At 38.1% G+C, this 1,153,433-nt stretch overlaps 4 protein-coding genes and 1 non-coding gene across 10 annotated transcripts; 4 read left to right on the top strand and 1 right to left on the bottom strand.

Annotated features, from left to right (window-relative positions):
- Positions 1–277,110: 277,110 nt before the first annotated feature.
- On the bottom strand, positions 277,111–860,830 carry OPHN1 (oligophrenin 1). Of its 2 annotated transcripts, XM_031446485.2 has the most exons (25): positions 860,447–860,830; positions 860,148–860,305; positions 666,087–666,182; positions 632,050–632,111; positions 605,619–605,690; positions 548,364–548,465; positions 526,751–526,861; positions 524,079–524,183; positions 522,103–522,232; positions 519,423–519,523; positions 508,913–509,004; positions 504,598–504,676; positions 502,272–502,305; positions 501,682–501,744; positions 500,206–500,280; positions 402,652–402,736; positions 397,903–397,961; positions 396,643–396,748; positions 375,865–376,024; positions 320,432–320,579; positions 298,978–299,301; positions 284,615–284,780; positions 283,480–283,530; positions 279,446–279,487; positions 277,111–278,203 (listed from the first exon to the last, which is right to left on the bottom strand). In XM_031446485.2, the coding sequence occupies exons 2-24, from the start codon at positions 860,299–860,301 to the stop codon at positions 279,454–279,456; spliced, it is 2,409 nt and encodes an 802-aa protein (XP_031302345.1). In that variant the 5' UTR covers positions 860,302–860,305; positions 860,447–860,830; the 3' UTR covers positions 277,111–278,203; positions 279,446–279,453. The 2 variants fall into 2 exon arrangements, with proteins under 2 accessions (XP_031302345.1, XP_064339150.1); XM_064483080.1 differs by lacking the exon at positions 279,446–279,487.
- Positions 797,814–797,885, top strand: TRNAT-GGU (transfer RNA threonine (anticodon GGU)). Its single transcript has one exon. It is a non-coding gene; the product is annotated as a tRNA-Thr (tRNA).
- A 53,357-nt stretch (positions 860,831–914,187) lies between the features above and the next one.
- Positions 914,188–939,131, top strand: YIPF6 (Yip1 domain family member 6). 2 transcript variants are annotated; one of them, XM_010978736.3, is made up of 8 exons: positions 914,192–914,306; positions 914,670–914,772; positions 925,081–925,209; positions 926,265–926,343; positions 929,720–929,762; positions 931,986–932,111; positions 932,753–932,910; positions 934,642–939,131. In XM_010978736.3, the coding sequence occupies exons 2-8, from the start codon at positions 914,716–914,718 to the stop codon at positions 934,758–934,760; spliced, it is 711 nt and encodes a 236-aa protein (XP_010977038.1). In that variant the 5' UTR covers positions 914,192–914,306; positions 914,670–914,715; the 3' UTR covers positions 934,761–939,131. The 2 variants fall into 2 exon arrangements, with proteins under 2 accessions (XP_031302344.1, XP_010977038.1); XM_031446484.2 differs by lacking the exon at positions 914,670–914,772 and having other exon boundaries at positions 914,188–914,306.
- A 100,645-nt stretch (positions 939,132–1,039,776) lies between these two features.
- Positions 1,039,777–1,078,977, top strand: STARD8 (StAR related lipid transfer domain containing 8). 4 transcript variants are annotated; one of them, XM_031446478.2, is made up of 14 exons: positions 1,039,779–1,039,913; positions 1,065,223–1,065,294; positions 1,067,709–1,067,790; positions 1,068,883–1,068,946; positions 1,070,205–1,071,625; positions 1,072,297–1,072,470; positions 1,073,448–1,073,607; positions 1,074,108–1,074,306; positions 1,074,700–1,074,910; positions 1,075,179–1,075,293; positions 1,075,533–1,075,781; positions 1,076,782–1,076,999; positions 1,077,099–1,077,275; positions 1,077,430–1,078,977. In XM_031446478.2, exons 1-14 carry the CDS (start codon positions 1,039,796–1,039,798, stop codon positions 1,077,545–1,077,547), a joined length of 3,378 nt encoding a protein of 1,125 aa, XP_031302338.1. In that variant the 5' UTR covers positions 1,039,779–1,039,795; the 3' UTR covers positions 1,077,548–1,078,977. The 4 variants fall into 4 exon arrangements, with proteins under 4 accessions (XP_031302341.1, XP_031302338.1, XP_031302339.1 ...); XM_031446479.2 differs by having other exon boundaries at positions 1,039,780–1,039,913; positions 1,075,557–1,075,781; XM_031446482.2 differs by lacking the exon at positions 1,039,779–1,039,913 and adding an exon at positions 1,046,401–1,046,548.
- Positions 1,078,978–1,136,968: 57,991 nt separating this feature from the next.
- EFNB1 (ephrin B1) lies at positions 1,136,969–1,149,896 on the top strand. Its single transcript, XM_010978739.3, has 5 exons — positions 1,136,969–1,137,880; positions 1,146,503–1,146,780; positions 1,147,536–1,147,628; positions 1,147,833–1,147,961; positions 1,148,072–1,149,896. The coding sequence occupies exons 1-5, from the start codon at positions 1,137,753–1,137,755 to the stop codon at positions 1,148,485–1,148,487; spliced, it is 1,044 nt and encodes a 347-aa protein (XP_010977041.1). The 5' UTR covers positions 1,136,969–1,137,752; the 3' UTR covers positions 1,148,488–1,149,896.
- Positions 1,149,897–1,153,433: the final 3,537 nt, after the last annotated feature.

The following is a 1,153,433-nucleotide window of genomic DNA, read 5'->3' as shown; positions in this document are numbered from 1 at the left end:
AATGCCATTTTTTTATAGAAGTAAAAAAAATCTTAAAATTTATATGGAATGAAAAAGAAAAATGACTGAATAACCAGAGCAATCCTGAGAATGAAGAAGAAAGTAGGAAGCACCACACTTCCTGTTTCCAAGATATAAATCTATGTTAAATAAAAACATTATGGTACTGGGATTAAAATGGACAAATAGGCCAATGGAACAGAATCAAGAGCCCAGAAATAAACCCATGAATATACAATCAACTAATATTTGACAAGAGACCCAATACACAGGGGAAAAGACAGTTTCTTAAATTTATGGTTCTGTGATTCACATGTAACAGACAGAAACAGGCACCTATCTTTACCACTCAAAAAATTAATTTGAAATGGATTAAAGACTTAATTGTAATACTTGAAACCATAAAACTCTTAGAAGAAAACATAGGGGAAAAGCTGCTTGACGTCGGTCTTGGCAATTAGGTTTTGTATATAACACCTAAAGCACAAGCTACAAAACTAAAAATAAATGAGTGGGACTATATAAAACTACAAAAAATAATAATTGTGTAGATCAAAAGAAATGAGCAACAAAATAAAAAGGCAACCTAGGCATGGTTTTGCAAATATTGGAATATTTGTAAATCACATAGCTGATAAAGAGATAATACACAAAATACATAAAGATCTTACACAACTTAATAGCAAAAAAAAAAAAACCCAATAATACAATTTAAAAATAGGCAAAGACTCTGAATAAACATTTTTCCAAAGAATATATAAAACTAGCAAATAGTTACTTTAAAAGTCACTCAACATCAGTAACAATAAGGGAAAAGCAAATCAAAACCACAGTAAGATATCACCTCATTCTTGTTAGAATGACTATCTACAATAAGACAAGAGATTCAAATGCTGGTAAATATGTGGAAAAAAGGGAACCCATGTTCACCGTTGAAGGGAATGTAAATTTGTATACCAACTATGGAAAACAGTATGGAGGATCTTAAAAAAAAATTACAGCTACCATAAGCTCCAGTAATTCCACTTCTGAGTATGTATCTGAATGAAATGAAAACACTAACTCGAAATGATATCTACTCCCCCATGTTCATTGTAGCATTATTTACAACAGACAAGACATGGAAACAACCTAAAAATCTATCAATGGGTAAATTGGTAGATTCTTATACACATATAAAATGGAATATTATTCAGCCATAAAAGAGGAAATCTTACTATTTATGACAACATGGATGAACCTTGAGGGAATTATGCTAATTGAATTAAGTCAGAAAGATAAGACAAATACTGTATGATCTCACTTATGTATTGAGTCTTAAAAAAATAAAAACTGACAGATGTTCATTTCCCTGATGATTAGTGATATTGAGCATATTTTCATGTGCCTGTTGGCCATCTGCATTTCCTTTTTGGAAAAATGTCTATTCAGTTCTTCTACTCATTTTCTAATCAGATTGTTTGTCTTTTTGATGGTGAGTTGTATTAACTGTTCATATATGTTGACTATTAACACCTTACTGGTCATATCATATGCAAATATCTTCTCCTATTTAGTAGGTTATCTTTTCATTTTCTCCATGGTTTCCTTTGCTTTGCAAAAGCTTTTAAATTTAATTAGGTCCTATTTGTTTATTTTTGATTTTTATTTCCTTTGCTTTGGGAAAAATGTCCAAAAATGTTGCTGTGATTTATTTCAGAGAGTGTTCTGCCTATGTTTTCCTCTAGGAGTTTTACAGTATCTGGTCTTACATTTCAGTTTTTAATCTATCTTTGAGTTTAGGGAGGTGCCAAGATGGTGGAGTAGAGAGACTCACAGCTCACACTCTCCCACAAATACACCAAGAATAACAACTACAAACCCACTGAATCACACAGAACACCAACTGAACTCTGTAAGAATGCCTCTTGCTTCAAAATACAGGAGGATCCTCACAAAATATAGTAAGAGAAAAAAAAAAAAAAAGAAAAAGAAAATTGGTACAGGACCAGTCCTGCAGGGAGGTAGTGGTAAAGGAAGAAAGGCACTTTCATGCTGGAATTCCTCCTCTCCAGGTGGGAAGTCACTGGGTTCAGACACGAAGCTTCCAAGGTTCAGAGAAGAAAGTGGCAGCTGCTTGGTAGACATATCTAAGAGAAGCTGGCATAGATGGTCCATGTGATCCCCAGTCCTAGACATGAGCAGACAGGGACAAGCTGGAACTGGCTACTGGAGATCAATTATGAGCCCAGGGAGAGGGCTGGGGCTCATGGCACAGAGGCAGCATCAGCGGGCTGCAGGACATTGTGAGCTCTGGCTGGGGGTGTGTACAGAACAGAACAGCCTGGGACCCCCATAAGAAAGCACAACTGCTGGTGTGCATGGGGAGAAGGGTGCAACACAGCTGTGCCATAGCCACTGTCTCCTCTGTGCTCCATTGTATGTTCTTGTAAGAAGACAGGTGGGATTCAGTCATAGCAACCTCTGCTGGGCAAAGGCAGGACTGAAAGCTGAATACATAACCAGGGGCCCTGAAACTTCACAGGCGGGACTGAGATTTGTTTCTAATCCCAGGCAAAGAGTGTGGTTTGCTCCACTGGTGTCTTTGTGAACCTGTGCCTCTAGGACAAACAGGCAGTAAGCAGAGCTCTGGAACATGGAGGAGGCTAGTATGTATATTTACAACAGGACAGCATACCTTACCATACAGAGTCGGGGCTGGGACACTCTGTGGCACAAAACGGATTCAGGTGAGTGACTACACACTCTCTATGGCAAGTCCTAGCTCCTGATATGGGCAGATCTGTTCTAGTTGTTCTGGGGGACAAAATCTGGGAGACACCAGAGTGGGTGGCTGATATTCCCACAACTAATGTGGAGACAAAGGCAGTGTAAACAGAGACTCCTTTGTAATCCCACATAACAAGTGACAGACAACATTAAAGAAGGCACTTCTCAGTGGACATCTCCTGCAGAGGTATACTCAGTGAATCATCTTCCCAGATGAAGCACTCCAACCCTACCACACACTGCATCTCAGAAACGGGTCTAGAAGCCACTATTCCAGCAATGGGAAAGTAAACCTGGCCCCTATCAAAGCCGTGACAACCATATAACAAAAAAGGAGGCTTCGCTCAACAACAACAATCAGGGCAGGCTCCGACTGCCACAACACCAATCACACCCCCAATCCAAGGGGTAACAGCCAAAACACATGGAAGAAAGATGTGGCAACCATCTATAGTAAGAACAGCCCATGAAACAAAAATATTAGATGAACACAGTCTACACAGAAATGCTCCCACTTTAAATAGAAACAAATTAAGAAATAAACAATAAAGTCCCAGCCTTTCAAGACCAGAGTAGATAACTGATACTCCTAAATCCATAGAGACAGAGAAATATAAGTAAAATGAAGAAGCAGAGTAACCACTCCTAATTAAACAGAAATAAGAGAATTCCCCTGAAAGGACAAACAAAGAGATAGTCCTCAACAGTCTACTAGATCATGACTTCAAAAAGGGGGTGATAAAAGCACTGAAGGAAATAAGAGAGACTTTGAATAAAAATGGAGAATACTATGAAAAGGAAAGAGAACCTATAAAGCAGAGCCAATTAAAAACAGAAAACTCAATGGCTGAGATAAGAGTCTAAAGGCAGACAAAAGCAGACTAGATAATGCAGAGAAATGAATAAGTGATTTAGAAGACAGAATACCAGAAGTCACCCAATCAGAAAAGCAGAAGAAAAGCAAGTAAATCCAATGAAAGCAATATAAGGGACCTATGATATAACATAAAGCATGCCAACCTATATGCATAATAGGGGTCCCAGAAGGAGAAGAAAGAGAAAAGGGGATTGAAAAGTTATTTGAAGAAATCATGACTGAAAACTTTCCAAACCTAAAGAAGGAAACCAATATTCAAGTACAGGAAGCACAGAGAGTCCCAAACAAGATGAACTCAAAGAGACCGACAACAAGACATATTATAATTAAGATGGCCAAGGTTAAATATAAAGATATGATTCTAAAGGCAGCAAGAGAAAAAAAAAGAGTTACAATAAAACACCCATAAAGCCTTCAGCTGATTTCTCTACAAAAACAATGCTGGCCAGATATTCAAAGTCCTGAATGAGAAAAAGCTGCAACCTAGGATACTCTATCTGGCAAGACTGTCCTTTAGAGTAGAAGGAGAGATAAAGAATTTCACAGACAACCAAAAACTAAAAGAATTCAGCAATACTAAAGCCATCCTAAAAGAAATATTGAAAGATCTACTGTAAGTGGAAAAGGAGCAGGAAGCTATAGAAGCAAGAAAACCATAATTGGAACTGTGATAACTGCAATGAGTTGCAAGAGGATAAACATGAAGATGTTAAAAGAAATCAATATCATCAAAGGTGGGAGGGGGAGCAGAGAGTCTAATTCTTTTCCTTTCTCTTCTTCTTTTTTTTTCTTTTCCCTTTTTTTTTTTTTTGTTCTTTTTAGGCTGTGTTTGAGCCTGCATCACTACCAATCTAAAGCAAACAGATATAGTAATGAGTTAACAAACAAAAAGTAAAGAAAAATCAAAAGCATACAATAGAGTCACAAAAACCAAAAAGAAACCAAGATAATACAAAAGAAAATTATAAAACCACAAAAAGAAAAACAGAAAGGAAAAGAGAAAAAAAAAGGAGAAATAACCAAATCAACTGGAAAACAAATTTCAAAATGGCAATAAACACACATCTATTAATAATTACTATAAATGTCCATGGACTAAATACTCCAATAAAAAGACAAAGAGTGGAAGATTGGATAATAAAACAAAAGCCTGCAATATGCTGCCTACAAGAGACCCACTTTAGAGTGAAGGACACACATAGATTGAAAGTGAGAGGATGGAAAAAGATATTTCATGCAAATAAAAAAGGCAGGAAAGCAAGAGACAAAATAGACTATAAAACAAAGGCCATAAAGAAAGATAAAGGACACTATATAATGATCAAAGGAGAAATACAACATGAGGATATTATACTCATTAACATATATGCACCAAACATAGGAGTACCTAAATATATAAAAAAATACTAACAGATATAAATGGAGAAATTGATGGGGATACAATAATAGTAGGAGACTTTAACACCCCACTAACATCATTGGACAGGTCTTCTAGACAGAAAATCAGTAAGTTAATGGAGATACTAAATGACACTAGAGAACAGCTGGACTTTGTTGATATTTTAAGGACTTTACATCCCCCCAAAACAGAATATACATTCTTTTTATGTGCTTATGGAACACTCTCTAGGTTAAACCACATATTCAGGCACAAAAGAAGACTCAATCAATTTAAGAGGATAGAAGTCATTTCAAGTATTTTTTATGACCACAATGGCATCAAACTAGAAATCAACCAAAGAAAAACAAATGAGAAAAAGGAATGACTGTGTAGAGACTAAACAATATGCTACCCAAAAGTCAATAGGTCAATGATGAAATCAAAGAAAAAATTAATAAGTACCTTGAGACAAACGACAATGAAAACACAGCCACGTAAAATCTATGTGATGCAGCAACAGCCTTCCTAAGAGGGAAGTTCATAGTGGTATATGCCTTCCTCAGAAAAGAAGAACAATCTCAAATAAACAACCTTAACTACCACCTAAATGAATTAGGAAAAGAAGAAAAAACAAAAAGTAAAGTCAGCAGAAGGGAAGAAATAATAAAGATCAGGGAGAAAAGAAATAACATAAAGAAAAAAAAAAAAAAAAACAAGAGCTGGTCTTTTGAAAGAACAAACAATATTGACCAACCTCTAGCCAGGCCCAACAAGAAGAAAGAGAGGACACAAATAAATAAAAAGAAATGAGAATGGAGAAATTATAGTCAACACCACAGAAATATAAAAAATCATAAGAAAATACTATGAACAAATATATGGCAATAAATTGGACAACCTAGAAGAAATAGACAAGTTTCTAGAAACATATAGTCCACCATAACTGAATAAAAAGACATAGATCATTTGAACAGACCAATCACTAGAAGTAAAATGGAATCAGAAAACAAACAAACATACAAAAAGAACCTGTCTGCAAACAAGAGTCCAGGACCAGATGGCTTCACTGGAGAATTCTATCAAACATAAAAGTAAAAGCTCATACTGATCCTTCTCAAACTCTTCTAAAAGATAGAAGAAGAAACACTCCCAAACTCATTCTATGAAGCTATCATCACCCTGATACCAAAGCCTTACTAAGACACTACCAAAAAAGAAAATTATAGGCCAATATTGTTGATGAACATAGATGCAATAATCCTCAACAAAATATTAGCAAACAGAATCCAACAACACATAAAAAAGGTCATACACCATGATCAAGTTGGTTTCATCCCAGGAAAACAAGGATGGTTCAACTTATGCAAATCAATGTGATACACCACATGAACAAGAGAAAAAGTACAAAAATCACTTGAACATCTCAATAGATGCAGTGTAAGTATTTGATAAAATTCAACACCCATTTATGTTAAAAACTCTTACCAAAGTAGGTATAGAGGAAACATATCTCAACATAATAAAAATCTATTTATGACAAACGTACAGCCAGCATAATACTAAATGGTGAAAAGTTGAAAGCCTTCCAGCTAAAATCTGGAACAAGAAAAGGATCCTAACCTTACCACTTCTATTCAATATGGTATTGGTAGTCCTAGCAATAGCAGTTAGACACGAAAAAGAAATGAAAAGGATACAAATTGAAATAGAAGAGGTAAAATTGTCACTATATGCTGATGACATGATACTATACACAGAAAACCCTAAAGGTTCCACACAAAAACTTCTAAAGCTGATAAAAGAATTCAGCAAAGTAGCAGGATACAAGATTAACATACAGAAATCAGTTGCATTTCTTTACACTAACAATGAAATATCAGAAAAGGAAAGTAAAGAAACAATCCCTTTTAAAATCATATCCAAAAAAATAAAATACTTAGGAATAAATCTGACCTTAAATGTGAAAGACTTTTACACAGAGAACTACAAAGCATTGAGTAAGGATATGAAAGATGACTTAAATAAATTGAAAGATATCTCGTGTTCTTTGATTGGAAGAATTAATACTGTTAAAATGGCCATACTACCCAAAGCAATCTACAGATTTAATGTGATCCCTATCAAATTACCTAGGACATTGTTCACATAACTAGAACAAATAATCCTAAAATTTATATGGAATCAAAAACCCAGAATTGCCAAAGCATTATTGAACAAAAATAATGAATCTGGAGGGATAACCCTCCCAGACTTTGGACAATACTACACAGCTACTGTAACCAAAAGAGCATTGTATTGGTACAAAAAGGGACATATGGATCAATTGAACAGAATGGAGAGCCCAGAAATAAACCCATGGAACTTTTGTCAATTAATCTTTGACAAAGGAAGCAAGAATATACCGCAAAGTAAACACAGTCTGTTTAGCAAATTGTTTTTGAATAACTGGACAGCTGCATATAAATCAATGAAGTTAGTACACTCCCTCACACCATACACAAAAATAAACTCAAAATGGCTTAAAGACTTAAACATAGACAAGACATTATAAACCTCTTAGAGGAAAACATGGGCAGAGCATTATGTGATATAAATCTCAGCAATATTCTCCTAGGACAGTATACCCAGGCAATAGAAATAAAAGCAATGATAAACAAATGGGACCTAATCAAACTTACAAGCTTTTGCACAACAAAGGAAACCACAAGCAAAACAAAAAGACAATCTATGTAATGGGAGAAAATATTTGCAAATGATGCGACTGACAAAGGTTTAATATCCAGAATATATAAACAGCTCATACAACTTAATAACAACAACAACAAAAAAAACCCAATCTAAAAATGGGCAGAAGACTTAAGAAATTCTCCAGTAAATACATACAAATGGCCGATAGGCACATGAAAAAATGCTCAACATTACTAATTATAAGAGAAATGCAAATCACTATTCACGATTTTTCATTCCTTTTTTTTTTTTTTTTTTTTTTTTACTCCTCTGACTGGGTCATTTCAAGTGCCCTGTCTTCTAGGTTACTGATTCTTTCTTCTGCATCAAGTCTACTGCTGAAGCTCTCTATTTAATTCTTCAGTTTAATCACTATTCTTCAGCTCTAGCATTTCTGGGTTTTTTTATACCTTCTTTTTTTATTGAACGTATCTTTTTGTTCATGCATTATTTTCTTAATTTAATTTAGTCACCTATATGTTCTTGTAGCTTACTGAGCTTATTTAATAAGATTATTATGAGTTCTTTGTATGACAGTTCATAGATCTCCATTTCTTTAGGATCAGCTATTTGATCTTTATTAGAGTCCTTTGGTGGTGTCATGTTTACCTGATTTTTTCATGGTCCTTGATTCCTTACATTGGTATCTGTGTATTATAGTAAGTGATCTCTTCCTGACTTGGCAATTTGCTTTGGCAGAAAACCCATCATCAGTCAGCTTAGCTTTAGATACTGGTTGTATAAGCTGATAGCATCTGGCAGGTGGTACTCGTTATCAGCGTCTATCTTTTGGAGAGGCTACTGCTCAAGTTTGAGGTCAGAGAGACTTACTCTGACTAGAAACAATTGAACAGGACTGCTGGCTTTATTCTCTGTCCAAGTGCAGCTATAGGGTGGACCCTGTGGTTTCCTGTATTCTCTGATTAGGCTTTCTAGATGGTAAGGACTGGATACTATATTCAGCAATTGGTGGAAGTATGAATTTGCTTTCCTTTCAGGCAGGGCAGTAGAATGGCTACCAAGGCCAGCCTGGCTTATTGTTTGGGGACCCAAGTCAGGCAGGACTGCATGCTGAATTCCATGGCCACATGGGCCCATCCACTTTGCTCTGTTGATGGGAAGAGCCATTGGTTTGGATCTCGGCTCAAGTGCCATGATAAACAGGATTAGGGGATAGATTACCCACCTTACCATATGCGCTTGTTAAGTTTCCTGGTCAGGCAAGCTGAAGGTTATATATGGCAGTTGGTGAGGCTACAAATTAGTTTCCCTGCCCAGGTGTTGCCACTGTACAGGTCCCAAGATTAAAAAGGCTCTTGTTTGGAGACCAAGTTAGGCAGAACAATTCACCAAATGCCCTGGACTGATAGACCACTGTCCTGACTTTGCAGGTGGGCAGGGATACCTGCTGGGCTCTCCACTCAAGTGCCACTGTAATCAGGGTTGCAGGATGGACTACATAGATTCCTGGGAGCTCTGGTTAGGTTTCCTGGTCAGGCAGGGCTGGTGGCTATATTCAGCCGTGAACAGGGCTATGGATTATTTTACCTGCCCATGTGGGCTTGTAGAACAGGACTAGCAAGTTTCTTGTTTGGGGACCAAATTAGGCAGAACTGTGCACCAAGCTCCCTCGGCAGACAGGGCCACTTGGTTTTGCTCTGCAGATGGGCAGAGCCACTACTCATGTTGTCCATTTGAGTGCCATTGGGTTAAGGAGCTTTCTAGGTTCTTTGGCCAGGCTTTCTGGTTGAGTGGGATGGAGAGCTACATTCAGCAGCAGGAAGGGCTATGAATTAGCTTCTCTGCCCCATGGGGCAGAAGAACAGGCTCCAAGGCCAGCAAGACATGTTGTTCGGGGGTCCTGAATCAGGCAGATCTGTGCCCTGTCCAGTTCTCTGGTAAGAATGGACCACCATCTTGGCTCTGCAGATGAATAATTCTGCTGGTTGGAATTTCCACTTTGGTGTTTATGTGAGCAGGAACTTAAGAGCCTGCCAAGATCTGAGTGCTGGTTGATGTAAGTCCCTTCTCCATTACCATCTGACCCCAGCGGTCAAGCCCCACAGATTCTTTGGTGATCTAATAAGGCAACATCTGAGTGGACCTCCTCAGAAATAAACCACAACACTGGGGCAGCTAATGTCCACTTTGGGCTCCCTTTTTCCCACTGGAGAAAGTGCAGGCTCATAGGGACCCTCACAGTGCAGTGCAGTGACAGCCAAACCTGAATCAATTCAAAGGAAACTAATCTGTCAGTACTATACATTCCCTTAGAGACAATCTAGTCTAATGTCTTCCTTATATAGATAGGGATACTGAGACCTATAACTCATACAGAAAATTTAGTGGTGGTACCAGGATTAGGAGTCAAGCTTTTAGACTCAGTCCAACTCTCTTACTAGTATGCCTTGACCAGAGAAGGTGCCTAGACAATGTTCATTAAAGGGATAGATAAATTGATTAATGTTATACCTAAATTGAAACAAGTGTCTCTGAATATGCTGTGAGAATGGAGAGAAATGCTTAGAGCAGGGTTATTGATATCAAACCAGAAGCTCCTACAAGGCAAAAACAAGGTTTCTTAGTCTTTTTTATATAAATATCTTATTTGAATATGACTCAAAGTACCATCAGGAACCTAAAAAATGCATGATGGGGACAATGAGTGATTCTTCTCTCAAAAAGCTGTCTTTCCCTGTCTGTCTGTCAGTCTGTCTGTCTCTGTCTCTGTCTCTCACACACACGCAATTCCTCTCTTGCCAAGAAGCAGGATATCTTGTAAGAAAGCTGGCACATAGTGGCATAAAAAAGAACACAGGAACTGGGCTCAGACAAATCTAGATTTGAATCCAAGTTCTGTCACTTACAAGCTGTGTAACAGATAAATCTCTTAACCTCTCTGAGCTTCTGTTTCCTCATCTGTCCAATGGGAATAAAAACTCCTTCCTCATAGTTTTGTTGAGAAGATTAAATGAAATAATTTAATAAAAATTTGATTAATATTTAGGGTTGTGTTGAGTTTCTATAACAGAAATTAAACTAAAGTGTCAAGGACTTTATTTGTACCACTAACAAAAAGTCTGGAAATAGACCACAGAGGAGCGGGACAATGGTTTCACAATGTCATTAAGGACCGAGTTCTTGTAATTTTGACTCTGCTATCCCAAGCATAAATCTTTCTTCCTGGTGTTCTCAAGTTAACATCACATTCTAAGTATGAAAGGTAGAAGGACAAAATAACTTGCCAGCTGAGTCTGTCCCTTTCTATCATGAAAAGTCTCCTCAAAGCCCCACACAGGGATCTTTGCTTATATTTCATCAGCAACAACTGGGTCACGTGGCCATTCCTAGCTAGAGGGATCCTGGGGAGGAGAGCATTTTAAGTGGGTACATTGTTGATCCAAGTTAAATCATGATTCTGTAAGGAAGAAGGGAAAAATAGATAGAGGGTGGGCAACTTGCAGAGTCTGTCACAATGGTGTATGTGAAAGTTTTTACATATGACAGTCTGGCACATAAGGGATGTTCAATAAATGTGACTCAGTGATCTCTGAATCTGAGGAAAGTTCAGTTGACAGATGAAGACAAAGTCATTCTGGTTCATTATGTGGGGCTATTCAAGAGCCAGATTTCCAGATTGAGGCTTCCCACCAAGGTGTCTACCTATATCTCATTCCTTAAGGAATTTGTAAGATGCTGAAAAATCCCTGAACACAAACAGAAGATAATAAAACTTCACACACCAAAATCTCATCTACTGGCCTTGAACAGTTCCTGAAATTCTACCGTCTGGCTTATTCTTTTGAACTAAGGCATTGTCTACAGTTTGAAATACCAACATGTTACCTTGAAGTGAGTAACATGTTGATCTATAAAGCACAACTGAAAATGTGAGCCATTAGGTGTATCCTGAAAAAATGATGGGGTGGGCACTTATGGAAAGCTGTAAGTGGGGTTTAAGTAAGTCCAAACCAAGGGGGAAGCTCAGGGTAGCTCTGTGGAGACCGGCAATCAGCATTAGATCTAGATAGTAGGCACAAGAAACCCACAGGAAAGATATAAATTCCCACCCAATTTACTATTTTCTTTTGGAATAGACTTGCTTAGTTCTCACCATCTTGTTTTTAAGCGAATTGTGGAATACAGAGGCCACCAACAAGTTTGTCAGACTCTGATGTCTTACCCTGTTCTCCAATTCACTGATGAAGCTTGGCCTCACTCTTCTTCATATTACCATGGTTGGAATTCCTTTATGGATAGAGAAAGAAGGCTAGAATAGGAGTCAAGAAGTCTGTGTTCAATTTCCAACTCTTATGCTCACTTGTTGATAACATGAGGAAATTGTTTAGAGTAAAATTTGCAAAATTTCACTTTCCCTACCTATCAAATGAGGGTAAAAAATCCCCACCTAGCTCACAGAATGTTTGTGTGTCATCCTTCAGATAACTGAAGGAAAGGGCTTTGAAAAGAATAAAGGCTGATGTGTTGTACAAATGTAAACATTTATTTTCCAGGCTTATCTATGACTTACTCAGTAATTCATTAACATTTATTGAGAGCTACTATGTTGTGGGCTTTTGTAGCATAAGCTATACTGTGCTGAAGAAAACAAACAAGGTCTCTATTTTATTGAAATTTTAATTCTAGTAAGAGAGCTAGAAAATAAACAAGGAAATATCAATTAGTAATAAATTAGTGGATTTGAATATGCTAACTACTGTATGTAAAATAGATAAACAACAAAGTCCTACTGTATAGCACAGGGAACTATATTCGATACCTTGTAATGACCTATAATGAAATAGAATATGAAAAGGAATATATATATTTATATGTGTATATATATAAATATTAAATAATATGTAAATATATATATAGATTAACTATTATGCTGTACACCATAAATTAACACAATATTGTAAATTGACTATACTTCAATTAAAAAAACCTAAAAAATAGAATTAAACAGGGTAATATGATTGGAAGTGACTGGGTTATCAATTAGAGTTTGGTCAGGGAAAGAGAAGCCATTGTATGAATTCCAGATATGAAGAGTTTTACCAGAGAAATTAAGAGCTTGAACAACTATTATATGAGCTGTAGGAACAATCATTATTTTACTCTGAAGTATCAAAGTGGGTGGTGTTCAGGAACTGGTGGGGAAGCTGCTGAAAGTTCTCCAGAATCCTGGGGAAGTTCCCACTTTTAATCTTAGTCTCAGTGAACTAAGTAAATCTTAAATGGTCATAAGAAAACTGTTGTAAATCTCACATCTGCCTTCATGTCTGGCTACAACTGCCTCCACAGAATGTCTTCTTAGCCTTCCAAATCTCACTTACATGCCCCGTGTTGGCTGACTCTAATCTGAAAACACATGAGGAAGGAGAGTCTAAAAAATGTAATTCTGAATCTGGTGAAGCTCGAGTGCCAGAGACAATCTAGAATACCGGGAGCTACTTTAGGTTGTGTCAGGAAAGGTATTTTGGACAAAATCTTGACAAATGATTGTCCAGTGTATTTTGCAAAAAGGTACCCAATTGAAGAATAGAGGGACTGACTTTCAACTCACATTCTGCTAGCTTTGACTAGAGTCTTAACTTAGGGTTGTGTCAGGAAAAAGGAGTGCCTTTTTCTAATCATTCCCTGAAGTTGCTCCTTTTTTTTGCAATTTATCATGGGTGGGGTGGTGTCTTTTTATAATTTACACAAAGATACTATACATCCTAACAATGGCCCTGATCTCTTAGAAAGTGACAGTGAAGATATGAGATGTGACCTGAGCCATGATGGGACGTGCCTGCCTCATTTTGCCTGTTTCAGGTACCTTAAGATCAAAGAAAGGCCAATATATTAGTGTTGGTTAACTGGATGATTAACAGAAGTTTTAGAAGTCGGTGTGACTGACAGGCTTACTGACTGGCTAGCCAGTTGAAACTAAATAAATTTCTTATTGGCTGGCTTACAAACTGATAGAATGGGTGTCAAAATGACTTAGTTGATAAAATGACTTGCTGACATTTTGACTAATTGAATAATTTGCTTGATGATTTAATACTGGTCTATTAGACAAGCTTGCTTTCTGTCTTATTAGCTGCCTGACAAGATGACTGTTTTGTTACTGTTTCCTATTTTACATATGATTGATAAGCTAATACGATGGACTTTCTTCATATATACTGATTCATCGACATAAAGGCTTGGTGACTGGCTGTCTGACTCTGACTGACTGACCTACTGGCTGGTTGTCATACTGGCTGACAGACTAGCTTTCTTTCCAACTGATGGATCTTCAGGGTGATATGCTGACTGACAGGCTAGTCCACTAGGTGTGGAAGTGGATGACTGGCTAGCTATTATGTTGTCTGACAGACTTGTCAAACAGATGGTCATGTGTAGAGACAAGGGTAAAGAAATAAGAGTAATAAGACATGCAATTCAAGATGCTACACTATGCAGATGAAAGAGGAAAGCAAGTTGGTGATAAGCAAAAAGAGAGGGCACTTGTCAGAGAGGTTAATAGCTTTCTCCTGGCAGCTCAAGGGGAAAAATGGCTGTAGACAAAATCAACCCATTAATAATGGGACATGATTTTAATGTTAGCTCTAAACTGCTTGAGACACAAGGCTTATTACTTAGCTTGATTGTTAACAGGGAAAATAGCAGATGACAGTTGGATAATAGAGAAACAGTAAAACATCAAGAATGGTCATAAAGGAGTCACTTACTGAGCCAGTAGGATTGGGACAGAGGGGACAAATCCCAGAGCCTTGGATTCAGCTCCAAGTACTTAGGCACTTGAAAGTGCTCAGAAACTCAGGAAGAAGAGAGACTCAAGGACTATACTTGTTTTCCAGTAGAAAGAAGGGGAGGGAATTATTCTCTTTTTAGTTTCTGGATAACCTAATATGCTGAACATGAAGTCTCTTTTTTCCCCAATGTCCTTTGATTTTATACTAAGAATTATCAAATGATACTATACATACTCTGGTACATACATTATTCATTGTATACTAGATGTTATTCTTGATGGCTGCTCCATCCACAGTTTCTTATAGACAGCTGGCTACACCTTCAGACCTTGGTAAAGGAAGACAGACATGACTGTGCTCCCATGCATAGCCATAGCTATTAAACTAGGGGCGCAAACATAATGAAATGTTAGCTCAGCCATAGACTTGCCTGTGACCTATGACATTGTCTGCTACAAAAAGTTTTGCTTGGGTAATTCTCTATTTTTGAGAAGTTGAACTAAGAAATATATGGAGAAGGATACAGTTGTCAGTAGGACTAGAATCTGAAGGTAATCATGAGGTAAAGAAAGACAAAGGCAATCATAATGGGCCAATTTTAAGCCTAAGGCCTATGGAAACAGAACCTCAGGTAAGCAGAAGTCAAGAAACAGAGAGTGATAAAACTGTGCATAATTTAAATGTGAAATCATGGAATAATCACAGAGCAGCTGAGTCCCAGTCTTAGAAGATTACTAAAATGAGTAGTTATAATCTCCAGTTGCTGAAATCCATGGGATTTCTTAGACCCATTCTATAGTTCCCTCTTTTACAGAATACCAGGTGATATGCTTTTCCTGGGCATATAGCCCTAAAATAAATCTCACATAGTTCAAGAAACAGTTTCTTATAAGCAAAAGAACTATATAAAGTCTCTATATAGAAACCCCTAGCCTCTTCCCCTCTCCCCCATCTATATTTTCTTAAAACTCAATCCTTTTATCAAAATGTTCCTTCTTCTGCAACATTTCCATATCTCCAAGATCTCCTATGCAAAACATCATATGTGGTTCTATTTTCTTAGATGTGTAATGTTGTTACTCAAGCCCTAAGTCTTGGATTTCTAGCAATTATTAATATTTGTTCAGAATAATTTTCATATTCCTTTAAAAAATTTTTCCCATAGCCCTGAGAGGTGGGCAAAGTAATTGTTACATTTTTGAAATAAAGTAACAGAGACAGAGAAAGGAATGTTGGGTCTTAAGATGGCAATTTTATTATTGTAAATAAATCAGTTCCAACAGCAACAAAAATAAAGTCATACTATAGTAAATCTAGGACTATAACTCACTTTTCCTGACTTTCAGTCCTAGGCTTTTCCCTTTAGTCCTTATTGCCTAAAGACTTACTCTTTAGATCAGAGTTCTCAAAATAGGGTGTGCCTATCTCAAAAGATTCAGAAGACAATGTAGTGTGACAAGTAAAAAAATTAAAAGTTAAAAATTCTATATAGACTTTTGCTTCTAGCAAGATGGAACAGACATAATTTTCCCTATTATTCATATTAAATACAATTGAAAACCCTGGACATCATATTTACAACAAATATAACAAGATGCTGAAATACAGAAAGAGGAAGAAAGACTGGCAAAGGACTTTGAGATTTGAGAAACAAATGGTGGTCAGCTCCTCAGATTTTCTTTTGCTCATTATCCAAGACATGGAGCTGAAGACCAGCAACCAAGAAACACCAAGGGCACAGACATAAAAACTACTACAACAAACACCACTCTCTATAGTCAAAACACCAGAAAAGGAGCAACCTAGAAAAACAGAAAGTCTTAAGGAATACTGCTTTACACCAGCCAAATAGCACAGACAAAAATTATGGCCCCATAGCAGTCCATGTGTATTAGTAAGGATTCCCCAGATAAACAGAACCAGTAGGATAAATGTATATATAAAGTTTTTCTTTTAATATTAGGGACTTGACCCACACAATTGTGGAGCCTAGCAAGTCCAAAATTTGTAGGACTGTCCAATATGCTGAAAATTCTGGGAAAAGTTAATGTTGCAGTCTTGAGCCCAAAGGCAATCTCAAGGCAGAATTTCTTCTTCCTCAGGGGACCTCTGTATTTTCTCTTAAGGCCTTCAACTGTTTGGATGAGGTCCAGCCACATAATAGAGTAATTTGCTGTTCCCAAACTCTACTTATTTAAATGCTAACTACATCTAAAAAATACCTTTACAATCACATTTAGACTGATATTTGACCAATCTACTGGGCACTATATCTTAGTCAAGCTGATACATAAAATTAGCCATCACAGTTCACCTCTTGTCAATTTGGTACCCCTATACATCTCCTTAAATCATACTTAATCTCTAAATAAAGAAAATAGCAAGGTAATTTTTAAGGTCATACTTTTACCTAATATAATACAACTATCTTACATATGAATGAAAATGCATTAACCCTTTCTCCAGAAGAGGAAGCAAAGCCCTTGGATGATGTTTTCTTTTCTCAATATCCTGTAACTTAAATATTAGGATGTAAAGTTAACAATAATTATATACTATGATGGAAAGTCAATACATCTTATGTTATATGAAAAGGGATGAAAGAAAGATAAAAACAAAGATATAGATATAGATACACATATACATACACATAAATACATATTCATAAAAAGTAAGGAAGAAATACTCATAACAATTATAGTTTTCATTTCTCCAACTGGTCATATGGTTGTAGATGGTATTTCTAACTACTTCTTTCCACTACCCATTCTCTATTCCTTTTGCCTTCAGCAAACACCTGGTGACATGACCCAATCCTTCATTCCTGAAAGATCTGGGCCATTAATTGTCCTGCCTGAATTGGGCTGTTGTCATTTTCCAATGATTTTAATCACAGATCATGGTACTAAGAGACATCCTAAGGAATTTTCAGTTTTCCAAACATACTCTTTCTTACCTCAATTGTGGAATACTAGTCCACTTTCCAATAGTAATCAGAATCAATCATCACAACCAGTACAGTAACTCCCTTCTTTGACTCTTGATTCAGAAACATTAGGAGCCCAAAGTGGCTGTGACAGTCTTAACTTCCAGTTCAATGGAATCTTTTTTTGTGTCTAATGGTAGAAGCAATCCTCCATCTGTAACTCTTTAAGACCTCTAGATCAGCAGAGCAAAGGGTTACAGGGACAAGAAGCTGGTGGATGACTAGCAGCAATAGTGAGTAGTGTCACTCTTATTTCTACATTTTGATTCCTGGACTTAATAATATTGGCTATAAGGGAAATAGTATGATATATTGGATGCTGATTTAGAGTTTAAACAGCTTCCTGGAGAACTTGTCCCATCCCTGCAAGTTATGGCTGGCCACTTAGCGGATGTTGTAACTTAGTCTTCAAAAGGCCATTTTACCATTTATTGCTTTGGGACAGTGGGGAAAATGGTAAGACCAATAAATTCCATGAACATGTGCCATTGCCACACTTCAATTGTGGTGAAGTGAGTTCCTTGATTAGGAAAAAAAAATTGACTTACTGTTCCTGAATTAATGTATTTCTTCTTTTTTCCTTTCTTTTTGGGATTTATCACCTTAAAAAGCAGATAAAACAATTACAATATCAGGTTTTATATTTTTAAAATGTGTAGTGCAACCTGGTGCCTTCACTTCTTATGGATTTATTCACTTACAAATACCTCTAATATGACTCCTAGTCAACCATCCAAAACTTCTCTCAAAAATTGGAAACAACCTAAATGTCCAACATCAGATGACTGGATAAAGAAGCTGTGGTATATTTATACAATGAAATACTACTCAGCCATAAAAAATAGTAAAATGATGCCATTTCCAGCAACATGGATGGACCTGAAGATTGTCATCCTAAGTGAAGCCAGAAAGATAAAGAAAAATACCATATGATATCAGTCATATGTGGAATCTAAAAAAAAAAAAAAAAAAAAAAAAGACAAATGAACTTATTTACAAAATGGAAACAGACTCATAGACATTGAAAAGAAACTTATGGTTACCAGTGGGGGAAGGGGCTAGGAAGGGATAAATTGGGAGTTCAAGATTTGCAGATACAAACTACTATATATAAAATAGATAAACTGTAAGTTTATACTGTATAGCACAGGGAACTATATTCAATATCTTATAGTCACTTATAATAAAAAAGAATATAAAAATGAAAAAAAAGAAGTAATCTGTGTGGAATAATACTATGTACTGAAATGTGTCTCCACCCTCAAATTTCATATGTTGAATTTCTGACATCAGTGTGACTGTATTTTATGTAAAAATCTAATTAAGTTTAGATGAAGTTTTAAGGGTGGGGTCCTAATGTAACAGGATTAGTGTATGCATAAGAAGAGACACTCTTTCTCTCTCCCTTCCACATTCACACAAAGAAGAGGTCATGTGAGCACACAGTGAGATGGCAGCTACCTATAAGCCCAGAGTAAACCTCCCACAAGAAACTATCACAGCAGATAATTGATCTGGGACTTTTGGACTCCAAAATGTGATAACATAAATTTCTGTTGTTTAATTCACCCAGGATATAACTTGTTATGGCAGCCTAAGCAGACTAATACAAATACCATGACAGTGAATGAGGCATTCTGTGTGGTAAATTACCATGGATGCTAATTTTAGCAGAAACATTGCATGTAGAGAAAGCAAATCTGTATCTAGAGTAAGTATTTATTTGAGTAAGATCAAACTGCTGCTCCTTCCATGATGGAAATGTTCCAGTGTAATCAACCTGACACCAGGCTGATTACTTCAGGAAATGGTGTCATATTGGAGACTCAGTGTTGATTTCTACTATTGGTAGATTGGATACTCAGTAGTGGCTGTGACCAGGTCAGCCCTGGTGAGTAGAAGTCCATGTTGCTAAGTCCATTCATGACTTCCATCCCTGCCATCATGGCCACTTTGTTCATGAGCTCACTGGGCAGCAACAAGAGTGGCTGGGGAAAGAGGCTAACTGGTAGCCACAGAATGGATCATTCTATCACTTGATTATTAAAATTTATATCTGTTGATGTTATGCTGTGTTGAGCATTCACATGGCACATACATATCTTTATGTTTTTCACCCATGCAGAAAGTCTACTGACATCCTTATTCCCCAGACACCCTGGGTACCAAATTTCCAATCAAGTTCATTCCAGTTACTCAACCATACAGTCAAACTATTGGCCACAGACCATGAAGTGGTATACAATTATGTATATGGCTATTTCTCTTTCTAAGCAAAATAAACAACCAGGTGCTAGAAAATATGCCCACTAGGGGGATTTACCTTCACTAATGTCCTTCAAGGATATCCCAGAAAAAAGCTGTAGTGCTGATGTTGTCTGTTTCTGGGTGATGTCTGCATATTGTACAGAATCATCTGTAAAATAGGCCCTAATTTACTCCTGCTCTGCCAACTGGTCATGGAGAACTCCCCATAAGGCTTAGCTTCAGGCTAAAAGAAAGAAGGTATTGTAGGAGCAATGGGTACCATGGGTATTTGGGTAACTTCTCCGTACAACTTACTGTGTCTTCAAGTTCTACTTGAGCTCAATCTCATATACTACTTCCATTAGTGACAGAGTGCTGTTGTACACATCCAACTTTATGGTTTTGTAAGTCAAAAAACAACTGGCTCATGATAGGAAGCTAGTAAATTGGGAGCCCATGTTTAAGTGTTCAGTCTTTACTAAGGTCCAGTAGCAAGCCAAAGCTATTTCTCAAAAGGGGAGTGGTTATCTGATGAAAATGGTAAGGCTTTGATCCAAGAGCCTAAGGTTCTGAGCTTTTGTTCAGATATAAGGGCCTGCCAAAGACTCCAAATAGTACTCTATCCACCACTGACACGTCAAACACCATTGGATTTGCGTGTCCCAAGGCTGAGAACTTTTCATTGAAGACTGAACCTGGTACAGAGTCTTCTCTTGTCCAAATTCCCATTCAAAATTAACAGTTTTTCAGGTCACTCAGTAAATGGGCCATAGTAGCACACCCAAATGAAGAATGTTATTGTCAAATTTCAAAGAGCCCCATTAAGCAGTGTACCTCTAGTTTGGTTGTTGGAGGGGCCAGATATAACAACTTACCTTTAAATTTAGAAGGGATATCTTAACATGTCCCACATCACTGGATGCCTAGAAATTTCACTGAGCTGGAAAACCCCTGAGATTTCATCAGATTTATTTCATAACTTCTGACATGCCAGTGTCATACCGATGAGGTAGAACATGGAAAGTGTATTTCTGGCTTTTCCAAGTAAAAGAAACAAAAGAGGCTTTGGTCTTCCTTACTGGCAGATATGGATAAAAATCACTGGCTAGATCAATAGCTGCATACCAGGTACTAGAAGTGTAATAATTTGCTCAAGCAATGAAACTACATCTGGTATAGCAGCTGCAATTGGAATAATCACCTAGTTAAGCTTATGACAATCCACTTTAATTCTTCAAGATCCAAATGTTTTCTGCACAGGCTAAATAGGTGAATTGAATGTAGACTGAGTGGGAAACCTAAACTTCCACCCTGAGGCTGTAATGAAACGCCCCAATATCTCTATTGGAGTGGTGTCAGAAAAGACTAAGTATAAAGCCAGAAATTTCAACCAATTTGCTAGTACCATATCCCTCCATTCCAGACATGTTAGTGAAGACAGCCCAGAAGCCTAGACTTCCTCTACCACTTGGCAGTGAAAAAAGGACCTTCCTCATCTCTACTGAAGTGGTACCGAAGTTGGACTAGGAAGAGTCAGGACTTTCACCATTACCAAGCTATAAAAAGGCTGCTCCACCACAATGTTGTTGAACAGACTATGTAAGGAGCCAGAAATCTCATCCTCAACCAGCAGTAATGAGAAATCCTCTCTTCTGTCAACAGGCTGCATAGGGAACCTGAACTTCTACCACCATGCAGAATAATGAGGTGGAATACTTATTTCCCTTGTTGGAGTGGTGTTTTAAAATGTCCACCTAAAACATAAATTATATGAGGTTAATAACATCTAGAGTCTCCTAACATAATTGGAAATGTCCAAGTTTTAATAAAAAATTTCTCATCAAATGAAAAACCAGGAAGATTTCAAGGAGAATGAATAAGCAAAACAAAATAATAAAGATGTTAGAATTATCTTACAAATATTTCAAAGCAGCTATGATAAAAATGTTTCAACACACAATTACAAACACATAAAGTCTAGGAAAAATAGAAATCTTCAGCAAATAAATAGAAAGACTCATCAAAAGTAAAGGAAGGAATGAAAGGAAGAAAGAAGGAGGAAATATGAACCAAAGAAGGAAAGAAAATCAAAGAAATAAAGAGAAAATACCAAGAATAAGAAAATAGAAATTTAGAACTGATATATATAATAACTGAGATAAAAAATTTCTAGTGATGTCACCAAGATGGCAGAGTAGGAGACCCCAGCCTCTATTCCCCAACAAAGATGAAAAATTAGACAACTCTCCATGAACAAAAATAGCTCTGGGAGAGCTCAGGAATTTACTTAAGATACTTCAGCAACACAACAGAATAAAAAACCTAAGAATATCCACACAAAAAGGAAGGAGTAACAGCTGCCTTTTGCCTGTATCATCCCATGCCCCAGGGCAGCATTCTTCTGTGCCAAGAAGGAATATCTTCCCTTGAGAGTGTTCCCCTCAGTGGGAAAGGGAGAGCTACCAGCTTCCCCAGCCTTTTGGGACACTGCATGAAGGATACATTTTGCTTTCACTGCATCAAGAGACAGGAAAAACAAAGACATCTAGAGACATCTAGGGACAAGAAGGGCAAGGGATAGCAGTATCAGCCTTGCAGTGGGAGCAACCATGGCTCCTTGTGGCTTGCTCCAAGGAAAACCCCAGCAGCTTTCGCCACTGAAGAAACAAATGGCCAAGACAGCTACCACAGACTCTCTGCAGATTTCACCTATGAGGCTTTTACTCCATAGGTTTTTGCATTCACAGACAACAGCTACCTGAGACACTCTTTCCCCTCAACCACCACCTACCTGTTCCCAGTATCCACACTGGCAAACAGCACCAGACTCTGAGGTGCACACATGTAAGATGCCTGTGGCTTACCACAACCATGCATGTGTTTATGGCTATCTTCTACAGTTGTACACTTGGATGCCACCAGCCCAACTTCCATCTCTGGCCTCCACTGTCACGTACATGCTTGTGGAAGGACTCCTTAGCCACAGGACTACAAACTGATAGCCAGAATCCCCATAGCTGCTAGTGAACCCAGTTGATCTCAACTCCTTATACTGGCCCTAGCCCTTGCCACTATGTGTGTCTGCAACTGGCACCTGCCACTACACTTTCACCTGCAGCTGGTCCCTGCAACCAAGTGTAAGCATGCCACCAATTCCAGCCAACACTGCCACCTGCTTTGGTCTCTAACCACTGGACCTGAAGGCACCACTGAGGACCACAACATCCTCTGCAGAACCCATTTAGATCTCAACAAAAATTACAGTTATGGATGTCATGGAGTCCAGCAACCTGAACTGATGAGATATAAAGCCCTCTGGACACAAAACTGCCACATACTCCTGCACGTGATGCCATGAACCACTAGACCTTGGGTCATAGCATGCTCTAGTGTACCTCCACCCACAGATAAATGTCTTTCCTTACTGAAGTCAGTTCATAAAGCCTGGAAGTCTGGAAGTTCCTAAAGTCTGTCTTCTAATACATAGACATCTACATGAGGCTGCAAATATCACAAGGAATCAGGAAACCATGAATGACTATTACTCAGCAAAGCTAGTACAAAGTAGCAAATAATCAGAGCAGAAATACATGAAATGGAGAAAAAATAGAAAGATTAAAGAAATTTATTTTAAAAGGTAAACAAAATTGATAAACTTTTAGCCAGACTCATTAAGAAAAAAAGATGACCCAAATCACATTGATTAATTCACAGATATTGAACCAGATTTGCACCCCTAGTATAAATCCCACTTGATTATGGTGTATGATCTTTTAAACGTATTATTGAATTTAGCTTGGTAATAGTTTGCTGATAATTTTTGCATCTATATTCATCAGTGATATTGACCTATAAAAGGGATTCTGATATCTTTATCTGGTTTTGGTGTCAGGGTAATGCTGTCTTTGTAGAATGAGATTAGAAACATTCCTTCTTCTTAATTTTTTTGGAATAATTCAAGAGGATAGATGCAGAGAAAGCTTTTGATGAAACTCATCAATTTTGATAAAAATCTCAAAAAGTGCATATAAAGGGAACAGATCTCAAGATAATAAAGGCCATATGTGACAAGGTCACAGCTAATATTATTCTCAATGGTGAAAAGCTGGAAGCATTTCCTCTAAGATCAGGAACAAGACAATGTTATCCACTTTCACCAGTTTTATTCAACATAGTATTGGAAGTCTTAGCCACAGTAATCACACAAGAGAAAGAATTAAAAGTAATTCAATTTGGAAAAGAAAAATAAAACTTTTGTCACTATTTGCAGATAACATGATAGTATACATAGAAAATCTTAAAGTCACCACCAAAGAATACTAGAACTCATCAATAAATTTGATAAAGTTGCAGGATACAAAGTTAAATCTGTTGTGATTTTATACACTAATGATAAACTATCAGAAATAGAAATTAAAACAATCATTTTTGCAAGCCATTTACAATCTTATCAAAAAGAATAAAATACATTGGAATAAATCTAACTAATAAGGCAGTAGACCTGTACTTAAAAACTATAAAACCCTGGTTAAAGAAATTTGAAGACTGCACAAATATGTGAAAAGATATACCATTTATGGACAGATGGTAACTAGATTGATCATGGTGATAATTTTGAAATATATAAAAATACTGAATCTCTATGTTGTGTACCAGAAACTAACAGTGTTATATGTCAATTTACTTCAATAGCAAGCAAAGAAACTCACAGAAAAAGCAATCCCATTTATTCTTACTAGAGGTGAAGGGAGGAATTGGATAAAGGTAGTCAAAAGGTACAAACTTCCAGTCATTAGATGAGTAAGTTCCAGGGATGTAATGTACACCATGATAAATATAATTAAGACTGTTGAATATTATGTATGAAAGTTTGTTATGAGAGTAAATCTTAAGAGTTTTCAACACAGGGAAAATATTTAGTTTGTACATATACGAGATAATGGATGTTCACTAAAATTTTATGGAAATCTTTTCATGATATATGTACATCAAATCATTATGTTGTACACCTTAAATTTATAAAATGATGTATGTCAATTTTATCTCAAAAAAGTGCAAGAAAAAATAAAGCATGAATATTAAAAAAATATGCTGCTTACAAGAGATTCACTTCAACTTTAAAAATACACATAAGCTCAATATGAATAGATGGAATAAGATATTTCATATAAGTAGAAAATAAAAGAAAGCAATTGTAGCTATATTTATATAAAACTAAATGGACTTTAAGTTAAAAACTAGAAGAGACAAGAAGGTCATTGTATAATGATAAAAGTGTCACTTCATCCAGAAGATAAAACCTATATGTTAGATATATGTTATATATTTGGATGAATTGGACACCTAAATATATTAAACAAATACTAACAGATTGAAGGTAGGAATAAAAAATAATACAATAATTCCAGGTGTCTTAAATAACCTATTTTCAACAATGGATAGATCATCCAAACAGGAAATCAATAAGAAAACATTGGGCTTGATCTATACTTTATACCAAATGGACCTAAGGGACATATACAGAATATTCCATCCAAAAGCAGCCAAATACACATTTTTTTTCAAGTGGAAACGGGCATTCTCCAGGATAGATCATATATTATATCACAAGTCTTGGCAATTAAATTAAAATTATGCCAAATATCTTTTTAAGAACATGATATGAGACTAAGAATCAATACAGGTGGAAAACTGGAAAAGTAAATATATATATATATATAGAAATTAAATAGCACATGCCTGTGTAGCCAATGGGTGAAAACAGAAATCAAAACTACAATGAGGTATCACCTCACACCAGTCAGAATGGCCATCATTCAAAAATCCACAAATGACAAATGCTGGAGAGGCTGTGGAGAAAGGGGAACCCTCCTACACTGCTGGTGGGAATGCAGTTTGGTGCAGCCACTATGGAAAATAGTGTGGAGATTCCTCCAAAGACTAGGAATAGACTTACCATATGACCCAGGAATCCCACTCCTGGGCTTGTATCCAGAAGGAACCCTACTTCACGATGACACCTGCACCCCAATATTCATAGCAGCACTATTTACAATAGCCAAAACATGGAAACAGCCTAAATGTCCATCAACAGGTGACTGGATAAAGAAGATGTGGTATATTTATACGATGGAATACTACTCAGCCATAAAAACCGACAACATAATGCCATTTGCAGCAACATGGATGCTCCTGGAGAATGTCATTCTAAGTGAAGTAAGCCAGAAAAAGAAAGAAAAATACCATATGAGATAGCTCATATGTGGAATCTAAAAAAACAAACAAACAAACAAACAAAAACAAAGCATAAATACAGGACAGAAATAGACTCATAGACAGAGAATACAGACTTGTGGTTGCTAAGGGGGCGGTGGGTGGGAAGGGATAGACTGGGATTTCAAAATTGTAGAATAGATAAACAAGATTATACTGTATAGCACAGGGAAATTTACACAAATCGTTATGGTAACTAACAGAGAAAAAAATGTGACAATGAGTGTGTATATGTCCATGTATGACTGAAAAATTGTGCTGAACACTGGAATTTGACACAACACTGTAAAATGATTATAAATCAATAAAAAATTTTAAAAAATGCAAATAAAAAAAGTCTTGAAACAAATAAAAATGGAAACACAAGTTACTAAAATTTTTGAGATGAAATATGCAGTTATAAGTGAGAAGATTATAGTGATAATTGTCTACATAAAGGAAAACAAATCTCAAATAAGCAACTAACTTTCTATCTCAAGGAAAAGAAAAAGAAGAAAAAAACTGAGCTAATAATTAGCACAGGAAAAAAAATTTAAAAATATCACAAGTGTATAAATGAAATAGGGAATAGAAAAATAATAGAAAAGATAAATAAAACTAAGAGTTGGTTTTGGAAAATATAAATAAAATTTGCAAAGTTTAGCTAGACATACTAAGAAAAAGGAGATACAACTCTCAAAAATTAACTATTCAGCCATAAAAAATGACAACATAATGCCGTTTTCAGCAATATGGATGTCCCTTGAGAATGTCATTCTAAGTGAAGTAAGCCAGAAAGAGAAAGAAAAATACCATATGACATCGTTCATATGTGGAATCTTAAAAAAAAAAAAAAACATAAATACAAAACAGAAACAGACTCATAGACATAGAATACAAACTTGTGGTTGGCAAGGGGGTGGGGGTGGGAAAGGATAAACTCGGATTTCAAAATTGTAGAATAGATAAACAAGATTATACTGCATAGCACAGGGAAATATACACAAGATCTTGTGGTAGCTCACAGCGAAAAAAATATGACAATGAATATAGGTATGTTCATGTATAACTGAAAAATTGTGCTCTACACTGGAATTTGACACAACATTGTAAATAACTATAACTCAATAAAAATGTTAAATAAAATAAAATAAACTATAAATCGAACAGGAAATATTACAATTTACACCACAGAAATATGATGGATTATAAGAGAATACTATGAACAATTATATGCCAACAAATTAAATAACCTAAAAAAATGGATAAATTCCAAGAAGTATACAACATACCAAGACTGAATCATGAAGAAATAAAATAGCTGAGCAGATCAATAATGAATAAGGAGATTGAATCAGTAATCAAAACTTTTCCAACAAAGAAAAGACCAGATGGATTCAAGGTGAATTCTTACCAAACATTTAAAGAAGAATTAACACCAAATCTTCTCAAACTCCTCCAAAAAATTGAAGAGGAGGATTAAACTTAAATTCACTTAATGAGGCCAGGATTATCCTGATACCAAAATCAGATAAGGATACTACTAGAAAAAGAAAACTATAGGTAAATATCCCTGAAATTATAGATGGAAAAATTCTCAACAAAATAAGATTGAATGAAATTCAAAAGCACATTAAAAGGATTATATATCATGATCAAGGATTATTTATTCCTAGGATGCAAGAATAGTTGAACTTACACAACAATAAATGTGATAGACCACATTCAGAAGATGAAAAATTTTTAAAAAAGTGTTATTATCTCAACAGGCAGCAAAAACATTTGAAGATATGCAACATCCTCACTCAACAAACTGAGTAGAGAAGAAACTTACTTCAACATTATAAACACCATATATAATAAGGCCACAGATATTATCATAATCAACATCACTAATCATCAGGGAAATGCAAATCAAAACCACAATGAGATACCACCTCGCACATGTTAGAATAGGTGTTATAACAAATATGAGATTAAAAAGTGCTAGTGAAGATGTGGAGAAAATGAACCCTTGTACACTAATAATGGGAATTTAAATTGGTAACACTATGTATAGTAGTATGGAGGTTCCTCAAAAAGAAAAAAAAACTACTATATTATCTAACAATCCCAATTTGGGATACTATTCTGAAGGATAAAAAAATTACTATGTTGAAGATATATCTGCACCCAAAATGAATGAAGCATTACTCACGAAAAAAACAAAAAATGCAACCAAGACATGGAAACAACCTAAATGTCTATTCATTGATGGATGAATGGATAAAGAAAATGTGGTATGTATGTACAGTAAATTATTATTCAGTCATAAAAAGGTGAATCATGCCATTTGCAACATGAGGAACTTTGAGGGCATTATGCTAAGTAAAATCAGCCAGAAATAAAAAGGCAAATATTGCATGCTTTCACTTAGATGTGGAATCTAAAGAAGCCAAAATTGTAGAAACAAAGAATAGATTGGTGGTTGCCATTGGCTGGGTGGTGGGGCAAATAAGATGATGTTGGTCAAAGTGTTCAAATTTCCAGTTATAGGAAGAATAGCTTCTGAGAAATCTAATATATAGTTTGATGGCTCTAATTAACAATACACTCATATACACTTGAAAGTCGGTAAAAGAGTAGATCTTAAATGTTCTCACCAACATAACAACAACAAAGCAATAACAAAAATGGCAATTATGTGAGATGAAGTATGTGCTAACAAACTTATTTTGGTAAATATTTTGAAATATATACAAGCATGAATCACACTGTACACTTTAAATTTACACAATTTAAAATCAGTTATGTCCCAATAAGTTTATGGAAAAAAAGGAGAGAAAAAAGTTTCAAAGACATTCTCAACAGTATAATAAACAGGAGGAGACAGAGAAAAGTATCAGTGATCTGGAAGATAGAGCAATAGAACAATAGAAATCACCCAGTTTGAACAATAGAAAGAAAACAGACAGCAAGTATGGTCAAGAAAGCCCCTGTGAAATATGAGACTATGAAAGCATTTATATCATTGGAATCCCAAAAGGAGATGGGAAACAATATGAGGCAGAAAAGTTATTTAAAGAAATAGTGGTTAAATTTTTTCAAAAATTTGGCAAAGGACATAAATCTACAGATCAAGAAGTTGAAAAAACCCCAAGCAGGACAAGCCTAAAGAAATTCATGCCAATACACATCATAAACAAACTTCTAAAAATTAAGAGAAAGGAAACATTGTTGAAACTATTGAGAAATAACACCTTACCAAATGGAGAAAAACAATGTGAAGAAAAACAATGTAATGACAAAAGATTTTTTTTATCAGATACCATGGAAGATAGAAAAAAGTGGCATGAAATATTTTGAGTACTGAAAGAAAACAACCCAGCTAGTTATGCTGACTGAAAATATCTCTCAGTGAATGAGAGGAAATTAAGACCTTCTTAGAGGAAGGAACTAAGATAATTTTCATGAGATTTGACATTAAAAACACTGAAGGAAGTTATCTAAAAAGAAAGAAATAATAAAATATAGATAATTGGAACATCAGTAAGGAACAAAGAACAGAGTAAGCAAAAATTAGATTAATTACAATAAACTTACTTTAAAGTTGAAGCAAAAATTATAGAACCATCTGGTGTGGTTCTAAATGTATATAGAGGATATATTTTAAACAATTGTGTTATAACCCGAGAAGGCAAAGGGAGGTAAGTTTTGTATACTTCAGTAGAACTTATAAAAGTCGATATAATTAGATTCTGAGTATGTATACTGACAATCAAGAATGACAAAGAAGAAAACAGATAAGACACAAATTACTTATATTACAAATGTATATGTAATGTAAAACCTAGACTGACTACTTAAAAAGCAATACAAAAGACATAGGCAAAAATGAAAATAAATCTAAATACAATCCTATAAAATGATCAAATAATCCACAGGAAGACGTGGAATGAATACAAAGAAGCAAAATATGTAGTTAGCAGTCAGAAAACAAAAATAAAATCCAAACTTGTACCTTAATATGTCAACTATTCCATTAAGTTAAAATAGTCGAAGTACACCAAATGACAGAGAATGAATAATGTGGGTAACATCTGCAAAATGAAAAATCAGAAATCTCTAGAACATTGATTTCCCATGGAAACATTAAAATATAGATTGCTTAAAGTAACTTTATAGGAGCTATAGAAACCAAAGATCTACAGGAACCAAGCAAACAACTTAATCATGAAAAAATCACATTCCAAATGTAAAACAAAAATTTTATAACATTTTTACTTGCCCTTGCCCTAAAATGTCCCAGCACAGTGTGTTCAAGAGATAGCAGCCCACTTCTTGGTTCCCCCTCAGGCCTGAAGGAGTAGAACTGAACTATTTACTAACTTTCTGGTTTACCTGATTTTGAGTTCAGACTGGGAAAGGTAGCATAATTTGGATCTCAGTCAGTGAAAGGCTGCAGAAGGTAATATTGAGTGAAATAATTGAAATAATAAATTCATTACAGTGGATCCACAGCAGATTTGATCAGGCAGATGAAAGAATCAGAAAACTTAAATACAGGACAATTGAAATACGTCTGAGGTAGAGAAAGAAAAAATAAAGTGAACAGATACTAAGGCACCTATGTGACAAAATCATTGGAACTGATACATATTATGGGAGTCCCAAAAGGAGAAAGAGAGAAAAGGGTAGAAAGAACTTTTGAAGAAATAATGACTGAAAACTTCATGAGTCTGAGGAAACATATAGATCTATAAATCCAATATGCTCAATGAAGTCTAAGTATGATAAACTCAAAGAGACTCACACTGAGATATATTATAAGTTGAAACAATTTTTTTATCAGATACCATGGAAGATAGAAAAAAGTGGCATGAAATATTTTGAGTACTGAAAGAAAACAACCCAGCTAGTTATGCTGACTGAAAATATCTCTCAGTGAATGAGAGGAAATTAAGACCTTCTCAGAGGAAGGAACTAAGATAATTTTCATGAGAATTTCAGTTCCAAAGATTTTGTCACATAGGTACCTTAGTATCTGTTCACTTTATTTTTTCTTTCTCTACCTCAGACATATTTCAATTGTCCTGTATTTAAGTTTTCTGATTCTTTCATCTGCCTGATCAAATCTGCTGTGGATCCACTGTAATGAATTTATTATTTCAATTATTTCACTCAATATTACCTTCTGCAGCCTTTCACTGACTGAGATCCAAATTATGCTACCTTTCCCAGTCTGAACTCAAAATCAGGTAAACCAGAAAGTTAGTAAATAGTTCAGTTCTACTCCTTCAGGCCTGAGGGGGAACCAAGAAGTGGGCTGCTATCTCCTGAACACACTGTGCTGGGACATTTTAGGGCAAGGGCAAGTAAAAATGTTATAAAATTTTTGTTTTACATTTGGAATGTGATTTTTTCATGATTAAGTTGTTTGCTTGGTTCCTGTAGATCTTTGGTTTCTATAGCTCCTATAAAGTCTCAAAAGACAACTACAAAGAGAAAATCTTGAAAGCAACAAGCAAAAAGTTACTTGTTATGGACAGGTGATCCTCAATAAAATCACCAACAGATTTCTCAGCAGAAACCTTGGAGGCCAGAAGGCTATTGGATAATACATTTAAAGCACTGAAAGAAAGAAGTCTGCTTTAAGTCTATAACCTTCATATACTATAACTTTCATGTCTGTCTTTCAAAAATGAAGGGGAAATTAAGACATTCCCAGGTATGCAAAAGTAAAGAAAATTATCACTACACCCGCCCTATAAGGGATGTGAGAGGGAACCATTCCAGGTTGAAATGAAAGAGTCAATAACTTCAACCATAAAAAAAATATAAAGCTCATCTGTAAAGGTAAATACATGGACAGATATAAAAGTCAATGTGAATGGAATTTTGGTTTGTAAATCCACCTTTTATTCTTCTGCTGGCTTTGAAAGATAAATAATTATAAATATGTGTAAAGAGGAACACAATATATAAAGTGTAATTTGTGACATCATTAACAACATGAGAAAGGGTAGATCATGAAAGGAATACAGTTTGTATATATGACAGGAGATAAGTTGGTATCTGTTTAAAATAGATTATTATATTAGGAAGTGACATGTAGTCCCAATGGTAATCAAAAGTAATTATCTATACCATATACACAAAAGGAAATACAAAAGGAATCAAAATTGTTACTACAAAAAATCAACTAATCACTAAAGAAGGCAGTAATGGGGGAAATGTGATGGAAAAAAGCTATAGTAATTACATAAAATAAATAATAACACGGTAAAATAAGTCCACTCCAATCAGTAATTACTTTAAATAGGTTAAACTCTCCAATCAAGGCATAGATTGGCAAAATGAATTAAAAAAAAAACAGAACCTAACTATTTACAAGGTACTTACTTTAGATCTAAGGACACATGTATGTTGAGAATGAAAGGATGAAAAAAACATATTTCATGAAAATAGTAGCCAAAAGAGAGTAAGAGTGGCTACACTAATATCAGATGAAATAGTCTTTAAGTAAAAAATACTACAAAAAATAAAGAAGGACCTTATATAATGATAGATGGGTCAATTCATCAAGAAAAGTCAATAATTATTAAAAAAAAAAACACTTGCATAACCATTAGAGCCCCTAAATATACAAAGCAAACATTGATAGACATGAAGGGAGAAACAGACAAATCTACAACAGTAAAAGACTTCAATGCCACCATTTACAATAGTAGATAGAACCAAGCAGAAGAGTAATAAAGCAATAGAGGACTTGAACAACACTACAAATCAACTGAATAATAAAAACATACAGGACACTCCACTAAACAAAAGCAGGATACACATTTTTCTCAAGTGCACATGGAACATTCTCCAGGATCAACCACATATTAGGGCACAAAGTAAGTTACTAAATTTTAAAAGTTTGAAATCACATAAAGTATCTCTTATGATAATGGATTGGAAATAGAAATAAGATGTAATCACAAACTCAAGTAATTCTCATAGACTAGGTTCTAAGAAATAAAATTCCTTACTGAAAAATCCTAAAACACAGAAATAAAAAAGACAACACATATTAAACCAGCAGAAACAATAGACAACAGGCTTAAAGCTATCAAGACTTCAGATAATGGAATTATCAGACCCATAATATAAGAATTAATAATGCTTAAAAATAATTTTAGACTGAAAATGATATAGCAAAGTATGAGAGGATTTTTAAAACAAAGTTTTAAAAATTTAAACATAAATTCTAGAAATTTTTTAAAAATAATAATTGAATTAAACACCTGATAGGTTTAGCAGCAAGTTAATGGAAGCTGACAAGAGAACTAGGGTAATAGATAATATAACAGAAGAAATTATCAAGAATGTAGCATAGAGAGACAAAACAATGAAAGAAAAAATTTAAAGATTAAGAGACAAATTGAGAAGGACTAACGTATCTAAATGGACTCCCATAATGGAAGAGAAAAAATGTACAAAGTCAATATATAAAGAGATGATAGCTAGGAAAATTCAAAACTGATAAAATACATAAATTTATATATCAAAACAGAAGGAATATGAAGGAGAATAAATACAATAAAATTTTCATCAAGTTATATCACTTGTATCAAATACAAGAAATAAAAAAATATTAAAAGAAACAAAAAGATATATTGATTGCTCTTAGAAAAACTGTAACTTCACTGATAACCCTTCAATAGCAGTCATGGAAGCCAAGTGACAGTGGATTTGTATTTTTGTTTTGCTGAAAGAATAATAACAATGACAAAAGGAAACAAACAAATTCTATTAACTCAGGGTCTGGTAAAAGAATTTTTGAAAGTCATAAAACAGTGAAATTTTGCCATAAAGAGATCCATACTAAAGGAAAGTGTAAAGAATGTTCTTCAAGCCTAAGTGAAATGATCCCAGATAGAACATCTGAGAAACAATAAGTGAGGATGAAAGAAATTGTAAATATATTAGTAATCAAAACAAACTCTAATTGTATAAAACAACAAAAACATCTTGTGTTTAAGAGATAAATCTATCATACATGGCAAAAATAAAATATGTCAGTAAAGAGGAATAAAATTAAAGTATTATAAGGTCTTTATATTTTTCAGGTGGATAATGAGATAATGATTCATTTTTCCAAAGTTAAGACTAGCTTTAAAATTTTCTATGATAGAAATTAAAGAAATAGATAAAGAGAATTTAACTTATTAGAAGAGTGAAAAAATGCCAAAAGAAAAATGTATAATAATCTAAAAGAAAAATTGAAAAAGCAAAACAATTAGAAAGCATAGAATAAGATGGGGAAAACTCAAAATATCAGTAATTACAATAAAAATAGTTTGATTTAATACTTCATGCAATTTAAAAGGTAAAATTATTTTAATACTAAGGCCAAGTTTTAAAATTAATTATAAGATACATATTTAAACATAAAAAATATACTTTAGAAAAATATTAATCAACAGTAATATGACATAGCTATACTCATTTTTAACAGAAATAAATAGATAAAAGCAGTACTGAACATAAAGATCACCATGAATTGATTGGAGTTTCCATTCAAATCAAGAATTACAAAACTCATAGGATACATGCCAGATAATAAAAAAAAATTAAAGCTGTTGTTAATTATTATTTTAATATGCCATCAATTATTAGACACCTTTTGATTTCAGATATGTGAAAATATAGGAGGATTGTATGACTTAGAATAGAAAAAATAAGGTAAAACTTTTAAAATTGTACCAAAACATGTACAGTAAGCATTAACAAATATAAGGAATAATAAATTTGTGATTATTGTGGGTGTTTTCTCTTTTTTTTAAACAATTTTAATGAGTTGTAGTCATTTTACAATGTTGTGTCAATTTCCACTGCAGAGCACAATTTTTCAGTTATACATGAAGATATATATATTCATTGTCACATTTCATTTTTGCAATGAGCTACCACAAGATCTTGTATATAGTTCCCTGTGCTATACAGTATAATCTTGTTTATCTATTCTGCATAGGTCTGTCAATATCTACAAATTTGAACTCCCAGTCTGTCCCTTCCCACATCCCTCCCCCTTGGCAACCACAAATTTGTATTCTATGCCTATGAGTCTGTTTCTTTTTTGTATTTATGTTCTTTTTTTTTTAGATTCCACATATGAGAGATCTCATATAGTATTTTTCTTTCTCTTTCTGGATTACTTCACTCAGAGTGACATTCTCCAGGAACATCCATGTTGCTGCAAATAGTGCTATGTTGTCATTTTTGTGGCTGAATAGTATTCCATTGTATAAATAGACCACTTCTTCTTTATCCAGTCATCTGTTGATGGACATATGTGCTGTTTCCATGTCTTGGCTATTGAAAATAGTGCTGCTATAAACATCGGGGAGCAGGTGTCATTTTGAAGTAGGGTTCATTCTGGATATATGACCAGGAGCAGGATTACTGGGTCATAAGGTAGGTCTATTCTTAGTCTTTTGAGGAAACTTAATACTGTTTTCCACAGTGGCTGCACCAAACTCCATACCCACCAGCAGTGTAGGAGGGTTCCCTTTTCTCCACTGCCTCTCAAGCATTTGTTATTTGTGGGATTTTGAATGATGGCCATTCTGACTGATGTGAGGTGATACCTCATTGTAGTTTTGATTTGCATTTCTCTGATAATTAGTGATATGGAGCATTTTTTCATGTGCCTATTGATCATTTGAATTTCTTCCTTGGAGAATTGCTTGCTTAGGTCTTCTGCCCATTTTTGGATTGGGTTGTTTATTTTCTTCTTATTAAGCCATATGAGCTGCTTATATATTCTGGAGATCAAGCCTTTGTCAGTTTCACTTGCAAAAATTTTCTCCCATTCCATTGGTTATCTTCTTATTTTACTTATGGTTTACTTTGCTGAGCAGAAGCTTGTAAGTTTCATTAGGTCCCATTGGTTTATTCTTGCTTTTATTTCTATTACTTGAGTAGACTGTTCTAGGAGAACATTTTTGAGATGTATGTGAGATAAGGTTTTGCCTATATTTTCTTCTAGGAGGTTTATTGTATCTTGTCTTATTTTAAGTCTTTGATCCCTTTTGAGTTTATGTTTGTGTATGGTGTAAGGTAGGGTTCTAGCTTCATTGCTTTACATGCTGCCGTCCAGTTTTCCCAACACCATTTTCTGAAGAGACTGCCTTTATTCCATGGTATATTCTTGCCTCCTTGGTCAAAGATTAGTTGACCAAAAGTTTGTGGGTTCATTTCTGGGCTCTCTATTCTGTTTCATTGGTCCATATGTCTGTTTCTGTACCAATACCATGCTGCCTTGATGACTGTAGCTCTATAGTATTGTCTGAGGTCTGGGAGAGTTATTCTTCCAGACTCTCTTATTTTTATTCAGTAATGCTTCAGCAATTCTAGGTCTTTTGTGGTTCCATATAAATTTTATTATGTTTTGTTTTAGTTCTATGAAATTTGTCCTGGGTAATTAGATAGGGACTGCATTAAATCTGTAGATGGCCTTGGGCAGTATGACCACTTTAACAATATTGATTCTTCCAATCCAGGAGCATGGGATATCTTTGCATTTTTTATTGTGGGTGATTTTAACTTATTTCACAATAACATATAGAACAAGCAGACAAAATATCACTAATGATATGAAAGATTTAAGCAACACAATTAACATCTGTGTGAAATAATATATATAAATTTATTATATCTATATATATTTACATCTTTATATAAAATAATGTGTATAATTTTTCAACCTATATATTTATGTATGTTTAATGTATATATGTATATATTTACACATATATGTGATTATATATATTATTCTTTTCATGACCACATTGAATATTTGTTAGGAATTCAATTTTAAAGTATTCACAACATATAGACCATATTCTTCATCATAATAAATTTAGTTAAAATTCACAGTACACTTTAAAAAATCATCATAACATATGCTAGAAAAACCTCCCATAAATTTAGAAATTATGAAATATATTTTTAAATAAGTCATGGGTAAAAGAAGTTAGTTAAATGTGTAATGTAAAATGTTTGATTATAAACAATGATAACAAAGTTATACTTAAAAATTGTGAGATGTATTTAATGCAATTATCAGGGTAAATTTTGTAGGCTTAAATGCTTATAATAAAAAAGGCTAATATTTAACAAACTAGCCATTCAATTTAAGAAGTTAGAAAAAGAGCAACGGAGTAAAGAATAAGTAGAAATAAGACACTAATAAAGATAATTATTGAAATTAATAAAACAAACTACACAGAGCATGTCAACAAACTGAAAGATTGTTGAACAGCTAAAAATATTGACAAATCTCTTGAAAGATATATAAAAAATAACAAAAATGAAAAAATATCATAGTTATTGATGGAAAAACAATTAAAAGATAGCATGATATTATTAATTTTATGCTAAATATATGAAAATTTGGTTGATGTGGATAAATTCTTAGAAAATGTAACATGCTGAAATGGAATCAACTAGAAACAGAACTTGTGAATAGCATTATAACCATTAGAGAAATTGAATCTGTCTTTTAAATTGTTCCTACAAAAAATCCATAGGCCCAGATAATTTTACTAGAGAGTTCTAATAAACATTTGAGGAACAAATAAGTATAATTTCAAACAACAATATTCTTGTGGTATAATAAGAAATATATTTGGATTTTATCCCCAGTTTCTGGCACATAGCTCATAAAACCATTAAAATTTTCTGAGTGATAGGACTATTTATTGCTATTCATAATGGTACTCTTTCAGTAACATCTGATGCTAATAAGGCTACTTAGAGTGGAGCTTCAAGATAGCCTCAAGGTGTGGCTAGTCATCAGAAAGACCATGTGGTTAGAAGATTGGAACTTTTAGCCCAACTCACCAACTTCCAAGAAGGGGAGGAGGGGTTGGAGATTAAGTGCTACAGGAACTCTTGAACAGTTTTTGATGTGCTTTTGGGTTGGTTAACCTATTGAGACACTGGAAGGGTAATATGCCCATTCCCCATACCTTGCCCTAATCATCTATTCCATTTGGCTGTTCCTGAGATGTATTTTTCATAATCAGTCAGTATAAGTAAACTTATTTCCCTGAGTTTTATGAGCCTTTCAAGCAAATTACTAAACTTGAGAATGTGGTTATAGGGAATAAAAATTTGTAGTCAATTTGGACAGAAGTATGAATAACTTAGAGACTCATTACTTGCAATTAAAATCTTAAGTTTAGGAGGGAGTGGCATTAACACAGTCTTGTGGGACTGAGTCCTTAACCTATGAGGTCTGCACTCACTACAAGAAGTTAGTATCAGAATTTAATAGACTTGTAAAACACTAAATTGGTGTCTGCAAAGAATTGGATAATTGCTTGACACAGAAAACCCATATACTTGGGGTAAGAACTGTCAGTGGATTAGAAACACTATGTCATATCTCTTTAATCATATTATGGGTTGGATAGCCTCAATTCAAAAACATGAAAAAGACAGCATGCAAAAATAAAATTTCAGACCAGTATTACTAATGAGTATACATACAAAAATACTACACAAAATATTTTCAAATCAAATTCAGCAAAGTAAAAGGTAAAATCAACATGATAAATTTGGATTATACAGGAAAAGAAGGTTGGTCTAATGTTAGATATCTATTATTATTATTTGCCACATTAATTTATTAGAGAAAATAATAATAGTATCTTAATAAATCTAAAAACAATTTAGCTTTAGGAAAATATTTTGATGAAATTCAACTCTTGTTCATAAATAATAAACCAAATGAAGATCTATGTGTAGACTAAGATTGGGAAAAGTTACATAATCTGAAAAATGGGTATTAAAAAATCGGAAAACCCTAAAACCTAAAACAGAACATTAGGAGGGAGTGCCAAGATGGTGGAGTAAAAGGACTCTTAGCTCACTCCCTGCCACAAATACACCAAGAAATACATCTACAGACACACCCATTCACTCAAAATACATGCTAAACTTTGGCAGAACATCTCTTGCTTCAACAGACAAGATTTCTCACAAAATCTGGTAGAAGAAAAAAAAGAAGAAGAAGAAGAAGAAAATCAGTGTGGGACCTGTCCCACAGGAAGGGAGTAGCAAAGGTGGAAAAGTGCTGTTATTCTGGGATGCCCGCTCTCCAGTGGAGTGGTTAGCAGGGACAGAAGGAGAACCTCCAAGGCTCAAAGGACTACACAGCAGCCACTTGCCAAAAGAAATGAGAGACATCAGCACAAAGGGTCCCTACAATCACCATTCCTAGATATGAACCAACAAAGATGGTCTGTGACTGGATGTTGGAGTCCAGAAAGAGGGCTGGTGCTGACTGCAAAAAGGCAGCTTCAGAGGGCTGGAGTGTGCTGTGGGCTGTAGTTAAAAGCATGTGCAGAACAAAACAGCCTTAGAAACCCATAAAAAAGCAACACTGTTGGTGAGTGTGGTGGGGAGGAATGCAACATAGCCAGGCAATAATTGCTGTCTCCACAGGCCCAAGGCACCACTATTGGTGTGTTTTCATGAGAAGAGAGGCAGGTCTCAGTCATAGCATCATAATCACTGGTGCACAGCAGAGGTGGAGTTGAAAACTGAATTCCTATCCAGGGACCCAGCAACTTCATAAGTGGGAGTGACATTTATTTACAGCCCCAGGTAGAGGGGATGGATTTGCTCCCCTGGTGCCTTTGTGGACACGTCTCTAAGTCAAATGAGCAAGAAGAGGAGTTCTCGCTCACAGCAAGGTGGGTGCAGAGTTTTCAGCAAACCTACCTACTGTATGCAGATATGGTATCAAGGCCTGCACTGACCTGATAGCATACTGTAGATCGAGGTGTGTGACTGCACAATCACTATAATGGGTCTTAGTGCCTGACATCAGCAGATATGCAATGGTGACTCCAAGTGTGGAACCTGGGGGACACCAGAGAAGGGTGCTGACATTCCTGCAGCTAAAGAGAAGGCAAGGGCAGGAACAACAAAGAGTACTTGAAGAGCTCAAACCCGACATACCACACAGTACAGTTCAAAAATGGGTCTGGAAGCCAACATTCCAACAAAAGAGGAGAAAAGCCAGCCACTTTCAGGGCTGTGATAACCACTGAACAAAAAGGAGGCAAGTTCAAATCACCACAACACTGCCCACACCCCCAAGCAAAGGGATAACAGCCAACACACACGGAAAAAAGATGAGGCAAACATTCATACTAAAACTATAGCTCATGACACAATTATCAGATGTGCACGGTCTACACAAGAATGCTTCCATTAAAGAAAAAGCCCTTCAAAGTCAGATTAGACAATGAATATTCCTTAATCCACAGAGTCAGAAAGATATAAGTAAAATTAAAAAGCAGCTGAACCACTCCCAATTAAAAGAACAAGAGAATTCCCCTGAAAGAATGATCAATGAAATAGACATTGACAGACTACTAGATCATAATTTCAGAAAGGGGGTGATAAAATCACTGAAATAAATAAGAGAGACTATGTATAAAAATGAAGAATACTATAAAAAGAAATAGAAACTATAAATAGGAGCCAATAAAAACAAGAAAACTCAATGGCAAAGGTAAGAGCCAAGCTAAAGGCAGTCAAAAGCATACTAGATAATGCAGAGGAACTAATCAGTGACTTAGAAGACAGGATAACAGAAATCACCCAATCAGAATAGCAGACATAAAATCAAATGAAAACCAATGAAAGCAATATAAGGGACCCATGGAAAAATTTAAACCATGACAATCTATGCAAAATAGAGATTCCAAAAGGAAAAGATAGAGAAAAGGGGATTGAAAAAGTATTTGAAGAAATCATAACTGAAAACTTCCCAAACCTAAAGAAGGAAACAGATATCCAACTACAGGAAGCACAGATGGTGCTCCAACAAAAATCAAGGCAGACCTACACCAAGACATATTATAATTAAAAGGGCTAAAGTTAAAGATAAATAAATGATTCTAAAGGCAGCAAGAGAAAAATAGAGTTAATTACAAGGGAACTATAATAAGGCATTCAGCTAATTTCTCTACACAAATACTGCTGGCTAGAAGGGAGTGCCAAGATATACTCAAAGTCCTGATTGAGAAAAAGCTGCAAACTAGGATACTGTAGTCAACAAGACTATACTTTAGAGTAGGAGGTGAGATACAGTTATTCACAAACAAACAAAAAGTAAAAGAATTCAGCAATACTAAACCCATCCTAAAAGAAATATTGAAAGGTCTACTCTAAGTAGAAAAGAAGCAGAAACCTATAGAAAGGAAAAAAAAAAAACCAATAATTTTAAATGCTATAGTTACAATGAGTTGCAAGAATATAAACATGAAGATGTTTTTTAAAAAGGACATCAAAGTCACAAAAGTATATAATAGAGTCACAAAACAAAACAAAACAAACAAGCTAATACAAAATAAAATTATTAAATCACAAAAAGAAAAACAAAAAGTAAAAGGAACAAAGAAAAAATACCAAATCAACTGGAAAACAAACTTCAATATGGCAATAAACATCTATCAGTAATTACTCTAAATGCCAATGGACTAAATGCGCCAATCAAAAGACAGAGTGGCAGATTGGAAAATAAAACAGGAACCTAAAATATGCTGCCTATAAGAGACCCACTTTAGGGTGAAGGATGCACACAGATTGAAAGTGAGAGGAGGGAAAAGATATATCATGCAAATGGAAATGACATGAAAGTGAGAGTAGCAATACTCATATCAGACAAAACAGACGTTGAAACAAAGGCATAAAGAAAGATAAAGGACACTATATAATGATCAAAAATACCAGATGAGAATATTATACTCATTAACATATATGCACCCCATATAGGAACATCTAAAGATATAAAATAAATACTAACAGACCTAAAGGGAGAAATTGATGGGAATACAATAATATTAGGATAATTTAACACCACATTAATATCATTGGACAAATCTTCCATACAGAAAATCAATAAGGCAATGGAGATACTAAATGACACAATAGAACCATTAAACTTGGTTGATATTTTTAGGACATTACATCCTAAAAAAAAAAAAAGGATATACATTCTTTTCAAGCATCATGGAACATTCTCTTGGGTAGACCACATACTCAGGCACAAAAGAAGCCTCAACAAATTTAAGAGGATAGAAATTATGTCAAGCTTCTTTTCTGACCACAATGCCATGAAATTAGAAATCAATCACAGAAAAACAAATAAGAAAAATATGACATGGAGACTAAGCAACATGCTGCTAAAAAGCCAATGGGTCAGTGATGAAATCAAAGAAGAAATTAAAAAATACTTTGAGAGAAAGGCTTAATTTCCAGAATATATAAACAACTCTTACAACTTAACAACAACAACAACAACAATGTAAAAATGGGCAGAAGGCTTAACAGAAAATTCTCCAATGAAGACAGACAAATGCCCAATGGGCACATCAAAAAGTGCTCAATGTCACTAATTATCAGACATATGCAAATCAAAACTACAATGAGGTATAACTTCACACAAGCCAATATGGCCACCATTCAAAAGTCCAGTAATGATAAATGCTGGAGAAGGTGTGGGGAAAAGGGAACCCTCCTACACTGCTGGTGGGAATGTAGTTTGGTGCAGCCATTTCGGAAAACAGTATGGAGATTCCTCAAAAAACTAAAAAATAAACTTACCATATGATCCAGCAATCCCACTTCTGGGTATATATCCAGAGGGAACTCTAATTTGAAAAGATACATGCACACCAATGTTCATGGCAGCACTATATACAATAGTCAAGACATGGAAGCAACCTAAATGTCAATTGAAAGATGACTGAATTAAGAAGTTGTTGTATATTTATACAATGGAATACTACTCAGTCATAAAAAATAATGAAAAATGCCATTTGCAGCAACATGGATGGGCTAGGGATAATCATTCTAAGTGAAGTAAGACAGAAAGAGAAAGAAAAATACATTATGATACACTCATATGTTGATTCTAAAAAGGAAAAGAGAAAAGAAAAGGAAGCTACGAATTCATCTCCAAAACAGAAAAAGACTCTCACAGACATAGTAAATAATTTTATGGTTACCAAAAAAAGGGGCTGGGAAGGGATAAATTTGGAAGTTTGAGATCTGAAAATGTTAGACACTATATATGACAATAAATTTTAAAATAATAATGAAAAATTTAAAAATACTTTGAGACAAATGGCAATGAAAATGCAACCAAACAAAATCTATGGAATGCAGCAAAATTTTCCTAAGAGGGTAGGTCATAACAATAGAGGCCTTCCTCCAAAAACTAGAAAAATCTCAAATAAACTTTAACTACTACATAAAAGAATTAGGAAAAGAAGAACAAACAAAACCTAAAGTCAGAAGAAGGAAAGGAATTAAAAAATCTGGGAGGAAATAAATAAAATAGAGATTAAAGAAAAAAACTCCCTACAAACAAAAGTCCAGGACCAGATGGCTTCACTGGGGAATTCTACCAAACATACAAAGAGGAACTCATACCAATCCTTACTAAACTTGCAAAAGTTTGAAAAGGAGGGAATACTCCCAAACTCATTCTATGAAGTGATGATCACACTGATATGAAAACAAGACCAAGACAAAATAGAAAATTACAGGCCAATATCACTGATGAACATAGTTTCAAAAATCTTCATCAAAACGTTAGGAAACAGAATCCATCAACACATAAAAAGATCATACACCATGATCAAGTTGGGTTCATGTATGGTTCTACATATGCAAATCATTGTGATACACCACATCAAAAAAAAAAAAGGACAAAAATTACATGATCATCTCAATAGACGCAGAAAAAGCATTTGATAAAATTCAACACCCATTTATGATAAAAACTCTTACCAAAGTGGGTATAGAGGAAACATATCTCAATGTAATAAAAGCTATTTATGACAAACCTACAATGAGCATAATACTCAAAATTGAGAAGCTGAAAGCTTTCCCACTAAAGTCTTGAACAAGACAAGGATGCCTACTCTCAACACTTCTATTTGACATAGCTTTGGAAGTCCTAGCCACAGCAATCATGTAAGAAAAACAAATAAAATGGATCCAAATTGAAAGAGAAGAGGTAAAATTGTCACTATATGTGAATGGTATGATACTATATATAGAAAACCCTAAAAGTCCACACAAAAACTACTAGAGCTGATAAAAGAATTTGGCAAGGTAGAAGGATACAAGGTTATATACAAATTTAGTTGTATTTCTTTTCACTAACAATGAAACATCAAGAAAAGAGAGTAAATGTAAAACAATGAAGCTAGAACACTCCCTTACAACATACAGAAAAATCAACTCAAAATGGATCAAAGACTTAAACATAAGGCAAGATACAATAAACCTCCTAGAGGAAAATATAGGCAAAACATTATAACGTACATCTCAAAAATTTTCTCCTAGAAGAAATAAAAGCAAGAATAAACAAATGGGACCTAATGAAACTTACAAGCTTCTGCACAGTAAAGGAAACCATAAGTAAAACAGAAAGACAACCTACGGAATGAGAAAAAAATTTTGCAAATGAAACCAACAAAGGCTTGATCTCCAGAATATATAAGCAGCTCATATGATTCAATAAGAAGAAAATAAACAACACAATCCAAAAATGGGCAGAAGACCTAAACAAGCAATTCTCCAAGGAAGACATACAAATGATCAATAGGCACATGAAAAAATGCTCCATATCACTAATTATCAGAGAAATGCAAAGCAAAACTACAATGAGGTATCACCTCACACCAGTCAGAATGTCCATCATTCAAAAGTTCACAAATGACAAATGCTGGAGAGGCTGTGGGGAAAAGGGAACCCTCCTACATTGCTGATTGGAATGCAGTTTGGTACAGCCACTGTGGAAAACAGTATGGAGATTCCTCAAAAGACTAGGAATAGACTTACCATATGACCCAGGAATCCCGCTCCTGGGCTTATATCCAGAAGAAACCCTATTTCAGGATGACACCTGCACCCCAATGTTCATAGCAGCATTATTTACAATAGCCAAGACATGGAAACAGCCTAAATGTCCATCAACAGGTGACTGAATAAAGAAGTGGTATATTTATACAATGGGATACTACTTAGCCATAAAAACCGATAACATAATGCCATTTGCAGCATCATGGATGCTCCTGGAGAATGTCATTCTAAGTGAAGTAAGCCAGAAAGAGAAAGAAAAATACCATATGAGATCACTCATATGTGGAATCTAAAAAACAAACAAACAAACAAACAAACAAACAAACAAACAAAAAAAAACCACAAAGCATAAATACAGAACAGAAATAGACTCATTGACATAGAATAGAAACTTGTGGTTGCCAAGGGGGCAGAGGGTAGGAAGGAATAGACTGGGATTTCAAAATTGTAGAATAGATAAACAAGATTATATTGTATAGCACAGGGAAATATATACAAGATCTTATGGTAGCTCACAGAGAAAGGAATGTGAGAATGAGTATATATATGTTCATGTATAACTGAAAAATTGCGCTCTACACTGGAATTTGACACAACATTGTAAAATGATTATAAATCAATAAAAAATGTTTAAGAAAAGAGAGTAAACAAACAACCCCTTTTAAAATCACATCCAAAACAAAAATACTTAGGAATAAATCTGACCAAAGTCGTGAAATACTTATACTTGGAGAACTACAAAACATTGATTAAGGAAATTAAAGATGACTTAGAAAAATGGAAAGATATCCCATGCTCTTGGATTGGAAGAAGTAACATTGTTGAAATGGCCATGCCACCCAAGGCAATCTACAGATTTAATGCGATTCCTATCATATTAACCATGACATTTTTCACAGAAGTAGAATTAATAATCCTAAAATTTATATGGAATCACAAAAGACCCTGAATTGCCAAAGCAATACTGAAGAAAAAGAATGAAGCTGGAGGAATAGTCCTCCCAGAATTCAGATTATAATACAGAGCTGTAGTATTTAAAACACCATGGTATTTGCACAAAAAGAGACATATGGATCAGTGGAATAGAATAGACAGCCCAGGCATAAACCCACAGACCTATGGTCAATTAATCTTTGACAAAGGAGGAAAGAATATACCATGGAGAAAAGACAGCCTCTTCAGCAAGTGGTTTTGGGAAAGCTGGACAGCCACATGTAAATCAATGAAGTTAATACACTCCCTCACACTACACACAAAAATAAACTCAAAATGGCCTAAAGACTTTAGTACAAGACAAGACACTATGAACCTCTTAGAAGAAAACATAGGCAGAACATTCTCTGATATAAATCTTAGCAGTATTCTCCTAGGGCAGTCTACCCAGGCAATAGAAATAAAAGCAAAAATTAACAAATGAGACATAATTAAACTTATAAGCTTTTGCACAGTAAAGAAAACCATAAGCAAAGCAAAATGACAACATATGAAATGGAAGAAAATATTTGCAAATGATGTGAATGGCAAAGGTTTAATTTTCAGAATATATAAACTTTCCTACAACTTAATAACAACAGCAATGACAACAAAACAAACAACCCAATGCAAAACTGGGCAGTGACTCTAAACAAGCAATTCTTCAATGAAGACATACAAATGGACAATAGACATATGAAAAAATGTTCAATATTGCTAATTAGCAGAGAAATGCACGTCAAAACTACAATGAGATATCACCTTACTCCAGTCAGAATGGCCATTATTCAAAGTCCACAAACAATAAATGCTGGAGAGGGTGTGGAGGGAAGGGAACCCTCCTAAACTGTTGATGGGAATGAAGTTTGGTGCAGCCATTATGGAAAATAGTATAGAGATTCCTCAGAAAAATAAAAATAGACTTACCATATGATCCAGCAATCCCACTCCTGGGCATATATCCAGAGGGAACTTTAATTCAGAAAAGTACATGCACCCCAATGTTCATAGCAGCACTATATACAATAGCCAAGACATGGAAACAACCTAAAAGTCCATCGACAGATGACTAGACAAAAAATATGTGGTATATTTATACAATGAAATAATATTCAGTCCTAAAAATGAACAAAATAATGCCATTTGCAGCAACATGGATGGATCTGGAGATTGTCATTTTAAGTGTAGTAAGTCAGAAAGAGAACAAAAAATGTCATTATATCACTCATATGTGGAATCTAAAAAAAGGATAATGAAGACACTAATGAACTCATCTACAAAATAGAGCAGATTTGCAGACATAGTAAACAATCTTATTATCATCAGGGAGAAAGCAGGTGGGAAGGGATAAATTTGGGAGTTCGAGATTTGCAAATATGAACTACTATATATAAAAATACTTAAAAACAAATTTCTTCCATATAGCACAAGGGACTATATTCAATACCTTTTAATAACCTTTAATGAAAAGGAATATGAAAATGAATATATGTATGTATATGTATGACTGGGACATTATGCTCTTCATCAGAGATTGACACATTATAACTGACTATATTTCAATAAAAATAATAAAAAAATAAAACCTTGAACAAAAAATGATGGTAAAATTATATTTAATAGTAAAACTACTTTTAAGAAAGAAAGTGCTCTTACTATTACCACTTGATTTAATCTTAATTTTAATTTTTATTAGAGTATAGTTGACTTATTATGTCATTTTTAGGTGTACAATATAGTGATTTGATATTTGTATAGATTATATTTTATATGTTTATTATAAAAATTGTCTAAATTCCCTGTTCTGTACAATACATCCTTGTATCTTATTTATTATATACATAGTAGTCAATACCCCTATATTCCCTTCTCCTACATTGCCTATTCACCCACCCCTCTCCCCATAGGTAAACTCTAGTATGATCTCTGTATCTGCGAGTCAGTTTCTGTTTTGTTATATAGGTTCACTTGTTTTATTTCTTAGATTCTACATATAAGTGAAAGCATACAGCATTTGTTTTTCTGACTGACTTATTTCACTTAGCATAGTACCCTCCAGGCCCATACATATTGTTGCAAAAAACATGTCATTCTTTTTTTGTGGTTGAATAAATACAATGGGATATATATATATTATATATGTATAATATATATATACACACACATAAACACACACACTCATACACACACAATGAGGTTATACATGCATATATATATATATATATATATTATATATATATATATATTTCATCTGTTGTTGTTCGAATAGATTGCTTCCATATCTTGGCTATTGTAAACAGTACTGCTGTGAACATTAGGGTGCATATATCTTCTTGAATTAGTGTTTTTAATGTCCTTGTATATATATATCTAATAGTGGAATTTTTTGGATCATATGGTAGTTATATTTTTATTTTTTGAGACACTCCCACACTATATTCCATAATCATTGCTCCAATTTACATTTCAAACTGACAGTGTGCTAGAGTCCCTTTTCTTCTCATCTTCAGCAACACATGCTATTTCTTGTCTTTTAATAAATAGTCATTCTGAAAGATGTGAGGTAGTATCTCATTGTGGTTTTGATTTGCATCCCCTTAATGATTAGTGGTGTTGAGCAACAATTTGTGTGCCCTGCTGACCATCTGTATGTCTTCTTTGGAAAAATATCTATTCAGGTCCTCAGCCCATTTTTTAATTGTTTGGTTTGTTTGTTTTTGATATAAAGTTGTATGAGTTCTTTGAGTATTCTGGATATCAATTCTTTATCAGAAATATCATTTGCAAATATCTTCTCCCATTCAAATGGCCACCTTTTCATTTTCTTGATGACTTCCTTTGCTGTGCAAAACCTTTTAAGTCTGACTAGTTCCAAATTATTTATTTTTGCTTTTGTATCCCTTGCCTGAGGAGACAGATCCAAAAAGATATTATTAAGAACTATGTCAAAAAGTGTACTGCCTAAATTTTCTTCTAGGATTTTTATGATATATAGTCTTACATTTAGGCCTTTAATCCATTTTGAGTTTATATAGTGTGAGAAAATGTTCTAATTTCATTCTTTTACAGGCAGCTGCCCAGTTTTATCAACACCACTTATTGAGAGACTGTTTTTGCCCCATTGAATATTCTTTCCTCTTTTGTCATAGATCAACAAACCATAAGTGCATTGGTTTCTTTCTGTGGTCTCTATTCTATTGCATTGATCTATGTGTTGCTTTTAGTGCCAATACCATACTGTTTTGATTGCTGTAGCTTTGCAATATTATCTGAAGTCAGGGAAAGTGACATTTCCAGCTTTATTCTTTATTGTAAAAATTGTTTTGGCTATTCAATGTCTTTTATGCTTTCATACAAATTTTAAAATTATTTGTTCTATTTCTGTGAAAACCATCATGGATATTTTGATAGTAATTGCATAAAATCTGTAGGTTGCTTTGGATCCTACAGACATTTTAACAATATTAATTCTGTGAAGCCATGAACACAGGATATGTTTTTGAATTGTCTTCAGTTTCTTTCATCAATATCTTGGAGTTTTCAGGGTATAGGTATTTATCCTCTTTGGTTAAATTTATTCATAGGCATTTTATTCTTTTTCACATGATTGTAAATGGGATTGTTTTACAGCTTTCTCCTTCTGATAGCTCATTATTATTGTATAGAAAAACAACAAATTCTTGCATGTTAATCTGGTATCCTGCAACTTACTAAATTCATTTTTTAGTTCTTTTTTTCATAAAATCTTCAAGGTTTTCTATGTATAGCATTATGTCATCTGCAAATAGTGACAGTTTAACATTTCCCCTTCCAATCTGGATGACTTTTTTTTTTTCCTTTTTCTTGTATGATAGCTGTGACTAGAACTTCCAATATTACGTTAAATATAAATTTGGGCCTTGGATATCCTTGTCTTTTCCTGATCTTAGGGGAAATATTTCTGCTTTTCACCATTGAGTATGATGTTAACTGTGGGTTTGTCATAAATGGTCTTTATCGTGTTGAGATATGGTCTGTTTACCTCAACTTTGTTAAGAGCTTGTAACATGAATGAATGTTGAATTTCATCAAGTGCTTTTTCTGCATCTATGGAGATGGTCATGTGATTTTCATCCTGTTTGTTGAAGTGGTATATCACATTGATTGATTTGCAACATTGAACCATCCTTGATCCCTGGAATAAATTCCACTTGATCATGGTGTGATCCATTTTATGTATTGTTAAATTCAGTTACTATTGCTTTATTAAGGTTTTTGAGTCAATAGTCATAAGAATTATTCATTTGTACTTTTCTTTTCTTGAAGTATATTTGTCTGGATTTGATACCAAGGTAGAGCCTCAGAATGGGTTTGGGGTGTTCCCTCATTTTCAGTTTTTTGGAATAGTTTAAGAAAGATAGGGTTTAGCTCTTCTTTATATGTTTGGTAGAATTCCCCTGTGAAACCATTAGCCCTGAACTTTTGATTTTGGGGAGTTTTTTGATTACTGATTTAATTTCAATACTAGTAATCAAGTTTTCAGATTATCTTCCTTACTGATTAAGTCTTGGAAGTTTGCATGATTCTAGGAATTTCTCCATTTCTTCAAGGTTGTCCAATTTGTTGGTGTATAGTGGTTTGTAATATTCCCTTATAACTGCATTTTTGATATCAGTTGTAACTTCTCTTTAATTTCTAATTTTATTTATTTAGAAACTTTCTCTTTTTTTCCTAATGAGCTTGGTTAAATGTTTATCAAATTTTTAATTTATAAAAAAAAAGCTCTTACTTTCATTGAGCTTTTTAAAATTTTTTTGACTCTGTTTTATTTATTTTCACTGTGATCTTCATTATACCCTTCTTTCTGCTGACTTTAGGCTATGTTTATTCTTTTTCTGATTCCTTTAGGTGGTAGGTAAGGTTGTTTGAAATTTTTTTGTTTCATTAGGGAAGCCTATATCTCTATAAACTTCCCTCTTAGAATTGATTTGGCTGCTTTCTATAGATTTTGGAAAGTTGTGTTTTTATTTTCATTTGTTTCCGGGTATTTTTTGATTACCTCTTTGAATAATTTTTTGACCCATTAGTTTTTTACTAGCATGTTGCTAGCATGTTCCAAGTGTTTGTGTGTTTTTTCCATTTCTCTTCCTGTAATTTCATTTCTAATTTCATATCATTATGGTCAGAAAAGATGCTTGATAAGCTTTCAATCTTCTTAAATTTATTAAGACATATTTCATGGCATATCATGTGATCTATCCTGGATAAAATTCCATGTGCACTTGAAGACAATGTGTATTCTCAGAGAACAAACAGGTGTTACCAGGGGGGAGGGGGGAGGTAGAAAAAAATAGGTGAGGAAGATTAGGAGGTACAAACTGTTCATTACAAAAAATGAGTCACAGTTATCAAATGCATAGTGTGGGGAATATAGTCAATTATGATGTAATATTTTTGTATGATGACAAATGGTTACTACAATTTTTGCAGTGATATTTTTGAAATGTATAGAATATTGGATCAATTTGTTGTATAACAAGAACTAACATAGTATTGTGGGTCAATTACACTTCAAAACTAAGCAAACAAGTAAACATACAAGCTCACAGAAAAATGAGATCAGATGTGTGGTTACTAGAGGCAGATGGTTGTGAGTGATTGTGAGGGAGAATTATGTGAAGGCAGTTAAAATTGCAAACTTCCAGTTGCAGGATAAATAAGTACAGGGGATATAATGTACAACATGATAAATATAATTAATACTGCTATATGATATATATGAAAGTTGTTAAGAGAGTAATCCTAAGGGTCCTCATCTCAAGGAAATTTTAAAAATTTATTTTGTATCTATATGAGATGATATATATTCACTCAACTTATTGTGGTAATCAATTCATGATGTATGGAATTCAAATCATTATGCTATACAACTTAATCTTATACAGTACTGTATGTCCTTTATATCTCAATAAAAATGGAAAAAACCTCAATTTTAATTTTTTTTTAATGTGAAAACAAGAGAAACGAATGTGCATTCTGCTGTTTGGGAGTGGAATTTCCTGTAGATATCTATCAAGATGGCTGATTTAGTGTGTGATTTAAGACTACTATTTCATCACTAATTTTCTGTCTGGATGATCTATCCATTGACAGTGGGGTGTTAAAGTCCCCTACTATTATTGTATTGCTGTAAATTTCTCCCTCAATATCTGTTAGTGTTTTCTTTATATATTTAGATGCTCTTATATTTGATACATATATGTATATGAATGCTATATCTTCTTCTTATATTTATGCCCTTATCATTATATAGTTCTCTACTTTATCTTTTATTATAGATTTTATTTTGACATCTGTTTATCTGATGATATGAATATTACTACCTCAAGTTTCTTTTATTTTCATTTGCATATAATATATTTTACCATCTCCTCACTAGTCTGTGTGTTTCTTTAGTTTGGTAATGAGACTTTTATCAGCAGCATATAGATGGATCTTACTTTTTTATTTAATCAGCCACCCTACATCTTTCATTGGAGCATTTAGTCAGTTGACATTCAAGGGGATTATTGGTAGGTATGTAGTAATCACCATTTTGTATTTTTCTGGTCATTTTTGTAGTTCCTCTCTGCTATTTCCTTTTTCTTTTAATATTTTCCCTTGTGGCTTGATGATTTTCTTTAGAGTTATTATGGATTATTTATCTTTAATTTTTGTGTATCTATGATAGGTTTTGATTTGTGGCTTCCATGAATTTAATATATGTTGACCTATATCTATTTGATTTATACTGATAGTCATTTAAGTTCAAGCACATTCTAAAGAATCTACATTTTTTATTCTCCCCCAAAACACATTTTGTATTTTGGTGTATTTTACATCTTCATGGCTACCTTTTAACTACTTATTAAATTTGTAATTGATTTTACAAATTTTTTACTTTTAATCTTCATACTACTTATTTTAAGTGGTTGATCCACTGCCTTTTCTATTTATTTGTCTTTACCAGTGGAATTTTCCCTTTCTTATATTTTCTTATTTCTTTTTCACTTAAACAAGACTCTTTAACATTTCTTTTAAGGTCAGTTTAGTAGTGATGAAACATTCTAGTTTTTGCATCTCTGGGAAACTCTCTCTCCTTCAATTCTGAATGATGACCAGACTGGGTAGTATATCTTAGGTTTTAGGATTTTTTCCTTTTAGCACTTTAAATATATCATGCCACTCCCTTCTGGCCTGCAAGGTTTCTGCTGAAAAAATTAGATGATAGCCTTATAGGGGTTCCCTGTGTCTCTTTGTTTTTATCTTTCTGCTTTTAGAATTATCTCTTTATTTTTGTTTGTCATTTTAATTATGATACATCTTGATGTGGGTCTCTTTGCCTTCATATTTTTAGGGATTCTCTTTGCTTCCTGTATCCAGATTATCTGTTTCCTTCTTCAAGTTGAGGAAGTTTTTAGCCATAATGTCATTAAATACACTTTTTACTCCTTTTGAGGCCCCTATAGTGTGAATGCTAATATACTTGATGTTGTCACACAGGTCCCTTACACTATTCTTATTTTTTTTTCTTTGTTTATCTTTTTACTTTTCTGATTAGGTGATTTCCATTATTTTATCTTCCAGATTGCTTATGCATTCTTTTGTTTCACCTAATCAGCTATTAATTTCTTTTTGTGTATTTTTTTTTTCATTTCAATTAGTGTATTCTTCAGCTCTGACTGGTTCTTTTTTATATTTTCTATTTCTTTTTTTTTTAATTTACTGTATTCATATATTCTTCTCCACAATTCAGTTAACATTCTTATTACTTTTGCTTTTAACTCTCTGTCAGGTAAATTATCTCTCATTAGTTTTTTTCAGGATTTTTTCTTTTTTGTTTGTTTGAAACATATTCCTCTGTCTTTTCATTTTGTTTAACTTTCTCTGTCTCTATGAAATTAAATGTCTTCCTCCAGTGTGCACTGACAGCCACCTTGATGGGAAATAGAGCCAGATACATGTGCAAACTGGAAATTATGCTAGGCCCAGTGGTGGTCACCACCTTATCAGGGGTGGGTCTAGGGTGTTACAAACTGGATCATGGGCTCTGAGGATTTTGGACTTCTCCCTTTTGTGATGACAGTCTATGCCTTATTTGGGAGTGTGTTTAGCCCAAGAGTTTGGGGCTGCATTTCTGCACTTGTTTCACTTTTCCCCCAGTGTTTGTGACTTGGTTATAGCTGGGGTTATGACCATAAGAATTGGAGCTGACTTACTGAGCTCATTCTGTTTCTCCCCTGGAGTATGCATGTGCCAACTCTGGTGGTCTTTGGCCTATCTTGAGCTTGTGTTATCTTGAGTTTTCTATCTTGAGCATTGCCCTAACTCAGGCTGGTGCCCAAGCTGATTCCACTCATTCCCAAGTGTGTGCACACATACAAATGAAAGCAATGACTGTCTCCATATAGGCTAGACATAGGGCCAGGGCCCAAGCTGACTCTTCTCTTTCCCCAAAAGTTGCATGCTCATTGGCCATGGTGGCCAACCCTCTTATTGAGGAGCTGTGCTGGAATAGGAATTGCTGGAGTAGGAGCCCGGTGTAGGCTGGGGGATGTACCAGGACATTCTTGGAAGGCTGGCCAGAGCACTGGGCAGTTTTCAATCTGCTGTCTCTACAATGGGACTGGGATCTAGCAAATCTGTGCTTGTGCTCTATAAGAGTGGAGTCTCAGCTTCCTAAAGCCTTCTGGTAATCCTCATTGGTTTTCAAACCAGATAAAGGGGTTATCTTCCTGATGTCAGGCCCCAGGGCTGGGATTCCCAATACGTGGTTTAAACCTTCCACTCCACAGGGAGGATCATGAAGCCTAATATACCCTTCTTCTCCCCTGAGCTACTTGCTAGAGATATGTCTCAATTAGATTACTTCTCCTTCTTTCCTACCAGACTACATATAGTTCTTTCTTTACAGACTTTGTTGTATAAGAGCCATTCTGGTAGTCTTCGTGTCCTTCTTAATGAGAATTACTCCATATGTAGTCATAGTTTTGATGTTTTTGCTGGGGGAGGTGAGCTCAGGATCTTCCTACTCTGCCATCTTGATCTGCCCCAACTACTATCACTTTGATTTCAATTAATAGGAGAAGTCCTAGCCAGAACAGTAAAGTAAGAAGAAATAAAAAGTGAAATAATTTTAAAAAATTAAAACTGCTATTATTTGTTCAAGAATGTTTATATAAAATAAAACAAAATAAAATTGACTAAACATAAATTACTGGAATTAATTAAGTCATTAACAAAGTTACTTGATGCAAAATGAATATGCAGAAAACAACTGTATTTCTATGCCCCAACAAGTAGTTAAGTTTAACTGAAAAACATACTATTTTAAAGATTACCAAAAGACCTGGAAGGCATTGTGCTTAGTGAAATAAGTCAAACACTAAGAGACAAATATTGTTTCTTTTCACATATATGTTGAATCTAAATATTAAAACAAATAAATAAATGTAACAAAACAGAAACAGACTCACAGACCAGAGGAAAAAACAATGGTTACCAGTGGGGAGTGATGGGAGAGGGGCAACATAGGAGAATGGGATTAATTGGTACAAATTACTAGGTATAAAATAAACAAGACATAAGGATGTAATATACAACACAGGTGAAATAGCCAATATTTTATAATAACTTTAAATGAAATATAACCTTTAAAATGTCAAATCACTATGTTGTATGTCTGAAACTAATAGAATATTGTAAATCAACTATACTTAAATCAAAAAAGTTAAAAAGAGAAGTCTTGTTTCTTCCTTCTAAGGACATAGCCCAGATTTTGCACAAGTTATCCTCATTTCCATCTCATTAGTCATAATTTAGTTTATTACTGTTTTACTACTATGTAATAAGGTTAAAATGGATATTGGGAAATTTTGTTTTTAACATTCCACCCTATTTACCATCTAAAAGTGTATCCCTCATGCTACACATCAAATATGATCACTCCTGTCTTCAAGTTCAATGTCTCTAAGGAATGGGAAGTAATCTTCATCATGTCTGGATGTGACTTCCTGTGGTGGTGACCAGTATACTAATAGGCAAGTTATCTGTACACACACAATATACAATGGAGGAAAAGAAACAATATGCCTGAAGTAAAATTTTGATGTGTTAAAGAAAAGAGTATGAAATCAGATTCTTCTGGGTAAGAATTGTCATAATTCTCTTCCCTCTTAGTGAGCCCATGTTTCTAAAATCTTGGATGCATTCATTCCTTTCTCCATTGTCTTTCTTGGTCCCTGGCTTTTCCCTCTGAAAGATTCTCCCTTACCAATTTTACTCTGGTGGGTTTCAGTTGGGATGAATTTCTTTTTCACTTCTAGAATCTTTTCTCTCTCTTTGTGGCATGGACGATTAAATCCCACATCAGCCCTCTCATCTGTAAATATCAGAAGAATTTGCAGCCTCAAGTGTGTACTGAAAGACAAGTCACCATTTCATTTGGTTGTTTGGCTACTGCAGGGAAATAATTACAAAAGAGATGCTCCCTGAGGTCACAATCTTTCAGGATCCTTATTAGATACCAATATTGTTTGGATTTTTAAAACCTGGAATTAACTAAATGTTCCTTAATATGCAAATGGCTAAGTTACATTATACCCATATTATGCATATGCAGCCGTTAAATAGTATGATATTTATTAGCTTACATGAACTAGCATGGAAGAATGATCTATATACTGTTAAGTGAAAAGCATACATTTCAGAGGCATATGTATTATATTTTTCTATTTATAATAAAAAAGGCATAGAAAAAGATAAGATAGAGCTATAACAAAGTTGTTAATAGTGGTTACCTCTGGTGAAAAGGAATGAATAAGATGGAAGTGATGGTAGTAAAAGAATAAAAATTACAAGTATTCATATTATGACAATATTTTAATATTAGACAACTCATTTTTCACTCCTTATAACTCCTGTTATCATAGAATTTTTCCACATTTTCAGAGTATTTATGAAATATTAGCTTATTGTCTGAATAAAAAGACCACAGAAGAATAATAAATGACAAGAGTTAATTTTTGGACTTTGATTTCAAAATAAGCCTTTGAATACCAATCAATGCCTGTTTAATGGTTTGTAGATTAAGAAGAATGAATTAAGACATAAGAGCTAGTTATACTACTCTAGTGGTGGAAGTTATCAATCTATGGATAGGGATTCAGAGAGTGGAGTAAGAGATATGGACCAGTGGGAGTCACTGAAAAAAGGGTCCCCAAAAGCTACATGGTCCTTCAAGAGATTGAACAACATAAACCACCCCCAATGGGTTTGCACAGCTGAGCAAAGTGTATATTCAACCTGCTTCACTCTGCTTTCTTAAGAGTTGTATAAGAGAGTACAGTTTGTGGAATGGGGTGCCGAGGCAAATGGACCTAAATTAGTCTAGCTGAGTCCCTACTCTCTGTTTTCAAGGGCTAAAGTTAACATTTTGCTTTGAGATACATTAAAATTTAGAGAAGTTCTTGGGCATTGTGGCCAGGCTGAATACTTCAAATAATTTGCTCAGACCAATGAAAAGAGAATGATTGGGGTTCCATTCTTCTCAATAGAAGTCAATAGGTAAACTACAAACACTAGTGATAAGGTAGGTCCTCCCACTTGGCAGGAGGGGCTTGCTATTTTTTCTCTATTTTGACAAGGGGACTGTCTATGTTTGAGGTTGGGAGTTTCTAATAGCTGGGAACAGTTGGATAGGAAACTTGGTTTGATTTCCTGCTCAAGCATGGTTGTAGAATGGGCTCCACAGTTGCCTGAATTCTCTGGTCAAGCTTCTTAGTCAGAAAGCACAGGATACTATACTCAGAAGTTGGACAGGGATATAAATTTGCTTCCTTTCCCAGCATTGTGGTAGCACTGGCTCCATAGCTATTACAACTCAGTGGCTGGATTCCTTAATCAAGCAGAACTGCAAATCATACTCCCTGGCCAGATGGACCCATCAGTTCAGCTCTACAGATGGGCAGTGCCACTAGTTGGGTTCTCTGTTAATGTTCCATTAAATGGAAGCAAAAGTGAGAGTCAATGGAGAGGAGGGGGCCAAGATGGCAGAGTAGAAGGATGCTAGTAGCTCACCCCCTCCCACAAATACACCAAGACTCACATCCACAGACCCACTCTGCCAACCAGAGCACCTGTGGAATATAATAGAACATCATCCTCTTCAAAAGACAGAGACACCAATCTGGTAGGAGAAAAGGAAAAAAGAAAGAAGATAAGGCAAAACAGTGTGAGATGGGTCTCGCAGGGAGGGAGCAGCAAAGGAGGACTGGCGCTCTTTCACTGGGTCTCCCCTCTCCAACCGAGAGGCCAGTGGGACAGAGGGGGAGCCTCCGAGGCTCGTATCTGTACAGAGCAGCCCTTGACCAACAGAACTAAGTTAAATGGGCACAGAGGGTCACCACGACACCCAGCCTGAGATGCGGGCGAGCTACTGGGGGCAGGGCCAGGCTGCCCAAGCCAGCGGAGGATGGGGACAGCTGCACTGAGGCAGCCGTGGGGGACTGCAGGGAGCTGCATGCCATTGGTGTGGGTGCACAGGACAGAACAACCTGGGCCCTCCATAAAACAAAATGGCTGATGTGTCCTAGGGGGAAGGGTGCATATCCTCATCTCTGAAAACTGGCAGAAAGTTTTCTGGTGAAAAGAGGCGGGGCTCAGGCATAGCTGCCATATCCTCCAGGGCTTAGCACCCAGGCAGGGGCTGGGGTGAAACCTGCATCCACACCTAAGGACTTAGCAGCCTCAAAGGCCAGACAGAGACTTGTCTACAGCCTGAGGCAGATAGGATCCTTACGTCCTGATCCCTCAGGGAACTTCCTCCACCAAGACAGACACGGAGCTTGGTTTTAGTCTGGAGTAGGGACGGGGCTGTTTCTCTGTCTTCCCTGAGCCCGCCTATGGAACGCACAGCGGCACAGAGCTGCAGAGTGGCAGGCGCCTGGAGAGGGCGGGCGGCTCCCAGATCTTCCGGCAGGAATGCAGCCCCTGACTGCGGTCCTGGGACGGGGTGTGACCACCCCTCCTACCTGGTCAGTTTGCAACATCTGACTGTGGCATCGGGAGGGGCAGTGACCCACCTGCCCACAGCAAAGGAGAGCTACACCTGATCCAATGTTGGGAGGGGGCGTGATCTGCTTGCTGACAGGCACTGGGAGTAGCACAAAGGCACCAATGGAGGGCCTCTGGAAACAGCGAGCTGAGCTTCCAAAACAGGGCAACACAGAAAGACTTTGCATTAAGAGCACACAGTCTCCAGGAGAACACCAACACACCCTTTTTTTAAAAAATCTGTTTTTACCTGTTCTATTTTCTATTACCCTTTTAATTTTTACTTCTTAAACAGTTATATATACTCCCAGTTTTGTTTTTTTTTAACATTTTTTATTGATTTATAATCATTTTACAATGTTGTGTCAAATTCCAGTGTTCAGCACAATTTTCCAGTTATTCATGGATATATACACACTCATTGTCACATTTTTTTCTCTGTGAGTTATCATAACATTTTGTGTATATTTCCCTGTGCTATACAGTGTAGTCTATTTTACAATTTTAAAATCCCAGTCTATCCCTTCCCACCCTCCACCTCCCTGGTAACCACAAGTCTGTATTCTCTGTCTGTGAGTCTAATTCTGTCCTTTATTTATGCTTTGTTTTTGTTTGTTTGTTTTTGTTTTTGTTTTTTAGATTCCACATATGAGCGATCTCATATGGTATTTTTCTTTCTCTTTCTGGTGTACTTCACTTAGAATGACATTCTCCAGGAGCATCCATATTGCTGCAAATGGCATTATGTTGTCTGTTTTTATGGCTGAGTAGTATTCCATTGTATAAATATATGACACCTTCTTTATCCAGTCACCTGTTGATGGACATTTAGGCTGTTTCCATGTTTTGGCTATTGTAAATAGTGCTGCTATGAACATTGGGATGCAGGTGTCATCCTGAAGTAGATTTCCTTCTGGATACAAGCCCAGGAGTGGGATTCCTGGGTCATATGGTAAGTCTTTTCCTACAGTTTTGAGGAATCTCCACACTGTTTTCCATAGTGGCTGCACCAAACTGCATTCCCACCAGCAGTGTAGGAGGGTTCACCTTTCTCCACAGCCTCTCCAGCATTTGTCATTTGTGGATTTTTGAATGACGGCCATTTTGACTGGTGTGAGGCTATACCTCATTGAAGTTTTGATTTGCATTTCTCTGATAATTAGTAATATTGAGCATTTTTTCATGTGCTTTTTGATCATTTGTATGTCTTCCTTGGAGAATTGCTTGTTTAGGTCTTCTGCCCATTTTTGGATTGGGTTGTTTATTTTTTTCTTATTGAGTTGTATGAGCTGCTTATATATTCTGGAGATCAAGCCTTTGTCGGTTTCATTTGCAAAAATTTTCTCTCATTCCGTAGGTTTTCTTCTTGTTTTACTTCTGTTTCCTTTGCTGTGCAGAAGCTTGTAAGTTTCATTAGGTCCCATTTGTTTATTCTTGCTTTTATTTCTTCAAGGAGAAATTTTTTTAAATGTATGTTAGATAATGTTTTGCCTATGTTTTCCTCTAGGAGGTTTATTGTATCTTGTCTTATGTTTAAGTCTTTAATCCATTTTGAGTTGATTTTTGTATATGGTGTGAGGGAGTGTTCTAGCTTCATTGTTTTACATGCTGCTGTCCAGTTTTCCCAACACCATTTGCTGAAGAGACTGTCTTTATTCCATTGTATATTCTTGCCACCTTTGTCAAAGATGAGTTGACCAAAAGTTTGTGGGTTCATTTCTGGGCTCTCTATTCTGTTCCATTGGTCTATATGTCTGTTTTGGTACCAATACCATGCTGTCTTGATGACTGTAGCTCTATAGCATTGTCTGAAGTCTGGGAGAGTTATTCTTCCAGCCTCTTTCTTTCTCTTCAGTAATGCTTTGGCAATTCTAGGTCTTTGATGGTTCCATATGAATTTTATTATGATTTTTTCTAGTTCTGTGAAATATGTCCTGGGTAATTGGATAGGGATTGCATTAAATCTGTAGATTGCCTTGGGCAGTGTGACCATTTTAACAATATTGGTTCTTCCAATCCAAGAGCATGGAATATCTTTCCATTTTTTAAAGTCTTCTTTAATTTTCTTCATCAATGGTTTATAGTTTTCTGTGTATAATTCTTTCACCTCCTTGGTTAGATTTATTCCCAGATATTTTATTACTTTGGGTGCTATTTTAAAGGGGATTGTTTCTTTACTTTCTTCTTCTGTTGATTTATCATTAGTGTAAAGAAATGCAACTGATTTTTGAACGTTAATTTTGTAACCTGCTACCTTGCTGAATTCTTCAATTAGCTCTAGGAGCTTTTGTGTGGACCTTTTAGGGTTTTCTGTATATAGTAACATGTCGTCAGCATATAGTGACACTTTTACCCCTTCTTTTCCAATTTGAATCCCTTTTATTTCTTTCTCTTGCCTGACTGCTGTGGCTAGGACTTCCAGGACTATGTTGAATAGGAGTGGTGATAGTGGGCATCCTTGTCTTGTCCCAGATTTTACTGGGAAGCTTTTGAGTTTTTCACCGTTGAGTACTATGCTGGCTGTAGGTTTGTCATATATAGCTTTAATTATGTTGAGATATGTTCCCTCTATACCCACTTTGGCGAGAGTTTTTATCATAAATGGGTGTTGAATTTTATCAAATGCTTTTTCTACATCGATTGAGATGATCATGTGGTTTTTGTCCTTTCTCTTGTTGATGTGATGTATTACACTGACTGATTTGTGTATGTTGAACCAGCCTTGTGTCCCTGGGATGAACGCCATTTGGTCATGATGTATAATCTTTTTTATGTGTTGTTGGATTCTATTTCCTAAAATTTTGGTGAGGATTTTGGCGTCTATGTTCATCAGTGATATTGGCCTAAAATTCTCTTTTTTTGTAGTGTCTTTGCCTGGTTTTGGTATCAGGGTGATGGTGGATTCATAGAATGAGTTTTGGAGTATTCCTTCCTTTTCAATCGTCTGGAAGAGTTTGAGAAGGACTGGTATGAGTTCTTCTTTGTATGTTTGGTAGAATTCCCAGTGAAGTCTTCTGGTCCTGGACTTTTATTTGTAGGGAGGTTTTTAATTGCTATTTCTATTTCCTTTCTAGTGATCGGATTGTTCAAGTGTTCAGATTCTTCTTGATTCAGTTTTGGTGGACAGTATGTTTCCAGAAACTTGTCCATCTCCTCTAGGTTATCCAGTTTGGTTCCATATAGTTTTTCATAATATTCTCGTATGATATTCTGTATTTCTATTTTGTTTGTTGTAATTTCTCCATTTTCCTTTCTTATTTTGCTAATTTGTGCTCTCCCTTTTTTCTTCTTTGTGAGTTTGGCCAGAGGTTTGTCGATTTTATTTACTTTTTCAAAAAACCAGCTTTTGGTTTGGTTGATTTTTTCAATGGTCTTGTTAATCTGTATTGTATTTAATTCCCCTCTGATCTTTCTTATTTCCTTCCTTCTGCTGCTTTTTGGGGCTTTTTGTTCTTCTTTTTCAAATTCATTCAGGTGGTGGGTTAAATTGTTTATTTCAGTTTATTCTTCATTTTTGAGGAAGGCCTGTATTGCTATAAACTTCCCTCTTAGCACTGCCTTTTCTGTGTCCCATAAGTTTTGAGTGGTTGTGCTTTCATTATCATTTGTCTCAAGGTATTTTTTAATTTCAGCTTTGATTTCCTCATTGACCCATTAGTTTTTAAATAACATATTATTTAATCCCCATGCTTTCTTTATTTTCTCTTTTGTTTCTCTCTTGTTGATTTCCAGTTTCATGGCATTGTGGTCAGTAAAGATGCTTGAGATAATTTCTATCTTCTTAAAATTTTTGAGGTTTCTTTTGTGCCCAAGTACATGATCGATCCTGGAAAATGTTCCATGTGCACTTGAAAAGAATGTATATCCTATTTTTGGGGGGTGTAATGCTCTGAAAATATCCACCAGATCTAGTTTTTCTATTGTAGTATTTAATTTCTCTGTTGCCTTGTTTATTTTCTGTCTGGAAGATCTGTCAAGTGATGTTAAGGCAGTGTTAAAATCTCCAACTATGATTGTATTCCCATCAATATCCCCGTTTATCTCTGTTAGTAATTCTTGTATGTACTTAGGTGCTCCTATATTGGGTGCATATATATTAACGAGTGTAATATCCTCATCTTGTATCACTCCTTTAATCATTATGAAATGTCCTTATTTATCTTTCTTTATGGCCTTTGTTTTAAAGTCTATTTTGTCTGAAATCAGTACTGCAACACCTGCTTTTTTGGCTTTTCCATTTGCATGGAATATCCTTTTCCATCCTTTCACTCTCAATCTATATCTGTCCTTCTCCCTAAAGTGGGTCTCTTGTATGCAGCATATTGAAGGTTCTTGCTTTATTATCCAGTCTGCCACTCTGTGTCTTTTGACTGGAGCATTTAGTCCATTAACATTTACAGTAATTAATGATAGATGTGTGTTTATTGCCATTTTGAACTTATCTTTGCAGTTGAATTGGTATATCCTCTTTGTTCCTTTCTTCTTCCTTTTGTGGTTTGGTAATTTTCCTTTGTATTATCATGGATTGTATTTAATTTTTGTGACTCCTTTGTAAATTTTTGGTTTGTGGTTACCCTTTATTTTAAATCTATGAACCCATTACTATAACTGTTTTTATTAAACTGATAGTAACATAATGTCAAACCCATCCTACTGTTAAAAAAATTTTAAAAAGAAAGAAAAAGTATTCTATATTTACCTGCCTCCCTCTCCCACTCTCAGTGATTTGTATGTCTTCTTCTATAATACCATGTTTACTTTATTTGTAATTTATGAGTTATCACCTTTCCAGTTGTGTGTTTCTCATTTCTGTAGCATCCTGCTGCTTTTCTATTTAGAATAGCCCTTTCAATATTTCTTTTAGCATGGGTTTAGTGTTGCTAAACTCCTGCAGCTTTTTTTGTCTGTGAAACTCTTTATTTCTCCTTCTATCCTCAAGGATAGCCTTGCTGGATAAAGGATCCTAGGCTGCATCTTTTTTTCATTCAGGGCTTTGAATATATCTTGCCACTCCCTTCTGGCCTGTAGTGTTTGTGTAGAGAAATCAGCTGAGAGCCTTATGGGGGTTCCCTTGTAACTTACTCTTTGCTTTTCTCTTGCTGCCTTTAGAATCCTTTCTTTATCCTTGACTCTGGCCATCTTGATTATGATATGTCTTGGTGTGGGTCTATTTGGGTTCTTCCTGTTTCGGACCCTCTGAGCTTCCTGTACTTGGATATCTGATTCCTTCTTTAAGTTTGGGAAGTTTCCAGTCATGATTTCTTCAAAAACCTTTTCAATCCCCTTTGAACTTTCTTCTCCTTCTGGGACCCCTATTATGCGAATATTGGGACGCTTTATATTATCCCATAGGTCCCTTATGCTATTTTCATTATTTTTTATTTGCTTCTCTTGTAGTTCTTCTGAATGGGTTCTTTCTATTGCCCTGTCCTCTAGATCACTAATTCGTTCCTCTGCATTATCTAGTCAGCTTTGCACAGCTATTAGATCATTCCTCATTTCTGTCAATGAGTTTACCCATTCTACTTGGCTCTTCTTTATAGCTTCAATTTCATTTTTGACATATTTTATATCTCTAAACACTATCTCTTTTAATTCCTTCAGCAATTCGATCACTCCTTTTTTGAAATCTTGATCTACTAGGCTATCGATGTCTATATCGTTGATCTTTCTTTCAGGGGATTTCTCTTGTTCTTTTAATTGGGAAAATTTTTTCTGCTTCTTCATCTTGCTCATACCTCTTTGGCACTGTGGTTTATGGAGTATCAGTTGTTTATTTTGGTACTTAAGGATTTTATCTATCTGATGCCTATTTAGGAATAGAACTTAGAAAAGAAGAAAAAAAATAAGAGAGAGAGAGAAAGAATTTTAAAAGAAGGGAGAAAGAGGGTTTGAAAACAGTGTATAATGAATAATAGAAGAGTGAGTTAAAGCAGAGTATTAATCGGGTTGAGACGTCCTTTTAAAACCTTTACAAAAAAAAGGTGGGGGAGATGAACAGATGTACTTGAAACCTGTGTCTAATCAATAGCAGGACATCAAAACACAAGAGAAATAGAAATGAATTAAGAAGTAAAGATTAAGAGAGTAATAGAAAATAGAACAGGTAAAAACAGATTTAAAAAAAAAAAGAGGGGGGTTTGTCGGTGTTCTCCTTGAAGGAGTCTATATGCTTTTAATGTGAAGTCTTTCTGTATTCGTCCTGTTTTGGAAGCTCAGCTTGCTGTTTTCAGAGGCCCTCCATTGGCGCCCTCTTCTGTGCTGCCTCCAGCACCTGTCGGCAAGCAGATGGCGCCTCTTCCTAACACTGGGCAGGTGCAGCACTCTGCTGTGGCGGGCGGGTCGCTGCCCCTCAGGATGCCGCAGTCAGATGTTGCAGACTGGCCAGGTAGGAGGGCGGGTCGTGCCCCCTCCCAGCACCTTGGTCAGGGGCTGTGTTCCTGCCCAAAAGGCGGGGGGGCTGCTCTCCCTCTATCTACACCGCTGGTAGTTCCGCTCTCTGTGCGGCTGCTCGCTCCGCCCTGGTCGGCGCTCCGCAGGTGGGCGCGGGGAAGACCTGTCCCTGCTCCAAGCCAGAACCCAGCTCCTTGTTTGTCTTTGTGGAGCAAGTTCTCTGAGGGACCAGGATGGATGGATCCTATCTGCCCCGGGCTGTAGGCCAGTCTCAGTCTGGCCTTTGTGGCTGCTAAGCCCTTCGGTGCGGATGCAGGTTTCACCCCCGCTAAGCGTGGAGGATATGGTAGCTGTGCTGAGCCCCGCCTCTTTTCCCCCGAAAACTTTCCGCGGGTTTTCAGAGATGGGGGTGTGCACCCTTCCCCCAAGAGCACATCAACCTTGCTGTTTTATGGAAGGCCCAGGTTGTTCTGCCCTGTGCACCCACAGCCACTGCGCGCAGCCCCTTGCATTCCCCCGGGGCTGCCTCCGAGCAGCCACTTCCGTCCTCCGCCCGGCTTGTGCAGCCTGGCCCTGCCCGCTGCTGCCGGCCCGCGTCTCAGGCTGTGTGTTGCGGGGACGCTCTGTGCCCGTTTAACTTAGTTCTGTTAGTCAAGGGCTGCTCTGTACAGATCCGAGCCTCGGAGGCTCCCCCTCCGTCCCGCTGGCCTCTCAGTTGGAGAGGTGAGACCCAGCGAGAGAGCGCCAGTCCTCCTTTGCTGCTCCCTCCCCGCGGGACCCGTCCCGCGCTGATTTGCCTTTTGTTCAATCTTTTTTCCTTTTCTCCTACCAGATTTTTGGCGTCTTTATCTTTTGAAGAGGGCGATGTTCTGTCGGAGTTCCACAGGTGCTCTGGTTGGCTGAGTGGGTCTGTAGATGTGGGTCTTGGTGTATTTGTGGGAGAGGGTGACCTGTGAGCGTCCTTCTACTCCGCCATCTTCTCTGTCTCTACTTCCAGTTTTAATCCATTTAAATTTTTTAAAATTTTTAAATTATTATTTTAAAAAATCTACATCATTTCATTTGTATTTCTCTTAGTTTTGATGTCCTTTTATTGATTATACACAATTTCAAAAATATTTTATCCCTCTTTTCTCCTTTCTTAAACGTTTTTGAAAGACGTCTCAACCCGATTGCTATTCTGCTAAAACCTGCTCTTCTATTATTCATTATGCACAGTTTTCAAATATTTCCCCCCCCCTTTTTTTTAATTCTGTTTCTCTCTCTCTCTTTAAGTGTTATTCCTGCATAGGCATTAGATAGATAAATAAATAAACTCCGTAAGCATCGAAATAGATAACTGATACTCCATAAACCACAGTGCAAGAGGTATGAACAAGATGAAGAAGCAGAGGAACCATTCCCAATTAAAAAACCAAATGAAATCCCCTGAAAGTATGATCAATGAAATAGACATCATGAGCCTACAATATAAAGATTTCAAAAAAGAAGTGATAAAAGTACTGAAGGAATTAAAATAGATGGTGTTTAGAGATATAAAATATGTCAAATATGAAATGCAAGCTATAAAGAAGAGCCAAGTAGAATTGTTAAACTTATTGGCTGAGATGAGAAATGATCTATAGGCTGTGCAAAGCTGACTAAATAATGTAGAGGAATGAATTAGTGACCTAGAAGACAGGACAACAGAAAGCATCCAATCAGAACAGCTACAAGATAAACAAATAAAAGCAAATCATAATAGCATAAGGGACCTATGGGATAATATAAAGCGTGACAATCTTTGCATAATAGGGGTCCCAGAAGGGGAAGAAAGATCAAAGAGGATTAAAAAGATATTGGAAGAAATCATGACTGAAAACTTCCCAAACTTAGAGAAGGTATCAGATATCCAAGTACAGGAAAATCAGAGGGCCCCAAACAGGAAGAACCCAAATAGACCCACACCAAGACATATCATAATCAAGATGGCCAGAGTCAAAGATAAAGAAATGATCCTAAAGGCAGCAAGAGAAAAGCAAAGAGTGAGTCAAAAGGGAACCCCCATAAGGCTTTCAGGTGATTTCCCTACACAAACACTACAGGCCAGAAGGGAGTGGCAAGATATATACAAAGCCCTGAATGAAAAAAAGATGCAGCCTAGGATACTTTATCCAGCAAGGCTATCCTTTAGGATAGAGGGAGACATAAAGAATTTCATAGACAAGAAAAAGCTACAGGAGTTTAGCAACACTAAACCCATGCTAAAAGAAATATTGAAATGTCTACTCTAAATAGAAAAGCAGCAGGGTGTTACAGAAATGAGAATCTCACAACTGAAAAGGTGATAACTCATGAATTACACATAAAATAAACACGAAATTAAAAAATAAGACATACAAATCATTGAGAGTGGGAGAGGGAGGCAGAAAAATATAGAATGTTTTCTTTTCTTTCTTTTTTAAATTATTTGTTCTTGGTAGGATGGGTTTGAGATCATGTTACTATCAGTTTAATAAAAACAGTTATAGTAATGGGCTAGTAGACTTACAGAAAAGGGTAACCACAAACCAAAACTTACAAGGGACTCACAAAAAATAAATACAATCAAATACAAAGGAATATTACCAAACCACAAAAGGAAGAAGAAAGGAACAAAGAGGATATACCATTTCAACTGCAAAGATAAGTTCAAAATGGCAATAAACACACATCTATCATTAATTACTGTAAATGTTAATGGACTAAATGTTCCAGTCAAAAGCCATGGAGTGGCAGACTGGATAATAAAGCAAGAACTTACAATATGCTGCATACAAGAGACCCACTTAAGGGAGAAGGACACATATAGATTGAGAGTGAAAGGATGGAAAACGATATTCCATAAAAAAGGAAAAGCCAAAAACGTAGGTGTAGGAGTACTGATTTCAGACAAAATAGACTTTAAAACAAAGGCCATAAAGAAAGATAAAGAAGGACGTTTCATAATGATTAAAGTAGTCATACAAGATGAGGATATTACAATCATTAATATATATGCACCCAATATAGGAGCACCTAAGTACATACAAGAATTACTAACAGAGATAAAGGGGGATATTGCTCGGTATACAATCATAGTTGGAGATTGTAACACTGCATTAACATCACTAGACAGATCTTTGAAACAGAAAACAAATAAGGCAACAGAGAAATTAAATGATACAATAGAAAAATTAGATTTGGTGGATATTTTCAGAGCATTACACCACCAAAAATAGGATACACATTCTTTTCAAGTGCACATGGAACATTTTCCAGGATTGATAATATACTTGGGCACAAAAGAAACCTCAACAATTTTAAGAAGATAGAAATTATCTCAAGCATCTTTACTGACCAGAATGCCTTGAAAGTAGAAATCAACAACAGAGAAACAAAGGAGGAAAAAAGGAAAGCATGGAGATTAAACAACATGCTATTAAAAAACCAATGGGTCAAAGAGGAAATCAAAGTTGAAATTTAAAATTACCTAGAGACAAAAGAAAATGAAAGCACAGCCACAAAACATTTATGAGACACAGAAAAGGTAGTGCTAAGAGGGAAGTTTATAGCGATATAGGCCTTCCCTAAAAAAGAAGAAAAACCTCAAAGAAACAATTTAATTCACCAGCTGAAATAACTAGGAAAAGAAGAACAAAAAGCACCAAAAGGCAGCATAAGGAAGGAAATACTAAAGATTAGGGAGGAAATAACTAAAATACAGTTTGAAAAAAACATAGAAAAAAATCAATAAAACCAAAAGCTGTTTTTTTGAAAAAGTAAATAAAATCGACAAACTGTGGCCAAACCCACAAAGAAGAAAAAAGGGAATGCACAAATTAGCAAAATAAGAAAGGAAAATGGAGAAATTACAACAAACAAAATAGAAATACAGAATATCATATGAGACTATTATGAAAAACTATATAGAACCAAATTGGAAAACCTACAGGAGATGAACAAGTTTCTGGAAACGTACAGTCCACCAAGACTGAATTAAGAAGAAACTGACCACTTGAACAAACTGATCACTAGAAATAAAATAGAAATAACAATAATAAAACCTCCCTACAAATAGAAGTCCAGGACTGGATGTCTTCACCAGGGAATTCTACCAAACATAAAAAGAAGAACTCATACCAGTCCTTCTCAAACTCTTCCAGAAGATTGAAAAGGAAAGAATATGCCCAAACTCATTCTATGAAGCCATCATCACTCTGATACCAAAACCAGGCAAAGACACTACCAAAACAGATAATTATAAGCAAATATCACTGATGAACATAGACGCCAAAATCCTCACCAAAACATTAACAAATAGAATCCAACAGCACACAAAAAAGATTATGCATCGTGACCAAGTGGAGTTCATCTCAGGGGCACAAGGGTGGTTCAACATACACAAATCAATCAATGTAATACATCACATCAAAAAGAGAAAGGACAAAAAACACATGATCATCTCAATACATGCAGAAAAGGCATTTGATAAAATTCAACACCCATTTATGGTAAAAATTCTCCCCAAAGTGGTTGTACAGGGAATATATCTCAATGTAATAAAAGCTATATATGACAATCATACAGTCAGCATAGTACTCAATGGTGAAAAACTCAAAAGCTTCCCACTAAAATCTGAGACAAGACAAGGATGCCCATTATCACCACTCCTATTCAACATAGTCCCTGGAAATCCTATCCACAGTAATAAGGCAAGGGAGAGAAATAAAATGGATCCAAATTGGAAAAGAAGAGGTAAAAGAGTCACTATATGCCAACGACATGTTTCTATATATAGAAAATCCTAAAAGTTCCACACAAAAACTACTAGAGCTGATCGAAGAATTCAGACAAGTAGCAGGTTACCAGATCAACTTTCAAAAATCAGTTGCATTTCTTTACACTAAGAATGAATCAGCAGAAAAAGAAAGCAAAGAAACAATCCCCTTTAAAATAGCACCCAAAGTAATAAAATAAATAGGAATAAATCTAACCAAGAAGGTGAAAGAATTATACACAAAATCTATAAACCATTGATGAAGAAAATTAAAGAAGACTTTAAAAAATGGAAAGATATCCCATGCTCTTGGATTGGAAGAATCATTATTGTTAAAATGGTCACACTGCCCAAAGCAGTCTACAGATTTAATGCAATCCCTATCAAATGATGCAATACATATTTCACAGAAGTAGAACAATTCATAATAAAATTTATATGGAATCATCAAAGACCTAGAATTGCCAAAGCATTACTGAAGAGAAAGAAATAGGCTGGAGGAATAACTCTCCCAGACTTCAGACAATACTATAGAGCTACGGTCAACAAGACAGCATGGTATTGGTACAAAAACAGACTTACAGACCAATGGAACAGAATAGAGAGCTCAGAAATGAACCCACAAACTTTTGGTCAACTAATCTTTGACAAAGGAGGCAAGAATATACAATGGAATAAAGACAGTCTCTTCAGCAAATGGTGTTGGGAAAACTGGACAGCAGCATGTAGAACAATGAAGCTAGAACACTCCCTTACACCATATACAAAAATCAACTCAAAATGGATTAAAGACTTAAACATAAGGCAAGATACAATAAACCTCCTAGAGGAAAATATAGGCAAAACATTATCTGACATACATCTCAAAAATTTTCTCCTAGAAGAAATAAAAGCAAGAATAAACAAATGGGACCTAATGAAACTTACAAGCTTCTGCACAGTAAAGGAAACCATAAGTAAAACAGAAAGACAACCTACGGAATGAGAAAAAAATTTTGCAAATGAAACCAACAAAGGCTTGATCTCCAGAATATATAAGCAGCTCATACGATTCAATAAGAAGAAAATAAACAACACAATCCAAAATTGGGCAGACCTAAACAAGCAATTATCCAAGGAAGACATACAAATGATCAATAGACACATGAAAAAATGCTCTATATCTCTAATTCTCAGAGAAATACAAGTCAAAACTAAAATGAGGTACTACCTCACATCAGTTAGAATGGCCATTATTCAAAAGTCCACAAATGACAAATCCTGGAGAGGCTGTGAAGTAAAAGGAACCCTCCTACACTGCTGACTGGAATGCAGGTTGGTGCAGCCACTGTGGAAAACAGTATGGAGATTCCTCAAAAGACTAGGAATAGACTCACCATATGACCCAGGAATCCCACTCCTGGGCTTGTATCCAGAAGGAACCCTACTTCAGGATGACACATGCACCCAAATGTTCATAGCAGCAATATTTACAATAGCCAAAACATGGAAACAGCCTAAATGTCTATCAACAGGTGACTGGATAAAGAAGATGTGGCATATTTATATGATGGAATACTATTCAGCCATAAAAACCGACATCATAACGCCATTTGCAGCAACATGGATGCTCCTGGAGAATGTCATTCTAAGTGAAGTACGCCAGAAAGAGAAAGAAAAATACCATATGAGATCGCTCATAAGTGGAATCTAAAAAACAAAACAAAACAAAACACAAACAAAGCATAAGTACAAAACAGAAATAGACTCATAGACATAGAATACAGCCTTGTGGTCGTCAAGGGGGCAGAGGGTGGGAAGGGATAGACTGGGATTTCAAAATTGTAGAATAGATAAACAAGATTATACTGTATAGTACAGGGAAATATATACAAGATCTTATGGTAGTTCACAGAGAAAAAAATGTGACAATGAATATATATATGTCATGTATAACTGAAAAATTTTGCTCTAAACTGGAATTTGATACAACAATTTAAATTGATTATAAGTCAATAAAAAAGTTTAAAAAAGTGAAAATCAATGAATTATAAGTTATGTCATTTGGAATTGTCCAGTGAAAAGAGAAAAACAAAATAAAAAAGGAAAAAGAGTGAAAAAAGCTTACAGTAGTCATAAAACATGTTCCAAAAAAAAAAAAGTTTGAAGTATTATAGAATCCCAGAAGGAGAAGAGAAGTAGAGAAACAGAAAATATATTTAAAGCAATAGCAGCTAAAACCTTGCCACCCTTAGGCAGAGAAGTAGACTTTCATATTCATGAGGCCCAAAAGACTCCAAATAGTTTGAACCTGAAAAATAGTATACTAAGAAACATAATTAAATTTTCCAAAGTAAAAGACAAACAGAGAATTTTGAAAGCATTAAGAGAGAAGTGACTCAACATATATAAGGAACCTCCCATAAAACTACAGGGAGATTTCTCAACAGAAAAATTCATGCAAGGAGAATGGGGAATTATATATTAAAATCATGAAAGAAAAAATATGTCAATGAAGATTACTACACTTACCAAAACTATCCTTCAGATATGAAGGAATTATAAAAATCTCCCCCCACAAAAACAAAAGATAAGGGAGTTTACCACCACTAGACCTAAGTTTTCAAGAAAAACTAAAATAAATTCTTTAAATGGAATCAAAAAAAATCTTGAGAGAAATGGAAATGGAAACAAAACAGCACAACTTATGGGATACAGCAAAAGTAGTTCTAAGAGGAAGTCTTTTTTTTTTTTCCTATTTACTCTTTTGCTATTGATATATAATTTACATATTACTTTACATTAGTTCCAGTTCTTCAAGGAGAAATAAAAGGGTGTTAATTAATATCATAAAAACATATAAATATATGTGTAAACTCACTGATGATGGTAAATATACAGTCAGTCAAATTGCCTAATACTTGAATGGCAGTGCATAATTCACTTACAACATTATATTTAAAGTTAAAAATCAAATGTATTCAAAATAACTATAATGACAATAATTTGATAGTGGATATACAATATAGAAAATATGTAAATACTTATATTAATAATATAAAATGTGAAGGAGGAGAAGTTATAATATAAAGTTTGTGTGCAACTGAAGTGGTAAGCTTGATGTAGGATGTTAAGATATTTTATGTAAGCCTTTGGTGACCACAAAGGAAAAATCTGTAGAAATATACAAAAGATTATGATAAAGGAATCAAAGCATACCATCAGTAATTATCATCAAATAACAAAAGAAGACAGCAAGACAGAAAAAAAGGAAGAAAGAATCTACAAAGATTCAGAAAGCAATAAAAAATGGCAATAATAAGTCCTTATCTATTTTAGTTAGTTTAATTTAAATGGATTAATATATCCAATTAAAATCATAGGATTGCTGAATGAATTTTGAAAATCCCAATATCCAACAATATACTGCTTACAGAAGGCATTAGTTTTTTTGTTTGTTTGTTTTTTATTGAAAGTACTGGGGACTAAACCCAGGACCTTGTGCATGTGAAGTACACACTCTACCACTGAGCTATTATACTCCCTCTGAGACATTCTAGTTTTAAAGACACATATAGATTGAGAGTGAAGGGATGAAAAAAGATATTCTAGGCAAAAAGCAACCAACCAAACAAAAAACCAAACAAGAGTAGCTATATGTATATCATATAAAATAGAATTTAAGATAAAGTATTCAAAAGAGAAGTATAAGGTCATTATGTAACTATAAAGAGGTCAAACATTAAGAAGAAAAACTATTGGAAGTATCTATGCATCCAACATCACAGCACATAAATATATAAAGCAAATATTAAAGAACTAAAAAGAGAAAGAAAAAACAATACAATACCTTAAGACCTCACTCTCAAGAATGGATAATCCAGACAGGGAATCAATAAGAAAACAATGGATTTGAATAACATTACAGAGCAAATGAACCTAATAGACATATACAGAGTTTTCCACCCTAAAACACCAAAAAAGCACAATTAGAAATTTTTCTATGATAGATCATACATTAGGTGACAAAATAAAACTGAACAAACTTAACAAGAGTGAAATCATCTGAGAATCTTCTTATCACAATGGTATGAAACTAGAAATCAGTAACAGGAAGAAAGCAGGAAATTTCACAAATATGAGGAAATTAAACACACTGTGACTAACCAATGAGTCAAAGAAGTCAAAATGGAAATCAAAAAAATATCTTGAGAGAAATGAAAATGGTAAGAAAACATACCTCAATTTATGGGATACAGCAAAAGTAGTTCTAAGAGGAAGTTTTTTTTTCTATTTACTCTTTTCTTGTGATGACAACTTTCAAAATACACAATCTTAGCAATTTTCTTATATAAAATTAAGTACTATCAATTATAGTCACTATGCAACAAATCACATCACTGTGACTTATTTATAAGTGAAAGTTTGCACCTTTTGACCACCTTCATCCATGTCTCACACTCCCAAACTTTGGCAGCCACCAATCTATTCTCTGTATCTGTGAGTCTTTTTTTTTTTTCCCTTAGATTCACATGTAAGTGAGATAATATGATATTTTTCTTTCTCTGACTTATTTCACTTAGCATTAGTGTAATACTCTCAAGGTCCATCCATATTGTTGTAAATGCCAAGATTTCCCTCCTTTTAACAGCTGGATAATATATATGTTTATATCACATATTTATTATCGATTAATTCATCAGCGGACACAAGTTGCTTCCACAATGTTGTCATTGTAAATAGTGCTGCAGTGAACATGGGGCTGCATATAGCTTTTCAAGTTAGTGTTTTCTTTTCCTTCAAATAAATATGCAGAAGTGGAATCACTAGATCATATGGTAGTTCTATTTATGTTTTGAGGAATCTCCATATATTTTCCATAGTGGCTGCACTAATTAAATTTCCACCAAAAGGGCATAAAACCTCATATTTCTCCATAACCTCATCAACACTTATTACTTCTTCTGTTTTTTTATTTAAGTATAATTATAGATACTTTACAATGTGTCACTTTCTGTTGTACTGCATAGTGATTCATTTCTATATACATGTACATATGTACTATATACATTCCTTTCATATTCTTTTTCATTATAGGTCATTATAAGTTATTGAATATATTTCCCTGTGCTATAAAGTAGGGCACTGTTGTTTATCTATTTATATATAGTAGTTAATATCTGCAAAACCTTAACTCCCACTTTAGTCCTCTCCTCCCCTCCCTTTCCTTCATTCACCCTAGTAACCATAAGTTTGTTTTCAATGTCTCTGAGTCTAACTTTGTTTTGTGCATAAGTTCATTCATGTCCTTTTTTTTTAGATTTCACATATAAGTGATATCATATACTATTTTTCTTTCTTTCTCTTTCTCTCTCTCTCTCTCTTTCTCTCTCTCTCTCTCTTTCTCTTTCTTTCTTTCTTGCTTTCTTGCTTTCTTTCTTTCAATGATCAAAGACTTAAACATAAGACAAGATACAATAAACCTCCTAGAAGAAAATATAGGCAAAACATTATCTGACATACATCTCAAAAATTTTCTCTTAGAACAGTCTACCCAAGCAATAGAAATAAAAGCAAGAATAAACAAATGGGACCTAATGAAACTTACAAGCCTCTGCACAGCAAAGGAAACCATAAGTAAAACAAAAAGACAACCTATGGAATGGGAAAAAAAAATTTGCAAATGAAATCGACAAAGGCTTGATCTCCAGAATATATAAGCAGCTCATACAACTTAATAAGAAAAAAACAAACAACCCAATCCAAAAATGGGCAGAAAACCTAAACAAGCAATTCTCCAAGGAAGACATACAAATGATCAATAGACACATGAAAAAATGCTTAATATTATTATCAGAGAAATGTAAATCAAAACTATGATAAGGTATCACCTCACACCAGTCAGAATGGCCATCATTCAAAAATCCACAAATGACAAATTCTGGAGAGGCTGTTGAGAAAGGGGAATCCTCCTACACTGCAGGTGGGAATGTAATTTTGTGCAGCCACTGTGGAAAACAGTATGGAGATTCCTCAAAAGAGTAGGAATAGACTCACCATAGGACCCAGGATTCCCTCTCCTGGGCATATCTCTAGAAGGAACCCTACTCTTTCTTTTTCTTTTTCTTTTTCTTTCTCTCTCTCTTTCTCTTTCTCTCTCTCTTTCCTTCTTTCTTTTCTTTCTTTCTTTCTTTCTTTCTTTCTTTCTTTCTTTCTTTCTTTCTTTCTTTCTTTCTTTCTTTCCTTCCTTCCTTCCTTCCTTCCTTCCTTCTTTCTTTCTTTCTTTCTTTCTTTCTTTCTTTCTTTCTTTCTTTCTTTCTTTCTTTCTTTCTTTCTTTCTTTCTTTCTTTCTTTCTTTCCTTTCTTTCTTTCTTTCCTTTCTTTCTTTCTTTCCTTCCTTCCTTCCTTCCTTCCTTCCTTTCTCTTTCTGATTTACTTAACTTAGTATGACAACCTCCAAGTCCATCCCCATTGCTGCAAATGGCAGTATTTTATTCTTTTTTATGGCTGAGTAGTAGTCCATTATATATATATATACACACATATACAGCTCTTAATCACCAGCTCTTAATCCGATATTTCTGTTTCTTTAAATCATCTTTAATTTCCTTAATCAATGTTTTATTGTTCTCTGTGTATAAGGTTTTTCGCCTACTTGGTCAGCTTTATTCCTAAGTATTTTATTTTCTGATGTGATTCTAATTTTTTTTTTTTACTTTCCTGTTCTGATACTTCATTGTTAGCATAGAGAAATGCAACAGATTTCTATATGTTAATATTGTAACCTCTATCTTGCTGAATTTGTTGATCTGCTCTAGTAGTTTTTTGTGTGGAGTCTGTTTCAAGGGAAGTTTTTTTTAATGTTATTACTGATTATATCTCACTTCTAGTGGTTGGTCTATTCAAATTAGCTACCTCTTTTTGATTCAGTTTTGGTGGACTATATGTTTCTAGAAACTTGTCCATTTCTTCAAGGTTTCTTCTAGTTTCCAATTTTGTTGTCATGTTATTGTTCATAGTGTTTTGTTTTTTAGTATTTTTGTGGTGTTGATTGTAATTTCTCCACTTTCATTTCTTATTTTGTTAATTTGTGTTCTCTCATTTTTCCTCTTGGTACACCTGGCCAGAGATTTGTCAATTTTGTTTGCTCTTTCAAAAAAACAGTTCTAGTTTTGATTGATTTTTGTATTGTTTTTTAATCTCTATTTTATTTATTCCCTCCCTGAGCTTTATTATTTATTTTCTTCTGCTGACTTTAGTTTTTGTTTGTTCTTTTCATAATTCATTTAGATGGTAGGTTAGGTTGTTTAATTGAGATTGCTCTTGTTTTATGAGGAGGTCCTATATCACTATGAACTTACCTCTTAGGACTGTTTTGCTCCATCCCATAGATTTTGTGTGGTTGTGTTTTCATTGCTATTTGTATCAAAGTATTTTTTAATTCCTTCTTTGATTTCATCATTGACCCATTGGCTTTTTAGGAGCATGTTGTTTAGTCTCCAAGCAGTCTTTTTTTCCCTCATTTCTCTTTCTGTGGTTGATTTTTAGGTTCATGTCATTGTGGTCAGAAAAGATGCTTGAAATAATTTCTATCCTCTTAAATTTGTTGAGGCTTCCTTTGTGCCTGATTATGTGGTCTAGCCTAGAGGATGTTCCATATGCACTTGAAAACAATGTATATTCTGTTTTGGGGGAGATAATGTCATAAAATCATCAACTAATTGTAAGTATTCTATTGTGTCATTTAGTTGCCACTGCCTTATTGATTTTCTGTCTGAAAGATTTGTCCAATGATGTTAGTGAGGTGTTAAAGTCTCCTACGACTATTGTATTCCCAAAAATTTCTCCCTTTATGTCTGTTAATATTTGTTTTATATATTTAGATGCTCCTATATTGGGTGCATATATGTTAATGGGTGTAATATCTTCATCTTGTATTGTTCCTTTGATCATTATAGTGTCTTTATCTTTCTTATGACCTTTGTTTTAAAGTCTATTTTGTCTGATATGAGTATTGCTACTCTCACTTTCTTATCATTTCCATTTGTATGAAATATCTGTTTCCATCCTCTCACTTTCAATCTGTGTGAACTTTGCCCTAAGGTGGGTCTCTTGTAGGCAGCATATTGTAGGCTCCTCTTTTATTATCCATTCTGCCACTCTATGTCTTTTGATTGGAACATTCATTCCATTGTTATTTACAGCAATCATTGATATATGTGTTTATTGTCAGTTTAAACATTGTTTTCCAGTTGTTTTGCACTTCTTTTTTGTTCCTCTCTTTTCCTTTTTTTTTTTCTTTTGTGGTTTGAAAATTTTCTTTTGTATTAGCTTGATTTATTTTCTTTTTAGTTATTGTAACTTTATGGTATGTTTTTGATTTGTGGTTACCCTTTTTTCAAGTATGTTAACCCATTACTATATCTATTTACTTAGACTAGTAATCATATAGGCTCAAACATAGCCTAAAAATAAAGAAAAAATTACATTTTATTGCTCCCTTCTCCCATTTTATGATTTTGATATCCTCTTTTACATCCTCTTGTTATTCTTTTGCTCTTCATTGTAGTTACTGCATTTTCAATTGTGATTTTTTCTTTGCTATAGGTTTCTGTTTCTGTTCTATTCAAAGAAGACCTTTCTTTTAGAGTAGGTTAATATTGCTGTATTCTATTAGTTTTTGCTTGTCTTAGAAAAATTTTTATCTCTGCTTCTATTCTAAATGATAGTATTTCTGGGTAGAGTACCCTGGATTACAGGTTTTACTCTTTCAGGACTTTGAATATATCTTGCCAGTTCCTTCTGGCCAGCAACATTTCTCTAGAGAAATCAACTGATATTCTTATGGAGTTTTCCTTGTAACTCTTTGTATTTCTCTTGCTGCCTTTAGAATCCCCTCTTTAACTTTTGTCATTTTAATTATAATATGTCTTGGTATAAGTCTTTTGGAGTTCATCATTTTTAGGACCCTCTATTCTTCCTGTATCTGGATATGTTTTGTTCTTTAGATTTGGGGAGTTTTCAGTCATACTGTACTCAAATACATTATTGATCCGTTTTCTCTTTCTGTAGAGAAATCAGCTGATAACCTTATGGGGGTTTCCTTATAACTAAAGTTGTTTTTCTCTTGCTGCCTTTAAAATCTTTCCTTTATTTTTAACTTTGATCATCTTAATTTAGTATTTCTTGATGTAAGTTTGTTTGGGTTCATCTTATTTGGGACTCTCTGTGCTTCCTGCAATTGGATATCTGTTTCCTTTTTTAGGTTTGAGAAATTTTCAGTCATAATTTCTTCAAAAAAAAGTTTTTTTGATTCCACTTTCTCTTTCTTCTCTTTCTGGGACCTCTATTGTGCATAGATTGTTGTGCTTTATGTTATCCCATTGTTCCCTTATATTACTTTTTTAAAATTTGTTTTCCTGTCTGCTGTTCTCATTGGGTAATTTCCATTATTCTAGCTTCTAGATCACTTATTTGTTCTTCTGCATCATTTAGTCTGCTACTGATTGCCTTTAGTCCAGCTTTTATCTTCACAATTGAGTTTTCTGATTTTAATTGGCTTCTCTTTATAGTTTCTATTTCCTTTGTTTAGTATTCTGCATTTCTATTAATAGTCTCTCTTATTTCCCTCAGTGCTTTTATCATCCCCTTTTTGAACTCAGGTTCTGGTAGATTGTAGAGGTCTATTTCATTGTTTGGCCTTTCAGAAGATTTCTCTCTCTCTCTCTTTTAATTGGAAGTCGTTCTTCAGCTTCTTCATCTTATATTTCTCTGACTATAAATTTAGGAGTAGCAGTTATCTACTGTTGTCTTGAAAGGCTGCTCTTATGTGGGAGTACTCTGTGTAGACTGTGTACACATAATATTTTTGTTGTGAAGGCTGTTTTTAGTATGGATGACTGCTACATTCTTCCCCCATGTGTGTTGGCTGTTATCCCCTTGATTGGGGGTATAATTTATGCTGTGGTTACCAAATCCTGCACTGGATGTTGAGTGGGGCCTCCTCATTGCTCTGTGGTTATCAGCACTGTCACAGGTTGGGTCTGCTCCTCTGTTGTTGGAATAGAAGCCCCCAGATGCATTTCTGAGCTGTGATGAGTGGTAGGTGGGACTGGAGTGCTACCACTGGGTGAGGAGCCACTGAGTATACCTTTGCCAGAGATGTCCATTGGGAAGTGCCCTCTGTGGTGTTGCCTATCATTGTGCAGACTTACAAAGTACACTTTGCTGATGCTGTCTTTTTCCCTGCCTCAGCAGTGGGAATTCCAGCAATTTGCCCTGGTATATCCCAGGTACTGCACCCACAAAGCCACTAGTGCAGATCAGCAGATATCAGGCACCAGGATCCACTATAATGCATGTGAAGTCACACACCTGGATCCACTGTCTCACATCTGCATAAGCATGCTTGTTGGTAATATCAGACCCACGCCAAGAATGTGCCATTACTCTGTTCAGATGGCCCAGAGGTGCTGAGCCCTCAAAAGAATCAGTAGAGCAAATCAGCCACAGCCACCTGGGGCTTGACTTAAATCTCAGTCCCACCTGCAATGTCACACAACCCAAGGGAATGGGTTCAGGTTTCAGCCCTGCCTTTGCCCAGGAACTGCCCACCAGTGATTTTGCCCCTCCAAACCAAGTTGAGAAGACAGCTATGTCTGGATATTGTACCTCCCTTCATGAGAGCACATTAAAAATAGTACTGAGCAATACCCTCTGGCCTAGTGGAGAAGGCTGCTATGGCAGGTTGCATTGCACTCCTCCTGTGTATGCCAGCAGTGATTTCCATGGTGTACCCAGGTTCTTTTGTACACACTCCCAGCCTCATCCTGCACCATATTCCAGCCCCCTGAGGCTGCCTCTGCATGGTCAACCCCAGTCCTCTCCCCTGCTTCATCCTCTGAAGCCCAAGCTCCAACACCCAATCCCAGCTGGCATCTTCTGACTTGTGTCTCAGGCCAGGGATTTCATGACTCTCTGCTGACCTCTCTCCATTCTGTCTGCTACAAAGTGGCTTCTGTGGGCTCCTCAGAGCCTCTGAATCTCCCCTTCTGTCCCTGATGACTTACCCAATGGAAAAGGGTCTTCCCAGATTAATGGTGCTTTTCCTCTTTGCTGCACCCTCCCTGAGGGGCAGGTTCTGCCCCAATTTCCTTTTTCTTTTTTTCCTACCCAGTTTTGTGATGATTTTCTTGTAGTTACACTTATACAAGATCTTCTTCCAAGATTCATTAGGTATTCCATGAGAATTTTTCCAAATATGCTCAATTTTTAATCAGATTGTTTGTTTTCTATTGAGTTGTATAAATTCTTTTATATTTTGAATAATAATCTCTTATCAGATATATGATTTGCAAATATTTTCTCCCATTTAGTGGGTTGTCTTTTCATTTTATTGTTGCTTTCCTAAATGAAGTATTAATGCTCCCTACTATTATCATTTTGTTGTCTATTTTTCCTTTTAGGCATGCTAATATTTGCTTTATATATTTAAGTGATTCTATGTTGAGTGAATAAGTATTTGAAAATGATATATCTTCCTGTTGAATGGACCCTTTAATCATCAGGTAGTGACCTTCTTTATTTCTTCTTACAGTCTTTGCCAGAAGTCTGTTGTGATTGATATAAGTATAGCTATGCCAGCTTTCTTTTGATTTTAATTCACATAGAATATCTTTTACTAATTCTTCACTTTCTGTATGTGTATGTCCTCATATGTAAAATGAGTGTCTTGTAGGCATTATATAGATGGGTCTAATTTTGGGGGGCATTCAGCTACTCTGTGTTTTGATTGGAGAATTTAGTCCATTTCTATTTAAAGTAATTAATGATAGATATGTACTTATTGTCATTTGTTAATTGTTTTCTGGCTGGTTTGTCGAGACTCTGTTCATTTCTTGTTCTCTTCCTTTGTGATTTGATGATTTTCTGCAGCGGCATGTTTAGATTCCTTTCTCTTGGCAGTAGATGCTATAGGTTTTTGCCTTCTGTTTACCATGAGGTTTACATAAAACAACTTATATTTATATAACAGTCTATTTAAAATTGATGACAATTTAAGTTTAAATTCATTTTAAATCTCTACAGTTGTATGTGCTTGATATTACAATTACATCTTTTTATCTCAATTCCTTAAAAATTATTGTACTTATATTTATTTTTATAACTTTTTTATTTTAATCATTATACTATCTTTATAATTAAACCATAGTCTTTTTAAAATTATTCTAAATTTTACTGTGTATTTATGTTTACCAGTGAGATTTATACTTTCATGTTTTCCTGTTACCAATTATTACCCTTCTTTTTCAGCTTAAAAAAAATCCCTTAAAATTTCTTTTAAGGCCAATTCATAAGTGGTGCTAAACCTATTTATCTTTTGCCTGTCTGTAAAACTTTTCATTTCTCCTTCATTTTTGAATGTCTACTTTGTCCAATAGAGTATTCTTGGTTGGTAGGATTTTTTTCTTTCACCACTTTTAAAAAATCATGACACTCCTTTCTGGACTTTAAAGTTTCTGCTGAAAAATCTACTAATAGTCTTATGGGGGTTCCCTTGTACGTAATAAGTTGTTTTCTTTTGCTAATTTTAAGAGTGTCTCCTTGACCTTAACTTTTGACACTTTAATTATAATGTGTCTTTGTATGGGTTTCTGGGTACATCTAATTTGGAACTCTCTGGCCTTCATGGACATGTATGTCTGTTTCTTTCCCCATGTTAGGGAAGTTTTAAGCCATTCTTTCTTTCTTTTTCATTGAAGTATAGTCAATCTACAAATTTGTGTTAGTTTCTGATGTTTCAGCATAGTGATTCAAATATCTATCAATCAATCAATCAATCAATAGATCTGTATATTTCTATTCATATTCTTTTTCATTATAGGATTTAAAACAGCATTGAAATAGTTCCCTGTGCTATAAAGTAAGACCTTGTTGATTATTTTTTCTTACATATAATATTTGTAATATTTGCAAATCCTGAATTCCCAATTTTTCCCTGCCCACTCCCTTTCCTTTCTGGTAACCATAAATTTGTTTCCTATATCTGTGAGTCTGCTTCTGTTTTGTAAATATGCTTATTTATGTCATTTTTTTAGTTTCCATACTTAAGTGATAACATATTTTATTTTTCTTTCTCTTTCTAGCTTACTTTACTTTGTATGACACTCTCCAGGTCCATCTGTGTTGATGCAAATGGCATTATTTTGTTCTTTTTATTCCTGAATAGTATTCCATTGTATATATACATACCACAAACTTATTTTCCCATTCATCTGATGATGGGCATTTAGGTTGCTTCCATGTTTTGGATATTGTAAATAACACTGCTATAAACATTAGGGTGCATGTATACTTTCAAATTGCTTTCCTCTGGATATATGCCCAGGAGTGGGTTTGTTGGATCATATGGTAAGTCTATTGTTAGCTTTTCAAGGAATCTCCATACTGTTTTACATAATAGCTGCACCAAGCTACATTCCTACCAATAGTGTAGGAGGATCCCCTTTTCTCCATATTCTCTCCATCATTTAATATTTGTGGACTTTTTAATGATGGCCATTCTGACTATTTTGAGGTGATACCTTATTGTAGTTTTGATGTGCATTTCTCTAATTCTTAGTGATATTGAGCATTTTTTCATGTGCCAATTGGCCATTTGTATGTCTTCATTGGGAAAAAAAAAGTTTGTTTAGATCATCTGTGCATTTTTTCATTGAGTTTTGTGGGAGGTTGTTGTTGTTATTGAGTTGTATGGGCTGTTTATATACTCTGGAAATTAAGCACTTGTCAGTTGTATCATTTGTGAATATTTTCTCCCATTCTGTAGATTACCTTTTCTTTCTCTCTCTTTCTTTTGTATGGTTTCCTTTACTGTCCAGTAGATTATAAGTTTAATTAGGTCCCATTTGTTTCTTTTTGTTTTTATTTCTATTGCTTTGGTAGACTGACTTAGGAGAACATTGTTACAATTTGTATCAGAAATGTTTTGTCTATGTTCTCTTCCAGGAGCTTTATGGTATCTTGTCTTATGTTTAAGTCTTTAAGCTATTTTGAGGGTTTTTTTGTGTGTATATGTGAGGGAGTATTCAAACTTCATTGATTTACATACCAGCTTTTCCAAAACCACTTACTGAGGAGACTGTCCTTTCTCTATTGAATATATTTGCCTTTTTTGTTGAAAATTAATTGGCCATAGGTGTGTGGTTTTATTTCTAGGCTCTCTATTCTATTCCATTGATCCTGTGTCTTTTGTTTTACCAGTACCATGCTGTTTTGATTACTGTATCATTGTAGTATTAGCTGAAGTCTGGGATGGTTAATCTTCCACCTTTGTTCTTTCTCTTCTCTTTTTCAAAGGAGTTTTCTGCCTCTTTCTCTATCTCTCCTCTTTCTGGGACCCCTATAATGGGAATGCTGTTCCATTTGACGTTGTCCTACAAGTCCCTTAAGCTCTATTCATTTTTTTAATTGCTAGTCTGAGTGGGTGAGTCTTGCTTCCCAGTTAACTGATGCTTTCTTCTTTTTCATCTAGTCTGTTATTGAACCCATCTATGGTATTTTTCAGTTCAATTATTGTATTATTCAGCTCTCTGATTTTTTATTTGGTATTTTATTAAATTTTCTATCTGTTGGAATTCTCACTTTGTTCATTGATTCTTCTCCTTCTTGAGCTCAGTAACACTGTTAAGACCACTATTTTAAACTCTTAATTAGGTAAATCATTTATCTCTGGTTCACCATTTTTTTCTGACATTTAAAATTTTGTCTTTAGTTTCGAATGTATGCCTCTGCTTCCTCATTTTCTGTCACTTTATGTGTTGGTTTCTATGCATTGGATAAAAGGCCACTGCTTCTAGTCTTCAAGGAGTTGCCTCATATTGGCAATAAATCTTATTTTTCAGCCCTGCCTTAGTTCTTGGTTGTCTCTTAAACTGTAGTGATTATATAAGCAGACTTCTTTATTTTTAGTGGCTTCCAGTAGTTTAGGCTGTGCCAGGACCTGTCAGTGTTTCAATGGGGAGGATCTGAGTCAGCACTTAGATCCAGACCCTCAAGCAGCTGCTTTTAAAATATAAAAATATACCCTGTACTCTGAGACAATGAGCATAAGCCCTATAAGCCATCAGATTCAGGAGATACAAAATTGTCTCCTGGGAAGCATCTGCAAAAAATTGGTGTTCCAGTTAAATTTAGAAGTTCTTTTCTGGAAAATACATTGACATGGAACAAGGCAGAAGGATAGACCTAGATGACATTCACTGGCCTCTGGCCCCAGGAAACACCTCAGTAGGCCCCTATATGTATGCCAAACCAGTGGCCTGCCCCTCAAGCAGAAACTCCAGGACCAGGAAATAGGACTCTTTCACAAAGGAACAAGTGTTTTGTTTCAGTCTGCTATCTGTGCTGTGCCCTGGGGATGATAGCCAGTTAGGAACTGCCTCTCCATTTGTTACAGTCCCATGGGATCCATATAAATTTCTGCTGACCATCAGAGTAAGCAATCAAGGAGCTTCCCTTGGGTGGCACACACAAAAATCAGAGCACCAAATGTAAAAACAAGGGCACAAGAAGTGTGCAGCAACTCAAGTCCAGGAGATGCTGGAAGAGGAAATTTATAGCAATAATTTCATACATCAAAAAAGAGAAAGAATAAAAAGAGAAAGATTTCAAATATCCAATCTATCTTTACACTTCAAGAACTAGAAAAATGTGAAACTTAGGTCAGAATTAGCAGAAGTAAGACAATAATAAAATCAGAGCAGAAGTAAATAAAATAGAGAAGGAAAACCAATATGAAAGATCAAATATGTAGAGCTGTTTTTCTAAAAAGGAAAACAATTTTGAAAAACCTTTAGGTAGACTAAGAAAAAGAGAGCACTCAAATAAAAATAGAAATGAGAGAGAACTGATTGCAACTGATGCCACAGAAATACAAACAATAATAAGAAATTACTTTGGACAATTATATGCCAACAAAATAGATAACCTAGAAGAAATGGATAAATTCCTAGAAACATGCAACATTTCAAAACTGAATTGTGAAGAAATAGAAACTCTAAACAGACCAATAAGGAGTAAAAACATTGATTCAGTAAACAAAAATCTTTCAACATAGAAATTCTTAAGACCAGGTGGTTTCACCAGTGATTTTTTTTTAATTTAAGCATAGTTGATTTACTATATTGTTTTAGTCTCAGGTGTACAACAAAATGATTCAGTTACACATATATATTTATATGTCAATATTCTTTTGGATTCTTTTCTAATATAGTTTGATAAAAGATATTAAATATACTTTCCTGTGTTATAAAGTAAATGCTTGTTGTTTATTTATATTATATATGGTAGCATGAATCTGTTAATTCCACACTACCAATTTATCCCATCTCCCCTACAGTAACCATAAGTTTGTTTTCCATGTTCATGGGTCTGTTTATATATTGTAAATAAGTTAATTTGCATAATTTTTAATATTCCACATATAAGTAATATCATATATTTGCTTTTCTCTTTCTGACTTACTTCACTTAGTATGACAATCTCTAGGTCCATCCATGTTTCTGCAAATGACAAAATTTCATTATTTTTACAGCTGAGTTTATATATATATATATGTACATATATGTATATATATATACATATATATATGTATATATATTACATCTTCTTTATTCATTCATCTGTTAATGGACCCTTAAGTTACTTCCATGTCTTGGCTATTGTAGAAAAATGAGAAACTTAGCTCAGAGTTAGCAGAAGTAAGAAATAAATAGTGCCACTATGAATATTAGGGTGCATGTATCTTTTCAAATTAGAACTTTTGTCTTTTCTGGATACATGCTGGATCATAGGGTAAGTCTACTTTAGTATTTTTAAGGAATCTCCATACTGTTTTCCATAGTGGCTGCACAAATTTGCATTCCCATATCTCATATCTCAACATAATGAAAGCTATTTATGATAAACCCACAGCCAACATAATACTAAACAGTGAAAAGGTTAATGATGAAAGAATTCCCACTAAATTATGGAATGAGCCAAGGAAACCCACTCTCACCAATTATATTCAACATAGTATTGGAAGCCCTAGCCATAGTAATCAGACAAGAAAAAGAAGTAAAATGTATCTAAATCAGAAAAGAAGAAGTAAAATTGTCATTATATGCAGATGACATGATACTCTATACAGAAAACCCCAAGGACTCTACACAAAAAAAATATTAGAATTAATAAATGAATTCATCAATTTAGAAGGGTACAAGATTAATATACAGAAATCTACTGCATTTCTTTACACTAACAATGAATTATCAGAAAGAGAAAGTGAAACAAAAAATCCTGTTTAAAATTACATCAAAAATGCTGAGGAATAAACCTAACTAAGGAGTTAAAAGACTTATACAATAAGAACTATAAAACATTGATAAAGGAAATTAAAGATGATTCAAGGAAATAGAAAGATACATCATGCTCTTGGATTGAAAGAAAATATGATTAAAATGACCATACTACCCAAAGCAATCTACAGATTTGATGTGATCCCTATCAAATTACTTATGAGATTTTCCAAAGAACTAGAATAAATAATTCTAAAATTTGTATGGAGCCAGAAAAGACCCAGAATTGCCAAAGTAATCCTGAGGAAAGATAACAAATCTGGAATCATAACCTTTCCATACTTCATACCATGCTACAAAACTACATTAATAAAAACATCATTCAAAAATAGACATATTCATCAATGGAAAAGAATAGAAAGCTTAGAAGTAAACCCTCACACCTATGGCCAATTAATCTTCAACAAAGGATACAAGAATACACAATGGAGAAAAGACAGTCTCTTCAGCAAGTGGTGTTGGGAAAGCTGAACAGTTGCATGTAAATCAATGAAGTTAGAACATTCCCCCACAGCATACACAAAAATAAACTCAAAATGGATTAGAGCCTTAATTGTAAGACATAATCACTGATTTATTTTAAGACATTTAAAGAAAAATGGAGGCCAATTCTCCTTAAACTCTTCCACAATATTGAAGAGAAGGAAATACTCCAAAACTCATTTTACAAGGGCAGTGTTATCCTGATACCAAAGACAGAGAAGACAATATGATAAAACAATATGCTAATATTCCTGATAATATAGATGCAAAAGTCACCAACAAAATACTAACAAACTGAGTTCAACAGCATATTACACATATCATACTGCTTGAATCAAGTGCTATTCATAACTGGGAAGCAAGTATGGGTTAGCATAACCAAATTAATAAATGTTAATTCATAGAATAAAATATAAATAATATAATAAAAGATAAAAATCAAATTATTAATTCAAAAGATGCAGAAAATGCTTTTGAAAAAATCCAACATCCATTCATAATTAAAAACTCTCAACAAATTTGGTATAAAAAGAATTACCTCAGAAGGGCAGCAAGACATCAGAGTAAGACAACATGGAGCTCACCTCTCCCTACAAACAAATCAAAATACATTCATATGTGGAACAATTCTCACCGAAAACCAACTGGAAACTTTCAAAATAACTCCTATACAACCAAAGCTTCAAGAAAGATCTCCACATTATTGGGTAGCATGGATAAATAAGCATCAGGTCAGGGTCTGTGCACTGGGAGGGATCTGTAAGGAAGAGAAGGTCCACACCAGTGGAATCTCACACTGGGGAGTGAGCAGGTCAACTCACAATCTAGGGAACCCAATCCTGGTGACTGCTTAAAGGATAAAAGCCCCCTAAGGCCTTCTGGAAAATCCACTAAGGCAGATAGAAGGGCTTGAGAAGGCTAGACTCTCTTCTTGAAGAGTGAATGCATGCTGGCTTGTTAACAATCAAGACAGAGAAAGCCTTACATTGGTGGCTACCACCTCACTGCACTTCCTAATCCAAAAGGGCTAATGCACAAGACCTGCTCACTCCACGTCACAGGCATGATATCAATGCAGATTCATTCTAGCTATGCAGAGACAGATCAGGGCACCTGGGGTGTGATCCAGGTGGAGTTGTGGAGACCACTGTCAGCATATGTACTGGGTGGTGCCACAAGAACACAGAAAGCCTAGGGCTGAATATTAAGTAGTCATGGCCTGGGACAGAACCCAATCTAGTTATGCAGACACAGTCTGAAAAGACTGGGGTGTGATCCCAATGGAGCTGTGGAGACCAGTTTTGGTGTGTACATTACATAGGAGGGTTTATGCATGGAAGACATTGTCAACACATGCACCAGACAGAGCCACAAGAATGCACAGTGTCTAAGGCTAAATCTTGAGCTGACATGTCCTAGCCAAATCTATGCAGCAGTTCATTTCCCATCAAAAGTGCCCTGTCTCCACCCACTTCACATTTCAGCTTAGATCTATACCTGAGGCAGACAGGTGTTGGGAGAAGTCTGACACAGAGGGAATCCAGATCTCAGGCAGCAAGACAGCCACCTCAATTCCAGAAACCACAATGTCTTGACCCATAGCCACAGCCAAATCCACTACAGAGCCTTGCATTAGATCTGGGACAAAAACAACAAGAAAAGTGACTGAACCTTGGGTTACTTATGAGCACAACCATGGACATCTACACAGGCACAGGTGATGCATAGGTTTGCTGTGAACTCATGGGCTTCACTTGCTTTATTAATCACTTCTTTTGGGGCAGAACATGTATTCAAGGGCAATAGAGCCTGAAATCTACCCTCAGGGCTTTGACTCTAACAACTGCAGAGTAAACTCCACCCTCAACAGGGCAGTTATAGCCATGGAGCAAAGAGGAAGCCCCACCTCACATCCAGCACAGGTTTAGATACTACAACACTAACCATACTCCTTATCATGGGGATAACAGAAATCACACTCTGAGGAAAGAGGTGGTTGACATCCATACCAAAGCAAGCCCTTGCACCAAAAATACTGTACACATACAGTATACACATGGAAGCTTCACATAAAAATATCCCCCTTTAAGACCATAGTAAATGACTGTTCCTCCTAAATTCATAGAGACAGAGAAATTTAAGCAAAATAAAAAGGCAGAGGGATTATTCCCAATTAAAAAGATAAGGGAAAGCCCCTGAAAGGACAAATAATGAAACAGACCTCACCAGTCTACTAGATCTTAAGTTAAAAAAGGAGGTAATAAAATACAAAATTAATTAAGAAAGAGTATCAATAGAAATGCAGATCACTGAAATAAGAAACTAAAAATTATAAACATGAACCAATCAAAAATAGACAATTCAATTGGAGATAAAAATCAGTCTAGAAGCAATGCATAGCAGAATAAATGACACAGAATAAATAAGGGATCAGGAAGTAGAATAATGAAAATCATCCACTCAGAACAGCAGACAGAAAGAGAAATGAAAAAAGTGAAAGCAACATACAAGATCTATGGGATAATATAAAGAGGACTAACCTACTCATAATAGGGATTCCAGAAAGATATGAGAGAGAGAAGGGGATAGAAAACATATTTGAAGAAATTATGACTGGAAACTTCCCAAACATAAAGAAGGAAACAGATATCCAGATACAGAAGCACAGAGGGTATCATACAAGATAAATCCAAACAGACTCAAGGCATATCATAATTAAAATGACAAATGTTAAAGATAAAGAGAGGATTCCAAAGACAGCAAGAGAAAAGCAGAGTCAACTACAAAAGAATCCCCATAAGGCTATCAACTGATTTGATTTCTCTGCAGAAACTTTGCAGTCCAGAAGAGAGAGGAATGATATATTCAAATCCTGAAAGGGAAAATCCTGCAGCCAAGGACATTCTACCCAGCAAGATTATTATTTAGAACAAAAAAAAAAAATAAAGAATTTTGAAGACAAACAAAAAATTTAAATAATTCAGCAATGCTAAATCTACCTTAAAAGAAATGTTAAAGAGTCTTATCTAAATAGAAAAGAAGAATCTATTAAAAAAAAGAGAAATCACAATAGGAAAGACAAATATATAAAAGGATTGAAAACTACTTAAATAAGCCAGTACATAGATTTGAAAACAATAAAAAATTTGTAAAAGTGATTATAACTAAAATTAACAGTAAAAGGATAAGCATGAAAATGTAAAATAGGACATCAAAATCATAAAACATGAAGGAGAGGACTATAAAATGTAGATCCTTTAGATCCTTAACCTATATGACTATCATTTTAAAGAAAGTAAATATAGTTATAGGTCAACATACTTGAACTCCATGGTAATCATGAAGTACAAACATAAAATAGATTCACAAAAACTAAAAAAGAAAGAAATCTAGCACATTACAAAAGAAATCATCAAAAGATGAAGGAAAAACAAAAAAGAAGAAATGAACAAAGAAAAGCAACTTGAAAGCAAGGATTAAATTGGCAATAAGTACATACATACCAACAATCACTTTAAATGTCAATGGATTAAATGTTCTGATCAATCAAAAGACATAGAGTGACAAATTGAATTAAAAAAGCAAGAACTTACAGTATGCTGCCTACAAAAGACTCACTTCAGGTAGAAAGACACAAACTGAGAGGGGATGGAAAACATATTTCATGCAAATGGACATGACAAGAAAGCAAGGATAGCAATACTCACATCAGACAAAAGAGACTTTAAAACAACTATCATAAAGAAATACATAGAACTGCATTATAAAATAACTGGATCAATACAAGGAGAGGCTATTACACATGTTAATATATATGCACCCAATATGTGAGTATCTAATATATAGAACAAATATTAACAGAACTAAAGGGAGATGTGGACAATAATGCAATAATAATAAGAGATGTTAACACTGAACTGACATCAATGATCAGATCATTGAAACAAAAATCAATAGAGCAACAGAGTTCCTAAGTGACACAACAGATCAATTGGGCTCAGTTGATATCTATAGTAAACTACATCTGAAAAAAAAAAAAAAAGCAATACTTTTTTTTCAAGCTCACATGGAATGTTATCTAGGATAGGCCACAAACTAGGGCACCAAACAAGATTCAACATATTTAAGAGGATAGCAATTATGTCAAGTATCTTTTCTGAACACATCAGTATGAAATGAGAAACCAACCACAGAAGGAAAAACAGGAAAAGAATCAACACATGGAGATTAACAACATGGTATTAAAAAAAATTAGGTCAGTTATAAAATCAAAGAAGAAATCAGAAAATATCTCATGACAAATGAAAATGAAAACAAAACCCTATGGGATACAGCAAAAGCAGATCTCAGATGGAATTATATAGCAATACATGGCTTCCTTAAGAAACAAGAAAAAGTTTTGCCTATGTTTTCCTCTAGGAGGTTTATTGTATCTTGTCTTATGTTTAAGTCTTTAATCCATTTTGAGTTGATTTCTGTATATGGTGTAAGGGAGTGTTCTAGCTTCATTGTTCTACATGCTGCTGTCCAGTTTTCCCAACACCATTTGCTGAAGAGACTGTCTTTATTCCATTGTATATTCTTGCCTCCTTTGTCAAAGATGAGTTCACCAAAAGTTTGCGGGTTCATTTCTGGGCTCTCTATTCTGTTCCATTGGTCTATATGTCTGTTTTGGTACCAATACCATGCTGTCTTGATGACTGTAGCTCTATAGTATTCTCTGAAGTCTGGGAGAGTTATTCCTCCAGCCTCTTTCTTTCTCTTCAGTAATGCTTTGGCAATTCTAGGTCTTTGATGGTTCCATATAAATTTTATTATGATTTTTCCTAGTTCTGTGAAATCTGTCCTGGGTAATTGGATAGGGATTGCATTAAATCTGTAGATTGCCTTGGGCAGTGTGACCATTTTAACAATATTGATTCTTCCAATCCAAGAGCATGGAATATCTTTCCATTTTTTAAAGTCTTCTTTAATTTCCTTCATCAATGGTTTATAGTTTTCTGTGTATATTTCTTTCACCTCCTTGGTTAGATTTATTCCCAGATATTTTATTACTTTGGGTGCTATTTTAAAGGGGATTGTTTCTTTATTTTCTACTTCTGTTGATTTATCATTAGTGTAAAGAAATGCAACTGATTTTTGAACATTAATTTTGTAACCTGCTACCTTGCTGAATTCTTCAATCAGCTCTAGTAGCTTTTGTGTGGACCTTTTAGGGTTTTCTATATATGGTAACATGTCATCAGCATATAATGACACTTTTACCTCTTCTTTTCCAATTCGGATCCCTTTTATTTCTTTCTCTTGCCTGACTGCTGTCTGACATACATTTCAAAAATTTTCTCCTAGAAGAAATAAAAGCAAGAATAAACAAATGGGACCTAATGAAACTTACAAGCTTCTTCACAGCAAAGGAAACCAGAAGTAAAACAAGAAGAAAACCTACGGAATGGGAGAAAATTTTTGCAAGTGAAACCGACAAAGGCTTGATCTCCAGAATATATAAGCAGCTCATACGACTCAATAACAAAAAAATAAACAACCCAATCCAAAAATGGTCAGAAGACCTAAGCAAGCAATTCTCCAAGGAAGACATAGAAATGATCAAAAAGCACATAAAAAAATGCTCAGTATCACTAATTATCAGAGAAATGCAAATCAAAACTACAATGAGGTACCACCTCACACCAGTCAGAATGGCCATCATTCAAATATCCACAAATGACAAATGCTGGAGAGGCTGTGGAGAAAGGGGAACCCTCCTACACTGCTGGTGGGAATGCAGTTTGGTGCAGCCACTATGGAAAACAGTGTGGAGATTCCTCAAAAGAGTAGGAATAGACTTACCATATGACCCAGGAATCCCACTCCTGGGCTTGTATCCAGAAGGAATCCTACTTCAGGATGACACCTGCACCCCAATGTTCATAGCAGCACTATTTACAATAGCCAAAACATGGAAACAGCCTAAAAGTCCATCAACAGGTGACTGGATAAAGAAGGTGTGGTATATTTATACAATGGAATACTACTCAGCCATAAAAACCGACAGCATAATGCCATTTGCAGCAACATGGATGCTCCTGGAGAATGTTATTCTAAGTGAAGTACGCCAGAAAGAGAAAGAAAAATACCATATGAGATCGCTCATATGTGGAATCTAAAAAACAAAAACAAAAACAAACAAACAAAAACAAAGCATAAATATAGGACAGAAATAGACTCACAGACAGAGAATACAGATTTGTGGTTACCGGGGGGTGGAGGGTGGGAAGGAATTGACTGGGATTTCCAAATTGTAGAATACATAAACAAGATTATACTGTATAGCACAGGGATATATACACAAAATGTTATGATAACTCACAGAGAAAAAAGTGTGACAATGAGTGTGTATATGTCGATGAATGACTGAAAATTGTGCTGAACACTGGAATTTGACACAACATTGTAAAATGAGTATAAATCAATAAAAAATGTTAAAAAAAAGTGAAAAATAAAATTTGCTTTTGGTGCTCAAAAAAAAAAAAATAAAGAAACAAGAAAAATCTCAAATAAATAACCTAACTTACCACCTAGAAGAATCAGAAAAAGAAGAACAAACAAAACTCAAAGTCAGAAAAAGAAAGGAAATAGTAAAGATCAGAGAGAAAATAAAGATTAAAAAAGAAAAAAGAAAAATCAATATAAAGAAGATTTGTTTTTCTGAAAAGGCAAATGTAAATTTGTGCAGCTGATATGGGAAACAGTACAGACCTTTCTTAAAAAGCTAAAAATAGGGCTTCCGTATGATCCAGCCATCTCATTCCAGGATATGTATCTAGAAAAAATGAAAACTCTAGTTGGCAATATACATGCACCCCAATGTTCATAGCAGAACTATTTAGATTACACAAGACATGGAAACAATCCAAGTGCCCATCAACTGATAATTGGCTTAAGAATATGTGTAGAGGGATGAGACCAAGATGGCAGAGTAGAAGGATGCACATAGCTCACCTTCTCCCATAAATACACCAAGACTCACATCCACAGCACCACTCAGACAACCAGAGCACCTGCGGAACTCTGATAGGGCATCGTCTTATTCAAAAGACAGAGACGCCAAAATTCTGGTAGGAGAAAAGGAGAAAAGAATGAAGAAAAGGCAAAACAGTGCAGGATGGGTCCTGCAGGGAGTAAGCAGTAAAGGAGGACTAGCCCTCGTTCACTAAACCTCTCCCTCTTCAACGGAGAGGCCAGTGGGACAGAGGGGGAGCCTCCGAGGTTCAGATCTGTACAGAGAAGCCCTTGACTGAAAGACCTAAATTAAACGGGCATAGAAGGTCCCTGAGACATGGGCCAGCACCTGGGGGCAGGGCCAGGCAGCCCAAGCTGGGCAGAAGACTGGGGTGGCTGCACTGAGGCAGCCCTGGGGGACTGCAGGGGGCTGCGCACCATGGTTGTGGGTGCACGGGGCAGAACAACCTAGGCCCTCCATAAAACAAAACGGCTGATGTGCCCTGGGGGGAAGGGTGCATACCCCCTTTTCTGAAAACCCGCAGAAAGTTTTTGGGTGAAGAGAGGCGGGGCTCAGGCACAGCCACCATATCCTCCAGCGCTTAGCATCCAGGTAGAGGCGAGGGCGAAACTTGAATCTGTACCTAAGGGCTTAGCAGCCTCTAAGGCCAGACAGAGACTTGTCTACAGACCAAGGCAGATAGGATCCTTCCGTCCTCGTCCCTCAGAGAACTTGCTCCACCAAGACAAACAACGAGCTGGGTTTTGGCCCAGAGCAGGGGCGGGGCTGTCCTCTGTCTTCCCTGAGCCCACCTACGGAGCACTGACCTGAGGCAGAGCGCGCAGCCACACAGAGCTGTGGAGCGACAAGTGCTGGGAGATGGCAAGCGGTCCCCCGCCTTTCCGGCAGGAATGCAGCCCCTGACAGCAGTGCTGGGAGAGGACTCCACCCACCCTCCTACCTGGCCAGTCTGCAACATCTGACTGCGGCATCCATCGGGAGGGGCAGTGACCCGCCCGTCCGCAGCAAAGGAGAGCTGCACCTGATCCAGTGTTGGGAGGGGGTGCGATCTGCTTGCCAACACGCACTGGGAGCAACAAAGATGAGGGCGCCAATGGAGGGCCTCTGGAAACAACAAGCTGATTTCTCAAAACAGGGTGAAGACAAAAAGACTTTGCATTAAGAGCACACATTCTCCAGGAGAACACCGCCCCCCTATTTTTCTTTTAATCTGTTTTTACCTGTTTTATGTTCTATTACCATTTTAATTTTTACTTCTAAAACAATTATAAATCCTCCCAGTTTTAATCACTTTTAAATTTTTAAAAAATATTTTTATTACTATTTTTAAAACTCCACGTCATTTCATTTTTATTTCTCTTGGTTTTGATGTCCTGCTATTGATTATACACAAGTTTCAAATACATTTTTCCCCTTTTCTCCTTTTTTTAAAGGTTTTTAAAAGACATCTCAACCCGATTCCTATTCTGCTTCAACTTGCTCTTCTATTATTCATTATACACTGTTTTCAAAAGTTTTTTCCTCCATTCATTTAAAATTCTCTCTTAATTTTATCATTTTTATCTGTTCTGTTTTCTATTTTCAATTTCTACTTGCTAAACAACTATACATGCTTCTAGTTTAAATTCCTTTTAAAATTTTCTTTTAAAGTGGTTATATTAGTATTATTTTTAAAAATCCATCTGATTTCATTTTCATTTCTTTGGTTTTGATCTCCTGTTATTGATTAAACAGAGGTTTCAAATATTGATTTTTGATCTTTTTTCCTTTTTCTTAAGGGTTTTTATAAAGACGCCTCAACTCGATTGCTAGTCAGATACAAATTGCTAGTTTATAATAGATTATACACTGTTTTCAAAGCTTTTTTTTCCCCTTCTTTCAAAATTCTCTTTCTCTCTCTCTCTCTCTCTTTTTAAGTTTTGTTCCTACATTGGCATTAGATAGATAAATAAATAAACTCCCTAAGGACCAAAACAGATAACAGTAACACCATAAACCACAGTGCCAGACAGGTATGAGCAAGACGAAGGAGCAGAGAAACCATTCCCAATTAAAAGAACAAGAGAAATCCCATGAAAGAATGATCAATGAAATATACATCGATAGCCTACTACATCAAGATTTAAAAAAAAGAGTGATCATACTATTCAGCCATAAAAAGCAACAACATAATGCCAATTGCAGCAACATGGATGCTCCTGGAGAATGTCATTCTAAGTGAAGTAAGCCACAAAGAGAAAAAAAAAAAATACTGTATGAGATCGCTCATATGTGGAATCGAAAAAAAAAAAACAAACAAAGCATAAATACAAAAAAGAAACAGACTCATAGACATAGAAAACAAACTTGTGGTTACCAAGGGAGCAGGAGGTGGGAAGGGTTAGACTGGGACTTCAAAATTATAGAGGAGATAAACAAGATTATACTGTATAGCACACGGAAATATATACAAGATCTTATTATAGCTCACAGAGAAAAAAATGTGTCAATGAATATATATAAGTTCATGTATAACTGAAAAATTGTGTTCTACAGTGGAATATGACACAACATTGTAAATGATTATAAATCAATAAAAAATGTGATAAAAAAGGAGTGATCAAAGTACTGAAGGAACTAAAAGAGATAGGGTTTAGAGATATAAAATATGTCAAAAATGAAATGGAAGCTATAAAGAAGAGCCAAGTAGAATGGGTAAACTCATTGGCTGAGATGAGAAATGATCTAATGGCTCTGCAAAGCAGACTAGATAATGTAGAGTAATGAATTAGTGACCTAGAAGACAGGACAACAGAAATCACCAGATCAGAACATCTATGAGATAAACAAATAAAAACAAATCAAAATAGCATAAGGGACCTATGGGATAATATAAAGCGTGACAATCTTTTCATAAAAGAGGTCCCAGAGGGGAAGAAACATCAAAGGGGGTTGAAAAGGTATTGGAAGAAATCATGACTGAAAATTTCCCAAACTTAGAGAAGGAATCAGATATCCAAGTACAGGAAGCTCAGAAGGTTCCAAACAGGAAGAACCCAAACAGACTCACACCAAGACATATAATCAAGATGGCCAGAGTCAAGGATAAAGAAATGATCCAAAAGGAAACAAGAGAAAAAGCAAAGAGTGACTTACAAAGGGACCATCATAAGTTTCTCAGCTGATTTCTCTACACAAACACTACAGGCCAGAATGGAGTGGCAAGATACATTCAAAATCGTGAACGAAAAAAAGATGCAGCCTAGGATACTTTATCCAGCAAAGCTATCCTTTAGGATAGAAGGAGACATAAAGAATTTCACAGACTAGAAAAAGCTACAAGAGTTTAGCAACACTAAACCCATGCTAAAAGAAACATTGAAAGGTCTACTCTAAATAGAAAAGCAGCAGGGTGCTACAGTAATGAGAAACTCATAACTGGAAAGGTGATAACTCATGAATTACAAATAAAATAAATGCTAAGTAGTAAAAAAAAAAGACATCTAAATCATTGAGAGTGGGAGAAGGAGGCAGTAAAATATATAATTTTTTTTCCTTCTTTTTTAAATTATTTTTTCTCGGTAGGATGGGTTTGAGATCATGTTACTATCAGTTTAATAAAAACAGTTATAGTAAAGGGCTAATAGACTTACAAAAAAGGGTAACCACAAGCCAAAAACTTACAAGGGAGTCAAAAAAACTAAATAAAATCCATGATAATACAAAGGAAAATTACCAAACCACAAAAGGAATAAGAAAGCAACAAAAAGTAAATACCAAATCAACTGCAAAGATAAGTTCAAAATGGCAGTAAACACACATCTATCATTAATTACTGTAAATGTTAATGCACTAAATGCTCCAGTCAAAAGACATAGAGTGGCAGACTGGATATTAAAGCAAGAACCTTGAATATGCTGCATACAAGAGACACACTTTAGGGAAAAGGAGAAATATAGATTGAGAGTGAAAGGATGGATAAGGATATTCCATGCAGATGGAAAAGGATATTCCATGCAAATGGAAAGCCAAAAAAGCAGGTCTAGCAGTACTGATTTCAGATAAAATAGACTTCAAAACAAAAGTCATAAATAAAGATAAAGAAGAACATTTTATAATGATTAAGGACTAATACAAGATGAGGATATTACACACGATAATGTATATGCACACAATACAGGAGCACCTAAATACATAAAACAATTACTAACAGAGATAAAGGGGGATATTTATTGGAATGCAATCATAGTTGGAGATTTTAACACCACATTAACATCACTAGAAAGATCTTCCAAACAGAAAATAAATAAGGCAACAGAGAAATTAAATAATACAATAGAAAAATTAGGTTTGGTGGATATTTTCAGAGCATTACACCCCCCAAAAATAGGATATACATTCTTTTCAAGTGCACATGGAACATTTTCCAGGATCGATCATGTACTTGGGCACAAAAGAAACCTCAACAATTTTAAGAAGATAGAAATTATCTCAAGCATCTTTACTTACCAGAATGCCATGAAACTAGAAATCAACAACAGAGAAACAAAGGAGAAAAAGGAAAGCATGGAGATTGAACAACATGCTATTAAGAAACCAATGGGACAAAGAGGAAATCAAAGTTGAAATTAAAAATTACCTTGAGACAAATGGAAATGAAAGAACAACCACACAAAATTTATGGGATGCAGCAAAGGCAGTCCTAAGAGGGAAGTTTATAGTGATACAGGCCTTCCGCAAAAAAAAGAAAAACAATCTCAAATAAACAATCAAACCCACCAGCTATAAGAACTAGAAAAATAAGAGCAAACACCCCCAAAAGGAAGCAGAAGGAAGGAAATACTAAAGATCAGGGAGGAAATAAATAAAATAGAGATTTAAAAAAATCATAGAAAAATCAATCAAAGAAAAAGCTGGTTTTTTGAGTAAGTAAATAAAATCAACAAACCTCTGGCCAAACCCACAAAGAAGAAAAAAGAGAGAGCACAAATTAGTAAAATAACAAAGGAAAATGGATAAATTATTAACAAATAAAATAGAAATACAGAATATCATATGAAAATATTATGAAAAACTACATGGAACCAAACTGGATAACCTACAGGAGATGAAGAAGTTTCTGGAAACATACAGTCCACCAAGACTGAATCAAGAAGAAACTGACTACTTGAACAAACCAATCACTAGAAATGAAAACGAAATAGCAATAAATAACCTCCCTACAAATAAAAGTCCAGGAACGGACTGCTTCACTGGGGAATTCTACCAAACGTACAAAGAAGAACTCATACCAGTCCTTCTCAAACTCTTCCAGAAGACTGAAAAAGAAATAATATGCCCAAACTCATTTTATGAAACCACCATCACCCTGATACCAAAACCAGGCAAAGACATTACCAAAAACACAGAATTATACGCCAATTTCACTAATGAACATAGACGCCAATATCCTCACCAAAATATTAGCAAATAGAATCCAACAGCACATAAAAGAGATCAGACATCATGATCAAGTGGGGTTCATCCCAGGGACACAAGGCTGGTTCAACATACACAAATCAGTCAGTGTAATACATCACATCAACAAGAGAAAGGACAAAAACCACATGATCATCTCAATACATGCAGAAAAACATTTCATAAAATTCAATGCTCATTTATGATAAAACCTCTTACCAAAGTGGGTATAGAGGGAACATATCTCAACATAATAAAAGCTATATATGACATACCTACAGCCAGCATAGTACTCAATGGTGAAAAACTCAAAAGCTTCCCACTAAAATCTGGGACAAGACAAGGATGCCCACTATCACCACTCCTATTCAACATAGTCCTGGAAGTCCAAGCCACAGCAGTCAGGCAAGAGAAGGAAATAAAAGGGATCCAAATTGGAAAAGAAGAGGTAAAAGTGTCATTATATGCTGATGACATGTTACCATATATAGAAAACCCTAAAAGGTCCACACAAAAGCTACTAGAGCTGATTGAAGAATTCAGCAAGGTAGCAGGTTACAAAATTAACGTTCAAAAATCAGTTGCATTTCTTTACACTAATGATAAATCAACAGAAGAAGAAAGTAAAGAAACAATCCCCTTTAAAATAGCACCCAAAGTAATAAAATATCTGGGAATAAATCTAACCAAGGAGGTGAAAGAAATATACACAGAAAACTATGAACCATTGATGAAGGAAATTAAAGAAGACTTAAAAAAAATGGAAAGATATTCCATGCTCTTGGATTGGAAGAATCAATATTGTTAAAATGGTCACACTGCCCAAGGAAATCTACAGATTTAATGCAATCCCTATCCAATTACCCAGGACATATTTCACAGAACTAGAAAAAATCATAATAAAATTCATATGGAACCATCAAAGACCTAGAATTGCCAAAGCATTACTGAAGAGAAAGAAAGAGGCTGGAGGAATAACTCTCCCAGACTTCAGACAATACTATAGAGCTACAGTCATCAAGACAGCATGGTATTGGTACCAAAACAGACATATAGACCAATGGAACAGAATAGAGAGCCCAGAAATGAACCCGCAAACTTTTGGTGAACTCATCTTTGACAAAGGAGGCAAGAATATACAATGGAATAAAGACAGTCTCTTCAGCAAATGGTGTTGGGAAAACTGGACAGCAGCATGTAGAACAATGAAGCTAGAACACTCCCTTACACCATATACAAAAATCAACTCAAAATGGATTAAAGACTTAAACATAAGACAAGATACAATAAACCTCCTAGAGGAAAACATAGGCAAAACATTATCTGACATACATTTCAAGAATTTTATCCTAGAAGAAATAAAAGCAAGATTAAACAAATGGGACCTAATGAAACTTACAAGCTTCTGCACAGCAAAGGAAACCAGAAGTAAAACAAGAAGAAAACTTACGGAATGGGAGAAAATTTTTGCAAGTGAAACCGACAAAGGCTTGATCTCCAGAATATATAAGCATCTCATACGACTCAATAACAAAAAAATAAACAACCCAATCCAAAAATGGTCAGAAGACCTAAACAAGCAATTCTCCAAGGAAGACATACAAATGATTAAAAAGCACATGAAAAAAATGCTCAATATCACTAATTATCAGAGAAATGCAAATCAAAACTACAATGAGGTATCACCTCACACCAGTCAGAATGGCCATCATTCAAAAATCTACAAATGACAAATGCTGGAGGGGCTGTGGAGAAAGGGGAACCCTCCTACACTGCTGGTGGGAATGCAGTTTGGTGCAGCCACTATGGAAAACAGTGTGGAGATTCCTCAAAAGAGTAGGAAAAGACTTACCATATGACCCAGGAATCCCACTCCTGGGCTTGTATCCAGAAGGAAATCTACATCAGGATGACACCTGCACCCCAATGTTCATAGCAGCACTATTTACAATAGCCAAAACATGGAAACAGCCTAAATGTCCACCAACAGGTGACTGGATAAAGAAGATGTGGTATATTTATACAATGGAATACTATTTAGCCATAAAACCGACAACATAATGCCATTTGCAGCAACATGGATGCTCCTGGAGAATGTCATTCTAATTGAAGTATGCCAGAAAGAGAAAGAAAAATACCATATGAGATCGCTCATATGTGGAATCTAAAAAACAAAAACAAAAACAAACAAACAAAAACAAAGCATAAATATAGGACAGAAATAGACTCACAGACAGAGAATACAGACTTGTGGTTACCAGGGGGTTGGAGGGTGGGAAGGGATAGACTGGGATTTCAAAACTGTAGAATAGATAAACAAGATTACACTGTATAGCACAGGGAAATATACACAAAATGTTATGATAACTCACAGAGAAAAAAATGTGACAATTAGTGTGTATATGTCAATGAATGACTGAAAAATTGTGCTGAACAGTGGAATTTGACACAACATTGTAAAATGATTATAAATCAATAAAAAATGTTAAAGAAAAAGATTACAACAATGATAGGTATTATAAAGAAAAAAAAATAAAAGCTTGATCTCCAGAATATATAAGCAGCTCATACGACTTAATAAGAAATAAACAAACAACCCAAACCAAAAATGAGCAGAAGACCTAAACAAGCAATTCTCCAAGGAAGGCATACAAATGATCAATAGGCACAGGAAAAAATGCTCCATACATTAATTATCAGAGAAATGCAAATCACAACTACAGTGAGGTATCACTTCACACCAGCCAGAATGGCCATCATTCAAAAATCCACAAATGACAAATGGTGGAGAGGCTGTGGAGAAAAGGGAATCCTCCTACACTGCTGGTTGGAATGCAATTTGGTGCAGCCACTGTGGAAAACAATATGGAGATTCCTCTAAAGACTAGGAGTAGACTTCACATATGACCCAAACATCTCGGTCCTGGGAGTATATCCAGAAGAAGCCTGACTTCAGAATGACACCTGCATTCCAAAGTTCATAGCAGCACTATTTACAATAGCCAAGATATGGAAACAGCTTAAATGTCTATCAACAGATTACTGGATAAAGAAGTGGTGGTATATTTATACAATGGAATACTACTCAGCCATAAAAACTGACAACATAACACGATTTGCAGCAACATGGATGTCCCTGGACAATGTCATTCTAAGTGAAGTAAGCCAGAATGAGAAAGAAAAATACCATGAGATCGCTCGTATGTGGAATCTAAAAAAAAAAAAAAAAAAAAGATACAAAACAGTAATACTCATCGACATAGAATACAATTTTGTGGCTGCCAAGAGGTCATGGGGTGGGATGGGACAGACTGGGATTTAAAAATTGTAGAATAGATAAACAAGATTTTACTTTATAGAATATGGAAATATATACAAGATCTTACGGTAGCTCAAAGAAAAAAACGTGACAATGATTATATATGTTCATGTATAACTGAAAAATTGTGCTCTACACTGGAATTTGACACAACATTGCAAAATGATTATAAATCAATTAAAAATATTTAAAAAAGAAAATATGTTGTAAATAAATAAAAAATTGTATTTGTGTATGTGTATATATATATGCACACTATGGAATATTATCTATAAAAAAGAATAAAATAGTTCCATTTGCAGCAACATGAATGGACTGAAATTATATTAAACTTAATGAAGTGAAGCAGGCAGAGAAAGACAAATATTATATGATATGACTTATATGTGAAATCTAAAAAATAATCAAAATGAATATAAATGCAAAACAGAAACAGACTCACAGACATAGGGAACAAATGTGGTTACAAAAGAGGAGAAGTAAGGGAAGGGGAGGGACATAGAGGAGTGTGGTATTAACAGGCACAAACTCCTATTCATAAAATATATAAGCAACAAGATTTTACTCTGTAGCACAGGAAACTATATTTAATATCTTGTAATAACTTATCACGGTAAATTATCTGTATATATATGTACATATTAATTACTTTATTGTACATCTGCAATAGCACAACATTGTAAATCAACTATATTTCAAAAATGTATTACCTCAGCACATAAAGGGTATGTATGGCAAACTCACAATTAAAATTGTACCTAATGGTGAAATGTTGAAAATTTCTCCTCTTAAATGTTTGAGAATAAAACATGGGTCCCCACTCTCATCACTCCATTCAATATAGTACTGGATGTTTCATCCACTGTAATTAGACAAGAACAATAAATAAAAGGCATCTGAATAAAAAAATGAAGAAGCAAAAGTTCTTTGGAGATGACAAGATTTTATATATAGAAAATTCTGAAGATTCCACCAAAATACTTTTAGATATAATCAATGAATTCTGTAACACTTCAGGATGTAAAATCAACACATAAAAATCAGTACTGTTTCTCTACACCAACAATGAAGTATCAGAAAGAAATAAAGAAAACAATCCCATTTACCATAGCATTAAACACAATGATACTTAGGAATAAATTTAAGCAAGGAGATGAAAGATCTCTACACTATTAAAGATCTTCTACAGTGATGAAAGAAACTGAGTAAGATACAGTTCAAGAAAAAGATATCTCATGTTCCTTGCTTGGAGAGTTAATATTGTTAAAATATATATACTATCCAAATTCATCTACAGAGTCAATGGAATTCCTATCAAGATTCCAGTGGAATTTTTATAGAAACAGAAAAAACTATCCCAAAAATTTTTGGGAACTGTAGAAGATCATGAACCGCCAGATCAATCCTGAGAAAGAAGAACAAAACAGGAAGCATCATGCTTCATGATTTCAAACTATATTACAAAAAGCTAAAGTAATTAAAACAATATAGTATTGGCATAAACATATAAGCCAATGGAAGACAATTCACAGCCCAGAAATAAACCCATGCATATATGTTCAACTAATATTTTACAAGGGATCCAAGAATATTTAATGCAGAAAAGACTGTTTCTTCAATAAATGGTCTTGATAAAATTGGATATTTACATGGAAATGAATGAAACTAGACCACTACTTACACCACTCACAAAAATATTTACACCCTTACATTATAAAACTCCTAGAAAAAATTAGGGGAAAATCTCTTTGACATTGGTCTTGTAAATTATTTTTTTGTATATGATGCCTGAAGTAGAAGTGATAATAGCAAATAAAAAAGTATGAGTATACCAAGTGAAAAGTTTTTGTACAACAAAACAATCAATGGAATGAAGAGGCGACCTACAGAATGGGAGAAAATGTTTGCAAGCCTATTATGTGATAAGGGGTTGTTATCCAAAAATTCAAATGGAACTCATATAACTCAATAGCAAAAACATCATCATCATCATCATCATCATCATCATCACCTATTTAAAAGATGAGCATTGGGCCCAAATAGTCATTTTTCCAAAGATGGTATTCAAATTGCCAAGAGGTACATGTGGAGATCTGCTCAACATCACTAATCATTGGGGAAATGCAAATCAAAACTAAAATCAGATGTCACCTCACACTTGTTAGAATGGCTATTATCAAAAAGACAAGGGATAACAAGTATTGGCAAGGATGTGGATAAAGGGAACTCTAGGACACTGTTGATGGGAACATGAATTGGTACAGCCATTGTGGAAAACATTATATAGGTTTCTCAAAAGTTTAAAAGTAGAGCTATCATATGATATAGCAATTCCACTTCTGGTTATATATTTGAAGGAAATGAAATCGCTATCTTGAAGAGATATTTGCACCTCCACTTTCATTGCCACATTGTTTACAATAGCCAAGACATGGAAACAACCTAAGTGTCCATTGACAAATGAATGAATAAAGAAAATATGATGTATATGTATAGAATGGAAGATTATTAAGCCACAAAAAGAAGGAAATCTCGCCGCTTGTGATAACAGGAAGAACCTTGAAAGCATTATGCTAAGTGAAATAAGGCAGACAGATAAAGACAAATTCTGCATGACCTTATTTATACATGGAACTAAAAAACCTGAACCCATTGAAACACAGAACAGATTGATGGCTGCAAAAGTCAGAAGATTGGGGTGAGGAAAATTGGCAAAGGAAGTGAAAAGGTACAAATTACAGTTATAAGATAAAAAAGTTATGAGGATGTATTATATATCATGGTGGCTATAGTCAACCATACTGTATTATATTTTGGAAGTTTCTAAGAGACTAGATATTAAAAGTTCTCTTCAAAAGAAAAAAAATATAACTATGTTAGATGGTAAATTTTAAAGTTATTGTGGTCATCATTTTGTGCTGTATTCATATATCAAATCATTATGTTGTATATCTTAAACTTAATGCAATGTTATACATCAATTACATTTCAAAAAAATGGAAAAAAGAATATATTGTAAATTACTGTGGAATTAAGACAGCTTTTGTATCAACAGGAAATGTATAGATTACTTAATATATGGTACTAAGATAATTTATTCATTATTTGTATATGTATGAGACTATAATTTGTTGAGCATATGCTACGTATTAGGGATTTTGCTTATAGTATCTCTCAATATTTACAACAATCATTCAAGGTAGGTATTATCATCACTGTTAGCTTAGAAAAGTTAGGTTCATAGAGTTAAGTTAATTGCCTAAAATAGAGAATATACTTATCCTATCCTTATCACAGCTACTAAGTGTCCTCATTGTATAGAACACTACCTGTCACGTAGTAACTCTCCTCAAATATTTTCAAATTATGAACTCTTATGGTTATTGTGAAAAATACAGTTTATCTATGCATTATTCAACCTTTCCTTCTTAGTAAGAATTCTGAGTTCTTGTGTGACAGTTTTTCCAGTTTGAAAAATATAGATTTCCCAGATTTCTGTTCAATTAGGAATGGGCTTGTGAGAGCTCAGGTTATTGAGATGTAAGTGGAAGTCTCCAGATTGGGCTTCTAAAAAAGATCTTTAAGTCAGGATGACCCATATTGTATATTTCTTCCACTCTCTGCCCTTTACTTTCTTCTTATCTCATAAACTTATATTATACAGGAAGTAGAGTAGCCATCTTAATGTCTTAAGAAGATATGGCTAACATTGCCAAACTGTATAGCTCATTTGTGAGAAAGAGAAGGTATTACCTCCAAACACAGTGCCAATCTCAACTTTCACTTATCCCCTCACTAAGCATCACTGGACAGTGAAAACCTTCATAACCACATGTGGTAGTCCAGGCTAAGTGTAAAACCAGAAAAAGATTAGATTTCTTCAAACATCAAGGAGTCATCTACAATGGGCTTATCATTATGTAAGAAAAATTAAATCCATGATAAAAAAAACAATGTTTCCTGTTATTCACAGGTAAATAAAATGCTTAGCTTATATAACAATGGGCAGTACTCTTTGGAGAGGGCCATCATTGACAGGGCAATAAGAAATCCGTATCTATTTCTTGGCACTTGGTAAAAATGTATTTTCCTGAGGAACACGAAGTGCTTATTTGAAAATTGGGGAGGAATTGTCAGGTTTGGTTGTGAAAAAGTAAGACAAATGCTGTATTACTTAAGAGTTTACTTCTAAGATGTCAAGCAAGAAAAAAATATTGCTGTAATGTTGAGCTCTGATAATGACTCCATAAATATTTTAGCCTGGGCATGTAGACTGAGAGTTTGCATAAGGCAGCAACTTTGTGCTCCCTTTATTTTATCAGTCATGTCTTGACATTATCCTGGGCACACACAAGACAGAAAATACATAGTGGTTGAACTTTCCTGTTATTTACACCCTGTACTTCCTCCCTGCTCTCCCAACATGTGCCTCCTAGACAGAAGCCCAAAGCCTGGTACTGACTGGGTCAAGGAGTCCTGAGGGTTTTTATTCAGTATTCAAGAACATTTTCTTACAGGCTGTCCCAAAGTTAGTGAGACAAATTAAAGATGAGGGTGAGGTTTGAGCTTGATTTGAAAGCTGGTATTTCAAATTAGCCAAAATCAATCCCAAACACACTCTTAAACCATTTATCCAAAGGGTCTTATCCCAGTCAACAAGTACTGCAACACACTGCCACTAACAATTCCCTATCAATCCATACTCTTATGATATACTATATTAACCAGTCATATTACTACCTCCCACCAAGCCTAGATAAAGCCACATAATACTTCTCAACATGAAGTACCAAGTAGTCACAACTATTAATTTGTCAGTACATGAAACATTACCTATGTGTCACTCGGACTGGATAGAAAGGGAGAATATGGACATGAAGCAGTGAGGTGGTAAATGGGATCAAGACAGAAGCCAAAGGATTAAAAATAGAGTGAAGAAATATAGCTTTTAGAAATTAACTGAGCCAGAGAGGGTAGATACAGAAGCTTTGTGGAAGGTAAATGAGGCTTAAGCAGGGGAAGGAGAAAACTGTTAGGGATGCTGGCCCAGCCTAGATAGGAGCATTTCAACAGTGCTCTCCTACAGGAACCTTCAGGAGACAAGGCCTATGGGGAAAGCAGGGCTGAAGGTCAGGTCAGAGAACTATGATATTGAGACCATGGAGAAAAGAAAGGAAATAAGAGGGGAGGAATATAGGTTTTTAGCCTATGTCTGGTCCAGTTTCTAGGAATTTAAACATTATATCCCTGCCTCTGGTTTGCCTTTATTGGACTCTGGCATATGATGAAAATGTTCTTATTTCCTCAAAACCTCTTTGAACTGTGTCCTGTACTCTTGGGGTCTGGCTATAATGCTGTTTTATATTTTTTTCCATCAGATTCTTTAAAGCCTATTTATGTCAATTTCTCATTGTGTTTTCAGGTTCTGAGGCTGATTCTGAAAAACAGAATCTGCTCAACTGCTCCTCAGAAGGATGCTTCCCTGAAGGGACTTCAGTTCTCATGGTTTACCTCGAGAAAGTTCCTCTTTACAAGACTAGAGTTATTTGAAGGTTCAAAAAAATCATTCATTTTTTTTCCAGAAACTTTTTAAAAGAAGCTCCTTAGAGACAGAACACCATTCTTTGTTATGTCCCAAACATCTTTCAAAAAATGAGTAACCCATGGTTCTAAGATTAGGTACATGCTTGTTTGATTTTTTTTCTACTTCCTCAGGAGAAGCATCATATCCTCCTGAAGCAATTGTTACCTCCATGCCTAAATTGTCTCATTTGTTGTCCTCTCTTTTTGTTCCAGAGTCTAGTGTTAATCATCAGTTAGAAAATTGTCTTCACTTTATTTCCTGGGAGTACTCGGACCTTGGTTTAACTGATTCTCCTGGTCTTAAGCTGTACTAGCTCAAAATTCCAGAGGTGGGTATGTAGATTAAGCCCTCTGCAATAATAATAATTACACATGTGTAAATAGAGCAGTAAATATTTAAGGCACGCATTCTCATGATTTATTTTAATCCTTCCCTGTGAAATAAGTGGATCAGAGAGTATTATCCCCATTTTTGAAATGAAAAAACTATGTTCCACAGAGGGGTTATGACTTGTGTGAGGCCACATTGTACAACTATGTAATTCTCACTCTAACATTCTTTCTACTCTGCCATGGGCCTCTGCATCAGGGTAGCTTACACCCACAGTGGGATCAGCTTTCCCCTGACAAGCCCCTTTTTCCAGGGCCAAGGAGCTTGCGGCCTTAGAGCCCTTCTGGTCTCCAGTGGTTGAAGCTTTCAATGATTGGTGACAGGCCCCACCCTCCAGTCCACTCCATTAGGAGCATTCTGTCTGAACTGCTGGAGGCAAGCAAAGCTCTGCAGTATGTGAGTATGCAGCAGAAATCTGCTTCACATTTGCAGCTTGCAGACTACAAACCCTAAAGCACTGGATTGGGGTTCAAGAAGCATGAAAATGTTTGAGTGTGCCCACACTGCAAGAAAGAGGTAACATTTCCAGTGCCAGATCTTGGAAGAAGACGGAGAAGACGTATTTAAAACAGAAACTAAAGAGATGGAAGCAAGTGGGGAAGTGGGTCATTGAAACCCACGATATACCATTTTCCAGATGAGGGAACACTGAGACTTAAAAGATTGAAGGATCTAGTTGAGGTTCTACTATCAATACTTGACAGTGGTGGGATTTTAACTCACTTTGTGTGTCCCCAAACTGGTACACTCTCAACTGTACCACATTGCCATGCTAGGCTCCTTCAAAGGAAAGTTTCTTATCCTAATTCACTTCCTTCCTTCCCTTGAGTCAAGGCCTAAAGTGCTCAACGTTCAAGTCCCCAAGAGAAATGGGATAAGGAAGTAGGGAGCAGTCATAAAATGACTTTGGCTTGCTCTGCATGTATGATGAGAGATGAAGGCTCTTGCTTCTGGCATGCTCAGAAGCGAAGCAGTTCCTGCTGGCTTTCAGGATGGCTTATTTTATATCACTTTCAAATTATTTAATAATTCATAACAAGTGATTGGTAATGTGCCTGACTCAGTCACCCAAAGGAAGAGATTTCAAATAATGACTCTGTAAGTGAAATAAAGAACAACTTAGTCTTGGCAAGCTCATTACCTGAAGGGTGAGCTAAAAGACCTCATGATTATTCACAGTGAAACATCTGGAGGAGGGTGCTATAGCAGGGTTCAGATCCTGAGCATGCCTCCAACTTGCTTTGTGAATTTTGTGTATTCATTTAAGTTTCTGTTGCTTCTGAGGAGGAGCAGATATTGTCTACCCTTCCAGAGCAGGGCTATGAAGGATCAGTATTTGTTCACATGTCTCTTCTCCTCTTTGGGCCTTGATTTCTACATTAAAACACAAAGAGGTGGATTAATTAGCATATAGATGCCTTTCTATTTCTGAAAGTTTCCTTTGAGTCTCCATTGTACCTTCACACATTTAAGAATTTTGAAACACTTCATTTTAACTTTTAAAAAGTTTATAAGTATTACAAGCTCACTGTACAACAATAAGACAATGTAAATAGCAACATAAAAATGAAAAATCAATTAGAATTTCACTGTTTGGAAATAAACTATTGTTAAAATTGAGAACTATCTACCCTTCTAAACATTTTTCTATGCATGTTTATGTATATATATTGTGTCTGAGTTTTTTAAAAATAGAATCATACCACACAAACCGTTTTGTATTCTGTTTTTTCCACTTCACGATGCATCATGAATGTTGTGCAGAAGTGGAAAATTCATGCCACTCTTTTCATGTTGTAGATTTGAAATGCAGGAAATCTCTGTTCTTTCTCCCCATACAGGTTCATGCTAGAAGGGGACTTATTACCCATTTCTTCACAATCTGACTAACTCCTAGTTTGTTCCTTCCCATTAGAGTAGTTGTTAATTTAGAAAATTGGGGGTAGGGGTGCATATATATTTATTGGCAAGACTAAAATACTTAAAAACAATATCCCTATTTCATTTCCTGTGCTTAGGCACTTCTGTCTTTCCTCTATATTCTGTCTCTAAATGATAAGGGCACTATGAAAGAGCCCAGAATCTGCCTTTTAGCTATCCTCCTAACTCTCTTCTGCCTGCAACTGATGTATGTGGCAGACTTTCATCTTAATCCACAGAACTGGTTGAATAAAAGTACTCAAGTCTATCTTTGCAGATTCAAGAGAGGGAAAATGCAACAATTCAGCTTCAAATCTGCAGTATTTTCTCTAAATCATAGATCTACATTGAAGGTTATAATGATCTTGCCCAATCGAATAAAATTAGCACTTGTTTCCCATTTGGCTAGTGATCTTTGTGTATGCTTTCCATTTGTCAGAAATCTGGAGAAACAATAAAGATGAATGGCATTCTGATATTTAACAGTGAATATCTATTTCAATTATTTTTCTACATTGTCACTTTAACTGGCTACAGGGTATCTCATTGTAAAGATGTCCCATATTTATTTAAACAATTCCCTATTAGATATTTAAACTATGTCCTCTTTCTCCAGGCTACAGAATCTGTATGTTTAAAATTACAAAATTATGATAAAAAATTAGAGGTCTAAATAAATGGAAATAAATATCATGTTCATGGGTTGGAAGAATCAGCATACTAAGGATGTCAGTTCTCCCCAAATTGATATACAGGTTTACTACAATTTCTGTAAAAATCCCAGTAAGATTTTTTTGTATATACAGAAAAGATTGTTCTAAAATGTGGTTAAAAAGGCAATGAAACTAAAATAGCTAAACTTTTTTTTTTTAAGAATTATAAAGTGAGAGGAATAATTTTATCAGGTATGAAGTCTTCCTATATAGCCACAGTATTCAAGACTGATATTGTCTATGGGATAGACACATAGATCAATGGAACAGAATAAAGTAACCAGATATAGACCCATAAAAATACACTTAACTAATTTTTTTAAAGCTACAAAAAGATTCAATGGAAGAAGAATAGCCTTTTTAATAAATGATGATGGAGCAATTGGATATTCATGGATCAAAGAAAAAAAATGAACTTTGGCCCAAACTCATACCTCATATAAAAATTAATCAAAATTTATCAAAGACAAATATAAAACATAAACAATTTTTTTAGAAAGAAATAGGAGTAAGTCTTTGGAATCTAAGGCTAAGCAATGAGTTCTTAGGTTCGATACCAAAGCACAATCTATCAAAAGAAAATTTCATAAGTAGGACTTCGTTAAAATTACAAGACTTTTATTCTATGAAAGGCCATGTGAGAAGAATGTAAAGACAAACTACAAACTAGAAGAAAATATTTGTAAACCACATATCCAACTATATATATATCCAACTATATATATATAGCCAACAGTAAGTTTATTTTTGGCAAGACAGTGTGAAGAGCCCTGCTGACCCATTCTCTGGAGAAACTTGTGAACATTATTTAAAAACAACCATTTAAAGGCTCTGGAAATGGCCTCAAGGGAAAACAAGAAATGAAGCAACATCTATTCAAGAAAATACATAAAAATTGGTTAAGAATGTCAAGAGTCTGTATTTGAATCAAGATCACTGCTTTCAGATTAACAAGGTGAAGACTCACTCCAAACAGCTGCAGCTAAAGACACAGAGCCCCCTCTTCCCTCAGATGCCAGTAGGAAACTATTCTTCCCTAAAGGAATAGGACTTCAGGAAACAGCATTTCTCATGTCGCCCCCATATTCTTGTTGCTGAGGCTAAATACCAGCAGTGTTCAGTCTAAGGTGGGGGTTCTCTTCTTCTGTCTAACCTCTACATGTGGAATGGAGATGATGTCTTGCATATGACATGTTGAGAATACTGAGGCACCAATAGCTTTTCCTCCAACATGTGAGATGGTGGTTAAATACCAGAAGGAACAAGATGAGAGGACTTCAGGCTACTGCCCACACTCCTCACTACCACTTAGCACTCAGCTCCTAGATTGGGAATGTCACTCAGAGAGATTCTTGCCAACATGGCACTTCCAGAGTTTTTGCCTGGGTGGAGAATTTGGACATAAAACTGATAGCTCCTAATCCTTTCCCAAAGTAACTGGCTTCATTCATAAGAGTATGGAAAAGTTTAAAACTAAGAGTGCTCTCAGACCCAGTGAGGTTGTCGTAAAGGTAACTTAGAGGAGATTTATATATCTAATGAAGATAGACTCTAAACTGTAAACTGGCTAGTTTGCAGGAGAGAACAATGGAATAAGAGCTGGGAGGAGATCTGCTGAGTTCAGAACAAATATCAAACGCTGACCACTGAAACCTCTCCATAGAGGGAACCACAATTTTATTAGATTAGTTTGTAGATGAATTTAATGCATCACCTTATGTAAACAATAGAGCAATAGAGGAGAAATTAGTGGAGTGTAACAGCTGGATTTTGTAAGAGAGAGTAGAAGAGAGCCCTATCATTGCCACTGTCATCCCTGGTGACTGTAGATACACCAAAAAGTTCATCTTACTGAGGAACATCAGAGATTTAAAACTGTGAAGGGTTGGAAGTATAATTCACTAAAACAATCCAACCATTCACTAAAAAAGTAAACAAGTTAATAATAATAAGCCTCAGGGGTAAGAGGAACAGTACACAGAATAGCTACAATATATTATCTAAAATTTCCAGTTCACAACCAAAAAAGAAAAAATTACAAAGAATGCAAAGAAATGGGAAAGTATGATATATACACCAGAAAAAAAGGCAACAGAAACTACCTGTAAGAGTGACCAGATGTCATATTTAAGAAGAAAATATTATAAAGTAGTCATTATAAATATGTTCACAGAACCAAAGAAGAGTTCATTTAAACAAGTAAAGGAAGGTATGATGGCAGTGTTAATCAAAGTGATAATAAATAGACAGACAAAATTTAAAAGAATCAAAAATTTTAAAATAACCAAATGTAAATTATGGATTTTAAAAGTACAATAACTGATGTAAAATACTTACTACAGGGGCTCAACAGTAGACTTGACTGGCAGAAAAAAAGAATTAGCAACCTTGAACATACAATTACAGAGATTATGCATGATAAAGAACAAAGAAAGAAAGAATGAAGAAAAGTTAACAGAGCTTCAAAGAAATGCAAGACGCCACTGAGAGCATTAACATGAGCATCATGTGGTACTAGAAGGAGAGCAGAGAAAGAAGTCAAAGAAAATTATTCAAATAAATAATAGCTGAAAACTTCTCAAATTTATTTATTTTTTGATGATAACATACATATCTAGGAAGCTCAATGAAGTCCAAGTAGGATAAACTCAAAAAGACTGATAAACAGACACATCATAGTAAAATACTGAAAATCAACAGGAGAAAATCTGAAAACTGCAAGAGAAAAATGATACGTCTCTGATAGGGAATCCCATTAAGATTAACAGCTGATGTCGCAGCACAGACAATGGAGGCCAAAATGCATCAGGGTAATATATTCTGCTAAAGGATAAACAGTGTTGTGAACAAAAATACTGCAATGTGAATGAAAATACTGCAACCATATCATTAAACAAAGAGTGCTGAAACCAAGTGATCAGCGGCTGCCGCCACCCCCCAGTGAGGACAGGCCTGCAGCCCAGCCTCTGCAGCCACTCACAATGGTGCACTCTGAGTGGACTCAGAATAAGAAAGGACAGGATACTTGCCCTAGATAGCCAGGTGCTTGTTAAAGAATGAATTCAGTGAGCCCAAATGTTTGCTTCCTCCCATATACAGAAAAGCACTAAATTCTTTAACTTGAGGTGTCTGGTTTTCTTTAGATAACAAGCAATCTTTCATTGTTCCAACTACCTGGTCTTTGTTGTAAAGCTCCTATATATCATAGCTCCTCCCCCACCTCTTCAGAGCAGTCCCTCAGAGCTATCTGAGAGGCTGTCTTCCCAGCTCTAGTCCTTCCGCCAAATAAAACTTAACTTTTAGGCTGTGCATTTATTTCAGTCGACAGTGTCAACCGAGAATCCTACATACAGCAAATTTAATACTAAAAAATAAGGCAAAATACTTTGCAGATATATAAAATTCATTGCTAGAAGACTTGCCTTATAAGAAATGCTTTAAAACTTTTTTAGGCTGAAAATAAGTGACCCCAGATGGTAATTTGGTGATTTTAATTCAAATGAAACAAGAGAAGATGCCTGTAGCTGTTTTTATGTATTTGTAGTAACACTATTAATGCATATTTTAATCCTTTTTTCTGTTAACTCATTCAGACAGCACATGTTTAAAACTGTATATATAATATATATATAGCTGAAAAAATATATATTTTCTAAAATTTTATACAGTATGTTTTATTATATATTATAAAATTTTACCTAAATTATATGTATTTTTATAGAAGCATACTTGATTTACAATATTATATTAGTTTCAGGTATATTGAATGTGATTCAATATTTTTATAGATTATAAACTATTTAAAGTTATTATAAAATATTGGCTATATTCCCTGTGCTAGGCAATTCTTTTTCTTTTAGCTTATTTATTTTGTATAGAGTAGTTTGTACCTCTTGATCTCCTATCCCAACCTTGCCTTTCCCCCTTCTCTCACCTCACTGATAACCACTAGTTTGTACTCTATATCTGTGAATCTGTTTGTTTTGTCATATTTATTCATTTGTCCCATTTTTTAGATTCCAGTTATAAGTGAGAACACAGTATTTGTCCTTGTCTGTCTGACTTATTTTACTGAGCATAATACCTTCCAGGCTCATCCATATTTTTGCAAATGGCAAAATTTCATTCTTGTTTTATAGCTGAGTAATATACCAATGTATATACATATATCATATCTTCTTTATCCACTCATCTGTTGAACACTTAGGTTGCTTCTATATCTTATTGTAAATAATGCTGCAATGAACATTTGGGTGCATATATCTTTTCAAATTAGTGTTTTCATTTTCTTCAGATATGTATACAGGAGTGGAATTGCTGGATCGTGTGGTAGTTCTAGTTTTAGTTTTTAGAGGAACCATCATACTGTTTTTCATAATGGCTGAACCAATTTACATACCCACCAACAGTGTACAAGGGTTCCCTTTTATCCACATCCTCACCAGCAATTGTTATTTGTGGCCTTTTTGATGATATCCATTCTGATTGGTGTGAGGTGATTTCTCATTTTGATTTGACTTACATTTCCCTGACAATTAGCAATGTTGAACTTCTTTTCATATTGTTGTTGGTCATCAGCATGTCTTCTTTGGAAAAAAATATCTATTCAGGTCTCCTGCCCATTTTTTATTTAGGTTGTTTGGTTTTTTGGTATTGAGTTTTTATGACCTGTTTATATATTTTGAATATTAACAACTTATTGGTCATATCATTTGCAATATTTTCTCCCATTCAGTAGATTGTCTTTTTGCTTTGTTGATGGTTCCCTTTGCTGTTCTAAAGCTTTTAAATTAAGTTAAATTGAACTTAATTGAACTTAATGTTTATTTTTGCTTTGATTTCCTTTGCCTTTGGAGACAGATTTTTAAAATATTGCTACAATTAATTTCAAAGAGTGTCCCGACTAGATTTTCTTCTAGGAATTTTATTATTTCCAGCTTTACATTTAGGTCTTTAATCAATTTTGGATTTAATTTTGTATATGGTTTAAGAAAATGTGCTAAAATTATTTTACATGCAGCTGTTCAGTTTTCCAGCATTACTTATTGAAGAAACTGTTTTTTCCCCATTGTATTTTCTTGCCTCCTTTGGCATAGATTAAGTGGCCATACATATGTTGCTTTATTTCTGCACTCTCTATTCTGTTCCACTGATCTGTATGTCTGCTTTTGTACCAGTATAATACCGTTTTGATTACTGTAGCTTTGTAGTAGAGTCTGAAGTCAGGAAGTGTGATATCTTTAGCTTTTTTCTTTTTCTCAAGATTGCTTTGGAAATTCAGGTTTTCTGGCTTCATATAAATTTTAAGATTATTTATCCTATTTCAGTGAAAAATGTCATGGGTATTTTCAAAGGGATTGGAATATATATGTAGATTCCATGTACATATATAGATGGAAATTTTAACAATGTTAATTTTTGAAATCCATAAACACTGAATATTATTCCATTTCTTTGTATCATCTTCAATTTCCTTTGTCAGTGCCTTATCATTTTCAGAGTATATGCCTTTAACCTCCTTGGTTAAGTTAATTCTTAAACATTTTATTCTTTTTGATGTGATTTGCATCAAAAAGAATAAAATGTCTAGAAAGTTCAGTTTTTTCATATTTTCTTTCTAATAGTTCATTATTAGTGTATGGAAAAGCAACAGATTTCTGTATATTAATCTTGTGTCCTGAAACTTTATTTTCTTCTAAAATTAGGAACAAGACAAAGATGTCCACTCTCACCACTTCTATTTAACATAGTATTGGAAGTCCTTAGCCACAGCAATCAGACAACAAGAAGAAATGTAAGACATCAAAATTGGAAGTGAATTAAGTGAATTCAGTAAAGTTGCACTTAATAGTTCTAAATTTCTTAGTGGAGACTTTAAGGTCTTCTATAACATGTCATCTGCAAATAGTGACAGTTTACTTCTTCCAATTTGGATGTCTTACATTTCTTCTTGTTGTCTGATTGCTGTGGCTAAGGACTTCCAATGCTATGTTAAATAGAAGTGGTGAGAGTGAACATCTTTGTCTTGTTCCTAATTTTAGAAGAAAAGCTTCAGCTTTGAACCATTGAGTATGATGTTAGCTGTGGGTTTGTCATATATATGGCCTTCATTATTTTGTGAGATATGCTCCCTCTATACCAGCTTTGTTGAGTTATTATCATTAATGGATATTTAATTTTATCAAATGCCTTTTTCTGGATCTATTGAGATTATCATGTGATTTTTATCCTTCCTTTTGTTGATGTGGTGTATCACATGAATTGATTTGTGGATATTGATCCATCCTTGATCCCTGTAATATATCCCATTTGATCATGATCCTTTTAGTATATTGTTTAAATCAGTTTGCTAATATTTTGTTGAGGATTTCTGTAGCTATGTTCATCAGGGATATTGATTTGTAAATTTCTTATTTTTGGGTAATTTATCTGGTATTAATATCAGGGTAATAGTGGCCTCATAGTATAAATTTGAGAGTGTTCTCTACTCAGTTTTTTGGAATAGCTTAAGAAGGATAGGTATAGCTCTTCTTTATATATTTTGTAATTCTCCTGTGAAGCCATCCAGTCCTGGACTTTTATTTGCTGGGAGTTTTTTGATTAATAATTCAATTTCACTACTAATGATCAGTCTGTTCACATTGCTATTTCTTCCTGATAGCAAGACAATCTGGGAAGATTATATTTCTAGAACTGTACCTTTTTCTTCTAGGTTATCTAATTTGTTGGCATATAACTGGTTGTAATTCACTCACAATTTTTTATATCTCTGCGATGTAAGCTGTAATTTCTCTTCTTTCATTTCTTATTTTGTTATTTGGGTTTTCTCCCTTTTTTCTTCATGAACCTGGATAAACTCTCATAACTTTTGTTTTTCTTTCAAAAAAAAAAATCTGTTGGTTTCATCTTTTCTTTTTTGTCCCTATTTTATCTATTTCCTCTCTGATCTTTATTTTTTCTTCCTTCTTTCCACAACTTTGGGTTGTGTTTGGTCTTATTTTTCTAATTTCTTCAAATAATAAGTTATGTTGCTTATTTCAAATTTTGTTTTTATTTCTTGAGTAGTCTATCTCACTATAAACTTCCCTCTTAAAACTGCTTTTGCTGCATCCCATAGGTTTGGAAAGTTATGTTTTGATTTCAGTTTGTCTTCAGGCATTTTCTGATTTCCTCTTTCATTTCTTCATTAATCCCTTGAGTTTCCAGTAGCATGTTGTTTAGTCTCCATGTGTTTGCGTTTTTCCCATTTTTTCCTGTAATTGATTTCTAGTTTCATACCATTCTGGTTTGAAAAAATTCTTGATATAATTTCTATCCCTTAAATATGTTAAGACTTGTTTTGTGTCCTAGCATGTGGTCTATACTGGAGATCTTTCTTTGTGCATTTGAAAAGTATGTGTATTCTGCTGTTTTTGCATAGAATATATCTATTAAGTCCAACTGTTTATTATGTTATTTAGTACTTTTTTCTCTTTATTGATTTTCTATTTAATGATCTATCCATTGATGTATGTGAGATGTCAAAGTCCTCAAATATTATTGTAAATTTCTTCCTTTATATCTGTCAATATTTGTTTTATATATTTAGGTGATTCTATATTAGATGCATATGTTAGTAAGTGTTACATCCTCTTCCTATGTTGATCTTATATTAATCATTATATAATGCCTGTCTTTGTTTTTGTTATAGACAATGTTTTAAAGTCTAGTTAGTCCAGTATGAGTATTGCTGCTCTTGCTTTCTTGTTATTTCCATTTTCATGAAATATCTTCTTTCCATCCCCTCACTATCAGTTGGTGTGTGCCTTTACATATGGAGTGAGTGTCTTGTAAGTAGCATATAGATGGTTCATCTTTTCATATCCAGTCAGCCACCCTGTGTATTTCATTTGGAGCACTTAGTCCATTGACATTTAAAAGTAATTATTGATAGTTATGAACTTATTGTCACTTAGTTACTTATTTTCTGGTTGTTTTGTAGTTCTTCTCTGTTCACTTTCTTTTAGAGTCTTCCATTGTTATATACATTGTTCTATATATGTACTTGTTTATACTGTTAGTAGAGTTCAAATACATTTTAAAAGATCTACATTTTTACTCCCCTCACTCAGGTTTTTTTTGATATCTGTTTTACATCTTCACATTTACCCTTTAATTACTTATTGTAGTTGTAGTCAACTTTACAATTTTTATCTTTTAATCTTCATACAATCCTTTTATAGTGGTTAATCCACAACCTTTATTATATATTTGCCTTTATTAGTGTGATTTTTCATGTCTTATAAATTCTTATTTTTCATTGTAACCTTTTTCTTTTCTATTTAGAGAAGACCCTTTAACATTTCTCTTAGGGTCCAGTTAGTAGTAATGAACTCTTTTAGATTTTACTTGTCTGAGAAATTCTTTATATAACCTTTAATTCTGAATATTAATCTTACTGTGTATAATATCTTAGTTTGGAGGTTTTTCCCTTTCAGCACTTTAAAGATATCATCCCACTCCCTTCTTGTCTACAAATTTTCTGCAAAAAAATCAACTGATAGCATAATGGGGGTTCCCTTGTATTTGATATTTTTTTCTTTTACTGTCTTCAGAATTCTCTTTTACTTTGACTTTTGTCATTTTAATTATAATATTTCTTGGTGTGAGTCTCTTTGGTTTTATCTTGTTTGGGATCTCTGTAATTCCTGTACCTGAATATCTATTTCTTTCTTTGGAAGTTTGGAAAGTTTTCAGCCATAATTTTGTCAAATACACTTTTAACCATTTTCCCTCTTTCTTCTCCTTTTAGAACCCCTATAATGTAAATGTTAGTATGCTTGATGCTGTCCCAGAAGTCCCTTAAACTCTTCTATTTTTATTCATTTAAATTTTCCATTCTGATTGGATGATTTCCAATATTTTATCTTCCAGATCACTTATGCATTATTTTGTATCACCTAGTCTGCTATTTGTAACTTCTTGTCTGTTTTTCATTTAAGTTATTGTTTCTTCAGCTCTGATTCTTTTTTAATATTATCTAATTCCTTGTTAAAATTCTCCCTCTGTTCATTTATTCAATTCCTTAGTTCAATTAGCATTCTTATTACTAATGCTTTGAACAATTTATCTGGTAAATTATTTATCTCTGTTTCATTAGTTGATTTTTCAGGGTTTATTTTTTCTTGTTCTTTGATTTGGAACACACTCTTCTGTCTTCTCATTTTCTTATCTTTATGCAAAATTAAGTAAAACAGTTACCTATCCTGGTTTTAGTGTGATTTCCTCATGTGGGAGCATCCTTTTGCAGTCTACATGTGCTCAGTGGTTTTGTTGGGAGTATTTGTTCTGAAGTGAATATGGATCACATTTTCCAGGGTTGGCTTGCAGCTATCACCTTAGTGGATGGTGGGGCTAGAAATGGAGCAGCTAGAGCAGAGCTAGGTGTAAGCCAAGGCTTCTTTGAAGTGGCTTTCTTTGAATTATCATGGATAGAACTGGGTACCAAGACACTGAAGCAGAAGACCTGAGGATTACAATTGATCTGGTTCATTCCCTCTGTTTGTGCTCTCTTCCTGCCCATAAATAGCACTTTTGCCTCAGAAGGGAGAAGTACTCAACCAAGAGGGGCAGACTTAGTGCTTGTCACGTGCTGGTTAATGGTGTATGGTCATCCCAGCACACCAGTCAGAGCTCCAGATCACTCCCAATCCGATGCCTCCATGAATGCCAATAATGTTGACCCTTGCTCTGTTTGGATGCTGTGCCAGGTCAGAACCGGCTCTTCCCCCACAGCTGTGAAGTCTTCTTAGCAATGACAGCTTTCTCTCTAGTGTGGAGCTGTTGCCAAGGCCAGAGGGGCCAAAGCAGGCCCCAGGCACAAGCCTAGCCACATGCTGGAGAACAGCCAGCCCACCAGTCAGAGTTCCAGACCTCTCCCAATTTGTTGCCTAAGTGAATGCTAGTAGTGGCCACTGTCACTTAATTTGGATGCTATGCTAAGTCAGAGCTGGCTCTATTCTCCCAAACTACCCTCTCCTCAGCAATGGCCACTTTTTCCCTGTTGTCGAGCTGCACTGGAGCTAGAAGTGCCAAAGGAGTCACTCACTGCAGGCCAGGGTGCATGCTGAGGTGGTCACAGTAAACTGGCCAGAGTCCCAGGCAGTTCCAATCTGCTTCCTCCTCCTTGTACCTGGGATTAAGCAAGCATCTTTGTGCTCTTCTCAAGTGCAGTCTAGGTTTCTTACTAGTCTTCTAGCAAGTCCTATTGGTTTTCAAACCATCTAATGGGCCTCATCTTCCTGGTGCCAGGCCTGAAGACTATGGTGACTAATATGTATTTCAAACTCCTCACTTCTCATGTAAGATTTCTGAGACCATGATATTTCTCTCCTCTCCCATGTCCCCTTCTAGGAGCACAGGTCCCAACCCAATTTTTTTCTCTTCTGTTCCTATCCAACTCCATGTGGATCTTTCTTTGTATCCTTGGTTGTGTAAGAGTCTTCCAGACTCCAATTTGTTTTAAGTGAGAACTGCTCCACATGTAGATGTATTTTTGATGTGCTCATGAGAAGAGGTGAGCTCAGCATCCTCTTCTGCCATCTTGATCTTCTCTTCCTATATATATTACTTTATTTTTGACAATTGCACTTTAAATGAGTTAAGAGAAGAAAGCAGTAAATTATGGGCATAAGCTCATGTTATTTACATATATATAATATCGATGGGCCTATGATATGCAGGAAGCAACATATGTGTAATACATTTGCCAATAATAGCACAAAATAAGTCAATGGAAGCAAAGCTGTAATGAGCTAAGAAAATGACAAAAGATGGTAACTTAATCATTATAACCATGTATTGCTGGGTTTGTAATGTCAATAGAAGTAATATTTATAACAAAACATTAAAAAATAAGAAAAATGTATATAGGTATGTAGCCATAAATCTGAAGTTTATTTTGATAAGATAAATGATAAACCCAAAATCAGCCACTAAAAATAATTTAAAATATAAAGAAAAATTTATTAATGAAATTCAGTGCTACATTAGAAAATACTCACTCAATGTAAATAATCTGGTAAGGGAGGAGAAGAGGAATAATTAATATATGAGAGATATGGAAAACAAAAAGATGGCTGAGACAAATCTAACTATATTTATAACATTAAATGTGAATGGTAAAAAAAAATTTAGATAGAGATTGTCAGACTGGTTTAAAAAATATTCAACTATATGTTGTCTATAGAAGACTACTTTTGATTCAAAAACAGATTGAAAGTAAATGGATTAAAAATATGTATCATGCAAACTGCAACAAGAAAGCTGGGGTGGATATAGTAATATCAGACAAATGGACATAAAATTTTTTGCTAGAAATTTTGCTAAAAGCAAGAAGCCAGTCACAAAAGACCACATAATATGTGGTTCCATTCATACACATTCCATAATAGAGAACTCTATAGAGACAGAAAGTAGATTAGTGTCTTCTTAGAGCTAGGTGGAGTGGGGCAGGTGAAGATGAATATGAGGAAACAGTTTAAAGACTATAGGGTTTTTTCTTAATTGATGAAAGTACTCTAATTAAATGTGCTGATGGTTGCACATATCCGTGAATATAAGAACATCCATTGAATTGTATACTCTATATGAATTAATTGTATGATACATGAATTATCTCAAAGAAGTTTTTTTTTAAACTGAACAGTGAAAAAATATCCAATTAGAAAGTGGAAAAAAGATATGAAGAGAAATTTTACCAAAAAAGAAATACAGATGGCAAATAAGCACATGAAAAGATGTTCAATATCATTTGCAGTTAGGGAAATACAAGTTAAAACCACAGTGATGTATCACCATACATTTACCAGAATAGCTAAAATTTAAAAACATATTTATAACGTCAAATACTGACACAGATGTGTCAATCACTCACACAATTCTGATTGGAGTATAAGATGTCACAGTTTCTCTGGAAAATGGTTTGAGAGTTTCTTGAAAACTAAAGTGAAACTATCACTTGTCCCAGCAATTGGACAACCAGGCACTTATTCCAGAAAAAAATGTAAACTTATGTTCCCACAGAAGCCTGTACAGTAATGACCATTGCAGATTTATTTGAAATAGCCTAAGTGGAATCGGCCTAGATGTGCCTCAACTGGTGAATGGTTGAAGAATCCATGGTAAATACTTACTGTGCAGTCCTACTCAACAATAAGATGGAACAAATGCTTGATACATGTAACCACTTGGATGAATCTTCAAAGAATTACGCTGAGTGGAAAAGAAAAAAGCCAATTGCAAAAGATTATATACTGTATTATTTCATTTATTAATTGTTGGAATAACCAAATTTTAGAAATGTAGTACAGATCAGTAGTTTCCAGGGGTTTATAATGGAGGAGGAAGACAGGAGGATGGCAGGTCTGGTTATAAAAGGTCAATGTGATGAGTCATTGAAACTGTATCAGTAACTGGGTTGTGGTATGGAAGGAGTTTATTGGTACTAATCAGTAACTTCACTGTGGTGTGGATACAGGAATTTATGCAATTGATGCAATTTTATAAAACTTAATATACACATAAACACAAATGAGTAGAAACCTGAAGATCTGAATGAGATTGATAGATTGTATCAATGTCAGTGTTCTTGTTCTGATATACTAAAGTTTTGCAAAATGTTGCCTTTGGGGAGACCTAAGCAAAATGCATAAGGGGTTTTTCTATATTGCTTCTAACACTGTATGTGAATCTACAATTATATCAATTAAAATTTCAATTAAAATAATCCCAAGGAAATTCTAGTGGGCCCATTACAGTCTATCTCACCTGTGATTTCAACTAAACTCTCTGGACAAAAAACAAAAAGCAACTATCTGAGAACTTCAAAAAGTTAATAGTCAGCAGATTCATTATGGAATCAAAAGCTGAAGAATGACACTTACTTTTGGAAGTGAGTTTAGTGGGATTTTTTCCCCCTTTTTCATTTTTTGGCTTTGACTTTAAGGCAGTTCTAGTGAAGAACTGCACTCCAGGAAAGGATAACCAAGTCTCTGAAAGAAATCTGTCTTTCTGGCAATAGAATTGGGAAAGGAAACCATTATGAGCCAGAGAGTATTGGGATAAACCTTGTTTTTAATTCTTTTTTGCTCTTTTTCTCTCCAAGCTCTTTATCAAGAGTAGCCTCCTTCATGGGGTTGTACTGCAGCAGCAGTGGTCCAGTTACTTAAAACCATAAGAGGAAACTCATTTTTCTTGTTGAGGAAAGGGGATTTTGTTGTGCTCTACACTGGAATTTGCCACAACATTGTAAAATGATTATAAATCAATAAAAAATCTTAAAAAAAAAAAGAAAAGGGGATTTTGTGGTTCAAAGAATGTCTATATAATTTTCTCTTACTTTTAACATCTTTTTACTTTACTGTTTTCCTCTGAAGGGATGGTCTCAGACATACATAACTGCAAGGCACCATGCATGGCTAAAACTTTGAGAAATAGTTCATCTTTACAACAAAAGTACAGGGAAATGAGGCCATTTAGATCAAGACAGTATTAGAAAAATCACAGAAAATAGAGATCTGGTTAGGTAATCCCCTAATTCTATAGTCCCCAATAAACTCCTGTGCTATGCTTGTGACAGAGAGACCAAAAGTAGTACAGCAAAGGCTTTTGCTATTGATATGAACTAGCACCTGAATTCCAAACCAAATGCTAAGTGGTCCGTGGATGGAACATAAAAAGTAGTATAGCAGAAGCTTTGAAACCTTAATTGACATTGAAATAATCAGCAACAAAAAGCAAGACAGAATTTCCAGTCTTAATCTACCCAAATTGAACTCCTGCTACAGCAAACAAACAAATTTTAAAACTGACATTATCAAGAAGATTTCTAACAAGATCCAGAGTCTTAAAACAACACTCAAAAAGTCCAGACTATAATTCAAAGATATTCAGCTTACAAGAAACAGGAAAATGTGACCAATTCTCAAGGAAAAAAAAAATCAACAGATGCCAACAACAATGAATGCAAGGTAGGAATTTATCAAAGTCATTAAAGTAACCATTATAACAATACTTTATAAAAAACAGGTAAATACATTGAAATTAATAGAAAGATGGGGGGAGGGTACAGCTCAGTGGTAGAGCACATGCTGAGCATGCATGAGGTCCTGGGTTCAATCCCCAGTACCTCCATCAAATAAAGCAAACAAACAAAAATAAATTAAAAAATAAATAAATAAACCTAATTACCAACCCTCAAATTAAATTAAAAAAGAAATATAAATATCAGTAGAAAATGGAAATTATAAAGAGAATAAAATGAATATTTTAGAACAAAAATACAAATTCTGATAAAAAGTATCACCATGGACATCAATATCACTGCAAGTTAAGTTTTTACTTATTTCTCTTCCCTTTTCTTAACAATGAATTAGACATCCACACCTGAACAAAGATCCTCTGCACATTTCACCACAGGATCTGGGAGGTTTCTAGTCCACCTGTGCATCTGAAATAAACAAATAATACTTCAGTAAGCATTGTAGACCCAAAGGAGCTCATATATCTTCTCCATTCTCACTTAAGGCAATCAGAGGGCACAAAAATACCTACAGAGTGAACAACTGAGCATAAACCCGCAAAAAGAAAGAATTTGTGGAAGTCCAGTCTGCATGAAGGGAGAGTCCAGAACACCATCAGAATGGGTTAGAGACCAGTTTGGATGTAGAGGCGAGAGAGGATACACCAAGATGATCCCCCTTCCCAGTATGAACCTTCAAGGGGCTAGACTTTTGGCAGGAGCAGCAGCAAACTCTCTGTCAGAGAAAGTGGAGAGTGAGGACCTCTTCCATGGAGGAGGTGGAAAGTGAAAATGGTGAGTAACTGCCCAGTTATCCTAGTTGTGCAGGTTGTAGCTGGAATAACCCATTTTTCTTCAAAAGCATCCAAGGTGCTGAGGAGGGAACTCCATGACTGGGACAAATGAGGAGAAAGGGAATAGGGCACATAAGAATATCAAAGAGTATTAAAGGGGCACTTTTCTTGATGTTTACCTCAGAACTTCAGCAGGAACTCTGCTCAGAAAACTCTAGGAATACCCCAATCAAGGATGCCCCACCAAGCCCAAGGGTACCATGAAAAGCCCAAGTGTTAAATCCACACTTCACCACCTACTCTACTACCAGCTCCTTGTGATGCTTCTGAGTGCACCCATGAGAATAAGCACTGGTAGACACAGAGGGAGCTCAGAAAATAGGCAATGTCAATGAGCAAGGGAGAAACCACAAACATGAGCTACAATGCCACCTTCTGCAATGCAAAAGAAAGATTTCTACTAGACAGCTTTTTGAATCATAAGAACCAAAGAAGGTATTAAAAATGTAATTAATGAGTTGTCTGTTACCTCAAATGCAAAAGTAGAAGCACATACCTATGAATAACAAGGAAAAAAAGGAAATATGCTATTACCCAAAAAATGATAATCCACCAACAACTGAATTCAAAGGCACAGAATATTGTGATATAACTGATAAATAATTTAAAGTAGTTTTTATGAAGGAATTTAATGAGTTACAAGAAATCTCAAAACACAATTTAATAAACTCAGGTACATGATTAATGAACAGAAGCAATTCTTTATGAAACAGATTGATATTATAAAAAAGAACCAAACAGAAATTCTGGAGCTGAAGTATTTGCTGAATGAGAAAAATACAATAGAGAATATCAGTAATAGGAAAATCCATATAGCAAAAAAATATATATATATATAAGTGATTTGGAGTATAGGAATAAAGAAACAATTCAGTGAAAGAGGAGACAAGACTAAGATTTTTGAAAGTGAAGCATTAATGAAGAAAAAGAAAGAGGCTGGAGGAATAACTCCCAGACTACAGAAAATACTATAGAGCTACAGTCATCAAAACAGCATGGTATTGATACAAAAACAGACATATAAACCAATGGAACAGAACAGAGAGCGCAGAAATAAAACCACAATCTTTTAATCAACTAAACTTCAACAAAGGAGGCAAGAATATAAAATGGAATAAAGATAGGCTCTTCAGAAGATGGTGTTGGGAAAACTGGACAGCAGCATGTAAAGCAATGAAGCTAGAACACTCCCTCACACCATACACAAAAATAAACTCAAAATGGATCATAGACTTAAACATAAGGCAAGATACAATAAATACCCCAGAAGAAAACATTGGAAAAACATTATCTGACATACATCTCAAACATGTTCTCCTAGGGCAATCTACCCAAGCAATAGAAATAAAAGCAAGAGTAAACAAATGGGACCTAATGAAACTTACAAGCTTCTTCACAGCAAAGGAAACCATAAGTAAAACAAAAAGACAACCAACGAAATCAGAAAAAAATTTTGCAAATGATGAAACCAACAAAGGCTTGATCTCCAGAATATATAAGCAGCTCATATGACTTAATAAGAAAAAAAACAAAGAACTCAATCCAAAAATGGGCAGAAGACCTAAACAAGCAATTCTCTAAGGAAGACACACAAATGATCAATAGGCACATGAAAAAATGCTCAGTATCACTAATTATCAGAGAAATGCAAATCAAAACTACAATGAGGTATCACCTCACACCAGCCAGAATGGCCATCATTCAAAAATACACAAATGACAAATGCTGGAGAGGCTGTGGACAAAAGGGAACCCACTTACACTGCTGGTGTGAATGTAGTTTGGTACAGCCACTGTGGAAAACAGTATGGAGATGCCTCAAAAGACTAGGAATAGACTTACCATATGACCCAAGAATCCTGCTCCTGGGCATATATCCAGAAGGAATCCTACTTGAAAAACACACCTGCACCCCAATGTTCATAGCAGTACTATTTACAATAGCCAAGACCTGGAAACAGCCTAAATGTCCATCAACAGATGACTGGACAAAGAAGAAAGGGTATATTTATGCAATGGAATACTATTCAGCCATAAAAACGACAACTTAACGCCATTTGCAGCAACATGGATGCTCCTGGAGAATGTCATTCTAAGTGAAGTAAGCCAGAAAGAGAAAGAAAAATACCATATGAGACCACTCATATGTGGAATCTAAAAAATAAAATAAAATAAAAACATAAATACAAAACAAAAACAGACTCATAAACATAGAATACAAACTTGTAGTTGCCAAAGGGGCAGGGTTAGGAAGGGACAGAATGAGATTTCAAAATTTGTAGATACTGAAGGCATATGCAGAATAGATAAACAAGATTATACTGTAAAGCACAGGGGAATATATACAAGATCTTGTGGTAGCTCACAGCAAAAAAAAAAAAAATGTGACAAAAAATATAAGTATATTCATGTATAACTTAAAAATTGTGCTCTACACTGGAATTTGACACAACATTGTAAAATGACTATAACTCAATAAAAAAATGTAAAAAAGTGAATAAACTGTGAAAGTTATTGGTGTATATAAGAGAGGCAAAAACTAGGATAATTAATGTTCCATAAGAATAAGAGAGAGAGTAGAGAGCAGAGAGTTTATTTAAAGAAATAATAGCTGAGAACTTCCCAAACTTGGGAGAGAACTTGGGCATACAACTCTATGAAGCTAATACAATACACTATTATCTCAATGCCAAAAGGCCTTCTCCAAGGCACATTATAATAAAACTGTCAGGAATCAATGATTAAGTATCTTAAGGGCAGCCAGGGGGAAAAATGGAAGTAACCTAAAAGGAGAACCCTCATTAAGCTAGCAGCCAGTTTCTAAGCAGAAATTCTACAGATCAGGAGAAAGTTGAATGACATATTTGAAGTGTTGAAAAAATAAAAAATACCAAACAAGAATAGTTTATCCAGCAAGGTTATCCTTCATATATGAAAGAGAAATTTAAAAAAACAAAAGCCAAAAAATCTCACCACCACTAGAACTGCCTTGCAAGAATTGCTTGTAATAAGTTCTTCAAACTGAAATGAAAATATGCTAATCATTGACACGAAAACATATGAAAGTACAAAACACCCTAATAAAGGTGAAAAAGAGACAGTCAGAACTAGAAAACTGTAATTATATTAGGATAGAATGTTAATCACTTAACTATATAGTATAAAGTTTAAAAGTGTATTAAAAATAACTATAGCTACTATGATTTGCTAATGAATACACAGCACAAAAAGGTAGATTGTGATTTCAGAAATATAAAAGGGAAAATATAAAAAGGTAGGAGTAGGAGGGGTTTGAGCCAAGATGGCAGAATAGAGACTCACAGTTCGCCCTCTCCCACAAAGACACCAAGAATTACACCTACAAACCTATTGAATCTCACATAATACTACTGAACTCTGGCAGAGTGTCTCTCATTTTGAAATACAGGAGGATTCTCACAAAATCTGGCCTGAAAAAACGGAAAAAGAAAAAAATCATTGCAGAACCAGTCTTGCAGTGAGGAAGCAGCATAGGAAGAAAGGCACTCTCACACTGGGATGCCCTCTCTCTATCCAGGAGGTCAGCGGGGACAGAAGCAGAGCTTCTGAGGCTTGAAGGAAAGAGTGGCAACTGCTTGGCAGACAGAACTAAGGAAAAATTCCACGGAGGGTCCATGTGATCCCTGGTCCTATATGCAAGCTGGCAGGGTCAAGCTGGGACTGGCTGCTGGAGATCAGTGAGGAACCCAGGCGGAGGGAAGGGGCCCAGGGCACATAGGCAGCCTCGGGGGACTGGAGGGCAGTGTGAGTTCTGGCTGGTGTTGTGTATGGAACAGAATAGCCTGGGACCATCATAAAAAGCACCACTACTGGTATGCATCAGGGGAGAGGCACAACACAGCTGCACCATAACCCCTGTCTTCATTTGGCTCCATTGTTGATGTGTTCTCCTGAGAAGAGAGGTGGGACTAGGTCAAAGAAATCATGGCTGTATGGAGTCAGGGATGAAAGCTGAATTAATAATCAGGTGCCCCACAACTTCACAAGTGGGACAGATATTTTTACAACCCCAGGCAGAGAGGGTGGATTTGCTTTCTATGGACCCTTTTTGGATGTGCGCCTCTGTGACAAACAGGCAGAGAGTAGAGTACTGACTCACGGCAGAGGTGAGTATGGGTATTTACAACAAGTCTGCGTACCAGACCATATGTGGAGGTGGGGCTGGGGTCTACACTGACCCTGTGATGCACCACAGATTCAGGTGTGTGATTGAACACTTGCTATGGTGGGTCCTAGGGCCTGACATTGGTAGATATGCATAGGTGGTTCCTGGGGCTCAGAACCTAGGGGACACCAGAGCAGGTGGCCGAAATTCCTGCAGCTAAGGTGGGGACAAAGTCAGCTTCAACAAAGAGTACCTTGGAAGCCCACATAACAAGTGACAATCAGCACCACAGAGGACATAACCCAGTGGACATCTCCTGCCCTTTTCTTCCCAGCTGAAGCACTTGAACCTGCCTAATACAAAACACAGCACAGAAGCAAGTCTAGAAGCCCCTATTCCAGCAGCAGGGGAGCAGGACAGGCCCCTGTCAAGCCTGTGACAACTATAGAACAAAAAAGAAAGCCAGATTCAACAACAATGATCAAGAGAGTCTCTGAATACCACAACATGAACCACACCCCAAATCAAAGGGATAATAGCCAAAACACATGAAGGAAGACGTGGCAACCATACATACTAAGAACAGCCATCACAACGAAATTATTGGATGCACATAGTCTGCCCAAGAACGCTCCCACTTTAAATAAAAACAAACAAAAACTAAAACAGCTCTTCAAGACCACAGTAGATAGCTGACACTCCTAAATTCATAGTGCCAGAGAAATATAAGTAAAATGAAGAAGCAGAGGAACTACTACCAAATAAAAGAACAAGAGAAATCCCATGAAAGAATGACCAATGAAATAGACCAAAATAGACTACTAGATAATGACTTCAAAAAGAGAATGAACAATGCAATAAAAAAAAAACTAAAATAGACTATCAATAGAGACAGACAATGCTTTAAAAAGGAAATTTAAACTATAAAGAAGAGCCAATTAAAAACATAAAATTCAATTGTTGAGTTAAGAGCCAAGCTAAACACAGTCAAAAGCAGAGTAAATAATGCAGAGGAATGAATAAGAGACTTAGAATACAGGATAACAGAAGTCACCTAACCAAAACACTAGACAGAAAAGTAAGTAAGAAAGAACCAATGAATGCAATATAGGGGATCTATGGGATAATATAAAACATGCCAACCTATGTATAATAGTGGTCCCAGAAGGAGAAGAAAGAGAAAATGGGATTGAAAAGGTATTAGAAGAAAACATGAACGAAAACTTTCAAAACTTAAGGAAGGAAACATACTTAAGTAGAGGAGGCATAGAGGGTCCCAAATAATAAGATCCAAAAGAGACCTACACCAAGATATATTATAATTAAGATGACCAAATTTAAAGATAAAGAAAATATTCTAAAGGCAACAAGAGAAAAAAAGTTATTTACAAGGGAACCCCCATAAATCTTTCAGCTGATTTCTCTACAGAAACACTCCTGGACAGAAAGGAGTGGTAAGATATATTCAAAATTCTAAGTGAGAAAAAGCTGCAATTTAGGATAGTCTACTTAGCAAGAATATCCGTTAGAGTAGAAGGAGAGAAAAAATTTCACAGACAAGCAAAAACTAAAGAAATTCAGCAGTACTAAACCTATATCAAAAGAAATATTGATAGGTCTACAGTAAATAGAAAAGAAACAGGAAGCTATAGAAATGAGAAAACCATAATTAAAAATGTGATAGCTATAGTGAATTATAAGAGAATAAACATGAAGATGTAAAAAAAATAAATAAAAATAAAGGATATCAAAATCATAAAAAGTGGGAGAGGGGACAAGAAAATATAGATTTTTTTCTACTTCTTCTTTTTTTCTTCATTCTTTTTAGGATGTGTTTGAAGCTACATGACTATCAGTCTAAAGCAAACAGATATAGTAAGGGATAAACATACCGAAAAACAGGGTAACCACAATTCAAAAGCATACAATAGAGTTACAAAAATCAAAAAGAAACCAAGATAATGCAAAAGAAAATTATCAAACCACAAAAAGTAAAACAAAAAGGAAAAGTAAGGAACGGAAAAGAAATTTTAATCAAATGGAAAACAAAGTTCAAACTGGCAACAAAAACACATCTCTTAACAATTAATATAAATATCAATGGACTAAATGCTCCAATCAAAAGACAAAGAGCAGCAGATTGGATAATAAAATAAAAGTATAAAATAGAAAAAAGAGACAGCACAAATTAGCAAAATAATAAAGGAAAATGGAGAAATTACAACAAATAAAATAGAAATACAGAATATCATATGATATATTATGAAAAACTATAAGAAAGTAAACTGGATAACCTAGAGGAGATGGACAAGTTTCTGGAAATATACAGTCCAACAAGACTGAATCAAGAAGAAACTGACCACTTGAACAAACCGATCACAAGAAATGAAATGAAAACAGCAATAAAAAAAAACTCCCTACAAATAAAAGTCCAAGACCAGACAGCTTCATCAGAGAATTCTACCAAACATACAAAGAAGAATTCATACCAATCCTTCTCAAACTCTTCCAGAAGATTGAAAAGGAGGGAATACTCCCAGACTCATTCTATGGAGCCACCATCACCCTGATACCAAAACCAGGCAAAGACACTACTGAAAAAGAGAATTACAGACCAACATCACTGATGAACATAGATGACAAAATCCTCACCAAAATATTAGGAAATAGAATCCAACAGCACACAAAAAAGATTATACATCATGACCAAGTGGCGTTCATCCCAGGGACACAAGGGTGGTTCAACATACACAAATCAATCAATGTAATACATCACGTCAACAAGAGAAAGGACAAAAACCACATGATCATCTCAATACATGCAGAAAAACATTTCATAAAATTCAACACCCGTTTATGATAAAAAAAATTCTCACCAAGGTGGGTATAGAGGGAACATATCTCAACATAATAAAAGCTATATGTGACAATCCTGCAGCCAGCATAGTACTCAATGGTGAAAATCTCAAAAGCTTCCCACTAAAATCTGGGACAAGACAAGGATACCCACTAACACCACTCCTATTCAACATAGACTTGGAAATCCTAGCCACAGCAATCAGGCAAGAGAGAGAAATAAAAAGGATCCAAACTGGAAAAGAAGAGGTAAAAGTGTCACTATATGCTGATGACATTTTACAATATATATAAAACCCTAAAAGGTCAACACAAAAACTACTAGAGCTGATTGATGAATTCAGCAAGGTAGCAGGTTACAAGATTAAGGTTCAAAAATCAGTTGCATTTCTATACACTAAGAATGAATCAACAGAAAAAGAAAGTAAAGAAACAATCCTCTTTAAAATAGCACCCAAAGTAATAAAACCTAGGAATAATTCTAAACAAGGAGATGAAAGAATTATACACATGAAAGTATAAACCATTGATCATGGAAATTAAAGAAGACTTTAAAAAATGGAAAGATATCCATGCTCTTGGATTGGAAGAATCAATATTGTTAAAATGGTCACACTGCCCAAAGCAATCTACAGATTTAATGCAATCCCTATCCAATTACCCAGGACATATTTCACATAACTAGAACAAATCATAATACATTTTATATGGAAACACAAAAGATGTAGAATTGCCAAAGCATTACTGAAGAAAAAGAAAGAGGCTGGAGGAATAATTCTCCCAGACTCCAGACAATATTATAGACCTACAGTCATCAAGACAGCATGGTATTGATACAAAACATATAGATCAATGGAACAAAATAGAGAGCCCAGAAATGAACCCACAAAATTTTGGTCAACTAATCCTCGACAAAGGAGGCAAGAATATACAATGGAATAAAGATAGGCTCTTCAGAAAATAGTGTTGGGAAAACTGGACAGCAGCATGTAAAGCAATGAAGCTAGAACACTCCCTCACACCATACACAAAAATAAACTCAAAATGGATCATAGACTTAAACATAATACAATATACAATAAACCTCCTAGAAGAAAATATAGGCAAAACAGTATCTGACATACATCTCAAAAAATGTTCTCCTAGGGCAGTCTACCCAAGCAATAGAAATAAAAGCAAGATTAAATAAATGGGACCTAATGAAACTTACAAGTTTCTGCACAGCAAAGGAAACCATAAGTAAAACAAAAAAACAACCTACAGAATAGGAGAAAATTTTTGCACATGAAATTGACAAAGGCTTGATCTCCAGAATATATAAGCAGCTCATATGACTTAATAGGTAAAAAACAAACAACCCAATCCAAAATTGGGCAGAAGACCTAAACAAGCAACTCTCCAAGGAAGAAGTACAAATGATCAATAGGCAGATGAAAAAATGCTAAGTATCACTAATTATCAGAGAAATGCAAATCAAAACTACAATGAGGTATCACCACACACCAATCAGAATGTCCATCATTCTAACGTCCACAAATGACAAATGCTGGAGAGGCTGTGGAGTAAAGGGAACCCTCCTACACTGCTGGTGGGAATGGAGTTTAGTGCAGCCACTGTGGAAAACAGTATGGAGATTCCTCAAAAGATTAGGAATAGACTTAACCATATAACCCAGGAATCCCACTCCTGGGCATATATCCAGAAGTAATCCTAATTCAAAATGACATCTGCGCCCCAATGTTCATAGCAGTACTATTTACAATAGCCAAGACATGGAAACAGCCTAAATGTCCATCAACAGATGACTGTATAAAGAAGGGATGGTATATTTATACAATGGAATACTACTCAGCCATAAAAACCGACAACATAATGCCATTTACAGCAACATGGATGTCCCTGGAGAATCTCATTCTAAGTGAAGTAAGCCAGAAAGAGAAAGAAATATACCATATGAGATCGCTCATATATGGAATCTAAAAAAATACAAGAAAAAGGAAAAAGAAGAAGAACATAAATATGAAACAGAAGCAGACTCATAGCATAGAATACATACTTGTGGTTGCCAAGGGGGTAGGGGGTGGGAAGGGACAGACTGGGATTTCAAAATGTAGAATAGATAAAGAAGATTATTCTGTATAGCACAGGGAAATATACGCAAGATATTTTGGTAGCTCACAGCAAAAAAAAATTTTTTTTGACAATGTATATATGTATGTTTATGTATAACTGAAAAATTGTGCTTTACACTGGAATTTCACACAACATCGTAAAATGACTATAACTGAATAAAAAAATTAAAAAAGAAGCTCTTGGTTTGATTGACTTTTTCTATTGCTTTTTAATGCCCATTTAATTTATTTCCTACCTGATCTTTATTGTTTCCTTCCCTCTGCTGACTTAATTTTGCTTGCTCTCTCTCCTGTTTCTAATTCTCGATGATAGGTAGATTGTTTACTTGAGATTGTTCTTTTCTGAGGAAATCCCATATCACTATAAACTTCCCGCTTAGGACTGCTTTTGTTACTTACCATAGATTTTGTGTGGTTGTGTTTTTATTGTCACTTCTCTCAAAGTATGTTTTCCTTCCTTTTTGATTTCATCATTGACCCATTAGTTTTTTAGTAGAATGTTGTTTTATCTCCATTTTGTCATTGATTTCTCCTTTGTTTTCCTGTGATTGTTTTCTAATTTCATGGCACTGTGATCAGAGAAGATGTTTGAAATTATTTCTATCCTTTTAAATTTGTTGAGCTTTTTTTCATGCTGAGTGCATGATCTATCCTACAGAATGTTCAATGAGCTCTTGAAAAGAATGTGTATTCTGGGTTTTGAGGATGTAATGTCCTATAAAGTTCAACCAAGTCCAACTGTTGTATTGTATCATTTGGTTTCTCTGTTGTTTTACTTATTTTCTCTTTGGATGACCTGTCCAACGAAGTTAATGTGGTGTTAAAAATCTCCTACTGTGATTGTGTTCCCATTATTTTCTCCCTTTATGTCTGTTAGCATTTTCCTTACGTATTTGTGTGCTCCTATATTGGGTGCATGTATCCTAATGAATGTAATATCCTCATCTTGTGTTGCTCCTCTAATCATTATATAGTATCCTTCTTTATCTTTGTGGTCTGTGTTTTTAAGGCTATTTTGTCTGAAATCAGTATCACTACTCCTTTATTGTTTCCATTTGCATGAAATATCTTTTTCCATCCTCTCACTTTCAATCTATGTGTATCCTTCTCCCTAAATTGAGTCTCTTGTATGCAGCATATTGTAGGTTTTTGTTTTACTATCCTATCTGCTACTCTATGTCTTTTGATTGCAGCATTTAGTCCTTTGTCATTTACAATAATTATTGATAAATGTGTGTTTATTGCCATTTTGAACTAGTTTTCCAGTTGATTTGGTATTTCTTCTTTGTTCTTCTTTTGTGTGTGTGTGGTTTGATCATTTTCTTTTGTATTATCTTGGTTTCTTTTTGGTTTTTGTGACTTTGTTTTATGCTTTTGATTTTTGGTTACCTTATTTTTCAAGTATACCAACCCATTAATATATCTCTTTGCTTTAAACTGATAGTCATATAAGCTCAAACACATCGTAAAAAGAATGAAAGAAAAAAATCTATATTTTCTTGCTCCCTTGTCCCACTTTTAATGACTTTGATATTTTCTTTTACATTTTCGTGTTTATTCTGTTGCAAATCATTGTAGTTATTCCATTTTCAGTTTTAGCTTTCTACTTTCCATTGCATCCTGCTTTTTTCTACTTAGAGTAGGCCTTTCAACATTTCTTTTAGGATAGGTTTAGTATTGCTGAATTCTTCTAGTTTTTACTTGTTTGTGAAATTCTTTATCTCTTCTTCTGTTCTAAAGGAAATCCTTGATGGATAGAGCATCCTAGTTTGCAGATTTTTCTCATTTAGGACTTTGAATATATCTTGCCACTCCCTTCTGGCCTGCAATATTTGTGTAGAGAAATCAACTGAAAGCCTTATGGAGGTTCCCTTGTAATTAACTTTTTTTCCCTTGTTATTAACTCATTTTTTTCCCTTGTTACCTTTAGAATCATGTCTGTATCTTTAATGTTGATCATCTTGGTGTAAGTCTACTTGGGATCTCTTGTTTGGGACCCTCTGTGCTTCCTGAACTTGGATATGTGACTCCTTCTTTATGTTTGGAGTTTTCAGTCATAATTTATTTGAAATACCTTCTGAACCCCCTTTGCTATTCCTTCTGCTTCTGGGACACTTATTATACATAGTTTGGCATGCTTTATATTGTCCATATTTGCCTTTTATTGCTTTCATTGGTTTTTATTTGCTATTCTGTCTGCTCTTCTGATTGGGTGTCTTCTATTATCCTGTCTTCTAAGTCACTTATTTGTTCCTCTGCATTATCTAGTCTGCTTTTGCCTGCCTTTAGCTCAGCTCTTAGCTCAGTCAATGAGTTTTCTGCTCTTAATTGGGTCCACTTTATAGTTTCAATTTCCTTTTTATAGTATTCTCTGTCTCTAATCATCTTCTCCCTTATTTCCTTCAGTGCTTTTATCACCCCCTTTTTGAAGTCATGATCTAATAAATTATTGAGGTCTATTTCATTGATCAACTTTTAAGGAGACTTCTTTTGTTATTTTAATTGGGATTAGTTCATCTCCTTCTTCATTTTACTTATATCTCTCTGGTACCATGGATTATGGAATATCAGTTATGTATTGTAAACTTTAAGGGTTATTTTCTGTTTAAAAATATGCATACCTGTGTAGACTGTGTGCCTCTAATAATTTTATTATGAGGTTTATTTTTAGTATGGATGGTTGCCATGTCTTTCTTCAGTGTGTGTTGGCTGTAATTCCTTTGATTGGGGGTGTGGCTGGTGTGGTGATCAGAGCCCGTCCTTGTTGTTTTGCAGGGCCTCCATTTTGTTCTGTGGTTGTCACATCCCTGACAGGAGCCAGGTATATTCTCCTTTTGTTGGAATGGAAGCTTCCAGACCAATTTCTGAGCTGCAGTGTGTGGTAGGCAGGGTTTGAGTGCTTTGAGTACTCTTTGTTGACGCTACCCTTGTCCCCACTTTAGCCACATGAATGCCACTGTTCTGGTCTGGTGTCCTCCAGGTTCTCTGCCTTCAGAGTTACCAGTGCAGTTCTGCTGACTTTTGGGTTCCACATCTGGATTGAGGTGCACTATCGGGTCAGTGCCATACCCAGTGCCAAAAGGTGTACCTGTACTCGCCCCACTGTGTGAACTCTGCTCATTTGTCTTAGAGGCTTGTGCAGGTAGAGCCCCAGCCACTCTGTGATTGTGTAGACATGCTAACAGGTCAGTGCTGTCCTTAGCACCACATCCACTCATGGTAGGCAGGTTAGCTGGAAACAGCTGCACCAGCCCTCACCCCCACTGTATGCCAGAACTTTGCTTCTTGCTCCTTTGTCTTAGAGGCAAGAGTCTAAAAGGCACACTTGGAGAAAAATAAATCCCCTCTGCCTGGGGCTGTAATCAAATCTCAATCCTGCCTATGAAATTTCACATCCCTTGTGTACAGATTCAGGTTCCAACCCCACCTCCACCTGGAAGGTGCACACTAGTGAATATAGTGGCTAAGGAAAGCCTTTCTTCTCTTCTTCCTAAAACATGCCAGTGATGGTGCCATGGGCTTGCAAAGACAAAGGCTATGTCCCCGCCATGTTGCACCCTACACCCCTATGCACAATAGCACTGTTGCTTTCTTTCTTTTTTTACAGGGGATCCAGGCTCTTCTGTTCTGTATACACTCCTAGCCACAGTGTATAGCACACTACAGTCCTCTGAGGCTGCCTCTGTGCAGCCATCCCTAACTCTCCACCTGGCTCTAGCAGACAGTCCTGGCCCATACTTTCCAGGTCATCTAGGGCTTGGGATCACAGGGACCCTTTTTGCCAATTTCTATTAGTCCTATCAACCAAGGTTTGCTGTGCACTCCCCTGAGGCTTTGAGGTTCTCCCTCTGTCCCCACTGACCTTTCCATTGGAGTGGGGGTGACCAAGTGTGAGTGCTATTCCTCCTTGGCTGCTCCCTCCAAGAAGCACAGATAAATAACTAATTTGTTTTTCTTCTTTTCATTCTCCTACCAGATTTATGAGGAATTTTTTCTTTTGAAGAAGATGACGTTCTGTCAAAGTTCATCAGTTGTTCTGAGTGAATGGGTGGGGCCATGAATATATGTCTTGGGGTATTCATGGGATAGGGTGAACTAAAAGTGTACTTCTACTCCACCTTCTTGGCTGTTCCCCTTCAACTTCTTTTTTCATAATGGTTTTGCTGCATCTCATAAGTTTTGATATTTTGTGTTTTCATTTTCATTTGTCCCAAAATATTTTCTTATTTCTCATTTAATTTCTTCTTTGAATCATTGGTTGTTGGAAGGTGTGTTTTTTAGTTTTCATATATTTTTAAGTTTTCCAATTTTTCTTCTTAATTGTCCAGCTTTCCTTCCTACTGACTTTGTTTCATTTGATTGTGATCAGAAACGATACATGATATGAAATAAATTTTTGAAAATTTTAGGCCAAATTCATAGCTTAATGTATATATTATCCTGCCAAATATTCCATGTGCACTTGAGAAGAAATGTGTACTTTGCTGTTTATGATTAGACTATTCTATATATGTCTTCTAGGTCTAGTTGGTTAATAATGTTATTCAAGTTCATTACTTTCTTATTTATTTTCTATCCATTTTTCATAGTGGGGTATTGAAGTTTCCAACTATTGCTTTAAAACTCTCTATTTCTTTCTTTAATTCTGTCCATATTTGAACTTCCCTGTTTCTTTGGATATAAAGTGAGTTTTTTCAGACCATATATACCTGGATCATGTTTTTCTAAATCCAGTTTTCTAGCATTTACCTTTTTAATTTCATCTTATTGAAGTATAACTAATGTATAGTAATATTATATGTTTCAGGTCTACAGAATAATGAGTCACAATTTTTAAAAGTTATACTTCATTTATAGTTATTATAAAATATTGGCTTCATTTACCATGCTGTACAACATATCCTTGTAGATTATTTTATACCTAATAGCTTGTACCTCATATTTCCCTACACTTATATCGACCCTCTCTCCTTTCCTCTCCCCACTGGTAATCACTAGTTTGTTCTCTATATCTGTGAGTCTGCTTCATTTTTGTTATATTCACTAATCTATTGTATTTTTAGATTGCACTTATAAGTGATATAATACAATATTTGTCTTTGTCTGATGTATTTCACTTAGCATAACTCCCCTCAAGTTCATCGATGTTGCTGCAAATGGCAAAATTATATATATGTATATGTACATATGTATATATCACATATTCTACATCTATTCAACTGTTGATGGACACAGGTTGCTCCCATATCTTGGCAGTTTTAAATAATGCTGCTATGAACATTATGGTTAATATATATTTCTGAATTAATATTTTTGTGGAAACCATAACTAAAATGAAAAGACAACCTATCAACAGAGAGAAAATATTTTAAATGACATGACCTGTAAAGTGTTAATATCCAACATATATAAACAACTCATACAATTCAACATCAAAGAACCCAATTAAAAATGGGCAAAAGGATTAAATAGATATTTTTTCCAAAAAGGACATGCAGATGTCCAACAGGCACATGAAAAGATGCTCAACTTTGCTAATCATCAGTAAAATGCAAATCAAAATCACAATGAGATATCACCTCACACCAACCATAATGACTATCATCAAAAAGAACACAAATAAAAAATGTTGACAAGGATGTGGAGAAATGGGAACCCTTGTACACTATTGGTATGAATGTAAATTGGTGCAGCCACTCTGGAAAACAGTATGGAAGTTTCTCAAAAAGCTAAAAATAAAACTACCATATTACTCTGCAATTCCACTTCCTGGGTACATATCAATAACACCCCACAGTGTTTGCCTTTTAATTTGAGAGTTTAATCCATTTATAGGTTAAAGTAACTACTAATAACAAGAGACTGATTTCTGCTATTTTGCTGTTTGTTTTCTGTATGTGTCTCATACTTTTTGTTTCTCCATTACCTCCTTCATTTGTAATTTAGTTGGTTTTTCATAGTGTTTCATTTCAATTCCTTTCTGAAATACATACACACACACACACACACACACACACACACACACACACACACACACACTAAGGCTTTTGTGGTTACCCTAGGAATTACAACTTTAAATTTATAATAATGTAGTTTGGATATAATACAAAATTTCTGATCTTTTTCAGCTCCATCTCTCCCTTTCTATGTTATTTTTGTCATCACAAATTACATGTTTATTATTGTTTGTCAATTAACATATATTTATAAATATTATTTTACATACCTTCTTTAAAATCATAGAGAAAAGAGCAGTTTAAAAGAAAAAAATTAACTAATGTTGGCTGTTATATATTGGTGTTCTTCATTTTTTTTGTGTGGCTTCAAGTTCTTGTCTAGCATTCTTTCATTTCATCCAAAAGAACTAACTTTAGCATGTTCTGTAATATATGCCTACTAGTGAAAAGTTCCTTCAGCTTTTGCTTATATGTAATTGTTTAAATTTATGTCTAATTTTTAAAGGATATTTTTGCAAGATGTAAAATTTTTGGTTGATAGTATTTTTATTCAGCACTTGAAATATTTTCTATATTTGCCCTCTAGCTTTCATTCTTTTGATGAGAAACTAACTGTTAATCTTATTGAGGATAACTTGTACATAATGAATCACTTTTTTCTTGCTGCTCTCAAGATTCTCTCTTTTACATTGACTTTAAATAATTTGATTATAATGTGTCTCTAAGTGAATTTCTTTGAATTTATCCTGCATAGAGTTGATTAAGATTCTTGGAAGTATAAATTAATGTTTTTAATCAAATTTGGGGAGTTCACTTTGGGGATCATTATTTCTCCAAATACTGTTTCATCTCCTTACTCTTCCTCCATCTCTTTTGGGATTCCCATTCTGTATACATTGGTACACTTGCTGGTGTTTCATAGGTCCCTCAGGATCTGTTTATTTTGCTTAATTTGTTTCTCTTTCTGCTCCTCAGACTGAACAATTTCAATTGATTTATATTGAAGTCCATTTGTTCTATTTTCTGTCTGCTGAAATATACTGTTTAACATTTCTAGTAAAATTTTTATTTCAGTTATTGTATTTTTCAGCTCCAGAATAACTATTTGGTTCCCTTTTATAATTTATATCTCTTTAGTCATATTCTTTACTTGGTGAGGCATGAGACATCATTCCCCTGGTTTCCATCATTTTCTTTGTACCTAGATTTCTGTAGTTATTTTAGCCTATTTAAGATAACTGACTTAAAGTCTTTATCTATTAAGTCAAAAGTATGGATCTCCTCAAGGATAGTTTCTGTACATTTGTTTTTTTCTGCTAATGGACTGTACTTTCATGTTTCTTTGTATGACCCCTAAGTTTTTGTTTGAAACTGGACCTTTTGAATGTTACATATGGTAACACATGGTGTCACATTCTCCTCCCCTTTTCAGGGTTTTTTGTTGTTGCTTATTGTAGATTGTAGCTGTTTGTTTACTGATTTTTTCTATTTCTTTTATAAACTATATTATTTTTTATGTGTGGTCACTAAATTACTGTTCCATTAGCTTAGTAGTCAGCTAGTGAATTAACAAAGATTTTCTTAAGGGTCTGATAAAAAAATCTCTGTTTTTTTTTTTTTTTTGATTGGGCGTTACATGTGTTCTAAGGTATGCCTTCAACATTCACCTGGGTAGTTTACAACTCTGTCTTCACCTTTACCTCCCATTTGTACAAGGCTTGAAGGTCATCCAGAGGTAAAACCTTAGGTCATACCCAGGTCTCTTCTGAGAGTATGCCTTGCCCAGGGTGTATGTGTGAATTTATAGATGCTCAGGAATATGTGGATGTTTTCAAAGCCCTTAATCTCCATAAAACTTCATTCTTTCCATTTTATGCTTAGGTTTTTGGTGTATTTACTATATCCCCCAATTGATTTCCTTTGTTTCTTTGTCTTATCAGCAATGGATGATTCATTTGTTTTTAAATATATTTGAGAAACATGTTTAGCATTTGTTACCCCAAGAGAAGTCAAGTCAGGTGAAATAAAGGCAAGCCATTTCCATTAGATATTCAGGGAGCGACCCAACACATCAAAACAGGGAACTACAGTTCTTTGAGAATAAGCTAGTTCTGCTCCTTCTGGCACCAGAAAGCAAAAAAAAAGAAATGCAGGATGCCATCTTCAAGATTGCCACCAAGTCCAGGAGGGTGTGGCATGGAAAGTGCAAAGTACAATAGAGCAAAGAATTCCTAGTAGGTTTCAGTCAGTAAGTTGATTATGGCAGTTTTTCAAGTTTCTGTGGAAGTACAAGCTCTGAATTTCCCAATTCTTGAGATTTTTGCTGACATTTCTCAGATTACTTCTATAATAGAAAAGTAATTTAAGTTATTTCCATTCTGAGCAAAAAGAAAATTTAAACAATGGTATAGCTTAATAGAATACTTCTTAATGAATTTTCTTGAGTAGTACAAACTCTATCATATAGAAGAGAGGCAGTGAGTGCACTGGGGGTCGGACAAATGAGGTCACTTAATTCAGTGTGATAGCTTAATAAACTCTCAAACTATTATATATGGTAATGGAAATCTACCCTTGTCTGCAGTTTCACCCTCTCCCTTTTCATTTTCTTCTGTCTTGAATTTAGAAATGTTTTCCCTTTAATTACAACATAATCTAGTGTATTGTACAAACATTTCCAATGATACCACTCCTTCTGTTAATGATACTGCTCTAAGGCTAGGTGGATCCTGGGAGAGAGAGATGAGTCTCAGTGTTAGAATACGATAATACCCAAATGTCAAAGCACTCAAAATTCTTACAGGTCATTTGCCTGGTTTTCTTACATTTAAAGAAGAAGAAATTTTTTAAATGAAGTCTTGGAGGGAGCAGCCAAGATGATGGAGTAGAAGCACACTCTGAGCTCACCCTCTCCCATGAATAAACCAAGAGACACCCAGAGACTGACCCATTCACTCAAAACACCTCCAGAAATTTGACAGAACATTGCTTTCTTCAAAAGACAAAATTCATCACAAATGTGGCAGGAAAAAAAGGAAGAAAAGGAAATTAGTGTGGGATCTGCCCCATGGGGAGGGAATGGCAAAAAAGGAATATTGCTTTTTTTACTGAAGAAAAAGAAAGAGTCTGGAGGAATAACTCTCTCAAACTCCAGACAATATTATAAACAGACTAATCAAAACAGCATGGTATTAGTACAAAAACAGACACATGGACCAATGGAACAGAATAGAGAGCCCAGAAATTAACCCACAAAACTTTGGTCAACTAATCTTCCACAAAGGAGGCAAGAATATACAATGGACTAAAGACAGTCTCTTCAGAAAATGGTGTTGGGAAAACTGAACAGCAATATGTAAAGCAATAAACCTGGAACACTCCCTTACACCATACACAAAAATAAACTCAAAATGGATCAAAGACTTAAACATAAGACAAGATACAATAAACCTCCTAGAAGAAAATATAGGCAAAACCTTATCTCACATACATATAAAAAATGTTCTCTTAAGGCAGTCTACTCAAGCAATAGAAATAAAAGCAAGAATAAACAAATGGGACCTAATGAAACTTACAAGCTTCTGCACAGCAAAGGAAACCAGAAGTAAAACAAAACAACAACCAATGGAATGGGAGAAAATTTTTGCAAATGAAACCGACAAAGGCTTGGTCTCCAGAATATATAAGTATCTCATATGACTTAATAAGGAAAAAAACAAACAACCAAAACCAAAAATGGGCAGAAGACCTAAACAAGCAATTCTCCAAGGAAGAAATACAAATGATCAATAAGCACATGAAAAAATGCTCCATATCACTAATTACCAGAGAAATGCAAATCAAAACTACAATGAGGTATCACCTCACACCAGTCAGAATGTCCATCATTCAAATGTCCACAAAAGACAAGTGCTGGAGAGGCTGTGGAGAAAAGGGAAACTTCCTTCATTGCTGGTGGGAATGCAGTTTGTTGCAGCCACTGTGGAAAACAGTGTGGAGATTCCTCAAAAGACTAGGAATAGACTTACCATATGACCCAGGAATCCTGTTGCTGGGCATATATCCAGAAGGAACCCTACTTCAAAAATATACCTGCACCCCAATGTTCATAGCAGTACTATTTACAATAGCCAAGACATGGAAACAGCCTAAATGTCCATCAACAGATGACTGTATAAAGAAGTTTGGTATATTTATACGATGGAATACTATTCAGCCATAAAAATGACAACATAATGCCATTTGCAGCAACATGGATGTCCCTGAAGATTGTCATTCTAAGTAAGCCAGAAAGAGAAAGAAAAATGCCATATGAGATCGCTCATATGTGGAATTTTAAAAAATAGAATTGAACATAAATACAAAAGGGAAACAGACTCATAGACATAGAATACAAACTTGTGGTTGCTAAGGGGGCAGGAGGTGGGAAGGGATAGACTGGGAGTTCAAAATTTGTAGGTACTGACAGGCATGTGTAGAATAGATAAACAAGATTATATGGTATATCACAGGAAAATATATACAAGATCTTGTGGTAGCTCACAGCAAAAAAAAAAATGTGACAATGAAGATATGTTTGTTCATGTATAACTGAAAAATTGTGTTCTACACTGGAATTTGATGCAACATTGTAAAAAGTTAAAAACAATAAAAAAAAAAAGAGGAATGGTGCTTTTATGCTTTGATTACCCCTGTCCGATGGAGAGGTCAGTGGGGATGTAGAGAGAACCTCTGAGGCTGAGATCTGTGCACAGCAGCCCTTGGTTGACAGAACTAAGTGAAACGGGCTCAAAGTGTCCCTGTGATCTCAGCCCTAGATGTGAGCCAGTGGGGGTTTGGCTGGAACTGGCTGCCCTAGTCTGGAGCAGGACTGTGGCCAAAAGTCAAAAGTCAACCTCAGGGGACTGGAGTGCTCTGTGAACCATAGCTGTGAGTGTATACAGAACAGAATAGCTTGGGTTCCTCATAAAAAAAGAAAGAAAAGAAGAAAGAAAGAAAGAAAGAAAGAAAGAAAGAAAGAAAGAAAGAAAGAAAGAAAGAAAGAAAGAAAGAAAGAAAGAAAGAAAGAAAGAAAGAAAGAAAGAAAGAAAGAAAGAAAGAAAGAAAGAAAGAAAGGAAGAAAGAAAGAAAGAAAGAAAGAAAGAAGGAAGGAAGGAAGGAAGGAAGGAAGGAAAGAAAGAAAGGAAAAGAAAGAGAAAGAAAGAAAAAGAAAGAGAAAGAAAGAAAGAAAGAAAAAGAAAGAGAAAGAAAGAAAGAAAGGGAGAGAAGAGAGAGACACTGCTGGTGCAGATTGGATTCAGGGGTGCAATACAGCTGGGCTGCAACTTTTGTTTCTGCAGACCTATGGCACCATCACTGGCATGTTCTCTAAAGAAGAGAGTCAGGGCTCAGCTATAGCCACCATAGTTGCTGGTGCTCAGCTTCCAGGCATAGGTGAGATTGAAACCTGAATCTGTACCCAGGGGCTCTGCAACTTCATAGACAGGACTGAGATTTTTTTTACAGCCTCAGGCAGAGGGGACCCTTTTGCTCCATGGGTGCTTTTGTGGAACCACACCTCTAAGACAAAGGAGCGAGGACCAGAGTTCCTGCACACAGTGGGGGTGAGGGCTGGTGCAGCCATTTTCTGTCAGCCTGCCTACCATGTGGTGACACAGAACTGGGGAAGCTTGCTGACCCAGTGGTGTGACCCATTGGCCTCTGGAACTAGTGTGTGGAGTTCACACAGTGGGATGACTGCAGGGTGTTATTTGGTGCTGGGGATTGTGGTGACCCAGTAGCATAAACATGTAGACCCTGAGGGCCGGGAGCCCTACCTGTGCAGGCTTCTAAGATGAACAAGTGGAGTAAACACAGTGTGGTGACTGCAGGAGTGGTGTTTCATGCTGGGGATGGCACTGACTCAACAGTGTGCCACTATCCAGGCGTGTGACCCAGAAATTGGCAGAACTGCACTGGTAGCTCTGAGGGCAGACAACCTGGGGGAAACCAGAGCAACACACTGACATTCCTGCAGCTAAATTGGGAACAAGGGCAGAATGAACAAAGAGTACTCACAGCACTCTAACCATGCATACTATGCACTGCAGCTCAGAAACGGGTCTGGAAGCCTCAATTCCAAAAAAGGGGGAACATACCCATCCTCTGTTAGGGCTGTGACAATCACAGAACAAAACAGAGACCCAGCTCAACAACCAGGGCAGGCTCTGGTCACCACAATACCATCCACACCCACAATAAAAGGGATAACAGCCAACACACATAGAAGAAAGGCATGGCAGCTATCAATATTAAAAACAAATCACATGGCAAAATTATAAGGGGCTCACAGTCTACACAGAAATGCATCCTATTTTAAAAAATAATCCATTCAAGACCACAGTAGATAATTGATACTCCATAGCCAATAGTGCAAGAGAGATTTAAGTAAAATGAATGAACAGAAAAATGACTCCCAATTAAAAGAACAAGAAAAATCCCCTGAAAGAATGATCAATTAATTAAACTTTGATAGTCTACTAGATCATGACTTTAAAAACAAAGTGATTAAAGCACTGAAGGAACTAAAAGAGACTACGAATAGAGACAGAGAATTCTATAAAAAGGAAATTGAAACTATAAAGAGGAGCCAATTAAAAACAGAAAACTCTGGCTGAGGCAAGGGCTGAGTTAAAGGCAGGAAAAACGCAGACTAGACCATGAAGAGAAAGGAATAAGTGACTTAGAAGACAGTATAACAGAAGTCACCCAATCAAAACAGCAGAATGAAAAGCAAATAAAAACCAAAGAAAGCTATATAAGGGACCTATGAGATGATATAAAGTGTGCCAATTGATGTATAATAGGGAACCCAGAAGATGAAGGAAGAGCAAAGGGGACTGAGAAGGTATTTGAAGAAATCATGACTGAAAACTTCCCAAACCTAATGAAAGAATCAGATATCAAAGTACCAGAAACACAGAGGATCTCCAACAAGAACCCAAATAGAACTACACCAAGACATATTATAATTAAGATGGCTAAGGTTAAAGATGAAGATATTTCTAAAGGCAGCAAGAGAAAAACAAAGAGTTAGTTTCAATGGAGCCCACATAAGGCTTTCAGCTGATTTCTCTACACAAACACTGCAGGCCAGAAAAGAGTGGCAAGATATATTCAAAGTTCTGAAGGAGAAAAAGCTGCAACCTAGGATGCTATATCCAGCAAGACAATCCTTTAGATTAGAAGGAGAGATAAAGGATTTCACAGACAAGCAAAAACTAAAAGAATTCAGCAATACTAAATCTATGCTAAAAGTAATATTGAAAGGTTTACTCTAAATAGAAAAGAAGCAGGACTCTATAGAAAAGAGAAAACCATAATTGGAAATGTCATAACTACAATGAGTGCAACAGAATAAACATAAAGATGTAAAAGAGGACATCAAAATCTTTGGAATGGGAGAGGGGAGCAAGAAAATGTGGATTTTTTTCTTGCTTTCATTTTTTTAGGATGTGTTTGAGCTTATATGACTATCAATTTAAAGCAAACAGATATAGTAATGGGTTAATATACTTGAAAAACAGAGTAACCACAAATCAAAAACATGTAATAGAGTCACAGAAACCAAAAATAAACCAGAATAATACAAAAGAAAATTACCAAACAACAAAAAGAAAACGAAAAGGAAAGGAGCAAAGAGGAAATACCAAATCAACTGGAAAAGTAAGTTCCAAATGGCAATAAACACACATCTATCAAAAATTGCCATAAATGTCAATGGACTAAATATTCCAATCAAAACACAGAGTGGCAGATTAGATAATAAAACAAGAACCTACAGCATGCTGCATATGAGAGACCCACTTTATGGAGAAGGACACATATTGTTTGAAAGTTAGAGGGTGGAAAAATATATTTCATACAAATGGAAACAACAAAAAAGAAGGAGTAGCAATACTGATTTCAGACAAAATAGACTTTAAACACAGGACATAAATAAAGGTAAAGAAGGATACTATATGATGATTAGAGGAGCAATACAAGATAAGGATATTACACTCATTAAGATATATGCACCCAATACAGGAGCACCTAAATACTTAAAGCAAATACTAACAGAAGTATAGGGAGAAGTTGATGGGTTACACAATTATAGTAAGAGATGTTAACAACCAATTAGCATCACTAGACAGATCTTCCAGGGAGACAATTAATAAGGCAACAGAGAAACTAAATGGCACAATACAACAGTTGGACTTGGTTGATAATTTTAAGACATTGAATCCTCAGAAAATAGAATATACATTCGTTTCAATGCTCATGGAACATTCTCTAAGGTAAATCATGTACTTGGGCACAAAAGAAGCCTCAAAAAATTTAAGAGGACAGAAATTATTTCAAACATCTCTGACCACAATATCATGAACTAGAAATCAACCACAGAAAAACAAAGGAGAAAAAAATAAAATAAAATAAAATCATGGAGATAAGACAACATTCTAGTAAAAAGCAAATGGGTCAATGAATTCAAAAATACTTTGAGACAGATCACAATGAAAACAGAACCACACAAAATCTATGGGATGCAGCAAATGCAGTCCTAAGAGAGAAGTTCAGAGTGATACAGGTCTCCCTCCAAAAAGAACAATCTCAAGTAAACAAACTACCTATTACTTAAAAGAATTAGAAAAGGAAGAACAAACAAAATGAAAAGTCAGCAGAAGGAAGGAAATCATAAAGATATGGGAGGAAATAAATGAATTAGAGATTAAAAACAATAGAAAAATCAATCAAGCAGGAGATTTTTTTTTTTAAAGAGTAATCAAAATTGACAAACCTTAGTCTAGGCTCACCAAGAAGAAAAGAGAGATCATAAATAAAATAAGAGGGAAAATGGAGAAATTACAACCAATACCACAGAAATACAAAAAAAAAAAGAGAGAGAATACTATGAACAACTATATGGAAATAAATTGGACAATCTAGAACAATTGGACATGTTTCTGGAGACATACAATCCACCAAGACTGAATCAAGAAGAAATAGACCATTTGAATACATTGATAACTAGAAATGAAATAGAATTAGCAATAAAAAAATCTCCTTGCAAACAAAACTCCAGGACCAGATGGCTTCATGGGAGAATTCTACCAAATATAAAAACAACTGATACCAGCCTTTCTCAAACTCTTCCAAAAGATTGAAAAGGAGGGAGTGCTCCCAAGCTTATTCTATGAAGCCATCATCATCCTGATACTAAAACCAGACAATGACACTACCAAAAAGAAAATTATAGCCCAATATCAGTGATGAACATAGTTACAAAAATCCTCAACAAAATCTTAGCACACAGAATCCAACAGCACATAAAAAAGATCGTACACCATGATCAAGATGGATTCATCCCAGGGACACAGGATAGTCCAACATACACAAATCATTCATTGTGATATACCACATCAAGGAAAGAAAGGACAAAAATCACATGATGATCTCAATAGATGCAGAAAAAGCATTTGATAAACTTCAACACCCATTTGTGATAAAAACTCTTACCAAAGTGGATATAGAGGGTACATATCTCAACATAATAAAAGCTATTTATGACAAGACCACAGCCACCAAAATACCCAATGGTGATAAACTGAAAGCCTTCCCCTGAAAATCTGGAACAAGACAAGGATACCCACTCTCACCATTTCTATTCAATATAGTATTGGAAGTCTTAGCCACAGCAATCAGGCAAGAAAAAGAAATAAAAATGATCCAGATTGAAAGGGAAGTGTTAAAACTGTCATTATTTGCAGATGACATGACACCATATATAGAAAACCCTAAAAGTGCAACTCAAAAACTACTACAGCTGATAAAAGAATTCAGCAAGGTAGCAGGATACAAGACTAACATACAGAAATTTGTGGCATGTCTTTACACTAACAGTGAATGAGCAGGAAAAGAAAGTAAGGAAACACTTCTTTTAAAAATCAGATCCAAAATAATAAAATACTTAAGAATAAATCTGACCAAGGAGGCAAAACATTTATACATAGAGAACTACCAAACACTGATTAAGGAAATTAAAGATGACTTAAAGAAATGGAAAGGTATCCCATGCTCTTGGATTGGAAGAATTAATATTATTAAAATGGCCATACTGCCCAAGGCAATCTTCAGATTTACTGCAATCCTTATCAAAGTACCCAGGACGTTTTTCACAGAACTAGAATAAATAATCCTAAAATTTTTTATATGGAATCATAAAAGATGAAGAATTTTTAAAGTAATATTGAAAGAAAAGAATGAAGCTGGAGGAATAACCCTCCCGGAATTCAGACAATACTACAGAGCTGCAGTAATCCAAACAATATAGTCTTGGCATTAAAAACAGACATATGAATCAATGGAACAGAATAGCAAGCCTAGAAATAAACCCACAGACCTATGGTCAATTAATCGTTGACAAATGAGGCAAGAATATACAGTGGAGAAAAGACAGTCTCTTGTGGCAAGTGGTTTTAAGATGACTGGATAGGAACACGTCAATCAATGAATACTCTCACTCCATACACAAAAATAAATTCAAAATGGCTTAAAGACTTAAATATAAGACAAGACATGATAAATCTCCTAGAAGACAACATAGGCAAAACATTCTCTGACATAAATGTTAGGAATGTTCTCATAAGGCAATTTACCCAGGCAATAGAAATAAGAGCAATAATAAACAAGAAGGACTCAATTAAACTAATGAGCTTTTGTACAGCAAAGGAAATCATAATCAAAACAAAATGACAACTTACAGAAAGGGAGAAAATATTTGCAAATGTTGTAACTGACAAAGGCTTAATTTCCAAAATATAAAAACAGTAAATTCAACTTAATAACAAAAAAGCAAACAACTTAATCTGTAAATGGGCAGAAAATCTAAACAAGCAATTCTCCAGTGAATACAGACAAATGGTCAATAGGGATATGCTCAATATCATTAATTATCAGAGAAATGCAAATCAAAACTGTAGTGAGACATTACCTCACACCAGTCAGAATGGCCATGATTCAAAAGTCCAAGAATGATAAATGCTGGAGAAGATGTGGAGAAAAAGGATCCCTCCTACACTGTTGGTGGGAATGTAGTTTGGTGCAGCCATTATGGAAAACAGTATGAAGATTCCTCAAGAAACTAAAAATAGACTTACCATATGATCTAGCATTCCCATTTCTTGGTATATATCTGGATGAACTCTAATTCAAACATATACATGCATCCCAATGTTCATAGCAGCACTATACACAATAGCCAAGACATAGAAACAACCTAAATATCCATCAAAAGATGATTGGATAAAGAAGTTGTGGTATATTTTTACAATGGAATACTAGTCCACCATAGAAAAGAATAAAATAATGCCATTTGCAACAACATGTATGTCCCTGGAGAATGTAATTCTAAGTGAAGTAAGCCAAAAAAAGAATGAAAAATACCATATGATATCACTTATATGCAAAAACTAAAAAAAATAAAAATAAAAAATAAGAATGGAAGAAAAGTACACTATGAACTCATCTATAAAATAAAAACACATTCACATACCCAGAAAACAATCTTATGGTTACCAGGGAAAGGGAATTGGAAGGGATAAATTTGGAAGCTTGAGATTTACAAATGTTAGCCACTATATACATAAATAGACTTTTATAAACTTCTTCTGAACTGTGTTCAATATCTTGTAATAACTTTTAATGAAATAAATATGGAAAGAAATATATGTGTGTATATGCATGCCTGGTACATTGTGCTGTACACCAGAAACTGACACATTGTTACTGAATGTACTTCAATAAAAAAATGAAGTTTCATACAGATGGCCAATAGGCACATTAAAAATGCTCAACATTGATAATTAGAGAAATGTAAATCAAAACTACAATGAAGTATCACCTCATATCAGTCAGAATGACCCTCATTTAAAAATCTACAAATAATAAATGTTAGAGAGTGTGTGGAGAAAAGGGAACCCACCTGTACTGTAGGTGGGAATGTAAATTGGTGCAGCCACCAAGGTAAACAGTAAGGAGATTCTGTTAAAAATTAAAAGTATGAGATGCTTCCCTGGAAGAAAATTTGGCTACAGTGAGGAGCCAGAGTTGTGGACTGGCACTGTGGGGGTGGCTGTGGCAGACACTACTGCAGAACAGAACAAAGGAAAAAGAATGAAAACAAATAAGGATAGTTTAAGAGGACTCTGTAACAATGTGAAACACATTAACATTTTCACTATAGGGGTCCCAGAAAGAGAAGAGAGATAGAAAGTATCTGAGAAAATATTCAAAAAGGTAACAGTTGTAAACTTTCCTAACTTGGGAAAGGGAACAGTCACCCAAGTCCAGGAAGCACAGAGAGTTGTATACAGGTTTAATTCAAAGAGGAATACACTGAGAAACATAGAAATCAAATTGACGAAATTTAAGGATAAGGAGAAAATATTAAAAATAAGCAAGAAAAAACAATCAAGAACATACAAGGGATTCCCATAAGGTTATCAACTGGTTTTTCAGCAGAAACTCTACAGGTCAGAGGGATTGGCAAGATATATTTAAAGTGATGAAAGGGAAAAACCTACAGTCAAGAAAATATCCAACAAGGCTCTGGTTCAGATTTCATCGAGAAATCAAAAACTTCACAGATAAACAAAACCTAAAAGAATTCAGCACAACCAAGCCAGCTTTACAACAAATGTTAAGTGAACTTCTCTAGCCATCAGACCACAAGACAACAAAAATAAGAAAGAGGAAAGAAAGACCTACAAAACAAACCCATAACAATTAACACAATGGCAATAAGAACATGTATATCGATAATTACCTGAAATGTAAATGCATTAAATGCTTCAACCAAGAGACATACACTGGATGAATGGATACAAAAACAAGACCCATATATATCCTGTCTATGAGAGACTCACTTCAAAGCTAGAGACACATGCAGGCTGAAAATGAGGGGATAGAAAAAAATATCCCATGCAAACAAAAAACCAAGAGAAAGCTGGAGTAGCAAAACTTAGACAAAATATATCTTAAAATAAAGACTGTTACAAGAGAGGAAGAAGGACACTACATAATGCTCAAGGGATCAATCCAAGAAGATATAACAATTGTAAACATATATGCACCCAAAATAGGAACACCTCATTACATAAGGCATTTGTGAACAGACATAAAAGGAGAAATTGATAATAACACAGTAATAGTGGAGGACATTAACATCCCACTTACATCAATGGACAGATCATGCAGACAGAAAATCAATAAGGAAATACAGGCACTAAATGACACATTAGACCAGATGGACTTAATTGATAACTACAGAGCATTCTATCTGAAAACAGCAGAATATACATTCTTCTCAAGTGCATATGGAACATTCTCCAGAATTGATCACATGTTGACCCACAAAGTAAGCCTCAGTAAATTTAAGAAAACTGAAATCATACCAAGCATCTTTTTTGACCACAGTGCTATGAGATTAGAAATCCACTACAAAAAAAAAAAAAAACTGCAAAACTGCAAACAGGTGGAGGCTAAACATTATGCTACTAAACAATCAATAGATCACTTAATAAATCAAAGAGGAAATCAAAAAATACTTTGAGATAAATGAAAATGAAAACAAAATGATCCAAAACCTCTGGGACACAGCAAAAGCAGTTCTAAGAGGGAAGTAGTGATACTAGCCTACATCAGGAAACAAGAAAAGTTTCAAATAAGCAACCTAACCTTACACCTAAAACAGCTAGAGGGAAAAAAAAAGAACAATCAAAGTTAGTAGAAGAAACAAAAACATACAGAACAGAGCAAAAATAAATGTAATAGAGACTAAAAATAATAGAAAAGATCAATGGAACTAAAAGCTGGTTTTTAAAAAGATAAACAAAATTGATGAACATTTAGTCAGACTTATCAAGGAAAAAACGGAGATGGCCCAAATTAATAAAATCAGAAAAGAAAGAGGAGAAGTTACAACCGACAACACAGAAATACAAGGGATCATAAGAGGCTACTATGAGCAACTATACGCCACCAAAAAGGGCAACCTAGAAGAAATAAACAATTTCTTAGAAAGATACAACTTGCCAAGACTGAATCAGCAAGATAGAAAATATGAATAGATCATTTATCAGTACTGAAACTGAATCAGTGATTTTAAAACTTTCAACAAACAAAAGTCCAGGACCATATGGCTTCACAGGTGAATTCTACCAAACATTTAGGTAAGAGTTATCACCTATCCTTCTGAAACTATTCCAAAAGATTACAGAGGAAGGAACACTCCCAAATTCATTCTAGGAGGCCACCACCACTCTGATACCAAAATCAAAAATATCACAAAAACAGAAAATGACAGGCCAATATCACTTATGAATATAGATGCAAAAATCCTCAACAAAATACTAGCATATTGACTCCAAAATGCATTAAAATGATCATACACTATGATCAGGTGGGGTTTATCCCAGGGATGAAAGAATTTTTTAATATCCACAAATCAAGCAATGTCATACACCACATTAACAAACTGAAGAACAAGAACCATATGATCATCTCAATAGATGCAGAAAAAGCTTTTGATAAAATTCAACCTCTATTTATGATTAAAAACTCTCCAGAAAGTGGGCATCGATGGAACATGCCTCAACATAATAGAGGCCATAAGTGACAAACCTACAGCTAACATCATACTTAATGGTGAAAAGCTGAAATCACTTCCTCTAAGATCAGGAACAAGACAAGGATGCCCAGTCTTGCCACTTTTATTCAACATAGTTTTGGAATCTTAGCCATAGCAATCAGAGAAGAAAAAGAAATAAAAGGAATCAAAAGTGGAAATGAAGTATAACTGTCACTATTCATGGATGACATGGTACTATACATTGAAAACCCTAAAGAAGCTACCAGAAAACTACTACAACTCATCAATAAATTTGGTAAAGTTGCAGGATACAAAGTTAATATACAGAAATCAGTTACATTTCTATACCCAGCAATGAAATAGCAGGAAAAGAAATTAAGAAAACAATCTAAGCTACCATTGCACCAAAAAAAAAAAAACAACAACAAAAACAAACAAACAAACAAACAAAAACTTGGGATAAACCTATCCAAGGAGGCAAAGGACATGTACTCTGAAAACTGTAAGACATTAATAAAAAAATTGAAGGTAAAACAAACAGATGGAAAGCTATACTGTGTTCCTGGATTGGAATCAATATTGTTAAAATGGCCATAATACCCAAGGCAATATACACATTCAGTATAATCCCTATCAAATTGCCAGTGACGTTTTTCATAAATGGAACAAAATGGAACACAATGTTAAAATTTGTATAGGAACACAAAAGAACCCAAATAGCCAAAACAGTACTGAAAAAGGAGAACAGTCCTGAAGGAATCATGCTCCCTGACTTCAGGCTATACTATAAAACTCCAGTAATCAAAACAGTATGGTACTGGCACAAAGGCAGACACAAAGGTCAATGGAACAGGATAGAAAGTTCAGAAACAAACCCACACACTTATTGTCAATTAATCTATGACAAAGGATGCAAGAATATACAACAGATAAAGACAGTCTCTTCAGCAAGTGGTGCTGGGAAAACTGGACAGCTACCTGTAAAAGACTGAAATGAGAACATTCTCTAACAGCACATACAAAATCAAACACACAGTGTATTAAAGACTTAAATGTAAGACCAAATACTATAGAACTCCTAGAGAAAAGTATAGACAAAACACTCTTTCACATAAATCACAGCAATTATTTGAACCAGCTCCTTGGCACAGCCCTAACCACCAGAGGGTCAAGACCAATCTCCACCCAGCAGTGGGCAGGTACTGACTCCTCCTATCAAGAAACCTGCATAAGACCCTAGTCTAGCCTCATCCACAAAGGGGCAGATACCAGAAATAAGAAAACAATAATCCCAAAGCTTGTGGAAAGAATTCACAAACACAAGCCAGACTCTACCCTGGGACAAGCTGGAAACTGGTCCTTGGATGACAAGAGAGAAATGTACTTCTGAGATGCATAGAACATCTACCACTAATGGCCACTTGTCCAAGGTTGAGAAATATAACTAATCTTCTTAAAAATACAAATAGAAAGTTAGACAATATGGGGCAGTAGAAGAATATCTCCCAGGCCAAGGTACAAGATAAAATCCCAGAAGAAGAAATAAGTGATAAAGAGACAGGCAATCTATCCAAGAAAGAATTTAGAGTAATGATGGTAAAGATGTTCAGAGAATTCTAGAGGAATATAGACACACAGAGGGAAATTTTTAGCAAAGAGTTAGAAAAATATAAAGAATGCCCAGACAGAGTTGAAGAATACAATTACAGAAATAAATAACACACTAGAAAGAATAAGAATAGACTAAATTAGGCAGAAGAACAGATCAGTAAGCTAGAAGACAGTACATTTTCAAGTCTACTGATCCAGGCAAACATTACCATTTTATTGCTAAGGTAACTGGGACTCAGGAATGTGAAGACATTGACCAGTCAGGGTTCCTCAGAGATTCAATGACAGAGTCAAGCCTAGGTCCCAATCTTTTCTAACACCTTTCTTCTCTTTTCTTTGCCTCTATCCCTAAGGTCTAATTCAGTCCCCATCCATTTCCAAGAATCCTCTGTGCTATAATGTAAATATTTTCATTTCTGCTAGAGCCATTGGATTGCATGATGGAAAAATGCATAATGACAAAATGCAGCTTATTAAGGGTCAACTGATGCTAAGGAACAATCAAATTGAATGAACATTTTCAGAGAAAAAAGACAGAGTCATAGGACTTCCTTAGGGTATTTCAAGGGTTCTGGGGGAATTATATAAACAGCCTGGGCAGTAGAACTCTCCCTAAAACACTACCCAGAGACTTCCGTATACAAATATTACCACTAAAATGAACCTTATACTTTATGTTGCCTCAATAACAGAAAATGGTTCCACAAGTTAAAAAGTCCTGCTGTTGGGGCTGGAGACTATATAATTTGTGAGTACTTCAACTGCATTGTCAATCCTGACATAGGCCTTGGCCTGGACTTCTAGTAGTAGGCAGTTTTGGAATCCCAAGAATATGTTGCCTCTGTTTTCTCCAAAGAGCTTTTATTTGCTGCTCTGTATACCTCCTCCTCAACTCCTCAGCCTGCTGCTAAATTACATCTCCTTACTCTTTCCTTCTACTTCTTGCTCTCTCTCCATCTTCTAAATTATGGAACTATATCTTGTACTATAACCCGACTAAGAACAGGGAATCTTGCACTAGAAGACCACAGAATGTCAGTGCTATAGTCTGTATTAATTATTCAGATAATTTTACAAGTGGGGAAACAGATTATAGAGCAGTGAAGTAGCTCTCCTAAAAGCAAACAATGAAATGGTGGTAGACTTGGACCTGCAGCACATCTCCTGTCTCTCAACCCATTATCTTTTCTATATTCCACTAAATCATTTGAGGAAGGAAGTGGAGGACTGAAATAGGGAGTTTTCATACAGCATGGAACACCTCTACCCATGAGAATTTGCTTTTCCTTTCAACACTTTCCTCCAAACAAAGGGCTTAGCCCGTAAGAAATACTCAATTTTAATTTATTAAAATGTTTAAGAGAAGATGTAAGAAAATAATATTGTCAAACCAAGGGAATGATACTTTCACAGAAGAATTCCATACTTCAGTCTGAGGAGCAAAGGAAGCTGATATCTCAGAGCAGAAGACCTTCCTCACACTCTTTGCACCAATCCACATATGTTTCCATAAGATAAGCACTGTTTGTCCCTCTACACTCAGACAGCTTGGGGCATAGGAAAATGTGAGGGTTGCTCGATATCAGGATGCAAGACATGATGCCTTCTTGCAGCAATGTATAAGAGGGCATAAGTACCTAATATGATTCCTACCTGCTGAGGAAAAAAAGGTGAATTCCAGATATGCAATCAGGCAGGCCAAGCACAATGGTAGAGGGGTGAGAAACAGTCATGTTTCAGTTGAGATTTAATCAGACACACTGTCCTCCAGAAAGGAAGCAGGGCAGTACCCACTACTTGGAAAAAGCTGGCCCACCATCCAGGAAGCCTGTCAGTGTGTGGTTAGATACATTCATAAGGTAGGAGAGCATGGAGGTTAAGAAAAGGGAAGTTGGAATAAGGCAGACCTGAGTTCCAATTCTGCCTCTGTGTCTCACTAGAGACTTAACCTCTCTGAGCCCAGTCAAAAGGAGGAGAAGAGGAAAATAAATGGGGCTGATATTGGGGTTCCTCTTTAAAATTCCAAACCCCATTTCCCAAATTCACTGCACAAAATAAAATCACAAATCTATTTCCACTCTGGGAAAACAACTTCTATGTAAGCCATTTGGATTCCAGCCAAAAGAAGACAACCATTAGGGGAAGTTGCCTTAGAGACTTTTCATAACTCAGTACATCTTCTCTGTGGAAGACTGTGGTAGGATTATTGAGTTACTTTGTATTTCATTATCACAGTATAATTTCCCTCACTATCTGATTCCAAACTGCACTCCTCATTCACACATACCCTGTATTAGTTAGGATGCATGATTAACTAACATAAAGAACCTCAAAATACAGTGGCTTAAATGGGATAGGTATTTGTTTCTTTCTCACATAATAGGCTGCTTATATTTATCCCAGGATATCCTAGGTATAGGGAGTGACAATGACAGGTCCCCAAGCTTATTGTACCTTGTTCTTTGTCATATTTAGAAACATGACATTCATCTTATAGTCTTAGATGACTTTCCTGGCTCCTGCCATCATGTCTACATTCCAACCAGTAAAAACAGAAGAAGACTATGAAGGGGACAAGAATAATGGGGAAACAACTAGAATTCTTTATGGATACTTCCCTTTGACTTGAACATTCAAATCCTTTTCTCAACACAGGGAGCACAATCACCCTCTCCCAGGGAAGGCAAGCCAAAGTTTCTCCTTGTTGCTAAATTTGGCCCAAACTCCAGGAACTCAAGACAATGAACAGTCCTCCCCATCATATCTGAATATATCTTCATATAGTCTTGTGATCTATAAACTATAAGATTTATTTTCTACCTCTTTACCCCCAACACCCAAAATATATTGGTTAAGTAAGGAAAGGCAAACTAAATAAGTTTCATTTGGAAAATGGAAAAATGAGAAACAAACAGTAGTCACTGGTACAAAGCAATTATCAAGTCTCAGTGGGCCAGAATTGGAAAACTTCCCTGCCCAAACAGTGTGAGTTTGTAGTTTAGCCCTGGAGGGTCCTGGCTGTTTCCTGAGTGACACTTTTGTCTATTGTTTTCTGTAGTCCCTGGTCCTTCAATGTTCATAATTGTCTGTGCCAGTTCTGAAGAAGGCAATGGAGAGTATCCCTTATTCTGGATTATTTAGCATTTGCAGTCACCCTCTTGATTCATCTCTGGAGCCTATACTTGATTAGATATTAAATAATAATAGGTTTTTGCAAGCTAGACTGTGAATCCTTATGCAATACAGTTCACTTAAAAATTTACATCACTACTCCCTCCCTCCTCTTTGTTCTTGTATGGTCACAAAATTATAACTTTATACATTGTATGATCATAAACACAGATTTATAATTATTACTTTATGCAGTTGTCTTCTAAATAAAATAGAAAAAAATAACAAAAAACATTTATAGTAAACTTTTATATTTACCATTGTAGTTATCTTCACCACTCCTATTTATGACTTCATATGGATTTGAGTTGTTAGTGTACTTTCATTTCAGCCTGAAAGATTCCCTCTAATTTTTCTTGAAGGGCAGGTTTACTAGAAATGAATTTTATCAGTTTTTGTTTATCTGAAAGTGTCCTGATTTCTCCTTGATTTTTGAAGTATAATAATGCTGGATATAGAACTGAGTTTTTTCTTTTTCCTTTGAGCATTTTGAACATGTTTTTCCATATCCTCAGGTCACCATAGGTTCTGACAAAAAAAAAAAATTTATCTTGACTTTTATTTATTTATTTATTTATTTATTTATTTATTTATTTATTTATTTCGAATTTTTTTTATTTATTTATATTCATTTTAAATTGTTGTGACAGATTCCCGTGTAGAGCACAATTTTTCACTTATAAATGAACATATATATATATATATATTCATTGTCACACTTTTTTCTCTGTAAGCTACCATAAGATCTTGTATATATTTCCCTGTGCTATGCAGTATAATCGTGTTTATCTATTCTCCATTTTTGAAATCCCAGTCTATTTCTTCCCACCCCCTGCCCCCTTGGCAACCACAAATTTATATTCTATGTCTGTGAGACTATTTCGGTTCTGTATTTACGCTTTGTTTGTTTGTTTGTTTGTTTTTTTAGATTCCACATATATGCAATTTCATGTGGTATTTTTCTTTCTCTTTCTGGCTTACTTAACTTAGAATCATATTCTCCAGGAGCATCCATGTTGCTGCAAATGATGTTATGTTGTCAGCTATTATGGCTGAATAGAATTCCATTGTATAAATATACAATTCTTCTTCATCCAATCATCCGTTCTAGGACATTTAGGCTGTCTCCATGTCTTGGCTACTGTTAATAGTCCTGCTATGAACTTTGGGGTGCGGGTGTCATTTTGAAGTAGGTATCCTTCTGGATATATACCCAGGAGTGGGATTCCTGGATCATATGTAAGTCTATTCCTAGTCTTTTGAGGAATCTCCATACCGTTTTCAATAGTGGCTACACCAAACTGCATTCCCACCAGCAGTGAAGGAGGGTTCACTTTTCTCCACAGCCTCTCCAGTATTTGTCATTTGTGGATTTTTGAATGATGGCCATTCTGACTGGTGTGAGGTGATACCTCATTGTAGTTTTGATTTGCATTTCTCTGATAATTAGTGCTATTGAGCATTTTTTCATGTGCTTATTGATCATTTGTATGTCTTCCTTGGAGAATCGCTTCTTTAGGTTTTCTGCCCATTTTTGGATTGGGTTGTTTATTTTTTTCTATTAAGCCATTGAGCTGCTTATATATTCTGGAGACCAAGCCTTTGTCGGCTTCATTTGCAAAATTTTTTTCTGATTTCGTTGGTTGTCTTTTTGTTTTACTTATGGTTTCCTTTGCTGTGCAGAAGCTTGTAAGTTTCATTAGGTCCCAATGGTTTATTCTTGCTTTTATTTCTATTTCTTGAGTAGACTGTTTAAGGAGAATATTTTTGAGATGTATGTCACATAATGTTTTGCCTATGTTTTCCTCTAGGAGGTTTATTGTATCTTGTCTTATGTTTATGTCTTTGATCCATTTTGAGTTTATTTTCTGTATGGTGTAAAGGAGTGTTCTAGCTTCATTGCTTTACATGCTGCTGTCCAGTTTTCCCAACACCATTTGCTGAAGAGACTGTCTTTATTCCATTGTATATTCTTGCCTCCTTTGTCGAAGATTTGTATGTCTTCTTTTACAATTTTGTGTTATTTGTAATTCATGAGTTATCACCTTTCCAGTTTTGAGTTTCTCATTTCTGTAGCATCCTGCTGCTTTTCTATTTACAGTAGACCTTTCAATATATCTTTTAGCATGGGTTTAGTGTTGCTAAACTCTTGTAGCTTTTTCGAGTCTGTGAAATTCTTTATGTCTCCTTCTATCCTAAAGGATAGACTTGCTGGATAAAATATCCTAGGCTGCATCTTTTTTTCATTCAGGACTTTGAATATATCTTGCCACTCCCTTCTGGCCTGTAGTGTTTATGTAGAGAAACCAGCTGAGGCCTTATGGGGAGTTCCCTTGTAACTCAATCTTTGCTTTTCTCTTGCTGCCTTTAGGATCATTTCTTTATCCTTGACTCTTGCCATCTTGATTATGATATGTCTTGGTGTGAGTCTATTTGGATTCTTCCTGTTTGAGACCCTCTGAGCTTCCTGTACTTGGATATCTGATTCCTTCTTTAAGTTTGGGAAGTTTTCACTCATGATTTCTTCAAAAACCTTTTCAATCCCCTTTGTTCTTTCTTCCCCTTCTGGGACCCCTGTTATGTGAAGATTGGCATTCTTTATATTAACCCATTGATCCCTAATGCTATTTTCATTTGTTTTTATTTGTTTATCTTTAACTGTTCTGTTTGGGTGATTTCTGTTGTTCTGTGTCTAGGTCACTAATTCATTCCTCTACATTATCTAGTCTGCTTTGCACAGCCATTAGATCATTTCTCACCTCAGCCAATGAGTTTACCAGTTCTGCTTGGCTCTTCTTGATAGCTTCCATTTCATTTTTGACATATTTTATATCTCTAAACACTATCTCTTTTAGTTCCTTCAGTACTTTGATCACTTCATTTTTGAAATCTTGATTTATTAGGCTATTGGTGTCTATTTCATTGATCATTCTTTCAGGGGATTTCTCTTCTTTTAATTGGGAATGGTTTTTATGCTTCTTCACCTTGCTCATACTTCTCTGGCACTGTGGTTTATGAAGTATCAGTTATCTATTGTAGTCCTTAAGGATTTTATCTATCTAATTTCTATGTAGGAATAAAATGTAAAAAACAAAAGAGAAAGAGAGAGAGAAAGAACTTTAAAGAAGGGAGAAAAAAAGGTTTGAAAACAGTGTATATTGAATAATAGAATATCAAGTTGAAGCAGAATAGCAATCGAGTTCAGACGTCATTTAAAAACCTTTAAAAAAGGAGAAAAGAGGAAAAAATATATTTGAAACCTGTGTATAATCAATAACAGGACATCTAAACCAACAGAAATAAAAATGAAATGATGTGGATTTTTTAAAATAATAATAATAAAAATATTTTTTTAAAAAAATTTAAAAGGGATTTAATCTGGGGTTATATATAATTGTTTAAGAAGTAAAAATTAGAAGCGTAATAGAAAAGAGAACAGGTAAAAACAGATTAAAAAAAGGGGGGCAGTGTTCTCCTGGAGACTGTGTGCTCTTAATGTGTATTCTTTCTCTCTTCATCCTGTTTTGGAAGCTCAGCTTGCTGTTTCCAGAGGCCCTTCATTGGAGCACTCATCTGTGCTGCTCCCTGTGCCTTTTGGCAAGCAGATTTTGCCCCCTTTCAGCACTGGGTCAGGTGCAGCTCTACTTTGCTGTCAGTGGGCGCATCACTGCCCCTCCTGATGCTGCAGTCAGATGTTTCAAATTGGCCAGGTAGGGCGGGTGGCACCCCCTCCCAGCACTGTGGTCAGGGGCTGAGTTCCTGCCGGAAAGGAGTGGGGCCGCCCGCCCTCTCACTGCACCTGTTGCTCCGCAGCTCTGTGCAGCTGTGCACTCTGCCTCAGGTCAGCGCTCTGCAGGCGGGCCCAGAGAAGACCGAGGAACAGCCCTGCCTCTGCTCTGGGCCAAAACCCAGCTCCTTGTTTGTCTTGGCGGAGTAAGTTCTCTAAGGGTCCAGGACGGAAGGATCCTATCTGCCTCGGGCTGTAGACAATTCGCCGCCTGGCATTTGAGGCTGCTAAGCCCTTCGGTGCGGATGCAGGTTTCGCCCCCATCCCTGCTTGAGTGCTAAGTGCCGGAGGATATGTAGGCCGTGACTGAGCCCCACTTCTCTTCACCCAAAAAGTTTCCATGGGTTTTCAGAGATGGGGGTATGCACCCTTCTCCCCAGGACACATCAGCCATGTTGTTTTATGGAGGGCCCAGATTGTTCTGCCTTATGCACCCATACCAACAGAGCACAGTCCCCTGCAGTCCCCCAGGGCTGCCTCAGTGCAGCCACCCCAGTCCTCCGCCTGGCTTGGGCAGCCTGATCCTGCCCCCAGCTGCTGGCCCGCATCTCAGGCTGGGTGTCACGGGGACCCTCTGTGCCCAGTTAACTTAGTTCTGGTGGTCAAGGGCTGCTCTGTACTGATCCGAGCCTCGGAGGCTCCCCCTCCGTCCCTCTGGCCCCTCAGTTGGAGAGGGGAAACACAGAGAAAGAGCGCTAGTCCTCCTTTGCTGCTCCCTCCCCTTGGGACCAGTCCCACACTGTTTTGCCTTTTCATCTTTCTTTTTTCCTTTCCTTTTACCAGATTTTTGGCGTCTCTATCTTTTGAAGAGGACGATGTTCTGTCAGAGTTCCACAGGTGCTCTGGTTGGCTGAGTGGGTCTGTGGATGTGATTCTTGGTGTATTTGTGGGATAGGGTGTGCTACGATCATCCTTCTACTCTGCCATCTTGGCCTCCTCTCCAAAAAAAATAAGTTTTCTTTTATTGAGGATCCCTTCCTTTTTGTTTTCAAAATTCATTCTTTGTTGTTTACTTTTGATAACTTACTATGTATTTATTTGTGGATCTCTTTTAGTTTGCCCTTCAGGAGTTCACTAAATTTCCCAGATGTGTAGACTAATGTTTTTAATTAAATTTAGGAAGTCTTGGCCATTGTTCTTTCAAATATTCTTTCTGCCCCCCCTTTCTGTCTTCTATCCTTCTTAGACTCCCATTATAGGTAAGCTGGTGTACTTCTTGATGTCCCATATGTCCTTTAAGCTTTGTTCACTTTTCTTCATTCCTTTTCTGTTTGCTTCTCAGACTGGATAATTTCAATTCAAGTTCAATACCTTCAAGTTCACTGGTTCTTTCTTCTGCCAGCTCAAATATATCTGTTTTTTATTTTATTTTATTTTCTTAACATTTTTATTGAGTTATAATCATTTTACAATGTTGTGTCAAATTAAATCTATCTGTTTAGAAATTCTCTATTTGGTGAGACATTCTCATATGTTCCTTTAATTTTTCAGACATACGTTTCATTGCTTTAACATATTTAAAATAGAGGATTGAAAGTCTTGTCTGGGCCTTCACAGGGATAGTTTCTACTATTTCTTCCTCTGTACATAGGTCATACTGTCTTGTTTCTTTGTCTTATAATTTTATCGTAGAAAGCTGAAATTTTAAATATATTGTTGCAACTCTGGAAATCAGATTTTCCTCCTCCTCAGGATTTGTTGTTGTTGATATTTGTTGTGGTGGTTTTTTGTTTGCTTAGTGACTTTTTTTTAACTAATTCTGTATTCTTTGTTCTTGTGTTCATTGAAAGTCTCTCTTTGGTTAGATTAGTGGTCAGCTAATGATTGAACAGTTATTTTCTGAAATGTCTGGAATCAGTGAGTCTCCAAGTCTTTGCCAAAATGCTTTATGTATGTAGTGGGATATGCCTTCAACACTCAACCAGGAAGCTGACAGCTGTACATTAGCCTTCAATTCTTGTTTGTGTAGAGTCTCAAGATTAGCAGGAGGTAAGAGACTGGGGCCTTCTCGTGGCTTTCCTAAGCATGCACACAGCCCTTGACATGCATGTGATCTTCTAGATTACAAGAAATATGTCATAGCTTTGCAAAGCCCTTATGAATATCTAATTCAACAGCTTCTCCTTGAAAAATATTGGCTATCCTTTTGTTTGCTCCAACTATTACCCAACTCCTTAGGCATCAGGGAAGTTAAATTATCTCTAATTTTTTAGCATAACGCCCCAAAGGAAAAGTATTTTCATACAGGGCAAACTTGAGTCAGTTCAAAAAAAGACATCCTTGCAAATGAGATCTTCTAGGGAACCACCAGACAGGTCAAATAATGACAGTTCTTTGGGAATGAGGTTTTGCATAAGCTCATACCCCATTCTTCCCCCTCCAGTGGCTGCTAGCCTTTTGGTTTTAATGCTGCCACAGAGCTGGAAAGACAGCAATGTAATAGGCCAAATCAAACTGCTGCAAATCTCACTATTCTTACTAATATTCATCCATTTTTCTTGAATAAATGCTTCCCTGACTGCTGCAAGCATTTGATTAATATCCAGGGTCCTGGAAAAGTTGAAGTTGACAGTTTTGCCAGATTTCTTATTTACCTTTTGGAGCAGAGAATTTTTGGAGGTATCTAATCTGCAATCTTTCTCAACATTCATGAAATAGTTTTTATACTATAAAATGCACTTATGTATTTGCATCTGTTTTCTTTTTATATACTCTCCCTCTTATCTTAATGGCAATTACCTTGAAGCTATTTGAAACAATCTGGTATTTGGTGGTGGGCTGGCTACCACTGTTTAACTGAAAATTCTTCAGAGAACTGGCTTGAGAAAGTTTGAAAGCCATATAATTATCTCCTGATAAAACTGCCTCTTCAGCATCACCACTTAACTCAGCTTAAGTTTATCACTTCCATAAGAGTTTGCTAAAAATGGTAAGAAACAGCTAATACAAATACATATCAACATGATATTTTACAACCAGTATCACTATAGCTAGAGACTGTTGTTAGGATATGGTCTGGCTTACAAGAAATCACTCATAATTAATAAATGTGGATTGGCCAAGGTGGTGGAGTAGAAGGATGCTGGTAGTTCACCCTCTTCCACAAATACACCAAAACTCACATCCATGGACCCACCCAGCCAACCAGAGCACCTGCTGAACTCTGACAGAACATTGTCCTTTTCAAAAGACAAAGACACCATGAATCTGGTAGGAGAAAAGGAAAAAAGAAAGAAGAAAAAGCAAAACAGTACTGGACCAGTCCCTCAGGGGGGGGAGTGGCAAAGGAGGAATATCACTCCTTCGCTGGGTCTCCCTCTCTCCAACAGAGAGGTCAATAGGACAGTGGGGGAACCTCAGAGGCTCAGATCTGTATAGAGCAGCCCTTGACTGACAGAACTAAGTTAAATGGGCACAGAGGGTCTCTGCAGCTCCCAGCCTCACATGAGTCAGAATGGCCATCATTCAAAAGTCCACAAATGACAAATGCTGGAGAGGCTGTGGAGAAAAGGGAACCCTCCTACACTGCTGGTGGAATGCAATTTGGTGCAGCCACTGTGGAAAGCAATATGGAGATTCCACAAAAGGCCAGGAATAGACTTACCATATGACCCAGAAATCCCACTCCTGGGCATATATCCAGAAGGAGCCCTACTTCAAAAAGAAACCTGCACCCCGATGTTCATAGCAACACTATTTACAATATCCAAGACATGGAAACAGCCTAAATTTCCATCGACAAATAAACTGGATAAAAAGTGGTGGTATATTTATACAATGGAATATTATTCAGCCATAAAAATGACAACATAATGCCATTTGCAGCAACATGGATATCCCTGGAGAATGGCATTCGAAGTAAGCCAGGAATAGAAAGAAAAATGCCATATGAGATCGCTTATATGTGGAATCTTTAAAAAAAAAGTACAAAACAGAAATAGACTCATAGACATAGAATACAATCTTGTGGTTGCCAAGGGGGAGGGAGGTGGGAAGGGACAGACTGAGAGTTTGAAATTTGTAGATACTGAAAGGCATATGTAGAATAGATAAACAAGATTATACTTTATAGCACAGGGAAATATATACAAGATTTTGTGGTAGCTCACAGTGAAATAGAATGTGACAATGAATATATGTGTGTTCATGTATAACTGAAAAATTGTGCTCTATACTGGAAATTGACACAACAGTGTGAAATGACTATAACTCAATAAAAAATGTAATTTAAAAAGTTTAAAAAAATAAAGCAAGCACTGACATAGGCCAATCTTTTCATTGTATATGTGGGCACACTGAGGCTCACAGAGGTAAAAAGAAGAATAAAAGATATCATAGCAAGTGAGTGAAATAAGCTAGAATATGTCTTCTTATTCTTAACCCCATACTCTTTCTAGTGCTTCACAGTGCTTCTTAATATAGAAAGCTAATACAGTTCTATGTTCTCACAAATCATCACACATATCTGCTTCTATATGGCATGAAGCCTACCACTACAATTCCACTCAATCTTCTTCACATACACTTCGTGTATCCCTACACTCAGATGGGGAGTTGCTTCTTATGTGAAGTGAAATATCCTTGTGTCTAGACACTCCCAGCCTCAAGGAGCTCTTAACACCAGCACATGGGATTTTGTTTTAATGAGATAATGTGAACGTTTTATATGCTTTTTTTATTAGCATTTTCCCAAGTAATTAAATATGGTTGCAGAGACTATCTATTTGAAAATCTGATTTAATTAACTGATCTCACATTATTGTACACTTAGATAGTTTCCAATTGCTTTGCTATTATAAGCAGGGATTTAATGAATATCAAACTATAAAAAGACAACTAATAACAAGTTTAAGCTCCAAATTGTCCTTATGAAAGATTATACTGATTTATAGTATAATGGAGAATATGTATAAATAACAAATTACCCCCATTCTTCCAAATACTGGGCTACCAGTATTTTCTAACTCTTCACCAATCTGACAAAAGAAAAACAGCAACATTTTAATTGCATTTATTTTATTAATATCATTTTCCATGTATTTAATGGCCATTTCTATTTCTTATGGTTTCCCTTGTCATGCCTTTTGACCATTGTGATAGGAAAAATTCTAAAATAACCCCCAAGATTCTCAGTCCTTGGTGTACATGCCCTTCACTAGAGTGTAGGCAGGACCTATGAATATGATGGGATAGTCATTCTTAAGTTATACTATAAGGCAAATATGACGAGATAGTTAATACAATGATTATGTTATTCTATGTAAGATTTTGAAATAGCATACTGAAAAAGAATTCTCCTGGCTTTGAAGAATTAAGCTGTTATGAGGGTCATGTGGCTTGGGTGAGGGTGGACTCTAGGAGCAGAGATAAACCTCTCCCTTCTCAGTTAACAACAAGAAAATGGGCACACAGTTCTACAATCACAGAGGAATAAATGCTGCCAATATCATCCATGAGCTTGGAATAAGAACCTGAGCTCCAGTGGAAGTGATATTCTGGGAACTCAAAAGTTAAGTTATAAGATGCCTTACAGCTTCCATCTGGATCTTTTGCAAAGCTCTCTTTTGGGACCTTTCTTTAAGACCCAGGCTCTAGGCTGTGAGAAGTCCAAGCCACATAGTTAGACAACATGTAAGTACTCCCAAAGACAGCTTCAGCTGTTTCAGCATCAACTGTTAGTCATACAAGTGAGCTATCTTGGACATTCAAGTCCCACTGAGCTTCCAGTTGATTGACACCTCAGTCAATACTGCATATAGGAGAACTACTCAACTGATTCCACAGAATTATAAGATATAATAATACCAGTTATTGTCTTAAGCCACTAAATTTTTTGATTTGTTATGCAACCTCAGATAACAGGAACATAAATTGGCACTTGGAATAAGTTTTAACTAATGCAGACATATGCCCATTGGATTTGTTATACAATAAGAGATAACTGGAACATATAATTACATTTAATATTCTTAATAATCATATGGACTAAGTACTATTATTACCCTTATTTTTCATATGAGGAAAGTAAATGATAAGTAGTTAGTTTGATTATAGGGCTAATAATTTTTTAAACCATAATTCAGATTTAGATATTTTTGACTTCAGAGTCCATGTTCCTAGCCAATATGTTATATTGCTGCTTATGAACACAAATTTTAAAAATCTAAATATAATATTGGCAAATTAAGTCCAGCAGCATATTAAGAAAATAATACAGCATAACTAAATGGGTTTATCACAGCAGTGCAAGGATGGCACATTAGGAAGCCTATCTTTAACAGGTTAAAGGACAAATTATCATATGTTCATATCAACAGATGTGGAGAAAGTGGTTTTCACATCCATTATTTCACTGAAAAGAAATCTTGGCAATATAGCATTATAACAGAACTTTCCTAGGTTGTAAAATAAACCCTTCAAGAAACTTGCAGGACATATGAAGCATAAAGTAGAAATAATAAAATCATTCTCATCAAAGTCAGGTAAGAATAGCTAAGTAAATCTACAACAAAGACAAATCTTGGTGGTGAAATATTAGAAGCATATCCATTAATGTCAGAAAGAATATGAAGATGCCTACTAATGCCATTACTACGTATCATTATTCTGCAGGTACTAGTTGATGAAATATCACAAGAAAGCAAAAAAGATATAAAAAGATTAAAAACAAATAAAGATATGTTCTAAGAGGAACAATTTTCATATTAAGAAAAGTATAACCATAAAATATAAAAAATAATAGCTTTCATACAAACTATTTTTAGTTAAAAATGTAGCAATAACTTAACTTATAATGACAATATAATAATAAAATACTTAGAAATAAGCATAAGAAGAAATATTCATGGCCCTTATAGAGAAAATTATGAAATTTTACTGATGACATAAAGACGACCTAAGTAAGTGGAGAGATAAACTCTGTTCATCAGTGGAAAAGTAAATATTGTAAAGTTATTCTATGTTTACATTAAATCAGATTTGTTAGTTGTTTGAAACTCTTTCTTGCCATATGTACTTCGACTACTTGCTCTGATAATTTTGAAACTTGATATTTGTACAATTTTTGTAAATGTTCAATAAGTGTCAGAAAATAAGATTTAGTCTCTATAGGGTGAAAAGTTCAATATATAGTTATTAATAATTATGTGGTTCAAAAGTCTTGTAGCCTTAATTATAGTTGGCTACTTGAACCATCACAAACTAAATTATATTAAAATTTCACACTGCAGTTGTACTTCTGAAAGTTTATACCTCTACAGAAATGTTATCTATTCATATCCATCATTAATTAATACATAAATATGCTTGTTAGTTATATGGTTATCTATTAGTAGAAGAACCAGCTAAAAGTGTCTTCACACTATGCAGTAAAATACAACACAACAGCTAACAAAAGAATAAGGCAGTGCTACATGGAAAGAGATTCAAGGTATATTAAGTTAAAATTACAATGTGTGGAAAAGTGTATAAAATAAGTTAACATGTGTGAAGAAAAAAGTATGCATATAGTGTATGTGTGTGTAAATAGTTAGATCTCTGGAAGGATACACAAAATCTGACAACAGTTGCACCAAGAAAGGGGAATTGGGTGAAAGGGCTCAGAAGAAGAGGGCAGAATTACTTTTGATTGTATATCATTTTATACAAATAAATTTAAAATTTAAAAATTTATACATTAGTAAAATAAAGCAAAAGAATCTAAATAGAAAAAAAAAGTCACCAAAAGAAATGAATCATGTGGAATCTAAAAAACAAAAACAAAAACAAACAAACAAACAAACAGAAACAAAGCATAAATACAGAACAGAAATAGACTCACAGACAGAGAATACAGACTTGTGGTTACCAGGGGGGTGGAGGGTGGGAAGGGAAAGACTGGGATTTCAAAATTGTAGAATAGATAAACAAGATTACACTGTATAGCACAGGGAAATATACACAAAATTTTATGATAACTCACAGAGAAAAAAATGTGACAATGAGTGTGTATATGTCCATGAATGACTGAAAAATTGTGCTGAACACTGGAATTTGACACAACATTGTAAAATGATTACAAATCAATAAAAAATGTTAAAAAAAAAACAAAAGAAATGAATCAGCAATTCACAGGAAACTGTATGTCTAATAAACATATGAGAAAATACTCAACCTTACTAGCAGTCAGGAAAATACAAATTAAAATAATAAATTTCACTTCTCACCACTAGATAGACAAATATTACAAAGACTGTCATTTCAAGTGCTGGCAAGAATGTGGGGAAGTAGAAACCTTCATACACTGCTGGTGGAGTTGTAAACTTCCTTAATCATGTTAGAAATCCATTTGACTATAAGTGGAAAATTAAGAATTAGTGAACCCAAAGATTCAGCAATTGCAATTTTTTGTTTCCTAGCTACTCTTGAACTTAGGGACACATGTACAAAGATGTTTATTGCAGTAACATTTGTATTAGAGAAAATTTGGAAAAAAACCTAAAAGTTCATTTATAGATGTATATTTACATTATAGACTGTATACAAAAAGAAATGCATTATGTGTACACAAACACATATAACAAGTCAACATAAAAATACATCAATATCAATTGATCTATATAATATAATACTGCTGATGTACATTTCTAAAGTACAAATGAAACATTACTATATATTGTTCATGGATACATGGCTGTAAATATAGATGAATGTAAAAGAACAGGAAAGCATGCATATTAAATTAATGATTGTAGCTGCTTCTAGAGAAGAAAGGATTAAATGGGAAAGAGGATAAGAAGAAGGGGAGGTTTAATTTTACCTGTGGTAATGTTCTTTTTAAATGAAAAAGTACTTGAAACAAACATGATAAAATGGAAAATATTAATATTAATTATTTATATATTAATTACCAGTTCTTCATGATTGATAGAGAGATGTTTGTTCTATTTTCTTGTACTTTTCTGTACTATTAAAAATTTCCCATAAAGTAAACATATCCAAAAGCCATTAAGTATGTTTTTTTAAATAACAGAACAAATAATTAAACTGAGATTGATCTAACTCAAAGTCCATTCTTTTTGCTTTCTCTCTTTCTGTGGCAGGTGCTAACAGAAGGTCTAGTTCTTCAGAGTATGTGATACCCAAAAAATACAGAGAACTGCAATGAGTGGTGATCCAAATGACCATTTGATTCCAAAAGGTCCAGCAGTTAGTAATGGAGGGGTTACTAGACATATGAGGCACAGTGGTGGAGAGACCTGGAATAAAATTTACCCAGAGATCCAGGCAACATCTTGAAGGCCTGTCCATAGGAAGCAGATAAACAGGTAAGAGTGAGTGTGGGGTTAGGGAGCCTACTACAAACTGGGTTTGGATATGATGAGCTGAACATATCTATGGCTCTTTCCAAGCTACAGTGAACACATTTCATATTTCAGAACTGCAAGTTAAACACTAAAAATAAAATGAATGTCTGCTCACATCTGCCAACAATTAGAAGAGATATTGGCTCTGATTGTAGTTATGTCTCTGATGGGAAGAGATGTTGGCTGAGACCCCAAAACTCTGATTCCTTGACCAGCTGCAGACCATCATACTAAATCCTCAAGGAACATAACGCTCAGAGGACATACAGATACTTCAGGCCAACAGAGTTTTTATTCCATGTCAGTGGTCTAGACCCAAACCCCAGTGTTGCTTCCTATCAGCAAGATCAGGCTGGATCAGGTTGGGCTGTCAGGGACCAGAGACAGGGCTAAGCAGCCTGTCCTATGTTCTCTTCCCTTAGAAGATGCTCAGAATCTTATGAAGATTGTGGTCTTCTGGATGTTATTGTTCGAGTTGCCAGTGGGGCCCCTGAAAACAGATTAAAGAAAGAGTCTCTAGTTAATTCATATGACCTTGATTTCCTGCACACAGTGACCCCATTTTTGGTCTTAAATAAGTCTATTTTGCCATTGTCTCTTTGGTAAAAGGGAGGAGAAGAAGCAGCTTTGGAGTCCCCATCAGGGTGAGAGAATGCCACTATTACTCTTCACAGAATGTGGAGCTCCTGTAAGACAGGGAACTTGGGAGCCTGCTTCACTTAAGTATTTGAGTGCTCTTTAGGATCATTTTACTTTATTCTTTAATATGGTCATATGAGATATATAAACCAGAGAACCAATATTTCCAGAGAAACTACTTTGTGTCAAAAATTTTAGACATACAGCATAATGGAATAAACTTAGAGTATTCCAGATAGGCATGAGACAGAGATACATAAAACAGTAGCAGCAGTAGGCATCTTCTCCCCAAAATAAGACCAGCATTGAAAATCCAAGACAGTGAGCTTCCATGTAAGCATGATAGGCTTTGGGATCTAAAGGGGTCCAGTGGGGATAAAGTGCTGCATGAATGGGGATAGGAAGAGGTTTTGGCCATTGATCATTTTCAGAATCAGCTGAAATCCAGTTTTCTTTACACAGGAAAGAGAATTGGACCCAACCTACTAAAGAAGAGGGGTAAAAGGAGTAGAGCCAGGATTTTGGCCAGCCAAGTGACTGATAGAGCATCATTCACCCCAGGGGCTTGGCCAAGTATGTGAGGGTTTAAGAAACTGAGTAAAATAGACCTGATTGGCCAGTGTGTAATAAGAGAATTCAGATACAAAATAAACATCAGCAGTTACCAATCAGAAAATGTTACAGGGGGAAAAAAAGATGATTATAATGCCCACCAAAACTACAAAATATCTAGGAATAAGCCTAACAAGAAATGTGTAAGATTTATATGAAGCAAAAACCTATAAAACATTACTAAAGAAATTAAAAAAATGAATAAGCAGAGAGATATGTCCATTCCAAAGACAGGAAGACTCAATATTAAAAATATGACCATTCTTTCAAAATTGCTCTATAAATTCAAAGGAATCTCAAAAAAAAAAACTAATTTCATTTAAACAGAAATGAACAGTCTCAGTTTAAAATGCATTTTGAAGAAGAAATGCATGTATATAGCTAATGTATTTTTGAAAATAAAAATAACAAAGAAAAAGTTCCCCACCAGATAGAAAACATATTATGAAGCTATAATTATTATATTATTGTCACAAGAATAGACAAATCAATGGAACAAGGTGGAGCACAGGAATAAACCATAGATATATAGCTATAAACATAAAGATGTGAATTGATATGTGACAAAGGTGGTATTTCATATTAGTATAGAAAGGATGATTGAATTGGATAGATAGATTGGGAACAACTGGTCATATTTTGGAAAAAAAATAAGGTCTCTATCTGATACTAGTTACAAAACTAAGTTTCACATTAATTAAATAGTTTAATGTGGAAAACAATTACTAAATTTAGCAAATATTTGTAAATTTGGAATATGGACATTCTTATAGAAGATATAAAATGCAAAACATTAAACAAAGAGGTTTATTAATTTGACAACATTAAAATGCAAAAACTTTTTATGACAAAAAACAACATAAACAAAATGAAACAATTGATAGACTTGGAAAAATATTTTCAGAGACTTAATATTTGGACCATAAAAAGAACACTTACAAACCAAAATGGAAAAGAGAAACTATCCAATTAGAAATGGAGAAAGAAGATAAGCAATTCACAGAATAAGGAATCCAAATAACCAATAAACATATGAAATGATGCTCAAAAGTCATTTATAATATTAGCAATTCTAATTTAATAAAAATGAAACCTATTTGCCTATCAAAATGGCAAAAATTTTAAGTGATGATAATATAAATAACTGATGAAAGTGTAGGGGAAAATACAATTAAACATTGTTGATGAGACTTCCCCCATTTACCTTCCCTTTGTAATTTAATGATCCAGTGGAAGAAAAAGTGACCACAGTTCCAGGGCCTAGTCCTTCAGAAAGGGAAGGAGGAGATCTAGGCCCTAAGTCAATTAAGTGGATTAACTTCTGTGAAAGAAGAATTGGAAACAAATAGAGCCAAAAGTTAGGGCTAGAGCACCAGGCAGTGATAACAAGACTCAGGTATCCATAGACAGTCTAAGGAGTCAGGACAGAGGAGGATATAAAAGAAATCCAGGGCAAAGAGGGAAGGTGTACAGCCATGACGCATCCCAGAGTAGAGAATTGGCAGGAAGGTGTACAGCCACGATGCTTCCTAAACCAGAGATCCATAGGCCCACTGAGGGAGTGCCCACCTGCGACTCTCACTCAGGGGTGGAATGAAACCACTACCCCAGGAAAGGTGCAAAAACCTGTGACCCCGCCTAGGGGTTCAAGAAACCACCATTGGCAAAGGGAGTGCCCCACTGGTGACTCCCGCCTTCGGAAGCAATGAGGCTGTAAGCCCCGAAGGCACTTGGGGAGGGCCTGGTAGCGAATTTTCTAAAGGGGAATTCCCCGAGTCCCATAATTTGGGCTTCCTTATGCAATTCCGGCATCCCAGAACTGAACTGATACTAAGACCATGTAGAGAAGAAGAAATGGGCTTGAGGAGCCATGGAGGGAAATCTCATTCAATCAGGTTGCCAGTTACTTACTATGTGATTTTAACTTGGGTGTGCGAGTGGTCACCTCAGTGGATCTCCTTAAGTCTGAAGAGATAAAGAGAGGAGAATGAAAAAACATTGAGGGGAGAAAAATCTTGGTCTTTGTGGGCTCCTTCATGGCTAGAAAACTGGTCTCTGCCAAATCCTGCAGGCTATGTCAGCCACCACCTAAAGAGGCCACTTGAATCTGCACAGTGTGAGAGAAACTCCCTGCCACCTTCAGAAGAGAGGGGAGCCCTAACTCAATAGACAGATCAAGATTATGCCCCTTGAGCTCCATATCTTTATTCAAATGCCCCACACTGGGTGCCAGAGAGATGATACAGGAAAATAAATGTGGGTCAAGAGGATGGCCATGTCTATGGTTGAGTTCCTGGACATGCCCCACCAAATGTGGGTCCTTGGCTACATGCAGGAAAGAATTCAAGAGTGGGCCACAATTAAGTAAAGGTAGATTTATTTAGAGAGGTACATACTCCATAGAGGGCAGGCTGTTTCAGAAGGCAAGAGAAAGGCCACAAGGTGTGGGGGTTGGGAGCTTAGTTTAAAGTAAAAGTAGATACATACTCCATAGAAAGGGTTTGGTCCACCTTACTCAGAAGGGAGAACAGCTTCATATATTGTTGATCAAAATGTAAATTCATACAGACATTTTTCAAAGGCAGGTAGTATCCAATGAACTAAAAAATGTATGTATCATTTAATGAAGTAATTCCACTTCAGAAGGACTGAAAGAGAGATACCTGTGCATAAAGAAGCAAGCATAAAATGTTTGTTACACTACTATTTATAATAGGGAAGATCTAGAAACAGTCATAATGGAATGGCAAAATGAGCAATGGCATATCTAAAACATGGAATATCATGTAAGAGTTAAAAAGTAGGTGACACTAACTTGGAAAACATGCCAAAATAAATTTTTGATTGAAAAGACAAGTTGTAGAACAACACATACACTATGACTCCATTTATGGTTTTTAAAAAAAACCACAGAACAAAAGATTATATTTGTACATTATGTTCATTCAAATTATCATGGAAGCAAATGCCAAGACAGGATTAGATGTGCAAGAGATTCATTTAGGGAAATACCTGTGAAAGATAAAGAGTGAGGTATCAGGAATAGGTAGGGACAGAATTCAGATTATGCAGGTCTCACATGTAAAAGGAGAGAGGGAATAAAAATCTGTGAAAATATTGGCCAGGTCAGTGATGAGTCCCTGAGCAAAATTTGTCCATTAGAAAGATTAAACATCAAACAGGATTGGCCCATTTTAGCAGCCCTACCAAGCTCAGACTTTGGTTTAGACATGAAGAAGCACATTGGATGCAAAGAGGCTACAACTGGAGCTGTCAGTAAACTATGCTCCCACAGCAAATTCTGTTAAAGGGGGATCTCTATGATAAGCCTCTATGTCTGCCACATACATGTAAACATATATGTCTCTAAATATATGAAAAAGATGTGGAGGGATAATAATATCTAAAATGTACTGATAAATAAACTTAGCACATACATGCAATGTAATAATACTCAGCATTAAAAAGGAATGAACAGGAGGCAGAGCAAAGATGGTAGAGTAGAAGGACATGCGTAGCTCACCCTCTCCCACAAATGCACCAAGAATCACACCCACAGACCCACTCAGCCAACCAGAGCACCTGCGGAACTCCGACAGAACATCACCCTCTTCAAAAGATAAAGACACCAAAAATCTGGTAAGAGAAAAGGAAAAAAGAAAGAACAAAAGGCAAAGCAGAGCAGATGGGTCCCGCGGGGAGGGAGCGGCAAAGGAGGACTGGCGCTCAAACGGTGGGTCTCCCCTCTCCAACTGAGAGGCCAGTGGGATAGAGGGGGAGCCTCTGAGGCTCGGATCTGTACAGAGAAGCCCTTGACTGACAGAACTAAGTTAAACAGGCACAGAGGGTCCCCCCAACACCCAGCCTGAGATGCAGGCTGGCAGCTGCAGGCAGGGCCAGGAAGCCCAAGCCCAGCGGAGGATGGGGGCAGCTGCACTGAGGCAATCCCATGGGACTGCAAGGGGTTGCGTGCCATGGCTGTGAGTGTACAGGGCAGAAAAACCTGGGCCCTCCATAAAACAACAAGGTTAATGTCCCTAGGGGAAAGGGTGCATACCCCTATCTCGGAAAACCTGCGGAAAGTTTTCCGGGGAAGAGAGGCGGGACTCAGCACAGCCGCCATTTCCTCCGGTGCTTAGCATCTAGTTGGGGGCGGGGGCGAAACCTGCATCCGCACCGAAGGGCTTAGCAGCCTCAAAGGCCAGAGGGAGACTTGTCTACAGCCTGAGGCAGATAGTATCCTTCCATCCTGGTCCCTCAGAGAACTTGCTCCACCAAGACAAACAAGGAGCTGGGTTTTGGCCCAGACCAGGGACAAGGCAGTTCCTCGGTCTTTCCCGAGCCCACCTGTAGAGCGCCAACACGAGGCAGAGAGCACAGCAGCACAGAGCAACGGAGCTACCGCACCGGGAAAGGGAGGGCAGTCCCCCGCCTTGCGAGCAGGAACGCAGCCCCCGACCGTGGTGCTGGGAGGGGGCGCGACGCGCCCTCCTACCTGGCCAGTCTGCAACATCTGACTGCGGCATCCGGATGGGCAGTGACCCGCCCGACCACAGCAAAGGAGAGCTGCACCTGACCCAGTGTTGGGAGGAGGCGCGATCTGCTTGCCAACAGGTACTGGGAGCAGCACAGAAGAGGGCGCCAATGGAGGGCCTCTGGAAACAGCAAGCTGAGCTTCCAAAACAGGATGAAGACAGAAAGACTTCACATTAAAAGCACACAGACTCCAGGAGAACACCGACCCCCCCTTTTTTAAATCTGTTTTAACATGTTCTATTTTCTATTACCTTCTTAATTTTTACTTCTTAATTCATTTCTATTTCTCTTGGGTTTTGATGTCCCATTATTGATTAAACACAGGTTTCAAATACATCTTTTCCCCCTTTTTTTTAAAGGTATTAAAAGGACGTCTCAACTAGATTGATATTCTGCTTAAAATTGTTCTTCCATTATTCATTATACACTATTTTCAAAACTTTTTTTTCTCCCTTCGTTTAAAATTCTTTCTCTCTCTCTCTTATTTTTTCATTTTTTCTAAATCTTATTCCTAAATAGGCATTAGATAGATAAAATCCTTAAGGACCAAAATAAACAACTGATACTCCATAGACCACAGTGCCAAAGAGGTATGAGAAAGACGAAGAAGCAGAAAAACGTTTCCCAATTAAAAGAACAAGAGAAATCCCCTGAAAGTAAGATCAACGATATAGATATCGATAGCCTACTAGATCAAGATTTCAAAAAAGTAGTGATCAAATTGCTGAAGGAATTAAAAGAGATAGTGTTTATAGATATAAAATATGTCAAAAATGAAATTGAAGCTATAAAGAAGAGACAAATAGAATGGGTAAACTCATTGATAGAGATGAGGAATGATCTAATAGCTGTGAAAAGCCGACTAGATAATGCAGAGGAACGAATTAGTGATCTAGAAGACAGGGCAATAGAAAGTACCCATTCAGAAGAACTACAAGAGAAGCAAATAAAAAATAATCAAAATAGGATAAGGGACCTATGGGATAATATAAAGCATCCCAAACTTCGCATAATAGGGGTCCCAAAAGGAGAAGAAAGATCAAAGGGGATTGAAATGTTTTTGAAGAAATCATTACTGAAAACTTCCCAAACTTAAAGAAGGAATCAGATATCCAAGTACAGGAAGCTCAGAGGGTCCCAAACAGGAAGAACCCAAATAGACCCACACCAAGACATATCATAATTAAGATGGCCAGAGTCAAGGATAAAGAAAGGATTCTAAAGGCAGCAAGAGAAAAGCAAAGAGTAAGTTACAAGGGAACCCCCATAAGGCTCTCAGCTGATTTCTCTACACAAACACTACAGGCCAGAAGGGAGTGGCAAGATATATTCAAAGCCCTGAATGAAAAAAAGATGAAGCCTAGGATCCTTTATACAGCAAGGCTATCCTTGAGGATAGAAGGAGAAATAAAGAGTTTCACAGACAAAAAAAAAGCTGCAGGAGTTTAGCAACACTAAACCCATGCTAAAAGAAATATTGAAAGGGCTATTCTAAATAGAAAAGCAGCAGGATGCTACAGAAATGAGAAACTCACAACTGAAAAGGTGGTATCTCAAGAATTACAAATGAAGTGAACACGAAATTATAAAAGAAAACATACAAATCACTGAGAGTGGGAGAGGGAGGCAGAAAAATATAGAATGTTTTCATTTCTTTCTTTTTCAAATTTTTTTAACGATAGGATGGGTTTGAGATCATGTTACTATCAGTTTAATAAAAATAGCTATAGTAATGGGCTAATAGATTTACGAAAAAGGGTAACCACAAGCCAAAAACTTACAAAGCAGTCACAAAAATTAAATAAAATCCATGCTAATACAAAGGAAAATTACCAAGCCACAAAAGGAAGAAGAAAGGAACAAAGAGGATATACCATTTCAACTGCAAAGATAAGTTCAAAATGGCAATAAACACACATCTATCATTAATTACTGTAAATGTTAATGGACTAAATGCTCCAGTCAAAAGACATAGAGTGGCAGACTGGATAACTAAGCAAGAACCTTCAATATGCTGCATACAAGAGACCCACTTTAGGGAGAAGGACACACATAGATTGAGAGTGAAAGGATTGAAAAGGATATTCCATGCAAATGGAATATCCGAAAAAGCAGGTGTTGCTGTACTGATTTCAGACAAAATAGACTTTAAAACAAAGACCATAAAGAAAGATAAAGAAGGACATTTTATAATGATTAAAGCAGTGATAAAGGTGAGGATATTACACTTGTTAAGATATATGCACCCAATATAGGAGCACGTAAGTACATACAACAATTACTAACAGAGATAAAGGGGGCTATTGATGGGAATACAATCATAGTTGGAGATTTTAACACTGCATTAACATCACTAGACAGATCTTCCAGACAGAAAATAAACAAGGCAACAGAGAAATTAAGTAATACAATAGAAAAACTATATTTGGTGGATAGTTTCAGAGAATTACAATCCCAAAAATAGGACATATATTCCTTTCAAGTGCATATGGAACATTTTCCAGGATAGCTCATGTACTTGGGCACAAAAGAAACCTCAACAATTTTAAGAAGATAGAAATTATCTCAAGCATCTGTACTGACCACAATGCCATGAAATTGGAAATCAACAACAGAGAAACAAAGGAGAAGAAAGGGAAAGAATGCAGATTAAACAATATGTTATTGAAAAAACAATGGGTCAATGAGGAAATCAAAGCTGAAATTAAAAAATACCTTGAGACTAATGGCAATGAAACACAACCACTCGAAATCTATGGGACACAGCAAAGGAAGTGCTAAGAGGGAAGTTTATAGAGATACAGGCCTTCCTCAAAAAAGAACAATCTCAAATAAACAATTTAACACACTACATGAATGAATTAGAAAAAGAAGAACAAAAAGCCCCAAAAGGGAGCAGAAGGAAGGAAATACTAAAGATCAGAGAGGAAACAAATACAATAGAGATTAACAAGACCATAGAAAAATCAATCAAACAAAAGCTGGTTTTTTGAAAAAGTAAATAAAATCGACAAACCTCTGGCAAAAGTCACATAGAAGAAAAAAGAGACAGCATAAATTAGCAAAATAAGAAAGTAAAATGGAGAAATTACAACAAATAAAATTGAAATACAGAATATCATATGAGAATATTATGAAAAACTATATGGAACAAAAATGGATAATCTAGAGAAGATGGACAAGTTTATGGGAAAATACTGTCCACCAAGACTGAATCATGAAGAAACTGACCACTTGAAAAAACTGATCTCTAGAAATGAAATAGAAACAGCAATTAAAAACCTCTCTACAAATAAAAGTCCAGGACCAGAAGGCTTCACCGGGGAATTCTACCAAACATACAAAGAAGAACTCGACCAGTCCTTCTCAAACTCTTCCAGACGATTGAAAAGGAAGGAATACTCCCAAACTAATTCTATAAAGCCACCATCACCCTGATATCAAAAGCAAGCAAAGACACTACCAAAAAAGGAAATTATGGGCCAAAATCACTGATGAACATAGAAGCCAAAATCCTTACCAAAATATTAGCAAATAGAATCCAACAATACATAAACAAGATTAAACATCATGACCAAGGGGCTTCATCCCAGGGACACAAGGCTGGTTCAACATATGCAAATCAATCAATGTAATATATCACATCAACAAGAGAAAGGACAAAAACCACATGATCATCTCAATGCATTCAGAAAAAGTATTTGATAAAATCCAACACCCATTTATGATAACATCTCTCACCAAAGTGAGTATAGAGGGAACGTATCTCAACATAATAAAAGCTATATATTACAATCCTACAGCCAGCATAGTACTCAATGGAGAAAAACTCAAAAGATTCCCACTAAAATCTGAGACAAGACAAGGATGCCCGGGGGAGATGGAGAAGATGGCGGAGTAGAAGGACGCTCGCAGGTCAACCTCTCCCACAAATACATCAAGACTCACATCTAAAGACCCACTCAGCCAACCAAAGCACCTGTGGAACTCCGACAGAACATCGCCCTCTTCAAAAGATAAAGACGCCAAAAATCTGGTAGGAGAAAAGGAAAAAAGAAAGAACAAAAGGCAAAGCAGCACGGGACGGGTCCCGCGGGGAGGGAGCGGCAAAGGAGGACTGGCGCTCGCTCGCTGGGTCTCCCCTCTCCAACTGAGAGGCCAGCGGGACAGAGGGGGAGCCTCCGAGGCTCGGATCTGTACAGAGCAGCCCTTGAGTAACAGAACTAAGTTAAACGGGCACAGAGTGTCCCCCCGACACCCAGCCTGAGACGCGGGCCGGCAGCCGCGGGCAGGGCCAGGCTGCACAAGCCGGGCGGAGGACGGAAGTGGCTGCACGGAGGCAGCCCTGGGGGAACGCAAGGGGGTGCGCGCCGTGGCTGTGGGTGCACAGGGCAGAACAACCTGGGCCTTCCATAAAACAGCAAGGTTGATGTGCTCTTGGGGGAAGGGTGCACACCCCCATCTCTGAAAACCCGCGGAAAGTTTTCGGGGGAAGAGAGGCGGGGCTCAGGCACAGCCGCCATATCCTCCGCCCTGAGCACTCAGGCGGGGGAGGGGGCGAAACCTGCATCCGCACCGAAGGGCCTAGCAGCCTCAAAGGCCAGACTGAGACTGGCCTGCAGCCCGGGGCAGATAGGATCCTTCCATCCTGGTCCCTCAGAGAACTTGCTCCACAAAGACAAACAAGGAGCTGGGTTTTGGCTCGGAGCAGGGACAGGGCTGTCCCTCGGTCTTCCCCGAGCCCACCCGCGGAGCACCGACCAGGGCGGAGCGCCGACCAGGGCAGAGCGCGAAGCCACACAGAGCAGCGGAGCTACCGGTGGCGCAGGTAGAGTGAGAGCGACCCCCCAACTTTCGGGCAGCAACACAGCCCCTGACCGAGGTGCTGGGAGGGAGCACGACCCTCCCTCCTACCTGGCCAATCTGCAACATCTGACTGCGGCATCCTGAGGGGAAGCGACCCGCCCGCCCACAGCACAGAGCTGCACCTGACCCAGTGTTAGGAGGAGGCGCGATCTGCTTACCGACAGGTGCTGGGAGCAGCAAAGAAGAGGGCGCCAACGGAGGGCCTCTGAAACCAGCAAACTGAGCTTCCAAAACAGGACAAAGACAGAAAGACTTCAGAGTAAAAGCACATAGACTCCAGGAGAACACCGACAAACCCCCCATTTTTTTTTATCTGTTTTTATCTGTTCTATTTTCTATTACTCTCTTAATCTTTACTTCTTAATTCATTTCTATTTCTCTTGCATTTTGATGTCCTGCTATTGATTAGACACAGATTTCAAATACATCTATTCATCTCCCCCCCCCTTTTTTTGTAAAGGTTTTAAAGGGAAGTCTCAACCCGATTAATACTCTGCTTCAACTCACTCTTCTATTATTCATTATACACTGTTTTCAAACTCTCTTTCTCCCTTCTTTTAAAATTCTTTCTCTCTCTCTCTAATTGTTTTTTTCTGTTTTTCCTAAGTTTTATTCCTAAACAGGCATCAGATAGATAAAATCCTTAAGGACTAAAATAAACAACTGATACTCCATAAACCACAGTGCCAAAGAGGTATGAGAAAGATGAAGAAGCAGAAAAACCTTTCCCAATTAAAAGAACAAGAGAAATCCCCTGAAAGTAAGATCAACGATATAGATATCGATAGCCTACTAGATCAAGATTTCAAAAAAGTAGTGATCAAATTGCTGAAGGAATTAAAAGAGATAGTGTTTATAGATATAAAATATGTCAAAAATGAAATTGAAGCTATAAAGAAGAGACAAATAGAATGGGTAAACTCATTGATAGAGATGAGGAATGATCTAATAGCTGTGAAAAGCCGACTAGATAATGCAGAGGAACGAATTAGTGATCTAGAAGACAGGGCAATAGAAAGTACCCATTCAGAAGAACTACAAGAGAAGCAAATAAAAAATAATCAAAATAGGATAAGGGACCTATGGGATAATATAAAGCGTCCCAAACTTCGCATAATAGGGGTCCCAAAAGGAGAAGAAAGATCAAAGGGGATTGAAATGTTTTTGAAGAAATCATTACTGAAAACTTCCCAAACTTAAAGAAGGAATCAGATATCCAAGTACAGGAAGCTCAGAGGGTCCCAAACAGGAAGAACCCAAATAGACCCACACCAAGACATATCATAATTAAGATGGCCAGAGTCAAGGATAAAGAAAGGATTCTAAAGGCAGCAAGAGAAAAGCAAAGAGTAAGTTACAAGGGAACCCCCATAAGGCTCTCAGCTGATTTCTCTACACAAACACTACAGGCCAGAAGGGAGTGGCAAGATATATTCAAAGCCCTGAATGAAAAGAAGAAGAAGCCTAGGATCCTTTATACAGCAAGGCTATCCTTGAGGATAGAAGGAGAAATAAAGAGTTTCACAGACAAAAAAAAAGCTGCAGGAGTTTAGCAACACTAAACCCATGCTAAAAGAAATATTGAAAGGGCTATTCTAAATAGAAAAGCAGCAGGATGCTACAGAAATGAGAAACTCACAACTGAAAAGGTGGTATCTCAAGAATTACAAATGAAGTGAACACGAAATTATAAAAGAAAACATACAAATCACTGAGAGTGGGAGAGGGAGGCAGAAAAATATAGAATGTTTTCATTTCTTTCTTTTTCAAATTTTTTTAACGATAGGATGGGTTTGAGATCATGTTACTATCAGTTTAATAAAAATAGCTATAGTAATGGGCTAATAGATTTACGAAAAAGGGTAACCACAAGCCAAAAACTTACAAAGGAGTCACAAAAATTAAATACAATCCATGATAATACAAAGGAAAATTACCAAACCACAAAAGGAAGAAGAAAGGTACAAAGAGGATATACAAATTGAACTGCAAATATAAGTTCAAAATGGCAGTAAACACACATCTATCATTAATTACTGTAAATGTTAATGGACTAAATGCTCCAGTCAAAAGACACAGAGTGGCAGACTGGATAATAAAGCAAGAACCTTCAATATGCTGCATACAAGAGACCCACTTTAGGGAGAAGGACACACATAGATTGAGAGTGAAAGGATGGAAAAGGATATTCCATGTAAATGGAAAAGCCAAAAAAGCAGGTGTTGCAGTACTGATTTCAGACAACATAGACTTTAAAACAAAGGCCATAAAGAAAGATAAAGAAGAACATTTTATAATGATTAAAGGAGTGATACAAGATGAGGATATTACACTTGTTAATATATATGCACCCAATATAGGAGCACCTAAGTACATACAAGATTTACTAACAGAGATAAAGGGGGATATTGATGGGAATACAATCATAGTTGGAGATTTTAACACTGCATTAACATCACTAGACAGATCTTCCAGACACAAAATAAACAAGGCAACAGAGAAATTAAATACTGCAATAGAAAAACTAGATCTGGTGGATATTTTCAGAGCATTAGACCCCCCAAAAATAGGATATACATTCTTTTCAAGTGCACATGGAACATTTTCCAGATTGATCATGTACTTGGGCACAAAAGAAACCTCAACAATTTTAAGAAGATAGAAATTATCTCAAGCATCTTTACTGACCACAATGCCATGAAATTGGAAATCAACAACAGAGATAGAAAGGAGAAAAAAAGGAAAGCATGGATATTAAACAATATGTTATTGAAAAAACAATGGATCAATGAGGAAATCAAAGCTGAAATTAAAAAGTACCTTGAGACAAAAGATAATGAAATCGCAACCACTAAAACTTAAGGGACACAGCATAGGCAATGTTAAGAGGGAATTTGATAGTGATACAGGCCTTCCTCAAAAATGAAGAACAATCTCAAATAAACAATTTAACCCACCGCCTAAATGAATTAAATAAGAAGAACAAAAAACAACAGAAGGAAGGAAATAATAAAAATCAGGGAGGAAATAAATACAATTGAGTTTAACAAGACTGTAGAAAAATCGACCAAAACAAAAGGTGTTTTTTGAAAAACTAAATGAAATCGACAAACCTCTGGCGAAACTCACAAAGAAGAAAAAAAGTGAGAGCACAAATTAGCAAAATAAGAAAGGAAAATGGAGAAATTACAACAAATAAAATTGAAATACAGAATATCATATGAGAATATTATGAAAAACTATATGGAAACAAACTGGATAACCGAGAGGAGATGGACAAGTTTCTGGAAACATACTGTCCACCAAGACTGAATCAAGAAGAATCTGAACACTTGAAAAATCCGATCACTAGAAAGGAAATAGAAATAGCAATTAAAAACTTCCCTACCAATAAAAGTCCAGGACTGGACGGCTTCACCGGGGACTTCTACCAAACATACAAAGAAGAACTCGTACCTGTCCTTCTCAAACTCTTCCAGACGATTGAAAAGGAGGGATTACTCCCAAACTCATTCTATGAAGCCACCATCACCCTGATACCAAAACCAGGCAAAGACACTACAAAAAAAGAATTTTACGCCAATATGACTGATGAACATAGACGCCAAAATCCTCACCAAAATTTTAGCAAATAGAATCCAACAACACATAAAAAAGATTATACACCATGACCAAGTGGGGTTCATCCCAGGGACACAAGGCTGGTTCAACATATGTAAATCAATCAGTGTAATATATCACATCAACAAGAGAAAGGACAAAAACGACATGATCATCTCAATCTATGCAGAAAAAGCATTTGATAAAATTCAACACCAATTTATGATAAAAACTCTCGCCAAAGTGGGTGTAGAGGGAACATATATCAACATAATAAAAGCTATATATGACAAACCTACAGCCAGCATAGTACTCAATGGAGAAAAACTCAAAAACTTCCCACTAAAATCTGGGACAAGACAAGGATGCCCACTATCACCACTCCTATTCAACATAGTCCTGGAAGTCCTAGCCACAGCAGTCAGGCAAGAGAAAGAAATAAAAGGGATACAAATTGGAAAAGAAGAGGTAAGTGTCATTATATGCTGATGACATGTTACTATATATAGAAAACCCTAAAAGGTCCACACAAAAGCTACTAGAGCTGATTGAAGAATACAGCAAGGTAGCAGGTTACAAAATTAACGTTTAAAAATCAGTTGAATTTCTTTACACTAATGATAAATCAACAGAAGAAGAAAGTAAAGAAACAATCTCCTTTAAAATAGCACCCAAAGTAATAAAATATCTGGGAATAAATCTAACCAAGGAGGTGAAAGAATTATACACAGAAAACTATAAACCATTGATGAAGGAAAATAAAGAAGACTTTAAAAAATGGAAAGATATTCCATGCTCTTGGATTGGAAGAATCAATATTGTTAAAATGGTCACACTGCCCAAGGCAATCTACAGATTTAATTCAATCCCTATCCAATTACCCAGGACATAGTTCACAGAACTAGAAAAAATCATAATAAAATTCATATGGAACCATCAAAGACCTAGAATTGCCAAAGCATTACTGAAGAGAAAGAAAGAGGCAGGAGGAATAACTCTCCCAGACTTCAGACAATACTATAGAGCTACAGTCATCAAGACAGCATGGTATTGGTACCAAAACAGACATATAGACCAATGGAACAGAATAGAGAGCCCAGAAATGAACCCAGAAACTTTTGGTCAACTCATCTTTGACAAAGGAGGCAAGAATATACAATAGAATAAAGACAGTCTCTTCAGCAAATGGTGTTGGGAAAACTGGACAGCAGCATGTAAAACAATGAAGCTTGAACACTCCCTTACACCATATACAAAAATCAACTCAAAATGGATTAAAGACTTAAACATAAGACAAGATACAATAAACCTTCTAGAGGAAAACATAGGCAAAACATTATCTGACATACATTTCAAAAATTTTCTCCTAGAAGAAATAAAAGCAAAAATAAACAAATGGGACCTAATGAAACTTATAAGCTTCTGCACAGCAAAGGAAACCACAAGTAAAACAAGAAGGCAACCTACAGAATGGGAGAAAATTTTTGCCCATGATACTGATAAAGGCTTGATCTCCAGAATATATAAGCAGCCCATAGGACTCAATAAGAAAAAAATAAACAACCCAATCCAAAAATGGGCAGGAGACCTAAACAAGCAGTTCTCCAATGAATACATACAAATGATCAAAAGGCACATGATAAAATGCTCAATATCACTAATTATCAGAGAAATGCAAATCAAAACTACAATGAGGTATCACCTCACACCAGGCAGAATGGCCATCATTCAAAAATCCACAAATGACAAATGCTGGAGAGGCTGTGGAGAAAGGGGATCCCTCCTACAGTGCTGGTGGGAATTCAGTTTGGTGTAGCCACTGTGGAAAACAGTGTGGAGTTTCCTCAAAAGACTGGGAATAGACTTACCATATGACCCAGGAATCCCACTCGTAGGCTTGTATCCAGACGGAACTGTACTTCAGGATGACACCTGCTCCCCAATGTTTATAGCATTACTATTAACAATAGTCAAGACCTGGAAACAGCCTAAATGTCCACCAACAGGTGACTGGATAAGGAAGTTGTGGTATATTTATACAATGGGATACTACTCAGCCATAAAGACCGACAACATAACGCCATTTTCAGCAACATGGATGCTCCTGGAGAATGTCATTCTAAGTGAAGTAAGCCAGAAAGAGAAAGAAAAATACCATATGAGATCGCTCATATGTGGAATCTAAGAAAGAAAGAGGAAAACAAACAAACAAAAACAAAGCATAAATATAGGACAGAAATAGACTCATTGACATAGAATACAGACTTGTGGTTGCCAGAGGGGCAGAGGGTGGGAAGGGATAGACTGGGATTTCAAAATTGTAGAATACATAATCAAGATTATACTGTATAGCACAGGGAAATATACACAAAATTTTATGATAACTCACAGGGAAAAAAATGTAACAATGAGTGTGTATATGTCCATGTATGACTGAAAAATTGTGCTGAACACTCGAATTTGACACAACATTGTAAAGTAATTATAAATCAATAAAAAAATTTTAAAAAAGGAATGAACAAAATAAAAATAAAAAAAACTTTTTTCTTTGCAATGAGAACTCATAGGATTTACTTTCTTAAGAACTTTCAAATATATCATACAGCTGTGCTGACTATAGTCATCATGTTGTACATATGCTTGGATTTTGGCAGCAAATGCATTAAACCTGAGTGTCAATTTGAGGCAAAAATGGAATGTACTATTGATACATGCAATTTGGTTTGTTCTCACTAGAATTATGCTGAGTGAAAGAAACTAGTATCAAATGATTACATTCCAGGGAGAGAAGCATGATGGCGGGGTAGAAGGTTGCTTGTAGCTCACCCTCTCCCACAAATACACCAAAACTCACATCTACGGACCTACTCAGCCAACCAGAGCATCTGCTGAACTCTGAAAAAACACTTTCTTCGAAAGACAAAGACGCCAAAAATCTGGTAGAAGAAAAGGAAAAATGAAAGAAGACAAAGCAAAACAGTGCAGGACCAATCCCCGAGGGAGGGAGCAGCAAAGGAGGACTGGCGCTCATTTGCTGGGTCCCCCTACTCCAATGAAGGGGAGCCTCTGAGGCTCAGATCTGCCCCAAGCACCCCTTGACTGACAGAGTTGTGTTAAACAGGCACAAAGGGTCCCAGCGATACCCAGCCAGAGATGCAAGCTGTCAGCTGGGGCTGGGACAGGCTGCCCGAGCCAGGCAGAGGACTGGGGCAGCCGCACTGAGGCAGGCCCAGGGGACTGCAGTGTGCTGTGCACCATGGCTGGAAGGGGATACAGAGCAGAAAAACCTTGGTCCCCCATAAATTGTGAATAAAGCAAAGCAACACGGCTGGTGTGCCCTGGGGGGAGGGGTGCCGTAGCCTTTGTCTCCTCAGACCTATGCCACCATTACTGGTGCATTTTGCAAGAAGTGAGGTGGGGCACAGCCACAGCCACCATCTCCTCCTGTGCACAGCACCTGGGCGGGGGCGGGACTGAGACCTAAATCCACACCTGGGGGCTCCGCAACCTCGTAGGCAGGACTGAGACTTGTTTATAGCCCGAGGCAGATAGGATCTTTTTGCCCTGGCACCTCAGAGAACTTGCGCCGCCAAGACAAACAAGGAGCTGAGATTTGGGACGGAGCAGGGGAGGGGCTGTTCCCCAGTCTTCCCCAAGTCTGCCTTCAGAGCATCGACCCAAGGCGGAACAGGCAACTGCACAGATCAGTGGAGTGACTGGCACCGGGAGAAGGCGGGCGGCCACCCCCCTTCCTGGTAAGAATGCAACACCTGACCACGGTGCTGGGAATGGGTGCAATCCGCCCACCCACCTCCCCCCTAGTGCAGCATCTGACTGTGGCATTGGGAGGGGGAGTGACCTGCCCACCCATGGGTAAGAGCTCAACACCTTACCCAGTGTTAGAAGGGAGCATGATCTGCTAGCCAACAGCCACTGGGAACAGCACAGATGAGGGCACCAACAGGGGACCTCTGGAAACAGCAAGCTGAGTTTGCAAAACAGGGTGAAGACACATAGACCTCTTGATAAAATCGTTAAGAGCACAACATCTCCAGGAGAACTAGATAACTAATACTCCTTAAGCCACAGTGCCAGAAAGATATGAGCAATATGAAGAAGCAGAGGAACCACTCCCAATTAAAAGATCAAGAGAAATCCCCTGAAAACACGATCAAGGAAATAGACATTGATGGCCTACTAGATCAAGATTCCAAAAAGGACTGATCAAAGTACTGAAGGAATTAAAAGAAATAGTGTTTAGAGATATAAAATATGTCAAAAATGAAATAGAAGCTATAAAGAAGAACCAAGTAGAATTAGTAAACTCATTTGCTGAAATGAGAGCTGACCTAAAGGCTGTACAAAGTGGTCTAGATAATGCAGAGGAATGAACAAGTGACCTAGAAGACAGGACAATGGAAAGCACCCAATCAGAACAGCTGAGAGAAAAACAAATAAAAAACAATGAAAACAATATAAGGGACCTATGGGATAATATAAAGTATGCCAATCTATGCATAACAGGGGTCCCAGAAGGGGAAGAAAGAACAAAGGGGATTGAAAAGGTATTGGAAGAAATCATGACTGAAAACTTCCAAAACATAAAGAAAGAATCAGATATCCAAGTACAGGAGGCTTAGAGGGTCCCAAACAGGAAGAACCCAAACAGGCCCACACCAAGACATATCATAATCAAGATGGCCAGAGTCAAGGATAAAGAAATGATCCTAAAGGCAGCAAGAGAAAAACAAAGAGTGAGTTACAAGGGAAGACCCATAAGGCTCTCAGCTGGTTTCTCTACACAAACACTACAGGTCAGAAGGGAGTGGCAAGATATATTCAAAGTCCTGAATGAAAAAAAGATGCAGCCTAGGATACTCTATCCAGCAAGGCTATCCTTTAGAAGGTGAGATAAAGAACTTCACAGAAAAGCAGAAAATACAAGAGTTTAGCAACACTAAACCCATGCTAAAAGAAATATTCACAGGTCTACTCTAAATAGAAAAAAAGCAGGATGCTACAAAAATGGGAAACTCATAACTGGAGAGGAGAAAACTGCCATGAATTACAAAAAGAATAAACACAAAATTGTAAAAGAAGACATCTAAATCATTAAGAGTGGGAGAGGGAAGCCAGACAAGCCACTGTGGAAAACAGTGTGGAGATTCCTCAAAAGACTTGAAATAGACTTACCATATGACCCAGGAATCCCACTCCTGTGCATATATCCAGAAGGAACCCGACTTCAAAATGCCACCTGCAACCCAATGTTCACAGCAGCACTATTTACAATAGCCATGACATGGAAGCAGCCTATATGTCCATCAACAGATGACTGAATAAAGAAGGTGTGGTATATTTATATGATGGACTACTATTCAGGCACAAAACCCGACAACATAACGCCATTTGCAGCAACATGGATGTTCCTGGAGAATGTCATTCAAAGTGAAGTAAGCCAGAAAGAAAGAAAAATACCATACGAGATCGCTTATATGAGGAACCTAAAACAAACAAACAAACAAACACAAAACAGAAACAGACTCATAGACATAGAATACAAACTTGTGGTTGCCAAGGGGTTGTGGGGTGGGAAGGGACAGACTGGGATTTTAAAATGAAGAATAGATAAACAAGATTATACTGTATGGCACAGGGAAAAATATACAAGTTCTTGTGGTAGCTCATAGTGAAAAAAAAATGTGGCAATGAATATATACATGTTCATGTATGACTGAAAAATTGTGCTCTACAATAGAATTTGACACAACATTGTAAAATAACTATTACTTAATAAATAATGTTAAAAAATGAAGACAAGGACTATTTTATATAAACTAAAAAAATGATAAATTTTCTGAGTAAAGAAAAAAATGATTACATTCCAGATCATGACATTTATATAACATTCCATTCTCTAAATGGCAGAATTATACTGACAAAGATCAGTGGTACCTGGGGGGTGAAATGGGGCAGAAGGGATGACTATAAACGTATAGCTTGAGGGGGACTTTTGGAAGTGGTAGAAAATTTTGTTCCTCATCATGGTAATTACACAAATATATACACGTGGTTAAAAAAAAACATAGTCTTACATATACAGACATACACACATGAGGAAAACACTGGTGAAATTCAAATAAAGTCTGTAGTTTAGCTAATAGTATTGTGCCAATGTCAGTTCTTAGGCTAAATCATTGTAAACTGGTGAGAAGTTGGGTGAATGGTACATGAAATCCTCAGTACTTTTTGCAAATCTATATGTGTATAAATTTTTTTAATTTAAAAAAGTTTTTAAAAGATCTAGTTTTCTAAAGTGGTTATACTATTTTAATTCTCACCAGCAGTATATAGTTTAGTTCCTTCACATCATAACAGCACTTGGAACAATCAGGTTTAAAAAAAAATAGCCATTTTTACTGGGTAAACTTTATATAATACTAGTTTTATTTTTTCCCAAATATTACTTCCCATTTGGAGTTATTGCAAAATATTGCCTATATTCCCACTGCTATACAATACATCCTTGAGCCTATCTTATACCCCAAAATTTGAGCCTCTCTCCTCCCACCCCTATTTTTCACTCCCCTCCACCCAACTGGTAACCACTAGTTGGTTCTCTGTATCTGTGTGTGTACTTCTTTTTTATATTCACAAGCTTGTTGTATTTTTACATTCCATATATAAGTGATATCATACAGTATTTGTCTTTCTCTGTCTGACTTATTTCGCTTAACATAATGGCCTCCAAGTTCATCCATGTTTCTGCTAAGGAATAAATCTCATTCTTTTTAATGGATGAATAGTATTCCATTGTATAAATACACCATATCTTCTTTATACATTCATCTGTTGATGAACACTTAGGTTGCTTCCATACATTGGCAATTGTAAATAATGCTGCTATAAACATTGGGTGCATTATCTTTTTGAAATAATGTTTTTGTTTTGTTGGGATATGTATGCAGGAATGGAAATGCTGGGTGATATGGAAGTTCTATTTTTAGCTTTTTGAGAAACCTCCATACTGTTTTCCACAGTGGTTGCACCAATTTACATCCCCATCAGCAATGTACAAGAGTTCCAGTTTCTCAACATCCTCACCAACATTTGTTTTTTGTGGTCTTTTTGATGATAGACATTCTGACAGGTGTGACATGATATCTCATTGTTATTTTGATTTGTATTTCCCTGATGATTAGTGATATTGGGCATCTTTCAATATGCCTGTTGGTCATCTGCATTTCCTCTTGAAAAACATGTTTATTCGGTCTCTCTGTCCATTTTTTAATCGAGGTTTTCATTTTTTGATGTTGAGTTGCATGAGCTGTTTATATATGTTGAATATTAACCCCTTCTTGGTAATATTATTTGCAAATAACTTCTTCTATTCAGTAGATTGTCTTTTCATTTTGTTGACGATTTCCTTTGCTGTGCAAGAGCTGTTAAGTTTGATTAGGTCTCATTTGTTTATTTTTGCTTTTATTTCCTTTACTTTAGGAGACAGGTCCAAAAAATATTGCTGCAGTTTATGTCAAAGAGTGTTGCTTATGTTTTCCTCTAAGAGTTTTATAGTATTTGGTCTTACATTTAGGTCTTTAATCCATTTTGAGTTCATTTTTGTATATAGTGTTAGAGAATGTTCTAATATTGTTTTACATGTAGCTGTCCAGTTTTCCCAACACACTTATTGAATAGACTCTCTTTTCTGCATTGTGTGTTCTTGCTTCATTTGTCATAGACCATAAGTGTGTGGGTTTATTTCTGGGCTCCTATTCTGTTCCATTGATCTATATGTCTGTTTTTGTGTCAATAGCATATTAGGTGTTTTTTTACATTTTTTTGTTGAGTTATAGTCATTTCACAATGTTGTGTCAATTTCCAGTGTAGAGCACAATTTTTCAGTTATACATGAACATACATATATTCATTGTCACATTCTTTTTCACTGTGAGCTACCACAAGATCTTGTATATATTTCCCTGTGCTATACAGTATAATCTTGTTTATTCTACATAAACCTGTCAATATCTACAAATTTTGAAATCCCAGTCTGTCCCTTCCCACACTCCTCCCCCTTGACAACCACAATTTTGTATTCTATGTCTATGTGTCTGTTTCTGTTTTGTATTAATGTGTTTTTGTTTGTTTGTTTTTTTTTAGATTCCACATATGAGCGATCTCATATGGTATTTTTCTTTCTGTTTCTGGCTTACTTCACTTAGAATGACATTCTCCAGTACCATATTATTTGATGATTGTGGCTTTGTAGTATAGTCTGAAGTGAGAGCGTGTGTTAATTCCAAACTTGTCCTTTTACCTAAAGATCACTTTGTATGTTGTGGGTATTTTGTGATTCCATACAAATTATAGAATCATTTTTTTCTAGTTCTGTGAAAACAAGTCATGGGTATTATGATAGGGATTACATTAAATACTTAAATTGCTTTGATTAGTATGTACATTTTAACATCAATTCTTCCAATTCATGAACACAGGATATCTTTCCATTTCTTTGTATCGTCTTCAATTTCTTTCATCAATATCTTATAGCTTTTAGAGTATAGTTCTTTCACCTGCTTGGTTACGTTTATTGCTAGTTCTTTTATACTTTTTGATATGATTTTATATGGGAATCTTTTCTTGCTTTCTCTTTCTCCCAGTTCATTATTTGTGTATAGAAAAGCAACAGATTTCTGTACATTAATCTTGTATCCTATAACTTTTTTATCCTAAACTGAATTTGTTTATTAGTTCCAATAGTTTTTGGTGGAAACTTTAGTGTTTTCTACATATAACATCATGTCATCTGCAAATAGTGACAGTTTTAGTTCTTTTTTCCCAATTTGGATGTATTTTCTTTCTTTTTCTTGTCTCATATATAAGGCTAGGACTTCCAGTACTATGTTAAATAGAAATAACAAGAGCGTACATCCATTACTTTTTCTTGATTTTGATATTAGCAGTTAGTTTGTTGTAAATGGCCTATATTATGTTGAGATATGTTCCTTTCATGCCAACTTTGTTGAGAGTTTTTACCATAAGTGGCTGTTGAATTTTGTCCAATGCTTTTTCTGCATTTATTAAGATGAGATGATCATGTCATTCTCATCACTCTTTAGTGTGTTGGATCATATTGATAGATTTGCATCCCTAGTTTAAATCCCACTTTATCATATTTCTGTGATATGTATGATCTTTTTTATATATTGTTGAATTTGATTTGTTAAAATTTTTGAGGATTTCTGCATCTATATTCATCAGAGTTATTGGCCTATAATTTTCTTTTCTTTGTAGTGTCTTTGTCTGGATTTGAGATCAAGGTAATATTGGTCTCATCGAATGTATCTAGGAATATTTCCTCTTTTTCAATTTTTTTGAATAGTTTGAGAAGGATAGATATTAACTTTTTTTCATATGATTGCTAGAATTCCCCTTTGAAGCTATCCAGCCCTGAAGTTTTGTTTGTTGTGACTTTAGATTGTTGTGTTTGTTTTTTGATTACTAATTTGATTTCAGTACTAGTAATTAGTCTGTTCATATTATCTATTTCTTCCTGGTTCAGTCTTAGAACACTGTATGTTTCTATGAATTCATCCATTTCTTCTAGAAAGTCCAGTTTCTTTGGCATGTAATTTTTCAATGTATATGATTTTTTTTTCATATTTCTGTGATATTGGTTGTAATTTCTCCTCTTTCATTTCTTATCTGTTTATTTGGGTTATTTTTAATCTTAATGATCCTGACTAAAAGATTATCAATTTAATCTTTTAAAATAAACAGTTATTGGTTTTATTGATCTTTTCTATTTTTTCTCTATTTTATTTATTTTCTCTCTGATCTTTATTATTTCTTTCCTTCTGCTGACTTTGGGCTTTGTTTTTTTCTTTTTCTAATTCCTTTAAGTAGTAGGTTAGATTGTTTATTTGAGATTTTCCTTGAGTTAGGCCTGTATTACTATAGACTTCACTCTTAGAACTGCTTTTGCTAGGTCCCATAGATTTTGAAAGTTGTGTTTTTATTTTAATTTTTCTGAAATCATTGTCTGATTTCCTCTGTGATTTCGTTGTTGACTAATTGGTTTTAGCAGCATGTTGTTTAGTCTCCAGGTGTTTGTGCTTTTCCTATTTTTCTTCCTGTGATTGATTTCTAGTTTCATACCACTGTGTTTGGGGGGAAAATTCTTGATATTATTTCTATCCTCTTAAATTTATTTACAGTTGTTTTGTGACCTAGTATCTGGTCTACCCTTGAGAATGTTCCATGTGAACTTGAAAAGAATGTGTATTCTCTTTCCAAAACTTTAAATATATCATGTCACTCCTTTCTGGTCTGTAAATGATGGAAAATCTGCTAGTAATTTTGTAGGATTTCCCTTAAATTTGGCTTTGTTTTTCTCTTGCTGCCTTTAGAAATCTTTTATCATTATTTGCCACTTTAATTATGATATGTTTTCCTGTGGGTCTCTTTGTGTTCATCTTGTTTCCTGGAGCAGGAATTGAAGGGACTAGATCCAGAACTAAGTATAATCCAGGGCTTCTCTTATGCTTAACGGCCATCACTGCCCTATCTTAGGTGGGAACAGGGCCCAAATGGCTGGAGCAGGATACCTGAGAATGTTGGGTTTTTCCAGGTTGTGATGGCAGTCTCTGCCTTAGTATGGGATGTGGCCAGGGCCTGAGGGTTTGCAGCTTTGCTTCTGTGCATGTCTCACATTTTCCCTGATATATATGCCTTGATTATAGGTTGGTTCAGGGCTGGAGGAGTTGGTGCCACATCACTGAACTGACACCACCCCCTCCCAAGTGGTGCTTTTTCCCCCAAACACAGTGGTATGAAACTAGAAACAAAGTCACACATCTGAAATGGTGGTCTCTGTTGTGGAGCTAACTTCTCTCCTCTCTGAGTGCAAACACCAAAGCATGGGCTGGCAATGGTGCCTCTGCCATGGTCAGAGTCAGGATCGGGGTTTGAGTTGGCTCTATCCCCTCAAGTGTGCACACTTTTGTGGGCAACATCAGCCTCCAGCTTAGTGGGGAGTAACACCAATACAATTGGGGCTGCAGCTGGAACCCCAATGTGGGCTGAAGAATATATTGGGGTGGTCCTAGCAAGCTGGCAAGAGCTCCAGGTGTTTTTCAATCTGCTGCATCCATGCTGTCACTGGGAATAAGCAAGTCTGTGCAAGTGCACTTCAAGATAAGAGTTTCAGTTTATTATAGCCCTCCAGTAAGCCTCACTGGTTTTCAAACTAACTAAGGGAGCTCATCTTCCTAATCTTGAGCCCCAGGGCTGGGGTGCTTAATATGTGGCTTGAACCCCTTATTCCTATGAAGAAGCCACAAGCATTGATTTCATTCTCCTCCTTTGTGACCCCTCTAGGGATTAGATTTTGACCAGATTGCTTCTCCTCCCTTCCTACTAGACTCCGTGTGGATATTTCTTTATAGCTTTGGTTGTAGAAGAGCTGTCCTAGTCCCCAGGTCAATTTAAGCTTTATATTTAGTTGTAATTTTGATGTGTTTGTGAGGTTAGGTGAGATCAGCATCCCCCTTTTTATCTCTCCTCCTAGTTTCTTCATATCCTTCTATTAAGTTGTAAGAGCTCCTTATATTTTTTGGGTGTAAGTCTTTTGTTAAATATGTATCTTGAACATATTTTCCAAGTCTGTAGCCTGTCTTTTCATTTTAACAGTTTCTTTCAAAGACTAGAGGGTTTTTTTTTAATGAAGTCCAATTCATCAGTTTTATTTTCTTCTATAGATCTTGCATTTGGTGTTGTATCTAAGAAATTTTTGCCTACTCTAAAATCACAAAGATTTTTTTCTATGTTTTCTTTAAATGATTTGTATTTTAGTTATTACATTTAGGTTTATGATCCACTTTGAGTTAATTTTTTGTGCATAGATTAACGTAAGAGTTGAAATCTATTTCTCATACAGATATCCAGTTATTCCAGAATCCCAGAATCATTTGTTGGTAAGATTTTACTTTCTCAATTGAATTGCCTTGGCAACTTTTGTAAAAAGAAAAATCTGTGTGTGTGTGTGTGTATTTTGGACTCTCCTGTTACATTGATCTATGTATCTGTTCTTTCACCATTACCATACTGATTATTTTAGCTTTAGATTAATTTTTGAAATCAGGTGATGTAAGTTATCCAACTTTGTTTTTTGTTTTTCTTTCTTTAAAATTACTTTGATTATTTAGGTTATTTGCATTGCCATATAAATTTTAGAATTAGCTTGCCAATTTCTTCAAAAACATGCTGAAATTCTTATTCAAACTATGTTGAATCTATAAAACAATTTGGCAAGAATTAACATATTAACAATATTGAAGCTTTCAATTCATAAACATGTTCAGTGGTTTTTTATCCCCTTTAAACATTTAGGAAGTAGCTAGAGAAGATGTGTGCTTCCCAATAGAAATAAATATCTCCATTTGTATCTATTGGCAGAGATAAAATCAATGAAAGAGGAACCAATCAGATCACTACCCAAAGCAAGTGGTCGGAAGAAGAGCTGAAGAAGAGATGAAATGAATTCAGTTCTATTAATCCCTTTAATTAATATAATCTCTTCAGCTAGAAAATAGATTGTCTTGATGAAAAACAAGGAAATGTAGTGGTTATCCTGCTTCCATTCCTGATATTGAGATCTATGGCTTCTTTTGTTTGTTTTTGTTGTTTGTTTGTTTGTTTGTTTGTTTAGTCTAGCTAGAGTATTATCAACTTGTTGAATTTTTTGGAGGAACTAGCTTGTGGCCTTAATTTTTTCTATCATTTTTCTGTCTTGTATTTTATTTATTTCTGCCTTTATCTTTATCATTTCATTTGTTTATCTTAGTTTAGGCTTGCTTTTTTCTCTTTTTCTTTATTTGCAAGGTGAAGCTTTAGTTCATTAATTAAGGCATTTCTTGTTTTCCAATTTAAGAATATAGAGTCATAAATTGTCTTTATAAGCACTGCTTTTAGCTGCATCTCACAAATTTTGAAATGTTGTAATTTCATTGTTCCATTCAAACTATTTTCTAATTTCCTTTGTGATTTCAACTTTATTTAGAAACATGTTGATTAATTTCTCAATATCTGCTGCTTTTCTTGATATCATAACTTGTTTGTGGCTAGCACTATTGTGGTTAGAGAACATTCTCTATATGATTTCAATCTCTTTCAATTTATTAAGACTTGTTTGATGAACCAGTATATGGTCTCATTTGGTGAATGCCCAATGAGCACTTGAAAACAATATGTATTCAGAAGATTTTGCATAGTCTATTATATAAATATGTGTCAAGGTGTTTGATAGGGTTGTTCATATCCCCTATGTCTTTACTAACTTTTTGTTTCCTTTTTCTATCAATTTTTGAGAGGAAGATTTTAAAACCTCTTGCTACAATGATTCAATTGCTTTTTTGTCCTTTTAACTCTGTCAGTCTTTGCTTTATGTACTTTGAGGCTTTTTAAATTAATCATATAAATGTTTATGGTCATTTTTCATTCCTTATGAATAGATCCTTTTACTTTTGTAAAATAGTTCTCTTTTTGGGGTAATATTTCTTACTCTGAAGTCTATTTTATCAGATGTTAATATAGCCATTTCAGCCTTCATATGATTATTATTTGCCTGGTATATCCTTTTCCATTCATTTATTTTCAACTTTTCTGTATCTTTACATTTATAATCTGCCTCTTGTAGATAGCATATAGTTTAACTTGCTTTTTAAATGCATTTTGATAATCCTTCTCTTTCAATTGGAGCACTTGGCCTATTAATATTTAATACAATTATCAAAATTATCAGATTTAAGTATATTATTTTATTCTTTTTCTTATTTATGCTTTCTAGTTTTTATCTCACTTTCTCCTTTTCCTGTCATTTTCTTGGATTATGTGAGTTTTTTTAATGTAACTATCTTTTAGAGGTTCCTTTTATCTTATCTATTGGCTTTTCAGCTGTTCCTATTTGCACATTCTTTTAGTGGTTCTTGATATGGGATATACATACTTAACTTTCTACCATGTAGTTAGAGTTTAGATTTTTCCACTTTACAGAACATATAAAACTTGCAACCATATACATCAATCACACCCAGCAATCATCAATCTTTTATACCACATTTAATATATATAAATACATATTTAATCTATTATACATTGTAAAGTTAAGACAACATCACATACACATACAGTCAAGTGTACTTTAAAGGAATTAAGAGCAAAAATCATTTTTGATATTTATCTAGATTTATTTATTTATTTATTTATTTATTTATTTATTTATTTATTTAATTGAAGTAGAGTTGATTTACAATGTTGTGTTAGTTTCTGGTATACAACATAGTGACTTGATTATACACTTACATAGATGTATTTTTTAACTTTTATTTATTTATTTATTTTAATATTTTTTAAATTTTATTGAGTTATGATCAGCTTACAATGTTGTGTCAATTTCTGGTGTACAGCAAAATGCTTCAGTCATACATGAACATACATATATTCGTTTTCATATCCATTTTCACCATAAGTTACTACAGGATACTGAATATAGTTCCCTGTGCTATATAGTATGAACTTGTTGTTTATCTGTTTTATATATGGTAGTTAGTATCTGCAAATCTTGAACTTTTAATTAATCCCTTTCCCCCTCCCCCTACCCTAGTAACCATAAGCTTCTTTCCTATGTCTGTGAGTCTGCTTCTGTTTTGTAAATAAGTTGATTTTTCTTTTTTTTCTTTTTTGGTTCCACATATAAGAGATATCATATGATATTTTTCTTTCTCTTTCTGGCTTACTTCACTTAGAATGATGATCTCCAAGTCCATCCATGTTGCTGCAAGTGGCATTATTTTATTCTTTTTTAGGGCTGAGTTGTATTCCATTGTAGAAATATACCACATCTTCTTTATACAGTCATCTGTTGATGGACATTTAGGTTGTTCCCATGTCTTGGCTATTGTAAATAGTGCTGCTATGAACATTGGGGTGCATGTATCTTTTTGAATTAAGGTTCCCTCTGGATATATGCCCAGGAATGGGATTGCTCGATCATAGGTTAAGTCTATTTTTAGTCTTTTGAGGAATCTCCAGACTGTTTTCCATAATGGCTGCACCAAACTACATTCTCACCAGCAGTATAGGAGGGTTCCCTTTCCTCCACACCCTCTCCAGCACTTATTGTTTGTGGACTTTTGAAAGATGGCCATGCTGACTGGTGTGAGGTGATACCTCACTGTAGTTTTGATTTGCATTTCTCTGATAATTAGGGATATGGAGCATTTTTTCATGTGTCTACTGGCCATTTGTATGTCTTCTTTTGGAGAATTGCTTGTTTAGGTCTTCTGCCCATTTTTGGATTGGGTTTATTATTATTATTATTATTATTATTATTATTATTATTATTATTATTATTATTATTAAGTTGTATGAGATATTTATATATTCTGGAAATTAAGCCCTTGCTAGTCTCATCTTTTGGAAATATTTTCTCCAATTCTGTAGGTTGTCTTTCTGTTTTGCTTATGGTTTCCTTTGCTGCACAAAAATTAATTAGGTCCCATTTGTTTATTTTTGCTTTTATTTCTATTGCCTAGGTAGACTGCCCTAAGAGAACATTGCTGAAATTAATGTCAGATAATATTTTTGCTTATGTTAAGTTCTAAGATTACCTCTATTCTCAAAGATTATTTTCATTGTATATAGAACTCTAAACTAACAGTTTTTTATTTCTGCACTTTAATGATGTGGCTCCACTCTCTTCTAGCCTTCATAGAGTCTGATGAGAGTATATTATGATTTGAATTGTTTCCTCATACATAAGGTGTCATTTTTCATTGGCTATTTTCAGGATTTGTCTTTATCCTTGGACTCTAAAAGTTTGACTCTGATGTATTCAAGCATGGTTTTCTTGTTTATCCTCTTTGGGGTTTGATGTGATGAAGAATCTGTAATTTAATGTCCTTTGTAAATCTCAGTCATTTTTTCTTCAAATATTTTTTTCTCTGTCCTATTTTCTCTCTCTTCTTCTAGAATGCTCATTACCCATCTGTTAAAAATTTTGTATTGTTCCACAGTTCACTGAGGCTCTTCTCATTTTTTACATTGTTTCTTTATTTCTCAAATTGGATCATTTATATAGATATCTCTGCAAGTTCACTCCTTCCTTCTTATATCACCTCCATTTGCTATTAGATTTCCAGTGTAACATTTATTTCAGAAGTTGTGTTTTTCCTCTGAAGTTATCATTTAGTTTCTTTTTCACATTTTCTTTCATTATGAGTATATTTTCTTTTAGCACACCAAGGAAAATTACATAATTTTAACAGCTGCCCTAAAGCCTTTGTCTAATAATTCTAACATCCAGGTGATCTTGGAATTGCCACCTTTACTTTTGTGAGTGGCTCATACTTGTCTGGATCTTTATATATAGAATAATATCAGCATGTTTTTTGAAATGGTAAAAGTTATATTGTAAAGCTCTGGATTCTTTTTTATGCCTATTAAGAGTTTTGATTTTTTTTTTAGCAACCAATTAACTTGGCTAGACTCAAATTATTACTATCGGTTATCAACAGACTACTCAAATATGGTTAAGATCAAATTTCGAGCTTTCATGTCTAATGTGGGAGGCAGCTCAGATCTCAACTAAGACTGCTTTCAAAGTGCTCCACACATGCATGGTTCAACTAGTGACTTAGCAGAATTTTTACACAGAATGTGGGATTCTCTTTCTCTAGATTTTTCCTTTTGGGATTCTCCCTCAGTCTTTGGAAACCCTAGTTACCCTGAGCTCCTTCCCCTTTTCCTTCTAGCCAGAAACACAGCAGGCTTTCATCAGAGTTTTCTCTATCCTATGCTGTGCCACAATTGTGGCTTCCCTCAGTACAAAGCAATAAAAATGGAAAACCTACCCCATTTAATCACTTCCCCCAAACTTTGGATCCCCAACAAAATATAATTGGTTTTGCTTGTTCCCCCAGAGACCTTGGGTAGTTGTTTTATTATATTTGGCCCAAAGTTTATTGTCACTTCAGGAAGGCTGATTTATTAGAAACTTAATCCTCCACATCCTTCACACAAGAAGTAGTATGGTATAAATTTAAAATAAATATTTATGGTTATAAGTGAAGGCTATACCCAAGGACATATTGTTATAACATGGTATAATCTGCCCTAAAAATCAGTTTTTTTCCCACTGTACAATGACATTCAAACAATACTCACAAAGAGGATATATCATTGATACTAAAATTAGTTTCTCAGTGAATTTTCATGGTGATTCTAGCTTTATATAATTTCTCAGATACCTTCTCAGGTGCTACTGGGAAAATGCCTAGCACTGAGCACAGTATGGTGGTCAAGCCATGGCTGAACTGACCCTAGGTTATCTTACCTTTGAATAGTACCTTACATCCCAAGATATTCCATTTAAGACTTACAGATTCATAAACAGCAATGTAGCAGCTTCCCTAGGGATGAATTGTACTCTAAGGAATTCACTGAACCACCAAAGATTAATTTATAAGACAGAGTCTATTAATTTTCCATAAGCAATATCACTCCTGAGCTAGCTGAGAACTCCTGTCAGGTTATTCTTTCAGTAGGGAAACACACTTGGGAAAGCAAGTCAAGATCAAAGTACCAGAGTAAATGCAGTCAGGGTATCAAGAGTGAATGCTTTGGACTTTTAAATGGTGGCCATTCTGACTGGTGTGAGGTGATGCCTCATTCTAGTTTTGATTTGCATTTCTTTGATAATTAGTGATATTGGGCATTTTTTCATGTGCCTATTGATCATTTGTATTTCTTCCATGGAGAGTTGCTTGTTTAGGTCTTCAGCCCATTTTTGGTTTGGGCTGTTTGTTTTTTTCTTATTAAGTCATAGGAGCTGCTTATATATTCTGGAGATCAAGCCTTGGTCCATTTCATCTTTTGCAAAATTTTCTCCCATTCCATAGGTTGTCTTTTTGTTTTACTTATGGTTACCTTTGCTGTTCATAAGCTTGTAAGTTTCATTAGGTCCCATTTGTTTATTCTTGCTTTTATTTCTATTGCTTGGGTAGACTGCCCTAGGAGAATATTTTTGAGACATATTCAGATAATGTTTTGCCTATATTTTCTTCTACGAGGTTTACTGTATCTTGTCTTATGTTTAAGTCTTTGATACATTTTGAGTTTATTTTTGTGTATGTTGTAAGGGAATGTTCTAGCTTCATTGACTTACATGCTGCTGTCCAGTTTTCCCAATACCATTTGCTGAAGAGACTGTCTTTATTCCATTGCATATTCTTGCCTCCTTTGTGGAAGACGAGTTGACCAAAAGTTAGTGGGTTCATTTCTGGGCTCTCTATTCTGTTCCTTTGGTCCATATATCTGTTTTTGTACCAATACCATGCTGTTTTGATTACTGTAGCTCTATAGTACTGTCTGATGTTTGGGTGGGTTTTTCACAAATGACAAATGCTGGAGAGGCTGTGGAGAAAAGGGAATCCTCCTACACTGATGGTGGGAATGTAGTTTGGTGCAGCCACCATGGAAAACACTATGGAGCTTCCTCAAAAGACTAGGAATAGACTTACCATATGACCCAGGAATCCCACTCCTGGGCATATATCCAGAAGGAAGCCTACTTCAAAAAGACACCTGCACCCCAATGTTCATAAGAGCACTATTTGCAATAGCCAAGTCATGGAAACAGCTTAATTGTCCATCAACAGATGATTGGATTAAGAAGAGGTGGTATATTTATACAATGGAATACTATTCAGCCATAAAAATGACAACATAATGTCATTTACAGCAACGTGGATGTCCCTGGAGAATGTCATTCAAGTGAAATAATCCAGAAAGAGAAAGAAAACTACCATATGAGATTGTTCATATGTGGAATCTTAAAAAAAAAATGAACATAGATACAAAACAGAAACAGACTCATGTCCAAGAATACAAACTTGTGGTTGCCGAGGGGGAGTGATGTGGGAAGGGACAGACTGGGAGTTTGAAATTTGTAGATACTAACAGACATCTGTAGAATAGATAAACAAGATTATACTGTATAGCAAAGGGAAATATATACAAGATTTTGTGGTAGCTCACAGCAAAAAAGATAGTGACAATGAGTATATGTATGTTCATGTGTAACTGAAAAATTGTGCTCTACCCTGGAATTTGACACAACATTGTAAAATGACTATAACTCAATTTAAAAATGTAAAAAAAAGAAAGGAAAAAAAGAGTGAATGTTTGAAGGAGAATATCAAATCCTGATAGCTGTGTGTCTTCCCTAAGCAGCCACTTTTAGCTGAATTCATGAATTCTTTCTGCCTGCCTCACCCAATTCTGAAACTGGGGAGGAAAATTTAATAAAGCAGGTTTGGGTGTGACATCAGTTTTCCTTCCCATTTTGGTTTTAACAGTTTTTAATCTAGTTACTTGTTGAATCAGAGACTCTGGTCTGACTAACCCCTATTCTGTCTAGTTATGCCCTCCTCCAGGACTGCTCCCAACTGCTTCATGTCAGGTAGAGCTTTAATGATATGAACTGTTTGCAGTCTGTGCTCTCACTGCTATCAACAACTCCCTCACCTACTGAGCCTACACAAATTATGCTACAGATCTACTGGGCCATCTTTTTCCACTAGTCATCATCCTCATCATCATCATTTAATTCTAGCAATTCCAGTAAAGTGGCTTTTAGTTACTTTATTTCATGCTATCCTCCTAATAGCTCTATGAGGTAGAGGCTGATATAATTACGTCTACTTTATAGATGAGGAATCCAAAGCTCAGAAAAGTTATTTACTCAGACACATGCAGCTAGTTAGCAATGAAGGCAGAATTGGGATCCATGTTTCTCTCACTTTTCAGTCAAGCACTTTTCACCTACTGTGCATATTATAAGGCAGGTTCCTAAGCCCTGTCTTCGTTTATCAGAATCTGCAGGAAGGAATTATTTAAAGGGTCTTTAAAGGGCCCCCCAGGTGTTTCTTATGAATTGGCAAAATGGCAAATACTACATAATACCTATCTACCTATCAGGGCTAGTCAGTTAGTGCCTACTCTCTTATGTTCAGTGCTGGAAATATCCTGAGAATGTTCATGTGATCCCAAGCCTTTGAATTACATTATTTCTTTCTTTTGCTTACAATATATTTTATTTTTATTTTTTACATTTTTATTGAATTATAGTCATTTTACAACGTTGTATCAAATTCCAGTGTAGAGCACAATTTTTCAGTTATACTTGAGCATACATATATTCATTGTCACTTTTTTTTTCTGTGACTACCACAAGGTCTTGTATATATTTCCCTGTGCTATACAGTATAAACTTGTTTATCAATTCTGCGTATGCCTGTCAGTATCTACATATTTTGAAATCCCAGTCTGTCTCTTCCCATCCCCCGCCCTCTTAACAACCACAAGTTTTTATTCTGTCTATGACTCTGTTTCTGTTTTGTATTTATGTTCATTTGTTTTTAGATTCCACATATGAGCGATCTCACATGGTATTTACATCATTTTTAGGAGCTCATATTCCTTATTATGGGCCACTTCAGCTAGGGAATCATGACAGGCTGAGGGATGATCTCAGAAATGTTTGGCTATAGTTTCCACATACTATTCTTTCTGGAATTTCACTTATAGGAACCTTCAACACTTGTGATTATTTTCTACTTTTTGGGGGCATGAGTTCCAGGTAACCCATGTTGTGCAACTTTTGACAAAATGTGAAAATGATTTACTTTGCAAATATGACTAATGTTCTATCATTCATGGCCTTGGTTCCTCTACTAATCTAGGAAACTTTCTATTGCCTCCCATGGATCCAAAAAATGTGAGAGAGTTAGAACACCTGCCATTGTTTTAAAGAAAATCTTCAGATCAGCTGTTAAGAAATGCTGCTTGAAGTGCCCTTCAAGCTTGGCTCATCCACATTTGTGGCTTCCTCTTTCAAAAAACATACTCATCTACTGGAGGATCAATTGTTCTGTCTATCTTTTTTGAAAGCTAAGTACGAACTAGCAGGAGGACTGTGAGAAAGGAGGTCACTTAGACTTTCTTACTCTTGGGAAAAATAGAGTCCACCTGACTCCATAAGATCTAGCCTATCTACTAGGACTAGAGTTCAACATGAAGATTTGGTCATCTAGTCTTCCTTTTTCTCACACTCTTCCCTCTGCAATTTCCTTCTGGGAACTCAGGCTGGCTGATGATAGGACTTTAGGGTGTTGTGTCTGGACTCTCTCCTGTCTTCTTCTCTCTCTCTCTCTATCCCTCCCTCCCCCACAACATGGATGCATTAACACAATCCTGTCTTGAGCAGAGATTCCTGCCTTTCTGGGACCATTCCCAAGGATTAGAACAGATATTAAGATCCTATCTTTCCCTACATACTCAGTGCCTTAGCCTCCATATCTTTTCCAACGTGTAAAAATCAAACATCAAGTGGCATCTTTGGGGTTCATGGAGGCAGCTGTCTAGACTGAGGGCCAAGCTAAGCTTTACATTAATGATGAAAGGTCAGCTGGTAGAGGAGCAAATGAACAGAATTAACTGTATCATGTTCTAGATATATTATCTTAGCTAATTAAGTCACTTAACTTCTCTGGAACTTACTTTCCATGAATGATAAATAGGGAAGAGGGATTTAGCAATAAGTTCTATGTAAATGGTTTTCTGTCATCTACAGTACTCTGGGCCCATAACACTTAACTTCAACCAGAGCAGTACAAAGAGGCTCCAACTAAAACTGCATTGGAACAAAGGGTTTAATGAGAAAAAAATTAACATTTTTATTGAGTTATAATCATTTTATAATGTGTCAAATTCCAGTAAAGAGCACAAATTTTCAGTTATACATGAACATATCTATATTCATTGTCACATTTTTTTCTCTGTGAGCTACCATAAGGACTTGTATATATTTCCCAGTGCTATACAGTATAATTTTGTTTATTTATTCTACATTTTGAAACCCAATCTGTCCCTTCTTATCCCCCTGCCCCCTTGGCAACCACAAATTTGTGTTCTATGTCTATGAGTCTGTTTCTGATTTGTATTTATTTATTTATTTATTTATTTTTTAGATTCTGCATATAGGCAATCGCATATGGTATTTTTCTTTCTCTTTCTGGCTTACTTCACTTAGAATGACATTCTCCAGAGACATCCATGTTGCTGCAAATGGTGTCATGTTGTCAATTTTTATGGCTGAATAGTATTCCATTGTATAAATATACCACCTCTTCTTTATGCAGTCATCTGTTGATGGACATCTATTTTTTAAATTTTAATTTTTTAACAATTTTATTAATTTATAATAATTTTACAATGTTGTGTCAAATTCCAGTGTAGAGCCCAATTTTTCAAATATACATGAACATATATAATATACATTGTCATATTTTTTCTCTGTGAGCTACCATAAGATACTTAATATTTTTCCCTGTGCTATACAGTATAATCTTCTTTATCTATTCTACATTTTGAAATCCCAGTCTATCCCTTCCCACCCCCCACCCCGATGGCAACCACAAGTTTGTATTCTATGTCTGAGTCTGTTTCTATTTTGTATTTATGTTTTGTTTGTTTTGTTTGTTTGTTTATTTGCTTGTTTTTTAGATTCCACATATGAGCAATCTTATATGGTATTTTTCTTTCTCTTTCTGGCTTACTTCACTTAGAATGACATTATCCAGGAGCATCCACGTTGCTGCAAATGGCGTTATGTTGTCGGTTTTTATGGCTGAATTGTATTCCATTGTATAAACAAACCACCACTTCTTTATCCAGTCATCTGTTGATGGACATTTAGGCTGTTTCCATGCTTTGGCTACTGTAGATAGTGCTGCTATGAATATTGGGGTGCAGGTGTCTCTTTAAAGTAGGGTTCGTTTTGGATATATGCCCAGGAGTGGGATTCCTGGGTCACAGGGGATGTATATTTCTAGTCTTTTGAGGAATCTCCATACTGTTTTCCACAGTGCCTGCACCAAACTACATTCCCACCAGCAGTGTAGGAGGGTTCCCTTTGCTCCACAGCCTCTCCAGCATTTGTCATTTGAGGACTTTTCATGATGGCCATTCTGACTGATTTGCATTTCTCTGAAAATTAGTGATATTGAGCATTTTTTCCTGTGCCAATTGATCATTTATAATTCTTCCTTGGAGAATTCCTTGTTTAGAACTTCTGCCCATTTTTGGATAGGGTTGTTTGTTTTTTTCTTATTAAGTCTTATGAGTTGCTTATATATTCTGGAGATTAAGCCTTTGTCAGTTTCATCATTTTCTCCCATTCCATAGGTTGTTGTTTTCTCTTAGTTATGGTTTCCTTTGCTGTGCAGAAGCTTGTAAGTTTCATTATGTCCCATTTGTTTACTCTTGCTTTTATTTCTATTGCTTTGGGAGACTGTTCTAGGAGAATATTTTTGAGATGTGTGTCTGATAATGCTTTGCCCATATTTTCTTCTAGGAGCTTTATTGTATCTTGTCTTGTGTTTAAGTCTTTGATCCATTTTGAGTTTATTTTTATGTATGGTGTAAGGGAGTGTTCTAGCTTCATTGACTTACATTCTGCTGTCCAGTTTTCCCAACACCATTGGCTGAAGTGACTGTCTTTATTCCATTGTATATTTTGGCCTCCTTGGTCGAAGATGAGTTGACCAAAAGTCTGTGGGTTCATTTCTGGGCTCTCTAATCTGTTCCATTGGTCTATATGCCTGTTTTGGTGCCAATACCATGCTGTCTTGATGACTGTAGCTCTATAGTATTGTCTGAAGTCTGGGAGAGTGATTCCTCCAGCCTCTTACTTTCTCTTCAGTAGTGCTTTGAAAATTCTAGGTTTTTTGTGGTTCCATATAAATTTCATTATGATTTCTTCTAGTTCTGTGAAATATATTCTGGGTCATTTGATAGGGATTGCATTAAGTCTGTAAATTGCCTTGGGCAGTGTAACCAATATAACAATATTGATTCTTCCAATACAGGAGCATGGGATATCTTTCCATTTTTTAAAGTCTTCTTTAATTTCCTTCATCAATGGTTTATAGTTTTCTGTGTATAATTTTTTCACCTCCTTGATTAGATTTATTCCTAAGTATTTTATTACTTTGGGTGCTATTTTAAAGGGGATTGTTTCTTTACTTTCTTTTTCTGTTGATTCATCAATAGTGTAAAGAAATGCAACTGATTTTTGAACGTTAATCTTGTATCCAGCTACCTTGCTGAATTCTTCGATCAGCTCTACTAGTTTTTGTGTGAATCTTTTATGGTTTTCTATAACCATGTCATCAACATATAGTAACACTTTTAACTATTCTTTTCCAATTTGGATCCCTTTTATTTCTCTCTCTTGCCTGATTGCTGTGGCTAGGACTTCCAAGACAATGTTGAGTAGGAGTGGTGGTTGTGGACATCCTTGTATTATCCCAGATGTTAGTGGGAAGTTTTTGAGTTTTTCAACATTGAGTACTATGCTGGCTGTAGGTTTGCCATATATAGCTTTTATTATGTTGAGATATATTCCCTGTATAACCACTTTGGGGAGAATTTTTATCATAAATGGGTGTTGAATTTTATCAAATGTTTTTTCTGCACCTACTGAGATGATCATGTGGTTTTTGTGCTTTCTCTTGTTGATGTGCTATATTACATTGATTGATTTGTGTATGTTGAACCACCATTGTGTCCCTGGGATGAACCCCACTTGGTCATGATGTATAATCTTTTTATGTGCTGTTGGATTTTATTTGCTTATATTTTGGTAAAGATTTTTGCATCTATGTTCATCAGTGATATTGGCCTATAATTCTCTTTTATTGATAGTGTCTTTGCCTGGTTTGGTATCAGGGTGATGGTGCCTTCATAGACTGAGTTTGGGAATACTTCCTCCTTTTCAATCTTCTGGAAGAGTTTGAGAAGCACTGATATGAGTTCTTCTTTGTATATTTGGTAGAATTTCCCAGTGAAGATGTCCACTCCTGGACTTTTATTTGGAGGGAGTTTCTTTGGCTGCTAATTCAATTTCATTTCTAGTGATCATTTGTTCTCATGGTCAGCTTCTTCTTGATTCAGTCTTGGTGGACTGTATGTTACCAGAAACTTGTCCGCATCCTCTGGGTTATCCAATTTCCTTCCATATAGTTTTTCATAATATTCTTCTATGATATTTGGTATTTCTATGTTATTTGCTGCAATTTTGCCATTTTCTGTTCTTATTAAGCTTATTTATGCTCTCCCTTTTTTATTTTATGTGAGATTGGCCAGAGGTTTGTAGATTTTATCTACTCTATCAAAAAAACACTTTTGTTTTGATTCATTTTTTTCAAATTTTTTTATCTCTATTTTCATTATTTCATCCCTGATCTTTAGTATTTCCTTCCTTCTGCTGCCTTTTGGGGTTTTTTGTTCTTCTTTTGCTAATTCTTTCAGCTGGTGGGTTAGATTGTTTATTTGAGATTGTTCTTCTTTTTTGAGGAAGACCTGTATTGCTATAAATTTCCCTCTTAGCACTGTCTTTGCTGCATCCCATAAATTTTGTGTGATTGTATTTTCATTTTCATTTGTCTCAAAGTACTTTTTAATTTCAATAATGATTTCATCTTTGCCCTTTGGGTTTTTCACTAGCTTGTTGTTTAATCTCCATGCTTTCCTCTTTTTCTCCTTTGTTTCTCTGTTGTTGATTTCCAGTTTCATGGCATTGTGGTCAGTAAAGATGCTTGAGATAATTTCTATCTTCTTAAAATTTTTGAGGCTTCTTTTGTACCCAAGCACATGATCAATCCTAGAAAATGTTCCATGTGCACTTGAAAAGAATGTATATCCTATTTTGGGGAGTGTAATGCTGTGAAAATATCCACCAAATCTAATTTTTCTACTGTATTATTTAATTTCTCTGTTGCTTTACTTACTTTCTGTCTTGAAGATCTGTCTAGTGATGTTAATGCAGTGTTAAAATCTCCAACAATGATTGTATTCCATCAATTTCCCCCTTTACATCTGTTACTAATTTTTTTATATACTTAGGTTTTCCTATATTGGGTGTTTATATATTGACAATGGTCCTCATGTTGTATTTCTCCTTTAATCATTATAAAATGTCATTCTTTGTCTTCCTTTATGGCCTTGGTTTTAAAGTCTATTTTGTCTGAAATCAGTACTGCTACACGTGCCTTTTTGGCTTTTCCATTTGCATGGAATATCCTTTTCCATCCTTTCACTCTCAATTTATATGTGTTGTTCTCCCTAAAGTGAGTCTCTTGTATGCAGCATATTCAAGGTTCTTGCTTTATTATCCAGTCTGCCACTCTATGTCTTTTGACTGGATCATTTAGTCCATTAACATTTACTGTATTTAATGATAGTTGTGTTTATTGACATTTTGAACTTTTTTTGCAGTTGATTTGGTATTTCCTCTTTGTTCCTTTCTTCTTCCTTTCGTGATTTGGTAATTTTCCTTTGTATAATCATGGAATTTATTTAGTTTTTGTGACTCCCTTGTAAGTTTTTGTCTTGTGGTTACCCTTTTTTGTAAGTCTATTAGCCCATTACTATAACTGTTTTATTAAACTGATAGTAATATAATCTCAAAACCATCCTACTGAGAACAAAAAATTTTAAAAAGAAAAAAAAAATCTATATTTTCTTGCTTCCCTCTCTCACTCTTAATGATTTAGATTCTTCTTTTACAATTTAGTGTTTATTTTATTTGTAATTCATGAGTTATCGCCTTTCCAGTTATGAGCTTCTCATTTCTGTAGGATCCTGCTTCTTTTCTATTTAGGGTAGAACTTTCAATAGTTCTTTTAGTATGGGTTTAGTGTTGCTAAACTCTTGTAGTTTTTTTCTTTTCTGTGACATTCTTTATGTCTCATTCTATCCTAAAGGATAGCCTTGCTGGATAATGTATACTAGGCTGAATCTTTTTTTCATTCAGGACTTTGAATATATCTTGCCACTCTCTTCTGGCCTGTAGTGTTTCTGTAGAGAAACCAGCTGAGAGCCTTATGGGGGTTCCCTTGTAACTTACTGTTTGCTTTTCTCTTGCTGCTTTTAGGATCATTTCTTTATCCTTGACTCTGGCCATCTTGATTATGATATGTCTTGTTGTGTGTCTGTTTGGGTTCTTCCTGTTTGGGACCCTCTGAGCTTCCTGTACTTGGATATCTGATTCCTTCTTTAAGTTTGGGAAGTTTTCAGTCATGATTTCTTCCAATACCTTTTCAATCCCCTTTGATCTTTCATCTCCTTCTGGGACCCCTATTATGGATAGATTGGCATGCTTTACATTATCCCATATGTTCCTTACATTGTTTTCATTAGATTTTATTTGCTTTTCCCTCAGCTGTTCTGATTGGGTCCTTTCTGTTGTCCTGTCTTTTAGGTCGCTTATCCGTTCCTCTGCATTATCTAGTCTGGTTTTTATTGCCTTTAGATCATTTCTCATTTCAGCCAATGAGTTTACCATTTCTACTTGGCTCTTCTTTATAGCTTCAATTTCATTTTTGACTTATTTTATATTTCTAAACACTATCTCTTTTAGTTCCTTCAGTACTTGGATCACTCCTTTTTTGAAATCTTTATCTAGTAAGCTATCAACGTCTATTTCATTGATCATTCTTTCAGGTGATTCCTTTTTCTCTTTTAAGTGAGAGTGGCTCCTCTGCTTCTTCATCTTGCTCATATCTCTCTGGCACTGTGGTTTATGGAATATTAGTTATCTGTTGTGGTCCTTAAGTTTATTTATTTATCTATCTAATGCCTACATAGGAATAAAACTTAAAAAAAAAGAGAGGGAGAAAGAATTTTCAAAGAAGGGAGAATAAAGTTTTCAAAACAGTGTATAATCAATAATAGAAGAGCAATTTGAATCAGACTAGCAATCGAGTTGAGATGTCTTTTTAAAAATCCTTAAAAAAAAAAAAAAAGGAAAAAGATCAAAAAACAATATTTGAAACCTGTGTATAATCAATAACAGGAGATCACAACCAAAAGAACTGAAAATGAAGTCAGGTGGATTTTTAAAAATAATAATAAGGAAAATAATTTAAGAGGAAAATTTAAAGGGGATTAAAAAGAGAAGCATATACAATTTTTTAGAAAATAGAATTTAAAAAGCAAATAGAAAATAGAATAGACAAGAAAAGGTAAAATAAAGAGAGAATTTTAAAAGGAGGAAAAAAAGGTTTGAAAACAGTGTCTAATGAATAATAGAATAGCAAGTTGAGGGAAATAGCAATTGGGTTGAGATGTCTTTTAAAATCCTTTAAAAAAAGGAGAAAAGAGGGGAAAAATTTGAAATCTGTGTGTAATTAATAACAGGCGATCAAAACCAAGAGAAATAAAATTGAAATGAGGTGGATTTTTTAAAGTAATAATAATAATAATAATAATAATAATAATATTAATATTAATATTAATATTAATAATAATAATAATATTTTAAAAGAAAAATTCTAAAAGGATTAAAACTGTTAGCATATATAATTGTTTAAAAAGTAAAAATTAAAAAGATATTAGAAAATAGAACAGGTAAAAACAGATTTAAAAAATGGGGGGGTTGTTCCACTGGAGACTGTGCACTCTTAATGGGAAGTCTTTCTGTCTTTGCCCTGTTTCTTGAACTCAGCTTGCTGTTTCCAGAGGACCTCCATTGGCACCCTCATCTGTGCTTTTCCCAGTGCCTGTTGGCAAGCAAATCGCGCCCCCTCCCAACACTGAGTCAGGTGCTGCTCTCCTTTGCTGTGGGTGGGCGGGTCACCCCTCCCGATGCCTCAGTCAGATGCTGCAGGCTGGTCCGGCAGTGGTGGATCATGCCCTACTCAGCACCAAGGTTAGGTGTTGCATTCCTGCCAGGAAGCTGTGTGGCCGCCCGCCCTCTTCCGGCGCTGGTCGCTCTGCTGCTTTGTGCCGCTGCCTTCACCGCCTCAGGTCCACGCTTAGTAGGCGGGCTCGGGCAAGACCAACGAACAGCCCCTCCCCTGCTCTGTGCCAAAACCCAACTCCTTGTTTGTCTTGATGACACAAGTTCTCTGAGGTACCAGGGCAGAAGGATCCTATCTGCCTTGGGCTGTAAATAAGTATCCATCTGGCCTTTGAGGCTGCTGAGCCCTTAGGTAGGGATTCAGGTTTCATCCCCGCCCCTGCCTGGGTGCTAAGGGCTGGGGGATATGGAGGCTGTGACTGAACCCCTCCTCTCTGCCCAAAAACATTCAGTGGGTTTTCAGAGATGGGAGTATGGCACCCGTACCCCCAGGTCACATCAGCCATGTTGTTTTATGTACAGCCCAGGTTGTTCTACCCTGTGTACCCACTCATCCACTGCACACAGTTCCCTACAGTCCCCTGGGGCTGCCTCAGCACAGCCACTCCAGTCCTCCACCTGGCTTGGGCAGCCTATCCTGTCCCCCAGCTGCCAGCTTGCATCTCGGGCTGGGTGTCACAGAGACCCTCTGTGCCCATATAACTTAGTTCTGTCAGTCAAGGGGTACTCTGTACAGATTCGAGCCTCAGAGGCTCCCTGTCCATCCCACTGGCCTCTCCATTGGAGGGGGGGAGACCCAGTGAATGAGTGCTAGCCTCCTTTGCTGCTCCCTCCCTGTGGAACCAGTCCCACATTGTTTTGCTTTTTCTTCTTTCTTTTTTCCTTTTCTCCTACCAGATTTTTGGTGTATTTGTCTTTTGAAGGGAGCAATGTTCTGTTGGAGTTCCGCAGGTGTTTTGGTTGGCTGAGTGGGTCTGTGGATGTGAGTCTCGGTGTATTTGTGGGAGAAGGTGAGCTATGAGCATCCTTCTACTTCGCCATCTTGGCCTCTCTCCAAGAAAAAAAAAATTAACTACTTAACCTAAAGAGTTTTTGAGGGCCAATCTAATCCTAACATGTTTTGATTAGCAGTAGAAACTCTCTATAACCATCTCAGAATTGTGGTTGTCTTACCCAAAGGATAAATTTATTAGGTGGGGATTTCAGTCTGGTGGCTTAGTCAAGCAGTACTAACAAAGATTGGAAAGGGAAACATTTGACGATCAGATCATGGTCATTAAATAAGCATCTGAAGTGCATAACCTGCCCCCTGCCTTTGTGGTATGTGTCTCATAGATACTGAGTTTATCTGCATAATCCTGCCTCACAATGGACCGAAATTTATGAGTGCCTGCTATGTATGAGGCTCATAAGTGGGGGACAAAGGTGGCATTACAAAAGTTTATTTTTCTACTATATGCTGGCTAGAAGAGGTTTAATTTATTTTTTTCCAGTTCATACACAAACTCAATTCTCATGACAACACACTGATATACTTTACAACACATTAGTATATGTTTATTTTAGAGGTAAGAAAGCTAAGGCCAGAGAGGTGAAGTTTGCCTAAAATCACAGTTATTCCTTCATTATTTATTCAACATACAGATTCACACAACTCATAAGTAGCAGATCTGTGACTCAAACTTATTTCTGCCTTCTCAGCATCCCCCCTATCATTAGTTGATAAGTCCTCTAGTTTCCATTTGCCTAGGACATATCAAATCCATCCCTTCCTCTCCATTCCCATAGCTACTGTCTTAATTCATACACATAATTAATCTTCTGGACTACTGCAATTTCCTACTGCAAATGCAAGACAAGAACTCCTGGCTTATTTTCTTTTGCCTTCCCAATCCATTCTTAACCTGGTTGCAGTATTCTTTCTATAACACGAACTGACTATATTGCTTCCCTTCTTAAACATATTCAAAACTACCACTGTTTTTAGAAAGAAGTCAAAACTCAACATGAAAAATGAGGCACTTCATGATACCATCCAGCTGCTTAGGCCAAAGCCCTGGAGTCACACTTACTTTCTCTTTCCATTAACCCTTTTGTCCATTAGTAAATTCTATCTGCAAGAACCTCTAAAACACATCCTAAGTTTGTAAACTTTATACCATATTCCCACCACATTCCTAGCCACCACCCTTGGCTGAGCCACCATAATCTCTGTCACTTGGATTTTTGCAATAGTCTCCTAATTGCTTCAATCTTGCCTTCCTACAGCCAATTGTCTATGTGGAAGCCAAAGCAGTATTTTAAAAATGCAAATCAGACCATGCTATTCATCAGCTTAATGCCTCCAATGATTTCCTGTCTCATTCAAGGAAAATGACACCCTGCTACCCCTTCTCATTACTACCTATCTTTTCTGTTCCTCAAACACACCAAGTTCATTCCCATCTTAGTTTTCCCTAAGCAATTTCCTCTTCCCAGAATGCTCTTCCTTCTTAATATCTCATGCCTAGTTTTTTCTCATCATTTAGGTCTCAGCTTAAATGTCATCTCCTCAGAGAAGCCTTCATTCAAGTTTAGGTCCACCAAGTCAGTCTATCATATCACCTGATTTTACTTTTGTACAGCATTTTTAACCATCTGCTATATTCTTGTTTATTTATTGTTTGTCTTCTTACACTCAACAGTAAGTTCCACAAGATTAATGACTCTGCCTGTCCTGGTCACAGCTCTATTTCTAATGCCTAATGTAGTGTGTGGAACATAATAAATACTCCATAAATACTTGTAGAATGGATAAATTATCCTTTCCTACATCTCCAATTTCTTTTCTTATCACTCCCTTGAACATCCTGCTCTCAATAATTCCTTTAAATTTTGTGAAAATGCCAGAAAATTCCATGTTCTTTTTTGCATTTGTCTCCTCTTGCTAGGATTAACTTAGACTGAATTACCTCTTGGGACGTTCCTAGTTATCATTCAAGACTCCCTTCAAATACTACTTTCTCTCAGAATTCTTTTTCTGATCCCTCCAGGAAGAATACAGACTTTACTTCTGTGTTGCTATGCCTTGTCAGTATAATCATTATACTATGTTATTATTTACTAAAATCAGTTTATTGTTTGTCTCCCCTCTGAAGCACTTTGCATAATGATTGGTATTTAATGAATGTTTCCTAAATTAATAAATTATGTCAAAGCCAAAGCTTTCCAAACTCTATTAGACTACTCCTTAATCCTCTTGAGCTACTGGTGAGACAGCATGTATACAGCATGTTGAATCTGAAAAACTTGGATATTGGAGACTTTTCTATATTTCTTATTAATTTCAAAGCATTGAACTAATTATTCACCTCATAAGTCTCATGGTCTTCACTTGTAAAGTGAGCTAAGAAGAATGACCAATTGTCTTGGTTTGCCTGAGACTGAGGGGTTTTCTGGACACAGCAATTTCAGTGTTAAAATCAGATAAATCCCAGACACACCAAAAGAGTTAGTTATCCTAGCTAATGCCAACTTTGTTGTTTTTCAGTGAAACTTAAAATAACATGTGAAACATTTACTACCTTTAAGTGTTTTCTGGTCTTCCTGACAGCATTTTCTGCCCCTTCCCTTACTGATCTAACTGAAAATCTTTGACATCCCCTAAATTTCTTCAGAACATCCCTTTCTTAGCTGACACGCCCAGACCCAATGTGAGAAATATATCATTGTGTATAAGACTTTGTGGTCTAGAATAAGACAGACCTGTGTTTGATGACTGTGCCTACTCACTCTGTGATTTTATGAAACTCATATAATCTCTCTGAACATTGGTATGATCAAGCACTGAATAGAGATAAGAGAACTTAGGTAGGGAAAAGGTTGCTTCCACCTTTGTCTTATCTCTCTTTCCCCTTTCTTCCTCTAAGAATAGCTAATGCTAATATCAATGAAACATCCTATGATATTGATTGGGTCATATGCACTAGTGAGAGTAGTTGTTATGTATAAAATTCATGTGTCTTCTCTACTCAACAGACTGTAAGAAAAGAGAACAAAAAGAAGAAAGAGGAGGAAAAAAGACCTACAAATGATGGCTTTGGCTGTTCAGGGTCTTTTATGGTTCCTTATAAATTTTGGAATTCTTTGTTCTAGTTCTGTGAGGAATGTCGTGAGCATTTTGATGGGAGTTGCATTGGATATGTAGATTGCTTTGGGTAGTGTGGCCATTTTGATAGTGTTGATTCTTCCAATCCAAGAGCATAAGAAATCTTTCCATTTCTTTGCATCATTTTGGCTTTAGGAGTATAGGTAACCTCCTTGGTTAAGTTTATTTCTAGGTATTTTGTTGTTTTTGATGTAGTGGAAATGTTTATGCCATTTATAACATTCTTGTATTTGAAGTGAAAAAAAAAGTGAATGAAGGGCCTCAAATGGCAAAGTATCCTTCTTTCTTATGGGTGAGTTGTATTCCATACATATATGTATGTTTCATCTTCATTATCTATTCAACTATTGATGTATAGTTAGGATCCTTCCATATCTTGGAAATTATAAATAATGTTACTATTAATAGCAAGGTGTATGTATCATTTTGAATTAATTTTTATTTTGTGGTTGGCTTTATTCCTTCGATAACTGTGTAAGTTTAAAAACCTAAAGCTTGGAGATCGACCAAGATGACAGTGTAGAAAGATGCTTGTAGCTCTCCCTCTCCCACAAATACACCAAAGCTCACATCCACGGACCCACCCAGTCAACCAGAGCACCTGCCAAACTCCGACAGAACATTTCCCTCTTTAAAAGACAAAGACGCCATGAATCTTGTAGGAGAAAAGGAAAAAAAAAAAAGAAGAAAAAGCAAAACACTGTGGGACCAGTTCCATGGGGAGGGAGCAAAGGAGGAATTGCACTCATTCTCTGGGTCTTCTCCCCTCCAACAGAGAGTTCAGTGGGACGGAGGGGGAAACTCCGAGGCTCGGTTCTGTACAGAACAGCTCTTGACTGACAGAACTAAGCTAAACATGCATAGAAGGTCTCCACAGCTCCCAGCCCTAGAGGCAAAGAAGCAGGTAGGGGATTGGACAGCCTGCCCAAGCTGGGCAGAGGACTGGGACAGGCAGTACAGAGGCAACCATGGGGGACTGCAGGGTGCTGCGTGTCATGGATGAGTAAGAACACAGGGCAAAACAACCTGGGCCCTCCATAAAATATGGAAAAAAATAAACACCAACATGGCTGGAGTGCCCTGGGGGGAAGGGTGCCATACTTTGTATCTCCAAAAACCAACCGGGTTTTCAGGAGAAGAGAGGTGGGGCTCAGCCACAGTCACCATATCCTCCATTGCTTTGTGCCCAGGTGGGGGCGTTGCCAAAATCTGAATCCTGACCTAAGGGCTTAGCAGCCTCAAAGGTGAGACGGAGATTTGTTTACAGCCCAAGGCAGATAAGGTCATTGCTCCCTGGTACCTCTGAGAAATCATGCCTCCAAGACAAACAAACAAGGAGCTGAGTTTTGGCACAGAGCAGGGGCGAGGCTGTTCTTCCTTCTCCCCAGAGCCCAACTACGGAGCATGGACCCAAGTCAGAGTAGGCAACTGCACAAAGCAGGGGAGTAATCAGCACCAGGATAGGGCAGGTGGACACCCACCTTCCCTACAGGAGTGCATCACCTGACCATGGTGCTGGAAAGAGGTGCAACATGCCCCCCTTGCGTGAACACAGTATCTGACTGTGGCATCAGGAGGAGGAGTGACCTGCCAGCCCACTGTGTAAGAGCAAAGAACCTGACCGCAGTGTTAGGAGGGAGCACAAACTGCCCACCTACCTTGCACAAGTGCAGAATCTGACCACAGCATCTGGAGCGGGAGTGACCTGCAGTCTGCCATGCAGGAGAGCAGCACCAGATCAGGCTGTTGGGAGAGGGTGCAACCTACCCACCTACCGTGCATGAGCACAGCATCTGACTGCGGCATTGGGAGGGGACGTTAACCGTCTGCCCACCGTGTAAGAGTGCAGTACCTGATCACAGGGTTGGGAGGGGGCATGATCTGCTTGTCGACAGGCACTGGGAGCAGCACAGACTAGGGGCACCAAGAGAGGGCCTATGGAAGCAGCAAGCTGAGTTTGTGCAGTACAGCGAGGATAGAAAGACCTCTCAATAAAATCATTAAGAGCACACAGTCTCCACTAGAATATATCCACTTTTTTCTATTTTCTTTTTTTATCTGTTCTATTTTTATTAATTTTTAAATATTTATTTCTTAAACAATTGTATATGTATCCTGTTTTAATCCCCTTTTAAATGTGTATTTTAAATATTTTTATTAATATTATTAATTAAAATTTGCCTCAATTTGATTTTTATTTCTCTTAGTTTTGATAACCTGTTATTTATAATACTCAGGTTTTAAATACTTTTTGTTCTTTTCTGCTTTTTTAACATTTTTAAAAGACATCTCAACTTGATTGCTATTTTGCTTCAACTTTTTCTTCTGCTATTGATTATATATGTTGTTTTCAAACTTTTTTCTCCTTTCTTTTAAAATTCTCTCACTTTTTTTAAGTTTTATTCCTGCATATGCTTTAGATAGATAAATAAACTCCTTAAGGACCAGAGTAGATAACTGATACTCCATAAGCTACAGTGCCAGAGATATATGAGCAAGATGAAGAAGGAGAGGAACCACTACCACTTAAAAGAATAAAGAAATGCCCTAAAGAATGATCAATGAAATAGGCATTGATGGCCTACCAGATAAAGATTTCAAAAAAAGAGTGATAAAAGTATTGAAGGAACAAAAGGAGATAGTGTTTAGAGACATAAAGTATGCCAAAATGAAACTAAACTATAAATAAGAGCCAAGTAGAATTAGTAAACTCATTTGCTGAGATGAGAGCTTATCTAAAGGCTATACAAGGCAGATTTGATAATGCAGAAGAACGAATAAGTGACCTAGAAGACAGGACAATAGAAAGCACCCAAACAGAACAGCTACAAGATAAACAAATAAAAACTAATGAGTTTGGCCAGAGGCTTGTCGATTTTATTTACTTTTTCAAAAAACCAGCTTTTGGTTTGGTTGATTTTTTCTATGGTCTTGTTAATCTCTATTGTATTTAATTCCTCTCTGATCATTATTATTTCCTTCCTTCTGCTGCTTTTTGGGGCTTCTTGTTCTTCTTTTCTAATTAATTCAGGTGGTGGGTTAAATTGTTTATTTGAGATTGTTCTTTTTTGAGGAAGGCCTGTATCGCTATAAACTTCCCTCTTAGCACTGCCTTTGCTGTGTCCCATAGGTTTTGAGTGGTTGTGCTTTCATTATCATTTGTCTCAAGGTATTTTTTAATTTCAGCTTTGATTTCCTCATTGACCCATTGTTTTCTCAATAACATATTGTTTAATCTCCATGCTTTCCTTTTTTTCTCCTTTGTTTCTTTGTTGATTTCCAGTTTCATGGCACTGTGGTCAGTAAAGATGCTTGAGATAATTTCTATCTTCTTAAAATTGTTGAGGTTTCTTTTGTGCCCAAATACATGATCGATCCTGGAAAATGTTCCATATACACTTGAAAAGAATGTATATCCTACTTTTTGGGGGTGTAATGCTCTGAAAATATCTACCAAATCTAGTTTTTCTATTGTAGTATTTAATTTCTCTGTTGCCTTGTTTATTTTCTGTCTGGAAGGTCTGTCTAGTGATATTACTGCAATGTTAAAATCTCCAAATATGACTGTATTCCCATCAATATCCCCCTTTATCTCTGTTAGTAATTTTTGTATGTACTTAGGTGCTCCTATTTTGGGTGCATATATATTAATGAGTGTAATATCCTCAAATTCTGGAGAGGCTGTGGAGAAAGGGGAACCCTCCTACACTGCTGGTGGGAATGCAGTTTGGTGCAGCCACTATGGAAAAGAGTGTGGAGATTCCTCAAAAGACTAGGAATAGACTTACCATATGACCCAGGAATCCCACTCCTGGGCTTGTATCCAGAAGGAAATCTACTTCAGGATGACACCTGCACCCCAATGTTCATAGCAGCACTCTTTACAATAGCCAAAACATGGAAACAGCCTAAATGTCTATCAACAGGTGACTGGATAAAGAAGTGTTGGTATATTTATACAATGGAATACTACTCAGCCATAAAAACCGATAAAATAATGCCATTTGCAGCAACATGGATTCTCTGGAGAATGTCATTCTAAGTGAAGTAAGCCAGAAAGAGAAAGAAAAATTCCATATGAGATCACTCATATGTGGAATCTAAAAAACAAAAACAAAAACAAACAAACAAACAAACAAAAACAAAGCATAAATACGGGACAGATATACACTCATAGACAGAGAATACAGTCTTGTGGTTACCAGGGGGGTGGAGGGTGGGAAGGGATAGACTGGGATTTCAAAATTGTAGAGTAGATAAACAAGATTACACTGTATAGCACAGGGAAATATACACAAAATGTTATGATAACTCACAGAGAAAGAAATGTGACAATGAGTGTGTATATGTCCATGAATGACTGAAAAATTGTGCTGAACACTGGAATTTGACACAACATTGTAAAATGATTATAAATCAGTAAAAAATGTTTAAAAAAAAACTAATAAAAAAAATAAGGGACCTATGGGGTAATATAAAGTGTGCCAGTCTACGCTTAATAGGGGTTCCAGAAGAGGAAGAAAGACCAAAGGGGATGGAAAAGGTATTTGAAGAAATCATGACAGAAAACTTCCCAAACGTAAAGAAGGAACCAGATATCCAAGTACAGGAAGTTCAGAGGATCCCAAACAGGAAGAACCCAAACAGACCCACAACAAAATCTATTATAATCAAGATGACTAGGGTCAAGGATAAAGAAATAATCATAAAAACAGAAAGAGAGAAAACAACAGTGAGTTAAAAGGGAACCCCCATAAGGTTTCAGCTGATTTCCCTCCACTAACACTACAGGCCAGAAGAGAGTGGCAAGATATATTCAAAGTCTGGAATGAAAAAAAGATGCAGCTTGAGATACTTTATCCAGCAAGGCTACCCTTTAGAATAGAAGGAGAGATAAAAAATTCACAGACAAGAAAAAACTAAAAGAGTTTAGCAACACTAAACACATGCTAGAAGAACTACTGAAAGGTCTACTCTAAATAGAAAACCAGCAGGATGCTACAGAAATGAGAAATTCATAACTGAAAATGTGACAACTGCCACGAATTACAACTAGAATAAACACAAAATTGTAAAAGAAGACATCTAAATCATTAAGAGTAGAAGAGGGAAGCAATAAAATATAGAGTTTATTTTTTTTTTAATTTTTGTTCTCAGAGTGTTAGGTTTGAGCTTATATTACTATTTGTATAATACAAACAGTTATAGTAATGGGTTAATAGACTTAAAAAAAGGGTAACCAAAAGCCATAAACTTAAAAGTGAGTCACAAAAACTAAATAAAACCCAAGATAATACAAAGGAAAGTAATCAAACCACAGAAGGAAGAATAAAAGCAAAGAGTAAATACCAAATCAACTGCAAAAAAAAACGTTCAAAATGGAAATAAATACACATCTATCATTAATTACTATAAATGTCAATGAACTAAATGCTCTAATCAAAAGAAATAGAGTGGCAGATTGGATAATAAAGCAAGAACCTTCAATATGCTGCATACAAGAGACCCACTTTAGGGAGAAGGACACATATAGATTGAGAGTGAAAGGATGGAAAAGGACCTTCCATGCAAATGGAAAAGCCAAAAAAGCAGGTGTAGCAATACTGACTTCAGACAAAACAGACTTTAAAACAAAGGCCATAAAGAAAGATAAAGAAGGATATTTTTAATGATTCAAGGAGTAATACAAGATGAGGATATTACAATCCTTGATATAAATGCACCCAATATAGGAGCACCTAAGTACATAGAACAATTACTAACAGATAAAGAGGGATATTGATGGGAATACAATCATTGTAGGAGATTTTAGCACCGCATTAACATCACTAGACAGATCTTCAAGACAGAAAATAAGTAAAGCAACAGAGAAATTAAATAATACAGTATAAAACTAGATTTGGTCGATATATTCAGAGCATTACACCCCCCAAAAATGGGATATACATTCTTTTCAAGTGCACATGGAACATTATCTAGGATTGATCATGTAATTGGGCACAAAAGAAACCTCAACAATTTTAAGAAGATAGAAATTATCTCAAGCATCTTTACTGACCATAATGTCATGAAAGTAGAAATAAACAGAGAAACAAAGGAGAAAAAGAGGAAAGCATGGAGATTAAACAATATGCTATTAATAAAACCAATGACCCAATGACAAAATCACAGTTGAAATTAATATACACAAGATCTTATGGTAGCTCACAGAGAAAACAGTGTGACAATGAATATATATATGTTCATGTATGACTGAAAAATAGTGGTGTACACTGGAATTTGAAACAACATGGTAAAATAATTATAAATCAATAAAATATTTTAAAAATGTCTAAAAAATAAGAAAGAAAAACATACCTTGAACAGACAGAGAAGATGGCGGATTAGAAGGACGCTCGCAGGTCACCTTCTCCCACAAATACACCAAGACCCACATCTACAGACCCACTCAGCCAACCAGAGCACCTGTGTAACTCCGACAGAACATCGCCCTCTTCAAAAGATAAAGACGCCAAAAATCTGGTAGGAGAAAAGGAAAAAAGAAAGAACAAAAGGCAAAGCAGCGCGGGACGGGTCCCGCGGGGAGGGAGCGGCAAAGGAGGACTGGCGCTCGCTCGCTGGGTCTCCCCTTTCCAACTGAGAGTCCAGCGGGACAGAGGGGGAGCCTCCGAGGCTCGGTTCTATATGGAGCAGTCCTTGACTGACAGAACTAAGTTAAACGGGCACAGAGTGTCCCCCCGACACCCAGCCTGAGAAGCGGGCCGGCAGCTGCGGGCAGGGCCAGGCTGCACAAGCCGGGCGGAGGACGGAAGTGGCTGCACGGAGGCAGCCCCGGGAGAACGCAAGGGGCTGCGCGCCGTGGCTGTGGGTGCACAGGGCAGAACAACCTGGGCCCTCCATAAAACAGTAAGGTTGATGTGCTCTTGGGGGAAGGGTGCACACCCCCATCTCTGAAAACCCGCGGAAAGTTTTCGGGGTAAGAGAGGCGGGGCTCAGGCACAGCCACAATATCATCCGCGCTGAGCACTCAAGCGGGTGCGGGGGCGAAACCTGCATCCACACCGAAGGGCCTAGCAGCCTCAAAGGCCAGACTGAGACTGGCCTGCAGCCAGGGGCAGATAGGATCCTTCCATCCTGGTCCCTCAGAGAACTTGCTCCACAAAGACAAACAAGGAGCTGGGTTTTGGCTCAGAGCAGGGACAGGGCAGTCCCTCGGTCTTCCCGGAGCCCACCTACAGAGCGCAAACCAGGGCGGAGCACGCAGCCGCACAGAGCAGCGGAGCGACTGGCGACGCAGGTAGAGAGCGGCCCCCGCCTTTCGGGCAGGAACACAGCCCCTGACCGAGGTGCTGGGAGGGGGCACGACCCGCCCTCCTACTCAGCCAGTCTGCAACTGACTGAGGCATCTGGAGGGGCAGCGACCCGCCCGCCCACAGCAGAGAGCTGCACCTGACCCAGTGTTAGGAAGAGGCACAATCTGCTTGCTGACAGGTGCTGGGAGCAGCACAGAAGAGGGCGCCACTGGAGGGCCTCTGGAAACAGCAAGCTGAGCTTCCAAAACAGGACGAAGACAGAAAGACTTCACAGTAAAAGCACACAGACTCCAGGAGAACACCGACAAACCCCTACGTTTTTTTTTTTTAAATCTGTTTTTACCTGTTCTATTTTCTATTACTCTCTTAATCTTTACTTCGGAATTCATTTCTATTTCTCTTGTGTTTTGATGTCCTGCTATTGATTAGACATAGGTTTCAAATACATCTATTCATCTCCCCCCCCTTCTTTTGTAAAGGTTTTAAAAGGACGTCCCAACCCGATTAATACTCTGCTTCAACTCACTCTTCTATTATTCATTATACACTATTTTCAAACCCTCTTTCTCCCTTCTTTTAAAATTCTTTCTCTCTCTCTTATTTTTTTTCTTTTTTTCCTAAGTTCTATTCCTAAATAGGCATCAGATAGATAAAATTAATAAGGACCAAAATAAACAACTGATACTCCATAAACCACGGTGCCAAAGAGGTATGAGAAAGATGAAGAAGCAGAAAAACCTTTCCCAATTAAAAGAACAAGAGAAATCCCCTGAAAGAAAGATCAACGAAATAGATATCTATAGCCTACTAGATCAAGATTTCAAAAAAGGAGCGATCGGATTGCTGAAGGAATTAAAAGAGATAGTGTTTAAAGATATAAAATATGTCAAAAATGAAATTGAAGCTATAAAGAAGAGCCAAATAGAATGGGTAAACTCATTGATAGAGATGAGGAATGATCTAATAGCTGTGAAAAGCCGACTAGATAATGCAGAGGAATGAATTAGTGATCTAGAAGACAGGGCAATAGAAAGCACCCATTCAGAAGAACTACAAGAGAAGCAAATAAAAAATAATGAAAATAGCATAAGGGACCTATGGGATAATATAAAGCGTCCCAATATTCGCATAATAGGGGTCCCAGAAGGAGAAGAAAGTTCAAAGGGGATTGAAAAGGTTTTTGAAGAAATCATGACTGGAAACTTCCCAAACTTAAAGAAGGAATCAGATATCCAAGTACAGGAAGCTCAGAGGGTCCGAAACAGGAAGAACCCAAATAGACCCACACCAAGACATATCATAATCAAGATGGCCAGAGTCAAGGATAAAGAAAGGATTCTAAAGGCAGCAAGAGAAAAGCAAAGAGTAAGTTACAAGGGAACCCCCATAAGGCTCTCAGCTGATTTCTCTACACAAACACTACAGGCCAGAAGGGAGTGGCAAGATATATTCAAAGCCCTGAAGGAAAAAAAGATGCAGCCTAGGATCCTTTATCCAGCAAGGCTATCCTTGAGGATAGAAGGAGAAATAAAGAGTTTCACAGACAAAAAAAAAGCTGCAGGAGTTTAGCAACACTAAACCCATGCTAAAAGAAATATTGAAAGGGCTATTCTAAATAGAAAAGCAGCAGGATGCTACAGAAATGAGAAACACACAACTGGAAAGGTGATAACTCATGAATTACAAATAAAGTAAATATGAAATTATAAAGGAAGACATACAAATCACTGAGAGTGGGAGAGGGAGGCAGGGAAATATAGAATATTTTTTTCTTTCTTTTTAAAATTTTTTTAACAATAGGATGGTTTTGAGATCATGTTACTAACAGTTTAATAAAAACAGCTATAGTAATGGGTTGACAGATATAAAAAAAGGGTAACTACATGCCAAAAATTTACAAAGGAGTCACAAAAATTAAAAAAATCCATCATAATACAAAGGAAAATTATCAAACCACAAAAGGAAGAAGAAAGGAACAAAGAGGATATACCAAGTCAACTGCAAAGATAAGTTCAAAATGGCAGTAAACACACATCTATCATTAATTACTGTAAATGTTAATGGACTAAATGCTCCAGTAAAAAGACACAGAGTGGCAGAGTGGATAATAAAGCAAGAACCTTCAATATGCTGCATACAAGAGACCCACTTTAGGGAGAAGGACACATATAGATTGAGAGTGAAAGGATGGAAAAGGATATTCCATGCAAATGGAAAAGCCAAAAAAGCAGGTGTTGCAGTACAGATTTCAGACAGAATAGACTTTAAAACAAAGGCCATAAAGAAAGATAAAGAAGGACATTTCATAATGATTAAAGGAGTGATACAAGATGAGGATATTACACTCGTTAATATATATGCACCCAATATAGGAGCACCTAAGTACATACAAGAATTACTAACAGAGATAAAGGGGGATATTGATGGGAATACAATCATAGTTGGAGATTTTAACACTGCATTAACATCACTAGACAGATCTTCCAGACAGAAAATAAACAAGGCAACAGAGAAATTAACTACTACAATAGAACAACTACATCTGGTGGATATTTTCAGAGCATTACACCCCCAAAAAGTAGGATATACATTCTTTTCAAGTGCACATGGAACATTTTCCAGGATCGATCATGTACTTGGGCACAAAAGAAACCTCAACAATTTTAAGAAGATAGAAATTACCTCAAGCATCTTTACTGACCACAATGCCATGAAACTGGAAATCAACAACAGAGAAACAAAGGAGAAAAAAAGGAAAGCATGGAGATTAAACAATATGTTATTGAAAAACCAATGGGTCAATGAGGAAATCAAAGCTGAAATTAACAAATACCTTGAGACAAATGATAATGAAAGCACAACCACTCAAAACCTATGGGACACAGCAAAGGCAGTGCTAAGAGGGAAGTTTATAGCGAGACAGGCCTTTCTCAAAAATGAAGAATAAACTGAAATAAACAATTTAACCCACCACCTGAATGAATTAGAAAAAGAAGAACAAAAAGCCCCAAAAAGCAGCAGAAGGAAGGAAACAATAAAGATCAGAGAGAATTAAATACAATAGAGAGTAACAAGACCATAGAAAAAATCAACCAAACCAAAATCTGATTTTTTGAAAAAGTAAATAAAATCGACAAACCTCTGGCCAAACTCAAAAAGAAGAAAAAAGAGAAAGCACAAATTAGCAAAATAAGAAAGGAAAATGGAGAAATTACAACAAACAAAATAGAAATACAGAATATCATACGAGAATATTATGAAAAACTATATGGAACCAAACTGGATAACCTAGAGGAGATGGACAAGTTTCTGGAAATATACTGTCCACCAAAACTTAATCAAGAAGAATCTGAACACTTGAATAATCTGATCACTAGAAAGGAAATAGAAATAGCAATTAAAAACCTCCCTACAATAAAAGTCCAGGACCGGACAGCTTCACCGGGGAATTCTACCAAACATACAAAGAAGAACTCATACCAGTCCTTCTCAAACTCTTCCAGACAATTGAAAAGGAGGGAATACTCCCAAACTCATTCTATGAAGCCACCATCACCCTGATACCACAACCAGGAAAAGACACTACCAAAAAAAGAGAATTATAGGCCAATATCACTGATGAACATAGATGTCAAAATCCTCAGTAAAATTTTAGCAAATAGAATCGAACAACACATAAAAAAGATTATACATCATGACCAAGTTGGGTTCATCCCAGGGACACAAGGCTGGTTCAACATATGCAAATCAATCAGTGTAATATATCACATCAACAAGAGAAAGGACAAAAACGACATGATCATCTCAATCTATGCAGAAAAAGCGTTTGATAAAATTCAACACCCATTTATGATAAAAACTCTCGCCAAAGTGGGTATAGAGGGAACATATCTCAACATCATAAAAGCTATATATGACAAACCTACAGCCAGCATAGTACTCAATGGTGAAAAACTCAAAACTTCCCACTAAAATCTGAGACAAGACAAGGATGCCCACTATCACCACTCCTATTCAACACAGTCCTGGAAGTCCTAGCCACAGCAGTCAGGCAAGAGAAAGAAATAAAAGGGATCCAAATTGGAAAAGAAGAGGTAAAAGTGTCACTATATGCCGACGACATGTTACTATATATAGAAAACCCTAAAAGGTCCACACAAAAGCTACTAGAGCTGATTGAAGAATTCAGCAAGGTAGCAGGTTACAAAATTAACGTTTAAAAATCAGTTGAATTTCTTTACACTAACGATAAATCAACAGAAGAAGAAAGTAAAGAAACAATCCCCTTTAAAATAGCACCCAAATTAATAAAATATCTGGGAATAAATCTAACCAAGGAGGTGAAAGAATTATACACAGAAAACTATAAACCATTGATGAAGGAAATTAAAGAAGACTTTAAAAAATGGAAAGATATTCCATGCTCTTGGATTGGAACAACCAATATTGTTAAAATGGTCTCACTGCCCAAGGCAATCTACAGATTTAATGCAATCCCTATCCAATTACCCAGGACATATTTCACAGAACTAGAAAAAATCATAATAAAATTCATATGGAACCATCAAAGACCTAGAATTGCCAAAGCATTGCTGAAGAGAAAGAAAGAGGCTGAAGGAATAACTCTCCCAGACTTCAGACAGTACTATAGAGCTACAGTCATGAAGACAGCATGGTATTGGTACCAAAACAGACATATAGACCAACGGAACAGAATATAGAGCCCAGAAATGAACCCACAAACTTTTGGTCAACGCATCTTTGACATAGGAGGCAAGAATATACATTGGAATAAAGACAGTTTCTTCAGCAAATGGTGTTGGGAAAACTGGACAGCAGCATGTAAAACAATGAAGCTAGAACACTCCCTTACACCATATACAGAAATCAACTCAAAATGGATTAAAGACTTAAACATAAGACAAGATACAATAAACCTCCTAGAGAAAAACTTAGGCAAAACATTATCTGACATACATCTCAAAAATTTTCTCCTAGAAGAAATAAAAGCAAGAATAAACAAATGGGACCTAATGAAACTTACAAGCTTCTGCACAGCAAAGGAAACCAGAAATAAAACAAGAAGAAAACCTACGGAATGGGAGAAAATTTTTGCAAGTGAAACCGACAAAGGCTTGATCTCCAGAATATATAAGCAGCTCATACGACTCAATAAGAAAAAAATAAACAACCCAATCCAAAATGGGCAGAAGACCTAAACAAGCAATTCTCCAAGGAAGACATACAAATGATCAAAAAGCACATGAAAAAATGCTCAATATCACTAATTATCAGAGAAATGCAAATCAAAACTACAATGAGGTTTCACCTCACACCAGTCAGAATGGCCATCATTCAAAAATCCACAAATGACAAATGCTGGAGAGGCTGTGGAGAAAGGGGAACCCTCCTACACTGCTGGTGGGAATGCCGTTTGGTGCAGCCACTATGGAAAAGAGTGTGGAGATTCCTCAAAAGACTAGGAATAGACTTACCATATGACCCAGGAATCCCACTCCTGGGCTTGTATCCAGAAGGAATCCTACTTCAGGATGACACCTGCACCCCAATGTTCATAGCAGCAATATTTACAATAGCCAAAACATGGAAACAGCCTAAAAGTCCATCAACAGGTGACTGGATAAAGAAGGTGTGGTATATTTATACAATGGAATACTACTCAGCCATAAAAACCGACAGCATAATGCCATTTGCAGCAACATGGATGCTCCTGGAGAATGTCATTCTAAGTGAAGTACGCCAGAAAGAGAAAGAAAAATACCATATGAGATCGCTCATATGTGGGATCTAAAAAACAAAAACAAGCAAACAAACAAAAACAAAGTGTAAATAAAGGACAGAATTAGACTCACAGTCAGAGAATACAGTCTTGTGGTTACCAGGGGGGTGGACTGTGGGAAGGGATAGACTGGGATTTCAAAATTGTAGAATACACTGTATAGCACAGGGAAATATACACAAAATGTTATGATAGCTCACAGAGAAAAAATGTGGCAATGAGTGTGTATATGTCCATGAATAACTGAATAACTGAAAAATTGTGCTGAACACTGGAATTTGACACAACATTGTAATATGATTATAAATCAATAAAAATGTAATAAAAACAAAAACAAAAAACAAACAAACAAACAAACAAAAATACCTTGAGACAAATGAAAATGAAAATACAAACACACAAAATTTACAGGATGCAGAAAAGGCAGTGCTAAGAGGGAAGTTTATAATGATACAGGCCTTCCTGAAAAAAGGACAGTCTCAAATAAACAATCTAACCCACCAGATAAAAGAATGAGAAATAAAAGAGCAAAGCATCCAAAAATACAGCAGAAGGAAGGAAATACTAAAGAACAGAAAGGAAATAAAAAAATAAAGATTAAGAAAAAACCATAGAAAAAATGAATCAAGCCAAAAGCTTGTTTTTTGAAAGAGTAAATATAATCAATAAACCTCTGGCCAAACTCACAAAGAATAAAAAAGAGAGATCACAAATAAGCAAAGTAAGAAAGGAAAATGGTGAAATTGCAACGAATAACATTGAAATACAGAATATCATATCTGAATATTATGAAAAACTATATGGAAGGAAATTGGATAACCTAGAGGAGATGGACAAGTTTCTGGAAACATACAGTCCACCAAGACTGAATCAAGAAGATACTGACCACTTGAACAAACGATCACTAGAAATGAAATTGAAATAGCAGTTAAAAAAACTCCCTCCAAAAAAAGTCCAGGACCGGACATCTTCACTGGGGAATTCTACCAAACATAGAAAGAACTCATACCAGTTCTTCTCAAACTTCACCAGAAGATTGAAAAGGAGGGAATACTCCCAAACTCATTCTGTGAAGCCACCATCACCCTGATACCAAAACCAGGCAAAGACACTACCAAAAAAAGAGAATTATAGGCCAATATCACTGATGAATATAGATGCAAAAATCCTTACCAAAATATTAGTAAGTAAAATCCAACAGCACGTAAAAAGTGTTCTACATCATGACCAAGTGGGGTTCATCCCAGGGACATAAGGGTGGTTCAACATATGCAAATCAATCAATGTAATACATCACATCAACAAGAGAAAGGACAAAAAACCACATGATCAACTCAATACACGCAGAAAAAGCACTTGATAAAATTCAACACCCATTTATGATCACAACTCTCACCAAAGTGGGTATAGAGGGAACATATCTCAACATCATAAAAGCTATATATGACAAACCTACAGCCAGCATAGTACTCAATGTTGAAAAACTCAAAAACTTCCCACTAAAATATGGGACAAGGCTGCCCACTATCACCACTCTTATTCAACATAGTCTTGGAAGCCCTAGCCACAGCAATAAGGCAAGAGAGAGAATTAAAAGGGATCCAAATAGGAAAATAAGAGGTAAAAGTTTCAGTATATGCAGATGACATGATACCATATATAGAAAATCATAAAAGATCCACACAAAAACTACTAGGGCTCATCGAAGAATTCAGCAAAGTAGCAGGTTACAAGAATAATGTTCAAAAATCAGTTTCATTACTTTACACTTATGATGAATCAACAGGAAAGGAATGGAAAGATACAATCCCCTTTAAAATAGTACCCAAAGTAATCAAATACCTAAGAATAAATCTAACCAAGGAGGTGAAAGACTTATACATGGAAAACTATAAACCATTGATGAAGGAAATTAAAGAAGACTTAAAAAAATGGAAAGATATTCCATGCTCCTGTATTGGAAGAATCAATATTGTTAAAATGGTCACACTGCCCAAAGCAATCTACAGATTTAATGCAATCCCTATCAAATGACCCAGGACATATTTCACAGAACTAGAAGAAATCATAATGAAATTAATATGGAACCATCAAAGACCTAGAAATGCCAAAGCATTACTGAAGAAGAAGAAAGGCTTGAGGAATCACTCTCCCAGACTTCAGACAATACTATAGAGCTACAGTCATCAACACAGCATGATTTTGGTACAAAAGTAGACATATGGATCACTGGAACAGATAGAGAGCCCAGAAATGAACCCACAAACTTTTGGTCAACTAATCTTTGACCAAGGAGGCAAGAATATACAACGGAATAATGACAGTGTCTTCAGAAAATGGTTTTGGGATAACTGGACAGCAGCATGTAAAGCAATGAAGTTGAACCCTCCCTCACACCATACACAAAAATAAACTCAAAATGGATCAATGACTTAAACATAAGACAAGATACAATAAACCTCCTAGAAGAAAATATAGGCAAAACCTTATCTCACATACATCTCAAAAATGTACTCCTAGGGCTGTCCATACAATCAATAGAAATAAATGCAAGAATAAACAAATGGGATGTAATGAAACTTACAAGCTTCTGCACAGCAAAGGAAACCATAAGTAAAACAGAACGAAAACCTACGGAATGTGAGAAAATTTTGCAAAAGTTGAAATGGCAAAGGCTTCATCTCCAGAATATATAATCATCTCCTTTGACTTAATAAGAAAAAAACAAACAACCCAATCCAACAATGGGCAGAAGACCTAAACAGGCAATTTTCCAAGGAAGAAATACAAATGATCACTAGGCAGATGAAAAAGTGCTCAGTATCACTAATTATCAGAGAAATACAAGTCAAAACTAAAATGAAGTATCACCTTACATCAGCCAGAATGGCCATCATTCAAAAGTCTACACATGACAAATCCTGGAGAGGCCGTGGACGAAAAGGAACCCTCCTGCACTGCCTGTGGGAATGCAGTTTGGTGCAGCCACTGTGGAAAACAGTATGGAGATTCCTCAAAAGACTAGGAATAGACCCACTAATCCTGCTCCTGGGCATATATGCAGAAGGCACCCTACTTCAAAAATACACCTGCACCCCAATGTTCATAGGAACACTATTTACAATAGCCAAGACATGGAAACAGCCTAAATGTCCATCAACAGATGACTGCATAAAGAAGATGTGATATATTTACACAATGGAATACTATTCAGCCATAAATAATGACAACAATATGCCATTTGCAGCAACATGGATGTCCCTGAGGAATGTCATTCTAAGTGAAGCAAGCCAGAAAGGGATTGAATAATAACATATGAGATCACTCATATGTAGAATAAAAAAAATTGATCATATATACCAAATAGGAGTAGGCTCACAGACATAGAATACAAACTTGTGGTTGCCAAGAGGGCGTTTGGTGGGAAGGGACAGACTGTGAGTTCAAAAATTTTTAGATACTGACAGGTATATGTAGACAAGATAAACAAGATTATACTATATAGCACAGGGAAATATATGCATCTTGTCGTAGCTCACAGCAAAAAGAAATGTGACAATGAATATTAGTATATTCATGCATAAGTGAAAAATTCTGCTCTACACTGGAATTTGACACATTTTAAATGGACTATAACTCAATAAAAAATGTAAAAAAAAAGAAAAGAAAAGAAAAAATAGAGAGGGACTAAATAAATAAAACCATAATGAAAGAGAACTTACAACAAGAAAACACAGAAATATGAAGGAGTATGATAAATTACTATGAACAATCATATGCTTTTAGCACACCACCTCTTCAACTTAATCAGGAAGTAATAGAAAATATGAACATATCAATTACTGGCAGGGAAATTGAAAGAGTATTCAATATACTCCCAACAAACAAAAGCCAGTGTCAGATGGCTTCACAGGTGAATTCTACCAAATACTTTGAAACTTAATACCTATTGTTCTGAAATTATTCCAAAAATTGAAGTAGAAGGACTGCTTCCAAACTCATTCCATGAAGCCAGCATTACCCTGATACCATAACCAAAGACTACAAAAAGAAAATTATAAGGTAATATTCTTGATAAACATAGATGCAAAAAATTCCCAACAAAATATTAGCAAATGAAATTCAACAATACATAAAATTGGCATCCACAATGATTAAGTGAGACTTATCCCAGTGATGCAAGAATATTTAAATACCTGAAAAACAATCTATGTGACATACCACTTTAACAAAACAAATGATAAAATTCATACTGTCATCTCAATAGTTTCAAGAATAGCTTTTGACAAAATTCAACATCCATTTATGATAAGAACACTCAACCAAGTGGGTATAGAGGAGGCATACCTCAAAATAATTAAGTCCATGTATGGTGCATCCACAGCTAACATCATACTTAATGGTGAAAAGGGTTTCCTCTAAAATAAGGAGCAATGCAAGGATGCCCAATCTCACCACTTTATTCAACATAGTATTGGAAGTCTTAGTCATAGTAGTCAGACCAGAAAAAGAAATGAAAGCAATCAAAATTGAAAAGGAAGAAGTAAAACAATCACTGCAGATGACAGATACTATATTTAGAAAACTTTAAGGACTCCCAGGCAAATTGTCTGGACAGAAATAAATCCAACAAAGTTACAGGAAACAAAATAAAAATATAAAAATTTACTGCATTTCTATATATATAAAATAAACTTTCAGAAATTGAAATTAAAAACTAATCTTAATTAAAATTGAATGAATAAGAATAAAATTAATTTAACTAGGAGGTGAAAACCCTGTACACTGAAAAGTTTGATACAGATGAAAGAAACTGGAGAACATATAAATAAGAGAAAAGATATATTGTGTTCTGGAATTGGAAGAATTAATATTGTCAAAATGTCAATACTACCCAAAGCAATCTATAGATTCAATGCAATCCCTCCCAAAAACCAATGTCATTTATTCACAGAACTTGAACAAGTAATCTTAAAATTTATATGGAACTACAAAGGACCCCAAATAGACAAAGCAATCACAAGAAAGCAAAACATAGCTGGAGGTACCATGCTCTCTGATTTCAAACTATACTACAAAGCTATAGTAATAAAAAAAAAGGTACAGTTTTGGTACAAAAGCAGACACAGATTAATAAAACAGAACAGAGATCTCAGAAATAGATCCATGCTATATAGTCAGTTAATCTATGACAAAGGAGGCAAGGATATACAATGGGGAAAAGACAGCCTCTTCAATAAGTGGTGTTTAGAAAACTGGCCAGTTACATGCAAAAAATGGAATTGGGCAATTTTCTTATACTATATACAAAACTAAACTCAACGTGGATTAAAGATTTAAGTGTAAAATTTGAAACCATAAAATTCCAGGAAGAAAATACAGGCAGTATCTTCTTTGATATTTGTATTAGCAATACCTTTTTGGGTCTGTGTCCTCAGGCAAGGGAAACAAAGGCAAAAATAAACAAATGGGACTAAATCAAACCAAAATAGCTTTTTCACATCAAAAGAAACCATTAACAAAATGAAAAGATATTCTACTGAATGGGAGAAAATATATGCAAATGATATATCTGATAAGGGGTAATATCCAAATTATATAAAGACATCATATAATCCAATATAAGAAAGCAAACAGTACAATTAAAAATGGACAGAAGAAGTAAATAGACATTTCCCAAAAGAAGATATACAAATTGTCAACACACACATGAGATGCTCAACATCAGTAATCATTAGGGAAATCCAAAACAAAACTACAATGACATATCACCTCAAATTTGTCAGAATGACTATCATCAAAAAGACCACACTTAAGTTTTGGAGAGAATGTGTAGAAAAGGGAATACTTTGTTGAAACATAATTTGGTGCAGGCACTAAATAAAACATACACAGATTCCTCAAGAAATTAACAATAAACTACCATACAATCCAGCAATTTAATATACCTGGGTATTTATCTGAAGAGAATGAAAGCTCTGAAGGAGAGGAGATCAAGATGGCAGAGTAGGAAGATGCTGAACTTACCTTCCCCCACAAACACATAAAAAAAAAATACATCTATGTGTGCAGAAACAAACTGGAGACTGGCAGAAAGATTTCTACAATAAAGGCTGTAAGGAAAGCTCCACATGAAGTCAGCTAGGAAGGGATAAGAAGCAATCAGGTTGGGACCTGAATCTGTATGAGGGGACACAGAAGAGGAGAGAGAGATATCATAGGCTATGAGATCCCATCTGGGGAGTGAGGGGTTCAAATCACATATTCAGCACCCCAGCCCAGGTGTCTGACACCAGGAAGTCAAGTCCCCTTGCCTAGTTAGAAAACCAGCAAGACTTACAGGAAGACTAAGAAACCTAGAACTCATTTATGAAAAGTGTGTACACTCTTGTTTATTCTTGGGAGCAAGGTGGAAAAAAACAGATTAAAACTGCCTGGGGCACTAGGAGTTTCCCACAATGACCCCAGTGCAGGTCCTGGCCCTCTATCTCTGGCACAGCTCCCCACTAGAGTGAAGGCTGCTGTTGCCAAGGAGAGTGCACACTTAGGGGGATGGAGCTGATGTGGATCTGGTACTGCATTTGAACCGAGTGAGGGCTGTCTTTACTGATGCTCACAGAGACAGCAGACACGGAGCTGTCTCAAGCTCTGACTAGTGTGTTGGAACTATTCCAGTGTGTGCCGTAGCCCACACTGAGTGCATTTTCTAGCCCCTCTTGTTTTGGTGCTGCTCCCCTTTGGGGTAAAGATGAATTGCTGGGATGGGGAAGAGTGCAAACTTACAGAAAATGGAAACAGTATAGACCTGAACCTAGGGCTTCTGCTCCCACACCTTGGGAATCGACCCAATTCCTGATAGGGTAGTGAGGCCAATGAGCTTAGAAGCCCTAGCTCACACCTAGCTCTGGCACTAATTCTTCTGTCTCTAGCCTCATATCTCACCAAGGTGATAGCTGCCAGTACACACCTGGGGGAAGATGTGACTTTTATTCAATTCAGATGCAGCTCTCCCACCTTGCATTGGGCACATGCAGACAGCATAGGGATGCTTCCACATAAGGACACCCCTTCAAGACCAGGATAGGAAACTTTCACCGAATTTCATAAAGAAAGAGAAAGTTAAATAAACTGAGAAGACAAATTTGTTTCAAATAAAAGAATAAGAAACAAAACTGAAAAAAACAACTAATGAAACAGAGATAAACAATTAACCAGATAAAGAGTTCAAACCATTAGTTATAAGAATGCTGATTGAACTTGAGAAAACAATAGATGAATGCAGTGAGAATTTTAGCAAGGACCTATAAAATATAAAAAAGAACCAGTCAGAGCTGAAGAATACAATAACAAATGAAAAATACACTAGAAGGAATTAACAAAAGACTAATTGATTCAGAAGAATGAATAAGTGATCTGTAAAATAGAATGTCACCCTATCACAATGGCAGAAAGTAAAAAATTTAAATGAGGACAGTTTAAAGAACCTCTAGGACAAGAACAAGTCTACTGATATTCACATTATAGTGCTCCCAAAAGTAGAAGAAAGAAAGGGGTAGAAACTATATTTAATGAAATTATGGCTGAAAACTACCCAAACCTGAAGAAAGAAATAGATATCAAGGTACAGGGAACACATAGTGTCCCAAAAAAGATTAACCCAAAGAGACCTATACTAAGATATATTGTAATTAAAATAGCAAAGTTTAAAGATAAAGAGAGAATTTAAAAGCAATAAGAGAAAAACAAAGAATCACATGCAACAGGACCCCCACAACGTTATTAGCTAATTTTTATTCAGAAAGTTTATAAGCCAGAAAGGAGTGGCATGATATATTTAAAGAGCTGAAAGGAAAAAACTTAAAACTAGTGTACTCTACCCAGCAAAGTTTTCATTCAGAATTGTGGGAATGATAAAGAACTTCTCAAACAAGCAAAAAGTAAGAGTTCATCACTACTAAATCAACTCTGAAAGAGGTGTTAAGTAGTGGGAGAAGAAAAGATTGAAGTGGGAAAGAAAAGATTACAATAGGAAGGAAGAATATATAAGAAACAAAAAATCCACCATTAAAGGCAAATATATAGTAAAATTTGTGGATCAAATAATTTAAAAGGCAGTATGAAAAGTAAAAGACAAAATTGTAAAATCAGCTATAACTACAGTGAACACTTAAGAGATATACATGGTGATGTAAAATATGACATCAAAAACAGAAAATGTGGGAGAGGTTATAAAAAGTGTAGATCTTTTAGAATGTGTGTAAGCATAAATGACTATCAGTTTAAAACAAGTAAACAAAGTTATAGATCAATATATATGAACTACATGGTTTTCACAAATCAAAAAACCAGGAGAGATATACAAAAACCAAAAAGAAAGAGACCCAAGCATACTACTAAAAAAAATCAACAAGTCAGAATGGGAGAAACAAAAGAAGAAATAAATAGAGAACTACAAAAAAAACAAAACAAAACTGAAAACCAGGTAATAAAATGGCAATAAGTATACCTATCAATAATTACTTTAAATATAAATGAACTTAATGCTCCAATCAAAAGACATAAGGCAGCTGATCAAGTTTTTTTAAAAAAACATTTAAATACTGCTTAAAAGAGACTGACTTCAGAACTAAAGACACACAGACAAAATGAGGAGATGAAAAAAGTTATCCCATGCAAACCAAAAGAAAAAGAAAACTGATGTAGCATTACTTATATCAGACAAATTAGACTTTAAAACAAAGTCTATAAAAAAAGACTAAAAAGGATATTATATTATGATAAATATATCAATACAAGAGGAAGATTTAATGTTTGTTAACATATATGCATTTAACATAGGAGCATCAAAATATCTAAAATAAATATTAACAGACATAAAGGGAGAAATTTATAATAGCACAATAATAGTAGGGCACTTTAACTGTCTACTTACATCAATGGAGATAAAGTCAATGAAGAAACTGTGGCCTAAATGACACACTAGACTAGTGGGACTTAATAGATATCCACAAGAAATTCTATCCAAAAAATACAGAGTACACTTTCTTTTCAAGTGCAGGTGGAAAAATCTCTAGGATAGATCATATGCTAGGCTGTAAAACAAGACTTAACAAAATCAAGAGAATAGAAAATATATCAAGCATCTTTTCTAATCATAACAGTGTAAAACTAGAAATTAACTTCAGAAAGAAAAACGGAAAGAACATAAACATGTAAAGTCTGAGTAACATGCTACTGAAAAAAAATCAGTGAGTCAGTGAAAAAAGCAGAAGAAATCAGAAAATACCTCGAGACAAATTAAAATAAAAACACAGCTTTCCAAAATCTATGGGTTGCAGCAAAAGCAGTTTCAAGACAGAAGTTTATAGTGATATAGGCTTACCTCCTGAAACAAGAAAAATCTCAAATAATCAACCTAATCTAACCATCTGAAAAATTAGAAGAAGTAGAGCGAACAAAGCCCAAAATCAGCAGAAGAAAACAAAAAGTAAAGATCAAAGAGGAAATAAATAAAACAGAGATTAAAAAAAATAGATAATCTATCAATGAAAGCAAGAACTGCTTTTTTGAAAATATAAAGAAAAGTGATAAGCCTTTAGCCAGGCTCATTAAGAAAAGAAGTCAGAGTACTGAAATAAAATAAGAAATGAAAGGGGAGAAATAACAATTGATATCACATAGATACAAAAATCATGAGAACACGTCAAACAGTTATATGACAACAAATTGGAAAACTTAAAAGAAATGGATCAATTTCTAGAAACATATAGTCTTCCCAGGTTGAATCTGGAAGACATAGACAATCTGACCAAACTGATCAGTAGTAGTGAAATTGAATTAATAATCAAAAAAGTTCAAGTAAACAAAAGTACAGAACTGAATGGTTTCATAGGTAAATTCTGCCAAACATATAAAGAAGAGTTAATACTTATCCTTCTCAAACTATTCCAAAAAATTTTCATAGGTTAATTCTGCCAAACATATAAAGAAAAGTTAATACTTATCCTTCTCAAGCTATTCCAAAAAATTAAAAAATTAAATTCCAAATTTATTCTGTGAAGCAAATAGTATCTGATATCAAAACCAAAAACACTACAAAAAAATTATAAGCCAGTATCTATGATAACTATAGATGCAAAAATCCTAACAAAACTTTAGAAAACAAAATTTCACAGTATATGTAAAAGATCATACACCACGAACAATTGGTATTAATTACAGGGATGCAAGGATAGTTCAACATATGCAAACCAGTCAATGTAATACACAAAATTAACAAAATGAGGGATAAAAACAATATGATCATCTCAATAGATGCATAAAAAGCATTTAACAAAATTCAACGTCCATTTATAAAAATACTCTCATCAAAGTTGGTATAGAGAAAATGTATCTCAACATAATAAAGGACATGCATGACAAACCAATAGGGAACATTATACACAATGGTGAAAAGATGAAAATTTTACCTCCAAGATCAGGAAAAAGACAAGGATGCCCACTCTCATGACTTCTATTTGAGACAGTATTGGAAATCTTAGACACAGCAATCAGACAAATAAAAGAAAAAATGGTATCCAAATTGGAAGTGAAGAAATTAAATTGTCACTTTTTGGAGATGACATGATACTCTATATAGAAAACCAAAAAAACTATTAGAACTAATAAATGAATTCAGTATGGTTGCAGTACACAATATTAATATACAGAAATTCGTTGCCTTACTATACATTAGTAAGGAAAAATCAGAAAGAAAAATCAAGAAAATAAACCCATTTAAAATCACATCATAAAGAATAAAATACCTATGAATAAAATTAATTGTGGAATTGAAAGCCCTATACTCTGAAAACTATAAAACATAGATGAAGGAAATTAAAAATGGTACAAAGAAATGGAAAGATATCTTTGTTCTTGGGTTGGAAAAAATAATATTGTTAAAATGTTCATACTACCTAGAGCAATGAACAGATTTTATGCAATCCTTATCAAAATACCCACGATATTTTTCACAGAACAAGAACAAATAGCTCTAAAATGTATATGAAATCACAAACAACCTTGAGAAGACAAAACAGTGTTAAGGAAAAATAAAAAAGCTGGGAATATCATGCTTTCTGACTTCAGGCTATATTACAAAGCAACAGTAATCAAAAGAGTATGGCACTGGCACAAAAAAAAAAAAAACAGATCAGTGAAACAGTAGAGACTCCAGAAATAAACACACACTTTTATAGTCAATTAATCTACCATAAGGAAGGCAATAATATACAATGGGGAAAAGATAGTCTCTTCATTAAGTAGTGCTGGGAAAACTGGACAACTATATTAAAAGAATCAAATTAGAACATTTTCCCACATCATATACAAAAATAAACTCAAAATGAATTAATGACCTAAGTCTAAGAGCAGAAATCATAAAACTCCTAGAAGAATACATAAGCAGAACACTTTTTGACATGAATTGTAGCAATCTTTTTTTGATCTGTCTCTTAAGACAAAGGAAACAAAAGCAAAAATAAACAAAAAGGACGTAATTAAACTTAAAAGCTTTTGCACAGCAAAGGAAACCATCGACAAAATAAAAAGACAACCTACTTGCTGAACTGAAGAAAATATTTGCAAATGATATGACCAATAAGGGGTTAATATCCAAAATATATAATTAGTTCATGCAACTCAACATCAAAAACAAACATACAAACAAGCAAACAACCTGATTAAAAGAATGAGAAGAAGACTTGAATAGATAATTTTCCAAAGAAAATATATGACTGGCCACCAGGTGCATGAAAAGATGCTCAACATTGCTAATCATCAGTGAAAGAAAAAAAACAAAACAAAACAAAACTGGTCAGGATGGCTATAATTAAAAAGATCACAAATAATAAGTATTGGTGAGGATGTGGAGAAAAGGGAATCTTAGTGCACTTTGATGGGAATGTAAATGGATGCAAACAGTATAGAAAAGAGTATGAAGTTTCTGCAAAAACAAACAAATAAACAAACCTTGAACTACCATAGAATCCATAAATATTCATGCTTGAGTATTTATCCAAAGAAAACAAAAACACTTATTCAAAAATATACATGCTCTCTAATGCTCATAGCTGCATTAGTTATAATAGCCAAGGTATGGAAGCAACCTAAGTGCCCAATCAACAGAACAAATACGTGGATAAAGAAGATGCCTCATATATATATATATATATATATATATATATATATATATATATGCAATGTGTGATATCCCAATGCATGCAATGGGATTTTACAGAGCCATAAAAATTAATGAAATTTTGCCATTTGCAACAACATGGATGGACTTTTAGGTGGAAAATATCAGATAAGAAATGACACATAATTGTATGTTTTAATTTATATGCAAAATCTAAAAAAATGAAACAAACAAATATAAGAAAATAGATATAGAATTACAAATATAGAGAACAAATTAGTGGTTACCAGCAGCGAGAGGGAAGAGGGTAAGTGCAATATAGCGGTAGATGATTAAGAGGTACTAACTACTGTATATAAAATGAGTAAACTACCAGGATATATTGCACAGGACAGGGAATATAGCTAATATTTTATAATAACTTTAAATGAAGTATTCTCTAAATTATACTTCAATTTAATTATAATTCTCTAAACTATACTTCAATTTAAAAATAAGAAAATGAAAACATTAATTTGAAAAGATATATGCACTGCAATGTTCATTGCAGCATTCTTTACAATAGCCAAGATACAGAAGCAACCTAAGTGTCCATCAAAAGATAAATGGATAAAAAAGATGTGATATACAATACAATGCAATATTATTCAGCCATAAAAATGGTTGAAATCTTGTCATTTGCAGGAACACGAAGAGACCTATATGGTATTATGCATAGTGAAATAAGTCAGACAGAGAAACACGAATACCATATGATCTTACTTATATATTAAATCTAAAAAACAACAAAAAAACAACCAAACAAAACCAAACAAACAGATTTATGGATACAGAGAGTAAACTAGTGGTTGCCAAAGGGGAGGCAGGTTGGGAGTTGGGCAAAAAAGTAAAGGGGATTAAAAGGTGCACAATTACATTTATAAAATAAATAAATCATGGGATTTAATATACAACATAAGGATTATAGTCAATAATACTATAATAATTTGTATGTTGATAAATGGTTACTAGACTTACTGTGGTGATCATTTCATAATGTATTTACATGTCGAATCACTATGTTGTACACCTATAGCTAACATATTATTCTATGTCAGTTATAGTTCACTAAACACACACAAACACACACACGCACACACACACACAACTGCCAAGACATACTTTCTCTACTATTCTATTTTTTCTCCTTTTTCAGTTTTATTAGGTAGAATTATTACAATTCAACTGTACATACACATTATATTGCATGCAAATACATATATACAGTATACTGCACATTATTTTAGTTTACATATATGTACTAATTATTGTTTCTAAGAACAGCTTAGAGCTTTAGTTTTTTAAACTTAAGTATTATCAAAGGAATAAGCCAACTACGAAATAAGAATCAACAGAATACAGTAATACAATCATAAAGGACAGTCAAATGTGCTTACACATTTTCAAGAAGTAAATCATCTTAGTTATGAATAACTAGTAGTTCATTTATGTCCTTATTATTATTGTTATTATTTTTAGATTCTTCATATAAATAATGTTATATGGCATTTTTCTTTCTCTTTCCAGCCCACTTCACTTACAATGACAATTTTCAGGTCCATCCATATTGCTGCAAGTGGCATTAGTTTATCCTCTTTTATGGCTGAGTAGTGTGTCATTGTATATATGTACCATACCTTCCCTATCCAGCCATCTGTAGATGGATATTTGGCTTGTTTCCATGTCTTGGCTATTGTAAATAGTGCTGTTATGAACATTGGGGTGCTTCTGTATTTTTGAATTTTATTTTTCTCTGAATATATGCCCAGGAATAGGATTGCTGAATCACATGGTAAGTCTATTTTCAGTTTTTTAAGGAACCTCCATACTGTCCTCTATAGTGGCTGCACCAATCTACATTCCTATCAATGGTGTAGGAGGGTTCCATTTTCTCCACACCCTCTCCAGCATCTATCATTTGTAGACTTTCCAATGATGACTACTCTGGCTGGTGTGAGGTGATATCTCATTATAGTTTTGATCTGCATTTCTCTGACAACTAGCGATGCTGAGCATTTTTTCATATGCCTATTGGTTATTTGTATGTCTTCACTGGAGAATTGCTTGTTTAGGTCTTATGCCCATTTTCTGGTGGGGTTGCTTGTTATTTTGATATTAAGGTATATGAGCTTTTTGTAAATTTTGAAATTTAGCCCCTTGTCAGTCACATGACTTGCAATATTTTCTCTCACTTTCTAGGTTGTCTTTTCATTTTGTTGGTGGTATCCTTAGCTGTGCAAAAGCTTTTAAGTTTAATTAGATCCCATTTGTTTATTTTTGCTTTTATTTCCAATACTGGTTCAAAAACTATACTACTGTGATTTATGTCCATGACCGTTCTGCTTATGTTTTAAACCTCTAGGAGTTCTATAGTATCTGGTCTTCCATTTAGGTCTTTAATTCATTTTGAGCTTATTTTTGTACATGGAGTTAGAGAATGTCCTAATTTCAGTCTTTTACAGGTAGCTGTCCAGTTTTCCCAGCATCACTTATTGAAGAGACTGTCTCTTATCCATTGTATATTCTTGCCTCCTTTGTCATAGATTAATTGACCATAAGTGCATGGGTTTATTTCTGGGCTCTCTATTCTGTTCCATTGATCCATATGTCTGTTTTTTTTTTAACATATTTATTGATTTATAATCATTTTGCAATGTTGTGTAAAATTCCAGTGTAGGGCACAATTTTTGTTATACATGAAGAAATATATATATATATATATATATATATATATATATATATATATATATATTCATTGTAACATTTTTTTCTGTGAGCTAACATAAGATCTTGTATATATTTCCCTGTGCTAGACAGTATAATCTTGTTTATCTATTCTACAATTTTGAAATCCCAGTCTATGCCTTCCCACTTCCCGCCCCCTTGGCACCAGAAGTTTGTATGTTACACCTCTGAGTCTATTTCTGTTTTGTATTTATGCATTTTTGTTTGTTTGCTTTGTTTTTAATTTTACATATGAGCAATCTCATATGGTATTTTTCTTTCTCTTTCTGGCTTACTTCACTTAGAATGACATTCTCCAGGAGCATCGATGTCGCTGCAAATGGAGATATGTTGCCATTTTACATGGCCAAATAGTATTCCATTGTATAAATATACCACCACTTCTTTATCCAGTCATCTGTCGGTGGACATTTAGGCTGTTTAAATGTCTTGGCTACTGTAAATAGTGCTGCTATGACCATTGGGGTGCAGGTGTCATTTTGAAGTAGGGCTTCTTCTAGATATATGCCCAGGAGCGTGACTCCAGGGTCATAGTGGAAGTCTTTGGAGGAATCTCCATACTGTTTTCCACAGTGGCTGCACCAAACTGCATTCCCACCAGCAGTGAAGGAGTGTTCCCATTTATCCACAGCCTCTCCAGCACTTGTCATTTGTGGATATTTGAATGATGGCCATTCTGGCTGGTGTGAGGTGAAGCCTCACTGTAGTTTTGATTTGCATTTCTCTGATAATTAGTGATACTGAGCATTTTTCATGTGCCTATTGATCATTTTTATGTCTTCCTTGGAGAATTTCTTGTTTAGGTCTTCTGCCCATTTTTTGATTGGGTTGTTTGTTTTTTCTTATTAAGTCATATGAGCTGGTTATATATTCTGGAGATCAAGCCTTTGTTGGTTTCATTTGCAAAAAAAATTTCCCATTCTGTAGGTTGTCTTTCTGTTTTACTTATGGTTTCCTTTGCTGTGCAGAAGCTTCTAATTTTCATTAGGTCCCACTTATTTATTCTTGCTTCTATTTCTATTGCTTGAGGAGACTGTTCTAGGAGAACAATTTTCAGATGTATGTGAGATAATGTTTTGCCTATGTTTTCCTCGAGAAGGTTTATTGTATCTTGTCTTATGTTTAAGTCTCTGATCCATTTTGAGTTTATATTTGTGAATGGAGTAAGGGAGTGTTCTAGCTTCATTGCTTTACATGCTGCTGTCCAGTATTCACATCATTCTCTGAATAGACTGTCTTTATTCCATTGTATATTCTTGCCTCCTTTGTCAAAGATTAGTTGACCAAAAGTTTATGGGTTCATTTCTGGGCTCTCTATTCTGTTCCATTGGTCTGTATGTCTGTTTTTGGACCAATACCATGCTGTCTTGATTACTGTAGCTCTGTAGTATTCTCTGAAGTCTGGGAGAGTTATTCCTCCAGCCTCTTTCTTTCTCTTCAGTAATGCTTTGGCAATTCTAGGTCTTTGATGATTCCATATAAATTTTATTATGAATTGTTCTACTTCTGTGAAATATGTATTGCATCATTTGATAGGGATTGCATTAAATCTGTAGATTGCCTTGGGCAGTGTGACCATTTTAACAATGTTGATTCTTCCAATCCAAGAGCATGGATATCTTTCCATTTTTTAAAGTCTTCTTTAATTTCCTTCATCAGTGGTTTATAGTTTTCTGTGTATAATTCTTTCACCTCCTTGGTTAGAATTATTCCTAGGTATTTTATTACTTTGGGTGCTATTTTAAAGGGGATTGTTTCTTTAATTTCTTTTCCTGTTGGTTCATTGTTAGTGTAAAAATGTAACTGATTTTTGAACATTAATCTTGTAACCTGCTACCTTGCTGAATTCTTTGATAGCTCTAGTAGGTTTTGTGTGGACCTTTTAGAGTTTTCTATTTATAGTAACATGTCGTCGGCATATAGTGACATTTTTACCTCTTCTTTTACAATTTGGATCCCTTTTATTTCTCTCTCTTGCCTGATTGCTGTGGCTAGGACTGCCAAGACTATGTTGAACAGGAGTGGTGATAGTGGGCATCCTTGTCCCAGATTTTAATGTAAAGCTCTTGAGTTTTTCACCGTTGAGTACTATACTGGCTGTAGGTTTGTAATATATAGCTTTTATGATGTTGAGATATGTTCCCTCTATACCCACTTTGGTGAGAGTTTTTTATCATAAATGGGTGGTGAATATTATCAAATGCTTTTTCTGCCTCTATTGAGGTGATCATGTGGTTTTTGTCCTTTCTCTTGTTGATGTGATGTATTACATTGATTGATTTGTGTATGTTGAACCACCCTTGTGTCCCTGGGATGAATCCCACTTGGTCATGATGTATAATCATTTTTATGTGCTGTTGGATTCTATTTGCTAATATTTTGATGAGGATTTTTGCATCTATGTTCATCAGTGATATTGGCCTATAGTTCTCTTTTTCAGTAGTGTCTTTGCCTGGTTTTGGTATCAGGGTGATGGTGGCTTCATAGAATGAGTTTGAGAGTATTCTCTCCTTTTCAATCTTCTGGAAGAGTTTGAGAAGAACAGGTATGAATTCTTCTTTGTATGTTTGGTAGAATTCTCTGGCGAAGCTGTCTGTTCTTGAACTTTTATTTGTAGGGAGGATTTTTATTGCTATTTCGATTTCACTTCTAGTGATTGGTTTGTTCAAGTGGTCAGTTTCTTCTTGATTCAGTCTTGGTGGACTGAATGTTTCCAGAAAGTTGTCCATCTCCTCTAGGTTATCCAGTTTGGTTCCATATAGTTTTTCATAATATTCTCTTAAGATATTCTGTATCTCTATGTTATTTGTTGTAATTTCTCCATTTTCCTTTCTTATTTTGCTTTTTTGTGTTCTCTCTTTTTTCTTCTTTGTGAGATTGGCCAGAGGTATGTCGATTTTAATTACTTTTTTCAAAAGACCAACTTTTGATTTGATTGATCTTTTCTATGGTTTTTTTAAATCTCTATTTTATTTATTTCCTCCCTGATCTTTACTATTTCTTTCCTTCTGCTGCCTTTTGGGATTTTTTATTCTGCTTTTTCTAGTTCTTTCAGCTGGTAAGTTAAATTGTTTATTTGAGATTGTTCTTCTTTTTTTGAGGAAGGCCTGTATTGCTATAAACTTCCCTCTTAGCATTGACTTTGCTGTTTCCCATAAATTTTGTGTAGTTGTGCTTTCATTTTCATTTGTTTCAAGGTATTTTTTAATTTCAGCTTTGATTTCCTCATTGACCCATTGGCTTTTTAATAGCATATTGTTTAATCTCCATGCTTTCCTTTTATTCTCCTTTGTTTTCAGTTGTTGATTTCTACCTTCATGGCATTGTGGTCACTAAAGATGCTTGAAATAATTTCTATCTTCTTAAAATTGTTGAGGTTTCTTTTGTGCCCAATTACATCATCAATCCTAGAACGCATTCCATGTGCACTTTAAAAGAATGTATATCCTTTTTTGGGGGGTGTAATGCTGTGAAAATATCCACCAAATCTAATTTTTCCATTGTATTATTTAATTTCTCTGTTGCCTTATTTATTTTCTGTCTTTAAGGTCTGTCTAGTGATGTTAATGCGGTGTTGAAATCTCCAACTATGATTTTATTCCCATCAATAGCCACCTTTATCTCTGTTAGTGAATGTTTTATGTATTTAGGAGCTCCTATATTGGGTGCATATATCTTAACGAGTGTAATATCCTTATCTTGCATTACTCCTTTAATCAGTATAAAATGTCCTTTATCTTTCTTTTTGGCTTTTGTTTTAAAGTCTATTTTGTCTGCAATCAGGACTGCTAGACCTGCTTTTTCAGCTTTTCCATTTGCATGGAATATCCTTTTCCATCCTTTCACTCTCAATCTATATGTGTCCGTCTCACTAAAGTGGGTCTCTGGTATGCAGCATATTGAAGGTTCTTGTTTTATTATCCAGTCTGCCACTCTATGTCTTTTGACTGGAACATTTAGTCCATTAACATTTACAGTAATTAATGATAGATGTGTGTTTATTGCTATTTTGAACTTATGTTTGCAGTTAATTTGATATTTCTGCTTTGTTCCTTTCTTCTTCCTTTTGTGGTTTGGTAATTTTCCTTTGCATTATCATGGATTTTACTTAGTTTATGTGACTCCCTTGTACGGTTTTGGCTTGTGGTTACCCTTTTGTGTAAATCTACTAGTCCATTACTATAACTGTTTTTATAAAATTGATAGTAACATGATCTCAAACCCATCCTACTGAGAACAAAAAACTAAAAAAAGAAAAAACAATCTACATTTTCCTACCTCCCTCTCCTACTCTCAATGATTTAGATGTCTAGTTTTACAATTTTGTGTTGATTTTATTTGTAATTTATGAGTTATCACCTTTCCAGTTGTGAGTTTCTCATTTCTGTAGCATCCTGCTGCTTTTCTATTTAGAGTAGACCTTTCAATGTTTCTTTTAGCATGGGTTTAGTGTTGCTAAACTCTTGTAGCTTTATCTAGTCTGCGAAATTCTTTATGTCTCCTTCTATCCTAAAGGATAGCCTTGCTGGATAAAGTATCCTAGGCTGCATCTTTTTTTCATTCAGGACTTTGAATATATCTTGCCACTCCCTTCCGGCCTGTAGTGTTTGTGTAGAGAAACCAGCTGAGGGCCTTATGGGGAGTTCCCTTGTAACTCACTCTTTGCTTTTCTCCTGTTGCCTTTAGGATCATTTCTTTAAGCTTGACTCTGGCCATCTTGATTATGATACATCTTGGTGTGTGTCTATTTGGGTTCTTCCTGTTTGAGACCCTCTGTGCTTCCTGTACTTGGATATCTGATTCCTTCTTTAAGTTTGGGAAGTTTTCAGTCATGATTTCTTCCAATACCTTTTCAATCCCCTTTGATCTTTCTTCCCCTTCTGGAACCCCTATTATGTTAAGATTGGCATGCTATATATTATCCCATAGGTCCCTTATGCTATTTTCAGTTGTTTTTATTTCTTTACCTTGTAGCTGTTCTGATTGGGTTCTTTCTATTTTCCTGTGTCTTCTAGGACACTTATTTGTTCCTCTACATTATCTGGTTGGCTTTGCACAGTCTTTAGACCATTTCTCATCTCAGCCAATGAGTTTACCAATTCTACTTGGCTCTTCTTGATAGCTTCCATTTCATTTTTGACATATTTTATATCTCTAAACACTATCTCTTTTAGTTCCTTCAGTACTTTGATCATTCCTCTTTTGAAATCTTGATCTAGTAGGCTATCAATGTCTGTTTCATTGATCGTTCTTTCAGGGGATTTCTCTTGTTCTTTTAATTGGGAATGGTTTCTTTGCTTCTTCATCGTGCTCATACCTCTCTGGCACTGTGATTTATGGTATATCAGTTATCTATTGTGGTCCTTAAGTTGCTTATCTATCTAATGCCTATGTAGGAATAAAACTTTAAAAGAGAGAGAGAGAAAGAATTTTAAAAGAAGGGAGAAAGAGGGTTTGAAAACAGAGTATAATGAATAATAGAATAGCAAATTGAAGCAGAATAGCAATCAGGTTGAGACATCCTTTAAAAATTTTTAAAAAAGAAAAGAGGAAAAGTGTATTTGAAACCTCTGTATAATCAATAACAGGACATGAAAAAAAGAGAAATAAAATGAATTGATGTAGATTTTGAAGAAGAAAAAGAAGAAGAAGAAGAAGAAGAAGAAGAAGAAGAAGAAGAAGAAGAAGAAGAAGAAGAAGAAGAAGAAGAAGAAGAAGAAGAAGAAGAAGAAGAAGAAGAAGAAGAAGAAGAAGAAGAAGAAGAAAAATTTAAAAGGGATGAAAACTGGGGGTATATATAACTGTTTAAGAAGTAAAAATTCAAAGGGTAATAGAAAATAGAACAGGTAAAACAGATTTAAAAAAAATAAAAGGGGGGCTTGTGTTCTACTCGAGACTGTGTGCTCTTAATGCAAAGTCTTTCTGTCTTTGTCCTGTTTTGGAAGCTCAGCTTGCTGTTTCCAGAGGCCCTCCATTGGCACCCTCATCTGTGCTGTTCCCAGTGCCTGTCAGCAAGCAGATCGTGCTCCCTCCCTATACTGGGGCAGGTGCAGCTCTCCTCTGCTGTGGGCGGGCGGGTCACTGTCCCTCCCGATGCCACAATCAGATGTTGCAGATTGGCCTGGTAGGAGGGCAGGTCGGGCCCCCTCCCAGCACTGAGTCAGGGGCTACATTCCTGCTGGAAAGTTGGGGGGCTGCCCGCCCTCTCCCAGCACCAGTCGCTCCACAGCTCTGTGCCGCTGAGCACTCTGCCTCGGGTCGGCACTCTGCAGGCGAGCTCAGGGAAGACCAAGAAACAGCCCTGCCCCTGTTCTGGGCCAAAACCCAGCTCCTTGTTTGTCTTTGTGGAGCAAGTTCTCTGAGGGATCAGGATGGAAGGATCCTATCTGCCTCAGGCTGTAAACAAGTCGCCCTATGGCCTTTGAGGCTGCTAAGCCCTTAGGTGAGGATTCAGGTTTGGCCCCCAGCCCCACCTGGGTGCTAAGCAGTGGTTGATATGGTGGCTATGCCTGAGCTCTGCCTCTCTTCACCTGAAAACTTTCCGTGGGTTTTCAGAGATGGGGGTATGCCATCTTCCCCCCAGGGCACATCAGCCATGTTGTTTTATGGAGAGCCCAGATTGTTCTGCCTTGTGCACCCACAGCCATGGCACGCAGCCCCCTGCAATCCCCTGGGGCTGCCTCAGTGCAGCTTCCCTAGTCCTCCACCCGGCTCAGGCAGCCTGGCCCTGCCCCAGCTGCCAGCCTGCATCTCAGGCTGGGTGTCACGGGTACCCTCTGTGCCTGTTTAACTTAGTTCTGTCAGTTAGGGGCTGCTCCATACAGATCCAAGCCTCAGAGTCTCCCCATCCATCCCATTGGCCTCTCAGTTGGAGAGGGGAAACCCAGCAAATGAGCGCTAGTCCTCCTTTGCCACTCCCTCCCCGCAGGACCAGTCCCACAGTGTTTTGGCTTTTCTTCCTTCTTTTTTCCTTTTCTCCTACCAGATTTTTGGTGTCTCTGTCTTTTGAAGAGGACAGGGTTCTGTCGGAGTTCCACAGGTGCTCAGGTTGGCTGAGTAGTTCTGTGGATGTGAGTCTTGGTGTATCTGTGGGAGATGGTGAACTACAAGCATTCTTTTACTCCGCCATCTTGGCCTCCTCCCGCATGTGTCTGTTTTTGTGCCAGTATCATACTGTTTTGATTACTGTAGCCTTGTAGTATAGTCTGAAGTCAGGGGGCATGATTTACCTAGTTTCTTTCTTCTTTTTCAATATTGTTTTGGTTATTTGGGGTCCCCTGTGTTTTGATACAAATTTTAACATTTTTTTGTTCCAGCTCTGTGAAGAATGTCATTGGTAACCTGATGGTGACTGCATTGCATCTGTAAATTGCCTTGGGCATTATGGCCATTTTAACAATACTGACTCTTCCAATCTAAGAACATGGTATATCTTTCCATTTGTCTATGTCATCTTCAATTTCCTTCATCTGTGTCTCATAGTTTTTGGTATACAGGTCTTTTGCCTCCTTTGTAGATTCATTCCCAGGCATTTTATACTTTTTGGCATGATGGTAAATGGTATAACTTCCTTAATTTCCCTTTCTGCTATTTCATTGTTAGTGTATAGAAATGCAACTGATTTTTGTATATTAATTTTGTATCCTGCAAATTTACCATGTTCATTGATGAGTTCTAGTAGTTTTCTGGTAGCTTCTTTAGGGTTTCCTATGTATAGTATCATGTCATCTGAAAACAGTGAGTTTTACTTCTTCATTTCCAATTTTGATTCCTTTTATTTCTTTTTCTTCTCTGATTGCTATGGCTAAGACTTCCAAAACTATCTTGAATAAAAGTGGTAAGAGTGGGTATCCTTGTCTTGTTCCTGATCTTAGAGGGAATTCTTTCAGCTTTCCCCATTAAGTATGATGTTAGCTGTAGGTTTGTTATATATGGCCTTTATTATCTTGAGGTATGTTCCCTCTGTGACCACTTTCTGAAGAGTTTTGATCATAAGTTGTTGTTGAATTTTACCAAAAGCTTTTTCTGCATCTATTGAGAGTATCACAGGATTTTTATTCTTCAATTTGTTAATTTGGTGTATCACATTGATTGATTTACGTATATTGAAAAATCCCTGCATCCCTGGGATAAATCCCACTTGATCATGGTGTATGATCCTTTTAATGTATTTTTGGAGTTGATTTGCTGGTATTGTGTTAAGGATTTTTTCATCTATATTCATAAATGTTACTGGCCTGCAATTTTCTTTTTTTGTGATATCCTTGTCTGGTTTTGGTATCAGGGTGATGATGGTCTCATAGAATGAGTCTGGAAGCATTCCTTCCTCTGCAAATTTTTGGAATAGTTTCAGAAGGATAGGTGTTAACTCTTCTTTAAGTGTTTGGTAGAATTCACCTGTGAAGCCATCTGGTCCTGGACTTTTGTTTGTTGGGAGGTTTTTAATTACTGATTCAATTTCAGTACTTTTCCACTATTCTTAATAATCTTTCCTTGCAAACTTTTCTTGGGAATTCCATGTTTCCAAGCTAGCACACTCTCAGCTCTTACAAACTGGGTCATTGAGATACCATTAGTTACCACTATGTGTGATATGGTCTGAAAATTACTTTTTGGCTGGATATTTTATTTCTTATTGTCTTAATTCTAAAAAATCAAAATGCTAAAAAGCAAATATTACCTATAGTGGAAAAAGTCTGACTTCTAAACTGCTATGTAATGTAAGAAAGGTAGACCTTGATATTTAAGAGGGAAATGCCTCCAAACATTTATAACCTTCCAAATTTAATATAAAATGAAATAATATAATATAAAATGAAAAATAATAAGCAATCATTGATAATTTGTTACATGTTTGGTGTGGTATTAAACTATTTTATAAGCATCATGCCTTTTAATCTTCGTAATAACCCTATGAATCAATTTTCTACAGTAAAAATTTGAAGACTAGAGAGATTAAGTAACTTTCCCAAGATCATATAGGTAGAAAGTGGTGGATCCAGTATTCAAAGCCCAATAGTCTTGGAGGACGCAATGATTTTTAAAACAGTATACAAAAAGTGTTAACCATTGGAAAAAAGAATATATTAAAATTAAGGGCTTCTATTCATGAAAAGACAGCAATAAGAAAAAAAAAACACTCTAGCCACAGATTGGCAGAATATGTGTACAATGCAAATATTTGACAAAGGGTATGTAGCCTGAATATATATAGAACCATTACAAATCAGTGACAAAATACAGATAGACCAATAGAAAAAATGCAAAATACTTGAGGCATCACTTTACACAAGATGATATCCAAACAAGCACTAAAAATATAGAAAAGGTGCTCAACTTACTTCATTAGTCATCAGGGAAAAGCAAAAGGAAACCATAATGAGATGCTACTCCATTGATAACTAGAATGATTAAAATTAAAAATACAAAAGTTCCAAGTTTTGATGAGGATTTAAAGGAACTAGAAGTCACATATACTGCTGATGAAAATGTGTAATGATATAACTTCTTTGGTAAATTGTTTAACATCCAGTAAGGCTGAATATATGGATGCACATTGACCCAGCCTTTCCATTCCCAGACATGTATCCAAGAGAAATGCATACATGTTCACTACAAGACACATATAGAAATGTTGATAGCAGCACTATTCATAATTTTTAATAACTGGAAATTTCTTAATGGCCATCGGTACTAGAATGGACTGGATAGATCTAGATCATATTGTTTTAATAGTTATAGTTGGTTCATTCTCATTGTGGTATTTTCACATAATGGAATACTATACAGCAATGAGAATGAACCAATTATAAATATCAGAACAATATTGTTGAATATCACAAACATAACATTGAGCAAAAAAGCTGGAGACAAAAGAGTAAATATGGTATGTTTCCATCTATATAAATTACAAAAAAACAGAGTAAGTTAGCCTTTGATATTAGAAGTGAGGATAATAGTTTTCACTGGAGGAGGCCGGACTCTAAGGGAGCATGGGGTGCCTCCTAAGGTGCTAGTAATGTTCTGTCTCTTGATGTAACTGCTATTGCAGAAGTGAATTTATTCTATGAAATTCTGTGATCTATACATGTATAATTTGTGCACTTGTCTGTGTATGTTATACTTCAATGAAAAAAACAAATGAAACAAACAAACAAAAAAAAAAACAGGCTGTCTCCAGATACTATACACTTAACCATGACACCATATTCCTTATGAATTGAGAACTGCAGATCCAAGCTGAGATACAGATGCTGGCCCTACTGATTTGTAAGTCATGCCAACACATCACATTTGATTTAATTCCTTCCTTGACAATTGACAAATGACTGTATGTCATGATTTTGGGGGGTCACATTTGAATCTGATTGTTGAGTTTTCAAATTCCAAGAGTCCTGCACTTGCCATCTGGTAACTGAGGCAGGGATGCTGGAATTTCTGAAATCCAAAGTAATTGTGAATTTTCTGTTCCAATCGAGAATTACTTGGCAGGGGCAGGGATAGTAGTGATGGTTGAAGTCTGAGGTAGATGTGGTTCTCTATAGGAATAGAAAGCAAAGATTTTGTAGATTCTGTAAGAAGCAGATGGACTTTAAGGAAAGTATAAAGAAACTTCCCTGAGGGCTATCTACCTTTGATGGTGGAGCTCTACTCATAGCCCTTGGAGGGAGACAGCCCTTAAATAATCACAAAATAAACACATAATTGTAGATTATGAAGACTGTTTTCAAGGAAAGATTTTTCTGAGAAATTAACATTGAACCAGAGAGCTAGAATGAAAAGATAAGAAGTTACCCATGCAAAGAAATGGGGGAAGAAGTGCCCAAGTGAAAAGGAAAATGTGCACTGAGGCCCTGAAACAGAGAAAAGAATGGCATACTTGAGGAAAAGGAAGTAGGCCAATGGAGCTAAAGAAGTATGAGCATGAGAGAAAGAATTCTGTGAGATGAAGTGAAAGAAGTAATCTTAGGAGATACTGCAGTGCCTTGTGGAGCATATTAAGGATTTTGGATTTCAAGTGCAATGGGAAACCATTTGAAACAGGGTTGTGGCATGATCTGATTTAAATTTTTAAAAGACCACTCTGGCTGCCATGTGGTGAATTTATTATAGGATGAGATGAGAGAAAATGAGGAGGCCAGTTATGAGGTTATTTATGTAGTCCAGGTGAGAGACAGTGGTGGCTTAGACTTAAGTGATGGTTTGGAGATGGATGGAGTGCAGAGTTTGGGGATACATTTGAATGTAGAATTAACAGAGCTTACTGGTGCACTGAATCAGTAATCAGGGTGAAGAATGAGAGAAAAGGGGCCACCTAAATAATGCCCCAGTTTTATGGCATAAGCAATTGGGTAGATGGGGCTACCATTTACTAATATAAGGAAGAGCATATTTAGACTGGAAAAGAGAGGAATAAATCAAGAGCTTGGCTATGAACATGTTAAATTTGAGACACCAGGGAGTCACTGAGATACAGATGTTAAACAGGTGGTTGGATTAGTAAATCTGGAGTTCAGAATATATGTTTAAACTGGAGAGAGAGATTTGAGGCTTTTTTGGCCAAAAAATGCTGTTTAAAGCCATGAACATGTATGAATCCCTGGAGAAGAGTGTTTATAGAAGAGATAGAGCCCAAGGCTTAGCTCTAAGGAAAATCCAATAGGAACCAAAAGGGGAGACTAAGGAAAAATAACCAAGAGTCAGGAGGAGAACTAAGATATTGTCCTGGGAAGAATTTCAAGGTGTAAGGAGTGGACACTGGCATCAAATGTAGCAGAAAGGAAAAATAGATTCAGCATTGAAAAGTGCAGCTGGATTTAATATCACTGAGGTACTTGGTGACATTGGCAAGAGCAATTTTTGTTAAGTTGTGGGAAGGGAAGCCAGATTGCAGTGGGTTGAAGTGTGAGAGGAAGATGAAGAATTTGAGACTTTGAGAATAATCAGTGCTCTCAAAAGGCTTGGCTATGTACAGAAGAACAATAGGGCAAGAGCTAGAGGGAGGTAGAGACAGAAGAGAATAAGAAAGAAATATTGGTTGAGGGAGAATTTTTTTTTAAGATGGAAGAAATTTGAGTGTGTTTATAGACCTGCAGTGAAGTGGTCAGCTTAGAGGGTGCTACTGAAAATACAACAGAAGGAACAAGGTCCCATTGATTAAATATTTTATTTATTTATTTATTTTTTATTACTACCTGACACCCCAATCACATTGGAATTGCCTTAGTTCAAGTTCTCATCATTTCTCACTTGTATTATCTGTAACTATCTCCTAACTAGTCTTCTCGTTTCCAATCATCCCTTCCTTCAAAACATCTCTATACTAGCAGTTCTGAAAGAATGATCCATGGTCTCCCAGAGGTCCTTGAGATATTTTCATGATGTCCATCAGGTCAAGACTATCTTCATAAAAATACCAAGATTTTACTATTAAAAAGACTTACCTTTGTCGTAGTGTGGATATTTGCATGGAGGTCACCTCAGCATGAATCAATGTGGTAAAACTAAATTGTATTAGTATTCACTGGATTCTTCACCACCACCAACTCTCAGGAAAAATAAAGATAAATGTCATTTTCTCTTTTTAAAATGTCATTGACTAAGCAGTAAAATTATTTGTTTTGTTAAATTGCAACCCTAGAGTACATAATTTTCTAATATTCTGTGTGACAGAGCCTCTGGAAATCACTCATAAAACACCTCTGCTGTACAACAAAGTGTGATGGTTGTCTCAGGGAAAAGCATTTTCCTGAACTAGCTGCTTTTTTCATCGAACACCATTTTTAATTGACAGAGCAACTAACAGATAAACTGCTTATTCAGACTTGGGTATTTGGCAGACATTTTCTTTAAAATGAATGATGTGAGACTGTTACTTCAAGGAAAACAACTGACAATGTATTTGTTGCCAGTGATAAAATTTGAGCTTTCAAGTGAAAATTAGTTTTAGAAAATCAGTATCTGTCACGATGAGCTTGACAGTTTCCAACAACTTTTTTGATAAGATCAATGGCATTATTAACATATGATTTTTCAATTAGTGTATAATAAAATGTACACGCAAGATTTGCATGACTAAGGGCACTAATATTTTCCAAGCGACCAAGGCATGATGCTACAAAATCATGCCTGGGTAAATGAGTTATTCAGAGTGTAAGATAGACCAATTAATTCTAATATAATAGAAAATTCAAAGTTCACTGAGATGGTATCCTTTAAAGTAATCTTTAAAAAACTATACTTGTGAGGTTTGGTGTAATCTTAAAGAAGAATATTTACATACCTGAGTGAGGCCAGATTTTCTTTATTTCCTTCAAACAAAACGATACATCATAATAGATTGCATGCAGAAACAGCCACAAGAATCCGGCTGTCTTCTATTAAACCAGAGAGGAAGAGTTTTAAAAAAAAATGATACCATCCTTCTCATTATGTTTTGCTTTGGAAAATATATTTTTTCATAAGAATATATTATTTATATTAATATGTAATTAGTTTATTGTTTTTTAAGGGAAATAATAAAAAAAAATTCCCCAGTTTTAATTTGCAATATGGTAAACATCAATAGATATCAACCACAAAATCAAAGGTTCTTTGAAGTCCTCAATAGTTTTTAAGAGTGTAAAGTGTTTCTGAAACCAAAACATTTGATAACAGTTCCTAGACACTAACCATGTCATCCCCCTTATTCTTAAGCTTCAGTGGCCTTCAAGCATTCAAGGCCTTTCATAGACAGGCCTAAAACTTCCTTTTAAGTCTCATCTCCTGTCACTCCTTTCCATGTGCCCTACACATCAACTGTATCTGCATGAGATAATTTCCTATTTCTTCAACCTGTCATGATCATCCTTACCTTCATGCGTAGCACATCTAGCCCAATTCAAACAATACATTATCTCTGGAGCCTTCCTTCTTGCTTGGTAGATTTACTTATCTCTTCTTACTTACTCCAGTGCACTTTATGAAGTTGATTTCAAACCTGCTATTTTCCTCATTTTTTTGCAAATAAGAAACTGAAGTCCAGAAAAAGAAAGAGACTTGACTAAGTACCGTAACAAGTGAGTGGAAGAGCCAGAGCCTAAATTCTCAGCATCCTTTTCACAGTTCTCTTCATGGAAGCTGCTACAGAAACCAGAAAGTATTGTCTCTGGATGGGAGGGGAATTAAGTTGAGCTTAAAAAACAAGTTCTGGGTTGGAGCATTCTTAAAGGAAGGAACCCTTGATTTTGGCCTGATCTAAGAGCAGTAAATCAGTCTTTACCCATCTTGACAGCAGATGAGAAGCAACTCATGGAAATCCTTGTCCTTTTTAGCTTCTTCAACACTACCCACATCAGCCAGTAATTATCCCTAAATGGAATATCTGAGAGGCATGCAGGTATTCTGGAGGACATCTGAATCATACTGCTCCCATCTGAAGAAGCCTACTTGAGTTGATGTTGTTCTGTCACCACTGCCTGCTACACCCATTGTCCTTAGTTGGCTCCCAAGGTTAGGATAAAAACTCTAGGTGAGGCCTAAACCAACATTCAGGAATTGGTGGAAAATGTAACTGCCTGTTTCAGAGAACTTTGTTTTTCCTATAATTTGTCAAATGGTGGGTATTGGGAATTTTCTCATTGGAGAAAATTGGTTTCAAAAGCTTTTGGTAATTGTCAAGAGATAGTTTCTGTGAGGTCTCCAAATGAAGCTATAACCCTAAGGAATGCTGCTTGTTCTACAGCATCTGGCTGCTTAGGAAAGGCTGCTCCCAGGGGCAGGGAGTCTTGAAGATGTTAATAAAAATTAACTGGATGTCTGGATGTCTTGAAAACGCTGTCCCATGGTAAAGTTTTTAGGATGGAGGTGATCACATCTGAATACACAGCTGAATAAAATCAAGCCCCTGCCCTTGAGAAGTTCATAGTCTCTTTAGGAAGCCAGGCAAAAATGCATACAGTTACAACATAGAATTATCATTATTGGAATCAGTATGACTGGAGAAGGAGGTAACTGTAATGAAATGGGGAAGACTTTCTTAGGGAAGTGATATTTAAGCACGGCCTTAGGATGAACAAGTATTCATCTGTTCATCATTACAATTTTAGGGAACCAGATGTGAAAGGCATGGAAGTAGAAAAACTGAGGTTGTTAGTTATTCTTGGTTATCATCTGCCACCCTTAGATCCATTCTCTGCCCTTCTCTTCCCTCCACTGTGTCCTAAGCGGCTGACCTTGTGGATTGTATTAACTTGTCTTTTCTCTTCTGGCTGGGTTTTGCTAATGAGAGGCACTGATAGATCAAGAGTAGGAAGAGACAAAGGTCTTGATATTTCTTCTTCACCCTTTCCTTGCTGTAGGTCTCATTTCTGGGAATGACTAGAATCTTCCCTGATTACAGTTCCTACTAGGGATTTCTTCACAGTTCCAGCTCTCACTAGGCACTGGTAACACTGTTCCACTGATTTACCCCCCGATGCCAAGGGTGTAATGGCATCTTGCTGTTCCTAGACCATGAGTGCTTCACCATCTCTTGTTGATACCACTAACTCTGCCCACATTTCTGAAAGTTGTCTGTTTAACTTCTGGCAGGACTCTTGCAAATATAAGTGAGAACAACTGCAAGTCCAGTTCTCACAAAATGTAAGGTGTGTGGCTGTTGGTAAAGTGAGGCAGGCAGAAGAAGGTGAGAGAGTCTATATGGCAGTTTTGTATGACCCTTTTTATGAAGAACCTTGTGTGAGTAGCTCATGAAGCGCCTTTACAAACCAATTTTGTTTGCAGTTGAGAACTCCTGGGGTTTGTTGATCTGTTACACAGATGGTGCCAGAATTAATAGCTACCATTTATTGAACATCTTCTATGTGTCAGACACTTTACCTTCATTATCTCATTGAATTATCACAACAATCCTTAAAGGTGAGCACTTATTGATCTCAATTTTACAAGTGAGCAAAACTAAGGCTCAGAGAAGAGAAGTAACTTGCCTACTTGGTTACTAATGAGTAGAAGAGGAAGGATTTGAACCTATGCCTGTCTGAGTCTAGCATTTGGGTGCTTCACTAGACCCAGCTGGATGGTGAATTGTTCTTCATGATATTTAGGTTGTCTTTCAGCCTTAGGACTTCATACATCTATGGGGTAAGCTGGCATCTCCAATTAAGTCCATTGGTCCATCCATTAACTAAAGTTACTGGTGGCACCTTGTTGGGTACATGCAGCAGTATGAATGAGACATCTTGGTTGGGGACAATGCCTTCATTTCCTGCAAATACCCCTCCTGCTGGCCATGTCTTCCCTATATCTGGGCAGAGACAGAACCATATAGCTAATTACTTATGATAGAATTCCATCTTTAGAAATGCCATTTATATCAGCTCCTACCTATTACCATGTTAGAAATATGGCACGCCAACATGAGTGAATGCCACCAGTGCTTGCTTACCACTGTCACAGGATAAGTTGACGTGGCTATTGAGTCTGGATACCAAATCATAATTTGGTACCAAGCCTTAGGAAAACAAGAAGAGGAACCAACTTTGAATACCTACTCCAGGTTAGGCATTTTCGATTGATTCCTCACTACAACCCTGAGAGGCATGTGTTATCATCCTCATGTTACTGGTGAGGACACTAAGACTTATAGAGGGGAAATGACTTGCCAGGGTGTAAGATAGCTAGCAGGTGTCAGAATAGGTATTGGAATCCAGACTCTTAGTAACTTGGTTTTGAATCCTGACTTCACCACTTCTTTGCTATGTGATCATGGGCAAGTCACTTAACCTTTCTATGTCTCAGATTCTTTGACTTTAAAGTGGGAATAATAATATCTACTTCATAGGGTTGTTGTGAGGATTAAATGAATTCATATTTGTAAAGCACTGAGAACACTGACACCGAGTCAATTCCATATAATTTTTAAATGCATGTAGAGCACTTAGAGCCCTTTCTATCCTTTTAAAATCTCTTAATTCTTCCATTATCATACCTGGAGAGGAAAAGAAAGGAACTAAAGCAGTAGGCAGACTCTCCTAGAAGTAAATCAGCTTTTCTCCTAAAGCAGGAGGAAAATCTAAAGCTATTGACTGAGAAGAGACTCAATCTGCAAAGTTTGGAAGGGCTGACAGAGAAAGTATATAGTGTTTGTGTTTTGTGATGAATTCCTGTGCCCACCCTCCCTTGTTCCCTCACTGCAGCTGGATGTTGCTTGGCCAGCTCTCTGACCTTCTTTTTACCTTCAGATCTGGAAACAGCTGCTGAGATGACAGCAAGAATGAGACAGTCATCTGGAAGACAGTATCCTTAACTATAGGTTATGGAAGCTTGGCTTGAGGATCATAACACTGTCTGACTCAAAAGAAAACCCCATTTACATATGAGTTTCAGATTCCTTCACACTAGTCTCATGTTAGCAAGGGCAAGGAGGTGGTTCCAGGGCCATACCTTCCTGACCTAGAACTGATGGAGATATGTATCACATATAGATATGTTTATTTCTATAGATGCCTTAGGGTTTCCTGAAAGTCTAGGGTGGGAGGGAAGGAAAATATGATCTCCACTTACCAGTGAAGATACTTGTGTGAGTGGGGAAATGCTGATTATCACCAGGAAGTTCCTAGTTGCACAGGCATGCCCTCTATCATCATAGCCTGGGTATTAGCTATTACCCTTAGTTCAGTCTGGGATCATGGGCCCTTGAACATGATTTTTGCAGCTTCATTATTCTCCACCAGCCTAGTGCTTCTGACTGAACGCACACCCAAATGCCCCCCAAAATTATGTTACATTGTAAAGGGAGAAGAGCACCATTTTTCGTGTTAGACACACCTGGGGTCAAATCCTAGAACGACCAATTAATGTCTGTGATTTAAGGTAAGTTATTCAACCTTAGAGCTTCAGTTTCCTCATATCTAAAATTAGGGTAGCACTATCTCTCCCATGACTGTTGTGAGGAAAGTATGAGATATTCAGTGTAAAAGTGCCTAGCAGAGGGTTGTTTTTCTTTTTTCACCTCCTCCATTGCCCAGTTCTTTCTCTCAGCTGCCAGTCAGCATCCTAAAAATTTCAGGGCTTTGAAAATGTAAGTTAATAAGATAAATTCAAAGCCCTTCCTTCCCACTAAGCTCCCATAATTCTTTCTCACTTAGAATCACATAGGCCTTGATCTGTCGAATGGCCTTCTAAGTCTTAGATGGATCTGAGGCACACTCCTTAATGCTTCAGTTAGTTCCATTATTACCTCACCTTTGCACTTCTGGGCACCTTCCCAGGGCCACTGAATGCAGCTGTGATGGCCACATCTAGGGGGTACCTCTCACATTTCAGATACCTGTGTGTTTATTACAATTTTCTGACAGATGGACTTCAGTGTCTTGAGCTAGGAGTGTTTTGTCCAATTCACACAAAGTTTCCATAAAAGCTCAAGGAGGTCCCGCACCTTCCCTATTCCAACTTGCTTCAGGTACTCGCCACATCCTATGTACTCTCCCCTTGCTCTACCTCCAGCAACACAGCACAAACAATGAAAAGTTTATTTTCCAAAAGCCTGTTCAACACTGGTTTGATGGTCTTCCTGTTAGAGACATTTTCAGTAATGAAAATAATATGCCATGTTTGTACAGGCAAGGAGTCCATTCCTATCTAGGTTTTCACCATTTACTCTCTGTGTAACTGGTAAGTACCAATCTTCCTGGATTTCAGGTCTCTTTATCTGTAAATGGGACTAAAATGAGGTGGTTGAGAGGTTCAAAGGAGACAATGTATGTAAAATGTACACAATGTGCCTGCCAGATGATAGTACTTTTTTTTTCCCACCCAGTTACCACCCTAACACTTAGGCCAGATCTATCAGCAAAGCTCAAGGATTGAGGCCTCTTCCACTTCATGCTTGGCACATGATTAGATGCTGAACAATGTTTGTTTCCTTCCCTTGGTGCCAGGGGACCCTCAATTCCATTGTGGGCCTTGTTTCAACTCCCAAGGCCCTGAATTCTAGAAATACAAATAACGTAAAGCCTCTGATTCTTATAACCTGTCCACTTGTGGTTCAGGGCTGAGCCTCTTTCCCCCTTTGTCACAGTGGGACCGGTTTGGCTACTTAGCTGCCAATGCTTCTTTCCCAGACCTCTTCAAATTAAATTAAAGGATCTTTAGACCGATTTCCTAAGGTATTTTGTGATGTCTTATTCACTTCAGGGAAAATAATGTGGTTTCTTGCTGGATATAAATATCATGGATAGCCAAGGGCCATGGGTTAATTTCCAATTAAGTGTGAAATCAACAAGTAGCAGAATAGTGCTTCTCTCCTTTATCCTCTTTAGGACCTACCCACCCCCTCATTGAGTACCTTTGAAGAAACACAGTAAGGACAATTATAATGATGGTAGGAGAGTAAAATGTAGGAGGAAGGGAGAGTAAGGGAGTGTGGGAGAGAGCTGCTCCACAGTATAGCATAAAGGGTGTTCATGAGGGTGAAGGTACCCAAGCCACATCACCAGGAGCTTAACTGTCATAGGAATGAACACCTGTCAGACCTCAAGTCATAGGAATCCTTCAGAACTGACTGTTGGAAGCTGCACAAGGCAGAGTAGCTGGGCCTGGGTTATTGGCATGAAAGTCCTACATGAGAGAACAAGTATGGGGGGAACTGAGCCATGCATGGGGACAGCTTCCATAGGGTGGTGGGGATCAGGATGGCTAGTCACAGGGCTAAGGGACATGATGGTTTCCAGACAAGCAGTCTACACTGCATTGAAGAATCCAAGAATTAGGTGGTAGATAGATAACATTTGGGAAGATTCTGAATGGCAGAGCATGATCCACCAACCCTGAATATGTGTAAAGAAGATTCCATTCCTGGATAACAACTGAAGCAGCCACTACTGCTACTACTACTATTACTAGTTAATATTAATTGAGCACTTATTAAGGGCCAACCACTGGTTTTTTGGGGTGAAGTAACTTGCCTGTGGTTATTGAGACATGAATACAGATAACAGTGTTCGAGTTTCTTTCAGGGGCATTAGAGGCCAGGGCTAGCAAAGAAGACATGGAGAATAGAGGAACCCAGCCTCTACTGAGCCCTTCTAGATCTCAACCCCAGAAGGAAGACAGAATTCTGAGTCCTGCAGGATTGTAGGGGTGGAGAAGAGGTGAGGGACAGTTAAGACTGAAGTTATCCATTCCCCAACTACATCACATCCTGATGGTTTTGGAAACTACAATAGGTGGCACCTGCCAGCATCATGGGACCTAGATGGGAGTAGCTGAGGAAGAAGAAGGCACAGGGATAAATCCAGAGATGACAATACTAGCAGAAACTTAGTTCCTACAGGCTTGCCAACAGCTGGAAAAGGAAAGGCATAATGAAGGCCACTGCCTTGCCCTGTTCTCCAGGACCAGGAAAGTCCTATTTTGCAGCCTTAATTTCAGACATCTTTTTCCAGCATTCTGAGGACCTGGGTCTTCAAGAAATGTGCTTCATAGAGGTTCAGAAGAAATGATACAAGTTGAATGCACACCAAAATAAGGAGACCCACGATCTCATGGGGAGCAAGTGGAAATACTGCTCTGGAAAGGGCATTCCTGGGTATTTTGGCCCCATCTACCTAGACTGACAATCTCCTTTTCTTCCAGCCTCTGAGAAAATGTTGGACACCTTCACTTTGCACTCCATTGATTCCTTAAAACCCAGCAAGTCTCTAAATTTAACTGACTCAGGAAACTCAGCTGTGCTGACTTGAGTTGCCAGGACCCTGAGGGCAAGCTTAGAGGGTTAAAACTTATATATCTTTTTTAGGAGAATTTTCCCAGTCTGGTGGATGCCACAGGAGATTAGTTAAGGGAACGTTCTGGTTTGAATCCTGAATCCACCATTTCCTAGCTGTGGGAATGTGAGCAAATGGTGTAACTCTTCTGTGCTTCAGTTTTCTCATCTGTAAAATGGGCTAATAGCAGTACACACCTCATAAGAATACTATCTGGAGGAATTCAGTAAACCCATGCAAAGCACTTAGGCACACATTTGGCATGTAGTAGATGCTATATAAATGTTAGCTCTTCTGGCCAAGTGATACGAAGGATACACGCCTCATCTTGGGCCTTTGGGAAAACCGCTTCTGCCCACCCTCATCCTAGGTAGACTATTAGTAGTTAACAGACTGGTCACAAGCATTAAGGTGCCATCTAGGAAAACTAGCCTCCAAAGAGCCCCCCTGGTACTCCAGCTACCACATTCTTTGGTGTGCTGCCTAATTGTATCTGTGTGTATTTGAAAGATGGCAGAAGCTGAACACTAGGTTTTTAAATTCCCACATATGTGGAATGCTAATGGTCACTTTTTCTTTCGAGGGATTAAAGTGTTGATAGTGAGGTGTCTATGCTGAAAAGGAAGGCTTCTGTAGGGAGCTGATTCATCTCTTTTGGAAGCAGCATTATGTCTCCCAAGAAGATACCCTGTCCTAATCTCCATGACTGTAATTACATGGCAAAAGAGATATTAAAGATGTGATTAAGGTTACTACACACTTTAAAACAGAGAGACTACCCTGGATTATCTGTGCATGGCCCAATGAAATCACCCCCAATAAAAGGGTGAGCCTTTAACAGCAGAGGCAGAAACAGAAGTTAGAGAGATGCAGAAAGGGAAGCCAAATTATTTGATGTGCTGTCTTTAGCCTGAAGACAGAGGGGGCCACATGTGGAAAACAGAGTTGTCCTACAGCAACAGGGCACTGAATTCTGCCAAAAACTGGTGAGCTTGGAAGATGATCCTGAGCCCCAGAGGGCAACCACATCCCTGACTGATACCTTGATTTTAGTTCTGTGAGACTCTAAAAAGAGAAGATGGCCATACTATGCCAAACTTCTGACCGATGGAAACTGTGAAAGAATAAATGGATGTTGTTTCGAGCCACTACATTGGTAGTGATTTGTTACAGCATCAGTAGAAAACTAACACAATGTTCCTGGGCTTCAATTTGTACATATGTCAAATGAGGGCAAAATATTTTGTCTTACATACCTTATGGGGCTGTTATGAGAACAAAATGATGGGTACACGTGTGCTTTGAACAATTTCAGGTTATAAAACTGTTCATGTATTCTCCAATAGGGAAAAAATAGATCTGTCTTGAAGCAATTGGATTGAAGGAATTAAGAGTTTAGAATGCCTGACATTTCCCAGGAGAAGTGCTGAGGGTTTGGAAGGCTGCTTCTCCTTTCCTAGAGAAGTAGTGCAGCAAAAGTGAAATCCAAAAACTTAGATCCAAGTCTATTTCCTATCTTTGTGACCTTGAGCAAGTTATGTCACCTCTCTGAGACCCAATAATATAAGGGTAATCATCCCTGCTCTGCCTAGATGATACGGTTATGTGAGGCTCAACTGAAAGAATGAGTGTGAATACGTGATGGAAACAAAGTACCCAGATGGAAGTCATCCAAAGAAAGTATAGTTGAAAGAGCCTTGGGATGGTACTCTTCAACTGTTTTCTACCATTGGCTCTGGTGTGTGGCCTTAGACAAGTCCCTTCTCTCTGAGTCTATTGCTCCATTATAAGAGGTTAGATTATAGCCAGCTACCTTTGGCTAATGGGCATCAGAGTCACCTGGAAACATGGGTGGCAGATGGCAGATGAGCAAGAATTTTCTCTTTTTTATAAGTGCCTCCTATCCACAATAAACTAGCCCCCAAAAGCCCAAGTCAAAGGAGTTTCATTACATCATGCAAAATAAATCCTATTCAAGATATAGGAGTTGATTCCCAAGTATGTGGTTTGAAGCAGCTGGTTCTCCAAGGAGTCTGGATGTCTTGTTATACTTGAACTAAAACACTGGCCAGTATCAAACTGGTTAACTAGAGTCATACTCTTCTCAGTGCCTTGCAGTCCCCATTATTGTTGCTTTGTCACACCTGTGATATTTCCTTCTAGAATACCCCTTCTCATGTGAACTGATGATGCTAAACTATGGTCAGACAAAACCCAGTAGAGTTGCCCATGTTTTCATTACAATGTTGGCTGGAGTAAAACCCACAGCTAAGAATAACTGAATGCCAAAGCTGAAAAGGCCCGTTGAGACCACCTGGTTTAAGGATATACAGTTTGAGGCCTAGAGAGGGAGAGGGACTTGCTCAGCATTACAGAAAGATAGTGACAGAGGTGAATCTGGACCCCAAATGTTCCTGAAGGGAGCTCTTTCCAATGCTCCATGTTGCCTTTCTCCTGCCTTTGATGCTCAGATATTTGAAAGTCAAGTAACTTTTAGTCTTCCTATTTCCTAGGCTGGTTTCACGATTCTTTGAAGTAGAGAAACTTCATTTATATGTCATCAAAGTACAAGGCCACGTACAAAGCAATGTAAGAAGCAGGCAGGTATGGACACAATCTTTGTAAACACTCCCAAAATACCAGATTGGCCTTATCCACCATTTTTGGTCTTTGCCTCACCAAGAGGTCTCTTTCTTCAACCTGCTTTGTTCTTTCAAGAGCCTTATGATCAGTGCTTCTCAAAGTTTAATGTGCATAGATATCTCCTGGAGATCATATTAAAATACAAATTCTGATTCCAGATGTCTGGAATGGGGCCCAAGAATCTGTATTTCTAATATGCTCCCAGGTAATGCTCATGCTGAGGCTGATTGTGGACCATCTTTACAGTAACCAGACTTGAAGATGTTGTCTCATTTCTAAACATCTTCTCCATTTACTGTCAGCATTCCTTTACCACTGGGGGTAGTGTGGTGTATTAGAAACAAGAAGGCCCCTGTAGCTTCTAGTCTTGGGTTTTTATCAATCCCTATCTGTGGGACATTGGACAACTCATTTCTCATCTCCCTGAGCCTCAAGTTTCCTTATCTGTAGAATGGGGCTGTCATCTATCACATAATGATGTTGTGAGTTCTGAGGAAATGACAGGGCTTGATGCAAAGTAGACTGTAGATTGAGATCCCTGGGTACACAAATATTCTGGGACTACATTTCCTTAAAATTGCAGAAAACAATATGAGCCTCATATGCCTAATATGTTCAAAGAGTGTTTCCATGACAAACCTGAAGATGGAGGTCATTAATACTAGGCAGTCTGCATATTTTATTGAAAGTTACATGAATGGGCCCCAGGACCTAATTCTTTTTCTTCTGATGTTACATATGTATTTCACATAAGCAGTCTTTCTAGGATCTACTAATGTCCTTAGTATCAAGTGAATCTTTTCCTTATGAAAATGAAGGCTTTTTTTTCCATCAAAAACATTTCTTCAAGGTATCTTGCTTTTCTCTGCAATATTAAAATGCTTCCAAAACTTTTTCTGGGTTTGTGATGTGTCAAGGCCATTTATCTGCATCCACATTAAAAATAGTATCATTGATATACATTCTCTCAAAAGCAATTTTTTCTAGTCACAGAAATACTTCTACTACTTTATTTGTTCTAGTTATTACAGAATTAAGGAACTTCTTGAAAAAAGAAAGATTATTTCCCATGATAGCAAGTTATTTTAGAAACACTCTACATGACACTATTTTATCACTGAATTTGGATGCTAAGCTTTGCCCCTCAGTGGCTAGACAATACCCCTCATCTTTTTTTAAAACAAAAACTTCAATAATATTTCTTATTCTAAATCATCTCTTAACTTTTGCTGTCACCACAGAAAAAACATAGGTTTTGACTACCAGACATTAAGTAGTGCAGAGGTACCAAGACCACTTCTACTGCTCCAAACTGCATGTGTAGATGTCCCAGTCTCTTGGGCTGAAACTGCACATGCTAGAACCTTGATGAAGTAACAAACACATACAAGGACCTTTTCCTCTTTGAAAAACAGCTAAATCAAGGACTTGACAACTACCAACTAAAAAATAAATCCTTCACTTCACACATAAAATTAGATGATCGTTTTAAAAACATTACCAAATGGGCACACAGAAGATGAGGAGAAAACGCAACTCAGAAATCTCTCCCAGCCCAGTTTTTGTTCCTCTGTAAACTGGACCTGCATCCTTTCCTTCCCCTCAAATGCTTGATTTTTAATACTTGTTAAGCAGGCAAGAGTTGAAAAGTCATGCCGGCTCCAGTAATATGGCCTTTGTGTGGCAACAGGAAAACAGCATGGGATTCAGAGTCAGAGAGGCCTGTATTAGTATCAGTCTTATTATTTACTTTCTGTATGACCTTGAGCCAGTTACTTTAACCAGCTGGGCCATAAATCCTTTACGTGTAAAATGAGGAAGGTAGTATCTACTGCATGATTGTTGTAGGGACTAACTGAGATAATGTATATGAACCACTAGCACTTAGTATGTGTTTAATAAATGTTATCACTCTCAGTTCAAGATTTATAGTTCATCAATTGCCAGTTTCTTTAACTTGCTGGCCAAGGTATGCAGATAATTTTCTAGAGTTGACATGCTTCAATTATCACCCCCTTCCCATTGCCTCTTCTGAATGACTATCCATTCATCAAGCCTAGGCCAAGCCAGTCTCATTCTATTCCATGACAGTGTGCTTCACCATGGAAGTTTTTGCTCTTTAAATCAGAGAACAAAGTGGGAGGTATGAGGTTCATTCTTTGGAATTCTTTGGGAATAGCCTAGGGCAGGAGCTGAGCTAGCCAGCCACTGTTCCCTGACTTCCAGTCAGACTGGTGGTCCCAACTTTTTAAGCCAGGCTCTTGATATGCATCCCAAGAAACACACAGCAATCTCACAGTCACATTTCTGGGACACGTATTACACTGGGATTGCAGTGGCTTTCTCTGGTTTTCAATAATCTCTCAATATCTGTAGTGGTGATTATGGTATTTTGCTTCAAGAAAACCAGAATGAAACCATGTCTCCAATATCTTCAAAGGTACTGAGGCCACATTGGCCACTGATTCTATGGGCAAAATCTGCACACTTGCTTGCTTGAGTCAGTCATCTAATGGGACAGAGCAGAGAGGCCACAGTTCTGAGATTAGGGCTCAATGAGTACTTCCTGAAGGAGGCCAGCAGGTCTCACAGAGACTCCCCTTGGGGGTGAGCAGCAGGCAGAATGGTGGCCACCTGGACCTCTTGCTCCTGGTTTCTTAGCAACTTGGCCTTTGAGACTGGGTAGAGTTGAGGGTTCAGTATGGCCACATGGGCATGTCTTCATTAAAAATGGCATCAAGTTTCTACTCAATTACTTTCACAAAGGCCCTCAGTATGTTTAGAGTTCAGTCCTGAAATTAACTATTGCCTTTCAGTAACACCATTCCAAAGGTCTCTCAGAGTTGGTTTGGGCATGTGTGCATTCTGTCTCTCTTCTCCTTTGTCCATCTCCCTCTCCTCCCAACCCCTCTCCCCATGTCTATGCTTCTTTATCAGTACCATAGTCAGTTAACTAGTGGGGCCTTGCTAGAAGACTCCAAGTAGGAAAGCCCTTTCTCTCACACTGGACCACACTGTCATTACACAGACTCTAAAGACAGACTATCTAAGTCTCCCCTAAAGCCAAAGCATCTGCATAGAAACATGAGCAATGACACTTTCTCCAGCAGCTTCTTTTCAACAAACAGGACTCAGAAATGTCTACTTCTCAGATTTCTGACTCAATGGGTGTAGACCTATTGTGTTTTAGTTCCTTTCCAATGATTGAAATAGCAAATGAGGAAACCAGGAACTTACGTCTGGAAGTCCCATTTGGTGGCAAAGGGCTCAAGAGAGAGGGTAAAAGCTAAACCTTCAAAATGATGACCACTAAAGCCACCAATCATATGGCCCCTTGATAGATAATCATTGTGTAATGGAAAGAACCTTGTGTAGGAGCCCAAGGATGTGGGATCTTGTTTAGGCATGGCTGCTACCTTGCTCTGCCTCACTTTCACCAATGGTAAACTATGTGGTTAGGCTAAGTAATTTGGAAAAGCCTTTCCAATCAAATATTTTATGGGTTATAGAAAGAGTTTTTTATCTCAAGGGCTGAGATTATTAACCTTTATTGTGTCATAGGCCCAATTTGAAATTCAGTAGAATGCTATGGATCATCTCTCCAGAAAAGGCACATTGTCATGGAAGTCTGCATATCATTTCAGAGACTTTATGAAGTTCTTGAATCCATAGATAGTGGGTTAAGAATTGTTTCTTTCAGGAGATAAAAGAGCTTATCTGCAGAAGGCAAACATGAAGCAACAGTGGCAGCTGCCAGGCCTCAATCCATCTTAACAATTTTTTTCCCAGCATTTGACCCAAAACTGGAACTCCCACAGGAGAAACACAGGCTGCCTGTTTAAAAAGAACTGTTTTCAGCTTTTGTTCCTTTCTTGATTGCTTGGAAAGGAGGCTGTCAGGAGAAAACAGGAGGAATAATTCAAACAGACCTAAGCTTTGACATGCAAAACATGCTTTACAGATTTGTCCTAAGTGGCTATAGGCAAGAGCAGGAAGGTCAACTTCCTGAGTCCATATGAGGGGCTGTGGGGGCATCACTCATTCTGTCTGACCCCATGGGAGCAGACACATTCTTGGCACGTAGGGCCAGAGCTCCAACCTGGCACCAGGGTCTATATCCTCAGTAAGAGACATGTTAAGATTCTCCAATGTTCAGCAAACACTCCCACTCCTCTACCTCCAAGGTAAGCAATGGCTCCCAACTCAAGTAACTTCTAGTTCAGGGTAAGACCTCTGAGATCAGTCTTCAGCCCCAAATCTTTCAGAGAGGGATGGCCTTTTGAGGAAGCAGGAAGTTCAGAGAAGAGTTGAAAAGTGAGCTCTTCTCTTCGACTCAGGTCAGTGGATAGCTTGGTTTCTGCAGTCTGGCTTGAGGGAGGGAGTTCAGTCACTCACAGTCTTACAGGAGCTCAAGGTAGACCTTCTGAGGGAATGAAGACAGAATACAAAGGAGAAATAAACTTGTGTCTAGGACATGTGTCCCTTATTTTATAGCATCCCAGAGCCTGAAGGTGCAGGGCCAGGAAAGATCTGCTCTTCAGCACAAAAGGACTCAGCACACAAGGGTTTGAAGAAGACCCTTCTAGAACCTGGAAAGTGTCCCCTGAGGCCAAGGCTTTTAAAACCTGAAAGGGAAAGAAGAGAGTAAGGAATTAGCTAGGACTGGTTAAGCATTTAACAGCCTCTGAGGAGTAGGGCCTCTTTTAGTGGGTAGCTAACCATACAAATTGGTAGCTAATCTTCTGAGCAATAGAGGCTGGCTAGGCAAAGGCCCTTATAACTCAGATTCCCATGAAACAGTCCTAAGATGGTGCTATAATCAGGCCTGGAAATTGTGTGTCTTTAGCCATGACTCTAATCCCCAGAAAGTCTACAGGGGTGCAGAAGCCTGATAACTCTGAGATTACCCCCCTTGCAGAATGGCCACTGCCTTTATAGCCTTACAATGACTCACAACTTCCTTTTACTGGGACTTCACCTTTGTAAGAGCTGATAAGGAAGAGCTTATCTACCCATAGACCTCTGAGGACTGGCAGTGATAGGAAGAAAAGGAAGGCTGAGGAGTACATGGAAAGCTCGGCTTCAGATATCTGGATCTCATTTGTGCATATATTGCTTCATGTCATGCCAACGATCTGATAGTCAACCAGAACTCCTAGGTAGAGAAAGAAATTTCCAGGCCCTCCATGGCTCTGGTGACCTAAGCAAGTTACTTAACCCCCATGAACCTCAGTTCCTTTATTTGTTGAATTAAAATACAGATTAGCCTCCCTCTTTCTGACATTTGATATAGATCAAATGAGATAATGGATGTGAAAGTGCTTTGCATTAGACAAATATAAAGGACTCAGGATGAAGGTCCAAGGGGGTAAGATTGAAACAATGATTTGATCCGAAGGCATGAAATCCCTCTATAGATATGAAGGTGGACTCTCGGGACCTGCTATAATACCAAAAGAGAGGCTGCTGATCTTCTTATAGACCTAAAGAATGTTGCAGTTAGAAGGTTCCAAACTTTTCATTTTACATATGGGAAATTGAGGCTCAGAGAAGGAAACGTAATTGCCCCAAATATCACAGCCTAGGATTCCTAATGAACTTGATTCAAAGGCAATTTGTAAAACTATACTGTAGTCTGGCTGAGGGAGAAAGAAAGGCAAGAGAAAGGAGACTTAAAAACACAGAGAATCTCAGAATAAAAAGGTAGTAAGTTTAAGGGTCATGTAATGATAGGGTAGTGAACTGAGGCATGGAGGTGAATTCCCCCTCTCTGGATCTACATGGTATTCCAGTCCTCAGAAACTCAGATTTCATAAAGAAGTTTTATGTGTAACAAGGTTCTGTAGTCAAGGGTGGATACTACATACCTGAGGCCTCAACTCTCATCTCCAGGAAGTCTGCCTTGAGAACTGTGGGTAAAGGAGGAAAGACATTTCACTAAGACTCTAGAAATCAGAACTGGAAAGACAAAGCAAGAGGATGGGTGACCCTTTCAGGACAGTGACAATTAGGCCATCTGAAAAATGGGGTAGTGATTATATCCAGGTGTTTCAAAACATCTCACTCCATGCTTATATGCTGCTTATATACCTCTCTGGCAGACTTAAAGAGCCCAGTCCCCCAGAAACAAAGGCATCTTTCAGATGCCAGCACAATCCTTTGAATGCCAAACTATGGGAGACTAGAGAAGACCAGAGAAATTGGGTCAAGACCAATGACTACATTCTGTGATTATCTAAAACGGGAGCAAGGCAAAGAGGGAGGGAAAATGCCATGTGAAAAATGAATATTCCTTTGCCTTGACAATCAAACCAGCCTTGCCCAGCATCTTGATGTACTTAGATCAGTCTTAATGTAGCTTTGTCAGGGGATGGTTGGAGGAAAGAGACAATCCTGGAGAATCAAATCCCATAGAATGTGGCCAGAAAATCCCAGACAATAGCTGGCCCCAGAGCTATATCCTCAGCATTCTTTGTCTCTTCTCTCTTAAGTATATTTACACTGACTCCCTGAGTGATCTTATTCCCATCCATGATTTCAATCCCCATTAAATACTAAGAACCCCCTCAAAGGCTACTATTCACATTGTAGTATATGTGAATGCCCCCATGAATTTGTACAATGGCTGTGCTCAACAGTTCTACCTCTAACCCTATGTAGGTCCAGCCTCAACTACTAGGCTAAGTTGCAGTTACCCACTGGACGCCTTGATCTGGATGTCCTGCAGGGTTCTCATAAACACTGTGTCCAAAATTGAGCAGAGCAATTTTCCACAAAACCTATTCTTTCATGATTGATTCTTGCTACCATCCAGCTAAGTGCCCAAATTAGACTTCCCTCTCTCTTACTCTTTCTCCAATACTCCATGTTTGAAAATTCAGCAAGGTTTTACTGACTCAACTTCAAATCTGTCCTTCCATTCCATTCCTACTGACAATACCATAGGTCAGGGCCTCGTCAACTCTTGCTAGGATGATTAGCTTCTTAATTGGTCTCCCTACCTCCAGGCTCTATTCTCACAACTACCTTCCTCATTACCATCAAATTTTTTTTTTCACAATTGGGGCAGCTCAGAATATGTACTGTCATGCCTAAAAGTCTTCCATGACTCCCCACAGACTAAAGAATAAAGATCAAACTCCTTAGTATGTCATATAAGGCCTTTACAATCTGGTGCTAATCCATCTTCTTGGCCTCACCTCCAGTCAAGCTTCCCTCTTCTCACCCCTACATTCTAGCCAAAGTGGAACCCGAATCACTTCATGAGCCTGTTTTGCAGAAACTATTCTGCCTTACTGAAATGTCTTCCCCTCCTTTCTCTTCTTGATGAGCCATTTATTAGTTTCTCTGGAGTTATGAATTTTTTCAATTGTGAAATTTAGATGAATGAGAAGTGAGGTCATTCAAATGTCACGTTGCAGTCAGGTGTACAGATGGGAAGCAAAAAGAGGCAGAGCCAAGGTTAAACAGGTCACTTTCATTTGATATGAGAGATGAGACTGACTGAGGCTAGTCTGAGGGTCTTGACCAGTAGCTGGCACGTAGAGGTACTGATGCAAGTGGTGGTTACAAAATGGGTGCCTAGACAGAAGGGGGGCTTTCCCTATGTGGAGGCTGAGTGGGAGGCACCTGTGGGTACCTAAGAAGGTCGCTCATGATATACTGGAGGACAGGTGTACCCACTTTGATATTACCCAAACTCCTGCCAAGTGGAATCTGGGGATATGGAACAGGATTAAATCTAGGTTCCAGAGGCCTGAAAATAGGAAGTGCCTGCTTTGGCCACAGCCCCCTATTTTGTGGTCAGTCTAAGACTTCCCTGAACACTAAGTGACAAAGCCCAGGCAGTGGTTACTAATCTCTTCTCACACTTTCAATACCAGTTTGGCTATAGTTTCCCTATTGGAAGTCAGGCTGCCTTAAAGATTCTACTGGACTTTGTTCATGCCTAGTATATATTCCCTCTCAATGCTCTGGTTCCCTGTCCTAGGTTACAGATCAATCCCTTACATTTTTCAGTGTATTCTATCCATCTTTCAATCCCCAGTTCAGATACTACCTCCTCTAAAAAGCTTTCCTTTAGATATGCCCAGTTCATTCTGTTAATTCTAGTTCGCATCATGCTATTTCCTTGGTATTTATTTTTCATATGGTTATCCTATGGAGGGAGGAAGGGACACCAGGAATGGGAAGTAGTCCTGCTCATAGTGTATACTTTGTTAGGAATATTAAGATCTCTCTCTCTCTCTCTCTCTCTCTCCCTCTCTCTCTCTTTGTTTTTCTTTCTTTTCTTCTCAAGGTAAGTATTTGATTAAGCTTTCTTTAAAAAATTTCCTAAGTGAAAACTTTATCTTCATTCTATCAGTAAGAGAAATCTGGGACTTTGACCTCTCTTTCATATGTTATGGTAGAATAAATGGTAAATTATTGTCTAAGGAGAATTTGGCCCAGCCTAGGGTTCCCTGTGGCTGACTGCCAAGCTGAACTAGGGTGACTTTCTGTTCAGAATCATGTCCTGGTAAGTCAGGTCCCACAGTTTTAACTAGATGATGTCAAATCTATCCCAGCTGCACTGCTGGGAAAGGTGCATTGTTCTGCTTTTAACTGACTACCTGGAAGACTTACACTCCTGTTACCCATCAGGAAGCACAATTTCAAACCCTCTGGTAAGTGACATGGAGTAAACTCACAGAAGAGTCCCTGAAGGCTAAGCTTTCATTTCTCCAGGTGTTCTAGTCTAAACAGTCCCAAATGACAGGCCTTGAAAAGTCTGTACCAGCACTTAAGGAATTTTAAAAACAACAGGAAGGAAGGAAGGAAACAAAACAACAACAATAGAAAAAACAGATTCTCAAACGTTACTCTTGAAGATTCTATTTTAGTGGGTCTAGAACATAAAATAAATCTGTGTTCATTTTATTTTCCCTCTAAATTTTCCATGTGATTTATACGTGCAGCCAGTTTGAAAACAACCACCTAAGTCTAATGTTTATCTTTGAAATGAGGGCTATGCTTCTTCTAAGGCTGTTTATGTTAGAGTATTACATTCTATATATTCCTGTCAGTTATCCTTTTAGAATATAATAGGATCTAAATAAGTAAACTAACAAAAAAGGGATAAATTGGAAGTTAGAGTTTTGCAGATACTAACTACTGTATGTAAAATATATAAACAAGTTTATACTGTATAGCACAGGGAACTATATTCAGTATCCTGTAGTAACCTATAATGAAAAAGAATAAGAAAAGGAATATATGTATGTACATGTATGACTGAAACATTATACTGTGCACCAGAAATTTACACAACATTGTAAACTGACTATTCTTCAATAAAAAAGGGATTAAAAATAACACCTACATTGAGCTTCAAGTTTTTGCAATACTATTTGGCATGTGAGTACTCTGTGTGTATGTGTGTGTGTGTGTATGTGGGGAAGAGAGAGAGAGAAAAACAGAGAGAGAGAGAGAGAAAGAGATGGAAAAACAGAGTCAGAGAGGCAAAGAGACAGCAGATAAAGAGACAGACAAAGAAAGTGAGACAGAAAAAGAGTGAAAGAGATAGGGAGACAGAGAGAGACAAAGACAGAACCAGGGACATAAGTGGAAAAACACAGAGAGACAGAAAGAGACTGAGAATTACAGACACAGAGAAAGAAACGGTATGTGAGACAAATAGAATGACAGAGAGACACACAGGTACAGAGACAGACAGAGACACAGGGTGAGAGACAGGGAGACAGAGTTGTGGGAGAGGAAGGAAAAAAGACAGTCAACACAGAGAGACAGAGACAGAGCTACAGAGAAACAGCAAAAGAGAATGTAAGAAAGCAAATGACATGCTCATGATGCATTTACTAAAAAGTGATTTGGTTTCTCTCCTGTCACCTACATGTCTTACCTTCCTGTTTTCCGGGACGCTGTTTCAAAGAACCTGGTCCTGGAAGCCACCCTGCAAACAGAAGCCAACCAAGTCCCATGAGTTGGTCTGAAATACATGTGAAAACCAATGGCCAATGGAAAGGACAGAAAAAGTGAACAAGATGGGCCTCTGATGCCAGGCTCTGACTTAACTTGCAAAGGACCTGGGGCTGAGGAAAACCAAAATATCAGAATGTGAAATGTCTCAATGACCATAGGCACCCCCAAAGATATGGCTGATACCCTCTGTGTCCCATTGGTTCAGAATAGTTTATGTATATTGCCCATTCAGGTTACTCCTGGGGAAAAAAGTGAAACAAGTTCTTGTTTTCAGAGGATAATTTTTGGCATTTTGTAAATACACAGGTAATTAGTCCAAATGGTGGAGGCTTTGTTTCTCTTATTTCCCCAATTTTACAATTATGGAAAACAAGAGACATGAGAAAAAAGGAACACCAAGAAGTGGTACACTGAGGGGTCCCAGGCACTGGCTGAGGAGAAGGCAGCCAGGCTAGTTTTGTGCCCAAGCAAGGCTTTTCCCTGAGAGCTGAGGTTGCCCCACCTGAGCTGCTCTATCCCTGGTTCCTGGGCTTGGGGCCTAGCCTCAGGAATGTCTGCTGGACATCAGCTCTGCTCCTACCTTGCAAGAGGCCCTCTGGAGAATTTGAGACAACCGAGTCAAGATTTTTAAAAATCATGCCTTCTCTTAAAAAGAAAGCCTCAAAGCCCAAGTAAAAAGAACAAATCTGTTTATTGAATTACTTTTAAAACCAGTAGTAATAAGAAGAAAATAATATATATATTCCAGAGCCAAGGAAGCATGAAGACAGCAAGTAATCTTATCACCCTACACAGATCAGGGCAGCTAAGAAAAATGGGTCTCCTATCAGGCACAAGGTTTAAACTCTTCAGCTTTAGGAAATACCTCTCAGCCATAAGTGTTGGGTAGAATACTTTGAACAGGACTGGTCTGTGCCAGTTCCCTAGACTCTGAAGTTAATAATGCTCCAGAGTTGTGCTCTGTACACACTTCACAATCATAATGGTGATCCTGAGAGCATTCCTGGTGGCCTAAGATGGGCCTTAGGTCAAGGTTGAAAAACAACTCTACTTACACGGAAGATGGGATTTCCCCTGCATTGCCAGCTACAATATCTGGCTTTGGTTCTGGTTTCTGCGGAGTAGCTGCCCGGTAGGGAGGGTCTGGAGGCCTCACAGGGGGGCGGATGATGGTTGGCTTTTCTCCTGGAGGACGCAATTTGCTGAAATTGTCAGGGTCTCCTGCAAGAAAGAAGAACAAAAAGAACTTGGATAGTTAGCCAAGTGGAACACTACCCCTGAGAAGGTACTCAATACTGGAATTATCTGGGCTACCTCCCTTGGCCCCTATTTCTTTTTTTTTAATTGAAGTATAGTCAGTCTACAATGTTCTGTCAATTTCTGTTGAACAGCATAATGTTTCAGTCATACATATATATGCATATATTCCTTTTCATATTCTTTTTCATTATAGGTTACTACAAGATATTGAATATAGTTCCCTGTGCTATACAGTAGAAACTTGCTGTTTATCTCATAAGGTTTTATATGCACTAATTTCATTTTTGCTGTATGGTGCTGTAATAGTTGGCTAGGGCTGCCATAACAAAATACCACAGACTGGGTGGCTTAAACAACAGGAATTTATTTCTCATAGTTTTGGAGGCTAGAATGACATATTTCACAATCTTTTTCATTATAGGTTACTAGAAGATACTGAATACAGTTCCCTGCGCTATACAGTAGGACCTTGTGGTGTATATATATACATATATGTATGTGTGTCTGTGTGTATGTGTGTGTATAATAGAATACTACCTATTTTTTTTTGGTCACTAACAACTCTGGATTTAGGAAAAAAAAGTGCTTCCAGCAGTTAGCCCTAGAGAAAGCCTATGTTTGAATCCCAGCTCTGGAACTTCCTGTTTGTATGACCTAGAGTATATCATATCTATTTGCTAAGTCTCACTTTCTTCAACTATATCATCAAGACCAATAATATATTGTCTTACAGAGATAGTGAGAAGATTTACGTAGGTACTAATATGTTGAGTACTTAGCCTGGCACATAGTAGGTACTTACTCAATGCTTGATGATGAATTTGAATTTGTTCAATTCATCATCACCAAAACTCAAGCCCTTTCACTTAGGCCTTGACTATTGTGTAACAGTTTCCTAACTCGCCCTCCTGTCTCTATGTGTCTAGTTTCCAGGTCAGTCAGTACAAAATTAATTCACATAATTTTGTAATAAAATGATTCTGGCAAGAGTATCATGAAACAGATGCATTGGGTTTATTCGATCTAGATAGCCATCAAGAATTCTGGAACAATGTGGATGAAATGTGAATCATACATATGAGACTGTTCATGCTTGCTGATCCAGTCGATTCATTTTGGGGAACAGGCCCAAATAAATTAACCCAAAAGAAAAAAAAAGGAAAACAGTTGGCACAAAAACATGCTTCTTAACAGCAAAAATCCAGACTCAACCACAAAGGCTAATAAGCAAACAACTCAATTCTTATAAGTGTTTGACCAATGTATATGAAGTGTGAATTAACAAGGATTTGGGCTAGGTCAAAAATATACAGGCATATAAAATAATATTAAGTGAAAACAAATCCACAAAAACTGTTCATGTCTTGATGAACACCACATGGAAACAGACACATGTGCAACTATGTGAAGGTGTTGGTAGATCTTGATATTCATTCAATTTTTATCAGTAAATCTCAATATTAATTAAATTTTATCTGACAAAACTTTTTAAGATAAATGTAAATAATATTAACTTTAATCCATATAATACTGTTGTAAAATTTACCTTAAGTATTTTCAAATTGTTTTTCTCCTCCATAAAGATTTTTCCAGTGACTATAAAATGTACAGGATAAAGTTCAAACTTCTTAACATAAATTTAAGGTCTTCTATGAGCTGGTCCCAGATTATCAACCCAGGCAAAAACACTAGACCTTAACTACCAGCTCTACTTTAGTTAAACTGAACTTCTCAATGGCTAATCAAAGTAAGCCCTTGACTCTTACTTCTAGGTGAGATAGTATGCTATAGTGTGGAAATTACAGAGTGTGAAGTTGGGTAGACCTGGTTTTGAGGCTTTGTTCTGCTACTTCCAAGATATGGGACCCTAAGCAGCTTTTTCAACTCTTTGACCACCAAGTTATTCATCTGTGAAATGTGTATAACTCCTCCTTACAAGGTGATTGTAAGGGCTAAATTAGATGGCTGATAGAGAGTGTGTACCATACAGCAGGGATAACTAAGTTCTGTCTGGCTTCTTGCCCAATATATGTCCCTGTATTCATGTCTTATTTGTATTGTAACTGTCCCTCAACACTCAACTCAAATATCACTCCTTTGAACACTCCAGCTGGCATAGGTAACTTCCATCCATATAAGCACTCAAATATTGCTGTGTGGGGTGTTTAAATTCCTCCATCTAGTCATTCTGGTGAGGGAGACAGACATGAAAAGGGATAATGATAATACAGCACAATTGGTGTTCTAATGGAGGTATGAACCAAGTACTATTCATTTACACACATATAAATTCTGTCTCTCCATCTGGACTGTATCTTACATTTCTCAACACACCATTCCCCTTAGCAACAGGTGGGGTACACAGAAATGCAGCTGAGAAAAATGACCAAAATTATAATAATAATCTGATTTTTCTAACATATGCTATACTGTTCAAAGCACTCTACCAGGTAACTATTTAAGGTTAACAATAAGCTTCATAGGAAAGAATAGTAGATGGGTCTTACTTTCTTCATTTTACAGAGAAGGAAACTAAGGTTCAGAAAGGTGAACTCACTCATCCACAATCACATAGTTAGGTCTAAGTGGTAGAGTGAGGACTGAAACCCATAGCTCCCATTTCTGCATCCACTATTCTTCCCAGTGTCTGCTGTTTTGCTGTTATTAGTAGTAATATAAAAAAATGATAAATTATAATAATAATGGTAATAAAATAACTGGTAAAAACTTTAGCTACCTTTTTATGGAACACCTGTTCTGTTCCAGGTACTGTGATACTATATTCAGTACTTTATTCATATATTCTCATTTAACATTGGCCACAACCCTGAAAGATAAAAAGTATTATGCCTATTCTATAGTGGATAATACAGAGACACAGAAATGAGACATAACCTCACAGTTCATTGGCAACAGACTCAGGTCCATCTGATTTCTGAATCCCATGCAATCCCAAGTACCAGTGGTTCTCAACCCTGGCTACACACTGGAAACAGTAAGACCATACAGTACCTGGGACCCATCCTCAGAGATTCTAGTTTGATTGACTGGGGTAGGATCTGGGCATGGGTATTTTTAAAAGTTCCCTAGGTGATGTTATGTATAGCCAGAGTTGAGAACCACTAGGCCACATGATGCTGCTTGCTCAATGCAGATCAGATTATAACAGCAGACAATATTGTTCCATTTCAACTGGTTGCTGGAGGGGGTGTTGGATGGGAAGCACAAGCTACAGAGGCAGAAAACATTTCTACCTGAAGCTGTGTCCATCCTAAGGCTATTGCTTCCTTTGATGAGAGAGCCAAATGACACTCATTAAAGTATGAAACCCATTCATTTCCAAGTTGCAGTCACATCCAAATAGATATCAACCCAAGACCTTGGAAAACAAAGGTCATTAACCTTGCATCCCCCCAGGCTCCTTATTGGGATCTACAACTTGATGATTGATTACAAGTCAAACTTTGAAGTAGCAGCAAAGGACTTTCTTCATTGAAAGACCCCAGTGTTTTTCTCTCCTGCCTGTAATTTGCCATAGTAAAATCACAGTCTCAAACTGAGGAGGCAAGGATGGAAGAGAAATAGTAGCTGGGAGTCAAGAGACTTAGATTCCAGTCTTAATACTAAAACTAACTTGCTGGGTGACTTTGAGAAGATCACTTCTCTACCTGTACAATGTGGACTTGGACTATTTTCCAAATCAATGGATCCATGATATAAGTCTGTAGACCTATATCTTGGCCTACTGATTTTTATATGCTACACTGAAATACTCTAGAAGCCAGTTGTGATTATGTACTTACCCAGTTTGAAAAAAAATCTCCTGGGGGGAGGGCATAGCTCAGTGGTAGAGCATATGCTTAGCATGCACAAGGCCTTGGGTTCAATTATCAGTGCCTCCATTTAAATAAATAAATAAACCTAATTTCCTACCCCACCACCACCAACAAAAAAATCTCCTGACAGATAGACTGACAGATAATAGTTAGATTTAGATTTCATAGCCCCCTATTGCCTGCAGAATAAACTTAAACATTTTTTTAACCTGGAATTCACTACCTCCTTCCATTTGGCTTCAACTAATCTTTCTGATCTACGTTTTCACCATTCCTCTTCACATATCTTATAGTCCATACCAACAGTATTCTTTCTTGTTCCATGTACATGCCTTACAATTAATCATCTCTTTCCCAGATTTCCTTTCCTCTAATTTTATATGCCCAGATTTGTATCACCCATCAAGACTCAGCTTAAGTGCCATATCTATGGGAAACCTAATATGTTCCAAGTTCCTTTCTCTGACTCATATAACACTAGTCACCTTGCACTTTGAATCAAGGCTCTGTTTTTGTGGCTCTATCTTTCCTATTAGAATGGAGCAACTTGAGAGCAAGATTCAGGTGGGATTCATCTCTGCATTCAGTAAGTTGCTTTTCATGTAACTAGTATTCAATAAATAATTACTGAGAAAAAACTGGAGCTCAGATCATTAGGACAATAGAAAAAGCTTTCCCTTTTGATGTCCCCATTTGTGCCATCTGTGATACACACAAACATAACATACAAAAATTTCAGGGCTATTCTAAAACCTAGATTGAAAGGCGCTCAATATACTGGGTGTTTCTTGAGGGCTTTTGTGCCCAGCCTTATGCTCTCACAAGAGATGCACACAAATGATCTGACCTAGACTTTGCCATCCAGGGGCTTAAAACTGAGTTGGAGAATGAAGCCACACTCATGGGAAATAAATGTGAATATTGTAATTCAGCATCCACATTAGAGGGCCAAACTTGGGTGTCAAAAGAAGTGAGGTAAAAGAGAGTTCCCTGGGGCAGGGTCGTCAAAAGACATCATGGAGGGAATACCACTTGAGCTGGTCTTTGTAGGATGGCCAAGAATCCTTCCTTGTCCCTTTACTTCAACAATGGCCCTCCTCTTTCTCCATGTTTAGCATGGTCAGTGATAGGTTGAGGGTGGAAAGAGCATCTCTGAGCTCTTTTATGACATCAATATTTGAAGCTCGAGGCTTCTCATAGGCTCTAGAATATAAAAGAGTAAACATCTACCATCTTCTATACCTGCCATTTCCTGAGAGGTTGTTACCCACCTTGTAGCACTATTATTTTTTTTAACTTCTATTATGTTACCAGATGATTTGTATACCTAATCTTATTTAATCCCCACAAAAACCTTGCCTGCTGTACAGGCATTGTCCCCACTTACAGTTAAGAAAACTGGCTCAAAGAAGTGAAGTGTACCAAACTAAGATCATGTAGCTAGTAATTAGCCTCCCATAAAAGCAAAATGACTGTTATCTTTTACTGAGTACTCATTATGTGCCAAGTCCATAGACACTTCATTTCACCGTTACAGTGATCCCATATATTACCTTCACTTTACAAACTAGAAAACTAAGGCTCAGAGAGGTTGTGACTTGCCCAAGGTCCCACAACTTGGATGAGGCAGAGCCAGGATTCAGACTCACTTCTGGGAGACTCTGAGCTTAAGTCATATGTGTAACTCCACTAAGCCTTCTGAGCCTCTGATCTTTCTACCAAATTTTACTTCATTTTCATTTCTTTTTAACCTTGGTCCACAACCTGACTTTTACTCTAAATTTGACTTCCCTCTCCAGCCAACCTGTTCCTTCCCTCCCCATTCTCTATCAAATGACCATAATCAAAACATCTTAGCTTCTGTAGATTTCTTAGGACATGATGACCATCAGTCTTCAACCTTAAGCAAGTTTCTCCCACCTTTTTTTATACCAATCTATACCCTACCTGAGGGCACGGAGTAAGAGGAGATTGTTTCCTCTTGTAGATTCCCCCAGTTTTCTAAAATCATCTATTTCTTTCTATGAAACTCCTCCTTGCTCATCTCCTTTAGGCACTAATTATCCTTGTGGATCAACTTGGGTTAGGCTTCAGGAAAGACAGAGAATGAAAACCAAACATAGTAGATTATTAAAAGCATAATGAGTCCAAAAACAAAAATATGGATAATGGCCAGTACAGCTCATTACTGCAAGAGCAAGTCTGTGCCTAATACTTTTAGTGCTGATGCAAATGCCACTCATAGCATTAGTTAACCCAGTGGAGAATTGATGGCCCTGTGGCTGAGCAGGGCCTTACAAGCACACTTTCTCCAAGCTCAAGACTATGCCACTAGAAGGCCATCTTTTCTTCCCAATTAAGACAGAGGGTCTTAATCCTGTATGTCCCACAGTGGATGTATTCTCCACTTTTATCCCAGAATCTCAGACAGAGTGAAGGGCTCTTTACCCCATGCTCCCAGTGAAATTTCTTCTCATTCCCAATAGATCACGGATCACACCAGACTAGGACTGGTTGCTTACATGCCAGCCTCACCATGAACTTTTGGAGGACAGGAACCATGGCCTTTCATCTTTGTCTCTCCCACTGCATATCACTATGCCTGAATAAATGAACAAATACATGTAAATAGATGTCCTTCTTCTCCATTCCCTAAAAGGAAGCCCTAAGGTTCTTTGTTGAAGCTGCACAAATGTCCTTTCCAAAGCCAGACTTGGTAAAAGGCAGTAACATCAAAGGATGGCAGGGAATTTGGCTTATATCATTTTGCTCCTCCAACAGTGAATGCTTCTCAGAAAACAGAAAGAGGAAGGTCACTAAAGCTACTTAATAAAAAAGAACATGATACCCAGGGAGCCGAGATTCAAGCCCCATCTCCCCATCAATGTGGGTGACTCTGGGCAAGTTGTTTCACTTCTCTGAGCCTCATTTCTTCATCTGTGAAATGGGAAATAAAACCTATCTCATAGGCATACCACAAAGATTAGATGCAATAGAAGAAGAGATGTATCCAGTTCCATGTCTGGAAAAGAAAAGGGCCCTTGACAAAATTACATCAGCGAACAATATTGATTTTATTATAAAGGTGACTGCCATGGAACAAAGCAATTTAACATGCAACTTGTTTTTGCTATGTTTAATTACTAAGAAAAACTGTTGAGAACATCAAGTCCATTCAAATGTTCGATCAATGCTAGGGGTGAAGATGGGGGATAGGACAGTGGCACAGTGGTATCACTAAAGCAATGAGACCTGTGCATTAACCCTCAGGATAACAGGCAAAGCTCTGAACATGGAGCTGAATTTAAGTGACAACTACAAGGTGCAGAGTGGGTCAGCTGAGGTGACAGCTCCCTCCCTCTGACACTGCATTTCAGGATGTGGGCTAGAACTTGGGGTTAACAACTATCAGTTGTACCTCAGGATCAGAGATTTTTACAGCTCTTGCTTGCTATCTGTTCTGATGCCTGGAATGTATCACTGGAGGGGGCGGGAAGGGAGGGAGTGAGAGGTGAGGAGGTGAGGGTGGACAAGGTTCAAAGAGGCAACTACACCAGAGGTTTGGCTAATTCTTCACCAAGACCAGAAGTACTCCCTCAGTTCTGTTTTCTGTAGATGAGGCTGGAGGCATGTATCTTTGAATAAACCTGCATAACACTAGACTGTAGTTAACTGATTTAAGGCAGAAAGCAAAACCAGGCAATGCTGTGGCCAAGATTTAGATAGTATGGCTGATATGGGACAGTCAAATCAGTACTTACATTAACTGAAACAATTAGATCAGAGCAGCTGCCGCCAGCAGCCTGAGGCAGGACTGTGGAGGAAGGGGAAGAGTGGAATGCCACTGGGATTTAACTTTGCAGCAGAAGATGGTGAAGGCAGAACTGATAGGGAGGGCTAAGTTACTTTGTGTGCTGAGCTGAAAAGATCTGACTGACCCCAAGGCTTGGTGACAGGCAAGACAAACTTTATTGTGATGAATATAGGTTGAGTTACTCAATTGACCCAGATTGATGTGAAGGTCAATATATGACTTATAAATTGAAGCAGCTGTCTACACAGAAGTCTGGCCTTACTTGGCTACTTCCCAGAAGAGGCAAATCTTAGAGGGAGGATTGCAAGTGGAGGGAATTAATAACATTTGAATATTGATTATATAGCAGATATTTTATGTGTTATTCTTTTTAACCCTGGCAATAATTTGGAGAGGTGAACTATTTCTCCCATTTGCAGATATGGAAATCAAGATGCAAAGAAGTTGAATAACTTAATTGTAATCATACAGATGCATCAGTGTGTCAGGCCAGAGAGTTTAGAGTCAATTACTTGGTGGAAATCTTATCAGACCCCCATAGAACAGTTGTATTGAATTGTGCTCTGAGATAATACCATAATCCCATACTGAGGTTGTTATATGTAACAGTCCATGGGAAAAAAATGCTTCTTAGAAGCATTCTCTGGCCTCAAAAACAGAAGAGTTGTGCTTTACCTGAATAACTGGCTTGCTGTTACCTTAAGTGGAATTATATAACCATTAAGTTCTTCTTGCTTTTGTTTTCTCTAGAAACCTTGGAACCAAATCTGTGACACTGCTCCAGCAAGTGTGTAAGGGCTTCAGGGCAAACATTTTATGTACTACCTCCATTCTTTCCATCTGCCTACTAAACTATCTTTTTCCTTCCTTGGCCTCATTTTTTCTTGCCTGTACACTAAGGCAGAGGTCAGCAAACTTTTTTCTTTAAAGCATGAGATAGTTGATATTTTAGGTTTGGACAGCCATAAAGTCTCTATTGACATTATTCAATTCTGCTGTTGTAATATGAAATCAGCTCTAGACAATATGTAAATGTAGGGGCATGTTTCCACTTATGGACACAGAAAATTGAATTTCATATAATTTTCATGAGTCACGACATATTATTTTTCTTTTGAAATTTCAACAAATTCTAAGCTATAGTTGGCTAAGCCCTGATATAAACCTAAAGAGGATAGGGACCCTATATGTCTTATTCAATCTTACATCCTCAATACCTAGAAATGGGCCAGGCACACAGTAATTATTATTACTACTTTTAAGTTCTTATTTTTTTTAATATTTTTAAAAGCCTTAAATCTTTTTTTGGGAACAGGACAGAACATAAAGTATAAGGCACATTTTTAGAAGGTTATCTAGCTAGAAAATAAGAGTCAGAATTTGGATCTAAGCTTTTTTGATATCAAAGTCCATATTCTTTCTTCATAGAATTATATCCCCCCAAATCCCCTTTGTGTTAGCTTCAACCTCCCAACATGAGTCTCCATATCTAGTAGCTGATTAAACTACAGAAGCCACATCTTGAATTTGTAATTTGTTATTTAAAAAGTCCATAGTTCCCCAGAAGTTGTGTCCCTTTGCTGTCTATTTCTACTAGCCTGGAAAGTAAGAGTGAAAAAACAATAGTTCACAGATTCAAAGCTTCTTATAGGAGGGTAAAGTGATAGTTCAGCCTTTTTGGAAAGAACACAGGCTTTGGTGCCTGCCAGACTTGCTAAGACTTAGATCCCATATTTGCCAGCTACTAGCCATGAACCTTTGGCAAGTAATTTTAGCTTTAGGAGGATCAGTTTCCTAGTAGAAATAAAAACAATAATAATACTTTCTTCACAGTAAGACTGTTAGGATCAGAAATAGTATTCTAGTACCTAATACAGTGCCAGGAACATAGCAGATACTTAATAAATGACAAGTATAATACACCTAGAGTAGGAGTACCAAAATATACAAAGCAATTATTAACAAACCTAAAGGGAGAAACTGATGGCAACACAATAATCATAGGGGACTTGAACACCCCACTTACATCAATGGATATATCACCCATAAAGAAAGTCAACAAGGAAACAGCAGTCTTAAATGAAACAGTAGACCAGATGAAGTTGATAGATTTGTACAGAACATTCCCTCCAAATGTAGCAGAATACATACTCTCAAGTGCATATGGAACATTCTCAAGAATAGACCATATGTTAGTACACAAAACAATAAATTCAAGAAAATTGACATCACATTAGGCATCTTTTCCAATCACAATGCAATGAAAGTAGTAGTCAATCACAAGAAAGATGGAAAAACACAAATGTGTGGAGAATGAACAACATGCTACTGAACAACTATTGGGACAACAAAGAAATCAAAGGAGAAATCCAAAATTACCTGAAGCCAAATGAAAATGAAAATACAACATACCAAAATGTATGGGATGCAGCAAAAGTGGTACTAGGAGTGAAGTTTATAACAACACGCCTACATCAAGAAATAAGAAATAAATCCCAAGAAACAATCTAACCTTGCATGTAAATGAACTGGGGAAAGATGAAGCCTAAAGTCAGTACAAGGAAGGAAATAATAAATATCAGAGTGGAAACAAATGAAATAGAGACCAAAAAGACATAAAAAAGTTCATTGAAACTAAGAGCTGGTTCTTTAAAAAGATAAACAAAATTAACAAACTTTTAGCTAGACACTAAGAAAAAAATAGAGAAGGCTCTGATAAATACAATCAAAAATGAAAAAGGAAAAATAATAACAGATGGTACAGAAATACAAATAATTATAAGAAAAAATTATGATCAGCTATATGCCAACAAATTAGCCAACCTAGAAAAAATGGACAAATTCTTAGAATCACAAACTTCCAAGACTGAATCATGAAGAAATAGAAAGTCTGAATAGACTGAGCACCAGTAAAGAGATTAAAACAGTAATCAAAAAACTCCCCCAAACAAAAGTCTAAAACCAGACAGGTGAATTTTACCAAATATTCAAAGAAAATTTAATACCTATCCTTCTCAATCTCTTCTTAAAAATTAAAGAGGAGGGAACACTTCCTAACTCATTTTACAAGGCAAACATTACCCTGATTGATACCAAAAAGCAGACAAGGATAACACATACATAAAATTACAGGCAAATATCTCTGATGAACACAGATGCAAAAATCCTCAACAAAACTTTTTCAAATTGAATACAATACATTAGAAGGCTCATACACCATGATCAAACAAGATTTACTCAAGGGATGTAAGGATGGTTCAATGTGCACAAATAAATCAATGTGGGACACCACATTAACAAAATGAAAAATGAAAACCATATCTCAATAGATGTATAAAAATTATTTGACAAGATTGAATACCCATATATGATTAAAACTCTCAATAAAATGGGTATAGAAGGAAGTCCCTCAGCATAATAAAGGTCATGTATGACAAACTCACAGCTAACATCATACTCAATAGTGAAAAACTGAAAACCATCCCTCTAAGATCAGGAATAAGATGGGATACCCATTCTTACCACTGTAATTCAACATAGAATTAGAAGTCCTAGCCAGAGTAATTAGGCAAGAAAAAGAAATAAAAGGCATCTAAACTGGAAAGGAAGAAGTAAAACTGTCACTATTTGCAGATGACATTTTATATATAGAAAACTCTAAAGACTCCATCAAAGAACTATTAGAAATACTAAACAAATGCAGTAAAGTTAAAGGGTACAAAATGAGCATACAAAAATCTGACGTGTTCCTACATGCTAACAATGAACCAGCAAAAATAAAAATTAAGAAAATAATCCCATTTACAATTGCAACAAAAATAACAAAATACCTAGGTATAACTAAGGACGTGAAAGACCTGTACACAGAAAACTATAAGACATTGTTGAAAGAATTTGAAGGCACAAATAAAGAAAAAGTTATTCAATGCTCATGGATTGGAAGAATTAACATTGCTAAAAAGCCCATGTTACCAAAAGAAATCTATAGTTTCAGCAAAATCTTTATCCAAATCCCAAGGGCAGCTTTCATAGAAATAGAGCAAAAAATTCTAAAATTTATATGTAACCACAAAAGACCCTGAATAGCCAAAGCAATTCTGAAAAAAAGAAACAATGCTGGAGGTATCACATGCCCTGATTTCAAACTATATTACAAAGCTACTGCAATCAAACAGTATGGCATTGGCAGAAGAATGGACACATACAACAATAAAACAGAATTGGGAGTCCTAAAATAAACCCACACATATGTGTACAATTCATTTATGAAAAAGTCACAAAGGATATACAATAGAAAAAGATAATTTCTTCAATAAATGGTGCTGGGGAAACTGGATAGCCAAGAAAGGAAGGAAAGAAGGAAGGAAGAAAAGGAAGGAAGGATGGATGAAAGGAAGGAAGGAAGGAACTAGACCACTACCTCACAACATAAAAAAATGTATATATCAACTAAAAATGAGTTAAAGACTTGAATGTAGGGCTTGAAACCATAACCTTCCTAGAAGAAGGGTTTGACATTGATCTTAGCAATATTTTTTTCTGGATATTCTCATCAGGCAAGGGAAACAAAAGCACAAATAAGGAAATAGGACTCTATCGATAAAGCTGAAAAGCTTCTGCATAGCAAAGGAAACCTTCAACAAAATGAAAACATAACCTACCAAATGGGAAAAGATATTTGCAAATCATATAGTTTATAAGGAATTAATATCCAAAATATTTAAAGAACTCATATGACACCAACAAATAGAGCCAAACAACCTAATTTAAAAATAGGGAAAGGAGCTGCATGGATATTTTTTCCAAGAAGACATACAAATGGCCAAGAGGCACATTAAACAGTATTCAACATCATGAATTATTAGGGAAATACAAATCAAAATCACAGTGAGATATCACATCATGCCCGTTGGAATGGCTATTATCCAAAGTGCAAGAAATAACAAGTGTTGAAGAGGATGTGAAGAAAAGGGAACCCTCATACACTGTTGGTGGGAATGTTATTTGGTACACCCACTACTGAAAACAGTATGAAGATTCCTCAAAAAACTAAAAATAGAACTACCATATGATCCAACCATTCTACTTCTGGGTGTTTATACAAAGAACATGAAAACACTAATTCATAAAGATATATGCACCCCTATGTTCATCACAGCTTTATTAACATAGCCAAGATATGGAAACAACCTAAGTGCCAATCAATGGGTGAACGGATAAAGATGTAATATATACATAAAGAAATACTACTCAGTCATAAAAAGATGAAATCTTCCCATTTGCAACATGGATTAACCTTTAGAATATTATGCTAAGTAAAATAAATCAGACGGAGAAAAACAAATATCTATGATTTCACTTATGTGGAAAAAACATACAAAAAAATTTAAATGAATGAAAAACCAGTATAAATGAACAAACTAAACCAAACCAAAACAAACATGTAGATACAGAGAACAAAACAGTGGTTATCAGAGGGGAAGGAGGGGCAAAATGTGTAAAGGAGGACATAGAAACTAAACTTTTGATGGTGAGCATGCCATAGTATATATAGAAATAAAAATATGTTGTACACATGAAACTTACTTAATTTTATAAACCAGTTACCTTGATAAAAAATAAATAAAATAATAATATATGGCAACAGCAGCAATAATTATATTAATAAATAATATCATTATTACTATTTTATTCTACAAATAATAAGTGCCTACTATGTAAAAGTCAGGCATTGTTCTAAGTCATTGGGATACAGAAATAAATTTAACTGGCTCCAAATCCTTCCCATCATGAAGCTTACATTCTAGTGATCATTGTGAATGGTTTTTATGTTCTTGCCCACCATTCCAATATTAGTGGTAGTAAACTGGAACATATTTCTTTTTTGTCATTATTTTCAGATATTAAAATTTTATTTATGTAAACACAAGCAAGTATACTATAAAAACTGTTAAAAATAAGAAAAAATTTAAGGTACCTGATTACAAAAAATACATATATGTAAAATTCAATATTTTTTCCTTTGCACAAACAATGGCCAACTTAATGAGAGAGTATACTAATATTTTTAAAGGTTAAAAATTTAGCAATATATTTAACAAGAAACATGCAGGATATATAAAAGGTTTGAAACTTCCAAAGGGAATGAAAAATTTCAAGTCAAATTGCAATTCACATTTTCAGATATATCTGAAATATATACACAAAACAGTATATAAAATATAAAACTGAAAAATTTCAAAAGAGATAGCCACATATACACACACACATAAGCATCTCCATAAAGCAGACATGAAACAAATCTAATGCAATACCAGGATGAAGGTTCAGGCCTGCTGAGCTTTGAGTCCAGAAGCAAACAGAGACAGGTAGGAATTCATTTTCTCCAACATGCTAAGGACAAAGTGTGGAATAGATTTCTACTTAAATATCTACAACTTCAGACAGGTCTCAAGGTACAAAGTAGTTCTGGTCATTTCTCTCTCCGATGGGATTCTGAAGCACTTACCCTCCTTGTGGTGAGCCAGGGGCCGAGGAGCTGGTCTCTTTATGTGGAAAGAGGGGGCCTTGGTGGGCCCAGGGTTTGGCATAGGTCCATTGGTGGCCTTTGGTATGGCTTTGGTCCCTCCATCCTGCAGCCTAGACACCAACTTCCCCACATCCACCTCGAGGCAGGACTCCACCTTGCCATCTGAAACAAGCCTGCTTGGGGATTTCCTCCCAGGATCGGCTTCTCCACTTTTCTGAATAGGCATTTTGGGGTACTGTGGTGGCTTATGGGGTTCTATACTGCTGATGATAGTACCATTGGGTGTTCTATGTTGGACTTCATCTAGGAAAAGTTGGTGCAAAGAGGGAAGATTAATGATAACCTTTATCACCTTTTCACTTTTATACATGCATACATAATATTGAAAAATTACACACATTTTCAAAGGAGCTTTTATCATGGAACAAATCAATAATATCCCACAAAATCAGTCTCTAGCTACCCCAGTCCATGTGGAGTCACAGGTCTCTTCAAATAGGGAATTCAATTCAAGATCTGAGTATTATTTTCATGACTACAATTCAGCAAAACCACAATATGCCAATATGCTTTATTTACAGGGATATGTTAAATAAAAAACAACTTAAGAGCCCCCAGTCAGTTGTACACTCTATTACTTTTAAATAAAGACATCAATTAATCCTTAACTATTTCTATTTGTCTCAAAAGTAATTTGTAAAGAGCTTTCAAATTTCAAGTTAATGCACTTTAACAGAATTTAACTTCTTTCTTCATACTCAAAAAGATATCCTCAACTAGCCATGTTATGGTCCTCCCCTAGCTTTTGTGGTTTACAACTTCTTGTGATAATAACATGTGCTTTTCAGTTGTGCTGTGTCTTAATTAAAGCTTTGAGTCTCTAATGAGAGCCAGAGATAGTCTCCTTAGAAAAAGTAACTTACACAAATACATGCAAAATTTTGAAAACTAATCTAAAGAGATTCATGGAGCTCCCTGAAATTGTTGATGAACCCCTGATTGAGAATTCCTGCTATAAGAAAATTGTCACTTCCTTTGGTAATAGAAAACCCAGATCAGAGCATAGTGATTAAGAAGAGAGGTTCTGGACAGCCAAATGAGACCCGAGAGACATGTCAACCAATTGTAATACATGGATCTTATTTGGATACTGATTAAAAAATAGTAATAATAACGGGAGAATCTGAACACTGATGAGACGGTTAGTGATACTAAGAAATTACTGTTTTGACATAATCTGAAAAGAAAAAATATATACAAATGTATATGTATAACTGAATCACTTTGCTGTACGCTGTAAATCAACTACACTTCAAATTTCTTTTTTTTTTTTTTTTACAAAATCTAGTACAAAGAGAGAAAAAAAGAAATTACTATTTTGTTATCTTTTCTTTTAGGTATGATGATGGCATTGAGATTTTGGTTTGAAAAAAGAGTCCTTATCTTTTATAAATACATACTCAACATTTATGGATGGAATGACATGATGTCTGAGTTGGGCAGATGGATAGGGGTATGGATGAAACAAGATTGGGCATGTGGTGGTAAATGTTGAAGCTGGGTGAGAGGTACAAGGGGAGTATGTCATATTGTTTTTTAAACTTCTGCTTATGTTTGAAACTACACAATACACACAGGCCAGCTTCAGAAACTGCAGAGAACTGGGGGTAAATCCTATCAGACAAAGAGGCTTCACAAATAGTCAAGCAGCCAACTAGGGGCCTCTTTTCTGTGTGAGTGCATGATGGGGAGGAGTTTTGAGAGGTTGCACATTAGTCCAGCAGGAGAAATAGATCAATTATTATAATACAAGTAGAATAATGCAAATAAGTTCTATGAGGAGGACAGTGCCAATTTTATCAGGTGTTGCTTGAGAAAATCTTGTAAAAGAGATAATATTTGACCTAGGACTTAAAGGATTGCAGTAGATGGAAAAAAAGGGGGGGAGGGAACTTCAAAGAGTGAGCAACTTGAAGGAGTGAAAAGCCATGGTTTGTCTAAGAAAATTTTAAAAAAAAAAGAAAAAGTTTATTGTGGCTTCAGCACAGGAACCAATTTTAGATGAAAAGTGTGGGTAGCTTGAAATGAGGTTGTTAAGGTGGGTTGGGGCTGTATCATGAAGGCCATGAGTGCCATGTTCAGGAATATTATCTTTATCATTGGGCTGCAGAGGATCATGACTTTTTTTGGCAGGGAAGTGACATTATCATATATGTTTTTAGAATGTCCCTTTAGATTCATTATGAAAAGTAGACTGGAACAGAGAGACCGGAGGATAGCAGACCAGATGGAGACTGCTGATGAGAAGGATCTAAACTGCAGCAGCAGTAACAAAGAGAGACAGATTCAAGAGATGTCAAGGGAATGGAATGGACAGAGCTTCGATATGGGGGTGTGAAGTCCAAGATGATGATAAAATGAGTCACTATAATACTATATACAAGGGGAATAAAGAGTTTGGGGGTAAGAAATGAAATGCTATTGGTAAAAAAAAAAAAAAAAAAACACTGGTAAGCAGAGGTATTGGTACCCTCTCAGAACACTGTTCAGACAGGTTATAGGAAGTACAATATTATAGTAGATAAATGGGGTCTGGAATAAGATGGGTGCAAATTGCCACTCTTTTAGCAGTTGTGTGAATTGGGCCAACTACTCAGTCTCTCTAAGCCTCTAGTGCCTTCACTATGAGAAGTGATGAGGATTAAATGAATATAGATTCACAACCATTTAGGATGGCTAGAATTAGAAAGATATGGAGACTCGGAGAAGATGGCGGAGTAGAAGGGCGCTCGCAGCTCACCCTCTCCCACAAATACACCAAGACCCACATCCACAGACCCACTCAACCAACCAGAGCACCTGCGGAACTCCGACAGAACATCGCCCTCTTCAAAAGATAAAGACGCCAAAAATCTGGTAGGAGAAAAGGAAAAAAGAAAGAACAAAAGGCAAAGCAGCACGGGACGGGTCCCGTGGGGAGGGAGGAGCAAAGGAGGACTGGCGCTCATTCGCTGGGTCTCCCCTCTCCAACTGAGAGGCCAGCGGGACAGAGGGGGAGCCTCCGAGGCTCGGTTCTATATGGAGCAGCCCTTGACTGACAGAACTAAGTTAAACGGGCACAGAGGGTCCCCCAACACCCAGCCTGAGACGCGGGCCAGCAGCGGCAGGCAGGGCCAGGCTGCAGAAGCCGGGCGGAGAACGGGGGCGGCTGCACTGAGGCAGCCCCGGGGGACTGCAAGGGGCTGCACGCTGTGGCTCTGGGTGTACAGGGCAGAACAATCTGGGCCCTCCATAAAACAGCAAGGTTGATGTGCTCTCGGGGGAAGGGTGCATACCCCCATCTCTGAAAACCCACGGAAAGTTTTCGGGGGATGAGAGGCGGGGCTCAGGCACAGCCGCCATATCCTCTGCGCTTAGCACCCAGGCGGGGGTGGGGGCGAAACCTGCATCCGCACGGAAGGGCTTAGCAGCCTCAAAGGCCAGACTGAGACTGGCCTACAGCCCGGGGCAGATAGGATCCTTCCATCATGGTCCCTCAGAGAACTTGCTTCACAAAGACAAACAAGGAGCTGAACTCTGCCCGGAGCAGGGACAAGGCTATCCCTCAGTCTTCCCTGAGCCCACCTGTGGAGCGCCGACCAGGACGGGGTGCGCAGCCACACAGAGCAGCGGAGCTACCGGCATGGGGAGAGGGAGAGCGGCCCCCCACCTTTTAGGCAGGAACACAGCTCCTGACCACAGTGCTGGGAGGGGGCACGACCCGCCCTCCTACCTGGCCAGTCTGCAACATCTGACTGCTGCGTCAGGAGGGGCAGTGACCCGCCCGCCCACAGCAGAGGAGAGCTGCACCTGACCCAGTGCTGGGAGGGGGCGCAATCTGCTCGCTGACAGGTACTGGGAGCAACACAGAAGAGGGCGCCAACGGAGGGCCTCTGGAAACAGCAAGCTGAGCTTCCAAAACAGGACGAAGACAGAAAGACTTCACATTAACTGCACACAGATTCCAGGAGAACACTGACAACCGCCCCCCCCCTTTTAATCTGTTTTTACCTGTTCTATTTTCTATTACCCTCTTAATTTTTACTTCTTAATTCATTTCTATTTCTCTTGGGTTTTGATGTCCTGTTATTGATTAGACACAGGTTTCAAATACATCTATTCATCTTCCCCCACCCTTTTTTTTTTTAAAGGTTTTAAGAGGACGTCTCAACCCAATTAATACTCTGCTTCAACTCTCTCTTATACTATTCATTATAAACTGTTTTCAAACCCTCTTTCTCCCTTCTTTTAAAATTCTTTCTCTCTCTCTCTTATTTTTTTCTTTTTTCCTAAGTTCTATTCCTAAATAGGTATTAGATAGATAAAATCCTTAAGGACCAAAATAAACAACTTATACTCCATAAACCACAGTGCCAGAGAGGTATGAGCAAGATGAAGAAGCAGAGAAACCTTTCCCAATTAAAAGAACAAGAGAAATCCCCTGAAAGAAAGATCAATGAAATAGATATTGATAGCCTAATAGATCAAGATTTCAAGAAAGAAGTGATCAAATTGCTGAAGGAATTAAAAGAGATAGTGTTTAGAGATATAGAATATGTCAAAAATGAAATTGAAGCTATAAGGAAGAGCCAAGTAGAATGGGTAAACACATTGACAGAGGTGAGGAATGATCTAATAGCTGGGCAAAGCCGACTAGATAATGCAGAGGAACGAATTAGTGATCTAGAAGACAGGACAATAGAAAACACCCATTCAGAAGAACTACAAGAGAAGCAAATAAAAAATAATGAAAATAGCATAAGGGACCTGTGGGATAATATAAATCGTCCCAATCTTCGCATAATAGGGGTCCCAGAAGGGGAAGAAAAATCAAAGGGGATTGAAAAGGTTTTTGAAGAAATCATGACTGAAAACTTCCCAAACTTAAAGAAGGAATCAGATATCCAAGTACAGGAAGCTCAGAGGGTCCCAAACAGGAAGAACCCAAATAGACCCACACCAAGACATATCATAATCAAGATAGCCAGAGTCAAGGATAAAGAAATGATTCTAAAGGCAGCAAGAGAAAAGCAAAGAATAAGTTACAAGGGAACCCCCATAAGGCTCTCAGCTGATTTCTCGACACAAACACTACAGGCCAGAAGGGAGTGGAAAGATATATTCAAAGCCCTGAATGAAAAAAAGATGCAGCCTAGGATCCTTTATCCAGCAAGGCTATCCTTGAGGATAGATGGAGAAATAAAAGAGTTTCACAGACAAAAAAAAAAAGCTGCAGAAGTTTAGCAACACTAAACCCATGCTAAAAGAAATATTGAAAGGGATATTCTAAATAGAAAAGCAGCAGGATGCTACAGAAATGAGAAACTCACAACTGGAATGGTGATAACTCATGAATTACAAATAAAGTAAACATGCAATTATAAAAGAAGACATACAAATCACTGAGAGTGGGAGAGGGAGGCAGGGAAATATAGAATATAGTTTTTTCTTTCTTTTTTAAATTTTTTTTAACAGTAGGATGGGTTTGAGATCATGTTACTATCATTTAATAAAAACAGTTATAGTAATGGGCTAATAGATTTACAAAAACGGGTAACCACAAGCCAAAAACTTACAAGGGAGTCACAAAAATTAAATAAAATCCATGATAATACAAAGGAAAATTACCAAACCACAAAAGGAAGAAGAAAGGAACAAAGAGGATATACCAAGTCAACTGCAAAGATAAGTTCAAAATAGCAATGAACACACATCTATCATTAATTACTGTAAATGTTAATGGACTAAATGCTCCAGTCAAAAGACATAGAGTGGCAGAGTGGATAATAAAGCAAGAACCTTCAATATGCTGTATACAAGAGACCCACTTTAGGGAGAAGGACATACATAGATTGAGAGTGAAAGGATGGAAAAGGATATTCCATGCAAATGGAAAAGCCAAAAAAGCAGGTGTTGCAGTATTGATTTCAGACAAAATAGACTTTAAAACAAAGGCCATAAAGAAAGATAAAGAAGGACATTTTATAATGATTAAAGGAGTGATACAAGATGGGGATATTACACTCATTAATATATATGCACCCAATATAGGAGCACGTAAGTACATACAACAATTACTAACAGAGATAAAGGGGAATATTGATGGGAATACAATCATAGTTGGAGATTTTAACACTGCATTAACATCACTAGACAGATCTTCCAGACAGAAAATAAACAAGGCAACAGAGAAATTAAATACTACAATAGAAAAACTAGATCTGGTGGATATTTTCAGAGCATTACACCCCCCAAAAATAGGATATACATTCTTTTCAAGTGCACATGGAACATTTTCCAGGATCGATCATGTACTTGGGCACAAAAGAAACCTCAACAATTTTAAGAAGATAGAAATTATCTCAAGCATCTTTACTGACCACAATGCCATGAAACTGGAAATCAACAACAGAGAAACAAAGGAGAAAAAAAGAAAAGCATGGAGATTAAACAATATGTTATTGAAAAACTAATGGGTCAATGAGGAATCAAAGCTGAAATTAACAAATACCTTGAGACAAATGATAATGAAAGCACAACCACTCAAAACCTATGGGACACAGCAAAGGCAGTGCTAAGAGGGAAGTTTATAGCGATACAGGCCTTCCTCAAAAAAGAAGAACAATCTCAAATAAACAATTTAACCCACCAACTGAATGAATTAGAAAAAGAAGAACAAGAAGCCCCAAAAAGCAGCAGAAGGAAGGAAATAATAAAGATCAGAGAGGAATTAAATACAATCGAGATTAACAAAAAAATCAAAAAACCATAGAAAAAATCAACCAAACCAAAATCTGATTTTTTGAAAAAGTAAATAAAATTGACAAACCTCTGGCCAAACTCACAAAGAAGAAAAAAGAGACAGCACAAATTAGCAAAATAAGAAAGGAAAATGGAGAAATTACAACAAATAAAATAGAAATACAGAATATCATATGAGAATATTATGAAAAACTATATGGAACCAAACTGGATAACCTAGAGGAGATGGACAAGTTTCTGGAAACATACTGTCCACCAAGACTGAATCAAGAAGAATCTGAGCACTTGAACAATCTGATCACTAGAAAGGAAATAGAAATAGCAATTAAAATCCTCCCTACAAATAAAAGTCCAGGACCGGACGGCTTCACTGGGGAATTCTACCAAACATACAAAGAAGAACTCATACCAGTCCTATTCTCCAACTCTTCCAGACGATTGAAAAGGAGGGAATACTCCCAAACCCATTCTATGAAGCCACCGTCACCCTGATACCAAAACCAGGCAAAGACACTATAAAAAAAGAGAATTATAGGCCAATATCACTGATGAACATAGACGCCAAAATCCTCACCAAAATTTTAGCAAATACAATCCAACAACACATAAAAAAGATTATATATCATGGCCAAGTGGGGTTCATCCCAGGGACACAAGGCTGCTTCAACTTACGCAAATCAATCAATGTAATACTTCACATCAACAAGAGAAAGGACAAAAACCACATGATCATCTCAATCGATGCAGAAAAAGCATTTGATAAAATTCAACACCCATTTATGATAAAAACTCTCGCCAAAGTGGGAATAGAGGGAACATATCTCAACATAATAAAAGCTATATATGACAAACCTACAGCCAGCATAGTACTCAATGGTGAAAAACTCAAAAGCTTCCCACTAAAATCTGGGACAAGATAAGGATGCCCACTATCACCACTCCTATTCAACATCATCCTGGAAGTCCTAGCCACAGCAGTCAGGCAAGAGAAAGAAATAAAAGGGATCCAAATTGGAAAAGAAGAGGTAAAAGTGTCACTATATGCTGACGACATGTTACTATATATAGAAAACCCTAAAAGGTCCACACAAAAGCTACTAGAGCTGATTGAAGAATACAGCAAGGTAGCAGGTTACAAAATTAACGTTCAAAAAGCAGTTGCATTTACTTACACTAACGATAAATCAACAGAAAAAGAAAGTAAAGAAAGAATCCCCTTTAAAATAGCACCCAAAGTAATAAAATATCTGGGAATAAATCTAACCAAGGAGGTGAAAGAATTATACACAGAAAACTATAAACCATTGATGAAGGAAATTAAAGAAGACTTTAAAAAATGGAAAGATATTCCATGCTCTTGGATTGGAAGAATCAATATTGTTAAAATGGTCACAGTGCCCAAGGGAATCTACAGATTTAATGCAATCCCTATCCAATTACCCAGGACAGATTTCACAGAATTAGAACAAATCATAATAAAATTTATATGGAACCATCAAAGACCTAGAATTGCCAAAGCATTACTGAAGAGAAAGAAAGAGGCTGGAGGAATAACTCTCCCAGACTTCAGACAATACTATAGAGCTACAGTCATCAAGACAGCATGGTATTGGTACCAAAACAGACATATAGACCAATGGAACAGATTAGAGAGCCCAGAAATGAACCCACAAACTTTTGGTCAACTCATCTTCGACAAAGGAGGCAAGAATATACAATGGAATAAAGACAGTCTCTTCAGCAAATGGTGTTGGGAAAACTGGACAGCAGCATATAAAACAATGAAGCTAGAACACCCCCTTACACCATATACAAAAATCAACTCAAAATGGATTAAAGACTTAAACATAAGACAAGATACAATAAACCTCCTAGAGGAAAACATAGGCAAAACATTATCTGACATACATCTCAAAAATTTTCTCCTAGAAGAAATAAAAGCAATAATAAACAAATGGGACCTAATGAAACTTAAAAGCTTCTGCACAGCAAAGGAAACCACAAGTAAAACAAGAAGAAAACCTACGGAATGTGAGAAAATTTTTGCAAGTGAAACCGACAAAGGCTTGATCTCCAGAATATATAAGCAGCTCATATGACTCAATGAAAAAAAAGTAAACAACCCAATCCAAAAATGGGCAGAAGACCTAAACAAGCAATTCTCCAAGGAAGACATACAAATGATCAAAAAGCACATGAAAAAATGCTCAATATCACTAATTATCAAAGAAATGGAAATCAAAACTACAATGAGGTGTCACCTCACACCAGTCAGAATGGCCGTCATTCAAAAATCCACAAATGACAAATGCTGGAGAGGCTGTGGAGAAAGGGGAACCCTCCTACACTGCTGGTGGGAATGCAGTTTGGTGCAGCCACTATGGAAAACAGTGTGGAGATTCCTGAAAAGACTAGGAATAGACTTACCATATGACCCAGGAATCCCACTCCTGGGCTTGTATCCAGAAGGAATCCTACTTCAGGATGACACCTGCACCGCAATGTTCATAGCAGCACTATTTACAATAGCCAAAACATGGAAACAGCCTACATGTCTATCAACAGGTGGCTGGATAAAGAAGTGGTGGTATATTTACACAATGGAATACTACTCAGCCATAAAAACCGACAACATAATGCCATTTGCAGCAACATGGATGCTCCTGGAGAATGTCATTCTAAGTGAAGTAAGCCAGAAAGAGAAAGAAAAATACCATATGAGATCGCTCATATGTGGAATCTAAAAAACAAAAACAAACAAAAACAAACAAACAAACAAACAAAAACAAAGCATAAATAAAGGACAGAAATAGACTCACAGACAGAGAATACAGACTTGTGGTTGCCAGGGTGGTGAAGGGTGGGAAGGGATAGACTGGGATTTCAAAACTGTAGAATAGATAAACAAGATTACACTGTATAGCACAGGGAAATATACACAAAATGTTATGATAACTCACAGAGAAAAAATGTGACAATGAGTGTGTATATGTTCATGAATGACTGAAATATTGTGCTGAACACTGGAATTTGACACAACATTGTAAAATGATTATAAATCAATAAAAAATGTTAAAAAAAATAAAATAAAAAAATAAAAATCACTTTGAAGGAAGAAAAAGAAGAAAAAATAAATAAAAAATATAAAAAATAAAAGAAATAAAAAAAAGAAAGATATGGAAACAACCTAAGTGGCCATCAATGGGTGACTATATATTTACATTTAAATATATATATATATTTATATTTATATTCATATATATTTCAGACTTAGAAAGACATCCTACCATTCATTTGCTATAATGTAGGTAAACCTGGATGGCATTATGTTAAGTAAAATAAGCCAGACACAGAATGAAATATGATCTGCATGATATCATTTATATGTGGAAACTAAAAATGTTGAATACATTGAAGCAGAGACTAGAACAGGGGCATGGAGGTGGAGAAAATGGGGAGATGTTGGCCAAAGGTTACACAGTTGCAGTTATGTAGTATGAATAAGTCTAGAAATCTAATATATAGCATGATGACTACAGTTAACAATATTGTACTGAGTACTAGAAATTTGATACGAGAGTAGATTTTAAGTGCACTCATCCAAAAAAAATTAAGACATGTTAATTAACTTGACTGTAGTAACCATTTTAGTAACCATTTCACTATGTATATGTGCATCAAATCATCACTTTGTATACTTTAAATATATGCAATTTTTACTAAAACAAAACAAAAACCCAGTGCTGGTGAAAATGTAGAGTAATTGTAACTGTCATCCATTACTGGTGGGAAAGTAAAATGGTGCAGGTGCTTTAGAAAATAGTCTTGAAATGTTTCCTCAAATATTGAACATACAGTGACCATATGACCCAGAAATTCCACTCTTAGGTATATACCCAAGATCATTAAAAACATCCATTCACAGAAAAATCTGTGCACAAATGTTCATAGCAGCATTATAACCAAAAAGTGGAAATAATCTGTGTCCATCAACTGATGAATGATAAACAAAATGTGATATATTCATATAATGCAATGTTATTCCTCCAGAAAATGGAATGAAGTATTGAAACATGGTACATCATGGATGAAGCTTGGAATCATTATGCTAAGAGGCTAGCCACATAAAGACCATATATTGTATGATTTCATTTCTATGAAATTTCCAGAATAGGCAAATCCACAGAGACAGAAAGTAAATTAGTGATTGCCAGGGATTGGGGGGAGAGGAGTATTGGGAGGTACAAGGTTCTTTTTGGGGTGATGAAGGTGTTCTGAAATTAGATGGTTGCACAAGCTTGTGAATGTACTAAAAACCACCAGTCAACACTTAAAAAGGGTGAATTTTATGTCATATGAATTATATCTCAGTAAAAGAAATTTAAAAGTCTAGAGTGGGTTATCCCATTGGTGATCTTCTGGCATAAAGACCTCATCACACAGAGGGGCAAACTGAGACCCAGACATGAGTAGCCCAAGTCATTCAGCAAGTTAGTGGCCAAGATGAAATTATATTCCAGGCCTACTAACACTCAATTCATTCATTTACCACAAACATTTATTGAGGACTTATGATATGCTAGGTACTATGCTGGTACTAGGGACACAGAGTGAAAAATTTCTGCTGGCATAGAGATTACATTTTCTAGTATGTATTTGGGGAGATTGTGAATAGACAAATAAATGAGTTTATCCAATTAAAATGAGATTAGGGAACAACAGAGGAGGCATTCAATGTTCCCGTCCACTTTCTACTAAATGTCAGCACACCTCCTCTATGAAGGAGGTAAGGAGGTGATCCCTTAAACTGGGAGATCCTTTTCTCTTCATTATTCCCTATACACCCATTCATTTAGTCTACAAGTATTTACTGAACACATGCAATATATAGGAATTATTCTGGAAGCTGGTGATAAAGTGGATCTTACATTCTAATGGATAAGATATAATAAGCATGTGAACACATAGTAGCAAGTGACATGAATCCAATAAAGCAGTGTAAAAATGATAGAAATTAATTGGAGGAAGGGAAAGAACTATTTAAATAGGGTACTCAGAGACAGTCTCTATGAAGAGATGGCATTTAGCAGAGATCTGAATGAAGGAGAGAGGCTTGCAAAGTTCTGGAGGAAGAATGTTTAGAGCCAAGAGAACAGCAAATGTAAAGGCCCTTAGGTAAGTTTGACATGTATAAGGAACAGCAAAAGAGCAGAGAGAACAAAGTGGATAGAGAGAGAGTAAAGCTCAGAAATGAGATCAGAAAGGTAACTAAGGATCATATAATGCAGAATAAAATGTGAATTTTCTTCTAAAAATGCATAGAACTCACTGGAAATTTGGAGCAGAGGAAATGATATGTGGAATCTAAAAAAAAAAAAGACAAACTTATTTACAAAACAGAAACAGACTCACAGACATAGATAACAAACTTACAGTTACCAGAGGAGGAAAGGGGTGGGAAGGGATAAATTGGGAGTTCGAGATTTGCAGATACTAACTACTATATATAAAATAGATAAACAACAAATCCTACTGTATAGCACAGGGAACTATATTTAATATCTTGTAGTAGCTTATGAAACGAATATGAAAATGAACATATGTTCCTATATGACTGAAGTATCGTGCTGTACACTAGAAACTGACACAACATTGTAAACTTACTACACTTCAATAAAATATGTATTAAAAAATAAAGCAAAATATAACAGCTATCATCATTAATTTTTAAACAATGAAAAAATGTATTTTTCTCACATTTGTTTCATTTTATTCCATGAATAAAATACTATTTCAGAATATTCAACCAATCAATCAATCAATCAATCAATCAATCAATCAATCAATCAAATTAAAGAGTGTACATCTTACTGGCTGCTGTGGAGAATGAACGATAGTCAGGCAAGAAGAAAAGCAAGGATAATAGTTCGGAAGCTACTGTAGCCACCCCTGTAAAAGATGACAGTGGCTTGACCATGAAGGTAGCAGTAGGAATTAGTAGGTTTAGCATATAATGTTCATGTTGAGCAGATGGATTAGATGTGAGGTAAAAGGGAAAGAGAGTAATCAAGGATGATCCCAAAGATCTTGACGTTAGCGACTGGGTGACTGCTACTGCCAGTTACCTAGATGGAGGAGATCAAAGTAAGAGCAGATTGAGGAATAAGGAATTAAAAGCTGTGTTTTGCACATTTTAAATTGGAGATATCTATAAGTCATCCAAAGAGAGCCTTTGAGCAGGGAGTTTGAGATGGGAACAGAGGGGAGATAATTCCTAGATTTATAAATTTGGAAATAATCCTCAGATTCAAAAGATATTTAAAGCTGTGAGATTGAATGAGATCACTCAGGAAACAAATATAGACAGGGAAGTTGACTAGGGGGAAAAATCCCTGGGGCTTGTAACATGTAAAAGTTGAGAAGAGAAGGAAAATCAGCAGAGGAGACTGAGATAGAATGTCTAGTGAGGTACAAGGAGAGTTCAATGTCCTGAAAACCAAGTGAATGAAGTGTTTCAAGTAGGAGGAGTTAGACATGATCAGCTCTTTCCTATGAGCTGCCTGCCATTCGACACCCAACCAGCATGCTTAGTCATCAAGTTTATCCATGTCTTTTCAAACAAGGCAGCTGTGAATGAGTGCAAAGGGTGTACTTTCCATTCTGGTTTAACTTATATACCAAATGAGGGAAATAAAGATGGATTCAGATAAATAAAGGAGGAGGAGTTAGTAAACTGTGAAATGCTGCTCACAGATGAGTATGAGAATAGTGGAGTGGCCACACGGGGATTGTTGGTAATCTCGACAAAAAAATGTCTCAATAAGAGTAGTAGGGAGAAAAGCCCATTTAGAATGGGTACAGTATCTATACTAAGCAATTATTCTACTGAATGGCATCTATCTATCTATCTATCTATCTAATCTCAATTAAACCTATAAACTCCTTGAGGTGGCGGACTGTGTCTTAATTCTACTTAGCACCATACCTCAATCTATGTGAGCTGATTTTCTCCCCAGCTTTTTGGGATATAATTGACAAATAAAAACTTGTGTATAGTTAAGGGATACAATGTGATGTTTTGATATATTAATACATTGTGAAATGATTACCACAATCAATCTAATTAACATATCCATCACCTCACATAGTTACCGTTTTTTTGGGTGTGATAAGAACATTTAAGATCTACTATTTTCAAAAGCTTCAAGTATACAATATAGTATTATTAACTATAGTCACAATGCTGTATCTTACAATTCCAGAACTTATTCATCCTGCATAACTGAACCTTTGTACCCTTTGATCAACATCTCCCCATTTCCCCCTCCTTCAAGTGCCTGGCAACCACCATTCTACTCTGCTTCTGTGAATTTGATATTTTTAGATTTCACATCTAAGTGAGATCATGCAGTATTTGTTTTTCTGTCCTTGGCTCATTTCAGTTAGCATAAGGTACTCGAGGTTCATCCATGTTGTCACAAATTATAGCATTTCCTTCTTTTTTACCTAAGGCCAAATAATATTCGTGTGTGTGTGTGTGTGTGTGTATCTATCACATTTTCTTTTTTAACATTTTTTATTGATTTATAATCATTTTACAATGTTGTGTCAAATTCCAGTGTAGAGCACAATTTTTCAGTTATACATGAACATATATATATTCATTGTCACATTTTTTTCTCCGTGGGCTACCATAAGATCTTCTATATATTTCCCTGTGCTATACAGTATAATCTTGTTTATCTATTCTACAATTTTGAAATCCCAGTCTATCCCTTCCCACCCTCTGCCCCATTGGCAACCACAAGTTTGTATTCTATGTCTATGAGTCTGTTTCTGTTTTGTATTTATGTTCATTTGTCTTTTTTCTTTTCTTTTCTTTTAAGATTCCACATATAAGTGATCTCATATGGTATTTTTCTTTCTCTTTCTGGCTTACTTCACTTAGAATGACATTATCCAGGAGCATCCATGTTGCTGCAAATGGCATTATGTTGTTGGTTTTTATGGCTGAGTGGTATTCCATTGTATAAATATACCACTTCTTCTTTATCCAGTCATCTGTTGATGGACATTTAGGCTGTCTCCATGTCTTGGCTATTGTAAATAGTACTGCTATGAACATTGGGGTGAAGGTGTCATCCTGAAGTCGGTTTCCTTCTGGATATATGCCCAGGAGCAGGATTCCTGGGTCATATGGTAAGTCTATTCCTAGTCTTTTCAGGAATCTCCATACTGTTTTCCACAGTGGCTGCACCAAACTGCATTCCCACCAGCAGTGTAGGAGGGTTCCCCTTTCTCCACAGCCTCTCCAGCATTTGTCATTTGTGGATTTTTGAATGATGGCCATTCTGACTGGTGTGAGGTGATACCTCCACATTTTATTTATCTAATCTTCTGTTGATGAACACTTCAGTATTTCCATATCTGGCTACTGTAAATAATGCTGCAATGTATATGAGAGTACACGTATCTCTTCGGGGTAATAATTTTATTTCCTTTGGATATATACCTAGATGTAGAACTATTGGATAATGTGGTAGTTTATTTTACTTATTTTTTATTGACATAGCTGTTAACTTTTATTCTGTGGACAGGTAAAAAGAAGTAACTAGACCATAAAATATGAAGAACAATTAATAAGTGGTATGAGTGAAACAAACTAGGGGCAGAGGTAAATAACCATGGAGAGCCACATTGGAGGTGGTCAAGGAAGGTCACTTGGAGGAGGTGGCATTTATCTGAGACCTGAATTATGAGAATGACCCATCCATGTAAAGGTGGAGAGGCGAGCTTCCAGCAAAGGGGAAAGCAGATGCAAAGGCCTGGATTATGAGGACATGCTTGAGATCCTGAAAGAAGCTGATATATCTGGTGGGTAGGGATGATGCATGTATCAGAAGTTCATTCCTGTATGTTGCTGAGTAGTATTCTGTTGTATGCATATGCCACAATTTTTTTGTTCACTTATCAGCTGATGAACATTCAGATTGTTTATAGTTTTTGGATGATATGAAATAAAGCTGCTATAAATATTCAAATGTAAGTCTTTATGAAGCCATGTTTTCATTTCTCCTGAGTACGTACTGAAGAGTGGAGTTGATGGGTTATGTGGCAGCAATTGCCTGAATGCTTTTTGGTTTTGTTCATGTGTATGGGTTATGCTTTCTTATTGCTTTACATATCTTGTAATTTTTACTGAAAACTAGACATTTTAAGGAAAATAATATGGCAACTCTGGAACTCAGATTCTCTCTCCTCCCCAGAGATTGTCGTTGTTGCTGTTTGCTTTAGTTATTGTTGTTAGTTTGTTTACTGAATTTTCTGACCTATTTCTGTAAAATCTGCATTCTTTGTTGAGTGTTGCCACTAAAGACAGTGCTTAGTTAGCTTTGTGATCAGCTAATAATTAGACAGAGGTTGCCTCAAAACATCAAGAACCAATATGACTCCCAGTCTTTGCAAAGAGGCTCTGTATGAATGTCTGAGCATGACTTGAACACTCAGCCAGGCAGCTGACAACTTTATATGATAGTTTATTTTTAATTTTTTGAGAAACCTACATACTGTTTTCCATAATGACTGTACTAATTTACATTATCACCAACAGTATACAAGGGTTCTCTTTTCTCCACATCCTTGTTAACACTTGTCTTTTGTCTTTTTTTGGTAATAGCCATCCTAATAGGCATGAGGTGATATTTCACTAGTTTTGATTTGCGTTTCCCTGATGATCAGTGATGTTGAGCACCTTTCCATATACCTATTGGCCATATATATATATATCTTGTTGTGAGAAATGTCTGTTTAGGTCATTTGATCTTTTAAAAATTGGGTTATTTCTTTTCTTATTATTGAGCTGTATGAGTTCCTTATGCATTTTGGATATTATCAGATATATGATTTGCAAATATCTTCTCCTATTCTGTAGGTTGTTTCTTTACTCAACTGATTGTTTCCTTTGTTGTGCAGAAGCTGTTTAGTATGATGCAATCATGTTTGTCTATTTTGTTTTTGTTGGTTGTATTTTTGGGGTTAAATCCAAAAATCACTGCCCATACAAATGACAAGTAGCTTATTCCCCATATTTCCTTCTAGTAGTTTTAGAGTTATAGGTCTTACATTTAAGTCTTCAATCCATTGTGAGTTGATCTTTGTATATAGTGTTAAATAAGGGTCTAATTTCTTCTGCATATGGATATCCATTTTTCCCAATAAAATGTATTGAAAAGATTATACTTTCCCCATTGTGTATTCTTGGCACCTTTGTGAAAGATCAATTGACCATCAATGTGTGTATTTTTTTCTGGGCTCATTATTCTGTTTCATTGGTCTATATGTCTATTTTTATGCCATTACTATACTGTTTTGGTTACCACAGCCTTGTAGTATATTTTAAATCAGAAATTGTGATGCCTTCAATTTTGCTGATTGCTTTGCCTATTGGGGGGTCTCTTGTGGCTCCCTATGAATTTTAAAATTGCTTTTTCTATTTCTATGAAAAAATGTCATTGGAGTTTTGATAGAGACTGTATTGAATCTGTAGGTAGCTATGGGCAGTATGGACATTTTAACAATATTAGTTTGTCCAAACACGAACGCAGAATCCCATTTATTTGTGTTTTCTTCATTATGTTTCCTCAGTGTCTTCTAGGTTTCAGTGCACAAGTCTTCAACTCCTTGGCTAAAGTTATTCCTAAGTTTTTTTATGCTATTGTGAATGGAATGGTTTTCTTAATTTCTTTTCTGGATATTTCATTGTTAGTATATAGAAAAACAATTGTATTTTGTATTTTACTTTTATACCTTATACTTTACTGAATTCACTTATTAGTTCTAATAGTCTCTCAGTGGAATCTTTAGGGTTTTCTATGTATAAAATCACATCATCCATCCACAGAGACAATTTTACTTCTTTCATTTTGCTTTAGATGTCATTTATTTCTTTTTCTTGGCTAATTGCTCTGGTTAGGACTATAAGCACTACATTGAATAGACAGGAAGAAAGTGAACATCTTTGTTCCTGATCTTAAAGGAAAAGTTTTCAGTTTTCCACATGTGAGTATGATGTAAGCTGTGGGTTTGCATATGTGGCCTTTATTATGCTGAGTTTTATTCCTCCTATACCCACTTTGTTGAAAGTTTTTACCATGATAGAATATTGAATTTTGTCAAAATTTTTTTGGGATCCATTGAAATGATCATACGATTTTTATCCTTCATTCTGTTAATGCAGTATGTCACATGTGCTTGAAAAAATGTGTATTCACCTGCTGTTGGATGCAATGTTATGTATATGTCTATTGATCTATACTGTTGCTCAAGTCAGCTTATCCTTACTGATTTCTGTCTGGATATCTATGCATTGTTGAAAGTGAGGTATTGAGAGGGGGAAGGTAGAGCTCAAGTGGTAGAGAGCATGCTTAGCATGCATGAGGTCCTGGGTTCAATCCCCAGTACTTCCTCTAAGAGTAAATAAATAAATAAACTGAATTACTTCCTCCCAACCCCACCAAAAAAAGAGTGAGGTATTGAAATCCTCTACTATTATTTTATTGCTGTCTATTTCTCCCTTTATTTCTGTTAATATTTGTTTTACATACTTAAGAGTTCATATATATTTACAATGGTTATATCCTCTTGAAATATGACATAATTATCATTATATAATGACCTTTTCCTATCTCTTGTGGCAGTTCTTGACATAAAGTCTATTTTGTCTGATACAAATATAGCCACTCTTGCTCCCTTTTGGTTAACATTTGCATGGAATACCTTTGCTATTCATTCATTTTCAGATTATATTTATCCTTACAGCTAAAGTGAGTCTCTTGTAGACAGCACATAGTTGAATATCATTTTTTATTACCCATTCAGCCACTATGTCTTTTGATTGAAGAATTTAATCCATTTTCTTTCAAGGTAATTATTGGTAGGTAAAGACTTACTAGTGCCATTTTGTTAATTGTTTCTGACTCTTGTATTTCCTTTCTTCCTTTCTTCATCTCTTGTCTTTTTTTGTGACTTTTTTCGTAGTGATATACTTTGACTCTTTTCTCTCTATGTTTTCTGTATCTGCTATAGGTTTTGTATTTATAGGTGTCAAAGTTTACATAAAATGTCTTATATTTATAGCAGTCTCTTTAAACCTGATAACAAAGTAACATTGACTACATACAAAGACTCTACATTTTAACTTCTCCTACCCCTACATTTTAAGTTATTGATGTCACAATTTATAATTTTTAGATTGTGTATCCATTGACAAATTATTGTAGCTATAGGTATTTTAGTACTTTTGTGTTTTAACTTTTATACTAGAGTTAAAAGTGATTTACACATCACTATTACAATGTTAGAATATTCTGAATTGGGCTATATTCTTACCTTTACCAATTTGTTTTATACTTTCATGTTTTCACATTGTAAGTGTCCATTTACTTCAACTTGAATATATCCTCTTTTAGCAATTCTTGTAAGCCAAGTCTAGTGGTGATTAGCTCCTTCAGCTTTTGTTTGTCTAGAATTTTTTTCAAAAAAATCTCCATTTATGAAGGACTGCTTTGTCCAGTATAGTATCCTTGGTTGGAAGTTTTCTCCTTTCAGCATTTTGAATATATCATACCACTCTCTCCTGACTGCAAGGTTTCTGCTGAGAAATCTGCTCACAGTATTATGGGGATTTCCTTGTATGTGACAGTTTGCTTTTCTCTTGCATTCAAAATGTTCTCTTTGTCCTGAAGTTTTGCAAATTTTAAAATAATGTGTCTTGATTAAAATCTTTTAATGTTTAATCTATTTGGGTTTCTTTGGGCTTCATGAATCTGGATGTTCATTTCCCTCTCAAAATTTAGTAAGTTTTCTGTCATTATTTCTTTAAATAAGCTTTCTGTCTCTTTCCCCTTCTTCCCCAATTCTGAGACTCCCATAGTGTGTACATTGGTTTGTAGATAATGTCCCATAAGGCTCAAGTTTTCTTCACTTTTACAATTTTTTTTCTTTTTTGTTCCTCTGACTGAGTAATTTTAAGTGACTCTTTGACCTCACCGATTCTTTCTTCTGCTTGATCAAGTTTGATGCTGAAGTTCTCTATTGAATTTTTCAGTGCAGTCATTGCGTTCTTCAACTCCAGAATTTCTGTTTGTTTCTTTTTCTTTTTTTCTTTTTTTTATGATTGCTATCACTTTCTTGAACTTCTCATGCATTGCTTTCTTGATTTTGTTTCATTGTCTGGGTTCTCTTATAGCTCACTGAGCTTCTTTAAGATAATTATTTGGAATTCATTTTCAGATAGTTCAGATTTTCATTTCATTAGGATATGTTCATAGTGCTTTCATTGTTCATTTGGTGGTGTCAAGTTTCCCTGATTATTCCTGATCTTTGTAGCCTGGAGTTGGTGTTTGCCTATTTAAAGAAGTGGATATGTCTTCCAGTCTTTACAGACTGACTTTGGCAAGGAAAGCCCTTTGTCAGCATACACAGAGATTCTGAGTAGGCCAGCTGGCAGGCTCCACAAATGGATTTGCTGGTAGAGTCCTTGGGTAGGTTGTTCTGGTGCCTGGGTCAGTGGATGAGCAAGCCTGAAGCCTGGATCTGCAGGGAAGAGTTTGGGGTCTGGGCCTGGGAGGCTAGCCTGTCACTGGGGCATAACTGGAGTCTGGGTTCACAGGGTCTGGGGCATAACTGGAGTCTGGGTCCTCCAGGCTAGCCTGGAGGTTGAGCCCATGATTACATCCTGGAGACTAGAGCCATAGGGACCAGCCTAGAGGCTGGGTCTGTGGTTGCATTTTGGAGACTAGGGCTGCAGGAGCCAGCCTAGCAGGTAGTGAGCCTGGATTCTGGGTCTGCATGGGCAGTCCCAGAGCCTGGCGTCTGCAACGTGCAGAGAATGGCCTAGTGGTGGGATAGGTCTGGAGTCTGGGTCTGTGGAAGCTAGCCTGGAGCCTGGCAAAATGGGGGATAGCTTGGTGCTGAGGTTTACTGTGGTGGGCCTGGTGCTGGAGTCCAAGGTAAAGTAGGGTGCTCACTTCACTCACCTTCCTCCATGTGGAAGGGATCTCTCTCTTTACTGCATTGTGTGAGCTAGGGAGAGTGGTGATGTGGGTAATATGAAAATGTCCTCTCTAGCATTTGCAATGCACCTTTTCTTATTTCTGTACTCCACCCAGGTGCTCTGACCTCTCATCTGGATTCCATAGCTCTCATGAAGGGATTTTCATGTATGGATGACTGAATTGATGTCACTGTGAGGGGACAAGCACTAGAAACCCTTATTCAGCCATTACTCCTCTATGTTAGCTGAATTTGTATTTAAAATCTCAGAACATTCAGAAAACACTGCTCACCCATTTCAATGTATTGAGGTAAAGATCTAAGAACACCTTGGAACTCCACTGGCCTGCTAAGGTAAAATGGTAGCTGGCTTTACAGGTTCATATCTGTGCTATCCACTGCCAGAAGACTAATTCATTTCCCGGGCACAAATTTTATAAACCTTGCCTTGCCTGGCCCAGGACCCAGGAAAAGTCTATCGTTACATGGAGAAAAATGGTTACACCTCCACTTCTGCCCTTTAATATCCTCTTTGTCTCTAATCACTATTAAGAAGCTAAGGGTAAGCCTTAATACTGACCTTCACTTTCATCCAGGGAAGAAGCATAGAAAACTGTCCTTTCCCGCAGCAAGCGCTTCGAAATTGTGATAGGTTTGTGCCTTCTTGCTGTCACTCGAGGAGGAGGCACTGGGGGTGCAGTACTTTCCTCAGGTGGACCTGAATATATCTGTAGAGGGGAAATATTTCCAGGAAACAATTAGAAAGATCAACTTTTTGTATCTCTAATGCTAACCACCAGTTGATATCCACCAGCATTAAATGTAGAGTCTGCCATAGCAATTCTAATGTGACCAAAGGAATTGGGGGATTTACTTAATCACATTAGCTACCAGTAAGCATTTAGAGAACTCCTACTATGTCTGAGGCACCATACCTAGTACTTCTCAGTGTAGAGGAAAGAGTGCAGACAAAAACTGCAACATCAGGGGAGCACCATTCTATTTATTAGATAGGATGCTGCCCAATACATGAATCATTTAATAAAGCCAATTAGGTTATTAATTTAAAAAAAGCATGCGACATCAGTCCTGAGTTTTCCAATTACTTTCCAGGAAACTGTAAAAAAGTCACCCGCATTAAAAAAAACGTAAAAAGTCACCTCTCATCTCTAAGCCTTAGCTTCCTCTCTGTAAATTGGGAAGAGTACTATCTACCTTACAGGGTGTGTTGAGAATCAAGTGAAAAGGGTAGTCAAGTTACATTGTATGGGTAGGGGTAGGGTGTGGAGGATGACTAAAAACACTCACATGCATTATTTCTGAAAGGATACCAGAAAAACTGGTTACATTGTTTGTCACAAGACAAGAATAAAGAGTGGCTGAGGAAAGTATGTAGGAAACATTTTTCACTCCAATATCATTTTGATCTTTAAAATTTTCATACCACATATGCACTACTTATTCAAATAATAAAGGGTAAAAACAAAGTGCCTTGGAAGGTGTAAAAGTGCTGAATAAATGAGGGAGGAGTTGTGACTAGAATTTGTATATAGTGTCTCATATGTACTTGAGGATCTTCATATCCCTGGGGAGAATGACCTTTTGGGCAGAGTGAACAAACTTTGGGAAGGCACACATGTGTGGTGAGGGAGGAAGGGGCCAAGGTCCATTGCAATAATAGAATCAACCCCAATGATTAGTGCAAAGAGATATGTCATAGCCCAACATTCTACCAGGCAAGAGTCAACATAGGTTGCACATCACAGAATTTACGGTTGGGAACACAAGCAAGCCTGTGTAAAGCTGCACAATGATAGAGAAGAATGTAAGAACAATCATAAGGCAGTACACATCTCAATGTCTCATGGTATAGGGAAAAAAGTATATGACACAGTAGCCGGCAGATAAGCTTTGAGGCCATATAGTTTTAAGTCATATTTCTGGTTCCACCACCATTAGTAATAATATACTAAATAGCTACCATTTTGTGAGCATCTGCTTAGGCACTGTGGTAATTGTTACAAATATTCCCTGCTATTCATCAAACATACCAGAGCCTTTGTACTGAGTGTTTCTTCTACCTGAAGTGCTCTTCCTCCAGATTTTCATATAGTTTGCTCCATTGATTCCAGTAAGATTATGATCAAATATATTTCCCTCAGTGAGTCCTTTCAGGTAAATGTGTCTAAGACTTTGACATGCCTCCTTCCTACTTCCTTCTCTGTTTAAACTTTTTTCTCCTTAGTATTTCTTATCACTTTCTAACATAGCACATTGTACTTATTTAATTTTTATTGTTTGTCTCCTCACTCAATGGAATGCTATATTGAAATATATCATCATGTTCACTGCTATATCTCCTGCAACTAGAAGAGTGGCTAGAATTGCTTGGCCAACAAATAAACACAATTAAAATTCTGACATAAAAGGTCAAATTGTCCTCTGAAAAGACCATAACAGCTACTTCCCTTTCCAGCCAAAATAGCACAAAAGGGACTAGATTTACATCTTCAGCATGAAGCAATTAAAAATAAAACTAGAAAAAATACATGTAACAATGATTTTGAAGGCATCTGAAATCTGGCAATGAAGGACAGGAATCCATGAGAGGGAGGGAAAATAAGGCAAACCCCATAACTGTCTCAGCTTACAGTCTGGAAAGATTCTGCAGGCCATAATGCAGGAAGAGGAACCCAGGGGAGTCCAGTAGTCTCTTTAGGTTGAAGTCATTGAGTTGCAAGTATCAGGAGGGCAGGGAAGTGAGTTTTTAGGGCAGAGTACCAGAGAACAAATAGCTGCACAGAGAACTATGGAGATCTGCAGATGTCCTCTTTAAGATTCTAGCTGAGTACTAATCAATACATATGTGTGAGGCAAGAACCACATGATAGAATTAGAAGAAATAATCACATAAGATCACACACTGCTGGAAGAGTTCCTGTTCTCATCAGCCATGGTGGATTATTAAACAATTCATAGGGCACTGAGTTGAGTACACAGACAAGATTTTTGCCTCATTAGTGAAGAAAAATTAACCCTAAACTGAATACTACTCTTTTTCTGCTTAACAAAGCCTAAAGGAAGTATACGAAAGCATTGAGCTCTTTTCAAGTAACTTAAGTGCACCCCAGAAAAAAAGCTCAAGAATATTATTTATGGGAATAACAAAATGGCCAACATCCAAGAAGGTAAAATTAATAATGTTTTACATCTGATAAAAAGTTACCAGAAATACCTTATACATAGCCCTTTCTTATTTTGATGTGTTTTATTTCTTTCTCTTGCCTAGTTGCTTTGGCTAGGATTCCGAAACTGTGTTCAATAGGAGTGGTAATAGTGAGCATCCTTATCTTGTTCCTGATCTTAGGTGGAAAAGATGTCTGCCTTTGGCCATCAACTATGATGTTAGCTGTGGGCTTTTCCTATATAGTCTTTGTAATGTTGAGGTATGTTCTTTCTATACCTAATTTGTTGAGAGTTTTTATCATGAAAGGATGTTTGAATTTTGGCAAATGCATTTTCTGCATCTATTAAGATTTCTGTTTTTCATTCTATTAATGTGGTGTATCACATGTATTGATTTGCATATGTTGAACCATCCTTGCATCTCAGGTGTATATCCCATTTGTTCATGGTCTATGATCCTTTTAATAAGTGCTGTTCAATTAAGTATGTTAGTATTTTGTAGGTAATTTCTGCATCGGTATTCATCATGTATAGTGGCTGTGGCCTGTAGTTTTTTCCTCCCCTTCTCCTTCTCCTTCTCCTTCTCCTTCTCCTTCTCCTTCTTCTTCTTCTTCTTCTTCTTCTTCTTTTTTTTGTAGAGTTCTTATCTGGCTTTGGTATCAGGGTAATGTTGATTTCACAAAATGAGTTTGAGGGTGTTCCCTCCCTTTCAACTTTTTTGAATTAAGAAGGATTGGCATTAATTCTTATTTGGATGTTTGGTGGAATTCATCAATGAAACAATTTGGTCCTGAGCTTTTCTTTTTTGGCAGATTTCTGATTACTGATTCAATCTCCTCACTCACTATTAGTCTGTTAAGATTTTCTATTTCTTCATTATTTAGTCTTTGTAGGTTGTATGTTTCTAGGAATTTATCCATTTTTGTAGGTTATGCAATTTGTTGGCATATGATTATTCATAGTAGTCTCTTATTATCCTTTGTATTTCTGTGGTGTCTCCTTTTTCATTCCTGATTTTATATATTTGAGCCTTCTCTTTATTTCTTAGTCTAGCCAAAGATTTTTAGTTTATCTTTTCAAAAACCACAGCTTAGTTTCACTGATCTTTTCTATTATTTTTCTGTCTCTATTTCATTTATTTCTGCTCTGATATTTGTTATTCCCTTCCTTCTGCAAACTTTGGGCTGAGTTTGTTCTTTTTCAGTTTCTTGGGGTGTTAAGTTGGGTTGTTTATTTGTGATCTTTCTTTTGTCTTAATGTAAGTGTTTACCACTGTAAAATTCATCTTAGAACTGATATATTCATATCGCATAAATTATGGTTTGTTGCTTTTCTATTGTCATTTGTTTTAATATATTTTTGATGTCTCTTCTGATTTCTTACTTGACTCATTGGTTGTTCAGAACTTTGTTGTTTAGCATATATTTGTAAATTTTCCAGTCTTCTAACTGTTACTGATTTCTACCTTCATGCCACTGTGGTCAGAAAAATATTTGGTATGATTTCAGTCTTCTTACATTTTCTAAGGTTTATTTTGTGACCTAACTTATTATCTAACTTAGAGCAAGTGCTATGTGCACTTGAGAAGAATGTGTATTCTGTTGTTGAGTGAAATGTTCTGTATATGTCTGTTAGGTACATTTGGTGTAAAGTATAGTTTAGGTCCAATGTTTCTTTAATTGATTTTCTGTCTGGATAATCTATGCTTTACTGAAAATGGGGTATTAAAATCACCTACTATTATTTCATTGTTGTTTATTTCTCCCTTAAAAATTGTTAGTGTTTGATTAATATATTTAGGTGCTTCAATGCTGGGTGCATATATATGTACAATTGTTATATCCTCCTGATGAATAGACAACTTTATCTTTAAATAATGAGCTCTTGTTTCTTGTTACATATTTGATTTAAAGTTTTTTTTTTCTCTGATATTAGTATAACTATCTTTGTTTTCTTCTGGTTTACATTTGCATAAAATAACTTTGTCCATCCCTTCACTTTGAGTCTATGCAGCATACTGTAGGGTCTTATTTTTAATCCATTCAGCCACTCTGCTTTTTGATTTATTTACATTTAAAGAATTACTGCTAGGTAAGGATTTACTAATTCCATCTTAATAGTTATTTTCTGGCTGTTTTGAAATTCCCTGTTTCTTTCTTCATCTCTTGCTGTCTTCTCATGAATTCATCATTTTTGTAATGTCATGTTTTGATTCCCTCCTCATTATCTTTTGTGTATCTACTATAGGTTTTTGTTTTTGTGGCTACCATGAGGCTTATACAAACTGAAATATAGATATAACAGTCTATTTAAAGCTGATAACAGTTTATCTTTGATCACATACTAAGCTTCTACCATTTTACACCTCCTTCCATATTTTGTTTTTGACATCACAATTAACCTATTATATTGTGCATCCATTAACAAATCATTGTAGCTAAATTTATCTTTAATACTTTTGTCCTTTAACCTTTATAATAGATACATGGTTAACACACCACTATATTATAGTAATAGGTTATTTTCAATTTGACTATATATTTACCTTTACCAATAGGTTTTATATTTTCGTATTAGTCCTTTCATTTAGTCTTTTCATTTCAGCTTGAATAACTGCTTTCAATATTCTTGAAAGTCAGATCTAGTGTTGATAAACTCCCTCAGCTTTTGCTCATTTGGTTAAGTCTTTATCACTCCTTCATTTCTGAAAGATGACTTTGCCAGGTAAAATATTCATGGATGGAAGTTTTTTTCCCTAGAACTTTGCATAAATCATCCAACTCTCTCTTGGCCTGCAAGATGTCTGCTGAGGAATCTGCTAATAGCCTTTTAGGGGTTTGTTCATATGTGAAGGCTTTTTTTCTCTTGCTGCTTTTAAAATTCTTTATCTTTGATTTTAGACAGTTTCAGTATACTGTGTCTTGGAGAAGATTGGTTGGGGTTGATATTTTGAGGTAACTTGTTAACTTCATAAATCTATCCCAAGATTTAAGAATTTCTCAGCCATTATTTATTTAAATAAGCTTTCTCTCATTCTTCTCCTTCTGGGACTCCAGTAATGCATACATTGTTTCTTTTAATAGATCCCATAATTCACATAGACTATCTTCAGTCTTTTTCATTCTTTTTTTCTTTCGGATCCTCTGACTGAATGATTTCAAATGATCTGTCTTCTGATTCACTAATTCTTTCTTCTATTTGGTTGAGTGTGACACTGAAGCTTTCTATTGAATTCTCTAGTTCAGTCATTGTTTTTTGAATGGTAAAATTTCTGTGTTTTTTAAAAAAATTGGTTTCTGTTTCTTTGCTGAACTTCCCATTTTTTTATGCACTGTTTTTCTAATTTCATTTAGTTGTCTATCTGTGTTTTCTTATAGTTCACTGAATTTCCTTTTCTAATTAAAGTATAGTTGATTTATAATAGTTTTAGATGTTCAGCATAGTGATTCAATATTTTTTATAGATTATACTCCATTTAAAGTTATTATAAAATATTGGCTATTTTCCCCATGCTGTACAATATATCCTTGTAGCTTATTTATTTTATACATACTAGTTTTTATCTCTTAATCTGCTTTCCCTATATTGCCCATCCCCCTTCCCTCACCCAACTGATAACCACTAGTTCTCTATATCTGTGAGTCTGTTTCTGTTTTGTTATATTTCTTTAATTGTAAGTGATTATAACATATAGTATTTGTCTTTGTCTGACTTATTTCACTAAGCATAACACCCTCCAGGCCCATCTACGTTGTTTAAGGTGGCAATATTTCATTCTTTTTAATGGCTAATATATGCCCTAGTTGCTTTAGCCATTCATCTGTTGATGGACACTTAGTTTGCTTCCATATCTTGGCTATTGTAAATAATACTGTGATGAACACTGGGGTGCATATATCTTTTTAAATTAGTGTTTTCACTTTTTCAGATATAAACTTAGGAGTTGAATTGCTGGATCATATGGTAAACCTATTTTTAATTTTTTTAAGGAAACTCCATACTGTTTTCCATAATGGCTGCACCAGTTTACATTCCCACTAACAGTGCACTGTTCCCTTTTCTCCATATTCTCACTAACATTTATTATTTGTGATCTTTTTGATGACAGCCATTCTGACAGATGTGAGGTGATATCTCATAATAATTTTGATTTCTGTTTCCCTGATGATTAGCATTGCTGTGCTTTTTTTCATATGGCTGTTGGCCATCTGTATGTCTTCTTTGGAAAAATGTCTATTCACGTCTTCTGCCCATTTTTTAATTGGATTGCTGTTTCTGATATTGAGTTGTATGAGCTGTTTATATATTTTGGATATTAACCTCTTATTAGATATGTCATTTTCAAATATTTTCTCCCATTCAGTAAGTTGTCTTTTCACTGAATTTCTTTAAGAGGATTGTTCTCAATCTCTGTCAGACCATTCTTGGAACTTCATTTCTTTAGGGTTAGTTATTTGAATTTTATTAGTTTCGTTTGGTGGTTTCATGTTTCCTTTATTTATGATACTTGTGGCCTTTTATTGGTATCTGTGCATTTGACAAAGTATGCATCTCCTCTTATTGTTATAGACTGACTTCAGCAAGTAAAGCCCTTTAACAGTCCTGAGATTCTAGGTTGGCCATCTGGTGGTGTCTGGGAGGAAACTTGCTGTTGGAATTCTTGGGCAGGTAGGTTTGGTGCCTTGGTCAGCAGTTGGGCAGGTCTGGTGCTTGGATCCACAGTGATAAGCCTGGTGCCTGGGTCCAAGCGGGTGGGCCTGGAGCTTGGATTCACTGGGGCAGGCCTGACACTTGAGTCTACAGTGATGGGCCCATGATCTGGGTTCATGTGTACAAACCTGCATCTGGGTCCGTGGAGGCTGACCCACCAGGCTCAGGGGAACACAGGGGTCGGCCTAGCATCTGGGTCCACAGGGACTGTTCTGGTGCTAGATGGGCCAGGAGCTTCATTTTGTAGGGACTGGACTAGAGGTTACGGCAATGGGGTCTGGCATGCCATTTGGGAAATCCTGGAGTCTAAGGCCATGGAAGTTGGCCTGTAACCTGGGGTCTCAAGTTCCAGCCTGGGGAGTCTATGGGAGTCTATGGGAGTCTATGGGGCCTAATCTGGTGCTAGTGTAGGTCAGGATTCTGGTTCTCTGGAAGCCAGCCTATAAGCTGAGGCCACAGGTGCTTGTCTGACAATGAAGTGGGACAGGAGCCTGGGTCCACAGAAGCCCACCTGGAGCCTGAGTTGTAGGGGTAGTATGTCATTGAAGTAAGTTGGGAGCCTAGGTCAGTGTGAGCCAGTCAAGAGGCTAGGTCTATGGGATCTGGCTCATTCTGGAATGAGCCAGATGCCAGTATTCACAGGAGCTTACCAGCAACCTGATGATGACATGGGAGCTGGGTGATAATGGGGTGGGCCAGGAGCCTGAGTTTGTGTGAGCCTACTGGTTGCATAGTGCTTTGGGAGCTACCTGGGGATGTGAGTACTGGGTGATGCTGGGTGTTTTGGGAGCTTGGGTTTACAGCAACCTGTTAGGAGCTTGGTGCCACAGGAGCTGTCTAGGACTGTGGGAGCCACCTGGGCCACAGAAGCTGGTGAATCACTGGGTTGGCCAGGGGCCTGGGTTTAAAAGAGCCCCCTGGGAGCCCAGAGCCATGGGAGACACCTAAGTCTGCAAGAGTTGGTCTGGTGCTGGGGCCGGCTGGCACTGGGGTCAATGATGAAGTCAGGTGCTCACTTTACTCTCCTTTCTCATAGTGTTTCTCTACACTGCCAGGTGTTGGGAGAGGAGTGCTAGGGGTGAAAGATAGGTGACACTACCTTTTTTCCTCATTATATCTTTTCTTATTTCTGTCATTCACCAGGTGTTGTAATCCCTCACCTGGATTCCTAGGCTCTTGTGAAGATATTTTTGTGTGCAGATAGTTATTCAAATTGATGTTTTGGGAAAGGGAGCAGTGCTATAAATTCTCACACTGCTATCTTGTTGATATCACTCCACAGTCCCCAGTGTGCATTTCTTCATATCCCATTTGTTCTTCAACCTGGTCTCTGCCCACACCACTCTTCTGTAACTGTTTTCACAATGATCACCACTAAGTTCCTAACTACCATATCCTATGAGCACTTTTCAATCCTTATTTTGACTGCTCCAGCACTGACACAAAGTGACATTCCTGATCTAAAAATGCCTTACCTTTTATCTTTCTGAGTGACCATCTTCCTACCTCCCTGAACACTGCCCAATCTCTTTCACTGGACCTTCCTTAATGTTGATCTTCCCCAGGATTGTATTGTCAGTTGTCTAATTATATCATTAATCTAGACTCATTCTCCCAACAATTTCATCCACTCTCATGGTTTGCACTAGCAGTTTTTTCTAATGATTTCTATTTATATATATCTAATTGCCTTCTTAATACTGCCACCTAGATATCCCAGATGATCTCAACCTCAACATTTTAAAAATAAACATATTTAATTATTTTCTTATAATTGTTTATTACTTAAAACAATGCTAATGTCCAAGCCAGAAATCTGGGTAATATTATCCTAGCGTCCTCCCTCTCTCTCACACCCCATATCCACTTAGTCACCATGTTCCATCAATTATACTTCCTTAATATCTTGCTAATCTATCTTCTCTGCTTACTGCCACTGCCTTAGTTTAGTCTCTTCATGTCTCTTTAATATTACTACAGTGGTCTTCTAACTGTTCTCTCTGTCTCCTGTCACTACTTCCTTTAATCTGTCTACCAAAGCATGGATAGAGTGACCTTTCTAAACTCAAAATATAATTTTGCCCCTCTGATTAAAATATTTTAGTGACTCCTTACTATCTTTGGGACAAAGTCCAAATTCTGTAGTTAGTACACAAGATGCTGTATAATCTAGACACTGCCTACAATCTTCAGTTTCATATTCCACTATTCCTACGTTCACCCTATACTAAGGTATCCATCCCTTCTTCTTCCTTTTACTAATAGAAGTAACTGAGTTTTAGCTGAGTACCCATGTCTATATTTCCTAGTTTCGCTTATAGCTAGATAAGGCCATTTACTTAAGTTTTAAACAACAGAATACAAGTGGAAGTGATGTATGCAAACTGCTGGATCATGTATTTTATAAAGAAATTATCTGCATTCCATTCTGCCACTTTTCTCCTTCTCCTTGAGTAGTAAATGAAGACCAATGGAATAAGTATCTAGTACCCAGAGATTAAGGCCAATTGGTGAGGATGGCAGAGCTACTCCACCAATTATGGACTTTTCACATCTGGACTTCTACATGAGAGCGAAATGAACTTCTCTCTTAATTTAAGCCACTGACTTTGGTGTTCTCTTTGTTACAGGAGGTTAGCCTGTACCTTAATTTATCCATTCCCCTTTAACTTTCATGACTTAACTGATGTTTTACCACTATTGAAGCTATATCTGACTCCTAAGACAGAGATCTGTTCCCTTTCCATTTTCTCCCATAGCATCTGATGTACATCTTCATCACAGTAGTTACACTGTATCCTGAGTGTTAGTTGCTCCAAATTATCTGCCAGTATTGTGAGTTTCCTGATGGTAGAGATTTTGTTTTATTTATTTATCTCTAGAAGTTAAGGCCCTACTATGACAGCAGGCAAAAGGAACCAACTCAATGATAGTTTTAGAATGAATGGTTGGATCTTGGCTGCCAGGCCCCTCAAGACCTATGAAATAATAGAGCCTTTTCTTACTTATTCTTTCTCCAGCTGGAATTGGGGAAATAGAGTATAACATAGAGATTAAACAGTTTAAGCTTCTGATTAAGTCAGAATCAGCTGTGTAGAGGCTTTGCCACTTGCTAGGCCTGCAACCTTGGGCAAGGTATGTAAACTACATGAGCCTCAAAGTTGAGGCACTGTTTGCAGTTTGAAAACCTCACTTGCAAAATAACTATAATAATACAATCTATCTCATAAGGTTGTTGTGATGATTGAATGAGAAAATGTATGTAAAGAGCCTTGTCTGGAACATACTAATCACTCTATAAATGGTAATTATTGCAACCCTAAAAAGGACTTAAACTCAAGTTTCCTTGGAGAGAAGCAGGGAGAGAGGGAGGAAGAGGGGAGACTGATGGATGGCAGTATTGGGGAACACAGGGAGGTTGAGATTGGAGTAATAAGGTGTAAAGTGGTTATGTGTTATGAAATTCAGAAGTTGTGAACTTAATGGTTTTTCAAGTTTTCTGCAAGATTAAATTATTTTATTTTTCTCCTCTAGTTACACAAATTATTCACTTCTCATTGATAAAACACCTTCTTCTTGGCTCTTCTTCAAGGAGTTACCCAGGCTCCAACATGTATGGGCTCACTAACTTCTGGGATTTGTAATGAGCACTGCCAATTCCACCTGGACAGGATGCTGTCTACAAGCTCTGTCTCCTCTAGATAGATTGAGACATTGATTTGGAGTCTTTTGAGACCAATTCTGCCAGTGTGCCACTAGGCAGGTCTCAGAGAAGATGTTCGGTAGACTTAAAACCATGGTCTCTCTAAATGAGAAAAATCTAGAAAAATGAGAGGACACTTCCTGTTGTGTGTCCTTTCTAAAATTTAAACATGGCCTGGATAAACCTACAGTCAACATGAATTGCAACATCCTCTCCAAAGCTGGCCTACAGATGTAAACTTTGGAGCCAAGCTTTAATGTGGAAATACCAGCAATTACTGTGGTAAGAAGAATCCACTTACTTCCCTCTCTGTTCTGAGGGCCCTCCAGAAGCCTCACATCACATCTCTTTTTAAATCATCAGCTTAATCTATGTGTTACTGCTATTCCTTTTGGGAAAAGAAATAGAGTAAATGGTCCTCCTTGTTCATTCAACCCTAGCCACTTTGGCATCTTTGCTGTTCAACACACCAAGCACACTTCTGCCTTATGGCCTTTGCATTCGCTGTTCACTATTCTTGGAATTACTCTTCCCCAAGATATCCACCATGGCCTATACCCTTACTTTATTCAGTTCTCTGCCTAAATATCACATTAAGACTACCTTCAATAAGATGACAATCCCTTACCTTGTTTTATATTTTCTTCAGGGCACTTGATACCACCTGAGAAATATATTGAATTGTTTGTCATCTATCTCTCCCCAAAATAACATAAGATACATTAAATAAAGGCCTTTCTTTTGTTTACAGGTGCATCCTCAGTGCCTATAACTTTGCTTGGTACGTGATAAGAATTTAGTATTTATGAAATTAATTTATATCATTAGTCCTTTGAAAAGAGGGCTACAAACCTCAGGTATAACTAGTGGGTTTGGGAAGGAAAACCTGGCAAAATATCCATAGTTTCTCTTAAGAGAGAAAGAAAAAGAGATGATGGGCCCAGATAGAAGAAACAAATTTTAAAAGAATGAGAAAGTCACAGTGTAGGGCCTTTCTTAAGGGAATGGTTGGAGCCAAATACCAGGTGGCACAGGATACAAAACTAGCTCCTCTGCGTCTCGTGCCATCATTATAAAGGGAACATGATAGCAGTAGCAGGAGAAGACATAAGTGGCAGGGCTATAATACGAACTCAGATTTGTCTGACTTCAAGGTTAATACCCTTTCCACCATATAACATAGAAAGACACATTTAAAGTTTAAAAAGTAATTCCTTGGGTAGAAATAGTTATCAGGCAAAACTTACTTTTCCCACCTTCCAAAACTCCAGAAAGAGGTTAGACTGTTTTGGCTTTCTGTAGACTTGTTAAGAACACCTAGAATTTTGTGGTCTCTGATAGTGACTTCAGGAAAAATTCCAGAGGACAGCCAGAACAGAGTCTAGGTGCAAACAAGTGATATTTGTTTTCTGGGCACATGGTTGGCCCTGAGTGGATATTAGCTCAGTTGAAATCCAAAGGCCTGGTTTAAGAGAACTCAAAAGCCAAGGAATACTATTCCACCCTGTTGGGCTTTGGCTATTGCCTAGAGCTGTAGTCAGGAGTTGAACCCCTGAAAATCCTTCTTCTGAAGGCTCCTGAGGGCTAAAGCTGGATGATAACATTTGTTGGGCATTGAGGACAGAGAGGAAAGGTATCACCTTCACTGGGAAAGGGATTCGTGAACTGCTTGCCTGAGTTTGATTACATATTAACTCCCTTCTTGTTTCATTTCTGTCATGTCTTTAGGTGTGAAGCAGAAAAGAAATTTAACATGAAACAATAATTTTTCAATTTGCAAAAGCTGTGAGATCCACACTCATCCAAACTTTTGGAAATTTTGGCAGGACTGAGCAACTATTCAGATTCTCCCCAGATGCCGCTTCAGGGCTGCAAATATCAGATTGTACAAAAAGCATCTCGCTTTTCTATAAATCAAAGATATAAGACTTGTCCCTGATGAATCTCAGCTTTCCACTGAGTCTCCATTTACACTCTGGCTGAGGCTGTGTTGCGCTTTTTGGGGTCTGGTTATATTAGCAAAAACTGCACTCTGAACTCTATTAGAAACAAAGGTGATGATGGGGTCAAAAATAATGAGCTCTTAGCATTTGGCAGAGAGCACTTTAAACATCAAATGTGTCAACAAGTTTTCTTCGAGTATGCACAGAACTTTATAAATGTCATGTCTGTTGTTACCAAGAGCCAATTTTTTTTTTTTAAAGAGGGCTGTCACCAGGCCTGTCTTTGGTTTCTGCAACACATAGACTTTAAGATTCTTCTAGATGACACACTCTAGAATCTTATCTAGTCCTGCATTATACTTATGGGAAAACATGACCAAAGAGGGGAAGTGATTTTCCCAAGGTTCCAAAGCTAGTAGGTGGTAGAACTTAGACTAAAACCCAAGAATTCTAATCCTCAATCTGGTGCCCTATCCCCTTACTTTTTTTTTCACTTTTTAATTTAAAAAAAATTTTTACCTTTTTAAAAAACTTTATTTTATTGAGTTATAGTCAGTTTACAATGTTGTGTCAATTTCCTATCACCTTAAAACACAGTACCTCCTATGTGAAACTGTTTTATGCTTCCCTGCTTATACTTAATAGGTCTACAATCATGCTCCATCTGTCAGTCCATTCCCCTGGCCAGTTGCTTTTGGAAGAGAATACTGAGGGAGAGAAAGAATAAAGTCAGATCCTGCTAAGGACACCTCCATCCACTTGGTATGGATTTATGTTTTCTACTAAGAATGGGATGGCAGATTTTAAATGGAATCTTCTTTTTAGACCTAGTTAGGATAATTTTAGTCTAGGGAAGTGAAGAGTTTCTGCACCATTTTACAACCATAAATTAACAATGATCTAAGAACTTCTAAAAAAGCCACTTTTGACTATGAAGACTTAATATATACCAAGGATTATGGAAAAATGTCACCACTAAGATAAAGTAAATCTCGTTAATACATAAAGGGGTGGTAGTATACTACCACTGCTATAGGGCATCAGAAGGTATTAGAATTTGGTGGGTAATACTACATACAAAATATTTGATATATTTATCTCATTGAGTCTTCCCAACAACCAAGTGAGGTAAGTTTAATTATTAGCCTCATTTTTAAAATGAGGGAAACAAGACTCAGGGAGGTAGACTGGCTTATTGAAGACCACCCGGCTAGCAAAAGTATGGAGCTGGGATTTCAAACTCAGGGTCTTCTGGTTCCAAAGCTATTTTCCCATTCTTTTCAGAATCTCACCTCTAGGGATATTTGGAAAACCAACAGATGTGGCCTGGGTATTTTGAGCATTATTTTAAGGAGTCTTAGTCTGAGAAAGTAGCAGTGACTCAGCCATCAGACTCAAAATCTCATAGCGAAGAAAAAGTTCACCCAATCTCAATGCTCTGGCACTGATTCTTGATTTTTTAAATTCTTATAGGTAGTATCACCAGAATGAGTAAGCTCACTCTACTTCAAGTCTACTTGCCAAAGTACACCTATTTTGCCCTCTAGCATGGTGGTCTCAGCTTTACTGAATTATCCAGAGTTTGATAAGACCACGCAAAGGAAAGTAACAAAGGCAAAAGTATACGATATTAGAAAACCATTGGCCATTGAGGGGAATGGGCTACATGATCTTGGAAAGCTTTTAACTCTCAAAAATCTCTGATTCTATATTTATTCTCTCATTTCCTCTCCTTCCCCCCACACAAGCAAATCAGAAGACTCCAAAAATACAATAAAAACAGATATTTGACTTTGATAGTCCGTAACAAATGTATTCCCTCTAGCTTTCAGTTTACCTGTAAGTAAAAGGTGAAAAAACCTTATAAAAGCCACGAGGGTTCAATGAGATGTTGAATGTCAAATGTTTAGCACAGTTTGTGGCACATAGCAAGCTCTCAAAAAATTGCAACTATTGTTTATACTATTTCAATTATTATTTCAGTGCCAGCTGGAGAGAGGGAAAGGAAAGGAGAGGGTATTCCCATATTTTGCTGGATCTTGAAGATAATTCTTAGAGTGAAGAGAATCCAAAGGGTGATTCATGAGGAATGTTTCAGCTCTCTGAACATTGAGGGGTAAACTCCAGCTCACAGCTGTGTCCTACACTTATCACACTAACTCATCAGGCTTGGACATGCTTATTCACTTCAAACAGGTCCTGACCTCACTTCAAAGCTAAGAGAACTAAGCTTTTGGGAAATGTGTGAAGATCTTCTTGATTTAGCTAGAATTGAAAACTTAAAGCTATGTTTTCAAAGACTCACTATGACTAATGAACATGTTTGACATTTCTCAATCTAATAATTCTCTGCTCAAAGATACATCTCTTTAGGTTACACTTTGCTCTTAATATTCATAATGTAAAGATTCTTTTTTTTAGATCCATTTGAAAATGTTTGCCAAATCCTCAACTAACTACATATTCTATTCTGAAAATGTCCTCACATGTACAGGCTAATAAAAATGTTATTTTAATAACTTTTAGCTTAACTCTATCATTTCAGAAATTAAAGACAAGGAAGTATAAACCTGGCTTAATTAGATTTTCTCAGTCCATGTGTGTGTTTGTGTCTACCTATATGTATATATGTAGATAGATACAGAAATATATTTTAAATATAAAAATATACATCTGTAAAGTATAAATTTATGTTTATATTTACTTATATTTTAAAATAACTACCTACCTACCTACCTATTCTATCATTCCAGAAAGCAGAGGTAGAGGGAAACACTCATCTATTCTTTTGCTGCCCTCTGGTGGCAGATCAAAATTCACAGAAGCCACATTTCAGAGAGAAAGGACAACTGACCAGGAGTAGAAGGTTCTATTTCCTCTGGGTTGCTAGATGAGATGTCTGAAAAAATACATAAATCAGATTTACTCCTTAAAAGGGGACTCTTGTTTGCCTCCCCTGAATCTATTACATTGCTACAATGTTGGTTTTTTTCCTGGTTAAGATCCCATTTGGCCATTTGGGAACATAGGCAGCATTTGAGTTCCCACAAACTCCGCCCTGAGAACAACCCAGCCTTCTCTGGCCAATTTACAGGAAGAATTTCCCTCAACCATCTACATCTTCAATAAAGACTGTAACATTCAGTTCCTTCAACCATGATTTCTAGTCATATGTCCTTAGAAATAAGAATAAAATCCATTTTCACAAGCACTGATAACAGATTTTCTAATTCTCTTGAAAATATTTATTCACCCAGAAAATTGTACTTAAAGCAATAAAGAAAGATCCTGTAGGATTAAAAAGCAGCTTCCTACCCAGTAAAAGGGAAAGATTGGCAATGAGGAAGGAACTCAAGGGAGGTTAGAAGAGCTAAGTCAACATCAGTGACGTAAAGACAAGTACAACTCGCTGTTGTCTTTAACATCTCACATAAAACAGGCTCCCATTCCCTGAAGTGCAGACTTAACACAGCAAACCTAGATTTAAGCCTCAGCTTTGCCACTTACCACACTTTGTACCTCTGTTTCCTAATCCCCCCCCAAAATGGACATAATAATATCTATCATTCACAGAGTTAGAATAAGGATTGAATGAGATAAAAGTACGTTGCCCCATACTGAGCACATAGCTTTATTCCATGTTCCTTGAATACAAATCTAAATTGAAGAAGCAGACCTACTGGTTCCTAGCCACAGTACAATGAATTCAGCCATAGTGAAGGAGGAAAATGGCCAATGCCAGATTGTATAAATAAGAAGATGAGTTTGCAAAACACAAGTGAGACAAGTAGTAAGACTTTGGGGCTGGTACCAGAGTTCTTTTATAAACTAGTTCAGAAGAACTGTGGGGGTAGGCGGATGGACTGAGCTAAAGTTCCAAAGAGTAAATGAGTGGGAATAGAGCTGGAGAAATGCAAATTTGTTGCCACTAACACAGCACACAAAAAGGGGACTTTATGTAAAATGAAGAGCTTGGATCAGAAGGTCTTCAAGGTCCCTTTCCAGTTCTAATATTCAAATAGATCAATCCCATATTTTGTCCCATTAAGCAAAATAAGTCATTGTCCTCAAAAGAAAATTGTTAAGAACTGCCTTCAAACCTGACCTTTCTCCTCTGTAATTCACCACAGTTCTCCCAGAGAAAATGTTCAGGAAACAGAAGTCAACTTTCCTTAGGTCAGTCCAAATTGCATCTGTGTCTCAAGGCAGCAGCATTAGGTTTGGGCACCATTATACATACTACTCAGTGAAGTGGGAAGAGAGAGAACTTAAGAGTGATTGACACTGTTCCAGGGCACGGTATAGAGATAGATGTTCTTGCCCCATAACTTACCTACCTACCAACTTGGAAGATAAGTAATTTGGAAAAGATGATTCAATTTTTTTTTAAAATAACTCTTTTTAAAAGACTTAGGAGTGGACTCCTTTAAGTATCAATATTTCCGATGTACTTAACTTTATTTAAAGATCCTGGATGTTCTTAAAAGACAGGCCGAGGAAGGGAATGATAGAGAAACTTAAAACCAATGTGTGTAAGCCCTTTTCTATTAAAGCACATGTGTAAATGGAAAAATCACATTACTGAAACTATAATAAGTGTCAACTAAAAAATCATATCCCATTAACTGAACAACTTGGCAGGAACATATAATCCCTGATATATTATCTCCTTTAATCCCCACAACCATCCTATGAAGTTACACCTACATGGGGTCCAGAATTTCTGTAACAATCTCATCCACATTTCATTTTGCTCTTTTTCAAAAAAAAGCAATTTGATAAATGTTTAATAAACTGGGACTTATTTTTACATCTCCATATAAGATGTTTCATATGATTGAAATAATAAATCAGAAAAGATCCTTGGTGACCATGTCTTTGTTTGGAAAACATGATCAGAGTAGAACTCTAGTATCATACTAAGGTCAGAACTTCAATCATTTAACACATAAGTTACCAGGATATAACAACTTCACTGAAAAGCTGAGCACAGGTTAGTAAAAATAACTTTGTATTGGATGACAGGAATAACTAGCACTTTAATTGCTCTTCAAATCACCCACCAGAATACACTTTTGATAGCCTGGTCAAAATCATAGCAAATTCACTTTTATGAACTCAGTAGGATTTGAAGTCATTCATTGAAAAATAGATTTTTTGGTAAAAGTGAAGTTGAGATTTCCTTTAAAAGTTGTATAGAATAAAAACAAAAAGCCCCTATTTTGTTAGATTAATGATGAGAGATTAAACATTCTGCTGTCAGTCATGTATCCACTTGTAAATTAATTGGGATATTTAAAATGCAATGAATTGGGCAATGGGCTTCCATGACTACCTACTACCTGTAGGATAAAGATCAAACTACTTAGTCAAGCATGCAAAATACACAGTCTGACCACCAAATGCTAGAATTAGAAGAACATCCTGTAAACAAGTCTTTCTGTTCTCTGAGGATGACACTTAATCAACTCATGCCTCAAAGTGCCTTGGCCTTCTCAGCATTAATAACCTTCTCTTTCACTTCAGGTACCCATTTTCATGAGCAGAACAAAGACCTTGAGGTAGTAGAGTATAGAACTGAACTGCCTGGCTCCAAATCTGAGCTCTAATACTTACTTACTAGGTGACTCTGGAAGAGTTACTTCTCTGTCCCTTGGATTTTTCCCTATGTGAAACTAGGTGTAAATGTCCTAATGCGTGTAAAAAGGTGTTAGCTAATACTTTCCTGTTATCATCTGTAAATTAACTTCATTTTTGACATTTGAAATACTAGTATCCAAATCTGATGACAACTTCCTATCCTTCTAGTAATCATATGCCTTCATCTTACCTATTCCAAGTCTTTAAAACTGAGAACTTTCTTCTCTTGATCCTTCCACTTTCTTTCAGTCTACCAATTCCCTCACTTACTTCCCCTCCTTCACAGTTTGTTATACATGGTAGATAATAAACAACTACTGACACTCTCAGAATTTTTGGTCCCTGTACATTTTCTGCACTTCCCTAAAAACACCAATGCTGGAAGCAGCACATAATCGGTCTTTTCCCATTCTACAGACTGGCTTTTGAGCAGTGGTTGGGAGGTGGTATGAAGCCCCACCAGGGATGGTACCATTGTAGAATTACGGTGTGCATTTTCCTTTAATAACAACCCTTTAACATGTCCTTGGTCAGCTCTCTCTCCAGTCCCTTCAGAGACTGTTCTAAACCTTGTCTTACTCTCCTCAAGCCTCCAGCCCTACAGTCATTTCCCTTTACTCTTAGCAGATAAGATAAACTTATATTGTACTTGAAAAAATAGTGTGATAATCATTAATCTTCCTCAGTTTTCCCAGACACTGCCTCCTCATGCTCACAGCTTGCAAACTTATATGCCTCTATCCGTATTTCCCCATCATTCCCAAAAAGGTCATAAAATAATCTGGAGGCCATCTGTTCAAAGCTCCTTAGGGACCTCCTTCCATCAGTTATTCTCTCTCTCACTTGGATCTTCAATATCCTCCCCCATACCAGCTCCACTCTCCCTGGTTTATAAACATACACATGTTTCCCAGCCGTAAAAAGATTCCCTCTTGAATCAATGTCTCTATAGCCATTGCTTCCAATTTTTCTTTCTCTTTACAAACCAAACTACTTGATGTTCATTTCTTTGCCTCCCACTAAGTATTTTTAAATAATATATTATAAAATATTACATATAGATTAAAAAATTAAACTATTATAAGGAAAACCCTGTGTAACCACCATCCACTTTAAGATCAACAAAGTTCACCAACTGTATTCCCATGACAGTCACAGAGGTAAGCATTATCCTAAAGTGGAGTTTTTGGTGATTCAAGATTAAATGGGTGCACAAGAATGCTAGGCACACATTCAAATGTCAACTTAATAAAAAAAAAAAAACGTGGAGAGGGGGCCAAGATAGTGGAGTAGAAGGATGCAGATAGCTCACACTGTCCCACAAATACAGCAAAACTCACAACCACGGACCCACTCAGCCAACCAGAGCACCTATCAAACTCTGACAGAACATTGCCCTCTTCAAAAGACAAAGACAGCAAGAATCTGGTAGTAGAAAAGGAGTAAAGAAAGACGAAAACACAAAAGAGTGTGGAACTGGTCCCGTGAGGAGGGAGCAGCAAAGGAGGAATAGCGTTTGTTTGCTGAATCTCCCGCTCTCCAACGGAGAGTCCAGAGGGACAGAGGGGGAGCCTCTGAGGCTTGGATCTGTACAGAGCACACCTTGATGCACAGAACTAAGTTAAACAGGCAAAAAGTGTCCCTGCAACACCCAGCCTGAGACGCGAGCCAGCAGATAGGGGACGGGACAGGCTGCCCAAGCCGGGAGGAGGACTGGGGTAGCTGCATTGAGGCAGCACCAGGGGACTGCAGGGTGCTGCACACCTTGGCTGGGAGAGGACACAGAGCAGAACAACCTGGGCCCTCCATAAAACAACATGGGCTGATGTGCCCTGAGGGGAAGGTTGCCATACCCCTATATCTAAAAACCCACAGAAGGTTTCTGAGCGAAGAGAGGTGGGGCTCAGGCACAGCTGCCATATCCTCCAGTGCTTAGCACCCAGGCAGGGGCGGGGCTGAGACCTGAATCCACACCTAAGTGCTTAGCAGCCTCAAAGGCCAGATGGAGACTTGTTTACAGCCTGAGACAGAAAGGATTTTTCTGCCCTGGTACTTCAAAGAACTCACACTGCCAAGACAAATAAGGAGCAGAGTTTGGGCAAGGAGCAGGGGCAGGGCTGTTCTGCCATCTTCCCTGAGCCCGCCTACAGAGCGCAGACCCAAGGCGGAGTGGGCAGCTACACAGAGCAGTGGAGCGACCAGCGCCGGGAGAGGGCGGGCAGCCGTCTGTCTTCCTGGTAGGAGCACACACCTGACCTAGGTGCTGGGAGGGGGCATGATCTACCCACCTACCTCGCCCAAGCACAGCATCTGACTGTGGCATTGGGAGGGGAAGTGACCTGACCGTCAACCAGGTAAAAGCACACCACCTGACCCAGTGTTGGGAGGGGGCACAATCTACTTGCTGATGAGTAGCACAGATGAGGGCGCCAATGAAGGGCCTCTGGAAGCAGCAAGCTGAGTTCGTGAAACATGGAGAAGACATAAAGACTACTCATTAAGAGTGCACAGACTCCAGGAGGACACCCCACTTGTTTTATAAATCTGTTTTTATCTGTTCTATTTTTATTATCATTTTAATTTTCACTTTTTAAATAATTTATATGCTTCCAGTTTTAATCACTTTTAAATTTTTCTTTAAAATATTTTTATTATTATTTTTATATATCCACCTCATTTCATTTTTATTTCTCTTGGTTTTGACCTCCTCTTATTGATTATACACAGGTTTCAAATTTTTTTTGATCTTTTCCACTTTTTTTAAAGGTTTTTAAAAGAAGTATCAACCTGAAAGCTATTCTGCTTCAACTTACTCTTATTGATTATACACTGCTTTCAAACCTTTGTTTTCTCCCTTCTTTTAAAATTCTCTCTCTCTCACTCTCTCTCTCTCTCTTTTTTTAAGTTTTATTCCTGCATAGGTGTTAGATAGATAAATAAATTCCTTAAGGACCACAATAGATAACTGATACTACATAAGCCACAGTGCCAGAGAGATATGAGCAACGTGAAGAAGCAGAGGAATCACTTCCAATTAAAACAGCAAGAGAAATCCCTTGAAAGAATGATCAATGAAATAGACATTGATAGTCTACTAGATCAAGATTTCAAAAAGAAATGATCAAAGTACAGAAGGAACGAAAAGAGATAGGGTTTACAGATATAAAATATGTCAAAAATGAAATATAAGCTATAAAGAACCAAAGAATTAGTAAACTCATTTGCTGAGATGATAACTGATCTAAAGGCTGTACAAAGCAGACGAGATAATGCAGAAGAACGAAAAAGTAATCCAGAAGACAGGACAACAGAAAGCACTCAATCAGAAGAGCTGGGAGAAAAACAAATGAAAACTAATGAAAACAACATAATGAACCTATGGGATAATATAAAGTGTGCCAATCTAAGCATAATAGGAGTTCCAGAAGGGGAAGAAAGAACAAAGGGGTTGAAAAGGTATTGGAAGAAATCATGACTGAAAACTTCCCAAACTTAAAGAAGGAATCAGATATCCAAGTACAGGAAGATCAGATGGTCACAAACACAAAGAATCCAAACAGACACACAACAAGACATATCATAATCAAGATGGCCAGAGTCAAGAATAAAGAAATGATCCAAAAGGAAACAAGAGAAAAAGCAAAGAGTGACTTACAAAGGGACCATCATAAGTTTCTCAGCTGATTTCTCTACACAAACACTACAGGCCAGAATGGAGTGGCAAGATACATTCAAAATCGTGAACGAAAAAAAGATGCAGCCTAGGATACTTTATCCAGCAAAGCTATCCTTTAGGATAGAAGGAGACATAAAGAATTTCACAGACTAGAAAAAGCTACAAGAGTTTAGCAACACTAAACCCATGCTAAAAGAAATATTGAAAGGTCTACTCTAAATAGAAAAGCAACAGGATGCTACAGAAATGAGAAACTCACAACTGGAAAGGTGATAACTCATAAATTACAAATAAACACGAAATTGTAAAAGAAGACATCTAAATCATTGGGAGAGGGAGGCAGGAAAATGTAGAATTTTTTTTCATTCTTTTTAAAATATTTTGTTCTCGGTAGGATGGGTTTGAGATCATGTTACTATCAGTTTAATAATAACAGTTATAGTAATGGGCTAATAGACTTACAAAAAAGGGTAACCACAAGCCAAAAACTTACAAGGGAGTCAAAAAAACTAAATAAAATCCGTGATAATACAAAGGAAAATTACTAAACCACAAAAGGAAGAATAAAGGAACAAAGAAAAAATACCAAATCAACTGCAAAAATAAGTTCAAAATGGCAATAAACATACATCTATCATTAATTACTGTAAAAGTTAATGGACTAAATGTTCCAATTAAAAGACATAAAGTGGCAGACTGGATAATAAAGCATGAACCTTCAATATGCTGCATACAAAAGATCCTCTATAGGGAGAAGGATTCATATAGATTGAGAATGAAAGGATGGAAAAGGATATTCCATGCCAATGGAAAAGCTGAAAAAGCAGGTGTTGCAGTACTGATTTCAGACAAAACAGACTTTAAAACAAAGGCCATAAAGAAAGATAAAGAAGGACATTTTATAATGATTAAATGAGTAATACAAGATGAGGCTATTACACTCATTAATATATATGCACCCAATATAGGAGCACCTAAGTACATGAAACAATTACTAACAGAGATAAAGGGGAACATTGATGGGAATATAATCATTGTCGGAGATTTTAACACCATATTAACATCACTAGACAGATCTTAAAGACAGAAAATAAATAAGGCAACAGAGAAATTAAAGAATACAATAGAAAAATTAGATTTGCTGGATACTTTCACAGCATTACATCCCCCCAAAACAGGATATACATTATTTTCAAGTGCATATGGAACATTTTCTAAGATTGATCATGTACTTGGGCACAAAAGAAGCCTCAAAAATTTTAAGAAGATAGAAATTATCTCAAGCATCTTTACTGAACACAATGCCATGAAACTAGAAATAAACTACAGAGAAAGAAAGGAGAAAAAAGGAAAGCATGGAGATTAAACAACATGTTATTAAAAAATCAATGGGTACATGATGAAATCAAAATTGAAATTTAAAACTACCTTGAGACAAATGAAAATGAAAGCACAACCACACAAAATTTATGGGGCACAGCAACAGCAGTGCTAAGAGGGACGTTTATAGTGATACAGGCCTTCCTCAAAAAAGAACAAACTCAAATAAACAATCTGACCCACCAGCTAAAACAATGAGAAAAAGAAGAGCAAAAAACCCTGAAAGACACCAGAAGGAAGGAAATGATAAAAATCAGGGAGGAAATAAATAAAATAGAGAGTAAGAACACCATAGAAAAATTAAATCAAACCAAAAGCTGTTTATTTGAAAAAGTAAATAAAATCGACAAACCTCTGGCCAAACTCACAAAGAAGAAAAAAGAGAGAGATCAAATAAGAAAATAAGAAAGGAAAAAGGAGAAATTACAACAAATAAAATAGAAATACAGACTATCATATGAGAATATTATGAAAAACTATATGGAACAAAATGAATAACCTAGAGGAGATGGACAAGTTTCTGGAAACATACAGTCCACCAAGACTGAATCAAGAAGAAACTGACCACTTGAACAAACCGATCACTAGAAATGAAGTTGAACTAGCAATAAAAAAAAACCCCTCTCTCCAAATAAAAGTCTAGGACTGGAAGGCTTCACTGGGGAATTCTACCAAACATACAAAGAAAAACTCATATCAGTCTTTCTCAAAATCTTCCAGAAGATCGAAAAGGAGGGAATACTCCCTAAATCATTCTATGAAGCCACCATCACCCTGATATCAAAACCACACAAAGACAGTACCAATAAAAAGAATTAAAGACCAATATCACTGATAAACATAGACGCCAAAATCCTCACCAAAATATTACCAAATAGAATCTAACAGCACATAAAAAACATTAGACATCATGACCAAGTGGGGTTCATCCCAGGGACACAAGGGTCATTCAACATACGCAAATCACACACTGTAATACAGCACATCAACAAGAGAAAGGACAAAAACCACATGATCATCTCAATAGATGCAGAAAAAGTATTTGATAAAATTCAACACCCATTTATGATAAAACCTCTCACCAAAGAGGGTATACAGGGAACATATCTCAACATAATAAAAGCTATATATGATAAACCTACAGCCAGCATAGTCCTCAATGGTGAAAAATTCAAAAGCTTCCCACTAAAATCTGGGACAAGGCTGCTGACTACCACCACTCCTATTGAATATAGTCTGGAAGACCTAGTCACAGCAACCAGACAAGAGAGAGAAATAAAAGGGATCCAAATTGGAAAAGAAGAGGTAAAAGTGTCAGTATATGCCGATGACATGCTACTATATATAGAAAACCCTAAAAGGTCCACACAAAAACTACTAGAGCTGATCGAAGAATCAGCAAGGTAGCAGGTTAAAAGATTAATGTTCAAAAATCAGTGGCATTTTTTACACTAACGATGAATCAACAGGGAAAGAAAGTAAAGAAATAATTCCCTTTAAAATAGCACCCAAAGTAATAAAATACCTAGGAATAAATCTAACAAAGGAGGTGAAAGAATTATACGCAGAAAACTATAAAACATTAATGAAGGAAATTAAAGAAGACTTTAAAAAATGGAAAGATATCCCATGCTCCTGTATTGGATGTATGAATATTGTTAAAATAGTCACAATGCCAGAAGCAATCTACAGATTTAATGCAATCCATATCAAATTGCCCAGAAAACATTTCACAGAAGTAGAACAAATCATAATAAAATTTATATGGAACCACATAAGACCTAGAATTTCCAAAGGATTATTGAAGAAAAAGAAAGAGGCTGGAGGAATAACTCTCCCAGAGTTCAGACAATACTATAGAGCTACAGTCATCAAGACAGCATGGTATTGGTACAAAAACAGACATATAGACCAATGGAACAGAATAGAGAACCCAGACATGAACCCACAAATTTTTGGTCAACTAATCTTCGATGAAGGATGCAAGAATATACAATGGAATAAAGACAGTCTCTTCAGAAAATGGCATTGGGAAAACTGGACAGCAGCATATAAAGTAATGAAGCTAGAACACTCCCTTACACCGTACACAAAAAATTAACTCAAAATGGATCAAACACTTAACCATAAGACAAGATACAATAAACCTCCTAGAAGAAAATATAGGCAAAACATTATCTGACATACATCTCAATAATGTTCTAGGACAGTCTGCCCAAGCATAGGAATAAAAGCAAGAATAAACAAATGTGACCTAGTGAAACTTACAAGCTTCTGCACAGCAAAGGATACCATAAGTAAAACAAGAAGACAACCTATGGAATGGGAGAAAATTTTTGCAAATGAAACTGACAAAGGTTTGACTTCCTGATTATATAAGCAGCTCATATGACTTACTAAGAAAAAAACAAACAACCCAATCCAAAAATGGGCAGAAGAACTAAACAAGCAATTCTCCAAGGAAGAAATACAAATGATTGATAGTCACATGAAAAAATGTGCAATATCACTAATCATCACAGAAATGCAAATCAAAACTACAATGAGGTATCACCTCACACCAGTCAGAATGGCCATCATTCAAAAATCCACAAATGACAAATGCTGGAGAGGCTGTGGAGAAAAGGGAAACCTCCTACACTGCTGGTGGGAATGCAGTTTGGTAAAGCCACTATGGAAAACAATATGGAGATTCCTCAAAAGACTAGGAGTAGACTTACCATATGACCCAGGAATCCTGCTCCTGGGCATAGATCCAGAAGGAAGCCTACTTCAAAAAGACACCTGCATCCCAGTGTTCATAGCAGCACTATTTTCAATAATCAAGACACGGAAACAGCCTAAATGTCCATCAACAGTTGAATGGATAAAGAAGATGTGGTTTATTTATACAATGGAATACTATTCAGGCATAAAAGTGACAACATAATGCCATTTGCAGCAATGTGGATATTCCTGTAGAATGTCATTCTAAGTGAAGTAAGACAGAAAGAGAAAGAAAAATACTATATGAGATCACTCATATATGGAGTCTAAAACAAGAAAAAAAAATACAAAACAGAAACAGACTCATAGACATAGAATACAATCTTGTGGTTGCCAAGTGGGCGGGGGGTGGGAAGGGACAGACTGGGATTTCAAAATGTAGAATAGATAAACAAGATTATACTGTATAGCACAAGGAAATATATACAAGATTTTATGGTAGCTCACAGAGAAAAAATGTGACAATGAATATATATATATATATATATATATGTTCATGTATAACTGAAAAATTGTACTCTACACTGAAATTTGACACAGCATTGTAAAATGATCATAACTCAATGAAAAATGTTAAGAAAAGGATGGTGATAAAAGCGCTGAAGGAAATAAGAGAGACTATGAATAGGGATAGAGAATACTATAAAAAGGAAATAGAAATTATAAAGAACCAAAAAAAAAAAAAAAGAGTAGAAAATTTAATGGCTGAGATAATAGCCAAGCTAAGGCATTGAAAAGCAGAGTAGGTAATGCAGAGGAATGAATAAGTGACTTAGAAGACAGGATACAAGAAGTCACCCAATCAGAACAGCAGATATAAAAGCAAATAAAAACCAAGGAAAACAATATAAGCGACCTATGGGATAATAAAAAGCATGCCAGCCTGTGCATAATATGAGTCCCAGATGAATAAAGAGAAAAAGGGATTGGAAAGATATTTGAAGAAATTATGATTGAAAACTTTCCAAACCTAAAGAAAGAAACAGATATCCAAATACAGGAAGTATAGAGGGTCCCAAGCAAGAAGAACCCAAGCAGACCTACATCAATATATATTATCATTAAGATGACCAAAGTTAAAGATAAAGAAAGGATTCTATAGGCAACAAGAGCAAAATAAAATTAGTTACTAAGGAACCCTCCATAGGAGTTTCAGCTGACTTCTGTACACAAACACTGCTGGCCACAAGGAAGCTGCAAGATATATTGGAAGACCTGAATGAGAAAAGGCTGCAACCTAGGATACTCTACGTGGCAAGACTATCATTTAGAGTAGAAGGATAGAAAAGGAATTTCACAAACAAGCAAAAACTAAAAGAATTCAACAATACTAAACATATTGTAAAGAATATTAAAAGATTTACTATAAATAGAAAGAAGCAGAAAGCTACAGAAATGAGAAAACCATAATTGGAAATGAAATAACTCCTATGAGTTGCTAGAAAATAAACACGAAGATTTTTTTTTTTAAAAGACATCAAAATCATAAAAGGTGGGAGAGAGGAGCAAGGAAATATAGATTTTCCCCCTCTTTTTTTCCCTTTTCCTTTTTTCTTTGTTAATTTTAGGGTGTGTTTGAGACTACATGACTACCAGTCTAAACCAAACAGATATAGTAATGGGTTAACATACTTGAAAAACAAGGTAATCACAAACCAAAAGCATACAGTAGAGTCAGAAAAACCAAAAAAGAAACCAAGCTAATGCAAAAGAAAATTATCAAACCACAGAAAGAGAGCAGAAAGGAAAATAAAGGAACAAAGAAGAAATACCAAATCAACTGGAAAAACAGTTCAAAATGGTACTAAACACACATCCATCAATAATTACTATAAATGATGATGGACTAAATGTTCCAATCAAAAGACAAAAAATTACAGATTGGATAATAAAACAAAAGCCTACAATATGCTGCCTACAGGAGACTCACTGTAGAGTGAAGGACACACATGGACTGAAAGTGAGAGGATGGAAAAAGATATTTCATGCAAATGGAAATGACAAGAAAGCAGGAGTAGCAATATTTATTTCAGACAAAATAGACTTTAAAATAAAGGCCACAAAGAAAAAAAGGACACTATATAATATCAAAGGACAACACAAGATGAGGATATTACACTCGTTAACATATATGCATCCAATATAGGAGCACTTAAATATATAAAACAAATACTAACAGACATAAAGGGAGAAATTGATGAGAATACAATAATAGGAGACTTTAACACCCCAATAACATCACTGAACAAGTTGTCCAGACAGAAAACATTAAGGCAATGGAGAACATAACTGACATAATAGCACAGCTAGACTTGGTTGTTATTTTTGGGACATTACATCCACCAAAGCAGAATGTACATTCTTTTCAAGTGCTTATAGAACATTCTGTAGGATAGATCACAAACTGGGGCACAAAAGAAGCCTCAACAAATTTAAGATTATAGAAATTATTTCAAGCATCTTCTCTGACCACAGTGGCATGAAACTAGAAACCAACCACAGAAAAATAAAGGGGAGGAAAACAACTGCATGGAGATTAAACACCATGCTACTAAAAACCAACGGTTCAACCATGAAATCAAAAAAGAATTTAGAAAATACCTTGAGACCAATGACAATGAAAACACAACTACACAAAATTTATGAGATGCAGCAAAAGCAGTCCTAAGAGGGAAGTTTATAGCGATACAGGCTTTCCTCAAAAAAGAAGAACAATCTCAAATAAACAACCTAGCCTACCATCTAAAAAATTAGTAAAAGTACAAACAAAACCTAAAGTCAGCAGAAGTAAAGAAATAATAATCAGGGAGGAAATAAATAAAATAGAGATTTTAAAAAAGCAATTGAAAAAATCAATCAAACCAAGAGCTGGCTTTTTGAAAGAATAAACAAAATTGAGAAACCTCTGGTCATGCTCAACAAGAAGAAAATAGAGATGACACAAATAAGCAAAGTAATAAATGAAAATGTAGAAATTACAACCAACACTATCAAAAAAATCATAAGAGAATACTTTGGACAATTATATGGCAATAAATTGGACAACTTAGAAGAAATGGACATGTTTCTAGAAACACACAGTCCACCAAAACTGAATCAAACCTAAATATCCATCTACAGATGACTGGATAAAGAAGCTGTGGTATATTTATACAATGGGATACTACTCAGTCATAAAATAATGCCATTTGCAGCAACATGGATGGCTCTGGAGAATATCATTCTAAATGAAGTAAGCCAGAAAGAGAAAGAAACATATCATAAGCTATCACTCATATGTGGAATCTTAAAAAAAAAAAAACCCAAAAAACAAGAAGAAATGAACTTATATATAAAACAGAAACAGACTCACAGACATAGAAAACAAAGTTATGGTTACCAGGGGGTAAGATGGTTGGAAGGGATAAATTGGGAATTTGATATTTGCAGATACTGACTGGTATCTGTAAAACAGATAAACAAGTTTGAACTGTACAGCACAGTGAACTATATTCAATATCTTGTAGTAGCTTATGGTGAAAAAGAATGTGAAAACATATGTATATTCATGTTTGACTGAAACATTGTACTGTACACCAGAAATTGACACAACATTGTAAACTGACTATAATTCAATAAAAAACAAATACAAAAAAAGCACATATATGGAATAAAGTATTGCAACAACAGATGCTGATGGAGATCTTAAGGACAATAATTTACATAAAGTATAATTTAAATCAAATTATAAAAATAAAAAAAGAAAAAAATAGATCATTTGAGCAGACCAATCACTAGAAGTGAAATAGAAACTGTAAAAAAAAACAAAAAAACAAATAAACAACAAAACAAAACAAAAACAAAAACCTCCCTGCAAACAAAAGCCCAGGACCAGATGGCTTCACTGGGGAATTCTATCAAACACACAAAGAAGAACTCAAACCAATCTTACTCAAATTCTTCCAGAAGATTGAAGAGGAGAGGATAATGTCAAAGTTATTCTATGAAGTCACCCTGATACCAAAGCCAGACAAAGACACTGCCAAAAAGGAAAGCTATAGGCCATCCTTGATGAATATAGATGCAAAAATCTTCAACAAAATATTATCAGACCCCAACAACACATAAAAAAGATTATACACCATGATCAAAATGGATTCATCCCAGGGACACAAGGATTGTTCAACATATGGAATCAATCAATATGATACACCACATAAACAAGAGAAAGGATGAAAATTACATAATCTTCTCAATAGATGCAGAAAAACCATTTTATAAAACTCAGCACCCATTTATGATAAAAACTCTAGCCAAAGTGGGTATAGAGGGAACATATCTCAACATAATAAAAGCTATTTATGACAAACCTACAGCCAGCATAATACTCAATGCTGAAAACCTGAAAACCTTCACAATAAAATCTGGAACAAGACAAGGATGCCCACTCACCACTTCTATTCAATACAGTAATGGAAATCCTAGCCATAGCAATTAGACATAAATAAATAAATAAATAAATAAATAAATAAATAAATAAATAAATAAATAAATAAATAAATAAATAAATAAATAAATGTAAGTAAGTATATAAAAGGGATCCAAATTGGAAGGGAAGAGAGGGAAGAGGTAAAACTGTCATTATATTCTGGATTCCATGATACTATATATAGAAAACCTTAAATGCTCCACACAAAAATGACTAGTTTTGATAAATCAATTTGCAAGGTTGCAGGATACAACATTAACATACAGAAATCAGTTTCTTTACACTAACAGTGAACTATAAGAAAAGGAAAGTACAGAAACAAACCCTTTTAAAATTGCCTCCAAAAAATAAAATACTTAGGAATAAATCTGACCAAAGAAGTGAAAGACTTACATGTGGAGAACTACAAAACACTGACTAGAGAAATTAGATGAGTTAAAAGAATGGAATGATGTCCCATGCTCTTGGATTAGAAGAAGTAATATAGTTAAAATGGCCATACCACCCAAAGCAATCTACAGATTTAATGTGTTCCCTACCAAATTACCCAGCACATTTTTCACAGAACTAGAATAATCCTATAATTATATGGAATCACAAAAGACCCAGAATTGCCAAAACAATACTGAAGAAAAAGAATAAATCTGGGGGAATAACCCTCCCAGACTTCAGACAATGTTACAGAGTGACTGTAATCAAAACAGTATGGTACTGGTACAAAAACAGACATAAGGATCAATGGAACAGAATAGATGATAGCCTACAAATATACCCACAGAATTTTGGTCATTTAATCTTTGACAAAGGAGGCAAGAATATACAATGGAATAAAGACAGTCTCTTCAGCAAATGGTGTTGGGAAAGCCACATGTAAATCAATGAAGTTAGAACACTCCCTCACATCATATACAAAAATAAACTCAAAATGGCTTAACAACTTAAATGTAACACAAGACACTATAAACCTCTTAGAAGAAAACATAGGCAAAACATCTGACATAAATCTTAGCAATGTTCTCCTAGGGTAGTCTACCCAGGCAACAGAAATAAAAGTAAAAATAAACAATTGGACATAATCAACTGTATAAGCTTTTGCACAGCAAAGGAAACCATAAGCAAAACAAAAAGACATCTTATGTAATGGGAGAAATATTTGCAAAAGATGAGACTGACAAGGGCTTCATTTCCAGAATATAAGAACAGCTCATACAACTTAATAATAATAATTAAAAACCCACCCAATACAACAATGGGCAGAAAACCTAAACAAGCAGTTTTCCAATGAAGACATACAAGTGGCCAACAGCCACATGAAAAAAATGCTCAATATAACTAATTATCAGAGAAATGTAAATCAAAACTACAATGAGGTATCACCTCACACCATTTGGAATGGCCAGCATTCAAAAGTCTACAAATGATAAATGCTGGAGAGGGTGTGGAGAAAAGGGAACCCTCCTACACTGCTGGTCGGAATGTAGTTTGGTGCAGCTGTTATGGAAAACAGTCTGGAGATTTCTCAAAAGACTAAAAATAGACTTACTCTATGATCCAGCATTCCCATTCCTGGGCATATATCCAGAGAGAACCTTAATTCAAAAAGATACATGCACCCCAATGTTCATAGCAGCACTATTTACAATAGCCAAAACATGGAAACAGCCTAAATGTCCATCAACAGGTGACTGGATAAAGAAGATGTGGTATATTTATACAATGGAATACTACTCAGCCATAACAAACGACAACATAATGCCATTTGCAGCAACATGGATGCTCCTGGAGAATGTCATTCTAAGTGAAGTAAGCCAGAAAGAGAAAGAAAAATACCATATGAGATCGCTCATATGTGGAATCTAGAAAACAAAAACAAAAACAAACAAACAAACAAAAACAAAGTGTAAATAAAGGACAAAAATAGACTCACAGACAGAGAATACAGACTTGTGGTTACCAGGGGGGTGGAGGGTGGGAAGGGATAGACTGGGATTTCAAAATTGTAGAATAGATAAATAAGATTACACTGTATAGCACAGGGAAATATACACAAAATGTTATGATAACTCACAGAGAAAGAAATGTGACAATGAGTGTGTATATGTCCATGAATGACTGAAAAATTGTGCTGAACACTGGAATTTGACACAATATTGTAAAATGATTATAAATCAATAAAAAATGTTAAAAAAAAAGAAGTTGTGGTATATTTCTATAATGAAATACTACTCAGTCCTAAAAAAGAATAAAATAATGCCATTTATGGCAACATGGATGGACCTGGAGATCGTCATTCTAAGTGAAGTAAGCCAGAAAGTGAAAGAAAAATACAATATGATATTTCTCACATTTGGAACCAAAAAAAAAAAAAAAGACAATTGAACTTATTTATAAAAAAGAAACAGACTCACAGACACAAAAAACATACTTATAGTTACCAGGTGGGAAAGGGTGTGGTAAGGGATAAATTGTGAATTTGAATTTTGCAGATACTAACTATTATATATAAAATATATTTAAAAAACTAATTCATACTGTATAGCACAGGGAACTACATTCAATGTCTTATAGTAACTTATGGTGAAAAAATATGAAAATGAATATATGTGTGTTCAAGTATGACTGAAGCATTATGCTGTACACCATAAATTGACACAACATTGTAAATTGACTATACTCTAATAAAAAATATATACGCAAAAAATCATGGAAGTCAAAACTCAAAAAACTGTGGAAGTTGATTGGTATTGGGCAGTGTGCAGATGCTAGAAGAATTTAGAGGAACATGATAGAAACAGCTTAGACTGCTTTGAACAAACTGTTAGTAGAAACATGGCTATTAATGATTCCGCTGGTGAGGGCTCAGAAGGAATTAAGGAACACAGTAGAAAACATGTATATTTTCTTAGGGAACACTTAAATCAGTATAAACAGGCTGTTGGTAGAAATATGGACATTAAAGATGCTACTGCTGAAGACTCAGAAGGAAATAATGAACATGTTATTAGAAACTAAAGGAAAGAGGACCCTTGTTATCTAGTAGCAGAATCGTGTCCTACAGTTATGTGAGAAGCAGAACGTGTAAGCAATTAATTTGGTTATTTATCTGAGATTTCAAAGCCTAGTATTGAAAGTTTTGCCTGGTTTCTTCTTGCTGCTTATAGTAAAAGGTGAGAGGAAAGAGATAAATTGAGGAAAGAACTGTTAAGCAAAAAAGGAACTAGGACTTCTAGGACTATATCATTTAGGAAACTCAGCAGATTATAAAAATTTCTAAAATTAGGAGATTCAACCAGGAAGATATGTTCTGGAAAGAAAGCCAAGGGTGTGGCTGGACTGATTTTTGCTAGTGTCTCAGAACGATCAAAAGAGCACAGTATTCAGTTATATAGGGGGCTCTTTAAAAGCATTAGGTATCTGACTCTTGGATCCCCTTAGGTATCTCAGTAGAGGCCAAAATTAGAGACGGGATGGCTAAGGCAATTATTTAGGAAAGATTTGCACAGGATTCTGTTGCCTAATAGAATAAATCTCACTGACATACCTGAGGGGCCCACAAGAGTTTGAGGATCTTATACCAACATAAACACTGCCAGCTTGGCCTAAAAGGGATGAGAAGATGAAATAAAAGAAGACTGACAGACCCCCAAAATTCTTTAAGCAGGAAATAGGCTGATAAAACTACTCAGCTTTAAACACAGGCTACTTTTCATAAAAAAGGAAAAATGAAACAGACGGTGGAGCTGCAAACCCAAAAGATTGAGCCACGTTCACAGAGAATCATTCTGGGCCTTGAAACCTAATGGAATTTACGTAGTTGGATTTCAAAATCACTTAGCATTAGTGATTTATTTTTTCCTTCCATTTTCTCGCTTTTTGAATGGGAATATATATAACTGTTATCCGATACCTGCCTTACCACTGTATTTTGGGAGCAAATCATTTGTTTTCTAGATTCACTGGTGAACAGGTGTAAGGAATTTTACCCTATGATGAATTATAGCAAGAGACTCATCCATACCCAATCTACATGATTTAGATGATGAGATTTGGGACTTTTGAGCAGATGATAATTAGATGAAACTTTGGACTTGAGTTGATGCTACAATCAGTTTAGACTTTTGTGGAGGTTGAAATAGAATGGGTGTATTTTGAAGTGGGATGGATGTAAATCTTCTGGGGCCAGAAGGTGAGCTGTGGTAGACAGAGTAATGACCCCCTAAGATGTCCACGTCCTAATCCTCCAAACCTATAATCATGTTACCTTAGATGGCAAAAGTGCATACGACTTAGTTATTCTCTAGGAATCAGTCAACATGGGTTTTTCTAATGTCTTCCCGTGATTACATTTAGGTTAAATATTTTTAGTGACGCTGTGATGCTTTAGTAACGAAGTGGAACTATGCCCCTCTTGGTGCATCACGTTAGTGATACAAAATGTTGATATGCTTATTACTGGTGATGCCAGATTTTTTCCACTGTAAAGACAATGATTTTCCCCTTGTAATTGATAAATATCTTGCAGTGAGATATTTTCAGATTTTGCAGATATCTGATCCTCACTGCACTTTCATCCACTAATTTTAGTGTTTGTTGATGGTTCTTGCCTGAAAATTAATGTGGCATTTACTGTAGTGACTTTCTATCTTGCTCATTTCTTCCAAATTTGTTAATTAAAATTCGACCATAAGAGAGAACTGTTCCTCCTCCAGAGTGTGTGTGAGTGTGTGTGTGTGGTGTGTGTGTGCTGTGTGTGTGTTTATATCACTATGGAATCTTAGATATTTACTTTATCTTATGAGTTGTAACAATAATATCTTTATTTTGTTGCATAAATGTTCCCACTTTGACCATGAGGACAATTTTCATGTTGGCTCCTGTGTTCTTTCATCACATTCCTGTAATATTTTTAAAGAATTTCTTTACTTTCTGGCATCACAAGATGTTCCAATCTCATCTTGTATTTTCCCTGTCTCAGCCCTGGAATCAGCTACTTCTCCAAGAAGCCTTGGCTATTTCACTAGAGAATGGTATTTAGAAATGGCCTGGGTGTTAAGTGTGCTGATTGTTACTAGAGTGGCACTGCTTCTACGTATTCTATGGATACACACTTATCTATATTTACTTCTGTATCTATCTGCATATTTTTAAAATGAGTTTTAAAAACATTGACTGTTTCCATCCCAATCCAACACCACAGTGACCATCTAAGCCTTCTTTCTTTGCTTATTTGTCATGTCCTTCTTCAATAGCAAGAAATCTAGTTTCCATTATTCATAATATATTTACTTCTTTATTTAATCCTAGAATATAAGTGTATTAGTTTGAGTTGCTAGCCCATACCCCTGTGAGCGGTAAGTTTACCAACTAGAGTACAGTGTTTGTATAAAGTCTTAAAATATACAGTAGAAATACGGTTTTCAAAAATTACTTTTGTTGAATAACTCTCCCAGAATTCTATAGAGCTACAGTCGTCAAGACAGCATGGCACTGGTACAAAAACAGACATATAGACCAATGGAACAGAATAGAGAGCCCAGAAATGAACCCATAAACTTTTGGTCAACTAATCTTTGACAAAGGAGGCAAGAATATACAATGGAATAAAGACAGTCTCTTCAGCCAATGGTGTTGGGAAAACTGGACAGCAGCATGTAAAGCAATGAAGCTAGAACACTCCCTTACACCATACACAAAAATTAACTCAAAATGGACCAAAGACTTAAACACAAGACAAGATACAATAAACCTCCTAGAAGAAAATATAGGCAAAACATTATCAGACATACATCTCAAAAATGTTCTCCTAGAACAGTCTACTCAAGTAATAGAAATAAAAGCAAGAATAAACAAATGGGATGTAATGAAACTTACAAGCTTCTGCACGGCAAAGGAAACCATAAGTAAAACAAAAAGACAACCTACGGAATGGGAGAAAATTTTTTGCAAATGAAACCAACAAAGGCTTGATCTTATATAAGCAGCTCATATGACTTAATAAGAAAAAAACAAACAACCCAGCCCAAAAATGGGCAGAAGATCTAAACAAGCAATTCTCCAAGGAAGAAATACAAATGATCAATAGGCACATGAAAAAATGCTCAATATCACTAATTATCAGAGAAATGCAAATCAAAACTACAATGAGGTATCACCTCACACCAGTCAGAATGGCCATCATTCAAAAATTCACAAATGACAAATGCTGGAGAGGCTGTGGAGAAAAGGGAACCCTCTTACACTGCTGGTGGGAATGCAGTTTGGTACAGCCAATGTGGAAAACAGTATGGAGATGCCTCAAAAGACTGGGAATAGACTTACCATATGACCCAGGAATCCCACTCCTGGGCATATATCCAGAAGGAACCCTACCTCAAAAATACACCTGCACCCCAATGTTCATAGCAGCACTATTTACACTACCAAAACATGGAAACAGCCTAAATGTCCACCAACAGATGACTGGATAAACAAGTGGTGGTATATTTATACAATGGAATACAATTCAGCCATAAAAACTGACAACATAACTCCCATTTGCAGCAACATGGATGCTCCTGGAGAATGTCATTTTAAGTGAAGTAAGCCAGAAAGAGAAAGAAAAATACCATATGATATCGCTCACATGTGGCATCTAAAAAACAAACAAACAAAGCATAAATACGAAACAGAAATAGACTCATAGACATAGAATACAAACTGGTGGTTGCCAAGGGGGCATGGGGTGGGAAGGGATAGACTGGGATTTCAAAATGTAGAATAGATAAACAAGATTATACTGTATAGCAAAGGGAAATACATACAAGATCTTATGGTAGCTCACAGAGAAAAAAATGTGACAATGAATATATATATTTTCATGTATAACTGAAAAAATTGTGCTGAACTCTGGAATTTGACACAACATTATAAAATGATTATAAATCAATAAGTATGTTTAAAAAAACAGATGAGTGGATAAAGAAGATGTGGTATATTTATACAATGGAATACTACTCAGCCATAAAAACCGACAACATAATGCCATTTGCAGCAACATGGATGCTCTTGGAGAATGTCATTCTAAGTGAAGTTACCAGAAAGAGAAAGAAATATACCATATGATATTGCCCACATTTGACATCTAAAAAACAAACAAAGCATAAATACAAAACAGAAATAGACTCATAGACATAGAATACAAACTGGTGGTTGCCAAGGGGGCGTGGGGTGGGAAGGGATAGACTAGGATTTCAAAATGTAGAATAGATAAACAAGATTATACTGTATAGCAAAGGGAAATACATACACGATCTTATGGTAGCTCACAGTGAAAAAAATGTGACAATGAATATATATATGTTCATGTATAACTGAAAAATTGTGCTCTACACTGGAATTTGACACAACATTGTAAAATGATAATAAATCATTAAAAAAATGTTTAAAAAATTACTTTTGTTACTTCTTTTCTTCCGATCCTCTTCAATATGGCTATGTTCCTCATTTGTAAAATAATTAGGTTCATTTCTTACGCTTTGTATTTTATTTTGGGTTCTTTTGACTGTCAGGTTGATTTTACTTAAGTATTTATTTAGTTTTGAGTACATGAAACATTAGTATTATTCTATAAGTAAGACCTATGCAAAAAAAAAAAAAAAAAAAGGCCTACTCGTAGAGTTGCTCTTCTCTCTTCCCTGCTACATCATTTCATTATTCCATCCTTTCCAAACCATACCTGCCAAACCCCTACAGGTAACCAATTCATTAGGTTCTGGTTTATCTGTTCTGTAAATCTTTTTTCACAATAAACAGCTCAATTTCTATTTTCTTATATCTCCTTTCTTACATAAAGATAGCATATTTATAGGTGCACATCTGCACTTGCTGCTTTAATTTAATAGTATATAATGGGAATCATTCCATATGAAATCTTCATTTAAAAAATTTATAATATACTCTATTTACCCCAGTAGTCCAAAATATTATCATTCCCACATGTAACCAATATGAAAAATTTGAATTGGTTTACATTTTCTAATTTTTTTATTTTGAAATAAAATAGATTCACAGGATGTTCTAAAGACAGTACAGAGAGGCTGCACATACCTCTCACCTAGTTTCCCCAAAAAGGAGACATCTCATATAACTATTCTATATTATCTAAACCAGGAAAATAACATTGGTACAATGTGTGTAATTAGTGCCATGCCATTTTATCACGTGTTGAATCATGTAGCCACCACCACAGTCAAGAGACTATTCCATCATCTCAAATATCTCTCTCATGCAAATACTTTATAGTTGCACCCATTACACTCAATGCCTACCGTCACCTAAATTCTGGCAACCATTAATCTGTTTTTCATCTCTATAATTTTGTCATTTTGAGAATGTTATACAAATGGAATTAATATGGTATGTAACCTTCTGAGAGAGGATTTTTGCACTCAGTAAAATTGTTATGTGCAATAATAATTCATTCTTTTCTATTGCTGAATAGAATTCCACTGCAATTTGTTTAACCATTCACCCACTGAAGAACATCTGGGTTATACCAAGTTTTTGGATACTACAAATAAGGCTGCTATGAACATACCTGCAGAGGTTTTGTGTGAACATGTTTTTATTTCTCTGGGATAAATGCCCAGGAGTATAAGCGATAGGTTGTACTGTAAGCCCATAGTAATTTTTTTAAAGAAACCTCCAAACTTTTCAGAGTAACTGTATAATTTTATGTTCCCACCAGAAGTTTATGAGAGATCCAATTTCTGTGTACCCTAGTCAGCATTTGGTGTTATCATTATTTTTTATTTTAATTGTTCTAATAGGTATGCAGTGATACATCATTGTGTTCTTAATTTGCATTTCCCTAATGGATAGTGATCTTGAACAACTTTTCATGTCTTTGTTTATCATATGTATATCCTTTTCATGTCTTTTGCTCATTTTCTAATTGGATTGATTTCTTTTTTAATGTTGAGTTTTGAGAGGTCTTTATATTCTAGATATGAGTCCTTTACATGGTTTGCAAATTTTTCTCCAAGTTGGTAGCTTATTACTTCATCTTTGTAATAGGTCCATTCACAGAGCAAAAGTTTTAAATTTTGATGAAGTCCAATTTGTTAATTAATCTATTTTATGGTTTGTACTTTTGGTGTCATGTCTAAAACCTGCTCAATAAGACTCTCCAGTAAGTCTAAAAGATTTTCCCCTATTTTATATTCTAAAAGTTTTATATTTTTACATTTAAATGTATGATGATTTCAAGTTAATTTTGTGTAAGCAGCGAGGTTTAGGTTGATGTTAATTTTTGCTGCTTATACATATGCAATTGCTCCAGTATCATTAGTTGAAAAGATTGTCTCAATAATTTCACTTAGCATCATACCCTGAAGTGTCATCCAGTTATTGCAAAACAGTAGAATTTCCTTCCTTCTCATGGGCAACTATATATTATATTTAATCTCACAACTTCTTTATTCATTCGTTTGTGATGGACACGTAGGTTGTTTTTATGTCTTGGCTATTGTGGATAATGCTGCAATTAACATGGAGGGTAGGCTATCTCTTCAAAACCTGGTTTTTATTTCCTTTGGATATATACTCAGGAGTGAGGTTGGTGGATCATATAGTAGTTTTATTTTTAATCCTTTGAGGAATCTCCATTCTATTTTCCATAGTGGCTTCATCAATTTACATTGCCACTAACCATGCACAAGGATTCCCTTTTCTCCACACTCTTGCCAACACGTATCTCTTGACTTTTTGATGACAGCATTCTAACTGGTGTGGAGTGATATCTCATTGTGGTTTTGATTGCATTTCACTGATGATGATTAGTGATGCTGAATATCTTTCCGTGTACCTGTTGGCCATTTATATGCCTTCTTTGGAAAACTGTATTCAGTTCCTTTGCCCATTTTTCCATAGGGTTGTTTGGTTTTTCACTGAATTATATGAATTCTTTATATATTTTGGTTATTATCCCCTTATTCAATATATGGTTTGCAAACATTTTCTCACATTCACTATGTTGCCTTTTCCTTTCATTATCTGTTTCTTTTGCTGGGCAGAAGCTTTTTAGTTCTATGTAGTTCCACTTATTTATTTTTTATTTTGTTTCTTATGCTTTTTGTGTCATATACAGGAAATCACTACAAAGACCAATGTCAAAGGGCACTTTCTATGTTTTCTTCTAGGAGTTTTATAGTTTCAGGTCTTATGTTTACATTTTTAATCCATTTTGAGTTAAGTGTAAGATAGAGTTTCAATTTCATTCTTCTGCATAGGATTATCCAGTTTTCCCAACACCATTTATAGAAGAGACTATCCTATCCCCAGTGAGTATTCTTGGCCCCCTTGTCAAATATTAGTTGACTATATGTGCAGGAGGGTACCTCTGGGCTCTTGATTTGGTTTCACTTGTCTATATGTCTATTTTTATGCTAGTACCATACAGTTTTGATTACTATAGCTTAAAATAGTATAGTTGAAATCAAGATTTATGATGCATCCAGCTTTGCACTTCTTTCTTAGGATTGAAAGTGGATCCAGCAATTCTACTCCTGGGTATGTATTGGAAAAAAAAAAACCACTAATTCGAAAAGATACACACACCCCAACGTTCATAGCAGTATTGTTGAAAATTGCCAAGATATAGAAGCAACTGAAGTGTCCATCAACAGAAAATGGATAAAGAAGACATGCTATGTATACACAATGGAATACCACTTAGCCATAAAAAGAATGAAATTTTGTCATTTGCAGCAACATGGATGGTCGTGGAGGGTATTATCCAAAATGAAATAAATCAGACCAAGAAAGAGAAATAGTGTATGATATCACTTATATGTGGAATCTAAAAAATACAACAAACTAGTGAATATAACAAAAAAGAGGCAGACTCAGAGATATAGAGAACAAACTAGTGGTAACCATTGTGGAGAGAGTAGGGGAGGGGAGGGTGTTAAGAGGTATAAACTATTATGCATAGAATAAGTTATAAGGATATATTGTACAACATGAGAATACAGACAATATTTTATAATAACCATAAATGGAGCAAAAATTTTAAAAAATTGTGAATCACTATATTATACACCTGAACTTATATAATATTGTACATCAACTATACTTCAGTAAAAATATTAAAAAATAATGATGATTTTTAAAAAAGAAAGTGAAACAGCCTTACTGCTGATATGGAGAAATTTTTAGTGGTCTAGATAGACAATCAAACCAGCCACAACATTCCCTTAAGCCAAAGCCTAATCCAGAGCAAGGTGCTAACTCTTCAATTCTGTGAAGGCTGAGAGGTGAGGAAGCTGCAGAAGAAAAGTCTGAAGCTAGCAGAGGTTTGTTCCTAGGTTTAAGGGAAAAGGCTGTTTCTATAACATAAAAGTGCAAGGTGAAGAAGCAAGTGATGATGTAGAAGCTTTAGCAAGTAACCCAGAAGATCTAGCTGAGATCATTAATAAAGGTGGCTACACTAAACAACAGATTTTCAATATGAATAAAACAACCTTATATTGGAAGAAGATGCCACCTAGGGTTTTCACAGCTAGAGAGGAGTCAATGCTTGGCTTCAAAGCTTTAAAGAACACACTGACTCTCTTATTAGGGGCTAATGCAGGTGGTGAATTTAAAATGAAGCCAATGTTTATTTACCATTCTTAAAATACAAAGGCCTTTAAGAATTTATTCTGCCTCTGCTCTCTAAATGGAACAACAAAGCCTGGATGACAGAACATCTGTTTACCACACAGTTTACTGAATAATTTTAGCCCACTGTTGATACCTACTGCTTAGGAAAAAAAGATTCCTTTCAAAATATTACTGCTCATTGACAATGCACCTGGTTACCTTAGAGCTCTGATGCAGATGTATAATGACATTAATGTTTTCATGCCTGCTAACACAACATCCATTCTGCAGCCCATGGACTAAAAAATAATTTTGACTTTCAAGTCTAATAATTTAAGAAATATATTTCATAAGGCTATATAACTCACATAGTGATTCCTCTGATGAATCTGGGCAAAGTAAATGAAAACCTTGTGGAAAGGATTCACCATTCTAGATGCCATTAAGAACATTTGTGATTCATGGGAAGAGGTCAAAATACCAAGATTAACAGGAGTTTGGAAGACATTGATTCCAACCCTCATGGATGATTTTGAGGGATTCAAGACTTCAGTGGAGGAAGAACTGCAGATGTGGTGGAAATAGCAAGAGAACTAAAATTAGAAGTGGAGCCTGAAGATGTGACTAATTGTTGCAATCTCATGATAAAACTTTAATGGATAAGGAGTTGCTTCTTATGGATGAGCAAAGTGGTATTTTGAGATAAAATCTACTCCAGGTGAAGATTCTGTGAAGATTGTTGAAATGAAAACAAAGGATTTAGAATATTACAAATAAGCCTAGTTGATGAAGCTTTGGCAGGGTTTGAGAGGATTGGCTCCAATTTTGAAAGAAATTCTACTGTGGTTAAATGCTATCAAACAGCACTGCATGCTATAGAGAAGTCATTAGGGAAAAGAAGGGTCAATTGATGCAGCAAATTCCATTGTTGTTTTATGTTAGGAAATTGCCACAGCCACTCCATCCTTCAGCCACCACCATCTTGATCAGTCAGCAGTCACCAACATTAAGGCAAGATCTTCCCCCAGCAAAAAGATTACAACTTGCTGAAGTTCAGATAGTGGTTAGAATTTTTTAGCAATAATTTTTAATTAAGGTGTGTACATTTTTTAGACATAATGCTATCATACACATAATGGACAACAGTATAGTGAAAACATAACTTATTTGCACTGGGAAACAAAAAATTTGTGTGACTCACTTTATAGCAATATTCATTTTATTGCAGTAGTCTGGAACTGAACCAACATTACCTCCAAGGTATGTCTGTATATGTCTATTTGTTCTATTTGACTTAAACTATGGTTCAAGTTCATTTTCCTTCTTTATCTTCTGCATGGATGATGTATCTATTGTTGAAAGTGAGGTATTAAACTCCTCTACCACTGTTGTATTTTTGTTTATCTCTCTCTTCATATTTGTTAATGTTTGCTTAATATGTTTAGGTGCTCCAATGTTGGGTGAAAACTTATTTATAATTGTTATATATTCTTGATGAATTGATCCCTTTATATATATAATGACCTTCTCTTTTGTTACCATTTTTAGCTTAAATTCTATCTTGTCTGATATAAATATAAGCTACTCCTGCTCTTTTTTGGTTTCTAGTTGTCCAGAGTATCTTTTACCCTCCTTCCACTTTGAGCCCCTGTGTGTCCTTGAAGCTGAAGTGAGTCTCAGCATATAGTTGGGTCTTGTTTTTTATCCATCTAGACACTATATGCCTTTTGATTGAATAATTCAATACATTATCACTTAGAATAATTATTGATATGTAAGGACAACTAATTCTATCTTATTGTTTTTTAAAATATTTTTATTCAAGTATAGTCAGTTCACAATGTGTCAATTTCTGGTGTAAATCACAATAATTCAGTCATACAGGAACATACATATATTCGTTTTTATGTTTAACCATCAGTTATTATAAGATATTGAATATAGTTCCCTGGGCTATACAGTATAAAGTTGTTGCTTATCTATTTTTTATATATAGTAATTAGTATCTGCAAATCTCGAACTTCCAATTTATCCCTTCCCACCCCCTCCCCGTTGGTAACCATACATTTGTTTTCTATGTCTGTTAGTCTGTTTCTGTTTTGTAGATATGTTTGTTTGTTCATTTGTTTAGATTCTACATATAAGTGACATCATAAGGTATTTTTTTTTTCTTTCTGGCTTACTTCACTTAGAATGACATTCTCCAGGTTCATCCATGTTGCTGCAAATGGCATTATTTTATTACTTTTTATGGCTGAGTAATATTCCATTGTGTAAATATACCACTTCTTCTTTATCCAGTCATCTGTTGATGGACATTTTGGCTGTTTCCATGTCTTGGCTACTGAAAATAGTGCTGCTATGAACATTGGGCTTCATGTGTCTCTTTGAATTAAGGTTCTCTGGATAGATGCCCAGGAGTAGGATTGCTGGATCATAATGTAAGTTTATTTTTACTATTTTTAGGAATCTCCATACTGTTTTCCATAATGGTTGCACCAAACTACATTCCCACCAGAACTGTAGGAGGGTTCCCTTTTCTCCACACCCTCTCCAGCATTTATCATTTGTGGACTTTTGAATGATGGCCATTCTGACTGATGTGAAGTAATATCTCATTGTAGTTTTGATTTGCATTTCTCTAATACTTAGTGACATTGAACATTTTTTCATGTGCCTATTGATCATTTGTATGTCTTCATTGGAGAGTTGCTTGTTTAGGTCTTCTGCCCATTTTTTGATTGTGTTGTTTTCTTTGTTATTAAGTCGTATGAGCTTTTTATATATTCTGGAGATTAAGCCCTTGTCAGTCTCATCTTTTGCAAATACTTTCTCCCATTCTGTAGGTTGTCTTTTTGTTTTGCCTATGGTTTCCTTTGTTGTGCAAAAGCTTATAAGTTTAATTAGGTCCCATTTGTTTATTTTTGGTTTTATTTCTATTCCTTGGGTAGATTGCCCTAGGATAACACTGCTGAGATTTATGTCAGATAATGTTTTTCCTGTTTTCTTCTAAGAGGTTTATAGTGTCTTGTCTTATGTTTAAGTCTTTAAGACATTTTGAGTTTACTTTTGTGTATGGTGTGAGGGAGTGTTCTAACTTCATTGATTTACATGCAGCTGTCCAGTTTTCCCAACACCATTTGCTGAAAGACTGTCTTTACTCCATTGTATCTTCTTGCCTCCTTTGTCAAAGATTAATTGACCAAAGTTTGTGGGTTTATTTCTGGGATCTCTATTCTGCTCCATTGATCCATATGTCTGTTTTTTGTACCAATTCCATGCTGTTTTGATTACTATAGCTCTGTAGTATTGTCTGAGGTCTGGTTTCACCACCTCCAGCTTCATTCCTTTTGTTTACTAATGCTTTGGCAATTTTGGTTCTTTTGTGCATCTTATTGTTTTCTTGCTGTTTCCCACTTTTTTCTTTCTTCCTTCCTTGCTGCCTTCCTTTGTAAACAGATGATTTTCCACAGTGGTATGTTTTTATTCCTTTTTTTTTTTTTATATTTTGTGAATCTACTGCAAGTGTTTGTTTTGTGGTTACTGTGAAGCTTACATAAAACATCTTATATATAACAGTCTATTTAACACTACAATTTAACTTCAATCTCTTGAAAATACTGCTTTGACTCCCCTCTTTTATGTTTTTGATGTCACCATTTACAACATTTAATATTGTGTATCCATGAACAAATTGTTGAAGCTACAGCTACTTTTAATACTTTTGTGCTTTAACCTTTATTCTAGGATTAAATAGGTAACACATCACTATATTACAGTGTTAATGGTATTCTGAATATGCTCACCTTGACCAGTATGTTGTATATTTTCATATACATGTTATTATGTTACCAATTAGTGTCCTTTGTTTCAGCTTGAAGAATGCTTTGCAGTATTTACTGTAAGAAATATTTAGTGGTGATGAATTTCTTTGGCTTTTGTTTATTAGGAAAAATTTTTTATTTTACCTTCAATTATGAAGGACAACTTTCTTGAGTGAAAATATTCTTGGTTGGCAGTTTATTTCCTTTAGCATTGTGAATATATCATCCCATTATCTCTTGGCCTACAAGATCACTGCTGAGAAATCCACTGATAGCCTTACAGGGGTTCCCTTATATGAGATAATTTTTTTCTCTTCCTGCTTTTAAAATAGTTTATCTTTGATTTTAGACAGTTTTATTATTATGTGACTTGAAGAATACTATTGTGGATTGAAATTTTAAGATGATCTATTAGCTTCATGAACTTGGATGCCCAAATCCCTCCCTAGGTTTAGGAAGTTTTCAGTCACTATTTTTTAGAATAAGCTTTAAGTCCATTTTTCCCTCTCTCCTTCTGGGACTCCAATAATTAGAATAGTATTTTTGCTGATATTGTTTCATAAGTCCTGATAGCTTTCTTCATTCTGTTTTATTCTCTTTCTTTTTGCTCCTTTAATTGGATAATTTCAACTGGTCTGTCTTCTAGCTCATTAATTCTCTCTTCTGCTTGTTCATTTCTGCTGTAGAAGCACTTGATTGAATTCTTCAGTTCAGTCATTATATTCTTCAGCTCTAAAATTTGTTTCTTTGTTGTGTTTTCTCTCTTTGTTGAACTTCTTTTGCTCTTGTATTGTTTTCTTGAGTTTTTAACTTATTCATCTGTGTTCTCTTATAGCTCTCTGGGCACCACCACAGAACAATCATTTTGAATTCTGTCAGGCAATTCCTGACTTCCATTTCTTTTGGGCCAACTATTGGAGGTTTACTGTATTCCTTTGGTGGAGACATGTTTCTCAAATTCTTCATGATCCCTGTAGCCTTTCATAGGTGTCTGCTCATTTGAAGTAGTCATATCTTCCAGACTTTATGGATTAACTTTAGTAAGGGAAGCCTTTCACCTGTGAATGGGGGCATGTTGGGGCTGTGCTATGACCCTGGGTCTGGTAGTACAAGGTGCCAAGTTTGGGAGCATATGTCAGACACTGTGGGGACATGATGTCCCTTTGGCTCAGGCTACTGGGGTCCACAATATCATCAACTGCATGCTCCTTGGTGGGCACTGTGGGGGTCCACAGTGGCTGCAAGGGCTGTTGGGGTCCTACCTGGCACCTCCAGGTCTAATAGGGGCCAGGGCAGGTAGTGGTGGTGTCTGAAGCTGGTGGTGTACACATTCAGCTTTTGGTCAACTGTAGGTGCCTGTTTATAGGCAAGGGCCAGTTGCAGAGACATGCAGTCATGGGAATCAGGGCAGGTAGCAAGGGTCAGAGCCAACTATAAACTCACTGGCAGCTGAAGAGATCCTGGATGTCAGAATGGTTTCCTATGGTTGCACTCTTCTCTCAGGCATGCACACTTCTGTGGGGGCTGGTGACAGGGTTCAAGCTGGGCATATACAGGTTCACAGCTGGAAAGGCTAGCTAAAGGTTGGCACAGTGGTGTTGGCTAGTGACAGAAGGCATGGCCTGATCTGAACCCATAAGCGGCTGTGGAGTCCCTGGCTGTTGATGTATATTCCTTCAGCTGCATACTCTCCCCCCTGGGCATGCACACTACAGTGGTGGCTGGTGATGGGAGTTGGGCTGTGGTCATGCCGGTACACAGTTGGAGTGGCTAGCTAGAGGTGGGCACAGTGGTGCTGACTAATGACAGAAGGTAGGGCCTGATCCAGGTCCACAAGTAGTTGTGGGGGCCCTGGCTACTGGCATGCTTGCCCATGGCTGCATGCTCTTCCCCCAGGATGAGACCAAAGATGTGTGTCAGGCCAGGGGCTAGCCCCAAGTGTGGACACGGGGGTGGTGGTGAGCCCAGGGGACACAGGCTGGTGTCCTAAAGCAGCTGTACTGACACAGCTGAAGAAGCCCACATTGGCTGCAGGCATGGCTCCTGGGCTCTGGTGGGGGTGGGGATGATCTCAGGTAGCTTGTGTTTTATATATATGCAGCTGTAGATGCTTTGGATAGTTGCCAAGGCGGTTCATGGGCTCCATCAGGGGTGAGTGGGTGGAAGGAGTGGAGACTGACTCAGGTGGCTGGCACATGAATATTTGTGGGTAGAAAGCTGGTTAGATCTATAGGGAGTCCACAGCAGCTATGCTGCCCATTGGTTTCACTTCAGTGGTGAAATCTGCTTAGTTTGTCTGTAGAAGAGGTCTCTGCGAACTTTGCTCACTCCCACTGCATGTCTGCTAATAATGGCTTATGCTTTTCTTCCTTATTCCTAGCCAGCTGTATACATCTCAGCTTTGCTGGTCTGGGTGGTGTGAAACTGAAATGGAAATTTTACATAGTACCTTGAAAGGCAGGAGAAGCTTTTTACTCACCCCACTCTTCCTTTCCTGGCAAGAGGAATTCTTTTAGCTGGGAAGTTCCTTCTTAGCACTGAACAATGCCAACTTGGATGATAGGAATAATGCAAGCAAAATGAAGTTAGTCTTTCTTCCCTAGTGTTGTTGTTATTATTATTATTATTATTATTATTATTATTATTATTATTATTATTATTATCAATTTGTTCTACTGTGTTGCTAAAACTTCCTAAGTAGACTCTAGAAGCATCCAAGAGCTGTTTTTGTTCATGGATAGCTGCCCAATCATCAATCTTTGTAGGGGCTGGGGGAGTGGGGAGGCTGGATTCTTCAAAATCATAATTTTTTTTTCGGCCAAGCTTCATGTTGCCTTTATGTTATTGATTTTTAGTTTGAATTCCATTGTAGTCAGAGAAAACATCATGCATGATTTCCATTTTTTTAAAAAATTGTGTGTGTTTTATGGACTAAGATATTGTCTATCTTGGTATCTATTCCTTGGCAACTTAAAATAATCTATATTCTGCTGTTGGGTGTAGTGTTCTATAAATGTTTATCAGATCCTGTTGCTTGATGGTACTCTTCACTTCTAAATCAATTCTGATTTTCTGTCTACTTGAATTTTCAATTGTTGAGAGAGAAGGTTGTTAAAGCCTCCAAGTATAATTGTGGCTTTTTCTATTTCTCCTTTCAGTTCTACAAGTTTTTTGCTTCATGCAATTTGATGTTTTGTTGTTTCATACATAAACATTTAGGATTGCTATATTTTCTTGAACATCTTTAGAATTCTAATTTGATTTATCTACAGTGTTTCTGAGTGCATCTCTTTGTATAGTTTGTTAGTGATTGTGTTAGGCATTACATTGTACATACATAATTTATCATAGGCTACTAGTGTCAACATTTCATGTTTTTGGTGAAATGTACAAACCTTACCTCACTTGATGTTCTTTACACTCCCTCTTTTTATGATACAATTGTCTTAAGCGTTTCCTTCACATACACTGAGAAGCATATCAGATCATATCATAATTTTTGCTTTATCTCAATAAAGCTGGAAAATATTTTTTTCTTTAACCATCAAACATACTTGAGAAAACTCAAGGGGGGAAGAAAAGTCTATCAAATTTATCCACAATTTTGCTCTTTCTGTTGTTCTTTCTTCTTCCTTAATATTACAAGATCTCTTGTTTTACTGTGTCCATTTTGTTTAGAGAAATTCCTTTAGTCATGCTTTTAAGGATAGGTCAGCTGTAACAAATTCTCTAGTCACCTGTTGCTTGGATTGAATAATTTCTGTTATTCTAAAAGTTCACTGTTTCTTTCCCCTGTCTTCTTTATTCTATTGTTGAGCCCATCCATTGGATTTTTAAAATTCACTTATAGCACTTTTCAGTTCTATAATTTTCACTTGATTCTTCTTTATATCTTCTGGCTCTTTGCTCAGTCTTTGTATTTCTCTACAAAAAGTTTCTATTGCTTCATTGAGATTGCTTTTCATTTGTTTCAGATGGATTCCCAATTGCTTGCTAAAGCATTTTTATGATGGCTGCTTTAAAATTCTAGTCAGATAATTAACAACTGTGTCATCTTGGTGTTTATATCTATTGATGGCATTTTCTCATTCATATTGAGATTTTCCTGGTTCTTGGTATGACAAATGATTTTCAACTGATGGTTGCACATTTTGAGTATTATGAGAATCTTGTTCTTACTTATACCTTCTGTTATAGCAGGCCTTCTCTGACACTGCCACTGCAGGGGAGGAGGGGCACTGCCTCATTACTGCCAGGATGGCATGGAAGTCCAGGTTTTCCACTTGGCCTTAATTGACATCCCAACGGGAGGCAAAGACTCTTTGTTACTGCTAGGCAAAAGTAGGAATTTAGGCTCCTCAATAGGACCCTGTTGATACCACTCTGGCAGGAGAAGGAGAATATCTCATTATTGTTCTACACATGGTCTCCTCTTTACTGACACCACAGTGTGGCAGCCTGAATTCCACTTAGTGGTGGTAAAGTCCTGTATTTCTACCAGGCCTCTTCTGACATTACTCCAGTGCTAAATGGTCATGGGAGTCCAAGTGCTTTGTGTGGTCTCCACTGACACCATAGGGAGTTGGGGAGGGTGTCTCATTACCACCAGGTACAAATGAAAGTCTGGTTTCCCAAGTGACCTCCTTGGCACAACCATATGGGGCAGGGAGAGGATGGATGAGTTGTCTTGCTACAGACTGGAAAAGGTAGAAGTCTAGACTCTACACTCAGCCTTTGCTGAAGGTGGAGCAGGGACTCAATTTTTTCTGTGGCATTTTGCTGGAGTGAAGAGGTTATTATCCTTTCCAGTTCCTTGGATAGTGAGAGCAGGCTTTTGTTGAGCCCTTTTTGACTGCACCCACTGTTGTTGTTGTTATTGTTATTGTTATTGTTATTGTTATTGTTGTTGTTGTTGTTGTTTTTAGGTTGTCAGCTTCTACACTACCCAATCTGGGAGATAAGAGGCAAAAACAAAGGTGACTAGTGGTCATATCATTCTCTAAGTCCCTAGCTGGTCTTGTCTGCTTTATTCCCTTCATATTTCAGAGTCTTCTTGTGTTGCTTTTATATAAAATGTCCAGGGCTTTTAGCTGAACTCAGTAGAGGAATAATATACATATTAAAATCAATGCACATATATGTAAATATGTACTTTTTTTTCCTTTGTCAGAATGACAAACAAATTATTGAAGTGAAGATTAGAACTAGGGGCTGAGACTCAGCAAAGAGTAGAATCATTTTTCATTCTATACTTTATGGTTGGAATTTTTACCATGTACATGTATGACTTATATATATATTTTTTAATTTAAACATTTAAAGCAGTAGTTACTTTTCAGAGCTTGTCCTGCATGGCATGTCTTGGGAAATGGAAACCACTATTCACTCTTTCCTTCAGAAAACTAACTCCTTTCTAGGAGTCTATGGCTCCCCTATCTCCTTGTACTCCTGTCACTGACCATTCTTTCTTGATCTATTTTGTGGTTTCTTCTAATGGCCCTTCAAACATTGTCACTCCCTAGATTTCAATCCTTGGTCTAATGTTTACTTTCTTGCTACAAGTATTCCTTAGGCAAGAATATTCACTCACATGGTTTTAACCACCACCTCTGTGTTACTGAAGGCCAACTCTATTTCCCTAATCCTGTTCTATTCTCTGACCTCAGATGTCTCATAGGCATATCTATTTTAACTTGTCTCAAACTGAACTCCTGCACTTTTTTTTTACAAATCTTCTCCTTCCTCAGCCTATCATAGTAAATAGCAACTTCATCCTTCCCACTGCTCAGATATAAAATCTTGAAGTTATTCATGACTCCTCTTTCTCTCACATTCCACATAAGATTTATCAGCAAATCCTGTTTGCTCTACCTTCAAAATTATTTAGAATTGACCACTTCTCACCATCTCCACTATTACCACTCTCATTCAAGGCACAATCATTTTTTATTGCACTATTGAAACATGCTCCTAATTAGTCTCCATGCTTCTACCCTTGTTCCCCTACAGCTATTATCCACAAATCATCCAAAATATTTCTATTAAACATAAGTTAAATCATGCCATTTCTCTGGTATAAAACTTAATTCTATCTTACTCAGATAGCAAAGTCAAAATCCTTCCAATGGGTTCTAAGACCCTAAAGGATGTACTCAGCTTTCCCTCACCATTTCCTCTCTGAAGCTATCTTTCTTCTGTTTCTTCTTTTGATTAATCCCTTCTAGCCAATCTGAACTCCTTGTTGTACTATGAACATGATAGGCATACTTCTGCCTCAGGGATATTCCAATTACCATTTCCAGCCTAGAATGCTTTTTCCCCAGATATCTGAAAAATTATTCCTTTATTTCCTATGGGTCTCTGCTCAAAAGTCATCTTCTCAATGAGGTCTTCCTGGCCACTGCATTTAAAATTTGAAAATCACTTTGCAACCATTTCTATTACCCTTTTCTGCTTTTTAAAAAACATTTTTATTGAGTTTTAGTCATTTTACATTGTTGTGTCAAATTCCAGTGTAGAGCACAATTTTTCAGCACATGAACATACATATATTCATTATCACATTTTTTTCACTGTGAGCTACCACAAGATCTTGTATATATTGTTCATCTTAATGCTCTGATTATCATCTAACATACTATATATTTTACTTATTTTGATACTGTTTTTATAAATTCCATGAGGGCTGTATTGCCAGTGCCTAAAATAGTACTTGGCAAATAGTAGGTACTCAATATATATTTTATGAATGAATGAATCAATTGATTAATGAATCAGTAAATGGTATCTGGGCTTTAGACAAAGAGTCAGAAAATCACAGCCCACACACCTGCTGCCAATTTTGTAAATAGCATTTTAATGGAACATTCATTTGTTTATGTTATCTATAACCGCTTTCCCAATACAAAGTAGAGTTGAGTGGTTGTGACAGAGATCTATGACCTGCAAAGCCTAAAATATTTACTGTATGGTTCTTTAAGAAAAAAAATTGCTAATCTCTGCTTTAGATTCATAGTCAACTACTTCTTAGATATTGTTCTCTGGATATTGTTCAGAAATCTCAAATCCAACCTGTCCCAAACTGACCTTTTTTTCCGTCTCCCCAAAACTTTCCGATTCTGTATTTCTTATATGTGTGGAATACAGCTCCATCCATCCAGTCAGTCAAGTTAGAAATCCAGGATTCAGACCTCTCCCTCTCCTACATTTTCCACTTCCAATCACCAATTCCTACTGCTTTTGCCTCTTTGTTCTTCTTACCACTGGCCTAAGACTACAATTATTTATTGTTCAGATTATGGCAACTATACTCTCTCTCTGTGATCCATCTTTTACACTACAGCTAAAATAATGCCTACCAAATGTAAGTCTGTTCACCATACTACTCTCCTTTCAAGCAATGCTTTCACAAGCCTGCAGGAACAATTTCAAACATTCCAAACTCCTCAATTAGGCAAACTAGTCCTTTTAGGATCTGGACACTGTCTCCAATCACATCCCCTGCCACACCTATTTCTATTTTATGTTCCAACAATACCAAATGGCTTGGGGTTTTATGCCTGTGGGCCTTTGTTCATGCTGGGCCATCTCCTCAAAATTTCCTTTCCCTATTTCCCTTTCTTTCCCATCTGAAGTATTGACCTAGGGTATACTTCTCTGCAAATACACATCCTTAATAGTACCAAAGTGCCCTGTATATACCCAATAATATCACTGTACCGAAATGACTGGTGAGGTAGCACTCATTTAGTGCTTAATAATGATTAAGTACTTCAACTCTGAGTCAGGCTATTTGGATTTAAATCCCAGTCCTTTCATTAGCTAAACAGCCTCTGGCATGTGACTGTCACATAGCATGTGTTTATTATCATCTTCACATTTCAGTGAAAAAAATTACTATCAGAGAAGTTACATCATTTGATGTAATGCAGATAACATGCAGAGAATGTCAGTTTTCCTCCAATATCCATTCTCTCTCTCCCTCTTCTTTTGTAAAATAATTAAATTCTTAGCTGGGCACATTGCTACCCCAAATAAAACACTAAACTTCCCTGCCTCTATTATAGCTAGATGTGACAATAAGATTAAATTCTGATGAATGGTATGCAAATGAAAGTGATATATGTGACTTCCAGGTCACAACCTTAAAGAAAATGGTTATACTCTCCACTTCCTTTCTTTCATCCTTCTCAGTTGACATCATGTAGAATATTTGGTCACGCAGATGAAGTGGCACCTAAGGGATGTTGGAACAACAACAAAGAAGTAACCAGGGTTCTTGTCCCTGTCAAGTCACCATATCAGCCCTGGAGCACCTTTTTGGAGTGTTCCACAACCAAGAAAAAAAAAATGTCTCTTGTATTGGAGCCACTGTGTTTATATATGATGTCTTGGCAGCTTAATCTGTATACTGCCTAATATAGCTAGTAAGTGGATTTGGACTGTGGATACCACCTGGACTATATCATCAGACCCCTCACCCTAAAGAAAAGTTTTTATTGATTTGTGCTCTGTTAGGATGGTATTGACTGCTAGAATGCTTAGAGTCAAATGTCAGGACATTTGTAGCAAGTGTATAGGACTTGTCAATAAAGATTTCTTGCCTAGCCTCATTCCTGGGTTCATTTTCTGTCTCTATCCTTATTTTTCATTTTACCTAATTATGTATACCACCTCATATTTTACATACCACATAAAATTTATATTACCTTAAGTTCTGAAAGAATGTGATGGGGTTTAAATAAGTATTGCTTTCTTTATGGTTTAATTTTACATATACCAGTTTTATCTCTATTAGTTTTCTTTGTTTACATGGCTGTTTCCATACTATACTGTTAACTCCTTAAAGGCATGAACAGTGATTTTTTTATTTCTCCATACCACCTAGCATGGGCCTTGATAATAGTTACATTCTCCAGAAGTGTTTGCTGAGTGAATTAATTTCACAGAGTCAGAAATGCTATTAAATGTCATTGTGTCATATAGAATTTCCTTCTATTATAACTGGAGCCAGGGAGAAGACACAATTCTAAAAGGTTGCTAGGGGAAAATGTGACATGTTTGGAGGAGTGATGGTGAGGACAGAAAATACATACCTTAACAAAATGTTCAATTAGGATTTCCACCACAATGTTCTGGAATTTGATGTTCATCATGGCAGCCACAGTGTCCTCCTGAGCTCTCATCAGAGTGGGTCCAAAGATCACCCCCATGTTAGAGGGGGTCATAAGATTCTCTTTGCTGTGCTCACACACACTGCCAGAAGAGAAAGAAAATTATTAACAAGATTCTCTCCAAGACCCGCTTGTAACCAAGACTGTGTTAGGTGCTTTAGGGAGGAAGAGAAACTAAAAATCAGAAAGAAAAGAGAGGCCCAAAATATACATGGGAACAAAAGATTACAAAGGAAGCAATTAGCAAAGACTAGTATATAATTAGGGGCCAAAGTGAGACAGAGCTAACTTACTTCGTAGCACAGTAGGAGTTAAATGAAGTAGGGTGGGTGGATATAGTTAGAAAGTATTTGAAGAGACAGGAGGAAAGCAAGATGAAATTCAATGGCAAGAGGCAGATCATGTATAAAGCATATATAAAGAAGAACAAATGGAAAGAATCTGAAAATTAAATATATATATCTGAATCATTTTGCTGTATACCTGAAATTAACATTGTAAATCAATTACACTTCAATGAATTTTTTTAAAGAAGAACAAAGCATATGTAAAGAACAAAGCACACAGTGAAAGTGCTTACCAGTCTCATCAGTCAGGCATCTATCTCCTTCCCCACCCAGAGTCAGAGAGACAAAAAACTCAAAGTGCTGAAAGGGATCCTTAAGGTTAGCACTTTACCATTGTCTTCACTTTACAGATGAGAAAACAGTGGTCCAAAGAAGGAAAGGAATTTTCCTGAGGTCACAATCATTTAGCCTGATTAGGGTAGGGCTTGTAATCCTAAACTTTCTGATCTCTTGTCACTTTCCTCACTTAAATCACCTTTAGTGGCTTCCTATCACTTATAGGACATGGCCAATTCTCTTCAAAGTGGCAATTAAAGTCTTGAGTAACTTGGCACCTATTTCCAATTCCAATGCATACTCAGGCTGTGAAGCTGACCTGGGTTTGAATCCCAACACTGCCACCCATTAGCTGTGCAACAGTGAGTGTTAGTGACCTGACCTCTCTGGGCTTCAGTGTTTCCACTTGCAAAAATAGCATCCTCCTCAGAGGTTTGTGAAATAAATGGAGCTAAATTTCTTTAGCATGGTGTCCTGGAAATATTCCATGATAAATATCTGCTGTTATTATTACCTCTCCAGGAGCCTCCATCTAGACACTGCTGACCTCTGATGCTCTTATATACTACACTGCTTAGATTAGGTTTGGGGGCTGCATCGTGCTGTTCCAGACCTCCATATCTTTGTTCATGTCATTCCCTCTGTTTAGAATGTCTCCCTCTTCCTAGATCTAAAGAATATCTATTCATCCTTTGAGGCTCACTTTAAGTGACATTTTCCTCTGGGCTCTCACAGCCTACTGTCCTCACCTTGATTGACACCACTGGCAACTAGTAGAGTATGTTGCAATTTTCTGTTTCTTATCTGCCTTTCCTACTAGGTGGTAAATAACTTCCAAGGTTGTGTGCCTCACACAGAGCAGGTACCAATTAATTATTTTTAATGGAACTGAGTACCTCCAGTGCTCTTTCACATAGTACTGGAGGCATCCAAGTAAAAGGTGTGCAGCCTTTTTGTCAGTTTGGCTCTGGGGGTGGGAAGGTGAGGGAATGGAACAGCCCACCACAAATACTTTCTTTTTTTTTTTCTTTTCTTTTTTCAGCTTTACTAGATAAAATTATTACAGTTTGACTGCATATATACATTATACTGCATGTAAATACATATATATAATATACTGCATATTTTTTAGCTGCGTATTTTTTAGTTTGTATATGAAACACTAACTTTCAAAACCTGCTCAGGTCAAGGCCCTGGAGAGACTGACCCCATCAATAGGACTTACCCCATCAATAAGCAGGCTCTTATCACTTAGTAGGTAATTGACAGGGACAGAATCCGTAGACAAATCCTAAATCTGTTAAGCTCAAGACAAAGACTGGTTGCCATTCAGAAGATAATGAACAGCAACTATTCACAGGCCTTTGGTATTGGAACTCTGGTGATGAGTCCCTTTTAACAGTTTAAAGACTTCTGTAATCAACCCTTATTTTTTAGTGACAGAATATTTCAGATGTTGAAATAGAAAAGCAACTCCATGCTGCCACCAAGCGATCCAGAATGGCTAAACCAATAGTAACAAGGCAAGGACACTTGTGAGACCACAGCCTCCAGCATGTGTGAATGCTTATCTCCTTTTGAGAGCTTTGAACGGAAATGACTTTGGTTGAATGTGCCAGAAGTCACTTAATCCTTATAACTCCAAAAGGCAGAGTATTTTATCTCTGAAGCCTGGTTTCACAGAGGGTGAAGTACTAAGTGAAGGTCAAACAGTTTGTGAATACATATTAATATAGGGATTCAAGCCCATATCCGTTGGGTTCCAAGTCCCACAGTCATTCCTGGATCCCATTATCTGCTTCACTAATTTCTCTCAAGAAATCAGCCTCTTTAAGCTAAAGCCACCTTCTATTCTCTGAGGGAGGTTCTTGGTATCCCATTTAGGACACTCTTTTCCTTCTTGGCCTTCTTATGAGATTTGAAAGGTAACCTATTATTTGGGGAGATTTCTTTCCATTTGACATCTCTCTTTTTATTATACATTTTGAAAACCATTAAGAGGCATAAGTTACACTGTAACTTGTGGGTTAATGAGATGAATGAAACAAAAAAGAAGGGCATCATGAGTAGTGAATTAGGTAGGAGTTTGTAATATGATTTGACAGCAAAGAAATCTTAAATTCTCCAGTTCACATAGACCAGAGTAAAAGGGCACAACCTCTTGAGCATCAAATTTAAAACAAAGAAATACATATTAAAGGGAGGTTTTTAAAAAATCTCCAGTTTGCAAAAAAAAAAAATTTAATTAGATGGTTTAGATCAGAGGTCATAAATTAAAATGCCTATAAAAATAGAACTACTTTATGATCCAGTAATCCCACTTCTGGGTATATATCCAAAGGAAAAGTAAGCAGAATTTCAAAGCAATATCTTCACTCTTATGTTCATTACAGCATTAGTCACAACAGCCTAAGCATCCTTAGATAGAAAAATAGATAATTACACACAATGGAATATTAATAAGCCTTAAAAAAAAAAGGAAATCCTGCCATTTGCTACAACATGGATTAATCTGGAGGACTTATGTTCAGTGAAATAAGCCAGACACAGAGAGTATAATGATGGTCGCCATGGGCTGGGGTGAGGAACGGGTAGGTGCTGGTCAAGAGGTACAAAGTTTTAGTTATGCAAGATGAGTTCAGTTCTGGAGATTTAATATATAGCAATGTAGTTAACAATATAGTTAACAATACTGTATTTTATGCTTGAAATTTGCTAAGAGGTTAGATCTTAAGTAGAAAGAAGGAAGGAAAGAAAGAAAGAAAGGAAAGAAAGAAAGAAAGAAAGGAAAAGGAAGGAAGGAAGGAAAGAAAGAAAGAAAGAGAGAAAGAAAGAAAATAGTAACTATATATGAGGTGAGATATATTAATTGGCTTTATTGTGGCAATTATTTCATATATACATATAACAAACATCAAGTTATATACTATAAATATATACATTTTATTTGTCAATTATACCTCACTAAATATGAAAAAAAAATTGAATAAGTTCATTAAACTAGTTCCATTACTAATGCGTGGCATGACTTTGGGCCTACCTTTTCCTCCTTAGGTATCTGATCCCTCATCTATAAAACAAGAAGGTTACTGGGTAATCTAAAGAGCCTTTCAGCTCAGCCATTCAGTGGATCTAAGAAAGACCTCCTTCTGAAAATAATGGGAAAAAAGACAGCCGCACATTATGTGTCTACTGTTGGAAGACCATAAAACAAGTTATGAAGTATCTTTCCTTCCCTACTCTAAATACTCCCTACTGAAAAAAAAATAACAATGAAAAATATCTAAAAAAAATATTTTAAAAAACTGGAATCAGAGCAAGTCTCTTGATCTAACTATAGGGAACTTAAAAGGACGAATGACATGTTTTATTTAATAAATAAATGATAAGAAAAAAGAAAGAGATGAAGGAGAAACCTATAGATTGGGAACATGGTAAAAGCATAGATGCCCTATGCTATATTGTCTCAAGCGTTGGCCTCTGTGTTCTTTATTAGCCCTCCAGATTCTGATACAACCAAACATTTGAGAACTACTGCTATAGATAAGGGATCACCAAACCATGGCCCTTGAGCCAAATCTAACCTGGTTTTATAGATAAAGTTTTATTGCAGTACAGCTATGCTTATTCATTCACATATTATCAATGGCTGCCTTTGTACAATAAAGGTAGAACTAAGTAGCTGTGACAGAGTCCATATTGCTCACAAAGCCTTAAATATGTATTATCTTGTGGAAAACATCTACTGACCTCTGCCAGAGATTAAAAGAGGCTTAAAAAACATTTGTACAGATTGCTACATGTGGATGTTATTTGGATCCTGATTCAAAGAAAAAACATATGACATATTTGAGACTACCAGAAATGTGAACACAGAATATTTAATGATATGAAGTAATTATTAATTATTTTAGATGTGGTAATTATATTATGGTTATGTGTACAAAGAATTTTTGTTTTTCAATATACATACTGAATTATTTATGTATGCAATAACATGATGTCAGATTTGCTTCAAAATAATATGGCAGGAGGGAAAATGGATAGAGCTATAGATGAAACAAGATTGGTTACATGTTCATAACTGATTCTTTCTACTTATTATACTTGAATATTAAATATTGATATTCAGTATTGAATATTGTATATACTTGAAACCTTGCATAATTAAAAGCTTTTAAGTGGACAAGATACTAATAGAAGGGGAGAGTAAGTCAGTGTCTGTCACAAAGTGAGCAGTCCCAATCCTTGAAGATGATGCCCTTAAGGGCAGACTGCTTTGGTTTCCTCCACTGGTGTTAAACTATTTGTAGTTTACTTTAAATACTTCAACATAGTCAGTTCAATATCCTGAATTTCATCAATGACATCAGTCGCAACCACATCATTATTTTATTATGTACCACTAAGAAAGATAAAAACATATCATTGTCAAATCATTATGTAATTTTGTTTACATTTGTTTATTGAGTAATACTCATTTTATAATGTTGTGTCAAATTCTAGCGTAGAGCACACATTTTCAGTTATACATGAACATATATATATTCATTGTCACAATTTTTTCACTATAAGCTTCCACAAGATCTTGTATATATTTCCCTGTGCTATACAGTAGTCTTGTTTATCTATTCTGCATATGCCTGTCAGTATCTAAAAATTTTGAAATCCCAGTCTGTCCTTCCCACTCCCTGCCCCCTTGGCAACCACAAGTTTCTATTCTATGTCTATGAGTCTGTTTCTGTGATGTATTTATTTATTTCTATATTTTTTTAGAGTCCACATATGAGTGATCTCATATGGTATTTTTATTTCTCTTTCTGGCTTACTTCACTTAGAGTGACATTTTCCAGGAACATCCATGTTGCTGCAAATGGCGTTATGTTGTCAGTTTTTGTGCCTGAATAGTAGTCCATCATATAAATATACCACACCTTTTTTATTCAGTCATCTGTTGATGGACATTTAGGCTGTTTCCATGTCTTGGCTGTTGTAAATAGTGCTGCTATGAACAGTAGGGTGCAGGTGTCATTTTGAAGTAGGGTTCCTTCTGGATATATGCCCAGGAGTGGGATTCCTGAGTCACATGGTAAGTCTATTCCTAGTCTTTTGAGGAATCTCCATACTGTTTTCCACAGTGGCTTTCCTTGATTCCCTCTCCCACTCTTAATGATTTAGATGTCTTCTTTTACAATTTTGTGTTTATTCTCTTTGTAATTCATGGCAGTTATCTCGTTTCCAGTTATGAGTTTCTCATTTTTGTAGCATCCTGCTTCTTTTCTATTTAGAGTAGACCTGTCAATATTTCTTTTAGCGTGGGTTTAGTGTTGCTAAAATCTTTCAGTTTTCGCTTGTCTGTAAATTTATCTCTCCTCATATTCTAAAGGATAGCCTTGCTGGATAGAGTATCCTAGGCTGCATCTTTTTTTCATTCAGGACTTTGAATATATCTTGCCACTCCCTTCTGACCTGTAGTGTTTGTGTAGAGAAATCAGCTGAGAGCCTTATGGGGAGTTCCCTTGTAACTCACTCTTTGTTTTTCTCTTGCTGCCTTTACGATCATTTCTTTATCCTTAACTTTGGCCATCTTGATTATGATATGTCTTGGTGTGGGTCTACTTGGGTTCTTTCTGTTTGGGACCCTCTGAGCCTCCCGTACTTGGATATCTAATTCCTTCTTTAGGTTTGGGAAGTTTCAGTCATGATCTTCCAAAACCTTTTCAATCCCCTTTGTTCTTTCTTCCCCTTCTGGGACCCCTATTACTCTTAGATTGGCATGTTTTATATTATCCCATAGGTCCCTTATATTGTTTTCATTGTTTTTTATTTGTTTTTCTCTCAGCTGTTCTGATTGGGCGCTTTCTGTTGTCCTGTCTTCTAGGTCACTTATTCATTCCTCTGCATTATCTAGCCTGCTTTGCACAGCCTTTAGATCAGTTCTCATCTCAGCAAATGAGTTTACTAATTCTTTGTTTCTTCTTTATAGCTTCAATTTCATTTTTGACATATTTTATATCTCTAAACACTATTTCTTTTAGTTCCTTCAGTACTTGATCTCTCTTTTCTTGAAATCTTGATCTAGTAGGCCATCAATGTCTATTTCCTTGATTGTGCTTTCAGGGGATTTCTCTTGATTTTTTTAATTGGGAGTGGTCCTTCTGCTTCATCTTGCTCATCTCTCTGGCACTGTGGCTTAAGGAGTATCAGTTATCTGGTTCTCCTAGAGACGGTGTGTTCTTGATGATTTTGTCGAGAGGTCTTTGTGTCTTCACCCTGTTTTGCAAACTCAGCTTGTTGTTTCCAGAGACCCTCTTTTGGCACCCTCGACTGTGCTGCTCCCAGTGGCTGTTGGCTAGCAGATCGTGCCCCCTCCCCACACTGGGTCAGGTGCTGAGCTCTTAGCCGGTGGGCGGGCAGGTCACTCCTCCTTCCAGTGCTGCAGTTAGATGCTGCACTTGGGCGAGGCAGGTGGGCTGGTCCTGCCCCCTCCCAGCACCATGGTCAGGTGCTGCATTCCTGCTAGGAAGGAGGGTGGCCGCCCACCCTCTCCCAGTGCCAGCTGCTCCGCTGCTCTGTGCAGCTGCCTGCTCCACCTCGGGACAGCACTCCAAAGGTGGGCTCAGGGAAGACCGCGGAACAGCCCCATCCCTGCTCCAAGCCAAATCTCAGCTCCTTGTTTGTCTTGGCAGTGCGAGTTCTCTGACGTGCCAGGGCAGAAAGATCCTATCTGCCTCGGGCTATAAACAAGTCTCAGTCCTGCCTAGGAGGTTGCAGAGCCCCTGGGTGCAGATTCAGGTCTCGACCCCTCTGCACAGGGGATATGGCAGCTGTGGCTGTGCCCCCACCTCTCTTCTCACGAGAAGCACCAGTAAAGGTGGTGCAGGTCTGAGGAGACAAAAGCTGTGGTGCCCCTTCTCCCAGGGCACACCAGCCATGTTGCTTTGCTGTTTTCACAATTTATGGGGGCCGAGGTTGTTCTGCTTCATATCCTCTCTCATCCACGGTGTGCAGCACCCTGCAGTCTCCTGGGGCTGCCTCGGTGTAGCCACCCCAGTCCTCTGCCCAGCTTGGGCAGCCTGTCCCAGCCACAGCTGCCAGCTTGTGTCTTGGGCTGAGAATTGTGGGGACCCTTTATGCCCGTTTAACTCAGTTCTGTCAGTTAAGGGGTGCTCAGGGCAGATCTGAGCCTTGGAGAATCCCTCTCTGTCCCACTGGCCTCTCTGTTGGAGAGGGGAGACCCAGCAAATAAGTGCCAGTCCTTCTTTGCCACACCCTCCCCATGGGATCAGTCCTGCACTGTTTTGCTTTTTCTTCTTTCTTTTTTCCTTTTCTCTTACCAGATTTTGGCGTCTTTGTCTTTTGAAGAGGGTGATGTTCTGTCGGAGTTCGGCAGGTGCTCTGGTTGGCTGAGTAAGTCCGTAGATGTGAGTTTTGGTGTATTTGTGGGAGAGGGTGAGCTACAAGCGTCCTTCTATTCCACCATCATGCTTCTTTCTCCCATTATGTAATATTTTTGAAGACATTTTAAATAGAAAATAAACTAAACAATGCACATAAATTTAATTAAAGTGACTACAATATGAGCAGCTATGACCATGTTCAAGCATGTAGAGGTTATGATTATTATATCAAAACTGCTAAGTGACAACAGTGATTTTAAGGAATCATTGATTTACTATACTTCAATAAAAAGAAAAAGAAAAAAAGAAACCATTGATTCTGAGATGCATACAGAATTTAGGTTACAATTTGAAGAAAAAACAAGTGCCCCTTAGAATTGATGAACTTTGATATATGTGTTTGTTAGTTTTCATGCATACTCTCGGACAAGTGGGTTGATTGTAGTACTTTAATTTTAAATTCAGACTTACATATTCAAGGGCTGATTAATTAGTATTTAAAAAGACTCTAATCAGAAGCCAGAGGGGATCCTAAAAGCTTCAGCTAACCTCATCTCCAAATCAACACCAGTGGCTTTGTTTATCAGCATGGTTGGTGGCAAAGTGATTTCTCATTACTTAGATGTATCAAGACACATGGATTGTGATTTGGCTAGAAACATTACATAGATATTCCCAAACTTGCAGGAACAGGTTAGAAGAATAGAGCAATGGTCAATTGTAATATCAGTAAAGTAGATCAACTAATATTATGCATCTTCAGATGTAATACAGTATAAGGTAAACAACATCACCTATGATGTGCTCTAGCCAAAAAAAAATAGTTAACTTGAACTCATCTACTCTTAAAATATAACCTCTACTTCTTTTTTAAATTGAATTATAGTCAGTTTACAATGTTATGTCAATTTCTGGTGTACAGCACAATAGTTCAGTCATACATATACATACATATATTCCTTTTCATATTCTTTTTCATTATAGGTTACTACAAGATATTAAATATACTTCCCTGTGCTAAATAGTATAAACTTGCTGTTTATCTATTTATATATAGTAGTATCTGCAAAGCTCGAATTCTCAGTTTATCCTTTCCCTTGTTAAGAAATTAAGAAAATAAGGGAATAAGCTGAAAATATAACAATGAAGAAAGTAGACAAAACTAGTAAGGAAGACTCTGCAGAACAACTGGTCTAGTGTCTTAAAAAATCAAAGTTATAAGCAAAGACAATATGCTAGATTTAAAAAAAATCAAAAGGAAATAAGTAGATATAATGTATGGCCCTACATTGAGTACTAGTTTGGGCAAACCACCTATAAAGGGCATTTTGGGTCAACTGGGAAAATGTTAATATGGTCTGGAAAGGTAGAAATTGTTGAACTGAAAAAAGTTTGGTGTTACAGAAGGTCATAATCTCATTTTGGTAAAAAATGCAAATGTGTGTGTGGCGGGGGGATATACACACATTCATAGAAACATCCAGAAGATTATGCACTAATATGTTAATAGTAGTAATTTTTGGATGCTGGGGATTGACAGCTTTTATTTATATTTATTGATTTATTTTTGGCTCTTCTGTATTTTCTAATCTCTACAATGCATGGTATTTCTTTGGAAATAAGAGAAATGTTATCACTAAAATAAGAAGATTCTAGTAAGCCAAATACCCCACACCCTTTAGAATGGTAGCTCAAGCCTAGGCTTGCAAAGGGTTTTTGTATTTGAGCATTAGATCATAGGATTGTGTTGCTATATTATCTCATCTGTTTCAGGTTAAACTTTTATGTATGATAGAGTCAGAGCATTTAAAAGGAAAGAGAGCTGAGACTTCACTGAGTTTACAGAACAAGTTGTACAACTGTTTTTGTGTCTGCTTCCTGAAAAATACCTCCATGAGTGGCAGAATTAGGCCTGAGGCTTGTTTCCATTATAATATGGCTCTAGTAGTGAGACTATGGGGGAGGTGACCCATACCATTCTCCTACTTCTGATTAATGGAAGCAATAGATACCAACGAAAAAGAATGGAATAATTGGGAATCCCAAACTGGCTGACGTCAACAACAGCCTTTCTTTCATTAGAAAATGGGGTGAGGGTTGCTGAGCCAAGATGGCAGAGTGGAGAGACTCACAGCTCACCGTCTCCCACAAATAAACCAGGAATTACATCTACAAACACATTGAATCACACAGAACACCTACTGACCTCTGGCAGAGTGTCTCTCATTTTGAAATACAGGAGGGTTCTCACAAAACAGTAAGAAAAAAAAGGAAAAAGAAAAAATCAGTGCAGGACCAGTCCTGCAGGAAGGGAGCAGCATAGGAAGAAAGAGACCCTCACGCTGGGATGCCCCCTCTCCAGCTGGGAGGTCAGCAGGGACAGAAGCAGAGCTTCCAGGGCTCAGAGGAGAAAGTGACAGCTGCTTGGCAGACAGAATTAAGGGAAACCGCCATGTAGAGTCCTTTCAATCACTGATCATAGATACAAGCCAGCAGGTATAAGCTGGGACTGGCTACTTGAGATCAGTGAGGAGCCCAGGAAGAGAGCTGGGGCCCACTGCACAGAGACAGCCTTAGGGGACTGGAGGGCAGTGTGAGCTCTGGCTGGGGGTGTGTGTGGGACAGAACAGGCTGGAACCCCAATAAAAAAATCACTATTGGGGTGGGGGGAGGGGTGCAACACAGCAGTGCCATAGGTGCTTTCTCTGCTTGGCTCCACTGCTGGTGTGTTCTCCCTAGTAGAGAAGTGGGGCTCAGTCATAGCCACCACTGCTGCTGGAAGGCAGAGCTGAAGGCTGAATTCATAACCTGCAGCCCTGCAACTTCACAAGCAGGACTGGGATTTGTTTGCAGCCCCAAACAGAGAGGGTGGATTTGCTCTCTCTGGACCTTTTGTGGACTGGGCCTTGTGGGACAAACTGGCAGTGAGCAGAGTTCTGACTCATGGCAGGGGTAAGTACAGGTATATTCAACATGCTGGCTTACCATACTGTGTGCAGGGGAGGGGCTGGGGTCTGTGCTTACCCTGTGGCACACCATAGATTCAGTTATGTGATTGCATGCTTGCTATTGCAGGTCCTGGCACCTGACACTGGTGGATCTTCCCTGGTGGTTCCTGGGACTCAGAACCTGGGGGACACCAGAGCAGGTGGCCAACATTCTCACAGCTAAGGTGGGGACAAAGGCAGTGCCAACAAAGTGTAGCTTGTAAGCCCACATAACAAGTGACAGACAACACCACAGAGGGCACTTCTGAGTGGACATCTCCTGCCTACTCTTCTTCCCAGTTGAAGCGCTCCAACCCTACTTACTATAAGCCACAGCTCAGAAACTGGTCCAGAACCCTCTATTCCAGCAACAGGGGAGCAAATCAGGCCCCTGTCAAGGCTATGACAACTACAGAACAAAAAAGAAAGCCAAGCTCAACAATAATCAGAGCAGGCTCTGAACACTACAACACCAATGACACCCCCAAAGGGACAACAGCCAATACTCATGGAAGAAAGATATGGCAACCATCCATACTAAGAACAGCCATCATAACAAAACTATTGGATGCACACAGTCTACACAGGAATGCTCCCACATTAAATAAAAACAAACAAACAAAAAGTAAAAGAGCACTTCAAGACCACAGTAGATAATTGATACTTCTAAATCCATAAAGCCAAAGAAATATAAGTAAAATGAAGAAGCAGAGGAACTACTCCCAATTAAAAGAACAAGAGAAATCCCTTGAAAGAACAATCAGTGAAACAGACCTCGATAGTCTACTGGATTGTGACTTCAAAAAGGGAATGATCAATTCAATGAAGGAACTAAAAGAGACTATCAATAGAGACAGAGAATACTTTAAAAAGGAAATTGAAACTATAAAGAAGAGTCAATTCAAAACAGAAAACTGCCGTGATAAGAGCCAAGCTAAAGGCAGTCAAAAGCAGACTACATAATGCAGAGGAACAAATAAGTGACTTAGAAGACAGGATACAAAAGGTCACCAAATCAGAAAAGAAGACAGAAAAGGAAGTAAAAACCAATGAAAAAAATATAAGGGAACTATGTGATATTATAAAACATGCTAACCTATATATAATAGGGGTACCAGAAGGAAAAGAAATAGAAATGGGGATTGAAAAGGTATTTGAAAAATCATGACTGAAAACTTTCCAAAACTAAAGAAGGAAACAGATATCCAAGTACAGGAAGCACAGAGGATCCCAAACAATAACCCAAACATATCTACACTGAGATATATTATCATTAAGATGGCCAAAGTTAAGAAGATAAAGAGAGGATTCTAACAGCAGCAAGATAAAAACAAAGAGTTAGTTACAAGGGAACTCCCATAAAGCTTTCAGCTCATTCCTCTACACAAACACTGCTGGCCAGAAGGGAATGGTAAGATACATTCAAAGTCCTGAATGAGAGAAAGCTGCAACCTAGGATACTGTATCCAGCAAGACTATCCTTTAGAGTAGAAGGAGAGATAAAGAATTGAACAAAGAAGCAAAAACTACAAGAATTCAGCAATGCTAAACCCATGCTAAAAGAAGTATTGAAAGATCTACTCTAAATAGAAAAGAAACAGGGCACTATAGAAATGAGAAAACCATAACTGGAAATGTGATAACTACAGTGAATTGCAAGAAAATAAATATGAAGATGTAAAAAAAAAATAAAAATAAAGAATATCAAAATCATAAAATTTGGGAGAGAGGAGCAAGAAAATACAGATTTTTCTCTCTCTCTGTTCTTGTTTTTCTTTTTTTTCTTATTTTTTTCTTTCATTCTTTTTAGGATGTGCTTAACCCTACATGACTATCAGGTGAAAGCAAACAGATATAGTAAGGGGTTACCATGATTGAAAAGCAGGGTAACCACAAACCAAAAGCATATAGTAGAGTCACAAAAACCAAAAAGAAAACAAGCTAATACAAAAGAAAATTATCAAACCATAAAAAGAAAAAGAAAAAGAAAAAGTAATAGAAAGGAACAAATAAAAAACACCAAATCAACTGGAAAACAAAATTCAAAATGGCTGTAAACACACATCTATTAATAATTACTATAAATGTAGGGGGACTAAATGCTCCAATCAAAAGGCATAGAATGGCAGATTGGAAAATAAAACAAAAGCCTACAATATGCTAACTACAAGAGACCCACTTTATAGTGAAGGGCACACATAGATTGAAAGTGAGAGGATAGAAAAGATATTTCATGCAAATGGAAATGACAAGAAAGCAGGAGTAGCAATACTCATATCAGACAAAATAAACTTTAAAACAAAGGCTATAGAGAAAGATGAAGGAAACTATATAATGATCAAAGAAGCAATACAAGAAGAAGATATTATACTCATTAACACATATGCACCCAATATAGGAGCACTTAAATGTATAAAATAAATACTAACAGACATAAAGGGAGAAATTGATGAGAATGCAATAATATTAGGAGACTTTAAAACCCCACTAACAACATTGGGCAGGTCTTCCAGACAGAATGTCATTAAGGCAATGGAGATACTAAATGACACTATAGAACAGTTGGACTTGGTTGATATTTTTAGGATATTACATCCCCCAAAACTAGGATATACATTATTTTCAAGTGCTTATGGAGCATTCTCTAGGATAGACAACATAATTGGACACAAAAGAAGCCTCAACAAATTTAAGAGGACAGAAATTATGCCAAGCATCTTATCTAACCACAATCAGTGTTATTTCTTTACATTAACAATTAAATATCAGAAAAGGAAAGTAATTAAACAATCCCTTTTAAAATTGCATCCAAAAATTAATAAAATAACTTAGGAATAAATCTGACCAAAGAAGTGAAAGACTTATATGCAGAGAACTATAAAACGTTCCTAAGGAAATTAAAGATGACTTAAAGAAATTGAAAGATATCCCATGTTCATGGATTGGAAGAATTAATATTGTTAAAATGGCCACCCTATCCAAAGCAATCTACAGATTTAATGAGATCCCTATCAAGTCACCCAGGACATTTTTCATGGAATTAGGATATATCATCCTAAAATTTATATATAACCACAAAAGAGCCAGAATTGCCAAAGCATTACTGAAGAAAAAGAATGAAGTTGGAGGATTAACCCTCCCAGATTTCAGACAATACTACAGAGCTACAGTAATCGAAACAACATGGTATTGGTACAAAAACAGACATAAAATCAATGGAACAAATAGAGAGCCCAGAAATAAAGCCTCAAACTTTTGGTCACTTAATCTTTGACAAAGGAGGCAAGAACATACAATGGAGTAAAGATAGTCTCTTCAGCAAATGGTGTTGGGAAAGCTGCATGTAAATCAATGAAATTAGAATACTCCCTCACACCATACACAAAAGTAAACTTAAAATGGCTTAAAGACTTAAACATAAGACAAGACACTATAAACCTCTTAGAAGTAAACATAGGTAAAACATTATCTGACATAAATTTCAGCAATGTTCTCCTAAGCAATAGAAATAAAAGCAAAAATAAATAAATGGGGCCTAATTAAACTAATAAGCTTTTGCACAGCAAAGGAAACCATAAGCAAACAAAAAGACGACTTACAGAATGGAAGAAAATATTTGCAAAAGATGAAACTGACAAGGGCTTCATTTCCAGAATATATGAACAGCTCACACGACTTAATAAGAAAAAAAAAAAAAAACAACCAATCCAAAAATGGGCAGAAAACCTAAACAAGGAGTTCTCCAATGAAGACATATGAATGGCCAATAGGTACATGAAAAAATGCTCAATATCACTAAGTATTAGAGAAATGCAAATCAAAACCACAATGAGGTATCACCTCACACCAGTCAGAATGGCCAGCATTCAAAAATCCACAAACAATAAATGATAGAGAGGCTGTGGAGAAAAGGGAACTCTCCTACACTGTTAGTAGGAATGTAGTTTGGTGCAGCCATTATGGAAAACAGTATGCAGATTCCTCAAAAAACTAAAAATAGACTTACCATATGATCCAGCAATCCCACTCCTGGGCATATACCAGAAGGAACATTAATTCTAAAAGAGACATACACCCCAATGTTCACAGCAGCACTATTCACAACAGCTGAGACATGGAAACAATCTGAATGACTTATCAACAGATGACTGGATAAAGAAGTTGTAGTATATTTATACAATGGAATACTACTCAGCCATAAAAAGTAATAAAATAATGCTATTTGCAGCAACATGGATGTCCCTGGATAATGTCATTCTAAGTGAAGTACACCAGAAAGGGAAAGAAAAATATCATATCATAGCACTTATATGTGGAATGTAAAAAAAAAAAAAAAGACAATTGAACTTATATATAAAACAGAAACAGTCTCACAGACATAGACAACAGACTTATGGTTACCAGTGGGGAAGGGGGTGGGAAGGGATAAATTGAGATTTCTAGATTTGCAGATACTAATATGCATAAAATAGATAAACAACAAGCTTAAACTGTATAGCATAGTGAACTATATTCAATATCTTATAGTAACCTATGGTGAAACATACAAAAAAGAATATATGTATGTTCCTATATGACTGAATTGCAGTACATCAGAAATTGACACAACATTGGAAACTGACTATACTGCAGTGAGAAAAATAAAAGAAAATGAGTTAGCAGTGGGAACACAGTACAAAGGCACAAGTTATATAGATTATGAAATCAGTGGTTGGCAGGAAGGAAAATTATGTAAATTTTGAAACCACACAGATTTTCTTCTGTGTAAATTTCCCTGCTGGAACTAAACCTATTTTTAATTTGTATTTTCCTTATAATTTTGGTTATAAAAGATTTCAAACATACAATTTTGAAAGAATGTACTATGAACACTCATACTTTCTTATATCTAAATTTAAGAATTAACATTTACCTACATTTGCTTTATTTCTCTTTATATTTTTTCTTAATCCTTAAAAGTAAGTTGCTTTCAACCCTATATACCTTGGCATTCATCTCCAAAGAATCAGCATGCTGTCCTACAAAATCACAATAACATTTTCACATCTAAGAAAATTTACAATCATTCCATACTATCCAATATCCAGTCCATATTCAAATTTTCTCAGCTGTCATGAAAAAATATTTTATAGTTGGTTGCTTCAAATCTAAATCCAAAGTTCATGAACTGCATTTGTTTCCGTTTCTTTAGTCTCTTAAGATAGAACAGTACTCCTACCTTTCTTCCTCAGGACATTGACTTTTGAAAACTTCACGCCAGCTGTCTTGTTAGAATGTCAAACATTCTACATTTTTCTGTACCCTGTATTTCCTGTAAACTGAAAGGCTTAATTTGATTGGGGTTAAACATTCTTGGCAAAAATATTTGTTTATGCTGTACACTTCTTACTGCATCACACCAGGTAGTACATAAGGTCAGTTTGTATCATTATTAGTGATGCTAGCTGTGATCAATTACTTAAGGTGGAGATTGCCAGATAACTTTATTGTAAAGATACAGTTTTCCATTGGTAATTGGTAAGTAATCTGTGGGTAATGAATGCAATGAAACTATATGAATATCTTGTTCCTGAAAAATCTTTTACCCAGTCATTTTGATCCATGCCAGAAACAGGGCACTGAGGTTGCAAATGGTAGTTTTTCATTATTTTTTTAAGGGTAGTTGATTTATCCCTTCCTTTTGGAAGTTCGAAATTTGCACCTCTTGGAGAGTGATAGAAGTCTTAGCTATCTTGATTGTGGTGGTGGTTTCATTGGTGTATATAGCTATAAAAATTCATCAAATTGTGCATCTGAAATATGTGTAGTTTATTGTACAGGAATTATACCACAATAAAATTGTCTTTAAAAATAAAGTGTAGTTGGTTTACAATATTATAATTGTTTCAGGTGTACAAAATAGTGATTCAACATCTTATATATTATACTCCATTATAAAGTTATTATAAAATAATGGCTATATTCTCTGTGCTGTACAATGTATCCTTGTAGTTTATTTATTCTATACATAGTACTTTGTACCTCTTAGTCCCCTACCATTATCTTAACCCTCCCATGTTCCCCCTACCCACTGGTAACCACTCATTTGTTCTCTATATCTGTGAGTCTATTTCCATTTTGTTATGTTCATTCATTGGTTTTAATGTTTAGATTTCACTATAAGTGATAACATACAGTTTTTGGTCTCTGTGTCTGACTTATTTCAAGTGCATCCATGTTGTTTCAAATGGCAAAATTCCATTCCGTTTATGGCTGAGTAATGTTCCATTGTGTGTGTGTATGTGTGTATGTGTGTGTGTACACATACATACCATAGCTGCTTTATCAATTCATCTGTTGATGGAAACTTAGGTTGCTTCCATATCTTGGCTATTGTAAATAATGCTGCTATAAACACTGGGGTGCATGTATGTTTTCAAATTAGTGTTTTGTTTTCTTCAGATATCTGCTGGGTGATATGGTGGCTCTATTTTTAGTTTTTTGAGGAACCTCCTTACTATTTCCCATAGTGGCTGAACCAATTTACATTTGTGCCAACAGTGTACTAGGTTTCCTTTTTCATCTGCATCCTCATCAACATTTGTTATCTGTGGTCTTTTTGATGACAGCTATTCTGACAGGTGTGAGGTGATATCTCATTGTGGTTTTGATTCGCATTTTCCTGATGATTAGTGATGTTGAACATCTTTTCATGTGCCTGGTGGCCACCTGTTTGTCTTCTTTGGAAAAATGTCTATTCAAGTGTCTGAAATATTACATTGTTTGAATATACATTTTTAACTGGGTTGTTTTGATATTGAGTTGTATGAGTTGTTTATATATTTTGGATATTAACTCCTTATTGGACATATTATTTGCAAATACTTTCTTCCATTCAGTAGGTTTTCTCTTTGTTTTGTGAATGGTTTTCTTTGCTGTGCAAAAACTTTTAAGTTTGATTAGAGCCCATTTATGTATTGTTGTTTTTGTTTCCTTTGCCTTAGGAGACAGACCCAAAAAATATTGCCATGATTTATGTCAAAGAGTGTTCTGCCTATGTTTTCTTTTAGGAGTTTTATGGTTTCAGTTCTATTTTGTGTTAATTTTTGTATATGTTGGGAGGAAATGTTCTAATCTCATTGTTTTACATGTAGCTGTCCAGTTTTCCCACCACTATTTATTGAAGAGACTGTCTTTTTTTTTCTCCATTGTGTATTCTTGCCTCCTTTGGTGTAGATTAATTGACCACAGATGCATGAGTTATTTCTGGGGTCTCTATTCTGTTCCATTGATCTACATGTCTATTTTTGTGCTAATATCATACTATTGTGATTACTGTAGATTTGTACAAGTTAGTAGTTTTTCTAATTCTATCATTCCTCTCATTTATTCTGGTATTCTTCAGTGATAAAGAGCTTTCCATAATCTACCTCCCATGGATTTTTATTTATCCAAAGTGCTATAGTCAAATACACTATTAATTGTTCTTGATGTTTAGGGTGCCCCCAGATGTAATTAGTGCCAGCATTTTCAAGCAGATTCTTGAATATTTGTGACATGACCCAATTAGTATGTAAGTTTTTTTGCTTACAACAGTATACTTTCCCCAATGCTCATCTTGTATTTTTCTTGCCCCAGACTTGGAATCAGCCATTTTCCTAAGATGCCTTGGCACTTTTTTGAAGGGAATGTTGTTTAAAAACAAAAGATCTGAGCATTAGGTGTATTCATTTGTGTTGTTTCCAATCTTTTGTTACTAAAAATTACGCTGCTATGACAAATTTTGTGCATAAGTTGTTTTTTATTTGTGGAAATATGTCTTCAAAGTAAGTGCCTAAAAATAGAACTGCTGGGTCAAAGGGTAACTGAAGATGCAGATTAGTTAAATATTGCCAAATTCCCCCCTCCAGCAATGTATTGGAGTCCCTATGCCCTAAAGTCTCATCAACAGAGAATGCAGTCAAGCCTTAGGGTCTGCCAACAAATGGCACCTCAGTTATAGGTTTAATTAGCATTTTTATTATTATAAGTGAACTTGTGTAGTTTTTTGACATATGTAAAGGTATTTGTCTATTTCTGCATCCTGTGTGTTCATGTCTATTGCTCCTTTTCGTCTAGGGATTTTAAGGACCAAGATTCTTCAAGTAGAGTAGATAGCCAGACTTTGGTGAATGTAGGCAGGTGTATCTCACTACCTGCTAGCAGGAGAATCTTCAACTGAGACCTTGGCTTATGTCACATATTGAGACTCCTAGAACATCAGAGCTGGAAGAACCCTTCCAGATTAGCTAGTCCAGTCCTTATTCATATTATAGATAGACTAAACTGAGGCCCAGAGAGTAGGGTGGACATTTTTTAGGTCACACAGCAAATTAGTGATAGAGCTGAAACTTGAACCCAAAGTCCCTTTTTCCCTCAGCAACTTCAAATTAACATGCAAATGGCGTATGTGCTGATTTTTTTGTACTTTACTGAAATTATCACAATTGTTTGGAAAGAAAATGTCTCTTAGCCACAACTGCAAACCTTGGCAATAAATATAAAAGCCATCCTCTTGTTAATTTTGCCTATTTACCTGCAATAGTGTCTATAATACTCATTGGCTAAGGAAGTTAAAAAAAGAACAAAAATAGTTAGAATGTCAGAACTGGGTCAGATCTTAGAGAGGTATCATCATATCACAGGGGAACTTGAGGTTCAGGGCTACAGAGTGATCAGGATTTACTATAGCAGGAGGTCAAGAGGGTCATTTAGCCCGGAGTCTCACCTTCACTAAGGGCCTCAATGTTAGGTGTTTGAGATACTCTCCAAATGAAGTCAAAATATTTCATCATTGCATTGTTGTGAGTGTGCTGATAGCTTTATTTTGTTAAATATAAATACTTAAAATGCATCACAAATTTTCCAAGTTTGTTATCTTATTTATTTACTTTTTAATATACCAGGAGAGGCCTTCAGAGTACCCTGCCCATGGTTACTAGGAAAGAAAGTAGCAGAACTGACACGAGAACCCACTCCTGGACAGATTACTTTCTGCTGCATTCTTTCCTCAAAGGCAGCAGCTGGCCTTTTATGAGTCAAGTAAATTCATCTTTATTTACAACATTGAACCCATTGGTCAATAAGCACCAAAGTGGGGGACACATCTGCCCCTTACACCCATCATAGAGCCTGTCATCAGACCTACTCTCTGGAATGCTGCTATCTGTTCCTGTCTGCCTCACCCAAGCAAGAAAAATGAGCACAGTCTTAACAACTCCCATTTCTTGAGAACTTCCTATGTGCCATGCATGCACTTTACCTGTGTCCATTCAAATCCACCAATAGTCCTGTGTGGTAGGCAACACTATTCTCATTTTACAGATGACCAAACAGGCTAAGAGAGGTCTTCCTAAGATTATACAGTTAAATAAGTGGTAGATCTGAGATTTGAAATGAGGTTTATCTGACAGCAATGCCTGTGTTCTGCCCGCTCTACCTTGTGCTATCCTTCAACAAAGACAACCCCTCCACTAAGATGCATGATGACTCTGGAAGGATATATACAAGGGTCAAGGCAAAATCACCTTTTTCACAGAGCACTCAGACTGCTAAGGTTGAAGAAGTTGGGGGTGGGGACTTAATGAGCTGACAAGAAGTTTCTCTGCAGCGTGACACTGTGGGCCAGTCCTCTAAGAGGAACTCTTCCTGAAAACCTAGAAAGTTACTTACTTGACCAAGTGTCTTATAAGAAGTTCCAGCATCTCTCGGTTCTTTTCTGGGAGCTTATATACCAGGGAGTGAATAGCTCCCAGCCGGTAATCCAGGTTGTCAGACTCTAAGAGAGAACAGAGAGAGAGTTTTGCCTCCTGAGAAACTGGATCAAGCAAACTCATACATCCACATACCCACACGCACATGCAGAGATAGACAATTGGAGACACATAGAGTTAGGGAGATCAAAAGAAAGAGAAATATAGACATAGTGACACAATGACAAAGAGAGAGCAAGAAACTAAGATGAGAGAGAGAGAGACAGAGACAGAGACAGAGACAGGGAGAGAGGCAAAATCAGAGATAAAAACAAAGAAATAAGCCTGGAGAGAAAAAGAAAAGAGAAGAGAGTAGAGAAAAGAAATATGAGTAGAAAAGACTATCTCAGAGCAAGTCAGAATTCTGGGTACAGCAGGTTGCTCCCAAAGTTGGACGTGTAAACTTCCAGCTGGAAACCCTTGCCCACCCTCCTTCCTTGTGGTGCTAGGAGGGAGGCTGCTGCCTCTGGGTTCCTGTGAAAATCACTCAGAGAGCTCAGAGTGAAGATCAAAGGTTTCTTGTCTCAACAAAGATTCATTATGAGGACAAATCCCCTGAATCTTTTTCCCGCATCCCATCCAGGGCATAATGCAGGAGAAGGGTTATGTCAAGGTAGGGAGGGATACTCATATAGCGGTCTCAGCCAAAACTTTTAATGCTTCTTCAGTTATTAACTTTTAGGGATGATTCTATATGCCTTATTTCCTATGTACTCCTTCACCCTCACCCTCACTCTTAACATCTAGACAGCATGACGCTGGCACTAAAAAATGAGGAGTCATAATTCACAACACAATTGAAAAGCATTTGGAAAGACAAAGTGCCACAGAAAGCTGAAACAGTAACTGTAATGGAACCATTTTCCTGTCCCCTGGTAACATGAGCCAACATTCCTGTTCTGACCTAAGAGACACAATCCATCATAAAGTCCTCATACCTGTCATATCCCTCAAGTTAGTCAGTTTTCTCAAACTCACTCAAATAACATTGATTTATGAAAAATAACATAACACTTGAGTTAGATAGCAAGCAAGAATACTCTCAAAGTCTGTGTATAGGTCTTTGTTTTTTTTTTTTTTTCCTCTCTCAACTACTTTCCCACAACCTTTTTTCTAGGCTTATCACTGTAAACATTATTAAGAAGCCAGGGCAACACAAGTAACTAAGTAACATACTTACTGGCAGCAGAAACCAACTCTTTGTGAAGTCTATAGGTCATGACAGGTTCAGAAAGATTCCTGAAATTAATGAAGACTGTAAGTTCCTTTGGGGAGAGAGTAGTGAGACCTTAGATTCTCAGTTCTGTGGGTAGCAAGGTTGACATTTCTGCATTCCACAGATTATGTGTGACTGCATACATTTCTCCCTTCACCTGAAACTGTGTCAGAGGAATTCTAGTTGCTAATAAGTCAACAGAAGACCTATAAAAGTATGGGCTGAGACCTCAAACAGGGTCTCTGATTAATTCTCTAAAGTGAAAAGAAGCACAAACCAGATCTTCAAAATTTCAAAGTGGACCCACTATGAATGTGACTCTGAAGTCTTTAGTTTGATACTTCCTTAGTTTCCAAAGTGCTTTTACATCTGTCCCCCTATTTGATCTTCCCAAAGACCCTGTGAGGTGGAGAAGTAATTCAAATCCCCATTTAAAGAAAAGGGAATTGAGGCTCAAATAGAATTCTTTATTTAGTAAAAAAAAATATTGGCTGAGTACCTTCTTGTGACTGGTATTGTGCCAGGTATGGGGGATCCAGAGATGAACAAGACTTAGTCTAAACCTCCAAGGAGCTAATAGCATAGTTGAGGAGAGTGCCATATACAAAATTTACAATGCAATGGAATAAGTATGATAATAAAGGTGAGTGGTGCATGGCTCAGAGGAAGGAAGTAATAATAACAACAACAACAACAATAATAATAATAACAGCAAACTCTTCACTGGTTTACTTACTCTTCTAAGTGGTTTACATATATTTATGCATTTAATTCTCATGACAACCCTGTAAGGTAGATATTGTTATTAGCTCCATTTTATAGTAAACGAAACTGAGGTTCAGAAAAATTCAATACTTCATCAAAGACTATACAGCTAGCAAGTGGGAGAAGCAGGCAGTTTCTCTCAACCCCATGCTCTTAACCACTATGGTATAGTGCTTGCCACTGCTATTATTGTAGTAATCCAGGTGAGAGATAATAAAGGCATAAACAAAAATAGTGCCATTAGGGGTAGAAAGAAAAGGTGAGGACAGTTATCTGAAGGACATTAAAGGCAGAACTCCTTTAATGATTGGGTATGCTGATGAGGGAGAGAGAAATCCGGTTTGGGTGACTGGATAGAGTAGAAATTGATTCAGAGGGAAGTGGAGATCCAATGTCAGGGGTGTTTCTGGGATAGCCAAAGGCAGATGTCTATTAGGAAAACAGATGGAGTCCCCTTTTAGATCTGAGAGGTAGATGTGGAAATCATGAACCTAGGAGGGTGATTAAAACCATGAGAACAGATACCACTGCTCAAGGGGAGATGGCAAACTGGCAGTCAACAGCTACTTAGGCCTTCCAACATTTCTTCCTTGTCCATAATAGTGTGTAAAACAGAAATGGAATTGAATCAGTCATCAGACTATGAAAAATTGAGATATTTCACATAAAAATCCACATTGTCTACCTCTATTGAAAACTGAAAGATCTAGTTACATTGGGCCCATATGGTTATTTATGCAAGTAAAGAACAGTGCTGTTTCTATATAAACAAGGGAATTGCTATGCAAGTAGAGGTCTGATATGCAACGTGTTTAATATGAAAGTAGTCTACTTCACTCATTTTCACTCCCTGGCTCATGTGAATATTTGAGTTTTCAGTACCTCCAGTGTAGTAAATATATGTACATGAAAGCCCTAGGAAATATCAAGTAGAAAGGCCATAAAAGGGGCTTCTAAAAATGGTCAAAAAGGTGAGAGAAAACCCAAAAGCAAGTGATATAGCAGAATCTAAACGAAGAAAAAGTTTCAAGGAGGGCTTGTTAACAGTTTCAGATGTTACAAAGAGGTCAAGCAAGGTAAAGGCTGGTAATTGTCCATTCTGTTCAGCATTGAGGGAGTCACCAGTGACCTTGGCAAGAGCAGCTTCAGTGGAGCAGTATGGATGGGAGTTAGATTGCAGTGGGTTAAACTGGGAGGTTAAGAAGTAGAGACAGGGAGTGTATATCACTTCATATACTGAAGCTTATTTGGGAAAGGGTGAAACATCTCTTCCACTAGGCAATCACGTCTAAGCTCTTAAATATCACAATGTTAATGATCTCAATTTTTTTAACTCAAGCTCAGAATTCTCTGAGTTTCATTACTATATTAGTTTCTATATATCTAATTGCCTACTTAAAATTCCTGCCCTCATTTCTTCAAAGACACCCAAATTTGACGTATCAAAAACCTAACTTGTCATATTCCTCAAATCTAGTCATTTTCTTATGTTTCTCAAATCAGTAAGTGTATGACCATCGTTTGGTTGTATAGGCTAGAAATATGAAAGTTATTCTTTTATCTTCCTCTCCCCCATTCTCATACCCAAGTTTACTCCCTAAATTTCTTGAATATGCTTATTTCTATTCTCACTGCTACTCCCTAGTCCACATAGAAGCATCAACGTTTTCAAAATGCAAGCCTTATCATATAACCTCTTGCTTCAAAATCTTTCAATATATTCCCATTCTTTTTAATATAAATCCAAACCCCAAATCTTAAAATGTCCTAAAAGGCCTGCATGATCTGGCCCCTGCATATCTCTCCCTCCCTCTCTACATTCAATACTCCACATATACTAGTACATGTAGTTTCTTGAAAGGGTCTTCCTCTTGCTTCAAGGTCTTTGCATATGAAGTTCTTTCTGTCTGGAACTACCTCTCCCACAACTGACTCCAGGTTATGACTCAAATCTCAGTTCAAACTAAAAAATTCCTGTTATGTGACTCCATAGACCCATTGTACTTTTCTTTCAGAGCACTTATAATTATTATTATGCATCATATTTGTATAATTATTTATCTTTTGAGTGTCCTCATCACTGGAGTATAACCTTTTTAAGGTCAGAGGCCATATCTACTCACAACCTTGGGCCTGATACCATGCTAGGCATAAAGTAGGCTCCAGGAAATGTTTACAGAATGATTTGGTGAATGGTGGAATGAATGAATAAAACAAGACTCAAGGTCAAAGAGATGTGCATTCCTGGAGCATATTTGCATGCTGAGAGGAAAGACCCATTTGAATGACAGTCTAAAGACATGTAAGAGAGAAGGGATGGTTTTTAGAGTAGTTTTCTGGAAATGTTGGATATAGAAGGTAAGTTAGGTACATAGAACATAGGTGGAGCAGGTTCACTCTAAAATTACTGACATATTTGAGAAATCTAAAGGGTGTTGACTGGCTAGTGCATATTAAAGGTTCCTGGATAAGAATCCAAGAACAAATATCTCTTATTGGGGTTGCTGGCGTCTTAAACTTTCAGGCTCAATCTTCCCATCTTTTGAAAGAGTCATGCTGTTCATTATAAGATGAGCCAGGAAAGATATAATGTAGGAGGGACTTAACCTATATAAATCTCTGGAGAAAAAAACTGACTCCTTTTAAGGAGGCTAGAGACAGAGTCATTTACTTGCATTATTCTCATCATCATGAGTCTCCTGGAAGTATGCATAGCAGATTGTTCTGTCTTTACTAAATTACCTAAGCAATTCCAAGAAGGCCACAGACCCTGGGAGGTGGGATATAGGGGGATAAGATGCTCTAATACCAGTGGCCTTGCAAGTCAGAGATATTTAGGTTTCAATAATATGAGCTGTGACCAGGAATATTACTTAATGGAAGAGGGGGAATGCTTCAATTTCTTCATCAGTAAACCAAGAAAGGTGTTACTACCTTACAGGGCTATTGTGAGAAAAAACAATGACAATGTCAATGTGAGCAACTAGAATACTGCCTAGCACAGAATAAACCCTCCAACAACAGTACCATTCTTCTTTGGCAGATGCAAGAGAAATACTCCTGGAAAGAGCATTCATGTTTACATAAAGTTCTAAGATGATGCTATATCAGAAGGTCATCTAACAGCAATATCTGGGACCAAATCTATTTTAGATTAATGATATTTCCCAGAGCTTAAGTATCTATCTTAACATCTAAAGAGTAAAATAATTGAAGACATTTCAGCATATAAAGTATGGTTGCTTACTATGGGACATAAAAAATAGTAAGCAATGAATGAGTCTACAAAGTATATATGTCACAAATATTTTTACATGATAAGAATTTATGCCAATAAACTGAATGATACATTCATCATCATTGTGCATCCCCAAATTTTGCTGGTAAGTTAGTTTTCTTCCTACTGCTGCCAGTTCACTCAGTTTTAACATCTTTATGGTTGTAGTTTTTGGTTTTTATTTCCATTATATTGATTAAGGTATGAGCTACAACAAAAGACACAAACACACAGATTATGTTTTTGCAAACCAATCTAATGTTTCAAAATGGTTATTATCCACCAAAACATGTTAACAACCTTGAATTGTCACAACTCCTGATTTTTCTAGTCAGCCTATTGAGACATCACTCTATCTGTTCACAATTGCAAAACTTCAGTTATTTTAAGGACATGATTCTTAAATAATCTTTTTTAAAAGCCATTTTCCTTTTATAAAAAGCTATATTTCAATAATAATTCTATTATTTTGATGTTTCCCTTGCTTAAATTCACAGATTAAAAAAAAGTCTCCTAATGCACATTGTTCTTTGACAGAAATTCTTTTCATTCTTTTTTTTACTAATAATCCTATCTAACCTCACAAAACTGGGACCATGTCAACTCCATTCTCCATCCAGACAAATTCCATCAACTCTGAAAAGCAATGTCCCAAATCATATCAGGCATACCTGAGGTAGAATTTTAAGGAGCTTGTGATTGTCTTAATGTCCCAGTCACTATTATGAAAATCAACATCTCCTGGGCATTTAGGATCTATTTGAGAGAAGAAAAATAAGAAAAAAGTTAATGTTCCACAAGATCTTACTTTGTATGCCTTTAAAAGAAAAAATAACGTACATTAATTAAAAGATAGTCTAACCAGTTTTCAAAAGATGAAAACATTACAATAAATATGTCTTTGAGGTCTCAAAAGTTCCCTTGCATTCCAATTAGTCATGTAAGGAGCTTAGAAGTCATCTCTTTCACTCACACAATAAGAAAAAAAATTGAACAAACTAAAAATCCAGTCCTCTTAGTTCCATCAGAGAACTGAGGACATAGGGCCAACTACTGTCCCCAAAACTGAGGATACAAACAGGGATACAGAGAACTGAAACTTAGAGAGCAGAAGCCCAAGAGTAGAAAACTCCTTGGGAACCAGTCAGGGCTTGAAAAACCCAACTTATGATTGACAAATTGTTAGAAGCTCAGTGTGAACAAGTTTGAGAGTTAAAAATTGTAAGGGGGCCCAGTCTTAGGGAATCCCCTTTGCTTTTGTGAGCTTTATGCTCAGGAGCCCTATTAGGTTCTCATGGTGAAGATCTGATAAAAATTCCCTCACATTACTACAATTCTTAAGAGTGGGATAAGAAAATCAGCCATTTAAAAAATATGCACAGAGCATTTCATTCTTCTTAACAAGGCCTACCCTCAAGAGAAACTATTTTGCCACACCCTAATGTACTGAGGTTTTACCAGAGCTTAGCTGACCTAGGAAAGGGGAAATTCTTAACTCTGGACCTGGCATGCTTTCTTGTCTCTTCTAAGGGGAAAACCTGAAACACAACTGAGCAGTACTTGTGAAATCATAGGTCAGAAGCATAGCTTCACTAAAAGACTGGGACATAATTATAGAATTGTAGAATGCTACCCCTCCTCTCACGCTTTACCACCACATCAGTAGGCCTCCTGGATAATAACAAGGGAATAGTTCTAAAAGAACGATTCTTCTCAGACAATATTTAAGAAATCTCTCGGGAAATGTCAGTAGAAACTTCCAAAACTAAAAGGCAAAATGTGACAAAGAATATATATATATGTTCATGTATAACTGAAAAATTGTGCTCTACACTGGAATTTGACACAATATTGTAAAATGATTATAAATCAATAAAAATGTTAAAAAAAGAATGAAAATTATAGAATAACAGCGAACTGTGGGACAATAACATAAGTTCTAACATACATGTAATAGAAGGACCAGAAGGATAAGAAAAAGGAACAGCAGAAATATCTTAAGCAATAATTACTGAGAGTTTCTCAAAACTAATAATAAACACCAAAACATAGATCCAGGAAGCTCAGAAAACACCAATCAGAATACATACCAAAAAAGAAAAAAATCTACACCTAGGCATATCATGGTCTAACTAAACAAAATCAAAGAGAAAGAAAAAATCTTGATAGAAGCCAGAAGAAAAAACACCTTACCACAAGAAGAGCAGGATAAGAATTATTCTTACTTTTCTCAAGAAACCATGTAAACAAGAAGAGAGTGGAATGAAATATTTAAAATGTTAAAAGGAAAGAAGATAAGCTGTAAAGAAAGAAAATATCTTTCAAAGGTGAATCAGAAATAAATACGTTATCAGATAAACAAACATAGAGAAAATTTGTTACCAGAAGAACTGCCTTGCAAGAGATGTTAAAAGAACTTCTCCATAGAGAAACCTATGGGTCAATAATTCAGATTTACATAAAGAAAGGAAGAGTATTAGAGAAGGAATAAATGATGGTAAACAAAACATTTTATTTCTCTTATTCTTAATTGGTCTAAGAAGTAAACATTCAAAATAATAGTGACAATGTATTCAGTGATTATAGCTTATGGATAGTCAAATGAATCACAAGAATATTATATGAGATTAGAGAGAGGAATTAGAAGTACTCTGTTATAAAGTACTGGCACTACCAGTGTATAAAAATAGCATTATATGAAAGAAGACTTGGATAAATTGTAAATGTAGAATGCACATGCAAGGGCAACCACTAAAAAAGAGCTTTTCTAAAAATAAAAGTATAATTGATATGCCAACAGAAGAGAAAAAAATGGAATCACAGAAAAATACTCAATTAGACTCAGAGAAGTCAGAAAAAGAGTGGAAAATGAAAAGAAGAACAAGGACAATGACTATAAAACAGGAAAAAATACGGTAGGTATTAACCTAAATGTATCAATAATCCCTTTAAATGTCAATGGTATAAACACACCAATGAAAAGGCAGAGACTCTCAGAGTGTATTATAAAACAAGAAACATGTGAGGCAAAACTGATAGGATTATAAGGAGGTGAATCCACATTTATTTCTGGAGACTTCAACACTTCTCCTTTTATCAATAACTGACAGGTTCAACAAGCAGAAAATCAGTAAGTAATTGAACTGAAGAACATCATTAATCAACTGGATTTAATTGAAATTTATAAATTACTTCATCCAACAAAAGTAGGATACACATTCTTCTAAAGTTCATCTGTAACATTCACCAAGATAGACCACCTTCTGGGCCATAAAACATACCTTAATAAATTCAAAAGAATAATACACCAATATGAAATTAAACTCGAAAGCAGTAACAGTAAAATAAGTAATATTCAATGCAATCCTTATCAAAATACAAATAGCATTTTGCACAAAACTAGAACAAATAATTCAAAAATTTGTAGGAAACCCAAAAGACCCCAAATAGCCTAAACAATCTTAAGAAGTACAGAAGTGGAGGTATCCCACTCCCTGATTTCAAATTATACCACAAAGCTACAGTAATCCAAACAGTATGGTACTGCCATAAAAACAAGACACATAGATCAATGAAACAGAACAGAAAGCCCAGAAATGAACCCACACTTATATGGTCAGTTAATCTATGACAAAGGAGGAAAGAATATACAATGGGGAAAAGACAGTCTTTTCAATAAATCGTTTGGGAAAACTTGACAGCTACATGCAAAAGAATCAAACTGGAATACTTTCTCACACCACATACCAAAATAAACTCAAAATGAATTGAAGGCTGAAGTATGAGACTTGAAACCATAAAACTTCTACTAGAAAACGGGGATTAAGCTCTTTGACATCAGTCTCAGTAATATTAGGTGGTGGTGGTGGGGATATGTCTCCTCAGGCAGGAAAATAAAAACAAAAATAAACAAATGGGACTATATCAACCTACAAAGCTTCTGCATAGCAAAGGAAACTGTCAACGAAATGAAAAGTCACCTACTGAATGTGAGGAGATATTTGCAAATGATATATCCAACAAGAGATTAATATCCAAAATATACAAAAAACTCATACAATTTGACATAAAAAAACTAACAACACAATTTAAAAAATGACAAGGACACGGATAGAAATTTTTCCAAAAGAATTCATACAGATAGCCACAGGCAAAAAGATGCTCAATATCATTAATCATCAGGGAAATGCAAATCAAAACTACAGTGAGCTAACACCTCACATCTGTCAGAATGGCTATTATCAAAAAGACAAGAATTAACAAGTGTTGTGAGGATGTGGGAAAAAGAACCCTCATTCACTGTTGGTAAGAATGTGCACTGGTGCAGCCACTAGAAACCAGTATGGAGATTCCTCAAAAATTAAAAATTAAAATTAAGTTGGACCATACGATCCAACTATCCCACTTCTGGGTATTACCTGAAGAAAAGGGAAATGCTACTTTGAAAAGATATATGTACTCCTATGTTCACTGCCACATTATTTACAATAGCCAAGGTATGGAGGTTCAACCTACATTTCCTTTAAATGATGAATGGATAAAGAATACATGGTATATATACACAACAGAATATTACTCAGCCATAGAAAAGGTGAAATCTTCCTATTTGTCACAACATGGATGGACCTAGAGGTATTATGCTAAGTGAAATAAGTCAGACAGAGGAAGACAAATATGATTTCACTTATATGTGGAATCTAACAAAACCAAAACAAATGGACAAGTATAACCAAACAGAGTCACAGATACAGAGAACAAAGAGGTGGTTGCCAGTGGGGTAGTAGTTGGAGGAAGGAGAGACATAAGTGAGGGAGATTAAGAGGTACAAACTTCCAGTTACAAAATAAATGTGTTATAGTTATGAAATTTACAGTGTGGGAAATATAGTAAATAATTATGTAATGTCTCTGTATGGTGACAGATGACAATCATTCTCATCATGGTAATCATTTTGAATTGTATAGAAATATTGAATCACTATTTTGTGTACAGGAACTAACAGTGTTGTAGGTCAATTACACTTCAAAAGCAAACTCATAGAAAAAGAGATCTGCTTTGTGGTTACCAGGGATGAGGTATGGTGGGAGGGATTGGATTAAGGCAGTCAAAAGCTACAAATGTCCAATTATAAGATCAATAAGTACCAGATATTTAATTTACAGCATGACAAATATAATTAACATTGCTGTACATTATATATGAAAGTTAAGGGAGTAAGCCCTAAGAGTTCTCATCACAAGGAAAAAATTATTTTTCTATTTCTTTAATGTTGTATTTGTATGTAATTATAGGTGTTCACTAAACTTATTGTGGTAACCATTTCATGATGTATGTAAGTCTAATCATTATTCTGTACACCTTAAAGTTATACAGTGCTGTATGTCAATTATATCTTAATAAAAATTGAAGGAAAAATAGTGGTTAGTTGGAATTGAGATATTCTGTAAGTGTAAAATAGACACCATATTTTGAAAAATAAGTATGAAAAGAGTGTAAAATATATCATTAGTAATTTATTATATTATATGTTAAATTGATAACATTCTTAACGTAATGGGTTAAAGTTTATTATTGTAAAAATGAATAAGTCCAGTGTCTCATCTGAATATCATCTAAATCAAATATGAGTAAGATAATTCATCCTGAGGCAAATTGTTCTGTAGCTGGCAACCTGTGAAATTTAACAAGTTAAGTGCTTCCAAAATACAAATTTAGGACAGATATAGAACAAACACTCCCATTCCAAAAGAAAGAAATGGGAAATTAGAAAGGGGTAACAGGTCCTGAGCAAATCTAAAATCTTAAGGCCAATTTGGGTGGGAATCATAACTTCTGGTCACACTGGAGTGGTGGTCCTGTCCCAAGGTTATGGAGGGACCTGCTTCAATGGCTTTGTTGGCACAGTCCATTCTGCAGCTCTCCTGGGTTAGAGTTCAGACTATGTGGCTCTCCCAGGCTTGAACTGCATACATGTGGTTCTACTAGTCTAGGGTAATAGAGGCAGCTCTGTCCCTACAGCTCCACTGGGCATTGCCCCAGTGGAGGTTCTGTGGTGTCTGTACCCTCACAATGGCCCTTTGCCTCCATTCATCAAAATCTATGTAGAAATGGCCACACCTCTATAGGTCTTGCATTCTGAATGCTGGCAGAGAACGCACTGCAATGATGCCCACAAGGTTTAGTGTCTGTGCCTTCCAGAGGGGCAGCCACTTCCAGCCTGTGCATCTCTTGATATAACCCTTTTCTCTTAGAGAAGTGTCTGGCCTATAGCAGGCAGGCTCCATCCTTGTGCACTATGAAAAGGTAAAAGATACCTGGCTACAGAATCAACATTTTAATTGCTTGAATGAGAATGATATCCTCCTATATAAATTAGTAAATTGTATACTGTGAAGCATATTGTAACCTTATTTATGTAAAATCTTGGCCCTGCCCGAGGCCTGTCCATTTTCAGTAAAGGTAGAGGGGCCATCAATTTAGCCGTATGCCATATTTAGGCTTCTTAATTTTCATAAGAAGCTATCCACCTCAATTTCAGCTCAACTGTGTGTAAAGCATACAGGTCTGCATGTAACTTACATGATTGTGATTTCTGCATTCCAGTTATTTATCTGAGAATGCCAATTCCAGCTTATATTGCCTAATTCTTATACACATCTTTATGACAAAATAGTATTTGTAGAGGATTATTGGATAAACATGAAATCCATATATTCCCCTAGGTTGGTGATGGAATTTGGCTTTTCCACCCAAACACATTAACCTCTGAAACTGTGGATTATCAAAAAAAATGGTTGTTGGAGTAATTTTTCCTTTTTCTACTCATTTAGACCTCAAAGTTTTGGGCAAGAATTCACATTAATATCTTACAAGCCCAAATTTGACTCCTGCATTATTTGTCTATAATGCAATAGAAATAACAATCTGAAAAATTATTAGGTCTAGGAAAAGTCTATTATAGGTCAAAAGAAGGGAAATACCCTGAAGAATCAGAATACAGGCATCTCTCTGGAAAAACAAAAACAAACTCCAAAATACAAACAAAAAGAAAAGTTTTCTGTAAGAAATAGAAAGTTTTAAAACTTTGCTGATAAGTTGTCTAAATAATTAAAGGTGGATTCAATGAAAATATTCTCAAATAGTTATGAAAATAAAAATTATTCTTATCTGAGGAATAGGATATGTACTTAATCTAATAAAGATTTACAATGGTGTGAGGATAAATGATTAATGACCAGGTTGGCTGGGGGAGAAGAGGAGCCTTGATTTGTAATATTTGCCAATTTCCAAGGTATGGGGCCAGTTCCAAGATATCACATGATGTAAATGAACTTGAAGTTGGGAAAAGATGTACACAACAACCAGGCCTCATGAGCCACTATGAGCACCTCCAGCACACCACTGAAACTGTCTCAAATGGTCAGTTGATATCACAGTTAAATGGTGAAACACTAGAAGCTTAAGATTAGAAGCCAGATAGGAAACCTGCTTTCATCACTATTACTTATCATTGGATCAGAACGTTAAGAACATTAATTCTTAAATCTAGCTTCCATAAATCTCTGAGAAGCTTTTAAAATGACAGTGCCTAAGGCACCACTCTATGTGAATTAAATCAGAATCTCTGGAGCTGAGTCTGTTGTTTTTTAAGCTCTCCAGGTGATTTTAATGAATGACAAAGTTGGTGAACAGCTAGCATACTTAATGTACTTAAACAAGAAAAAGAAAACTTAAAGCTGTTGTAAAGGAGATAGAATAATCATTATTTATCTATTAAACAACTGTCTACCTGAAAAATGCAAGATAAACAATTGAGAAAATTGTTAAAATTCACGGGAGAGCTTGCTAAAATCCCTGGCCAGAAAATAAAAACAAAAATCAGAAGCATCCTATATACTAGCAATAATCAGCTCAATCAGAAAAAAAAAAAAAAGACACTCTGTGTGTGTATGTGTGTGTATGTTATTTATATAATCAAACCTAGGAATAAATATACATAAATGTTTATGACTTATCTAGAGAAAAATATAAAACAAAATAAAATGGGCATACATGAAAATAAATACTGTGATTCTGGACAGGAGAACTAAATATTGAAAAGTAATCAAAGTGATTCCAATTAAGTTGTAGATTTTATAATGTTCAAATAAAAATATCAACAAGCTTATGTTTTCTGGAACATGATAAAATTTTACATGGGGCAATGAATTAGCAAAAATGGCTGAAACAATTTTTTAAAAGCAGAATAATTGGGGAGAATTTGTGCTACTTGATAGAAGAATGACTAATGATGCTATATCAGTAACAAGGTCATACTAGCACAAGAATAGAACAGTGGAAGAAATGAAAAGCTCATGAAAAGACCATCATGTAAATATAAAAACTTAATTATAATAAAAGCAGCATTATAAATCAATGAAAAAAAGTATTCAATAAATAGAGCATAGAAAATTAACAATTTGGAAAAAAGTTGTTAGAACTCCATTTCACAACCAAGCAATATATTCAAATTGAAATTAACAGAAAAGTTAAAATGTAAAAAAATAAATAAATAATCATTAAACAATTCACGGAAAACTAAGTACATGTTTATAGGCTTCTTGGATAGGGAATGACATTCTGAGCATACTAGAAACAGAAGATTTGTATGTGCCTTGGAGCATTCCATGAATATATTACAAGGTTGACAAGTTCTAGAAACTGACAGAGATGACCACTTGAGAGCTATACTGGGGTCATGATTTGATGTAGAACGTGCACTACACCTGTACATTCCCAAAATGAACCTACAGTTAGGTGACAAACTGCATCAGAGTTATTTGGGAAGCTTTGTGAAATGCATATTCCTGAATCTCAAGAAAAGAGATTGTTTCATTGGGTCGCAGATTAGGCCTAGAGGTTTTGTTGTGTTTTCTAATAACAACTTCTCAAATGTAATTCTAGGGTAAGACTGTTTGCCTGTCATGTAATGTGATAGATAATAAGATTGGGAGTAAAAATAATCACAGAAATATCTTGGTCAAAGTTCTAACCACTACTCCAAATGAGGGCACAATGCTTTTTTTTCCCCTTACATTAAGAGGTTAAAAAAAAAAACAAACCCATACCAAAAAACAGACAGACAAACAAACAAACAAAAAAACCCACCACCAAAAATATACCCTTACAATAGCAAGAAGATTACAGTAGCTCTTCTAAAACACTTGAGTCATGTTAGAGTATTAATTAAGAAAAGAGACACAAATTAATTAAGAAAAGAGATTAGTAATATATTACTGTGAAAATTCTGGTTGCATTAATGGTAAGATAAGTTTTTATTACTTGTAGCTGATAAAACTGATTGAGCGTGAGCAAGAAAGAGAAGTGATTAACAGAAAGTGAAGGCAAAATGAGACTAGTAGGCTATGACGCAAATCATGCAGTCAGTAATGACTATTGTGAAGACTGATCATTTTCACCAAGATATAGTCTTGACAGCTGTAATTTAGACTCTTGCTTATCACCCTTCTTCAGTTATAAAACCTAGGGATGGCAGACTAAAGGACAGCTAAAAGAAAAGTCACTTGTTCTTTTGTTGTTGCTATATATAAGACATGTGTATCTCAAGTACAGTGATAAAAGACAATCCATCCATAGAGTAACAAATGTTATAAATTACGGTTATGGGAGATCTTCAAATATTTAATAACTAATAATGGCATGTTCTTCCATCAATAAGAGAGATGCTGGTTGTAAACATCAGAAATAGCCACACTGGTGTCTCTCAGCTATTTCAGACCTGTTTCCTGCTATATATGTAGGAGAGAGGGGTGCTACCTAAAAACGGGTGGAAGCTACCTTAGTTAATAGATTAAAACAAAACCATCTATGACCTTTTGGTTCTTCTTGGATTCAAATTATCTCCAGATGATTAATAATATTTATAACCTTGAGTCAGTAATTCTACTTTGGCAAATCTACTTAAAGCATACATTAGAATTAACTCACCCACAAATTATGTCATCTCAAAAAGGAAATAAATGTTCAACAAGAAGGAAATTATCAGATTATTGGCTGGTCCTTTTATGTATCATAATATTATTTAGCCATTAAAATATTGTGAAGAATTTTTAATCATATGGGAAATGCTTATCTCAAGGTAATGGGGGCCACATAAATCTAAATCTAAATCTCCCTACATATCCTCTGTAAAACAACATAAACAACCAGAAACACATAAAAGTACACAAAGCAATGGTCTCCACATAACAAAAACACAGAGAACACCCAAATTCTAAATCCCAATGAAGTATCACTCATAGTTCTCCTCCACAAACCTTCATAGGGAGCAAGGTCAATGCTGGGAAAAATTCATTCATGAGAAAAGAAGGGGACTAGAGGCCTAAGATTAATCTAAAACCAGTGCCAGAAAGACAAAGTCTACATAAACTATAAAAATACTGAAAAACAGTCAGAGTAGATCAAAGCACTTAGGGAAATGTGTTCTAAGCAGTCTTCAAAAGGCAGTCTTTCAGATGACTGGATAAAGAAGATGTGATACACACACACACACACACACACAATGGAATATTACTCAGCCATGTAAAGAATAAAATAATGCCATTTGCAGCAACATGGATGGACCTAGAGATTATCATATTAAGTGAAGTAAATCAGACAGGGAAAGAGAAATATCATGTGATATCGCTTATGTGTGGAATCTAAAAAAAAAAAGATACAAATTCTATTTACAAACCAAAAACAGACACATGGACACAGAAAACAAACTATGGTTACCAAAGGGGAAAGAACAGGGGAGGGATAAATTAGGAGTTTGGGAATTAAAAAAACACATTATTATATTTAAAATAAACCACAAGGATCTACTATATAGCACAGTGAACTATATTCAATTTCTTGTAATAACATATAATGGAAAAGAATCTGAAAAGAAAAGAAAAGAAATATATATATATATATATATATATATATATATATATATATATATGTATAACAATTGCTTTGCTGTACACCTGAAACTAACATTGCAAATCAACTAAACTTCAATAAAAAAATAAAAATTTTAAAAAGGAAAAAAAGGCAGTCTTTGCATAGTAAACTTATGGTTACAGGGGGAAAGGATGTGAGAAGTGACAAATTGGGAGTCTGAGATGTGCAAATACTAACTACTATATATAAAATGGATTTTTTTAAAAAACCAAATTTTTTCTGTATATCACAGGGAACTATATTCAATATATTGTAGTAACCTATAATGAAAAAGAATGTGAAAAGAATTATATGTATGTATATGTATGATTGAAACATTATGCTGTACACCAGAAACTGACAAATTATAACTGACTATACTTCAATTTTAAAAAAGGAGTCTTTGAAAGGTATTGCTTCTAGGAAAGATGAAACAATAAAATAAGAGAAAACACCTTTGAAGATTGTGTGGACAAAAGGAACTGAAGTAAAACAGAACATTTTAGGAAGGATAAAGATCTACCAGACAAATGGAATCAATATCAGACAAAGTAGACTTCAAGCCAAAAAGCATTAAAGGAGACAAGGGATATTTTTTAATGCTAAAAGACAGACTCAAAGTAAAAAAAAAAAAAAAAAAGAATAGTTACAAATATCTGTGCATCAAATAACACAGCAACCAACTTTATAAAGCAAAAATATAGGGGATACAAGGAGATGTCAACAGAAACACTAACAATAAGGGACTTTAACATACCATTTCCATTACAGGACAGATCAAGCCAACAAACAAGTAAGAATATAGAAGCTAAATAATATAATCAGCAATGTCATTCTTACAGATATATATCAAATTATATACCCTGATAATGGAGACTACCCTTCTTCTCAAGTACACATAAAACACAAAATCTGATTTCATAATAGGTCACAAATACAGCATCAATAAGTTCCATAAAGTTGAAATACTGTACACATTCTCTAATCACAATGCAATAAAATTGGAAATAATTTTAAAGTCTATTCTACCTGGAATATTTTAATTTTCTATTAAATAAATGTTGAGTAAAGAAAGAAATGCAAACTAAAATTACAAAAATTCTGGAAAAATACCATGATAATGAAAACACTACATATAAAAACCTATGGGGTACATTTAATAAGTTGATAAGGGGGAACATTCACTAACTTAAATGTGTTCATCAATAAAATGAGAATGATTAAAATTTCAGCTCAAAAAACTAAAGAAAGAACAGCAAAGCAAACCAAAATAAAGCAAGATGAAGAAAGGAAATAACAAAAACAGCAGAAGTTAATATGGAAGGGAATATAAAAACAGTAGATCTAATTAATAAGCTGAAATACTAGATTATTTTGGAAAAAAATACAAAATAGACAAGCCACAAGACAACTTTATCAAAAAAGAAGTATCCAAAAAAGCACATGTATGAGAAAGGAGAAAATCACACACAGAAGAAATTTTAAAGGTCATAAGAGACTTACAACTCAGTGCTAATAAATTTTAGGACTGGATGAAATTTTACCAAGACTGACCCCACCAGAGATAGAAAGTTTAAAGAAATAATTTTCCACAGTGGAAACAGAGAACGTTATCACTGACCTAATGTGTGAACACACATAAAAACAACACAGAGGAAATTCTACTAAACATGGAAAGAACAGAGAGTCTCCATGATCCATAAATTTTCTGGGGCATTGTAAATGAAGGAAAATATCTTTAGCCCTGAAGTGAGTTTCTTGTAGGCAGCTTATAGGTATGCCTTTTTTTAAAAAAAATCTTTTCAGACACCCTATGACTTTTGATTGGAGCAGTTCATCAGTTTACATATAATATAATTATTGATAGCTGTGTACTTACTGCCATTTTTGCTAATTGTTTGTGGATTGTTTCTGTAGTTCTTTTTTCCTTCCTTGCTCTTTTACTCTCTTTCCTTGTGATTTAATAACTGTCTTCAGTGTTATGATTGGATTCCTTTGACTTTTTTGTGTGTGTATCAATCACAGATTTTTGGTTTATGGTTATCATGTGGTTTATATATAGCAATATATCTGTATATATATATATATATATATATATATATATATATACACACACACACACACACACAATTATATGCATATTATATACATATATATATGATTATTTTAAATTGCTGATCTCTCAAATTTAAATACATTTTAACAACCCTTATTTTTACTCCACCCCTCCATGTTTATTGTTTCTGGCAATATATTTTACATCTTTTTGTTTTGTGTTTTGTGTGTCCCTTAACTACCTTCTACAAGGTTGATTTACTACCTTTACTATATATTTCGCCTTACAAGTGAGTTTTTTTTTTCCTTTCATAATTTTCATGTTTCTACTTGTGGCTTTTTCTTTTTCACTTAGAGAAGCCCCTTTAACATTTCTTGTAAAGCTGGTTTGGTGGTGCTGAACTCTTTTAGCCTTTGCTTGTCTGTAAAACTTTTGATTTCTCTATCAAATCTGAGTGGAATTCTTATCTGATAGAATATTCTTGGTTATAGGATTTTTCCTTTCATCACTTTAAATATATTGTACCATTCCCTTCTGGCCTACAGAGTTTCTCACAAAAAGCCAGCTGATAGCCTTATGGGAGTTCCCTTATTCATAACTTGTTGATTTTCCCTTGATGTTTTTAATATTTTTTCTTCAATTTTCACCATTTTAATTACAACGTGTCTTGGTGTGGAAGGATGGATAAGCCAGGTAATTTTTGAACAAAGTATACCTTCAGGATAAAGGTCAAAAGAAATATAAACAAACATTGAGACCTACTTAGTAGGTTTACTCTTTTAAGAGCTATGAGTTAGTAATTCAGAAATTACACCCTGTGTATTCTAGGACCAAGCAAAATTGTAAATATGTTTTCAATAATGGGAGCCAGGTTTCTCACTGTCTAAGAAATGAATCACAAATATGGAAAGGTGTAAGGTTTTAATAAGTCACACAGTGTCAAACTGGAATTAAAAGTATTAAGGTATCAGAATACACAGATATGTAAACATATGTGTGTATGTATATATGTATGTGTGTGCTGAGTGCTGAGAAGATCTGGAAGAAATGAGTACAACTACTGCCCAGATCTTGGTTTCTAATTACTTTTCTCCACTAAAATGAACTAGAGCTCCTTAGAGAAATGGCTGGATCCAGGGCCGGGAATGGCAAAGTAAAAGACAATCTACAGAATGGGAAAAAAATATTTGCAAATGATGCAACTGACAAGAATATAAAAGTTAATAATAAAAAAAAGCAAACAACCCAATCCAAAAATGGGCAGAAGACCTAAACAAGCAATTCTCCAGTGAAGACATACAAATGGCCAATAGGCACGTGGAGAAATGCTCAATATTGCTAATTATCAGAGAAATGCAGATCAAAACTACAATGAGGTATCACCTCACTCCAGTCAGAATGGCCACTATTAAAAAGTCCACGAATGATAAATGTTGGAGAGGGTGTGGAGAAAAAGGAACCCTCCCACACTGTTGGTTGGAATGTAAATTGGTGCAGCCACTATGGAGGACAGTATGAAAGGTCCTTAAAAAACTGAAAATAGGCTTACCATATGATCCAGCTGTCCCACACCTGGGCATATACCTGGGGAAAACTATAATTTAAATAGACACATGTACCCCAATGTTCATAGAAGCACTATTTACAATAGCTAAGACATGGAAACAAACTAAATGTCCATTGATAGATGACTGGATAAAGAAGTTGTGCTATATATATATAATGGAATACTACTCAGCCATAAGAAAGAATAAAATAATGCCATTTGCAGCAACATAGATGGACCTGGAGACTGTCATACTAAGTGAAATAAGCCATAGAAAGAAAGAAAAATACCATATGATATCACTTATATGTGGAATCTTTTAAAAAATGATACAAATGTCTGTATTTACAAAACAGAAACAGACTCATAGACAGAAAACAAACTTATGGTTACCAGGAGGGAAATGGGAGGGTGGAGAGAAAATTGGAAGTTTGCAGATACAAACTACTATATATAAAATAGATAAACAACAAGGTCCTACTGTATAGCACAGGGAACTACATTCAATATCTTGTAATAACCTATAATGAAAAATAATGTGAAAAGGAATATATATGTGTGTGTGTGTATGTGTCTTTAACTGAATCACTATGCTGTACACTAGAAATTAACACAATATTATAAACCAATTATACACCAATTATACTTCAATTAAAAAAGAGAAGATGTGGCCTTTAATAATCTTTTCTTTTTGTTTTTCTGATTAATGCCTTTTAATGAATAGTCCCTTCTCTCCAGTTGAGGGTAGTCAGTGACATTTTACATCCTATCTTCCCTTGGCATATTTTTACAGGCTCCTTGTTTAATTCCACTTCAATAGTTAGACCTAGGGTACTTATTTCACTAATTGCTCAGTAGAATTTGTGTCACATTTGCTCTATTGATTCTGATATCTGCATGCAGGACATATATGAATTTAGGTAATGTCCTTAGGAACTTAGTTTGAGAAGCATCTAGTTCCATCTGTTAGTGTTAACGGGCAGGTGATTTACATCACAAGATACTCAAGTCTGTAACATAAGAGGAAATTAAAAAAAAAAAGGACATCAACCTCTCTCTACTGCCATTTATTCTGTTACTGCTTATGATGCCAGATGGGGCTGAATTGGGAGAGAATTGAAAAAGTTATTGTAATAAAAGTAGATGTATAAGTTTTATAAATCTTTCTGTAAGACATAGGGGAAGTCAGTAAAATTTTCCAAGAAACTCTAAGGCTGGCTGGTCTTCTCTACATCGCCAAGGGCTCCAGGGAGGTCATTAGAGTTAGCAACAGAATCTTGACATTTCTATATTTATATTACATTCTGGATCACTAGAATGAATCAGAAGTTAAAGAGGCTCAAAATATCTAAGAGACATCTCTATGACATAGAATAGAAAGAAAAGGTAAATAAGTTCCTAAGAAAAAAAGAAAAATTATAACTGTTCTAGGAAAGGCAAAGATTATGAACAAACCAGAGATCAGGAGAGAGTTACAATGTTCATTATAATCCAAATTATAATGCTACCTACCATTTATTTTTAATAGCTAACAGGTATTGAGTTCTTAACTGTATGATAGGAACTTTGCCAAGTACTTTACATATATTACCTTATTAAATCCTTGAAATTTTATGAAACAAGTAATCTTATTTGTCCTATTTTATACATAGGGAAACGGGGGCTCAGAAATTATGTTACTTTCTAAGGAACACAATTAGTAGAGGAGCTAAGATCAGAATATGTCTATGCTCTCAATCATTATGGTATACTGTTGATTTGATAGTTATTAGAAAAGTAGGAGAAAAAAACCCATCTCTATGTAACCAAGTAACCAACAGCTCACAGGTGAAGTTTACTGATTCCTTAGGAAGAAGTTAACTTTAAAATATGAACAATAGAGTAATTTAGAGAAAATGACTTAATATTCTTTGAAACCTATCAAAAATAGCAGTATAAGTATACGAGTTAAGAATATATGGGTACCACCCTGAATACAATAATTGATTAAGGCCAGGATCATGAAATGGATAGTAAGGCCATTGGGTATAATGTTCTTGCAAAGCAGAATATTCATTTGATGTTGGATTGTCACCTGATGAACTAATTACCAAATTAATAGAAGAGAAATGCACTTTTACAATGGGGATATCTGGCAATCACCACCTCAGGCAGGTGATTGAACTGCATCACTAATACTAGTAAAATAAGGTTTACCTTGACATGATACAATGAGAAGTATGTGTTCTCACCCATTATGCACTATTGCTAAAAATATTTATGCAGATATATTACTTTTTTCGACCTAGCTTTCAATTTGCAGGAAACATGGGTGATAGAAGAACAAGTTATATAAAATGATGAAGAAGTGATCAGACAAATCTAGAACATGGGGCATAATCCAAGAAACTGGCTAGGACTCCTCAAAAAGTCAATGTCAAAAAAAAAAGGTAGAGGTACTGTTCTAGATTAAAAGAGCGGAAAAATAATGGAACACAGAAGACTAAATGAATTCACCAAAGGCAAGAAAGAAGAAAAAGAATACAAGAAAATATTTTATTGAAAAAATAAAATAAAATGGTAGTTTGCAATAATCACAATATATGTAAGTGGAATAAATTCACCTAATGAAAAAATAATGTTTAAAGGAAGAGGCCAAGATGGCAGAGTAGTAGGATGCTCCTGGCTCACCCTCTCCCACAGATACACCAAGACTCACATCCACCGACCCACTCAGGCAACCAGAGCATCTGTGGAACTCCGACAGAACATCACCCTCTTCAAAAGACAAAGACGCCAAAAATCTGGTAGGAGAATGGAAAAAAAAGAAAGAAGAAAAGGCAAAACATTGCTGGACCAGTCCCACGGGGAGGAAGTGGCAAAGGAAGACTAGTGCTCCTTCTCTGGGTCTCCCTCTCTCCAACGGAGAGGCCAGTAGGACAGAGGGGGAGCCTCCGAGGCTCGGATCTCTACAGAGCAGACCTTGACCTACAGAACTAAGTTAAATGGGCACAGCGGGTCCCTGCGACACCCAGCCCAAGACTCGAGCCAGGAGCTGGGGGCTGGGACAGGCTGCCCGAGCTGGGCAGAGAACTGGGGTGGCTGCACTGAGGCAGCCCCTGGGGACCGCAGGGTGCTGTGCAACGTGGATGAGTGGGTGCACAGGACAGAGCTAACGGAGCCCTCCATAAAACAGCACAGCTGATGTGCTCCGGAGGGAAGGGTGCATACCCCCATCTCTGAAAACCCACGGAAGGTTTTCAGCGAGGAGAGGCCGGGCTCAGATGTGGTGCTTGGCACCCAGGCGGGGGCGGGGGTGGGGTGAAATCTGAATCCGTGCCTGGGGGCTCCACAGCCTCAAAGGCCAGACAGAGACTTGTTTGCAGCCCGAGTCAGATAGGATCCTCCTACCCTGGTGCCTGGCAAAGTTCGAGCCGCCAGGACAAACAAGGAGCTGAGTTTGGGCACGGAGCAAGGGCGGGGCTGTTCTGCCATCTTCCTGGGCCCGCCTGCGGAGCACCGACCCAGGGTGGAGCGCGCAGCAGAGCATAGCATGCAGTGGCAAAGAGCTGCAGAGTGACCAAGCGACCGGCACCAGGAGACGGCGAGTGGCCCCTGCCTTTCCCGCAGGAACACAACACCTGATCTAGTGCTAGAAGGGGGTGTGATCTGCTTGCTGACAGGGACTGGGAGCAGCACAGACTAGGGAGCCAACGGAGGGCCTCTGAAAACAGCAAGCTGAGTTTGCAAAACAGTGCAAAGACAGAAAGACTTCTCATTAAGAGCACACAGTCTCCAGGAGAACACCCCCTCCCTTTATTTTTAACCTGCTTTTACCTGTCATATTTTCTATTACCTTTTTTAATTTTTAGTTTTTAAACAATTATATATCCTCCCAGTTTTAATACGTTTTAATATTTCTTTTAAAATAATATTATTAAAATTATTTTTAAAAAACCACATCATGTCATTTTTATTTCTCTTGGTTTTGACCTCCTGTTATTGATTATGCACAGGTTTCAATTTTTTTTTCTCTTTTCTCCTTTTTTAAAGGTTTTAAAAGGACGTCTCAACCCGATTGCTATTCTGCTTCAACTTGCTCTTCAGTTATTCATTACACACTGTTTTCAAACCTTTTTATCTCCCCCTTTTCAAAATTCTCTCTTTATCATATCTTTTTTATCTGTTCTATTTTTTATTACCTTTCTAATTTCTACTTTCTAAACAACTATATATAATCCTAGTTTTAATTCCTTTAAAATTTTTCTGTCTAAACAATTGTATATGCTTCTAGTTTTAATTCCTTTTATGTTTTTCTTTTACAGTAGTTATATTATTAGTTTTTTTTTTAAAAAAGACCTGATTTCATTTTCATTTCTTTTGGTTTTGATCTCCTGTTATTGAATATAAATAGGTATCAAATATTGCTTTTGATCTTTTTTCCTTTTTTTAAAGGGTTTTTAAAAAGATGTCTCAACTAGAATGTTACTCTGATTCAAATTGCTCTTCTATAAATGATTATATGCTGTTTTCAAACCTTTTTTTCTCCCTTCTTTTAAAATTATCTTACTCTCATTCTCCTTTTTTTTAAAGTTTTATTCCTACATAGACATTAGATAGATAAATAAATAAAATCCTTTAAGGACCACAATAGATAACTGATACTCCTTATCTAAGCCACAGTGCCAGAGAGATACGAGCAAGATGAAGAAGCAGAGAAACCATTCCCAATTAAAAGAACAAGAGAAATCCCCTGAAAGAATGATCAATGAAATAGACATCGATAGCCTACTAGATCAAGATTTCAAAAAAGGAGTTATCACAGTACTGAAGGAACTAAAAGAGATAGTGTTTAAAGATATAAAATATGTCCAAAATGAAATTGAAGCTATAAACAAGAGCCAAGTGGAACTGGTAAAATCATTGGCTGACATGAGGAATGATCTAAAGGCTGTGCAAAGCAGACTAGATAATGTAGAGGAACGAATTAGTGACCTAGAAGACAGGACAGCAGAAAGCACCCAATCAAAATAGCTACAAGGTAAAGAAATAAAAACAAATGAAAATAGCATAAGGGACTGATGGGATAATATAAAGCATGCCAATCTAAGAATAATAGAGGTCCCAGAAGGGGAAGGAAGATCAAAGGCGATTGAAAAGGTATTGGAAGAAATCATGACTGAAAACTTCCCAAAATTAAAGAAGGAATCAGATATCCAAGTACAGGAGGTTCAGAGGGTCCCAAACAGGAAGAACCCAAACAGACCTACACAAAGACATATCATAAGATGGCCAGAGTCAAGGATAAAGAAGTGATCCTAAAGGCAACAAGAGAAAAGCAAAGAGTGAGTTACAAGGGAACCCCCATAAGGCTCTCAGCTGATTTCTCTACACAAACATTACAGGCCAGAGGGAGCGTCAAGATATATTCAAAGTCCTGAATGAAAAAATGATGCAGCCTATGATACTTTATCCAGCAAGTCTATACTTAAGGATAGAAGGAGACATAAAGAATTTCACAGACAAGAAAACTAAAAGAGTGTAGCAACCCTAAACCCATGCTAAAAGAAATATTGAAAGCTCTTTGCTAAATAGAAAAGCAGCAGGATGCTACAGAAATGAGAAACTTATAAGTAGAAAGGTGATAACTCATGAATTACAAATAAAATAAACAAGAAATTGTAAAAGAAGACATAAACCGTTAAGAGTGGAGATGGAAGCAAGAAAATATAGAGTATTTTTTTTCTTTCTTTTTAAATTTTTTTGTTTTTGGTAGGATGGGTTCAAGATATAGTAATGGGCTAATAGACTTAGAGAAAAGGGTAACCACAAGCCCAAAGTTTACAAGGGAGTCACAAAAACTAAATAAAATCCATGATAATACAAAGGAAAATTACCAAACCACAAAAGGAAGAAATAAGGAACAAAGAGGGAATACCAAATCAACTGCAAAGAAAAGTTGAAAATGGCAATAAACACCATTAATTACTGTACACGTTAATGGACTAAATGCTCCAGTCAAAAGACATAGAGTGGTAGACTGGATAATAAAGCAAGAACCTTCAATATACTGCATACAAGAGACCCACCTTAGGGAGGAGGACACATATAGATTGAGAGTGAAAGGATGGAAAAGGATATTCCATGCAAATGGAAAAGCCAAAAAAGCAGGTGTTGCAGTACTGATTTCAGACAAAATAGACTTTAAAACAAAGACCATAAAGAAATATAAAGGACCTTATATAATGATTAAAGGAGTAATACAAGATGAGAATATTACACTCGATAATATATATGCACCCAACATAGGAGCACCTAAATATATAAAACAACTACTAACAGAGATAAAGAGGGATACTGATGGGAATACAATCATTGTCAGAGATTTTAACACCGCATTAACATCACTAGACAGATCTTCCACACAGAAAATAAATAAGGCAACAGAGAAATTAAATGATACAATAGAAAAATTAGATTTGGTGGATATTTTCAGAGCATTACACCTCCAAAAAATAGAATACACATTCTTTTCAAGTGCACATGGAACATTTTCTAGGATTGATCATGTACTTGGATGCAAAAAAAGCTTCAACAATTTCAAGAAGATAGAAATTATCTCAAGCATCTTCACTGACCACAATGCCATGAAACTAGAAATCAACAACAGAGAAACAAAGGAGAAAAAAAGGAAAGCATGGAGATTAAACAACATGCTATTAAAAAAAAACAGTGGGTCAACGATGAAATCAAAGTCGAAATTTAAAAATACCTTGAGACAAATAAAAATGAAAACACAACCACATAAAATTTATGGGATGCAGCAAACAGTGCTAAGAGAGAAGTTTATATTGATACAGGCCTTCCTTAAAAAAGAGGAACAATCTCAAATACACAATCTAACCCACCGGCTGAAAGAATGAGAAAAAGAAGAGCAAAAATCCCCAAAAGGCAGCAGAAGGAAGGAAATATTAAAGATCAGAGAGGAAATAAACAAAACAGAGATTAAAAAAAAACCATAGAAAAAAATCAATCAAACCAAAGCTGTTTTTTTCAAAAAGTAAATAAAATCGAGAAAGCTCCGGCCAAACTCACAAAGAAGAAAAAAGAGAGAGCACAAATTAGTAAAATAAGAAAAGGAAATGGAGAAATACAACAAATAAAATAGAAATACAAAATATCATACAAGAATATTATGAAAAACTATATGGAAACAAAGTGGATAACCTAAAGGAGATGGACAAGTTTCTGGAAACATACAGTCCACCAAGACTGAATCAAGAAGAAACTGACCACTTGAACAAACTGATCACTAGAAATGAAATCGAAATAGCAATAAAAAACCTCCCTACAAATAAAAGTCCAGGACAGGAGGGCTTCACAGAGAATTCTACCAAACATACAAAGAAGAACTCATACTAGTGCTTCTCAAACTCTTCCAGAAGATTGAAAAGGATGGAATACTCCCAAACTCATTCTATGAAGCGACCATCACCCTGATACCAAAGACAGGCAAAGATAGCACCAAAAAAAAAAAAAAAAAAAAAAAAGAGAGAATTATAAGCCAACAACACTGATTAACATAGATGACAAAATCCTCACCAAAATGTTAGGAAATAGAATCCAACAACACTTCGAAAAGATTATACATCATGACCAAGTGGGGTTTATCCCAGGGACACAAGGGTGGTTCAACATACACAAATCAATCAATGTAATACATCACATCAATAAGAGAAAGGACAAAAACCACATGATCATCTCAATCGATGCAGAAAAAGCGTTTGATAAAATTCAAGACCCATTTATGATAAAACCTCTCACCAAGGTGGGTATAGAGGGAATGTATCTCAACATAATAAAAGCTATATATGACAAACCTACAGCCAGCATAGTACTCAATGGTGAAAAACTCAAAAGCTTCCCACTAAAATCTGGGACAAGACAAGATGCCCACTATCACCACTCCTATTCAACATCGTCTTTGAAGTCTTAGCCACAACAGTCAGGCAAGAGAGAGAAATAAAAGGGATCCAAATTGGAAAAGAAGAGGTAAAAGTGTCACTATATACTGATGACATGTTACTATATATAGAAAACCCTAAAAGGTCCACACAAAAACTACTAGAGCTGATTGAAGAATTCAGCAAGGTAGCAGGTTACAAGATTAATGTTCAAAAATCAGTGGCATTTCTTTACACTAATGATGAATCAAAAGAAAAAGAAAGTAAAGAAACAATCCACTTTAAAATAGCACCCAAAGTAATAAAATACCTAGGAGTAAACCTAACCAAGGAGGTGAAAGGATTATACGCAGAAAACTATAAACCATTGATGAAGGAAATTAAAGAAGACTTTAAAAAATGGAAAGATATCCCATGCTCTTGGATTGGAAGAATCAATATTGTTAAAATGGTCACACTGCTGAAGGCAATCTACAGATTTAATGCAATCCCTATCAAATTACCCAGAACAGATTTCACAGAACTAGAACAAATCATAATAAAATTTATATGGAACAAAGAAAGACCTAAAATTGCCAAAACATTACTGCAGAGAAAGAAAGAGGCTGGAGGAATAACTCTCCCAGACTTCAGACAATACTACAGAGCTACAGTAATCAAGACAGCATGGTACTGGTACAAAAACAGACATATAGACCAGTGGAACAGAATAGAGAGTCCAGAAATGAACCCACAAACTTTTGGTCAAGTAATCTTCAACAAAGGAGGAAAGAATATACAATGGAATAAAGACAGTCTCTTCAGCCAATGGTGTTGGGAAAACAGGACAGCAGCATGTAAGTCAATGAAGCTAGAACAGTCCCTTACACCACACACAAAAATAAACTCAAAATGGATCAAAGACTTAAACACAAGACAACATACATAAAGCTCCTAGAGGAAAATAGAGGCAAAACATTATCTGACATACATCTCAAAAATGTTCTCCTAGAACAGTCTACTGAAGCAATAGAAATAAAAGCAAGAATATACTAATGGGACCTAATGAAACTTACAAGCTTCTGCACAGCAAAGGAAGCCATAAGTAAAACAAAAAGACAACCTACAGAATGGGAGAAAACTTTTGCAAATGAAACCGACAAAGGCTTGATCTCCAGAATATATAAGCAGCTCATACGACTCAATAAGAAAAAAACAAACAACCCAATCCAAAATTGGGCAGAAGATCTAAACAAGCAATTCTCCAAGAAAGACATACAAATGATCAATACACACATGAAAAAAATGCTCAATATCTCTAATCAGAGAAATGGAAATCAAAACTACAATGAGGTATCACCTCACACCAGTCAGAATGGCCTTTATTGAAAAATCCACTAATGACAAATGCTGGAGAGGCTGTGGACAAAAGGAAACCCTCCTACACTACTGGTAGGAATGTAGTTTGGTGCAGCCACTGTGGAAAACACTATGGAGATTCCTCAAAAGACTAGGAATAGGCTAACCGTATGACCCAGGAATCCCACTCCTTTGCATATATCCAGAAGGAACTCTATTTCATAATGACACCTGCACCCCAATGTTCATAGCAGCACTATTTACAATAGCCAAGACATGGAAACAGCCTAAATGTCCATCAACAGATGACTGGATAAAAAAGTGGTGGTATATTTATACAATGTTATACTACTCAGCCATAAAAACTGACAACATAACGCCATTTGCAGCAATATGGATGCTCCTGGAGAATGTCATTCTAAGTGAAGTAAGCCAGTAAGAGAAAGAAAAATACCATATGAGATCACTCATATGTAGAATTAAAAAAACAAAAACAAAAGCAAACAAACAAAACAAACAAAGCATAAATACAAAACAGAAACAGACTCATAGACATAGAATACAAACTTGTGGTTGTCAAGGGGTGGGGGTTGGGAATAGATACACTGGGATTTCAAAATGTAGAATAGATAAACAAGATTATACTGTATAGCACAGGGAAATATATACAAGGTCTTATGTTAGCTCACAGAGAAAAAAATGTGACAATGAATATATATATGTTCATGTATAACTGAAAAATTGGGCTCTATACTGGAATTTGACATAACATTGTAAAATTATTATAAATCAATAAAAAATGTTAAAAAAGAAAAATAATGTTTTATTCAAAATTATGTCAAATATTTTAACCCAATGTGTATATACATATGATTCATATATATGATATATATATATATATATATACACACACACACATACACACACATATATCAGTTAGATATTACTTAAGCAATTAAGATTATTAAATTAAAGATTCAAGAACTTTATGAAAAGAAGATAAAACAAGATTTAAAGCCAATGGAAGGAAATAAATAATAAAGATCAGGGAGGAAATAAATAAAATAGAGACTTAAAAAATAGAAAAATTATCAATAAAAACTAAGAGTTAGTTTTTTAAAAGAATAAACAAAATTGATAAATCCATGACCAGGCTCACCAAGAAGAAAAAAGAGAGGACACAAATAAACAAAATAAGAAAGGAAAAATGGAGTAATTACAACCTACACCACAGAAATACAAAAAAAAAAAATAATACTATGAACTATAAAACAACATATGGGACAACCTAGAAGAAATGAACAAGTTTCTAGAAACAGACAGTCCACCACAAGTGAATCAAGAACAATAGATCATTTGAGCAGACTGCTCACTAGAAGTGAAATAGAATCGGCAATTTAAAAAGCCTCCCTACAAACAAAAGTCCAGGACCAGATGGCTTTACTGAGGAATTCTACCAAACATACAAAGGGGAACTTATACTGATCCTTCTCAAACTCTTCCAAAAGATTGAAGAGTAGAACAGTCCCAAACTCATTCTACAAAGCCTCTATCACCCTGACACCAAAATCAAACAAAGTCACTACCTAAAAAGAAAATTACAGGTCAATATCTTTGATGAACATAGGTGCAAAAATTCTCAATGAAATATTAGCAATCAGAATCCAACAGTACATAAAAAGATCATACACTGTGATCAAACTGGATTCATCTCAGGAACACAAGGATGGTTCAACATATACAAATCAATCATTGTGATACACCATATCAACAAGAGAAAGGACAGAAATCACATGATCATCTCAATACATGCAGAAAAGGCATTTGATAAAACTCAATACTCATTTATGATAAAAATTCTAACCAAAGTGCATATAGAGGGGACATATCTCAACATAATAAAAGCTATTTATGACAAACTTACAGCCAGCATAATACTCAGTGGTGAAAAACTGAAAGCCTTCCTACTAAAATCTGGAACTAGACCAGGATGCCCTCTCACCACTTCTATTCAACATAGTATTGGAAGTTCTAGCCACAGCAGACAAGAAAAAGAAACAAAAAGGATTCAAATTGGAAGGGAAGAGGTAAAATTGTCACTAAATGCAGATGACATGATACTATACATAGAAAATCCTAATGTCTCCACACAGAAACTACTAGAGTGATAAAGTAATCTGGCAAGGTAGCAGGATATAAGATTAACAGATAGAAATCAGTTACATTTCTTTACACTGACAATGAAATATCAGAAAAGGAAAGTCAAAAAATCCACTTAAATTAAGGATTCCTTTAAAACACATAACAAAATCATGTATCAATTTTCAGGAAAAATACAGATCATTTTTGAAATCTAGATTTTTTTTCAAGATTGAAAGAATGTAAATATAATTTTAAAGTAAGAAGTGACTATCAAAACAAGCTGAAATAAAGTTGAGAAAACAATTCTATTTACAATATCATCAAAAAGAACAAAATTAATATTAAAAAGTACCAAACTTATTTCTAAAAACTACAAAACATTGTCAGAAGAGAAGACCTAAACAAATGGTAAGACAGGCCATTTCATCAATTTAGTATTGTTAAGATGACAACATTTCCTATTTATCTACAGATTTAATGTAAACCCTTTCAAAATCACAGCTGGCTTCAAAGCAGCATTATTCACAATAGCTAAAATGTGGAAACAAACTAAACGTCCATCAACTGATGGGTAGAAAAGTAAAATGTGGGTATATGATAGAATATTATTCAGCCAAACAAAAGTGGAGGTGGTTAGAAGTAGTAAGATCGTGGATAGATTTTCAAGTAAGAGCTAGAGAATCTGTTCATGGATTCAATGTGAGAAGAAGAAAAAGAGAGAAAGCAAAGATAGCTCTAAAGGTTTTAGCTTGAACAAGTAAAAGAATTTGCAATGGAGAAGTCTGTGGAAAGAATAGACTTGGCACGGGTAAATCAGTAGTTCATTTTAGACATGATAAGTTTGTAGGTGTTAGTAGAAACTCAGGGAAGATGCCAAATAGGAAATTGGATACATGAGTCTGAAGTTCAGAGGAGAGCTCTGGGTTGGGGAAATAAATTTGGGAGTATTCCCTTCATTCAATAAATGCTTATTGTCACCCATATGCCAGGTAATTGCTAGAACCTGTGCTGTCCAATATGGTCACCACTAGTCACATATGGCATATTAAATGTTCAGTTCCTTAGTCTCAGTAGCCATATTTCAAATGCTCCATAGCCTCATGTGCCTAATGGCTTCCACACTGGATCACACAGATAAGGAACATTTCCATCAGCACAGAAAGTTCTTTTGGATAATGCTGTACTAGATCTTATCAGCCAAGATGTAATAGAAATAATTAAAGCAAGCCTAACAAGTCATAATTGTAGAAATAAAAGTGGTTGTATAATAAATAATATAATGTTAAAAACATGGACACCAGACTCGGAAAGTCTGAGTTCAGATCCTGGGTCTAACTTCTGGAAGCTACTTATTTTGTGCCTTAGTTACTTCATCTACAAAATGGGATAATGATAAAAACTAATTCATAGACATGATGTTAGGTTTAAATGAGTTCATATTTGCAAAGTGTTTAGCACAGATCATTATATTCAATAAGTGCTAAATCAGTGTTGTTTCTTTGTATTGTTAAATCACAGTGGCAAATTCATTGATTATATTTTGAAGCAGTTATCAGATGGCAAGAACTGAACCTGAATCAGGGAAAAGAGTAAGAATAAATAAAAAGGAATACATGTTTTACAGGAAGTTTCTGAGAACGATGTATTTGGAAGATTCCAAGCCAATGTCTTAAAGAAGGCTCAGAATTTTTCAGCATATTGTCTATATGTGTACTGGTGCCATTTATGATGAACAAGAAAATATGTGTAAAAAGTTCTGTTGTATATAAAATTTTTGAATAATGATACATCTACTAAGATTATGAGAAGGAGTGTTGTTGGGGGGAGGATGATATAATATGAGGCAGGATGGCCACAACATTAGAAAGATTTCTATATTTGCCAGGGCTAACTGTATCCATTTCTATTGTATTGGCAAAGCATGACAGCAAATCTTTGGTAGATTGAATGGTTATAGGTAATAATAATTAAGCTTATATCACTAGAAAATGGGTTAAATCATGCAAAAGGAAGACAGGAGGGACTGATTTATAAAGAGTATCTTAGAATTAGAATCTGCATTTGTTTACCTGGATATGCTAGGGTAAAGAGTTGATTGGCTTATGACCCATCAGCAGAACTTAGTCAACAGTATGGTGACCTTAGAGAATATAGATTAACAAATACGACCCTTACCTCATGATCAAACATATTCTGACCCAACTTGAAACTGATGGATGTTAATTAGCCAGAATATAATAATTCAATCATCAAAGAACCTGAAAAAGTTTTTTGGGCTCTTATTAAAGGCTCTGTGTAATTGGACTTTCCTGGGCACATTCCATCTAAGTTACTCCATGAGTTAAACCTCTTATTAGTTAACTAAGACTACAGATGAATTTATGAAAGGAATATTATAACTATGTATTAATTGGGCAGTTAGGCATGTATGTATGTATTTGTGTGTATATGAATGAATTATCTGTGAATCAGAAAACTTAAACCAGGATTCTGTATTCCTTAATTCCTTGGTGTCACATCTGTGGAAATTATATTAGTTTTTTATTAAATTAGAAAGGATATGAGTAACATTTTGTTAGTAATTCCATCACCTCGCTCACCCACCCTCTTGAGTGCAGTCTAGAAAGATGTACTTCTCCATTAATGGCTTCCATGCCAGATCTGAGGGTTTTAAAAAAAATAAATTGTTCCCAGAGAAACTATTAAGCTTGGCAACAATTAAAAAGTCCAGAATTTTACAGGCCACTCCACAGGGTCCCCATTCTGAAGGCATCTATTTTGCATTGCTTAAAATACTAAGGTCCCTTGGCCAGATTCCAAGGACAGATACAGAAAAAAATCAGACTGTGGAACATGCCCACATGGTCCCTAGGAATAATGCTATTTGATTGACTTTCTCTTTGTTGATATCTGGCTGAGAACCTCAACTCCCCATGGATGTGTACTTTGGAGTGTTAAGTGGCACATACCAAAAAACACTTGACCTTCATTTCATATCAGTAGGTTGGGAAAGAGGTTGTATGAGGCCTGCTGTTTAGCTCTGTCTTTAAAGATATAAGTAATATGTATCTGTGGGTGTATACACATGCACATTTCAGGGAAGAGGGGGGATAGAAACAAAGAAGCAATTGATATATATGAGTCTGCTAACAAGAAATCCAGATGGAGACTAAAGTCTGTTTACAAAATCCTACTGCTACTGAAAAACATAAAAAAGCTAAAAGATGCGAGGCTACACTTAGGCCTGTCACATATGGCCACACAGACTGTGCAGTGTACATCACCAGGATAAGTATCATTCACAAAGCCCAAGACGTAAATGGTGACCCCTGGAGTTTGGCAACATGGAAGTCCTGGCTATACCGTGCCAGATGGTATAGAAATAAAAATATAGTAACAACGATAGTTAATATGCATTAAATACCTACTCTGTGTCAAGCACTGTTCCAAGTGCAGTACAAATATTTCACTTCATTATTTTTCACAATAACACTATGAATTAGGTCCAATTACTATCCCCAATCTACAAATGAGGAAAAATGCAGTGGGAGGTAGAATTACTTGCCCAAGATTATAAAGCTACTAAGTTGTGAAACTAGGATACACACTCAAGCAGTTTGGTTACAGAGCCCATATATGTAACCAATATGCTATTAAAAAATAATAATAAAAAAACAAAAACAGGAAATTTGCTTGGTTTATCTATAATATTAAAACTGAATGTAGACACATAATACTGCCTATAAAGTATTTGTGGCATAAATTGAACCTACCACACAGATCAAACCTCCAAATCAAAATACCAGTGTATAGAATACAGCTTGTATTTGGTTATAGACAGACTGTGCTTGGTGATGGAATTAGGAGAATGTGGAATATTCTACAGGATAAATGACCCAGCTATTTTGACAAATTAATGGAAAGAAAATAAAAATGGGAGGTGGGGTAGGGGGAGAAGCTGTAGATTAAAAGAGACATGAGATTTAACCAATACAATGATGCAATATGTGGACCTTGTTTGGATCATGATTCAAACAAATTGTTAAAAAAAATAAAAAAGAGACAATTGGGAAATATTTGAATGTGATGATATAAAGAAATTATTGTTGCTTTTTAGGTGTGAAATTGGTATTGTGACTATGTTAAAAAAGAGTTCTTATCTTTTAGTGATACATACAGACATATTTATGGATGAAATAATATGACATCTGAAATCTGCTTCAAAATAATCCAGTGGGTGGAGGAGAAAGTGGATGAGGGTATAGTTGAAACAAGACTGGCCACTTGCTGATACTTGTTGAAGCAGGGTGCTGGGTACAGGGAGGTTCAATATACTGTACTTTTTACTTTCATATTAGTTTGAAATTTTCCATGATAAAAAGTTGCTGTTTAAAGAACTGGAAAGTAGAGAGCCCAGTTAACTGTGTTTGCTTCTTGGGATGGAAACTGGATGGTTGGGGACCAGGGGGGAAAATTTCCTTTACACAGTTTGCTTTTGTATTAAAAAAAAAAAGTTCACTGTTTTTAGAATCCACATTTAAGTGCTCTCAAACAGTATATGACCTTGTCTGTCTGACTTATCTCACTTAGCATGATGCCTTCAAGTTCCAGCCATGTTGTCACAAATGGCAGGGTCTCCCTTTTCATGGGTGACTAATATTTATTTATACATTTATGTATTAATATATATACATATATATGTCACATCTTCATCCATTCATCTGTTGATATAGATTTAGATTTTTTCCATGGCTTGGCTATAGTGAATAATTCTATAATTAACAAGAGTGTACAGATAGCCCTTCAATACTGATTTCAATTTCTTTGCTATATACACAGGAGTGGGATAGCTGGATCTTCAGTAGTTCAATTTTTAATTTTCTGAAAAATTGCCATACTATGTTTTCCATAACAGCTGTATCACCTTATAAGGGTTCCATTTTCTCCATACCTTCACATTAGCTATCTGTTGCCTTTTTCATAAAAGCCATCCTAAGAGGAATCTAAAAAAAACAAAAAACTGAACTTGTAATAACAGAGTAGAATGTGGTTACTAGTGGTTGAAGGCTGGGGAAATCAAGGAGATATTATCTAAGGGCACAAATTTACAACCAGTAGACAAAAAAAGTTCTGAAGCTCTAGTGCACAACATAGTGATTACAGTCAACAACATTGTATTATACACTTTAAAGTTGCTAAGAGACCAAATTTTAACTGTTCTCAATACAAAGAAAGAAATGATAAATACGTGACATGATAAGGGCATTAGCTAATGCTACTATAGTAGTCATATTCCAATATATAAAGGTAGCAAAACAACAAATGTACACCTTAAACTTAACATGTTATATGTCAATTGTATCTCAATAAATATCTAAAAAAAGAAAAGACAGACAAAACTTCACCTTGTGCAAGGCCATACCAAGGAAGTGAATGGTGGCTACTTGCTGTCTCAAGGGGAGGTGGTATACATTCAAGCATGGGGCATTAGGAAAACAGGGCACTAAGATATCTCTATCCTGACACCAACCTCTTGAGGATAACTTAACTACAAAGGAGGAACTAAGAGCTGCCCTGTAGGCCATAGCAAGTGCCAGCTGACACATTCTCAGTGGGATCTTCCTTGGAACTACATAAAATAATTATGAGTAAGAAGAAAAATTAAACCCTGAGGTAATTCCATTTGGACTTATTATACTTCTTTGGAAGTTTGAAAAAGATAGATGCAACACATCAGATATTCACACTAGGAAGAAAACCTGAGAGAGGTAACTGATAAAGCCATAAGAAGATGAATCAGCTTGAAGCAGTCAACCCAAACCATTGCCATATCTTTACAGGGTCATTGGACACAGAGTCCAAAATGATCACTCAGAATTGGTCCTTCCTTAGGAGAGATGGAAAGATTAAGGAATCTAGACACCACAGGAACAACTGAATGATCTGGTCTAAGATGAGACCAATTTATAATGCTAGTGGATAACACTATCTTAAAAGACTCTATAATAATAATAAAAAATAAAGTAAAAAGTATGTCTGATTTTTCTCATCTTTCTATCCTTAGCACTTACCACCATGTTTGGTACATAGTAGATATTCAATAAACCTTAAACTGACGAACTCAAAAAAGGCCTATATAACAGGAAACACTCAGAGGCTAGCATGAAGGATCTCTGTCATGCTGATATAACAGGCCAGCATGAAGTAATGTGGTGAGGTCGGGAAAGAAATGAGAGACTACACGCAGACAAAACTTCTGTGTATGAAGCTTACCAGTGTGACTTCGTATACTTTCTTAAGTTACTGCTGCTTCAAATCAAAGATGCCTTTCATTGTAATTTCCACCATTATTCTGTACTATTAAGAAAGAAAAAAATAAAAACCTCTGCCAATTATACTGTGACAAACCACACACTATGAGATTAATCCAAATTTAATAGAAGTTAAAGTGTGAAAAACGTGTGATTCTTAGACTTAATGAAATATGATGTTTATGTTTGCTTGGACTGGTTCTTTCCCACTGGGGATATGATATCCCATAAAGAGGGTCAGAGACTGAGACTTACGGACAAGAGAGTCCCTAGAGAAAACTGAAAGAGCATTCTGGCCAGGAAACAAAAAAACAAAAGAGGAGAGAAGATGAATTTGGTGACAACTGAATAGCATAAAAACAAAACAAAACAAAACATGGTGTTGCTCAGAGAAAGGGAATTGGAGATGCAAGGGCCCAACTTGGAAGAGTTAAAAATGACAGATAGTTGCCCATGGGCCTGAACAGTCCTGGTGATGATGCCCACAACTAGGCCCCAGGCAAACAAACTCTCAGTCCTCACATTGTCCCCTGTCCCTAATTCTCCGTTTTTTTCAAATGTTGATTAAACATCTGTGCAACTGACTGAAGTCTAAGAGTGCCCAGTCCATGTTTTAGATGCCACTGACACAGGACTTAGCACACAAACAGCAATATTCCAGGGCACAAATACCCTGGGGAATTCTTGTAAAAGCATGCTGACATAGGTATTACATAAATGTAAAGGAGAAAGGATTATTCAAATTCTTAAAGAACAACAAACAACCCAGTCAAAAAATGGGCAGAAAACCTAAACAGACATTTCTCCAATGAAGACAGATGGCCAATATGCAAATGAAAAATGCTCAATATCACTATTTATCAGAGAAACACAAATCAAAACTTCAATGAGGTATCACCTCACACCAGTCAGAATCGCCATTATTCAAAAGTCCACAAATGACAAATGCTGGAGAGGCTGTGGACAAAAGGAAACCCTCCTACACTGTTAGTGGGAATATAGTTTGGTGCAGCCACTGTGGAAAACAGTATGGAGATTCCTCAAAAAACTAAAAATAGACTTACCATATGATCCAGCAATCCCACTCCTGGGCATGTATCTGGAGGGAACTCTAATTCGAAAAGATACATGCACCCCAATGTTCATAGCAGCACTATTTACAGTAGCCAAGACATGGAAACAACCTAAATGTCCAACAGATGACTGGATAAAGAAGTTGTGGTACATTTCTATAATGGAATAGTACTCAGCCATAAAAAAGAATTAAATAATGCCATTTGCAACAACATGGGTGGACCTGGATATGGTCGTACTAAGTGAAGTAGGCCAGAAAGAGAGAAAAATACCATATGATATCACTTATATGTAGAATCTAAAACAATGACACAAATGAACTTATTTACAAAACAAAGACAGACTCACAGACATAGAAAACAAACTTATGGTTACCAGGGGAAAAGGGGGTGAGGAGAGATAAATTGGGAGTTTGAGAGTTGCAGATACTAACTACTATATCTAAAATAGATAAACAACAAGGCCCTACTATATAACACAGAGAACTATATTCAACACCTGCAATAGCCTATAATGAAAAATATCAAAAGTAATGTATATATGTGTAAATGAATCACTATGCTGTACATCAGAAATTAACATTGTAAATCGACTATACTTCAACCAAAAATTCACATAAAAAAGTCTTAAAGAACATATAATAGTAGTGTAATAGTAGTATAGAAGTTAGACATGAAAATAAAGTATTACAATACAATGGGATATGGAAAAGTATGCAATTCGTAGTTAAAAGGAATAAAACTTTTTCCCAAATGGCTTCAATCTGAGGAAGGATGAATATTGGTAAAGAGCATTATTATTTTAGAGAATCATGAAATAAAATCTTGAGGTAAATTATTCATTCTCCACTTGATCATTTTTGGTGAAGAATATAAAACCTGAGAACAATTAGAGTAGTGAAATTATATACAAATCTGGACCTGGGAAGGATTCATCAAATAAAAAGGGTTTATTTTATATATTTCCTTATTCTCTGCTTTTGTCTGACTTGATCTCTGAGATGTTAATAGCAGTGACTAAGAATTATTTGTAATAATATTGAGGATATCTGAGATGTAATCTGTGGGTGAAAGTTTGGTAGGATGGATGATGGCCAGCACCTGGAATGTGGCTATTCTTCTTTTCCTTGGATCAAAACCTATGATCAAATTCACTCCATAAAAAATAAATTGTCAAATGTAAATTACATAGCTGAAAAAAACCTTGATGAAAGTTAGGCACTGCTCTAGAAATCAGATATGACAAAAATATCCTTGCAGGAGAATATATACCAACTGCTTAGTTTGCCCATATTAGTAGATGGACATGGTTTGTGGCCTCTACCTTCTACATTAAGATCCCTATAGAACAAGCCCTCTCTATAAGTTCCTTTATCTTGAATTCAAACTTGAAAACCTCATTTTTTGCTAAGGAAATCTCAGCTCTCAATGAGGATTCTGGAAGCCCCCAAAGTGCTTAAAGAAAACAGGAAGATATTTTTTGGAATCACACCCTGTCTCTGGCACATAACCAGCATTGAGAGAAACTGCTCAATGCTGGGCCTCAGGAGAAACTTTCTTAAAAACATGTTGTAGGTGTAACTATTTACTGAACTTATGAAAATCAACAAGCTGTATTGTGGGATAGGAGGTAGGAAAAAAGGAAACTTCACCTTAGTTATTATAGAGAGAAGCTCATTAGAGGAAGTTGGAAGTTATGCTTAGTGGTAAAGGCATAGAGCTGAAGCTGTCCAGGAGGGGAAAAAAAGGAAAAGACACTAAGGGACAACAAAATGAAACTGGATTTCTTCATCTTTGGGAAACTGGTGCTTGGGGGTGACAAAGGCCCATCTGCAGCCCTGAAATAGAGTAAGTGAGGAGATAGTGAATACTAGACAGAAGATGAACCATTTGCTGGGATCACACTGACAACATCTAAAAGGAAGAGTCAACATAGTCCAAATGAAAGTATACCTACATCTTCAGCCACTGGACGCTGGCAGATAGATAAACACCACTTCTGAAATTTGATAACATGGAAAAAAGGGCTTGGATAGGGTCAAAATTCAACAAATGAATTAATGTTATTTAATATTCCTTTACCTTAAGAACATTTTGGTGTGTTATGAGTTTCTATCTTCTCTCTTTCACTGATGGTCCCAAGAGTGCCGGGATAGGCAGTATGCCAAAATAGCTTTATTTCACTAAGCTAATCACCTAGGGAAACCCCTGTAGAACTTTATTCATATGGTGCACAGAAAGAAGTTAACATAGCATGCCTGAGACTATCCTTAGAAAGGTCTGCTTGCAAGGTGTGTCCTTGGTTGGTGTCCGGGAACTTGGAACTCTGGAAGGGTTCTCATCATTTCCAGAACTGATAAAAGTGGCTCACTGTGCCTAGACTGGCTGTACAAACACTGTGGTTTATGCTGAATGCCTGCTTTCCTCTAGGAGTCTAGAATTCTGGTATATGCTGGGCAGAGGTTGACTTCATGAGCAGTCACCAATAAAACGTTAGATACTCCATCTCTAATGAGCTCCCATGGTGGACTACACTTCGCATGTGTTGTCGCAATTCAATACTAGAGGAATTAAGTGCATCCCATGGGACTCCACTGAGAGAGAACTCTTGGAGATGTATGCCCAGTTTCCTTCAGATGTTACCCATATGCCTTTTCCCTTCACTAATTTTGCACTCTATCCCTTGACTATAATAAATCATAGCTATGAGTACAACTATATGCTGAATCCTGAGTCCTTCTAGCAAATGACCAATAGTTGGGGTGGTTTTCCAGAACCGCCCAATGCACATAGGTAGTACATTGTCAGGACTTGTTCAGGAAGTATATAATATCCTTTTTACTGTCTCAGTAACTCAGTTGACACCAAATAGGTGCACTGTATCACAATGGTTGGCAGTTATAGAGAGTGATGTACTAAAATGACACTGAAATGATAACATCACAGATATAAGCATTAAGTTTAAAGAAATTTTGCATAGTCACACAACCAACTTACAATTAAGTAAAGAAACCCCAAGTTGCCATTTAAATGTTAAGGTTTATAAAACATATTTAACACATCAAATTGGGTAAGGTAACACATAGCATATTATATACAACCTGATATATGCATGTTTTATATGAAAAAAAGTAAAAACAAAACATTGGGATATTAGAAATAAAATTATACTATAGTAAGAAGTAAAAAGCTAGGGAACCAAGGTGAAACTCCAAGTGAATAAATCATAAACTCAGAGCTTTGGAAGTTTCCCTCTGCTACTGTGGTATCTAAAGCTGCCTTTGGAAAAAACCCACAACCCACCCAGAAACCGTGTGAAATTATATCATCTGAAAGGAATAATGTCATTAATTTTTTTCATTCAACACATGCTTATTGAATAGCTGTTCTGTGCCAAATGCTGTTGCAAAGTGCTAAGAATGTAGCAGTAAATAAAGCAAAATTTCTACCCTTGTGGAGCTCAAAAATATGGATCATTTCATGACTCTTAATTAAATAAGTACAACAGAAAAGCATGTCAGCCTCAATCTTGGAACAAGAAAAACAAAGGTTATAGAACACCATATTTTTAAAAAGGCACAATGCTTTCCAGGTTTTCTAGGTTAGTGCTGGTATGGCTAGAGCCAAGTCTGAGAAAAGGCTTCCATGATGAGGAGAGGTGGTCAATTGGATTATGAAATAATTAGTTCTGATAGGAACAAGCTGAGTCTATTCAAGTCCACAAAGCCACAGAGGAAATGGAAAGCTAATATGAATTATCCTAGAGAACAAGGTCATAAAAATTATTATAATGTGTATATATTGTCAAGAAGTTATGCAACGATTTTGTAAAGAAAGAAACATTATACTGATGTTGATGAAAAGCAGCTTACATCTTGGTTAATATCCAATCACCTATCACAAACTGCTATTGCATTAAAAGCCTTCAGATATATACAGAATAGATTCCAACTTGTTCACATAAAGACTCATTGTTTTCTACCATGTTGCTATTTCTCAGAATGCTTGCATGCATAAACAGCACAGGTGGCAAAGTGATGGTAACTGAATCAAATTCAGCCTGCAGACAGGTTTTATTGGCTTTGTCAGTGTTGTTTTATAACTGTAAAATATTTCAAACATGAAGACACACAAAAAATATAGCAAAGACCCATATACTAATCATATTTTAATATTATGCCATATTTCCATCAGATCACTTTTATAAAGAAATGAATTAAATTGACACATCTCTCCCTCTTCAGAAATAACCAGTATCATGAACACAATGTTTAATATTCCCCATGCATGTGTATACGTGTGCATGCACAAGCTCACACATGCACAAACACACACACACATGCATAAACATTATAATATTTTGTAGATCTTTAAACTTCAGCCAAATGGTAATGAAATGTATGAATCCTTCTACAACTTACTTTGTTTACTCAGATTACATTTCTGATATTTATACACATTGATATATTCTGCTTTAGTTCAAGGGTCATCAAATTATTATCCTTGGGCCAAAGCCAGCCTGCTGCCTGTCTTTGTAAATAAAGTTTTATTGGAACAGCCACTCTTATTAGCTGACATATTGTTTATGGTTGCTTTCTAACTATAGCAGCAAAGTTGAGTAGTTGTGACAGAGACCATATGGCCCTCAACACCTAAACTATTTACTACCTGGCCCTTTACAGAAAGTTTGCTGACTCTTGTAACAACAATCCATTCACTATAATCGCTGCATAGTATTTCATTGTGTGAATTTATAACATGCTGATAGACAGTTTTATTTCTTCCATTATTTTCATTATTTAAAACCTCACTTGTGTGAATTTTTCTTTTCCAGCCTATCTGTGTTGTCATGTTTCCTCAGTGCTTCCAGTGGACATCAAATGGATACTTAACTTAACCTATTTAAACATATTTAGCCAAAAACTACTATTCCAAGCCAAAGGCCTGATCTAAGAAAGGATTTTCAAATTTGAGTAACAAGCAAGGTATGAAGTGGAAAATGAAAATGAAATGGAACAAGTTAAGACTGTAAAATAGTTTTGAATTCATAATGAAACTGAGGAAAAAAGGTAAGTTTAATATGATCTGTATTATAAAGATCTACATTTCAAAGTAGTCATGAATAAAATTACTACTAGGAAGTAATCACTGTAACTGTTATGAATTCATATGTCAGTGATAATAAAAATCACAAAGGGCTATAAAATGTCATGAGTGATGTGTTCAAATAACCAAGGCTGACATCCACTACACAGAGTAAGCATTATGTCTAGGGCTTATGATACTTTTAGGGACTCATGAAATGTTTTCATTTCTTTCAAAATGAAAAGAAAATATTAATATAATCCAGTGTATAATATTTGTCTTGATACTCAGTCATAAAATATAACTCTTAATGATTTTATGAAAGAAATGGCTTATAAAAGCAAAAGTACACAGGGCCTTTGGAAACCATAAGGTGTCCCTGCCTATACCTTGTAAAAATTTCCAAATTCAGGAATATTATTATGAAGAACAACAAAGCCACATTTGAGATTTGGATACTTAAGACCCTGCCAGACTCATTCCACTAAATAATTCCTTGCCCCTGCGGCTTCAGCCTTGAAACTCATACAATTGAAATAACTGATCCAGCCAATTGAAAATTCACCACATATGCTTACCTTTCTAAATCCCCTGCAAATAGTAAAAATAATTATTTCATATCCTTGAGTGACAGGCTCTAATGAATGCAGAAGAAATGAATTTGTCAAAAGCTATACCAACATTTTAGCCAACATGCATTAAAATAACCTCCAGGCATACTGTCCATGGCAGGTATGAAGCCACTGACCAGAAGGCTCAGAATTTTCCACCAGTATAATTTTTCTTATAAACACTCTATGTGTATACACCCCGTTGCCCTCAGTTGTGACACAAATGGTATTTATCCTTGGGATGCAAAGATGCTTCAATATAAACAAATTAATAAATGTGATATACTATATTAACAACATGAAAGATGAGTATCATTTGATCATTTCAATACATGCAGAAAAAGCACTGGACAAAATTCAAAATCCCTTGATGATAAAAAAAAAAAAAAACCTCTCAACAAGGAAGGTTAAAGAAAGTAACTCAACATAATAAAGTCCACACAGGAAAAGCCCACAGTTAACATCATACTTAGTGCTGAAAATTTGAAAGATTTTTTTCCCCTGAGATCCAGAAAAAGACAAGGGTGCCAACTGTTATCACTTCTATTCAACATAGTACTGGAAGTCCTAGATGAACAATGAGATGAGCAATGAGCAAGAAAAAGAAAGTCATAGCATCCAAATCAGAAAGGAAATAGGAAAATCAACCCTGCAGATGACATGATCTTATATGCAGAAAACCTAAAGACTCCACCGAAAATCTGTTAGAAATGATAAACTAATTCAGCAAAGTTGCAGGATACAAGATCAATATACAAATCAACACATCAGCTGAATTCCTCTACATTAACAATAAACTAACTGAAGAGGAAATTAAGAAAACAAACTCCTTTACATCAAAAAGAATAAAACATTTAGGAATAAACTTAACAAAAGAGGTAAAAGGCATGTACATCTAAAATTATAAAATATTAATGAAAAAAATTAAAGCCACACATATGTGGAAAGATAACTTGTGTTTATGGATTTGAAGACTTGATATTGTTAAGAAGTCCATACTACCCAAAGTGATCTACAGAGTCAATGCTATCTTCATCGAAGTATAATAAACAAATCTGATTCCATATTAGATCAGTTTCTTTAACCTTAACTCTGTGCTCTGTTTCCTGGGCTTAGTCATACTGGTTCTGTAACTTTTGTAAAAAAATGCTACTTAGAGCCTGAAATATACAGGACAGCCCATTCTCAAGGCTCTGATCTTTAAGGGTATAACACCTTTCCATTCATATAGAGATTTAAAAAATGCAGAACAGAGAATAACACTTGTCTTGTTGGAGGTTTACAGGAACATCACAACCTGACCTACATGGACAGCTGCAAGAACAAAGGATTCTACCACCAAGAAGTCTGAAACAACCAGCCATACCTCCTCCCCTTTTTAGTATGAAAGGAGCCTGAATTCTGACTTGAGTAACATGGTTCTCTAGGACATTAGCCACCGCCCCTGTCTTCTCAGTCTGCTGGCTTTCAGCATAAAATTGTTATTCCTTGCCTTAATACCTTGTCTCCTGATTTACTGGCCTGTCATGAGGTGAGCAGAACGAGTTTGGACTCGGTAACAAAATTCCTAGTGGCATTTCTTTTTTTTTTTTTTTACAGAAATAGAAAAAAAAAATCCTAAAATCCATATAGAATCACAGAAGATCCTAAATAGCCAAAGCAATCTGGGAAAAGAAAAAAGCTGGAGGCAATACACTTCCTGATTTCAAAATATATTACAAAACTATAGTAATTAAAACAGTATGATACTGGCATAAAGAAACACACAGACTAAAGGAACAAAATAGAGAGCTCAGAAAGAAACCCACACATTTATGGTCAACTGATTTTCAACAAATTAGCCAAGAATGCACAGCAGGCAAAGAATAATCTCTTCAAAAAATGGTGCTGGGAAAACCGGACATCCACACGCAAAAGAAAGATTGGACCCTTATCTTACACCATAAATAAAAATCAACTCAAAATGCACTGGAGACTTAATCCAAAGACCAGAAATTTTAGAACTTCTAGAAGAAAACACAAGGGGAAAGCTTCTTGACATTAGTATTGGCAATGATTGGCTATAACACCAAAAGCACAGGTAACAAAAGCAAAAGTAGATAAGTGGGGCAACAACAAACTAGAAAGCTTTTGTACAGCAAAGGAAAAGAAATCAACAAAATGAAAGGGGAACCTATGGAATGGAAGAAAATATTTGCAAACTATATATCTCAAAGGGGTTAATATCAAAAATAATAAGGAAGTCCTACTCATCCATAGCAAAAGCATATTACCTAATTTTAAAAATGGGCAAGAAAAACTGACTAGACATTTTCCTAAAGAATATATGCAAATGGCCAACCAATAAAAAGGTGCTCAACATCACTAATTGTCAGGATAATATAAATCAAAACCACAATGAGGCATCATTTCACACCTGTTGAGATGATTATTATTAAAAGAAAAAAAAGATTACAAAATTTGACAAGAATGTGGAGAAATTGTAACCCTTACACACTATAGTGAGAATGTAAAATAGTTCGGCCACTACAGAGAAAAGTATGGAGGTTTCTCAAAAAATTAAAAAGAACCATCAGATGATCCAGCAATCCCATTTCTGGATATATATCTCAAAGTTTTGAAATCAAGATCTCAAAGAGATATTTTTATTTCCATGTTTGTTGCAGTATTATTTATAGTATGCAAGATATGGAAACAACCATAATGTACATTAACAGATGAATGGATTAAGAAAATATGGTATATACTCACAACAGAATATTAGTCAACCTTACAAAAGAAAGAAATCCCACCACAAGTGACAACACAGAAAACATAGAGCACATTTTGAAAAATGAAAGAAGCCTTTCACAGAAGGACAAACACTGAAAGATCCTTCTAATATGAGTTATCTAAAATAATCAAATTCATAGAAGCAGAAAGTAGAATGGTGGCTGTCAAGGTCTGGGAAGAAGGGGAAATAGAGAGTTATTTTTTAATGGGTATAAAATTTCAATTGTGCAAGATGAATAAGTTTTAGAAATCTGCTTGTACAACACACTACTTATTATTAACAATACTGCACTGTACATTTAAAAATTTGTTAAGTGGATATATCACATGTAAGTGTTCCTACCACAATAAAAATATAATTAAAAGTAATTTGATTTCAGGGTAGTAATTATCTGTAAAGTATGTCAAAACTTTTCACTCCCCTCAGAATTTTAACTTTTTATTTAATTGTATTATTTCATTGTGCTAGCTAGTAATGCAGCTCACTGTTTCCAGGGCACAATCCTCCTGTACTTAACGTGTTTTCTCATCTCTGACTCCATGCAGACAGTTGGTGATAATAGCTTTTATATCTTTACCAGTTAATATCTAATGTTATAATAAAATACTAGGTGAGTGTTCATTCACATACCACAGGATTATTCATTAAACCTGGTGTCTACTTATAATATTGTTTAAAAGCAGAGGATTTTTGAGGAGTGGCCAAGATGGTGAATTAGGAAGAAACTGAGCTCACCTTGTCTCACAGGCACATCAAAATTACACTGTTTACAGAGCAACTACTGATGAGAAAGACTAGAAGAAAAGATTTTCTACAACTAAAGATATAAAGAAGGAACCACAACAAGATGGGTAGGAGGGATGGAAATGTGGTAGTCAAGACCCATACTCACCGGTGGGCAACTCACTAACAGAAGGATAATTACAGTTGAAGATGTTCTCCCCAAAAAGCAAGGGTTCAAGGACCACAGTAGGTTCCACAGCTTGGGGATCCTGTATAGGAAAGATAAATGCCAAGAATATTTGGCTTTGAAAGCCAGTAGGGCTTACTTTGAGGAGAGCCAGAGGGCTGTGGGAAACAGAGACTCCACTCTTAAAGGTGGCACACAAAGTCTCACATGTTCTGTGACCAAGAGCAGAAGTAGTGATTTGAAGGAAACCTGGGTCAGACCTACCTGCTGACCTTGGAGAGCCTCCCAAACAGGCAGGAGGCAACTAGACCTCACCCTAGGGACATGGACAATGGAGGTAGACATTTTGAGGACCTCTTACTAGGAGAATACTGGTTCTGACAAGCTTCATTTTGGAATCCTTCCTCTAGCTTATTAGCACTGGAACCCAGCCCTGCCAAACAGACTGTTGGCATCAGTACTGGGACACCTCAAACCAAGCAGCTAGCCTTAAGACACCCTAAACCCATAGGTGCTCTGGGACCCAGCCTGTCCACCAGAGATTCTAGAACATGGTCCAGCAAGTCAGTGCAACAGCACTAGCTCCAGGATATCCTAGGGTCCTGCAGTCAGCCATTGGGACCCAGCCCTCCACACCAGTGGTTTGATACCAACTCCATGAATCCTAGGGCCCTGCAGCCAGAGATCCTGAGTGAGCAGGCAATAGCCCCAGCACCAATGGGCAACTAATCTATGATAAAGGAGGCAAGAATATACAATGGGGAAAATTCAGCCTCTTCAATACATGGATGCAGTTACATGCAAAAGAATCAAACTGGACTACTCTCTCACACAATTCACAAAACTAAACCCGAAATGGATTAAAGACTTAAATGTAAGACCTGAAACCATGAAATGTCTACCAGAAAACATAGGCAGTATACTCTCTGACACTGGTCTTAGTGTATATATATATATATATATTTAAATATGTCTCCTCCAGCAAAAGAAATAAACCAAAGGAAAAATAAACAGGACTACATCAAACTAAAAATCCTTTACACAATGAAAGAGACTATCAACAAAATGAAAAGGCCACCTATTGAATGGGGGAAGATACTTGCAAACAATATATCTAATAAGGTGTTAATATCTAAAACGTACCAAAAAATTATACAACTCAACATAAAAAACAAATAACCTGATTAAAAAATGGATAGAGGATCTGAACAGACATTTTTCCAAAGAAGACATACAGCTGGCCAACAGACACATGAAAAAATGTTCAACATCACTAATCACCAGGGAAATGCAAATTAAAACCACAATGAGATATCACCTCAAACCTGTCAGAATGGTTATTATCAAAAAAGACAACAAATAACAAGTGTTGGTGAGGATATCAAGAAAAGGGAACCCTTGTGTACACATGACAGAAATATCAAATCACTATGTTGTACTAGGAACTAACATAGTTTTGTAGGTCATTATATTTCAAAAATATATAAACACTTACTTTATTTTATTTTATTTTTAGATTCCACATATGAGCAATCTGATATGGTATTTTTCTTTCACTTTCTGGCTGACTTCACTTAGAATGACATTCTCCAGGAACATCCATGTTGCTGCAAATGGTGTTATGTGGTCATTTTTTATGGCTGAATAGTATTCCATTGTATAAATATACCACCACTTCTTTATCCAGTCATCTGTTGATGGACATTTAGGCTGTTTCTATGTCTTGGCTATTGTAAATAGTGCTGCTGTGAAAATTGGGGTACAGGTGTCTTTTTGAACCAGGGTTCCTTCTGGATATATGCCCAGGAGTGTGATTACTGGGTCATATGGTAAGTCTATTCCTAGTCTTTTGAGGAATCTCCATACTGTTTTCCACAGTGGCTGTACCAAACTGCATTCCCACCAGCAGTGTAAACAAAACATAAATACAAAACAGAAACAGACTCATAGACGTAGAATACAAACTTGTGGTTGCCAAGGGGGCAGGGGATGGGAAGGGACAGACTGGGATTTCAAAATGTAGAATAGATAAACAAGATTATACTGTCTAGCACAGGGAAATACATACAAGATCTTATAGTAGCTCACAGTGAAAAAACATGTGGCAATGAATATATATATGTTCATGTATAACTGAAAAATTGTGCTCTACACTGGAATTTGACACAACATTGTAAAATGATTATAACTCAATAAAAATGTTAAAAAAAATAAAAGACTGAAATCTATATATATCTATATATATATATATCTGTATCTATATCTATATCTATATCTATCTATCTAGCTATATATCTATCTATCTACACAAACAAAGAAGCAAACTCATAGGAAAAGATCAGATTTGTGGTTACCACTGGTGGGAGGAAGGAGGAGGGAGAATTGGAAGAAGGCAGTCAAAGGGTACACATTTTCAGTTATAACATAAATAAGTAATAGGGATTCAATGGATAACATGATAGATATAATTAACACTGCTGTATGTTATATATGAAAGTTGTCAAGAGTAAATCCCAAGATATCATCACAAGAAAAATAAATTTTTCAATTTCTTAAATTTTGTTTCTATATGAGATGATGAATGTTCACCTAATTTATTGTGATAATCACTTCATGATGTACTTGTTCAAATCACTACGCTATATACCTTACACTTATACAGTGTTGTATATCAATTATATCTCAATAAAACTGGAAGCAAAAATAGTATAAGATTTCCCCTGAGGCAAACCAGGTGCCTGATGTCTCTGCTGCCAACTAGTACCTGTAATCATAGGCAAGTTAAGTAACCATTCTGAAGCTCAGTATCCTCGTATATAAATTAGTGAATTATGAGGATTGAATGAGATGCTATATGTTAATTTCCCTTCACTCATAGAATCACTTCATGAATGATTATTATCTTTTTTAACACTTTTTATTGAGTTATAGTCAATTTACTTTACAATGTTGTGTCAAATTCCAGTGTAGAACACAATTTTTCAATTATACATGAACACACATGTATTCATTGTCACATTTTTATTTTTCTGTGAGCTACCACAAAATCTTGTATATATTTTCCTGTGCTATACAGTATAATCTTGTTTATCTATTCTGTATATGCCTGTCAGTATCTACAAATTTTGAAATCCCAGTCTGTCCCTTCCCACACCCCGCCCCCTTAGCAACCACAAGTTTGTATTCTATGTCTATGAATCTGTTTCTGTGTTTTATTTATGTTCATTTTTTGGAATGATTATTATCTTAATAGTAATACATATGTTTATCTGATGATTGCGTGTAGTTCAAAATGTAAATTTGAACTTAAAAATATCAGCTAACATTTATTCTCCCTTAAAAATAGCTAACATTTATTGAGTGCTTATTATATGCTGGGCATTGTACTAAATGCTTTGTATGGATTATCCTATATATTCCTCAATATAACTGTATGAGGTAAGCACTATTATTTTTCTCCTTGTCCTACAGAGGTATAGAAGCTCAGACTGATTAGTTAACTCAACTAGCAGCATGACTCACAATAGGTAGTGTCAGGATTTAAAGGCAAGCAGTGTGATTCCAAAGCCTGAACTGTATTGCCTTCCTTCATCTATTCATATGTGACATTGGCCATCAAAACAAAATATAACTAGAGGACAGCACATCATTTGTTAGGAGCAATAAACAATTAGTAGACTCTATCGGTTAAAATTATATCCATTCTTTTTCATCTCTTTTAGGACAATTTTCTCATATTTAATATTTGATGTAGAATGCAAATAATGTGACCATAATTATGAAGCCTAGCAGGAAATGTCAGAATTTATAGCAATTTAGATATGTTCAGATCAGTATTTCTATAACTTGTATATATTCTATGAAAGGCCAGAGATGATAGATTCTTCACATTCTAATATTGCTATCCCTATAGTCTTATGGCTTTCCAGGAAGAAAGTTGAGTAGAAAGTTATTAGCAACAATAGTGAATGTGCGTGCTCACACACACACACACACACACACTCTACAGGCTTTTGGTCCATAAAACAAGATGAATTATATGCTGACCAAGTTAATTAGTGTGGAAATCAGAACAAGGGAGTGGGAAGGACCAAAAGCATAGCTACACAGTGCAAAAGTACAGGATTTTTTTTAATAAAAACAGCATGATCAAGTAAAAAAAAAAACAAAACAGGAGTTTCAAGTGTGGAAGCAAAATACTACCCTTCCCAGTAAAAGCAAATGTAATTAATAATATAAGAAGAGTTAGAAGAAATTTAAAACTCTTCTTAAGTTATATATTAGAAAATTCAAAGACACATATCACTAGTCAAAGGATCTCAAAATTAACTATGCATAATATTCACCCAGATGCTTAGGCTCCACCTTTGAGTCTTTGAATCTAGGGTCCCAGGATGTTTATCAAGCATTTTAGATGACTCAGACACAGGTTGCCTACCATCAGATGTGGACAGACCCTGGCCTATGCAGGCTACCCTACAGATATCTCACTAGAAAACCCAACCCACCATCTGAGAAGCATATCACAAAATAGGAAGAGTAGGATAACGTAGAGAAAGAGTTTTTACAATAACTTTGAAACCTATTGCAGAGGGTATACTACGGAAAATACCAATTCTATTTTTGAAAGAAAAATACAAAGAAAAAGAAGAGATTTTCAGAGAAGATAAAGCCATTTCAGTGCCCTACAGCAACTGTCATTATCTGCCTAAAGTAGCAATGACCTGTCATATACAGAAAATGTGTCAGCATCACCTAGATCTGAAAATTTTAGTTCAAAATATAACCATGGTAAAAAGGAGTCCAAAGTGTTAGTATATCCTTAGGGTAATATATGTATCTTCCTTACTTCATCATAAATTTCTTGAAGAAAATGAAATAAGAAATATGACATCTTTGCCTAAGACACTGTTTCTCGAATAATAATTTTCGGCACTTACATCAGAATCACATTAATTGCTTGTTTAAAATGCAGAGCCCCATCTTAGTTCTACAAAATCAGGGTTTCTGAGGGAAGAGGCCAAGGAAAAAAAAAAAACTTACACAAGTGCATGCATGCACATGTATACATAAATATTTAACTGTACAATTCAGTGGCTTTTATTATGGCTTCTACTACAACAATCACCACAATTAATTATAAGATATTTTTATCATTCTTAGAAGAAACCCCATACCATTTAGCAGTCACAACCCATTTCCTTTTTTCCTCTTCTTCCCACCACCCTAGGCAACCACTCATCTACTTTCTTTCTCTATAGATTGGTCTATTAGGAAATTCTCTATAAAGGCAATGGCATAATATATGGTCTTGTATTATTGCCTTCTTTCAATTAGTATGTTTTCAAGGTTCATCGATGTTGCAACATGTATCAGTAGTTTATCTCCTTTAACTGTAGAAAATATTGCATGTGTATTTTAAACAATTATTTCACATGAAAGAAACAATGAAGAGACAATGAGATGCTCATTTCCAAAAATTAAGCAGAATTCAGGACTTGATTTCATTTGTAGACAATTCCCTAGAATTCTCACCCTTGTTTATTAACAGTTGTTATAACCAAAGGAAATTTCTGTAAGGACCCAAGAAGCTTAGAGCATACACAGTATGTAAGATAAATAATAGCCATGTCAGGAATGATGGAATTAACACTATTAATACAAATAGAAGATTAAAAATAAGCCTTGCAAAGACCCCATAGCAAGGCATAAGACTCTCTGGACCTGGGCTGTCAAACAGCCATACCAACATTTGGCTATTTTAATCTAAATTTAAATTAATTTAAATTAATAGTTCTACAGTTGCACTAGCCACATTTCAATCTTCCATGGCCAAATGTAGCTAGCAGCTACCATATTGGACAATGCAGACAGAGAATATTTCCATCATTGCGGAAAATTCTATTTGTGCTGCTCTAGAGGTAGATGAAACTGTCATAGCATGACCTATTCATTCCTGCAAAAAATAATAATGAAAAGTCTACTATGTGCAAGACACTATTCAAGGCACTAGGGATACCATAATACACAAAACACAAAATTCCTACCACTGTGGAGCTTAAGTGCTAGTGATGGGGAAGAGAGGATAAATAAATAAATAAAATGTATTACACAGAATATATTAAATGGTGATAAAAATGTGAAGGAATAGGAAAGAGGAGATGAGATGCTATTTTAGATACAATGCTCTTGGAAAGTCTCTATGATACACTGATGTCTACGTAGAGATCTGAAGAAAATGGGGAGTAAGCCTTATGGTTACATGAGATAAAAGCATTGCAGAAAGAGAAAATAGAACTAAGGCCTGAGGCAGGTATAGGTTGGGCATGCTTCCAAACACAACATGAGTAGAGGACAGAGATATATAAAAGAGTAAAATCAAAAACTTGTAGAGGAAATAGATTTGGGGGGAAAAAGCCTTAATGTTGTTTAGAAAGTTTGGTGAGATTGTTATTAATACAATATATTTTCATTTGTCAGATGATTCTCCAAGTTAGCAGAGATACAGGTGAAATGGCATCAAGAGGTGCTCCATGGATCCTCTCCCCGGCAAAACAACCATAAACGGAGAAAATCATTTAAACAAAAATACAATCATTTAGAATCCACAGAAACTCTCTTGACAGCATACACCAAATGGATTAACACTTTTAGTAAAATCTACTAAATATCAGTAAGAACAGTGAGAGTCTGTGGCATTTGAGTCACAATCTGTCACCTTCCATCTTCTCTTCCCAATTCAGCAGGATAGAAACCCTACCCCTGCCAGATACAGCCAAGAACTTAGGTCTCCTGCTCCCCTAAGAAGGTCATCAGTATTTCTCACCCCACCCTCAGCACCAAGTTGCAGAAGCTCCATCCAGGAAAGCATGTGGAAGAGTTCCAAAGCTCCTTTCCTCAACACAGTCCCTACTCATAAGACATAATTTGGACTCTAGAAACAGCAGGACTAGAATAATGGGACCAAATCATCTCTGTGCCTGCTCACTCCTACGGCAGAAATTGCATGCAGGGAGGGAGAAGCTGAGAAGACCAGGGGATTCTGCTTCCACTGAATGCCTTGTTCATAGAGCATGAGTGTAATTCTGAGAGAAGCATGTTGCTGACCCCATCACCAACTTCCAGATAATTTGTATAGAGGTTCTACCAAGAGGGAGAGGTAGGCCATAAGAACAGAGTTCCAAATCTATCTCTAAAGGAACTGACTTTATTTGAAAGAGAGTATGAGGAAGTTCAAGCCTAAGGTATTCTCAAAATAATTTGAGTTTTTGATGGTAAGCAGTTAAAAGGAGGGTGGTAACTTCATGAGTTCTCTAAACCATATGACAGCCAGTTTAACAAAGAACCAAGGAAAGGGATAGGTAAGAGCCCTCCTAAGAATGGGGCAAGCCTGATACATTGGCCTCAAAGACTATCTCTGAAAGGGTACCAAATATAATTAAATCACTGTGAAGTGACTTGTGTCCCTGGGTATTTGTAAAGTAAACATAGTAATCAGCCAACAATTACTCAGGACTAACAGCTTAGTTTGATACCAAAAGAGACAGATAATTTAAGAGAGATCAGGGAAAGAGACAGTTAAAGACAGCCTTGGCTATGCCCAAGGAAGTGCCCTCTAAGAAGCAACATTATAGGGTGTACACTACAGGGGAAGTGGCCTTCACTGAAAGAGTCCAGACAAGTCATTAAACAAACCAATAAACAACAAAACACGGCCAAAAGGGTGTGTGTGTAGGGTGGAGATGATAAATCAGAATTTAGAATTGCTGTAAAGTATTATACAGTTATAGACCAAAAAAATTATAAAATATGCAGAGGAAAAGGAAAGAGTGGCTCATTCACAGGGAAAAATAGCCAATAAGAAACTTCCTTCAAAAAGGTATGGATACTGAATTTGCAGAAAAACATTTTAAATATGTTCAAAGAACTAAAGAAAATTATGCTTTAAAAAAAAGTAAAGGAAGGTATAATGATAATGTCTCCTCAGAGAATGCCAATAAAACAAAATAAATTATTTTTCAAATAATTAAATATAAATTTGGGAGGTGAAAAGCACAAAAATTGAAATAAAAATTCACTAGAGGGGCTCAACAGTAGATTTAAGCTGGCAGAAGGAAATATTAGCACACTTGAAGATAGACAGATAGGAATTATGCAATCTGAGGAAGAGAGAAAAAACAGTGAACAAAAATAAACAGAGAATCAAAGAAATGTGAGGCACCATTAAGCACACCAACATAAATAAAAGTGCAGTATCAGAAGCAAGAGAAAGACAGGGATAGGAAAAATATATTAAAAATAATGTCTGAAAGCATCCTATATTTGATGAAAACTATTCATCTATACACCCAAGAAGCCCAGTGAGTTAGGAGTAGAATAATTTCAGAGATCTACACCCAAACACATTAGAGCAAAATTGCCATAAGACAAAGGCACAGAGGATCTTGAAAGCAACAAGAGAAAAATGATTTGTCATATACAAATGGTCTATAAAAAGTTCAACAGCTCACACTTCCTTAGGAACAATGGAGACCAGAAGGCAATGAGAGAAACTGACTATACTTCAGCAAAAATGTATTTTAAAAAGTAAATATCAATTTTGAAATCCCAGTCTATCCCTTCCCACCCTCCACCCCTCTGGCAACCATAAGTCTATATTCTCTGTCTATGAGTCTATTTCTGTCCTGTATTTACGACTTGCTTTTGTTTGTTTGTTTTTGTTTTTGTTTTTTAGATTCCACATATAAGCGATCTCATATGGTATTTTTCTTTCTCTTTCTGGCTTACTTCACTTAGAATGACATTCTTCCGGAGCATCCATGTTGCTGTAAATGGCATTATGTTGTCGGTTTTTATGGCTGAGTAGTATTCCATTATATAAATATACCACATCTTCTTTATCCAGTCACCTGTTGATGGACATTTAGGCTGTTTCCATGTTTTGGCTATTGTAAATAGTGCTGTTATGAACATTGGGGTGCAGGTGTCATCCTGAAGTAGGGTTCCTTCTGGATACAAGCCCAGGAGTGGGATTCCTGGGTTTTCAAAATTGTAGAATAGATAAACAAGATTATACTGTATAGCACAGGGAAATATACACAAAATGTTATGATAACTCACGGAGGAAAAAAATGTGACAATGAGTGTATATATGTCCATGAATGACTGAAAAATTGTGCTGAACGCTGGAATTTGACACAACATTGTAAAATGATTATAAACCAATAAAAAATGTTAAAAAAGTAAATATCTGAATAGCATAAAAGAGAAGGCAATGAGAGGATACATTCTAAGTTCTGAAATAAATTTTTGAAAAGCTTCAATCACAAATTTCATATTTAGCAAAACTGCCTTACAAAAATGAAGATGGAATAAAGACATTCCAAGATTTTATAACAACTGAAAGAATTATTTACCAGAAGACTCTATTTGCAAGGAATAGTAAAGGAAGCTCTTGAGACTGAAAGCAAATGACACTAGACTATAATTTGAATACACACACACACACACAGAGCACCAATAAATGTAATTATGCAATTATAAAAAGCGGCATAACTGCATTTTTTATTTTTTATCTTAGATGATTTAAAAAACAATTGCATGAAATAACTATAAGATTACATTGTTATATTTATAACAGAAATGTAATTTATTTCACAATAATAGCACAAAGGATGTACTTGGTACAAAGTTGTATTAATGTAAGAAAATTACAATAATGGTAAGTAGAATCCACATGAACAGATGAAGAAAACTAGAAATAGTAAATGAAGAGTGTAATAAATGATATTATATACATATGTATTTGCTCTCTAATCTTTTCTCAGGTTGTATAAAAGACATAAAATTACATAAAAATAACAACAAAGTATTTTGGGATTTTTAAGATATTTAGACTTAGTATGTATAACAATAATAAAACAAAAAAGGAAGACGAAATAGAAAAGAAGGGAGGGAATAGGAGTGGCCATTTCTCTATGTCACTGGAATAAAGTCAATATAAATCTCAAATAGATTCTGGTAAATTCAGATGCATATTATAAGCCCTGGAGTGACAGCTATTAAAATAATAAAACATATTGAGAAAAAAGGTCATGAAAGGATTAAAATGTTACACTAGATAATATTCCCATAAGGCAAAAGAAAGTAGTAAGAGTAACAGAAGAACAAAGAAATAAGAAAGAAGCACATAGAAAACAAAAATCAAAATGATAGATGTAAACCAAACCACATCAGTAGTAACACTAAATGAGAACTGATTAAACAAATTATCAAAATGCAAAGATTTTCAGACCTGATTAAAAAAAAAAGGATACAACAGGATGCTATTTACAAAAAAAACATTTTAGATTCTAACATAGAATTGGATTAAGTGTAAAAAAGATGGAAATATATAATAGTATATATTAAGTATATATCAATTAAAAAAAATGGAATAATGGAAACAAACATATCACACAAATAGCAACCAAAAAAAATAGCTGAGTACTACACCAATATCAGACAAAACAGATAATAAAAGAAAAATATTTATAGAGATTAACAGGGATATTTTATTATAATAAAAGGTCACTACATCAGGAAGAGGCAAAATTATAAACATAATACACCTAATAGCAGAATACCAAAATAGATGAAGAAAAATTGACAGAATTGAAAGGAGAAATAGACTATTCAACAATAATAGTTGCATACTTGAATACTCTACAGTACATAATGGATTAAACAACTAAGCAGAAGATCAACAAGAAATAAAAGACGTGAATAACACTATAAACCAACCAGATATAAAAACAGCCATAAAGCATTCTGGTCAAAAACAACAAAATACACCTTTTTTTTCTCAAACATACATGGAACATTCACCAGAGTAGATCATAAGCCAGGCCATAAAACAAACCTCAATAAAATTTTAAAGAACTGGGATCATACAAAGTACGTTCTCTGACCACAGTAGAATAAAATTTGAAATCAATAACAAAGAAATTTTGTAATTTCACAAATATGTGGAAATTAAACAACACAGTCCTAAACAACCAACACATCAAACAATAAATCACATCAAAAATTGTAAAATACTTAGATGAATAAAGATGAAAACATAATATACAAAAACATCTTGGATACAGCTAATGCAATGCTTAGACCTAAGTTTACAGATGTAAATGCCTATATTACAAAAGATGATCTCAAATCAATAACCTAAACTTCTAACTTAAGACACCAGAGAAAGAGAAAATTAAACCCAAATGCAAAGAGATGGAAGAAAATAATGAAGATTTTACAGGAAATTAATGAAATACAGAATGAATAAATAGAAATAATCAATGAAAGCAAAACTTTGCTCTTTGAAAAGTTCAACAAAATTGACAAACCTTCAGCTGCACTAATCAAGGAAAAAGAGACAAGTTAGTAAAATGAGGAATGAAAGAGGGATCATTACTACTAACCTCAGAGAAGCAAAAAGCATTATAAAGGGATACTATGAACTACTGTATGACACTAAATTAGATAAACTAGGTGAAATGGACAAATTTCTAGAGAAGATATAAATTATTGAAACTGTCTCAAAATGAACTAGAAAATCTGAATATTCCCATAATGAATAAAGAGGCTAAATTATTAATTAAAATTAATAATTTGGTGAATTTTACAATACATTTCAAGAAGAATTAATACAAATCTTCCACAAACTCTTCCAAAAAATTAAAAAAGAGGAAACATTTCCCAATTAATCTTATGAAGCCAGTATTACCCTGTTATCATAAACAGCCAAAGACATGAGCAGGTACTTCAAATTGGAGGAAAAATGAATGGAAAATAAATGCACTAAAAAGATTCACTTCATTATCTTGTTAATAATTAGGGACATGCAAATCAAAACCTCAGATAGATACCATGTTATATCTATTAGATGAGGAAAAATTAAAAATCTGAAAACAACAAAAATGTTAGTAAGACTAAAGTTCAAAGGAACACTCTTTACACTGCTGGTGAGACTATTTTACTGGTCTATTACTATGGAAAAATTACTACTATCTATAAAAATTGAATATGTGCATAGTCTATGACTCTGTGTAGGAAATCTTGAAGGGCATGTACAAGAAGGTGTACAGCAGCATTATTCATAAAAGTGAAAAAAGTCAAAAATAAAATTCCTAGAAGCAACAATAAAGGTCTATTAACAAGAGAATGAATAAAGTAATGCTGGAATATACACATAAATGGAATACTATATAGCAGTGAAAATGAATTAAATAGGAATTTGTACAGTCTTAATGGATGCATTTCATTATCATATAAGATTGAGAGAAAAATCAGTTGGTGAGAGAATACTACACTAACATTTATATAATGTTCAAAAACAGGCAAGTGTCAGTGTGTGTGTTTTCAGTTGAACAACATGAAATTGCTGTACTTGTAGGTCAAAATCAGTTGAGTAGTGACCATTTTATTTAAGTACCACCTTAAACACTTAATACACCTATGAAAAGAAAAAAAAGGTAAGAAAATGTTAAATATGAAATTCCAGAAACTGGTTATCTACTGGAGAGAAGAAAAAGAATGTGATCCTTGAGAGATATGTGGGGAGCTTTCAAGCTTTGCTAATGTTCTATTTTTTTAAGCTCAGTTTTTAATGTTCACTATATTACTTATTAAACTTTGTATATGTTTTTAAAGTTCTTAAAAATTTTTCATAATAATTAATAATACAATAACAAAATAAAATTAATTTTTTGAGTATGATTGAACATTCAGTATGCATATATTTAAGGGCAAATATCTTCTGTATAGCACAGGGAACTACATTCAGAATCTTGTAGTAACCTATAATGAGAAAGAATATGAAAACGAATATATGTTTGTATATGTATGTCTGAAATATTAGGCTGTACGTCAGAAATTGACACACTGTAAATTGACTATACTACAAAAAAATAAATAAATTAAGGCCAAAGAGCCCAAGCCTCTGGATGATATAAAAGATATAGATAGGATGGCTGAAACTGAAAAAAAAAAAAAAAGTAATACAATGTTAAAATGTAGTTTGAGCAGAATGGAAGGATTATCTCTCTCGGGAAATTATTCCACTTTAATTGCCAAGAATTTTTAAAATATAGTTAAACTTAAAACTATGCCTTCCAAAGTGTAAGTTCAACTGTCATTAAATAGGAAATAGTGGTTTTTCACAGGAAAAAGATGGTTTGAGAATTCTCTTTTATGCTATGACCATGAAAATTAAGTTCCTTAATCAAATGAAGAACTGACTCATAAACTATCACTTTAGAATAGAAAGGAGTTGATCACATAATTGATTATATTTACCAATCATTTCCCTTGAAAAAATAACTTATGTAGTCATTAAATAATAAAATTTATTTTTTAAGCTGAAGTATATTTTATTTTCTGATTTAAAAACATGCAACTAGAAAGACAATGATCGTGGATTATTTAAAACCTGCTAGTATTTTAATGTAAACCTGTACAAAAGAAGTTTTGTCTAAATTATAGGCTTCAGTGAACTAAAGATATATCCAATAAAAAGTAAATGAACCTAAGAGAAACTCACTTCTCCTCCAAAGAAAAGAATAAAAATTAAGTTGAAAACTGTATTTTGATATCTAAACATCCTGATTCCAAACTGAAGAAAAAAAACAGAACTGTTTTATAAAATGTGTAGTTAGGAATATGTTGTTAATTTAAAATTCTATACCTGGGATCATTTTTTTTCTTTTTAACTCTAAGTGTTTAATTTTATTTATTTTTGTTGAAGTACAGAGAATTACATTGAGTCAATATCTAGTGTACAGCACAATGTCCCAGTCATGTATACAATACATACATTCATTTTCATATTTTTTCAATTAAAGGTTATTACAAGATATTGAACATAGTTCCCTGAGCTATACAGAGAATTTTTTAAAATTTATTTTTATATACAGTGGTTAACATTTGTAAATCTCAAACTCCCAAATTTATCCCTTCCCACTCCCTTTCTCTGGTAACCATAAGATTGTTAACTATGTCTGTGAGTCTGTTTCTGTTCTATAGATGAGTTCATAGTGTCCACTTTTTTTTTAGATTTCACATATGAGTGATATCATATGGTATTTTTCTTTCTCTTTCTGGCTGACTTCACCTAGAATGACAATCTCTAAGTCCATCCATGTTGCTGCAAATGGAATTCTTTTATTATTTTTATGGCTGACTAGTATTCCATTGCATAAATATACCACAGCTTCTTTATCCAGTCATCTGTCGATGGACATTTAGGTTGCTTCCAGGTCTTGGCTAATGTAAATATGGCTGCTATGAACATTAGGGTGCATGTGTCTTTTTGAATTAAGGTTCCTCTGGATATATGCCCAGGAGCAGGATTGCTAGATCATATGGTAAGTCTATTTTTAGTTTTTTCAGGAATCTCCATACTGTTTTCCATAATGGCTGCACCAAACTACATTCCCACCAGGAGTGTAGGAGGGTTCCCTTTTTTCCACACCCTCTTCAGCATTTATCCTTCATGGACTTTTGAATGATTACCATTCTGACTGGTGTGAGGTATAACCTCATTGTAGTTTTGATTTGCATTTCTCTGATAATTAGTGATATTGAGCATTTTTTCATGTGCCTTTTGCCCATTTGTATGTCTTCATTGGAGAATTCCTTGTTTAGGTCCACTGCCCATTTTTGGATTAGTTTGTTTTTATGTTAAGTTGTATGAGCTGTTTATACATTCTGGAAACTAAGTCTTTGTCAGTCGCATCATTTAGAAATATTTTCTCTCATTCTGTAGGTTGTCATTTTGTTTTGCTTATGATTTCCTTTACTGTGCAAAAGCTTATGAGTTTAATTAGGTCCCATATTTTGAATTTTGCTCTTATTTTCATTGCTTGGGTAGACTGCCCTAGAAGAACATTGCAAAGATTTAAGTCAGAGATTTATTGTGTTCTGTCATATTTAGGTCTTTAGGGCATTTTGAGTCTATTGCATATGGAGTGAGGGAGTGTTCTAATGTCATTGATTTACATGCTGCTATCCAGTTTTCCCAACACCACTTGCTGAAGGACTGTCTTTTCTCCATTGTATATTCTTGCCAACTTTGTCAAAGGTTAATTAACCATAGGTCTGTGGATTTATTTCTGGGCTCTGTATTTTATTGAATGGATCCATGTCGGCTTTTATGCCAATACCATGCTGCTTTGATTACTATAACTCTGTAGTATTGTCTGAAGTGTGGGAGGGTCATTCCTCCAGTGTCATGCTTTTCTTTCAATATTTCTTTGGCAATTCTGGGTCTTTGGGTGATTCCATATAAATTTTACCATTGTTTCCTCTAGTTCTGTAAAAAAAAAAAAAAAAAAAGGCCTGGGTAATGGGATAGGGATCACATTAACTCTGTAGATTGCCTTGTGCAGTATGGGCATTTCAACAATATTGATTATTCCAATTCAGGAGTATGGGGTACCTCTCTATTTCTTTAAGTCTTTTTAATTTCCTTAATCAATGTTTCATATTTCTCCATGAATAGGTTTTTCACCTCCTTGATCAGATTTATTCCTAAGAATTTTACTGTTTTGGATGCAATTTTAAAAGGGCTTGTTTATTTACTTTTTTTCATGCTTATTCATTGTTAGTGTAAAGAAATGCAAATGATTTTTGTATGTTAATCTTGTATCCTACTAACTTGCGATTTAATTCTTTTATTAGCTCTAGTAGTTTTTGTGTGTGTGTGTGGAGCTTTTAAAGTTTTCTATATATAATATCATGTCATCTGCATATAGTGAAAATCTTACCTCTTCTATTCCAATTTGGATACCTTTTATTTTCTTTTCTTGTCAGATTTCTGTGGCTAGGACTTCCAAGACAATGTTAAATAGAAGTGGTGAGAGTGGGCATCCTTGTGTCTTGTTCCAGATTTTAGCAGGATGGCTTTCAACTTTGCACCATTGAGTAGTACACTGGCTGTAGGTTTGTCATAAATAGCTTTTATTATGTTGAGACATGTACCCCCTATACCCACTTTGATAAGTTTTTATCGTAAATGGGTGTTAAATTTTTTCAAATGCTTTTTCTGCATCTATTGAGATGATCATGTGGTTTTTGTCCTTTCTTTTGTGGATGTGGTGCATCACATTGATTGATTTTCATATGTGAAAACATCCTTGTGTCCCTGGGATGAATCTAACTTGTTTATGGTGTATTATTTCCTATGTGCTGTAGGATTATGTTTGCTAAAATTTTGTTGAGGATTTTTGCATCCATGTTCCTCAGTGACATTGGCCTGTAATTTTCTTTTTGGTAGTTTCTTTGTCTGGTTTTGGTATCAGGTGATGGTGGCTTCATAGAATGAGTTTGGGAGTACTCCCTCCTTCTCAATTTTTTGGAAGAGTTTGAGAAGGACCGATATGGATTCTTCTTTGTATGTTTGGTAGAATTCCCCAGTGAAGCCATCTGGTCCTGGACTTTTGTTTTTTATTGCTAATTCTATTTCATTTGTAGTGATTGGTCTGTTCAAGTCATCTCTTTCTTCTTGATTCAGTGTTGGTGGACTGTATGTTTCCACAAACTTGTCTATTTCTTCTAGGTTGTCTAATTTGTTTCCATATATATGTTCATAGTATTCTCTTCTGCTATCTTGTATTTCTGTGATATTGATTGTAAATTTTCCATTTTCCTTTTTTATTCCATTTATTTGCATTTTTTCTCTTTTCTTCTTGGCCAGAAATTTGTCAATTTTGCTTACTCTTTCAAAAAATCATCTCTTGGTTTGATTGATATTTTCCATTGTTTTTTTTAATCTCTACTTTAATTATGTCCTCCATGGTCTTTATTATTTCCTTCCATTGCTGACTTTTGGTTTTGTTAACTCTTCTTTTTTAAATTATTTTAGGTAGTAGGTTAGGTTTTTTATTTGAAATTGTTCTTCTGTTATGAGGAAGGCCTGTATCACTATGAACGTCCCTCTTAGGGCTGCTTTTGCTGCATCCTATAGATTTTGAGTTGTTCTACTTTCATTGTCATTTGTCTCAGAGTATATTTTAATTTCATCATTGTCCCTTTGGTTTTCTAGTAGCATTTTGTTTAATCTCCATGCTATCATTTTTTTTTCTTTGTTTTTCTGTGGTTGATTTCTAGTTTCATGGCATTGTGGTCAGAAAAGATGCTTTAAATAGTTTCTATCCTCTTAAATTTTTTGAGGCTTCTTTTATGCCTAAGTCCATTATCTATGCTTAGAATGTTCCATGTACATTTGAAAAGAATGTATATTCTATTTTTGAGGGATGTAATGTCCTAAAAATATCAACCAAGTCCAGCTGTTTGATTGTGCAATTTAGTTTGTCAATTGCCTTATTGATTGTCTGTCTGGAAGATCTGTCCAGTATTGTTAATGGGGTGTTAGAGTCTCCTAATATGATTGTGAGTCTCCCATCAATTTCTCCCTTTGTATCTATTAGTATTTGCTTTATGTATTTCGGTGTTCCTATATAGGTTGCATTTATGCTAACATGTGAAATATCCTCATCTTATTTTCCTCCTTTAATCATTATATAGTGTGCTTCTTTATCTTTTTTTATGGCCTTTGTTTTAAAGTCTATTTTGTCTGAAATAAGTATTGCTACTCCTGCTTTCTTGTAGTTTCCATTTGCATGAAATATCTCTTTCTATCCTCTCATTTTTGATCTATGTGTGTCCTTCTCCATAAAGTGGGTCTCTTGTAGGCAGCATATTGTAGGTTCTTGTATTATTATCCAATCTGCCACTCTTTGGTCCATTGACATTTACTGTAATTATTGATAGTGTGTTTGTTGCCATTTTGAACTTAGTTTTTCCAGTTGATTTGAGGTTTCCTCTTTGTTCCTTTTTCTTTCTGTAGTTTACTGTCTTTTGTATTAGCTTGGTTTCTTTTTGATTTTTTGACTCTGTTGTATGCTTTTGGTTTGTGGTTACCCTATTTTTCAAGTGTATTAATCCATTACTAAATCTGTTTGCTTTATAGTCATATAGTTTATAGATAGTCATATAAGCTCAAACACATCCTAAAAAGAACAAAAAAGAACAAAAAAAAGGGGGGGGGATTTATATTTTCTTGCTCTCCTCTCCCACCTTAAATGATTTTTATGTCCCCTTTTACATCTTCATGTTTATTCTCTTGCAACTCATTGTAGATATCACCTTTCCAATTATGGTTTTCTCCTTTTTATAGCATCCTGCTTCTTTTCTATTTAGAGTAGACTTTTCAATATTTCTTTTAGCATAGGCTTAGTATGCTGAATTATATTAGTTTTTACTTGTGTGTGAAGTTCTTTACCTCTCCTTCTATTATACAGGATAGCCTTGCTGAATAGATCATCCTAGGTTGCAGATTTTCTCACTCACAACTTTGAATATATCTTGCCACTACCTTCTGGCCTGCAGTGTCTGTGTAGCGAAATCAGCTGAAAGCCTTATGGGGGTTGCTTTGTAACTAACTCTTTATTTTTAACCTTGGCCTTCTTGATTATAATATGTCTTTGTGTAGGCCTATTTGGTTTCTTCTTGTTGGGGATCCTCTGTGCTTCCTATACTTCGATATCTGATTCTTTCATTAGGTTTGGGAAGTTTTCATTCATCATTTCTTCAAATACCTTTTCAATCCCTTTTCTCTTTCTTCTCCTTCTGAAACTCTTATTATGCTTAGCTTGGCATGCTTCATGTGATCCCATATGTCCCTTATATTGCTTTCAATGGTTTTTATTTGCTTTTCTGTCTGCTGTTCTGATTGGGAGACTTCAACTATCCTGTCTTCTAAGTCACTTATTTGTTTATCTGCATTGTCTAATTTCCTTTTGACAGCCTTTAGCTCAGCTCTTATCTCTGACATTGACTTTTCTGTATTTAACTGGCTTCTCTTTATAGTTTCAATTTCCTTTTTAAAGTATTCTCTTTCTCTATTCAGTCTCTTTTCATTTCACAAGTGCTTTGATCACCCTCTTTTTGAAATCATGATATAGTAGACCATCAATGTCTTTCACTGATCGTTCTTTCAGGTGATTTTTCTTGTTCTTTTATTTGGGAGTAGTTCCTCTGCTTCTTCATTTTACTTGTAACTCTCTGGAAATTTGGATTATGGAGTATCAGTTATCTACTGTGGTCTTGAAGGAAATTTTTTTAAATGAGGATGTGGAAATAAAACAAAAAATAAAAAACAAAATACAAATCAAAACAACAAAAACAAAAAAAGCTTTAAATATCTAAAAAGAAGGAAAAAATTAAAAACAAAATAAAATTAAAAATTAAAAACAAAAAAATTAAAAATGAATAAAAATTTTTAAAAATTAAAAAATAAAATTAAGAAAACAAAAAAATAAAAATAAATAAAAATTTAAATTAAAAAATAAAACAAAGAGAATGTCTTCCTTCATAGACTGTGCACCCCTAATTATTTTGTCCTAAGGTTTGCTTTAAGTATGGATGGTTTCCATGTCTTTCTTCCATATGTGTTGGCTGTTATCCATTTACTGGGGATCTGGCTGTTGTTGTGGTGATCAGAGCCAGCCTTGACTATTGAGTGGGGCCTCCTTTCTGTTCTGTGGATATCACAGCCCTGATAGGGGCCAGATCTATTCCCTTTTTGTTGCCATGGATGCTTCCAGGCCTGTTTCTGAGCTGAGTTGCCTAGTAGGCGGGGTTGGATTGCTTTAAGTACTCTTTGTTTACTCTGCCCTTGTCCCCACTTTATCTCTGGGAATGTCAGTGTGCTGCTCTGGCTTCTCCCAGGTTATCTGCCCTCAGAGCTACCAGTGCAGTTATGCTGATTACTGGGATGCACACCTGGATCATGGCACACTATTGGATTAGCACCTTTCCTGGGGCCAAATGCCACTGTTGCACTTGACCCAATGTGCAAACTTTGCTCACTCCTTCCATAGGCCTGCAGGTCACCCCACTGGGTCAGTGCCCCTCCCAGTGCCATATCTGCACATGGTAGGCAGGCTTGTAGGAAACAGCAGCATTAGCCCTCACCCCTGCTGTGTCAGAACTCTACTCTTTGCTCCTTTGTCTTAGAGGTGAGGGTACATAAAGGCACCTGTGGAGCAGATTGATCCCCTCTGCCTAGGGCTATAAACAAATCTCAGTCCCACCTATGAAGTTGTTCAGCCCCTAGGTATGGATTCCGGTTTAAACCCCACCTCTGCCTGGGAGCCCTGCATGAGTAAATATGGTGGCTCTGGCTTAGCCCTGTCTTTCTTCTCTGGAGGATGTGCCAGCAATGGTGCCTGCCGTGGGTCTGCAGAGACAAAGGCTAAGATGTCCCTCCCCCAGCATGCACCAACAGTCTTTCTTTCTTTTTTTCTTTCTTTTTTTCTTTCTTTCTTTCTTTCTTTCTTTCTTTCTTTCTTTCTTTCTTTCTTTCTTTCTTTCTTTCTTTCTTTCTTTCTTTCTTTCTTTTCTTTCTTTCTCTCTTTCTCTCTTTCTTTTCTTTCTTTTCTTTCTTTTCTTTCTTTCTTTCCTTTCCCTCTCTCTCTCTCTTTCTTTCTTCCTTCAGCACACAGTACAATCTAGCCCTCTGAGGTTTTCTCTGTGCAATCAGTACCAGTCCCCCATCTGGCTCAGCCTGTCCCATCTCACCACAAATGGTTTGCATCTAGGGCTGGGGGCTGCAGGGATCCTTCATGCCCATTTCAGTTAGTTCTGTGGGTCAAGGGCTGCTCTGTACAGATCCAAGCCTTGGATGTTCCCCCTCCATCACTGCTGATCTCTCCATTGGAGGGGGGGAGTCCCAGCATAAGGGCATTATTCATCCTTTGCCGCTCCCTTCCTGTGGGACCATTCCCGCACTAATTTCCTTTTTCTTCTTCTTTTTTTCACCTATCATATTTGTGATGAATTTTGTCTTTTGAAGAAGGTGATGTTCTGTCAAAGTTAAGCAGTTATTCTCAGTGAATGGGTGGCTCTATGGATATCTCTCTTGCTGTATTCACGGCAGAAGATGAGCTAAGAGTGTCCTTCTACTGTGCCATCTTGGCCACTCTCTTATACCTGGGATCTTCTACTGTACTGAATACATTTAGGGACCAGAACACCAAAATGTACTTACACTTGTTAACCCATTAACTAAGTTCTGATCAGTCCATATAAATTGAGTTTTCAATATTCCTGGGATGAATGAAGGCTTGATGGGCCCAAGATACTGATTCCTGAAGTATGCTGGTAAACTGGAAGTTAATGGGATTAACTCAGTGTTTCTGAACACTTATTTGGAAGAAACTATATTATGACCACCTTATAAACAATATAAGAACTCTAAGAGCATTGACCAATATTAAAAGCAGATGAAAGCTAAAATCAGAACTAATTATGCCTTTGAATGTGATCATTACTGAGTACCTTCAGTTATAAATTCTTAATTATCATTTGTAAGTCAGAACTAGATGAAAGTGACTAAAAATCAATACAACCTTCATAAGATAAAGGACAATAAACAGGTACGGTATAATTAGAAATTATTAAAAATCAGTAGCATAAACGTTGAGAATAACTGAGGCTATGTTCTAAAACGTGATAAAATCTGGCACTTTTTTCTAATTCTGAGTTAAAAATCACAAAAAAAATTGGAAAATGAGCTGACACATGAATAATAAAGATAATGATGGTGGTGATATCAACAACGTTAAATAAATTAGTGAAAAGTTTCAAGATATTAATATAGGAAGATCCTGAACACATCTCCTCCCATGGACACAACAAATCTACAACTACCTATGAAATGATTCCCTCTGAAAGAAACCTGAAAGTGGATGAACAGAGTTGCCACATCAACAGATAAAAGGACAGCAATGAAATGAGTAGGAGAAAAAGAGATTCAACCAAATCAAGGAGAAAAACATGCCTCAGCTGTGGTGTTCCACAATTAGGAAAGATCACAAAGGCATGGTTAATTTCCCTGAGGCGTAAATGATTTGAGTTCACATCAGGCATCCCAACCATTAGATCCTGCCAAGGAGAGACAAGCCTCCAGAACATTTCACTTTGAAAACCAATGAAAAATATGTCCAGGAAAATTATAGAGCTACAGAGAATGGAAAACCTAATATTAAAGGACTCGTACACAGACTTACTTAGTCCCCAGACCAGTACAAACACCATATTGAAAAGTACATGAATCATAGGTGAAAGGGACCCACTTACTAATCTTAAAGCATTTGCCGTTAAGACAGGATCATTTGGGACACTCACCTGAGACAGACACACTAGCAGGACCAATTTTTGCAACCTCAGATTACATTGCTAATACTGGCACCGGTATGAACCACTTTACAAATACTCATCTAACTTGTTAGTGCCAGTGGGTGAGCCCCACTGAGAGTCCAACATATCCCTGTGTAGTGTCTGGTTCTCACATACAATGGAGCACTAACTCCACCCACCAGCAAGTGGCAGTCACCTGGCCAAGCCCTACAGCTGTTCCAGGGGCCAACCCTGCCTACCAGCATAGTACAGTAGCAGCCATGGACCTGCCACAACAAGAGGGTCCATGCAACCCACATAGTCAATACTCACTGAGTATCTGGCTTTGGAAGCCAGGCAAAATTGTGCTTATGAGCCCCACAATATATTTCCTACATAAGGTCACTCTTTTGAGACTGAGAGAAGTAGCTGCTTTATCTAAAAAATACAAAGAAACAGAGAATTAGGCAAAATGATGAGGGAAAAGAATATGTTCCAACTGAAAGAATAAGACAAAACTTCAGAAAAGGAACTAACTGAAATGGGGACAAGTAATCTTCCAGAAAAAATTTCAAAGTACTGTTTATAAACATGCTCACCAAACTTGAAGAATAGAGGAATACAGTGAGAACTTCAACAAACAGATAGAAAATAAAAACAATCAGATCTGAAGAATAAAACAACTGAAATGAAAATACACTAGAATGATTCAACATAACACTGGATGAGTTAAAAGAACAAATCAATGAACTAGAAGATGAAGCAATGGAACTTACACAGGCAGAAAAGCAAAACAAAAATAATGAATTTTAAAAGGTGAAGACACTTTAAGGGACCTTTGGAACAACATCTAGCAGAAAAAATTCACATTATAGGAGTCCCAGAAGAAGATACGATGAAAGGCTCTGAAAATTTATTTGAAGAAATAGTGCTGAAAATTTCCCTAATCTGGGAAAGGAGATATATATTCAGATCAAGGAAGTGCAGTGAGTTCCAAATGAGATGAACCCAAAGAGACAAAAGCCAACACACATTATAATTAAAATAGTAAAAATTAAGGATAAAGAGAGAATCCTAAAAGCAGCAGGGATAAAGAGAAAATCATAAAACAACTTGTGGCACACAGGGGAAACCCCAAAAGTCTAACAGTATATTTTCAGCACAAAAACTATAATCCAGAAAGGAGTGGCCTGACATATTCAAAATGCTGAAAAAAAATACTTCCAACAAAGAATTCATTACCCATAAAAATTATTCAGAATTTAAAGAGAGGTTAAGAATTTCACAGATAAGCAAATGCTAAAGAAGTTCACAAACACTAAACTGACACTGAAAGAACTGTTAAACAAACTTCTACAAGCTATAAACAACTGACATTAATTAATAATAAGGAAACATATTAATGTAAAAATCCCACTGGAAAAGATATATACAGGCATATATAATTTTATTCTGCTTTGCTTCACTGTGCCTTACACATACTTAATTTCTTTAAAATCAAAGGTTTGTGGCAACCTTGTATTGAGAAAGTCTATCAGTGCCATTTTTCCAACGTATTTGCTTACTTCATGACCCTGTGTCACATTTTGCTAATTCTCATAATATTTCAAACTTGTTCATTATTGTTATCTTTATGGATCAGTGATCAGTGATCTTTGATGACTCGCTGAAGACTCAGATGATGGTTAGCATTTTTTAGCAATAATCTATTTTAAATTGAGGTATGTAGATTTTAAAAATATTTTAGAAATTGCACATGTAATAGACAATAGTGTAAACATAACATTTATATGCACGTGGAAAGTAAAAATTTGGCTCTCTTTTTGCAATATTTGCTTTATTGTGGTCGACTGGAACTGAACCCACAGTATCTCTGAGGTATGCCTTTAATAAAGGTAGTAGATCAATCACTTATAAAGGAAGCATGAAGGCTGAAAGACAAAGGTAGCAAAGTAAACTAAAATTACAATAATCAGTTAAGAAATACATAAAATTAAAAGATGTAAAATGTGCCATCAAAAGAATAAGACATGGGATGGGCCAAAATGGCGGAGTAGAAGGATGCTCGAAGCTCACTCTGTCCCACAAATACACCAAAAACTCACATCCACGGACCCACCCAGCCAACCAGAGCACCTGTTGAACTGCGACAGAACTCACCCTCTTCAAAAGACAAAGACACCATGAATCTGGTAGGAGAAAAGGAAAAAAGAAAGAAGAAAAAGCAAAACAATGCAGGACAGGTCCTGTGGGGGGGTGAGCAGCAAAGGAGGAATAGCACTCATTTGCTGGGTCTCCCCTTCTCCAATAGCAAGATCAGCGGGACAGGGGGAACCTCCGAGGCTCGGATCTGTACAAAGCACCCCTTGACTGACAGAACTAAGTTAATTGGGCATATAAGGTCTCCACAACCCCCAGCCCTAGAGGCAAAGTGACAGATGTGGGATGGAACAGGCTGCCCGAGCCGGGTGGAGGACTGGGTCAGCTGCACTGAGGCAGGCCCGGGGGACTGCAGGGTGCTGTGTGGCATAGATTAGTGGGTACATAGGGCAGAACCACCTGGGCCCTCCATAAAACAATACAGCTGATGTGCCCAGGGTGCCATACCCCCATATCTGAAAATCCACAGAAGGATTTCAGGCAAAGACAGGCAGGGCTCAGGCACAGCCACCATATCCTCCAGTGCTTAGCACCCAGGCAAGGGTGGGGCAGAGACCTGAATCTACACTTAAGGACTTAGCAGCCTAAAAGGCCAGATGGAGACTTGTTTACAGACTGAAGCAGAAAGGATCATTCTGCCTTGGTACTTCAGAGAACTCGTGCCGCCAAGACAAACAAGGAGCTGAGTTTGGGCACGGAGTAGGGGCGGGGCTGCTTCACCATCTTCCCTGAGCCCGCCTACAGACCACAGATCTGAGTGGAGCAGGCAGCTGCACAGAGCAATGGAGCGACCACCTTCCTGGCAGGAGGGCAGCACCTGACCTAGGTGCTGGGAGGGAGCATGATCCACCCGCCTACCTCGCCCAAGCACAGCAACTGACTGAGGCATCAGGAGGTGGAGTGATCCACCCGCCCACCAGGTAAGAGCTCAGCACCTGACCCACTTTGGGAGAGGGCACAATCTGCTTGCCGACAGGCACGGGGAGCAGCACAAACAAGGGCACCGATGGAGGGCCTCTGGAAGCAGCAAGGTTTGTTCATGAAACAGAGAGAAGACAGAAAGACTTCTCAATAAAATCATTAAGAGCACACAGTATCCACGAGAACACCACCACTTTTTTATTTTAAATCTTTTTCTATATGTTCTATTTTCTATTACCTTTTTAATTTTTAGTTTTTAAACAGTTGTATATGATTCCAGTTTTAATCCCTTTAAATTTTTTCTCTTAAAATATTTTTATCATTATTATTAAAAATCCACCTCATTTCATTTTTATTTCTCTTGGTTTTGATCTCCTGTATTGATTATACACAAGTTTCAAATAATTTTTTTGTTCATATCTCCTTTTTGTAAGGTTTTTATTTTTTTTAACATTTTTTATTGAGTTATATTCATTTTATAATGTTGTGTCAAATTCCAGTGTAGAGCACAATTTTTTTCTTTTATACTTTTTTAAAGGATTTTAAAAGACGTCTCAACCCGATTGTTAATCTGCCTCAAGTTACTCTGCTATTATTGATTATACACTGTTTTCAAACCTTTTTTCTCCCTCCTCTTAAAATTCTCTTTTTATTTTATTTTTTAATCTGTTCTATTTCTATTAACTTTTCAATTTTTACTTTTTGAACTATTGTATATGCTACCAGTTTTGATCCCTTTTAAATTTTTAAAACATTTTATTATTATTATTTTTTAAAATCCACCTCAATTTATTTTGATGTATCTTTGTGTTGATCTCCTGTTATTGATTATACAGAGGTTTCAAATTTGTTTTTGCTCTTTTCTATTTTTATTAAGGTTTTTTTTAAAAGATGTCTCAACTGCATTGATATGCTGCTTCAAATTGCTCTTCTATTATTGATTATACAGAGTTTTCAAACCTTTTTTTTCTCCTTTCTTTTAAAATTCTTTTTATCTTTTTTGATCTGTTCTATTTTCTATTACCTTTTTAATTTTTAATTTTTGAACAATTGTATATGCTACCAGCTTTGATCACTTTTAAATTTTTTAAAATGTTTTATTATTATTTTTGAAAATCCACCTCATTTTATTTTGATTTCTCTTGGTTTTGATCTCCTGTTATTGATTATACACAGGTTTCAAATATTGTTTTTTGCTCTTTTCTCCTTTGTTTAAGGTTTTAAAAAGATGTCTCAACTCAATTGCTACTCTGATTCAACTTGGTCTTCAATTACAGATGATACATTGTTTCAAATCTTTTTTCTCTCTTTTTAAAAAAATTCTCTCTCTCTTTTTTAAAGTTTTATTCCTTCAGAGGTGTTAGATAAATAAACTCCTTAAGAACCACAATAGATAACTGATACTCCATAAGCCACAGTGCCTCACAGATACGAGCAAGATGAGGAAGCAGAGGAACCACTCCCAATTAAAAGAGCAAGCGAAATCCCCTGAAAGAACGATCAAGGAAATAGACATTGATGGCTTACTAGATCAAGATTTCAAAACAGGAGTAATCAAAGAACTGAAGGAACTAATAGAAATAGTGTTTAGTGATATAAAATGTGTCAAAAATAAAATGAAAGCTATAAAGAAGAAACAACAAGAATTGGTAAACTCATTTGCTGAGATGAGAGCTGATCCAAAGGCTGTACAAAGCAGACTAGATAATGCAGAGGAACGAATAAGTGACCTACAAGTCAGGACAACAGAAAGCACCCAAACAGAACATCTTAGAGAAAAATAAATAAAAACCAATTAAAACAATGTAAAGGACCTATGAGATACTATAAAGCATGGCAATCTATGCATAATAGGGGTTCCAGAAGGGGAAGAAAGAACAAAGGAGATTGAAGAGGTATTTGAAGAAATCATGACTGAAAACTTCCCAAATGTAAAGAAGGAATCAGATTTCCAACTACAAGAAACACAGAGGGTCCCAAACAGGAAGAACCCAAACAGACCCACAGCAATACATGACATAATCAAGAAAAACAAAGAGTGGGTTACAAGGGAACCCCCATAAGGGCCTCAGCTGATTTTTCTACACAGACACTACAGGCAGGAAGGGAGTGGGAAGATATATCCAAAGTCCTGAATGAAAAGAAGATGCAGCCTAGGATACTCTATCCACTAAGACTATCCTTTAGAATAGAAGGAGAGATAAATTCACAGACCATCAAAAACTAGAAGACTTTAGCAACACTAAAACCATGTGAAAAGAAATATTGAAAGGTCTATAACAAACAGAATAGAAGCAGGATGCTACAAAAATGAGAAACTCATAAAGGGAAAGGTGATAATTACCATAAATTACAAATAGAATAAACACGAAATGGTGAAAGAAGACATCAAAATCATTAAGAGTGGGAGAGGGAAGCAAGAAAATATAGAGTATTTTTTTCTTTCTTTTTAAAATATTTTGCTCTCAGTAGGATGGGTTTGAGATCATGTTACTATCTGTTTAATGTAAACAGTTATACTAATGGGTTAATAGACTTAAAAAAAAAAGGTAACTAAAAGCCAAACACTTATAAGTGAGTCACAAAAACAAAATAAATTCCAAGCCAATACAAAGGAAAACTACAACACCACAAAAGGAAGAAGGAACAAAGAGGAAATACCAAATCAACTGCAAAAATAAGTTCAAAATGGCAATAAACACACACATCGCTGGTTACTGTAAATGTTAATGGACTAAATGCTCCAGTCAAAAGTCATAGAGTGGCATATTGGATAATAAAGCAAGAGTCTTCAGTATGCTGCATAAAATAGACCCATTTTAGGGAGAAGGACACACATAGATTGAGAGTGAAAGAGTGGAAAATGATATTCCATGCAAATGGAAAAGCCAAAAAAAGCAGGTGTGGCAGTACTGATTTAAGACAAAATAGACTTTTAAAAAAAGCTATAAATAAAGATAAAGTAGGACATGTAATAGTGACTATAGGAGTAATACAAGATTAGGATATTATGCTCGTTAATATATATGCACCCACTATAGGATCACCTAAGTACATGAAACAATTAATAACAGAGATAAAAGGGGGAATTTATGGGAATACAATCACTGTCAGAAATTTTAACACTGCATTAACATCACTAGACAGATCTTCCAAACAGAAAAAAAACAAGGCAACAGAGAAATTAAAATATACAATAGAAAAACTGGATTTGGTGGATATGTTCAGAGCATTACAACCCCCCAAAATAGGATATACATTCTTTTCAAGTGCACACGGAACATTTTCTAGGATTGATCACGTACTTGGGCACAAAAGAAGCCTCAATTATTTTAAGAAAATAGAAATTATCTCAAGCATCTTTACTGAATACAATGCCATGAAACTAGAAATCAACTACAGAGAAACAAAGGAGAAAAAAAGGAAAGCATGGAAATTAAACAACATACTATTACAAAACCAATGGGGGACAGAGAAGCAAGATGGTGGAATAGAAGGATGCTTGTAGCTCACCCTCTCCCACAAATACACCAAAACTCACCTCTACGGACCTACTCAGCAAACTAGAGCACCTGCTGAACTGCGACAGAACGTCGCCCTCTTCGAAAGACAAAGATGCCAAAAATCTGGTAGGACAAAAGGAAAAAAGAAAGAAGGAAAAAACAAAACAGTGCAGGACTGATCCCACGGGGAGGGAATGGCAAAGGAGGATTGGGGCTCATTCGCTGGGTCTTCCCGCTTCAATGGAGAGGACAGTGGGACGGAGAGGGAGCCTCTGAGGCTCAGATCTGCCCCAAGCACCCCTTGACTGATATAACTGAGTTAAACGGGCACAAAGGGTCCTCGTGACACCCAGCCTGAGACGCGAGCTGGCAGCTGGGGCCTAGACAGGCCGCCTGAGCAGGGCAGAGGACTGGGGTGGCTGCACTGAGGCAGCCCCAAGGGACTGCAGGGTGCTGTGTGCCACGGATGCGAGGGTATACAGAGCAGAATAAAATCGGCCCCCCATAAATTGTGAAAAAAGCAAAGCAACACAGCTGGTGTGCCCTGGGGGGAGGGGCGCCATAGCCTTTGTCTCCTCAGACCTGCGCCTCCATTACTGGCTCTTCTCAAGAGAGGCAGGGCACTGCCACAGCAGCCATATACTCCAGTGTGCAGCGCCTGGGTAGGGGCGGAGCTGAGACCTGAATCAGCACCTGGTGGCCTGCAACCTCCTAGGCAGGACTCAGACTTGTTAACAGACTGAGGCAGAGAGAATCTTTCTGCCCTGGCACCTTAGAGACCTTGCACCACAAAGACAAACAAGGAGCTGAGATTTGGCACGCAGTAGGGGTGGGGTTGTTCCACAGTCTTCCCTGAGGCCACCTACAGAGCATGGACCCAAGGCGTAGCGGGCAGCTGCAGACAGCAGGAGAGCAACTGGCACTGGGAGAGGGCAGGTGGCCACCCACCTTCCTGGCAGGAACGCAGAACCTGGCCGCAGTGTTGGGAGGGGATGTGATCAGCCCACCTGCTTCACCCAACTGCAGCATCTGACTGCGGCATCAGGAGGGGGAGTGACACGCCTGCCCACCAGGTAAGAGCTCAGCACCTGACCCAGTGTTGGGAGGGGGCACGATCTGCTAGCTGACAGCCGCTGGGAGCAGCACAAATGGGGGTGCCAAAAGAGGGCCTCTGGAAACAGCTAGCTGAGTTCGTGAAACAGAGCGAACACAAAGACCTCTCAATAAAATCATTAAAAGCACACTGTCTCCAGTAGAACTAAATAACTGATACCCCTTAAGCCACAATGCCAGAGACATATGAGCAAGATGAAGAAGCAAAGGAACCACTCGCAATTTAAAGAGCAAGAGAAAACCCCTGAAAGAACGATCAAGGAAATAGACATTGATGGCTTACTAGATCAAGATTTCAAAAAAGGAGTGATCAAAGTACTGAAGGAACTAAAAGAAATAGTGTTTAGAGATATAACATGTCAAAAATGAAATAGAAGCTATAAAGAAGAACCAAGTAGAATTACCAAACTCATTTGCTGAGATGAGAGCTGATCTAAAGGCTGCACAAAGCAGGCTAGATAATGCAGAGGAACGAATAAGTGACCTAGAAGACAGGACAACAGAAAGCACCCAATTAGAACAGCTGAGAGAAAAACAAATAAAAAACAATGAAAACAATATAAGGGACCTATGGGATAATATAAAGTGTGCCAATCTACGCATAATAGGGGTTGCAGAGGGAAAGAAAGAACAAAGGGGACTGAAAAGGTATTGGAAGAAATCATGACTGAAAACTTCCCAAACCTAAAGGAATCAGAGATCCAAGTACAGGAGGCTCAGAGGGTCCCAAACAGGAAGAACCCAAATAGACACACAACAAGACATATCATAATCAAGATGGCCAGGGTCAAGGATAAAGAGATGATCTTAAATGCAGCAAGAGAATAACAAAGAAGGAGTTACAAAGGAACCCCCATAAGTCTCTCAGCTGATTCCTCTACACAGACACTACAAGCCAGAAGGCAGTGGCAAGATATATTCAAAGTCCTGAATGAAAAGAAGATACTGCCTAGGATACTCTATCCAGCAAGGCTATCCTTTAGAACAGAGGAGAGATAAAGAACTTCACAGATAAGCAAAAATTAAAAGAGTTTAGCAATATTAAACCTATGGCAAAGGAAATACTGACAAGTCTACTCTAAATAGAAAAGAAGCAGGATGCTGCAAAACTGAGAAAATCATAACTGGAAAGAAGAAAACTGCCATGAATTACAAAAAGAATAAACACAAAATTGTAAAAGAAGACATCTAAATCATTAAGAGTAGGAGAGGGAAGGAAGGAAAGCCACTGGGGAAAACACTATGGAGATTCCATAAAAGACTAGGAATAGACTTACCATATGACCCAGGAACCCCGCTCCTGGGCATATATCCAGAAGGAACCCTACTTCAAAAAGACACCTTCACCCCCATGTTCATAGCAGCACTATTTACAATAGCCAAGACATGGAAACAGCCTAAATGTCCATCAACAGATGACTGGATAAAGAAGAAGTGGTATATTTATACAATGGAATATTATTCAGTCATAAAAATTGGCAACATAATGCCATTTGCAGCACATGGATGTCCCTGGAGAATGTCATTCAAATGAATTAAGCCAGAAAGAGAAAGAAAAATACCATATGAGATCGCTCATATGTGGAATCTTAAAAAAAAAAAAAAAGAACATAAATACAAAACAGAAATAGACTCATAGACATAGAATACAAACTTGTGGTTGCCAATGGTGAGGAGGGTAGGAAGGGACAAACTGGAGTTCAAAATTTGTATATACTGATGGGCATATGCAGAATAGAGAAACAAGGTTATACTGTATAGCACCAGGAAATATGTACAAGATCTTGTGGAAGCTAACAGGAAAAAAAATGTTACAATGAATATATGTATGTTCATTTATAATTGAAAAATTGTGCTCTACAGTGGAATTTGACACAACATTTTAAAATGAGTATAACTCAAAAAAAATTAAAAAATAGAAAATAATATCCATATATATCACCAAAGAAAAAAAAAAGTATTTTTATCTGAATGAAAATAAAAATACATATGAACATTTATTGAATGCTGTTAAATTAGTGCCTAGAGGGATACTTATAACTTTGAATGTTTATATTAGAAAATAATAAAAATGTCAAATTATTAACCTAAGCATTTACCTTAGAAAACTAGAAAAAATAGGATATCAAACTGAATCAAGCTGAGTCAAGGAAAGAATAAAAAATTAGAGCATAAATTAATGAAATAGCAAAAACAGAAAGAGAAAATTCATGAAACTGAAATTTAATGCTTGAAAACAGCAACAAATCCTCAGCTAGATTATATAAGAAACTAAGAAATAAGACACAGATATAAAAGAAGGAATAAAGGAGAAAACAATATTACTGGTGCCTAAGAAATTTAAAAGATTATAAAATTTAATTAGCAGTTCAAAATTTTGCCACAAAGAAAAGCCCAGGGCCAGATGCCTTCACTGATAAATTTTTTCAAACATATGAAGAATCAATTCCAATACTACAAAAAATTTTCCAGAAAATAGAGGAGGATAAAACACTTCCCAACTCATAATGACAGTATTATAGCACTAGAAAAAAAAAAAAAGATATCATATGAAAGAGAAACTGTATACCAATATATCTTATAAATATGGATGCACACATTTTCAACAAAATATCAGGAAAAGAAATCCAAAGCATGTTTTAAAAGATTACACACCATGATCACATGGGATTTATCCCAAGTATGCAAAGTTTAACATTTTAAAATTGATTAATGCAATAAACAACAATCATAAAATAAAACACAAAAAATACATAACCATCTCTGCATTTGATACAATCCAACAACCATTTATAATATAACCCATTAACAAATTTATATTAGAAGAGAACTTTCTCAACCTAATAAAGCGCATAATGATGAATGACTAAATGCTTTCCTGGGACTGGGAACAAGTCAGATTGGGAACAAGACTCTTCCTTTTGCCTGTTCTATTTACCATCCTGTAGGAAGTTCTAGCCAGTACAATCCAGTAAGCAATATAAATAAAGTCATCTAGATTGAAAAGGAAGAAGTAAAACCATTTTTTTCCACCAATTGTATGGTCCTATATACATAGAAAAGAATCTCAAGAAATCCACACATATAAAAAGTATTAGAGCTAATACATGAGTTCAGCATAAGGTCACAGGAAACAAGATTAACATCCATAATCCAGTTTTATTTTTATATATGAATAATGGACAATATGAAAATAAAATGAGTAATGCAACTGAATTTACAATAGCATCTACTGTTGTTGTTGTTGTTTTTCGGGAGGCAGGTAATTACACTTATTTATGTAGTGCAGATACTGGTGCTTGAACCTAGGACCTTGTGCATGCTAGGCATGCACTTTACCACTGAGCTACACCCTCCTCCCCTACAATAGCATCTAAATGAGAAATATTTAGAAACAAACTTATCAAAACGAGTGCAAGATTTACACACTAAAATTATAAACCTTAGTTAAAGGAAATTATGAAGGTCTAAATAAATGGAGAGATATCCCATTTTTATGGACTGGAAGACTGTTGTGGACTGAAGGTTTGTGTTTCCCCAAAATTCTACATTCAATTCCTAACCCCCAATGTGTTGGTATTAGTAGATGGGACCTTTGGGGTGTATTTAGGTCATGGGAATGGAGCTCTCATGAATGGAATTAATGCCCTCATTAAGAAGACCCCAGAGAACTCTCTTACTCTCACTTTTCACTATGTAAAGATACAGTGAGAAGACAGTTATCCATGAACCAGGAAGTGGTTCCTAACCAGATATCCCATCTGCCAGCACCCTAACCTTGACCCTCCCAGCCTCCAGGACTATAAGAAATAAATATTTGTTGTTTAAGCCACCCAGCATATGATATTTTCATTATGGGTACCCAAACTGACTATGACAGAAATTGGTAAGAGGAGAGTGGTGCTACTGTAACAAATACCTAAAAATATGGAAGTGGCTTTGGAAATGGGTAATGCACAGAGGCTGGAAGAATTTTGCAATGCATGCTAGAAAAAGGCTGGACTACAATCAACAGAATTTGAAAGACAATTCTAATAGAAGCTCAGAAAGAAAAGAGGAGAGAGGCAGAGAAAGTTTCCATGAAGAACATGTTATTAGACAATGGAGAAAAGTGATCCTTATTATAAAGTGGCAAAGAAGTTGGCTGAATTGTTTGTGTTCTAGTGTTTTGTAGAAGGTAGTGTTTTGTAAGTAATGAAATTGAATATTTGGCTGAGGAGATTTCTACGTGTAGTGTTTATCTAATTAATAACTGTTTATCTAATTAATAAAAGGTAAGAGGAGAGAAAGTAATTGAAGATAAAATTATTGAACAAAAAGGAACCAGAGTAGTTGAACAAAAGTTTGTGGGTTCATTTCTGGGCTATTTTGTTCCATTGGTTCATATGTCTGTTTTTGTACCAATACCATGCTGTTTTGATTACTGTAGCTCTATTGTATTGTCTGAAGTCTGGGAGAGTTATTCCTCCAGCCTCTTTGTTTTTCTTTAGTAATGCTTTGGCAACTGTAGGTCTTTGGTGGTTCCATAAAAATTTTATTATGATTTGTTCTACTTCTGTGAAATATATCCTGGGTAATTTGAGAGGGATTGCCTTAAATCTGTAGATTGCCTTGGGCAGTATGACCATTTTAACAATATTGATTCTTCCAATCCAGGAACATGGGATATCTTTCCATTTTTTTAAGTCTTCTTTAATTTCCTTCATCAATGTTTTATAGCTCTCCACGTACAAGTTTTTAACCTCCTTGGTTAGATTTATTCCTAGGTATTTTATAACTTTGGGTGCTATTTTAAAGGGGATTGTTTCTTTACTTTCTTTTCCTGTTGACTCATTGTTGGCGTAAAGAAATGCAACTGATTTTTGTACATTAATCTTGTAACCTGCTACCTTGCTGAATTCTTCGATTATTTCTAGTAGTTTTTGTGTGGACCTTTTAGTGTTTTCTATATATAGTAACATGTCATCGGCATATAGTGATACTTTTACCTCTTCCTTTCCAATTTGGATCCCTTTTATTTCTCTCTCTTGCCTGATTGCTGTGGCTAGGACTTCCAAGACTATGTTGAATAGAAGCTTAAAGATTTGGAAAACTCTCAGCCTGTCCATATTACAAAAAAATGAGACATGTTTGAACAAGAACACCAAAGGTGTGGTGTACTGACCACTGGAAAAGATTAATGTGAGTATGAACCACTTACTTAACTAACTCAACAATAATGAGGAACAGAGATGGGATTATGCCAGTAGCAGAAACATTGCTAATTGGCATTAAATGAAACAGAGAAAATGGGATCAAATAAAGGGAGATGGTTTGACTTCTTAGACCTTACAGGACTAGACCATAGAGCTATTTGGCTATGAACATGCACTATTCTTCAAGACAAGGAAAGAATACAGAAAGCTATTTAGAGATGATTAGGGCTGCCATAGGCTCAGACTGGATGGGCCTGGGGGGCAGAGCTGCCTCCACCTTGATTTCAGTGGGTGCGACCAAAACCCAGCAGAGCCATGGGGGTGGGATTTCAAGCCCTGGTGGTGCAGCCATCTCTTCCACAGAGAACTGTGGAATGGGCAGGGCCACCAAAGAGAGGTACTTTGTAGGTAATGTCCTGCTGCACTGTGGAGGTAAAGTTGCTACCTCAGGGTGTTCAGAAAGTGAGACCTCTGCCCTAGTAGGTCTGGAAGGCAGAGCACTGAGCCAAAAAAAAAAAAAAAAAACAAAAAAACAAAAACAAAAAAAACAGTATTATTCTCAAGCATTAAAGTTCAATGGAGTTTACCCTATTAGGTTTTGGACTCACTTTGGACCCACCACCCCTTTAATCTTCCCTATTTCTCCTGTTTGGAATGGGAATGTCTATCCTATTCCTGTTTCATCATTGCATTTAAGAAGCACATAACTTGTTTGCTTTCATAGGCTCAGTTGGGGTGGTATTTCTTTATAATAAATCATACCTTGAGTATTCTCACATTTGATTTTGATGATATGTAGATGTGACTTTGGACTTTAAGACTTTGGAGTTGATGTTGGAAATAGCTAAGACTATTTAGGTTGTTGGGATGGAATGAATGTATTCAGCATATGAGAAGGACATAATTTTGGATGGATGAGAGGAAGAATACTATGGGCTGAAAGTTTTTGCCCTCCTCAAATTCATGTATTGAAATCCTAATCCCCAATGTGATAGTATTAGGAGGTGGGGCCTTTGGGATATAATTAGGTAATGAGGCTGGAGCCTTCATGAATGGGATTAGTACCCTTATAAAAAGGATTCCCGAAAATTCTCACTCTCTTCCCACCATGTGAGGACACAGCAAGTAGACAGCTGTCTATGAACCAGGAAGTGAGCCCTTACCACACCCTGAATCTGCAGGCATATATGTTAGACTTCTCATCCTCCAGAACTATGAGAAATGAATGTTGTTTAAGCCATCCAGTATTTAGTATTTTTATTATAGCGGCCCAAACTGAGTAAGTCAAAGACTCATAATGTTAAAATGGCAGTTCTCCCCAAATTGTTTTATAGGTTCACTACAATCCTTATCAAAATTCTAATAGGCTTTTTTGGTAGTAATTAACAAGAAGAACCTTAAATTCAAATGGGAATGAAAAATTCCTAGACTATGCAAAACAATTTTAAAAAAGCAGGAAAAAAGATGGAAGACATTCACTTTTTGATTTCAAAACCTATTATAAAGTTACAGTTATCAAGACAGTGTAACACTGGCATAAGGATAGATATATAAATCAGTAGAGCAAAATTAAGAGTCTAAAAATAGATTCTTATATTTACACCTAACTGGATTTTGTCAAATATGCCAAAGCAATGCACTGGAGAAAGGAAGTCTGTTCAAGGAGTGTTCCTAGGACAACTCGATATCCAATTGTACAAAAGATGAATTTTGACCCTCACCTTATGCCATATGCAAAATTTAATAACAAATGGATGAAAGACCTAAATATAAAAGCTAAAATGATAAACACTTCTTCCAAAAAATTAGGAGAAAAATCTTTAAGACCTTGAGTTAGCAAAGTTTTCTACATATGACACCAAAAGCATGGTCCATGAGAGAAAAAAATTTAAATTAGACTTCATCAAAATTCAAAACTTTTACACTTCAGAAGACACCATTAAGAAAATAAAAAGACCAGCAACAGATTGGGAGAAAACATACGAAAAACACTATCTGATGAAGGACTTATACCCAGAATGTTGAAGGAACTCTTAGATCTCCATAATAACAAGACAAACATCCAAACAAACAAACAAACAAAAATAAGCAAAAGATATAAATAGACATTTCACAAAAGAAGATAAGTAAATGGGTATTAAGTACATGAGAAAAGGGCTCAACACCATTAATCATTAGGGAAATGAAAATTAAAACCATAATGAAATATCATTTCATACTTTCTTATATGGCTATAATAAAATTAAGACAGACAATAGTAAGTGTTGGTGAGAATGTGGAGAAACAGGAACCCTCTGTATTATTGGTGGGAATATAAAATGGTGCAGCCACTTTGGAAACAGTTTTGAAGTTTCTCAAAAAGTTAAATATAAATTTACTATATGACACAGTAATTCCTCTCATAGTTACCTATCCAAGCGAAATGAAAATGTATGTCCACAAAAATACTTGGACACAAATATTCATAGCAGCATTATTCAAACTGCATACAAACTAGAAACAACTCATTAGCTGAAGAATGGAAAGTCGTAGTATGTCCCTACAATAGAATGCTATTCATCAATAAAATCAAATAAATGACTGATGTGTAGGTATGTCATGTATAAATTTCAAAAACATTAAAAAAATGAACAAACTACTGATGTACAGGTATGTCATGGATAAATTTAAAAAACCACAAACCACGTATTATATGATTCAGATTTTACACAATGTCTAGAAAAGGCCAATTTATAGAGACAGAAAGTTTACTGGTTGCCTGGGGCTGAGGTTAGAAACAGGAATCAACCTTAAATGCAGCTGTGAGATCTTACTGGGAGGGTAAAAATGTTCTACAACTAATTTATGGTATGGGTACACCACTGGCTAAAGTTAGTAAAAATCATTGTATTATAATTAGTGATTTTATGATAGAAAAAACCTCAATAAAGTTAAAAAAACTGAACATATACACACTGTATGACCCAGCAATTTCATTACCAGTTATATCTATAACAGTATGCAGGCGTATATTCACCTAAAGGCATCTATAAGAATGTTCATTGTAGTGCCATTTGTAATCGCCTTAAACTGGCAACAACCCTAATGTCTATGAACACAGAATAAATAAATATATTATGGTATGTTAATACCTCAGAATACTATACAACATTGAGAAAATGCAAATTACAACCATATACAATGATAGAGATGAATTTCTCAAATTTAATTTTGAGTGAAGGGAGCCAGGCACAGAAGAGTATGTAATGTATGATTCTATTGTATAAAAAACAATAACAAAGTAAAGTAGTCTATACTGTTGGAAATCATAACAATAGTTAACCTCTGTTATGGGGCTGTGACTAGAAGAGGTCAGAAAGGGACTTCTGAATGCAGGTAATGTTCTATGTCTTGATTTGTACTTGGTTATACAAGTTTGTTTACCTCATGAAAATTCATTGAGATTTGTGCACTTTAGTGTATGAATAGACAACATTTTTTAAATGTCAAAAAAATGTACATTTAAGATTTGTATATTTATCTGCCCATCAATTGAACCTCAATTTAAAAATGAGTGAATAAAAGCAGAAAGTCTAGCCTTGAATCATTGAAAGCACTTTCTCACTATTAGCAGTGGCTGACTCTTTTTTTTTTCTATTAAAGACACGTTCTAACTATGCAATCATATTATTTTGTTATAGACTTGTCATTTAAATTGTTCTTGGATTTTGCCTTATGGGTTATGAAGATTAATTTTGGACTTATTCTAAATATAGAACTTTACCATTTAGGATAAGAAAAAAAAATTAATGCCAGTCTTGCTAGGAATGAATCATCTAAAACCTCAAGAAACCATAAAATATTCAGAATTATGTGAAAAAATTAGAAATTTTGCCCTGTATAGTGTAGGTATAAGCATCACTATTGTGAGATTGTTTCAACAATAAAAATGGAGAAAAAGTTTTAGGAACAACTCTATATTGTAAAACTAAATTAATTATGCTACTTAAGTACATTAAAAACTGTCTTCTGAGTTACACACAAACTATTATTTTGAAAGGCAGAGTTATTTGAAAACATAACTTTTACACGCTTAATGTATTTAGTTTGAAAAAATAAATTGTAGCATGATTTAAAAAGAAATGTAACTATTTAAGCCAAAGCATGTTTTTCCTGTTGAAATATCTAATAATTATTTTTAAGAAACTAAATCATTTTCTGTTCAAAAACCAGGATAGTATTTTAACCCAAATCCTGGCAAAGAAAAGGAGTTAACTTAACATAGTAACAATGTTGAACTTCACCTGAACTCTGTGTTCCCAGGAAAAAGGACTGATTAAGAAACGGCCCCCACCCCCATCATTTTGTGTCCAGAAGAACAACTAACTTCCTTGCATGTAAGACACATCTCTGTCCTTTTGTAGGACTCAGGTAAAACTCATGATAACTCCTTTGCTTACCTACTTCCATAAAACCCCAAATTTCCTTCCTCTTCTATGATATGTATTTGAGATGTTCCTCAGTAACAAAGGTTCCAGCTATTTTCAATAGCCTGAATAAAATAATCCCCTTAATTGTCTGGTGCATTTTGTCTTTTATGAAGCTACAGTAATCAAAACAGTGTGATATTAAGAGCATAGGTTTTAAAAGTTCTCATCACAAGGGAAAAAATGTCGTCATGAGGGAAAAAAACAGTGTGTTATTAAAATAAAGGTGGACATAGACTAATGAAAAAGAATAGAGAACCGAGAAATAAATCCTCCCATACGTGGTGAAATTATTTTTGACAAGGGTACCAAGACTATTCAAAGGGGAAAGAACAGTCTTTTCAACAAATGGTGCTAGGAAAACTGGATATTCATATAATCTGAGATTCCTTATAGAAAGTTCCAACAAAGCAAATTTTAAAAGGCCTATGTAGTCAATTACCATTCTTGGTACATTTCTGTAAAAAATTGGGCCACATCTAATGAGATCACACTTATTTTCTAAACAGGAATCAAAATGAGGGAATGACTACAGAGACATTTTACGTATCAATGGAAAACTGTTGCACATCCTTATGAGCTATTAGATTCTAGTTCTGTTTACTATCTTCTGAGCTATTTTTCACCTCTTGGTCAATTGCATTTTACTATTTTATCAGCATATTACTTGGACTGGATTCTACTATCTTGCACATTTTGTCAGTACCTACCAAATTCTCAATTCTTCTAGTTTCCTTCAATATCTGGCCGCAACTCTGCAAATTAACACTTTCAATTTTTTCCCATCCTCCTGAGTTGGCATCACTGAGGACTAAAACTGCCCTCTTCCCAAAGCCCTGAAAGCTGAAGATGGGCAACCTGATTAAAAAAAAAAAAAAACTTAAAAGAAATCACAACAGATCATGTATGACAATCTTCATGTCTGAAGTTGCTGCCATGTATGCTACTCAGGATGCTATGAACATAACACCTAGAAATCCTCTTAACTAGCTGCCCTACTGCCAAGTCACAACAGATGGGTCCACTGGTCCTCAAGGAGTAAAAGGTGACCAAATGGGAAATAGACTTACATTGTTCAAAGGAGAAATGAGTGTCGATTCTTTCTTTGATCAAGAGAAGGGACTGACAAAGAATCTCTGACCAAATCTTTACTCTTCTGAGCCCTCTTCTCAACTGAGCTTCAACCTTGGGTTTCAGTGTCTGTTGTTGCAGAACTCAGTTTTAGAAAGAATTCTGCAGTCATTTTAGAAAGAATTCTCCCACCCTTAATATCTGATCAATCATGATATTTATTGAATTCCTTATCCCAGACCCTTGATATATCTTATCAGCCTAGCCTGCCCTCAGCAAGAATCTTATTTGGTCAGGTTATCCAGAATTCCCTCTACCCTTGATGTCTGCTTTTGGTAATTTTCCATCCACTAACTGTCCCCTGCCCCCAGTCTGCTCCTTTGTTATAAATACTTGTTCTTGTTGTATTTGGAGTAGAGCCCAATCTCTTTCTCTTATGGGCATAGTTTTGACACCTACTGCAATAGTCTTGAATAAATTCTTCCTTATTTTTAAACAAGTATCAGAATATTTGTTTTTCTTTAAAACCATCATTACCCCAGTGGAATTCCACTTTAGATGGTTAACCATAACAAATTCTCAGCTTCACAGCTAAGGGAAATATGTTCCTAGGTTCTATTCCATTCAATGCCTTATACCACTTCCATCCCAGAATTTCCTAGAAGAGCCAAGTATTTTGAATAACCAAGGTAATGAAAGACCAAACATAGGTGAGAAGGATAGAGGTGAGGTAGAAAATAATCTGGTAATCTTTTCCATTTTGCACAGAAAAGTTATTATAGAGGTCAAGACAAGTCAAGCAATGTTATCCCATATTTAGTGAGATGTTTAATTCTATTTATTTTTGTTTACCGTTAAGCCTATCAGTAATGAGAATACAAATATGAAAATAACTTATATATTGTGATCTGTCCAGAAAAGGCAGTACCACAATAAAATTTTTAATTTGGATATGTAACATCATTTTCAAGTGGCCTCCTATAATCAAAGATGCTATTCTACCACTTTAACACAAAAAAAATGTATATAGCTTCCACAGAAATATTTATATAGTTTTCGGCTTTTTGCATGGAACTGTACTATGGGATGACCACTCAAAAGGTGGTCTAAGAAACAAAAAAAAAAATTACGTATAAAACATAAGTACTCTATCCTAAGACAGAATGAAAAAATAAGACTCATGCCTTAATGTACTATACTATTGAGAAATAGAAACATGTGATAAATATTTTTGGAGAGAAATGTTTCATAATTAATATACTCTTATATAATATAATTTAATTGTGATTGTTCAGAATTGCTCTTGCAGGATAAATATTTCTTGATTATAAAAAATAAATCATTATGAATAGGGCACAGAGTTCTATATAAATTTTTCCGCTCATGGAAAAAAACTAAAAAATAAACTACCATCTCTCCAATGAAATCTCACTTTTATCATACTCTAAATTCTATATATATTTAGATCTGCTTTTGAACTCACTATCCAGTTCTGCTGTTCTGACTGTCTAATCATGCACCGATTTCCAATAGGTTTTGTCAACTATAGCCTTCTATATATGATATTATCTGGTATGAGTCTTTGACTCCAAATATTTTGTGACACTCTTCACAACTTGATTCATGTAAATAAACTTGAGAAGCAGAATTTTTTGGTTCCCAAACAATTTCCAATTATCTTTTCACCAGGACTGTATTACATTTATACATTATACAAGTGAAATCTTTACTGTACTGAGTTTCTCTAGCCAAAAAGTGACTCTGTGTTTCCATGTATTCAGCCTTCCATCTAGTCTCTCTTTAGCATTCCCAAGTCTTCTCCACATAGAACTTATACATTTCTTACCAAGTTGACTTCTAGTACTTAAAAGGTTTGATTACTTCCATAAAAAGGAATCTTTTCTTCCATTTTCTTATATATTTTATTGTTGTATATAGGGAAAAAATTCTGCACAGTAAATTTATAATCAGCCACCTTACTAAATACTCTAAGACATTTTTCAGGTGATAGTCTTAATTTTTCCAGTTATACAATGACATTTTCTGTAATATATAGCATTGCCTCCTCCTTTCCAACTTTTATATTTCTACCTTGTTTCTCCTGTCTTTCATTGACTAGTACTTACAGAATATTATTCCTTAGTAGTGGTAATAATGTACATACTTGTCAAATTTTCTGACATTGCTGAGATTATGCAGCATTTATACTGTGACCTCATTTTTCTAAAATGGTTTATGTATACAGTGAGAGAAAGATACTTAGAATAATGGTCACCACATATTAAAATAATTACTTCTGAGGAGTGAGAGGTAGGGTGAGCTTTTATTATATTCTATGTAAAGTTTTAGTGCTTGAAAAATTTTAGGAAGAGCAGATATTCTTTTCATTTAAATCATTATTCTTTAAAAATGTTAATTTTTAAAGCATATTCAACAGAAAAAAAGATATAATGGGGACCATTCAACCATAAAGTTTTTAATAAAAATAAAATATTTTCTTTCAATTTATGTGTATCATGTTTTTAGTGGCTACTAAGTTGTTAGGACATGTATACTTAGTAAGTTGATTGGATTTTATTTAATAAATGAAGATATTAGCTGTTTCTTTTGGACTTGAGACAGTGTGGAAAATTATGGAGACACTAAGAGTTCCATAAGTACAGAAAAGTTGGGAAGCTTACCTGAGACTGAAGAATCACACGAGAGGGTAAGGAGAATGTAAAGCAAATGCAGCCCGAGTTTGCAGTCTACATTAACATGATTATTATTCAACGTATTGCATTAACATGAATTACTATTTTAGGAAATTCTTGTCAGTAAGAGATAGTTGCAAATATTTTTGTTTCAGCAACTACCTGGAAATCCACTTATCTGAACAATGACTATCAAGTAGCTTTCCTCTAAATAGTCACTTCTCAGAATAACTCTCAAAAGGATTTTATCAAATAACTGTTTACACTTCAAAGTTTCCCTTCAATACTCTTGAAAATGTATATTCTACAATTTGGTATAACTTTTTAAAATTTGATAATTCTGATATCATGAACTTTACCCAATCTCAATAATGAAAAACCCAACAATGAAAGGCCAGCCTTAAACCAGATCCTCAAAACCTCATATAAATATGCACTTCCCATTACCTAGGACATATTTCACAGAACTAGAACAAATCATAATAAAATTTATATGGAACCATAAAAGACCTAGAATTGCCAAAGCATTACTGAAGAGAAAGAAAGAGGCTGGAGGAATAACTTTCCCAGACTTCAGACAATACTATAGAGCTACAGTCATCAAGACAGCATGGTGTTGGTACAAAAACAGACATATAGACCAATGGAACAGAATAGAGAGCCCAGAAATGAACCCACAAACTTTTGGTCAACTAATCTTTGACAAAGGAGGCAAGAATATACAATGGAATAAAGACAGTCTCTTCAGCAAATGGTGTTGGCAAAACTGGACAGCAGCATGTAAAACAATGAAGCTAGAACACTCCCTTACACCATATACAAAAATTAACTCAAAATGGACCAAAGACGTAAACATAAGACAAGATACAATAAATCTCCTAGAGGAAAACATAGGCAAAACATTATCTGACATACATCTCAAAAATTTTCTCCTAGAAGAAATAAAAGCAAGAATAAACAAATGGGATCTAATGAAACTTATAAGCTTCTGCACAGCAAAGGAAACCATAAGTAAAACAAAACAACAACCTACGGAATGGGAGAAAATTTTTGCAAATGAAACCAACAAAGGCTTGATCTCCAGAATATATAAGCAGCTCACATGACTTAATAAGAAAAAAATAAACAAACCAATCCAAAGATGGGAAAAAGACCTAAACAAGCAATTCTCCAAGGAAGACGTACAAATGATCAATAAGCACATGAAAAAATGCTCAATATCACTAATTATCAGAGAAATGCAAATCAAAAGTACAATGAAGTATCACCTCACATCAGTCAGAATGGCCATCATTCAAAAATCCACAAATGACAAATGCTGGAGAGGCTGTGGGGTAAGGGGAACCCTCCTACACTGCTGGTGGGAATGCAGTTTGGTGCAGCCACTGTGGAAAACACTATGGAGATTCCTCAAAAGACTAGGAATAGACTTACTGTATGACCCAGGAATCCCACTCCTGGGCTTGTATCCAGAAGGAACCCTACTTCAGGATGACACCTGCACCCCAATGTTCATAGCAGCATTATTTACAGTAGCCAAGACATGGAAACAGCCTAAATGTCCATCAGCAGATGACTGGATAAAGAAGATGTGGTATATTTATACAATGAAATACTATTCAGCCATAAAAATTGACAACATAATGCCATTTGCAGCAACATGGATGCTCCTGGATAATGTCATTCTAAGTGAAGCAACCCAGAAAGAGAAAGAAAAATACCATATGAGATCACTCATATGTGGAGTCCAAAAAACAAAGACAAAAACAAAAACAAGAAAACAAAGCATAAATACAAAACAGAAACAGACTCATAGGCATAGAATACGAACTTGTGGTTGCCAAGGGGGTGGAGGGTGGGAAGGGATAGACTGGGATTTCAAAATTGTAGAATAGATAAACAAGATTATACTGCATAGCACAGGGAAATATACACAAGATCTTATGGTAGCTCACAGAGAAAAAAATGTGACAATGAATATATATATGTTCATGTATAACTGAAAAATTGTGCTCTACACTGGGATTTGACACAACTTTGTAAAATGATTATAGATCAATAAAAAATGTTAAAAATAAATAAATAAATAAATAAATAAATAAATAAATAAATAAATAAATAAATAAATAAATATGCACTTCCCCCCACTTTGATTTTGCTCTTCTGAGAGAATACTAAAACAATGTTGTCATGGTAGTGGCCTTTCTTACAGCAATAAGCAAGAAATTTGGATTTGCCTGATCAAAATAGTCTTATTTGGTAGCCTCTTGGAATTGTCAGTCAACAAAATGCAAACCTGATTCATAAAATTCCTTATTTAAAACACTTCTCTGATTTCTCATTATTCTTACGCTAAGGAATAAAATCCTGACACGACTGCAAAGGTCCTGTAGAAACTGGCCCCCAGACTAGAAGAATGCAAACAATTACAGTTTGGTAAAATCTTAGGACTAATTTAGTAAGAAGCTCCTGTAGTTTCTTTCCTGAGGGTAGAAACCACTAGGTTTCTCCACTAGGGGAGCCTCTATGTGTGGAATAACCAATATACACTGTGTGGGCCCTATCTTGAGGACCCCCAGGGAAATGAAGGGTCCTAGGGGAGCTGACCACTTGGGGAAGAGAAGCTTCCTAGGATAGAAGGACTCACACAGAAAAAGGATGAAAAATAGAAAGAGAAAGAGAAGCTGGGTCAGTTGGGAGAAGAGAAGAAGAAAAGGAAGAAGGGGGAGAGGAAAGGAAGGCAGGAGAGGTAAGGAGTAAAGGAGGGGCTCATAAGGAGCAGAAAAGAGAAATAGCAGGATCCACTTTGGCTTTTTTGGAAATCTAGGAGGTGTGAGCAGTTTATATCCAAAAAGTAAGCAGAGATACAAGCACTGAACTAGGGCTGTACAACAGATAACAGCCTGGTTGAAGGGGTTCTTAGAAGAAGTGAAGTTGATGTTGAAAAGAGAGGCCCTGACCAAGAAGCTTTGACACCACTTCTGCTAACATTTCTAAATATTACTCAGGTAATTTGGTGGTATTGAGATAGAAGGGAAGGGGTCAGGGCACAACCACTGAAGGAATGACACAGCAATTGAGGATAAACTGGTTAGAATCAAGATGGCAGATCTGGAGGCTTATGACACACTCACAGGTGCCATGAGAGTTCCCAGGCTGCCCATAAAAGGTGAAAAAGTGAGGGGGGAGCCAATTCCTGGGAATCTCCACCCCTTCCCCAACATAGTTGGAATAACCCTCCTACTTGTTAGCATGTGAAATTACCAAGCCCATAATAACTAACAACCCCAAACCTCATAGTCACTCGCTCCCTTGCTTTCTGAGACACCTCACACTCTGTCTATGGAGTGTGTATCTACTTTTAATTTAAACTAAACACTCTCACACTTTATGGCTTCTCTCCCTCTTGCCTTTTGAGATAGCCCACATTCTGCTTATGGAGTGTGTATCTCCTAAGCCGTTCTCCCTTCTGAGTGAGAAAGACCTCACTGTGTCTATGGAGTGTGTATCTCTCTACATAAACTTGCTTTCACTTTACTATGCTTTGTTCTAGAATTCTTCCCTGCAGGAGGCAAGAACCTATTCTCTGGCAACAGTAAGAGTGTCCCAAATTTCAGACATTCCCAGGAATTTCAGAGGGAAATGGGAGATATTAAAGGCCCTCAGTCATAGTTCATTAAATTAAGATTCTAGAAATTTTGCATATGCATGTATACATGATTCTCAACCAAGATTAAGAAATACTCCCTCTCCCTCAAGACACTCAGGGTGAGCAAGGCAGATAATCCCAGAAGTAATTATATCACAGCATGAAATGTACAATAATAGAAAAAGGGAAAAATACAGAACTGGTAGAGAAGAGGAAGTGATTAACTGTTTGGGGTAAGATAAGGTTTGGCTTCAGAGGATACAGAACAGAAATCTAATTGATGAGCAAAAATTCAGAAGGTGGACAAATATGGAGGTGCGACCAAACAGCCTGATTGAGATTGCATTGCTTATTTCCTTTTTCTGAGATCACAGTTTCTCCACTAGAGGGAGACCACAACATGCCCAAAAAAGGAATAAACCAAAACCACAAATGGGATGGGGAGAAGGCTCAAAGCTGAACTAACTAACCACGTAAGAACAGACTACAGGAAGGCTGGGCATCTGACCAAAAAAGGAACAACAATGAGGGCATGATGAGGGCAGTAAGATAGACAAATAAAAGATGTCCTCAAACAGAGAAAAGGAGCTACAGTCTCCCTTTGCCCACTCTTATCTACATAGTTTAAATGAAGAATGTCCTCTGATTGGGATTGAAGCATCTTTAAGAATTCTGGCCTCCATATGAAAAAACTACTGACTTGCCAATTACTATCTGTTATCCCAAATATTAATTACATGTCAGTTCAAATAACTTGATGATACTAACGAGATAGGAGGGAAGGGGGCAGGGCGCAGCCACTGAAGGAATGACACAGCCATTGAGGACAGGACAAACTGGTTAGAACCAAGATGGCAGAAGATTCAACTTCCAGTAGACCTTGAGCTTCATGGCACACCCACAGGCACACAATGACAGCTCCCAGGCTGACCATGAAAGGTCAAAAAGTGGGGAGGGTGCTCAATTCCTGGGAATCCTCGCCCTTTCTCCAACATAGTTGGAATAACCATCCCACTTGTTAGCATATGGAACTACCAAGCCCATAATAACTAACAACCCCACACCTAGTGATCATTCTCTCTCTTGCCTTCTGAGATGGCCTGTACTCTATGGAGTGTGTATCTATTTTTAGTTTAAACTAAACACCCTCATACTTCATGACCTCTTTCCTGTTCACCTTTTGAGATGGCCCACATTCTGCGTATGGAGTGTGTGTCTCCTAAGCCGCTCTCCTTTCTGAGTGAGACAGATCACACTCCTGAAGTGTGTATCTCACTAAATAAGCTTGCTTTCACTTTACTATGCCTCAATCTTGAATTCTTTCCTGCATAAGACAGGAATCTATTCTCCAGTAACTCTAATGTTATCTATAGAGATTCATGGCAGCTATAGTTCATGAAACTATATAGGGTAGGGACTTTGTGCAACAACATCAAGTACAGCTATATATGCAATGGTTCCTGTTTCTGAGGGAAAAAAATTTATCCTGGGGGAGACATGTATCAAGAGATAATTTCAATACAATGTGATAGGTGACAGGTACAACCAAAAAAATTTTGTTTTAAGATATAGTTAGTATAGAAGAGTGAAACATTTATTGCTTTACTTTAATTCTGAAGTACAAAACTCCTTATTGTTAAATTTGCCCATTATTTGTGGGTTTTGAGCTTTCAGTCATAATTTATTAGTTCTCTTCCCAGTATTCTATAGCATTCTGTACTGTTAAAAAACAAGAGAGAAGGCCCAATATGGAGTCTCTTATGCTAAGTTCCCTGTCAGTAAACCAAGACATAATTACAATTTCGGCTTTCCCAGAAATGCAATCTTAATGTAGTAATCAGGAATTACCTGATGAATGCTGGTTAGTTAATTTGCCTGATAGATCCCTTCTATACCCTAAATAAAAGTAACCTTGCAATAAGCAACCCTCTTTTATGCCAGTATTATTTTCTTATTCCTGCTCCCTTCTGGCTATAAAAGTCTTCACTTTGTACAGCAACTTGGAGCTCCTTTCTATCTGCTAGATTGGGTGCTGTCTGATTCAAATCAATTTTTGCTTAAATAAACTCTTAAAAATTTTAATATGCCTCAGTTTATCTTTTAACACATACCATGGAATGTAAAATTGTGAGTACAAGTATAGACTCATCAATCTATAAAATCAATTTAGAACATGTATTCACACTACAGTGGGATTCGCTGGGGATTCTAATTCTACAAATGTGTTGGTTTCTAATTTTTGCTGTTTTTAATTGAAAAAGTATGTGGAACTTTGCTCAAGGTAACTGGCAGTTAATTACTTGTACCATTATTAGGGATACACACAGAATTATAGATGGATTTTGCTGTGGTCATTCGGTTGGGGATATTGTTAGTTAATTCACTAAAGCACACATTCATTCCACAGATATTTCCTGTGTCAACCACTGTGCCGGGCACTAGATTCCTAGCAATACAGGCATCTGATGAAGAAACATAGATAGAGAAATGCTAGAGGATGTATTATCTACCTGAGAATTCAGTAAATGTAATTTTCCCAGATGACATCTAGGTTTGATCTAGGGAAGACTAGCCTTTCATTTCTGATTACTTTGACTGCTACTTATATCTAGAAGCATTTCCAATATAAGCTAATGGGAGAGATTTTATGGAAGTAAATTGCTATTCATAGTATATTAGAATGGAAGGCAAGGAATATGTGAAGAATGGGAGAAAAGAACAAATAAAGGGAAGTAAACAGTAGTCATAAACACCAGTGCCCGTCAAATACTAGGCATTCGATAAAGACTAGGTGAATCAATGAATGAGATGGAGAGAGTTGTAAGACTGGTCTAGAGAAAAGGAGGAAGGGGTTTGTCAAGACAGGAGGGAGAAGACAAGCAATAGGACCTGTAAGAAAATGAGAACCGATTGAGTTCAGACAGAGGAAATGAGGTATATACTCCGTATCAGGAAAAGGAATACTTTTACCTTATCCCAAAGTTAATGTATTTTCCTTACATGCTTCATAGAAATATTACAAAAGGTCTTGTTCAAGAAGTAGGCTATTTTTTTCCAAACGGTATATTGTGATTTCTCTTCTACTGTTTTATGTCCCTGTGCTGCCAGTAGAGATTAATCGAAACCTGGATCTGGAATATTCCAGAGTTTACTCTGGGAGGAAAATGTATGACTCTATATCCATGAATTATAGTGCTACTGGACTCGGAGCTCTGTAAGAAAAGGAATTTTTGTCTACCTTGCTCTCTGCTATATACCTACCACCTGATACACTGTTTTAGCGCATAGGAGACAAGGAAAGTGGGCAGCTTCCAGGAGCTGCAAAAGGCAAGGAAACGGATTCTTTTCCAAAGCCTCCAGAAGGAATGCAATCCTGCCAACATCTTGATTTTTAAATCCATAAGACTGATGTTAGACCTTCAGTCTCCTGAACTGTCAGAGAAAAATTTGTGTTGTTTTAAACCACTATCTTTGTGGCAATTTGTTACAGCAGCAATACAAAAACAAATATGAAATACAAAAACAAATGAGAACAATACCCTGGTTACTTATTCATGGTGAGATAACTGACCAGCTGGCCCTAGATCAGAAACCCAGCAGCAGGGAGCAGGTGGGGTAAGGGGTTGACAGATTCATATGTCAGGTTTAATTTATCTTTTTGTAAGTTAAAATACCCTTGAAACAAAAATTTCTAGCCCACTTTTCACATATTGATAGGAATGTTAAGAAAGGGCAATACACGTTGGTTGGGAACTAAAGATAAATTTGGTATCAGTTATTCAGATCTTGAGAAAACAATAGAGAAAACAAATGTTCAGACGACAACTTTATTTCTAAATGTTTTTGAAGTCAGCTTCAAAACTAAAGGCAAATAAGAGATAATTTTAAAGACAATATTAAATATTTATGATAAATTATTTCAGCCTCCAGTAGTGCTAGTTCAAAGCAATAATGATCTGAGAATAAAAAGTATGAAAAGGAATATATATATATATATATATATATATATATATATATATATATACGAATCACTATGCTGTCCACTAGAAATTAACACAACGTTGTAACCAACTATAATCCAGTATAAAGAAGTATGTAGGTTGGTAATATAGTCATGATTTACTGCATTGAACCTATATGGATTTTTAAAAATATATGCACACACAAATACACACACATTTGGATTTGGACTTTGGCATAAAAGTATTTTGATAGGTATTGAAGGTTAAAACTCCCCACTTTACTGGATTATAATAAATATTATTAACATGTAGAATTGCTTTAAATATTAATGTATAGAGTTCAAGTTCTGTAACTCCTGAAGTGGAGTGTGGCATGGTTTTGTTTTCTTTCTAGGGGACTTATTTCTCCTTCAGCCAAAGAGCTCATATAATTTGAAGTTGCTTCTATTTAATATATATTTATTATCTATCTGTATAGATATATGTAAGTATAATACTAAAGTTAAGGGTGCTGAATAGTTTGCATTAAATTTGGGGGAAAATGTCTACTATCATCCATATGTACACATTTCTACTCTCTCTACATATGATTATATAGGTGGTATTCCACTTGGTTTCTGAAATGAAAATGTATTTTATTCTAATAGTACAAATGTGAAAGGAGAAATTTAATTGCCTAAACAAGTAACATCTTAGTGATCTGTTACCACAGTCACCACGCCAACTTCAATCCCATTTATTTCAATAGGACTGTAGCATGGTAACTCTATTGTAGGTACAGTGCTTTTGTTTGTATGGTGTCCTAGCCAGGTTCAGTTTCATCAAGGACCCCTGTTCATATATCCAGTCTCCTTGTTCTCCATACCCCATCTCACCCCTCTGTTCCAGTCATTGTGAAATACTTAGTCTCTGGAGCACATGAACTCAGAGTTCCAGTGAAGGAATAGAAACTGAGTGACCACAGTGTGCTACGTATCACATTACCATGAGCATAATTATGATTATCAACATTATAATGATTACAGTAGGCATTATCATTAATGAGATACCTATAGCTTGGTAAAAGGTGGAGAAGCAGAACTCTTAGATGTGGTATCAAGCTGTCTCTGAGGTGATCAGATCAAGGTAGTTTTTGATGGATTCAGCATGAGTGAAGACTCTATCCCTCACATTTGTGGGCTCTATTAACATAGGGCATCATGCAACAATCTAGGGTGGGGAAGAAGTGGGAGTAACCAATCCATAGACTGATTGAAAAATAATTATTAATTGCAGATAGCCCCCTTTGACTTTTTATATTTTATTTGCCAAAAGGACAGATAGGGGAAGAATAGAAGGCTTTAGTAAACAATAGAAGAAAGCCCACAGTCATGTGTTGTAGGAGATATCATAGAGAAAGTAGTATATACATTGTTTGGGTTTTTAAAAAAAGTGGCCAGAAGGATCTTTTTGACTGGCATAGAGCACACGACATAAGAACAAAGGAACCATGCCAGCAAAAGGAAATGAATGCTCTTCCTCCTAGATAAATCATGGTAATTCTATATGAAGTCAAGAAGGCCAGTACTTAGTGGTATGGGAAAAGATCAGGGTAGGTCAAAATAAGCAAGACAACTTCGAATATCCCAGTGAGAATCTCTAGAAGACTTAACATAAAAGAAGCTTAGAAGGGAGGTCTCCCAACATAATTGTAGATTATAAGCTAGCTGAGAGACAGTCTTCTCCATAGAATGGAAACCCCATAAAAGCAGGAAACACAAGTGGTCTGCCCAGTGCTTAATATACTTAAGTGCTTAAATACTAAGTGCCTGGCCCTTAGTAGATACTCAAATATTTGCTAAATGAATGAATAAATGAATGAGGATCATCACTAGATCTAGAATTTGTTACATTTGAAGCAGGGACCAGGGTTTACAAGTTTTATGCATATAGAGGTAAAATACATTGTTTTATATTATACTTATTAATATCTATATTCAGAACTTCCTCGTCTATTTTTCAGATATCCCTATGACTACTGATATTTGGAGATTGATGTTGAAGTGATGCAATATGCAAACCCTGCCACTATCTGTGATAATTTAACTGAATTGTACTGTCATGTGTGATTTGAAGAAACCATTTCAGTCCTATTGAAGCCTGTAACAGAATCAGTAGGATGCCTAGCATGACATTTTTTAGCTTATTATGTATCAGGTAGAATAATGTAATGATACTGGAAACAGAACTCTAAATAATTGATCTGAGATCAATAATTTTTCAGAGATTAAATATCCTAGGCTATGCTGTCAACCATTTTATATATGAAAAAATGTCCTTAAGCTTATAAAAATACAATGTAAATTGGCCAGGAATGAGACAAATTAAATTTTTATAAGTCAACTATGTAGGCTCCTTTCCCTTCTGAGTGATATAGACCACACTCTGTCTACAGTGTGTATCTACTGAGCACCCAAACTCTATACCTCATGGCCCTTCCCTTGCCTTCTGAAACAGACTGTTCTTTGTCTATGGAGTATGTATCTCCTTGAGTAAATCTACCTTTACTCAAAAAAAAAAAGTCAACAATGTAAAGTGATAAATAAAAACAGATACTGAAGCATCAATGATGTAATTTGCAATGCAAAATTTCCATACCTGCTATTATTGGATGCTGCAACACCCTTAAGTGCTAATAGGGTTGGATTGTCAGGCCTACAGGGTTATAGAAGGTAAGCTATGCATCACAGAAAAGACCAAAAATAATATGCTTTATCCAAACTGCAGCTTTCTGCACTCAGTTTGTTCTCTGATACTTTATGAGAACAAAGCTTACCAGACAGTTCACCACCATTCACAAAAGGAAGAACAGATTTTCAGAAAGAATACAACAATGAGTTTAGTTTTGGACATGTCAAACACAGGCACTTGTAGAACATCTATGTACAGAAAACTTGTGCAACAATTCAATACTGTTTCTCTCAACCTTTGGGGCTAATTGCCTCATCCATGATCAGTTTTGTCCATCTCTCGAGTGTGCTACACAGATATGATTATTCTAGTGTGTGCCATGACCTAAATATGTTTGAAAAGCACAGGTCCCCTGGGAAACTGGATCCCTGAGTTTAGAATTCATGAGATTTTGTCTGGACTGGTGATTTTGGGGTGCCATCAGCACAGAGGTGCTAGTAAGAATCATATAGAGGGACTTCCACCCCTGGCCATGTTCTGGTAACTGGGACCAGACTTTCTCTCCTGTTGTAACAATTAGAACACTGAACAAAATGTATTAAAGAGCTGTTTTCAGTCATTGAATAATATACGGTACAGGATCATGACTTTGAAAAAGAGAGAAAACAATATAAGCCCTAGCATTGCCACAGCTTGCCACCTAAAAGCACTTTCTAGATGGTAGCATGAGGAGTGAGAACTCAAGCTGTGCAAAGATGTCTTGTTAAGTTGAAGAGACAAAGAATAAAGCTCAGAGAGGCTGAGGAAGTACTTGCAGGGCTGAGTACCAGAGAAGAGGGAGCTATGTAGAAAAATAACTTTTAAAAAACCCTATGAGTCCCCGTGAGGCTGTCATTGAATATGAAACCATGAGTGCCTAGGGCAAAAATCCATGAGGTTAGGCAAAGGAATACCAGGAAGCTTTAAGCTGAACAATATCTAGAACTCACACAAAGCTAGCAGATGTTTAAGTTCCAATCAGTAAGAATGAAGAGATAAAAGAAGTCAGAGCTTAGAAGTAGGGCTAAACTAGCCAGGAAAGGATACTTATATGTGTCCTAAAACGCTTAAAAAAGAATCCTTAAATAGATCAAGCTGATCCACAAATAACTAACTGCAAAACAAAATTCAACACTCTTTAAAAGAAGTCAACAAATGGAAACACTCAATAAACCATGATGTCCAGCATCCAACACAAATTACTAGACATATGTAAAAAATAAAAATGTGATCTATACCCAAGACAAAAATCAATCATTAGGAAAACATGTAGAGGAAGGAGTGAAGAGGGCAGATAGAATGCTGGGAAATACCCAGACAAGATTCAAAAGAAGGGAAGAAGAGAAAGGACAAGAGTCACTTGACAAGGACAAGAGTCACTTGAAAGGAATAATACAAGATCTTAGAAGAATCAGGAGACTGTTGAGTCACTGAAATCATGTAGAGAGAAAGTTGCAAAAAGGGAGTAGTCAGCAAAGAGATCAAGCAAGATAGAAACTAAAAAGTGTTCACTGGATTTCATAGGAAGATACGTTCTAAGCCTGGCCAGAGTAGTTCTAATGAAGAGGATGGGGTAGAATCCATATTGCAAAGGGTTTGAGGAGTGAATAAGATATGAGAAAGGAGAGATGCTAGTCATTGCTTCAAGGCAAGATGGTATCTAACCCAGGGGAGGCAAAATAATGTACATTTTACCTTGGAAAATATTTTTAATATGTTCTACAACCTTCTTTAGCAATGTCTCCTTTCTTGTATAACTACATTTCTTCCTAAAACATAAACAATTCTCAATAAGAATTATGAAATTAAAATCATTACCAAAAAAGGCATTCAGCAGCTTCTGAACCTGAATATTGCTGCCCACGGTACGGTACAATCCCTCTGTCTTGATTCCTAGGGAAAGAGAACCAGGTCAGTTTTGTTTATAGCTAGACCTTTCATCTCCCTGAGGGTAGAGAAAGTAGGTACTTTTACAATGGAGTCAGTTAAAACAGGAAACAGTCTCCCAACTCTCTCCAAGCTCTCCAGTGCTCCCCTGCAAGAGGGGAATAGTCCTGAAACATGTCTGCAAATTATTCTTTCCATACTTTCATTTGGATTGCACTAAGCCCTCATTAACCTGAATAGAAAAGAACATACTCTATAGTAAAATAAAAGAATATGCTTAGGTGAGTAGCAGTGGATGGCTGAGAACGGTGTGGCCATCTTGGAAAGGAGCTAGTGTTTACTTGAAAAAGGAGGATGTATTAACCTTCAAGATGCCCCCAACCAGTGATATAAAGTAATAGAGGGCTGGAGTACGGCAGATATGAAGCAGTCATTTTGTGCATGGAGACAGATTAAAGCAACATTAAAAAAAAAAAAAAAAGGCCCAAGCACTTGCCTACAACCAAAATATTCCCAGAGAGAAACCAGATAGAGACTATTGTCAGCCTGGAAAAAATGCTGATTCCATATTTGTCTGACTTAAGCTTGGCCCCCAACAATTCGTAAAACAATATGTATTGTTGCAGAAACTGAACTCCTGTCTATTTAGGATGGAACTATCATAACACTACTTGAAGAGTGACAGATAGTATTTCAGAATACTTTGTAAGACATTTGAAACTCTTTAGTTAAAAGCAGAAAACCACAAATTATCCAAACATGCTTAAATACCACTAATTTGGAATTTGCTGAAATTTTAAAAATTGTGTCTGATACTCAAGGTTTATAAATAGTCTTCATTCCTAAAATGGGTCCTGACCAATAGATGATGTCATTGCTACTGTAGAGAAGTTACCTGGGATAAATTCAGAATGACCAGATTTTGCCATTTGCAACAACATGGATGGGCTTGGAGGGTAAAATGTTTAGTGAAATAAGTCAGACAGAGAAAGGCAAGTACTGTATGATATCATTTATATGTGGAATCAATAAAATAAAATAAAATAGTGAATATAACAAAAGAAAAACAGATTCAAAGATAAAGAGGACAAACTAGTGGTTATCAGTGGGGAGAGAGAGGACAGGATGGGCACAACAGGGGTAGGGAATTAAGACATACAAACTATTATGAATAAAATAAATAGGCTACAAGAATATATTATACAACACAGGTAATATAGCCAATATTTTACAATAACTATAAATGGAATATAAATTTTAAAAATTGTGAATCATTATGTTGTACACCCATAACATATAATGTACATCAACTATATACTTCAATACAAATTAAATAGATACATATATACATAAATAATAAAACCATTCAAAAAAAGAATAAAGCCAAGACTGTGGTTCATATCTTACCTTTGGTCTCAATGACATTGATGCACTTCCTGACAAACTTAAACCCAACTTCATTCAGCTCCACTGTTTCAAGCAAAGAAAAGCAGAGTTAGATCCTGCTGTAATGATTCACCTACCAAACAGTCAATAATTTTGCTAAGATATTGCAGTAAGAGAACTAGGGGTTTGGTTGCTCTACTTCAATCACCTTTATTGTTTTGGGGGGAGGGTAGTTCAAGTATTTACTCTTATAACACAAAATGCTCTTAGTTAGCCCTTTGCATTATGTCTGCTTCAGGCCTGAGCAACATCAAATGTGAAATGTGAAATGTTAGGCTGGAAATGCACACAATTTCTATCATGTGTCTAGAACAAGAAGGATATAATGTGTTTCTTACATCTCTACTGTTACCCCACCCATAAGCTAAGATAAAGTGACTTCCTTAGTTCAATCAACAGACACATTTTAAAAAAGCAGGCTAGAATTTCATTCCACCCAGAGGTATCCATAAGCACACTCGTGTCAATATTATATAACACTGACAATAGCATTTAGTGTGATTAGGATAGCTAGCGGTTTATAATGTCAGTAGATGAGAAATTTGACTCACTTTCTTCCTGCTTCGTTATGGGGCTGTGGTAGATCTACAAAAGAAGAGACAGAAAGAGCCATGGCTATTGTGAATCACTGTAAGTAAGTATAGCCAATAATGCTAAATCTCTTTCCCCAAATAAGTCATCAAAACCATGAGCAACTTTAACAAGAAAAAAGTAGGCTAAAGAGAATCATCTGTGCTCAAGTTCCTGGAAAACAGTTGGATTAATGACTCCAAAAGATTACACTGGATTTTATACAGTTCAGTGCAGTTGTAGCCTGCCCATTTAGACATTGATTTATGTAAAGCTTGGAGAATTTTTCTGATGGAGCAATAGAGCATGAGAGAAAGGAAGTGGTTTTCTCATAGATACTTGGGTAATGACATTGATGCTAAAATGTACATATTCCTAATACCAAACTCTCACCCCAAAGACTAGTTAATGGGTGTTTCCCTGTGGAAAAGGAAGTGCCTGTCTGAAAGAGATCCATGCACTAACCAAGATTTCCCTGAGTCATCTTGAAGTATACACTGTGATGGCTATGTGAAAGATCAGAGGAGATCCTTGACTCTTGAAGTCTAGTCTTGGCTCCATCTCTCCACCTCTACCTTATTATGAAATCTTAGTCATGTTCTTTTCATTCTCTAGACTGCAAATTTCATCTCTCTAAAATGATCAGAGTTGAAGTAGGTGTTCTTTCAAGCTTTGATCTTCTTTGACATTTTAAGCAAAGGCATGCATATCATGTGTAAGATTTGTGAATTTGGAGGTTTAGTAAAGTAGCCACAACATTAGCAATGTGAGGCTGCAGGAAATAAGCCCTCTATATGCCATCTATAGAGTCTGCTTTAACCATCTCTTCTTTTCAAAGAAAATTTTCTGCCATTATGGCCCATGGATGATTTCAGTGAGAGAGGTTTCTGTGCTTGGCCAGCTTTTGTTGCCACTTTTATAAACAAGGTATTTGTGAAACATCTGTTGTAATCAAGTTGGTAAGGTACACATTCACTGGGCCCATGTTCTACCATCATTCTCCACAAAAGCCATCTGTATCCTTTGATTTTTAAAATCTCAGAGGAAGAGTAAGTTCAAGACAGAGAATTAAAAGTAAAATGCCTTGCTGAGCCTCTTAGCATCCTCCTAGAGAAACATCACAGGCATGTAATAGTTAAGCTCCATGTTTCTGGGAGGGACAGGAGGAAAGACCCCGGCCTCCTTTCTGGATGCCAGTCCTCACAACACCACTTCTCTCCTGCTTCCTTTTTGGTTGCTATAAATGGAATCTGGCATCTAGGCATTCCTCTTTAGTCTCTGGGGTACTGAGAACACACAGAAAGGAAGCCCTGTAATGTATTCCCCCCTTTTGGCAAGTTTTTGCTTTGAATAAAGCCAGAAGATTAGACTGTATTCTAATACTGTTGAATTTCAGTAGCTTTACACCCATCCTTCAGACCAGTTAGAAGCACCTAAAACTAATATAGCATGTTATGGTTGAGAGACTAGCTTTCATTTGATTTTTCAAAGCAACTCTTTGAGGTCGGGAGAACAGAGATTAACCAAGCCATTTTACTGAAGAGAAAACAGTCCCATAGAGATGAAATAACTAGTTCAAAGTCACACAGCCACTGAATGACAGAACCAGGATCCAAATCTAAACATGAGGGATTCCAACACTATGAAGTTGATATTATTTCATATGCTACAAGAAGAAACCTACTCAGAAGATATTAGGGAGAGAAAATGCTTTTCAATGATCTCTGTTCATATCAGTATTTCTACGATAATCACTAACCCTGTTAAAGTATTGCTTATCCTCCTATGTAACAATGTTCTAAACGGAGTGATGCATCTTGGGGTACAGGATGGCATTGCCATCTCCTCCCTTTAAAGAGGATAAGCTGACTTGGGGATGTAAGGGAAGAGCAGCAAAACCATCTTGAATAAAATCTTAATAAACACTTGTTCACAGCCATGGAAATTATTTTCCATTGTTATATGTGAAACACATACTAATGTTATAAATTGAAAGAAGGCTGAATTTTCTTTCTCAAGACAATCTTGTGGGCACAGCTACATGATCTAACACCAGAGCAAGAAGTTTAGAGACCTGGCTGGATTCTTGGCCCATCATGATGCCTTTCTGAGGATGATCCAAGAGAAGTCTGGAACTCAAGCTGTCTAACTTGTTAAACCAAAGGTGTCAAATCAACAATTCCTTCTACCTCTGAAATTTTGAGTCTGAATGATCTATTACCATTTAATTGTCCTAGATACATTGCTGCCACTAGAATGCAGTCATACACTGAACTATGTTGCTAAGGTTTCCCCAGTGTAACTTACAGGTTCTTTCCCATCCATGGCCTCCATCCATAGTCTTCTGTTAGCTTCTGAAAGGGCCTGCAGAGTGATGGTTCCTGGCCTAAGGAAAAAATGGCAAGTTGAAATCAGAAAACTCACCTGAGAGAATGGAGTCTTATGATCTAGAGCCCCTCTCAGCCCTGGGAGTTGTCACACTGAGCAGGCACAGGCATACAAAATACCAACTTTTCAAAATTGCTCTTACTCAGAAAAACAATGGAACACTTAGAGAATAGTTAACTTTGGAAATGCTGGTGGAGGTGGTACCTTGATGACTTCATGCCAGGGTCAGGCAAGGAAATAGGAAGGCAGATATAAAGGCAGATGCTGATATCTCAGCATAATACACATTTATATTGGTCTCATTGTGCTTGAGTCAAACTGAGGTTTTCTCTGCCTCTCTCTCTTGAAAACCAGCCATTTTGTCTGAGCTCTAGGGACACACTCATCTATCAGAAAAATGGCTTTGCTACTTCTACCACCTAGGATGTCCAGGGAGCACTTCAGGTGGAAAGAATTCAACAACATATGTAATGGCTCAGCCACAGGGAGGAGGACTTTTGGCTCATTTAAGCAATCTTATGAATAATAATAACTAATAGTTATTCTATGCTCACTAGATGCCAGGTTCTTTTCTAAATATTTCATAGGTATTAACTAACTTAATTTCTCAGGAAGCCTACAGAGTCAGGACTATAGTAATCCCTATTTTACAGAAGGGGAAACTGAGGCACAGGGAGGTCACCTAAGTTCACATAGTGGGTCGGTATAGTGCCAGGATTTCAATTGAGGAATTTTGGTCCAGTAACCATGTTCCTTCTTAACCACTACACTATAAGGCATCTTCTGCATGGCAGATGACTTCAAATCCAATTTTATTCTATTTACTTGCAAGCTACAAATACCCAGAGATACTCTAAGTTGGTATATTCTGTTCTTTTCAGACCTTCACAACCAAACTAGAATTTGGGACTGACCATATTCTTGCAAGCATAAAGTCTCCTCCTTTCTCTACTTAGCTGTGTCATTATGAGAAGCTTGCTCCTCTTACTCCTTCTATGTTAAGATGAGACCTCTCTCAGAGTCATGAAATGATAAGAATAATGATGAGAGAGTTCAGTCGAAAAGTCACTGGGCCTCAGTTTCTTTATCCATAAAAGTGTTGGAACAGATGAGGTGGGAGGTCCTTTCCAGCTCCAATTTTGTTCTGCCTGTCCTTCCATCTCTCATTCATTTAAGCACTCTTTAAAAAGAAAAGCCCCCAAATGATTTTTAAGCCAGAATTAACTGAAAACTGGGACTTGGCTTTGGGCTGGATTCTTTCAAGTTTACCTTTCTCTAAGAAATATCCAGTCTTTGGGATATATCTTATGGGGCTAGAAAGTCTAGAAATCTTTGTAAAGACAGCTCCTGACTCAGTCCTGAAGCCAGAGGAAGGAGGATAAGCAAATGAGCAACAGACATAAAAGCAGATGCTGTAGACTACATAGAATATTAAACCCATCTTAGAACTCACTTTCCCTATCTGGGAAATCAAAAAGGCACTATGCGTCCTCTCTTGACTATATAGAGAAGCTGAAAGAATAAGTAAGTGACTATTTAGGGAGAATTTCGAGATTCTTCAGTGCTACTGAAAGTCAAATTCAAAGAATATTATTGTTAAGAACAAAATGACAAAGTAGAAAGAGTACTGACTTCTAGTCCAGGCTTTTCCATGATGACCTTAGACCAATCCTTTGCCCTCCCTGAGGTCTCACTCACCCATCTAAAACAAACATATCTGCAGTAGAGTGCAGTGGTCAAGAGTGTGAGTTTGGAAACTAGTACACTTAGATTTGGATCCTAGCTCGAACATTTACTAGCTGTATCACCTAAGCTGCTTTTCTCTCTGCCCCCTTCTCTTTGTGAAATTGGGATAATAACACCCTCTATTTCATGTGACTGTGATGAAAACTAACAGAAATTATACACTTAAAAGGCTGAGAATGTTGCCTGGCACATAGGAGGTACTTAGCAAATGTTAGCAGTTGTTGCTGTTGCCACCAGTGTCATTGCTGTTATTCTTATTCTTATTCTTATTCTTATTCTTATTCTTATTCTTATTCTTATTCTTATTCTTATTCTTATTCTTATTCTTTTTCTTTTTCTTTTTCTTTTTCTTTTTCTTATACTTATTCTTATTCTTATTCTTATTCTTATTCTTATTCTTATTCTTATTCTTATTCTTATTCTTATTCTTATTCTTATTCTTATTCTTATTCCCCTTCAAGCTCTGATGGGCTATGAGCCTGTGGCTTCAAATATTGGTAGGAACACTAATAAAAGAGTTATCCTCTATTCCTGAAATAGAAAAGGGACTCCTTTGTTCTATCCTGCAGAGAACATGCGTTCAGGTGCCTCACGCCTACAGGGAGGCCAGCCTCTGTCCCTTATATCAGATTGACTATCCAGGAAAGATGTCACATCCCTCAGAAAACTCCACATGCACAGAGGTACCTCAGCATCTGTTCATTATTATATTTGACCCTCTATTTCACAATATATTTATTCTGCTTATAATAGACAATGAAGTAAAATCAAAAAGAACATGGATTTTGGAGACCTACAGACCAGGGTTTGAGCTCAGTATTGCTGCTATGTGACTTTGATTAGGCAAGGCAGTTAAATATATCCAAGTCTTAGTCTCCTCACTTATAAAATGGAGGAGGAGCTTAAATGAGGGAATGTTTTTTAAAGTGCCCAATATGTGGCAAGTAAAATCAGAGACACAACAAAATTTGAATTCCTGGGTTCAGTCTCAGAATTCCTCAGCATTCTAGGGTAGGAAAAAAACATTTAAAAATGAATACCAAATTTAGTATCTACCATGAGCTAAGTAGTACTTGGTACAAGATATATAAAGGTGAATTGATCCTAGCCCCTAAACTCCAGCAAACTGTTTGCAACTGCTTTGCGTTCCTGGAAATATTATTTGCAAGCAGCTTGCAAATTTGAGCTGAGAAGGAAATCAGAATGGAACTAGACACAGAAAAGATTAATTTCACCTAAGCACCTTGATGCTGCAGAGCCATAGACACTTTAAAGTTTTAAGAAAAGGAGGTCACAGCTAACAGTCACTTTCCCCTTCCTACTAGGCCTCAAGCAGATGGGAAAAATGAGTGACAGATTCATCATTATTGGTAACAATGTTTATTTATGGTTACAGCCATCTTTGATTGGGACCATCTATTTTTAACAACAACAACAACAAAACCATATAGATTCACAAACAAACATTTAAAATGGAGAAACAAATAGTTGCTTATTCCCAGACAAAAAATATGCCCTATTTTCTTAGTCTAATCTATGATTCCAGTCATTGATAATTTTGTTTGTATGACAATTGTAAATCAACCTTCAAGTTCCTTTCTAGCAATATGATCATTTTGCTAAATTCTATTATATTACTCAATGTCTAATACATAGAAATAATAGACACTTACTCACTGAATTCTGGATCAGCCTCCCTACTACATAATATGCCTATCTCTAAAGTAACTCCAAGCACTCTCATTTTAAAATTTAAAGGATCAATTCCCTACTGATAAAATTGCCCAGATTCAAAAAAAGGACACTGGAGGAGAGAGAGTAAAGCTCAGTTATAGAGCACATGCCTCGCCTGCACGAGGTTCTGGGTTCAATCCCCAGTACCTCCATTAAATTTTTTTTTTTTTAAAAGAGGGGACTGGAGAGAAACAAATACAACTGAGTTGACATGCCTCTACTGAAATCTGAAAGTTGATAATCAAACTATTTCAACTTTACATAAATACCTGCAAAGTAGAAAAAGTCCATATCATGTTTGCACCAAGTAGGGGAAATAAAGACTCCCCAAACTCCCCAATACCACTATGACCCTCAACCCAATCACTTTTCACTTAAATATGTGTTCCAATTCACGTTTTCTTGTATGTTATATTAGGAGATAAAAAGAATGGCTTTTGTTATTCTGTCCTTTTGGCATCATCACCAAATGTGAACCTTTTGCATCTATAATAGCAAATTAAATCCTAAGAGTAGCTTTTGCTGCCTAGAGCAGTTGAGGCAAAGCTGATTGAACCTTGCATAGAGAGAACCAGGCCTGGGCCAGGTCTGACAGCGATCCCTGTGAAGGGCAGTGAGAAGAGCCAAGACAAAAATGCCATGAATAGATGTGCTCATTTTTATCAAATAGAGATGACAGAGGAAAATAAAATACCTACCCAGGCTCAGCACCTGGCACATGGAGACATTGCCAATTCACACAAACACCGCTTACCTTTCATTAGTTTCTATATCAAAACAGAATCTCTTATCGATAGACTCCGTCTTCCTTCTCACGCAGTACTTCAGGGTTAAGTCCAAGGGCCCCTGATATAAGAGAAGGATTAATAGCCAATTTGAAAAATAATACATAGAAGCTTCTTCTGCCTAATGCAGTGTCTTCTGTGTCACTTGGAAGGCATCTGTCAGTGCAGCAGGAGCAATGTTTAGCTCATTGAGAACCTTGTTCCTTCAAATGATAGTTGCAACAAAGTGGAAGATGGTTTTTCTCTGCTCCAAAAACCAATGGCTGAGTCCAGGAGAAAATGCTCAGGATAAGCCAGTGCTCTTTTCCAAGTGTGGTATATTACATAGGAAGCTAATTACACAACATGTAAGGAGGATGTAGGAGAAACAGGCGGCCCAAGTGGCATTAAGTGTACAGAATAAAATTTTCGTGAGACTTCTTGGTAGAGAGGTTGCAATAGGTAAGTGTCTCTGAAACACTCTTTCCATGAAAGGGGTATATACAAAAGGGGAGACAAACATTTTTGTTATCCACTTCCAGACTCTGACGAATGACAGGAATTGCAAAAGCAACCTCTCCAAAGATAGGGCAGGAGTAGGGAAAATAAGAAAATTTGTGTAATTGTCAAGGTGGCATTTGGTATTTCCTATGTGCAGGATATAGCCCACCTTGGTCTTGTGGATACTTAACAAGATCACAGACATCCACTGTGTCTACAGATTACAATTTCCCAAATCCCACATCACCCAGCTTCCCTCTATTATCTCAACAGAGACAACGTGGTATAGGTAAGAGAAGTAACATTTATTGATCACCGACTACATGCCATATATTATGCCAGGTATTTCTAAACTATCTTTCTTCATAACAACCCTTAGAGGGAAGTGAGGCTCAGAGAGGTAAAATGGCTTACCCAAATTCACCCAAGTCAGTATAGTAGAGATATCAATAAACTAGGAAGTTTAAAACCTGGAGTTTTGTCTCAGTTATGCCACTTACTAGCTATAATGGCCCAGGGTACATCATTTTCCATCTCTGAATATAAACTGCACAATCTATTAAATGGGAATAATATTACCCATATTGCTGTCTCAAATTCAGAAACACTGCCCAAATGCTAGGTCTGTGCCTAAGCACTATACCATTCAAACTGGTCCATACAGCTGATCATCCAATATTTCTCTCTTACTGGCACACTCAAACCCTTTGCAGGCCTACCCTTTTCCTCTCCTGAACTATAAAAACACAGCTCTAAGTCAATCTTTCAATCTGCCTTCCCAACCCCAACACATAGGGTATCAAGCATTGTTAGCCTTGCCCTAGGACAGTGATTGACATCATCATGAACTCACCCTACCTTTTTAAACTCTCAACTCCCTTAGATTTGGCAATGCCACAGCTCAGGGGTCTAGACCCTGCCCACCACTCCAGGTTCACCTCCAGCCACCATCATCTGTTTTATGCCATATCCATGCAAAAGTATTCTTATTTCACACATATGCCGTGATCTTTCATGACTCCAAATTTGCATTTACAATTTCCTCTACCTAAAATGACTTTATCTATATTCTTTGACTGGCTAACCTCTTACTTATGCAAACTGTAGTTCAGCTTTCACTTCCTCAAAATTCCTTCCCCAATTTCATATATGGTCTACTATGTGTTTTCCACATTGTATTAAAGCTTCCTTTTTTTGTTTGACTTCCCCGCTTGACTCCTAAAGGATGTGGACAGTGTTTTCTTTATCTTTATATCTCTAGTATATAGTAAAGAGTTGGCACTCAATAAATATTTATGTACTACATTATCATCCTTGCCATTTTTTCTGATGAGGAGAATGATAGTGAAGAACATTCAGTATACTCAAGATCAAAAAACTACTAGGCCACAGAGCTGGGATTTGAAACCAGTTCTTGAGATAGGAGTATTCAAGATGGTGGAGTAGGGAGACCCAGGGCTTATGTACTCCCAGACACAGCAAAATTACAACTATTTACATAGCAACTATTGATAAGAACAATCTGAAAATAAGCAGAAAAGATCTTCTACAACTAAAAATATAAAGAAGGAAATGTGACAATGAATATATATATGTTCATGTATAACTGAAAAATTGTGCTCTACACTAGAATTTGACACAACATTGTAAAATGACTATAACTCAATAAAAAATGTTAAAAAAAATAAATAAATAAAAATAAAAGCTATGGTAAAAAAAATAAAGAAGGAACTACAACTAGATGGGTAGGAGGGGCAGAGACATGGTATAGTCAAGACCCACACCTCTGGGTAGGTGACCCACAACTGGGAAAATAATTACAATTGCAGACTTCCTCCCAAAGAAGCGAGGGGTCTGGTCACCATATTGGGCTCCCAGTCAAGAGGTCCTGCACCAGGAAGACAAGGTGTCAGAACAACTGGCTTTGAAAGCCAGCAGGCCTTGCTTTTGGGAGAGACTGAAGGGTGTACAAAATTGACACTCTGTTCTTAAAAGGCACATACAAAATCTCACATGCTCTGAGAAACCAGGACAGAGACAGTGATTAGAAAAGAGCCTGGGTCAAATCCACTTGCTGGTATTAGAGAGCCACTCAGAAAGGCAGGAGACAGCTGGAACTCACCCCAGAGACACAGATGCTGGCGGCAGGCATTTATTGGGGAGTTTATTTTACCATGAGGACACAGGTGCTGGCAAGCACCATTTTGGAATACTCACTCTAGCTTATTAGTGCCAGACATGGTCCCAACCAACAGCAAGGTGGCACCAGTCCTGGGACACAGCAAGCCAAGCAGCCAGCCACACAGGGATACGGCTCTACCCACCAACAGGCTAGCAGCAGCCATAGGTCCCCCTGGACCACCCAGCAATTCCAGGACCTAGCCCCTTCCAATAGAGGGCACAGGACCCAGCCCTATCCACCAGTGGGCCAGCATAAGCCCCAGGAACTGGCCTCACTCCTTAGCAAGAAGGAACCAGCCCCAGGACACATGGGGCTCTAACACTGCTCACCAGTGTGCTGAAACCAGCACTGAGACACCGTGCCCTGAAACCAGACAACACAGGATCCAGCCCTGCTAAAGAGCAGGCTGACACTAGCTCCCAGGCCCCAGCTTGGCCTAGCAGCAACTTGAAACACACTGGGACACCCACTTTGGGCCCTATAAGAAGCCAACTAGTATCCCAGCCATGCCCACCAGTGGGCCAGCACAAGGACCAGGACACAACCTCACCCACCAATGGGCAAGCACCAGTCCCAGGACTCCCTGGGCCCCACAGCCATCCACCATGGGACTCAGACCCACCCACTAGTGGGTGGCAGCTTCAGCCCTAGACAAGACCTACCAACCAACCAGGTGAAGGGTCAGCCATGTCCATCAGTGTGCCTACAACAGTAGGCCCTGCCAAAACAGAAGGGCCCACACAGCCCACATAAGGCATACCCTACATCATATAGCTCCTGTGAAGAGAGGGAAGTGTACTTCTGGACCCAGTAGGACATCTCTTATATAAGGCCACTTCTCCAAGAAAAGGACACCCACCTAATACATAAACATTAAACAGAGAATCAGACAAAATAAGGAAACAGAGGAACATGTTTGAAACAAGAGAACAAGATAAAAAAAATAATAATAATAAAAAAAGAGAACAAGATAAAACTCCAGAAAAAGAGCTAAGCAAAATGAACATGCATTTTACCTAAAAAAGGTTTCAAGGTAATGATCATAAACATGCACAGTGAACTGAGGGGAAAAATGAGTGAACACAGTGAGAAGCTTAACAAAAAGAAAAAAAATAAAGAAGAACCAAACAGAAGAATACAGTAACTGAAATAAAAAATACATTTGACAGAATCAACAGTAGATTAGATGATAAAGAGGAAAGATGAGTGAACTGGAAGACAGAGTAGTGGAAATCACACAGGCTGAACAATAAAAATAAAAAAGAATTTTAAAAAGTGAGGACAATTTAAGAGACTTCTAGGAAAACATCAAGCACATTAATGTTCACATTATAAGGGTCATAGAAGAAGAAAGAGAGAGAGGGGCAGAATTTACTTGAAGACATATAAGCTGAAAACTACCCTAAACTGAGAAATGAACAGACATCTAGGAAGCACGTAGAATCTCAAATAGTATCAACCCAAGGAGGTCCACATCAAGACACAATGTAATTAAAATGGAAAACATTAAAGATAAAGAGAGAATATTAAAAATAGCAAGAGAAAAGCAAACAGTTACCTACAAGGGAACTCTCATAAGACTAGCAGCAGACTTTTCAGGACAGAGGGAATTGGTACCATATATGCAAAGTGATAAGAGGGGAAAATCTACAACCAAAAATACTCTAGCTTGCAAGACTATCATTCAGATCTGAAGGAGAGATAAAACGTTTCACAGAAAAGCTGAAAGAATTCTGGACCACTAAAACAGCTTTACAGGAAAGGTAAAGGGATATCAATAAGTGGAAAAGAAAAGGCTACAACTACAAATTTTAAAAATTATGAAAGGAAAAATCTCATTGGTAAAGTCAAATATACAGTAAAGGTAGTAGATCTATGTCTAAAGCTAGTAGGAAGGTTAAAACACAAAAGTAGTAAGTCATCTATATCCATTATAAGTAATTAAAGGATACACAAATAAAAGGTGTAAAATATGATGTCAAAAAAATTAAACACTGAGGTAGCAAAAATGAAGGGTGGTTAAAACCTATTCAAAATTAAGAGATCATCAAATTTAAAAAAATTGTATACACACACACACACACACACATATATATACTTAAAGAAGACTAACACCTACCTTTTCAAACTATTCCAAAAAATTACAGTGGCAAGAACATCTCTGACCACATTCTAAAAGGTCAGCATCACCTTGATACCAAAACCAGACAAAGACAACACAAAAATAGAAAATTACAGGCTAATATCACTGATGAACATACATGAAAAAGTCTTCAACAAAATATTAGCAAACCCAATTTAATAGTACATGAAAAAGGATCATACAACATGATCAAGTGGGATTTATCCCAAAAATGCAAGGATGGCTCCATATCCACAAATAATTTGATGCAATACACCATATTAACAAACTGAAGAATAAAAACCATATGATTATCTCAACAGATGCAGAACAAGTTTTTGACAAAGTTCAACATCCATTTATGGTTTAAAAAGACTCTTCACAAATTTGATATACAAGGAGCATACCTCAACACAATAAATACCAAATATAATGAGCCCACAAATAGCATCATAGTCAATGGTGAAGAAATGAAAGCACTTCCTCTCAGATCAGGAACAAGACAAGACACTCTTGTCACTTTTGATCAACATAGTATTGGAAATCCTAGCGACAGCAATCAGCCAAGAAAAAAGAAATAAAAGGAATCCATATTGGAAAAATTGGAAAGGAAAAAGTAAAACTGTCACTGTTCATAGATGACATGATACTATAATTAGAAAATCATAAAGACATCAGCAAAAAACATCACTCACTAATGAATTCAGTAAAATTGCAGGATACAAAATTAATATACAGAAACCTGGCATTTCTACATACTAACAACAAATTATCAGAAACAAATTTTAAAAACAATCCCATTTACACTCTCATCAGAAAGAGAAAGAAAAATACCATATGAGATCGCTCATATGTGGAATCTAAAAAACAAAAACAAAAACAAACAAACAAAAACAAAGCATAAATACAGGACAGAAATAGACTCACAGACAGAGAATACAGACTTGTGGTTGCCAGGGGGGTGGAGGGTGGGAAGAGATAGACTGGGATTTCAAAATTGTAGACTAGATAAACAAGATTACACTGTATAGCAGAGGGAAATATACACAAAATGTTATGATAACTCACAGAGAAAAAAATGTGACAATTAGTGTGTATATGTCCATGAATGACTGAAAAATTGTGCTGAACACTGGAATTTGACACAACATTGTAAAATGATTATAAATCAATAAAAAATGTTAAAAAAAAAAAGAATAAAATACCTGGGAACAAATCTAAGGAGGTAAAAAACCTGTACTTACAAAACTGTAAGACAATAATGAAAGAAACTGAAGATGGCACAAACAAATGGAAAGATAGTCCATGCTTATGGATGGGAAGAACTAACACTATTAAAATGACCATACTACCCAAGGCAATTTACAGATTCAACATAATCACTATCAAGATAGCAATGGCATTTTTCACAGAAATAGAATAAGAAATGCTAAAATTTGTATGGAAAATGCAAAGATCCTGAATAGCCAAAATGATCTTGAGAAAGAAGAACAAAGCTAAAGGTATCAGGCTCCCTGATTTCAAATTATATTACAAAGATACAGTAATCAAAACAATATTGTACTGACACAAAAACAGACACATAAAACAATGGAACAGAATAGAAAGCCCAGTAATGAACTTATAATTATATGGTCCACTAATCTATGACAAAGGAAGCAAGAATATACAATGGGAAAAGACAGCCTCTTCAATAAATGGTGTTAGGAAAATGGAAAGCTGCATGCAAAAGAATCAAACAGGACTACTTTCTCAAATTACATACAAAAATAAACTTAAAATGGTTTAAAGAATTAAGTGTAGGATTTGAAAGTATAAAACTACTAGAAGAAAACATAGGCAGTCCTCTTTATGACATCAGGCTTAGCAATATTTTTTGGGTCTATCTTTTCAGGCAAGGGCAACAATAGCAAAAATAAACAAATGGAGCTGCATCAAACTAAAATACTTTTGCACAGTGAAGGAAACTATAACAAAATGGAAAGACAACCTACTAAATGAAGAGGATATCTGCAAATAATGTATCTGATAAGGAGTTAATATCCAAAATATACATAGAACTCATAAAACTCAACATCAAAAATACAAAAAACCCAAATAAAAAATAGACAGAGGGTCTCAACTTTTCAAAAGAAGACAAATAAATGGCCAATAGGAACATTAAAAGATGTTCAGCATCACTAGTCACTGGGGAAACACAAATCAAAACTATAATGAGATATCACCTCACACCTGTCAGAATGGCTATCATAAAAAAAAATCAATTAATAAGAAATGTTGGTAAGGATGTAGACAGAAGGGAACCCTTGTGCACTGTTGGTGGGAATGTAAATTGGTGCAGCAACTCTGGACATCTGTATGGAGATTCCTCAAAAATTTAAAAATAGATCTTCCACATGATCCAGCAATTCCACTCCTGGGTATTTGTTGGAAGAAAATAAAAACACTAATTAGAAAGGACATATGCACCCATATGTCCATAGTAGTATTAATTACAATAGCCAATATGTGGAAGCAACTTATGTGACGATCAATAGATAAATAGAAAAAATATGCAGTATTTAAATATAATGAAATATTAGCCATACAAAAGAATGAAATCTTGCCATTTGTGACAATATGGATGGACCTAGAGGGTATTATGCTAAGTGAAACAAGTCAGACAGAGAAAGACAAATACCATATGATTTCACTTATATGTTAAGTCTAAAAAAACCAAAACAAATAAACCAATATAATGAAACAGAAATAGAGTCATAGGTACAGAGAACAAACTGGTGGTTGCTAGAGGGGAAGAGGGTAGGGGGGAAAGTGAGAAATAGGTGAGGAAGATTAAGAGGTATATACACTTCTAGCTACAAAATAAATGTCACAGTTATGAAATGGACAGTGTGGCAAATATAATCAATAATTATGAAATATCTTTATATGGTGACAGATCATAAGTAGACTTATCATAGTGATCCTTTCATAATGTATAGAAATATTGAATCACTATGTTGTTCACCAGGAATTACCATAGTGTTCTAGGTCAATTATACTTGAAAACAAACAAACAAAAAAACTCAAAGAAAAAGAGATCAGATTTGTGGTTACCAGAGGTGGGAGGTGGGGAAGGGGATGGGGAATTGGACAAAGGCATCAAAAGATACAAACTACCCATTATAAAATGAATAAGTACTAGGAATATTATTTACAACTTGATTAATAAAATTAACACTTCTGTATTTTATATACCCAAATTATTAAGGGAGTAAATCCTGAGTTCTCATCACAAGGAAGACATTTTTTCTTTTATTTTGTATCTATATGAGATGATGGTTGTTCATTGAACTTATTGTGGTAATCCTTTCATGATGTATGTCAGTCAAATCATTATGCTGTACACTTTAAAATTATACAGTGCCATATGTCACTTATATTTCAGTATAAGTGGAAGGAAAAACACTTGATGTGAAGAATGAATGAATGAATAACCAAACAAACAAACAAACCAGTTATTGAGATTCAAAATGTAGCTCTCTCTCCTCTTACCACAACTGTATGACAGGGAAGAGATGAGAAGCTTATAAAATGGTATTTGGGAATGTGCTCTGTAAGGTGAGCAGCACAACCCAAATGGAAGTTAACAGGCTGAATTGGTAGGGAACACTGGTAAGTATCACAGTCAAAAACATGATTAATTCTTCCATCTTCAAACTGGGCTAATGATACCTCACATTGCTGCTGAGAGTATAAATGAGGCACATGACAGAAGATGTCTAGTTCAGAGCCTGGCATATAGCAGACATTCAATAAATTGTAGATTTGATGTTGTTATCATTATTATAGTCTCATTTATTTGTATTATACACCTTTCTAAAACACAAAGTAGTAAAAGGAACTGAGTCAGAGAACTGATAAAAGGAAACCATTTCCAACTCAATTTAGGGAAATTCAAATAACTACTTCTACCACCTCCTCCTTTTTTTCTTTTTCTAAACAGAGAACTAAGTTCCTCTTTCTATTCCATGAAGAGTCCCATGTTAAAACTGCTTAGGCTGACATTATTGCCTTTTTGCAAGCAGCCACTCAATGAAAAGGTAAAAGGGACACAGAAACTAAAAGAAGGGCTTGCTCTCATCTGCTTGGAAGCTATGAAAGTGGTATCTGCTATCTCTGGCTTCAGCTTTGCAGTAGGCGCCTGTGAGCCTACTGTCCAAGAACGGAACTTTGAAGTCTAGGATTTGGGAAGTAATGTTTGGACAAATAGCAAAGCAAGGGACTGCAGGACAGTGTTGCTTAAAAGCACTTGTCAGTCAGACACATAAGCTAACTTCTGACAGAACTGGAACACATTCTGTGCTGCAGCATTGAGTGAATTTATTGGAACCATATTGAAAGGTTCTTTGGCAACTGACAGACTGGAAACTAAGGAGAGTTTTGGAGTCATGGATGAGTCACTGGCCCACATTAGAATCATGGATGAGGGTTCTGGAAACCCTATTTGGTAGTTAACTTTAGAGGTGCATCTCGTCTCCAATCCACATTCAAACTAGAGTAGCAAAACTTGTAGTTAAAGACAAAAAAGAACAGTGGTTTTTCAAAAGCCAGCCACCAAATCTCAATCCTCTGTACTTTCCTATGAACAGTCTACACAAGAGAGACCTACTGTGGAAAGCACCAGCAATGGAGAAAAAAATCGGCCCAGAAGATCTCCAAATTTCTGCCTACCAAAATTGGGTCTTCATGCATCACAACTTTCAATGCTAACAAGTAAACTATGTTTTGCTTTGTAAACAATTTGTAAATAATGGAAATCCATAAAAATTACACCCTAAGACCCTGTCTGAGAGACAGTTAAAAGGACGCACTGAACTACTTTTAGAATATGAATAGTCAGTCTATCAGTTCTTATCTTCAGAAACCTTCAGGTGTGTGTGTGTGTATGTGTGTATGTTCCCAAAGCCTCTACAAAGGTAGGCAAAGTGAGATGAAAGAGTAATTTTTTTAGCTGGGTGGTCAAATATGTAAAATAATATGTAACATAATAATATATATTATATATAAGATTATATATATATATTTATATAAATATATATATGTATATGTGTGTGTGTGTATATATATATATATATAAAATCAAGTTCTTCCAGATAAGTAAACTATCTTCTCAGTGTGTTAAACTCATCTTGCCACTTTTGGGAATAGACAAGTTTAGAGTGCAGAAGCAGCAGCATTAAGTACTTAAAGATATTTGAGTATTACTTACAATGCAGGGTATAAGTTATTCCAACTTCAGGCAACAGACATACTCCTTTAAAAAAGGAATTTTGGAAAATGATCTGTACTTTAAACACTTGCTATTTAAAGGCATCCTATGGCAGAAACTTCTTAAAAGCAAGTGATACTCTCCTCTTCCAATTTATCCATATTTTTACAGATTTTCTTTGTACAATATGATGGGCACTTGTAATAATGTAATAAATGTTCTGCAAGAGTACGGGCACTTTCCAAAGGCCCAACATAATTCACAGAGATTTTTCAACTGAGTATTATCTGTCCCAATGCAAACTTGGGCCAAGGAGAACATATGAAGTCATGCTTCACATGACAGTGATGGACTTGATTCTTTGACACTAAGTCAACATATACTGTTTTTTGAGATGCAGTCACAGATGCATTTTGAAAAAATGAGGCACACAAAAGAACTGACCTGCTTAGCACCTGGCTTCTGCTCCATAGGTGTCATGGTGAGGGTTTTGGTCTCTTTCTCATACTGGCAGTAGTATTTCACCCAGGATATTCCCAAAGCCCCTACAAAGATAGGCAACAGTGAGCTGACAGAATAAATATTTTGGCTGCATGGTCATTCCACCCCTAAGACAAAAGAGGTGTACAGCATGCTCTTCATGATCCAGATTTAGCCCTACCTTTCCCCTGAACTCCAACCCTGCAGTTTCACCTGTCCGCTACACACATGGATGTCCTAATCTTCATCCGCTGCTTTCCAAATCTGCTCTGGATTTCTCCAAACCACTCTCCTTGCCATGTTCCCTGTATGAGTTGGAAATCTCTGTAATCTTCTGCTCCTCCTTCCCTGTACCCTGCCCTATTTGATCGGTGGTTGAATTCCGCCCATTCTGTCCCCTACATGTGTTTCCTTCCACCTGTTTTCAAACTGAATTAGTTCAGGACCCTATTGTTGACTTTTTTTAAAGTGAGATATTTCAAACAAAACAAAAATTCACTATTTCTCTAATTAATTATGTCAGTGGTCTTCTCACTGATTTTCCCCATCTCTCATCACTCCTTTCTAGTCCATTCTCTACTCTTGCTAGAGAAAAAATTTTAATATATATATCTCTATTTATATCATTCCTCTTATTACAAACCACCCGTGGCTTTCCCACTCTCTCCAAACTCCTTAAGTTGGCTCACAAAGCCTTTTATAATGTGATCATATTAACCTTTCTAATGTTGTCTTTCGCTGCCCTTAGCTCTATGCTCCTGTCTCACTGAATTACTTTCAGTTACCAAATAAATAGGTGGCAATATAATTCATAGTCCAAGTTCAAGAATATTTAAGAGTGAATAGGGCAATATTAATAATTACATCAGGACAACAGTTATAAGCCATAACTGTTCTTGCACACCAAGACCCTCAGAATAAACCACATCCTCACACACCTCTGTGCCTTTACTCATGCAGGGGTAGACACCTGAAATTTTCTTCATCCTCTTCTTTACCTGTCAAACTCCCACTCACAATTCAAGTTTCATTTCATATACTACTTCCCCAGTGAAGCTCTCACATATCTGCCCCAAGTGCAGTGCTCAATACATTTCATTATAATTCTTGACATATTGTGTCTTCTTCATCAGACTGTGAACTTCTTAAAGGCAAAAACCAAGGCTGATTCATTTTTTATCCCCAGTATTTCACATTGTCTGGCAGAAATAATCCTTACTGAGTAGCAATGTTAGATCCATTTAACAAATTATAAAACTGGGGCATAGAGGATATGAAAGCCAAGATTACATACCCATTATTCTGTGCCTCTTTTATAATACAGCAGTGGTTCTTAGCTAGGGGCAATTTTGCCTCTCAGGGGACATTTGGCAATGCCTAGAGACATTTAGGTTATCATACCCGGGGAATGCTGTTAGAATACAGTTGAGCAAGGCTATAGATACTTCTAAACACTCTAAAATGTACAGGATGACCCCCAAAATAATGAATTACCCAGCTTGAAATGTCAATAGCACTGAGACTGAGAAATCCTGCAATGTGGAATTGAAAAGATGAATCTGACAAATGGAAGAACACTTCTTTGAAAGTCATCAAAAGTTAATTGCTTTAAGGGAGTAAAAGCATGATAATATTGCTGCTGAAATGTCATGCTTTGTGGATTTCAGTGGGTTTTGCCACTGGTAACCTCTGGGTAGCCCTTTCAGCCTACTCACCAGGTAGGACAATTCTGGTCAGGAACTGAAATCACAGTCATTGGGAACATTGTGTCATAGTTGAAAAAGAAAATCAAATACTAAACACAGGCTTAAATATAACACTATTTAGGAGCTAGGAAAGCTTGAATCTTTTGCAATATTCAGTGACAGGATACATTAACCCAGTTTCCTTGGTTAGAAATGAAAAACTATCTTGCCCACTGAAGTCACAATGGTTGTTTCGTACTTTAAAGGCAACTCTGTGATCTTAAGGCAAGATACAGGGTATAGCTATAGGAGAATATGCTTTGTCATTTCATAAACCTGTGTTTCCTCTTACGCTTGCCACTTGACAGCTGAGTGACTTTTTTTTTAATTGTATTTTGTTGAGTTATCGTCAGTTTACAATGTTGTGTCAATTTCCAGTGTAGAACAGAATTTTTCAGTTATACATGAACACACATATATTCGTTGTTGCATACTTTTTCACCTGTGACTTTCAACTAGTGATCTCTCTAAGCTTCAGTGGCTCCATATGTAAAATGGGTATGATAGGGTGGTTCCAAAGATTATACGAGATCGTATTTTTAAATCACTTAGCACCAGGCCTGGCATATAGTAGGTGGAATAAATATTTTATGCTTCCTTTCTCCTACCTGTATGTTAGCCCTAAAGAGTCATTGAAAGAGTTAAGCAATTAACAATCCTCATTTTGAATCTCAGAGGAAACCTTAGGTCTTATCATCCCAGAGCTTTTGTAAGACAAATCTTTAGCCTCTCCCTCCAGTTTTTCTTCCTTTTAATTTTCCCCATTCCCATGCTGGTCTCCAGAGAGGTATAGCTGGCAGAGAACTATGAACTATACGGGTGCCTGGAGTTTGGAGAAACCAAGTGGCAATAGGTGTCAGTCTACTGAAACCCAGGGGTATCCCTGTATTGCCACACACATTTCTCTTGCGTATAGAGATAGCCTTCAATGGTTGGCTGTCCTGGAAGTTTGCATGTCTGCGGAGCTTCTTTCATCCTTTTCTTAAGTTCTTCCATCTCTTCCCGGGTACTGGAGAAATGATTTCTTGTCTGTCAAGATATTAGCATCATAATAGACATCATCATCATTGACATCATGAATAAGCATTTATTGACCAGAGACCCAGTGCAGACTTGTCTCAGCTCTTATCATGTGCTACAATTTAGCAAGAAAACAAGGGTTGAACAGCATAGTAACTAGAAAGCAATTTAGTGGCATTTAACAGTACTAAAGTCTAAAGGGGAAACAGAAATATAGATAGCAATGTACCCATAAAACCACATCTGGGAGACATTTTTTTCTAATGGGAATCACATAGGGCTCCAATAAGTAAAGGCTCTTTGAATTCTGAGCATCAGATTGATGATTGACTTACAAAAAGAGAGACTATAAAGAAGGTTCCCAAAGATAATATTATCATGTCAGTTTCTAATTTCTGCCTCAAGTAAGGTTACTGTCTACTTGACTCTGAATCAAATTCTAGCCATTAGAATAAAGTATATGTGAGAGTGCTCTCTTTGAACACAGGTCCACAGAAAACTTATGTTTTCATGCTCATGAATAACAAAAGCTAGTCGTAAGAAGTAATATATTTAAAAGCACACAACTAAAATGCAATGGAAAATCACAATTTGAAATATGGGTATGAAAATCACTAGAGATAGGTCCTTAGTATTCAGTCTCAATACTGTCATGTGATGCCAGTGAAAAAGGTGATATGGGCTGCCCTAACTAGTTGGACTCACACTATAGATTGTCCTGTAAATGAGTTCACCACATATACATTCAAATACTTGCTGTTAAATTCATACTTGTCCAGTTATATTTGGAGGAAGATTCAAGTGATTGACCTGGCTATAGGAATATTTTGTAAATCAGCAGAAGATAGAGGCTTTGACATTCTGGTAAAGAAGAGGACTCAGAAATAAAAACAATAATAATAGCAACACCTGTAAGTCAGACTCCTACTAAACAACCAAGTAAAGTTTACTTACACTGCTACTTGCCAAGTATTTTCATCTAAAACTACATCTATAAATTTTATACAATGTAACAACTAATCCAAAGTCACTATCTCAGTGACACCTTCTTTTACTGAGCCAGACAGTCAGTTATTCCACTCTCTGTGCTTCTTTAGATTTTATGGTCTTAACTCTTGTAGCACTTTGCATAAATAATTGTGATTTATCTCTGTTTATGTCTCTCTGCTCCAAGAGAATGTAAGTTTCCTTGAAGACAGAAAACCTATTGCCTCATGATTACATGTCCAGTGCCTCTTACAATGCCTGGCACAGAGTATATGTTCACTATATACCTAAGCATTTGTTAAATGTGGGTTAAAGAAATAAGCGAGGAAAATAATATATTGACAAGGAAGGGAAGGTTGTGCCTATGACTACCTATAAGTAACAGCATGGGAGAGAGGGTGGAGAAAACCTTTAAAAATAATTTATTTAACCCTAGTAATGTAGTGAGAAAAGTAGTGAGAAAAGGAAGGGGGAGAAATAGGCATTCATGGTAATAAGACCTACAGTGAGAGAGTCTTAAATAACCAGCAGGGAAGTAGCATAAGACCTATGCTTAATCAAGCCCATAGGTGGACTATGATTTGGGAAAGCTGTAGCAAACTAGGGATATTTAATAAATACTGGATAGATAGAGGTGTCAGTGGGTGGAATAGTGGGTTTGAACAATAGTCAGTCCCAAAGACAGGGAAGAGTTGAAACTGGAAGAGTAAGAACATTATCATAGTCTACTAATGCATTTGTGATCCACACCAGTGTGTCCTGATAAATTGTCCGTGATGCAATAACCTAGAAATCCAAGGTCAAAATATTGGGGCTGAAATCCAATTGGGATGCAGAGACAGGTGAAGAAACCCACATGCAAACTCACATTCTGTAAACTGAGCTGGAGCTGCTGTTTATATGGGAGGAAATCCTGTGTAAGCTCCACCGTCAGGCTGTTGGAAATGAAGAGACTATGAAGAAAGGCCAAGACCTAGGGAAAATGTGTAAAAATAACTTTATCACCAGTACCTTCTCATTAATCAAATAAAGGATATAGAAGTACAAAAAAGAAACTCCATACAGTGTTTATCCCATATAGTGTTAAAAGCAGTCATGCAAACACAAACAGGTCTACATATAGCTATTCTCTTGTGAGGTTAAACATTTACACTGCACTTACTTCCAAAAAATAAGAATTTACTAACAAATTTATTCATTAATATCCTTTTCAAATAGCATATAAAACCATTCATAATGGGGAGAGTATGGAATAGACTGTGTATATTCTCAAGACTGGTACAGAGTAGGTACTCAATAAATATTTACTGATTTAAAAAACAATAAATAATAAATGGAGTAAGATTCTATTCCATAATGAAGACTGTCATCATGCTAAAACATCTGAGGAGTCTGAACCAATTTTCAAATTAGAAATGTTTTGGGTTTGGGGCATAGTTGCAGAAAAAGACATACAAATGATCAAAAATGTATTTTAAAATATATTCTAAATGTTCAAACTGTCAAACCCCATTAAAAATCAAATATACACAAATAAAAATGAAAGAAAATACAATTTTCATCTATCAAATATAAACAGTTAAAAAACACTGCTCAATGCTGGCAATAGTAAAATGTAATAGCAAGTAGTAAAAATTGCCCTATTCTTTTTAGAAAGTAAACAGGTGAGCACATATAAATATGCACACACATACCATATACATATAAACACATACATATGTGTGTATAAATATACATATACACATATATACATAAATGCATAAAAACTATGTATACACTTATGTAATATACATGCATGTGTATATATATACACATATATGACTGCATATGAGTATGTACCACACACACAATCATATACACATTCTTCCTGTTTCTCTCACTCTACTGCCACCACTCTAACCCAAACCAGCATTTTCCCATGCCTAGACCACTGCAATAACTTCCTAACTGGTTTCCTTGCTTCCACTGGTGCCCTTTTCCAAGCCATTCTCCATAGAGCAAAATCAGCTCATGTCATATCGTGTTTAATACCCGTCAACACTTTTTCCACTACACTTAGACTAAAATCCCACCCCCTTACCATGCCTATAGGTCCTATGCCTTCCTATCAGATATAATTTCCTGCCAATCTCCTTTTCTCTCACCAGTATCTAAAGGCACTAATCTTTTCATTCCTTGAGTGCACTATTCTTTCTTAAGTTAAACACTTTCCACAGGTATTTTTCTAGGCCTGGAATGTTCTTTCGCCACTATTCACACTGCCTCATCTTCTCATTCTTTACATCTCATTTCACATAACACTTTCAGAGGTCTTCTTTGACCACTCAATCTAAAGTAGCAGTCCATTCTTGTTCTTTGATTTAGTCCTTTATCACAACTTACACTTATTTTATTCATATGTATCCTTTTTTCCATTTGTCTAACCCATAAAAGTGTAGTTTTCTTTAAAGACAGCAGCTGAGTCTTTTTCACTATTGGATACCCAGTGTTTAGCACAGTGCCTGGCACACAAAAAAAGCTCAATAAATGAAGAAAGACTTGTTTGTACACATACATACGCAGATATATACAAATTTGAGGAAATATGTACATGTACACAGATATACATGCCCATGTATAATATATATATATACATGTTTACACACATATGTACACACAATGACATCCACAAGTGCACATGCATAATAAATAAAGGAGTATAATAGATACAAAGGGAATTTAGGAAGAAAAATGCCAGAATATTAAGTGATCATCTCTGCATGAGGGATTTGTTGTATTTCTTTTGTTTTTCATATATTTTTTCTAGCTTATCTGCAATAAGAGTGCATTGTTTTCATAATAAAAAAGTTGTTAAAATTCAACATAGTTGTCAAATCAAAGCACATCATCTTTTATAATAAATTAATGAGATTAAAGTAGAAAATTTTTCAAAAGATAGGAGGAAAAATAGTATAATGAGAAATCTTTGAGTACAAGGGACATGAGTTCTTAGAACAGTACCTGGGATATAATGGGTACTTTCAGAGACTACGAAAGCATGAAAGGAAGGGAGGAAAACAAGGTAAAATGAAAAGTGACAGAAATCAAAGGACAGGAGGAAGGAGAGGAGGAAAACAAAGAAATAAAAGAGTTGCTAATGAGAGAAAAGGGAGGAGGAATGAGTGGAGGGGAAAATGAGGAAGAGTGTGACAAAGAATATTAGTGAGAGAGCAAGAATAGTACAAGCCTGTGTGTCTACTTTATTGACATTCATTATGAAACATTGACTGTCCTTCACATTTTTGAGATTACAATTTTATAATCAAAGTTCTTCACATAGCGGGGAGGGTATAGCTCAGTGGTAGAGAGCATGCTTAGCATGCACAAGGTCCTAGGTTTAATCCCCCAGCACTTCTTCTAAAAACAAACAAACAAACAAACAAATAAACCTAATTACCCCCTGAATCAACTAAAAAAATTTTTAAAAATCACCAAAGTTCTTCACATTTACATGACATTTGGTAAATATTTTTAGACCATTCATCAACAGATAAAACTTACTGGCTCTACAATATTGAACTTCTTAGACTCCTGGACTTCCTGGATTTGATAAACATAATCAAGGGAAGACTCGAAGAAATTGTGCCTCTCCTTGTCCACCTGGAGGTCTGCCTGTAGAAAAGGGTAAGAAATGTCAAATATAGCCATAGTCATCCATGCAAGTCAGTGCTTATAGATTCAACAAAATGCTAGAGCTAGAGGAGAATTTAGCTACCAAGTCAGGATCTTATCCCTTTATTTTACAGATAGGGAACATGAAGCCACGATATTAAAAGTGACATATAGAAAAACATTTTTTTTAAAAAAAGTGACTGATGCAAGATTTCCAGTTTCTAGTCTGACAAATAAGAAGCTTGGAAATTATTGTGCTCATCCTCATACAAAGAAAATCTCAGAAAGTTGAGAATCAACAACTCTTCTTAGAATCAACAGAAAATTGAAGTCAGAGGGAAAAAACATTGCCTCAAATATTGTATAGATAGTTGAATATGGGAAATCAGAGCTTACCAGAGTGGAAGCCCAGAAGCAGAAGCCTGTCACTACAGCCAGTATCAGACATTATTTAACACTAGATCTCTAAAGAAATTGAAAGACAGTAGGGAAGAAAAAAACAAAGATACCAGAGGCAATTTTGGCCTCTGACAAGAACATCTATAGCAAACTAAGCACAGCCTAACTCCTTGTCAGACAAGCATAAAAACTCATATTAAAGGTCTATTTCCCTCAGTTCCTTTTACCCAGGATATCATGTTCAGGTTTCAATGAAATATTACAAGGCATGAAAAAGACAAAACAAACAAACAAACACAATCTGAAGATAAAGCATCATCCTCAGAATCAAACTCAAATAAGGCAGAGACTGTGAATAGTGGAATTATAGGACCAGGGATTACACTTAAGGGCCCTAATGGAAAAGGGGACAATACACAAGAACATATGGATAATATAAGCAGACATATGACAGTTGAAGAAGTAATTAAAAGGAAATGATAGAAATCAAAAACACTAGCAGAAATTAAAAATGCCTTTAATAGGTTCATCAACAGACTGGACAAGAGAAAGAATAAGTGAATTGAATATTTGCCAATAGAAACTTCTGAAACTGAAATGCAAAGAGAAAAGAGAATTAAAAATGGAGTCGAATATTCAAGAAATGTTAGACAATAACAAAAGGTGTAAGATACACATACTAGGAATGCCAGAAGGAAATGAAGGAGAGAAATAGAAATATTTAAAGTAATGTGCATTGAAAATTTTCTAAAATTAAATACAAATACAAACAACAGATTGAGGAAGCTCAGAGAATAATAGCAGGATAAATACCATATATAAATGCAGGCATTTCATATTCAAAATGCAGAAAGTCAAAGACCCAGAGAAAATCTTGAAAGAAGCAAGAGAAAAAAACACTTTACCCAAAGAGGAGTATAGATAAGATTTCTCTTAAAAAACAAAAACATGAAAAATAAGAGTAGGCTGAAATATTTAAGGGTTTGAAATTTAAAAATCAAGAACTTTGAATTATGTATCCAGTGAAGTTATCCTTCAAACATGAAGGAAAAATTAAAGAATTTCTCCAACAAACAAACAAACTGAAGGATTCTGTTGCCAGTTGACTTGGAACCCAAGAAATTCTACAAGAAGTTCCCCAGACAGAAGGAAAATGTCTACCAAAATAAAGAAAAGAAGAGCACTAGAGAAGGAATAAATGAAGGTAAAATAGAATCTTATATTTTTTTATTTCTTAGCTGATCTTACAGATAAGAGTTTGTCCAAAATAACAATTGCAACAATGTATTTGGTGACTAAAGCTTATAAAAAATTGAAATGAATGACAGCAGTATTATCAGGGACTGAAAGGAAAAATTGGAAATACTCTGTTACAAGCAAAATGATTTTATTTAAAGTAGACATAGCTTGGGGAGGAGTGGTAATAGTTCAGTGGTAGAGCTGCATGCTTAGCAGGCACAAGGTCCTGGGTTGAATCCTTAATAGCTCCATTAAAAAAGAAAGAAAGAAAAATAGAAATACAGTTGAGTTTAAAATATAAAGTAGACATGGCTTAACTGCAAATGCATGTTTAAAACTCTAGGATAACCACTAAGAAATATTTTTTGAGTATAATTGATATGCTAAGAAAGGACAGAAAATGGAATCACATACAACTTTCAATTAAAAAAAGAGAATGCAGAAAAAGACTGGAAGACAAAAAAGGAACAAATAACAAAGGCAATGAATAGAAAACAGTAACAAACATGGTAGATTTTTATCCAACTATATCAATAACCACTTGAAACACACTAATTAAAAGGCAGACTGCCAAGGCACATAAAAAATAAGAGCTACCTATATGTTATATACAGTACATCACTTTAAATGTAAAAGACAAAAAGATAGATTAACAGTAAATGTATGGAGAGACCTGAATCAAGATGGCATTGTAGGAAGACGTGGAGCTCACATCCCAACACAAACACATCAAAAATACATCTACATGTGAAACAATTCTCACATAAAAACTAACTGGAGACTACCAGAAAACAAAACAAAATAAAACAAAACTCCTGTATAACCAAGGCTGTAAGAGAGATACACGCAGAATTGGGTAGGAAGGAAAGAGAAGCAATCAGGCTGGGACCTGTGCCCTTGGGAGGGTACATAGAGGAAAAAGGAGATTACAGGAGTGGGGATGCCCCCTGGGGAGTGAGTGGTTCAAGCCATATATTGGGTGCCCAAGCCCTGGGGTTTAACAAAGTGAAGACAAGCCCCCTTGGCTGTTCAGGGGGCAGGTGGGAAGGTTTAGGGTTATGGAAAACCTGGATTGAACTCATAAAGAATGCAAATGCTTGCTTGATCCTGAAGCAGGGCAGAAAGGGCAGAGTGAAACTGTGTCTCACTGCACATATACCAACATGAGCCGAGTGGACACTCCAGCACTGTTTGCCTCAAGTTTCAGCTCCATACTTGATCGATGGCTGCCACAGCCAAAGGAAAAGCTTGATCATGACATGCTGAGATGGTTCAAACCCTAAGCAGCTTATGAGTAGGGAGGGGGCAGTCATTACTGGCCACTGTACAGGCAGCACATCAGAGGCAGTCCAGATTTCTGGCAGTTGCCATACTGCCATACTTATTGGCCCAACTCATGGCGAATACACACACCAGTCTCTCTTGCTTTAGCACTGCTCCCCTCTGGGGCTGAGAGTGCTGACGCTGAGAGGGGGAAGAGCACACAATTAAAGGGAACTGGAACTGAACAAACTCAGACCCAGCCCTCAGGGCCTCTGCTTCATCAACCTGGGACCTGACCATGGTTCTGATGGGGTGGTAACAGGCACGGAGCAGAGGGGAAAGCATGCCTCACACCTGGCACCGACTCTAACCCCTCCATCTCCAGCCCCACCTTCTACCAAGATGATAGTTGCCAGCACACTAGGAAGAAAAACATGACTAGTGTTCATTACAAATCCAGCTCCAAACAAAGCCACTCAGCACATACACAGATGCTCCCACTTAAGAACACACTTCAGAACCGGCATAAATAAATTATTGCCTAATTTCATAGAGACAGAGAAAGATAATCAAAATGACAGATAGAGGATTTTCCTCTAAATTGAAAGAGCAAGAAAAAAATTAAAAAGCCCTGAATAAACAAACAACTAATGAAAGAGAAATAAACAATTTACCAGATAAAGAATTCAAAGCATTAGTAATAAGAATGTTAACTAAATTGGGGAAAATAATGGATGAACAGAGTGAGAATTTTAACAAAGGACAAGACAATATAAAAAAGAATCAGAACTGTAGAATGCAATAGCTGAAATTAAAAAAAGAAAACACTAGAAGGAATGAACAAAATACTAAGTGATACAAAAGAATATGTAAGTGTTCTGTAAGGTACAATAATGAAAATCACCCAATCCTAATAGCAAAAAGAAAAATGATTTTTTTTCAAAATAGAAAAGTTTAAGATATTTGGGATACATTAAAGCATATAAATGTTCACATAATAGGGGCCCCAGAAAGAAAAGAGAGAGAGAATGGGGCCGAAAATATATTTAATGGAATTATGGCTGAAAATTTCCCAACCCTAAACAAGGAAGCAGAAATCCAGGTACAAGAAGAACAGAGTCCCAAAAAAGATGAACCAAAAGAGACCCACAAAAAGATATACTGTAATTAACATGGCAAAAGTTAAAGATAAATAGAAATTCTAAAGGCAACAAGAGAAAAACAAAGATTCATATAAAAGGGAACCTCCATAAGACCATCAGTTGATTTTTCTGCAGAAATTTTACAGTCCAGAAGGGAGTGTCATTGTGTATTTAAAGTGATGAAAGGGGAAAACCTGCAACCTGGGATATGCTACTCAGGAAGAATATCATTTAGAATTAAGGAGAAATTTAAAAAAAAGCCTTCTCAAACAAGCAAAAAAGTAAGAGTTCATGAATATAAAACCAACCTTAAAGAAAATGGCAAATGGTCTTCTCTAAGTCGAAAAGAAAAGGCTATAACAAGAGGTAAGTATCTATAGGAAAGGAAAAAATATCTTAGTAAAAGCAAGTAATAGTAAAAGCTGACGATCAATAACTTAAATACAAAATTTAAAAGACAACAAATTGTAAAATCAAGTATACAATAATCAATAAAGGGAAAAACATGAAGATGTAAAATACAACATCAAAAATACAAAGTGTGGGAAAAGAGAGTAAAAAATGTAGATTTTTTTCAGAAAGTTTTTCAACTTAAAAGACTACCTGTTAAAAACAAATAGAGTTATAAGTCAACATATATGAACCCCCCCGTAACCACAAATCAAAAACTTACAAAGATACACACAAAAAAGAGAGAAAGGAACACAAGCATACCACTAAAAAAAAAAAAAAAAAAAAATCAAACTACAAGGCAGAAAACTAAAAGAAAAAGAAAAAAAAAAACAAGGAAGAACTACAAAAACAACCATAAAACATGTAATAAAATTACAGAAGTATAGACCTATTAATTAGTACTTTAAATGTCTATGGACAAAATTCTCCAATTAAAGATATAGGGTGGCTGACTGGGTTTAAAAACCAAGTCCCATCTATAAATTGGTTACAAGAAATTCACTTCAGAACTAACTTCAAAACACACAGACTGAAAGCAAAGGGATGGAAAAGGTATTTCTTACAAATGTAAAACATAAGAAAGCGGGGATAGGAATACTCCTATCAGACAAAATAAATTTAAAACAAAATCTAAAACAAAAGAAAAACAAGAGATTTATGTAATGATAAATGGATCAATACAAAAAGAATATATTACACATACTAACATATATATACCCAATGCAGGCGCATCCAAATATACAAAGCAAATATAAATAAGGATAAAGAAAAAACTGATGGCAATACAATAATAGTAGGGGATCACACTTACATCAATGGACAGACCATCTAGACAGAAAATCAATAAGACAACAGTGGTCTTCAATGAGATAATTGACCAGTTATACTTAATAAATATCCACAGGACATTCCATACAATAACGTGCTAGGGCATAGAGTGAGTCTCAATAAATACAAGAAATTATATCAACCACCTTTTCTGCCCAAAGTAGTATAAAACTAGTAATCAATTAAAAGAAGAAAAATGGGAAGAACATGTAGATACGAAACAACATGCAACTTAAAAACCAATGGGTCAATGAACAAATCAAAGAGGAAATCAGAAAATAACTTGAGACAAATGAAAATGGAAACACAGCTTACCAAAATCTACTGGATGCAGCAAAAGCAGTTTTAAGAGGGAAGTTTACAGTGGTACAGGCCTACCTCAAGAAACAAGAAAAATGTAAATAAGCAATCTAATTCTCCATCAAAAGTAATTAGAAAAAGAACAAACAAAGCCCAAATTCAGCAGAAAGTAAAGAAATAATAATGATCAGAGAGGAGATAAATAAAATAGAGACCAAAGAAACAATAGAAAGGTCAATGAAACCAAGAACTGATTCTTTGAAAAGGTAAACAAAATTGATAAACTTTTAGTCAGGCTCAAAAAGAAGAAAAGCGAGAGAACCCAAACAAACAAAATAAGAAATGAAAGAGGAGAAATAACAACTGACATCACAGAGATATAATAAGTCATAAGAGAATACTATGAATAGTTAAATGCCAACAAATTGGGCCACCTAGAAGAAATGGACAAGTTTCTAGAAACATACAGCCTGCCAAAACAGTCATAAAGAAACAGATAATTTCAGCAGATTGATGACTAGAAATGAAACAGAATCTGTAATTAAAATAAAAATCTCCCTGCAAGCATAAAAGTCCAGGACTGGAAGGCTTCATTGGGGAATTCTACCAAACATACAAAGAAGAAATTATACCTATCCTTTTCAAACAATTCCAAAAGATTATAGAGGAGGAACCACTCCCAAAGTCATTCTACGAAGCCATCATTAACCTGATACCAAAACCAGACAAAGATACTATTTTAAAAAGATGATTACAGACCAATATCTCTGATGAATATAGATGCAAAAATATTCATCATCAAATATTAGCAAATCAAATTCACCAATATATAAAATTGATCATACACCATCATCAAGTGGGAATTATTCCACGGATGCAAGAATGGTTCAGTATTTGCAAATGAATCAACGAGATATATCACATTAATAAAAGAATAACAATTACATGATCATCTCAATAGACGCAGAAAAGGCATTTGACAAAATTTAACATCCATTCAGGATAAAATCTCTCATCAACGTTGGTTTGGAGGAGACATATCTCAACATAATAAAGGCCACTTATGACAAGCCCACAGCTAACATCATACTCAATGGTGAAAAGTTGAAAGGTTTTCCACTAAAATCAGGAACAAAACAAGGACACCCACTCTCGCTGCTTCTATTTAACATAAAAATGAAAGTCTTAGCCACAGTAATCAGACAAGGAAAAGAAATAAAAGGCATCCAAATTGGATGTGAAAAATAAAACTGTCATTATTTGCACATGACATGATATTATATATAGAAAACCCTAAAGTACACAACCAAAAATGATTAGAAGTAATTCATTCTGCAAGGTTCCAACATACAAGATTAATATACAGAAATTTGTTGCTGTTCTGTACACAGAGAGAGAAATTAAGAAAACGATCATATTTACAATCACATCAAAAAGAATGAAATACTTAGGAATAAACTTAATCAAGGAGGTGAAAACTATAAAACTATAAGACATTGGTGAAAGAATTTGAAAATGATAAAAAGAAATGGAAAGATATCCCATGTTCTTGGATTGGATTGGAAGAAATAATATTGTTAAAATATTCATACTGCCCCAAACAATCTACAAATTTAATGGGATCCCTATCAAAATACCCATGAACTTAAAAAAAAAAAAATTAGAACAAATAATCTTAAAATGTATATAGAATGACAAAAGACCCCAAATTGCCAAACCAATCTTGTGAAAAAAGAACAGACCTGGAAGTATCACCTTCCCTGACCTCAGACTATACTACAAAGCTACAGTAATCAAAACAGCATGGTACTGGCACAAAAACAGACACATATATCAGTGGAACATAAAACATATCCCAGAAATGGATCCACACACCTAAATTCAATTAATCTATGAAAAGTATGCAAGAATATACAATGGCATATAAACAGTCTCTTCAATAAGTGGTGATGGAAAAAAAAAAAACTGGACAGCTCTAAGTAAAAGAATAAAATTAGAACATTCCCTAACAGCAATACAAAAATAAATTCAAAATGGATAAAACATCTAAATGTAAGATGAGAAATCACAAAACTCTTAGAGAAAAACCTACACAGACAACTCTGACATAACTTACAGTAATAGTTTTTTTGGATCTATCTCCTAATGCAGAGAAATAAAGCAAAAATAAACAAATAGGACATAATTAAATTTAAAAGCTTTTGCACAGCAAAGGGAACCATCCACAAAATGAAAAGACAATTTATTTACATGAAGAGAATATTTGCAAATGATGTAACTGATGAGGTTAATATCTAAAATATATAAATACAATTAAATATCAAAGAAAAAAAGAACCCAATTTAAAAATGGGCTGAAGATCTGAACAGTCATTTTTCCAAAGAAGATATACAAATGACCAATAGGCATATGAAAAAATGCTCAACATCATTAATCATCAGAGGAATACAAATCAAAACAACAATAAAACATCACCTCACACCTGTCAGAATGGCTATCATCAAAAGTAACACAAATAACAAACATTGGCAAGGATGTGGAGAAAAGGGAACCCTCATACACTGATGCACTGATGATGGGACTGTAAAGTGTTGCAGCCACTGTGGAAAACAATATGGAGGTTCCTTCAAAAACAAAAAATAAAACTTTCTTATGATCCAGCAATTCCAATGCTGGGTATATATTCAAAGGAAACAAAAACTAACTTGAAAAGATGCATGTGCCCCAAAGTTGACAGCAGCATTATTTATAACAGCCAAGATATGGAAGCAATCTAAGTACCCATCAACAGAAGAATGATTAAAAACATGTTGTACATATGTACGATGGAAGATTACAGACATGAAAAATGAAATTCTGGCATTAGCAGTAACATGGATGGATGTAGACAGTGCTTTGCTTAGTGAAATAGGTCAGAGAAAGACAAATACTGTATCACTTATATGTGAAATCTAAAAAATAAATGAATCTATATTACAAAGCAGAAACTAAGTCTCACAGACATAGAGAACAAACGAGGTTACCAGTGGAAAGCAGGAAAAGGGTGGGGAAATGTGAAATAGGGATGTGGGATTAAGAGACACAAACTTCTATATATAAAATAGATAACAAACAAGGATATATTGTACATCACAAAGAACTATAGCAATTATTTTGTAATGACTTTAAATGGAATATAACTAAAAAATGTTAATCACTATGTTGTACAGCAGAAACTAATATAATATTTTAAATCAACTATACTTCAATTAAAATATTTTAAAATAATAATTTAAAACTTTTAGACATTTTTTAAAGTAAAGGTATAAAGAAATATTCCATGACAAAGAAAAATCAAAGGAAAGGCGGATAAACTATTATTAATTTCAGAAAAAAAATTTTCAGAGTAAAGAAAACTGTCAGGGAAAAAAGAAGGGTATAACATGATAATAAATAGGTCAATTCTTCAAGAATATATAACAGTCCTTATTGTGTATAACAAACCATCAAAACACCTGACTCAAAATCTGTTAGAACTGCAGTGAGAAATAGATGTGTCCACTATTAAGATTTTGAGACTTCAACATTCCTCTAACAGTAATAAACAGATACAAGAGGTAGAAAATCAGTTCTGGCATACCTCATTTTATAGTGCTTCACTTTACTGCATTTTGCAGATATTGTTTTTTGTTTGTTTTGTTTTGTTTTGTTCTGTTTTTTACAAATTGAAGGTTTGTGTTAGCCCTGCATTTTCTGATGATGGTTAGCACTTTTTACCAAAAAAATACTTTTAAATTAAGGCATGTAAATTTTTTTAGACACAATGTTATTGTTCACTCAATAGACTACAGTATAATGTAAACATAACTTTTATATGCATTGGGACACCAAAAAACTCATGTGACTTATTATAGTACAATATTTAATTTATTGCAGTAGTCTGGAACCAAAGCTCCAATATCTCTGAGATATGCCTGTGAAGACAAATTGAACTGAACACTACCATCAATCAACAGGATCTAATCAACTTCCATAGAACACTTCATCCAATAACAGCTTATTTTCAAGCTGACATGAAACAATCACTAATCACATTCTGGGACATACAATACACCTGAACAATCTTAAAAGAATAAAGATCATACAATGCATACCCTCAGACAGCAATTAAATTGTACTAGGAATAAAAAAAAAATAGATGGAACCAAAAAAAAAATACTAGGAGATTAAGCAGCACATTTCTAAATTATATATGGTTCAAAGAGGAATACTTAACAAAAAATAAAAAGTATTTTGAACTAAATTAAAATGAAAATACAACTTAATATTTGTGGGATGAAGTGAAAACAGTGCTTAAGAACGGAATCAATAATCATTAGCCTTCCAAAAAACAAAATACTAGGTCCAGCTGGGTTAACTGGTTAATCCTACTAGATATTACAATGAAGAAATGACAGAAAATTCTACACTCTCTTCCAGAAAATAGAAGCAGATCAAATATTTTCTAAATAATTACCTGAGGCCAAAATTACCTTGATATTGAAACCAGACAAAGACAAAACAGAAGGACAGATCATCCTTTATCAAGATCATAGAAGCAAATATTCTCAACAAAATATTAGCAAACCAAACCTAGCATGATATAAAATAATTAGAGACCAGGACAATATGGAAATTATTCCAGGAATTCAAGGCTGCTTCAACATTTAAAAATCAATAGATATAATTGATAATATCAAGAAGTTAAGAAACAGTATGGCAACTATACTTCAATTAAAAAAAAAAAAAAAAAAAAAACCCTGGAAAACCCCACCCAGGTCATCAGAGCTGGTAGAAATCTCAGAAACCAGCACAGTCAGGCCATCAGTTGGAGTCACAACTCACCAGGAGTTCAGTGAATCTGGAAGTAGCTGGAAAGAAGGCTCTGTTTATTCTTGCCTACAACACTAAGAAGAGTCTAGACTTTATTAAAACAAAAGCCATAAAATTTAAAAACAGAAATAAAGAAGAAAATTATATGATCATTCAAACAGATGTAGGAAAAGCATCCGACAAAACCCAACACTCATCCACTAACAATAAAAACTCTCAGCAAACTAGTAATATAAGGGAACTTCCTCAACTTGAAAAAGAGCATCTGCAAAACCCTACAGCTAACTTCATACTTAATTGTGAGACACTGGATGCTTTCCCTCTAAGATTAGAAACAAGTCTTATTCAAATCATACTGGAATTCCAAGCTATTGCAATAAGACAAGAAAATGAAATAAAAAGTATATACACTGGGAAAGAAGAAATGAACATGACTTTTCTTTTAAACATGAAACAACTGTGTATGTAAAAACTCCTAAGAATTAACAAAGATTGCCTGGAATAAATAAGCAACTATAGCACAATTTCAAGATACAAGATTAATATAAAAAAGTGAGTTGTTTTCTTATATGCTAAATATGAAGATTTGGAAAATGAAAAACACAACACCATTTATATTAGAAGAAAAATTGAAACAGGTATAAATTAATAAAATACAAGATATATAATTTTGACTCTATAGTAACTGTATTTTTGTGAAGATAATAAGGTGGAATTTCTGCAGTATAAATACAATAGTAGCTCAATGTAGAAAACTTGGACAATACCAGAAATATACAAGATATATTGATGAAAACCATAAAACACTAACAAACTGCATGAAAGATCTAAATAAATGCAGTGATATTCCACATATATGGAAAATAACACAATATTATCAACATGTCAGTTCTACACAACTTGATCTAAAAAGTTAATGCAATTAAATTCAAAATTCATGCTATCTTATAGATATCAACAAAGTAATAAAGCATATCTGGACAGGCAAAAAAAAAAAATCCAGAATAGCCAACACAACACTCAGAGAGATAAATAAATCAAAGAATTTAAACTATCTTATACTCAAGTATTGACTTCAAAATTACTGTAAAGCTATACTAATCAAAACAGTGTGGTATTAGTGAAACAAAAGACCAATAGATCAATGGAAAAGAATAGTAAGCCTAAAATAGATACATATAAACATATTTAACTGATCTTTGACAAAAGATTGGAAGTAATTCAATAGAGATATGATAGTCTTTGCAGTAAGTGATGCTGAAACAACTGTACATCCTCATCAAAAAAAAAAAAATTCTAGAGACAGGCCTTATACCATGCATGATAATTGACTCAAAATGTATCATAGACATAAATGTAAAATGCAAAGCTATAAAAACCTTAGAAAATAACCTAAGAAAAAATTTAGGTGACCCTGGATTTGGTGATCACTTTTTTTTTAAACCATTTTTTATTGATTTATACTCATTTTACAATGTTGTGTCAAATTCCAGTGTAGAGCACAATTTTTCAGTTATACAAGAACGTATATATAATCATTGTCATTTTTTTCTCTGTGAGCTACCATCAGATTTTGTATATATTTCCCTGTGCTATACAGTATAATCTTGTTTCTCTATTCAATAATTTTGATATCCCAGTGTATCTCTTCCCACCCCCCCACCCCCTTGGCAACCACAAGTTTGTATTCTATGTCTGTGAGACAATTTCTGTTTTGTATTTATGCGTTGTTTGTTTGTTTATTAGATTCCACATATGAGCGATCTCATATGGTATTTTTCTTTCCCTTTCTGGCTTATTTCACTTAGAATGACATTCTCCAGGAGCACCTATGTTGCTGCAACTGGCATTGTGTTGTCGGTTTTTATGGCTGAGTAGTATTCCATTGTATACATATATCACTTCTTCTTTATCCAGTGATCTGTTGATGGACATTTAGGCTGTATCCATGTCTTGGCTATTGTAAATAATGCTGCTATGAACATTGGGGTGCAGGTGTCATCCTGAAGTAGGGTTCCTTCTGGATATATGCCCAGGAGTGGGATTCCTGGGTCATATGGAAAGTCTATTCCAAGTCTTTTGAGGAATCTCCAAACTGTTTTCCACAGTGGCTGCACCATACTGCAGCCCCTACAGCAGTGAAGGAGGGTTCCCCTTTCTCCACAGCCTCTCCATCATTTTTCATTTGTGTATTTCTGCATGATGGCCATTCTCACTGGTGTGAGGTGATACTTCATTGTAGTTTTGATTTCCATTTCTCTGATAATTAGAGATATTGAGCACTTTTGCATGTGTTTATTGATCATGTGTACACCTTCCTTAGAGATTTGCAATTTTTTTTCCCATTCCATAAGTTGTCTTTTTGTTTTACTTATGGTTTCCTTTGCTGTGCAGAAGCTTGTAAGTTTCATTAGGTCCCATTTGTTTATTCTCGCTATTATTTTTTCTAGGAGAAAATTTTTGAGATGTATGTCAGATAATGTTTTGCCTATATTTTCCTCTAGGAGGTTTATTGTATCTTGTCTTATGTTTAAGTCTTTAATCCATTTTGAGTTGATTGTTGTATAGTGTAAGGGAGTGTTCTAGCTTCATTGTTTTACATGCTGCTGTCCAGTTTTCCCAACACCATTTGCTGAAGAGACTGTCTTTATTCCATTGTATATTCTTGCCTCTTTTGTCAAAGATTAGTTGACCAAAAGTTTATGGGTTCATTTCTGGGCTCTCTATTATTTTCCATTGGTCTATATGTCTGTTTTTGTACCAATACCATGCTGTCTTGATGACTGCAGCTCTATAGTATTGTCTGAAGTCTGGGAGAGTTATTCCCCCAGACTCTTTCTTTCTCTTCAGTAATGCTTTGGCAATTCTAGGTCTTTCACGGTTCCATATAAGTTTTATTATGATTTGTTCTAGTTCTGTGAAATATGTCCTGGGTCATTTGATAGGGATTGCATTAAATCTGTAGATTGCCTTGGGCAATGTGACCATTTTGACACTATTGATTCTTCCAATCCAAGAGCATGGGATATCTTTCCATTTTTTAAAGTCTTCTTTAATTTCCTTTATCAGTGGTTTATAGTTTTCTGTGTATAATTCTTTCACATCCTTGGTTAGATTTATTCCTAGGTATTTTATTACTTTTGGTACTATTTTAAAGGGGATTGTTTCTTTACTTTCTTTTTCTGTTGATTCATCATTAGTTTAAAGAAATGCCACTGATTTTTGAACGTTAATCTTGTAACCTGCTACCTTGCTGAATTCTTCAATCAGTTCTAGTAGTTTTTCTGTGGACCTTTTAGGGCTTTGTATATATAGGAACATGTCATCGGCATATAGTGACACTTTTACCTCTTCTTTTCCAATTTGGATTCCTTTTATTTCTCTCTCTTGCCTGATTGCTGTGGCTAGGACTTCCAAGAGTATGTTGAATAGGAGTGGTGATAGTGGGCAGCATTGTCTTGTCCCAGATTTTAGTGGGAAGCTTTTGAATTTTTCACCATTGAGTACTATGCTGGCTGTAGGTTTGTCATATATAGCTTTTATTATGTTGAGGTATGTTCCCTCTATACCCACCTTGGTGAGAGTTTTTATCATAAGTGGGTGTTGAATATTATCAAATGCTTTTTCTGCATCAATTGAGATGATCATGTGGTTTTTGTCCTTTTTCTTGTTGATGTGATGTATTACATTGATCGATTTGCGTATGTTGAACCACCCTTGTGTCCCTGGGATGAATCCCACTTGGTCATGATGTATAATCTTTTTTATGTGCTGTTGGATTCTATTTGCTGACATTTTGGTGAGGATTTTGGCATCTATGTTCATCAGTGATATTGGCCTAGAATTCTCTTTTTTGGTAGTGTCTTTGCCTGGTTTTGGTATCAGGGTGATGGTGGCTTCATAAAATGAGTTTGGGAGTATTCCCTCCTTTTCAATCTTCTGGAAGACTTTGAGAAGGACTGGTATGAGTTCTTCTTTGTATATTTGGTAGAATTCCCTGGTGAAGCCGTCCAGTCCTGGACTTTTATTTGTAGGGAGGCTTTGTATTGCTATTTCAATTTCATTTCTACTGATCGGTTTGTTGAAGTGGTCAGTTTCTTCTTGATTCAGTCTTGGTGGACACTATGTTTCCAGAAATTTGTCTATCTCCCCTAGGTTATCCACTTTGGTTCCATATAGTTTTTCATAATATTCTCATATAACATTTTGTATTTCTATTTTATTTCTTGTAGTTTCTCCATTATCCTTTCTTATTTTGCTAACTTCTGCTCTCTCTTTTTCCTTCTTTGTGAGTTTGGCCAGAAGTTTGTCGATTTTATTTACTTTTTCAAAAAACCAGTTTTTGGGTTGATTGATTTTTCTATTGTCCTTTTAACGTGTATTTTATTTTTTTCCACCCTAATCTTTATAATGCCCTTCCTTCTACTGCCTTCTGGGGATTTTTGTTCTTTTTCTAGTTCATTCAGCTTGTGGGTTAAATTATTTATTTGAGATTGTTCTTTTTTTAGGAAGGCCTATATCGCTATAAACTTCCCTCTTAGCACTGCCTTTCCTGTGTTCCATAAATTTTGTGTGCTTGTGCTTTCATTTTCACTTGTCTCAAATTATTTGTTTAATTTAAGCTTTGATTTCCTCATTGACCCATTGGTTTTTTAATAGCACAATGTTTAATTCCATGCTTTCCTTTTTTTCTCCTTTGTTTCTCTGTAGTTTATTTCTAGTTTCATGGCATTGTGGTCAGTAAAGATGCTTGAGATAACTTGTATCTTCTTAAAATTGTTGAGGCTTCTTTGGTGCCCAAGTACATGATCAATCCTAGAAAATGTTCCATGTGCACTTGAAAAGAATGTATATCCTGTTTTTGGGGGGTGTAATGCCCTGAAAATATCCACCAAATCTAATTTTCTATTGTATCATTTAATTTCTCTGTTGCCTTATTTATTATCTGTCTGGAAGATCTGTCTAGTGATGTTAATGTGGTTTTAAAATCTCCAACTATGATTGTATTCCCATCATTATCCCCCTTTATCTCTGTTAGTAATTGTTTTATGTATTTAGGTGCTCCTATATTGGGTGCATATATAACAAGTGTAATATCCTCATCTTGTATCACTCCTTTAATCATTATAAAATGTCCTACTTTATCTTTCTTTATGGCCTTTGTTTTAAAGTCTGTTTTGTCTGAAATCACTATTGCAACACCTGCTTTTTTGGATTTCCCATTTGCATGGAATATCCTTTTCCATCCTTTCACTCTCAATCTATATGTGTCCTTCTCCCTAAAGTGGGTCTCTTGTATGCAGCATATTGAAGGTTCTTGCTTTCTTATCCAGTCTGCCACTCTATATCTTTTGACTGGAGCATTTAGTCCATTAACATTTACAGTAATTAATGATAGATGTGTGTTTATTGACATTTTGAACTTATTTTTGCAGTTGATTTGGTATTTCCTCTTTGTTCCTTTCTTCTTCCTTTTGTGGTTTGGTAAATTTCCTTTGTATTATCACAGATTTTATTTAGTTTTTATGACTCCTTTGTAAGTTATTGTCTTGTGGTTACCCTTTTTTGTAAGTCTATTAGCCCATTAGTATAACTGTTTTTATTAAACTGATAGTATTTCAAAATCCCAGTCTATCCCTTCCCACCCTCCACCCCCCTGGCAACCACAAGTCTGTATTCTGAAAGTTGTAGAATAGATAAACAAGATTACACTGTATATCACGGGGAAATATACACAAAATGTTATGATAACTCACAGAGAAAAAAATGCGACAATGAGTGTGTATATGTCCATGAATGACTGAAAAATTGTGCTGAACCCTGGAATTTGACACAACATTGTAAAATGAGTATAAATCAATAAAAATGTTAAAAAATATTTATGTACCTAGTTGACAGGAATAAAATCTTGATAACAAAAAAAAAAAACTGATAGTAACATGATCTCAAACCCATCCTAATGAGAACAAAAAAATTTAAAAAAGAAGAAAATTCGTATATTTTCCTGCCTCCCTCTCCCAATGATTTAGATGTCTTCTTTTACAGTTTCTTGTTTATTTGTAATTCATGAGTTATCACCTTTCCAGTTTTGAGTTTCTCATTTCTGTAGCATACTGCTGCTTTTCTATTTAGATTAGACCTTTCAATATTTCTTTTAGCATGGGTTTAGTGTTGCTAAACTCTTGTAGCTTCTTCTTGTCTGTGAAATTCTTTATGTCTCCTTCTATCCTAAAGGATAGCCTTGCTGGATAAAGTATCCTAGGCTGCATCTTTTTGCCATTCAGGACTTTGATATCTTGCCACTCCCTTCTGGCCTGTAGTGTTTGTGTAGAGAAATCAGCTCAGAGCCTTATGGGAGTTCCCTTGTAACTCACTCTTTGTTATTCTCTTGCTGCCTTTAGGATCATTTCTTTGTCCTTGACCCTGTCCATCTTGATTATGTTATGTCTTGGTGTGGGTCTGTTTGGGTTCTTCATGTTTGGGAACCCCTGAGCTTCCTGTAGTTGAATATCTGATTCCCTCTTTAAGTTTGGGAAGTTTTCAGTCATGATTTCTTCCAATGCCTTTTCAATCCCCTTTGTTCTTTCTTCACCTTCTGGGACCCCTATTATGCAAAGATTGGCATGCTTTATATTATCCCATAGGTCCCTTATGCTATTTTCATTTGTTTTTATTTGTTTATCTTGTAGCTGTTCTGATTGGGTGCTTTCTGTTGTCCTGTCTTCTTGGTCTCTAATTCTTTCCTCTAAATTATCTAGTCTGCTTTGAACAGCCTTTAGATCATTTCTCATCTCAGTCAGTGAGTTTACCAATTCTACTTGGCACTTCTTTATAGCTTCAATTTCATTTTTCACATATTTTGTATCTCTAAACACTATCGCTTTTAGTTCCTTCAGTACTTTGATCACTCTTTTTTTGAAATCTTGATCTAGTAGGCTATCAATGTCTATTTCATTGATTATTCTTTCAGGGGATTTCTCTTGTTCTTTTAATTGAGGATGGTTTCTCTGCTTCTTCATCTTGCTCATATCTCTCTGGCACTGTGGTTTATGGAGTATCAGTTATCTATTGTGGCCCTTAAGGAGTTTATTTATTTATCTATCTAATGCCTATGTAGGAATAACACTTAGAATAGAGAGAGAAAGGTAATTTAAAAGAAGGGGAAAAAAAAGGTTTGAAAACAGTGTATAATGAATAATAGAAGAGCAATTTGAAGCAGAATAGCAATCGGGTTGAGACGTCTTTTAAAAACGTTTAAAAAAGGAGAAAAGAGGGGAAAAATGCATTTGAAACCTGCGTATAATCAATAACAGGACATGAAAACCAAGAGAAATAAAAATGAAATGACATGGATTTTTTAAAATAATAATAATAAAAATATTGTTTAAAAACTTAAAAGGGATTAAAACTGGGAGTATATATAATTGTTTAAGAAGTAAAAAATTGAAGGAGTAATAGAAAATAGAACAGGTAAGAACAGATTTTTTTAAAAAAGGAGGGGTGTTCTCCTGGAGACTGTGTGCTTTTAATGTGAAGTCTTTCTGTCTTCACCATGTTTTGGAAGCTCAGCTTGCTTTTTCCAGGGGCCCTCCATTGGTGCGTTCATCTGTGCTGCTCCCAGTGCCTGTCGGCAAGCAGAACGCATCCCCTCCCAACACTGGGTCAGGTGCAGCTCTCCTTTGCTGTGGGTGGGCGGGTCACTGCCCCTCCGGATTTTGCAGTCAGATGTTGCAGACTGGCCAGGTAGGAGGGCAGGTCACGTCCCCTCCCAGCACCTTGGTCAGGGGCTGTGTTCCTGGCGGAAAGGCAGAGGGCCGCCTGCCTTCTCCTGGCACTGGTCGCTCCGCAACTCTGTGCCACTGCGCGCTCCGTAGGCGGGCTTGGGGAAGACCAAGAAACAGCCCCATCCCTGCTCTGGGCCAAAACCCAGCTCCTTGTTTGTCCTAGGGGAGGAAGTTCTCTGACAGATCAGGACGGAAGGATCCTATCTGCCTCAGGGTGTAGACATGTCTCCATCTGGCCTTTGAGGCTGCTAAGTCTTTAGGTGGGGATGCAGGTTTTGCCCCCCACCCCTGACCCCGCCTGGGTGCTTAGCCCAGGAGGCTATGTCAGCTGTGCCTGAGCCCTGCTTCTCTTCACCCAAAAACTTTCTGCGGGTTTTCAGAGATGGGGTATGCACCCTTCCCCCCAGGGTACATCAGCCATGTTGTTTTATGGAGGGCCCAGGTTGTTCTGCCCTGTGCACCCACACCAATGGCGCACAGCTACCTGCAGTCACCCAGGGCTGCCTCAGTGCAGCTGTTCCTGTCCTCCGCTCAGCTCAGGCAGCCTGGTCCAGCCCTCAGCTGCTGGCCTGCGTGTCAGTCTGGGTGTCACGGCAACCCTCTGTGCCTGTTTAACTTAGTTCTGTCGGTCAAGGGCTGCTCTGTACAGATCTGAGCCTCGGAGTTTTCCCCTCTGTCCCACTGGCTTCTAGGATGGAGAGGGGAGACCCAGCGTATAAGTGCCAGTCCTTCTTTGCTGCTCCCTCCCCATGGGACCCATCCCGCACTGTTTTGCCTTTTCTTCTTTCTTTTTTCCTTTTCTCCTATCAGATTTTTGGCATCTCTGTCTTTGGAAGAGGACAATGTTCTGTCAGAGTTCTGCAGGTGCTCTGGTTGGCTGAGTGGGTCGATGGATGTGAGTCTTGGTGTATTTGTGGGAAAGGATGAACTACAAGCATCCTTCTACTCCACCATCTTGGCCTCCTCTAGGGAAACTTATATATTAGTGTAGGGACTTGTTTACAAGCAAAATTCCAAGATACCAGCCAAGAGCTAATCTTGTAAGCTGACTTTTCTAAGCATAAGAGTCTTGGGTCCATGTTAACTCTTTTCTGCATAGGAAGCCTGCTGGTACAGGATAGAAGAAAAAGGAAGAAAGCAAAATTCTGCAAAAGGAAAATGGCAAAAGACGCCAGACTAATACTTCATTCCAGTTTGTGGAAGAGACGTAGTTTTTCACCTTTTCAAAACTAACTCCATCTACCATTGAGGCACTTAACTTATCACCTTCATGTACTTCACATTATGTGATGGATACTCACTATATCAGGTGTCAGAAGATGAGCTTCAGCTTGCCACAGTCTTTGTGATCTTGGAAAATAAGATTTCTAAGAGCCCTTATAGATCGTTTCTATGACTTTATTCAACTTGTGCATCTCTTCATAACTGAATCTTCAATATCTCCGTCTTTTACTAGATATTTTATCCAACACATAGATCCATTCTTCCATTTAAAAAATCTTAATCAGTTAATTATTTTTTTCCCTTCCCAGTGCCACTTTTCTGTCTCAGAGCTTCTCCCTTAGATCATTGCAATAGTTTCCCAAACTGTTTTTCCTGCTTCCAGTCTCTCACAGATCTAATTTATCCTACAACTTCTGCCAGTTTAAGATTCCTAAAATAGAATTTATTCATATTTCTTGCACAACAAAAGGCCTTCAATGGTACTTCCAGGGTCAACAGATTTCAACACAGTTCCCGAGTCTATTACTCCACAATATAGCCACAACTTCCCTGATCCTTTCTTGTCTTTCACTATTCTCCAATAGTAATGCAAATTTTATTCAAACCACTTGCCAAACATTGTTTTCCATCCTTGGGGATACTGCCTTCCACTTGGAAGTTCCATTTCTCCATTTCTATCAGTCAAATATTTTACTTATTATTGTATGGCCATCTCAACTTTGGAAGGGCAATATTCTTCCACAAAGGCAATTCTCCAGATGTAGATGTAAGTTTTTTATTCTTCAAATACTTTCTTATCCCTACAAGGACACCACATACACATTACATCATGCAAAAAATTCTACTTGTATAAGAGTCATGTGTATTCTTGTTTTAGTATCCCAACTATAAGCTGCAGAAGAGCAGGAATCATGTCTTACTGTCTTTATAGTCCTGTTGCATGCAGCATAGTGCTTGGAATGTAGTAGGCACTCACTGAATAGTGGCTTATTTGAAATGAAGTTGCTGAAAGTGCCATGTAAGCTGTACTTCCAGTGCAGCACCAAAATAAATAAATAAATAAATAAATAAATAAATAAATAAATAAATAAATAAATAAATAAAGGCTAATGTTGGAAAACCTCAGGGGAAAAAGTAGATCTATCTCTGATCTATCAAATACAACACTGATTTAATTCTATCTCATATGGAATCTGGAATCAGGAACTTAGGACTCAAAAGGGACTCTAGAGATCTTTGAGTATGTCAATGAAAATAATAATCAATAATAAGAATAGAAAAGAATTTTATGTGAGCAAAACTGAGGACTAGCCTTGAAGCCTACTTCCCAGATTACTCTTAGAAATTGCTCTGGAGAAGCAGGGTTTTCATCAGAGTTTTATATCTTGTCAGAGCAAAGAATGTTAAATAAGTCAGGGATACCTTTCTTCAACGTTTCAAAAAACAAAAAACAGAAAAGCACAGACTGGCATGTACATGTATAGCGTGTACAATATGGCATTGGCATCTGGGAAGGAGTCATCATCAAAGGAGGACCAGCACTGGCATTCCAGGAAGAGGGGCATTTAATCTTTATTTTTAACATGGACATTCTTTACTTCTGGTCAATGTGCCCTCTTCTTTAATAATTAAAGCAGATTTACAATGTATGTTTGATAGGCCATAAACAGGCTATTTTAATTAGCATAAAACTCAAGTTAACTCATGTATAAGCCAGAATGACTTCTCCATACCTCAATATGTGAAAATTTCTTTTATCAAGTATCATTCTTCCTTTAATAGATAAGGAAATTGAGGCCAAGAAATATCATATCCAAAGTCACACTGTGAGTTTGTGGAGGACCTGGCTTGTGAACTCAAGGGTCCTGAGTCCCTGGCCATGGTTTTATTTGCAGGCACTACTATTATACATGGTTCCCTGCTGAGGCAGGGTAGGAGGCAAGCTTTATAACAGAAATTTGCCACTGTTACCAAGGCATAACTTGCAATGGAAGGTAGGGACAGGCTTTCTGAACATACCTCTTGCAATTGAGATTCTTTCTTTTTAGAAGACAGATGTAAGTGCCGATCCAGCAAGGAATAAAATCTCTCGCCATCTTTTTCAAATTTCTTTTTCCGCTCCTAGATGTGGGAGAGAAGGCACAGTTTTAGATGTCTACAGTTTTAATTCAGTCTGCTCAGAAATGAGAATGAACCACACAGTGTCAGGTTTCATGTAGCCAATCGCTCTAGTTCCTGAGGGGGAAAAAAGGAAGAGGGAATTTGCTTTTGCATTGGTCTCAGCAGATTCGACTTCCTCAAATATAAACTCGAAAAATTCCACCTACACAAAGGGCAGTTCCTATTGGTACAGCTAAAGGCTCTGGGAGCTGCTGCTCAGAGAATAGCACTTACAATGCATCTATATCCTGGTTACTTTTTCACAAGCATTAACTACTTTTTTTTTTTTAAGGAAGAAGGAACACAATAGTGAACAGTACTATGCATTTTAAAGGTTAATCTACAAAGCATTTAGACAGCTTAATAATGAGTAAAACATTTCCAAGGCAACTGGAACCTAAGACTGCCTCTGTGAATGATGAGTTATTTGATATTGTTTAAGAATTTCTGTACTGCATATTAAAAAATGATGTTAAAGATGAGGAAAAAAATCCTGGAAGGTTTAGCTGAAAATCAAGAGTTGAAAAGCTTTATGAGAGATTGAGAACTCAGCTATTACTCTCCTCAAGTCTGAAATTTGATGAAGCTTTATGCCTCTCAGCAAAAGTAGAAATCACAAAGCCTCCAAAGAATCACCTTTAACATAGCTAGTTTGTCACTGGCTAAAGCTGACATTCTGCAATCGTCTCAGCACCATATTGGGGAATCCAGGTAAAAAGGCTTGTGTTGTCACATAGGAAATCCAAACTCACTGAGCACCTACAGCATGCCAAGTATTAGAAGAGGCACAGTAGGGGACACAGATTAAAAACAAATCACCCATAGTTTATTTCTAGAGGCAATCTGTTGCTGGGTAGGAAGCCAGGACAGAGTTCAGCAACCTCTAATCTGTAATGAATGCACTTTTTACAGGAGAGAAATAAGTAATAGAGGAAGCTACCATTAACTGAGGCCTCCATCAGGCCAGGACAGCATGCTAGGTTCTTAAAATCCCTGTCTCATTTAGTCTTCACAATCCTAAGAAGTAGATATTTTAAAGGAAATTAAGGTTCAAAAAAAGTAAACTAAATTATCCAAGGTGACATAATAAAGGTTTGATTTATTCCACATAGTCAAATAGAGCCCAGGTGGTCATGAAAGGAATTATACTCAGGAGGCTTATAAATAATCAGAGATTCTTATGTACAGCCTTAGCCCCAACTCAGATACCAGAACACAGGAGACAGATTTTTACACAAAAGATAGGTAGGGAAAACTGTTCCTCCAGGTGCTAAATCTATGTAAAGTAGCAACGGTTTGAAGAAAACATGGGAGTCAGAAGTCAGTGACATCTCTAGGAATACATGATGTTCTGTCAGTTACTTTCTCCTCTACTTCTGTTAGAGCAGGCAGATAGCTAGATATGAGCAGAGAAAAAGGGATGCAGATCAAATGGCAGAAATTGGTCAGACAGGAGGGTCACAGGCCAAATGCAGGAAACCATACATCATGTAAACACCAGGAGTTCCTGGGCAGAGAAACAAAAGCAGGAATCTTTGGGCTGATAAGTGGTCACACCTTTGGGGGTGATAAGTGGCCCAGAGACCAAAATAGAAAAGGTGAGAAAAGGCAGGGATTTCCAGTGTCCTAATGTAACCTTTTGCTAATTATGCCCTCATTACAATAAAATTGGCTTTGCAAATTAGAAGTATCCATCATGTACTGACACCATGACACTTCCTATCCAGACTAAATAAGTACAAAAATCACTCCTCCCTTTGGGAAGGTGGAGTTAGGACAAAAATCAGGGAATACAACCCCAGACCCTTCCCTCCCTAATGAATATTCTGCCCATTCTTTTTTACACCCTATGTAATCAACTTGCCAAAGAAACTCTGGGCAGCTGCTCACATGAGCTTGCACACTCTCCCCTTGAGAGTGTACTGTCCATCCTTTAATAAATTCTCATTTTACTTCCTTAACCACTACGTCTTGTCTCTGAATTCTTTCTGGGATGGGACAAGAACCTGGAACATTGGATACATCCACCGGCAACACTTCCATTTTTAAAGTAAAAACCATGGGAATTCATGTATTGTTAAAATTCACCCTTTTAAAGTGGAAAATTCAGTGATTTTTAGTATATTCATGAAGTAGTGAACCCAGGACTGGTATCTAATTCCAGAATATTTCCATCACCTCAAAACAAAAATCAAAATTTTTTAAATTTTTTTTAATTTAAAAAGAAACCCCATATCTATTAACAGTCATTCCTCATTCCCCACCATCCCCTCAATAACCACAAGTTACTTTCTGTCTCTATGACTTTGTCTATTCTAGACATTTCTTAAAACTGGAATCACATAATATGGCCTTTAGTGACTATCTTCTTATACTTGGAATAATGTTTTTAAGGTTCATCCATGTTGTAACATGTATCAGTACTTCATTCCTTTTAATGGCCAGATAATATTTGGTGGTATGAATACATCACATTTTCTTTATGAATTCATCAAGTGATAGGCATGTGGATTATTTCCATTTAGGGACTGTCGTATATAATATTGCTATGAATATTCATGTACAAGACTTTATATGGTTGTGTTTTCAATTATTTTGAGCATATATATAGGACTGGAATTATTGGGTCATATAGGCAATTCTGAATTTAACTTTTTGAGGAATCACCAAATTGTTTTCCAAAATGGGTGTATCACTTTACATTCCCTACAGCAATGAATGAGAGTTCCAATTTCTCCACATACTCACCAACATTTCATTTTTGGACAACAGTCAACCCAATGGGTGTGAAGTTGCATTTACTGTGGTTTGATGTATATTTGCTTAATGACTAATGACGATTCCTATGTTTATTGATGCTTTGTATATACAGTTGACCCTTGAACAACATGGGGGTTAAAGACACTGAACCTCTGTGTAGTCAAAAATCTACATATAACTTATATTCCACCTTCCGTATACACAGGTCCTCCACATCCATGGTTCTACATCTGCAGATTCAACCTATCATTAATTGTGTAGTACTATAATGTTAACTATTGAAAAAAATATCCACATGTAAGTGGCCCCTTGCAGTTCAAACCAATGGTGTTCAGGGGTCAACTGTCTATGTTTTGGAGAAATGTTTATTAAACTCTTTTGCAAATTTTTAAATTGGATTTTATTTCTGTATTTCTGAGTTACAAGAATTCATTACATACTCTGAATACCAGATGTGCAAGTAAGTTATACCATTCTTTGTGCTGTCCTGGCACTTTCTTGGTAGTGTCCTTTGAAGCATAAACAATTTTAATTATGTGAAGTCTAACTGGCCTAATTTTTCCTTTGGTTTCTTGTTTTTGGTGTCATATCTTAGAAAGTGTTGCCTGATCCAAGGTCATGAAGATCTACATCTACATGTTCTTCTAAGAGTTTTATAATTTTCAGTTTTAATCTTTTTAACATGGTGTGATGTAGGGTTCCAACTTCATTGTTTTCCATGGGGATCCAGTAGTCCTAGCATCATCTGTTTAAAAGACCAATCTTTCCCACTGAATTGTTTCAGCATTTTCATAAATTGTCAATTAGCCATATATGTATAAGCTTATTTCCAGGCTCTCAGTTCTATTCTACTTATCTATAAGTCTATCTTTATGTCAGCACCACAGTGTTGATTACTATAGGTTTATGGTAAGTGTTGAAATTAAAAATTATGAATCTTTTTCAAGATTTATTTTCACATTTCTTTCTATGTAGATTTTAGGGTCACTGTAACAATTTGTGTAAAATGGCCAGCAGATATTTTGCTAGAGATTTGTACTGAATCTATAGATCTATTTTATGTTACCATCTTAACAGTATTAAGTCTTCAACTTCATAAATGTGGAATCTCTTTCTATTTATTTAGGTCCTACTTCCTTCCTTACAATGATGTCTTGTACTATTTACTGTACAAGTCTTGTACTTAATTTGATAAATTTATGCCTTGGTACTTTAATTTTTTTATACTATTGTAAATGGGATTGCTTTCTTAATTTAATTTTCAGGTTGTTCATTAATAGTGTATAGAAACATAATGTATTTTTGTATATTGATCTTTCTGCAACCTTGTTGAACTCCTTTACTAGTTCTAATTGTGTGTGGGGGTGTATTCCCTGGGATTTTCTAGATACAAGATAAAGTCATCTACGAATAGAGATAGTATTACTTCTTCAGACAGAGAATGACAAAAATTGTATAATAACACATATATGTGGAATGTAAAAACTAAAACAAACTACTGACTATAACAAAAAGGAGAGAGATCAGCCAAGATGGCAGAGTAGAAAGACCCTCATAGCTCACCCTCTCCCACAAATACACCAAATCTCACATCCATGGACCCACCCAGCCAACCAGAGTACCTGCTGAACTCCGACAGAACATCACCCTCTTCAAAAGACAAAGACGCCACGAATCTTATAGGCGAAAAGGAAAAAAAAAAAAAAGAAAAAAAGAAAAACAGTGTGGGAGTGGTCCCACAGGGAGGGAGCAGCAAAGGAGGAATAGCACACTTTCCCTGGGTCTATGCCTCTCCAACGGAGAGGTTAGCAGGATGGAGGGGGAATCTCTGAGGCTCGGATCTATATGGAGCAGCCCTTGACCAACAGAATTAAATGGGCATAGAGGGTCTCCACAGCCCCCAGCCCTAGAGGCAAAGCAGCAGGTGGTGGACAGGACAGACTGCCCAAGCTGGGCAGAGGACTGGGGCAGCTGCACAGAGGCAACCTCAGGGGACTGCAGGGTACTGTGTGCCATGGATGAGAGGGTACACAGGGCAAAACAACCTAGGCCCTCCGTAAAACAATATGGCTGATGTGCCCTAAATGGAAGAGCGCCATACTTCCTATCTCTGAAAACCAGCCAAAGGTTTTCAGGAGAAGAGAAGTGGGGCTCAGCCACAGCCTCCATATCCTCTGGTGCTTAGCACCCAGGTAGGGGTGGGGTCGAAACCTGAATCCGTAACTAAGGGCTTAGCAGCCACAAAGGTGAGATGGAGACTTGTTTACAGCTGGAGGCAGAAAGGATCTTCTACCCTGGTACCTCTGAGAACTCACGCCTCCAAGACAAACAAGGAGCTGAGTTCTGGCACGGATCAGGGGTGGGGCTGTTCTGCCAATTTCCCCAAGCCCGCCTACATAGTGCTGACCTGAGGCGGAGCAGGCAGCTGCACAGAGCAGGGGAGTGAACTGCACAGAAGAGGGCAGGTGGCCACCTGACTTCCTGGCAGGACCACAGAACCTGACTGTGGTGCTGGAAGGAGAAGCGACCACTCGCCTACCTTACCTGAGCACAGCATCTGACCGTGGCATCAGGAGGGGGAATGACCTGCCTGCCAACCCTGTAAGAGCACAGCAACTGACTGCAGTGTTGGGAGTGCAGGCAACCGGTCCACCTACCTTGTGTGAGTGCAACATCTGACCACAGCAACAGAAGGGGGAGTGACACACCACATATCATGCTGTTGGGAGGGGTCATGAAATGCCCACCTACAGTGCACAACAACGGCATCAGGAGGGGGTGTAACCCGTCTGCCCAACGCGTAAGAGCACAGCACCTGACCACAATGTTGGGAGGGGGCGTGATCTGCTTGCTGAACTGCACTGGGAGGAGCACAGACCAAAGAAGCCAATGGAGGGCCTCTGGAAGAAGCAAGCAGAGTTCATGTAGCAGGGCAATGACAGAAAGACCTTTCAGTAAAATCAGTAGAAAGACACAGTCTCCACAAGAACACATCCTCCTTTTTTTCTTTGTTTTTCTTTTTTTATGTGTTATATTTTCTATTACCTTTTTAATTTTTATATTTAAACAATGAATATGTCTCCAGTTATAATCCCTTTAAAATTTGTTTTAAATATTTTATTACTATTTTTTAAATCCACCTCATTTCATTTTTATTTCTCTTGGTTTTGATCTCCTGTTATTGATTACACTCAAGCTTCAAATTTTTTTTGTTATTTCTTCCTTTTTTAAAGGTTTTTAAAATATGTCTCAACTCGATTGCTATTTTGCTACAACTTCTTCTTCTGTTACTGATTATACACTGTTTTCAAAACTTTCTTTCTCTCCCTTCTTTTAAAATTCTCTCTTTTTTAAGTTTATTCCTGCATATGCCGTAGATAGATAAATAAATAAACTCCTTAAGGACCACAATAGATAACTGATATTCCATAAGCCACGGTGCCAGAGAGATGAGCAAGAGGAAGAAGCAGAGGAACCACTCCCAACTGAAAGAAAAAGAGAGAGTCCCTGAAAGAATGATCAATGAAATAAACATTGATGGCCTACTAGATCAAGATTTCAAAAAAGGAGTGATCAAAGTACTGAAGGAACTAAAAGAGATAGTATTTAGAGATATAAAATATGTCAAAAATGAAACTGAAGCTATAAAGAAGAGCCAAGAAACATCAGTAAACTCATTTGCTGAGATGAGAGCTGATCTAAGTCTGCAGACAGCAGGCTAGATAATGCAGAGGAATGAATAAGTGACCTAGAAGACAGGACAATAGAAAGGACTCGATCAGAACAGCTGGGAGAAAAACAAATAAAAGCCAATGAAAACAATATAAGGGACTTATGGGATAATATAAAGCATGCCAATCTATGCATGACAGGGGTCCCAGAAGGGGAAGAAAGAACAAAGGGGATTGAAAAGTTATTTGAAGAAATCATGACTGAAAACTTCCCAAACCTAAAGAAGGAATCAGATATCCAAGTACAGGAAGCTCAGAGGGTCTCAAACAGGAAGAACCCAAACAGACCCACACCAAGACCTATTTTAATCAAGATGGATGGCCAGGATCAGAATAAAGTAATGATCTTAAAGGCAGCAAGAGAAAAACAAAGAGTGAGTTACAAGGGGACACCCATAAGGATTTCAGCTGATTTCTCTACATAAACTTTACAGGCCAGAAAGGAGTGGCAAGATATATTCAAAGTCCTGTATGAAAAAATGATGCAGCCTAGGATACTTTATCCAGCAAAGCTATCCTTTAAAATAGAAGGAGAGATAAAGAACTTCACAGATAAGCAAAAAGTAGAAGAGTTTAGCAACACTAATCCCATGCTAAAACAAATATTGAAAGGTCCACGCTAAATAGAAAAGAACCAGGATGCTACAGAAATGAGAAACTCACAACTGGAAAGGTGATAACTCATGAATCACAAGTAAAATAAACACAAAATTGTAAAAAAGACATCTAAATCATTAAGAGTTGGAGAGGGAAGCAAGAAAATATAGAGCATTTTTTTCTTTCTTTTTAAAATTTTTTGTTCTTGGTAGGATGCATTTGAGCTTATATTACTATCTGTTTACTACAAACAGCTATAGTAATGGGCTAATAGACTTACAAAACAGGGTAACCACAAGACAGAAACTTATGAGTCACAAAAACTAAATAAAATCCAAGATGATACAAAGGAAAATCATCAAACCACAAAAGGGCAAAGAAAGGAACAAAGAGGAAATATCAAATCAACTGAAAAATAAGATCAAAATGGCAATAGACACATCTATCATTAATACAGTAAATGTTAGTGGACTAAATGCTCCAAATAAAAGACATAGAGTGGCAGACTGGATAATAAAGCAAGAACCTTCAATATGCTGCATACAAGAGACCCACTTTTGCGAGAAGGACACACATAGACTGAGAGTGAAAGAATGGAAAAGGATATTCCATGCAAATAGAAAAGCCAAAAAAGCAGTTGTAGCAATACTGATGTCAGACAAAATCGACTTTAAAACAAAGGCCATAAAGAAAGATAAAGGACATTTTATAATGATTAAAGGAGTAATACAAGATGAGGATATTACACACATTAAAATATGCATGCCCAATATAGGAGCATCTAAATACAATAAAACAATTGCTAACAGAGATAAAGGGGGATATTGATGGGAATACAATCATACTTGGAGATTTTAACACTGCATTAACATCACTAGACAGATCTTCCAGACAGAAAATAAATAAGACAACAGAGAAATTAAATAATACAATAAAAAAATTAGATTTGGTGGATATTTTCTGAGCATTACACCCCCCAAAGATAGGATATACATTCTTTTCAAGTGCACGTGGAGCATTTCCTAGGATTGATCATTTACTTGGGCACAAAAGAAGTCTCAACAATTTTAAGAAGATAGAAATTATCTCAAGCATCTTCACTGACCACAATGCCATGAAACTAGAAATCAACAACAGAGAAACAAAGGAGAAAAAAAGGAAAGTATGGAGATTAAACAACATGCTACTAAAAACCCAATGCTCCAATGATGAAATCAAAGTTGAAATGAAAAAATACCTCAAGACAAATGAAAATGAAAACACAACCACACAAAATTTATGCAATGCAGCAAACACAGTGCTAAGAGGGAAGTTTATAGTGATACAGGCCTTCCTCAAAAAAGAAGAACAATCTCAAGTAAACAATCTAACCTGCCAGCCAAGACATGGAAACAGCCTAAATGTCCATCAACAGATGACTGGATAAAGAAGTGGTTGTATATTTATACAATGGAATACTATTCAGCCATAAAACCCGACAACATAACATCATTTGCAGCAACATGACTGGCCCTGGAGAATGTCATTATAAGTGAAGTGAGCCAGAAAGAGAAAGAAAAATACCATATGAGATGGCTCATATATGGAATCTAAAAAAAAAAAAGGAAAAGAAAAGAAAGAGCATAGATACAAAAGAGAAACAGACTTATAGATACAGAATACAAACTTGTGGTTGCCAAGGTGGAAAGGGGTGGGAAGGGACTGACTGGGAGTTTGAAATTTGTAGATACTGACAGGCATATGTAGAATAGATAAACAATATTATACTGTATACCACAGGGAAATATATACAAGATCTTGTGGTAACTCACAGCAAAAAAGAAAGTGACAATGAATATATGTATGATCATGCATAACTGAAAAATTGTGCTCTACATTGGACATTGACACAACATTGTAAACTGACTGTAACTGAATAAAAAAAGTTAAGAAAAAGAAAAGAAGGTTAATTATATGGAAAAGCGATATATTTAATCTGTGTTGCCATTGACAATGCATTTCATTTTAGAAATAAACTAGATGTGAAATGGTAAAAAAAATAAAATAAAAAATAAAGGAAACAGACTCACATATATAGAGAAGAAACTAGTGCTTACCAGTGGGAAGAGAGAAAGGGGCAGAGGCAATATAGAGGTAGGCAATTAAAATGTACAAAATATTGTGTATAAAATAAGCTACATTTATATATTATGCAACACTGGGAATATAGCCAATTTTATAACTATAAATGTAGCATAACTTTTAAAAATTTTGATTCACTATATTGTGTACCTATATAATGTTGTACATCAACTATAATTCAATTAAAAATGAAGAACTTTCATTTCAGGGTCAATGTGTCTCCAAGTCCCAAATGTGACAGAGATTCTAATCAAGATTCAACTTCTATCCTCAGGTCAAAGTGCTGCTCTAAGACAATTTTCGACCTGACAGATAAGGGAAAGAACTACTATGTTTTAAACACACATTTTCCAAACAGGACGTGAAGCTCTTTAATGTATTTTATTCAACTGAAATACTCATATCATCTCTGAATACTAGGATTAATTTATTAACTTTTCATTGAATTGAAATGTATACAGAATCACAGTCTGAAGAGAGGAAGCCAAGCTGAGGAACTTAACTGCATCACTACACTCACAATGCCCACATAACCACTGAAGAAACATTCAAGGCTAAGATTATTTATTAAAGGTGTTTGTTATTGAAATAATCATCTAGTTCCATGTAGTAGCTTAAGACAAGGAGCAATCTCCAGGCCCATTTATCCTATTTCTTCTTTCCCAGAAATAACCACTCTCATCTCTTGAAGCCAATTATTGAAGAATTTACATCACTTGGAACCTTCTGGTGGCTCAAACCTGAAACTTTTGCAATTTACACATAGTTCCTGATTGTCATTGTGGGATATCCTTCCATCTTCATCCTAGGGCGTTCTGTTTACATGTTTAATATATTATTATCCTTTCCCCCACTACTTCATGTTTTCTTTTTTTTTTGCTCTCTTGTGATGAAGACCATTCACCTGTAGCTTCCTGAAGAGGGGTATATATGTCAGTTTTTGAGACCTTGCATATCTAAACATTTATTTATTTATCCCCTTATTTGATTAATATTTTGACTAGATATAAATTGATAAATTTTCAGGGTCATGTCTTGGTTCCAGAGATTCTGATGATGTCACATTTCCAATTGATCTCCTAGTAAAAGTCTGTCTCCATCCATCTTGGTGAGTACTTGAAGGACCCTTTCAGTCTTCAAATTGAGACCCTTTAGTTCTGGAAAACTCCTTTCAGTCATTTCATGCATACCTTCCTCCCAACTATTTTATTTTTTATGAAATTCCTTTCATTTTGACTTCCTAGACTGAACTTCTACTTATCTGTTTTCATTCTAATCCTCCATATCTTCCTCTTTTTGACTTGCTTTAAAATTTTTTTAACTTTACCTCCCAAAGTTTCTACTGAGTTTTCCATATTTGTTAGCTTTTCTTTTTTTATATAATTTCTAAGAGCTCCTACTCATTGTCTTTTAGAGGCATCTAGTTCTTAAGATGCAGTCATCTATCAGAAATTATTAAAATATTAAACTTTAAAGTTATATATTTTAAGTACAGTTATGTATTTTAAGTATTTCTTTCCCTCTATTTCCTTCTGTTGACCTTTGATCTGTTTCAGTCTTTGTTGTTCAGGAGTTTGCTTGACTGTAAGGGACTTCTCTTGACAATTGAAGATCAGGGAACTATGAAGCAAAATGAAAGCTTCAATTGCATAAAAGGGGATTGTCAACTCTGGACTTAATTTCACCAATTAATTTTTGAGGAACATTTGCATATATTTAAATATTTTTTCTTAGTCCTACCTCTACTCCCATTTCCAGAGGTTTCTGATGCTGCCAATTCTTGAGTCTTAAGGACTCTCCACTAGAGGCATATCTTCTTTCACTGCACTTTGCTTTATTGTACTTCACAGATACTACATTTTTTACAAATTGAAGTTTTCTGGTAACCTTGTGTTAAGCAAATCTATAGGCACAAATTGTCCAACACTGTTTGCTCACATCATGTCTCTGTGTCACATTTTGGTAATTCTTATAATATTTCAAACTTTTAAATTATTCTTGTATTTGTTATGATGATCTGTGATCAGTGATCTTTGATGTTACCATTACAGTTGCCCAAAGGTTCAGATAGTGATTAGCATTTTTGAGCAATGAAGTATTTTAATTAAGGTGTTTATATCATCTTTAGACATAATGCTATTCTACACTTAATAGACTACAGTTTAGTGTAAGTATAAATTTTATATGCACTGGGAACTAAAAAAATTTGTATGACTTTATTGTGATATTTAACTTATTGCAGTGGTTTGGAACTGAACCCACAAGATCTGTGAGATATGCCTGAGGATAGTTTCAGTTAGGTTTCCTGATAGAGTATAAATTGGTCAACATGTTTGATATATAATTTTTACTGGGAAATTGTTTATGATCGTTTCTTACCTTATTTTTTTAATCTTAAAAATCATGAAAGTACTACAATTGAAAACAAAATTCAACCAACTGAAAAGTGAACAAAGTGTAAAAAATGAAAGTCTTGCCCTCCTTGGAAGGCATTGAGTTACTCATTGTTAGACATTTTGCAGGGCTTCTTTTCTGAATGTGAGATAAGTTTCTATTGTCTTCATTTTGTAAATGAGACAACTGAGTCTCAAGTAAGTTAACACATTTCCTGTAAATAGCATACCAAGTGAACTTGCGTATTCAAATGATTTTAGATTAAGGTTTGAGCCAAGGTAATCAGGGATTAGAAAGAGAAACCTAGGCCCAAGACAAAACTCTAAACTGATGATGAGAAAAATATCAGAGTTTAGAATATCAGATTTTTAACTATTCTTGATAGACAAGTATCTCAAGTGAGTCTTTATACTTTAAAAAATTTAACTTGTTTTTCACAGAACTCTTTTTCCACAGGTAACAATTAATGGATATCATGTATCTAAGCATGAAATGTGCTTTATCTGATTTAGGGGATGCACTGTTCATGTTTCCAACTTGGGTTACTTACCCTTAGCCTATTCTATGTTATTAAACACTCTGGTTCCTCACAGGCCTATAGTGTTATGCTACTTGGCAACAGGTATTTTATGTGGTGCAAACAAATATGAGAATTCTGATATTATAGAAATATCTCTTTGGCCTCAAAAATGCGTCAGAAAGGGGTCTCCAAAAATTTACTATTTAGTGCAAAAATATACCCTAGAAATAGTCATTAAAAATAAGACAGATCAGGGAGAAGATGGCGGAGTAGAAGGGCGCTCGCAGCTCACTCTCTCCCACAAATGCACCAAGACCTACATACACAGACCCACTCAGCCAACCAGAGCACCTGCAGAACTCCCACAGAACATCACACTCTTCAAAAGATAAAGACGCCAAAAATCTGGTAGGAGAAAAGGAGAAAAGAAAGAACAAAAGGCAAAGCAGAACGGGACGGGTCCCACGGGGAGGGAGCAGCAAAGGAGGACTGGCTCTCCTTCGCTAGGTCTCCCCTCTCCAACTGAGAGGCCAGCGGGATGGAGGGGGAGCCTCCGAGGCTCGGATCTATACGGAGCAGCCCTTGAATGACAGAACTAAGTTAAATGGGCACAGAGGGTCCCCCCGACACCCAGCCTGATACACGGGCCGGCAGCGGTGGGCAGGGCCAGGCTGCCCAAGCTGGGAAGAGGATGGGGGTGGCTGCACTGAGGCAGCCCCTGGTGACTACAAGGAGCTGCGCGACGTGGCTGTGGGTGTACAGGGCAGAACAATTTGGACCCTCCATAAAACAGCAAGGTTGATGTGCTCTCGGGGGAAGGGTGCATACCCCCATCTCTGAAAACCCACAGAAAGTTTTCGGGGGAACAGAGGCGGGGCTCAGGCACAGCCGCCATAACCTCCGGAACTTAGCATCCAGGCAGGGGCAGGGGCAAAACCTGCATCCACAACAAAGGGCTAGGCAGCCTCAAAGGCCAGACTAAGACTTGCCTACAGCCCAAGGCATATAAGATCCTTCCATCCTGGTCCCTCAGAGAACTTGCTCCACAAAGACAAACAAGGAGCTGAGCTGTGGCCCGGAGCAGGGACAAGGCTATCCCTTGGTCATCCCCGAGCCCACCTACAGAGCGCCGACCAGGGTGGAGCGTGCAGCCGCACAGAGCAGCGGAGCTACCAGCGCAGGGAGAGGGACAGCGGCCCCCTGCCTTTTGGGCAGGAACACAGCCCCTGACCGAGGTGCTGGGAGGGGGCACGACCCGCCCTCCTACCTGGCAGTCTGCAACATCTGACTGCAGCATCGGGAGGGGCAGTGACCCGCCCGCCCACAGCAGAGGAGAGCTGCACCTGACCCAGTGTTGGGAGGAGGTGCGATCTGCTTGCCGACAGGTACTGAGAGCAGCACAGAAGAGGGCGCCAATGGAGGGCCTCTGAAAACAGCAAACTGAGCTTCCAAAACAGGACAAAGACAGAAAGACTTCACATTAAAAGCACACAGACTCCAGGAGAACACCGAGAACCCCCACTTTTTTTTTAAGTCTGTTTTTACTTGTTCTATTTTCTATTACCCTCTTAATTTTTACTTCTTAATTAATTTTATTCCTCTTGGGTTTTGATGTCCTGTTATTGATTAGAGACAGGTTTCAAATACATCTATTCATCTTCCCCCCCCCTTTTTTTTAAAGGTTTTAAAAGGACGTCTCAATCCGATTATTACTCTGCTTCAACTCGCTCTTCTATTATTCATTATACACTACTTTCAAACCTTCTTTCTCCCTTCTTTTAAAATTCTTTCTCTCTCTCTCTTATTTTTTTCTTTTTTTCCTAAGTTCTATTCCTAAATAGGCATTAGATAGATAAACTACTTAAGGACCAAAATAGACAACGGATACTCCATAAACCAGAGTGCCAGAGAGGTAAGAGCAAGATGAAGAAGCAGAGAAACCTTTCCCAATTAAAAGATTAAGAGAAATCCCCTGAAAGAAACATCAATGAAATAGATATCAATAGCCTACTAGATCAAGATTTCAAAAAAGGAGTGATCAAAGTGCTGAAGGAATTAAAAGAGATAGTGTTTAGAGATATAAAATATGTCAAAAATGAAATTGAAGCTATAAAGAAGAGCCAAGTAGAATGGGTAAACCCATTGACAGAGATGAGGAATGATCTAATAGCTGTACAAAGCCGACTAGAGAATGCAGAGGAACGAATTAGTGATCTAGAAGACAGGACAATAGAAAGCACCCATTCAGAAGAGCTACAAGATAAGCAAATAAAAAATAATGAAAATAGCATAAGGGACCTATGGGATAATATAAAGCATCCCAATCTTTGCATAATAGGCGTCCCAGAAGGGGAAGAAAGATCAAAGGGGATTGAAAAGGTTTTGGAAGAAATCATGACTGAAAACTTCCCAAACTTAAAGAAGGAATCAGATATCCAAGTACAGGAAGCTCAGAGGGTCCCAAACAGGAAGAACCCAAATAGACCCACACCAAGACATATCATAATCAAGATGGCCAGAGTCAAGGATAAAGAAATGATTCTAAAGGCAGCAAGAGAAAAGCAAACATTAAGTTACAAGGGAACCCCCATAAGGCTCTCAGCTGATTTCTCGACACAAACACTACAGGACAGAAGGGAGTGGCAAGATATATTCAAAGCCCTGAATGAAAAAAAGATGCAGCCTAGGATACTTTATCCATCAAGGCTATCCTTGAGGATAGAAGGAGAAATAAAGAGTTTCACAGACAAAAAAAAAAGCTGCAGGAGTTTAGCAACACTAAACCCATGCTAAAAGAAATATTGAAAGGTCTATTCTAAATAGAAAAGCAGAAGGATGCTACAGAAATGAGAAACTCACAACTGGAAAGGTGATAACTCATGAATTACAAATAAGGTAAACACGAAATTATAAAGGAAGACATATAAATCACTGAGAGTGTGAGAGGGAGGCAGGGAAATATAGAATATTTTTTTCTTTCTTTTTAAAATTTTTTTAACAGTAGGATGGGTTTGAGATCATGTTACTATCAGTTTAATAAAAACAGTTATACTAATGGGTTAATAGATTTACAAAAAAGGGTAAACACAAGCCAAAAACTTACAAGGGACTCACAAAAATTAAATAAAATCCATGATAATACAAAGGAAAATTACCAAACCACAAAAGGAAAAAGAAAGGAACAAAGAAGATATACCAATTCAACTGTAAAAATAAGTTCAAAATGGCAGTAAACACATATCTATCATTGATTACTGTAAATGTTAATGGACTAAATGCTCCAGTCAAAAGATATAGAGTGGCAGACTGGATAAGAAAGCAAGAACCTTCAATATGCTGCATACAAGAGACCCACTTTAGGGAGAAGGACACATATAGATTGAGAGTGAAAGGATGAAAAAGGATATTCCATGCAAATGGAAAAGCCAAAAAAGCAGGTGTTGCAGTAGTGATTTCAGAGAAAACAGACTTTAAAACAAAGGCCATAAAGAAAGATAAAGTAGGACATTTTATAATGATTAAAGGAGTGATACAAGATGAGGATATTACACTCATTAATATATATGCACCCAATATAGGAGCACCTAAGTACATACAAGAATTACTAACAGAGATAAAGGGGGATATTGATGGGAATACAATCATAGTTGGAGATTTTAACACTGCATTAACATCACTAGACAGATCTTCCAGACAGAAAATAAATAAGACAACAGAGAAATTAAATAATACAATAGAAAAACTAGATTTGGTAGATATTTTCAGAGCATTACACCCCCCAAAAATAGGATATACATTCCTTTCAAGTGCACATGGAACATTTTCCAGGATCATGTACTTGGGCACAAAAGAAACCTCAACAATTTTAAGAAGATAGAAATTATCTCAAGCATCTTTACTGACCACAATGTCATGAAACAGGAAATCAACAACAGAGAAAAAAAGGAGAAAAAAAAGAAGGCATGGAGATTAAACAATATGTTACTGAAAAAACAATGGGTCAATGAGGAAATCAAAGCTGAAATTAAAAAATACCTTGAGACAAATGATAATGAAAGCACAACCACTCAAAACCTATGGGACACAGCAAAGGCAGTGCTAAGAGGGAAGTTTATAGCAATACAGGCCTTCCTCAAAAAAGAATAAAAATCTCAAATAAAAAATTTAACCCACCACCTGAATGAATTAGAAAAAGAAGAACAAAAAGTACAAAAAAGCAGCAGAAGGAAGGAAATAATAAAGATCAGAGAGGAATTAAATACAATAGAGATTAACAAGACCATAGAAAAAATCAACCAAACCAAAAGCTGGTTTTTTGAAAAAGTAAATAAAATCGACAAACCTCTGGCCAAACTCACAAAGAAGAAAAAGGAGAGAGCACAAATTCAGGGACACACAGTTATAACATATACTCAACACTCTTTTCTCCAATGAGAAAGTATTTTCCCCCTAGGTTGAAAAATTTTAAATAAGGAAACAAAATGAAAGTGCAACCAACTGAATAGGAGAAGGTATTTGCAAGTGATATATCTGCTAGGGGTTAACATCCAAATTATATAAAGATCCTATACAACTCAGTATCAGAAAAACAAACAACCCAATTAAAAAATGAGAAGACTCAAATAGGCATTTTTCTAAAGAAGACACACTGATGGCCAACAGGCCCATGAAAACATGGTTAACATCAACGAATCACCAGGGAAATACAAATCAAAACCACAATGAAGTATCTTCTCACACCTGTCATAGTGGCTATTTTCAAAAAAGCAACGAATAACTAATGTTGGCAAGGACATGAATAAAAGGAAACCCTTGCACACTATTGGTGGGTATGTAAATTGGAGCAGCCACTATGGAAACCAGTATGAAGATTCCTCAAAAAATCTGAAAAAAGAATTACTGTATGATCCAGCAATTCCACTCCTGGATATATATCTGGAAAAAAATGATAACACTAATTCAAAAGGTACCTGCACTCCAATGTCCATAGCACCATTATTTACAATAGCCAACAAATGGAAGCAACCTCTAAGTGTCAAACAACAAATGAATGGATGAAGAAGTGGTACACACACACACACACACACAATGGAAAATTACTCAGCCTTGATAAAGTATGGGATTTTGCAATTTGCAGCAAAATAGATGGACCTTGAGGGTATCATGCTTACTGATATAAGTCATACAGAGAAAGACAAACATTGTATGCTTTCACTTTTATGTGGAATCTAAGAAATAAAACAATGAGATGTGGTACATATATACAATGGAAAACTACCCAACCATATAAAAGAATAAAATAATGCCATTTGCAGCCATATGGATGGACCTGAAGATTGTCATTCTAAGTGAAGTGGGCCAGAAAGAGAAAGAAAAATGCCATATGACATTATTTATATGAGGAATTGAATAAATTATAACAATAATAAGGACAAAAATGAACTAATTATTATTTTGATTTATTGAATATGTGTAAGCACATCTGATGGTCCTTTATGATTGAATTACCGCCATTCTGTTGATTCTTCTTATTTTGTAGTTGGCTTTATTATTTTGATAACTATTTAAGTTTAAAAAGCTAAAGATCTAATCTGTTCTTAGAAATAATAATTAGTACATATATGTAAACTAAAAAAGTGCAGTATACTGTATATATGTATTTACATACAATATAATGTGCATGTGCAGTCAAACTGTAATAAAAAAAAAGTTTAAAAATTAAAAGAAAAAAACCTACTTGTCTGATACTAATTTTGCATAGTTGTTTTCTATATTATCTCTTTCTTATACTAGGTCTTTATGAATCCAGTATCCATACAGAGGTTGGTGTGTTTAGAGCAAGACTGTCTCTCCTCCCTCATATGTTCCAGTCATAAAAACTTAAGCTCTAGGCTACTCAAGATCAGTAGATACACCCAGGGCAGCAGTTACCCCAGTGCTTAATAACTTCCCTGGACTCATGTTCATGCTTCATTTCTGGCCCCAGAGCATTTGCATTTCCTTTTCTTACTTGAAAACAAACTTATTTATTAAGGTTTTTTATTTATTTTAGGTAGACAGATACACACACAAAGTTAATTATTCTTCAGGTATGTAGAGAAAGAGTTTTAGTTCTCTTGTCTTCAATACTGCCAGAAATGGATATCCTGCACTTAAATATCTTTTAAATACACCCAGTTCCCATCATCTCCACTGCCACCAACCTTGCTCAGGTCCTCACTTGTTCTCCTGCCTCTTTTCCCCTTTCAACCATTTCTACTACAACCTGAACCTCCTTTCTGAAACATAGATCTGTTGGGGTCCCTCCCCATTGTTCTCAGCATAAGGCCTGAATTATTTACTGTGGCCCAAACACTCCTGATGACTGAAATTGCTTATCTCTCCATATTCTTGCTTCATATGAACTCTAACCCAACTCCTATGTTTGATTCTGCTCTAAAAGTTGCTACCTACTTTGCAGAGGAATTTTTATGTGTGCTTTATACACATTATCTTAGCTGATCCTTGCAAAAATTTTATCTATACTTTATAGTAAGAAGTAGAAAGGGTAACTTACCTAACCAAAGTCATACAGCTATTAATTGGACAACCTGAAGTTTCATCCTATGTCTGATTGAATTCAAAGACCCTTGCATTAATTTCTGATCCTTCTATATAGTTTCTTTCTTATTTTGGGGCTTTTGTTTTTTCCCCTAGAACTCACCTCGTCTTTCCCTCTCCATCATGCCTCATTCGGCCTTGAGGCCTTACTTGCTCAAGTGCCCATTTTAATGTGACTTTTTCCTCTGGCATAACTTCTCAGATTCTTTACACTTTCCCTTTAGATGCTAAACTGTGTGACAGCAGAGATGAACTCTATCTTGTTCTCAGTGGCATCTTGAGTATCATGACATACTTTTTAAAAAAACCTCTCATATACTGGTTCCAAAAGTTCCATATAACTTAAGAAAAGGGATTTTGTTTTGCAGTAAATCAAAACATATGGATTTTTTTTTTTTTTTCATTTCAGGAGAACCAGTCAGTAGTTCTTAGGTCAGAGAAAGTACTGATTTGATTTACTATTTTCAGTGTACGGCTACTTCTCATCATCAAAATTTTATAAATATCAAAGTGGGAGTTACATTTTAAGAGAAAATTCTTTAATAAGCCCATACAATGGTTGTTTAATTGCATGTTGAGCAAAATTTTCAAACTTTGTAATATTATGAGAGAAATGTGAATTCCATACAATGAAAATCTAAGCATTATAATCTTTACAGGATCTATTTCTGTCAGCACTATTGCTTGATTAAGAATTCAGATAAATGTGGTTGATGCATTCTTACTACTTTTATGAAAAAATGTGTATTTTCATCAGAAAAAAAAATACCAGTATTCATTCATCTCTTTTAAGCATTAATACTTTAACTTTTATTTTGAAAAATTTGTCAGACTGTTTTCTTGTTTCCATGTGAAATGTGTAATACTAGATGGTATTTACCTTCGGAAATTAAGAAATTATTTTTAAAACTAGTTAAACTAGCACAACCAATGAAAAATTCATTTCCATTGTTTTTCATTGTACTAAATTTGAAGATATTTTTTCAGACCCAACATTCACTTCTAATTATATACCCTACAGAAAGGTATGCTTAGATACACTAGGCTAGATGTGCACAAACGTCACAGCATCCTTATTCATAACAGCCAAAAGTTGTGAGTAATCAAAATGTTCATCAGCAATAGAATGGAAAGTAAATTAAGGTGTATTTATACAATGGGTTATTGATGGCAATTAAAACAAACAAAATACAGATATCTCACATCACGGATAAATAAAGTTTCTCCATTAAGTGAAAGAAGTCACACCAAAGAAATAAATACTATATGATTCTATTTATATAAAGTTCACAACAGAAAAACAGAATTGTATTATTTAGCGACCCATTTTCAGGTGGTAAAACTATAAAGAAAAGCAACAAAATTATTACTGTAAATGACTGGACAGTGACTTCTTTGAGTTGGGGGTGTTATAATTGGGTAGGCTGTTGGCAAAGTTCTATTTTGTAAACTGTTGGCGGTTACATAGATGTTTGCTTTATTATAATTTATTAAATTGTACACTTACATTTTCTATACTTTTTTCTTATATTTGCATATTTCATAATAAAAGGAGAATAGGACCACAGTAAAATTTCATTTCTGTTTGCTTTAAGTCCAGAGTATAACTGAAAGATGCAATGAACTTACCAAGTTCTATCAGCATGTTAGTCTATCTATACTAACTGTTCAGGTAGAAAGTTGAAGAAATTGAGGAAAAAGAAGATAAAGTTTGTTTTGGCTAAAGATTCAACTTTCTTCATTAGCAGGATGTGTAAAACTCTAGTTTTCCATTATGGCAATAAGGTAGGTTGAGCCATTCAAATTTTTTTCTATGAATAGTGATTTGTTTTGCAAACTAAGGCTGTAAGATAAAACTACATTTTAATACAAAGTCTAATCATTCTAATGCGTGATATTCCTTTTATTATTATGTTCTAAGGAAATCTGTAGTTCCATCAGACACAAATGGGAACAGTTCAGACATTTTTACTTCATCAGCCATTCAGTGTATGGAATAAGTTACAGAAGAGTCATAACCAGGTGTGAATGAATTGGTGAGAATTTTGTAATGCTTCTTGCTTTTCTGTAGTATTCAAGAACAAACCTGTTAATTCATTAAATAAGTATTAGTTGACCAGCAAATCTGCTGAAGTTCAGAGTGCTTGAGTTAGGAATATAAAGATGATATGCCTTCTGACACAATATTGTAAAATGAGAATAACCCAGTAAAGAAATTGTAAAAAAAAAAAAATAGTCAACAAAGTCTTTTAAATTAAAAAAAAAAAGATATGCTTTTTGTTCTTAACTTGCTTGAAAAAAATAAAAATAAAACAATGATTATAACTAAACAAAAGCAGATTCACAAATATAGAACAAACTAGTGGTTACCAGTATGGAGGGGATTGGGGGAGAGGCAAGATAGGGTAAAGGGATTAAGAAGTAAAAATTACTAGGTATAAAATAATTAAGATACAAGGATGTAATGTACAGCACAGGGAATGCAGTCAATATTTTATAATAACTTTAAATAGAGTATAATCCATAAAAATATAAAATCAGTATGTTGTACACCTGAAATTAATATAATAAGTCATCTAAACTTCCATTTTTAAAAAAAGAAGAAATAAGGAGAGATTTCCATTTCTGGAAGTATGGTAGATAAGACACATTGACTAAAAAAGAAAATTGCTGGATAAAATATTTTTTAATCTTTTAAAGCTTTTTACTATGTAGCACAAAAGAAAGACCTGTGCAGAGCCCCAAAACAAAGTAAAACAAGAAGCTCTGAGAAGGCTTTAATCCTAAGGGTTTCCTCAGAACCCCAGAGACCTTGAACTTCCACTTAGATGATCATATGGGGAGGAGGAGGCTAAACCTTAGGAAGTTTTACCTTTCACTTCTGGGCCTTTAATCCACCTGGAATCTACTTTGTTTATGCTATTAGTAAAGAATTCAGTTTTGTATTTCTCCATACAGTGATTCAGTTTTCCCAAAATCATCTATCAATTTTTCTTATTTCCTAGTAATTGGGAATGATATATTTATTTCATATTAAATTCCTATATAGGATTGCCGCTCTGTTATTTGTCACTCAGTACAGAACTCTCTATTCAGTTCCACTAGTCTTCCCTTTAGGGGCCAATACCAGATGGTGTTTACTCCACTGACTTTGTAGTATGTTCCGGTACTTGGCAGGGCAAATCTCCCTTCTTTGTCTTCTTTTTTTAACATTGACTTGGCTATTTGTGAACTTTAAGATTCCAAAGAAGTTAGGCTAAAAACCCAATTCAATTTTAGTTTATAGATTAATTTGAGGATAATTAACATTTTTATAATATTACAGAAACACATTTGAAAGCATGAAGTTTCTCAAATTTATTCAGATTCTATTTACTTTTTCTTCCATGTCCTTCACTAGAGCTTAATTTTTTTCCTTGATAAAATGTTCTTATGTATTCTGGCTTAAAATAACTTCTCCAGTATAAACTTGTTTATCTATTTTATATATACCAGATACAACATTTTAAACTGACTATACTTTAATTTAAAAAATAATAATAATAAATGCAAAATATAAAATAAAATAACTTCTGCATATTTCACAGTTTTTATTGCTAATATGAATGGTATTTTTACTTACTACATCCCTGGGTAGTTATTGTTTGTTGAAAATAATATTGATTTTTTAGATTACTCTGGTAATTGTCATTCTGGCTTAATTTCTTATTAAGCTTAGTAAGTTTTTAAAATTAATTTTATTGATTTTTCTAGTTAGAACATCATATCATCTGCAAATAATGACAATTTTACATCTTTCCTTCATATCTTTCTACACTTACTTTTCATCCTTACAGAATTATTCAGATCCTCCAATGTTGGGTTAAACAGCAGTAGGTGATGAGCTTCCTTGCCTTGCTCCTCATCTTGTAAGGAATATATTTAATAAGACTGTACAGATCTTCCTCAACTTACAATGTGGTTATGTCCCAATAAACTCATCATACATTGAAAATATCATGAGTGAAAAAAAGTACATTTGATACACTTAACCTACCAAATATCATAGCTTGGTTTAGCCTACCTTAAACGTGCTCAGAACAATTATACTAGCCTACATTTGGGCAAAATCATTAAATACAAAGTCTATTTTATAATAAACTGTTGGTTACCTCATGTAATTTATTGAATACTGTACTGAAAGTGAAAAACAGAATGGCTGTCTGAGTACAGAATGCCTGTAAGTGCATCACTTGTTTACCTTCATGAATTCATGACTGACTGGGAGCTGTGGCCTGCTGTCCTTGCCAGGATGACAAGAGAGTATCAAATGGCATATGGCTAGCCCAGGAAAAAGTCAAAATTCAAAATCTGAAGTATGGTTTCTACTGAATGAGTATCACTTCTGCACCATTGTGAAGCTGAAAAATCATAAGTTGAGCCATTGTTAAGTTGAGGAACAACTGTATATAATTATACAGAATTGTACACATATACTAGCATGTGTGTGTATGTGTATACATATATATTTTATCTGAACATTTAAATATCAGGTAGAAAAGTAGAAACAAGCAAAGGCAACTGAGGCCACTGAGACTGAAAGAGATTGAGAGAGAGAGAGAGAGAGGCCTAAACAGAGGTTCATCAGAATGTTAACCTATTTATTTCTAGGTAATAGGATTTCAGGTAAAAGGTTTTTTCCTGATTTATATTTTCTGATGTACTACATGCCTTTTTCTTTAAACAATGAGCACAAATCATTATAAAAATACAAATTTCTATAAAAAGAAAATAAAAAAATAACTTTTTAATATTTTATGCCTATACCTCATTGGAATTTGAGTATATGATATAACAAATTCAAGCCATAGTTACATTTTTCAGTATATGAAGGGTTATTTGCATCATACTAAGAGTTCTGGGGGGAAAAAGGTGAGAGTGAGCAGGTAGACTTCTAACTCACTAAGTTATTTTAGGCATTATAGATTCACTTCCCATCTAAAGTGATAGAAGGCATGATTACCACCATCTCTACTGCTACCACTCAAGTCAAGATCTTTATCATCCTTCACCTGGATGATTGCACTAGCTTCCAAACTGGGATAGCTGATTTCACTTTAGCCCTCCTACTATACATTGTCCACATAGCAGTTAGCTTGGTGGCTCTTGAAGTTGGCAGACCACATTCCCACTGTGGGACCCTGGCCCCTGGCTGGGGAAGGAATAGAACAGAACTCATTCACAAAACATTATGTATTCATGTCTATTCTAAACTGTCAGGGGACTACCTGAAGGTCAAATGAAAGCATTCATCTCTGTTTCACCTAATGTGGAATTCAGAGCAGAAAACTTCCCAAATTTGATGAATGACATGAAGCTACACATCCAAGAAGTTCAATAAACTCTGATAGGACAAATTCAAAGATATACACACTGAGACACACTTTAATTTTTTTTTCAAAACACAAAGACATTCTTGAAAGCAGCAAGGGAGAAGCAATTTGTCATGTACAAAAAATCTTCAATATGATTAACAGTCAATTTCTCATAAGAAACCATGGAGGTCAGAAAACAGAGGGATGATGTATTAAAGTGCTGAAAACAAAAGGCTATCAATCAATAGTTCTATATATGGCAAAAATGCCCTTCAAAAATGATAGTAAGTTGAGAAATTCCCAATTAAACTAAAGCTGAGATACTCATTATCAGCAGAACTGCCCTGCAAGAAATGATAAAGGAGTCATTGAAGTTGAAATGGAAGTACACTAGACAATAATTCTAACACATATAAAATATAAAATTATCCAGTAAAAGTAACTATGTATGCATATATAAAAGCCAAGATTATTGTATTATGTTTTGTAACTCCACTTATTCATTTATTATACCATTTAAAAGAGAAAAGCATAAAATAATTATAAATCTATGTTACTAAGCACACAAATGTAAAAAATATAATTTGAGAAAGCAACAACACAAAGAGGAGGGGACAGAGCTATAAAGGAGTATAGTACTTCTATGCTACTGAAGTAGGTAAGAATTCAAACTCAATTATTATAAATTTAGTATGTTAAAAGTAATTCCCATGGCAACCACAAATAAGATATCTAAACTACAGGTATATCTCATTTTATTTATTGCACTGTACTTTATTGCATTTCACAGACATTGTTTTGTTTGTTTGTTTGTTTGTTTTCAAACTGAAGGTTTGTGGTAACCCTGCATCAAACAAGTTTACCAGCATCATTTTTCCAGCAGCATTTGCTCACTTAATGTCTCTGTGTCACATTTTGGTAATTTTTGTAATATGTCAAACTTTTTCATTATTATTATATTTGTTATAGTGATCTGTGATTAGTTATCACTGATGTTACTATTGCAAAAAAAAATGACTTGCTGAAGGCTCAAGATAATAATCAGCACTTTTTAGCAATAGAGAATTTTTAAGGTGTGCACATTGTTTTTTTAGACAAAATACTGTTGCACACATAACAGACAGCAGTATAGTTTAAACATAACTTTTATATGAAACATGAACCAAAAAATTTGTGAGAATCATTTTATTGTGACATTTGCTTTACTGTGGTAGTCTGGAACTAAATCCACAATATCTCCAAGTTATGACTGTATGTACAAAAAAAGGAAATGACAAGAGAATCAAAATTGTTCACTACAGAATTCAACTAAGCAGAAAAGAAGACAGTAATGGAAGAAATAAGGGACAAGAGGATATAAGACATACAGAAAATAAATAGCAAAATGACAGAAGTCCTTTCTTGTCATTAACTACTTTATATGTAAATTGAGTAAAATATCCAATCAAACAGTATAGATTGGCAGAATAAAGTTAAAAACATGGCCCACTATATCTTGACTGACAGACTCTCATTTCGGATCCAAAGACACAAATAGGTTGAAAATGAACAAATGGTTGTCATTAACTACTTTATATGTAAATTGAGTAAAATATCCAATCAAACAGTATAGATTGGCAGAATAAAGTTAAAAACATGGCCCACTATATCTTGACTGACAGACTCTCATTTCGGATCCAAAGACACAAATAGGTTGAAAATGAACAAATGGAAAAAGACATTCCATGCAAATAGAAACCAAAAAAGAATTGAGGTGGCTTTATCAGATAAAATATCAGATAAGATAAACTTTAAGTAAAAACTGTTATGAGACAAATAAGTACATTATATATTAATAGAAGGATGAATTCATAAAGAAGATATAAAAATTACTAAGAAATATGCACTAAACAAAAGAGCTCTCAAAGGTATAAAGCAAACATTGACAGAAATGAAAGAAGAAATAGACAATTCTACACTAATAGTTGAAGAATTGAATACCTACTTTCAATAATGAATAAATCATCTAGACAGAAGATCAACAAGAAAACAGATGAACTGAACAACACTATAAACCACCTACATCTAACAGACATAAATAAAACACCCTACCTAACAATAGCACAAAACACATTCTTTTCAAGTATACAGAGAACATTTTCCAGGATAGACAATATGTCAGGCCACAAAATAAGTCTAAAGAAATTTTTAAAGTTTTAAATTAGTCTAAGTATCTTTTCCAACCACAATGGAATTGAGATCAAAATTAGTAACAGAAGGGAAAATTGGAAAATTCACAAATATATGTAAATTAAACAACACTCTTTCAAATAATTAATGGACCAAAAAAAATCACAAGGGGAATTAGAAAATAGTTACAGATAAATAAAAATGAAAATACAAAATACAGAGACATGGGATACAACAAAGGCAATGTTCAAAGGGAAATCTAAAATGTAAATGCCTTTATTAAAAAAGAAGAAAGATGCAAAACAATAACTTTCATAGAAGTGGCCAAGATGGTGAAGTAGGAAGACCCTGAGATCATCTCCATTGGGCGGAACAAAGGCAAAACTATTTACGGATAAACTATTGATGAGAAAGACTGGAATACTAGCAGATAAGATCTTCTGCAACTTCTACAAAGACATAAAGAAGGAACCACAGTGAGACAGGTAGGAGGGGCAGAGATGCAATATAGTCAAGACCTATACTTCTGGTGACCCATAAACAGGAAGATAATTAAAACTGCAGAGGTTATCCCCAAGGACTGAGGGGCCCAAGTCCCACATTGGGTTTCCAAACCTGGGGGTCTTCTAATGGAAGGACAAGTCTGCAGAATGTTTGAACATGAAGGCCAAGAAGTCTTACTTTTGGGAGAGTTGAAGGCTGGGGGTAATAGATAGTTCACCCTTAAAGGGCACCAATAAAATTTCACATGCTCCAGGATCCAGGACACAGGTAGTAATTTAAAAGGAACCTGGGTCAGACCAACTTGATGGTCTCAGGGTGTTTCCCAGAGAAGCAGGAAGCACCTGAAGCTCACCCTGAGAACATAGACACTGGTGGCAGCCATTATGGGGAGCTCATTCTACCACAAGGACACTGGTGCTGGCAAATATCATTTTGGAGTCCTCCACCTAGCTTATTAGCACCAGGACCCAAACCTGCCCACCAGACTGTCTGTAACAGTACTGGGATGGCTTAGGCCAAGCAACTAGCAGGGCAGGAAAACAGCCCCACCCACCAGCCCTCCAGCTGCCAAAGAATCCCTGGGCCCACAGCTGCCCCAGGACAAACCCCTGTCCACCAGAGGGCCCAGGACATGATTGCACACATGAGTGTGCCAGCACTAGCACCTGGGTCAGTCTCAAGTACCAGTGGGCAAGCACTATTGACAGAACCCAATGGGCCCTGGCATTACCCACCAGTAGGCAGAAACACCAACTCCAGGATACAAAAGACCCTACAGCCAAAGTCTCTAGTACTGGGCTACAACCAAGAGTAGGTAGGCATGAGCCCCAAAATCCCCTGGGCCCCAATCCCACCCACCAGCAGGCAGACCTAGATGTACTATAGCCCAACAGCCAGTAATGTCAGGACCCAGCTCACCCACCAGCAGGCAGCAGTAGCCCCAAGTCCCCATGGACCCTAGTCCTACCCAACAGCAGGCCAACACCAGCTCTGAGATAACTTTGGGGCCCTCAGACAGCTGCCCTGGGAACTGGCCTCACCTGCCTGGAGGATGACACAATCAAGAACCAGACAAGGATGTCCATTCTTGCCACTTTTATTCAACATAGTACTGGAAGTCCTAGCCACAGCAATCATATCAGAAAGATAAATAAAAGTAATCCAAGTTGGAAAGGAAATAGTAAAACTCTCGTTGCTTGCAAATAATATAATAGTAGACATAGAAAATCATGAAAACACCACCAAAAACCTACTGAAACTCATCAACGAATTTGGTAAAGTCATAGAATACAAAATTAGTACACAGAAATCTGCTGCATTTCAATACACTGACAGCTATCAGAAAGAGGAATTAAGAAAACAATCCCATATAAAATTGCACCAAAAAGAAAAAAAAAATTTAGGAATAAGCCTAACCAATGATGTAAAAGATGGAAAGATATACTATGTTCATAGATTTGAAAAATTAATATTGATAAAATGATCATACTACATAAGCAAATCTACAGAGTCAATGCAATCTCAATAAAAATGGCACTATTCACAAAAATAGAGCAAATATCTGCAAATTTGTGTGGAAATACACAAGACTCTGAATAGCCAAAACAAGTTTGAGAATGAAGAACAAAGCTGGAAGTATCATGGGCCTGGATTTCAAACTACACTACCAAACTACAGTAATGAAAACAGTACAGTACTGGCACAAAAACAGATACACAAGGTCAATGGAACAGAATAAAGAGCCTAGAAGTGAAGCCACACTTATATGGGCAGATAATCTGTGACAAATGAGGCAAGAATATACAATGGGGATAAGACAGTGGTACTGGGAAAACTGGACAGCTATATTCAAAAGAATCAAACTGGAATACTCTCTCAAACCATGCACAAAAATAAATTCAAAATAGATTAAAGGTTTATTTTTTTTAATTTTGGGGGGGAGGTAATTTGGTTTATTTATATATTTCTTAATGGAGGCACTGGGGATGGAACCCAGTACCTTGTGCATGCTAAGCACTCACTCTACCACTGAACTATACCCTCCCCACTTCAAAATGGATTAAAGATTTAAATATAAGACCTGAAACCATAAAACTTTTAGAAAAAAACATAGGTAGTAAGCTTTTTGACATCAGTCTTAGTAATATTATTGACTGTTTCTTCAGGCAAGGGAAACAAAAGCAAAAATAGACAAATGGGACTATATCAAGCTAAAAAAGGCTTGCAACAGCAAAAGACACTATCTAAATAAAAAGCCACTTGTTGAATGGGAAAATATATTTGCAACTGATATATCCAATAAGAGGTTAATATTCAAAATATACAGAGAACCCATACAATTCAAAATAAAAAAAATAAACAACCTGATTAAAAAGTTGGCAGACCATCCAAACAGACATTTTTATAAAGACATACAGATGGTCTACAGGCACATGAAAAAATGCTCAACATCACTAATCACAGGGAAATACAAATCAAAACCACAATGAAATGTCACTTCACAACTGTTAGATGGCTATTATCAAAAAGACAACAACAAGACCAGTAGAGAATTATATTCAATATCTTGTGATAACCTATAATAGAACAAAATCTAAAAAAAAACAAGATGTGTGTGGGTGTGTGTGTGTGTGTATATATATATATATAACTGAATCACTTTGCTGCACACCTGGAACTAATACATTGTAAACTAACTAAACTTCAAATTTAAAAAAAAAAAAGTTTTTAAAAAAGAAAAACAACAAAATGGACAAGTTTTGGTGAGAATGCAGAAAAAAGTGAACCCTTGTGCACTTTTCGTGGGAATGTACATTAGTGTAGGAACTATGGAAAACAGTATGGACATTCCTCAAAAATTTAAAGATAGAGCTTCAATATGATCCAGCAATTTCATTCTGGGTATTTTTCAAAAGAAACTGAAAACACCAGTTAGAAAAGATATATGCACCTTTATGTTCATAGCAGCATTATATACTATAGCTAAGATATGGAAGCAACCTAAGTGCCCATCAATAGATGAACTGATAAAGAAGATGTGGTATATGTATATATATGTGTGTGTGTATATATATAAAATGGACTATTGCATATATATAAAATGGACTATTCCTTAGCCATAAAAAAATAAAATCTTGCCATTTCTGACAACAGTGATGAAATTACATGGTGTTATGCTAAGTGAAATAAGAAAGAAATAGATAAATACCATATATTTTAGCTTATATGTGGAATCAAAAAAACCCACAAATAAACAAACATAAAAACAAAACAGAAACAGTTATTTATACAAAGAACAAACAGGTGGTTGCCAGAGGGGAGGGAATTGGGGTGTAGAAAGTAATAGGTGAGGTAGATTAAGAGGCACAAAATCCTTTGCAAAATAAATGAGTCATGAGTATGAAAAAAGAAAACAATGTGGGAAATATAGTCAATAACTACATAATATCTTTGCATGGTACCTATCATAACTAGTCTTATGGTGGTGATCATTTTGAAATGTATAGAAATATCAAATCATTATGTTGTTCACTAGGAACTAATATAGTGTTGTGGGTCAATTATACTTCAAAAACAAGAAAAGTCACAGAAAAAGATATCTGATTTGTGGTTACCAAGGAATTGGATAAAGGTAGTCAAAAGGTACAAAGTCACAGTTATAAGATAAATAAGTACTAGGGACTAATGCATAACATGTTAAATATAATTAACAGTACTCTATGTCTTATATAAAGTTGTTAAGAGAGTAAATCCTAAAGGTTACCATTAAAAGAAAAACATTTTTCTATTTCTTTAATTTTGTATCTATATGAAATGATGGACATGCACTAAACTTATTGTGATAATCATCTCATGATGTATACAAGTCAAATCGTTATGCTGAACACCTTAATTTATATTCTGTATCTCAATTATATCTCAGTAAAACTGCAGGGGAAAATTTAAAAAAAATTAAAAACCATAGCCATATCAATTTAAAAATTATGGTATGTTTAAAATATGCTGAGCTGAGGAGAGTAAGGGAGTGGGATGGAGATTGTTATATTTCATGGATTGTTATATATAACTATGGCTAGTTCCTAACACCACTAAAACCTTAAAGGCATCAATGTCCTCAGTGTCACCTGGAAACTTGCTAAAATTGCAGACTCTAAGCCTCTACCCCAGTTCAACTAGATTAGAACTTCCTCTTTGGCAAGATCCTCAGGTGGCTTCCATCTGAGCTATACAGTGAGATCTGAATCCAAGGACATGTAGGTGTGTTATGAACCCCATTCCTTCAGACCCTGGTCCTTCTGAACACAGATGGTCTGGACAATGAGGATCATGGAAAAATCATCTTTGCTCTTGCCTTTTAATTTGCCACCTTAATTCAAATTTTGTGACATATTCCTATAAACTGTAAACTCAAATTATGGAAAATGAAGTTAAATTCTCTTATATTAAACATATTTCTGTAATAAGAAAATACATACATACATACATACATAAATATATAAATAAAATACCCTAAAGTCCTAATACATATATATTAACACATCTTCCCACTCATAAAAAATAACCTTCATCAACATTTGAGGAATTAGAACAAGGGCAAATTAAGCCCAAAGCTTGCAGAAGGTAGGAAATAATAATTAGAGCAAAGATAATGAAATAAAGAATAAGAAAAACAATAGAGTCAACAAAAATAAAAATTGGTTCCTTGAAAAAATTTTAAAATGTGACAAACTTTTAAGGAAACTGACAAATAAATACAGAAAACAGTAATTAAAATCAGAAATGAAATTGAGGACATTAATACCAACCTTACAGAAATAAAAAAGAATTATGAGAATATTATGAAAAATTATATGCCAACAAATTAGACAATCAGATGAAATGGACAATTTCCAAGAAACACTCACATTACCTAAGCTGCCTTAAGAAGAAATAGAACATTTTAACACACCTATAACAAGTACAAAACTTGAACCAGTAATCATAAACCTCCCAACAAAGAAAATCCAGGATTTCACTGGTGGATTCTACTTCATCCTCTGAGGCCAACATTACCCTGATATGAAAGCCAGATAGACATCGTAAGAAAATAAAATTATAGACCACTATCAGTTATGAATATAGATGTAAAAATCCTCAACAATATATTAACAAACTGAATCTTGGAGCACATTAAAAGGATTATATACCATGACCAAGTGTTTCCCCTAGCCCCCAGAACACAAGAGTAGTTCAACATAAGAAAATCAGTGTAATACACCACGTTGATACAATGAAGAAAAAAAAAAACATATGATCATTTCAATTGATGCAGAAAAGTCATCTGAACAAATTCAAAATCCTTTGATGATAAAAACAACTATGAAATCTAGGAATAGAAGGGAACTTCCTCAACATAAAAAAGGGAATTGACAAAAATGCACAGCTAACATTATACTAAATGATAAAAAGTTGAAATCTTTCCCCTAAGGTCAGGAACAAGACAGGATGCCTGCTTTCACCACTGTTATTAAACATTGTATTGGAAGTTCTAGTCAGGGCAATTAAGCAAGAAAAAAATAAAATACATTCATATTGTAAAGGAAGAAGTAAGCCCATCTTTATTCATAGATAATATGATCCTGTATATATAAACTCCCAAGGAATCCACCGGAAAGCTACAGTAGCTAATAAATGTATTCAGCAAAGTTGCAGGATACATGATCAACACAAAAATAATCTTCTTTCCTAGCTGGAAGAAGTTAACATAAATTGCCAAAGATTTAAGATGTCAGTTCTGGTTCTGCAAACCTCCCCTCTATATGCTGAGGAGGTTTCTCTGGCCAAATTAAGCTGGGATCACTTGGGCTGGCAAGACCAGCTGAGCTGGCAGCTGCTGTCCTTCTCTTCCTCCCACTTGGAAAAGTATGTGAAATTATATAGCCTCCTCCACCCACTTGCACCTATCCCTGGGGATCCCAGCATGTAGTACATGCAGGTCTGTGGGCTTTGTGAGTGTATTACTTCTTGTATAGGAGGATGATGCTTCTGCCCACAGGACATGAGACTCTGGCATTTAGCACCATATTCAGGCCCCTTCTTCATAAGGGCAACTGCAAAGAATTAATCATTTTGTTTGGGAGGGGGCATTCACAAAAGAAATAATAAACATAACAAATTAGAAAACTCAAACTATAATGTAAGATTCATCCTGAACACTACATACAAAATTCAGATTTGGTACCATTATTAACTTAAGGATAAATTAGGAAAAAGTAGATGGCACAGCTCAGCAACTTCCCAGACAGCCAAGTCACATAGGGTCACTGGCTTTCAATTTCTGCTGTGGGGAAAATTGTCTCATTGCTCTTTCCCTTGTGTCAGACAGAGTTGGCAGTAGTAACTGAACTTGCAGAGTTGCAAAAATAAATTGTACATATAAATCAATCAAACTAAAGTTATGAAGGAATACTTATAAAGCCATTTAAACTGAGAATACTTCATAGAAATGAAACTAATGTTTCAGTGCATCTTTTACACACTACCTCATTTAATGCTCACAATAATCCTGTGAGGTAGGTATACTTATTATCTACATTTTATAGTTGAATCTGAGGCTCAGAGAGGTGAAGTAATGTATCCCATGTCACAGAACCAGTAAATGTAGCACACCTTGTCTGTGTAGTTCTGGTGCCTGTGTGCCTTGATACTGCCTGTACACAGTACAATGGTTAAGGGCATGGACCCTGGAACCAAACTACTTGTGTTCAGGTACCAGTTCTGTCCCTATCCAGTGTGTGACTGTGGGATTTATCTAGCCTCCCAGTGCCTTAGGTTTTGGTTTTCGCTTGTTTTGTTGTTATTGTTTGATGTGGGGTTTTTTAATCTTTATTTTAATTGTCTAAAGAGGAATAAGTGAATCCTTTACTTTTAGGGTAACTTTGAAGATTAAATTAATACGTGTACTTAGTAGAACATCTGGCACAAAACAAGTGCTATTATACATGTTTAACAAATAACCAACTGTACATTCAGGGTTATAAGACCAAAAAGTTATGAGGTCATGAATCATATCCAGTCCACTTTGCTGCTTCAGGAATGACTCCACTTAACACATCACATAGCAACAGATGCACCACTGAAAGATCTTTGGGAGCAGTAATCTTTCCCCAACAGCCTAAGGCATTTAAATACTGTTCTATGCAGAAATTACAACCTCAGCTTGAACTTCAACCCTTCCTCTTATAATTTTGGTCTATTTCCCCTTGTTCTGCCCTTGGAAGTAAATGAAAATAGATGAGAATTGCAATGTAGAAATAGAATGGCAACAAAACAAATTAATTTCATGAGGAAAGGAAGGCTGAAACCTCTTTCTATACTACTCCCAAATGTCTCCTCTTCTGCAGTGACAAAGATAAAGGAATAAAAATAGAACTGTAGATTCTAGTCTTGACTCTGCTTCCACCTAGTTATTTGAACTTGGGCTAATAACTCCACCTCTCTTGCTTCAGCAGCATCATTATCTAGAAAAGGAAAATACTAGATGATGAGATCTCATAAACTCTTATTGTTAAAATAACATGAGAGAAAATGACTTCTTCAGGGTTTTACCAAGTGAGTATCAGGGTTAGCACTCAAACTCAGATCTCTTGACCTCTTGGTTCTTCCCACTACATCTCTTGGTTTCCATCAAAAATGTCTTCTCTCTCACTTTCTGACTCTTCAATCACCACTAACATCCAGCTAGGGCAAGGTAGATTGAATTACAATTCTCAAATCATCCCCCTTCCTTTTAACATGTGACTTTGCAGTCCCTACCACTAAAGGCAAAAATTTGTTTTACTTCCTAATGGATGTTAGTTTTAGCCATATGACTTGTTTTGGCCAATGGAATTTGTGAGGAAGTGACAGCATGCCAGTTCTGAGCCTGGTTTTAAAAGCCCTCACATGTCTCTTCTCACCCACAATTCACTTCTGCCCCAGCAGCTCCTTGATCTTTGAAAAACAGAAACACATAGAGCAGACCTTAATGGCACCTGTGACCCAAGCTAAGCCATTCAAACCTAATTGAGGTCAATGGAGCTAACGCAGCCAACCCATAGACCCATGAGCTAGAAATAAATGCTTATCTCTGTGTCCACTTAGTTTTGGGTGCTTTGTTACGCAGAATTCTTATGGAAACAGCTAACCAATATGCAAAGTTTTCTGGGCCTCCTAAAAAGTATTTTGTGACCATGATAAATTTCATAAAGGAATAAAAATTAGAGCCCATATGAAATTGCCATACATATCAACAGACAACTCCATCTAACAACAATTTCCCATTACTTCCCAATATGAGAATTTACCCTTGAATTTAAACACCAGCTTACTTAAAGTTCTTATTTCCCTGCCTTTCATCCTCATCTGCAAAATGAAGACAGTAAAAATAAGTACATCATAGAGTTTTGCAAAGGTCAAAAAAAGTAATGTATGGTAAATACTTAACACATATTAAGTGTGTGATGAGGTTAGCAATGATTATCATAAGGATGATGAGTTGATACCTTCCTCCCACACAGTCAAGGTAAGGAAAGTAAATGTTTTGAAAATATATTTTAAAACTCCCTTTTTGGGGAAAGGACAAGATGCCAGAGTAGAAGAATGCTCATAGCTCACCCTCTCCCATGAATACACCAAGACTGACATCCAGGGACCCACTCATCCAATCAGAACACCAACTGAACTTTGACAGAACATTGCCTTCTTCAAAAGACAAAATACGCTACCTGTCTGGTATAAGAAAAGTAAGAAAAAGGAAAATAGTGCAGGACTGGTCCTGCATGGAGGTAACAGTAAAGGAGGAATAGTGCTTGTTTGCTGGGTTTCCCCCTCTCCAACAGAGAGGTCAGTGACAGAACTAAGTTAAACGGGCACAAAGGGTCCCCACAACACCCAGCCCTATACATGACGGGCAGGGGTGGGACAAGAAAGGCTGCCCAAGCCAGGAAGAGGACTTGAGCCAACTGTACAGAGGCAATCTCGGAGAACTACAGTGTGCTGTGTGCTGTGGCTGGGAGGGTATACAGATCACAACAGCCTGGGTCCCCAAAAAATATATTAAAAAAAAAAGCTAAGCAACACTGCTGGTGTACATTCGGGTAAGAAGTGCCATAGCCTTTGTCTCTACAGACCCATAGAACCATTACTGGCACATTCTCAGGAAAAGACAGGGGCTCAGCCACAGCCACCATATGCAGCTCCTAGGTGGAGGCCGGGTGGAAACCTGAATCTGTACCTAGGGGCTCTGCAGCCTCATAGACAGCCCTAAGATTTGTTTACAGCCTCAAGCCAAGGGGAATGTTCAGTCCCAGTGCCTCTGTGAACTCACACCTCTATGACAAATGAACAAGGAGGGGAGTTCTGGCACAGAGAAGGGGTGAGGGCTGGTGCATTTTCTCTGAGCCTGCCTACAGAGCACAAGTCCAACAAAGTGGGGGAGTGGCATTGAATGACAGAGCGACCCTCCAAACTACCCTGCAGGAAGGAGGCACCAAAATGTGGCATTGGGATGGGGTGCAACACAACCCACCCTCCTACCATGCGAGAGCACTGAGTCAGATCTCTGCATTGGGAGGGAGCACGACCCACCTGCCTACCAGCACTGGAAGCAACACAGACCCAAGGAGAGACCAGAGGGCCTCTGGAACCAGCTAGTGGAGTTTGCACAGCAGGGCAAGGGCAGGAATGGCGACAACCATAGAACAAAAACGAGGCCCTGCTCAAAAGCCAGGGCAGGCTCTGGACACCAGAACACTGAGCACACCCCTCAAAAAAAGGGATAAAAGGCAAAAGGCATGGAAGGAAGATTTGGCAACCACCCATACTTAAGAAGGACCCCTCAACAAAATTTTTAAGAGTGCACAGTCTCCACGGGAACGTATCCACTTTTTTTGCTTTTCTTTTTTCTTTTTCTTTTTAAATTTAAATTTTTCTTAATTTTTTATGTTTTTATTTTTAACACCTTTTAAATTTTCTCATAGAATATTTTTATTAATTTTAATTGTCTTAATTTCATTTTTATTTCTCTTTCTTTTGTTTTTCTGTTGTTCATTATACTGTTTTCAAATCTTTTTTTTCTTTTAAGTTTTTAAAAATCAGTCTCAACTCGATTTTTATTTCTCTTCATTTTGTTCTGTTATTGACTGTATTGTTTTGAAATCTTTTTTTAATTTCTTTTTTTTAGTTTTATTTCTACATCTGCTTTAGATAAATGAATAAATAAATAAACACCTTCAGGGCCAACTTAGAAAACTGATACTCCATAATCCACAGTCCCAGAGAGATATAAGTAAAATGAAGAAGCAGAGGAACCATACTTAATTAAAAGAACAAGAGAAATCCCCTGAAGGAACAATCAATGAAGTAGATCTTGATAGTCTACTAGACCGTGATTTCAAAAAAGAAGTGATCAACATACTGAAGGAACTAAAAGGGACTGTGTTTAGAGACAGAGAACATGTCAAAAAGGAAACTGAAACTATAAAGAGGAGTCAATTAAAATTGGAAAACACATTTGCTGAGTTGAGAGCTGAGTTAAGGCTGTAAAAAGTAGACTAGATAATGCAGAGGAATGAATAAGTGACTTAGAAGACAAGATAACAGAAATCACCCAATCACAACAGCTGATAGGAAAACAAATAAAGACCAATTAAAACAATATAAGGGACCTATCAGATAATATAAAGCATGCCAAGCTATGTATAATATGAGTCCCAGAAGGAGAAGCAAGAACAAAGGGCATTGAAACGGTATTTGAAGAAATCATGATTGAAAACTTTCCAAACCTAAAGAGAGAATCAGATATACAAGAACAGGAAGCAAAGAGGGTCCCAAACAAGAATGCAACCAGACCCACACCAAGACATTATAATCAGGATAGCCAAGGTTAAGGATAAAGAAATGATTTTAAAGGCAGGAAGAGAAAAACAGCAAGTTAATTACAAAGGAATCAACATAAGGCTTTCAGTTGATTTCTCTACACAAAAATTGCAGGCCAGAAGGGAGTGGCAAGATATATGCAAACTCCTGAATAAAAAAAAAGGTGCAACCTACAATACTTTATCCAACAAGGCTATCCTTTGGAATAGGAGACATAAAGAACTTCACAGACAAGCAAAAACTAAAAGAATTTAGCAAGACTAAAACCTATGTAACAATAAATATTGAAAGGTCTACTCTAAATAAAAAAAGAAGCAGGATGCTTCATAAAGGAGAAAACCATAAGTGGAAAGGCAATAACTACAATGGATTACAACAGAATAAACATTAAATTGGAAGAGAACATCTAAAACATCAAGTCTGGGAGAGGTGAGCAAGAAAATATAGAGTCTTTTTTCTTTTTTTTCCTCCGGATGGGTTTGAGCTAATATTACAATCTGTTTAAAACAAGCAGATATAGTAATGGATTAATATACATACAAAACAGGTTAAACATAAGCCAAAAGCTTACAACAGAGTCACAAAAACTAAAATGAAACCAAGAAAATATAATAGGCAATTATCAAACCACAAAAAGAAAAAAGAAAGGAACAAAGGAAATGCCAAATCAACTGCAAAACTAAGCTCAAAATGGCAATAAACACAAATCTATCAATATTTACTGTAAATGTCAGTGGACTAAATGTTCCAATCAAAAGACATAGGGTGGTAGACTGGATAATAAAACAAGAACATACAATATTCTGCATATAAGAGACTGATTTAGGGGGAAGGAGACACATAGATTGAGAGTGAGAGGATGGAAAAGTATATTCCATGCAAATGGAACTGATAAGAAAGCAGGAGTAGCAATACTGATTTCAGATGAAATACACTTTAAAACAAAGGCCATAAAGAAAGGAAAAGAAGGATAATATATAATGATTAAATGAGCAATAGAAGATGAGAAAATTACACTCATTAACGTATGCACCAAATATAAGAGCACCTAAATACATAATGCAAATATTAACAGATATAAAGGGAGAAATTGTTGGGAACACAGTCATAGTAGAAGACTTTAACAGTCCATTAACATCACTGGACAGATATTCCAGAAAGAAAATTAATAAAGCAACAGAAGAAATGACAGAATAGAACATTTAGACTTGGTTGATATTTTCTGAACATTACATGCCCCAAAAATAGAATATACATTCTTTTCAAGTGAACATGGAACATTTTCTAGGATACAATCATGTACTTGGGAACAAAAGAAGCCTCCACAAACTGAAGAAGACAGAAATTATTTCAAGCATATTTTCTGACCACAATGCTATGAAACTAGAAATCAACTGTAGAAAAACAAAGGAGAAAAAAAAGAAGGCATGGAGATTAAATGACATGCTACTAAAAACAAATTGGTCAATGATGAAATCAGAGAAGAAATTAAAAAATACTTTGAGAAAAATAACAATGACAACACAAACTCACAGAATCTATGGGATGTAGCAAAAGCAGTCATAAGAGGGAAGTTCATGGTGATACTGGTGTTCCTCAAAAAGAACAATCTCAAATAAACAGTCTACCCTACTAGCTAAAAGAATTAGAAAAAGAAGAGAAAAAAAAAAAAAAAAAAAAAAAAAAAAACCCTAAAGTCAGTGGAAGGAAGGAAATACTAAAGACCAGGGAGGAAATACATAAAATAGACATTAAAAAACAATTGAAAAAATCAATCAAACCAAGAGCTGATTTTCTGAAAGAGTAAACAAAATTGACAAAACTCTGGCCAACCTCATGAAGAAGAGAAAAGAGAGGGAACAAATACACAAAATAAGAAAGTAAAATGGATAAGTTACAACCAATACCACAGAAATACAAAATAACATATGAGAATACTATGTACAACTATACAGACAAAAAAATGGATAACCTAGAAGAAATGGACAAGTTTCTGGAAATATACAGTCCACCAAGACTGAATCAAGAAAAAACTGACCACTTGAGCAAACCAGTCATTAGAAACGAAATGGAATTAGCAATAAAAATCCTCCTTAAAAAAAAAAAAAATACAGGACTAGATGGTTTCACTGGGAAATTCTACCAAACATACAAAGAAGAACTCATACCAGTCCTTCTCAAACTCTTACAGAAGATTGAAAAGGAGGGATACTCTCAAACTCATTCTATGAAGCCACCATCACCCTGATATCAAAACAAGATAAAGACACTATTAAAAAAAGAAATTTACAGACCAATATCACTGATGAACACAGACACAAAAATACTCAACAAAACATTAGCAAAAAGAATCCAATAACACATAAAAACAAAATCATACACAATGATCTAGTTGGATCCATCACAGGAAAACAAGGATGGTTCCACATATACAAATCAATCAATGTAACACACCATATCAACTAGAGAAAGGGCAAAAATCACAAGATCATTTGAATACATGCAGAAAAATCATGTGATAAAATTTGACACCTATTTATGATAAAATCCTCACCAAAGTGGGTATAGAGGGAACATATCTCAACATAATAAAAGTTCTTTATGACAAACCTACAGCCAGCACAGTACTCAATGATGAAAAACTGGAAACCTTCCCAGTAAAATCTGTGACAAGACAAGGCTGTCCACTCTCACCACTTCAATTCAACATAGACTTGGAAGTCCTAGCCACAGCAATCAGCAAGAAAAAGAAATCAGAGATCCAAATTGGAAAAAAAGAGGCAAAATTGTCACTATATACAGATGACATGTTAGTATATAGAAAACCCTAAAAGTTCCATACAAAAACTGCTAGAACTAATAAAAGAATTCAGCAAGGTAGCAGGTTACAAGATTAACGTTCAAAAATCAGTTGTATTTCTTTACACTAACAATGAATCAACAGACAAAAAAAGTAAGGAAACAATCCCCTTTAAAATAGCACCCAAAGTAATAAAATACCTGGGAATAAATATAACCAAGGAGATGAAAGATTATACACAGAAAACTATAAACCATTGATGAAGGAAATTAAAGAAGACTTTAAAAAATGGAAAGATATCCCATGCTCTTGGTTTGGAAGAATCAATATTCTTAAAATGGTCACACTGCCCAAGGCAATCTACAGATTTAATGCAATCTCTATCAAATGACCCAGGACACATTTAACAGAACTAGAACAAATCATAATAAAATTTATATGGAACTATCAAAGACCTAGAATTGCCAAAGCATTACTGAAGAGAAAGAAATAGGCTGGAGGAATAACTCTCCCAGACTTCAGACAATACTACAGAGCTACAGTCATCAAGACAGCATGGTATTGGTACAAAAACAGACACATAGACCAATGGAACAGAATAGAGAGCCCAGAAATCAACCCACAAACATTTGGTCAACTCATCTTCGACAAAGGAGGCAAGAATATACAATGGAATAAAGACAGTCTCTTCAGCAAATGGTGTTGGGAAAACTGGACAGCAGCATGTAAAACAATGAAGCTAGAACACTCCTTTACACCATATACAAAAATCAACTCAAGATGGATCAAAGACTTAAGCATAAGACAAGATACAATAAACCTCCTAGAGGAAAACTTAGGCAAAACATTATCTGACATACATTTCAAAAATTTTCTCCTAGAAGAAATAAAAGCGAGAATAAACAAATGGGACCTAATGAAACTTACAAGCTTCTGCACAGTAAAGGAAACCATAAGTAAAACAAAAAGACAACCTACAGAATGGGAGAAAATTTTTGCAAATGAAACCAACAAAGGCTTGATCTCCAGAATATATAAGCAGCTCACATGGCTTAATAAGAAAAACACAAACAACCCAATCCAAAAATGGGCAGGAGACCTAAATAGGCAATTCTCCAAGGAAGACATACAAATGATCAATAGACACATGAAAAAAATGCTCAATATCACTAATTATCAGAGAAATGCAAACCAAAACTGCAATGAGGTATCACCTCACACCAGTCAGAATGGCCATCACTCAAAAATCCACAAATGACAAATACTGGAGAGGCTGTGGACAAAAGGGAACCCTCCTACACTGCTGGTGGGAATGTAGTTTAGTACAGCCACTGTGGAAAACAGTATGGAGATTTCTCAAAAGACTAGGACTAGATTTACCATATGACCCAGGAATCCTGCTCCTGGGCATATATCCAGAAGGAACCCTACCTCAAAAATACACCTGCATCCCAATGTTCATAGCAGCTCTGTTTACAATAACCAAGACATGGAAACAGCCTAAATGTCCATCAACAGATGACTGGATAAAGAAGTGGTGGTATATTTATACAATGGAATACTATTCAGCCATAAAAACTGACAACATAACACCATTTGCAGCAACATGGATGTCCCTTGAGAATGTCATTCTAACTGAAGTAAGCCAGAAAGAGAAAGTAAAATGCCATATGAGATCACTCATATGTAGAATCCAAAAACAAGCAAACAAACAAAGCATAAATACAAAACAGAAACAGACTCATAGACATAGAATACAAACATGGTTGCCAAGGGGGCAGAGGGTGGGAAGGGATAGACTGGGATTTAAAAATGCAGAATATATAAACAAGATTATACTGTAAAACACAGGGAAATATATACAAGATCTTATGGTAGCTCACAGAGAAGAAAGTGTGACATTGAATATATATATATGTTCATGTATAACTGAAAAATTGTGCTGTACACTGGAATTTGACACAAGACTGTAAAATGATTATAAATCAATAAAAAATGTTTCAAAAAGATATAGTGAAAGCTTGACATTGACTATGATATTAAAGTACTATGTGCAGATACACAGAATTTTTCTATTTCCTGACCTTTAACATATTCCAGAGGTCCCTGTTAAGGAGCTAACATCTCTATTTTCAATAGGCCATTATGTGAGTCATTGTTGATTGCCTACCTAAAAGTTATCCTTCTTTCTTACTATTTCTACAGATATCAGGCAGGCAGCAATGTTCTCAAGGAAATCAAGCTCAGGAAGAAATCTTAGTACTTCCATTTCTCTTTGCCAGTTATTGACCTACAAGTTAGCCCATGACTCAGTTCTTGCCAATGAGATATAAGGGGAAGGCTGCTGTGGCTTCAGGAAGACATTTTTCTCTCTGGATAAAATAATAAAATGTTACATGAAAAGAGCACTGTCAAATTGTCCCCGCTTTACATGCTAATATGTGAGGATGTGATGTGTTCGGTTTAGTATTGACTTCAACTTCAAGTAAAGTCCAAGAGAATCATAGAGGAAATATCTGGAGGCCACTGACTGAAAATTGGAACTGCCTCCTATCCAAGTGCTTTAATCAACAACAAATAGTATGTGATGGTTAATTTAATGTGTCAACTTGGCTAGGCCATAGTACTCAGATATTTAGCCAAACACTAGTCTAGATGTTGTTTTCAAGGTAATTTTTAGATGAGATTAACATTTAAATCACTAGACTTAATAATGTAGAATATACTTCATAAGGTGGGTAGGCTTCATCAAAGTGTTTGAAGGACTTAAGAGAAAAAAGACTAAGGGTCCCCCATAGAAGAGGGAATGCCTTCAGATTTGAGCTGGAACATCAGATGTCTGCTCGGTTCCAGACTGCTGTCCTGTCCTACAAAATTTGGACATACCTACCTACACAACCATATGAGCCAATTCCTTAAAATAAAGCTCTCTTTACATATATACACATACAAATACACACACACACACACACAAACACACACACAACCTACTGGTTCTATTTTGTCTGTTTCTCTAGAGAACCTTGAGTAATACATGATACAATCCAATGTTATAAATGATTTGGACTGCAATTAAAAACAAACAAACAAAAAATGTATACCTGACTATTCAGTCGCTTTGATCCTGGGTTACTATTCCTCATTAACATCTGACTAGAGAAAATCATCACCAAAGACCTTGGAATCTTATATACTGAAGCTTCAAAGAAAACAATTTGTTAATGCAAATTAGCAATTAAGAATTTGGAATTACTTGTGTTAGAAGGCATTCAACTTTAAGCTTTTCTGGTTCATAGCTGGAGCCAAGTAGAAGGAATAAAGTTCTACCTATACCATACAGGATAAATGGAAAGGACTTAGGAATTGGACAGATCAGACAGACCTGAGTTTAAACCCTGGCTCTGCCATTTTGTAGTCTGAGTGACTTTGGACAGGTTCTTACCCTCTGTGATCCTTGATCTATTCATCTGCAAATTAGGGATAAAATATTCTTCACAGAGTATTGTGAGGATTAAATGCCAATATAGGGCCGATGCATGATAAGTACTGAACTAATGTTAACTCCCCTACCTTCCTCTACCAACAAAATATTTTTTAATATACTAGGCCTGCACATGGTAGTCAATAATCACAGGTACCTAATTTAAATTTAAATTAATTAAAATTAAATGAAATGTAAAATTCAGTTCCAGGAAAAGAGATGTGACCTCTTCCTGTGGCATAGTCCATTCTATATCATCGTTGACAACTGGGATGTCTTGACTCTTCAAGCTAAATGCATATGCTTTTCCCTTTTTCAGGGAGAGATTTCTTTGTATCAATAACATGACCACATTAGGTGGTGCTGGTACATTTCCAGATTGCATGAGCAAAAAGGGGCCTTCTGTATGCCAGGTATTTTGACATATGTCATCTCATTTGGTATTAAGTAGAGCTGCTTCATGTTTGATAGAGGACAGAGGTCTTCCATGAGTGACTGCTTTCTTCTGTACACAGTGTAGGAAAAAATAAACATTTGTTGAACCAAATTCCCAAATTCCCTGGTTTAGTCTATGTTTCCTTTGGATGTGGTACAAAGAAAATGATTTTATACTGCTAGTCATGACATAAATTGGTACATCTACTTTGGAGATCAATTTGGCAACTTATGTGCTCTACAACCCAGAAATTCGTTATCTAGGTCTGTACTCTAAAAAAAAAAAAATCATACATGCACAGGAAGACATGTACAACACTTTTATAGCAGTATGGTCTACATCAGCATAAAGAATGGAAGCAAGTGACTCATCAATCGTCAAGAGAATGCTTAAAGAAATCATGTTATATTCTCACAGTGAAAAACTATATAGGAATAAAAATGAAAGAAATAAAGTTAAATGTGTAAACATACATGATTCTTACATATATAATGAATGAAAAAAGCAAGGTACAAAAAGAACAAATGCAGAATCATTCCTTTTTTATAAATATGCAATGCAATGATACCAAACATATATAAATTCTTACTATGAGTCAGACACTATGCCAAGCATTTTATACATATTAACATTACTTAATCCTCACAACAACTCTGTAAGTTATGTACTATTACTTGTCCCATATAATTAAGGAAACTAAGCTCCAGAGAGGTTAATTGACTTGCCTAAGTTCAAGAGCTAGTAAACTAAAGAGGTGGGATACAAACCCAGGTAGTCTAGCTTGAGAGTCCACAGTTTGACCACTAAATGATATATATAAAAAAAAAAAAAAATGTGTTGCTTAGAAAAATTCACACATGTGGGAAAGGGGACTGAAAATCATATAATAGGGGAGGAAGGTGCATATGTGACGATAATTAGGAGGATAAATGCACCATTGCTTCCTTATATGTACATATGTACCAGAGTTTCAGTGAAAAACTAGCCTGTAAGGAACTATCAAACCTTTTAATATACGGAAATACTGGTCTTTCCTGCAACTACAACAAAATCACAACTGACTGCTAAACAACCATCGAAAAAAAGACTAGAAACTACTGAAAAAGATCTTCTTTAACTGGAAACATAAAGAAGGAACCACAGCAGGACAGGAGGAGGGGCACTCTCATGGTATTATCTGGCCCCATACTCACCGGGTGGGTGACCCACAAGCTGAAAATTTTTTAAGTCGCAGAGGCCCTCCCACAGAAATGAGAGCTCTAAGCCCCACATCAGGCTCCCCAGGTGAGGGTTTGGCATTGGGAGGAGGAGAAGACCCCATGACATCTGGTTTTGAAGGCCAGTGGGGCTTGCTCCAGAAGACCCACAGGACTGGGGGAAACAGAAACTTCATTCTTTTGGGAAGCATACACACAATCTCACATGTGTGAGGTCCAAGGGCAGAGGCAGTGATTTCATAGGATCCTGGGCCAGGCCTGCCTGCTGGTTTTGGAAGGTCCTGGAGGATGTGAGGGACAGCTGCGTCTCACCCAGGGGACATAAAAGCTGGTCGTCAACATTCCAGGAGGGTTAATCTACATGAGCTTTCCTGGAGGCTGACATCTTGATTGGATCATTAGCACCAAGACCTAGCCCAACCAAACAGCCTATACGATTAAGGGCTGGGAAGCCTCAGGCCAAACAACATATTGGGTGGGAACAAAGCCTCACCCATCAGCAGACCTCCTAAGCCATGAACACCTCTCAACACAGCCCTACCCACCAGAAGTCCAGGACCAAGCTTCATCCAGCAGTGGGCAAGCACTGACTCCTCCTGCCAGGAATCCTGCATAAGCTTCTAGTCCAGCCTCAGCCACCAGAGATCACATACCAGAAATAAGAAAACAACAATCCCAAATCCTGTGGAAGGAATCCACAAACACAGGCCAGACTCTATGCTGGGACCAGCTGGACCCTGGCTCTTGGGTGATAAGAGAGGAGTATACTGCTGGGATGCATAGGACATCTCCCACAGAAGGCCACCTCTCCAAGGTTGAAAATCATAACTAACCTACCTAAAAATACAAATAGAAAGATAAAAAATATGAGGCAGCAGAGGAATATTTCCCAGGCCAACACATAAGATAAAATCCCAGAAGAAATATGATGAGGAGATAGGCAATTAATCTGAGAAACAGTTTAAGGTAATGATGACAAAGATGTTCAGAGAACTCAAGAGGAGCATAGATGCATAGAGCAAAGTTGTTAGCAAAGAGTTAGAAAATACAAAGAATACAAACAGAGCTGAAGAATAAAATCACTGAAATGAGTAACAAACAAGAAGGAACCAAGAATAGACTAAATGAGGTAGAAGAATGGATTAACAAGCTAGAAGACAGATTAGTGGAAATCACTACTGCAGAACAGAAAAAAGAAAAAAAGAATGAAAAGAAATGAGGATAGTTTAAGAGAACTCTGGGACAACATGAAGCACACCAATATTTGCATTATATAAGCCCCAGAAAGAGAAGAGAGAGAGAAAGAACCTGAGAAAATTTTGGGAGGGATAATCACTGAAAAGTTCCACAACTTGGGAAAAGAAACAGTTACCCAAGTCCAGGAAGCACAGAGAGTTGCACACAAGATTAACCCAAAGAGGAACACATCGAGGCACATAGTAGTCAAACTGACAAAAATTAGGGATGAGAAAATATTAAAATTAGAAAGAGAAAAGCAACAAATAACATACAAGGGAACTCCCTTAAGGTTATCAGATGCTTTTTCAGTAGAAACTCTACAGGCCAGAAGAGAGTGGCAAGATATATTTAAAGTGATGAAAGGGAAATACTTACAACCAAAAGCACTCTATCCAGCAAGGTTCTTGTTCAGATTTGATGAAGAAATCAAAAGCTTCACAGATAAACAAAAGCTAAAACATTTCAGCCCCACCAAACCTGCTTTACACCAAAGGTTAAAGGAATTTTTCTAGTCATCAAACCATAAGAAAGAGAACAAAAGGACGAAAGAAAAAGAAAAAATAAAAAAAGACCCACAAAAGATTGCTCTGGCAGTTCAGTGTCTTTTATGGTTCCATATAAATTTTGGAATTGTTTGTTCTAGTTCTGTGAAGAATGTCATGAGTATTTTGATAGGGGTTGCATTGGATCTATGGATTGCTTTGGATAGTACGGCCATTGTGATAATGTTGATTCTTCCAGTCCAGGAATACAAGATATCTTTCCATTTTCATCATCTTCAATTCCCTTCATCAATGTTTTACAGATTTCAAAGTATAGGTAACCTCCTTTGTTAAGTTTATTTCTAGGTATTTTGTTGTTTTTGATGCATTGGAAATGTTTATGCCCATTATAAAATTATGGTTTTTGAAATGGAAAAAAAAATGAATGAAGGGCCGCAAATGGCAAAATATCCTTCTTTCTTATGGGTGAGTTGCATTCATTACATATGTGTGCTGCATCTTCTTTATCCATTTATCTATTGATGTGCACTTGGGATGCATCCATGACTTGGCAATTGTAAATGTTGTTGTTAATAGTGAGGTGTATGTATATTTTTGAATTAATTCTTATTTTGTGGTTGGCTTTATTCCTTTTATAACTATGTAAGTTTAAAATCTAAAGTTCTAAATGTTCTTAGAAACAATGAACAGTACATATATGAAAATTTTAAAAATACGTGCAGTATATTGTGTTTATGTATTTACATGCAATATATTGTATATGTGTGGTCAAATTGTAATGATTAATAAAACTGAAAAATGAAAAAACTACAGAAATATTTTTAATGTTCTTTTTGAATTTTTAAAAAAACATGACATATACTGTGAAAAATACTCTGCACAAATCAGAAGAAATGTTCACAAACTGAACACACCTGTGTCATCAGGGCCCCAATCAAAAAAAAAAAAAATGACAAAGGGACCTGTAAAGACCCCCTTGTGCCTGTTTTTGTCACTACTCACTCTGAGGTAACCATTAGCCTGTCTTCAACACAATCACATAGTTTTGCCTGTTTTTGAACTTTACATAATTGGGCTCATATAGCAAGTAATCTTTTGTGACTCCCCTCCCCTACCTTATATTTGTGGGATTCATCCACATTGTGGTTTACAACAACTCTAGTTCATTCATTTTCATGGCTAAATTAATATGAATTTTATCACCCATTCAATTATTTAAAGACATTATTGGTTTTTTTTTAATCCATCCATAGCAGCCCAACAAAGCTGGGTTCATTCAGAGTGCAGTGTAGTGGAAAGTGTATAGCTTCTGGAGCAAGAAAATTGTGGTTTAAACTTGCTCTGTTAATAACTGTGTGTCCTGGGACAATCTATTTGACTATTATGAGTCTTGACTTTCTCATCTATAGGATGCAGATAAGAATGCTTAACTGAGATAATATATAGCAATTACCAATTAGGAGGCAATTATTATAAGGCTTATAAAATATTTGATAATGGCTCAAAAATCATTTATGGGTTAATATCACAAAGCTTAGCTCTTGGGTACCTTGACTACCTGACTCTTCCTACAAATGCATTCCTGTGACCAGAGACCCAAGCCATCTGAAATTCAAGTTGTTTGCAGCTGTTGATGGTGATTTGCTGTTGCTTTCTTCCCCTCTCTCCCATGGCACTTTGGAATGCAGGGCAGACTAATTCCTTTGGCTTATTCTACCTGGACTATCAGGTCTGTGCCTTGTTCCATCTTCTAGTTTTTCAACCCCATTCACCTCCATGATGGGCCCTTTTCCTAAAGTTCTTCCTTTGATCTCTTCATGAATAAGCAGCAACAAGACTGACAACCCCACATATTACTGTCAAAGCCTTTTGCCTGCCATCTGTTGGGTGAGAACACACCATATCATAGCTTCAACACCAGCTCTAACTCCCCAAAAAGGGCATTAAATGCTGACTCAGATGTTTTAGACAGTTTGGCCTCAGTCCCACCAGCATCTACACAAAGGCTCCATTCAGTGGCCATTCTTCTCTGGCAAAGGCATCCTTGAAAGAGAGCTCAAATCTTCATACTGTGTGCAACTATGACATGACCTCAAAAAATATAAATCAAAGGGTACAAATACTCTCCCTGTCATGTGTCTATGGGGGATGACTGAGTCTTTATTCGGTCATGTCCAGTGGAGAGCACAGAATTCTACACTGAAAAATTAAGGACTCATTATGAACAAAGTTGGACTGAGTCTTGTTTATCCTCCCTTGACCTTGGGGCAGGTGTGGAGGGAAGTTGCACAGTGGTGAGACTGGGAAAAGTGGTGAAAAGGATTCTGCTAATCAAGCAATAGCTAAAATATAGGCATGGAGGAGGACTTAAAAACTTAACATGTGCTGGGACTCTTGACAGGTGAGAAGGGCAGGAGTTAACCAAACAGGAGTCTAGAGAAGGTGAACAAAGAATTCTAAGTAGCCAAGAAATTAGGAGAAAAATATAAAAAAGGGGATCATCCTCGATCTATCCTACCCACTGGAAATTAATACTTATATTAACCCAATATAAGAAATGTCAGGGGGAGGGTATAGCTCTGTCACATAGTGTGAGTTTAGCATGAACAAGGACCTGAGTTGAATCCCCAGTACCTCCATAAACAAACAAACAAACCTAACTACCTACCCCCCAAGTAAATAAATAATAAGAAATGTCAAAGTTCATGGACTCAGAGGCAAGAAACATGAGTTCAAATCCTGGATTTGTCACTTGATTTTGAGACCATAAAATGAGCCTAATCATAACCACCAGCATGATTTAAGTAAGGTTCCAAACTAAAATAGTAATGTTATCAACTCTTAACAGTTAAAAGTGAAGGTGTGGCTGAAAAAAAGTTGAGGATTATAAGGTATTAAAGGAACACAGAGGTGCTAATATCTACATCTTACAAAGCCATAAGTCAAAAGTTGATGGAACACCCTTGCCAACACTTGTTATTTGTAGTCTTTTTGATGACAGACATTCTGAGAAGTGTGAAGTGGTAGCTTATTGCGGTTTTAATTTGCATTTCCTTGTAATTAGTGTTTTTTTTTTTTTTTAGTTTGATATAATCCCATTTGTTTATTGTTGTTTTTGTTTCTCTTGCCTAAGGAGAATATACCAAAAAAAAAATTACTAAGACTGATGTCAAAGAGCTTACTGGCTTTGTTTTCTTCTAGAAGTTATATAGTTATAGGTCTAAAATTTAAGTCTTTAATCTCTTTTTAATTTATTTTTGTGCATTGTGTGAGAGAGTAGTCTGGTTTGATTCTTTTGTATAAGGCTGTCCAGTTATCATAACATCATTTATTGAAGAGGCTGTCTTTTCCCTTATTTTATATTCTTGCCTCCTTCATCACAGATTAATTGACCACATAAGTGTAGGTTCTTTTCTGGGCCCTCTATTCTGTTCCATTGATCTATGCAACTTTTTATGTGCCAGTACCATACTGTTTTCATTACTATAGCTTTCTAGTATAGTCTGAAATCAGGGAACATGATTCTCCCAGCTTTGTTCTTCTTTCTCAAGATTGTTTTGGCTATTCAGGGTCTTTTGTGTTTCCATATGCATTTTAGAATTATTTGTTCTAGTTTTGTGAAAAGTACCATTGGTTTTTGATAGGTATTGCACTGAATCTATAGACTATCTTGGGTAGTATGGACATTTTAACAATATTAATTCTGTCCATCTATGTATATAGCATATCTTTCTACCTGTTTGTGTCATCTTCAATTTCTTTCACCATTGTCTTATTCTTTCCAGTACATGTCTTTTACCTCCTTAGATTTATTCCTGGGTATTTTATTCTTTTTAATGTAATTGTAAATAGGATTATTTTCCTTATTTCTCTGATAGTTCACTGTTAGTATATAGAAATGCATCAGATTACTGTATATTAATTTTGTATTCTGCAACCTTACTGAATTCACTGAGGTGTTCTAGGCAACAGATAACTAGTGTTGGAGAGGATGTGGAGAAATGGGAACCCTCATGAACTGTTGGTAGGAATGTAAATTGGTATAACAACTATGGAAAACAGTATGGAGATTCCTTAAAAAATTAAAAAAAGAGCTACTATATGATCCATCAATTCTACTCCTGAGTATTATATGAAGAAAGTGAAAACACTAATTAAAAAAGATATCTAAGATATACATATATAGATATGTCTGTCTGTCTGTCTATCTATCTATCTATCCCTATGTCCACTGCAGCATTATTTACAATAACCCAGATATGAAAGAAACCTAAATGCTCATAAACTGATGAATGGATAAAGAAGCTATAGTATATATATGCAATGAAACTTTACTTAGCCATAAAAAAGAATGAAATCTTGCCATTTACCACAACATAGATGGACAGAGAGAGCATTATATAAGTGAAATAAGTCAGACTGAGAAATACAAATTCTATATTTTATATATAGGTGGAACCTAAAAATCAAAACAAACGAACAAACAACAAAACAGAAATAAGAGCTATAGATCCAGAGAACAGACAAGTGGTTGCTAGAGAGGAGGAAAGAAATAGTGAAGGAGGTTAAGAGCTACAAACTTCCAGTTATAAAATAAATGAGTCACATATATGAAATATAAAGTGCAGGGAATATAGTCAATAACTATTAAATATCTTTGTATGGTGACAGATGACAACTAGACTTATCATGGTGATCATTTTGAAATGCACGGAAACATCAAATCACCATGTTATGCACCAGGAACTAAGAGAGTGGTTTAGGTCAATTATACTTCAAACACAAACCAACCAATAAACAAACAAACTCATAAAGAGATCAGATTTGTTGCTACCAGAGGCTAGGGGTGAATGGAGAAAGAATTGGATGAAAGCAGTCAAAATGTACAAACTTTCACTAGTAAGATAAATAAGTACTAGGGATGTAATATACAACATGATAGATATAATTAACACTGCTGTATGTTATATATGAAAGTTATTAAGAGAGTAAATCCTGAGTTCTCATCACAAGGAAAATGTTTTTCTATTTCTTTAATTTTGTATCTATATGAGATGATTGATTTTCACTAAAGTATTGTGAGAAACATTTCATGATGTAAGTCAAACCATTATGCTGTACACTTTAAAATTAAACTGCTATATGTCAATTACATCTCAAAAATGGAAGAAAAAAGATATAAAAAGAATATTAATACATACAAAAAAGAAGTTGGAAATATGAGTAGGAAATATGGGTTTAAGTATATTGTTTAAAGTAATAGGTAAGCAAAAGCACAAGTAAAAAGATGTTATAATTATTCAAAAATTAGAAGGGGAAGGAAAGAGGGAGGTGTTGGCAATGATCTCTTGTATCTATAGCATGAAGAAATAATTTCTAAATTTGATAAATCAAGAAATAACAATACAAGCATATTTTTTAAAATAAGAAAGGAACCATCAAAAGAATACAAATAAAACTGGTTAAAAATAGATGCCTCTGAGAAGTAGGGTAAGAGTGGATACTGATGAGTTTCTTTACAGGTCCTATTATAATGTGGACTAAGAATGCTGCCTGTCCTATCAGGAAAGGATGTTGTGGTGATCAAGCCATCAGCCACTACAGCCACTCCCAAGGTGCACCCTGAGGGGACTCAGGATAGGAAAGAACAGGATACTGGTCCTAGATAGTTAAGGTGCATATCAAAGGAATGATTTCAATGAGCCCAGACCCTTGCATCTTCTCACACTTGGAAAAGCAGTAAATTATTTAACTTGAGATATCTGGTTTTCTTTAATTAGCAATATCTGACTACCTGGTTTTTCTCGCAAAAACCCCTATAAATCTTGGCCCCTCGCTTACATCTTTGGAGCGGTACCTAGGAGCTATCTGAGAGGCTGCCTCCTGGGCTCGAGTCCTCAGGGTGTCCATGAAATGAAACATAATTCTCAACTTTTAGGTTGTGTATCTTTTCCATCAACAATGCTATTTTATTTATAATTATATGTGTATGTGTGTGCTGTATATGATGTCAATTTTTAGAATGTAAAAACTAAACACTTTTTTTTCGAAACTTCAAGGTTGAAAAATGAGATTAGTCTGATAAAATTGTACATTACACATTACAATTAGAAGAAAACAAATGCCCATCTAATTGCATAAATACCCAAACTACCATACAGAGGTTGAAAGACATAACCTATTTAATCAGAAAAGTGAGATCTATCAGGTTTTAGCATGAAGAAATGGTTTAATAGTTTTTTTTTTAACTAATAGAGCCCTGTTGCAAAAGAAATATTGCTCTCAAAGTCCACTACATAGAACAGATCCAAGGGAAACTTCTTTGGCTAAAGTAGAGAAATAGGAGCCCCAGTCAAAAAATATACCCCTGGAAAAAAAAAAAAAAAAAAAAAAAAAAAAACCTCTGAGAGAGATGATACCTGTTAGATCATCTGGCCATTATTCCATGCTTGGGAAGTGAACCATATGACAGCCATTTAGAAGCTATTGCATAACAGAAGTTAGTGCCCAAAGTTTCACAGATTGGCTAATCTGATGGGAACTGTTGTCTTTGTGAAATTGTTGCTAGTAAATGTAACCAGTGTCCAGGTTCTTGTCCCATCCCAGAAAGAATTCAGAGACAAGACACAGAGGTTAAGAAAGTAAAGTGGGGATTTATTAAGGGATAGATGGTACACTTCAAGGGGAGAGTGAGCAGGCTCATGTGGGCAGCTGCCCTGAGTTTCTTTGGCAAGTTGGTTACATTCAGTGCAAAAATGAATGGACAGAATATTCATTGGGGAGGGAAGGGTTTGGGGTCATTTTCCCCGATTTTCATCCCAACTCCACCTTCCCAAAGGGAGAAGAGATTTCTGTCCTTATTTAGTCTGGATCAGAAGTGACATAGAAGTGGTGCATGATGGATACTTCTTATCTGCAAGGCTAATTTTATTGAAATGAGGGCATAATGAGCAAAAGGTTACATTCAGACACTGGAGATTCCTGCCTTTTCCCACTTTTCTTTGTCGACCTCTACACTGCTTGTCACCAAAAAATGTGTGACCACTTATCAGCTCAGAGGCTCCTGCTTTTCTTTCTCTGCCTAGGGACCTCTAATGGTTACATGATGTAAGGTTTCCTATATTTGGCCTGTGCCCCTCCTTTCTGCCTAATTCCTGCCATTTGACCTGTGTCCCCCTTTCTCTGCTCATATCTAGCTATCTGCCTGCTCTAACAAAATGACTCAGTTACAAAACAGCCTTCTGAGATTCTGATTATTCAAAGACCCTGTCCACTGGGGCCAAATCACCCAAGTTGAACTGACAACAGATTTGACTGGCCTGCAAATGAACTCTGCAAACAGGATAACTTGCATTAGCCAGCAAAACCATCCCTGACCAACAGTAACCAGTGAAATAGGTACACAGAGAGGACAGGAACACTCCAGGTTTCAGGTGAGTTTTCCAGGGATAGCCTGTCTTAGTAGGAATCCTCCAGGGCACAAGCAGGCTGTATGGGTGCTGGCAGACAAAGCAGAGAGTTGTAATAAAATTTCAGTCAGCAGGTGGACTGTGTGGGAGTCCTACAGAGGGAAGTTGAGGAACAGCATGAGTGGAGAGACCTTCTGGGAGAGACCTATATTGAGAGACCTGCAGAAAGAGGTCAGGTGGTGTCTTCAAGGTCATTGAGAGACCATGTATTCTGGGTGTGTGGCTGGTCAGAACCCTACCAGATATCTCGCTCCAACTCTATCAACCCACCTATGCTGCAGCTAGAAATTTCAGGAGGACTCCTTCCTGCAGTATCCCTCCAGCACCCTCTACCAAGAAAGCTGAACATCTTGCTCACTGTAAAGGAGAGATGCTTAAAGGAATTCTGTCCATTTTCACAGAACAGGTATCAAAGAGTGCTGGAACTGAGGGGCAATAAATTGATAACACACAGGGGTAGACCAGAAGCTACATTTTCTAGTCCTTAGTTCAGTGCTCTTTCTACTACTTTAAATTTTACTACTAGGCTAATTGTAGAGTTTCTTGAAAATGATTCTCACACAGAGCTGGTCACTTCCCTGTAGGTGAGCAGGTTAGTCTCACTGATAAAGAAGCAGGAAAAAAAAAACTGATAGGAATTTAACCTTCCTAAGTCTCAGTTTTTTCACTGTGATAATAGATAATACACACCCTACTTCACAGGTTTGCTGTAAGAGTTAAGGAAGATAGCATATATAGAATCCTCAGCCCAGATATGGAACATAGGAAGTATATGATAGAAAGTTGTCTTCTTTTCCTCAGATGACATGAGGTCAACCATTGCAGTGTATTCTGACTTTTATGTTTCCTGTTCTCATTCAGGAATGAAAGCAAACTGGGAGTGAGGGTTTTCACATCTGTCCTTCTTCGTCTCTTTATTCAGGGTTTTGTAACTGTTATGTCACTTAAGAGGTAGCTAGTTATTTTCATAGCACACTTGCGATTTTAAAGGTTCTTTCCTCCTTCAGTTATATACTTTCCTAATAAGGTATTTCTGTTAATGAGACTCCAGATGAACTGGGTAGAATCCAGAATTGCTGGGCCGTCCAGAGAACTCATTTCACTTGAATGCCAGTTACTCAAATAATGCCATGTCAACCTAACTGATGATATCAGGCAGTGGCAGCATGTCCACTAGTCTGCTCTTTCTTCTCAAAACTTACTACTTTCGTATCCTTGATCTGAACTGCTTCTCATGGTATTCCAGATAATCACCACTGAATGGTGTGTTCTTAGCCCTGAAAGGGCCAGAAGGTTGGTCATGAATCTACATTCATTTCCTGTAGACTATATTTGTCACATGTTACATACATATTGGAGCTCACAAAATGGGCCTACATCTACCTGAAAAGAATAAATATGATAACTATTCATACCCCTTCATGAGACATTGGGGAATCAGAGAAATCCATGTGTGGTCAAACTAGAAGGAATCTGATATTACCTGGCAGAATGATGCACAACTGAAATTTCTAGGTGGTGGAGAGTATAGCAAAGTGGTAGAGCACATGCTTAGAGTGCACAAGGTCCTGGGATCAATCCTCAGTACTGCCATTAAAAATAAGTAATTAAACCTAATTACCTCTCTCCCCCCAAAAAAATACATTTAAAAAGAATAGAAAAGTTTCTACAATTATGGAAATGTTCTATATCTGTGCTGTCCAATACAGTATCACATGTAACTGTTGAGCATTTGAAATGTGACTAGTACGATTGATAAACTGAGTTGCTATCTTTATTTATTTATACAGTCCTTGGCTACTATACTGGACAGCACAGCTCTAGACAGTATGGCTGAATGAAAAGAATGTGGGATTTGAAGCTAAAAAGATCCTCAGGTCTAAATCCTGGCTATTGTCATTTCCCAACTATACAACTGTAGCTTTGGTCACATTCTTTATCTTGTCCAAACTTTAGTTGACTCATTTGTAAAATGGGGATAATACCAGAACCTCACAGAGTTGTTGTGATTAGAAAATGCATATAAAACATCTAGCCCTCGGCTCAGCACATAGCAAGTAGTAATTAAATAATAGCTATTATTATCAAGCTCCTCATTTTCCAGATGGAAAAACTGAAGTTCTAAAAGGAGAAGTGTCTTGTCCATGGTCACAGAGCTAGTTAGAAGTACAGTCAGGAGCTAATTTCAGATTTTGTCACTTTTTTTGATGATGAGTTTTCTTATAAAGATGAATCCTCCTCATCCCTGAAAAGTGGAGGGTGGTAGCCCAAACAATTACTCAACTGCTATAAAAAAAATCTTATAAATATAGAGAAAATATACCTTTGTGAAGCCTATTTGTTCCTTCCGGAAATTTTCCAGGGGTTTGATCAGCAAATCACTAGCATTGTGTACCTAGAGAAAAAGAAAGAACATAAAAAATGACATTTAGATTAGCAAGGTTCACATTCAAGATTCATTGTACCTAGGGCATTTCCTTATTATACACCATCCTGCAAAATGTTAACTAATTTGCTGGTTTGTTGGATTTTGTTATTGTCATTTTCCCCCTATTGGTCTTTTAAAATCAAATGCTTTGAGAGGAAACAAGAGAAGGAGCATTAGGGGCATTACTCTATAATTTTACTGGTAGTCTGATCTGAGTTTTTAATTGATAAATGTCCAGAGCCATGCCCAGAAACAGACATAGGAGACCTGAGGTGTATGTGGAAAAGAGAAGAGAAAGGGAACAGAAAATACATGAAAATGCAATTGCACCAAATGCAAACCATGTCATGGAAGCCAAATGAGTTAACAGCAATAGCATCAGGAAAAACCCAAGTATAAATTTTTCCAGTCCTGCCCTGGTGTGTCATAAACAGAAAATTTTCCTCAGAACTTGAAGTCTATTACAGCATCACAGAGAACACTGGACCAAGCCTTCAAATGACCTAACTATATGGTCAGACACTGATAGGGACAGCCTGTCCAGGTACCAAAAATATGGCACTAATGTGATTTTGGAAATATAAAAACATCATATTCATACTGGACCCCTTGCCCAGTGGGCAGGTAGAGATATATAAAGTTTTGGTTTCATATAACCCTCCTGGGAGATTGCATCTACCCAAGGCAAAAGTAGGGTTTGTTTCTTCAGTGGTGTGAATTACCTGCCCTTTAATGGAGGATCTTACAGAATGCATCTGAAAAGCTTGATTTTAGGACCCATTTCATTAATTTTGATCCATTACAAGACAGGAAAATAAGGGACTGCTTTCCTTGTCAAATGAGACAAAGTGTCAGCAAGACAAGACAGAAGAGAGATAAGTCTTAAAATAGAAGACAGAATAGAAAGTCAGTTTTTAGCAGACTTGTATTTCCAGACTATGAAGCAATTTTTAAACTACCACCAAAATGCATAGTATTAATACATATTTTATCCAGGTCCTACAGGCACTTTAAACCTCCTATTTTGTCTGCAGGTATGACTCAACATTGAACTAAAGGGGCAAACTCATTCAATCAAAGCTCCACAAGTAGCTCTGGTACCAAAAATAAAGATACCTTGATTGAAAACAATAATTATTTTACTAAAAGTACTAGCCTGTCTCTCTTGCCCAACACACTCTACATTTCCATGGATTGTGAATTATATGCTATCAACTTTGTACACCCACCTGAAAACAAAGTCACTGGTGTTACAGATTCAGTACAGGGAGTAGTTTTTCTTCTTTACTTTTCAAAAAATATAGTTTAAAAACATAGCCACAAATTATGTGACACTCCTTCTATTGAGAAGAGAGGTCTCTGTTTCCTCTGCCTTGAATATGAATACGTTTGTTACTGCTTTGAACCAATACAGTACAGCAGAAGCAACACTATGTGACATCCCAGGCTAGGTTATAAACGGACAGTAACTTATACCTGGTTCCCTTGGAACACTTCCCCTGGGAGCCCTGAGCCACTATATAAGAAGTTGGACTACCCTGACACTACCAAGCTAGAGGGGCCAAAAGTCCAGCTGAGCCCAGCCTTCCAGCCACCCCACCAAGGTGCCAGATATGTGAGTGAAGCCATTGTGGACCCTCCATATAAACCCACTCCCCAGGTGAATACTACCACATAGAGCAAATCTCTGAACTGATCCCTGCCTGAATTCCTGACCCACAAAATAATGAGATAAAATTAAATGGCTTTAGTTTAAGTCACTAAATTTTGGAATAGGTTGTTATGCAGCAATAGATCATTAGGAAAACTATTTGCAGTTTCACAAGGGTAACACATAAGTAGTCAACTGGGAAACACTGAGGAAGTTTGTCTTTGAATAAGAAGTGAGCATGCCATTTCTAAACAGAATAGTATGTGTCAAGCCTATGTATGGGTTTTCAGTTGAGCTTTTGCATATGCAGGCACCCCAAAGAATGGTACAGTTGCCAGTTTTTCATGTTCCAAGGAAAATTTTCTTGCTAAAAGTAAGTAGGTGTGCCAGTAACTTCTCACAGAGTTCATAAGGCTACTATTTTTACCTGTTTAGCCTTGTCTCTGTCTAGAAAAAGTAGTATATGATCTACTTAAATTGGAGTCCATAGTTTTCTCTTAATCACACTGGCCATACTGCTCCCAGTCCCCTCAACACAAATAGATATTCTGAAACTTTTCCTCTCTTTAACACTCATTAATTATTATACTACTTTGTGACAGAACGTAGAGCTAGAAACGTAGGAAAATGTCACACTGAAACTTGGCTCTTTTTTTCTTTTTCATTCAGTTTTATCCTTAAATTCCTTAGAAGTCTAACAATTACTCAAAAAAGTTTTTTTAATTAAACTTGGCCTTTTTTCCCTTTCTGATCACTGCATCCATTTTGTGAGCTCTCTAGAAGAAAAGCTCCTACCTGCTATCTCAGAGTAGAATCCCCAGCCTAAGTGACATTATAAACACATTAGTCAGTTTATTTAATTTAGTTCTGAGTAAATAAACCCAAACTAGATAAGCCATTTAGCAGAATAGAGATGGCATTCAATCTAGTAGTACAGGATTGCTCAGGAATCTTTACTGTTTAACTATAAACAAACGAAGGCACTGAGGGTACACTGTTTTAGGTCGCTCTTGGCAATCCTCAAAGACAGACCTTGCCATTGCCAAGAGTCCCCTTCAGAGTCAGAAGGTTATCTAGGCAAGCTTCCTATTTTCAATCATACAAAAATCTATTATCCAGGCTTTTAAAGGCAACCTTGTGAGGTACTTACAACCTCCTCCAGGTTACTGTTTAAGAAATTACAGCTGGGATGTTCCTCTTCATTTGTTCCCTCCATAGTTCCTTCCACAATTTAAAACTCATTGATAAGAATGACTAGACATTTGCAGTTGTCACATAACATGGCTGTGAACTTCGTTCTTGTTCCACTAAAGCTTCTTTTGGTCTCTTGTTATAGAAAGGAAAAAAGCGGCTTCAGTCTCCCAGATTATCCATACTGAAGTACAGGAGTCCTTTCACAACAGTCCCAGGAAATGAGAGAGGTGCTGTCAAGCAATGAATTCCTGGCATGTTGTGAAAGGCCTTCATTGAGCCTAAGCTTCAGAGCATTCCTGGAATTAAATGGGAACTGGGGAGCCAACACTCAATACATGATTAAAGAACCCTGGGAATGAAAGGGCACAACATAATTAAAGACAGAAGAAAATGAGTCAGTCCTGTGGAAAACAGCCAGAAAGAATGGTGAGAAAAACATCTCAAAAGGTGTATCCCACTTTAATGTTTTAGAGTTTTGTAATTGAGTAAGTTAAAGAGAACAAGAAAGAACTAGGGCTAAAAAGAAATACAGCTCAGATTTCCAGTGGTATCTGAATGAAATGGGGGTTAATGCCTTCAGACCGCTATTCACAACCATTGGTAGCAGTCCACAAACTCTTCTGACATAAGAAAACATTTAGTAGAGTATGGATTAGATAGTGGGACATCTAACAGTCTCCAGGGAACCTACCCATATTGCCTCTCTTCAGTATCTTCAGAAGCAAATCTCTTAAATGAAGAAAATTCCCAAGTCAAATTACCACAAGCAGAAACTTTGGGGGAGGCAATAAAGATAACTAGAGACATTTAAATAATAAGTACTTTTTGCTATCTATAAAACACTTCCATATTCATTTTATCATTTGGGGTATAAGAACCTTGGGAAGTGGGAATTATTTTCCTCAATTTTATATATAAAGAAAGAGAAATTCAGAGAAATATAGTGATTAATGTGAAGTCACCAAGTACGTTAGTGGCACAGCCATTACTAGAGCCTAAGTCTCTACTTCCCCTGTTTCTAAGCCCTGCCTTCAGGCCTACTTCTCTAGGATCCTAAATAAAATAGTAGCAGTATTCTGAGAAGCCAGTACCACACTGTTGAAAAGTAACAGAGATTACATATTAACGAACTCTTGCTACTGGAATAAATGGGTTTAACAAAACTGAGCTGCCAGCAGAAAGCCATCTGATGAGAGAAAGGGAAGACAGACTTCATTGCTGCCCTTTACATTATTTCCACTTTACCTCCATGCTTTTAATAAAAAATAAATATTGACTAAAATAGGGAATTTCACCTTTAAGTCTCAAATAGCTCTGGGGTGGGGCCAAGGACCTGTATTTCTAAGAACTTTCCAAGTGACACTGGTAATACGAGTCAAGAGACAACACAAAAAAGATTATTTCTTCAACTGTTAAAATAGAGTTCACAGAAAAATTAAATACTTAGGAATAAGTCTTACAAAATATGTATAAGATCTATATGAGAAAACTATAAAACTGTGATGAAATAAATCAACAAAAATCAAAATAAATGGAGAGATAATCCATGAATAATAAGACTCATTATTTTTAAGATGTCAGTTTGTCCCAACTTGATCTATAGATTCAACGTAATCCCAATCAAAATTCCAGCAATTTATTTTGTAAGTACAAACTGGTTCTAAAGTTCACACCCAACTTCAAGACTTACCTCAAAGCTATAGCAGTCAAAATACTATTATAAATTTATGACATTTTTCACAGAAATTGAACAAGTAATCCTAAAATTTAGATGGACCCACAAAAGACCCAAAATTATTGAAGTAATCTCGAGGAAAGAGAACAAAACTGGAGGCCAAACCATACAGACTTCAGACAAACTACAAACATACTGTAATCAAAATAGCATTATATTAGCATAAAAAGACATACAGATAAATGGAACAGAATAAAAAGCCCAGAAATAAATCCACATACACACAGTGAGCTAACCTACAACAAAGGAAGCAATAGTACACAATAGAGAAAGGACAGTCTCTTCAACAAGTCATGTTTGGAAAACTGGATAGCTGCATATAAATCAACAAAATTAGAAAACTTCCTCATACCATATACAAAAATAAACTCAAATAGACTAAAGACCTAAATATAAGACATGACACCATAAAACTCCTAGAATAGAACAATAGCAAAACATTCTGAAATAGAAATCATAGCAATATTTTCTTAGATCTGTCTCCCAAGGCAAAAGAAGTAAAATTTTAAAAAGGGGGTGGAAATAAACTTAACAGCTTTTGCACAGCAAAAGAAACAATCAACAAAGTGAAAAGAAAACCTATAGAATGGGAGAAAATATTAGCAAAATATGCTACTGACAAGGGCCTAATTTCCAAAATATACAAACACCTCATACAATTAATAACCAAAACAAAATCTAAACAACCCAATCAAAAAATGGGCAGAAGACCTAAATACACATTTCTCCAAAGAAGACATCCAGATGGCACATGAAAAGATGCTCTACATCACTAATTATTAGAGGAATGCAAATAATAACCACAATGTGGTATCACCTCACACTAGTTAGAATAATTATCATTAAAAATCTACAAATAATAAATTCTAGAAAGGGTAGGCAGAAAAGGAAATTCTTGCACACTGTGGGAATGTAAATTGATGTAGCCACTGTGAAAAATAGTACGTAGATTCCTTAAAAAACGAATAATAATGTAACCATATGATCCAGCAATCCCAGTCCTGGGCATATATCTGTAAAAGATGAAAACTCTAATTCAAAAAGATGCATGCACTCCAATGTTCACAGCAGCACTATTTACAATAGCTGAGACATCAAAACAACCGAAGTGCCCATCAATAGACAATTGGTTTAAGAAGAAGTGGTGTGTGTGTGTGTGTGTGTGTGTGTGTGTGTGTGTGTGTGTGTGTGTGTTATATATGGGGGGGATATTACTTAGCCACAGAAAAGAATGAAATATCACCATTTGCAACAACACAAATAGACCTAGAGAATATCATATTAAGTGAAGTAAGTCAGACCTAGAATGACAAATATAATATAATGTCACTTATATGTGGAATCTAAAAAATAATATAAATGAATCTATATACAAAATAGAAACAGACTCACAGACATAGAAAACAAACTTATGGATACCAAAGGGGAAAGGGAGAGGTTAAAGATAATTTAGGAATACAGGATTAACAGACACAAATTACTATACATAAAATAGATAAGCAACAAGGATTTGCTGTATAGCACAAAGAACTATATTCAGCTTCTTGAAGTAACCTATAATGGAAAATAATCATATATATATATGATTATATATATATATATATATATATACATATATACATACACACACACATACATATACCAGAAAAATAACACAATATATAAATCAACTATACTTCAGTTTAAAATTTTTAATTCTATAAAAAATAATGTGTGGTATTGGTGAAAGAATAAACAAATAGATCAATGGAACAGAAGAGAGAGCCCAGATATAGAGCTATGCAAATATAGTCCATTAATTTTTTCAGTTTTCCCATTTCACATTATTTTTTAAATATTTTATTTTTATAAAGTTTTTAAATGTTACTTTCCATTTACACTTATTAAAAAATATAGTGCTATTACCCAAGTTGTACAATACATACTTGAGCCTATTTTACATCCAATAATTTGTACCTTCCAACCCCCCACTCCTTTATTGCCTTCCCCGACCTGCCCCACTGGTAACTACTAGTTTGTTCTCTATAACTGTGAGTCCTCTTCTTTTTTTTTATATTCAGTAGTTTGTTGTACTTTTTAGATTCAACAAATAAGTGATATTATACAGTATTTATCTTTCCCTGTTATAGTCTACTGTTCTTTGACAAAGAAGCAAACATAATTCAATGGAGAAAGGATACTCTTTTCAGAAATGGTGATGAAACAACCAGACATTCACATGAAACAAAAAGAGACTCTAGAAACAGACCTTACAATTTTTTCAAGAATTACCTTAAAGGGGATCATATACCAATGGGTATAACACAAAATTATAAAACTCCTAAGAGATAACATAGGAAAAACTCTAGGTAATCTTTGGATGGGAGATGGTTTTTTTAAGTACAACATCAAAAGCATGATCCATGAGGAAGAGAGAAGATGGCTGAGTAGAAGGATGCTGGCAGCTCACCCTCTCCCACAAATGCACCGAGACTCACATCCACAGACCCACTCAGCCAACCAGAGCACCTGCGGAACTCTGACAGAACATCGCCCTCTTCAGAACATAAAGATGCTAAAAATCTGGTAGGAGAAAAGGAAAAAAGAAAGAACAAAAGGCAAAGCAGAGCTGGACGGGTCCCACGGGGAGGGAGCGGCAAAGGAGGATTGGTGTTCAATGGGTCTCCCTCTCTAACTGAGAGGCCAGCGGGATGGAGGGGGAGGCTCTGAGGCTCGGATCTGTACAGAGCAGCCCTTGACTGACAGAACTAAGTTAAAGGGGCACAGAGGGTCCCCCCGACACCGAGCCTGAGACGCGGGCCGGCAGCGGCGGGCAGGGCCAGGCTGTCCAAGACAGGTGGATGGGGGCGGCTGCACTGAGGCAGCCCCGGGGGACTGCAAGGGGCTGCATGCCGTGGCTGTGGGTGTACAGGGCAGAACAACCTGGGCCCTCCATAAAACAACATGGCTGATGTACCTTGGGGGGGAAGGGTGCATACCCCAACACTGAAAACCTGCAGAAAGTTTTCAGGGGAAGAGAAGCGGTGCTCAGGCACAGCCGCCATATCCTCCGGCGCTTAGCATCCAGTCGGGGGTGGGGGTGAAACCTGCATCCACACCTAAGGGCTTAGCAGCCTCAAAGGCCAGACGGAGACTTGTCTACAGCCTGAGGTAGATAGGATCATTCCATCCTTGTCCCTCAGAGAACTTGCTCCACATAGACAAACAAGGAGCTGAGTTTTGGCCCAGAGCAGGAACAAGGCTGTTCCTTGGTCTTTGCCGAGCCCACCTGCGGAGCGACGACCAGGGCGGAGCCCGCAGCCACACAGAGCAGCGGAGCTACCTGCGCCCGGAGAGGGAGGGCGGCCCCCCCCCCCCGCCTTTTGAGCAGGAATGCAGAAACTGACCGCGGTGCTGGGAGGGGGCACGAACCGCCCTCGTACCTGGCCAGTCTGCAACATCTGACTGCAGCATCCGGAGGGACAGTGACCCACCCGCCCACAGCAAAGCGGAGCTGCACCTGACCCAGTGTTAGGAGGAGGCGCGATCCGCTTGCCGACAGGTACTGAAAGCAGCACAAAAGAGAGCGCCAACGGAGGGCTTCTGAAAACAGCAAGCTGAGCTTCGAAAACAGGACGAAGACAGAAAGATTTCACATTAAAACCACACAGACTACAGGAGAACACCAACACCCCCCCCTTTTTTTTTTTAAATCTGTGTATACCTATTCTATTTTCTATTACCCTCTTAATTTTAACTTCTTAATTCATTTCTATTCCTCTTGGGTTTTGATATCCTGTTATTGATTAGACACAGGTTTCAAATACATTTTTTCATCTTTTCCCCTTTTTAAAAAGGTTTTAAAACGATGTCTCAACCAGATTGATATTCTGCTTCAACTCGCTCCCCTATTATTCATTATACAGTGTTTTCAAACCTTCTTTCTCCCTTCTTTTAAAATTCTTTCTCTCTTTCTCTTATTTTTCTTTTTTTCCTCAGTCTTATTCCTAAATAGGCATTAGATAGATAAACTCCTTAAGGATGAAACACATAACTGATACTCCATAAACCACAGTGCCAGAGAGGTATGAGCAAGATGAAGAAGCAGAGAAACGTTTCCCAATTAAAAGAACAAGAGAAATCCCCTGAAAGAAAGATCAATGAAAAAGATATCGATAGCTTACTAGATCAAGATTTCAAAAAAGGAGTGATCAAAGTGCTGAAGGAATTGAAAGAGATAGTGTTTAGACATACAAAATATATCAAAAATGAAATTGAAGCTATAAAGAAGAGCCAAGTAGAATGGGTAAACTCATTGACAGAGATGAGGAATGATCTAATAGCTGTGCAAAGCCGACTAGATAATGCAGAGGAACGAATCAGTGACCTAGAAGATAGGAGAATAGAAAGCACCCATTCAGAAGAGCTACAAGATAAGCAAATAAAAAATAATGAAAACAGCATTAGAGACTTATGGGATAATATAATGTCCCAATCTTCACATAATAGGGGTCCCAGAAGGGGAAGAAAGAACAAAGGGGATTGAAAAGGTTTTAGAAGAAATCATGACTGAAAACTTCCCAAACTTAAAGAGGGAATCAGATATCCAAGTACAGGAAGCTCAGAGGTTCCCAAACAGGAAGAAACCAAATAGAACCACACCAATACATATCATAATCAAGATGGCCAGAGTCAAGGATAAAGAAATGTTTCTAAAGGCAGCAAGAGAAAAGCAAACATTAAGTTACAAGGGAACCCCCATAAGGCTCTCAGCTGATTTCTCTACACAAACACTATGGGCCAGAAGGGAGTGGCAAGATATATTCAAAGTCCTGAATGAAAAAAAAAAAAAAGCAGCCAAGGATACTTTATCCAGCAAGGCTATCCTTTAGGATAGAAAGGGAAATAAAGAATTTCACAGACAAGAAAAAGCTGCAGGAGTTTAGCAACACTAAACCCACGCTAAAACAAATATAGAAAACTCTATTCTAAATAGAAAAGCAGAAGGATGCTACAGAAATGAGGAACTCACAACTGGAAAGGTGACAATTCATAAATTACAAATAAAGTACACACGAAATTATAAAAGAAGACATACAAATCACTGAGAGTGGGAGAGGGAGGCAGGGAAATATAGAATATTTTTTTCTTTCTTTTTAAAAATTTTTAACGGTAGGATAGGTTTGAGATCATGTTACTATCAGTTTAATAAAAACTGTTATAGTAATGGGCTAATAGATGTAAGAAAAAGGGTAACCACAAGCCAAAAACTTACAAGGGACTCACAAAAATTAAATAAAATCCATGATAATACAAAGGAAAATTAACAAACCACAAAAGGAAGAAAAAAAGGAACAAAGAGGATATACCAATTCAACTGCAAAAATAAGTTCAAAATGGCAATAAACACACATCTATCATTAATTATTGTAAATGTTAATGGACTAAATGCTCCAGTCAAAAGATATAGAGTGGCAGACTGGATAAGAAAGCAAGAACCTTCAATATGCTGCATACAAGAGACCCACTTTAGGGAGAAGGACACAGGTAGATAGAGAGTGAAAGGGTGGAAAAGGATATTCCATGCAAATGGAAAAGCCAAAAAAGCAGGCATTGCAGCACTGATTTGAGACAAAACAGACTTTAAAACGAAGGCCATAAAGAAAGATAAAGAAGGACATTTTATAATGATTAAAGGAGTGATACAACATGAGGATATTACACTCATTAATATATATGCACACAATATAGGAACAACTAAGTACATAGAACAATTACTAATAGAGATAAAGGGGGATACTGATGGGAATACAATCATAGTTGGAGATTTTAACACTGCATTAACATCACTAGACAGATCATCCAGACAGAAAATAAACAAGGCAACAGAGAAATTAAATACTACAATAGGAAAACTAGATTTGGTGGATATTTTCAGAGCACTATACCCCCCAAAAATAGGATATACTTTCTTTTCAAGTGCACATGGAATATTTTCCAGGATCGATCATGTACTTGGGCACAAAAGAAACATCAACAATTTTAAGAAGATAGAAATTGTCTCAAGCATCTTTACTGACCACAATGCCATGAAACTGGAAATCAACAAGAGAGAAACAAAGGTGAAAAGAAGGAAAGCATGGAGATTAAACAATATGTTATTGAAAAAACAATGGGTCAACGAGGAAATCAAAGCTGAAATTAAAAAATACCTTGAGACAAATGACAATGAAAGCATAACCACTCAAAATCAATGGGACACAGCAAAGGCAGTGCTAAGAGGGAAGTTTATAGCGATAGAGGCCTTCCTCAAAAAAGAAGAAAAATCTCAAATAAACAGTTTAACCCACCTCCTGAATGAATTAGAAAAAGAAGAACAAAAAGAACCAAAAAGAAGCAGAAGGAAGGAAATAATAAAGATCAGACAGGAAATAAATACAAAAGAAATAAACAGGACCATAGGAGAAATAATCCAAAACAAAAGCTTTTTTTTGAAAAAGTAAATAAAATCGACAAACCTCTGGCCAAACTCACAAAGAAGAAAAAAGAGAGAGCATAAATTAGCAAAATAAGAAAGGAAAATGGAGAAATTACAAAAAATAATATAGAAATACAGAATATCATACGAGAATATTATGAAAAACTATATGGAAACAAACTGGATAACCTAGAGGAGATGGAGAAGTTTCTGGAAACATACAGTCCACCAAGACTGAATCAAGAAGAATCTGAACACTGGAACAATCTGATCACTTGAAAGGAAATAAAAATAGCAATTAAAAACCTCCCTACAAATAAAAATCCAGGCTTCACTGGGGAATTCTACCAAACATACAAAGAAGAACTCATACCAGTCCTTCTCATACTCTTTGAGAAGATTGAAAAGAAGGGAATACTCCCAAAATCATTCTATGAAGCCACAATCACCCTGATACCAAAATCAGGCAAAGACAATACAAAAAAAGAGAATTATAGGCCAATATCACTGATGAACTGCATGCCAAAATCCTCACCAAAATATTAGCAAATAGAATCCAACAACACATAAAAAAGATTATACATCATGACCAAGTGGGGTTTATCCCAGGGACACAAGGCTGGTTCAACATACACAAATCAATCAATGTAATATATCACATCAACAAGAGAAAGAACAAAAACCACATGATTATTTCAATCAATGCAGAAAAAGCGTTTGACAAAATTCAACACCCATTTATGATAAAAACTCTCGCCAAAGTGGGTATAGAGGGAACATATCTCAACATCATAAAATCTATATATGACAAACCTACAGCCACCATAGTACTCAATGGTGAAAAACTCAAAAGCTTCCCACTAAAATCTGGGACAAGACAAGGATGCCCACTATCACCACTCCTATTCAACATAGTCCTGGAAGTCCTAGCCACAGGAATCAGGCAAGAGAGAGAAATAAAAGGGATGCAAATTGGAAAAGAGGTTAAAGTGTAACTATATGCCGACGACATGTTACTATATATAGAAAATCCTAAAAGGTCCACAGAAAAAATACTAGAGCTGATTGAACAATTCAGCAAGGGAGCCGGTTACAAAATTAGTGTTCAAAAATCAGTTGCATTTCTTTACACTAATGATGAATCAACAGAAAAAGAAAGTAAAGAAACAATCCCCTTTAAAATAGCACCCAAAGTAATAAAATATCTGGGAATAAATCTAACCAAGGAGGTGAAAGAATTATACACAGAATACTATAAACCATTGATGAAGGAAATTAAAGAAGACTTTAAAAAATGGAAAGATATCCCATGCTCTTCGCTTAGAAGAATCAATATTGTTAAAATGATCACACTGCCCAAGGCAATATACAGATTTAATGCAATCCCTATCAAATGACCCAGGACATATTTCACAGAACTAAAACAAATCATAATAAAACTTATATGGAACCGTGAAAGACCTAGAATTGCCAAAGCTTTACTGAAGAGAAAGAAAGAGGCTGGAGGAATAACTCTCCCAGACTTCAGACAATACTATAGAGCTAGAGTCATCAAGACAGCATGGTATTGATACAAAAACAGACACATAGACCATTGGAACAGAATAGAGAGCCCAGAAATCAACCCACAAACATTTGGTCAACTCACCTTCGACAAAGGAGGCAAGAATGTACAATGGAATAAAGACAGTCTCTTCAGCAAATGGTGTTGGGAAAACGACAGCAGCATGTAAAGCAATGAAGCTAGAACACTCCCTCACACCATACACAGAAATCAACTCAAAATGGATCAAAGACTTAAACATAAGAAAAAATACAATAAACCTCCTAGAGGAAAATATAGGGAAAACATTATCTGACATATATCTCAAAAATGTTCTCCTAAGCAGCCTACCCAAGCAATAGAAATAAAAGCAAGAATAAACAAATGGGACCTAATGAAACTTACAAGCTTCTGCACAGCAAAGGAAAGCAGAAGTAAAACAAGAAGACAATCTACAGAATGGGAGAAAAGTTTTGCAAATGAAACCGACAAAGGCTTGATCTCCAGAATATATAAGCAGCTCATATGACTCAATAAGAAAAAAATAAACAACCCAATCCAAAAATGGGCAGAAGACCTAAACAAGACCTAAACAAAATGCTCAATATCACTAATTATCAGAGAAATGCAAATCAAAACTACAATGAGGTATCACCTCACACCAGTCAGAATGTCCATCATATGAAAATCCACAAATGACAAATGCTGGAGAGGCTGTGGAGAAAGGGGAACCCTCCTACACTGCTGGTGGGAATGCAGTTTGGTGCAGCCACTATGGAAAACAGTGTGGAGATTCCTCAAAAGACTAGGAATAGACTTACCGTATGGCCCAGGAATCCCACTCCTGGGCTTGTATCCAGAAGGAACCCTACTTCAGGATGACACCTGCACCCCAGTGTTCATAGCAGGACTATCTACAATAGCCAAAACATGGAAACAGCCTAAATGTCCATTAACAGGTGACTGGATAAAGAAGCTGTGGTATATTTATACAATGGAATACTACTCAGCCATAAAAACCGACAACATAATGCCATTTGCAGCAACATGAATGCTCCTGGAGAATGTCATTCTAAGTGAAATAAGCCAGAAAGAGAAAGAAAAATACCATATGAGATCGCTCATATGTGGAATCTAAAAAACAAACAAACAAACAAACAAAAACAAAGCATAAATACAGGACAGAAATAGACTCATAGAGAATACAGATTTGTGGTTGCCAGGGGGGTGGAGGGTGGGAAGGGATAGACTGGGATTTCAAAATTGTAGACTAGATAAACAAGATTATATTGTATAGCACAGGGACATATACACAAAACGTTATGGTAGGTCACAGAGAAAAAACTGTGACAATGAGTGTGTATATGTCCATGTATGACTGAAAAATTGTACTGAACACTGGAATTTGACACAACATTGTAAAATGATTATAAATCAATAAAAAATGTTAAAAAAAAAAGCATGATCCATGAAAGAATCGATAAGCTGGGTTTCATTAAATTCAAAACCTTCTGCTCTACAAAGGCATTGTTAAGAAAAATGAAAAGATAAGCCACAGACTGGGAAATTTTTATAAGCACATCTCTGATGAAGGACTGGAATCCAAAATATGTAAAGTAATCTTAAATCTAAAACACAAAACAAACAAAAATGGTCAAAAACCTAAACACACACCTCACCAAAGATGAACTACAGATAGCAAATAAACATGTGAAAAGATGTTTCTCATAATATGGCATCAGAAAAATGCAAATTACAACAGCAGTGAGGGGGTGGAGCCATGAGGGCAGAGTAGAGAGACACACAGCTCACCCTCTCCCAAAACACACCAGGAATTACACCTACAAACCCAATGAATTGCACACACAGGACACTTACTGAACTTTGTCAGAGTGTCTCTCATTTTGAAATACAGGAGAATTCTCACAAAATCCAGTAAGAAAAAAAGGAAAAAGAAAAAAATCAGTGTGGGACTGGTGCTGTAGGGCAGGAGCTGCATAGGAAGAAAAGCACCCTCAGGCACTGAGATGCCCCCTCGCCAACTGGGAGGTCATTGGAGACAGAAGCAGAGCTTCTGAGGCTCAGAGGAGAAAGTGACAACAGACAGAACTAAGAGAAACTGACACAGAGGGTACTTGCGATCTGTGGCCCTTGACGCCAGCTGGCAGGGATGAGCCAGGATTGGCTGCTGGAGGTCAGTAAGGATCGCAGGTAGAGGCCTGGGGCCCATGGCACAGAGGCAGCCTCAGTGGCCTGGAGGGCAGTGTGAGCTCTGGCTGTGGGTGTGTGCAGAACAGAACAGCCTGGGACCCCCATAAAAAAAAACAAAAAAACTGTTGGTTTGGGTGGAGGGGCACAATGCAGCCACACAAAAGCCACTTTGTCCTCTTCATTGTTGGTGTGTTTTCCAGAGAAGAGAGGTGGGGTTCTGTCATAGCCATCACTGCTGCTCAGAGGCAGGGCCAAAGGCTGAATCCATACCCAGCAGCACTGCAACTTCATAGAGAGGACTGAGATTTGCTTACAGCCCCAGGCAGAGGGTGGATTTGCTCTCTCTGGACCCGTCTCTGGGACAAACTGGCAGTGAGTAGTCTTTGCAAGGGCAAGTATGGATATTTAAAACAGACCAGTTTACAGTACTGCATGTGGAGGTGGGGTTGGGGTCTGTGTGGACCCTATGGCATACCACAGATTCAGCTGTGTGACTGCACACTTACTATGGTGGGTTTTAGGGCCTGACATTGGTGGATCTGCACTGGTGTTTCTTGGGGCTCAGAACCTTGGGGACACCAGAGCAGGTGGACAACATTCCTGCAGGTAAGGTGGGAACACAGGCAGTGTCAAGAAAAAGTATTTTGTAAGCCTGCATAAAAAGTGACAGACAGCATTACAGAGGGCATTTCCCAGTGGACATCTCCTGCCTACCCTTCTTCACAGCTGAAGTGCTCCAACCCTGCCTACTACACACCACAGCTCAGAAATGGGTCTAAAAGCCTCTATTCCACCAACAGTGGAGTAGACTAGGATCCTGTCAAGGTTGTGACAGATACAGAACAAACAAGAGGCCCACGTCAACAATAACAATCAGGGCAGACACTGAACAACACAATATCAACCACACCCACAAACAAAGGGATAACAGCCAACACTCAAGGAAGAAAGACATGACAACCATCCATACTAATGACAGGTATCACAATAAAACTATCAGATGCACACAGTCTATAAAGGAATGCTCCCACTTTAAATAAAAACAAAGAAAAAATAAAACAGCCCTTTAAGACCCCAATAGGTAACTGATACTCCTAAATCCATAGAGCCACAGAAATATAATTAAAATAAGAAGCAGAAGAAATACTCTGAACTAAAAGAACAAGAGAAACCCCCTGAAAGAAACATCAATAAAATAGACCTGGATAGTCTACTAGATCATGACTTCAAAAAGGGAATGATCAATGCACTAAAGGATCTAAAACAGTCGATAAATAGAGACAGGGAGTATTTTAAAAAGGAAAATGAAACTATAAAGAAGAGCCAATTAAAAAGAGAAAACTCAATTGCTGAGATAAGAGCTGAGCTAAAGGCAGTCAAAAGCAGAGTAGATAATGCAGAGGAGTGAATAAGTGACTTAGAAGAGAGTAGAATAGAAGTGATCCACCAGAACAGCAGAAAGAAAAGCAAATAAAAACCAGTGAAACCAATATAAGGGACCTATGGGATAATATAAAGCATGTCAACCTACACATATTTGGAGTTCCAGAAGGAGAAGAAAGAGAAAAGGGGAATGAATATGTATTTAAAGAAATTATGACTGAAAACTTTCCAAACATAAAGAAGGAAATAGATATCCAAGTACAGGAGGCACAGAGGGTCACAAACAATAAGAAATCACATAGACCTACACCAAGAAATATTATCATTAAGAAGGCCAAAGTTAAAGATAAAGGATTCTAAAGGCAGCAAGAGAAAAACAGAGTTAGTTACAAGGGAACCCTCCAAAAGGGTCTCAGCTGATTGCTCTACACAAACACTGCTGGCCAGAAGGGAGTGGCAAAATATATTCAAAGTCCTGAATGAGAAAAAGCTGCAACCTAGGATACTCTATCCGGTAAGATAATCCTTTAGAGTAAAAGGACAGAGAAGAATTTTACAGACAAGCACAAACTAAAAGAATTCAGCAATACTAAACCTATGCTAAAAGAAATATTGAAACGTCTACTCTAAATTGAAAAGAAACAGGGAGCTATAGAAGTGAGAAAATCATAATTGGAAAGTGATAAATACAGGGAACTGCAAGAGACTAAAAATGAAGATGTGAAAAATAAATAAATACAAATTAAGAACATCAAAACCATAAAGGTGGAAGAGGAGTACAAGAAAATACAGATTGTTTTCCTTTCTCTTCTTTTTCTTTTTCTTTTCTTTTCCCCCTCCATTCTGTTTAGAATGTGTTTGAGCCTACATGACTATAAATCTAAAGCAAAAAGATATAAAAAGGGGTTAGCATACTTGAAAACAGGGTAGCCACAAGTGAAAAGCATACAATAGAGTCAAAAAAACCAAAAAGAAACCAAGCTACTGTAAAAGAAAATTATCAAATCAGAAAAAGAAAAACAAAAAGAAAAAAAGGAAAAAATAAGAAATACCTAATCAACTAGAAAACAAAGTTCAAAGTACATATCTATCAATATTTACTATATATATATATCAAATACATATATATCAACATACATATCTATCAATAATTACTATAATAAAACAAAAGCCTACAATATGCTGTCTACAAGAGACCCACTTTAGAGTGAAGGACATACATAGATTGAAAGCGAGACGATGGTTAAATATATTTCATACAAATGGCAAAGACAAGAAAGCAGGAGCAGCAATACTTGTATCAGAAAAAAATAGACTTTAACACAAAGGCCGTGAAGGGAGACAAGAAAGACAACATATAAAGATGATAGGAGAAATACAAAATGAAGATATTCCACCATTCAAATATATACACCCAATATAGGAGCTTCTAAACATATAAAGCAAATACTAAAAGACATAAAGGGAGAAATTGATGAGAATACAATAAGAGTAGAAGAATTTAACACCCTACTAACATCATTGGACAGGTATTCTAGACAGAAAATCAATAATGCAACAGAAATACTAAATGAAACAATAGAAGTGTGTTGGACTTGGTTCATATTATTAGGAAACTGCATTCTCCAAAAACACAATATATGTTCTTTTCAAGTGCTTCAAAACCATTCTATAGGATAGACCACATACTCAGTTACAGAAGAAACTTCAACAAATTAAAGAGGATAGAAATTATTCCAAGCATCTTCTCTAAACACAGTGGCATAAAACTGAAAATCAACCACAAAAAAAAAAAAAAAAATGAGAAAAAGATGAAAGCATGGAGGAAAAACAGCATACTACTAAAAAAACCAATGGGTCAATGATAAAATCAAAGAAGCAATTTAAAAATATTCTGAAACAAACAACAGTGAAAACACAACCATACAAAATCTAAGGCATGCAGCAAAAGCAGTACAAAGAGGGAAGATCATAGCAATACAGGCCTTCCTCAAAAAAGAAGAACAGATTCAAATAAACAACCTAAACTACCATCTAAAAGAATTACAAAAAGAAAAACAAACAAAACCCAAACTCAGCAGAAGAAAAGAAATAATAAAGATCAGGGAAAAAAACAAATAAAATAGAGATTTAAAAATAGAAAAAACATCAATCAAACCAAGAGCTGGTTTTTGAAAGAATAAATAAAATTGACAAACTTCTGGCCAAGCTCACCAAGAACAAAAGAGAGAGCACGCAAATAAACAAAATGGGAAATGAAAATGGAGAGGTTACACCCAACACCACAGAAATAGAAAACAATCATAAGAAAATACTATGAACATCTATATGGCAATTAAATGGACAACTTAGAAGAAATAGACAAGTTTCTAGAAACATTCAGTTCACCAAAACTGAATCAAGAAGAAATAGGGAGAAGGCCAAGATGGCGGAGTAGAAGGATGCTTGTAGCTCACCCTCTCCCACAAATACACCAAGACTCACATCCACAGACTCACTCAGCCAACCACAGCACCTGCGGAATTCTGACAGAACTTCGTCCTCTTCAAAAGATAGAGACGCCAAAAATCTCGTAGGAGAAAAGGAAAAAAGAAAGAAAAAAAGGCAAAACAGTGTGGGACGGGTCCCACAGGAAGGGAGTGGCAAAGGAAGACTGGTTCTCGTTCACTGGGTCTCCCCTATCCTACTGAAAGGCCAGCAGGACAGAGGGGGAGCCTCCGAGGCTCGGATCTGTACAGAGCAGGCCTTGACTGACAGAACTAAGTTATATGGGCACAGAGGGTTGCTGTGACACCCAGCCCGAGATGCAGGCCAGCAGCTGGGGGCAGGGGCAGGCTGCACCAGTCAGGCGGAGGACAGGGATGACTGCACTGAAGCAGCCCTGGGGGACTGCAGGGAGCTGCGCAGTTGGTGTGGGTGGACAGGGCAGAACAATCTGGGCCCTCCATAAAACAACATGGCTGATGTGCCCTGTGGGGAAGGATGCATACCCCATCTCTGAAAACCCGTGGAAAGTTTTTGGGTGAAGAGAGGTGGGGTTCAGGCAGAGCCGCCACATCCTCCGGCACTGAGCACCCAGGCAGGGGCAGAGGCGAAACCTGCATCTGCACCTAAGGGCTTAGCAGCCTCAAAGGCCAGACGGAGACTTGTCTACAGCCCGAGGCAGACAGGTTCCTTCCGTCCTGATGCATCAGAGAACTTGCTCCCCCAAGACAAACAAGGACCTGAGTTTTGGCCCAGAGCAGGGATGGGACTGTTTCTCGGTCTTCACCGTGCCAGCCTATGGAGTACGCAGCGGCACAGAGCTGCGGAGCAACCGGCACTGGGAGAGTGCGGGCGGCCCCCGCCTCTCCAGCAGGAATGCAGCCCATGACTGCGGTGCTGGGGGGGTGCAACCCACCCTCCTACCTGGCCAGTCTGCAACATCTGACTGCAGCATCTGGAGGGGCAGCGACCCGCCCACCCACAGCAAAGGTGAGCTGCACCTGACCCAGTGTTGAAAGGGGATGCGATCTGCTTGCCAACAGGCACTGGGAGCAGCAGAGACAAACGCACAAACGGAGGGCCTCTGGAAACAGCAAGCTGAGCTTCCAAAACAGGGCGAAGACAGAAAGACTTTGCATTAAGAGCACACAGTCTCCAGGAGAACACCACCCTCCCATATTTTTTTTCTGAAATACGTTTTTATCTGTTCTATTTTCTATTACCCTTTTAATTTTTACGTCTTAAACAATTATATATACTCCCACTTTTAATTCCTTTTAAATTTTAAACAGTATTTTTATTATTATTATTTTAAAAAATCCATGTCATTTCATTTTTATTTCTCTTGGTTTTGATGTCCCGTTATTGATTATACAAAGATTTCAAATACATTTTCTCCTTCTTTTCTTTTTTTAAAGGTTTTTAATAGACGTCTCAACCCGATTGCTATTCTGTTTCAACTTGCTCTTCTATTATTCATTATACACTGTTTTCAAACCTTTTTTTCTCCCTTCTTTTAAAATTCTCTCTGTCTCTCTTTTTAAGTGTCATTCCTACATAGGCATTAGATAGATAAATAAATAAACTCCTTAAGGGCCACAATAGACAACTGATAGTCCATGAACCATAGTGCCAGAGAGGTATGAGCAAGATGAAGGAGCAGAGAAGCCATTCCCAATTAAAAGAACAAGAGAAATCCCTGAAAGAATTATCAATGAAATAGACATTGATAGCCTACTAGATCAAGATTTCAAAAAAGGAGCGATCAAAGTACTGAAGGAACTAAAAGAGATAGTGTTTAGAGATATAAAATATGTGAAAAATGAAATTGAAGCTATAAAGAAGTGCCAAGTAGAATTGGTAAACTCATTGGCTGAGATGAGCAATGATCTAAAGGCTGTTCAAAGCAGACTAGATAATGTAGAGGAAAGAATTAGGGACCTAGAAGACAGGACAACAGAAAGCACCCAATCAGAACAGCTACAAGATAAAGAAATAAGAACAAATGAAAATAGCATAGGGGAACTATGCGATAATATAAAGCATGCCAATCTTCGCATAATAGGGGTCCCAGAAGGGGAAGAAAGAACAAAGGGGATTGAAAAGGTATTGGAAGAAATCATGACTGAAAACTTCCCAAACTTAAAGAAGGAATCAGGTATCCAACTACTTGAAGCTCAGAGGGTCCCTAACAGGAAGAACCCAAATAGACCCACACCAAAATATCATAATCAAAATGGCCAGAGTCAAGGATAAGGAAATGATCCTAAATGCAGCAAGAGAAAAGCAAAGAGTGAGTTACAAGGGAACCCCCATAAGGCTCTCAGCTGATTTCTCTACACAAACACTACCAGCCAGAAGGGAGTGGCAAGATATATTCAAATTCCTGAATGAAAAAAAAGATGCAGACTAGGATACTTTATCCAGCAAGGCTATCCTTTAGGATAGAAGGAGACATAAAGAATTTCATAGACAAGAACAAACTACAAGAGTTTAGCAACACTAAAAGCATGCTAAAAGAAATATTGAAAGGTCTACTTTAAATAGAAAAGCAGCAGGATGCTACAGAAATGAGAAACTCACAACTGGAAAGGTGATAACTCATGAATTACAAATAAAATAAGCACAAAATTATAAAAGAAGACATACAAATCATTGAGAGTGGGAGAGGGAGGCAGGAATTTATAGAATATTTTTTCTTTCTTTTTAAAATTTTTTGTTCTCGGTAGAATGGGTTTGAGATCATGTCACTCAGTTTAATAAAAACAGTTATAGCAATGGGCTAAGACTTACAAAAAAAGGTAACCACAAGCCAAAAACTTACAAGGGAGTCACAAAAACTAAATAAAATCCATGGTAATACAAAGGAAAATTACCAAACCACAAAAGGAAGAAGAAAGGAACAAAGAGAAAATACCAAATCAATTGCAAAGATAAGTTCAAAATGGCAATAAACACACATCTATCATTTTTTACTGTAAATGTTAATGGACTAAATGCTCCAGTCAAAAGACACAGAGTGGCTTTGAAAAAGTAAATAAAATCGACAAACTTCTGGCCAAAGTCACAAAGAAGAAAAAAGAGAGAGCACAAATTAGCAAAATAAGAAAAGAAAATGGAGAAATTACAACAAATAAAATAGAAATACAGAATATCATAAGAGAATATTATGAAAAACTATATGGAACCAAAATGGATAACCTGGAGTAGATGGACAAGTTTCTGGAAACATACTGTCCACCAAGAGCTAATCAAGGAGAAACTGACCACTTGAACAAACTGATCACTAGAAATGAAATTGAAATAGCAATAAAAAAAAAACTCCCTACAAATAAAAGTCCAGGACTGGACGGCTTCACCGGGGAATTCTACCAAACATACAAAGAAGAACTCATACCATTCCTTCTCAAACTCTTCCAGAAGATTGAAAAGGAGGGAATACTCCCAAAATCATTCTATGGAGCCACCAACACCCTGAAATCAAAGCGAGACAAAGACACTACCAAAAAAGAAATCTATAGGCCAATATAATTAATGAATATAGATGCAAAAAATCCTCAACAAAATGTTAGCAAAGAGGATTCAACAACATATAAAAAAGATCATACACCATGGTCAAGTTGGATTCATCCCACGACACAAGGATGGTTCAACATATGCAAATCAATCAATGTGATGCACCACATCAACAAGAGAAAGGATGAAAATCAAATGATGATTTCAATAGATGCAGAAAAAAATGATTTGATAAAGTTAAAAATCCATTTATGGTAAAAACTCTCACCAAAGTGGGTATAGAGGGAACATATCTCAACATAATTAAAGCTATTTATGACAAAGTTACAGCCACCATAATACTCAACAGGGAAAAGCTGAAAGCCCTTCTGCTAAAATCTGGAACGAGACAGGGATGTCCATGTTCACCACTTCTATTCAATATAGTATTGGAAGTCCCATCCATGGCAATTAGGCAAGAAAAAGGAATAAAAGGGATCCAAATTGGAAGAGATTTAAAACTGTCATTATATGTGAATGACATGATACTATATCTGGAAAACCCTAAAAGTTCCTCACAAAAACTACTAGAGCTAATAAGAGAATTTGACAAGATAGCAGGATACAAGATCAACATAGAGAAATCAGTAGCATTTTTCTACTCTAACAATGAAATACCAGAAAATGAAAGTAAAGAAAGAATCCCTTTTAAAATGCATTCAAATAATAAAAAGCTTAGGAATAAATCTGACAAAGGAAGTGAAAGACTTATTTGTGGAAAACTACAAAACATTCACTAAGGAAATCAATAGTGACTTAAAGAAATTGAAAGATATCACATGTTCTTGATTGGAAGAATTAATATTAAAATTGCCATCCTACCCAAAGCAATCTACAGATTTCATGTGATCCCTATCAAATTACCTAGGACATTGTTCCCAGAATTAGAACAAATAATCCTAAAATTTATATGGAATCACAAAAAAAAAAAAAAAACCAGAATTGCTGAAGCATTACTAAACAAAAAGAATGAAGCTGGAGGAATAACGTTCTCAGTCTTCAGACAATACTATAGAGCTACAGTAATCAAAACAGCATAGTATTGGTACAGAAACAGATATATTGATCAATGGAATGGAATAGAGAACCGAAAAATAAACCCACAGACTTTTGGTCAATTAATCTTTGACAAAGGAGGCAAGAAGATACAATGGAGTAAAGACAGTCTCTTCAGCAAATAGTGTTGGGAAAACTGGACAGCTGCATGTAAATCAACGAAGTTAGAACACTCCCTCACACTATGCACAAAAATAACTCAAAATGGCTTAAAGACTTAAACATAAGACAAGACACTATAAGCCTCTTAGAAGAAAACATAGGCAAAACATTATCTTACATAAATCTCAACAATGTTCTCCTAGGGTAATCTACCCAAGCAATAGAAATTAAAGCAAAAATAAACAAATGGGACCTAATGAAACTTATAAGCTTTTGCACAGAAAGGAAAGTATAAGCAAAACAAAAAGACAACCTACAGAATGGGAGAAAATATTTGCAAAAGATGAGACTAGCAATGGCTAAACCTCCATAATATATAAACAGCTCATATGACTTAATAAAGAAAAAACAAATAACTAAATCCAAAAATCAGAAGACCTATCGAAGCAATATTCCAATGAAGACATTCAAGTGGCCAAAAGGGACATGAATAAATGCTCAGTATCACCAATTATCAGATAAATGGAGATCAAAACTATAATGAGGTATCACCTCACACCAGTCAGAATGGCAACCATGTAAAAGTTCACAAATGATAAATGTTGTAGACTTTGTGGAGAAAAGGGAACCCACCTACACTGTTGGTGGGAATGTAGTTTGTTGCAGCCGTTATGGAAAACAGTCCGGATATTCCTAAAAAAACTAAAAATAGACTTACCATATGATCCAGCAATCCCATTCCTGGGCTTATATCCAAAGGCAACCTTAATTCAAAAAGACACATGCTCCCCAATGTTCATAGCAGCACTATTTACAGTAGCCAAGACATGGAAACAACCTAAATGTCCATTGACAGATGTCTGGATAAAGAAGTTGTCATATATTTACACAGTGGAATTCTACTCAGCCATAAAAAAGAATTTTAAAATGTCATTTGCAGCAACATGGATGAATCTGAAAAATGTCATTCTAAGTGCAGTATGCCAGAGAGTGAAAAAAAAAAATACCACACGATATCACTTATATGTGAAATCTAAAAAAAAAAAAAAAAAAAAAAAAAAATTGGACTTATTCACAAAACAGAAACAGACTCACAGACATAGAAAACAAACTTATGGTTATCAGTGGGGAAGGGAGTGGGGAGAGATAAATTGGGAGTTGGAGATTTGCAGATAGTAACTACTATATATAAAATAGATAAACAACAAGTTTATACTGTATAGCACAGGGAACCATATTCAATATCTTGTAGTAACATATGGTGAAGTAGAATATGAGAACAAATGTATGTATGTCCCTATGTGACTGGTGTACACACCAGAAATTGACACAACAATGTAAACTGAATGTACTTCAATAAAAATATTTAAAAAAACAAATAAAAATGGTTTAGTAAAGGAAAAAAAAAAACAGCAGTGAGATACCACTACACACATGTTAAAATGGGTAAAATTCAAAACATAGTCAACTTTAAAATGGTGAAGAGGATATGGAGCAACAAGAATTCTCATACATGGCTGATGAGAATGCAAAATGGTATAGTTACTTTGGAAGACAATTGGGCAGTTTTTCACAAAACTAGACATACTCTTTTACACAATCTTACAATTACATTCCTTGGAATTTACTCAAAAGATTTGAAAATTTACCTCCACACAAAAATCTGCACACAAATGTTTTTGGAAGCTTTTTTTCATAATTGCCAAAACTTAAGAGTAACTAACATATCCTTCATTAGGTGGAAAAAAATCCAAGTACACCCATATAATGTAATGTATCTTATAATATATGCATATATATTATTCAATGATGAAAGGAAATGACTATCAAGCCATGAAAAGACATAGAGGAATTTTAAATGCATATTGCTAAGTCAAAGAAGCCAAGCTGAAAAAGCTTCATACTATAAGACTCCAACTATATGACATTCTAGAAAAGGCAAAACACACAGTAAATAGGAAGATCAGTGTTTCCCAGGAGTTCAGATGCCACAGACAGACAGAGGAATCATAGGGGATTTTTAGATCAGTGAAAATAGTCTGTATGAGGACAATTTAATGGTAAGTATATGTTATTAAACATTTGTCAAAGCCCATAGAATATTCAACACAAACAGTTAATCTTGGTATAACTATGGACTTTAGTTAATAATATTGTGTCTGTATTGGCTCATTAACTGGAACAAACTGTACCATACTTGCAAGATCTTAATAATAGGGGGATCTATTAATAGGGGAGGTAGAGAAAGGAAGTACCATTTACCTTTAAACAGCACAAGGATTAGGAGCACTGACCCTCTACCCTGTGCAATCCAAAGTCTGCATATAATCTTATAGTTAGCTCTGTAGTACCTGAGGTTTCATATTCACATTCAACCAGTCTCGTTCTTGTAGTACTCTAATATTTGTTGAAAAAACCCACATATAAATGGAACCACACAGCTCTGTATATGAAATATCTCTGTACTTTCCACTCAATTTTTCTGTAAAACTAAAACTGCTCTAAATATTAAAGTCCATTAATTTTAAGAATTATGCTTTAAATGAAAGAAAATATGCTTTCACATAGATTTAAATAAAGCAATCATATGTCAGATTTAAAAAAAAAGCCCATGTTATTATTTCTAAAAGCAGAGAAACACATAAATAAATTATCTAAGAACACTAAAGGTCACAATTTTTGTCAACATGTTCAACAGTCAAGTTTAATGTCTTCTGAAATCCTGTCTTACTGAAATGAATAGGGTAGAATTTCCATACTAATTTCCCTCTACCTAATGTTCATCTGAGGGTGGGAGCTTGAGATAGAATAACAAGATCCATTTCCTGTACTTACAGTATCTGGGCTGCCATGAGACAGATACTAAAACAACAGAGTATCAATCCAACCAATGAGGACAAAAAATCCACAAGGTCAGCCATGATTTTGGCTTCAGGCACAGTGTTAGTGACCTACCATCATCATCCTCTCGTTTTCTACCTCGTTGAGCAATTCGGCAAATTCCTTGAAGGATTCAGCTGAAAGGACAAAATAAAAGATAAATCAAATTAATCATCATACTTGATAGGCAATTGGGCAAAAGACAAGATTTAGAAACCAGTGGCCTAAGCCACTAGAGGAAGGAATCAAATCAAAAGACAATGGAAGAAAAAGTTCACTATCTATTAAAGGTTTATGTCCTTTTTCTTTTTCTATTCTCTCTCTCTCTCTCTCTTTTTTTTTTTTTTTTTGCCAATTCCCCTGCCCCAATTTTTCCTCCAGTTTTATTGAGATATGATTGACATACAACCCTGGACAAGTTTAATGTATACAGCACAATGACTTGATGTTCATATATTGCAAAATGATTACAATAAGTTTAGTTAACATCCATAACCTCATAGTTATAAAAAATTATTTTTTCTTATGATGAGAACCTTTAGGATCTACGTACTTAGCAACTTTCAAATATACCATACTGCAATATTTACTATGGTCATCATGTTGTACTTTACATCCCCAGTTCTTATTTATCTTATAACTTGAAGTTTGTACCTTTTGACCACCTCTACCCAACTGCCCCACCCACCACTCCCTCCTCTGATAATCACAAATCTGATTTCTTTTTCTATGAGTTTGGGTTCTTTTAGATTCCACATATAAGTGAGATCATACATTATTTGTCTTTCCTTGTCTGACTTATTTCACTTAAACATAATTACCTCAAGGGCCTTCCATTTTGTAACAAATGGCAGGATTTTATTTTTGTGGCTAAATAGTATTCCTGTGTGTGTGTGTGTGTGTGTGTGTTGTGGTGTGGGATGTGTGTGTGTCACATTTATTTTTTTCATTCATCTTTCAATGGACACAGGTTCTTTCCAGGTCTTCAATATTATACAGATAATGGTGCCATGAAAATAGGAGCACAGATATCTCTTTAACAAAATTATTTTATTTCCTTCTGCTATATCTCCAAAAATGGAATTGCTGGATCATAAGATATCTCTACTTTTAATTTTTTGAGGAACCTCCATATGGTTTTCATAGAGGTTATACCAATTTACACACCAACAATGCACAAGGGTTCCCTTTTTTCCATACAAGTATTTGTCTCTTATCTTTTAATGATAATCATTCTAACAGGCATTAGGTGATATCTCACTAAGGTTTTGATATACATACCCCTAATGATTAGTTATGCTAGCCCCTTTTCATATACCTGTTAGCTGTTTCAATATCTTCTTTGGGAGGATACGTATTCAGTTCACTTATCCATTTTTAATTGGATTATTTTGGGGTTTGGTTATTAAGTTGATGAGTTCTTTATATATTCTGGATAGTAACCTCTTATCAGATGTATGATTTGCAAACATTATCTTTCATTCCATATGTTGCCTTTTCATTTTGTTGATCATTTCCTTTCCTGTGCAGAAGTTTTTTAGTTTGATGTATTCCCACTTGTGAATTCTTTTGGTTTGTTTGTGTTTTAAGTGTCATATCCAAAAACTCATTGCCAAGACCCACATCAAAAAGTTTTTCCCCTATGTTTTCTTCTAGGAGTTTTGTGGCTTCAGGTCTCACAGCTAGGTTTGTTATCCATTTCAAGTTAATTTTTGTGAGTATTATAAGAGAGGGGTCTAGTTTCATTCTTTTATATATGAATATACAATTTTCCCAGTACCCTTCATTGAAGAAACTGTCTTTTCTCCATTGAGTGCTCTTGGTTCCCTTGTCAAATATTGGCATGAGTTTGTTTATGGGCTCTCAATTCTTTCCAATTGGTCTAGGTGTCTGTTTTTAATGCCATACTGTTTTTACTACTATAGCCTAAAAATATAGTTTGAAATCAGGAAGTGTGATGCCTTCAGCTTTGTTCTTCTTTCCTCAGTTTTGCTTTGGCTATTTGGGTTTTGTGCTTCCATATGAATTTTAGGACTGTTTTTCTACTTCTGTAAAAATATTAAAATGCCCGTAGAGTTCTGATAGGAATTACATTGAATCTATATGTGTCTTTAGGTAGTACAGATATTATAACAGTATTAATTCTTCCAATCCATAAACATTAGCTTTCCTTCCATTTATTTGTGTCTTCATTTTCTTTCATAGTTTCTTGTAGTTTTCAGTGTTGAGACCTTTCACCTTCTTGGTTAAATTTATTCCTATGTTTTGTATTGTTTGATGTTATTGTAAATGGAATCGTTTTCTTTATTTCTTTTTTCAGAAAATTCATTGTTGGTATATAGAAATTTTAGGCAATTTTGTACATATGATTTTGTATCCTGCAACTTTACTGAGTTTGGTGATTAGATTTAAGATTTTTTTTGTGTGTGTGTGCAGTCTTCAGGATTTTTTATATACAAAATCATGTCACCTGCAAATGAAGATAATTTTACTTCTTACTTTCTACTTCTGATGCCTTTTATTTCTTTGTCTTGCCTGGCTGCTCTAACTAGGACTTCCAGTACTACATTAAATAGGAGTGGTGAGAGTGGTCACCCTTGTCTTATTCTTCATCTTAGAGGAAAATATTTCAATCTTTCACCATTGAGCATAATATTAGCTGTGGGTGTGTCATATATGGTCTTTATTATGTTGAGGTACATTCCTTCTGTTCCTAATTTATTTAGAGTTTTGATCACAAACATATGTTGCATTTTATCAAATGCCTTTTCTGCATCTATTGAGATGGTCATATGATTTTTATCTTTCATTCTATTACTATGATGTATCACATTTTTTATTGGCATAGGTTTAACCATCCTGACATCCAAAGGATAAATTGCTCCACTTGATCATGGTGCATAATCAATTTAATATGCTGCTGAATTCTAATTACTAGTATTTTTTGAGAATTTTGCATCTATATACATCAGAGATAATGGCCTGCAGTTTTCCAAGAGCTCTTTCATATCTAATATTTCATTTAATCCTCACAGCAACTTTTAGAGTAGGTAGGACTACTATAATTTCCTAGACAAGCAAAGATTATGGGAGGGATGATGGGTTTGCTGTGTAAAGAAAAGCAATGTTAGAATCCTGAGACAAGATTGCATCCCTGATCCACACTACTCACCAACCTAGACAAATTCCTCTCAGTTTAGCTCTTTCATGCCTCAATATCCTCATCCATAAAATGATGCATTATTTTATTCTATCTCTATAACCACTCTGAAATAACAATTTTTAATTTTAAAATGTTAAATTTTTTTTTTTTTTTTTTGCTTTTAGAAGCACTGTGGTTGAGGAAAAAGCACATTTGACTTACTAGCTCTGTGACCTTTCACAAGTTACTCAAACTCTCTGAGACCCACCTTCCTTATATAGAAATAATAATTCCAATCTCACAGGGTTGTTTTATGATTAAATAATACATGCACAGCTCTAAGCGTACATAAAAGCCTTTTTTAAATGTTAGTTCTGTTCCTTCTTGGATGTAAGGGAGAGATGTTCAGCCCTGGCCACACATTAGAATCATCTGGGGAGCTTGAATAACAATGCTATTTCCCTCCCCAGAACAAGTAAACACAGATTCACCTGCTGAGTGTCAAAAAGCCTGGTTGGTATGACACAATTGTAGAAGTGAACAGCCAGAGCTTTGGTCAAAAATTAAGCTTAATTATCTGACTGTGTTCTTATATTGAAATAAAAGAAAAATTATTGAATAAAAGAAAATGACAACAATAAAACTATGTTCTTGTAGTACAGAGAGCAATAAGACCCAGCTACTACCTTGTTATTCCTTTGTCTTATTCTTCTACATTTAACCACTAGCTCCTTGACTCAATTTTATCACAATGTGGACAAGAGGCCCAAAAGCAGAAACTATATAAAAATCTTGGTTAACAGTCACAGAAAGGACTCAGATGGTCTTAACCATCTCTTCATGTGATGCCTCAAACCAAGGGCAACATCCACAATTAGCAGCCATCCTGATCACACACCTCTAGTGACAGTAGTGGTAACCAACTTGTCTTGGTGTGCCCAAGGACTGTAACAGTTATTAAACTGAAAGACTCACATTCCAGGAAACCCTCTAGTCCCAGTTTGCTCAGGACCATTAATCACCCTAAATAACGATTCACTGTCTCCTGAGGCAGGCCATTCCTCACTTTCAGTATGTCTCCATTAAAAAACCCCTTCCTTCATATTAAGCCTAAAACCATCTCCCTGCAACCTATTTTTGTTTCTCCTTGGGTTCCTGAGAGTTTTTGTGGGACTGTAATTAAGAAAGGCAGATTGTATGTTATAAAGAACAATAGATGGGGTAACAGATGAAGAGGATTCTAGTTAGGGAAGAGGATAAATAGAAGGAGCATGATTTTTAAAGACAGACCTGGATTTATAGCCTCATTCTATCATCTTCCTGCTATGTGAGTTTTGATAGATGACTTGACCCCTTTGAGCTTCAGTTGCCTAACTTGCCAAGCAGGCATGATGACATACCTAAGACTGATACTGTAAATACTAAATCTGTACAAAGGTAAATGTAAAATGCCAACACATAGTGAATGATAAACCTTATCTCTTCTCCCACATCTCAACTTTCTACTCTTCTAGCATCAGTTCTGCCACATACTGGAACAGTGATGGACAAGTCACTTCCTGCTACCTGGACTTCAATTTCTTCACATATATTTTTAAAAAGATAAGTTAAGGTAAATAGTCTTTAGTGTCCTTTCAAACGCTAATAACTACTATTTTAAGGTTCCTAACATTTCACCAGAAACAAAAAGTATATTCTCAAATGGTACCTGAATTAAAGAGAGCATATTGCATACCTAGAAAAACAAATGCAAAAAAAATTGATATTTTTAAATCAAAAATCAATTTTCCTTCCTAAGATAACTGTACAACTAATACAGAATCCCTAAGACAAGGGAAACTAAGTAAAAGCTCAGCACAGGACACCAGACAAAGGCATTTCTTTCTTCTAAGTATTAAGTTGCTGCACATACCCAGGGAAGTCACCTTTGCAAACATTGCAAATTAAAAGCTGAACTTTAACATAAAGAAGAAAAATACCCTAATCAGAAAGAGTAAATAGGAGATGAAAATGCTCACTGACCTCCCGTTCCCAAATATTTAATACTACAAAAGGAGTCAGAGATTTTTATCATTCTGTCAAAATGACATTATTATAAATAATGCAGTCATCAACACTTGTATAAAAGTTTTTGTGTGGATATGTTTTCAGTTCTTCTAGGAATATATCGAGGCACAGAATTGATGGATCATGTGGAAACTCTATGTTTAACTTTTTAAGGAATTGCCAGACTGTTTTCTGAATCTTCTACACCATTTTATATTACCAGATGCAAAGTATGAAAGTTCCAATTTCTCCACAGTCTCCTGGGTTTGTGGTATCTCACTGCAGTTTTGTTTTACCCTAATTACTAATGATATTGAGGATCTTTACGTATGCTAACTGACCATTTTATATATCTTCTTTAAGCATCTATTCAATTATTTTGCCCATTTTGTATCAAGGTTGTCTTTATTGTTGAATTATAATAGTTCTTTATATATTCTGGACAAAAGTTTCTTATCAAATAAATGATTGGCAAAATTTTCTTGCATTCTATGGGTTGATCTTTCACTAGTTTAAAATTTTGTTAAACCCCAATTCATCAACCTTTTCTTTTGTCACTTGTACCTTAGTTGTTATATATATATATATATATATATATATATATATATATATATATATATATATATATATATAACACCACTGTACAAAGTTATGAAGATTTACACCTTTATTTTTTCTTCTAAGAGATTTACAGTTTTAGACCCTATTTTTGAGTTATTTTTTGTTTGTTTTTAAGTAACAGTCTGACTCCACTCTTCCACATGTATCTATCTATCCAGTTATCCCAGCATCATTTACTGAAAAGACTATTCTTTCCATGTTGAATGGTCATGGTATCCTTATCCAAACCCAATTGACCATAAAATAATGGATTATTTCTACACTCTCAATTCGATTCCACTGATCTCTATATGTGTCCATGTGTCAGTATCATGTAATCATGATAACAACATCCTTGTAATGAATTTTGAAGCAAGGAAGTGTGACTTCTCCAGTGTTGCTCTTTTGGAAAATTGTTTTGCTATTCTAGATCCATTGAATTTCCAAATGAGTTTCAGTATCACCTTGAAATTTTCTGAAAAGCAATAGCTGATATTTGGATAGTTATTGCATTGAAAGTGTAGAAAGATATGGAGGTTATTGCCAATTTAACTGTATTAAGATTTCTGACATATGAATATGGAGTGTCCTTGTTTTTGTATCAGAGTAATGCTAGACTCAAAGAATGAGTTAGGAAGTGTTCCTTTCTCTTGGGAACTGTTATTTTCTTAAGATTTTGCTATGCTATGTGACAAAAAGTTGTTAATTCTTTAAATATTTGGAGAAGTTCACCAGTGACATTATCCATATCTGGACTTTTTTTTTTAAAGTACTGACCTGCAATACTATGTTACTTCCAGGTATACAAAATAGTTATTCAAATTTCTATACATTACAAAATGATCATCACAATAAGTCTAGTTACCATCTGTCATCATATAAAGTTATTATAATATTATTCACTATTATCACCATACTATACATTTCTTTTTTAAATAAAATTTTTATTGAAGGGTAGTTGATTTTAAAATGTTATTTTCAGGTGTATAGCAAATTGATTGAGTTATACATACACATACATATATTTTTTTTTCTTTTCAGATTCTTTTTCATTGTGTTATTACAAGAAATTGAACATAGTTCTCTTTGCTGTGTAGTAGGTCCTTCTTGTTTATCTATTTTATATAATGTGTCTGAATCTCCACATTACTAATATGGGTTGGAATTCCCAACCCCTAATTTATCTCTCCACACCATTTCCCCCTTGGTAACCATAATTCATTTTCTATGTCCATGAGTCTGTTTTTGATTTGTAAATAAAATTTGTATTGCTTTTTTAGATTCCACATATGTGACATCATATGGTATTTTTCTTTCTCTGTCTGACTTACTTCACTTAGTATGACAATCTTCAGGTCTATTCATGTTGCTGCAAATGGCTGAGTAGTACTCAATTGTATATGTATACCACCTCTTTATCCAGTCATCTGTTGATGGACATCCAGGTTGTTTCCATGTCTTGGCTATTGTAAACAGTGTTGCTATGAACATTGGGGTGCCTGTGTATTTTTGAATTATAATTTATTCAGATATATGTCCAGGAGTGGGATTGCTGGATCCTATGTAACTCTACTTTTAGTTTTTTAAGGAATTTCCATACTGTCCTCCATAGTGGCTGCACCAGTTTACAATTCCCATTAACAGTGTAGGAGGTTTCCTTTTTCTCCATACTTTCTCCAGCATTTATTATTTGTAGACTTTTTAATGACGGTCATTCTGACTGGTGTGAGGTGATATCTTACTGCCATTTTGATTTGTATTTCTCTAATGATTAGTGATATTGAGCATCTTTTCATGTGCCTGTTAGGCATCTGGATGTCTATTTAGGTCTTCTGCCCATTTTTTGATTGGGTTGTTTGGTTGTTTGTTTTAATATGAAGCTGTATGAACTGTTTGCATATTTTGGAGATTAGTCCCTTGTGGATCAGGTCATTTGCAAATATTTTCTCTGATTCTATAGGTTGTCTTTTCATTTTATTTATGGTTTCTTTCCTGGGCAAAACCTTTTAAGTTTAATTAGGACCAGTTTGTTTATTTTTTCTTTTATTTCCATTACTGTAAGAGCTGGTTAGAAAAAAAAATTACTGAAATTCATGTCAAAGAGTGTTCTGCCTATGTTTTCCCCTAGGAGTTTCATAGTATCTGGTCTCACATTTATGTCTTTAATCCATTTTGAGTTAACTTTTGTATATGATGTTAGAGAATGTTCTAATTTCATTCTTTTAAAGTAGCTGCCCAGTTTCCTGAACACCACTTATTGAAGAGACTGTCCTCCCTCTATTGTATATTATTGGCTCATTTGTTTTAGATTAATTAACCATAACTGCATGGGTTTATTTCTGGACTTTCTATCCTGTTCCATTGATCTATGTGCCTTTTTTTATGCCAATACCATGCTGTTTTCATTACTGTAGCTTTGTAATATAGTCTTAACTCTGGGAGCGTGATTTCCCCAGCGCCATTCTCTTTTTCAAAAGTGTTTTGGCTAATCAGGGTCTTTTGTGTTTCCATATAAATTTTAAAGTTTTTTGTTCCAGCTCTGTGAAAAATATCATTGGTTAATTTGATAGGGATTGCATTGAATCTGTATATTGCCTTGGTTAGTATGGCCATTTTAACAATATTTAGCCTTTCATTCCAAGAGCATGGTAGATCTTTCCATCTGTATGTGTCATCTTCAATTTCTTTGATCAAGTGTCTTACGGTTTTCAGAGTACAGCTCCTTTGCCTCCTTAAGTAGACTTATTCCTAGTACCATACTATACATTTCAACCACACTGACTATTTTTTTTTCTTTGTTACTGGAAGTTTCTATCCATTAATAGCCCTCACCCATTTCTCTCATTCCTTGAAACCCCTTCTCTTCTAGCAACTACTTGTTTGTTCCCTGTAACTATGACTCTATTTCAATTTCATTATATTGGTTCATTTGTTTTGTTTCTAAGATTGAACATATAAGTGAAATCATACAGTATTTGTATTTCTTCATCTGGCTTATTTCACTTAGCATAATATAATCTAGGTCCATCCAAATTGTCAAAATAAGATTTCATTCTTTTTTATGCCTGAGTAATATTCCATTGTACATATATGCCGGCTATTCTATATCCATTCACCTATCAATGGACATAATGGTTGCTACCATATTTTGGCTATTGTAAATAATGCTGCAATTGACAAAGATGTGCATATATCTGTTCAAATTAATATTTTTGTATTCTTCAGAAAAATACAAGTAAAATTTCTAGATTGTATGGCAGTTCTATTCTTAATTTCTTCAGGAATCTTATAGTGTTTTCAATAGTAGCTGTAACAATGCATATGCCAATCAACAGTACATGAGGTTTCCCTTTTCTCTACATCCTCACCAAAATCTGTTATTTTTAAAATCTTTTTTATAATAGCCATTCTGACAAATGTGAGGTGATATTTCATTGTAATTTTGATTTGCATTCTCTGATGATTAGTGATGTTGAGCATCTTTACATGTGTCTGTTGGCCATCTATTTCCTTGGGAAAATGTTTATTCAGCACGTCTGCTCATTTTTTAATCAGGTTGTTTGTTTCTCTGATGTTGAATTGTACAAGTTGTCTGTATATTTTGGATATTACACCCTTTTAAATATATTGTTTGCCAAATGTATTTTCCCATTCAGTAGGCAGCCATTTCATTGTCTTGACACTTTCCTATGCTGTGCAAAAGTTTGTTTGTATGTTTTTTAAGTTTGTTGTACTCCCATTTGGTTATTTTTGCTTTAGCCTCTCTTATCTTAGGAGAGAAGTCTAAAAAAAAATATTGCTAGGACTGTCAAAGAGTGGACTACTTATGTTTTCTTCTAGGAATTTTATGACATCATGTCTTACATTTAAGTATTTAATCTATTTTTAATTTATTTTTGTAAATGGTGCAAGATAGCGGTTAAGATTCCTTTTTTTGCAGGTAGCTGTCCAGTTTTCTGAACAGACCAAACAGACTGTGTTCCCCACTGATTATCTTGCTTCCTTAGATGTAGATTAATTTACTATACAGCATGAGTTTATTTCTGGGCTCTCTAGCCTGTTCCATTGATCTATGTGCCTATTTTTGTGCTGGTAGCATACTTTTTTTATTACTGTAGTTTGAAGTATAATTTTGAAATGAGTGAACATGATACATCCAGCATTCTTCTTTCTCAAAATTGTTTTGACTATCAAGATATTTTTTATTCCCACAAAAATTTTATAGTTATTTGTTCTAGTTCTGTGAAAACTGCCATTGGTATTTTGATAGGGATTGCATTGAATCTGTAGATTGCCTTAGGGAGTATGTTCATTTTAACAGTATTTATTCTTCCAATCCATGAGCACAGTATATCTTTCCATTTCTTTATGTAATTTCAATTTCTTTCATTAATCTCTTTTTCTTTTATTTAAATGAAGTAACTTTGATTTGTAACATTATATAAGTCTCATGTGTATGTTATATTTCTAATTTCATATACCCTAAAACTCCTCCAATGATCTCAGAACCAAACATTTATTTTCCATTCATCACCAGACACCTGATCCTTCCCATTTCACCCTACCTAACCATGCCCCTTCCACTCTGGTAGCCACTACCCAGTTCCCATATATACATGTTTGGTTTGGTTTGGTTTGGTTTCTTCAATTCTTTTGTTTTTGTTTGTTTATTAGCTTTTCTATTCCACATATGAGTGAATTCATACAGTATTTGTCTTTCTTGATCTAACTTATTTCACTTGCTATAATACCCTCAAGGTCCATCCATACTGTCCCAAGTGGCAGGATTTCATCTTTTTTTAATGACTGAGCAGTATTCCATTTTATGTGTTTGTGTGTCTGTATGTATATACATATATACAGACACACACACACATACACACACACACAACACAGCTTCTTTATCCATTCATCTATCAATGGACACTTAGGTTGTTTCCATATCTTTGCTATTGTGAACCATGTGGCAATGAATACGGAGGTGCAGTTATCTTTTCAGTTTAGTATTTTCATATTTTTTGGATAAATACCCAGAAGTGGAGTAGCTGGATCATAAGGTAGTTCTATTCTTAACATTTCAGGAAATCGCCATACTGTTTTCCATAGTAGCTGCACCAATTTACAGTCACACCAAATGTGTGTGAGGGTTCCCTTTTCTCCACATCGTCTCCAACACGTTATTTCATGCCTTTTGGAAAATAGCCATTCTAATGAGAATGACATGATATCTCACTGTGGTTTTGATTTGCATTTCTGTAATAATTAATGATGTTGAACACCTTTCAATGTGCCTGTTGTCCATCTGTATGTCTTCTTCTGAAAACTGCATATTCAGTCCTTCTGTTCGTTTCTTACTCAGGTGGTTTGTTCATTTGTTATTAAGTTGTACAAGTTCTTTATGTATTTTGGATGTTAACCCCTTTTCAGTCATATCATTTGCAAATATCTTCTATTCAGCAGGTTATCTGTTCATTTTATTGGTGGTTTCCTTTTAAATTTGATAAAATTCAATTTCTTTATTTCTCCTTATGTTTCCCTTGGTTGAGGAGACATATCTAGGAAGATATTGCTAACATCAATGTCAAAGTGTGTACTGCCTATGTTTTCTTCTAGGAATTTTATGGTTTCAGGTTTTACATTCAAGTATTTAATACATTTTGAGTTAATTTTTGTGTATAGTGTGAGGTAGTGCCCTAGTTTAATTTTTTTTTTTTGCATGTGGCTGTCCAATTTTCCCAATGCAAATTATTGAAGAGACAATCCTTTCTCCATTATATATTCTTTGATCCTTTGCCATAAATTGTGTATATATTTGTGAGCTTATTTCTGGAATCTCCATTTTGTTCCATTGATTTTTGTATCTGTTTTTTTTTTTTCTGATAATATCATGCAGCATTGACTATTATGGCTTTTTAGTATAATTTAAAATCTGAGATTCTGCTACCTATAGCTTTGTTCTGTATTGTTAGGGTTAATATGAATCTTCAGAGTCTTCTCTAGTTCTGTATAATATTTACACTTTTTTGTTCTATTTCCATGAAAAACATCCTAGGGATTTTTATAGGGCTGGCACTGAACTTGTAGATTGCTTTAGGTAATAAGGACATTTTGACTATGTTAATTCTTCAAATCCATTAGCACAGAATATCTGTTCAATTATTTCTCTCTTTTCTTCAATTTCTTCAAACAATGCCTTATAGTTTCCAGTATACAGGTCTTTCACTTCCTTGGTTAAATTTGTTCCTAGGTATTTTACTCTTTTGCTGTGATTGTACATGGAATTGTTTTCTTAATTCCTCTTCCTGATACCTCATTTTCATTGTATAGAAATGCAACATATTTTGTATATTAATTTTGTACCCTGCAACTTTACTGTATTTATTATTTCTAATATTTTTGGCACAGTCTTTATGATTTCTATACATAAAATAATGTCATCTGCAAATAGTGTCAGTATTACTTCTTCCTTTCCAATGTGGATGCATTTTATTTCTTTTTCTTGCCAAATTGCTCTCACTAGGACTGCCAATACTATGTTGAATAGGAGTGGTAATCACTGTCATCCTTGTCTTGTTTCTGATCTTAAAGGAATGGCTTTCAATTATACATCATTGACTATGATTTCATCTCTGGGTTTGTCACATATGGCCATTATTATTTGAGATGTGTCCCTTCTATAATGTTATGGTCAGAAAAGATGCTTGATATGATTTCAATCTTCTTAAATTTATTCAGCCTTGTTTTGTAGACTATTATATGATCTACCTGGAGAAAGTTCCAAGTGCATTTGAACAGAATGTGTATTGTACTGCTTTGGGATGAAATGTTATAAACAGAGAGACAGAGAGTCGATCTGATGTCATAGGCCACTTTAGAGCCACTGTTTCCTTATTGATGTTCTGTCTGGATGATCTATCCATTGATTTAAGTGGAGCATTAAAGTCCCCTACTATTACTGTGTTACTGTCAAGTTCTCCCTTTAAGTCTGCTAATAATTGCTTTATGTATTTAGATGGTCTTATATTGTGTGTGTGTGTGTGTGTGTGTGTGTGTGTGTATCTATCTTATATCTTCTTCTGAGATTGATCCCTTATTATCCAATGTCCTTTGTCTCTTGTTACAATCTTCTTTTTAAAGTGTAATTTCTGTAACTGTTGCTACCCCAGCTTTCTTTTCATATCCATTTATATGGAATTCTTTTTCCCCATCCTTTTGCTTTCAGCCTGTGTGTATGTTTGGCTCTGAAGTGAGTCTCTTGTAGGAGGCATATATATCATTCTTGTTATTTATGCATTTATTTATTAAGCCACCCAGGGTCTTTTGATTGGAGCATTTAGATCATTCACATTTAAAGTAATTATTGATAAGTATGTACTTACTGTCATTGTGTTAATTATTTGGGAGTTGTTTTAGTACATTTTTTATTTACTTTGTCTTCATTTGTTCTCTTCCCTTGTGACTTGATGATTATACTTAGTGTTAAGTTTGATTTCCTTTTTCTTTTGTGTACGTGTGCATCTATTATAAATTTTTGGTTTCTGGTTACCATGAGGTTTATATACAGCAACCTATATGATTCTTTTAAGTTGTTGATCTCTTAAATTCAAATGCATTCTAACAACACTGCATTTTATTCCCCAAAAAACTTGTTTTTGACATATTTTGTATCTTTTTGTTTGTGTATCCATTAACTACTCAGTTGGATGTAGATTTTACTCTTTTGTCTTTTAAACTTCCTACTAGCTTAATAATTGGTTGATCTACTACATTTACTGCATCTTTGCCTTTACCAGTGAGATATTTCCTTTTATAATTTCATATTTCTAGTTGTAGCCTTTTCATTTCCACTTATAGATGTCCCTTTAGGACTTCTTGTAATGCTGGTTTAGTGGTGCTGAATTCTTAGCTTTTGTTTGTCAGTAAAACTTTTTATCTCTCCTTCAAACCTGAATAATAGCCTGGCTGGGTAGAGTTTTAATGATTGTAGATTTTTACCTTTCATCACTTTATATGTGTTATGCCACTCTCTTCTGGCCTGAAAAGTTTCTGCTGAAAAGTCAGCTACTAGTCATATGAAAGTTCCCTTGTAGATACCTATTTGCTTCTACAGCTTTTACTATTTGCTCTTTTTCTTTAACTTTTGCAGTTTAAGTACAGTGTGTTTAAGTGTAGTCCTCTTTGGGTTCATTTTCCTTGGGACCTTCTGTTATTCCTGGACCTGGATGCCTGATTCCTTTCCCAGGTTAAGGAAGGTTTCAGTTATTACATCTTCAAATAAGTTCTCTGCCCCTTTCTCTCTTTACCTTCTGGGACCCTTATACTGCAAATGTTAGTACAGCTGATATTGTCCCAGAAGTCTCTTAAACTGATCTTCATTCTTTATGCTTTTCTTTCTTCTTTTCAGCTTAGGTAATTTCCTATACTCTGTCTTCCAGTTTGCTGATCTGTTACTCTGTAATATCTAATCCACAGTTGATTTCTTCTAGTTTTTTTTTTTTTTTTTTTTTTTTTTTTGGTTATTTTATTCTCCATCTTTGTTTGGTTCTGCTTTTTATTTCCTAACTTTTTGTTAATCTTCTCACCATGTTCATCTATTCTTCTCTCAATTTCATTGAGCTCCATTACAATCATTAGTTTGAACTCTTTATTGGTAGATTGCTTATCTCTATTTTGCTAAGCAATTCTTCTGGGATTTTATATTGTTACTTTGCTTTGAACTTATTCCTCATTGCCTCATTTTGCCTAATTGTTTGTTTCATTTCTATGTATCAGGTAGGTCAGTTACCTTTCTCAATCTTGTAAAAATGGCCTCTTGTAAGAGATATACTCTGGGTCCAAGGGCAAAACTTCCTTCTGGTCACCAGAGCTATATGTTCTTAGGATGCCCACTATGTGGGTTCTGTTTGTCCTAATATTATGGCAGGGCAAAGTACTATGGGTACAATTGTCAGTGAGGCTGGCCTGTATCTTGGTTGTCTGCCAGGTCCATCCTCATAGAGAGCCAACTGGCTGTTGGGAAGGGCTGGGTGTCAGCAGAGCTGCCTGTGCAGCATGAGGAGTTCCATGGCTGGTACTGGCCCCCTGGTGTGCAGTGGCCCAGTGGGGCCCAGCAGGTCCCAGAGCTGGTTCCAGCCTGCTTGCCTGCAGGGCCAGGTCCTGCTACAGCTGAACACAGGACCTGGGGTGTGGCCTGGTGTAGACCCACTTATGGGCAAAGCCAAGACTCAAGGCAGCTGGCTGCAGGTCACATGTGGGGCTGAAGTCAGTCCACTGTTGGGTGGGGCTGGGTCTCAGCACAGCTAGTTGCATGGCCTGGGTGATCTTACTACACTGGTGGGTAGGGTCAGTTCCCAGGATGATCAGCTGCAGTGTCAGTGGGGGCCTGTAACTGGTGCTGGCACACCAGTAGCCAGGGATTGGTCCCAGCATGGCTGGCTGCAATGCCTCAGGTGGTCCATGGAATAGTGTTGATTGGATGCTGGGTAGATAATCTTCCATCACTAATAGGCTAGTAGGAAGACTCCAAATTGGCCAGTCACAGTGTCTTCTTGGTAGAAGAAGCTCCCAAAAAGTGATGCTGCCAATGTCTATTTCCCCAGGGGGAGTCCCAGTTGCCTCCTACCTTGACAAGAAGCTATCCAAGATCAGCAAGTGGGTCTGGTCTGACTCATACTCCTTTCAAATTATGACCTCTCTTCAGGGCCTTGGAGCATGTGAAATTTTTTGCATTTCTGTTAAGTGTGGAGGTGCTGTTCCCTACAGCACTCTGGTTCTCCCAAAAGTAAGCCCCACTGTCCATCAAACCCAAATATTCCAGAGGTTCATTTTCCCAGTGCAGGACCCCTAGTCTGGGAAGCCCAATGTGGAGCACAGAATCCTCAGTCCTTGGGGAGAAATTCTGCGATTATAAATATCCACATCTTTATGGGCTGCCTATCCAAGGGGTATGGATATTGACTATACCATGTTGCTGCCCCCTCCTACTCATCTTATTATAGTTCCCTCTTCCTAGCTTTAGTTTGGAAAATATTTTCTGCAAATCTTCAGGTCATTCTCACTGATAGTTGCCCCGTGAATAACTGTAACTTTTGAGTGCCTGTGGGAGGAGGTGAGCTCAGTCTTCCTACTACATCCTCTTAACCATTCCTCCAAGGAGATTTTTTTTTAATTATATATTCAGTTTCTTTATTTGTTAGGTCCTTTTACATTTCCTATTTCATGCATCATTTTTCATAGTTTGTATCTTCTAAGAAACAGTTGATTTCATCATGGTGATCTAATTTGTTGGCAAATTATTGTTTACATTCTTTCCTTATAATCAGTTTTAATTCTGTAAAGTCAGTAGGAATGACTGCTATTTCATTCTTGGATTTTAGTAATTTGAGTGTGCTTCTCACTAGTCTAGCTAAGGGTTCGCCAATTTGGTTTAACTTTTCAATAAACAAATGTTTGGTATTGTTGAGTATCTCTATTGCTTTTACTTTTCTTATTTTTATTGAGGTATAATTGATGTATAACATAAGTTTCACATGTACAACATAGAAATCCACAATTTTTAAAGGTCATATTCCATATATACATATTATAAAATATTGGCTCTATTCCTTGTATTGTACAATATATGCTTGTAGCTTATTGATTTTATACATAGGTGTTTGTACTCCCCTACACCTACCTTGCCCCTATTCCCCTTTCCTCTTCCCAGTGTTGTAACCATTAATTTGTTCTCTATATCTGTGGTTCTATTTCTGTTTTTCTATATTCACTAGCTTGTTTTATTTTTTAGATTCCACACATAAGTGATATCATATAGTATTTGCTTTTCTCTGATTTATTTCACTTAGAAAAATATCTTCTAAGTTCAACCATGTTTCAAATGGCAAAATTTCATTCTTTTTATGGCTAAGTAGTATTTCATTATATATATATATATGAAAACACCACATCTTCTTTATCCACTAATCTGTTGATTGACACTTTGGTTGCTTCCATATCATGGCAATTGTAAATAAGGCAGCTATGAACATTGTGGTAAATGTATCTTTTTGAATTAGTGTTTTCCTTTTTTACAAAAATATACCCAATAGTGAAATTGCTCGGCCATATGGCAGCTCTATTTTTAGTTTTTTAAAAGAAAGCTTCCTACGGTTTCACACAATGGCTGCATTGATTTGCAATCCCAGCAGCAGTTGGGTTCACTTTTTGCAACATCCTTGCCAACATTTCTTATTTGTGCTCTTGTTGATGATAGCCATTCTGACAGGTGTGAGATAATTTCTCATTTTAGTTTTAATTTGCATTTCACTGATACTTGACAATGTTGAGCCTCTCTTCATATGCCTGTTGGCTCTATTGATTTTATATTCTCAATTTAATTTATTTTCTCTCAAATCTTAAATTCTTCCCTGTGTTCATGTCGGATATAGTTTGATCATCATTTTTCAGTGTCTTATACTGGAAGATTAGGTTATTCATTTCAGAGCTTTGTTCTTTCTAAATATAGGAATTTGAAGCTACAAATTTCTCTCCATTATTTTATCTACACTCCAAAAGGTATGGCGTGCAGTGTTTTTGTTTTCATTCATTGCAAAGTAATCTCATTTTCCTAGAGATTCCCTCTTTAATCCATTCATCATTTAGAAATATGCTGTTTAATTTCAACCTATTTATACATTTTTCAACTTTGTTTCCAAATTTTATTCCAATGTACTTAGCAAAAATATTTTTTTTATGATTTTGATTTTTTAGTTTATTGAGGCTTGTTTTCTGCTCTAACCTACAGTTTCTCCTGGAGGATATTCTAGATGCAAAGGAAAATAATATACTCTACTGTTCTTGGATGGAGTGTTCTGTAAATGTCTGTTAGATATACTTGATTTATGGTGTTGTTCAACTCTTCTATTTCTTTGTTGATCTTCTGTCTAGTTATTCTATTCATTATTGAAACTGAGGTGTTGAAATTTCCCACAATCATTACTGATTTGTCCAATCCTTCCTTCAAGCCTTTAAGCTTTGCTTCTTGTATTTTGGAGTTCTGTTGGTTTTTTTATTTTTTAATTGAAGTGCACTCAATTTACAATGTTGTTAATTTCTGTTGTACACCATGATATACACACACACATTACTTTTCATATTATTTTTCATTATAGGCCATTACAAAGTATAGAATATACTTCCCTGTGCTATACAGTAGGACCTTGTTCATCCATTTTATAAATAGTAGTTAGTATCTACAAATTCAGAACTCCCAATTTATCCCTCCCCACCCACTCTACCACCTGGTATCCATAAGTTTGTCTGTGAGTCTATATTTAGATGGATATATATGTGTAATTGTTATGACTTCTTGTTCAATTGACTCTTTTATCATAATAAAATGTCCTTCTTATCTCTATCAATACTTTTTTTCTTAAATTTAACTTTGTCCAGTATTAATATAGCTTCTCTAGTTCTATTTTATAATGTCTGCATGGTTTTTCATATTCCATCCTTTTACTTTCAACTTACTTATGTCTTTGAAGGTAATGTGTGACCCTTCTAGAAAAAATATAGTTGGATCATGTTTGTATATACATTCTATCAAACTCTGCCTTTTGATTGGACAGTTCCACCTGTTTACATTTAACACAAATATTATTTATGCCTTTTCTCTCTCTCTCCTTTTCCAATACACATGTATGATACATGTGCTGTTATGTTTGATGGTATCTCATGGTTGCTGAGGTTCCATTCAATTTCTTAATTATATTTTTCTTTCTTTTCCTCAAACTGAATACTCTCAATTCATCTGTATTTAAGTTCACCAATTCTATCTACTCCAGCACCCTGTAGTGAATTGTTAATTTTAGTTATGGTACTTTTCAACCACATAATTTTAAATGGTTCTTTTTTTATTAATTGAATAGATTACAATTTTATGTTAAATAAATGTATTTATATATTTCAACTAGCTACTTAAAAATATTTTTCTATGAAGTGCAATGACTTGGAATCCTCAGGGAGGGTTCCTATTCATTTATTTTTATCCTTCTTGTTAGGTCATGTTTTCTCATTTTTTGTGTGTGTCTTATAATTTTGTTGAAAAGTGAACATTTTAAGTAATGAAATGTGATGACATTGGAAAATAACCCCCACTCCTTTTTTGTTGTTGCTGTTTGTTTAGTGACTTCATGAAATAATTCTATAAAGTCTGTATTTTTTGTCAAGTAAAGACACTGAAGTCTCAGGTCAGTTAGCTTAGTGGTCAGCTAATGATTGGACAGAGATTTATTTAAATGCTTTAAAACAATAAGTTCCTGGCATTTGTTGAAGACACAGTAAACACTTGAGAAGGCTCTAATCTCTTAAATTCTTTCTGGCTTTGCAGCTCTGTGCAAGCAGGACATGAAAACTAAGGCAGAGCTATAAACAATCTGGCTGAGTCTTCTGGACAGGTGCAAAACTTGGACATGAGCAAAGCCCGTGTTCATGACCTATATTTCCAGGAATATGTTGCAAAATTTCAAAGCTCTCTATGAATATCACATTCTCCAGTTTTTCTTCTCAAGTTTATTGTTCAACTTCATGTTTCCTACTACTCTTTTCCTTGACTGAGGCAACTGCAGTGCTGAAAAATTACCACTAATTGTTTTTGACAAATGGCTTGAAAAAATCCAGTTGAAGTAAGTCAGCTGTGAGTCAATTCAAATAAGACCTACAAGTGATTATTTTTCAGCATTAGAGGAGCTTGAAATTCATTCTTCCCTCTCCAACAGTGGCTACAGTGGTGGGTTTTTTCAGCAACTATTGCAACTATTAGTTTTCAAGGGTGCTATGGAACTAGAGAGAGGGGGTGGGAATAGGGCAAGTCAAAACACCACAAAGCTCACTGTTCTTTCAGTTATCTAGCCATTTTTCTTGAATATGCACACAGTATATTGTTGCAAATTTTAGTTAATTTCTAGAGTTCCTAAAATGTTGATTTGGGCAATTTTTGCCAGTGTTTTGACTGCTATTATGCAGGAGCAGCTTTTCAGAGGTCATTTCTCAACCATTTCATTCGTAGATCAGAGCTTTTTAATCCTTACTTTCTAGTCACAAGAGCTTCAGTAGTTGTTAAATCAATTAAGTTACTGAGTCAAGGAAAATCCTATTGTTCAATGTCTGGCCTCTAAAAGGCCTTATAAGTATATTTATTTGATGATCAGAAAACCCACTGAAGTGTATGACAACAGGGAATAAGTATCAACAAAGTCAAGGTAGTTTCTGCATTTTGTTTGCCTACTGTCTAAAAGGCACAAACTTTTACATATCATTTATCTTAATCCAACTATCATTTTATTTGTAAGAAGTTGAAGGTCCAGAGATTGGAACTGATTTTTTTCAAGGTCACACAGTTAGTTGTACAGTCAGAAGGGGACATTAATTCAATACTCAGTCTAACCACTTTAAGATAACAATGTGCCTCCCGTGACAGCAAAAGTACTTTGTCATGTACTTTTCTCTCTCTAATTGCCTCACAAACAGTGTATTGATTCCCTAAAAGGCCTCAATTCACTCTTTCTTGCTCATGTATATAATGAGTTGAGAAATGATTCAATGGCTAAAACAGGAAGTTTGGACCATAGTTATTTCTGGCTTAGAGTCATGAATTCATATAAGGCCTCTTTCCTGTCATATTTTTAACCAAACTCATAGATCATTACAGTATTTTCTAAGAGACAACCCTGCAAATGATTCTCTAAGTTCAGGGAAAGACAACAAAAGCATTAGTAAGATCAAACTATCCATTGTACTGCTGTATAAGAGAATAGTTACTAAAGAGCAGGGAAGAGTTAAACTCTTGCACTCTCTTCAGATAAGAGGAATGGTGACTAATAAAACTGGCTAAAAAAGGAAGAAAATAGGCCTGCTAAACCATCAGAAACATTTGCTGCACCACCACCACTACAAACCATGGCTTAGAAAACTAACTGCAATACCCTTCAATAATGTCTAGAGTATTAAAAGGATTGCCAAGCAAGAATTAACTATCTCTGGAAAATTTCAACAGAGAAAAGAGCAAAAAGATAAGAAAGGGAGAGGAAGGAAAGGAATGATGATATATGCTTCACAAATTATATATTATTTATCATTATAATTTTATTAAAGAGAAACTTGAGGTGCAGCAAGGACACATAAGTTTCCTAAGATTATTATACACTGCCTTCCAAAATGGTAATAAATTTCAAAGAAGCCTGAAAATATGGATCAAAAGGCTTAAGATTGTTTATATCCTTTTAGCCAGGAAATTCACTGTTGTGAAACCCTGCTTAAAAAATAATCCAGGACACATAGAGAAAATCTTTATGCTCAAACATAAGCATTCAACATTATTGATGATAATTAATAATTGAAAACAAATAAAATGTCCAATTATAGGGGAATGATTAAGTATGTCCACTTAATGGACTATTATTACAGCTATCAAAAGGACAAGTACACAAAATTTTATGAAAACAGCAAAATGTCTAGGGTGAAACATTATATTTAAAAACATTATATTTTAAAAGTAGAATACAAAAAATTATGTAAATGGTGTACATAAAATATGATTAAAAAATATGACAACTATGTATAGAAAATTATGTTCAGAGCAAAATAAAATGCTGGAAGGAAATACATCAAAATAATTGTGGTTCTTTGAGTGGAATATATATAAACTTCAGAAACAAGAACTGATTTAAAATCCCACTTAAGCTACTTACTAGCTATATTATCCTGGGCAAGTTTCTTTTCTTTTTTACTGAAGAAAAGTTGATGTACAATATTACATAACTTACAGGTGTACAATAGAGTGATTAACAATTTTTAAAGGTTATGATCCATTTATGCTTATTATAAAATATTGGCTATATTCCCCATGTAGCACAACATATCCTTGTAGCTTATTTTATACATAATAGTTTTTCCTCTTACTCCCCTGTCCAATACTGGCCCTCCATCTTCACTCTCCCACTGGTAACTACAAGTTTGTTCTCTATATGTGTAAGTCTACATCATTTTTGCTATATTCACTAGGTTGTTGTATTTTTTAGATTCCACATATAAGTGATATCATGTGGAATTTGTCTTTCTCTGTCTGAATTATTTAACTTAGCATAATAACCTCCAAGTCTGTCCATGTTGCTGCAAATGGCAAAATTTCATTTTTATGGCAGAATAATACTCCATTGTGTGTATTCTTTCTACTTTATATATACATGTATAATTTATTTATATATTAATTAATATATAATATTAAATATATATAAATACATTAAGATACATATAAATTATATATATATAAAATTAAAGTACAGTTTACAATGTTGTGTCAATTTCTGGTGTACAACAGAATGCTTCAGCCATACATAAACATACATGTGTTCGTTTTCATATACTTATTCACCATAAGTTACTACAAGATATTGAATACAGTCCCCTGTGCTATACAGTATAAACTTCTTGTTTATCTATTTTATATATAGTAGTTACTCTATGCAAGTCACAAACTCTTAAGTTATCCTGTCCAACTCCTTTCCCAACCTAGTAACCAAAGTTTCTTTTCTATGTCTATGAGTCTGCTTCTGTTTTGTAAGTAAGTCTGTTTGTCTTTTAAGACTTCACATATAACTGATAACACAGTATTTTTCTCTTTCTTGCTTACTTCATTTAGAATGAGATTCTCCAAACGCATCCATGTTGCTGCAAAAGGCATTATTTTATTATTTTTTTATGGCTGAGCAGTATCCCACTGTATAAATATACCACATCTTCTTTATCCAGTCATCTGTCAATGGACATTTAGGTTGTTTTCATGTCTTGGCTATGGTAAACAGTGCCACTATGAACATTGTGGTGCAGGTATTTTTTGAATTAAGGTTCCTTCTGGACATATGCCCAAGAGTAAGATTGCTGGATCATGTGGTAAGTCTATTTTTTGCCCGTTGAGTAATTTTCATATTGTTTTCCATGATAGGTGCATGAAACTGCATTCCCACCAACAGTGTAGGAGGGTACCCTTTTCTCCACACCCTCTCTAGCATTTGTCATTTGTGGAATTTTGAATGATGGCCATTCTGACTGATGTGAGGTGAAATATCCTTGTAGTTTTGATTTGCATTTCTCTCATGATTAGCAATATTGAGCATTTTTTCATGTGCCTATTGGTCATTTGTATTATCTTCATTAGAGAATTGGTTGTTTAGGTCTTCTGCCCATTTTTGGATTAGGTGGCTTGTTTTTTTCTTATTAAGTTGTATGAGCTGTTTATATATTCTGGAAATTAAGCCCTTGTCAGTTTCATCTTTAGCTTTCCAATTATGATTTTCTCACTTCTATAGCTTCTTGTTTCTTTTCTATTTAGAGTAAACCTTTCAATATTTCTTTTAGCATAGGTTTAATATTGCTGAATTACTTTAGTTTTTACTTGTCTGTGAAATTTTTATCTCACTTTTTACTCTAAAGGATAGTCTTGCCAGATAGAGTATCCTAGGCTGCAGCTTTTTCTCATTCAGGAACTTGAATATATCTTGCCACTCCCCTCTGGCCAGCAGTGTTGTGTAGAGAAATAAGCTGAGAGCCTTATGGGGGGGTTCCCTTGTGACTCACTCTTTGATTTTCTCTTGCTTCCTTTAGAATCCTTTCTTTGTCTTTAACTTTGGCCATTTTAATGATAATATGTCTTGGTGTAGGTCTGTTTGAGTTCTTCTTGTTTGGGAGCCTCTGTGTCTCCTGTACTTAGACATCTGTTTCCTTCTTTATGTTTGGAAAGTTTTCAGTCATGATTTCTTCAAATACCTTTTCAACCTCCTTTTCTTTTTCTTCTCTTTCTGGGACCCCTATCATGTGTAGGATGGCATGCTTTATATTATCCCATAGGTCCCTTATATTGCTTTCATTGTGTTTTACTTGCTTTTCTGTCTGCTGTTCTGATTGGGTCACTTTTATTATCCTGTCTTCTAAGTCACTTATTCATTCTTCAGCATTATCTAGTCTGCTTTTGACTGCCTTTTGCTCAGCTCTTATCTGTCATTGAGTTTTCTGTTTTTATTGGCTCTTCTTTATAGTTATTTATTTCCTTTTCATAGTATTCTCTTTCTCTATTCATAGCTTATTTCATTCAGTACTTTTATCATTTCCTCTTTGAAGTCATGATCTAGTAGACTGTCAAGGTCTATCTCATTGTTCATTCAGGGGATTTCTCTTGTTCTTTTAATTGGGAGTAGTACCCCTGCTTTCTCATTTTACTTGTATTTCTGTGGCTCTATGGATTTAGGCATATCAGTTATCTACTGTAGTTTTGAAGGACTTTTTTTGTTTTTTTTTGTTTGTTTTTATTTAAAGTGGGAGCATTCCTGTGTAGACTGTGTGCATCTAATACTATTGTTGTGTTGGCTGTTCTTAGTATGGATGGTTGCCACGTCTTTCCTCCATGAGTGTTGGCTGTTATCCCTTTGATTGGGGGTGTAGTTGGTGTTGTGGTGTTCAGGGCCTGCTCTGAACATTGTTGAGCGGGGCCTCCTTTTTTGTTCTTTGGTTGTCACAGCCTTGACATGGGCTGGGTCTGCTCCCCTGTCCCTGCAATAAAGGCTTCCACACCCGTTTCTGAGTTATGGTGTGTAGTAGACAGGATAAGAGCTCTTCACCTGGAAGAAGGGTAGGCAGGAGATGTCCCCTGGGAAGTGCCCTCTCTGGTGTTGTCTGTCATGTTATGTGTACTTAAAAAGTGCTCTTTGTTGATGCTTCCTTTGTCCCTGCCTTAGCTGCAGGAATGTCAGGCACCTGCTCTGGTGTCCTCCAGGTTCTGAGCCCCAGGAACCACCAGTGCAGATCTGCCAATGTCAGGCACTAGGATTCGCCATAGTAAGCATGCAGTCACACACTTGAATCTGTGGTGCACAACAGGGTCAGCACAGACCCCAGCCACACCTCCGCATAAGGTCTGGTATGCCTGCCTGTTGTAAACACTTACACATACCCCTAACATGAGCCAGAACTCTGCTCACTGTTTGTTCATCACAGAGACACAGGTCCATAAAGTGTCCAGAGAAAGAAAATCTACCCTCTCTGCCTAGGGCTGTAAACAAATCTCAGTCCCACCTGAGAAGCTGCAGTGCCACAAGGTATGGATTCAGCTTTCAGCCCCACCTCCACACAGCAGTGATGGCTATGACTGAGCCCCACCTCTCTTCTCATGAGAGCACACCAGTAGTGGAGCCAAGAGGACAACATGGATATGGTGTGGCTGCCTTGAGCTCCTCCCCTAACACATACACCAAAAGTGGTGCTTTTTTATGGGGGTCCCAGGCTGTTCTGTTCCACCCACACCCCCAGCCAGAGCTCACACTGCCCTCTAGTCTCCTGAGACTGCCTCTGTGCATTGGGCCCCAGCCCTCTGCCTGGGGTCCTCACCGATCTCCAGCAGCCTTTCCTGGCTTATCTTTGCTGGCTTGTGTCTAGGGCCAGGGATTGCAGGGGCCTTCCATGTCAGTTTCCCTTAGTTCTGTCTGCTGAGTGATTGCCACTTTCTCCTCCGAGCCTCAGAAGCTCTGCTTCTGTCCCAACTGACCTCCCGGTTTGAGAAGGAGCTTCCCAGTGTAAGGGTGCCTTTCTTCCTATGCTGCTCCCTCATTATAGGACTGGTCCTGCATCATTTTTTTCTTTTTTCTTTTTGTTTTTCTTACAAGATTTTGTGAGAATCCTCCTGTATCTCAAAGCAAGACACACTCTGCCAGAGTTCAGTAGGTGTTCTGTGCAATTCAGTGGATTTATGGATGCAATTCCTGGTGCATTTGTGGGAGAGGGCGAGCTGTGAATCTCTCTACTTCACCATCTGGGCTGAACCCCTATTGTGTATATATACAATATCTTCTGTATCCAGTCACCTGTTGATGGACACTTAGTCTGCTTCCATATCCTGACAATTGTAAATAATGCTGCTATGAACAATAGGGTGCATGTATCTTTTTGAATTAGTGCTTTCATTTTTTTGGGGGGGGTGGTTTTTGGGGTTTTTTGATATATACCCAGGAGTATGGAATTGCTGGGTCATATGGTAGTTCTTATTTTAGGTTTTTGAGAAACCTTCATAAAGTTTTTCACAATGGTTATGCCAATTTACATTCCCACCAAAATTTATTTACTTGATAATAGCCATTCTGACAGGTTTGAGGTGGTATCTCATTATGGTTCTGATTTGCATTTCCCTGATGATTAGTGATGCTGAGGATCTTTTCATGTGCCCATTGGCCATCTGCATTCCATTTTCAGAGAAATGTCTATTCAGGTCTTTTTCCCATTTCTTAGTAGAGTTGTTTGTTTGTTTTTGATGTTGAGTTGTATGAGCTGTTTATGTATGTTGGATCTCTTCTCTTCTCAGTCATATCATTTGCAAATATTTTCTCCCATTCAGTAGGCTGTCTTTTCCTTTTGTTGATGGTTTCCTTTGTTGTGAAAAAGATTTTAAGTTTTACTAGGTCCCATTTGTTTATTTTTGCTCTTATTTCCTTTGCTTTCACAGACAGATCCAAACAAACATAGCCAGGATTTATGTCAGAGTGTTCTGCCTATGTTTTACTCTAGAAGCTTTATGTTTTCTGATCTTATATTTAGGCCTTTAATCCATTTTTAGTTTATTTGTGTGTATGATGTTAGAGAATGTTCTAATGTTTCTTTTACATGTAGCCATCCATTTCCCATCACCACTTATTGAAGAGACAGTCTTTTCTCCACTATATATTCATTCTTGCCTCCCTTGTCATAGACTAATTGACAATAAGTGCATGAGTTTATTTCTCGGGTTTCTCTCCTGTTCCATTTATCTATGTGTCTGTTTTTGTGCCAGTACCATATTGCTTTGATTTTTGTAGCTTTGTAGTAGAGTCTGAAGTCAGGGAACATGATTCCTTCAGTTCTGTTCTTTTTCAACATTATTTTGGCTATTCAGAGTCTTCTGTGTTTCCATACAAATTATTAAATTGCTTGATCTAGTTCTGTGAAAAATGTCCTTCATATTTTAATGGGGATTACATTCAATCTGTACATTGGCTTAGGTAGTAGGGTCATTTTAACAATACTAATTCTTCCAATCCAGAAACATGGTATACCTTTCCATCTGTTTGTGTCATCTTCAATTTCTTTCATTAGTGTATAACAGTTTTCCAAGTACAGTTCATTTACCTCCTTAGGTAGGTTTATTCCTATGTATTCTATTATTTTTGATGGGATGGTAAATGGGACTGTTTCCTTAATTTCTCTTTCTGGCAGTTTGCTGTTAGTGTATAGAAATGCAACAGATTTCTGTATACTAAGTTTGTATCCTGCAAATTTACCAAATCATTGATGTACTCTAGTAGTTTTCTGATGGTGTCTTTAGGATTTTCTATGTATAGTATCTTGTCATCTTCTAACAGTTTCTTAACCTCCCTTAGCTTCAGTCAACCTCTTTAGAATTGCTCTGAAAATTAAACAATGTATGCAAACCATTCTGCACCTAGTAGGTACTCAGCAAATGAAATCTATTAATATTGTTTTCTCTATTCCACATTTTTACTATAATGCAGGAATACCAATACACTCAATTATTACTTTTTAAAATAAAAGCTGTGTAAGATCACACAGCTTAAAAATAGGTAAAAATCTGAACCAAGTTTCAGCCAACTGTAAGATCATGTGTCTAACTCCTACCAACTCCCCATAGAGAACCAGTAATCCAAGGTATTAGAAGGGTCATTACCATGGATATAGTTTGGTGGCAAGGACAGGATTGAAGGGCAAGCTAAGATTGTGCAGTTACAAGAGTCTATGAGACCTTTATAACAGGGTAGGAGTGAATGGCAGAGGGGCCTGAAGCCTGAGCCTATTGAAGGATGTTCCTAGGAAATTGACATTCACTTCACTCATTCTCCCAGTCTACAATCAGAAATGTGTTAGGATTGTTTTAGACCATCTACTTGCCCCTAGCTGGCACCTATCCAACAGTCTATAGATCAGTCAGATGGGAAACACAGCAGGCGAGTATAAGAAGTCCATGAGAATTGGGGAGGGTGACACTCATGCCTTGCAGTCTCCTCATTCTGTATGCATGCCATCTTCTTCAATCAAACACCCCCATGGGATGTTTAGGACCCTAGGAGCTGGCATTTCCCTTTGAAAGTACTCTGGGTTATGCACTGATTTGTGAATCCTACACCACTAACAATGCTGAACTTTATCTGAGCCCTGGGCTCCAGGAAAGTAGAGACAGTTAAGAAATACCCTTTTATGTTCTGAAAAACAGCTAAACTGCAAAAGACCAATCTGCCCTTGCATAAAAAACCCATCACCATCCTTCCTTATAACTCCCACAAGACTTGCAGATGACGTCCTTGTTTACCTGCCTCTATAATACCCCAAGTTTTCTTCCTTTTCTTTAAAACATTCCTTATTAATGAAGGTTCTCCCTATGGAAATAGTTTGAATACAACCACGTCTTTTAAACTGTCCTATGCACAGTTTTGGTACTTTTGGTTTTATCATTTTTATCATTTGAGTTGCACACAAAGAATTTTCAAATCAAAGAAAATGCTTAGCCTTCCCTGGGTTAAATTTGTATAGGTAAAATATTTTAATAAATGTATTTTAGCTATTAAATGCTATACAGGAAGTTCCTAGAAAATTGTCAATGGCCTCCTTGTCCATGATATATTTCTAATTATCAGAGTCCTGGTGCTGCCTTGCCTGATAATAGAAAACAGTAAAGTGTTATCAGTTGTAATTTAAGTATTTTTTTAAATGTTAATTTGATTGTAACATTACTTCTTTAATTTGAAATTAGCATCTTGAAATCAGTGGTTTTAATTGGGGACTCATATCTGTTACATTTGTAATTTTATTAGTATACAGATGTTTAGGACTACTTCAGATTATAAATTCTAATTTCTTGATAGTCTTAATATATTCTTGGTATCTTCTAACTATATGGTTGGTATATTATGTCAGTATTCTTACCTTATAGCTGAAGAGTTTTATAAAGGTTGCATTCATCCATTTTTATAAGTTAAATGTAATATCCATCTTCTCTGAAATTAGAAATCATTATGTTTACAAATATTTTATCTAAACTCTTTTTACAATCCATTATGGAAAGAACTGTAAGACTCTCTTCACATGTAATGTGAAATCTAAAAGCTCAACCCAAAATTCCATCCTAAATATAATTTTACCAATTTTTTCCAGTGAAACAGAAGATGTATTCATTCAGAGCCAGTAGTGTTGGCAATTGGAGGGCATGGCACACTCTGCTGTTTCAGCTTCCAAAGCAACTGTTCTTTCCCAACAATAGCCTCCCGGTAAGATTGCTAAGATTTCTCCTCAAAGCCTCCAAAGAGCCTCAGCCTCAGCTGTTGGAACACTGTTTGTTCCCCTCACTAACACCACAAATCCCAGCTTTCAAAATGACAAATTCAACAGACAATGACAATGACAGGCCATTGAAATTCTCAAAATCTCTTTTCAGTCCCCATCAATAAAGGTCAGTTCATGAGGCAGCATCCCTAAAAGCAACAGTCAGATGATAACTAGGAGTTTCTGGAATTGGCAGGCAAATGCTAACTGAGTTAATGGGTTATTGTAAGGCATACAGTATGTGTCACAGCCAGCAGATATCCATAAGAACCTGGCGGTGTCAGGGGTGGTCACTTATATTTTTGTTCATGAGCCATTATGCTCAAGCTTGCACACCCGTTCTTTTTCCTGCATAGCTCTAGTTGACATTTATGCTAGGGTTCGGGGGGTGAGAGAGTTGAAACACAAAGTTCAGCATAAAGGATGATATCAGACACATCCCAGATCCGTTGGTTGGCTTTAGGGAAAACAGGCATCTGTTCAAAATTAGATCCTTCTAGCAGAAAAAAAGACAAATTTAGGAATTCCACATACCATGCATATGCAATCTTCAAGGTTACCAATTAACAGGCAAGTAGTAGTTATTTTTAAGAAAGAAACATGTTTAGTTTGGGCTGCTATAACAAAATACCATAGATTGGGTGGTGTATAAACAATAGAAATTTCTCATAGTCCTCGAGGCTAGAAGTCCAACATCTGAGTGCCAGTATGGTTGGGTTCTGGGTGTGCCCTCTTCTGGCTGGAAGACTTCTAACTTCTCACGGTATCCTGAAATGATGAAAACAGGGCTAGAGAGCAATGTGGGGTCCCTGTTATGAGGGCACTAATCCCATTCATGAGGGCTCCATCCTCATTACCTAATTATTTCTCAAAGGTCCACTCCTGTTACTATCACACTGGGGGTTAGGGGGCTTTCAACATGAATTTTGGGAAGATACAAATAGTCAGTCCATTGCATTCCTCCCCTTGCTCCACAAAATTCGTAACCTTCTCAAATGCAAAATACATTAATTCCATCCCAGCAGTCCCAAAAGTCTTAACTCATTTGAGCACCAACTCTTAGGTCTAAAGTCCAGAGTTTTCTCTAAATATCTAAATCAAATATTGGTGAGACTCAGGTATGAATTATTCTGAGGCAAAATTCCTCTCTAGCTGTGAACCTGTGAAACCCAACAAGTTACATGTTTCCAAAATACAATGATGGGACAGGCATTGGATAGAAATTCCCACTCCAAAAGGGAGAAAAGAAAGAAGGAAGGTCCCAAGCAAGCCCAACATCTAGCAAGGCAACCTCCATATGATCCTAAGTCTTGAGAATAATGCTCTTTGGCTTCACACTGTGCTTTACAGACCCACTGGGGCAGCAGTCCAGCCTTCTGGACCCACTGAGGCAGCAATATCACCCCTAAAGTTTGGTGGAGGGATGCACACATGGTTGCTCTCTTCAGTGGCTTTGCTCATGCCTTGGTTCTCTGTCTTGAAGGGGCATGGAGGGGTGTTGTACTTTCATGGTTCTGCAGAATGACCTCACCCCTACAGCTCCCTGAGTATTAGTCTTGCCCATTAAGACCTAGGCAGAGGCAGCCCTGCCCCACCAGGGTCTATGCACTCTAGGCCTGTGGTGGGAGTGGCAGCCCTGATGATATCTGAATAACTTTCAGGGTCCTCTATCCCTTATCTTGAGAAATAGTGCATATTCACAGCCAAGTTGCTCTATGGCCTGGTCCTGTAGGATGTAAGAAGTCTTTCTTCAGTTTGTCCTGCTTTCTCTGTTTCCTTCAGTCCTAGCAGGCAGTATTACTGCTGGTATAATACTGTCTCTGTTCCTAGCTTTTGTTGAGATGGTTGATTAAGTCCTTGGTTCACACCGACACTAATCTTTTCAAATCGTAGGTTCACCACACTTTTTAGTGTTCTCTTCCAAACATACTTCTCATTTTTTATAATATGGACACGTCTTTGAGTTCTGGTTCCATTTCGCTTAATAATTCCATTTTCTCTTCATTTATTTCCTCTCACATTTTAGTATAAGGAGTCAGGGGACATCAATCCACTCTTTTAACACTTTGCTTAGAAATCTCCTCAGCCAAATATCCAATTTTGTTGTTTGCAAGTTTTACCTTCCAAAGAATAGTAGAAGACAAACGATTTGGCCTAACTATTTACCATTTTACAATAAGGATCACCTTTTTTCTATTGCCCAATAACATGTTCCTCACTTCTGTCTGAGGCCTCATTAGAATGGACTCCATCACCTTTTTTTTTTTTTTTTTTTTGCTTTTTTTTGGGGGGAGGGGGATTAGGTTTGTTTAAGTGGAGATACTGGTGATTGAACCCAGGACCTCATGCATGCTAGGCAGGCACTCTAACACTGAGCTATACACTCCTCTGGACTCTACCAACCATATTTCTATCAATATTCTATTCCTGATTACTTAGGTATTCTCCAGAAATACTGAAGCTTTCTCTCCCACTCTCTTTTCTTTCAGAGTGCTCAGAAGAATCGCCTTTAAAATTCCACTCACAGCAATCTAGGCTTTCTCTATTATGCACCTCAAAACTCTTCCAGCCCCTGCCCAAGCCACTTCCACATTTTTAGGTATTTGCTAAAGCAGCACTCCCACTTCTCAGTACCAATTTCTGTCTTAGTTTGATATGGTATAACAAAACATCATAGACTGGGTGGCTTATAAACAACAGAAATTTATTTCACACAGTTCTGGAAGCTGGAAGTCTGTGATCAAGGTGTCAGCATGGTCAGGCTTTGGTGAGAACTCTCTTCCAGGCTGCAGACTCTCAACTTCTCATTGTATCCTCACATGATGGAAAGAGGGTGAGAGAGCTCTCTGGAGTCTCTTTTATAAGAGCACTAATCCCATCCATGAGGGTTCAACCTTCATGACCTAATTATCTCCCAAAGGCCCCACCTCCTAATACCATGATATTGGCAGTTAGAATTTCAACCTATGAATTTGTGGAGGACACAAAAACATCCAGTCTCCATTGAAAAGTACAAAATAATCAAATCTTGTACTAACAATAATGATTAAATAGCTAACATTTATTCAAGCACTGTGTAGACTTGGCATTAATCAACTCATCCCCATTTTACAGATGGAAAAAAAATTAACAGAGAGGTGAAGTCACTTGCCAAGATTACACAGCCAATATGTTGCAAAAGCCAGAGTTCAAACTTGGGCTGTCTGACTCCAGAGTCCATGATATTAACTTTTAAATTAGCCATGCCCTTAGACCAAGATAGATTTGCAGAAAGTAGAGTGAATAAAGAAATAATCCAAATGCAAATGTCTGCCTCATTACTTACACTGCCACATTTAGCCAAAACTATAGTCATCAATCTCATAAAAATACTCACTGCAGTATTATACATAATCAGGAAAAATTGGAAATAAGCTAAATTTCCAACAATAGTTGATTAGTATATAAATATAGCTCCTATAATGATGAAACTTGAATATGTCTACTATTCATTCAACAAACATCTACTATATGCTAGGCACTCCTCTACATGCTAGGGAAAACAGTAGTGAACAAAACAGTGTCCTTGCCCCCCACTCAAGCTTACAAAAATTTTTAAATGACATGAGAAAATGCTTATGATGAAATGTAAGGTTGAGAAGAAAAATTATATATTTAGTATGAACTAAATTACATATACAAGATCTTGTAGCTCACAGTGAAAAAAATGTGACAATGAATATATGTATGTTCATGTATAACTGAAAAATTGTGCTGTACACTGGAATTTGACACAACATTGTTAAATGACTTATAACTCAATAAAAAATGTTAAAAAAATTACATACACATAAAATAGATACAAGTACAGAAAAGAGTTTAAGTATAATATGTCAATACATCCAATAGCTTCTGTGCTGAAATATATCTTGTTATCATAGGTAATTTGATACTCATATTATTCATATTTATTGCAATGAAGATTTAATAATAATAATACACTTTTATATTTTAGTCTGGGTTCATAAATACGCTTGTGTTACTAACATTTCAGTGACATCAGATAATTCAGAGCAGTTCTGTGATCTCATCTAACAAATGCTTTACACCAACTCTTTAACTCACTGGTCAACAATTTTTTTAAATGGCCAGAGGGCAAATATTTGAGGCTTTGAAAACTATCTAGTCTCTGCTATTCCTACTCAACATTGCAGTTGTACTACAAAAGCACCCACAGACAATACTTAACGGTGTTCCAACAAAACTTTATTTACAAAAAAAAGCAGCAGACAAGATTTGGCCCAAGGGCCATAGTTTGCTGACACTACTTTAACTTCATAACTAACAGAAACACAAAGTCCTTTTTACTTCTACTGTTCAGTCTCTTCTTTGTAACATCCCTGAGAGATAGATATTAACCAAATTCTAAAAGGTACAAAACTAAGGCTCAGAGAGAGGAAATATCTTATCCAAAATTGCACAGCTCATAAAGCGAGTTGTTAAATTCAGTTCCCAATGGAGATGCCAAATCTCCTGTTGCCTGAAAATCTATACATATATAAATTGTAGTTTTAAACTTTCTAGGGGAATTTGTTCTTCAGAAGACTCTTACTTCCAATTATTTTGGACAATAAATCCCCCCAAAATCACTCTTTAATCTATCTTTTACCAAAAAAAAAATGTATTTTCATATGTTAGAATCTTTAAAGAAAAATCCCCCTGCAGACTGAGTCAAAGGCCTCAATGGACATATGAGAGATATCATTTGATTCCTTTTGTGTGAGGAGAAAATGGGACTAGGGGAGAAGGATTCGTTATGTTTCTTAAGCAGTCTCCTAGGAGCTTGGCACTGGGGCATAGAGGATAAAGATGCCTAAGTTCTCTATATCTAAAACCCAAGGAGGCTATGGTCTCAGGCCTGCTTTGAGAGGCACACGGCCACATGTAGCTGAAGACTTACCAATGTTAATCTCGTCATCAGTCAGAGTGTCTCCAATGAAATCAAACTGAAAGGACTGCAGCGTCTGGGAAAATTTCTGAACAGCAGAGGAATAATCTGTAAAGGAAGGGAAAACAAGAGAAATGTTCACCACTGCTATCCTTTGCCTGATTCCCTCACCTATGTTAGGGCACATGGGAGAAAAGCAAAGCGAAGTGCTCCCATCAGGTAGCAAACTGCATGGGAAGACTTTAAACAAAAGATCAAACCTTCAATGGAAGGTTTGAGCGACTAATATTACACATCCCTTAGTGAAGTCCTTCATTTAAGTTATGGGGCATGTTTTATTCTCAAGTCCTGTCTTCTCTGACTTGTTCTACCCAGTCTGTAAGACATAAAAGCTACTTAGTTGTACTCCTAAGTGGGTCTCCTTAAGCTTTACTGACTGCCCATTATGAACAATAGACTACATGTTTTCTCACCTCTCACTAAATATCCACAATCATTCCACAAAAAAAAAAAAACAATTAGCTGCAGCTCCCAGAGCTAGCTGGAAGAGCTGGAACTAGAAGCCAGGTAGTCTGTCTTCCTTTCCAGGGCCTTTTCCATGACAACATAGGCAACATCTGGACATTTTCCACATTAACCAGATGGCAGCCTGGACTAAGATACTTTCTGGCAGAGGAACAAATTTAACTTGCTCACAGAGTATTCACTGAGGGACCTAAAATAAGGAAATAATGGGTGAAAAAAATGAGGGTGGTATAGTCAATTTTTTTTCTTTTTGGTCAATGATTTTGAATTTTATTATATAAAAGTTTAATGATGATATAAAATTAAATCACAACCAGCCATCTTTTTGATAAATAATCTCTACTAAATTTTTTCAAATGTGACCTTCACCAAGAGAGCCAGCCAAATCTCCAACTTTGCTACTCCAAGAGTGACTTTCAGGCCAGAAGTATCATCATCACCTGGGAGCTTGATGGAAATACACATCCCCACATCACACCCCAGACCTGCTGAATCAGAAACTGTATTTTGATATAACCCCTAGGGAATTAGTATGTTTTTTAAATAAAGTTTGAGGACTACTGTTCTCACCAAAATGGCACACTAAGACCATATTCTCGATAACTTTTGGTTCCCTTTTCCTATTTCTCTTTTCACTCTACTTTCATCATCCTCCACCTTCACATAAATCAGATACACAAGGTGCTGAGAGTTTCTGCTTTCATCCTAATAGAAAGGGAGACAATACAAGCAGCACCGACTCCCTTCAATGAAAAGCAACCATGGTAAGGCTATCATGGTTAAACACAATAAAATATGTTCAGGCATTTGGCTGGAATATTAATGTGCCAAGAATTTTATTACCATCTTGTCTATGTCCTATTCCCAGGAGTACATCTTTTCAGTATTTAAAGCCTTGATCCGGACTCTGAGAAGATGGTGGAGTAGAAGGGCGCTCGCAGCTCACCCTCTCCCACAAATACACCAAGACCCAAATCTACAGACCCACTCAGCCAACCAGAGCACCTGCGGAACTCCTACAGAACATCGCCCTCTTCAAAAGATAAAGACGCCAAAAATCTGGTAGGAGAAAAGGAAAAAAGAGAGAAGAAAAGGCAAAGGAGAGCTGGACTGGTCCCGCAGGGAGGGAGCGGCAAAGGAGGACTGGCGCTCGTTCGCTGGGTCTCCCCTCTCCAACTGAGAGGCCAGCGGGACGGAAGGGGAGCCTCTGAGACTCGGATCTATACAGAGCAGACCTTGACTGACAGAACTAAGTTAAATGGGCACAGAGCGTCCCCCCTGACACCCAGCCTGAGACGCAGGCCAGCAGCAGGGGGCAGGGCCAGGCTGCCCAAGCCAGGCGGAGGGCGGGGGTGGCTGCACGGAGGCATCCCAGGGGAACACAAGGGTGCGCGCGACATGGCTGTGGTTGCACAGGGCAGAACAATCTGGGCCCTCCATAAAACAGCAAGGTTGATGTGCTCTCGGGGGAAGGGTGCATACCCCCATCTCTGAAAACCCACGGAAACTTTTTGGGGGAAGAAAGGCGGGGCTCAGGCACAGCCTCCATATCCTCCAGTGCTTACAACCCAGGCGGGGGCGAAACCTGCATCCACACCGAAGGGCCTAGCAGCCTCAAAGGCCAGACTGAGACTGGCCTACAGCCCGGGGCAGATAGGATCCTTCCATCCTGGTCCCTCAGAGAACTTGCTCTGCCAAGACAAACAAGGAGCTGGGTTCTGGCTTGGAGCAGGGACAAGGCTGTCCCTTGGCCTTCCCCGAGCCCACCTGCTGAGCACCGACCAGGACAGAGCTCCGACCAGGGCGGAGCGTGCAGCCTCACAGAGCAGCGAGCTACCTGCGCAGGTAGAGGGAGAATGGCCCCCCGCCTTTCAGGCAAGAACACAGCCCTTGACCGAGGTGCTGGGAGGGGGCACGACACGCCCTCCTACCTGGCCAGTCTGCAACATCTGACTGCAGCATCAGGAGGGGCAGTGACCCATCCGCCCACAGTAGAGGAGAGCGCCACGTAACCCAGTGTTAGGAGGAGGCGCGATCTGCTTGCCGACAGGTACTGGGAGAACCACAGAAGAGGGCGCCAAAGGAGGGCCTCTGAAAACAGCAAGCTGAGATTCCAAAACAGGACTAAGACAGAAAGGCTTCACATTAAAAGCACACAGACTAAAGGAGAACACCGACAACCCCCCCTATTTTTTTTCTTTTTTTTTTCTTTTTTAACATTTATTATTGATTTATAATCATTTTACAATGTTGTGTTAAATTCCAGTGTTCAGCACAATTTTTCAGTCATTCATGGACATATACACACTCATTGTCACATTTTTTTCTGTGAATTATCATAAAATTTTGTGTATATTTCCCTGTGCTATACAGTGTAATCTTGTTTATCTATTCTACAATTTTCAAATCCCAGTCTATCCCTTCCCACCCTCCACCACTCTGGCAACCAGAAGTCTGTATTCTCTATCTGTGAGTCTGTTTCTGTCCTGTATTTATGCTTTGTTTTTGTTTTTGTTTTTTAGATTCCACATATGAGCGATCTCATATGGTATTTTTCTTTCTCTTTCTGGCTTACTTCACTTAGAATGACATTCTCCAGGAGCAACCATGTTGCTGCAAATGGCATTATGTTGTCGGTTTTTATGGCTGAGTAGTATTCCATTGTATAAATATACCACCACTTCTTTATCCAGTCACCTGTTGATGGACATTTAGGCTGTTTCCATGTTTTGGCTATTGTAAATAGTGCTGCTATGAACATTGGGGTGCAGGTGTCATCCTGAAGTAGATTTCCTTCTGGATACAAGCCCAGGAGTGGGATTCCTGGGTCATACGGTAAGTCTATTCCTAGTCTTTTGAGGAATCTCCACACTGTTTTCCATAGTGGCTGCACCAAACTGCATTCCCACCAGCAGTGTAGGAGGGTTCCCCTTTCTCCACAGCCTCTCCAGCATTTGTCATTTGTGGATTTTTGAATGACGGCCATTCTGACTGGTGTGAGGTGATACCTCATTGTAGTTTTGAATTGCATTTCTCTGATAATTAGTGATATTGAGCATTTTTTCATGTGCTTTTTGATCATTTGTATGTCTTCCTTGGAGAATTGCTTGTTTAGGTCTTCTGCCCATTTTTGGATTGGGTTGTTTATTTTTTTCTTATTGAGTCGTATGAGCTGCTTATATATTCTGGAGATCAAGCCTTTGTCGGTTTCACTTGCAAAAATTTTCTCCCATTCCGTAGGTTTTCTTCTTGTTTTATTTCTGGTTTCCTTTGCTGTGCAGAAGCTTGTAAGTTTCATTAGGTCCCATTTGTTTATTCTTGCTTTTATTTCTTTTCTTCTAGGAGAAAACTTTTTACATGTATGTCAGATAATGTTTTGCCTATGTTTTCCTCTAGGAGGTTTATTGTATCTTGTCTTATGTTTAAGTCTTTAATCCATTTTGAGTTGATTTTTGTATATGGTGTAAGGGAGTGTTCTAGCTTCATTGTTTTACATGCTGCTGTCCAGTTTTCCCAACACCATTTGCTGAAGAGACTGTCTTTATTCCAATGTATATTCTTGCCTCCTTTGTCGAAGATGAGTTGACCAAAAGTTTGTGGGTTCATTTCTGGGCTCTCTATTCTGTTCCATTGGTCTATATGTCTGTTTTGGTACCAATACCATGCTGTCTTGATGAATCTAGCTCTATAGTATTGTCTGAAGTCTGGGAGAGTTATTCCTCCAGCCTCTTTCTTTCTCTTCAGTGATGCTTTGGCAATTCTAGGTCTTTGATGGTTCCATATGAATTTTATTATGATTTGTTCTAGTTCTGTGAAATCTGTCCTGGGTAATTGGATAGGGATTGCATTAAATCTGTAGATTGCCTTGGGCAGTGTGACCATTTTAACAATATTGATTCTTCCAATCCAAGAGCATGGAATATCTTTCCATTTTTTAAAGTCTTCTTTAATTTCCTTCATCAATGGTTTATAGTTTTCTGTGTATAATTCTTTCACCAACTTGGTTAGATTTATTCCCAGATATTTTATTGCTTTGGGTGCTATTTTTAAGGGGATTGTTTCTTTACTTTCTTCTTCTGTTGATTTATCGTTAGTGTAAAGAAATGCAACTGACTTTTGAACGTTAATTTTGTAACCTGCTACCTTGCTGAATTCTTCAATCAGCTCTAGTAGCTTTTGTGTGGACCTTTTAGGGTTTTCTATATATAGTAACATGTCATCAGCATATAATGACACTTTTACGTCTTCTTTTCCAATTTGGATCCCTTTTATTTCTTTCTCTTGCCTGACTGCTGTGGCTAGGACTTCCAGGACGATGTTGAATAGGAGTGGTGATAGTGGGCATCCTTGTCTTGTCCCAGATTTTAGTGGGAAGCTTTTCAGTTTTTCACCGTTGAGTACTATGCTGGCTGTAGGTTTATCATATATAGCTTTTATTATGTTGAGATATGTTCCCTCTATACCCACTTTGGCGAGAGTTTTTATCATAAATGGGTGTTGAATTTTATCAAATGCTTTTTCTGCATCGATTGATATGATCATGTGGTTTTTGTCCTTTCTCTTGTTGATGTGATGTATTACACTGATTGATTTGCGTATGTTGAACCAGCCTTGTGTCCCTGGGATGAACCCCACTTGGTCATGATGTATAATCTCTTTTATGTGTTGTTGGATTCTATTTGCTAAAATTTTGGTGAGGATTTTGGCGTCTATGTTCATCAGTGATATTGGCGTATAATTCTCTTTTTTTGTAGTGTCTTTGCCTGGTTTTGGTATCACGGTGATGGTGGCTTCATAGAATGAGTTTGGGAGTAATCCCTCCTTTTCAATCGTCTGGAAGACTTTGAGAAGGACTGGTATGAGTTCTTCTTTGTATGTTTGGTAGAATTCCCCGGTGAAGCCGTCTGGTCCTGGACTTTTATTTGTAGGGAGGTTTTTAATTGCTATTTCTATTTCCTTTCTAGTGATCGGATTGTTCAAGTGTTCAGATTCTTCTTGATTCAGTTTTGGTGGACAGTATGTTTCCAGAAACTTGTCCGCCTCCTCTAGGTTATCCAGTTTGGTTCCATATAGTTTTTCATAATATTCTCGTATGATATTCTGTATTTCTATTTTGTTTGTTGTAATTTCTCCATTTTCCTTTCTTATTTTGCTAATTTGTGCTCTCTCTTTTTTCTTCTTTGTGAGTTTGGCCAGAGGTTTGTCGATTTTATTTACTTTTTCAAAAAACCAGCTTTTGGTTTGGTTGATTTTTTCTATGCTCTTGTTAATCTCTATTGTATTTAATTCCTCTCTGATCTTTATTATTTCCTTCCTTCTGCTGCTTTTTGGGGCTTTTTGTTCTTCTTTTTCTAATTCATTCAGGTGGTGGGTTAAATTGTTTATTTGAGATTATTCTTCTTTTTTGAGGAAGGCCTGTATCGCTATAAACTTCCCTCTTAGCACTGCCTTTGCTGTGTCCCATAGGTTTTGAGTGGTTGTGCTTTCATTATCATTTGTCTCAAGGTATTTTTTAATTTCAGCTGTGATTTCCTCATTGATCCATGCTTTTTCAATAACATATCGTTTAATCTCCATGCTTTCCTTCTTTTCTCCTTTTTTTCTCTGTCGTTGATTTCCAGTTTCATGGCATTGTGGTCAGTAAAGATGCTTGAGATAATTTCTATCTTCTTAAAATTGTTGAGGTTTCTTTTGTGCCCAAGTACATGATCGATCCTGGAAAATGTTCCATGTGCACTTGAAAAGAATGTATATCCTATTTTGGGGGGTGGGGGGTAATGCTCTGAAAGTATCCACCAAATCTTGTTTTTCTATTGTAGTATTTAATTTCTCTGTTGCCTTGTTTATTTTCTGTCTGGAAGATCTGTCGAGTGATGTTAATGCAGTGTTAAAATCTCCAACTATGATTGTATTCCCATCAATATCCCCCTTTATCTCTGTTAGTAATTCTTGTATGTACTTAGGTGCTCCTATATTGGGTGCATATATATTAACGAGTGTAATATCCTCATCTTGTATCACTCCTTTAATCATTATAAAATGTCCTTCTTTATCTTTCTTTATGGCCTTTGTTTTAAAGTCTGTTTTGTCTGAAATCAGTGCTGCAATGCCTGCTTTTTTGGCTTTTCCATTGGCATGGAATATCCTTTTCCTCCCTTTCACTCTCAATCTATATGTGTCCTTCTCCCTAAAGTGGGTCTCTTGTATGCAGCATATTGAAGGTTCTTGCTTTCTTATCCAGTCTGCCACTCTATGTCTTTTGACTGGAGCATTTAGTCCGTTAACATTTACAGTAATTAATGATAGATGTGTGTTTATTGCCATTTTGAGCTTATCTTTGCAGTTGACTTGGTATATCCTCTTTGTTCCTTTCTTCTTCCTTTTGTGGTTTGCTAATTTTCCTTTGTATTATCATGGATTGTATTTAGCTTTTGTGACTCCCTTGTAACTTTTTGGCTTGTGGTTACCCTTTTTTGTAAATCTATTAGCCCATTACTATAACTGTTTTTATTAAACTGATAGTAACATGATCCCAAACCCATCCTACTGTTAAAAAAATTTTAAAAAGAAAGAAAAAAATATTCTATATTTCCCTGCCTCCCTCTCCCACTCTCAGTGATTTGTATGTCTTCCTTTATAATTTCGTGTTTACTTTATTTGTAATTCGTGAGTTATCACCTTTCCAGTTGTGAGTTTCTAATTTCTGTGCACCCTGCTGCTTTTCTATTTAGAATAGCCCTTTCAATATTTCTTTTAGCATGGGTTTAGTGTTGCTAAACTCCTGCAGCTTTTTTTTTGTTTGTGAAACTCTTTATTTCTCCATCTATCCTAAAGGATAGACTTGCTGGATAAAGTATCCTAGGCTGCATCTTTTTTTCATTCAGGGCTTTGAATATATCTTGCCACTCCCTTCTGGCCTGTAGTGTTTGTGTCGAGAAATCAGCTGAGAGCCTTATGGGGGTTCCCCTGTAACTTATTCTTTGCTTTTCTCTTGCTGCCTTTAGAATCATTTCTTTATCCTTGACTCTGGCCATCTTGATTATGATATGCCTTGGTGTGGGTCTATTTGGGTTCTTCCTGTTTGGGACCCTCTGAGCTTCCTGTACTTGGATATCTGATTCCTTCTTTAAGATTGGGAAGTTTTCAGTCATGATTTCTTCAAAAACCATTTCAATCCCCTTTTATCTTTCTTTCCCTTCTGCGACCCCTATTATGTGAGGATTGGGATGCTTTATATTATCCCATAGGTCCTTTATTCTATTTTCATTATTTTTTATTTGCTTATCTTGTAGTTATTCTGAATGGGTGCTTTCTATTGCCCTGTCTTCTAGGTCACTAATTCGTTCCTCTGCATTATCTAGTTGGCTTTGCACAGCTATTAGATCATTCTTCATCTCTGTCAATGAGTTTACCCATTGTACTTGGCTTTTCTTTATAGCTTCAATTTCATTTTTGACATATTCTATATCTCTAAACACTATCACTTTTAATTCCTTCAGCACTTTGATCACTCCTTTTTTGAAATCTTGATCTAATAAGCTATAGATATCTATTTCATTGATCTTTCTTTAAGGGGATTTCTCTTGTTCTTTTAATTACGAAAGGTTTTTCTGCTTTTTCATCTTGCTCATACCTCTCTGGCACTGTGGTTTATGGAGTATCAGTTGTTTATTTTGGTCCTTAAGGGTTTTCTTTATATTTAGGAATAGAACTTAGGAAAAAAAGAAAAAAAATCAGAGATAGAAAGAATTTTAAAAGAAGGGAGAAAGAGGGTTTGAAAACAGTGTATAATGAATAATAGAAGAGTGAGTTTAAGCAGAGTATTGGGTTGAGACGTCCTTTTAAAACGTTTAAAACAAAAGGGGGGGAGGAAGATGAATAGATGTATTTGAAACCTGTGTCTAATCAATAACAGGACGTCACACCCCAAGAGAAATAGAAATGAATTAAGAAGTAAAAATTAAGTAGGTAATAGAAAATAGAACAGGTGAAAACAGATTTAAGAAAAAAAAATAGGGCAGGAACAAAGAGGATATACCAATTCAACTGCAAAGATAAGCTCAAAATGGCAATAAACACACATCTATCATTAATTACTGTAAATGTTAACGGACTAAATGCTCCAGTCAAAAGATATAGAGTGGCAGACTGGATAAGAAAGCAAGAACCTTCAATATGCTGCATACAAGAGACCCACTTTAGGGAGAAGGACACATATAGATTGAGAGTGAAAGGGAGGAAAAGGATATTCCATGCCAATGGAAAAGCCAAAAAAGCAGGCATTGCAGCACTGATTTCAGACAAAACAGACTTTAAAACAAAGGCCATAAAGAAAGATAAAGAAGGACATTTTATAATGATTAAAGGAGTGATACAAGATGAGGATATTACACTCGTTAATATATATGCACCCAATATAGGAGCACCTAAGTACATACAAGAATTACTAACAGAGATAAAGGGGGATATTGATGGGAATACAATCATAGTTGGAGATTTTAACACTGCATTAACATCACTCGACAGATCTTCCAGACAGAAAATAAACAAGGCAACAGAGAAATTAAATACTACAATAGAAAAACAAGATTTGGTGGATACTTTCAGAGCATTACCCCCCACCCCCCAAAATAGGATATACATTCTTTTCAAGTGCACATGGAACATTTTCCAGGATCGATCATGTACTTGGGCACAAAAGAAACCTCAACAATTTTAAGAAGATAGAAATTATCTCAAGCATCTTTACTGACCACAATGCCATGAAACTGGAAATCAACGACAGAGAAAAAAAGGAGAAAAGAAGGAAAGCATGGAGATTAAACGATATGTTATTGAAAAAGCATGGATCAATGAGGAAATCACAGCTGAAATTAAAAAATACCTTGAGACAAATGATAATGAAAGCACAACCACTCAAAACCTATGGGACACAGCAAAGGCAGTGCTAAGAGGGAAGTTTATAGCGATACAGGCCTTCCTCAAAAAAGAAGAATAATCTCAAATAAACAATTTAACCCACCACCTGAATGAATTAGAAAAAGAAGAACAAAAAGCCCCAAAAAGCAGCAGAAGGAAGGAAATAATAAAGATCAGAGAGGAATTAAATACAATAGAGATTAACAAGAGCATAGAAAAAATCAACCAAACCAAAAGCTGGTTTTTTGAAAAAGTAAATAAAATCGACAAACCTCTGGCCAAACTCACAAAGAAGAAAAAAGAGAGAGCACAAATTAGCAAAATAAGAAAGGAAAATGGAGAAATTACAACAAACAAAATAGAAATACAGAATATCATACGAGAATATTATGAAAAACTATATGGAACCAAACTGGATAACCTAGAGGAGGCGGACAAGTTTCTGGAAACATACTGTCCACCAAAACTGAATCAAGAAGAATCTGAACACTTGAACAATCCGATCACTAGAAAGGAAATAGAAATAGCAATTAAAAACCTCCCTACAAATAAAAGTCCAGGACCAGACGGCTTCACCGGGGAATTCTACCAAACATACAAAGAAGAACTCATACCAGTCCTTCTCAAAGTCTTCCAGACGATTGAAAAGGAGGGATTACTCCCAAACTCATTCTATGAAGCCACCATCACCGTGATACCAAAACCAGGCAAAGACACTACAAAAAAAGAGAATTATACGCCAATATCACTGATGAACATAGACGCCAAAATCCTCACCAAAATTTTAGCAAATAGAATCCAACAACACATAAAAGAGATTATACATCATGACCAAGTGGGGTTCATCCCAGGGACACAAGGCTGGTTCAACATACGCAAATCAATCAGTGTAATACATCACATCAACAAGAGAAAGGACAAAAACCACATGATCATATCAATCGATGCAGAAAAAGCATTTGATAAAATTCAACACCCATTTATGATAAAAACTCTCGCCAAAGTGGGTATAGAGGGAACATATCTCAACATAATAAAAGCTATATATGATAAACCTACAGCCAGCATAGTACTCAACGGTGAAAAACTGAAAAGCTTCCCACTAAAATCTGGGACAAGACAAGGATGCCCACTATCACCACTCCTATTCAACATCGTCCTGGAAGTCCTAGCCACAGCAGTCAGGCAAGAGAAAGAAATAAAAGGGATCCAAATTGGAAAAGAAGACGTAAAAGTGTCATTATATGCTGATGACATGTTACTATATATAGAAAACCCTAAAAGGTCCACACAAAAGCTACTAGAGCTGATTGAAGAATTCAGCAAGGTAGCAGGTTACAAAATTAACGTTCAAAAGTCAGTTGCATTTCTTTACACTAACGATAAATCAACAGAAGAAGAAAGTAAAGAAACAATCCCCTTAAAAATAGCACCCAAAGCAATAAAATATCTGGGAATAAATCTAACCAAGTTGGTGAAAGAATTATACACAGAAAACTATAAACCATTGATGAAGGAAATTAAAGAAGACTTTAAAAAATGGAAAGATATTCCATGCTCTTGGATTGGAAGAATCAATATTGTTAAAATGGTCACACTGCCCAAGGCAATCTACAGATTTAATGCAATCCCTATCCAATTACCCAGGACAGATTTCACAGAACTAGAACAAATCATAATAAAATTCATATGGAACCATCAAAGACCTAGAATTGCCAAAGCATCACTGAAGAGAAAGAAAGAGGCTGGAGGAATAACTCTCCCAGACTTCAGACAATACTATAGAGCTAGATTCATCAAGACAGCATGGTATTGGTACCAAAACAGACATATAGACCAATGGAACAGAATAGAGAGCCCAGAAATGAACCCACAAACTTTTGGTCAACTCATCTTCGACAAAGGAGGCAAGAATATACATTGGAATAAAGACAGTCTCTTCAGCAAATGGTGTTGGGAAAACTGGACAGCAGCATGTAAAACAATGAAGCTAGAACACTCCCTTACACCATATACAAAAATCAACTCAAAATGGATTAAAGACTTAAACATAAGACAAGATACAATAAACCTCCTAGAGGAAAACATAGGCAAAACATTATCTGACATACATGTAAAAAGTTTTCTCCTAGAAGAAAAGAAATAAAAGCAAGAATAAACAAATGGGACCTAATGAAACTTACAAGCTTCTGCACAGCAAAGGAAACCAGAAATAAAACAAGAAGAAAACCTACGGAATGGGAGAAAATTTTTGCAAGTGAAACCGACAAAGGCTTGATCTCCAGAATATATAAGCAGCTCATACGACTCAATAAGAAAAAAATAAACAACCCAATCCAAAAATGGGCAGAAGACCTAAACAAGCAATTCTCCAAGGAAGACATACAAATGATCAAAAAGCACATGAAAAAATGCTCAATATCACTAATTATCAGAGAAATGCAATTCAAAACTACAATGAGGTATCACCTCACACCAGTCAGAATGGCCGTCATTCAAAAATCCACAAATGACAAATGCTGGAGAGGCTGTGGAGAAAGGGGAACCCTCCTACACTGCTGGTGGGAATGCAGTTTGGTGCAGCCACTATGGAAAACAGTGTGGAGATTCCTCAAAAGACTAGGAATAGACTTACCGTATGACCCAGGAATCCCACTCCTGGGCTTGTATCCAGAAGGAAATCTACTTCAGGATGACACCTGCACCCCAATGTTCATAGCAGCACTATTTACAATAGCCAAAACATGGAAACAGCCTAAATGTCCATCAACAGGTGACTGGATAAAGAAGTGGTGGTATATTTATACAATGGAATACTACTCAGCCATAAAAACCGACAACATAATGCCATTTGCAGCAACATGGTTGCTCCTGGAGAATGTCATTCTAAGTGAAGTAAGCCAGAAAGAGAAAGAAAAATACCATATGAGATCGCTCATATGTGGAATCTAAAAAACAAAAACAAAAACAAAGCATAAATACAGGACAGAAACAGACTCACAGATAGAGAATACAGACTTCTGGTTGCCAGAGTGGTGGAGGGTGGGAAGGGATAGACTGGGATTTGAAAATTGTAGAATAGATAAACAAGATTACACTGTATAGCACAGGGAAATATACACAAAATTTTATGATAATTCACAGAAAAAAATGTGACAATGAGTATGTATATGTCCATGAATGACTGAAAAATTGTGCTGAACACTGGAATTTAACACAACATTGTAAAATGATTATAAATCAATAAAAAAATGTTAAAAAAGTGAAGCTTTGATCCTTTGAACACATCATTGAAAACAACAGCAACAACAATTACAATAATAATAATAATAATAATTAATAATTGGCTTACAGAGATTGGAAACTACATACCAGGCTAAGATGCCTTCTCAAATTTCCACATTTTAGAATCACATTTTCTAGTTCAAATCTGGGCCACATAAATGTGAGAGGAACATGCACACCCTGCCTTCCACATTTCATCATCAAAGAGAACACAAAACTGGATCCTTGTCTGGAAAACTTTTCTCTGGCCTCCCTGACCAGCAACAGAAAAAAGCAAGCTGAAAATTACTCATGTGCTCTCGGTTTCACTCAGGGAAATTAAATATAAATATTCATTATATTGCCCTTTCACACATACTAGGATTTCATAAATTTTACTTGAGCCAAGCAAGGTAGAGTTATAAATCATTCCTCATTTAGAATTATATAAACATTTCAGAAGCCACAAATATTATAATTTCTAACATTTACAGTATTTTGTAAGTAAAAGCATGGAATGAGGAAGGAGTTACAGTCATTCCCTTTCTCATTATTTGCATCAACCTTCTTCTCCAGATAACTTAGACTTGAAAACTCTACCTTACATCTGAACAGAGCTTGAAAATGTTTATGAAAGAATTTCCACAACACTTTATTTACTGTTGCCAAGTATTCAAAGGTAACTATTACCATCCTCACTTTATAAACAAATAAAAAAATAAGACAATGCAGACAAATCACATTCACAAAGATACAAGCATAAATTATCAGCTCTTCATGGAAAGAACATCTTATTTATTTGGCCTCTGTACTAAGAGAAGTTCCAGGAAAGACTCAAATATTTTAGATAAATGTGATGGGTGACATCTGGACTCCAAAGAATTGACAGATAACCTAGAAATGCTTGTCATGGATGAAACACTTATTTCCTTATCATCCTGATATTCACAACATCACTCCAAACCCTGTAAACTCATAATTATATAAGAAATGTCATTATTTGTCAAGTTTGAAACAGGTATGGAAATCTCCGTTCTTAGAGTATATGTTTCCTTGTCTTAACCCAAAGTTCATCCTATGAAAACTATGCTGCAATTGGGGCATTTACCAAATACAATAATCTGAAATTGTTTAAGATTGTGGTGGAGTGAAGCAATGTACATGTTGGAATTATCAAGAAGTTGAACAAAGAACTTGGCAAAAAATATAGAGAATGACATGCCCAGAGAGGGGTCTTTGCAAAACTGCAACTTAGTCCTAGAAATCCAGAAAGTCATGTATTTGAAAAGGAATTTATATATACTCTGGGCTGTGTGTATGTCAACAAAAGACTTGAAAAGGCCCTAATCTTTCTCTTCTGGCTGCCCTTGAGACCCGCACAAGCAGGGAGAGAACAGTAAGGCAGAGTTGTAAACTCTGGTTGAATGTTAAGGGCATGCCCTACCACACACATACACAAAGCCCTTCAGCAAAGGCTAGCAGACTTATTGGTTCAAAATATTTCAGGAAATCACTGTCCAATCATTAGCTGAACAATAAGTTAACCTATAGATTGCAGCGGCTTCACACAACAAAAAATATACACGTTAATACAGAATTACTCCAGGAGATCAAAAAACAAGCAAACAACAAAAATAGACACTTTATAATAAACTCTGGGGAACTGGGGAGGATCTAATTTCTAGAGATGTCAGATTATATTATTTTAAATGTACTCTTTCCAACAAGAAATTATGAGACATGCAAAGACACAGAGAATATTGGTCCATACTCAAGTAAAAATGATATCAATAGAAACTCTCCATGAGCAAGTTCAGATATTGGACTTACTGAAAAATGATTTTAAATTAGCTACCTTAAATATGTTCAAAGAATTAAAGGAAAGCATGTCTAAAGAACTAAAGGAACGAATGAGAAAGATGTGTCACTAAATAGAGATTAACAATAGTTAAAGATAATTTTAAAAGAGCCAACTGAAATTTCTGTAGTTAAAAAGTACAATAACTAATATAAGACTTTTACTACAGAAGCCCAAGATTAGATTTGAACAGGCAGAAGAGTCAGTGAACATGAAGACAAGTTAATTAAGGTAACCCAGACCATGGAACAGAAAGAAACAAAGAATGATGAAAAATCAACACAGCCTCAGACTGAAGACTCAAATATAAGACATGACACCATAAAACTCATAGAAGAGAACATAGGGAGAACATTCCTGGACAAAAATCGCACTAATATTTTCTTAGTTCTGTCTCCCAAGGCAAAAAAAAAAAAAAGCAAAAATAAACAACTGGGACCTAAACAAACTTACAAACTTTTGCACAGCAAAGGAAACCATCAACAAAATGAAAAGATAACCTACAGAATGGAAGAAAATATTTGCAAATGATGTGAATGACAAGAGCTTAACTTCCAAAATATACAGACAGTTCATGTAACTCAATATCCAAGAAAAACAAAACAAAGCAAATAACCCAATCAAAAAGTGGGCAGAGGACCTAAAAAGACATTTCTCCAAAAACATACAGATGGACAACAGGCACATGAAAACATGCTTACCACTACTAACTATTAGAGAAATGTTTATCAAAACTACAAGGAAGTATCACCTCACACCTGTCAGAATGGCCATCATCAATGAGTTACAAATAAGAAATTCTAGAGAGAGTGTGAAGAAAAGGGAGTACACATATATTGTTCGTAGAAATGTAGTTTGGTGTAGCCACTGTGGAAAACAGTATGGAGGTTCCTTAAAAAACTAAAAATGGAGTTAACATATGATCCAGCAATCCCATTTCTGAACATATATCTGGAAAAAACTCTAACTTGAAAACATACATGTACCCCAATGTTCATAGCAGCACTACTACAACAGCCAAGACGTGGAAGCAATCTATATGCCCATTGAAAGATAAATGGATAACAAATATGTGAGATATATATATATATATTCATATACATATATATGAATATTAGCCATAAAAAATGAAATAGTGCCATTTGCAGCAACATGGATAGAGATTATCATATTAAGTGAAGTAAGTTAAGCAGAGAAAGAACACCACAGTCAACAAAAGGAAAATATACAATCTCCTCAAGTGCACAGTGATATTTTCTAGGCTATACCATATGCTCAGGCCACAAAAAAAAAAAAAAAAAAGCCTTAATAAATTTAGCAGAATTTAAATCATATAAAGTACATATTATGACCACAGTGTAATACAATTAGAAATCAGTAACAGAAGAAAATTTGGGTAATCCACAAACCTGTGGAAAATTAACAGCACAGTTTTAAATGACCAATGGATCAAAGAAGAAAACAAAAAATAAATCAAAAAATACTTTGAGATAAATGGAAATAAAAATACAGAATACCAGAACTTCTGATGTAAAATTATCACAGTGCTTAGATGGAAATATATAGCTTCAAATTCCTGTATTAACAAAAAAGAAACATCTCAAACCAATAATGTAATTTTTGACCAGAAAAAAATAGAAAAAGGAAAGAACAGTAAACACAAAGCAACCAGAAAGAATGAAATGATAAAAACTGGAGGAGAAATTAATAAAAGATAATAGAAAATGATAGAGGAAAATCAATGAAATCAAACATTGATTCTTTAAAAACATCAACAAAATTGACAAACTTTTAGAAATAATTACCAAGAAAAACCATTCAAATTACTAAAATCAAGAATGAAAGAGGAGACATCATTGCAGACCTTATAGAAATAAAAAGCATTATAAAGGAATACTATTAAAATTGGACACCAATAAATTAGATAATGTAGATAAAATGGCTAAATTCCTAGAAACACATATACTACTTAAACTGACTCAAGAAGAAATAGACAATGTGTATAGACATATAACATGTAAAGAGAATAAATTAGTAATCAAAAAAAAAAAAAAACTGCCCACATAGGAAATATTAGTACAAGTTTGCTTTGGTGGGAAACTCTACCAAATATTTCAAGAAGAATTAACACCAATCCTGCACAGAATTTTCACAAAATAAGATAAGTGTGAATATTTATCTCATTCTGTGAGGCCAGTATTATCCCAATACTAAAACCAGACCAAGATATAGCTAAAGAAATCTATAAACCAATACCCCTTATGAATGCAGATGCAAAAATACTTAAAATAATACCAGTTAACTGAATCATAGAAAAGGATTATCCACCATGAACAAGTAGGACTTATTCCAGGAATATATGGCTGATTTAACATATGAAAATCAATCAATATAATACACTATATTAATAGAATTCCTTACTATTATCATCTCAATATATGCTGAAAATTATTTTATAAAATCCAACACCCACTCACTATGAAAACACTCAACTAGAAACAGAAGGGAGCTTGATAAAGGCCTTAATAAAAGCCGATGTCACATTTAATAGGGAATGACTGAATGTTTTCTCACTAAGGCCAAGAAGACTAGGATGTGTGCTCTTACCACTTCTATTCAATATGCCACTGGAAGTTGTTCAAAGACAAATTGGTAAGAAAAAGAAATAAAAAACATCCAGGTTGAAAGGGAAGAAATAAAGTATTTCTATTTGCAGATAACATGATCTCATATATAGAAAGGCCTAAGGAATACACAAAAACAGTATTAGAACTAATAAACTAGTTCAGCACATTGTAGGATAGAAAATCAATATACAAAAAAAAAAATTGTTTCCATACACTATTAATGAACAACCCAAGATGAAATTAAAATAATTCCATTTACAAATGATTAACAGAAATAAAATGTGTAGGAATAAATTTAACAAAAGTAGTGTAAGGCTGTACACTGAAAACTACAAAACATGTTTGAAATAAATTAAAGAAGATCTAAATAAGTGGAAAAGCATCCCATGTTCATGGAACAGAATACTTAATATTGTGAAGATGGCAATATGCCACAAATTGATCTACAGATCCAATCCACATCCTATAAAATCCAAGCTGCTGGTAAGCAAATGAAAAAATGTTTAACATCATTAGTCATTAAGAAATTCAAATCAAGTCCACAATAAGATACCTATTCACATCCACTAGGATTGTCGATGTCAAAAAGTGGACAATAACAAGTGTCGACAAGGATATGGAGAAATCTGAATTCTAATACACTGTGAGTAGGAATGTAAAAAGTTGTAGCAGTTTTGGAAAACAGGTTGGGAGTCTCTCAAAAAGCTAAACATAGATTTACCATAGGACCCAGCAATTCCACTCCTAGGTATATACCCCCCAAAATTAAAGACGTGTGTCCAAGCAAAAACTTATACAAAAATGTTCGTAACAGCATTACTTGTATTAGCTAAAAAGTGGGAAAAAATTCAAAGGATTATCAAATGATGAATGGATAAAAAAATGTGGAATAGCCATATAATGAAATATTAGTCAGTCCATTAAAAAACAATGGAACACTAAAACACACCACAACATGGATGAACCTTGAAAAGATTATGCTTAGTGAAAGAAGGCAAACACAAAAGACTGCATATTGTATGACTGTATGATTAATTTAACTGAACTACCTAGACTAGATAAATACAGATGAACAAAATAGTGGTTTCCAGGGAGTGGGAGAGGGGAAAATGGTGAGTTATTGTTAATGGGTATGGGTGTTTTTGAGATGAATAAAAGGTTCTTGAATGAGGTAGTGAACACCACTGAATTGTACACTTTAAAAAGGTAAAGTTGGTGGTAAGTGAATTACATCTAAGCAAAGCTATAATTTAAAAAAATTTACATAAATGGAAAAGGGAGGTAAGTATGACTCTAAAGAGGGACCAGAGGGCAGATCTTTATGGTAAAAGAACAGTTCTGTCTCCTGATTGCAACAGGGATTATGCAAATCTACACATATAATAAAATGGTACAGAACTATACATACCCAAAATAACAATATTAATTTACTGCTTTTAATATTAACCTTATATAAGATATAATAATTGAGATAAACAGTGAAGGGTATATAGAGCAATCCATAGTGTTTCTGCAACTTCTTGTAAATCTATAATTATTTAAAAATTTTAAATTTAGAAAACATCTTTTAGATATCTAATTTATCCAAGTGAATACGAAGCATCACAAAAATAAAGACCGGAATCATCTGAATCTTTCTACTGGCCTTTACTTTGTTCCTATGAAAAACGGATTAGTAGTAATACTTACCCACAGACTTGAAAGGATTAATTTAGATAACATATGCAAAATATCTAATTCTCCTTCTTCCCTTTCTTAATAAAAAAATCAAATTTGACACGTTCAAACATTGCCATTGCCAAACGTAAAACTCAGAAAAGAAATTTAGCTCTTTCCTAGCCTGTCAGAAATTAAACTCTTCCCATTAGGTATGACTATAAATCCCTGTGCCAACCAAAATATAGGTGGCCTAGTATAAGATGACCTGAAGCCACTTCTAGGAGACTCAAGTTCTCTAATGTTTGAGAGAATTTGTTTTAAGTGAACAAAACTATGGTTGTAATCATCTAGAGAGGATACTTGTGGTGTAAGATGAGAGGAGGGCATCTGAGAGAAGCTGGTATTATATAAGGCAGAAGTTCTCAAAAGTTTTGATCTTAAGGCCCATTTTACAATCAACAATTATTGAAGACTACAAAGAGCTATGTTTTATGTGTATTATATCTATCAATATTTGCTATTTTAGAAATTAAAACTGAAAAATAATTTAAAGTTATTAATTTATTAAAAATAACAGTGACAAATTGATTACATGTTAACATAAATGAATAACATATCTTATGAAAAACAACTATATTTCCTAAAAAGAAAACTGTACTAAAAATTAGCATTATTTTACATTTTGCAATTATTTTTCCTGTTTACGGATTTGATAGAAAACAACTGTATTTTCATATCTGCTTCTTCATTCAATCTGTCGTGATGTTGTTTTGATTGAAGGATATAAAGAAATTCTGTCCTCACCAAGATATGTAGTTGGAAAAGGAAGAAGCATAGCCCTTCAGATAAGTATAGTACCTTCATTGTTACCACACTAAAACCTGACAAGTAGTAGTTTCTTAGAAGTTATCTGTGATGTCGAATCAGAAAGCATGTCAAAGACCTCTTCATGCTCAATTTACCAGTAAAATCCATTTGCCTGTCTTGTAATTTTAATGGATCTATACCCATGCACAGATGTTTTACTTATGTGTGACTTTGTAACATCATGCTTTGGTCATTGGGAAAACATTGGTTCACTGAATTACGCAAATCTTCCAAATATTGATACATAATCAACATTAAAAATCAATTTAAAAAATCACTGTCAAAATCACCACAAATCTAATTAAAAAGTACACATACTGAAGCTGTGAAGCACACAGTGGAGAATAGGTTTTACAAGTTTCTAATTTTTGCTTCAAACCTTGAATTTTATTATTGACACCAACCACTGTTAGTGTTTTCTTTGAAGTAAGACCCCAATTTCAATTGGGATTTCCGGTCAAGATGATGAAGTGCTAGGACCATGAGCTCACCTCTCCTCATGACTAGAATGAAACCACAACTGAATGCTAAACAACCATTAAAAAAGATTGGAATCTAGAAAAAAATCTCCTGCAACTGGAAACATAAGGAGGGAACCACAGCAGGATGGTAGGAGGGGCATGCTCATGACATAATTGGGCTCCATATCCCCTGGGTGGGTGATCCACAAGCTGAAGAACAGTTAAGATGCAGAGGCCCTCCCACAGAAGTGACAGTTCTAAGCCCCACATCAGGTTCCCTAGCCCAGGTTCCAGCATTGGAGGAGGAGGATAACCCAGGACATCAGGTATTGAAGATCAGTGGGACTTGGCTCCAGGAGCCCCACAGGACTGAAGAAAATGGAGACTTTATTTGCTTGAGAATCATACACAGAGTCTTGAGTGAGCCAGGTCCAAGGTCAGGGGCAGTGATTTCATAGGAATCTAGGCCAGGCCTGTCTGCTGGATTTGGAGGGTCTGCTGGGGACATGAGGGATGGCTGTGGCTCAACCAGGGGACATAAAAACTGGTGGCATACATTCCAGGAGTGTTCATCTATATGAGATTTTCTGGAGGCTGGCATCTTGATTGGATCATTAGCACCAAGACCTAGCCCCACCCAACAGCCTGTAGGGAAGCCTCAGGCAAAATAACATACAGGGTGGGAACAAAGCCCCACCCTTCAGCAGACTTCCTAAGCTACAACTGCCTCTAGACACAGCCCTACCCACCAGAGATCCAGGACCAAGTTTCACCCAGCAGTGGGCAGGCACCAGCTCCTCCTGCCAGGAAACCTTCATAAGCCTCTAGTTCAGGCTCATCCACCAGGGGCAGACCAAAAATAAGAAAACAACAATCCCAAAGCCTATGGAAGGAATTCACAAACACAGGAAAGACTACACTGGGATTGGCTGGACCCTAACCTTTGGGTGACAAGAGAGGAGTGTACTGCCTGGACACATAGGATATCTCCCATGAAGGGCCACTTTTCCAAGGTTGAGAAATGTAACTAACCTACCTAAAAATACAAATAGAAAGATAAACAATATGAGTCCGCAAAGGAATATCTCCCGAGCCAAGGCACAAGATAAAATTCCAGAAGAAGAAATAACTAATGAGGAGATAGGCAATTTATCTGAGAAAGGGTTTAAACTAACAATGGTGAAGATGTTCAGAGAACTCAAGAAGAGTATAGATGCACAGAGTGAAGTTGTTAGCAAAGAGTTGGAAAATATAAAGAATACCAAGAGGTGAAGAATAAAATTGCTGATATGAATAACACACCAGAAGGAACCAAGAATAGACTAAATGAGGCAGAAGAATGGATCAAATAGCCAGAAGACAGATTACTAGAAATCACTACTGCAGAACAGAAAAAAGAAAAAAGAATGAAAAGAAATGAGGATAGTTTAAGAGAATTCTGGGACAACATGAAGCACACTAATATTTGCATTATAGGGGTCCCAGAAAGAGAAGAGAGACAGAAAAGACCTGAGAAAAATTTTGGAGAGATAATCATCAAAAACTTCCCCAACTTGGGAAAGGAAACAGTCACCCAAGTCCAGGAAGCACAGAGAGTACCACACAGGATCAACCCAAAGAGGAACACACTAAGGCACATAGTCATTAAATTGACAACAATTAAGGATAAGGAGAAAATGTTAAAATTAGCAAGAGAAAAGCAACAAATAACATACAAGGGAACTCCCATGAGGTTATCAGCTGATTTTTCAGCAGACACTCTACAGGCCAGAAGGGAGTGGCAAGATACATTTAAAATGATGAAAATGAAAAACCTACAACTAAGAATACTCTATCCAGCAAGGCTCTGGTTGAGATTTGAAGGATAAATCAAAAGCTTTACAGATAAACAAAAGCCAAAAGATTTCATCACCACCAAACCAGCTTTACAACAAATGTTAAAGGATCTTCTTTAGTCATCAAACCATAAGAAAAGAGAACAAAAAGAAGAAATGGGGGGGGGAGACCTACAAAAGATTGCTCTGGCTGTTCAGGGTCTTTTGTAGTTTCCTATAAATTTTGGAATTGTTTGTTCTAGTTCTGTGAAAAATGTTGTGAGTATTTTGATGGGGGTTGCATTGGATCTGTGGATTGCTTTGGGTAGTGTGGCTATTTTGGTAGTATTGATTCTTCCAATCCAAGAGCACAAGAATTCTTTCCATTTCTTTGTGTCATTTTGGTTTTTGGAGTATAAGTAACCTCCTTGGTTAAGTTTATTTCTGGGCGTTTTGTTGTTTTTGATGTAATATAAATATTTATGCTGGTTATAAAATTCTGGGTTTTGAAATGGAAAAAAAAGTGAGTGAAGGGCTACAAATGGCAAAATATCCTTCTTCCTTATGAGTGAGTTGTATTCCATTACATATACATGCTGCATCTTCTTTATCTATTAAACTATTGATGTGCACTTGGGATGCTTCCATATCTGGGCAATTATAAATAATGTTGCTGTTAATAGCAGGGTGTATATATCTTTTTGAATTAATTCTTATTTTGTGGTTGGCTTTATTTCTTTGATAACTATGTAAGTTTAAAAAGCTAAATCTCTAAACATTCTTAGAAACAATGAACAGTACATATATGTAAATTTAAAAATATATATGCAGTTAAAAAAAAAAAACAAAAACAAAAAAGAAATGATCTATCAAGCCATGAAAGACATGGAAGAAATTTAAGAGACACATTACTAAATGAAAGAAGACAGTCTCAAAAGGCTACAAAGTGTATGATTTCAACCAAATGACATTCTGGAAAAGGCACAGCTACAGAAACAAGAAAAAGATCATGGTTTCCAGGGGTATGGGGAGAGGGAGGGAGGGAGGGAGGAATGAATAAATGGAACACAAGGGATTTTGGAGGCAATGAAATTATTCTGTATGATACTATAGTGGTGGCTACATGTCATTATGCATTTGTCAAAACCCATAGAATGTACAGCATCAAGAGTGTACCCTAATATAAACTATGGACTTTGATAATAATGTGTCCATGTTGGTTCATCAATTATACCAAATATGCCACACTTATGAGGGACATAGAGAATAAGGGTGTGTGTATATATATATATATATATATATATATATATATATATATAGGGGTGGGGAGAGCTATGTGAGAACTCTGTGTATTTTCTGCTCAATTGTGCTGTGAACCTGAAACTGTTCTAAAAAAAATTAAGTTTATTAATAAAAAAGAAAACAGATAAAAAAAAAAACTCATTTCAATTCAAGAGGAATTGGACTACCCCTGTTAATCAACACCAATTTTCCCACCCTGTGAGCCACCTTATCTTACTCCAGTCCTAGACTATGTGCTCAATGATAGCCAGGATCCTGTATTTCAAGTGTTTAAAATAATGCCTCACATGGAGTATACATGACCAAATACTTGAAAAAATGCATAAACAAATTCATTGCATGTGGACTGTGTGTCAGGTACTGTGTTTGTGTGCAAGGAAGGAAAAATGGATAAGATCATGCCTTCAGAGATCTCAGAGTATAGAAGAGATGATATACATGAAAGAAATCATTGCAATCCAGTGTGAGATATATATATGAGAGGGAAGGACTAAGAGTCAGGAGAGCATAGGAGAATGAATCATCAATCATGAGAAGTATTTAAGGGAGAACCTCACTGAATAGTGACAATTAAGCTGGGCTCTGAAGGCCTGAGTAGGAATTCCCCAGTTTGGAGAGGGAGCAAATTACACAGAACAGCAAAACAGAGAGAGTGAGAGTGAGAAGGAGAGCGAGAGAGAGGGAGTGAGGGAGGGAAGAAGGGAGGGAAGGAGGGAGAGAAGTAGTGTATATTTAGAAAACTGCAGGTTCAATGTAGCTGAAACAGGATGAATATAGTAAAGAATGAAGCTGGAAACCTAATCTAGGCCAGGCTATAAGAGTCCTTAAATAAAAGACTAAGAAATTCAAACATTATCATATAGGTAATGAGCCATCAAAAGCTGTCAAACAAAAGGATACAAAAATTTATGATTTATAAAGTAAAAAAGCACTCTGACTTTTCTCAGGAAATTGCTGCAATAAAATTATAATATATATTCAAACATACTTTTTGCTACTTCAAATATAAGGAGAGATGTTTAGGCAAATGAAACGGGAAAATGACTAACTTGTAGTGTGAGTGGCAAAAAGGGGAAGGAGAAGTTAAGGATAACTTTCAGCAACTAGATGGATGATGTAGCTATTATCTAAAATAGAGAACACAGGAGAAAGGAGCTTGCTAAATGCTAAATTTGAGGTACAATGGAGCACCCAGAGAATGTCCAGTACAATGTTAGATTTAGTAATCTGGAGGAAATGGACCTGGGATGGAGGAATCATAGACTCGAGTCATTACTGTAAAGATGTTAGCTGAAGCTACAGGAGCAGATCTGATCATCCACAGACTTACAGTGAAAAGACTGAGGAAATGACTCAGTAACATTACAGGCTTAGATGAAAGAGAATATGAAAGAGGCAATATATAGGAGGCAGAAAGGTAAGTGTAAAACCAAGAAAGATGTGTCATTGAAGCCAAGGTAACTGAGAAGTTCAGTCCTAAGAACCTAGACATAAATTTGAACCAGAGTCCTGGTGTCTGACTCTGAGAGACAGAACAATCTTATGGGAGATTAAAGTTGTCTGAAATTTTGAATTGACTATATAATAAGTTGCTAAGTACACTAGACTCCTCTCTTAAACCACTGCAATTATCTTGACCCCTCCCCTTGCATTTGCTGTAGTTACAAGTCCTGAACAGACTGACAAGACTAACAGACCAAATCTCATCTGAAGTATACCATTTACTTCTTACTTCTTGCCCCACGGTTTCACGGATGCTGTGCTGTCAACCCACTTGACACACATATACAACTTGGAAGTGCAGAGTACATAACACCCTGGAGCCATCTATAGATCAATATTTCCCCATTTCAGTACCCAGATGGATAATTGAGTCATATTTCATAATGCTTTTCAGAAGGTTCCAGCATTGGCAAATTTGATAATATTAATATTACTTAATATTGCCTTTATTCCTTTACCATTTCATTCATTTGTCCCACACTCCCACTCCCACATAAACTACCTGCTCACCAGCTTCTGTCATAGGATCTACTTTTAGAGGGAACCCAGGTTAAGATAGATATCTCCCTATTGGTAGTACATGACCACTTGGAAATGTTGGCAGAAAGATTCAGACATTATGTTATGAGAAACTTTACCAAAATATTTGGAAGGAGTCAGATTTCCCAGACTGGAAAGGGAATTAAGGAGATTAAAGAAGGGGAGCAAATATGAGAGAGAATTAAAAAAATGTAGCCTTCTCTAGCTGAAATAATGTTTTCTTATCCATAATATCAAAGCCTAGTACAATATCTGGTACAAAATAGGCCTTCAGTTAGTAGAATAAATGCCTGACTTTAAAACAGTACATCTATTTTTAAATGACTAAATGTTTTATTGATTTAATAGATTCAAGTTATCTGAAAAGCTGAATCTATCTTTTCCCCTAAATGCACCTTAAAATATAGGCAATTTACTCCCACTTCAGTGATCGCAATAATATGAACTATTGCATATTGCAAAAAGTCAGCAAAGTTAAAGGTTTGAGTACTACAATAGTGTTAATCAATTAACAGTTTACAGAGAGTAGATATAGGAAACTCCATGTTAATTCTGCCCGTAATGTATTTCAACCTAAAAGTCACATAAAGAGAACCTACAGAAAAATGTTCTGAACTATTAGTGTCAAAAGCACAAATTCAACCAAGGTGTGGATGAGGAATATGTCAGGCAAAAGAAATAATGGAACACAAGTCCTAATTTGTTTCCAACTACAGAAAAGAAAAAAAAAATACAGAATACTATTTATATGAATGGGTATATATTTTACCTACATTATGTACAATATCTCCATTTATATTGTTTTTTAAAATCTGTCACATATTTTTAATGAGATTTTAACTGACAGAATATTATATAAGTGTGCAACACAGTGATTCACTGTGTTTTTAAAAGTTATAATCCGTTTAGTTATTATAAAACATTGGCTATATATACAGTATTGGAAAATGTATACTAATAGCTTATTTATCTTATACATAATAGTTTGTATCTCATAATCCCCAATCTCTGTCTTGCCCCACCTCTCATAACCCTCCCCACAGGTAATCATTAGTTTGTTCTCTACATTTGTGAGTCTGTTTCCTCTCTCTGCTATATTTACTACTTGGCTTATTTTTCAGATTCCACACATTAGTGATATCATACAGTATCTGTCTCCGTCTGACTTATTTCACTTAGCATATTATCCTCCAAGTCTATCCACGTTGTTGAAAATGGCAAAATTTAATTCTTAGTAGTCACCTGTGTATGTATGTATCACTCTTTCTTTATCAATTCATCTGCTATCAGCAGATATAGACATAGGTTGCATACATAACTTGGCAATTATAAATAATGACCCTATAAAAATTGGAGTGTATGTGTCTTTTCAAATAAGTGATTTTGGTTTTTTTTTTCAGATATATATTAAGGGAATAGAACTGCTGACTTGTATGGTAGTTCCATTTTTAATTTTTTGAGAAGTCTCCATACTGTTTTCCACAGTGGCTGCACCAATTTATATCCCCCTCAATAGTATACAAAGATTCCCTTTTCTCCACATCCTCACCAACATTTGTTATTTATGGTCTTTTTGATGATACCCATTTTGACAGGCTTAAGGTGATACCTCACTGTGGTTTTAATTTGCACTTCTCTGATGAATAACTGTGTTGGGCATCTTTCCATGTGCCTGTTGGCCATATGTAAGTTTCCTTTGGAAAAATATCTATTCTGGTCTTCTGTCTATTTTTTTTAAATCAGGTTATATGCTTGTTTGTTTGTTTTACATTGAATTGTATGAGCTGTTTATATTTGTTGCATATTAATCCCTTATTAGTCATATTATTAGCAAATATTTTTCTCCCATTCAGTAGTTTGTCTTTTCCTTTTGTTGATAGTTTCCTTTACTGTACAAAAGCTTTTAATGCTAAGCAGGTTCCATTTGTTTATGTTTGCTTTTATTTACTTTGCTTTAGAGATAGATCCAAAAAATACTGCCATGATTTATGTCAAAGAGTGTTCTGCCTATGTTTTCTTCTAGGATATTTTTGGGTTTCCAATCTTACATCTAGGTTTTTAATCCATTTTGAGTTAATTTTTATATGGTGTGAGAAAATGTCCTAATTTCATCCTTTTACATGTAGCTGACCAATTTCCCAGCATCACTTATTGAAGAAATTGTATTGTCTCCATTGTATATGTTGCCTACTATGTCTTAGATTAATTGACCATAAGTATGTAGTTTATTTCTGGACACTCTGTTCTCTTCCATTGATCTATGTATCTGTATTTCTGCCAATACCATACTGTTTTGATTACTTTAGCTTTTTAGCATAGTCCAAAGTCAGGTAGCATGATTCCTCCGGCTCTGTTCTTCTTTCTCAAGATTGTTTTGGCTATTCAGGGCCTTTTCTGTTTCCATACAAAATTTAAAATTATTTGATCTAGTTCTTTGAAAAATGTCATTGGTATTTTGATAGGAATTGCACTGAATCTTGATACTATGGTCACTTTAATAATTAACTTTAACACTTCTTCCAATCTAAGAACACAGTATATTTTTCCAGCTGCTTTTGTTATCTTCAATATCTTTCATCAGTATCTTAGTTTTCCAAGTACAGATCTTTTACCTCTCTAGGTACCTTTATTCCCAGGTATTTTATTCTTTTTGAACACAATGGTAAAAGGGATTGTTTCCATAATTTCTCTTTCTGATAGTTCCTTGTTAGTGTGTGAAAATGCAACAGATCTCCATATATTAATTTTGTATCCTACAACTTTAACAAATTCATTGATGAACTCTAGTAGGTTTCCAGTGCCTTTTGTTTTAAGGATCTTATATACAGTATCATGTCATCTAAAAACAGTGACAGTATTAATTCTTCCTTTCCAATTTGGATTCTTTTTATTTTTCCTGTCTGAATGCTATAGCTAGGACTTCCAAAACTATGTTGAATAAAAGTTGTGAGAGTGGTCATCCATGTATTGTTCCTGACCTAACAGATAATGCTTCCAGCTCTTCACTGTTGAGTTTAATGTTAGCTATGGGTCGGTCATACATAATCTTTATTATGTTGAGGTAGGTTCCATTTATACCTGCTTTCTAGAGAGTTTTTTTAATCATAAATGGATGTTGAATTTTGTCAAAAGCTTCTTCTGTATCTATTGAGATAATCATATGAATTTTAGTCTTCAATTTGTTAATGTGGTTTAACATACCAATTGATTTGCAGATACTGAAAAATTCTTCCATCCATTGTATAATGATCAAGGAATAAATCCAAGAAGAAGATATAACAATTGTAAATATATATGCACGCAATATAGGAGGACCTAAATACATAAAACAAACATTAACAGACATAAAAGGAGAAATTGACAGTAACACAATACTAGTAGAGGGCCTTAACATCCCACTTACATCAATGGAGAGAACATACAGACAGAAAATCAATACAGAATCACTGGCCTTAAATGGCACATTAGACCAGATGGACTTAATAGATACATAGAGTACATTTCATTCAAAATCAACAGAATACACATTCTTTTCAAGTGCACATGGAATAGTCTCCAGAATAGATCACATGCTAGGCCACAAAACAAGCATTGGTAAATTTAGGAAAACTGAAATCATATCAAGCATCTTTTCTAATCACAGCACTATTAGCCACAAGAAAAAACTGCAAAAATCACAAACACATTGAGGCTAGTCAATGGATCAAATAAAGAAATCAAAGAGTAAATTAAAAAAAAAAATACCTGGAGAGAAATGAAAACAAAAAAAACAATATTTCAAAACCTATGGGATGCAGCAAAGGCAGTTCTAAGAGGAAAGTTTATAGTGAGACAAGTTTTCTTTAGGAAACAAGAAAAATCTCCAGTGAACAACCTAACCTCATACCTAAAGGAACTCAAAAAAGAAGACCAAACAAAATTCAAAGTTAGTAGAAGGAAAGAAATCATAAAGATCAGAGCAAGAATAAATTAAATTGAGACTGCACTCAGTTTTTAATTGGGATGAAACTCAAGTAGCTCGGTCTCATTATGACTCAACCTGATGGATATAATTCTACTTGTAAAGCATATTACACAATGGAATGCCCGAGATTGCCAGGCTTGGTGATTTTGGCTGCTTTCAGTTAAGGAAAAAAGAAAAGTTTTTTTTTTTTAAATATATGCATCCCTAAATACTTATGAAATTATTAGCTTAAATGAATCCTCATATTAACATCTGGTAGGGTTGTGGGGTTTTCCAAGGCACAATGAGGTAGTGAAAATATCACTATGACTGGACTTCTAAGTCTTGGCTCTGGAACTGATCAGCTTTGTGGGTTTGGACAAGTTATCTCACCTCTCTGAGAGGGCTTCAATATTTTGCAAAATCCTACTTAGTATTAGTTACTGTGATTTGCCTTCAGTTTACATGTAAAATGATAATATCATCAACCTCAGAGGGTTGTTGGGGAGATTAAAATAAGATGTCATAGTTTAAAAACTATAGATCACTTTATAAATGCAACTAGTTATTTTCATTTTAAATTGGGCTATTGCTACTATTAACCAGAATGCTATAAGCATCTAAAGAAAATATGTACAACTGCTCTATAAAAATTAAAATAGAATTAGACTACAACAGTGGCTCTTGCACTCTGAAGAATTATAGACCTGTTCAGTGTATGGTGAAAGATACAGACTTTCTTCCCGGAAAAATGTATATATTCAAAGTTCTGTACAATCTAGTTCACAAAAGCTCTGATGCCCAGTTAATAACTCTTCAATAAGATAATCTTTAAGGTCTCCTCTAGTTCTCACAGCCTTGAGTATATGTTTCTGCCCCCTTTAAATAAGTACATAAAGCACCCACTCAATAAATCAAATTGATTCAACCAATAATGCCTCCTCCTAATCTAAACACATATATATGCTGAGTAAAATGCAGTAAGTGTGTGTGTGTGTGTGTGTGTGTGTCTTTGAAAACACACAATGAGCTTGAAAGCAAGAAAAAGAAGCTCCCAAGAATCAGAAATGTAGAGGAAATTCAAAACCAGAACAGAAAGCAGTTGCTGAGGCCAAACAAGTAGCTAGTGGAGGGGTATGAAAATGAGATACAGTTGATTCTCACCTGTATCTGCTAATTTGCCTACTCATTAAATTTATTTGTAATCCCCTAAACAATATTCTTGGCATTTCTGTGGTCACTTGCAAAGATACAAAGAGCCTTGAAAAATCTGAGTCACTAACATATACTTTCCCAGCAGAGATCAAGAAAGGCAACACTCCTTTCTTATTTTTGGCTCTCATTCTGTAAACAAGTGTCCTTTCTATGGTCTATTTATTGCCATCATTCTCACTTTTTTTCTGCTTCTTGTTGGTGATATAGCTGTTTAATATTGACCTTAAACATAATGCTGAAATGCTGTCTCATGTTGTAAAAATAAGAAGGTTGTGATGTGCCTTTATAGAGGACTTTAATATGTTAGATGAGCTTCAATCAGGTATGAGTTGTAGTGCTATTGGTCATGAGTTCAATGTCTTTAAAAAGAAACACAAAGTAAGGATATGTATTGATCAGCTGATGAAAATTTTGTGACAAGAAGGTTTAGGAAACTTCTGTATTTCCTCAAGGAATAATGTTCAGTATTTGCTAGTTAGGTGTTTCCAATGACTTTACACAACATAATGAATGTGAATAAAAAGAAGTAACTGTATGTGAGAGTAGAGATTTTACTGACAGGTAGAGCGGGGGTACATTCTGTAGGAGCTGGGATCTAGAATGAGAATAAAACCCACTGGCCTAGGATGTTGCAGAGAACATAGCAGACAATCTCACACAGAAGTAAAATAAATAGCTACTCAGAACCACAAACTTTTGTTGATTGAAGTTCAAATTTGTATTGTCCACATAGGTTAAAAGAAATTAATTTTAAAAGTGATCCTGCACCAGTACCAGCAAGCTCCAAGAAGTAGTAAAAGAAAAACTGCTCCATAAGGATACCTCTACAACAAAGGGTACATGAGAGAAAACCAAAGAAACATTACCATTGGTACTAGGAAATTAACATCAGAGCCAAAATAAAGGAGTGGATTCCCTTCTGTGAGAACTAGGATTACAGTGGAAGCCAAAAAGTACTTTTTAAATAAGTGTATTTACAATATTCAGAGATAAATGTGAAAACAGGATCCACACACCAATAACAGATCATCTCAAAAGGGACAATAATCAAACTGATGCCATTTTCTCATCAGCATTAACCAATGATAATAGAAATGGAGTATCAGTTAACAAGATGAGAGAAAATAACAATCAATCTACTAGTAGTGAACTGGAAAACAGATCTGAGGATATCACCCAGGAAACAGTACGGAGAACTAAATAGCTGGAGAATATAAAAGAAAATCAAAGAGGCAAGGATAAGAGGTCACAATAGGAATATCAAAGGAAGAAAATAAAAGCTATGGGGGTAGACAACAGAAAAAAGGCAGGCTAGGAAGCTCCAAGCTCTTATTCTCTAACACAATCATGGAAAGAAACAAATAAAAACCAACTAGAATCTGCCTGAACTTGAATTGTATAGGAGCTCTGGAAAACAATCAAAGGTTTACTACAATGAAGCAAAGGCACAATCAAGAAAAACCCACCATTACTGGAAGTCCTAGCCACAGAAAACAAAGAAGAAAAAGAAATAAAATTTATCCAAATTGGAATGAAAGAGGTAAAACCATCACTATTTGAGGATAACATGATACTTTATATAGAACACTAAAGTCTCCACTCAAAAACAATTAGAACTAATACATAAATTCAGCAAGGTTGCAGGATACAATATTAACATACAGAAATCCGTTGTGTTTCTATACACAAATAATGAAATATCAGGAAGAGAAAAAATGCATAAAATCACATCAAAAAAATAAATAATCTAGGAATAAACTTAACCAACAAGTTGAAAGACTTAACTCTGAAAACTATAAAACACTAATGAAGGAAGTTGAATATGGTACAAAGAAATGGAAAGATATCTTCTACTCTTGCATTGGAAGAACACTGTTAAAATGGCCATAGTACCCAAAGCAATCTACAGATTCAATGCAATCCCTATCAAAACATCCATGATACCTTTCAGAGAACTGTACCAAATAATCCGAGAATTCATATGGAATCACAAAAGAGACAAAACTGCCAAAACAATTTTGGGAAAGAAGGACAAAGCTGGTGGAATCATGTTCCCTGACTTCAGACTATACTACAAAGCTACAGTAATCAAAGCAGCATGGTGAAGGTACATAAACAGACACACAGATCAATGGAACAGAATAGAAAGAACAGAAATAAACCCACACACCTATGGCAATTAAACTATGACAAAGGAGCTGAGAATATACAATAGGGAAAAGACAGTCTCTTCATAAAACAATGCTGGGAAAACTGGACAGCCACACATGAAATGAGATTAGAACATTCTCTCACAGGATGCACAAAAATAAAAACCTAAATATAAGAACAAAAACCATAAAACTCATAGCGGAAAACATTGGCAGAACACTCTTTGACATAAATCATAGCACTATTTTCTTGGATCTGCTTCCTAAGGCAAAAGGAATAAAAGCAAAACTAAACAAATGGGACTTAGTTGAACTTAAAAGTTTTTGCACAGAAAAGGAAACCACACATAAAATGAAAAGACAACCTATGGAATGGGAGGAAATATTTGTAAATGATGAAACCAACAAGAAGTTAATATCGACAATACACAAACAGCTCATACAACTCAATATGAACAAAACAAACAAGACAATGTAAAAATGGGCAAAACACCTGAATAGATATTTTTCCAAATGCATACAGGCAGCTACCAGACACAAGAAAAGATGAACATTGTTAATTATGGAAGAAATGCAAATCAAAGCAACAAAATATCACCTCACACTTGTCAAAATGGCTATCATCAACAAGAACACAGGTAACAAATGTTGGAGAGGATATGGAGAAAAGGGAACCATTGTACACTGTTAGTGGGAATGTAAAAGAGTTTGGACATTCCTCAGAAAACTAAAAATGAGGAAAAGGGTATAACTCAGTGGTAGAGAACATGCTTAGCATGCACGAGGTCATGGGTTCAATCCCTAGTACCTCTTTTTAAAATAAGTGAATAAACAGAGATCAGCCAAGATGGTGGAATAGAAAGATACTGGAAGCTCACCCTCTCCCACAAATACACCAAATCTCACATCCACGAACCCACCCAGCCAACCAGAGCACTTTCAGAACAATGACACAAAATCGCCTTCTTCAAAAGACAAAAATACCACAAACCTGGTAGGAGAAAAGAAAAAAAGAGAAAGAAAAACAGTGCAGGACAGGTCCCGTGGGGAGGGAGAGGCAAAGGAGGAAGAGCACTCATTCACTGGGTCTCCCCCTTTCTAAGGGGGAGGTCAGTGAGACAGAAGGGAAACTTGCAAGGTTCGGATCTGTAAGGAACAGCCTTTGACCAACAAAATTAAGTTAAATGGGCACAGAGGGTTTCCATAACCCCCAGACCTAGAGGTAAAGCAGCAGGCGGGAGATAGGACAGGCTGCCTTAGCCAGGAAGAGAACTGGGGTACCTGCAAAGAGGCAACCCTAGGGGACTGCAGGGTGCTGAGTGCAGTGGATGAGTGGGTACACAGAGCAGAACAACCTGGGTCCTCCATAAAATACGAAAAACAAAGCAACAGGGCTGGTGTGCTCTGGAGGTAAGGGTGCCATAGACTCGATCTACAAAAAACTTGCATAACCAGTTTTTAGGAGAAGAGAGGTGGGGCTCAGCCACAGACAACATATCCTCTGGTGCTTATTGGCACCTAAGCCCAGGCTGGAGCAGGGTCAAAACCTGAATCCGAAATTAGGGACTTAGCAGCCTCATAGGCAAGATGGAGACATGTTTACAGCCTGAGGCAGATAGGATCGTTCTACCCTGGTACTTCTGAGAACTCGTGCCTCTAAGACAAACAAGGAGGTGAGTTCTGGCATGAAGCAGGGACAAGTGTTGTTCCACTGTATAACACGAGCCTGCTTATGCAGCACTGACTCAAGGTGGACCAGGCAGCTGTACAGACCAGGGTAGCAACTAGCAATGGGAGAAGGCAGGACACACAGGGATAAAGCGGGATGCACCAGTAGAGGGCGGGATTCACCCGCCTAACATGCAGGAGCACAGCACATGACTGAGGTACTGGGAGGAGGTGCAACATGCCTGCCTACCTTCCACTGGCAAAGCATTTGACCCTGGCATAGGGAGGGGAAGTGACCCACCTGCCTAACTTACAGGAGCACATCATCTGAACTTGCTGTTGGGAGGAGGCACGACCTGAGCGCCTAACATGCAGGAGCCCAGCATCTGACCACAGCATCGGGAGGGGGCATGACAAGCCCACCCATGCTTGTAAAAGCACAGCACCTAAACGTAGTGTAGTGAGGGGGCACAACGTGCTTGTCTACCAGCAGTGAGACCAGCACAAACATACAAAGCACTCATACTAGTCCCTCTCAAACTCTTCCAGAAGACTAAAAAGGAGGGAACACTCCCAAACTCATTCTATGAAACTACCAACACCCTGAACAAAAACCAGGCAAAGAGACAACAACAACAAAAAAAAAAAAGAATTACAGACCAGTATCACTGATGAACATAGATGCAATCATCCTCACCAAAATATTAGCAAACAGAATCCAACAGCACATAAAAAAGAATATACATCATGATCAAGTGGGGTTCATCCCAGGGACACAATGATGGTTCAACATATTCATATCAGTCAATGCAATACATCACATCAACAAGAGAAAGGACAAAAAACACATGATCATCTAAATAGATGCAGAAAAAGCATTTCATAAAATTCAACACCAATTTATGATAAAAACTCTCACCAAAGTGGGTATAGAAGGAACATATCTCAACATCATAAAAGCTATATATGACAAACCTACAGCCAGCATAGTACTCAACGGTGAAAAACTGAAGAGCTTCCCACTAAAATCTGGGACAAGACAAGGATGCCCACTATCACCACTCCTATTCAACATTGTCCTGGAAGTCCTAGCCACAGCAGTCAGGCAAGAGAAAGAAATAAAAGGGATCCAAATTGGAAAAGAAGACGTAAAAGTGTCATTATATGCTGATGACATGTTACTATATATAGAAAACCCTAAAAGGTCCACACAAAAGCTACTAGAGCTGATTGAAGAATTCAGTAAGGTAGCAGGTTACAAAATTAACGTTCAAAAGTCAGTTGCATTTCTTTACACTAACAATAAATCAACAGAAGAAGAAAGTAAAGAAACAATCCCCTTAAAAATACAACCTAAAGTAATAAAATACCTAGGAATAAATCTAACCAAGGAGGTGAAAGACTTATACACGGAGAACTATAAAACATTGATGGAGGAAATTTAAGAAGAATAAAAAAAAAATGGAAAGATATTCCATGCTCCTGGATTGGAAGAATCAATATTGTTAAAATGGTCATACGGCTCAAGGCAATCTACAGATTTAATGCAATCCCTATCAAATTACCCAGGACATATTTCACAGAAATAGAACAAATCATAATAAAATTTATATGGAACCATCAAAGACTTTGAATTGCCAAAGCATTACTGAACAAAAAGAGAGATACTGGAGGAATAACACTCCCAGACCTCAGACAATACCACACAGCTACAGTAATCAAGACAGCATGGCATTGGTACAAAAACAGACATATGGACCAATGGAAAAGAACAGAGAGCCCAGAAATGAACCCACAAACTTTTGGTCAACTAATCTTTGACAAAGGATGCAAGAATATACAATGGAATAAAGACAGTCTCTTCAGCAAATGGTGCTAGCAAAACTGCACAGCAGCATGTAAATCAATAAAGCTAGAATACTCCCTTACACCATACACAAAAATAAACTCAAAACAGATCAAAGACTTAAACATAAGACAAGATTCAATAAACTTCCTAGAAAACACAGGCAGAATATTCTCGCATACATCTCAAAAATGTTCTCCTAGGGCATTCTACCCAAGCAATAGAAATAAAAGCAAGAATAAACAAATGGGACCTAATGAGACTTACACACTTCTGCAAAGCAAAGGAAACCATAAACAAAACAAAATGACAACCTAACGAATGGGAGAAAATTTTGGCAAAAGATGAAACTGACAAAGGCTTGATCTCCAGAATATATAAGCAGCTAATATGACTTAATAAGAAAGACACAAACAACCCAATCCAAAAATGGGCAGAAGACCTAAACAAGCAATTCTCCAAGGATGACATACGAATGGCCAATAGGAACATGAAAAACTGCTCAATATAACTATCAAAGGAATGTAAATCAAAACTACAGTGAGGTATCACCTCACACCAGTCAGAATGGCCATCATTCAAAAGTCCACAAATGACAAATGCTGGAGAGGCTGTGGACAAAAGGGAACACTCCCACCCTGCTGGTGGGAATGCAATTTGGTGCAGCCACTGTGGAAAACAGTATGGAGATTCCTCAAAAGACTAGGAATAGACTTACCATATGACCCAGGAATCCCACTCCTGGGCATATATCCAGAAGGACCCTACTTCAGGATGACACCTGCACCCCAATGTTCATAAATGCATTATTTACAATAGCCAATATGGAAACAGCCTAAATGCCCATCAACAGATGACTGGATAAAGAAGTGGTGGTATATTTATACAACGGAATACTACTCAGCCATAAAAACCAACAACATAATGCCATTTGCAGCAACATGGATGTTCCTGGAGAATGCCATTCTAAGTGAAGTAAGCCAGAAAGAGAAACAAAAATACCATATGAATCATTCAAATGTGGAATCTTAAAAAAAAATGAAAGAAAGAAGGAAAGTAAGAAACAAAGAAACAAAGAAAAAAAGAAAGGGAAGAGAAGAGCAGAGAAGTGAAGAGGAGAGAAGAGAAGGAAAGGAAAGGAAAGGAAAGGAAAGGAAAAGGAAAAGGAAAAGGAAAAGGAAAGGAAAGGAAAGGAAAGGAAAGGAAAGGAAAGGAAAGGAAGAAAAGAAAAGAAAAGAAAAGAAAAGAAAAGAAAAGAAAAGAAAAGAAAAGAAAAGAAAAGAAAAGAACAAATGAACATAAATAAAAAACAGAAACAGACCCATAGATAAAGAATACAAACTTGTGGTTGCTGGGGGCAGAAGGGTGGGAAGGGATGGACTGGGAATTCAAAATTTGTAGATTCTGATAGGTATACATAGAATAGATAAACAAGATTATACTACATAGCATAGGGAAATGTATCTTGTGGTAGCTCACGGTGAAGAAGTATGAGAAAATGAATATATGTACGTTTATGTATAACTGAAAAATTGTGTTCTACACTGGAAATTGACACAACATTGTAAACTGACTATAACTCAATAAAATGGAATTTTTAAAAAATTGAATAAATGAACCTAATTACTCCCCCCTACACACACAAAATCAAAACAAAATAAAACAAAAAAGTGCAACCTGATTTGTTAAAAAAAATTTTTTTGAACTCTAAATACATCTACCATACAATCCAGCAATTCCACTCCTGGATATACACCCTGAAAACAATGAAAGCACTAATTCAAAAAGATATATGCATCCCACTGTTCACAGTAGCACTATTGACAATAGCCAAAACAAGGAAGCAACACATGTGCCTGTCAAAAGATGACTGGATTAAGAACACACACACACACACTGGGATTTCAAAATTTAAAATATATAAACAAGATTATACTGTATATAGCACAGGGAAATATATGCAAGATCTTACGGTAGCTCACAGCAAAAAAAAAAAATGACAATGAATCTATATATGTTCATGTATAACTGAAAAATTGTGCTCTACACTGGAATTTGACACAACATTGTCAAATGACTATAACTCAATAAAAGAAAGTTTAAAAAAAACACACACAAACACACATAGACACACTGGAATATTACTAGTCATAAAAAATAATGCAATATTAACATTTGCTGCAACGTGCGTGGACCTAGAGAATATTATGCTTAGTGAAATACATTAGACAAAGAAAAATTACTGCATAATATCACTATAGATGTAACCTAAAACGCAATACAAATAAATATATACACAAAACACAAACAAACGCTCAGATTTAGGAAACAAACTTGTATTTACCAAAGGGAAGAGGGAATGGGGAGAGACAAATTATGGCACGAGATTAAGATAAAACCTACTAAGTATAAATTAGATAAGTAACAAGGATATATTATATAGCACAGGGAATTAGAGCCATTATCTTGTAACAACCCATAAAGGAGTATAATCTTCAAAAATATTAAATCACTAGGCTGTACAACTGAAACTAATATTGTGAAACAACTGTAATTCAAAATAAAAAATAGGCAACAAAAATATCATATCAGTCTGATCTGGAAAAAGATAATGCACATAACAGTCTGATCTGGAAAAAGATAATGCACATAACATTGTGTGTTTCTGAAAATAATGTAAGTAAAAATATTTTTACAGTGGAAAAAAGAAAACATCCATCTTCAAAATGGCAAAAAATTTTTCCAGTGTCTTCACTAGTCTTTGTCTTCCCAGTAGGGTAATGGTCTTGGGCTTAAGCAAGTGGCAGCTTGGTTCCCAAATCCCCACCTCAAACTACAGGAAGCAGAGCAGACCTTATTTGTACTGTGTATATCTGTTCTAACCTGTCTGGAAGATACCCAAAGGGCTGATACAAAGTGGTCATCACAGTTTCTTTCACATAACTCAGAAGGCAGGTGGAAAATGTAGTAGGAAGTGCTCATAAAAGATACAAGGATACTACAAACCTACTATATTAGCTTGCTAGAGGCTGCCATGAAAAAGTAGCCTAAATTAGGTGGCTTAAACAAAATTCTATTTTCTCATAATTACAGAAACAAGAAGTCCTTGATTAAGGTGTCAGTAGGGTTGATTTCCTCTGAGGTCTTCCTCCTTTGCTTTTAGATGGCTGTCTTCATCTTATGTATTCACAGTCTTCCCTCTATGTGTTCCTTTGTTATAATTTTCTTATACAACACCAGTCATGTTGCATTTGGACACAACTATATGACCTCATTTTACCTTAATTACCACTTTAAAGGTCCTATCTCCAAATACCATGACATCATAAAACACTGGAGCTTAGGATATCAAAATATGAATTTTGAGGGACACAATTCAGCCACAGATTACAGTGGCAAGATATAATGGATAGAGACATACAATAGAACATCTTAGGAGAAATAGGAGGAGCAAGGGCAAGAAGCTTTAAGAAATTATGACATTCAAGAGCAGCCAAGTACATAGGAGAAATTTAAAAATCAATGCACATGCCAAGACAAGATGCATGCATGAAAAAAGACTTGAGAAGACCTTAAGCTTTTATTTCAGGCTGTTCCCGAGGCTCAAAGCAAGCACACCTAAATGGTGGCTAAGTACAGAGACAAACTGCAAAGATTAGGAAAGGAGGCTGTTCTTTCCTTTTTTCTTTATATACTTTGTGTGAGCTCCTGGCAATTAAGGATATCTCTGTCAAATCATGAGCTGAAAAAGAGCTAAAGGAAAACTCTTCAGTGATCAGACATGATGAGAAATGGTCATTGCAAAAGTAGTTTGTAAATGTCTAATAACAAATGGACTACAACAGCCTTCAATGGTCAAAAATTTTTAAAAAAGATAACAAACCTTAAGGAAGTAGTAAAATCTGATATGATTTCCTGAACTGTCAGATTATTATAGTCAAATGCCCAGTTTTTAACAAAAAATTAAAAATCACAAGCATGCGAAAATACAGGAAAACAAAGCTCATTCAAAGGAAAAAATAATTGGCAGAAACCACTCAATAGGTACTGGACATAGGAGACAAAGACTTTACAACTTCCTTAAATATGCTCAAAAAGGGAAAACATGGAAAAAGAACTAAATGGAACAATGGAACATTATATGAATAAAATGAAAATATTGACAGATAGATTATAAAGTTGAAACAGATGAAGGACATTATATATTAATAAAAGGGTCAATTTCTGAAGAAGATATAAGAACTATAAACATACATTCAGCAAATATGGAGCCATAAATATATAAACAAAAACTGACAGAACTGAAGAGAGAAATAGTTCTGCAATAATATTTTAAATAATAAACAGAACTTCCAGACATAAGATCAGTAAAGAAATAGAGTACTTTAAAACATTATTAATCAATTGAACATGAGTGAAATATGCAAAGGAACACTCCACACAACAACAGAATACATATTTTTTGAAATGCACATTGGACATTTTCCAGGATAGACAATGTGTTAGGTCACAAACAAATTTTAAGAAATTTTAAAAGGTTGGAATCATACAAAATATCTTTGTTGACCAAAATGGAATGAAACTAGAAATTAATAAAAGAAGGAAAATGTGAAAACTTAAAAATAGGTGGAAATATTTTAAAAACACACTCTCAAACAACCAACTAGTCAGGGAATAAAGCACAAAGTAAATTAGAAAATAAACTAAGACAAATAAAAACAAAAAAACACAACATACCAAAACTCATTATATGCAATGAAAGCAGGATTAAGAGGGAAATCTGTAACTGTAAATGCATACATTAAAAAGAAGAAATATCAGAAAACAAACCCAAATTTACTCATTAAGGAACCAGAAAAAGGAAATTAAACCCAAAGAAAGTTGAATGGAGGAAATAAAGAATACAAAAACAATATAAACTATCAATAATGCCAAAAGTTGATTCTTCAAAGGGCCAACAAAACTAAGAAACCTTTAGCTAGATTGAATGAGAAGACTCAGATTAATAAAGCCAGAAATGAAAGTGTGAATATTTATAGCAATTTTAGACAGATAATAAAATTATAAAAGATTATAAATAGCTGTACATCAACTTGAATCTCCTAGATGAAGTGAAAAAATTCCTATAAATACACTATCTAGCTTAGCTGAATCATGAAAAAATAGAAAATCTGATTAGATGAATACTAATAAGGAGAGTGAATCAGTAATCGAAAAACTCACAAAAAAGACCTGGAAAATATGGTTTCACAAATTTTATCAAACTTTGAAAAAAATAACACCAATCCTTTTCAAACTCTTCCCAAATACTGAAGAAAAAAGGAAGAGATTTAATACAATCCCTATCATAATTCCAACAGTGTTTTTAATAGTAATAGAAAAATGCATCCTAAAAGATATATGGAATCTCAAGGGAACCTGAATAGCCAAAATAATCTTCAAAAATAAGAACAAAGTTGTAGGAATCACTTTTCCTGATTTCAAAACTTGCTACAAAGGTAAAATAATCAAAAGAGTATGGTACTGGCATAAAGAGAGACATTTGGACCAATGGAATAGAATAGAGGGTCGAGAAATAAACTCTACCACAAATGGTCAATTGATTTTCAACAAGGGTGCTAAGATTGAGTATGGAAAGATCTTTTCAAAAAAAATGTTCCTGGGAAAATTGGATATCCACATGCAGAAGAATGAAGTTGGACCCTTATTTTAGACCACATAGAAAGATTAATACAAAATAGATTAAAAACCTAAAAGTAAGAGCTGAACTATGAACTCTTAGAAGAAAACATAGGGGAAAAATTCATGACATTGGATTTGGCAATGATTTCTTATATATACCACCAAAACTACAGGCTAAAAGGAAAAAATAAACTGGACTCAGTCAAAATTTTTATATTTTGTACAACAAAGAGCATTATCAGAAGAGTGAAAAGACAAACCACAGAATGAGACAAAATATCTACCAATCATATATCTGATAAACAATTAATATTTAGAATAGGTACAGCACTCCTACAACTCGATAAAAATAACAAACAACCCAAGTGAAAAATGGGCAAGGGAACTGAATAGACATTTATCCAAAATACATATATAAATAGTTGAAAAGCACACAGAATAATCATTAAACATCACTAATCATTAAGGAACTGAAAATGAAAACCACAATGAGATACTACTGCACACATATTAGTATAACTAGTATCAAAAGAAAAAAACAGAAAATATGTATTGGTGAGGGAGTGAAGTAATTGGAACCATTGTGCATTGTTGGTGGGAATGTTAAATGTGCATCCACTGTGTGAAACAGTTTGGTAGTTCCTTAAAAGGTTAAACATAGAATTACCATATGATCCAACAATTCCACTCCTTGGTACATACCCAAATTTGAAGTAAGACTCAAACAAATATATACTTCAATGTTTATAGCAGCATTATTCACGTGAGCTACAATGTGGAAACAATGCAAATATCCAAAATGAATAGATAAACAAATTGTGTTATATAGATACAATGGAATATTGTTTAGCCTTAACTAATGAAAAATAAATAAAAATTAAATTAAATTAAAAGGAAACTGTATTGTAAGTTTCAAAATCTTCATATTTTCCTGCTACATTGAAATCCCACAGACTGTCTTTTGACTATACAGCAAGCTGCCCTAGTGTGACAAAGCTGGTCCTCACTACAAGTTTCCATTTTTTTTCTCCCCTGACTTGTGACCTAGTAACATTCAAACACACCAATACCCTCATGGCTTTTGTTTGGGTACTCTACCCTGACCCTAATAAAGTCAATTGCCACTTGTCTCTTCTCTCTTCTTCTCTTCTCTTTGCTCTTCTCTCTCCCAACTCCCCATCAACTTGGTTGAGCCAATTCCCTTGGAGCTCCTCCCATATGGCCCCATGTATGGAGGGCAGTACCTCCTTATTATAGGAACTGTGAGGATAAAAAAATCTCTCCCACTTACATGCAACTCTCCATGGTATTATCCCATGTCTGCACCTGACTTACTTAAGAAGAAAAAAAACGTTTTAAGTAAAATAATTATAACTGACAACACAGAATGAAATTCTGATACATCCTGCCTTATGGATAAACCTTGAAAGCATAATGTTAAGTGAAATAAACCAAACCAAAACGATACATATTATATGCTTCTATTTATATGAGGTATCTAGAATAAGCATTCACAGAGGCAGAATAGAATATAGGTGACCAGGCATTGAAGGAAGAAGGCAGTGAGGAGTTACTGTATAATGGGTACTGAGTTTCTACTACGTATGATGAAACCATTCTGTAAATGAATAGTGGTAATGATTGCACGAAATTCTGAATGTACTTAATGCGACTGAATTGGAAGCAAAAAATTGTTAAAATGGTATACTTATACATTTTATACACAATAAAAAGATATATTTATAAATTTATATTTTATCATAATAAAAAGAGAATGGATCAAGAAAATATTCAAAAATATTTTAACCAATGAGGTGAAAGACTTATACATGAAGAACTATAAAACACTGATTAAGGAAATTAAACAAGACTTAAAAAAATGGAAAGATATCCCATGCTCCTGGATTGTAAGAATCAATATTGTTAAAATGGTCATACTGCCAAAGGCAATCTACAGATTTAATGCAACCCCTATCAAATTACCCAGGACATATTTCACAGAACTAGAAAAAATCATAATAAAATTTATATGGAGCCATCAAAGACCTAGAATTGCCAAAGCATTACTGAAGAAAAACAAAGAGGCTGGAGGAATAACTCTCTCAGACTTCAGACAGTACTATAGAGCTACAGTAATCAAAACAGCATGGTATTGGTACAGAAACAGACATATGGACCAATGGAATAGAACAGAGAGCCCAGAAATGAACTCACAAATTTTTGGTCAACTAATCTTCAACAAAGGAGGCAAGAATATACAATGGAATAAAGACAGTCTCTTCAGCAAATGGTGTTGGCAAAACTGGACAGCAGCATGTAAATCAGTGAAGCTAGAACACTCCCTTACACCATACACAAAAATAAACTCAAAATAGATCAAAGACTTAAACATAAGACAAGATTCAATAAACCTCCTAGAAGAAAATATAGACAGAACATTATCTGACATACATCTCAAAAATGTTCTCCTAGGACAGTCTACCCAAGCAATAGAAATAAAAGCAAGAATAAACAAATGGGACCTAATGAAACTTACAAGCTTCTGCACAGCAAAGGAAACCATAAGTAAAACAAGAAGACAACCTATGGAATGGAAGAAAATTTTTGCAAATGAAACTGACAAAGGCTTGATCTCCAGAATACATAGCAGCTAATATGACTTAATAAGAAAAACACAAACAACCCAATCCAAAAATGGGCAGAAGACCTAAACAAGCAATTCTCCAAGGAAGAAATACAAATGATCGATAGACATATGAAAAAATGCTCAATATCACTAATTATCAAAGAAATGCAAATCAAAACTACAATGAGGTATCACCTCACACCAGTCAGAATGGCCATCATTCAAATATCCACAAATGACAAATGCTGGAGAGGCTGTGGACAAAATGGAACCCTCCTACGCTGCTGGTGGGAGTGCAGTTTGGTACAGCCACTGTGGAAAACAGTATGGAGATTCCTCAAAACACTAGGAATAGACTTACCATGTGACCCAGGAATCCTGCTCCTGGGCATATATCCAGAAGGAAGCCTACTTCAAAAAGATACCTGCACCCCAATGTTCATAGCAGCACTATTAACAATAGCCAAGAAATGGAAACAGCCTAAATGTCCATCAACAGATGACTGGACAAAGAAAAAGTGGTATATTTATACAATGGAATACTATTCAGCCATAAAAATGGCAACATAAAGCCATTTGCAGGAACATGGATGTCCCTGGAGAATGTCATTCTAAGTGACGCAAGCCAGAAAGAAAAAGAAAAATACCATATGAGATCGCATATGTGGAATCTAAAAAAAAAAAAAAAAATGACATCACTACAAAACAGAAAGAGACTCAAAGACATAGAATACAAACTTGTGGTTGCCAAGGGGGAGGGAGGTGGGAAGAGATAGACTAGGAGTTCAGAATTTGTAGATACTGACAGGCATATATAGAATAGATAAACAAAATTATACTGTGTAGCAGAGGGAAATATATACAAGATCTTGTGGTAGCCCACAATGAAAAAAAAATGTGAATGAATATATATTTGTTCATTTATAACTGAAAAATTGTGCTCTGCACTGGAATTTGACACAACATTGTAAAATGACTTTAACTCAATAAAAATGTTAAAAGAAAAGTCCCCCTCCCAAAAATGTAAACTTTTGTTCAGAAAATAATACTATTGAGAAAGTGAAAGATGAATCACAAAATGGGAGAAAATATTTATAAAGCATATATCTGATAAAGAGAAAATCTCATAACCCAATAATAAAAAGATAAGTGAATTAAATTTTCAGTACTATAGACTGAACATATGTCCCTCCAAAATTCCTATATTGAAACCTAATCCCCAATATGATGGCATTTGGAGGTGGGACCTTTGGGTAGTAAGTTGGTCATGAGAATGGAGTCCTTCCAAATGGAATTAGTGTCCTTATAAAAGAGACTCCAGAATGCCTTGACTCTTCTAACATGTGAGCACTGTATGTGAATAAGAAGCAGGTCCTCACCAGACACTGTATCCACCAATACCTTCCTCTTGGACTTCCCAAGCCCTAGAACTATGAAAAATAAATGTTTGCTGTTTGTCAAAAAAAAAATTTGCTAAGGTAAATAAAATTAACTACAACAATTAATAGTAGTATCAATGGCAGGAGCAAATAATACACTGAAACTAACATACCAGTTATCAGTGAAACAGAAAATGGGAAGGGTAACTCAATTTAAAGTATTCAAAGGTACATGTCTAGTTATAAAATATTAATACATATTCATTTTAATGAAACAAATGGAACTGATGAAAAATAGGACAATAAGACAGAAGGCAGGAATCAGAAACAAAGAAATTAAAAGTACAGTCAATAGAACAAAATAAAATGGCTGAAATAGATCTAACTATATATTAAGTACAATAAAAAAACTCATATAATGGAAGATAGAGATAGAAACATTTTTGTTGAAGTCTGGCAATATCCTGTTTATGGAAACTAAAGCTAAAACAAACACTTAGAATGCTTGAAAATAATATAATGGAAAATAAATATAACAAAAAATATTAACCAAATGAAAGCTTAAATAGCAATATAACTATCAGGCAAAAATAAACAAACAAATACACTGAAAATCTCAAAGTAGATTCACTCAGTAAAAGGAATAATGCATCAAGAATATATGTATTAAATCTATATATACCTAATAAAATGTCAAGTGTATATACATATAGATATTTGATACAATTCAAAGAATTGACAAATTCATAATCATAATGGGAGAATTTAACTGCACTGATGGATCAAGAAGAAAAATTATTAGTATGAGCATTTAAAAATTTCACCACAAAACACAAGCAAAAATCTAAATACTATATATGCATATTGCTTTGTGTGATATATATTAATATGTATATATATATTATTTGTGATATACTTATATTCATATTTATATTCATATCTGTTATAAAAGCATCCAGTTTTTTTAATGCATTTGTAACCTTAACAAAAACTGACCATGTAAGAGAACACAGAAAAGCCTCTGCAGGATCCCAAAATTAACATGCAATTTAGTACCACAAAGCAACAAATTCAAAAAGCAAAAATACAATATAAGAAAGATGCACTTCTAAGTAATTTATACATTAAAAAGAAATCACTTTTAAAATTGTAAAATACAGTGAATGACAAAAACACAACATATAAAAAGTTGCAGTATGCAGCTAAAATGATGTTCATGGGAGATTTATACCTTAAATGGATGTATTAGCAAATAAAAATAAGTGAAAGGACTGTCATCCAATTTTAAAAACTAGGAAAAGAAACTAGTCTCCACAAGAATGTACAAGGAAAGAAATAAAGTGTATAGAAGCAGAAAAAAATGAAAAAGTAAAAAGACATGAAATACCAACAAAATCAAAAAGTAGTTTTTTGAAGACTAAAAATACAAACATCTAACAAGACTGATCAAGGAAAAACAAATGGAAAAAATAAGCAAGATTAGAAGTGATGGGGGATATAACTATAGACATAGGAGAGGTTTTTTTTTTAATCATAAGAGAATTCTATTAAAATTATGCAAATACTTTTGAAAATTAGTAAAATGGGCAATCATTTAAAAATTGTTTACACAATTATTTACACCAGGATAAACACTTAGCAGTAAAAATATATAGTAACTAAAAATAAGTCAGACAAAAGTGTGGTAATTACTTTACATTTACAAATCCTAAAATGATTTTGCAAGTCAAAAACAAAAAAAAAACCACTTGAATAAATGTTGAGGTAAATCATGTCATTGATGGGAAAATTCAACATAAAAATTACCTAAATTAACAACAACAACAACAATAACAAAAAATCCAGGAAATCTGAACAGGCAAATAATTACTAAAAGAGTTAAATTTAAATTTGCAGTATAAACTACAACCTCCCCCCACACACACACACACACACACACATTACACCCACACTACACCATTTTCCCTGTAACAAAGGCAGAAAATGCAGGCAGTTTTATAGGTGAATGTTAACAAAACTTCAAGAACCAAATAAGCCAAATGTTTTACAAGCTCTTTCAGATAATTTTTTTTGAAGAAGAAAGGATTTCTATCCTTGGAATCATATATTGGACATACTTTTCCCTACTCCTACTGTTAAATAAAAACCATGGACATTACATATGAAACAAACTTAAGACTCTGTGAGAGAAAAACTACCAACCTACTCGTAGTAAATTGGAAAATAGATCTGAAGAAATCACCCAGAGTACAACACGGATTAAAAAAAAAATGGTAAAAAATACATATTAAAAAATAGAGAAAATGATAGAACAAAAAACCATGATAGGAACTCTGGTAGGAAACTTTATCAGTTCTAACAAAGGACCCTGAGTTGAATTCTCTACATTTTTGGTTTCATATAACCCAGCCTAGGTGTTGAAGAAGCCTACCACCTGGAAATGCCAAAGTATTCAAGCAAAAAGCAGGTCATGAAAAGCCTGCTCTCTCTAGAACAACAACCAGAAAAGAAGCAGCCTAGGAAGACAGAAAACCTCTAGACAATAGCCAGTCTATACCAGGAAATATCACAGAAAAAAAAAATCATGCCCACCCCTAGCAACAAAGGCCAAACTGGAAGCCTCTAACATGGTGCCCCAACCCGCATCACATCACCATGGCAATGTCACAGAAGTCCAAGTGGGACTCCCAGCCATGCAGGGTTCTAACAACGCAGCTACTCACCATGGTATCATGGTAGACTACAAGTGTGCCATGGACTTCCACTCTCACCCAGCACTGATGTACCCACTGCCTTCCTCACTAGGGTGGCATAAAAGGAGGTCTAATGGAGATCTACGAGAGGACTTCCACACCCACCCAGTAATAACAAAGCCATCCCATCCTCATAATGTAAATGGGTAACCATGGGAAGAATACTGAAGCACTCTGGCTTATCCCAGAAAAGATGGTACTAGAGGAGGCCTAGTGGGGACCTGAATACATACACCCCCCAGCAAAAAGGAGGATACACCTGGGCTATAAAAGAGGAAGAGTAGAAACTCTGGGCTTCTTCTCTCATCTGTCAGTAGCAAGGTAGTGTGTGTTCACCCAGAGGTGTGGTGTCAGAGATGGCTTACTAAAACACAAAATTAAATAAGATTCAAATTCTCATAACATAACACCCAAAATGTCTAGACTTCAATTTAAAATAACCTGTAATATCAGAAATTGAAAATATTTCAAGCTGTATGAAAAAAGACAATCAAAAGACACAGAGATGATACACAACATAGAATTATTATATAATTATTATAAAACATGATTCATAAAAATAAACAACTACAAACATGTTTGAAACATATGAAAAAAAAAGAAAGTCTCAGTAAAGAAATAAAAAGTACCAATAAAGAAATAGAAGATATTTTTTAAAGAATTAAGGGGGGAAATACAATAACTAAAATTAAAAACTCAGGTACAACAGCAAAATAGAGCAGAAAAAGGAGACAATCAGTGAACCTGAAAATAGAACAGTAAAATTTACTCACCTGAAAAAATGGGAAAAGGGAGAGAGAGAGAGAAAGGGAGAGAGAAAGAGATGGGCAGGTGGTGCCTCAGAGACCTATGAAACTATAAGAAAAGATTTTACTTTTATGACATTACAGTCCTGAAAACAGAAAAAAAAAAAAAAAGAAAAGAAAAGAAAAAAGAGGAAAGCAGTGAAGAAGTACTCAGAAATAACAGCTAAAATTTTCACAAATTTGGAAACAGATAAAAACCTATATATTCAAGAAGTTAAGTGAAACTCAAGCCAGATAACCCCCCTACCACCAGAATACATGCTAAGACATATCACAAACTATAGAAAATAAAAGACTAAGAAAATTCCTAAAAGCAAAAAGAGAAAAATGACAGCTTATCTATAAGAGAAAACAATTCTAATGATAGCAGATTTCTCACCCAAAAAAATGAAGGCAAGAAGAAAGTGGCACATTTTGCAAGCACTGAAAGAAACAAACTGTAAACCCAGAAGTCTATATCCACCGAAAATATATTTCAGGAATGAAGACAAAATCTAGCTATCTGCTGACAAAATCAAACTAAGAGATGTTTTCACCAGACCTATAGTAAAACAAAAGGTAAAGGAAGTCATTTAAAGAGAAATGAAATGCTAAAAGAAGAAATCTTTCAACATGAAGAAAGAAAAAATAGTGGTCACAGCAAAAATACGAGTAAATATTGTACATTTACCTCTCCTCTTAAGATTTCTAAATTATTTTTGGCAGTTGAAACAAAAATTATAACACTGTCTGGTGAAGTTCTAAATATATACACAGGAAATATTTAGTATATATTATGATATTATAAATACTGAAAAGGAAAGGGACCTAAAAATGATAAGGTTTCTACATTTCACTAGAAAGGGTAAAACATGGACATCAGTAGACTCTGAGAAAGTATGTATGTATATATACAAATATGTAAATATATTTTAAAAACATATTTATATATGCAAAAGTAGTTATAGATATATTTATAAATATACCTAGAGCAACCACTATAAAATCTAAAAAGAGATACACTCAAGCAGAGACTCAAACATAAAACTGTATATCCACATAACTAGAAGCATTATTCACAAGAAAATAAAAAGGAAGTAAGCAAGTGTCCATCAACAGATTCATGGATAAAGAAAATGTAGTATATACATACAATGAAATATTATGCAGCCTTATAAAAGAAGGAAATTCTGACAGGATACAACCTGAACAAACTTTGAAGACAGTATGCTAAGTAAAATAAGTCAGTCACCAAAAGATCATGTTTGATTTCACTTACATGAGTTATCAAGCTTGGTCAAACTCAAAAAAACAGAAGGCAAAATAGTAACTGCCAGGGTCTAGGAGTGAAGAAAATGGAGAGTTCTTGGATAATAGGTATAAAGTTTCAGTTTTGCAAAGACAAAAGTTATAAAGATTGATGACACAACAATGTGCATAAACTTAACACTACTGAACTGTACAGTCAAAAATTAAGGTAGTAAATTTTATGTTATGTGCATTTTATCACAAATGATTTTTTTAAAAGGAGATACACTGTTTGCAGATGACATTATACTATACAGGGAAAATCCTAAAGATGCTAACAGAAAACTAATAGAGCTCATCAAAGAATTTGGTAAAGTTGCAGGGTACAAAATTAACATTCAGAAATCAGTTGCATTTCTACACAATAACAACAAAATAACAGAAAAAAGAAATTAAGGAAACAATCCTATTTACCATCACATCAAAAAGAATAAAATACCTAAGAATAAACCTACCTAAGTAGGCAGAGGCCTATACTCCAACAACTATAACACTGATTAAAGAAACTGAAGATGATATAAACAGATGAAAGGATATAAGATGCTCTTGGATTGGAAGAATCAATATTGTTAAAATGGCCATACCACTGAAGGCAATACACAGATTCAACATAATCCCTATCAAATTACCAATGACATTTTGAAAGATCTGGAACAAAAAATGTTAAAATTTGTATGGAAACACAAAAGACTCCAAATTGCCAAAACAACCTTGAGAAACAATGGAATTGAAGGAATCATGTGCCCTGATTTAAGAGTATATTGCAAAGCTACAGTAATAAAAACAGTATGGTATAATACTGCCACAAAAACAGACATCAATTAATGGAATAGGATAGAAAGTCCAGAAATAAACTCATGCATGTATGCTCAATTAATCTACAACAACAAGGCAAGAATGTACAATGGAGGAAAGATAGTCTCTTCAATAAGTGGTGCTGGGAAAACTGGACACTTACATGCAAAAAATAAAATTAGAATATTCTCTAACACCATACACAAAAATAAAGTCAAAATGGAATAAAGATCTAAATCTAAGACTGGATACTATAAAACTCCTAGAGGAAAACATAGGTAGAACACACGTTGACATAAATTGCAGCAATATTTTTTTCAAACCAGCTCCTAGAGCAATGCAAATAAAAGCAAAACTAAACAAGCAGGACCTAATTAAATGTACAAGTTTTTGCACAGCAAAGGAAACCATAAACAAAAAAAACACAACCTACAAAATGGGAGAAAATATTTGCAAATGACATGACCCACAGGGGAATACTCTCCAAAATATACAAACAGCTCATACAGTTTAATTTAAAAAAAAAAAGTTAAAAAATGGGCAGAAGACCTAAATAGACATTTCTCCAAAGAAGACATCCAGATGGCAAACAGGAACATGAAAAAGTGCTCACAGCACTAATTCTTAGAGAAATGCAAATTGAAACTTCAGTGAGGTATTCACACCACTCAGATTGACCATCATTAAAAAATCTACAAATAATAATTCCCGGGGAGGCTGTGGAGATAAAGGAACTGTCCTACACTGTTAGTGGAAATGTAACTTAGTGCAGCCACTATGTAGGACAGTGTGGAGGTTCCTGGAAAAACAAAAATAGACTTACTATATGATCCAGCAATCTCACTTCTGGACATATATCTGGAGAAAACTATAATTGGAAAAGACACATGCACACTGATGTTCATAGCCGAACTATTTACAATAGCCAAGACATAGAAACAAACTAGATTGAGAGTGAAAGGATGGAAAAGGATATTCCATGCAGATGGAAAAGCCAAAAAAGCAGGTATAGCAGTATTGATTTCAGATAAAATAGACTTTAAAACAAAGGTCATAAAGAAAGATAAAGTAGGACATTTTATAATGATTAAAGGAGTGATACAAGATGAGGATATTACACTCGTTAATATATATGTACCCAATATAGGAGAACCTAAGTACATAAAACAATTACTAACAGAGATAAAGGGGGAAATTGATGGGAATACAATTATTGTCGGAGATTTTAACACCACATTAACATCACTAGACAGATCTTCCAGACAGAAAATAAATAAGGCAACAGAGAAATTAAATGATACAATAGAAAATTAGATTTGGTGGATATTTTCAGGGCATTACACCCCCCAAAAACAGGATATACATTCTTTTCAAGTGCACATAGAACATTTTCTAGGATTGATCATGTACTTGGGCACAAAAGAAGCCTCAACAATTTTAAGAAGATAGAAATTATCTCAAGCATCTTTACTGACCACAATGCCATGAAACTAGAAATCAACTACAGAGAAACAAAGGAGAAAAAAAAAGAAAGCATGGAGATTAAACAACATGCTACTAAAAAAAAACAATGGATCAATGATGAAATCAGTTGAAATTTAAAAATACCTCGAGACAAATGAAAATGAAAACACAACCACACAAAATTTATGGGATGCAGCAAACAAAGTGCTAAGAGGGAAGTTTATAGTGATATAGGCCTTCCTCAAAAAAGAACAATCTCAACTATTAAATCTAACCCACCAGCTAAAAGAATGAGAAAAAGAAGAGCAAAAAACCCCAAAAGTCAGAAGAAAGGAAATAACAAAGATCAGGGAGGAAATATATAAAATAGAGATTTAAAAAATCAATAGAAAAATCAATCAAACCAAAAGCTGTTATTCTTTTTTTTTAATAAATAAAATCAACAAACCTCTGGCCAAACTCATAAACAAGTAAAAACAGACAGCATAAATAAGCACAATAAGAAAGGAAAATGGAGAAATTACAACCAATAATATATAAATACAGAATATCATACGAGAATATTATGAAAAACTATATGGAACCAAAATGGATAATCTAAAGGAGATGGAGAAGTTTCTGGTAACATACACTCCAGCAAGACTGAATCAAGAAGAAACTGACCACTTGAACAAACTGATAACTAGAAATGAAATTAAATTAGCAATAAAAAACCTCCCTACAAAAAAAAAAAAAAAAAAGTCCAGGACTGGACGGCTCCACCAAGGAATTCTACCAAACATACAAAGAAGAACTCATACCAGTCCTTCTCAAACTTTTCCAGAAGATTGAAAAGGAGGGAATACTCCCAAGCTCCTTCTATGAAGCCACCATCACCCTGATACCAAAACCAGGCAAAGACACTTCCAAAAAAGAGAATTACAGACTAATATCACTGATGAACATAGATGCAAAAATCCTTACCAAAATATTAGCAAATAGAATCCAACAGCACATAAAAACATTTATACATCATGATTAAGCAAGATTCATCCCAGGGACACAAGGGTGGTTCAACATACATAAATCAATCAATGTAAAAACATCATATCAACAAGAGAAAGAATAAAAACCACATGATCATCTCAATAGATGCAGAAAAAGCATTTGATAAAATTCAACACCCATTTATATGATAAAAACTCTCACCAAAGTGGAGAATGTCATTCTAAGTGAAGTAAGCCAGAAAGAGAAAGAAATATACCATATGAGATTGCTCATATGTGGAATCTTAAAATAAATAAATAAATAAATAAATAAATAAATAAATAAATAAATACATACATACATACATACATACATACATACATACATACATACATACATACATACAAAACATAAACAGACTCATAGACATAGAATACAAACTTGTGGTTGCCAAGGGGGCGGGGGGTAGGAAGGAACAGACTGGGATTTCAAAATTTGTAGATACTGACAGGCATATGCAGGATAGATAAATAAGATTATACTCTATAGCACAGGGAAATATATACAAGGTCTTGTGGTTGCTCACAGCAAAAAAGAATGTGACAATGAATATATGTATGTTCATATATAAATGAAAAATTGTGCTCTACACTGGAAATTGACACAACATTGTAAACTGACTAAAACTCAATAAAAAAAAGTTATAACATATATATATAATGGAATACTACTCAGACATAAAATAAAGTGAAATAAGGTCATTTGCAGGAACATGGATGGAACTAGAGATTATCCTATTAAGTAAAGTAAGTTAGACAGAAAAAGTCAAATACCATATGTTATCACTTATATGTCGAATTTTTAAAAAACAGTACAAATTTTATTTATAAACCAGAAATAGACTCACAGATATAGAAAACAAACTCATGGCTACCAAAGGGTAAAGGGCAGAGTAGGGATAAATTAGGAGTTTGAGATCAAGAGATACATATTACTATAAATAAAGTAGATAAAGAGCAAGGACTTACTGTGTAGGACAAGGAACTATATTCAACTTCTTGTAATAACATGTAAAAGAAAAAAATCCAAATATATATATATATGGAATCCCTTTGCTGTACACCTGAAACTAATATTGTAAATCAACTATACTTCAATAAAGAATAAAATAACATGAAGAGATATACTCAAAAACATTGCAAATAAATCAAAACCGAATTCTAAAATAAATTCAAGTAACCCAGAGCACTGTAGGCAAAAGAAAACATAAAAACAGAAACAGAAAGAACAAATAGAAAACAAACAATAAAATGAAAGACTTAAGCCCTAACATATAAACAATTATATTAAATGTAATGCCATAAATACACCAATGAAAAGACAGAAACTGGTAGAGTAGAATAAGAAAATGACACAAGGCAACTATATATCTATAAGAAATCCTCTTGAAATATGTAAGTAGTTGAAAGTAAAGGATGTAAAAATACATACTATGCAAACATTTAAAAAAAAAAAAGCAGGAATGGATATGTTAATATCAGATAAAGTAGACATCAGAGCAAACAAAATAGCCAGGGACAGAGAAGGACATTACATAATGATAAAATAATCTACCAAGAAGACATAGAATTCCTAAATGCATATGCAAAAATGTTCAGCATACATGAAGCAAAAATTGATAGATCCTTAAGAACAATGAGACAAATCACTCTTCTCTCAACAACTGGTAGAACTGGACAGAAAATCAATATCATCAACTTACGGGATCTAATCAGCAGTTATGAAACACTCCTCCTAACATCAGCAGAATACATATTTTTTTCAAACATCCTGAAAACATATACTGATATATAACACTGTATTCATCTTCTATTTGCTGCCATAACAAATTACCACAACTTTAGTTGCTTAAAACATCACAAATATACCATCTTACAGTTCTGGTGTTGAAAAGATTAAAATAGGTCTCACTGGGATAGAATCAAAGTGTTGGCAGGGCTACATTTCCCCTGGACACTATAGGAAATCCCTTTTCTTGCCTTTCCCAACTACTCACTTACCTTGGCTGGTGGCCCAGTTTATCCATCTTCAAAGTCAACAATGTCACATCAAGTCTTTTGAACATTATTATATCTCTAATTCTCTTTCTGATTTCCTCTTCAAGTTATAAAGTCCCTTGTGAAAACACTGGGCACACCTGGATAATCCACAATACTCTTCCCATCTCCCAATCAGTCCACTAGCAACCTTATCTCCACTTGCAACCTAATTCCCCTTTGTAATGTAATAGAATATATTCATAAATTTCAGGTATTAGGAAGTGAACATGTTTGGAGGATAATTATTCTGCCTACCACAACCATATTCTGGGCCATAAAACCAACTTCAGAAAACTTAAATGATCTGCAATATACAGAGTGTTATCTATTCACAAGAGGTTCAAATTAGAAATCAATAATGGGAAGATATTTGAAAATTTTCCAAACATTTGGAAACTAAACCACACACTCTGACATAATTTATGGGTCAAAGAGGAAACTAGGGAAATCAAAAATGCACTGAACTCTAGTTAATTAACTAATAAAAATAAAATATTTTTAAATGCACTGAACTGAAAGAAAATGAAATTATAACATACCAAAACTTTTCCTATTGGCAGATGACTGGCTTATGTAGAAAATACCAAGTAATCGAAAGTTACCCCCCCCTAGAATTAATCAGTGAGCTTTGCAAGGTTACCCAATACAAAAACAACTTACAAAAGTCAATTGTATTTATTACTAGCAATGACTACGTTGATATTGACATTAAAAATACAATTTTATTTGCAATCAGTCAAAAAAAGTAAATAAAAATTTAACAAAGCATATACATGATTTGTATGCTGAAAACAACAAAAGGGTAATGAAAGAAATCAAATATCTGATAAATGATGAAACTTACTATGATCATGGATTGGAAGACTGAACATAGTCAAGATGTCAATTCACCCTAAATTGATACACAGGTTTAAGGCAATTCCTATTAAAATTCCATGAAGATTTTTTTGGAGAGATAAACAAAATAATTCTAAAATTTATATGAAAGGACAAAGGGACTAAAATATCTAAAACAATTTTGGAAAACAATAAATTGGAAAGAATCACTTTGCATGATCTTAGAACTTATTATACAACAATAGCAATCAAGAACTTACAGTGTTGCTCAAGATCAGTGACACATAAAAGAGAACCCAGAAAAATATCCATACAAATATGCCCAACTAATTTTTTCAATAAATTTCTTTATAACAAATATAGATTTGAAGACAAACTGCAAATACACTACAGAGTTCCCATATACTTTACACCCAATTCCCTTATTATTAACATTGTGCACTGTATGGTATATGTGTTACAATTAATGAACCAACTGTCATATATTATTATTAATTAAAGTCTATATTATATTTATATTTCCTTAGCTTTTACCTAATGTATTTTTTTTTTATTTTGCAGGATCCCACACAGGATATCACATTACATTTCTAGTCATATCTCCCTAGGTTCCTCTAAGCTGTGAAAGTTTCAGTCTCTCTGTGTTTTTGATGACCTTGACAGTTTTAAGAAGCACTAGTTGGCTATTTTGTAGAATGTCCTCCAGTTGGAATTTTCTGATGTTTTACCCATGACTAGGCTAGGGTTACATGTTTCTGGGAGGAAAACACAGAAGTAAAGTACCATTCCCATGACATCACACCACAGGTATCAACGAGATTTATCACTGATGTTAACATTCATGTTGACATTAACAACCTGGATGAGGCAGTGTTTATCAGTATTCTCTATGTTAAAATTACTCTTTCTTTCCTCCATTTCCCTACTGTATCTTTGTAAGGAAATCACTATGTACAGCCCACATTTAAGGAGAGGGAAGTTATGCTTCACCTCCTTGAGGGTAAAATATCTACATGTTTTATTGCCAAACTAATTTTTTATCTAAAGTGCATCAGCAATTGAATGAAAGAAGTATAGCTTTTTTAACAGTCAGTGCTGGAACCATGGAATGAGGCATAAAAATGAACCTCAACAGAAACGACATACCTTACACAAAAAATAACTCAAAATGAATCATAGACTTAAACATAAAACAGTAAAAATTTAGAGGAAAATCTGGAGAAAAATTTAGGTCCTGGTCCTTGCTGAAGAGTTCTTAGACTTGATACCAAAAGCATAATCTATAAAAGAAAAATACCTTTAAACTGAGCATCAAAACTTTAAAATTTTGATCTGGAAAAGATCCTGTCAAATGGATGAAAAGATAAGCTATAAACTGGGAGAAAATATTTACAAACCACATATCTCACAAAGAACTCATATCTGGAATACATACTTAAAACTGAAAATTAAATATAAACAGTCCAATCAGAAAACAGGCAACAGAAATGAACCAATGAATCACTGAAGAGGATATGTGGATGGCAAATCACCAGAATAAAGGTTTCTCAACATCATTAGCTATTTTGGAAATGCAAATTAAGAATGCAAATTAATGAAATAACAGTATGTACCTATCAGAAAGACTTAAATTAAAAATAGTGACAATACCAAATGCTGGTGAGGATGCAAAAAAACAATTTCACATACACTGTTGTTAAAAATGTAAAATTTTAAAAACACTCTAGAAAATATTTTGACACCTACTTTAAAAAGCACTTACCATACAACCCAGCAATTACATTACTTAGCATTTACCCCATAGAAATGAAACCATATGCCTGCCCAAAATTTTCTACATGAATGTTCAAAGCAGCTTTATTAGCAGCCAAAAATTGAAAACAACCCAAATTTATTTAATCAGATGAATCGTTAAACAAATGGTGGTACATCATACCATAGAATACTACTCAGCAATAAAGAGACAAAGTACTGATGCATGCCAACAACTTGGAAGCATTTTCAGAAAATTGTGTTGAGTGAAAAAAAAGAAGCCAATCTCAAAAGGTTATATACTGTGTGATTCCATTCATACAGCATTCTCAAAATGAGAAAAATAAAGAGATGAAGAATTTATTCTTGGTTGCCAGGAGATAAGGATGTCAGCAGGAAGGTGTATGGGTGTGAATAAAATGATGTAGCATGAAGGAGATCTTTGTGGTAATGGGCTAGTTATGTATCTTGATAGAGGGTATTGTCACACAAACCTACACATGCGATACAATGAATAGTACTATACATACATATTGTACCAATGTCAGTTTCCAGGTTTGGCTACTATACTATAATCATGGAAGATGTAACCATTGATATAAAATGAATGAAAGGTATAAAGGACGTTTGTGTACTATCTTTGCAATTTCCTGTACATCTATAATAATTTCAAAATAATACATTTTTTGAAAAGAAGGAAATTTATTCAATATTTGTTGGCTTGATAACAAAACCAGTTCTAGCTACAATGGCTTCCTTTCTGTTCCTTGAATCCACCAGAAACATGCCCATTTCAAGGCCATTTTAACTTTCCCCCCCAAAACATGTTTACCATAATATCACCTTGTCAGAGAAACTTCTCTATAAATCCTTATCTAAGATTGCATATCTCCTACACACACACATACACACCTGATCCCCATTCCTGCTTATTTTTTATCAACATCTAACATTATATATTTACTTATCTTGTTTATGGCCTGTATTCTCCCTAGTAGACTACAAGTTTTGTGAGAGAAATGAGTTTTATCTATTTTATTCAAAACTATATCCAATTTATTACAACAGTACATGGAACAAAGTATGGACTCAATAAATACTTGCTGAAAGGGTGAATGATAAAATATACAGGGAAAGAAAATTAGAGATTAATTTCATTCATGAAGATAGATGCAAAAATCCTAAAGAAAACAAAATGTGGGTGAATAAGCAATGTATAATAAATTCATTATAAAAAGGAAAGCCTGTGATTTGCAATTCTATGGATGGAACTTGAGAACGTTATGCTAAGTGAAATACATCCAACAGAGGAAGGCAAATACTGTATGATCTCACTTATATGTGGAATAAAAAAAAACTCATAAAAAGAAATGCTCAGAATTGTGGTTACCAAAGGCAAAGGTAGGGGGTGGAGGAATTGTATGAATGAGGTCAAAAGATACAAATGTTCAGTTGACTATAGTTAACACTGCTATGTGGTATAATTGAAAGTTGCTAAGAGAGTAGAACCTAAAAGTTCTCATCGCCAAAAAATATTTTTTGTGTGTGGGTGTGTACATATATAAGGTGATGGATGTTAACTAAAGTTACTGTGATTTTCATTCCACAGTACATGTGTATCAAGTCATTATGCTGTATGCCTTAAATTTACACAGTGCTGTAGGTCAACTACATCTCAATAAACCTGGAAGTAAAAGAAAAATAAAGTCACAATATATTATTTTCAAGTAAGGTTTATTCTAAGACTTCAAGAATAATTAATCATAAGAAAAATCTATTAGTGAAATATGTCATATTTAAAGACTGAGGACACAAAAAAAGTCTGATAAATATGCAAAACTCATTCATGTTCATTATTGTGAAAAAGAAAAAAAATGTATCCTGGACTAGAAAAGAACTTCCGCATCTTGAAAACCACTATTTACCAAATGCATTAAACATCACACATAATGGTAAAATTTTAGAAGCATTCCCATTAAAGTATGGATCAAATCCAGGGTGCTGCTATAGCTTTTACTAATGAGAACTGTATGGTGATCCTAGCCATTGCAGTTGAACAAGAAAAAGGAATATGAAGTATAAAAGTAGGAAAGAAAGTCTTGTGGATGTCTGTAGGTGACAAGATTTACTACAATAAAAATGCAAGGAATCTATAGAAAAACCATTAGAACTAATGAGAGTGCATCAAGGTTATGAGAAGGTGGGTCAACATATAAAAATCAATAGAATTTGAGGTTGTGAATCAAGATGGTGGAGTAAGAGAATGTGGAGCTCACCTCCCCACATGAACACATCAAAAATACATCCACATGTGGAACAAGTCTCACTGAAAACCAACTGGAAACTGGCAGGCTCCTGTACAACAAGGGATCTAAGAAAGATATACATGCAATCAGTTAGGAAGAGAAGAAAAGTGGTAAGGTTGAGACTTGTGCCCTTCAGAGGGGATTCAGAGGAAAAGAACGTTTACATGGGCAGAGACATACCCTGGGAATGAGGGGTATGAGACACAGATTGGGTGTTCCAGTACTGGGATCCTATGCAGGGTGGAAAGAGCCCCCATGGCTGGTTGGAGGGCAACTGGGACTAAAAGAAGGGCTGTGGGAAGCCTGGACTCTACTTCTAAGGAATGTACACACTCAGGCTTACCAATGAGGCAGTTTAGATAGAGGCCTACTCTAGTGGCTGCTGATACCTGCACAACCACCTCACCATGCCTCAGCCTGAGATGAGTGAATGCTCCAGCCTCACTCACTCCATATCACAGCACAGCACTGGATCTAGGATGGCCACAACAGGGAAAAAGAATCAACCATAGGATGCAATGGTGACAAAGTCCCAGGGTGGAGCCTCAGTGAAGCAGCAATAGCCCTTGGTGTTTACATAAGCAGTGTCTCAGAAGCTGCCCATATCTATGACAGAGACTACACCAGAGTTCACCTCCCAACACATACTGAGAGGAGACATGGGCCCTGCCTGGCCTAAAGTGATTCCATTACAGAGCAGGAACAGCAGAGGCTGGGGGCAGTCATCAACTATGAGGAAGAAAGGAGACAAGCACCCCAGGCTGTGCCTGAGTGGAGAAGCAGGACACCTCCACAGGCCATGCACTGAACCTCTATCTGTAGTCTTAAATGGCACAATAGACCAGTTGGACTTAAAAATATATCTACAGGCCATGACATCCAAAAGCAGCAGAATACACATTATTTTCAAATGCACATAGAACACTTTCCAGGACAGATCACATGCTAGTCCACAAAGTAATTCTCAACAAATTTAACAGGTTATAAATTATATCAAGCATTTTTCCAACCACAATGGTATGAAACTAGAAATCAATTACAGAAGGAAAAACGGGAAAAGCACAAAAACATTAAGACTAAAAAACACATTACTAACAGACCAGTAGACCAATGAAGAAATCAAATAAGAAATGAAAAAATACCTTAAGACAAATGAAAATGGAAACATAATACCCAAAAATCTATGGATTGCAGCAAAACAAGTTTTAAGAGGTAAGATTATAGTGATACAGGCATACCTCAAGAAACAAGAAAAATTCAAATTAACAACCTAACCTACCACAGAAAGGAATTACAAAAAAAAAAAAAAACAAACAAACTAACAAACAAAGCCCAGAGTCAGCAGAAAGGAAGGAAATACTAAAGATCAGAGGAAATAATGAAAATAGGCATTTAAAAAATATAAAAGATAATGGAAACCAAGAGCTGGTTTTTTGAAAAGTTAAACAAAATTGACAAACTTTTATTCAGGTTCACCAAGAAGAAAAGAGGGAGGACCCAATTAAACAAAAAGATAAATAGAAAAGTATAAACAACAACCAATAACATAGAAATACAAAAAATCATGAAAGAATACTATGAACACTTATAGGCCAACATATTGAACAACCCAGAAGAAATGGACAAATTTCTAGAGATATAAAGCCATCTAAGACTGAGTCAAGAAGAAATAGAGAATTGGAACAGACCAGTCACTGGTAGTGAAATTGAACCTGTAACAACAACAACAAACTCCTAGCAAACAAAAGTTTAGGACCAGACAGCTTCACAGGTGAATTCTACCAAACATATAAAGAAGAACAAATATCTAGCCTTCTCAAACTATTCAAAAAACTTGAAGAGGATAGAAAACTCCCAAGTTCATTCTACGAGGCCACCGTTACCCTGATACCAAAACCAGATAAAGACACTACAAAAAATGAAAATTACAGGCAAACATCTCGGATGAATATAGACGTAAAAAACTCACAAAATATTAGGAAACCAAATTCAAAATACAGAAGGGATCATACACACTGATCAAGAGTGATTTAATCCAGGGACATAAGGATAGTTCAATATTTCCAAAGCAATCAAAGTGATAGACCCCAATAACAAAAGGAAGTATAAAAATTGCATGATCATCTTATCAGAAGCAGAAAAATGATGTGACAAAATTCAACATCCATTCCTGATAAAAACTGTCATCAAAGTGGGTATAAAGACAAAACATCTCAACACAAAGAATGCCACTTAAGACAAGACCACAGCCAACATCTTACTCAACAGTGAAAAGCTTAAAACCTCTTCTCTAAAGAATCAAGTCAGGGATGTCCACTCTCACAATTTCTATTTCACATAGCATTGGAAGTCCTAACTATAGGAATCAGACAATGAAAACAAACAAGTGTCCAAATTGCAAGCAAAGAGGTAAAGCCATCACTATTCAGAGATGATATATACTGTATACAGAAAACCTTAAAGTCTACCAAAAAACTATTACAACTAATAAATAAAGTCAGTGAAGTTGCAGTGTGAAGGAAAAGCTGGGCTGGGCTAACAAGATAACTCACAAATCTAAGTATCGGAATACTGATCTAAGTTCTGCTGGACTAACTCGTAAATCTAAGTTAATTAGTGTTGGTTTGCTGTTCATTTTTTTGTTGTTGTTGTTGTTTTTGTTTTTGTTTTTGTTTTTGCTAGCCAGCTGGAATTTCAAAGAGATATATCTGGCTTTGGAATGTTGGTTTGCTGCCTGCCTGCCTCCACTTTTGTGATAATGATGCTGTTAAAGCTGTTCCATGCCTATTGGCCAAATACCCCAAGCTTGTACATTACCCTATAAAACCTCATGCGCAAGTCTTGGAGGTGCTCAGAGCTTCGGAGCAGAAGCCCCTCAGAGCCTGCAGGCGGAATATATCTGAGTACTCCAACCCTCTGAGTGGTGCTTCTTTCTTGGCTGGCCCGTCATTTCCATAACATTTCCAGAGGCCCCAGTGAGATACAACCACGCCGGCCACTTGAGCCGCTGGACAGGTGTCTCCAGCCAACTGGGGGATGGGATTCTGGCAGTGAATGAGGTGGCGCCACCCGACGGTATTCTAGGTTCTCCCTCGTGATGGCAACTTGGCCCCCCCAGTGGCTGGGCTACAACCAAAACCAGACTCCATGGAGGGACGGACAGACTCACCAGGTGGCTGTCTGGACAAGGTAGGATCCCCCGGGCGAAATCAGGTCCTGTCCCATTGGACAGAAGAGGAGGCTGATCCCCTCCTACAGGAAACAGGATATTGGTATTGGTGGGAGGACTATTCTTAAACTGTGTGTGTGTGTGTGTGTGTGTGTGTGTGTGTGTGTGTGTGTGTGTGTGTGTGTGTGTGTCACTGAGCGGCCTGTGAAGCATGTGAACAGGCTCGAGTTCGGAGCTCCACGGCATTCTACTATGGAGTTCGAGTGAGTCCCAACCTCTGGTTCCGTGATGACCTCATATGGCTCAGGGCGGTATCGGTCCCTCAGGGTCCCGATCGGAGTCAGCGGCTTATACTGACCCGCCAAAGCTAAGAGGAACCTTCGTCCCCAAAGAAGGGAGCAGCCAGGAGGACACAACAAAAACCCTCCCTTGTCTTGTCTGCGACACCGGCACAGGGTGGCTACACTGGGAGGGAAAAGGACATAGACAGCCAATGAGTCAACGCCCCTGTGCCCTCGGAGGCTAGGATGCTATTTCTTTGAGAAAGTCTCCTACCTGATTCTGTCATAGAACACCTGAGACTTAGTGTTCCCCTACTGAACTGACCCAAGTAGTGCCCCTTTTGCCTAGCCTCAGACCCCCAGGACTCAAGTTTAGAAGACGAATTCCTTCAGGACCGGGCTCACCCGGCCTTGGAGGTCCCTTTTCTAGCCCATTTGTTTTACCATCCACTGTCAGTCACACGCCCTTGATACATTAGTTCAGGCTATAGAGAGGATTGAATGAAGAAATTCCCTGGAACTGCTTGAGGCCTTCAGCTCCAGAGACATCAGCTGTGACTGGAAGCCAGACTCCCTGACCAAATTAGCCTTCAAACAACTCATAGACCCAGCAAGAGAGCAGTCTCTCTGGGAACTCTGGTGTTTTGAAGAGTGAAGAAGGAAAAGGTATAAAGGCTACCTTCCCAAACATCTAAAGCAACAGATCTATTATCCTTAAACATTAAAAAGAATGGGAGGCTCTAAGTAGAAACCCACCACTCTAGACTGCATGATTAAGAATTTCAAAAAGGGGTTCTCAGGAGACTATGGAATTCGAATGACCCCTGGCAGGCTCCGCACTTTGTGTGAGCTTGAATGGCCGGCCTTTGGAGTCGGGTGGCCCTCAGGAGGAACTCTGGACCTAGCAACAGTGTGAGAAGTCTATCAAATAATCACTGGAACCCCAGGCTACCCAGACCAATTCCCTTACATTGACTCCTGGCTGAATATTGCCCAGACTCTACCCCCATGGATTCGGTTCTGCTCAAATGGACCTGGACAATGCAAGATATTAGCACCTCAGCCGGTACAGGCCAAAAAGACAGACAGAAAAAAAGCCTATTTTCCAGGGAGACGCAGAAGACAAGATATGCCTACCCGCTCCATATGCCCCTGGGCCACAGACAACTCCAGTCCCACTGGAGACACCACCACCCTCTGTGTCACCACCTCCCCAACCTCAGGACCCAGAGGCAGAGCCCAGCCCCCAGGCTGAGCCGGTAGGAAGGAGACTACGTTCAGCACAAGCTGGGAAGCCAGCACCACCGGCCCTCCAAATGCCACTGCGGGAGACACAAGGGCCGCAGCAAGTTGAAGAAGATGGGACTATTCAGCCCAGGCATCCCGTACTCTACTACCAACCCTTTAGCACCACAGACCTTCTCAATTGGTGCCATAATACTCCTTCCTACTCTGAAAAGCTGTAGGCTATGATTGACCTCGTAGAGTCTATCTTCCATTCTCACCGGCCCACCTGGGAAGATGTCCGCCAGCTGCTTCTGACTCTTTCCAATATGGAGGAGAGGAGACGCATTCAGGAGACGCATTCAGAATCCCCATACAGGAGGAAAAACTCAAGCACGAAAATGGCTGCAGGGCCGAGCCCCTGGGCACACAAAGGATGTTGAGGGGTGGGCCATGACACATGCCCCTGACACCAGACCAGATTGGGACTTTTAACACCCAAGAAGGAAGAGAAGCACTGAGTGAGTACAGGGAGGCCATCCTACAAGGGCTAAGAGCGGGAGCCAAGAAGCAAACTAACATGTCTAAAACGACCACGATGACCCAGAGGCCATACGAAACCCCCACTGACTTCTATGAGAGACTATGTGAAACATTCCGAGTCTACACTCCTTTTGATCCTGAAGCCCAAGAAGACCAGCGGATGGTCAACGCTTTCTTCGTAGCCCAATCATACCCAGATATACACCGGAAACTCCAAAAACTGGATGGATTTGCAGGGATGAACGCTACACAGCTGCTGGAAGTAGCAAAGTTTTTGTAAACCGAGAACGGGAAGCCCAACGAGAAGCAGACCAGCGAATGAAGCAGAAAGCCGCACTCCTTGCAGCATCCCTGGGGAAAGCAAGCTTCAGCCAGAATCCTGCACCACCCCGGAAGAGGGGACCCCAACCATGGGTGCCCCTGGGCCGAGACCAGTGCGGATACTGCCGGGAGACAGGACACTGGAAGAACAAGCACCCAAACAGAAAGGATGGAAAGAGAGCACCCCCCAAAAGGCCTACTTATCAGCTGGAGCCACCAGCCAGTAATCACATCGGACTGGCTGGGGTCGACTCAGAATAGGAGCGACTGGGCTCCCTGCCCCTGGGCCCCTGGGAGCCCAAGGTCAAGATGTTCATAGGGGGCCAAACAATGACTTTTATGGTAGACACAGGAGCAGAGTATTCTGTGGTGACCCAACCTGTAGCCCCCTGACCAAAAAAAAGGTGACTATTATAGGGGCTACTGGGGACTCAACTGCCCACCATTTCTGCCAGCCATGATCCTGTCAAGTAGGGAGCCATCTAGTGACACATGAATTTTTATATTTGCCTGAATGCCTGATACCATTGCTCAGAAGAAACCTTCTATCTAAATTGGGGGCACAGATTACCTTCGTCCCCAGAAAACAGGCACATCTGACCCTACAGGGAGAGTCTATGATTCTAGCCATCTCAGTTTCCCGAGAAGAAGTGTGGTGTCTGTATGAGAGCAGAGAACTCCAGAAAAATCCAAGCAAACTCCTGGAAGAGTTTCCGTTAGTTTGGGCTAAAAATGGATCGCCAGGCTTGGCACATAATCAGGCACCACTGGTGACTGACCTCAAACCTGGAGCCAGCCCGGTCAGACAGAAGCAATATCTCATGCCTCAAGAGGCCAGAAGGAATCCAGAAGCATATACAGCGCCTCCGACAAGGGAATCCTGAGTGTAGATCTCCTTGGAACACACCGTTGCTCCCGGTGAAGAAAGCAGAAGGAACAGACTATAGGCAGGACTTATGAAAAGTGAATGAAGTAGTCACCACAATACATCCAGCAGTACCAAGTCCATACACCCTTCTAGGCCTCATTCCGGCAGATGCCAAATGGTTTACACGCCTAGATTGTAAACACTCTTTCTTCTGTCTTTGACTCTCACCTGTGAGCCAGCCCATATTCGCATTTGAATGGGAGAATCCCCATACAGGAGGAAAAACTCAACTGACATGGACATGTCTCCCCCAAGGCTTTAAAAACTCGCCCACCTTTTTCGGAGAAGCACTAGCCGCAGACCTTGTAAAATTCCCTGGGGAGACATTGAACTGTACTGTGCTCCAGTTATGTGGATGACTTGCTGTTAGCCAGCCCCAGTGAAGAGGGCTGTTGGAGAGGAACTCGAGCCCTCCTAGGGTTACTCCAAACAACTGGGTACAAGGTCTCATGGAAAAATGACCAGATCTGCAAAAAGACAGTCAAATACCTGGGATTTATTATCTCAGAGGGACACCGAGCCCTAGGACCAGAACAAAAACAAGTTATTTGCACCATACCCAGAACGGAAACAAAAAGAAAACTGCGAGAGTTCCTGGGCACAGCTGGGTTTTGCTGGATCTGGATCCCTGGGTTTTCAAGAATAGCCAAGCCCCTCTATGAAGCAACTGCTGGATCAGGAAAGGAAGCCCTCAAATGGGAAACTGAACAAGAAAATGCCTTTAGGCAATTAACAAAAATACTAACCCAAGCCCCAGCACTAGGCTTACCAGATGTAACACAAGAGTTTAACCTGTTTGTACATGAAAGAGACCAAACCGCTCTTGGAGTCCTAACTCAGAATGTGGGGCCATGGCAGGGCCCTGTGGCCTATTTATCTAAAAGACTGGACCCTGTAGCATCAGGATGGCCATCCTGTTTACAGGCCCTCACTGCTACAGCCCTCCTGGTCAACGAGGAAGACAAACTCACACTGAGACACACTTTAAATGAAAAAGTGCCCCATTCTGTGGTGGCCCTGATGAACAGCCCAAGTTACAAATGGATAACAAAAGGATGACCCACTACCAGGGGCTTCTATGTGATAATCCAAGAGTCTGTCAAAAAACTGTGTGAACCTTAAACCCAGCCACATATTTGCCTGAGGGGGAAGGGCAGCCTGACCACAACTGCGAAGAAACCATCGAAGAGGTGTATGCGAGCAGGCCTGATCTAGCCGACAAGCCCCTGCAAAAGCCAGGCCTGGAACTTTTCACAGACGGCAGCAGTTACACACAGGATGGACAACGGCGAGCAGGTTACACTGTAACAGCAACCCGAGAGTTGCAGGAATCATCCCTTGGATCCACCACTCCAGGGTTAAGAGAGCGACTTCACCTCAGACAGAGGGTCCCTGGAAAATTGAGTGTCCTGGGAGACCCGCTCAAGATCAAGATCAAAAGGGGCCAGAAAAGGATCGACGAGCCCTGCTCTAGCCACACCCGGAAGCTGGCTAGTCAACGCATGGCCAAAGCTTGAGGAAAGCTCAACAAAGCTGTTAAATGTATTTCTTTTGTGCTCCCTTGCCTCTTTCCTTGTTTGCTATACTAGTCTGCATATTAGCAGTGGGGCTAGCTAGCGCCACCCCACTTGACTGGAACATAGGCCATAAAATCCTGATAGCTATTTTATACCTTGTCATAATTAGTGCCATCACTACAGCATCATGTCTAAGATAATCATAAGGCTGATGTTACTGACACTAATGCCCTCACTCTCCTTGGCTGTACAATGCACCTGCACGGAACCACGTGACAGGTGGTCTTACAAAACAGGAGGGGTCTGGACCTACTCATGGCCAAACAGGGGGGACTATGCCTCTTCCTAAATGAAGAGTGCTGTTTTTATGCCAGTCAATCAGGAATTATCAGAGGGATGGTTCACGAGTTACAAGACCAAGTAAAAAAGAGAAAACATATTTTAGATAAGAGCCCATGGACAGGTCCCTGGGGCTGTACCTCCTGGCTGGCACTGTTCATAGGTCCCTTGCTCCTGATTTTTGCAGTTCTGCTGTTTGGGCCCTGTGTCCTAAACTTCCTGACCCACTTTGTCAGTGAGCGGATAGAGGCTATAAAACTTCAGATGTTAGCCTACAATTATGAGCCCCCGCAACAGATAAGTGATGATGCTTACTCCAACTAGGGTTGTGAAAGCATCAAGAGGGGGGAATGTGAAGGAAAAGCTGGGCTGGTCTAACAAGATAACTCACAAATCTAAGTATTGAAATACTGATCTGAGTTCTGCTAGACTAACTTGTAAATCTAGGTTAATTAGTGTTGGTTTGCTGTTCATGTTTTTTTGCTAGCCAGCTGGATTTTCAAAGATATATATCTGGCTTTGGAATGTTGGTTTGCTGCCTTCCTGCCTCCACTTTTGTGATAATGATGCTGCTAAAGCTGTTCCATGCCTATTGGCCGAATACCCCAAACTTGTACATTACCCTATAAAACCTCACGTGCATGTCTTGGAGGTGCTCAGAGCTTCGGAGCAGAAGCCCCTCTGAGCCCGCCAGCGGAATACATCTGAGTACTCGAACCCTCGGAGTGGTGCTTGTTTCTTGGTTGGCCAGTCATTTCCATAACAGCCTGGGAGCAATCTCTTTGAAATATTAACATAAAGGAAGGTAGGTCCCATTTCCCTGTTACCCTGGAAGTTTAGCCTAGCCCCCCAGGTATGTCTTAACTGCCTGCTTGTCATAGAGATAAGAAAAGCTTTATTTTTAACTTTGGACAAAGGCAACTAACTAATGCATGGCCACCTCAATTGTCGGGTGCATTTTAGATAAACTAGGTATAGCAAATAGTGCTGTCAAGTCATTTTACTTGAGGACAAATTATGGTTCATTTTGGAATGTGGACAGAATGGATTATATCTGCTTAGCTATATAAAAGGGTGAGATAGCTGTCTTTCCAATCTCAGTGGACTGACTGTCGCTTACATCCTAGTTTGGTTTAATGTTTATTCAACGATAAAATGGTTTTCTTTCTTTTCTATATTTATGGAAATGATTTCCTGGGTTAGCAGGAAATTTTATTTTTACGTTTCCGTAAAAATATTCATAACGGAAGTATTCTATTCAGTATTAAAAGTGAATGAATTACATCAGTATATATCATGTGGAAACATCCAAATAGCTAAAAGGAATAGTGCAGAGTCAAAAAAGTAAGTTCAACAGTACATGTGCAAAAGATCTAGATATATAAACAATTCTAGGAGATCACTTGTGAAAAAGATCTAAATACATAAACAATTCTAGGAGATATGTGTGTATGTGTATCCTAGAACTATATACATATAAACATATTTATAAAATATATATAAATATATAAATGTATATAAACACACACACACACACCTCCTAGAATATGACCAAGAAGGATACATATCCAAAGCAGGATGGTGGTTGCGTCTGTTGGAGACTGGAGGGAAAGTTAAAGCAGAGTTTACTATCCCTGTAATGTTTTATTCAGAGAAAGAGAGTGTGAATGAAAATACTGCAATGTGAATGAAAATACTGCAACCATATCAGTAAACAAAGAATGCTAAAAACCAAGTCATCAGTGGCTGCTGCCACCCCCTAGTGAGGACAGGCCTGCAGCCCAGCCTCTGCAGTAATTCACAATGGTGCACTCTGAGGGGACTCAGAATAAGAAACGACAGGATACTGGCCCTAGAGAGGCAGGTGCTTGTCAAAGGAATGAATTCAGTGTACCCAATGTTTGCTTCCTCCCATACATATAGAAAAGCACTAAATTCTTTAACTTAAGATGCCTGATTTTCTTTAGATAACAAGCAATATTTTATTGTTCCAACTACCTGGTGTTTGTTGTAAAGCTCCTATATATCCTAGCTCCTCCCCTATCTCTTCGGAGAAGTCCCTCAGAGTGATCTGAGATGCTGTCATCCTGGCTCGATTCCTCCCGCCAAATAAAACAACTCAACTTTTACGCCGTGCATTTATTTCAGTCGACAAGAGCAATGAAGCAAAGATGACAAAATGCTCACCTTTAGGGGTACAACCAATGATGTCCTTTACAGTACTCTCTGTATTTTTAAATTTGCAGTAATAATAGAAGTAGTGATTATAATAATAAAAATAAGTAATTGGCTTTTCCCTGTGGCTCATGTGCTCTTTCCAAAGCAGAGAGCTTTTCCCCCCAGTTTTCCTACATATTTGTGGCAGCAACTTGCAATTCAGTACTCACTAGCAGCCAAGGTTAGGGACACAGAGAATCTCAAAGAAAATATGAAAACCTGGCACCCAAATAGGTGCCCGGTGTTGTCAGTGCTTTTTCTTGCTTGCTGTGATTTTTGGGAGTTGTACTGAATCCCAAGTTTAGAGTGATTCCCTCTGGGGAAATTCTACCTTTGTGATCCTTTCTTACAGTTATTATCAACACTACAGAGAACCTGGCTCCAGGCCAGGAAAAGGTTACACTGCTTGTATATTTAATCTGCACCCCTAGACTATAGAGCTTCCTGGGTCCTGCTCAGGCTTATTAACATTTGAAAAGCTTGTCTTTTTTCAGATTTACTGAGTACTGAGGCTTTTTCTGATTCCCAAGGGAAAATTCCAATTCTCCTTGGCAAAGCAAAAGACTTAGCTTTTGAGAAAACAAAGCAAGAGACTTCTGGGCCAAAAAGGACAGAAGGAAAATCTTTATAACCACCTCACCATTTCTCCTACTCTAATTGGTCCTTTGTAGAAAAATGTTTTTAAAAGGAGAGTAATTAAAGCCTTCAAATCATAAGAACATAGGCTTCTGCTATGCTTGTATACTGACCTACAGGAAGTAAAGTGAACAGATTCTGCTGCCTGGATGCAGAAACGAAAGCAAATATCCCTTGGAAACAAATTTGTTTCTTTAGCACAGGAGGACAATATTCTTCAGGGACTGACTACTCCATCATCAGTTGCTTTCCAGTCCATTCAAACTTACAGAGAAAGTAACCAAAATGCAGCAATTTCAAGTTCACATTTTAGCCCCTGTTAAATCACAATTACATTACATATAATGGTGGCTGATAAATGCATATAAGTACATATAATTTAATAATATGCAGCCAATAAGACTGGTATGTGAATGAAAATTATTGCCAGCCCTATCAGTAAACAAAGGATGCTGTGACCATCAAGTCATCAGCTGCTACCACCACTCCTTACAGTGAGTGGAGGGAACTCAGAATGCAGACAAGCAGACAGTCCTGCCTCTGCAGCCACCCCCAATGGTGCCCCTGAGGGAACTCAGGATGTGAAAGAACAGGATACTGGCCCTAGGTAGCCAGATGAACATCAAAGGATTGATTCCAATGAGTCCGGATCTTTGCACCTTCCCATATACAGAGAAGCACTAAATTATTTAACTTAAAATGTCTGATTTTCTTCAATTAACTGTAAACTTTTGATGTTCCAACTACCTGGTCTTTATTATAAAAACTCCTCTATACCCTGGCTCCTCCCCTATCTCTTCAGAGCAGTCCCTCAGAGTGATCTGAGAGGCTGTCATCCCAGGCTCGAGTCTTCAAGATGTCCACCAAATAAAACATAACTCTCAACTTCTAGGTTGTGCATTTTATTTGGGTTGACAGGTACTTCAAAGCATATACACACATGTACACACACACATAAACACACTCTCAAATCTATATGTGAAAAGGTGTGATAAAATATATAAAATGAGTAACTTCACAATGACAATAAATTCACAATAAGTGAATTCTCTATCAGAACTCTATCAGAAAACAAGTATCATTAATTTGAGACAACCCCCCTTCTCTGACTCTTATGAGCTTCTAATCACACTCTCAAGGACCAATAAAGTCAGGGAAATTTTGTCTAATTCAAATGGCATTTTCTACTGCAGTCCAATATGATCCAGTCAATCTAAACTTGATACTGATGCTGATAGTTAATCCAATCCAGAAACAGCTGCTTCTCTAATTCTTGAAGTTCACTAGGAAAGTAGTTCTTATGGCTTTTAATAATCACTAATTCTAGGGTGTACACAAAATCTCACACAATCAGGGACCCAGGGCAAAAGCAGTAATTTGATCTCAGAGAGCATCCTAGACAAGCAGGAGGCAACTGGAGCTCACCCTGGGGACACAGACACTGGAGGCAGCCATTTTGTAAAGCTTGTTCTACCATGTGGACACTAGTGCCGGCAAGGGCCATTTCGGAATCCTCCCTCTACCTTATTACTGGAGAAAAAGGCTCCACCCACCACTGTATCAACATGTGTATGGGGCCACGTCAGGCCAAGCAGCTATCCAGACAGGGGACACAACACAAACCATTAGCAGTTCAGCAACCTTAAGACATTTACAGCTCACAGTTGCACCAGGAGCCAGCACTGTCAACCAGAGGACACAGGACCTGGCCCCACACAGCAGTGCTTCGGCAATAGCCCTAGGGCCACCTGGGCACTACAGTCAAGTTTTGGGACTCACTCCTGCCCACAACTGGAATGAAAACAACTTTGGGACACCAAGGGTCCTGCAGGCAGACAACCCAAGACATAACTCCGTCCACCAGTGGACTGGTATTAGCCATAGGACCAGCTTCACATACCACTAGGAAGACAAAAGCACTGGGATCCACTGAGTTGTGTCTTCAGCCACCAGCAGGCAGGCATCAACACAGGGACTCACGGAACCCATGCTCCACCCATAAGCAGGCAAATACCAGCCTTGGGACACTGTGGGCCCTGCAGCTTGTGGTCCCAGAACAAGCACTGCCCAATATCTGGTCAACACCAGCATAGGAACACTCCATGCCCTAGGCTACATACCAGCAGGCTGACACCAGCTAAGACACCTTGAAACCATCATTCAGCTGTCCCTGGATCTAGTAACCCTCACAAGCTATAGAATATATTGGACTCCACAGCCATCAGTATAACTGTAGCAGTAAACACTGACTCACCCACCAGGCTGACACTAGATCCACGAACTGTCATTCCATAACCACACATCCCAGAACCCAGCTCAACACAACAATGGGCCAGCACTAGCACTGGGACCCCAAAGGGCACCACAACCAGCCACCTCATGACCTGTTCCACCAACCAGTGGCCAGCAGCCTTCACACAAGGCAGACCCTGACATCAACTGTACCAGGGCCAGCCACACCTACTAGACCACCCACAGTAGTCAGCCTGCCTCAACAGAAGAACCCATGCAGGCCACATAGAAGTCATCACTAGAACATATAGCTCTGATGACCAGAGGGGAATACACTGCTAGGATACATAAGTCTCCTAAAAATGATTAAAGAAAAAATATCATTGGTAAAGGCAAATATACAGTAAAGGTTGTAAATCAACCACATATAAAGTTAACAGGAAGATTACAAGACAAAAGTAGTAAAATCATCTATATCCACAATAACTAGGTAAGGAATACACACAAAAAAAGATGTAAATTAAGATGTCAAAAACAGTTAATGGGATGGGAGAAGCAAAAACTGCAGGGTTGTTAAAATAAACTTGAACTTAAAAGATCAGCAACTTAAAATAATCATATATATATATGATAATAATCATATATGTATATATATATATATATACATACACACACATTTTTGTCTATATATAAACATGATAACCACAAGCCAAAAATCCATATTAGATACATGCACAAATGAAAGAAAGGAACCCAAACATAACACTAAAGACAATCATCAAAACACAAAGGGAGATAGTGAAAGAAGGAAAAAATGAAAAAAAAAAAGAAATTCAAAAATAATCCCAAAACAATGAACAAAATGACAATAAGAACACATATATCAATAATTACTATAAATGTAGCTGGATTAATGGTCCAAACAAAAGACATAAAGTACCTGAATGAAAACAAAAACAAGGCCCATCTATATGCTGCCTAAAACAGACTCACTTCAGATCTAAAGATACACACAGACTGAAAGTGAGGGGATGGAAAAAGAAATTCCACACAAACAGAAATAAAAAGAAAGCCAGGGTAGCAAAACTTATATCAACAGAAACAACAACAACAACAACAACAACAACAACAACAACAACAACAGTAAAGACTGTAGCAAGAGACAAAAAGGACATTACATAATAATCAAAGGATCAATACAGGAAAAAATATAACAATTGTAAATATAATGCACCCAACATATGAGCAACTAAATATACAAAGCAAATATTAACAGACATTAAGGGAGAAATTGACAGTAGCACAATAATAATAGGAAACTTTACATCAATGGACAGATCATCTAGACAAAAAATGAACAAGGAAACACTGGCCTTAAAAACACATTAGACCAATGGACTTAACAGACACATATAGAACATTCCATTCAAAAGCCACAGAATACACATTCTTTTTAAGTACACATGGAACATTCTCTAGGACAGAGCACATGTGAAGCCAAAAATAAGTCTCAGTAAATTTAAGAACATTAGAACCAAAATAAATGAGTTGATTCCATTCTATGAGAACTAGGATTACAGTGCAGGCCAAGAAGTATTTTTTAAATAGGTACATTTACCTCACAGACATAGGAAACAAACTTGTGTTTACCAGGGGGAAATGGGGGTGGGAAAGAATATATTGGGAGTTGGAGATTTGCAGATACTACTATATATAAAATAGATAAACAGCAAGTTTCTTCTGTCTAGCACAGGGAACTATATTCAATATCTTGAATATAATGAAAAAGAATATGAAAAGGAACATATGTATGTATATGTATGACTGAAACATTATGCTGTACACCAGAAACTGGCACAGGAGTGTAAACTGACTACATTTCAATTAAAAAAGTAACTGTTTTCTATGTAAAAAAAAAAAAAAAAAAAAAAGTGGGTATAGAAGGAACATACCTCAACATAATAAAAGCCACACATGATAAGTGCACAGACAACATCACACTGAATGGTGGAAAGCTGAAAGCATTTCTTCTAGGATCAAGAATAAAATAAGGATGCCGACTTCACCTGTTTTGGAGTTAATATCCAAAGTATACAACTCAATATCAAAAATATTTTAAAAACAGGCAGAAGTTCTAAGGAGACATTTTTTTCAAAGACACACAGAATAGCCTATAAGCACATGAAAAGATGCTCAACATCACTAATCTTCATGGAAATTCAATTCAAAACCAAAGTGAGAATGGACATTTTCAAAAAGATAACAAGTAACAAGTGTTTCCAAAGATATGGAGAAAATAGACACATTTAGAACATTCCATTCAAAAGCAGTAGAATACACATTCTTTGAGAAAATGGGACCCTCACGCACTTTTGGTGGGAATGTAAATTGGTGCAGCCACTATGGAAAACAGTATGGAGATTTGGGGAAAAAATTAGAAATAGAACTTCCATATAATCCAGCAATTTCACTCCTGGGTATTTATCTGAAGAAAACAAAACAACACTAATTTGTAAAGATATATGCACTCCTATGTTCATAGCAGCATATTTACCATAGTCCAGATATTGAAGCAACTTAAGTGCCCATCAATACCTGAATAGATAAACAAGATGTGGTATACATATCCAGTGGAATATTATTCAGTCACAAAAGAAGAATAAAATTTGCAAGAACATGGATGCACCTTATGGTATTATGCTGTTAAACAGGTCATACAAAGAAAGATAAATACTGTATGATTTCACTTATATGTGAAATCTACAAAACAAAGCAAATGAACAATCAGAACAAAGCAGAAACAGACTCAAAGATTCAGAGAACAAAAAGGTGATTGACAGTGGGGAGGGGAATGGGGCAGGAATAAATAAGTGAGGGAGATTAAGAAATACAAATTTCCATTTTCAAAAAAAACTAGCCACAGCTATGTAATGACCAATGTGGTGAAGATAGTCAATAACTTGGTAATATATTAATATGATGATAGATCATAAATAGAATTATTATGGTGATCATTTTGAAATATACATAAATATCTAATCACTATTTTCTATAACAGGAGCTAACAGAGTATTGTAGGTCAACTTGCTTCAAAAACAAACATATAAACACATATCATATTTGTGGTTACCAGATGTGGAGGGTGGGGTAAAGGGAGTTGTGGAAAGGCAGTCACAAGTTATAAATTTCAGTAATAAGATATAAATTTCAGTAATAAGATTAATAAGTACTAGGAATGTAATGTACAACATGATAAATATAACTAGCACTGCTGTATGTTACATGTGAAAGTTATTGAGAGCAAATTGAGTTTTTATCACAAGGAAAATAGTTTTTATTTTCTATTTCATTAAGTTTGTATCATATGATATGATATTCACTAAACTTACTGTGATAATCACTTCATTATATAAGTGAAATCATTATGTTGTACACCTTAAACTTACACAATGTTGTATGTCCATTATATGTCAATGAAACTGGAAGAAAATATATTTATAATATCCTCAGATGAATTTTAAAAATTAAAAATTAAAAAATAAACACAGTGGACCTTAACAGTAATTCAAATTCACATGAAAAACTGAGTTCTTTTGCAATAGTAACTATGTAATTATAGAAGGTTATAAACAAATGAAAATCACAAAGGAGGTCGAAAGCAAAGCTTTAATACAGTAAGTGACACAAAATGGTAACTTAAATCCAAAAAAAAAAAAAGAGAGATGAGAAACAGAAATGGCACCCAAGAATGTTAATAAAACAAACTCCACAAATGTATGCCTATTCTCATTTCTCCTCTCAACTTCTTCAAGACATTAAATTTTATAAGTATTATTATAACAAGGTATTGTTAGTTTTGTAAATATACAGATGTACCATGTATAACTATAATATCAATACTATCATTTAATATAAAAGAAAGCAGTAAATAAGGAATATATGAACAAAAAGACATGAGATATATAAAAAAGGAAAATGGTAGATATAAATCCAATTATATCAATAATAACATTAAATGTGAACTCTTTAAATAACCAAATCAAAAAATAGTGAGTGACAAACTAGAATTTTTTTTAACCCAACTGTATGCTATTTACAGGAGACACATATTATATTCAAAGATTCAAATAAGTCAAAAGTAAAAAAAAGAAATAGATATGAGAACACTTTAGTGGATTTATTAGCATCAGATAAAATAGATTTCAAAGCAAAAAAAAATAATAACACTGGAAATAAAGAAGGACATTTTATAATGAAGGAAGGGCCAATCTATCATGAAGGTATAAAATTTAAACCTAGATGTACCTAGCAATAGAGCCCTCAAAGTACAAGGAGCAAATAATGACAAAATTGAAGGAGAAAGAAAAAAAAAATTCAGCAGTAATAGTTGGGGAATTCAATAATTCACTTTCAGTAATGGTTAGAAATACATAGAAAGTCAATAGTTAAATATAGGACTTGGACACCATAATAAACTAAATTACACCTAACATACATCGATAGAATACTCCATTCAACAACAGCAGAATACACATCTTTCTCAATTGTACATATAATATCCTCCCACAAAAACTATACGGTAGTCCATAAAACTATCCTCAATAGACCTGAAAGAACTGAAAACACAGGAATCATGTCTATGACCACAGGGAATAATATTATAAATTAATTATGTAAGTAAAGTTGAGAAATTTATAAGTATGTGGAAAATAAACAACACACTACTAAGTAGTAAATGGATAAAATAATAAATCACAAGGGAAATTAGAAAATACTTTGAGATGAATAGAAATAAAAACAAAACATACAAAATCTTAGAGCATGTAGCTAAAGTAGTGCTTACCATAAAATTTATGGTAAAAAAAAAATTGCTTATACTGAAAAAGAAAGATCTCAAATTCTTTGGCTAAGCTTCCCTCTGGAAGGAGAAGAATAAAATAAACCTAAAGCAAGTACAAGTAAGGAAATATTATAAATTAGAGCACAAATTAATGAAATAAAGAAAGAGAAAACTATTGAGAAAAACAAACCAAAAGTTAGTTTTTAGAAGAAATAAACTGACAAACCTTTAGCTAAATTAACCAAGGGAAAAGAAAGCTCATATAACCAAAATAAGGATAAAAGAAAGAAAACTGCTACAATCTAGTGTAAATAAAAATAATTATTAAGAAATACTATGAATAACTGTATGCCACAAGTTAGATAAATTTCATGAAACACAAATTCTTTGAAAATCACAAACTGTTAACACTAAAACTAAAAAAAAAAAAATAAAAACACTGCTGGCACTATAAATTATAACTTATGAAATTCATTCATTCATTAAATATTTAGAAAGTACGACTCAGAAAGGGAAAACACTTGACAGAAGTCCCAAAGCTAGTAAATGGTACAGCCAAGACTCAAAACCAGGTATGTCTCACTACCATATCCTGCTTCCAACCACTATGAAAATTGCCTCTCAAGACAGTGATACTCAGCTTAGCAAACACCTTCACAATGTCTACATCCTTTGGCCCAATAACCCTCAGTGGGAACTTGAATCCTAAAGAAATTGGAAAAGAGATTATACATCTATATATTCAAAAATGCTCATAGCATTACTCATAATACCAAAGTGAAAAGTGAAACCAATCTAAATGTCCAAAAATAGAGGTGAATTAATTCATGAAAAATCTAAGTGGAGACAGGTTTTTCCAAATGAGATTAATTTGTTTTAAAAAATCAAAACTGGGAAACTCTGAATAAAAACTATATATATGATAATAGTACTGTATCAGTGTTCATTTCCTGATTTTGATAACTGTACTGTGGTTATGTAAGAAAATGTCATTGTTTTTAGGACACACACACTTAAGTATTTAGAGGTAAAGGGGCATATCGCATCTGCAACTTACTCTCAAGTGTTTCAGAGAAGAGAGAATGACTTTTCAAAAGTGTGCAAAATGTGAACATTTGAAGAACCTAGCTGAAGAGTATCAAATTTATATAGAAAATATTTGTCCAACTTTTTCAACTATTCTATAAATCTGTAACTTTTTAAAAATGTTATGTCAATGAAAAATCTCAATGTTGTATTTATACAATGGATGTATTATTTTCTAAAAACTAGAAATTAAATATACCATGTTTGTTAATTTCCTTTTTTATTTATTTTTAATTTTTTAATTTGAAGTACAGTCAGTTAAAATATATTTCGTTTGTACCTTTGGCCACCTTCACCCATTTCATAATGCTGTGGTTAGAAATGATGCTTGATATGACTTGAATCTCTTAAATTTATTGAGCACTGTTCAGCAACCTAACATGTGATCCATCTTGGAGAATGTTCCATGTTCACTTGACAAGAATGTGTATTCTGCTGCTTTCAATGGAATTTTACAGAAGTCCTTCAGGTCTAATGTGTCATTAAAGGTCAGCATTTCCTTATTTATTTTCTGTCTAGATGACTGTCCACTGATACAAGTGGAATGTTAAAGTCCCCTACTACTACTGTGTTACTGTCAATTTCTCCCTTTATATCTGTTAATATTTGCCGTATATATTTAGGTGCTCCTTTGTTGGGTGCATATATATTAGCAATTGGTCTATCTTCTCCTTGGATTGATCCTTTGATCATTATATAATGTTCTCCTTTGTCTATTTTAACAATATTTACTTTAAAGTCTATTTTGTCAGAAATAAGTATTGCTACCTCAGCTTTCTTTTGATTTCTATTAGCATGGGTTACCTTTTTCCATCCCCTCACATTCAGTCTGTGTGGGTGTCTTTAGATTAGAAGTAAGTCTCTGATAGGCATCATATACATAGGTGTTTTTTGGTATCCATTCAGCCAGTCTGTCTTTTATTTCAAGCATTTAGTGTGTTTAAATTTACAATAATTATTGATATCTATGTTCTATTGCCATTTTGTTCATTGTTTTGTGGATGTTCTCATAGGTATTTTTTGTTCTTTTCTTCTTTTGTTCATTTCTCTTATAATTTGATGACTGTCTTTGGTGTTATGTTTGTATTCCATTTTCTTTTGTGTGTGTGTATTTATTATAGATTTTTGGTTTGTGGTTACCATGTCATTTTATATATATATATATATATCATATAATATGTATAATATACCTATTTAATATATATGATTGTTTTAACATGCTGATCTTTTACTTTCAAATGTATTTTAACAATCCTGCATATGTACTATCTTCCCCTCGTGGTTACTGTTTTCAAAATCGTATTTCACATCTAGTCATTTTGTGTATCCCTTAACTGCTTATTGTAGATATAGATGATTTTACTATTTTTGTCCTTCAACTTTCCCAATAGTTTTGTGCATGGATGATTTCCTACCTTTACAATATATTTGCCTTTATCAATGAGCTTTTGCATTTTGTAATTTTCATGTTTTTAGTTATGGCCTTTTCTTTTTCACTTTAGAGAAGTTTCTTTAACATTTCTTGTAGAAACAGTTTTGTGGTGCTGAACTCTTAGCTTTTGCTTGCCTGTAAAGTTTTTGATCTCTCCATCAAATCTGAATGAAAGCCTTGTTGGGTGGAGTATTTTTAGTTGTAGATTTTTCCCTTTTGTCACTTTCAATATATTGTGCACTCCCTTCTGGCCCCAGGGTTTCTGCTGGAAAGTCAGCTGATAGCTTTATGGGAGTACCCATCTTTGTTACTTGTTGTTTTTCCCTTGCTGTTTTTAATAGCCTCTCTTTCACTTTAATTTTTGTCATTTTAATTACATTGTGTCTTGGTGTGGTCCTCTTTGGGTTAATCCTGTATGGGACTCTCTGTGTCTCCTAAACTTGGATATTTGTTTCCTTCCCTGGGTTAGGGAAGTTTTCAGCTATTATATCTTCAAATATGTTCTCATCCCCTTTCTCTCTCTTCTCTGGGACCCCTAAAATGCAAATATATTAGGGCACTTGATGTTATCCCAGAGGTCTCTTAAACTGTCCTCATTTCATTCTTTTTCTGTTCAGCATCAGTGATTTCTGACACTCTGTCTTCCAGCTCACTGATTCGTCCCTCTGTATCATTTAGTCTACTGTTAATTCCTTCTAGTGTATTTTTTATTTCAGTTATTGTATTTGTCACCTGTCTTTTGTTGTTCTTTATACTGTCTAACTTTTTGATTAAAACTTCTAACTTCTCACTCTGTGCACCCATTCTTACCCCAAATCCTTTGATCATTTTTATGATCACTATCCTGAATTTCTTCTCCAGTAGATTGCCTATCTTCCCTTCACTTAGTTCTGGGATTTTATCTTGTTCCTTTGCCTGGAATATTTTCCTTTGTTGCCTCATTTTGCCTAAGTTATTGTTTTTCTTTTTATGTATCTGGTAGGTTGGTTACATTTCCCAACTTTGGAGAAGTGGCCTTTTGTAGGAGACATCCTATGCATCCCAGCAGCATACTCCCCATTCATCACCCATGCTATATGCTCTAGGGATTGCCCACTATGGTGACTGCCTGGGTCATTCTGTTGTGGTGGATTGACTATATGGGTGGTCTGGTAGGCTTCATTGGCCCCTGATCAAGCTTCAACTTCTGCAGAGGCTGCTAGCCACTGGTGATGGGACCAATCATGAAGCAGCTGACTGTGGAATCTGAGGGGGCCCCAGGGCCTCTGCTGGCTCACTGGTGGGCAGAGTCACAATCCCAAAGACTCCAGGGCTGTTGCCTTCCCTCAGGTGGGTGAAGCCAAGTCCTAGAGTTAGTGCTGTCCTATTGGCAAGCAGAGCCAGGTCTGGAAATCTGGTTCCAAAATCCAGGGGTCACAGAGCTAGTGTTGGATTGCTGCTATGGGGGCTGATTCTTGACACAGTTGGGTACAGAGTCCAGGGTCTCCTGAAGCTTTTGTTGCCTGATATTGGGCAGGCCTGGGGCCTAGCTGGTCCCAAGGAAGGGTCTGGCCTGCTGATACGCAGCCTGGGTCTCCAGGTTGTGGGACTGTGGTTTTCTTGAGTCTGTTGTCTGCCCCCTGGTGGATGAGGCTGGTCCAGAGAGTGGGTAGAGCAGGCTCCCTAGAGGGCAGGGCCAGGACCCAAGGGATTCTGTCTGCCCACTGGTTGGTGGAGCTGGGTTCTGGGCCTTCTGGTGGGCAGGCCTGAGTCTAGAAGCAGCTGTGAGCACAGAGGGCCTTAAGGCAGCTTGTCTGCTGATGGATGGGGCTGTATCCATGCCCATTTAGCTGCTTGGCCTGAGGCATCCCAACCCTGGCACCTACAGGCTGTTGGGTGGGGCCAGGTCTTGGCACTAATGAGCTAGAGGGAGGATTCCACAATAGTGCTTGCCAGCCCCAGTGTCCACAAGGAAGAAGGAGCATCGAAAAATTGTTACCACCACTGTCTAAGTTCCCAGGGTGAGTTGTAGTTGTCTCCTGCTTCTATGAGAGACTCTCCAAGATCAGCAGGTAGATCTGACCCAGGCTCCTCTCAAATTACTACTTCTGCCCTGGGTCTCAGAGCATGTGAGATTTTGTGTGTGCCCTTTAAGGGTGAAATGTCTATTCCCCTTTGTCCTTTGAGACTCCTGAATTTAAGCCCCACTGGCCTTCAAAGTCAAATGCTCTGGAGGCTTATACTCCTGGTGCAGGAACCCTGGGATGATGAGCCTGATGTGGTGATCAGACCTCTCACTTCTTCTGGAGAACCTCTGTCCTGCAATTATTATTCAGTTTGTGGGTCACACGCTCAGAGGTATGGGACTTGACTATATCACAAGACCATCCTTCCTACCCATCTCATTGTGGCTCCTTCTTTATGTCTTTAGTTGTAGAAGATCTTTTTTTGTAGCTTCCAGTGTTTTTCATTGATGGTTGTTCTACAGATAGTTGTGATTTTTGGTGTGCCCATGAGAAGAGGTGAGCTCAGGGTCTTTCTTCTCTTGGCCAATCGCTATAAGGATTTCCTTCTTTTTTACAGCTGAATAATATTCAGTTGTATATATACACCACACTTCCGTATCTATTCATCTGCCAATGAACACTTAGTTTGTTTCCATGTCTGGACTACTGTAAATAATGCTGCTATGAACATGGGAGTGTAGCTATCTCTTTGAGATAGTGATTTCATTTTCTTCAGATAAATACTCAGATGTGGGATTGCCAAATCAAACAGCAGTTCTATTTTTAAATTTTTTAGGAACCTCTATAATGTTTTGTATAGTGGCTGCACCAATTTATATTTCTACCAACAGCACACAAGGGTTCCCTTCACATCCTCAGCAGCATTTATCTCTTGTCTTTTTTATGATAGTGACTCTAAGAGACATGAGGTAATATCTTATTATGGTTTTGATTTGCATTTCTCTGATGATTAGAAATGGTGTACATCTTTTCATGTAACTGTTGGCCATTTGTATGTCCTCCTTGGAAAAATGTCTATCCTCTTCCCATTTTTAATCTTATTGATTCACTGTGTATACCATATTAATAGTGCTTAAATTAGAGTAGTGGTATTCTGAGATTATTTGTTTCTTCTTATTATCTTTCAAGGATTTTTATGTAGATATATTACCTTATTTTGGAAAAAAAAAGCACTCAAAAACAAATAAATAAGACACATATGAATAAAATCATATAAGAACATAAAAATTAAAAAGCTAAGCTTATGTGTAAAAATATTTTTCAATGTTACCTCAATAGTATTTTAACAGTAAGCAAATAAATACTCTTTTTAAAGAAACCACAGAGACTATTATCAGCAGAGATGCAAAATGGCCTTGAATACACATACTGTTACATTTGGAGGCATTCCAGCAAAAATGAAAAATGAGTGGAGTCCCTGAACACTGAATGAAAGGGATAATTCTCAGAACTGATGAGCTGAAGAGGGAGGTGACCAAGAAGACAAACCCTTATTAATTGGAGTACAATAGAGTCTGATGAGAAATGAACAAGCAAAGAAACAACTGTGAAATTCAAGAGAAAACAAAGGGATCTGCAGAAATGACAAGCACAATATGTCCATTAGTCTGTAGCATGAAACAACCTAATTAGGCAATGAAGAGAGAATGGAAGCCTTTCCTGGAATGCAGCAGGTGTCTGGGATGAGTGATTGCTTCAGCAGAATGCTAAAAATGCCCTTAGAACTTAGGAAGACTCATGAGAGGAACCAATATAACCTCTGATTATATATAAGGGGTAATCAAAGCCCAGAGAGGAGAAAGGACCTTATAATAAGTCCACAATGAGTTCTGGCTTAATGAGTTCTAAGACTTAATACCAGGCCAGAACTCTTCCCACAAACACCAACTGCTTTCCCCAAAGTGCTGTATGCTGAGAATTTTACTATTTTTATGAGGGGAATCTAACTCTCCCAAACCATTCTACTTCCAATTGTGTTCACTGTAAAAAATCTGGCAACATAATCTCAATTCCTCTCTAGAAAATTCTTTGGGGAAAACAATCCAGTTTCCTTAACTGCCTTGCAATAATCTCCCACATATATACAAGATAGGACTAGAGTATAAGAAACAAATGCAGTTTTCTGGACCACTTTACATTTCTAAATATGAAAGTTGCTATAATATGTCAGAGGAAGGACACATATCCAAAGCTCATCTCCTTCACACATATCCTTCACCTATCCACTGGCTCCTACCTATACATATTCTCTAGTGTCTTTTAGTATAAATGTCAGGAAGTCTGAGTTCCTATTACTGTCTTTGCCGTTTACAACTAAGTAACCTCATGCCCCATTTCTTTCATCAGTAGAAATGGAGGCTGTAGTAGATGACTTCAAAGGTCTCTCCCAGTTCTAACATTCTATGATTCTGTGAACACTAAATTAACATTCCCATAATCAAACTATCAACATCTCCATATTCAAATGTGTATTTCTTTATGAGAAAATTAGGAACTCTCTTCAGAGAATCCAGCTGGCCCTCATGGCCTAAATTCAAAATCTAGGAGTCCAAAGTTATGAATTTAACTACTAGCTCTGCTAAGAAGTTCTCTGGATGATCCTGGGGAAGTCCCAAAGGAAGGAGCCATTCCACCCTGGATCAGTTGGTCAGTAAACCTAAGATGTGGGGAATACTAATTTTGCAAGAAATTTTGGTGAGAGAGAAGACATGGATTTTGGAGATAAAACATACCTTCAACAACCAAAGAACACTGTGATAGTGTAACCTGTCAAGAAATACGTGTTGGCCTGGAAATCAGCAAACCTGGAATCTAGTCCTGAGGCTGCCAATTATCAGCTGTGTGACCTTAATAGGAACAAGAGGCTAGAATTAGGAAGGATACTAACATTCACTGAGCATTTACTATGTGCCAGACACATGAGTTATCTGAAAATGACAGTGAAGGACTATTTTCCCCAAGATTTCTTCCAGCTTATATATCCAAATTTAATCACCATCAGTATTTGAGGAACAAGGTAGAGAACAGATAAATTCAATCATGTAAAACTTATTCTCAATGTTGGTTTTATACAGGTTTTAAAGAAAAATAAGGTTAGTGAAAGTGCAGAGCATAGCTGGCAGAGAGAAGAGTATCAAATTAAGCTTTGAGGAAGGAACTAGCACATGGGAAAGTGGAAGATGGAAAGGAGAGAAAGATAGTAGCTTTATGAACATGACCAGAGGAAGAAACCCATTGGGGAATAACGAAATATGAGACTAAAAAGAAATAATAGAGGAATCACTTTATTAAACATTTACCAAAATAACCCACCAATCTACAAAATATCTGATATGTTTAGAGAAAAAGACTTTAAGTCAAAAAAGTGGTTTTTACTAGGACTGTCCATGATTCTTACTTTCCTACTTATAGTCTTCTTTATTTTGAAATTCTCTTAATGACCTATTATTATTACAGTGGGGGAAAAGAATAAACCTTATGTAAAATGTTTATTTACTTAGCACCTATTTGTGTCAGGAACTGTGACAGGTAATAGGGCTAAAGACAAACAAGATGGCAACTGTTTTGGCATAAAAAAGACTTCACAAAAAGGGATATATATTTGGCTGCAGGTTCAAAGATAGAGACATGCATCCAGCTAAGAAGTCCAGACAGAGAAGATAGCAAATAAAGAGACAATGAATCTGTAAGAAAAAAATTAAAAAGATTCTGAGGACCTCACACAGTTGGCAAGTAGGGATTGTGGGGAGGAGGAAGAGTAAATAAAACTGGAGAAGTATTAGAAGTAGAAGAAAAACTGAAGACCCTTGAACACCATGCAAAGAAATTTAAGTTTCAACCTACAGAAGCATTTATGAACCAAAGAATAACTGAATCATATTTTCATGGTAGGAAGGGCCTTTAACATGCCAAGCATTAAGATGTAAGTTTGCCTGTGTCATATTTTCATATCCCTTAGCCCACATATTATCTTTTAGTGACTTCTTTATTAGAGATGCTTATGGTGTTTCCTCAACTAGATTTCAACCACATGAATATGTCAGATAGAGGCTAGAAGTCTGTAGCATTATTTCTCATTTTCTCACCACTGACTATAAGTTCAGGGGTACTCTCAAAATAAATTTCAGAATTCTAATTTATCTGTATATAATACTGTATGTCCCAGAAAATATGAAACAGCATCAATTATTCCACCCCCTAAAGAAATACAAAAAAATCATAAGAAATAATATGAACAGCTATATGCCAACAAATTTAACAACCAGAAGAAACGGAAACATTTCTAGAAACATACAGTGTGCCAAAACTGAGTCAAGAAGAAACAGATAATTTGAACAGGTCGACCACTACAAGTGAAATACAATCCGCAAAAAAAAAAAAAAAAAAAAAAAACACAAAAACCTCCCTGCAAACAAAGGTCCAGGACCAGATGGCTTCACTGGAGAATTCTACCAAACATACAAAGAAGAATTTATACCTACCCTTCTCAAACATTTCCAAAAGGATTACTCCCAAATTCATTCTATGAGGCCACGATTACCCTGATACCAAAACCAAAGAAACTACCAAAATAGAAAATTACAGGTCAATATCTCTGATAAATATAGACATAAAAATCTTCATCAAAATATTGGCAAATCAAATTCCACAATATATAAAAAGGATCATACACCAACATCAAGTGGGATTTATTCCAGGGATGCAAGGATAGTTCAATGTTCATTTGATAGAAACTAGATTATCAGCAAAGCCCAATAATTTTCTATGCATGAATTTCTAATAAGCTTTAACCTCTATGTAAGGAAATAATATTCACCAGGGCTACAATTACAATTTTGAGTATTTACTGGCAGAAAGACAAGGACAAGTTCTAGACACTTCCCCCAGCTATGGGAAAACAGTTATTAAAATAAACACAAGGCCTAGAATGGAAAGCAACATAAGGTTCATTGGGGGATTTTGATGAAATTATAGCACAAAATCCTTCATAAAGTCCTTTCAATGTCAGAAGTAGGCAGGATTTTAAAACAAATTAGAGAGAAAGTATGTTTTAAAACTAGTGATAGGAAAGAGCATCACCCATATGCAGGACTTTCTCAATGCTTTGGGAGAAGGTCAGAGAAGGTTACTGATAGAGGGAAAGAAAACTTTCTGCATTAGAAAGGCATATAAAGAAAAATAAGAATAACAGGAAGATTAAATGTAAGTTTTTTTAAACACCTCTATTGAGATATACTTCACATATAATCAAATTCACCCAATTAAAATGTAAAAAGTTAATTTATGCTGTTTTTGTTTCCTACTTAAAATTACACAATTTGGAGGGCACATTAAATCATGACATCATCAAATAACATCAAAAATGACAATTACTCATAAATCTCCCCAACTAAATTATTTATGAGATTCTATTCTACTCTAATAATTTTCATTGTAAATTTTCTTCAATACAATGTCCATAATTTTTTGTTTTTTTATTCTTATTTTTATTGAAGTGCAGTCAATTGACAATGTTAGTTTCAGGCATACAGCAAAGCAATTCAGTTCGTAATTGTTTTCAAATACACTCAACAGAGCTATACCACAAGGCATGCAGCAAGTCTTTTTTTTTCCTTCTTAAAATACAATATTGTTAAAAGTCAGCTCTAAAAGTAAAATAGGCAGCCAGAATTTTCAATGCCATCAATGCAACATCTCAGATCATAGAGATGAAGAATCAGCAAAATGGATGTTCAAATACAAAAATTTACAGAAAGTAAATTACTTCAAAGAATGAGACTTCTGATTCACAGATACACATTTTGAATCCACAATTATTTATACAGTGTATCTATTTTGACAAAACAACATTGCAATAATCTTAGCCATTAATAATGTCTCTGAACAAGGCATTATTGAGCAGTGTTTGAAAAGCCATGACAAGGTAAAAAGAACCCTGGCTTTGTGTTTCAAATTCTGGCCATATCTCTTACCATATGTGTGACCTTAAGGCTGTCCTCATCTGTAATATTCCCTACCTCTAGGCAAAGCATTTTCTCAAATGCCATGGGCACATATATTCTAGGCACATTACTGGGCCTTGGCATGGATAACCAAAGCATTTCTCCACATACAAAACTGTTGGGCCCAGTGGTGTACTCCTAAGTCAGTAGCATCAGACTAGAGATTTGCAGGGTATACTAGTTTCTTTAAAAATTTTTAAGCCTATATTTATTAAAGTGCCACAGAATTCCTTTATTTGTAGACCCTGAAGAGTTTCACATTTTACATGATTGTAACCACATAAGCTTCCATTTGAAATGCAAAGACAAAGGAAAATCGTTAGCTGTATCAGAAACCCTGGTAACTACATCTAGAATCTGCAAGAAAACTGATTCATTTAAATAAACCAATAAAGGAAACTGCATAAGACAAAGGCAGGGACAAAATACAAAAGTACATAAAATATTACATCTGTCCAACAGGGAAGATTAATGTCTGCTGTGGAAGATAGACCAATAAAATCTGAACATGGTCCTGACACTTGATAATTTGAGTTTCTGGCTAGTAAATGTGGCTTAATTTCTCCCTCTCCAGTTTTATTTAGAAGTAGGCTATCTATTACAGGAAGAAAGGCCCAGATGTTTTCAAGATGAAACATTTTCCTCTTTCAAAGATAGGAGGAAAAAAAAAACTCTTTTCATAGTTGAGCTTTGAGGCTACTGTGTAAGATCAATATTTTTCTTCCTGGGTCATTTCAAAAGTCACATTCTTTCTCAGAGAAGTTAGTTATAAGTCTCTTTCAACAGATATACACATTCTACCTATTGGTTCTGTTTATCAGGAGAATCCCTATTAGTGCACCAAGGTCTCACCTCCAAATGCAGAAGTTTTAAGAACAGGTTCTATAATTTCCAGTCAAGATGGCAGAGTGGTAGGACCACAAGCTCACCTCTCCTCTTGAGTACAACCGAACCACAACTGACTGCTAGATAACCATCAAGGAAAAAAAAAAAAAAGACTGGAACCTAGCAAAGAAAATCACCTTCTACTGAAAACATAAATAGGGAACCACAGCAGGATGGTAGGAGGGGTGTGCTCATGATATAATTGGGTCCCATACCCCCTGAGGTGGGTGACCCACAAGCTGAAGAATAACTAAGTCACACAGGCCCTCCCACAGGAGTGAGAGTTCTGAGCACCATGTCAGGCTCCCCAGCCCAGAGTTCCAGCATTGGGTGAAGGAGGAGACCCTAGGAAACCTGATTTTGAAGACCAGTGGGGCCTAGCTCCAGGAGCCCCACAGGATTGGGGGGAAAAAAGACTTCAATCTCTTGGGATGCATACACAGAATCTTGAGTGCACCAGGTCCAAAAGCAGAGGCAGTAATTTCATAGGAGCCTGGGCCAGGCCTGCCTGCTGATTTTGGAAGGTCTCCTGGGACATAGGGGATGGCTGCAGCTCAGCCAGGGGACATAAAAGCTGGTGGCAGGCAATCCAGGAGTGTTAATCTACATGAGCTTTCCTGGAGGCTGACAACCTGATTGCATCATTAGCACCAAGACCTAGCCCCACCCAACAGCCTGTAGGGAAGCCTCAGGCAAAATAACATACAGGGTGGGAACAAAGCCCCACCCTTCAGCAGACTTCCTAAGCCACAAAGGCCTCTAGACATGGTCCTACCCACCAGAGGTCCAGGACCAAGTTTCAACCAGCAGTGGGCAGGCACTGGCTCCTCCTGCCAGGAAACCTGCATAAGCCTCTAGTCCAGCCGCATCCACCACGGGAAGATACTAGAAATAAGAAAACAACAATCCTAAAGTCTGTGGAAGGAATCCACAAACACAAGCCAGACTCTACATTAGGACCAGCTGGACACTAGTCCTTGTGTGACAAGAGAGGAGTGTACTGCTGGGACACATGGGACATTTCCCACAAAGGGCCATCTCTCCAAGGTTGAGAAACATAATTAACCTTCCTAAAAATACAAATAGAAAGATAAAAAATATGAGGCAGCAGAGGAATATCTCCCAGGCCAAGGCACAAGATAAAATCCCAGAAGAAGAAATAAGTGATGAGGAGATAGGAAATTTATTTGAGAAAGGGTTTAAAGTAATGATAGTGAAGATGTTCACAAAACTCAAGAGGAGTATACATGCACAGAGTGGAGTTTTTAGCAAAGAGTTGGAAAATATAAAGAATACCCAAACAGAGTTGAAAAATAAAATCACTGAAATGAATAACACACTAGAAGGAACCAAGAATAGACTAAATAGGGCAGAAGAATGGACAAGTGAGCTAGAAGACAGATTAGTGGAAATCACTACTGCAGAACAGAAAAAAGAAAAAAGAATGAAAAGAAACAGGGATAGTTTAAGAGAACTCTGAGACAACATGAAGCATACTAATATTTGCATTATAGCAGTCCCAGAAAGAGAGGAGAGAGAGAAAGGTCCTGAGAAAACTTTTGGAGAGATAATAACTGAAAATTTCCCCAACTTGGGAAAGGAAACAGTCACCCAAGTCCAAGAAGTGCAGAGAGTTCCACACAGGATCAACCCAAAGAGGGACACATCAAGGCACATAGTCATCAAATTGACAACAACTAAAGATAAGGAGAAAATATTAAAATTAGCAAGAGTAAACCAACAAATTACATACAAGGGAACTCCCATAAGGTTAGCAGATTTTTCAGCAGAAACTCTACAGGCCAGAAGGGAGTGGTGAAACACATTTAAACTGATGAAAGGGAAAAACCTACAACCAAGAACACTCTATCCAGCAAGGCTATCATTCAGATTTGATGGAGCTGTCAAAAGCTTCACAGATAAATAAAAGCTAGAAGAACTCAGCACCACCAAACTAGCTTTACAACAAATGTTAAAGGAACTTCTGTTGTCATCAAACCATAAGAAAAGAGAGTAAAAAGAAGAGGGGGAAAAAAGACCTACAAAAGATTGCTTTGGCATTTCAGGGTCTTTTATGGTTCCATACAAATTTTGGAATTGTTTGTTCTAGTTCTGTGAAAAATGTTATGAGTGCTTTGACAGTGGTTGCATTGGATCTGTAGATTGCTTTGGGTAGTACTACCATTTTGATAAGGTTCACTCTTCCAACCCAAGTGCACAAGGCATCTTTCCATTTCTTTGTATCATTTTCAATTTCCCTCATTGATATTTTACAGTTTTCAGAATTTATGTAACCTCATTGGTTCAGTGTATTTCTAGGTATTTTGTTCTTTTTGATGCAATGGAAATGTTTATGCCAGTTATAAAATTCTGATCTTTGAAGTGGAAAAAAAAAGTGAATAAAGGGCTGCAAATGGCAAAGTATCTTTCTTTCTTATGGGTGAGTTGTATTATTCCATTACATATATGTGCTGCATCTTCTTTATCCATTCATCTGTTGAGGTGCACTTATGATGCTCCCATATCTTGGCAATTATAAATAATGTTGCTGTTAATAGCAGGGTGTATGCATCTTTTTTAATTAATCATTATTGTGCGGTTGGCTTTATTCCTTTGATAACTATGTACATTTAAAAAGCTAAAGCTCTAAACGTTCTTAGAAACAATGAACAATACATCTGTGTAAATTTTAAAAATATGTGCAGTATATTGTGTATATGCATTTATATGAAATACACTGTATACATGTAGTCAAACTGTAACAATTCTACCTAATAAAACTGAAGAAAAAATAAAAGAATAGGCTCCATAACATGGATGAACCTTGAAAACATTATGCTAAATGGAAGGAATAAAATAAGCCACATTTATCAGCTGGAAACTCAATTACTCAAATCACAGGACTATGTTCAGGTTTCACTGGTCTACATTCCATTTTGTAGCTCCACTTTCTTTCTCCTTTTTTTTCCCCTCTACTCTACTAACACAAATATTAAACATTTTGTTATAATCACAAAGGGCTCTCAAGCTCAATTCCTTTTTATCAGTCTATTTTTTGTCACTTTTATTCAGATTGGCTAACTTCTATGTTATTCTTTCAGATTCACAGATTCTTTCCCCTGTGTTCCCCATTCTGTTGTTGGCTCTACATATTGAGTGTTTAATATCAGTTATTTGATTTCCCAATTTTATAATTTCCACTTGATGTTTCATTATATTGTCTACTTTTTACTAGAATTTCTATTTTTCATTTGTTTCAAGTAAATTAATAATTACTTATTATAACATTTTTACAAGGATGTCCTAAAGTCCTTTTCAGATAATACCAGTATCTCATCTTGGTGGTGTTATCTGTTGTCTTTTCTCATTTAGTAAGTTGAGATTTGTTATGAATTGAACTATATTCCCCCAAAACTCACATGTTGAAGCTCTAAACTGGATACAGGGTATTTGAAGAGGCAATAATGTTAAAAAAAGGCCATTAGGATACGCTATTCCAATTTGATTTGTGTCCTTACAAGAGGAGATTAGGACATACAGAGAGACAAAAGAATTGTGTATAACAGAGGAAAGAATAGATGAGGATACAGCAAGAAGGTGTACAAACCAAGGAGAGACTTCAGAGAAACCTGACACCTTGCTCTTAGACTTCCAGCCTCCAGAATATTGAGAAAATCAATCAATGGTTTAAGCCATCCATTCTGTGGTATTTTGTTATGACTATCCTAGCAAGTTGAAACCAGATTTTAATGATTCTCAACAGATGATTTTCTACTATATCCTGGAAATTTGGGTATTCTGTTACGAGACCCTTGATCCCATTTAAAATTTGCGTTTTAGCAGAACTCCTCTGACATTTGTCGGATGGGTGAAGGGAAGTGCCATTACTGAAGAGTGTCAGGGAGAATTAAGGATCCCTAATCAGCCTTCATTGACACCTGGAAGGGTTCTTCCTTATTGCTACAGACAGCTGAGTGTTCAGGTTCCCCAGAGCCTCGTTAGACCTCCACTGACACCACCAGAGCTGGAAGAAGCAGCTGGGGTACTTTGTTCATCATCTACTGGCAAGGTTCTAGATTCTAGGATCTGTCTAAATTCCCTACTTGGCTATTGCTGGCAGTGATGGAGAAAGACACATTGCTTTTTTCTGAGGTGTTTGACTTGAGTAGAAGAGTTAAAAGTTTTCTGTCTGGCTAGGCTGCCCATAGAGAGAGCAGACTTTAAGTGGGGGGGGGCGCTTTTTTGTTTATTTGTGCCCATTGGTATTATCGGGTTGTGAGCTTCTACAGCTCCCAGACTGAGCTATATGACCCCAGGAGACCACACAGGGAAGTCACCACCATGTAGTTCCTCAGGTCAAGGTTCCTAGTCAGTCTGCCTACTTGTCTCCACTTATCAGAGTCATCTTAGATTTGTTTTATGTATAATGTGCAGGGTTCTTAGTCATACTTAGCAGAAGGAATAGGGAAAAGTGCATGTATTCCATCTTTCCAGAAGGGGAAGTCTCCAATAATATATGTAAAATAATATATAAATATTATAACATATAACTATATATTTAATATTTGCATTTTAAGTGTTTCATAATCTTTGGGGGACTTTATATATGATAAATATTTTGACATTTTTATTTTCAAGCAGGTATCTATGATAATCAACACAGACTAAGAGTCACCCTAGATCCCCATTCTAACCACCAAGTCATAAGCTCCATGCCTAACTTCTAGGCTGGTTATGAGCACCTACCCTGGGCATTACACAGCACCAGAGATGTAATGATAAAAGATGAATAAAGTGAGATTCTGGCCACTAGGAAATACAGACAATGGAGTAAAGTAGAAACCACCACCATTCTGAATGAAATCAGGGCTGCAGACAGTTGTTTTTTAGTAGCACCTAGGAAGGAACAATGAACTTGGCTGGGGAAGCTCATGAAAAGCTTCCTGTTTGGAGGTGACCCATTAAAAGGGAGGAAAGAATCTATCATTAACTAATTTCCTATTGTATATTAGGTCCCATCCTAGGTACTTTATATTGTAATAGAAAAGAACAAATTTGACTCCATATTAGATCTGTTCCTTTGGCTTTAACCCTGTGCTCTGTTTGCTAGGCTTAGTCTTGCTGGTTCTGCACCTTTTGTAAAAGAATGTTGCCTATAGCCTGAAATATACAGGATAGCCTATTCTCAAGGCTCTGACCTTCAAAGGTATTACACTTCTCCATTCATATAAAGATAACAAGTTGCAGAATAGAAAATAACATTTGTTCTGTTGATTTACAAGAACACCATGATCTGACCTACCTGGATAGCTACAAGAACAAAGTGCTCCAAGAACAAAGAATTCAGACACCAAAAGTTTGCAACATGTCTTGGCTATTGTAAATAGTACTGCTATGAACATTGGGGTGCAGGTGTCATTCTGAAATAGAGTTCTTTCTGGATATATGCCCAGAAGCAGGATTCCTGGGTCATATGGTAAGTCTATTCCTGGTCTTTTGAGGAATCTCCATACTGTTTTCCACAGTGGCTGCACCAAACTGCATTCCCACCAGCAGTGTAGGAGGGTTCCCCTTTCTCCACAGCCTCTCCAGCATTTGTCATTTGTGGACTTTTGAATGATGGCCATTCTGACTGGTGTGAGGTGATACCTCATTGTACTTCTGATTTGCATTTAATTTCTCTGATAATCAGTGATACTGAGCATTTTTTCATGTGCCTATTGATAATTTGTATTTCTTCCTTGGAGAATTGCTTGTTTAGGTCTTCTGCCCATTTTTGGATTGGGTTGTTTGTTTTTTTCTTATTAAGTCGTATGAGCTGCTTATATATTCCGGAGATTAAGCCTTTGTCGGTTTCATTTGCAAAAATTTTCTCCCATTCCATAGGTTGTCGTTTTGTTTTACTTATGGTTTCCTTTCCCGTGCAGAAGCTTGTAAGTTTCATTAGGTCCCATTTGTTTATTCTTGCTTTTATTTCTTTTGCTTGGGTAGACTGTCCTACGAGAACATTTTTGAGATGTATGTGAGATAATGTTTTGCCTGTATTTTCTTCTAGGAGGTTTACTGTATCTTATCCTATGTTTAAGTCTTTGATCCTTTTGAGTTTACTTTTGTGTATGGTGTAAGGAAGTGTTCTAGCTTCACTGATTTGACATGGAAACAGCCTAAATGTCCATCAACAGATGACTGCATAAAGAAGTGGTGGTATATTTATACAATGGAATACTATTCAGCCATAAAAACCAAAAACATAACGTCATTTGCAGCAACACGGATGTTCCTGAAGAATGTCATTCTAAGTGAAGTAAGCCAGAAAGAGAAAGAAAAATACCATATGACATCACTCATATGTGGAATCTAAAAAAAATAAATAAATAAAAAATAAACACAAAACAGAAACAGACTCATAGACATAGAATACAAGCTTGTGGTTGCCAAGGGGGCAGAGGGTGGGAAGGGACAGATTCAGATTTCAAAATGTAGAACAGATAAACAAGATTATACTGTATAGCACAGGGAAATATATACAAGATCTGTGGTAGCTCACAGCGGAAAAATAATGTGACAATGAATATATGTATGTTCATGTGTAACTGAAAAATTGTGCTCTACACTGGAATTTGACACAACATTGTAAAATGACTATTATTCAATTAAAGAAGTTTAAAAAAAAAAGAAATTTGCAACAACCAAGCATACTCCCTCCCCTTTTCGTATAAAAGGAGCCTGAATTGTGACTTGGGGAAGATGGCTCCCAGGTCATTAGCCTGCCATCTTTTTGGTCTGTGGGCTTTCTAAATACAGTCTTTATTCTCTGCCCCAATACCTTGTCTTGTGATTTATTGGCCTGTCATGTGCCCAGCAGAAGGATTTTGGACTCGGTGGCAATATCATCATCTCATGTCATCCTAACAATCCTATGTAGAAGTTTATATCCTATTTAACAAGTGAGGAAACTGAGGCTCAAACATGAGTTCTCATCACTGGAATAAAGTTCACACACAGCAAAGGTCTGCATTCAATTTTATACTAGAACTTCATTGATGTGTTGGACTCAATAAAAAATAGATATGGAAAACTTATTCTCAATGAAAATCTGGTTTGATAATATAGTACAGACACAAGAGAAAGACTAAAACTGCATGTTAAAACATCTCTGTCTCCCAAATACAACAGTAATTTGTTAGTTGAAAGCCATTTAAAATTGAGATCAGGAATGAAGTTCACAAGATCCAAATGTATATATCCCATAATACACTAAAGAATTACATAGATAAAAATATGAAATACAAAATGAAATTCAAACATCATTTAGTGTGCCTAGGATTGGAGAAATGACATGCATTCAAGTCCCATCACCAGCAACTTCCATATGTGTAACCTTAGGAAAATCATTAATTCTTATAAGCTTCAGTTTTCTCATCTACAAGAAAAATTAAATCAGGATAAAAGCATCTAACTTGTTGCTTTATGATTCTTTCCTAAGGATTAAAATTAGCTCTGTCATGAAAACACTTTCTAGATCAGTGCTGTCCAATATGAACATAATGTGTGCTACAAATGCAAGATATATATGTAATTTTTAAATTTCAAGTAGCCACATTAAAAAGTAAAAAGAAACAGGTAAATTAAATTGAATACATCCTATCATAATCCAATATATCCAAAATATTATTTCAACATGTAATCAATATTAAAGAGTGATAATCTGTAAGTGTAAAAATGAGATATTCTATTTTAATTTTATTATACTAAGTCTATGAAAGCCAGTGTATTTAATGCTTATAACACATCTCAATTCAGACTAGTCACATTTCAACTGCTCAACAACCACATGTGGCCAGTGGCTACCATAGTACACAGGGTAGGTCTAGACATAGAATACTGTGCAGGACTGCCTGGATGTAAATCCTACTCTACTACTTATGCCAAAGACAGAATCACCACTTAGTGGACTACTATTAAGCCATCTCTTTAAACAGGTAATATAGAGTAGTGCTTAATAGCATGGAGTCTAAAAACAGGCTGCCTAGTTTCCATCTCTACCCATTACAGGCATTTTGACTTCAAAGCAAGCTCTTTAACTTCTCTTTGCCTGTTTCCTCATCTTTAAAGTGGGAATAATTATATCTAATTGATACAATTATTTTGAGGATTAGATAAGTTAATATTATAGACAGGCCTTATATAGTACCTAGAATGCAACCTTAGCACCTAATACATATTGAGTTGTTATTATAATTATTACCAATATTATTATTCTATACTTTCTAAGTCTTATGAACTAAACTAGATTGCATTATGTTACATATTTTTATTGCAAAATTCTATTAAATTTAATCTAAAATACAAGGCAGTATGGGGTACGTGCATATGCATGCCGCCAAAGTATAAGCATAGAAAGGAGGGACTGTTTCTATTAGGGTAATCACAAGAGGCTTCTTGGAGGAGGTGACTTTTGAGATGGGCTTTAAATATCTGCAGAATTTCAACAGCTAAAGAATGGGGAGGCTGTTCCCACCAGAGGGAAATATATTAGCCAAAGAATGGAATGTGGGAAAGCACAATTTTCAAAGAGTAATGAGTCTTCAAGATTAACAAGAGGATGCTAGTGTTAGGGAGTAAGTGAAGATAACAGTCAGAAAAGATGACCAGGACAAGCTAAGTTCATGGCAGTGCTTCAACAACAGCCTCAAGTATCCATATTTACTGAGTATGAAGGGAGTCACTGAAGGTTTTGACAGAGGAGAAGGATGCTTTAGGGCCATGGTTCTCAACCCTGGCTTCATGTTAGAATCACTTGGGGAGCTTTAAAATATCCAACGCCCAAGCTGTACTCCTGACTAATTAAGTCAGAATTTCTAGTTCTGGAGCCTGGCATCAGTATTTTTTAAATTCTTTCAGTGATTTCAATGTACAACCAACATTAAGGACTACTGCTTTCAGGAGGCTTTCTCAAACAGCTGTCTTCCTTGACAGGGAGATCAGTTGAAGAGAAAAACATATGTCTTCTATGGTATGACCCTAAACAAAGGGTTTGCTATAGGGAGAGTTTAGTGAAAACAAGTGGTACTCTCCAACATCCAATCCTAGGGCAGAAGTAAAAGCAAAAAGGAGTCCAAAACCCATGTTGGATGTAGCCCAGAGTCAAAGCAGGTCATGATTTAGGTGCAGAAGTTTAGAAATAAATTGTTTACAAAGAAACCACAAACAACCATCTTTCCTCAACTTTAAACACATATTTACTGAATTACAAATATATGTTAGGCAGGTTTGATCCATGTTAATAATATAATAATTATCATCAAGACTACAGCCATCATTTTCCTGAGCTCTTATTATGTATGAAGTACTAAGCTATGTGGCTTACAGAGATTCTCAATGTGACTTCTCAACCACCTTGTTATAGGAGCCACTGTTACCTATGTTTGAGGAAACTGAGGGTCAGAGAGGTTAAGTAAGCACATATGTAAGGTCAAACAAATGGTAAGTGGTAGAGCCAGGATCTGAATCCCCATCCATCTGATTTCATGCTATCAAAACCTGATTTTTAAGTCACTTTATTTGCTGCCTTGTCTATTTTGTGATTTACCTTGTAAGTTAAGAATTACATTTTTTCAGGGGGGAGTGGGTATAGCACATGCTCAGTGGTAGGGCACATGCTTAGCATGTGCAAGGTCCTGGGTTCAATCCCCAGTACCTCCATTAAAAGAAAAAAAAAAGAATTACATTTTTCAGGTATGGAAGCTGAGACTCAGATTGAGTAACTTGTTCCAAATCATACAAGTATTAAGCAGTGAAAATGTGATTCAAATCCAAGAATATGGATGCCAGAAAACTCCAGGGTTAGCACTTTGATTACCACCACACATCTGTCTTTCTCTAGTTCCCCTAAATGGCAGCTCTGGTCTACAGTTTAGAAAAGGTTTTCTCATCTGGAAGAGCCAATGGGGCTAGGGTTTCCTTTTTTTCACAAAGGTCTTGTTTTCTAAGTATTTCTGCTTTATTATTTCATTCATACTCACCTCCTTTTCAGCAGTGGTTAACCCCCTGTAAATATAAGAAACCATTTTTGATGCTGCCCAAATTTTGGACCCTCTCACGTGATTGCAGTTGTAATTATAATATCCGCCAACTAATAAATTGGAAATACACTGTTATTTTATTATTTATATAAACTTTTAAAATAGTGTTCACACTATTTTTCTGCAGATACAGTTTGGAGGACATAGGGATTTGTAGATGATTTACCATAAATGAGAGCATCCAGGGCTCTCACACCCATAGGTCTTGAGGCTTTTTAGAAACAGGGTGGCTGGAAGGGGAAATGAGTAGCCTTCTATTTTCGTAAGGAAGCACATGAGATCCTAGAAGGAAAATATAAAACATGACTGGGAAGTAAATTCCCTTAAGGCATGAGCCTCCTGGAACAATTTACAGATAGGTCCAAGAAATGGCATGTCCACCCCCATCCTCCATTCAATTATAATACCTTACCACTGACTAGGAATAATCTAGAAGAGAAATAGAGCCAGAATGCCTAAATTCAAATGTTTACTCTGAAAGGTAATAGCTCTGTGGCCTTAGCAAGTTGCTTAATTTCTCTGTTCCTCGGTTTTCTCCTTTGTAAAATGAGCATCATGTTAGCATTAACCTTATAGGCTTTTCGGTGACTATTAAATGAGTTAATATGTGTAAAGTGCTGAGAGAACAGTGCCTGGAATGTAATAAAGGCTTATAATTTACAAATTACTTGGGTGATACAAGTAAAGCATCTCACATCTCTTAAAGTGAGTGTCTTGAGCTATTAAAAGACAATTTGAGACAACTTCCTAGATTCCAATAAGGCATATGAGAAGCTTGGAAGTCATTACTACAGTTCTCATAAGATTACAGCTGAACCAATTGAAGTCAATAGTTCTTATTAGATTAATTAGAAAATTGAGGTCACAGAGCAAACTGTAGCCCCAGATTTGGAGAGACAGGCAGGTGAATACAGAGAATCATATCTTAATGGAGCGCACACTCAGGAGCACAAACCCTTATTGGAGCCAATACCAGAGTAAGAAAACTTAAAATTATACTTGATGAATTTCTGGAGGATCAGTGTGAACAAGTTAGAGATTTAAAACCTCTAGGGGGCTGTCTTAGAGAGGCCCCCAAAACATCTGTGACTTTTACCACCAGGGGACCTACCAGGTTCTCAAAGTGAAGATCAAAGAAAACACTCATCATGAATCCAGCAGGAAGAGGGGAAAAAGGGGAAAACAGCCAGTTTGAAATACACCCAGAACACCCTGTTTTCTTAATATGACCAGTATTCAAAGGAAGCTATTTTATCAGAGCCTAACTAACTAGGGTTTTAGCAAGCTTAACCAATGTGGTGAAAAGAAAATTCCCTCACTCCAGCCCCCTTTAGCGTCCCACATGGGGGAATGGAAATATTCAACTCCAGGCACTACTACCTTTCCTGTATAAACTAAGGTAGAGGAACTGAGAAGCACTTACAAAGGTCACAACCCAGGAACAAAGGCTCACTAAACACTAAGACCTAATTATATGACTATTTAGTGCTTCTCAGTTTCCCCTCCCCTCAAAACTTAGCACCACTTCAACAGAGCTCATTTATAATACCAGGAAAATAAAACTGAAATTACTGAACCTTTCAAACCTAATTTAAGAAGTAGTCTCTAAAGAAATTGAAATATATGCTGATGACATGTTACTATATATAGAAAACCCTAAAAGGTCCACACAAAAGCTCTAGAGCTGATTGAAGAATTCAGCAAGGTAGCAGGTTACAAAATTAACGTTCAAAAATCAGTTGCATTTCTTTACCCTAACGATAAATCAACAGAAGAAGAAAGTAAAGAAACAATCCCCTTAAAAATAGCACCCAAAGTAATAAAATATCTGGGAATAAATCTAACCAAGGAGGTGAAAGAATTATACACAGAAAACTATAAACCATTGATGAAGGAAATTAAAGAAGACTTTAAAAAAATGGAAAGATATTCCATGCTCTTGGATTGGAAGAATCAATATTGTTAAAATGGTCACACTGCCCAAGGCAATCTACAGATTTAATGCAATCCTTATCCAATTACCCAGGACATATTTCACAGAACTAGAAAAAATCATAATAAAATTCATATGGAACCATCAAAGACCTAGAATTGCCAAAGCATTACTGAAGAGAAAGAAAGAGGCTGGAGGAATAACTCCCAGACTTCAGACAATACTATAGAGCTACAGTCATCAAGACAGCATGGTATTGGTACCAAAACAGACATATAGACCAATGGAACAGAATAGAGAGCCCAGAAATGAACCCACAAACTTTTGGTCAACTCATCTTTGACAAAGGAGGCAAGAATATACATTGGAATAAAGACAGTCTCTTCAGCAAATGGTGTTGGGAAAACTGGACAGCAGCATGTAAAACAATGAAGCTAGAACACTCCGTTACACCATATACAAAAATCAACTCAAAATGGATTAAAGACTTAAACATAAGACAAGATACAATAAACCTCCTAGAGGAAAACATAGGCAAAACATTATCTGACATACATGTAAAAAGTTTTCTCCTAGAAGAAATAAAAGCAAGAATAAACAAATGGGACCTAATGAAACTTACAAGCTTCTTCACAGCAAAGGAAACCAGAAATAAAACAAGAAGAAAATCTACGGAATGGAAGAAAATTTTTGCAAGTGAAACCGACAAAGGCTTGATCTCCAGAATATATAAGCAGCTCATACAACTCAATAAGAAAAAAATAAACAACCCAATCCAAAAATGGGCAGAAGACCTAAACAAGCAATTCTCCAAGGAAGACATACAAATGATCAAAAAGCACATGAAAAAATGCTCAATATCACTAATTATCAGAGAAATGCAAATCAAAACTACAATGAGGTATCACCTCACACCAGTCAGAATGGCCGTCATTCAAAAACCCACAAATGACAAATGCTGGAGAGGCTGTGGAGAAAGGGGAACCCTCCTACACTGCTGGTGGGAATGCAGTTTGGTGCAGCCACTATGGAAAACAGTGTGGAGATTCCTCAAAAGACTAGGAATAGACTTACCATATGACCCAGGAATCCCACTCCTGGGCTTGTATCCGGAAGGAAATCTACTTCAGGATGACACCTGCACCCCAATGTTCATAGCAGCACTATTTACAATAGCCAAAACATGGAAACAGCCTAAATGTCCATCAACAGGTGACTGGATAAAGAAGATGTGGTATATTTATACAATGGAATACTACTCAGCCATAAAAACCGACAACATAATGCCATTTGCAGCAACATGGATGCTCCTGGAGAATGTCATTCTAAGTGAAGTAAGCCAGAAAGAGAAAGAAAAATACCATATGAGATTGCTCATATGTGGAATCTAAAAAAAAAGAAAAAAGAAAAAAAAAAACAAAGCATAAATAAAGGACAGAAATAGACTCACAGACAGAGAATACAGACTTGTGGGTACCAGGGGGGTGGAGGGTGGGAAGGGATAGACTGGGATTTCAAAATTGTAGAATAGACTACACTGTATAGCACAGGGAAATATACACAAAATGTTATGATAACTCACAGAGAAAAAAATGTGACAATGAGTGTGTATATGTCCATGAATAACTGAAAAATTGTGCTGAACACTGGAATTTGACACAACATTGTAAAATGATTATAAATCAATAAAAAATGTTAAAAAAAAAAGAAATATAAAAGAGGAGACAAAAACAAGGACACCAGAGGAAATTTAGCATCTGACCTACAGCAACAAAAACAATGATACAGACTAACTCCTAGCCAGGTAAACATAATACCTCACACTAAAGGTATGTTTTGTACAGTTCTTTTTATACACTACATCATGCCTAACTTTCAGAAAAAAATTACAAGCCATACTAAAAGACAAAATAAAAACTACACAGGTTGAAGAGACACAGAAAGCATCAGAAACAAATTCAGAAATTGCAGAGATATTAGAATCACTAAACAAGGAATTTTAAAAAGTATAGTTAGTATGCTAAGAACTCTAATGGTAAAGTGAACCACATGCAAAACCAGAGAAGTAATGTAGCCAAAGAGCTATAAACTACAGAAAGAATCAAAAAGGAATGCTAAAAATCAAAAACAAAAATGGAGGGTTGAGCTAAGATGGTAGAGTACAGAGATTCACAGCTCACCCTCTCACACAAATATACCAAGAATTACATCTACAAACCCACTGAATCACACAGAACATATACTGAATTCTGGCAGTGTCTCTTGCTTCAAAATACAGAAGGATTCTCACAAAATCTGGTAAGAGAAAAAGAAAAGTCACTGCAGGACAGTCCTGCAGGGAGCAAGAGGCATAGGAAGAAAGGAACCTTCATGCTGGGATGCCCTCTCTCCAGCCAGGAGGTCAGCGGGGACAGAAGCAGACCTTCTGAGTCTCTGAGGAGAAAGTGGCAACTGCTTGGCAGACAGAACTAAGGGAAACTGACATGGAAGGTCCCTGTGGTCCCTGGCAGGGATGAGCTGGGACTTGCCACTGCAGATAGGTGGGGAGCCCAGGCAGACGACTGGGGCCCACTTCACAGAGACAGCCTCAGGAAACTGAAGGACAGTCTGAGCTCTGGCTGGAGGGTGTGTGTGGAACAGAACAGCCTGGGATCCCCATAAAAAAGCAACACTGTTGGTATTGGGGGCAGGGGCACAATGTAGCTACACCATTGCTACTTCCTCCTCTTGGCTCCATTGTTGGTGTGTTCTCACAAGAAGAGAGGTAGGGCTTAGTCAGTCATCAGTACTGCACAGAGGCAGGGCTAATAGCTGATTCCATACCCCGTGGCCCTGTAATTTCACAGACCAGACTGAGATTTGTTTACAGTGTCAAGCAGAAAGGGCAGATTTGCTCTCTCTGGATGCTTTGTGGACCCATGCCTCTGGAACGAACAGGCAGTAAGCAGAGATCTGGCAAACTCCAGGGGCAAGTACAGGTATTTACAACAGGTCAATGTACTGGAATGTACATGAAGGCTGGGCTAGTGTCTGTGCTGACCCTGTGATGCATGAGAGACTCAAATGTGTGACAGCACACTTCTTATGGTGGGTCCTAGCACCTGACATTGGTGGATCTGCACTGGTGGTTCCAGGGGCTCAGAACTAGGAAGACAGAAGAGCAGGTGGCTGACATTCCTACAGCTAAGGTGGTGACAAAGGTGGCATCAACAAAGAGTACTTTGAAAGCCTGCATAACAAGTGACAGACAACACCACAGAGGGCACTTCCCAGGGGACATCTCCTGCCTACTCTTCTTCCCAGCTAAAATGCTCCAACCATGCCTACCACACGCCACAGTTCAGAAATGGGTATAGAAGCCACTATTCAAACAACAGGGAAGCAGACCAGGCCCCTGTCAAGGATGTAAAAATCACAGATCTAAAAAGGAGGTGCCACTCAACAACAACAATCAGGGCAGGCTCTGAACAAAACAACACCAACCACACCATCAATCAAAGGGTTAATAGCCAACACACATGGAAGAAAGACATGGCAACCATCCATACTAAGAACAGGTATTGCAACAAAACTATTAGATGCACATAGTCTACACAGGAATGCTCCCACTTTAAATAAAAACAAACAAGTGAAACATAAAACAGCCCTTCAAGACCACAGCATATAACTGATACTCCTAAATCCACAGAGCCAGAGAAATATAAGTAAAATGAAGAAGCAGAGGAACTATACCCAATTATGAGAACAAGAGAAAATCCCTGAAACAATAATCAATGAAATAGACCTTGAGAGTCTACTAGAATGTGCCTTCAAAAATGGAAAAACCAAAGCATTGAAGGAACTAAAGGAGACTATAAGTAATAGACAGAGAATATTTTAAAAAGGAAATTGAAACTATAAATAGCCAATTAAACACAAAAAACTCAACTGCTGAGATACGAGCCAAGCTAAAGGCAGTCAAAAGCAGACTAGATAATATAGAAGAATAAAGAAGTGACTTAGAAGACAGGATAACAGAAGTCACCCTATCAGAACAGCAGACAGAAAAACAAGTAAAAACCAATGAAAGCAATATAAGGGACCTATGGGATAATATAAAACATACCAATCTACACATAATAGAGGTCCCAGAATGAGAAGGAAAAGAAAAGGAGATTAAAAGGGTATTTGAGGAAATCATGACTGAAAACATTCCAAACATAAAGAAGGAAACAGATGTCCGAGTACAGGAGACACAGAGGGTCCCAAACAAGAAGAATCCAAAGAGAACTACACCAAAACACATTATCATTAAGATGGCCAAAGTTAAAGATAAAGAAAGGATTCTAAAGGCAGCAAGAGAGAAACAAAGAGTGAGTTACAAGGGAACCTCCATAATGCTTTCAGCTGATTTCTTTACACAAACACTGCTGGAGAGAAGGAAGTGGCAAGATACATTCAAAGTCCTGAATGAGAAAAAGCTCCAACCTAGGATACTCTATCAGTAAGACTATCAATTAGAGTAGAAGGAGAAATAAAGAATTTCACAGAGAAATGAAAACTGAAAGAATTCAGCAGTACTAAACCTATCATAAAAGAAATATTGAAAAGCATGCTGTAAATAGAAAAGAAGCAGGAAGCTACAGAAATGAGAAAAACATAATTGGAAATGTGATAACTACAATGAGTTGCAAGACAATAAACTTGAAGATGAAACAACATTTTTAAATAAATAAAGAATATATAAATCATAAAGGTGAGAGAGGGGAGCAAGAAAATATAGATTTTTTTCTCTCTCTTTTTTTTTTAGTTCTTTTTAGAATGTGTTTGAGCCTATAAGACAACCAGTTTAAAGCAGACAGATATAGTAAGGGGTGAACATACTTGAAAACAAGGTAACCACAAATCAAAAGTACACAAGAGTCACCAAAAAAAAAAAAAAAAATGAAGTTAATACAAAAGAAAATTATCAAACCACAAAAAGAAAACCAAAAGGAAAAGAAAGGAACAAAGAAGAAATACCAAATCAACTGGAAAACAAAGTTCAAAATGACAATAAACACAAATCTATCAATAATTACTATAAATATCAATGGACTAAATGCTCCAATCCAAAGACATAGAGTGCAAATTGGATAATAAAACAAAAGCCTACAATATGTTGCCTACAAGAGAGCCACTGTAAAGGACATACAACGATTAAGAGTGAGAGGAAGGAAAGATATTTCATGCAAATGGAAATGACAAGAAAGCAGGAGTAGTAACACTCATATCAGAAAAAAAATAGATTTTAAACCAAAGGCCATAAAGAATGTTAAAGGACACCATATGATAATCAAAGAAGCAATACAAGATGAAGACATTACACTCATTAACATAAATGCACCCAATATAGGAGCACCTAAATATATAAAACAAATACTAACAGACATAAAGGGAGAAATTGATAAGAATACAATAATAGTTGGAGACATTAACATCCCACTAACATCATTGGACAGGTCTTCTAGACAGAAAATCAGTGAGGCAAAAGAGAGACTAAATGACACAACAGAACAGTTGAACTTGGTTGATATTTTTAGGACATTACATCCCCAAATAACAGAATTGCATTCTTTTCAAGTGTGCATGGAACCTACTTTAGGATATATCACATACTCAGGCACAAAAGAAGACTCAACAAATTTAATAGGATAGAAATTATTCCACGCATCTTCTCTGAACATAATGATATGAAACCAGAAATCAACCACAGAAAAACAAATGAGAAAAAAAAAAAGCATGAAGATGAATCAACATGCTACTAAAAAAACCAATGGGTCAATGATGAAATCAAAAAAGAAATTTAAAAATACCTTGAGATAAACAACAATGACAATAAAACCACACAAAATCTATGGGATGCAGCAAAAGCTGTCGTGAGAGGGAAGTTCATAGCAATACAGACCTTCCTCAAAAAAGAAGAAAAACTTCAAATAAACAACCTAACCAATCACATAAAAAATAGAAAAGAAAAATAAACAAAACCTAAAGTCAGCAAAAGGAAATAAATAATTAAGTTCAGGGAAGAAATAAATAAAATAGGGATTAAAAAAATAGAAAATAATCAACCCAAGAGCTGGTTTTCTGAAAGAGTAAACAAAATTGACAAACCTCTGGCCACACTTACCAAGAAGAAAAGAGAGAACACAGAAATAAACAAAATAAGAAATGAAAGTGGAGATATTATAACCAACACCACAAAAATACAAAAAATTGTAACAGAATACTATTAACAACTATATGGCAATAAATTGGACAATGTAGAAGAAATGGACAAGTTTCTAGAAAGATACAGTCCACCAAAACTGAATCAAGAAGAAACTGATCATTTGAACAATCTGATCACTAGAAATGAAATGAAATTGGCAATAAAAAACAAAAAACCTCCCTAAAAATAAAAGTCCATGACTGGGCAGCTTCACTGGGAAATTCTAACAAACATACAAAGAAGAGCTAATACCAATTCTTCCAAACTCTTCCAAAAGATTGAAGAGGAGGGAATACTCCCAAAGTCATTCTATGAAGCCACTATCACCCTGATAACAAAACCACTACAAAAAAAGAAAGCTATAGCCCAATATCTTGATGAACATAGATACAAAAATCCTCAACAAAATATTAGCAAACAGAAGCCAACAACACATAAAAAAGATACACCATGATCAAGTTGGAGTCATCCCAGGGACACAAGGATGTTTCAACATATGCAAATTAATCAACATGATACACCACATCAACAAGAGAAAGGACAAATATCACATGATCATCTCAAAAGATGCAGAAAAGCATTTGATAAAATTTAACACCTATTTGTGATTTTAAAAAAAAACCTCTTACCAAAGTGTGTATAGAGGGAACATATCTCAACATAATAAAAGCTATTTATGACAAACCTACAGCCAGCATAATACTCAAAGGGGATAAGCTGAAAGGCTTTCTGCTAAAATCTGGAACAAGACAAGGATGCCCACGCTCACCACTTCTATTCAATACAGTATTGGAAGTCCTAGCCATAGCAATCAGACAAGAAAAAGAAATAAAAGGGATCCAAATTGGAAGAGAACAGTTAATTCTATGTGGATGACATGATACCATATGTAGAAAATCCTAAAGGAGCCACACAAAAACTACTAGAGCTGATAAAATAATTCTGCAAGATAGCAGGATACAAGATTATCATACAGAAATCAGCATCATTACTTTACACTAACAATGAAATATCAGAAAAGGAAAGTAAAGAAATAATCACTTTTAAAATTTCATCCAAAAAGTAAAATATTTAGGAATAAATCTGACCAAGGAAGTGAAAGACTTATTTATATGCAGACAACTACAAAACACTGAATAAGGAAATTAAAATTGACTTAAAGAAATGAAAATATATCCCATGTTCTTGGATTGGAAGAATTAATATCATTAAAATGGTCATACTATCCAAAGGAATTTACAGATTTAAAATAAGCCCTATGAAATTATCCAGGACATTTTTCTCAGAACTAGAACAAATAATTATAAAATTTATATGGAATCACAAAAGACCCAGAATTGCCAAAGCATTACTGAAGAAAAAGAATGAAGCTGGAGCAATAACCCTCCCAGACTTCAGATAACACTACAGAGCTACAGTAATCAATACGGCATGGTATTGGTACAAAAACAGACACATGGATCAATGGAACAGAACAGAGAACCCAAAATAAACCCACAAACTTTTGGTCAATTAATCTTTGACAAAGGAGGCAAGAAGATACAATGTGTAAAGACAGTCTATTCAGCAAATGGTGTTGGGAAAACTGGACAGCAGCATGTAAATCAATGAAGCTAGAACACTCCCTTACACCATACACGAAAATAAACTCAAAATGGATTAAAGACCTAAACATAAGACAAGACACAATAAACCTCCTAGAAGAAAATATAGGCAAAATATTATCTGACATAAATCTCAGCAATGTTCTCCTAGGGCAGTCTACCCAGGCAATAGAAATAAGAGCAAAAATAAACAAATGGGACCTAATTAAACTTATAAGCTTTTGCACAGCAAAGGAAACCATAAGCAAAATAAACAAACAAAAAAAGACAACCTACAGAATGGGAGAAAATATTTGCATCAGATAAGACTAACAAGGGCTTAATCTCCAGAGTATATAAATAGCTCATGCAACTTAATAAGGAAAAAAATAAACAACCCAATCCATAAATGGGCAGAAGACCTAAACAAGCAATTCTCCATTTAAGACATACAAATGACCAAAAGGCACTTAAAAAATGCTCAGTATTGCTAATTATCAGAGAAATGCAGATCAAAACTACAATGAGGTATCACCTCACACCAGTCAGAATGGTAATCATTCAAAAGTCCACAAACGATAAATGCTGGAGAGAGTGTGGTGAAAAGGGAACCCTCCTATGCTGCTGGTGGGAATGTAGTTTCATGCAGCCTTTATGTAAAACTGTATGGATATTCCTCAAAAAAACTAAAAATAGGCTTACCATATGTTACAGCAATCCCATTCCTGGGCATATATCCAGAGGGAACCTTAATTTGAAAAGACACCTGCACCCCAATGTTCATAGCAGCACTATTTACAATAGCCAAGACACGGAAGCAACCTAAATGTCCATCGACAGATAACTAGATAAAGAAGCTGTTGTATATTTGTACAATGGAATACTACTCGGCTACAAAAAGTAATAAAATAATGCCATTTGCAGCAACATGGATGGGCCTGGAGAATGTAATTCTAAGTGAAGTAAGCCAGAAAGAGAAAGAAAAATACCGTATGATATCACTTACATGTGGAATCTAAAAAAAGAGAGAGAGAAACGAACTTATTTACAAAACAGAAACAGACTCAGACAAAGAAAACAAACTTATGATTACCAGGTGGGGAATGGGGTGAGAAGGGATAAATTGGGAGTTTGAGATTTGCAGACAGTAACTACTATATATAAAATAGATAAACAACAAGTTTATACTGTATAGCACAGTGAACTATATTCAATATCTTGGAGTAACTTCTGGTGAAAGTAAGTTCCTATATGACTGAAGTATTGTGCTGTACAGCAGAAATTGACACATTGTAAACTGACTATATTTTAAAAAATATATTAAAAATAATTCATAATATTAATTATTATTCCAGTAATAAATACAATTAAAGTGATTTCAGTCTATTAAAATCGAATGTATTTATATTCTTGTGATGATTATATGCTACCTTAATTAATAAAAGATACAGTGATTAAAAAAAAAGAATGGCCATCATTAAAAAGTCCCCAAACAATAAATGCTGAAGAGTGTGTGGAGAAAAGGGAACTCTCCTATACTGTTTGTGAGAATGCAGTTTGGTGCAGCCACTATGGAAAACAGTATGGAGATTCCTCAAAAAACTAAAAATAAACTTACCATATGATCCAGCAATCACACTGGGCAAATATCCAGGAGGAACTCTAATTCAAAAAACATATGTCTTTTGTCATATCCTTGCAGCTCAGAGGCATTTTCAATAGCACCGTCAGTTTCCAGTGACATTCCTCCATTCTCTTCAATTTTACACTTTAACCAGACTGATAGAGTCTCTGGTCAGACTGGCTATAACTACTTTTCAATTTAGGAGCATACTTCCTCTCAGGGTATCTTGAACTGACTTGTCACAAAAGGTTAATTCACTGAGGAAGTAAAATACAAATACACACACACAAAAAGAAGAAGAAGAAAGACACTGAAGCTGCTAGCTTGCTTTCTTAGGGAGCCTCAGGAGACTTCCTGCGGAGCCAACACTGTACAGTGCCAACGAGCAGAGGGAGGATCAATAAAGTGGCAGTGGTGTCCAGCTTTTGAAATGAATCCCAGACCAAGACCTACCACAGGCACAATCAGCTTCCTGAGAGGGTTCTTCAGCCTTTTCAGCTCTACTGAACAGTACGTTTTAGAAAGACTACCCAAAGGGGACACCTGGCACATCACCAGGCTATTGGCACGGAAGCAGCAGTGCTCACAACAAAACACCGTCTTGGACTAGATTCGTTTGGAGAACAGAGGGCCAAATGTTCCCTCCACAACTAGTGAGGGCCATCCTGAAGTGAAAACCAAAGCCAATACTTTTAAACAAACTTATGAAGCAAGCACTCTCTAAGAGGGTACCTCAACATCCTGCTTTATTCACACTCATGGTGCAGAACCCCTTTGCTCTTATCCATTTACTCAGGAAGAATTTCTTGAATTCCTTCTGACTTCCACAACATCTCAGTTCATTCTTCATTTCCTGTTACACTCTCACCTAATATTGAACTCGCTTTGGGCTCAGCTCCCCCACCCCCAACTGGAAATTGCTCTCACTTTCTGACTATAAGTGATTTTAGTCATCACCTCAATAGATCCCATCTTCCAGGACCCCACCTCAGCACTGACCCATGCACCCTAACATTCTTGGAAAGGATTAAAGGGGATGTGTTATATGTTCTCACATTTTTTAAATTGTTAAGAAAAATCTCCAAATTTAAAACTCTATAAAATAAGTAACAATAGTGGCTACTACTATCAACTGTGTACTAGGCATTTAAACATAGAGTCTAGAATCCTCACTTCAACCTTAGGAGTTAGGACCTACTATTAGCCCCACCTATGAGCACAGCTGCCAGCAGTCAGCTTCACCACAACAGACAGGCACACACAGCCAACATAAAGGACATGGCTCTGGTAGCCAGAAGGGAGTATGCTGTTGGGCCCCACATGACATCACTTACAGAAGGTCACTTCTACAAGATCAAGAGATGTAACATGCCTGCCTAATCCATAGAAATAAACACAGAGAATCAGGCAAAATTAGAAGACAGAGGAATATGTTTCAAATGAAAGAACTAGACAAAACCTTAGGAAAAGATCTAAATGAATTGAAGAAAGTAAATTTATCACATAAAAAGTTGAAGATAATGAACATAAAGATGCTCACCAAATTCAGGAGAACAATGCATGAACACAAGGAAAACTTCAACAATGCATTATAATACATAAAGAAGAACCAGAGCTGAAGAATACAAGAACTGAAAATAAACTAGGGAGAATCAAAGGTAGATTAGATGATACAGAAGAGTGAATAAGCCATCTGGAAGATAGGGTAGTGCAAATCACCTAAGCTAAACAGAAAAAAAGAAAAAAGTAATTTTTAAAATGAGGGTACTTTAAGGGACTTCTAGAACAATATCAAATGTATTAACATTTGTATTATAGGGGTCCCAGAAGGAGAAGAAAGAAAGGGATAGAAAATATATGTCATGAAGTTATAGCTGACAATTTCCCTAACCTGGAGAAAGAAACAGATATCCCTGTCCAGGAAGCAAAGGGAATCCAAAACAACATGAACTCAAAGAGATCCAAGCCAAGTCATATCATAATTAAAATGGCAAAAGTTAAAGAGAATTCTAAAGGCAACAAGAGAAAAACAACTAGTCACATACAAGGGAATCCCCATACAGCTATCAGCTGATATTTCATCAGAAACTTTGCAGGCCAGAAGAATGTGGCATAATATAATTAAAGTGCTGAATGGAAAAAAGATTACAAACAACAATACTGCAATCATCAAGGTTATCATTCAGAATTAAAGGAGAGATAAAGAGTTTACTGACAAGAAAATACTAAAAGAATTTATCACCACTAACCTAGCCTTAGAAAAAATGTAAAAGGACTTTCTTTGGGCAGAGGAGAAAAAGCCATAGTAGAAATAAGAAAATATATGAAAGAAAAATTCTCACTGACAAAGGCAAACCTATAATGAAAGCAGTGAACCAGACATTTAAAAGCTAGTATGAGTGATAAAGGCAAAAATCGTAAAATCCACTATAACTACAATAAGTAGTTAAGGGATACACAAAGTAAAAAGATGTAAAATATGATGTCAAAAACATAAAATGTCTAGTGGTGTTAAAAATGCAGTGCTTTTAGAATTCATTCAAACATAAGCAACTGACAGCTCAACAATATGGCATATGTATGTCTATATTTATACAAATCTCTTGGTAATGACAAAATGAAAAATAGATTCACAAAAAAACAAAGAGAAACTAATCCTAAAACAACACTACAAACATATCAAACCTCAAGAGAAGAGGAGGACAAGAATCAAGATGGCAGAGAGGGAACTCACCTCCCTCCATGAGCACATCAAAAATGTTTCCTATATGTGGAACAATTCTCACTGAAAATTATCTAGAGACTAATGAAAAGACTCCTGTACAGCCAAGGCTGTAAGAAATATCCACACAGAATCAGGTAGGAAGGGAAGAGAAATGACCAGGTTGGGACTTGTTCCCCTTGGAGGGGACTCAGAGGAAAGGAGAGGTTTCACAGGTGGAGACCTTCCCAACAAAGGGAAGGTAAGCCTCCTTGGCTGCTTGGAGGGCTGGTGGGACTAACAGGAGGGCTATGAAAAGCCCAGACTCTGCTTCTGAAGAGTGTATAAATAGCCGCTTCCTCCCAAAGCAAGGCAGAGGGTGGACTGAAATCACATAGGTGGCTGACTGGTTTCCTCCAACCATGCCAGTGTGCACCACAGCCTGAGCCAACCAAATGGACAAACATCACTTGCCTCACATCCCAGCCCTACACTAGAGGCAAGGGCTGCCATGACCAAGAAAAAAGCTCAACCGTGAGATACTGTGGGGGCTCAAACCCTAAGTGGTATCTGAACAGGTAGGAGGCAGCACAATGGAGGCAGACCAGGGATCTCTGAGTGTGGCCAGACTGTCACAGCATGTAGCCCAACCCATGGCAAATACCCACACCAGCCCCTCTTGCTCCAGCACTGCTCCCATCTGGGACAAGGGTGCCAAAGCTGGGAGACAAAACAGCACACACTTAAAGGAAACTAAGCCAGCTAAGATCAGACCCTTAGGGCTTCTGCTCCAACAACGTGAGACCTGACCACAGCCCTAATAGGGTGGTGAAGGCCACTAAGCAGAAGGGAAGCCCCACATCACACCTGGTGCTGGCCCTACCCCTCCATCTCCATCAACCACTTAGAAAGCTAGTAGAAAGGTTAAAAGACAAAAGTAGTAAAATCATCTATAGTCACAATAAGAAGTTAAGGGATACTAAAAAACAATTATATGTAAAATATGACATAAAAGTCACTAATCAAGAGAGGAGGAGAGAAAAATGGAGTGTTGTTAAAATGCATTTGAAATTAAGAGCTCAACAACTTAAAATAATCATATATATATATATATATATTCGTATATATAAAGTTTATAGTAACCACAAACCAAATCTACAATAGATATACACACAAAAAAAGAGAACCCAAACATAACACTAAAGGCAGTCATCAAATCACAAGGGAAGAGAACAAAAGGAACAAAAAAGGACTACAAAAACAACCCAAAACCAATTAACAAAGTGGCAAAAAGTTCACACTTATCAATAATTACTTTAAATTTAAATGTACTAAATGCTCCAATTAAAAGACACAGAGTGGATAAACAGATACAAAATCAAGACCCATCTATATGCTGCCTATAAGAGACTCACGTTAGATCTAAAGACACACATAGAATGACAGTGTGAGGATGTAAAAATATTCCATGCAAATGGAAAAAGAAAAAGAAAGCCAAGATTGCAATAGTTACATGAAAGAAAACAGACTGTAAAACAAAGACTGGAACAAGAGAAAAAGAGGGACATTACACAATGATCAAGGGATTAATCCAAGAGGGTATAAAATCTGTAAATATATATGCACAATACAGGAGCACTTAAATGCATGAAGCTAACATTGGAGATAATAAAAGAGAAACTGATAGTTTCTCACAATAATAGTAAGAGACTTTAAAAACCACTCACATCAATAGATAGATCACTCAGACAGAAAATCAACAAAACTCTGGCCTTAAACAACACATTAAATCAAATATATTTAATAAATATATAGAGAACTTTCCATACAAAATCAGTAGATTATACATTCTTTTCACGTGAACGTGTAACATTCTCAGGACAGATCACATGCTAGGCCAATAAATAAATGAAAGAAAGAAGAAAGAAAGAAAGAAAGAAAGAAAGAAAGAAAGAAAGAAAGAAAGAAAGAAAGAAAGAAAGAAAGAAAGAAAGAAAGAAAGAAAGAAAGAAAGAAAGAAAGAAAGAAAGAAAGAAAGAAAGAAAGAAAGAAAGAAAGAAAGAAAGAAAGAAAGAAAGAAAGAAAGAAAGAAAGAAAGGAAGGAAGGAAGGAAGGAAGGAAGGAAGGAAGGAAGGGAGAAAGGAAGGAAGAAAGGAAGGAAGAAAGGAAGGAAGAAAGAAAGGAAGGAAGAAAGAAAGGAAGAAAGAAAGAAAGGAAGAAAGAAAGAAAGAAAGAAAGAAAGAAAGAAAGAAAGAAAGAAAGAAAGAAAGAAAAGAAAGAAAGAAAGAAAGAAAGAAAGAAAGAAAGAAAGAAAGAAAGAAAGAAAGAAAGAAAGAAAGTTTCAGTAAATTTAAGAAAGTTGAAATCATATCAAGCATCTTTTGACCACAAACCTATGAGACTAGATTTTTACCACAAGAAAAAACTGCAAAAATCACAAACATGTCGAGGCTAAACAATATGCTACTAAACAAATAAAAGATAACTGGAAAAATCAAAGAAGAAATTAAAATACCTGTACATAAATGAAAAGGAACACATAGAGATCCCAAATCTATTGGACACAGCAAAAGCAGTTCCAAGAGGAAAATTTGTAGTGATACCAGCTTACCTCAGGAAACAAGAAAAATCTCAAATAAACAACCTAAACTTACACCTAAAGCAATTAGAGAAAGAAGAACAAACAAAGCCCAAAGTTAATGGAAGGAAAGAAATCATAATGATTAGAGCAGAAATAAATTAAATGGAAACTTTAAAAATAATAGAAAAGATCAATGAAACTAAAAGCTGGTTCTCTGAAAATATAAATAAAATTGATAAATCTTTAGCCAGACTCATCAAGAAAATAAAGGAGAGAGCCCTAATCAATAAAATCAGAAATGAAAAAGAAGTCACAATGTCTTCCCATGCTGCCACTATGAGCAACTATATGCCAATAAAATGGACAATCTAGAAGACATGGACAAATTCTTAGAAAGGTACAATCTCCTAAGATTGAACCATGAAGAAATAGAAAATAAAAACAGACCAATTACCAGCACTGCAATTGAATCAGTAATTTTAAAAACTCCAAACAAAAGTCCAGGACTAGATGGCTTCATAAGCAAATTCTACCAAACATTTAGAAAAGCATTAACATCTATCCTTCTGAAAATATTCCAAAAAAAAAAAAATGCAGAGGAAGGAATACTTCCAATCTCATTCCATGGGGTCACCATCACCCTGATACCAAAAGCAGACAAAGATATCAATTATAGGCCAATATCACTCATGAATATAAATGCAAAAATCCTCAACAAAATACTAACAAATCGACTCCAACAATGTATTAAAAGGATTATACACCATGATCAAGTGGGATTTATCACAGGGAAGCAAGGATTTTTCAATATCTGCAAATCATGTGATACACCACATTAACAAGTTGAACAATAAAAACTGTATGATCATTTCAATAGGTGCAGAAAAAGCTTTTTATAAAGTTCAACATTCATTTATGATAAAAACTCTCTAGCAAGTGGGCATAGAGGGAACATACCTCACCATAATAAAGACCATAAATGACAAACCCACAGCTAGTACCATACTTAATGGTGAAAAGCTGAAAGCATTTCCTCTAAGATCAAGAATAAGACAAGGATGTCCACTCTCGTCACTTATTCAACAGTTTTGGAAGTCCTAGCCACAACATACAAAGTAGAAAAAGAAATAAAAGGAATCCAAATTGGAAAAGAAAAAATGAAACTGTCACTGTTTTCAGATGACATGATACTATACATAGTCCTAAAGAAGCTATCAGAAAACTATTAGAACTCATCAATGAATTTGATAAAGATACAGGATACAAAATTAACATACAGAAATCAGTTGCATTTCTATACACTAACAATGAAATAACAGAAAACGAAATTAAGGAAACAATCCCATTTACCATCACATCAAAAAGAATAAAATACCTAGGAATAAACCTACTTAAGGAAGCAAAGGACCTGTACTCTGAAAACTATAAGACACTGATGAAATTGAAGATGATACAAACAGATGGAAAAATATACCATGTTCTTGGATTGGAATAATCAGTATTGTTAAAATGGCCATACTACCCAAGGCAATATACAGATTCAATACAATCCCTATCAAATTACCAATGACATTTTTCACAGAACTGGGAAAAAATTTTAATTTGTATGGAAATACAAAAGACCCCAAATAGCCAAAACAATCTTGAGAAAGAAGAACAGGGCAAAGGGAATCATGCTCCCTGACTTCAGACAATGCTACAGAGCTACAGTTATCAAAGCAGTATGGTACTGGCACAAAAACAGACACAAAGATTAATGAAACAAGATAGAAAGCCCAAAAATAAATCCACACACTTATGGTCAATTAATCTATGACAAAGTAGGCAAGAATATACAACAGGGAAAAGACAGTCTTCAATAAGTGGTGCTGGGAAAACTGGACAGCTACCTGTAAAAGAAAAAAATTAAGAGTATTTGTCATTCGCTAACACCATATACAAAAATAAACTCAAATTGGATTAAAGGCCTAAATGTAAGACCAAATACTACTATAAAACTCCTAGAAGAAAATACAGGCAGAACACTCTTTGACATAAACTACAGCAATATTTTTTCAAACCAGCTCCTAGAATAATGGAAATAAAAGCAAAAAATGAACAAATAGGACTTAATTAAACGTAAAAGCTTTTGCACAGCAAAGAAAACTATAAACAAACAAAAACAACCTACAGAATGGGAGAAAATATTTCCAAATGATGTAACTGACAAGGGACTAATTTCCAAAATATACAAATAGCTCATACAGCTTAACATCAAAAAAAAAATCAAAAAATGAGCAGAAGACCTAAATATATATTTCTCCAAAGAAGACAAACAGATGGCCAACATGCACATAAAAAGATGCTCAATATTGCTAATTATCAGAGAAACAAAAATCAAAACTACAATGTGGTATCACCTCACACCAGTCAGAATGGCCATCATTCAAAAGTCCACAAATGATAAACGCTGGAGAGGCTGTGGAGAAAAGGGAACCCTCCTACACTGCTGGTGGGAATGCAGTCTGGTACAGCCACTGTGGAAAACAGTATGGAGATTCCTCAAAAGACTAGGAATATACTTATCATATGGCCCAGGAATCCTGCTCCTGGGCATATGTCCAGAAGGAACCCTACTTCAAAATGACACCCCAATGTTCATATCAGCACTATTTATAGTAGCCAAGACATGGAAACAGCCTAAATGTCCATCAACAGATGACTGGATAAAGAAGAAATGGTATATTTATACAATGGAATACTATTCAGCCATAAAAACTGACAACATAAGGCCATTTACAGGTACATGGATGTTCCTGGAGAATGTCATATGTGGAATCTAAAAAAAAAAGCATAAATACAAAACAGAAACAGACTCATAGACATAGAATACAAACTTGTGGTTGCCAAGGGGGCAGAGGGTGGGAAGGGACAGACTGGGATTTCAAAATGTAGAATAGATAAAACAAGATTATACTGTATAGCACAGGGAAATACATACAAGATCTTGTGGTAGCTCACAGAGAAAAAAATGTGACAATGAATATGCATATGTTCATGTATAACTGAAAAATTGTGCTCTACACTAGAATTTGACACAACATTACAAAATGATTATAACTCAATAAAAAATGTTAAAAAATAAAAAAATAAAAAGTCTATGAATAGGAATAAATGCTGGAGAAGGGAATATAACTTGGTGCAGCCACTGTGAAGGACAGTATGGAGGGTCCTGAAAAATACTAAAAGTAGAATTACCGTATGATCCAGCAATACCACTCCTAGGCATATATCCAGAGAGAACTATAATTCAAAAAGACACGTGCACCCCAATGTTCACAGCAGCATTATTTACAATAGCCAAGACATAGAAGCAACCTAAATGTCCAATGACAGGTGACTGGACAAAGAAGTTGTGATACACACACACATACACCCACACACCCACACCCACACACACACACACACACAATGGAATAATACTCAGCTATAAAAAAATAATGAACTACTGTCATTTGCAGCAACATGGATGGACCTGGAGACTGTCATACTAAGTGAAGTAAATCAGACAGAGAAAGACAAATATCGTATATCACTTATATATAGAATCTTAAAAAATGACACAAATGAACTTATTTACAAAACAGAAATAGACTCACAGACATAGTAAACAAACTTACAGTTACCAGAGGGGAAGGGGCAAGGGATAAATACAGAGTTTGGGACTAGCAGATACAAACTACTAGATATATAATAGATAAACAACAAAGTCTTACTGCATAGCACAAGGAACTATATTCAATACCTTGTAATTGCCTATAAGGGAAAAGAATATGAAAAGGAATATATATATATATATATATATATATAACTGAATCACTATGCTGTACATCAGAAATTAACATAGCATTGCAAATTGACTACATTTCAATTTTTAAAAATGAATTAAAAAAAAAAAAGAAAATGCTCCTCAATGGGACCAAAGATGAATAAGAAAAAACACAGATCACCCCTCATCTCAGAACAAATGCAGACTGCCTAAGTCCACTCAGAAAATGTTTTGGCATCATCAAAAAACAATTAAACAGGAGGTTCTGGAGGAAAATCATCCAATGGGAAGCTCAACACGGAAAACAAGGGAAAAACAAATGGAAAACAACAGGCTGTCCAAAAGAGTAAAAACCCCAGGGATCCTCAGAAAGCTCCAACTTGTACTTTCAATTCTTTCTCTCATCCATGAGAGATCTAATCACATTTGGTAATTTTAAGCAGAAACCCCATGACAGAGAAGACTGTTCTCTGTTTACATCTTTGACTCAGTTTTACTGGTGACAAAGCCAAGACCCAGAAGCCACTACTTGACCTGGGAGTGAGTTCAGAATCATTTCCCCAAGCAGGAACCTTAGCTAGGCACCTGATCAGTCCACACTCTGACCTGGACTTAATAACTAGAAAATGAGGAGAAATCTGTCCATCACCTACAACTTATAGGGGAGGGGTTACTGAAGGAAAAAGAAAATGACGCTGGTGATTAATATTTGATTCCTAGTGAGTACTGGAAAGGAGACATGCAAGGAAAGAAAAGACTGTAAGTATTTCATTCATTACATATCAGCTTAAAAAAGATAATGCTCTAGATGCTTAAACAACTTCCTTCATATCACCTCCCCTTCCCATTTGTTTTTCAAGTAGAGGCTTATAAGAGGTACCATTTTTCCAAACTGCCACACAACAGACATGCAGTAAGTTTCTAGGATGAATAAAATTAGAGTATACTATTTAATTAAATTCCAGCTTTTACTACCTTTTGATCATATGGATGCTTAGGAATATGTTACCAGCAGTCAAAAATCCCTAAAAGCACTAAAGGCATCAGCATAAAAGTGTTTAAACGAGCCCTTCAATATATATTGCAAGAAAGGGCAGTAGGCCAGAATTCAGGACAGTTGGGTTTCAGTCCAATTTTGTCAATAGTTGTATACCTTGAGCAGGTCTCTCTGATCCTTAGTCTCCTCCTCTGAAATATAAGGGATTTAAAGTAGATCAGTAATTCTCAATCTCAAGGCAGTATTACTCCCCAGGGGCACCTGGAAAGGTGTGGAGGTGATTCTGGTTGGCACAATGACTCGGAGAACACTACTAGCTTTTTTTTGCAGGGGAGGGAAGGAGGGACAGCTAGGATACTAGACAGCTAGCAGTGCCCAGAACATAGACTAACACAATGAAGAACTTTGCTGTCCAAAATTCCAATAGTATATTACTCACCCCTCCCAGAAATAACTGGATAAAATAATTAAGATCTCATCAACCCCTGAAAGTTTTTGCTCCATAGGCCAATGTAACAAATAAGACTGCTACACTGCAACTGTCCTATTAAGTTAGAACAGTGGGAAAAGATCAGTTATCTTTTGCTTGGTAAATGAGAAGAAAAGAAAAAGAAAAAGAAAAAGAAAAAGAAAAAGAAAAAGAAAAAGAAAAAGAAAAATGTACACTACATTTCATCACACTCTAAAATGTGTAATTAATAAAACCTTCTCTAGAGTCCAGAGCAATAATAAGATGATCTGAATCTGGCAATGAAATGAACCTTGCAACAGGAGACATATTAGACACACACACACACACACACACACACACACACAGAACTTCATTAACTGTAACCAGATGTTCCTTAACAACCATTCATTTAAAAAAAAAACACACACACAAACAGTAAATTCCATTAGACTCTGTTGTTCATATTTGAAAGCCAAGTGAGTCTGAGTTAGGGGCAAGTAAGAAAAGTTTGGAAAAGTATTCATAAAACATCAAAATGTTTGCTCTGTTGTATCCACGTGTTTCAGTACAACAACAACAACAAAAAATGAGTGGTTGTTTATCAGCTGCATCTCAAGAATCAAGAAGGTGGAATTGAAGAGACTGTGCTTATTAATATAATTTATTATTTTTAATGCCTACTGTGAAATTCTTCCCACAAGTCTGCATGATGTACTCTACCTTATGGATCAGAAACAATGAACTCTTTGTGTCTGTTACTTATCAACCTGAAAGTAAATCAGTTGGAATAAAAATTCTAATTCCTGGATCCTAATTCATTAATACAATATGAGCAGCTAGAGAGAGAAACCAAAGCCTCTAGCACCCAAACAGAAGGGCCAACTGCTAAACAGAAACTTTTGAGAAGACGCACTGAGGGGAAAAAAATAGCTTTTCTGATTTTCCTGGACACAAATTGTAATAACTCCATCCAAACTCATTGCTTATCAAAGACAAATTAAACCCCTTCCTGAAACTAGCCAAGAGATTATAGTGAATAAACCCTTTCCTTTTTAAGGATGTATTTCCAAGAGCAGTTATTTTCTGTGGCAGAAAAAGCAGACCTCTGTGGCCAGCCCCACCTTGGCAGCAGTCTCCTAGAATATAGCATCGAGTTCCAGAAATTTAAAAATCTTGAGTCTGTGCTAGTAGTTTTTGCCTGTGGCCTCAGTAGGCTGGTATCCAAACGCTAGGGTCTAATGTTTCAAATAAGGCCAAACCCAATACTGAACAATCATCCTTACTGTTTAGCAGTGTCTTATTTCTAAGAATAGTTTGCTACCAGCAAATTATCATCGATACTGGGGGAACTAACACCCATATTTGGCTCTGACAGCTCAGCTATTTTCCCTGCCACCCACCAGTTAACCTTTTGTAGCCAATCTATCCACAACTGTTATTAACCTACACAGCCCTCATTAAAGGCCAGCTGTATGGGTCAGGTTATTCTGTAAACTGAGTAAGGACAGGGAGGGGCAAACAACATCTTGTCTCCATCTAACATTTGCAAAGATTAGGCTATAAGAAAAACCTAGGTAAATGTTAGCAACTTTAATGCCTCAGCAAAGTGATTTTTAACTGTCAAGATGCTTACTTCTCTCCCTTCTGCTCTCACAAATTAGAGACCAATGAGCAAAAGTGGAATGAAGGTTTGCTCATGCTACATAGCTGATAAAAATTTTAGACTGACAAAAGCTAACCTTGTTTTATTCATTTCAATTAGGCGTGTCAAATATTATGCCCAGCGAAACTCTCAGTATCTCCTCTTGCTCTTTCTCACGCATGAATGCACACACATGCACACATGCATGCATGCATGCATGCACGCACCACCCAGGTTCTCAAGCCAAAAAAACTTAAGGATCAACCTTGATCCTTTTCCGCCTACTCCTCCCCTTCTCCGTCTCATTTAATAAGCAATTATGTAATAAGCAATTATGGCTCCACTTTCTAAGTAATGTCCTGAATCCCTAGGTGCTTCTCACCACCTCCACCACCACTTTAGTTCAGGCTCCATCATCTTTTGCCCAGATTATTGCAATAGCCTTGGAACTGGTTTCCCTGCTTCCACTTGTGTCCCATAATTCATTCCACTCCCAGAAGCCAGAAGTATCTTTTTAATATAAAACATATAATATTGTCTATCCCATTACCCTGTTGCATTTTCTTCAGGCAACTAACAACTATCAGAAAATATCTTGAGTGTCTACTAGTGTATCTTGTATGTCTCCCCATTAAAATCCAAGTTCCATAGAAAAAGGACTTGGTCTGCCACTTTCACTACTGTATCAGCAACACACAGAAGAGTGCCTGGCATTCAGAAAATGTTCCATACATATCCGTAGGTGGGTGGGTATAGCTCAGTGGTAGAATGCATGATTAGCATGCACAAGGTCCTGGGTTCAATCCCCAGTACCGCCAGTCAAAAAAAAAAAAAAAGAAGTATTTGCAGAATGAATAAATGATTGGGCTATAAACTTGCAGTGAGCACTTATCTGACAAAACTTTGCTAGGTGCTATGTGTGATGGAGACAAAGAAGACATTGTCCCTGACCTGGAGGAGCTCATAGGAGGGACATAGACATTAGATAATTACAACAGAATGGTGTGAATGCAACAATAAAAGTATAAATCACTGGAAGAATATAAGAGGGGTCACCTGACTGTCTTTGGGTGAGATGCAGAAAGCTACAAAGAAGAGAATAATTTTGATCTAGAACTTGAAGAATGAGCACATTTTCCAGTCTGAGAAAATGTATAATGGGCATGACGGGCAAAGAGAACAGCACAGGCAAAGAACAGAATCTTAAAGATAGTATATGAGGCACAAGAATGCTGAATATGTTCAGGAAGCAGTAAGTAGTCTGGTGGGTTAATTAAAGGATAGGAAAGGAAGCTTGAAGAGGGCTGGTGGGCTGCAGTCAAGATTATAAAGGGTCTTACATGCCTTATTAAGAAGTTTAGAAGTTATGGTTACCAGGGAGGAAAGGGGGTGGGAAGGGATAAATTGGGAGATCGGGATTTGCAGATACTAACTACTACATATAAAATAGATAAAGCAACAAGGTCCTACTGTATTGCACAGGGAACTATATCCAATACCTTGTAATGGCCTATAATGAAAAAGAATATGAAAAGGTATATATATATATCTGTGTGTGTAAAATTGACTCACTATGCTGTACACCAAAAATTAATACAACATTGTAAATCGACTATACTTCAGTAAAAAAGAAGTTTGGTATTAATTCTTTTAGACAGTGGGGAGTCAACTGCAAGCAAGGAGTAAAAGGGATTAATACATTCAACAAATATCTATTGAGTGTCCGATCAGATTTGTTTTTTAGGAAGATATCCCAAGCAACAGGGACAAGATTGCACTGAAGTGGGTAAGAAACTGGTGGCAAGCAGAACAATTGGAAAGCTGCTACCAATTCAGCTGGGAGATATTTTTGAACACCATAGGTTCCCAGCCCCACATCAGAACTCCCAGAATGTAAATCAAAATCCCATCTTTTTGTTTTTGTTTTTGTTTTACTTTGAAAGCAATACATGTTCATGGGGAAAAAATACTCAAACCTGTACAGAAGGGTATGAGTTAAAAGCATGTCTCTCTTCCCACCTCCTGCACCAACAACTACAACCACTCCCCCATTGCTTCCCACCATCCTGACCCCAACTAGGTCTCTCTGCTCCAGAATACCCAAGGGTGAGGATCACTGCACTACTAAGCTCCATCACCTAGACAGCTTTTCCAAAATTTCACAGAAATTAAAAATTGCCTGGGTTACTGTTTAAACATTTTTAAAAGAGAGCTCAGGAGGCTCTTCCCCTCCAGAGTCTGATTCAGTGGGTCTTAGTGGGGTCTGGGAAACAATTACCCCAAATGAGTCTCACAGACAATCTGGGACACCTGTTATGAGCCTAATATAGACCAGCATGTCCCAAACTTTAAGATTTAAGATCCTGAAGATCTTGTTTAAAATGTTGATTCTGATTCAGTAGGTGTGGGGTGGGACCCAAGAGTCTACACTTTTAACAAGCTCCCATGTGATGCCAATTAGCTGGCACAAGGACCATACTTTGCTAAGCACTGGTTATCAACCCTAGGTGCCTAGTCAAATCACCTTGGGGAGCTTTTAAAATTCTCATTAACCAATCCTTTTTCAGCCCTTCAAAAAATAGAAAAGGAGATAACACTTCCTAACTGATTCTATGAGGCCAACATTACCCTGATACTAAACCCAGATAGAAACACTACGGGAAAAGAAAAGTATAAGCCAGTATCATTTATGAATATTTATGCAAAAATTCTCAACAAAATACAAGCAAACCAAATTCAACAGCATATTAAAAGGATTACACAACATGACCAGATAGGTTTTATTCCTGAAATACAAGGATGTCTACATACACACACACAAAAATCAATCAATGCAATGCAGCACATTAATAGGATGAAGAAATAAATACATGATCATCTCAACCAATGCAAAAAAAAAAAAATTGACAAAATTCAACACCCTTTCATGGTAAAAATATTCAATGAACTAGGAGTAGAAAAAAACTTCCTTGGCATGATTAAGGGCATATATAACAAGCCCACAGCTAACATCACACTCAATGGTGAAACACTGAAAGCTTTTCCTCTAAGGTCAGGAACCAGGAACCAGGAGATCTGCTTTCACCACTTCCATTCAACATATACTGGAAGTTCTAGTCAGAGCAACAAGGGAATAAAAAGAAAGTAAAATCATCCAAATTGGAAAAGAAGTAAAATTATCTTTGTTCACAGATGACATGATCTTATATCTAGAAAATCCTAAAAATTCCACACAAGAAAATATTAGCTCTAATAAACAAATTCATCAAACTTGCAGGACACAAAACTTACACTCACAAATCACTTACATTTCTAAAAACTAATGATGAACAAAACAAAAAGGAAATTAAGAATTCCATTTACAATAGCATCAAAAAGAATAAAATACTTAGAAATAAACCTGATCAAGGAGGTAAAAGATTTCTATACTGAAAACTATAAAAAAAAAACTGCTGAAAAAATTACAGAAGACCAGTAAGTGGAAAGATATACTGTGTTCATGGAATGAAAGACTTAATACTGCTAACATGACAATACTATCCAAAGCAACGTACAGATTCAATGCAAGCCCTATCAAAATCCCAGCAGAATTTTTTGCAGAAACAGAAAAAAACAATCCTAAATCCATAAGGATCTGAATGGCCTCAGTTTGGACCCCCAAATGGCCAAAGCAATCTTGAAAAAGAACAAAGATGGAGGACTCAATTCCTAGTTTCAAAACTTATTTCAAAGGTATACTAATCAAAATCATGTAGTACTGGCATAAGGGCAGACATATAGACCACTGGAATACAATAGAGATCCCAGAAATAAACCTCTGCATATATAGTCAATAGATTTTCAATAGAAATACCAAGACCATTCAATGGGGAAAGAACAATCTTTTCAACAAGTGGTCTTGGGTAAACTGGATATCCACATACAAAAAAATGAAGATGGACCTTTACCTTATATAATATATAAAAATTAAATAAAAATGGATCAAAGACCTAAATAAGAACTTAAACAGTAAAATTACTGGAAGAAGAGATAGGGAGAAATCATTACGATATTGGTTTTGGAAATGATTTCCTGGATATGACACTGAAAGTACAGGAACAAGAGAAAAAATAGATAAAACAGATTTCATCAAAATCTAAAGCTTTTGTACACTAAAAGACACTAACAAGAGATTGAAAAGGCAAAGCACATAATGAAAGAAACTATCTGTAAGTTATATATCTGATAAGTGATTAATATTCAGAATAAAGAGCTCCTACTACTTAACAACAACCAAGAAAAAAAAATCCCACAAAGATCCAATTCAAAAAATGGGCACAGGAATTGAATAGATATTTCTCCAAAAATGATATAGAAATAGCCAATAACCATAAGAAAAGACTCTGAATATCACTAGCCATTTAGGGAAATACAAATCAAAACCATGAGATACCACTGGACACCCAATTAATATGGCTACTAGAAGAAATTGGAACCCTTGTGTATTGCTGGCTGGACAATTGAATGGTGCAGACACTATAGAAAACGGTATGGTTGTTCTTCAAGAAACTAAACATAGAATTACCATATGTTCCAGCAATTTCACTCTGGGTTTCTATTTATAAGAATTGAAAGCAGGGATTTAAGCAGATAATTGTACATCAGTTTTCATAGCAGCATTATTCACAACAGCCAAAAGGCAGAAAATAGCCAAATGTCCATCAGCAGATGAATATACATACAAAATGTGGTAATACATACAATGAAATATTATTCAACTTTAAAAAGGAATGAATCCAAAAATAGGCAGAAGACCTACACAAGCAATTCTCCAATAAAGACATACAAATGGCCAACAGGCACATGAAAAAAATGCTGAATATCACTAATTATCAGAGAAATGCAAATCAAAACTACAGTGAGGTATCACTTCATACCAGTCAGAATGTCCACCATTTAAAAGTCCACAAACATTAAATGCTGGAGAGGGTGTGGAGAAAAGGGAACCCTCCTACACTGTGGCTGGAAATGTAGTTTGGTGTAGCCACTGTGGAAAACAGTATGGGGATTCCTCAAAAGACTAAAAATAGACTTACCATATGACCCAATAATCCCACTCCTGGGCATATATCCAGAAGGAACCCTAATTTAAAAAGACACCTGCACCTCAATGTTCATAGAAGCACTATTTACAATAGCCAAAACATGGAAACAACCTAAATGTCCATTGACAGATGACTGGATAAAGAAGTGGTGGTATATTTATACAATGGAATACTACTCAGCCATAAAAAAGAATGAAACATGGATGGACCTGGAGATCATCATTCTAAGTCAAATAAGCAAGAAAGAGAAAGAAAAACAAGAAAAATACCATATGATATCACTTATATGTGGATCTAAAAAAAAAGACACAAATGAACTTATTTACAAAACATAAACAGACTCACAGACATAGAAAACAAACTTATAGTTATGGGGGGTTAAGGGTGTGAGAAGGATTAAATTGGGAGTTCGAGATTTGCAGATACTAACTACTATATATACAATAGATAAACAACAAGTTTCTACTGTATAGCATGGGGAACTATATTCAATATCTTGTAGTAACCTATAAGCAAAATAATTTGAAAATGAATATATGTATGTATATGTATGACTTAAATATTATTCCCAGAAACTGTATCCCAGAAATTGACACAACATTGTAAAGTGACTATACGTCAATAAAAAAGGAATGAAATTCTGATACATGCTACAATGTGGATGAACCTTGAAAATATTATGGTAAGTGAAATAAGCTTGACACAAATGGACAAATACTGTATAATCCCACTTTATATCAGATACCTAGAACAGGCAAATTCATAGAGGCAAAAAGTAGTGTAGTGATTTCCAGGGGCTGAGGGGACAGGAAAACAGGGAGCTATTATTTAATGGGTACACAGTTTGTTTGAGATAATGAAAAGTTCCAGAAGTGTAGAGTTGTGTGACATTCTGAATGTACTAAGTGCCACTGAGTTGTATCCTTAAATATGGTGAAAATGATAAATATTATGTTATGCATATTTTATCAAAATAAAGAAAAAATTCTCAGTGCCAGACACCCATCACAGAGCAATTACATCAGCATCTCTGGGAGTGGCCTAGGCATCAGCATCTTTAAAGTACCTCAGGTATTTCCAATGTTCACCCAAGATTAAGAACCATATATCTGGACTTTTCCCCTTCTTGAAATATGTGGAATTATCATCTGCAGATCACTGATGATGGACATCCAACTGTGCTTTTCCCAACCTAAGTGAGATCATTAGCTCTACCCACTTTCCAGGTTGTCTCTGAATACTCATTTCTAGAGTAACTTGAATTAGCAAGCTACTAGGATGCTATCACTATAATTGTACAATATAAAAATCTATGTTTAAGACTCACAGATATAGTAAGCAATCTTATGGTTACTGGAGGGAAAGGGAGAGGAAGGAATAAATTGGGAGTTCGAGATTCGCAAATATTAACTACTATATATAAAGATAGATTTAAAAAACAAATTTCTTCTGTAGAGCACAGGGAACTATATTCAGTATCTTGTAGTAACCTATAAGGAAAAAGAATATGGAAATGAATATATGTATCTATATGCATGACTGAAACATTATGCTGTACATCAGAAATTAACACATTGTAACTGACTATAGTTCAATTTAAAAAAAAAACTTTGTTAATGCTAAAGTATTTACAGATGAAATGATAGTCTGCAAACTTGATTCAAATTAATCCAGGCCCAGGGGGAAAGTATTGGGTGAGGGTTATAGATTAAACAGGCCATATGTTAATCATTGTTGAAGGTGGGTGATTTTCTTTATACTATCCTCTTTAATTTTGTATATACTTAAAGTTTTCCATGTTAAAACTGGAAACAAAATTAATTACATTTACAAAGGAAATCATCTAAAATATTTAGTAATAAGATCTTGGTCCTATAGATATATATAATGGAATATTAAGCAACATTTTTAAATGATAGTAAAAAATCTGTAATGATATGGGAGATGTTTATGATGTGTAATTTACTAAAAAAAAAAAAAAAAAAAAAAAAAAGCAAGTTATCCAAGTCAGCATATACTGTATGATCCAATTTTTGAGCAGGCTGTAGAATGGAGCATCTGAAGTTTGACAGATCTAGGTTTCTGTCACTTACTGACTGTGTGACCTGGGACAAGGGGTATAATAACAGCATCTACCCCATGAGGTTTTTGTAAAGATTAGATTGAAATAATGTATGTAAAGTACTTAAAAGAGGAGGAGGAGGAACAGCTATACATGGCTAGAGATATTTAAAAAAGCAAAACATTGGAAAAAATCTTAATATCTAAAATAATGGTAAGATAAGTTATGATAAATTCATTGACTTATTAAATGAATAGCAATTAAGGGCCACTGTGGAAATATAATGCTGATCTAGATATAAATAGAAGGCAACTATGTTGACCACTAAACAAAAAAGTTGTATCTCAATACACTGACGATGAACTACTGAAAAAAGAAGTAGGGGGCAGGAGGTACAGCTCAGTGGTAGAGCCCATGCTTGGTGTGCATGAGGTCCTGGGTTCAATCCCCAGTGCCTCCATTAAGGGAAGAGGGAAAAAAAAAAAAGAATGAAGTAAACAAAACAATCGCATTACAATAGCATCAAAAGGAATGAAACACTGAGGAATAAATTTAACCAAGAAGATGAAAGATCCATACACTGAAAATTATAAACATTGATGAAAAAACTGATAAACACAAATAAATGAAAAGATCCTATATTCATGGATTGGAAGAATTAATATTATTAAAATGGCCATACTACCCAAAGCCATAAATAGAATCAATGCAATCTCTATCAAAACTCCAATGGCATTTTAACAAAAATAGACAAAAAAGCCTAAAATTCACATGGAACAACAAAAGACCCCCAATAGCCAAAACAATCCTGAGATAAAAGAAAAAAGCTGGAGGCATCACAATGCCTGACTTCAAACTTTATTACAAAGCTTCAGTAGTCAAAACAGAATTGTACAGGCATAGAAATAGACACAGAGACCAATAAAACCAAACTGAAAGCCCAGAAATAAGGCCATGTATATATATGGCCAACTAATATTTGACAAAGGAGCCAAGAATACTCAATGGGGAAAGCATAGTCTTTTCAAAAGATGGTGCTGAAAAATCTGGATATACAAATGCAATGGAAGGAAACTGGACTCCTATCTTACACCATTCACAAAGATTAACTGAAAATGTACTAACGACTTGAATTTAAGACCCAAAACTATTAAACTACTAGAAGTAAATAGAAGGGAAAAAGCTCCTTGACATTGGTATTAGAAATAATTTTTGGATATGACAATAGAAGTGAAAGCAACAAAAGTACAAGAGACAAATGTGACTGAATCAAACTAAAAAGGTTTTGCACAGCAAAGGAAATAATCAAGAGTGAAGAGACAACCTACAGAACTGGAGAAAATACCTGCAAACTATACATCTGCTAAATTAATATACAAAAAATATAGTGAATTCAAGCAACTCAATAGACAAAAAAAGTAACCTGCTTAAAAATTAGCAAGGGACCAGAAAAGATATTTTCACAAAGAAAAAGATATGTAAATGCCAAACATGTTAATGAAAAAAGTTTAATATTACTAATCATCATGGAATGCAATAAAACCCCAATACAGCATCACCTTATACCTGTTAGAATGACTACTATCAAAAAGACAAAATATAACAAGTGTTGGAGAGGATATGGAGAAAAAGGAATCACCTGTGCACTGTTAGTAGGAATGTAAATTGATACACAGCCACTAAGGAAAACAGCACTGAGGTTCCTCAAAAAATTAAAAATAGAACTGCCACCCAATCCAGTGTTCACTGCATTCACAATAGCCAAGACACAGAAACAACTAAATATTGCCTGGATAAATCTAATGTAATATTAATCAGCCATAAAAAGAATGAAATGCCTCCTTTTGCAACAATATGGGTGGACCTTGAAGGCATTACGCTAAGTGAAATAAATCAGAGGGAGAAAGACAAATACTGTATATTCTCACTTATACATGGAATCTAAAAAGGCTGAACTCAGCAATAGAGAGTAGGGGCAAAAGATCAAGATGGCTGAGTTCACTTCCCCTCACAAACACATCAAAAATAAAACTACCTGTAAAACTGACTAGGGTACTGGCAAAATGGCTCTTCTACAACCAAGACTGTAAAGGAAGATCCACACAGAGTCGAGGAGGAAGGGAGGAAAAGTTATCTGCTCAGGACATGCACCCCTGATGGAAGACCTACAAGAGGAAAGGGATATCCTGGACCATGGGATCCTCCCTGGGGAATGAGAACTTTGCGACAAATACTAGGCACCTCAGCCCTGGCATCCAACACAAGGAAGATAAGCCCCCTTAGCTGGTTTGAAAAAGTGAGGCTTACCAAAGGGCTGTAAGAAACCGAGACTCCACTCTTGAAGAACATGAGCACAGCACAGAAGCAGCAGATTGACAACTGCATGGGGCTCTGGCCAGCTTACTAGGATTGCCCCACTGCACCCCTCAGCTTGCACTGGGATCCTGCTCCAGCCCCTCTTGCTCTGGTGCTGCTGCCCACTAAGGCAGAAGCTGCCATTGCCAATGAGTGTGCACACAGCGGGAACGGAGCCAGCTCAGACCCCAGCCTTGCCTCTAACCAGGACAGAGGCAGCCACTGTCAGCATAAGTGTCCCTGCTCACATTTGGGAGGAGCAAACCTCACTCCAGGGCAGGTACTGCCCTGTCCAGCAGGAGTGAAACCAGCTCATTACTGTGGCACCAACACCTCTGGCCCTAACCACATCTCTAACCAAGGTGTACACACAAGGGGAAAAGCGAAATCAGCACAGAAGTGCAGCCCCAAACCTTCAAGCCCCAACCAGGACCCCAACCACACCTGAGAGAAACTCAACTCCCTCAGGGCTCCTGTTACAGCCTCTCAGGCCCTGCCACTGTACCAAATAGGGCAATAATGGCTACTGAGAATGGAAGAGGCCTCAGTTTGCACCTAGCTCTGGCTCTGTCTCTGACTTCCAAATCCATCCCTACCTCCCACCAAGATGGTGGCTGCCAGCATACCCTAGGAAAAGATGCAACCCATGCCCACTTAAGATCCAACTCTCCCACCAAAGCCACTGGACACACACAGACTGCATAGGGACATTCCTACACAAGAACAACCTTCAAGGCTAAGATGGGTAACTGTTTCACCTAATATCATAGAGACAAAGAAAGCCAAACAAAATGAGAAGGCAGAGGGATATGTTTCAAAAGAAAGAACAAGGAAAAATCTTGAAAAAAAAAACTGTAATGAAACAGAGATAAATAATCCACCTGATAAAGAGTTCAAAGCAATAGTAATAACAATGGTAACTGAGCTAGGAAAAGAACAGATGAAGACAGTGAGATTTTTAACAAAGAACTAGAAAATATAAAAAAGAACCAGTCATGGCTGAAGAACAAAATAACTGCAATGAAAAATACACTAGAAGGAAATAACAGCAGATTAGGTGATACAGGACAATGCAAAGTGATCTGGAAGACAGAATAGTGGAAATCACCCAATCAAAACAGCAAAAAGAAAAATAAATTTTTGAAAAATGATACTTTAAGGGAACTCTGGGACAACAACAACCATATTAACATTCATATTATAGGGGTCAGAGGAGGAGAAGAGAGAAAGGGGTAGAAAATGTACTTAATGAAATTATAGCTGGACACTTCGCAAACATGAAAAAGGAAACAGACCTCTAGGTACAGGAAGCACAAAGGCTCCCAAAGAAAATAAATCAAAACAAATCCACACCATGACATATCATAATTTAAATGGCAAAAGATAAAGATAAAGAGAGAAATTTAAAGGCAGCAACAGGAAAAAAGGGTCACATACAAAGGAACCCCCATATGACTATCGGCTGAATTTTCTGCAGAAACTTCAAAGGCCAGAAGGGAGTACATGATATATTTAAAGAGCTGAAGAGGAAAAACCTACAACCTGGGATAGTCTACGCAGCAAGGATATCATTCAGAATTGAAGGAGAGATAAAGAGCTTCTCAGAACAGCAAGAACAAAAAGAGTCATCAATATTAAACCACCATACAAGAAGTGTTAAAGGGTCTTCTTTAAGTGAAAAAGAAATGGCTATGAGAAATAAATTATACAGAAGGAAAAAACCTGCAGTCAAAAGCAAATATATAGTAAAGGCTGTGGATTAACCACTTAAATAAGCTAGTACAAAGGTTAAAATACAAAAATTGTAAAATCAATTACAACTACAATAAAAGTTAAGGGATAGAAGGAAAGAAATAATAAAGACCAGGGAGGAAATAAATAAAATAGAGAGCAGGCCAAGATGGCAGAGTAGAGAGACTCACAGCTCGCCCTCTCCAACAAATACCAAAAATTACATCTACAAACCAATTGAATTGCCCAGAACAACTTCTGAACTCTGGCAGAGTGTCTCTCACTTTGAAATACAGGAGAATTCTCACAAAATCTGGTAAGAGAAAAAAACAAAGAAAAAGAAAAAAGAAAAAATTGGTGTAGGACCAGTCCTTGAGGGAGGGAGAGGCAAAGAAAGGCACTTTCACACCTGGACACCCCCTCTCCAGCTGGGAGGTCAGTGGGGACAGAAATGGAGCTTCTGAGGCTCAGATGAGAAATTGGCAGCCACTTGGTAGACAGAACTAAGATAAACTGGCACAGAGGGTCCCTGCCATCCCTAGCCCTAGGCACAAGCTGTCAGGGACAAACCATGACTGGCTGCTAGAGATCGGTGATCAGCCCAGGGAGAGGGCTGGGGCCCACTGCATGGAGGCAGCATCAGGGGACTGGAGGGTGGTCTGAGCTCTGGCTGGGGAGGTGTGTGGAGCAGAACAGCCTAGGACCCCCACAAAAAAGCACCACTAGTGGTGTGTATGTGGGAGAGGGGTGCAACGCAGCCCCGCCATAGCCCGTGTCACTGCTTGGTTCCACTGTTTGAGTGTTCCCGTGAGAAGAGAGGTGGGGCTGGGTCATAGCCATCCTTGCTGCACAGAGGCAGAGCTGAAAGCTGAATTCATAGCCAGCATTCCTGCAACTTCACAGGCAGGACTGAGATTTGTTTACAGCCCCAGGCAGAGAGGGTGGATTTGCCCTCTGTGGACCCTTTGTGGACCTGCACCTTTGGGGTGGATGACTGGATTTCTGGTGCACAGCAGGGAGCGAGTACAGGTATTTACAACAGGTCAGCGAACCATACCATACAGTACATGGAAACAGGGCTGAGGTCTGTGCTGACTCTGTGGTGCACCACAAATTGAAGTGTCTGACTGCACACTCACTACAGCGGGCCCTAGCACCTGACATTGGCGGATCTGCCCTGGTGGTTCCTAGGGTCCAGAACCGGGGGGACACCACAGTGGGTGACTGACATTCCTGCAGCTAAGGTGGGGACGAAGGCAGTGTCAACAAAGAGTACTTTGTAAGCCCGCAAAACAAGTGACAGACAACACCACAGAGAGCACTTTCCAGTGGACATCTGTAAAGGTACACTCAGTGACCCTCTTCCCAGCTGAAGTGCTCCAACCCTGCCTACCACACACCACACCTCAGAAATTGGTCTAGAAGCTTCTATTCCAATAACAAGGGAGCAGATCAGGCCCCTGTCAAGCCTGTGACAACTTCAGCAACAACAATCCGGGCAGACTCTGATCACCACAACACCAACCACACCCCCAATCAAAGGGATAACAGCCAACACACACAGAAGAAAGACATGGCAACCATCCATACTAAGAACAGCCCTCATGACAAAACTGTTAGATGCACACAGTCTACACAGGAATGCTCCTGCTTTAAATAAAAACAAAAAATAAAACAGCCTTTCAAGACTACAGTAGATAACTGATACTCCTAAATCCATACAGCCAGAGAGATGTGGGAAAGATGAAGAAGCAGAGGAACCACTCTCAATTAAAAGAACAAGAGAAGTCCCCTGAAAGAATGAACAATGAGATAGACCTTGACAAACTACTAGATCATGACTTCAAAAAGGGGATGATAAAAGCACTGAAGGAAATAAGAGAGACTATGAATAGAAAGAAAATACTGTAAAAGGGAAATAGAAAGTATAAAGAGAAGCCAATTAAAAACAGAAAACTCAATTGCTGAGATAAGAGCCAAGCTAAAGGCAGTCAAAAGCAGACCAGATAATGCAGAGGAACAAATAAGTGACTTAAAAGACAGGATAAAAGAAGTAACCCAATCAGAACAACAGACAGAAAAGCAAGTAAAAACCAATGAAAGCAATATAAGGGACCTATGGGGTAATATAAAGTGTGCCAACCTATACATAATAGGGGTCCCAGAATGAGAAGAAAGAGAAATAAATGGGGATTGAAAAGGTATTTGAAGAAATCATCACTAAAAACTTTCCAAACCTAAAGAAGGAAATAGGTACCCAAGTACAGGAAGCACAGAGGGTGCCCCCTGCCAAAAAAAAAAAAAAAAAAAAAAAAAAAAAAAAAAAACCCTAACAGACATAACAGACATACACCAAGACATATTATCATTAAGATGACCAAAGTTAAAGAAAGGATTCTAAAGGCAGCAAGAGAAAAACAAAGAGTTAGTTACAAGGGAACCCCCATAAGGCTTTCAGCTGATTTCTCTACACAAACACTGCTGGCCAGAAGGGAGTGGCAAGATATATTCAATGTCCTGAATGAGAAAAAGCTGCAGCCTAGGATACTCTATACAGCAAGACTACTCTTTAGAGTAGAAGGAGAGATAAAGAATTTCACACACAAGCAAAAACTAAAAAGGTTCAGCAATACTAAACCTATGCTAAAAGATATATTGAAAGGTCTACTCTAAATAGAAAAGAAGCAGGAAGCTACAGAAATAAGAAAACCATAACTGGAAATATGATAACTACATTAAGTTGCAAGAGAATAATCACAAAGATGTTTAAAAAAAGGACATCAAAACCATAAAAGGTGGGAGATGGGAGCAAGAAAATACAGATTTTTTTTTTTATTCCTCTTCTTTTTCTTTCTTTTTTTTCTTCATTCTTTTTACTATGTGTTTGAGTCTACATGACTACCAGTCTAAAGCAGATATAGTAAGGGGTTAACATACTTGAAAAACAAGGTAACCAAAAATCAAAAGCACACAATAGAGTCATAAAAAACAAAAAGAAACCAAGCTAATACAAAAGAAAATTATCAAACCAGAAAAATACCATATGATATCACTTACACATGGAATCAAAAAAAAAAAAAAAAGACAAATGAATTTATTTACAAAATAGAAACAGACTCATGGACATAGAAAACAAACATAGTTACCGGGGGTGGGGAAGGGGATGGGAATGGATAAATTGGGAGTTCAACATTTTCAGATACTAATATACATAAAATAGATAAACAACAAGTTTATACTGTGTAGCACAGGGAACTATATTCAATATCTTGTAGTAACCTATGGTGAAAAAAGAATATGAAAACGAGTATTTGCATGTTCCTATATGACTGAAGTATTATGCTGTACATCAGAAATTGATACAACATTGTAAACTGACTATACTTCAATTTAAAATAAATGGGCAAAGGACCTAAATAGACATTTTTCTGAAGAGGACATACAGATGGCCAATAGGCACATCAAAAGATACCCAACATCATTAAGAATCAGGGAAATGCAAATCAAAACCACAATGAGATACCATCTCACACCTGTCAGAATGGCTATTTTCAAAAACACAACAAATAACAGATATTGGCAAGAATGTGGAGAAAAGGGAACCCTAGTACACTGTTGATGGAACTATACATTGGTACAGTCACTGTGAAAAACAGTATGGAGGTTCCTCAAAAATCTAAAAATACCATATAATACAGCAATTCCACTCCCAGGTGTATATCCAAAAAAATGAAAATGTAATTTTGAAAAGATACATGCACCCCAATGTTAATGGCAGCATTATTTACAATTGCCAAGATATGGAAGCAACCTAAGTGTCTATCAACAAACAAATAGATAAATAAGATGTGGTATACACACACACACACACACACACACACACACACACACACACACACACACACACACACACACACAATGGAACATTACTCAGCCATAAAAAAGAATAAAACTTCGCCATTTGCAAGAACATGGATGGACCTGGAGGGTATTATGCTTAGTGAAGTAAGTCTGATAAAGACAAATACTGACTGGATAAAGAAGATGTAGTATATCTATACAATGGAATACTATTCAGCCATAAAAACCACCATTTGCAGCAACATGGATGTTCCTGGAGAATGTCATTCTAAGTGAAGTAAGCCAGAAAGAGAAAGAAAAATACTATATGACATCACTCATATGTGGAATCCAAAAAAAAAAAAAAAAACATAAATACAAAACAGAAACAGACTCATTAGACATAGAATACAAACTCATGGTTGCCAAGGGGGAGGTGGGTGGGAAGGGACAGACTGGGATTTCAAAATGTAGAATAGATAAACAAGATTATACTGTATAGCACAGGGAAATATATACAAGTACTCGTGGTAGCTCACAGCGAAAAAAAATGTGACAATGAATATATGTATGTTCATGTATAACTGAAAAATTGTGCTCTACACTGGGATATGACACAACATTGTAAAAGGACTATAACTCAATAAAAAATGTTAAAAAAAACAACAACAACAACAACAAAGACAAATACTGTGTTTTCACTTATGTGTGGAATCTAAAAAATAAAACAAATAAATGAATATAACAAAACAGACACACACTCACAGATCTAGAAAACAAGCTAGTAGTCACCAAGTAGGTTTAGGTGTGAGGGGAGGAACAAGAGAGGCAAAGGGGATTAAAAGGTACAAACTACTAGGTATTAAAAAAAGTATCAGAATATGAATTCACCTGTTACTGACTTACTACATATAGCTGGATGTATCACTTTTTAAAAAGGAATAGAGAGTAGATTGGAGGTCACCAGGGGTTGGGAGTTGGGAGAAGTGAGGACTGGTTGGTCAAATACTACAAACTTCTAGATAGAAGATGAATAAATTATGGGGATCAAATATACAGTATGGTGACTATAAGTAACAGTACTGTATTATGTACTTGAAAGCTAAGAGAATAGATCTTAAATGTTATCACCATACACCAAAACATAAAATATGTGAGAAGATGGAGGTGTTAACTAACCTTATCATGGTAATAATTTCACAATATATACATGTATCAAACCATCACATTGTACATCTTAACCATACATATGTGTCAATAACCATACATATGTGTCAGTGATATCCCAATAAATCTGGGGGTAAAGACATAAGTGGACCCTGCCCTCATGTAACTTATAGTCTAGAAAAGAAGGCAAATAAATAAACAAGTAACAACATTAAAGTAAGGAGGCATTATAGTGTTCATAAAGAAATGTTAAAGTATTTACCATTTAAAGACATTGCATTAGTTCCTAATGCCACTGGAACAAATGACCCCAAAGTCAGTATTTTCAAATGACACAAATTTATTCTCTTACAGTTCTAGAAGTCAGAAATTCAAGAATTCAGTCCTTCCCTTTTCCAGCTACTAAAGGCTGTGCACATTCCTTGGCTCCTGGATGCATTTCTGGACCACTCGTTCCCTTCACATGTCACTTTCTCTCCCTCTCTCACCCTCCTGCCTCCCCCTCTTATAAGGATCCTTGGGATTACATTGAGCCTACTCCAATAATCCAGGGTTATCTCCCCATCTCATAATCCTTAATTATATCTATGAAGTCCTTTTTGCCATGTGTGAAAGCATATTCACAGTTTCTGGAGATTAGGGCTTGGACATCTTTGGGAGGCAATTATTCTGTTTACCATAGACAACTATGAATAAAAAAAAAACACAGAAGGAAATAATATTAAAAATATTAACAGTTGTTGAGTCTGCATGGTTGGATTATGATTAACATTTTTATATCTTTCTCATTTTTGCAATTTCTAAAATTTCTACAATGAGCATATGTTACTTTTTCAAAAGAAGAGAATACAGATAGACAAATACAAAAAGTCCAGGGAGTATGCAGTAAATTGTCTTTGTCTCACCCTTGTCCCTCAGCCCCCAGGTTCCTCTTTCCAAAAGGCAATTATCATTACCAATTTCTTCTACTTCCAGAGATAGGGTATGCAAGAACATGTCTATGGTAGGCTGAATAATGTTCCCCCAACATGTTCATTTCCTATTCCCCAGACCTATTAATATACTACCTTATGTATCAAAATGGACTTTACAGACATGACTAATTCAATGATCTTGGGATAGAGCATTTAACACTGATTTTCTGGATGAGCCCAATATAATCACAAGGGTCCTTATAAGAGGGAGACAGGAGGGTTAATGGTAGAGAAGGCAGCAACGTGATAACAGAAGCAGAAACTGGAGTGATGCTATTTGAAGATGGAGGCAGAACCCACAAGCCAAAGATTATAGGCAGCCATTAGGAGCTGAGAAAGGCAAGGAAACAGATTCTCCCCTCAGACTCTCCAGGAGGAATCAGCCCTGCTCATGCCTTGGACTTTAGCCAAGTGAAACAGATTTTGGACTTATGACCTCCAGAACTGTAAGAGAATAAACTTGTGTTGTTTTAAGCCACTAAATTTGTGGTAATTTGTTACAGTGGCAATGTAGATCACCTTTGTACATAAATCTTTTTGTACATGTATGGATATATTGGGTATATCTGTAGAATAAAATCAAAGTGGAATTCTTGGGTTAAACTACATGCATTTTAAAATTTGATTTAAATAGCCAAACTCCCTCCACAGAGGTTGTGCCAATTTCTACTGCAGCAATGTGTGAGTGTCACCCATTTGACTTTTGACTTTATTCATGATGTTCTTTTTCCATACAGAAGTTTGAGTTTTATGCTCTCAAAGATATCATCTTTTCCTTTTACTGCTTCCCAATTTTATACCATATTTTAAAAATTCTTCCCCACTCTAAAATTAATTTTTCAACACTCCCATTTTTCTTAGAAGTTGTAAGGTCCTCTATCTTACATTTAATTATTTGATTTATCTGCAACTTACTTGGGAGTTAAGTATGAAGTATGGAAGCAACTCTTTTTCCCAAATGGCTACCCAGGTGATCCAACAACCTTTGTTAAATAATTTGTTTTCCCCACTAATCTGAAATGTCATCTCTATCAGATGTGAAATTTTTCTCTGATTTCAATCTATTGCTAGATTTTGTGGTTCATTTCATTGATTTGTCCTTAAAATCAATGAAACAGTACTACCCTGTTTTAACTATTGTAGCTTAATGACACTTTATTTTTAATCTTTGATAGAACTAGTTACCCCTAACTACTCCTCTTCCTAATTTATCTGGGTCTTCATGCTTGCTTGTTTTTATATATGCATTTTACAACCAGCTTAACAAATATGTATCTTTATTTGAACTGAGTTCAATTTATCCTACTATTTAAATTGAAACTTTTTTATGTTTCCATTTAAGAATATGATGTGTCTTTCTATTAGTCTAAGTTTTCTTTTGTGTTCCTAAGTAATATTTATTGTTTTCTTTCATGTTGAACTTGCCTATGGTTTGTTAAGTTTATTCTTAAGTATTTTCTCTTTTCTGTTGTTAATTAAGTGGGGTCTTTCCTTCCATTATATGTTCTGATTGTTACTACTTTATATGAAGGCAATTTCAGTATGATGTCAGGATACCTGAAGAATCTGGGTCCTTCTTTGAAGGCATATCAAGGATTCAGATCAAGAGATGACTAAGGGTGGAAGTTGGCTGGTAGGACACTTGGCCATTCCTCCCCGAGACAGAACAAGGCAGTACTTCTTTATACAGCCAATAAGCCTCAAGGCTGGGGAGGCTAGGTAAATACACATGCCTTCTCTCTCATGTCTAGGGCTTGAGATTTTGTGTGAGGAACCACCAGGGAGTTCCTGACTCTGAATACTAATGAATACCCTTGTCTTGCAGGTTGAGCCCCTGGTCAGTAGTAAGTGGCTAGAAGGTTACCCATCACTCCCCGCCTTCTCAGGAGAACTTGCCCCCAGAGGCATGTGACTGTCTCTGGACTGAAGGGCTCATGGAAACTGCAAATAACTGGATCCTGTGGTTAATCTTCTCTGTGTGGCTAGTGAAAACTATCTTCCCATGGTGAGCATCTCTTGCCTTGGGAGCAATCCAAAGATTGCCTAGCAAGAGCTTTGTTGGAACAGCCTCCAGTAGACTTCACTCAGATTTCTTTAATCTTCTCTCAGCCTGTGATATAAGTTTTCTTTAGATAAACTCACAGCAAGGTTAACAAATTTTTCCTTTTTTGTTTTTTGGGTTTGTTTTTTGTTTTGTTTTGTTTTGTTTTGTTTTGTTTTGTTTTTTGCTTCTAACTTCTAATTGGCTGTAAACTAGAGACCCAGCAAGTTTACAAAACAGGCTTCCCCCAGTGCCCAGGCCTCTTATCAGTGAAGCCAGTTCCATTTCACTGCAAACCTGCAGTTTTTCAGGTAGCTGGACCCAATTCCACACTGTGGCCTCAACACAGCCTGAGAGAGAGCCTGTTTCTTTTCGCTTCTTATTTTTGTATGTTAGGTTAACTAGTTAACCCTTTCTTAATTCCCAAGTCTTTTTTTTTTTTCTTTGTCACCACCATCTTCCTTTCAGCACTGTCATATCTAACATTGCTCTTCCTTGCTACTTTTTTTCTTGTTTTCAGATCAATCTCCTTCCATCCTGTAACACTAACAAAAGGACAACTTAATGATACTTGCTAGGGCTTGTGAAGTGGGGAAAGGGTGGGATTCTAAGAAAGACTGAGAAGCAAGCTGTTTCCAGCCCACATCATGTGCAGGAAAATTACCAGATTGGGGCACAAACTACTGCAAAGAAACTGGAGCTGATTTTGATCTTATGTTGACTCCTGCCTTTTCTCTCCACCTCCACTTAGTAGCTTGTGTTTGCTATTATTTTTAGGAGACACTTTTATAGTTGCTCATGACTGCATGTGCATACATTTTCCTCAACTTATGCCCTATCCAGTGGGAGAAATGTCCACCTCCAGATCACCCTCTTCAACAGTGCCCTACTGCTTGAATTATCTTTGGATGTTTTAGATTTTCATCTGCTCCTCCATTAATTGATTTCAGCTGCAGCCCTAAAACCCCATGGAATGGTTTGCAAAGATTTCAAGCCAAAACATTTTGCACTTGAAATTTTCAAACCCACAAAAATGTTCTCCAATTCTGTCTATGGTTTCATTCCTGTGAACATGATGTATTTAATTGTAGAAAAGAAACCACACAGATATAAAATAGATATAAATTTTTTCTTCTGTATAGCACAGGGAACTATATTCAATATCCAAAATAACCTATACTGAAAAAGAATAGGAAAATGAATATATGTAAGCATATGTATGATTTAAATATTATGTTGTACACCAGAAATTGACACATTGTAACTGACTATACTTCAATAAAAAAAAAAGAAGAAACCACACAGGAACATAGGGCTATCAGGCTTGTAAAGAAGTCACTTGCTCTCAAACCCCTGCCTTGAATGAGGATAATATTTACACAGTATCAGAGAACTAAGATGCTAACCAAGAGGCAGTGTGCTGCCTCAGACTGAGTTGAGAAGACTGCTCAATATATATAAAAGCAAATGTCCAATCTTCCTGACAAAACTGGTCCTATCCAGGATTCCCCATCTCATAGAATGGCCCTACCATCCGTCTAGAAACCAGGTGGTCAACCATGATCTTGCTCTCTCTCCTTCACCTTTCATATCAAATTCATCACCAAATCCCACTGATTTAAACTCCTAAATGTGTCTCAAAAATATTGTTCTCCATTACCACCCGAATCTAAGCCATAACCATCTCTCATATGTACTATTGCAACGACCACCTAATCAGTCTCCCCTCACCCATTCTTGCCCATCTTGAAATCATTCTCCACAGTACAGCCAGAGTAACCTCAAAATATAAATCCCATCACTTAAATATTCCTGCTTTAAACCCTCTGATGGGTTCACATGATATCTCACTACCTGGCCTACAGGCCCTGAGAGATCAGGCAACTACTCAATATCTTCCAACTGCACTATTCTTCTTTTAGTATCTTGAAGGAGGGAAAACAGCAAGCTTTTTGCAACCTCAGAGTCTTTGCATACACTGTTCCCTCTGCCTGGAATGTTATTCCTAATCCCCCACCCAGATCCTTGTGCAGTTGATGCCTTCTTATCATTCAGCTCTCAAATTAAATGTCACCACTTCTAAGAAGCCTTCCGTGACCACGCTACCAAAAGAAAGCCTCACTCTGTTATTCTCAGGCTTTGTTTATTGGCCACACAATTTTATCACAACTTACCATTATTTTATGTCTGCTTACTTGTTGTTCGCCTGCCTCTAGAATATACATTCCCTGAAGGCAGAGACCATGTTAAGCTTGTTCACTACACTATCTTAGTGCCCAGTATATAAAAGCAGCTCGATCAGTACTTCTTCAGGACTTAAGTTGTGACTGAGGTGAACACTTCCTTATCCCTCTCCCCTGAACATCCTGAATTAGGTTTTTGTGATATTTTTGTGATACCTTTCATGAAGGTACTTCCTGTGTGGTAGATATTACTGCTGTTCACCAAATATTGCTGATCTCTCCCTCAAGGCATCTGCTAAAGTTGTACTTCTCCATCTCTTATGAAGGCAGCTATGGCCATGTGACTTACTTGGACCAAAAGTAATATGAGAAGAAGTGATATATGTCATTTCTAGTAGAAGCTTTAAGAGCCACAAAGCAAACTCCCATGTTCTTTTTCCCCTGCCCCACTGATCATGAAAGCAGGTATGAAAATGGACCTCCATCAGCCTCAGTCCCTGAAAATCTATGATAAGAAGAGTGCCTAGCCAAACTGCCAAGGAAATGCAGAATGATTAAAAAAAATAATAAACCTTTGGGTTGATCCAAGATGGTGGATAAGGAAGATGTGAAATTCACCTCCCCCCACCAACACATCAAAAATACATCATGTGGAAAAATTCTCACTGAAAACTAACTGGAAACTGGCAGAAAGAGTACTATATAACCAAAGCTATAAGAAATATCCACACATAATTGGGTAGGAAGAGAAGAAAAGAAATCAGGTCAGCACCTGTGACCTTGGGAGGGGCTTCAGGGGAAAAGGGAGATTACACAGGCAGAGACAAGATGTGAAATGTAAGTGATTCAAGCCACAGACTGGGCACCCCAGTGCTGTGGTCCTACACAGGGGAGATGAACCCCCTTGACTGGTTGGTGGGCCACTGGGACTACCAGAAGGGCTTTGGAAGGCTGGCCTCCACTTGTGAGGGGCTTGCATGGGCTACCTTTCCCCCAAAGCAGGTTGGAGAGAGCAGACTGAAGACTGCCAGGGTTCCCATGACCGCCTCTGTGCACGCCCCAGCAGGAAATGAGAAAACACTACAGCCCCACTACATAATGACACAGTGCAGCAGTGGATCTAGGACTGCCATGACCAGGGAAAAAGCTCAGCTATGGGATGCAGAAGTGACTCAGTCCTGGGGTGGCATCTGGTTAGGGAGGCAGCAGCCATTGTTGGCATATACTCAAGCAGTGCATCAGAAGCAGCCAAGAACACTGATGGTGGCCAGTCACCACAGCTCATTATCAGTTAGATACCAAAAGGCCATGTGGGTTCTCCAACCCCATCCTATAGTGTGGCTCCAAAACAGGGCAGGAGCAGCCAAGGCTGGGGGACAGGGGTGTGACTGCCTGTGAGGGACAAAGAGGACTTGGACCCAAGGCTGTGTCTAAACAGAGCAAGGTAAACAACTGCTGGCCCCTGCATAGGCAGCACATCAGAGACAGTTCTGAACTCTGTTTGTGGCCAAGATAAGCTGACAGCCCACATGGGCTCCCCTGCTTTAGCACTCACCCCAATAGGGGCAAAAGTCCCAGTGCTGGGAAAGGCGAAAACACACATTTAAAAGGAACAGAGCCAGCTCAGGCTGGACCCTCAGGACTTCTCCTTCAGCAATTTGATATCAGACTCTGCCCCCTATAGGGCAGTGACAGTCACTGAGCAGAGGGGAAGTCCCACCTCACACTTGGCTCTGGCCTTAGCCCCTCCATCTCCAGCCACACCCTCTACCAAGGTGATAGATGCTAGCACACCCTGGGGAAAGACGTGAATTATGTTCACGTCAAATCCAGTTCTCCCACCAAAGGCCCTGAGCACACACAGTCTGCATACTGATGCTCCAACATATGGACAAACCATCAAGACCACAATAAATAACCTTTTCACTTAAGTTCATCAGTCACTGAAATACCTATCTTGAAAAAACGATGAGAACAAAATAGAAACTTTCAGATAATTATATTGAAAGAATTACTCAACTCAACTAATAGTCACTGAATGTTTTCTATGAGCCAGGTACCATGATAAGTGGCATGAGATATACAAAGATTAATCAGAACGAATCCCTCTCTCAGGAAGGTAGGGAAGATATTCACAAGTGTAGCTAATAAGACAGATGGCTGTATCAATAATATATAAGTGACCATCAAGGGGGGAATGGTAATTCTAACTCAGAAGGTGGTATTTAGGCCTGGTCTTGAAAGACTCCAGATAGACTACTGGAGCAATAAAGAAAACTAAGGAAAACTGTACCCAGTTGCACAAATAATTTCTGAAAAGCAGATATATTCAAGGTTCTAGGCCTAATATTGTTCAGTCAATACAAAGATTAACAATTAATAAGAAATAGCTCTCAGATTGTAAAATGACTGTAACTCAAAAAAAAGTTAAGAAAAAAAAGAAAGAAAGAACTCTCAGCTTCCAAGGACAGGCTCCACTGTAGTAGTGAAGGTGAGTATATTAATATCTATAACATCAAGGATCACATAAGCATCATGTGACATAGATAGTCCCATAAGAATTCAAAAGAGGAATAAATCACATTCAATCAGGAGTATCTGGGAGGAAGGCAAGGTGAAGGTGAGATTTGATATGGGCCTTGCAAGATGGAAGGAGTACAGTAACAAACAGAGATGGAGGACGCAACAGCATTCCAGGAAAAAAAGAATGGTTGGCCTGAGCAAAAAGAACTGAGGTGGAAGAGAGCTGAGCATAGATTTGGAGAACACTGAGGAGTCCAAGTTAGCTTTAAAGCAAAGGATATCAATGGAAGTAGCAGAAGTTGAGGTTGAAGAAGACAGTTGGGTTCATAATCTGGAAAACCTTGAAGTTCAGGCTGAATATTCTTTTTTTTTTTTTTAAGGAGTTAACTGTATGAGAAACTACTTAATGTATCTGAACAGGAAGTGGTATGAAGGATATTTTGGTTTGGAATAGTTCATCTGGAACTGATACGGGATGAACTAAAGGAAAAAAAGAAATAGTTGGGGACCAGTTTTTGCTCAGGCAAAAAGTAAAAAGGGTTTGAAATGCTGTGGAGGGAAGGGAAGGGCAAGAGAAAGGTGGAGATAACTGCAAAAGACATTGTTAGAAGTAAACCTCCCAGAAGTTGCCATTTATTGAATGTGAGGTTCATGGGAGAAACAAAGCAAGAGAAGTTATCTCTGAGGTTTCAAGTCTGGCTAACAGGCAGGACTGGGGATACCATGAACCAAAATAAGGAAGTCAGGGGGAAGGGCATAGCTCAGTGGTAGAGTATGTGCTTAGCATGCACCAGGTCCCGGGTTCAATCCCTAGTACCTCCATTAAGTAAATAAATGAATAAACCTAATTACCTCCCCCTCCCAAAAAATAAACAAATAAGATTTCTTAAAAAACACAAAAAAAAGTCTCAAACAATTCTAATATGCTTTTTAAAAAATAAAGAAGTCAGGAGGATGTGGGGGAAATGCATAGCTGAGTTTTGACTCAAAACAAAGATAAAGTAAATGAAGACTAAATGTCACTGTAAATCAAGACATTAAAACCCAGGTATAAATAAATCCTGTTGCATAATGTTATGTTGACAGGCATCATGATCTGTTCTCTTCAAACAGCCCAGTATAGGTTATAAATAGTGCTACACAAAGACTAGAAACTAAAAAAAATAAGCCATGATAAGATATTCAAATGTGTTCTTAGAAGATCAGGTTTGCAAATAATTCTACACATTTTCATACAGAAAAGGACCAAGATAGGATCTGCATAAAGCCAATAGGTTTTTTTCTTTAGTATTATGTTTTTCCTCCAGTTTTATTAGGATGTAATTGATGTAAAGCACTATATAAGTTAAAGTGTACAGCATAATGATTTGACCTATACATCATGAAAGGATAACCGTAACAATTTTAATGACTATCCATCATCTTGTGATGAGAGCTATTAGGATTTACCTGTCAACAATTTTCATATATAATACACAGCACTGTTAACTATATTTCTCATGTTCTACATTACCTCTCAAGTACTTTTTTTTTTATAACTGGAAGTTTGTAACTTTTCACGGCCTTCAATTCATCCAATTCTCTCTCCTCCAACCCCTCACCTCTGGTAACCACAAATGTGATCTCTTTTTCTATGAGTTTATCTGTTTTTGCAGTATAAATGACCTACAACACCAGGTTAGTTCTCGGTGCACAACATTATGATTTGATATTTCTATACATTTCAAAATGGTCACCACGATAAGTCTAGTTATAATCTGTCACCATACAAAGATACTAAAATTATTATTGAGTATATTCTCTATGCTGTATATTTCATACCCATGGCTCATTTATTTTGTAAAAGCAGGTATGTACCTCTTAACCTCCCTCACCCACTTCTCTCCTTCCCCATATGGCTCCCCTCTGGCAACCACCAGTTTTTCTCTGTATCTACAATTCTGTTTCTGTTTTGTTATGTTTATTCATTTGTTTTGTTTTTTTTAATTTCCCATATAAGTGAAAGCATATGGTATCTGTCTTTCTTTCTCTGACTTACTTCACTTAGCATAATTCCCTCTAGATCCACCCATGTTGTCACAAATAGGAAGATTCCATTCTTTTCATGGCTGGGTAATACTCCATTGTATGCATTTTATATCTTCTTTATCCATTTGTCTACTGATGGGCACTTAGATTGCTTCCATATCTTGGCTATTGAAAACAATGCTGCAATGAACATAGGGGTGCATGTTTCTTTCCCAATTAGTACTTTTGCTTTCTTTGGAAAACTATCCAGAAATGGAATTGCTAGATAGTTAGTAGTTCATTTTCAATTTTTTGATGAATCTTCCTACTATTTTCTATACTTGTTATACTTTACACTCCCACCAAAAGATCATGAAGGTTCTCTTTTTGCTACATCCTTGCCAATGCGTTTTCTGTTTTCTTTTTAATGATAGCCATTCTGACAGATGTGAGGTTATATTTCATTGTGGTGTTGATTTGCATTTCCTTGATGATTTATGTTAAGCATCTTTTTGTTTGTTTGTTGACAATCTGTATGTATCCTATGGGAAAATGTCTATCCAAGTCCTCTGCCCATTTTTAATTGTGCTGTTTGTCTTTTGATATTGAGGACATGAGTTTTTGGTATATTTTGGATGTTAACACAGTATCAGATATATCGTTTGAAAGTATCTTCTCCCATTCAGTGGGGAGTCTTTTTGTTTTGTTGGTTTTTTCCTTTGCTATGCAAAAGCTTTTTAGTTTAATGTAGTCTCATTTGCTTATTTTTGCTTTTGTTGCCCTTACCTGAGGAGACATATCTAAAAATACACTGCAAAGACTGATTTCAAAAAGCTGACTGTCTATGCTTTCTTCTAGGAGTTTTATGGTTTCAGATATTACATTCAAGTTTTTAATCCATTTTGAGTTTATTTTTGTATATAGTTTAAGATAGTGGTCCAGATCCATTCCTTTGCATGTAGCTGTCCAGTTTTCCCAATACCATTTATTGAAGAGGCTGTCTTTTCCCCATTGTATATTCTTGCTGACTTCACTGTAGATTAATTGCCCATAAAGTTGTGGGTTCATTTCTGGGCTCTCTATTCTGTTCCATTCATCTATGTGTCTGTTACTGCCCTAGTGCCATACTGTTTTGATTACTGTAGCTTTGTAATGTAGTTTGAAATCTGGGCACATGAACCTCCAGCTCTGTTCATTTTTCTCAAGATTGTCTTGGTTATTTAGGGTCTTTTGTGTTTCCACACAAATCTTAGAATTATTTGTCCTAGCTCTGTGAAAAATGCCATTGGTATTTAGGTAGGGACTGCATTGAACCTGTAGATTCTCTTGGGTAGTATAGTCATTTTAATACTAATTCTTACAATTCATGAACATGACACTTCTATTTGTGTTACCTTCAACTTCTTTCATCAGTGTCTTACAGCAATCCAAGTATGGGTCTTTTACCTCCTTAGACTTATTCCTAGGTATTTTACTCTTTTTAATATAATTGCAAATGAGATTGTTTTCTTAATTTCTTTTTCTGTTACTTCATTGTTAGTGTATAGAAACTTAACAGATTTCTGCAACTTTACCAAATTCATTGATGATTTCTAGTAATTTTTTGATGGTATCTTTAGGATTTTCTATATATAGTGTGGTGTAATCTGGAAACAGTGACAATTTTACTTCTTCCTTTCTAATTTGTATTCCTTTTATGTCTTTCTTTTCTGACTGCTGGGGCTAGGACTTCCAATAACATGTTGAATAAAAATGGCTAGAGAAGGCATCCTTGACTTGTTCCTTATCTTAGAGGAAATGCTTTCAGCTTTTTACAATTGAATATGATGTTAGCTATGGGCTTGTCATATATGGCCTTTATTATGTTCAGGTATGTTCCCTCTATACCAACTTTGTGAGAGTTTTTAGCATAAAGAGATGTTGAATTTTCTCATAAGATTTTTCTGCATCTATTGAGATGATCATATGATTTTTGTTCTTCAGTTTGTTGATGTGGTGTATCACATTGATTTGCATATAATGAAACATTCCTTGTATCCCTGGTATAAATCCCATTTGATCATGGTGTATGATCCCTTTAATGTACTGTTGATTTGGCTTGCTAATATTTTGTTAGAGATTTTTGCATCTATGTTCATAAGTGATATTGGTCTGTAGTTTTCTTTTTTGTGACATATTTGTCTCATTTGAGTATTAGGGTTAATGCTGGCCTCACAGAATGAGTTCAGAAGCACTACTTCCTCTGCAAGTTTTTGCAATAGTTTCCGAAAGACAGGTGCTAACTCATCTCTAAATTCACATGTGAAGCCATCAAGTTCTCAGCATTTCTTTTGGGGGTTGTTTTTACTAATGAATCAATTTCATACTAATAATTTAGGTGTTCATATTTTATATTTCTTCCTGGCTTAGTCTTGGGAGATTGTACATTTACAGGAATTTGTCCATTTCTTCTACACTGTACATTTTACTGGCATATAATTACTCATAGTAATCTTTTATGATCTTTTGTATTTCTGTGGTATCAGTTGTAACTTCTATTTAATTTCTCATTTTATGATTTAGGTCCTCTCTCCTTTTTTCCTTGATGAGTCTGGCTAAAGATCTTCATTTTGTTTATCTTTCAAAGAGCAAGATCTTAACTTCATTGATCTTTACTACTTTTTTTTTGTCTCTATTTCATTTATTTCTGCTGTGATCTTATTATTTCTTTCCTTCTACTAACTTTGGGTTTTATTTGTTCTTTTTCTAGGTCTTTAGGTGTAAGTTTAGGTTATTTATTTGAAATTTTCCTTGTTTTCTGAGTTAGGCTTGTATCGCTATAAACTTCCCTCTTAGAACTGTTTTGCTGTGTCCCATACACATTGGATCATTGTGTTTTCATTTTCATTTGTCTCCAGGTATTTTTTTTATTTCTTCTTTGATTTCTTCAGTGACTCATTGGATGTTAAATAGCATACCATTTAGCCTTCACATGTTTGTTTTTTACATTTTTTTCCTTGTAGTTGATTTCCAGTCTCATAACACTGTGGTCAGAAAAGATGCTTGATATGATTTCAATCTTTCAAATTTACTAAGCTTTGTTTTGTGGCCTAGTATGCAATCTAAACCAGAGAAAGTTCCATGTGCACTTGAAAAAAAATGTGTATTCTCCTGCTTTGGGATGGAATGTCAGATAGATAGAGAGATAGATAGATAGATAGATAGATAGATAGATAGATAGATAGATCCATTTAATGTATCATTTAAGGCCAATATTTCCTTATTGATTTTCTGCCTGATCTGTCCATTGATGTAAGTGGTATGTTAAATTCCCATACTATTATTATGTTACTGTCAATTTCTCCCTTTATGTTTGTTAATATTTGCTTTATGAATTTAGGTGCTATTACATTGGGCGCATATGTACTTATTATTATTATCTTCTTCTTGGCTTGATCCTTTTGTCATTGATCCCTCTTTATCTGCTATTACAGCCTTGGTTTTAAAGTCTGTATTGTCTAATATAAGTATTGCTACCCCAGCTTTCTTATTGTTTGCATTTGCATGGAATATCTTTTCTTTCCCATCACTTTACTTCAGTCTGTGTGTGTCTTTAGCTCTGAAGTGAGTCTCTTGTAGACAGTATATAGGTGGGTCTTGCTTTTATATCCATTCAGCCATTCTACCTTTTGATGGGAGCATTCGGTCCATTTACATTTAAAGGAATTATTGGTAAGTATGTACTTACTACCATTTTGTTAATTGTTTGGGGGTTATTTTTGTAGTTCTTTTTTGTTCCTTTCTTCCTCTTTCACTCTCTTCCCTTGTGATTTTATCATTATCTTTAGTGTTATGTTTGGAATCCTTACTCTTGTGTGTGTGTATCTATTATGTATTTTTGGTTTGTGGTTACCATGAGGTGTGTGTGTGTGTGTATATATATATATATTTGTTTTCAGTTGCTGATCTATTAAGTTTGAATGCGTTTTAACAACCCTGTATTTTTATTCCCCCTCCATGTTTAATGTTCTTGATATATTTTATATCATTTGCTCTGTGTATCCCTTAACTACTTATCGTGGATATAGATTATTTTACCACTTTTGTCTTTTAAATTTCCTACTAGCTTTATATGTGGTTGATGTACTACCTTTACTGTATATTTGCCTCTATCAATGAGATTTTTTCCTTTCATAATTTTAATATTTCTAGCTGTGTCCTCTTCATTTCCACTTAGAGATATTTCTAATAAAACTGGTTTTGTGATGCTGACTTCTTTTAATTTTTTGCTAGTCTGTAAAACTACTGATCTCACTTTCAAATGTGAATGACAGCCTTGCCAGGTGCAGTATTCTTGGTGGTAGGTTTTTTCCTCTCATCACTTTAAACATATGCTACTCCTTTCTGGATACAGCAAGTAGTTTTAAAACTTTGGAAATTGACTGAACACTATGGAATCACTCCCTGAGAAAAACATATGTTAGCACATACATATTAAAATATGAAACTGGGTGGGTGGGGGGGGGGAATTTCTATAAAACTCTATAGAGAGTAATAATTACACACATGTATTTGAAGTAAAGATTCACCATTTTGATAGCCTGCCTAGAAAAATGACAGTTTCCTAGAAGATGGACTTGAACAGGCAAGCATGAAATCACAAGCAGGTGAGGTAGGAAAATGATGAAGAAAACAAAGCCTAAGACAGAGAATTAAGATATGGTTCCAGCTGCCAACTGTTCCTGTGTGCTAAATATGAAAAGGAGCACAGCCGCCAAATGTTTCAAGTCTGCAGACTCCAGTAGGATACTTTATTCATCAATCTATGGCTTTGAGGGCTTGTCTTAGAAGCTTTCACACCACTGCCTCTGAGCCAGATATAGAACCAGTGTCAAATGCCTTTAACTTTAGCAAAATTGATTCCTGAAATGATCCTTATAGAAGGAGAAAAAGGCACCAAATAAGTTGAAAACCAAATCTAAAAATATTCAAGTCAGGGAGACAAAACTCTTGATAGGAAGCATTCCAAGACAGAAGAGTAGTGTTTATTACAACTGAAATATAAAAACATTTGCTTTTGTTTGAATTGTCACTCTTCCCTACAGATCAGCAATCATTTTGCATGTGTGCAGGCATGTGCAATTTTTGGAGGAATTTATGTTGAAATTATATCTACTTTAAATCTGCAGATCTCTAAGAGGAGACTCAGTGTTCAGCAGCTAAATCAAAGACCAACTATGCCTTTCAGTTCTCAAAAGGAAAATCCCCTATCACTGAAAGAGCTGTGCCAATTGCCTGCTTTCCTATATATGCTCTGTGTCCAATCCCAGGCCCAAAAGCACAAGGCAAAGGAGTAGTGGTGAGTCTCAACTGAGACAGCATTCTGACCTCTAAGAAGTCAGGAACTGTACCAGACACAGTGCCTGATGGGTGAGGAATTTCTTGAGCAAAGGGTACAATTGTACCATATAGGCTCAAAGAAAATTCTAAAAGAGAAGTGCCACAATCACATCTCAGGAGTTCTGGAGGGATGGTACAGCTGAGGACTAATAAAGGAGAAAATGAGACGCTGACTGCAAAGTAAGAAGATCTGGATTTAAGTCTCAGCTCCATCCCTGGGTAACTTTGTATATTTTAGTCATTTGGCTTCTTTTATCTGTACAACAGGGTTAATGAGAACAACTCTACCCATTTCAAAGAACTGGTATGAGATGCAAACATGATGATAAAAGTGATGCATATGATTTACTTTGAAATAATGAAGTCCTATATAAATGTACAATATTTGCTTATCTACCCCTCTATTCCACTCATTACAGTCTCTGAGATTATTTTTTTTCTTCTCTATCTTGGCACAGCCACACTCCTGCATTATAGCTGAGATCAGACCTCAGACCTGTACCTGCCTGGGATTTCCTAGATGTCAGCAGAAGAGCTGGGAGAGGCCCAAATCTCCACCTTGTTAGAAACAGAGGATGCTGTAAATAAGCGATCTTTATCTTCATCAGGTCTAGGTGCTAGGTGAGGTTTCACAGAGGATACAAGCAACCTGAGGTGAGTGCAAAGGGAAGAGTACCCACATTCCTATTTTTGTCCTTTTCATATGTGAAATTTTTCCTAATTTTTTTGGACATAGTAGGCTAAGGGAAGCAACAAGATACTACATAAAGAGTAATGATCCAGTGATAACTAAATGCAATTCATAATCCTGGACTAGGTCCTAGACCAGAAAACACATAGCCATAAAGGATGTTATTAGAACAAATGGAGAAATTTCAATATGGACTTTATATTAGAGCACAGTGTTATATCAGTGTTAAATATCCTGATTTTAATAGGTATACTGTGGGTATGTAATAAAGGTCCTTGTTATTAGGAAATACACACTGAAGGATTCAAGGGAAAGGGTCGTGACGTATGCAACTTACTCTCAAATGGTTCAGAAAAAAATAATATACAAATAATCAGAGACAGAAGTAGCAACATGTTAGCAATCAGTGAATCTGAGTGAATGATATATGGAAGTACTTTGTACTATTCTGAAACCTCCCTGTAAGTTTGAAAGTAATGCAAAATAAACTATTTTTTAATAGCCATCACATGACCCTTGAGCAATTCACCTGGCATCTTTCTGTTCAATCTCCTTGGATGGTAAAATGAGGGTAATAATGTTTATATGTCCTACTTCCTTTCCAGAAGTGTTCTAAAACATAATGCATAAAGATAATACCCATGTGGAACACTTCATAAAAACAAAAGCTATAGAGTCAAAAGACAAGATTTAAATCCACTATTTACCCACTTATATGATCAGATTGCATTCACACTATCTTAAGCCTCAATATTCCCATTTGTAAAGTGGGAGCAACAATAGGTACCTCAATGGATCGCTGTGGAGGTAAAATTAGACTATGTGTATGTATCGGAGAGCCTTATGCAATTTATAGAGCTTGGAAACATACCAGAAAAGATAAGAGCCATGTGTTCCTCTCCAAATGATGCTATAAATTTGGCATAACAGTACCTTGTCAATAACTTCTACCTATACATTAGGTATAATAATACAAAACTATCCAACTTCAAGAAATAAAACTACTTTTATAATATCATGGTCAATAAAATATTAATACAATGATGTTGTATTGATTCAGCATTATGAGATAATAAACCACTAAAGAAAGTTAATTTTCAATTTAAATAAAGCTTACCCCTTGAAGCACTGAGAATTTTTTCTTTTATTTTAACCATCTTAGTAGAACAGTAACACTTAATAATTTCCTACCTTCTTAAATGATTTTGGATAATTCAATTTCATCATCACAACACCATCAGTTAACCTGAGTTTGTCATATACTTATTGAATGTTTAGGTATGTAGAACTACTGCCTCTTACACAAAATGGGCCCAAGGCAAAATGCTTTATGGACTTTATATGTTTTTCAGGTATTTTTAATCTCCTGCCTAACTTCATTTAAATTGTCACTCATTCTTCATATCAAAGTTCTGTTTCTAGACTTCTTCCCACTTCATCTTCCCACCCCTAATTTCTGCTTCTAAATTTCTGAGAGGTAGGAAACTACTTCCTCTACCACAGAGTAGAGTACCCATTGAAAACCACTTTAGCTATCTCAGACCTTTTCTATCCAACCTCTAGATTCCCAGTTACATTCTGGATGTTGAGATTAGAAAAATGACTTTCAAATATATACTGTAATGAAGCAATTAGAGCAGTGTTATGCATGATAATTAGTTATTCTAATTAGCAATTGATCCATAGGCTTATAAATAAAAATAAATTAAGCCAGAGAGGCAAAATGATTTGATATACCCTACAGTATTTAAGTCTCAAATAATCAACATTTCCTACAGGCGTATAGCACTTAATAAGAAAATATTTTAACATCTATGATCTCATTTGATTCTCAGAATAATCTTGCGAGGTGAACAGTGCAAGTGTTCTTAACCCTATTTCACATATAAGGAAACTGAGGCCCTAAAAGATGAATTGTACCTAAGATCTGGTTAGCAAAGATTTCGGACTTGAATCCTGGTTCTAGGAATCCCAGGCTAGTGCTCATGTGGCTGGACCACACTGACCCTCATGAATGCACTGGAGTTAAGTACAGTACTCTACAATCCTGGAGGGGAGGAGGTATAGACTGTTTACAAAAAAAAAAAAAAAAAAAAAAAAAGAAAAGCCAACCAAAATGGTGATCATCACCAAGCAGACAGAGGATCATAAACTTTGCAGACCAAAATCTCTTCCCTAGGCTTTAGCAATGCCCTGGAATGCCGAGGACAATGTTTAGAACATCATATGACAGATGGATATGATCCAGAAAAAGAGGACAAAAAACTGACCACACAACTGATGTGTTTTAAAATGAGGTGCTAATGGAAAAATTACAATTCTCTTGTATGAAAAGATGAGAGCTGATGGCTGAAAATAGAAATCTTTAGAGTCATACAAGCTAAGGAAATGTTAATACATTTTTTTAGCAAGTCTACAAAACCAAAACATAAGGAGGTATCCTCTTGGAGTTTCAAATAATCACTTTAAGGACACATTAATGAATGTCATATTTTCAAGTGATACATTTAGGGAACTCTTTACTCCAAGGTATGCAGAATGGAATTATAAGGAAAATGATTATGTGATAAAGACATAGAGAATTTAGATTTTTTTTTTTTTAGTATCTAATAACTCTGTGAGTTGATGTCATTCCTCCCATAAACTATCTCTTATTGCCCAAAACAAATGTCTGATGTCCAAAACAAAACCTCTGGCTGAATGGATCATGGGTCCAAATCAAAGTAGCTAATCTAATGCTTTTATGACTTGGTTCATGCAAATATTGTGGATCCTGAAGAAAACTTTAGAAGTATTTATCAAGTTCCTCAAAAACTTAAAAACAGAATTACTATGTAATTCTGAAATCCCACTTTGGGGTATATATTCAAAAGAACTGAAAGTAGAGTCTCAAAGAGATATTTGTATAACCATGTTCATAGCAGTGCTAACAATAGTCAAAAGGTAGAAACAAGCTAAGGAAGTTCAACACCACTAAACTGGCTTTACAAGAAATATTAAAGGGACCCTTTTAAGCTGAAATGCAGAGGTGTTAATTACTAACAAGAAAATATATGAAAGTATAAATCTCCCTGGTAAAGGTAAAAACAGTGATGGTAGCGGATTAATCAGGTATAAAGCTAGTATGAAGGTAAAAGGACAAAAGTAGTAAAAATAACTATAGGTACAATAAATAGTTAAAGCATACACAAGATAAAAAGATGTAAAAATGTGACCTCAAAAACATAAAATGTTGGGGGGAGCAAAAATGTAGGTTTAGAACATGTTCAAACAATGTTATCAACTTAAAATAGTCTGTTATAAAAACAGACTGCTAAATGTAGGCCTCATGTTAAACACAAGCAAAAACCTGTAGTAGATACAAAATATGAGAAAGGAATCTAAGCATAGCACTAAAAATGTCATCAAACCACAAAGAAAGAGAGCAAGAGAAGAAAAGAAAGGAACTACAAAACAGCTAGGAAAAATAAACAAAATGCATACCTATCAATAATCACTTTAAATGTAAATGGACTAAATCCTTCAATCAAGAGACATAAGAGTGGCTGAATGGATTTTAAAAAAAAAAAAAAACAGAGACACCTATATGCTACTAATAAGAGACTTACTTCAGATGTAAGGACCTACATAGACTGAAGCAAAGGGATGGAAAAAGATATTCCATGCAAATGGAAACCAAAAGAAAGCTGGGGTCACTATACTTACATCAGAAAAATAGACTTCAAAACAAAGATTGTAATAAGAGACAAGGAGGGACACTTCATAGTGATAAAAGGATCAATCCAAGAGGAAGATATAACAATTGTAAATACATATGCACCCAACATAGGAACACATAAATATATAAAACAAATAAGAGCAGACCTAAAGGGAGAAATAGACAGTAACACAATAATAGTAGGGGACTTTAATACTCCACTTACATCAACTGGTAGATCATCCAGACATAAAATCAATAAGGAAACACTGGCCTTAAACATCTAAATATTAATCACATGGACCTAATAGATATGTACAGTGCATTCTATCCAAAAATATCAGAATACACATTCTTTTCAAATGCACCTCCAAGATAGATCACATGCTAAGCCATAAAACAAGTCTCAATAAAATTTTAAAAGAGTGAAATCATACGAAGCATCTTTTTCAACCACAACAGTATGAAACTAGAAATCAACTACAAGAAGACAAATGGAAAAAAAATACAACATGTGGAGCTAAACAAAATGTTACTAAACAACCAATGTGTCAGCAAGGAAATAAAAAAATACCTTGAGAGTAATGAAAATGGAAATACAATATACCAAATTTTGTGGGATGGAACAAAAGCAGTTCTAAGAAAGAAGTTCATAACAATGCATTTCCACCTCAAGAAATAAGAAAAAATCTCAAATACACAGTCTAACTCTACACCATAAGTAATTAGAAAAAGAAGAACAAAGCCCCTCGTTAGTAGAAGTAAGGTAATAACAAAGAATAGAATGGAAATAAATGAAATACAGACTAAAAGGACAACAGAAAATATCAATAAAACTAAGACCTGAAAACATGAACAAAACTGACAAATTTTTGTCTAGACTTACTAAGAAAAAAAAGAGGCCCATAAAATCAGACATGAAAGAGGAGACATTAAAACTGATACTGATACAGAGGATCATAAGAGACTACTATGAACAATTATACATCAAAAAATTGGACAACCCAAAGAAAGTGGGCTAAGTTCCTAGACACATATGGCCTCCCAGGATTGAATCTTGAAAAAACAGAAAAATCTAAATAGATTGATTGCTAATAAGGAGATTGAATTAACAATCAAAAACCTTCCAAAAACAACAAAAAAAAGTGCAAGACTAGACAGCTTCAAGTGAATTCTACCAAACATTTAAAGAAAAAAATAAAACCAGTCCTTCTCAAACTCTTCCAAGAAATTGGAGAGAAGAGGACACTTCCAAACTCATTTTATGAGGCCAGCATTACCCTGATAACAAAACCAGACAAGGAGAGCACAGGTGAATTACTGTAAGAAAATTATAAACCAATATCATTGATGAAAATAGGGGCAAAATTCCTCAGCAAAACATTAGAAGACTGAATTCAACAATACATTGCAAGGATCATAAACCATGATCAAGTGGGATTTATTCCAGAGATGTAAGACTGGTTCAACACCTGCAAATCAATGAACCTAATATACAACATTAATAGAATAAGAGATAAAAATCAGAAAAACCTATTGATAGATGCATAATAAAACATTTGACAAAATTTAACACTCTTTCATAATAAATGCTCTTAACAAATTTGGTATAGAAGAAGAACATCTTAACATAATAAAGGCCATATATGAGAAACTTACAGTCAACAACATACTCAATGGTGAAAAGCTGAAAGTATGTCCTCCTCTAGGATCAAGAACAAGGCAAAGATGCCCACTCTCACCACTTTTTTTTTAATTCAACATAGTTCTATAAGCTCTATCAATCAGACACAGCAGTCACACAAGATAAAGGAATCCAAATTAACCAAGGAAGAAAAGACCTGTGCTCTGAAAACTATAAGATATTGATGAAAGAAATTAAAGAAGATATGAAGATACAGAAAGACATCCCATGAACATGGATCAGAAGAATTAATACTGTTAATATGTCCATACTACCCAAAACAATCTACAGATTTGATTCAATTCCCATCAAAATACAAATAGCATTTTTCACAGAATGAGAACAAATAATCCTAAAATTTATATGGAACCACAAAAAATCTGAATAGCCAATGTAATCTTGAGAAAAAAAGAACAAAACTGGAGGAATCACACTACCTGAGTTCAAACTATACTACAAATTCATGATAATGAAAACAGTATGGTATTAGCACAAAAAATAGATACATAGATCAATAAAACAGAACAGAGAACTCAGAAATACACCTACACACAAATCTATGCCAAAGGAAGCAAGAATACACAATGGAGAAGGCAGTCCCTTCAACAAATGGTGTTGGGAAAATGGATAGCTGCATGCAAAAGAATGAATCTGGACCACTATCTAACACCATACACAAAATAAAACTTTATACAAATAGACTCCAAATGGATTAAAAATATAAGACCTGAAACCATAAAACTCCTAGAAGAAAGTATAGGCAGACAGCTTTCTGACATCAGTCTTAGTAATATTTTATTAGATCTGTCTCCTCAGGCAAGGGCAAAAGTCAAAAATAAACAAATGGGACTAGATTAAACTGAAAAGCTTTTACACAGTGAAGGAAACAATCAACAAAATGAAAACGCTACCTACTGAATGGGAGAAGATATTTACAAACAATTTATCTGATAAGGGGTTAACATACAAAATATACAAAAACTCATACAACTCAACTACTATAATCGATTAATCAAAACTACAGTCCCATTAAAAAATGGGCAGAGAACCTGAAGAGACATTTTTTCCCAAGAAGTCATACAGATTGCCAACAGACAAATGAAAAGATACTCAACATCATTAATCATCAGGGAAATGGAAATCAAAACCACAATGAGACACCACCTCACACCTGTCAGAATGGCTATCATCAAAAGACAACAAAATAACAAGTGTAGTGAGAATGTGGAGAAAAGGAACCCTTGTGCACTTCTGGTGGGAATGAAAATTGGTGCAGCCACTGTGGAAAGAAATATGGAGGTTCCTCAAAAAATTTAAGATGTACTACCATATTATCCAGCAATTCCACTTCTGAGTATTTTTCCAAAGAGAACAAAACACTAATTTCAAAAGGTATATGTACCACTATGTTTGTTGCAGCATTATTTAAAATAGACAAAATGTGTAAGGAACCTAAGTACCCATCAACAGATAAATGAATAAAGATGTGTACATATATATATACACATAGGAATATTACTCAACCATAAAAATGAATGAAATCTTGCCATTTGCAACAACATGGATGGAACTAAAATGTATTATGCTAAATAGAGCAAGTCAGGCAGAGAAAGACAAATACCATATTTTACTTACATGTGAAATCTAAAAAACAAAACTAATGAACATAATTAAACAAAACAAAACAAAAGACTCATAGATACATGGAACAAGCTACTGGCTGCCAGAGGAAAGTGGGGTGGGAGGAAGAGTGAAATAGGTGAGGGAAATTAAGAAGCAAAAACTTCCAGGTATAAAATAAATAAGTCATAGAGGGGTGGGTATAGCTCAGTGGCAGAGCACATGCTTAGCATGCTTGAGGTCCTGAGTTCAATCCCCAGTACCTCCATTAAATAAATAAATAAATAAACAAACAAACAAAAAAGCCACAGAAATGTAATTAATGTACGACATAGGGAATACAGTCAGTAACATTGTAATAACTTGACACAGTGACAGATGCAACTAGACTTATCATGGTAATCATTTTGTAATGTGTAAAAATGACAAATCACTCTGCTGTACACCTAAAACTAATATAATATTGTAAGTCAATCATACTCCAATAAAAAAAAATGGAATTCCAAAACTTGTTTAAACACAAATAAACCTTAAGGACATTATGCTAAGTGAAATAAGGCAGTCACAAAAAGACAAGTATTGCATGAGTCCATTATATGAAGTACCTAGAATAGTCAAAAACAGAGACAGAAAGTAGAATGGTAGTTACCAGGGGCTGAGGTGAAGGAGAATGGGAGTTATCATTTAACATGTATGGAGTTTCAGTTTTGCAAGGTGACAAGAGTTCTGGAGATGGATTGTGGTGATGGTTGCACAAGAATGTGAATGTAGTTAATACTGAACTGTACCCTTAAAAATGATTACAATGGTGTAGTTTATGTTATATATATTTTATCACAACTAAAAATGTTTAAATTATTTATCAGACTCTATTAAACACACCTCTTTCCTGATCCCATAAATTGTTGAGAATCAAAAGAAAATTTGAGAACTTGTCTAAAAGAGTACATAGAAAAAAAGATAACAGGCCAATCGTAGCTGTGCACTTGGGACCTAAAAAGGGAAGAAAGCAACTAAGCAACTAAGGCTGGCTTTTCATTGGAAGTGTTTACTTTTTTTCTCTAGTATTAATTTCTTAAAGCATTTCTTTATTTATATAGATTCCAGAAGCATTCTGAAGGAGGTCCAGATTTCAGATCAGGAATCAGAATTCCTGGGTTTGAGAGAATAGAGACAGGGCTCAGCCACAGCCACCATATCCTCAGGTGCTTAGTACCCAGGCAGGGGCGGGGTCAAAACCTAAATCCAAACCTAAGGGCTTAGCAGCCTCAAAGACAAAGACTTGTTTACAGCCCAAGGCAGGTAGGATGGATCTACCCTGGTACCTCTGAGAACTCGTGCCTCCAAGACAAACAATGAGCTGAGTTTTGGCACAGAGCAGGGGCAGGGCTGCTCCACCATCTCCCGGAGCCCGCCTACAGAGCACGACACAAGGCAGACCAGGAAGCTGCACAGAGCAGGGGAGCAACCGACACTGGGAGAGGGTGAGTGGCCACCCGCTTTCCCTGCAGGAGCACAGCACCTGACCACAGTGCAGGGAGGGGGCACGACCTGCCCTCCTAACTTGCATGAGCACAGCATCTGAACACTGTATCAGGAGGGGGCGTGAACAGCCTGCCCAACTTGTAAGAGCACAACACCTGACCGCAGTGTTGGGAAGGGGCGCGATCTGCTTGCTGACAACCACTGAGAGTGACACAGACCAGGTATGCCAACAAAGGGCCTCTGGAAGCAGTGAGGTGAGTTCATGCAGCAGGTCAAGGACAAAAAGACCTCTCAGTAAAATCATTAAGAGCACACAGTCTACACGAGAACACAACCATATATTTTTTCTTTTTTTTCTGTTCTATTTTCGATTACTTTTTAAATATTTACTTTTTAAACAATTGTGTACATCTCCAGTTTTAATCCCTTTTAAATTTTTCATTTAAAATATTTTTTATTATTATTCTTTTTTAAAATTCACCTCAATTTCATTCTTTTTTCCCTTGGTTTTGATCTCCTGTTATTGATTATACTCAGCTTGCAAAATTTTTTTGTTCTTTTCTCCTTTTTCAAGGTTTTTAAAAGACATCTCAACTCGATTCTTATCTTGATTCATCTTGTTCTTCTGTTATTGATTATACGCTGTTTTCAAACCTTTGTTTTCTTCCCTTCTTTTAAAATTCTCTCTATTTTTTGTTTCATTCCTGCTTATGCTTCAGATACATAAAAAATAAACACCTTAAGGACCACAATTGATAACTGATACTCCATAAGCCACAGTGTCAGAGAGATATGAGCAAGATGAAGAACCAGAGGAACCAATCCCAATTAAAAGAGCAAGAGAAATCCCCTGAAAGAACGATCAATGATATAGACACTGATGGCCTACTAGATCAAGATTTCAAATAAGGAGTGATCAAAGTACTGAAGGAACTAAAAGAAATAGTGTTTAGAGTTATAAAATATGTCAAAAATGAAATAGAAGCTAAAAAGAAGAGACAAGTAGAATTGGTAAACTCATTTGCTGAGATGAGAGCTGATCTAAAGGCTGTACAAAGCAGACTAGATAATGCAGAGGAACGAATAAGTGACCTAAAAGACAGGACAACAGAAAGCACTCAATCAGAACAGCTGAGAGAAAAATAAATAAAAAACAATGAAAATAATATAAGGGACCTATAGGATAATATAAAGCATGCCAATCTACGCATAATAGGGGTTCCAGAAGGGGAAGAAAGAACAAAGGGGATAGAAAAGGTATTTGAAAAAATCATGACTGAAAACTTCCCAAACATAAAGAAGGAATCAGATATCCAAGTACAGAAAGCTCAGAGGTTCTGAACCAGGAAGAACCCAAACAAACCCACACCAAGACATATCATAATCAAGATGGCCAGAGTCAAGGAAGTATAAAGAAATGATCTTAAGGCAGAAAGAGAAAAAAAAAAAGAAAGGGAGAGAGTTACAAGGGAACCCCCATAAGGCTCTCAGCCGATTTCTCTACACAAACACTACAGGCCATAAGAGGGTGACAAGATACATTCAAAGTCCTGAATGAAAAATAGATGCAGCCAAGGATACTTTATCCAGGAAGGTTATCCTTTAGAATATAAGGAGAGATAAAAAAACTTCACAGATAAGCAAAAACTGGAAGAGTTTAACAACACTAAACCCATGGTAAAAGAAATACTGAAAGCTATACTCTAAATAGAAAAGAAGCACAAAGCAGCAAAAACAAGAAAATCACAACTGGAAACATGATAACTACCAAGCATTACAAATAAAATAAATATGAAATTGCAAAAGAGACATCTAAATCATTAAGACTGGGAGAGGGAAGCAAGAAAACATAGACTTTCTTTTCTTTTTTAATTTTTTTGTTCCGGTAGGATGGGTTTGAGCTTATATTACTATCTGTTTAATACAAACGATATAGTAATGGGTTAATAGACTTACCAAAAAAAAGGTAACCACAAGACAAAAGCTTACAAGTGAGTCACAAAAACTAAATAAAATCAAAGATAATACCCAGGACAATTATCAAAACACAAAAGGAAGAAGAAAAGAACAAAGAGGAAATACGAAATCAACTGCAAAGACAAATTCAAAATGGCAATAAACACACACCTATCATTAATTACTGAAAATATCAAAGGACTAAATATTCCAATCAAAAAGCATAGAGGGCAGATTGGATAATGAAGCAATAACCTTCAATATGTTACATACAAGAGACTCACTTCAGGGAGAAGGACACATATAAATTGACAGTGAAAGGATGGAAAAGAATATTCCATGCAGATGGAAAAGCCTAGAAAGCACATGTAGCAATACTGACTTCAGACAAAATAACTTTAAAACAAAGGTCATAAAGAAAGATAAAGAAGGACATTTTATAATGATTAAAGGAGTAATACAAGATGAGGATATTACACTCATTAATATATATGCACCCAATATAGAAGCACCTAAGTACATAAAGCAATTACTAACAGAGATAAAGGGGGAAATTGATGGGAATACAATCATTGTTGGAGATTTTAACACCGCATTAACATCACTAGCCAGATCTTCCAGACAAAAAATAAATAAGGCAACAGAGAAATTAAATAATACAATAGAAAAATTAGATTTGGTGGATATTTTCAGGGCATTACACCCCCCCCAAAATAGGCTATACATTCTTTTCAAGTGCACATGGAACATTTTCTAGGACTCCACATGTACTTGGGCACAAAAGAAGCCTCAACAATTTTAAGAAAATAGAAATTATCTCAAGCATCTTTACTGACCACAATGCCATGAAAGTAGAAATCCACTACATAAAAACAAAGGAGAAAAAAAGGAAAGCATGGAATTAAACATTGTGCTATTAAAAAACCAATGGGTCAATGATGAAATCAAAGTTGAAATTAAAAAGCACCTTCAGAGAAATGAAAATGAAAACACAACCACACAAAATTTATGGGATGCAGCAAACAGTGCTAAGAGGGAAGTTTATACCGATACCGGCCTTCCCCAAAAAAGGAGAACAAACTCAAATAAACAATCTAACCCAACAGCTAAAGGAATTAGAAAAAGAAGTGCAAAAACCCCAAAAGTCAGCAGAAGGAAGGAAATACTAAAGATCAGGGAAGAAATGAGTAAAATAGAGACTAAAAGACAATAGAAAAAATCTATCAAACCAAAAGCTGGTTTTTTGAAAGAGTAAATAAAATTGACAAACCTCTGGCCAAACTCACAAGAAGAAAAAAAAGAGAGAACACAAAACAGCAAAATAAGAAAGGAAAATGGAGAAATTACAACAAATAACATAGAAATACTGAATATCATATGAGAATATTAAGGAAAACGATATGGAAGCAAAATGGAAAACCTAGAGGAGATGGACAAGTTTCTGGAAACATACACTCCACCAAGACTGAATCAAGAAGAAACTGATCATTTGAACAATCTGATCACTAGAAATGAAATGAAATTGGCAATTTAAAAAAAACCTCCCTACAAATAAAAGTCCATGACCAGATGGCTTCACCAGGGAATTCTACCAAACATACAAAGAACTCATACCAGTCCTTCTCAAACTCTTTCAGAAGATAGAAAAGGAGGGAATACTCCCAAACTCATCTATGAAGCCACCATCACCCTGATACCAAAACCAAGAAAAGACACAACCAAAAAAGAGAATTACAGACCAATATCACTGATGAACATTGATGCAAAAATCCTCACCAAAATATTAGCAAATAGACTCCAACAGCACATAAAAAAGATTATACATCATGATCAAGTGGGGTTCATCCCAGGGACACAAGGATGGTTCAGCAAACACAAATCAATCAATGTAATACATCACATCAACAAGAGAAAGGACAAAAACCACATGATCATCTTAATAGATGTAGGAAAAGCATTTGATAAAATTCAACACCCATTTATTATAAAAACTCTCACCAAAGTGTGTATAGAGGGAACATTATCTCAACATAATAAAAGCTATATATGACAAACCAATAGCCAGCATAGTACTCAATGGTGAAAAACTCAAAAGCTTCCCACTAAAATCTGGGACAAGACAGGGCTGCACACTATCATCACTCCTATTCAACATAGCCTTGGAAGTCCTAGCCACAGCAATCAGGCAAGAGAGAGAAATAAAAGGGATCCAAGTTGGAAAAGAAGAAGTAAAAGTGTCACTATATGCCGAGGACATGATACTATATATAAAAAACCCTAAAAGGTCCACACAAAAACTTCTTTAGACTAATCCAAGAATTCAGCAAGGTAGCAGGTTACAAGATTAATGTACAAAAATCAGTTGCATTTTTTCTACACAAATGACGAATCAATAGGAAAAGAAAGTAAAGAAACAATCCCCATTAAAATAGCACCCAAAGTAATAAAATATCTAGGAATAAATCTAACCAAGGAGGTGAAAGACTTATATATGGAGAACTATTGATGAAGGAAATTAAAGAAGACTTAAAAAAATGGAAAGATACCCCATGCTCCTGGATTGGAAGAATCAATATTGTTAAAATGGTCACACTGCCCAAGGCAATCTACAGATTGAATGCAATCCCTATCAAATAACCCAGGATATATTTCACAGAACTAGTACAAATCATAACAAAATTTATATGGAACCACCAAAGACCTAGAATTGCCAAAGCATTACTGAAGAAAAAGAAAGAGGCTGGAGGAATAACACTCCCAGACTTCAGACAATACTACAGAGCTACAGTAACCAAGACAGCATGGTATTGGTTCAAAAACAGACATATGGACCAATAGAACAGAATAGAGAGCCCAGACATGAACCCACAAACTTTTGGTCAACTAATCTTTGACAAAGGAGGCAAGAATATACAATGGAATAAAGACAGTCTCTTCAGCAAATGGTGGCAAAACTGGACAGCAGCATGTAAATCGGTGAAGCTAGAACACTCCCTTACACCATACACAAAAATAAACTCAAAATGGATCAAAGACTTAAACATAAGACAAGATACAATAAACCTCCTGGAAGAAAATATAGGTAAAACATTATCTCACATACATCTCAAAAATGTTCCCCTAGGGTAATCTACCCAAGCAATAGAAATAAAAGCAAGAATAAACAAATGGGACCTAATGAAACTTACAAGCTTCTGCACAGCAAAGGAAACCATAACTAAAACAAAACGACAACCTACGGAATGGGAGAAAATTTTTGCAAAAGATGAAACTGGCAAAGGCTTGATCTCCAGGATATATAAGCAGCTCATATGACATAATAAGAAAAAAAACAAATAAATGATCAATAGGCACATGAAAAAATGCTCAATATCACTAATTATCAGAGAAATGCAAATCAAAATTACAATGAGGTATCACCTCACACCAGTCAGAATGGCCATCATTCAAAAGTTCACAAAAGACAAATGCTGGAGAGGCTGTGGAGAAAAGGAAAAACTCCTTCACTGCTGGTGGGAATGCAGTTTGGAGCAGCCACTATGGAAAATATTATGTAGATCCCTCAAAAGACTAGGAATAGGCTTACCATATGACCCAGTAATCATTCTCCTGGGCATATATCCAGAAGGAACTCTACTTCAGAAAGACACCTGCACCCTAATGTTCATAGCAACACTATTTACAATAGCCAAGACATGGAAACAGCCTAAGTGTCCATTGACAGATGACTGGATAAAGAAGTGGTTGTATATTTATACAATGGAATAGTATTTAGCCATAAAAAAACACCAAGATAACGTCATTTGCAGCAACATGTATGTTCCTGGAGAATGTCATTCTAACTGAAGTAAGCCAGAAAGAGAAAGAAAAATACCATATGAGATCGCTCATATGTGCAATCTAAAAAAAAGAAAAGAAAAGAAAAAAAACATAAATACAAAACAGAAACAGACTCATAGACATAAAATACAAACTTGTGGTTGCCAAGGGGGAGGGCAGTGGGATGAGATAGACTGGGATTTCAAAATATGTAGATACTGACAGGTATATGTACAATAGATAAACAAGATTATACTGTATAGCACAGGGAAATATATACAAGATCTTGTGGTAGCTCACAGTGAAACATAATGCAACAATGAATATATGTATGTTCATGTATAACTGTAAAATTGTGCTCTACACTGGAAATTGACACAACATTGTAAACTGACTGTAACTCAATAAAAAAAAAGACCAACAACAATAACAAAAATATACCTGACACATTTTCATAGCCACATTGTATTCTTTTGTAGTCACACGTTTCATAGTTTGTCTAACTAGTGTCTTATTCACAGATATGTCAGTTAAAATCTATTTCCATCTTCTGCTATTAGAATGCCACTCAAATTAGTTTGGGTGTGAGTGTGTGTGTGTGTCTGTGTGTGTTAGTGAGTGTTTTACCTTATTAGTGTGCACGTATGGGATAGATTCCCAAACAGGTAGTGGTTTAAAGTATAAATACACCTGTAGTTTTGATGGTCACTGATAGATTTCCTTCTGTGGAGTCTGACCATGGTTCACGTCCACTAACAATCTATGAGGCCACCTTTTCCCCAACAGTCTCGGCCACAGCTCGCTTCACTAAGCTTTTGGATTTTTGCCAATACAATCTGTGTGGTTTAACTGAATCTTTTTCGTTAATTGATGTATGGTTGATTTACAATGTTGCTTTAGTTTCTGGTGTGCAGCATAGTGATTCAGTTATACATATACATTTTTTTTCATATTCTTTAAGGATGGTTTGTACTGTTTTTTGTGAACTTTCTCTTCACGTCCTTTCCCTGGGCTTGTTGGGCTTCTTTTTTTTTTTTTAATAAATCATCTTTCTATATATGTCAAAAAAAATGAATTCCTGGATTCCATTCCCACCTCGGCCAAGTCTCCCCACAGTCAGAAAGGGCTGCTGCAGTGACTCAACACCACACAGGAAGTAAAGGGAGAGGAAAGACAAACAAGCCAAATAGCCTGCCATCAAATGTGAAATTATTCCTCTCCAACTTGTTTAAGCCCAGTGTGTAACAGACCTTGTTTATGTACTTCTTCTGGGGTTTCTAAATTACTTATGCAACAACTGGGGCATAGTGAGAAGTTCAAACAGAGGCAGCTTTCTAGACACAGAGGATGTCTGTATATTCAGGGAAAAGATTTCTACACACAGCTCCATTAATGTACATTAGTCCTGCCCCATAACTTTGTCTATCAGAATAACCGACTTTAAGTTAATCAATGCAAAGTCTCTGGGGAATGGAGTCAAATTCAAAGATCCGGGCTACAGAGAAAGGTAGACCCTCTATACCCTTTCACACACCATTGTTACTGTGTTTCTCTTCCAAACAAACACCATCTGCCTATAAAAATCTATGCCATGAGCATCCATCTTTCCCACACTCCCTCCCAAGCCCCTTTGTTCAATCTCAGCTCTGATGCAACAGACAAAAAGAGTCCTCCATATTTGTTGTAATTTCAACAACTATGAAATCCAAGATAAAACACTGTATTTTGACTTGCCATATGGCACTCTCTTTGTATTTTGCTTTGTTTTGTTTTTAATTTAAGTATAGTCAGTTACAACGTGACAATTCCTGGTGTACAGCATAGTGTCCCAGTCATATATATATATATACATATTCATTTTCACATTCTTTTTCATTAAAGGTTATTATAAGATATTGAATATAGTTCCCTGTGTTACACAGAATAAATTTGTTTTTCATATATTTTTATATATAGTAGTTAATATTTGAAAATCTCGAACTCCCAAATTTATCCCTTCCCACCCCCTTTCCCCTAGTAACCATAAGATTGTTTACTATGTCTGCGAGTCTGTTTCTGTTTTGCAGATGAGTTCATTAGTGCCTTCTTGTGCACTTTCGTTGCATTTTTAACCCACTCTCCTAAATTAGATAGAAGCAAATCACCAGCTGATAAGGGCGAAGGCAGTCTCTTTACATTACACTGCACAATATGCTTGGGGAAAGAGGAAAGACAGGCTAATAAGGGAAGGATTTGTGTTAAGAGACGAAGGCAGAAGACCAGGTCCCATATGGACAAGGCCACAGTCTCTCTGTGTTAATCCTTGGATAAGCTACTTAACTGTTCTATGTCTCAATTCATCTGCTGTAAAATAGGGTCTCATTATTCACTCAAATAAAATACTTGGAGAATACTGAGTGCCAGGCAGTATGCTAGGCACTTTGGCCAGACCTAAAGAGTGGAACCACAGCAAAGATAGAACATCACACTCAAGGGCACTACAGATAACAATGCTAATCTTTCTCAAATGGCTAATATAGAAAAAGAGACCAAGTCCAGGCACACTGATACTTTCTTTGCAAGTGAAGTACTTTTATATGCTAGCTCAGAAGGCTTTCTGATCAGTCCCTACTTTATTCTCATCAGAATATCTGCAGAGCTGTATGACAGAAAGCAATGTGCCTCATATTCTTTTTTTTCCACTGAAGTATAGTTGCTTTACAATATTGTGTTAGTTTCTAATGTATAGCAAAGTGATTCAGCTATACATATACATATATATATTCTTTTTACTTACATGTTATTACCAGATATTGAATATAGTTCCCTGTGCTATACAGTAGGACCTTTTTGTTTATTTTACATATAGTAGTTTGTGTTTGCTAATCTCAAACTCCTAATTTATCCCTCCCTTCCCCCTTTGGTAACCATAAGTTTGCTTTCTATGTCTGTGAGTCACTTTCTGTTTTATAAATAAGTTCATTTGTGTCACTTTTTAAGATTCCACATGTAAGTGATATCATATGATATATGTCTTTCTTTGACTTACTTCCCTTAGTATGATAACCTCTAGGTCCATCCATGTTGCTGCAAATGGCATTGTTTTATTCTTTTTTATGACTGAGTAGTATTCCATTGTATAAATATACCACTGCTTCTTTATCCAGTCATCTGTCGATGGACATTTCAGTTGCTCCCATGTCCTGGCTATTGTAAATAGTGCTGCTATGATCACTGGGGTGCATCTATCTTTTTGAATTGGAGTTACCTTCAGATATATGCCCAGGAGAGGGATTGCTGGATCATACTGTTTTCTGTAGTGGTGACTCATTCTTTTGATCTTCTCTTTATAAAGCATATTCATGAATTCTGAAGGAATGACCTATATCCAAACTCTAATCAAGCTGTCAATTCCTATAATTTAAGTTCATTTGTGGCACAATGATTGCTATAAATAAGTTTTTTTTTTAATTCTTAGACAACAAAGACTGGCATTTATTAAAGGCATGTTACTTTTAAATACGCTATTTTATTAATACACTCAATGACCAATGTTGATATTAATGTCTCCATTTATAGCTGAGGAAACTAAGACTTTAAGAGGCTGGTAGCTTGCCAAATGTCACTCAACTAGTCAATGGCAAATATGGAATTCGAACCCAGGTCTGTGTTCTTTCAATGTCAAGTATCATTTCCACAACATCAACCACTGTGTTAAGTCTCACCAGATGTCTCTGTGCTGATGAGCTCTATTTTCTAGATAGCGAATATGCTGAAACCTAAATGAAGTAACATAACTTCAGCCAAGACTGTATCTTTAACCACTTAGTCTGAAGTGTCATTAAGATCAAAAAAAAAAGTAGAAGACTTAATTAAAGCCCTGGGATCCAAAAGTTATATTTTCCCTAACAAACTAGTTTCTGGCACTCCCAAAGGACAGAAGTTAATGAAGAAAAACATCCCCAAGGCAGCAATCTAATTCCGACCTTCTCTAGCTCTTACCTATCTTGGCTGATTTGGATGGCTGGAAAACAAAGCAGTTGACTCCATGACCTCCCAGACCCCCTCTAACACTATAATTCTGATTCTGTTTGCCCTACTTACATAGGAGAACCTGTGGTTATTCTATAAATCTAGGTTTCAGATGCCAAATTGATCCATTTTAGTAAAAGTACCACAAATAACATGAAATTGCATCTAGCAACTGTCATACTTTTAAAATTCCTATTAAATCATATCAAAATAATCATAGCAAAATACCAAAATCATACCAATCAATCATAAGGAATTAATGAGAAGCAGGGAAGCTGAGAGAGATACTTCTGTTCATAATATTTCACTTCTTTAGATTTCTGTGAAATCTCATCTGACTGGCTAGAGAAAGCCTGACTTGGCAACATGCCCTGTTGTGACTTTTGTGGTTCCTGTCCTGTCATCTTCACTACTTGGTATATTACATCATTGCTAACTGTAAAGGGAAATGTTATCTAGTCCCTTTAGTGAAACAGAAGTTCCCAAATCTGCCAGAGAGACATGTTATCTTATGATAAATAAAACATCAGAAATCATGGGTTTCCCTTCCATCAGAGACACAAGTTACTTACGTAGCACTTAGTTGTACCCTACACCTTAGGGTTTCATATACCAGTTCCAAATTCAAAATCAGTAGATGCCTACAAACTATTCAGGGACCCTGTAAAAAAAATCCCAATGACTGTCTATAATGGGAAAGAAAGAGAGGTTCATGATCAAATACCAAAAGACAATCACAAAGGGTAAACTTTCTGCACTAAAGAAGCAATATGTTTCTTCTTAGTCACTGGGGAAAGCAGAACCCCTGGATGACAGTTTCTTGATACCAGAGCTGAGCATGTGTCAGGCCCTGGGGTAGGCACTAGGGATGCATCCCTGACAATGGAGACATTGCCCATTCAAACCAGAAAGCACCGAGTAGTGCCATATGGATTCTAAAATCTTCATTATGTAAGAGGAAGTAGGCTATTTCCAAAATCACTTCCTTCCATGACACAGACTCAGCTGCAGCTGGACAACAACAAGAAGGTTCAAGAAACACTCAATGAACTCAATGCCCTGCCTTACCCAACAACAGCCAATTAATGTTGCACAGCCTAATTTAGTCTGTGAGGGCTGTACTATCTCTGTGGAAACTACTCAACTCTGCCATGTAAAGGCAAAAGCATTGCTTGGGTAGACTGCGCTAGGAGAACATTTTTGAGATGTATGTCAGAGAATGTTTTGCCCGTATTTTCTTCTAGGAGGTTTATTGTATCTTGTCTTATGTTTAAGTCTTTGATCCATTTTGAGTTGTTTTTTGTGTATGGTGTAAGGGAGTGTTCTAGCTTCATTGATTTATATGCTGCTGTCCAGTTTTCCCAACACCATTTGCTGAAGAGACTGTCTTTATTCCATTGTATATTCTTGCTTCCTTTGTCAAAGATTAGTTGACCAAAAGTTTGTGGGTTCATGTCTGGGCTATCTATTCTGTTCTATTGGTCCATATGTCTGTTTTTGTACCAATACCATGCTGTCTTGATGCCTGTAGCTCTATAGTATTGTCTGAAGTCTGGGAGAGTTAGTCCTCTAGTGAAACTTACAAGCTTCTGCACAGCAAAGGAAACCATAAGTAAAACAAAACAACAACCAATGGAATGGGAGAAAATTTTGCAAATGAAACTGACAAAGGCTTGATCTCCAGAATATAGAAGCAGCTCACATGATTTAATAAGAAAAAAACAAAGAACCCAATCCAAAAATGGGCAGAAGACCTAAACAAGCAATTCTCCAAGGAAGAAATACAAATGATCAATAGGCACATGAAAAAATGCTCAATATCACTAATTATCAGAGAAATGCAAATCAAAATTACAATGAGGTATCACCTCACACCAGTCAGAATGGCATCATTCAAAAGTCCACAAATGACAAATGCTGGAGAAGCTATGGAGAAAAGGGAACCCCCCTACACTGCTGGTGGGAATGCAGTTTGGTACAGCCACTGTGGAAAACAGTATGGAGATTCCTCAAAAGACCAGGAATAGACTTCCCATATGACCCAGGAATCCCTGGATATATGCCCAGGATGCTCATCCTGGGCATATATCCAGAAGGAACCCTACTTCAAAATGACACCTGCACCCCAATGTTCATAGCAGCACTATTTACAATAGCCAAGACATGGAAACAGCCTAAATGTCCATCAACAGATGACTGGATAAAGAAGTGGTGGTGTGTTTATACAATGGAATACTACTCAGCCATAAAACCTGACAACATAATGCCATTTGCAGCAACATGGATGGGCCTGGAGAATGTCATTCTAAGTGAAGTAAGCCAGAAAGATAAAGAAAGATACCATATGAGTTTGTTCATATGCAGAATCTAAAAAAAAAAAACAAAAAACATAAATACAAAACAGAAACAGACTCATAGACATAGAATACAAACTTGTGGTTGCCAGGGGGGTGGGGGGTGGGAGGGGCAGACTGGGATTTCAAAACATAGAATAGATAAAACAAGATTGTACTGTGTAGTACAGGGAAATATACACAGGATCTTGTGGTGGCTCACAGTGAAAAAGAATGTGACAATGAATATATGTATTTTCATGTATAACTGAAAAATTGTGCTCTACACTGGAATTTGACACAACATTGTAAAATGACTGTAACTCAATAAAAAAATGTTTAAAATAAGAAAAAAAGAGAAAATAAATAAATAAAAGCAAAAGCAGCTGTCGACAATAGGTAAACAAGTCGGTGTGGCTATGTGCTGATAGAATGTTATTTACAAAAACAAGCATTATTTACAGAAACAGGTGGTGGGCAGGATTTGGTCCATGGGCCAGAGGATGCTGAGCCCAGCGTTAGTGCATACAGAGCAAGGAGACCTCTTTGAGAATCAAGTTACTATTCCTTATCCCCTTGCCTTCCACCCAGGACTCCCAAGAAGCAAATAGCAAAGGTGCAAGGCTAGAAAGCTTCCTTCAATCACTTATTCTCCAAGTTACAGGCTACAAAATACTTTAAAGTAAACAAGGCCTGAGAGTAGCCATTCTGCTTACTTCTACTTGTCACCATTACAAAATAAGTCTTTGTGGGTCCGATGGAGCAACCAGAGCTACCTTCCCTGGTGTGCCAATGGGATGGCACGTGTTTTTTTATTAAGCACTGTGTTAATTCCTGCCTGGTGCAGAAACTCAGACAGTATCCCATAAGAAAAATCAAAGCCACAATTGGCCAGCAGCCTTCAGAACACCCAGTAGCTCTTGGAGGGCAACACTTTGGGAAAGCCTGTCCCAAAGGAGACTACTAACTCCTTGAGGGTGAGCCTACTACCAAAAGAAAAGAATTTTCTGTGGAGAGAAAACCTGCTAAGCAAGTGCCTCCTTCCCCAGTGATTTGTTCAATGCTTCAGTCAGCCAGATCCTGCTGGACTTGTTAGACCTGACAAAACAACAGTGATAGCTTTGATAATAGTGCCAGACATGAACCAGGGGAAAAGTGCCTGCTGTAAGGGAAATCTATATAAGGGGCTCTGCTCAAGAAACATGCCAATTATCCCCATAGTGCCAGGGGAGAAGAAGCTGATTAAAGGCACAGGAAGAGAAAGGCAGAAGGATTGGTCCTAAATATCACCATGGCACACCTAGATTTATGAACTCCTGTGAATGGAGGCTGCCTAACACATGGCAAAAGAATTTAAATCCAATCTGGAGGGTGGCAGGTGAGTCATCAGAGCAGGTGACTAGGCATAAAAACAAGGCACATTAAGGCAAAGTCTCTGAGAGGGCTTCCCAGGGTCCTGTAGGGAGAAGAAGATAGCAGCTGGCAACAGACAACACTGAGGAGAGTGAATGATAGGATTTTACAGAGTGAGCTGCATAGGAGATGATGTTAGGAGGAAAGGCTCAAAGAACAGAAGAGGGCTGAGTACAAAGCCAGGCCAGATGAGACAGACATCAGGAAGAATCAGATAACTACACGGCCAGGGACCATACAGGAAAGCCCAGAGACACAGACTTCCCATACTCACCGTGCAAGGCATAAGCACTGACCCCCTTCAACAGAGCACACGTGAGAATACAGTAGAGAATGTGCAGCCTTTAGGGGCCAGAAGATATGGGTTTGGACCCCAATTTGCCAAATATTGCTGAGTAACTCTGAGCAAATCACTTAACTTCTCTGAATTTCAATTCCCCATTCTGTAAAGCTGTGAGACCATTATCTGCCATTGGTTACATCACCTATATAAGAGAAGCACTAATAGTCTGCCTGATTGGCTCAGAGGTTGTTGTAAAGATCAAATTGAGGTCATAGGTCAAACTGGTGAACTGAAAAATACAAAAGATGTTATATGCTCATGATTTTTATGAAGCATTATTATGTATGGTATCAATGCATGTTAACTCCATCTATGAATGAAACTGGTTTAAAACAAAATGTGTAATAGCTCCAAAGCTCAACAGTGACAGATAACTTGGGCTAAATAATGTCTGTATCACCTATGAAAGTTTTATAATAGAAAACTGAGTGGCCTATTCAAATATGCCCCTGTTTTTCTTCCTTGTTAACAAATTTACAATTTTTAATTTTATTTTCTAACCTAAAAAGGTAATCAAAAAGGCCAGGTCACCCCCTCCCTCATGACTAATATGAAGCTTCCATAATTGCTTTCAACCACCTCTACTGGCTTCAGAGAATTCTCCTTTAAAGGCTTCTACTTTGGTCTGGACTGTCTTCTCCACAGGAGCCTTTAACACAATAGCCCCATGGTTGATGGTGCCAGAAACTCTATTACAAGCTCTGGTCTATCAGCCCTGTCAGCAAACCTCTTCTCTACTGTTGTCCTCCAGTTTTCAAACTTTTCCTAATGGCCACTTCCCGTGGAGATGTGCTAATAGCTGCTCCCATTTCTCTACAGAAGACCCCATCTCTCTTTCTCAAAATTCTACTTTCTGAACTACCTCTTCCTTGGAACAGCACTTATATTCTCTTTCATCACTGATGGGAAGAAAATCCACGTGTAACAGTGGAAATACTCAGAAAATCTAAGTCTGAGCTCTACTCCTGATCAGCAGCGTGAAAGTACTAAAACCCTGTAAGCCTTGGTTTCCTCATCTGTAAAATGGAGATAATAACACTTTTCTTCCCAGGTTAAGTTACATCATGTATGTGAAAGTGCCTTGTATATTATAAAGTGCTCTGCAAATGTTAGTTAATATTGGTATCTGTATCTGTGTCCACATCCAGGTCACTGGAGAACCTGAGTGAGATCACATTCACAGATCCCAGCTTTGCTGCTACCCAGAGCAAATATAAACAACCCTATATCCCAACTCAGTTGGGATTTGAGCTGTTTCCTCCTCATTCATAATTGGATTATCTAAATTCCATACATCTTGGGGTAGGGGTTCTATTAGAGAAGGTCTGTCTCTTTTTTTTTTTTAAATTTTTTGTGGGGGGGGGGGTAGTAAAGTTTACTTAATTATTTTTAGAGGAAGTACTGGGGAATGAACCCAGGACCTTGTGTATACTAAGCATGCACTCTACCACTTGAGCTATACCCTCCCCTCAAGGAGGTCTGTCTCTTGATCTTCTATTTCATCAAGTTCCTACTAGGCCATGGACAACCAGAAAAAGTATTACCTGACCTTCCTTGACTCTATTCCTGCAGGTCTGTGAACCCCTTAGCTGCCTTCAGACAAACACTGGAGGTGCATTCTTGGCAACAGGCAGTGAAAACAATAATCTTCTTTCAAAAGCTGAAAGTGATGCTGAAAACAATCACAGACTCAGCAAAAAGAGGTCAATGAAACGTAGAGACTGCTTTCATAAGGCCCAGTGACACTGCACAGAGCCCAAGAATGGACTGATTATTGGGTCCCCAGACTGACTCTGTGATTAACTGGCTCAGTGACCTCGGACAAGGAATATCTCCTCTTAGGTTTGTTTCCTCATCTGAAATATTAAAGCATTAAACAAAATTTCTCTTAAGGGCCCTTAGAACTCTGAGTCCATTTTAAGCAAGATACTGCCTATTAATCAAAAAGAAAAAGGAACCGTTAAATAGCATCTGATTTTCACAAAGAAAATGCAAACAAAATGCCAGGAAACCCCAGCTGGCCTTCCCCTCCCATTCTACTAGTGCAGCCACACAGACCCTGGCTGAGCTGTTACCCAATTAACACACCAGTACCCTCTGCTTTCCCATTTAGTACCATCACAAACTCATCACTTCCATAAACCCTGAAACACTGGGTATGGATTCTGGAAGACAAATGACTCCATAAATCAAAAATGGAAAGATATCAATATTTCCCATGGCATGGTGATGATGGTACAGAGATCTTCTCTTCAGAACTCTCTTTTCAGTGTTTTCTCCTGTGCTAAGCAAAAGTTGTAAGGGGCAGCTATAAAATACCTTGAAACCCACCCTCCTTCCCCCACCTAATGAATTCAGGATGGATGAATTCAAGATTAGTCTGCAGCTGTCAATGGCCACATGCATAATACAGATTTTTCCAATCACAGGGAAAGGCTTTTCCACGAGAGTCTGGCTCTGTTAAGAGAGTTGGAAGCTGCAATGTGGCCCTCCTGCTTCTGGGAAATCCTTAATGAAAACCTTTCACAAAGAACTGCCTTGAAGTTCCTAATATGGTACTGGGCCTACTGCTTGCCACTTGTGAGAAATTCCACACTGTCTTGATAAAAATAATATGGGGGAGGATTTTGTCACCCTTTAGTAACGCCACACATTTCCCAATATACACTATCCGCTACATGAAAAGCAGCTGCACTTGCCGTAAGAAGTCAACAGATGAGCAGAGAAGAGGGGAGGTCTCTGGAACTACCCAACCAGCTGGTGTAGGGTCTTGGAGAGAGAAACAAAGAGGACAAGTGGCACGCCACCAAGATGTAATTCTATGACAAAGGAAAGAAAACACAACCAGGCCCCAATTAAATTGGAGCTAGATTGCTCAACAGGGAAACCACCTGATCCCAGCTATGATAATGGGGGAAAGAGAATGAAAGGAAACTTTCCACTAGCATAGTTCTTCACTGCCAACTGGGTCACTTTAAACAAAAGCACCCCCAGCCCCAATAAAGATGATCCAAACAGTGTTAATGCAAGGTACCTGCTCTAGAGTACAGAAAGAGCCTTGGAATGGGAAACCAGAAAATCTGATTCTGGTCCCAATTCACTGTAGCTCTAGGTCCCTGGGAGAGTCAGTTCTCTCTCAGCTTCCTTTTCCCTGGATATAAACCCAACAGTGTGGATGTGAGGCTTTCTAAACAACCTTCCAGTTCAATTGTTCTATAAGGAAGAGCCAAAGGGAGATGCAGGTATATAAGCCAAGCACCTTTGTTTCTCCAAGTGTATAATCTTTTAAAACAAAAAGTCTTCGAGATATAATTCACATATAAAATTAACTTATTAAATTGTATAGTTAAGTAGTTTTTGGTATACTCACAGAGTACTATCATCACAATCTAATTTCAGAAAAACTTCACAACCCCAAAAAGAAATCTTTCACCCATTAATAGTCACAACACATCCCAAACCTCTTCCCCAGCCCTAGACAACCATTAACCTGATATACCTAATTACATGTTTTTAGTATAACAAAGTAGTGGCCTTTTAAAAATATCTGCATCTATTGAGATAATGTTTTTCCCCTTATTCTAATTATTTGGTGTATTTCACTATTACATTGACAGATTTTCAGATGTTAAATTAACTTTGCATTTCTGGATTTAATTCCACTTGGTTATGGTGCATAATACTTTTTATACTTCTGTATTTGGTTTGCTAGTATTTTGCTGAGGACTTTTGCATCTATATTCGTAAGGAAATTTGGTCTATAGTTTACTTGTGATGCCTTTGGTCTCAGAGAATGTGTTAAGTTTTCTTTTCTAATTTTTGGAAGTTTGAGAAGGATGGCTATTAATTTTTCTTTAAATGGTTGGAAGAATCACCAGGGAAGCCATCTGGGCCTGGGCTTTTCTTTGTGGTTAATATTTTGATTAGTAATTCAATGCCTTTATTTGTTAGGTCTACACAGACTTTCCATTTACTGTAGAGTCAATTTTGGTAGTTTGTGTCTTTCTATAAATTTGTCCATTTCATCTAAATTATATAATTTATCAACATACAGTTATTCATAGTATTCCCATTTATTCTTTATTTTTTAAGTTTGGTATTAGTGCCCCCTCCTTAATTCATGCTTTTAATAACTGGAGCCTTTTCTCTTTTGTCTTTGGCAGCCTCAGTGCTTTCTCAATCTCATTATTTTTAAAAACCAACTCTTGATTTTTTTAATTTTCTCTATTTTAAATATCCTATTCTTTATGCTATTTAGCTCCACTCTAATTTTATCATTTCTCTCCTTCAACCTGCTTTAGGATTTGTTTGTTCTTTGTTTTCTAGATTCTTCATGTGTAAGGTTAGGTTATTGAATTGTGATCTTTCTTCTTTGCTAATGTAGGTGTTTTAATTTATAAATGTTCCCCTAAGTATTGCTTTTGCTGCATCCCATCAGTTTTGCCACTCTGTGTGGAGAAAAGGGAACCCTCCTTCACTGCTGGTGGGAATGCAGTTTGGTGCAGCCACTGTGGAAAACAGTATGGAGATTCCTCAAAAGACTAGGAATAGACTCACCATATGACCCAGAAATCCCGCTCCTGGGCATATATCCAGAAGGAACCCTACTTCAGGATGACACCTGCACCCCAATGTTCATAGCAGCATTATTTACAATAGCCAAGACATGGAAACAGCCTAAATGTCCAACAGATGACTGGATAAAGAAGTGGTGGTGTATTTATACAATGGAATACTACTCAGCCATAAAACCTGACAACATAATGCCATTTGCAGCAACATGGATACGCCTGGAGAATGTCATTCTAAGTGAAGTAAGCCAGAAAGAAAGAAAAATACCATATGAGATCGCTCATATGTGGAATCTAAAAAACAAAAAGCATAAATACAAAACAGAAATAGACTCACAGACATAGAATACAAACTTGTGGTTGCCAAGGGGGTGGGGGGGTGGGAAGAGATAGACTGGGATTTCAGAATTGTAGAATAGATAAACAAGATTATACTGTATAGCACAGAGAAATATATACAAGATCTTATGGTAGCTCACAGAGGAAAAAATGTGACAATGAATATATATATATGTTCATGTATAGCTGAAAAATTGTGCTCTACACTGCAATTTGACACATTATAAAATGATTATAAATCAAAAAATATGTTTAAAAATAAATAAATAAATAAATAAAATAAAACTATTGCACAATGCAGTTGTCATTTAAACCAGATAGGGCAGAAAAGGGTTACCAAAAAATAATACAGTACTTCTGTCTTTTATATATACCCATTTAGGTACATTTACTGGTGCTCTTAATATTTTGTGCAGATGACAAATTCTCAGTTTTTGTTTTGTTTATCTGAAAATGTCTTAATTATCCCTCGCTTTTGAAGAAGTTTTGATGAATAAAGAATTCTTGGCTGACATTCTTTCTCTTTCAGCACTTTTGAGTATGTCAGCCCACTGCCTTCTAGTCTGAATGGTTTGTGATGAAAAGTCAGCTCTTTAGCTATTGAGACTCGTGTTCCCTGATGAGTTATTTTTCTCTTGATTCTTTCAAAATTCTCTGCCTTGGTTTTCATCAATTTGACTATAATTTATCTAGGTATGGATCTTCTTGAGTTTATCCTACTTGAAGTTTTTGAGCTTCTTGGATCTGGAGGTTAGTGTTGCTCATCAAATTTGGGGAGTTTATAGCCATTACTTCTTCAAATATTCTTTTTTACTTTATACTATCTTCTCCTTCTGGGACTTTCATTATACATATGTTGATACACTTGATGGTGTTGCACAGTTTCTGGGCTCTGTTCTTTTTCTTCATTTTTTTTTTTTTTTTGCCTTTTTTGCTCAGATTGGATTATCTTCAAGTTCTATGACTCTTTCTTCTGCTAGTTCAAATCTGCTGTTAAACCTCTCTAATAGATTTTCCATTTCAGTTATTTTATTTTTCAACTCTAGAACTTCTATCTGGTTCATCTTTATATTGTCTCTTTAGTGAAAAAGTGTTCTCAATGTTACCTTTAAATCTTTAGACACAGTTTCCTTTAGTTCTGTGAATATATTTATATTAGCTGATTTAATCTTTGTCTAAACTATAACATTTAGGCCCCATCAGGGACAGCTTCTAGTGACAGCTTTTTTCCTGTGAAGAGACCATACTTTTCTATTTCTCTGTATGTCTGATCATTTTTTTTTTTTGTAGAAAACTGGACATTTTAGACAATGTATTGTAGTACTTCTGGAAATCAAATCCTAACCCCAAGATTTTGCTATTGTTGTTTTTGTCATTGTTTTTGCTGCTGTTTGTTTGTTTAGTATATTTCTTGGATGAATTCTGTAATGTTTGTACTCCCTGAAGTGTGTTGCTCCTGAAGTCTCTGTTTGGTTAGTTTAGTAGCCAGCTAATAATTGTTCAGAGATCTCTTTAAAAGCCTTGAACCATTAAGTCTTCCAACTTTTTCCAAGGGGCTCTGTGTGCACATTGAGGCATTCCTTCAACACTCAGACACGTAGTTTACAACTCTGCCTCACGTTCAGCCATAGGAGAGAAATTGGGGCCCTCTCAGGTCTTTTCTAGACACATGCACATCCCTGGGCATGCACATGTTCTTCTAGATCCCCAGCAATATGTCAGAGCTTTTCAAAGTGCCCCCATGAATATTTCATTCCCTGTTCATGTTTTTGGCCAAGGTTTTGCTTTCCCTGTCTGGTCTCAGTCAATCTAATGCAGCTGTGATGTTAAAACATCTTGAGGATGGAAATTTTCCCACTGAGCTAGCTCTAAGTCAGGTGAAATAATGTGAAGCCATGTGAATGAGGCTTTTCTAGGTAGCTGTGAGATAGGTTAAATAGTGACAAAACTCTAGGTATGTGAGTTTCTGAGCAACTACAAGCCAAGTCTCCCAACCTCCTACCCCCCACCCCCAACCAGGTGCTCAAAGTCTACTGGCTTCCACAGCTACTATGGTTTTAAGGCTATTGGTTTTCAAGGCTACCACAAAGCTCTGGTGAAGGGAATGGGAGGCAGGGTAAGTTAAAACACCACAAAACCTACTGCTATGGAGGTTCAACATGTTTCCATCAATAAACATTCTTCAGGTTGTTGCAAGCCTTTTGATTAATTCAGAGTTCTGAGAAAGTCAATTTAGACAATTTCTGGCAGCGTCCTTCTTGCTTTTATGGAGGAGTTGATTTTATGAGGTCTTTAATCTTCCATTCCCTGCAAGTACAGTCTTAAAGAAATCTTGCCCCAGTGTGGTTTGGAATTTGCCTACAATGAACACGTTCCTGAGGAATCAGAAGTTGAAAGAAGCACCAGGAAAAATATTTTTAAAGGGTATACAAACAGTTGCCGGTTGCTGCCTCTAGGGTAAGGAACTGGGGATCTGGGGCACAGGAGGGAAAAAGTTTACCCTTTTGTACCTTTTGAATTTTGTATCATGTTCATGTGTTACTTACCCCCCAAAAAAGAACATTTTAATATACTTATGAAAGAAAAAGGAGGCAGTAGGTACTTTAGGTTTTCCCTGAAGACCCCATGAGATACACTGCACCCTGTTTCTGACAAACTCTCCATTCACTTAAACAGTCTTGCTCATTACCAGGATCATTAACTATAAGGTAGTAAAACAGAAAGCTTTGACTTAGCTATTCCTCCTCAGTTTATTATTTTTACTATGGAGAGTTGCATCCCCATTGTCTAGCTCATCCCTCCACCACAAAGACCCAGTTTGTAACATGTGATAGAATATACATCATTCTTCATAAGTCCTCTCACAACTGTAATTAAATTATGTAGGTGGGTACTCAGATATTTAATGTATGCTCCAAGAGGGCAGACCCCACAGTAGTCTTATTCACCATTCTAGTCTCAGTTTCCCAGTTGCCTGACACATAGCAGGTGATTAGTAAATCTTGTTGAGTTAAATTGAATTGCCTTTACATTGTGTAAGGCTTTAGCACTTGATGCAAGCCCAAAAAAGCATCATGAGGGCCCGCTACTCTACTAGAAAAAAAATCAGTTCAAGATTTCCAGGGTACTCCCCTGGAAAAACATGTATCCTTCCAGATCATCATTGGGTTTTAGGAAATTTCTGTAGGAACTGGTTAGAGAAACAAATACCAGATTAAAGAAAAATTTTTGGCTATGCTTTAAAAAATGAGGCTATAAAAATGAAGCTGAAAAGTATATTTCCTTCATCACTCTTAACTCTGAAAAACTTTTTTTAAAGCAGATTAAGCCACAATCTTCCCTATCCCACCTCAATACCATTCATCATAAAAAGAAAAAAAAAAACTCAGCTTCTTATAAATGGTTGCTCTGAAAGGCTGGTTTGGCTCACTTTTCCACCCTAGTCCCCATAGCACAGCACTCCAGTCCAGCTACTTTGGAATCTTCTAATCTGGTCTTCTGACGACTTTCAATGAACATGGCAATATGGCAATATTGCCTTTATCAAATTCCATTTGACACTGCTTCATATCTACTACCATACGACATACTCATTGCATTGATCTGAGCTACTCTAGAGAACATCTAAAATACAGTTGTCCCTCATTATTTGTTGGGGTTTAGTTCCAGGACCCCTGCAGATACCAAAATCCACAGATGCTAAAGTCCCTTATATAAAATGGTGTAGCATTTGCATATAACCTACACACATCCTCTCATTACTTATAATACCTAATATAATGTAAATGTTATGTAAATAGTTGTATATACAATGTAAATGATATGTAAATAGTTGCCAACACATGGCAAATTCAAGTTTTACGTTTGGGAATTTTCTGGAGTTTTTTTTGATCCCCAGTTGGTTGGTTGAATCCACACATGCAGAACCCACCAGATACAGAGAGCCAACTATAACTCCATATGCCCCAAGGCACTGATTAAATATCACCTGGATAATGATAGGATATCTGCTGAGAATGTATATTACATCACCAACTCTTCCCTGCACACCATGGTACTACACCCACTCCAAAGAGATTAAAAGCTTCGGTCTCCCTCATTATAGAGCTATTCAGGAAGAACTGAAGGGCATCAGATTGGCACCTCTCAAGAACCATTCGTCAAGAGGATAATCAGATGGGCTAGCATGATTCAAATCATTCACTCACACTGGACATATCAGTTAGATTTTCCACTCGCCCACTCTCCCAGAGTAAAGATGAATTGGCTCTAAAGTTTATGAGTCAATTTAGGTTGCTTGACTATTTGTGCAAGACAGTGGCAGCCAGGAACCAGAGAATGAGAAAGCTAGAAGGAACCCCAAAGATCACTGATGAAACCTCTAGTTTTAGAAATGGCAAAACTCGGGTTCATGCAATTAAAGTCTTACTTAGCGTCATACAACTAGCTGGTGGCAGAGTTGGAACTAGCACTCAACTAGGTTCTCTGTGTGCAAAGCTCCACTAAGTGTATTCAGTATCAAATTTGTGTCAAAGATGAAACTGACCCATGATTTCAGGAAAGCAATTACTTACCAGATATGTACCCCAGTTGCCAAAGCAAGAGCTGAACAGGCACCTCAAAAGGTCACCTTAATGTAAACATCTAAAACTCTTGTCTTGAAAAGTACAGAATGTAAGAAAGTGACATTTTTGTATTCTTTTAAAGTATAAGTTTTCATTAGTCCAAGACACCCTACATATTTGTGGTTGTACATGTATATGTGTGAGCTTAATGATATAATTCTTTTTTCTGACATCTGTTTTATATATACAAACATACATACATATATAAGTATGCTATCCATGGTTTTTAAAAGGCTATTTAAATTTTTTGTTTAATTTTTTTACATTTAACTAAGAACTGTCATGTCCACTAAAATAATGTGAAAATGTATGCAGGCATAAAATAAGATCCTATAATTGGGTGGGTCATTCCTTTCCTAAATGATTAAACTATAATATACAATGCAAAAAAAAAATAAAGTCATGGAATGTTAGAGCTCAAAGTGGGCTTATAGATCCCCTACCCAAGCTCACCTTTGTAAAGCTGCAGACCTAGAGCCCCAGCAAAATGACTTACCAAGGTCAAAGACCCCATTAGTAGCAGAACTAGCACCATACCCAGGTATCTAGACATCATGTCTAGGTTTTTGTTCCCATTATACCATCATTCTGCTTCTGCTCATTTGTAAACAGTGTCTAGTGGTGCTTCTCCAGAGAAACCTCTACCTGGAAACTATCATCTTCCATTTTCCTAGCCCATTTGAGTCCAAGACTCCTAGCCTATTAGAAGTAGATCACCTAGCTCAGGAGTTATAACTTAATTGAACCTAAGCTGTGAATATATTTTATTTAGCTACCACATTTTTTAAAAAAAGTAAAGGCTTTTTGGGCAAGGGTATAGCTCAGCTCAGTGATTGAGCATGTACTTAGCATGCACGAGGTCCTGGGTTCAATCCCCAGTACCTCCATTAAAATAAACAAACAAACAAACAAACAAATAAACCTAATTACCTCCCCCTTAAGAAAAAAACAATTTTTAAGTAAAGGTCTTTTAAATGGCATGAGTCTGCCATATTTTACCCCAATCACTCTAACTCTGGTAACTCACTTCCAACATCTTCATACTTATCTGTTTTCTCCTTGGCCTCTGACAGCCTATGAGTCTGCAAACCCTGAATCCAGAGCAGGCATAATTAACAGCACACCATAGTAAACTAGTTGATGGAAAATGTGATATATGGTATTATGTTTTTACCAATAACGATAATCACTGCCTTACCAGTAAAAATCAATTTAGGTTAACTAGTAATATCAGAGGTTTACAAACTACGTACGACCAGTGAATAAAACCCAACCCACACCCATTTTTGTATGCCCTCCCTCAGCTGAGCTGAGAATGGTTTTTATATGTTTAAGCAGTTGAAAATATTCAAATAAAGAATACTATTTTGTGACACATGAAAATTCTGCAAAATTCACTTTTCAATGTCAATGAATAAAGTCTCATAAGAATACAGCCACTCTCATGCCATGTACGTATTATCTATGACTGCTTTCTTGCAACAATGGCAGTTAAATAATTGCCACAGAGACTGCATGGCCCTCAAAGCCTAAAATATTGCCCTTCACAGAAGAGATCTGCTGACTCCTGAGCTATATCAAAGAAAATGTAAACTTGCTAGTAAACTGCTGGAAAGTCATGAATATTTGTGTAGGATTCTAACAGCTTACACATCACTCCCCAATGCATTTTCCTAAAACCCAGCTCAGATCATGCCTCTTTCCCACCAAAAATGTTTTTAACACTATCTAGAAAAAAAAGTCTAAAGTAAAGTACTTAACAGGTCCAGCACGGTCAAGACCTCAACCTTCCATTCCAACCTCATCTCCCACACTTGTCTTCCTGCATCCTATATTCCAGATGACTTGAATTATTTGCTATCCCTTTACATTCTCTGGGTCATTCCTACTACATGAAACGCCCAGTCCTGAATACAGTGCCATATGGTAAAATAAGCAGGGCCTTTAGAGTCTGGTCTGGAATCTAATACAGTCTCTTGCCCTTATTCGTTGAGAAAGTTACTAAACATTTCTGAACTTTAGTTTTCTCATCTATAAAATGAGAATAAGAAGCCTTGCCTAATAAAACTATTACAAGATTTTAACTCCTGGCATATAGGAAGAGCTAAACAAGTGGGAAGTGTTATTAATTCTGCCCAGTCACAGTGCTGCTTCCTCCTTTGCTTTCTTTTCCTTCTCCTTCCACATGGAAATGAGCTCTCCCTCTAATGTCACATACCATGATATCCACCTGCCGCACTCTATGGCTCTGACCCATATCTACTATCTTATATGACAGTGATCTCTATGCATGTCTTATCTCCTCTAATAGTCTGGGAACCCCTTAAGGGCAGAATCCACCTGGGGCTTATTCTGTCACATGTGTGACAGCCCTGAGAACAAGGGCTTGACTTTAGTAGGTGCGCAAGTATTTATGGAAAGAATGACATATGTTCACTGAAAATACATATATCATTTGTTAGGTGTAACATGTTATATTGGGCTATAAGCAGGGGCTACATCATTTTTTCTAAATCATATCCAGCCTAAGTGTGTAGAAAAATTCAAACACCATCAGGGACCAAAATTGCCAACATAAAGACAAAGAACAAACAGAAAAGTGGGCAATGTATTCACTTTGCACGGTGCCTGTGTTTTCTTGTTTTGTTTTGTTTTGTTTTGTTTTGGGGGGGAAGGTAATTAGGTTTATTTATTTATTGATGGAGGTACTGGGAATTGAACCCAGAACCTCGTGCATACTAAGCACATATTCTAACACTGAGCTATGCCCTCCTCCCAGGTTGCCAGTGTTTTTATTTTTCATTAGTTTAAGTTATAATCAGCATCTTGTACTCCAACAGTTATGGGTAGATCACACTTAAGGGTGGAGGGAAATCGACCACTTCTCCAAGGAAGACATTGAATGTCACTCATAGCATCGATCACATATGAGCACAGATCTAAGAAAATCTAAATATTCAAACAGGACTTACATGTAATAAATTAATCACCACACACACAGCTGTGACTAAAACCTTATCGTGAGCTCTGTACAAAATCAGACCCAGGCAGGAAATCAGGTTCCACCTGGCTTAATAACTTTATCAAAAACTGCAACTGCTTTGTATAGCATGATGCCTCAGGCTTACTGGTTCCTAAAAACACTAGGCATTCTACTTGATGGTCAATTTCACAAGTTAAATAAAAAGGTGCCCATCATTCTTCCTTACTTCTAATGCCAGACTCCAAATGACAAAATGAATCCAAACACATGTATACAAAATTAGGTGCTGAGACATGCCAACATAGGGAATGACATTTTCCAAAAAGATGACGGCAAAAATGTATTTCCAACTACTTCTGCTTATGCATTTCCCTTCAGAAACCCACTAAAAAGCACACACTCACCAGCAGATATATTATTGATCTGAAGCTGTATTATCAACAACTTATAATGTTTAGCCATTTCCATTCACAAAGCAGTTTCATAATCCATTAACTCCTTGGAGCATCACAACAACTCTGTGAGATGCGGATAATTAACCCCCATTTTACATATGAAGTAAATGATTTATGCCTTCTTCTCCCAAGATGGTGAAGCCAAGATTGCAACCCAGGTCTTCTAACTCTCATTCCAGTGGTTTCTTTTCCTTTTTCCTTCACACAAAGCCAGAGAATACCTTTGTTTTGCTTCTATCCCACATTTTCTCAAAAAGTTGCCCAGCTAGAACAGTGTGAGGAAGGAACGTGGGAGTATAAACATCACTGTGGTCAAATTGGTGGGAAACATCCCGCCTTTGCCTCTAGTTGCCTCCTGCAACTTAAAGGAAAGAAATGGAGTGTGGGTTAGCTGCTGGGTTTTATTTACTAACTGTCCTATTTTTGGCTTTTACGTATACTCAGCAATAGAAAACCACCATAAATATCAACCAGCCCCTTGAACCAAAATATCCATTGGATCTTTTGCCCTTATACAAAGGTTTAGGCCTGCATCATTGTTGACTCCTGCTGCTTTCAGTCTCAGAAAAGATGGAAAGTATAAAAACCGCAACTTGTCCCAAGCTCAGAAAACTTTTGCTCTTCTTCAAACGTTTCACTGAATGGTTTATTTTTTCTTAGGAACCATCACCTCTCCTATACGCCTTAGCTGGTCATTTTTCAGCACAAAAGTTTTCAGCTTACCCTCCACTTCACAAAGCCACTCCCTTCCAGGAGAGGTTAAATGAGCTTCATTTGACTATGAATACTACACCAAGTAGTGTAGGCTAACAAGTAAATAAAAAGAAAATCCAAACAATCCCCTGGCCTTTTCCTTTCAGGAATCCTCACCTTTGTAACTACTTGTATGACACAACCTGCATATCTTTAACCCTCTCAATGAACTCTATTAAGTGTGACACATCCCAGAGCCTGGCCTCTAAGTCTCTAAGGATCTGCATTTCAATCAAAACCCCCAAATCTTGGAGTGATGGAAACGTTCACATTTTGATTGTGGTGGTGGTTTCATTGGTGTACACAGCTATCAAAATTCACCAAATTGTACATGTGAAATATGTGTAGTCTACTGTACAGGAATCATACCACTATAAAGGTGTTAAAAATAAAAAATAAATTTAAAACCCTAATCTTTCAGGTGCTTCCAAGAACCTACTCTTGTTTAGGCTACAATAGGACAAAACCATTAAATGATCCAAGTCAATCAAATGATCAGCAGGAACTTGGAAAATTTACATTCTGACCAAAGTGGGCAGACAACAGGTGTGGGGGAAAGCACAGACTCCAGGAGGCACCATAAACAGCACCACAAACACCACCACTGCACTGCAGCTCTCAAGCCTTCCTCTCTGCTTTTGGTTGGCTGCATCTGTCTTAAGACGGTCCCCATACTGACCGAGACACAGTGTTTGGGGGATAAATCTCCTCAAAACAAAGTTACAAGCCATACAGTGCATATCTACCAGTGATGTTGCCTTTATTTTTCATAACCATCTTTCAGCCAAGAAGAGAAAAAAATGAATTATGACCACCCATTCACTAGCCTCCATTCTTCTGGGTATATACTTTGACACAAATGATTAGTTTGCCTGCACTCTTGTCGGTGACGTTTATTCTTCTTCCTCTGACTCCAAGCCTTCTGCCAACTAGCAGAAATAAAAACTCCACACACAGTGGGGGGGGAGGGTCCCACAGCTGTCAGCTGTGAACACTGGGAAAGCCCACCTAGGTAAGGCTCCTTCAGCCCACTGACTCCCAACCTGTGTTCTCTGCTAAGTCCCCTGGAGGCTGGGCTCCTTGTTTCAGAGACTAGGCAGGTCTTTGTTCCACCCTCGAGCAGAATTCAGTGGCAGGTGAGGTCACTGAATAACTCTGAACTTAGACCAACCTTGACTTAAACCACAGCTCAGTAACTAAAGAAAAACAGAAAAAAATTACTGGGGCAAAGGTACTTTCCTTAGAAAATAACTTGCCATCGGAAGTTTTTTACTGCCCCCATTCTTATCTGTAGCAACCATGCACCAGACAGGAACAAAACCAACCGTGACTCAAGCTACTGGCCTGAATTTGCAACACTTTAGGAGGTGTTGGGACAGTTCCTTGGTCAGTTTGGCTGTCCCTTTGCCCCACACATGGGTACTAAACATGTCTGATAGTACGAGCAGACCGTCCCTTCGGAACAATAGTCTGTCGAGAAAGGATAGTTGCAGAACAAAAGGGTCCCTGGGACAGCCAGATTCTGTCTTATAAGGTCAAGGCCACTAAAGAGAAAGGCCCCAAATTCTAGTTGTAGCCACCAACTTTCACTTCTACTGACCCCGCTGCCAAAGTGTCTGGAAACCCACTAGCCTCAGAGACCTGGTCTGGGAATCACCCTGAATCCTCCCTTCCCCTGAGGCGTGGAAAGAGCAGGCCAGAGCCACCCGCTCAAGGAAACTGCTGATGGAAGCCTTCCACTTACTTCTCATTGCGCTGATAAGCGCGTTGCCGTCTTTGATTACGTCTTTGATGAATTTATTGGTCCTCTCCAGTTCCTGCTCATAACACTTGAGCCTCTCGCGGAAATCGGGGCTGTCCAGGTAGCAGTCACTGAACTCCAGCGGAGGATGCCCCATGGTTCTGATGGCGGGGGTTGGAAGGAGAGAGGAAAGACACAAAGACCAAGAGCATCAGTGGCACAGTTCGGGGAGTAGATGGGGTGCACCGAGTGAGGGACCCGGTTAGGAAGCTGTCGCCTCCCTCTCTTTGGAGGACAGGTACCTGTTCTGATGAGATTTCTGGAGACAGCTGGCTGGTCTGTACCGGAAGCGGGCGGCCTGGCGATTGCTTCAGGTGACCCGGAGGGCTAACTAACGCAGTCGGATCCTGGCGGGGTGCTGACTAGCAAGCAGCATGCCGCTTAGGCATCGCTCCCCAGACAGGCAGCAGAAACTGCAGCTCGGCAGGATCCTTCCTGAGCAATTGCTAACGTGACACTTCGGCCCGCCCAAGGTGTAGGCGGGGGTGAGCGCTGAGGGTGGGAGCTGCCTCTCCCGGCTCCCTGCTGCCAAGCCAGCTGAAGATTTCCTTTGCCGAACTCCGCGGGCAACCCTGATTGCACTGTCCCCTCCCCCTTCTTAAAGCCAGCGCCTCCGCCCTGCCCCAGCGAAGCCCCCGTACCGAACCAGGGCACTCGGGCTCTTTCTTCAACGGTCTGACTTGCACCCTAGGGTTACCAGAGTCCCCCGGCTCCCGAAAGTTCTTCCTGGTCCCAGAGAGCTGGCCTGCCGGCCTGTTAAGCGCCGGAAGGGTTAAGCTGGGGCGGCGATGAAACGTAGCCTTCCTCCATAGACGCCCTAGCGGGAAGGGGAGGGCAGCAGCGCGTCGCACAATAGCTGCGGTAGCCTGGCGCTTCCCTACGGAAACTGGGGAACAGTCAGCGCCCTAGACTCCAGCTGGAAAGCATGGCGGCCTGGGAGATGTAGTCTTTCCGTTTCACGCCCGGGTGACTCCTCCCTGCTATCTCCCCACCACCCCGCCAGGGCGGCCGCTCTCGCGGAAAGGCATTCCCAGCCTGCCCCAGGCTAGCCCTCCCGGCCCAGCCTCGAGGGGCAGGTGCGCCGCACTAGGGTCGATGTGGAAAGTTTCTGAAACCGGAGCGAGCAAGAACCCAGGAGGGATCGTTTGTGGGAGGCGCGCTCTCTCTCTCTCTCACTTCCCATTATCTGGCTGGATTGTTTATTCTTTTTCCTTCCTCTCTTTCCTGCCTCCCTCTAACTGACCAACTTCTTTTCCTCCTCTTCCCTTTCCCATTTCTACTGGTGCTAGAGCTCGAAGTCTCATGGGCCTTCTACCTGAAGGGTTGACTCCTGCTCTTGGATCCTGTAATTAAGCTCAGAACCCCTTGCCAAGAAAAAGGGAGGCCGGAATTAGGAGTTCATTTTTCCCTTGAATCGGATCTCAAAGCATGGTTTTTGTGACCCAACTCAATGCATCCACTGATTAAAGCCCGTGATTTTCCATGTGTAAGTGGAAAACCTAAGAAGAGGCTGTTATAAATTGTCTTGCAGCTTCCCTGAGAGGCCTCTTGTCCATTGTCTGTTGTAGGACAACTGGGGCTGCTCTACAGGTGGCTGCCTTGAGATTAAGAATAGCTAGGGGCTGGAAAATAGTATGAACATGGGCAAAAAGAGTCATTTTAATTTTGGAGAAGTGTTTAGATTACATTGCCCTCGGAAGAAAGCCAAGAAAAGCCAGAACTGAAGGGGATAGTAAATAGACTAATAAGGGTTAAACTACCTGTATTAGTGTTCTACTGATGCTGTAACAAATTACCATAACCTTGATGACTTGAAACAACACAACTTTATTATCTTACAGTTCTGGGAGTCAGAAAATAAAAATAGACCTCTCTCAGCAAAAATCAAGATGTCAAAAGGGCTGTATTCTTTTCTGGAGGCTTTAGGGTAGATTCCATGTTGTTGCCTTTTCCAGCTTTTAGAAGCTGTCCACATCCCTTGGCTTATAGCCCCCTTCCTCCATCTTCAAAGCCAGCAATGGCTAATCAAGTCTCTCTCCCACTGCATTACTCTGACACTGACTCTCCTGCCTCCCTTTTTGTCTTATAAGGACCCACCGAATAACCTAGTATAATCTCCCCATCTCAAAACTTTTAACTTAAATCACATCTGCAAAGTCCTTTTGTTGCCAAATCCAAGTTCGTGTGCCCACTGCACCATGAGGCCAAACAAACTGAAACATCGGAGTTTGGAGCAGAGAAAAGTTTATTGCAGGGCCGAGTAAGGAGGATGGGGTGGCTCATGCCCAAGAAAACCCCAACCTCCCCCAAAGAGTTTCAGCAAAGCATGTTAAAAGCCATGTCAGGGGAAGGGAGAGCTTCACAGGGTACACGATCAGCTTGTGCACAATTCTCTGATTGACTGATGTGGAGGTAACAGGGTAATCAACACTATCAACCCTTGGGCACCAGAAGGTCTGGGAGCCACGTGCTCTTGATCATCAAGTAGTTAATTTCTTCCCTTTGGTGGTGGTCTTAAGCCACTAAAACATTTAGGAAATATACATGAGATACTATTATCTGGGTCCTTCAGAGAGGATCTACAGCAGAGGATAAGGGGGAGGGGGTCTGACTCTGGGAGGCCCCACAGGGTCCTGCTCTGTTACACTTTTGCCATGTAAGATAACATATTCACAGGTTCCAGGGATTAGGACATGGGCATCTATGGGGGAAACATTCTTCTACCTTCCACACAATCCATAATCATCTATAACACATGTCACTAATCCTCAAAACAAACTTATGGGGTTGCTATTATTATTATACCCATTTAAAGATGAGATAGCTAAGTTGAAGAGAGGTTAAGTGACTTGTCTAAGGACACACAGCTACTTAAGTGGCAGGTCTTGAACTTGAGCCTACTCTGCTCTTAACTGCTACATTATATTGCAGTAATGGTGAGAAATCCAAAGGAAACACTGAGAATTAATAGGTAGCCACATCCCAAGTCCCAGGGAAGGATTTTATTTCCTAATTCTTTAATAGTTATCTTTTTATCTTTATTTATCCTATTTTATCTTAATTTCCTATTCTTTTTATCTTTATGAGAAAATGCCCATTTTCTTTATAAACACCAATGCAGGTACTAAGGGAAGATGCCCAATGAATGGGTACACGGTCTTTCATTCTAGCAAGGTTGCCTACAGTGTTCAGTAACTAATTCAGCAAACACTTATTGAACATCTGCTGTATGCCTTGACTTGTAGAGCCTATACCTATATTTTCATCATGATAAACATATCCATTGACATTATTGATGTTAGGTATTGTCTAACTTCCTACACTCAAAGTGTTTTACAGTCATCTGTGTTACCTTTTATCTATACAATGAAACTAAAGTGCAGAGGAAAACAAATGCCCTTCCTGGTCCAAGTACCAAGGAAGAAAGAGAGTTAAAATTAAAACTCAGTCCTTCAGATAATAGCAGCATTAATTGAGCATTATCCTAGATGCTTTGCACACATTGTACCTACCCTTACAACACCCTTATAGGATTGAGTCTTCAAGTTTTTATTCACATAACCCCTAAAACTTTTTGAGGACTTGTGCACTCCCTCACATATTTTTAGGTTGACATCTAAATTTTTTCCTCATGTTTAAATAGTTGCAAAAGGTATAATTTCTAGCATACTATACATATTGACAATGTAAAAGAAAACTGTTATATTACATGTTTAAAGATATTCATTGAATTCTAAAAACCAGGGCAATTTGATGCCCACCATCAAACATTAAACATGAAACAAAGGTGTAAACCTGTCTTTAACTTTCAGAAAATACACATTGTTTTTTTCTCCTTGAAATCAAATATCCATTGCATTCTTCCTACAAAATTGTATTCTATTATAATATATTGTCATACTTGAAAGTCCTCTATTGATCTCCATTTTGAATTTCTCTGCAACAAAAATATGTCCATAAATAGAAATTTAATTATTCTTATTTCCTTGTGACCATAAGTCTCCAAGCATAAAAAGTCTTCCAGTTTGAGTTATAATCGCAATTATTCTGCATACATAGTAGATCAAAGTAGCATGAAGATACTTCTATTATACATTGTGATTATTATTAAACATAAAAACATACAATTTTTATTGGAAATGCATCTATTAGTGAGATAGGTAAGGAAGGGGTAGGTTATAGGGACTTGAGTTAAAGAAGAGTCCTGTACATCAGTATTTGAAATTGTTGCTTTTTTTAGCCCCAAAAGTTTTTACAGCCTGGTTTGAAGTACCACAGTAAGATTTCTGACCTTTGAAAAGTGTGCTTTCCTTTTAAGAGACTGGGGGAAAGATGTGGGAAACACAAATAGGAGGTGGTTCTCAGGCAAATTGTTTTTAAGAAACAGTACTAAAAGAAGTTGATGATTTGGAAATTGGCTCCCTTTCAGCTTTATTCATGATTACCAAAACTTGGAAGGAACCAAGATGTCCTTCAATGGGTGAATGGATAAATAAACTGTGGTGCATGCATACAAGGGAATATCATTCAGTGCTAAAAAGAAATGAGCTATCAAGACGTGAGAAGACACAGAGGAAACTTAAAGGCACATATTATTAAGTGAAAGAAGCCAATCTGAAAAGACTACATAATATATGATGCCAGCTATGTGATATTGTGGAAAAAGCAAAACTATGAAGACAGTAAAAAGATCAGTGGTTGCCAGAGGATGTGGAGAGGGGAGAAGGAGTTGAATAAGTAGAGTACCAGACGATTTTAGAACAGTGAAAATGCCCTGTGTGATATTATAATGGTGGATACTTTTTATTATACATTTGTCCAAACCCGTAGAATGTAAGACACCAAGAGTGAATCCTAATGCAAACTATGGACTTTGAGTGATTGTGTTGTAGGTTCAATGTAGGTTCATCAAATGTGCCTCTCTGGAGGGGGATGTTGATAATGAGGGGAAGTTATGCATGTGTTGGAACCAGGGGTATATGGGAAAGCTCTGTACTCCCTCTCAATTTTTGTAACCCTAAAACTGCTTTAAAAGTAAAGTCTTTAAAATTTTGAAGGAGTAAACAAATTCCATTTTGCCTGTTTCCTGAATGTTAGGGTAATACCACCTCCACGCTTTTTTTTTAATCGAGGTATAGTCAGTTTACAATGTTGTGTCAATTTCTAGTGTACAGCACAATTATTCAGTCATACATGAATATACATATATTCATTTTCATATTCTTTTTCACTGTAAGCTACTACAAGATACTGAATATATTTCTCTGTGCTATACAGTATAAACTTGCTTATCTACTTTATATATGCCAGTCAGTATCTGCAAATCTTGAATTCCCAGTTTATCCTTTCCCACCCCAATCCCCCTGGCAACCACAAGTCTGTATTCTATGTTTGTGACTCTGTTTCTGTTTTATATATAAGTTCATTTGACATTTTTTTTTAGATTCCACATATGAGTGATGTCATATGGTATTTTTCTTTCTCTTTCTGGCTTACTTCACTTAGAATGACATTCTCCAGGAGCACCGATGTTGCTGCAAATGGCATTATTTTATCATTTTTATGGCTGAGTAGTAGTCCATTCTATAAATATACCACAACTTCTTTATTCAGTCATCTGTCAATGGACATTTAGGTTGTTTCCATGTCTTGGCTACTGTAAATAGTGCTGCTATGAACATTGGGGTGCAGGTGTCTTTTTGAATTAAGTTTCCCTCTGGATATATGCCCAGGAGTGGGATTGCTGGGTCATATGGTAAGTCTAGTTTCAGTCTTTTGAGGAATCTCCATACTGTTTTCCACAATGGCGGCACCAAAACACATTCCCACCAACAGTGTAAGAGGGTTCCCTTTTCTCCACACCTTCTCCAGAATTTGTCATTTGTGGACTTTTGAATGATGGGTAATCTGACTGGTTTGAGGTGATACCTCATCATAGTTTTGATTTGCATTTCTCTGATAATTACTGAAATTGAGCATTTTTTCATGTGCCTATTGATCATTTGTATTTCTTCCTTGGAGAATTGCTTGTTTAGATCTTCTGCCCATTTTTGGATTGGGTTGTTTGTTTTTTTTCTTATTAAGTCATGTGAGCTGCTTACATATTCTGAAAATCAAGCCCTTGTCAGTTTCAACCTCTACAGTCTTAATACAAGACAGTATCTCCTTCCTAAGCAATCACTCTATTTCAGCGATGATGCTACAGAAAGAATACTGAGTTTAGAGAAATACAGGTGCTACAGACCTGAAGTTGAGTGCCACTCTTTATAAGCTTTGTGACCTTGAGCAAGTCATGTCAGCTCTCCATAGAATAGTATCTTCTTCACAAATTTTTCTAAGGATTAACTACAGATAATATAAGTGGAAGTGCCTGATGCATAATAACTCCTCAACAAATGTTGGTTGAATCCAATGCTTTTTCACTGTTCCTGTTCTGATGGACTGCACCAAAGGCAGAGAGGCATCAGATTGCTCACAAGGATATTCCTAGAAAAATATTACTGTTTATATAATAATACAACTTGATCCCTGTTCATTATCATCAGAGAACAATAAAAAGCCATGCTCAGAGTAATTAACATTTCAACTCACATAGAAACTCTAGCCTGGTTTGTGGGGTAGTTGGTGTGGTGTCTCAACTTTCAGGACAATTACAGGGTCTGCAGCATTGCAACATGTCCAAGACTCTCTTCCAGGATTTCAGAACCAGCACCTGAAAGCCTAGAGTTAATCATTTTAGTGGGTTACTCCAAGGTGGAGTTGCAGGACAGCTGTACATCTCAACACTGTTCAGCCCAGGATAGGAGCTTATCAGCTTGATGTGTCTGTCTGTCTGTTCTTCACACTGAAATCAGAACCATAATCCTTTAACCTCATAAAGCAGATCGGCCTCCTATAAATTTCAAAGTACTTTCACAACTTGAAAGATATAAAGTGTGGAAAAGTGAAGAAACCAGATGTTGTAGATTTTTAGGAAAGGCAATGTACCTGTCCAAGAAAACCAAATAAATATCCAATATTACATTAATATGCCAGCTTCTGTTTCATCTCTCCCATGCGGCACCACATTCATTAAATTATTTCTTTACGACACTTGTTAATCATTTGCTCTTCTCCACATGTGAAAAATGTTAGGCATTCTTTTTAAAAAGAGTCTGGGAGCCTGCAAGAAAGGTAATTTTCCAAATGACATTTTTTAGGCTTCGGTAATTTATAAGATGTGTTTCAAATTGAAAGAGCTTTATCCTGGGAGGGGAGGGGCATAGCTCAATGATGGAACACGTGCTTAGCATGCATGAAGTCCTGTGTTCAATCCTCAGCACCTCCATTAAAAAAATTAACCTAATTACCTTCCCCCAAAATAAAAAACATAAAATTAAAAAAGAGTTTTATCCTAAAGTTATAAAGTAATATTTCATAATCCCTGTGCTTCCTATAACAACTCCTAAAAGTATTTGTCCTAAAATGTTACAATATCTCTTTCACAGAAAGGTAGAGCAGATACAAAAGTTAATTGGTCTGTATCAGAAAGAAGGAGAGAAACTGAGGGGAAATAGGAGTGAGAAGTAGAGGGAGAGAGGGCAGCATGGATTGATGACCTGTCTTAAGACAGGTACTTACTTAAATGATCTTGTTTACTTTGCATAACAACTCAGTGAGGAAGGTTCTGTTGTTACCTGCATTTTACAGATGAAACAGTTGCAACTAAGAGAAGTTAAGCTATTTGGCCAAAATCACCCAGAAAATAAATGATGCACCAGATATTTAAATCCAGGTCTGAATCTGAAGCCATTTTTGCTGTTGTATTATAATGTCTTTCAACCTGATACATCAATATCTAATCTCCATTCCCTCCTGCTGATATGACCAGATATACTGAGTACTACAATATGGAAAAAAAAATACTTCACGGCTATTTATTGATCATTGCCCCAAATGATTTAAAATGATTGCATGTTTAGTATTAACATGGGCAGTATGTTGAACTTCTCTGAAGAGCTAGCTGACAGCTCTGGCTCTCATGCTACATATGCCCAACCCTCTAGAATTTCCAGACTTGCACTGCATAGACCAGAAGACAACGTGCATATCAGCTCCCCTCAACCCCAGAACATGACTAGCTTTGCCCCTGGTTCTAGCCTAGCCTAAATCCTGTACTACTATTGGCCCCATTCCCAGCCCAAGTCTTGGCTCTGGCCCATTCTCTGCTTTGACTGGACTTGGCCTGGTTTCTTTCCTTAGCCTAAGCCAAGATTTTAAGAGCTGTAAGTGCAAATGGTTCAAGGAAGGGAAAATCCTTTTCCACAGTTTTTTTGTCCATCCAACTTTCCACTTACCCTCCCTCTTCAGGTCTCCCCTTACAATGTTTCATGGTAAGAAAAGCCATCCATTTCAGTTTTAACAATGTAATCTATTCTAATCCATGTAATTATCCACCAAAATATTTATTCATAGGATTCACAGTTTTTGTCACACTTTCAAATCAAAGTTGTCTATTGGTAAGAACCTGGGGATATTTTCCTTATGACCATTTTCTGTGTCCCTTTTGATTCCCAATTAGCTATAGTTAAAAAAAAAATCCAGTCTATTTCAATTCTGAGAGACTTTATAAGGGTGATGAAAGAATGGCTGTTTACTTTTGTACTCCCAGAAACTGTTATACTGCTACTTTTATACTAATATCCTAGTATAGCCTGCTGCACTGTCCCATTTTCTAACATCTTAGAAGGTAATATGATCTTCTTAGGAGCCAGAAACTTTCCAACAGTTCCTAGATGCTCCTGCTGAATATTAGAACCTAAATTATAATGTTCTATTGATTCTTGAACTTTGGTTTGCATAAGAATCACCTAGGTTGCTTGTTGAACAATGTAGATTTTCCTACACCCCTCTCTTGAAGCAAGTCTGATGATATGGTATGGATTCAGGTATGAGCTGAGGCCAGGTAATATGTACTGAGGCCTAGAAATAACAAGGAATAAGATAATTGGGGTGGGGAGGGGAACATAGGTGAGTCCTTGGGAAATCTTAATTTTAGTTTATTTTTTTAATTTTTTAAACTGTAGTATAGTTGGTTTACAGTGTTGTGTGAATTTCTGGTGTACAGCATAATGTTTCAGTCATACATGTACATGCATATATTCTTTTTCATGTACTTTTTCATTATAGGTTACTATAAGACATTAAATATAGTTCCCTGTGCTATATAGTAGAAACTTGTTGTTGTTCTATTATATATTTATGTAGTAGTTTTCTATGTCTGTGAGTCTGTTTCTGTTTTGTAAATAAGTTCATTTGTGTCTTTTTTTTTAGATTCCACAAATGAGTGATATCATATGGTATTTTTCTTTCTCTTTCTGGCTTACTTCACTTAGAATGATGATCTCCAGGTCCATCTGTGTTGTTGCAAGTGGCATTATTTTAGGGAAATCTTAATTTTAAACAAATACCACACATGATTCTGATGAAGGGGGTTCACAATCCAGTCATCCAATCTTATGCATTAATATGGGGCTTATCTATTAAAACTCTGGTTGACATATGAAAATCCTTAAGCAACAATGACTTTGATTAACAACATGAGTGGAAGTTTCCACTTCTCATTTTGGCAACAGTTAGGCATTCTAGCTTCCATATTGGTTCATCTCACATCTGAATCTAAGCTAAGTGATTAAATAACTGGCATTTGTATTTCATATATGGTCATTTTCACTCCTAGCCCATAGCACATTACATACTTTTTAACAGAATTGCTAGAGTGATAACTTGAGTAAAATAAAACTAAAATGTTTTTCAACAGGTTTCTGGCCCTGAAGGTGATAAGCCATAAAGAAGCCTTCAGACAACTGAACCTACAAAGTTTTTTTAGTTTCTCTTTAAGTAAACAACATGAGATAAAACATGCAATTCTTTCCAATCTTTAAATCTCTTCATTTTTTCCACAATAAAAGAGGCAGTAGGCAAATGTTCAGAATAACATGTCCTTGATCGCAAGTGAATATGCATTCATGCTTAGAGTAAAACAAAAAAATTAAGATATAAATGAAAGTATTTTAATATTCTAGAACAATATAAATTTGTGCTTTTTCCAAAATTAGCAATAATTTAAAGCTAGTAATTTTATAAATGACACATCACACAATGGATAATGAGGTGGTTGTCCAAAGAGGGCAATAGTATGGTGGCAATACTGGCCGAAGATGCAGTACATGCCAGTCATGCTTTTTCTCTCTTTCTTAAACCGACATTACAACAGGAAGGAAATTGGTTTGAGAAACTTACTAAAAATGAACTATGGGTGAATTCACATTTCAACCTTAAAAAGTCTTGATTAGGCCACTATGTTAATCTACTTATGAGACTAAAGAAGAACAACTCTGAATTTTAAGTTAATAATGTTAAATACTGAAAGGTAGATAATGTCGTTTGCAGCAACATGGATGGAGCTGGAGATCCTCATTCTAAGTGAAGTAAGCCAGAAAGAGAAAGAAAAATACCATATGATATCACTCATATGTGGAATCTAAAAAAAAAGTATTTCCCTTTAAAATAAAATAAAATAAAATAAAATGCACCTGTCCTACAAAAAAAAACACAAATGAACTTATTTACAAAACAGAAACAGACTCACAGATATAGAAAACAAACTTATAGTTATTAGGGTAGAAAGGGGTTAGGAAGGGATAAGTTGGGAGTTCAAGATTTGCAGATACTAACTACTATATATAAAATAGATAAACACCAAGTTTCTTCTGTGTAGCACAGGGAACTATATTCAATTCCTTGTAGTAACCTAAAATGAAAAAGAATATGAAAACAAATATACATATGTGTATATATGACTGAAACATTATGCTGTACACCAGAAATTGACACAACATTATAAGCTGACTATACTTCAATAAAATAAAAATACTGAAAGGTAGAGAAGACATTTACATGAACATTTACAATGTTCAAGGCTCTTAATCTTCACAACAACAATCATCCTTTGAGATAGGAATGTCATTCTCATTTTCCATATGAGAAAACTGAAGCTTAGAAAGATGAAGTAATTTATCCAAAGTCACACAGCTTGGAAGTATTTGAGCAGGGCATCAAATCTGGCTGCTGGGACCACAGGACCTCACCCTTAACTACTGTGCTATCCTGCCTCTGTGCTGAGACAGCATTTCCAACACCTTGGGCAGATTTGAAAAGCTTGCTAAAACCTGATGTTGACAAGGAGAGACAGGAGCGCCCAAGGACAGATCTGTGGGAATGTGAACTGGTGTGAATGTTTTGGGAGCAATTTGGTAATATCTACCAAAATTTTAAGTGCATATTCATGTTGACTTAATAAATCTACTTTTAGGAATGTGTGCTGTAGATTTTACCACAGAAGCATGCAAAGATGGGGATAGGTATATTTACTATAGCGTTTTGTGGTAGTTAATCTGGAAATCCCTGAAGTGACCATTATGGGACTGGATATACAAATGATGTAACGAGAGGTTATGCACACATAAAAAGAATGATTTAGTATGAAAATAGGTCTAAGGTATGTGAGTGAACAAAACTAGTTGATTACTAGTTTCACATTAGTATCTAGAGTGTGATCATTCTGTGTGTTTTATATTATATATTATAATTTATAATACACATAAATTGTATCAGTAAAAGTGGGACTGTGTACGTGTGTATGTGTATTTATTCATAAATAATTTTAATGGTGGTGATTTGGGGGAGTGGAAATGGGATAGAGAGGGGGAGACTTTTTGTTTTCCACCCTTCTAAACAGTTTGAATTTTTACTATGAGCATACTTATTAAAAACAAAATTAAGACAAAAAACAAAAACAAAAATTCAAGGAGCATCATTTCATTCAGTACATTTGAACTTTTTTGACAATGAATATAGTTTTGACTAAAAAAAATTACACAACCTAAAAGTTGAGAATTATGTTTTAGTCAGTGGACAAAACTGAGGATTTAAGCCCAGAAGACAGCCACTTAGTTAGCTTGGAGGGACTGCTCCAAATATGTAGGGGAAGAGCCAGAATATATAGGAGATTTTTGCAACAAAAACCAGGTAGTTGGAACATTAAAAGGTTACTGTTAATTAAAGAAAAAACAGACATCTCAAGTTAATAAATGTAGTGTTTTCTACATCAGGGAATATGTAAGAGTCTGGGCTCATTGAAATCATTCCTTAGATATGCACCTTAACTATCTGAAGCCAGTATCCTGTTTTTGTTTTTGTTTTTTTTCATCCTGAATCCCCTCAGGAATGCACGGTCAGGGTGGTTGCAATAGCTGATGGCTTTATGGCCTCAATATTCTTTGTTTACTGATATGGCAGGTGACATTTTTCATCCACAATAGTAAGAAATATACCATATCATAGACCAGAACATGCCTATAAATAACTAAAACAAGTTTCACAAAATACTACATAGAATGTGCTCTACTATTTTATAGTCTACTCTATTTCATTTTTTAAAAAACTTTGGTCACTACTCACTAAGATGATTTTATATCCCAAAGTAAATCTTGACTCGTTCTGCTGCCATGGATGCAGGCCCAACTAAACACTATAATCCAGGTGGGTGCCTAACTTACAATACAGACCATCTCTGGCCATCCCAGTGCTTACCTAATCAGCAAACCCAGATATTCCCAGCCAATCAAAGCCACTTAGAGACTTTGCTTTCCTAAAATAGGACAGACACAGTCTATGATCTTTTGACTTTAAAAGATGTATCCCGTTCCTCTTATTCCCAGCTTTGTATCCCAGAACCTACCTAGACTCTATACTGAATTGTGTTCCCTCTTTAGCAGGAAAACTTCCACTCAGTACTCAATTGTTGCTCTTTATTTTTTAATTTAACAAACCTCTATTGATTTAAGGCCTATAGTTTGACAAACACTGATATAATTCACTAGGGAACTAAAAAAAAATGTTGATTCTCTTGCTCATTCATTTTTTAAAATTTATTTGTTTTATTTTTTGTTGGGGGAGGGAGGTAATTAGGTTTATTTATTTATTTTTGGAGGGGGTGCTGGAGATCGATCCCAGGAACCCATTCATGTTAAGCATGCACTCTACCACTTGAGCTATATACCCTGCCCAACCGCTCATTCATTTTAATACAATTTTTTTCTTTTTCTTCACAATGTACTATCAGTTCACTTAATCAATTTGTTGCCCAATTCACACAATAGCTTTCATTTTCCTGATTTACTTTATTTTGAGATTGTGCAAAGCAAAGCCATGCATTCCTGTAACTGGCAAGAACATTAAAAAAAAAAAAAACAACCCTCTGAGCCCAAAGATGTGGGGAGAGTTTGGTTGACCAGGAAATTTAGGAAGAGGCATTAGACTCTTTGATGTGGAACCAATTTTGACATTTTACATTAGACTATTTAATGTGGAACCAAATTTAACATTTTACATCATGTGATTAAGAAAATTTTTACTTTTTGTGGTTGATGTGAGCTTATGTAAAACAGCCTTGTTAAGGTATATTAATAAAACAAAAATAAATCAATAGAACATTGAGGAGAAAAATACAAAATATTCATGTTTTTATTCTACTTTTATCAATAAACAGTAAATTGGAACAATTTAAACTTTAAACAGATATGAAACACTGCATTCTTTAGGTCTTTAAATAATCATTTGGGGAGAACTGAAAACTTCTGTCACTCTCATGTCTAACCAACACTTTGCTGAAACAATCCTAGACCTTTTTTTTGGTAACAACTTTGTTATATACCTCGCATATCATACATTTACCATGTACAATTCAATGTTTTTTAGTATATTCACAAAATTGAGCAACTATCACCACAATAAATTTTAGAATCTTTTCATCACCTCAAAAAAAAAAAAAAAAACCTGTACTCATTAGCAGTCATTCTCCTTTTCCCTCCAAACCCACCAACTCCCAAACTCTGTCAATAACTACTCTACCTTGTCTCTATAGATTTGCCTATCCTGGACATTGCTTATAAACAAAATCATATAACATGTCACATTTTGTGTCTGGTTTCTTTCACTTAGCATAATGTTTTCAAGGTCCATCCATTTTACATTATGAATCAGCATATCATTCCTTTTTATTGCCAAATAAAAATCCATTGTATAGATATATTACATTTTATTTATCTTTTCATCAGTTGATGGTCATTTGGGTTATTATGAATAATGCTGCTATGAAAACTCATTCAATAAAACCAGAAATTAATAACAAAAGATGGCTAATAGTTTCACATCCATTTGAGAATGAAATTACATGCATCATTGTTTAGAAAGGAAACTTAAGGAAATTAGGAAATGCTAGAATAGAATGATAATAAAACTATACATGCAAAATTGGGGCACTATACCTAAAAATTGTATAGGAATATAGGTCAAATTTTATTGCATTAAATAAGTTGATCAGGAAACAAAAAAATAATTTTTAAAGTTGAACATTCAACTCATAAATTGGAAAAAGTACATAGAGCATATATAAACAAGGAATAATAAGAATAAGAGAAAATAATGAAATAAAGAAGAGAAAAACAAAAGAGATTTACAAAATTAAAATTGATTCTTTAGAAAGACTAGTAAGATAGAAATTGGGAAAACTAATTTTTTAAGGAATAAGGATGCAGCTAAATAAAATGAAGATTAAATAAGATATGACAGAGATTAAAAACAATAAAAATGTACTATGAACAAGTATAAGCTAATCAATTTGAGAACACAAATGAAATAGATAATCTCATAGAAATACATAAAAAGCCAAAAGTGGCACAAAAAGAAAGAGAACTTAGATACACAAAGCTGAAGTGGTAGTCAAAGACTTTCCCCCTCATAAATCTCCAGGTCCACACTTTTACAAGTGAGTTCTACAAAGATTTATAGATCTCTAAATTCCTATTATATATGTCATTCCAATAAAAAGGAACGAATCTGACCAGTCAATTTTATAAGGCACTAATAGTATTTATTCTAAAATTATAAAACAGTAACAGAATAAAGGAAAGGTGTAAGCCCAATTCACTGACTGCAGGTGCAAAAATTTTAAGTAAATTATTAGTTAACCAATCAGAGTATATAATTTTAAAATCATTCATCATGACCAACTATGAGTTTTTCCAGGAATAGAAGGATGGTTTGATATCATGAAACCTGTGTACATAATTTAACGTATTAGTAGTCTAAACAAGTTACCTCGTCTGATGCTAATAATAAATTTGATAAAGTTCTAGAGTAACTTATTATTTAAATAACTGTCAGCAAACAAGGAATGAAAGAGAATAATACAAAGCCAAAGTTTATTTTTTAAACAAATTAAGAATACAAACTTTTAGAAAAATAAAGAAAAAAAGAACACATTAAAAACTAATAATATGGATGAGAAAGGGGATTAAGTGAAGATAAATTTGGAATCTCACATGAAATGGAACATTTTTTAGAAATTACTAAAACTCACTCTAGGAAAAAAATAGAAATTCTGACTTCACCTATAGAGCTATTTTAAAATTCAAGCAGGAATTTAAAATCTTTCCACAAAGAAAACACAAAACCAGCCAGTTTTATAGGAAAGTTCTTCCAAACATTTATGGAAAAAATCAGTCCAATTTTATGCAAAATCTTCCAGTTTCTCATTTTATGAGACTAGAATAGTTTTGATATCACAATCACAATGTAACAGTACAAGAAGGGAAAAGAACAAGAGCATTTAACTCATGAATATAGATACATTAAGCCTAAACAAACATTAGAAAACTAAATCTTACAGGGCCTAAAACTACAATATACCATTATCAGGAAGGGTTTATTCCAGCAATGCAAGGATAATTTCATAGTAGGAAATCTCTCAATGACACTTACTATTTGTTAGAGCAAATGAGAAAAGTCGTTAGATTATCTCCATAAATATAAGAATATTTGAATAACAATTCAACACATTTTGTTAAAATCAAAAACTCTTAGTAAACAAATAATAGAAGGGAACTTTCATAGTCTGAAAAAAGGGAATCAAAAGAAATCATTCAACAAATAGTGTCATAAATGGGGAAATGTTGGGAGTATTGCCTCTAAAATTAGAAAAATGCCAATGAGGCCCACAATCACCACTTCTTATTCATAGTCCTAACTAGCAAAAGAAGACAAGAAAAATTAATGAATTGCCTAAAGATTATAAAGGAATAAATAAAATTGTCATTATTTGCAGATGATTTGTCTATATAAAAAATCCTTGAAAATCTTCTGATTAATTATTAGAAATACTAGAAGAATTTTGTAAGGTGTCAATATAAACTCAAATCAAGTAAATTTTCACAAACTGGTGAAAGAAATTTGAAGATATAAAATTTTTAAAAGGTTCTATTTCCAAGAGAAAAAAAAATTTTGCATGATCTAAACTTTACTGAGGAACATGGAAGATCTAAATAAGTGGATAAATATGCCATATTCATAGTACAGAGACTGGTCATAAAGATCTCAACTGATAAATAATTTAATGCAACTCCAGGAGTAATCCCAACAGAATTTTTGTGGAACTTGGCAAAGTGATTTTAAAATTATGTGAAAGGAGACAAGGAATACAGAGCCGAGAATAGCCAAGATGCTGCTGGACAAGAGTGAGAAGACTTGCTTTAACAGACATAAAGATTACTAATAAAATTCTGGCTATCAGAACAGTGTTATAAGCAAGAGCAAGGGTAGATAAGTTGATCAGTGGAGCAGATGATAGATGCTGAAATAGATCCACTTTATACCCATTTTATAGTGAACTTTGATAATTCGCAAAAATTGTGTAGATCACTGGTAAACAAAGTGGATTTAGGGGATAGTTCAAAAAATAAGGCTGAAAAATTGGCTGAGTTGAAGAAAAGGAAAATGAATTTCTACTTCATACCACACAGAAAAATCAACTCCAAATAGATTAAGAATTCAAATAATAAAAGTAGAATTTTAATTATTTTATAAGAAATAACAGGTCAATATCTTCCTAATTCTGGGATAGGGAAGGATTTCTTAAACAAAACCCACAAAATGTAATGTTAAGAAAAGGTAAATAAATTAATTTACATTAAAAACAGGAACTTCCATTCTTCAAAAACACCTTAAAGAGAGTACTACTGCTAAATCTCCAAACTGGGGGAAATACGTACCTATTTTAATATTAAAAAGTTATATGTATCTATATATAATGCTTACATTAAAAAGTATACATATAATATTGTTATACAAGTGTATCTGATTTTATTGCACTTTACTGTGTTACACAGGTATTGATTTTTTTTTTATTGAAGGTTTGTGGTAACTCTGTGTCAAGCAAGTCTATCAGTGCCATTTCTCCATCAGCATTTGCTCACTTATCTTTGTGTCATATTCTGGTCATTCTAGCAATATTTCAAACTTTTTCATCATTATTATATTTGTTATGTTGATCTGTAGTGAGTGATTTTTTTATTGAAGAATAGTTGATTTACAATATTATATTAGTTTCAGGTGTACAACATAGCAGTTCAATTATTTTTATAGATTATAGTCCGTTTAAAGTTATTGTAAAATAATGGCTATATTTTCCTGTACTATACAATATATCTTTGTTGCTTATTTATTTTATACATAGTAGTTTGTGCCTCTTAATCACCTACCCCTACCCCTCTCCCATCTGGTGAACAGTAGGTCATTCTCTATATCTGTGACTCTATTTCTGCTTTCTTATATACTTTCATTAGTTTTATTTTTAGATCCCACATATAAGTGATAACATACTTATTTTTCTTCCTCTGACTTATTTTGCTAAGCATATTAAACTCTAGGTCCATCCATGTTATTGCAAATGGCAGGGTTTCATTCTTTTTATGGTTGAGTAATATTCAATTTTATATATGTACAACATCTTCCTTATCCATTCATCTGTTCATGGACACTGGTTGCTTTCATATCTTAGCTACTGGAAACAATGCTACTATGAACATTGGGGGTGTATGTATCTTTTTGAACTAGTTTTTTTTTTTTTCAATTTCTTTAGATATATACCCAAAGAGTGGAATTGCTAGATCATTTGGTAGTTCTATTTTTAGTTTTCTAAGGAACCTCCTTAATGTTTTCTATAGTGGCTTCATCAATTTACATTCCCATCAACAATATACAAGTGTTCCCTTTTCTCCACATACCAGCCAACATTTATTATTTATTGTCTTTTTGACAATAGCCATTCTTACAGGTTTGAGATGATATCTCATTGTGGTTTGACCTGCATTTCTCTGGTAATTAGCAATATTAAGCCTCTTTTCATGTGTCTGTTGGCCTTCTGTATATCTTCAGGAAAATGTCTATTTAGGTCTTCTGCCTATTTTTAAATCAGGTTGCTTGTGTTTTTGATATCAAGTTGTATGAGCTGTTTACATATTTTGGATATTAACCCTTATCAGTCATATCATTTGCAAATACTTTGTCCCATTCAGTATGTTGTCTTTTCATTTTGTTGATGGTTTCCTTTACTGTGCAAAAGTTTTAAGTTTAATTAGGCCCCATTTGTTTATTTTGGATTTTGTCTGTGATCTTTGTTGTTACTATTGTAATTGTTTTCAGGCACCAAAAACTGCACCCATATAAGACAGCAAGTTTAATCTATAAATGTTGTCTGTGTTCTTACTGCTCCACTGACCAGCCATTTCCCCCATCTCTCTTCTCCTTGGACCTTCCTTTTTCCTGAGACACAGCTGTTTTGAAATTAGGCCAGTTAATAACCCTATAATGGCCTCAAAATGTTCAAGTGAAAGGAAAAGTTATAGTTTCTCACTTTAAATCAAAAGCTAGAAATAATTAAGCATAGTGAGGAAAGCATGTTAAAGGCTGAGATAGGCAGAAAACTAGGCTTCTTTCACCAGTTGGTGAATGCAAGAAAGTTTTTTTAAGGAAATTACAAGTGCTACTCCAGTGAACAAACAAATGATAAGTGAAACAGCCTTATTGTTGGTGTGGAGAAAGTTTTAGTGGCTTGGATAGACGATCAAACCAGCCACAACATTCTCTTAAGCTAAAGCCTAATCCAGAGCAAGATCCTAACTCTCTTCAATTCTGTTATGGCTAAGAGAAGTGAGGAATCTGCAGAAGAAAAGTTTGAAGCTAGTAGAGGTTAGTTCATGAGGTTTAAAGAAAGAAGCCGTCTCTATAACATAAAAGGGTAAAATGAAGCTGTAAATGCTGATGTAGAAGCTGCAGCAAGTTATCCAGAAGATCTAGCTGAGATAAGTAATGAAGACGGCTGCACTTTAAACAGCAGATTTTCAATGTAGTGAAAACATCCTTCTATCAGAAGATGATGCCATCTAGGCTTTCATAGTTAGAGAGAAGTCACTACCTGGCTTCAAAGCTTCAAAGGACAGGCTGAGTCATTGTTAGAGGCTAACGCAGTTGGTGACTTGAAGTTGAAGCCAATGCTCATTTTACCATTCTGAAAATCCTAGGTTCCTTAAGAATTATGTTAAACCTACTCTCCCTGTGCTCTCTAAATGGAACAACAAAGTCTGGATGATACCACATCTGTTTACACAACAGTTTACTTAATATTTTAAGACCACTGTTGAGAACTACTGCTCTGGGAAAAAACACATTCCTTTCAAAACATTGCTGCTCATTGATAATGCACCTGGTCAAACAAGAGCACTGGTGGAGATGTATCACAGGGTTAATGCTGTTTTTATGTCTGGTAATGCAACATGCATTCTGCAGCCCATAGATCAAGGAGTAATTTCAACTTTCAGATCTTAAGATTTAAGAAATATCTTTTGTAAGTCTATAGCTGCCATGAATAGTGATTCCTCTGATGGATCTGGGCAAAGTAAATTGAAAAACTTCTGGAAAGGATTTACAATTCTAGATGGAAACAAGAACACTCATGATTCATGGGAAGAGGTCAAAATAGCAACATTAACAGGAGTGTGGAAGAAATTGATCCAATCCTCATGAATGACTTTGAAGGATTCAAGACTTCAGTGGAGGAAGTAACTGCAGATGTGGTGTGAATAGCAAGAGACTTCTTACCAAACCAAACTTGAGTCAGCCTGCCTGCTCCCAGTACAGACAATCTACTAAGACTGGGATGTAGTGAAGGAAACTGCAGTGTTTATTGCAGGGCACCAAGCAAGGAGACCAGGAAAAAGACCCAAACTCTCTGATGACTTTTAGGGAAAGGTTTTTAAAAATAAGGTGAGAGAGAAGAGTTGTGGGGTGCGTGATCAGCTTGTGGACAATCTTCTGATTGGTTTGTGGTGAGGTAATAAGGAGCCAACATCATCAACTTTCTGGCTCCAATCAGTCTGTGGTCTATGTGCTTGTGGTCAGCATGTAGTTAATTTCTTCCACAGTAGGGGTTTCAGCATCTGCAAACTAGTGCTAAATATTTCACTCAGAATATTATCTATAGCCCTTGAGAAGGAACTAAAGGTTCTTGATTTTTTTTCAAAGGCTAAACTATTATTATTTTGTCTTGCTTGTCTGGCGTTCTTGGCTTCTACATTTTCCAAATTCTATGATTAAATTTATTATTTTGAACTTGGGGGAAAGTCTAGGAGGCTAAAGTTTTACTACAAACAAGAGGCAGATGGAGGACATGGCAGAGTCTGTCCCTGGAAGGCTCCGTAGGGTCCAGCTTGGTTACAGAACTAGAATTAGAAGTGAAGCCTGCATCTGCTGAATTGCTACAATCTGATAAAACTTTAAAGGGTGAGGAATTGCTTCTTATGGATAAGAAAAGAAAATGTTTTCTTGAAATGGAATCTACTCTTGGTAAAGATGATATGAAGATAGTTGAAATGTCCACAAAGTGTTTAAAATATTCCATCAGCTTAGTTGATAAAGCAGTAGTAGGGTTTGAGAGGATTGACTTCAATTTTTTTAAATTGAAGTATATTTAGTGACAATGTGTTAATTTCTGGTGTACAGCATAATGTCCTAGGGATTGACTTCAATTTTGAAAAATGTTCTATTTTTGGTAAAAATGCTATCAAAGAGTATTGCATGCTACAGAGAAATCATTTTTAAAAGGAAGAGCCATTCAGTGCAGCAAACTTCACTGTTGTCTTATTTTAAGAAATTGTCACAGCCACCCCAACCTTCAGCAACCACCACCCTGATCAGTAAGCAGCCATTAACATCGAGGCAGCACTTTCCAGAGCAAAAAGTTTACCTCTTGCTGAAGGCTCAGATGATGTTTAGCAATTTTTAGTCATAAAGTATTTTTAAATAAAGGTATCTACATTGTTTTTTAGACATAATGCTATTACATACTTAACAGACTATAGTATAGTGTAAACATAACTTTTGTATGCACTGGGAAACAAAAAATTTTGTGTGACTCATTATATTGCAATATTTGCTTTCTTGTGGTGATCTGGAACCAAACCTTCAGTATTTCCAAGGTATTCCTGTATAAAAACAAAATTGAGATGATCAGAAAAACTTAAACATTAACGATATTTTATATCAAGAAATTATTATTTAACATGTTAGGATAATTAAGATGTTATGTTTATGCTTTTTATAAGGAGTCCTTGCATTTTTGAAATATATACAGAAATATGTATAGATAAAAAGATATAATGTCACCCGTCACAGTCAAGAGGAGCCTAAGGAGACATGATGACAAAATGTATTGTGGTATCCTGAATGGAACCTTGGAATATAGAAAAGATATTAGATAAAAATTAAAGAAATCTAAAAAAAAAAAATTAAAGAAATCTAAAGTATAGATTTTAGTTAGTAATAATATATCAGTATTGGTCCATTAATTTTGATAAATGTACCATACAAATGTAAGACATTAATAATAGAGGAAATTGGGTGCAGTGTACATGAGAACTCTCTGTAATAGTTTCTCAATTTTTTCTGTAAATCTGAAACACTTTTAAAGTGAAACTTTATTTTTAAAAAGATATTGTGAGGGGAAAACGTATAGCTCAAGTGGCAGAGCACATGGTTAGCATGCGCAAAGTCCTAGGTTCAATCCCCACTACGTCCTCTAAACATAAATAAATAAATAAAGCTAATTACTTCCCACTACCAAGAAAAATAAATTTAAAAAAAAGATATTATGTATAGGATTGGTTCAAAATAACCAAAGTCAGAGGAACTGAGAAGCATAGATTAAACAAAAGTGGCCATGAATTGATAACTGTTGAAACTAGGTAATGGGCACGTGGAGTTTAATTGCACTTTTTTGTCTACTTTCATATCTGAGACACTTTCCATACTAAATATCAAAGAAAGGGACATACTAGATTTGGGGAAAAGACACCCAATCAAAATTCTACAGCTTAAAGTTAACTGAGATTAAGAATACAGTGGAGTACTTCCTCTTCACTTCTCTTCCTTTCTTTTTCCCTCCAGAAAAATTCAATCCAAAAGCTATTAGGTGTGGCAAAAAGGTAGGTTTCTGGACTATGATTAAGGGGAGGCAAACCACGTCTTAGCAAGGTGGGCACAGCCATTGCTGGCATTTGCACTAGTGGCAAATTAGTTGCAGCTTGGACCTCTGGCTGTGGATGTCTGGTCACAGAGCATGCCAAGAGCCCACACAGGCTCCTCTTGCTCCAGTACTGCTCCCCTCTGGGGAAAGGGTGCCACTTCTGCAAAAGGGGAGAGCACAGACCTAAAGTAGAACAGAGCCAGCATGAATACAACCCTCAGGTCTTCTGCTCTAGTGACTTGGGATCTGACCCCCACCCCTGATAGGACAGTGACAACCATTGAGCAGGGAGAAGCCCCACCTCACACCTGATTCCAACACAAGCCACTCCATCTATAGCTCCACATCCTACTAAGGTGATAGCTGCCAGCACACCATGAGAAAAGATGTGACTTGTGTTCATATCAAATCCAGCTCTTCCACCAAAGGCACTGGGCACCAGCTGACTGTATAGGGATGCTCCCACATAAAGACACACCTTCAAGACCATAATAGGTAACTATTTCACCTAAATTCACAGAGACAGATAAAGTTAAGCAAAATGAGAAGACAGAGGAACTGGTCTCAACTGAAAGAGTAAGAGAAAAAACCCTGAAAACATAGATAATGAAATAGAAATAAACACTTTACCAGATAAGGAATTCAAAGCATTAATAATGCAAATGATAACTGAATTAGGGGAAAAATAGATGAATATCATGAGAATTTTTAAAGCAAACAGAAAATAGAAGAAGACAGTCAGAAGTGAAGAATACAATAACTGAAATGAAAAATATACTAGAAGGAATTAATAGCAGACTAAGTGATACAGAGGATATAAGTGATGTATACGATAGATTAATGGGAAACACCCAATGAGAATAGCAAGAAGAAAAACAAATTTTAAAACATGAGATCAGTTTAAGAAATCTGTAGGATAACAATAAGCACTCAAACATTCACACTATAGGGTTCCCAGAATGAGAAGTGGGAGAGAAGGAGGTAAAAAATGCATTTGATTAAATTAAGGCTAAATTTTTCCAAACCTGAAGAAGGAAACAGATACCCCGATACAGGAAGCACAAAAGGTCCCAAACAAGATGAACCAAAACAGACTCACACCAAGATATGCCATAATTAAAATGTGAAAAGTTAAAGATAAAGATAGAATTCTAACGGCAGGAAGAGAAAAACAGAGTTTTTTATGGGTGTTTGTTCTCATATCCAAGAGAACACCCATAACACTATGTGCTGATTTTTCTGCAGAAAATTTTCAGGCCAGAAGGGAGTAACATGATATATTCAAAGTACTGAAAAGGAAAAACCTGCTAACTAGGATACACTGTCCACCAAGATTATCATTCAGAATTGAAGGAGAGGTGGGGAAAATATAGCTGAGTACATGCTTAACATGCATGAGATCCTGGGTTGGATCCCCAGTAGAAGAAGAAGAAGGAGGAGGAGGAGGAGAGGAAGAGGAAGAGGAAGAGGAAGAAGAAAGAAGAAGAAGAAGAAGAAGAAGAAGAAGAAGAAGAAGAAGAAGAAGAAGAAGAAGAAGAAGAAGAAGAAGAAGAAGAAGAAGAAGAAGAAGAAGAAGAAGAAGAAGAAGAAGAAGAAGAAGAAGAAGAAGAAGAAGAAGGAGGAAGGAGGAGGAGGAAGGAGGAGGAGGAAGGAGGAGGAGGAAGGAGGAGGAGGAAGGAGGAGGAGTAGGAAGAGAGATAAAGAGCTTCTAAGACAAGCAAAAACTAATAAAGAGTTCAGCAATACTAAACCTAGGCCAAAAGAAATGTTAAAAGATCTCCTCTAAGTGGAAAAGAAAAGGCTAAAACAAAGTAAAAATTTATAGGATAAGGGAAATCCCACTAGGAAAGGCAAGTAAGGCCTGAGGATCAATCACTTAAATAAGTTAGTACAAAGATTAAGAGACAGACAAGGCTGGAAGACCTGGAAATCCATCCTGCCCAACCTCTCTTCCCAGCTGGGTCCTTAAAAGTATTAGAGGAAGATGTAACTGTGGATAAACAGAGAGATGGCAGCATGAGAAAAACTGGGTCTGAGGGTGCTGGTTTGGAAGATGGAGGAAGAGAACATAGACAATGAATCTGGAGGAAGCTTCTAGAATTTGGAAAAGGCAAGGAAATGGATTCTTCCCTAGAGCTTCCAGGAAGGAATAGATCTTACCAATACCTTGATGTTAGTTCATGGAGACCCAGGAGGACTCTAAATTACAGAAAAGCAAGATAAGAATTTGTGAGATTTTTTAAGTCAAAGTTTTTGTAATTTGTTATAGCAAATCATAATATACACAGCAATTACTTTTCATTTCTATCACTGAAAAAGATTAAAAGACAATAATTTGTAAATGCAACTATAATTAGAATAAACTGTGAAGGGATAAACATAAATATGTAAAATATTACATGAAAAACACAAAACGTTGAACAGGATTAAAAAAATGTAAATCTTCTAGAATGTGTTTGAACATAAATGACTACCAGTTTAAAACTAGTAGATATAGTTATGGGTCAACATATATGAACCGCATAGCAAGCACAAATCAAAAACCTACAACAGATACACAAAATCTAGAAAGAAAGGAAAACAATGATACTACTGAAAAAAAAATCAAACCACAAGAGAAGAAACTAAAAGAATAAGAAATGAACAGAGGAAAACTTCAAAAACAACCAGAAAACAAGTAACAAAATAGAAATAAGTACATACCTATCAATAATTACTTTGTGTCAGTGGACTAAATACTTCAGTCAAAAGACATAGGATGGCTGATTGGCTAAAAAAACAAGACCCATCCATATGCTGCTTACAAGAGACTCATTCCAGAGCAAAAGACACACACAGATTGAAAATGAGAGGATTAAAAAATATATTTCATGCAAACATAAACAACAAGAGAATGAGGATATCAATACTCATCTTTTAAAAAATAGGCTTTAAAACAAAGTCTAAAACAAAAGACAAAAAGAACAATATATAATGATAAAGGGATCAAAACAGAAGAGGATATTATACGAATTAACATATACACAACCAATATAGAAAGCACCAAAATATATAAAACAAGTATCAATGGATATGAAGAAAGAAGTTGAGTGGGGAATGTATAGCTCAGTTGTAGAGTGCGTGCCCAGCATGCACAAGGTGCTGGGTTCAATCCCCAAAACCTCTATTAACAAAAAAAAATTAATAAATAAACCTAATCCCCCCCACAAAAAGCCCGCTAAAATAAAAAAAATTAAGGAGAGAAGTTGACAATAATAGTAGAGGACTTTAACACCTCACTTACATCAATTGACAGATCTTCCAGAGGATCAATAAGGAAACAGTGATATTAAATGACACAATAGACCAGTTGGACTTAATAGATATCTACATAACTACTATCCCAAAACAGCATAATAGATATTTTTCAAGTATACATGTAATATTCTCCAGAATAGATCACTTGCTAGGCCACAAAATAACACTCAACAACTTTAAGGTGATAAAAATTGTATCAAGTATTCCAACCACAACAATATGAAAAAAGAAATTGATTACAGGACTGAAAACGGGCAAGTGCAAATATACAGGGACTAAACAAAATACTACTAAAAAACCAATGGCTTAATGAAAAAAATCAAACAGGCAATCACAAAGTACCTCAAGGCAAATGAAGATGGAGACACAAAATTCCAAATCCTATGGGATACAGCAAAAGCAGTTCTAAGAGGGAAATCGATAGCAATACAGTCCTTCATTCCTCAATAAACAAGAAAAACATCAAGTAAACAATGTAATCTACCACCTAAGGGAATTAAAAAAACAAACAAAGCACAAAATCAGCAGAAGGAAAGAAATAATAAAGATTATAGAGGAAAAAGACAACCCCCCAAAATAGAAAAGATCAATGAAATCAAGAGCTAGTTTTTTATTAAGTCATATGAGCTACTTATATATTCTGGAGATCAAGTTTGTCGGTTTCACTTGCAAAAATTTTCTCCAATTCTGTAGGCTGTCTTTTACTTATGGTTTCCTTTGCTGTGCAGAAGCTTGTAAGTTTCATTAGATCCCATTTGTTTATTCTTGCTTTTATTTCTATTGCTTGAGTAGACTGTTCTAGAACACTTTTGAGATGTATGTCAGGTAATGTTTTGCCTATATTTTCTTCTAGGAGGTTTATTGTATCTTGTCATATGTTTAAGTCTTTGATCCATTTTGAGTTGATTTTTGTGTATGGTGTAAGGAGTGTTCTAGCTCCATTGCTTTACATGCTGCTGTCCAGTTTTCCCAATACCATTTGCTGAAGAGACTGTCTTTATTACATTGTATATTCTTGCCTTCTTTGTCAAAGATGAGTTGACCAAAAGTTTGTGGGTTCATTTCTGGACTCTCTATTCTGTTCCATTGGTCTACATGTATGTTTTTAATAAGAAACAATCAAACAACCCAATCCAAAAATGGGCAAAATACCTAAACAAGCAATTCTCCAAGGAAGACATACAAATGATCAATAGGCACATGAAAAAATGCTCAATATCACTAATTATCAGTTATCAAAACTACAATAAGTATCACCTCACACCAGCCAGAATGGCCATCATTCAAAAATCCACAAATGACAAATGCTGGATAGGCTGCAGAGAAAAGGGAACCCCCACCTACACTGCTGATGGGAATGCAGTTTGGTGCAGCCACTATGGAAAACAGTATGGAGATTCCTCAAAAGACTAGGAATAGACTTACCATATGATCCAGGAATCCCACTCCTGGGCATATATCCAGAAGGAACCCTACTTCAGGAAGACACCTGCACCCCAGTGTTCATAGCAGCACTATTTACAATAGCCAAGACATGAAAACAGCCTAAATGTCCATCAACAGATGACTGGATAAAGAAGGGGTGGCATATTTATACTATGGAATACTACACAGCCATAAAACCTGTCAACATAATGCCATTTGCAGCAACATGGATGCTCCTGGAGAATGTCATTCTAAGTGAAGTAAGCCAGAAAGAGAAAGAAAAATACCATATGAGATCACTCATATGTGGAATCTAAAAACAAAACAATCCAAACAAACAAAACAAAGCATAAATACAAAACAGAAAGAGACTCATAGACATAGAATACAAACTTGTGGTTGCCAAGGGGGAAGAGGGTGGGAAGGGATAGATGGGATTTCAAAATTGTAGAATAGATAAACAAGATTATATTGTATAGCACAGGGAAATATATACAAGATCTTATGGTAGCTCACAGAGAAAGGAATGTGAGAATGAATATATATATATGTTCATGTATAACTGAAAAATCGTGCTCTACACTGAAATTTGACACAACATTGTAAAACGATTATAAATCAATAAAAAATGTTTTAAAAAAACTAGGTTTTGAAAAGATAAACAAAATAATAAAACTTTAGCCAGGCTTATGAAGAAGAAAAGAAAGATGACCAAATAAATAAAATAAGAAATGAAAGAGGACAAATAACACTGATACCACAGAGAGAGAAAATTTGTAAGAAAATACTATGAACAATTATATGGCAATAAATTGGACAACATAGATGAAATAGCCAAGACGTGGAAACAACACAATTGTCCATCGACAGGTGACTGGATAAAGAAGTTGTGGTATATATATACAATGGAATACTACTCAGCTAAAATAAAAACTCATAAAATAATGCCATTTGCAGCAACATGGATAGACCTAGATATTGTCATTCTAAGTGAAGTTAGCCAGAAAGAGAAAGAAAAATGCCATATGATGTTGCTTATATGTGGAATCTAAAAAAAAAGAACAAAAATGACTTTATTTGCAAACCAGAAACAGACTAACAGACATAGAGAACTGATGTATGGTTACCAGGGGATAGGGTAGGAAGAGATAAATTGGGAATTTGAAAATTGCACCCCTTGGGGAGTGATGGAAATGTTAGCTGTCTTGATTGTGGTAGTGGTTTCATTAGTTCATACATCTATCAAAATTCATCAAATTATACATCTGAAATATGTGTAGTTTACTGTACAGGAACCACACCACAATAAAGGTGTTAAAAATCAAAAAAACCTACAAATAACAAATGTTGGATAGGATGTGGAGAAAAGGGAACCTTTGTACACTGTTGGTGGTAATGTAAACTGGTGTAGCCACTATGGAAAATAGTATGGAGGGTCCTCAAAGAAACTAAAAATAGGACTACCATATGATCCAGCAATTCCACTCCTAAGTATATATTTTAAGAAAACAAAAACACTAATTTAAAAAGATACATGTATCTCTATATTCATTGCAGCATTATTTACAATAGTCAAGTAATGGAAACAACACATCTTTCAATGGATGAATGGATAAAGAAAATGTTATAATTACATGTATGTAACAACCTAAATGTCCATCGACAGATGACTGGATAAAGAATTTGTGGTATATTTATACAATGAAATATTACTCACCTACAAAAGAATTATATTCTGACATTTGCAACAAAGTGGATGGACCTGGAGAGTATTAAGCTTAGCGAAATCTATCAGAAAAGATGGCAAATACTGCATGCTATAACTTATATGTGGAATATAAGAAATACAAATAAATTATATAACAAAACAGAAACTGACTTATGGATATAGAAAACCAACTAGTAGATAACAGTGGGGAGAGGGAAGGAGAGAAGGACAAGATAGAAGTATGGGATTAAGAGAGACAAACTAGTGTATAAAATAGATAAGCAAGAGAGATATATTTTACAGGATAGGGATATAGAGCCATTAATTTGTAATAACTTAAAATGGAGTATAATCTATAAGAATATTGACTTACTATGCTTGCTGTATACCTGAAACCAATATAATACTTAAATCAACTGTACGTCAATAAAAAAGAAACAAAATACAAATCAAAATCACAGTGAGATATCACCTCCTGCCTATCAGAATGGCAATTGTCTATAAGACAGAAATAACAAACGTTGACAAGGCTGTGAAGAAAAAGGTACTCTTGTTCACTCTTGGTGGAATGTAAATTGGTGCAGCCGCTATGGAAAACAGTATGGAGGTTCCTCAAATGATTAAAAATATAACTACAATATAATCTAGCAATTCCACTTCTGTTTGTTTATCCAATGAAAGTGAAAACATTAAATCAAAAGGTATATGCACTCCTATGTTCATTGTTTATTGCAGCATTATTTACAGTAGGGAAGACATGGAAACAAAGTGCCTATAAATATATAGATTAAGATGAATATGTTTATATATATATATATATATCTTACATTATTACTCAGCTACAAAAATGAATGAAATCTTGCCATTTGAAACTACATGGATGTACCTATTTGCTAAATGAAGTAAGTCAGACAGAGAAAAACAAATATCACATGATTTCATTTATATTGGGAATTTGAAGAACAAAACAAATGAACAAAAGCAAACTGATACATATTAATAAATTCAGGGAACAACCTAGTGGGTGCCAGAGAGGAGGGTGGTTGGAGGATTGGTGAAATAGGTGAAGGGAATTAAGAGACACAATCTTTCAGTTATAAAATAAATGTTATGGGTATATAATATACAGAATAGGATATAGTGGTAACAATATTTTAATTATATTAAATGCTGACAGATGGTAATTAGGCTTATCCTGGTGATCATCTCATAGTGTATATAAATATTTAATATCCACGCTGTACACCTGAAACTAACATGACATTATATGCCAATTACACTTCAATTTTTAAAAATCCATGAATGGGATGTAACGTACAAGATCATGACTATAACTAACACTGCGGTATGATATATATGAAAGTTGTTTAAAGTGTAAATCCTTAGAGTTTTCATCACATTGGAAATGTTTTTTCTAGTATGTATTTTTTTATTGAGTTATAGTCAGTTTACAATGTTGCATCAAATTCCAGTGTAGAGCACAATTTTTCAGTTATACATGAACATACATATATTTATTGTCACATTCTTTTTCGCTATGAGCTACCACAAGATCTTGTATATATTTCCCTGTGCTATACAGTATAATCTTGTTTATCTATTCGATATATGCCTGTCTTTATCTACAAATTTTGAAATCCCAGTCTGTCCCTTCCCACCCCCCAAAACCTTGGCAACCACAAGTTTGTATTCTACGTCTATGAGTCTGTTTCTGTTTTGTCTTCTTCTTCTTCTTCTTCTTCTTCTTCTTCTTCTTCTTCTTCTTCTTCTTCTTCTTCTTCTTCTTCTTCTTCTTCTTCTTCTTCTTCTTCTTCTTCTTCTTCTTCTTCTTCTCCTTCTTCTCCTTCTTCTTCTTCTTCTTCTTCTTCTTCTTCTTCTTCTTCTTCTTCTTCTTCTTCTTCTTCTTCTTCTGATTCCACATATGAGCAATCTTATATGGTATTTTTCTTTCTCTTTCTGGCTTACTTCACTTAGAATGGCATACGTCAGGGACATCCTTGTGGCTGAAAATGGTGCTATGTTGTCTTTTTAAGGCTGAATAGTATTCCATAGTATAAATATACCACCCCTTCTTTATCCAGTCATCTGTTGATGGACATTTAGGCTGTTTCCATGTCTTGGCTATTGTAAATAGTGCTGCTATGAACATTGGGGTGCAGGTATCATCCTGAAGTAGGGTTCCTTCTGGATATATGCCCAGGAGTGGGATTCCTGGGTCATATGGTAAGTCTATTCCTAGTCTTTTGAGGAATCTCCATGCTGTTCACATTGGAAATTAAAAACTTTTTTAAAATTTTTCTCTTTTTTGCATCTATATGAGATATTGAATGCTAACTAAACTTATTGGAGTAATCATTTCACAGTATATGTAAGTCAAACCATTATGATTACACCTTAAACTTGTACAGTGATTTATGTCAATTTCATGTCAATAAATCTGGACAAGAGAACTAAGGAGAAAAGCTTGTTATTAATATGAATCATAATAGATCCAAATAAAAACAAGGTAAACTTCTAAAAGTATGTAGCTTTATTATCAAAAAATGCAAATTAAAACTTCAGTGAGGTAGTGTTACACACCCACAAGATTGGAAAATGTCTAGCAAACACAAAGCAACTATTAAAATAATAATTCACAATAAATGAGCTTAATAAGGTCATAGAATATAAGGTTAATATAAAAATTAGTTGTATTCTATATTTTAGCAATTGAAAGTGAAAATTTTTATCAAACTGCAAATATAGAAAATATTAAATAGCTAGGAACAAATTTAACAAAAGATATCTAAGATCTGTACAGTAGAAACTTTAAAATATTGCCAAGATAAATTGAAGATGTAAATAATTTGAAAGCTATGTCATATTTATGGATTAGAAGACTCAATATTGTTAAGATAGTAAGTCATCTCAAATTAATCTATAAATTTAATGCAATCCCAATAAAAAATTTCACAGGCTTCTTATTTTTTAGAAATTCATATGCCATTTCTGAAATGTATAAGAAAATGTGAAACATTTACAATAACCAAACCTTTCTTTAAAAGGACAAAGTTGAAGGACTTACCTAATATGATTCAAGATTGAATATAAACCTACAATAAATTTTTTAAAAAGTTGGTATTGATGAAAAAACAGATCCATAAATAGAACAAAATAGAGAGCACAGAAATAGATCCATACATGTTTTGTCAATGATCTTTTACAAAGGTGTATAGTAATTCAATGGAAAAAAGCAGAACTTAACAAATGGTTTTAGATAAATGAGATTTCAGTGTGGAAAAATAAATATCTACATCATGCAGAAAAATTAACTTAAAATAGATCATAGTACTACAAGTAAGAGCCAAAACTTTAAAATTGTTAGAGGAAAATAAAAAAGCAAATCATTACTTTGAGTTAGCTATCACTCCAAATGCACAAGCAAAAGGTAAAAGATAAATCAGACTTCATAAAAATGTAAAACTTTTGTCCATCAACTAATACCATCAAGAAATTGAAAAGACAACCCACAGAATGTAAGAAAATATTTACAAATCATTATCTCATAGGGAATGTGTATTGATAATACATAAATAAATCAACAACTCAACAATAAAAGTTACAAATAACATATTTTTTCTTTTTATTGAAGTATAGTTGATTTACAATGTTGTGTTAATTTCTAGTATACAGCATAGTGATTTAGTTATATAGAGATATATATTCTTTTCATTTTCTTTTTCATTATAGGTTATTACAAGATATTGACTTTAGCTCCCTGTGCTATACAGTAGGACTTTGTTGTTTACCTATTTTGTATATAGTAGTTTGTATCTGCTAATCCCAAACTCCTAATTTATCCCTCCCTCTCCTTCCTCGTTTGGCAACCATAAGTTCATTTTCTATGTCTGTGAGTCTGTTTCTCTTCTGTAAATAAGTTTGTTTGTGTCATTTTTTTTTAGATTCCACATATAAGTGATATATGATATTTGTCATTGTTTGACTTCCCTTAGTATGACTATCTTCCAGGTCCATCCATGTTGCTGCAAATGGTATTATTTTATTCTTTTTTAGGCTGAGTAGTATTCCATTGTATAAATATACCACCACTTCTTTATCCAGTCATCTGTCAATGGACATTTAGTTTGTTTCCATGTTTTGGCTATCGTAAATAGTGCTGCTATGAACACTGGGATGCATGTCTCTTTTCAAATTAGAGTTCCCTCCAGATATATGCCTAGGAGTGGAATGCTGTATCATATGGTAAGTCTACTTTTAGTTTTTTAAGGACTTTCCATACTGTTTTTCACAATGGCTGCATCAAATTGCATTCCCACCAACAGTGTAAGAGGGTTCCTTTTTATCCACATCCTCTCCAGTATTTATCCTTTGTGGGCATTTTAATGATGGCCATTCTGACTGGTGTGAGGTGATACCTCATCATAGTTTTGATTTGCATTTCTCTGATTGTTACAGCAAAGTGTCACAGCAGAGTGTTACAGCAGAGTGTTACAGCAACCTGGATCCTGGCGAGAGACCAAGCTGCACTTGGAGGGTTGGAGAACTCAGGTTTACTTCACTGGCAGGCCCAGAGGAGTTAACACTCCAAGCTCTGGACCCCGTTTGTAAATTTACACAGGCTTTTATAGGCTACTATTCAAGATTTTGCAACGTTTTGCAACATCATATGCAAAGCAGGTGTAAGAAATAGATCAGTCAGGAGTGAGCTAGGTTTGTGCCATATGCAAATGAGGTGTTACAAATAGACCAATCAGGAGTGAGCCTAGGGAACCAATAGGATCTTAGAGGTAATTTCCGTTCTCCTAGAAGCAAGCCATTTTACAGAAGCAGAAAAGCGAGATAATACTGCAGGGCCAGGGAGCCAGATTATGCTGGCGGGAAAGTAGTGGCCTTTCCTAGGGGGCCTGCCAGTCTTTCATGGGGCTTCCCACCTCATGATAATTAGAGTGATATTGAACACTTTTTCATGTGCCTATGGCCATTTGTATGTCTTTATGGGAGAATTACTTGTTTAGGTCTTCTGCACATTTTTAGATTGTGTTGTTTGTTTTTTTCTTATTAAGTTGTATGAGCTATTTATATATTCTGGGAATTAAGCCCTTGTCAGTCTCATTTTTTTTTTTTGTCAGTCTCATCTTTTGCAAATATTTTCTCCCATTCTGTAGGTTGTCTTTTTGTTTTGCTTATGGTTTCCTTTACTGTGTAAAAGCTTGTAAGTTTGATTGGGTTCCATTTGTTTATTTTTGCTTTTATTTGTATTGCCTGGATAGACTGCCCTAGGAGAACATTGTTAAGGTTTATGTCAGATAATGTTTTGGCTATATTTTCTTCTAAGAGGTTTATAGTGTCTTGTCTTACATTTAAGTCTTCAAGCAATTTTGATTTTACTTTTATAAGACACTACCTTTTTAAAGGGTTGTAAAAAATGAAACAAACAAAAACAAAACAAAACAAAAAGAATATACAGTAAAGACAACAGGTGGCTCACAAAGCCTAAAACATTTACTGTTTGTCTTTTTACAGAAAACATTTCTTAACTTTGATTTAGAGGACTGATTCTCTGATGTTTTAAAATATGTTTCTACATAGTTACTGTTCTGATGAAGCTTTCTAAATTCTCCTGGGTCAATTTTGGTCATTTATATTTTCCTAAGAATTTGTCCATCTCCTTGATGTTTTCAAACTTGTTTGCATAGATTTGTGCATAGTATTCTCATGTAAACTTTAAAAAATTTCTCCTTTATTACTCTTGCCCTAAATTTTAATGCCACCTTTAACAGTAACAAAATTTCTGACCAATTTGGAGCAATTCACTTATCTCTTTTGAGTCTCATTTTCTTATAAAATGGGAAAAATAATAAAACCTATTTCACAGAATTTGTGTGAGGATCATATGCAATAATGTATGTGAAATTATTTTGTAAAGTATTAGAGCCCATGCAGATGTTATTTTAATCTGCTAGATTATTTTAATATCAAATCATTTTATTTGTGTGGACTTTTCCTTTTCATCTGACCTGTTTCTTGAGTGGGAAGGTAGGGGGTGGGATCTAGTGCACAAATGAAGGGGCTAACCTTAGATAGTAATGACAGTTGTGAGGAGCAAAGACAGAGTATGTGGTTACAGATGCTCACAAGTAGGTTGATATGGCTATGGAAGTCTGTAGAAGTTCTCTTTTGATTGCTTTTATGTTCTCAGTGGAGTAGAAGGCAAAGTTGTCATATGAAATTCAGGACTGAAAAAGAAATGTTGAAGTTTTAAGGAAAAAGAAGGTATATAATCTTTTAGACAAATGGGTGTGTGAACAGACTTAAGAAATATGTGTGATCACCAGTCACCATCAAAAGTCCATGAATCTTTATGTTCATTTAAAGTGAAATCATTCAGGATGGTTATATGCTTTACTCAAATCCCATTTAGCTGACTGTTAAAGTGTTGGGTTTAACCAGGACTGGACTATTGCCAAGTATGATAAAGCAAAAGAGGGCCAACGGAGTTGAGAGTGTTGCAAAGGAGTCATTGTAGCAACTATCAATGGAGTTTAAACTGAATTAAGGGGGAAAAAAGACATCATTTGGATGAAGAATGGTAAAATATTGGTAGATAAGTGAATTGTAGGTCCCAACAGGATCAAAGGATAGAAGACATGAGATGGTCTTCTTTCTCCCTGAGGTTTAATTTCTTGTTTGTCTCATATATGTTAAAGCAGTGAGCTTTTCTAATAATTCACGTGCAGAGGTAGGAGTAATTTGGAGGGATGGACTGAAGAATTAAGTATATCTTAAATTTGCAAACAAGTAGCTCAGATATTAGTAAATCATGTACTCATCCTAAGGGACTATGAGGTCTAGGAAACTCAGTGGTCTCTTCACCACCACCACCCCTACTTTGTTATGCCCACTCACACCATTCTCTTTTCCCAACTTCAGTGTAGAGGAAGCTTACTTTAAAATGATTTATATATGGTGTTTTTCACATTGCTGTTTACTTAAAACAAAGTAAGGGAACAGTTGGTTCATACTCTTCAGGGTACCTTTTTCTATCCTTCCTTATTTCTTTATTCACAACTTTCTGAGAAAGAGACATTAGGGAAAGTTGTCTGAGAAAGACACATTTCCTTTTGTTCATTGTAGTTTTAATGACAACCTACTTGCATAGGTTTGGTTTTCTTTTTAAAAGGGCACTTTTCAGATGAATTTACTCAAAGCAACATTGACTAGACATCTTTTTTTTTTAAGTTATTTTTGTTATATGAGCCAAGAAATTCTTCCACTGTGCCCTATGTCCTCATGTTTCCTACTTATAAAAGTGGAGGGGATGGCTGCTGAGAAACAAGATAGTGAAGCATCAGAAAAAGTGGCAGAAGGAATAACAGAAGGAGGCAAGGAAAGTAACATCTTCCACTCAATTTGTCCAAGTTTCATTCCACTATTACACTCCTCAGCTTTCCTTAGCCTCTTGACCCAACTTTGCTGACAGAATAGCTATATGTCCCCTTCCAACTATGTGAGCCCAAGGCTTCCCATCTCCATATCTCATTCATGGGCCTTGCTCTCTCCAACCCCTCACTGGCAGTGTGGGTTGATTTTCTCTTACTTGAAGACAAAAGCATTCTAACAGACACAGGACACTTAGCTTTGTAATTTATGTATTTATGTATTCTGAATTTTATAACAAATCTGTATTTCTGTTAAAAGTACTAATACATAACATTTAACTTGTTTAGTCCACACAACTGTATAAGGTAGCTATTGTTATTATCTCCATTTTACAGATGAGGAAACTGAGGCACAGAGAGGTTTAGTAAGTTGACAAAAGTCAAGGAAAAAGTAAATAGTGGAGATGAGTTTCACATCCAGGCATTCTGGTTCCAGAGTTTGTGTGCTTATTCACTTTGCAAAGTTACCTATAAATGTAAATATTAAAAGTAAAGGAAAATGAAAGCAAAATTACTTCTTTGGCACTCCTACTGCCACGGCCATTTTTCAGATGTCTATCACTTTGTATTTGGACTGGGCATCAAACACTTTTCATGACCAGCTTCACATCCTCTCAGGTCAACAGTCTGCAAGCAGGTTGAACCTGACACCACCTGTTTACACTGTGCTGTGTCTAAATCTCTGTCATAGGCCTGACAGGATCTATTCTGCCCATGCATAAGTTTGGAGGTGGAAGGGAGCTGAACACTCCCTGTAGTGATCCTTGACCAATAGGATATGGGGGCTGTAGAGAAACATTCCACTCTTTTATCCCTCCAGTGGACAATTCTAAGTGTCCATTCTATGTGGCTCCTTGGTGGGATGTACCCGCCAGTTTTGCAGCTTGAAAACATACCCATTAATGACTTTCCTTCCATTTCTACTTCACTCTTCCTAGTTTCCTACTGCTGTTGCCTGAGATCACATCCCAACATCAACCTGTATATAAAAGTCCTTGCCTCAGGCTCTGCTTTCTGGAGATCCAGGGTAAGACAAACTATTAATCCAATATGACATATTTAACTTTATTTTTCACACTTTGCTACTTTTTCATGCACTTTCTCATTTAAGCCTCCAAAATTTGCTTTGAGTCATTAGTGCTGATATTATATCCCCAATTTTAATGAAGATGTTCTTATTTACATATAACAATAATATATGTGATGATTGTTTTTAAAAAAAATCACAGAACATGAGAAAAGCCATTCTTAGCTCAAGGGCTTTTGTCCTCATCTTTCTCTTCTTATGGTTGCAAGATGGTTGTTGCACCTCCAGATATGTCTGCATTCAAAGCAAGAAGATTGGTGGGAAGGGGCAAGCCAAGCAAACTAAATTTGTTTCTTTTTTCTAATAAAGCAAACACTTTCCTAGAAGACTCCCTTGATTTCTTTTTTGTCTTCATTAGCCAGAACTGGATCATGCGGCCATTTCTTTCAGCAAAGAAGCTGCGAAATTAGAGAACAAGATTGACATGACTGACTTGAATCAATTATGATTCAATTCTTGGGCCTGGACACATTGCTACACTGAAAAATAGTGGGGTTCTGTTTAAAAGGAATAAGGGATAAATGTATATTGTTTAGGCAATTAAATTTTTATGTCTATATAATCCCTATATTTAACATGTTTTTATAAACCATGTTTTTTCATTTACTTATCATGGATATCTTTATATATCAATACACAAACATCTATCTTATCCTTTCAAAACTGAAAGCTGAAATATTTAGGCATGAAGTATACTAATGTCTGAAACTTACTTTGAAATATATAAAAAACAGAACAAATGATGAATGAATGGATTGATAAATGGACATATGGATAGAGATGTGATAAAGCAAAAACAGTAAAATGTGAATTGTAGAATCCAGGTGGTATGTATGTGGTTGCTCAATGAACTATTCTTTCACATTTTACTCTACTATTTATTAACATGTTTATATATTTGAATATAAGCATAGTAAAATGCTTCAGAAAGTATTAGTTAAATTGAATAATATATATGAATGTGTAAATACCAAAAAATAAATTAGAAAATGATTTCTTTTGCTATAAAGTTTTAATAGGACACACACTAAGTGTTTAAGCGTATTTTTATGGAATAAAGAAGTAAATATCAACAGCTCTACTGAAAATATCCATGGTTTGAAAGAAAATAATTAACATAGGTATACACAATTAGAAACGTTACTGGATATACTTCTTTTTTTTTTTTAACAATGTTTTATTTTGTTATAGTGATTTTAAAATGATGTGTCAAATTCCAGTATAGACAATTTTTCAATTATACATGAAAATACATATATTCATTGTCACATTTATTTTTGCTGTGAGCTACCACAAGATTTTGTATATATTTCCATGTGCTGTACAGTGTAATCTTGTTTATCTATTCTGCACTTGCCTGTCAGTATCTACAAATTTTGAACTCCCAGTCTGTCTCTTCACAGCCCCCACCCCCTTGGCAACCACAAGTTTGTATTTTATGTCTGAGTCTGTTTCTGTTTTGTATTTGGTTCTTTTTTTTTTTTTTTTTTTAGATTCCACATATGAGCGATCTCATATGGTATTTATCTTTCTCTTTCTGGCTTACTTCACTTAGAATGGCATTCTACATGGACATCCACGTTGCTGCAAATGGCATTATGTTGTCATTTTTTATAGCTCAATAGTGTTCCATTGTATAAATATACCACCACTTCTTTATTCAGTCATCTGTTGATGGACATTTAGGCTGTTTCCATGTCTTGGCTATTGTAAATAGTGCTGATATGAACATTGGGGTGCAGGTGTCTTTTTGAAGTAGGGTTCCTTCTGGATATATGCCCAGGAGCATGATTACTAGGTCATATGGTAAGTCTATTCCTAGTCTTTTGAGTAATCTCCCTACTGTTTTCCACAGTGGCTGTACCAGACTGCATTCCCACCAGCAGTGTACGAGGGTTCCCTTTTCTCCACAGCCTCTCCAGCATTTGTCATTTGTGGACTTTTGAATGATGGACATTCTGACTGGTGTGAGGTGATACTTCATCATAGTTTTGATTTGCATTTCTCTGATAATTAGTGATATTGAGCATTCTTTCATGTGCCTATTGATCATCTGTATTTCTTCCTTGGAGAACTGCTTGTTTAGATCTTCTGCCCATTTTTGGATTGTGTTGTTTGGTTTTTTTCTTATTATGTCATATGAGCTGCTTATATATTCTAGAGATGAAACCTTTGTCGGTTTCATCTTTAGCAAAATTTTTTTCGCATTCCGTAGGTTGTCGTTTTGTTTTACTTATTGTTTCCTTTGCTGTGCAGAAGCTTGTAAGTTTCATTAGATCCCATTTCTTTATTCTTGCTTTTATTTCTATTGCTTGGGTAGACTGCTCTAGGAAAACATTTTTGAGACGTATGTGAGATAATATTTTGCCTATATTTTCTTCTAGGAGGTTTATTGTATCTTGTCTTATGTTTAAGTCTTTGATCCATTTTGAGTTTTTTTTTGTGTATGGTGTAGGGGAGTGTTTTAGCTTCATTGATTTATATGCTGCTGTCCAGTTTTCCCAACAACATTTGCTGAAGAGACTGTTTTTATTCCATTGTAAGTTCTTGCCTCCTTTGTCAAAGATTAGTTGACCAAAAGTTTGTGGGTTCATTTCTGGGCTCTCTGTTCTGTTTCATTGGTCCATATGTTTGTTTTTGTACCAATACTATGCTGTCTTGATTACTGTAGCTCTAGAATATTGTCTGAAGTCTGAGAGAGTTATTCCTCCAGGCTCTTTCTTTTTCTTCAATAATGTTTTGGCAATTCTAGGTCTTTGATGGTTCCATACAAATTTCATTATGATTTGTTCTAGTTCTGTGAAATATGTCCTGGGTAATTGGATAGGGATTGCATTCAATCTGTAGATTTCCTTGGGCAGTATGACCATTTTAACAATATTGATTCTTCCAATCCAGGAGCATGGGATATCTTTCCATTTTTTTAGGTCTTCTTTAATTTCCTTCACCAGTGGTTTGTAGTTTTCCGTGTGTATGTCTTTAACCTCCTTGGTTAGATTTATTCCCAGGTATTTTATTACTTTGGGTACTATTTTAACATGGATTGTTTCTTTACTTTCTTGTTCTTTTGATTCATCATTAGTGTAAAGAAATGCAACTGATTTTTAAATGTTAATCTTGTAACCTGCTACCTTGCTGAAGTCTTTGAGTAGTTATAGGAGTTTTTGTCTGGACCTTAAAGGGTTTTCTATATAAAGTATCATGTCATGTGCATATAGTGACACTTCTACCTCTTCTTTTCCAATTTGGATCCCTTTTATTTCTCTCTATTGCCTGATTGCTGTGGCTAGGACTTCCAAGATTATGTTGAATAGGAGTGGTGAGAGTGGGCAGCCCTGTCTTGTCCCAGATTTAAGTGGGAGGCTTTTGAGTTTTTCAGCATTGAGTACTATGCTGGCTGCAGGTTCCTCATATAAAACTTTTATTATGTTGAGATATGTTCCCTCTATACCCACTTTAGTGAGAGTTTTTATCATAAATGAGTGTTGCATTTTATCAAATGCTTTTTCTGCATCTATTGAGACAATTATGTGGTTTTTGTCCCTTCTCTTGTTGATGTGATGTGTTACATTGACTGATATGGATATGTTTAATCACCCTTGTGTCCCTGGGATGAACCCCACTTGATCATCATGTATAATCTTTTTTATGTGCTGTTGGATTCTATTTGCTAATATTTTGGTGAGGGTTTGGCGTCTATGTTCATCATTGATATAGGTCTGTAATTCTCTTTTTTGGTAGTGTCTTTGCCTGGTTTTGGTATCAGGGTGATGGTGGCTTCATAGAATGCATTTGGGAGTGTTCCCTCCTTTTCAATCTTCTGGAAGAGTCTGAGAAGGACTGGTATGAGTTCTTCTTTGTATGTTTGGTAGAATTCCCTGGTGAAGCTGCCCGGTCCTGGACTTTTTTTCATAGGGAATTTTTTTTTATTGCTAATTAGATTTCATTTCCAGTGATTGGTTTGTTCAAGTGGTCAGTATCTTCTTGATTCAGTCTTAGTGGACTGTATATTTCCAGAAAATTGTCCATCTGTAGGTTACTCAGTTTAGTTCTATATAGTTTTTCATAATATCTCGTATGATATTCTGTATTTCTATGTTATTTGTTGTAATTTCTCCATTTTCCTTTCTTATTTTGCTTATTTGTGCTTTCTCTTTTTACTCTTTGTGAGTTTGGCCAGAGGTTTGTTGATTGCATTTACTTTTTCAAGAAACCAGGTTTTGGTTTGATTGATTTTTTAATGTTTTTTTTCAATCTGTATTTTATTCATTTCCTCCCTGATCTTTATTATTTCATTCATCCACTGACTTTTGGAGGGGGGGGTTGTACTTCTTTCTTCAAATTCTTTTAACTAGTGGGTTAGATTGTTTATTTGAGATTTTTCTTCTTTTTTGAGGAAGGCCTATATCACTGTAAACGTCCCTCTTAACACTGCTTTGCTACATCTCATAAATTTTGTGTGATCGTGTTTTCATTTTCATTTGTCTCAAGATATTTGTTAATTTCAATTTTGATTTCATCATTGACCCATTGGTTTTTTAGTAGCATGTTGTTTAATCTCCATGCTTTCCTTTTTTTCTCCTTTGTTTCTCTGTAGTTGATTTCTAGTTTCATAGTGTTGTGGTCAGTAAAGATGCTTGAGATAATTTCTATCTTCTTAAAATTGTTGAGGCTTCTTTTGTGCCCAAGTACATGATCAATCCTAGAAAATGTTCCGTGTGCACTTGAAAAAGAATGTATAGCCTATGAAAATATCCACCAAATCTAATGTTTCTATTGTATCATTTAATTTCTCTGTTGCCTTATTTATTTTCTGTCTGGTAGATCTGTCTAGTGATGTTAAAATCTCCAAGTATGTTTGTATTCCCATCAATATCCCCCTTTATCTCTGTTAGTAATTGTTTTATGTATTTAGGTGCTCCTATATTGGGTGCATATATATTAATGAGTGTAATATCCTCATGTTGTATTACTCCTTTAATCATTATAAAAGGTCCTTCTTTTTCTTTATGGCCTTTGTTTTAAAGTCTATTTTGTCTGAAATCAGTACTGAAACACCTGCTTTTTTGGCTTTTCCATTTGCATGGAATATCCATTTCCATCCTTTCACTCTCAATCTATATGTGTCCTTCTCCCTAAAGTGGGTCTCTTGTATGCAGCATATTGAAGGTTCATGCTTTATACCCAATCTGCCACTCTATGTCTTTTGATTGGAGCATTTAGTACATTAATATTTACAGTAATTAATCATAGGTGTGTGTTTATTACCATTTTGAACTTATTTTTGCAGTTGATTTGGTATTTCCTCTTTGTTCCTTTCTTCTTCCTTTTGTGGTTTGATAATTTTCCTTTGTATTATCATGGATTTTATTTACTTTTTGTGACTCCCTTGTAAGTTTTTGTCTTGTGGATAATCTGTTTTGTAAATCTACTAACCCATTACTGTAACTGTTTGTATTAAACAGATATGAATATAAGCTCAAACCCCATTCTACTGAGAATGAGAAATTTTAAAAAGAAAACAGAAAAAATACTCTATATTTCCTTGCTTCCCTCTTCCACTCTTAATGATTAAGATGTCTTCTTTTATGATTTTGTGTTTATTTTATTTGTAATTCATGGTAGTTATCACCTTTCTAGTTATGAGTTTCTCATTTTTGTAGCATCCTGCTTCTTTGCTATTTAGAGTAGGCCTTTCAATGTTTCTTTTAGCATGGGTTTATTGTTGCTAAACTGTTCTAGATTTTGCTTGTCTATGAAATTATTTATCTCTCCTTCTGTTGTAAAGGATAGCCTTGCTGGATAAAGTATCCTAGGCTGCATCTTTTTTTCATTCAGGAATTTGAATATATCTTGCCACTCCCTTCTGGATTATAGTGTTTGTGTAGAGAAATCAGCTGCTTATACGGCTTATACGGCTTATACGGCTGCTCTTGTAACTCACTCTTTGTTCTTCTCTTGCTGCCTTTAGGATCAATTCTTTACCCTTGACTCTGGCCATCTTGATTGTGATATGTCTTGGTGTGGGTCTGTTTGGGTTCTTCCTGTTTGGGACCTTCTGAGCCTCCTGTACTTGGATATCTGATTCCTTCTTTGTGTTTGGGAAGTTTTCAGTCATGATTTCTTCCAATATCTTTTCAATCTGCTTTGTTCTTTCTTCCCCTTCTGAAACCCCTAAAATGTGTAGATTGGCATGCTTTATATTATCCCATAGGTAGCTTATGTTATTTTCATTTGTTTTTGTTTCTTTATCTCATAGCTGTTCTGATTGGGTGCTTTCTGTTGTCCTGTCTTCTAGGTCACGTATTCGTTCCTCTGCATTAACTAGTCTGCTTTTTACAGCTTTCAGATCAGCTCTCATCTCAGCAAATGAGTTTACCAGTTCTACTTGGCTCTTCTTGATAGCTTTGATTTCATTGTTGACATATTTTATAACTCTAAACACTATTTCTTTTAGTTCCTTCAGTACTTTGATCACTCCTATTTTGAAATCTTTATCTAGTAGGCCATCAATGTCTATTTCATTGATCATTCTTTCAGGGGATTTCTCTTGCTCTTTTAATTGGGATTGGTTCCTCTGCTTCTTCATCTTGCTCATATCTTTCTGGCACTGTGGCTTCTGGAGTATCAGTTATCTATTTTGGTCTTTAAAGAGTTTATTTATTTATCTACCTACTGCCTATGCAGGAATAAAACTTAAAAAAAGAGAGAGAGAGGATATTAAAAGAAGGGAGAAAAAAAGTTTTGAAAACAGTGTATAAACAATAATAGAAGTGCCATTTGAATCAGAATAGCAATCAAGTTGAGACATCTTTTAAGAACCTTAAAAAAAGAGAAAAGAACAAAATACAATATTTGAAACTTGTGTATAATCAAGAAAAGGAGATCAAAACCAAGAGAAATGAAAATGAAATGAGGTGGATTTTTAAATATAATAATAATAAAAATATTTTAATAGAAATATTTAAAAGGGATTAAAACTGTAGACATATAATTGTTTAAAAAGGAAAAATTAAAAAGGTAATAGAAAATAGAACAGATAAAAAAAGATAAAATAAAAAGAGAATTTTAAAAGATGGGAGGAAACAAAAATTTGAAAACAGTGTATAATCAATAATAGACGAACAAGTTGAAGCAGAATAGCTATCAAGTTGAGATGTCTTTTAAAAACCTTAAAAAAAGGAGAAAGGAAAAAAATCGAAACCTGTGTATAATCAATAATAGGAGATCAAAACCAAGAGAAATAAAAATGAAATGAGATGGATTTTTAAAAAATAATAATAATAATAAATTTTTCAATAAATATTTTAAAGGTATTAAAACTGGAAGGATATACAATTGTTTAAAAAGTAAAAATTAAAAAGGGAATAGAAAATAGAACAGATTTTTTAAAAAGGGAGGGAGGATGTGTTCTCGTGGAGACTGTGAGCTCTTAATGATTTTATTGAGAGGTCTTTCTGTCTTCACCTTGTTTTGCGAACTCAGCTTGCTTCTTTCAGATGCCCTCTGTTGGCAACCCTCGTCTGTGCTGCTCCCAATGCCTGTCAGCAAGCAGATCATGCCCCCTCCAAACACTGTGCTTGGTTGCAGTGCTCTTACATGGTGGCGGGCAGGTCACTCCACTTCCTGATGTTGTGGTCAGTTGCTTCACTTGCTCAAGGTAGGTGGGCAGGTTGCACCCTCTTCCAGCACAGCATTCAGGTGCTGCACTCCTGCCAGGTAGGCGGGTGGCCACCAGTCCTCTCCTGGTGCCAGTCGCTCCCCTGCTCTGTGCATCTGCCAGCTCTGCCTTGGGTCCACGCTCCATAGGTTGGCTCAGGGAAGATGGTGGAACAGCCCTGCCCCTGCTCTGTGCCAAAACTCAGCTCCTTGTTTGTCTTGGTGGCATGAGTTTTCTGAGGTACCAGGGCAGAAAGATCCTATCTGCCATGGCTGTAAACAAGTCTGTTTCTGGCCTTTGAGGCTGCTAAGCCCTTAGGTTCAGATTCAGGTTTCGACCCCACCCCTGTCTGGGCACTAAGCACTGGAGGATGTGGCAGCTGTGGCTGAGCCCTGCCTCTCTTCTCCCAAAAACCTTCAGCTCACTTTCAGAGATGGGGTATGGCACCCTTCCCCCCAGGGCACATCAGCCATGTTGTTTAGGAGGGCCTAGGTTGTTTTGCCTTGTATACCCACTCATCCACAGCACACAGTACCCTGCAGCCCCCCAGGCTTGCCTTTGTGCAGCCTGCCCCAGTCCTCTGCCCGGCTCAGGTAGCCTGTCCTGTTGCCCACCTGTTGCTTCACCTCTGGGGCTGTGAGTTGTAGAGACCCTCTGTGCCCATTTAACTTAGTTCTGTCGGTCAAGGGGTGCTCCTTACAGATCCAAGCCTTGGAGGTTCCCCCTCAGTCCCACTACCTCTCCGTTGGAGAGTGGGAGATTCAGCAAATGAGCACTATTCCTCCTTTGTTGCTACCTCCCCATGGGACTGGTCCCACACTGTTTTGCTTTTTCTTCTTTTTTTCCTTTTCTCCTACCAGATTCTTGGTGTCTTTGTCTTTTGAAGAGGGTGATGTTCTGTCAGAGTTCTGCAGGTGTTCTTGTTGGCTGGGTGGGTCCATGGATGTGAGTTTTGGTGTATTTGTGGGAGGGGGTGAGCTACAAGTGTCCTTCTACTCCATCATCTTGGCCCCTACCATCTGGATATATTTCTAACTGAAAAAATTATCATGGCAATTACTATTCTGTGAGTTTGTTCATGTCTTCACATCTTTTTAGTCTTTAGAGTGACTTTGGAGTTTTTGAGGATCACCTATCCAAAAACATAGAGCACTCTACTTCATCTTATACCAATCTCCCATCCTGTTTGTTAAACAAAAAACAGGTATGTGTAGTCTAAAAAGGCATCCAGGAAACCTGAATACTGACTGACTCTACAGTTGTGTTATAACTTGACCTCTTCCTAGCTCAGTGGCCAGGCAATCTTGAGTCAGAAGCTCTGAGAAAGCCCAGAGATAAAGTACATGATGAGGGAGGTAGAGAGAGAACCTAATTTGGATATTGGTGTGGAAATAAATGTTATAAAAGCCTCAAGGAAGTGGGAAAACATTAGAGAATGAAGGAAAGGAAGGGCTGGGACAGGGCAGCAACAGGGAAAGTGGTGGAGGTAAATAGGTTAGGGAGGGGTTTATCACTAATTCTTTACAACAAGAGTAAAGAGAACCAATGTTTACACAAGGAGGGGTGGAGTGTTTATACAGAGATGTGCTATACTTTGGGAGAGGCAAGTGTCAAGAAAGGGAAATACTGAAAGTGCAAAACATGCCTGGAGTTTATAAAGCTGGATGTTGCTTGTGTATTAGACAGAGAGAGGGTCAAGGTGAGGTTAATGGGTAAGGATATCAAGGGGGACCAAGGTTCTTAGAGAGAATGATCAAAGTTAGCCTTAGCCCCAGAGGGAAGAAAGTCTAATTGCATTACCTAGCACTTCCAGAACAGTGTCATATGGTCATGATAATAAGCATTCTTCTCCTATTCTTAGTTTTAATGGGAATGCCAGGTATAGCATGATGTTGGCTTTTAGTTTGATACAGATTTCTTTATAATGGCAAGTAAGTACACATCTATTCATATTTTATTAATGTATTTATTTTGTAAAAAAATTATTTCCCATCACTTGAGTTCTAAAAGTATCAAAGCATTAGCCCTTGCAGTCACTGACCTACAGCACACACTGAAAGAAATTCAGGATGAAGCATTCTGTATTTTGAATATATGGGCACCTAGATGTTAAGATGTGTATCTATGGAAGAATTTCAGTGACCCCAGGTTTTTGCATTTTCCCATACATAGAAAAGCACTAAAATTATTAACAGACATATCTGATCCTCATGACTAGTAGTAACCTTTTACCAAGATGTATACTTGACAACATGGATTTCCCAGCCAAAAAAAAAAAAAAATCATTAATATACTGGTTCCTCCCCTACCTGTTCGTAGCAGTTCCTCAGAGCTATCTGAGAGGCTGTCTCCCAAGCTATAGTCCTCAGTAAGTCCCAAAATAAAACTGAAACTCATAGCTCTCACATTGTACTTTTTTTTTCAGTTGACAACTATTGTGACCATGAAGGGACCCAGAGCAGACTTCTTTCCTTTGCTTGAACTCTGTGATGACCTGGAGTTTTGGTTCCAGTGAGGATCCTGTGTCCATACACTTCCTCAAAAAATCTGGATGAATTTGAGTAAATATCTTCTGGTCTTGGACTTCCTGGTTATTGGTTGACAATCTTGAATTTTATTTGGTGATGAATAAAATGGTAACAGACTCCTCAGTTGAGAGACACTGAGGAGGATTTACCCTGTTGAGAGACACTGGGAAAAAGTGGGAGACACTGGGAAGATTTGCTCAGTTGAAAGACACTGAGTGGTTTGGACTGGGTGATTAGGCAGGAGGCTAGCCTAATTTCTTTCCTCAATTTGGCTACTATAACTGAATTTGTCAGAATAAAAGTGAAGATACCATATGAGAGCTCTCTGCTCCAAAGAAAAGGGAAACAGCTTCTCCTGGCCAGTTATGGCTTTCTCAGGCAATTGAGACATTTACAGGCGTGGCGGAGGTGAGTCCTCACCATGCAGTGGTCCCACTGGGACACCCACTCATTAATTAAAAACTTGCTCACCCAGTGACACACAATATAAGGGTTGATCACCCATTTCTGAGCACCATGGTGGTTTAGGCTACCAGAGGGGGGCGTTGAGATGCATAAAAGAGCTGATCTACCTCAGGGAGACACCTAGAGGAGTTAACTTCACAAACAGCACATTGGTCTACCACACAATTTCATTCCAACAAACCAACTTCAAAATGGGTAAGAATTTCCCAGAGAAATCAGGGTAGCCAGATAACCTCTGACTAGTACCCCAGTTGGGTTTGTGTACATTTGGAACTTATACTTGCCAGTTTTTTAAAATTGTGAATTAAAGGAAACCCTGCCCTGAAATGGCCAAGATGAGGCTTTCAACATTCCAAAACTGGTTTCTGGGTACACAGTTGGAGAAAGCAGCAGAAGATAAGAATTCTTGTCATGTCAGTCAGCCTCCTTAATCTTTGCCTGCAGGGTCTGTTGGAAATTAGAGTGGTAAGATTTTTTCTCTTTTCTAAAATTAGATTAGTGGGAGGACATATTTGTAGCAATAGCTTCTTGGATTTACTGACCCTTGGTTTGAAATTTGGTAGAGTACTCTTGGTTTGTTAATTCTTTTCCTCCCAGAGATGGTAACTATTTTTCTTTGTCTTTTGTGTCTTTTGTCATAAGAAGGAAAACCATTGGTATGATTAGATATTCTTCATATCTTATTATATGTCCTGAGAACTTGACTTGTTGACTAGTGAAAATATTCTCTCTGGTCTCTGCCAACCAGAAGGTGCATGTACTGGCATAGATTTGGCAGTCAGTCAAATAGAGTGAGATTCCAAGCTACGTGTTCTTTGTCTGATTGTGTCAGCTCTCAGAAGAGTTTGTCATAAGGGGTCTCAATCCATAAGGGGCCTTTGTCATCTCAACCTTTGCTGTTTCCACGTATACAATGAAGTTCTTTAGTTTCTTAGAATATCTTTCGGAATAAAATTTCTGCATCTTGTGAGGGCTGCATCCTTTGCACTCTCTTGTGGGTCACCTCTTACATTCTTGGTTAAGACATAAAAAAGCTTATTGGTTTGAGCCACTATTAAGATCCTACTTAATAGTGGATCCAGATGATGGATCCTCTGAATTGGAAAGACTTCTAAATTGTTAAAATTTTAGAAAGTGCTCATCTTAAACAATTTTACCTATTTTAATTGGTATGCAAAAGCCCCAAAAGACGTCCAGGTTCCAAAATAGCTTCATTGAAGGATTTGTTGTAGAAGGCTAATGAAAGATTAAAGATATAAAATGTACCTAAAACAAAAGACTGTAAGACTGACATAGTTCCTACTGCTCCCCTCTATTCTCCTTTATTTGAGCACTCATTCTAGTAACCCTCTGTATGAATTGCTTTTCCACTCTAAAGAGACTATTAGTTACCTTTAGAAATGGGACCACTTGAGGCTGTAAGATATCCTCTTCAGGTCAAGGGCTGAACTGAGGGCCATAGTTAAAGCATTTCTTAAACCCAGGGAGGATCCTCAAAAGTTTTTATAAATGGATTACCAAGATGAGAGGCCACTTGTCTGACTATACTATCGACCACAGCTGATATTCAGAGCTTGATAAGAATGTTTTTGGCCCCCTCCCCTAAGTTAAATATACCCAGAGAAAAAGAAAAATATTCCAACATAGGTGGATGGGTATGTCTGTCCTCTGATATCATTTATGTGACCACCCAATTCTTTGAGGAATTAAAAGCAGCAGTCCTTGATTTTACAAATCTAGTCTTTCTAGGACTAGAGGTGTGGCTCCAGAAATAATTCAAAGCCCATCAATCCTTTTTCCACTCCCCTAAACCTCCCCTATTTATCTTAAGAGGCTTGTAGGTATTGAAAAAAAATTCTGGCCCTAAGTTAACAAAAAATCCTCCTAAGATGAACTTGCATTTCTCTTCCTGTACCTTTGAGATATAAATGTTCTATCTGGACTTCTCCGGGAACTCTCATCTGGTTACCATTTTAAAATACAAATTTCAGGAAGGTGATTCATATCAAAGGAAAATCAAAGGAGGAAGAGGTCATTTGGAATTTTATTTGTTAAGGGCAAATACAGATTTTAAATATCTTCTCCATAAATATTAGTAAAAAGGGTTTAGTCATCTAAACAAGTGACCTTGATTTGTTTCATCTGCCAGAAACCCAATTTGAATCCAATCTCTTCTGTAACTGAAGGGTTTTGCACTACTGTACCTCTCCTCACCCTGACTCATGGCTGAAATTTTGGAATGGGAACTAAGGGTTCTCTGTGTCTTTGTATGTGTCTACATATATATATGAGTTGTAGATGTGTGGTACAGCCAGCATTAATTTGTAAGAGTTCTATTCATTTGGCTTAAAGAAAATTAAGCTCTTAGATAAATTCACAGAAATATAAAAGAAACTAAAATGAATTTCAGATTCACATGATCTGGGAAATATTCAGTATTAAATTAACACTTGGTATTAAAGTCAGTTTAGTTTGTTGGTTTAATTAAACCAGATATGTCTAACATACAAATGGCCAATAGACACACAAAAAATGCTCAATATAGCTAATTATAAGAAAAATGCAAATCAAAACTACAATGAGGTATCACCTCACACCAGTCAGAATGGCCATCATTCAAAAGTCCACAAATAATAAATGCTGGAGAGGGTGTGGAGAAAAGGGAACCCTCCTATACTGTTGGTGGGAATGTAGTTTGGTGCAGCCATTATGGAAAACAGTATGGAGATTCCTTAAAAAAACTAAAAATAGACTTACCATATGATCCAGCAATCCCACTCTTGGGCATATATCTGGATAAAACTGTAATTAGAAAAGACACATGCACCCCAATGTTCATAGCAACACTATTTACAGTAGCCAAGACATAGAAACAACCTAAACGCCCATCAACAGATAACTGGATAAAGAAGCTGTGGTATATTTATACAATGGAATACTACTCAGCCATAAAAATAGTAAAATAATGCCATTTGAGCAACATGGATGGACCTGGAGATCGTCATTTTAAGTGAAGTAAGCCAGAAAGAGAAAGAAAAATACCATAAGATATCACTTATATGTGGAATCTAAAAAAAAAAAAAAGACACAAATGAACTTATTTACAGAACATAAACAGACTCACAGACATAGAAAACAAACCTATGGTAACCAGGGGAGAAAGGAGGTGGGAAGGGATAAATTGGGAGTCTGAGATTTTCAGATACTAATTACTACATATAAAATAAATAAACAACAATTTTTATTGGTATAGCACAGGGAACTATATTCAATATCTTGTAGTAATCTATAATGAAAAATAATATGAAAATGAATATATGTATTTATATACATGACTGAAACATGATGTACACCAGAAATTGACACAACATTGTTAACTGACTATACTTCAATAAAAAGGGGAAAAAAAAAAAAACCAGCCATGTCTTTAGAGTCATCAACATCATTTAAAGGACTCTCTCCAACCTAGATTGAAGGACCCTTGTCAGGTAGCCTTAATCAGCTTTTGCACAGCATAACTGAAGGGAATTGATTCTCTGATTCATATTTCCCACTTGAAACGACCCCTGCAGTGGACTGATCTATACAGAGGACTGCTGACCTCAAACTCACCTCAAAACAATGCTCAAACAGATGAGAAACTACACCCACCCCAGGATGAGAAGAAGACATCAGAAGTAGACAGCTATCCCAAGATGTTGGACCTGACCGGTATGATTATTTATAGTGTTTTTTCATTTCTTGGACTTCTGCATATAAAGGAAATGTTTTTCTATCATGGGCACAAATCTCATGCAGAGTTTAAAAATTAATCTAATTGTTGGATTTATGGTCAGTTACTTACCTCCAAGTACTTTAGAGTTACCTTGGTGGATCTCTCCTCTCCAAGGCTCTAATTGAATGGCCTTAGGAAAATTATTCTAGAAGAAAGAAGTTATAGTTCTGTTTGGGTCACTATTGATATTACTAGATGGGACCTCTTCACTGGGCCAATTAATCATACTTACTCTGATCATGGCTGTAAATATGAATGACTTCAAAAAATGTGTATCTAAATGGAAAAAAAATATGAATGACTTAAATCTGTATCACAATCACCCTTGTTTACTGTGCTTTTGCTGGTAACCTCTCATAACAGACTCTCTTCACCCTAAACATCCTCTTCTGTCTTTTGCTGAGGATGATATTCAAGGTGAGGGCCTTGGCCATTTTGGTGAGTTACTCAGTTTTTCTGGATCTTTCCATGTATACATGTTATTAAACCTTGTTTGATTTTCTCCTGTTAATCTTTCTCATGTCAATTTAATTTTTAGACAAGCCAGCAGAACCTAGACGGATAGAGGAAAATTTCTTCCTCCCTGACAATAGCCTTCAAAACCATCCAGTACTTTGGGGGTAGGAGGAGAGGATAGATATTTGGGAAAAATTTTTAAAAAGTAACACACACATACAGTAAAAATTTCAAACTGCATGAAAGGTCATACAATGAATAGTCCTCCCTTGAAAGTCATTAAATACTCCCTCCCACCTCTTATTGCCAGCCCCTCAGTTTCTCTCCCCAGAGGCAACCACTGTTATCAGTTTCATACGTAGCGATCAGTACATAGTCTCTGAATAGTCAAACATATGGATATATATTGCCTCCTACTTTTTTATATAGATGGTAGCATACCATATAAACTGTTCTGCACCTTGCTTTTATATATTAATTTTTTTCTCCCAAAATTTTGTCCTAATGATATTCCCTACTTCCTTTGTGAGTTTCATTTTGGCCATTTTTCTAGGAAACTGCCTGTTTCCCCAATATTTTCCAGTTTTCAGAGTTGTACATCATGTTGTATTGTAATTTAGGGAAAACTAACAAAATTTTCCATACCTATTGGTTTAAATGTTAATCCCACTTCCTCCACTTACAAAGATGAGGTTAGGTGGCCATAAATTGTGGCTTTGAGTTAGGAAGTGATAACTAGAGAGTGATAATTTTGGAGGTTATCAAGGAAATAAAAGAGGTTATTAACGGCCTTAGGGAAGCCAGAAGGGACTTGATAGACTGATAATGAGTGCTGGAGGTCAGGACGGGTTGGGTGGCATTGCGGGCGGGTAGGGGAATGGGAGGGGTGGAGTGATTGTGGGACGCTGAGGCTGGGCTTGGGGAATTGTACATAATATTCTCTTGTAATATAAAAAAAGTTTCATTATCTACTGGCCTACATTTTATTATTATTCCCATCAGTATCTGCGTAAGTACTGACAATGTGCTTGGTTTGAGAAGGAGAATTATAATACTTAAACAAAACAGGACAAGACCACGCAAACAAGCGCACACCTAACCCTCATTAGTTTGGGAATTTTGTCACGCCATATTCCGCTTTTTCTTCTTAAGTTTACTATTTGTCTGCTTTCCTGGACTGCCTACCCCTCAAAATAAAGCACTCTATTTCACACCCATCTTCTACCCTGACTGTTAAAGGTGTAAAACTGTTATCCGCCTGCCCCAGCGAGGCACTCAGTATCCCTAATACTGCTTGTATAAATGATGGATGTATTGCTTGACCTCATTTTAGCCTGGGTGAGGTAAATTGGAAGACTGTAACACTGAGAAAGTCCCGGGATAAGATACAGAAAAGAGGTTGGGCATGTAGGAGTTTTCTTTAAAAAGTTATTCTTACAATAACCACCCTCTTTCAGCCTTGAACATCTTCAGTACTCGCCCCAAATCGCTTAACAACTTAGTAAATTGTAGTGGGATTAAAATTTTCGCCAATGTGTACAGAGACGTTCTCCCCTACCCCGACCCCCAAAGCGGGTAAGGGAGAAAAGTTATCTTGGAGGTCGACGCGGAGACCGTACAAAAGTTTACAGAAGTCGAGGAAGTGGGAAGCCGCTAGGTGGCATGATGAGAAGCGCAGGGAATCAGCCAAGCGGGGCGGGAGTGGAAGAAGCAGCTGATACGGAGGGCTTGATCCCTTTATTCCGAAGCTGACAAACCTGAAGACTCTCCGCTGCAGGGAGAGGAGCAGGCATTTTCCCTAAGGTGAGGCGCTGGGGATGTGGGGGAGGGGGGCTGCACTCCGAGCCTACTCCTGAAAGCCGGAAGCCGGCGCGGGGCGGGGTGGGGTGGGGTGGGGTGGGGTGGGGTGGGGCGGGGGGGCGGGAGAAGGAAGCGGCGGTCCGTCGGCCCTCTCAGCGAGCTGAGAATCGGGCTTGAGTGTTAAAGGGGGAGCGTGTCTAGCGGGACCTGAGGCCCCGAAGAAGGGAAGTGAGGCGTTACGGGCCTCCCTTCAACACCCGGAGGACAAGGGACGAAAGCCGGGGCCGCCAGCCGCTCCCAGGAGCCTTTCGGTGACGCGGCCGCCACGCGCAGACGCGCTGAAGGGCGGTGGCCTCCACGTCTCAGGTGCCGCAAAGGCCTGTGGGAGCGACCCGAGAGAAGGAGGGCCAAGATGGCGGAAGCGGCGGAGTCTCCAGGAGACCCGGGGACGGCAACGCCCAGGCCCCTGGTGAGCTTGGGATGTTCCACAAAAGGGACCGAGGGTGAGGCAGAGTGCCCCTTCAGGAAGTCGGGTGACGAGCTTGTGGCCTGAGAGAGCTGGAACCCCTTCCTCCCGACAGGCCCTTCCTGGACCTGGTGCTAGAACCAGTCTCAACACTGCACCTGTTTTTTGGGCTATTTCCTTCCACCCGCCCTCCTCGTTCTTCATGAGCCTTTTTGTGCAATTCCCAATTCCCTTTCCTTTACCAGACTCTGAGGGCTTGTCCTCGTCCCCTACATGTTTTTAACTGCTGAGCTTTAGGCGATTTAAGTATCTTTGCTTCTGCTGTCCCCTCATTTTCTCAAGACCTGGCACTAGCCCTTGTTCGAGTAGCAGCATTCTGGGTTTAATGAAAGTTTGCTCCCCGTGCGACGTTATAGCTTGATTTTCCCACAGTAGTCGTGGTTTAATCCCTGCCCTCCCTGTCACAGCTCCTTGCAGTCCTTTTCACGATGCTCTCTTGCTTCTGTCTCTACGGAGGATAGGATTTCTCTTGCAAGTACAAGCCCAAAGCCTGGACAAGTATTTAAGAACACAGGTTTTGGAGTTAAACTTAGCTGGCCTGGAGTCACCCACTCTACTGCTTGTGTGAATTTGGGCAAGTCATTTCATTGGAGCATTTCTTCATCTGTAAAATGGAGGTAAAAATGCTTGCCTCGGAGTTATTAGGAAGATGAAGTGACATAACTTATGTGAAGTGTCTAATACAATCAGTGCCATAACTGAGGAGTGTAACTAACTCAACATTCTGCCTCCCAGTAACTCCTCCCAAACAATGTTTGTCTACCAAATAGTGTTTAGTTATATAGTGGTTGCTCAATAAATGGTATATCCCTTTCCTCTGTTTTAAATTGGCGACTTAGTAGAGAACTGAACTGGGAGTCAGGTGAAACTGATTCTAGTTCTGGTTCTGCTTACTAGCTCTGTTTGTTCATCTCTTCATTTCACCAATAATTATTGAGTATCCACTGTGTTCCAGGCACTGTTTTAGGCCCTGGGGATATGACAGTGAAAGAGAGTGAGTAGGTCAAAGTTATCATGGAGCAGTCGTGACCTTGAGGAAATCACTCTGAACCCCAGTTTTCTCATTTGGAAAATGGAGATGATAACTCGTCACAGAATTAGTGAGTGTACTGAGTGAACTAATACACACATAGTTCCTGCTGTGACATAGTTACAGGTGCTTAGCTGGTTTTAGGTCCTTCATCTATAGACTGCCCTACTCCTCTTTTATGAAGCTTTCCCCCAATTAATTTTTGTGGTTCTGATCACTCATTACTCAGTATCCAATCCACTTCTATTCAGCAATGTTTATTGAACTCCTACAGTGTGTAGTACACTATGCTAGTTGCTTTAGGGGATACAAATGGCCTGTCCTTATGGTGCTTACAGTCTAATTTGTAGGGATGAAACAAATGTACAATGCTAAAAAAAAGACAATATATAAGAAAGTGACATGTGAAAATGTTAATGAAATTTAAAAGAGGGTGCTATCATGTCTTGTTGGAGTGACAAAACAAGCTACGTGGTAGAAGTTGTATTTGAGAGGGCCTCAAAGGTTGGGTAGGATTTGAAATTCCAGGTGAGCATAAGATCTATTGATGACATGCTGTGTGCCAGAATTGTGCTAGACATCTTCCCACATATTTTCTAAACTTCACTGCAACTATTTCAGTTAGGTGGTTTTTACACTGTGTTTTACTTGCAGGTGAGGAGATGAGACTCAGAGAGGTTTGACAGTTTCCTTAGCGTCCCACAAGCAGTGAGTGGCCAGGCTGAAATTTGAACCTAGGCCTGTTTCTGAAGCCCTGACTATTTCCATTAATACTACACAGCCTCTCATTAGTGAAGGTACAGAGGTTAGGAACAACAGATAGATTTCTTTTGGCTGAACCACAGGACAGTATTAGGAGGTAAACCTTAAAGCTACTAAATTAGGAAGGCAGTATGGAACAGTGGTTATGGTAGTGTGCTCTGAGGTCACATTGCCTAGATTTGATTCTATGCTCTGTCATTTAACTAGCTGTGGGATATTGGGGAAATTACCAACCCCCTCCATGCCTCAGTTTCCCTATGTAAAATCAAGATCTAGTAATACTTATAGGGTTGTTAGGTGGATTAAATGAGTTAGCACATGTAAAACACTTGGTATAGTGCCTAGCACATAATAATCATGCAATAAGTGTTATTTCCTCTTATTGACTACTATGCTGAGAGGTTTAATAGGCAACAAGGAACCAATGGAAACTTAAAATCATGAATTTGACAACATAATAGAGGAAGAGTTGCCATGGGGAATGTCTGGAATCTAGGAGACCAATGAAATTGTTGTAGTAGTTCCAGGAAGAAGTGATGACTACCTGGACTACAGCAGCAGCAGGAGACATGAAGATCTGAGAAAGGCAGACTCCTCGAGGGTTTGCAGTGTTAGGGAGACTGTGTCTTAGATCGGTGTTTTGCAAACTTTAACGTGCTTAGCAGTCATTTGAGGAATCTTGTTTATTGCTGATTCTGATTTAGTAGGTCTGAGATGAGGCTGAGAGTCTGCATTTCTAATAAGCTCCCAGGTGATGCTACTGCTGCTGCTCCCAGTATCACATTTTGAAAAGCAAGGCTATGGACAAATGGGAGGCCAGTGATGCCCTGAACAGAAATACATAAGAGGAGGATGAGGGCCCTACAAGTTGATTAATTCACTTTTGGAAATGTTTAGTTTGAGATATTGGCAGACCATCCAGTTCATATCAAGTAGGCAGTTGGACACTAAAACCTAGACTTCAGGGCTCACAAGAGGTCAGGACTACACATGTTGATTTAGGAGTCATCTGCATACAGTTGAAAATACAGAATCTTGGGTAATGCCTGTCTATTGCCTATCTATTTATAGAGCAGGAAAAAGAGCTATAATAATGGCTATAACCTGGGGTCTGGAAGGAGGCTGGTCCCAGGCAAAGGGACTGGCTAGAGACTGTCAGTAAGTACCCACATCCCCACACCCACCCCTTGGAGCCAGGCCTCTTAGACTGAGCTGTTTCCTGCTTGATGCCCCATCCCACCTTGTTGACTCCTTTCTCTCCAGGATTTTGGTCGATAGTGTGACCCATCTGCCTCCCTACCACTTTCTGAAGGCTGCAGTCCCTGCTTTTACTGTGTGTTTTTGGCCCTGCCTCTATCTGCTCCCCTTACTGGCCCAAGCTAGGCAGCAAAGTATGCATGTGTATTTCTGTGCATGTATGTGCACAAGCCTGCCTGTGAAGAGGAAGCGGGAAGGATATTGGGTCCAAGTCACCTTTCATCCCCACTGAAGGGCTAATCAGAGAGCAGGGTCCACTAGCTAAGGGCCTGGTAGTACTGTCTCGTATGTGGCGCTGGAGAGTCTCAGATCTTGGCTCATCTCGCTAAACAGTGTCATTGATTCTCTGGAGAAGAGACACTGAGGAAGGGTTGGGATGGGGGATGGGTGGGAACCACATGGCACTTTAGTGACTGCAGTGACGTCCGAAACTAGGTAGCTGGAGTTAAGCCAAACTTCCCAGGTTAAGGGCAGTCTTCGTAAGACTGTCCTTGCTTCAGACACCAGCCATAGGTTTGGAGGTTCCCAGGACCATTCTCACTTCTGACCTATTGGCTACAAATTCAGGGGTTCCCATGATCCCCTCAGGCTCCATAATTCACTAGAATGACTCACAGAACTCAGGACAATGCTATACTTAAAATTATACCTTTGTTATAACAAAAGGATACAATCCAAATAGAGATGCATAGGTTGAGGTTTGAGAGGGTCCCTAACACAGTGTTTCCTTGTCTTCTGGTGGAGTGAGGATAGGACCCTGTTACCCTCTTGATACATCGATGTGTGACAATATGTGGAATATTGCCAACCAGGGAAGTTCACCTACTTATCTAGAGTTTTTATTGAGGTTTCAGTATATCACATGATTGACTGGATCATTGGCTCCCCCACTCCCAAGAGGCCAGGTTTATGTCACAGGACTTAAAACCCCAATCGTCTCATCTTGTGTTTGGTCTTTTTGGAGAAGTTAGCCCCCATGCTGAGTCATCTCATTAGCATAAACTAGGGGTCTACCATGACTCACCTGTTAGCTGAACTGTTAGGGCCCTCTATGAATAACAAAAATACTGCTATCATTTGGGAAATTCCAAGAGTTTAGAGGCTACCTCCCAGGAACAGGGAACAAAGGCCAGCCAAATTCTTTATTATAGAACAGTGACAGAACCTGAATCTACTCCCTGGGAATCCTGAACCTGAGCTAAGGTTTTTCTAGCCCCTGGTGTGAGGCTGCTACTAAGTGCTTTACTTGTATTAATATATTTCTTTCTCAGGACCACACTATGATGATGGTACTGTTATCTCAGTTTTACAGATGAGGCAACTGAGATACAGAGAGAGGTTAAGGAACCTGCTGATTGTCACACAGGTAGTAAATGATGGAGGTAGGATTGGAACTCAGGCTGCCTGGCTCCAGGAGCCGGTACTCTTGACCCAGGCTCTCCAGATGTTGAACATTGACTGTGTGCTAGTTGACACACAGGTGTTACCTAATTCTTATAGCAGTGTTGTTTCCTGGTGAGGGCAAAGCGCCGTTTGGCTTCAAAGCCCATTCCTTCTATACTGCCGTGCCTACCCTAGCAGTAGCAGGCAGTAAGAAAACCCAAAACAAGCAATCCTGGAGCTTGAAAGGACGTTGTAATAGTAGTGAAGAGAGAATAATGGCTTCAAAAAGGGGTGGTTTACACATTAAGTGCTAAAGAATATTCAGAGGGTGAAGCTGAGAAAGGATTCTTGTATTTCTTGATTATGAGGTCAATACTACATGAACGGTATCAGTAAAGTGGGAAGACCGGTACAGGTTACAAAAGATTAAGTGAGTGGAAGAGTGAAGGGGGAGAGTTTGAGGAGGGAAGAGGAGAGGAAGGAGAGTAGTTTGAGGGAATGGTAAAAACAAGGAAGTGATATGTTTTAAAATTTTATTACAGAAGCTTTCAAATATTCAAATAAAATAAAGAGGAGTATAACAAACCCCATGTACCTATCAACATTCTGATATTCTTATTTCATCTATTTCCCCACCTTATTTTTTTCTGGAGTGTTTTTTTAACCTTTTTATTTTGAACTAATCTTAAACATACAGAAAAGTTGTGAAAATGATACAGAGAGTTCCTACATACCCCTCACCCAGCTTCCTCTAGTGTTAACGTTGTACATAACAGTAGTACAAATGATTGGAACCAGGAAATTAACATTGGTAAAACACTATTAAACTACAGGTCTTGTTTGAATTTTATCATGTTTACAGTGAATACCCTTTTTTTGTTTCAGGATCTTATCTAGGACCTCACATTGCATTTCGTTGTTATCTTTCCTTAGTTTCCTTGAGTCTGTAATGGTTCTTCAGTCTTTCCTTGTCTTTTATGATCTTTTCTGAGTGTTTCACAGCAAATCCCAGATGTATTATCACTTTACCCATAAATACTTCAATATGTTTCTCTAACAGGTGAGGACTTTTTCTTTGTTTTCTTTGTCTTCACACATAACAAAGTAATAATAACTCTTTAATATCATCTAATCTCTGTTCATCTTCTCACAATTTTCCAAAAAAAAATGTGGTTTTACAATTTGTCCAAATCAGGATTGAAACAAGGTTAACAACTTGCATTTTTGGTTAATAAGTCTCTTAATATGTAAGTGTTCTCCTCTTTTTAATGTGATTTATGTGTTTAAATTCAGTCATTTATATTGTAGAATACTCCTTTTTCTGTATTTGGCTGATTGTATCCTTGTGGTATTTTTAGTATGTTCGTCTATCCATATATTTCCTGTAGACTCTAAGATCTAGAGGCTGGATTATATTCAGGTTTATTTTGGCTTGGGGGTGGGGCACAAGAAGAAAAAAGAACTTACATGGCCTCCAAAATTATGAATGTTTGCTTTTTAACTTTTTTTTAAGAAAAAATTCAGACATACGCAAAAGTATAATGGTAAAATGAACCCTCGTGTACCCAGCCTTCAATAGTAATTATCGATTTATGGCCAATTTTCTTTCTTCTATAGCCCTACCCACTTACCTTCTCTACTATTTTGAAGCAAGTTCCAGGCATTATTACATTAGTATATGTTTAATATGTATCTCTAAAAGCTAAGAAAAGAACATAACCACAATATCATTAGTATATCTAAAAAAATCAACAGTTCCCTAATATCAATTATCCTGTCAGTGTTCAAGTTTCCAATTGTTTCTTAAATGTTATATTTTTATAATTAAAAATCTTACTACCTGTTTTTCTAAATAAGGTTTCATTGGAACACAGCCACACTTAATTGTTTATGTGTTGTGTTTGACTGCTTTCATGCTACAGAGGCAGAGTTAAGTAGTTGCAACAGAAACCACTGGGCTCTCAAAGCCTAAAATATTTACCATTTGAGTCCTTCACAGGAAAAGTTTGGTGACCTCTGCATTAGGCAATCATCTTTTGAAAATAATTAAAAAGAAGAAAAAAATGCTGTTTATATTTACCTTCATTTTAACCACTTCTGGAGATCTTCGTTTCCTTGTGTAAATACAAGTCTCTTTCTGATACCATATTCCTTTCTGAAGATTATCCTTTAATATTTCTTGTAGTGCATGTCTCTGCTTTTGCTTACCTGAAAGAAGTCATTATTTTGCCTTCATTTTTGACAGCTATTTTTGCTGGATTTAGAATTCTGGGTTGGCAGTTTATTCTGTCAGCAATCTAAAGGTGTGTCCATTTTCTTCTGACTTGTGTAGTTTTGGGTGAGATGTCTTATCTCTTTCCTCTGATTGCAGTGTCTTTTTTATCTGGCTGCCTTTAAGATGTTCCTCTTTATCTCTGGTTTTCAGTAGTTTGTCTAGGTTTGTGGATGTTTGGTTTGTTTTGGTCTTTAGGTATCTATGATGATTAGGGTTCTCTGGGCTTGGATCTGTCCTTTGATGTCTTCCATTATGCCAATATTTTTCAAATATTTCCTCAGATCCATTCTCTCTCTCTCTTCTGGGATTCCAATTGTATATGTACTAGACTATTTAATATTGACCACTGCTCTTGTATGCTGTATCCTATTTTGGGGTAGTATTTTTTTTCTAGTTTTGTTGAGATATAATTAGCATATAACATTGTATACTTTTAAGGTGTACAACACAATGATTTGATATATGTATTTTTTTTCTTTTTTTTTTAACTCTTTTTGTTTTATTTTAGATAATTTTGACTGACCTATTGCTGATTTCTTTCTTTGGCTGTGTTGAGTATACTAAGGCTGTCAGAGGCATTCCTCATCTGTTATTACTGTGTTCATTTATTTTAGCATTAGCATTTGAATCTTTAGAGTTTCCATCTCTGCAGAAATTCACCATCATTTGTGCAAATACCTTTTCTACTAGAGCCTTTAATATAGTAATCATATTCATCTTAAATTTTTTCTATAATTTTAACAGCTGGATCACCTCAGAGTCTGGTTTGATTGCTTTGTCTTGTCACAGTGGGTTGGTTGTTTTGCACGTGTGGATTGCTGTTCATCACGTATAACAGTAGAGACTGCCTGGAAATGGCACATCTTTTCTGCTAAGTTGTTACTATGGAGTTAAGTCAGTCTCGTAAAGTGAACTGTCTTTGTTTTTTGTCCTTGCTGTGGGAACCTTCAATGCATCACCGGCTTCAAGTTCCTCTCCTATTACTTTGTGCTTAGGGTGGGTGCTAGGTTTTCCCAGTGTTTTTCTTAATGTTTCTTTTCCACACTTAGTTTTCTGCCTTCCCTTTGCTCTTGCATAAAATAGTGGGTTTTTCTCCAAGCTCCAGCCCCTCCCTTAACACTAGACTGCTGTTGCTTGTTACTCCATACTTACTAGCCTGGTGGTGGGGACCTGGGAGGTGAGTATTCTTTGTTTTCTTGGTCCAGCCTCCACCTTAGGTAGGCTATGTGTCTCTGGGTCCCCTGGGTGGGACTTTCTCAGGGATCCTGTCTTGCCCACAGCTGAAGGAGACTAATAGTCTGGCCTCAGAATGGTTTCCTTACCCTCCCACCAAAGTAGAGAGATTTGTCTTTTCCCTTTCTCTAGCCACAGTGAGTCTTCACCTGTGCTCTGGAGACACAGAGTTTGTTGCTTTTCCCCTAGCAGCTTTAAGGCTTTTTTTCTGTAGGGGAGAAGGGTCTGAGCAGGGCCCTGTTCTTTTCTCAGCAGTGGCAGCTGCTCCCCTCCCCCACACCTGGACCAATGGAAAGAAGTCTGTGGAGAAGAGCCTGCAAGTGGATGTGAACTCCCCTTAGGTCTGATGCTTCCAGGGACTCTGTACTCTCATGATAGTCCACATTTGGCCTTTAGCAATTCATTTTAAACATTGGCTGAATTCTTAACCATGTGTGTGATGCCCAGTGCTGTCTTCTACTTTGCTACAGATAAGCCAGTGCTCATGTCCCATATCTTCTTGGAAGTGCCTGTCTTTCCTTAGATTTCATTCATGCTACTTGGTTGCCCTATAATGTCAGCTCTCTATGGGTTCAAGGAAAGTTATGATTTTGTAATTCATCTAACTTTTTGTCATTGTTCTAGTGGGAGGGTTGCTCATTCCAACTTTCTGCATCCTAATCAAAAGTCAAGTTACAGTGTTGTAAAATCACTTGAAATGGTTGCTCTCTGTGCTTGTATGTTTAATTCAATATACAGTAGGTTCATTTGTTTCATTCTTCTTTCAGTTTTAAGGGCTACTTTTAAATTTTGATTTTGTTTAATAATTACATGAAGTATTTATATGAGTTCAAGTCATATATGCAGAACAGTGTGTATTCAAAGAAGCCTAACTTCTCTCCTTGTTTCCCCCACCTTATTCTCTTCTTTTCTAAATAGGAAGCCTCTTAAAAAATCATGACTTATTTCTTACATGACATGTGACTTAAGTCACATGAAATATTTTGTACATTTAATAGAGCATTCAGATGTGTATATATTTATATCCCTTCATTTCTTAGATAAATGGTGGCATGTATACAAACTTTTTTCCACATTCTTTGTTTTATTTAACCCTCCATAATAGTTCTTTAAAAATAACCCCATTTCTTACTACAGTTGCATAGTACTCCATTAGGTGGACGTACCATACTTTATTAAAGTAGGTCTCTATTGATGGGTAATGAGCTATTCGTAGGTTTTTTGCTTTTACAAGTAGTGTTGTAATGAGGAGCCTTGTGTGTATTTTGTATTTTTTGTGTTTTTACCACTGTATCTTTAGACTCCTAAAAGTGGCGAGTGATCCCTATGTAAATTTGCTAGGTATTGCCAGATTCATCTTCCATAGAACATAATACCATTTTCCCCTACCACCAGCGGTGTGTGAGTGTTCTTTCCCCTCAGCTTCACTTGCAGAATATGTTGTCAGACTTGGATTTTTGCCAGTCTAACAGGAAAAAATTTATTTTGAGTAGTTTTAATTTGCATTTCCCTTATGAAGAGTGTGATTAAGTTGCTTTTCATAAGCTCTTTGAATAGCCTTATTCTTCCTAAAATTTTAGTACACTGTCTTGTATTTCATTTACCTGTAACTGTTGCCCACTAAATATTGTGCCCATTGGGCCAAAAACCATATGAGAAGGGATTGCTTCTGTTTTCTTAGAAGCTTGAGGATTCCAGAGCTTCAGTTGCAATAATCAAATTTGGCATATGAACATAGGAGTTTAAAAGTTTGCAGTCTTGCAGTTCACTTTGGAAATGCTATTTAATCTGTGGTTGCCAATAACCTGGTAAAAAGAGTATAAATAAGGATGTTATTTTGCTATTTCCCTGTTTTTCCCAGTTTCCCTTTGGACTTCACACAATGCTCCTTTTTAGCCAGCAGAGGCCACTAGAGCCCACTAAGGAGCAGAAGTGCAACAGAATTGTGGCTGTGTGAAGGTGTGATTGCTGAAAGGTCACTTTTTATTAGCTCTGCAATCTTGCTAGCTCGTGTCCTGTGAAGATTTCATGCTTGAAAGAAACCAAATATTTGAAAGCAAGAAAGTATCTATGCCATTTACTTTGTAATTTTTTTCCATCATATGCCTTCTCCTTTAAATTAAGTAAGGATTTGAGAATTTTAGTTTAACTGCATTGTTCAATGTCTGGTGACCTAACACCTTACTTTAAAAACTGTATAAAACTCTACAAAAAGACATAATCCCTACTCTCTAGGAAATGATGATGTCTTTGGGGAATCCTACAGTTTATTACAGGCTTTAATTTTTTTTTTTGTCCTAACTCTTCTCAGTTTGCAGGCCTTTCAGATATATCTATTTCACAAGACATCCCCGTGGAAGGAGAAATCACTATTCCTATGAGATCTCGAGTTCGGGAATTTGACAGCTCCACATTAAATGAATCTGTTCAGAATACCATTGTAAGTTAGATGAGTTGAGAGAACTTCTGTTCGGTGTGATGGGACTAAATAATTAATAGCGCTTTGTAATGTTTTTGTCTGGTTCACTGATTTTCGATGTATTTTATTTGTTGAAATTTAAGATTCTTTCCTAGAGAATTATTTGACACAGGCTTTTTTGAAAGCACTTTGGCTGTAATGGGTATTAAGAAACTTAAAATGTCCAAATCTTTTTATAAGGTGATAATTCTGCTTTTCCAGATATAAAGTGAAGAAAAAAATTTTTTTAAATACACAAATATTTTAAAAAATACAGAAAATATTTATACAAAGATGTTTGTTACAGCATTCTTTATAATGGGGAAAAGTTGAACCACAGGATAGTAATCAGTTAAGTAACATATCTATGTGGTGGAATGGTACACATCCATTAAAAATCATGTTTACAGGGAACTATTAACGACATGAAGATATTTCTAGGTTAAAAAATTGGGACAGAATTACCTCAACTATGTTTTCAGAGGTTATATTTGTATTACCGTACCCTTCCTCAAATGTCTTGATTTTTAAAATCTGGCTTCTAGGATTCATTTACCAGCTGAAGTGGGAATGTTTAAAATTAACTTATTTTATGTATTGTGAAGAATATGGTAGCTCAGGAGCAGGCTAATTGGCCCTGTGGACCTCATCATGTATGAACTGAAAGGCAGGTGCTGTGTTTTGCAAAGCAAATTTTACTAATGCTGCTATTTGTTTTTCATTAAGTAACATATTAGGAGGGCTATCTTTCTCTTTTGCAAAGTTTTAAAAATCAAAACAAAACTGATGGGATGTGTTAAAGAGTTAGATGTTGGCTTAAGGAGTTAATAGGAAAAGTTAATAGAAAAAGGAGTTAATAGAAAAACCCTACCTCTCTGGTTTGTTTGTATAGTGAAGGAATTAAACTGGAATTATAGTTCTGCAATTCAATGAAGGGCTCCCAAGAGATTGAAATAAAAGAAATTTTAGCAAGTTAAGTGAGGGGCTGCTTGGCAACCTTGGTCATCACAATACAACAAATTATTTATGTCTTTCAGATGCGTGATCTAAAAGCTGTTGGGAAAAAATTCATGCATGTTTTGTACCCAAGGAAAAGTAATACTCTTTTGAGAGATTGTAAGTATATGTGATTTTTGAGGATTTTCTGCTTCTAACCATACCTTATCATAAGTACTTTATAAAGCAAAGGCTCTGTGGTAGTAAAACTGATACCATTTTGTAGGATGAAGAATATATAAATGAGATTTTTGGAAAAAGTTAAGAATTTAGAATGGAATTTCAGAGATTGGAAGAGTTTGCTTGAATATTCTCAAGAATTTGTCCTCATCAGTAAATATAGACTGTATATTCTCACCTGCTATAATAGACACTGCAAAAAATACTTCTAGAAGGGGCAAACACATAGGGACTTTGTTCAGGCTAACAATCTCCAAGGGAAAGGCAACATGTTTAAATGCTAAATTAGAATAATAGCTAATACCCATTAAAGATTAACAAATTAATAGCACTTTATTTATTTTGTTTACATTTTTTATTGAGTTATAGTCATTTTACAATGTTCTTTCAAATTCCAGTGTAGAGCACAATTTTTCAGTTATACATGAACATACATATATTCATTAATAGTACTTTATTAACGTTTCTATTATCAGAACTGTCATTTAGTCTGTTGACTGCTTTAAGAAGTTTATCAAAACAATGTAGTAAAGTACACTCTTATTTAGAATTTATTCTTAAAACTATTGGACCTTTTCTTTTCAAGCATTCTTGGTTTTCTTAGTACCCTTTATCAGAAAAATTGAATCAGTTATTTGAGACTAGTAACAATGATGTACGTGAATGTACCTTCTATTTTGGAAGCATTTCAGCTGTAGTATAGGGATGGCATCGCTACATTAAACGTGCCATTGCTGTGTGGAGACTGGACGTGGCATCAGAATCTTTTTCATCATAGTACACTGTGGGTTGGAGCTGAAACGTGATTTGCTACGACTGGTATATAGTGGAAAGAGCATGGACAGATCTAGATTTGACTAGTGGTCCCATCACTCGCTGTGTGATCTTGGATAAGGCAGTTAACTTTTCTGAGGTTCAGGTTTCTTCCTCTGGTTAAAAGTAGAAATAATAACTATACCTGGTGAGGATTAGAAATAATAATGCATATGAACCACCTCACATAGCATTTGCTATTTAGAAGGCTCTCCATAAATAATAGCTATTATTGTGGTGCCTTCCCTTCACACACACATTATGTTTTTTAATCCTTACAACAACATTATGAAGTAGGAGTTATTGTTCCTGTTTTACAGATGAAGAAAATTAGCCTCAATCTCAGAGGAGCTGACTGTCTTGTCAGTATCACACAGGCAGGATTAGAACCTAAATTTTCAAGTTCAGTGCCCTTCCCACTCTACCACTGTTATCCTAGATGTGAAGATATACTTCTAGCCGCTGCCGTGGCTCAGTTCACAGTAGGGTTACTTCAGTCACAATGCAGAACCAGTGCGCTAGTTTGGTGATTAATAATGAATATAGATATATCATGTTAAGGTCCACTCCCAAATCTCATGGGGATAGATAGGCTTTTACAAAGGACGAGCAAGTCATGGCCAAAATTTGTCCTGCTGCCTTGCCCTGTTATCATAGAACTTGGCAAAGTGGCAAGGAAAAAATTCATGACTTAAAAATAATTTTTAAAAAAACACAGTGAGATACTACTTCAGATCCATTAGGATGGCTGTTATCAAAGAAACGGAAAATAACAAGTCTTGCTGAGGATGTGGAGAAATGGGAACCCTTGTGCATTGCTGGAGGGAATGTAAAATGGTGCCAGCCACTGTGGAAAACAGCATGGTGGTTCCTCAAAAACTTAAATATTGAATTACCATATGACTCAGCACTTCCACTTCTGGGTATTTACCCAAAAGAATTGAAAGCAGGGACTCAAACAGATACTGGTACATGCATGTTCTTAGCAGCAGGTGGAAACAACAGACTCAAATGTCCATCAGGGTCAACAATACATGATGTGTACAGCACAGTATATACCATATATGAATGGGATATTACTCATCCTTAAAAAGGAGTGAAGTTCTGACACATGCTACAACATGGATGAACCTTGAAGACATACTAAGTAAAATAAGCCAGACATAAAAGGACATATGATTCTACTTACGCTAAGTACCTAGAATAGTCAGATTGATAGAGACAAAAAGTAAAATGATGGTTGTCGGGTTGAGGGGGTTAAAGGGTTGGAGTTTCAGTTTGGGAAGATGAAAATGTTCTGGAGATGGATGGTGTGATGCTTGTACACTTAAAAGTGCAGTGCCTGTACAGTTAAAAGCAACTAAAAGGGCAAATTTTGTGTTATATGTATTTTACAAGAATAAGAATAGTTTTAAAATACTGTTACGGATTTTTTACAAATTAAAAACAATCTTCAGTGCATTAAAAAAAAAGGCTAGTTTATTACTGTCAGTTGTACTTGAATTCAGATTTTCAGTTGGTAAATTAAAAAATATAACAAGAACAACAATAGTTTTATTCCGGTATTAGGATTATCATTTTTTTTTTACGTCTTTTACAAACTTTCCACAGTGGTGTCAAAATTACTTAAGAAAACAATGTTAAGTATGTACATACGCATACTTCTTTCAGGTAAAGTTATGTACATGTGAGGTTAAAGTTAGAAGTGGTATATGTACCTTTTTTCATATTATTTGAGGAAAGTAATTGCACTTTAAGCTGTATGTTACTGAACTGCTGGTGTGTTAAACACCCAACGGCTATTGATTGAGAACCACCATGCTTAGACCTGATGTTGGCAGAGCCTTTTTAGTTTTCAGAAAGCTTTCATGTTATTTCATTTAACCCTTTGAAGTTACCAATATTGGACTGTTTTTTCACTTGTAAGAACAGCAATTCTGTACTAGTTCAATGTAGTGATCAGAAAAGAGAAGCAGTGTTGCAGAGTGGAAAGGACTTTGTAGCAGGAATCAGAAGACCTAGGTTTTGGTCCCACTCCCACACCTAACTGCTTGTGTAAACCTGGGCCAGTCACTTCCTTCTCAGCTTCATTTTTCATATTTGTGAGGTAAGCTTGACTATACTTGCCTTGTCTAATGTCTCAGATTGGTGAGGTAACTTGGCTTTAGGCTTCTTTCTCATGGTGCGGGGTGGGGCACTTAAGTCTTTTGACTCCTTGCCCATTGGTCTTTAACTGTAGTATGCTGAAATGTGGCTCAGTAGGTGGCGAGAGGGGTGATTGGTGGGATATGAAGTGAAACAAGACTTGAAGGATATATGAAGAAGGGTATTCGGAATTGGGGAGTAGTGAGGGCAAGTAGAGGGATAGGAGAGGTGGGAAGGGTTGGGCAGAGAGAACCTTGATATCTGAATTCCAAGAGTGGGAGAGGTACATATTGGAATAAAAATAGGAAATACTACATGGTTGTGTCTTAACAATCTTCTATCTTTTCTTGCCTTGTAGGGGATTTATGGGGCCCTTTGATCCTTTGTGTGACACTTGCATTGTAAGTACTTAATATTTCCTCTCTTTGTCATTTGAGTTAGGTTAAATATTTTTAGTGGAGTTTCAAAAGTAAAGGGGATTTTGGCTGAATATTTTGTTTAGGACTTCTATGACATTATACTCCTTATGTGTTTAAATCTAAAACGTCAAATAGCTTTCTGGATCAATTCAAAGAGTGATGGAATTAAAGATGTGAAAATTATACCCACCTTCATTTATCAATGACTTCTTAGCCCGTTTTAGGCATTTCTATTCAACATGTAGTCTCATGTACTTTCTCATCATGAAACTAAGTTAATTAAACATCAATAGGTTTAAGCATCGATTATTTGCAAACATATTTCTTTTAAAATTTTACTAAGAATATAAAGGAGAATACAATAGAAGTGGTAGAGTTCATAGCAAGATCACGTTTGAAAGTGTTATGCTCGCCACACACATTGTATGTAAAGGGAGAGGACAAAGGAAGGAAAGTAAAGTGCCACTGGAGAGGGGAGTATAACCATTGGTGGAGTGGGAAAAATCCTGCATAGGATTCAGGTCTGGGTTCTCATCCTGACTCTTCTATCAGCAGAATGACTTTGGGCTACTAATAACCAAAATTTGTATAATGATTTTTCTCAGCTTACAGACAACTTTTAAATACTTTTTCTTATCTTATACAAGAAGTGAGTATTATTTTCCTTTGTTGACAAACAGGCTCAGGTTCAAAGAGACTGAGGACTGAACCAAGATCACGTAATCAGTGGTATACCTGGGATTCAACCTCAGGTTTCCTTAACTGCTCGTTTTCTACCTCTGTGATGATTACACATCTCTGCCTACCTAGCCTCTCTGAGTCTCCTTTTCCATGTCTACAAAAGGAGATGACTGAGGGTGCTTTCCAGGCCTAAACTTTTACCGTTCTAAATTCAACAAGTTTCTTACTGGCTTCTCTATCCATTTTTAAGTGTAAGTCAAGCGTGTGCCAATTTGGGTAAAAACATGGAGTGCTTTATCTTATGCCCTTAATAACCATATCAAGGGAAATAATCCAGTGCCCTGATAAAAGGTTTTATATTAGAAGCTCTGAACATATACTTTTTTAGTTTTGAAAGATTAACCTTAGAGATTATGGAGTTTAACCCCCCCTTATTTGCAGAGAAGAAAACTGGAGTACCTGGGCATCAAGTGATTTGCTCCAGTTTACATATCTTAGTGACAGAATTAGGATCAGTATTTGAGTCTCCTGACTTCCAGGCCAGTTAGTGTTCTTTTCATCATACATGCTGAAGCAGTAGGGGTTCCAGATAACAAGTGGTGAGGGCCAGCATGCCTTGCATTGGATTGTTAGGACTTGGAATTGAGTATGCACAACCGTAAAATACAAAAGCCTGTACTGGCAAACAGCATAGTAGGGCAAGACTTACCACGTGACTTCTCTATACTTTGTAATAAGAAGAGGTTGTGAGCTTGATGTTACTTACTATTTTACTAAAAACATAACACAGAGTACAAGTGTTCTAAGTCCAAGATTCAACTGTAAAATTTTTAGACAGAGGATATTTAAGTGACTGTTCAGCTACTCAGTTTCAAAGTAGTCTTTTAGTGATAATCTGTATGTTTTGATTTAAAAAAAATCAGCAACTACATAGGTTTATAGACTGTTGTGATTTTTAAATGTCAGAACCAGAATATTAACCCAAGGATTACAAATTCAGATGTGTAAAAGCATGCATTGTGAATTGGTGACCAGAAGCCCCTTGTGAAGAAACTTGCTGCTGTGTCCACTGGATGTTAGGCCTAGTGTTAGAAACTCTTCTGATTTTGTAAGAAAATCTAGAAATGTATATTTTTATGTAAAACCTCCCAATTTTAAAATAATGTCAACTTGAATTTAAGACCATTTTAAGTATTATATGGACCAACAACCTCATGTCCCCGAGCCACATTTAGCCCTTTGGGTAACCTCTGCTTAACCAAAAAAAAGTCTTCAGTAATCCCTTTAAACATTCCCACAAGGCCAAATGGTGTACCCCTTGTCCTGAGGCGTTTGGAATTTGAAATAAGGGAGGCTTGCCATAATCTGGCATTTCCCTTTCATACAACCTGCATATTATGGATCTTCAGGTGAGGTATTGGGCAGCCCCCTGATTCAAAGTTTGAGAACCCATGCCTTTGTTGCTCTAAATATGTTGCTCTAAATAAAAGATTAGGCAATTCTCATGCCATTTCCTTGTTGCAGAATGCTTCAGAGAGGCTCTGTAGATAGCGAAAAAGATGGAGGGCCCCAGTTTGCAGAAGTGTTTGTCATTGTCTGGTTTGGCGCAGTTACCATCACCCTCAACTCAAAACTTCTTGGAGGAAACATGTGAGTATTATTAAAATGCGTTACTTTTTTCCTTGCCAGGTTGCATATCTTAGATTTTTAAGGAAGTCTGGCTAGTTATGTATTTTTCAAAAAGAAAAGTCAAGATAAATGTGGGCCAAAGAGAAAGTTCTCTTAAAAACCACTGAACAGAGATAACCTGGTTGAATTAAATTATCTTAAATTCTCTGGGGTCCTTTGATATGTTTCAGTTGCTCTCTCTCCAGCCCCCAAAATCATAGGCAGAATTTTTTGTTAGAAGATTATGTCTATCTTTGGGAACAGATGGTCCATAGCTTTCAGCAAATTCTCAGAAAGGTCTATAAACTAGAAAAGATTACAAAACACCATCTTAGAGGTTCAGTGGGAGAAGGAGGTCTCTAGGAATTAGAGTAGATCATCTGGTCTCCTAGATGGCTAACTCTTAAGGAGTTTAAGAGGAGAGAAGGAGAGTATGAGGAGAGAAAAACTAAAGCATATGTTTAATACAGAGGCCTGTCCTCATAAAATCAGCACCAGGGTGTAGGTATTATGTATCTGGAGGAAAGTAACAACCCATGATACATAGAAATCTGTGTATTAAACTGTATAATATTAAAGATCAGCAATATTTACGATCTTAATGGATGTATGTTGGTTTTCAGATCTTTTTTTCAGAGCCTCTGTGTGCTGGGTTACTGTATACTTCCCCTGACGGTGGCAATGCTGGTTTGCCGGCTGGTACTTTTGGCTGAACTAGGACCAATCAACTTCATGGTCCGGCTTTTTGTGGTGATCGTGATGTTTGCCTGGTCTATAGTAGGTGAGAACGTACTTTTCTCTGCATAGCAGAGCAGACAAAAACATGAGTTAGAGATGAAGACCAGATGGGGAGCAGGGTAACTCCTAGGTCACTTGCTAGTGTTATGATTCTTGCCAGTTTCATCCATAGAACTCTGCTCTAAGTAGGCATTGATAGGGATAATGTCCATTTTATCTGAGTTAGGTATCTGGACTTCAGAGATGTGGACAGTCACATCTTTTTTTTTTTTTTTTACTCCTTCAATAATGTTTAGGGTTGGGAAAGGAGATTACACTAGACCTAGCTTAGTCCTCCAGGTCTATGGGAGGCATAGGTGACTTAGCCTTTTCCTGACAAATTAGTCATAATGAAAATAATAGCTAGTATTTACCGATGGCTTATTACCGGCCAAGCACTGTTGTAAGTACTTTATATGTATTATCTCGTTTAACTATCACAACAACCCTAATAAATAAGAACTGTTGTTATTGGTCCCATTTTTATAGATGAGGAACAGACACAGAGAGGTTAAGCAACCTGCTAGTAGGACACATAACTAGTGAGTAGGGAATCAAGTTTCAGAGCCAAGCAGATCACACACCTGCTTAAAGCTAGACTATACTACCTCCCAGTATAGGTTGTTAAGAATCATGTAGTACTTTTCTGCTTCAGTAGAAAATTCTGCTGAAGATTAGCGGGAGCCTACAGCAGTGGCAGTGAATGCTATTTGCTCATTGTACATTCCTAAAATTCTCTTAAAATTCTACCTTAGACTGAAACTGTTCACTAGTTTCCTATTTAATGGGATAGACAGATTGCCTAATATTTTTAAGTACAGTAACATCTCTTTACTCTGGACCATGGTTAAAAGCCAAGAAGTAATCCAAAAATGAAGTCTGAGAGTGCCAGAATTGATATTCCAAAGACTATATTAAATTTGGACCCTTTACCCAAAGAAGAGCCCCTCATTCCCTCACACAGAGTCTGATAATTTATCATACATGAGGTTCTAAATAGCTTAGTTATCCAGTGTCCTGGCCCACAACAGTTCAGCATCTTAGAATCTTAGAAGAGACAGAGAGGTTCCTATAAGCATTCATTCATTCTTTAATTCAGCAAATATGTATTAAGCACAAATCACATGTCAGCATTGTGCTAGGCATGGTCTCTACCCTCAGAGTTCACAGTCTAGGCATGTAAACACTTAAGGGCAAGAAAGTTCCAGGCTGGTGATGGGAGTCTGTGCAGGGTAGAGTCAGGACATGGAAGAGGTAAGTGGACATTTCTACCTGGGGTGGCAAGATACCAGATGGTTGTTCAGGAAAGATTGATTATTGCTGAGTGAAAAGATGAGTAGGTGTTTCCAGGATGGACAAGAGAGATGGCATCTAAAAGAGCTGATAATGTAATAACAATCACTCAAAAACACAGCAGTATGAGGCTGTTTGCCATAGGGGCTCCAGCACAGTTCAGTAACTTCTCAGAACAGGGTTAAAAAGCCCATTTTAGAAAGGTTTCCATCTAAAAGGGTTGAAAATTTTCACAGCTTTCATGCTTGAAACAAGTAGTCCTCAGCTGTCTGGAAAACAATGCTGCGTAATGCCTTTTTCTCTGAGGATCACGAGTATGACTGAACATTTAGCATGTAATTCTACGTTCCAGACTATGCCAAGCACATTCAAGTTTAGTAAATGTTAGTAGTTGTGACAGTCTTACTGTATTAAATATTCCTTTTTGTTTTGTTTTGTTTAGCCTCCACAGCTTTTCTTGCTGATAGCCAGCCTCCAAACCGCAAAGCCCTTGCTGTTTATCCTGTTTTCTTGTTTTATTTTGTCATCAGTTGGATGATTCTCACCTTCACTCCTCAGTAAATCGGGAAATGGAAATTAAAAAACCATTGAATTCAAAGCTCATTGGAAAGATGCAATTCACCATGGAGCTTTGCCTCTGGCCCTCTTTTGTCTAATTTTGGAGGTATTTGGTAACTGCGTACATGAGGAAATTAAAAGGGAGCCATAAAGCACCGGCACTATTTATGTAAGGAACTGATGTTTGAAAGGCTGTCCTTTCCCTCTTAATGTTATTTCTTTAAAATACATGTGCATAGTACACACAGTATAATGCCTCCTCCAGGCATGATAGGGTCACTGTGGTCCATTTGGGTGACAACCAATGACTCGGGAAGCACATGGAGACACCCTACGAGTTGAATAGAGTTGGTAACTATATTTTCAGTTTTGAGAATGCCAGTTCAGGTGCAGCTCTTAAACACATTGCCTTATGACTATTAGAATATGCCTCTCTTTTCATAAATAAGAAGGGATAATATATTTTATTTCTCTTAAGCTTAAAAAGACAATAACAGATATTGGGAAGGGAATTCATTGGTATGGGAGGAGCAAACATGCACTAACCAATATTCAGATATTGATTAGAGGAAATTCTGCACTTGCTGCTTTTTTGAAAAAGCAAAGAACATCTAAAGTATAAGTTTTTTAGTCTTTCTGTATAGTCACCTTTCTGCCACACTTAACAACGCCTCAGTGACACTCTTAATTTTTAATCTTACTCCCTAGTTCTGTATATGCAAGCTCAGACATTAGCAGTCAACATGTAACTTTCCTTTGAAGCTCTCAGTGGACCAATGCTTGAACTTATACAAGCAGAAGACCTCAGAAATTTAGATTGGTAGGTGCCTAATGCATGTTATCATGTGGACACCTTCTCTTAAGGGTAGAGTGAGACAGTTTGGATACAGCATAGCTATAAGGACTTCTTCATTATTCTGTGTAGCCTTGCCTCTACCTGGAAAGTAAAGCTAAATCAGAAGCCTGTGTTTAACAATGTGAGTATGGAGGGATTTCACGTTCTGATGGCTGATTCACAGAACAACTAGACACTTAGAGCATGATGTCGGATGAGTTGAGTTTACAGCTGCCACCTCTTCATAGTGGACATAGCCGTTTTTTCATTAGATGTGTTTTTTGGGTTGGGAAATAGCAATTTATGTTCTTGGTTTTAAGCCTTATTTGTAAAGCTAATTAGCTCTCCTTTAGACAAGTACGTCTTTACACATGTGCACCTACTTGTATTCTCAGCTATTTATGCACACAAGTGTGAAGGCTTTTCAGGGAGCAGAGTGTCTGGGACAGGCTGATTTGGAGCTAATCAGGGCTCCTTTAAGGTAATATGAGCTGCTGCCTTCTATAAATTGCACAGTGAAGAACTCTTAACAGACAAAGATTAGGAGTCAGGCAGAAAACATTCATTGTAAATATACAATTACAAAGATAGGAATTTCTTATTCCACATTTTTTCTTTATCGTGGAATCTAAATATTTATTCATTCGTATTTAAAGACTGCCTACACATAGATATGTAATTTTAAAAACGTATTTTCTCCATCCCCAGATTAACCAAGTGAACTTACTAGGACAAATGAGTTGTTGGAATGATATTCAATTACAAAGCATTACAAAATTGGTCCCCTCTGTCCCAGCCTTGTCCAGATATTTTGGTTATGTATTTGTATTTATTTTAGTTTCCCCTTTAAATTTCAAAATAAACCCTGTTAGGGCAAAGCCAATGTTTCTGTCTTGAATTGGTAAAGAAAATGTTTTGAAACTGGTTCGAATTTTGAAATTGATCCTAAATTATCATCCATTTCTATTGTCTGAAATTTTCTAACTTCCCACTAAAAACATCTCTCTTTCAAAATTGTTTCATAATCTGTCCCAGTAATTTTAATGTTAAATTAAAGAAATAATTATGCTTCTTAAAAGGGAATTAAATCTTTACTGAATTTTACTCAGGCTACATATTTGGTCAGAAATTCCTAAGGCCACAACTTTGGCGGGGTTTGTGGGGAGGGGGTGGGGAGGCAGTTATATTGGGTGTTAAGGGAACTTGTTCTGTGTTTTAATTTGTTGCTTTTGGGTGACTTAGGGAATGGTTTTACCTGATTTACATGAAAGTGGGTAAAATGGGGATTCATTTATCTTTCTGAAAATGAGTGGTCAATTTGAGGGTATAAATAAATATTTTCTTAATATATGCAAAAATGTGCATTGCTTTCTGTGACAGAAGACCTGAGTATCTGGAAATTGTAACCCTCAACACAGCTTTCCCTGATTTGCTGCAAAGGCACATGGCTAATTGTATAGAAAGGAGGACTAGAAGGGAAGGGGACTCCGACAAAGGAAACCCCGTTCCAGGAATTGGAAGGTTTCACACTTTAGATGAAGTTCCAGTGTGTGAGCATCATTGCCTAATGTGGTGCATTCCTGCCGTCGTGGCTTATCACTTGCTGCTCCTACTTCTGAGATTGAGACTCTGTTGTCATATTCTTTAGCAATAGGAAAGATGAAGACTGGATTTAATCACTGTTCAGGTTACAAAAACTCAATCGATGTGAACATCTTTGAATGTGCAGTGTAGTCTTAAAAGTCAATCATTGATTGTCAAGTCTTTTGCCTCTTAAGTGGCTCATTACATGAGTTGAATTGTATCTTTTCATTGTGGCAGGGTTTTTATGGTGGGCAGGTGAGGTGGTCACAGGGCATGGGGCTAATAAGCATTTTACTATTTACTACATTTGTCTTTTTATAAAGTGTCCCCCAAAATATGATTAGAAGGCTAGCAAGCCTATATTTGAAGGTTTGTGTACTTTATATCTTCTAAATACTTACTGTATTGGGGCTTCCAGTTTATTCTTGGGGATGAAAATGAAAATCTGTCATTTCAGATTCTTGGGTAACATCAAGTTACTGGAATTTATCTAGAGCCTGTCATGATATGATCAGACGTCCATTGCATGCAGTTGTTTTATTCCAGAGTAAAATACTGAAATTGTGATTCTTAAGGAAACTGTTCATTTCAGAGACAATTTGGATAGAAATAAATGTGTGAATGTTAATCCATATATGTAAATTAGAAATACTTTTCTAGATTCTGTGGGCTTTTATTAAAGAATTTCTAGGGATTTACTTAGGCCATAGGATGTCTAAATAATAATAATGTGAAAATAATATTACTACTAATAATAGCTAACATTTATTGGGCACTTACTGTGTGCCAGGCACTATTCTATTTTTTTAAGAATTTTTTTATAACAGCTCTATTGGGATACACTTTACCATAAAATTCACCCTTTTATTAAAGTGATGTACAATTCAGTAATTTTCCAGTATATTCATATAATTGTGCATTTTAGAACATTTCTATCACTCCACAAAGAAACCCCACATCCATTAGCAGTCACTAGCTTTTCTGCAGGTCCTGGCAACCATCAATCTGCTTTCTGTCTCTGTTGATTTAGCCAGGCACTATTCTTAAGTGTTTTTCATGCATCTCCTCCAATCTTCAACATAAAGCACTATAATTCTCATTTTACTGGTAGAAAATAGAGGCACAGAGAGGTGAAGTAAATTGTCCAAGGTCACATAGTAAATTGATTTAAAATAGGAAAACACAGGTGAGATCATAGTAGAACACAGATTTGAATTGCATTGTTATGCACGTGAAATGGATACACCCCCCCAGGGTATGTTCCCTGGTATTAGCCATTGCAACCTACAACTCACCAAAGGTCGATAATACGATAACTCTCATTCTTTTGTTCTGAGTACTAGAACACTATATAAGCATCATCTGAGAAAAACACAAGAGCAGTTGTACATTGGGAAGAGTTCGATTAGCTGCCCTCACTCCTCCTTGAGCCCCTTTTCTTCCCCTCCCTACTGCCCACCAGACGCCTACACCCCTCCCCTCTCTCTAAAAGTCTTGATCAACTTCTGCCTCTTTTGTTTTGATTCTCCCAGAGGGATGGTTAATGCATCAAAATTTAACTTATCTATTCAGGTGTTTATATATAGTCAAGGGATGCATCTGGTCGCTTATAGTACCAGCTATATTTGTAAGACCTCAGAGAGCAGTAGGGTGAGAATAGAATGTCTTTTTATTTGGGTTAAACTAGGTGGGGGAATAAATAACACAGCAAAGGCTTTGCCTTAATGAAGTCAGTGTTCCAGCCTGGTGGGAAGTGGCCACATGCTGCTCTTGTTCACTCTGTTCCCTTTCAGAGTCTTTGTATTCTGCACCATCACTGCTGGTAATTTCTTGTCCCTCTTCGATACTCTTGTTTTAATCCTGATCTTTCCTATAAATAACCTGTGAAAAGAATAAATCTGTAAAATGAATTGTGAATGTTAAATGTGCAAATAAAAAACACTGGAAAAGGAGAATTGGTGTGTGTCTTTTCTTGTGCTGAAAGGCATGGGGATATTTGCTACATACTGTTGTCAGATACAATATATTGTCATCAGGTAATGTTGAATATGGTGTAGGATTGCACAGGCAGCAAGTTAGAAAGGGAAGTCACACTTACTGAGCGAATGGTATATGCCAGGCACTAAAATAGCTGCATTATAGAGTATCTCTAGTCACAGCAGCCTTTTGAGGTTGGTGGTGTTATCGTTATCTCAGAGTTGAGGAACCTGGACACAGCTGGATTCAGGGCTCAAACCCAGAGGCTCAAACCTGTCTGAAGGCAGCCAGCTCTAATCTTGGATGGATGAACCAATAAATTAGTTTGAGAAATTCTGATAACTCTGAAACCTCCAGTCCAGAAGTTGGATGTATGATTCCTAGCATGACATAGAAATAATTGCCTGCTAGACAGTCACTAGAAAGTCCAGTGTGCTCTGCAAACTTGTCATGTCTTAACTGAATGTAATAGAAAACAACAAATCTGATTCCATATTAGATCTGTTCCTTTGTCTTTAACCTTGTGCCCTGTTTTCTAGGCTTAGTCTTCCTAGCTCTGCACTCATGTAAAGATAACAAGTTGCAGAATAGAGAATAACATTTGTTTTGTTGGAGGTTTTGCAGGAACACCATGAGCTGGCCCACGTGTACAGCTGCAAGAACAAAGAATTCCTACACCAAGAAGTTTGCAACAATCAACCACACCCCCTTCCCTGGTTTTTTTGTATAAAAGGAGCCTATATTCTGACTAGGGGAATGATAGTTCTCCAAGACATTAGTCTGACATCCTCTCGGCCTGCTGGCTTTCCGAATAAAGTCGCTATTCCTTGCCCCAACACCTATCTCCCAATTTATTGGCCTGTTGTGCGGCAAGCAGAACGGGTTTGGACTCGGTAACATGAACTCAACAGGTCCCCCAAAGCTTGCCCCTCATCCTAAATCCCTTATTTTAGAGGACAGCATCAACATTATACCCAGTTACCCAAGTTGGAAATCTAAGAATTTTCCCCAAATTGCCCCCTTACTTCCCTATATTTATTCTGTCACCAACCCTGCTAATTTTACTCATTAAACTCAGCTCTATGCCTTCCTCTCTATTCCCACTTCCACGGTTCGGTTCAGGCCCCCATCTTCTCTTGTTGTTTGGACTATAGCAACAAACACCTAAGTAATCTCCTGCTTCCATGTTGCCCTCCTCAAATCTATTTGTCATACTGTTGCCATAGTTACCTACTTTTAAGTATAAATTTGACCACATCTCTTCAGTTTAAATCTCTTTGCTGCCTCCCCATCTTCTCTAGGACAAAGCTGAGACTCTATATAACATGGATTACAAAGGCCTTCTGTCATCTGACCGTAGCTTTCCTCTCCAGCCTCATTTTACACGACTCCTGGTCTTAAATTCTGTGCTGCAGCAACAATTAACTACTTGTTCCCAAGCACACACTGTGGTACTTCTCACCTCTGCGCTCATGCTGTCTCCTCTGGAATGCCCTCCATACCCACCTTTTCCTTTAAAAATCAGGCAGGCCTCACCTCATTCAGAGAGTCAATTTCCCCTCCCCCACTTCCTACCCTCTACCCCATTCTACCTGGTTTAGGTATTCTCTTTTCTGTGCTATTTTAATGCTATTCATTCCTTCAATATATATTTATTGAGTGCCTGTTAAAATGAACAAGACAGAATCTCTGTCTTCATGGAGTTGATAATCTCCTTCCTTCTCTTGTGGTTGGGTTCACATGTGTCACTGCACTTTCTACTGAATTGAGTTGAATTATACTCACCTATTTATTTTTCCTGCTAGATCATGAGCTATAAAAGGACAAAAATCATGACTAATTTACTTTTTTATCCTCAGAACCTAGCCTGGAATATTTCTTGAATGATTTAGATGCAGGAGGGTCATTCCAGAAGACCAGGTAGGAGGGAAACAGGAGTAGGGCTAGGTCTGATCCCAGGGGGACATGGGGAAAGGAGAGAAATTTAACTGCAGTGTGGAAAGCATACGAATAGAGGCTACAGGATCCCAGAGATCTGGTATTTTTATGCAGTGTGTTGAAGTTGATGGCCCATTGAGGCTAGGGAAGGGGGAGTCTGCTACTCTGCTATAAAGGGGAGATAATATGCTAGACATTTAGTATATGCTTTCATTGAGTCCTCCTTCATATTAGCCCTGCAAGCTGTGTGTCATTAGCACCATTTTACAAATGAGAAAGCGGAGACTCAGAGGTGAAATTATTTAACCAAGGCCTCACAGTAAGTGGCAGATCTGGGACTTGAGCCCAGGTCTCTCTGATTCTAGAGAACATAATCAGTTAGAATTAGGTTCAACTGCCTATAACAGAAAATCCAAAACAAGAATGGTTTAAATAAGATAGAGGCTCATTTCTCTCTTACACAGACAAAAAAGTCTAAAGGTGAGAGGTCCAGGGTTGGTATGGTGGTTTCCTGACATCACCTGGAACCTAAGCTCTAATCTCTTGGTACAACCATCTTCAGAATTAGTTTCCTTCCTCATAGTCCAAAATGGCTGCTGAGCCCAATCCATTATATCTGCATACCAAGCAGCAGTTAGAAGTAGGGGAAGACAAAAGAAGCAGTTTTTCCCAGGCAATTCAGCTCCCTTTAAGCTCCCTTCTTAGAAGTTAAACACAGCACTTCTGCTTACATCACCTTGCTAGGAAACTTAGTCAAATGGGCATATCTAGCTATGGGGGAGGCTGAGAAATGTACTCTTTCAGCCAAGTGGATTGCTATTAAAGAAGTATAAAACTGGAGTATTGCTATTAAAGAAGAAGAGGGACTGGATATTGAGTGCAGCAAGCAAGCTCTGTCACAAATATTTATTTTAATAAATTTTAAGGATAATTTACATACAATAAAGTACTCATTTTAAATGTACAGGCTGATGAGCTTTGACAAATGTAATCACTTGTGTAATCACCACCACAAGCAAGATTCTTAATATTTTCATCATTTCTAAAAGGTCTATTGTGTCCCTTTATAATCAATGGCCTCCAGACAATAGTGATTTGCTTTCTGTCAACATAGATTAGTTTTTCCTGTTCTAAGGGGGAGGTGACGGCTCAGTGGTAGACTGTGTGCTTAGCATGCACGAGGTCCTGGGTTCAGTCCACAGCACCCCCATTAAAAAGAAAAAAACTCAAAAAAATTTTCCTGTTCTAGGATTTCATGCGATCTTTTGTATCTGATTTCTTTCACTCTGCATGTTTTTTACGTTGATCCTTATTGTCGCATGTATCTCCTGTCTGTTCCTTCTTATTGCTCAGTAGTACTGTATGATATTAATATTCCAGTTTTTTTAAAACCATTTTCCTGTTAATGAGTGTTTCATCTGTATTCTAAAACTCTACACCAGAGCCACTCTTCCCACAGGCTGCTTCCTGCGATGAGAGTGTGATAGGAATACTAAGGCAGGTTCATTCCTGGAAGACAGGGGACTTCTCTGATGGGTGGTTTTGGTTTAAGGACTCTTGGCCAGGTTTGCCGAACTTTTCTGATAACTGCACTGTAGTTAAAGATGCTTTCACCCAACCTTCCTTCTTTCCTCTCTTCCACAGTCAGGATCAGACCTGCATGATGGTCTGATGGATGTCCTAATCTCAACTCTTTCCTCATTTTCTCTCACGGGATTTTCCCTGATACATTTCTTGCACATTTAATCCAGTTTTTGACATCTTCTTCTCAGAGGACTCAGACTAACACAGGTGATTTCCAGCATTTGGCATTTTGAATAAAGCAACTATGAACATTTTTGTTTAAATACTTTTATGGGATGTGCTTTCATTTCTCTTCGGTAAATAGCTTGGAAGGGAACTATTGAGTTACATGGTAAGTGTATGTTTAATTTTATTAAAATATTGCCAAGTAGTTTTCCCAAGTGGTTGTACCACTTTCCACTCACACCAGCAGTGTTTGAGAGATCCATTGTTTCACATCCTCCCCAACACTTGATACTTCTAATTTTATAAACTTGGTGTTAATAATTTTAGCCATTCTAGTGCATGTGTTGTGGTATCCCATTGACTACCATATTCTTAACCCTTACATAACCACAGTTTGATCCCAGGCATGTCTGAATAAAAAGCCTGTGCTCTTTCCACTATCTGAGACCCCTGGCACTAGAATGGGAGATGTGAGGAAAAATATTAAGGCATTAGGCAGAAAAAGGAATAGAATTAATGCTGGGAAGAAAAGGCTTGTATATGAATAAATGCTAAATAAATGGAGATGTAAATGAACAAGTGTATAACTAAGCTAAGATACTCAAAGTAAAAAGAAACAGGAATATTACTCAGCCATGAAAAAGGAATGAAGTACTGTTACATGCTCCAACATGGATGAACCTTAAAATATTAGACTAAATGAAAGAAGCCAGATGCAAAGGTAATATATTGTGATTCCATTTATAAGAAATGTCCAAACTACGTAAATCCTCAGCTCTCTAATAAGTGACCTGGTAATTTTCTGTAAGAAATGGATCCCTGATAGGAGCAGAGCATGGAGAACTGCCAAGCTCTGCCATGTCTTTTTTTTTTTTTTTTTTTGAAACTTCCATCCTAATCCATGCAGAAATGCTGGGAAAAATAAGCAAGATATGATGTTCAGATGAGGTGAATAGCAAGAGAAAAAATATTCCATAGTGTTTGGAATTTGTTTATTTAGTATATTTGGGGGAGGTGGTTGGGGTGGGTGGAGATCAAAAAGAACTAATGTTTATTCAGTGGCAACTATGTGGCAGGCACTGGGCTAGATATTTTATATGTATAATCTTCATTTAATTTAGTTTTATTTTATTTTGGGGGGAGATAGATTTACTTATTTAATTATTTAGTTTCTAGAAGAGGTACTGGGGATTGAACCCAGGACCTTATGCATGCTAAGCACAAGCTCTGCCATTTGAGCTCCCCCCTATATGTATAATCTCTTTAATTTCACAACATCTATAAACTTTTGGTTGCAAGTAACAGGAAATCAACTAGCTTCAGCTATATTCACTTAACTGGAAGTCCAAAGACCTGGGTGAACTTCAGGCACAACTGGATCATACACTTGCTCAAGCAGTGTCTTTAAGGCTTTGTCGTGTGTCTTCTCGCCTTCTGTCAGCTCTGGAGGTTGGCTTCATTCTCAGACAGGCTGTCCTCATACAATTGCAAATATGGCCTTCAGCTGTTTACAATGTACATAATTCTTAGAGTTCAGTCAAGCTCTCTGAAGGACGGGGACCTTCTCTTTCACAGCAACAATCCTCCCCTAAGGATGAACCATGCCTAGGTAATTTGCCCTCCCTTGGAACATTGTGTCCAAGGAAATGGAGCAATCTGACTGAGGTTTTTTTGGGTCAAGTGCCTCCTCCTAGGGTGGTGGAGATGGACTCCTGTTGACTAATAACAGCTGGGAATCACACAGTGGAGGAGGAACAGATCCCAATAGGAAGAGACGTGAGGTATCAAAAACATAACAGACATCCTACATCTTTGTCAAGTGAGCATTATCGTCCTCATTTTACAAATTAAGACACTAAGGTGAAGTGACTTGTCCTAGATTACACACCTAAAAGTTTGAAGGTCTGAGTTGGAAGAGGCATTATGAAAAATGGACAAAACTCTGGACTGTGGATCAGACAGATTGGGTTTCACCCTGCTTTGACCACTGAGTATGTAAAATATGTATATATATATATATACACACACACACACACACATATATATATGCATACACATATGATATATAGACTGGTTATATATACATATATAATTGCTTATATTATTGTATTTTATATATATATATATATATACACATAAACAATTTGGAAGGAGTCAATCCCACTAAGTCTCATTCCCCATATGTGAAATGGGAATATAATATCCCTATTTCTCAGTTCATCCTGAACTATGTTATATGAAAACACCTTATAATAAAGTGCTATATAATTTTAGAATGTATTGTTTTGGCCAACATATTTAACAATAGGAACAGATATTTTATAGTTGTCAGGTTTTTTTTTTAATTAATCTACAGTGAAATTCACTTTTTTTGTGGGGCACGCAGTTCTATGAGTATACATAGAAATAAATTAGTGTAATCAAAATATAGAATATTTCCATCAACAAAAAATATCTCCATAGTGCTATCCATTTATATCCTATCACACCCTCCCCCGACCGAAGCACTGGCACCCCCTGATCTGTTTTCTACAGCTATGGTTTGTCTTCCAAAAAATAAATGGGATCATACAGTGTGTCACCTTTTGAAACTGGCTTCTATCATTTAACATGATGCATTTTAGATCCATCCAAGTTGTGTGAATATGTAGTTCTTTCATTTTTATTGCTGAGTACCACCTCATTATAAGTATATACCACAGTTTATCCATCCACCAGTCGAAAGACATATTTTTTTTCTGGTAAAGTACCGTGTTTATATTTTTAATTGAAGTATAGTCAGTTTACAATGCTGTGTCAATTTCTGGTGTACAGCATAATGTTTCAGTCATACAGATACATACATATATTTGTTTTCATATTCTTTTTCAATATAAGTTACTACAAGACATTGACTATAGTTCCCTGTGCTATACAGTAGAAACTTGTTGTTTATCTTTTATATGTAGTAGTTAGTGTCCACAAATCTCAAACTTCCGATTTATCCATTCCCACCCACTTTTCCCCTGAAAGACATTTGTATTGTTTCAAGTTTTGTGCTGTTATATATAGAGCTGCTATGAATATCCCAGTGCAAGTCTTTGTGTGAACATAAGCTTTAATTTCTCTAGCATAATTATCTAGTAATGGGATTGCTGAATCTTATGGTAAATGTGTAGTTTAGTTTATAAGAAACTACTGTTTTCCAAAATGGCTATAAAATTTTGCATTCCGACCAGCAATATAAGAGAATTCTAGTTGCTTTGCATGCTTATAAGCACCCTGTATTGTCAGAATTTTTTGAATTTCAGCCATTCGAATAAGTCTGTAGTGGCAATTCATGGTGACTAACAGCTAATGATGTTTAACGTCTTTTCATGTGGCTATTAATTGTTCATATATCTTTTGTAAAATGTCTATTTATGTCTTTTACCCTTTTTCTAATCAGATTGTTTGTATTTTTTTCTGTTCAGTTTTGAGAGTTCTTTATATATTCTGGGCAAAAGTCAATTGTCTGATATGCAATTTGCAAATATTTCCTCCTAATCTCTAGCCTGTCCTTTTATTCTGTTAGTAGTATCTTTCACAGAGCAAAGGTTTTTAATTTTGATGAAGTCTAAATGATCAGTTAATTTTATGGATTTTACTTTTGGTGACATGTCTAAGACCTATTTGTATAACACCAGGTCATGAATATCTACTCCTATATTTTCTGCTAAAAGTTGTATAGTTTTAGATTTTATATTTAGGTCAGTGGTTCTTAACCAGGGGAAATTTTGCATGGGTCAAGAAATTCTGATTTAGATCTATGATAGACTTTGAATTAATTTTGTTTTTTCCCCCCAACTTTATTGAGATATAAATGATAATTTTGTATAAGGTGTTGGTTTTAGGTCAAGTTTCATTTTTTTTGCATATGGATGTCCAGTTGTTCCAAAGTTTTTGTTGAAAGGACTACCCTTATAGAATTGCTGTTATAACTTTATTAAAAATGAATCAGCCATATTTATGTCATCTATTTCTAGATTCAGTTTGGTTCCATTGATTTACATGTCTATCTTTTGCTAACACAACATAATCTTCATCACCATAACCCTGAAATTAAATAGAGTGACCATGACCAAGTAGAATTTATCCCAGTAAGGTTGGTTCAACATACAAAAATCAGTGTACTATACCATATTAAAAGAATAAAGGACAGAAATCACCTCATCATCTAAATAGGCATCAAAAAAGAAAAAAGAAAAAAGATACCCACAACTCCATGATTAAAGAAAAAAAGACAACCCAATAAATGAGAAATAGAAGGGAACATTCTCAACCTAATAAAGGGCATCCACAAAAAATCCAGGGCTAACACCATACTTAACAATGAAAGGCTGATTGCCTCCCTCCCAAACCCTCCTCCTTGACCCCTGAGATCAGGAACAAAACAAAGATATCTGCTGTTGCCACTTCTTTCCAACATTATACTGGAGATTCTATCCATGAAATCTAGGCAAGGAAAAAAAAAAAGATATAAAAGGCATCCAGATTGAAATCAAAGAGATAAAAATATAATGAACCAGTAAAAATCTATTTGCACTAATAAAGAAGTTCAGATTTATGATGTTGTTCAGCTCTTTTATATCCTTGAGGATTTTCTGTCTACTAGTCTTATGTTTTACTGAGAGAAGAGTGTCCAAGTCTTCAAGTCTAATTGTGGATTAGTCTGTTTCATTTTAGATCTGTTAGTTTTTGTATTACATATTTTGAAACCATGATATTAGGTGCAAACACATTTAGAGTTATTATGCTTTCTTGGTAAATTGACCCTTTTATCATTATGTAATGTCCCTCTTTTTCTTTGTTCTGAAGTGTATTTTGATAATAATATGCCCACTCAGCTTTATGTTGGTTAATGTTTTCATGGCATATCTTTTTACTTTTAAACTTCCTGTATCGTTATATTCAAACTGAGTTTCTTCTGGCAAGCGTATGGTTGGGTCGTGTTATTATTAATTTTATCCATCTGACAATATCCATCTTTTAATTGGCATGCTTAGTTTGGTGTAATTATTGACTTGTTTGGGTTTAGGGGTACTATTTAATTATTTATTTTCTGTTTTCCTATTTTTCATTCCTGTTTTTCCTTTCCTGCCTTCTTTTGAACATTTTTAGCATTCCATTTTAGTTTATATATCATTTTTTATTATATCTCTTTGCATATTTTGAAGACTCTCTAGTGATTACAGTATACATATATAACTTTTATATTTTTAAATAATATTTACCACTTTAAGTGGAATTTAGAAATCTTATAACCTCATAGGTCCCTTTACCTTCCCTCATTCCTACTGTAGTTGTCTTATTAATTACATCTACATAAATTGAAAACTCCATCAGACAATATTATAATTTTTTCAAGTGTAAAGCGTATTTTAAAGGACTCAGTGGGAGAATGATCTATTATATTTACCCAAATACTTACAGCTTCTGTTGCTCTTCATTCTTGATGTTCTATGTTCATTTCTGGTATAATTTCAGTTCTGCATGAAGAGCTTTTTTTAGTAATTATTTTAGAGCACATCTATGGGCAATTAATTCTGTTAGTTTTTTTTAATCTGAGAATACTTTTATTCCCAGAGGATATTTCCACTGGACATAGAAGTTTTGGATGACAGTTATTTTTTTCAGCACTTTAAAAATGTTGTTCCACTTCCTTCTGTCCTCCCTGTTTCTGATCAGAAATCCAGTAATTCTGATCATTATATCCCTGTAGGTAATGCATCACTTTTCTGTGGTTGTTTTCAGGAGTTTTCCCTTGTTGTTAGTGTTCAGCAGTTTGATTATTATGTGTCCAGCATGGATTTCTTTGTGGTTATCCTGTTTGTGGTTTGCAGATCAATGTATTTCTCAAATTTGGGGAAGTTTTCATATATATATATGATTGAACTATAGTCAATTTATAATGTGTCAATTTCTGGGTACAATATAATGTTTCAGTCATACATATACATACATATATTCCTTTTCATATTCTTTTTCATTATAGGTTACTACAAGATATTGAATATAGTAACCTGTGCTATATAGTAGAAACTCATTGTTGATCTATTTTATATGTAGCAGTTAGTATCTGTAAATCTCAAAGTTCCAGTTTAGCCCTTCCTACCCCTATTCCCCCTTGATAACCATAAGTTTGTTTCCTGTGTCTGTGAGTCTGTTTCTGTTTTGTTTATATATATATATATATTTTTTTTTTTTAATTGAAGCATGGTCAGTTTACAGTGTGTCAATTTCTGGTGTACAGAATAATGCTTCAGTCATACATGAACATACATATATTTGTTTTCATATTCTTTTCTACCATAAGTTACTGCAAGATATTGAATGTAGTTCTCTGTGCTATACAGTATGAACTTGTTTATTTATATATATGTACATATTACTTAGTATCTTCAAATCTCAAACTCCAAATTTATCCCTTCCCACCCCCTTTCCCCACTGTTAACTATAAGTTTGTTTTCTATGTCTGTGAGTCTGTTTCTGTTTTGTAAATAAGTTTGTTTCTCTCTTTTTTTTTAGATTCCACATATAGGTGATATCATAATGGTATTTTTCTTTTTTTCTGGCTTACTTCACTTAGAATGACAATCTCCAGGTCCATTCATGTTGCTGCAAATGGTGTTATTTTATTATTTTTTATGGCTGAGTAGTATTCCATTGTATAAATATACCACAACTTCTTTATCCAATCATCTGTTGGTGGACATTTAGGTTGTTTCCATGTCTTGACTATTGTAAATAGTGCTAGTATGAACATTGGAGTGCATGTATCTTTTCAAATTAGAGTTCCTTTTGGATATATGCTCAGGAGTGGGATTTCTGGATCATAGGGTAAGTCTATTTTTAGTTTTTTAAGGAATCTTCATACTATTTTCTACAATGGCTGCACCAAACTACATTTCCATCAACGGTGTGGAAGGGTTCCCTTTTCTCCACACCCTTTCCAGCAATTTATTGTTTGTGGACTTTTTAATGATGGCCATTCTGACTGTGCTTACCTTGGATTTAATTTGCTCTTCTTTTTCTAGGTGAAAATTTAGATTATTAATTTAAAATCTTTATTATTTTCTAATATATATATTCAATATTATAAAGTCCCTTCTAAGCACTGCTTTCATTACATCCCTCAAATTTTGATAAGATGTATTTTCTTTTCCATTTAGTTGAAAATATTTTAAAATTTCTCTTGAGATTCCTTTTTTTTAAACATTTTTTATTGATTTATAATCATTTTACAATGTTGTGGCAAATTCCAGTGTAAAGCACAATTTTTCAGTTATACATGAACATATGTATATTCATTGTCACATTTTTTTCTCTTAGATGCCTTTTTTGACTCATTTTATTTAGAAATGTGTTGTTTAATCTCCACATATTTTGGGATTTTCTAGTTATCTTTCTGTTATTAATTTCTAATTTAATTCCTTTGTGGTTGAAGAGTGGATATTGTATGATTTCTGTTCTTTAACATTTTCAGGTGTGTTTTATGGACCAGAATGTGGCCTATCTTAGTGAATGTTCCATGTGAGCTTGAGAAGTATGTATATGCTGCTGTTACTGAATGAAATAGCCTATAGATGTCAATTATATCCAGTTGGTTGATGGTGTTGTTGAGTTCAACTATGTCCTTACTGATTTTTGTCTATTGGGTCTGTCCATTTCTGAGAGAAGGGTGTCGAAGTCTCCAACTATGATAGTGGGTTCATCTATTTCTCCTTGCAGTTCTACCAGTTTTTGCCTCAGTAGTTTGATCCTCTACTGTTAGGCACATATACATAAAGAATTTTATGTGTTCTTGGAGAATAGTTGCACCAAATTAGATTTCCAACAACAGTGTAGGAGAGTTCCCTTTACTCCACTAGGTTGTGTTTTTTGATCCATTCTGACAATCTCTGTCTTTTAATTGGTGCATTTAGACCATTGACATTCAAAGTGATTATTTATATAATTGGAGTAATGTCTACCATATTCACTACTGTTTTCTATTTGTTGTTCTTGTTCTTTGTTCCTAACTTTATCTTACACTCTGTTTCATTTTTGTGGTTTTAATTGGGTATTTTCTATGATTCCTTTTTTGATCCTTTCTTAATATATCAGTTATACTTCTTTTTAAAAACATTTTTAGTGGTTGCCCTAGAGTTTGCAACACACATTTACAATTAATCCTGTTCTACTTTTGAATAACACTATTCCACTTCACAAGTAGTATGAGTACCTTATAATAACAAAATAATCCTAATTTCTTCCTCCCATCCTTTGTATCATTGCTGTCATTCATTGCACTTACTTATATATAAGCATACATAAATGTATATATGTACCTAAGACAGATATATAGTATATATAATATAATACACTGTTTCTATTATTATATTGAACATATTGTTATCTGTTAGATTAATTAAAAATAATAAAAAATAAAAGTTTCATTTAGCCTTCATTTATTCCTTCTTCAGTACTCTTCCTTTCTTTATGTAGATATGATTTTCTTACCTATATTCTTTTATTTCTAAATAAGTTATTTTAACATTTCTTGCACAGCACTTCTAATAGCAAAAAATTCTGTCTTTTTGTTTGTTTGTTTATCTGAGAAAGTCTTTATTTCTCTTTTATTTTGAAGGACCATTTTCCAGGGTGCAGAATTCTAGGTTGCTGAATTTTTTTTCTCTCAACATTTTAAATATTTTATTCCACTCTCTTCTTGTTTGCATGGTTTCTGAGGGGACATTGGATATAATTCTTTGTTTTGTTCTTCTATAGTCAAGGTGTTCCCCCCACCCCTTTGGCCTCTTTCAGGATTTTTAAATTTATCTTTGATTTTCTGTAATTTGAAAATGATATGTGTAGGTGTAGTTTGTTTTTGTTTTGTTGGGTTGTTTGTTTCTTTGTTTTTTGGCATTTAACTTGTTTGGTGTTTTCTGAGCTTCCTGGATCTGTGGTTTGGTGTTTGATATTAATGTGTGGAAATTCTCAGTGCATTATTGTTTCAAATATTTATTCTGTTCCTCTTTCTTCTACTTCTGGTATTCCCATTACACATATGTTACACTTTTTGTAATTGTTACATAGTCCTTGGATATTCTGTTCTGTTTTTATCAGTCCTTGTTCCCTTTGCTTTTCTGTATTTGAGGATTTTATTGATATATCCTCTAGCTCAGAGATTCTTTCCTCAGCTATGTCCAAACTATTAATAAGCCTATCAAAGGCATTCTTCATTTCTGTTACAGTGTTTTGTTTTGTTTTGTTTTGTTTAGTATCTAGGATATCTTTTTGGCTTTCATCTCACATTACCAGTCTGTTCTTTCATGCTACCTATTTTATCCATTAGAGACTAGCATATTAATCATAGTTGTTTTAAATTCCTGGTTTGATAATTCCAACATCCCTTCGGATGCTTGCTTTGTCTCTTCAAATTGTGTCTTTTGCCTTTTTGGATGCCTTCTAATTTTTTTTTTCTTGATAGCCAGACATGTTGTACCATGTATAAAAGGAATTGCTATAAATAGACCTTTAGTAATGTTGTGAGGTGTGGGGAGAGGGGAAGCATTCTACAGTCCTATGATTAGGTCGCAGGCTTTTAGTGAGCCTATGCCTCTGAACTGTGAACTCCACAAGACTTTCTCCTTTTTTTTCTACCCCCTTATGTGGCACAGGATGGTTAGAGTTGGCTGGAGTCGAGTATTTCCCTTCCTTGAGACAAGCCTATATATATGTATATATATATATACACACACATACCTATATAACCCAGAAGGTTAGGCCCCTGAGTGCAGGCCTTTTTAAGAGCAAAGTACTCTAGCTATTTCTAAATATTTCCTTTTCCCTCCCCCTTCTGGAAGTCTGAAGGGATTTTTTCCTTAATATTTACTGTGGAAATATGATTGAGCACCTGAAAGTAAATCTCACAACATTGTGAGGCCACCCTATGACTGTGTACCCCTGGAGTTTTTAACTGTTTTAGTGGTCTGCAGTGACCCTCCAGCAGTCTGTCAATTAAAGTTCAGGTTTTCCTACCCTGACACTGGTTTCCTCTGCAGTTTCACTTGTGAGTCTCTGCTTTGGTAAACCAAGCCTCCCAGTATTCACCTGTCTGTCTCTTCAATCCTGAGGACAACAGTTAGCCCTGTGCCCTCCTCTGTCTTATGGATCCAAGACAATTTATTGATTTCTCAGTTTGTTTAGCTTTTTACTTGTTAAGAGTGGCAACTTCCAAGTTCCTTAAGTATAGAATGGGACTAGCTATTATTTTTTCAAAAATTTTTTGCATTTTACTCTTGCTTCTTTCCTTCTGAGATTCTGACAATAACAATGGGGTCAAGATGGTGCAGTGGTAGGACCACGAGCTCCCCTTCCTCATGACTACAACAAAACCACAACTGACTGCTAAACAGCTATCAAAAATAAAAAAAGACTGGAACATAGCAAAGAAGATAGTCTTCAACTAGAAGCATAAAGAGGGAACCACAGCAGGTTGGTAGGAGGGGAGTGCTCGTGATATAATTGGGCCCAATACCCCCTGGGTAGGTGACCCACAAATTGAAGCATAATTAAGTCTCAGAGGAACTCCTACAGGAGTGACACCTCTAAGCACCATGTCAAGCTCCCCAGCCTGGGTTCTGGCATTTGGAGGAGGAGGACACCCCAGGATATCTGGTTTTGAAGGCCAGTGGGTCTTAACTCCAGAAGCTCCAGAGGACTAGGGGTAACAAAGACTTCATTTTTTTGGGAAGCATACACAGAAGCTTGCATGTGCCAGGTCCAAGGGCAGAGGCAGTGATTTCATAGGAACATGGGCAAGTCCTGCCTCCTGGTTTTGGAGGGTCTCCAGGGGACATTGGGGACAGCTGCAATTCACCCAGGGGACATAAAAGCTGCTGGTGGATATTTTGGGAGTGTTCATCTACATGAGCTTTCCTGGAGACCCAAACATCTTGACTGGATCATTAGCACCAAGATTTAGCCCCACCCAAAAGCCTCTAGGGAAGCCTCAGGCCAAACAACATACTGGGTGGGAACACAGCCCCACCCATCAGTAGACCTCCTTAGCCACAAACACATCCAGACATAGCCCTACCCACAAAAAGTCCAGGACCAAGCTTCACCCAGCAGTGGGCAGGCACTGGCTCCTCCTGCGAGGAAACCTGCATAAGCCTCTACTTGAGCCTCATACACCAGGGGCAGATACTAGAAATAAGTAAACAATAATCCCAAAGCCTGTGGAAGGAATCCACAAACACAGTCTAGACTCTACACTGGGACTGGCTGGACTCTGGCCCTGGCTGGAATCTGACCCTTGAATGACAAGAGAGAAGTGTACTGCTAGGATGTATAGAATGTCTCCCACAGAGGGCCACCTCATCAAGGTCAAGAAATTTAACTAAACTACCTAACAATACAAATAGAAAGATAGACAATATGAGGTGACAGAGGAATATCTCCCAGTCCAAGACACAAGCTAAAATCCCAGAATAAGAAATAAATGATGAGGAGATAGGCAATTTTTCTGAGAAAAATTTAACGTAATGATAGTGAAGATGTTCAGAGAACTCAAGAGAATCATAGATGCACAGAGTGAAGTTGTTAGCAAAAAGTTGGAAAATATAAAGAATATCCAAACAGAGTTGAAGAATAAAATCACTGAAATGAGTAACACACTAGAAGGAACCAAGAGTAGACTAAATGAGGCGGAAGAATAAATCAGTGAGCTAGAAGACAGAGTAGTGGAAATCACTACTACAGAACAGAAAAAAGAAAAAAGAATGAAAAGAAATTAGAATAGTTTAAGAGAACTCTGGGACAACATCAAGTACAATAATATTCACATTATAGGGGTCCCAGAAAGAGAAATGAGAGAGAAAAAGGACCTGAGAAATTTTTTGGAGAGATAATAACCAAAAACTTCCCCAACTTGGGAAAAGAAACAGTCATCCAAGTTCAGGAAGCACAGATTGTTCCACACAGGATCAACCTAAAGAGGAGCACGCCAAGGCACATAGTAAACAAACTGACAAAAATTAAAAATAAGGAGAAAATAAATATTAAAATTGGCAAGAGAAAAGCAACAAATAACATACAAGGGAACTCCCATAAGGTTATCAGCTGATTTTTCAGCAAAAACTCTACAGGCCAGAAGGCAGTGGCATGATATATTTAAAGTGATGAAAGGGAAAATCTTACAACCAAGAATATTCTATCCAGCAAGGCTCTCATTCAGGCTTGATGGAAAAATCAAAAGCATCACAGATAAACAAAAGCTAAAAGAATTCAGCATCACCGAACCAGCTTTACAACAAATGTTAAAGGAAATTCTGTAGTCATCAAGCCATAAGAAAAGAGAGCAAAAAGAAGAAAGAGGGGGGAAAAAAGACCCACAAAAGATTGCTTTGGCAGTTCAGGGTTTTTTATGGTCCCATATAAATTCTGAAATTGTTTGTTCTAGTCCTGTGAAAAATGTCATGAGTATTTTGACAGGGGTTGCATTGGATCTGTAGATTGCTTTGGTTAGTATGGCCATTTTGATAATGTTGATTCTTCCAATCCAGGAGCACCAGATATCTTTCAATTTCTCTTTTATCAACTTCAATTTCCTCTATCAGTGTTTTAAAGTTTTCAGAGTAGAGATAACCTCCTTGGTTAAATTTATTTCTAGGTATTTTGTTGTTTTTAATGCAATGGAAGTGTTTATGCCAGTTATAAAATTCTGGTTTTTGAAGTGAAAAGAAAAAAAAAAGCGAATAAAGGGCTGCAAATGGCAAAATATCTTTCTTTCTTATGGGTGAATTGTATTCCATTACATATATATGCTGCATCTTCTTTATCAATTCATCTTTTGATGTACACTTAGGATGCTTCCTTATCTTGGCAATTATGAAGAATGTTGCTGTTAATAGTAGTGTGTATGCACCGTTTTGAATTAATTCTTATTTTCTGGTTGGCTTTATTCCTTTGATAACTATGTAAGTTTAAAAAGCTAAAGCTCTAAACATTCTTAGAAACAATAAGCAGTACATGTACGTACATTTAAAAATATGTGCAATATGTTGTATATATGTATTTACATGCAATATATTGTATATGTACAGTCAGATTGTAACAATTCTACATAATAAAAGTTAAAAATGAGAAAAATATGATATATGAAAATTCAAAATAATAAAGCAGACAGATTTGCTAGTTTACATTGCAAAAGTTTGCGTGAACTGCCTGTAAGTGAAGTTTTCCCCTTTGATATTTAATCTTTGGCTGAATTATTAAACATTCTGTTCATATACAAAAAAGAAAAGTTTGATCTTTTGGTACTGTCTCACAGCTCCCTGAGGCTCTGTAAAATTTTTTCTTTGTGGCTTAGATTGAATCGGTATTGCTTCATCTTTTGCCTCAGGCTCCAAAATAGCTCAGTATAGCACTCTTGCTAATCCTGACTTTACTTAAAACCCTGATATTTTGCTCATCATGGACTTTTTGGTTTAATTTTGATTTTAAAAAAATATTATGTTAAAATATTATCTATCTTGGTTACTGAGTGTTTTTGTACACCCTTAAATTTTGTGCCTGAGGTGATTGCCTCTCTTGTGTCCTGGTCTTGTTGGATAATTTATATCAATCTATTTTATCTTCAAGTTTACTGAGTCTTTCCTTTGTCATATTTATTCTGCTATTGAGCCCATTCAGTAAGTTTTAAATTTTGGTGATTTTATTTTCAGTTCTAATAATTTCCATTTGGTTTTTCTTTATATCTTTTATTTCTTTGCTGAAATTTATAGCTTTCAGTTAGTTTCCATAGTATTAACATTTACATATAAAGTTTTATAATAGCTGCTTTAAATTTGACAGATATTTCCACAATCTATGTCATCTCAATGTTGATGTCTGTTAATTCTTTTCCCTTACATGTTGAGATTTTCCTGGTTCTTCATATGCCAAGTAATTTTCGGTTGTATCCTGAACATTTTAAATATTATTTCATGAGACCCTAGATCCTGCTTAAATTCCAAGAAAAATACTGATAATTTTAATTTTAACACACAATTGACTAGTTGGATTCTGACCAGTCTCCTCTGTGTTGCCATTTCAGTTCTATTCAATTCTCAAAGACTTTGCGGCTCTAATCAGATCTGCCCAAATGTGTTCCAACCAGTGGCCAATCCAGGGCTTTGGTAGTATTTTTATCTCTTACTTCAGTTTTCAAAATCTATGTATGTATTTTGGATCAGGTCCATGCATTACTAATGTCTTTAAAGATCACTTTTCTGAATTATTCCCTCTCCAAGATCCTTCCTGGTACTTTCTGCTTCTGTAGCTCCTCTTTTTGGTCCTCCAGCCATTAAGCTGGGACTTTAGGTTCTCTGTTCTGCCATGCACTTTCTGCACCTGTGCCCACATTCGGGGGCAAGTGACAGAACAGAGAGGAAAAAATGCAGGGGATGTTTACCCAAGAAATATTTCCCTCCCTCTGTATTTTGCCCCTATTGGCTACTGTTGCCACCACTACCACCACTGAGCTGGAGACTGGAGCACAAGATAATGGAGGAGAAAAAGGGAAATGGGGATTTTTGCCCTGTCTTTGAGCATCAAGGGGATCCTTTTTCAGCCCCTTGCACCAGAACTAGAGGTCTCCTGGAACTCTGTCTACACTAATGTCCACTTCTGGGTTTTGGGCTGTACTGAATTCAGGCTGGGAGGTAGTAAAGGGAAGAAAATAGTAAACTCATTATCAATAGTAGTGGTACTTTGAATTCCAGTTTTCTTTCCCAATCCTCTTGCTACTATTTGCTTTTCAGAGTCCCCAGTTATCTACTCCATTCATTCCATTATGCTTTATAGCTGCATTCAGTGGGAGAGACAGTGTACAATGTGCTTACCCAGAACTAGAATTCCTAATTATTATTTTTCAAAATGATTGTCACTTAAAATGATTGATATTATTTCCAAAACAATATGGTTATTACAGTGTCATAAACACAGAGTAAAAATTCTTAAATTACTGGCAAACTGCCATGTGGATTATTCCCTGAAGACCTGGGCTTTCTTAAATTCATGTTTAATTTCTTTCCCTTGGGAACCTTTGTCATAGTTCTGCCTAAAGATGATGTTGGAAGTGAAGAGAAGAGGGTGAATGAACTATAAATGCAAAGTTTTCATAAGCCTAAGGACTCAAAGAAAGCCTTATGATATATTTGACAATGCTTTGTGTTGTTTTCCCTCTTTTAAAACCAAGATGCCCTTGATTCGAATGAAATGTTGTATAGAAGCTCACTAGGTAAACTAGATTAAAACAGTAGAATCAGCTCTGTCTAAGGTAAGGTTAAGCACTTTCGAATGCCTCATTAAGCCTTAGTAGCCACATTGAGACTTATGTGGATCTCATAAAAAATCACTGGCATGGACCCAGGCTTTGGAAACACACTTGACTATATTTACGCCACTTTAAACAAGTAATTTCATCCCTTTGTGCTTTCTTATCTGTAAAATATGTTTCCTCCTCAGTAAAATTGGCTAACTATACTTACCCCACACATCTGTTGTGAAGATGAAATGAGCTTTCATAACTTAAACACCTAGAGAATAAAAGATGCTCAATAAATGGTAATTTTTGTCCTTTTAAAACCATATTTTCTTAAAATATACTGATAATACTACTGCTAGTTAGGCTAAACATAGATATGCTACATCTTTACTCAAACTTCTCTTGGATCTTTAAGATGGAAACTTTTCATCTTGTGTGCTGTATAAAGCAGTCTAGTTGTAGACATAGCTTCATTTGAATCTTGGCTTTGTGCCAGTAATTCTGTGATCATGTTACTTCCTGCTTCCTTAATCTGAGCCACAGATTTCATATCTCTAAACTGATATGATAAAAATGTTTACTTCATAGGGTTTTGTGAATCTTAGCTAATGCATGCAAAGGCATTGATCATGGTGACTGGCATATAGTAAAAATTGGCATGTAGTAAAGGTGAGATATTTCCTGGCTGAGAAGATAGAAGATGTTGTACATACTCATTCTCAGAAGATGTGGAATTGTCTGACTCCTGTTTCATCACCCTGTTTTGGCCATCTCTATGGGTAACTGTGTTCAAAGCCCTGCTAATCAATGAAAACTATTATGGAGTATCAGTCAAGCTACTTAATGTCTCTGAGCCTTCCTTTTTTTCTTGCTTAAGTTAGAGTACTTTGCCCACCTGTCCTAGTCATGACATGCTGGGAGCAAAGGAGTATGATGATTTAAAATATGATGTAAAAATATGTCTACCCATCCTTTGATACTCTTTCCCTTCAAAAGGTGGAACCTAAATCCTTCCCGCATTTAGGACTTGCTTGTAATGAATAGGATAAAGCAATAGTAATAGTGGCTTATTCTGAGCTCTTTTATGAATAGTCACTTTGGGGGAAGTTAGTTGCCTTGTCCTAAGGACACTCAAACAGCCTAAGGGGAGGCCCATGTTGTGAGGAATTGCAGCCTTTGCCAATAGCCATGTGAGTGAGCCATTTTTGAAGTAGATCCTCTATCACCATTCAAACCTTCAGATGACTGCAGCTTTGCTTTTATCCTGACTACAGCCACATGAGAGACCCTGAGCTAATGTTCCCAGATTAGCCATTCCCAAATTCCTGACTTGCAGAAATTATGAGATAATACATTTTGTGTCTGTGTGTTTTAAACCATTGGGTTTTGGTGTAATTTGTTGTGCAGCAATAGACAATTAACACAGATGTTGGTACCTGGAGGTGAGATGCCAACATAACAAATACCCAAAAATGTGGGAGTGGCTTGAGGATCAGGAAAAAACCAGAAGGACTTTGAGGAGAGTGTTCATGAAAGGCTAATATTTCTTGGACTGATTGTTAGTAGCAATCTAAAACTTTGAGGAGGCTGCCAGTGAAGTTTTAAATAGAAGTAAGGAAAATGTTATTGGAAAATGAAGCAAGAGGATCCTTGCTATGTAGTGGCAGAAAGTTTAGCAATATAGTCACCTGATATTATTTGGAAAGTAGAAAATATATCCAATAAGCTGGATGATCCAGCTGGGATGACTCTCAGCCAAAGTGTTGAAGGTACTGACTTGTTTCTTCATGCTGCTTATAATAGGATGTGAAAAGAAGAGATAAACTAAAAGAAGGACTGTTAAACAAAAAGAAGTCCAGATGTGCTGGTTTTGAAGATTCCCAGATCCTCCAAGTGGTAAATAATGCTAAAATTAAGAAGTGGTTTCGTTGGTGAAGCCATTATGGAAAACAGTATGGAGATTCCTTAAAAACTAAAAATAGACTCTCCATATGATCCAGCAATCCCACTCCTGAGCATATATCCAGAGGGAACTGTAATTTGAAAAGATACATGCACCCCAGTGTTCACAACAACATTGTTTACAACAGCCAAGACATGGAAGTAACCTAAATGTCCATCAATGGATGACTGGATAAAGAAGTTGTGGTATAATTATACAATTGAATACTCCTCAGACATAAAAAAGAATAAAATAATACCATTTGCAGCAATATGGATGGGACTGGAGATTGTCATTCTAAGTGAAGTAATCCAGAAAGAGAAAGAAAAATACCATTTGATATTACTCATATGTAGAATCTTGAAAAAAAAAACAAAAGAGCACACTCACGAACTCATCTACAAAACAGAAACAGACTTGCAGACATAGTAAATAATCTTATGTTTACTGGGGGAAAGTGGGTGGGAAGGAGCCCCACATTGTGCCATGGTCTGGTGGCCAAGGACCGGGCTACATGGAGCAAACCAGATACCATTTGTTTGTTCCATTATATAGATGATGTAATGCTAACCTCTGATTCTCTTTCAGATTTGGAAACCAGTGCCGCAGAACTGCGAGATGCCCTGGTGGGCTGGAGGTGGGCCATGAATGAGGACAAAGCACAAGGACCTGGATATTCTGTCAAATTCTTGGGTGTTGTCTGGTTGGGTAAGACAAAAGTGCTGCTGAAGCAGTAATAGACAAAATCCAGGCATATTCCCGCCCTGAAACAGTTAAACAGTTACAGACTTATTTAGGTCTTCTGGGATACTGGCGGGTGTTTATTCCTCATTTGGCCCAAATAGCCAAACCCCTGTATAAACTGATTAAGAAGGGAGAAGTCTGGAATTGGTCTGATGAGACTGAATGTGCATTTGTTGAAACTAAGAGGGCAGTGGCCCAAGGGCAAGCACTGTGAACTATAGATCCAGACCTCCCTTTCTGGTTGACAGTCCATGTGGACAATGATGGATATGGCTGGGGCTTATGGCAAAAACATGGGCAACAGACAGTGCCCATAGGATTCTGGTCTTAGTTGTGGAAAGGGGCTGAATATTGTTATTCTTTGATTGAGAAACAATTGTCAGCAACTTATGCATCCCTGATAGCCACTGAACCCCTGACGGGGAGGCAGGAGGTCCAAGTGCAGACCACGTACCCTATTGCAGGATGGGTACAAAGATGGGCAAAGCAACCCTGATCAGGAACAGCCCAGACCCAAACTCTGACAAAATGGAGTACTTATTTGGAACAGAGAGCCCAGTACACCACTAGCCCCTCGGCTGCAGAGTTGCAGCAGGTGTTAGGGCCTATGAGATTTGCTGTTCCTGCCATACAGATGCTCCCACATCAAGGGGTGGATCCTATGCCCAGTCCCTTTCATGAAGGGAAAGGGTCACCCCCAGGAACTGCTTGATACACAGATGGATCTTGCAAGGGCAGGCCTCCCACTTGGGTTGCAGTGGCACTGTACCCTGCCACTGAAGCCTTCTTATATGAGACAGGAGAAGGCCAATCCAGCCAATGGGCTGAGTTATGGGCAGTATGGATGGTGTTGATAAATGAATCTAGCCCCTTACAGATTTGCACAGATAGTTGGGCTATGTATTGTGGCCTCACATTGTGGATACCCCAATGGGCCCTGCAAGACTGGAAGATTGGGCACCAATCTCTGTGGGGACAACAGATGTGGAAACAGTTATGGGATAAGGGCCAAGAAGGTCAGTATACTATTTACCATGTACCAGGGCACCGCCCAGCCTTGGCACTGGGCAATGATGCTGTTGACGTGCTAGCCCAACTTCGCCCTGTACAGGCCATGGTTCCAGGACCCAATATAGGTCCCTGGCTCCATGAGAAATTTGGTCATATAGGCTGATACACAATGAGGCAGGTAGCTGACTGGTGGGGCCTGAATCTGAGTCATAATGAAGCCAAGGATGCCATGCAGCAGTGCCCAGGGTATGCTAAGCACCACCTGCACCGGCGGTGAAGGCCCCAACAGATGGGGAAGATTGCATGGGAAATTCAGCCATTGCAGGTATGGCAAATAGATTACATAGGCCCCTTTGTTCCTAGTACTGGCTTACAGTACCTGCTGACAGCGGTAGACACTGCTACTGGCCTAGGTTTTGTTTACCATGTGCCCAGAGCTACGCAAGACTCTACTACTACAGCATTGGAAGTTTTATGGTCCTTTTATTGGACTCCTTTAGAAATACAAAGTGACAGAGGGACCACCTTAACTGCCCAACAGACCCAAGAATGAGCCAAGGAAAATGATATTAACTGGACATTGTTGCACGTGCCTTAACATCCTCAAGCAGCAGGAATGATTGAATGGTACAATGGCCTATTGAAGGACAAACTGAGGGTTCTCAAATCACAAGGGTGAGGCTAGAACAGTGTCTTGCCACAGGCGGTACATCTTTTGAATGAACAACCTCGCCATACAGGTATGAGCTCACTGGAAAAATTATTGCAAGGGACCGTTCAGAGGCTCAGAGTTGGGCCCATGAAGGATGCCTCTGAAATTTCAATAATGGGGAATGTGTTAATATTACATGCCCCCAAAATATTGAAATCAGGACAACAGGACACTTAGACAAGGAAGAATCAGGTCCAGACTGAAGGTTCCTGGCTAGCCCTTTTGGAACCATGGGATGACGGGCTAAAGAAAGCCCTGCAGTTAACTCCACGAATGGGAGAATGGGCTTTTGATGTACAGGTCACCCTAGGGAAAACAGGAATGTCCCTACTTAAAGGAGCAAAAGCCCTATGGCTTTGGACAATTCCACTGATAGCTCCTGAAGCACTTCCAGAGTGTAACCAACCTATTGTGGGAGGATTGGTGCCACTGCACTCTCGCAAGATGAGAAAATGGGTTGCATCCTCCCAAAAGGGAGAAATTTGCCAATCATGGTGTCCACCACTGCTCTGTCCTTCCACCCAGGGTAACAGCAAATACCATATTTTCCTAGGCACACACATTTGAGTGAGTCCACAACGTCTCTCACTGTTGGGTCTGTACTGAACTTCCCATAGACACAGGTGATGGACTGCTGTAGCACCTCCACCCCTCATCCAGAGCTAATTGGAGCACCCTGGTTTGATGGAACGCCAACAGGACAGCAAGATCACCCTGGGACTTGTGGCAGCAGACTATTAAAAAGACACTCTGTCATGAGCAGGGCAATGCCCCCACAATTGAAAGGACTATATGAAATGGGTGAGGATGGATAAATAGTGTTCATGTAAAAGTGAGAAATTTAAGCCCTCTTTGTATTGAGCAGCAGTTTGAACACAAGGCTCCAAACTGCACAATGGGGTGGCTTCCAGAAGATCTATGTGCCAATATTACTTATAATGTAAATGCCTCCACTTGGTGTGATGGATGATGTTTAACTGGCACAAAATCCACCGATTTCTTGCCACCAGAGTACCTGTGGGTATGTGGCACCCACGGATGGTCTTATCTCCCAGCTAAATGGACAGGGTGCTGTACATGGGGTAGAGCTTACTTGCCTGGACATATCCGTCCACTTTAACAGAGTACCCTGCAAACTGGGATCTGCTACACACCCGGTGGCACCAGAAAAAGCATGCAGCTTGATGATTTTGTCCCCTGGCCCCATTCCTGCCTGGCGCCGGAACCATCAATGTAGAATTGCAGAGGCTTTGGCTAAGCACATATCAGCTGTACTGAATGTTACTAGAAAAGCTATAGAGGAATTGTTAGATGAAACCACTCAAATGGGAAAGGTAGTCTTATAAAATGGAATGGCATTAGATATTCTCACTGCAAGCCAAGGTGGCACATGTGCTATGTTACACATTGAATGTTGCATCTATATACCAGATCACCAGAAGGAAGTAGCTAAGGCACTACAAGAAATTGATCAGGATTTAGACCACATAGATCATGGAACTCAAGTCCCCCTTAAGAATTAGTGGTCATACTTAACTTCCTCCTGGAAATAGAGTCTAACTGTCCTGGCTATTGTAGCTGCCTGCTTAATGGTAATATGCTGTACTCTGTATTGTTGTGCTCTTTGGGCACAGTGCTCTTCCCTGTAGACCAAGGTCCCCATGACCTAGGGGATGGAATGTTAATGTCTTTGAATGAATAAGGCTGTGGGGCCCGAGTCCAAGGTCACAACAACGTTTGTAGTATGAAGTAAATAGTGATTGTATGCATGTGCCAGTTATATAAATTTGAGAACAAAGAAAGTAGAAGTACGCATGTGCTAGTGATGTTCTGTAAGCCTCATGAACAAAGAAAATGATACTGCACATGTGCAGGCAGAAAATAGACAAAAGCAGGACAAGTGCACCACGGAGTGCACGCACCATCTTGTGGCAATAGAATAAAGTGCTGTTTTGCTCCATGTCAGCTCCTGGTGCAGTATGTTTTGCGGTATGGCATCTCCTCACTCATTTTTCTAATTGGGCCACTCACCTCCTTGAATCCCATTTCAGCTCCCCTTGTCTGACATATATATTGACTAGTCTCACTTTAAATTTATGATCACAATCCTTGAGCCCCTAGTTTCCTGACAACCATAGTTTTCTGAGCCATTTAGTCTCTCATTCTTCTAGATAACTATTTCTCACCTTTTCCTCATGCCTCAAAAATCCAACATCCTTATTCTCCCCATTCTTAGTGATAATCTCACTTCATATTTTTGGGTAAACATAAGCAATTAGAAGAGAAGTAGCACAACCAAACTGGTTACTCTCCTGACATTCTGCTCATGCTCTCTGCTTTTCCTCTTGATACGAAGGATGAACTCCCTATGCCCTTATCATAGGCTTATCCCTCCACTGTGAACTGGACCTCATTCCCTCCAACCTATTAAAGGATTTTGCTTCTGTAAATAAACCCTCTCTCCTGCAACTATCAGTATTTTCCTGTCTGCTGGGTTAGTCCCATCACTTACCAATATGTGTCTCTTTACCCCATGTCCACTGCCAACTACTCCCCAGTTCTCTGCAATCCCCTATGGGTAAAGCACTACAAAGAATTTCCTGTGTCTTCTGACTCCACTTTCTCATCTCTCATTCCTTCTTCAACCCTTTCCTCCCAGGCTTTCGTTAAGGTCCCAAAGATCACCATCTTGCTAAATTCAATGGTTTTAGAAATATTTGACACAGATCATTACTCTGCCCTTCTTCAAACACCTTCTTTGCTTGACTTCTAAAAAACCACACCCTCCTGGTTTTCCTCCCTTCTCACTGCTCACCCTTTCTCAGTCTCCTTGAATTGCTCCAAATCCTCTTCTTGATCTCAGAATATTAAAGTGACTCTGGGTTCAGTTTCCAGACCTCTTCTTTCTAGAGTTACTCCTTGGATGATCTCATCCAGTCTATGGCTTTAAATATCTATACACTGATGACTCCAGATTTATATCTCTAGTCCTGATCCTCCTGACTAAGTTCCAGGTTTGTGTATCTAACTCTACACTTGATATCTCCATTTGGCTATCTAGTAGGCATTTTAAACTGTGTTAAAATATCACCCTTATTTCTCCAACCTTGACCTGCTCCTCCCCCAGCCTATCCCAATGATAAAACGACACTACTATTCATCCAGTTTCTCAGACCAGAGGCATCTTTGAATTCTCTTTCCCACAAACTCCTAATCCAATCAATCAGCAACACGTATCAGCTCTACTTCAGACACCAGACATTATATGCATCCTGTTGAAGAATCCAAAACTATCAATGATGTATTTTATTTCAATTTTCAGTTTTATTAGGTAGAATTGTTACAATTTGACTGCACATATACAATATATTGCATGCAAATACACAATATACTGCCAATATTTTTAAATTTACATATATGTACTGTTTATTGTTTCTAAGAATGTTTAGAGCTTTACCTTTTTAAACTTACATAGTTATCAAAGGAATAAAGCCAACCACAAAATAAGAATTAATTCAAAAAGATACATACACACCACTATTAACAGCAACATTATAATTACAGAGATATGGAAGCATCCTAAGTGCACATCAATAGACAAATTGATAAAGAAGATGCAGCATATATATGTAATGGAATGCAATTCACCCATAAGAAAGAAGGATATTTTGCCATGTGTGGCCCTCTAGTTACTTTTTTCTTTTCACTTCAAAAACCAGAATTTTATAACTGGCATAAACATTTCCATTGCATTAAAAACAACAAAATACCTAGAAATAAATTTAACCAAGGAGGTTATCTCTACTCTGAAAACTTTAAAACACTGATAGAGGAAATTGAAGTTGATAAAAGAGAAATCAAAAGATATCTTGTGCTCTTGGATTGGAAGAATCAACATTATCAAAATGGCCAAACTAACCAAAGCAATCTACAGATCCAATGCAACCCCTGTCAAAATACTCATGACATTTTTCACAGAACTAGAACAAACAATTGCAAAATTTATATGGGACCATAAAAGACCTCGAACTGCCAAATCAATCTTTTGTAGGTCTTTTTTCTTCTTCTTCTCTTTCTAGTTTTTGTTCTCTTTTCTTATGGTTTGATGACTACAGAAGTTCCTTTAACATTTGTTGTAAAGCTGGCTTGGTGATGCTGAATTCTTTTAGCTTTTGTTTATGCTTTTGATTTTTCCATCAAGCCTGAATGAGAGCCTTGCTGGGTAGAGTATTCTTGATTGTAAGATTTTCCCTTTCATCACTTTAAATATACCATGCCACTGTCTTCTGGCCTGTAGAGTTTTTGCTGAAAAATCAGCTGATAACCTTATGGGAGTTCCCTTGTATGTTATTTGTTGCTTTTCTCTTGCTAATTTTAATATTTTCTCCTTACCCTTAATTTTGGTCAATTTGATGACTATGTGCCTTGGTATGTACCTCTTTGGGTTGACCCTGTGTGGAACTCTCTGTGCTTCCTGGACTTGGATGACTGTTTCCCTCCCCAAGTTGGGGAAGTTTTTGGTTATTATCTCTCCAAAAAATTTCTCAGTTCCTTTCTCTCTTCTCTTTCTGGGATCCCTATAATGCAAATATTATTGCGCTTCATGTTGTCTCAGAGTTCTCTTAAACTATCCTCATTTCTTTTCATTCTTTTTTCTTTCTTCTGTTCTGCAGTAGTGATTTCCACTAATCTGTCCTCTATCTTACTGATCTGTTCCTCTGGCTCATTTAGTCTATTCGTGATTCCTTCTCATGTGTTATTCATTTCAGTGATGTTATTCTTCAACTCTGTTTATGTATACTTTATATTTTCCAACTCTTTGCTAAAAACATTGCTCTGTGCATCTATACTCCTTTTGAGTTCTCTGAACATCTTTGCCATCATTACTTTAAACTCTTTCTCAGATAAATTGCCTCTCTGCTCATCACTTATTTCTCATTCTGGGATTTCATCTTGTGCCTTGGCCTGGGAGATATTTCTCTGTCACCTCATATTGTCTATCTTTCTATTTGTATTGTTAGGTAAGTTAGTTATGTTTCTTGACCTTGGAGAGGTGGCCCTCTGTGGGAGACGTCCTATGTGTCCCAGTAGCACACATCTTTCTTTTCCCCCAAGGGCCAGAGTCCAGCTGGTCCCAGTGTAGACTCTAGCCTGTTTGCGGATTCCTTCCACAGGTTTTGGGATTGTTGTTTTCTTATTTCTGATATGTATCCCCTGGTGTATGAAGCTGGACTAGAAGTTTATGTGGCTTTCCTGGCAGGAGGAGCTGGGGCCTACTCACTGCTAGAACATTGGTCCTGGACCTCTGGTGGGTAGGGCTGTGTCTAGAGGCATTTGTGGCTCAGGAGGTCTGCTGATGGGTGGGTTTGTGTTCCTACTCAATATGTTGTTTGGCCTGAGGCTTCCCAGCCCTTAAGCCTGCAGGCTGTTGGGTGGGGCTGGGTCTTGGTGCTAATGATCCAATCAAGATGTTTGGGTCTCCAGGAAAGCTTATGTAGATGAACACTCCCCAAATGTCCACCAAAAGCTTTTATGTTCCCTATGTGAGCTGTGGCCATCCCCTACCTCCCCAGGAAACCCCCCAAAACCAGGAGGAAGGCCTGGGTCAGGTTCCTATGAAATCATTGCCTCTGCCCTTGGACCTGGCATATGCAAGATTCTGTGTAGGATACCCAAGAGAATGAAGTCTCTGTTTCCCCCAGTCCCATGTGGCTCCAGGAGTTCAGCCCCGCTGGCCTTCAAAACCAGATGTCTTGGAGTCTCCTCCTCCTGATGCTGGAAACCCAGGCTGGGGAGCCTGATGTGGGGCTCAGAACTCTCACTCCTGTGGGACGGCCTCTGTGACTTAGTTATTCTTCAGCTTGTGGGTCACCCACCCGGGGTGGGTATGAGACCTGATTATATTGTGAGCATGGCCCTCCTACCATCCTGCTGTGGTTCCCTCTTTATGTTTCCAGCTGAAGAAATACCTCTTTTAGCTAGGTTCCAGTCTTTTTTTTTATGTTTGCTTAGCAGTCATTCATGGCTTTGTTGTAGTCACGAAGAGAGGAGAGTTCGTGGTCATCCTACACCACCATCTTGACCAGAAATCAAAAAAATCCCAATAAAGTATTCTTAACAGAAAATCAAACCCAAATCTGATCAAGCCTTCAGATCAGCTAACAATTTACAAGAAATATAGGATCAGAGAAATATTTTAAATGATAGGGAGGCAATAAGCAAAGTCCAGGCTGTGAGAAACAACTGACTCAGTTTCTTCACCACATAGACTTCAAAGAAAGGGAAGACAGTGGTGGAAGGGGAAATATATGGATTAAAAGAGATTTAAGATACATGCTAATGAATTACAATATTTGAATTTAGTTTTAGTTCTGTTTCAAAAAAACTTTAAAATGTAATTAATTTAAAATCATATTATGAAAATTATATTAATGATATAAATATTAATTAATATAAAATAATTTGAGACTTGAAAATTTGAACACTGGCAATATATTTGATAATATTAAAATTATTGTTAATTTTTAAGATATGATAATGGTTGTGATTTTTAAATTTTATAAATTAACATGGGTGAAGTTCTATGATTTGAGGGATTTTCTTAAAGTAATCCATGTAGGGGTGTAGGGGTATAGGATAAGCAAAATTGGGCATGAGTTGAGAATTGTTAAAACTAACTAACGGTTACATGGGGGTTTATTACAGTGTTCTATATTTCTATATGTTTAAAATTTTTCATAATATAAAAGTAAAAGTAAGAGTTAGGAACATTTATTTTGGCAGGTGAGAGCTCTCCTTAACATCAAGAGCTGCCTTGGTTAGCACCCAGAGGCAGTTATGGGATAAAGATGTTGGAATGGATTTACTATATACACTATACTACCCTGGTGCTTAAATGAGCAATGCTTAGATGAAGTATATTAAAGATATGTTAGTCAAACCCTGATTTCTGAAATCTCAAGTGGTTCCCACCTACTTGAAGGTTCTTTTTGCTCCTATTGTAAATCAGATTCATTGCTTCTGTTTACCCCTTGCATGACAACTAGCATCATTTGAGATAATGGTTGCTTCCTCAGACTGAGTCTGAGTGACTGAGAGCAGTAGAGTACCACCCTCCTTCAACCTATGATGGATATGCAGTGTCAACAAGAAATGAACCTTTGTCATATTAAACTACTGAGATTTGGGAGTTTATTGGTGCAGAATACCTAGCTTATTGTGACAGATACAGCATGTATGAATAATGTATTATTCTTCTCATTCTGCTATAACAAATTGCCATTGCCTGGGTAGCTTAAACAACAGGCATTTATTTTTCACACTTTTGGAGGCTAGAACTCTAAGGTAAAGGTACCAGATTTTAATTTCTGGTGAGAATTCTCTTTCTGGCTTGCAGAGGGCCATTTACTCTGTGTGTTTTCACATGGGGGAGAGAGAGATAGCAAGCTCCCTGATCTCTTCTTATAAGGGCACTACTTCTATTATGAGGATCCCACTCTCATGACCTCATCTAAACCCAGTTACTTCCTAAGTATCCCATCTCCAAATGCCATCACATTGGGGGTTTGGGCTTCAACATATGGAATTGGTGGGTTGGACACAAACATTTAGTGTATAACAGAAAATAAAAGTGGTTTGTAAATTAATCATTAAGTTAGTTAATTAAATGACTATATATGGAGCAGCTGGGCTACCCACCCCCCATCCCCACCAATGTCCCCTTGCATAGAGCTATACTGATAGCTGCAGAGTTGGTGACTGAGTGAAAACCAGAGGCCTACTTTCTAAAGAAATTTAACTTTCTGAAAGGTGCTAGGGTTTCTACTGTGGAAACTAGAGCACCAGAATAAAGACTTCCTTATGCTGGCACTTTGAAACATCCTGGTGTGTCTGCTTACTCCTTACATGCAGAAAGTGATATCTGCTGGGTAGCATAACTCACGCATATACATAGAACTTAGATTTCTCTCCCACGCAAGGTAGAGGTTTTGGAGGGGATTATATACCTAGTTATCTCTTCTCTATATTTTAATCACCTTAGATATTCAGTCAGAAATATGATTAGACAACTAAAAATTACATTATATTTAAGGAAAACAAACCACACAAAATAGAAGTTCCCAAATGAGAAAACAGGAAAAAACAGAAAAAAGAGAGAGAGTGTGTGTGTGTTTATGTGTGTGAAGGTGCATTCAAGGTACATAACTTTTATAAACTTCTAATTTGTATATTCAGAGATTCAGGAATATATTAAATTGATAAAGCAAGAATAACCTTACACAGCAAAAGAGCAATCATGAATCAGACAAACTTCTTGGAAATTAAAAAATAATTACATAAATATTTATAATTTATGTTATAAATTTATAACATAAAGTCAGGGAACATTACAGCAAAAACAGAAAAGCAATAGATAAAATTAGAACATGGAGAATCAATCTTAGTACATTCAACACTTTTTGTTGTTTCTTTATTTTTTTATCTAGGTATATAGTCAGTTTGCAATGTTGTGTCAATTTCTGGTGTACAGCAAAATTCTTCAGTCATACATGAATATATATATATTCATTTTCATATTCTTTTTCACCAAGAGCTACTACAAGATATTGAATATATTTCCCTGTGTTATACAGTATAAACTTATTTATCTAGTTTATATATACCTGTCAGTATCTGCAAATCTCAAACTCCTAGTTTATCCCCTGCCACCTCCCTCCCCTCCAGCAACCACAGGTCTGTGTTATATGTTTGTAAGTTTGTTTCTGTTTTATACATAAATTCATTTGTCTTCTTTCTTTTTTTTTTTTAGATTCCACATATGAGTGATATCATATATTTTTCTTTCTCTTTCTGGCTTACTTCACCTAGAATGACATTCTCCAGGGACATTCATGCTGCTGCAAATGGCATTATGTTTTCATCTTTATTGCTGAATACTATTGTATAAATATACCACAACTTCTTTACCCAGTCATCTGTCGATGGACATTTAGTCTGTTTCCATATCTTGGCTACTGTAAATAGTGCTGCTATTAACACTGGGGTGCAGGTATATTTTTGAAGTAGGGTTCCTTCTGGATATATGCCCAGGAGTTGGATTGCTGGGTCATATGGTAAGTCTATTTTCAGTCTTTTAAGGAATCTCCATAATGTTTTCCACAATGGCTGCACCAAACTGCATTCCCACGAACAGTATGGGAGGGTTCCTTTTTCTCCACAGCCTCTCCAGCATCTATCATTTGTGGACTTTTGAATGATGGCCACTCTGACTAGTGTGAGGTGGTACCTCATTGTCGTTTTGATTTGCATTTCTCTGATAATTAGTGATATTGAGCCTTTTTTCTTGTGCCTATTGGTCATTCATATGTCTTCATTGGAGAATTGCTTGTTTAAGTCTTCTGACCATTTTTGGGCGAGTTGTTTGTTTGTTTTCTTAAAACCTTAATTAGGTAAGTAATTAGGTCACTTTTTAAATTTTTGCTTTTATTTCTATTGCTTGGGTAGACTGCTCTAGGAGAACATTGCTGAGATGTAGGTGAGATAATGTTTAGCCTATATTTTCTTCTAGGAGGTTTATTGTATCTTGTCTTATGTTTAAGTCTTTGATCCATTTTGAGTTTATTTTTGTATATGCTGTAAGGGAGTGCTCTAGCTTCATTGCTTTACATGCTCTGTCCAGGTTTCCCAACACCATTTGCTGAAGAGACTGTCTTTATTCCATTGTATATTCTTGCCTCCTTTGTCAAAGATTAATTGACCAAAAGTTTGTGGATTCATTTCTGGGCTTTCTATTCTGTTCCGTTGATCCCTATGTCTATTTTTGCAACAATACCATGCTCTTTTGATTACTGTAGCTCTGTGATATTGTCTGAAGTCTGGGAGAGTTATTCCTCCAGCCTCATTCTTTTTCTTCAGTAATGCTTTGGCAATTCTGGGTCTTTTTTAATTCCATATAAATTTTATTATGATTTGTTCTAGTTCTGTGAAATATGTCCTGAGTCATTTGATAAGGATTGCATTAAATCTGTAGATTGCCTTGGGCAGTGTGACCATTTTAACAATATTGATTCTTCCAATCCAAGAGCATGGGATATCTTTCCATTTTTTTAAGTCTTCTTTAATTTCCTTCATCAATGGTTTATAGTTTCCTGTGTATAATTCTTTCACCTCCTTGGTTAGATTTTTTCCTAGGCATTTTATTACTTTGGGTGCTATTTTAAAGGGGATTGTTACTTTACTTTCTTTTCCTATTGATTCATCATTAGTGGAAAGAAGTGCAACTGAGTTTTGAACGTTAATCTTGTAACCTGCTACCTTGCTGAATTCTTCCATCAGCTCTAGTAGTTTTGGGGCAGACCTTTTAGGGTTTTCTATATATAGTATCATGTCATCTGCATATAGTGACACTTTTACCTCTTCTTTTCCAATTTGGATCCCATTTATTTCTCTCTCTTGCATGATTGCTGTGGCTAGGACTTCCAAGACTATGTTGAATAGGAGTGGTGTTAGTGGGCATCCTTGTCTTGTCCCAGATTTTAGTGGGAAGCTTTTGAGTTTTTCACTATTGAGGACAAATCCTGGAGAAGCTGTGGAGAAAGGGGAACCCTCCTTCCCTGCTGGTGCAAATGCAGTTTGGTGCAGCCACTGTGAAAACAGTATGGCAATTCCTCAAAAGACTAGGAGTAGACTTACCGTTATGACCCAGGAATCCCACTCCTGGGCGTATATCCAGATGGAGCCCTACTTCAGGATGACACCTGCACCCCAATGTTCATAGCAGCACTATTTACAATAGCCAAGACATGGGGACAGCCTAAATGTCCATCAACGGATCACTCGGTAAAGAAGATATGGTATATTTATACAATGGAATACTACTCAGCCATAAAAACCAATAACATAATGCCATTTGCAGCAACATGGATGCTCCTGGAGAATGTCACTCTAAGTGAAGTAAGCCAGAAAGAGAAAGAAAAATACCATATGAGATCGTTCATATGTGGAATCTTAAAAACAAAACAAAAACAAAAACACACAAACAAAGGATAAATACAAAACAGAAATAGACTCATAGACATAGAATCCAAGCTTGTGGTTGCCAAGGGGGCTGAGGGTGTGAAGGGATAGACTGGGATTTCAAAATTGTAGAATAGATAAACAAGATTATACTGTATAGCATAGGGGAATATATACAAGATCTTATGGTAGCTCACAGAAAAAAAATGTGACAATGAATATATATATATGTTCATGTGTAACTGAAAAATTGTGCTCTACACTGGAATTTGACACAATGTTGTAAAATGATTATAAATCAATAAAAAATGTTTAAAAAAATAGAAGAGCAAGTTGAATCAGAATAGCAGTTGAGTTGAGAAGTCTTTTAAAAACCTTAAAAAAAAGGAAGAAAGAACAAAAAACAGTTTTTGAAACCTGGGTATAATCAATAACAGGAGATTAAATCCAAGAGAAATGAAAATGAATTAAGTGGATTTTTAAAAATAATAATAATAATAATATTTAAAAGAAATATTTTAAAGGGATTAAAACTGGAAGCATATACAATTGTCTAAGAAGTAAAAATTAAAAAGGTAATAGAAAATAGAACAGATTATAGAAAAGGGGGTTGTGTTCTCATGGAGACTGTGCTCTTAATGATTTTATCAAGAGGTCTTTCTGCCTTTGCTCTGTTTTGTGAACTCAGCTTGCTGCTTCCAGAGGCCCTCCATTGGCGCCCCTAGTTTTTGCTGCTCCCAGTGCCTGTCCGCAAGCAGATTGTGCCCCCTCCCAACACTGTGGTCAGGTGCTGCACTCTTACACGGTGGCGGACAGGTCATTCCCCCTCCCCATGCAGCAGTCAGATGCTGTGCTTGGGTGAGGTAGGCAGGCTGATCTCACTCCCCTGCAGTACTGCGATCAGGTGCTGTGCTCCTGCCAGGAAGGCGGGTGCCCATCCGCCCTCTCCCTGCGCCAATTGCTACCCCGCTCTGTGCAGATGCCCACTCTGCCTCGGGTCTGTGCTCCATAGGTGGGCTCAGGGAAAATGATGGAACAGCTCTGCCCCTATTCTGTACCAAAACTCAGCTCCTTGTTTGTCTTGGTGGCATGAGTTCTCTGAGGTACCAGGGCAGAAAGATCTTATCTGCCTTGGGCTGTAAGTAAGTCTCCATCTCACCTTTGAGGCTGTTAAGCCGTTAGGTACGGATTCAGTTTTTAACCCTGCTCCTGCCTGGGTACTAAGCACCGGAGGATATGGAGGCTGCGGCTGAGCCCTGCCTCTCTTCTCCCGAAAACCTTCAGTGGGCTTTCAGAGATGGGGGTATGGCACCCTTCCCCTCAGGGCACATCAGTTGTGTTGTTTTATGGAGGGCCTAGGTTGTTTTGCCATTTGTACCCACTCATCCATGGCGTGCAGCACCCTGTAGTCCCCAGGGGTTGCCTCAGTGCAGCTCCCTCAGTCCTCCACCTGGCTCAGGCAGCCTGTCCCATCCCCAACCTGCCACTTTGCTTCTAGGGCTGGGGGGTTGCAGAGACCCTCTGTGTCTGTTTAACTTAGTTCTGTTGTTCAAGGGCTGCTCTACAGATTTGAGCCTCAGAGGCTCCCCCTCCATCCTGCTGACCTCTCTGTTGGAGAGGGGGAGACCCAGTGAATGAGCGCTATTTCTCCTTTGCCGCCCCTCCCCGCAGGACTGGTCATGCACTGTTTTGCTTTTTCTTCTTTCTTTTTCTCCTTTTCTCCTACCAGATTTGTGGCATCTTTGTCTTTTGAAGAAGGCGATGTTCTGTCAGAGTTCAGCAGGTGCTCTTGTTGGCTGGGTGGGTCCGTGGATGTGAGTTTTGGTGTATTTGTGGGAGAGGGTGAGCTACAAGTGTTCTTCTATTCCACCATCTTGAACCCTCTCCCTCTGAGTTATTTTTTTTTTAATATAGACTTGTATAGCTATGAATTTTCCTCTGAGCTCTGCTTTAGCTTCATTTCATCCTATAGACTGAATATTTGTGTCCTCTCAAAACGCATATATTGCAATCCTAACCTTCCAATGTGATAATTTTAGGTATGGGAATTTTGGGAGATGATTAGGTCATGAGAGTTGAGCCCTCATGAATGGGATTAGTGTCCTTGTAACAGAAACCAGAGAGAGGATATCTCATAAGTTTTGTGTTCTGTGCTTTTGTTTTCATGCATCTCAAAGCTTATTTTTCATCATTTCTCCTATGATTTATAATTTGGCCCATTGTTCTTTAGAACCTTTTTTTATTTGCATATATTTATGAAGTTCCTGAAGTTCCTCTTGTTATTAGTTACTAAATTTATCCTATTGTGCTTATAGAATATACTATGTATGTTTTCTATACTTTTAAATTTATTGAGACTTTTTTGTATCATTATATTATGACCTATCCTGGTGAATATTCCATGTGCATTTGAGGTAAACATGTATTCTTCTGTTATTGTATGGAGTGTTCTATAAGCTGTATAGTTGGTATATATTGTTCAAGTCTTCTATTCCCTTTTTGATCTTCTATCTAGTTCTATACATAATTGAAAATGAGACATTGAAGTCTTCAACTAGTATTGTTGAATTGTCTATTTCTTCAATTATATCAGATTTTTAAAATTCATCTTTTTGGTTTTTTTGGGATGGAGGGGGAGGTAATTAGGCTTATTTAATTAATTAATTTGTTTATTTTAACAGAAGTACTGGAGATTGAACCCAGGACCTTATGCATACTAAGCACACACTCTACCTCTGAGCTACACCCTCCCCCCAATTCCGTCAGTTTTAGCTTCATGTGTTTTTGTGGTTTCATTTTTAGATGCATATCTGTTTATAATAGTTATATCTCCTTGACAGATTGACTCTTGTATAATTATAAAATATTTCTCTTTAGTAACAGTTTTTGTCTTATCTGTTTCTTTTTTCTGATATTAGCAAAACCACTCTAGCTCTCTTTTGATTATATTTGCATGGTATATCTTATTCCATCATTTTACTTTCAACTTATTTGTGTTTTTGGACAAAAAGTATATCTCTTAAACAACACATAGTTGCATTACGTTTCTTTTCATCCATTCTGCAAATCTCTGCCTTTTATTGGAGTGTTTCAATCATTTGCATTCAATGTAAGTATTGATAAGGTAGGATTTACATCTGCCATTTTGCTATTTTTTTCATTTGTATCTTGTGTATTTTGTTGTTGTTGTTCATCTAGTCCTCCATTACTGCCTTCCTTCATGTTAAATACATATTTTCAGTGTACTATTTTAATTCCCTTGTCATTTCTTTTACTATAGTTTTGAGTTAGTCTCTTACTTTTGCCCTGGGGCTTATAATTCACACCTCAATTTAAAAGAAACTGCTTCAGATTAATATATACTTTAATAGTATACAAAAATGTTACTCTTGTAAAGACTGGATCTCCAATTCTTTTCTGCCCCTTACATTGGTTGCCAGGCTTCTGGTTTCATTGTGATTATGGGCTGCTGTCTTTCAAGGCTACTGTGGAGCTGGGAAAGGGGTATGGCAATAAGGAAAGTTAAAATGCCACAGAGTATACTGTTACCGAGATTCAGCCTTTTTCTTGAATGAACACTCCTTTAATTGTTGAAAACTTTTAATCTCCAATGTACTGAAAAAAAGCTAATTCTTATAATTTCTGCCAGCATTCTTATTGACTTTATGGAGAAAAAATGTTACTTACTTTTTTTGATAACATTAGTCTCAGTAGCCCTGCTTAAAAACAAACAATACTGCTCCCCAAACCTCTCCCCCCACAAAAAAATCCCTCTTACCTTGCTATCTCCACTGTACTAAGGGAAAAAGGTCAAAATCTTTCACTTTAACTTAAAACACACTAATATCTAGCCAATTCTTATCTTTCCATATTCATCTCTCTCCTCTTTGCACTCTCTTAAATAATGCTGAAATTATTTCACCTTCTTCAAAGCATCATATTCTCTCTTATTTCTAAATCTTTCCATACTGAATTCCCCTTAATTGTGATGCTTTCCCTTTACCCCCATTTTTCCTGGTTAACTCCAATTGGCTAAATAAGTCTACTCTCCCTATACAAGTTTAAGTCCCCGCTCTGTAAATTCCCTTAACAGTTAACATTTGTTGTGGTTATTTTGGTAATCTCTGCTTTCTTATTAGAATGTAAGCTCTGGGAGGACATGGCTGTGCTGTTCACAGTACTTGTCACTTAGTAGATCCTCAGTAAATATTAATGAATGAGTAGATGTTATTCCCCCTACATAGCTGAGGAAACTAAATCTCAGAAAAGTTAAGGAAGTTTCCCAATGTTACTCATGTAAATAGCAGAGGTATGTTTTGAACCTATACTTGATTTCAGGGCCAATATTCTTTTCTTTCTGCCATACTACTTCTACATGGCCTCTATTACATTGGTGGGCTTCACATCATTATGAACTCAAACCTGACTCTCTGGAAGAGGGGATACTGTATCCTGGTTTGGGTAAAGCAGTTCTCAGTTTTTCTCAGCATCCAGAATGGGAAAATTTCTGCCTGGGAAAAACTGGCATGTGATCAGCACTTAGCCAGTCTCTTACCACATCCTCCTGTATCATCACACTACTGAACAGAAAAAAAGCCAGAAATGAATGAGAGGAAACCTAAACACTGTGTGGTAAACAGGATAAGAAAGTCTGTACCTTTGGTAGGAGAAGGCAGTTCATGTGTAGATGTTTTTGAGTCACAAGGAGAGAAATGTTCAATCTTTTTTTCACCCCTTGCAACTTGGACTTGTACCCTCACCTCTCCCCACATGTCACTGACACCCTAATTTAGACTAACAATCCAGGGGCTTTTCTCTGGTATTCATCTTCCTGTAGCCTCTCATTGACATAATATTGTTGACAACCCCTTCTTTCTTGGCAGTTGATTCCTCCGTGAGCCACATGACCCAGCATCATGTTAATGAGCTTTCCTCCCACTTCTCTGCCTATACATTCTATGTATTCTTTGGGATCTTCTCTTGCTGTTCCTCAGTGTGATTTTTAAAAACACCAGTTTTGATACTGGGCAGATATGGAAAGTTAGGCTGAAGACAGGGATATTGAAAGTCTATATAGAGAGGAGCTAACCTTTCTTTACAGGGAGTAAGTTCTCCATTCTTGGTTTCCAGGAGAAGGAATTTCCTAAACACTTAAGTCTTCTTCCTAAAACTCTAAGTACTGAATTTGGAAGGAGAAACAAGGCAGGTAAGTCTAGCCCTTTCCTCTCCTCTCCTCTCCATTTTTTTATATAAGTATAGTCAGTTTACAATCTTGTATCAGCTTTTGGTGCACAGCATAATAGTTCAGTCATACATGAACATACATATATTTGTTTATATATTCTTTTTCATTATGTTACTATAAGATATTGAATGTAGTTCCCTGTCCTATACAGTAGAAGCTTGTGTTTATCTATTTTATATATGGTAGTTAGTATCTGCAAATCTTGAACTCCCAGTTGATCCCTTCCCATCCCCTTCCCGGCCCTAGTAACCATAAGTTTGTTTTCTATGTCTCTTAGTCCCTTTCTGTTTTATAAATAAGTTCATTGTGTCTTTTTAAAAAAAAAAGATTCCACATATAAGTGATATCATATGGTATTTTTCTTTCTCTTTCTGGCTTACTTCATTTAGAATGACAATCTTCAGGTCAATCCACATTGCTGCAAATGGCATTATTTTATCATCTTCATGGCTGAGTAGTATTCCATCATATAAATATACCACCACTTCTTTATCCAGTCATCTGCTGATGGACATTTAGGTTGTTTCCATGTCTTGGCTATTGTATATAGTGCTGCTATGAACAATAGGGTGCATGTATCTTTTCAAATTAAAGTTCCCTCTGGATATACACCCAGCAGTAGATTGCTGGATCACATTGTAAATCTATTCTTATTTTTTCTGAGGAATCTCCATACTGTTTTCCATAACGGTTCCACCAAACTACATTCCCACCAACAGTGTAGAGGGGTCCCTTTTCTCCACACCCTCTCCAGCATTTATCATTTGTGGACTTTTGAATGATGGCCATTCTGACTGGTGTGAGATAATACCTCATTGTAGTTTTGGTTTGCATTTCTCTGATAATTAGTGATATTTAGCATTTTTTCAAGTGCCTATTGGCCATTTGTATGTCTTCATTGGAGAATTGCTTGTTGAAGTCTTCTGCCCATTTTTGGATTGGGTTGTTTGTTTTTTTCTTACTAAGTTGTATGAGCTCTTTATATACTCTGGAAATTAAGCTCTTATCAGTCTCATCTTTTGCAAATATTTTATTTCATTCCCTAGGTTGTCTTTTTGTTTTGCTTATGATTTCCTTTGCTATATAAAAGCTTATAAATTTAATTAGATCTCATTTGTTTATTTTTGCTCTTATTTCTATTGTCTGAGTATACGGTCCTAGGAGAACATTGCTGAGGTTTATGTCGGATAATGTTTTGCCTATGTTTTCTTCTAAGAGGTTTATAGTGTCTTGTCTTATGTTTAAGTCTTTAAGCCATTTTGTGTTAATTTTGTATATGATGAGAGGGAGTATTCTAACTTCATTGATTTACATGCAGCTGTCCAGTTTTCTCAACACTATTTGCTGAAGAGACTGTCTTTATACTCTCCTTCTTGAGGGGAGCCTGGCCATAGAGAATGCATATTCTCAATAGATGTACACCATGCAGCCAACTTAGCAGGACAGGCCCCTGCTCTTATAGGGAGGTCTGGGATGGTCCAGAACTGCAGACAAGTGGGTAAACTAGTCTAATTTTGGGCTTCAGAATTAGGAAACCAATTTGGCCTTGGTATATGCCATATTTTTCTTTCTTCATGGTATAAAGATAGTATTTTGTTGTCCGTAGGTCTTTCTCTTCTGTCTCATTTCTCAGTTCATTCAGAAATTAGGCAGGGAAGACAAGTACTAGTATTTGAACCCAACCACCCTTTCATCCTCTAACAACTTTTTCACTCTCATTCTCAGCAGTCAGGTGTCTACCCCTCGACCAAAGATTGAATGAGTTTTCTCTAAAGCAAATGACAAACTCCAGAGAAAATATTCCATATTTACTTCATATTCTGACGTTTTGAGGTTTCATGGTATATTGCCCAGCTCACAACCTATTCATTCTAAAATGAAGTCTGCCAGTCAACAAGCCCCTGTCACCAGCTCCCAGCCAGATTTTTAAAATGTTTTTTAAAGTTGAAGTTTACAATGTTGTGTCAATTTCTGCTGTATAGCATAATGTTTTAGTCATACATATACATACATATATTCCATATATACATACATATATTTTATTTTTATATAGAAATTAAGGAAAGAAAAAATTTTAAAATAAATAAATGTTTATTTTTAAATTACTCTAGATTTACAGAAAAGTTACAAAAAATACTAAAAGAATTCCTATATACCCTTCACCCACATTCCCAAAAGTGTTAACATTTTACCATGTTTGCTTTGTCCCATCCTATCTACTTATCTGTATCTATCTATATCATTTTATATATTCTTTTTTTTTAACATTTTTATTGATTTATAATCATTTTACAATGTTGTATCAAATTCCAGTGTAGAGCACAATTTCTTAGTTATACATGAACATATATATGTTCATTGTCACATTTTTTTCTCTGTGAGCTACCATAAGATTTTGTATATATTTCCCTGTGTTATATGGTATAATCTTGTTTATCTATTCTACAATTTTGAATATCATTTTATATATTATTTCTAAACTATTTAAGAGGAAGTTGCAGGCACGATATGCCCCCTTTAATCTTAAATACTTTAGTGTCAATTTCCTAAGAACAAAGACATTGTCTTACATAACCACAATGTAAGTATCAAAATTGTGAGATTAACATTGATGTAACACTATTATCTAATCTATAAATTTTATTCAGATTTCTCCAATTGACTCACTAATGTATTTATAGTAAAATAAAAATAAATTCTTTTTCTGGTCCAGAATTAAATCTAGTCTCTTTTAATCTAGATGTTTCCCTTGTCTTTCTTTCTCTTGACATGACCTTGTCATTTTAGGAGAGTGTAGGCCATTTATTTTGTAGAATGAATATTCCTCACTTTGAGTTTTTCTGATGTTTCCTCAGGATTATACTTGGGTTATGTGTCTTTATTAAGCATACCACACAGGTGATATTTTATCTTTCTCAATGCATCATATCATCAGATATGTGATGTCCATTTGTCCCATTACTGCTAATGTTCACTTTAATCATCTAGTTAAGGTGGTGTTTGCTAAGTCTGTCTTCTATAAAGTTATTACATTTCCCTTGTAATTAATAACTAGCTTATGGGGAGATACTTTGAGACTATGTAAATATCCTGCTTCTCATCAAGCTCTTACCCACTAGATTCAGCATCCATTGATATTCTTGTCTGGAACAATCATTACTATTGTGGTTACCAAATGGCAGGTTCTTAATTCTAGCATCATTCTACATTTATTAGTTGGCATCCCACTATAAGGAGGAGCTTGTCCATCTCCACTTATGCATTTATTCATTTATTTATATCTGCATGGACTCATGGATTCTTATTCATTATATGGGTAATATTCTGTTAGTTTCATCATTTATTTTGATACTCAAATTGTATCAGATTTGACCAGTAAGAGCCCCTTCAAACTGGCTCCTGTTGCTTTTGGACATGTCCCCAATATTCTTTGAACTTGTCCTTACTTTTTGGCACATCAAGATGTTCCAAGCTCATCTTGTATTTTCTTAGCTTTAACCCTGAAACTAGCCGTTTCTTCATTTTTAATAAATGATGGCATGAAATCAATACAGATAGAGCTCTCAGAGGATGAAACTAGAATAAGTCAGATATAAACATATAGGCATAGAGATATATTAAAAGCCATATTAATACTTCCAATTCCAATCCAGCACCACATGGTTCATTCTAACCATTTCCTTTCCATTTTTGTAGCTCCCTTCTATAACAGTGAAAACATGGCTCCCATTTTCACAATATTTTTAGTTATGTGCTCAATCTTGGAACACATATTAAAGTAGTTTTGGAAATAATAAATCATATCACTGTAAAAAAAATCAACTAACTAGAGTTTGATATTTGCTTTTATTTCTTTTTTTGCATTTAGCCTGAGGTTATATGGTCAAAATGCTGCATTTAAAAGTTATGTAGGTTAGTTCTTTATTTCCTTCTTCAGTGAGATTACATCGTTCATCTGAAATGTAGTTACATTTATTTGTTTCTGTTTATATTTCATTTTTGCTTTCTTTCATCCTTGTTGATTTTATTTATTCCTAACCAGATTTTTAATGCTTCATAATAAAATATGAATTGAAAATCAAGGATCCCCAGACACATGATGCATGTTTCCAACAGTAAATATAGAGAACAAATAAATAAAGAGATTAATTTGGAAGAAACAGTAAAAATTCAGAGAATAGAAGTGAGCTTAAACTCTAATTTGTCTCCAGACTGATTCAAGAAAAATGGATTTAGAAAACAAAGCAGATTGATAAGGAAATAAAAAAATCAGAGAATAAAAAAGAACTCCTAGAATTTTAAAAAATGTATTCTTAAAATTTTAAAAACTAATGGAGAAATTGGTGAGTAAATCAAGACAATCTTCCAGGAAAGAGAACAAAAAGACAAAGGTAAAATATAGGGGGGAAAAGATAAGGAACATAAAAGAACCAATCCAGGAGATTCATTATCCAAGTAATAGGGACATAAAGAAAGAAGATGAAAGTATAGAGGCAAAAAATCATCAGAGAAATAACCCAAAAGATTTTCCCAGAGCCAAAGGACATGAATCTCTCTAAACTGAAAGGGCACAATGAATATTCCTCCCAAGGAATAAAAAGGAACTCCATGCCTAATCACAGTATGATGAAATTTCAGAATATTAAGGAGAAAGAGGAGATCCTAAAAACTTGCAGGGAGTAAAAATCAGGTCACATACCAAGGACTAGGATAAAACTAACTTTAGACTTCTTATCAAAAAACTTTGCAATCTAGAAGACAATTAAGCAACACCTTGAGATAATTACAAGACAATGCTCTAAATCAATAATTCCATACCCAAGAGAACTACAAATTAAGTATAATAGTAAGATGAAAAGAGATTTCAGACTCGTTAGAACTCATAAAATTAAGTTCTCCCACACTTTTTTTATCGGGAAATTCTTTGAGGATGTGTTCTATCCAATGTGAAAATACACCAAGAAAGTGTAAACATTATATCACAACCAGGAAAACCTTGAAGTTCCAGGATGATAAAAAAAACTGCATCTGAAAAGAAAGAAACTGTGCCTGGCTTAATGACCAAGCAATCCAAATAGAAACAGGAGGCTGATCTCTGATTCCAGGTGAGGAGACCTTTGAATAAAAAGCAACTGGCTAGAATATCTAATATGAAAAAAAGTTTGAAGAAAATTATTGAGAATAAGATGAAAATAAGGGTTTTTTTTTTTAAATGAGAAAATAAAGTCAATTGCAAACACCAGGATAAAACAAAAAGTTACATAAAGAAAGGAAATGTGTTATAGTACACTACTTGGCTCTCCAGTGCACAGTATTTAGAAAGAAACAATGACGTAAAAAGTTTATTGATTTTAAACTTTTCAAAATAGCACGATTTTGTTACTTAACCTTGAATAAACATTTTGTTGTACACAGAAGTTAATTTTGGGGATTTCCATTTACATAAACAGTCTCCAATAACCTGCAGGTTCAGCAGGCATGTATTTTTTTCAAGAGTAATTTTGTAATAGTTCAGAATCATTCAGGATTATTTGAAGTCACTTCAAGTGTAGTTTCTGCTCCCAAATTGTGCAGTTTATTCCTGAATTCATACTGTATATTTGAAATAAAAATGATATCACTGTGATTGTTAATAAGAGGTAAGCAAAAATAAGTTTCACTCTGTGTTTCCTTTCTGGTCATTATCATAATTATTAGGGAAAATAAATCTTCATACACCTCTTCCAGGTGTCACAACACCTCTTCCAGGTGTTAAAAAATGATCCTCCCTTCCCCTTTACTTTGGATTTACTCCCAATTTTACCATCTGTACTTTAACTTTTACATTGGCATGTTGATAATATTGATATCATTTCTACTTTGTTCTATACATTTGTCTCCTCTGCTATTTCCTTCCTGCCTAAATGGGAGAAAGGAGAGTTGTGATAGGGAATTCCTCAGACAGGAAGCCTGAAGAGAGATCTGAAAAGCTCAGGCAAGTCACTTGCCCTCTCAACCTAGCCAAGGGAAAGGCCCTCTCTATTTTTCCAGTATATGTTTGTTTCAGGATGGATCCTGGGATTCATGACCAGATTCTCCCTCCCCTCTACATTCTCCAAATATAAAGGTACCCTTCCAGAGGGCTGGTTCAAAAGACTAAGGGTAGGCCCCTGGGAGTAGCAGCAGAACCCAGTAAGGTAAGGCATCAGGGTACTGCTCCTTTTGTATGTCAGTCAGGAGCAGGGCTAAGAGACAAGACTCACACACAATTTTTAAATAAACAAACACTTAGATACAATTCTATACTTTTCTCTATACTTTTCAGCTATTCTTAATTGTGAAGATCAAACAAGTTAATCCAAACAAGTTAATCCAAAGAAATATTCTTTGTAAATGGAAAACACCCTGAAAATATGTTGGATGGGATTAGACAGATTTCATTAAAAATTAGGCATGATGGAATTAGGCAGATTTCATTTAAAAAATAAAAGGTGGAGAATTTCTCAAAAGAAGCAGCCATTTACGACAATAAGTAAAGTAAGGCTCAGAAAGGATATGTGACTTGCTTGAAATCACAATAGCTGAAAAGTGGTGGAGCCAGAATTTGAACCCATCCGTCTCTCAATTCTGCTTTTCCCCCACTAGGCTGTGATTCTTCCTCCCTGAACATGCACATATTTCATTCCTCCAGGCTACTCACCCAGCTTCAAGGACAGGGCATCCACATGGTGTGGGGATCTGGAGAAGGGGATAGGTGGGTCAGAAGTGTCTCCTCCTATCACATACCAAATGGAAGAACTGGAAGAGACCTCCCATTTTGTAACAAAGAGACTAGACTTCTGAGAGGAAAGAGACAGGCTGAGCCTGGTCCTTAGAACCAGAAAGGGATCCAGTTGCTTTTAGAGAATCTCACCAGTGGTTTTATATCTGCAGAGCATAGAAGAAGGGGCTGACTTTTGAGAGGATTGAAACTGCTTCACACTGTGATCCTAAATTTTATATTCACTCTATTCCTTAAAGTATACCTTCATAAATATTTTATAACCAGAAATTTTAAAAAATCATTTAACATCTTCTCCTATAATGCCCATTTTATAAATAAGAAAACAGTGGCCCAGAGAGAACTGATCTGGTTGACAAAGAAGGTTAATGGAGGAGGCGAGGCTCAAACTCAGGTCTCTTTATGGATTTGAGATACGGCTTGCTCTCTAATTCCATTCTGGTCCCCAAGACATTCCTTTCACATAAGAAAACAGAAGACTCCATCTATGCCATAAGAATCACCTTTAAAAGTAGTCTTGCTCATTGCTCAGCATTAATTGGAAGGGAATATTGCTGAAAAGCTCTTGGTAGGATGATAAAGAAAAAAAAAAGAGGAACATACGTCACAGAACCTTCCACTTTCTAACCTTTTGGAATTTTAAATCCATTTGAACCTGCCTCATTTTTATTCCTCATCTGGAATTTTCCAAAAGGGCATTTCACATTACAGTCAATTATATTATGTTTAATGCCACCTTGTGTAATAATCAGACCATTCCATTTTGCTTACTCTTGGAGAAATGCTGACTTTTGGACAGTCTGCAGCTTTCTTCCTTGATTTGTTTTCCATTCCACCTTTGCTATCCTGCTTTCATCCCCAGAGTGGGAGAGCTATACCCAGGGCTGATCAAGGGAGCAGAGAGGAAAAGAGGAGGGATATAGACCCACAGCTCTGGCCTAGAGCCTTCCCCACAGACCCAAGCCTCCTAATCTACACCATGGATAAGAATTCTCATATGGCAGGAGTGGTAGGGGCTCACAGGCAGCTCCAGCAAAACATACAGTACGAATCTCTCTCTGGCTCTGGAGCCTGGACTCAGGTTCACATGGCCATGGCAGTAATATCTGAGCTCTGTCACCCACTTCTGTGAGCTTCAGTTTCATCATGTATAAAATAAGAATAAAAATACACATGGGGTTGCATGCACATGGCAATAGCATGTGTGAAAAGTATGTGGTAAATAAATAGTATAAAGGAGTCACGCTTCTGTGAGATGTGCCACATCTCTTGGTGTATATGTGTGACAGCTGGCAGAGAAGTAAGACAGAACTAGGTCAAGATCCCATGAACCTCTTAGCAGGGTATCTAAAATGCATTTAAAATTAAGAGATCAGTAACTGAAAAGAATCATGTATGTATGTATGTATGTATCTATCTGTCTATATATATATATATATATATCTACTAGTGTACCAAAACCTCCTGGTAACTGCAAACCAATGTAATTCAACAGTCATCAAACCACAAGAAAAGAGAACAAAAAGAAGAAGGAGAAAAAAAAAAAGACCTACAAAACACACCCAAAACAATTAACAAAATGACAATAAGAACACATGTATTGACAATTACCTTAAATGTAAATGGATTAAACACTTCAACCAAAAGATATAGACTGGCTAAATGGATACAAAAACAAGACTCATATATATGGTGTCTACAAAAGACCCTCTCAGAGCTAGAGCAGGCTGAAAGTGAGGGGATAGAAAACTATTCCATGCAAATGGAAACCAAAAGAAAGCTGGAGTAGCAATATTTTATCAGACAAAATAGATTTTAAAATAAAGACTGTTACAAGAGATCAAGAAGAACACCACATAATGCTCAAGGGATTAATTCAAGAAGAAGATATACCAATTGTAAATATATATGCACCCAACATAGGAGGACCTCAATATATAAGGCAATTGTTAACAGACATAAAAGTAGAAATTGACAATAACACAATAATAGTGGGGGACCTTAACACCCCACTTACATCAATGGACAGATCATCCAGACAGAAAATCAATAAGAAATACAGGCCCTAAATAACACTTTAGACCAGAGGGACTTACTTAATTGATACCTTTAGAGTACTCCATCCAAAAGCAACAGAACACACTTTCTTCTCAGGTGCACATGGAACATTCTCCAGTATCGATCACATTTTGGCCCACAAAGCAAGCCTCAGTAAATTGAAGAAAGTTGAAATCATACCAAGCATCTTTGCTGACCACAATGCTATGAGGTTAGAAATCAACTACAAAAAAACTGCAAAAACTGCAAACACGTGGAGACTAAACAATATGCTACTACACAACCAGTGGATCATGAAAGAAATCAAAAAGGAAATCAAAAAATACTTTGAGACAAATGAAAATGAAAACACAATGATCCAAAACCTCTGGGATGCAGCAAAAGGGGTTCTAAGAGGAAAGTTTACAGCAATACAAGATTACCTCAGGAAACAAGAAAAATCTCAAGTAAACAACCTAACCTTACACCTAAAGCAACTGGAGAAAGAAGAACAAACAAACCCCAAAGCTAGTAGAAGAAAGGAAATCATAAAGATCAGAACAGAAATAAATGAAATAGAGACTAAAAAAAAGCAATAGAAAAGACCAATGAAACTAAAAGCTGGTTCTTTGAAAAGATAAACAAAATTGATAAACCTTTAGTCAGACTCATCAAGAAAAAAAGGAAGAGGGCCCAAATTAATAAAATCAAAACTGAAAAAGGAGAAGCCACAACCAACACCACAGAAAGACAAAGCATCATAAGAGGCTACTATGAGCAACTATATGCCAACAAAAAGGACAGCCTAGAAGAAGTGGGCAATTTCTTAGAAAGGTACAATTTGCCAAGATTGAATCAGGAACAAATAGGACGTATGAATAGACTGATTGCCAGGATTGAAATTGAGTTAGTAATTTAAAAACTTTCAACAAACAGAAGGAAGTCCAGGACCAGATGGCTTCACAGGTGAATTCTACTACACATTTAGAGAAGAATTAACACATATCCTTTTGAAACTATTCCAAAAAAGGGCATAGGAAGGAATACTTCCAAACTCATTCTATGAGGCCACCATCACATTGATAGCAAAACCAGACAAAGATATTACAAAAAAAGAAAATTACAGGCCAATGTCACTTGTGAATATAGATGAAAAAATCCTCAACAAAATACTAGCAAAGTGACTCCAGCAATGCATTAAAAAAATTAGACACTATGATCAAGTGGGATTTACTCCAGGGGTGCAAGGATTTTTCAATATCTGCAAATCAATCAATGTGATACACCACATTAACAAATTGAAGAATAAAAATCATATGATCATCTCAATAGATGCAGAAAAAGCTTTTGATAAAATTCAACATCAATTTATGATTAAAAACTGTCCAGAAAGTGAACATAGAGGGAGCATATCTCAACATAATGAAGGCCATATATAACAAACTCACAGCTAATACCATACTTAATGGGGAAAAGCTGAAAGTATTTCCTCTAAGATCAGGAACAAGACAAGAATGCCCACTCTCACTACTTTTATTCAACATAGTTTTGGAAGTCATAGCCATAGCAATCAGAGAAGAAAAAGAAATAGAGGGATCCAAACTGGAAAAGAAGTAAAACTGTCATTGTTTGTGGATGACATGATACTATATATATAAAACCTTAAAGAAGTGACCAGAAAACTACCAGAACTCATCAATGAATTTGGTAATGTTGCAGGATACAAAATCAATATACAGAAATCAGTTGCATTTCTATACACTAACAATGAAATAGCAGAAAAAGAAATTAAGGAAACAATCCCGTTTACCATAACACCAAAAGAATAAAATACCTAGGAATAAACTAGGTATTTATGTAAGAGGCAAAGGAATTGTACTCTGAAAACTGTAAGACACTGATGAAAGAAATTGAATGACATAAACACATGGAAAAATATACCGTATCCTTGGATTGGAAGACTCAATATTGTTAAAATGGCCGTACTACCCAAGGCAATATACAGATTGAGTGCAATCCCTATCAAAGTACCAATGACATTTTTCACAGAGTTGGAAAAAATGTTAAAATTTGTATAGAAACACAAAAGACCCGAATAGCCAAAGTAGCATTAAAAAAGAACAGAGTTCGGAGAACCTTGTTCCCTGAATTCAGACTATACTACAAAGCTACAGTAATCAAAACAGTATGGTACTGTCATAAAAGCAGACACACACATAGACAATGGAACAGGATAGAAAGTCTAGAAATAAATCCATGCACTTATCATCAATTAATCTAAGACATGATGCAAGAATATACAATAGAGAAAAGACAGTCTCTTCAATAAGTGGTGCTGGGAAAACTGGACAACTACCTGTAAAAGACTGAAATTAGAACATTCTCTAACACCATATACAAAAATAAATTCAAAATGGATTAAAGACCTAAATGTAAGATCAGATATCATAAAACTATTAGATGAAAGCATAGGCAAAACACACTTTGACATAAATCACAGCAATATTTTTTTTGAACCAGCTCCTAGGGTAATGGAAATAACAGCAAAAACAAACAAGTGGGATCTAATTTAACTTAAAAGCTTTTGCACAGCTAAAGATACCATCAACAAAACCAAAAGACAAGCTACAGAATGGGAGAAAATATTTGCAAATGATGTGACCAACAAGGGACTAATTTCCAAAATATACAAACAGCTCATATGCCTTAATACCAAAAAAAACCAGAAACTCAGTCAAAAAGTGGGCAGAAGACCTAAATAGACATCTCTCCAAAGAAGACATCCGGATGGCCAACAAGCACATGAAAAGATACTCAACATTACTAATTGTTAGAAAATGCATATCAAAACTATGAGACATCACCTCACACCAGTCAGAATCACTATCATTAAAAAGTCCCCAAACAGTAAACGTTAGAGAGGGTGTCGAGAAAAAGGAACCTTCCTACACTGTTGGTAGGAATGAAAAATGGTGCAGCCACTATGGAGGACAGTATGGAGGTTCCTTTAAAACTAAAAATAGACTTACCATATGATCCAACAATCCCACTCCTGTGCATATATCCAGAGAAAAATAGAAAAATATAAAAACGACACATGCACCCTAATATTCACACCAGCACTATTTACAATAGCCAAGACAGGGAAACAACCCAAATGTCCATTGATAGATGACTGGATAAAGATGTGGTGCATATATATATATACACATACACATATAGGAATAAAATTAGCTATAAAAAAGAAAAAATATTTGCAGCAATATGGATGGACCTGGACATGGTCATTCTAAGTGATGTAAGCCAGAAAGGGAAAGTAAAGTACCATATGGTATCACTTATATGTGAAATCTTAAAAAAGGACACAAATGAACTTTACAAAACAGATACAGACTCAGACGTAGAGAACAAACTTATGGTTACCAGGGGTAAAGGGGGTGGGAAGGGATAAATTGGGAATTTGAAATTTGCATTTCTTGAGGAGTGATGGAAATATTAGCCATGTTGATTGTGGTGGTGGTTTCATTCATATATACATCTATCAAAGTTCATCAAACTGTATATCTGAAATATGTGTAATTTACTGTATAGGAATCATACCACAATAAATGTGTTTAAAAAAACACCAAAAAACACATGTGGGTTTTTCATTGGATTTAAATGATTAATGTAGTAGAGGTTGAAGTTAAAGCCAAGCTACTTTCATAAAGAGTTTCATTTTTTTTAAAGTGTAAATGAGTTGAAAACCACAAAGCTCTCCTATCTTAGTTAACCTTGGCCACAGCCAGCTTAACTATTCAGACCAGGATAAATACCCGCTTCCATTTGTGTGGCACTTTAAAGACACTCAATACTTTCACACCCATCCTATCATTTAATCTTAAAAATAACCCTACAGGTGGGCAAGACAGAGATTGTTATCCAGATTTTTCAGATGGGAAAACTAAGGCATGGAGTGATGTAGAAGTTTACCCAAGATCACTCAGCCTCTTAGGACTGAGCTAGGAAGGACTACAAGGTACTTCCACTGCCTCTCAGTCTAGGGCTGCTTCCTTTCCAGTAGAAATGTCTGTTCTGTTCCTGAGAAAGGTTGCAAGGTCTTTGAGGGCAGGACTGTGTCTTATTCATCTTAGGTAAACTCACAGTGGCTGATACTCAAAAAAAAAGTTGCTGACTGCCTGACTTTCTGAACGGGGTCCAGATTCACCCCCATCTATAAGCTGAGGGGCTCTCAGCAGCCTCTCCATCCATTTCTTGGCCTTGCCACTAGGGGTCAGCCCTACTGTTCATGAGCCCAGAGCTCAGGGTGGTGGGAGAAGGGAGAGGAAAGGCAAAGGCTAATTTGAGCCTGGTTCCTCATGGCTAGTGAGGGATCTCTCACTGCCCATGGGAAGAACTAGCCCACTGCATGCATCACACCCTGGCCTTGGTAGGATGTGACAAGAGTCCAGAGCTTTTGGAGGGAGAGGTTGGTGAAATGTAGGATGGAGGGCTAGGAGAGAGAATAGGACAATGGAAGGAAGCCCAGGGCTTCAGTTCCAGCCCTGATGCTTTGACCTGCCAAGTGACTTCAGGTCCTCAGTTTCCCTGTTCTGTGGGAAGTTTAAACCAGGGGGTTGGTTCATAACCAGACCTGCTTATCAACATTATCTGAGAAATCTTTTTCAAAACGCCCAAGCCCCGAGGCTCCCACTCCAAATCTACTGAAGCAGCATTTCTGGGAGGTGGGATCTGCGATGGTGTCTTTGTTGACAGTGCCCCAGCTGATTCCACTGCATGCCCCTGGATTGAGAAATGCTGGGCTGGGTTGTTACTAAGGGCCCTGCCAGCCACATGGCCTCTTCCTCTTGATAGGAAGTCCTAGGTAAGGCGATTCACAGGGTACCTCCTGAGCACCCATACCTACCTTCAAGCTCTTCTAGTCCACTCCCAGGAGTCCTGCTGGCTATCTAGGGAAAGTCCTTCCCCCACCATCCTCCCCGCTCACACTCTGGCTCTCTGGCCCTGTCGGATGGAAGCCACAGGGATCTGGAGTGCCACTTCCCCTGCCTATGGGCAGAACATCCCAGGCCCCTGGTATCTGCTCTGCCTCCTGCCTTGGGAAGTGTCCTCTGTGTAAAGAAGACCTTCAGAGGCATCTGGGAAGGAACCATCACAGGACTGGCCAGGGGAAGGGAAACATCCCTGAGACAGGAGCTGGGAGAAAGGGGTCTCTGTTAAGACAAAAATTAATAGGCAGAGAGCAGACCCTGCTGGCACTGAGGATAAGAGTAAGAACCACTCCTCCTTTTTGGGCAGTTTTTCCAAAGTGCTTCCACGGTCATTAACCACTTTATATTTTGAGCCTCAACAACAGCTCTTAGAGGGAGAGGCCATTATCCCTAGGTCTTGAGACTCTGCTTTCCCAACCACCCAAGCTAAAATAGCCACCCCCCACCCCACAAGCCCCATCATTTTTCATCTTCTTCCCCTATTATATTTTTATAGCCCTTATCACTATCTGGTGGTTGATTTTATTTTTATTGCATATTTACTTATTTGTTTATTGTTGGCCTTCCCCACTAGAATGTAAGCTTCAGGAGGCAGGGAGTGTGGTTGTCTCATTCACTACTGAAGCCTCAGTGGTTAGAGGGATGTCTGGCATGTGATAAGAGCTCAATAAATATTTGTTTAATGAATAAATGAAATCTATAAATGGGGAAATCAAAGTCTACAAAAAAGAACAATGTTGTCCCAAATCACAGAGCTAGTCACTGCTTCAGACAGGTCTGGATCCTGTGTCCCTCTTTCTTCTGATTCCCAGGGAAGCTTTTTCTCTGCTCTTATGGAGTCCGAGCTACTACACAGTGCTTAGCTCTAAAGCTGCTCTCTATTGATTTGGGGGCCAGGACTCTAGAAGAGGGGCACTTGGCTTGGTGGTCTGGGCTAATGGAAATCACTGCAGTCTTGAGAATGGCCGAGTTGCCTTCTCCAGAGGAAAGCTCTGGCTTTAGCCATAAGCTGAGTCCTTAGGCCTGGCCAGACAGCATCCTCCGAGTCATTTGAAGGACTAGGTGACAGCGTGGATGACAACCAACCCATGCCCACTGGTAGAGACACTCCTACTAATGGCCACCAGGCTAGCAGGAGTAGCTGGAGGTTGTTTTTTGTTTTTTGTTTTTAACATTTTTTATTGATTTATAATCATTTTACAATGTTGTGTCAAATTCCAGTGTAGAGCACAATTTTTCAGTTATACATGAACATATATATATTCATTGTCACATTTTTTTCTCTGTGAGCTACCATAAGATCTTGTATATATTTCCCTGTGCTATACAGTATAATCTTGTTTATCTATTCTACAATTTTGAAATCCCTCTATCTCTTCCCACCCCATGCCCCCTTGGCAACCATAAGTTTGTATTCTATGTCTATGAGTCTATTTCTGTTTTGTTTTTATGCTTTGTTTTTTTGTTTGTTTTTATTTTTGTTTTTTTTAAGATTCCATATATGAGCGATCTCATATGGTATTTTTCTTTCTCTTTCTGGCTTACTTCACTTAGAATGACATTCTCCAGGAGCATCCATGTTGCTGCAAATCGTGTTATGTTGTCGGTTTTTATGGCTGAGTAGTATTCCATTGTATAAATATACCAATTCTTCTTTATTCAGTCATCTGTTGATGGACATTTAGGCTGTTTCCATGTCTTGGCTATTGTAAATAATGCTGCTATGAACATTGGGGTGCATGTGTCATCCTGAAGTAGGGTTCCTTTTGGATATATGAAGCTAGAATACTCCCTTACACCATACACAAACATCAACTCAAAATGGATCAAAGACTTAAACATAAGACAAGATACAATAAACCTCCTAGAGGAAAATATAGGCAAAACATTATCTGACATACATCTCAAAAATGTTCTCCTAGAAGAAATAAAAGCAAGAATAAACAAATGAGACCTAATGAAACTTACAAGCTTCTGCACAGCAAAGGAAACCATAAGTAAAACAAAAAGACAACCTACGGAATGGAGGGTTTTTTTTTTATGATTCTCCCAATGAGCCTCCTTGTGGGAGACCATTGAATGTGAGAGTTACTTATGCAGGCTCAGAAGCCAGCCTGCCAGGATTATAAAGCTGGCTTCACCACTTGCCAACTGTATGACCTCGGACAAATGTCACTGAACCGAGTCTGTTTCCTCATTTCTACATACCCCTCAGGGGCACTGTGAGGGTTAATGAGGCAATCAATGAAAAGTGTTTAGACGGGTGTTTGGTACAAAGTAAATACTTAATTGTGGTTATTTTGTGAGAACCCATTATGATACTTTCTTATTATTATTCTGTTTTTTTAATGGAGGTCCTGGGGATTGAATCCAGGACCTCATGCATACTAAGTATGCACTCTACCACTGAGCTATACACTCCCCTCTGTATTGTTATTTTATTTAACCATCCTCATCATCATTATCATTACTCTTATCTTGGTTTCTTCTCCTTCAATATATCCTATGCATTTTTCTTCCTTCAGCTCTAATGATTGATAGTAGATGGGGAAATAAAGGCCCAGAATCCCAGCAATGTTTTGTCCTGGGTCTTGTAATTTACCAAGTCCCCAAGAAGGCCACAGCTTCCTAGCTCAAGGCTTGCTTTCCTTGCGCCTGGGCCTCTTGGGAAGACTTCCAGCCACTGCGGCAGGCTCTGAGTCAGGCTACACAAGCTGAGTGCTATTGAGCACAAGGAGGCAGACACTTCTGGACTGGACTTAGCACCATGGAGTCTATTATCTGATGTTGCCCAGGACTGTCACTGCTGATCTCTTTCCCGCATAGCTGAGATCTTTTGACACCACCTATAGGTCCAGCCCCAACTCTGGCATCCCTCCTGACACTGGGCAGCCCCCAGCCCACCTGCTGGCCTCGACATCAGACCTTTGCTGTGGTCTGGCCCTGGTTCTGTGCCCTGGTTGAAGTCACTGGGCTCTGACTGGTAACAGTGAATAAATCGCCACTTCTCCCACTCAGCTCTGATCCTTCATTCTATCCTTGGGGACCTGAGAACTGAGCCCTGCTTTGCCTTTACTGGTCTGTTCACAGACTGGAGTCCAGCCTTTTTCACTTGCTGGAAACCTGCCACCAAGACAGGCCTCCTCCAGCCACCACATCCCCAAGTTGCCCCCTAGAGTGCCTGGCATCCTCCCGGACCTCTCATCAGTTGCCATGCTGTTCCCCAAGACATTGCGTGAAACTGAAGACCTCTGCTGCCTGCCTGACTGTCCCCACTCCTGGTTATTACCTCCGCTCCTCAGAGAGCCTGTTCTGCCTGCCTTCCTGCAAGTGTGGCAAGGCTTACCCCATGGTGCCTGCCCAGGTCCTGCCATCTCTCAGGACATCCAGGTTTCCTGAAGCCATTATCCCATGACAAGGAATCTCACTCCACCCACTAAGCATGGCAAAGAAGTTCACAAGCATTGGCCGCCACTGATCCAGGGTCTCCCTGAGCTCTGTTAGGGCCTGAGTCGTGCCCACGGACCACTTGGGGCCCCAGGAGGTCCCCACTGTGTTATTGCCCCAGAATTTTTTCCAAGCCAGTGTACTTCTTTATCCTACCCTGTTTCTCAGTCCCCCTGCCCCCATCTCTGACTCCTTCTCCCATTTCCTCTCCTCCTTTCCTGGCTGGCATTCCCATCCTGTGCTTAGCCCTACCTGGCTTACTCTGAACTGTGAGGCCCAAGACAGCAGCCCCTCTGTCAGAGCATGGGGAGCCACCACTTCATGCAGAAAATTGCTCCTATGCTGGACTGATAATGACCAACAATCCTGCTGATGTTCAGATGCTCGTGGGATTCAGCCCTCAGTTGCCACCACTTCCTGTGAGGCCCCATCAAGCCAGTTGTGGCCCTGAGGGACCCTCATGCTTAAGAATGAAGCCCAAGGTCTCCCCGAAGAGGTGAAGGGAGCTGGCCCAAAGTTGGGGTGGCTGAGCCTGGCTAGGAAACATTGCAGAGCTTGGTCCCTGGGGATTTCATGGCCCCTTCCCAGCCTCTGACTCTCAACATACCAGGCTGGCTGGAGTAGGAGACTCAGGAGCTAGAAGGTGCTGAACTGAACTACTTATGGACAGAGCCACTATGGCAGTGGACAGGGATAATGTGTTCCTGAGCTGAGAAGTCGGTATTTTCCACCCCACTCCCTGGTGACTGGGAGACCAGACTTTCTAACAGCAGGAATTTCACTTCTCCAAGGGGCATCTGATGCATTTTCTGGAGATCACATTCAGGCCTGCCTCAATATTTGGCTGCTTGCCTTGATGGCCCTGTGACACACAGAATCCTAATCTCAGTCTCATTTCCCAGCTGTCCTTGGGCCTCTTACTTGGGCAGGAGGAAATTCCTGCCAAGGCAAGAGGCATTTTGTAGCAAAGAAATGATTAGCAGAACTCTTCATAGCGGGAGCACTTAAAATGGTAGTCTTCTGTCACTGGGAGAGGAATGGAAAGGGAATTCCCAAAGTCTTCTGAGTCAGGCTTCCCTGGTTGAGGAAACCCAGGAGACAGAAGGAGCTTAGGGATTTAAAGGTACAAAGGTATATTCTACCTCTCCAGTCTAATCCATTCTTGGATCAGCCATAATAAACATGAGAGCTAGAGGACCCTTAGAGCCGCCTGGCCCATTGGTTTCCAAACCCAGCTGTTCATCAGGATCACAAGAGACCCAGGCCCCAGCCCTTAAGGTTCTGACTCAGGATATCTGGAGAGGGGCCTGGCAAGATGTATATTTAAATAAAGATGTACAGCCAGGTTTTGGAACTACTGGTCTAGTCCAGTGCTCTCACATTACAGATATGGGGAACTGAAGCTCAGAGAAGCATTTTTTTAATTGAAGTATAATTGATTTGCAACGTTGTGTTAGTTTCTGGCATACAGCACAGGGATTTGGTTATATATATATACATATATATTCTTTTTCATATTCTTTTCCATTATAGCTTATTATAAGATATTGCATATAGTTCCCTGTGCTATACAGTATAAACTTGTTGTTTATCTATTTTATATATAGTAGTTAGTATCTGCAAATCTTGAACTCCTAATTTATCCCTCCCTCCCTTTCCCCCTTGGTAACCATAACTTTGTTTTTTATGTCTTTGAGTCCGTTTCTGTTTTGTAAATAAGTTCATTTGTATCATTTTTTAGATTCCACATATAAGTGATATCATATGGTATTTTTCTTTCTCTTTCTGGCTTACTTCACTTAGAATGACAATCTCCAGGTCCATCCATGTAGCTGCAAATGGCACTATTTCATTCTCTTTTATGGCTGAGTAGTATTCCATTGTATACATCTACCACAACCTCTTTATCCAGTCATTTGTCAGTGAACATTTAGGTTGTTGCCATGCCTTGACTACTGTAAATAGTGCTGCTATGAACATTGGGGTGTATGTATCTTTTTGACTTAGAGTTCCCTTGGGTTAATACCCAGGAGTGAGATTACTGGATCATATAGGAAGTCTATTTTTAGTTTTTTAAGGAATCTCTATACTGTTTTCCATAATGGCTGCACCAAATTACATTCTCATCAGTAGTGTAGGAGGGTTCCCTTTTCTCCACACCCGCTTCAGCATTTATCCTTTGTGGACTTTTGAATGATGGCCATTCTGACTGGTGTGAGGTGATCCCTCATTGTAGTTTTGATTTGCATTTCTCTGATAATTAGCGATATTGAGCATCTTTTCATCAGAAGGCATGTTTTGAAAGTCATGTAGCAACTGCCTAACCTGACACTGAAGATCCTCTATGATCTGGTTCTAATCTACTTTTTTCTTATTCTAGCATATCATTTATGCACCTTTAGGTTTGCATAAAACAGAAAATATATAAAATACAGGATGCCAATTACATTGGAATTTGAGACAAACTTGTACTGAAAAATTATTCATTGTTGATCTGAAATCCAAATTTAACTAAGTATCTTGTACTTGTATTTGCTCAATGTGGCAATTCAGTGCAACCTACACTGCAGACCACCTGAATGTCTGAGTGTCACATGTAATTCATATGTAATTTCTGAATTCCTACTTCTAGGCCTTTGGTTATGCTAGCTCCTTTGTCTGGAATACTCATCCCATTATATCCCCCAGTTCTGCCTATTCTTCAACCTGACTTCCCCCTCTTCTTTCAAGTATTCTTATCCTTTGAGCTGACCTTGATCGAGCCTCTGATAACACTTTCTACTTCCACCTCCTCGCAGTCTATCTTGGATCAGAGTTCTTTATCTGTTGGCTTAACTTTCCTGTGGAGCAGGAACCAGCCCTCTGCCAGGACAGGGACCACATCTGAATAGAGAGTAATGTGTAAAAGCATGGGCTCTGGAGTCAGATGGGTTTTGCTTGAATTTTAACTATGCCACTTACCAGTTGTGTGAACTTGGGCAAGATCTTCCACCTCTTTGAGACTCAGTTTCCTTATCTATAAAATGGGAATTATGAGAGTAGTGTCTACAGATGGTTGCTGTGGAAACTAAATGTACAAAAGCTTTGAGAGTGCTTAGAATAGAGCAAGTATACATAAAGTGCTCAATAAATGTTAGCTATTGTTATACATCATTATCTCTGTATCCTTAGAGTCAAGCACAGTGTAGTGATCAGTAAAGTCTCTTGGATGAATGAATGAGTGAATACAAGAGCAGCAGTAAAAGGCCTGAATAGGGAGGAGGGTATAGCTCAGTGGTAGAATGCATACACAAGACCCTGGGTTAAATCACAAGCACCTCCATTAACAAAGTTTAAAAAGATAAAATATATAAATAAATAAGCCTAATTATATAATTTTATTTTATAAATAAATAAGCCTAATTACTCCCCCCCCCAAAAAAAGAGGCCTGGATATAAGATCCTGAGCCGCATTGACAGAAAGTGCTAGAGGCCAACGTGAGCAGCTTTGCATTGAAGATACATGAATGTTGGAAAGCCATGTTCCCTCAGGAGAAAGTTTCTATCCTCAAGGAGCTGTGCATAGTAGCATATTCCTCTCTAGGGGATTGTAATACAAGTGTTTGTGCTTCTGTCCTCTCCTGTAATTATTGGAAATGGAAATCTAGACTTGTGCCTTTCACTCTCTCCCTGCCTTCCTGTGGATTGCTAGAAAGTTTTCTTTCCATTGAGCTTTACTCTCTCCTGTCGCAGTGGAATTCATTGACATTGGTAAATACTGGGAGACCAAGGGGGGAAAAAACAAGATGAAATATAAATGCCAAGATATGTGTAGTAGGTGTTCAATAAATACTTGTTGAACGACTGCTTGGACATTGTTGAGTGAAAAGTAGAGTATAAATAAATAATTTTTAAATTTCTTATTTTTCATTTTATTCCATTTTTTTGTGGGGGAGGTAATTAGGTTTATTTATTCATTTATTTATTTAATGGCGGTACTGGGGATTGAACCCAGGACCTCGTGGATGCTAGGCATATGCTCTACCACTGCACTGTAACTTACCTCCCCATAACTGGTTTTTAAAATAAAATGAATGTGGAATAATTCTTCTACCACTTCTTTCTACCTACCATGTTGCTGTTTCAATCAGGAAAAGTGACTGATTAGGCTCTGCCACAGGAACCCTGGCTAAACTTTGGTGCAAGTACAATTTATAGTTACCTCTGTTAGGCTCTTGGGGCTGATAGGAACATGAGAGGTTGGTTGGGCCAACTTTCCCCTTGTATACATCTATTCATGGGGAGCTCCCTACTTCATAATCTTTACTATATTCTTGATCTACAATCTGATCATTTGAATGCTCTGTAAAGCACTGACTGCTGCATCATGACAGATCCATTTCCAGAATCCAAACTTCTCTATAAGACACTAGGGTACTCTCCACCATACTACCTTTGAATTATAAAGCTGCATTTAGTAAAGGTGATGGGAAGAGAACTTTCCCAGGAAGCAGGAGACATGGGTCCAAATCTGAGCTCTACTGTTGACTTGCTGTGTGCAACTGGGTAATCCCTTTCCTTATGTGGGCCTCGGTTTCTCATTTTGCAAGATCAGAGATTTCAAACTGGATGCTCTGCAGGACTCTTCCAGCTCACATGTTCCAGGATTCTCTAATGAGGTCTAGTTAAGCTTCCCGCATAATACAGTGGTTCTCAAGGTACAGCCCAAGAATCCCTAGAGATCCCTGAGACCCTTTCCAAGGGTCAATGAGGTCTCCCTTTTCAAACTACATATCTGTCGGGGGGCAGGAGTTTCTTCATATACTTCAACCAACACAGCATATCCCAACAGACTGAAAGCAGGAGCAGCTGTGAGAATCCAGCTGTCTTCTATTAAGCCAGACATTAACGAGAACAGCAAGAAACTGTAACACCATGCCCCTGTCCTCAGTAAATTTATTTTTGTTATAGGAAATATTGTTGTTCTTCATAAAATATATTAAAATAGGCTCTAAAATGTGTTATGTTAACATGTCTAATTTTTCATCATGTTTTTTTTTAAATTAATGACCCAACCAACCCTCTTTAAACGTCCCAGTCCTAATTTCTAATACAATAAATATCCATAGATACAACCTATGTAATTAAAAACTCCTTGGTCTTTAAGAACATTTAATTGGATAAAGGGGACCTGAGAACAAAAATAGTCCAAGAAGGTTCTAGTAGGTCTCTGGCTTCATGTCTCATTCTGTACAGCCTTTGCCCTTCAATGGTCCCAGATGCAATCTGCTCAATACCTGGCAGAGAGAATAACACAGTGACCTTGGGAGAAAGGACATTCTTCCCAGCTCATGGGTCTCAGCCCTATCAGGCTTCTCTTCTTCCTCACCTGAGTTCCTTGGCACAGACCAGTGACTTGGGCCTTAGGCAAGACACACTATGGCAGGCAGTGCCAGTTCCTGGGTGGGGAAAGAGAGCAGCTGGTCCATTGAGGCTTAATGTGATAGCCTCCCTGTTTTGTCTGTCCACAGATTCCCAGCCCCTGCTGGTTCCTGCTGCTCTAATTACTCTAATCTCCAAACCCCTAAGCCCCAGCCAGACTCCCTCAACCTTCCCCACCCCCAGATCCCAGCCACCAAGAAAGCAGGCTTCATGCCTGTTATACCAATTATAGGAGGCCTTGGGTGTGAGGCGAGGGAGATACTCCCAGATTCAGAGCCCTCCATGGGGTGGGGGAGGGGCAAAAGGAGGAAAGAGAGGAGGGAAGATTTGTGTTGAACGTCAGGTTCTTTATGTCCCTTCTTCCTCTTTTTTAAATCTCATTTTATAGGTTTAAATTTATTTTTAATTGAAGTATAGTCAATTACAATGTTGTGTCGATTTCTGGGGTACAGCATAATGTTTCGGTCATACAGATACATACATATATTTGTTTTCATATTCTTTTTCATCATAGGTTACTACAAGTTATTGAATATAGTTGCCTCCTTCTTCCTTAATGACAAGCCTGGGAGATGAGTAGGGATCCTTTCCTCATCCTGTTATAGCCTGGGAAACTGAGGATCCTGGAGATAAAGCAACTTGTCTCTGGTGGTTACACAGCCCCAAAGTAGCTGGGATTGGATTTGAACTCAGGTCTAGATAATATCAAATCAATGCTCCTTCTGCTTTACCAGAAGCAGGGAGGGTCAGGAGCACCCAGGACAGGAAGAGGGGGCAAGAGAACTCACATCTATTGAACGCTTAGTCTGTGCCCAGCATGGTGAGTGTAAGTGAATGTTATCCCAGTGACTCCTAACAGTAATCCCCTTATGTAAACAGCGAATCCACAGTTTATGGAGGAGGAAACAGACTTCAAGAAATGAAGTGGCTTTTCCAAGGGCATACTGATAACAGGTAGCAGAATCAGCATTCAAATCAAAGTCTGTCCAGTTCCAAAGTCTCGGGCCCTTCAATAATAACAAATAACATTTATTGAGGACATACTTTATACCAGGCACTGTCCTAAATGCTATAACTCATCTGTGATTAATTTTGGGGGCAAGATCCTGAGTTGAACAACCACGGAGTATCCATTAATCAGCTCATTCCTAGACCTAACAGGAACTCTGAGGTAGATGAACTGATGACTAAAACCATGGAGAAAGGCTCCGTGGAGACCAAAGATGCATAGTTCCTGTTTCTGTATTCTGTTTTCACCTTTTTTTTTTTCTTTTTGGTTAATGAAGGAACTGGAGATTGAACCTAGGACCTCGTTCATGCTAAGCACATGCTCTGTCACTGAGCTATCCCCTCCCACTAACTCATTTAATCTAAACCTCTCAATCAAGTAGGTACTTTTATTCTCCCCCATTTGATAGATGAGGAAAGTAAGGCAGTAAGAGGCCCAAGGTTGCCCAGTTAGAAAGTAACACAACTGGGATTTGAATCCAAGCAGTCCCCCTCCAGAATTCATGGTTTAATCACTGCACTCTCTTATCCTCAAGGCTACACCAGTGCGAGAGGCCCAGAAAGGAGACTGAAGTCTCCTGGTGTCTCAGGTCAGTGTGCCGTGCACTATTGCTTCCAGAATGAATGTCCAAAGGCACAGCTGGTGCATCTCCCCACAGGGGCTTGAATCTAAAGAAGGGAGTGAACTATAGGGAATAGGGGGCCATGTAGCCATTCTAGGAGGCCTGTGCTTCTGCTCCTGCTGTACAACCTTTCCTCCAGCAGTTACTCTGTGGTTCTCCATCCTCAAACCTCTGGCTGCAGGGTAGGAGGAGATACACACAAAGGAGGGAACACTACTCTGCCCTGGGTCTTTGTGTTACTCGCCATCCCACGCAGTGGGGGCTTCCCCTCATAAATGTGTGTGCAGTTGGAGGTGGGTGGGAAGAAACCACTTGCCTTGCCTCCGGCTGACTGTCATTTGGACAGGGCCCAACAGAACGGACATCTGAGATGGCCAAGAGGTCAGGGCTAGAGAGGAGGTGAGAGATCCATTATCACTAACCCCCAAGGGTACCAATGAGGAAACTGAGGGCCACAGAGTTATGTTGTAAGCAGAGCTGGAGGGATCATTACAGACCCTCGAGACAGACCTCTGGATCAAACCACAGATAAGGATGTCCTCAAACATAGGCAGAGGCTGGCTCAAAGCAGGCTTAAGACCTTCTAAGGCCCCAGGATTTGGCCCTTTGCCTGACCAGCTTGAGTCTCTGAAAGGGAAGTAGGGCCAGAGGGAGTAAGTTATTCTGGGCCTTATGATGACATGTACCCCTACAGATGCAAGCCTGGCCCTTTGCCATGGGGTCCCTGGGAACCTTCTGGCCACCAGCCATGGCACCCTGCCTGCTGAGGCTTGGGGGCGAGGGGGCGGTGGAGAGTCGTTGCTTCTCAATGGCTTCTTGCCCAGAAAGCCTCTAGAAGTTCCTAGTACTAACTCTGTTTCCACTGAAAGAGCTGACTTCACTGCATCCAGAGCAGGGGTTTGAGAGCAGATTCCAGGCTAAACTTCTGGATCTGGAGAGTTCTGAGTATGGGAGTGGATAAAGGAGGGAAGCCATCGTCTCCTCGAAGAAACATTCAAGAAAGGATGTAGAGTCAGGCTACCTGAGCTGGGAGAGAGCAGTGATGCCCTGAGGCAGGAGGATGGATGAAATGACCTTTGAGGGCTGGGGGTCTCTTTTGGGCATTCTCTAACTTCCTATAGTTTCCCAGAGCAGCACAGAAGTTCTGAGAGGAGCAGTAATTGTTGTCCAGAATGGAGTTTCTTCCAGACTTGCCCTCTGCCTAACCCTGAACGGGAGCCATACAACAGACTTGAGATTAAGAGACCTATGAGCCTGCCTCTCATTGTACAGCTGGGAAAACTGAGGCCCAGAAAGGAAAGGGGGGCCTCCCCAAAGTGCCAGAGTGAGTTATGATCCCCGACGTTAGGGCCAGGTGGGAGAATGATCCCATATCCTAGGATCCAGAGCCTTCTATCAAAGAAGGTTTCCTGAGGCCACAGACTTTCCCCTGCCACCAACTGTCTCCACAACTCCTGCCTGGGTCCTGCCCAGGTTGAGGGCTCTCCTCCCTGGGCCCTTTTCCTCGGCACTCTCTCCAATGCGCCTGTGTGGTCTGGGTTCTATCCAGAGGCCCCCAGGGAGGGCTGGGGTGTCACTCAGCAGGAGGCAGCAGGCAGGCCAGTGTGCAGGTGGCGGGCCGGTGTGCAGGGGAGCTGGCCAGTGGGCTGGATGCTCCAAGCTTGGGTAATGTTCGGGGAATTTCAGTTGGCACTGCTGTCCAGTCCCAGCCAACTGGTTAACGGTGCTGAGTTTGAATCGGTGACCCGCCTCCCGGTCCCTCCTCCTCAGCTAGCTTCTCTTCCTCCCTCCCTCCCTTCTTCCCTCCCTCGGGCCCTCCCCGGGAGGCGCGCCTGGAGTGCAGGCAAGCAGAGCTCAGGCCCGCCGCTGCTCTCCGCCTCTTCCCTCGGAGCTGGCTGATGGAGCACGGGACCAGGACTGGCTATCCCCGAGCCCCTGGTCCCCTGTAGCTTGGTCCCCAGAGAAGGGGAGGCTCGTGGGCCCTGCCAGTTCCCTGCACACCACCATGCCTCTGCTGGACGTGTTTTGGGCTTGCTTCAGGAAAGTGAAGGTAAGAGGCTGCCCAGACCCAGCCCATCCCACTGCTCTGGGTGGAAGGAGGCAGCTGGGGACCACTGCATGCTGGCTGGAAGGCAAATGGGCTTCTGAGACGGTCTTGTAGCTAGAAAGGCTTGGGTTCAAGTCTTGCCTCTGTCACTTAACCAGCTCTGTGATCTGTTGCTGCTTTCCCACGAAAATAAGTTGGCTAGCTGGCTTTTCTTTTAAAACCTGCCTCTATTGCTTCCCTGGCCTTACAACAAAGGTGAGATTCTTAATCTCTCTGAGCCTCAGCTGCCTCAGCTTTAAAATAAAGACAGGAGGGACACCAACCTCATAAGCTGGTGAGGTTAGTATTATTGTTTACATATTAAATATAGGCAGATGTAAGATGTAATGTGTGTAAAGTTCCTAGTGCAATGCCTGGCATGTTGCATCCTTACAAATAATGAAAACTATTATTACTATTATTGTTACCAATTTCCATCAACATATATTAAGTACCTATGCTGTGCTAGGCACCATAAAGTTGCACAAAAACAAAAAGGGACATGGCTTCTGTCCTCAAAGAGGAGGCAACAAAAGTGACACATCTTTATCAAGCACCTACTCTATGCCATACATGAAGCTAGATAGTCATCCAATAAATGTTTGTTGAGTGTCTACTATATCCTGGGCACGGGGGATACACAAGCACAGCGGGACCCGTGAGGATGTGGAAGGTGTGATTTCTGCTCTCAAGAAGCAGGGAACTGATATCTATTTAGTATCTGGTCTAGACACTGTCAGTTCATTAACTGTGGTGGGAAACTTCACCACAAGCCATTTTTTTCCCTCTTTTATAGATGGGGAAGGTCACTGTGAATGATTAAGAAATATTCACAAGGTCACCCAGATATGACTGGGCAGAGCTGGGATCTGAACTCCTGAGTCCGTACTCTTCTTGACACTATGTGATTTCCCACAGCTGAACTCGGGAGAGAGACTTTTCAACAACCAGCCTGACGATATAGAAGATAAGATGAAAGTCAGGCTGGGACCGTTGGAGGGACTTGGAGAGGTTTCACAGGATGCCACATTTGGGCTGAGACTGAAGCTTGAAGGAAGAGTTTGTCAGTCGCACAGTGGGGGAAGGGCATTCCAGGCATGCCGGGCAGAGGGAACTTCGTGAGCAAGAGTCTGGAGGCAGTTAAGTGGTGGTGGGTTGGGGGAAGGGCTGGTTTTGTTATTTGTCTCAAGTGCAGGGTCTGAGGGGAGAGGAATCAAAGAGGGGGAACCAGGGGCTGCCTCCCATAGAGGGAAGGGTATAGTTCAGTGGTAAAGTGCGTGCCTAGCATGCATGAGGTCCTCGGTTCAATCCCCAGTACCTCTATTAAAATGAATAAATAAACCTAATTATCCCCTTGCCAAAACAAAACAAAACAAAAAGGGTTTGAAGTTGATCATCCCTAGTAAAGGTCCCAAATGAGACTGTCACTCAGCTAGGGTGAAATGAGAAAAGAATGAGGCTAATGTCATGCAGTTTTCAGAAAGCTAACCTAATTCAACTTAAAGGACCATTCTTTATTTGGAAATGATTATATCTTGTTTATGGGGATGGGGTTCCAATGATCCTTCCTTTATGAAATAGGAGTGTGAGATTTTTTTAAATGTCTGTCCTCAGCAAAATTGAAAAAAATAATTTGCAACACACTGACTGTTCCCCTACTTATTTATTTAAAAATTATCTTCCTCCATCCATGAAATTCCAAAGTCTGGGGACTGTTGTTTTAGGGGATAGGGGAGGATTTCTGTGAAGTAGGGACAGTTTTAAGTGGACAGTTTTAAGGAAAGAACTCCAGAGGTCTTGGGCGGAAATGGCGTGGAGGAGCCCGAGTGGTGATGTGGAGGCCAGGAAGGTGGCTGACATGGCAGTGAGGATAGTGGGGGAGGAGATGAAGAGAGATGGAGCTAATGATACGAACAGGGCAAGGGGGAAGTGAAAGTGCCAGTGAGGTCTGACGTCATACTGGCACCACTGTCCACTCCCTGATTAACCATTCTGGGTGCTTGGCATGGATTTAAATCCCTTTGTGCTCATTACCTCCAATCTGTCAGACTCCTAGCAAACACTCCTAATCTCTGTCAGCCTCTTAGAAATTGTTGCGGTAGGAGAACCCCAAGAGAAAATCAAGGACCTCTATACCAGGTCCCAGACACTAGAACACATGCACACATTCACTCAGGTGCATGTCCACAGATATGAAACGTGCACATGCATTTGTGCACACTCTTAGCTACACACCCATATGCACAGACACGCCATTCAAGCGTGTGCACCCACACATACACACATACAAGCAAACGCACATAAGCGCACATGCACACAGACGATGCATATCGACATGCATATGGACTCACACACATATGCCCACAGGCACATACAAAGGTCGGCACACACAAAGGTAAGCACACATACACACAAATACATCCTCTCCCATGCACAAGCTTGCAGGGACACACACCAAATAATGGAGACTGTCAGAAGTATGCATCCAGTAGAAAGGCACACGTGCACGCACAGAGCTGTGTCAGACATGAATCAACACACGGCTAGATCTCAGGGGTCAAAGTCAGCCTGCCAGACCAACACACATTTGACACACTTGAGTTTCATGGCTCCTTTTCCAATGCTGCTGCTTTGAGTTCCCAGTCAGATAGTCAGGCCTTCTGGGCTTGCAAACTGAGTCAAAGATATGGGCTGCTCTGAGCCACCCTCTCTCTCTGAGCCAGGTCCCCTGGTGAGAAATGGTATGACTGTGTGGAAAAGGGGCTGTGGCACATGCAAGAGCTGACTTTGGGGAGGGGCTGAAGGGTGACACCTCGGAAGTCAGTGATGCCAGGAATGTTGCAAGAGGTCAGGCCAGGGCCAACAACTGCTTTGAGCTGCACTGGGGTTAGGGACAGCCAAGGGGCAAGGCATTTGGAGGTGAGATGAATCCAGTGTAAATAGTTCTGTACATGTCTGATGTGATGCATCTTCCCTGGAGGCCAATGGGGATCAAGAAGTTATCCATGGCTTCTCAGCACAGCACTATGCACACATACGAGTCCTCCCAGCCTCACACCCATACTTGTACACACAGGACTGTTTTTTGACATGTCCTTTTGCCCTACTCCAGCACCTAGCATGGTGTGATGCATGTAACGAGTGCCCAGGACACGGATCCCGTCTCATGTGACTCACTTTGGATCAGGTGGGCATATCAGGTCCTGGAGGGCACTAGCCCAGGAGATGGAGAATCCAGTTGGAGCTCCATCTCATCTCCAGATGACTTTGAGAGAGTCATTACTCCTTGCTGTCCCTCAGTGATTTCCCCTTATAACAGAGGTAGGTGGTCACACAATTATCAGAGATGGAGAGGTCCAGAGAGGTCATCTGTTCCTCCCTCCCTCTTCCTCCCTCCAAACTACCAAGGAGGAAACGGAGGCTTGAAGAGGGAAAGAGATGTGCCCCAGGTCACCCAGAGGGTCAGGATACCGCTGGATCTACCCACAGTCTGTGCAGTAGATTGTAATCTCCCTACTTGTTCTGTGGCAAAATCCAAAGACAACTTGTCTCTGGTAGAATGTGACAGCAGTCTCAGGTGCAACGTCTGTACACATGCCGCACACACACACACATAAATGCACGTGGTGATAGGTGGGTAAGTCGTTCTCACCTACCTGCTTCTATGGGAGGCAAAGCAAATCACAAACAGAAAAATCCCTTGTAAACTGGGAAGTTTCATTGAGGTTAGCCACCCAGTCAGGGTCCAACAGGGTACAGCACTCTTACCCACATCCTTAGTCACACATATGAGCGCATTGGTGCATGAGGGCTCTCCCGAGTTCACCCAAGGACACCTTCTCAAGCCCCCTCTTCTGTTTGCGCTCCAGCAGTGTGTGTGGGACTTTCACATGGCTGTTCTTATGCCTGGCTGCCTGGGCACCTGTTCATAGGGCGCCTGCTTTCAGGCCCCCTCCACAGGCCCACGTTCATGTGGACACAGACACTCATGTGAACACATGTCCTCACATGTGCTTGGTCTCACCCCAGGCCCTCTCTGCCCCCAGGCCAGCTACAGCTTCCCAGTCTCTACCCAGAATCAGCCTGGCAGGATATGGGGTTGAAAGTGTGATAATGATCAAGTGATCCAGCAGTTCCACTCCCAGCCTCCAGGATATCTCTACTTTTCCAGACGTTGGCCCTGGCAAGGCCAGTTGGCCACAGGCCATGTGTATTTGTTGGTTTGTATAGAAACTCTCCAATACTTCTGGGTGCCATTCTCACATTCCATGTAGGAGTCCTCTCTCTCATATCTCACCAGGAGGATGGCCAGACACTGTTGCACACCTCCAATGATGTGGAGCTCACCACCTCCTCAGAGAGCCTGTTTCATTTCAGGACGCTGCTGCAAGACCCTAAATCAACCTAAGTGTGTGTATGTGTATGTGTGTGTGTGTAGGTGGTAGTGTACACGTGTACATCTGAGACTTGGACATACAGCCACTTCTCAATTACTGGGGCCAAAGAAAAGAAGTATGACATGACTCCCAAGTGATGGGGCAAACTACCTACCAAGGGTAAGACAAGGTCCTATTCCCCATAGAAGGAGGCTTCACCTCTCAGGGCCCCCCTCTGAAGTTCCACAGCCCAGTCAAATAATGTGTCTGAGCTGAGTGGTGGATACTGTCTCCCAACATGGGTGAAAAATCCACACTGTGTGTTGTCCAGGTGTGGCTAATTGTGAATCACCTAGGCATTGAAAGATGCCCCATACCTGTGAGGCACAGGTCCATGGGCTGAAGTGAAAGAATGTTGAAGGTTATTGGCACAGATGGACTTAAACATAGATGTGAGTTGATTTCTGGGTGATCTGGGAAGCTTTCCAAGAGGAGCTTCTGGTTCCCAATAGAAGGCAGCTTGGGTGGCGGAAAGAACACTGGACATGGAATCAGACTTACCTGGATGTCATGCACACCTCTGCCACGTCTAGGCTGAATTGTCTTTGTCAAGCCACCTCTCTTCAGCAGATAAGACTTCATGCAGTTGCCAATGAGGTGACGTACATACAAGCCTGGCACACGGCAGGTGTGCAGTTGGATCAGAATCTGAAAGGATGATCTTTGTCGGAAAAGAGAAGGGAGCTTTCTTCGGAGAAGAGTAAGGTTGGAGACAGGTGAACGGGAGGCACAGAGCTGGGGATTCGCCCTGGATGTAAGGATTAGGTGTGAATGGTAATGGGAGGTGGGGCCAAAATAAGAGACTTGCAAATTTGTGTGTGGGAGTGGGACTTTGGTGCTCTTGATGCAGTGGAAAGACCAGGACCTCTAGAATAAGAAGACAGGAGTCAAGCCCTTCACTGAGTCACAGCTTGTTAGCTGTGTGACCTTGGGAAAATTACTTTACCCTTCGGAACTTTAGTTTCCTGTTCTGCGAAATGAAACTAATGATTGTACCCACCTCATAAAGCTGTAACGGGACTTCAGTGAGTGAATATGTATAAAGTGCTTAGAAAAGGACATAGTTAGTGAGCATTAAGCATTTTTACTATTTATACACTGGGGAAAATGATAATCCCTACCTCATAGGGCTGTGGTGAGGATCACATGAAATCATGATGACAAGATCTATTGAAATGTTTATTTACTGCTATCTTGAATGAAATGGGGGGGGGGGTGTTTCCCTAGGCTGTGAATAGCCTTGAGAAATTCATTCCTTCACCCATTAACCAAGCACTATTTATTCAGGGCCTACTATGTGCCAGGGCCTGAGGAGAGAGCTAATGGATAGCAAAATAACTGGAGGTCCATAACCTCCTGGAGTTTCCTGACTAGTGGATATAAAATGAGACTTTCTTATACTCCAACCCCCAGATGCCTTGTTCATGGGTCTGACTGATTCCATTCCAGAAAAATTTCATGGTATGAAACCGTTCAGTCAGTTAACAATTTTAGTCTATGTAGCACCAGTGCCTGGCAATCCCGCTTAGTCCTCAAGGCAAAAGAATGGAGTCCAGGATACTTCCTGCAACAGCACAGCCAGAACAATCTTGAAAGTGGGCCCAGCCTAGGGAGGGGATGGGGAACCTCCAGAATTTGCCTGACCTGGACTCCTAATCCTGGCCCTTCTCCCCCTGTTGCCTCGTCTCAGCACAATTGGTGAGGTTTGCTCAAGAGCCATCTAAGATTGGACACTCTTTGTTCTGGGGAAATGGGAGAGATGGGAATGAGCACTGGGGATGTGAGACGGGGAATAAGAAGCAAGGCTTTGACTCTGACTTGTGTCTTGGGTACAAATTCTTACTTTGCCTTCAGCTTCTTTGGTGCCAAAAAGAGGATGAGTGGGGGCTGCTGGGGGTGGAGAACACGCCTGATGATATGGCTGGTGGAGGCAGAAGTAAGTGGGAAAGCCTGCAGATTGGGAATGCTGGCTCCATTTTTTTCCCCCAAAGCACTACAGAAAGTTAGAACTAATATTAGCGAACACGTGTAAAGCACATACTATGTGGTAGACACTGATCCAAGCCCTTCACATATATTAACTCATTTCGCCATCACAATCACTCTGCAAGGCAAGTGCTATTATTCTCAGCATCCTCATTTTTCTTCAACAACAGAACATTTTCGAAACTTACCCACGGCCACACAGCTGTTCAGTGATAAACTTGGGATTTTAAACCCAGGTAATCAAGGTCCAAAGTCCATCCACTATGATTATATAATCTGTGCCTCAGTTTCTCTGCTTATCCAATGAGGAAGGTTTTAAATTGGTTTATCTCAGAAAGTCCTTCCATGTCTCTGAACTTCCAGGCCAAGTGAGGAAAAAAAAAAAAAAAACTCTGCTCCCCAAATGTCAGTGATTTCCACTCAAGGTCCCTGGAGAGGGGAGCTGAGCCCAGGCTCAGAGAAATGAGCTGGCCCTCCCCGCAGCCCCCAGGGCTGGAGAACAGCTGGAGGTCTGGGAAGCTCTGGGAACCAGGGCCTGGCCTGCATTTCCAAGTCACCAGGAACAATAACAGGGAGCAGCGGCTCAGGCAGCCCATGCTAGGATGTGGGGGCAGAGGTTTCACAGTGGGGTTGGGGAGCCGAACTCCTGGACCCTACCCCTCTGGCCCACCCCTGAGCCGCTGTGGCTGCCAAAGACCTTGGAGTTCAGTTAGACCAGCAGCAACAAGGCTGGGGCTGCCAAGGGGCAGAGGAAAAGAAGTCTTGCATTTAGGGAGTGGGGCTTGGGTCCCTGGAAATGGGTGTGGGTTGACTTTCCCTGGTCTTTCCAGCTCCCCTGGCCTGGGTCCCCCTGGGAACTTGAGAGAAGAATGTGACCTCATGAGACAGAGCAGTAGCTGCTAGAAGGTTCTGCTTCCTCTTCCTCCCTCTGAGTCTCAGTTTCCTCATCTGTGACACAGGGAGAATGGTCCCCACTTCATAATTGATTGCCATGATGACTTATAGGAAAGGGCCTGACACATAGGAGGTACTCAGAAAAGCTGAGGCAAATTTGAAGATAGATTGTGGATGGCTCTAGGTGACCCCAAGCCTGTGGATTGGGTCCTCAATTTCCTCATCCATAAAATAGGGAGAAATTTTACCTGCCTGAGGAGAGCCCAGAAATAGGGGCATCCTGTGGAGATAAAAAGACAGTAGAAAACACTGATGTTACTACCCTGAGGCTCAGGAAGTGAGTTGTTTAGGCCATTACTCCCATGCCTCCCATCCCCTCCCACTCCCCCACCCACCGGCCAAACTAGTTCAGAGTCTGGAAGAGAGGTTCTATTCCACCCTGGAACCACTGTCTCTTCCCTCCAGTCCCTTCCTGCATTCACCCTGTCTAAGGCTTCTCTCCAGGAAGGACTCCCAAGCTCTGGGCAGGAAGGAGGGTCCCTGTTGGCTGGTGGGAAAGTCAAGTCTTTGGGATATAACATTCCTGAGATTATCCAGAGGACCCCTGGGGGTTGCAGCTGTTCACTCTCTCCTCTCTGGCCCAGCTCTCCACCCGCTGTGGAGGCTGGGAGGGCAGTAAGGCCAGAGGTTGGAAAAGGCTGGCGGGAGGGGGGGCCCAAAGGCAAGGAGTCAGGCCGAGAGTTATCCTACAAGCCAAGTGAGGACTGGGGAGCAGGGAAGGAGGAAAATAGGTAGGAAATAAGGCCAAAAGAGCCCAAGGCAGCAGGAACTTCTGACATCGGGTGAGTTACAATATGATACACAGATAAGCATCCCTGAAGCTACAGGTTGGGTACCCTTTTGAGGGTGAGTGAGTGACTGGGGTATTAGACCACCATAGTTCTGGAGGCAAGGATGGGGGAGGAGAGAAGAGTCAGGACTTCTGAGAGGCTCGTACACTCTAAGCTAGTCTGGGACAGCTCGCATCCTCCAAGAAGGGGCAAAATCCCCTCTGGGAATTCCTCAAGATGCTCTCCCAGACTCTGACTTCTACAAAGGCCTTCTGGAAGTCCTTTCTTCTATCATCCTTTCCCAGCTGGGCTTGTCACTCACTCTCTTCCTTGTGATGAAAGGATAAGAATTGTCAGGGACCCACCTATCATTATAGACAAGTCTGTGGCCCAGCAAAAAAACTGGTCAAAGGCACATGGTCAGGCTCAGACTGCCTGCTGTCGGTCAGTCCCACTTTAAACCGTCTCCTCTGCCCTTTCCAGGGAAGAGATTGGCATTCTTTGGGGCTGCAAGTGCCTCACTCTCAGCAGATATCACACCCTGAACAGGAGAACTGGGGTGGGGTTTAAAAGTGACACCATGACACCAAGGCTCCAGTTGAGGACCTGGTGGTAGGCTCGATCCAGCCCCAGCTTCTACACTGCCCTCCATGCAGCCAGCTAGCTCCACACCGGACTGTGAGCTCTTTTAGGGACTTGCCCCTTTTAAGATCTGGACCAACACCACCCTTATTCTAAGCCTAGCCTAGAGGAAGTGGGCTGAGTGCATAGAACACACAGGTACTCTCATACACGTACAAGGAGCCAAACCCACTGCATCCCCTCCGGACAGAGAGACCCCCAAGGGATAGGAAATAGCCACTGAGGGATCAGGGGAGACTGCCTCCCACAGTAGCCACAGTCTGTGTTGGCAACACACAGGCTGGGCCTGGGGGCGGTGAGAGCCCACTCAAGAGGGAGGGAGGGTCAGGCAGTGAATAGGGCTCTGTGTGGCCCAGCTGAGAGGGCTGGGGGAGGCTGGAATGTCAAGAACGTGCTCTCATGACTGACCCAGGCTGGAGCCTGTGGAACTGGGCTGGCCGTGGCCTGAGGGGGAGCAGAGAAGTCAGGCAAGGAAAGGACGAAAAGTCCCCTTAGGCCTGCCCTCAGATAGCAGGGCAAGGGCTGGTCGTAGAGCCTGCAGGCCCAGCAGAGAGGATGCTGGGAAGGTGAGCTCCAAAGCGGCCACTTATGCTGAGGACCCCTCCGGTCTGGACAGAGCCTGTCAGTAGCCTTTGCAGCTGGTCTTCAGACCACTCCTTTCAGAGCTCCTGACTTCTCACCTGGCAACTACAGAAAGTGCTCGGCTAAAACCAGAGAAGGCAGAAAAAGACAAGAAACAGAACAGACGTAGGGAGTGGAAAACTGTCAACAGCTCTCAGTTTCCATCCCTCTTTGGGCTTTAACTCTATCTTCTTCCCTCTTTCAACAGGATTCCCTTTTTCTCTCCAAAATTTTTTAAAATTATTTTTTAATTTTAAAATGTTTATTTGTTTATTTTTAATTGTATAGTCAGTTACAATGAATCCATTTCTGGTGCACAGCATAAAGTCTTAGTCATGCATATACATATATATATTCCTTTTCATATTCTTTTTCATTATAGGTTACTACAAGATATTGAATATAGTTCCCTGTACTGTATAGAAGAAACTTGTTGTTTATCTATTTTATATATAGTAGTTAGTATCTGCAAATCTTGAACTCTCAATTTATTCCTACCCACTCCCTTTCCCCCCTGGTAATCATAAGTTTGTTTTCTATGAGTCTGTTTCTGTTTTGTAAATAAGTTCATCTTTTTTGTCTGTTTGTTTTTTAGATTCCACATATAAGTGATCTCATAGGTATTTTTCTTTCTCTTTCTGGCTTACTTCACTTAGAATGACATTCTCCAGGAACATCTATGTTGCTGCAAATGGCATTATTTTATTCTTTTTTATGGCTGAGTAGTATTCCATTGTATAAATATGTCACAGCTTCTTGATCTGTCTCTGTCTAGCCACTCCATCTCCTACTAGATTGCAAGCGCCTCGAGGGCATATCCTCTTGGGTGCAAGTTTGCATCTGCAGGCCCCCCACAGTGCCTACTTCACTGTTGTGAGCAGATGCTCCACAGACACCTCAAGTTCCAGAGGTCCAAGATGAGATTCATTGCAAAAGGAAGATTCCCCTGCTACCTACTACCAACTAGGCCTTTTCCTCTGTTCCAGACCTCAGTTACTTGCACCCTCATGCACCCAGTTGCCCAGGCCAAAAACCTTTGACTCCTCCTGGACTCCTCTCTAATCCTTCTACATCCTATGATTTACTGTGGTTCTACTATGTAGACAGTTCATATATTGGTCCATTCCTTTCTATCTCAAAGGCCACTGCCCCAATCTGCTCCAGCCTTCCTGTCTCTAGTTTTGCCCTAACCTCTCCCACCCCTATTTCCCATCTAGTCTTCACTCAACAGAGTACCATTCTGAAACATAAGCTTGACTTTGTTACTCCCTTGATTAGGCCCCTTCAGTGGCTCCCCACTGGGCTCTGGAGGAGGTTCAAGTTCTATCACACTGATCTACAAAGTTCTCCAGGGTCTGGCCCTGACCTGCTGCTCCACACACATTTCTTGCTCTCCACTGGGCACTCTGCTCTCCAGCCAGACTATACACATGCTTCCACACCTCCCTGACTTCTATGCTCTTCCTTCTGTCTCCCATGCTCTTTTCTAGCTCTTAAATGGAATTGTGATGATTTGTGCATATGGCCTACCCCTGGACTCCACTTGGCTGTGAAGTCCTTAAGGGCAGGGAACATGTCTGATTTATCTGAATCCCTAAGGACCTGGCACGGGGCTTGGCCCTTAGAGGCTCATAGTGAGTAAATGAATGAATGATGAATGAATGAATGAGTGACCACTGGATGGGAATACTGTTGCTGCCAATCCTGATCTTCTTCCAGAATGTCTATTTCTGCAACTGCTGGCCTCCTGGCTCCCATGTTCAGAATCCTCACATGAGAGGAATATGTTCTACAACCAGGAAACAAACAAACAAACAAACAAACAAAAACCCTTCACTCTGTCACAAAACTCTCTGACATAAAAGTTCATACCTCATTTTCCCCTGTAAGCCTTTCAGCTATCAAAATAGTATCAGAGTGGGTTGGGGGTATAGCTCCATGGTAGAGTGTGTGCTTAGCATGCACAAGATCCTGGGTTCAATCCCCAGTACCTCCATTTAAAAAAAAAAGCTGCATGTATTTCAAAATAGCACCAGGATCAGAGTCCAAAGCAGAGTGGGCCTCATAGTCCTGGTTGAGGCCAGGTTATCCTGGACCCCACAGAGAAAAGAATAGGATGCAATAAACCTGGAAGCCCCATAAGCCCAAAGTGTAAACTTGGTTCTGACATTTACTAGCTGTGTTGCCTTGGGTAAGTCATTTCACTCTCTGGGCTTCATTTTCCTCATGTGACACATGAGGAAATAAATATATATATTTATTTATATATATATAAATATAATAAAACCCACCATGTTTGTGATGGTCGGACAAGGTTACTTATTTGCAATCCATAAATTCCTGTACATATTTAAAGCCTAATTAGCTCCTGAACGATATCTTATACTTATAGTGGGTGAGGGGGTAGGGTGGGAGGGGAGGGAATTTAATGTGAATAAAACAGGATTGCATAGTAACAGTCTGTCCTACCCATCAGCTCATCTCCCAGTTTTCAGAACTGTCACATTAGAACCTCTTGGGGACCTGCTTCTGCCTTCTCTCCTACTCTCTCAGCCTTTCTTTTTACTGACCTTTTGTCCACCACTGAGACCTTTATTGACTTGCTCAATCATGGGTCCACTTTGCAGCTTTGTAGGAGAATTTTTTATCTTTCCCTCTCTATTAGTCTTTCCCCTCTTGTCACACCTATCTCATTCTAGAACTCTCCATCGCCTTCACACTAACTTCCCTTGAGGATTTTGCGATGAACACTAGATGGGAGCACCTCTTACCTTTCCTCTCTCTTGTGGCCAATTGTGGATTGAAGATTCACCAGGTCATCTTGTAGTCTACAAGGATGGATCTGACCTTTGGTCATTTCAGGGTGATCTAGGGCTACAAATCATCATAGTCAAGTATCTGTACCTGGTGTGACCATCACTGTGTAGGGGTAAGAGAGATGACAAATTCTAGGGCAATTCCTCTCCTGATAACCTTTTGGTTGGTTTAGAGACTGGCTGCATGAAGGTAGGAGAACAGGCAAGAAAACTCCTCTACTTCTAAGGGGAATCCTTCTTTCTTTCTTTCTTTAACTATTGAATTAACATCTCTACCACTATCAATTTAGCCCAAGCCACCAACATTGCTTACCTGTACTACTGTAAAAACCTTCTAAGAGATCTCCCTTCTCCCACTAGAACTCTATGATGCATTCTCCACACAGCAGCCAGAGTGATCTCTTTATGGCAGAAGTCAGATCTTGCCATTCTCCTCTTCTTTTTGCCATTCTCCTGATTATTTGAATCACAGCCAAAATCCTCACCCTGGCCTTCAAAGTGCTGCATAATTCGGCCCTTGACTCTCTAAACCTTTGCCTGAAATCTTCTGCACCTAGATCGACACATTGCTGGATCCTTCTTGTCATTCAAGCCTCTGCTCAAAGTTCAGCTCCTCTAAGAGATGCTCTCTGATCACCTTTTCTAAAGCCTCCTCCCCCCACCCATGTCTCCTACCCTATCACTCTACCTCATCTTGTTTTTTAAAGTTTCTCTTTCTTGGTTCTTAGTGATGTCTGAAATGTCCTTATTGATTTATTAGTTTACCTATTTATTGTTTATCCCTGCTCCCTGAGGACAGGGTCCTTATCTGTCTAAACCACTACTATATCCTTAGTGTCTGGCATAGTGTAAGGCATGGGTGTTCTAGAAATATTTCTTAAATTAATTAATTTATAATATGCTTCATCATTTTAAAGACGCTCTTGCGTCTATTAATTTCTCACAAAGCCTTTGAGGTTGGGATTATTACAATCCTAGTCTTCGAGATGCAGAAGCTGAGGCTCAAGAGGTTATGGGTCATGTCCAATATTACATAATCAATAAGTAGGGGACAGGAGCCCTAAAATTGAGCTTTCCAACTCCAAATACTGATTTTTCTACCAACATCACATTCCTTGTTTCTTACCTGGCTGATGCTATACCCAAGATGGTTTGTTCCAAGCAAATGCTTGTCAGGACTTGAAATAGTACTGTGACCTGCACAGACTGCCTCTGATTTCCTGACTTGGGGTGTTCTCTATTCCACAAGAGTGACGTGAACCAGTGGACTGGGAGATGGTATTATGGAATGAGCAGCCAGGACTCTGGGCTTCTGAGCTTCCCTTTGCTCCCTCTTTGTACTTCATTTCCCTCTTCTGTAGGCCTCTGTGTGTCTTTCTGTAAAATGGGTAGATTGAACTTGCTGATTTCAAAGATTCCTTGAGTTCTGACATTGCTTGGGGCTCTGCAATGCCTTGATTTCTTCTTTTTTTTTTTTTCAGTGTTTCCCATTGCTGCAGGGGAGGAAGAATGCTGGTAAGTGCCTGAGATGGGGCTCACAAGTGGTGTGCGATGGCACTGAGCTTCTCAGTGGTCCTCAGAGACTAGCTGATCAGGTCCCTGGAAGGTGGAGCTGTTGGCCTAGATGCCGAGGCTGGAGATGTCCTCTGTCTCCCTCCAGTGGGCATTTCCTGGGCTCCTCAGCCTGGTCTTTTGGAAGTGAGTGGGGATGCAGAACTTCTCTCTTTCTCACATGAAAGATTTTCTCCGGTCTGGGAGCCCAGGGAGGGCTCTCCCTGTAGAGCTATCAGCAGGTGGCAACCACCCACATTCTCCCCTTGTTCTCAGATGCCTTCTTTCCACTGGGAGGTATATTAGGGGCCAGAGATTCATTGGGAAAGGGAACAGGTAAGGGGAGGTTGAAAGAAAGAGACTTGTTATTTGGCATTCAGTGTCTGTGATATTCCCAACACTGGCTTTCAGTGGAAGACTTCCAAGAGGGTGACTTAGGAGTGAAGGGATATATATAACTGACTGCTTATCTGCCTTCTGCCTCTGGTGTCCTACTTGGGTGTGGACAAGTGGGTGGCATTCTGGAGTGACTCCCTTCTGTTGAAGAGGACACAGTTGTCTAGAGGGGGATGGCTGCTTTGGGGAGAAGGAGAAAGAAGGATGCTGGCCAGGAGTGAATTTGCTGCCAGAGCCTGAACTCCTGGCATCAACTGGGCTTTGCTGAGGTCATCTAGGTCATCTTCCTGGCTCCAGTCCAATCTCAGCCATTCCCACCAGCTTCAGTTTTTCATCAGGATGAGCTCATGACTTGAAAGAGCATGGCTGCGAGATGGCAATGAGGGCTGGGGGTCAACAAAACAGAAAGGCACCAATGAAGAAGTGGCATGCAGGGGGAGGGTATAGCTCAGTGGTAGAGCATGTGTTTAGCATGCACGAAGTCATGGGTTCAATCCCCAGTACCTCCATTAAATAAATAAATAAACCTAATTATCTCCTCCCTCCCCCAAAAAATAAAAAATAAAAAGTGGCATGCTGAGGGCCTCTGCAAGGCATCTTGGGAAGATTTTGGAAGAGACAACTTGAGCCCTTGCTTCCGGGGGCCTCCCCAAGTCACTGGAGCTGGTTTGGAAACAGTCTTACCAGGAGGCGGAGAAGGAAATCTGATGACCTCCCAAGGAATTTTCCACCTTGGGACCCTGAGTTCTTGGGTGGTGGTGGCAAAAAAAGAAGAAGAGCCAGCAGGGTGAGGTGCTTATTTGCATTGCCATGACAGCAGATGAGAAAAGACCTATTCTGAAGCAGGAACACTGCTTTGATCAGCATACAGCATACATCTGCTTCTCTGCACCCACCCCCACTCACCTCCCCATCACCATTCCAGGGCTTCTTGCTGAGCACAGTTCCTGCCTTGCAACAGTGACTTCTGGGGGCACAAGATCTGTGGGCCACCCATAACGGGGGAAGGACAAACTTCTTCATTTCAGAAACACCAGCTGCAAAGGCTAAAAAGAAACCTTCAGTCCCTGAAATATTGACCCCCTCCCTACCAGACGAAAGCACTCGCAGCTGCCAAGTTGTCTCATTAGAACACAATGTCTGTGCCAGGCTGAGTTGCCAGCGCTGAATCCCCGGGAGGGTGGGCACCAGGTGGCTGAGTGGTTCTGTGGTTTCTAGAAGAAAGAGGATTGTCTTTTAAAGGGTAGGGCTGGGCAGAAGAGGTTGCCACCTACAGAGCTGAGCTGGGACTGGTTTTTGTGCTACCTCTTTAAGTTCAAGTTGAAAAATGCCCATTTAAGGGTAAATGTGAACATATTGTCTCAGAAGGATCCAAAGACAATTTGACACAAGTTATGAGTTGATATGGATGTGGCAAGGGAAGCAGCAAGGCAGTGAAAATCAAGGGACCTAGATTGTAGTTCAAATTTCAGAACCAATTCACTGTGTGAATCAGGGCATGGGACTTTTGCTCTCTGGATCAGGGGCCTCATCTATACAATGGACAGATGATTATCTCCTAGGGTTCTTGGGTGGATCGTAAGAGATAGTGCATTAAAAACATCAAAGGGCTGAGCAAATGGGATTATTATTGAGATTTCACTCAGGGAGGGAGAGAACTCTTGATTTGTTTTTATGATTGATTTATTTTTGGATAAAGTAATGCCTTCACGTGTTTCAAAATTCAAGAGGTATGACGATTAAAATTCTTCCCACCCCTGTTTCTTAACCACTCAGCAATCCTCTTGGATGTGACCAAGGTTTTTAGCTTCTTGGGCCCTTGATGAGTTAGGAGGTTAAAGTACTAGACAGGACTTCAGTGGAGGCTGGAGCTGCCTGATTTGGGGTTGGGGGAGGGTTGAGGGGAGTGCACTGCAAGGGCAGTGAAGAAGAAACTGTGGGGAAGGAAATGTGGAGCGGTGGTGGGAGAAGCATTTGTTTGGGAGTCAAGAGGCCTGGGGTAGTCTTGACTCTACAACTCATGGTGAATGAACTTGAGAATCTTCCCCTCTCTGACTCTCAATGTTCTATCTGCACAAATAAACTGTTGTGTCCTCACGTGCCATTCTTACAAGTTCCACCAGAGTAGAACAAAAGTGATCAAGAGGAGGACCGACCAGAGACTTTTTAGAGAAGAAAAAGCTGCAACACTGACTCAAAGCTGACAATCGAGTATGATTTACATATATAATCTTCTTATTAAGATCAGTCAATCAAAGATTTCTCTGACACACTACTGCTCCTATCCTAGTGGCCTCAGTGACAGGGCAAACCTTTGGCACCATCTGCATGGGAGAACATTAGAAATGTCCAACTGGCTTCAACATATGTAGTGCTGCCCAGGACCAGGAGGATGGCTTGAATGCCCTTTGATGGTCCTGCTATCGTGGGGATCACTGTCACTATTCTTGGAATCCACTAGCACAATGTTTCCCAAATTTCACTTACTTGTGAACCAGCCTCACAGTGTTTGCTATCACTTCATCTGGTGCCATTATGTACTTATTATTTTTCTTTAACTCAACCGGATTTTAAACAAGAACCTCACTTGAAGCCCTCATATCTATGAAATTAGGGTTTGAGGTACCAGTTACAGCTTTCCTAATACATATTGAATTACATATATATCTATCACAATTCAAAACATCAGTGTTTCACTCTGAATCACCCTGTGCATATATACCGAGCACTGGAAAATACAGAGGCAGTGGTGACACAAACCGGCAGGTTGGTGGGTGGGTAGCGTTGGCCTTCAGGGCTCACTCCAAGACCCACTAGGTATTCCCAGGTTTCCAGCATCATTCCATACTCCTTCTAAAGCCTCACATCGTGCTACTTACTGTGAATTGCTGCTGAGATGGAAATAGATTCTGGAGCCTAAAATGAGCCCCCTCCCTTTAAACAAACTCCACAGTTCTGAACTGCCTCTCAGGTACTGCAGTGAGAACACTTGACTGTGGCACCGGAAACTCTAGGTTCCAGTTTTAGCTCTGTCTTTTGCCAACTGTGTGACCTTGGGCCTGTCACTTCCCCTCTCTGGGCCTTAGGGTCCCCAAATCAAAAATGAAGAGTTTGGTCTAAATGATCTCTAAGTTATCTTGCTGCTCTGAAATTCAATGACTCCTTGACTTGTAGACCCTACACTTCTGATTAACCTATTAGCTCCCCTTCCCAGACCCCGACTGAGGTGAGGAGGCTGTCGACCTCCCCTCCCACTGCCCTGGCACCAAATCCTCCCTGAGGCCCCATGCTCCCGGTACACAAAGCGCCTTTTGTTGCCCAGAGCCATTCAGGGCTCCTCTCCAGGCTTCTGCTGAAGTGGCTGCGACAACCTGGGGGGTAATAGTTGGACTGTAACAAGAGCCCTGGGTTCCCCAACCCAACTGGCTCCAGCCTGGCTGCAGGCTTGGCTTCGGCACCAGACTCCGTCCATCAGCTGCCCCAGACCCCTCCCTCCAGCTCTGAGAGGGCAGAGAAATTTTATTTAAAAGGCAGAAAATAGAAACCAACCCATTTATTTAAACGCATTTATTTAAGTTGCTATTGGGTGTCACTTCTAAGGCAGAAACACCCAGCCTATGAAAATCATCCTCTTCATCCTAATTCAATTAACTTCTTTGATTTTGAAAATGACCAAACCGTTATTGTGACTAATTCTTGACAGACCTGGCCATTTAACATTTGCTATTTTATGTAGAGCATTCACTGGGCATAGCTTATCTAGCATTTGACCGATATTTTACCCAGCAGTTTGGAGTAGTATAAAGATCTGCTTAGTTAGGGGGTATCTGGAATTGATTATCATTTGAGACAGGAAATCTTTCAACCATGGGCTACAGTGAATTCAGCCAAGACAAAAACACTGGACTGTGACTTGAAAATTCTAAGATCTAACCCCCAGTCTGACATTAACTCCTTCTGTGACCTTGAGTTAGTTGCCTTTCCTCCCTAGGCCTCAGTTTCCTTGCATGAAAAATGAGAAGGTTGAACTAGAAGGTCCCAATGTCCTCTGTACTCTACTCTGTGTCATCCTCCACCTTCTGGCCCTACCAGAGTCAGACTGAAGAAAGGAGGGAGAGGTGGGGATAGGGTCAGTGGAAAGGGCAATTTCAAGATGTTCTTTGGGATAGAGGATTTCCAGACTGGTGGAGGAGAGTAACAGCTCCTTTTGGGGTCAAAAGAGGCAGGGAAGCCCAGGTCCCCAGTGCTTGCTTTCAGTAGTGCAAAACAGAAAGCTAAGCCCAAGCTTACAGATACAAGCCAGGTACCTGCCCTGAGGCACAGCTTCATTGGCCATTGTCACAGCCTGAGCCAAACCAGATCAGAGCAAATGCTGCACTGCATGGCACAGAACAGCTACCCAGGGGCTAAGGAAGGAGTGGGAATTGTAGGTAGAATGACATATCTGGAAAGGACCTGGGAAGTGCTACTGAACACTTCTGCCAGCAGGTCCCATGAATCCCTCAAAGTCAACGCCAAAGATCCAGAATTCTTCATCATTCCCCTGGAAACCTTCTCCTTTTCCAGGATTCTCTTTCTTGGTTTCAGGTACCATCATCTACCCAGTCACTCAAGCAAGGAACTTGCCTGGGCTCCCCCATCTCTCTCATTTCCTGCCATTCAGTCACCAAATCATGCCTATGAAATTTCTCTGGAATGTTTCTGAAATCTACCTCTTCTCTTCCACCCACACTGCCATAGCCCTCCATCTTGGCCCTTAGCATCTCTGGCATGGCTGGTTGCTATGGCTTCCTAAGTGGTCTCCCTGCCACCATGCTTTCGCTTCCAGTCCACTTGCCATGTAGCTGCTAGAATACTCTCTTTTAAAGAACAATTTGCTCATGCTCAAAAACCTTTAATTATTCCCCAGCTTTGGTCAAAGTCCAGATTCTTTGCATTGCCATTCAAGGTTCATCAGAACTCAATAACCAATCTTTCTTGCTTCATCTGCCACCACCTCCCCACACTGCTGAGCCCCAGGGGACAGCTCAGTATTTCCTATACATACAATGAATTCTTCTATTGGACTCTCCGCTGGGTGTGTCTTTGCCAGTCCCCCTACTTGGCCTGTCAAGCCATCCTCTGGTTCTCTGGACAAGCCCATCTTGTCCATATCTCTATTATAACACAGCACACTATTCTGCATTGGCTTTTCTTTCCTGTATCTACCATAGACCATGAGCTCTTGGTATACAAGAGCGACTTCTGACTGACCTCTGTGTTCCCAGAACTAAGCACGGGGCCTCATATAAACAATGAATCTGCCAAGGACAGTCTTTTATTTTTGATGGCATAGCAAAAGAAATTCTGGTAATTTGACTAGTGACTTCTTTCTCAACAGACTTTCTTCCCTATCATTTCAGCTCTGAACTAGCTATTACAGATGAACACAGAGACCCCACTGGCTCCAGATAACAAATTGTCTTGAGACAGGGCTTCAGGAGTCTAATAGTTTTAGCCAATGGTGCAGATCCATGTGAAACACATTTCCACTAAACCCTTGAAACTTGGAGGTTGCCTGCTTCTCAAGGCAAGGAGGACACTTAAGGGCCATATTAACCAGTGGTTTTCAAACTGAGTACTGAGGAACTCAGAGTCCCCAGAGATTTGTTGGGAGAGGGGAAGACAAAGTTGGGGGTGCTTCATTCAACTAAATCTATTTTACTTTTTGGAGGTTCCAAGAAGATTTCATTTGGAGACTGAAGCTGGCTACATAAAAGTAGATGTTGGAGACCACTGCTCTAGTCCAATGCTCAACTGCTAACAGGTTCCCTTTTTGCTGTTGTTTTTTTGGGGGGAGGGGAATGTAATTAGGTTTACCTATCTATTTATTTTAATGGAGGTACTGGGGCTTGAACCCAGGACCTCATGCATGCTAAGCATGTACTGTACTACTGAGCTATACCCTCCCCCTGCCAGGTTCCCTTTATACTATGCCTGCTATGTGCCCACTTAGGCTTGAACCAAACTCTCCAGGTATGGTCCATACCCAGTTGAAAGTTCTTCTTTATATGGAGCCAGAATCTGCCTTGGAACTTCCACTCAGTGATCTTGTTTTCACCCCTTGGAGTCTCATGGAAGCTGTGACATTTCTTCTTCCCTATGATCAATCTGCTGGCATTAGAATTTCCCAAAGTCTGAGATGGAAGGAACCTTGTAGCTCATACAGTTCAATGTTCCCACTGCAGTTGACGAACTTGAACCCTAGAGAAGGCAGGTGATCTGCAAAACAGCAGAAGGTTCTTAGTAGTAAAACGGAGACAACACCCAAGTCCCCACTCATCTATAATGTACTCCCAGAATCCATCTTTGGGCAGAATGAACAGCTCCAACTCCTAAAATAATTTCTCACAGTCCTAATGACTCTTCCCTAAACTTAAGTTTAGGACCCTATGGTTAACCACATACCACCACTAATGACTCTTCCCTAAACTTAAGTTTAGGACCCTATGGTTAACCACATACCACCATAAGGTGTAGGGGATCGAAGGACCTTAGAGAACACCCAAGCCAATCCCCTCATTTTCATGATGGGGAAATCAGAACCCAGAAGAAGACACTTGGCCAAGGTCACAGAGCTGTTAGTGGCTCACTGGCAGATATGAGAAAGCAAGCACATCTGGTCTTTGGAGACCTGAGGTGTCCAGAGACACATCTTGATGGGACTCAAGGGCTGAAGATCAGCAGCTTGGCTGGTGAAGGCTCCATGGTGCCCAGGCTTTGGTCAGCCTGGGGTAAGGGCAAAGGCAAAGGAGGACAAACTGGCATCAGAAGCAGAGCTGCTGCCTCATCACAGCCTAGATGCTGTTTGCCTTCTTCTCTTTCTATGGGACTGAATTCCATTCAAAGTGTCCTCCTCCCGTGGCAGGCCAGCCAAGGGGCAGCTTTCTGAGGCCCCCTCTGACCTGTTTGCTAGAGGGTCCCTGCTGTGTGACCCTCCACATCCCCCAAGCAGAAACAGGAAAAGCTGATTTGGTTTACGTTTTGAAAAGAAAAATGAAAACATAAGAAGTAGGACTCTGGAGAACAGAGGCTTCCTACTCTGTGTCCATGTGCCCTTGGAGCAAGATATCTCAGGGAATACATTCCACAGGGGAAGGGAATGGTCTTCTTATTAAAAACAAAACACGAAGCCCTTCAAGGTTTGGAAAGAGAAAAAGGCCAAAAGAGGACTCTTCAGGAGGGGAGAGGCAGCTGTTTCAGAATCTCCAATGCTGTCCACAATCTGCCACTTAGAGCTGTCTTATTTTCATCTCACTGCTGATATCACCACATCTGGCTCCCAGCGATATCCTTCTTCCTTTAACCTTTGGCCTGAGACAAGTTCCAAGCACCTTTTCTTGTGTCCTTGATGGTCATCAAAGTAGGCTGGCACCCAGAACCTTCCTTGAAAACCAAGAGAAAAACAGAATAAATTAATTACCGAATACACACATGGTGGAACAACATTCCGGCTTTGAAAAGTATATGCTTCTTGCCTTGAGGAAACCAGCAAAAACAGGGAAGCACTTTGCCAGTCTCTAAATATCTCTTTCAGGATAACTACCTCATCGCCCCACATAAGCCGCCATAAGTTTGCCTGACTTTCTCCCTTCTCAGTTCTCTCGCTGGGAGATGGGTGCCATCTTGTTTCTTGATCACAGTTACCAAAAGGACCAATTTAAAAAGTCTTTTAGAAAAAATACCTTCCAGAACCCCTAGAGTCCTTTCCAATTCTAGTTTCTGGGCTGAGGAACAGAGCTAGTTCACAGCTAGGTGGCAGGGTAGAAGTGTCAATCATCTGGGTGCCAAAGAAACATGGTCCTGCAAAGGAAATAGTTCTGGCCACCTCTGGAGCTTCTACTTAGCTTCTATATATGTCACATGTGTGAATGCGTGCACACACATGCATAACCTCTTTATCAAAATCTTAACCTTCTCCACACAAAAACATCCTACTGTCTCTTGCTTCTCATCCTACTGCCTCTTGCTCTGTGTCCCCTTGCGCCAGAGGTAAGCAGAACCTCTTCCTAGAAGATGTTTCCAAGAGCATCTGCTCGCAATGGCTCATTCTCCCTAAAAGATCTTAGTGGGGGTATGGCAGGGGTAAGGTGGGGTGGGTATAGGTCAGTGGTAGAGGGTGTGCCTAGCAAGCAAGAGGTCCTGGGTTCAATCCCCAGTACCTCCATTAAATGTATATAAATAAATAAACCTAATTACCTACCACCCTCCAAAAAAAAAAAAAGGTAAAAAAAGTATACAGTGTAGTATGTCAATTATATCTAAATAAAACTGGAAAAAAAATTTTTAAAAGGATCTGGGGGCAAAACATCATTTTTTCTGGTAAAACAAACACATATATGTAGTGGAAGAGCATGTCAAATTCCCATGAATTTGTAAGATAAAAGTAGAGGCTTCCAAGAAATCTCTCACTTGTGGCTGGCTCCATGGGCTTCCCTGGCTCCTTGGAGCTGTGTGTGGAATGAGTTCACTTTGTTTAGTTGTTTGTGGGTACTTTTGTGCGGCAAAAGTTCGAGAAGCACTCACTGAAATAGTAGACTCCCTGAGGGTAGAAACTTTGTCTCATTTCTCTTTGTATCCTCATGCCTAGAGAGCACTCAGGAATATGTACTCCATCCTTCCATCCACCCAGCTGCCCATCCATCCTTCCCAAGAAGCAAGTGAAAAAGGCAGCCTTAAGTGGGTGAAAAGAGCTCAGTTTCTGAAGCACTCAGACCGCTCTGGGTCTAAATTCTGACTCCATCCTTTAGTTGCTGTGAGCCCCTCTCCAAGCCTCAGTTTTCTCAGTTTGAAAGTAAAGATCCAAACACCCAACTCCTGGGTTGTTGTGGGAACTAAGTATGAGAGTGGGAGTAAGACCACTCTCTAAGCTCCCAGGTAATACACAGATAATCAGTATTCAGTGATGATAAAAATGACCACCACGACCATTCCAAGCAGTGGAGTAGAGGAAGGGAGAGAGGTTTTCTCTACTCCAGAAGTCTGAGTTGAGATTCAGAAGGCAGGAAACCCAAAGCTTAGCAAGGGGATCAAACATCTGATGAAGAGAAAGATTTTTTGACACTATCACTACCTATTGAGTAAAGTAAACAAAACTGAAAATTAAAGTAAAAAAAGGCAGGAGCTGAGGCCTCAGGAAAGAGCCCCTGGGCCTCTGGGATGGGGAGGGCCCAGGTTGAATGGTGGCTCTGGAGCCCCACCCCCATTACACGGAGGCAGTGTGTGTAGGCCAGAGGGCAACCTCGGGTGGAGTGATGGAAATAACAGATGTGCCTCTGGACACCTCAGGTCTCCAAAAACCAGACGTGCTTGCTTTCTCATATCTGCCAGTGAGCCGCTTGGAGGCCTGACTCACCGCAAGGGTCATTTGTCAGCAGGGTTAAAGTAAAACCAGGCATGGTGGCTTGGCGGCTAATAGCTCTGTGACCTTGGGCAAGTGTCTTCTCCTTCTGGGCCCTGATTTCCCCAACATGAAAATGAGGGGATTGGCTTGGGTGGTCTCTAAGGCCCTTCGATCTCCTACACCCTACAGTTATGTGGTTCTGAATTGGAAAGGTGCTGGACCTTGTTTTTCCCAAAATGTGATTTTCCAAAAACATGATCCATCAGATCATCTGATAGTTTGATACTAAATCCTGGACAGTGCAAAGCAGTGTGGGGAGGCCTGGCTGGGACCCTTCTGTTGGTAAATTTCCTGGTCCCTACAGCCCCTTCCACCTGTATCTGGCTGGACTGGACCAGCTGGACATCTCCAGAGCCATTCATGATCACAGTCCAGGTGAGGGGTGGGGGGATGAAGCAGGTGTTTCCCAGGGCCCCGGGCTCAGGCCTAGGTATCTCACAATATAAAATGAAGAAAGGAAAGAAAACAGGAAATCCTGCCACTCTATGCACCTAATTGTTCAGGAAGAATTCCTTCTAGGCAGAGCCATGGTCTCAGAAGTCAAAAACAGCTGCTGAGTTGGAAAGCTGCTGCAACCTCTGGGATTCTGAGACTCCCTGCCCCCATCTCAGTCCATTTAGACCTTTGCCATTCTTCGAAACTCAGTTCTAATGCTGGCTGCTCCCCCCTTCAAGTCCCCAGCACACCCAGTATCTGTCTTAGAGCATGGATCATGTTCTGCCTTTGTTGGAGCTATTTCCTTTCACATATGGATTAGAAATAAAATACATTCTCCAAGGAAAAACTTCAACCTGGATATTTGGACATAAAACGGAGAGCCAAAGTCCCATAACACCTCACTCCCAACTTTCCAGAATTAGCCACTGTTAGGAAGGTTTTTGGTAGCTTCCCAGAAAGCGTCTATTGTCAAAGCTATTGAAAATACGAGATCATGATGCTTTGGATGGAGCGCTGGCTCTGGAGATTAAACACTTGGGTTTGTGTCTCACTCAGCTCTCCAAGGGCTGGTCAGATCAGTTTGGGTAAATTCTGTTCCCTCTTTGAATCTCAGTCCTCTGTTTCATAAAATGGATTAACAGTTCTTCTCCTGCTAACCCACGAGGTTGTTGTAAGGACCAAATGAAACCAAAAAAATGAAGGAGTTTCAGAAAAAATAAGGGGTGCTCTATTTATCTCCATGCTTGTCTCTGTAACTTGGCTGTAAGCACTTTGAGAACAGAAAGCTTGGCCCATTTGGGGCTGAGTCCCCAGTGACCCTAGTTCTGATGACTTGTCTGGAACAGATAGGTAGGACATTGAATTCAATCCCAGGGGATGTGCTACACCAAGAGGAGTCGGCGCTTTGCTCCTGCTCTGGTTCTGGGCACACAGTGTCCCTTGACTTTGGAGGCAAACTTGGCTGAAAAGACCATTTTTCTAAAGTTACTGGGCTTTTAAAATGCTGGGACACTTAAAAAATTCTGCAACACCTGTTCCCACCCCCTCTACCTCTCTCAGCTCCCAGATCCTCAGATTCTGGCCCTAAGTAATGTTTTCAGAGTTCTTGGCACACACACACACACATACACACACACATACGTACACACACATTTGTGTGTGTGTGTGTGTGTATATATATACACACACACACACACACATATACATACATGAGAGGGAGAGAGAGAGAGGGAGAGAGAAGTGGCCAAAAAGATTCATTTTTTTTAACGGACCAGAGATAAAATGGTTGGAAATTAGAACTAAAAAGCTCTCCGGATATCACTTAGTCCAATCACTCCCCCTGCAACGTTTACCAGATGGAGAAACTGAGACCCAGGAAAAGAAAGGGATGTGCCCGGGGAGTCAGTGGCTCTGACAGCCAAGTGAAGGGGGGAAGGGGCAAGCCTCTGGGCTAAGGAGGTTCAAGTTGGGGGAACCAGCCTGGGAAAGGTGGGTGGAGCCCAAGAAGAGATGGACGTGGTGGGGACCGGGGGCAGGGGATCAATTAGAAGAAGCAGTCAGGACCAGCTGTGAAAGTCCCCTGGAAAGTGGGAATATAAGAAATATGAAGGTTGTGGTTTAGCAAGTTATTATGAGCCTTGCTGAGCAAGGAGAGGGAGGAGAGAGGAAGAGAACAAAAGGGCCCAGAAAAGGAGAAGAAAGGGAAGAAGTCAGGCTGACCCAGGTGAGTGGAAGACATTTAGAGTGGCAGGTCAGCCAGGGCTGAACTGAGCAGGTCAGAAGAGTCTTGTTGCTGGTGGGACATCAGCCACCTTACAAGTTCCCACCAGCTCTGCTCTCTGGTTTCTTCTAGGCTTTGAGTAGGTGAGCCAGTTCTTATTTTCTTAGCAAACTCAGCATTTTCCCACTGACCACTGTTTGGAGAAGTGGCCCCAAACTGTAGCCTTTAACTGCAGATTTGGCACGAGGGCACAGTGCAGCCTGGCCCAGGTGTCAGAGCTGAAACCCACCTGCTCTACAGCCATGGTCTGGCTTCAGGCACACAGTCACACTGAGAGGTGAACTCAGCCCATTTTGCAGATGAAGGGTAGCAAGACATGCCAATGAAAACAACCACCACCACAAGAATAACAAAGATTCCTACCACATAGCACAGGGAACTATATTCAATAGCTTGTAATAACCTATAATGAAAAGAACATGAAAAAGAACACATATATGTATAACTAACTCACTATGCTGTACACCAGAAACTAACACAACATTGTAAATCAATCACACCTCAATAAAAAAGAGAATAACAAAGAGAACTAAGTATGTATTGAGAACCAATCATTGTACTGCTCAAGAATGACAGCCCTAGAGTCAAATACCAGTTGCACCCTCTGTTAGCTGTGTAATCTTGGACAAGTTGCTTAACTTCTCTGTGCCTCAGTGTCCTATGTGTGAAATGAAGATAATAATTGTACCTTCTTGAGAAGACTTGGGAGGAGCAAATCAGGTGACCCTGGTGCAGCTTTTCAATGAAGCCTTGCACACAAGTACTCAATAAATGGTAGCTATTTGTTTGTCATCATCAGGATGCGATGGGCACTGCTCTGAAAGTTTTACTTACATTGTGGCCTGTAATGATCACTCAGAAGGTACCTGACAGGGAGGAGGGTATAGCTCAGTGGTAGAGGGCATGCATAGCATGCACCAGGTCCTGGGTTCAATCTCCGGTACCTCCATTAGATAAATAAATACATAAACCAGATTACCTCCCCCGCCAAAAACCAAACAAACAAACTAAAAAACAGAGTGGCTGTACCATTTGGGTGAGGGTATAGCTCAGTGGTAAAGCATGTGCTTATAATGCACCAGGTCTTGGAGTCAATCCCCAGTGACTCCAGTAAAATAAATAAAGTAAACCTAATTACCTCCCTACCCACCCCCCCAAAAAAAGAAGGTAATTGAGGCCCAAGTGTAAGAACACGTCTACTCCATTTGCTTTTTCCTAGATGTAGACTTTGTTTTCCAAAACTGAATCCCCTCTGGAAGCTCAATGTATAAAACAGGTGAAAAGCAGCATGGCTCTGATTGAAGCAAGGTGAGGTAGAAGTGAGGACCTGGAGCACTCCCTAATTCTCCCCTCCCCCAACATCCGCAGGGTAGGACTTGAGTTTCCTCCTCAGCCACCGGGAGGCACAATTTGCAAGCCCACTGATCTAGTCCATCTAACACTTGCATGCTCTTAGACCTGAAAGGGCATGTAATATGTCCAAGGTTACACAGCAAGTCAAAGGCAGAAGGGGGCATGCATGACACTACCAGGCCGAGAGGACAACTTGGTCAAAGAGAACAGCCTCCTTGGTTAAACTAAAACAGAGAACAGCCAGCCTTGCACGGAGAAGAGCTAGGAAAGGAGGGAATAATCAAGGAAGAAGGGGAGGCTGACCCAGAGGTCCTGTCCCTGGGACCTGAGTGTGAAAAGACTTTCATATCCTGCTGGGGCCACCCAGGACTTCAAGACAGCAAGACAAGGGATGTCCTCATAGAGCCTCTCACTGTACGGAGTTTGGGGCATTCTGTTTTGACAAGGGATGTGGTCCTCTGTCCCTGAGCTCTCCAGTCTGGGGGATGCAGTTGACCTGGGACTAAATCCTGTCATTCAGGCCTTCTGATCCAACTCTTGGCCTGAGAGAGCATTTTCACAAGGGTCCTCCTCCTTCAGGGTTCAGAGACAGCAGACTGGCTTCCAACCCATTGTTGTCAGGGAAGTATGGCGTGGTAGAGGGGGTGTGGCAGGGGGCAGCCTGGCTCCCTGCTCCTTTCACTGCTACCTGTGTGGGCACCCCTCTCTGTTCCAGACCTGCCACTGTCTATCTCAGAACCTGTGCCTTGCCAGCTTTGGTTTCCAGACTTGGGCGTGAGTTCCCTGAGGATATCACTTGGAGGAGAAATCACAGGAGAATTTCCCCCTAGAGAACTTTGGGACTTCTCTGGAATCCCTTCCCCCGACCCAATCGTTCGAGCCACCTGGACCTGTGAGACCTCTGGAAGACGACCTAATCTGCAGGGTGGGGCAAGGCAGGGACAAATATTGAAGGAAAGCCCAGGTTCAGGGCCCTTAGTTGCTTGCCCCTCTTTGGATGAGCCTCAGAATCTCCATCTGGACCATGACGGGGTGGAGCAGATGCTCTCTGCGGGCCCACTAGCTCCGGCCTGGGCTTGTGCAGAGGCCTCAGCTGCTCAGGGATTCTCTCACACACTGAGCTAGAATCCCAGGGAAACATACCCCAAGAGGGATGCAAACAAACAAAGCCTGCCCACTGCCACGGCTTGCCAGCCCTCCTGGCTAGTCACACAAGAGTGAGAATGCAAGAGGCAGATTACAAACCATCCCCTCCCCACCTGCCAAGTTGGATAGTGCTCTTCTGACACAAAAGCAGCTTTTGTCCATGGCAAGGCCACTTGCTCAAATGGACTGAGCCCTGGACCCCAGATCCAGACTGCAGGGTCCGTGTTCCTGTTGGGTGGTGCTGTACAGGGGTGAAGGTCTGTGCACTAGGGCTGGGGATTAGGAGTGGGAGTGGCTCTGGGTGGGTGCTGTAACTACCTCCCAGATAAAGGCAGAAAGAATTGGTGGGCAGAAAATTGAGCAGACTGCATAACACAATGACAGGAAGAAAGCAGTAAGGCAGACAAAGGTTTAAGGGGTGAGTTTACCATCCACAAGCCCATCTTACTGATGCTTTCTCCTTTGATCTATGTCACAGTTTTTGAAGGTAGGTGTTACTGTCTCCCTTTTATCAGTAAGGAAACTGAGGCCCAGAGAAGTGACATGATATGTCATCTAGTAAGTGTGGAAGCTGGTGTTTAAACTCAAGGCTGTTTTGATGGGGAGCGGCTATAGCTTAGTGGTAGAGTGTGTGCTTAGCAGGCACGAGGTACTGGGTTCAATCCTCAGTGTCTCCTTTAAAAATAAATAAATAAACCTAATTACCCCTACCCTGGCCAAAAAAAAAAAAAAAAAAAAGAAAAGAAAAGAAAAGAAAAACCCAGCAAATCCAAGGCTACTTTGAGAGTTGCAGTTCTTAGAGGCCCTTTATCTGGAGCTGAGAAAATCCATACAACATACACACTGTTGCTGCCCATCAGATAATCCTTCTAAGACTTGGCTGCAAGGGCCTAGGAATTATCCTTGCCATTTTAGCAAGACCCAGAAAAGGCAAATGATTGGGCTGGAGTCAGACACAGCTAGGTGGAGATAGGGGTAAGGCTGAGGCTCTGTCTTTCACCTTTCTGCCTTCAGCTGGAAAGCTACAGAACACCGCTATATGCAGCACTTCCCAGCTATTCTCCCTTTGCCTGGACAGTTTCCACTTACAAAAGTGCTCTCAGATCCATTAGCTTGAGGTTTGCAGGGTAGAAAAAAAAATATTTCTGTTTTCTAGGCGAAGACACTGATGTTCAGTAACTTGCCAAAGGTTACATAGTTACTGAATGGTGGAACAAGGACTGGAGGCTGGAGTTGTGCCCAAACTCCCCTCCACTTTTCCAGAGTGCATTGTGCTAGCATGGGAAGGACAGAACGAGTTGACTGAAGCATGATGTTTGAGACCCAAAGCAGCCAACCCCAAGTCCCTGGGGTGACATTTAAACCCTTTGCTCTTTTCCAGATGAACCTCTGAATTGAAGAGGCAGTCATGGGGCTTTTGGGAGGGAAACCCAGAAGCCAGTGAGGTCAGTTCTCTGGAGCAGACCCCAGAGCTGCCCAATTTCATGGCTTGCTAGAGGTCAATGCCCCACCAGCTCAAATGGCTTTGTGGTCAGGGCGCCAGGTTTGATTCAACCACACAATGGGCAGGATGTGGGGGAGGGGCCTTTTCTCTCTTCCTGTCTCACCACCCATGGTTGCATTTCATGCTTGGTCACTGAGCCATCTTGAGGTTCCTCTACCTCAAAATGCTGGGGAAAGAAAACCCCAAATCTCTCTGCCACCACTGAGTTTGGTCAAGGCTGCTTCTGGCCATTAACTCACTCTTCATTCAGTCCTTTAACAAATATTCCTTAAGTGCCAATTCCGTGCCAAGCTCCGTCCTAAGCAATGGATATGCCATAAATAATAAGACATGGTCCCTGCCCTCAGAGGATCCAAACTCTTATTGGACAGGAAGACATACAGATAACTCAATATGGAATTATTGCTGATGAAACTGAGCTGTAGGAGCAACTGGAAAGGGAACGGCTTATGATATTCTGAGGTGGGGCTAAAAGGATCTGTGGGACTTTTCCAGGTGCAGGAGATAGGACAAATAACTTAACCTCTTTGTGCCTCAGTTTCCTGATCTGTTAAAGGGGATAATAATAGTACTTATAGGGTTTCCATATTGAGTCCATGAGTTAAAATGTGCAAAGAGCTTAGAATAGGACCAGGCATACAGAAAGCACCATGTAAGTGTTTGTGCAATAAATCAAGGAAATAAGAATAAGATTTGTGTGTGTCTGTGTGTGAGAGAGAGAAAGAGAGAGAAAAGAGCACATGTAACACATTGGGAAGGTTAACAAAGTTTACTGTTTTCTGGGAATGCCAGCTGCTTTGGCAAAGTGAGCTTGTGTAGAACTATGAATGTCAACCTCAGACCTGTGGACTTATCCCTGTAGACAATGGGCAGCCATTCCTTTAAAAATTTTTTTTAATTTGAGGAGGTAATTAGGTTTATTTATTCGTTTGTTTTTCAATGGAGGCACTGGGGATTGAACCCAGGACCTCATGCATGCTAAGCATGCACTCTACCACTGAGCACCTGGCAGCCATTTCTGAAGCTGGATCCTTACTATGGAGGGTGGTAGCGGACTCCTGTGTGAAATGCTAGGGCTGTTTCACCAGCCCAACAGGTGCTGGGTTCAAGAGGCTGCCACCAGTCAGGAAGCAGTCAGGGGCCACACAAGAATGGAGGACCAGCCCCATGCAAATCCCAGCTCCTGGCTTAGCATTGATCCAGGGAAGGCTGGGTTGAGGGGAGAAACACTACAGTTCTGCCCTCAGGGAGCTGCTCATCTCATTGGAATAAGGCCTGCTTCTACCAAGAACCAACTCAGTTTTCCTGATTGGAAGTTGTGGAGATGCGTGGGTCAAAAAGGCTTTGTGGCTGTCAGAGAGGCCATATGTATACTGATTACTGGCCAAAGCTGACAATCAGGCTATCTGGCTATCTGGTCCAGTGGTCACTTCCCAACTGCACAGCCTTGGACAAACCTCCCTGTGCTATAGTTTTCCCGCCCCAAATGAGGGCAACAATAATAATTTGATCTCCTCACAGAGTTGTCATGAAGATTAAATCATAATCACATGTGCAAAGTGCACAGAACGCTGACTCACATAACAAATGCTTCAGCGGGGAGGCTATAGCTCAGTGGTAGAGTGTGTGCTTAGCATGCATGAGGTCCTGGGTTCAATCCCCAGTACCTCCATTAAAACAAATAAATAAATATAAGTAAATAAATCTAATTACCTCCTCCCCCAAAAACACAAAATAAAGTAAAAAAGAGAAAATATTCTTAAAAATCCATTGCAAATGCTTCATAAATGTTATTAGCTATTCTCAGTGACTGAGTGCCTACCATGTCCCAGGGGTCAAAGGCAGTGGCTAGACCAATGGACCAATGTGGCTCATCTTCTTTGAGTGTCAATTTTCCTCAAAGGCTTAAAGAAAAGAAAAAAAAAACACCACCCATTTGTATATGAAAACATTATGGATGTATACTAGAGTTAACTGGAAAATTCAAGTAGATGTATAAGAGCAGGGATTTTAAAAACATTCTCTGCTTGGAGCCAAGGCTTCAGGTTACATCTTCAGCCACCCGCCCCCAGGGTTTCGTCACATTCTTTCCCCTTAGCCCTTAGGGGCACTTGGGTACAAAACTTCCATGTGTGAGCTCATGGAAACTACAATGGCTCATTCTCTGGGGTAAGGATGATCACTGATGAGAATTGGTGATGATCATATGGGTGAAAACTGAGGTTCAAGGGTCAGATTCTTCCATCACCAAATTCTTCCATTAGCTGTGTGAACTTCACAGTAGCATTACCTTTGTTGATGTTTCTTCATCTGTAAAATGGGGATGATGATGATGATGATGATGATGATAATTAACTGCTTTATCGGATTGTGGTAAAAATGAAATAGATTAATCCTCAAAAAGCACTGTAGAAGAAGGCCAGGCCTCTAGTTAGTGCTCATTACACATTAGCTTTTATTGAATCCATTCTCACATTTCTTTCCATAACAACGTTGTCAGGTAGGTGTCATCCTGTCCATTTTATGGGGAAGGAAGTTTAAGCTGTAAGAGGTTAAGTCAGGTGTCCCCTCCTTTTTATTAGTGGAGGGTGTGCCTGCAGTGGGGAGGAGGTGGGAATCATTGAGCTCTGGGGTCCTTCCCAGCTCCCAGGTTCTGTGATTCAAGTAAAACTTTGGAGCCCTTTCATATTACTGTTCTGGCTGGAGCCCAAGCAGCAGAACTCAGGAAATAGGGGAGGGACTGACCAGGGAGGGAGATGACTTAGCAGGGTAGGAAATGGCTGCGGCCGCCCTTCCTTCTAGTTTGCTGCTGCAAGGGGCTGTGTCCGGCACTCCCACCCTACCAGAGAGCAAAAGGGAAACTCCTGTGCTTGGAGGAAGCTGACCAGGGCCTCCTTTTCCTCAAAAGGGAACTTGCCCCCATGGCAGGGGCTGTGTAGGGTCTGTGGGAAATTCAAAAGTCAAAGGCTTGGCAGCACCAAGCTGAGCACAGAAAGGAGCCTCCTGATGGCTGCTTGTACTGGCTGAGCCAGTCCTGAATGGAAACTGCTGCTAGGCCAGAGGGTGCTGGGAGAGAGGAATGGGCTCCCCACTGATTTATGATCCAATGGGGAAAAAACAAAAAGAACTCCATAAGGCAGAATGGCCTAGTGGAAGAAGGTCTAGACAGGTGATCAGTCTGAATTCTGAAATGAGCTCACTGTGTGACCTTGGGCAAGTCCTCTTTCCCATGTGAAGACTCCACTCATGCAATAAATATTTTGTGAACCCCTGTTGTGTGCCAGCACTGCCCTGGGAAAAGGGTGAATGGCATGGAGATCACCCACATGTTAACCTCTCATTCTCTTCCAGCTCTGCCACTGAGTCTATGAAAAGCGGGTGCAAGTGTCAGGCAAAGAAGACAAATTAATTCACAAATCTCTCTTCCTATGCCCAGCCTGTCCCTCACAAATGGGCCTGCTAAGCCCTCGTCTTGAAGCACAATGGAAAGAGATGGTAGAAGGAGGGGTTGTGAAATTCACCTGTGTAACCCTTATTCTCCTTATTCTCATTATTCTTATTCTCCTTATTTCTTATTCTCCTTATTCTCCTTATTCTCATTGTGTCATGGATTATCCTCATGTTGCAAAGGAGGAAACTGAGGCTCAGAGAGGAAAAATGGCCCAAGTTTTTTGCAATTAGCGTGGAGCCACTGTTAGACTCTCAATCCCCTTGCTAGGCACTGCCACAAGTGGAATGGAAATGATCAGGTGTGAGAGCTGGCAGCTTACTGCCTTCCCTCTATTGTAAACTATGGCGGATAGGACTTTCCACCATCCCAAAATCAGGTCATGTCAGTCTGCTTGCCTAGGCGGAGGCTGGGGTAAGGGAGTGGGTTATGTAGCTTAGGGTCCTGGGTCCAGGCTTTTTTGATGGTAGATGCCCAGTGCTGATCTCTTTGATAATAAAAGCAAAGCTTGCTTTAGGTAGACTGTACTCTATGCTAGGCACCATGCTCAGCCCCTTGAGATCTTCACAACAGTCCAGCAACATAGAGATAATTGGCTCTACTTAGATGATGGCCAAGTCATTCGTATTCTTGGGCCTCAGTTATGGGTTTGTAACATAAGAGAGTCTTTAAAGAATGCTTCTGCTCATAAGGTCCAGGATAGTCTTGGCACTAGAAGGGTTTCAGAGTATCCTTGTTGGAACCCAGAGTCCATTACTCTTATCAGACAGAAAGAAAACAGGGTAGAGGGTAGTGAGAATATGGGAATGTAAGAGGCTGAGGACGAGGTGAGTCAATTGGCCAAGATGGTGGGAGCCATTGTTTCCTTCTCTATCTGGCTATTGCACAAAGTCTTCCGCCCTGTCACGTGGTTGATGAGATTTGGGGTAGACGTGAGGCTGACCTGGTGACTAAGAAGACCCTGGCTATCTCACACTGGGTGGGAGAGCAGGAAGAAGTAGGATCGGTGGTGAGACACCTCTCAGAGGGGGAGGGAGGAGGCCGAAGGGGGACTCCAATACGGGAGAGGAGGCCCGATGGCTAAGGGGAGGCAGAATCATGGAGCTAAATTACTTGAGGCCAGTGTACAATAGAGAAGAGGGACTTCCTGCTCAAGGTGGGGGCGTGGAACTTTCAAATTGCCCCTGGTGGGGCGGGGCTCGCTCGGCCCCTCCCTCCCTCCAAGCTGCCCGGCTGCGCGCTCAGTCCCAGGGCGCCACACCAGGCGCCAGCGACCCCATTTGCTCGGCCGCGGGCTCAGGAGCCGCCGCGGACGCATGGCCCAGGCGCGAGGCTGGGAGCCGGCCTTGCGGTTTCCGAAGCTCAGGGCGTGGACGCCCTGGACGCCATCGGGTGTGAAGGGCACGCGCTGGGACCCGCCAAGCTGGAAACCAGGTGATCAGAGCTGGGCGGACCTTGCGGGAGGTCAGGGCTCGGCTGCACTTCAGCCCGGAGTCCCCCAGCCCCAGCGCTGCCGTCCCGCCGGCTCCACAAGGCGCCCCTCGCTGCTTCGTCCGCGGTTCCAGTCCCGTTTTCATCTATTAGTCCGCTGTCTGTTGGCCTAAACCCCGCCCCTTGGCTGGCAGGCCCCAATTTTCAGACCTTCCACCCCTGCAGCCTGCTTGCTTCTAATTCTTGGCCAGCTCTTGCTCTGTCCGTGTGTGTGCCATCCTTTCATCCCTACTGTCTGTTTGGCTTAGCCGCTACCCATCTCTCTCCCTCTGCCGCCATCCTCCTTTCAGAAAGAACAATGTTTTGGTTATTAACACATAGTAGGCGGTTCAATAAACAGTATGTTTCTGGCTCCCTATTCCTCCAGCACTTTCTCTGTCACTGCCTCCACCCTCCAGAATGTCTTCCTGTTCCACTATATGTCTGATCCTCGGTCTGTATTTTTACCTCTTCATTCCAATTCCTGTCTGTCCTTCTAACCCACGTTCTGTCTTTGAATTTTACTACCTTGTCGGTAGCTCCCTACACTCCTCATCATCCCAAGGGCCCCTTACTGCCCCCACTCAGTCTCTTAGGTGTGGGACACAGCCCAGCCCTCTTGGCAGCATGTTTTTAGTTTGAATTGCCTAAAATCTCCACTCGAAGGTCTGTTTCCACTAAAGTTGGTCTCCAAGAGTGCCTGGGACTTTGTCTTTTTTCAAATTGAAAAAATATATATTTCTTTGAACACTGAAAAAAAAAAATTCCAGGCTCTGCCCATTCCTTTTCCCCGATAAATTCCCCCTTGCTCCCACCCAAATGCCAGATGGGAAATAGCAAACCGAATTGGGTTCCTTGACGTAGATTTGTCATAGAACGTGAATGCATTGAAGGAGAGGGTCTGCAGAAATTCTCACATCAGATGCTCTAATTGTACGTATGTGACACTAAAGACCAGAGAGGGCCAGACTCTCAGCCAGATCATACAGCATCTCAGTGGTAGAAGCAGGGTGGAAGCCAGAGTTGCAGTGTCCTGGTGCCTGATCCAGGAGCCTTGGTGGAAATGGGGCCCAGGAGCTTCTTTCCTGGTGTTTCTTGGTGGTCTGTGGATCTAGAGGTATCACATGTCCAACCTGGGAGACTTGCTGCCCTCTCTCACTTCATGTCCTCTGGGACCTAACCTGTCCGGCCATCTGCTTGGGTTGGGCATTCTCCATCTGGAGTTGCTGTGGCCTCCCACAGGGTATGGGAGCTCCAGGAAGACAGGGACCCCTATTGGGCCTATCTGTCATGTTCCCTGCCCAGCCTCTGCCAGTGCCTGGATGCCCATGTTGATTGACAGGTTGATGTGTATGGGATGGGTAGGGAAGCCCTGGCTGAAGTCAGATCAGAACTTTTATTTATTTATTGTGTGTGTGTTTGTGTGTAAGAGTATTGGGGAAGGGGGAGCTGTGCTTGGGCAAAGGCCCACTGAGATGGGACAGGGACTCCAACGCCAAGAACTCATACCTTTTGTTGAGTGCCCTTGAGCCACATCGTACATCACATGCCTTCTCTAATGTCATCCTGGGGCCTCTGAGAGGTATCATCCAGGGAAAGGAGACAGAGTGGATGGGTGGCCAGGGGATGGGCATGTCTGCCTGAATTGAGATTGCCAAGCCCCAGACTCATAATCACAGGATTGGTCTGGGCCATGCTGTGGGCGGGTCCTGGAAAAGCTACTCCCTTCCCTCATCCTCCAACTTCGTGGGCTGCAGCATGAGGTCAGGCTGTGGTGGGCTGGTGATGGAACCTGTGGGTAGGGAAGAAGAGCCTTCTCTTTCCTCCTCTGCCGTCTCCTCCTTACCCTCCCAGGTTTTGTCTTGGGAGCTGCTTCCTCAGAGGGCCATGTGGAAAGGTCCCAGGCAAGGGGGCAGGATCCTGAGCTCTGTTCATGTGCTCTGGGCATCTATCGCTGCAGGATGAGCTGAGGGCAGCACTGGAGGCAGAGGCTGGGTTTCCAGCCCTCTGGGCTGGCTTGGCCTCAGCCGCCTCCCTTTCTCTGCCTGTCACCTCAGCTCTCCCCCTTCCTTTTCTCACTTTGCTCTTTCTTGCCTGGCCCCCAGCTAACCCCCATTTTCAGAAGACCCTCACACCCCCACCACCCTCTTTCTTTGCAGAAACCCCTTGCGTGTAGGGTTTCCAGGACCCCCATCCCATGGGCACCCACAGAGAAGTTCATAGAAGCAGAGAATGCTCTGGAAAAAAGAGACCATGGAAACCAGGACCCAGCTCTATTTTTCCCAGATGAGGAAACTGAGCCTAGATTAGAAGGAGCAAGTTGGAGGGCTGAAACTAAATCAGGCAGAGGGGGCTGTTGGGAAGGGTAGAGGGCAGGCTTCTCTGCCCTCTGCTGCTTGTATGTGTGCAAGGTGAGGGCTTCTATTAGAAGCAGGCTTGCCTTTGCTCATTTCCCTTTAGCACAGTGACCTTCCTCTGAAGGACAGGAATGGCATGGGGTGTGGGGACTGCGGGTGGACATCCTGCTTTGGGTGTCTATGCCCAGTGTGACCCTACCTATTTCATTTGGGCCAAGGCAGGCCGACCTCCCCGAGGGAATAGGGCGGGAAGGAGGGGAGAGTGGGGTGTGGAAAACCTCTGCCACCTTTGAGATAGGCTAGTAAAGCCGGGGTGTGAAATGGAGCCCAGTTGGGTGGATGCTGAAGGCCATCCGGCTGACACTTTATCTTGTGTTTGTTGGAGACAGGGGGACAGGCTCTTGGAGGTCTGGGGAAGAGCTGGGGACAGTGACTGAGTTCTCCACCTCCAGCTGCCCAGTCCAAGTGTCTGGAGGCAGTTGCCGGTTGCCCCAACTCTGTCCTCTTGATGGCTCTGGGAGTGGGAGGCAGGTGGGAGGAAGTGAATGCCTCTGTGTCTCAACTTAGGGAGGGGGAGCCCGGAGAGGACAAGTGACCCCTGAAACTCCCCTGGCCTGTGCCTGGCTAGGCCAGTGCTCTAGTTCCCCTTCCAGCCAGCCCAGCGCTCCCAGCCCAGCACAGAGCTACCCCTTTGCAGAGTGCTCTGGGCTGTGGGCTGAGAGCGGGTCTTTGTGCACCTCCCAGGACATAGCTGTCTGTCCCCCATCCCCACTTGGCAATGCTCAGTGAGGTGCCTGTGTGCCCCTTACCTTTGCAAGGCCCTCTCACCCCTCCATTCCCCCCTCCCACATCTGGCCCTACTCCAGCTGCTCCTCTTAGTGCAAAGCCCCCTGACGTGGCCACGGCTCTTCAGGAACTTTTTTTTTATGAGCTGTAACAGTCCCACGTTGTGGCAGCCTGATCAATAGCTCCCTTTCATGAGGCTGGGTGGGGGCCCTAAACCACTGAGGAGCAGGCCTTTACCCTCCCAATCCTGACTGGTGGGCTTTCCATGATGCCTGCAGGAATCTGTGTGCAAGCATGAGTGCGTGTGTCAGGGCACCCGTGGTAACATGCTGGGTGGGGCTGGTCTGAGTGTAATTCAGATTCCCCTCACAGCTCCTACTCTTCTTTTTTTTTTTCTTCCCAGCTGAGTTCCCTGGGATTATGTGCAGTTGATGTTGGCTGCATGGAAAAGAGTAGTGGAAGAGTCTGTTGGGTTCCTTCCTGATGCTCAGCTATTTCAGAGTGGGGCTGTGGGTCTGCCTGCAGCAGCCTGAGGAATCCCTTAGGTAGGAAGGGTCATAGGGACTGTTGTAAGTCCTCAGTTTGGCACTTATTAGGACCCAAGTGTCTCAGAGTGAGGCTCAGGGTAATGGCATAGGGACTTTCTCTCTGCCACTGCCTGGAAGCAAAGAGTTGACTGCCCCCAGCAAAAAGCTTAGCTTTGCAATACCTTCAGTGCCATCCTGTCACCTGTCACCCTTTACAGTATCCATTGTCTCAACTTTGCCCACTAGGAATTGTGCTCTACCCTCATTTTACAGGTGAAGAAACTGATGGTTGGCGTGGCACAATGACTTTGCCTGGGTGACACTGCCAGAGAGTAGTAGAACTGGGACTAGCACCCACCTCTCTTCCTTCCTGATCCAGACGTCACTCCATCATTGCTCAGTGCCTCTGTCACTGTATCTAACACCTAGAAGCCCCTTCTGGGTGCCAATCGCCAAGCCAAGTATAATTTAGTTCAGTGCCAAGGGCCTCAAGGCTCCAGTTATCTCCAAAGCCATTCAAGATGCAGTGCAGAAAGGAGCCTATGAAAAGGTACCATGTCCTCATCTTCCAGGCACCATTTCTGAATATCTGTTCTATGCAAGACTCTGGCTTAGGTTGGGGGTCAGGGCGGGGGAGGAGCTTGGCAAGCAAGGGCTCGTGGTGGTTGAAGGAGATGAGCTATCTGTTTTTCTGAAGAGGCTGAGCATTCCTTGATTTTCTGAAGCTCATGGGATAAGGTAAAGAGATCAGAAAAGATGCGGAGAGATAGCCTCGACATTGCTGGAACCATTTCAGAATGTCACAATGTGGGTGGCAAATATTAGGACTGTAGCTTTCGCTGACTATTGTGTTCACTCATTCAGCAGATGTTTTTTATTGAGTACCTAGTCTATGCCAGACACTGTGAAGCTCTTGTGCTAATTATTTATAGCAGTTGCTCCCTTTTGAACTATTTTTATAGTTTTTGTACTTTCTGTAGCTTTCCCTTTTGTAGCTTTCTGGTTTGGTTGCCTTTTTTTTTTTTCTTGAAGAATTCGGTGTCTTACAACCCATTATCTCTGATTCAGTTAAATGTATCTACTAAAATTGGGTTTTTAGCTTACTGTTCATTTGATTGTATTTATTCATGGTTGTCCTTTGAGTATCTTTTAACATTTGTCCAGCCATTAGGAAATATTACTGAGAAAGGACTGTAGGTGCTGTGTTTGGTGTCAGGTGGTGGATGGAATCGGCTCTGACATGGTTTCCTGCCATTAAGGAAGCTATAGAATCATTGCAGGACTCACATTCTTATATCCTTCTAGCCTTTTCCAGAAGCAAGATAAGTTGGGCTCCAACTCAGAGCCCTGGGGATGCTTACACATGTAACAACCCAGACTCAGGAAGGAGGTCACCTCCCTTTCCACCCATCATAAGGGTTTCTGAGTCTGGGTATGATTTTGTTTCCAGGAGTGAGTTCTGGCATACAGGCCTCGTCTACATCCAAGACCCAAGGGGGCATGGCTCATCTTAAACAAAGTGCCAGCTGCACTCTTGCCATTGAGAGGAAAAGAAGGGTACCCACTGGAGGTAGCCTCACTTCACCATGTCTCCTCTGATTCTCATCACGGCTGGCAGAGAAAGAAGGTGGGAGAATTCCGATTTGGCCTAGTGGACTGAAGGCCAGACAGGTGGGGGCACCTAGGGCTATGTCTGGCTCTGTCATTGCTTCAGATGATCTTAAGAAAGCTGAAGTCCTAAGAAACATTAATTTTTGCTCTCATCTGTGTTGGGTACTCTAGCCAACAAGTTGGATGCAGTCCTTGCTTTCTAGGAACCTCAGCTATACTCTCCCATCTGTTAGATATGGAATATCCCATCTGTTAAGAGAAAATAACCAGTGTGCAGTTATTGTTCCTGCCATGGATTTGCTGAGAAAAACGTGAGTGAGTCATCTCTTCTTAGTTTCTATATTTATAAACGTGGAGGATGGTGATTGAATGGCATGGGGTCTTGTGTACTCCCAGCCCTGGCTAATAGGCATCCCAATTCAACAGTGAAATCATAGCATGAACTTGTGTTGGACCCTTGTGAGGAAAGTCAAGAGAGAAGTCAAACCTTAACACTCCGTTTCTTACTGAATTTAAACAGGCTTTTTGGTGGTACTTGCTGTTACACCTCTTGGGAGCCCTCTTTTGCCATGATTAATGCATATGCCGCAAGTTTTTCCATGCATTTCTCTGTACAGGTAGAGTTTGGACTGGGGCAGAGAACTGGGAACCATGGGGAAGTTGCAGAATGCTGGGGCCTGAACAAGGTGGAAATGGCAACTTCCTGCTCAAATACCTCATGTTCTCTTGGTTGCCCCTAGTAATCAGAGATCTCAGCAAGTTGTGTCATCTCACCTCTCCATAAATTATCCTCAGCAAGCCACAGAACCTTCCTGCACACATGGCATATGTATTTAAATCCCCAACATGGTGCCAGACACATACAGAGCTCAATAAATATTAGTCTGCACGTCCGGCCAACCGGCTCCTTCACCCTCAGCCGCTGGCTCTCGGCCGGTGCCCTGTCCCAGCACCACCCCCATTCCGCCACGGTGTGAACTGAGGAAGAGGCAGAGGTGCGGGGATTGGAGGAGCGCAAAGGCAGAGCCCCGCCCACCACAATTGGGGCCGCATTCTGGGGAGTTCGGTGGGCCGGGCTGCGCCCTCATTGGTAGAAGGTCCTGTAGGTGGGCGGGGCGTCCCCGCCACCCGACTTGCTGCAGTTCCCTCCCTACCTGCGGCTAGAGTGGCCCCAAGTTGACAACAGCTAAGCGGCCGCGGCAGCTGCTCCTCCGGCTGGCACTGTTACCCTCGCCCGACCCCAAGCTCCGCGAGTGCTTCCTACCCGCCGGTTGCAGCGTGGGGATCTCAAACGCAAAGCGGTGGATACGGCCTCCAGGTGGGAGTTGGGGCGATAACCCGGGGAGGTCGGGACCGGCGGGGCGCCGGGACTCCCTCATCTCTCCTCGCCTCTCCGGTGAGCTCCCGTCCCGCTCTTAGAGGTTTGGCTGCGCAGCGTCCACAGGAGACGCGGAGGAAGCGAGCCAAGCCACTTGAGCCCCGGGATTTGAGGCCAGAGTCGCTGAAATTGGGGGACCCCCAGAGCCCGCCGGCCACGTTCCTCCCGAGGAAGCCCCGCGAGTGGCGTAGTGGGGTGGTGAAAGGCGGCGGTCCGCCCGTTATCCCCGGGCCTGGCGGGAGTCCGGAGCCCTGGCTCCTGGGCTTGGGAGGCAGACTGGTGCTGGGTGGGGTGGCGGGGCTTGGACTCTGTGGTCGTGTCACGCCGCTTTTCCTTTCCTCTCCTCCTTCCCCTGCTGTTGAGCGAATTTCCAGGAAGCCCCCGGTCGGGCGGCATGGGTTTTCCCCTTGGCCATTGCCTTCCCTTCTGAGAAACGCCCGGACTTTCCTGGTATTAGGGTAGCAGCGGGGATCAAGCGAAAACCTTTGGAAAAGTCGGTTCTTTCAAGGCTCACTTTCCCCATGAAATCCAAAAAGGAGTTTGGATTAGAGAACCTCTGAGGAAAGACCTTTTAGTGGAAGTTTTTGGGATTTCCAGATTAAGTAGTCTGGGGTTCTCTCCCCCATTTCTCTTCTCCCAAGATTCTTTAAAGTTAATAATCGAGTTACCACTCAGGAAATCAAGGTTCAGCCACTAATGCATATGACCATAGGAAAGTCATGCTACTTCTGTGGGCCACAGTGTTTTCAACTGCACCTTGGGTGGTGGGCTCAATTTCAGTATCTAAAGGGCCAGTCTTTTCCGCCCTAACATTTGGTGACTTGGTGCATGGGTACAGGCTCTTGAACTGGCGGGTAAAGGGTTGTTTCTGAGATGCTTGGGGCAACAGGAGCTATGCAGATGGAGAGCCTTGTGATGGTTATGCAGCTAAGCCAGCTGGAAAACTAGTGGCGGTGGGGAGGGCAAGCAGGACAGCAGCCAGACTGAAGGTAGGGAGTAAAGCTGGTGCAGAGCCCCGGGTCCCAGAGGTTGGGCTGGAGGGCTCTGGCTTGTCTCCATCCCACTCAGAGCACCTAGACCTACTGACCCTGGAGGAGAGGGTGATGAATCACACTAGGGGCTATTTTCAAACCCTGGCTCTTCCCTGTTCCCGCCCCCACTCTAGGGGTTGATGTTCCCACCCACCATCTGTCTGACTGCTCTGAATTTTCCCTTAACTTTCATCCTCCTGGAATGAAGGAGAGACAATTCTTGTCTGGGAATGGGAGAGCAGGCAGCCCAAGGGTGTGGAGAAGGTGGTGGCTGCAGGTGGTTTCTGAGTGGTTAATAGAGTGAGCCAGAAGAGTATCATGGGAATGATGGTTTGGGAATAGGGGATTCTATCACCCTAAAGCTACATCTCCCATATCTCTGGGCATTCTGGGCTGGTCCTCATTTCTGGGATCTGGCCTTTGTCCAACTATGATCTGGATTTGGGATGTGGAATTTCTGCTCCCTGGATCTCTGTAGTTAGGTTAGAAAACACCACGTGGATAGAGTCTGGTCTCCCCTATTTGCTTGTGGGTCCTCCACTCCTTAAGCAACTCTTGGAGAAGTATGCTAAACTTCTCTGTGCATCTGTGGCTCCTCTCCCCAATCTGGAGAGGAGAAGCTGTTGGGAGATGATATCTGGAAGTGCTTAGGGCAAGAAGAGAGGCTGAAGGTACACAAAGGGGCTGTATACCCTAGGTGAGTTCTGGGAGCGGCAGAAGGGCCTTCCTTATTAAAGCACAATGCCTCCTGAGTTTGAGCAGAGGAGTGAAGAGAGTGGCGCAGAGAAGCCTGAACTTTGACCCTCTCTGTCTTCTTAAAGTATAAAAATTCCATTCTTAAGGCTACAGATTGGAGTGGGAGCAGAGGACCCCTGTAGCCAGGTATAGGGATAGTAGCAGCAACACAAAAGCAAGAAAGTCCCCAGGGGAGAAGAGGATGGAGTCTCTAATGAGGATGCTGTGGCAGCTGTCAGTGCTTTTCCACTAGGAGACTCCTGGAGCTCCCTGTTCCAGCCACAGAAAGTTCAGGTTCAAAAGATGGCAGGCTTGACAAAAGCAGGCTGTGCCCCCACCTTCTTGGGGAAGGTGGGGCACGAGGTCTCTTACTGGGAGAAGGAGTTACCTCTGGTTTGAATAGAATAAGGAGAACTTTTTTTCTTGTGCTCCCAGTTTAGGAAGGATCAAGCATCACAGCCCCTTGGAAAGCTGTTATTACATAAAATAGAGATTGAAGATATGAAAGATGCGAGGTGCTCTGGGATGGGATGTGTGAACCCACACTGTAACCTTAAACAGAGAAGTTGAGCAGAGGGCTGGGCACACAGTTGTTGGTGTCAAATTTTTATTGTGGCTTAATTCATCTCTGACCTGGGGCCTTGGTTTCTCTGTGTGTACTGGGGTAGGGAAAAGGGTCCTAGTAAATTTGAATCAGTGGACTGGAGGCCACGGTCTGGGCCCTTGTCATAAGTCTGAAGTGTTGTGTTTGTGTGTTGAGTCTCCTCTTGCCCAGCCCCCCACCTTGGGGACTTGCATGCCCACTATTGCTGTCCCTGTTTACTCTGACCACGCAGGGACTGTAGAACTAGATGTTAAGTTCCTTAGGAGTCCAGCATGGTGTGAGACAAGGAATAGGGGACTGGGAGCTGAACACATGGAGGTGTAAATCCAGGCTCTGCCGCTCCACTCAACCTCTCAGGCTCTGGGTTTCTCCCAGCTTTTCCCACCTCACTGGATTAAATGAGGGGATCCACAGCTAAGTGCTTTGTAAACTACCAAGTGCTGTATAAATTATTAGTCGTTAAGTTCAGGCTTGGTACTAGGTCCTGTTAACCCCCACCTTTATGGAATCTACCATCTAGTAGATGGGGGTTAGTGGCATGAATGATACATGACAAACTAAGTCTTTACCTCAATAAGGGCTTTAAAAATTATTGTGAAAAATTTCAAACATACATAAAAGTAGAGACAATTAATATAATAAGGTCCCATGTACTTAACTTCCCATGTCACTCAACTTCAACAGCCATTAGCTCATGGCCAGTCCTTACCTATTTATGCCTCCATCTACTTCATCTTCTTTCTGTTATTTGGAAATGGATCCCAGACACCTTATCAATTTCTCTATAGTCATATATACGTATATAAATTGGGGCACATAAAAAATGGACACTGCACCACTATCACACCTTAAAACAGTCCCTTGATATCATCATATATCCTGGCAGTGTTCATATTTCCAATTGTTGAGGAAAACATTTCGCCCAGAGAGCAATTGCTTTTGACCAAGGGGAAGGTGACTGACAGAGGCAGTGACATTTGAGCTGAACCTTGAAAGAGAAGCCCAGGAAAGGTCTGAGCTGGTGGGATTCTGGAGCCCTAGCCCCTTGTTTTACAGCATCGGCTGCTGTCTCTGAGGCTTGGACTCCAGGGCTGACTTGTGGAGGCTTCTTGTGGAAACTACGTGCCTTGGTTCTGCAGTGTTAAATAAGAGGTCGAACTCTCCCACTGGCCTCCCCAGTTCCAGGGCCACCCATGAGCTTGAGGTCGGCAGGCCTGGGAGAATTCCTAGGAGGCTGCTTGCCTCCCTGCCCCTCCCCTGCCCCTGGCTCTGGAGGCCAGTTCTAGTTCAGAGCAAAACAGGATGCATTCAGGATGAGCGTCTTTCCCAGCTTGTCATCTAATCACCATGACCCAGCTTGGAGCTTCCGCTCTCATTCATGATAAAAACCCTCACTGTCTCGCTTTTCCCTCCCACCCCAGCAAGGGTGTGCTGACTTCCTCCACATCCGGGCCGGCCCTCCTCCACCCCCATGTGGAGCTGAGGGAGAGCTTCCCTCATCCAGGCCTCACTGCCCCAGAGCCTCCTGCTCTTGGGCTGTCCTTGGGAGAGGAGTGGCCCCTTTCCAACCAGCCTGGGGTCCTGCCACCGCTTGGTTAATGATTGAGCCACATAATAACCACTTTGGAAAGTCACCTCCAGGGGATGGCCATTAACTACCTCCCAGTCCACCCCAGGCCTTAAAGGGACCCCATTTTGAGCCCTCCCCCTCCCCCAAGTGGACATTTCCAAACATACAGTCATGAGAACTTCTGTGGCCAATTAAACTTCTGCCCCTGTGTTTTCACTTGGGCAAACAGAAGTAGTCATTCACATTGCTTTAAGGAGACATATGCAGCTTGGGTGGTATTGAGAGGCGCAGGGAGTTGAATTGATTGGGATTCAGATGGGCAGTGGGGTAAGGTTTCTTTTTTTTTTTAAGGCATCAGCCTCAGAAGGGGGGTGGGGGTGTTTCCAGGAGCACTTGACCCCCTGATCTAAAAGAGCCAGAAATGCCTACCCCAAAGGTTTGCCATTCCTGGGAGTGGGGTGAAGGGGCTGTGTGTATGTCTGTTTTCAGTACAGCTGTGGGTCCCTCCACACTGGGCTGGGGCATGAGGCCTGAGGCCTCCCTAGTGGAGGAGGAGGACTTCCTCAGAGAGCCTGTATCTTGCCAAGCAGTGGGAGTTGGGGAGGGTCAGGCTAGGACACAGGTCCAATTTAGAAAGCTCTAGACCACAAGAAGTTTTCTGCAGTTGCAGTGAGACAAGAAGGAACCAACATTTAGTGAACCCTGTGGGCCTACTATAGGGTCAGGAAACCTGGCTGCCAATTGTCCACTCTGTAGCTACCTCTCCATGAGTGACTTCAAAGAAAACATTTGCTTTCTTTGGACCCAGATCTTTAAAATGGGCAGGGACTGTGCTGTGGACTCAGTGGTCTCTCAGGCTTCCTTGTAGCTATAAAAGTGTGCGTCCCCAGGCAAGAGCTTTTTCTTATCCACAAGGCAAAGGTGTGCCAGGCCCGGTCACTCAATAGTCTCAGCTGGCTGCTCAGTTTGGGCTGGCTGAGCCTCGAACAACCACAGCTTGGGTTTTCCTGGAGCATGAGCTTTTGTGCAGTTTCCCCTCCAGCCCCTCCTGATGTTTGTGTCGGTCCCAGGGGGCCACCCTCTGGCCCAGTCCACCACAAGTTAATGAGTGACCTACTCCTCCTGAGTAGTACCAGCCCAAGGTGCTCCTGGGATCCCGGGTCTCTGTGGGAAACAGCCGAGGGCCTAGCCAGCTCCGGTCACCTTGATGCTTCTCTCACGGCACCCTAGAGGAAGGAAGCAGACAGAGCTTGGGGAATAAGGGCCTTTAGAGGGCACTGGGTCTAACTCTCCTTCTGAAGCTTGGGTCTTCCCCACCCAGTACTTGTTCAGCTCTTGTCTTCCGTCTTCAATAAGTGGGAGCATAGTGTTTGAAGGCAGTTGCTTTCAGTCATGGAATCTCCAAAAAATTTCTTCCTATGTTGAGCTGATCTCTGCCTCCCTATGGCTTCTATCCCCAGGTCCCAGCTCTGCCCCTTGGTCCCCCCAGGCTCAGTCTGCTTGCTCTGACCTATGGACATCTGAGGACAGAACCCGATTCCCCCTGTGCTTTCTCCAGGCCATACACCCTCAGCTCCACCAAGTGCTCCTCCTGGGAGGACCTGGGACAAGTCCACTTCCCAGCCTCTTTAGTGTTCTTTGCATATGCTACTGAATGTTGTTCTGTGGGTGGGAAATGGGGCTCTGGAAGCCCCTCATTCTCCTCTGTTTATTTGTAGCCTGAACTTTTCCATTATCTTTTCCTGGTGACTCCAGCAGGTAGATTCTGAACCCCTGGAGTCCTGGGCCCAAACACCATCTCATACAGCTCTGTCTGGTTTGTTTGTCCTGCCAGTCCAGCCAGCTCCCATGACCAGGGAGCCCTGGGAGGGTAGGGCTTCTTCTCGGTGCCCCCCACCCCCACCAACCCCAGCAGAGGGCAAGCCTGAGTCCAGGAGGTGCTCACCAGGATGAGCTGATGGCATCGTACTGTGTGGAGTTGCCTGTGGAGCCTGCTTTCCTGCCACTTGCTCTTGTCTCTTGGGCTGGTGGGGGTGGGGAAAGGGGCTATTTTAAGGAGCATCGAAGCTGGAAATGAGTCTGAGCCAGGCCCACAGTGGGGCCTAGAAGGGTGAATCAGACAGGGAGAAACACCCACTGAGCCATTCCTCTAGCAGTTGATGACGATGATGGTGATGAGTCCTCCCCTTTGGTTAAAGTGTCCAAGGCACTTTCACTTCTATGACCCCATGCTGTTCTCAGAGCAGCCTGGTCAGTCAGACAGTGGGATCTCCCCCCTCCTGTGCAATCCAGGCTGATCCCCACATGAGGCCCAGAGAGAGGAAGGGCACAGGCTCCAGGGAGGGAGGATTTGGAACCCAGGTCTTCTGACGCTCAGCACCCCGCCCCGGTTTCCCCCAAACCACACCTAGCAGCCAAGGCAGCTAGGGCTGACTTGGCAGCTTCCCCACCACAGAGGAACTTCTGCCTGGGCTGCAACTCTGTTCCCATGGTAGAGCAAGCGACCTCCAGGGGAAGTGCCCAAGGATTTCCTGTCCTTTATCGGGGCTGGCCAAAGGCAGGCCTGTCTGAGGTGTGAGATAGGCACTTACAGCCAGCTTCTCCGCTCCAGGCTGAGGTCAAGTCAGGTGGGGGCAGAGGCAGCGAGCTTGGGAAGTACTTTGCCCCAAACATCTGGCCTGAGCAGCTCCCACCTAAACAGGGTTAAATGGGCTAAACGGGCAAAACAGAGGGGGGCATGTGGGAAAGGGTCCAGAGCGGAGCCAAAGCGACCTCCACCCTGAATTGTGCACAGGGTGCCAGGGACAGGAGAGTGTCATAGTGAAGAGCGGGGGCTCTGCTGTAACACAGCACTGGCTGACTTTGGACAAGTTACCTGACCTCTGTGAGCCTCCATTTTGTCACCTCTAAGATGGAGATATGTATGTACCTCATGGAGTTGCTGAATACTAAATCCAAACATATAAATAACACTCTCATGATTATTGTTGTTTAGTAGAACTTTCTGCCACCTTGTCACATGGCTGTTGCTCACTGACCTGGGGACAGGCAATGCTCAAACCTGCCACCTTCTGGGCATTAGGTATGGACTTTTCCATCACTTCAGAGTCCACCTCCTCCAGGAAATCTCTTCCTGGCCAGGCCCACCTACAGGGCTCCCTTCTTCTGGCCCTCCTTTAGTGGCATTTATGACGCTGTTATAGGCTGTCATAATGTTGATAGCACCAATACTAACAGTGAATGCTTCTCAATCCTTGACACATTTGAATTTACGTAGTTCCCGTGACAGTTCGGTGAGGCAGGGACTGCTATCATCATCCTCATTTGACGTGTGAAGAAACTGAGGTGAGGAGAGGTTAAATGAAGAACTTACCCAAGGTCATGCAGCTATGGAGGGATGGAGCTGGGATCAGGACCCAGGCAGTCTGACTCCACCACCCCTGCCCTTAGCGACCATGTCATGCTTCCCACTTCCCTTTCCCAGATGCCTGGCCAGGAGACAAGAGCTACGGCTTCTGCCCCTGACTGCTCACTGCACCCGCCAGCAATCAATCACTCCTGCGTGGACAGTCCCAGGTCCTTGCCTGCCCCCTGTACCCCCATCCCCAGTGGACAGATGGAGATGAGAGAAAACACCAAGGGCTGGGTATCCATGCTCTATAGCGAGCTGCATTGGGGTGGGGGAGGGTGCCAGAGGGAGTTGGGGGTTGTCCCGACATCAGCCTGATTAGCACTTTCCAGCACTGAGGGTGGAGAGCAGGGTGCTGGGTGGCTTGGGGAAGAAGAAACATTTTAATGAGCTCTCTTGACAACCGGGTTGCATTATTTAGAAGGTGTGGGTGGTTAGGAGCAGGCAGGACGCTGTCTGGATTCACTTTTGTGAGCCCTCCAGCTGGTGTGGCCCATGCTAAAATTGGGTACATATGTGGGGGGCTTTTGTCTAGAAGCTGTATTCCTCCCCCAATGTTCCTACCTCAGGGCTCTTGGATACTGAAGTCTTCCTTCCCTCGGGCTGTACCAGCTGTCAGCTCCACTGCTTTTGAGCTCATTCTCTGTTATCTTGCCTCCCAACAAGCCCCAGGGGGTGCTTCAAAGGACAGTCCATCTTAGCCTCTGCCTCCCTGAGAAGGATGGGCGTGGTAGCAGCTCCGGCCAAGTATTCCAGGAGAGTTTGCCTTTTGTTCAATTTTCAGACCTTGGTGCCTACCATAGGGCCTGGTACTGGACAGGTGCTCTGGTAAATAAGTGCACAGCCAAGGGGGAGTGGATTTGGAGGGGAAAGCCTGACTTGGAAAAAGATCAACAGGAGGGCTATGGGGGGAAGGTATAGCTCAATGGCAGAGCACATGCCTAGCATGCACAAGGTCCTGGGTTCAATCCCCAGTACCTTCATTTAAAAATAAAACCCTAATTATCTCGCTTCCCACAAAAAGACAAACCAAACCAAACCAAAAACAAACAGGATGGCTATGAGCATTTAGACAGGCTCCTGGCTCCATCTGTAGTCCAACTGAAGCCACCTGACCGCCGCCTCAGTTGCCCCATTTGTGCAGCAGGCCTGCTTTGGCCAGGGCTGTTGTGGGGACCAAAGAGATGTGAGATGATCAGGTGCTTTCTTCACTGATGAGAACTTCCTTAAGGCTGACGGTTCATACTCAAAGCCCTTGGTATAGGCTTTTTGTGTCTACAGCCCAGGTAATTTCATCTGTTTAATGAGGAGGATTCTAACTTCTTGGTTCTGACTCTAGCCAGATCGCCTAGATTTGCATCTGGGCCCACCACTTCCTCACTGCTGACCTCGGGCAACTTACTCAATAGCTCTGGGCCTCAGTTTTCTCATTTGTCAAACAGAGAGATTATCAAAGCTTTTACCACACAGGGTGGTTGTGAAGATCCAGTGATGTGGACCATGTAAAAACTACCAAAAGTAATGCCTGGGACAAACTGATGACTTGTACCCTTTGGCTGTTAGTATTCTTATCTCATGTTATACCTGCAAAAACCTCGTGTCATCAGTACTATGATCATATCCCTGTTTGAACCGGATGAGGACCCTGATGCATAGAGAAGTAAAGTTTTGCCCAATATGATCTGTCTAAAGTCCTTAGCCCAGGACCTGACACATAGTCAGTACTCAGTAAATATTAGTGTCTATTATGAATTATTCAGTATCCTAAATCTCATTAGCAATCATGAACACAGCCCCAGCTGAGAAGTAGCAGAGTCGGAACTACAAGCCGTGTCTTCAGATTGCTAGCCTGTTACTCTCTCACTGTTATTCACTCACTGTACCCCAAAACCTGTCCACTCTGAGGTCTTCCACAGCCGTTAGACCACCATTTGGGGTTCTCCATCCCTTCGCCCCAGCGTGACCGGAGCATGCATGCCATCACCCCTGCCCCGCCCTCCACTTTGTGCTCAGTGTCACTACCCTCCCTTTGGCTGCGGGGCTGGGGGGAGGGCTTATGTCTACTGTTCCAGAGGGAACACAGGCCCTGCCTGAAGAGGCTACTTCTCTCCAGCCCCACTTCCTTTCAGTCAGAGACAATTTTTTCTGGATCTCAGGGTGGGGCCTGGCTTCTTCAAGGCATTTCCTGCCCAGGAGTTTATATTTGGCCTCAGCAAAAGGAAAGGGAAGTAGGGCTAGGAAAAGGGGGTGGTCAAAACAGGCGAGCACGAAGACTCTGCAGGTCAAGAGAGGGAAGCAGGGAGGTGGCTCAGGTCCCTTCTCTCAAGTGAGCTTGGATGCCCTCATGGGAGCTTGGGAAGGAGAGCTAAGTGCTCCTTGAGGCCAGAATGCCTCCTCCCTCGGGCAGAGTTCATTTTCCCTCCTCACACCTCTGGGCCTTGGTTCCTGGCCATGTAGTTTCTGCCCTGAGGCCAGGTGTGCTGCCAGTCAGCCAGTCTGCCGAGTTGTAGACATGGGCTCAGGTCTGTGTCCTTGCTGTGGGGATACTGGAGGAGAGGGTGGAGTCAGAGGCCTTGCATGCTGTTCAGTTGGGGAGCAAGACTTCCTGTCTAGGTGTTGCATGTACATTCAGTACATGTACATTCAGTACATGTACATTCAGTAGCATGTACCACACTGCAGTGGGGATACTGAGACCAAAAGGACCCAATGCAGTGGAGCTCCAGTTGAATGGAGGAGACAAACCTATGTGCTGCTGAGAAGGTAATGGAAATGTGCAGAGAGCCACTGAGTTTAACTAAGCCATTGGGTGGTAGGGAGTTGATGAGAGGTCAGGGAAGGAAGGCTTCATGAGAGGGGGTGTTTGACCCCCATCTTGATGACTAATAAGCATTTGCAGCTTCAAGTCAGGCTGGATCTAGGGGGTGGAGAGCCATAAGCACCAGGTGGAAAGCAGTCTGATGTCTGCTCTGGGCTGTGGGCAGTGAGGACCCTGTTAGGTTGAAGAATAGGAGATTGGCCAGGTCAGAGCTGGGCTCTTGGAAGAAGGAGCTGGCAGAATGACCTGTTGAAAGGAGAGTCTGGAGGCTGGGAATTTGGAGGGCTGAAGTAATCCAGGCATGAGAACTGAGAGCACGATTGGGCATGGATGGCCATGACTATTTGACGGAAAAGTTGATAGAACTTGATGGCTAAATACATGAGCAGAGAGAGGACAGACCAAGATGACTGGAGGTTTAAGCTTCAGGGTTTGGGGCCTCTAAAAGTAGGAAATCAGGAGATCTGTATTGGGAAGGCAAGATGGGTTTGTTCTTGGTCCCCACGGAGGGTCCTCTCTTGAGCCTCCCAGAAGAGAGAGTGCAGGAAGAGGATCCGTCTCTCTACTCAGCCAGCCACTGCAGATCACACAGACTTCTGTTCCGGGTCTAGACTTTGGTGAGTGGCCATTAGAAGATGGGGAAACTGCAACTTAGACAGAGGTACTGGCCTGCCCAAGATCACCTGACAAGTTCCTAGTGGAGCTAGGACCAGAATGTAGTTCTCCTGACCTTCAGTCCAATACTCTTTCCACCCATACCCCAGTGGAGAGCAGCAACATCTGCCCCAGACCGGTTAGGCTGGCATCTCTTGCCTCCAGGCTGGGGACTGGAGGGGATGGAGTAGCACGTGGCTTATTAAAACACCTGTCTTTCCCTGTCACCATGACCTTGTCAGAGCACCTGGGACGGGGTTGGGGGTGGGATCCCCTGAGGGCAAGAAAAGCTAATGGAGCCACTGATGCAGAGCAGGTGGCAGCTTTGACCTTCACTGTCACCGGGAAGCCCTGGGCCGGGCAGGAATGTCAGCTGCCTGCTTTGGCCCTGCTGAATCAAGTGCTTGCCTAGGAGACCACGGGCTGTGCTGACTCTGGACCCCAATTCTCAAGCAGCTCCAGCAGACCAGAGGCCTGGGTTAGCCATGGGCCCCTCATCACCCTCCCTCACTTACAGCTGTGCACTGGGGCTTGGGCCACAGCTTTGTGAGGGAGGAGGGATATAGTTGGGGGTTCCTTGCAGAACTTCTGTCTTTATAAAAACTCCAAACAGGAACTGCCACCTCTCCCTGGCTGATCCTGCAAGGGGTCCATAGTGTCCAAAGACAAGGGACTTCCAGTCAATACTGCACCCATTCTTCCCTTCACTCCTCAGGACATCCCCATGGTGAGCTGGGGCTGCCTGGAAGTGCCTGAGGCCCTCAGGTAAGGTGGAGGCTGCCCCTCAGGATCTCACACTTCAGGTCTGAAGTCAGCCTTTCTTTTATTGTGGGAGGTGTTCTGTGCATTGTGGGATGTTTAGCAGCATCACTGGGCTCTACTTGGTAGATGCAAGTAGTATCCTTTTCCAGCTGTGATGACCACAAATGTCTCCCGACATTGTCAAGCTCTCTTGGGGGTAAAATTGTCTGTGATTGAGAATCCCTTTGGCCCTGTGGCCTTGATAATGGACTTGGAGTGTTAAGGAGAGACGGGTGTTAGACTGGAGGGCCGCACAGATGAACCGGCCACTGGCCAGCAAGAAGATTCAGCGGCTTGGTTTTGTTGCCACCCAGTCCCACAGTACTATATCTTCCTGTGCCATTTGCCATCATGGCACCTTAGTTGTGACGGGGAGACTCCAAAAGCACTGCCCGCATGGACCTAGGATGTTGGCATCCGCTATAGCTCCAGATGAGACCAGGCTCGCATCTGAATAGGTGCAACAGAGGCCCCGAGTTCTGCCCAGCGACCTAACAAGCCAGAGGCCAGCCAGTGTCTAGCACTGCCAAGCTGGGCTGCTTGACATCGGCAGCCTTGCTGCAGTGTACCTCCTGCGAGGGCTGGAATGTGGGATGAGAGCTATTTTGGTCTCATCTCCCTTCCTCCCTCTGCCTCCCTCCTCTGTAAGATCTAGTTAAGAGTTGTGCTTCCAGCTCAGAGCAGCAAGAACAGGAGAGACAATGAGTGCACCTGACCTCCCAGCAGACAGGGCATCATAGACCCCCTGAATGTCTGCTCCAAGGTCAGGAGGGGAAGTCTTGGCAGCCCTAGAACCCTTGACAGCTCTTAGTACCAGCCCTTGTGAAGGCCCCTCTCCCTTGGTCCCTCCAAGAGAAAGGCGGCACAGCCAGGCAGTCACCTGTTGCAGCCCATCTGCAAAGGGCCCCTGCGAACCTGGAGGACCCCTCTGTGCAAATTCAAATGAAGCATGCCTTCAAGGCTGGAATCCAAGGCTCAAGGCCAAGTGGGCACACTTCTCAGGGCCCAGACCCCTTTGTGTGGGAGGGTGGGAGAGTGGAAGGAGCTGATCATAAGCACTTGAGGCCATTTGAGATATGAGCCCTCTGCCAGAAGGCTGACATCTCCTGAAGCGGCATCCCTCTCTAGGAGTGGAGGTGGGCCAAAGAATGGGGCCTTGCATCGGCCAAGAGAAATGATCTGAGAAGCTGTTTGCCAGGACATGGCATTTCCCAGGTGCAGCAGCAGGACCCGGAGTGGTAGGCGGACCCTCTGCCCACCTTAGGTACCAGCTTGGCATCACAGAGCCCACCTTGGGAACTTGAGTTGTCATATAGACAGTGGCCCCCAGGTCCTTCTTCGTTCCCCTCCCCCCCAAACACTGGCCCTTCCTTCCTGTCCTCCCTGAAGGTGGGAGAGACCAGGCTGAAACAAACCTTGTTCTGGAGACAGCCATCCTGCGGTGAGGGCCACGGAGGAGATGTCTTTCCAAATAGGCAGCTAATTAAGGTAAAGGAAACCAACACATTTGTTGAAAGCTGCTTTACAGAGTAGGTCAGCTAACTGTCTGATTAAATTACCTTCATGAACACCCACAGATGTGTCCTCTCCTGTCCTACCACATGCATTCATATCACTGTCATTGGGTCTGGAGAGAACACGGGCCAGTGATTAGAATGGATCTGAGTATGGCCTCTTGCTGGAATTTTTCCAGAGACCTACGGCTGAAGGTTTTAAGCTGGCCATGTCTGTTTAGGGCAGTGGTTCTCGATCTTAGCTGTGCTTCAGAGAGCTCTCAAAACCAAAAACAAAAAAATACCCACCCCTGTCCCCAGAGAGTCTAATTTAATTGGCCAAGATTTAATTAGGGCCTAGGCACTGGCATTTAAAAGCTCCCCAGATTATAACCAGTAGTCCACGTCGAGAGGAGACTGCTCCAGCAGTAACAAGGACACTTTGATCTGGGCGTCTGTGACATCTACCCATTGCTTGTCCTGGGCCCTGGGTCTTGCCTAGCCCCTAGGCCTTAGCTGGACTTTGGGTTGGGATGGAGTGCACTGAACAAGGGCCTGGGCAGCTCTCTCACAGCCCACTGGGTGACCAAAAGGCATAAAGGCTCGACTCCCCCAACAGTGGTATGAAGGGGTTGGAGTTGGTGAGTGAAGAGGGTAGCTGGGTGAGGCTTGAGTTCTGGCAGCTTAGCTGCCTGTCACCCTTTTTACTCCTAGCTCTCTTTCTCACTTCTCTACACTTAGGACACAGTCTGAACTGAGCTGCAAAGAGCCTGCGAATACACAGTTCAAGGATCCTTAGGAAAAGCAGCCCTCTCTAATGATCACTTTCATACATCTGCTTTCCAGACCAGACAGACCCCGGCCAGATGCACCCAGTAACCCTAGAGGTAGGCAGGAAATTTGTTAGTCCTCTCTGTATAGGTTTGGAAACCGAAGCTTAGAGAGTAAAACAAGTCGCTAAGATGACTTCGGCAGCCAGTGGGGGAAGCCGGCTTGATTGGAAAAAGCTTCTTCTCCAACTCAGTTTAGGCATTATTGCACTTCGGCAGTGGGAAACATTGCTGCCTTTCTTGTGGGTGTGTAAGCTCTCTCCTTGTTCACGTAGTGTTTCTCAAGAACAGAAGCCCCGCTTTTCTCCTCATTCTATCTTTCTCTGCACGAAAAATGTGCTGTGCTGAGAGGAGCCCGGGACGTGGCCTGTGTAAGTGTAGGTGTGGATACTGTCATTGACCCCCAAAACCATCCACTGCTGCTCGGCTTTTCCTTCTCTGACCCCCTCTCTGGGAGAGCTGTGGGCATGGCCCTGCAGCCAGATTCGACTCTGGAGCTTTCTAGTATGTCATCTCCCCCAACTCTTATGGCTCGAATCAGCTGCACCTCTCCCTAGGGAAATAGTCTGGGCTCAAATCTCAGTGGAATCCAGCTTGTGCCAGCTGAGCGCTGTCCTTGAGCTGTCCTGGCATATTACCCTCACCTTGGCCAGAGCATGGCCTGCAGAATGTAGCAGTTGAAAGTGCCGGAATCTGCACATCTGGACACAGAGGTAGGACCAGGGGCCACAGACATTCCTCCATCACTCACCTCAGCCTGCCCAGTGTCACTCTTCCTGCCAGGCACACGAGGCAATCCTCAGTCAGGGCCGCCTGGGCCCCTGCCCCAGGGGGATTGACTCTACTAGGGGCGGATGGTCACTCCTGGCCCTGGCCTGGGCAGGCTAGGACGAGTGGGAGGGATGAAACAAAGCACCATAGCTCAGCCCTTAATTACCGAGACATACATCCCTGACTGCTCCATCTGAGAGGGAGCCTCAGGGCCACTCAGCCCTCCATGAGGTGGTATGTTGTCAGAAGCCAGTGTCCCTGACATCCTGTCCAGTAAGAAGCCATTACATTCTCCAGATTCCTGCCAGGGAGGGCTGCTGGGGATTCAGTAGGAGCCTTGCTTCCAATTCCTTGGCTCCTTTGTCCTTTTTAAAAAAATATTTATTTATGTATTTATTTAAGTATAATCAGTTACAATGTGTCAATTTCTGGTATACAGCATAATGTCCCAGTCATGCATATATTATATGCATGGCTCCTTTCTCTATTGTGGCCTCTTTGAAACTTCTGCCTCCTAACCTCACTTCCCTGAGCCATCTGGCTCCAGTTCTGACAGTTATATGGGTGCAGCCACTTTCCAGACCCACAAGGACACACTAGCTGGGCCTCTTCCTCCCATTTTTCTTTTTCCTTGGGACCCTTCAGTCAGTGGGGGCAGGAACTCATCTACTGAATGCTTGATACAATGTGTCAGGTGTTTTTTTTTCCTCTCAGGTATTTTATTTAATGCTCTCAGTAGCTATTAGAAGTGGATTCTCTTACCTCCATTTTATGGAGGAGAATACTGAGGTGTAGGGAGGTTAAATAACTTGCCCGAAGTCAGAGAGCTAGTGACTGGCAGCACCAGGATTTGAACTCAGGCTTGTAACTCCACTAGACCAGAAGGGGCTGAAAAAAGTTTTGGAGGCCTGGAGTTGGCTCCTTTGAGTCTAAGCCCTTTGTTTATCTGGCATCTGAGGGCAAGTGGCATACTGCAATGGAAAGAGTGCTGGACGTGGAATTAAGAGATCAGAGTCATAGTCTCCACTGTGACACTTAACTCTGTGTGACTTGGAAAAGTCCCTTGCACCTTTTCCAGTATGCCCATACTGTAGCTTTTAAAAAATACTGATCTGGAGCATCCCACCACAGATCAATTAAATCAGCCTCCAAGGATGGGGCCCTGGGTAATTGGTATATTTTAAAAGCTTCCTAGCTGATTCTAACGTGCACCCAAGAGTGAAAATCCCTGAGCTAGGCAATTTAGGCCAGCGCTTCTAAAACTTTAATGCATGTGCAGATCACCCGAGGAGCTAGTTAAATGTAGGTTCTGATTCAGTAGGTCTGGGATGCTGTATTTCTAACAAGCTCCCAGGTGATGCTGATGCTGCTGGTCTAAGGATCACACTTTGAACAGCTGGGGGCTAGAGGGCTCTACGTGGGAATGAAAGAACTTGGCACCCACCTGAGTGAGCTGGTCCCCTTTCTGCCATCCCTGGCCAGGGCCACTGCCGGGCATTAGGGGAGCAGGAAGCCTGCCCTTCTCTCATGGGCTCCATGGCTCCAGCAGAAGCCGACACAGATGTGTAAGAGACAGGACTTCATCCCCGCACTGTCCCACCTCCTCCAGACTAAGGAATGGCAGCCAGATGCCTCTTTCCTCCCTCCTCGTGTTCTGCCTCTAGCCATGAATGACAGGGCTGCAGGGGTCTTCAGGGTGTGTTGTGTACACGTCGGCCTGTCCTTGGGGACTGGGTCTCCTGCCTGGGGTGGCCATTCCAGACTTGTGGCCTTTTAGGGGTCACTGTCTCCATCTGTGTCTGACTCTCTGGAAATTTCGACCTGGTCCTTCCTTTGGCCACTCCCTTTTGTCCTAATGACAGAAAAGCAGAACTGGTGGCCTGGAGGGGCTCTGAGGATGGAGAAGGGTCTTCCCCTAAGGGTGTGGTAGGAGGAGGAGACAGGGAAATGGTTGTGACAGCCAGCTTAGCTGTGCTAGCAGCAAAACCATGTCCCTCCAATGCTACTTGTGCTGGTGTGAAGTCCCTTTGGGCTGCTCTAACCGTATCCCCTGGATCACCACTGTCCTGGAGACCTGGGTCCTTTCCTTGGCCTGCATTGCCCCCTGCCAGCAGGGCTGAGGTACTGCTACCTGGGCTCTGTGGGAACAAACCCTTTCCAGGACCTCTGAGGTCCTGGTTACTCCTAGATCTGTATCATAGGTTAGAAAGTTGTGGTAACATAAGACACGCACATGTACACACAGATGCAAGTGCAGGTGCCCATGCATGTGTGTATACAGGTGCCTGGTCCCACACTGATCCATGTAAACTGGTGATGTGAGCAAACTTGGCTGCAGTTACGGGCAGAGACAGACGCTGAGATGGCACTAACCAACGCATGCACTCTCAGAAATGCACAAGTGTTCACCCCCGCCCCACCCTAGTCTGCCCTCAAACCCTCAGGAACTACAGAGGCTGAAGAGCCTTCTCTTCTCCCTGTCAAATACTCATCGGTGTGAGACCCTTGAGGAGCCTATTATTTTTTCTGACTGACCTCCACCTCCCCGCACTCTTCCCTCCGTTGTCTACCCACCCAGCATCTCTGAAATACCAGTTTGTCCTTTAACTTATGATTTCTGGCTGCCAAAATTTCATCCTGCATTTCCTTGTGGGTGAGCACTGCAAAGGGAGAGCTCTTCCTGTCTTGGCAAAACCCCTGCCAGTCTCCCTGGAATCCCCTGGTCACAGGCTCTAAGGAAATGGAAGAAACATTGAGGACAGTACTCCATGGCCAGAGCACCTCTGATGAGCCAGCAGCCTCTCCTCCCACCCACCCCCACCATATGCCAGATCCCATGGTCCCAGCCCTACTGCTCCCTGGCACCGGTGTAGGGACTAAATTGCTTCCTGGGAGGTCGTAGGGCTCTGCTGCAGGTACCCAGCTTATCATGGCCAGGAGGGCTTCCTCTGTGGCTTCAGTCCAGCTGCAAATCTCCACTGAGGCTGGCAGGGGCATCCCACCCTGTGCCAGGCACTCCCAGAGCAGAGGCTGGTGGCTAACCCAGCCATTGCCCCCCAAGACTCCCATCAGCCAGCATCGTCAGCCTGACAGTCAGCATTGGGTTGTGCCCCAAAGAGGCCAAACCACGGGAGAGAGCCAGGGCAGTCCTGGGAGGCTCCTTGGGGAAGGAGGACTGGGACTTGGTGAGGGGTAGGAGAGGGAGAGCACTGGGGAAACTGCCAGGTCAGAAGGGTCAGAACCCTGAGAGGGAGTCAGAGCTTGGCGTCTGGCCCCAGCACTGCTACCACATTAAGTGCGAGCCTGGTAGACGAGCCTGTTTGGAGGCATGTCAAATGGGTATATGAAAACCTTCTGCACAGCTTATTGTGTGTGTTCAGTGAGTTTTGGCTATCAGGGTGCTGGGGAATGTTAGGTACAATGATGGGAAAGAGAATAGTAACAGCTGAACATCCTGTACCCGTAGCTGGACTAGGATGGTCTACCCGGGCCGGGAAATTGGATGGCTCCCTGCAAAGTGGGGAGGTGAAGACAGTTGTGGCTTCATCCCCTGGCACTATTTCTTGACCCCAGATATTGCTAGGAGTTGCTGCTGATGGTGGTTCCGTTCTTGGGCAGGAGTGCGGGGGAGTGGGAGGGGGATTGGACCAGCAGAGAATGAGGCTTGAGAGGTGTCCCAGGACATCCACGGAATAGGGTCTGGGGAGCAGAGGGGAAATCCTAGCTGGTTGTGACATGGAGTGACTGTGCCATCTCCTTCATGCTTCTCTTGTCGTTTCCGGGTCACCAGGGCTACAGATGCCTGCCAGAGGTGCAGCAGTGCACACCCAGGGTGGCTTGGCTCCAGCATCCCTAAGCTCCTTTCTCTGCCTGTCTCTCTCCCCCCATTCTGTTTTAGAAACTGAGGCCAAAAAAGCATGCGGGTGGCTGCGAGCTACAGGATTCCCTCAGTATGCTCAGCTGTTTGAAGGTAAGGCCACTCAGTTGCTACCCCTCCCTCACCTCAAAACCTGCATTATCCCTCCATTTTTCAGTTGGAAAGTGGGGCCAGTCATATCTTTTCTCCAGCCACGCGAGATGCTTCGTACCCTGGCCCTGATCCTGTAGTGAGAAGCTCTCTCCTACTCAGTCCTCTTTCCCACACTGCTCATCAGCTCTCCCGAGCTCTGGAGTTCCCCGTGTGTTAAAGTGCCTTGTCTCAAGCGGGGCCACTGCTTTGTGCCCCTTCTGAGGACGTTATTGACATAGACACAACGTGGGGGGGGTGCACCTGGCAACCTTGACCCCCTCTCCTCCCCACAGCCTTATTTCTCTGTCTGCCTTCATTTTTCTGTTTTTCTCCTTTATTTTTAAAAAATATTTTATTTATTTTTTTTATGTTTGAGGGGAGGTAATTTGGTTTATTTATTTACTTATTTGCTTTAATAGAGGTGCTGGGGGTTGAACCCAGGACCTCATGCATGCTAAGTTCTACCACTGAGCTATACTCACCCCCCTCCCTGTTTCTCTTCAGAGTTGTTCATCCTGGCTGTTTCCACTTCCCCTCTTCTTCCCACACCTCTACTGTCCCCTGGCTTCATCCCCACCTTGCCAACAAAACAGCCCTTGTCAAGCTCACCAGGGACCTCCACGTGGTCACACTCTGCAGTCCCTTCCCAGTCCTGACTTAATTTCTCCAGAGCATACAGCGCAGTGGGCTCCTCCCTGCAGCTCCTGGAGTGCCCTCTTCTCTTGGCGACCCCCCTGGCTGCTCCCAGTCTCCTCGGCCGACATAGCGCCCTCTAGCTGATCCTGACTGTTTGGGGCTCTCAGGGCTCCGTCTTGGACGTTTCTTTCCCAAGAGCTCCTTGTCCAAGTGCCATCTATATTCTGATGACTCCACAGTGTCTCTCTGTCCAGACCTCAGTCCCAAGCTCCAGATTCCTCTCTTCACTTCACAATTCAGTATCTCTCCTCAGCTGTCTGACGGATGTCTTAAGATGGAACAGGTCTAAACCTGAACTCTGATGGCACCACTGTCCACTCAAGCCCCACCTCCAACAGGGCCCTTCTCCCTCCAGAATATCTCTTGAATCGATCCACCTCCTACCACCTCCTGCCATGTTGCTGTGACCCGCTCGCCTGGCCTAACGCTGCAGCCTCCTTTTTTTTTTTTCTACTTTTTTCAGGGGGAGGTAATTAGGTTTATTTATCTATTAACAGAGGTACTGGTGATTGACCTTGTGCCTGCTAAGCATGTGCTCTACCACTGAGCTATGTCCTCCCCCACCCCTCATCCTCCTTTCTTCACTGCCTCCCCTATTCTGAATGCATAGCAGCTAGAGGGACCCTGTGAGCCCCCACAGGCCTGATTGTGTCCCTCCCCTGCTCTGCTCTGCATTGCTCCTCCACTGGCTTCAAGGCACACTCAGAATGAAGTGAGCGCCAGCACTCTGTTCTGGCCCACAAGACTGCATCAGCCAACTTCCACATAACTCCTCTCCTCTTCGCTCACTTCGCTCTGGGCCCCTTTCTACCACTCACACTGGGCTCTCACCCTCCTCGGAGCCTCAAGTTTTAGTCCTGCCTGGGGGCTTTCTCCCAGGCTCTTTGCATGGTGGGCCCCTTCTCCCACTTCAGGACTCTGCTCAGAAGTCAGCACCTTGTAAAGTCCTGTCCTTACCCCAGGCTTGTATCTTTGCCGGCGTTTATAAGTACGTATTTCATTTCTCTCACATATTGTTTACTGTCTGTTGCCCCCATAAGAGTGTGAACTCCGTGAAGGCCTGGATCATTTTGGTTTCATTTTCTGTTGTATCCCCAGAGCCTGGCACAAAGTAGGTGCTCAATTAATATTAATAAATGAGTAAATGGGCTTGTTTTACCAGTCAGGCAGAGAAGTGTGGGATGTCGGGGATGCTCTCTCCCTTCCCCCACTCCTCCCTCTCTCCCCTCCCTTCCCCAAGCTCCAGGGAGTGGGCGCCCTTGCTCTGAGAAGCAGGGGAGGTGAAGTGTCATATGGCTACCCACTGTCCTCTGTCCTCTGTCCTCACTCTCTCCCTGCTCCCCACAGTTCACCGTGGCCAGGGAGGAAGGGCTCTATCTGAACAGCCCAGGATGCAGAGGGGACTGGAGGAGCTAGGGTGGGCTCTTGGCAGCTCCCTAGTGACTCAGGCCTGCCAACCTCCATGGACCTGCCTCACCGATGGATGGGTCCTTTTGTCCAGCTCGACCTTCCTGGCCCCTACTTGACCTTCCCTCAGTGGCCAACCATGAGCTCCACGGCCCCTCTTTTACTGCCTGCCTGCTTCCCCACTTCCCTGGCCCCCTTCTTCTCACTCAAGGGTCACTGGCGCTGAGTGACCTACCACCCTCGACTCATCTTGGCTTTTCTCTGCCATACAGATGGTTCGTTCCCCCTGGATATTGGCTCTGTGAAGAAGGACCACAGTTTTCTGGACAAAGACTCTTTGGGAGCCCTGTGCAGGTAATGGGGCCAAGGGCCAGGCCTGGGAGGTCAAAGGCCTGGCTTGGGACTTCCTCATGGGAAAAAGCAATCCTCATTCCCTCTGACAGAGGAAGAGCCTGCCTGTGATCAGAGTTCATCTGCTGTAGTCACGCTGTTCACTCTGTCTTCCGTGTCTGTGACATCCTCACCCACCCAGTCACTAGAAAGCCATGGTCTGGCCTCAGTTCTTTTCTCCCTTCAGTTAGATCCTCCAGACATTCCTCGGATGTGTCCCCTCTCTACTTGTTTGAGGCCAAACCATTCTTGGATCCATCTCTGCATCCCCACTCCTCGCTCTGATCCAGCATCCCTACACCCACTAGAGTCAGCTTCCCAGTGGCGGCTTTTCTGCTTCAAATACGTTGCTGTCTGCTGGGAAAAGTCCAAAGCTTTGTTAGCATGACACCCGAGGCCTTTTGCAGGCCAGCTTTTTTTCTTTCTTTTTTTTTTTTTGTGATGGGGAAGGAATTAGGCTTATTTATTTATTTTTAATGGTGGTGCTGGGGATTGAACCTAAGACCTCATGCATGTTAGGTATATACTCTACCACTGAGCTATACCCTCCCCACTGCAGCCTGGCTTTGACCGACCTTATCAGCCTCAGTCTTCCCCTGACATACATAGAGGTCTATTTATTGACTGTTTCCCTCTCTACCTTGTCACGGGCTCTCATCAAAGCCTAGGATAGGAATCTCTGTTTCTCTCTGCCTCCAAATCCTATTTCTGTTCTCAGGGAGACCTTCTCTGACTGCACCCCCTGCCTTGATGGAAGTTCCTTGTCCCACCCTCTGTGTGCCTGCTGTGCCTTCTGTCTCCTCTGTCCTTGAACCTGTCCCATCTCTGTAGTGGTTTTTTTTTCCACATCTGTAAGTTCCCAAAGGTCAGAGGCCATACTCTCCCCAGCATCATGTCCGTCACTGAAACCTTCATGAAGTCTGGGACTTGGGACAAGTTTTGATGTCTTGGACATGGAAAGCAGTGGATGGTGTCTGGGGAGTATCTCAGCAGGCTCTGCCCTGCAGGCTTTGAGGGTTGAGACCCTTGGGTGAACCCTGCTTCATTTTCTTGCAGGAGGCTGATGACCTTGAACAACTGTGCCTCGATGAAACTGGAGGTTCATTTTCAATGCAAGCAGGTGAGTCATGGCAAGTGTGGAGTCTGTGGTCTTGTGGTGCTGTGGGGAACCCAGGACAGCCACAGACCACTTATAAACTGAGCTACAGGGTCCCCAGGAGTCTAGGCTGTCCCAGGGAAGTGCCTTGTTTCAGCCTGGGAGTGGGATGTAAGGGGCTTTATGAGGCTGCTGGGTTTTGGCGAGTCTGGTCTCGAAGCCAGGGTTTGAGAACAAGTACCCTGTTCCTTGGATGGCCTCACCCACCCCCCTCTGCTCACCCTTCCTTCTTGGGTTTACAAATAACTTGACCTAGTGGTGACCATTCCTCAGGGAAATCCAGCTGCCTACACTCCCTGCTCTGTGAGAGCAAAAATTCCTTGACTAGGGAGTAGAGACAGAATAACGTGATAGAAAAACATGGCCTATATGATCTTAGAAGTCAGGGTCCCCAACCTGACCCCCATGAGGTCTTATCAACTGAGCTTCATTTTCTCCGTTTCTACAGTGAATTGGAGGCAGCATTCATAGCCTCCAAAGGCCTTGCTAATGCGGCCGGATTGGGGATTGCAGAAATTGAGAGGGCTCTTGGTCTGCATGCGTCCCTGGAATGTGGGCCGGATGACCCCATCCTTCTCTGGGGTCAGGCTTTGTGGATTTTCTCTGGGGCTTTTTCCACCAGAGGCCCGCCGTCGGGTGGGTCAGCCAAGTTGCCCAGCCCTGGCCCCAGAAGCGGGAGACCCCTAGTGCCTGGTTCTGGGTCTGCACTCACTGCTTGGTGACCTTGCACAAGCCTCTTCCCCTCTCGGGTCCTCAGTTTCCCCACTTGGCAAATTGGAAAATTAGAAAATCTAAAATCCCCTTCTAGCTCTGGCATTCTGGGATTCTAATCTGAGACTATAGCCTAGAGACTTGGGAGGCTGCTGAGGACAGGAAATCAAGATGCTTGGATTCCAGCCCTGTCTGTCACTGCCACTAACTTACTGCCTGACATTGTATGACCTTGGGCAAATGGTTTCTCCTTTGTCTGGTTTCCCTATCTGTAGAACGGGGAGGGATTAGATTGCTTAGATGACCATCACCCTCCATCTGGGCCTTGTCTGTGACTCCGGGCTTTTTCCAGCACTGCCAGAGCCAGCTTCCCCTTCAAGAATGTGTCCTCAGCCAGAGAGCAGGGCCCTTTGCCTCAAAGTCCCCCAAGAGTTTGGAGGCAGGGAGTGGAACCCAAGCACAGGCTTGGAGGCTGGACTTCTCTGACCCAAGCCTGTGGTGCTCTTCCCAGAATGAAGACTCAGAGGAGGAAGAGCAGTGTACCATAAGCAACCACTGGGCCTTTCAGCGAGAAAGCAAATGCTGGTCTCGTGTGGGCTCCTCTGACCTGCTGGCCCCACCGAGCCCTGGCCTGCCAGTGACCTCCAGCTGTGAGAGCGTCCTCACGGAGCTTAGTGCCACCTCCCTGCCAGCCATCACTGTGAGCCTCCTGCCCGAGCCAGTGGACCTTCCCTCCCTAGGCCGTGCTCCCAGCCCAAGTGACCAGTCCTTCCTAAGCCCCTCTCGGGGCCAGGAGGCTCCTCGGGGCAAAGCCAAGAAGCACCGTTCCCGGAGCTTCCTCAAGCACCTGGAGTCTCTGAGGCGGAAGGAAAAGGGCGGCAGCCAGCAAGCAGAGCTCGAGCGTAGCTCGGCCACCTCAGAGAAGGCCACCAAAGCCTCCTCTTTTAGAAGTCGCCGTGGCTTCCTCTCAGCTGGATTCTACAGGGCCAAAAACCAGGTGGCCACCTCAGCCAGTGGTGGTGGTGCTGAGACTCAGAGGGCCTGGGAGGCCTGGCCTGTGGCCACGTTCCAGCATCCTCAGCGGGCGCACCGGGGTGACTGCCTGGTGCATGTGCCCAGGGACCACAAACCAGGCACATTCCCTCGCTCCCTGTCCATTGAAAGCCTGTGTCCTGAGGATGGACACCGCCTGGCAGATTGGCAACCAGGTAGGCGCTGGGGCTACGAAGGGCGCCGGGGCTCCTGTGGCTCCACGGGTAGCCATGCCAGCACCTATGACAACATGCCCGAACTGTCCCCAGCTGAGCCTGTCCTGGCTGGGACTGAGGCTGAAGAGGAAGAGGAGGAGGGTGGGGACAGCTACACTCACTTGGACGACATCCTCCAGCATGTGTGGGGGTTGCAGCAGCGAGTAGAGCTCTGGTCTCGGGCCATATACCCAGACCTGGGGCCTGGAGATAAGGAAGAGGAAGAAGATGAGGAAGAAGAGGAGGAGGCCACTTCATCAATAGAAATAGTCACGGGTGAAGAGGAAAGTCGGGCTGAGGCTCTGGCCCAGGGAGAGGCTCCAGCCCACAGGGAGTCATTAGCCCCGGGCCAGGTGGATGTCCAGCTAGGAGTCCCAGCTCAGGCTCAAGCTCAAGTCCCAGCTGAGTCGGAGCTCCGGGCACAGGCAGAGGCCGAGGCCCCGAGCTTAGCCCAGGATCCTGAGCAGGAGGCAAATTCAGGAGGGGAACCCACTTCTGCCTCCAGCCTGTCTGTGGAAGAAGGCCACTCCATTTCTGACACTGTGGCCTCATCCAGTGAACTGGACAGTAGCGGGAACTCCATGAACGAGGCGGAAGCCACAGGGTCCCCAGCTGGACTCCAGGCATCAGCACCGCGTGAACGACGAGACTCAGGTGTTGGTGCCTCACTGACCAGACCCTGCAGGTGGGAGTCCAGGGTAGGGGTGGGAGCAGTGGCCTCTGTTGTCTCTCCCCACTCCCACTGTGCCTCCCCCATCTCTTCATCTCTTCCCTTACCCCTCTCTCTCCCCTCCCTTCCCCCAAGCCCATTTATTAGTCACAAGGCCCAGGAGCAAGTTCTTAGGGGCTGGGTGATTGCCTGCCAGCAACCAGGCCCAAGAGAGAAATAGAAAGAGTATAGGACTCAGGATTCCAAAATGTGAGGTTCAGGACCTGCCTCTGCTGTGGCCTTGTGCAAACTGTAGCTCTTTTGGGGTCTCCATTTCCCCATGTGTAAATCAAAGGCGTTAGAGGAGACAGTCTCTGATCCCCAGCTTTGCTATCCTGGGCTTCTTAGAGCAGCACCTCCACCGCAGTCTTGAAGGGAAGGGGGGCTGGGACTGCTTGTGGGCACTAGGTGGGCCTGCGATCTGTGCCACCCTCCCTGATAGCATCTGGGCTGCTGGGTAGCCCTGGAAACCCAGACTAAGCTTTCTCCACCCTGGGGCCCAGTAGCATCGGTGACAGTGGTCCCATCTCCTTGTATGTTCTTTCTTTGGCAGGGGGCGGGAAGGGGGAACCAAAAGAACACAACCTTTTCTAAGGTTTCCCCAAACCTGTTCCTCTGGCCTTCTCCGCCCCCTCACTCCTCACCAGGAAGCTCCGTTGGCACAGCTTCCAGAACTCTCACCGGCCCAGCCTCAACTCAGAGTCACTGGAGATCAACCGGCAGTTTGCCAGCCAGATCCACCTCCTACACAAGGGCTCGCTGCTGCGGCTCACCGCCTTCATGGAGAAGTACACTGTCCCCCACAAACAGGGCTGGGTCTGGTGAGTCCTCCTGGGCCACTGTGGTGGCACAGCTGCTCTTCCAGGGCATGGATCCCTCCCTGCCCCCACTGCAGGGCCCTGGGAGGGTCCCCCTCAGGAGGTGGTGCAGGCAGGTAGAGCCTCCAGGCCACTGGAGCAGTGGGAGGTGCTAGGAGGCTGGAGAGGTCACCGTGGCTCCAGGCAGCATGTGTACATCTGTGGGGGATGCACATGGGAGTCACAGGAGTATGTGTGCCACGAGGGAGGCAGGGTGGGAGTGGGGGTCCCCAGGTCCATGAGTGGTACCTCCTCAATCCCAGTTTCCATGCTGCCACTAGCAGGATTATCCTAATATGCACCTTTGGTTGTCAACTTCCTGACACACCCTCCTGTGGTCCTCCATGGCCAAAGAAGAAGGTCCCATTTCCTTCCTATCATGTTCCTTTCAATGTTCTGACCCCACCTCTTTAGCCTGCCAGTCCCAAGCAATGCCAACACATGGCCAGTGGACTGGTCACCCTTCTCTGACTGTGCACATTCTTTTCATGTCTCTTTGCCTTTGCCCATACTGCTCTTTCTACGTAGAATGCGGAATAACTTTTTCCCATTTCTCCTCTGGGGCAATGCCTACCCATCCCTCAAGAGCCTGCTGAATTTCTACCCTCTCTTTGAGCCTTCCCTGACCCACTGAGTACAGTTTCCCTCCCTCGTGAGTCTCCCCTTAAGTTTTGGCCCACTCCTGGCCAGAGGTATTATCACTGCCTGTTGTGGCAATCATCTCCTTGACCAGACTGAGAGCTCCCTGTGTCTCTGAGACTCCCTGGGAATGGGCCCAGAGCAGGTGCTCAACTGTAGGTGTATGTTGACTCTGGGGACATGGTGTGTTTCTCCCCCTACTCCCCACCACCTGAGTCCCCTGAGACTGCCGGCAGAGTCTCCAAGTTGTCTCCGGTCCTACCCCATCCCCCTTTCTGATCTCTGGTCACTCCTCCAAACAGGTCAATGCCCAAGTTCATGAAAAGGAACAAGACACCGGACTACCGGGGCCAGCAGGTCTTTGGGGTGCCACCCCTCATCCATGTGCAGCGTACCGGCCAACCACTGCCCCAGAGCATTCAGCAAGCCATGCGCTACCTGCGCAGCCAGTGCCTGGAACAGGTGAGGCCTTCCAGGGCACATGAGGAGAGATGGTGCTGGGAAGGAAGTCCAAGGCTTCCTTGGACTGGGGAGTTGGGGAGGGGAGCTGCTCTGGGCTTCCCCCTGGGTCGGGCTGGCATGCTAGAGACTTTGCTTATCCTCAGGAAGGCCCAACAGGGATGGACCCAAAACACCCTTCTGTCCCACTCTGTGCCAGCTCTTTTATGGCCCAGGCATAGTAGTCCCCATCTTCCAGGAGCCCGCCTTAGCCTAGGTCCTCCTTTTCCGACTCATCTCCACGCAAAGCCATCTTTCTCCTTGGCCTTGGGGCTGTAAAAATTCTTCTCTTTTGTTTTGCTATTTCTCTCCTGCCCTACCCAGCAGGAAGCCTGCCAGTCTTGGAAAGCTCTGGTGGGGAAGGGAGGTGGGTGCTACACTCCTGACCGTCGGTCCAGGGTTGGCCTCACAGTCTCCCTCCCACCCCAACCTGTCTCCCTCCCTCCCTCCCCTGCATGGGCCAGGTGGGCATCTTCCGCAAGTCTGGAGTGAAGTCCAGGATCCAGAACCTACGCCAAATGAATGAGACTTCCCCTGACAATGTTTGCTACGACGGCCAGTCAGCCTATGATGTGGCTGACCTGCTGAAACAGTATTTCCGGGATCTGCCTGAGCCTATCTTCACCAGCAAGCTCACTACCACTTTCCTGCAAATCTACCAGCGTGAGTCCCCTGACCCGATCCCCAATAACCTGTTCCGTTCTCATTCTCCTTGAATCCCAGGGCTTGTGGAAGATAAACCTGGTGTAGGCAAATGTAACCACACCCAGAAGCTCATTGGAAGATTTACTATACCGAATTGGAATGGTCCTTGCAGAGAGACCACATTCTATTCCCCCACACCCATTATATAAAAGAATAGACTGAGGCCCTGAGGAGAGGCAGGGACTCACCCAAGCTTACACGTCACCTGAGACCCGAGTCCACCTTTGCCCTTCCCCCTCACCAACTTCCCTTGGGACCACTGTACCGTCTGCATTCCTCGAAGCAAGAAGAGGCTTGCTGCCAGAAGCTCTAGGGGAATAAGGAAGCCCTTCTGCCATGCCTTTCTTACAGTCCTCCCCAAAGATCAATGGTTGGCAGCCGCGCAAGCTGCCACCTTGCTGCTCCCCGATGAGAACCGAGAGGTGCTGCAGACCCTGCTCTATTTCCTAAGTGACATTGCCTCTGCTGAGGAAAACCAGATGACAGCTGGTAACCTGGCAGTGTGCCTGGCCCCCTCCATCTTCCACCTCAACGTCTCCAAGAAGGATAACCCCTCACCCAGGTGAAACAGGGCAGGGCATGGCTGGGCTAGGCAGGGAGGGTTGGGGCCCCATTGGATTGTTGGCCCTTGATGGCCGGCGCTGCAGTTCCCAGGTAGCACCACAAGAGGTTAGCCTGACTCCTCAGGGGCCCAGGGAGGCTTTGGATGCTGTGAAGCAGGTCCTTCTAAAGGGCAGCAGGTTGTTTTGTGTTTAGAGCTGGCAAGCGGGCTTCTGGGGAGCTTGTCTTGTGCCCTTGTGCCATCCTCTCCTCTCGGCCCTTCCCTCCAGGATCAAAAGCAAACGTAGCCTGATTGGCCGGCCAGGCCCTAGGGACCTGAGTGAGAATATGGCTGCCACCCAGGGCCTATCACACATGATCAGTGACTGCAAGAAACTTTTCCAGGTGAGTCACTCCAGACCCGGGAGAACCATCAGGCCTAATCTTTGTGCCCTAAGTCAGAGTTAGGGTCCATCTTGATGCATACTCCTTGACCACCCATTTCCAACTCTTCCCCTGCAAGGTTTCTCATCCACTGCATTTCAGTAGCCAGGCTTCTCCAGTCCCTTCAAATGAACCAGACAGACCCAAGGGGCTCTGGGACCGGAGGTCCCTGACCTTCTGACACTCCCCACGGCCCCCAGCCTGGTGTGCATGTGCCCTCCCAGGTGCCCCAGGACATGGTGCTGCAACTGTGTAGCTCCTACAGTGCGGCCGAGCTCAGCCCTCCGGGCCCGGCCCTGGCTGAGCTGCGGCAGGCCAGAGCCGCTGGTGTGAGCCTGAGCTTCTACATGGAAGATAGCGTCCAGGAGCTGCTACGCGATGCTGCCGAGCGCTTCAAGGGCTGGATGAGTGTGCCCGGGCCCCAGCACACGGAGCTGGCCTGCAAGAAGGTGGGTATCACGCGGCCCAGAGTTGCTATGGGGCCAGGAGAGGGCCTGGTGCAGATTAGTGTGTGTGTGTGTGTGTAGGGATCCCCAGAAGAAGGAGCTGCCCTGCCTGTCTCGCTGTGCTTCTGTCGGACACTTGGAGAACATCAGGTGGTAGAGCAAGTACCTTAAGGAAGTGGGAAGCAAATGAGACCAGAGATCTCTCTCAGGAAGCACCTGCCAGAATTACCTTCCAGAAGTCCCCTCCGGACCCATCATTACTTCTAGAGCCTCACCTGCCATCCGTCCCCATGGCACAGTCATGCTGAGCTTCTTACATTTTCCCCTTTGTACTTCTGCCCCTGCTGTCCTCCTCCTGGACTGACCTGCCCCGAGCATTCTATTTCCCAAGCCATCTTAAGCCCCAACTTGATATGCCCCCTCTCCATCCAGAGCCTCCAGCCATGCCCCAGGCTGGAGGTGACACTTCTTTGTCCAGCTCTTGACACTAGGTATGTCCTTTCTTGGATTCTGATTGTAAGACCACAAGCCAGAGGTTGGCCATGGATAAACCAGTCACAGTAAAACCTCCCTTAGATGGTGGGGCTGAGAAGCTCACACCTAAAAAAGGCTCAGGAAGTGGCCACTTTTGTTGCAGTGCACGCATTCCACTTCCTGAGCTAAATGGGGAGTTCCTTGAGGACGACTGCCATCTTCTCTTCCTGTTCAGTTCCAGAAATTCCAAGCACTGTGCCCATTTCACGGAAGAGCCTAGTAGGCCTCAGAAAATGTGTGTCCCATCATCTCTCTGTGCTCCCGAGCAGGTGGAGGAGCAACAACCCAGAAAGGAGAAAGAGGACAGGGAGCGCAGGGCTGGCCTGTCTGGATTGGGCCAGGGTTAGTGGGGTGGCCGTGCAGCCTTCCCTTGTCCGAGGCCGGAGTGAGGGCAGGCCGGGGCCAGAGGGTCGAGTGGGGCTTCTCCAGCCCTGACAGCTGTCCCTGTCCCCACTCCCGTGGCTCACAGGCATCAGACGGACACCCTCTGCGTGTGTGGAAGGCATCCACGGAGGTGGCGGCCCCTCCGGCCGTCGTGCTACACCGTGTCCTGCGGGAGAGGGCTCTCTGGGATGAGGACCTGCTGCGGGCCCAGGTGCTTGAAGCCCTGATGCCAGGGGTGGAACTGTACCACTACGTCACCGACAGCATGGCACCCCACCCCTGCCGTGACTTTGTGGTGCTCCGGTGAGAGGCCCTAGCTGTCAGCCTGCTGTGCTTGAGGGGACCAGGGAGGTGGGATGGGAACCAGCGCCAGGAAGCTGAACATGTCTCCCTTGTCCACAGGATGTGGCGCTCTGACCTACCCCGCGGGGGTTGCCTGCTCCTCTCTCAGTCCCTGGATCCTGAGCAACCTGTGCCGGAGTCAGGGGTGCGGGCTCTGATGCTCACGTCCCAGTACCTCATGGAGCCCTGCGGCCTAGGCCGCTCCCGGCTCACTCACATCTGCCGTGCTGACCTCAGGTACCAGCCTCCTCAGCCCAGGCGCCCTCCCACCTCTGCCCTGTGCCACTGACCCCCGGTGAGGGGGAGGGCAGCAAGTCCTGGCTTCCTTGTCCCTGGCAAGGGCTCCAGGGAAGAACCCCTGGCTTACACCTGCCTGCTTCTACCTCCCCAGGGGCCGTTCTCCTGACTGGTACAACAAAGTCTTTGGGCATCTGTGTGCCATGGAAGTGGCAAAGATCCGGGACTCCTTCCCTACCCTGCAGGCAGCTGGACCAGAGACAAAGTTGTGAGCCTCAGTCTGCTCCCAGACTGAGCCCTACTCCCCCAGCACCAAGGCATTAATCAGGATTAGTGGGGGGATGAGAGCAGAGCCTCTCCCCCCACCACAATGGATGCCACTTCCAGGGGCAGAGGCAAGCCTGTGTGGTCCTCCTTACTTCCTGAAGCTCCTCCGCACATACGTGGGAGGAAAAGAGAATTTCAGTGTACAGTCTTTACTCCACCTCTACCCCTACACCTGTGTTCTGCCCTTCCGGGAGAGAAGAGTCATTTTGGAGCAAGAAGAAGGCTACTGCTCTCTAGGTCTGCAAAGCTACCAGTCGGTCTTAAGACTTCCTGGATCTCTCAACCTGTGGGGCAAGGAGGCAGAGAACAGTGTGTGCTCCCAGCTCTCTGGTGTTCTGAGAGGCCAAGCCATCCTGTTTGGTGCCAGGGTCCCTTTGAAGTTGGACAGGACGTTACGGTCCTGCCTTTGGGCCAACATTGGCCTGGAACTGGCTTATACAGAGAAATTGGACTGGAACAGATGGGCACAGGGGCAGAGCACAGGGTAGCCCCAACCCTTGTGAGCTGTCTGATTTGTGTATATACGATGCTGACTTTTATGAGGCTCATTTAAAGAGTGGGTGCTGACAGGCCCCAATAGGCGACATGACGATTTTGGGATAGCTTGGGATGTGAGAGTAGGGGGGAACCTTCCTTTCTCAGATCTCAGGAGACCAATGAATCAGTCTCCCCAGACTCGGGCCCCACACTTTATCTGCCACTCCCTGCGGTCTTGTGCATCTGTTGCCCACGCACTGCCGTGTCTAGAAAGTAAACACCCTTGCTCCTACCACACAGGCCTAGCAAAAGCAGATGGTGAGAGGAGACACTATCCGTGTCGGTGTCCCTTTTCCTGCTTTTACATGACAGCCCCTTCCTCAAGAAGAGATCTGGCCCCTGGTTCAGGTGGCCAGGCTGCCAGATGGAAGGGCCTAATGTCATCTCATCCCGCCAGGGCTTGATCCACACCTGACCTAGCCCACCCACCAGCCATCTTGGTTCATGTAGAGAGTCGAGTGCCCAACGTCAACTGGTGCTTTATTATTATTTTTTGGCTGAATAAACTGTAGTGGGATGGGTTCCAGCCAACCAGTTGCAATTTTTAAACCTATCTATTTTATTTGTAACTATAAATACTGTACAGTCAGGATATAAAAATGTACTTGTATATATATATAGATACATATATATATATACACACACACACACACACACACACATCTATATATACACACACACATATTCTATCATGAATGTACCATAGTCTATGGTTGGGAGCAGGGGTCTGGAAAGCCTCAAGGGGCAGGGCTCTTAAGATGCGACAGGGGAGGTGGAGAGTGGGTCCACGTGACACCCCCCCACCACCGAGGAGCAATAAAGCATTACTAGAGACGTACTCTGTCTGTGTAGCTGTCTTTGCTGAGACGATGGGCTAGGGACCAGGGGCAGGTTACAATGCAGGCTCAGTGTTAGGGTCAGAGGCTGTGAGCAGTACCAGCATAGGACTCAGGGAGACCGCAGGAGAAATGGGAAGGGCCTCAGCCTTTCTCTTTGAGAGGTGATTTGGGGGTGGGGCAGGTGGGATTCTGAGAAGCCAGGGCTTGGGCAGAAGCTGCAAACCCCATTCCCTGACCTGACCAAAAGCCCTTATCTGAGCAGCCCACAAGCATGACCTCAGGCATCCTGACAAAAGCCCTGTGGAGAGATTGCCCATGGCTATGCTCTCCTTACTTCCCCTGCTGCACACAACCCAGGCTGAAAGATGAAGGGTGGAGACCCAGCCTCAGGAGCCTTGGGGACCCTGTTCTACCCATAAGCCAGCCTAATACAGGTCTGAGTGCTTCAAGGCAGCCCCTGGTCTGGCTTTAGTGGCCAGTAAAGAGAGGCCCTCTCATCTGGACTTCCTGCAGGAAAGGCTTTCCTTGCCACATTGCCATAATCATAAAATCCCCAAGCTCCAAGGGGCAGCTGAAGAGAGTGTACAGGCTTTGCAACCAATCTGTGTCCGCATAGCTTTTGAGTGCTGTCCAGCAGCCTGGGGCAAACAAGTCCTACTCTCTCTCTCCAAACCTCAGCTTCCTCTGGGGCCAAACAGGCTGGGGATAACCTCATCACAAGTCTGGCTCAGTCAGTGTTCAGTATGGCCCGCCCCAGTCTGCACCCCAACCCAGCCTGAACAGATTGGGGTCCCACTTCTCTGTTACCTTCTACCAGTCTCTTCTTCTGGGTTCAGCTGTACCTACATGCCTCTGGCCTTTCCTCACTGCTGCTGCCTGGAGGGTCTTGGCTCCACCTGGAAGGGAGTGAGATGGAGCAGAGGGCCTATCAGCCCCTTGACTTTGGGAAAACAATGAAGGCATCCGGCCTATGATCGTTGGATTGGAGATCACTCAAGCAGCACTAGTGTTAGGGGACACTGGTGTGAAGCTTGAGCCAGTACTTTTCAAGGCAGGCAGCCGGGGACCTACTGACACTGGTGCTGTCCCACCCAGTCATGGAAGGAGGCTGTGGTGATGGTGCAGAGAATGGGGTTGAGCATGTTGTTAATGAGTGGCATAAAAATGACTGCCTAGGTGATGGTCACTAGGAGACAGAAAAAGAGTAACAAAGGAGGCTCTTGGAAGGGCCAGAGAACTCCTCCAACCTTTCAGCTCTGGCCTCTGAGGCCTTGGACCAGTTGCCCAGTGTGGCTCCTCTATGTGTGGCATTTTGGGAGAGGTAGTATCAAGCAAGGGAGCTTTTCTAGGCCTTAGTGTTGTCCCCCCTGCATAAAGCAGAGGCTTCCATCCTTCCATCCCTGCATCTCTGCCTGGCCCACCACGCAGTCTGTGAATGGACTGCCACGGCCTAGAGACACGGAGTAGATGTCACAAGGACGAGGCCGCCCAGGCCCCTCACTTCCACCCACAACAAGCGCTGCCCATGGCCCTTTCTAGCCCTCAGTCTTGTACCTCGATCCACGTTGAGATGGCTTTTGCCTGGTGCCAGAGAACTCTCACCCTCAAATTCCCTACCCCATTGCCTATACTTTCTCCTCTTATGCTTCCCCTGACCCACTACCTCCAGGAAGCCAGACCAAATCCCACATGGGAACTGGACAATCAATCTCTTATTTGCTAGTCCCTGGTGCCTTATTGCCAGAGTGGCTGAGGGGAGATGGTAGACTGACCCAGGCTTAGATCTCACTGTATTGTCACTTAGCTGGGTGACCTTAAGTGATACAGGTAACCTTTCTGAGGCTAATGATGGTTTATATCTTGCAAGGTTGTCATCAGGGCTAAAGGAGCCAGTGGTTGTGAAGGTGGCTGTGCAGTGGCACACATGGCAGACATGAATAAATGATAGTCTCCCTGCCCTGCCTCCTCCTGCCTCCTCCCTGCCAGTTAGACTCTGTAAGGAGGGCTTGGGCTTGGTGGGTGGGGGTGCATGTGCAGATTTTTTTCATGATTGGTGTCAACGCCCTACTTACTCTTTTGGCTCCCAGATCCCCATAGCCTTGGCTCCCACCATTCTGAACACACCTACCTCCTCACCAGGCTCTAAAGAGCCCAGTGACCTCTTTGCATCTGAACTATTGATTCGTTTTCACTCTACTTCTTCCTTGTGAATTTGGCCCCATGGCCATAAGGAAGATAACTTCCTTCTTGAAGCACTCTTTCCTTATCCTGTCCTCTCTGCCTCACTGTGCTTATTAGGGACCTAGCTGACATCCACTGCTTCTGTTTACACCTTTGTGCAATTCCCCCTGCCCCGCTCATCCGTACCAAGAGCCCCATCACTTCCTTTGGCTCTGGCCAGTATTTCCCACTGCAGGAGTAGACCTCTCCACCTGGAGGCCCCACCTGTGTATCAAATGCAACAGGCCCCAGCCAAACTCACCATCTTCCCACACACAGTCTGCTCCCTGCTGCCTGCTTTGTCTCGATTTGAAGCAGTTTTATCTTCCTGGCTGCCCAGCTCAGATCCCCAAATCAGCCATGATCCTTCCTTCCCTCTCAACCAGTGCCTCTATCCATCCCTTCAAATGCTCATCCCTTCTGCCATATAACTCTCTGTTATATGCCAGACTCTGTTGAGACACAGAGAAGAAAGTAGGGAAGAAGACCGATAAGGTTCCCATCTGCCTTTGGTGTACATTCTAGTAAATGGGTGAGTGGAAGGAGGTGGATGATACACAGGCTGACTTCAGCTATGATAAGGGTGATGAAGCCAATAGAGCTGGATGAGGTAGTAGTGACTGAGTGCTTACTCCAATAGGGTGGTCAGAGAGTGCCTCTCTGAGCAGGTGACATGTAAGCAAGCCAAGACGTGGCAAGAAGGAATGGGGCATGAAAAGATCTAGGGTCAAAAGTTCCAGGGGAGAGGAAAGAGTGAGCAAGTACAATGGCTTTGGAGTGGAGACAAAAGTAAGCATTTTCCAGGAGAAGCAGCTGGTCAGCGTGGTTGGGGTGCAGGGAGCAGGGGAAAGGGGAGGAGATAGGGTCAGGGAGGTAGGGCCAGATGTCTTGGGCCTAACGGGGAAGTAGCCACATCCAATTGAGTCCCCCTGCACGGTGTGCCCTGTATCCAGCCCCAGCCTCAGGGTCTGTGGCAGCCAGCTCATTTGGCATTCCTTTCCACATGGATATTTAGGAGAGACCCTCACCTCCTGTCTCTCTTCTTCCACCAATTTCCATCTATACTTAGTACCAGGTCAATCGCTCTAAAGTCGATTGTCACCCTATGTCTTTCTGACTCAAAAACCACCCATGCCTCCATTCTGCCCCCCACAGTTGACAATCCAAACTGTGGCATCCAGGACCCCACAAGTGCAGCTTTTACCTGTCCACCAAGTTTCTTCCTCCATTCACCTCTCTTCTCCTGACGTGTCCCGGGCATGCGCCTTTAGTTCTCTCTGCCTGGAGTGGATGTAGGACTGACTTGGACTCAGAGGACCCAGGTTCAAGTCTCAGCTCTGCCAGTTCTTAGCTGTGGAGTCATGAACCAACAATTTAACCTTTTGGGGCCCTAGTTTCCCCATACATAAGTAAGATGATGCTCAGAGAGAGGTAGGTTGATTATTACAAAGCATGATCACCCTCCAACCTCACCAGTCTGGCAACACTCAACTCTAATATGTCTCCAAAAAGTCATTCCCCCAATTTTAGCAACATTTGTTCTGTCCTCACTCTGAGTTGTCATTGCCCTTTGCATCTGTTTTAAGGCCTCCATCTTGCTTATGCCTCCTCTTATGGTTCTTTTAGCACCAGTCACACTCCCAGTTTCCCCATTAGCTTGAGAGCCCCTGGGATCAGGATCCTGGCGGAGTTCATCTCTGAGTCCTTCACAGCACCCAGCTCAGGGAGGCAGGGAGGCCCAGTGATGGCATCTGGAGTCACAGAAGTGTGTTCAAGTCCTGGCTCTGCCACTTCTTAGCAGCATGAAGTTGACTCTCTGAGCCTCAGTTTTCTCATCTATAAAATGGGTACAGGAATGCCTTCCTCACTAGGGAGTTGCAAGGAGCCCACACACCCAGCACAGTACCCAGTACAGTCCCAGGTGTAGAGGGAGCACTTCCTCACTGTTTACTGTGTTGGTTTGTTCACTCCAAGCCCTTATTCTCGAAGGTTCCCACCCCCGCGCCCCCGCGACTTGGTTTGTCCCCTTTTCTCCTCTCTAGCTGTTCACACCCTTCAAGACTCAGCCAGCCTTTCCTAACAAACCTGTCCCTGTACTCATGAATCACTTTTTAAGTGGAATTTCATCACATAAAACTAACCTCAACTGTATAAGCTCATCTCCTCACCTAGGCTACAACATCCAGGGCAGGGACCAGGCGAGAGACATCTCTGTAGGCCCAGTGGCCAGCACTGGATCTGGTAGAGAAGAGCCAGTGTCCGGGAGTTCAGGGAGTGTCCGCTGAATGCAGCAAAATAGTGGTGTGTATGGAGACATGAGAGAACATGACGTGGGGTCTGTGACGATGGGAAGGTGTACAGGAGCTCAAAGGAAGCTGGGGAAGGGTGAGGGAGGATGGCATTGAGCCCTTCTGCCACCCAGGAGGGAGCGTGTGGATACTGAGCGCCTACTCCATACCTCTATACCAGGCCCCCTGCCCTGCCTTTCAACCTCAAAAGTCCCCTGTGCACTGTTAGCATCCACTTGTCCTGGACGGAGATCTGAGAGTCTGAGAGGCAAGTAGACTCGCCCTGGGGTCCACAGCAAGTAAGCAGCTGAGCTGGGACTTCTTGCCCAGACTCCAAAGCTTGTCTTCTTCCCACTACAGTCCAGCATGAAGCGAGAGATGCTCCTACCTCCTGCTGGTAGTGTCAGCCTGCTGCGGAGGGGAGGATGGGGAGCAGGGCTGTGCCGGCTGGGGGGAAGTGGCGTTTCCGTTGGTGGGGGTGGTGGGAGAACAGTGGGGAAGGAACCGGGAGTGGTAGGTGTGAGAGCTGTTGAACAAGAGAGGAAAAGCTATTCAGGAAAGCTGGCTGAAGAAGAGAGAGACCACGAGGGAGGGCAGAGGGGTGGGGCTGCAGGCATGCACACTGATCGTGGAGACAGCCCTCCCCTGCCCAAAGGCCACCCCTGCATCCTACTAAGGGTTGGCCTGTCCTGCCCCCAGGGTCCCTGCCATGCCCAGGAAGGGCCCTGGGTAGCCACATGCAACCACTAGACAGGCAGATGGTGCCTCAAGCCCAAGGGGAAGGCCTGGGATTGAGTGGAGACCGGGGCCGCAGATGAATTTGCATGGCCCTGGCTACTTTGGCCTTCACGGGCCCTTCTGTCCCAAATAATATTTAAAAATCTATTTTACAACTGCATAGGTACAAAGACAAATATTGTCTGGGCTGGACTAATCATTATATTTTTGCTATTCTTATATTCATTTTTTTCCTCTGAGTTTCAATTAAATTAAAATTAAAAAATTTTCTATAGCACAAGTAACTATATTTAATATCTTATACTAACCTATAATGAAAAAGAATATGAAAAGGAATATATGTATGTATATGCATGATTGAAACATGCTGTGCACCAGAAATTGACTCAACATTGTAAACTGAGTATACTTCAATAATAGGAAAAAAACATTTTTGTGGGCCCTTGGTGCTGGGGCTACTATACTTAACCATCAGCTGACCCTGCTGGCTGGCAGAAGGCAGCAGAGAACTTATAAATGAGTAAAAACATCGCTGCTCAGAGTAGAGAGGGACTGAGGCCTGGGCAGTGGGATGCCGGTCTCTCTGCTTCACTTTGGGTGCACTGATTGTGGTGACCACAACGACACTTCCTGCTTCCTTGTTAAAGTGTAGATACCCTTTCTCATTTCCCAGCCCCACCCCAGCTGTGCTTCCTAGTCCGGAGAAGCAAGCAAGTTCCTGTCAGGGCCTCTGACTGGCTCCTATGACCTTGGACAAATTCCTAGCTGTCAAATGAGAGCAATTTATGGTCCCAGGCTCCTGACTGGGAGGCAGAGCCCTGGGCTCCTAGCTTCCTCCCCTCTGCGGGGAAAGGGAAGAGCTGGGCCCTGCCTGTGACTGGCCTCCTGCCAACCAGCTCTCCCCCCTCTCCGGGGTGGAGCGGCTGGAGCACTGGTTCCAGCTTGTCCCTGGAGTGGGACACGTTGTCCAGGTCACAGAAAAACACCAGCATAAACAAGTGGTGCCTGTGTAGGCAGAGGAAGTGGCCATGTCCTGGCCTGTAACAGCTTTATGAAGAGGGGAAGCAGAGGAGATGGGGGGAAAGGAAGATGGGGAAGGGGGCAGGGTGCTGACGAGGGAGGCAGGACCCAGGGCCCAGGACAAGAAGGGGGAAACCATAGAAATGAAACCCAAACCCTCTCCAGGGTGTTTGACACAGTTCATCTACTGGTTTTCTTATTAGATACTCACGAAATCTTAAGATAGTGTAATAGAGAACAAATCTGACTCCATATTGGACCTGTTCCTTTAGTTTTGACCACTGTGCCCTGTTTTCTAGGCTTAGTCTTGCTAGCTCTGCATCTTTTGTGAAACAATGTTGCTTTTAGCCTGAAATATACAAGAGAGCCTTTTCTCGGGGCTTTGACCTTTAAGGATGTTAGCACTCCTGCACTTCTGTAGAGATGGCAAGTTGCAAAATAGAGAATAACCTTTGTTTTGTTGGAGGTTTACAGGGACACCATGGCCTGACCCACATGGACGGCTGCAAGAACAAAGAATTCCTGCAGCAAGAAGTTTACAACAACCAACCACACCCCCTCCCCCATTTTTTTGTATAAAAGGAGCTTGCGTTCTGACTAGAGCAGGATGGTTCTCCAAGACATTAGTCTGCCATCCTTTCGGTCTGCCGGCTTTCCAAATAAAGTTGCTATTCCTTGCCCCAACACCTCATCTCCCGATTTATTGGCCTGTTGTGTGGCGAGCAGAATGAGTTTGGATTTGGTAGCAATAGGTACAATTTTATCCCCATTTTAAAGGTGCAGAAACTGAGGCTCAGGTGAAGGAAGGTACTTGCTCAACGTTATCCTCAGCTACTTAGTGGTGGAGCTGGATTTGAACAAATTGGGCCTGTGTGTCTCAGTGTCGGTTGGGTGGGAAGAGCTCAGTCAGTGAAGTGTTGGCAGCAGGGTGGGGTGTGAGTGAGGCAGAAAGCCTTTTCTTTCCTTTCTTTTTTTCTCTTTTTTTTTTTTTTGTAAGGAGAGCCTTTTCTCTCGGTTTCACTTGTCTGAGGAGCCAGATGGGTCTCTGCACTGCCTCACATAAAATATATTTGATTTGTTTCCAAAAGACCCTTGGGTGGGTATCAGGGTAATAGTAGCTGACCTTCATTTAGTGCTTACAATGTGCCAGGCACTGCGTATGTACTTTACACATCTTTCCTCCTCTAGTACTTGGTGTGCATTGATCATAACACGCACTGTGTTGAGTACTTTACATGCATTCCACTCATTCGCTTTTCACAACAGTCCCGTAAGGAATAGTTCCATTTTACAGATGAGGACGACTGAAACCCGGAGAGGTATAGGGACCTACCTGAGACCACAAGCTAGTAAATGAGGGAGCCTGTATTTTAAACTTGGTTTGCCAAACTCTAAATACCCGAAAAGAGCTGGGGTTGGGTGGGGTGGTGGGTATAAGACCCAGTGGAATAAACTCGGCAAAGCAGAGGGGGTTGAAACTGGAACCCAGTCAGAGAAAGAACAGCAAACGCCAGAGACTGTTTTTCACCCTGAGGTTGGTGAGAAGTGCCTTCTGTGTCCATGAAGGAAAGAGAGGAAGTAGGTCCAGTGAGTAGCTGGAGAGATTGGAGTTGGGTGTTAGGAAGCACTTCCTCATTCAGTGCATCACTAAAGGACCACTCATCTGGCAGCTTCTTGCCTGGAAGCAGGGGCTGTCCCAAATGATTCCCATGACGCCTGGAGTTGGAATCAGACTTTGGGGAGGACATGCAAGGAGTCAGTCTGGCTAACAGCAGGGCTGAGTTCCTCCTCTGGATACAGTTCAAAGGGACAAGTGGGAAGAAGAGAAATAGGCCTGAGCACCAAGCATGAGATTCCTCTGACCATCTGCCCCCTCCCAGGCCAGGTCTGTCCCCAGCTGTATATTTGATTGTTTACACCTGAGTGGCAAACTTACACCCGGCTCTTTCTGGGGCTCAGGGGCTCAGCTGCTTGGAAAGCTTTGCCCTCTCCAGTCCTCCCATGAGATGGGGGCTGGAGTACAATGCACAGTGCTGCAGCATCACACTGCAGGCACCTCACCAGCTGAGGCCTCAGGCCACTGGGGATGGTTAGATGAGAAAAGGCAATGGAGGCCGTGGTCAAACACCCTTATGCTTCACAGGCTGCTTTAGTCTGAGACTCATGGCAGTCCCATGCGCTGAGAGCTTAGAGATCCACCATATAGGCCAGGGAAACTGAGACTCAGAGAGAACTAAAATGTGAGAGAAAACATAGAAGATGTGTCAAACAGCAGAAAAAAATGTAGAGGAGGGCAAGGCTTCATCCTTATGGTGAGATAGGAGGGAAGTGGGCAGGGTATAACCATTTAACAAGTGACACAGCCATTGAGCATAAGACAAATACTGGTTAGAAGCAACCAGGCCCATATCCTATGTTTCCCCTCTCATTTCAGTTCTCTCTGAGTCTCAGACTGGACCAGGCTTCAAAAGTAAGTGATGCATTGGCCTAGGACATGGCACTGCAAACACAGTTTCGCTGCCGATATACTGGCGAGTCCCAGTGTCTTCTGCCAACCCCTGCTCCCTTCCCTCCCCACCAGCTCTCACTCCAGTCTACCTCTGAGTCTTCGGGACATGTGTAGGTGGCAGTGCCCAGGCCTAGCCACCAAGAGCTGGTCCTGGAGTTACAGGTTTTAGTGCCAAGCAGGCAAGCAGACTGGCAGGGAATGGGTAGAGAGAGGTACTGGGAGCTTTGGAGCTAGACTAGCCCACCACCCACACGGCAGCCTTCCCAGGAAAGGGAGGCAGAACCAGAGCAGTTGCCTTCCGTCTAACCCAGTGCTTCGCAACTGAGGCACTCTTGCCTCCCAGGGGACATCTGACAAGATCTGGAAATGGTTTTGGTTGTCAAAACTAGAGGGCGGAAGGGAGAAGTGTGCTAGTGGCACACAGAATGGCACATAGAGGCCAGAGATGCTGCTGCCCAGGACACAGTACAGGTGCCACAAGAAAGAATTTTGTGTCAGTAGTGTCACAGCTGAGAAACCTGGGTCTAATTCAAAGCCTTCTAGCCATGATTGGGATTAACTGGCTAAGGCCAGTGAGACCAAAATCCATAAAGCCAGAGCATCAAGGGTGAGAAGGTGAAGGGAGAAGAAAAGAAGGGTTACAGGGGACTGATTGTCTACCCCACAGCCCTCCTACCAGAGCCATGAAGGAGTGGCCCTCACAGCTGGTGAAGCTTGGGCATCTGGGTGCAGATGGATGGGGCAGGCACATAGGGAAAGAATTGTTCAGCAGGTGCCTAGGAGGTGGCAAGCAAGTAGACAGGACTGAGTGCCCTCCAGAGGCTCAACACTCTGCCAGACACCCAGGGAGACACATGGCCATTTACACAACCAAGCATTGCTCTGTCCACTGGGTCCTGAGGGCCTCACTAGTGCTCCAGGGGTTGGCAAGATGAAGATTCTTCTCCCTGCTCTGGAGTAGTAGAAAAAAACACTGCTCTGTAAGTCATGAGCCTTGAGGGTCTAATCTCAGCTCTGTTGCTTCTGAACTATGTGACCCTGAGCAATAGCCGCCCCCGGCCGGGCTCTTCTTCCAAGCCCACACTGTCTAGGAAGCTGAACTGGGGTTGACTTCCACACCCACCACCAGTCCCTGGGGGTGGACTTGGGGGATTCTGGGCTCCTGTTCCTTGAGAAGGAGCCTCTGGCCTTCTCCCAGGTGCAGGTAGGCCTATGCATACACTCACGTGCCCATGGACCTGTGCATGGTGCACACATGCTCACCTGTGCACACACACACACACACATACTCCAGATTTTTTGTTCCCTGGTTGGAGCAAATGTGGAGGGAAGGGCGGATAAGATCAAGAACTTACAGAAAGTACAAAGATCTCAGCCCCAGGAGGCCCAGGACAGTGTCCAGGAGCAGCTGGATGAGGTTACTGCCATCCATCCTGGCGAACCTCAGCAAGATGATGTGGCAGGTGCATGCTGCCCGGGAAGGCTATCTGGCTCCTAGGTGGGTCGCAGCCAGAGGCATAGTCTCCAGTCAGCATTTCCCAGGACTGCAGGCCTCATCCTAGAGTAACCTCCAAGAAAGTGTCACAGAGTTGCCTTGACAATGTGGCCAAGAAGTTTGTGAACATCTAAAGTGAAGTCTCCTTCTGAGGGTGGGCCTTGCCAGGCCCTCAGCCTTGTGTTGTCCTGGTTCCTATACACACAAAGGGTGACTGACAGCCACTGCAATGTGAACTGATCTCACTATGTCACTGTTCATGGGGAAGGGGGTGGTCAGGCTGTGTGGCCAAGGTGAAAAGGTAAATAAGTACCACCCAGGGAAGAGGCCAGCACATGATTCTGAGACAGGAGAGGAGAAGGCAGGGCATAACCATTAAAAGAATGACACAGCCACTGAGGATAGGTTAACTGGTTAGAACCATCTAGGTCCAAGATGATAGAAGATTCGACTTCCAGTAGACCTTAAGCCTCATTATCGGCTCGTTGTAATATATTAGCTTATGCTAAATGACACACCCACAGGCACCATGATAGTTCCCAGGTTGACCATAAAAGGCCCAAAAGTAAGTGGGGCCTCATTCCTGGATCCCCACCCCTTCCCCAAAACAGTTGGAATAATCCTCCCACTTGTTAGCATATGAAATTACCCAGCCCATAAAAACTAACAACTCCATACCCTAGGGCTACCTCTCTTGCCTTCTGAGATGGCCTGCACTCTACCTATGGAGTGGATATCTGTCTCCTAGGGCCAGTCTCACTTTCTGAGACGACTCCACACTCTGGGTCTGCTCTCCCTTCTGAGACAGACCACACTCTGTCTATGGAATGTGTATCTCTCTAAGTAAACTTGCTTTTACTTTACTGTGGCTTACTGTTGAACTCTTTCCCACTCGAGATAAGAACCAATTCTCCGGTAAAAATTCCGCATTGCTGAGAACACACATCACACGCCCCAGGCTCAAGTGGTGTCGTTCTTACTTACATCAAGTGAGAAGAAAGACAATATACAAAATCCAGGCCCTTGCGGAGAGCGGGTCCACCGTGGCCGGAGGATCCGTTCTTCAGCCCACTTGGGTAGCATGACTCCAGGTACCCACTTCTTGCTGCAGTGGAAGGATCCAGATCCTTCTCCCACGGGATCTGAAATACAGAAGGCTGGGGGCGTGCCTGAGGAGCTTAAGCAGAACAAGGGAATAGACATCCAGCCGGAAACAGGGAGAGAGAGTCCCCCACAAGGCCATAAGCTCAGCACAGTGTTTCAGGCCCAAGGCTAGCAGGGTGCAGGGGTGAATGGCTGCAGGAGCAACACCCACTGAGCTTTGTCTTCTCTCCCCTCCATCTTGTTCCTGCCCCCACTCACAGCCACTCCAGGGAAAGGTCCTGAAAGAGCCAGGGAAGTGGTGCCACAAAGACCCCAAAGGACAGAACAGAGTCAGGGCCAAGGGCAGGGTTGGACTTAGGGCTTATCTGCGCAGTGGGTGTGCTGGAAGGCCCAGGAGGACTGGCTTGAGTGGAAAGGCAAACCCTAAAGAGCGAATTTGATTTCAGAGAGAAATACAGAGTAAATTCCTAGTTCCCTATGAAAGACACAGACCTCTTTCTCTGGTGAATCTTCCTGTGAAAAGTTCCCTTTGCCCTAAAGATTCCTTTTTCCTAAGTGTCCTATTGCCTCGTCTCTAAGAGCAGCTTCTCCAAAGGGGCCAGCCAGCTCACCAGGGCCCGGGGATGCCAGAGGAACAGGTGAAAGAGTGGAGAGGTTGTGTGCAGCACAGCCACTTGCTGGGGACACAACTCATAGTTCTGATCTTTAGACCAATGATGGGGACTAAAGTCTTGGTCCTCTTTGTTAAGGGAAATCTTGGTAAAATCTGGGACAAGGAGAGGTGACAGATGTCCCTCCAGGCCTGACCAGTGATCCCTGTGATCAGAGATGAGTAGAACTCCTGGGTACAGGGTCATTTACAACTGGGGGCTGGACACCTCCCCCAACCCCCACCAAGGACAAACTCAAGTTTCTTTCAGGACTGGGTGCCCATTCAACCAATGGCTATTGGTTCTTTGGTAAATAGCCCAATCTTCTTCCCACTGCAGCCCAAAAACTGAGCATGCCTAACTTTCTCTAGCCCTAAAATCCTCAGTCCTTTCCCTGGCACTCACAGATTTCTCTGACAAGTCTTCAAAAGCCTCGGGAGTGATGGGATGGACTGAGTTGTCAAAAGGAAGCTGTGAGCAGAGAAAGATGCTGGGGCACCTCATGATGTCCAGTGCTCTCATGCCCCCAAGAAGCCCAGGTCCCAAGGGAAGAACTAGGTCCACAGATGTTGTATCTGGCCCCACTGACTCTCTCAGGTTCCAGGGTTTCTACCTAGGCCTGCCAGAGATCTCATTCCCTTCCTTTCAGCAAAACATGTGGGGCTTTGCCAAGTCAAATGGGACATGCACTGGGGACTGGCCCTAAAGGAGGGGTCATGGGCTTCACAGAAATTTGGTTCCCCCTTCACCCTGCCCTGCAAATTAGATCCTGATAGGACATGGCAATTCCATCTTTCCAGTTGCTCAGGCCAAAAGCCTTGGAGTCATCCTTAACAACCATCTTTTCCCCACACCCCACAGCCAATCCAAGTTCTGATGGTCCTCCTTTCAAAATCCATCCAGAACCTTCCCACTCCTTGCTAACATCATCTCTCACCTGGATGATCGCAGGAGCCTCTCAACTAGCCTCCCTACTTCTACCTTGGCCTCCTAAGATCCACCCTCAACACAGAAGACAGAAGACCCTCTGCTCAAAACTCCACAATGGCTTTTGATTTTGCTCAAGTCCTTGTGACAGAATCTATAAGGCCCTGACCAACTTTGCCCTTTGTCACCTTTCTGATCACATCTCCTACTACCTCCCACTCATTGCATCTGCAATGGCCACACTGGCCTCCTTGCTGTCCCTTGACTGTGGCAGGAATACTCTTGCCTCAGTGTCTTTACACTGCCCGTCTCCCCAGATGTCTGCATGACTTGGTCTCTGACCTCCATGGGGTTTTTACTCAAATGTCAGTGAGGCTTTCTGTGACCACCTATTTGTGAAGGCAAGTACAACCGTATCCAGGACCCACCACTTTTTATGTCATTTTCCAGCTTCATCACCATCTGACTTTCTATGTCATTCATTGATGTGTGCATTTCATACATTGTTTGCCCTCCCCCATGCTGCTTTAGCAGAAGCCCCCTGAGGGCAGGGATTTTGGATGGTTTTGTTCTCTGCTGTATCACCGGCATCAAGACAGTACTTAGTATACTCTCAATGCTCAGTGAATAAATGCTGTATGGATTAGCAGTGAAACGCTTTAAATCAAGCTGGGAAAACCTACCCCTCTTCAGCTAGGCTGGTGCCCAGGTGGGAGCATCTTCAACATGAGGCTGTGAGTCCAACAGGGCAAGGACTGTGCCCATCGGATACAGGATCTGGTATTTTGTGGGTGTCCAGTGTTTGTTCAATGAACAGACACTAGGGCAAGTTGGTAGGCAAATATGAGGTGACTAAATACTGATTTCTCCTTCCTGGTAAAATGTTGGCATCTCAGAGGGGTCCCCTCAAGACCCGATGCTTCAATTCCAAGGAAGCATCCCAATGGTAGAAACTCAGGGCCTGTCGCCAGATCACAGGGCCAGGTCGCAGGGCCTCAAGTGGGGCTTGAGGCATCTCTTGAGTTGCACTTCACCCCTAAACTCATACTTTTTGACTCAGCTTCATTTACTCAACAGGTATGGGAAGGAGGGTATAACTCAGTGATAGAGCATGTGCTTAGCATGTGTGAGGTCTTGGGTTCAATTCTCAGCACCACCATTAAAAATACAGAAATAAACCTAATTACCTCCTCCCACAGGAAAAAAAAAACCAACAAATAACAAACAAACAAAAAAAAAACAACAACAAAAACCAAGTATGAGTTGAATACAGATTTTTAGCACCAAATTCTAGGAGTTCTAGGCTTCTGCCTTCAAGGAAACCTGTCCAAACCCTAATCTTTGTCTTTCTAGCTTTTTGCTTTCCCCTACTTTCTTACGGAAGCAGAGGGAAACAGAGCCAGGGACACCAGAGGTGTCTCATTTGTGCAGAGGTCAACTGGGTGCCAGGACACCCCAGCAGCCTCCTGTGGAGATGGGTGAACCTTCAGGCCTTTCCCCCTAGTTTGCCCCCATGGAGGCAGTGCAGCCACTTGTGGGCAGGACCCCAGGGGAGTAGAACCTGACATGCTGCCTGAGGGCCAAGCGAGTACCTCTGACTGGGTGGATGGCCCACCTGAGCTTTTAGCAGACATTGTTTTCATCGAATTAATGGGCACTGCAGAAATAATAACCTGGACTGGTCCAGTGCTCTGGCCTTGCTGTTGTGTGTGGGCCACAGCCTCAATGGATGCCAATAAGCCAAGAGCAATAGGTCATTTCTACTGAAGCTGCATAGAGCATCTTATATAATGTACTGCTCTTCTGTTTCAAGTGCATTAGCTCAGTACATAGAACCCGGGGCATTCTGAGGGCTTCCTGACAAAATCCTTCATGTACTTGCTTTTGCTCTCTCATTCCCTCTTTCTTTTCCTCTTTTTTAAAAAACTGAAGTATAGTTGATTTACAAAGACCACAGTAGATAACTGTTACTCCTAAATTCATAGAGTCAGAGAAATGTAAGGAAAATGAAGCAGCAGAGGGACTCTCTCAATTAAAAGAACAGAGGAAGGGTATAGTTCAGTGGTAGAGTTTGTGCTTAGCATGCATGAGGTCCTGGGTTCAATTCCCAGTGCCTCCGTTTAAAAAAATATATATATATATGATTACTTCCCCCCCAAATAAAATTAAATTTAAAAATGCAGCAAAAAATCACCAATTAAAAGAACAAGAGAAATCTCTGAAAGAACAAACAATGAAACAGACCTCAACAGTCTACCAGAATTCGAGTTCAAAAAGGGGATAATAAAAATACTGAAGAAATTAAGAAAGGCTATCAATAGAAATGCAGATTATTTTAACAAGGAACTCGAAACTATAAAAAGGAGACAATTAAATCAGAAAACTCATTTGCTGAGACAAAAGCCAAGCTAAAGGCAATAAATAGCTAACTAATAATGCAGAAGAACAAATAAGTGATCTGAAAGACAGAATAATGGAAATAACCCATTATGAGCCATCCACTGCTGTTCACTGGGGAGGGGATATGAGGGAGGATTGTTGAGGGGGACAGGGATGGGCAGCCCCCAGGCAGATCCTCCCTTCCTCCTCAGTGTAAAGGTTCCCAAGTACCAAGGGGCTCCAGGGACCTGGTGCTTAACCTGGGAACGTTATGGACAGGAACTTGAATGTTCTCCCTTGATATCACCCTAGGAGGAAGGGAGCCCAGTAGAAGGTCACCAATTTGGAACCTAAATGCCCAAGGCATCCAATGGCAAAAGACTTGTTATAAGGGAATGTTTCTAATGGACATCAATTTTTCTTAAGAAATAACCCCATCATAATAATCCAATGATGATTTATTGAGCACTGTAACTCATTACAAGATGATAGTATGTAATGTCTGTTAAAGTCAAAGTGGTCCGATTCATGCAATAGAGACAGAAAAGTGTAGCTGGCACCCATGCCCAGTGATACCACCATGGCAGTCTCACTGGTAATGCATATTTAGTAGTGACAGTGCCAAGTTCTTTATGTGTTTTTGTTACCGAGTCCAAACTTGTTCTGCTTGCCACACGACAGGCCAATAAATCAGGAGATGAGGTGTTGCGGGCAAGGAATAGCAACTTTATTTGGAAAGCCAGCAGACCGAGAGGATGGCAGACTACTGTCTTGGAAAACCATCCTGCTCCAGTCAGAATACTGGCTCCTTTTATACAAAAAAACAGGGGAGGGGGTGTGGTTGGTTGTTGCAAACTTCTTGGTGTAGGAATTCTTTGTTCCTGCAGCCATCCATGTGGGCCAGGTCATGGTGCTCCTGCAAAACCTCCAGCAAAACAAATGTTATTCTCTATTCTGCAACTTGTTATCTTTACTTGAGTGCAGACCTAGCAAAACTAAGCCTAGGAAACAGGGTACGGTGGTCAAAGCCAAAGGAATAGATCTAATATAGAGTCAGATTTGCTCTCCTCTATTACATTTTCGCAGTTAACAAAAAGTATGCATACATGAATACATTTTTCCACATCTCTTTTAAAAAAAATCATTGTTCTGTTTTGGAGTAAACATTCCTAACTCTGGAAATATTGTTAATGCTGAAAAGAAGGGATCAGCCACTCCAGATAAAAGATCTTTTTGTAATATTGTTATCTGCATTTTTCAGGGAAGAAACTGAGGCATTGAGGGATTAGGGAACTGGCTTGAAATTATACAGCTGCTATAAGTGGGGGAAGTGGGATATAAACCCCACATCTGCCTGATTCCAAATTTGTCATGTGACTGATGAGAAGCCAGGGATCCAGAGAAGGGAGGTGGTGGATTTGGTGGGTGAAGGCAGACTACTCCTATTCCCCCTACCCACCCCCAGAACCCACCTCTTGTGTCTATTGCTTTCTGATTCATAGACAAGATCAGTTCTCAGGATTTGATGAGGTGTGTTTCGGGGGAAGGGGGAAGCTTTTGGGGAGACGGAGAGAATGGAGGAGCAGACCTCTCAGAAGGAATAAGGAGACAGTCCATAGGTCAGGTGCCAGGAAACTAATGGTAGAGTATGGAAGGCCAGGAACTAAAAGTGTGTGTGCATGCATAAAATAGTGGGGCCATCAGGGGCTCTGGGGTGGGTGGGTTGGCTAGGAATTGGGGAATGAGCAGGTAAGATTAACCACAATCCTCTTCAATCCCAGTTGGCACAGTCCACCTCACTCATCACTGGTGCACCCAGTACCAGTGCAGGAGCTGGAGGAGGCAGTCCCTGGGAAATTGGTCTAGGGAACATGGCTGATGGGGGGGGCCACGTACGCTGAGGCTGGGATGGGTCAGTAGAGAATCTGCCCAAGGGAAGTAACGAGTGTATGGGGTGGGTGGGTTGAGGTGTATATTAGTTTCTTGGGTTGCCATAATAAATTACCACAAACTGAGTTGCTTAAACCAATAGGAATTTATTCTCTGGAGGACAGAAGTCAGCAGACAAAGTATTGGCAGTGCCACATTGCTTCCTGAGGCTCTGGGGGCGAATTGTTGCATGCCTCTCTCCCAGCTCCTGGTGACTTCCTTGGCTTGTACCCACATCAGTCCAATCCCTGCCTCCATCTCAACATTGCCTTCTCTGTGTATCTCTCAAAATTCCTTATGCCTTTCTCTTATGAGGATACAAATGATTGTATTTAGAGCTGACCTGGATAATCCAGGGTAATCTCTTCATCTCAAAATCCTTCACTTAATTACATCTGCAAAGATTTTTTTCTAGGGATTAGGATTTGAGAGCTGTGGGTGGCCATTATTCGATCTACTACAGAGCATGAGGGTGTGTATCAAGATGATTTCAGGATTTACCTTCCTGTGGTTCTCTTGGCTCTGCTCTGATCCATATAGTAGCTTCATCCTGAGTCTGGTTGTAGATGGCTGCCACTGCTCTGGGTATCCTTTCCAGTAGAGTAACATCCCGTGGAAGACAGGAGAGGTCATCTCTTCCTGTGTAGCTGTTATAAAGCAAGAAAACCCCAGCAAGATACTTCCCCAAGTATCTCATTAGTCTGAACTGTGTCACATGCCCATGACTAAGCCAATCACAGGCAGTGGTTGAAGCCGTTGTGATCAGTTTAGACCAATCAGAACTCATCTCTTGAAGCACATGCCCATGCAGAGGAAGTTGTGTACCTGAACAAAATTGGGGTTCCACTAAGAAAGAGAAAGGCATGGGGTGGCCCTAGTTTTCATACTTTGAATTGGATATAACCAGACTGATTAAGTAGAGGATACTATTTCCATCTTGTAGATGCTATCACTTATCCAGCTGAGCTTGGCATGTATAGAAAATGTATTGTTCAGTCTTCAAAAGGCCACATAATACTAGATCTGGGGAGCTGACTGCTCAGGTGGCATGTTCCCTATTCCCAGATGGCAGCTGTGATCTCTCTTATGATTTTTTTTATTGAGGTGAAATTCACGTAACATACAATTAACTATTTTAAATGTACAACTCAGTGGCATTTCGTGCATTCACAGTGTTGTGCAACCACTACCTCTCTCTCCTTTCAAAACTTTATCACCACAGAAGAACACCCCATATCCATTAAGCAGTAACTTCTCACTCATCCCCACCCCTCCATCCCCTGGCAACCACTAATCTCCTTTCTGTTTCCATGGATTTGCCTATTCTGTATATTTCATAGAAAAGGAATCATAAATTGTCTGACTTTTAGACTGGCTTCTTTCACTCAGCTTATGTTTTCAAGGTTCATTCAAGTTTCCTGGATAGATAGATAGATAGACAGACAGACAGCTAGCTAGCTACCTAGCTAGCTCAGTACTTCATTCACTTTTTATGGTTGAATAGTAATTCATTGTATGGATAAATCACAATCTGCTTATTATTTTATCTGTTGATAGAAATTTGGGTTGTTTCCACCTTTTCACTATTATGAATAGGGCTGCTATGAACATTTGTGAATGAGTATTTATTTGGGTACCTGTTTTAATTTTGGGCGGTATATCTCTCAGAGTGGAATTGCTGTCATATGTTAATGTTGTGTTTAACTTTTTGAGGAAGCAACACAGTGTTTTCCATAGAGGCTACACCATTTTATATTCCCACCAACAATGTACAAGAGTTCCTATTTCTCCACATCCTGGTCAACACGTGTTGTTTTCCTTTAAAAAAAATTTATAGCCATCCTAGTAGGTGTGAAGTTGTATCTCACTATGGTTCTGATCTGCATTTCCTTAATGACCAGTGAAGCTGGACATCTTTTCATGTGCTTAGCCATCCATATATCTTCTTTGGGGAAATATCTGCTCAAGTCCTTTGCCCATTTTTGAATCCAGTTGTTTGACTTGTTGTCATGGAGTTGTAACCGTTCTGCATACTAAACCCTTATCATATGTATGATTTGCAAATATTTTCTCCCATTCTGTAGGTTATCTGTTCATTTACCTGGTAATATTCTTTGATGCACAAAGCTTTTAAATTTTGATGAATTCCAATTTATCTGTCTACAGATGGACTTATTTATCCACAGATGCCCAAGGTTCCTAACTCTGGTGTATCACAAGAGAGGTATCACCAAGTGCCCCAAGCCATTAAGGAGTTCAGCCTGAGCTCCCCTCAGGATTAAGTTGGATTTTTTTCCTCAGTCTCCCCTTGTTTTACTCTCTAGTTTAGCCAAGTTTTTCCCAGAGAAATGCTGATCTTCAAGGAAACCATGGTTTTCGAATACTCTCTGCTCCCCCAGCTTCCCTTCTTTTGGAACACACAGTACATAGAGCTCTTCCTTCCTTCTCTCCCTCCCTCTTCTTTCTCCCTCTATCCTTTCTTCTTTCCTTCCTCCTCCATTCCTCCTTCCTTTCCTTCCCTCATATTTTTTCCCAAGCCCTAGGCTATCTAAGTGACTGGAGATGGAGGAACAGAGGTTTGGGTGAGGGAAGCTTGGTCTGGTGAAGATAACCCTCAGACAACTTTGGGGAGCCTGAAATCTAGGCCCCAGAAAAAAAGTAACAATTCAACTGAGATTTGAAGAATGAACAGAATTCAATTAGGCAAAAGTGGGGTGGGTGGGTGGAGAGAGGAAAGGTGTTGCAGGCAGTGGAAAGAGTATCTGCAAAGGCCCTGAGTATGGAAACATTTGGAGTGTGCGAGAAGCCCAAAGTGCTTAGAGCAAGTGAGAGCAGGAGAGACTGGTAGAGGATGACATGTAAGAGGCAGGCAGAGACAGAGCTCACGGATGCCATGGTAGAGACTGGACTTGATTCTAAAGGCAATGGGAAGCCATTGGAGCCATGAAGTACATGGGAGTGTGTGGTGTGATTTTCATTTTCGAAAGATCTTTCTGGTTTCTGTGGGAAGGATGGATTGGAAGAGGGAAAAAGCCAACTGAAGGAGACCAATAAGGAAGGTACATCAATCAGAGTCCAGTTAAGAAAACAGAACCTGAGACAGGCTGAGACCTGGGACCTGGGACCCTGTGCTGCAGTGCTTGCACTTGGACAAATGTCTTCTTGAGCAACAAAATAAAAAGAAATATAAAGGACTAAAAATAACTGCATGCCCAGTTGGGGTAAGTTATGAACAAGATACAAAAAGACCCAAAACCCAACTACCACTTCTGGGGTATGGGGAGCAAAAGGAGGGTACTGCCATGATCACTGCACACAGCACCACCAAGAGGGTAGGCAGACTACCTAAGTCATTCCTCTGGCCCCACCCACTGATCTGCTCCTACCCTCACCCCATTTAAGGGACCAGCTCACCCTCGCTCAGGGAGTGAGCAAGGGAAGCTGTTACTTGTATTCACTCCCTCATGCTGCAGCACAAGTCCCAGTAAAGCCTTGTCTGAGTTTCTGGCCACTTATCAATTTCTACTAGTTAAGGAGACCAAGAACCCTGGTCGGTTAACAAACCCACTCTGTGTCTTCCAAATAGAGGAAATTTAACATGGGGACTGGGTTACATAGAGGACAGAAAAGCTGAGATGCCAAATGGGATAATGAGGCAGAAGCAGGAGGTGGCTATCACCTCTGGGCTGAGAGACAATAGGAAGAAGGGATTATTGGAGCCCAGAAGCGGGGCCAATCCAGTGGGAGCTACAAACATAGAGGTGAGAGATGGAGCACAGAAGAGTCACAGCTGCTGCCAGAGCCACCCCCTAAGGCAGGCAGAGGCAGAGAAAGACACATTTCCTCTTGCTCTCTCATCTTCCATCAGTGCCTCCCATTGGCCAAACCTGACACAGAACAGGATGGGGGAAGGGCCACAGGCAATATCTGAGTGTAAACTGGCAAATGACAGACACAAAGAGGCTGGTATTACCTATACAGGTAGAGAATGATGGTGGTCTGAGCTAGGGGGAACTAAGTAATTGCTTGCAATTTCCTGTCACCAAACATCATGACATTTCCAGCAGCCCATCTCCCATGGATGAGCCTTCCTGAGGGTCTGATGGTCAGGGAGGGAGTGGTAGGGTTAAGGCACAGAGAGCAGAGGACACGCACAGGCTGTCAAATTCCCATGAGACCAAATCCCAGAGCAGAAGTTTCAGGTATTTGGGCTACCCCTGTTTCCTTCCCACCAAATACCCAAAGTATTCATTGTTCCCATCTCTTTTGGACATGAGGAAAATGGTAGAATTCTCAGTCCTCTTTAGGAGACTCTGTGTTATGATGCTGCTATTCTGGTCTTCCTAGAACTGTCTCATGAGACTCCTTGACCCAAGAACCATCAATGGTTCCCCATTATTTGTGGGAGAAAGTCCAAATTTAGATTGTTGGCATTCATGATTGTCTAAAACCTAGCCCCAGTCTACCTCCCCAACTTAATCTTTCTCCTTCTATTAAATAGTAGTGTCCTTTTTACAATACCCAAGACATGGAAACAACCTAAATGTCCATTGACAGATGACTGGATAAAGAAGCTTTGGTATATTTATACAATGGAATACTATTCAGGCATAAAGAAGAATAAAATAATATCATTTACAGCAACATTCATGGACTCGGAGATCATCATACTAAGTGAAGTAAGTCAGAAAGAGAAAGAAAAATAGCATTTGCTATCACATATAGGTGGAATCTTTAAAAAGTGATAAAAATTCTTTTTACAAACCAAAAACAGACTCATGGACATAGAAAACAAGCTATGGTTATCAAAGAGGAAATGGTGGAGGAGGGATAAATTAGGCATTTGGGATTAACGGACACACATTACTATATATAAAATAGACAACAAGGACCAACTGTATAGCACAGGGAACTATATTCAATTTCTTGTGATAACATCTAAGGGAAAAGAATGTATGTATATGTATAACTGAATCACTTTGCTGGACACCTAAAACTAACATTGTAAATCAACCACATTTTAATAAAAAATAAAATTAAGTAAAAATAAAATAATTTTTTAAATTAAGTAAAAAATAGTAGTGCTAATTGCTATTTATTGAGATGTCTACTATCAGCTGAATACTATTTTAAGAGCTCTACATGTATTATTAGCTCATCAAATTCTCATAACAGCCCTATACGAAGCTTCCATTACTAGCCCCAGTTTGTCAATGAGGAAACTGAGATCTGAAGAAGTAAGGTAACTCTTCCATGATTACACAGCTATGAGGGCCAGATTTGGAGCCTCCATTCCTGACTGATGCTTTACTCAGTGTTCTATCCACCATGCCATGTACCTTCAGACTACCGTTTTGCTTCCTTCCCTTTGTTTTACCTAGCTGGTATTCTATGGGGCCCAGTGCCTAACTGGAAAGCTAGCTTGCTTGCTTGCTTGCTTTCTTTCTTTCTTTCTTTCTTTCTTTCTTTCTTTCTTTCTTTCTTTCTTTCTCTATTGTAGTATAGTCTGTTTACAATGTTGTGTCAATTTCTGGTGTACAGCATAATGTTTCAGTCATACAGATACATACAGATATTCCTTTTCATATTCAGTTTCATTATAGGCTACTACAAGATATTAAATATAGTTCCCTGTGCTTACAGTATAAACTTGTTGTTTATCTATTTTATATATAGTAGTCAGTATCTGCAAAGGCTTTCTTGATTACTCCCATTCATACTGCTGTGAATACAGCAGTTCTGTAAGCAGGAATTCTCTTGTGACTCTCACATGGTATCATGAACAAAGCCAGGCCTTCCAAGACAAACAGCTCTCCATGAAAGCTGTGACCTTGGGCAAGTCACTTCACCTTGCTGAGCTGCCTCAGCTTCTTCATCCCTAATATAGAGCTAGTGATCTCATTGGCCTCCAAGGTGGATGGAAAGGTTGAGCGAAGCAGTGGATAAAAAGAAAACATCTGTAGAAAATAGAAAAACAGGAGATTCAATAAATCAAAATCCTCTTTCTTTAAAAGAAATCAGTGAGGGAGGTGGAAAGGGATAAATTGGGAGTTTGAGATTTTCAGATGCTGCTATATATAAAATAAACAACAAATTTCTTCTGTAAAGCATAGGGAAATATATCCAATACCTTAAAATGAAAAATAATATTAAAACAAATATATGTAACTGTATGACTGAAACATTATGCTGTACACCAGAAATGGACACAATATTGTAAACTAACTATATTTCAATTTAAAACAAGGAAAATAAATAAATAAACTAAGAACATAAAAGAAAAGAAATCAATGAAAGAGATGAACCACTAACAAAATTAATTTTAAAAAGGGAAAAAGTACAAATGAAATGACAGGGAAGAAACAGCTATTGACACACAGAAAGTTTTAAAAATTTGTTAAAGACTACTTTGCCTAATTATACGTAAATAAATAAGAAAACCTAGATGAAATGCAGCATTTCATAGGAACATACAATTTACCAAAATGGGCCCAAGTGTTGATAGAGAGCTGGGCAGTTATAATAAAATTAAAGAAAGTTGCTAAGAAATGATCCCATAGTGAGGGTGGGGGTATAGCTCAAGTGCTAGAGCACATGCTTAGCATACACAAGGTCGTGGGTTCAATCCCTAGTCCCTCCTCTAAAAATAAATAAATAGATAAAATAAGTTAACCTAATAACTTCCTCCCAAATAAAAAATAAATAATTTAAAAAAGAAAGAAATGATCCCACAAAGTCAGGTGGCCCAGATGATATCTAGGTGACTCCTGAGAAAGAGACCAGAGAGTCAGTGCTACTTAAATTGCTTCAGAGGAAATGAAGGAAAACTTCCAAAAATTTTTTACAGAGTACAACACTAATATCTAAACATGATATGATAGATAATATGATACAGTTTTAAAAGGAGGAAGTTTCAGCTAAATATCATTCATGAATATTGACAAACCAAATCCAAAATAAAATTTTACTGAACAGACTTGAACACTAATAGCAATACATTAATAGTTCTGAAAAAGCCTTTGAAAATATTCAACAGCCAGTAGTTCTGAAGAATTAAAACAACAAATGCAACAACAACAAGACCTCTGGCAGTGGAAGTCAAATCTCTTGACTAAGAGCTGCCGGTGACTTGCTGGTTTCCTCATATCCATTGGTCCACTCTTTCAGAGAGTGAGGCTGCAGGTTAGGGAGGTAAAGGTCCTCTAATGGCTCTGTCCCTGGAGAAAGGAAAACAAGTAGTCAATTCCTGTGGGCTCTCCACAGGCGGCCCTGAAATCTGTGCTCTAGATACCTTCTCTTTTGGACCTTGACAACTACCCTGTGGGGCAGTGTTAATATCCCCATGTCACAGATGAGAGTGACAAGTTCTTTTAAAGAGAAGTGAAGGTTATGGGGACGACATAGTTCAGTGGTAGAGCACATGCTTAGCATGCATGAGTTCCTGAGTTCAACCCCCAGTACCTCCATTAAAGTAAATAATAAATAAGTTGCACCCTCTGCCATCCCAATGTGTCTGGTGAGCCTTGCCCTAAAGGCTGCACGTGCCTTTGAAGCACATCCTGGAGCAGACAAATATTCATAATTAAGTGTCTGAAGACAATTTATAAAGGAGTGGGGCATCCAGCCTAGGAGAAATGGGGCTATGCTTGAGTATAAGGCCCAGAGTGGGAGTCACAAGTCTGGCGGCACAGTCAGGCTATGTTTTCAACTCTCTGCAAGTATATACAAATTATCCCAACTTCTTATGAATATATTATTTATAAGTGTATATCTCCTGAAGCAGACACTTCCAGAACTCCAGACTGGCCCCAGCCTGCACAGCCCGTGGCAGCCACGACCATCAAAAGCTGAGACAGAAAGCAAAGAAGAAACCTAGCAGAGAAACGGCAAACTCCCACCTATTACCTGACTTCTTTCAAATCCTGAACCTGTGCGTGGTGCTTATTTGCATGTCTGGAGTCTGTTCTTACTGGCCACCTCTGCTCACTAGCTTCTCTCTTAGAATCACGAGTTCTTCTGTATATTTCTCGCTTATCTTCCAGAAAGCCTCACACAGCTTGGGCACTTGAAATATATACGGACTGATAAGTTACCCAATTTATATAGTAACAGTCATCCGTCTCCCACATGCAGGTATTACATTTAACAGTTTGGAAAGTGCTTTTAGATAAATTATCTTACTTGACCCCTGCTCCTGAGTTGTGCAGAGAAGTATCATGAGAGGGAGATGGTAAGTGGAACACACCTCGGACCACATTGGACATAGATGCGGGAGTCCCAGGTGCAAGACCTGGCGTGGCTACTTACTCCTTCTGTGGCTTTGAGAAAATTTTCTCCTTAACTATAAAATGAGAGGATTCAATCGGACTGGGGGTAAAAGTTTACCCAGTAGGCAGTAGCTATCTGAACACTGCCTGGAGGTAGATTCTGAGGACATCTGCGCTAAGAGAAAAAGAGTCCCATAATCCATCAGTGGGTCGGCCGTGGATGAGGAAGTGGGGAGGGGTACACATGTGCGACTCATTCACTCTCTTTGGGCCACAGGGTATTTAAGAGCCCATTTTAGTCATGAGAGTTTGGGGTTTTCGAGTGCTTTGCCCCCGGGTTACTCACAGAGTTAAAGGCAAAGCTGGGACTACGCTCCTTCCTCTACCAAATAAGCTTTCCGCCTTTCCTTCCAAGCTCCCTCAGGGTCACCAGACTCATTATTTACTTTGGTTCTAGGTACCTACTTGAGATTTACTGAGTATTTGCCTTGTAGTTTGGGGGAAGCCTCTTCAAGGCTTCAATCTTTCAAGGTACATTCATGTTGTAGCCTGGATCAGTACTTCAATATTACATGTATTTAATGGATAAAATTTGGTAAGTACTGACAGTACGAGAAGAAAATAAAAATCATATGTAACTTCACCATCCAGGGTAATCAGTGAATCAGTGAACACATTTTAGTGTGTTTCTCTCCAGCCTGTCATATATTATATTATATTATATTATATTATATTATATTATATTATATTATATTATATTATATATTATGCTATTAAGGAGCCTGCAAAATAGTGATTAAAAAATAACTGTCCAGTATTTCATCCTATGGTTTAGCTGTATTTATTTAAATAATCCTGTATTGTTGGGTATTTAGGTTGTTTCCAATTTAGCTTAGATGGCCAAATTTAAAGAAATTTTTTTTGAAATGTTTAAAAAAGATACAAATTTTATTGATAAACCAGAAAAAGAAAATTTTTTAAAATTGAAGTATAGTGCCTTGGATTTCTACTGAAATGGCCACCCTATTTATTTTATTTATTATTTTTAAAAATTAAAGTATAGTTGATTTACAATGTTGTGTTAATTTCTGGTGTACAGCATAGTGATTCAGTTATACATATATATATATTTATTCCTTTTCATATTCTTTTTCATTATAGGCTATTACTAGTTATTGAATATAGTTCTCTGTGCTATACAGTAGGACCCATTTATTTATCTATTTTATATGTAGTAGTTTGTATCTGCTAATCCCAAACTCCTAATTTATTCCTCCTCTGCTTCCTCTTTGGTACCCATAAGTTTGTTTTCTATGTCTGATGGAATACTACTCAGCCATAAAAAAGAATGATATAATGCCATTTGCAGCAACATGGATGGACCTAGAGATTATCATACTAAGTGAAATAATTCACACAGAGAAAAACAAATATTTTATGATATCACTTACAAGTAGAATCTGAAAAATGATACAAATGAACTTAGTTACAAAAAGAAACAGACTCACAGATATAGACTGCCAAGTTTTAAACAGTGCAGAGAGTCTCCTTAGTCTGAGATGGTTTCAGGGTAGCCAGACACAGAGGCAGGGGAATGGCTGAGATGCTCTCTCAAAGGTCATCTTGTGCTAAATGCTCTCACCAAGGGGATGTTTCTCTTCTCCTTGAGAAATTTATTTCAGCAATAGTTGGGATTATTTTCGTCTGCTCTCTGAGCTGACACACTATTCCTCCCATTTCTCACATGGCTGTTAAACTAAATCCAGGCGGCTTTAGCTTTAGCCTTCTTAGTGACAAATCCTAATTCCTGTCTTATCCACCACTGTGGTAGCTGCCAAGAAGTGATCTTTGTTGGCGCCCACAAGGATAACTTTAGGGGTACCTTCCAGGGTCCATTGGGCCACCAGGTCCTTCCAGAGCTGAGGGTAGGAGGAGTGAGGGCAGCTGAAGCCAGACTATGGGGGCAAAAATGGTGAAAGGGGGCCCTTGAGATGGGATTCTTTCGTTCATGGCTATGGGACTCCTGTGAGGAAAAGAAGGGAGAGAAGTTATGCTGAGGAAAGGTGGGGAGCCAGAGACAAGAGGGCCAGTTATGAGAGGTCAACATTCCTCTGCAAGGTGGAAATAGAAGGTGGAAAGAAGCACAGATAATACCAAGGATTTCTCAGACCCTTTCCAAAGTTTGCCAATTGACATTGCCTCCCTGCTCCCAAAAATTGTCCTCAGGTGCTCAGTAAGACAAGGATTAGGATGCTCATTTGAAGCATAAGCGAAATGAATCTCAGAGAAGTGAATGAACCTACCCAAGGAAGAGAACTCATCCAACCATTCATTTGACAAACAAGCTCAGGCACTGTGTCGGTCACAGAGATGAATATAGCTTTACTCCATCCTTTACTGGGCAACAGCCATGTGAAAGGAATGGTGAACAAGAGCGACGTGGTCCTCACCCTCGAGAAGCTCTTGTGTCTCAAGGCAACTTACCCATCAGGTTGACAGTTTGCACAGGCCACTCTGCCTGGCCTCTGGAAGGAGCTGCATACTAGGGTCCTAAACAGGGTCCTTTGGACTTTAGAGGGCTGACAAAAGATTCTAGCCCTCCACACCTCCATGTTCTTTGACTAAGGGACAGACCATTCCCCTGGACCTAGACCATTCTCCCTGAGTCAGGACCTGAGCTTTGACTGCACGGTCCAGCGGGGAGAGATACCCAGATGAAATACCACAGAGTGCAGGCTTTCCCTTCTTCTGGAGTAATGAGCGTCCTGGGGCCAGGGATGTGTAAGCAGAGGCTGTGAGCACACTTGTAGGGAAGCTATAGAGGGCTTTGGGGCATTGGGTACCAGTGACAGTGGGAATGGAGTGGAACGGGATGGATTTTCATGTCCTTTTCTGCTTTGACAGCTGTGATACACAGATTCTGCCTAGTTGTTTTCCAGAGATGACCTTACAGAGCTCCCCCATAGAAAGAGAGTGGGGTGCAGTTCCCCAGCTGGGTCAACATGTTTCCCCGGGGACTACTGGGTGGTCTCAGAGAGACTCTTGAATATTCCTGTTATTCTTCCTACCTGGTTCATGCACCTGCCCCATTGCACCCTTGGTGTAGCCTTGATTGCTAGGTGAGGGATTGGCTTTGGATACTGAAGCCAGGCGTATTGTGGTTTGGTATCTGCCCACACTTACAGTTGAGCCTGGAGGAGGTGGAAGATGCTGGACAATCAGGTACCATGTTGTTTGCCTCCTAATGTAGCCCTACTCTGAGCATGGCGTGGCCCAGCCATGCTCCTCTCTCCTGCTGACTCATCTGAAGTCTTCTTGTCTGAAGTTCTCACTAGAAGATCCCTATCTAAGCAGAAGTTTCCCAGGGAATAGGCTAGTGAGGGAAGGAAAGAAGAAGGCAGGGAGGGAGTAGGGGAAAAAACTTTTATTGAACTGCACTTATTTATGTGCCAGGTCCCATATTAAGCACCAAAGAAAGCATGGGGTTGATGGGAAGAGCAAAGACTTTAAAGTTAGACATTAATTTATTTGTAATCGTATCCATTTATGTAACAAACATCCATTGAGCCTATTATGTGTCAGGCATTGGGCTAGATGCTGGGGATTCTAGAGTGAAAAACCACTATCTCTGGCCTCATGAAACTACAATCTAGTTTCCAGTTTCTTACAATCTAATTAGAGACAGACATAAAGCAAATCATTCCCCAAATTGATCCTGAATTATGAAGTGTGGTAAATGCTCTGAAAAAAAAAATAAGTGAGAGGCTTTGAGAGTGTCTAGCCCAATTCAGATTGGGGGATGGGGATGCAAGTGTTGAGGAAATCCTCTAGGAGGAAAAGGCCCCCAAATAAGACCTTAAGGATGTGTAGGAGTTAGCTAAATCAAAGTGAAGGAAAGAATGTTCCAGAAAGAGAAACTGTTCCAAGCTAGGGCCTCAGGATGGAGAAGAGATTAGAATGCCTAAAGAATTAGAGGACTGGTATGGCTGGGGCAAAAGGATTGAGTCACTTTGCAGGATTTGTTCCCTCCTAAATCCCTTTCCAAATTCCCAAAGCTCAGGGAATTCAGGTTCCACAGAAAAGGGGAGAATGAGGCCCTGTGGAGGAAACCATATACTCAGTTTCTGCAAAACAGTAGCCTGTCAAGCTTCCCCAGGCCTGAGCCCAGCTCTGCCCTTCATGGAGCAACTCAGTGTGGTATAGAAGCCCTTAGTGGGAGAGTCTTTAGCCTGGAAAGGGCCTGAGCCTGCCTGGCTATCTCCACTTGTTCTTAAATATCTGTTTCTAGTGCCCGTCTTCCCCACAATATTTTGTGAGTGCCTGCTCTATGTCAGGCCTTTGCTGGGTGCTGAGGATGTAGAGGTGTAGTTGTGGGAGGAGGTGAGCTCCATGTCCTTCTGTTCTGCCATCTTGATTTCTCTTTGATATAGAGATGAATTGGACAGCTTCTTCTTATATGAGTAGAGAGAAAGGCATAAAGAAAGCAAGGTCTTTGTCATCTGAAGTCCTCAGCATCTAACTAAGTTTCATCTCTCCTTTGGCAGTCCAGGAAGATGTCACCCCAGACTCCCTTACACCAGCCCTCCCTCAGCTTCTTATCATCTTGGCAGGACGTGGTACGAGCTTCTGACCTCAAGCTGAACTTCTGCTAATGCTCTGTGCTCACCAGGAAGCAAGACTTCCAATTTCCCTTTGGCTTTTCTGTCTCCACCGCTCTATTGCCCAGCACTCAAAATTCAACAGACTCACAAAAATAGAAAACAAACTATGGTTACCAGGGGGGAAAGGGGGTGGGAAGGAATAAATTGGGAGTTTGAGATTTGCAGATACTAACTTAAAAAAGAAACCTACTTCAACAGAAAAGTATTTCTGTAAACCTGAGCTAGTGACAGGAGGGGGATGAGGTGTGGCTCACAGGAAGCTTATGTAGTCTTGCTCCTCCAAGATCAGAGAACAGAAGGGGACTTGGACTTATTCTAGGATTAAGGGTAGAAAGCCCCCTGGGGCTGTGAGGGATTAGGTGGCAAGAATCATGGGGGAGACACTAAGCATTGAGGGAGAGACCCTAATCTCCCACCCCTCCCACTTTCCCCAAGCCATGCTAATTGCTGGCTATGTCACAGGAGGGGATATTGGCCATGCCTCCCGGAGGGTACAGGAGGAGAACAGTGGGGCACTGATAAAGAGTGGAGGCTGGGGAACTGGGCAGCCTGGGGTTGAATCTTCGCAAGCCATGGGATTGTGATGGGCATCACCAAGGTTCATCAATATCAGGCTCTCTGCACTTCCAGGGACACCGGGAGTCTAGGTTCCCACTTGTTTGAAGTTAGATGTAGCCATGTAACTTGTTCTGGCCAAAGAAGTCAGGGCAGAGGTGACAGGGATCACATTGAGATCTAAGCACTGAATTGCAAGTCTTCAATTTTCCACCTTCCTCTTCCACAGTTTTGGTGATAGAGAAAGGCCACATTGAGATGACGGTGTCACTGTCATAAAATGATAGCTGTCCGCCCAGCCTGGGTCCGAGCACCCTCCTTCTGACCCGTGATAGACATATAAGATGAGTTCAAGTAAACTGTCTTTTAAGTCACTGAGATTTAAGTGATATTTACTACTGTAGCATAATTTGGCCTGTGCTTCCTAAAATAGAAATCATGGGCAAGTTATTTAACTTTTCTGTGCCTCAGTTTTTCCATCTGTGAAATTGGGTAACAAAAGTCTCAACCTCCTATGGATACAAGGAGTAAATGGATCAATACATAAGGAGTTTAGAACGGTTTGGGACATGTAATAATATATCCCAGCAATGTTAGGTTTATTACTATTATCTTCCATCTGGAAAATCTCCTCAAACTTGATTGGATTAATCAGAGAAATACAGAAACATACATACTTAGGGATGAGAGAAACTTTAAAGTCTTCTGGGTCCATGGGTCCACTTTTATTCTGTGTTGGGGTCTTTTGTGCAGCATCCCTGCCAAGTACCATCTAGCTCTTCCAAAGTTCCTAACACTGGTTGCAAACGCAGAACTGCAACTTGTTCATAGATGCCTTCCTTCTTCCTAGTTCTAATGCATCTATAGTAGGGGTGGTACTCAGACCTGGGATGCTTGCCTCCCCAACTGGGGTGCATCAGATGACCCTGGTACAATGCAGGGCACCAGTTTCTGCTGTCCCTGATATAGTTATGGAGGGAAGGAACTGGGCAACTTTCCTCTCAAGCTGCTTGGAAATCATATTGTGTGTCCCACCTCACACTATACACTGCCCTGTGCTCCTGTCGGTCTCTCCTCAAAGACACCTCCTGGAACATACATCCTGGGCCCAGAGCCCCTCTGATCATCTCCCTTGGTTGCTCCATCTCCTTCCCTCCTCTTCTGTCCTTTCTGAAAATGGCTTCCAGCTGTCTTCCTCCATCAAGTCACTGTGTGTATTCTTTGCAGACTCACAAAAATGGACTCTTTGCCTCTCCATAATCTGTGCTTCCCATGGTGGTCACAGCTCCTCCAGGCTGGACTGTAGCAGAGGCACCTATGGGCCAGTGTGGTCATATGCATGAGGTACCACCTGAGAGAGGTGGAGAGGCTGGAACCCAATGTGATTCCCAGCTGTCACTCACAGTGTCTCACTGACACCATTTGAGATAAGCTATTGCCTTCAGTTAAGTTGCAAAGAAGACAGGAGGGCTACTTCCTGGTTCCAGCCATGTAGAGGAATTAGGGCAGCTGTCCTTGAAGCCCAATCTGAGGTTGTCTTCATCAGTATCACCTGGGGTGCATGTTAAAAATGCAAATTTTCGAGGTGGCTTTGTGGGACTGGTTTTCTGCTATTAGAAGAAGGGCAGCTGGGAGAAAAGGAGAAGCATGGGTCCTTATTCTCCCACTCTGGCTAGGGGCCACCCCGATCCTACCTACAATCTCTGCTTGTGGCATCTTCAAAGTTTAAAGTCAGAAACCATGTCCTCTTGAGTTTCTGCTTTTAAGTAAAGAGTGTAGGGGTGCACCACAAGATTCAAGAAGGCAGTTGTAGTGTTTGGAGGACACCTCTCATCCCACTTTGAAGAAGAAGGACTAGGAAGAAGGTAGGGGCTGAAATTACAGCAAGAGGAGTCCATGGTAGAGGCAGGACTGCTAGTCAGACAGTAGAATTCCTGGCAATAAAACTTCCTCTCATTTGTGGAGTAGTTTAGAGTTTATAGAGCTCTTTCGTGTTCATACCCTTCTTTAAGCATCCCAGAACAAGGTAAGGTGGATACTAATTACTTCTGTTTTACAGAGTTGGGAATTGGGGTTCAGAGCAGTTAGGTAACTTGCCCAAGGTCACACAGCTACTAAGCCATGAAGGAGAGATTTGACTCCAGGTCTCCTGCCCCTGGGTGATTATAATTATGGTTGAGCCTGTGTCAGTTGGATGAATCCTGGCACAGAGTCTGGGTCTCAGAGAGGCCACCAAGTGGGTTGGAGGCCCCAGGGGTCCACCACTCCTATCACGATGCCTTCTCTCTCCCTAGGGAAGGTCTGGAAGAGATGGACCCTGCCCTTGTGGGTAATTAACCTTTATTGCTCTCCATAGGGCTCCTGGTTCTCAGCTGCCACTGTTGGAACAGGGTGTCATCCCTAAGTGATCTCTGGACTGGCCGATAAGGTACCCATGTTGCTACTCAAATGAGATATTGTCAGAGAAGGAGATGCCTGTCTCCATTCTTCTCCAATCAGCTGGTCCCAGTAGCTTACCTAATACCTGCTAGGTGATAGTTACCCAGTGAGAACACATAAGGAGCAGAGGTCAGCCTGGTACATCCCCTACCTCGAAAGCCAGAGTCAACTGAAGAGCAACTCTCTACTGAAGGAGTTTGGAAGAGATTTCCTAGCTCCTCTTTGTGTCTTCATGGCAAATGACCGCCCTCTGTGTTTGCTCAGTATCTCAAGTATCCTTTTTGTGACAGGGAGTCCAGGTTTTGGTCCCATCTCAGCTGGGGACTCACTGTGTGACCTTAACAATTCGCTTCCTCTCTCTGGGCTTTGCATTCTAAGGACCTTTCTTTGTAGGAGCTCAAAAGCCTCTGATCAGATGATGCTATATCAAGAGTTTAAGGGCATCTCTGCAGTTAAACATTCATTATGGGGAAGAAGTTGACAGGACAGAGAATAATGTATTAATTAGAAATAGGCAATTGTACTCAGACTACTTAGGGCTGTTTAGTTGGAGTGGAACAGAGAATAATGTAAGGGGAAAGAGGTGGGCAGACAAACTGATGGCCTCACAAAGAAGAGGGAAGAGAGGTATGAACAGAGAGATGTGGTAGAAATGACAGGGCAAATGGGTGACAAGGAGAGAAGGGAGAATCCAAATATGGACAGGACAGGGCTACTGGAGGGAGATGGTGGCACTCATGAGTCTCCCTGCCTGCTGGATATCACACCTCAGATGTCCCACCAGTACCACAAAGCTACCATGGTTCTACCTTAACTCAGCACCTCTCCCCTCCTGATCCAGATCCTCTAGCCAACCAGTCCCCAAGTCCAGGGATTTTTCTCTCCTCCTTACCATTCAAGTTGGAGTGTGTCCCCACCCCCATATCCACACTGCCCTCACCAGGCCATCATCATCTTTCACATTCACCTGGAGTAACAAAGTGCCTCCTGTTTCCCGGAGTTCACCCTTGCTCCTCCAACCCATGCTCCACACCCTTGAAATACCCTTTGGTGGCTCCTCAGTTCTCTCAAGCTAAAATCCAAACTTCTTGCCATGGCCTCCCAATCCCTGTGGGGTCTGGTGCCTGCCTTCTTCTGCAGCCTCATCTCTTCTAGTCCCTGTGCAGATGGCGACTCTCCTAGTTTACAAAACAGTGCTTGCCCATCTCCAGACTTTGGCACATGTGGCTTCCTCTGCCTAAAACATCTTTCTTCCCACTTCATCACTTGGAAAACTCCTTCTCATTCTTCCAGCCTCACCTCATACAACTTCTCCTTCTGGGAGCCAGTCGGGTTGGCGGTTCCTCTTCTGGGTTCCCACCACTCATGGGCTTCTCTTTGTCACAGAACTGATGACACAGATCAGTATTTATCTGATTACATTCCAGACTCCCTCACTAGACTAGGAGCTTCTTGAGGACAGAACCATGTCTTTTTTGTCCTTATATGGCATCTTATAAATGTAGATGCTTAATAATTGTGTGTTGAATGAGCATTGTGAAAACAGCTTGATACCTTGTGCCCAGTGAGCCGGTGTTGAATCAGCTTGAATTGCTATCCAGGAAAGGAGTAGGTGGGGAAGTCAATGAAACCGGGTAGGACTGAGAAAGATTTTGAGGCAGTGGAGCAGAGTTTCATCTGGAAGCCAAAGTTTCTGCCAGGAATGATTAGGTGAGTTGAGAGAAAGGAAATCTGGTCCAGGCTGCGAGTGTGGGTGGGTGTGGGGTGAGTGTCGTAACACGGAGACCTGGAGGAAAGACACCAGCTTCAGACTTACCAAGCAGACAAGGTGGTGGTTCTCTGAAACCACACTGCTCAGTCCTCACTCTGTGTGCATGGGAGTATTTTGCAGGCTGGCAGAGGGAGATTTGTGAGACCGCATTCATTCCACAAAGATATGTGGCGCGCTTATGCTGTGCCAGGCACTATACTAGACACCCAGGGACTCAGGAGTGAATCTGAATGGCAAATACATACAAAAATCCCTTCCCTCATGGTGCTCACATTCTAGTGAAGGGAGAGAGACTAAAAACAAAATCAATACAATTTATAGAATGCTAGATGGTTATAAATTTATGGAGAAAAATTAAGGTTGGAAGGGAACTAAGAAGTTGCTAGAAGGGGGAGGGTATAAGCTCAGTGGCAGAGTGCACGCCTAGCATGCATGATGCCCTGGGTTCAATCCCCAGTACCTCCATTAAGTAAATAAATAAATAAACCTAATTACCCCCTCCTCCAAAAATTAAAAACTAAAAAAAAAAATTTAAATTTTAAAAAGGAGTTGCTAGAAGGTGTGTATGTTTCAATTATAAGTAAGGAGGTCATGAGCCTTCAGGAGGTGAGACAATTTTCTTCGGTTAGGGGACATTGTAGAGGGGCTGGTGATGCCAGAAATTGGTGAGCTCCCCATCAGGACTGTAAATGGTGGCTACAATGAGGAGCCAGCCACCAAACTAGCACCCTGGAGTATGGGATGACCCTGACTAGTATGGGGTGATACCTCATTGTAGTGATATGTGTATATATATATATTCCTTTTCATATTCTTTTTCATTATAGGCCATTACAAGGTATTGAATATAATTCTCTGTGCTATACAGTAGGTCTTTGTTGTTTATCTATTTTATATACAGTAGTTAGTACCTGCTAACCTCAAACTCCCAATTTATCCCTCCCCATCTGCTTTCCCCGCTGGTAACCATAAGTTTGTTTTCTAGGTTTGTCAGTTTGTTTCTGTTTTGTAAAGTTTGTGTCATTGGGACCTAATTAAACTTATAAGCTTCCGTGCAGCAAAGAAGACTATAAACAAAATGAAAAGACAGCCTACGGAATAGAAGAAAATATTTGCAAACAATGCAACCAACAAGGGCTTAACTTCCAGAATATATAAACAACTCAGACAACTTAATAACAAAAAGACAAACAATGCAATCCAAAAATGGTAAACAAGCAATTCTTCAGTGAAGACATACAAGTGGCCAATAGGCACATGAAAAAATGCTCAATATCGCTAATTATCAGAGAAATGCACATCAAAACTACAATGACGTATCACCCCATACCAGTCAGAATGGTCATCATTCAAAAGTCCACAAACGATAAATGCTGGAGAGGGTGTGGAGAAAAGGGAACCCTCCTACAGTGTTGGTGAGAATATAGTTTGGTGCAGCCTTTATGGAAAACAGTATGGAGATTCCTCAAAAGACTAAAAATAGACTTACCATATGATCCAGCAATCCCACTTCTGGGCATATATCCAGAGAAAACTCTAATTTGAAAAGATAATGCACCTTACTCTTCATAGTGTAGTCTTTCCTGAGAGACGGAAACAACCTAGCTACGCTAGTTGTCTGCATGTGTCTGGCCCTTGGATAAACCTCTAGGTGGTTTTGCTTAGTTGTTGATCAGATTAGTCTACATCTGTCAGGCAGAGCTGCTGATGACCCAGGGCAAGGAGGGAAAGGATACTGCCTCCTCAGCTGGTAAGGATGCCCAAGGTCACGGTAGGCTGGGGATGCGGGGACACGCTGGTGGTAGTTGTGGTGCAGGCCTTTCTTCTACCTTCCTCAGTGAAGAAATCAAAATCTGCTCTTTTAGGTAGACCCGGGAAACTTAAGAAGCATTCATCACACCAGGTACTGTACTGAACACATATTGTGTATATGTGTGTGTGTGTTTATGTCTGTCTGTCTCTTTTTTTGGTGGTGGTGGGGAGAAATAAAAAGATAAATAAGGTATGGTCTTTACCTCAAGGAGGTAATAAAATTTTAACAAGGGGAGAGACAGGGAGTCTTGAAGGTGAAGTGTGCCAAGTAGGGTTTTATAATCACCCGAGGTGTGGAGAAAGGAGTGGCTGGAGGCAATGTCACCTAGGAGAATTTTGCTGTGGTCTAGGGAAGGGATGGTGGTGTCTTCGACTAGGGCAGGATCAGTGAGAGTAGAAAGTAGGGCAAAGGTGGGGAAAATATCACAGAAGTGACTGCAGCCTCACTTGGCAAATGGTTAATTGAGGAGATAAAGGGAAAGGGGAAAGTTCAAAGGGGCTTGAAAATTTGCTGCTGCTAAGCCCCATCTTCCCCTTTCTAGACTTTTGCAGTTGGATTGGAGGTGAGGAGTGGGGCTAGTTACACATTATATTTGGTGTTAGAACATTTCACCTTGTCCATTTCAACTCATCATTCCAGCCTGTAGAGAACTCTCTGAAGCCTGATTCACTGTCATCCTAAGGATCTGCTAGTCTTCCAGGTTTCCTGGAATTTGCAGATTCTAAACAGCCAGGCTATTTGTGGTTAATTCCACCTTTGCCACTTACTAGCTGCATGATCTTGGGCAAACTACTTAACTTCTCTAAAGCCACAGTTTTCTTATCGGTATTATGGGGATAATAATAGTATTTATCATATAGGGTTGACGTGAGGATTGAATGAGTTAATTCATGAAAAGGGCTTAATGCCTGTCACGTTGTAAACACTTGATAAATGCTATTATCATTATTGTTGAATGCATTTTTACTTAGTACTTACATTGTACCTGGCTGTGCCAGACACCCTGGAGGAAGTAGAGAAAAATTAGGCCAGGTTTCTGGGAGAGAAATGTATAGTTACTGGCTAGAATCCAAGAGGCTCAAGGATATAATAGAGAGAGGCTCAGTGTGCTGTGGTAGCAAGGGAGAGAAGAGGAAATAATTGAATCTGGTAAGCTGGGGTAGGGGTGAGCATGGTTAGTTGGATCAAGTCATCTGTCTGATCAAAAGGCAGTCTGCTTGGTGGTGCCTTAAAAGGGGTCTGGCAGGAAATTCTGCGCAAAAGGGATTCTGAGTTGGGAACTAGAGTAAATCAAGCAGCTGGCATTGGGTATTGAATCTGAAAGAATGAAAAGAGAGGCTAAGAGTGAATATTTAAAGTTCTGTGGCTAAGGTCTCCAGAATAGCTTTGGATCCAGTTACTGCCTCTATGAGGCCAGAGTATCCTAAGGTTCTGTCTCTTCAAGTCCCATATTTCTTTCCCCATTACTTTGTACATGACTTCTACTAATTGAGTTGGTCTGAGTGGATCACAGCTGCTGCTTCTTTTTAATGTCCTAAGTGAAGCTTCCTAAAAACAAACAAACAAAAACAAAACCCCCAAAACAACAAAACCCCCAGAAAAACCAACAAAAAAGAATAGCTTTATTGAGATATAATTCACATATCATACAATTCATCCATTTAAAGTATACAGTTCAATGGTTTTTAGTATATGTGCAACCATTACCACAGTCAACGTTAGAACATTTTCATCACTTCAAAAAGATATTCTATACCTGTGAGCAGTCATTCCCTATTCCCCTTGTCTCCAACTCCTGGAAACCACGAATCAACTGTCTGTGTCTGTGGATTTGCTATTATGGACATTTCATATAACTGAGATCATACAATATGTGGCTTTGTATGACTGGTTTATTTCACTTATTGTAATGTTTTCAGGGTGCTTCCATGTTGTAGCATGTATCAGTACTTAATTTATTTTTATTGTGGAATAAATTTTCACTGTATTATCTAGATATAGCACATTTAATCTATCTATTCATCAGTTGATAGATATTTGGATTGTTTCCACCATTTGGCTGTCTTAAATAAACCACCAACAAACAACAGTCCAGGACCAAATGGTTTCACAGGTGAAGTCTACCAAACATTAACAGAAAAGTTAACACCTATCCTTCTCAAACTATTTCAAAAATTGCAGAGAAAAAACCCTTCCAAACTCATTCTATGAGGCCGGCATCACCCTGATACCAAAATTTGACAAAGATATCACACACAAAAAAAGAAAATTACAGTCCAATATCTCTGATGAACATAGATGCAAAAATCCTCAATGAAATATTACAAACCAAATTCTATAGTACATTAAAATTATCATACATCATGATTAAGTGGGATTTGTCCCAGGTTCAACATTCACAAATCAATGTGTGATACCACATTAAAAAACTGAAGAAAAAAACATAATGACCATCTCAAAAGAAGCAGAAAAAAATCTGACAAAATTCAACATCCATTTATGATAAAAACTCTCAACAAAGTGGCTACAGAGGGAACAAACCTCAACATAATAAGGGCCATACATGACAAACCTATAGGCAACATCATACTCAATGGTGAAAAGCTGAAAGCATTTCTTCTAAGATCAGGAACAAGACAAGGATGCCCACTCTCACCACTTTTATTCAACATAGTTTTGGAAGTCCTAGCCATAGCAATCAGACAAGAAAAAGAAATAAAAGGAATCCAAATTGGAAAGAAAGAAAGAAGTAAAACAGTCACTATTTGCAGATGGCATGATGCTACACATAGAAAATCCTAAAGATGCCAGCAAAAAAACTACTAGAGCTCATTAATGAATTCGGTAAAGCTGCAGGGTACAAAATGTATATCCAGAAATCTGTAGCATTTCTATACACTAATAATGAATTATCAGAAATAGAAATTAAGAAAAAATACCATTTACAATCCCATCAAAAAGAATAAAATACCTAGGAATAAATCTAACTAAAGAGATAAAAGACCTGTGTTTGGAAAAATATAAGACACTGATGAAAGAAATTGAAGACAACACTAACAGATGGAGAGATATTGTGCTCATGGATTGAAAGAATTAATATTGTTAAAATGACCATACTCCTCAAGGAAATCTACAGATTCAATGCAATCCTTATCAAAATACCAATGGCATTTTTCACAAAACTAGAACAATTAACTCTAAAATTCGTATGGAAACACAAAGATCCTGAATAGCCAAAACAATCTTGAGAAATAATAACACAGCTGGAAGAATCACACTTGCTGACTTAAGACTATACTGTTCAAAGCTACAGTGATCAAAACAAGATAATACTGACACAAAAACAGTCACATAGATCAATGGAACAGAATAGAGAGTCCAAAAATGAACCCATATTTATATGGTCAATTAATCTATGACAAAGGAGGCAAGAATACACAATGGGGAAAAGACAGCCTCTTCAGTAAATGGTGTTGGGAAAACTGGAAAACTACATGCAAAAGAATCAAACTAGACTTCTTTTTCATATTGTATACAAAAATAAACTCAAAGTGGATTCAAGAGAGAAATGTAGGACTTGTAACCATAAAACTCCGAGAAGAAAACACAGCAATACACTCTTGGACATTGGTCTTAGCAATTTTGTTTTTGATATGTTTCTCAGGCTAGGGAAACAAAAGCAAAAATAAACTAATGGGACTACATCAAACTAAAAAGCTTTTGCACAATGAAGGAAAGTATCCACAAACTGTAAAGACCACCTACTGAATGAGAGAAGATATTTGCAAATAATATAGCCATATGGGGTTAATATCCAAAATATACAAAGAACTCATACAACTCAATATCAGAAAACAAACAACCTGATTAAAAAATGGGGAGAGGATCTGAATAGACTTTTTTTTAACAAAGAAAACATACAGGTGGCCAACAGACATATGAAAAAAATGCTCAACATCACTAACCATCAGGGAAATGCAAATCAAAACCACACTGAAATATCACCTCACACCTGTCAGAATGGCTATCATCAGAAAGACAACAAATAACAAATGTTGGAGAGGATCTGGAGAAAAGGGGACCCCTGTGCACTGTTGGAATGTTAATTGGTTCAGCCAGAATGGAAAACAGTATGGCAGCTCCTCAAAAGTTTAAAAATAGAACTACCATATGACCCAGCAATACCACTCGAGTATTTATCCGAACAAAACAAAATCACTAACTTGAAAAGATATATGCACCCCTATGTTCATTGCAGTATTCCTTACAGTAGTCAAGATACAGAAGCAACTTAAATGCTCATTGATAGATGAATGGATAGAAGATGTGATATATATAAACATGGAATATTACTCAGCCATAAAAAGAATGAAATCTTGCTATTTGTAATAACATGGATGGACCTAGAGGGTATTATGCTGAGTGAAATAGGTCAGACAGAGAGAGACAAATACTCTACAACTTCACTTATATGTGGAATCTAAAAAACAAAACAAATACAACAAAACAGATACAGAGTCATAGAAACAGAGGTTGTTGACAGAGGGGAGGGGTGGTGGGGATGAAAGAAATAGGTGAGGAAGATTAATAGGTACAAACTTCCAGTTACAAAATAAATGAGTCAAGGGTATGAAATGTATGGTGTAGGGAATATAGTCAATAATTATGTACTATATTTGTGTGGTGACAAGTGGTAACTAGACTTATCATGGTGGTCATTTTGAAATGTACATAACCACTATATTGTCCACCAGGAATTAACATAGTGTTTTTGGTCAATTACACTTGAAAAAAAAAACAAACAAACTCATGGAAAAAGAGATAAAATTTGTGGTTACTAGAGGTGATGTGTGGTGGGGGGAGGGGTTATTGGATGAAGGCAGTAAAAAGGTACAAATTTTCAGTTATATGATAAATTAAGTACTAGGGATATAAAGTATGACATGATTAATACAATTAACACTGCTGTACATCATATGTGAAATTTGTTAAGAGGATAAATCCTAAAAGTTCTCATCATATGAAAATATTTTTTTCTATTTAATTTTGTATCTGTATGAGATGATGGGTGTTTACTAAACTTATTGTGGTAATCATTTAATGATATATGTAAGTCAACTCATTATGTTGTAACCTGAAACTTATATAGTGCTGTATGTCAGTTATAGCTCAATAAAACTGGAAGAAAAAAAGAAATAGTAGCTTTTGTATGTTATTAGGAATAAATGAGGGGACTGATTACCAGGAGAAACCAATAAAAAAGGAAAGGGTCTGGCATAGGAAAGGATGGGGCAAAGGACTGTTATATTGAACACTTCTGCTCTTTGATTTTTAAACCATATACATGTGTAATATTTGGATCTCAAAAGTACTTTTTAAACTCTGAAATTCTAACCCTGTCTAGTCCTGGCCACAAATACTTCTAAGACTCCCCAATGATACATGTTAAATGATGAATTCTTTATATGTCATTCAAAGCCCTCAATATCTGGCCACAACCTACATTACCAGCACCATAACTGCCCTTCTCCTTAAAGAACCTCAGACTCCAGCCACATCAATCTATTTTCAGCATCTTGAGTGCCATTTTCTTTCATCCTGCCATGCTTTTGCACATTTTGTTGGCTCTACTTGTCATTCCCCTCCCCTTGTACCTCCCCTCCTCTGCACCCCCATCCTCATCTCCCTGATGAACCTACAGTCATCTTTCCAGACTCTTTTCCTACCACTTCACAAGAAGAGTTTTGCCCTCTTTCCTCTGTGCTGTCTCATCACTTAGTAGATCTCTCTACTATAGCGCAGATCACATGGGGTTTAACTTGATGTGTCTACTCCCTCCACTGGATTTGGGCTGCTTGATAGCAGTGGCCAGCTTTTCGTCATTTTTCCATTCCCAGGACTTAGCCCACGCCTTATTGAATTGAATGCTGTTTTTAAAAGGACATTTGAAAAAAAGAAACTAGGGAAAATCAAAGTCTCAGAAAGCTAGTACAGGTGATTGTATTACAGCAGCATCATAACTATGAAGAAAGAAACGTTGATAGTTTGGGAGTTCCTCAAAACGTTAGACACAGTTACCGTATGACCCACTAAGTCCCCTCCTAGGTATCTACCCAAGAGAAATAAAAATATGTATCCACGCAAAAACCAGTATATGAATATTCATAGCAGCATTATTCATAATAGCCAAAAATGAAAATAACCCAGATGCTCATCAACTGAAGAATGCATAAACAAAACATGGCATAGCCACACAATGAAATATTATTTGGCCATAAAAAGAAATGAAGTACTGATACATACTACAACATGAACATTGAAATCATGCTAAGTAAAGCCAGACACAAAAGGCCACACACTGTATGACTTCATTTTTATGAAATATTCAGACTAGGCAAATCTACAGAGACAGAAACTATATTAATGGTTAATTAGGGCTGGAGGTGAGGTGGGAGTGATTTGGAGTGACTGCTAATGGGTACAAAGTTTCTTTTTTGAGTAATAAAATATTCTAAAATTAGATAGTGATGATGGTCACACAACATTGGGAATTTGCTAAAAATGTTATATTGTATACTTTAAAGGGTGAACCTTATGGTTTAAATTTTATCTCAACAGATTTTATAAAAGAAAAAGAAACCTAGCAAAAAATCTTGGAAGGAAACGCACCAAAAACTCAACAAGTGGTTGTTAACTTTGAGTTGTGAGATTTTGTGAGGGTAGTTGTTATTTTTTTTTTCTTCTACTTTACAGAGCTTTCCATACATTCTATGATGAACATGTAATTAACAACAGACACATCGTGTTTTAAATATCAAGGAGGAGGAGAGAGAGGAGAATTAACATGTTCTGGGTACATCTATCTACTAGGTAGGGTAATCCTCACAGCATTCCTGTCAGATTGTTATTTCTTTTTTCAGTTTCACCAGGGTAACAGGAAAAAAAAAAAAACAGGCTTAAGGATTCATTGTCTTTCCCCATTCTCTTCCCCCTTTGAAAAAGCTTCTTGGGATTTCTGGCTTGATTTAGGGTCTTTGGGTTTATTGAACTGATAGCAATGACTAAAGGAAAATTGAAAGAGACCTTGAAAGTCGGGACTGATTTACACTAAAAGGAGTAGAGAGTGACCAGAGAAAGCAAAGAAGGCTCTGGGGAAAGATCAGAGGAGGACAGAGATAGAGAAGAAGTGGCAAGGGCTGAATGTAGGGCAAATTAGCCCTTGTGAGTGGAAGGGTGGACTGGACTTCAGGTGTCTGACCCTTTTAATCATTCTGATCTCAGCTCAGACATGGCCTCTTCAAAGGCTTTGTGATGCCCATCTCGAAAGGAAACCCTCCCACCTCTAGCTCCATCTCTTTCCATCCTATTACCCTTTGTTGTCCTCTCCATAGTATTGATTACTATCTGAATGTGTCCTGTCTTCTCTTGCTGGGATGAGAGCACCATTCCAGAAGCAGAGCCTCCTCTGGCTTGTTCACTGCTCTAGTGCAGGCCTGGGAACCAGGGCTGGTAACCTGTGCTGTTCAGAAACTAAGAACTGCGTTTGCTGTTGTCAAGTTTGAGTTTGCTGACTTACCTCCACTTTTCCAAATGCTGTTCATCCTTCAAAGACTCACTTAAGACCCAACAACTCCTAGAACTCACATCTCTTGGCTGGAAGTGAGCTCCTAATCTTGACACAGTAACCCTCAATGACTCCCATACCCGTCTCATAAGCTCTTTGATGCCAGGGTCCACTTCTTATATGTCACAGCAACAAATTTTACTGAGCTTATCTGTGTGTGTGTCCATGCCAGAATACAAACACATAAGAGAAAGAGTCATTTTAGACCGATCACTTATGAAGAAAATAAAACAAAGTCATGGTCTAGATGATGACAAAGGTTGGGGGAGTGGCACTAATTTAGTCTGGATGGTTGGAGAAGTTTCTCTAAGGAAGTGACATTTGAACTGAGATCTGAATGATCAGGTCTGGGTATCTTTCTGTATCTCCCACAATGCCCTAAATGTCGTATGTATTTGCTGACTGACAGACCATGGGGTCTCAGGGGTGGAAAGTTCCTGAAGGTTATCTAGTTCAGGTCCAATCCTACATAAGTTTCATCGCCTGATAGTAGGCTACTGCCCCCCAAGTAGGACAATCTGCCTCAAGGTTGCCCAATTTTCCCACTTAAGTTGGTTCTCAAGATTCCCTTATGGAGAGCTACAGAACCAGCATTTACTAGGTGCCTGCTGTGTGCCAGACACTTCCATACCCAGTATCTTACTCACCTCTTACCTTGTAGTTCTATTATTAGTCCCATTTGAAAGATACAGCAAATTCAGAAAGTTTATGTCACGTGCCCAAGGCCATCCTGCCAACAAGTGTATAGTGAGCAGTACCTGACGCCCAGGCTGGTGCACCTTGCTACCACCCCTTGTTCCCTTCCTTCTGAAGTTTAAACCATCCTGCTCAGGCTTTAGAAGTTATTTGAGACTCCTAAACTCGGGACTGACTTGATTTCATTGGACCTTTTGTGTTATCATTACATGAAGACAGAGATCTTGTCTGACTGCAAATGCCCCTGGCTGGACAGTCTCATGCTTCACTCAGGCTCCTTTCTCCAAATCTGGGACTCCCTCATAAGCCGTGTGTGTGTGTGTGTGTGTGTGTGTGTGTGTGTGTGTGTGTGTGTGTGTTTGTGTGAGAGAGAGAGAGAGAAAGAGAGACAGACAGTAACAGACTGATGCTGTTTACTTTCTTGGTCTACAGGCTAAGAGGTCATTCCGATCCCCTGTATTTTGACCTCTTCTCTCTCCCATCAACCCTCAATCTGCTGAGTCCGTTCTGCTTCCCCCTTTACTCCCTCTGGGGGTTCGACACCCAGTATCTGCTCTTTCGTGCCCCAGAGAGGACCTGTTAATCTGCTATACCTCCTCTCTCCCGCAGAATCCTTCTCAGTCACAGGGCCAGGGCCTGCAGCCCTAGAGGTGGAAACAGGGAACAGGAGCCCAGGATTCTGGGAGTCTCTGAACCAGCCCATTGTGAGGGGCACACGCCCTCATGTGTTCGCTCGGGTAAATTCAGCCTGAGATTACAGCACAGCCGAGGATCCTAGCCTTTCTCTGCCTGCATCTGCCATTGCCTCCCTGGCCTTTAAATCAGTCTAGGTCTTGATGATTCCATCCGGTCTCACTCCAAATGTGATGCCTCCTGGCCATCACCCCCTTTGTCTCTCTATCTCTTTATAATGACTGTAACTACACAACAATAATAGTAGCCACTCTTCGCCAAGCATGTAGTATGTGCCAGTGGATTTATATACATCAGCTTGATCAAGTTGCACAGCATCCCAATAGGTAAGTGTAATTTTCTTGGCACATAGTTGGTACTTATGGATGAATCAATGGTCTCTCCCCAGTTCATCACAGGGCAAACAGAAGCTTCGGGAGGTCACACAAGTAATAAGGGTCAGAAACAGAACTGAAATCCAAGCCTATGTGATCTCAAAACCTGGGCTCCCAAGTCATATGAAGATGCTTCTAACACCGCTGCAGCACCTTGAATCCCAACCCCCAGGCCTGTGTGAGGGAGATGCTAATGGATGTGGTTAGAGATACTGAATTTGAAGTCAGATAGCTAGTAAGCAGGCACCACCACTTCTTGGCTTTGTGACTGTGGTCAAGTTACTTCTCTGTGCTGCAGCTTCCTTACTGGTAAATGAGGATAATAATCATCACAACTTGGATGGACCACTTTAATGAAATAATTACATAAAGGGCTTAGCGTTGAGCTTGATACAAGGTAATCACTCAAAAAATGTTTGTGATGGCGATGATGGTCCCTGAGACAAACACAACATAGTAGTCCCTTCCAGACTTTCTCTGAACCTTGCTCCTTACACTGTTCCTTCCATCCCATATATCCATTACACTGGGCTGAAGGGTGGCTACCACGCATATATATCCATGCCCTAATGCTTGGAACTTAAGAATATTATCTTTGGAAAAAGGCTCTCTCTTTGTAGATGTGATTAAATTAATGATTTTGAGATGAGGAGATAGCCCTGGATTATGTGGGTGCATTCTAAATTCAATGATAAGTGTTCTTATAAGCGAGAGGCAAAGGGAGATTTGAGTATCAGTATTTAAGCATGGTTAACTTTATATCATAGTCTTTAGGTTATGGGCTATCAAGGGAAGGATTAAATATCCCTCAAGGACTATCCCCTCCTCTGGAGAAGGGGTTAATGTGCTTTGGGTTGTAGGCAGGATAGCTGTATCACGTTGGCAGGATTATAACCTTGTTATTGTCTTTATTTAGAGATGAAGTATGGTTAAAGAGATGGATATGGGTGCCAAGTAGACAAGGGGGTGGACCTGTGATAGCTAATTTTATGTGGCCGCTTGATTGGGCCATGGATGCCCAGTATTTGGTCAAATATTATTCTGGAAATGTCTGTGATGGTGCTTTTGGACAAGATTAACGTTTAAATTGTAGACTGAGCTCTTGTAATAACCTATCATGGAAAAGACTATGAAAAAGACCATATGTATAAATATATCTGAATCACTTTGCTGTGCACCTGAAACTAACTCAACATTGTAAATTAACTATACTTAAATTTAAAATGATTTAAAAATGAAAATATATCCTGAAAAAAATAAATTGGTAGACTGAGTAAAATAGCTTGTCCTCCATAATGTGAGGGGCCTCATCCAATCAGTTGAAGGCCTGAATAAAATAAAAGACTGGTCTTTCAATCTTACTTTATCTTACCTTAAGTAAAAGAGAATTTTCCTTTCTGCCAGCCTTCAAACTAAACATCAATTCTCTCTGCCTGATGGCCTTTAAACTGGCATATCAGTTCTTCCTGGTTCTACAGCAGTCTGCCAATCTCTGGACTTGAACTGGGACATTGACTCTGCAGATTTTGGGCTTTCTAGCCTCCATAATTGCATAAGCTGATAAGCCAATTCATATATATATACACACACACTATTGGTGCTGTTTCTCTGGAGAACCCTAACTAATACAAGGAGGAAATACTTTTCAACTCATTCTGTGAAGTAAATATTACTCTGATACCAAAACTAGACAAAAACATCATAAGGAAAGAAAACTACAGAGTAAACCATATCCAGTAACATATAAATAAAAGGATTAAGCGCTACAAACAAATGGGATTTGTCCCTGGGATACAAGGTTTGTTTAATTTCCAATATTAATAAAGAACAAAAACCACATGATCTTCTTAATAGACACAGGAAAAGCAGTGGATAAAATCCATTATCCTTTCATGATAAATAATCCCCTCCAAACTTAACAAACTAGGATAACATAGGAACTTCCTCAACCAGATAAAGACCATCGACCAAAAAAATCCACAAGTAACATCTTACTTAATGGTGAAAGACTGAGTTCTCTTCCTAAATTATTTCTAAGTTCTCTTTCTAAATTCAGGAACAAGACAAGTATGTTTGCTCTTGCCACCTCTATTCAATATTTTACTGGAGGTTCTAACCAAGGCAATAAAGCATGAAAAAGAAATAAAACACATCCAGATAATAAAAGCAAAAGTAAATATTTACCTCTATTGACAGATGACATCATCTTATATATAGGAAAGCCTAAAAAATCTACTAAAAGCCTGTTAAAAGTAACAAGGTAAGCAAAGTTTCAGGATATAATATTAATGTACAAAAATGTGTATTTTTATACTCTACCAGTAAACAATGTGAAATGAAAGTAAGAAAACAATCTCATTTATGAGGACACCAAAAAAACTTAGGAATAAAATTAACAAAAGAAGTGTGCAAGACTTGTATTCTGAAAACTACAGAACATTATTGACAGAAATTTTAAAAGACCTAAGTATATAAAAGGTCATCCTCTGTGTTCATGAACTGGAAGGACAAATTGTTCTTACAATTTAATAAGGAAAAAAAACCCTGAAGTGCAGAGAAAAGGGACCCTTCCTACACTGTTGGTGAGAATGTAGTTTGGTGCAGCCACTATAGAAAACAGTAAGGAGATTCCTTAAAAAACTAAAAATAGACTTACCATATGATCCAGCAATCCCACTCCTGGCATATATCTGGAAGAAACTCTAATTTGAAAAGATACATGCACCCCAATGTTCATAGCAGCACTATTTACAATAGCCAAGACATGGAAACAGCCTAAATGTTCATCAACAGATGACTGGATAAAGAAGTTGTGGTATATTTATACAATGGAGTACTACTCAACCATAAAAAAGAATAAACCAATGCCATTGGCAGCAACATTCATGGACTTGGAGATCATTATACTAAGTGAAGTAAATCAGAAAGAGAAAGAAAAACACCATATGATATCACACATATGTGGAACCTTTAAAAAAAATGACACACATTAACTTATTTACAAAACAGAGACAGACTCGCAGACATAGAAAACAAACTTATTGTTACCAGGGGGAAAAGGAGGGGTGGAGGGATAAACTGGGAGTTTGGAATTTCCAGATGCACACTATTATATATAAAATAGGTAAACAACAAGGTCCTACTGTATAGCACATGGAACTATACTTAATACCTTATAACAACTTATAATGAAAAAGAAAATGTATATTTATAACTGAATCACTGTGCTGTACACCAGAAACTAACACAACATTGTAAATCGACTATACTTTAATTAAAAAAAAGAAAAAAGAAAAAAACCCATGAAGGCATAGGAGATGAATATGCAAAACCAAGAAGAAATGCAAATTGGCTAATAAATATTTGAAGAGGGCAAAAAGACAGCTGATAAGGGCTAATAGGTCCATGGCACATGCTATATACACGCTTCACATGTAGTAACTCCTTTAACCCTCACAACAACCCTATGGAGTGGGCTCCCAGCCCCTCACAGTAAATGCCACAGACTACCCAGGACGCGGTGACACTCCCACTTTATCCCTGCTTGTCTGTTGACTTGTGTGGAGTGATGTGCGCCCCCACGATGCCCATGTGGGTGCTACTGATGCCAGTGGCGTGAATTTATCCCAGAGGTCATTGATGGTATCAGGAGAGCTTCCTGGAGTGTCTGCTTCAGGCAAGTCTCCTGAGTCATTATTTCTGCAAGTACAAGTTCAGCTATGTGCTAGGTGGCTGTGTGTGAGCCCATCTTCTTTAGAGCTCCTATAGTACAAATATTCTGTGTGGCAGGATCCATGCACACCCATCAGCATTAGCAATCAGCTAGGCTGGGAGTGAGGTTGTCAGCTACTGATGAAAGGTAGGTTGCCCAGCGAGGGCACGTACGCTTCTAGAGGAAGACCACTATGCTTCTGTCCAGAAGAGGGCCTAGGGTGGCCTTTCTGGCTGGGTGAGATTTCCTGCAGGAAGCAGTTCTATTCTGCACCAATGTGAGAAAAAAAATGGGTAATCAGAGTCACAGCGGCCTGCACCTTATTGCCTGGCTTGGGTCATTTCCGTCTGGACCTTTCTAAAAGCAGGTGTTACCAATCCACTTTGGCCATAAAAATCCCTTCATCAAGTGTCCACGGAAAAGTCCAACCTGAAACCTGCAAGCTCTGCTCCCTGCAGAATGTGCCTGAGAAATGGAATAGGCTGCCCACTTTCCAGGGCTGTCAACTCCAAGCAGGGGCCTTGTCAGAATGCTAGTGATGGGGGCAGGTAAAGGAGGGGGACTTGAACCACCTCAGACCCCCCATAATAGGCTCTTTTTTCAGCCCAAGCAGGTATTCTTCACTAAGAACCAAGTTGGGGGAGTGTATAGCTCAGTGTAGAGTGAGCACTTAGCACGCATGAGGTCCTGGGTTCAATCCCTAGTATCTCCACTAAATTTAAAAAAAAATAATGTAATTCCCACCTCCCCCCAAAAATAAATAAATAAATATTAAAATTTAAAAATAAGTTTTAATAAAAGTGAAACCTTAAAAAAAAGTGACTGAGAGAGTCTCAGGGGAGCGGCTTACCTGGGGAAGGGGAGGGGAAAGAGTCCCTCGGTTTCCACCAAGGTCACCAGGCTGGACAAAAGCAAAATGGCTCAGGGAGGCCACGGACAAGAGTAAGGCTCAGGTCGGTGGTCCCTCCGCTCAGTGGTGTGTGTTGATCTGGGACAGTTTACTATCAGATTCTTGTACCTGGCAGGCTCCCAGGGGTGGCCCAGCAGTGTTTGTGAACTGAACTGACCCATGTTGGGTCCTGGGAGGGCCTGGGTATTCTACAGGTAGCAATCTCCAATGAACCGTCCCTCTGCGGGCTTGGATTCTTGAGTTCTCGGATGTCCATTGTTCACAGGAGTATCCTAGTTGACCACAGCCTCCTTGGGTGACAGGACCTAGGAGACTGCTTGTCCCGGCTGAGCAATCTGTCCTTCTGCCAAATAAGCAAACTAGAGAAGAATTACCCTGCAATGAGAGAAATGACAAGGGAGATGGATGCAAAGCTAGTCTTTGCATGCTCTGTGGAGCCAGTCTTTGTTGTGGCCCACACCATACCACGTTGTCAGGGACTGAGTCGTAGTCATCCCCACATCCCTTCTAGGGATAAAGGCAATGTTTGACTCATAGGAGATGGATGTACCTGTAGCTTGGAGCCAGAGAAACCTCCATCAAATTTTGGGGCCTGCCACTTATCAGACATGAAATGTTATTTACGTCACTTGACTTCCGAGAACACCGGTTTCCTTGTCTGTATATAAAGTGGCTTTGAATGAGAAAATAGATTCAAAGTATATGGAATGTAGTAGGTGCTCAGTAGATGGTAGCTGTCATCACCACCACCATCATCATCATCACCCACACCATTAGCATTTATTGTGCACCTCCTGTATGCCCATCCCTATGCTTGGCTTTGATGCAGAAGATAAAGAAGAAACAGTCAGTGGTTTCTGCCCCAGGTTAGTACAAAGTGGGATAGCTAAGATGCACACAAATATTGAAATCCAAGTACCAACTGGAGGCATATGGTCAGGATACACAGATAAAAGGAGGGAACAGATCTGCAGGCTAGGGCTTTCCAGGGAGGATGCTCAGAAGAGGTGGGTGCTAAGGTAGACCTGGATAGATTGAATTTCCAGTTCTGGGAGGGAGGAGGGGGAAGACAATAGAGGGTGTTCCTGTCTAAGCTCAGCCCAAGCCAGCACCTGAAGCTGGGACTGTTCCCCATCTTCCTTTGGGCTGTTGGGGGCCAAGCTCAGTGCTGGGTCAGCTTTTGGAATGCAAATATCGGGCTGGCCACTGGGGGTCGACAGAGATTGAGGAATAGGGAGGCTAAGGGGGGAGTGAAGATTTCCTTGGGGACTCTACCCCTTTGATTCAACAACCTGCCTAATGTCTCATTTCTCCACCTCTGAAATCTCACCTCCTCCCTCCCTTGTCTTTAGAGTCCCAATCCCCTAAGACACCCTTAGTTTCAAAGCTCCAGAGCTTCCTGCCTTCCCCACGATGGCCCCAGGACAGCAACCCCAAGAGGAAAGTTCTTTCCCTCTACATCCCCAACACCACTTCTCCTGGTTGAGTCCTCGGGCTGCCATAGGCTCTGTTTTGTGTCCGGAGAGAGGTCACAAAAGAAAAACAAGCCTGGCCTGGTAGATTTATGTTCCTCTGAGCAGGGTGGCTTCCTAGTGCGGAAGATGCTGGGTTGTTCGTCAACTGAGGTTTCACCTTAGCCCCAAGTGGGACAGCGCTGGGGAGGTGGAGGTTTGACAGGGGCCAGGTGGGGAAGGCTGCTGGGGAGACTGAAGGCTTAGAAAGAAACTGGGCCCTTCTTGGGAGGGACACTGAGCCCCTGATTAAAGGTGAGAAGGAAGGTCTCAAAACCAAGCTGGACTAAGTTGTGAGTGGGAAGGGTAGATTTCAGTGTCAGAGATCCTGGCTCAGTTAGCTTAGGAGCAGCTGGAGGGTGGCGGTCCCAGGTACCATATATCTGCTGGTGGTTATCTGGCTAGCTGGGTCCAGCCCCTTATCTGTCCTCAGGATGCCCCTAGAGGCTCATGAACTTTCTACCAGTAGGCTTGGGTTTTATCAGTTGAGAAAGCCCAGAACCTGACCCTTTAGCCTTTCTGGTAGGGTGGGAGGTCGAAAGCCAGCTCATAGACTAGTGAGGGGTCAGAGCTAGGAGGACCAGAGGGAAGAGGAAACATTCCTCCTTCCCTCGGCTTCTTGGGCTGTCCAAATATTTGCTTGGCTTGGGGTGTTCCTCCAGGGGAACTTTATTTACCGTGTTTACAGGGCCTGACAAGTCCAGTGTGTTCTCTAAGGAGCCAGGAACAGGATTGGGCAAAGATGCCATTTCTGCAGCCAGCATCCTCCTCCTCCAGGGCCTGCTGGCTCTCTGAGATGGGGAGCTAAGCTGGAGGCAGTGACAGGTGGGGACCATGGCTGTTCCCCTACCCTGAATTCCAGAGCCCCTGACAGTGATGGATGGCCCAGCTTCTCTTTGCACATTTCCCAGGTAACTGGAGTGAAGGAGGGACAGGTGGGCTGGGCTGGATGCTGTGGGATTGGGAGTCCCCATCTCCACAGCTGCCCTCCACTGGTCTGGAGAGTGGAGGACAGGAGGGACCACTAGAGGAAGCTAAGCCCAGATCAGTGATACAAAAGAGGGCAGGGATAGCCAAAGCCAAGGCCTCTAAGGAGCCCAGAATCCCAGCTGCAGTTCAGAGCCCACCAGCTATGCCATACTGAGCCACCCTCTGGCCCTCAGATGCCCTGTCCTAGGTTCTTTTCCCGAGCAGGGGCAGGCCATTTGCCGTTATGGGGCCCGAGAGCTTGGGACAGATTTCTAGGAGTCCAGGGTAGGGTAACAAGGTATAAGGAGGGGAGAAAGAGGGAGGGAGGGGACAGGCCCATCTCCAGAAGAGAAGGGGTCCTCCTACCCCTGGTGTCATCCTGCCAACAGCCTGACCCGGAGCCAGGCTAACACCTGTAAGATCAAGGCGATCTCAGCACAAACACCCATAAACCAGGCCTGAACCTGGGGCAGGGACCAGGGAGCAGCTAGGGGTTGAACGTCTGGGACCACCCCCTCAACCACTGGGAATTGTTATGGCTGCAGTGAAACTAGATTAGCAGGGCTTACCCTGCTTGATCTGCCCTAGCCCTGGGGTGTGGTGCAGCCAGGAAGGGGAAGGAGGAAGAGTAGAAGGGCTCGGGTCCCACCCTGGGCTTGCCCTGAGTCTGTCCTGGAGAGACAGTGACTTGGGAAAAGCAATGTATTTGTAGGGAGGGAGGACAGCCTGAACCCATCACAGACCCCCGCTGGTCTCAGCTAGGGGGTGGTGAGGGCAGAGGGAAGGCCGAGAGAGAAGGGGGTTGTGGGACCAAGCTGGCTGAGTGAAATACGGCTTCACAGGCTGGCTGGCAGGGGCAGGGAATGCAGCCAGGTGGCACCTGGAGCCTCAGTTTTCTCTTCTTTAAAATGGGCCTATTGATATCAACCTCAGGGATGTTGTGGGAATTAAACAGAGACAGCATAGCACCAAGGGTGCACCCGGCTATAGTGCCCGGCCTACAGAAGGTGTTCAAGAAACAGGGCTCTCCCTCTCCCTGTAGGGAATGGCTGGGTATATCTGTGAGGAGACTGTGGGCAGAGACTGTGGATCTTTGAGGTGACAGACAGGAGGCCTTAGGGCAGGCTGGGGATGACTGTAGATAGAAGAGAGGGCTGCTAGCCACGCTGGGTGGCCCAGCTGGCATCACCCTGGGGTAGGCTTCCTACTCTCTGACCCTTCTGTGTGCAAGGCTCACCCCTTGGCACACACTCCTTTCCAGAGCCCTGGGATATCCGAGTAGAGTCATGAGTAATTGTGCAGCTAAATGGCCCAGATCTGAATCCTGACACTTCCACTTCCTAGCCGTGTGGCCTTAGGTGAGTGACTTGCTTTCTCTTATCTCAGAGTCACAGGTGAGGAGCGGTCAAGGACAAGGGCCATGGAAATTGAGAAGGGGGTGTGTGTGTTCATGCATGTGCATGGGACAGTGACATGAGAAAATGCGGAGGCAAGACTATGTCCCAAGAGGGCAGGAACCAGGCCTGTCAGCTGGTGCGGCGTGAATGGATTGGTGGGAAAGACTAAAAGTTCAGGTATGAATATGTAAACGTGTGAGACTCTGAGGGGAGTGAAAATATGTGTGTGTGGTGCACAAAGCCTGTGTAAACGGGTGAGAACATGTGTGACCGGGAATGAGGGTGTTTCTGCGGGAGGCTTGGCGGAGGAATGAAAGTTTCCATTCAGTAAGCACCACGGTGGGCTGGCTGTGATGCTAAGCCATTTTTCTGCATTATCTCACTCACCGCTCAGCACAGCTCTGGGCAGGAGAGATGATCTCCAGGTTACAGAAGAGCTAACTGAAACAGAAGGGGAAGTGACTTGCCCAAGGAGACCCAACTGATAAATGGTTAAATCTGTGGCTCTGAAGTTCACACCCTTCTGCCTGTATCCCATGGGTGTAGGAAGCTGAGCTCTGTTGCTCTCTGGGGTCTGCAGGATGCCCGAGGCCTCCTGCAGCTGCTGGATGTTCTTCTGCATCCCTGGGTCCAGGAGGCCCCTGCATACTAAGATTGGTCTGCTCGGAGTTCCTTGAAGGCAGGACTTGGTGGGGCTGCTCTTTGAATCACCAGCTGAGAGGCAAGCACAGGATCAGTGGTCAGGAAACACTGGTGGACTTGAACCCTAAGGGGTGTGTATGTGTGTGTGTGTGTCTTCGGTGATACTGATCTGGGAGGCTTGGGGGAGGGGTTTGACGGCCACTGGAATAGGGATAGCTTGGATAAGAGAGGGTCCACATCCCCCACAGATTCTGACTTCCTCTCAGGCCTTCTTGGGGAGTCATTTTTCCCCACCTCAGGGGCATGAATCACTACCTTGGAGGCCCAGTTAGGGTGGGGCAGGAGGTGGGGGCCTGGAGTCATTGGCCCTGGCTGTGGCAGGGAGTAGGCCTGGCCCAGGTACTGAGTCTCCGGTAGACAGGTTGGGGCAGAAAGGCTGTGTCGTGACTAGGGTGACCAGCGGGCAGAGCAGGCCTAGACACAGAGTCCTCTCTTTCCTCTGTGCCCTCCCCACCCAGAATGAGGCGTTGGCACATTCAGGAGCTCCTGTCTTCCCAAGTCTGGCAGCACAGACTCATCTGCCCCCTTCCACACCTGGTCTCGGGCTGGCCTCCTGAGGGGCACTGAGCGTGTCGGCAGTGGAATCTGAGGCTGGTTCTAGGATTGGGGGTGGTGATTTTAGCTGGGAGCTTGGTAATGTAGCCAGGAACACAGATAAACTTTCCTGGTAACCTCTTGGAGGACTGTGAGTAAAGTCCTGGCCATCCTGAAGGTTGCTGCTTTCCAGACATGAATCAGCTTTTAACCAGGAATGAGTGAAGTCAGTATGGTATAGGGAAATAGGCATAGGCTTTGGAGACAGATAAGCTTGGGGCCAAATCCTGCTTTTACCACTGATCAGTTCGATGACCTCAGATGGGTCACTTCTCCCAGAGCCTTCGTTCTCCCCCTTGTGTAAAATAGGGATCATGGAGCTCATCTCAAAGGATGAGAAAGGAAATGTCTCTACCACGGTTCTTGACACACAATAGGTACTCAATAAGTGGCAGGCCATTTTTCCATACTCAGGTTTTGATGTCCTGCCATGCACTTTGGGCTATCTTAGTCTCTAAGCTGGACTATTGGTGTGTCCCTCACGTTGTTCTTGTCTGTCCTTGCACACACCCCAATAAGGGGGTCCAGCTGGGAGCTGGAAGATCCTAAACAGCTCCTCCTCTTCCCTTTCTACCCAGGCCCTTCTCATCCTCCAAGCCCTGTCCCTGAAAGTGGGAGGAGCCTACTTCTCCATTTTTACTCCCCCTCCAAACAGAGGTCCATTCTATGAGCCAGAGATCATCAGAGGATCCAGTCAGAAACTCAGTAGCTCAGCCTCCTACTTAAGTGAGGTAAGGCCAGGAAACCGTGCAAATGGCAGGCCACTTCGGGAATGTCACTCACCTAATTATCTCCATAAAGAAGCAGCAAGGAAACTTTATGTCCTCCGAAGTCTCCGAGCCAACCCCAGACCCAGATCTTTCTCCTAGTGCTCTCCTCTCCTCCGCATGCCGGGCCGCGGTTCTTGCCAAGGCCACCACCCCTGTCCTGGGTCTTATGCTCCAGCGCGTGTGCCAGGCTCGTGTGTGCCAGGGTCCTGTTGGAGTGGGCGCTCTCAGTCGACCTCGAGCGCCCGTAGTGCTATGCAAGACCAGTAGGGGGAGACATTAGCACGTGGGTATGTCTGTTGGGGTCCGACAGGGGAGAGCGGGTCGGACCCGGAGCGTCTGAGCTATGGGAGGGAGCCAAAGTTATAAGCAAGGAAGCGAGGAGGGGCGGGGAGAGTGGGCCAGGCCTGGGAGACAAAGACCCAGATGGTGAGGCCGGGAGGGGCTGGAGTCCGGCGTCTTGGGGCCAGAGCTCCCGCTTTTGCTTTTTCAAAAGGCGCCTGCCCTGTGCCTTTTCCTCTTTGCCCTCCAGGTGTCTTCCTTTATCGAGGTGCCCTCTCATCTCTGCTGGCCTATCCAGGGGCCTTGCCCGCGCCTTCAGACAGGATAGGACTCGAAATCTGGGCCTCTGGTGTCCCACAACGCTCTTTCCCAAAGTTGAGATTCCCAAGGCCTGGTCCACAGGGGCGAAGACTACATATCTCACCCCACCCCTTCTCCTATTTGACCCCTCTGAGACTCCACGACCCACCACTATCAGTTTGTCTGTTCAGGACTCAGGGTTCATGTACAAGCGGACACTGCACTGTGAGGGCGAAGGAGGAAAGCCCACCAGAGCCCTACGTGAGACGGGACCGACAGTAAACAAGCTATCCTTGCCACGGAAGTGGGCACGCAGCAGGACATCAGGGCTTGCGTGTGTAAAAAGAGGATGGCAGTGCTTTCCCAGGAGATTTGTGACAGGGCCTGCCTGGCCCAGTTCAGTGGCCTGGAGTGTTGACCAGGCGCACAAGGGTGAGAGCAGGCCGACAATTCTAGAGGAGCACCAACTTCCCACGGGCTGAGCGCTCTGGGAACAGGACTAGGAGGGACCCACCCCTAACCACATGAGCCGCACACTCAGATTGGTGCCATCGGCCGCGCGGCGTCCTTAAGAGCTCCCTGAAACCCCGCCCCCTTCCTGTTCTGGGGGCGTGGTGCGGGGCAAGGACCCCGTGACGGAGCTTGCTATTGGCTAAGACGAGTAGGGTTGGCCTTGCGTTCGCCTGAGCAGGGGAGTAGGCAGCTCAGCGGCGGCGGAGGGAGTCTATGCGCGCTGGACAGTAGTGGGAGGTGTGTGAACCTCGCTCTGGCCGCAGACCCTCGGGCGTAATCGCCGGGGAGTTAGGACTCGGCGACGGGACTACCGGGCCACCCGGCCGAGGCTTCAGAGGCTCAAACTGATGGGACTGGCTCGCTCAGCAACGTCTCCCCGCTCTTCGAAGTACACTGAGCGGGGCCCGCGCTGAAGTAGAAGCTGTCGAGGGGCGCGCAGCCCGGAGTCCCAGTGTGGCCTGGAGGAACGGAGCCCGTGCCAGGGCGACCCGGTCGGGAGCCCCCAGACCGAACTCTTGTGGTGGGGAGACTACCACTTTTTCCCAGGGGTGCGGATCCCGGGACGGTCCAGGCGTCGGGGCGGCCACCGAATCCCCAGCGGGGAGACCCCGTCGGGGAGAGGGCGCGCAATCCCAAACAGTCTCGGGGAGCCAAGCGGAATCTGACGGGATCACCCGGGGGCGCAGAGCCCCCGTCGCGCTTCGTGCAGCGGAGAGGCCAGGGGACCGAGCCCTCGGAGGCCGCAGCTCATGCCCAGGTTGGGGGCGGCTGCCCAGTGAGTTCTCCTGGCCAGCCGGGCGGAGAAGAGCGACACCGAAGCCGGCGGGAGGGGAGCACTTCAAAGCCGGCGGCTGCGGAGGATGGGCGCCTGAGCGGCTCGGAGCGCAGCGCTGCAAGGGAAGGCGAGGCCAGCTTTGCTGAGGAGGCGCCAGGGGATCCCTAAGTGCAGCCTGACCCCCGGGAAGATGGCCCGGCCTGGGCAGCGTTGGCTCGGCAAGTGGCTTGTGGCGATGGTCGTATTGGCTCTGTGCCGGCTCGCCACGCCGCTGGCCAAGAATCTGGAGCCTGTGTCCTGGAGCTCCCTCAACCCCAAGTGAGTAACTTATCTGCTCTGGTCCCTGGGGGTTGGAGGCACTCCTTTGGGGTGAGGCCGTGTGCCCCCGAGTGCCTGTGGGAAGGTGTTCGGAGGAGGAGCGGCGCCCCATTTTGTCTCTGGCTTTTTCGAGTGTGTTTCCCTGCAGGCGGGCGGGGCAGGGTGCGGCGGGATGGGGTGGGGGCACTTGGCTGGGTTGTGACCCCTGGGCTTCCCAGCCCTCTCCTCCGCACGTCCCGGATCAAGTCGAGATGGTCGCGCCAGGCGGAGCTGGGAGTCCGAGCGCTCGAGAGTGCACGGGAGAGATGGGTGGGGGAGAGAACGCAGCCCCCTCTTGGGGCCCCTGGGAACGTGGCGGTTTTCGCCCAGAGCCGCTCGGGGGGCGAGCTTGACCTGGGCGGGGAACGAGACCGGAACACAGGTTCCTCGTTTGTTTAGCTGTGAAGGGACCGCTGCGCGGGACCCCACGCTTGGGGCCGCTGGCAGCGCCTGTATCCCTATTCGGGCTTCTCCCATTTTCATTTCTCTTTCTTCCCCGTTTGCCTCCCTAGCTTTTCGCTTTGCCGTCTTTTCTAGCCTCCCCCCCCTTCTCCCTGCTGGGGCCATGGAAGGGCGGGCGCCGCTCCCAGGCTCACAAAGGCGGCGGGTGGAGAGGGGCGGAGTGGGAGAGGGGTTTTGTTGGAGGGGGGTTCGATCCAGCGCCCGTCGGGGGTCCAATGGAGCCGGCGGCATAGCTTCCAGGGCTGACCTGGGAGGAGAGAGGCGGCGGAGCTGGCGGAGGGAGGGAGGGGGGTGGAGAGTAAAGGATTCCTGCCCAGGCGGGTCCCATTGGACCCCCACCTTCTGTCCCTCAGATTGGGGAGCTGTGCTTATCTTTCCCCAAGGGGGTGGGGAGGCAGCTACCTGGAGGAGATCCTTTCTTTTCTTCCTCCTCCTTCCCCTTTACAACCCCCCCGCAACAACACACACCTTTCAGGGCGGTGGCTCAGTGGTTTCTGAGCTGTTAGTGGGAGTCGCTGGGCTGTGTAGTGACCTCTGTACCTTTTCCTCTTTTGGCATCTAGGACTCAGGTTGGAACCCAGGGTCAAAATTGATTTTCCTTCCTGCTTTCTGGAGGTCCCAGGGGTGTGCAGATACCACTTAGAGGGGAACTGGGGGCCCTTGGCCTGCCTTGTCTGTGCTCTGTGATTCCTGTATCTGGAATCTCTTCCTGTCCACTCTCCTGGGCTCCCTGCTAACTTCCCAGGCTCCTGTCCGCCTTAGCCTCTTAGGTTCCAGGGGCATGCATCTCAGCTCTGGAGTTTGAGAGGGTGACTTCTTTAGTTCTCTTCTTCTTGGATTAAGGTAGGGTCCTCTTTATTGGTGGGTGGGATGTCTCAACCAGGGTCAGGGTAGAGAGCTCCGCCTCAGTACAAGGAAAGGGATTGACAAGAATTTCTCCCTTACCTAGCAGCCAAACTGGATGCAGTGCTCTCCTAACAGCAGGGACTCAAAATGGTCTGGGGGCCCTGGGCTGCTCAGCCCAAGAGGAAAGGTTGTGAAGTGCCCAGTCCTCCCCACCCCCGTAAGGGTGGAGGCTGGAAATGCTCTCTCTTGAGCCAGGAGAACTGAAATCCGCCTGGGGTAGCCCATCATAGGGGCTCATGGGAGTGACCTAATTGCTCTCTCGGGTCTCTAACCAGAGATAGCAGGCAGCTCCACAGCTGGAAAGGAGCCCTCCTGCAGAGTGAGGGGGGTGGCTGGGAGAAACAAGATCTCCCTGAGCTTCACCCTTTTTGTGTTTTGAGCCTTTAGTGCTCTGGGCCAGTTTACAGGTTTTTTGAAATCTGCCCCCATCCCCAATCCACTTCAGGCTGAGAGCAGGCGTCCTGGGGGTGGTGGGGGTGGTGGCTGAGGACTCAATAGGACTTGCACAAATTCCATCCTGTAATTGAGCAGACCCTGGGAACAGTGGGGGCCTGATCCTGGTGCCCCTGCGTGTGCCCCCCCCACCCAGTTCCATCTACGCTCAGGGGTCTGGAATGCAGCCTGTCTGTGTGTGTTGGTGCGGGCTGGGGGGCAGGAGGACAGGAGGAAGGCAGTGCCCTCAGCTCCTCTCTGAGTGCTGGGGGCTGCCTCTGCCACCGCGCCCAAGCCTCAGGCTGCCACAGCCTTTCAAATAAACAGTCTCTTTCGGTCTATCTCTCCCTCTTTGCCTCCTGCCCAAGTTCTCCCTCTCAGGTCCTGGTCGGTTCGCCCTCTCACACCCTGTGTGAGCCACGTTCACCTCCCTTCCCCACCTAGGCTCGCCCGCTCTCCCTCTTTTTCACACTCCCTCTCACTCTTAGTCACTCTCTGCCTCTTTTTCTCAAGTCCTTTTGTTTCTCGCACATGCCCGTGCTCTCCCTCACAGGCTCATTTTCTCTCTTCCCTCCCCTCTTCCTCCCAGCTTTTGGTCTCTCTCCTCAGTCCTGTCATGAGCTGGCAAACCCTTCTCACCCCCCCCCAAAAATCTCCCAGTGCCTATAAACCCTGCTTAATTGCTTCCTCCTTGGGAAAAAATCAAAATAAAGAAGTGGTGGGGCTGGGGGTATGTTTCCAGGTTCCAGGGCACGGGCAACCCCAGCCCTGACTGGGAGCAGGGAGCTGGAAGGGCCGACTCCAAACTCCCAGCCTCTTTCCCAAATCGGTGCTGGGGCCTTCCAGGGTGGTAGTCCCTGAGTAGCAAGAGCTTCTGCCTCCTTAGCCCCTCTGGTCAGCTTTGCCTGATGAGTGCAGGGTGGGGAGGTGGATTTGGGCCGGTAGAGGTTGGGAGGAACCAGAGTACGCACGTGCTCTTGGGTCGGGGGGAGGGCTGTGATGGAAGGTCCTGGGGCAGCCCCCTCCCCCAGCCTCCTCCCCTGAGAGCTTGGGGCAGCCGGCAGGCCTCATACTTGAGTCCTCAGCCAAGTCCAGCTGCTGCAGTTCAGTCTCTCAGTCCTGTTCTGACCCCTTCCTGCCCCCCACTCAGGTTCCCCCACCTCCAGGGAGTGAGAATGTGCCTGCGATCACATTACACCTTCCCTGCAAGGGGGTGGGGGTGGGGCGGGGGCTTCAGCTTGGCATCCGGGACCCTTGACTCCATCCAGCATGGGTGGGGGCAGCTGCAGACCCCAACCCAGGCTTGCCTGCTACAAGCCGGAGTGTTGGCCCCAGCCCCCTCACAGCTGTTCCAGCTCACAGTCCTGGGGAGGCCAGCTCAGGGGGCCCCTTTCCGGGGCGGCTAGGGACCTGACCTCTTCTACTCTGTGGCTGATTGGCCACAGGTGGGGGCCTGAAAGTGATGGGAACCCAGCAGCTCCTGAAGTTCCCTGTTCCCCTCCCTCCCTCCCTCCACCGCAGGCAGCCAGGCCAGGGCACAAAGGGCCTTGTAAGGCCGGTCTGGGGGCTGACTTGAGGGTTCCCTTTCTCCCCTCAGGCTCTCCATTGCCTCACCGGCTCTGCTGGATAGGGATGGGCGGGCCCTGATACTACTGTGCATCAGTGTTTTCTGGTGTTAGGATTATGGAGCGGGTGGGCCAGCCAGGAGGCCAATGGTTGCCATGGGAACCCCAGGTTGGGGGTAGGGTCTACCCTAGGCTTATTAGAGGAGCTGAGGTAGGGGGATGCTCCCCAAATGCATTCTGGGTTCCTTGCCCTGTGCTCCGTAGATAGCAGCCCCTCCTGGGTGCATTTTTGTGGTAGTCATTTTGGGTAGGGGTGCTAGCAGTCAGGCGTGTGGTAAGCTCCTTTCAGCTTCTTCTAAATGGGACTGTGCTTGGTGTGATAACAATCAGGCAGCAGCTGGCTCCTTCCAAAGCATCCTCAGATGTGAGCTCACTGGATGTTCCCAGTAGCCCTGGGAAATTGGAATTGCCCCTATTTTCCAGATGAGGAGGCATAGGCCCAGAAAAGGGAAGTGACTTGTTTAAAGTCAGTCAGCTCGTAGTGGGGAGAGCTGGGCTCTGTGCCTTTCTTTCCATGCCATCCTGCTGCCTGGGAATCTGGGAAAGACTGGGTTTGGGAAGATGTGCTGGCTCTTGCCCCCTTGGGTTCCCCTCTCACCTCACAGATGTGCGTGCATCTGTCCTTGTGACTCAGGCCCTGCCCATGTGGGATGAGCAGTGCTTGGGGCTGCCTCATTTGACTTTGCTAGGCCTTCCTCTGAGGGCAGCCTGCTCAAGGTGACCTGATCCAGAGGCAGCCAGCTCGCTGCTTGGCACTTTCGCCCCCGAGCTCCGAACAGCAGCCTTGGTTCCTCTCTGGGCCTGGTATCTCATTTCCTCTCAGGGACCTCATGGAAAGCAGGCAGCAAGGAAGGGGGTGTTCAGCTCTCCATGGACCAGGTGGGGCAGAGGGGAGGCCTGGTGGGGCAGAGGGGAGGCCTAGTTTAGTGTTGGTGGTGAGGGGTGACTTTCTCTGGGGCTCTCCTGGCTTCCCTGCCTCTGACAGTGTTGTATGTGTGCCAGGACCCAGCTGCTGTACCTGCCCACCCACGCCTGGGCGGGCACTGCTGGGACACGCCAGGCCTGCTCCTGCCGCCTCGGGGGCTGGGTGGAGCTGGGGGAGTGAAAGAGGAGCCTTTAATTTGGGGGCTCCCCACCCTTGCTGGGATGAGAGCAGGCTTGAGCTCTGGCTTGGGGGTCTGTCCTCCACTGGTCCTGCCACCCTGGGGGTGCAGGCACTGAGGTGCCAGACTTACCGAATCAAGGCCAGGGCTGTAGTCTTCTACCAACCTTGGGCTGGTGTGGCCTAGGACCAGGCTCTCCCTTCAGCCATTCTCTTTGACCACAAGTTCCTAGAGCCTGAGAGAAGGGTGAGAGGGAAGTGTAGACCTGATACAACGTGGGCAGCTTTCTAGGCACGACCCTCACAACTACAGGCTCTTCGGCTGTGGCTTGTCTGTGGGTGGGTGGAGAGGGGCTCAGCTCACTCAGCTCGATGAAGAAGTAGGGGGACAGTTGGCCTCGTACCAGTACCAGCTACGGCCCCAGACCCTTCAGGCTTCTCTCCCAGGATTCTTTGCAGCAGTCATGGCAATACTTCTGAGCTCAGTAGGCAGGCTTGGGGAGAGACTTGGTCTAGGGTAGAGGGGAAGATGCAGGCCACAGACAGGTGCCTGAAGGCTCAGGCCACCTCCCCCAAGTCCTTTTACTCCCTGGGGTGGCTCCCTGGGGTCCCAGGGCTATCAGAGGCTAAGGAGGGAAGGCCTCGGGGGTTACCATGGTGACCGGCTGCAGGCTTCCTGCTGGGCCATGTCAATCCCCTTATTTTGCAGAAAAAGGCTTTGTCTGGGGGTGGCCTCAGGCAAGAAAGCTTGGCTTGATAATGGGGGGAGTTGTAGTTATTGAAAAGTGGGAGGTAAAGAGTCTAACTGGGCAACTCTCTTCCTCCTCCTCTCTGGCCCCTACTCCTAACCTGGTGTGAACAAGGTGCATCTTGCAAGGTCCCCACTGTGCGGGATGACCAGCATCAGACCTGGCCTCGGTTGCCCCTCGCCACTTTCTTGGGCTTTTCACAGGCCCAGAAGCACTTTTCGCGGTGGTGGGGACAAGGCTGAGAAGGCACCATCACAGGGGACCAGGGTCAGAGAAGTCGGGTCTGATCAGGCTCCTCTCCCTTCTGCACTTTCAGGGGAAGGTGAGTTTCCCTCTGTCAGCTGCTGTGCAAATTAACTTATGAATATTTATGAACCCTGTTTCCTGAGGTTGACAAGAGTCCGAGGGGTGTTAGGGGCACTAGTCCTCTCTTCTCCCTCCTCCCCCACCCACTATTTAGACATCTGTTTCCTCAGTTTCTCTGGGTTCAAGGCAGAACCCCAAGTAGGTGGAAGCCCTGTGTTCTGATTCCAGGGCTCCAGAGCCTGAGGGGCAATGGGAGACTGCGCTCAGGGCAGACAAGACTCCCTGGTGTGAGTAAGGTGGGCCCAGTAGTTAGAAAAGTGAGCTTTGCAGGCCCTGTGTCTATCTGCTGTCACCTCCAAGTAGGGTCTTGTGGATATGCAGCTGTCCATATGGATTCAGCCAATATTATGGGTCCTCTTAAAACCCTAGGGGTTAACATCCTGGGTGAGTTTAGTGTCCTTCAACAGGCTTTGAGCACCCTTCTTCAACTGAAAGATTTGTCTGATCACTCATTCCTTCACATGAGAAGCCTGGACTCAGTGGGTCTTGAAGGTTCTTTCTGGCTCTAAGATGTTAGAAGTTGTCTAATCCTGCTGTCTGGAGGGAACCAGTATGAGGATTGGAAAGTAAAAAGTACCTTGGGAATGATGGGGGCTTCAGTGAAACTTCTTGGCTTTTTGTCGTGCATGGAGTGGGGGCATTTTCTCTCCCATGTTTGTGTTGGCCTCCATCCCATGCTTGCTTTCTTCCCAGCCCTCTGGAGTATGGTAAAGCCAGATCCCAAGAGGGGAGGCCGTCTGGTTGTGGCCTTTACCTTCCTACACAGCAAGATGGCAGGTCCCAGCTTGGTGGAGCCTCACTGGCCATGGAGAGAGTGCTGCTGTTCTTCATCTGCTTTATCTACTTGCTCTAGTTCCCCTACTCACCTCCTTGGGTATCATTTCTCTCCCCTGGGTGAGGACACTAAGCTCCCAGTAGGCCCTCAGGAAGTGGAGCCATAGTCTTCCACCATCAGCTTTGTTCTGTGGAACCACTATCTTCAGCCCCTCATTGTCCTTCCTGCTAGAAAAGTCTGACCCCTGTTGGAGAAAACCCACACTGCTTGCTGTGACCCTCACCTTTCAGTCTGGCCCCAGCTGAGCTTTTCCACCTCTTCTTCTGCCCATCTCTACCCATCACTAGGCCAATCACTGGCCTGGGTTTTGTGTCCCAGCCACTGCTGTCCATTCTTGCTGTATGTTGACTTCTTATTCTTCCCCTAGGACCCGCTTTCATACAACTCTTTCTGGGGGACCATCTCTGACCATCCTGTCGGATGAGCTGTCTTCTGCCTCTCACTGCCTCCAGCCCTTGTCTTATTTTTTTAATGGGGGTACTAGGAATAGAACCCAGGACCTTGTGCACGCTAACCATGAGCTCTACCACTGAGCTATTACCACACCTCCCCACCTCAGCCCTTGTCTTTTAAACCAGCATCCTTGCACATAGCCTCTAGATAGCCTGCTGCTGTCTGGGCTGTAGCTTGGGCCATTTGCTTTTTGACCCACACCAGATAGTAAAGTCCTTGAGGATGGGACTGTATCTTCCTTTCCTATTTCCCACCCAAGAAGTAAGACTGGGCTCATGGGTACTACTTGGTGTTAATATTGACCTCCTGCCTCAGCAGACCAGACTATTTCTAAGCAGGAGTCAAATGGTTGAGTGCCTACTGTGTGTTGGGTGTTCTCCATATCCCATTGTGTCTCCCCTCCACGATCCTGGGAGGTGGGGCTCGTCCCACCTCCAGTTTGTAAGTGAGGACACTGAAGCTTAGGGTGATCAGGCAGCTCATCCAAGGTCTCAGAGCTAGTAAGAGCCACCATCTATCTGACTCCAAAATCTGTCTTATTTCTCCTACATCATACTGCCTTACTCCCAGCTCCAGCCTGCCCAGGCTCAGACATGGCTGAGAGAGCACCACTTTCTTACTGTGTGCTTAGGCAAGGACAGGGTGATGTGAATCGGTGGCCATGGACAGCTGCCCTCCCCTGCTATTTCCCAGTGCCTGGCCTTCTGGATTAGAAGACAAAGCTGGCTCAGGAGACTTTTGTCCATCTCCTCTCAGGATCAGGAGCAGAGGCACTATGGAGGTGGGGGGATTAGAATGCAGGTGAGCGAGGTTCCTGGGGCCCTGTCTTAGATGATCTGTTGTCCCTGCTTGGACGCCTTTTCCCGGGCCTCTGTTTTTCTTAGCAGTGAGACTGGTCAAGTTTGGGGATTTAGACTCTTGCGTTATGGAGGTGGGATGGGCCCCAGTAGGATAAGGGGCAGTGAGAGTGGGAAGTGCAGAGAGCTGTGTGGAGCTGCACCTGGCTAGAGACTGTGCCCATTACCCCTTGGCTCCAGGCCATGCCTGTTTCTATTTCCCCATCATGCCCAAGACTAGCAATGATGGGGGAGAAGACATGGGTCCCAGACAGGTTGCACACCCCCAGCCGTTGGCTGGGAGCTGTGGGGGTGGTGGCCAGGGCATGTGTGGACTTGCCATGCGTGTGTTTCTGTGTGTGTGTGTATGTGCACGTGCACATGCACACACACATATGCTGGGGAGGTGGCAGCTGTGGCTGTGAAGGAATATGAGTGGGCTAGGGGTGGGAGGAGGACAGGGCTACCACCTCCAGGCAGCCCAGGCCTGACACCTTGGTGCCCAGCCCATCTGCCACGTCAGCCCCCTGCAGAAATGCCACATTAGGACAAAGGGCTCCCCCAGCTAGGCAGTGCCCCACCCGGCCAAGCAGTCAAAGCCTGGCAGCCTTGCCCATGGGCCGCCCCTTCCACACCCTGCTGGCAGTGTGGTTCTCTCTCCCCACCCCCAGCCTGAGGATGGAGGAAGGACAGAATACCTCTTCTCGCCATCTTTACCCAGTTGGCCCAGCCTGGCCCTCATCGTCTGCTCCCCTGGTCCTGGGGATGGTCTGGGACTCCCAATCCTGAGGCTGATGATCTCTTCCCTCCTTGGCAGGTTCCTGAGCGGGAAGGGCCTGGTGATCTACCCAAAGATTGGAGACAAGCTGGACATCATCTGTCCCCGAGCAGAAGCTGGGCGGCCGTATGAGTACTACAAGCTGTACCTGGTACGGCCTGAGCAGGCAGCTGCCTGCAGCACTGTGCTCGACCCCAACGTGCTGGTCACCTGCAATAGGCCAGAGCAGGAAATCCGCTTCACCATCAAGTTCCAGGAGTTCAGCCCCAACTACATGGGCCTGGAGTTCAAAAAGCACCACGACTACTACATTACCTGTGAGTTCCCGCCTACCACGTGCTTCTCTGCTGTCCCATAGCAGTGGGAGCTTCTGAGTAGCACAAATAGACTGCACACAGTTAAGGCTGGGCCTGATCTGGTCCCCTTTGAAGACTGGTGTACTCTCCTTGTAGCCTGGTCTTAGAATTCAGGCCCCAGCTTTTACCAAGGGGACTGCTGCTAGCCCGCCCTGGCTCTAGGATTTGGGTGGGAGAGGGCTCCGGTTCATGGTGCTCTCTTATTTTCTTTGCCCACCTAAGCTCTAATCTTGGGAAGGGCAGAGTTGGTAGAGCTTCAGCCTTTCTCTTCATGGGAAACTGAGGCCTCAAGGGGTGAAGGGGCTTCTTTTGCCCTAGATCACACAGGGAGTGAGTTAGGGAGAGGACTGGGACTCCAACCCAGTTCTCCTGACCCCTAATCTAGGATTCCTTCCAGTCTGCATAGAAGCCTCTGTCAGCATACCAGTTCAAATTGCTTTGCCTCTGAGCAGCTTCGCCCAAGGAGAAGACACACATAGTTTCCACTGAGAAAGAAGCACCAGGGCCTGGTCATGATCGGGGAGCAGCACCCTTGCGGGAGGGGCTAGTTCCTAGATTCTGTTGCTAGTGGGAGGAGAGAAGTAGAAAGGTTCCCAGCTAGGTAGGAGCTGCTTGCAACTTCCCAACTCCCACTTCTATCCTTATGGGCTAAGCCAGCAGTAGGGCTTCTGGGCAGACCCCTCCCTCCCTCTGACTGCTCTGGCCTCTTGCTGCAGCCACATCCAATGGGAGCCTGGAGGGACTGGAGAATCGGGAGGGAGGTGTGTGCCGCACACGCACCATGAAGATCGTCATGAAGGTTGGGCAAGGTAAGCGCCCAGTCCAAGGGCTCCCCAGCTAGGCTTGTGCAACAGATGTTCCTGACTGGGCATGGGGATGTGGGTAGCAGAGGGGCCAGTAGGGGTAGAGGATCTGAGGTCTGGGATCTGGGCTGTTCTTGGCCCCTGCTAAGTAACTGAGGCATCTATGCTGCTGGGGTACCCCAACCTCACCTGTCCTCTCCTCACCCCCAGACCCCAATGCTGTGACACCAGAGCAGCTGACTACCAGCCGTCCCAGCAAGGAGGCAGACAACACTATCAAGATGGCCACGCAGGCCCCTGGTGGTCGGGGCTCCCCAAGTGACTCTGACGGCAAACACGGTGAGTGTCTGGGTGTCTCCCAGAGGGCAGAAGGATCACTCGGCTGCCCTTTCAGGCCCTGTCCCTGGGCTCCTGGACTGACCTCCCTCCCCTCCCTTCCCCTTCCACAGAGACTGTGAACCAGGAGGAGAAAAGTGGCCCAGGCGGGAGTGGAGGCAGCGGCAGTGGAGACCCTGACAGCTTCTTCAACTCCAAGGTGGCGTTGTTCGCAGCTGTCGGCGCCGGCTGTGTCATCTTCCTGCTCATCATCATCTTCCTGACCGTCCTGCTACTGAAGCTGCGCAAGCGGCACCGCAAGCACACGCAGCAGCGGGCACCCGCCCTCTCACTCAGCACCCTGGCCAGTCCCAAGGGGGGTAGTGGCACGGCGGGCACCGAGCCCAGCGACATCATCATCCCCTTACGGACTACAGAGAACAACTACTGCCCCCACTATGAGAAGGTGAGTGGGGACTATGGGCACCCCGTCTACATCGTCCAGGAGATGCCGCCCCAGAGCCCAGCGAACATCTACTACAAGGTCTGAGGGCCCCGGTGGCCTCGGCCCTGAGGGACAGTCAGCCGGGACTGCACCTCTCCTTCCTCACCCACGCCCCTCCCCTTGCCAGCTGTGCCCACCTTTGTATTTAGTTTTGTAGTTTCTTGGCTTTTATAATCCCCCTTTTGCCCTGCCCCCTGGGCTTCGGAGGGGGGTGCTTGTGCCCCCAGCCCCTATGCTCTTGTGCCTTCCCCCTCTGGCCAGGCCTCTGGGCTCTGCGGGGGCGCCCCTTCTTGGAGGGCAGGGTCGGATGCTGATGGACAGCAGGCAGGGACATGTCCCCTGGCCCTGCCCTCCCGCCCCCTTCCTCCTTCCCCAGGACTGCTTGTCCGCTATCATCACTGTTTTTAATGTTTTTGTGTTCATTTTTTAGCTGTCAACTCATTTTCATCTGTTTTTTTGAAGGAAAATGGAAAAATGGAAAAGGCAGCCCCTCCCCAGGCTTTCTGAGCCTGCCCTACCCCAGTATCGGGGGCCTGGGGCAAGATGTGGCCAGCAGGGAAGCATAGGATGGCATTTCTTTTATAAACTCTGTAGCATTTTAGGGGGGAGGGGGCAGGCCAGGGCTGTTCTTGCCCACAAGGGAAGACAGGAGTGCCGTTGGGCAAGGTGTCTCACCCTCCCCCACTGACCCTCCTTCTACAGTGCTGATCTTGGCAATGGGGTAGTGGCTGCCACCCTTCCACCAAAAAAAAAATCCCTTCCTTGTGGGATTCTTGGGCATCTCCTGCCTCCCTCACTCTCACGGTAATTAACGTCTTAATTGGCTGTTGCCTGGGGAACAGGAGAGCTGCTGCAGGCAGATGACCTCATGGGGGGTGGAGGGAGGTGAGGTGCCCAGGTGGCTATTTGCCTTGCAGAGCTGGGAGTTCCCCCCTCTCCCCCTTGCCCTGTTCTCCCCTCACCCTTGGCATCCTTCAGCCTGGTGGGGAAAGAGGCCCAGGGCAGAGAACTAAGCGGGTATAAGGCCAGGTGGCCTGCTCCTTTTCTGGGCTCTAGCACAGGTGGGTACCCCTCCCCATCCAGCCCCCGCCAACCCCCCGATCTTGGGCTGGGGCTTGGAAAGAGGAAGAGGCTTCCCAGGGATGGGCCAGCACGCCGTGCACTTTGACCCCGGCTCCTTGCCAGCACGGCTGCTAACAGACTGCCACTTGCGGGTGCCTTGAAGGAGCTCCCAGAGTGGCTATGGAAGGAGCTGGGCCTTACACCATCCACCTCCACACTGCCTCCTGGCCAGCTGCCCACCCCAGTGCCAGGTGGGAGAGGGAGCGAGACAGCCAGCCCCTTCCAGGTGGCAGTTGGAAGGGTTTTTTTTGTTTTTGTTTCTGTTGCCATTTGTGTAAATACTAGTCTTTTTGGAAAAAAATAATGTAAAGATGTTTTGTATAAACTCTGAATTATTTTCTTGTTGCTTTTTTCTTAGAAAAAAATGAGAACTAAAAAAAAAAAAATTAACCACATGGAGAAATGGGTGTAAAATGGTGTCATGATGTTGGGGAATGAAGTGTATGTGTCTGAGTGAGTATGTGAGTGAGTGAGAGAGAGACACTGTGTGTGTGTGTGTGTGTGTGTGTGTGTGTGTGTGTGTGTGTGTGTGTGTGTGTGTGTGTGTATGAGATTTCCTGTGCCCAAAACACTGGTGATCTGGGCAGGTGTCAGAAGATGGTGGCCGTCCTAGCGGAGCAAGATGTTTCAAGTGCTCTGTGCCCTTCCTGCACTTGTCACAACTTCCTCTGCCCTCTCATCCGCTGGAGCCTGTGACCATATCCTCCTGTCTGTCCTGTTACCACTGTGGCATAGGCCATGGGCATCTGCCGGGTCTGGCAATAGGCTCAGCTGGAGAGTGTTGATGGGGGAGGGGATGTTCCCATGGGGACCTGGGTGTGTCCACAAGTACTGCCACTACCTGGCTGGGGCGAGATCTGAGACCTGCTGGCAGGCCCAGCCCTGCCCTGCCTCAAGACACCTGGAGGTGGGTAGAAATAAATTCCCAAGAGCTGGGCTGCAGCTGTGGCCCACTGGGTACTAAAGCTACTTCAGGGCTGTCCAGTTCACTTCTTAGCCAGAAGAGTCTTCCTTCTCCTACACACCAGAGCTCTCACCATGGCATCCTCGGGGGCTTCTGGTTGACAGTTGAAGCCCTCAAACTATAGCAGCCCTGAGCACCAGCACCCAGATTCCCTCCCATGGGCTGACAGCCTAAGAGTGTAGTGAGGGCCCCAAAGAGGGTTTGGCCCCAATCCCACAGCAGGGATATAGGCTAGCAGGGCCTGAAGCAGCCTGCAGGTCTTCAGGGCAGGATAGGGGGGTACTCCCTGTGGAAATGGCTGAGACAGATGTCAGGAGAGGACAAGTGGGATCCCCATGGCTAAAAATGGATAAGAAGGCACTAGAGGAAAGGAGGAGGAGGAAGGAAGGGGAGGGTTAGTTAACAATCTGCAGCAGGAAGCCCCAGCACCCTAGCCAAGGAGCAAGCACAGCGGTGAGGGGTGAGGGAAGAGGGAAGCAGGGGGAGGAGAGTCACGGGACCTGCAGGGTGGAGGGAAGGGAGGCTGGCTGGAGCAAGCAGGGCTGGGTCTGGCTGGGGTGCTCCCGAAGCCAGCTGGGGCAGAGGCTGTTTATTTGGTTTCTCATTAACCAAAGGAAGTGCCTGGATCAGATGGGGCCTCTGCTGCTTGACGGCCTGCCCAGAGTGGGGCCCCTGCCTGGGCCAGGGGTCTCTAACCAGAGCTGGTTCAGGCCAGATGGATGTCTCTACCTGAGGGGGGAGCCTGAACCGGGTTGGGCTGAATCCTTCCCACACTTCACCAGCTGAGCGTCCTTTGGTGGTCCCCTGGCCCCCCCCCCACCCCACTCCCCCACTCTGACCAGGACAGCAGCTACCCTCACCCTATCAGTGGGGATTGAGTTCCTGGGGGCGCCTTGGGAATAGCTGTGGGAGTGTGAAGTGAAATCTCTGGGAGAGGGCAAAGGAAAGTAGGAGGCAGCCTTTCCAACAGCCCAGAAGTTCTGCAACTGCTGTTGTCATTTGCCCCATCCCGGGTGCCATGGCTGCTGTTGCTCTGAGCTCAGGGCCCATGCTGTGCCAGCCACACAGTGCTCTTGTGACAGTGCCCCTATTGTAACAGCGTCCTTCACCTGGACAGTGCCTGCCACTTTTAAAAAACACCCTGACGCCTGTTATCTCATTGAGTTTCAGAAACTTCCCTGTGATGTTGGAAGGTGGGAAGTTCTTTGCCTCATATTTGGGATGAGGAAACTGGGACCTTGTGAGGGGCAGCGATTTGCCCAAAAACATCTCAAGTGAACGCGAGCACTCAGCTTGGAGCCCAGGCCTTTTACTACACCAGGAGCAAATAGAAGTTGCTAGAAGGTGGTTCTCCTTCGGCCTTGGGGAGCTGGCAGGCCAGGGGACTTACTGCATCCCCCTGCTCCATGCTCTGTCTCAGGTGAGACAGAGCAAGTGGGCTTCCCTGGGGATCTTGAAGAACAGGAGCCACCCGCTACCCCATTCTCTTACCATCTGTGTGGGTCAGGGAGGGACCAAGCTTAGCTCCCTGGAGGCAGGAGGTGTGAACCTCCTGTGGTAAGGCCCCAGACCAGCCCCACCCTCAGCTCTCCTTCCTGTCCCAGCTGGGCCCAAACTACCGGTGAGTCAGGGATAGAGGATGCTTCCCAGGTGAGGGTGGGGCTGCCTGACTTCCTCCACAGACTGAGCCCAGATCACCAATGAAGCCAAGCCGGGCAGATGCTAACCAGGCCTCAGTTTCCCTGAGGGGATAGGCCTCAGGGAGCTGGCAGGCCAGGGGGACTTATTGCACTGGTCTTTTTTAAGCTCCCGGGAAGCCTTCATGAAGCACCAGAAATGTGGCCAGCTCTAGGCAAGGGCATGAGAGTAAGCCAGAGAACCCAAGAAAAGACGCAGGCCCTACTGGGACCATCCTAGGTTGGGCCCTGCTGAGCAAGCGGCCCTTTGGCCACCTGGCATCAATCACTCTTGGAAATCCAGCCTGCCTGCCTGCCGGGTCTCTTGTCCTGCCTGGGCACGTCACAGTCCCACTGACACCCCAGCTGAGTCAGCCCCAGCCTGCTGGGGGACCCTCCTCGCCCATCTGCTGCTGGCCTCCTGTACAGCTGGCCATCGGATCTGGGGGGGCTGGGACCCCAGCTGGTGCTTGTTAGGTCGGCTCCCCCTTTGGGAGGCTGTTGAGGGGGATACCAGCCCCCACCCGAGACAGGGGTCACAGAGCCCAAACTGAAAGCAATTTAAGGGCACAAGGGAGACAGTAATGATAGGTTCTGTTTCCAATGGTTAATTATACAGCTGGCAAAGAGAAAGGAAAGAGGGAAAGCTGGGGGTAGGGGGATAAAGAATGTGTGAAGGGGTAGGGAGGGCAGGAGGAGTTGGCCAGGGGGCCTTTTGATACAGGGGAAAGAGCTCCAGGCTGAGAGACTGGAGACCGGGGCCTGTCCCAGCTCTACCATGACTCTCTTTTTGATCAGGGCCAGGCAGGCCCCTGCCTCTTTGGGCCTCAGTTTCCCTGTCTGGGTCATGAGGAGTGGGACTCGATATTTTCAGTTACTTAGAGAAGATTTACTGAGCACCTACTATATGCCAGTCAGTGATCTGGGCACCAGGGTACAGTGATTAACAGGATGGACAAGGTCCCAGCTCCCAGGAACTTCACACTCTAGAATGGCCTTTAAGGGCCTGGTTTGCTCTTAAAGTGCTTGTGTAGTGCTGTGAGAGGCAGAGTGGAGGATACACAGATTCAAAACTTGGCTACTAAAGTTAGCTTTCCATGCATTCATTCATCAATTTTTTTTAATAAGTGTTGAATGCCTGGCACATTGTAAGCACCAATAAATGGTAGCTGTTATTTCTCCCATGAGGTGTGGAGTGGGGAGTTCGGCTCCAGGGCTGGGCTTCCCAG

The sequence above is a fragment of the Camelus dromedarius genome, chromosome X (genome assembly GCF_036321535.1).
Source record: "Camelus dromedarius isolate mCamDro1 chromosome X, mCamDro1.pat, whole genome shotgun sequence".
In the NCBI taxonomy this organism is placed as follows: Eukaryota; Metazoa; Chordata; class Mammalia; order Artiodactyla; family Camelidae; genus Camelus; species Camelus dromedarius.
Note: the sequence above shows the minus strand (reverse complement) of the source record. Positions and strands in the feature narration are given on the sequence as shown.

What these genes read in the sequence shown, in the direction of transcription:
- EFNB1 (XM_010978739.3), top strand. Translation starts at nt 1,137,753, where the DNA reads ATGGCCCGGCCTGGGCAGCGTTGGCTCGGCAAGTGGCTTGTGGCGATG. An exon ending in TGGAGCTCCCTCAACCCCAA is followed by an intron (nt 1,137,881 to 1,146,502) that starts GTGAGTAACTTA and finishes CCTCCTTGGCAG; the next exon opens with GTTCCTGAGCGGGAAGGGCC. An exon ending in CCACGACTACTACATTACCT is followed by an intron (nt 1,146,781 to 1,147,535) that starts GTGAGTTCCCGC and finishes CTCTTGCTGCAG; the next exon opens with CCACATCCAATGGGAGCCTG.
- STARD8 (XM_031446478.2), top strand. Translation starts at nt 1,039,796, where the DNA reads ATGGCCCAGGCGCGAGGCTGGGAGCCGGCCTTGCGGTTTCCGAAGCTC. An exon ending in CACAAACAGGGCTGGGTCTG is followed by an intron (nt 1,072,471 to 1,073,447) that starts GTGAGTCCTCCT and finishes TCCTCCAAACAG; the next exon opens with GTCAATGCCCAAGTTCATGA. An exon ending in TTTCCTGCAAATCTACCAGC is followed by an intron (nt 1,074,307 to 1,074,699) that starts GTGAGTCCCCTG and finishes CCTTTCTTACAG; the next exon opens with TCCTCCCCAAAGATCAATGG.
- YIPF6 (XM_010978736.3), top strand. Translation starts at nt 914,716, where the DNA reads ATGGCGGAAGCGGCGGAGTCTCCAGGAGACCCGGGGACGGCAACGCCC. An exon ending in TAATACTCTTTTGAGAGATT is followed by an intron (nt 926,344 to 929,719) that starts GTAAGTATATGT and finishes CTTGCCTTGTAG; the next exon opens with GGGATTTATGGGGCCCTTTG. An exon ending in GTTTGCCTGGTCTATAGTAG is followed by an intron (nt 932,911 to 934,641) that starts GTGAGAACGTAC and finishes TGTTTTGTTTAG; the next exon opens with CCTCCACAGCTTTTCTTGCT.
- OPHN1 (XM_031446485.2), bottom strand. Translation starts at nt 860,301, where the DNA reads ATGGGGCATCCTCCGCTGGAGTTCAGTGACTGCTACCTGGACAGCCCC. An exon ending in CTTATAAGACACTTGGTCAA is followed by an intron (nt 376,025 to 396,642) that starts GTAAGTAACTTT and finishes CTCTTCTGGCAG; the next exon opens with TGTGTGTGAGCACAGCAAAG. An exon ending in GGGGAAATCCCATCTTCCGT is followed by an intron (nt 283,531 to 284,614) that starts GTAAGTAGAGTT and finishes TTCTGTTTGCAG; the next exon opens with GGTGGCTTCCAGGACCAGGT.